At 43.2% G+C, this 1,004,062-nt stretch overlaps 50 protein-coding genes, 1 long non-coding RNA gene, 4 other non-coding genes and 3 pseudogenes across 91 annotated transcripts in view; 30 read left to right on the top strand and 28 right to left on the bottom strand.

The window, feature by feature from the left end:
* Nucleotides 1-1,049, top strand: part of tigarb (TP53 induced glycolysis regulatory phosphatase b) — a 3,604-nt gene extending 2,555 nt beyond the window's left edge. Inside the window, exon 6 of the mRNA XM_070992518.1 lies at nt 202-1,049. Coding sequence (XP_070848619.1) covers nt 202-627 — 426 coding nt within the window. The 3' untranslated portion in view covers nt 628-1,049. The remainder of the gene's footprint in view (nt 1-201) is intronic.
* Nucleotides 1,050-3,954: 2,905 nt separating this feature from the next.
* fgf23 (fibroblast growth factor 23) lies at nt 3,955-5,710 on the bottom strand. The gene is made up of 3 exons (XM_070992499.1): nt 5,476-5,710; nt 5,265-5,368; nt 3,955-4,407 (listed from the first exon to the last, which is right to left on the bottom strand). Exons 1-3 carry the CDS (start codon nt 5,708-5,710, stop codon nt 3,955-3,957), a joined length of 792 nt encoding a protein of 263 aa, XP_070848600.1.
* Nucleotides 5,711-7,619: 1,909 nt separating this feature from the next.
* On the bottom strand, nt 7,620-14,211 carry LOC139350969 (fibroblast growth factor 6-like). The gene is made up of 3 exons (XM_070992648.1): nt 13,262-14,211; nt 12,646-12,749; nt 7,620-11,098 (listed from the first exon to the last, which is right to left on the bottom strand). The coding sequence occupies exons 1-3, from the start codon at nt 13,602-13,604 to the stop codon at nt 10,922-10,924; spliced, it is 624 nt and encodes a 207-aa protein (XP_070848749.1). The 5' UTR covers nt 13,605-14,211; the 3' UTR covers nt 7,620-10,921.
* Nucleotides 14,212-29,504: 15,293 nt separating this feature from the next.
* On the top strand, nt 29,505-32,524 carry rad51ap1 (RAD51 associated protein 1). The gene is made up of 9 exons (XM_070992359.1): nt 29,505-29,798; nt 29,902-29,948; nt 30,365-30,500; nt 30,775-30,881; nt 30,963-31,052; nt 31,150-31,278; nt 31,372-31,557; nt 31,651-31,791; nt 31,874-32,524. The coding sequence occupies exons 1-9, from the start codon at nt 29,782-29,784 to the stop codon at nt 32,002-32,004; spliced, it is 984 nt and encodes a 327-aa protein (XP_070848460.1). The 5' UTR covers nt 29,505-29,781; the 3' UTR covers nt 32,005-32,524.
* A 1,816-nt stretch (nt 32,525-34,340) lies between these two features.
* On the top strand, nt 34,341-40,530 carry LOC139350576 (probable polypeptide N-acetylgalactosaminyltransferase 8). Its single transcript, XM_070992051.1, has 11 exons — nt 34,341-34,551; nt 36,769-37,003; nt 37,645-37,811; nt 37,967-38,150; nt 38,279-38,476; nt 38,611-38,725; nt 39,289-39,474; nt 39,617-39,754; nt 39,952-40,047; nt 40,131-40,298; nt 40,396-40,530. The coding sequence occupies exons 1-11, from the start codon at nt 34,341-34,343 to the stop codon at nt 40,528-40,530; spliced, it is 1,833 nt and encodes a 610-aa protein (XP_070848152.1).
* Nucleotides 40,348-46,810, bottom strand: ada2b (adenosine deaminase 2b). The gene is made up of 10 exons (XM_070992052.1): nt 46,741-46,810; nt 46,021-46,400; nt 44,956-45,175; nt 44,667-44,877; nt 44,412-44,539; nt 43,186-43,276; nt 42,983-43,091; nt 42,736-42,893; nt 42,080-42,282; nt 40,348-41,233 (listed from the first exon to the last, which is right to left on the bottom strand). Exons 2-10 carry the CDS (start codon nt 46,319-46,321, stop codon nt 41,146-41,148), a joined length of 1,509 nt encoding a protein of 502 aa, XP_070848153.1. The 5' UTR covers nt 46,322-46,400; nt 46,741-46,810; the 3' UTR covers nt 40,348-41,145.
* A 200-nt stretch (nt 46,811-47,010) lies between these two features.
* On the bottom strand, nt 47,011-52,449 carry atp6v1e1b (ATPase H+ transporting V1 subunit E1b). The gene is made up of 10 exons (XM_070992113.1): nt 52,373-52,449; nt 52,191-52,251; nt 51,457-51,522; nt 49,800-49,909; nt 49,503-49,569; nt 49,304-49,393; nt 49,091-49,159; nt 48,872-48,966; nt 48,702-48,789; nt 47,011-47,789 (listed from the first exon to the last, which is right to left on the bottom strand). The coding sequence occupies exons 2-10, from the start codon at nt 52,221-52,223 to the stop codon at nt 47,727-47,729; spliced, it is 681 nt and encodes a 226-aa protein (XP_070848214.1). The 5' UTR covers nt 52,224-52,251; nt 52,373-52,449; the 3' UTR covers nt 47,011-47,726.
* A 1,203-nt stretch (nt 52,450-53,652) lies between these two features.
* Nucleotides 53,653-58,900, top strand: LOC139350730 (bcl-2-like protein 13). The gene is made up of 2 exons (XM_070992281.1): nt 53,653-53,779; nt 57,685-58,900. The coding sequence occupies exon 2, from the start codon at nt 57,856-57,858 to the stop codon at nt 58,591-58,593; it is 738 nt and encodes a 245-aa protein (XP_070848382.1). The 5' UTR covers nt 53,653-53,779; nt 57,685-57,855; the 3' UTR covers nt 58,594-58,900.
* Nucleotides 58,901-62,865: 3,965 nt separating this feature from the next.
* Nucleotides 62,866-64,591, top strand: spic (Spi-C transcription factor (Spi-1/PU.1 related)). Its single transcript, XM_070992332.1, has 5 exons — nt 62,866-62,917; nt 63,048-63,135; nt 63,705-63,826; nt 63,904-64,009; nt 64,102-64,591. The coding sequence occupies exons 1-5, from the start codon at nt 62,879-62,881 to the stop codon at nt 64,581-64,583; spliced, it is 837 nt and encodes a 278-aa protein (XP_070848433.1). The 5' UTR covers nt 62,866-62,878; the 3' UTR covers nt 64,584-64,591.
* Nucleotides 64,592-65,937: 1,346 nt separating this feature from the next.
* Nucleotides 65,938-67,510, top strand: spi2 (Spi-2 proto-oncogene). Its single transcript, XM_070992625.1, has 4 exons — nt 65,938-66,027; nt 66,381-66,453; nt 66,748-66,852; nt 67,203-67,510. Exons 1-4 carry the CDS (start codon nt 65,938-65,940, stop codon nt 67,508-67,510), a joined length of 576 nt encoding a protein of 191 aa, XP_070848726.1.
* A 4,517-nt stretch (nt 67,511-72,027) lies between these two features.
* On the top strand, nt 72,028-99,084 carry mybpc1 (myosin binding protein C1). Its single transcript, XM_070992345.1, has 32 exons — nt 72,028-72,294; nt 76,266-76,292; nt 77,637-77,708; nt 79,891-79,938; nt 81,860-81,901; nt 82,486-82,527; nt 83,302-83,412; nt 83,986-84,134; nt 84,240-84,357; nt 84,444-84,495; nt 85,189-85,245; nt 88,089-88,255; nt 88,412-88,544; nt 89,723-89,731; nt 90,036-90,160; nt 90,278-90,383; nt 90,877-91,043; nt 91,157-91,322; nt 91,402-91,508; nt 91,614-91,750; nt 92,213-92,372; nt 92,465-92,569; nt 92,653-92,841; nt 93,435-93,569; nt 93,769-93,936; nt 94,068-94,156; nt 94,232-94,427; nt 94,523-94,662; nt 94,759-94,918; nt 95,344-95,480; nt 95,850-96,036; nt 98,768-99,084. The coding sequence occupies exons 1-32, from the start codon at nt 72,273-72,275 to the stop codon at nt 98,863-98,865; spliced, it is 3,621 nt and encodes a 1,206-aa protein (XP_070848446.1). The 5' UTR covers nt 72,028-72,272; the 3' UTR covers nt 98,866-99,084.
* A 1,367-nt stretch (nt 99,085-100,451) lies between these two features.
* chpt1 (choline phosphotransferase 1) lies at nt 100,452-107,369 on the top strand. Its single transcript, XM_070991716.1, has 8 exons — nt 100,452-100,891; nt 102,770-102,917; nt 103,060-103,201; nt 103,291-103,375; nt 103,835-103,966; nt 104,048-104,206; nt 105,136-105,261; nt 107,065-107,369. The coding sequence occupies exons 1-8, from the start codon at nt 100,652-100,654 to the stop codon at nt 107,179-107,181; spliced, it is 1,149 nt and encodes a 382-aa protein (XP_070847817.1). The 5' UTR covers nt 100,452-100,651; the 3' UTR covers nt 107,182-107,369.
* Nucleotides 107,370-110,156: 2,787 nt separating this feature from the next.
* gnptab (N-acetylglucosamine-1-phosphate transferase subunits alpha and beta) lies at nt 110,157-126,190 on the bottom strand. The gene is made up of 21 exons (XM_070991715.1): nt 125,897-126,190; nt 125,161-125,246; nt 124,623-124,742; nt 124,113-124,163; nt 123,310-123,512; nt 121,748-121,812; nt 121,447-121,581; nt 117,519-117,680; nt 117,254-117,433; nt 116,765-116,935; nt 116,555-116,678; nt 116,254-116,469; nt 114,995-116,037; nt 114,716-114,915; nt 114,421-114,640; nt 114,186-114,299; nt 113,955-114,040; nt 113,753-113,851; nt 113,488-113,655; nt 112,469-112,559; nt 110,157-110,914 (listed from the first exon to the last, which is right to left on the bottom strand). The coding sequence occupies exons 1-21, from the start codon at nt 126,056-126,058 to the stop codon at nt 110,843-110,845; spliced, it is 3,768 nt and encodes a 1,255-aa protein (XP_070847816.1). The 5' UTR covers nt 126,059-126,190; the 3' UTR covers nt 110,157-110,842.
* Nucleotides 126,191-128,097: 1,907 nt separating this feature from the next.
* On the top strand, nt 128,098-132,030 carry dram1 (DNA-damage regulated autophagy modulator 1). The gene is made up of 7 exons (XM_070992417.1): nt 128,098-128,512; nt 128,904-128,971; nt 129,198-129,340; nt 129,431-129,608; nt 129,816-129,874; nt 130,505-130,597; nt 130,685-132,030. Exons 1-7 carry the CDS (start codon nt 128,382-128,384, stop codon nt 130,727-130,729), a joined length of 717 nt encoding a protein of 238 aa, XP_070848518.1. The 5' UTR covers nt 128,098-128,381; the 3' UTR covers nt 130,730-132,030.
* On the bottom strand, nt 131,908-135,668 carry washc3 (WASH complex subunit 3). Its single transcript, XM_070992418.1, has 7 exons — nt 135,466-135,668; nt 135,019-135,117; nt 134,856-134,921; nt 134,622-134,759; nt 133,865-133,981; nt 133,714-133,778; nt 131,908-133,601 (listed from the first exon to the last, which is right to left on the bottom strand). The coding sequence occupies exons 1-7, from the start codon at nt 135,514-135,516 to the stop codon at nt 133,502-133,504; spliced, it is 636 nt and encodes a 211-aa protein (XP_070848519.1). The 5' UTR covers nt 135,517-135,668; the 3' UTR covers nt 131,908-133,501.
* Nucleotides 135,669-136,326: 658 nt separating this feature from the next.
* Nucleotides 136,327-140,942, top strand: LOC139350286 (uncharacterized). Of its 2 annotated transcripts, none has more exons than XM_070991513.1 (9): nt 136,327-136,482; nt 137,002-137,204; nt 137,284-137,385; nt 137,460-137,555; nt 137,638-137,748; nt 137,846-137,963; nt 138,079-138,856; nt 138,957-139,018; nt 139,113-140,942. In XM_070991513.1, the coding sequence occupies exons 1-9, from the start codon at nt 136,377-136,379 to the stop codon at nt 140,633-140,635; spliced, it is 3,099 nt and encodes a 1,032-aa protein (XP_070847614.1). In that variant the 5' UTR covers nt 136,327-136,376; the 3' UTR covers nt 140,636-140,942. The 2 variants fall into 2 exon arrangements, with proteins under 2 accessions (XP_070847614.1, XP_070847613.1); XM_070991512.1 differs by having other exon boundaries at nt 136,341-136,482; nt 138,960-139,018; nt 139,113-140,936.
* A 3,173-nt stretch (nt 140,943-144,115) lies between these two features.
* On the top strand, nt 144,116-145,219 carry LOC139350377 (tetraspanin-7-like). The gene has a single exon (XM_070991703.1). The coding sequence runs from the start codon at nt 144,116-144,118 to the stop codon at nt 145,217-145,219; it is 1,104 nt and encodes a 367-aa protein (XP_070847804.1).
* Nucleotides 145,220-148,622: 3,403 nt separating this feature from the next.
* On the top strand, nt 148,623-156,923 carry def6c (DEF6 guanine nucleotide exchange factor c). Its single transcript, XM_070992057.1, has 12 exons — nt 148,623-148,814; nt 149,595-149,735; nt 150,565-150,747; nt 151,427-151,657; nt 151,736-151,882; nt 152,082-152,190; nt 153,386-153,606; nt 153,691-153,798; nt 154,037-154,203; nt 155,210-155,408; nt 155,514-155,604; nt 156,449-156,923. The coding sequence occupies exons 1-12, from the start codon at nt 148,719-148,721 to the stop codon at nt 156,658-156,660; spliced, it is 1,905 nt and encodes a 634-aa protein (XP_070848158.1). The 5' UTR covers nt 148,623-148,718; the 3' UTR covers nt 156,661-156,923.
* A 511-nt stretch (nt 156,924-157,434) lies between these two features.
* mcat (malonyl CoA:ACP acyltransferase (mitochondrial)) lies at nt 157,435-159,956 on the top strand. Of its 2 annotated transcripts, none has more exons than XM_070992096.1 (5): nt 157,435-158,071; nt 158,348-158,435; nt 158,520-158,737; nt 158,863-159,000; nt 159,186-159,956. In XM_070992096.1, the coding sequence occupies exons 1-5, from the start codon at nt 157,628-157,630 to the stop codon at nt 159,456-159,458; spliced, it is 1,161 nt and encodes a 386-aa protein (XP_070848197.1). In that variant the 5' UTR covers nt 157,435-157,627; the 3' UTR covers nt 159,459-159,956. The 2 variants fall into 2 exon arrangements, with proteins under 2 accessions (XP_070848197.1, XP_070848198.1); XM_070992097.1 differs by having other exon boundaries at nt 157,460-158,071; nt 159,169-159,383.
* Nucleotides 159,957-160,020: 64 nt separating this feature from the next.
* bik (BCL2 interacting killer) lies at nt 160,021-162,395 on the bottom strand. Of its 2 annotated transcripts, XM_070992098.1 has the most exons (6): nt 162,364-162,395; nt 162,249-162,277; nt 161,102-161,204; nt 160,777-160,929; nt 160,573-160,687; nt 160,021-160,137 (listed from the first exon to the last, which is right to left on the bottom strand). In XM_070992098.1, the coding sequence occupies exons 3-6, from the start codon at nt 161,194-161,196 to the stop codon at nt 160,021-160,023; spliced, it is 480 nt and encodes a 159-aa protein (XP_070848199.1). In that variant the 5' UTR covers nt 161,197-161,204; nt 162,249-162,277; nt 162,364-162,395. The 2 variants fall into 2 exon arrangements, with proteins under 2 accessions (XP_070848199.1, XP_070848200.1); XM_070992099.1 differs by lacking the exons at nt 162,249-162,277; nt 162,364-162,395 and having other exon boundaries at nt 161,102-161,458.
* Nucleotides 162,396-163,042: 647 nt separating this feature from the next.
* On the top strand, nt 163,043-171,812 carry ttll1 (tubulin tyrosine ligase-like family, member 1). The gene is made up of 10 exons (XM_070992476.1): nt 163,043-163,539; nt 163,676-163,799; nt 164,355-164,563; nt 164,670-164,850; nt 164,991-165,128; nt 165,412-165,520; nt 165,727-165,870; nt 167,113-167,199; nt 168,275-168,438; nt 169,704-171,812. Exons 2-10 carry the CDS (start codon nt 163,687-163,689, stop codon nt 169,831-169,833), a joined length of 1,275 nt encoding a protein of 424 aa, XP_070848577.1. The 5' UTR covers nt 163,043-163,539; nt 163,676-163,686; the 3' UTR covers nt 169,834-171,812.
* Nucleotides 166,055-166,141, top strand: trnay-gua (transfer RNA tyrosine (anticodon GUA)). Its single transcript is given in 2 exon segments — nt 166,055-166,091; nt 166,106-166,141. It is a non-coding gene; the product is annotated as a tRNA-Tyr (tRNA).
* Nucleotides 166,446-166,532, top strand: trnay-gua (transfer RNA tyrosine (anticodon GUA)). Its single transcript is given in 2 exon segments — nt 166,446-166,482; nt 166,497-166,532. It is a non-coding gene; the product is annotated as a tRNA-Tyr (tRNA).
* On the top strand, nt 168,997-169,083 carry trnay-gua (transfer RNA tyrosine (anticodon GUA)). The gene is given in 2 exon segments: nt 168,997-169,033; nt 169,048-169,083. It is a non-coding gene; the product is annotated as a tRNA-Tyr (tRNA).
* Nucleotides 169,459-169,545, bottom strand: trnay-gua (transfer RNA tyrosine (anticodon GUA)). The gene is given in 2 exon segments: nt 169,459-169,494; nt 169,509-169,545. It is a non-coding gene; the product is annotated as a tRNA-Tyr (tRNA).
* A 1,126-nt stretch (nt 171,813-172,938) lies between the features above and the next one.
* pacsin2 (protein kinase C and casein kinase substrate in neurons 2) lies at nt 172,939-192,142 on the top strand. 4 transcript variants are annotated; one of them, XM_070991982.1, is made up of 11 exons: nt 172,939-173,094; nt 180,197-180,288; nt 180,558-180,714; nt 180,907-181,142; nt 182,570-182,725; nt 183,178-183,353; nt 183,475-183,595; nt 185,648-185,778; nt 188,786-188,929; nt 189,979-190,160; nt 190,270-192,142. In XM_070991982.1, the coding sequence occupies exons 2-11, from the start codon at nt 180,232-180,234 to the stop codon at nt 190,380-190,382; spliced, it is 1,473 nt and encodes a 490-aa protein (XP_070848083.1). In that variant the 5' UTR covers nt 172,939-173,094; nt 180,197-180,231; the 3' UTR covers nt 190,383-192,142. The 4 variants fall into 4 exon arrangements, with proteins under 4 accessions (XP_070848083.1, XP_070848084.1, XP_070848081.1 ...); XM_070991983.1 differs by lacking the exon at nt 188,786-188,929 and having other exon boundaries at nt 172,970-173,094; XM_070991980.1 differs by lacking the exons at nt 189,979-190,160; nt 190,270-192,142 and having other exon boundaries at nt 172,973-173,094; nt 188,786-189,310.
* A 623-nt stretch (nt 192,143-192,765) lies between these two features.
* On the top strand, nt 192,766-199,774 carry arfgap3 (ADP-ribosylation factor GTPase activating protein 3). The gene is made up of 16 exons (XM_070992268.1): nt 192,766-192,957; nt 193,602-193,720; nt 194,067-194,139; nt 194,269-194,400; nt 194,557-194,637; nt 194,758-194,851; nt 194,936-194,995; nt 195,090-195,136; nt 195,224-195,372; nt 195,509-195,640; nt 195,743-195,868; nt 196,090-196,242; nt 196,408-196,525; nt 196,873-196,960; nt 197,057-197,181; nt 197,268-199,774. The coding sequence occupies exons 1-16, from the start codon at nt 192,889-192,891 to the stop codon at nt 197,283-197,285; spliced, it is 1,584 nt and encodes a 527-aa protein (XP_070848369.1). The 5' UTR covers nt 192,766-192,888; the 3' UTR covers nt 197,286-199,774.
* Nucleotides 199,775-200,449: 675 nt separating this feature from the next.
* On the top strand, nt 200,450-205,629 carry ikbip (IKBKB interacting protein). Of its 2 annotated transcripts, XM_070992147.1 has the most exons (4): nt 200,450-200,894; nt 200,975-201,092; nt 203,267-203,488; nt 203,649-205,629. In XM_070992147.1, exons 1-4 carry the CDS (start codon nt 200,689-200,691, stop codon nt 204,213-204,215), a joined length of 1,113 nt encoding a protein of 370 aa, XP_070848248.1. In that variant the 5' UTR covers nt 200,450-200,688; the 3' UTR covers nt 204,216-205,629. The 2 variants fall into 2 exon arrangements, with proteins under 2 accessions (XP_070848248.1, XP_070848247.1); XM_070992146.1 differs by lacking the exons at nt 203,267-203,488; nt 203,649-205,629 and adding an exon at nt 201,739-203,064.
* A 161-nt stretch (nt 205,630-205,790) lies between these two features.
* On the bottom strand, nt 205,791-209,162 carry ckap4 (cytoskeleton associated protein 4). The gene is made up of 2 exons (XM_070992270.1): nt 208,814-209,162; nt 205,791-207,388 (listed from the first exon to the last, which is right to left on the bottom strand). Exons 1-2 carry the CDS (start codon nt 209,129-209,131, stop codon nt 206,183-206,185), a joined length of 1,524 nt encoding a protein of 507 aa, XP_070848371.1. The 5' UTR covers nt 209,132-209,162; the 3' UTR covers nt 205,791-206,182.
* Nucleotides 209,163-210,767: 1,605 nt separating this feature from the next.
* bltp3b (bridge-like lipid transfer protein family member 3B) lies at nt 210,768-242,324 on the top strand. 6 transcript variants are annotated; one of them, XM_070991798.1, is made up of 24 exons: nt 210,768-211,146; nt 221,125-221,287; nt 223,344-223,382; nt 224,853-224,944; nt 225,727-225,916; nt 226,010-226,150; nt 226,695-226,862; nt 227,477-227,657; nt 227,764-227,847; nt 228,245-228,406; nt 228,828-228,943; nt 229,059-229,200; nt 229,611-229,804; nt 229,892-230,638; nt 231,182-231,867; nt 232,628-232,711; nt 233,453-233,601; nt 233,989-234,146; nt 234,302-234,452; nt 236,319-236,360; nt 238,748-239,007; nt 239,400-239,508; nt 239,691-239,824; nt 240,621-242,324. In XM_070991798.1, the coding sequence occupies exons 1-24, from the start codon at nt 211,103-211,105 to the stop codon at nt 240,747-240,749; spliced, it is 4,365 nt and encodes a 1,454-aa protein (XP_070847899.1). In that variant the 5' UTR covers nt 210,768-211,102; the 3' UTR covers nt 240,750-242,324. The 6 variants fall into 6 exon arrangements, with proteins under 6 accessions (XP_070847899.1, XP_070847898.1, XP_070847902.1 ...); XM_070991797.1 differs by having other exon boundaries at nt 231,182-231,879; XM_070991801.1 differs by lacking the exon at nt 232,628-232,711.
* An 18,572-nt stretch (nt 242,325-260,896) lies between these two features.
* anks1b (ankyrin repeat and sterile alpha motif domain containing 1B) lies at nt 260,897-465,783 on the top strand. 7 transcript variants are annotated; one of them, XM_070992161.1, is made up of 28 exons: nt 260,897-261,564; nt 315,923-316,003; nt 318,736-318,892; nt 331,859-332,011; nt 335,254-335,397; nt 342,098-342,173; nt 344,281-344,382; nt 348,530-348,652; nt 349,496-349,683; nt 353,759-353,890; nt 371,077-371,233; nt 382,516-382,652; nt 393,547-393,733; nt 412,236-412,894; nt 413,586-413,708; nt 415,408-415,477; nt 417,462-417,568; nt 425,444-425,542; nt 427,221-427,373; nt 447,692-447,799; nt 449,031-449,234; nt 451,224-451,349; nt 454,796-454,867; nt 456,570-456,653; nt 457,958-458,095; nt 458,202-458,369; nt 463,218-463,309; nt 464,496-465,783. In XM_070992161.1, exons 1-28 carry the CDS (start codon nt 261,434-261,436, stop codon nt 464,542-464,544), a joined length of 4,020 nt encoding a protein of 1,339 aa, XP_070848262.1. In that variant the 5' UTR covers nt 260,897-261,433; the 3' UTR covers nt 464,545-465,783. The 7 variants fall into 7 exon arrangements, with proteins under 7 accessions (XP_070848262.1, XP_070848261.1, XP_070848263.1 ...); XM_070992160.1 differs by having other exon boundaries at nt 456,567-456,653; XM_070992162.1 differs by lacking the exons at nt 382,516-382,652; nt 393,547-393,733 and having other exon boundaries at nt 456,567-456,653.
* A 16,784-nt stretch (nt 465,784-482,567) lies between these two features.
* apaf1 (apoptotic peptidase activating factor 1) lies at nt 482,568-526,379 on the bottom strand. The gene is made up of 27 exons (XM_070992313.1): nt 526,223-526,379; nt 525,354-525,535; nt 524,707-524,896; nt 524,395-524,592; nt 524,030-524,219; nt 523,595-523,707; nt 523,328-523,459; nt 522,940-523,178; nt 522,657-522,824; nt 521,747-521,878; nt 521,537-521,650; nt 520,701-520,885; nt 520,416-520,542; nt 519,982-520,107; nt 519,733-519,873; nt 519,487-519,612; nt 518,385-518,531; nt 517,047-517,175; nt 516,710-516,835; nt 515,364-515,483; nt 515,073-515,198; nt 509,444-509,569; nt 507,303-507,434; nt 506,752-506,877; nt 504,908-505,033; nt 502,954-503,100; nt 482,568-484,406 (listed from the first exon to the last, which is right to left on the bottom strand). The coding sequence occupies exons 2-27, from the start codon at nt 525,495-525,497 to the stop codon at nt 484,260-484,262; spliced, it is 3,777 nt and encodes a 1,258-aa protein (XP_070848414.1). The 5' UTR covers nt 525,498-525,535; nt 526,223-526,379; the 3' UTR covers nt 482,568-484,259.
* Nucleotides 526,380-527,635: 1,256 nt separating this feature from the next.
* tcp11l2 (t-complex 11, testis-specific-like 2) lies at nt 527,636-534,861 on the bottom strand. The gene is made up of 10 exons (XM_070992406.1): nt 534,741-534,861; nt 532,092-532,272; nt 531,685-531,817; nt 531,008-531,128; nt 530,524-530,747; nt 530,246-530,382; nt 529,918-530,093; nt 529,390-529,571; nt 529,106-529,278; nt 527,636-528,968 (listed from the first exon to the last, which is right to left on the bottom strand). Exons 2-10 carry the CDS (start codon nt 532,258-532,260, stop codon nt 528,706-528,708), a joined length of 1,578 nt encoding a protein of 525 aa, XP_070848507.1. The 5' UTR covers nt 532,261-532,272; nt 534,741-534,861; the 3' UTR covers nt 527,636-528,705.
* Nucleotides 534,862-538,279: 3,418 nt separating this feature from the next.
* Nucleotides 538,280-543,418, bottom strand: LOC139350527 (4-galactosyl-N-acetylglucosaminide 3-alpha-L-fucosyltransferase 9-like). Its single transcript, XM_070991984.1, has 2 exons — nt 543,408-543,418; nt 538,280-539,463 (listed from the first exon to the last, which is right to left on the bottom strand). Exon 2 carries the CDS (start codon nt 539,454-539,456, stop codon nt 538,290-538,292), a length of 1,167 nt encoding a protein of 388 aa, XP_070848085.1. The 5' UTR covers nt 539,457-539,463; nt 543,408-543,418; the 3' UTR covers nt 538,280-538,289.
* A 7,762-nt stretch (nt 543,419-551,180) lies between these two features.
* On the bottom strand, nt 551,181-602,966 carry LOC139350331 (N-acetyllactosaminide beta-1,3-N-acetylglucosaminyltransferase 3-like). 3 transcript variants are annotated; one of them, XM_070991604.1, is made up of 2 exons: nt 602,942-602,966; nt 551,181-552,587 (listed from the first exon to the last, which is right to left on the bottom strand). In XM_070991604.1, exon 2 carries the CDS (start codon nt 552,575-552,577, stop codon nt 551,438-551,440), a length of 1,140 nt encoding a protein of 379 aa, XP_070847705.1. In that variant the 5' UTR covers nt 552,578-552,587; nt 602,942-602,966; the 3' UTR covers nt 551,181-551,437. The 3 variants fall into 3 exon arrangements, with proteins under 3 accessions (XP_070847705.1, XP_070847704.1, XP_070847702.1); XM_070991603.1 differs by lacking the exon at nt 602,942-602,966 and adding an exon at nt 574,927-574,944; XM_070991601.1 differs by lacking the exon at nt 602,942-602,966 and adding an exon at nt 555,984-556,065.
* LOC139350329 (4-galactosyl-N-acetylglucosaminide 3-alpha-L-fucosyltransferase 9-like) lies at nt 571,888-603,030 on the bottom strand. Of its 3 annotated transcripts, none has more exons than XM_070991598.1 (2): nt 602,942-603,030; nt 571,888-573,086 (listed from the first exon to the last, which is right to left on the bottom strand). In XM_070991598.1, the coding sequence occupies exon 2, from the start codon at nt 573,077-573,079 to the stop codon at nt 571,916-571,918; it is 1,164 nt and encodes a 387-aa protein (XP_070847699.1). In that variant the 5' UTR covers nt 573,080-573,086; nt 602,942-603,030; the 3' UTR covers nt 571,888-571,915. The 3 variants fall into 3 exon arrangements, with proteins under 3 accessions (XP_070847699.1, XP_070847700.1, XP_070847698.1); XM_070991599.1 differs by lacking the exon at nt 602,942-603,030 and adding an exon at nt 600,289-600,360; XM_070991597.1 differs by lacking the exon at nt 602,942-603,030 and adding an exon at nt 574,927-574,981.
* LOC139350950 (4-galactosyl-N-acetylglucosaminide 3-alpha-L-fucosyltransferase 9-like) lies at nt 576,739-579,528 on the bottom strand (annotated as a pseudogene).
* Nucleotides 586,155-590,095, top strand: LOC139350949 (N-acetyllactosaminide beta-1,3-N-acetylglucosaminyltransferase 3 pseudogene; annotated as a pseudogene).
* Nucleotides 593,059-596,187, top strand: LOC139350948 (N-acetyllactosaminide beta-1,3-N-acetylglucosaminyltransferase 3 pseudogene; annotated as a pseudogene).
* Nucleotides 598,931-603,018, bottom strand: LOC139350328 (4-galactosyl-N-acetylglucosaminide 3-alpha-L-fucosyltransferase 9-like). Of its 3 annotated transcripts, none has more exons than XM_070991596.1 (2): nt 602,942-603,018; nt 598,931-600,166 (listed from the first exon to the last, which is right to left on the bottom strand). In XM_070991596.1, the coding sequence occupies exon 2, from the start codon at nt 600,157-600,159 to the stop codon at nt 598,990-598,992; it is 1,170 nt and encodes a 389-aa protein (XP_070847697.1). In that variant the 5' UTR covers nt 600,160-600,166; nt 602,942-603,018; the 3' UTR covers nt 598,931-598,989. The 3 variants fall into 3 exon arrangements, with proteins under 3 accessions (XP_070847697.1, XP_070847696.1, XP_070847695.1); XM_070991595.1 differs by lacking the exon at nt 602,942-603,018 and adding an exon at nt 601,986-602,136; XM_070991594.1 differs by lacking the exon at nt 602,942-603,018 and adding an exon at nt 600,289-600,362.
* A 1,741-nt stretch (nt 603,031-604,771) lies between the features above and the next one.
* Nucleotides 604,772-615,371, bottom strand: LOC139350330 (4-galactosyl-N-acetylglucosaminide 3-alpha-L-fucosyltransferase 9-like). The gene is made up of 2 exons (XM_070991600.1): nt 615,331-615,371; nt 604,772-606,020 (listed from the first exon to the last, which is right to left on the bottom strand). The coding sequence occupies exon 2, from the start codon at nt 606,011-606,013 to the stop codon at nt 604,850-604,852; it is 1,164 nt and encodes a 387-aa protein (XP_070847701.1). The 5' UTR covers nt 606,014-606,020; nt 615,331-615,371; the 3' UTR covers nt 604,772-604,849.
* A 3,121-nt stretch (nt 615,372-618,492) lies between these two features.
* On the top strand, nt 618,493-622,613 carry depdc4 (DEP domain containing 4). The gene is made up of 9 exons (XM_070992207.1): nt 618,493-618,568; nt 619,238-619,661; nt 619,827-619,978; nt 620,096-620,291; nt 620,481-620,731; nt 620,959-621,101; nt 621,351-621,476; nt 621,668-621,746; nt 621,885-622,613. The coding sequence occupies exons 1-9, from the start codon at nt 618,493-618,495 to the stop codon at nt 622,082-622,084; spliced, it is 1,647 nt and encodes a 548-aa protein (XP_070848308.1). The 3' UTR covers nt 622,085-622,613.
* Nucleotides 622,614-623,770: 1,157 nt separating this feature from the next.
* Nucleotides 623,771-634,519, top strand: scyl2 (SCY1 like pseudokinase 2). 3 transcript variants are annotated; one of them, XM_070991590.1, is made up of 19 exons: nt 623,771-623,894; nt 625,657-625,853; nt 626,034-626,191; nt 626,676-626,820; nt 627,574-627,723; nt 627,849-628,070; nt 628,417-628,533; nt 628,635-628,760; nt 628,990-629,166; nt 629,351-629,362; nt 629,566-629,688; nt 630,098-630,211; nt 630,399-630,531; nt 630,622-630,740; nt 630,846-630,946; nt 631,167-631,236; nt 631,384-631,461; nt 631,566-631,688; nt 631,768-634,519. In XM_070991590.1, the coding sequence occupies exons 2-19, from the start codon at nt 625,677-625,679 to the stop codon at nt 632,398-632,400; spliced, it is 2,778 nt and encodes a 925-aa protein (XP_070847691.1). In that variant the 5' UTR covers nt 623,771-623,894; nt 625,657-625,676; the 3' UTR covers nt 632,401-634,519. The 3 variants fall into 3 exon arrangements, with proteins under 3 accessions (XP_070847691.1, XP_070847693.1, XP_070847692.1); XM_070991591.1 differs by having other exon boundaries at nt 623,852-623,871; XM_070991592.1 differs by lacking the exon at nt 629,351-629,362.
* Nucleotides 634,520-649,676: 15,157 nt separating this feature from the next.
* LOC139350522 (caldesmon) lies at nt 649,677-652,671 on the top strand. Its single transcript, XM_070991976.1, has 4 exons — nt 649,677-649,861; nt 650,424-650,517; nt 651,070-651,157; nt 651,243-652,671. The coding sequence occupies exons 1-4, from the start codon at nt 649,789-649,791 to the stop codon at nt 651,984-651,986; spliced, it is 999 nt and encodes a 332-aa protein (XP_070848077.1). The 5' UTR covers nt 649,677-649,788; the 3' UTR covers nt 651,987-652,671.
* epyc (epiphycan) lies at nt 652,156-667,112 on the bottom strand. Its single transcript, XM_070991977.1, has 7 exons — nt 666,944-667,112; nt 664,160-664,358; nt 657,389-657,563; nt 654,898-655,056; nt 654,533-654,735; nt 654,198-654,293; nt 652,156-653,355 (listed from the first exon to the last, which is right to left on the bottom strand). Exons 2-7 carry the CDS (start codon nt 664,349-664,351, stop codon nt 653,185-653,187), a joined length of 996 nt encoding a protein of 331 aa, XP_070848078.1. The 5' UTR covers nt 664,352-664,358; nt 666,944-667,112; the 3' UTR covers nt 652,156-653,184.
* A 1,708-nt stretch (nt 667,113-668,820) lies between these two features.
* kera (keratocan) lies at nt 668,821-672,275 on the bottom strand. Its single transcript, XM_070992065.1, has 3 exons — nt 672,141-672,275; nt 669,997-670,871; nt 668,821-669,826 (listed from the first exon to the last, which is right to left on the bottom strand). The coding sequence occupies exons 2-3, from the start codon at nt 670,856-670,858 to the stop codon at nt 669,657-669,659; spliced, it is 1,032 nt and encodes a 343-aa protein (XP_070848166.1). The 5' UTR covers nt 670,859-670,871; nt 672,141-672,275; the 3' UTR covers nt 668,821-669,656.
* Nucleotides 672,276-680,183: 7,908 nt separating this feature from the next.
* Nucleotides 680,184-684,013, bottom strand: lum (lumican). The gene is made up of 3 exons (XM_070991920.1): nt 683,929-684,013; nt 682,037-682,915; nt 680,184-681,667 (listed from the first exon to the last, which is right to left on the bottom strand). Exons 2-3 carry the CDS (start codon nt 682,908-682,910, stop codon nt 681,513-681,515), a joined length of 1,029 nt encoding a protein of 342 aa, XP_070848021.1. The 5' UTR covers nt 682,911-682,915; nt 683,929-684,013; the 3' UTR covers nt 680,184-681,512.
* A 10,237-nt stretch (nt 684,014-694,250) lies between these two features.
* On the bottom strand, nt 694,251-713,563 carry dcn (decorin). Its single transcript, XM_070991919.1, has 8 exons — nt 712,892-713,563; nt 704,980-705,212; nt 701,040-701,152; nt 699,920-700,133; nt 698,784-698,897; nt 698,188-698,281; nt 696,952-697,090; nt 694,251-695,680 (listed from the first exon to the last, which is right to left on the bottom strand). The coding sequence occupies exons 2-8, from the start codon at nt 705,191-705,193 to the stop codon at nt 695,480-695,482; spliced, it is 1,089 nt and encodes a 362-aa protein (XP_070848020.1). The 5' UTR covers nt 705,194-705,212; nt 712,892-713,563; the 3' UTR covers nt 694,251-695,479.
* Nucleotides 713,564-739,878: 26,315 nt separating this feature from the next.
* LOC139350945 (uncharacterized) lies at nt 739,879-742,961 on the bottom strand. The gene is made up of 4 exons (XM_070992621.1): nt 742,893-742,961; nt 742,327-742,697; nt 741,125-741,846; nt 739,879-740,977 (listed from the first exon to the last, which is right to left on the bottom strand). Exons 1-4 carry the CDS (start codon nt 742,957-742,959, stop codon nt 739,879-739,881), a joined length of 2,259 nt encoding a protein of 752 aa, XP_070848722.1. The 5' UTR covers nt 742,960-742,961.
* Nucleotides 742,962-803,785: 60,824 nt separating this feature from the next.
* On the bottom strand, nt 803,786-811,832 carry btg1 (B-cell translocation gene 1, anti-proliferative). The gene is made up of 2 exons (XM_070991739.1): nt 811,394-811,832; nt 803,786-808,199 (listed from the first exon to the last, which is right to left on the bottom strand). The coding sequence occupies exons 1-2, from the start codon at nt 811,536-811,538 to the stop codon at nt 807,796-807,798; spliced, it is 549 nt and encodes a 182-aa protein (XP_070847840.1). The 5' UTR covers nt 811,539-811,832; the 3' UTR covers nt 803,786-807,795.
* A 49,811-nt stretch (nt 811,833-861,643) lies between these two features.
* On the bottom strand, nt 861,644-866,560 carry fam3c (FAM3 metabolism regulating signaling molecule C). Its single transcript, XM_070992346.1, has 10 exons — nt 866,487-866,560; nt 866,003-866,057; nt 865,753-865,857; nt 865,457-865,483; nt 864,989-865,112; nt 864,356-864,414; nt 863,983-864,033; nt 863,816-863,900; nt 863,587-863,713; nt 861,644-862,520 (listed from the first exon to the last, which is right to left on the bottom strand). The coding sequence occupies exons 2-10, from the start codon at nt 866,019-866,021 to the stop codon at nt 862,431-862,433; spliced, it is 687 nt and encodes a 228-aa protein (XP_070848447.1). The 5' UTR covers nt 866,022-866,057; nt 866,487-866,560; the 3' UTR covers nt 861,644-862,430.
* On the bottom strand, nt 866,491-876,585 carry LOC139350762 (sortilin). The gene is made up of 21 exons (XM_070992347.1): nt 876,295-876,585; nt 875,760-875,822; nt 875,488-875,564; nt 875,300-875,396; nt 874,378-874,545; nt 874,156-874,229; nt 873,898-873,944; nt 873,151-873,287; nt 872,970-873,053; nt 871,943-872,003; nt 870,645-870,797; nt 870,393-870,490; nt 870,197-870,296; nt 869,868-870,042; nt 869,579-869,772; nt 868,913-869,105; nt 868,693-868,809; nt 868,469-868,613; nt 868,276-868,382; nt 868,071-868,188; nt 866,491-866,562 (listed from the first exon to the last, which is right to left on the bottom strand). The coding sequence occupies exons 1-21, from the start codon at nt 876,550-876,552 to the stop codon at nt 866,491-866,493; spliced, it is 2,538 nt and encodes an 845-aa protein (XP_070848448.1). The 5' UTR covers nt 876,553-876,585.
* A 3,510-nt stretch (nt 876,586-880,095) lies between these two features.
* Nucleotides 880,096-881,682, bottom strand: LOC139350718 (uncharacterized). Its single transcript, XR_011603538.1, has 2 exons — nt 881,452-881,682; nt 880,096-880,646 (listed from the first exon to the last, which is right to left on the bottom strand). It is a non-coding gene; the product is annotated as an uncharacterized lncRNA (long non-coding RNA).
* Nucleotides 881,683-888,342: 6,660 nt separating this feature from the next.
* Nucleotides 888,343-905,843, top strand: impdh1b (IMP (inosine 5'-monophosphate) dehydrogenase 1b). Of its 9 annotated transcripts, none has more exons than XM_070991536.1 (16): nt 888,582-888,913; nt 894,096-894,194; nt 894,355-894,432; nt 897,678-897,726; nt 899,108-899,209; nt 899,301-899,375; nt 899,900-900,106; nt 900,188-900,275; nt 900,371-900,570; nt 900,911-901,001; nt 901,169-901,264; nt 901,825-901,968; nt 902,447-902,591; nt 902,678-902,821; nt 902,902-902,985; nt 903,687-905,843. In XM_070991536.1, exons 1-16 carry the CDS (start codon nt 888,699-888,701, stop codon nt 903,706-903,708), a joined length of 1,839 nt encoding a protein of 612 aa, XP_070847637.1. In that variant the 5' UTR covers nt 888,582-888,698; the 3' UTR covers nt 903,709-905,843. The 9 variants fall into 9 exon arrangements, with proteins under 9 accessions (XP_070847638.1, XP_070847637.1, XP_070847636.1 ...); XM_070991535.1 differs by having other exon boundaries at nt 894,352-894,432; XM_070991540.1 differs by lacking the exon at nt 888,582-888,913 and adding an exon at nt 891,702-891,936.
* A 70-nt stretch (nt 905,844-905,913) lies between these two features.
* On the bottom strand, nt 905,914-927,550 carry prrt4b (proline rich transmembrane protein 4b). 2 transcript variants are annotated; one of them, XM_070991532.1, is made up of 4 exons: nt 927,422-927,550; nt 920,053-921,176; nt 914,669-914,812; nt 905,914-908,708 (listed from the first exon to the last, which is right to left on the bottom strand). In XM_070991532.1, the coding sequence occupies exons 2-4, from the start codon at nt 921,083-921,085 to the stop codon at nt 906,634-906,636; spliced, it is 3,252 nt and encodes a 1,083-aa protein (XP_070847633.1). In that variant the 5' UTR covers nt 921,086-921,176; nt 927,422-927,550; the 3' UTR covers nt 905,914-906,633. The 2 variants fall into 2 exon arrangements, with proteins under 2 accessions (XP_070847633.1, XP_070847634.1); XM_070991533.1 differs by having other exon boundaries at nt 927,426-927,494.
* Nucleotides 927,551-936,495: 8,945 nt separating this feature from the next.
* LOC139350944 (rho-associated protein kinase 1-like) lies at nt 936,496-937,737 on the top strand. Its single transcript, XM_070992620.1, has one exon. It carries the CDS (start codon nt 936,496-936,498, stop codon nt 937,735-937,737), a length of 1,242 nt encoding a protein of 413 aa, XP_070848721.1.
* Nucleotides 937,738-943,338: 5,601 nt separating this feature from the next.
* Nucleotides 943,339-947,192, top strand: LOC139350632 (transmembrane protein 53-A-like). 2 transcript variants are annotated; one of them, XM_070992128.1, is made up of 3 exons: nt 943,339-943,417; nt 945,499-946,112; nt 946,507-947,192. In XM_070992128.1, exons 1-3 carry the CDS (start codon nt 943,392-943,394, stop codon nt 946,884-946,886), a joined length of 1,020 nt encoding a protein of 339 aa, XP_070848229.1. In that variant the 5' UTR covers nt 943,339-943,391; the 3' UTR covers nt 946,887-947,192. The 2 variants fall into 2 exon arrangements, with proteins under 2 accessions (XP_070848229.1, XP_070848228.1); XM_070992127.1 differs by lacking the exon at nt 943,339-943,417 and adding an exon at nt 944,541-944,684.
* Nucleotides 947,193-951,120: 3,928 nt separating this feature from the next.
* Nucleotides 951,121-951,853, bottom strand: lepb (leptin b). Its single transcript, XM_070992374.1, is given in 4 exon segments — nt 951,121-951,506; nt 951,698-951,721; nt 951,723-951,769; nt 951,772-951,853. Coding segments are annotated over 4 exon segments (474 nt in total). The 3' UTR covers nt 951,121-951,185.
* Nucleotides 951,854-1,004,062: the final 52,209 nt, after the last annotated feature.

Below are 1,004,062 nucleotides of genomic sequence, written 5' to 3'. Positions count from 1 at the left end.
TCATCAGTTCAGCTCCATTTTTCATAAACTGTATGTATGAGGACAAAAGAATTTAAAGCAAACCATAGCTGACAGATAGCAAAAAGAGTTTTAACTCTCAATCGCTGCCCATCAGTCGACTCGCGGTCTCAAACCTACTGGTGTTTAGAATCTTCTCGGTTTGAATCCTCACCTCTTAGCTCTGGTTCACCTTGCTTCCAGGTGAGGCTGCGATTCAAAAAATTCCTCAAAGTCCTTTTCAAGCGAATGCTGGATGAGCACGGTTGGTCAAGACCAGATGCCTCTACAGGAGCTGGAGACTCTGTGAACGGTCCTGCCGGTGCTGCCTCAGACATCTCTCTGGGTGGGTCGGCTGACGACGGTCTCCAGGGCGTGTCTGTCCATGTTTTGGCCGTGAGCCACGGCGCTTACATAAACGTAGCTGTCAAGCACCTTATAGAGGACTTAAAGTGCTCTCTGCCCGCCGGGGTGAAGACATCCCACCTGTTCACGCCCTGTCCAAACACGGGCATCGGCCGCTTCATTCTCACTCTGAGCCAGTCCGAGTCCGGCCCCGTCCTCTCGGCCGCTCGCTGCATCTTTACCAACAGGAAGGATCACCTGGAAAACCTCGCAGCTGCTGAGTAGAGCAGAGGGAAGGAAATGGAAGAGATGTGTCACTGTACTGTATGTACACAGTCTCCTGACAGGTACAATCATTAACACTAAAGGGAAATAAGAGGCAAAGACCTCAGAGTTACGACAGGTAACTGAATGCAACAATGCACATGTGTGTGTTTTCTCAATAATCAAGAGTGTTTTACTGTGGATCAGAAGTCAAAATACTGTGTAGTACTGTCGAACAATCGCATCATCCTCCTGACTGTGGGCCAGTGATTTTTCTGTAATGTTTTTAATTTAATGCCTTTTATTGTGTTATACCAAAGTCAGAACTATTTAAGCATTCAACTATTTATTGAACACTATCAGTAGGTGTGGCATTTTCAAGTTGAGGTGTCACCTGTGTTGCTGCTCATTTTACTTGTGCAATACAACATGACAACACTGAATCTTTGCTGAGTTTTGTACAAATGTATGTATAGATGAGAGAAAATAATGCAGGTTGCACATGTCACAAAATGCAGTGAAACTACATTTAAGACATCCCTCAGTAGTTTTCAACACAAGTGTGTTTCTTATTTATGTTAAAACTCCAAAGGAAAACCTACAAAGAAGAACAAAATCACATTTTTACTGTGACGACATATAACAGGAAACAGTGGTGGGAGACCTTTTTTCTGCTTGTTGTGCATTTACACAGTATTGGGGGAGAGAGAGATCAGGTGTTTCTGTCGTCACTAAGAATTGCATACATTGTCATTTAATTGCTACGTCTTGATGTACACAAGTGGAGTATTTAAGTGTCTCGACTCATGTAGTATAACGTGACAGTGCTGACATTTTGTTGGGTGCTATTTTTAGTGTCATGTTTTAACCTCAACTGCGTGACAAAAATGGTTTTGCTGGCCATAATTCAAAGGAGCCTTGCACAAACCCTCAATCAGGAGGTCATAACAGACACAATATCAATATCAAACACTCATTTCATGTACTGTAAGTAATAAGGTGGGTGCCACAAGTCAGTTTCTTCTGTCCAGCAGCTATCCCAGTGTGGTTTGAGGATGTGCACCCGACTACTGCAATATAACAGGCAACAGTTAGGTCACTACAAACTGTATATGTGTTGTGCATATTCTGCTCATTTCCATACACTGATAAATACACAATTTAAATATTTTACAGGCTGATCACACCAAACAAATTGTAAGATAGTAACTGGATGAGAACAACACTATGCACTAATATTTAACAGCTTCAATATTCTGCTTGTAGTAGAGCATCTCAAGACTTTTTATTTACATGTATTGTTTTTATTATCATTGAGAGTGAGAGTTAACAGCTGACCTTCAAGCAAAAGTTCGACATTTTGGGAAATGATAGTAAGACTCCTTTTTGAAGGCTACAGTCAACAGGCGCTTGTTTTAGCGTATATTAGCTTAGCCTAGGTTACCTTAGCCTAGCACAGAGACAGGAAACGGGGAAGAAACGGCTCTGTAAATGTCACTAAATCCGCCTACCAGCTCCTCTAAATCGCACTAATTAACATGGTATATGTTATTTTTTTAATGTGAAACCGAATCAAGCAGAAAAACGACAGTTCGCCGTTTTACAGATAATCGTCTGACTATTTCTTGGAAGGGAGCAGTAAACTTCCTGGAATATATGCTGGTTGCTTGGCAACTGCAACTGCGGAAGCGTATTTCCCAACGTGTCGCACTATTCCGTTCACGTGTCAAAGGTTAATGGCGTGTCATTGACCAATTTCACTGTTAGCTGAGGCAGAACTGGCTCTAAGTGTATTTTTAGAGCGACATGACTCAGCAGCAGCTCATGTACCTGTGTGCTAATTAAGCGGAAGGGTTGAGAAAGTGCAGCTAATGAGCGGAACTGCTACGTAACTGGGTCAGTGTTAAACTTAGCATATAAAATTACTTCCTGTCAGACACAAATTAGAACAGCAAAGCCCGAAAATCCACAGCTATAAAGGTTTACATAAAGAAACACACAGCACTGAACATGTTTGCTTTATTAGTTTATTCTGTCCCAGATTCAAGCAACAGTCCATCTACAGCCCCAACTCATACATTCAAACACAAACTCTTATATGTACATTTAACTGTAAAGCATCCTTATAAATACCATAAATAACCACAAAGGAATGGAATTAAATAAATAAATACTCTTGGGACTGGTTTTCGTGTTTGCTGGTGGTGCCCAGCACCTGTAAAATCACATAACAAGAGTTTAGATTTGATATCAAGGTTACTGCTCTGTAAAGGTTGTTTACCCTGTAGTGATATTCCTTCAAGTCATGAACTGGATTGTACAAATACAGATACTTAAACACAACAAACACTGTAATTGTAGTAATCTGGTTTTGAGAAGTCTTTGAAATTGTGTTTTAGGTTCAAAATCATCTAACAATAAACAAACTTCAGTTCTTATATCCAACTCAGTAAACGTAGGACTTTAAAATATAGGCAAAACTTAACTCTACTAAATGCAACTCTTAAGTATATTCATGTATATATTTGGTTTAAAATCACGCCTGCCTAGTTTCACATCAGCAGACAGGGCCTTCAGTCCTCCAGAGGTAGGCCAAGTTAGGTTTCTGTCTTGAGATAATGTCACTTTGAAATGTGGATTTCTCAGACCAGCTGTAAAAAAAACCCCATCGAGAAGAGACAAAACAAATGCTGACTGATTGTTAGTTTCAAGGCTTTGCTTGCTTTTCTGATAATTCCAGAAATTGATAAGCAATTGCATCCTCATTAAAATGAATCATGTAGTCCTTCAGGGAAGCCAAACAGTTGTAATTCAATTAATTTCATTTTGCATGTAGGCTATAGCTCAATGTGGGAGAAGGCTAATAAATAAAGCTGATTATAATGGATGAGGATGAGAAACAGACCCTTTAACCTGTGGTGAAATCCCTGTATCCACATATCCCCCATTTGTCCTCAAACCTGCTTGTGGATGTACAAAATATTACTTATGAATGAGATGAGTCCATGCAAACACGCATCCCTCATTGATTTCGCTTCAGTCTGCAGCGCAGCATCTCAAAGCAGGCGGAAAATGGAGTATTAATACTTTAAATTGTGCAAAAGGGGCTGCAAGTCATGTTGAATATTTTGTACAAAGAGTGTATAAACACAGATTTTCTGAATGAGTGATGGGTGAAAAGACATTATTTAGTGAAAAAAAGGAACAACCTGAATGCTCTCCTTACAGTTTTTCAAAATAAAGTCTGATGTTAGTGTTTTGTTTTTCTTCATCTCCTATTATCATAAACTACAAGGTTAAACTTGGACTCACTCAGACTAATGTAAATATATCCAGCCACCACTAATTTCACCCCATGGTCCCGGTGCTTCGGGGGCTGGCCGGGTTGGACGAGTGCACGTTCCAGGGGTCGTGGGTGGACGGAGCCAGCGGCGTCTCCCGGGACACGTTGCGTCCATCGTCCCCGACCTCCACCTCCACCTCCACTTCCAGATCGGCGTCGTCCTCCGGCACGGCCCGAGAGTCCGAGCCCTCCTCGGTCTGACCCATGTAGAAGTTGTGCGGGTCGGTGGGATCCACCACCTGGTTCCTCTTCTCCCGGTGCAGCAGGAGGCGCTCCAGCGGCACCGTGTTCTTCTTGGGCAGGAAGAGGGAGGTCGGCGGCAGGCTCTGGCCCGCTGAGAACACCTGCCGGGAGCCTTCCAGGTTGAACAGGATGCCGGTCCGGCTGGAGTAGTACACGTCCCGGTTGTTCTCCAGAAGTCTGTGGTTGAACAGACAGTCGTCCCTGAGGCAGATGGGCTGAAAGAGGGAAGGAGAGAGGGAGAAATTTAAACTACAGGAGGGATATTCAGTTAGTTTGTTTTCGCAAGATAGCAAAGTTTATTCCTATCCGTGTGATCTTCTCTAAATAGGCTGCTGCACTAAATATGCCCGATTTAACTAAACATTATTATGAGTACTATTAAAAAGATGTTCCATCATATTTCAGATATAACTAAATCCGACGTTTTTTAGGCTTTATGAAGATTTATTATTATTATTTTGTGGCAAAAATAGAAATACACAAGAACATCGGACTTAAAAACAACCGTGGTTGAGATCATTTCTTCAGATTTTTAGAGTAAATCAGTGATTTTCCTTATTCCGTCTTGGTTCGGTACATTGTCTCTTTTAAAGAACTAGTCTACTGTTAACAAGTGAAACCGGTGTGGAACAGTAAAATAACTTCGCCACTGTAAGAAGCTTCTTAACTTAATATCAGTGATATCATAATTATTAAATCAAATTAATAAATCGACGTTTGAACAACATATTTGCGGTATTTTTTGTGCGTAAAAGTGCGTAAAATGATAGAAAGCGGTGTTAAAAAACTATGCGTAAAATCCCGCAGTATATGGACGCAAAACTAAACTTTAGGGGGGATGGATTTTGATAAACGTAAGAAAATAATTCTAAAATATAGTCATATAAATGTATGTTAAGGCATCCTGTAGTTGCAGTACGTTTGTGCGTAAAATGAAGACTCATTGTAGAAAGCATTAAAAACGAGGCGTATGAATGCCAGGTGAGCGGACGTGAAAATTAAAAGTTGAGTATAAGAAATGGATTGAATTAATAGTAAGAATCAATCGAGCTGAAGGTCAGTATTGGCTTACAGAGCTGAATGGGTTGCCCTCCAAATCCATACACAGGTAACGGCTGCTTTTGACGCCGAGGATGGCGACGCGCTCCCTTGTCTCAGATTTCAGTAAAATCACACCTGCGGAAGAAAAGAAAAGGCAACGCGCGTGTTAAAGACAGAACTTCATGGAGTCACACTACAAAAAGAAAACTGAAACTTTTGAAAAGAGAGAAAACATATCTTACTATATGAACTCCTGACTGTAGTTTTGCGCACGGTGCCATCCAATCTGATCTCCAAGTAGAAGTTGTTGAGGTCTGTGGATGTCTGCAGGTGAACATATCTCCTCGGGTTCCCCCAGTTGGATCCGACCAGCGGGGACGGGTTCGGGACCGTTTCCCCGAGATGAAATCCCTGGAGGACAGCGAGTAAGAGCGCAAGCACAGTGTCCCTCATCCCAAGTCTCCTGTTGACGTCCATCCTGGAGCAAACCGGTGGTTTCCACTGCGAGCTGCTGTAAGTTTTCAGATGCTCTGTTGTCCCAAAGTTTGGAGACAGTTCCTATTTAAAGCCCCCCGAGTGCCACTCCTGCTCACATCCTTTGCGTAAAAAAAAGAAACTCGCCCCCAAAGCAGATGTGCGGGTTTGCTGCAGCGGAAGGGCCACTTCCACCTCTGTCTGTTTATGCCGATGCTCTTGGTCAGACAGGACTCTTATTTTTGGTGACACGTCTTGACTCATCCACCTTAAACATTATTCTAAGACCATTCCTAATGGTCCAAAGCCCACTAGTTCAAGTTTTTGTTTGAGCTGGAAACATGGTGCATTGGACAATATGGGAAAAAAAAAAGTGCTTAAAAGTTGACTGCTGTTAAAAATGATTTGTTAATTAAATCAGGATAAATGACACAATTAACTAGTTGGGAACTAGTTAAATTGACTCTTCCAATTCGTAAAAAACTCCAGAATCAGAATCCAGATCAAGGAACGACAGTAATTAATTAAGTATCATATTATATATTTTACAGCTTTGTTTAACCACAATGGATCGAAGCCGAAGTTCAGTTTGCTGCTTTTACGCACCTTCCAAACTGTCTCCCCATTTCACCAGCAGGGGGAGCCACTCCCTCATTTAGTGTAGACTACTAGGAGACTGAGAGGTTTCACTGACGAGCTAAACTATTTTTGGATGCTGTAGTTTCAGCATAGGACGCATTAAACTGTACACCAGTCCAGAGAATACTCCTGAAAGTTGATCTTTTTAAGGGAATCCACAAAAACTTTTTAACCCAAACCCTTAAAAATAAACTGTAATTTTACTGTAAGGAATTAAACTGATGATTCATCTCCAACAGCAGAAAATCAACATCATCCAGTACAGTTAAATATTAAAGAAGCTGATTTTACGGTGTTGCTGTAAATGAGAAAATTTTGAGGTTTGTTACTTAACCGCATTTATCTGACGGCTAAACTTAAGGATGAAGATGTACATGAAGGAGTACAGTATATTATAACTTAAAAAATACAACACATACTTAAAGATTAAACTAGTGCTTTTCAACCTTTTTGGCTCATGGTCCCGTATTAAAAGCAGTGTCTAGTTGGGGCCTCTTGATGTTTCAGATGTTAGTTCAACAAAAGCCTGAATTCCCTTGTAAACTTCTCACATGGTCTCGATTAAATAATCGCCCAAGACCTAAAAAACATTTTCAAATCTAAAATTTGGAGGCTGTGTGAAACATAAATAAAACAATATTCCATAATTTGCTAATCCTTTTCGACATATACGCTAATGAAAACAACACAAAGACAATATATTTAAAGTTTGAGCTCATCAGCTTCATTGATTTTTGTAAATATCTGCTTATTCTGAATCTGATGCAGCAACACGTTTCAAACAAGTTGGGACAGGAGCAACAAAAGACTGGGAAAGATGTGGAACGCTCCAAAAACACCTGTTTGGATCATTCCACAGGTGAACAGGCTCATAGGTAACAGGTGATGGTATCATGATTGGGTATGAAAGGGGCATCCTGGGAAGGCTCAGTCGTTCACAAGCGAGGATGGAGCGAGGTTCACCACTTTGTGAACACATGATTGGATAAAGGAGATTACTGCATGAGCTCAGGGACACTTTGTAAACAGTTCTTTGTAAATGATGACATTCTGTTTGTGTTGATGCTTCACACAGCGACGGGGTTGTAATACAACAGTCACAGGGGCCATTTTTCCTGCGTAACAACTTTAAATACTTAAAGTCCATTTTACTGACAATACTTTACTTGAGTAAAGGGTCCGAGTACTTCTTCCACCGCTGCTAAATACACATTCACATCAAAGGTCGACTGATCAAACAGAGAGAACGACACTTCATCAACCAGTTAAAAAAAAAAAAAACCTTTTATTGTTATCTCAGGAATACAGTAGACTGCTGTGCACAGCACATACGTACAAAAATAAAAGGAAAAAACTTTAATATCCTTACTTAGCATTGTCTGTTTTCAGAAACAAATAACTGAAGTTTGTTTCGTCTTAATTTACGGTCATCAGCAAACCAAAACTAAGGCAGAGGGTGAGGTATATGAGAACAGACATGAGAGGAATAGAGTGGAGGCTCACTCAAAAAAAACAAAAAAAAACATGAAGCACACACCCCTAATTAAGCTTGGGGCTCAGGCATGCTAATAGTACATTAAACATTGTAAAAAAAAAAAAAAATATTCCTCACCTTGAATTCATTTAAATTTGATCTATGATAAGCTGTGGAAAGAAAAGAGACGACAGATAAATCTGGATAAAATTTTTTGGTCAAAGCTGAAAGGTGAGCTTTTTGTTTTCGACACAGGCCTTCACTCTTTTGGGGATCCGGCTCTATTTCGTGACAGTAAGATGTGAGGAAACTCCCCTCTTTACACTAGCTTATAATCGAGACATTGTGAATAAGGTGCCGCGAGAGACGTCGCACATCTTGACTGTGAGGCGGGCGCGGGAAGTGCTCGTCGCTGTGCATGCTCGAAGTTCACCTCCACGCCCTCCTCGGCTGAAAACGCTGAAACCGTGGATTCTGTTTGCTACTTCAGCCAAAAATTACAAATATTTTCTCCCTACAAGAAATATACATGAGTGGTATTTCATGCAGCCTCATCTACAGCAGCAACAAGTCTTTTTGCTTGAGCTAAGCTCCCGATAAATTTGCTCTGCTGTGGAGCATCTTGCGAAAAAAGAAAAGAAAAAGTCCTCGGAACAAAAAGCGAGAGATTTAATTGTGAGAAAAACACTGTTGTGAATCGGTCTGTGCGTCACGGACAGTTGAGCAGCGGCTGATACTGAGTCAGTACGTGGTGAAAGGTGTGGCAGCAGAGGACGCGTCCTGAGGATGGCTGGGCTGCCGTCCTGCAGGACTGGAGTGCAGCAGGGGAGGTGAGGCTCTGCGTGACTCTGCTCCTCGCACACTGCATTAACTCTGCAGATGTCCCCTCCCCACATAATATCCCAACACAAGCACTTGGAAAAGGGAGGGGACAGCATGTTGTGGAGCTGCATTTTAAAGAGGTGGAGCTCTAAATTCAGAAAAGGGAAGCAGGATTGTTTAAAAGATTGTGAGGCAGGGAACTGTGAGAGCTACCAGCGAGCTACTCCAACCCTCCACCCTGTCAATAAATAATGTGTTTAAGCATAAAACAAAGCGAGTCAAAAAGATGCTTCGAATTCCTATTTCATGGAAACAGCACGACCCATATAGCCGACCACCCCGGCCGCTGGGGTTGGGGCCAAGGCTGGTCCGTGACTCTGACCTTGAACTAAAAAAGGCTGAAAGGAGAGGAGGAAGCTCCTGGGTTACAGCTGGAATCCCAAGGTCCCTGCCTGCAGCGGGTGAGGGGACGGAAAGGGGGGGGTAAGGGACGGGCAGAGGTGGGCGGTTGCGGGTGACAGTGCTCAGAGGGGACGGGGCGTTCAGGTATGTGGGAGGCTGCCTGTCATCCTGGCAGATCCACATTCCTGCAGGGGGATTGACGAACAACAAAGACAGCGGGCCGGCTCCCTCGCATATGTCCTTCCTGGATTTAAATAGTCCTGCTTCCTCTCCAAACGGATGGAGGCTGACTGACGGTGGAGCAAGACTTGGGTTTTCTGCTCAGCAGCTGCAGAGGCTAGATGCATGCTGTAAGCATGACAGCAATGAGTGTACAAAGCATGATGCATCTTCAGCTTTGCAAACAAACTGATATATGCATACCAATAATTACACAAATACGTTCCTATATGGAGAAAGTGCCGTCTTAACACCCATTTTTTACCCTTCAAATTGATGAAACCAAGCCAAAACCCAACAGAAATGATTTCTTACAGCGTGCATCCAGTCCACCAACTGAACAAATTGACTCATCAGTAATTAAAGTGAAAACTATCAGCCTCCAGCTCCGACACCTCGCTGCCACTGCAGTGCTGCTGCAGAGCTCAAAGACAAGCGGGGGAAATGGCCCAGAGCTCGCCGACACTCCAGCAAACGCACAAAGATGAATCAAAAGAGACAAACACGTGGGAACGATTCTTACCAAAAGAAAAAGAAAAAAAAACATTTAGGCACTACCATCGATGGCTCACTGTGCATCCTGAACTCTTTTTGCCTCGTTCAGGCAACTGCGACAAAGCAGCGTAAAAAAAGCTCCTGAATACTTCTTTTACATTTGCGACTATTTACATGGTTGCTTGTTGGTTTGCACGGACATTAGACATCATTTTCAGCAGTGGCTAAAGCTTTGCGGCTCGAAAACAGCGACCTGCTTTCACTGCAGGAGCCCTGTCCGACACAATGTGCACGTATGTTTCTACTGCGCGCTCGCAGGTCTATCCGGTCAGCTCATTCTAGTGCAGACACAAGCCAGGTCCAAACGAAAATCCTCTCCATGCTCGGATAGATCAGCATTCCACCCTGTTTATCCGCTGGCGATGCCACGCAGTCAAACTCATGGCCTCGCGCCAGCCTCCATGGCTGACCGCTCTCTGGTCTCAACCACAGATTGTATATTACTTAATCGATCTAATTACAGAAAAGAAAATAAACCAGAGATGGTCAAAACCCCCCCCCCTCCTCTGAGGCCCTCTCCGGAGTGTCAGCCCTATTTCTGACTCCAGCGGGTGTCTCTTACATGCAAGTTTAAGGGGGCCACAAGTGGGAACACCAAGGCACCTTTAAATCGTGCAGCAAAGGTAGTGCATTTAAGTCCCCCCCCCACCACTGCCGGACATCGGCCATCAAGCGGGGAGCTGTCAAGCGCTCAAAGGTTTGAAAGAAAAGATAAACTTAGCAGATATTTGAGCAGAACTCCATGCATCCCTTAGTCTAGTAAAGTGGTTCTTTGAGGTAATAAAAAGTATTCATTTCACTCTTTAAAAGCACAGGATACAGCTCATCCCCCATCTCAAAAAAGGAAGTGACACGTAGTTCAGTTACAGCAAGCACCAAGGTAAAGTGAGACAGGCAAAGGCTTCAGCTCTCCCCGTCCGTAAAAACAATAAGCAGCACAGTACATATACAAAGATAGCTATCCAAATATACATATATATAAACAGAATAAATATTTGTGTTTTCTGTCGCAGTCCATCGGTGTGTATACCATGACTATGCATTTCTGTGTTACCTGGAAGAACATCCACATGTGCAAATTACTGAGTTATTGCCAGTTTCTCTCATAGCCGCGGGAGGAAGTGTGTGACGGTCATGGCGGTGGTGGCCTTGTTGCCTCTCTTTACGCGGCCATGCTTGCTGAGGGCGATATAGAAGCCCTTGTAAACAAAAGACTCATAGGCGTTGTAGTTGTTGGGCAGCAAAGACTCCTTGAACTTGCACTCATCCACGAAGACTCTCTAAAAATGCCAAAAAAAAGAGGGGGGAGGAGGGGTCGGTCAATCTCATGACACACACTGGGTGAACATCACAACATATGCATGGTTTCCACGTGACCTTTGCTTTGGCAGACAGCCTGCCTGCGAAGCATGCTTTGAGGGAAACTGGAGGAGGTGGCATGTTGTTGCAAAAGAAATGCTCCTTTCCAACGCAGACACTGGCCTCCTGCTCTTACTGCTGAGCTCACACAATATGCACATAAATATGCTCTGTGATATGTCCATCATTAGCCAACAGGCAGGCATTTGGCTGAGCAAAAGTGCCTCAAAATGCCTATTTCTAACCAGGTTCGGACAAAATAAATATCGTTTTATGTGCTTTATTACAACCATGAGGCTACAGCTGCATATACTTTCATTTTTCTTTACATTTTTGCCAATATGACACCAAAGCACTGCTTAATATTCAACAACTTTGCCGAAAAAAAAAAAAGCCTCTCACTGGCAAAATCAGGATTTAAATCGGAAACTGTCGCATCAAAGAGTAAGAGGAGCGTGAATCTGTGCAGGTAGATTTATTGAGGTTTGACAGCAGCCCTGCATAAAGCTGCTAAATCATTTTTCTTTCACCTGTAAGAGACACTCAGAGGTCTCTTTTGTTCATACAGTGAAACAGACTCATCCCACACTCTTATGACAAATTAGCAGGCCAGTTATTAACCATTAAACACTATATTAAGTACTATATGCACTGTATACTGCATGTACAGAGTATACACTTTAATACTGTACTACAGAGTAAACCTCATTTTAGGAGATTCATGGTAAAAGACCCACTGACGGCTCCTAAATATCGACACTGTAAATTTTATGAATATGACACAGAAACGCAGCAAACAGCAGCTCAGAACTGACCCACTTTTAAAAACAGGCCACAAGCTGAGGCAAATGTTTGTCCCGTCACTGGTTTCATTCTGGACATGTTCATTTTGACTGTTTACCTGCAGTTTATTATCTGTTTTGATGAACTTGGTGAGAAATACACAGAATCCACTAGTGGAAAGTACTTTATCTTGCACTTGAGCACAATTTTGATGTATTTCACTTGATTATTTCTATTTTATGGTACTTTTTGTTTCACTGCCCCTCAGACGACTCCACTGTTCACCTGAGTTACAAGTGATTTACATGAAAACCATCTACAGCATAAAAATGCTGCTAACAATCACAATATTCAAATAATACTTCATATGCACTAAAAGGGGCCACGCTGCTGCATAGTGAGTACTTTTACTCTTTGTTGATTGTACTTTTGCACTTTTACTTGTAATGGACTACTTTGACATTGTGGTACTGCTACTTCAACCTGAGTACAGGATGTGCGTATTTCTGACCCACAGTAGATTTTGGCATTGAGGCGTTCAGCTCTGGGACTACATGCACCCCGCTGTAAACCCCCCCAACCATCAGAGCATATTAATAACACAACAGTGCTCATAAACCCACGGATGCAGCAGCTACATGAACTCATCTTACACTGAGCAGGATGTGCGTGTGCGTGTGCGTACCGTTCCGTATAACCTTCCCCTGCTGTTCATTGCGACAAACAGCTCGCTCCTCACTCCGAACATGCTGATCACTCCTCGGTCCACGGCGGAGATCTCCATCAGACCTAAAGGAAACACAGTGTTAGGAGAGCAGAGCTGGTGTGTCGCTGCCGCTGGGGCCAAAGTCACGCAAACTGGCCTCTGCAGCAGTGATGGGTGTAGCCCTGCAGGTGCACTGCGACTGGATGATGCTCCGTCTGCACAATTAGCGCTTTGGACTATTCACCTAATTACAGTTTCACCATTATGACGCCCTATGTGTGTGTCTTACAGCGCGCTGACTGTGTGTGTGCGTGTGCGTGTGTCCGTGCTGCAGCGGGACGCAGGGTAAAAAATAAGTTCGCGTCTAAAGTGGGTCCAGGCATTCATGTCATGTTTTTGGCTTGGGGGGATATTTCGCGCTGCACGGATGTAAGGCTCAGCGCACTGTTTTTGCCCTCGGAAACTTCCAACCATGCCGACACCTCTTATTAAATATCATGCAAGACAAGTGAGCCGCTCTAACTTTTACACCGCCTGCGCGGCGCATTGGGTTACGCTCTTTTTCGGCTCCAGCGCTTCGCCGGATGCAACTCACTGTATTGGTTCTCATTGTGTGCACCGCTTATCCTGCCATCCGGGAGCACCTGCAGGTGAAACCCAATGCCCACGTTGCAGTACAGTCGTCGCACTCTTTTGATGCCTTGCAAATAGTCACTCTCCCAGTTCAGCTCCGATTTCCCCCCGGTTATACCCAGGTAGGAGCGGGAGAAGAGGGTCTCCCACTTCTTTTCCAATAAAGTCGCATTAGTCCTGCTCGGAATCGGATAAGATGAAACGATCCCCAAGAGAGAAGTCCACAGTACAAAAACTGCTGGCAGCGTCCAGTACGTCCTGGCCCCGCTGGACATGCTGTAGAGGCACCTTTGCGCAATGGCCATCCAGTTTACCTTTGGGGCACGTGGTCAAAGTTACCTGCCCTAAAAATGCAACTCTTCTTATTTTTTGTCCTTTGGCATGGTGGTGGTAAAGGCTTATTTTGGGATCAAGGCAGATCAAGGCCCCATAGCCCGAGATCTGAGCAGGACGAGAGGGACAGAGCGCGTCGGAGCTTGAATTGGTGCCGGTGGCGATGATCATCTTTCGCCGCTCCGCGCCTCTTTACAGGCAACGCTGGCCGTGGAGGGGACACCACTCACCGCAAAACCAGCTCACCTTGCCCGACTCTCACATCCTAAAATGACATCACTGTGACTTCACCGCTGCACCCCCCCATCAAAAGTAGGAGATGGGAGGAGGAGGAGGAGGAGGAGGAAGAGAGAGAGAGAGTTACAGGACCCCAGCAGAAGCAGCAGCAGTTCTGATAGGAATGATGGGGGGTGTTGCACCTTCACATCAGCCAAACAAGCCCGACAGAGTAAGAAGATGCATTTCCTGTGGTGCTTTTCACAATAAAGACACTTACAAAGCATGAGCAGTCGCAGAAAGGTTTGCGGAGTATGAAAATGACACGGATCGTATGCCACAGTCCCACAATCACCAAAACTCAACCCAGCTGAGAACGGATGGAGATTTTGGACTGAATCGCTTATCAGCAAAAGACCAAAAGAAAACTGGAGCTCATACCTCCAGCAAGGTTTACTGAGACTAAAGTCTTTGCCAAGAAGCGCCGAGGCTGCACAGGCAGCTTTGTGATACCTTATCAAAGCACTCCATGTTGGTTTTCAGTTTGATGGATCACCCATCTGTATATTTAGAAGGAAAGTGAGTCACATGAATTCACTTAGCTTGAAATAATAAGGCCACAAAAACAGGAACAGTGGTTCTTGATGTGTCCCTGAGCCACTTAAATTATAATGAAACACAGATAAGTAGTGTAGCACACACCTTATCTTAACTGACACTAATATACAGACTGTATTCAAGGACAGGGGATGTGTCCTTGGACGCATGCACATAAAGGTTTAGGCAAAGGGAATAAAAAAAAGTGACAGGAAATAAAAACAATGTTTGAGTTCAGAGCTTTCAAACCTCAACCCAACTCCAATAGATACTAAACATAAGGACTATAGTGTAGACTGCTGTCCATAATTTTAATTAAAGGTTTAGTAAATGAGGTGTAAAACAGCCAAAGAAAACACAAGGGCTACAACTTAATCAGAATATTAATCTTTTCCAGTTTTGGACTGCTGGTCCGGCAAAACAAGACATTTGAAGATTTTCATATGGGCTTTTATAGAGCTTTTCAACATTTTACGCATGGTTTAATAAAATAAGTACACAGACGGTTAGTGAAAATAATCGTGAGATGCAGCCACAGGTAGACTGAGCCAGGCAAAGACTTTTTATTCAAGATGTGGAAATTACAAGAAATGTAATCTAATAATCTAATCAAGATCAATTCTAATCTATGAATTAACATAACATCAGATCTGAAAAGAAATTCTCCCCAAATTGTGAAGTTTTATGCTTTTATTCTGAAGGTAATCTAACCTATTTTTCCAGTCTTCCTCTGGCTAATTGTGGCTGACCTGATGCAGCTCTTCCTCACATGGGAGACCTGCAGGAGGGGAGGGTGTGTGTGTGTGTGTGTGTGAGAGAGAGAGAGAGAGAGAGAGAGAGAGAGAGAGAGAGAGAGAGAGAGAGAGAGAGAGAGAGAGAGAGAGAGAGAGAGAGAGAGAGAGAGAGACTTTCATTGGCATTGAGCAATCATGGGATGGATGGATGGATACTGTGTCCAGAACCCAAATCGGGACAGTGGTCATATGTCTTGGCAGCCTGCTGCCTTATTTAGAAGGAAGGTGTAAAAACAGTCACAGGCAGTCACAGGAGAGCAAATGGCAATCCTGTCTGACACTTCCTTAGCTGTTTGTTCAGGAAGTTTACATAACCAGATATTTTGCCTGGTCAGATTGCGCGTTATTATTGTAAGTAACACACTCTGCAACTAACAGAAAAATATAGCCTGCGTGAATCAAATACACGGCATTGTCTGGATGTTTGCAGGTCCAGAAATAAACCGCTGAAGGAAATGTGGAAAAGATCTGCAGCTGGTGATCATAATACGGCAAAAATCAGCATGTCACTTCAGAAACAACACCAGTCTGCGCTTCATTTCCTCTTAAAATGTCCCCATAAATAAAAGTAGTTATTGTTCTACAGTCTATATTTCCCTAATAAATATTCTTGTCGGTCTACAACGTGGTTTAAATGTTGAGCAAATAAAAATAGTCTGAGCTGGGCGACTGGGTTCACTCTCCTTTACATCCCTGTCTGCATCTCATCCTGCAGGGTGCTGGTAGGAGATGAAGGCTCGGGGGAATTCCCAACGCGTCACAGAGCACCAGGCCCCGGGGCCCCAGGGTGCTCTCGGCTGCCAGGGAGCCTCAAGCCCACCTTAGCAACCGGAGAGGCCTTGTTGCTGATAAACAGCAGTGGCAAGACAACCCATAACGGAAAAACAACAAACAAACAAAACACGCGATATGATCTACGATGTGGATGTACCCAAAACTGAAACAGTCATTAAAAACACATTTTTAGCCGCAAGTACAAGTTCTGATAAACTGTTTGCTGTCAACATCAGAGCATGGAAAGATGCATCTCTGTAGTTAATACAGAATGCATGTAGTGTAATAAGAGCAGGCCTCTCTTCCAATAGTATATGTTCTGATGATCCCCTGACTTTTTATGTAGCGCCACCATGAGGCTGACATTTGCAATTTTGAGTGAAATGATTTAAAAACTATTGGATGGATTGCAATGAAATTCTGCATAGACGTACACGTTCCCCTTATGAATCCAGCATGTGCGAGTTGATACGGAGGTGGTCTAGGAGCTGGAAGAGTGCCAGACCACCTTCGTATCAACTCGTCCTGAGATATACTTTGGTTAATGCTAACTGGTAAATGTTAGCCTGCTAGCATGCTAAGTTCAGATGGTAAACATTGACCACACTACAACTGCTTTTCATTGTCACTGTAAGCATGTTAGCATACTGGTGTTAGCATTAAGCTCAAAGCACTGCTGTGCCAAAGTACAGACTGACTGAGCCATGAGCATGCCTCTTAATTCTTAAACATCATCAATAGAGTGAAGCAAAAGAGAAAACCAGGACCTTTTAGTCCCACTGGAGCAGGTAGCCTGAGCCACACTGGATAGCAAATTAATGAGACAGCCTCTTGATTTGCTGTGTAAGCACATGACTATGCAATCCAAGGCAACCAACAGCCTGAACAGACAGAACTACTGCGTTATTGACAGAGTGTAACTTCAATCAATGGAGAGTGGGCACTTAATGAGACAGTGCGGAGCTGCTGAGATTAATTCAGCTAATACTTTTAAACTGGCATGACGCTGAGGCTGCTTTAACAAAATGCATAAATCAGAAGAAAATGCACTTTTGGCAGAACTGTGCAACATGAGTCCACTTATCCTTAAAAATTAATTTACATATTAAATACACATAAAGTATACAGAGAGATAAGATTACTTTCATTCTTGATTAATTAGCCAATTATTTTCTGGATTGATTGGCCTATAAAGTGAAGTCTTTACATGGCTTCTTTCATCCGACCAGCCGTACCAAACCCAAAGATATTCAATTTACTGTAATTTAAGATAAAAGAAAAACAATAAATTCCCACATTTGAGAAGCTGGAATTGGAAAATAACATAAAAGGTGCCCCAGCATTTTATTATGGTCCTTCCATGACACAGATTATGACAAGACTAGTGAAAACGAAGCCGTAGTGGTCAGGATATATTGATTTTAAGTGGCCTTGTATGGGTTAAAGCTTCAAAAACACTAGATCCTACATTTCCCATAATGCAACTCAATAGTGTCTGTCCTTATAACCTCCCTGCTTCCTGAATGCCCACTTCTTTCAAACGCCATATTTTTGATTATTCAAATAATCGCAGATAAATTCTCTGCTGATCAACTGATCAATGAATCGATTAATGATTGCAGTGCCAAACTGGAGCAGAGAATCAAGCTATAAGAACTGAAGAGCCTCAACAACTGCAACGGAGTCACAGTGGGGCAACGAGAGGACAGAGGGAAGTAGATGGAAACTTGCCCGCATAACACTCCAAATTGATTTTGCTCATAGACTCGCCTTGACTGAATACATTAGAGCCAAAGTAGAAGACCAGAAACTAGAGACTCAAGCAAGAGAAGTGTCCGCACTTTACTATTGTCAGGTCAGCTGTCTTTGTTGCAATGATAGGATCTATTTCGTGCACACACACACACACATCAATCAGTAAATGGACCAGGGGGAATAGCCATACAAACAGCTTTTGTGCATATTACCGAAGTGTAAGTAACTGGATACAGGAGGACGCAAAGCTCATTCAATTACTGTTTTATTAACGTGGGGTTTAAAAGATGATATTGAAACAACAGCTGGGGACACCCAGAGATGGAGGGGGGGATTTCTCTGGAATGACATCAGAATCGCTGGCATAGACGGGCAATAATACTCAGTCAAACTGCGTGTGCACAGACGACACACCGAGGCAGCACAGGCCTCCACATAAAGACGCAAGTTAACGATTTTCAAATCACTGCAGATAACAGAACATTTATATTATTCTTAAACAAACCAGGATCCATGGACAAGAAAGACCTGGATGACTGAGGATCTTCACAGGCATTGTCAATGAGACGTAGCATACAAAGCTAATCTGTACACAGGAAGCAAAGCGGCTAAACATGCTAGCACAACTGAGGCTTATTGGATAGTGATTAGGTTTGCAGGTTTTTATTGTAAATGGATGAAAAGTCACCAAAGTCATCAGGATTCATCCTCTTGAAAACATGAACGCCTGCGCAAAATTTGGCACCAATCCGGGTTGTAGATGTTTAGATATTTCACTGGATGTGTGAAAAGTTTGACCAGCTGGTGGCGCTACAGAGAAGTCCAGGGGAGCCACAAACTGAGATTCATCCTCTGGGGACTGTGAATATCTGTCGCAAATTTCATGCCAATCAAAGAAATAGCTGTTGAGACATTTCAGCCTGGACCAAAGTGGCGGACAGGCTGACGACAGGACGACATTGACATCCATACAGCCAGCATGGCTAGCATGGCTAAAAATCCTCTTCTGTGCCAACAATACTTTAGCATGACGGGAGATATTATATTCACTGCTGTTCGGCGGCTGTGCGAGGCAACGCTCCAACTTAATCCAGATGCTCCATATTTCACATCACATTCATCCCCAACTCTGAGCCACCGAACAGCTATGAGATCCGCTGCTGAAGAGGAGGAAAACTTTACATCATCAAGCAGATTGCAGCGCTGTGGTGATCGATCGAATTGGATTTCAATCCACGGGAGCCGGGGTTTGTAAAATAGTAACGGTTACCTTAGGGTTCAGATTTTTGCTGAGCCAGCTTATGTATAATTCAACAACCCAAAACTGCACTGGGTTATGCTCTTTTCCTCTGCAGCTTTGTACAACGTGTGGCACAGGGAGCAGCAGCGAATCCACGGGGAGCATGATACTAACTGACGTGCCTTGTTACTAGAATGTACGCAGAAGCCGAAATATATTATGAGATCTGTTCTGCTTCCGTCATTATGATCGTGACAAGCTGTGTGCTGCACAGAGGAGACAAAGAGTACCCTGTCAGAAGGGAGTGTTCCAAGTAAAAATATCTTTTCAAGGGTAAAGCTTGTGCACCTTGCAGAGAAAGATGTGTCTGCAGCTATATCAGGCGTAGAGTGACTAAGGGGAAAAGAAGCAAGGCAGAGGTGACTTTTACGCTAATTACAAATCCCAACCAATGACACAGCAATTTTTATGCTCATGTCAGTAAAGATCTACAGTACATTCTGAGGAAAAGACCCATCTGTTAGGAGATTGCTTGGATGACTATCAGCACGCCATCCGAGGCAGTTAGAGCGAATACCATCTATAAATGTGCACAGCAGCAGCAACCAGAGAGATAAACAGTTACAGCATGGCTGCAAAGTCACAACCACATGCATCGTGACATTTGGCTCACAAAGGTCATGTGACTGCACGACGTTTAGCATGCTTTCATGGATGGAAAAATGATCAGTCGCTGCTTTTGAATGATCAGTTAAATCACTTAATCAAGCAAAAATGCAAATGTTAGCATTTGACAATTTTGGATTGTGATACTGGTGAACTGATTAAGTTGGGTTTTGGACTGTTGGGCAAATAAAATAAGACATTTCCTGACCCGTATTAATCAATTATTGTAAAGTATTATAAAGTATTTAGCTGACATAATGATAATGAAAAGAACTTTTTTAGAGTTTCATAGAACAAAAACTTGTCGTCAAACATCAAACTTCAAGCAGAAAGTAGGTTTTTCCTGCAGTACTATTGTCAATTGTCTAAAGACATACTTTTAGGGAGCATCAATGTTTAATACATGCTCATGGCTGTGATGCTAAACTGCCCTCCTGGGATCAATAAAGTCTGAATACTACCTTGTCAAACATTTGAATCACAAAATGGCCACTCCCATGTTTGAAGACACCGTGGATGTGGAAAAAATGCTCAAACTCACAGCAGAAACAGCCATGAGCGCCTCCCATCATGGCCATTGATCTCCATTTAAGCTCAGCAATCACATTACATCCCAAGAGAGCTGAAAGATGTGAAAACGTCTGTTTAACAAGATGTGATCGAACAGTTTTGTGAGCCTTTCACGGTGGGCAGTGTTACCCCGGAGAGTGCGAGCTCAGCAGGGCTGTCGACTCACAAAATCTTTAGCATGAGGTCCTAAAAACTGCCCAGAGTATGTTTTGCAGGGCAGTTATATATCTATTTATTTGTCATCCGAATCCAGAGGATCCGATTTAAGGGCCTTTGCTTTAGGGTCCATGAAGACCTGCCAACAAACCCATTATATCAAATTAATTTCTGTGGACAAGAAGAGCAAAAACTGATGACACTTCTTAAAGTATCCGACTCATAGCTTTAAGGGAGCACTTAGGAAGCTCTTATGTTAATCTTCTTCGATGTCTTCTGTTTAAACTAACAAATTTGGCTTGCTTGTTCTCTCCACTGTACCAAATATCAGTTATGGGTTACACAGAGTCTTATGTTTCATTGCTGCCACATCCTCGCCATAACTGGCTCCTTCGAGGCAAAAAAACTGACTTGGGGCCATGAGGAAGGCTCTGTTTACATGGCTGCCATGCTGAAAAGTCAGACAGTTTGGTTTACGGCGGTAGGAAGAGATAGAGATCAGAGGAGGTGTCAGCTGCTGAGTCGGCAGCCGATTCCCCCTGGCTCCTCTTCCCTCTCTCCCAGGAACCCAACACCGAGCCAGGCCACCAGGACCGAGCAGGAGAATGCGAGGAATTCTCCCAGCACATTTGCTCGCCGCTTTGCACGTTCTCACCCCTATGGGATGTAAAGAGTGCCGCCGGCCCCGAGGATGCGACCACCTTGCTCCACAGTGAGGGTGGGCGAGAGGCGGCAATGAGCGGAGGATCAAGGCAATTTGGCCGATGGGAAGAGGAGAGCTTCAGGAATGGCACACCGCTGAGAGAGTGAGTCATCCTGGACGGAGCTGCTGTCATTCGGCCAGCACAACAAAGATCAGATCATTTATTTTTGTCACGGCCCCTGCTGGATGAAATCTAAACCTCCAAGGAGTTGATCAAAGGTTCTGGCATGCTGCCTGTCCTGGAGAGCGACTAATACATATGATAGTCAAGAATGATCCATAAGAATCAGCAGCAGGTTGAGGTTTATCCAGATCGCTTTTCTCAAGAGTCACCTTACTTTTACCTTTGAGCCGTTGAAAGGAAGTGATTCATAATTTGTCGGCTAGGCATGGAACTAGCAAATATTTTCATAATGAAATAATTCATTGATTATTTCATATAACAATAAATCAACAAGGAACAACCAATAAAATATCAGATAAAAGTGAAAAATGCCTGATATCACTTTCCAGGAGCCCAAACAGATGTGATGAAAACCTTCTTTACTTGGTCAAATGGCCTTTTTCACATCAGACCAGTTAATGATGGCTGAATTCCATTTAGCTGCTTCAGCGTCAGGGTGCTGGTAATGTGCATGCTAACTCTGTCACACTGTCGTTAATGTCATTATTAACTAAAAGGATAAGGATAAAACGAGGCAAGCTTAAGATGCGTCTGCCAAAAAAGTTAAAAAGGCCTGCTGTTAAAAGGCAACAAGGAACCAAAGGAACCAAAAAAGACCTGGCAGACAGTGACCGACAGCACCACCACTGTGTGGGTGGATGAATCGGTCCAGCAATGAGCTGAGAGGGAAACTCAGTTGTGACGGCTGGTGGGCAGCTGTAGGGTGGTGCTTAGTAAAAAAATAGTTTATTCTTTATGGCACTGCTGATTTGTGAACTTTCAATCTACAGTGAATTCTATCTGGTCAATGGACTCTATATAAGGGGACCGCAAACACTGTGACACCACCAGGAAGAAGGCAAGGTTCATAAAGATCTGTGTACTCGTGAAGGGTGGAGCAACGTGTTTTAATGTTGGATGACAGTCAGAAAAAGTCCAAAACTTTCCTTCAACACAGTGGAGAAAAGCTCCTGCTGCACCTCATTCCATCCCTCTCTCGTGAGGACATCGCCCTCTGGTGTCAGACAGGTGTTAAGACATCCAGTGCCCGTCTGAGGGACGATAACTCACTGCATTGCAGCACTGGCATGTGGTTTGACTGGAATCGATGCCACTTTACTTGGAGTATAACTTGGGAGAAGTAGATTTCGTTGGAGTAGGAATTCTCTGCAGAACATGCAAGCACAATGCTCGACTTTACTGAACCACAGGAGCTTCATCAGGAGCTTAATGTGCTGTCCAGATGCTCAAACATAGTAAAGAAACTGTGTCATCAGCTGACCCTGCATTGCAGGTACTTTGTCTCAGAGGAGCATCAAAATAAAATAGAACAAGCTCGGGGCATCATTTGATTAGTAATGGGCCACTGAGCCAGAGCTACAGATTACAATGACTCTTCATTTACGCTTTGGCTCACTGCTCGATCACTTCTCGACTTTACAGTTAAAAGTTGAGAATATTTTTTACTGAGCGACACGGAGTGAATGTTCAATGAGTTGCATGACTGCTTGTGAGGAAACTAGAGTTCCTGGAATCGCTCCTGGAAGTGCACTGAGAGTCTAGATAAGACCCAATGAGATAAGATGATTAATCCCACATCTGGGAAATCTGCAGTGTTACGGCAGCAAAGGGGATTGTAGAAACATCAATGAGGAAAAAGCATGAAATGACACACAGGTAAACAATATAATACGCACAATAAGGCAAGGCAATAGGTGGGCACCTACTGGTTATCAAAGATGGCCGTGTGTTCAGTGCAGTGTACTCTGTGGGAAGTGCACAACAGAGAATCTGATTCAGCTGATCTATCAGCAAAGGGGCAGCAGTGAGTGCAGTGCATCCCAGGCATGACGGGACAGAGGTCACTGAGGTGTCATGTGCTCGTGTGCTTTTCGCCTGTGACCTCCCCGTTAAAAGGTCATCCTAATGAGACTGCTCGCCGGGTGCCCTTCAAGCGCCGCGCTGGAGTGCAGGAAACAATGCTGCGTTACAGATGCTATTTTGAATGGTGTCACAGTGTAAAACTGGCAGCGCTGAATTATTGCCGGCCCTTTGATGCTGTTTATATCCCTGCCCTCTTGTCAACGCATATAATCATACTGCAGATTCCTGATCCGGCGCCTGATATTGCCAATAACGCCGCCCAAAAACACAAGCAGCAACGGCTTGTCATGATGATTCAGCACATTAGAATACGCAAAAGCCTTAATTATACCACTCTTGTGCAGTAAATGTGTTATGTTTGGCTCGAGCCCAGCAGCCACCAGATGATTAAGAGTGCTCCACCGATTTAGCATTCACTCTACAACAATGTCAGGCTCACAGAGGTCAGTAAAAAGAATCAGAATCCACGCAGCAGAATCAGTGATGTTGTCTTTTCTTATTCCAGGCGTTCTTCTTTTTCAAAACCTGGCACCTGCATTACCCACAATGCAACTCAGCCACTGACATTTTGGTCAGAGATTCGGGTGTGTTATGCTAATGGAAGCTAAAGTAGCCACGAGCTGTAACCCATACCCACATGGACACCTCACACGAGCCAAAAACTATTGTTCAATGTAATAAAACCCAAACGTTAATGGGTATGATAGCATATTGCCAATACACAGTATTGTGTATTCTCCCATCCATCCAACGTAACATGAATGCAGCATAAGGCCATAGCTGGTAACGAGAGGTCACAAGCCAAATAGGTTGAAAACACCTGCTCCAGCACCCTCTAAATACCTTTAAATCTAACAAACCAAGGATCCCCATGGTTGTCAGTCACCTGCCAGATGCTAAACAATCACACTTTACTGTGCAAAAAGCAGATTCATAGCTTAGATCACTTTTTGCATTGCTGTGTGAGACATGCCGTGTCTTCCACAAAAGCACCAAAGTTTGTGCCGTCACATGCCCACACTTCCTAAAAACTCTGTGATTGTTCCTCTCTGGTCTCTCATCTCCCTTACAATTAGCCTTCGTGGCTGCTGCATGTGTACAAAAAAGAAAAAAAGTCAAGGAAAGCATGCACTTAAGAAGACGAGGTTGTAGAAAACAAACTCCGGAAGCCACTGATTGACAGATCTGTCTGCCCACTCTGGTTCCCTGGCTAAAGCCGTGGCTGCTGCGGCTGTGCTGTGGTTGCCACTGGTCCATGCCTCAAGACATGTGACGCAAGGCCATTTCTAGGTTACAATAACAGCACCACACTGACACTGCAACGCCGGATATCCGAAACACTTCGGAACTCATGGAGACATATTTAGTTTGAGGCTTGTAAATAACTGGTGCCCCCCTCCAGAACACCAATCCATTTTCTCATTGACAGAGCATTTTGTCTTCATGAGGTATTCTAAAAATACCTGCAGGATAATGACACAGAGTTTATGAGAAGCCGAATGGAACAAACCAATCTTTTGACTACTTTTACCACATCGACAGCGGCCTTGCATCCTCTTCATGCACAACATGGCAGTCTTTTGCATCTTACCTGAAATATCTCAATAGTTACAAAACAACCTATTTTTTTCATTGCTCTGCGAGGAATGTAAATAACAACACTGCAGTCTCCGCCTGCGGAACAACCATACAGGGTCAACGGCGCTGGACCGAGAGAGGCCCACACAAACTACCAGTCTGAGATGCTATACAGTACATAATGATGGCATTCACATCAGTGGTTGAGGGGGAAAACTGCCTCCTGACCACTTCCAACTAACAAGCTCAAATTAAGACCACTGATGACCTCGCGACTGCCAACTAGGCTAGTAAATCCAGCTGGATGTCTTATTCCAAAATAGTCTGGTAATATAGCCCGCTGGTGCCACAGATAGACAGTCATGGGTTTGTTAAACATCTTGAAATACAACAGGTGTGCAGAAGTCAGTTAGTTATAGAAAGACTAGCTCGTATGACCTTATTTACCCGTGCAATAAGCAGCACCTTCAGAAAGTTGTATAATTCATATATACGCTTTAGCTAATCCAGATGCTTTCGTGCTTTTCACCAATGCTGAGACTGCTTAATATGTTGTTTCTGGTTGTATTTCATTGCCTTTTTATACTTAATTCAATTTTTAAGAGCAGATATTGATATTTTTAATGCAGTTTTGTATTCTACTTGTACCATACGCAATGATAATAGCAATAAAACCTTATTTATAGAGAACATTTCAATACCCAGTGCTCCTACAGTGCTTCCCACAAGGCAGCTAATTAAAATCAACAAAATATTCATTCATTCATCCATCTTCTATACCACCTATCACTTTCGGGGTTGCGGAGGGGCTGGAGCCTATCCCAGCTGTCAATGGGCGAGAGGCGGGGTACACCCTGGACCAGTCCCCAGTCGATCGCAGTCAACAAAAAATAAAATCACATATTAAATCTAACTGAACCCTAAATGATCTCTACCGTGCTGCTTTGTTCAGGTACATTAATATGAGCTATAAAGCGAGTAGGTTTGATGGTTTGTTATGTGATTTAAATGAGACTGAAGGCAACGTCCACATCATGTTTTATTACTCTTTCTAGTAAAATGCTCCTCATTTCTAATGAGGTTGCATGATTCTAAAAATAAATAGAGTTGTGTTTTAGGTAAAGATGTAGCAGACTTTATCTGTGGGGCTCAGGATGAAGAAGAAAATCTTGGTTTGCTGTGATGTTTTTGGCCGACAAATATTTCAAATATGCATGACACGCAATATGCATAGATGATATGACTTATTATCTGGCCACCTGGTTAAGAATAAATATATACATAATATAATATAAAAGACGGGCTGCACGGTGGCGCAGCAGGTAGTGCGCGTGCCTCACAGCAAGGAGGTTGCCGGTTCGATCCCCGGGTCAGGCGGGGCCTTTCTGTGTGAAGTTTGCATGTTCTTCCCGTGCATGCGTGGGTTCTCTCCGGGTACTCCGGCTTCCTCCCACAGACCAAAAACATGCTCATTAGGTTAATTGATGACTCTAAATTGTCCGTAGGTGTGAGTGTGAGTGTGAATGTTTGTCTGTCTTTGCATGTGGCCCTGCAATCGGCTGGTGACCGGTTCAGGGTGTACCCCGCCTCTCGCCCATTGTAGCTGGGATAGGCTCCAGCCCCCCGCAACCCCGAAAGGGATAGGCGGTATAGATAATGGATGGATGGATGGATAATATAAAAGACATACAGAGACAATTCAAGTGAAATTAACTTCAAAATAACTCAAGGAAGCTCCAATAAAAGTGTGGTTTACAAGAAGACAGTTAAAAGAGGACATTACAAACCTTACATGGTCTTTTCAGGCAACCAGAGTGAATATTCTGCGAGTGCAAATGTGTATGAACCAAAAGCACAATACATACTTTACGTATTTTGAACATTTAACATGACATGCCAAAATATTTTTAACCCAGGACAATTTTCAGTACATAACTTTTACGAGAGTCATAATTTGGGAGGATATTTCTACTCTTACTCCAGCGAAGCATGTATATAGTGCATTCTGTTCTCCGGCCGGCGGTCACGTGCATTTGTTTGGGAACATATAGTAGAAGAGTGGAGGCGGTGCTACTTTCACTCCAGCAGTATGCAGTTAAAAAGAGATGTATGCATATAGAAAAGTGCCAGATAAATGGGATTCTCATGATTACTGTAGGTTTATGATCCCTCAGGTGGTTGACAAGTCACCTGTGTTACCACGGCTGTTGTAATAGTCTGGGGCACAATATAAACATCTATATGTGTGATTGGAAGCGTGTTTTGACCGCAGTGTTTGCATGACTGGATCTGATATTTTGGTCACGGCTGTAGGAGGCGCTGGAGGAGTTTAGGAATGTGTGACCACAGGGCCTTTTGGCCCCACGGCTGCATGTCTTCCTCCCTTGTCTGGGTCCGAAGACACGGACCATCACACCCCTGAACGTCTCCTCCAGGTCCAGTGTGTGACAAACCGCAGCCGACAGCCACCCACTCTCAAACTAGAAAATGACAACCCTCGAGACGGCTGCTGCTCTCTTAGAAGTCCGGTAAAAATGGAGCAATTTCCCTTTTACTGCACTTCAAAGGGAGTCGTGATTGCTTCCGCCCCGAGAGTGGGCGACTGTGCGGCTGAGGACATGTCATGTACATGTCAATCAGCAGGTCAGACTCTGTACCTCTGTGACCTGAGGCCCTGAGGCATCAGACGCCTACTGCCATCTGCTGGACTGCTGGCTGAACTCACTCAGTGGGACTGCGAGGGCCTGCGAATGGAGAAACAGAAACGCCCTCACAAAGTCAACAATTCAGTGATTTTTCATCATTTTATCAACTTAAAGCATCCATAATAAGATGGTGGCATGATCAAATCTGTGTTGAAGCCACCGCAAACGTCCACACTGAACAATATTTCACATTAATATCTGAACACAGTTTGTTTAAAATCTGCAAAAAAAAACTCTTCATGCAGATGTATTTCTATGTATATGACACTGATTTAAATATATTATTAACAGATGACCGCTGATATCTGCATGTACATCCTTAATATCCCCTTCAGCATACTGCACAGTCTGACTAATAAAATGATTTCTTTTAAAAACATATTTTTAAGTAAGCAATGTTTATTTTTTCAGCCTGGGTCCCTGCACACCTACATGTTCACTCATGCAAACTTCGGTTTGGCTGCCCAGTACTGTAGGTGTGGAATGAGTAACTGCCTTAGACTGTCCTTGGCATGCGCTGTCTCAAAATGTCCCTTCTTTAGCTCGTAGGAAAAAAAAATATTTACTCAGAAGAACAGGAAGCACACGGACATCATGTGCCACTTTGCATATGCTGTCCTTGCCTTGAATTTACTGAAATAAGCACTGGAGTCTAAAAGGTGATTTCAGTTTGACTCATCGAATCAAAGCTGATCGTGTCTGTAAAGTGGAACATAAGCAATCCTGGATTTTAGAGGCAGATACTGATACTGGTGCTTGACACACATACAGACACACACATTTTTAAATGGATCCCTTAAATTTGGTTATTTAATTGTAACGAAGATATGTGTTGAGTTAAATCTACAGATGAAAAACAAACGTGAGTGCTCTCTGCTGGACAATCTATGTAATGAAGACTCTAAAAGACCCAAAACATTCAGCACATTTGGGCATTTTCTTACTTATCAGCCAACATTTGTGCCCACATGAGTGTATCTGTGCTCCACTGATACTGACCAATAAAAAGCACAACAGCAAGGCTTCCACTGATATTGTTCAAGTCTCTGGAACTAAAAACATTAATCGATTAATTAGTTGAAAAGCAGAAATTCTGAGCATCAACTTAACGTTTCTTTTCAGGCCAAAATGTGCGATTCCCATTCAAAAGACAGACTTTATGCTCTGATGTCATTGTGAACTGAATATCTCTAAAATAAACAACTTTGATGGCATTTTTCAATACTCTCATAGACTTGTATACTATTAAATTACTAATCAACAAAGTAAAGAACAGTTTATAATAACTTCCTCATCAACTGTTAGTTATTTATAAAGTGTAGATGCAAAGAAATAAAACAATTCAAGTGAAAACAGTGAAACTAAGATGTAATATATAGTAAGAATATAATTGTTAGATACAGCAGTACAGTGATACTAAGGTAATAACTTATAGATCATTAATTTATTTATGCTCGTGATTTTAATTATATTTCTAATTGTAGGTGTTGTACTATGTTGCAAATCTTATCAACAGTTGAGATGAAATTAAAATGCTTTGCTAGCTTCACTGTTTGCATTCTGGCCCTGCTTGCCGTTCACAGGCACAACACAGCAACATTCATGATATCATTATTAACACACAATAGCTATTAAGACCCCTTCCACCAAAATGGCTTATATTTCCTTCAACAGGTATCTAATTTCCAGAAGCACAAAGTTACTGACCAGACTGGACTCCTCTTCATCCGTTCAGTCCATTCATCTGGCGAGTAAGAGTTCCCGTCTATTTAACAGGAGCTGATTCGACACATTTTCTTTCTTTTTCTTTCTTTCTTTCTTTCTTTCTTTCTTTCTTTTTTTTTTTTTTTTTTTTTTTTTTTTTTAAGAAAAATCAAGTCAAATAATTAGTAGTTATTATTTTGAAGACCGGGTCAATTATTCGTTGTCTGCCTTCATTTCATTTTTTTTTTCAAAGAGCCACAAAGCTGATTAGTGAGTTTTTCTTAATAAACGAATCTGCTTCCGGGTTACGTCAAATACGTCAACAAACGTCACATCTCCTCGGTTCAGGCGGGCTGGTTGAATGCGCAGAGAGCTCTTTAGTTGGCTGTTCTGTAACCAGCGTAGCATTAGTTAACGCGTTAGTTAGCTATAGTAGACACGTTTCTCTCGGTTAATGATCGGACGCGTCTTAGCATTTGAAATCATCTACAGTTAACGTCACATTAGCTTCTCCAGCAAGCGGACATTAGCTTGTGTTTCTCACTTCAGGCTTCAGCGTTTGCGTAACGTTAGCAGCGAAGCTAATGTCGATGTGGCTGATGTTAGCTGAATAAAAGCGTTATCAGCTCGTACGTTTATCAGTAATGGACCGACCACCAAGGTTTGGAAGCCCCTTTTTAAAACCTAATTCGTGTTTCCAGTTTCCCCGATGTTGCTGTTATGTCTGTTGAATGCTAACACGTTGTTTACTGTTAACTTTACAGGAAGACAAAGGTTGTGAATTACTGTGAAACCAGGGACGTGGATGATGGTGAGAAGCTGCAGTCTCTTAATCTATCAACGCTCTTTATTTACTTCAATAAGATACTGACATGGTTACTGTTTGGTATATGAAAGTAATGTGTGCACATTAAAGCAGCTGTCCCATGGTGACATTTACAGTATCCAGTCATCACTGTTACATTAGCTTACTTCTTAATAGCTAAAGTTAATGCCCATCAGCTTCAAAACAAACAGCCATCAGCTAGAATATAATATCAGAAGAATCATCTGCAAAAGCAGTGAAAGGAGAAGCTTTTTTAATGGTGTCAGTACAGCTCATTTGCAGGAGACTTGTCATAGAAAGGAAGGGGTACACACACACACACACACACACACACACACAAACAGACTTAATCTTGTCTCACCACCAACATATCTTTACCTTCTGTATTCACGTTGTGGCAGATGAGGATTTTGCCTGTGTGAAGGCTCCACCCAGCAAAAAGGCCAGGGAGGATGTGAAACAGCAGCACAAGAAATCATCGAGCTACTCCTCCAGTCAGGAGTCCAACTCACAGTCTGCAGCCAGCCACAAGAGCAGGTAGTGGACAAAATAATATGACACAGTGGAACGTGTTTACACACAAGATGATTGAGGTGGTGGAGATTTCCACGAGCTCCGACTGAGAACAAAAGCAAATCCTCACTGATTTGTGCACAACATCAGTCTGCTCTTCTTTTTCACACGCGAAAGGTTAAAAAAATTTAACCATTTTCTTCAAGGTGGCTGATGAATAAAATAAAAGTTGAAAATCACAATTTAATATTATGCATACAGCGAGTGTAATCCTCCATATTCATTCTGTTTCTCACAGAAGACCTTTGGATGAGAGGCTGCATGTAAGAGATCTAGAAGCAGCCATTACACTGTCCTTGCTCAACAGTGCAGACGGGATGAAGAACCAGTTGAACACCAGCAAAGGTATGCTTTGGCTTAATATTGGAAATCTAGTTGTCTATTCTTAAAGAGTTGTCTGCTTACATTCCTGTAAAATTTCTCCAGGAGATATAAAGAGTGAAGTTCTGGTAGATGAAAACACAGATCCAGCTTCTTTGCACCGGTCCAACTGCAGTGTGGATGGTGCAGTTATGGGTAAATATCTCTTATTTCCTTATGTCCTTAATTTAACCTTGATTGATAAGGATAGAAATATGATTGTCAGCTGATGTAAATTTTTGGTTTTCTTCAGGCCTGGATGAAATCACATCAGAAAAAGAGTCACTTTCCAGACAGAGAAAGGCTGCAGCTAAAGCCACAGAGGAGGCGCGGAAAAGGCTTACAGATGAAGATGAAGACTATGTGCCCAAACTGACACCAGGTTGTCACCCTGTCATCCCCCCCTGAGTATCTGGCTTTATTTCTACGTTGTTCTTCTTCTTGTGTCGGTAAAATGGCAATCCTGCCTTTTCAGGTTCAGAGACCGACGAAGATTTCAGCGAACCCGCTGAGAGCGAAGATGAGGAATTCACAGTGAAGAAAGTCAGCAAAACAAAAAAGAAGGATAAAGTAACCAAGAGTGAGAAGACCAAAAAACCTCCTGCCTCTAAAAAAGAAAAGCCAGCATCCAAACCATCAAAGTCCAAATCACAGGCAGCAGGTATGTTCTCGAAGTTCTTCAGAGAAGATTCTGCCTTTGGCTGCGATTGTAATTTCATCTGGTCATTGTTATGAAATCCACTTTGTCTCTCAGCTGCTTCCACACCAATGAGAAGTCCTCCAACCGCCAAACTTCCACCCAAAAGACCTGCTTCATCCTCCGCAGTGTCCACATCGAAACCTGCATTCTCTCTGAGCCCAACAGGGGGCAGAATACCAAAGTGGACCCCGCCAGGTGCAGTGCGAGCGAGCGTAAATACGAACCTGCAGAGACCGTTCCAGTGTGTTTCAGTAATGTTAAAACCTTTTTCCTGCAGGTCAACTTGGTAAAAGTTCCACTTCAGCCCAGCAGAGTCCAGCAGTGAAGTCTCCAGGTCAGGGTCTGCGGCTGGGCCTGTCCCGCCTTGTCCGAGTCAAACCTCTTCACCCCAGCGTTGCGATTCACTGACTGACTGATTACCCGTCTGTTTTCCTCTAAGCTTCATCACTTATTTTAAAAAGATACCTCTAAATATTCATGTCTGTATTCCTCGATTTGTGCTACATCCCTGAATCCAGATAAGCAGGGATGCTTTGTCAAACGTCTCAAAACATTAGACGTCTTTGTACTCTTTTCAATTCAGTATACATCAAAAGGGATTAACACATGACCATGTTTCTGTTTTACTTATGTTTTACACAGGGTTGTATTTTCACACAGTGCTCTCAACTTTATGACTCGCTCTTCAAGCTATTTTTTCCATACGAGGTAAAAAAAGGTCACGGAAACAGTCTGATGGAATACTTTGTTGACTCTGGTGACAAAAATCATAGATTGTTGCCTTTATCGCATCATTATCAGGACAGTTTTTGTGTCTGTAGGTTCAGATTTCTTCTATTTCTGAGTTTGCGTCTGACATTGTCTGAATTGTTTGAATTGATTTTTTTAACTAGTCTCATAATTTTCTCACACTGTATATTATGTACATAAATATAAAATAAAACATAAAAGCAGTTTCATTTTGTATGCTGTGTCTCCAAGAGGGGTTACACCAGTTTTACCATGAGCTTAAGCTGCTGCTGATGGACTGTGACCTTTATTCAACTACTGTACTGTACAAATTAGGTACTTCAGGCTTTTCTTCTCTACTTCCTCTTCACAATGTTTCAGAAGGTGATATTGTACTTTTTAATTCACTGCAGTGAATTTGTCAGATTTAGTCATTAATCAACTGTTTTGAATTGTTTTGAGAATCATTTCAATCCTTCTCATCCACTCTAAGACATTTTGTTGAGACTGTGTTGTGATGCCAAGTCAGTGTTTATTGTGCAATGTCTGCCTGTGGGCGGATTTTATTAACCAGTAGTTGAGATCAAAAGGAAGGCCGAGTATGAAGAGGGGTGTGGTTTGATCTCCTCTCATGGTCAACAGTTTAAGCAAATTAATTTCCTGGTTCCAGTTTCCAAAATGTGAGATTTGCCGTGTTTCCTTTTAATTTTAATGCATTTTTAATCAGTTTGAGGTTTGGACAATTGGTTAAACGAAACAAACGTGAAGGTGTCACTATGTGCTCTTGGTAAATGTGACTATTTTTAGAGTTTTGACAAAGCAAATGATCGATTAATGGAGAAAATAATCAGATTAATCCATCATGAAAGGAATCGTTAGTTGCAGTTCTGTAGCAGACAAAATAGATGGAAAAGCGCTGCAGCTCAACCAACTACAACAATAAAAGCCTGCTTTTATATTTAAGAGGCCTCTGGAATCGAGCAGTTTGATAAATTCTGCCCATGAAGTCATTAATGTACTTTATAGGAAAGGATTGTGATCTCACGTTCCATCTATTGTTGGTTTGATTGGGTCATATCGGTGCACGCAGCCTGAGGGACTTTGGTTTTTTACCCTGTATAATATCCTCAGCGGCCCTTGCTGTCTTTCTCACATACAACATGCTAATTTAAACACTGAAAGCTGCATCTGTTGTTGCCCATAGTTGAATATTACAGCGCATGCCACATGGTCACAACTGTCGCTGCCTCTTCATCTGTCAATATTAAAGTTAAAAACGAATAAGAACGAACATCAGCATGTCATAAAACCACCACAAGCCTGATTTAAGTCGTCACGGATTAGTGCAATTTTAAAAACAGAAAATACTAAAACTGAAAAAAAAGAAAAAGATTTTGTCCAACATGCTGGACATGCAAGGACATATAGACAAGTAGCTTGTAACACACATCAAGTGTTTTGCCTAAACAAATCAGCACCAATAAAACCTGACTAAATATTCTGTTTTTTCTCCATTTGCATTTGCTTCCTGAGAAATTGCAGCTGGGAGCCGAATGCATGAAGGGATACGAAGGGAGCACGACGTGGATTAAAAGAGCCGTCTGAGATTTGCCCTCATTGAGACAAAAAGTCTGATTCTCCGCAGGATCAAACCTAAAAAAAAAAACCTTGCCAGTTAGCACCTGACCTCTCTGTCAATCCTGTTCCTGTTACCTGCTGAAGAGTTCTGCTGGTTTTCTGTCCTCCCAGGTAACTACAGCTAATAGTTTGCACCTTGCACCTCAGGTGTGCTGCAACGAAGAGGCAGAAGAGTGACAACCAGGGCCGAAAATTTTACTTCCAGCATCAACTTCAGGATATCAGATAACACAGCTATGGTGTGTCAATGTCCGTGACTGTATTTGTGTAATTGTGTGTGTGTGTTTGTGCGTATGTGGGGGGTGGGGAGAAATTAAAGGTAGATGAGTCTTCCTCCTCCCTTTTCTTTCAATGCAAGGTAGAACAAAGTGCATGAAATGCACAGGAGCTCCAGGATGAGACCTGGCTGGATTAAAGGATCACTTCTGCTCTTTGCCGTGGCCGCGGCTCTGTTATACCTCCACTCCATCAAGAGGGAAGTCCATACCCATTCGGAGAGACTCCAGAGGGCCCACCACAACGACTCCATCAGGGGCAAGGGAATGCTCAACAGGATGGACAAGATGGAAGCAGACATCAACAGGCTGCGTGAGTCAAAGTGTCTGTTCAGCAGCTGGTTTTTATCAAAGCATACAATCAGGTTCAACAATGTAAACTTAAGATGAAGGCTTTTTAGACATTTAGGCAATGGTGGAAGAACATTTACGTTTGCGTTTAAGTACTGTACATAAGTATAATTATGAGGTATACTTTTGGAGGCAAATATTCTACATTTCACCACATTTGTCTGACAGCTTTAGTCACAAGTTACTTTGCATGTTCAGAATTTGAATCGCCAAACTGACAAAAGCTGTCAGGTTAATGTAGTGAAACGTGGAATATATGAACGAACGAGGACTGAAAATTTCATCACCTACACTGCGAATCAGTGTAAATGACTGCATTTGTGGCCATGTATTCCTCATGTTGTAGGGACATAAATCTGTGTACACGGTCACACTGTGAGGCCTCGCCTTCCTTATGGGAACAAAACGCAAGTCCCCATAATGTAAATTATTACATTTTAGGTTGAAGACTTGGGTTGAGGTTAAGGTTGGTTAAGGTTAGTCAAGAAATAGTTATATTAGAGTAAGTCTCCAGAAAATGTATGTAAGTCTATGTAATGGTAATGTCCCCAGAAATGATTGAAACGCGTGTGTGTGTGTGTGTGTGTGTGTGTGTGTGTGTGTGTGTGTGTGTGTGTGTGTGTGTGTGTGTGTGTGTGTGCGTGCGTGTGAGAGAGAGTGAGAGAGTGTGTGAGAGAGAGAGCAATAAAAAAATAATAAAATTTATTCGTATTGCACGAATAAACTTTGAACTCTACAGCTCAAAGTGCTTTGTAATAAAGACACCACAAACACTAAGTGTGTCACGTCTCGTCAAAAAGAGGAAGGAGGGGATTTCAAAAGACACAGGTGAACGTGAAAATAAATAGAAAATGGACGTAAAATAAGATGAAGAATAAAACCCACTTGATAATAATCCTAAAAATAAGATAGAATTAAGGATGAAAATGGAGACAATGCATAACAAAAGATAGAAAGTCAAACCACAGAATAATAGAAACAAGGTAAACTGAAAAATAGAGGAAAAAAACATCTGTCAAACAGGCACCTTATCAGGTGGCTGTTTGACAGATGTTTTTTTTTTTTTAATCTTCAGGATGTGAAACAAAACACTGTCACACACCTGCTTTTAAAATGCTGCAGGTACAAGGTCAACACATGAAAGGAGGAACTGGACTCAGTTAGACAGGTGTATGTAGGCGGTGGGGAGAATTAAATCAAATATCTTTTTATTTAAGACTCATTTCCTCTCAGTGGAAGGTAAAACAAAATACATGAAATGCTGGAAATAATAGAATGTATTATTATAGATTAAACCACCCAGCAGTATAAAAGGTTGTTAAAAGTAACACCACCCATAATCCAGTGATGATGATGATATTATTCTGAAATAGGCCAATCTGCATAATGAGTACTTTTTTACTTTTGCTACTTTAAATATATCCTGATGCTAATATTCTTAAGCATAAGAAACGTTTTGAGTGCAGGACTTTTGCTTGTAACAGGGTATTTTTACTTGAGTCTGAATACTTCTATACTTCTTCCATCACTACATGTGACACTACCATAACTCTATGCGTTACATTAACACTCAGCTTGGACTTCTTCCTGAAAAAACAGACTGTGCTTCTGGGACAAAAAAAAAAACAGACTTGTGTATATTTATATTGTTATATTTTTTTTTTAACTTCTTTAATAGCTTATTTTTAGTAGATGTGTTATGCACCAACTTCACCAAAACAAATTCCTCATATGTGTAAAATCGTACTTGGCAGTTAAGTTTTTTTTTATTCTGATTCTGACATTGACCAGCTTCACATTTAACTTCAGTAATTAAAATGCTGTTTGATCAAGTGTCAGTCAGTGATTAAGTGACAAAGTGAAGCAGCAAATCAATTCCGCAAAAATGGACTGAAACGACTGATCTGTAATCAAAATATTCACTGACTAAAATACTTCCACTTTTCAACCCAATTCAATCCAAATTTAACAAGACTGACTTTCAAATCACCAGATCAGCTCATTCACAGTAACAGTGCGCACAGGTGTACCACATTTTCCACATTAACATGTGCTAATCATGGTTTCAGAGCAAACACTGACTTTTGTTTTATGTAAGTAAATGTTTGTTTGACCATCTGCAGTGAAGTGCACTGAGATGAGAAGGATAAACAAACACAGCCACTCTCTTTGTCCACAGTAAACGCTATGAATAAATTTGAGGGGAAGAAGCCGCAGATTGCGGAGGTGAAGAAAGAGAAGAAGGTGGTAAAGAAGCTGTACCCCAACTCGGCCCTGTTCAGCAAGTGGGGTGACGAGCTGTCAGAGGAGGAGCAGAAGGAGGCCGAGAGGATGTTTCAGAGATACGGCTACAACGCCTTCCTCAGTGACAGGCTGCCCCTCAACAGAGAGATCCCGGACACCAGGCCCCCCAGGTGACCTTGACTTCCTGCTCCTGTAGGAACTAATAAACTGCTAATCAACTCCACCTCGTTCCCACTCCGGCATAATCAAGATGGGCTGCTTTATGATGCGTTGGTTTTATGATGAGATTGAGATCCGGGTCCAATGCAAGTTTATTACTATCTAAAACTTCCCTTCATGGTCTGAGAAATCTGTTCAGTTTTGGCCAAATGTTGAGTCAGTTGTGTAACTTTCATACTGATTGAAAGTTGTAAAATTGAATCAATTTCTGGCCAAACTTTTCTGTGTTTGGCATTTCTGATCTTGATTAATCTGTATATTTTGATTGAACATCTTAAATTGTCACTTTGTCTTTTCAGCCTTTTCATTAATAAGATTTGAAGGACAGAAAATGAATTGACAGCAATTTGATAAACAATTAATTGTAAAGTAATGTTTTTAAGCAGAAATGTCAAAAATTATCAGATTCCAGCTTTTCAAATGTGAACGTTCGCTGGTTTTCTTTGTCTTTTGTGATATTTTGCTAAGGAAAGGTGAAAGTCGGACACAACAGGCAACATGAAGATGTTCACCAGGTTTTAATGAAAAACCTTCTCAGATCATTCAAGTAGTTTGTTCAGACACAAGAAGTGCCTTTTTTTTCCTCTCACAGGTGTGCTGAGAAGAAGTACCCACAGGATCTGCCGAACATCAGCGTTGTGTTAATCTACCTGGACGAAGCCATTTCTGTTCTTAAAAGGGCCATCCGCAGCATCATAGACAAGACACCAGCCCGGCTTCTGAAGGAGATCATACTTGTGGATGATCACAGCACCAACGGTAAATGACATTAAAGCCAAGATGAAATGAAGAAAATACCTTTTTAAACCTTCGAGAGCACATCCAAGGTCATGTTGTGCACATTTTTAAATATATATATAAATCTACAACTCAGATACTAAATGTTTCACGACGTAAACTTATTTTTCCTGCAGAGGATTTAATGGAGAAACTGGATGAGTACATCAGCTCCGTCCATGAGGAGCGTCCAGGCCTGGTGAAGAAAGTCAGGCACTCGGAGCAGCTCGGCCTCACCCAGGCCAGACTGTCCGGATGGAAAGCTGCTGTCGGGGACGTGGTAGCCATCTTGGATGCTCACGTAGAAGTTCATGTGCAATGGTCGGTTTGAGTGATCTGAGGTGTCACAGTTCAGTCGTCTTTGAGTGTTGCTTTGTTATGATACACCTGCTGTCACACCTTTTGTTTCTGTTCATGTAGCTTAAGTTAAGCTGTCGCTGTGTGTCCAGGGCAGAACCGCTGTTAGCTCGAATCAAAGAGGACCGGACGGTGATACTGACACCAGTGTTTGACAGGGTGAATTTCGATGACTTGACATTGACTCCCTATGTACCTGCAGCAGATGCCTTTGACTGGGCTCTGTGGTGCATGTATGAGTCCTTCAGGCCTGAGTGGTACGCTTTAAAGGACGCCTCACAGCCTGGCAAGTAAGTTCCCGTCTAAAGAGTCAGTACACCCAAATCACAAAAACACATACTTTCACAGTTGGGAAATATGACTTTTAATTTTCCTCGAGAGCGTTAGCTGTGAAAAGTCTTAATGTGCGCCTCTGTGTCCTCAGGAGCCCCTCCATCATGGGGATTCTCGTAGCTGATCGCAAGTTCTTTGGAGAGATTGGAAGCCTTGATGGAGGAATGAAAATATACGGTGGTGAAAATGTGGAGCTCGGCATCCGGGTAAGATTTTCTTCTTGCACCATCATTGGGTCAAATTTACAATTTGGCCAACACTTAATTACTTATGACCAAATACCTGCAAAATTAATGACTTTCCCATCAGCCTCAGCTGTACTTTGTGTTTGATGCTAGTTAGCAAATATTAGCATTCTAACACTTTAAGCTGGTGAACAATACCGCGTGTTAGCATTTAGCTCAAAGTACAGCCTCACAGAGATGCTAGCATGGTTGTGGGCTATTTTTTTGTTTTGTTTTGTTTTGTTTTTAACTGTTTTGTCCTTTGCTTTTTGTTGACTTTCTGTGTATCTTTGTTGGTGATTTGTGCAGGATGTTTATCTGTCCTTTGTCTAATGCATGATGGGACAGTGATAAATAATGGAACATTTAGCTTTGTATTGTTGAGCATTAGAGTGCAGACAGCATGTGGCCTTGGGCTGCTTTGTACAGTATGTTTCCTTGTGCAGTGTTAACTTTTGCTAGAAATAAGATAATTGCATACAGTATGTGTGTTAAATACCCTTAAAATATACTTTTTAGAAATATTTGCCCTTTGCATTTGCCAGGTGTGGCTATGTGGAGGAAGCGTAGAAGTTATACCTTGTTCTAAAATTGCCCACATTGAACGGGCCAGAAAGCCTTACCTCCCAGACCTGAGCGTAATGATGAAACGTAATGCACTGAGGGTGGCAGAGGTGTGGCTGGATGAGTACAAACACAATGTCAACATTGCCTGGAACCTTCCCATAGAGGTAAGGGCTTATGCTGAAGTACTTCTACTGATTAGGCATCCTAAAAGGGTGTTATAGAGGATATGAGTAATAAAACATTGTGATTCATCTCAGTGATTAAAACATTTTTATGTCCTTTCTTACCATGTGATGTTTCCAACAGAATCATGGGATAGACATTGGGGATGTGTCTGAGAGGAAAAAGCTGAGAGAGAAGCTGAATTGCAAACCTTTTAAGTGGTATATAGATAATGTTTACCCCATGCTGGACCCTCTGCATGACCTGCTAGGTTATGGAGGGGTGAGTAGAACATTCATTGATATATAAAGGTGGTGCACTGCAGGTTTAAGATTTGCTGACAAATCCCAAGTAAACCAACAATAGTAATAAAAAAAAAAGAATACCCACTTACTTTAGGTGCATTCTGGCCTATGTTGTGCCACTCTTTCTAATGGATGCTTTAAAGGCTTACCTTCGATTTGTGCTTCTGTTGGCAGCTGATAAATGACCTGAAACCAGACCTCTGTGTTGACCAAGGTCCAATGCCTGGAAGCACACCCATTCTGTATGGCTGCCACTACTACTCACCTCAGGTATGCCCAGAGATTCACTGCATACACAGACTGTGATATTTCTTGTTTTTTTTGTGAATAATTATTCTTCTTCTCTTGGGTAGCACTGTTATTATCGCTCCAATGGGGAAATCTACGTCGGCGGAATCAAATCTCACAAGTACAACAGCAACCGCTGTCTGGTGGACCCCGGCACTGGCGTCTACCCGGGACTGTACGAGTGCAAAGTCGCCCAGCAGAAGAAGTTCCACATGCTGTGGGATTTTAAACAAGTAAATATCACAGTTTTAAAATATGAATCGACACCACAGACAGCATTTTGTCTGAAAAAGAGATGTGCTTTATTGTTGTGTTGTATTTTATTCCCAGAAAGGACCGATCCAGAACAGAGACACAAAGAGATGTCTGGAAATTGCGGTGGGTCAAGACGGTTATTACAAGCTTGTTGTTCAGCAGTGCACTGCTCAGAGCTGGAAGATCCAAAATGTCATCAAAGACCTTTGAAAGATGTGGGCAGAGGACAGAGGGCAGGATAACAAATGAGACACTGCTGCACAAAAACTCCATCTCATGTTAGAGAGATGGAGTCTGACTGCTGGTCTGTGGAGGAACAGTGGATCACTGAGAGGAAGTGATCATTTTTGTTTAATTCTTGTTTTTTAATTTCGAGACAAATTATGAATTATTATTGGTTTTCAATTCAAAAATGTCCTGGTGAATATTAGTGTTATTATTTTTGGTTGAAATTCCTTTTTATGATGAACGAATGGCTGTCATTTCTTCTTTATATTCCCCAGAAAACACTGAATAAGTTGTGAATCACTTTTCCCATCAGCAGGCTACTTTATTGTAAAGTTCCTTTGTAGTTTTTCCAAGAAAAGGAAAAATAGTTCAGAAACCCCAAACACAGCATCTACCTTCCTATGTCAGACCAGATCTATTACTCCTTTCAACCTATCCATTACAGACAACAGACGTTCCAGTGAAGTGTGGTTAACTGAATTTGAATTGTTTAAATAATGGCCGTTGTTTGCTTTGCTTTGTTTGCTTTTGTTTTGTTGTATTATGTACAGACATAATATAAATAAAAGTCAAACAGGATCTGCTGTGGTTTGACTGTCATGACTGATCAAAGATGAAGGCGTCCCATTTGTTCTGCCACATGGCATAACCCGTGTCCTTCAGAGGAGCCGGCAGGGAGCTATACCTGCAGGAAGACAAAGCTTTTAGTGAGAATGAACTCATACCATTGTGGGGTTCATCAGAGTCTATTACTATGAATTTACTTGGCTAAAAACATCCATATTTTACACCATGTTCTTAACAGCTATCAAAGCCCACTGTAAGCTTTTAACTTTCTACAGGCTTGAATTACCATTCATTTCAGATATCAGCTGAGACTCTGAAACTTATTTGAGAGGTAATTCATCACAAAAATCAACATTTTGTCACATGGTTCATGTAAGAAGCTACATTATTGTTGTGCTGTAACAGTTTCAAGCAGGAATCCCTTTGAATTTCTCCTTGGTGGTGCTTTCAAAGACAAATAAGCGAATATGGACATTCTGTAAAAGATAATGACTTCTTGGTTCTTTCTTGGAATAAAGATTTGGCTGTTCTGGGGTCTGTTTCATGAAAGCGTTTTTTATGTTGTCAACAAATCCAGAACAAATGTTAATGTTACTCAAAGAGGAGTAAATCATGCAATTGCTGGAGACTATTTTCAGCAGTGGATTAACATACAGTTTGGTTGGGTTTCAGTGATTGTGGGATAAAATAAATTACAGTGGCTAATGAAGGAACATGTCACCCAGTGCAAGTGTGACTTATTAATGTGTTTTTGGACAATAATGGAGCTCTGTGGCACAGAGGAATAAGATATATGCATCTTTGGATACAGAGCCAATACATGTTAGTTGGATCAATTTCACAGGATTTGTTGCAAATAAGAAAAACAATATCATCAGACAATCTAAAAAACATACTTAGTAAAGTCTGTCATTTTAGTTAAAAGGCAAAAACATAAAAAGAAATGAAATCAGCTGATTCTCACCGGATAGAATTCACAGCCAGCTCTTTCAGAGTGCCCAGGTTTGCTTTTAACCCTCCGATGCCGACGAAGGCTTCATAGAAGTCGTAGGAGAGGCCTGTGGTGCCGAACAGAGACGGGTCGTCCGAGCTGATCACCATCGGATGGCCCTCAGACATCAGCACAGCTGCAGGGTGGTTCCGAAGGTCCGATACCAGCTTCAGCACCTGAGGGTCAAAGGTCGAACACTTCATGTACGAAGACTGGCACACGTACTGAATCCAAATGTCCGGACTTCACTGCACATGCAGACTATCAGGCTTAACAGGTCCAAGACGTCCACAGAGTGCCTCAAGCAGACTTTCTGAGGGCTTCCACAGAGTCTGCATGAGCTTCAGATTTCACCAGATTTAATATGACAATGTTGAAAAATGTGGATTTGTTTGCTACATTTTGCAAAGTCAGACAGGCAAAGGTTCATCTTTTTCCATCTGAGGATCCTGAGCTGAGGGTCTTATTCCCAGCACACTCTGCTGATATCTATTATAGCTACTACATAATGCAGCATCTTGACATGATGACAGTGAACGCCTCATACGATGTACAACAAAAGTCCAAGGAGGAAATTTGGATTGGGAAATATTAATTTGTACTGTGCCAGGGACGATAGGTTATCTGACCTGGTTTGAGATGGGGCACAGCTCCACAGCCACGTTTCTTTTCCTAGAAAGCTCCTTGGCGAGTGGATGGTGTGCCAAAGCGTAGCCGTGCCCGATGCGTGTGGTGTTGAACAGAAGGGCGTCAAGAATGTTTTGATCCACATCAGTGCCTTCATCGTCTACAAACACACACAGAGGAACCAATGTGCCTTTGAACAGATTTTTAAAAAACATGCTTTTTTGTAAATAATGCTTTTGATTGACGCACCTGTCTCCCCTGCATGAAAGAAATACGGCAGCGTGACACCCAGTTCAGCTGGCAGTGAAAGTGCTTCCCTGAAGTACCAAAGAGTCCTCCCGCCGTCCTCCCTGCCGACCTTCAAACCATCATGTTAGCTCAAGGAAAACCAAATTCAACTCTCGCAACAAACAAGAGAAATCATTTCAAGAACAAGAAAGATCACTTCTTACCATGTCAAATCCCGCAACAACGTCTGGGAAGTCCTTCTGCAGCTGAATGGCCTCTTTCACAGCTGCTTTGACCTCAGATACACCCAGAGCCCTGAAACAATCAGCAGCCATTATTAAAAAAAAGACGTTGACGTGATGAGATGCCTGTCTATGCCTAGCTTTCAGACAGTCCTGACAAACAACCATATTTGCAAGAAGCCTCATACAAACACTGAGAGAAAGGTACTTAGCAGGGACACACACACTGATATTACTACTACTACTACTTACTATTGTTGTCTGTAACAAGGTACTTCCCCCGGCATGGGATGAATAAAGTTTTATCTTATCTTAATTTAATAAAGCAAAATTCGTTTAAAGGGCTTTTTGTGTGGCATTTTAAAGTTGGGGAAACAGATTAAAAAAGACTCTACCGCCATGCTAGAAGCTCTGTGAGGCTGTTCTTAGGCACTGCGGTGTTTTGAGCTGCATGCTAATGCCAGCATGCTAACATGCTCACAATGCTAATGCTAATGAGGTATAATGTCTATCACTGTCACTGTCTTAGTTTTGCATGTTAGCATGCTAATTTTTTCTAATTAGCGCTAAACAGAAAATATACTTGAGGCTTACGGGAATGTCAGTTTTGAATGGACACGAGAAAAATTTGACCTGATGATGGCGCTAGATGAAGCCCTGGATCCTACAGTTCCCATGACGCAATGCAATAGTATACTGTGTTCACATGTTGAGTAGTACTACATTGGTGGAGTATCCTTTAATAACTGTAATAACTTCCATTCCCAGTAAACAGGAAACAAAGAATTAAGAGATAATTTGATTAATTATACAAATAAAATTAACCATATTTTTTTCCACACAGGGACACAGAGCTGGTTTAACTTGTATGGATTTTCTGTTCAAGTAATTCAAAGAGCAACCATCTTATTTTGTTACTGAATATGAAAAGATGTTATATTAAATTATACAGTACATTTCTTCAAATACTGTATTGTTGTACTTCATACATATCAATATTTCAGAGGGAAATATTTCAGCTACATTGCTATGGATACAGTATACAGTATTTCTTTTACTTTTTGCTCATAACGTTGGTAGGATTTTGAATGCAGGACATTTATTGTAACAGAGGATTTTTTTTTTTTTTTTTAACTGTCTTGTTATTTCTTCCCTGTAGAGATGCTTTGAACATACTGTTGTCTGTGATGTTTTTTGTACATACATACCTGTGTACAGAAATTATGATACGAGCCCCGAGAAAGTCCGGATGATCTGCTGTAAACTTCTTAGTAACCTCTTGAAACATTTTCAGAGTCCAGACCTTATCGTGAATGGTTCCATCCAGCTCATACGTCTGAAATACACCAACAGGTTTGGTTAGATTTGAAAATCGAACATTTGTGTTACGTCCACAGTCCAGAGAGCTCTTTTGAGGAGGCTGGAGTTGGGGATCAGGTGTGAACGAGCAAGCGAACACAAACCCTCGAGAGGCCGCTCCTCAGTTCCAGATACATGACGTTGTCAAGAAGAAGCTCCCTGAGACCCTCGTAGAAGTAATCCCTCAGCACGGGGGCATGGGTGATTAGTCCAGCAGCTGCGATGAAAGCCTTCTCAAACTTCTCCCACACAACATCTTGGCTTGGGTACTCACCATCTGGATCCTCAGTGAACAGCGTGAGGTGCTGCATTAAACTGAAAAAGACCCCAAAACAGTTATTCTGGCCTAAGCTCTCCTGTTATATCTTGACTTGAAATGGTGTCTCACTCTACCTATTATCAAAGCCTGTCGGGTCTCCTATCCTGGTTCGAAAAGTCTCAAGCAGCTGCCAGTAGAAGCAGTCCCATTGTGGGAAGGGCTGGCGGTTGGAGAACAGGAAGCGGACCGAGTTGTCCCACGTGAAGCAGATGTAGCAGTGCGGCCTGTAGGTGACGTTTTTCACCAGCCATTCAGCGCTGACCAGAGAGGATGTGTGGATGTGGAGGGCTGCACCTGTCCCCACAACAGCAGCACAGAACCTCAGACTGATGCACCGAACATAGACCAAGACTTAAAATGAAGATCAAGGTTTCTACTGGCTGCGACCATGGACGGATTACGAGACAACGGGGCCCCGACCCGTCCCACAGAGGAGCAGGTGATGTGGCCGTGCTGTTTGTAGTATCTTGCATCTTTGTAGTTTGTGTCTTTGTGGTCAATTAATGTGTTTGTAGTCCACTTACATCAATTTGTAGTTGTGTAGTTTTATAGTTGATTTGTATCTTTTTGTTGTCATTTGTTTCTTTGTAGTTGTTTGTGTCTTTTCATTTCGTTTCTGTGTAGTTTTGCATTTCTCTGTGGTTGGTTTATGTACCTTTGTACTTATTTTTTCCTATAATCACTTTGTATCTCTTTTTAGTCATTGTGTAACTTTGAAGTTGTTTTGTGTCTCTTTTACAATTTATAATATATGATTTTACTTCTGTTAATTGGAGCTGCATCAATTAGTTGATTAGCTGTCAACAATTTTGCAATTTTTAAGAAAGAAAATGTCAAAATTCTCTGACTCCAGCTTCTTAAATGTGAATATTTTCTGGTGTCTTCACTCAATGACTGTGAACTGAATGTCTTTACATTGTGGACAAAGCAAGACATTTGAGGACATCATCTTGGTCTTTGAGTGGTAGAAATGTCTCTAATGTTAAGACATTTTAATACAACCTTACTGTAGCAACAGTTTGCTGTGCAGATATAATATCAAAAACAAGAATAAAGAAACGCAAATACTAGATTAGATTTGACTGGAGGCCCTGACCCCTTGGGGACCCGTGTCGGTCCATTTTTACTTGCAACATCACCTTTAGGCATCTTCTGCAGCAGTTTGAAGATGGAGCTCTTCTCGATGAGAGGCTTCGCTTTGAAGAAATGGACAGCAGGGGGGAAGAGTGTGGCAGTCATCTCTTTCTCCTTCAGCTGATGGAGGTAAGCGTCCAGCTTCTGCTCGGCCGGCGTCAGCGCCATTCGGCCTCCCGTCTGTCTGGATGCCTCCTGACGCATCAGCAGGTCCCTCTGAGCGGGGTCGGGCATCCCTTCAGTCACTCTTACAAACCACAGAAGGGGCACATATGTGACCACAGCCTGGCAGATTGAGATCACCATGTCCTTATGTGCCACAGGAGGGTGCTAGAACATGATCACAGACCCTCCACAGGAGCAGGAGTGCTGTATGTATTCGCTGCTGTAAAGAAAGAAAAAGAACAAAGATACACCCTGTGAGACATGAACTAATGTCATTTAAGCCCCTCTGCCTCGGCGGAGGGGTCAGTGTAGTGCTGCCAATTAAGTGAGGAGGTAAACTTGTTTTAATGTCATTAAATGATAACGTGCTTCTCAGCTCACAGTGATGACAAAGCCCATTCAGCAGCCTGACCGTGATAGCTTTGCTTTCCGACTCAAAAATAAGCAACAAAAAAGTGAAGGAAATCGACAAACAACCCCCAGATCTTTCACACAAACTAAACAAATAAGTGAAAAACCTTAAAGGTAAATCTAGCTACTTTAAAAGATAAAATACTCACGAGCAGGAGGGAGCTCCTGGCGTCCTGTGTCTCCGCTCAGCCGTCTCCCAGAAGACTTGGCTTGTTTTCCACAACAGCTTCCGCTATCAGTCTAGCATGTCAGCAAAATCCTCGGAGCAACTGGATAATTGGAGCATTTTTGTCTGACAAACACCATGTGATAAACTAATGAAAAAAGCATGAATGGCCAGTGTTGCAAAATAAACGTAAAAAAATGTACGTTGCCCTACAGTGAGGACATTGTGCGAATCACACCGAGCTGAGACGTGATACTAATGATTTCAGTTTAATTAGGTTTTACATTTCCACAATATAACATTTTCAGACACAATCAAAAAAAAAAGAAAAAGAAAAGAACAATAACAACAACCACACATACGTATAATTTAATCTGAAACCTCATATACATACAGTGCACACTCTGGAATGATAACCCCCCCTCGTTTAATTCATGGCAGAATGATGTACGGTCGATGCAACAGCAATAAATTAACTCTCAGGTCATGTGCAGCCTTCGGTTTAGTTTCTTGGATGCTGTGTTTTTCTCTGATTGGTTGGAGCAGACACCCATTAGCAACACAATGCCCCATGCAACTTAATAATACTTAATGTGGGGTAGAGGTTAATGAAGTGGGAAAACCGTGACGCAGTTGCTATGTTTGTCACAGAAACTGATCCAATCAGAGGACAAGCTGTCAAACATTCAGCCAATCCGCCGACCCGGCCATCTTTAAACAGTGTGAACCAGGACCCTCGAAAGGGAAGCAGCAGAGTAAACCAGTCATTACAGCTGTTACAGCGCACATCTGTAATGTTGAGCTGCAGCGTCCATCATGTCCATTAATGCACGGAAAAATACAGCAATACACAACAACAATGCGCCTCGTTTGCATCGGAAATTCGTTTCACAGACAGAGGAATGACGTCTTTTCATATGACAAAATAAAAAATAAAAGGAGGGTTTTTCTCTAACACAGCACAGCTACTCAGTCCATAAACTTGCGGTTTGGGTTGGCGCCAAAGAGAGCCACTCGGATTTCAGGCATCATCTGCAAACACAAACACAGGGTTTGTAAGAGGAGCTGCTGATTATCGTCTCCACTAATCACTTCATCAATAAAATGTCCGAAATAGTTTAAAAAGAAAAGGCCCATACAATTTAAGTGACATTTAAGAGGCTGGAGCTGGTGAAGGTTTGGTGGTTTTACTTGAAAAATTGCTAAAAATCGCTTAAAACAGCTGCTGATTATTTCTGTCTCGATCGACTAATCAACTGACTAATCTTTCATTTCAGCTCTATGCAGCGACAGAACTGCAGAAATACGAGGAAAGTCAAACATCCAAACATTTAAGGGACTGGATCTTTTCTTTTTATTCAACTCCTAAACGCAAAATATGACACGATATCAGAATTTAAGTAAATGTGATTTAAAATTTGTGAATAAATGTCAATTAGAATCATGTTTAATACCATAAAAACAACCTAAAGTGAAGAATAAATGAGAGAGACAAACACGTAAATACCCACAAAGCATCTGTCACTCCATCTTGTGACAGTAGGTTCAGGAAACATGAGAGCTGCACTAATCTCATTTTGTCAAGTCTGTTAACAATTGCACTCATTCAGGTGACAAATAATTCAATTTAGGCCAATAATGGTTTGTTACTCATAAAAGCCATTGATGACCATTGATGGCCTTTTGAACCTTACTTAACACGGAAACTCTCTTTTTAAAGAGTTCCCACAAATCAAAAAAAAGGAGCCAACACACACACACATCACAAACTCAATCTATCAAACTAAAAACTATTAAACAATAGATTAATGAGACGAGTGCTTCCATATTCTGATAAGTCTCAGCCTGCTGTAGCTGCACATGTGCAGCATATTTACAGGGATGTGACTACTGCGTCTTCTCTCAGCTGTCAGTTAACGGTTATCAGCTGTCTCTACGTCCTACCTGCTGAGCCATGAGGTCCAGTCTGCTCTCCAGGGTGTTGGACACCTTGATCTTCCCATCACCGTTATAGAGCTCGATGCCTCCAGAGCTGAAAAAAAAAGAAAAGTCTTCAGGAGTTCATTCAAACGCGGTGACGTTTGACTCGTGTTTAGAAATGTGACGCTGCTTACATGTCCGAGGGGATGAAGTTGTCCTGGTCGATGCGGACCTCCAGGTTGGTCTTCACTGCTGCTTTATATATGGGAATATTCCTCTGGATGGAAGCCTGAAAGGGTCACAGTACAATCTGAATTTAGGTGTCACTTACTTCCCTGAGCTTCGTGGCACTCGACGGCCTCTCCTCAATCCACAGTGGCTTGGATTGTACCCATTGTCACTAATTTACTCACCTGTACCAGCTGCACGTCCTGTTTGCGGCAGCGAATAGTCACTTTGGGCTCCAGAAGCTGATAGAATCCCTGATGTGAGACATTATGAAAAGGTTATCATAGTGTTCACTTTATGTTAAAATTGCCTTATCTTATTGCATATGTCCACCATAAGAGCAACGCCTCTCTGTTTAATACAATTCAACATCAGCAAACACTGCAGCCTGAACCAACCTGCAGCATCAGTCCGTCCATCAGAGCCGGGTACCTGGCTGCGTCTTTAGCTACATTAGTGAGCCGCTGGCGGGCCTCATTCAGCATTTCCTGAAGGCACAAACACACACACAGCATTTTTATTATTATTCGCAAACAGTAAAAACACAGTCCACCTCTACATGACGGCGTGATGACAAGACGATGTGCGGCTGCTCACTGAGATCATATCATCGCGGGCCTTCAGCACCTTCAGCCGAGCCTGGTTCATCAGGTTTGACATCTGACTGTGAAGCAGACAAATGACACACGCACATTGAGTCATTTTGGATCCCAAAGTGTTTGTTAGCATGGAAACACTGGAGACTGTTTGGGGCAGGTTACAAAAGAGTCACTGTGGGATGAAGACACTTTATAAAATTAGGGGAACTGTGGACAGACATTTCTTTGTTCTTAAAAAGGCCACATTAAGGAAGGGAGGACTCCATGTGTCATGTGAATTCTCGCCATGACTCACATTTTCTTCTGCTGCTCGATCTGCTTCTCTTTCTTCTCGTAGTACTCCATTATCTTCAGCCTCTGAGTCTGGACCAGGCGGCCCTTCTCGATGTTGAACTCTTCTTCCGCCTGCAGGAGGAGACACAGTTCAGTCCTCCGTCACCGCAGCGTTTGTGTGAATCCTGCTCACATCAAAGGTCCCTTCGAAAGGCCTCATTTGGGATTTACGTCATAAACCCACTTTGTTTTGCACTACTGTTATCAGTGATAATACACGCTCATATTATCCATTTCATGTGGTGCGACACCTTTACGTCTCGTGCAGTTTTAAGTTTTAGATTTATATTTTCCACACTGGACTGTACATATTGTGCATACTGTTCTTTCTATGCAACAGTATTTCTTAAGTGTAATTCAACTTGGTCGTTTTCTCATAAGAATATTGGCAAAAGTATTTTTATGGGCAGTAGTATTTTTAGAATCTGTACATGATGCACATAGTTGATTTTCCATTCTATAGTCTTGTACACTTTGTTATCTCCTGCATACTTTTTTTTATCTCGGCCCTTCGGTGCCACTGTGTTTGCTTTCTGTAATACTTGCTGGCTGTATTGACTTAATTTCCCCGGCGTGGGGTCAATAAAGCCTTATCTTATCTTATCTTATCTTATCCTATACCAATTTAAAGAATCAAATTGGATGTATAATGAAATAGGTTTTAGAGGATAATAAAAAACTATTGTTGTACTATAAGATAATAACTTTATTGCCTCGTAGACATACAGTATGTTCTGTAACTAAAGGTAATGTTGAAGCTGCTTGATGACATGATCGTCAGCCTTATATAAATATTATTTTAACACGGCTTCCATATAAATATGTTTGAAGGGCCAGTCTGTAAGACTTAGGGGGAGCTATAATATAATGTTTTCATTAGTGCATAATCACCTGAAAATAAGGATCAGTGATTGTGTTACCTTTGAATGAGCTTTTTGTATCCACAGAGGGAGCAGGTGCACCACCAACTTCTACAGGAGCTCAGAATGGACAAACCAAACTCTGACTTTCTTTCGCCTACATGTTTGGAAAAGCAAGCGAGGGGGCTTCACCTGCCTGCAATCTGCAACCTCACCACTAGATGTCACTGAATCCAACACACTGATATAACCATATTTGTACTTAGAGTACTTTTAGTTCCCCTAATGACGAGATTAAAAATGGTATTTTACAACATTGTACTCAAACAGTCTGATGCCACCTGGAAAGATCTCGTTCATGTGGAATCAGTGTCTATTATGTCTGACAATGAGGATTTCTGCGTGTTTGACCATGTTTGTAATGTATGTCTTTTCTCTTGTTGCGACCCAACCTGTTTAAATAAAGAATTAAAGGAACAGTGACACATCTGATGGGGGCACTGCAATAAAGTTGACACTAAAATGCCATAAGTCACAGGCCTGATTTTGATCAAATCTGGAGAAAAGGCATGCTGACGCTATGTTGTTGTTGTGTTTTTTCTGCAATATATTAAAGACACAGCCCTCAGACTAACCCGAGTCCAGTGAGTCCTGTCATCTCTCTACTGTTGACTCACTCATAAAAAGGCAGAAAGTGTCCAAAAACTACAAATGAAATCATCCATTCTGTTCACCGTCTGCGCCGCCGTGTGACTTTACCTTTGCATCGATTTCTTCTGCCTTCTCATTGGCCTCCTGTTCAATGAAGGCCATCATGTGCTTGATCTGCAAACAGGAAGAAAGACACGTTCACGATCTCCTCCCCCATGTTTTTAGGGTTTTATTGTGAAGGGTGAACTGAGAGTATTGTCATCTCTCTCCCAGAGAAACCTGGAGACGATTCCTCACCCTGCTGTGAGCTGACTGTCACTACAGTGAGGAATGTTTTTGTCCATTTTACCAAAGCTCATAAGACACAGCTGACTTCTGCAGCTTTGCCTCAGGCCTGCTGGAGGTTATTTTCATTGTTTGCTAACATTTCCCATTGAGGGGTCCAGACAGTGGCTCACTCACTCCCAGTTCCTCATCAGGCCTGGCATGTGTTCATCATGTGACCATTAGGAAATATGACCCTCCACATCTCAGCCATGGCATCCACACAACACCGGCTTCAAAATGGCAGCTTTGTTTGCTATAACTTACATCATTATGTACAAAACCAGCAGTCAGAAACAGCCTAAGTGTTTTAGCTAGCTTATGTTTACTTCGATGCTAACACACTGCAGCTATCTCAATGTCATCCTCCTCGACACACAAACCTCGACAACTTATGGCTCCTAGAAACATTTCTCAGTGTTGTAATAAGACGGTTAGCAACGTCAAAAGTCCTTCATCAGTAACCGAAGACGAACAGCTGAATGGTGTCATTTTTGAAGGTTAAAACGGTTCGCTACCTGCTTCTGTACGTCGGCATCGCTGAGCGCCATGGTCGCTGCTGTCAAAGATCCGCGGGGCCTGCGAGGAAAAAAGAGCAAAAAACAGCAAAAATAAAACCACTGAGGGATAAAAGAGACTTTCGTTAAGCACAAGAAGGTTTTAACGCTTCAGTTTCAGCTTCAAATCGACGGTTATTTACCCGGAAACCACAGACGAAGAGGTTTGAATTAATCGCCGCAGTCGTGACTCGTAAAGATGTCTGTAGCGGATCAGCTGATTTGCAATGTCACATGATGTTTACTTCCGGTTGAGCAGCCAATCAGGGGCGAGAATAAGAGACGCTCTTATCCTTATGTGGAAAAAAAGAAACTAGGAATATTGTCTACTGTATTATACGTCTCTTTTACTTATACTGCATATCAATATTTGCAGTCAATATACTGAAAATTAATTGAAGTCATTTTAGATGGAAAAAAATGCAAACTTTATCACCGTATTGTCTTTTTTTTTTTTTGCATTGTTTTAGTTTTATTTGGCTTCTTCTTTTCCCTTAAAAACTGCTATATAAGTTTGAATTTATCAAAGTAATTCGGAGTGTGAAGTAGTAGGACACTAATATTATGGACATGCTGTGACATTTGGTCAAAAGCACCACAAAATGCTTTTAAGTGAACCTTAAATTTAGAGCATCATATTATTTTATTTTGCAGGTGTATTATCTCTTTCCCATTCTCTTGAGGTAAAGTGCATTACACAGCTTCACTCAACTTTATTTACACAGCACTTAACGCACAAAACAGCCAATCAAAAGTGTTTCAGGATACAGAGTAAGAACAGAACAAAGAGGAGAGAACATAAGAAAAGGAGACGAAATTAACCAAACATGCACAGGAAAGACAGGAGCAGATGAGGTCAGACACAGTCACTCATCAAAAGTTTAAATAGGAAAAATGCACAGCGAGAAATGAACTCCATTGATTTGGGACTGCAAACTGTGCAAGTGCACCACAGCGAAGCCTCCTGGCAGAGTTTCCAGCCTTGCAACACGTCTTGCCAGTAGAGGGAAGTAGAACATGGAAAGTTCAGCTTTAGAAATAGCTCTTCTCCCTGTCTGACATGCGTTTTCCGCTCAGTGTCACCTGCTCACAGCACACAGTGGCTGACTGATAATCTGCTGTTTGGTCACTGAACATAAAAGTCCACAGACTGTTTACCTGAGAGAACGCTTCGAGAACCCACTGACCTCTGCTGACCTTTCAGACGCACAGGTCAAAGTCTGAGGCAAGATTTTTTGCTGTTTATTTACAAAATTCCTTATCTTTCTCACTCTGACCAGACAGCAAAGTCACCACCGACTGCTCACCGGCCAACTGTTATGTCATGGGTTTGGGCAGAGGGGTGGGTGAGGGAGAGAGGGAGGGAGGGAGGGCAGGAGGGAGAGATTTTTGCACAGCTTGTCCATCTTGTTATTCCTGAGCCAGCTACGGCATGCATGTCTGCCTCTCTGTTGTTTCGAGGCTTCGTGTGTGAATGCACGTCTCACTTTGATCTCCAGCATCTGCTTCTTATCTAGCAGCTCCTTCAGCGCCGCGCCGAGAGGACGCAGGTATGCTCCGATCTTCCTTTTTATTCACGCGGCAGAAAGTTTCAGCAAAGCCTGAAGTCCGAAGTAGAACTTTGGTTTGAGTCAAGAATGTGATCAGATTTTTTATGGGCCTTTTGTTAGAAGTGTGTTGTCTGTAAACATGTCGGGGTTAGAAGGGTCATTACAGGTCACTGTGCTGTTGTGAAGGGTAAAATCTCACCTTGCATGAGGCAGAAACTGCTGTGAAGAGCTGCTTTGTCTCTTCGATCAACTTTGACATTGAAATCTGACCTTTTTGGCAAAATCTGGGGTCTGATATCACTCTGCCCTCCTCACACATTAGCACAGAAAGAATGCCCTCAATCTCCCTCATCATTTGCTTCACCATGAGTGTGTTATCACTGGGAAAGGATCAATGGGAATCCAATTACTCAAGTAGGCCAGTAAGTGAAGGAGGGTGGCAGAGAAGAAAGGCTGAAGCACAGATGAGTCTCTGTGTGTGTGTGAAGGGCTCAAAATGTGCATGTGGCCAACGTTTACTGTGGATTGAAGTCAGCTGAGGTCTGCAGGACAGAGAAACATGGCAGCCAACTGGCCATTAAATCATCACTGACGCCTGATCACTCTGGAAGAGGTGGAGTGATTCAAGTTTAGTCATGAAAATGTGAGAAAAAATGATGATAAACAAAATATTCAACTTACACAAAATGTAAATGAACAGATCTGATTACTGAAACACAAACCCGAGCATTAATAATGAGCTGGTTTGGCACCACGAAGTCACTGCTGTGGGCTGGAAATGTTTATTCAAGGCTTGTTACTGCTTTCACGCAGCTGCAGGAGTCAGAAGGTTTTATTGCACAAAAAGTACCAGGCTGTTGTGTAACAGGCAGGAAGGGGGTTTGCTTTTCCTGTGAGGCAACACAAAAGGAATTTTGCAAACGAAGACCCTGCTAATAGGACATATTTACACGTGAGGTTTAGACGTAGTCGGGGGAGTTCTGTCAAGATTTCAGGGACAAATCGCAAAGTCATCCTCAAGGCTTGAACAGGCTGTTCGAGGGCAAATGGAGGAATTACAAAAGGAAAGAAATTCAAAGACAGAACTTCTGATATACATTTCCAGTCGTATCCAGAGAAAATCTAGATCAATGGCCCTCAATGTTTTGGCTTGAGAGCCATTAAAACGACTCAGATTTCACTCACGACTCCTCAGAGATGCATATTTCTATGAGGCCTTCAAGCAAAGAGGGATTTTTTACCATCTCATGTTGTATAATTTTCATTTTTTATAGAGGCCTGAATAAAGGCAAAGACATAATGAATATCTGAAAATGTCAACTTCGATTGCAAATAAACTTTTTGGTATTTTTATTGAATAATAATTGTGCAGATAGAGGCAAGAAAGATGGGAATAGAAGGCCCATAGGAGGTCCGTCTTTCGTCTTTTTAAATCAGCCAATAAAAATGATAAACGCTGCCGTTGATGCACACACTCTGCAGTAACTTCTACAGCTTTCCCGCTTATTTTTTCTGCAAAACGAAACACAGCTCAACCCACAAGGAATCTAACTGCTGAATCCGCTTTATATTTCTCCTCCTGCTGCTGCTAATTATCACTAATTCCAACGATTTGTTTTGCTTACAGTAAACAGCGACACCTCTTGGATTTTGGATTCACAACTTAGCGTAAGGTTGAGTGCAAATGTAACAGATATTCAAGCCCTGAAGAGGCTGTTAGAGGGTTTATCTTCATTAAGCAGGGGTCTCCTCTTACATATATTTTTAGGGTCACAGAGGAAAAATCAAGGGCCACAGCTGTTCTTGTAAATGAAAGAACATGAATGTATCAGTTTTTGATATTACACATTTCGCTACAGAATTGTGAAATGTACTCAAGACCTAACAAAGGACATTGAGCTTCATTAAGCCTCAAACAGCACAGAATCTACTTTTGGTCAGTATTGTGTCTCCCTACCTGATCTGGATCATTTCAAATTCAGACGATCCTGCTGAAATCTGCAGGTTGAGAAGACAGCAACAGTTTTGAGTTGAAGCCCAATTAATGTTCACAACCTGAAGTTACAACTTGAAAATGAGACCTCCATGATGCTGAACCAGAATCGAACAAGAACCTGATCATAAACTGATCCAGTGATGGAGGTCAACAGTATGTCAGAACTCTTGGTGTCATTTGAATTTGATTGATACTGATAGTGAAAAAAGAAGAAATTCAGACCAGGATTAGAGTTTATTCATATTTTAAATATAATAAAATATGATTTGTGTAACAGAGTCACTACATAAACTCAATAATCTCCAATCTTCCTGAAAAAAATGTATAATATTCTTGATGTTAAACACTGTTTGAAGTTTAAAAAGAGCATCAGCTGGTGTGGACTCACTGATGTGCAGGTGTACTGCTGATGGAGGGAGGAGAGGATGCACCTGAGCCAGAAACTGTTCATTTATGAGATATTTCAGGAATTAGACTGAGCACTTTTCATTTTAGCTTGTACATAATGAGCACAGTGTGGCTAATACAGACAAAGAAAAATACTTTTATACCGACATTTTGTGCTGTTGGTCATTTTTATACAATATTCATATGTATGTACATCTATCTTTTCACCTACTTGTGTGTATGTAATAGTTCTATGTTTATTTTTACATGTCTTTATTCAGCTTTGATGGCCTTGTTTCCAGCTGTTCTGTGTATAAGCATTATATAAGCACATTGAGAGCAACTTCATGTGCACACAAACCTGGTAAATAAATCTGAATCTGGTTCTTACTCTGAACATACTGCAGGCAAATCAGCTGAAAACATGACTTTTATTCAAGCTCAAAGGTTTCATTGCTAGATTCAACTTTATCTTCACCCAAATATTTTTACACATTCACACACGCTCATTTCCACTCCTGCGCTCTCACTTTAAAGCATATGCGTGACCACAAACAGGCCACATGTTGTGAACGTGATACAACTTTGGACAGTGAAGAGCAAGTGTTGAGAGCGTCTATTCTGGGGCTGGCACGGGCGTGAATACTTTCTGCAATCAAAGCTGAGACGGCGGGCTGAGGGGTGAGGAGGGTCACCTTGAGACCGAGACTTTTGAACCTAATTCACGCAAGCAACCATGTGCACAGTGCTCAGCCTTAATCTGGGAAGCACTTTTTCAGAGATCGGGATTCTTAGATTAAATGTTAATGTCACAGTTTTGGTTGGATTTAGAGGTGGAATGCAGGAATTGTCCTGTTTCAGACAAAATGAATAACATGTCACTTCCATCATATGCTCCTACTCTCACGTCATGAGAAATCACTGAAATAGCTTCCACTCTTGGGTGACAGATGGAGACGTATATAGTGCCTAAACATAGTAAGATATGCAGGTCGAGGCTATAGATAGTCACAGCCGCTGCAATACAGAGCAGCCAGTGAGCAACTTTTTCCAACCGCAGCCTCACTGATGTCACGGAGAACACGGACCTGTTGACAAATGAACACACAGTATTGTTATTTATTAAAGCCATTATGTGAAGAACCCACTATGTGAAGAAATTTTCAAATTATTCTCATAGTGTGAAGTTTTTACTGGTGGCAAAAATGCACAATCCTGGTGGAAATTGGTGCAGTCTATGTGCTGGGTTCTCAGTATGCCAGTATGCATTTGTCTCTGCCACAGCACCTTTTTTTGATACGACCACCAGGGTGTGCTAAAGTCAGACATTTTCTAATTCTACTACATGACAATGATGCACTTTATACAGCAAATTTCCAAACAAAATGATCGCGTTTTAACCAAATAATAGTAATAATTGTAATAAAAAAGATGAGACATGTTGGAACATGTCTGAAATGTAGCACAGAAGAGCATTGAATGTAGCATTAAATGGAAATATTTACCCATTTTGTCTCTGCAGCAGTCAGCCTTCATTCTGGAGGGAAAGGCCCCAGTCGAGCCCAGCAGGGGGGATGGAGGAGGCGGGGAGGCCGGCCCCCTCAGCCCCGGACCTGCTGCTCTGCCCCTGACCCATGCAGAGAGTCCCGGACCCTGGCAGAGCGAGAGCCTGCTGGCAGAGTCCTGGTCCACGATGGGCGACGTGGACCCTGAGGACACCAAGAGCCTGGACAGCAGTGACGGGGTGGCTCTGACCGCAGAGGAGAACCACTCCTCCAACTCCGACATGGTCCACCTGGAGCGGGAGGAGGCCGAGATGCTCGAGGAGGCAGAGAAGGAGGAGGAGAGGGGGAGGAGAACAGAGGAAGAGGAGGAGGAAGATGAGGAGCTGCAGACGAGCGTGTTGAGCGTCTTAGGAGGGGAGAGGGAGCTGGTTGGGCTGAGAGAGGAGGAGCAGGACCTCCAGGCCCCAGAAACTGAGGAGCTCCTGGTGTCAGCAGAGGAGCCCCGCATGGAGAGGGAGCCTGCAGAGTTCAGGCAGGTGGTTCCCCCGATGGCGCTGCCTCCCCTGCCTATCGTCAGGCTCGACCCCCCCTCTACTACATCCACCCCGGTCCCTTCAACCACAACTTCTGAAGCCGAGGAGCTGTATTCTACTCAGGGCCTCCACCCTCCCTCTATCCTCGCTCCGATGGCAGCAGAGCCTCTGATAGAAAGCCTCGAGCAACTGAAATTCTCACAGATTCCCCTCTCGGACGTGGAGGAACATTCAGTTGAAGCCTCTCAGGCGGCGCCAGAAAAGCCGGAGCCCGCTGCTCCACAAAAGACTACCAAAGCTCTGAGCTCCACTGAGCTGCTGTGTGGAGGCGCTGCTTTAGTAGCCGTTGTAGGAGTAGTAGCATATGGTGCTGTGGCCTACTGCAGAAAGTAGAAAACCCCTCCTTTAAACACGAATCCCCCGTTCAGCACAGCTCTTTTGTTTTTAAATCTATTCCAAACGAAATATTCCACTTCACTTTCTGAATTCTGGATTTTATTCTCCAACACTCTTTGTATTGTAGTCATTATCAGACACATCAATTAGATTTTTCGGATTCGTTTTGTGCTACCTCAGCTCACAGCAGAGCTCATGGCCTTTGTTTTTCTGTGTACCATAGATCTCTGAGGAAATTTAGTCAGTGAAACCTGCAATGTAAAATCATGTAAGGTACAATTTTAAAGACTCCTGAAACTTGAAATGTTTGTGGATGTTTCTTTGTGTGATGGCGTCTCTTATTACCTCAACAGTTCCTCTTCTAGCTGTCATGTTGTTCCAGATTTACTGAAGAACAACCACTCACATATTCAGCCAAAGGAAACCTTTTAGCAGCTTGAGGATGGCCAATAAAACTGCTGGATTGCAGATTTGAATGGTGCATTAGTGTGAACCTGTGCAGGATTCAAAACCCCACCTAGCTCTGGCGGTATCAGCCCTGACCTTTGACCTCCCTGTGTAAAGAGTGCAACAGATTTGGATACAAACACAAAGAGTAAACTGGAAAGAGTGGGTGGAAAATGATCAAACCTGCATGCAGCAAAGCAGATTAGTTCCTAGTACAACTTGTTAAATTTAAGTTTAGCTTTTCAGTGGTTTACAGTGAGCTGCACAGTAAATACACAGAGAGCTGACAGTTACTACCACAGTGTGGTAGAAATTACACAGCCTACTGTATTTCTTTTGTTGTTTTCAAATTTAGTAAGTTTTTGTAGGTCAGATCACACATATAGAAATTATGCAATATACAGCATTTATCATGTGCTTTATTGAATCACCTTCTGTGCACAGAAACACTTTTAGAGTCATCTAAATGACTGGTAATGATGGTACAGACAGCAGAGAAGCTGACAGATTAAATGGACATTTAAATACATTTAAGTCAGCCTCCATCTACTTTAGGCTGTATGAGAGTGACAAAGAAAATCTCTCATGACTGCAGCTGGACGGTTAAAACTTTGCACCGGCCACAGCCCTCCACCTGCAGCCAGGAGTTTAGAGGATGTGAGCTTCACATCTTAGCTGCTATGTGCTGCCCTCTGGTGGTCAGTCAGCAGCATTTCAGTCATTTAACAAACAAACCAGGAAACCGATATCAACATCATCAACATCATCAACATGACCAGGGAATACATTTAAACTAGCTATCAATAAATTAATGAACCTCTTTTCTGGTAAATCAGATTTTTTAAAACTTGGGTAAGGAACTGCATCTGCTGAATTACAAAAGGAGACAAAACTGATTTTAAAAAAGTTTCCTCTGCAACTTTGTTGACACTGTGAGAGCTTTTGAGATTAGAAATCTTCTTGAAAATGTGTCTAAAGATAAAAACCTGATGTAAAACACAGTGAAGCCGTCTGACTCAACCACTGGACACGAACACGATCACAGATAATGATTATAACTCTGCGGTCACACCAGCATTCAGCCATAATTATGCGCCAGTGGCTTTGACACTTCTTGATTTTCATCGAGTGCCAGTAAATAAAGAAGAACAATGGGGCTGACTGTGCTGCGGTCAGCCTACCCTTCCCACATCGCTGCTGACACAAACGCAGCTATTGAATTGAGAAGGGGAAGGAAAAGTGCTTCTTTGTTTAGAAAGATAAAGGTGCAGAATGTCTGCTCTGCCAGAAAATACACTGTACCACCTTCATAGATAAACATGAATCTCTCCAGCTCCTGACCACATGGACTAATAAACATTCACCAACAGCCTCAGCATTATAATACACAGATAATGGTGATAAATGTAAGGGGGGCTGCATCTTGAAATGTGCCAAAAATACAAAAACAGATAAATCAGTATGTCAGTATATGCCAACATGCTTTCAATGACAATCAGTGACAATGCTAACATGCTAATGTTTAGCAGGTATAACATTTACCACCTTAGTTTAGTGTGTTCATGCTAAAATATGCTAATTAGCATTAAGGTGCAGCTGAGGCTGATGGGAATATAATTTGTTTTGCAGGTGATTGCTCGTTGCTAGAGGATCCTCTAGGGGTAATGAACGTCTAATCAAACATATTTACCCAATCTATCCAATAAACAGCTGAGATATTTCAGTCTGGACCGAAATTGGGACACTGGAGACACTGGAGACACTAGTTTGACAACCATTACCTGAAGTTTAGATCAAAAGGTGATGAGGAGCACTATGAATGACAGACCAGGGATTATATCATTCTAAAGAACAAAACAGGCATAAAACATTACAAAACAACTCTAAGACCTCAAACTGAAGTCTAATGGAGCAAATCTGCGTCCCACGCGGTGCCAACGCCAGCACACAGCTGTCAGGCCTCAGCTGCAGCCGGACAGGTTGTGGTCTTTAATTTATGGAGCTGATCTGACAGAAGTTTCACCCTGAAAGACGGAGAGGCTGAGGGGACGAGGTTTGTGGTTCTTTGTTTTTATCAGCGCGCTGCACAGGCAGGAAGCGCGCACAAACACGCACCTCACATGCACACATGCGTATTTGCATGCATGCACACGCAGACACTCCTTCCTCCTGCACGCACACAGACATGCACAATATGGTAATATACTGCGACAAGGTGTTTTCTTTACTGATGGGAAAACAACTTTAGTGAGTCAAAATCCAACAAAATATGCATAAAAGTCAGATCAGAGCTGAGTCGGCTGAGTGTTCCTCTAAGTTAACAATGTATGTTTTGGCTTTGCTATAATCTGTGCATCTTCATTTTCTTTGTTTTCATGAAGTTTCCAGCTCAGGCCTGACTGCCACCACTCTTACCCGGCCTGAAAGGGGAACTTCAGGAGCAAGTCAGTTGATATTTAAAACTGCACACCGGAGATAAATGAACTTCTCAAAAAGCCGGTGTTTATTTGAACAGCGGGGAAAAAAGCGCAGGCAGAGTTTAACAGTGATCGCCACGTCATTAACCATTAACCTTTACAATCATATTCATCTGAAGCTGTGTTTATGGCATTCTGCTGGTCAATTGGAGACTCAAATAGCTAAGACTTTTATTCTCACTTGGCTGCAGCTCCACATGGAGCTCCTATGCACCTGCTGGGAGCAGAATGCTGAGCTTGTTTTCAGTCAGGATTTAATGACTTTCATTAAAGGGATGAAATAGTGTAAGAGTTGTTGCAAAAAAACTAAAATGTACTAATGATAACAGATGCATTTTAATTTCTACAGTACAATAAACTTCTCATAAAATCCAAGCAAGCATTGATTAAGAGGGTAAATGCAAAAAAAAAATGCATCAAATGTCTCTTTAATGGCCACATGTGATAAAAAATGAAATGTCGTAAAGGAATAAACAATCGAAGAGAAGAGGAACAAAGTTTGTTGTTTACAAGATCACAGAGGATTCTTGTTGCTTTGTGAGGAATGAAATGCTTTTAAATTTTGCTTTTGCCAGTTTGTCGTTAGTTTATCACTTTTGTGCAATGTAGTGGCAGAATAAAACATGTGTAAGTTACATTTTCTGAGCAAAATATGTCATTTCATTTCACTTCAGAAGATTTCAAATTTAAAACACTGGTTGAAATTAGACTGAATGATACTGAAAAAAATCAATCATTTTAGCCTTTAAGTTAAAGTGGAATATAAATCATATTCTTAAAGGCAGTGACAAATGATTAACATCCTTTAATTTAATGGAAGTTAGTGGTTATCCATTGTGTGTGCCAAAGTCTTGCCTACCGCCTCCTATGAAAAGGACTCATCATGCAAATATGAATTAATTTTATTGTCAGAAAACAAAGGAGCACAGTCGAAAGCTTCACGCAGTTCTATAGGCTCAAATTTCAATTTACAGAAAAGCGTATTGCTGAACAGCAACCAATTCTAGATGTGTATGTTAGCCAGATATCTCGCCTGCTATGCAAATTCTCAGGTCAGGCTGAGAATTGGTGCTATTCCTGGGTCGAGTGTGCAATAAAAGAGGTTTTTGTTGTTCGTAGATTGTGATCTCCACTATGAGAGAGAGACTGATGCTCAGGTGTCTATCTGATCCCTGTTTCCAAAAAAGAAGAAGTGTAGCGCCGCGGGACATCTTGACGGTAACACATTTAAATTGACCGGCTCTATCTGCTCATGTGGCTGAACAGTGAACAGGTATTGGAGGTCTGCAACGTATATATACCTGTCCAAGCAGTGTACACCTGCACTAGTGTGGCAGTGCTCGCCTAATAGGGTAGAAATGGCCTCAACTGAAGGCAACACTCAGACATACAAGATGGTGAGTTGTGAGGATGCCAGACTTTGATTACATTTTCATTTAGAAGAGTCTCTGTCGTGTTCTTAATTTTTATTTAAAGGGAAAAGTGAGTTGAGAAAGGACGTTTGTCCCCTGTGTCTATGTATTCCAGACCTCCTTGGACAATGACATCAACCAGCACTTCCAGGATGCAATAGATGTGATTCAGCAGCATTCAAATAATTCATATTATGATTCAGGTACAGTAAAAATCTGCAGAACTTCTGCTGTTTGTCGCATTTTCAATGCACGATTTTATGCTTAAAAATCAAAACTCTCACTGACACACAGCTGCACTTCCTCTAAAAAGTTGTATTTTATTTATTTTATGCATTTCTGTGAACTCTATTTTAACTTTATCATTGATATTCAGTAGTTTGATTTTTCATCTTATTTTATACATTCTGTCTCTTCTAATTTCATCCTTATTTTCATCTTATTTTTACTATTATTATCAAGTTGGTTTTATTTTACATTTTATTTTCCATTAATTATGGCACTCTATCCCTGTTTTAATGTTTATTCTATGTCTTTTTTTATGTGAAAAACTTTGAGCTGTAGTTTTTGTCTGGCAGGTGCCGGACAAATGAAGTTTATTACTATTATTATTATTATTATTAATATTATTATTATTATTATCTACAATTTTCTTCTCTTCTATCATGTAAAGAAAGCTGTTTTGATTGATTTTATCACTTTAATTCATTTGTATTTTATCTGGATACCATGACACCTGACCTGAATTTGCCACCTTTCCTTTTCTTTTCAGATTACACTTATTACGAGACTCTGGGGACCCAGCAGCCATCGCTGCAGTGTCAGATCTCCTGCTGCCTCGTAACACACCCGTCTGATGTACCACCTCCTGTATATGACTGGAATGATGTGGCTGTAAGTCATGCAACAAATTTCTGTGAGAAAAGCTACAGAAAGAATTAGTTTTTTGAGTTTAAATGTTGCTCTTCCAGCACCAGTCGTGGCCTCAGGTCATCCCTGATGTCTCCCTGGGTCACCCTGTGCAAAACGACTCGCCTCATTTCTACTCAATGTTACAACCACTGAGGAGCAGCAAAGGTAAGCAGGTTAATGCTTTACATGAGCAGTCCTCTGGGATTTCATTTTTATTCCATTTCATCATTGAAGCAAGATCAATTCCACTTCCTCAGGTCGGAAGAAGCTCAGGCTTTATGAATACCTCCACGAGGCCCTGAACGACCCCAACATGGGCGACTCAATCCAGTGGACAGACAGCAGCAGCGGCATCTTCCACTTCATCTCCAAGAACAAGGAGAAGCTGGCCGAGTGCTGGGGCCAACGCAAGGGCAACCGCAAGACCATGACCTATCAGAAGATGGCAAGAGCTCTGAGAAACTACAGCCGCACCGGTGAGATCATGAAAGTGAGACGCAAGCTTACCTACCAGTTCAACCCCGACATCCTGCACAGGCTCGGCTCTTCGCAGGCGCCCGTGCACCTGCCCTGCCACCCTGCACAGGAGGAGGTCCACGCCCGGCAGCAGAGCCCGGCGGAGCAGAGCCACGGCGGCTCTGCAGCGGCGGACTGGCACAGCTGGTACGGACACTACCAGCTGCAGGAAGACTACGACCTGGCCTCCAGCTTCACTTCACACAGCATCACCAAACTCTGAGCCGGAGGATGGTTGAAGCCTTAAAGGTTGAGAAGGTTTTCAAAGACTTGGGTCCACATTCAGTCCCTGCATGTATAGTATGTTAAAGTGGGACTGCAAACGGTAACGTTCCTCAGCTTAAATACCCTCTACTTCAACATTTTGTGCTCCATATAGAGGGATTACTGTAAACTAATGCTCAAAATATGAGTGAGGAAATTTTATGAGTGAATCAAGAATTGTGTTTCCTTCAGAAAATCCCTAAATTTAAATAAAAATAGCTCGAATCGAAATAAAAATGATCAGTTTTGCCAAATATTCTGATCCATTGATTAGACATATTAAGCAAACAACATACTTATTGCATACACATGTATATTGTCCTGAAGCTAATGTGTTGCATGTGTTTAACATGTCGTTTATCTCAGATCTGAGAGCCAGCTCACAGCTAACAGAGACCTGCTTGTTCCTACTGTCAAACTTTCTGGGTCTATATTCAGCCAATTAATTTAATTTCTAAAATTATGGGAAAAAAAACATAATTTGACTATTTCTTTCTTTGTGGATTTATACACTGTCAGTCAAATGTGTCGCTGTAAACTAATTGTGAATACTTTAAAGCTGAAAGAGGATGAAAGAGGAAATACTGTAATTTGATCAATAGATTTAAAATAAATAAATAAAAAAATCCCCTAGATTTAAATTATAATGCACATATTTTGATCACTCAGACATTTTAAATGAGCAATGTCATTGAACAATAAATAGATTAAGAAAATATCCTTATCTTTTCTGATATTTTCAAATTTAAAAGATATATAATTTCAACCGATTTACTGAAAAATGTTCAAATATAAGATGTATAAAAACTTCACTCATAATGGAGACGCACTCTTTGGATAATCTGATGTGTATGAGAGGGAATGAAGGTGGTATTTAAGAACAATAATAACAATTTATATTCTAAGAAGTCGCCCATGGCTCCTCTCGTGCAACCAGTAATAAGCATTCTGTAAATCTTGATAATTGTCTTTGTAAAAGTATTAAAGAAAAATCCTGTTTGTAGTCTTTTTATATTTATTGTGCATGAATAAATGTGTTTTTTTAAATTCAACTTGTCATTTTTTCCAGAATTTGTTGTCTTCTTTTGAACACAAACAATAAATCAATCTGTGTACTCGTGCTTCGTCTTACAGACGTGATGGCAACGAACTGCAGCCGCGCTCGTGTCCTTTGTGCCGAGCAGAAAACTGACATTATCATACAAATACATAAAGACTGTGCTGAAAGATTTGGCACCGTCACCATTGTAGTGAAATATTACAACAAGTGCACTACAAAATGTGAAATTAAGACACATCCTGTGAGGAAAAATATGGCACCAAGTGTGTTTTTCCTGAAAAGAGAGCGCTTTGTCGACGCTGCCTCCAGGCCAGGTCTTATCTGGTTCAGCGGGGAGGATGTGGTCAGTGCTGGGAGGCTTTGTTGATGGGTTGACTGGTGCTGGTGCTGGGGCTTTGTGGGATGGTGGTCATTGTTCCTGTGAACCGGGGGTATAGAAATAGTCTGGTGTTATGTAGAAAGCCCGTTCCTGTTGGGGGGTATAATAAGAGTTTGGGCACTTGAGCGTCTCAAAGTCAGTTTGGTGAAATTCTCCCAAACTGCAAGGACTGTGCTGCATTAGAATCAACCTCAGCAGAGATGGTAAAGAGCAGACTTATTGCACACTAGATTTTCCTTGAAATATCCTCAAGGGAAAACACTGAAAACTGCATTATTCAAGGCTGATTTTGAATGAATTATCAAATTTTTTTCCAGGAGACTCAGTCTGATTTGGAGGTGATCTTAGAGTTCCTGGAGGAGTACTACAAACAAAACACTGGAGAGAACGGTAAGAGCAAATCCTGGAAAATCAAACTGTAATACCAATAAATAAGTCTTTGAGCAACTTCTTGCTTCTCATAGAGGGCAAGGTGTACTGGACTGCAGATGGAGAATCATGGGAGCAGCGCTGGACGTGCTACGAGCCACCTGTAAGCATCAAAACGCTTATTTAATTTTTTCCCACAGAAGACACCTGTGTGCACAAACAACTTTACTTTAAAGCTCTTTCCTCCATCATTTCCTTCATCCAAGAATATCAAACCTGCACTTCAGCCTTTGCTGGCACATGATGCCCCACCAGCCTTCAGCCAAAGCACAACAGCATCATTGTGTGAGCGTGGGTCACTGCCAAACTTTGTATCAACAAGACAACCAACCAAACACCCGGCCACTGCAGCGGGGAGTGGTGAGTTCTCCTTTTTTTGGTCACTAGATACTGTTATTACCCTGGTTGCTAATAGCCTGAGGGAAACGATACCAAGAGAGCAAATAAGAGACCTTCCCTTTACTGTAAAAAACAATGGAGCTTAGCTCAATAGCTGTTTTTACATATCTATCAGATAACCGCAGTGTTTACAGCTTTACTCTCTCCTCTAAATCCAACCACTGAAGAGATTTTCTGGGAATAGTTCTATTCAAGGAAATGATTAACCGTAACCAGCACTAACAGTTTTAGTGAGACACAGCTGCCGTTATAGTCCCAAAATCTGCCTTAAACGCCTGTAAAGCCATCACTGCGCCACTTCCTGTTTGCAGGCAGAAAGGTGCGACTCTTTCACTTCCTGTTTGAGATGCTGGAGGATCCAAGCATGGCCCACTGCGTGTCCTGGGTGCCGGCCGCTGCCGGCGTCTTCCGCTTTTCCTCCACCAACAAGGACCAGGTGGCGGTGCTCTGGGGGCAGAGAAAGGGCAACAAGAGGCCCATGACTTACCAGAAGATGTCCCGCGCCCTCAGGAACTACGCCCGGTCCGGAGAGATCTTCAAGGTGAAGAAGAAGCTCACCTACCAGTTCAGCCAAGACACCCTGATGTCACTGCAGAAGCGTCATCAAGGAGGTTCATAATGTAGACTAGATTCTGTGTAGCTCCCATCATCTCATATAAACTTTCATGTCCAACATTAGTCTATCATCAGTGTGTCAAAGCTCCTTCACAAATCAGCTGTCTTGAAGTTCTGCATGCTTTGACTTTGTGGTGTAAATAATAAAAAAGACACAAAGCAAAATATTTTACTCTTACAGTGGGGTCAGTTTGTCCTGCTTTCATTACATTTTATTTTTTTATTGAACCGGGGTTATGCAAAGTACATTTATTCCACCAGATAAACCTGTGGTCTCAGGTTGATGAATAAAAGATAACAGCTGCGGTGAATTAAACCACTGAAGTCTGAAAAGAGGCACGAGACATTACCATATTAATATTAGAGAGAGCGGGGGGGGAAAGCAAGGCTAGTTACCCTCCAGGAAGTTAATTCAGAATTTAAAAGCACAACAAGAAGAGGTTTTTGAACAGTGAGGACTCATTTACACTCACATCAGTGTTTGAACATCATCCATATTTAGTGGTTATTTCTTTAAGTTTCCTGGCAGGTTGTATCTAATTACCGGTTAAATTGATGCATTTTAATGGGCTGTTGTTGCTGACGTGGTGGAATGTAACTGAGTACATTCACTAAAGTCCTGTGCTTGAGTGGAGTTTTGAAGTACCTATACTTATTAGTGTTTCCATTTTATGCTACTTTATACTTGCATATACTATATAAATATTAGGCTTTTTACTCCACTTTTTACATTTAGCAGCCACAGCAACTAAAGCTACTTTGAATTTTCATGCAAACATATGATCAACTTAAAATATGATGAAACTTGATATATTATTGTAGATTAAAGGCCACTGCATGTACTTCTATCCCAGAAATCTCACCTTGTATTGTTATTGTAAGCATTATTTGTTGTGGTCCCGAATTTTGTGCATTGTTTTGTTTTTGCCCTGCCTGTGTTTGTCCTCCTCCCTCTGTCTCCTCGTGGAGGGAGGCGGGGTCGATCCTGTCCACTTTGGAGGCACACCTGAGTGGCATCAACTCATCAGCCGCCGGCTACTTCAGCCAGCTCTTCCACCTGCTCAGTGTCAGAAGATTTTCTTGGTCTGCTCACACGCTGTTTGCCTTGCCTCCTTCCTCGCTTCCAGCTACAGTGTCTCTCAAGTTTGCTAGTCATTATTTATTGAACCGTTTTTCACTATTGAGGTGATTTTTTTTTTTGTTCCTAGAGATATTCTAGTTTTCCCATTATTGGTCTATTTTTTTTATAGTGGTGCCTTTTGGCTTGCAGTATTGCATTTTTAGTTTAGTCTTTTGTAGTCACACTGCCTTTTTCCCACATTGTGGAGATTTTCATTGCTCTTTTGTTTGAACTTTGAGTTGGACAATAAACTTTATTACTCACTCTCTGCATCCTGGGTCCTGGCTGTGTTTTTGCCACACGTACTGTAACATATTTACTATATTGTGCATTTTTTATTGTTATTCTTAAATTGTTGTTATTTTACTTACCATTGGCACATTGCATTTACCAATGGCACTCACACATTTACATGTGCACATTTTTACTAGTTTATCAGTATTATGGTTATGTCATTTTTTAAAGTATTTTATGCTTCTTTCTGACTGTGTGTTGAGGAGTTTCTACTGCAACAAAGCCATTTCCCTGAGGGGAGTTTTTCTTAATCTGAATCTAGACTGCCATGCATTCACTAGCCCCTTACCCTAACTTTAACCATCACAATTTGAATGGTGAAAATCAAGTCTGAACCTTCAAACATCCAAAATGTACATTCTTTCATTCATTCATTCATTCTCAGGTGCTTTGAGTTGTTATCCTATTTAGTCACAGTTAGCCAAAGCTGTGCTGTGCCACACTGACAAGAATGGTGAAAAGTGACACCCACATTTGCAGGTTCAATGATACGAACAGAAGGATGAGAGAAACAAACAGAGTGTAATCAAGCATGAGAAGTGAGAACGCCTGCGTGGATTAACCTTGGCTGCACAGAGTCTGAATGACCAAAACCTCCTTTTAAAACAGCTTCAGCTCAGTTGTCTACTTTTAATTGTTGCTTACTTTTAAACACACACATATGATAAATACAGAAAACTCTGCAAGCAGCATTATGCACTATAAAAAATAATACTTCAGTACTTTTACTAAAGTACAATTATGAATGCAGATTATTTGAGTAGTCTTTTCATCAGTGGTTCCTGCTTTTTCTTCATTTCTATCAAAAACATTTTCTCTTACTCTCAAAAGGTTGCTTTCCCATCCAGGTGATTTCGTGAGCCATACTGAGCCTGAACATTTCTGCTACAACTGCAGGAACACTATCTTTCCCCCGAGAGGCAGTCATGCAGCAGCCTAATAATGCGTCTTGACCTGATGACAGCGATGCATGTGCATGTGTTTTCCTTTATGTAATAGTTTTTGATGGCTGCTAGGAACCAGAGGGTGTCAGTGTAGTCTACCTCAAAGCCTCCAGCTTCTTCTTTTTCCTTTCTTGTGGGGTGTGACCTCATGGCTAAATCGCCTCTGTGATGTGAACTCTCTGCCGTCCCCGGCAATACCAAATGGTTTTGTGCTCTTTGTCGCGGACCCACATGATACTTCCCTAAGCCTAGTATTTACTGCTGGAGCCCACTCCAGGTTATAAATGGGCTAACTGAGCTATGGGTGTCTGTTACCAAGAAAGGCCACATACTTTGAGCTGAATTACTCAAACAGTCATTTAAGAAAAGAGTGTGTCCTTAATTAAAAGCTTCCACATCATATGATATGCATGGGTTTGCAGTATAGATCCTATTTTGAAGTGACAGTGACTCATTTCGAAGATCTCTCCGTGTGCTATGATTGTCCGAGTAAGGATGGTGGGCCTCTGACAGTCAATATAAGCTGTGCACAGACAGTATACAGGCCCCAAAAATAGAGCTGTGCCTTGTCTTGACTGCCCCGTTGGGTTGTCTGAGGAATTAACTGAGCATATTTTGACTGCACTCTCGTGTCAAGATCATTAACATGCTCAAGTGGTTATGATCCTGTTAGATTCTCCGCAGGAGCTCGCAACTGCAGACGTGAAGATGCTTCAATGCGGCGTTGGTTAAAAAAGCAGCGGGCGTGTTGCTGCTCGTAAATCCAGCAGCTTTCAGCCTCGCTGTTTAATCTTTACGACCTTATCAGAGACCGCACCTGATTTATCGCTTGTGTTTGACATGCTAAAAAGATGCATTAGGACTAAAGCAGCCACATCAATGACATAATTCACTGTGAAACCCTCTTTTCATGTCAGATACACATGTCAAATGTCAAGGTTTATGACAGCTTTCTAATTATAGGCCATATTACCACCACCCAGGCATTTCCCCAGTATTTATTTACCAGGTTGGAAAGCCGGCTGTTCTTGGACAGCATCCCCCCTGGATTAAACTGATATCTGGCATCTGGCATCAAGTCGCTGCATGTCATCTCAAGCCTGTCTTTTATGATAAAGCTACAGATTCTCTGAATATGCTGTATGTCATGTAGGATTGTCAGAGAGTATTACATCAGCCTCAGATCTGTGACAATGGCGCCACTTCTCCCTCTTTTATGCTACCTCCTGATTTCCACGCCTCCTCTGTCTTCACCTACTTCTGTGCTGCATTAAGGATACTCACTTCTGATGCCAGGCTGACAGCCCTCACCGTAATTATGAGGAGGAAATCTGGATGAAATGATGACAAATTGAGTCTTAAATTAATACTCCCACATGTCTGGGTAATAAACTTTATTGCTTTCATGCTGATAGTTAGATGAGAGGATTGACTCCATTGTCATTTCTGTATGGGTAATTTGGAGCTACAGCCAGCATACAGGTATTTTAGCTTAGCATAAAGAAAAAACGTAGTGTAAGAATTATATGTTGTGATTTGAGGGGACGTTTTGTGCTGGACTACTTCTTGGCCAGGAGCAGTGGTGACATTTTTATACTTTTTGTGTGTGATTAAACAAATAAGATATAGAAAGTGAATTAGTGAGTTTTAGAGGAGCTGTAGATTTTATTACCTTTAGACAGAGCCAGGCTAGCTGTTCACCCCTGTTTCCAGTCCTTATGCTAAGCTAAGCTAACCAGATGCTGGTTACAGTGTCAAATTACTGGATTTTTATTTATTAATTTTTCGTTTTGTTTTGCAAAATCTGCGTTCTGAACAACTCAGAACTAATATTTGAAAATGAAGTTGTTTTGCTCCAACTACAAAACTATACTGGACTTTAATCAAGTAAGGCAATACAAAGTAAAATGCATAATTTCTTAAGCATGAATAAAAGAAAGAGTTTTACAGCTACGCAAATATAACATTGCGCCTGTAAACTTCACATTTTCTTGCTGTTGCTTCTTATGCAAAAAGGTGGCATAGCAGCCAGTGGGTATGGGACGGTGATGCAACAGGAGGTGTAGAACAGAGCTGCGTGGTCCACTACAAAGAGGAGGAGCATGCCATCTCTCTATATAAGGCCAGAAAGCCTGTCCCTCCTGGATCTGTCCCTGGTCCTCCTCTCCTCCCTCACTGAGACTTCCAAACTCTATCCCTGTGCCCTCCTCGTCTCCCATCACTCTGGTCCGAGGGGTCCCAGAGGTTTTTGTTCTTCTACTGTCCTATCATCATCTCTCTCCCTCCTGGACGAGAGGGCTGCTACGCCTTACCTAGCCTCCTGTAGAAACTCATTACTCTGAAGGCAGCTACCTACCTACCTGCACCTTTTGACTCCTTGACGCTCTTTTCTTGGGACAAGGCTCAAGATGCCAGAGCCCACAAAGAAAGGTAGGAGTGTTGACTGTGAGGATGGGATCAGTAACATCAAAGCATGTAACAGTCACACAAAAGCTCCGAAATAAGCCTGCTGCACTGTAAGTTTGGATTAATTTGAGAGCAAAAATGCTTAACTTTGACACTAAATTATGATGTTTTTTATGATTGCTTTTTTAATTCTAGCATGATCAGACCAATTCTGGTCTTGTGCCTGTCTGTTGTCTTTGTTTGAGAGAAGCAGAGTCAGTTGATACTTGGTGCAGAGAGCTCCATCACTTTATGACTCGTCTGCCAGCTTGTTCATAGGAATCCTCAAAGTGACTTTGACATTGGTATTGTATTACTGATGCATGCGTGTTTCTACCATCCCGGGGGTCAGGAGAAGATTTGAGGTTTATGAACAGTTACTATTGTTGCCGGGGGTTTAGCATACTGGATTGTTCTGAGTGATCCCGCGAGAGAAAGAGACAATGATGAAGCCCAGTGGAAGAATGTTGTTGAGTGCCGCGGCAGACACAAGTAAAGACCTGTGAACGATGTAGCAATCTGGGTTGGGCTGTATGAGGATAAATAATAACCTGATTGTGTTTGTCATACTTTTGATTGATGGGAGCTGAGCAGGACCCCTTCAGACCAGCACCCTGCACATAATTCAACTCCATATTCAACACAAATGTCTTTACCCATCCCTCTCCTGCCCTCATGTCGGCTGTCTCCTCCACACCATAACATCACTCATCTGTCCATCAACATTCCCTCTTAATCCGCCCCTGTCTGTCATTACGATATGGTATTACTTCCACCCTCCCCATTAGCTCAGCTCTTTGGGGGTCTGCCGACGACCCAGACATGCCCATGTAGAGGAAATGGAACATTTTGTTTGGATCTTGGAAGCCATCCTGATGAGAGCTCATACACGTTTTTAATAAACCCATTATCCTCCAGGGGTTCACTGATCTGTCTGTGGCTGCTGCTGACACAATTGGCATGATTTGCACATAATTCTCAGCACACGAGACATCTATTCTGTCATGTCTGTCTGTCTGTCTGTCTGTCTGTCTGTCTGTCTGTCTGTCTGTCTGTCTGTCTGTCTGTCTGTCTGTCTGTCTGTCTGTCTGTCTGTCTGTCCCAGAAGAGGGATCCCTGCTCTGTAGGACTTACGGAGGTTTCTTCCTTTTTTGGTCCCAGCATATACATTTGTTTTCTTTATCCAAAGGTCTTGAACAGATTAAATGTCCAATGCCTTTTGGACTGTGGACATTGCATTTTCAAGAGCTCTTTTACTAGCATTGATGTATTTGGGGAAATGTTTAAACAGTCAGCTGCAAACTCCAAAATCACATTTATCACATCCAAATTTTATCCCGGTCTCTTGTTGGGTCCTTCGTGGTGGAGTGGTACCAAAAGTTTGCAACAGCAAGAGGAAACTTCGGTACCATACTACTCAGCTTGGCCTTTATCATTATCTACCTTTGTACTGTGTACAGTTGCCCTCACAGTGTTCATCCACTGCCATAAACATCCCTGATCCCCTCAGAGACAAAGCTGTGGGGAAATAGGGGCAACAGATTCCAGTCTGCTACCAACACTACCCATAAATAGCTGCGTAGTAGAGAGCAGCAGATAAATGAGGGTAGAAAAGTATTGTTCTTTAAATGAGTCTGAACAGCTGAAGAGGAGGAGGGCAGTGCTGTTGTTTTAGACACCCCACTCTCAAGCCTTTAAAAAGTCTGAACCAGAGATGACGGACTGGCTGAGTCGCCCACAGATCTCTTGGGACTGGGATTCTTGTCCCTGGAATAGTTCAGAATGAGCGCACTTTTAATCCCCATCCCTTGTTCCCTGCCATCTCCCTTCTCAGCCGCCCAACCCCTCCTCCTCTCTTGTGCCATACACCAAAACAGACATCACCCTGCCACCCTTGATTCAGGATGGAACACTCAGACACCTTGACATCAACCATCTGTCCCTGTGCCCAGAGGCCTTACAGTGCTGTCCTCGCTGCTGCTCAGTTTGGGGTTTCAGCTTTGGACAAGCCCATGTCTTCACCTCATGATGTTTACTGCCAACAAGACCCCTCACTCTCCCCGGGTGCTGTCCTCTGACACTATTACACCGTGTTACAGAATACCACCTCATAAATCAGACCTTGGTAAGATACGGGGGGAGGCCTGTCATCAGCTAATTGCCACCCTAGTACAGCTTTCATCTCTCACCAGACGCTTAAATTCTCATAAAAGTTCCTCATTAAAGTCCTTGTCTTACCATAATTACCAAAAACAAGGAGCCATAGTTAAATAAAGAACCACAACAAGTGTGTCATTAATGTGGGCTCATCTTTATTAAAGCAATAACGGTCTGTATTAGGAAAAATTAAGCTGCCAGCAGTTTGGCTCACCTCGGAACCTCTATGAGCCCTTCTGTCTGCACGCCAGTAGGGGCAACAGCTGAAAATACCTGCAGTGCTGTCAGCTGCACTGGGAGTCCTCAGAGGTAAAACAAAACCTTTCTCCACTCTCATTATCTCAATGGTGATGAGACAGAGCCGCAGTTCTCGGGTGCATGATGTGACCCTGCAGGATTGCAGCCTGTGGCCAGCAACACATTGTTTTGTAGTGAGATGGCAGTGTGGCTAATTTTGACAAGGAATGTTCACAGGGAATCATTACAAATGTGGGGATATCAGAGGCCACAAAGCGATGGGAGAAAATGGCCTTTAAAAATGGTGCATAGTGCGTAGATGGAATTAGGGTTGCAGTATTCATAGACTGACTGCAAACAGCTGGCATGGAGAAACTGAGACTCGCTAAGAAAGGAACAAAGGTTTTTCTTAAGCTAAATATGCTAAAGGAAGAGCTTCAAATGTCAGAGAATTGGTTGTGTTATGTAAAGGACTTCAACAACACATCAGGCTGGTATAGGCCAACCCATATACTGGCTTTCCCAAATATGGATCTTTTCATTGACACCATTCACCATCTACACTTCATGGAAATCATGACTTACACCTTACACCTTAAACTGACACTTATGTGGGATCTTTTTCTTTTTTATATATAGAAATATTAAGGGGTTACTACTGCGAATTTCCTGATTATCTGTGTATTGATATGCTATCCCTCCTGTTCCCGTGTCTCTATCTTCTCTAAAACAAACATCAGATATTGAAGAGGTCAGGTACTGACCTTTCATGGGAATCAGCAAAGAAACATAGAAAATTGCAGGTAAAAATAAACTGAATACTTTCAATGCCAGCACAAGAAAAGGATGCAGGCCTGAACCACAGGCTGTATTGAGTAACATGCAGTTCAACATAACAACAACAAAGATCTTGCAGTTCCCACATGGTATTGTGTAGCCATCATAGACTCAAGGTGTGGTTACAATTTGGAGGAGGTGTGTAGGGTTTGAAGCTACACCCCCCCCCCCCCCCCCCCCCCACTATAGATCCCCCTGCCTCATGTACTTTTGTGAGAGTTTCAACCAATCTGAGTAAGGACAATAAAAAAACAGGCTCCTCCAGATGTTTCATGACTAGCCTGAAGCTCCCATGAGTATGAGACAACCTCTCATGGCTCTGTGCTCCACTAACCCACTAATTTTTAACCCTGTGATTGCGTGCAAAGGGTAGTATGGATGCTTTGATCCATCAAGGCCCTGCATTGAGTCCTGTTACAGGTTTTGAATGTCATATCTAAACATGCACCCCCGCCCATTAGTTTCATAAGTCTAGACGAGACAGAGGGCAAACAAATGGTGTGTTATGGGGGCCTTCATCGTAATCAGTTAAGACAACATAAGGTCAAAGCATGAGGAGCCAGTCATCCCACATGAAGATGATATGACTTAGTGGTGAATGGATATTGGTCAGTGTGCACAAACAGAAAGAAGTTTTGGGTATTGTATGCTGATTGCGTTAAAGACATGTTGCAAGAGGTCTCATTATCATATTTGACAGTGTTTTTTTGTTTTTCTTTCTTTAGATGAGACACCAAATGGCCACCCAGAAGGTGAGTGGACGGCGACAGACATCTAATCTCCCCTGTCACCTCACAGTCTAGCAGATTATAGCTGCACAATGTTTGCACAAAAACAGACACACTATCATCGATATTTTGCTTAGAAACAAGCGTAGCTGCACAAGTGAAAGTAGGACGAAGCGAGGGAACAGGAAACCAACTCGTGCACTTTGGTAAGAGAATAGCTCTCTCCAAGTGTACACATCAAACACCAGCCCTTGTTTGCACCAAGGTGTACAGACACGTGGCAAAACTGTGCTAGTCTACACATGTAACGTGACAAAGTCAGCGTGAATGTGCAAACACAGCACCATAGGAGTGTAAATGTGGAGCCAATAGTCGGCAGTATGGATGTGCTGCTGTGCTCCAGAGTGATCTTTGGCGACGACCAAGCTGTCAGCATCTCTGACATTCCTCTTGCCAGCCAGCTGATCCCTCTCTGTTGATTCAGCTGACGCCCTGGACACCCCATGTGAGCAAGGTGCTGGCATGCAGTTGGCTTTTTGCCGGCGCTGTGGTTTGACCTTGAAGCTGCAGCATCTTGAGGCTCCAACATGGCTGTTGAGAGCTCAGCTTTTTAGGATCTAACTAAAAATATTCCTGGGGAGGCTTTTGATTTGTCAGACTAATTATTTACTCAGATTTATTTAAGAATACCGTTATTCTTAGCTTAGAAAAGGGGTGCACTAGCTCATGATTTCATAACCAGTGTTGGGCAAGTAACCTGAAAAATGTACTTTTCAGGGTTTAAACACTGTCAAAAACCAGGTGAATTCTGAATGTAGGCTTACCTGTGGCCATTGTTTTAGAATGTAAATTGACATTCATGTAGGTGCAAGCATTGTACCCTCCCACCCCCACTTTGCATTACTGCCAACACTGGTCATGACATAAGTAAGAACACATGTAGTGGTAACGTGCATTTCATGATCCAGTAACGCCATTTTCAGTGGAGTTCCCCTCATTCCCAATACAAGCACACCTTAATCCTGTAGAGTCTATAACACAATAATAAATATAATATAATAATAATTCTAATTTTGAATTTAACAGCACATTTTGTACATTTATAAGCAGGAAAACAGTCTTACGTTTTTTATGTGTGTATCTGTGTTGTATTATGTAAGAATGATTTAAGCATGAATGTCTACATGCTGGCAGGTGGGTAGGTGAAGTATGCAAGTTACTACCCGTTTGTGTGTTTTATGTCTGTTTGTGTGTTTGTTTTGGTGTGTATGTTTGAGTGAGAGACTGAGAGAGGCATTGTAGATGCTGAAGCTTTGTGCTTATAAAAAGCAGTTGTTCCATCCACCACTATATTTGTCACATGCTCAGAAAGTGTTGCTCCAGACAGTAATGGTGCTCCGCCTTTACCTGAGATTTCCCTGGAGGTTTCTCCACCCCCAGGTGGGTAACCCTGATGCCCCCCTCACTTGCCCCAGAATGTTTCCTTCTTGTGCACATCACACTCACATCACGTGTTCGTTTGGTGTGTGCCATCACGATTTTTCTTTCACTTAATTCACTCTGAGAGGCCTGAAACTGCACTTTTCTTGCGTAGGTATGATTACTCAACACACCATGTGTTCACACAAAAAGTTAATCAGGTTAGCTGTAAGACCACCTCCTCACTTATTGTGCACATATCCACATGCCTGCTCCTCTCTGCCTGCATTTGCCTTGAAGCTTGGTGCTGTCACTAACTCTGCTGTGGCTGTCTTTGTATATGTATACCTGTATGATGTATTTAATCATCATACAGGAGGTACAGTGGGATTGGGAAAGCTGGGTTTTACTAGCTCTGATGCCACCTGACTAAATTTAATGGTACAAGCAATCAGATCATTTGCATATAGTGTGAATCAGTAAATCCCTGCTTTCTTGACCATTTTACAGTATAGATATGCAATGACCAGATAGATGGTGTGCATGATCAAAACACGAGACACCATGACTTACCACATTTTCGCTTTAATAATATATATATGGCATAATTTGATTGATTTAGTTGATGTATTTGAAATGACCTCCCTTAATATCCCAAATATCACCTATTAGGATTGTGGCTATCTGGTCATTAGCTATTTATACCCACCTTGTTTGAGCAAGCATTGTCTTGCAAGGCTGCCGGTGGTGCTTGATGCTTGCTGCTCCAGCCTAGCGCTTTGTCTGCTGTACAGAGACGGTAACAGAGGGGAAAGAGCCAGTAGAGACTGATGGGAAGAAACCAGAGGCCACAGAGCCTGAGCCATTACAGGCTGTGGTAGCTCAGGAGCCGAGCCCCGCTGAGAATGTCTCAAACCAACCACAAACTGGTGGCAATGGGGTAAAAGAGCAAGCAGAGTCCAGTAACTCTACTGTAAAGGAAGAGGGCTCTTGCTCTCCCCCACCACCTGGTAAGTATACCTCTTGAACATAACTCAATCCCCATGTCTCTCTCAAAATGCATGTTTACCCCTCTAGCTCTTCCATTTAAAATGCTACTGAAACAAGCCCTGAAACTCTTACTTGTCATTTCAGTTTGCACTACAGCAGCTCAGCAGCATGGCAAATCTGCCCTTTTTTATCTTAATGTGTACAACCTATATTTACAATCAGTTAAAGCAAATAGATTACCTTTACTTCCCTGCTAAGAATGCAAGAATGCTATGGACTTCACTCTTATTGATTGAAGCCATGCACTGATTTATTTTTTGCTTTTAAAATGGTGCTCTAATTCCTATATTGCTTTAATTGCATGCAGATTTTAAAGAAGTAAAACTGGTACTTGCACCTCAGGAATTTATGGTGCAGCAGTGTAGTACTACTCGGTGCAGTGTCTGAGTTACAAAAATAAGAACTAACTGATAAATAAGGACTAATAGATGAAGTACTGATTAAATCCTGAAATGGCAAAATGAAGGTGATGCAATTTGTGCACAAGGTGAGTCATCAAACTCAATTCTTTATTCTATAATCCAGAAACATAAATGTGTCAGCAGAACAAGGCAACAGAAGCAAAATACACATATGCTATGTGCTGACAAGGTGGCCAGGTGGTTTCCTTCTATCAGCTTTGTTCCTGTACGATCTTCATTTGAGTTGGAATGAATGGATCTTTATTGTGTGGAGGCAGAGAGAAAATCCAGTTTAAGTGAAAAGGTGAGATTCTCTGAGGTTGCACAGGTTTTCAAGCTTTCGTTTGGCTTGGTCATGAGCATTTCTGTGCAGGTGCTGCTTAAAGGTTGATTTTTGATGGTACACCTGTGTGTGTATGCACGCTGCAGTGCTAGAGAGCTTGTGCTTTTGTTTCAGCAGCTTGAAAAGCTTGTGGCAATGAGCACAAAACCTTCACGATCCCACACTCTTTCATCCCTCAGACATACAGTAGTTAGGGTTTTATAGGACACAAACCATATCATCAGTTGAAATTTTGGTCTCTTTCTTCCTGTCGAAGAGCTGCATGTTATCTTCCATTCATTCAAGTCTTGTCTCGCATGTGACCGACGGCCATCTTGGCGTGCGAGTCTTGTGTCTTTTTGGCCTGCCACTGATGGACTTGGAGCTTTTTGATAGGTGGGTCTATTTGTCAATGACACCTTTATTGCAGATGATGATGATGCTGCAGCCACTACCCCATCCCCAACTCCCCAAGCAGGTTGGTACCCATGACAACCCTTCGTACTTCCTAATTTATTCCTCTTCACTCCACCTTTTGAAGATGAGGCATCTATCATGGAGCGCTAAAGTACCAGTATATTTGTATGGCAAGTTGTTAGATATATTGTGGCATTATATACAGATCTGAGAATAGCAAAATAAAGCTATTTCATCCAATATTTTTTTTCTGGTGTATAATGTGCATCTCAGCTTCGTGGGTTCAGTGTTTTAGTCTTCAGTAACAAAAAGGTATTGGCACAAATCTACTCCACTGTTGAAACTGAAGCCTTTACATTTTTATGTATGGATTTTCAATCTCTAAATATTCTGATGTATGTCTATGCACTGACATACATGTAGTTAATGTGTGATTTTTACCTGAAAAAACCAACCACATCAACCCTTATTTAACCTACTAATAAAGGTATGGATGTGAAAATCATATTTCACATTTATATATTATACATACAAAATAAACACATGGTTGCTTAATGTGTATATGCATATTAATACACAAGCACAATATTGTTCAATATGTTGTTTACATCTTGTCTATCGACTAAGAGAGAATGCTGCTGGATTTCAACTTTTACAGTAAATATATAATGATTTTATGTTCTGTTGGACATTAATGAATATTAAATCCATTTGGCAGGTATTAATTAAAGGCATGCTAGATTCTAGCATGCCTATAATTAATACCTATAAATTTCTAGTAGAATTTCACCATGTATCATTGAATTGAGCTCTGATTTGTAGCTGTTGCGAGAGACCAGTTGATGCTAACAAATGGCTAATGTTGTGATTTAAACATTTCTGGGCACAGGCATTCCCGTTTACGTTGATACACTTTCTGTCTTTCGCTTTTTGTAAAATACTCAGAAATTTTGTGAAATTCACTTAGTTGCTACCAATTACCAATTGTTACCAATTTTATCTTTATCATCCAAAACTAGCTAGCTCTGTGATGTAATCTATGTTTTTAGCCTATGGCTTAAAAACTGGACACAAAAGCAGAGGAATAAGCTAGTGTCTGTCTGAATGAAGAGAAAATAAGCCTTCCAGTAACTGGAAAACTGTCTTATCATTGTCTTTTATCTTGTTATGCACCAAGTTAGTCACCCAAGAGTTAGCTAGGTTTGTTTAGATTTGGTAAAGTGCTATTACTTTTCGGTCGAAAATCTTCCCAGCCTGTGAGGTAATTGAACCACAATTCTTTTAAATTTTCTTTAATTAAGATGATTTGGAGTTGGCAAAAGGCACCTCGGACGGAGCTACTTTAGCTTTCCCTCTCCATCTAGTCTTCATGCTAAGCTAGGCTAACTATGGTGTCACCACTGTACTGAACGCACAAACTGCTCCTCTACTTAAATATTGGTAAGTCAGCAAATAAGTTAATTTATCAAAAAAGTCAGATTATTCTAAATTATTTTGGTTATGTTTTAATTTCAGTTATAGCTATATGTAGCTATCCTGGATGCTTCTCATTAAAAAAGCTGGATAAAGCTGTTGTACAGTGCAGAAGTTAACCAGGCATACATTTACCAAACAAAGTGTTAGTCATCATCCTTGAAGCCTTTTGTTTTGTAAGACCAGAATTGGGGCATTACTGCCTCTGCACTTGAGTACTTGCAATAAGCTACACTTAAGTGATTTTTATTTTATTTTATTTTTTTCCATATTGTAAGTGACATTTATTTAATACGGCTTTGCAAGAGAAAACACTTCAAGGTTGAGAATGTGGGTTACCTTCCAAATGAAAAAGCTGAGCACATGGCTGCATCCCATTAGCTTTTCAGTTGAATCCATCCAGCAGCTAGTCAAACCCACATTGATGAAGACATAATATTCATCAAACCATCTAAGATAATTGAGTTTATTATGATTAATTTCAATGACAACTGTGCTTTTTTTCACAGAGGATGCCAATTCACTCAAGAAACTCTCAATAGAGCTGCCTAGTAAGATCCCTCTGTTAAATCCTACCATCATTTTAGTTCCTCTGACCAAACCAGTAGCCCACTCTAAATCAGAATTACCCACTGTACAGTATGTATGCAGGAAACATGCTGATGGCATGTTTATTTCTAGATATTTCTTTGTGTTTGGAAGTTAGCTTTTCAATAGGAGAAAGTGAAGGTGTTCATAATTTCCTCGCTAACACATTACCATCCATCTATTAACACACTGTTTTTCTTCATGTTGATTAGACTTTTGGTTGTTACATGACCATGATTTTTTGTTTTCTGTACACATAAATTGTCATTTATGTGAATACATTTGGAATTCTGATCGTAACACTAATTAAATCGTAACATTAATTAGGTTTTTCACATTCAATCAGCATTCAATTCGCATTCAATCAATATCCAAAATTGAGCTTGAAAGCAAAAAAAAGAACACAATTTTTTAATCACACCACTGATTCAGAATTCCTTGCAAATCTGTAATTGCTTTTCCTTTTTATGTGTGTGTGCTTGCTCCAGTGGACTTTACAGTACTATTTTTTACAATATGCTGTAAATTTCTCTCTGTCTTTGTTTAGATGATAGCGTCCCTGTGCCAGCCATGGGGAGAAAAGACTCAGGTAATAAAGTTGTAGTCAAAAAAAGACTCTTATGGTAATTTTGTTCTTTTCTTTCCACACACATTTCTGACTGGTATCAAGAAAATCAGAATGTGGCTCAACCAGTTTCCTGTTTTCCATCACAGCTGATCAACAGTTTAGCATAAGTCAAGTTTATTTGTCCCAAGACTATGATGTGCAACATGAAAAAGATATGTCAAGCCCCAACTCCTTCTGTCCTCCGTTCTGCATGTAGGACAAAATGGGATTTATGGAAAATTAAATCTTTTTCAGTTGCATGAGGACAAAGCATTTGATTGGGAATTTTGTCAGTGCTGACCTTCCATAAAATGTGAAGACAGAGTACCTTCGCAACTTCTGGAGAACAACCACATGGTAACTGTGATTCATCCACATTGCAAAGAAGACTGGAGCATCAGGGGAATAAAGAATTCACAAACACAATGAGTTTTCATAATCCTTCGTCTTTTGCAGGAAATATCCCTTGAACGTGGCCTCTTGTGGAAATTAAACGCACTTTCTGGGTTTCATATTGTCTGTTTCACGCTTTCCATGTTGCAAAGAGCTTAAATTCTGCTGTTGTATGAAGTGTGACGACTGAAAGTGAGAAATTGTGTTTGTCTGTCCGTCCGTTTAACTCTCCTCTGGTAAGACTTTCAAATCAAAGTGAAAGGTGGGTGTATGAATTCCTCAATTGTACTGCTATATATTTTTTCCTTGCGCAATGGCAATGGAGAGCACTTTGTAATGTATGTGTTTCTCCTAACTGACCAGTGTGGTCTCTGGGAGAAGGCCAGGCCCCAGAAGACCTGGAAAAGCCCATTGACACCCCACCACTGTCCACCCTGCTGATAGAGAGACCCCAAAGTGCCACTGTACCTGTGGGTGAGTGACAGCAAAGAGGAGTTAAAGAACAGCTGAAGATGGTAAACAAGGAAATTATAATATGATTGTTCTAAAGGTGGTTGAAGGTAATTCTTGAAGAAGACCACTCTCATGTCTGTGCATTAAATATGTAGCTGGAACCAGCTGCCAGTTAGCTTAGCTTAGCATAAAGACTAAACCTCACTAATTAATAAAAGTGTAGAAGGAGTGTTTTGTTTGTTCTGGACAGAAACAGGGTAGCTATTACCCCTGTTTCCAGGATTTGTGCTTAGCTAAGCTAACTGGCTACTGGATCTAGCTTCGCCTATTATCACTGTTAAACACACAAGTGGTATTGATCTTCTTATCTATGCTCAATAAAGCCAATAAGCACATTGTATAAAATGTGTGGAAATAAACACAGCATCTAAATTACTGCCAGACTAAAGAGACATTCTGAGAGCATAATGCTTCCATAATATTATGTTTTATTAAATCAGCTTTCAGCCTAATTCATTAATGATTTATTGATTGGACAATTGGACTGTTGGGCATTTTTTCTCTTTGATCATACTCTGTTTTCTGTGTCTAAAGGTGGAGACATCACCTTTGTTGCTAAGGTGGAGGCCAAAGATCTTCTCCGCAAACCCACTATCAAATGGTTTAAAGGAAAATGGATGGATCTGGCCAGCAAGACAGGAAAGCACTTGCAGCTGAAAGAGACCTTTGAGCGATTAACCAAGGTACTGTACAGCAAGACACCCATCTATCCCAACACCTACATGAGCACCACTTTAAAGTGTGCACTAATGGAGCGGTAAAAACTCTCATATATCACCCCCTGGCAGATCCACACTTTCGAAATGCACATCATCAAGGCCAAAGAAAACTATGCTGGAAACTACAGATGCGAAGTCAACTACAAGGATAAGTTTGACAGCTGCTCCTTTGACTTGGAAGTTAAAGGTTTGTTAAAGCATCAAAGTGCATTATGTCGAAGCTAATATGTCCACAAAATACAGAGTAGCATATGTGTTGTCACTGTCTTGCAGAAGCTGAGCAGGGCTCACAGAGCATTGATATTCGATCTGCTTTCAAAAGAAGGTAATGAAAGAAGTGTGATGCAACTACAGGACATGTTGATATTGTGAAGGAGTCAGCAGCAGCCATTATGAATTCAGTATGCAACAGTACTTCCTTTTTTTACTTCAACTGAACAAATCAAGCTTTTCATTTCAGGAAATACCATCTCTGAGAAATTACTTATACTAATAAATGCTGCTGAAAAGTGAAGAAAAGAACAAGTACCATGAGCATTTCACCATCAAGTAATATTACTGTATGACATATCAGTGTGACAAGATGGTTGTAATAATGTCATTAACCTTTTGCAAAGGTAATTACAAATCAACCAGTGCACTCAATGTGTAGTTAAAGGCCAACTCTTGCATTTTAAATCTCCCTTAAACAATGTGTCTGGAAAGCAATGCAAAGCATCCCAGTTTTACGATGTTGCTGCTCATTAATGTTGCCTCAACATTGCAGAGACACTGTGGCAACATTGCCTGGGACCGCTCTTGACATGTCTTGCACAAAACACCTTGTTTCAAGCTTTTACGTGGAAAAAGACAAAAAAAGGGTTTTTGTGTAAGCACCAATCGTGTGTTAGCTCGGAGCTAATGCACTGATTGACGTCAGAGCCTTTGCTTTGTGTTGCTCTTTTAGCATTGTTTTCTAGTGCCTGTAACTGTTTCAGCTCTGATTAAATCTTCATTAATCTCTCCTTGTTAACAACAGCAGTGAAGGACAAGAAGATGCAGGGGAGCTTGACTTTAGTGGTCTCCTTAAACATAGGTGAGAATCACATCCCGACCCTGAGTGGATTTTGTCCTTTTTAGTATTTTTAAACTCTGTTTTTTTTTTTTTAATGGATGTGCTTCTTTTACCTTTCTTTCAAATCTTTTGTAAATTTAATTTCTAATAGGCTACTGTTTGAGTGGCAAGTACATATTTACAGATGCTACATAATGTTATACCAGGGGTTTTCGAAGTTGAACACTGTGGGCAGCCCCCCAGGAAAAAAAGAGAAACCTGTGCCTACCCAATACCATTTACATGACAAAAAAAATACTGATAGTGCAAAGGATAAAGTTAAATTGGCACCTTTTAAAGTATGCCAAATTAGCCATTAGCATTTCTTGTTTGCAATGCAGCCATGGATGTACAGACAGCAATTTTTTTAAGTGATGTCAAAGCAGATTTCTGAATGTTTACTAGCAATGATAAACAATGATATCCTCAGAAAGTGTTTGTCATACTGAATCTAAAAACACGTGTATACTGTCTGTGTAGTCAGGTGTAACTGAGTTATGACTTTGAGAAAGAGTGCAGATTTTGCAGCAATCAGGCGCTAAGTAGAAGTAGCTGAACTGCCTTTAGCCTCATGCAGTATCTTTACCTCAAGTCTCTCCCTCTGCGTCCCCCTTCAACCCTCCCCTGGGTGGTGTGCCTCACAGTTTGAAAACCTCTGTGCTATACCAAAGCTGCTGTGGTAGCCAAAAATAAACACCATGATGCATAGTTCAGATGATACAGTGAAAATAGTCCTAGGCAGTGACACTGTTCACCAGCTAAATTACACATTTATTTTGGGCTTGTCTCTTCTTCTCCCCTACATATTCAGAAATCAAAGGTTAGTAGAGAAAATCCCATAGGTTTTAAAACGATTAGACCTCACTGCGGGTGAGTACTATAATCCTGTAGAGTCCCCAGCATGACGTGTATCTCTAGGAATTGGACGAGCAAGAGTGTTGGCCTACTGTAGTACGGTAACACTTCATTTGAAGGCAGCATTCCTAACCGCTCTGTCAGCCGTCATTAATGATGGAAATGGGCCTTGCATCATAAACACTCAGGTGACAGCTCTTCATCAAGCCATGAAGTCAAATGCCACCTTTATGAAGCAGAGTGCAGCATTTTGAATCATTCATGATGTGCTCGCGGGCCATGGAGAAATGATGCTGTAAAATAGTGTTATCGCTACATTGTCATTTTATTTCGATTTAGAAATACAAGGCAAATACCACCATGTTTATTTCAGCTTTCTTCTTAATTGCCTGAAAATAAACAGACCAGAAATACAAACGTAGAATGGAGTAATATTTTACGCTATTCACCTCCAACCTTTCTGACATTTGGGAAAATGTCTATGAATGGCTGACTGAATGTTCTTCATATAAACTAATGGATACACTCATATCCAGGGCGACGTGTTTATTAACTCGAATCTCACAAATCTAACGTCTCTTTGACACACTTTTATCATCTAACAGTCTCGGCACATCTCTGAAGTGATCACTCAAACCAACAACAAACAAAGGGATGGGCCAGTTCATCAGAGCGATACGAAAGATGTTAAAATCCTCAATAAAAGTCTCTGTTGCAGGTTTCCCCTGAATCCCTGCATGCGGCATTTCAGCACAAAGCATTTAGCATTACAGTGCGCTGAATTACATTTTGTTTGCTCACAAGATAGAGAAAAAAAAACTCTCTTTTATTGATCTGTGTCTACTTTTATGTGCTTCATCTCCCACACTGACTCTTAAGTCTTCAGTAACAGAACCCAATCCAAATTTTCCCTTTCTTTCTTTTAGTATTTCCCTTTGAATCCTTCAGTGCATGCAAGAAACCCTAATGGGGCATTTTGAAGGCACTATTATGGATCCAATGTCAACGCTATGTGCCAGAATACCGTAACAAACTCAACTTGAAGAAGACCTTTAAAAAATCTCACTTTTTGGTTGTGTTTGTCCCCCCTTGCACTCTGGTTTGCTCCTCCAGATAAACATGTGTATTACAGGTGTATTACAAGTCGCTGACTTCAGGATGATTGCTAGTTGCCAGGAGATTGATTTAATTGACGTTTTTATACTTAATTACTTGCATTTTTAATAAAAGTAGAACTTACAGTAGCTTTGAAAAACAAGGCAGTCACACAAGATGTCTTGATGACTCTACACGAGGTATAACATAAGAAAAAAACTAAATTCTGCTAGACAAATCAATGTTTGTTTTCAGGCCTCCAACTTTCTTTTCTCCTTTTTTTGAATACCTCTTCAAAGCCTGAGAAGCATTGCTTTAGAGGATTGGTCTTCAAATATTCTGTATAGATTTCTTTTGCTTCTTTCCATAGATAACTTCCTCACACTACCTCCCCACGTCTCCATCTAAAAAGATGTATTCAGATCTTTTGTTCTACTTTACACACAGCTCACTAACCATAAGTCTTCCTGACATTTGCACCATGCTTCTGTCTTGAACACACACACGATTAACCCTCCGCAACCTCTAAGCAAATTGAGAAAACCTCTATGTTTTGTGTTAATAGCGCCTCCACTCCGTCACAGTTGCAGACAGCTCATCATGCCCATCCCTTTGTGTGACATGTCCTGAGGAACACTCTCCAGGGAAATGGGATATGTGAACCAAAAATGGCAGGGCAGGAGCCAAAGAAAACATTAACCGACTACAGACGACAGACAAAGTTAGCAGTGCACATAGTAGAGCATTTATTTTCTCTAACAATGCCTCAAAAGTCTCCTATTCTAGAGGTTAATGAGTTGCTCCTCAGGACACGTTGCAAACACCAGCCTATGGCTATGACCCTCACAACGCTCCTTCGTATCCGGCACCACTAGGGAGCCGAAACAGCAGGATGACGCTCCAGAGGTCGATGTGTGGGAGATCCTGAAGAACGCACGACCAGATCAGTACGAGAAGATTGCCTTCATGTACGGCATCACGGATCTGAGGGGTCTGCTGCGGAGGATGAAGAAGATTCCAAAAGAGGAGAAGAAGAGTGAAGGTAAATCTTGGATGTGCTCCTTTGATAAAGTTTAATTGCAGCAATACTCACCAAGTGAATATCAGTCTTCATGTATGGTCAAAAGGGAATCTCGATCTTGTTTTGATCTTATCAGCACCATATTGACTCTTAATGATTTCTTTTGTCTTTTGAAAGCCTTTGCAAAGAAACTGGAACCAGCATATCAGGTGGATAAAGGTGGAAAGATCCGCTTGGTGGTCGACCTGGCCGACCCCACAGTTGAGCTGAAGTGGTACAAGAATGGACAGGAAATCAGACCCACTCCCAAGTATGTAACACTTTTTTCAGTCTGTCCTCTGTGTCCGCTCCTGTTCAACACGGCACAAATGAAATACTTTTTTAAAAATGTGTTTCATTTTTGACTTTGTCCTTTTTTTTGTATTACGTGTTCTCATTTTGTCACGACTCAAAAGCACAATGGTTCACATGTTTCACACCACACAGATTCATCCAGTCTTTGGCCTCAAAAACATATCATGTGACCTACATTTTTACAAATAGCCCCACAGAACAGTGGCTAACTAAGACAGTATTTCTAGTGTAACCATCATCTCTTACAAGCGGTCTTCCTCATGTGCAGCCAGTCCATCCTACTCTACTGTGAACCATTGCCAGAGAACAAATAACGCTCTCTCGACTCTAATGTGGCTCTAATCAGATTCCACACAGTGGAAACACACACACAGTAGGAACAGTATGAATTCACAAGGCTATGCAAAAGGCCCCAGAGCTACATTTGGGTGTAAATGTGCTGTATGACATTAAATGTTGTCTTTAATTGCCATTAACTTTATATGTCCTCCTCTGTACAGGAAAAAGGTGGTACCTCCTTCACAGGTCTTTAACTAAGTCTGGCTTTAGAACAAATTTAATATTAGATGCTAAATCACATAGTCGATAAAGATCATTATCTTCTATTATTATGCACGGGTCATGATTTTCAAATCCAGTACGGCTGACTTCTAACAGTAATAATAATAATAAGAAAATGTTTATCTCATAACAGGAGAGCATATCAGTCTTTGCTGATAAGGCTACTAATAGCATAATGTATATTCTGCAGTGCTCACACTGAATTAATGGTGTTTATAGAATCCTACAATAGATCAATATTAGGATTACACACTTGTTGTGATGTCAGCTAGATAAAGACTAGCCTAGTTTTATATACATTAGCTGAAACTCCTGTTCAAAGCCATGCAAAGTTAAAGCCATCTGGGAGGTTATTGCTGTTTTCTGGTTTTGATCTCCTGTGGCATTTTCTCCGAGGCTCCCTGGTCCGAAGACTTCACTACACTCTTTCTCTTGTTTGACACTATTGCTGACTACATGTACCCCTCCACGCATGATGTCTCTATGTCTTTGTCTGTCTGTCTATCTGTTATAATCACTTCCTGTACACTCCCTGTGCTCCGGCCCCATTCTGGCTCCTCTGCTGACCTTAAGTCAAAGGAAGTAAGTCCATCCGTCCAGTCGATTCTCCCTTCCCAGTGTCAGAGTTTTGGTGTGAGCCTGACCCTTGGGTTTGTGAAGTGCACTTGATGCATGTTGGGTACAATACTGATGATGCAGTTCTTTATTTTGTCAACACTGATGCGTATTTTGATTGGAAGATTTTTGATTTCTGTCGCCAACAGTATTTGTGATAACTGTCTTTGATATCCTTAATATCCAAGCTTATCTTAGGACACGATATTCTGGCTAGTATACAGACAAAGTGTAGGTGACCAGTGATGTGACTAATGGACTTCTTGTTTAGGTATATTTTTGAGCATAAGGGCACACAAAGGATTATGGTCATCAACAACTGCTCCATGAATGATGACGCAGCATACTCTGTAGCTGCAGGAGACGAGAAGTGCTCCACAGAGCTGTTTGTTAAAGGTATCTCGATGAACAATTCACTTGTATTTACTGTATATGACCAGATGTGCTGCAGATTTGTTGGTGTGTCTTGTTATGTGTCCTTGTTCAGTGTCTTCGTCTTCTCTTGTCTTAAAGAGTTGCCTATAAAGATAGTTAAAGGTATTGAGCCTGTGAAGACCACAGTGAATGAGAGGATTGAGCTGGAATGCGAGGTGTCAGAGGAAGGTGCTCAAGTCAAATGGTAAGCCAATGCATTTTCTATTATGTCACCAAGTTAGGTGTCACAGGTTGACTCAAACTGGACTGCTTCACTGTAGAATAAAAGAAAAAAAAACATTGGTTTGTCAGGCCAATGGATATATTAAACATGTCCATCCTCTGCTGTAACATGAAAGAGAAAGTAAACAAGGAGCAGCAGTTTTTTTGTGACTGGGTTCATTGAGATCACGAGTTACGTAGTTAATTAATTTAATGAACATTACCACTAGCAGTGCCATCAGACTGAGATAAAAGCTTCATGTTATTGGTAACATTTTATTTTGCAGGTTTGTAAATTCTAAATAATTTCCTTGAAAGTCTCCTGGAAAATTGTGAATTTGGTGCTAATAATAGCTAAAGTTGAGCTAATACTTACTGTCACACTATTGATGTAACAATGAAATATTCATGTCTATGTTTAGCTCTTGTAAGTTGTTTCCTACTTGTTTATACATGGCATGTTCTTCCTCCTTCAGGATGAAGAACGGTGTTGAGGTTCCGACAGGAGTTCGCTCCAGGTACCGAGTTAAGAGTGAAGGAACAAAGCACTTCTTGGTGATTGATGACGCCTCCAGGGAGGACACTGGGACGTACTCCATCATGGCTACTGGTGGCACATCTGAGGCTCATGTGCAGGTTGACTGTATGTACCATCCCAGACTTTTTCATAATCTCTGTCTCTTTGCATTTTTCAAAAGAATCTGTCATAAAAATGACCTCTCTTCTGTTCTATACCCTTCTCAAAATGTCAATTAGTGAAGCCACTGAAGGTGTACCAGGACCTGCAGGATGTAACGGTGTTGCTGGGTCAACCACTGAAGCTGCACTGTGAGATTTACCCGGGCAATGTCCCAGGTCGTTGGTACAGGAATGGACAGCTGATCCAACCCAATGACCACATCACCATCATACACAGAAACAAGTGTGTGAACTCTGTTAAAATCTGTTAAATCGAAGCCAATTTTGCACAAATGCTGACTGACATCATTTTGGTTTCCCAGGGTCCATCGTCTTGAAATTGAGGCCAGCTCCCTTCATGATGCAGGAGATTACACTTTTGTACCTGAGGGATATTCACAGAGCCTCTCTGCCAAAGTTCACATTATTGGTACGCAACATATACTTCATCTGGTCAATTTTCATATCCTAACATCATGTTAAAAACACCTCAAAGTAATATTTTTTACAACGTTGATCATTTAAATTTCTGCAGACCCACCGAGGGTGCACTTGGACAGCTTGAACTTCCCAGACAACACAGTGACAATTGTGGCAGGAAACAAACTTCGCTTGGAGATCCCCATCAGTGGAGAACCAGCACCCAGGGTGGTGTGGATGAAGGGAGAAAGGGTGAGCTTCAGTGTTTTCAGTCTGCAATGGGTTTTTTTGTTTGTTTGTTTTTTGTCAAAAAACCCCATGAAAAAAACACAATCAAAGTATTTCCCAACTTCCCTATCATGTCTCTGACATTCTGGCCCAAGCCCACTGGTTAAAACTGAAGACAGAAATCTTTAAAAACTGGTCACAAATATGCACTTTCATTTTTAAAAAGGTAAATATTTTCCTAAAACAGCTGCTCACTGTAGGATTTATCTTTTAGTAGTAAACAGTGAATTTATTGAGACTATTTTCAGCAGTTGATTAATACATGGTTGGTGTGCAGTCCCAGCAGCAGTGCGGTGTATGTGGGATTGACTCAAAATAAACTACAGTGTGTGTTCATGGTGATGAAAGAACATGCCTCCCAATCCAAGGGTGAAGTTTTCTTGCTTTAATTTTCAAGGCTTACATGTATTATTTTTCTTGTCCCAGGTAATTCTCGACTCGGGCCATCGTGTCCGAGCTGAAACATTCGGTGACCAAACCAGCCTGACAATTGACATCACAGAGCGGGAGGACAGTGGCAACTATAAGATAGTCTTGCAGAATGAGGCTGGTGAGGCCACAGCCTCCGTCAAAATCAAGGTTGTGGGTAAGTCATCGCAAAACACTTAAGAATAAGAACATGTGGAGAATTGCAAATTTGTTTCTTGAATCCTTAACATGACCTTGTGTTTTCTGCAGACATCCCTGACCCTCCAGAGGCTCCCTTGGTGCCAACAGTGGGTGGTGATTGGTGCTCTATGACGTGGGAACCTCCAAAATATGATGGAGGTTCACCAATATTAGGTAAACGTTGCCTCTTCCTTATTACCACACCTTAAGCATTTGTGTTGGTGTTAAATGAAAGACTTCATGGCTGTCCTCTAAAGGCTACTTCGTCGAGAGAAAGAAGAAACAGAGCTCCAGGTGGATGAGACTGAACTTTGACCTGATCAAAGAAACATCATTCGAACCCAAGAAGATGATTGAAGGAGTCCCATACGAAGTGCGAATCTTTGCAGTCAATGCCATTGGTGTGTCCAAGCCCAGTGAACCCTCCAAAGCCTTTACTCCCCTTGGTGAGTAACCCAAATGTCACCATGAATATCCACTTACCAGTCTAAACTCTGGCCTTTGAGCTGCTTCTCCTATTAATCAGTCCAAGAAAGTATCATCCAAGGCTTTAGCTTATCTAACAACCATTTCAGGAACCATTGGAGGAAATTTCAAAGAGTGATCCTGTGATAGTGCATGTGTGATCTGCCCTTGGTACCCCAGCGACGCAGCTGTTCCTGCCGATACCCCACCATCCCAAGCATTCTGACTGTGACCTCCACTGAACACGCAGGAGCTTTACGGGATATTAAATATGTCTTTATAATGGCTGCCAAATCATCAGTGGATTAGAGATTTAGGAGATCAGGTCTGTCAGAGGATTCAATAGGAGTTAAATATGATTCAGAATACAAGAATAGAAGGCAAGAGCAGGGACTAATGAGATCTGACATGGAGACTGACAGCATGCCAGCCAGAGAGAGAGGCGCCTTGCTCACGTGTTGATGACTTGCCAAAATAGATGTTTTCCGATCTCGTTCATAGCCTTTGTTGGAAAACAAAATGAGGAATGATGGTAATGGCTCTCCTGATCTCTAAAATTTTTATCTGCACTTAGCTGTGACCAGTGAGCCCACCATGCTGGTTGTGGATGATGTCACCGACACCACAGTGACAGTAAAGTGGCGTCCTCCTGAAACCATTGGAGCTGCTGGTTTGGATGGATACTTGGTGGAGTATTGCATTGAAGGATGTGAGACAAACTCAAGTCTTATAAAGTCCCCTACAGACTGTGATTGTGATGAAATTTTACAATTGTGAGATTAACATGGTGAGGTCTTTGGTCATGAAAGAATTTGGAGCAGAGGTAGACATGAAACAGAAACTTAAACAGCAGAATATTCAGTGACTATTAACATTGTTTTTTTGACTGGACTCCTTTGTCTCTACAGCTAATGATTGGGTGGTATCCAACAAGGAGCTGACAGAGAAGACTAAGTACACAATCACTGGGCTGACTCCAGGGTGTAAAATCTTAGTTCGAGTCAAAGCCATCAATGCTGCTGGAGCCAGTGCTCCACGGTCCCTACAGCACGCTATCCTGGTCAAAGAGGTTATTGGTGAGCTCTGAAAACTGCTGTTAAGATTATTTGAACTGCTTTTGTATAATACTGTTCTAGAAATAAATCTTAACAACTTTTCTGCTGTAACTTTTGGTTTAAGTCCAAGTTTTGGTCTATCTCCTCCTCAGAACCACCCAAGATCCGCGTCCCCCGACACTTGAAGCAGACATACACTCGTAGAGTTGGAGAAGCAGTCAACCTTGTTGTGCCATTTATGGTAAAGTAATTTCCCAATTGATCAATATTCACGGCGTCTCTGAGCATAATGATAAACCCTGTGTGATGTCTGCAGGGCAAACCCAGGCCGAAGGTCACCTGGCTGAAGGAAGGCAAGCCCATAGAGCCCACACACGTCAGCATCCGAAACACAGACTGTGACAGCATCATCTTCATTCGTAAGGCAGATCGCAACCACTCTGGAAAGTATGACATGAGTGTGCAGGTTGAAAACCATGTGGACACAGCTGTTATTGACATACAAATCGTAGGTGAGTGAATGGACCCTTTATTAATTTAGTTTCCTCATAGAAGGTCTTAGAAGGTCTTAAACAAGATTACTGTTATACTTTTCTCTGAATTTCAGACCTACCAGGGCCTCCTCACTCTGTGACAATTGAAGATGTTTGGGGAGGAAATGTAGCTCTGGTCTGGACTCCCCCAAAAGACAATGGCAACGCTCCAATAACAGGCTACACCATTCAAAAAGCAGACAAGAAGACAATGGTAGAAGATCCGTTTTACAAAACATACTGAACTGAAACTGCAAACGATGTGTATACGATGTGTGTAGATAGTAACATGCTTCGATCTGCTTAATAGGAATGGTACACATGCATTGAGCACTACCATCGCACCTGCATCACCATCACAGAGCTGGTGGTTGGGAACGAGTACTTCTTCAGGATCTTTGCAGAAAACATGTGTGGCCTAAGCGAAACTGCCACCCAAACCAAAAACAGCGCCCTCATCGTCAAAGAAGGTAAGAATTATTGACTTATTAGTGAGTGAATGTTTGTGTGGAAGGATGAGTTCAAGGAAAGCAGTTCCCTCACATTTCTCATGGGGTGGAAATGCTTCCAAAGCCAAAACTTTGGAACAAATCTCACCGATTTCACATGTTGAAATGTCAATTAAGTTGTTGTTTCAGTATTCCCTCCACAGCTGTTATCTGAAAGGTACTGTCAGTGATGTTTTCCACCCTGAAGTGAGCCTGAATTTACAGTCTCACTTTGTCTAGCAGGGGTCGGGCTATGACTGACAGGCCTTTAAACGGTGGTGTTGTACACTCAGCCTATGATAAACAAGAAATATTGTCTTTCCCTCATCACATAGGGAATTCCCCACATGATACCGCTCAGCACCAGTATCATGCACAACCCCATTCCTTTACCCTTCCCCCAACAGGCTTGCAGATGAAAACGCACGATTACAACGACCATGACTTCAAGGAGGCGCCGAAGTTCACACAGCCACTGATCAACACTTTTGCCATCGCCGGCTACAATACTACTCTCAACTGTAGCGTTCGTGCCAACCCAAGGGTAGGTGGGGGAACCACAGGTAAAAGTGGTGTATGTGTAGATTAAGCATTATACTCAGGTAAATATACAAGTTGATCATTATGTTTATAGCATTGATTCTGTTCCTAATGTGCCAAAAACATTTTAAAGACAATATTTTATCAACTTTTTAAAGGCAGAACTTTAGACCCCCAATTAGTCAAACTTACTAGAAAAGAAAAAGAAGATTAGACATAAGAAAATTATGACCCAACAAACCCAAAGTTACAAGAATCCAATAACTATGGTGAGTATAATGTTATCATAACTGATAGAAATGATAGCCAAAACTATGAAATTTGTCTGCCGGATCAATATCATGCTGCTGATGCTTTTGTTGTCTGACTGCAGGCCAAAGTAATCTGGATGAAGAACAAAATAGCCATTATCGACGACCCACGCTACCGCATGTTTAGCAACCAGGGAGTATGTACTCTGGAGATCAGGAAGCCCAGCCCTTATGATGGTGGCATGTACACCTGCAAGGCAGTCAATGACCTGGGAGAGGCCCAAGTGGACTGCAAGCTGGAGGTCAAAGGTCAGTGTGGACCAGGAGGTGAGCTCTGCGTGCCTTCATAGGTACCTGTCTGTGTCTGAATCTGGTTTCCCAAAGCCTTTTTAGTTTTGTTCATTTATTTTGCATCTCTCATGATTTTTAAGTATCTCCTCCCTTTTAAGGGTCTTTGTTTCTTTATCTAAAAAAGACAAACAAGTAGATTTTTAATCAAAATCGTTAATCAAAATGTGACTTTGGGAAACCAACTCTACACCAGCACCGTGGTGTTTGAGCTGTGTGTTGCAGTCTACCAAAGGGCTGACCACATAGGCGGTGGATAGGTAAGTATATGATTTGTTGCACCAGCTATTTGTAAAATCATTATTACGGTTGTGTGTAAAGACTTTCTGAAGTTCATACATCATTAAAACCATTAAAACTCAAGGGATGTCTTAGTGAGTAGGGACATTAGTAAACTGGCACTAAGTAACATCTGTAGCATGTAGCTGTGCTAACCTAGCATTGTTAGCATAAAGTTTTGCAATTTGAGGTACAATATATTGTGTTGTTCTTGTGAAATGCAGTTTAAAATCCTATATTTCACATTGTTACTTAACAGAATTTAAAGTAAGATTTGGGTCAGATCTTAATTTAAATGCTGTTACTCTTGACTCTACACGGGTAATATGTTAGTGAGCTAACGTTAAATTTGTCCGTTAGCTAACTGACAGCTATGTGTCTCCACTACGTTAAAACTTAGCAAAGTTTGAGTTTATGAACAGCTGGTGCAACCAACTCTTGGACACAACTTTCAAAATAAGTACAAACAATGACATAATAATAATCATTTGTGTGCAGTGCACATAATATCTGGTGACACTTCTCCATCACCACCATATGTAGAGGTTTATCCCCTGTGTTCTCACACAACTCTATCCAGTCCAGTCCATCCAGTCATCTTGTTCATCATCACAACACACCACCTCAACACACAGTCTGTCAGCAGTCACACCTCAGTAGGCATAACATATAGAGCTGTGATGTTTATGTGTTGTCTTCAACTATTCTCCACAGATTCCAGTGTCCTCTTTATGCCACACAGTTAACTCCTCATATAAGAGTTCAGTAATAACTCAACAGTTTTCCCTGGTGCACACATATAACACCATGTAAACATTTTGTTAACCCCTCTTCTCTTCTCTCTCCCCCAGTCCAAACTCAAGAATTGTGAATGTATGTTCTCATATAAGGTAAGCTTTCATATGGTTATGGCATATGAAGCTTATGTCATTCATTATGCATCTTTCAGCCAGCTTGTAACCTCACTTTTCTCAGCAATCAAGCATTAATGACACAAGGTTTGCATGACAATATTTGCCCAAATTATTTCCCAGTTCTGCTTAGTTGGCTGAATTTAACGACCCTGTTTTGGAAATTTTGATTGCCATAGTTGTTGGTATGGTATGAATTCAAAAGACTACCTCTCATGTATTTTGTGCCAAAGATAAGGTAAGTAAAACATTTTGCAAACTTGCTAACATATGCAGAGAAATCCAGAGCAGCATCTGTGGAGATTGAGAATGAGTTTTATGCTACATTGGCATGTGGTCTACATATCCTTTTTCTGCTGTTAAGTAAAATTGTCCAGGATCTAAACAAAGCATACTAACAGCGGGTATTTTCCATGTTCTGTTTGGAGAGTAATGAGATGTGTATGCACAAACGGAGACAGCACAGTTCCTGTCATATCCCTTATCCTACAGTGGTGGAAAGTAAGCACATTTACTGAAGAACTGTTATGACAGAAATATTTCAACAAACTATAAAACAACAATTTGTGGTTTTAGGAGTGGTTATATGTCGGCCTATCTTTTGGCTAGGCACAATAACTTCCTGGACTCTTGATGCCAACAGGTTGCCAGACATGTATTTCCTAAAATGTCAAACTATTCCTTAAAGTACAGTTTTGAGGAACTTGTACTTTACTTGAGTACATTCCAGTGGAATATTGTACATATTTTTGTATTGTGTATTTTTCCTCCACAACATTTATCTGACAGATGTAGTCAGATTAGATATGCGGATTGGAATTTATGACGATATATGATGATTTGTGTCCAATAGGTTATAATTTAGTTTAAATTAGCTCCAGACGTGATCAGCTACACGTTGATGCACGAAAAAATAATCCATTAATATGATATCTATGATATATGATATCATGTTATTTTTCATAATAAATACTTTAACTTTTGATACTTTGAGCACATTTTACTACTTTTAGTTTCATTTTAATGCATTACTGTTACATGTAACAGTGTAAATCTGCACTGTGATATTGATACATTTACTTAATACATACATATACTTATACTTAATAATTACTTTTACATCTTTCACCACTGTAAGCATATTGTGGATGACTAAAGACAGTGTATGCTTCATTAATCTGGATTTTTCCAGGGATGTTGACCTGCATTGTATTTCAGTGGAACCAACTATGCTTCTAGTTCTGCAAGCCTGAGCAGATGTACATGGATTTACAAACTGAGTGCAGATTGATACATGAGCTATTCTGACCACCTTTCTTCTCTCCTCTCACTCCTTATCTAGCGTTGTGAACTCCTAGCCGTCTCCTTTGCATTCTCTTTGCTTGACCAGCCTCTTCTTCTTCATCATCTTTTCTCCTCTTCTCCTTCATCTTCCTCTCTCTTTTCCACTGTCCCCATCATCTGTCCCTCCCAATAAGAGAGTTTTTCCTATTGTCCCTCAGGAGGCTTCACCTTCTACGAACTCATGCAACGCGGAGTGCCCCTACACCTAATTGACAAGTACATGAACGAGACGAAGATTGTCGAGCAAGAGAAGTAAAATTGGACAGAGTGCAATGAGACACTTTAGCTTTGCAGACATCTGCCGCCACTAGTGATCCTCTTCTCTCACCTACTGAGGTCAGCGGCCTGAAGACGGAGGGTGGGCTGATGAAGGGATGGAGAGACAGGTGGAGGAGGTGTGGGCGAGGGTGTGCTGGTCTGTGGTGTGGTGTGCTGTGTGCAGGTGTGGAGCTAGTTACCATAGAAAATAAAAAAAGCAAGGTCATGTCTTTGTCACCCACTTGTGTTTGAAAGACTGTGTCAGCTCAGATGCATGTTGGCAGTGTTTTGGTTCTAGCTTTGATAAGGACATGTAGTGTGTAAAAAATAAAAATGGAAAAAATACAAAGCACATATATAGCGCAGTGACACCTACAGTATTGATTCTTGTTGGGAGAGCCTGCTGAAGGTGGTAATTTATTTCTGGGGTCTGAAAGAAGGGACATGGGAATGTATAAACAAAGGTTTAATGTTTGTAGAATGTGTCAAACTTATATATGGCAAGAAAAATGAAAATAGACCAGAGTAATGTTGGAGAAATGAATGTGTGGACCTTTTGACATTAATATTTGTTCATTTCACTTTTTCTGTGTAGCTTATTTATGTGTAATAAGTGAAAAAAAATGTAGAGGTTTACACACAGTCAATATTCTGCATGACACATTATGCTTGTTGGATTCATATTGGACTTGAGGCCTGATTGATGCTCAGCCATGTGCGCATGCATTTACCTTTGTAATTATGACCCATGGATTACAATAAATAAGTAATGTGAATAATTGTACTGTTATTTTTGTTTTTGTTCTATTTTTATAATTTAAAAAATTAGGCTCTACACCTGCACTATCCAAAGATACCATACTGGACTGACACCAAATATACTTATATACTTAAATTGGTGGACCTCTATATACAATACATGATGGGGTTTGACAATGGCTGTAACATATTAACCTCTACTTGAACTGTATGGAATACTACGACATAAAACCCCACTAAATAAATGCTGTATTTATTTATTAATAATATCTTAAATTAATAAATATAAATACATACCCATCAATGCGGACATCCCTGATATTTCTTCTGGGAATTTCGTGGCAGTTCACATTATACAGTTAAATACTTACACATGCTGCATGTTTCATTGGCTTATTCCAGAGTACGCTCTATATAGACTTAATATTGACTCATTTTAGGCTAATAAATAAATTGAGGATTCAGTATGTTTTTAATGGAAAATTAAATTACAAAATTAGAAACCTGACATCTTGGGGGAGAGAGACTCATGACCACAGCATTTCTTGCTATGGCCCTGAACACATCTTCACCTTCATATAGCACTGAGTGATGAGTGAATGATGAGTGAATAAGTGACATTTTTCATTTAAATATCAATTTAGATATTGATTTACGTATAATGTTTACATCTCATTTAAATATTATGTGATTAAATGCAGTTTAAAACTGTATATTGTGGTTTAAATAATCTCGTAGTTCCCATACGTACTAATTTCCATTTTTAAAATTCCCGGTAAACAGCCATATTATTCCCTTCCGGACTCTCGCTTCCTGCCGAAACGCATCTCGGGCAGAAACGTACAGAGTATCGACATCTCATGGTTCCGCTGTCGAAATGGCCTCGTCTAGTCACTTAGCTATAAATGCCAAATGAGCTGCTCTTTTTTGGAGTCGGCCGAGAGAAGATAGCCCTATTTGAGCTACCACCAGGGACTGTTTGGAAGTTTATTAGCGTAATTTGAGGAGTGATTAGCAGAAAAACAATGCCACATTTTTTGTGGCCAGAGTCGCTGTCAGCCGCTCAACTCAAGCGGCTGGAGGAGCATAAATACAGCGCCTCTGGTCGATCCCTGTTTGAGCCACCGTGTCAGATCTACTGGAACTGGCTCATCCAGCAAACTCCGACATGGATCGCACCAAACACTTTGACCATAGTTGGACTGCTGGTCAATATCATCTCCACGGTGGTGCTTGTGTATTATTGTCCCACGGCAACAGAGGAGGTGAGTAAAGCGACCTTGGCCAAAGTTTCTACACGGTGACTAGCCCCAATTACGTGCCCTTCTGTGGTATGGAAGGAACGCAGATCCTCCATTCAGAAAATGCATACGTTAAAGTTAGCCACCTGTGCAAACGTCACACGTCTCAAAAGACGTAATATGAGATATTTCCCGAAACCGCAGACACCTGTGGTTAATTCGGCATAAATTTGAGCCTCACAGCCAGTCATGTTTTAATAATATTTCCGTTTCATTAATGGGGTCACGCTGTCCGCTAACGCCAAGGTTTCGTGCTATAGCAAACGGACCACCTCGGGAAGTTGACGTTTATACCGTGTTTGATGTATGACAGTGTAAACCGAATTGGAGACTGTCTCCTCGTGATTATGGAATGATATTAAATCACAAGGTGTTATGTTTGAATGGCCTCCTTTACGCAAGGGTACGCTTTAAAATACCAGATTTTGATGGGGTTATGTGTGACATCTCTCCGGCAGGGGAGCGACGACGCACACTTCAGACGTGCTGTTGTCTGCCCGGACTCACGTTGCTGATGATAAAAAAGCAATCTGAAGGAAAATGTTGCTCTTGTGCAGTTTACCATTAGAGAGGATGCAAACACTATTTCATTAATAGAATTAGCATGGGTCTAACGTTAAACACACTAGAAACAAAAATAACTGTCGAGGCTAACAGGTTAAAGTCAAATGGCTCCAGGTCCAACTCTAATGTAGTCTCAGCTACATAATCCTAAAACCTTTACCACAAATACAATTATAGGCATTGCAACAAACAGTTGACCCCTGATCTGCTTAACTTCTGTCACCAGGTTCGCTGTGGTACAGAGACCCGAGCAGGAATTGCATAGGTGTGTGTGGTTGGTTATCAGATTTACACTGATAAACACACATTTTGTCCAATGCAACAAAGTCCACAGTCCATGCAGGATGTTGTCACTGTCAAATTCCACGAGTGCAAAGGCATTTCGCTATTCAGCGTTGTGGCAAAACCTGGCCTGTGTCCACTCTTCTTCGTGCACTGTAGAAGTATGAAAGTCCCATGCCAGTGCAAACAAACACACATTAGAGGAATTCATATGAAGCAATGGACACAGTACAGAGTTCTCCCCAAAAATGACCTCTGTGATAACCCTAAACAAGTAGTCCCCGTCCCCACCAGTCCACAAGACATTCAGGACCTGGACTTTGAAGGAAACAGCAGGGTCTCTGAATATTTAGGACAGCATGGGATTCTTGATCTCTCTGGAAACACAGGCTATCTTTGTCTCCCCCGCTCATACACTCACAAACATACACAAATGCTCTCTCTCTCTCTCTCTCTCTCTCTCTCTCTCTCTCTCTCTCTCTCTCTCTCTCTCTCTCTCTCTCTCTCTCTCTCTCTCTCTCTCTCTCTCTCTCTCTCTCTCTCTCTCTCTCTCTCTCTCTCTCTCTCACACACACACACTCACACACATACACATTGTAGTGGTAAACACACTGTGTTGGCTGCCTCTGCTGTCCAGATGGTCTATAACCTCCAACCTAGTAAGAGGAAGTGAAACACTCCAGTCAGCAGGAGTCCCTCCTTCTCCACACTGACAGGACACACAGATGCACATGGTGACCCACGAAAATATACTTCTCTAACACACAAATCTCTTATCTCAGATTATTGATTACCTACATGTCTGTGAATTAAATAGATGGATTATTAAGTGCTGAGTTGATTTCCATGCAAGTTGGGTTACATTTTTACGTCCTCAAATGTCTTGCTTTGTCGACAACCGAAAACACTCAGTTCACTGTCATAGAGGAATGAAGTGCAAGTCTGTGGTCCTTCTTGTAAGCAGAGATCTCTAAATAAAGTCTCCACCGCCCCCAGGCTCCATCATGGGCCTTCATCATGAGCGCCCTGGGCCTGTTCATCTACCAGTCTCTGGATGCCATTGATGGGAAGCAGGCCAGGAGGACAAACAGCAGCTCAGCCCTGGGGGAGCTCTTCGACCACGGCTGCGACGCTGTCTCCACAGGTGCTTCACAGCTGGAGCCAGACTGTTGTTCTCTGCTGGGTTTTATTATATTTGCAGTCGATTGAAAATCAGCGCATTGGTGGATCAGCGAGATGTTCTGTCGTTTCATTTTTTTTTCGTCCTGTCTTCTTCCGTCCTTCAGTCTTTGTCGCTGTGGGGACGTGCATTTCATGTGGAATAGGAAGTTACCCAAACTGGATGTTCTTCTGCGGGTTCATCGGGATGTTCATGTTCTTCTGCGCCCACTGGCAGACCTACGTGTCCGGGACCCTCCGCTTTGGCCTGTAAGTCACACCTTCAGCAGCGTTTTACAGATGCCGTTCACATCACCACTGAACTTAATGCTAACCTCGCTCCTCCCTCGTCTTCGCAGGATTGACGTGACGGAGGTGCAGGTCGCCATCATCATCATGTATTTCATGTCGGCTTTCGGAGGCGTGAGCCTTTGGCAAACCACGGTAACGGAGGGTTATATTTTGTACAGATGCAGTACTGTACACACACGGGAACACTTTCATTTCACATTGAGTGTACAGTCGACTCGTTTTCACACTAAACTTATAATCAGTTTCTAGATTGTAGTCGTCCTTCTAGTCTTTAAATAGCGTTTGTGTTTTACTTTTACTCCGTGCTGCCTTTGGAGGCTTGACTTAACATCACATGAGAGAAGTGAGAAGGTAAATATGGGTAGCTAACGCCATGGCAACAGGTCATCTATTGGACATGATCTGGCTCAAAAAGCTGATGATGTCACCCGCATTGTATTTTGTTTTGTTTTGTTTTTTTTGTTTGTTTTTTTGCTTTGCCCTCCCATCACGCTCGGCATGCCTGCAGCTTTCATATAAGCACCTTTCTTCTTGCTATAAGGAGAGCGCTTTGTGCCCTCACACTAATTTGATCTTCACGTGTTTCCGTAGTTGCCCGTCCTCGGACTGCAGCTGTATGCCTTCCCCATCATGGGCATCATCGGTGGAGCCCTCTACTCCTGCTACAACTACTTCCACGTCATTCTGAATGGAGGTGTCGGCAAAAACGGCTCCACTGTCGCTGTAAGTCAGCACGCATCTGCCTGAACTTACAGAGCAGATGATATATTGTGATCCATGCTCAGTAACCCTCCCTCTGTGCAGGACACCAGTGTGCTGAGTCCTGGTTTGCACGTCGGACTCGTCCTCACTCTGGCCTTCATCATTTTCAAGAAGTCGTCCAGCCACCTGTTCGAGCACCACCCCTGTTTGTACCTGCTCGCCTTCGGCATGGTCATGTCCAAGATCTCCAACAAGCTGGTGGTACGTTCATCTTCTCTGTCTAATCCTGATTTCAGTCCTGGCTGATATGGCAACACCTGGTGTTGCTGTGATAACAGCAAGGGAGGTTCATTACTGCAGCTACTTTGTGGTGTAACTGTTTACATTGCAGCCAAACAAACCCATGTTGCTTTAAAGGTGCAATGTGTAATATGTATGTAAGAAGTTTAGCTTAAAACATTCAAAAATTAACTAAAATTATTAACAGAATGGGAAGAAATAATAGACAACACAAAGCCGCAGCAGTAGGAAATTAGCAGTATCTTAATATCTATAATATCAGTATCAGTCTTAGTGAGGCAAAATTAAAAATAATGCTGGAGTACACGCTGCAGTGTTTCCAGTGAATCGCTCCTGCGTGCGAAGGCATTTTAAATCTAGCATGACAATGGCGGACTCCGCCGCCAGCAGTGAACATACACAGAGTTGATAACAGAATGTAAATACATTCATGAAAATGTTGAGGATTATAGCTTTAAAGGTAGAATATTTAAAATTTCCACGTTAAAATGAGGATGTAATTATTTAATCTGGCGCTATAATTTAAATAAAGAAACACAGGAAACACCAGGTGATGCGCCAGAGAGCGAGGAAGGAAGTCAGTGAACGCAACTAAACATTAAATGGATTGAACTTTAAAACACGACCTCGCCTGTGAACGCTTCTGCCTGAGGCAGGCAGGTTATCGTCCGCAGAGGTGGTCGTTTAAGAATGAAGAAACAACTCCCACGATCCGTCCACATCATCAGATTGTTTTTTGTTTTCATCGTTTTGACCGAGACAGCCTCTAACTCTAAAATGCTTTTATTTTTAACATTATAATAATTACACTTCCTGTTTGTCTTTAACCAGCTTATTCGGTGCAGGCTCTGTTCATTCAGTGTTTTCTCCCCCCATGTGAATCTCTGTAGATCGCACACATGACCAAGAGTGAGCTGCACCTCCCGGACTCAGCCTTCATAGGTCCGGGCCTCCTCTTCCTCAACCAGTACTTCAACAGCTTCATTGATGAGCACATAGTCCTCTGGATCGCCATGGTAAGTGACTGAAACGCTTACGGTGTTAGCCACCACCTTAATGAGCCACTGCTGGGTTGAAGAATGTCCTGCTCAGTTCAGCTTTAAATTGATGAAAACCTGCACGTCTGCATCCATATTTGTTCATCATGACAGCTGCTTTGATCCTACATGTAAACTTGACACTAATGCCTCGTGAGGCTGCACCTGTGACTCACCCAACAAACAAGCAAACGTATCTTTAAGGCTGCTGAAAAATGTGGCAACTGTTGCCCAGAAAAGAACCAGAAAAACCGACCAAACAGTTTCATAGTTAATGCCTCTTTTCTTGGCACGCCGCAGCCATTCCCTTTCCATGACAGCCTAATAGAAGCAGATGTGGAGGCGTGCAGCAGGAACTTGCAGGGCAGGTGAGCCTCGATGACTAACGAGCAAAGCGCAGTTAAGACCACGGACACGCCGGCGCGGCGGCTTTCAGTCCTGTTTGTGGGACTCTGAGCTCTGCTGGTTTCCTCTTCATCATTAAAAAGCTCAAGGTTCACCTCGCATGTCCTTTCAGGCCCATGAGATGACTTCTATGACGGGTGTTATCTTGCCTCTAACCAGTTTAATACTGATCAGCTTTGACATGGAGGCGGCTGCTGCTGCAAAATCCTTCTTTCTTTAGAAGCATCTTAAAGTCAGTGATCAGACGTTTAGAACGGAATCTGCTGCATTAACTTTTCATAAGACGACTGAAATCGAGTAATAAACTTTGATGTTACGTGCATCATCTGCTGGCTTGAAACGGATTCATATGTCTGGTATAATATTAGATGACGTCCAGGTTTTTTCTGACCAACAGTCTGAAGTGGTTTTATTTTTTTAAAATAAGTAGCAGCGCTGAACGTCTCTTTGCAGCCACACAGATGTTTTCAGTTGGCTGATTAGACGTCTGCTCAGGTTGAAGTTGGGTGGAGACATGCTGGGTATTCAGCGAGGTCACCAGACTCAGGGTATAAATAGGCCTTTTGTAACAGCAGCGGACATTTTGACTCCTCATAGCAGGAGGTGCAGCGAAGTATACGCATGCTGGCTCACTTGCTTCGCTTACTGTCGCTTACTGTCACGCTTAAATGGAACAGAGCCGTCAGTCATGTTATTGCCTCCACCTGTGCTTTTCTTACCGTGACAAGCCAAAACGTCTGTCGAATTAAAGGTGTATAAGAGTGATAAAGGTGAACTGTAATCTGAGGGAGCCGCTGATCAAGTCTGGTCTGTGCACACCGACACAGTCCAGAGGAATGAGGTCTAATCAGGGAGAGAAAGCGAAAACGCATAAAGCTTAACCTGATCCTTCAGATCAGTTCACTCCAAACAGTAGAAAGCAGCATGGAGGTGTCGTGGCACTGCAGAGGAACAGGGGCGAAAACCAGCGTGCCCACCCAGGTGTCATGTTTCCATCAGAGCTGGAGCCCGTGACGACTGCAGGGTCACATGGCGCAGGAATGAATGCCGATTGTACCCTTTCCCACTGAGGACAAAAGCCAGATGTCAGGGGGCGTTGGTGGGTTTCTTGTCCAGGGTGAAAGAGGCTTTATGGAGTGACAAATGTGTATTGTAAGTTGAGGGAGCTGTCAGTCAAGTCTGGTCTGTCACACCCACGCAGGCCTGAGGAGTCAGGTCTAATCAGGGGGAGTAAGTGAAAACACCTATGTGGGTGGACCATGCAGTTACAATATGACATGAAACCTGCTTTTTCCCACTCATGAAGAGATGAAAAATGTAGTGCAGCTTATTATTTTATCCAGCCTTTAATGTTTGATCCCCTCCGTCTTTCTTCAGGTCTTCTCTTTCCTGGATCTAACGCGCTACTGCACGGGCGTGTGCCTCCAGATCGCCTCCCACCTGCGCATCCGAGTCTTCAGCATCACGCCGCCGAGCAACGCCCACCGCGACTGACGGCTTGCCCGGCGGGAGGAGGCGGGGGGAGACGCAGACCTCTCCCCGCTCCTGAAAGCAGACGACGCCGAGGAGGCGCCCACGAGCCACTGCAGCCTTGACAAAGTGACCACTTCTGATTGAAACTGCCTCTCACAGCAGATGGAAAAATAAAACCGACTTGACACTACAAACCAAAAAAAACAAAAGAGGGAAAAAAGGTTTTGAAAAGCATGGATCGATCGAATGTTCGCCAACGAGTTTTAATTCAAACATCAGTGCATGTTATCCGAAAATTTAGACGTTCACATCAGAAGTGCACTCTTTACACTTTCTGCTCATTCAACACCAAAATGTTTTCTTTCGCAGGTATTTTACAGCTTGGGCAAATATCAAAGCATTTTCATCTGCTTTAAATTTACAGACATCTGTCCAACGTGTGGGACTGTCATGTATTTACGAGGCGTCAATCAGAATAACAACCAATGGAAATAGCTCAGCGAGGTAAATCTCTGATATATGCCGAAGCTAATGAAATCCCTGCTGAAAGTTTCTTAATCACTTGTTTTTATTGATGAAATGAGCTCAATCTGACATGAATCAGGGCTTGAAAATACGGATAAAATTTTTAAAATGACCTTTGAAACCTCATAATTTCAAATGAAGTTTGCAATGTGGACTGGCAGGTTGTCAACGTGCTTCGTGGAGGGTTAGCGGTCTGTGTTAGCGCTGAAAACGACGACAGGTCCTTCTATCAGGCCCCTCTTACAAACACCTTTCTGAGAATCTCCTGGTACTCGTCTGATCGTACAGTCCTGAAAATAAAAAAACACCTCACCTCGGGCCTTTAGAGCGCCGTCGACTGATGAAGCATTAACACACGACTTCTTCTGCTTTCTCTTTTCTTCTCCCTAAAGGGCTAATAGTTAATTATTTGTGATTGTACAGAATTCAACTGAAGACGCCTTAAATATTTTTGTTGTAATTACTGTTTAACTTGTGAATATTTAAAACAGCGTTGTACGTTCTTTTCATACCAGATGCAACAATACTAAGAATACAGTGCGACGGGAAGGTTTTTTTTTTTGTTTTTTTTTTATCTGTTCACTCTTGAAGTTTCTCCACTTATACACACGTGTATTATGTACAGTATAGGTGAGTGATTTATTTGGTTGTTGAAGATTTGTTGGAGTATCAGTAATTTTGTAATGTTTGATTATTACTGAATAGCTGTCATTGACTAACTCATTTTTCAGGTTCACTGGGATCAAAAGGGATGTTTCTGTCAGCGATTTAAGGGTAAAAAAAGAAAAAAGCAATTTTGGAAAAATAAAACGATCTTCCTCTCAGATTGTGCTTCATAGAGGGTCCTAAAAACATGGTTTTGCATAATTTGCGATGGACTTTGGAGCTATGCATTGAAATGTACGACCTTGATTTCAACACCATGTTGCACTCTTCACTGATAAACACCTTTCTACTGAGATATGAGTGGAAAAGATTGTAATAAAGAAAATATTTTTCATGCAATTTGTTGTCAGTGGTGAAAGAAGCACTCAGACCCTGAAATCCCAACACAGTATATTTATAGAGAAAATCATACGGCAGGAAGTACAGAAGTATCAGCAAAATGTGAAGTATCAGAAGTGAAAGTATGCATTCTGCACAAATGTACAGTACTGTAAACATTAGACTGGTACATCCATGTGCACATAGCTTACTGTTAGTTGGGGTGGAGCTACTTTGAACTACTTTGGGCAGGACAGAAGAAGAAATGACTTGTCTGACTCTTAACTTTTGCTCTACTGCCACCATCAGGTCAAAATTTCAGTGTCCAAATACTTTGGTTTCGGACCAAATACGTACAAAGCAGGAACTGCTAAAGATGCCGTAAGATAGCAAGCAGTGACACGCAGTGACTCATTCAAGCTACAGCCGTACATACACGAGACAAAAACACGACTGGAACCAAATCACATTTTATTTGTCAGAGGAGCCACTGAACTAATGCAATCTGAAGAATCCCATTTCCAGATGCGTTCCTCATCGTCCCGCCTGCCACGCTGCTGACATCACACTGTACACCACATGACTGAGCAGTCGCTTCCACTTCTGTCGTTAGAATAAAGGACTTTGTAAAACTGACATTCAGAGGAAAAAGTTACCGAGCACTGTCTGAAGGCATGTTTACATTCTGCGGCGTTCAAATCAGATGCATCAGTCACTGGGCTCACCGTCACAATACAATCAAAATAAGTTACAGAACATGCTGACGGGGTCTGAATTTCAGACAGTAGCGAGCCTGCTGAGTCCCACAGGGACACGCACACAGGTGGCGATGAAAGCTGTAGTATCACTTACATTTGCACCACATTAAGAATGATAACCATATTATCCTGTATCCCACTCATCCTCAGAGGACATCACTAGATTAGAGTGTGATGTGGCTAACATTTATAAGAAGACATTTAAAAAAAAAAACAACAACAACAACAGGAGATAAAGAAAACTGTTCAAACAAGCAGGAATGAACAACGAAGGCACTTCAAGTTTTCATGTTTTTAAAGACAACAAACAGCCAACACTTAAAGGTCCCATATTTCCTTATCGTTTTTCATTACAAAGCAGGCCTAGGTGCCATATAAATACTGTGAAAGTATCAAAACACTAACTCCACTGACAAAAGTCATTGTGTTACAACTAAACAGTGACCGCCCCCGACAGCTGACGCGGAAACATGGTGGACGGTGCCTGCTCAGGCCTGTCGGAGCTGACCAATCGGAGCAGACTGGGACTTTTTGGAACATTAAAGCATGTAAACACTTTGTTGCAGACACCCGAAATAAATGTGTGAACCTGAAAATGAGCAAAATAGAGGACCTTTAAATGAATAATTTAATTCATCCTATATGTACTTCTTCTTTCATTTCTTTAAAATGAAGCCAAAGCAGTAAAAGCCAAACACAAACACGGCCGCAAGTACCATTTTTTTCATATTCAATTAATCAATTAATTCTTTTGTCTATTAAACTGTGAAAATCACAGTTTCCCAGCACCCAAGGTGACAGTCCCAAATCCAACGGCATTAAACGTATGAGGATATAAAACACAGAGAAGCAAAGAGCACAGATTTGTGGAATTTTTCCTTGAAAAGTGACTGAAACGATTCATCGATTATCAAAACAGATTGTTCTCTGTCAGTCGGCTTCACTGATCCATCTGCCAATCGTTTTGAGCTTTAAACGCAAAAGTTGCAGCCCGCGTGCAAACAGAGGGAGTGTTGACCGGCTGCTATCGAATGTTTCACACTTTAACGGCACATCAATCAATGGCACGGCGAGGGCGGGAGGTGCAGTGTGGAGGGAGTGTTTGTTTGTGTATGCAAGGGTGTCGTACAAAAGCCTTAGATGCCCCCAACGGAGGAAAAGAGGATTTACGGGCGTCTTCATGCTGGCTGCCATTCCTGTCACCGGGCAGCCCCATCCATCATCTTCAGAAACACCTTTCATCACCATCTCTCACATGAGTCTCTAACCTCGGTCCGGGCTGACGCAACACGAGCATCGCGGACTTCAGATTCCTGTTCCCACCCGGTCTCCCGCTCTGAATCCTCTCCACTGAGCAGGGGAGAAAGGGTGGAGGTTGAGGTGAAGGGAGGAGAGGAGAGGGAAGTCTTCCTCTGTCACACCCTCTCGGGGTTGCTGTCCCGGTTCGCTCTGCGCCTGGGGAACAGCCTTCGCTTCAGCAGAATCAGCTGCAGCGAGAGGGAAGACAGGAAGTGGCATAATTAGAAACTGCGAGCAGCGAAGGACAGACAAGAAACGCTTTGTGCTGCCTGACAGCACGAGGATGACTCTGCTGTCGAAGGGTGAGGGGTTTACACCTCAGAAAACACGCTTATTCACTTATTCAGCAGAGAGTTAGCTAAAGAGATCAACAGCTCTCTCCATGTAGTAACCATGAAGTATTTGGAGCGGAACCTTATAAATTAACAACATGCAAAGCTGCTCCTGTTTCTGTGTCAATGAGGATCATCCACATTAGCTTTGTTTAGCATAAAGACTTAAAAAAAATCCACCAACTAGCACCTCTAAAGCTCACTAAATACTAACACTTATATCATGTATTCTGTACAAAATCTGAAATGCTAAAACAATAAATCAGTGAAGTACGTGATTATTTATGACGGTGAACAGTAACTTAACTTCCTGGAGTTTCACCACACAATTGTTTTACAGTCTGGTTTTTGCACTGATTAAACAAACAAGACATAAAGAGTTAATTACTGACAGGTGGGCGGATGTAGTTACCGTCAGGCTGAGCCAGGCAGGCCGGTCTTTATGCTAAGCTAACCGACTGCTAACGGACAGATATGGTATTGATGTTCTCATCTATATTAACTCTGCAGCAGAGAACACATAAGCACATTTCCCAAAATGGTGACCTGTAATTAAGACTGTGTATCTCAAAAGGACTTTGACACCAATTCCCTTCAGACCTTTGATGACCCCAGCAAAGATATTCTTAGAAGTCGGCCAGCAGAGTAAAATCACCTCCCTCTGGACGCGTTTAATCTCTCTTATCTAAACTCAACTAAGACGACTCAAACTATCTCTCCCTTAATCATCAGCAGGACAGCCAGACTCATCCGGTGCCAGAGAGACATCAGGTGTGTTTGTGTGTGGTGGCAGAGACTCCAGACAAGTCTGACACATTCTCAACAGGGAGCGCTGGTCCCACGGGTCGCCGCGGGGGAAATTCTCCTAAGGTCACCGCAACTATTAACCTTTCTTTAAGTTCGCTGAGGAGAAACAGGAAACCTACGGATTTAGGGAAGTGCCTGATAACAGAGTCGGACAGTATCTGTTAAACAATTCCTGGCGTTATTTTTTCTTCTCTGTCCAGAAGCATTTCACAGCAAAGTGGTCCAAGAACACGATCCTGTTTTAAAAATCCTCTGCTACAGTGTTCTTTGGACGTTCTTCCGGCTAGAAATCCCACTTATCTGGCAGCAAAGAACGTTAAAGTAAATACAAGCTCTGCATGATGAATGCCAACAAAGACAGACAACTCGTGTTTCACGGAGGACTGCCGGGCATCTTTCATTTCTGAAAAGTCAGGTCCTGGCCGGTCATACGAGCGCGACACATGAGACGGACGCGCCTCCAAGTGGAATTTCGGAAGCCAAGGTCTGAATCATAGCTCGAGCGTGAATCATGGAAACAGAGAGGTGTGCGGGCGAGCGTCCTGAGTGTCTTCATCTGAATGTGTAAATAAACCGTGTGTGGTCCGAGATGGACACACTGACCTGTTCGGCGAAGAAGGACATGATGGTGAAGACGACGAGCGTCACGAGGACACAGTGCGTCCAGAACTTCAGCTTGTCCCGATACACTCGCCTGAGATTAAAGGAAAAAAACAATTCATTTAGTTTAAAATAAAGATCTTTCGTAATCCCATCCTGCACCAGCAGGTACAGATGAAATAAAATGTGTTTCCTGATTGGGTGACAGAAATATCGGCGGTGGCACGTCTCACTGGAGGCTCGTCCTGCTCTGATGTAACGAGGAGGAAACATGCAGCATGCAGAGGGCAGCGGGGCAACGGGGTGACGAGGTGACATCACCCAACACCATCTGTCTCTTACTTACTGCTCAGACACAGTAGAGGTGGAGAGGGAGGGGAGGAGGCGGGAGGCTGAGCGGTGTGATGATCTTACAAGCATCTTGCAGCTAGCGACTGATCTGAAGCGGCTTGGTCTAATTTTAAAGGCTGGCATTCTCCAGCTGAAGCCCCCAGAATAAAGGAGCAGGATCCCTGACGAAAACCCTCTGAAGCCCCAGAGGGATTCCCACCGCTCCGGCCTGGCAGCGCTCAGTCCCATGTGGTGACAGCCACAGATTCTTAACTCACATGAAGGCCGCTCGGGGGGGAAAGTGTTGGGGCTGGTATGAGTGCTTCTCAACCATTAATAACTGCACTGTCAACTTAATCTGTCATGAGAAAATTAATGTTCTGCCATGTCGATTATCTACAGTTTGTCACTTGATATGATGTCAAACGTGCGCTTGTTCCATTCTCTCAAATGTCAGGATTTCCAGCTATTCCTTGTTTTCTATCAGCGTACACTGCTTCTGCTTTTGGACGGTCGGTGGGACAAAATAAGCATGTCGGGACACTTTTTTACCATTAATTGATTCATCAAAAAATAGCCTCCAGATAGCAAAAGTCACAGTCATGCTAGCAGCCATGTGAGGATGACACAGCAGTACTAAGAGCAAAGAGTACAACTGTCCAAAATCTCCTGATCTAAACGTCGTGTCCTACCACTCCTGCAGCTCTTCCATGTGCAGGAACCTGTTGCGGTACTCTCTGGGCAGCTCAAACTGGGACGGCAGCGGGAACATGGACTCATAGAAGTCTCTCAGCACAGCTTTCACGGTGGCAGCGTCCTTGTGGCTGTGGTCAATGTTATCATTCAGACAGATGAACTTCCTGTTGGGGATCAGAGAAAATTCAGACGTTAGTGCAGTTTGACAACCAATATTGTAAACAGGTAAACTAAAATTAAAATCTTCTCCGCCAATCCCACCTGGGATTCTTCCTGATGTCATCTAACTGGCCGACCACATGGGACACGTTTGTCCGCACCATCTTGAAAGCGATTTCCTCCTCCCCCATGATCTCAAACCTGTCCAACAGAGGACATGTGAGCAGCAGCAACAGCGAAGCAAAGCAGGAGAGAATATCTGACTTTGAACTGTCAGACGGACAAACAGCAGTTAAGATCTCACTTGTACTTATTCTGGTCTCTGAAGGCTTTGTGGATACGCTCTGTGATGGGTTTGCAGTGCAAGATGAGGCCTTTTGTGACAGGAGGCTGCGGATTTAAAAAAAAGCACAGAATATTAGTCAAATATGTCATCTTAGAAAACAAATTACAAAGATTTATGGATATGAGGTTTTTAACAGGAAATATCAATTTAAGCTCATTTTCCTGTCCCTTTATTTCAAGCATGGCTCACCATGCTGGGGTCATAGTAGGCCTCCTGAGTTGGGTTCACCAGGTGGAGCTGGGTCAGGTTAGTTGGAAGAGTCTTAGAGCAGTTTATCAACATCTGTTCCAACCCTGTCAGGTCCTAGAACAAAGCAACACACAAGCAGGTACTTCAAAAATCAGAAGTATTCTTGTAAACTACATTCTGGCCGTTCTCAAAGCCTCATGTTCGCTAGAGAAGACGTATCAAAGCTAGGACCCACCTGGAGGCTAAGCGGCAGCTCGTGGATCCTTGTGGCCAGAGTTCGGATCTCCCGGTCGGACAGGATGCCCGAGTGGTCGGTGTCGATCTCGTCGAACACCTCAGACACGTTGAGCTGCTGCTGAGCGCTCATCAGGAAGTAGAAGTAGGAAAAGGCGAACTGCATGTCCTCTGAGTGGCGAACACGGTGCGCTGACGTCTTAACAAACTCCTCCGGGAATCTGCGGGAAGGAGCGCAGAGCAGTTTAAGGCGCTGCCTCTTCAGGGATACCTAAAAGTGGAGGCACCACACTCACGTGTCCTGCAGCTCCTGCATGATGAGACGGTCGACCATGTGAGGCATGTGTGCGGGGACTTTGCGGGACGTGAATCCAAACTGGCCGTTGAGCAGCTTGTTGACGTAGCGCAGCGAGTCGGCGAAAGTGTCCTGCAGCCTTCGGCCGGTGGCAGCACCGTCAGTCTCATACGACAGCTCTCTCTGCAGGCGCTCCTCTTCCTGCAGGGTCAACGCAGAGAAATGAATATTCAAAGAAATCAAAATGACTGGGAAAGTGGAAGTTGTAGCCCCTACTGACCTCCAGCAGTTCCTGGAAGTACTTCCTCCTCTCCCACGGCAGGAAGCCTCTGTCTGAGGAGATGAAGTGTTGGAGTCTCCTCCCCACTGGAGCTCCTCCAGCGTCGGCTGGCTCTGCCTGACTCTCGGCGCTCTTGGTTTTGGAAATGCTGCTTAGCAGTTTGGAAGTCATAGGCCTCTCGATCACAGCGTTCAGATTATGATGTTCGGGAACAAAATCTTCCTTATGCTTGTCATTGATATGGACTGGGATAAGAGGAGTGACAAGTTTTTCCTGCACAGCCACTTTTTTCCTGGATATTTCCGGGATATTTCCAGCTTTCTCCTCCACGGGTGGTTTTCCCTCCACGTGCTCTCCCTCCAAGTCTTTATAAGGCTTTTCCCGGACCTTGGCTGCACCCTCATTAATTGGACGTGAGACCCGCTGCTTTTGAGCCAGCGTCTTGTAAGGTTTCAGAAGTTCCCCTTTTGTGAGGTTATAACCCTTCATAGTGATGTCACCAATCAGAAGCTTCTCCTCCAGCTTTTGCAGCTCAGTCTGCACATCAGCTGGCAGAAGAGACACATTCAGCAAAGGAACCTCTATGACAACCTGAAGTTCACCGGGCTGCTTCCTCTGGATCTTAGGACCCCGTTTGTCCTCAGGAATATCTGAGAACGGGAACGGTGGCTCTGGAGTCACGGTCGGCTTCGGCTCTTTGCCGGCGCCTTTGCTCGCCGCCTGGGACACGTTGGTTTCGGGTACTGAGCGGGTGTCGACAGCTACACTGAAGCTCATTGTGAACTCTGTGTTGTCTTCTCTCTGGAAAGTGAGATTGTACTGGATCTGGGTGGCGTTGTGGCCCGGATGGAGCAGCAGGTGAATGGTCTTCCACTTGTTGGCGACAGAGGTGTGGCGAACCACCGCGTTGTCGCTGACGTGGGCCTCGGAGACTCTGCGAGCCACTCTGTCGAAGGTGAAATATGGCCTGATTTCACCTCCTGGGAGGGAGTACAGGCTCTGATTCCTCACCAGGGTCACATGGTACAGCTGGCCGAAGTGCTCTACAACAGGCACGAAAAGACGATAAAGGATAAGGCGATATAAAAACTGCTTTGGGTAGTTTATAATCATTAAATTCTGTCAGGCTCTATTACAATACTTGTTAGAGATTGAATTACTGTTTTACAGAACCTGACCACTCCTTTAATCTGAGTTACTGTTATGAAGTCACCGCAGCATCAACACATCAACATTAGCATCTGTTTTCTTTGACTCACCTTGTCCACAGTCTCCCACATCAAAACCACAGGAGAGCACATTGCAGGCCTGGTCACAGAACTTGTCTGCCAGCCAGGAGTTGGCACAGCCTTGATTACAGTAGGACGTCCCCCCAAGACCTCCAAGACCACCTGCAAACTGCCACACCTGTGCACCAGGTCCGCCGGGCCCACCGCCGCCGACCCCTGCCGCGAACCGACTGTTCCCCGCTGCACCTGTCAGAGAACAGCAACAACATATCAGACGTGACTGAAACAAATTAGCTTATCGATACAGGAGAGACGATGCAGATGTCTTTACCGAGGCAGTCTCCTCCATCCCAGTCACAGGCGGAGTTGTTGCAGGCTTTGTCACAGTAACCATCTTTGATCCAAGATCCTGGGCAGCCCTCGGCGCAGTTGGGGACAGGCCAGGTGAGGTACACCTAAAGGGACAAGAGGAAAGGCCAGTCTTAGCATGTACAGTGTACTAAACCAGTACACTACAGCGCTCTGGATGTTGCATTCACACCTTCTGTCCTTTCGAGTGGCTGTAGAAGTCGTCCGGCCACACGTCTTTGCCAAACATCACATCGTCGTTGAGGTAGATGAACTTCTGGGAGAGCCCTGGGATGCGGTGGATGTGGGCCTCAATGGCCGGGGAGCTGAACGTGGGGAGGTGGCTGTGGTTCTGGAAGATATCCTGGAAAACATATAATGATAAGCTAAACATGTCGCTTCCAGCCGATACAAAGCATAGTTTGTGTGATGAAAGAGACTTCACTGAGCCAGTTTGCAGATTTGGCTGTTTAAAGCTTTTTAATACAACCATAACGTGCAATTTAACCATATTTTTCAGATCAGCTTCTTTCCAGTATGACAAAAATGTATTACGAATAAGTTGTGTCATTTGGTGCTTTTCTGTTTGGGTTTAAATGCATTGCAAAGCGTTAGGAGCCAGTAAAAACAGGCTAACCATCAGTGCCCATTAAAGAGTGCAGCGCAGAGGCTTAACTTTTACCTGATGTGTGACAACTGTAACTCTGGGGTTATCCAGGTTGAGCCAGGAGGGAATCTGGCCGTTAGTGACGATGAAGACGTGTCGCACCCAGGGGGCGTGTCTCTCCACGGAGCGCAGCGAATAGCGGAGCTCCTCATTGTCCTCGAATCGGCTGGCTGACACGTCTTCATCCTGTTTGGACTGGAGAGAGGAGCGAACGCTAAACAGTGCTCATAATGGACAGCTGAGAGGGTTTAAATGTCATGACAGGGAGGGCCAGCCGTACCTGTGAGATGGCGGTCAGGTCCCAGAACAGGTAGCCGGGGCTGATGGTTAACTCTTTTCCATCCAGGGTCAGGTTCTTCTTAGCCTGCTGGGTCAGATCGGTGAAATCCTGCGGGGTTTTCAGGTGGAGCAGAGCGATGCTGGCCTCAGAGTACAACTCGAACTGAGGGACAAAGAAGTCACAAGTTTAGTGACGTAATTTAGCTACAGCTTGTGACAGAGACATCAGTCGAGCATTAGGACAGACAGACGGACACGTGTCTGAAAGACTGTGGATGAAAATCACAAGAAGCCGGTGACCTCTGACCCCGCAGCTGCAGAGGTCAAATCAAAGCAGCGATGATGCCTGTGTGGAGGCATCTGCTAGCTGCCGCAGCCTCCAGTCACAACAGCAAGGGTGTGTGTGTGTGTGTGTGTGTGTTTGCGTGTGTGTGTGTGTGATTAAAGAGGTTTCGGAAAATTCTGTGATGTCACCTCTTCTCCATGGCTCTCTGTCTGATCTCTGGAAAGCTATGTGAGGCATTGGGGGACTCTGTGTGTGTGTGTGTGTGTGTGTGTGTGTGTGTGTGTGTGTGTGTGTGTGTGTGATTCCCCTGGCCTTGCCCATTTCAAACCGCCTGTCTCATCCCTCAAACTCTAAGTTTCCCGGGAAAACACTCAGCCCGTCTCCCTCCATCATCTGACACCGATCCCAAACGTCTCGCTTGAACTCGTGCTCTGCCTCGACTCGCTCCTCTTCCTCTGCTCCTGTTTTTAGGTGAGGAGGATTAGCTGTGTCTTGTAAACCCGGCGGGGAGCAGCCAGGAGACAGCAAGCCCCGGATCACATTGCCATCTTTATTATAGCTCTCCTCATAGTCCTGATAATGCTCTGACACACACACACACACACACACACACACACACACACACACACACACACACACACACACACACACACACACACACACACACACACACACACACACACAGTCACAGTGTGACTTAAGTGTGGAGAGCTGATTCTTTTTTGTTGGCTCATCAGCTGACTGTCACGTCCTCCAGGCAGCAGCTTAAGGTAATCGTCAGCACAGTATCAAAACGTCCCGTGTGAGTTTTACTCTCCTCATGTTATAAACTGTGGTCGCTGTGTGTCACTGCAGCGGCAACAGAAAACGTAATTAGCCTGCAAAAACTGAGCTGACACTCTGTGTAAACCAATTAACCCCGTGGTGAGTGATCCGTGTGAGCAGACGAGGAGCCGCGGTGGCGTGCGGCGCGACAGGCGGCTACATCTGAGCTGAAGCTGCCGCATCGGGCATCTCCTGTCGGGCCTGATGCTCTGAGTGTTGAAAGCAATCTAGTTTCCGCAGACAGATGAACTTGTGATTAGCATCATCACTATTTACTGACAAACTCTAACCAATCAACCTGTTTACCTGTGGAATGTTGTTTGTCTTACTTTATTTATTTATTGCTCATCAGCCTCGTGTGTATGGCACAGCACATACTGTATGAGGAATAAATCTTGGTTCATAGTGGAGATGAGACACCGTGTGGACGACCGCAGGCTCCTCAAAACACATGAAAATACACTCCAATGCAGGCCTGTGCACAAACGGGGGGCAGGACTGATGATCGGGGTTGTGGGGCAGCTTTCATCACTATAGTCCTCAGTCTAACACCAGCTATAAATACCGGCCGACTCTCACTGCTGAACCTCTCCCTCCACACTATGCACATCATCCCTCTTTCACAGAATCGGCCTGGCGACACTGGGAAGCACCTTGAAATCCAAACTGTGCATTGTGTGGCGGCCCGTGTACCAAGAATCCCCCCCCCCACCTTAAACACCAAACACACACGTGCACACTTTCCATCCTCTTTTCCTGGACTCGGAGCAGCACCTCTTCCAACTTGTCCCTCTCATAAAAGATGAAAACTGGACTCCAATCAGGAATAAGCAAACGTGCATGAGCCGACAGGGCGTGTCACAGAGGGAAGGTCATTCCAATCCTTGTGACCTTTCGGCGTGCTGGCTGGCGCCGCGCCACTCCAAACAGCTGTGTACAGTTAACCCCTGCACCGCCAGCTAAGGTTACAGCCTGAATGCCGCTGGTTATTATCACATGACCTGTCAGGCTACGAGCTGGGGGACAATGCAGGGAATGAAGGGACAGCAGGGTTTGATGATGATATGTAGGTTAACAGCGTTTAACCTACATGTCATCACATACAACGTTACAGTGACCCCCCCGAGGTTCACTGACGCTGCTCCTCCACCTGTTTGTGTGTCACTACCGTATACAGTATTACTGTGTGTATTGCTGTGATGCTTATTATAATATCTGCAGGTTTCAGATGTACCCAGTTTAGCTGTATAGATTTTTAAAAAAGGAAACAAGCAGACTGTGTGACATCATGATGTGTAACAGCACACAGACTGGGTATGTTTCTCTGTGTATAACTATACGAGTGAAGTAAAAAAAGTCAGTATAACTTTGTTTACTCTTTGCTAAAATTTGTGTTCTGGGAAAGCGTGTAATAAGAAGCTCTCAGAGAGATGTGTTTAAAAGGGTAGAATAAAAGGGTTATCAAGCCTCATTTCGATGGATAAATGTGCATTTGCAATCAAATGAAACCTCAGAAAACCTTGAAGAGATGTTCATCATTTGTAAACTGACCCCAAACTTCCCTGATTTGAAACACTGTGTACTTCAATCCGTTAATACTACTGTGTAAAGAGCTACAGTGCAGCTCCAATCAACACTTTTATGTTTCAGATGTTTTAAAGACGGCAGGGCTAAAACAAACAACTATTTTCATTATAAATTAATATGCTGATAATTTTCTCAAACCATCATTTGGTCAATAAAATGTCAGAAAGTAATGAAAATAGGTTTTCGTAATTTAAGATGTCCAAAACACTAAGATGTTCAGTTTACTCTCCCAGAAGACGAAGAAAACCAGCAAATACTCACATTTGAGAGGCTGGAACAGGCATTTTTGGGAATGACTGCTTAAAAAAATGATCCACTAATTGATAAATTGACAAATTACTTCTAAAACACAGTAATGAGATGGAAATCATTTTTAAGCTTCTTAAGAGTCCACTGATGCAGTCAAGCTGCTGCGTCACACCTCTGTTTTGCATTTAGCATAAAAGGCGGTTATAAAAGATGTTATCTAATCCGTCGCCATTAATTCTAAGCAGCCATGTGACTTTATTATCGGAAGACGGGACAACAGTTGACTCATGGCCGTCCTGCCGCCTGCAGGGTCGCGCCGCTCCGGGCTGCGCTGTAATGTTTTCTTTGATTACTTCAGAGTAATCCGCGCTCATTATTGGCATTCCTCCCTCTCAAAATATAGAGCAGAGTTCTGATTAGAGAAAATTATTAGACAGACAGACCGCAGAGCTGACAGAGGCCCTTTATCCACATCAGAACATGTTTAAAATAGAAAAAGCCCATATTTAGCAGGACCTCCCCCCCCAGGGAAGATTCGGCATTTGTGTTTAGCGCTTTCTTGGATTACGATTGCTATGATGTATAAAAAGACCTTTAATTTGTGCAGACACAAACATACGGTGCATGTCTGTGGTGATGATGATGCAGCAGCACTAAGACGCTGCGAGAGTGACACCTGGTGGCAAAGTCGGGTATGATAAAGTTGCTTTTTACATCATCACTGACAATACCTCCAAAATACCTCTTGAAAATAATCCACAATCTCTGCAGCATACAATTAATATAAAACAGATGAGAGTAAAGAGTGTCTTCTGGTGTGAAACTCTGCCACCTGCTGTTCTGAAACTGAAATTAAGAGGAAAATGCATCAAAAGTGATCCTGAATCGATCACTTGCAGATGAGTAAGAAAAAGTAGAGATCTTCCAGGAAATGAGGAACCACACAAAAGAAAAAGTTTGAGTAAAAAAATGTGTGTTTTACCTGTTTGATCTTGCTGGTTATGACAGAAGGCAGTTTGACCCTCAGCTGCTCCGTTTCCTTAAAGGATGCCGGAAAGCCGCTCAGATAGGCCAGAGACTGCATGCGGATCAGCCCCGGAGCCTCTTTATCCGCCGTCTGCAAAACGCACAGCAAACAGGCACATTTCAACATTCAGGAAAAACAACTTCTGACGTTTAATGACCTCGATCTGTCATTAAGGGCTGTGCAGTTTACACAGGATAGGATCAGATGCAGATGTTTTCACAGGTCAGTGTGCATTTAACAGCTAATACAAACTCACCAGGTAACATCTGGACACAGAGAACTTCTGGTCTTCTCTGGACACGTCTGTATAGGCTTTATCAGCTGTAAAAAAAAAAAAGCAACGAGGAAACAGTGAGCAACAGAGGGTGGAAATGTTCAGGTAAAAAGATTTCATCTTCCACACCTAAGAGTCACACCTGCAGCTGAAAACCTGCAGCTTTAACAAACATCAAGGTCATCATGATCGACTCATGGTGAACAACATGATTTAAAACACCGGGACTGGGAAGGAACATTTAGATAACTGGCCTCAGCTGTGCAGGGGGGGGCCTGCTCAATCTGCCCCCCACTCCTACATCAGAGACGTGTTTACTTTGTTAAAATTAGAAAATCATGTGCCAGCTTTAAGAAAACATGGGACATTTTTATCATATGCTGATAAACGGACTTCTATTCACCTTTCTGAAGGAGTTCTTCACTCCACCACAAACAGGATACACGTCATTTTTAAACATTTAATTGACATTTGTTAAGCGTTATCTCTTTGGAAATTCAACAAAAGTATCAACTGAGGCAGAAAAGCAGCATCAAATCAGTTCATCCACACTGAAGAGGTTATAAAAACCATCATTTGAGCAAAATCAGCTGTTTTACGGACGCCAACAACAATCAAACATGTCAATGATGAGTTTGTCTTCATGATCAAAATGTTCCAATTAGTCACTTCCTGGTGTGGGTGTCACGTTTAAAAAAAACTGCGGTATAACACTGAGTTAAAAGCTCTTTAAACTGAACATAAACCAGCATGATGCATATCGAAAATCCACACTGCTGCAGAGCTGCTAAATGCTGCAGAGGCGTCGTCTGCTCAACGTCCTGTCAGCGAACGCAGCGACACACCGCTGGTTCCACGACAGCCAGTGATGGTGCACATACAGTCCTTTTAAAAGGTTAGCTATGTGTTAACAGGGTTCAGTACGAAGCAGGAGATCAGGTGTTAAAAGGCTCAAACAGAAAAGGCATCAAATAGTCGCAGGTGTCAAAATCCTGCTAAAATTCAGAGACGTAGTTCTGTCGGATCTTAATGTGTGGGGGCAGAAATTTGAACAGTCTTCAGATTTTCTTTTTACTATTATTTCATTTTCCTGCACAGTTAAAGTCTCTGCACGTCCAGGCAACGTGTTGCTTCAATCTGTCTTTTGTTTTGATCTTCTTCTTTTGCATGCGACTCTTTACGTGCATGTTGTTTGTGATAAATCGAATAAAACCATCCGAGCCGAGCTCGCACTTTCACCGTACGGTTCACTGATGCTGCATGCATGTTACTGGTAACACAGCCCCACCGCTGCAGCGTGCTCAAGTTCTGGTTACTCATTAATCTTCCTTCAAATAACATCTTCTGCGGTGTAAATAATATTTCTATCTCAGCGATAATGTGCCTGCTGGGTTCAGTCATCACACCACTCTCCCTGGAGAATCGCTCGCACGCTGCTTGGGATCGCTCAGGGAGCATCGTTTCCTGCCAAATTCTGCTCCCGTTCGTTACTAGAAATGGTCTGATCTCGTTTTGTTTCTGAATTCTCTCGTGTGCGTGTTTACCGTCAGCCTGCGAATGGAAGACTACCACGGAGGCGGTGGTGGACGGGTGGAAGGGTTTGTTCATCAGCAGCAGCTCTTTGGCAGCAGAGAAGGAGGGCGAGAGCGTTGGCAGCTCTTTGAGCGTAATGTTGGCCGGCAGAGCGGGGTCCAGGGCCAGCATGGGCGCTATGATGCAGTGGGACAGCAGGCATTCTGGCTTCACACTGAAAAAAAATATAGATTTGTACTTCAGTCAATGCATCTTGACCTTGTATTCTCACACGACTTCCTCTAACTTCAAGGTCTTGCATGTAGAAACACTCCAACACATGCATGACGTTCGTGAAGTTCACACATTCAGCAAACAGCTTCCTTTGTAGCATCGAGCTCCCCTTCGTGGCTGCGGTTATTCTTAATTCGTACGTTTCTGTAGCTTCATATCCTGCTTTTAATTCCTAGAACTAAAAAACAATCAGTTATCAAAATGAAAACTCTGTCTCGCCTCAAACTAAACTGCTCTTTCCTCCCTAACTGATATCCCACCGGTTTACACTTGAATGACATTTCTTCGTGGTTTAACGCACCTCAACTTCCTGTTTCAACATCACACTCAGCATTCTCACAATGCTGTTTCACGGTGACCTTAACAGTCACTTCCAGTGTTTTTGAAGGCCTGAGACGTTCGGAGGCTTTACTCAAGCACAAAGTCGGGCACCTGAACGTGACTGAATTACACTGAGGTGTTTCTCATGTGTTACAAACGTGTCAAAGCATGTAGTCTTAACTTTGGGACCTCTGAGGACCGTCTCAATCTCCAGACTCACCTGTCTTTTGGCACTTCAGTTGTCTCACTTGCATTTTTCCCCAGGTGTTCCCTGTGCAACAAAACAGCAAATTCCTATTATTTTCTTCATATAATCCCTAAAGTAAGAACACTTTACAGCATAACATTGTCTGCAGATCTCAGTAGAAGCCAGTCAACAGAGGAGCTGCACTGTTTAAACTTTTGTTTTCATGCTAGCAGCTGAGAGGAGAAGAAAGGTTCAGAGACTACTGAGACAAGCTGCAGGAACTTATTCTAACCTTTGATCCAAGGTTCCCTCTGCCTCTGGGGCAATGCCTGCGCAGGTCAATCACAGTGAAAATGATAATGCTACAGCTCAAGCGCGCACACCAATGCTGACTGGACTCTGAAGGCTTTTCAACATCAACGCTTTCTGCAGAAAATTAAGCTTTGCATTTAACTGCAGCTGCGTGTTCAAGCCAACATTGATCCTGTCTCACAGTCACGCTTCACTGCACCACATTCGCACAGACGGCGGAGTCACCGCTACCTCAGAGCTCTTTGTTCCTCCTCCATTTGCTCTTTGACCATCTTCAGTTCCTTCAGCAGAGCCACGTCTGTGCCGTTCACCCATGTGTACACCACATCAATGGGCATGGGCAGACAGAGCCTGCAAAAAGAAACACTCACTCACATCAAACTGCAGAGCCCTGACCCCGCTTCCTTCCCCGGCGCACACTTTCCTGCAGCGAGTCTGAATTATTTTTTATTCATGCATGGTTACACCTCGCCCGTTTCTCTCAAGGGAAGGGTACAAACAGTCCAAAGTGGCATGAAAGGTTTCTGCAGAAAGTGGGCTGAGGGTTTACACGTTCACATTTCTGAAAATAATAAGGGTTTTTACTTCTGAGCCCAGCACAAGAAAATTTTGCACTTGTATCTGTAAGACCAGAGAGCAAAAACAGTCTGCTGAAAACAGCATCCACATATATTTATAAATGAGACAATGGTGAAATTCGTGTATTTCTTTTGTTGTGATGGGTTCAAGGCACCCTTCTGTGGAAACATTAATGCTGTCTTTTGCTCACCTGCTTTGGAATGACTTCCCACCCACATTGTCTCTGTAGGAGTCAAACAGCACATGATACTGGTCTCGACTCCACTCCACCACCACCTGTATGAAGAGGAGGGGACTTTAGATGACACAGCCCCCGAGGACAAACTGTTCCATATGTTGCTACCTCTCAAGTTTCACACACAGCCAAGGCCACACTAATCCATACTCAAAACAGGGCTGTTTCCTTGTTCACGAACTACCTGCACAGGTAAATAAGATGCACAATATAAGGGTTTCTTAACATTTTGAGGATATTTAGAAACAGCTCTTCGATTTAATAAATATCCAAATACCACCATAAAAGCACAAGCTATAATACAAAATACACATTTACACTCACAAATCCTCCTTAACAAAAATGGTTAACTTACAACGTGGAGGGCTGTCAGTTAGCAAGCCTCAGAGTCCATTCTTACAGAGATTTGAGTCTTTCCTTTGAAAATGTACAATTAAGTAATTGATTATTATGCCGAACTAGCATGAACATCGTAATTATTCATTAAATGTCTCAAATAAGTATGTACAGATGCGTAAATTTGCTACAAAGCGAGATCGCTTTAAACACCAGAATTTTGACTGGAGTCTGGTGAGACTGTGTCTCAATACAACAGAACGAAGACGCAGCGGTCGAGCAACTGACGTAAGCTCAATCAACAACAACGGTTACCAGAAAGTGGCTGGCGTTAACAGAAAAAGAAGTAGCCCACCTCTCCAAACTGAAAGGCGGAAACTATCATGAGGACGAGCCCCCCGAAGCAAAGGTAGAGTCCATATCGGTGGGACAGACAGGTGTACGTCTGCCTCTGCAACAGCTTGAGCACCGAGTTGACGACTACCATGGTTCTCCTTGGCGAAGCATAGCGCTGCATTCATTCAAAAAAGCGCAGGTTAACTCACTAAACAAAGAAAGTAAACATCACAGGCGACCCGGATCTGTCAGCTGACCAGCCAGACTGCGTGACACATGACAACCATACATTTCACGCTTCCTCGACGGTGGTGACGCGGCTGCCGCCATGCCGCGTTTTCACTTCGGGCTCGTTGTCGCCCTCTAGTGCACAGGAGTGGTGTCCGTGATGCATTCAGGGTCATTATGATTGCCCTAAACTAAAACTAAAACTTTTAGTTAACGGAAATGAAAATAAAAACTGAACTTTAGAAAAAAGGAAAACCAATTGAAAAGATATTGTGTACTTACTACAACATTCACAACACAGATTCACGTTTCACATAGCCATTTAATCCATTTTCTTTTCTTTCCATTTCAATTATTTCTAATGGTGCATCTTTAAGATATATCATTGCAAAGTTAAAGGACAAAAATTCCCTTTGAAAAAACAAAAAGATGGCATAAACATTCGCTTTGATGTTATCAGAAGAGTGAGGCCCTCATGACATATTCAAAAAAAAAGTTTGTCCTCTCAGGTTGAAATCTAATCCATATGTCTCCCTAAATCCTGAAGTAACTACATTAATTAACTACATTAAATACAAATCTCCAGCTATGAAAAGTATACCAAATATACTATGCAACAAAAGAACAGAAGAGGACCAGAACTACAGATAAGATGTAAAAAAGAAAATAGAGAAAAATGTAACTTCCTGTTTTGGGTTGGGGTCACAATGATAGCTGTATATGGGGGCCTCCACTCTTAAGTACTTGCTTTAGAACCCTGAACAATGCAAATAGGCTTAGGTAAGATGAAGAAGAGCTTCATAAATAAGAATATGTCAGTTGTTAAGTCCACAGGTGAACACGGCAGACCACCCAACCCAAGCATACAAACAGGAATGATGAGTTCAGGCTTTAAAATGTATAATATATCTCAGTGTTCCATGGTACACAGTTTCCAGCATGTGCAGTCATTGTGCAGATGTATGCATGTATATAACATCACCACAGTTCAGCATAGACAGATTCCCAAACTTTTGTCTTGTTGCCCAGAACACCACCTCTCCGATATCCTCCATTGTCCCTGTGCTTGTGTGGCATTGAAGATGATGTCAAGGCAGTTTCCTGTGGCGTCACTATGACAATGAGCTAAGAATGCATTTATAGGCTACTGTCCGCAGTGGAAAACAAAATCGAGAAAAGAATACCAAAAGTGAGTCGAGCTGAGCCAATCCATGGCAGTTTGCTGCAGTTTTACTGGCCTGCCAGTAGCCATCTTCTCTGCTGAGTGAGGAGTCCCCTGGGCTAACAAAGTCTGATAAAAGGCCCTTTCAACCAACAATTTCTTAAGATTGCTGCCAAGTCACGAACTGGCTGGCTTCAATAGCTGCATCAACAACTGAGGCTCTGAAGTGGCCCCACTTGGACTCCTTCCTCAGCTTTCCTCTGAAAGTAAGAAAATCTCCTCAGAGGTGTGAGTTAAAGACTTCTGGACTCGAGCCTGAACCAGATGTTCCAGGTTCACCCTCAATACGTCTGACTGTGTCCTATTGTTTTCCCTGCCATCTAATCCAAGAAAATTCCCATCCTGGAGAGATTTATCCCCCAAGTATTCAGAACTTGCAGCCAAAGAAAGATAAACAACCAGGAGAAGGGGTAACTTCTCCAGGGCCGCAAACCATCAGGGAGCCCAAAAGCCCACGACTCATTGTCCAAATGTTTTTCTGTATGATGCATTCCTATAGACAAACTACCCAAAGTAGTTTAAAGTACTCAAAATCACTTCCACAGCAAGCACCTACAAACAAACTACAAAATCCTGCTAGATAATAGTTTGCAGGTGCCATTCTGCACAATGATCACTTTAAACTGTCAGAGTTACAGCGCATGTTTTCTGATCAGAAGTGGAGCTTCAAGTGCAAGACTTTAATTGTAGGAACTACTTTCATGGTGGTATTTCCACTCATACTTGAGTGAAAGATCTGAATACTTCCCCCACTGCTGGTTTTTACTGTCAGTGACGCGGAGGGAGGCAGCGCTGGAGGATCATAGCGGGAGCTCCTACTTGCGTGGGCCGGTCTGATCACACGCAGTCGTTTTGGGGAACAGATTACTGTAAACTGTAAAGGCGAAGATCATCTTAGTTTACGCCACCATGTGACTCTCGGTACAGAGACTTCAGCGGACTCAGCACTACTCCTGCACTGGCACTTAGGACGCGAATTCATATCGCATGGCACCTTTTCACTGCGCTCATTAGCAGGGTTTTCTGGAAGTTTCTGCTTAAAGATCCGTCCAAGATGTTTTGGTTCAGGCAAGGTCTGTGCTTTCTGCCTGCGTTTTTGGTCGTCTGGTCCTCCGGCACTTTCATCATTTCCTACCTTATTGCGCTTTTCAGACATGATGTCGACATAATCTTTCCCTACATAAGGTAAGTTGTATTTACGCACATGTTTGAGAGATGGGCAGAGCAACTCGGATCTTTAACGACTCAAATATGAGACACTGACATTATTTCCTGAGTCTTCTGGCAAAACAAGACGAGTTCTGCCAGAGTTTAGTTTCGTTTTCCTGCGCTTCAGCTTGGCTGATAACCAAAGTCCAGCTGCGCAAACAGCTGTTTTAGTAGCACTGGTGCAGCGTTATAATCTCTTTACCCACTTCTCCCATTAGAAATACTATATTATACTGTAGACTTTTATTTTAAGAGGATGCGGCTAAAGTGTGAAAATGAACAACAAAAAACAGCCTCCTACAGCCTCAAATAACGGGAGGTCATGATTTAGCCTTTTATCAACACGCCTCGTCTCTTTTGTGCTCAGTGACACCGGTGCAAACCCCCCAGAGAGCTGCATTTTCGGCCTGATGACTTTCATTTCTGCATGCGCAGGTATTTTCACCCCCCATGAACATCTGCACTGTCTGCTCTGTAAGCTCTCTGTAAGCTCTATTAGGCAACTTTGGGCTTTCCCAAGGCAAGAAGCAAGCTTCCCAAAGATGTTAGTCACAATTCCCTTTTTAAGAAAACGAAAGCGGGGTTTATTGCTGGAATGCACGAGGATTTTTTAAGAAGTTCCTAAAACTTTGTGGTAAATTCACGGTGACTTTCTGCACAGGAACAGCCACCATATATGCCAGGTACAAGTTTGTGGAGAAGCTGAGTGCAGAAACCAGAGTGGTGGGTCCATGTCTCAATAAGGCTGCTCTTGTGGTTGGGATGATGTCCTGTTTGGGGATGTGTATTGTTGCGACCTTCCAGGTATGTTTTCACACATGGTGCACATTTCAATCACAAGAAAATAATTTAATGTAATGTTTAATGGCACATTTTTCTACTTGTTAATTGCAGGAAACAACGGTTACGATAGCACATGATGCAGGAGCTCTGCTGTTCTTTGTCTCTGGTGTCTGTTACACAATCCTCCAGTCCATTATATCATATCATGCTTATCCATTTGGGTCCTCCATGAGTGTGTGTCGAGCGCGTTTGGGTATCACCATCATTGCAACTTTGGCCTTTTTCCCCAGTATCCTTTCACACAAATCATACCTGTTAAAAACATCCTCTGGTTTCCTGATTTTCTTTTGGAAATCAGCTTTATAATTGCACCATTATTCCCTTATTGATATGTTCATGATAGTGCCATCGCCATTAAATGCATATGATGCTATATTCCTTACTTTTGTACGAGTGCTAACCTTGTAAATGTCTTTTTCCTTCATGGATAATTCAGCTGTCATCTGTGCGTTCTTTGTGAAACAAACCACACTGCACAGAGACACAGATGACAAGGTAGGCTGTAGATTATCACCGTGCATCAGCGCAAACCTGAGTCACACCTTAATGTGTTGCAATGAAGTGTGTGAAACATATTCTGCAAGCTAGCAGAGAAGTCAGAATGGCGAAAAGTGATGGACATATGGTTATAACTAAACCTAATGGATAAACAGTTGACAGTCAGCCAAAAGTAATGGATAAAGAAATGAAATAGTTTGCCAAAAGCAATGGATATATGGTTTAAATCTAGCTAAAAGTAATGTAAAAACAGTTGGAATAGCTCAAATTAATGGATAAACAGCTGAAATAGTTGGCGTAAGTATAAATAGTCAGCAATATTTGTTAAAAGAAGAAAACATTTGAAATAGCTAAAGTAAAAGTAATGTATTGAATTAGTGTAGTGAGCTAAACGTCACGGCTAACCTCTTGAAAAGTTAATAGTCGGACAAACAGAAGCTATGTGAAAACCACCTTGGACTTTATGAATATGTGAAATCAATTTGTGATTGATTTTTTGACAACATTTTTACATTTTTAGACCAAACTATTAACTATCTATTGATAATTGTGGTTGTAGCCCTTCATCATTCTCTTCATCACTGGTGTTGAGCGTGTACTGACTGCAGCATCTGTCGTCTCTTTCAGGACTATCCCTTCCACTTAGCCAGCGCTGTATGTGAGTGGATCGTTGCCTTCAGCTTCATCTGCTTCTTTCTCACATACATCGACGATTTCAAAGTGAGTTATCACACCATCAAACGCTTGTTTGTTTGTTTTTTATTTATTGCCGTGCAGGGCTTTATTTCTCTTTTTTATTCCCTACAGCTGTTTACCTTACGAGTGCAAGCAGAGTACGAGTACCTGTCTTGATCAGTCTCCAACCGCCTGCAGACTTTTGTATGAATATCAGTATTTTCAAGTTTAAAAATGTGCTGCATTTATTTTTATAAAAGAAACGCTCCAAGATTTTTGTACATTTGCATTTTACACTGCAAGGCTTTTACAAGATTTTGTGTTTTCTATGACTTGACTGAATTTATTGGTAGAATACCGTCCATTATTTATGTGAGCTGGCTGACCATGACCTGTATCTTTACACTTTTAGAAGTGTACTTACTGCTGTGGTGTTCAGTCAAACGTCACTTTGCACTTTGCTCTTGAATGTTGCCACACCAGTGTGACACGTCCTATCAAGCCTGTGACTGCTAATAAGAGAAGTTCATCACACAGTCAACACATGATCGCTACAGGAAATGTCACTCAAACTAATACCAAGTTTGTCTGTGGGTAAACAGCGCGAGTGGCGTTTTGTGAGAAACTGGTGAGATTAAACCGTTATCTCTCACTGATACTGTCTGTAGAGGCTCATTTTATTATGAAAAATGACTTGAAATGGGATTATTACTCAAATGCTGCCACTTCTAAAATCCAAGTGTTTTTATTTTCAGCGTTTTCCAGTTGTGTTTTCTTTGCATCTCTACTGTTGTGAGGACAGATGAGGCAGATAAAACTCTTTCTATGGATCCTTCAGATCAGAGTTCTGGGAGTTACTGTACACAGCTCATGCTAAACGGTTGTACAGCGCACCTATGGATGTGATTTTGCGTGGCTGCAGCCTGCAGGCAGTTCATGCAATGGGAATTAGGCTGCTTAAGTTAGTTTGCTCAATTCAACTGGCAAATTTAATTTGAGGCATTCATTCTTTGGCTTAGAGCAGTGTTTACATCACCTTCACTCCTAAAACGTAATCATCTGAGAAAACTCTGAAAGATGGCCCTGGTTGGGAGTCAGTGCTTTATACTGCATCTCTTGCAGTGGTACATGTAACATATGAAGAAAAACCTTTGAAATGCTTTAAACTACATTCAACTTATTCTTCTGACATGCTGAGGAAAGGGGTCAGAGCTTCGTGTCATAGCGTCCGTGTCACCCAATTTAACGAGTACATCAGCTGACATGTCTCAGAGTACTTTCGAGGAGAAAATCCTGTGCTGCAATGTGTAAGTGGACAGAACGGAGGTCACATGAACACAGACGATTCACCTGTTCACTACAGAGAATGTATTCACAAGGGAAAGTTTCTTTTAATCCAGTTACTTTGTTTTGGTACTGTGACATAATGTACTGCACAGATTACGAAGACCTGCAAAATAAAGATCCTTCCTTTTTTAAGAAAATGGTTTGAGTGTTTATTACAGATGCAAAACTTCTTGCTTTTGTAAACAAAGTGCTTTCCAGACTTCTCCACACTCAGTTTTCACAGTCAATATAGTGTAATAAGCATCTCATAACTACAGTTTATGTTGTGCTAAAGTGTTTTTAACACAGTTTCTTGACTTCGCTATTTGAGTCCTGATGAATGTAACGATAAAGAGTCTTAACTACGACCAACGCAGTCACCACATAAAAACTTTTTCTAACGTGGCGCTCGTCACTGATGAAACTCTCAGTGCAAGTTTGTTTCATTCCAGCAGAGTTAATGTGCAGGACGCTGTCCAGGCATTAAAACACATGTCAATGGAGGAATGTTAGCGAGGCGAGTGCACAAAGCAGCGCAGAGTCTTTCATCTGGGACATATAATAGAGCATTTTCCTGTATCATAAATGTGCTTTGACATCATTGTGTGTAAATTTACAGCCAAAAAAAAAAAAAAACTAATCCATCTCATATGTATAATATGCGCAAAAAGCAAAGAGATCTGAATACTTTCCAAATTCACTGAGGTTTTGTCTAAAATAAACACCACAACCCAGCAGGCCTCACACTGAACAGACTGTAGTTTTTGTTCCTCCATCATGGCCACCTGCAAATATTGGTGATGACAGTGAAAAGAAAGTATCCCCTCACTGTGTAGTGGTTACAAAGGTGGTAAAGCATGACGCTCCGCAAGGGCAACTTGTTGACAGCATTGTGTAATAAGACGCCAATTTATAACTCCTGCTTGGATAGTACTGATATGGCAACATATTAAAACCAGTTTTTGATGCTCCAACATAAAGAAAGAAACGGCAGGATTAAGCATCCGGCGAAAGAGCAACAAGTCAAAGAATAACTGCTGCTTTATAGAAATTTCCTATCAGGCTGCTACTGTGATATGCTGTCTGTCCATACTGGTGGATTATTGTGATATTTCCTCCCTGGCCTTGACACACACACAGTGTTTGTGTTAAACATTCAAAGTGTCCAACATACGTCTTCTATCGGAACAAAGAGGCAGAGCTTTGAACTGATGATCTCTTAAAGGTGGTGGACTGTGACAGCAGAAGCAGACCAACAACTTCTACAGTATATCGTTATATCGTACCTTTTTGTACAAAAAATGATTTGCTACGGCCATGTTCTGAGACCGGCTGCTAACAAAAACAACAGGGGCAGTTAGAATTAGTCGAAAATGCTAAATGTATCAAAACGCAGGAGGTCAATGGCCGACCGTAAGCAGATCTATTTCAGCTGTTTTGCGCTGAAATTACAATCACTCTGGTTGGATTCTTCTGTTTCAGGCACTTGCGTTTGCACCCGCTCGCTGGTGCCTCTTCTCAGGCTCACAACAACCTCCCTCTCTTTCAGAGCACGGGCCTACAGAAGCTCAGGGTAGCGATGGATGGCTTTTGCAGGAAGCTTGGCGGCGACGGGGACAGATGTCAGTCGCTGAAAGACGATTCACTGTCGGAGCTGGTGGTGCCGACGTCTTGATCCTCTGTGCTCCTCGTTCCGCCGTCGGGCACGGGGGCGTCCGGGGTGCTGTCATGGGCAGCGGAGGAAATGCTGTCGGTTAGCCTCATAAAAAGTTGCACAATAAATCTTCACGAAGGCCGGCAGATTAAAATATGATCACCATCAGTGAAACACTCACTCAAGCAAGTTGGGATCCAAACCTTCCAAGACCATTTTATTCCTTATAGCCATCACTGGAACTCCCTGTGACAGATAAAACATGGAGTGAGACACAAAACACACATTTCTTTATCCCTGTAGTCCCTGAGCGGATGTTAGTGACGGCTTACCACTTGAACCATTTTCAGGTATCGGGCATAACGTGGGTCTTTGGCCACCGTCATGACATTCTCTGCAGCTGCTTCTGCTTTTTGCGTGGTTGCAGGCTCTGGTGCAGCCTGAGCGGGCTGCAACGTGAAATATACAAATTAATAAGGCAAGGGAAGTAACAAGTGTTGAGATAGCACAGGGTGAAAGTGGTACCTGGGTTTGCATTTCTGATATTTGCTATTCTGGGTTTTCAACTTGCACAGTTTGTGAGAGTTTCATGATCAGATCTCACTGATGAGCTACATCTGTGTTGTTTGTGTTTCTACACGCTTTACAGCGCTTAAGTTCATCTTTGCCACCTTATATCTTTCGGTAAATAAATAGTTTGACAGTTTGGGTTTTGCTTGGTCACTTTCTTGCAGAGTTTGATGAGAATTTCAACACAACTCATGTCTGTTCACTTTAATATGAAGCTACAGCAAGCAGCCAGTTAGCTTAGCTTAGCATAAAGAATGGAAACAGGTGGAAACAGCTAGCCTGGCTCACGCCAAATCCACATACCAGCACATGAAAAGCTCACAAATTAGTACATTGCATTTGCTTTGTTTAACCTTTACATACAGAAGTATAAATATCAAGCTGTTCCTTTGGGTGCAACATACACGCTTGGCAGATTTATTTATAAGAACTGCTTCAGGAACTGACCAGTGAATCTACATAAAATGCATTTGCATGCTGAAAAACACCATATGCTTGCTTGTGTGCATGTCAGTGTACCTCTGGGGGAGGCCGGGGCTCGGCTGGCAGCCCATCTGTTTGGCTCTGATTGGTGGTTGTGGGTCCATTAGCCTGAGCAGGCTGCCGCTGACCAAGTCCATCTATTGTGACGTCCTCCAGCCCAGGAATGGAGGACAACTGCTCAGAGCACAGCGATATTCGATAAGTGATCAGTGCATGGGTGGGACGTGTGTATAGAGCATACAGAATGACCGCAGAGGCTCAGCAACTCACCTTGGCTTCCAAAATGCACAGGGTTGTTTCAATCTGCTGTATGCGGAGAGATATGTTTGCAAGTTTCTGTGGAAAAGAAGATTGACCGTTCAGGACGTGATCTACGTGTTATGCAGGTCAGCAGAGGCATGCTCAGAGATAAGAGTAAAGAAGATGTACAAACCTCCTCACAAACCGTGGAAAAACGGTTAAGGAACTGGACCGTGTGCACAAGAAACTGGTTGAGATAGGCAACGACTCTCCTCTGCTGAATAGCAGGGACCTGAAGGGGACACGGTTTAAGATTGATCACCAGTTTCTGCAATCAAATCTGTCATCAGGTCAAAGGATCGGATATGTCACGAAATCTGGAGAACTGACAACATACTGCAGGACGTTGTGAAAGCGGTTCTGCTGCTAAAGTTCAGTAAACCAGACAGTTTCATCATGTTTAACGGTGTTCGGTCAAATAATTCATACGAACATTAAAGAGCTGCAATGGAGAGTTTCATATATTAAGCCGTGGGAGAACCGTTTTTGGGCACTGTTTTGACCCGTTTCTTCCCATTTCCTCCTAAAATAGCTTATCGTTGGTTAGCTACCGTTAATATTAGCTAAGCTAAATACCAACCTTGGTAAGATCAACGCCAGACCCCACAATCGGCAGGCCGTCTTCGTCCATGTTGGATTAGTAGACCTCCTGTAGGTTGTAGTGCAGTTTCAGCTCTAATAGCCGGACGTTTCACAGCAAAAAGGCAGAAAACGCCACATAAAAATATTTTCTGTCAGACGGTTCATGTGACACTGGACTGTGTGATCACGTCGCAACGTCACAAACGTCAGGAGGATACTTCCGTTACAGTCAGCCAATGGGAACTGTGATGTGAGCTTTTATTTTGAAGTATCCCCGTTGTCTTATGGAAAACAATAACATCCGTTTCTGTCCTGTGGCGATACTTGACAATTTCTGTTTATGACATTTTTTACAGAGCTACGCACCTTTTTATTACGTGTCAATGAAATGTGAAGTTAATGTTTTAGGCCTGTGAACAATAAAGTTATATTCACTACACAATCAAACGGAGAGCATAAAAAACTGACTCTTTGAACATAACACGTGAGTCTTGTAAATTGCTTTCCTGATTGCACAGGGTTGTGTTTTCGGTAAGTTATTTGTAGTATTATAGATCTAGTCTCTGTCATAACTTGTTTTAAAACGTTAACATGAAAGCATCGTTCTTGACTTCTAAAACAATAGTTTAAGAAATCAGTGACTGTCGCTCTTGTTCTGACAAAACTGAATAGTCTAAAAAAAAAAAAAGTTATAGTATTGCAAGTGTGAGAAATTAAATTACTCCATACAGGTCAGTTGTATAAATGTAAAGATGATAATTAAAGTGCACGTCTTGTGTTTAAACTTTAAGACGGGGGAAAGAAACTAGTTTAGAAATGAAATTGCCACAGTCGACTGAGACCTTTATTTTGAAAAGAGGAAACGCAGGAGACGAGTTGAGGAAGCGGGTGCTTGCGTGCTAACAGCGCATGTTAGCCAAAAAAAATCAAACAACAATATTTTTTCTTATTTCTCAACGCTACAGGCGACATATGCCGCTAATGGAACTTGTTGGTGCAACAGAGAAAATAAGCGGTATGTATGTTGATCATCTGCTCCCGCTGTAATTGAAAACAGGCTATGTTTATATTAGGCAGACATTTAGCGGGACCCGTCTATTTAAGGGAATCATTCCAATCAGAAGCTGTCAGAGTGGTGGTGTTGCAACGCAAATCAACGTGTTATGTCAAAATTCTGAATAATGTTATCACGTAATACCGTTCATTGTTCCGAAATGTGAAGCACAGCGCAGACAATTCATCAGGTTGCAAGTTTGAAACTCTAATAACGCAGGTTTATCCAGTAATTATACTGGATCATAGGCAGGTTCCCTTTGAGTTTACTCATAGGAAATCATTTAAAGATTTTTTCAGCCATTTTGGCATTGTTTTGATTTAGCAAACTATTACCTTTCTTATATTTTCATTGTGAAACAGCTAATTTCTTTTTAAGTAAATTTAGTGTTGATGAGTTTGTTTGCAAGTGGTCTCTATAGTTAAAAGCTCACTGACGCCCTCTACAGACCGTTTCTCATATTACACTTGCATGTTTCAGACCCTCGCCTGCCTCTCTCATCGCTTCGCCTCCTGGTGCCTCCATTGCAGCTCCTGTCTGCTGCTATGTGGCAGCTGGCAAAGCAGAAAGATGTGCTGAGTTATGACAAGCTCCAGGAGTTTGTGCTCATGGTGACCGAGGCCGTCCCTGGACTGATCAACCACAGACAGAGAGCCCAGCTCATTCTGGGTCTAAGAGCAAGGGTGAGCAGGAGTCTACCATATTTATACATTCTAACTTTAATAATTGATAATAATTAATAGCAATCTGTTTGTGTTGCAGCTGATTCTGGAGCTTTGCAAAGGATCGGCTCGGGGTTCTGTCGATTGTCAGGTGATCCAGAGGCATTTGGATAGACTCCCAATAACCTCTGCAAACACAGATGTAAGTAAAGTGAAGGCAAACCCTTCTGAAAACAAACAATAATCCTTAAATGACGTGAATCCTCTCTTTGGCAGTACAGGGATGCAGAGGTGAAAACAACAGAGTCCACTTTCATTGCACTTGTTCAGAGCCTGCTGAAAGATCCAGTTGAGAGAGCATATTTCTTCCAGGTCAGACAGATTTTAATCATTTCTACCTTGAGCATACTCTTAAAAAGTCTTATGGTTATAAAGTTTTAACGATCTCTTCCAGGAGGTGTTTCCAGTGGAATATGGGCCACAATATGACGCTGCCCTTCATGTGTTATTGTGGGAGCTGCTCTCGAAACTGGAAAAGCTTCTCCCAGTACCAGACTTAAAGCAGGTATTCAGCAGTCCATCCAGATGTCTCGCCCAGTTTCACCTCTGCAGAAACCATGCCATTTACCACACACTTAATAACAGCTGCACTGTCATTACAGACTGCAGCCTGGCTTGGCTCTGCGCCTCCTGTGTTGGAGGAATGCGTTCAGTCCTCGCCTCAAGAGCTGAAGTTAATCTACGAGCACTACAAAAGTTCAGGACTTCTGAAAATGCCATGTGAGTAGAGCTGAAAGTTTATCCACAGATGAATGTTGGCGTCAATTGAAGTAGGCGTTTCCAGAAAGTGCCCTGAAAGCAACTCTTTTGTTTCTTTTTTTTTTTTTTTCTTAAGATGGCCCTTCATCCACCGTCGGTAGCTGCATCATGTCTGCTTTATCCATTCCTCCCTCGCAAAAGACAAACATCTCCGTGGGACTGGAATCAATCCACAACTACGCTAATATCCTAAACCCTGTCACTTTTGTCGGAACGAACCAGTACAGCGTCGTGGCTGTTTACACTGAAATGGAAGTCGGAGCGCCTGAAGTAGACGAAGAGATGATCGGGTCAGCTGAAGTGCAAGTTCAGACGGATTTCTATGAAGAAGAGATAGTGGCTGCTAGCATCGATAGCGCCAGCGCTGAGGAGGCCACCAGCTTGAAGGCAGAGGAAACCAGTGAAACTGTGGATGTGGCCAAAGCTCTGGAGACGCTGACAAAAACCTTTGCACTAAGGAAGGAGAGCCTTGGTCAAGATGTACTCACGGGGAAGAGTAATGATTCATCCATTATTGATGAGCTTGGGTCAGGAGATGCTGCAGAGGAGGGAAAAACACATGAAGGACATGAAACAAGCGACCGAACTGAGGAGCCGAAGGAGGATTTCCACCCTGGAGACACAGAAAGCAACGTGAACTCTTGTAGTACAAACTCGAAGGATAACCATGAACCCTCAACTGTCCGTGAGGACACGACAGATGTCCCCAGCGAAGACCCCGTCTCTGAAACGCAGTCCTCCTGCTCAGCTAATGTGCGCCGATCCACTCGCCTACAAATGAAGACCTCGCCCAGCCGGCAGGAGACGTGTAAAAGCAAGAGGCCATGCAGAGAAATGAGTGAAGAACCAAAAATGTATAAAAACATTTATGCTGTTATAACATAATTGCTTCATGTCAGAGTGTCAGAACAGTGTGAGTGACCTACATTGAAAGATTCAACATTTTTCCTTCAGCAGGAGCAGGCCTGACGTATCAGCTGCCCCCTCTGTTATAGCCATCAAAGGCATGGACAAAGGTATTATTTTGACATGAAGAAGAGAAACATCTTGAGTCTTTTTCAGTAAAATCCACGTGTTTTACTCACACCTGTGTCTTTCTTTTATGTGCAGGTGATTCGGACGAGATGACGTCGATCATCTTCACCTGCTCGCAGTGTCCCTTCCACAGCTCTGATGAGGACGGCACTCCTCACATCCACATGCAGACGCTTCGCACCGAAGTGTACAGGACGCTCTCAGGGGCCAAATTCACGCCGTCTCCTTCCAGCACAGATGAAATTTTTACATCCATTAAACTTTTCCCCAAAGGAAACACAGAGCAGCGCAAAGCAGAACAGCCTGACAATCAAAGCAGAGTCGATGTGTCTCAGTCCCGAAGCAGACAGAAGGCCCTCACATGTGAAACGTGCAGCAAGACGTTCACCCGGACGTCAGACGTCAGGAGGCACCAGCTCATTCACACCGGAGAGCGACCATTTCACTGCTCGCAGTGCGACCGGACCTTCCAGCACTCGTGGGATCTGGCCAAACACGAGAGCAAACATCATGGCACGGCCATTTCTTTCTCCTGCCAGCTGTGCAGGAGCTCCTTCGCGAACCTCCGCGCACTGACCGTCCACCACAAGAAGTCTCACTCACAGGAGAGCCAGCTTCCTCAGATCTGCTCCATCTGCAGCCAGAAATTCCCCACTTCCTCTGAGCTGGTGGAGCACAAAAAGTGTCACGTGACCAGTAAGCTCTACATCTGCCACCACTGCGGCGAAGGCTTCGACACCCTGCTCGCGCGCTCCCAGCACCGGCAGGTGCACCAAGTGAAGCGTCAGTTTAAGTGTCCGCACTGTGAGAAGACATTTACTCGGAGATCGGATGTAAAGAGGCATCTGACCACCCACACGGGGGAGAGACCGTATCAGTGTGACCAGTGCAGCAAACGCTTCTCGCTCCACTTCATGCTCATTAAACACCTCCGTGTTCACACAGGCGAGCGGCCTTTCCAGTGCACCCACTGCCCCAAGAGGTTCACTCTGGTGTCTGTGCTTGCCAGACACGAGAGAATGCACACAGGGGAGAAACCTTTCCTGTGCTCTCAGTGCGGGAAGGGCTTTTTGTCACAGGGGGAGCTTTCAAAACATCACAGGTCACATGTGGACGACAAGCCCTACTCCTGCCCTCAGTGTGACAAGCGTTTCAAGAGCAAGAAAACCCAGCAGGAGCACATCGTCTCCCACAGCGGCGCGCGCCCGTTCCCCTGCACCTACTGCGGGAAGGGCTTCACCAAACCGTACGCGCTGACCAGACACAACCTCATTCACACGGGAGAGAGGCCGTTCCCCTGTGGACACTGCGAGAAGACGTTCCTCACCCTCAGCGAGGCTCAGCTGCACCGGCGTATCCACACGGGGGAGAGGCCGTACCCCTGCAACATCTGCCAGCTCAAGTTCAAGAGCTCGTCGGAGCTGGCGCGACACAAGCGCAGCCATTCAGGGCTGAAGCCGCTGAAGCCGTACTGTGAGCGGTGCATGAAGACGTTCACATCCAAGGCCAAGCTGAGGAGACACATGGAGATGCACAGGGAAGACAGAGAAGCAGCGCCGTCTGTGGACTCCATACAGCCCGAGGAATCAAATAATTAAACGAATCATAGAGACAATCTCAGAGGTTCAACTAGTGGAATTGTTAACAGCTTCATGTCTTGACTATATTGACTTTATTATCAAGTGTTTGCTGTGTTGCGGCCTTTGAGGAAATACCAGAAAAACAGGTTTTTATAGTTAAACGCAAATAACGAAAACAGAAAATATCAGTTTTACTCTCTCGTCTCCACTCTGCTTTGAAGTGTGCAACACTGATATTACAGTTATGTTTGAATCAATCAAAAGTGGTTTGTATGAAATGGAGATCACAGGTGAATGAAATAGTTCAATAAATACATTTTTCACCATCTGTTTCTTTGTGTGTGCTGTTATACTGTGTGGCAGTGGGGTGCACAGACGGGTTCAGGTTTAAAACACACTGAAAAAATAAAAAATGAAATATTAGAAAGGAAAGGAGAGGCAGAAATAAGCGGGGCTAGCACCTGATTAATTTCTTTTTTAAAAAATTTAAAAAAAAGGTGAGTCATCAGTTTTAATAAGCTTTGGTGGTTATCTTACAACTCCAAATAGTTCTTAAGTTTCCTGATTTAATTGTTGCATAATCGAGTATGTAATATTGTTAAAACTGTACAAAGTCTAGTTATACCAGGGCGTAACTCGACCTCTCTGCTGTAACTGTAAATGTTGGCCCATAAAGTTGACACCTGTGTAATATTAACCCAGTGCCCTGCAGAAAGTGTGGACTTTTCAGTTTTTCCTGACACCATTGTTTCTGTGGATTGCGTTATGCTTTAGGGCAATGGTTCTCAACCTGAGGTCATGCTACACCAAGGTGTCACGAGTTAAAATCATGACTGGATGACTAACAGGACAGAAGACGCTGCACCAAATGCTTCCTTTCCCCTCTAGTGCCACCATGAGGTTGATGTGTTAGTTTTTAGTGAAACTTGAGCTATGAGCTTTAGCACAATCGTGTACCCGTCAGGATGAATCATAACATACTCTATTAACTTTTCCTCCAGCTCCATCATCAGGTAAAAAAAAATTAAAAGTGTCCACTAACAACTAATGACATTCCCAGCAGCCTCAGCTGTCCTTGTGTTTGATGCTGATTAGCCACTGTTAGCATGCTAGCTTGCTAAGCTATGATGGTGCACTCGGTGAATCTGCTTAACATTAGCATGCATGTTAGCATGCTGGTGTTAGCATTTCACTCAAAGTCTGGCAGTAAACTCTATTTATTTTTTTAACATTTCTGGTCTGTAAAAATTAATAGTACAATTTAAGAAGGAATAATTAGCCGACTGTTTGGGTAGAACTACTCAAAACACAGACAAATGAGACCTACTGTATAACAAGGGATTGCATGTAGATATAGCTTTGTTTTAAGGGTCACAAGCCAGAGAGGTTGGGAGATGCTGCTTTAAGGTGTTCCCTGAATGATGCTTTATTGCCTGTTTCAAAAGGGCGATTCCACAGCCACAAAAATGGAGCAGCGGTTCCCCCACACCTCTTCTCCCCATGGCTGGAGGTGCCTTTGAAATCTCATCCTGCATGTCTCAGGTGATGCATTTGCTTCATTACTGTCCTGAGTGCACATAAAACTCAATGAGCTGATGGTTATAGAGCAAAGATTAATTATAAACACCATAAACATAAGCTCATTCCCTGTACAGATCTCCAGCTGACTGTGGTAAAATCTCCCTGTCTTCACCCTGCTCACTGTTTCGTTCATCATATACTGGAAAACAAGTTACTGGAGTATGTTTTTTTTAACATGGCAAAGACTTTGAAATAGTTGGGGTTTTTTTTTCATATATTCATGCAAAATAAATAAATGCTCTGCAGACAAAATAAACAAAATGAGGGCTCTAAGGTTGTAGAGTAACACCACATTGCAGTTCTGCATACCCTTCCTCTTTTAACCAATCTGTTTGGGTATTCCCCTCTTTGTCATTATGTCTCTATTATACTTGTCCTTATAAAAATAGCCATTTGAATGTGTTAAATTACCTGAGAGGCTTTAATTAGCTCTGATCCGGCAGAGGGTTGATGGGAGGGAAGCAGATGCCGGTTAGGAATCACCAGCATAAAACTGGCTCCATCATTTAACAGGGGACCAACAAAGTGTCATTACAGCACAGTCTAAAAGAAACTGTCTGTTTTTAGCTTTGGATGAGTTTCCAAATGTATTTTAAATTGTTAGTGAAAAAAAAGAACAACTGTAACAGAGATGAGACATAGTACAGTAACTGGGAAATGTGTGTAATGTGAAACAAAATGGTGAATATGCACAAATTTAAGTCCATTTCTTGATGTGGCACCATTTTCTCATAAGGCATCCTTTATAAAGGGTGCATAATCAATAACTAATGTCTTTATTAATGATAATAAACCCCTTTGGCTGTTTTTTAATCTTTCTGTTTGGTAGTTATGTTTGTAGTCCTTAAAAAAATGCTTATGAGGGTCTCAATATCTCATAAGCCATCATCTTAATAATCAATAATCCCTCTAGTAAGTGATCAAACAAACCATTGGTGAAAAGCTGTAATGATTCTATAATGTCAGTTTACATTAGCTTAATTAATCATTATTTGTAAATTCACTGTTTAATGCTTTTTAAGTTGTCTGTACTGGAGTGTTGACTTTGCTTTTTTCCATAAACGATGCTAATTAGTGTTACTTTTCTTATAAATGCATTTCTGTAATGAGCATTTAGTGTACCGTCAAGATTATAGAGGAGCTGAGGAGGTGATTTTAAGTGCAACATAAATATTTTTTCCATGTTTTTAAACAGGAATGTAATAAGTCCATAATTTAAAAGGAAGCTTTTGTTAATGTAGTTTTAAAGGGACAGCACACATAAAAATTCAACTTAGTGCTATTAACATCAGCTTTAGTCACATCCTTGACTGGCATTGTTCCACAAAAATTACGCTAAAAAGGCTGCTAGCTTGTATTTTAATTTGTCACTTCATCATAAAGTTAAACATGGGGAGAGTTTTTATATTTTACAAACACATCACACACTTCATCGATGGTGGCAGAGCTTTTCTCTCATTCTTTTATTCCACAAATGGGCAGTCATAAAACTCAAAGGGATGTCTCCTCCACACCGAAAGAGGGTGTGCATGGATGGATTTCAGGTCCTTCCCACTGCAAACACCTCTCGTCTTGACCAGAACGAGGGGCAGCAGTGAGCGAGCAGATGTCGGGATGTGACCATCAGCAGAGGTATTTGAAGAGCTGGTGACCATGCAGGTGGAAAGATAAACAAATAAATAGGGTGGAAACAAGGAGGCTGCGGATGCAGATAACGACACGGCGCGACGGCCATCAGTGTGATTTACAGTCCTGTTGGCATTGGTGGTGTTGGTGGCGGATTAATAACCAGTCATAAAGAAGTGGGGGATTGTGTGTTGCAGGAGGACGAGAGTGAAGGCGCTGATAGAGGAAGGAAGAGAGAGGAGGAGTGTGTAAAAGAGAGAGAGGGGAGTAGATAAAGCCGAAGCCAGGACCATGAGCTTTGCTCTGCCGTACGGCTCGCTGTCAGCTCGACCGAGTCCCAGCAGACGAGCTTTGGATTGGGAACGCGAGCAGCTGGCTGTGCGACGACTCTCCACTCCACGGGGTCTCGACCTTCTCACTCCACCGTCTCTTCCTCGTCGACCCTCCGCGATCCCTGGCTACCTGCTGCCACCCTACCAAGAGCAGGACGAGCAGCTCCAGCAGCAGCAGCAGCAGCAGCAGCAGCAGCGACTATCCTTGTCCGTGAGCTCAGAGGCCTCCCTGGCTCCCCCTGCACCTCCACCTGTGGGCGTTGCCCCACCCTGCTGCCGCCCAGTGGGAGTCATGCACCTCCTGCGCCTGGGTCTCCTGGCCTTCAGCTGTCTCTTCTGGGCAGCTGGCTTAGCCATCTTCACCCTGGGTGTGTGGGCACAGATTTCATTGGCAGACTACATGCTGCTGTCTGCCAATCGTTACCCCAACGCACCACTCATCCTTCTGTCCACAGGTGCTGCCATCACCACCTGGGGCTTCTTGGGTTGTCTGGGGGTGGCTGCAAACCTGCCCTGTGTACTTAGGGCTTACGGGTTCTTTCAACTTGCTGCACTCATAGCAGGTTTGGCAGCTGGACTCTCAGGTCTCTTCTATCGTGAAGACATTGCCGGAGGATTTCGCAGCGGCTTACAGCGAGCCGTGTCTGGCTACACAGAGGATGAAGGCCGTGCCGACGCATTAGACAGCCTGCAGAGGGCCCTGGAGTGTTGTGGAGCTGAGGGTTGGCGTGACTGGCTCACTTCGGACTGGGCTCTTCAGCACATGACCTTCCTGCCCACCGAGAACGGCACCTCGGTGTCGCTGCCGGACAGCTGCTGCGTGAGGCGCAAGGGCTGCAAGAATCGACCTCTGCTGTCCGATGACAGCGACGGTATACTGGCCGCAGGAATCCATCCACACGGCTGCTTCCGCAAAGTCTTCAGTTTGGTCAACGACAACGTCTTCCACATTGCCGCCAGTGTGTTAGGATTGGCCTTCACCCAGATCGGAGGCATTGCCCTGGCTTGTCTGCTGGCCAACAAACTGGCACCAAGACAACATCGACGCGTGGTGGCACATTAACGGTCAATTTTAAAAACTGGGTGACCTGCACCTAGGATTGACCAATTTGTAGATAATTAAGACTGGAAATGAACAATGTCCTTAAAGAGTTATAGAGTTGCAAAGTGGGGGGAGTTACTTCCAAGTTCATTTTCTGCACTGGGGGACATTTGGAGAAACATTGAATTGCAGAGCTTTGACAGCGAGCTTAAGTTAATGCAAATTCCTTTCATTTTCTAGGCTTACGAATATGGCATGATTTTACATTCCCGACTGCAAATGACAAAACCTGATAACTATAGTACAAACCTACAGTGTTGTTAAAATGTCTCCATCAAAGATATCATTATAAGAAAATGGGAATGATTATAAAAAAAAATACTGCAGGAGGCGGAAACTCCTCCACTCTGCAACTCTCTTAAATTCACTGTTTGTCTGACTCTCATCTGCACAAGTAAAAAAAAAAAAGGCTTCTTTTACTCAGTGTGGGTTGGGTGAGGTGAGAGGTGTGTCCTCAAGTTAATCTTCTGTCCATTTGAGATCTGCAAAGACAAAGTCTGGCATCACAAATTTGGGTGTGACCAGATTGGCCAGTGGACTGTAAATCTCAAAAACTAGATGGCAGTACAAAGAGACTTTGCTCCATGAATTTGCAGTATGATTTGGTTTCAGCGAGGTCTAAATATATCGAGGCATGGATTAATAATAATGCTTCATTACATAGAATATAGACTTCCATTCAAACGTTAAACTACTTTCATTTTGGTGGAAACATCATCTCACCACTGAATGCACAGGAATGTACACCAGCAGTTTTCCACATCAGATGATTTAGTCTGCCTGTGTTCAACAGATGTTCGTATCTACATCGTTTAGTTTTCCCAACACAAAGACTACACTGTGCTGGAATGGTGCTTTTAAACAGAGCTTAATAATCTTGCTGTCTGTGGTATTTTGTGCTGTTTATATATCTGAGCTGTAGTTATTTCCACCGTGTTGAGGTGCTTTGGTGCAATGACTGCTCTAAAATGGTTTGTTCCAGATGTTGCGAGAGTTCGTTTACTTGAAGCACACACATTGTAAATGACTGAATATTGTGAATAACACTTTCGAACATTACCTCCAAAATGCTCTCGTACATTCTGAGTTCAACATCAAATTCTAGTTGTCTTAAATACATAGTTACATACCTTTATTTGCTTTCTCGGGGGGAGTTGGACTGGCTAGCTGGTAGACTTTATGAAGTTGGAAACTGTGATTTATCTTATGATTAACATCTAATTTGAAAGTGTGTGTCCTCATATGAACTTGTTACACATGTTTTAAAATGATCATATACACTGAGATAATACAAATTTGCCCTCATTCCAACCTCACAGATCCCCCCTTTCTTCTTCTCAGTATGCCCTTTTATTGCTCTTGTAATTATAATGTATGAGATATATATATATATCTATCACATGTTCATGAATGTATAATCTATTCTAGCAATGACCAACAGTGCAAACAAGCATGACTGAAACTAAAATATATCTGTCAACAATAAACAGAAAATCTTTGCCTCATCACAGGATATGATATTGATTAGACAATGGGAATGGGAATGTCAAGGTCTGCTGCCCTTGAATGTATTAAATATATAAATGGCAGCAGCAGTCTTGTAATGTAGCCCAACATTGATGTAATCTTGTATGTAGACAGCAGAGCAACGTGCAGTGCAGCATTGGGAAAGACACATCTGTAATGTCTAATAAACATCTTGTGAATCACTTTTTGGGGTTTAAATGTCATTTTTTTTCTCTCTTCTAAGTTGAATATATCCTTCGGCCAGACAGGTGGCAGGTTTGAACCTCCTGTCTGCATTTTAAAGACCTCCAGGTCTTTATTTTATGAGAAAGGCCTTGCTGGAAATGAGCCAGAGCGGTAAATTCTCCGCGCTGGGAGTGGTTGATCTTTACTGGGACCTCTGGCCAGGCAATTCTGAGTTATGGCTAACAGAGCGACATCTCATTTCTACCACCTGAGACAACGGTGATTACATCTGACCTTGACGGGGAGACAGTATATACAGATGCTCTGCTGTGCGCGACGAAACACAACAGCCTGAGCCAGCATTGATTACTTTATGAAGCAATAAATCATGACCTACATCCTCTGCTCAAATTGGGTAATAAGAAGTAGATTTCCAGCAGTCATCTCAAAGTTTACCTCAAAACCTACATGTAGCAACGTTTAGAGACAGAGAGGCTGTGAGCTGTGGCCTCTGCACAATCACTACCATTTTCATGACCTCATTATGGTATTGATTAGCCTACATCATGCTCCAATAAGGCTTGCGGATGCTTTCTGTCTGATTACACTGTCCTTGTTTAACCTATTTTGCCTGAGGTTGCCACATCCCCACCAGCTGTTTCATCACACAAAAGATGAGCTCTGAGATGTTCGATCAACACCTTAAGTCAGGGAAACCACAAGGGGCATTTTACTCATGATACCTCTGAAAGCTATTTTGGGTTGGGCACTTTAATGTGCACTCTTTATGACTTCTAGTCTACCAAAACAAATGCTCACCAGAGGGGATGGCGGCTGCAAAGTGGTGCAAATTATAGTAACCATCAGAGCTCCATAGCCCCAAAACACTCCTTAAAGGTGAGCAGCATTTAAGAAAACATATAATAACTTGATTGGGAATGTTAAGCATCACAGCATTCATTAATTAAAGGCTTTTACAGATCTATACTCTTACATACTACATTACTCTATATTTTTGGATTCCAGCCTTGAAAACACACTTGATTCACGAAAATCATGGACTCAGTTCTCCAATTTGTATCTTGGTTCACCTAAAATCCTTAAACACACAATAAATCCTTTCCTAGCTTACGCTGCATATCAAAAACGGAGCTTCTCACCAATGGAAGGATCGATTTCTCTCATAAGCTACATCAGACCACATCTGCAGAAGTTAATAATTCTATATTTAAACTATGGCTTTGGGCTCCTCACACAAATGGGTGTGTCTTCAAATCCAGCCTCTTGAATCTAATAGCACCGAGCCCTCCTGTTTGGGTTTTGGCTGGCAGCACTTGAGGAATTCAGAAATCCATCCCGCACTGTCTGGATAAATGTCTTGTTAACGTAGCCTGCGTGTGCCTAAATCTGGCCTGTAAATTTCACCATTTCGTTCAGATGCTTGTCGTTAAGAGCGGATGGCAAGAAAATTATCCAAAACATATTGGGAGGAATGTAAAGCAGACTTGCTTTAGTGTTTGACATGTCAAAACAATTTTTTTAAATGTGTTGTGGAGGAAATGTAGGCCTTTGTCTCTACTCTCCGCCTCTTTAAATCTGCCCTACATCTGACTGCTTTTGGTCCGCTGCAGTTTGCTCTCCAGCCTGTACTCTGCCCCACATTTTATTTGGCGTTCCTCACCGCCGCCACCGCTCGCCCGACGCTGCGTAAAAGCCGCCGCGCTGCGCTTGGAAATGTAGTTGTTTTGCGCACAACGAGGTCTCCAAAATGGACTTAAAATCCGAACTCCTCAAGTCCATCTGGTACGCTTTCACGTCGCTGGACGTCGAGAAGTGCGGGAAGGTGTCCAAATCGCAGCTAAAGGTAAGCAGGGAGCGTTTGTAGTCACTTCAAGATCAGGAAACTGTGACCGAGGGGCGTCCGCTGGTCAGCGCGCAAACAGACTTTAACAGCGCTGCTTTGCCCTTTCAATTGCTTTTTATGGCTGAAATCAAATCAAAACACACCGGAATTTAAAGCTGTCTTTATATGTTATGAAATATTTTCATTTCTGCTTCTCTATGTTGTATTCGATGAATCAACGTTGCTGTCTGAGCTGCAGTTAACACACAATCCCCCCATTAAATCAAATACCACTCCAAAGTTTTATCAAAAGCTTTAAGGCTTCTCCAAACACACGTAATCTACTCAGACTGTAGGTGAGGGAGGTGTGAGCCCAGCTTCAGCTTCAAAGATCAAAGTCCAGCCTTTCCCTGTGGCCCAGAAACACAGACAGTGACACAATACCTCCACTGTCAGGGTTTCAATTAAAAAGGCAAGACTGAGAACAACCAGGAGAAACGACCTCTCAGTCTCTTCTCTCGGTGTTACTTTTTCTGTGATGTTGCTTTCCGTCCAGTTCCTACATGCCTCACTGGGCCTCCAGAGGAAAGAAGAATCCAGGAAAATAGTAGAAAGCTGTCCTGACTTGCTCAGTGACGGAGGCCTGGCTGTCTGTGCTTGTGTGTTTGTGGATGTATGAAGAAATATGGAGTACACTGGGGAAACCTTGAGGCTAGGTGCTGACCTTTACACATTTAAAGTGGGATGACACCCTCTGCATAGATACATATAAACCTATATATGTCTGTGTTTCTTCTTCAGGTGCTGTCCCACAACCTGTACACGGTGCTGAACATCCCACATGACCCCGTGGCTCTGGAGGAGCACTTCCAGGACGATGATGACGGGCCAGTGTCTAATCATGGCTACATGCCTTACCTCAACAAATACATACTGGATAAGGTAGCGCTGAAATCACCTCCTCAGTGGCACTTATTTGAATCCAGAAATGTTATATATCTATTTCTGTTGTACGTTTTATACAATAATTATTGCTTTTTACCTCCCGTGATAGTTCTTGAATATGCCTATGTCCTCTAAATGCCATAACTACAGTACGTGGCAACCAATGAATACCAATTTTATTTACAGTAAACTATTAGATTCAAGAAATTACTCAAAACTCACTATTTTAAAACTGCTTCTGATGCTTGATTTTATGGCTTCTAGTACTTCAAAAGTATTTTACTTTAATGTTCTTGATCATCTGAAAATGTGCTCTATAAATTCAGAAAGTATATTATTGATAGCATTTAAAGTCTTCTTATTTGGCACTTACATGCAGTTTACATACATTCATGTTTGTCAACAATTATACGTTCACATCTGAAGATATAGTTGACTTATGTTCTATTATTGTAACTGTGTGTTACTGTGTTTTCATTCATTATCTGTTTAGACACCAGGCAGCCAAAAACACTCATGAAGGCACCGAATGTGTATTAATATACAGCTGAAAATAGCACCTGACAAATACAGTTTTTGCTGCAGCTTGAGTAACTTTTGCTAAAAGCTACTGTGCCCTGCTGTTTTAGGAAAATATTTAACTTTAAAAGAAAGAAATCAAAATAAAAGAACATATTTCTTACCCGTTTTTAATGGTTTTTAACTTCAGTGAACATGAGAAGATGCGTCACAGACAGAGCAAGGAATTAAAATTGTGTCATTTCCTAAAACTATTTCCATCACGTGACATTTTAAGTTTCGGTTAAGTCTTTTTCTGTCTTTTCAGGTCAAAGAGGGGATGTTTGACAAGGAGAAGTTCGACGACCTGTGCTGGATGATGACCAGGAAGAAGAACTTCAAGGGGGTACCACAGGGGGCGCTGCTATCTGAAAGAGACTGTTTCAAGCTCTTCTGTTTATTCAACCTCCTGTCTGAGGACCGCTACCCGCTGGTGATGATACCAGAGGAGGTAAAAGCTGTTCATGAGAGAGGAATTTATTGTACGAAACAGGAAGCATTTAGAGCGACTGGAATTTTTGAATTTCATTGAGACCTGGTTGGCTTGGGTTGGCTCGGAAGACTCAAATCCATGCTAATGTTATCCGATTTTTATATCTCTGAGCATAAAATAGAAACGCTTTCACACTGTACAGCAAGAGAAAAGGGTCATATTTTGATATCTAATATCCAATAAGTCCAAAAATTCCATCCTTAACGTTCAATGGGAAAATGAAGATCACTAGAGAAACACATCACACAGGGAACACCGAGGTTTTTGAGGCAGTCACATGAGGCACTTTCACTAATTGCTAGAAAGATTATGCTCCGTATAAACCCAGCATGCGTCCCTACAAAGTGAGGCCGTTTTACATTTTCCACAGCAGAAAAAAGCAAGTGCAAGTAAGTATGTTAATGAGTCTCTTCCTTCCTGCACTTCCTCCATAATGCTTTTGGTTTCCTGTCGAGAGAGACGAAAATAAACCGCTTCTGTGCTATCAGCGCCGTAGCTTTCCTCTGTAAAGGTATACGTTGCAGAAATGCACTGATACAGTGTGCCATCAGCTCCAGTATTATTTTCACAGTCAGGATTTGATTTTGTGAGCTTTTCTGCGAACATGTACACTTTTCTAATATTTGAATGCTTCTAGGTGGAGTATCTCCTCAAGAAAATCTCCACAGCGATGAGCCAGGAGTGGGATGGGAAGCCCTTGGAGGACTTAATATGTCAGGATGCCACAGGGCGGGAGGAGGGCATGTCTGTGTGGAGCTTCCTGGAGCACATGGGCGCAGGCCGGCTGCTGAGAGTCACCAGCGCCGAGGCCTTCAGTCTGGCTTTGGATGAGGTCTTTCTGGAGATGTATCACAACGTCCTCAAGAGGGTGAGTCTCTGTTCTGCCGCCTCCTCTCCTCGCCGTCTTTGTCTGCCTCTCTCCTTTATTTCTGCCCCTTGTTTCCAGGGGTACATGTGGAAAAAAGGGCACGTACGTAGGAACTGGACCGAGCGGTGGTTCGTGCTGAAGCCCTCCTCCATGTCTTACTACGTCAGCGAGGACTTAAAAGACAAGAGAGGGGAGATCCAGCTGGATAAGAGCTGCGTCATAGAGGTGGGTGAGGAAATGTAATATAAACACTGCATGTTTAATTATATGCTTTACAGGCAAATGCTGTACTTTGGATGTGTTAAAACACAGTCTTTTACAGCACATAAATCCTATAATCCTGGTATTCTGATTCCACGCTCTAACCATCAATCTGAAATGTGTTATATTTTCTGAGTGTGACTGCCTCTTCTTTCTGTTTCAGCCTATTCCAGACAGGGAGGGGAAGCGCTGCATGCTCTGCGTCAAAACCCACAATAAAACCTACGAGATGAGCGCGTCTGACCAGAGGCAGAAGGTGGAGTGGACTCAAGGTGTGTTGGTGTGTATAAGAATCAGCACAGTATTATTATTATTATTATTATTATTATTATGGAGTCAGAAATTACATTTAGACTCCGCTGATTTATTGTGCGTGGTCAGCTGTGATTTCTGATCCAGCTCACTGGGTTCAGATGAGACATTTCAAAGGAAGACTTTGACATTTTGGGAAACACACTTACGCCCAAGGGGGCTGGATGTTGGGGGTCCAAGCGACCTTCGGCTCCCTCAATTTTTTCCTGTTCAGGTGCTCTTAGTTAAGTAAATGGGGAATTGTTTTATGGATGTATTTGTTTTCTTGGAACTGAAGAGCTGCTGGGCGTCTTACAGTAGGTGACAACTTCTCAGCAACAAACGACAAGACTGTGCTCCTTTGAAAATGTCAATCGTGAGTTTGATTTGGAAACTGTGCTGACTGACGCTTTGTTGTATTCAGCGCGGCAGCTGTTTCATGCTCTCGTTGCTCTGCTCTTGGTAGTCCAGGTAGCATATTTGATCTGCTGCTGATGTGTTTTGACTCTTAAACCGTTGTTTTCTGGGTAGAACTCATTTAATGTGCATTGTTTGTTTGGTGCTCTTTGTCTCAGTCTTCACGTATATTGGGCTCATTGCTTATTGGATCTGCTGTGTTTTCAGGTGAATCCAGCTGTTGCACTCTGTTAACTTGCTCTCTTCTGTGTGTGTTTTTATATCCTGGTGGTGATTTTAAACTGACTGCACACCAACCCATAGTGATGCAAACATGCTTGTGTGTGTGTAGATCTGTATTACTCACGTTGTGCAGACGTACATCTGTTTGATTTTTGGGACGCACCTTGTTTATGGGGACAAGAGAGGCACTGTAATGTAAATCATCCGACTTTAGGGTTTGGTTAAGGTTAGGGTTAGGGTAAGGTTAGGATAATTAGTGACAACAAAATTAAGTTATTTGATATTATATTCAGTTCACTGTTATTAAAAATGTATAAATTAGTGCTTGCTCAGCATCTTACACATGGATCCGACACTGGCAAAACCTACTTCATTGGCAATTTCTATTAGTTTAGGGATTATTGGTCGAGAAGTGAAAAACCAATGCTCTTTTATTCAGTAATCGAAATAAAGAAACACCAACAGTACCTTCAGTTTGTCTTATTCCAGGCAAAACAAACATTACCTTAAGATCTGTGTGTGTGTGCGCCCCCCCAGCTATTCAGACAGCCCTCCGTCTCCAGAGGGAGGGCAAGTCCTCCCTTCACCACGAACTCAAAGTGAAGAGACGGGTGCAGCGAGAACACAGCCAACGGGAGCGCAGCCGGAGCGCCCGGAGCAGCTGCAGCAGCCGGAGCAGCCAATCAGATGACTCCAACATCCAGGAGACGGAGAAGGAGAAAGACAGACAGGACTTAGAGATAGAGAGCATCATACAGGTCAGAGCGGATGGAATCAGTGCAGGGACTGTTAATCGTAATGTAAAGTCAGTTTTACAAACTTGCTTTATCTGTGTTTCGCAGCATGCACGTGAATTAGAAACCAAGCGAAGGGAGGCAGAGGAGAGAGAGAGGAGGAAACAGAGGGAGGTGCAGATGGAGCTGGAGAGACAGCTGAAAGAGGCCGAGACGGTAAGAGAAAGATTTCCACGTGACAACCTTCATTTACAGTTCGCTGAAATAGGATTTAGAGTCCATCCCATTGACTCTGATCTCTGAAAACAGCATGAAAGTATTGACATTATAAAATTCAGGCTTAACCTTTAGTGATTTTTAGTGGTGGAGGGGCTGTAATGACATTCCTGGAAAAGGTAATTCAGGAATAGGTCGGTTCTTTCCACCCAATTTGTGTGCATGTGCGTTCTCCTAGTTGAGAGACAGCATGCAGGCAGAGATGCAGGAGAAGGCGAGGGAGGCCGAGCAACAGAAGAAGAGGATCCAGGAGCTGGAGCTGACGCAGGAGAAACTGGAGGCTGCTCTCACCATGGAGATCCAGGCTCGGCTGGAGGAGGAGAGGGCCAGGCAGGAGCTGGAGAGGTAATAAACACACACACTCACTGTATCCCCCTTCTCTGCCTTATTTCTGTTTGGATGCTGGTGCAGATTTTGAGACAACAGTTCCCATAATGCTTTGAAGGATATAAATAGGAAGTATGATGTTAATTAGCAATGAGCTAAGACCATCATTATCATTTAGTTGATGTCAGAAAATGTGAAAATTGCTCATTGCAATTTCTCAGGGCCCAAACTGACGCTTTCAAATTGCTTCTTTTGTCCAACCAACAGTCCAAAACCCAAAGATCTCTTCATTTATTGTCAAACACAACATAGAAAAGCAGCAAATCTGTACATTTCAGATGCTGGAACCAGCAAATTTTGACTGAAAAATGACCGAAACAGTTAATCTATTATCAAAATAGTTGGAATTAATTTTCTGTCAATCAACAAATCGACTAATCATTGCAGCTCTACTGTTTTTTTTAACATTTTGGCAAATTGGCACCATTACAAAAATATGCTGAATTAGCTATTAGCAGTTTCTGTTTGCAACATAGCCATTACACTGTCACTGGATTACTTTGAAACTGAAGAAAACTTAAAAATGTGATGATTCTCAGGCAGGTTTTCTAGTTATAAGGATATATAACTTTCTAAATGAATTTATGGACGCTTATTTGTGATGTACGTCAGATGCAGTGACATCCCCTGAAAGTCTAAGTCGCACTGAATCTAAAAATATGGGTGTCATGTCTGTGTGTTCAGATATAGCTGAGTTAGGATGACTCAGGCAAGAAGGAGTCCAACCTTAATTGCCTCTGAGCCACTGCTGCTTCAACCACTGACCACAGACACCATGGTGGCCAAGCACATTTGAGTGGGCCAAATCAGTGGCCAAACTATAATAACTATCTTTTTGTTATTTTCAGGCCCACTTCCTGGGTGCCTAACAATTTGAAACCTGTACTCTAAACCAAACCAAACTATGCAGACTTTTGTATTTACTTGAGTTAACTTAGCTTCTTCTCTTTCTTGTCCTCTCGAGGTTGCTACAGGTGGAAGAAGAGAAGAAGCAGCAGTTCCAACTCCTCCAGGAGCAGCAGAGGGCCTTGCAGAACCTCAGCCCCATACAGGAGGCCTCAGACGGCAGCACAGATGAGGACACGCCTTCAGCTCTTCACTCAGCCTCTCAGGAGCTCCAGGATCTGCAGGCTTCTCGCCAGAGGAGCCATCAGCGCCTGGAGGTAAGAAAGAGACCGTGTGTTTGCATTGGCTCAGTGTGCAGTGTGTTTAATATTATATAAAAAAAAGCTCTTATGAGAAATTCTTGTTTGATTTTCTTGTTGTAGGAGGTACAAGAGAAGCTGAGGAATGCCAGTCAACACGTCCGGCACTGGAACGTCCAGCTGAACCGCCTGATGACACCCGTCACTCCTGCAGGTACAGTGCACTCTTAAGGCCCATTTATACCCTCCGGATCCGGACGAAATCCGTCCGTCCGTCCCACACGTTGCCTCCGTAGGGGGCCTTCATACCTCCGTCTGTTTTCAGTGTTTTGTCAGTGTGTCCTCTAGGGGGCAATGTCGAGTCATAAATTACAGAGCCGTTGTCATGGCAGCCGATGCCTTGTCAACGCTTCTGTCAGCATATACCGGCATCAGTAATGGCGTCAGTAGAAGAGGTTATTATAATGACAGTACTGAGAAATAGGAAAAAAAGATTAGACAAATCTTTTTTTTTGACGTAGAGCCGGTTCTCTTCTTCGTCGGTTTTTAGTTTGACTCATTTTGCTCATTTTGACTCTACACTGCCCCCACGACTTCTGGTGGTTTCGAGTGGTTTCGTCCGGAGAGCTCCGGATGGCTAAACTCAGAGCCGACGTACAAACTGACGGATGAAACAGCCTCCGGATACGGATGAAAGCGTCTGTATCCGTTATTTACAGAGGGTATAAATGGGCCTTTAATCTGGGCTGTTTGGGTTTGATGTCAAAGGGCAACAAAACAACTTTGACTTAATTTGCTTTAAGGGCAAATATGCAGCCTGCAGAAATATCAAGTATGCATCTGTACTTTCTCCAGCAGTAAGTGAGGAAAGGACTCCTTGGACTATGGTGTACCTCTCAAAAAAATCTGACTGAAAACTGCTAGCATGAGATATTCGGCTAACAAGCTAATAAACAAAAACACCTGAAACATAACCTGCATTTGCAGCCTGAACCTCAAAGTCATATACATCAGTGAACATCACAAAGATTAACTTTTTGCTGTCAATGCTTTTGTAGAACGTTTGGAACAACGCCTATCAACAAAACGGATGTGTCCCAAAAAGGAAGGAGCACTGGCCAGTAACGAGTTCATCAACAAATACAAGATAAGAGCCAGTGAGAACAGCCAGATCCCAGAAGGCCAGAAGGGACTGGAGGAGCAAATGGAGGCCGCCAACCTGTCAGATGGATCGGACGAATCACAGGATAAACCCAATGGACAAATGTGATGTTCACAGTCACGGGACCAAGTTTTCAAATCTGCAAGTTCAGAAACCATACAAGAAATTCTGCATTTGTTTAAAACTGAGAGTGGAGCAAAAAGGGAAAAGTAATATACAGTACAAAAAAAGGTTGTATTATATTTATATGTTGAATTGCACACTAAGATGGAGAGCGAGGAAGATGAGTGCAATGGGACGCTGGATTTAATGAAAACACATTTGACTAAGATCAACAGATTTACAGTTTTGTACAATAAAGTTTATTGGTGAATAATAAAATGTCACTTTGTCATATTTGTCATTTCCCTGGACAGCCTAACACATTCTTACATACAAAACATATGACATGCTTATAAATATGATGTTTTGTTCAATAATTTTGAGGTTTGTGCAATTGGTTGGGCAAAACAAGCATTGTGACGACATGCCTCTCTTCTAAGAATTTTTACAAACCAAACAATTGATCACTTAATGCATAATAATGTGATTTCATCCCATTCAGCCAACTCCTACAGTAAAATCCTGATTTGATATTAATGCATGAGTAATAATAATGTAATGATGAAATGTAATAGCAAAAAACTGTCACGGGGCCGTTTTTGCATTGTGCACTTTCATTCGTAGTACTTTAAATACATTTTCCTTTACCTTAAGACACATTTTCAGTGCAGGACTTGCATGGTATTAACAGCTTAATCAATAAACTCATGACATGTTGTGACCGGAGGGTGGCGCTGCAGCAGGAAACAAGCGAAAAGTGAACCGGAAGAAAAACAAGCTAATTCCTGGTTATTTCAATAAATATGGCGGCTCCCTGGACTGTGTGGTACGGACTGTAGAAACGCCGCCCGTTAGGTACAAAGATAAAGTTTTCCATAACTTTTTAAAATAAATTACAGTTTAATTTAGAGTTGAATTACAGATAATGGGTCTCTCTTAACCCGTGGAGACATCTTCAGGTGAAGAGTGCGCCATGTTGGCAGCCGCGGCTCTCAGCTTGACGGCAGCCTCCAGAGGGAAGGTCAGGTCGCTGGTCTGTCTGAACAGGAGGCTGTCCAGCACCCAGCCCGACTCCACGGATGGAGCACGCCACCCTCCGCCCGAAACTCCCGCTCCACTCCCGCACAGCAAGCCGCCCGAGGTGAAGCAGCGGAGACCAAAGAAAGACCCCAACGGCTGCTCAATACTCCTCTTTCCCGGCCAGGGCAGCCAGTTTGTGGGCATGGGTAGAGGACTTTTGAAGTACCCCAACGTTAAAGAAATGTTTGGGGTGGCCCAGAAGATCCTCGGGTACGACCTGCTGTCTCTGTGCCTGGAGGGACCCGAGGAGGAGCTGATGAAGACGGTCCACTGTCAGCCGGCGGTGTTTGTCACCTCCCTGGCTGCGGTGGAGAGGCTCAGCCACGTAAACCCCGAGGTAGCTGTCAGATGAGTCGATTAATCTAAAAATGATTGTCAATAGATCGTTTTTAGAGACCAAACAACTAATCAAGTAATCAAGAAAACAATCGACAGGTTAATTGATAATAAAAACAATCATTAGTTGCAGCCCTGTAATCAAGCAAAGCGCCTCAAACTTGCACCTGAACGCATCACTTCAGTCACCTCAGAGGAAGTTTGTAACTTGGTTTAGGAGGACGAGCTCACACTGGAACAAGTGTGCGCGCTCATGTTTTCACTCCTCTGTCCACAGGCCATTGAGACGTGTGTTGCTGCCGCAGGTTTCAGCGTGGGAGAATTTGCTGCCCTGGTTTTTTCCGGTTCCATGAACTACGCAGAAGGTAAACATGAGCGTGCACGACAAAGTCAAAAATCACCGTTAGCAGCATTTGTCAGCATTTCACGTTTGCTCGTTTGTCTTCTAGCGCTGTATGCGGTGAAGGTGCGTGCAGAGGCCATGCAGAAAGCATCAGAGCTGGTTCCCAGTGGGATGCTGTCCGTCATCGGCAGACGGCAGGCCCACTATAAACATGCCTGCGTGCAGGCGAAAGAGTACTGCAAGAGCCTCGGGATCAAAGAGCCGGTCTGCTCTGTAGCTAATTATCTGTTCCCTGATGGCAGGGTCATCGCAGGACACCAAAAGGTATGAAGCTCCAGAAATGCTGATTCTAAAAAATCCTTCACATGCTTCTCGTTGCTTCATATGAATATCATCAGAGCTGCTCAGGACTCCTCTTACAATCTGTCTCATCATGGCTGTGTTCACAGGCTCTGGATTTCCTCCAGCAAAATTCGAGAAGTCTCCAGTTCATGAGGACCAAACCTCTCCCAGTCAGCGGAGCTTTTCACACTGAGCTGATGGAGTCGGCCACTGAGCCCCTCAGAGAGGTGCTCAGACAGGTGGAGGTCAGTTTGAACTCACGTGGCACCACCTCGATGCCCAGCCCCACCCCACTTCAACATATCATAATGAAGTTAATGCCTACTGTGACAGTAACGGCTGTACAATAATGCCCAGAGATTCCACCTCTTTGGGAAAACCTTGACTGATTTAGCACTCCTCATCTCACCCAGATGTCTCTCCCACTCAGGTCCGTCGTCCCGAGATCAAAGTTTACTCCAACGTGGATGGAAAGCGCTACATGAGCGAGAGCCACGTGCGCAGGCAGCTGGTGAAGCAGCTGGTGTCGCCCGTGAAGTGGGAACAATGTCTGCACGAGATCTACGAGAGGGCGCAGGGGAGGCACTTCCCTCACACCTACGAGGTCGGCCCGGGAAAGCAGCTCGGCGCCACGCTTCAGAAGTGTAACAGGAAGGCCTTCGAGCATTACCAACACGTGGAAGTCACCACGTATGAAGACTGATAACGCAGCGTGGACTCAAGCAGGACCGGCGAGGCCGCAAGAGCCAATGACTGCCTCTTATGGCCTTGTTTGTTTGTAATTATGTAATGAAATATATTTTTTAATTAATGAAACTACAAAATGTCATCATTCTGAGTTTTATTTGCAACACATAAAAAAGCACAGAAAGTCCAGCTCCCTTCATTTTATATTAAAACCAGGCCACTTATCATTTGTAAAAAACATTTTTGGACTCTTAAACCAGCAAGAAAGTAATCTGGATACAAAAGACTGCAAGCCAGCAACAGTCCGCACACAGGAAACGGGCTTTAAGACATTAATACAACTGCGAACCAACATGTCCCGGCTACAATATCCTGGCCAACACTGTAAACCAATTTAAGCTATTTCCACATGCATTTTACAGTTTTTCCTCCTGTTTCCTGTCATTTTGTGTCAAATTCAATACCGCTCATGAAAATAGTATAAAAAGAGAAGTCAGAGTAAACAGCAGAAACAAATCAGGAGTAATTGTCATTCATTTGCAAGTATTTTATGGCCGAGAAGACCTGCTTATGGCCCTTTAGGCTTTCCATTCCACCCACAGTGCACTGAAAACGGTCACTGCGGCCACCAGTGCCACAGTCACCAGCGCTCCTCTGGTCCAGCCAGTGCAGGTTACTGCTCTCAAACTGGACACCTGTGAAATGAAAGTCAAATTAGACACTTTGTTATGATAGTAAATAAACTATATTTTGAAGATAAATTGTCATGCAAAGAATGATTTTATTTCATCAAATGATGACCTCTTCAGTCAGTCTTGACTCATTTCCCCTCTCACACTCTCTGTCAAACTAGAACAAACACCTGTGGTTGTTTGAAAACCAAAAATACAAGAGCAAAAGCTTGAGGATTTAATTCAGCTGTGTGTTGATCTTCTCCAATGAAAGCTGCAAATGTTAGCACATCTGGCTAACAGCTGTGATCTAGTGTTAGCATTACCTTCCACCAGCTGGCTATAGCTGATAAAATCTGCTCGCAACAGCTGTATTTAAGCCGACACTCTGCATGGACTTTTGTTTTCTTGAGTGAATTGTCATTTGAGACATATAACTCGATGGAGAACGAGTGTTACCCAGGCTGCCCAGCCATCAGCCCTGAGGGTCCCCTGCCCAGGTGCAGTGCTCGCTATCCAGGCCTTCACTGCTGCAGACAGGCCCTGGAAGCCCCATAACTGACTGTGGATATCCCTGCAAGAGAACAACACCTGGTTACAGTGTCTTATCAGCCAGTGGCACAGAAGCTGTAAAAACAGATGTTTGTTTTTCAGATTTTCTACCGATAGATGGTCCAGGTCAGTGCCTGAGCAGGTCTCAGCATGTGGAGAGGAGTTGGGAGCCAGCTGGTCTGTCTGCTGGCCCATTCCCGATCCAGCTGGTCTCCAATTCCAGCCAACTGACGCCCAAAGGCCCGTGCAGCCCTGTTGTTGATCCTGTGACAGACGGGACTCTTTTTCATATTCATAAGGTGTAAAGAATCATAATCCTACACACAATTGATCCTCCAAACAAAAGCCACATGGTCTGCTGCCTGAGGTGCGCTCGGCCTGTACTGAGCTGAGCTGGTGTTGTTGTGACAGGCATGTGGGCGGGCCTGTACTGTACCTGAGGTTCACCTCAAACAGGGTGCCTGTGTCCACCTCACCAGGTCCAGCCTGGAGGGAGACGACGCGACTCGGCCTTCTTGTTTGTTCCACCATCTTGTTTTCTGAGAGGAGAACAGGTACGAGGCAAATGGTTCATATTAGCACATGTGAGAGACAGAGCCTGGAGCCTCATTAGCCATGCAGGACACATAATGGCTCCATGGTTTGAAGGTGTTTGTACGGTGACTTTGCTTCGCTCCCAACGTTCATAAACGGGCTGTGTAAACACTGGGTCATGTGACCAGGATAGGCGGCGGCTGTGTTGCCGGGGAGAATCCAGGCTGATAAAACAGGCTCTCCCAGGTTTGAAGAGGTGACATCATCTGTTGGATTAAGTCCGATGGACGTAGCCCAATTACTACAGTATTCTGCAAGAAAAGTGTGTCTAAGATCCCCTTTGGATGTTTAGGACTAGTTTGTGCAATAAACTGTGCATCTGCTCTTCTTTTTGACTTGTTCTTTTCTGTTTTCTCCTCATAAACAGGTTTGTTCCCTCCTACATGCACCTGTCCTCAGACCAGTTCCTGTTGCACCTGCACTCACGTGCCTTAATGCAAATGCTCCATTTCCATAACTCAAATCAACCCAACGGCAATGTCCTCACCAAGAAGAAATAAAACACCACCGACCCCAGAGAATCTGCTTACAGGCTTTCAATAGTTGCTTGTTTGCAAATCCTGAATGAATCTACTTTAAAGTTTTAGTTTCCATGCGTGTAATCATAGGGATTTATCTTTAAACTGTTCATGCCAGTTTGCAATCAAAATATAGACCTAAATGTGGGACCTTTGATGATATAATCACAGCCTAAGCTCCAAAATAATACCCAGAGGACAGTTTGGAGTATTAATCGTGCAATAGCGTCGAGTGTTTTGCCATATTGCCATAACAAAGAGATGAAGTCATCCTCAAGCAAAGCAAACAAAGGTCGTTTTGAAGATCACACACATTGGATTACACACTAAACCCGCACACATCCATTTATTTAAAACTACATCTCCAAACTGACCACCATGAACCGAATCATGTTAGATATTAAGGTAATATAGATGCTTCCGTCCAGACAGTAACACAGGTGCGTGCACAATAAAAAAGAAGAAAAGTACCTTTTGTGTAGATTAAAGTAGACGCCGCCCTGTAATAGACAGAAAGACATTGTTACTGAAATGTCTTGGAAATAATGATGATAGAAAGAAATAATCGTCGTTTTTCTGTACTTACAGCAGCGTCCTTTAATCTTGTCGCTTACAGGTAACTTCCACAAATATGATTGGCCACGCCTTTACCTGCTGCTATCAGGAGTGACCACCGGGGGGCGACATCCTTTTTAGTTTGGAGAAAGAAAACGGATAGTTTTTTCTTTATTGGCTCACCCTAATTACAGACTATTAATTAGACACCCTTGTACTATACTGTAAACTAAAATAACTTGGTGTAACTGGAAGGTTTGTAATTATACCAACAGAATGTAATATAAATTATAATTATTAAAGCATTTTTACATTGTTGACCCAATAACACCTTTACTACACCTGAAAAACATTGTTGGATTGATTACATGGATAGCCATCAAAATGTGATATCTTTTGCGCTAATTGGTTGAATGATTGATTGATTTTCATTAAAAATCTAGAAATGTGACAAAGTTATAACACTTTGAGGTTGACATGTAAAGTGTATTTTGGCGTTCCTTTCCGTGGCAAACCTATCCTTCATGTGTTTTCTCTATTTCAATAAATTTTGTCCTTTTTCTCAACTGATAACTTGAACTTGAAATTTATGGAAAAGTCATTTGTTTGAATGTAATGTAGTTTAATCAGTATAAGTTCCATAGACAGTCCAATGCTGACACCTGCTGGTACGTTTTGGTAATGACACCCTGCAATGACATCACTGCGTCCTCCGTTGCTAGGTTATTCTCCCGGAAGGACCAAGCCCATAACGACGTCGTTGAATATTCTTTCGATATTTCATGTTTAAGAAATGTCCATAAATTGTAGTTAAGTCGCGCGGTGAGGTTATCATGTATTTATGTTATTACGCTTCAATAACTGAGACTTTTATTGTGAAGCCTAGTTTGACCGCGGTGGGCGTTTCGCAACTGTGTCCAGCTTCACGACGCCTCAATCAATAAATTTAGCTTGTTAGCAGTGAAACCGCTAACATGGAAGCAGTGTTTTGGCGTTAGCTGGGGCTACGAGCGATGCTAACACACCTCCGTGCCGCTTCGTTTCGGATATGAGTCTAAACACCGACAGTCTGGTGAGATTGCATCACTGACTGGGTGATGTCCGCCCAGCCTCTGCAGCACTTCAGGGAGGATTCAGCAGCCTGCTAACTGAGCCTGCCCGGCTAGCTCATGCTGATGACTGGCTCTTTCCTGACATTGATTTGCAGGTAGCTGACGGCTGTGGTGCACGGTAGCTGCATGCTTTGTTCCCCTCTTTTCTTTTGCATTGTACCATATTGAGTCCCGTATGCGTGCTTATGTGCTTTTCTATATGTTTACCTGTTGTTTTGTGCTCCACCCTAGTGGGAGGCACCATGGCCGGTAAGGTGAAGTGGGTGACAGATATTGAGAAATCGGTGCTCATCAATAACTTTGAGAAGAGGGAATGGATTCCAGTCTCAGAAAACGAGGACTGGAATTTCTACTGGTAGGTTTTCCATCTACAGTACACCTGCACCCATGCTCTGCAAGCACCAGATGGATTCATAGAAACAGTAGTGGAAGAAGTACTGGTATTCTTTGCTTACAGCATCACAGTGTAAAAGTACTCCATTCATGTAAAGATGCTGCATTCAAAATCAGTCCAGTGGTTTAAGCATTGCCAAACGGTCACAGGATAAATCTCTGGGGTCGTGAGATAAATAAAAAGGCAGAGAAGAAGAAAAAACACTGCAAAATGCTGTGTGTTTTATAGTCGTATCAAATGTTTTTATGCAAAATATGCACCTGAAAACATGTTAGTGCATCTGTGAAACAACTGTAGTGCAGTTAAAAGTGCAAAATATGCCTCTGAAGTTATGTGGAGCAGCATAAAATAATATTCTCGTAAAGTACAAGCACCTAGTATACTCTGTACTCAAACCGAGTGCGTGTTCGTCCCTTTCATGTCCATTAACGAGCAGTCATTTTCTCAAGAAAGGTTGTGTCATGGCTCCGGGCTCCTTAATGCACGATAATGCAGTTCGTTTGTACCCATGTGCAGGATGAGCATCCAGACCATCAGAAATGTGTTCAGCGTGGACACGGGCTACCGCCTGTCAGATGACCAGATGGTTAACCACTTCCCCAACCACTACGAGCTGACCAGGAAGGACCTGATGATCAAGAACATCAAACGCTACCGCAAGGAGCTGGAGAAGGAGGGCAGTCCGCTGGCGGAGAAGGACGAGAATGGGAAATACATTTATTTAGGTATCAGTTAGAGCTGAAATGCACGCTCCCCTTTTTTACCCCCTTAAAACATGAGGCGGCATCCTGCTCTGAATGCGTTTAACTGTTTTCAATGTATTTCATGCAGATTTTGTCCCCGTGACCTTCATGCTCCCCGCCGATTATAATCTCTTTGTGGAGGAGTTCCGCAAGAACCCATCCAGCACCTGGATCATGAAGCCCTGCGGGAAGGCTCAGGGCAAAGGCATCTTCCTCATCAACAAGCTGTCCCAGATCAAGAAGTGGTCCAGAGACAGCCGCACATCCACGTGAGTTCCCGAAGACACCAGCATAACACGCAGCCAGCGAGCCCAAGCAGAGATTCGTAATGGGCTTACACCAAAGAGCATCTGTCCTCACCCTGTTCTCAGCTCAGTCAGTGAAGGCGTCTTATTTGTTTTTCCTCCAGGTTTGTAGCAGCGTCCAGCGGCAAAGAGGCCTACGTCATCTCCCTGTACATCGACAACCCTCTGCTGATTGGAGGGAAGAAGTTTGACCTGCGTCTCTACGTCCTGGTGACCACGTATCGGCCTCTCAAATGCTACATGTGAGCATATTGATGCACAGAAAATTGATTGGAACTTATTTTGATAATTGACACGTTGGTGCTTTTCTTCATAATATAAGAATAAAAACTGAATAACTTGTTGAGTAAAAACAGACAATTTGAAGACATCACCCTGGCCTGTGGGGGAATCGTGGGCTTATTTCTACTATTTTCTGACATTTTATAGACAAAACAATCAGTCGATTAATTGTGAAAATTCATCAGTAATGATGCTAAACGTGCTGCAGCCCTGACTGAGCTCTCTCCGTGGTTTGATCTTCAGGTACAAGCTGGGCTTCTGTCGGTTCTGCACAGTCAAGTACACTCCCAGCACCAGTGAACTGGACAACATGTTTGTCCACCTCACCAACGTGGCCATCCAAAAACATGGGGTAAGTGTGTGTCGTGTTCAGTGTGGCTCGTAGAGATTGTTCTTAGATCAGAGGGTTTTAAATCAGCTACACTGACATAACTTCTGCTCAATAGTTCCAAAGACGGAGGAATCATCTTCATCTCAAAGCTGATCTGTGCATCTTTTTGTGCCAGAAACAAAAACAAAAGTGTCAGTATCTAGTTAGACTGTGTACCTTCAACGCAGGACGACTACAACCACGTCCATGGAGGCAAGTGGACGGTCAGTAACCTCCGTTTGTACCTAGAGAGCACCAGAGGGAAGGAGGTGACCAGCCGACTGTTCGACCAGATCCACTGGATCGTGGTGCAGTCCCTGAAGGCCGTGGCTGTAAGTGGACGTGAAGTCTTTTTTACTCCAAAATGACCTGAAATGTGTGACAGTTACTCCCACATGTGAACTGACAACATACAGTTACAAGACTTTTAGGAAGTCTTATTGAACTATTTCACCTATGTTTGCTTTCTCCTGTTGCTGAGCCCAGGATGGTGTTTATTTTGAGTGGAGTCCAACCCCTTCGATAGCTCAGTTGGTAGAGCGGAGGACTGTAGTGGTTACCCCAGGCATCCTTAGGTCGCTGGTTCAAATCCGGCTCGAAGGAGAAACTTTTGAGTGTTTAAACCTCATTTTAAACATACTGTATAATGAAAGTTAAAAACCAGATCATGACTGTTCTTCCTCTTCATTCACATGTGCAAACACAGAGTACAGCAGACACTAGATCAAAACACTCAATACACTTCTACAGTGTGCTGGAACTAGTAGGACTAGTTAACTGGTCAACATACTGTAAGTTAGGCTCTGACTTGACTACAGATGAAGTGGCTTGCTCTGATGTCAATTCTTAGCTCACAGCGGCTGGAAATCCAGGAAGTACACAGTCACCTTCTGGTAGGTGCCATCACCCTTCGATAGCTCAGTTGGTAGAGCGGAGGACTGTAGAGGTAACCCCAGGCATCCTTAGGTCGCTGGTTCAAATCCGGCTCGAAGGAGAAGCTTTTAAGTGAGGAGCTTGCTGATGGGTGTGCAGATATAACGGTTCAGACTGCATCAGGGTCAACACATGCTCGGTAAAAACAGACAAGACCATTCGAACTGTGTTCTAACATCATGTTTTAGAAACTGCTTGAATGAAACTTTTAACCTGACAGTTGTGACGTTAGCAGAGCAGAAAGAACAATATTTCATATTCTACACGTGTGCTGCTGCAGCCACATGTTGCAGCCTGCACTGACTGCGTTCCTCCTTTGTTCAGGTTGAGATGCTGTTTCTGCTGCTGTATCTCAGCACTTACAACCACACAGCTGTTGAGCCACCCCGGTGTGGGTGATGCCTTTTTGTTTTTAGCACAACGGTGCTCTCGACTTAATGCCCACTTCCCTTTTTCTGCTAAGTGATCTGACTCACTTCCCCTCTCTCGCAGGCTGCTCTGTGTCCAAATAGTTATGTCCACTGGAATATATTTAACTCTGATAATTTGCCAACACCTTTCCCTGCCGAATCAATCTGCATGAGACTTCACCCACATTATGGGCCAGTTCCTCTTCCTAATTCAGTCTTTTCTCTCTGCAGCCTGTGATGAACAACGACAAGCACTGTTTCGAGTGTTACGGGTATGACATCATTATTGATGACAAGCTCAAGCCGTGGCTTATCGAGGTGAGTCATTGAACAGTGGGAGAGTTATTGCATGCGTGCATTCCTACGAGCACGCGTGACAGTTCGTTAAAAATTAACCTCTGCTGTGTTAACGCAACATGTTTTCCTGCACCTCATTCCTGAAGACACCCGCTGCATATTTCACCAAGCCCAAAGATACTTGACATGCTTACACAGTGACTCCACGTTCCTTTTCCCTGAGTGTTAAGCAACTTTAAATGCCCCTGAGGTCGATCTTTGTGTGTGTGTGTGTGTGTGTGTGTGTGTATGTCTGGATGAGCGCGTCTCTGTATCCAAATGTGTGCTGAAGGTGTGTCTTTAACCTATTGGCCACTTTATTCCAGCTGAAAAAACATTGCTGAAAACATTTTTTTAAACTGAGTGTGCACTCTGTCATCCCGGCTGGTACAGGCTATTTGCTGGCTAGTGTTAAAATTTAATATAGGCTGCCTCTGTCATCGCTGTATCGTGTGTTTTTGCGTTCTGGATGTTGCGCTCGTTATGTGACTTGTCATATTTTACTGGACTCATTTGACAGCTGCACAATGAGTAGCTGGGTTTCCAGGCTAGGTCTGAACTATTTCTGTTAACGGGCACCAAGCTCATCTATTTTGGGCGACATGAAGTTGGTTGTAGGACATAAACGGTCCTCAGTGAGGGACTGAAGAAACGTGTGCCACAAATCTCGTCAGGAACTCTTTCCTTTGTTCATTATTCCTGCAAACGGACGGCTTTTAAACAGGTATAAAGAGCAAACTGGGCAAAACAAAAGCAGCGAAGCTAGACTCCCTTTGTTCATGCCGTCTTTTCAAGATATGAAGTGTGTGTTGATAACAGCTCTCTTGGGGCGCTCATGCATGTTTTCAGGCAAGTTTTCCTCTTTGAATGCATGTGTGTTAGCGCAGCTGTTATAGCACATTAGCAGCAGAATTTCCTGGCTGATAAGAGCTTCTATATGGACTCTGGAGGAAATTAAACAATGTGCTCATGCCTGTTTGGATCCTAAAGTGCATTATTAAGCCCTTCCTGTCTCTTCAAATGCAAACGTCGCAGTCTTTGTCTGTGTCACGCTCAGGTCAACGCCTCACCGTCGCTGACCTCCAGCACAGCCAACGACCGCATCCTGAAGTACAACCTCATCAACGACACTCTCAACATCGTCACACCCAACGGGGACATCCCAGACTGCCGCTGGAATCGCAGCCCGCCCCGGGAGGCCCTGGGCAACTATCAAGTCCTGTGAGTGACATCACAATCTGCCAGATAGACAAGCTCAGCAGCCCTCGAATGCCAAGAGGAGAAACATAGCTGAACGCTTACGTTCTCATATTACTGGACTCAACCTGTTATCTATTTTTAGCATGCGTCAAGCCCTTCGATAGCGGAGGACTGTAGTGGCTGTTTCAGGCATCCTTAGGTCGCTGGTTCAAATCCGGCTCGAAGGAGTATCTTTTCACCTGCAGGACACAGAATATTGACTGCAAATGATGAGAAACATGTCAGTCATGTTCGATAAAGTTAAAGCAGAAGAGAGAGATCCATAATTCATCCACTTACCTGCAGGTTGTACATAACATAGTTGCCTCAGAGCGAAATGTCCGCTTTAATTTAATTTGTTTACACAGTGAGTCCATGTAAAGCAACCACAGGGGGGCATGACTGCTTTTTTCCTCCGCCTCAATCCTTGACGCAAGTATACAAACAACATTTCTATCGTTCTTTAGTCTTTGTTATTTCTGTTTGTGACTGTAATTGTAATAGCATGTGAGCTTTGGTGCATGTCCAGCAGGCCATCTGCCTTCGATAGCTCAGTTGGTAGAGCGGAGGACTGTAGTGGTTTCAGCAGGCATCCTTAGGTCGCTGGTTCAAATCCGGCTCGAAGGAGAAGCTTTTGAGTGTTTTACAAATTGTTGATATATGAAATGAGACTCTACAACCTCAATTTAAGATAGTTTACTGCTGCTCAACAGCCACTTGTTACCTTAATGGAAAAGTTCTTTGGAATGTATCCGTCAGGCACCTTGAATCTCTTGTCAAATGTCAAACGAACAAATGTCTAGAGGAGGAAATCAAGGGATCACCAAAGTCTGCGGGGTCGATCCTCTGAAGACCATCAACGTCTGTAGGAACTTCTGTGGCAAAGTGTCGCATTTCTGTCCAGATATTTCAGTCTGGACCAAAGTGATGGAGTGGCTGACGGTCATCCCTAGAGCCGTGCTGCTAGCTAACAATGTGTTCCACCACAAACAGGTAAAAAACTCCTTCGAGCCGGATTTGAACCAGCGACCTAAGGATGCCTGGAACAGCCACTACAGTCCTCCGCTCTACCAACTGAGCTATCGAAGGGATGTCAGTCCCAATCCTCAATTGTGTGAACACAATAGTGGGGGTTTAGTGGGCTTAGTGCTGAGCGGGGGGGGGTGGGGGGTGGGGGGTGTTTACATACTCCGCAGTCCAGGGCAGCAGGAATTCCTTCACTACATGACTCCTCTGTGTGTCACCAGGTACGACGAGGAGCAGGCGCTGAGCGAGAACGCCGAGCGTGACCTGCGGAGCCGCTCGGGCCAGTCCCTGGGGTCAAAGGGCACCAAGGGGAGCGCAGGCGTCCGCCCTGCTGCTGCCACCTGGAAGTGAGGCGATATTGCAAACTCTTAATGACTTCCTGTACGTTACTGCAGGGTCCAACAGTGGGGCACAGGGGACAAAAAGAACCACCCAGACTGCTTTTTAAGCCCAACCTTTCAATGGGGGACGGCTCCCTGTCTCTACATTAGAGTGACTGAGGACGCAGGGAGGGACACGTCCACCGCTGGAGGGAGGAAAATCAATAATGTGGTCCTATTTGAAGAGTTTAAAGACTGGAGTTTGTGTGAATGAGTAACTAAAAATGTAGAAATTATGTTGGCGGGGCTGAAGGTCATGCCCAGGTCACATATCTCAACAACAACAACCAAAAGCAGTTCACACCCCAACCCAAGATCCCTGTGACGATGAGGAAGAGCCTCCTGGAAACGCCTAAAAAAGTGGATGAATGAAGATCCCTCTCCTTGGAAGGTGGGGGCTGCAGTGGAGGCTGCAGGGGGGGAAACAGCAACTACACAAATGAAAAGAAAGCTGTAAATTAAAATCCAGCATAAACAAGGAGGAGGACAACAACCTGAGCTGCGCATGATCACTGAGTCCTGACATTTACCTTGACCCAGCATGCAGGCGCTGACATGACGGAGCTGTGTGAGGTGGGAAAAGGATAAAAAGATGTAAGTTACTGATAGGCACAGTTAAAAGTACTAAATGTGTATAAACCCCAACATAGATTTAATAATGTTTTTTATAAGTGCATTATCATTAAGATTGATTGTATTCAGCGCTGAACCCTGTTGCACTTTAGTACTTTATTTTTGTGGAATATATCATGTACGTGTTGCATTTGGACCACTGGACTCATATCCGCTGCACATCCGACATCTTAAATATCAACATGTGTTGGGAATGTATGAATTTTTAGCAGTTCGCTGTTTATTTCCAGCAAGTAAGGCTTTGGAAAAGGATTGGATTTTATTTTTTATTTCATTTTATTTTTTGCAGTATATGTTGCATTTATAAAACAAATTTACACATTTTCACTCGCAGCTTTTAGAACCTTTTGGAAAAAGCTCATCACTTAAGTTAGGATTTGGGTGGTTTTAAAGAAAAATAGGGGGGTTGTTCAGTTTTCTGTATGCAGACTCATCAGTCCATGCTGGATTATCATAATGATCACTTTATGTACTCTAAAGCAAAGGGTGTCTGTCAGTGGATGAAGGAAAGGTGCTGAAAGGGCTCCATTGAAAACATCTGTCACACCAAACCCATTTGGTGCTTTGTGAGATTAAAATGTTGGTTTCTTGATGTGAAAAACAAATAGAAGGAAAACTCTGATTATCTAACAGGCTTCTTTGTTTGCTTTCTTTACTTCATAGAATTTCCATTTAACCTGTTTCAGTGATGGATTTTTTTTGTTGTTGTTTCTCGTCACTTAAGTGTTTTAAGGGGCCTTAAAGCCTTTCGTGGATCGAATCTGTCTGGAGTTTGGATCAGTCAGAGGTCAGGTGACCTTTTTGCTCTTTATGTAAACCTCTGCATGGCGCCGTTCCTTGACCTTGAAGGTTTGACACTCCTCCCCCAGCACAACCTTGTTATTGCCTCCTGGCCCTGCAGCTGGTTACCATAGCAACATATCAAGGTGTGTAAGCCCCAGACGTGTCGGCCTGTAATCAAATTCCCCAAAACGTCTGACTGGTCTTAGTCATCGCCGGGTCTGCGAGACACACATCCTCCTGTGCTCGAGACCAAATTGTACACTGAGGTGCGTCTGCCAGTCAAAGAAGGAAGCGGGTCGACGTGAGGCGAGTTTCTGGTTTTGTCTGCGTCCTGGTTTTCTTTACCGTCCTACTAAACTGTGTTGTTTACAGGACACAAAGCTTTTCTCTTCTAAGCGCTGCAGTGATGAGATGTCTGTATGAGAAATGCATTGTTTCCTTTTAGTTTTTGTCTTCCTTTCAATAAAATGTCCGTATTGGTGCTGCATTGACAATAAATAATGTTCATTTCAAAGCAAGGCTAGGTGGCCCTTTAATTTGTTTTACAGAAATGTATTTTTTTAGTGTTTAAGTGTCAATTAAGGGAATTTTCATCATCAGCAGTTCTCATCATCTCATCTCAGACCATGATAACGCAAAAATAACATGTTTAACATCTGAAAGTTACAACACCACTTTAGTTTGCTGCTAAACGTGCTTTTATTAACTTTTATACGACCTGCTGTGACATAAATAACCTCTCAAATTATGAACTCGGTTGCTATAAATTAATATATGTAAAATTTTAATTAAAGATGAATTACCAAGGGGGCAAAACGGGCAGCTACCCCAGGGCCTCAAAGTGTCAGTTGGTTTGTAGTAATTAGTTTGTTCTGCAAATTTAAGAATATCCACTAATGAGTGTATGCTCTTAGGGATTTTAAGAGAAATCAAACTAAAACTCATTTAACGGACCCCTAGAAGCCTTTGTAGGACCCCTTCAGGGCCCCAGACCTCGGGGAACCAGTGCTAAGGGAGCCTCAGGACCAAGTAACTAGAAAAACTTTCAAGGGATGTGACGTCAGACAGCCGCTCCTCTCCACCGTTTGCATAAAGCTGGCCGGTTTGGAATACGGCAAAATCGGAAGAATATGATTTCAAAATAAAGATTTCAACACTTGCCTGACACTTTATGGCGTCACTCAGCAGTGGCGCTTCCATAGTTTCAACAGGCATTATCTCAGTACCAGAACTCCTACATATACCGTATATGTATTTCAACAAGTAAAAGACATACTATGACTTTATGTATTATTTTATTTGATTATTGTTATTGCTAATTTCTAGGTAGCATTTTAATGTTGTAACCAGTGAAGGTGGAAGTTATTCTGTTTATTCTGTATGCATCATATTTTATAAGGTGATCACGTTTTATAAGTAAAACCTCTATCTTCTAATTAAGTAGCAACTATAACTGTTAAAATTGCGGAGGACAGACTTAATTTCCGACTTGGAAATGGAAATACTCACGTAAATCCCAATTACCTCAAAACTGTACTTAACTACAGTCCATGTACTGATTTATTTTTAAACCCTTTGTGCTGTGTATTACAAATCCAAACGCTTATCTCCTTTGCTGCTGGTCTTATTTTGAAATTACTTTTACCGGATGTGCCGCGCCACACTGCGGGTATCTGACGGCTGTGTCAGTCACCAGTCAATAGATGGTGCCGCTGCTGAGCAGAAAAACGGGCGTTAAGATTTGTAAATTGGCACCAACAAGAGAATTAACTCTTCAATTAAATCTAAACCACCAAGAGGAATAAACCTGTGCCAGGTAAGCTTAAGCCAAAACTTTTACGTTGTACCTTTTAACTTTTTACTAAAGGGGCTGTGGCTAATTCGCTAACATCAGAGCTACTTTGTGGCTAACGTTGAAGTTAAGTTACTTCCCGATGGGAGACGCTTGGTAACGTTGCTGCGGTGTTCATAAAAACTAAAAATGATTTTATTGAGTAAGACCTACAGTAGCGGCGGTGCTTGCGTGATTTCAGATGTGGAATAAAATATATAACTAAAATTTATCTAGTTCACCGACTGTATCTATAAAACGGTTGCAGTAACTTCAGGGTATTAAAAGTCCAGAGACATGCTAAGCTAGCACCGTTAGGTCGTAGTTTACAACATGCTGCTGCAGTCTGTTAACATCGCCTTTTGGTTGTTATGAACCAGCTTAACTCATGTATTTGCCTCAAGACGTTTTGCCCCAGCTGTCTAGTTTTCACAGACTACAGACCACTGTTTCATTGCATGGAGGGATAAAGGGCGGGGCAGGTTTCGCAAGTAAAGATAACCCCTGGTCTGTGTCACATCAGCCTGCATAGTTACGCTCACAACAATACACGATTTTGTCATTTTCAATTGAGAGAGACGCATCAGTTCCTGCTGGCAGCCTGGTTTCGTTTCAGGGCTGCCCCATGCTCTGTGCTCGGTCTAGCCGGTTTCTTTCTTCTTCTTTTTTTTAATTTGCGCAGTGCCAGCTGGCTGCCAAGTTCAGTCCTGACTCCTGCACTGTGCATTTACCCCAAGGTGCATGTACACACAGCATTTAGAGCATTTACAGTCAAATCCGTGTCCACACGAGATCATTGATCACGTGAAGCAGGGAACAGGGAACCTTCTGGGCATGACAAACAGCCATGATATTGTCATGAATCAGTGGAAGATATCAGTCATCAGTCATGCAGCGGGGTGCTTACACATGCTTGGTGACTGTATATCTGCATCTGTGCGGTTTGTTAGGAGAGTAGTGCTGCCAGGGTAAAGCAGTAGTGAAAGCTCTGTGAAAAATCCTATAGTTCCTAGTTTCTGGGGGGGCATGTGAACTGATTGCGCCGTCACAGAACCGAGCTAAACTTAGAAAGGGTATTCCAGTTTAGCCTGCAGGCACTGTTCTCCATTTAGAGGGATCTGTAGCACACATGGAGCAGTTACAGGGACATGAGCCGCTGTCCAGCAGAATTTAGTTCACGCGGCCTGCCAGCACGAGTGAGCGTCAGCTAATCTGTGAAAGCACGCTTCACTAAGTTCATCACAGATCTGGCTCCCCAAAATCACTGAATTTGCTATTATAGTGGAAATATTTAATCCCACCCTGAAATGTGATTTTTTTTGCTGGCTGCTTCGCTGATGATAAACTGAATATCTTAAGTTTTTGGATCCTAAACTTGAGCTCTCTCTCTGTGTCTAGGATTTATATCAGTGAATCCTGGGTTTTGAGATCGTCAGTCATACAAAACAAGACATTTAAAAGCATCACCTTGTTTTCTCAGATATTTTAATGAGCATTTTTCTGACACTCCATAGACTAAACGATTAATTTCTAATGAAAAAATGTGTTAGTTGCAGCCCTTATTCACAGCAGTTTGGTTCTTTTAAATCCAGTAAAGCAGCTCCAGAAAGTTTCAAATGCTGAAGCCAATTTTTAGGCTCCTCTGTGCTCTCTGTCTTTGTGAAAGAATTTGCTAATGTGTACATAGCACATGAGTTGTGTTCACAGCACTTTCCTGAAAAGTCTGCAGCTTTAAATGCATCACATGAGACTCTGCGTGCAGGACAGGGGCTTCCACAGGAAAAAGTGCCTGACGGTTACGTCAGGATCTCCCCTTCCCTGTCATGTAATACCGAATTTCCCTCCATTATGTTCCTCTCTGTGCTGCTGGTGTGTCCTGTGGAAAATGCCTGAAAGTGTGGAACAAATGCCTTTGTTTTTCCTCGACCATGGAGCATGGAGGTTTTTGAACAGGCGGACTGGTCAGTTATGTTGAGGCTACAGTTGACCTGGTGTTGATGGACCAACGGCTTCATTGTCTGGTGTTTTGGAACCTCTTAACCACAGTGTGAAGCTCTGTCAGTGATCTTTATAAGGGCTGCATTGGTGGGAGTCAGTACTCCACATACTGTATGAAATGTCCTATTCGTGTGAGATCAGCAGTCCTGTGCAGCTGTTGAGCTCACATGAGGAAGGAGGGCAGAGGTGATTGACTGACAGGGAAAGAAAATCAAGGTCATGACCTGTGATTGCCATGGAAACTTCTGACCTTCAAGCTTGTGTGCAAGTGTGCACCGACAGAGAAAGAAGTGAAGGAATGATTGTATTTTTTCTCTCATAGCTCAGTCGGGATTTAGCAATGTCCTGCTGTGAAACCGCAATATTGAAGGGATAGATCAGCTCAGCTGCAGTCCCTGCCTGTGAGATATTGCAGCTGTTTTATGCAACAAAGGAAGGAAATGGAAACAGACCAAAAAAAAGAAGTCACCCCCGGTCAGAGAAGCAATTTTCATGTGATTAAGACATCAAGGCATTGCACAGGATTTTTTTAAGCCTGCTTGTTATGTAATGGTACTGTCTTTCAATCCCAATGATCACGTTACAGTTCCTGAAGCAAAGATCTTCACTTTGGAGCTGCAACAGTGACTCATAGACTTTATCTGCAACTATTTTAATAATTCATTAATCGTTGTAGCTACTTCTTTAAGCAAAAATGCCAAATATTTCTCTGTTTGCAGCTTCTCTAATATGCCCATTTGCTGTTTTCTCTCTCATACATCATAACAAATGGAGTATTCTTCAGATTTTGACTGTTGATTGGACAAAACAAGACATCTGGGGACATCAACAAAGAACATGTGATTGGCATTTTTCGCAATTTACTGGCATTTTAACAGTAATTAAAGAAAATGGTCTACAGATTAATTGAGTATGAAAATAATGGTTGGAAACAGCTGGAAAGAAAGGGACTAGTAGATTCCTTAATCAAGTCATGCACTCTCATTTAGAGAAAACTTGTGAGCAGTGCGGGTTCTTGCTTACATTGCCATCATGCAGATAAGGCTGGGAGGTCACAGTATTGGCAGAAATCCGAATATGACCCAGCAGCAAACCTCAGGATACTCCACTTGCTGTGCGTGCTTTTCCCCTTTCCAGCAGTTACTGATTACTTGACCAGCCAGACTGAGGCAGAATGAAATGTTGAGATTGTGTGACATTAGTCCGGGGATGTCCTTGCCTATAACTCTGCTGATAAACGTTTGTTCTGTAGTGAAAAAGCACCACTTGGGTTGTTTTCCTACTTTTCAGCCAGTAATGGAAACATACACTGCTTCAGGGCAGGTATGCATGTGCCTGTCAGTCGAGTATGCACTCATCTCTCAGGTCTGTGTATCCTGTTGTTTCCTGCTCCATAGCTCCATTCATGACGCCGTTTCGGTGACAACCTCCAGAGCACTCTGACAAACATAAACACGGGGGGACTTGACAGTTTTCTGGTGGTTTGTTGGGAAGAATATGCTCTTGTACTGGGGCTTATATTTCCAACGGTTTGCATACCTTGTCTCTTCCTTTGGTTGCGTCCTCTTTTCCAGTTCTCCCCTCCCTGCGTTGGAAAGGTCATTGGCAGCTCATGTGTCTGTTACTTAGACGTGACTCAGGTCTTCTCATTTCCAGCAGCACAGTACAGTAAGCTTTCATGTGCTTTTAACGCCACACATCTCTGGCTTTTGCTGTCTCAGTATCTTGCCGCTTGTCACCTGTTGCAGGCAGCTGCCGCTCTCGGAATCATTATCCCAATATCAACAAACTACTGATATTTGTTAATCCTGCATGAACTTTGTTTCCAGAGGGAGCTGGATGAGTTGTGGCAGTGTGGGAACTTGCTTAACTTGCCAAGGTTCAGTTTGGGCATGGTAGCATTGAGGAATGCATTTGTTCACTTCTATCTTTGGCTGTTGTCAGCAGTTAAATTCCAGCATGCTCGGTACATTTGCTTATCAGGCTTTCATTGTTGTGTTCGATTACATAACCACTAAGCCTGTAATCTAAGAATCCCAATTCAGCCAGGTTTCTCCATACTTGATGAAATCATGCATTCGTTGGCAGGAAAGAAAAAGATTTATGTGTTTATTTGTCACTTTAAATTTAGATGACAAAAACAAGATGCTGCACGGTAATTTCTCCATCACAGCGTTCTCTACAAATTCTCCCATGTGGGTTTTTCTTGGTTGTGCGTAGCGGCTCGCGGTGTTGGATTTTCCAGCATTCTCCTCTGGAGTGACAGACTGAGTGGACTTCAGACCTCGACTTAGTCAACAGTATTGTTTACAGTTCTGGGTCAAGCCTCGTTCAATTGTTTAACGCAGTCCTCGTGTCCTACGGAGCCAAGGGTGTGCAGATGGCTGTTCCTGTTTGCTGTTGGTTGCGTCACGCCTGGGAAAGAGCTTTTGTGATGAAGGAATTCCCAATTAATTGTTCTGACTGCAGAAGTCTTTACTGTAGATCACTGAAGTTGTCATTTCTTTAAACAGATTCTTTTCTGTTGTGGTCATGCTGCTGGTGGACGTGTGCAGTCAGCAGTGTTTAATGTCAGATGAGTTGTTGCCATGTTTAGAGAAGATATTTGTGGCTCGTTCCATTTGTCCCCCGTGTGCCCGTCTCTTGTACTGCAGCAGTGATTGGTGAAAGACGGATATGAACAGCTGGCAGGGAAACGCAGAAGGGACAAGAGGACAACACAGGGCTGGAGAGTGTGTGATTTTTCATGATGAGAAATTGACATCTATTGTTTTTCTTCCTCTATTACACACATGTCATGTTTGATGGATCGCACCAGTGATAGATTGTCATCCATTGCAGACAGCACATTAATATTAATGCTCATGAGGCCTTGAGGCAACAGAAAACTTTGGACCACTGCCCTGTACATATACATTATTTTATTTTTTTCATATATTTTTTGTGTGTGTGAGAATCATACCAGAAAAAGCAAAGAAAGAAGACAAGTTCACACACAGTTAGGTCTATTACCAAGGGTATCTTTCATGAGAAAGTTGAGTAAAATTAAACATATGGTTGGCCCCAGAAATGGTGACAGACATCTATTTGCATTGATGTGGTTGTGTGTGTACTTGTGTGTGTTTGACTGTTTGACTGACCTGATTGTAAACTACAAACACAGTTAAAGGGAGGATTGTTCCCCAGCTAACAGTGATCACAATACTAGCCTCTGTCCAAGTCCTGCATGGAGGGCACGGACCACTGACCACCGGCCAGCACACACACACACACACACACACGCGCGCGCACACACACACACACACACACGCACACACACACGCACACACACACACACACACACACACACACACACACACACACGCACACACACACTAAGCGCCAGCCCTCATCCTCTCGCTGTCTCCCTCAGCTGAAAGAGGCCCTCTGTGTTCACACTTAGCGCTAAAATGCATCTTCTGTGGTCCGATCACAAGTGGACAGCTCCAGATTAATGATGGGTGCTTCGACAGATATCGCTGTTTGAATGAGTGTAGCTGACTGTCCGTTGAGTTAATTGCTTCTGGTCAACTTTGAGGTTCATTTTTAAACTTGAAAATTTTGATCAGAAGTCACCAATCCAAGGGATCCTCAAGGGATCCTTTTTGTCGTCTCATGTAGATATCTGTATTGTGTCAGAAAGCCTGTATCACTTGTGTGTGAACACAAATGCCTCTCTGAATAGATTAACAGCCTTTTGAACTTTTCACTTGCTAAAAACAACCAAACAAGGTCGATCAGTTTTTTCATCCAGCAACTTGCTGCATGGCTGAGCACTGGGGTTGCAACCCTTTTCAAAGTCAATGAAATTATCAATAATTCTATAAGAAGTGACTCCGTCATGTAGTCTCTTAATTATGAAAGTTATTTTTGATTAATATTCTCTAAAATGACTCATCGATAACTCGTGGCTCTTTGTTGTTTCCCCTCCTGGTTGTGGTTGAGGTTTTCAAAGAGGTGCAACTGAATGCGAGCTGGAAAGTAAAATCTGATCTTGAGCCGTCACTCGAGATGCATTCGAGACGACTTCTGAGGCCTGCAGTCTGTCCCAGCTGGACGTCACCACAGCCTGAATATATATATGTATGGTTACAAGATACTAGACCTGAACGGGGCCAGTCAGAGCTGTAGAGAGGGGAGACGCTGCGGGCTGATGGAGAAGGGAGGAGAGGAGTGAGCAGAGAGGAGAAGGAGGATGGAGGAGAGGAATAAAGAGAGACTGTTTGCAGGGCTGTTGAGTTTGAAATGATGGACGCGAGGAGAGAAGGGGGGGAACAGAGGACTGACTGTCGGACCCGTCTGAAGGAAACGGAAGCTGCCCACTGAGTGCTTCTTGACGGTTTCTTATTCTCTGTCTGTCAGAATCACGCACACACACACACACACACACACACACACACACACACACACACACACACACACACACACACACACACACACACACACACACACACATACAGTTTAGAGACTCGGTGTGCTGCCAGCAGCCACTGTGGTTTGAGTTTGTCATGTGTTTAGAGCAGTGAGGTTATAGAAATGTCTAAGAACACCCACCTGCTGCCTAGATTATCAAACCAGATCACACACTTCCATCCCCCCTCCCTTTCCATGCCTCTGTGTCTCACTTCTCTGAACTGTTTCTTTTCTTACTCACAGTATTCACGCTCTTATCGTCTGATCCACACCTGTAGTCTCGGAGGAGTGCACTACACATATAGCAAGAAGAAGTCAGACAGTGTGTAAAAGACCGAGTAAAAGATGTGTCTCTTCCATTTTGCTGCATATATTTAACAACTAAGCTGTCTTAAATGCTGGCTTGTTCCATGCTATAAGCATGGGAGGAGAAAAATAAAACTCTTTATCTGTTTTACACTTGATAAATAGTTGATATATAGTTCATTTTTCTCTGTTAAAAGATTGAATGACCATTAATTAACCTTTTTTTTCTTCTTTTTTTTAAACTTGTATCCCTTAAGAGTAGCCAGGAAGCCAAGAGGGTGTTTTAATTACCTTCACCCATTAACACATTTGTTTTATGTGCTTTTTCTAGGCCCTACGCACTGAGTGTAACTCAGGGCAGCAGCGATGTCAGGCTCCTACGATGACTCCATGATCGATGTCTCCAGTGACAGCTTCTGGGAGGTGAGGCGCATTAAATCCTTTGCACCACCTGCCCTTAAATCCAGGACTGCAATTCTTCCACAGTGAATGCTTGTTTGCTGAAAACTGCTGTGTTGAGATTTACATCCCAGCAGCAAGTGATGAAATAAGTAAAATAAATCCAGTGAATATATCAACACATCTGCAACACAACAATGCTGCTGCAAATCATTAAAAAGAAACGATTTTGCCAATAACGTTGTTGTGCTCTGTCTGTTTTCTCTGTTTGTGTCTCTGTTGCTGGCTCTCAGGTTGGTAATTACAAGCGAACAGTGAAACGGGTAGACGATGGCAACCGACTGTGCAACGATCTGATGAACTGCCTTCATGAGCGGGCACGTATTGAAAAGTCCTACGCACAACAGCTCACAGAGTGGGGGAAGCGCTGGCGGCAACTCATAGAAAAAGGTAAGAATATTGTATTTAAAATGTCAGCAATAGGAGAAAGAGTCCCAGTCATTGTGCTCGCTGCTCTCTTAGGGGCAGTGCATTTAAACCACAGCACTGTGCTCATGCAAAACACAAACAGATGGGATTTTTCCATAACCCCCCAAAGCTTGACATTCACAGACTCTGACTGGTAAATATCTCTTTCCTCAGGCCCTCAGTACGGTACGCTGGAGCGGGCATGGTCGGCTCTGTGCACAGAGGCAGAGAAGGTGAGCGAGCTCCACATGGAGGTGAAAGCAGCACTGATGGGGGAAGACTATGAGAAGCTGAAGAACTGGCAGAGAGACGCCTACCACAAACAGATGATCGGTGGCTTCAAGGAGACTAAAGAGGCTGACGACGGCTTCCGCAAGGCTCAGAAGCCGTGGGCGAAGAAACTCAAAGAGGTTTGGAGCAGCACCTTTTTAAAGACATTTCTATCAAACTGCTAACTAGTTACCAGCGGGAAGTCATTTTTCAAGTCACTGATTACAGCCGTGACTGTCAATTTTACCCTTCAGTTCAGATGATTACATGTTGCTGACTCACTGCTGTTTCCTTCCATGACTACCTGCCTGCTAAACAACAGCAGAGCAGAGCACAACCACAATCGTAACTTCTTAATCTTGGATAAGAAGCTGTTGCCAAACGTTAGCCACAGTGTGCCCGCTAGCGTGTCCTGTAGTTGACTGTCAGTAAAGGGAGGGAACACAGAGGGCTTTCAGGGTGAGGATGCCTCTTAGTTCAGGTTCCTACATTTCATTTTAGCAGCCTGTTTGCTCTGCGGTACACACATTCCTTATGTTCCTCTGCACGCATAAGTAGGAGTGTGCACATGCAAGTGTTTGTATGTTCAAAGCCACTGGACATTTCGCAACTCCCAGGCTCCTTGCCCCCCCACCCCCACCCCCCATTTCCTGTGTGTGTATGATGTCACCAGGGGGTGGTGATATCCTGGCCTTGTCATTGAGCAGGGACAGAACAATACAGTTTTGTAGCCATAGTGATTTATTGATTGACCAGACAGGCAGGGACAAGTGGTAGAGGGCAGGGAGGAAATGAGGCTAATTAACTGGTCTAGAAATGAGTTGCTGACAGGGGCAGTATGTCAATAGTAGACACATACGTACATGTTAAACCAGATACAGTATGTGACTCATAGTCCTAAGCCCTCATGTGTTTTAGTGGATTGACATTTTGTTTTCCGCACTCACAAATAGAGGAACACTGAAATGCCTGTTACACCAAATTGGGGAGGAGGACCGGCTGCTGTCTTTGGCTGCTCTGGCCTTGGCCCAAGCTACACTGGGCACTGCCCGAGACACAAATAGAACTAGCATGGAAGATTCACTCAATACTTATCTGTTAGAGTTTAAATATTAACAAAGTGACTGAGGAGGGTGATTTCCTGTTGTTGTAAATGCATCCCGCATAAAACTTATCAGGCACCATCACTGTTTCCATGTTTCCTCTCTTGCATGGCCTCAAATTAAAAAGCTTCTGATGAATGACACATAGTTTAGGCACAGACGTGAACATGTTATCAGCCTCAACAAAGAGGAAATCAAGTAAAATGTCCTTGAATACTTTTCCCGAAGTTACAGTGAGGTAGTGACGTGCATGTTCATTTTGGAAACAAGAGGGCTATGTTTAGAATAGTTGACAACAGTTATGTTATTAAAAGATGTTATTGTTGCTGTTCAATTAAAGATAGAGTGCTTTTAGTGACTGACTGACCTGAATCCCTGAGTCAGACACCGATCTTTGATTGCTCTGCGCAGCTGTTCTAAGTTACTTCACAAGACTGCCACCATTTTATCGGTTCAATCCACAGATGGAAACAATGAAGAAGTCTTACCACTCTGCCTGCAAAGAGGAGAAGCTGGCAGCCAGCAGGGAGACCAACAGCAAACTGGAGAGCAACAACAACCCCGATGCCCAGAAGAAGCTCCAGGAAAAGGTGGAGAAGTGTCAGCAGGAGGTGCAGAAGGTAGGGCTTCCTCTGGAAAGAAGGTGTTTTATTTTGGCTTCAGAGAGTGCGACATGCTGCTAGCCCACTCAAGGTTCAATCTTAAAATTTTGCCCATGCTTACTTGATGTAAATCCTTATAATTAGGCATAAACCAACCCATTAAAAGCCTTAGTTAGGCTGCTTTATGATAGTCTTTCACTAGTGGAAGAGATAAAGTTTATCTGCTGCTTCAATGGGTGTAAGACGTAAGTGTGGTATTAAAGTCCATCTATGAATATCTGCCAAAATGTCAATATTTGTGCTAGCCTTGATGGGTATACGATATGTATATAGTCACAGATGTTTCGTCCCAATTGAACTGGTGTCATGGTCTGTTAAAAAGGACATCAGCAGTCTAGATGCAAGTCCATCATCAGCAATTCATGTTTGTCAGTGTGATCCAGTTGTCACTTCACTTCGCTTTCTCCCAGACTAAAGAACGCTATGAGAAATCCCTGGAAGAACTTGACAAGCTGACCCCTCAGTATATGGAGAACATGGAGCAGGTGTTTGAGCAGTGGCAGCAGTTTGAGGAAAAACGCATCCGCTTCTTCAAAGAGCTACTGCTGGAGGTTAAACAGCACCTGGATCTCTCCACCAATCACAGGTGAGACACAAGGTTGCTCTTTAACAAGCGCTGGTCAGACAGGCTGTTGAATGTCTGCATGTGTTGATGCTTGAGATTTCAGGTATCACCTTCAAAATACTGAGCAATGTTGTCTCCATAGATTCCAGACAATCTACCACACGCTGGAAGACACAGTCTCTGCTACGGATGCGGAGGAGGACCTGAAATGGTTCCGGTCCAATCAAGGCCCCGGCATGCCAATGAACTGGCCCCAGTTTGAGGTACTACACCCTTGATTTAAACTAGTAAAAAAGTAGAATAAGCAAAAACATGGCTAAATGTTTAATGGAGGTGGAAAACCATCCAGAGTGGCTCTCAATAGGTTCCCAAAAAATGTCACAGATCCACAAACGGACATCTATCAGGTCATGGTCCCTCACTTTGTTTAATCACATGAACTCTTAAGGAAGTCCCATATTATTTAGCAAGGTAATTATGGATGCATTATTTATCTAGAGATGCTAGTATCTCCTCTTCAGGGCCACTGGTGCTCTCCCAGGCCCAACTGTTAGAACCACAAATCAAGATGACAGCAGAAATGGACGAATAAATCATGCTGAAAAATGTTTTAGGAAAAAGCACCAAGGGCAGCAGTGCCATAGTTTTTCTCAGTGTTACACAGAGCCCAAGCAGGAGTTACAGCCCAGTGTCATTTTTGTCATTGATGTATGTTGTTTGACAGCAGGGTTGGAAGTAAGTCTTTCCTCCGCGGTCAGAGTGGCAATGAGAGGGACGTAGTTTATGTCATCTTCCCAGCAGGAGGTGAAATAAGAAAAAGAGAAGGGAAAGAAAAGCTGCATGCGTCTGCAATGCTAATTTATCGTGCCACTGAGAGCTCTTGCAGGCATAGCTGTTCCAATGAGGCGCTTTCTTCCACTTCCATCATGACCAGGCTGTTTTTCTTTCTGAGTACCGCTGTGTTTTTGAAAGGCTTTTTAAGGAAGGAATGCAACAAGATACACACACACACGACAAAAACACTTAACCTGTCAGCCAGCTCAGACACGGTAGATATCCAAAAGAAACTTGGATGGATAGTGAACTAAACGCCAAAACCAATACAGCACACTTGCATCTTAATTGTTCTGCAAGCCAGCGGCTCTGCATTAACCCTGCTCTGTCACCTACTTCCCTTTCCCCATGTCTGACAGAATGTGGACTGGTCCCATCCTCGCTCCTTTAAGAGAAGGTCCATTGTAGTGAGTTCTGCATGGGAGGGCTGTTCTTCTCACAACAGCTGTGGGGGGAGATCCTTTTTTTTCCAACAGCACTCTCACTCCTTACCGCTTCCATCTGTGTGTGTTTGTTTGAAGTGAAACTGTTTGTATCTTGTTTTCAAGTTTCAAAGAATATTAACGAGACTGCAGGGTGGTTACAAAGCTGCTCCTGGATGTCACAATTACTCCATACGACTGTGGCACAGCTCTTACTGTTCTTTTTAACCTTTGAACTCTGACCCCTACCATATGACCCCTGCAGTACATCACACGATGCCACTGAAAGACCTTTTGATCCTTAAATGTTTGAGAGGCCTGATGCATCAGAGGGGTCAGACAGGAGCCAGGTCAGACTTACTGCTGTCATCTGTCATTTATACGAGAGAGGGACAGGACGACTTCTGTTGATTTATTTGAGACATCTAGCTCCAACACAAAGTTGATATCATGCTGTCATGTCGTGATGGATGCTGGAAATTTCCAGTATCGTTCAAATAAGCTTTTTAAAAGCAAGTCAGTCATTGTGAGTGTAGGCTCTGTTCACCAACACTAAAAATCCAAGAATGAAACCAGTCATTTGTGGGGGAAAAAGCTTTTTGCAGCAAAATATCTAATTATCTCTGTATTTAAAAAGAAAGCATTTCTTCTCTCCGAGTGTGTTGCTGTTCAGGTACTGGACCGTCTCCTTTTCTCTGCTCTCCCTGCTTAGCCTCTGGTGGAGGGGAGACTCCTTGGTGCTGTATTTCTTTCCATCAGCTGGTGGATGCTGTACATTGTTGTGTCAGGCCTACACTATACTCTATAAACACAAGTGCATGCACAGTTTTAGAATCCAGAGTCCGTCTCACAGCCTGAGAAATGTCTTACATACTTTCGAACCGTGTTGAAGTGTGTGTATATTGCTGTGCTCATGCCTGTGACGTGTTCTCTGCTCTCTCTCCTTATTGTCTGTGAAGGCATGTTTTGAACCAAGTTCAGCCACCTAGTTGGCCAAATTTGGAACAGTTGTAAATGTAATAACCAATTCTTACCTGTGTGTGCGTGTGTGTCTACCAGGACTGGTCCATAGACCTGAACCGAACCCTCAGCAGACGCGAGAAGAAGAAGCCATCGGAGGGCGTCACTCTGACAGGCATCAGTCAAACTGGGTCAGACCAGCCTGTTCAGCCGGCCAAGACCAGCAGCAGGTAGATACCTGATCGCTCACTGACTCACTCTGTCTGTCTCTGACAAGCACACAGAAAACTGAGCATCAGTTCGTAAATGCACACACACGCACACTTATGCTTTGTCTTCCTCATCTCAACTCCCCACATCAGAAGCTAATCCAGCACACCACTCCGCTGGAGGAATGCTTGTAAACATTACATAAGGGAAGCTCCGGGAGTGACGTACAGTTTCAGGACTGTTTTGTTTCAGTTTGTTGAGAGAGAATTCATCCCCGCGAGACTGCAGTCGGCTGGCACATAGCTGAAAGCGGGCCAAGAAGAAATGTGGAAATATTACTCACACACACTGAGACTTCATAGCATGAATATTAGTCCTGGAAAGTTCAGAGAAGTCCAGATTAGTGTTTAAGTCAAACACCTGGAGTCAGCGAAAAATTAGAAGAAGCTTAACGTGTCTTTGTGACAGGAAAACAGCACAGGCTTGTTCGAGATTCAAGCAAAAGGTTTTCTTCCAGTTTCTTCTAAATGATTGGCAGTTTTTAGTCACATGATGTAATCTGTCTAAGCCGAGCCAAGAAGAGATAAGAGCTCCCTTGCAGAGAAATGTGTCTTTGGTGTTGTAGCAACAGCGTCAAGAACATACAGTAACAGTGGTGCATGGAAACGGCAACAAACAGCTGATTAAAATACAAGCTTGTCACGTTTCAGAGACACGTTTGCAAAGATGTGTGTTAAGTTAAAGTGGAAAATGATCAGGATTTAAAGCGCCGTTAGCTGCGATTATCTTGTCCCGTGTCCGGCCAGTCTGTTAAATTACTCGGCCTCGACTCTTCACATTCCTTTTGCGGCTTATTTTAATACAAACACCTGCTGTCTCCATTTATCCAGACATCAGTGGGAAGTGGCGTGCATGCAGAAGTGATGAGAGAACTAGAGGAGCGTGTTGAGGAGTCAACAAAGGGAATGTCAGGCGCGGAAAGCATTTGACCTCTGAACTTGGGAAAGTTAACCGCCTCTCCCCGAATCAGCGTTAACAGCACATTGTTTCCCGACACTTCCGACATCCTTGGGCGTGACTGGTGAATATTGTGTATGTACAGGGTCTGGATAGGGGAATAATTGGTATCATCTGTCTATTGTGACTGAGCACTGACTTAGGGTCAAAAACAGACCTCACTGTGAATGTTGTTTGACACGTCTTGATTGTATTCTCAGTAGTTTTATCAGCATCAAAACCTCAAAGTTTCCAGGCCCGTATTGATTTTTTCCCTTTGTCTGAAGCTTCACTGCTCATGGTTTTAACACCCACTGGATAGCACAGTAACACAGCTCCTTGAACACTTAAGTTCATAGTTATAAGGGCAGCTTTGTTTGTTGACTGAAACTCCCCAAAGTTACATTGTGCCAGACTCCCAGTGGAGCTGTGTTTGTTGTAATAACTCCTCGGGCTCAGCTAATGGCAGAGCATGGCATGACTATGCAAACAAAGGCGTTTACTTTTCTCCACTTCACTCTCTCTAGGGCCAACTGCTGCTCAGGGTCCAATAATTCTGTAAACAATGAGTAGAAACCCTGCGTTTCCACTGATACAGGTGGAGAGCCAGTGCAAGGTTTGTTCCTTGACCACCTTCCTCGACCATTGTGACTTCTAAAGAAAGAATTATCACCTACACAACCCAGAGCTCACAATTAAGGATTTGATGTGTCACACAGGAAGTGGCGTCATGATGTTTTGACAGCTTTGTATTAATTATCATGTGCATGCCTGCGGGTTTTAGTGGAAGCACTCAAGTCAAAACAAGTTGTTGTCACATCTTTTCTATCTGTGATTTGTTTAAAACACAGTTGTTTTGTTGACTGTTTGCAGAGCTGTGTTGTGACTTATTGTTACATAGAAATACACACAAAACCGCAATTAACTTTTTTTTTTGTTGTTAAGCCCTGGCACCTAAGTTACTGTTAGTAACATGGCACATTAAGCAATTGACAATGATACTGTTAAAATTCTTAGTCTTGTTTTGTAATAATAGGTCCTTGATTTCGGACCAAAAGCGATTTGGCAGGCTTGAAATGACAGCTGCCAAAGGCCCGAAGCTCTAGGTTAGCTAGCTAGCTAGCTAGTTAAGGTAATGTTAGCTTCATGAGTTGGTGGAGAACTTTGTCTCTGGCTGACTAATATTTCCTTTTGACTCATTTTGAAAGGAGAACCCTCAAAGAGGATCTTAAATCTTAATCTTAAGGATCTTAAAGCATTTGCTAGTATAATGCTAGACTGAGCTGAAGGTACATGTCTCAGCAAAGATTTTGCATCCTCACCGGATGATTATTCTTATTGAGATAAACAGTTGGCATTGTGTTTGTATTGCAGTGTACAGCCAGTTAGTCCTCGTGTTATAGGAATGATACGGAAATAACAGGTGATAGTATCATGACTGGGTATGAAAGGGTCATCCTGGAAAGGCTCAGTTGGGGATGCATTAGAGAACATCCTTTGTCAATGATGATAAACCAATGTGTTGGGCAAATGTAATACTATCTGAGATAACTACATGGCTGAGGTTGCTGGAGTGTAAACCAATAAATCCAAAAGAGCAGTACAGAGCTGCTAAGGTTACCCCACAGTGTGATAGCATCCAATACCAGCATTCAGTGAGGAAATACTGCATATGAATGCCTACTACGCTAAACTCATTAGCCAGGTATGCTAACATTTGCGGCGTACATTTCAGCAACAAAGATACCGTCCTCTTCAGAAACTATATCAGTCTTCATGGCTGCTAAGCTATGATTGGACATTTGCAAGCAGTCACTGTGTTTCTCTGCTGTGTCATCGTATATGCCTGTCACAGCAGGTCCAGAATGAGAAAGAGTATGTGCTATTAAAAACACACGTTGACTATCAACATCGCCATTGGCCAGCTTCATCACTCTCTGAATTTGTTCACAGGTCGCGTATGTCACAGGTGTGTGTTTATGTGTGTGTGCATGTCAGCAACCCATCTCTCACTGTGTCCCATGTTGTCAGCCTGACTGTGCCCAATAAAACAGCACCAGTGGGCTCTAACCCATTTGAAGATGACGACGATGAGGAGGAGGAGGAGGAGGAGATGGCCGTGGAGCAGCAGACCACAGTCAACCACATCAGTGTGAAAAAAGAGGAAATAAAAACGTTGGTGAACAGGAGAAAACACTCCGCAGACCCACAAACCCTCCCCGCCTTTTCTGTTTCCATCTTTGTTTCATGGGTCGCCTCTCTTGCCATTTCTTCGTCTGGGTTCCTTTGCTCCCTTCCTCCTTGTAACCCCCTCTCCTCCCTCAGGTGGCAGGTTGTTGTGTTGCTCTGCTGCATGGTCAGTGGAATGGCATTGCACACCAGGCCAGTGTGTGTCTGTCCTTCGCTCCTAACAGCGCCATGTCTCACAGAACATCACATGTCATGCGCATGGGGGCGCATGGGGGGGAAACCAATAGGCTTCTGTCTTACAGTCAGATCTGAATATTGACACGCATGTATGTAGATGTACATGTATGTGTGAATTCAGCCTTTGGGCAAACCATCATACTGCATTTTTGTTGGCATAAATCAACTTAAATGTTTACTAATTGCAGAAGAAACGGGGTGTCAACAGCAGGTTGAAAGACACTGTATAGATCTGACTGTAAATCTTTCATGTGTGTGCCGGTGTGTGTTTACTGTTTTTCAACTTCTAACTCTGTGGGAGACGAGTTCTCTCTGGTGTTAAGGTGGCTCCCTCTGTTGGCCGTTCAGGTTCAAACCCAATCACATGTTCGCCACAGTGATTCGTCTTGCTTGGTCTCATGTTGCTGTATTTTCCACGTGCCTCTTCATAAGTAGCCATGTCGTTTTGTTGCATTGCCTTCCCTCAGCATTGTGCGCACTCTCACTTGATCTTGGAGTGTCGTCAACGCGACTTTTAAATCACTTGTCGTGCTGCCTGAACCAAACGCTTGCTTTGCAGCATTGATGCCACAAGTACGCATGTTTTCCTCTTGTTCAGAACTTAAAGGAGGAAGTTTTCAGGACGGATCACCAAGCTGTCTCACTATATTCTGTTTATGTGTTTTTACTTTACATTACTTGTTGTGATATTTATTTTTCTCACTTTTGTCCCTGCGTCATCCCGTCAGTGATGCATAAGGCCCTGAGATGAAAATAAGAACGCATTTTCTAAGTGGCTCTTTTGTCTGTCCATCCAGTGCGGGCAGTATGGAGAAGACTGCAGACTGGTCGGATGAAGACACAGGCGGCAACCCTTTCTCCTCAAACGGTGATGGGAATCCATTTGAAGATGAGCCGGCTTCTCCAGTCATATCTGTGGCTGTCAGAGCCCTCTACGACTATGAAGGACAAGAGCAGGATGAGCTAAGCTTCAAAGCAGGTAAGCAGCAAGAGTGGTGTGAAAGACTCCAAAAAACAGCAAAATGTCTGCCAGGTTGCAGTAGGCTTCTGGAAAACAATCATTCACCCCTTCCTCCTCCTTTCTCCAGGGGACGAGTTCACCAAAATCGGCGAAGAAGATGATCAGGGTTGGTGCAAAGGCCGGCTCAAGGATGGACAAACGGGCCTCTATCCTGCTAACTATGTGGAAAACATCCAGTAATGAATCATCACAAATGATTAAATGTGAAGAAGGAGGAAAGGGGTGCGTTGCAAAATGACAGTGCGGCTGGAAATGAGAAGGCTCTGCGTTATTTTCAACCTTTCTCTCCCTGTTGGCGAGGACTGGACTGGTGTGGGAGAAGAGAAGTCGGAGATTATAAAAGGACCACTTGAGATGTTGACGCTTGCCACAGATTGACCCTCAGAAAATAAATACAGAGATGGAAACTGACCACAAGTTTCCAGATAATTCCAGGCGAGGAAGATCAGAGAAAAATTGCTGTCGCTGTAAGATATGTTACTTAGAATCCCATTTATGCTGTTACAGAAATAATAGCTTTTCAAGTATATATCAGATAAGATTCAATGAGATTTATGTGTGAATTTATATATTGTTTAAATGAAACACTGGGATGACAGTCTGACAAATCGCCTTGCAATGTCACATGCAGCCTTAATATGCAAGCCACTATGGATTCATATGGGTTCATTAAGGGAGATGACCCTCTTTGTATCTGTTTTAGGTTTAAAACCATTTTGGCCTGTTAGGATCCAGTCCATACATGTTCATTGTTCCTTGTTTTTGACAAAGCAGATCCTTATATTGAGATTTTTGTGTCAGATTTAACTTGATTTTAAACTAGTGCTTACATTGTTCTGTCATTCCTTTTCAGGGTTTTGTTTTTCCGCTCAGTTCATTAACTGTTCTGGTTATTTTATAAGGAATGACAAAGTTCAGTAGAGCCGTATTATATGACATAGTCCTCATTTAATTCACAGTGGGTATGTTCCTCTTGTCACTGCAATTGAATGTATATTCACTGATTGTACTTTCTCTCTTATTGATTGTTCATTTTTGCTGATGTAATTTTTTTTTTTTTTTTTTTGCAACCACTGACCCCTTAACCCCCTGAGCAACTGTCCCCTCACACAGATCCCTCTGCTTTCTGTTGATTGTAGATGATCGCACCATATGGGTTATTTTTCATGCAACACTGAACGTTTTTCTCAAAGGTTTATCTCACTTGAATCTGTTTATTTTTCTCTCGCTTCTTGTTCAATGTCGCTGCATAAGTATATTACAGGTTATAGCAATAAAACAGCAGCCGAGCACGGCGTTCCATACGTGCATGTAAATAGGCGGGATGACACATATTAGAACAAATAAATCATCGGGATCAGATGATATGTAGTTGGAAATTGATGATTGTTAATTTATGATGCCACAAGTGCTTTTGATCTACTCTTGTTAGAATGCTGTGACTGAGAATCAGTTTGTATAGTAATTGAATATTTTATGGCAAATATCCCTTGAATCTGTTATTTTGTTATATTTGTAAATATGATCATTTGTTTCTCTTCACAGAGGGCCATACTCATTGACTGAAACATCAAATACCATGTGAATAACTAATTTCTTCTTAGGTGTTATGACATGAATGGATATACCTGATTTCATGAGCTTAATACCTGTTTTGATCATCAAGTATTTTATTTGGCTGCCGATAATCTGCAGACCTTTCACTTGTGCAAGCTCGAAATTTATGAATTGCCCAGTGTATCAGTGAAATGAAAAATGCTTCTTGATGCCTTCAACTGCAGCACGAGAGGAAGATGAATTTTCTTGTCTTTGATAATAGTGAGAAATGAGATGTTTTGCCATGTTTTCAGGGCATGCTGTCGTCAAAACACAGCAACAGTTGTACTTGCACAGTAAGGTTTGTAAATGTTGTCCCACAACATAATAAATGAATTTATCTGAAGAAATATTTTCTTTGTCTTGTACTATATTTATTATTTTAAACCTATTTTATTTTAAGCCCCACTAAATGCTTGGATTTAATTTAATACACCAAACAAACTACTCAAACCACTGAATCCTACAAGTGGTGGAAGTTTCTACAACTTCATGCTTCTTTTACACTATTTATTTGTGAGATTCTGTATGTATACAATTTTTTTTTTACTTCATATTTATCTATTTGTGATTAGTATCTTGCAAATACATCCATGCTCCAACTCACTGCCATTAATTAATTGGCAATAAGACTTCTGTGAGCTCAACACTGTGGTCATTACTAAAGTTTAAATTGATACTCAATTACTCAGAAGGCAAAAATATCTCATACATGCAAATAAAAAGTATGTATTTTGGTACAATAATAAGTTGAATGTAGGAATATGCATTCCTCTCAAGGACTTCGATGTTATATAAACATATGGCCAGGCTTCACTAAAAGTACTTTTACTTTTAAGACTTCAGTAAAGGATCAAAATATGTCCTACACCGCTGTGAAAACACGGCCGGAGCTTTAAATTCAAAAATACACTACATTACCCAGAAGCCCTTGCTACAATAACATAACCACGGGTAGTTCTTATCCAATCAGAACCAGACCATGATGTTCTCTTACTGACGTGTCGTATTGGGTTCTTATTGAGGAAAACCACAGCGCTGTTTTTCATGCTACGTCTTTAACCAGCAGGTATTACCAACAGACAGAAAAATGTCAGAGCCCAGCAAGCAGGACATTTCAGCTATCTTTAAGCGGCTTCGCTCCGTTCCTACGAATAAGGTGAGACTTTTTAACGGCTGACGAGCTTCTCTCCTTAACAAGGAAGTTAGCTCAACTAAATATCTGACACGTCGCACTTTGAGAGACGCTAAGGCTAGCTTTAATTTACCTGCTTATTGAACAGTTAAAGCTAGGTGATGCTTGTCATGTTGAAAATCGGTAGGTACTGTCGAGAAAAACACCCCTTTTATTCCCTGGTAACATTTCAAGGAGATTAATGTGTCACAAAAACGCAACGTTAGCCAAGCGGTTGACAGCCTAGCTAGCTACATTTTGACAGCTGACATTAGCTGTGGTCGTTCAGGTTTAGTTTTCCTTTGCTTCGGCCTTTGGCCCACTTGAAAAAATGTAGTACAAACAGCCCCAATAAGAGGGACAAAACATGTGTGCTGTGCTTAGACAGCAAGAGTTCATTTCAAAGCGAAATTCAACCCACTTCACCCCCAGCTGTTTGGATTTCACAGGCTACGTGCACTTCAGTCCTTCACACTGTTTGCTTCCACGTCTGTTTATTGACTTTAAACATAGGATTTTGAATGAGGAGGAAGTTTGAACATAACAACTTCAGTCTTTACTGTTTCGTTAAAATATGTGTTTTTATTTTGAAATAAAGCTTTATATGGATGCATCTCCTCTGCCCCCAGATTTGCTTTGACTGCTCGGTTAAGAACCCCAGCTGGGCCAGCATCACCTATGGTGTGTTCCTATGTATAGATTGCTCTGGAGTTCACAGGTCTCTGGGGGTGCACCTGTCCTTTATCAGGTAAGTCCGCACTTATTTATATGGCACTTTTCAAAATAAAAGTCACACAGTGCCTCACATTAAAGAAATGTAGCAGGAAATAACAATATGATTTACTGAAAAACAAAACTTTAGTTAAGAGCAAGTGAATTTCAGTTGAATTTGATCATTTCATGGTGAGGTAAATTATTCCTAAGTCTAGTTAAGACAGCAAGCACACATTCTACTAAGCCCTGGAAATGTCCAGTGGAGACCAACGCTGCTGTAATGTGATCCCTGTGCTTTATCAGATCGTAGGGAGAGATTTATTTTGCAAAATGAGATGCATTTCAGACCTGTTCAAATCCTGACTTGTTGTGTTACACAGGTCCACAGAGCTGGATTTCAATTGGTCGTGGTTTCAGCTAAGATGTATGCAAGTGGGAGGCAATGCCAGTGCGGTCAGTACCTGAACGCAGAGCATCAGCACACTGTCAACAGACTGAAATCCCACCAATGCACGACACACATGTAAACTGACGTCATGCCACTCTTCCTGTCCTGTATCTGTTCTGGCCCTCTCATGGCAGATAGCATTTTTCAATCAACATGGTTGCACAGCCAGCGCTGCCAATGCCAAGTACAACAGCCGAGCTGCTCAGCTGTACAGGGAGAAGATAAAGACCTTAGCCACGCAAGCCACCAGACGCCATGGCACTGAGGTAATGCAGACATGTCTTAAAGCACCCTACACTTGCAGGTTGCTCCGAACAAGCTTTGGCTTCCTGTATACTAACTCTTTCTTTATTACACCTGGCATAAAATTTATCTTCGAGTGCAGATAGCCATCTCAATTTTATTGCTCTTCCTCTGTACAGTTGTGGCTTGACAGTCAGGCTCCTCTCTCCCCAACATCACCAGATGACAAGCAGGTGGACTTCTTCAGTCTGCATTCACAGGTATAGGACTGCTTGCTTTGTAGAGGTGTGATTTTTATCCAAATACCTTGTTTGTTGGGTGCCTACACAGTGACAGGGATCCGAGACTTCACCATATGTGTCTGTTTGATGTTGTGCCAGGCTGTTCCTGAAAATCTGAACATGGCCAAGATGAGCCTCAGCCCCTCCACATCAGAGAAGCTTGTAACTGCAGAAAAAGACGAAGACAAAAATGGTATTCAGTGTTTTTCCTGAACAATGTAGAAACTACAAAAGTGCGCTAGTTGCATTTATTTCAGTACCATTTAAACCTTTTCAGGTAATCTAGAGGAGGGTCCTAGTGTGGAGATGCTGAGTACTTCTCCAAAAGCAAATCAAGGTTGGTTTATATTCTTCATGTTTAGGATTTTCCCATTTATTTAAAGACTTTGAACTGTGGGAGATGTAACGTTACTGTCCTTCCATCTCTCCAGAACTCTCCTCTCTCCTGAAGAAGAAACCAGCCGGTGCCAAGAAAACCGTAAGTACTCCCTGTATCATTGTAAATTTCATAAGTATGTGTGTTCACAGACTTTCATTCATGGTGGGTTTTGTAAACTGCTTCCAGTTGGCCTCTAAGAAGGGAGGTCTGGGCGCTCAGAAGGTGAGCAGCAAGAGTTTCTCCGAGCTGGAGAAGAAGGCTCAAGCTGCCGACAAGCTGAGAGAGAAAGAAGAGGGCACTCCTGCTGGCAAGAATATTCAATCTGAGGAATCCATGTGCGTGTCTTTACTTCTTTTATCTGTATTATTTTTGATATTTTCCTGTCATTTTGTTTGTGGTCAGTGCATGTTTTTAGTGTTTCTGTCAGCTGCTGTACTCCTCAACTCACCTGCCTCCTTCTTCCTCCGTCAGCGTTCCATCCCTGAGGCTGGCCTGTATGGATCTGGAGAAGCAGAGGAAAATGGAGGAGAAGAAGTTGAAGGGGTTAGAGGGGAAGAAGAGAGAGCAAGCTGAGAGACTGGGCATGGGGCTAGGCATGAGGAGGTATGACGAGGAAGAGGCGAATACTGGTTATCCTCTAGCCGACTGAAGTCATTAATTTGACTTCTGCTCTGTTTTCATTCTGATTTCTGCTCTCCTCTGTAGTGGAGTGTCTCATTCTGTGACGTCGGACATGCAGATCATCCAGCAGGAGAGTCCACTGGGGGCCAAGACCATCAAAGGACGACGGTTCACTGAAGACGACGATGATGAAGGGACCTTCAGCTCCAGGTCAGATAATTGTTCTTCACTGGAAAACACACAAAGAAGATTGAAATTGAACTTCAGTTCTGTTTAAGGGTCTTTTTTATTTATTTTTTTCTGCATGTAGCAAAAGTTAATGTCAGAATTCAAACACTGCTTTGGTAATATTGTGTCTGAATATGATCATGGCAGGAAAGCCCTTTGAATTTTCCTGCCTTGACATTATTTTGAACTTCTTCTTTCTTTAGGGTCTTGTCCCGGTTTGGGGATCAAACCGAAACCTCTGATAGTTTCTCCTCACGGTGGGATGACAGAGGTGAGGGAGGAGGCTGGATGAAGGAGAGCAAGAAACCGGAGCCGGACTTCTTGTTGACCTCCACGATGTCATCGCTGGATGACAGGTAGCATTCTGTGTGTTTTGGAGTAACGTGCATCTTGTGTTCTCACATGCATACAAATACACGTCAGGTTTGTTTGTGAAATATGGCTAAAATACAGATACTGATGATAACAAAATGATACCATAACTGTTTTCGTTTGTCATCACTGTTTTATTTTGTTACCAGGCCCACCTCCAGAAGAAAACCAGAGCCAGTGTTGGACACAGGAGAGGCTCGGACAAAGTTTGGAGACGTGAAAGCCATCTCCTCTGACATGTACTTTGGAAAACAGGATAACTCTGAGGTACGCAATCACAACATGCAGCCTTATCTCTCCACATGCTGTCTGTACTGTTGCCTACATTCATGCTGTGTGGTTTTTACAGTTGATGGTCAGTATAGATGTTAAGTACACAGCACACATGTGTAATCATGGATTAAACCAGTGCTAATAGTGATTTTACAGACACAATACATAAAGATTACTGAGGCTCCCCGGTAGTTCACCTAATAGAGAGTGAACCACGTATGAACGCTGAGTCTGAGTGGCTGAGTAAGACTTTAATCAGACCTGAATGATCTCAAAATGTGATAATGATGTACCACGTAATCAGAGCTGTTCAGAAATGTGTCTGTATCTCATTTCTTTAGTACGAGGCCAAAACACAACTGGAAAGATTTGCTGGGAGCGCCGCTATCAGTTCAGCCGACCTCTTTGACGATCCAAAGAAACAGGCCGGTAAGAGACTGCTGCACTCTTAAATCACTCATACGATCCGCTCACGAACAGGAGCTTATCGTTCTCTGCTTGTCTGTGTTTGTCTTGTGCACACAGCGAGTTCGTACCGTCTGACCAACGTGCTGCCCAGCGCTCCTGACATGTCGCAGCTCAAACTGGGAGTGCGCTCAGTGGCGGGGAAGCTCTCCGTCATGGCCAGCGGCGTAGTTAGCTCAATTCAGGTCAGTCAATAAAAACAGCCCTTGAATTAAGATCATATAAACGTCTCATATGGTTCTTATAATATGTATTATTGTCTTTTTTCCAGGATCACTACAGTTCCTGAGCCATGCAGCGCCTCCTCTTGGATGCAGCGCCCTTTTCGACGTCCTCTGTTTAACAGAGTGTGATAAGTTTCCCAGTGAGTGGTGGCCACTCATCTGAAGCGTGAAAGAAGGATCAGCAGTGCAAATCTGCTCTGTGACAGCATCAAAATGTGCCCCCAAATAACCCTGTATACATCCATAGCTAGTTTTTTATTAGATAATGTAAATACAAGAGCTGTAAGAATCAAGATGACTGAAGCACAACATTTTCAGTGGAGTTATGTTCCCTGCAGGCATCTTGAAGGCAGTTCAATGTGTAGAGTTCAGTTAGGAAGAATATTTAGCTTGCAGTTTATTACTTAATTGCTTTGAGGTCTGGGGATTTAAATATTTTAGATGCCGTATGTAGCAGTCTGAGAAGGTTTATGGTGTTATGAAGAGGGGATTTGCTTTTTCATTCCTTTTGTTGATGAGGTCAAAAAAAGAAAACAAAAAAAAAAACTTAACTGTGGAGAAACAATTCAGTTTTTGATTGGTTAACATGCCCTCTGTAGTGTCGGGCTTTTTTTTTGCACATTCCCACAGGTTTGAAAGTGTCCTTTCCGTCCCCAAAGTGCACTTATGTTTGCCTCTTCAGCACATAAGCTTCATCATCTTGCTAAAAGTTATGTTTTCCTTTGTTTTCGTAGGCCATGCATCTGTAGCCACACACATCCCCGTTACAGCTGGTATTAAAATGGGATCTGATACAGTCCATCCCACTTCAGTACCTGGTGTAAATAATGTGGTCAAAAGGTCAAGATGGTGTGAAGTTTAAGCAGCTATCAAAAGTTTGACATTTTGGGAAATATACTGGTTTTCTGCTTGATACCACTCTCATATCTGTATGTTCAATATGAAGCTGTAGCCTGCTGCTGGTTAGCTTAGCTTAGCATAAAGACTGGAAACAGAACAAAACAGCTAGCCTACCACTGAACGCCCCAAAAGGCTGAAGAGTGAAATGGATACCTTTGTATAGAACCAAGCTAGCTGTTTCTCTCAGCCTCTAGTCTTAATGCTAAGCTAAGCTAACCATCTGCTTAATATAGCTTCATATTTAATGGACAGATGTGAGTGGTATCAGGCTCCTCATCAAAGTCTATTCCTTTGGGAAAAAAAATCGACTTCATAGCACTAGAATGACTTGATAAAGGTCAGTTGCACTATGTGTTACATTCTTTTCTTTTCTCAATCCAGTTGCTTGGCATCAAGTCACTTTAAGACATTATCAAGAATATGGTCAACAGTTTAACATGTATATTAATTTAGAGGGTGCCTTTTGCTGATGCTTTGGTTTGAATTTGTTGGTGCTTTCTGGTGGAATATGTGTCAATAAGTCTGCGGTGACTTTCTGCGTTGCCCCCTTTGGTTTTTAATTTAAAGGCTCACACTTAAGATCCATGGAGGCATGAATTTGCTGATGCAGTGGGCCCTCTTTGTAGCTTTCAGGCCCATCTTTACAGCAACATGTGGACTTAAAATATGAATGCAAATTAGCCCTTTGAAGCCGACAGAATTCATTGTTGTTGCTGTAACATACTGCCGAAGTCCAGGTCTTTAATTCCCTCTAACAGAGCTGGTAATTGGGCACAAGTAGCACTACGGGTGGTGCTATAGTGTGATTTTTGGATTTGACATTTAAAAGCAATAGAAAAGCAGCTTGATACCTGTTCATGGTTCTGGTATGAAATAACTACAGCTTGTACTTCAGCATTTAGATTAAGTTTGACTTGATGCTAAAAATGTTACTCTGGATATCAAACTGCGCAGCGTTACGGGACTACAGTTTTTAAAATCCTGACTGGGAACAAGATGATTATATTACTGAACAATCTCTGTACTGTTAATGCTTCTCAGGAGTTTGGGTTGTGTGAAACACTAGAAGAAGAGGTCAAAGTGAAAGTTGTAGATCCTTCAATGACCAAATGTTTGTTTACTCCATCACTCTATGCCTTAGTCCAAAGATCTCCAATTACCATGCCCTCATTTTGCAATGTTGTGGAGTCCACTAGTTACCCTTTTGCACATAATTTGTTTTAAATTGCACGTGGCAGCTTTTGCTTGAATATACTGTATGCAATTGAACCTTAACCTCTGAGTTGAGGATGCGTCCATGTTAGACTTTTTGTATTTTGTTCATCTTTGTGAGATTGTTTGTGTCTTCTGCTGTTGAATATTGTTAATTGTTACATAAAAGACTAGCTGGTGTAATTTGCATGGGTCTTGTAGTTAAAAACCGACACATCTTCAATACGAGCTAGCTGGAACCCACCTGTTAAATAACGATGTAATTCACAGAATTGTTCAACAAAATCTGTACAGTAGGCTGAGAACTGCTACATACAATGTTGTATAGGGCTTTGAATTACCATTTATAGAAAGCTACAGATAATCAAGTTTTGCCATATTTTGACACTCAAAATGTATGTAAGGATTTTTGGAAACATGCCAAATAAATGGCTTGTGCTTAAGCTCTTTTGCCTGGTCATTTTGTGCTTGTGCCGCACAGAAATGTGTCTTTCTCTTTTCGATGGAATTTGATTCATCATTTAGTTTGTAAGAGAATAGCAAAAAGTATCACACTTAAAGGCTGCGAATTTATCATATATGTCTTATGTTGACATTTTAACAGTCAAAAACAAAACAAAAATAAAAAAAATATTCAAATATTCAATTTGCAATTCTATAATTGATGAAAGCAGTAAATCCTCACAACTGGAACCAGGACATGTGTGATATTTTTTACTTAATAAATGGTTTAAATGACTACTCAGCTCTAAAAAGTGTTGTCAGGTCATTTTCCGTCCTCCGAAAAATAGATTAATCGACTAATTGTTTATGTTTAATCCAGCATGGCCACCCTAATGCTGGCAAGGCGCTTACGTGGCTGGCTGAGGCGTTTACGGTACTTCCATCATTGTCGGAATACGCGTTGAAGGACGGAGCGACGTGTAACGATAAAAAACTGAAAAAAAAAGACTGAAAATTGCAAACTTGTTAGAAATAATATATTTTAGGTAAACACTAAAAATATTAGTCCAGGAGTTAGTTTGCTGTAGTTATAGTTTTTGAAATTTTAGCAAACCAAGTCAGTTGTCGAGGCGTGACCTTATTTACGAGCTAACGAGGAGCACTTGAAGGCGGCATTTTCCCAAGAAGCAGGGCAAGGAACAAAGATGGTTATAGCGGTGAAATACTGGAAACCTAGCGGCTAATTATACCTTTTCATGCCATTTTAGTGTCCTACATTATGCACTTATCTGCGAAAGACGTGTTTTATTTTACCCTGCGACATAACGAATAGCTGCTCGGACGTTTTTGTTTTTTTTTTACTGTTAGGCCCTTTGTGATCCTCCGCAGTAAAACTTCCTATAGTGCGTTAAAATGCCGACTGAAGTGAAGCAGAGGAAGAAGTCACAGAAACAAAGTGACGAAGCGTCCGAAACGTCTCCGGCAAATGGCAAAGAAGAAGCTCAGAAAGTGAAGACGGAAGCTGGAAGCCGCGCAGCAGCAAATAAAACCTCTTCGGGTTTGGATGTCAGAGGTTTAATGTGCTTACTGTCGCTTGCAGCCTGCGGAGCTCTGAGCTGGTGAGTCCACAACACAAACCTCTGCGTGGATGTTGGCTCCTGGTCCTCCATTAACGAGCCTGCGTCTGTTTGGCTTTCAGGGTGGTCCTCCAGCAGAACGAGAGGTTCTCCCAAATTGAAGAAAAGTACAAGTTTTTGCACGGAAAGGCTTCGAGTCTGTTCGACATGGAGGAAGAAGTCCTGAAAGTTTCTAAGAAGGTACGTTTCATTCATGGTGGAACATTAAAGGGTCGGTTCACCCAAATTACAAGAAACTAGACATTATCAATTCACCTCAAGGGTCCCCTGCAGAGCCTGCTGAAGGTGCATTACTCTGTGTGCGTCTCTGTGGTATTGGGGAGGATGATGCTTTAAATTTGCGTAGAAACACATTCCTTAGTGAAGACAGGGAGGAGTACTGTGGCTAAAGGACTGGTTCCCTACCTGGAAACTGTATTTTTGCCATGATTTCACCCGTGTCTTTGCTTTTCTTGTGAAATGTAACAACCCCAGGAAGGAAAAAATGAACCTCATGGCTCATAAACAGATGCAACATGTGACAACCTGTAGGCTTATTTTGACTTATTATGAAGAAGATGATGAACTTTACATTACATAAAACCCTCTGCAGACTAAGTTTTGTTTATTAGTGGAAAATTTTTAGAATAACTACTTTCATCTGAGCACAAAGAGCATTTCCTGCATCCTGCTTACTCTGTTATTCACTCTTACTGTTCATTTCTATTGCATACTGTCCCTTCCTGTGTGCATGCGCTTTGTTTCCTGCTGTATGTGTTTTATGTGAATACTGAGGACCGTAGAGCTCCAACAGAAACAGCCCTCCTGTTTTGTGTTGCGGCTGCAGCTTGCTGCCTCTGAGGATGACCTACAGGAGGCGCTCTCCACCGTCTCCTTGGCATCACGACTCCAGCAGGACATCTCCAGCCTCCACGCTGCTGTCATGGTGATGCAGGACGAGGAGAACTCCGCCTCTCGTGACCTGCAGACGGTCAACAGCCACTTCCTCAACGTGACGGAGACGTGGCAGGAGCGTCTGGCCGCCATCACCTCTGACCTGGCCGCCCTCAAGGCCGAGTCCCGGGAGGCTCACGCCGGAGCCACAGAGCGAGTGAATGAGGCCGAGCGGAGGGCGCGGTCGCTGGCGGAGAGGCTGGAGGAGCTCGAGGACAGCACTAAGAGGAACGCCCGAGCTATGGAGCGCACAGAGGAAGACGACACCAAGCGAGCGCAGGGTCAGCTGGACTGGAACACCAAGCAGATCCACAACCTGGAGGAGCAGATCAGCAGCCTGAACAAGAGGGAGGCTGAGCTCAGCACTCAGCTGCAGGAGCACATTCCCCGGGCGCAGGAGTGCGAAGAGCACCTGCCCCAGGTAGAGGAGGCGGTGCGCTCCATCCTGAGGCTGGGGGTGGATCTGAACGGGATGGAGAAGCGTCTGGAGGAGGTGACGCTGCAGGTGTTTGGGACTGAGGACAGCATGCTGAAAGCACTCAGTGAGATCCTGGAGATGAGACAGGAGCTGGACACCCTGCAGGCCCAAAACAGCATCCTCAAGATGAAAAATGAGCTGTCAGTGGTGAAAGAGGCGGTCCGTGAACTCACCATGGTGCTGAGGGATAATAGGGTCGACAGCCAAAAGGACTCTGACACTCTGGAGGAAGACGGATGGAGAGACGACGAGGAGGTGGAGGAGGAGGAGGAGGAGTGGGAAAAGGATGACATGACAACTCAGCCTCTTAATGATGACCTCACTGAATGATGTCATTGTTTTGAGTCAGCTGAGGAAAAGGAGCGGCCCTGTCGTATTTGCTGTCAAAGTTCAGTAGTGAAGTTTTTAATATGTGTACCTCAGTTTAATATCAGAAAAGTGTGACAATCATCGCATTTCAACGTGAATTCAGCTATACGCGTACTGTTAGCTGTCAGTCTGTATAACCTCATGGTCACTCCTCTTGGACTTAAGTTCCCTTGGCTGAGACCAAATGAACTGAACTACAGGTGTGAAAGCCACCTTCTTGTTTGTTCAATGTGGAGTGACAACATTTCTATAGTAACTGTATACAACATCACACATATGCTGGCCATTTGCACTGATACTGATCTGTTATGTCTCACCTGTTCACACTATGGCAGTCATTACAAGAACTTATTAAAAAGCACATTTTTTAGTAAAAAGCTTTTTTTGTGTCATTTGTTTTGTCCTTGTGTGTAATCCCTTTGTCTACTGAGGCTCCAGCTTCTCTTCTGAGTTTCTCAAAGGACAATAACCTGAAATAATGTCCTGTAATGTATGATTACTTTAAATTATTTCCACCTCCTGAACTTTACATTGGATGCGTCTATCAATCCATGCACTGTATGTCCTGTTTCAGTGTGAGAGCGTCCAGCCGATGCTGGAGAGTCTGGGGGCTCAGCGGGGGGCCCTGCGGCCTCAGCTGGAGGGTTTCGAGCAGGACGTGAGCCGGCTGAAGGAGTGGGCCTCTGGACTGACTGAGAAACGAGCTCAGCTTCAGAGCAGCCTGACTGCACTGCGAGACGCCGTGGGACAGATCGAAGAACGCACCTCAGCCATCGCCAAGGACTTCATCAACAAGGTATGTCGGGTTGTTTCCTGGTCACAGGGAAAGAAATGGACGGTGCTTTTGTCCCATTGCCAGTGGCAGCTGTGATTCCAGATGCAGGGAACAGAATTCAACCACAGTTATTTCCACTGTTGATGAGTCAGCATCAAGTGCTCTTCATGTCCCCCTGTAGGTGGCATCAGTGAGGACAGATGTGCGCAGGATGGACGGCCTGCGGTCTGAGCTGGAGTCTCTGCTGACCCAGTTGGGGGAGCTGGAGGACAAGGCCGCCCAGGTGGAGCGCAACATGGTCAAACGCATTGGGGATGTGCTTGCCAACAGCATCGACCGGGTCTCAAACCTCCGCTCTGCATCCGAACGCAACAGTCAGGCCATAGAGCAGCTGCGCAGACGGGTCCCTGAACTCATCACCGCTGACAAACAGATCTCAGAGCGCCTGAGGCAGCTGGAGGGCGGCAGGGCTCGTCTGGTAAGAACGGTGACCTTTGCCAGTGATCTTAAACCAAAAGTTGCCACTATTCAGAGGGACTTTGGGGCGTTTGAGCCTCAGCTGTCAGACCTGATTCTGCGGATTGGACGGCTAGCAGAGGATCTGATGAAGAGAGAGCAGGAGATCGCTGAGCTTAGGCAGACACTGGCTAACCTCACCGCAGTAGAGGGAGATATAAGTGTTACGACCAAACAGGTCAGCGAAATAGCAGATATATCTGATATTGGAGAGATGCACAAGCCGACATGAGCAGCCTCACGAGTGGAGACGAATCTCCAAGAGAACGATTGTTTCCTGTTTGCTCCCGTCCAGCTGTGTGAGACTTACCTGACGGAGATTCGAGCTGTTTATTGTCTTGCTGAACTGATTCTGCTGCCATGCTTTGACCCGAATCCACATACAATCATACACATTTTATTTTCTTGGGTGTGCGTCGTGTTTCAGAGGGTGTGGAAATGTGGATTCATGTCATATTTTGGCATTAATGTGAACGCTGTTCAGTATGGGCACAAAAATATTGCCGTAAGAAAGTTTCGTGTCTCATGTCTGTATGGAAAATATGAAGCTGCAGCTGGCAGACTGGAAACACCCACTCCTGTTACTGGGTTATAGCTGCAGTCACTGGTCCCAGCCTTGAAACAGTCCATCAGATAACCCCCCCCGGATAAAACTGGATCGTTGCTTTCACTGTTTTTGATTTTTATAGTTATTAAACAATCAGGATATACTGCAGCATGCTAATTTGTGAGCTTTAGGGGTAATTCTGGGCAGATTTTGCTACCTTTGGACAGAGCCAGGCTAAATGTTTCAGTCACACATCTGACTCTTGGCTCATTAACCCCCGACAAAAGCTCCTCACCTTTTCCAATGTGGTGTTTCATTACTTGAAATTCTCGTGTGTTACTAAAATTATGTTGTAAATCAGTTCCTCGGATCTGTTTGCCCTCTGTGTTACTTAGTTTGTTAATGTCTGTTGAAGAAAAACACCCTTCAGGTCCACTTCTGTAGCTGGTTCAGGGAAGTTTTGAGAGTGAGTTTCTGGTCAGGATTAAATACAGCTGGTTTGGGCTCAGCTCCGGGGTGGGGGAGTTCAGGGGTTGGGGGGGCATCTAACAAGTCTGAGTTGATTTCCATAAGTTCAATACACAGTTCTTTCAAAGCTAAAGGTGAATTGATTACTGGGCTTCCTGGATGAAATAGATTGTGCTTCAGTGTTACTCAGATTGCTGTAATGATGAAAAGATCAAAGGAAGAGCAGCTGGTCGTAAAAGGTGTGACTCCTCGCAGGGCTGGTCCTCACAAGATGGCAAAGATTTAATCACACAGGTCTGTTAATTAATGTAAAACAGTTTATCTTAGCCGCGCTCACTGTCCCACAGAAGGGGGGCGCTTCAATCAGGCTACACGAACGATAACCCCTGAAACCATTTTCTTCTACAAGCCCGAACGTCTTCCAGCTAAACAGATCGCTTTGAAGTGCTCGCACAGCCGCAGCCTCAGGTGAAGCATAGCTCTGCAGATCACCTGGATGAAGATAATGACATGTCTGTCACTGCTGTCTGCCAGCGCATGGCGCTCGGTGTTTGTTGGTTTTACATGTGAAATGTCTCGTGCTGCTGCTTCGTGTGAGAGGTTCATTCAATAAACTCTGGCTGTTGTATTTAAAAAAAATGTTTTATGGAGTTGAGATGGAATTCCTGTTGGGTTTGAGCTTGATTTTAGCAGCCCTCAATCAACAGATCATCCACGATGTGACAGTGAACGCTGGAATACCAGAGCAATAAATCATCACTTCACACCAAGAAATAACCCGTCACAGCTTTTGGGTCAACAAGAGTTTTTATTCTTTAAAAAAAATAACAAAAAAAAACATGTGAGTAAACAAAGGAGTGCTCAAAAGGAGCTTATTATTGCATTTGTTTGGTTTTCAAAAAACAGCATCGGCACGTTAAAATTTAACAGAACAAAACATTTGAAAAGAAAACTACAGTGCAGAATGATGTGGAGTTGAATTCACAGATCAGCAGTCTCAGATCCCCGACCAGTTTTCCTCACACTGGCTACTTTTTCTACCAACATGTGCAACATCGACCATCAAGTTTGAGAAGTAATTCTTCATGGAAACAGGAAAAGCGGGATGTGGTCGCCCTCTGGGAGTCGATATTGTCCATGTTTTGGTATCTTGATGTCACACTACTACCTCAAAATCCCTACTTTCACTTGTCTTTGGCTTGGGATAAGCCCGCCAGTGTCTGTGTGGTCTCCTGCAGAGCCTTCTGAAGGGTAGAAATGGCCTGATCGTGGCCTTCTAGCTTGGCTGCTTTGGCTTCCAAGCCGGCTACCATGCTTCTTAAGCTCTGCAGCTGCTCCGGCTTCACGCTGCTGCTGCCCTCCAGGACAGCCAGCCTCTCCTCCAAGTCCTTCACCTGCTGACCCACGCTGGAGTCCCTCGAAGGGAGCGCGGCCTGGGCGTCGCTCAGAGTGGCCATGTTGGACTGGAGCTCCCCCAGGCTGCTTTTCAGTGCCTCCATCTCCTGCTCCAAGCCGGCTTTGACCTTCTCCACCGCCTGCCCCTGTGCAGCCTGAGTGCTTTCATGGCTGTCGTATTTGCTGAGCAGCGATTCCACTTTGCTGGTGATGTCTGACACCGATGCCGACAGCGACTCTCCGCTCTCCTCTGATGCTTTAACTCTGGTTTCCAGGTCGTCTGATAGTTTCTTGACCTGAGCGGCTGCTTCGTTCGCCTGCCTCTCTGCGTTGCGGGCGACGTCGGCCGCCTGCTCCACGCTGCTCTCCAGCGTCGTGCTTTTCTCCGTCACAGCCTGGACGCCGGCCTCTGCTGCAGACAGCGACTGCCTCAGACTCCCCACAGTCTCTTGCATCACTGACCTCACTGTTTCAATTTCCTGAGACAGCGAGGCTACTTCCTGGTTGCGAGTCTGGAGCTCTGCCCTCACGGTGCTTATCTGCTCCCTGAGTGAGTTTGCTGAGGTGTCAGTATCCTCTTTGGCTGTTTTGATTTCAGCTACGGCATCAACAATGGCAGAGAGCTCCTGTTTGATGAGCGCAGGGTCTTCCATGTCGCCCAGACGGGCCTTGAGATCGGCCAGCTGGCTCTGCGCCTCGCCCTGCGCTTCGGTGAACTCCGCCACACTGGCGGCGATGGACTGACTCACCTCAGCCAGACGCTCCTCTACAGTCTTTTCCAGAGAAGAGAAGTCCCTCTCACGGGCCTCCTTCACCTCTTTGATGCCCTCTGAAAGGTCCCTGAGTAGATCGTTCTGGAGCTTCTGAAGGGCCTCCTCCACCCTCCTGGTCTCCACCTCGCCCCTCTTCATCCGGCTGATGGCTCCCTCCAGCTCCACCCTTGTGATGCCCAGTGATGACTCCAGTCCGTCCACAACACTCCTCAGAGACTCCACCTGTATAACAAGGAAAGCAAACAGCACAAGTGTGTTTCATCCATTTTAACACACGAACACTTGAACCCTAAAATGCACAATAACTGCACATTGTCAGTGTCCTGTGAAAACCACGTATCTCACGTATGTGAAAAGATATTCTTCATCAAGTCCCCTTAATAGCATTTCATGGTCTTCATCAGCGAGTTGAGTCCAGTTGAGAGTTGCCTCCGCCTACTGAGACGCACCCGTTTACTGATGAGGGCCATGTGTATGGTTGAACGCTCAGGGAAGTGCTTGTTCGTGGTCCATCAAACTCAAGGTTCCATTATTTTGCAAAATAAAATTAATTCTTCGGAGGTCAAGAATGAACTTTAAAGATATTTTGAATACTTTTGCAGATTATATCCAATACACACTGTGTTTTGTTGCACAGATTGATGATTATGGAAGTTAATTTTTGCTTTTAATCTTAACTCAGGGTCCGCTTACTAGCTTTTCCTGTGTTTGAAAAGGCGCTTATACAGAACTGTGGCTCAACTTAAAAAGTAAATATCTAATAAGGTTTTAACTTCTTACTCGAGGGAGGAAAAGATGATGCAGCAACTAGATTAAAAAATGTTTTTTATGGCTGTGGTAACGCCATGGTTAATATTCATATTGTAATTATTATTCCTCAGTATTACTTTTATTATAGCTACTATTTTAAGATTGAGCTCACACCCGAAGTAATTGAACACATCAAACTTGTTGAACCTGCACTTTAACGTGAGCTGAGGCCTCACATAATTGAAGCAGTGGTGTCTGTTAACAGCTGTTCTACATCCTGAGGACAGTTCAGACTGGTTCTACACAGAGAACTTCATATTCAGGAGGACCAGCAGAGAAATGAGAGAATGAATGAAACAGGAGAGGACTTCAAACACACGAGCCAGCAGATGCTTCGGTTTGCAGGTAATAACACAGAACAATGAAATGCATTTCCAAATCATGTAAATCTTTACCAGTTTTAAGTCCTGCAAAAGAGGCCGACATTAGTGCTGATGTTCCAGTGTTTGTACTTCATAAACAAAGTGTGAAAGTGTCCCTTTATGCCCTGTGCAGCTTGATCTGCTCCCAAACAAAAGAAAACATTAAAATAAATGATGAGAAATGATTCATTTTCAGCAGGTTTGAAAGTTTGACTTCTACTTCTTGGACTTTTGCTCAATGAAAAAGAGGAAAGCGTTCACCAAATCCATCACTGTGGACCACCAGACCTTCCCAACCCCCAACGGTACATGAAGTACAACAACTTTACGGGCTGTTATGTAATTGAACACAAAGTCATCTCATATTCCCTGTACGAGATTTGGCTGTCACTGGGACTTCTGAAACTTTCTGGGCTCCCCTGCTTATGGCATTCATATGATTTCTCCCCATTGATTCGTCTCATTTTCCACCAACCTGTTGAACGACGCTCTCTATTTTCGTGCCCAGCTCTGCGCTCTGCCGTGCGCTCTCCTCCTGCCTGCCGCTCGCCTGGCGGATTTCCTCCACGACTTGCTGCAAATAAAAAGCAGCAAACCCTGCAGCGCCCAGTAGCGTGATATAAAACACAGCGGTGGCAACGAGCCCGAGGCAGCTCCCTGACCGTGGCCCCTGGGGTCCGGGGCCGCTCACCCCGTTACCGGTGCTCTTCTGGCTTTTCTTCGACGCGTCATCCTGGCTGGATGCGACGCTTTTCTCGGCGGAGCTGTTCTTGTGTCGGTTTTTCGCAGTCATCGTCAGTGGGAGCTTGCTGAAAATCTGTGTGATGTGAGAGCTGCTGGGCTTTTTGCTGTCGTGGATGGAGAGTGTTTCTAGTCCAGGCCCACTAACCGGACCAGCAGCGTATCAGTGAGCGCGTCGTGGCTCTCCGCGGGGCTTTTCGCGTCGAGGTATGCGGATGGGGGTTGTCCCATGTGAAACTCCAGTCTCTGTGAGGGTCCAGTTTAATGACACAAAACAGCAGGAAAGAATGAATGATCTCTACTGCTTTTACACTTTTTGGTGATCGTGCTCTATTTTTGCACCAGAAACTAGATCCAACATATTATTTTTATCATCCACCCTAAACATAAGAGTGATGTTTCTGCAGGAGCATCTCTCTGGTGCAGCTGCAGCGTTACACAAAAAGGTGGTTTAAGCAAATTTAGTGAGATTTTTCGGTGTCCCTATGTAAATGAACATGAGCTTAGTTTAATCTCTGAACTTGAAGTGAGAAAATGAAAGGACAAACAGATTCACCACATTGGACAAAACTTTTAACCAAGCCCGTGTCTTTGTCCAACTGAAATTAATCTGTGCACAATTGAGATAAAACCGCGTGTTATACATGTATCATGCCTGCAACACACGCTCATAAATGCTGCTTCCATTCTGAAACGCTGATGCAAACTTTGTGCAAGCGGTTCTGGAGCTGACAGTGCAGGGAGGGGCTGCCTTTCCCCTCCAGTTTGCTCCTCCTTTCATACGTGGCAGCTGAAGTCTGAGCGCTCCAGGCTGCTATTAAAACCCCACACAGTGAGACTCATCCGCTGACATCACAGCTTCCATGTCCACAGTCAGAGAAAGACGCAAACATTCATAAGTCACTGAATTTCCTTCATTACAACAATGACTAAATCATTTTTGCAGACCTTTTATTTTGTTTGTGAATTAAATCCTTTTGGTAATAGTTTTGTTTTAATGTGTATGATTTTGTGATATCACCATTTGAGTTCGTGCAAATCGTGCAAATTTCCTCTAAAAGTTACTAGAAAATCAAATTATTTTTAAGTTTTAATGCTTTTTCTTGATATTATTCCAAATTATAACACAGTATCTGCCACCCGAAAAAAAGAAGATATCCATGCATCTTAAAAAAAAAAAAAAAAAAAGATAAGGCCATTCAAGGGCTTTCCACAACAGCAAAGCATTCACTTCCTCGGTTTAAACGCTAGATGTCACTAAAAGAGCGTTTTATGGGGAGAGCAAACGCTGATAAAGCAGATAACCCCCGATACCACATCCACAATGCCTGGGCAAATGTGTACAAAAGGATTATTATTAGACAATATATACATTTAAAACAATTAGAAGCAATTTATATCAAACTATTGTAGGATCAGTGCTGAGTTAAAATTGCATTATGTCTTTGTGTTCTCTCTGAAACTCTATTTAAGATGAACAAAGGACCCAGAACAACTCACTGTGAAGGTATTTCAAAAAATTTGAAACAACTTTATATACAAAATACCTATATTGAAAAGATACCGGTATATCTATAAGAATAAATACCTGCCTTCCCTCCATCCACACTTTGAAGTTGAGCGGTTTCCCAGCAGACCTGAATGCATCGCGACGCCCCGCCCAGACGCCGTGACAACAGACACCGCTCCTCCGACGCGCTTTCCAGGTGTTCGCTGTGTGATATTGCAGAGATCTGGAGCGTTTTGGAGCTTTATCGGTATATCTGCATGAAATGGCCTAACGTGATATGCTTTGTCTCCGAGCTCGGCTGTCCCTCGGACGTCTGAAATGTCGTCTTTCCGCCCTTATTCCCTCATCTCCCAAGGAGTGACGCGGGAGCACCGTTAACATGAAGACTGACACGGGGATGAGAATTTGAACTGTTTATATACCTCGAGTGGGAAAAGCTAGCGGGTCGGCTAGCCAGCTAGCCAGACAGCTCAGACACCCCGGTAACGGATCGGATATCGGATTTGTGCGGCCATGGCCGGGCTCATCAAGAAACAGATCCTGAAGCATCTCTCCAGGTCAGTCCTGAGCGGCGGTTCACGCTAACAGACAGGGAGTGGAGAGAGAGGGACGACGGAGGGATTCAGCTGTCAGACAGACGTTAGCTAACGTTAGCCATCACCAGAAACTGTTAATTTAACGCGACAGACGACACGAAAACCAAGTTTAATGTTTGCTGGACAGGGAAGAAAATGTGTCCTCGGTTAGTTAGCTCGCGTCCCTGCTGTCTGTCAGGCTGTCAGTTGCGTTTTCAGTTGACGTAACCCCCTCTGACCTGAGTCGTGGCTCGTCAGCTAACTTTGCTAACATGGTAGTTAGCTAGTGGAGGGCTAATCCTTTAACACTTGGTTTAGCAGGTTGAACGACTGGCTGAGTCACATTGTTTAAACAATCTCAGTCTTCTCCTGAAGGAAAATATCCTCTAGTTACACATAGCGAATAAACACACAAACTTACATCATAAAACTGCCAGATAAGTAACAAGACTTAAATGTGGTGTAAAGTAATGCTTATCATAATTATGAAGGCAGATCGGATTGCTCTCAGTGGCGCAAGGGCACTTCAGTGGGGTGCGGGTTTATTTACACGGGTTTAAACCCTGCTTATGTGGTCTTTTCATAATTGTGCTTCCCTGTGAGACGCCACACATGGTCCATAGACCCTCAGCACACATCAATTATAGAGGGAAACTTGCTTTACTGTCACCTTAGTTAAACGTGTTTCTAAGCATTTTGTGGCACCGGTAAGCTCCCTATTATGCACCTCGAGATAAATGACCTTAATATTGGTTCAAGATCTGTGTGATGGCGCTACCACTTACTCTGTAAGGCCCCATTTACTTTTTTAATGTCTTGCAGTTATGGGGCGCATCCAGCTCGACCCGCTTTACATCTATTATTTATTATTTTCCACTGTCCCTCATGGGACTTTCAATGGACTACTTCCTTGTTTTGTTCCAGGGGGAGATCTTAAAACATGCAGAAGTGCTTTCCTCCCACGGACCAACCTGCTCATGACCTTAAACAGAGCACATTCACACCTTCAGCTGCTTTTCAGACAGCAAAGTGTACTGAATAATAATGACAGTCGCAGTAAATTAGAAGTGAAGGTGGGCAGTGCTCACATGAGGTACAAGAAATGACAGCTGTCACATTTATAACGCAGGTCACAGGTGACCAGGTCTTTAAAAAACTCGTCAGTATGCAGGTGGACCGGTTTGCACTCTTTACAAGGAAAAGCACAAAGGTGGTTGTGCTTGATGAGAGAAGTCTTTGTGGTGACGGAGTTGTGATTAATCAGTCAGTCACTGGTTACTACCTTGATGGTATTTAGGATTGCTTTGTCTTTCATATTCATACACAGCGCCTCAACCAAGATTTACATTGTCTGCAACACACAGCCTGCGAGCGGCATGCCCTTCATCGTCCTCGTACTCTAACTTGTGTGTTTGTGTCTCCTTGTGCTGTGTGTGTGTGTGTGTGTGTGTGTTGAAGCAGGAGCTTGTGCAGATGACTGTGCATGCCCTCAGCAGCATTAGCATCAACATTGACAGGAAATGACTTGAAGAATTGTGATGTCATCTGTCTTTGGGCTTGTCATCTGATCTTCTTTGCGCTGGCCTGATTGGTCGGGTGCCGAGCGGCAGAAGCTGACCTGCCCGACAGTCAGCCAATCCCGCTTCATTCGGTGCGGTGATGTCACGGCGAAAGTGCTGGTGTCAGAATAATCAGCAGCACCTTATGTATGGCTGCAAATACACTAGACCGTCATTATGCATGCTTGGGTGATTTAGCTCGAGGATGGGTTAGATTTTATCTGCTCAGTTGTTGTCTCGTGCTGCTTCATCAGCACCAGCCAGGAATAGTTTGCACCGCTAGCGAGATTATTCATACACACTGTAGGTGTGCTTACACAGCTACAGGTTGTGTTGTGGGTGTCAACATGTCAGCTCAGCCTCCGTGCTGAACAGTCGCAGAGGACACACGTCTGTGCAGTGCTGTCTGTGACCGGGATGAGTCTGTTAGGGTGAGGCGGCACCATATCTTCACAGTTCGTTGACTCAGAAGTCTACAATGGCTGTTCCTCCTCTGGCCGAGACAAGTGCACTGAGGCATGCACGACATATTAGACTAGTTGGGGGGGCCTTTTTGTACAATGTGAGCTATTAGAAGAAGCATTGTGTGTGACTTCTGGTGTGCCAGGATGAGTTTGTTAATGTTAAGTGACATGGCTGAGTTGTTGGCGTGCATGAGTTTGGCGTTTTCCTCACGCGAGACTGTATCGATGAAGTGTCTCACAGAAGGCTGAACTGAGGTAGCCCCTGGGGGTGACTGCATGACAAGGTGTGTGTTTGTCTGCGTTGCAGACAGGTTTAGATTATCGACAGGACCTCTGGCCCGCAGCCAGACAGAGCAAGATCACATTACACATACACACATATACATGGATGGAGAAATGGCTGAACACAGTGAGGCCAGAGAAAAGGAGGCTTTAGATGGCTTACTTTCTTCCCTCCTGCCTCCTTTTCCTTATTCCTTCCTTCCTTCTTTCCTTTCTCACTTCCGCTCCTTGTTCCATCTTTCCGTTCTTGTTGTCCTCCACTCCCACGCCCTGTTTCCTTATTTTCATGTTAAATAAATGCATTTAGGGCTAACTAAACTGACTGTCGCCAATTTTCTCAATTCATCATTTAATCGAGAGCCATTCAGGTTGTCTGGGTTAAATGGCTGAAAATGGCAAAAGGCAGCTCCCCAGAGCTCAAGGTGACATCTTCAAATCTCCTGTTTCATCTGAAATACCCTTAATAATCCAAGGATATTTAATTTACAAAGATAAGCTAAGCGAAATGCATCTATGGAGTGTCCTTTCTTTTTCGCTAGATGGAACCCCTTATGCAGGTTGTCCATTGTGCACTGAGTGCATTTTGGCTTTGAAATGACCCCTGCCCTATGTATTCCATACCATCCTGGTTACAGAGTAAGTGGCTCCTCATTAATGTCACAAGATCACGGCTCAACAGTCCTCCAGAGCGCAGACAGCATAATTCACATCCTCAGTCACAGGGGAATGAAGACATTTTTAAGCGGTGGAGGGAACATTTGCTTGATGTGCATAAAGCGAAGCTGTCGATAGACAAAGTTACCCAGAACAGGCCCCTTTAGAGAATGAAAAGATTATCACTCCCCTCTAATGGAAAGAGTTCACGACCTGGGAGATTATACTTATAGTCAGGCTGGTATGCAGGTCCGTTCTGGGGTTAAGTCAGGACGTTTACCAGACACAGCCTTGCTCACCTCTCCTCTCCTTTTTAGGGTTGAATGTTGAACGAGTAGCATTCAAGTCCAAGACTGAGTTTTCCTTCTGTCGGCAGTAGCGTTTTACTCGATGTAATAAAGATGATTATCGGTAATCTTAGGGCCACCAACCGATCCCACAAGAATTTCATCCATTACATATTTAGTCAGTAAAGAGGAGACTGGTTAGTTCAGGGGACCATTTTCAGCTCTGAGTCAGCTGAGGCTGAGCATGACGGATTGTAACACCAGTGTTGTGAACATGCTCTCTGTTGCGTGCGCATATAACTTTCTCACTTTTTCATCAGTGGAGGTTTAGTGCCCATCGGGGTGTGAGAGATGAGTCCATCTCTGCCGTCGTGTTTGTCATCATGAGCCTCTTTCGGCCCGGCTCTTTCCATCCTGCAGTAGCTGCGCGATGATGCACCACAGCGATGAACTCCACTATTCTCTGTCTTATCGCTCACTGCTGGTGGGAAGGCTATTATGGCATGAGTCATGACTCAGTGCCCAGCTGTGGGTGTCTCATCGTTGTGTAGCTGTGAAATGCGTGTGTGTGTTTTTATACGTTGGTGTGAGAGAGCGACATTTGACCAGAGTCCCTCTGCACCCTGGCATCCTCGCTGCGGTGTCGCCGGGGCCTTGGATTGTTTTCTCCTTCACGCTAACCTTTTCTCTGTCTCCACGGGGTCATGAATATTCCAGGGCTGTGGGGCCCTTTGCTGCCAATATCAACTCACTTGACTTTGACATGTTGCCTGCGTGTTGCTGAAGTGGCGTCCCTGTTGACGTGTTGTGTGGAGGTGGTTTGCAGGAGTTTGTGTGCAGCTGTAGGTGTGTGTAATTCAAGTAATCTCTCCATGATGAAATTAAGATGACTCAGTCTTTTTAATAACTGCTGGGTTACGGCTGCGTCATGTAGTTTTGACATCACCACACCTTTGATGTCACAGCAGCCATAAAGAAGCAAAATTGAGACAAAGGAAAAATACCTTTTTCATCAACATATTTGTGCTTTTTTCCAGCATGATATATGCTCCTATCACTGCCGACAATATGCTATGTAAAAAAACAACTTTCTTTCAGCTTAAGTGTATAACTCATTAGCTTTTCTATTAGCATTAGCATATATGTCTTATCACAACTTAACAACTTTAAAAACGTGATTTGCTCAAGGGTCGTGAAATGCTGCAGAGCCTCTGAAGTCCATCCATCCATCCATCCATCCATCCATCCATCCATCCATCCATCCATCCATCCATCCATCCATCCATCCATCCTCTATACCCGTCTATCCCTTTCTGGGGTTGTGGGGGGGCTGGAGCCTATCCCTGTCAACGGGTGAGGGTGGGGTACATCTTGAGCTGGTCGCCAGCCGATCGCAGGGCAACATACAAAGACAGACAACCATTCACGCTCGCACTCACACCTAAGGGCAATTTTAGAGTCACCATGTTTTTGGTCTGTGGGAGGAAGCCGGAGTGCCCGGAGAGAACCCACGCATGCACGGGAAGAACATGCAAACTTCACACAGGAAGGCCCCGCCCGACCCGGGGATCGAACCGGCGACCTTCTTGCTGTGAGGTACGCGCACTACCTGCTGCCCCGGGAAGAACATGCAAACTTCTGCCACTGTGCCGCCCCGCCCCTGAAGTCCTAAAATTATATTTTTTATCTGTCAAGATGATTTCATGATTTCGGGGACATCATGTTAACTGGCTAGCCACGGTTGATCAATTTGTTAGCACTGGATAAGAGTACGATTTCCACTAAGAGGAAACTCAAACACCTCAGCCTTTATTGCATCACCCCGCGGCTTCTGAAACCAAACCAGCCCACTTGGCATTTAGTAACTCCTCGATCACTTTTTTTTATAGCTTTGCAGGCACCTAACAGTAAAAGACTGGAAAGTTTTGACAATAAAAACACCTGAACTGTGTTACACGCTGTGAGATTATATTCATGTTGTCCACCTCAATCAAGCTTCAAGGTCAACAGAAGATTCCTCAGAATGATATCATTCAATGTGGATATTGAGTAAAGACGGACGATGATGCAGGCTGGTAGTGAAGAAGAGGATCACGCGTGTGTGGGTGTTATTTTTAGGCTGGGTTGTTTTAAGGTTTACCTGCTGTCCCACACTGCAGACGGACTGCCTCCAAGTCCTGCTGTGCTGCTGGCCTCTAACAGGAGTGCAGTAAAGGAGGAGAGAGCACATGATCCCTGATGAGCCAGTAAAAATATGCTTATATACAGTAGATTACATTTCATATATCAAAATATCAGAGAGGCTTGTTTCAGAATGAAGTCTGTTGACCACCAACATGTTTTTGAGAAACGCTTTAATGTCGTTTCATTTGATTTCACTGGATTGTCACGTTTAGCACAAGCGTCCTCAGTGGCTGTCTGTTGTTTGTCAGCTGGTGTGTAGAGTGCCTACATGTCCATTCAGGAATACTGACTCTGCTGAGAAGAGCTGTCAGGCTTTTCTGCAGCAGACTCATTACACCCTCCCGTCGACACTGAATGGGCCAGTGAGGGATTTAAGGCCCGTTTAAATGTCACATTCTCCATTTTTGTCGTCGAGCCAAGCCTGCTGCTTGGTCAGATGAGCCCTGGTGGGAGAGACTGTGTTGTCATCCCATATCCCTTTTTGTTTTCTTGTGGAAAACCACATTCCTAAATCCCAGAGGAGGAAGCCTCCTCTCTTTCTTTCTTCATCTTGAGTTTCCGTGCCTTTCATTCTCTTTTTTTCTCTCTCTCGCTACGTCGCCACAGTCTCGGTTGCTAAAAACAAGCCGGTCGTCGGCTTGAGTCACTCTGGCCGTCTTCCCTCAGGCTCCTCTCTTTCTGGCACTGATGTCATCAAGCTGCGCCACGAAGACACCGTCAGAGCAGGAAAAAGCTGGGAGTCTCCCTCTTTCCATTCACAGGATCCACAGACATCAGCATAAAGAGTGGCGGACTGAAGTCTGCTCGCAGTGTTTTGTGGTTAATGGAAAAAAGCTGAGACATCAGCCTGCCGTTGCAGACACCTTTAAGTCGAAGTACACACAAGAAAAATCGATGTATTAAGTATTTAAGAACAACAGGCTTGTGCAACAAACCATCGCTGTTGCTTATTTCATCGTGACTCATTTATGGTAATTCATCCACATTTTATCATCTCTCCCTGAACAAAGGCAGCAGACATGAGTAACGAGATAAACTAACCCTGCAAGAGGAATGTGGGCATGGATTTTATTGTTGAAAGGTTAATTTTATGTGTGACAGGCTCCTCTAGCTAGTCCTGATCTCTTTATGGTCCTGGATTTGGTCTGGTGCGCTCGGCCTTGCCGACTGGAATAATGGCTGACGAGATGAAGGGGAAAGATGTCGGTGTGGGTGAACTCAATACCCTCTGCCTCCCGCTGTTGTTCTCAACAATGAGCAGGTCCTGTCGGCGTGTGTAATTTAGCTTATTTAGCCTCAGCGGCTTTGGTATTAGACAGCCGATCAGCAGCTTATTATTTGATTACAGTGCTGGTTTATTTATGACTTTGGAACAAGGGGAGAGGAAGCAAGAGGTGGCCCAAGGGAGACCAAGAAGCCGGATAAGGAGCAAGGCAGTGAGTGAAGTTAGCTGGCTAACGGCTTGATACTTGATCAGCAGGCAGGGATGAATATTTCACTGGTCACAAGGCTGACGCGCTCCAGCAATAACACCTATCTCTCAGTGTGTGTCTGTCTCTGAGTGTGTGTATGCCCATGCCAGCGTACGTGCATGATATTCATCTTGTTTTGTTTGTGTGAGAGTATGTTTTTTTGCCTTGTTCTCTTGTTCCGCCGCGCCGAGTCTCTGTTTATGTCTGCTGCCGCCGCTGAATAATTTACAGGGATGTTGAATTAGAGAAGAATCTGACGGCGCCTGAAGAAGGTGTTGAGTGGAAAGAGGCAGGAATTTGACAGACTGAATCATTTAAAACGTGGGCAGCTGATTCACAAAGCACTGCTCAGCCGACGGAGTTTCTTTCGCACTGCAGATACTGAGGCTCTGCAGCTTGCTGTGTCTCCAGGTAGCCGTCCATCAGTGAAGACTCAGAGCAGAAGAACAAAAACCTTTTGTGTCCCTACCAATATCCGGTTACTGAGAGGCCCCACAATCATACACCACCACTGGCTGAGAGCTGATAATGCAAATGCTCTTCTTGCTGCACCTGTGACTTTATTTTATTTAGGGACCAATCTGAGCTGCTGAAATAAAACTCAAAAAGACTGACCGACATGTGACGGGCATTGTTTTTGGAAATATAACTCATGTTTTACAGTCTCCAGAAGTGTATGATTCAACTTTTTACTCTCATTCCTGTATTCAAAAAGCAAACAAAAAGCGAAAAAATCAAAATCCTTAAGCTGAAATACACATCAAATTGGCACCCAAGTACCGTCATCCTTCCAGATTCTGTCCCAGTTGTCTGCTGAAACACCAGTTTGCACGACGCACCGCGCCTCCTTCACCTAAAAATAATCATTATTACAGTTCGTTGCCAAAAATCAGGCATTGCATTGCCGCTGATGTCGAAGAACCCGGCGCATCAGCGCAGTGAAGAACTAAAGCTTCAGTTCCCTGACGTGATGTTACGGCTGTGACAATCAGGTCACTCTGTCAGGAGGAGTGTGTGTTAGTTGTGAAACTCTGAGCTTTGATCTGGCCCTATTTACAGACACACACATGCTTTAACTGTGAGAGATTAGCTCAGTAACAAGATTAGGCCTACCTGTACTGTGCGTGTGTGTGTTTAAAAGGAAGTGAGTCTGCTTTTTTTTTTAACATTACGACCAACTAGTGTAGCTCTAGTTCGACTCGAGCTTCTTTTTTGCTGCATCGTTGCATGACCACAAAGCACCATGGCTGTTTTCTTCAGCTCAAACATGTGAAAACCAGGAGGACGGTGGGTATCCTGCATCTCTTCATGTCTCGGGATCAAGACCGTGTGGCTCTCGACAGCTAGAGAATGTGAAATCAATAATGTCGCTCTTTCAGGAGATTCCATTGCGGAGATGTGCAAGTCAATAAACCATTTAGGATTTGGCCACTCTGCTAACTATTAACCGATAATCAAACTGTGGGAGGGCAGAAAACACTTAGGTCACGGACGCTGAGGTGTGTGTGTTCAAGTTTATTTATTTAAGAGAAAGTACAAATAGACAAAACACACAGAATCACTACAGAGAACTAAAACATGCACAGCATTCCTCCGAGACGGTGAGGTCATAAATCCATATCGGCTCACGCCTCTTAATTGAAGGTGACCGTCGACGCCTTATCGAGAAGTTTGAGTACACTTTGCCCTTTGCTGTTGACACGCATGTTATTTCCGGCATGGATCTCACAAAGTAGTTATTCTGAATGCCAATATATGATGTAGTGTCAGTCCTTTGAAGGCCTTTTCCTCGTCGCTCGCTGTACAACCCTGTCCGCTGTGCTTAAATCCTTTTATTGCAGCTCACTGTATCTTTTAAGTTTTTTCATTATTGTCCACCAGGCGTAACCTGGGAGGGATAATGCATTTGGACAGTGTGTGTGTGTGTGTGTGTGTGTGTGAGTGTGAGTGTGAGTGTGTGCGTGCAAGCGTGCATGGACAGAGCTGTTTGAAGTTTATGACTTGGTTTTAAGGGTCAGGTTAGAGTGAGGTCTAGGTTATGGTCAGGGCTGCTTTTAATGGCTGGTTGATGCCAAGTTTCAGCAACCAGTCTTCATTCAGCCTGCCTCGTTCAGCCTGCCTCGACTCCACCCGTGCTCCACCTCTTTGCCCATTTCTGGATTATTCTGCAGTTTGGTGGAGTCAAACACTGTCAAGATGGTGTTGGCCTTCACCACTGTCACTGAGCTTCACAATGGCTCTTCAGCAACCTCTGGGTGACATCAGGGTGACTATATCCATGTCTGTCTATAGCTTCTGCACACACACAAACACACACACGCACTATGAGAAAACTCAAGCAAGTGACCGACAAATGCTTCATTTGGGGTCTTGTTTCCACAGGGGACAACGCTTGTGACCGCCGTGTTGGCGGATTCATTTGTCGCCATTTTCACGTTGAAGTTGACATTTGCAACTTCATATCGTCTCCCCCCTCGTTCCACTTCTGTCATGCACAACATGCGGAACACACAACCTGCCCTGCACACACACTCTGTTCCCCGCCCTCACGCCCCCGGACACACCTGGTGGAGATCACTCTTCTGCTTCAAACTCCTGATCACCTGTGGTTAACACACCTGACCCCCCTTATCATTATCAGATTAAACCGTAACTATGGAGACAAACCAAACCGGTAAACATTGTTTTGTAAACTCAGGTGTCACTTAATCTAATATTTTATTTCCATTGGTTTCTTTGAGTGAGTTGTCTCATTGTCTTCTTTTTGGGTGTGCTGTTAAGAGGATGTGAGTTTTGTTCTTACATATGATTCATTCTGAAGTTAAAGGTTTTAGCTTTTTTTTTTTCTCTTTGGAAACAATAATGCCTGATATTCATGACAAACTATTTTTAAAAATGTGCGTGTGTGTGTTGCATTGGAAAGGCACCCCTCTGTTCTTGTCCAACACACAAAGCCTAACAGTTGGGGTTTTGTTTGGCCGTCCTGTCACTTTGCCAACAGCCTGTTTCTATAAATATTCCCACGCTCAGAGCTGCGCCTCTCGTCTCTGTCTCACAGGTTCGCTAAGAACCTGTCGCCGGACAAAATCAACCTGAGCACGCTGAAGGGCGAGGGCCAGCTGACCAACCTGGAGCTGGATGAGGAGGTCCTCCAGAGCCTGCTGGACTTGCCCACCTGGCTGGCCATCAACCGCGTGTGCTGCAACAAGGCTGCCATCAGGGTGAGGGACTCTGTCACATGCTGAATTTGTCAGTTTTCATGGAGCAGTTTGACATTTTGGGACATTATGCTCATTCTCTTTCTGGTGGAGAGTTACATGAGATTGCTAGGCCTCTCCACACAGTACAGTACAGTACAGTACACTACAGTAATTATGAAGTAGCAGGTAGATTAGCTTAGCATTATTTGAAAAATATGCGCAACGACCACCAAACTCCTCTCATCCATGCGGGGGAATTATTTGGCCGATGTCTCTCGGAGGTCGCGCAAGTCTATAGTATAGTAGTCTATAGTATAATATATAGTATATATATTAACTGTACTATTGCATATTACTATCAGCTGGATATAAGCGACATTGTATTCATGACTGTCTTTGACCCTCGTACAAAATATCTGATGTAAATCAGGTTGTTACATTTGATCAATAGAAAAACTTCAGCGTACAAACGACATGCTGTGGTTTTACAGGTGGTTATGTGCCCGACTATTTCTTGGCCAGATACAGTAACCGCCTTCAGTGGCTGCCTGCCATTTGCTTACAGTCAAGACATAGTCTGGCACGTTACTCTCTGTAAAACAACAAATTGTTGGTTTTACGCTTTGGAGATGCAGGTGGTGGATTTTGTTGCTTCAGACAGGCTAGCCGTTTCCAGTCTTAGTGTTAAGCTAAGCTCACAGGCAGCCGCATATAGCTTCATTTAACAGAAATACAGGAATGTTGAAACCAGTTAAAACCAAAGTACAGATTTATTATACTGAATATTTAAAGCTATACACAAATGAACAGAAACAAAAAAACATAAATCTCCTCTGTACAGACAACCTGATACTCAAATGAACACACAAGCTAGGCACCGATTATCATCCATCTTGAAAGACTCTTTGCACTGCACACACACTCTGCTGGAGCTGTCTGAGGCCCCTGATGTGGTCGTGGTCACCAGCAGAGTGTCGTGCTCAGGAGCACACTCTGACACACCCTGGAAACGGTGAATGGAGCTGCGTAATTTTCTTCGTGACTGGACTTTATTCAGACCAAGGTCCACTTTCCACCCTCTCTTTTCCTCCTCCACCCCTGGTTTTTCTCTCTGCTCCGTCACATCTGTCTTTGAATCCCCATGTTGTTACTCACTACACTTTGATGTCTTGTTTGCTGTGTCATCGACTGTGTGTGTAACACTAGTGCGGTGTTGCAACTATAAAACCCACATTGTTGACAATAAGTGTGTGTGGAGCATCATATTTCTCAGTGAACAGCATTGTGCTACCGCCTTCCTCCAGCTAACTGTGTGTTACACTGTTTACTGTTAAACTGGTAAAAAAAAAGAAGAACACAGATCCGTATCTCACTTCCTCTCTTGTAAGATCCCCATCTCTTTTTTGTGTCTTCCTGTTTCAGGGGAACTAAACCCAACACTCTCACATCGCCATTTAACACAAATTTAAGTAAATTAAAGTTGATAAAGTTGTTGTTATTGATTACTAATAAATAGACTGATTTTAAGCTGTAATAAATGTTTCAGCTTTGATGACTTAAAGTGACAGGCCTGAGTTAGCACCCCCTACTGGCACATCCTGGCATTTCTGTGACGGAGAATCAAGGCTAATAAAACGTGTCTCCAATTCAATAAGAGCTGCAAAGGCTGAGCATTTTCTGCCGTCTTGATTTATGGCTTCTCAAAGAACGAGTCGCTGCGTGGAAAAAAACAGCATGTGAACATAAGCATTTAATCTCTTTTGCTATATAATTTGACGCAGGCTTGAATCAGGAGGCTGCATGTTGAGGATTAATGGAGCTCTGGAGCTGAATGGAGCAATCTGCCACTCAGTCTAGACTCATTGATTTCTTTTTCTTCCTTCATCTCTGAGCTACCTCGCCTGCAGTTTGGGCTTGATTTAATTCTGAGTCGCGCAGCTTCGTTTCATCTGATTTGTACGTCCCACTGGCTGGTAATTCAGCATTTTGAGAGGACTGAAAGGCCGAGTGCTTGCTATGAGGACCAGAGTACTGTAAGGCTGAAAAGCTAAGCTGCTGTGTCTGCTTTCCTTCACAGATACCATGGACGAAGTTGAAGACTCATCCAATCTCTTTGGTACGTTTCACCCACTGCACCTGACATCCATTAAAAACTCAATTTTTACCTTGTTTCTTGCACTAAAATGATGTATGAATAAGGATGAATGAATGATATACAAACAAACTCCTCTTTAAAAACCTTCCTTCACGTGTAGTGTCTCCCCATAAATTATTGAATCTTCTTGTGCCACACATGAACAAAAGAAATTCAAATTGTTTAGTATTTTGCAAAGTTAAGACAGATTAACCACCTGTGCGCCTGCAGAAACGTATCCTCAATCACGTGTTAAGTGACGCAGTTCATCACAAGGTGACGAGCAGGAAACCGCCGAAGGTGTTGCAGTAATTGCTGTCATTATAGACGTGCTCTGTTTGCATAGAGCTCCACAAACATGCTGTCTCCAGCCTCCAGCTGCACCACCGCCACGCTGGTCGCACTGTCGTTGATATCATCGCCCACGGTGTCCCAGGTGGACACCACCTCTGGCTGTGTGACATCAGTGGCACCACCGACTTGGGCTGTACTGAGTTGTCGTTGCACGTGTTGTACCTGAAAGCTCCTCTGGAGTTCCTCAGCTTGGCTTTTGCAGGACTCTGAATTGGCTTCGAATGTGGCCATTTTCCGCATCACGGCGGCAAGGTTTTGGTTTTGCATGTTCTGTGTACATGTCATGGCTGCCAGCTTCTCCCTCATGGCTGCCACCTTGCTGAGCAGGGCGCAGGTGTCAGGCTGACAGACTGCCAGGCTGGTCCCGGTCCCCAGGTAGCTGTAATTCCCAGCACACAGGCTGCCTGAAACCAACAACAACAGGAGGAAGATACGCTTCATTTTACATTCATCTATAAAACCTGGAAGCGACATGTGGTCCACAGTCCTCAAATATACTTCTAGCACCTTGTGTTTCTCATGTTTCTCAATCTGCATCTGTAGAACACAATGGTATCACTCCATCAACAACAGCTATGTGGGAAAAGCGGGAGAGCATAGGATAACATGGCTGTAAACTGTCAGAGAGGCTACTGCCTGAAGGGAATCTGCACAGCGATGAAAGGCTTGTTGGGTTAAGACTTGTATTAATTTTACAATAGAGACAGCAATTCAGAGTTTCAAGGTGTTTTGTCTTAGATGACGAGCTGCTTCTTGTGTGTACATGAAAAATATGTTGGCGACTTCCACGTCTCCCGTGGCTAAGGGCTAAGCATGCTGCAACAACCCCATTCAGCAGTACTGCAAAGTTTGCAAAACTTTTTCAGTCTAACGTTGTAATAAGCTGACAGACAGGCTTTTCTTCCAATGAGGAGAAACAGTAGAATGAGGCACAAAGTAAATAGTTTGATGGAAACGGCTGATGCGGCCTGACAGGATTCCTGTGAGTGTGTAAAAGGCGCTACAGCTAAAGGGGTGACAAAGATGTGAATCAGCCAATGACACAATCAGAAGACATGGGTCGTGCGTTGTGAAGTTAAGCTCATGACTTGCTTGCAGACCCTGGATAAAGTGGAGATGGAGATGAGTACCTGTGATGAGCCCCGCCCCCCCAATGGCCCGTCTCCCATAGCAACAGCATCAGGACAAAGGTGAGCGCTGCAGTTGTTATTTTTTCTCTCTCTCTGCTTGGATTGAAATAAATTGGTTCGCACAAGTTTGAAACACTTGAACAAAAATATCACACACACACACACACACACGCACAAACACACACACAGGCCAAAATTAACACCTGAAAAGCACCAAATGTGGGTAGATTTTCCATTTGGCAAGTGAAATCTTGTTACTGAACGTGCAATAAGAGTCGCAAGTAGCAAGCCAGTGGGAGTAACTCATCACTCTGACTAGTATTTAAATATTTTCATTATCAGATGATGTGCTTAATGTGGGTGCTTAAGCGTAGTGTGACCGCTTCCTGCTGCAGCCTCCAGACTGTGGTCAGCTGACTTCAGGCCTAACCCCCCCTGTTACCCCCCATCTGGGAAGCAAAACACAGGAACCTAGTACTGAGGAGCTGCAGCATTGATTCATGGGCAAACTGTAACCAACACTGTACATTTACTCCCACTAGACCGCTTCACTGCTAACATTTCCACCATTTCCACACCTGTCTGCTCCGAGTAAAGCCACCATCGCTCTCTCGCTCAACCACACACTCGATACACACACTACACACTGCCCTGTTCCTTAAAGGAGCCATGCTACTGTCATAACAATAGGCTATAGGCAGAAATGGGTATCATTGTCCAGAACACTGTTGTCACTGTGCTGTGTGTTGCTCTAGATAATTTGGTTATTGTGCTCCATACAGACTAGTAATAACATATAGTATAACATGTCTGTCCACTCTTGTCCACCTGTCCGTCTCCAGTGAATATGGCTTTGCAGAGAAGGTGGTAGAGGGGATGTCGCTGTCCATCAACTCCATCGTCATCCGGATCAGTGCCAAGGCCTTTAACGCCTCCTTTGAGCTCTCCCAGCTGCAGGTCTACAGCGTCAACACCAGCTGGAGCATCAGTGACCTGCGATTCACTCGCATCCAAGACCCTCAGAGGGGAGAGGTCAGTGTTTCTTTCTTTCTTTTATTCAAAGGACTACAAAGATGTCACGTCAGCCATGGTTTCTTATTGTACTACTGCGTCCGTTTGGTCCAGATCCTGACGTTCAAGGAGATCAGCTGGCAGATGATCCGCATCGAGGCTGACGCCATCCAGAGCGCTGAGCATGAGATGTTGAGCGCGCCCATTCGCCTCATCACCAACCAATCCAAGATCAGAGTCACTCTGAAGAGACGGGTCAGCCACACGTACACACACGCACACACACACACACACACACACACACACACACACACACACACACACTTAGATCCTCTGAATAGATTGATCTGAACACTGCTAATGTCTTTTTTGCACATGTGGAAATGTAATGTAATGAAGCATTAAGTGCACAAAGACTTTTTTGTAAAGGTAATTAAGCCCATTTGTTTCTTTAGGCTTTTACAGGACTGCTGAATAAAGCGGTTATCACCAAACACAAACTTTTTAACTCTCCCACATATGCTGCCAGTGCAGTTAAAGTTCACATTGTAAAAAGGGATTTTCTTGGGCGTTTACCTGATAAAGAATATGTCATGTGTGCTTAAAGTATTCAGAGTCATGAAAAAGCAGCACTGTAGAGTACAGTTCCAGTGAATTTAGTTGATCCCTACCGGTTATAAACGGAGACCTCACACTATAAGAGAATTTCCCTCTGAGTGTCACGTTACATTAACAGAGCTCTCAGGCTACCTCCACCTGCATAATGCATGTTTTTGCCAACCGGCTCTACCTGATGCAGATTAAGGACTGTAACGTGGTGGCCTCCAAGCTGATTCTCATCCTGGACGACCTGCTCTGGGTGCTGACAGACTCGCAGCTCAAAGCCATGGTGCAGTACGCCAAGTCTCTCAGCGAGGCCATGGAGAAGTCTGCACAGCAGAGGAAGAGCATGGCCACGGAAGACCAGGTGCACGCATGACCGCCTCGCACAGACATCCGCAAATACAGTGACTTCGTCCACACAGAGAGGACAAAGTTCTCTTTATTTTCTCACTCTGTACATTTGGTTTATCTCCCTCTTTCTGTCTCCTTTGCTCTTTTCACTTTTTTTAACGTGTCCCCCTCCCTCTCCCTGTCCATGCCCTAATTCCACCCTGTGGATAAGCCACGTCATGGTCTGATAGTTTGTCCTTGCGTCCCTGGAAATCATGTCTGCCCTTGTCGGTCATTCCCCTGATGCCATATGGCGTCTGTCTGCCAGCAGCATCTTGGTCTCTCTCTGCTGCTGTCAGTGTCTTTCAGTCTGTCCCATTTATTGCTTCAACACTTACACTCACAAAATGTACATTGATCTCCCACACAAATTCACACCCATCCTCATCCCACGAAACATACAGTGGTCCATGTGTTTTTGGTAGTTTGGTGTGACGCGCCATCTGCTGGAAGAATTGAGTATTGCATGACCACCAGCAACAATATTACCAGACTAAATAAATCTTCCAAAAAAAAATCAAAATCAAGATCTTCATCACTAATCATGGTGTCTGCACCTTTTCGCGTGCGTGCGTCCGTGTTCACCAGGTGTCATCAGCGCCCCCCTCAGCCCAGCAGGTGCGCACCCAGCAGGCGTCCACAGCAGCTGACCAGAGTGCAACCATGGCCAAGCTGTTCAGTGCCTACGACGTCTGTGAGACGTCCCACCACCTCCAGATCACACACCTCGACCTGCACATATGTGACGACATCCATGCTAAGGACAAAGGTAACGTAGACGCAGATCTTTTTTTTTTTTCCTTGTTTTTATTCATGTTACATTGCCACCTCAAAAAAAGCTTAAATTGTTTTCTGTCTTTCTTCCCTCTGTGCAGTCATCAACAAGAGGATAACAGGTGGAGCCATGCAGCTTTCCTTTAGCACCATCACTTTGGACTACTATCCTTTCCACAGAGCAGGTATGAATCCTGCAATGATAAAACAGCAACTTGTCATGAAGTTTATGCAACTTATATACTACTATGCAAAACTTGCATCCTTACTATAAACCCACTGCAGTCTGCTAGTGTTACTGCTGTTTTATCAGCAATCAGACTGTTTTAGAGCTGCAGATTGGATGGCGTCTCATAACTTCTATGCAGATTGGAAGACAGGGAACTGAGATGGTGGTGTTTTCTCTTAAATCTTGAATTTCCCTGTCTTTTAAAACAAAAATAATACAAAACCAAGTAGGAAGAACTCAAGTATAAAAATGAAAGTGTGCAATTAAAAAAAAAGCATACAGCATCTTGTTTAAGCAGAACCAGAACCAAAACAAGTCATGGACCAATTTTCCTCCTCTCCAACCGTCTCCAGGTGACAGTTGTGTCCACTGGATGCACTACAGCGAGGCCACCAAGACCAGAGAGGGCTGGGCACGGAGTCTGCTCGATGAGTTCAAGTCCAACGTGGAGATGTTAAAGAGCGCCGTTCGAGACCAGCAAGGCCCGGCCCCCGCGCACAGTTCCCCGCCTCTCGGTAACCACGCGCGCTAGCTGTAATTCGGCTTGTTCAGGGTGTTTTTATGTTTTTGTTGTATCTCCCTGCACACGCACACAGCACATCACCATTTCTGTCCTCCAGTGTCCCTTCGGGACGATGTGTATGGGCCTCTAGGAAGTCAGGAGAGAGCAGGAGGAGTAGGGCTTAGGGAGGCAGATGGAGGACTCCTAGAGTGGAGCTCACAGACACAGCCTCCGGCCCAGTGCTGCTGGTGTCTAGAGCCAGGTACCGCGGTGTGTGTGCGCACAGCTTTGTGCGGTGATACACACCTTTTGCAAGACTCAGAGGTTTCTCATTGGAGAACTGAGTGGCCGCTGTGTTTGTCTCCCTCTTTGTCTTTGTGTTTTCATTCTTGTATCCTCTTTCTCTACCTGTCCGTCTCTTTCCTTTTCCACAGGTAAGATTAACACCTCTTCCAGCGCCGCCTTCAGTCCTCCTCCCACTCAAAGCCCCAAGACCCAGCTCATGTCCAGCTCTGTTGTTCTCAGGATGGCTGACTTCAGCATCTACCAGGTCCCTGACAAACACACTCAGGCTTACAAGCCTGCATATATGGGAACACTGAGACTCTATAGAGCTGCACTACTAACTTTTAATAACAGTGTCTGCATCTTATTGTGTATCGCAGGTGTCAACAGCAGATCAGCGTCGCTCCAGCCCCAAGGCCATGATCTCCTGCAATAAGAAGTCCTTGTACCTTCCCCCAGAGATGCCAGCCATTCATGTGGAGTTCACAGAGTACTACTTCCCTGATGGAAAAGACTACCCCAGTAAGACTCCTTCGTTTTAACACAGCGTCTAATTTAAAAACGTTAATCTTCTTTTAGTGGGTTGTGAGCTGTGTAGGTAGCTGTGTTTCTGCACCTGGCCCACTGTTCTGGCAGGGACTTTGTGTCTCTCACCTCCCATCTGGGTCTGCTCAGCCCTTTCGTTCAGCTGCAGTGAAGTCATTGACCGCCGTGTGGCTGAGAGGACATTGATTTTCCGAAGTACGCTCAGCACTATTAATGAGGAATCACTCAATTAATTCATGTTATGGATTCCTCACAAATTCCCTCCATTAGGAAACATTATACAAACAATTGGAGGCTTTTCTTTTTTTGTAATGAATTTTCATGGTCTATTTTTGACAAGTTTTCAAAATGACCGCAAAATTTCCCCCTTCCTCCCACTCCTCTAGTCCCATGTCCTAACCTGTACGTCCAGCTCAACGCCCTCCAGCTGGTTCTGGATCCTCGCAGCCTGGTGTGGATCAACCTTTTCGCCCTTGACCTCAGGCAGAGTCTGGAGCAGTTCATGGAGATCTACAAGCTCAGCGACTCGCAGAAACCCGACGAGCACGTCGACATCAAGGTTGACGGACTCATGCTGAAGGTACGCTGGAACGCAGGAAGATGGACACGTGACCTTTGTGTGTATTCTCTGGTATTTATGTGGTTTTGTGATCCTTCTCTTCATTAGCTGGTGATTCCCACCGATCAGGACGCCTCCTGCCCCGCTGATCTGCCTCGCTCCATCTCAGTGCAGACCTCAGAAATGGTGGCCACGAACACGCGGCACCCGGCTAACTGCACGCGCTCCCACCTCGAGGCCCTGCTGCAAGCATTTGAGGAGGAGCCCTACTTCTCTCCCACTTTCTCCTCATTCCCTCGCTCCTCCTCCTCCTTACCCCTCCTCCATTCAGTCTTCCAGCGTCACGCTCACGAACAAGACACCAGGCTGCACGACATCTACCGGGGCCTGGTGGTGCCGACGATGGGCACAGACGCCCTCAAAATGCCGGCCGCCACGGACTTCTGGGCTTTGCACTTTGCTCAGTTCTGGGTGGACTATGAAGGCACCCGCGGAGGCAAAGGGCGGCCACAGCCCTTTGTGGACTCCTTCCCCCTCACCGTGTGGGCGTGTCAGCCTGCGAAGATTGTGCAGCACCAGGAGAGGCTCAGAGGTGCTGCTGGGTCAGGTTTGTCCAGGAGCACGTCTGGAGAGGCTGTCGCACGTCTGCAGAGGAAGCGATTACTAAAGGAGTATTACAGTACCGACAGCGCACAGACGTCATCTCAGAGCAACAATGCAACACTGCCACCCAGTAACGGACTCCACAAACCCCTCTCATTGGACAGTCTGCCTTCCTCCTCTTCTTTGTCACCGTCAAGTAAAGATACAGCTGTGCATGTGTTGGTGCAGGTGCAGAAGCATTTAAGTGCTCAGGTATGATTTTTTTTTTCTTTTTATCCTTAGAATTTTCAGAAAGCTGGACTGTTAATTACTCTGTCGCTGGTGAATGTTTAAATTGGGGGCGACTGTAGACACAAAGCAACACTGTGATGATGGATCAGTGTTCTGTCTGTTCATTTGTGAGTCATGCGTGATGTTTTGGCTATTGCTCATCAGATCTTTGATTTAACTTTTGGAAGTGATGCAGCGCACCACAAGGGAGGAGAAATCTTGTGAAGGATGACAATTGTATTTCTGCCTTTAGTGCTGAAATTAAAATAACGATTGATATTTGAAAAAAATGTTTGTCATTTATTGAATATGGCAAACATTAGACGAAGATAGTAGATATGTGACAGGTTTGACCTGCTGGTGGTGCTTGAGTGAAAGTCAAAGGATTATCATTAGAACTGGTTATTTGCAGTAGAAGTTGCTTTATTCTGTTCATTTGGAATCTTTATTCATCACAAATAACCCACTGAGTCAGTAATTCATCACCATACGGTGTAATACCCACTTTGGTCTGTGTGTGTTCAGGTGAGCCACCGGCAGTACGTGTTTCTGATGCATCTTCAGCGCAGCATCAAAGCCCTGCAGCAGACGCTACAGCAGGACCTGGAGGACATGGGCTCCAAGAAAGACCGCAAGGATCCTTCTCAGCCTCCTGCAGACCACCAGCCCTTCACTGTCTGCCTGGGCCTCCTGCTGAAAAGTGCAGAGGTGTCCCTGCTCCTGAAGCCCGTCCCCCAGCCTGAGGGTTCGAGATCTCCTCTGGGGTCCGAGCTGTCCCCCTCAGAGAGCCGAGGAACTCTGGAGCCCGGGAGCGATGCAGGAGACGGGGCAGAGAAGGGCAGTGAAGGAGCTGGATCTGGGTCTGAAGGAGGAGCAGCCAAGGCGGCATGCACTGTAGACCAGCTGTTGTGTGGCGAAAGCTCAGAGGGTGGAGCCATGCACGGCCCCCTCCCTCTCGCCCCCACCTCGTCTTCAACCCCTCGTCCCGACTCAAACCACAAAGCCTCACTGGAGGAGAGGACTTCATCTAAGAACTCTGGGAGGTGGAATTCAGATGAAGTGGGCGAGGCAGTAGTGGATGGGTTGGCTGGGAGTGAAGAAGTGGGAGCTGGACTGGACCCTAAAACCCAGATGAGCGACCCCCTGTCTGACCCCCTCAGCAGCAAAGACTGGAGCGACAAAGACTCGGCTGCAGCCAACAAGATGCCTCAGTCAGTATCCAGGTATTCACGTTATCACTCAGAAACAGAAGCGCGGTTCGTTTAGTCAGTGCCGTACACAAGGTCACAGCAGCGTTTGTTTTGCTTTCAGCACATTTCAGGCTGATTTATTTTCCTTCTCTTTAATCAAAAAGTCACGAAAAGTCAAAAAGTATCGTCGAATATCCTTGACATGTTCTCAGAGCTCAAACAAATATGAAGTGTTTTTGCCAATAGAGCCCTTTAAATCTTCGCACTGGTCCTTTAATTTTCTATTATTGACTGTTTGGGCTCTGCTGTTTATGGCGTTTCTTATAATTTCTGACAATTTGTAGACTAAACAAATAACCATTTAGCAACAGATGGGTCGATGAGTTTCAGCCCTGCAACGATCACATCCAAGTAATCATGTGTTTGATTGGATAAGTGACTCCTTCATGTGCTTCACCACCGATCATGAATCTGATGAATGAGTCTTTTGTCTCTCTAATTCTATCTGTCTGTTCCTGAACACAAGAGCTGTGCGTTGACCTCTCATTTGAGACTGCTCGTCAGCGTCCTGTCCTCTGACATTTTCAACGTTGGTCGGCCTCGAGCTGCCGTGTCTTTCTGTCTTTCTGTGTCCTCACCCACCGTCCGTCCGCTCATCGTAGTCTTGTCATTTCTTAACTCGTTCACTTCCTTTCTTGCCTCTTGACCTTTGCTTTGACCCATGCGAGGTGTGTGTCTGTGTGCGTGCGTGCGTGTGTGCATTTCTTTTCTCTCTACCAAGGAAAGGAAGTTTGTCTGTGGTTTCTGATCTCCTCAGCTCCTCAAACTCCAGCAGATCCACCTCCCTTTATTCCATGTCCAACATGTAAGGCACTGGATCTGTGACTAGCTGTGTTAAGAAGTGTGTGTTTACGTACCGTGTGTGTGAGTGCGTCTTTGTTCTTGTGATCCTCGAATCAGAAATCAGTGCAGATGTGTGTATGTGAATCTCCTATTGGCATGCATTTGCATGAGTGCATGACACGCTGATCCTTGTCTGTGTGTGATGTCCGTGTGTGTTAAATCAGTCTGTTTTTCCTGTGTTTGGTCTTCACCTGTTGACCAGTGGTTGATGATAGTGATGAAAAACGAAGCTCCTTCTCTGTGATAATTTGTTTTCCTTACTTTTTGTTTTCCCCAGCCTTGTGTTCTCAGTCTTCTGGCAGCCGCTTTGATTTTTGTCCGTCGTGAGTTTTCTTTAGATCATGTCTGGCACTTGGGAAGACAGCACACTTGGTTCTTACATGACCTTAAACAACACCACACAAAGGAGGGAAGAGATATTTAATTCATGACTCCACAAGGAAGCCCTGTCAGCTCTCTGTGAGCGCAGCGGTCTCGGCTCAGTGTCGGCATAAGAACAAAATTTTGATATGATCAGATACGGTGAAATAAAAGCACCGGGCCTGTTTGTTCTCCTCTGTCCTCCTCTCTTTGTATCAGTCAGTCATACATCGATGGCATGCATGGACGGTGTTGTGCGAGCAGATTTCAAACAGATATGATTTCAGTGATCTGTCTGTCACACACTCGTCCCCCCTGTGACTCCACGTCTTGTGTGTCGTAGTGGCCGTTTGATGCGGGACCGCTCCCAGTCCAGTTTCTCAGTGTCCTACAAGAACATGAAGAAGAGTCCATCCCTGCAGTCGCTGGACAACATCTCCATAGACAGCTACTTGATGGAGGACGGAGACCCATACAGTCTGCTGGAGAGAGGTGGAGCAAACGTTAATGCATTCTTACACCCAAATGTACAGTGATAGCTTTATTTATGGATTTAAGTTGTGTTATTGATTGTGTCCAGCCCACAAGGAAGGGAGTGTTGGAACATTATCAGACAAGAACATCATGTTCTCTGTACAAACAAAGGATTTTTCCTCTGGAAGCATCAAGAATGTTTTAAGAATATGATTACTGCACATGCACCGGTAGGAAACTGAATGGACCAGAAGGTGGCAGCATTGTTCTGATATGTCATTAATGTACAGCGTTGCAGGGGAAGCTTCTTTACTCTTAAATGTCTTGAAGCCTGGCAGTGTATAAAAGTCACATGTGTGCCTCATCCATATGAGAAATATTTGTGTGTCTGTATTTGCGGTACAGATGACGTGTCCATCTCAGGCTTCAAGGACGCCATCAGCGAGCAGAGTGCCACTGAGAGCGCCACCGAGGCAGTGATTGGTCAGGAGCAGGAGGGAGGCGTGTCCCCAGACACTGTCAGCGCTACCTCTCAGAGCACCGACGATCCCACCAAAGATATAGTGAGATACTGGAACTTTGAGAAGTTTGGATATAAGATAAACTCTGGACTTATGACTTAAAGAATGGTGATACTGTCCTAGAACGTAGTGTGTAGAAACCCTTTCATATGACCCTGACCATAATGTTCTTGACCGCTCTCTGGTCTCTCTTCCAGGTGTCGGTGCTGGTGCTGAAGGTGCAGTCGGTGTGTGTTGGCATGGAGGTGGTGGGCGAGAGCACGGTCGTGGCTCTGGAGGTGGGCCAGGTCACACCCAGCCAGCTGGGCAACGTCAGCCTCAGACAGTACCTCAGCAACCGCAGCCTGGGTAAGAAGACGCCTGCATACATGTGTTACTGTGACAAATGTCCTGCGTTTTCTTTGTGCTCTAATATGATGCATTACACTTATAACGTATAACGATGCATAACACTTAAATAAATTAATGAGAAAAGGTAAAGGAAAAGAGGACTTTACCCTTTTCTGTAAAGCAAAAATGTTGCCCGAAGCAGTAAAGATGATTCCAGAGCCTGGAAGTAGTACAGGGCTCCCACAGCTCCTTAAAAAGTTTTAAGGGTCTTAAAGAAAATCAGGGATATTAAGGCCATAAATTGTCCCTAATTAACTGTTGAGATGTTTCTTTTAAGGCATTAAACAATGAGAGACTACTGATGTTGGCATCTGGCTTCATGTCACCTTTTCTTTGTTGTCAGTCGTGTTTGCTAGCTAGCTAACGAGCTCAAGATGAGCCAGGATGTGGAGATGCAAGTTTAATGACACATGGTTGGAGGATGTTTCAGAGGTGGTTGGCATCAGCAGAAAGCAAAGCAAGGTGTAATTTACCCTGAAAGGCTTTCACATTAGGGACTGAGGGGGTACGAGCTGTTGAATCCTGCATGAAAATGCACCCATGCTACGCTGTGGCACCTAGCGGGGCTATGCTAATGCCTGCGCTGTTTGCACGTAGCACACCAGGTACTTCCTCTGACTCCCTCGCAACTTCTCAGTCGGGATTGAACTAAAAAAAACACAAAGGGCTGAGGAGCCCCACACAGCGAGCAGGCAGCATTCATTTAAGACCAATGATGACGAATGTTAGGACTCCATAAATAGCCTGGATCTGAAATTATATTTGTTGAGGTCTTCAAAAGCACTGAAGTTGAGAAACTGTGCAAGAATCCTGTGGCGACGTCCTCCATGCAACAAGACGCAAAGCAGCTCATGGACGTGCTGCACATTCGTACTTGTATGTGTCTGATGCTCCTAATTACACCAAACTGCCATGTGAAGATTGTGAAAGTTGAGAAACAAAGATGAATCACGGTATCTCGAGCCACAATTTGGCACAGCGCTGGAGTGAAGACCAAGCTGCTCCAGTTTTTAAATTGTGAGCTGGTTGATTACATAAACCAAATCCACCGAAATAGACTTCTGTTGAAGTCGACAGCAGCCTCATTCTTAGGTTCAGACTCATGCTGAAGATGAAAGCGAAGGGGCATTTGTCAAGATTTAAGCACACAAGTAGGGCAGATATGAAACAAGAAGGAGCAGCCAGGAAATGACTGCACTGTGTGTGTGCGTGCGTGCGTGCGTGCGTGCGTGCGTGCGTGCGTGCGTGCGTGCGTGCGTGCGTGCGTGCGTGCGTGCGTGCGTGTGTGCGTGTGTGGATTTAGACTAAAGCCGGCCACGTAACAAACTTTCCTTTTTTCTTTTGTGGATTATTGTCAGATTATCTTTTGTGGTATTTTGCCTTATTTGAAAGCAGAGTATTTTATATTTTGTATTTTGCATTTGTATTTTGCTCGTCCACACAAGACACACAGATGGAGAGACGGGCAGCAACATCAGGATGTTCTGTTTCACGAGCAACGGGAGCAGGAAGCTGGTAGACAGTGAAGATGTAACACAGAAAACAAACTGCCAGCGATGCTCACAGCTGATGAATAGTTTCAGTCAGTTTTCATGCAGAAACTCCAAACATTGATGGATCCAGGTTCTCAATGTGAGAGTTAATCGTTTGGGTTTTGGTGTCTTAAAGCGAGACATTAAGTGATAGATAATGGTTAGTGGCAGCCCTCGTCTGAATCCAATCCTAGAGTAGGTTGATCTTTATTTCAATTGTCCACGCACACACATTTACACGCTAACACAGCCAGACCTTCCTTTTTATTTACCTTGCCATAACTCCCCACAGGTATGGTGTGTTCAGTACCAATACCTGCTCAAAGCAGCCAAGGTAACTGCTGTGTGTTAATTCACCATCTGTAACTTAGCATGCATGCTTGCCTCAGCGTGTCTATTTTCCACCTGTGTGTGTGTGTGTGCGTGCGTGTGCGCGCGTGTGTGCGCGCGTGCGTGCGTTTTCTTCCAGTTTGTCTTTTGTCAAATCTCATTTCCAGACTCGGGATGTTTGCTCGACGGCATGCGCTGCAGATGCAGACGCGCGCTGCAATGCAAGTGGTCGCATGACGCGTGTGTTTGACAGCTAATTTTGCAGCGGCAGTGTGTGTTTATGGTGACATTGAGATTGCTTTCCTCCTGTGTGTGTGTGTGTGTGTGTGTGTGTGTGTGTGGGGGGCACTTCAGAGAGGTTAAATTTGACAGTAATGGAGTGAGTGGTCCTATTATTTGCAACATTAGGCCCAGATACTGAAACGTGTGTGTTCGCGTGTGTGTGTGCGCACGTGTGTGTGTCAGCCGGATTCAAATTAGCTGCAACTGTTTGTGCAGACTGGTGTTAACCCCTAATCTTCCCATTCTCTGCCTAATTTGCCCTCTCCCTGTCTCCCCCCTCCTCCCTCATCTCTCCACTGCAGCAGACTTTGCAGTTTCAGTCCAGTGATTCAGGCAATGAGAGAAACGCCAGCTTTACCCCTCGCTACCTCTCCGCCTCCTCCTATCTCACAAGAGCAATCCCTCCTCCTCCTCCTCCTCCTCCTCCTCCTCCTCCTCCTCCTCCTCCTCCTCCTCCTCCTCGTCCTTCTCCCGCTCTTTTTACTCCCTCCTCCTCCACCTTTCCTCCTCACTCTTCCCTCGAGCTCCTACTCCATCTTCCTACTAATCCTCTGTCATTTAACCCCCCCCACCTTTTCTTCCCTTCATCCCCCTCCCTCTCTAGGCCATCTTTTCTCTTCCATCCCCGTCTTATCACAGTCACTCAGTCCTTGGCTGCTGGCTGCCTCCCTCTCTTTCCCTTCCTCTCTCCTCACCCACTTCCATCTCCTCTTCCTCCCTCTGTCTGTTTGCTGCGACCTTAGCCGCCCAGGATTGAGAGAATATGTCATTTTATTGGAGAAAAGCTGACAGCCTCGTGCGTTTGTGTGCGTGTGGATGTTTTGAATTTGCTCTGTGGTATTAACCCTCTCTTGACATTCCTCAGAGAGCATTAGCAGAGAGACGTGACGCTCTTCTCGCCGTCGTAATGATAATTTGTCTCCAAGTGGCCATTCCCATGCCTTGCTTAGTGTTTCTCGTGGTGTCTCTCGCCTGTTAAGAACTTTTGCCTGTGTCTGCTTGCCAGCTGAGTTTGTGTGTAAAGTTTGTGAAAAAGGAGGTTTTGATCACCTCGGCTTTCATCAGTTTGTCTTCTTCCTCTCTGTCCTCACCTTTTCTCCCCCTTTACCTCTTTTCCCCAATAAACAGGGAGTCGAATCATCGCATTTCATGCGACTGAGAGTCAAATTCAGGTCATTCAGGGGGGAAACTCTTAATATAGAGACAGAACATCAAATCTTTCACAGTTTTCAGCACCCTGGAGTTTTGGTTTTGTAGAGTGTCTGATTCCCGAAACGGAGACGAACTCATTCGATGGGTAGAATTTCACTTTGAGTCCTCGATGTTAGGTGGGAGTTTCCACTGAAGCCTCTAATCCCTAGTCCTCAGAAATAATTAAACATCACCGCAGCGAAGAGCCGGTGGGATTGAAGAAAATCTCAAGTCTCCTTCAGCCCACCTTTTTCTTGATTCCTTCCAGTTCCTCTTTTTTCAGCTCACTTTGCTTTTTTTCCTCTTTGTTTCCAACTCTCCCTCTCTCTGTCTCTCTCTCTCTCTCTCTCTCCCTCTCCCTCCCTCCCTTCCTCCCTCCCTCCCTCTCTCTCTTTCCTCTTTCTCATAGTCTCTGTCTTCTCCTTCATCCCGCCTCTGACTTCACCCTCATTTAAACCTGACCTTAACATGCACCCCTTTTTTTAGAGTGAGAAATGACATAAAGTCAGTGTTGTAATGCATCTTTGAAGTCAAAAACGTCCTTAGCTTCCACACTGTGATGCAGACTATAGATGCGAGAGAGACGAGGAAATCCTTCAAACTCGACTTTATATGATGGGTGATACCAACGGATAACATGAACGCGGCATTCGAACCTGAAGAAAGTATTTTCCGTTTCACAGCCTGTGATCCACACAGGATAGAAGTGGATTAGACAAAAAAAGGAGCTTACTGTCAGATTCAAAGTATGTAAATGGAAGTAATTGGTAACAGACGGAGAAATCCTTTTTCACATTGGGTGTATTTTAATGTCAGGTCTGAGTGTGTCTCAGCTGAATCATCTCTACGTGCCTTACACAGACGTGACGCTGCAGCTAAAGCTAATGCTAACCGCAGCCTCCGTCTCCTCCCTCGCAGCCAGCGGCGACGTCAGCTCCGCCTCCGCCGGCGGCCTCCACAGCCCGGAGGTGCGGGCTCGCCTGGAGAGCGGACCCTGCGCCGCCGCTCACTCCCCGCTGGCCGAGCGCAACGGCTTCCTGCAGCTGCGCCTCCACGGGTACCAAGCCAGCTTCATGATGTCCACGCTGCGCAACCTGGCCCTCTTCCTGGAGGACGACTCGGCCCCGCAGGTGCTGCCCATGGAGATCAGCGTCAGGGACACTCACGTCAACTTAAAGGTGAGACTCCCCGACGTTGAAGTATATTTATATCTAATGATTCCAGCTGCTTTTTGTTTTACCCTCAGGTTATTGTTGCACAACTACTGTTTACTTGCAAGACTCCAGCAGGATATTTGTCCTAGTTTCTCCGACCACGTCACACTAATAGACCCCATAACTCACCGCCACACAGTGCAGCCGCTCCTGTAACCAAGTTAAATATTTTGAACCGTGGCCTAATTGGACTTTGGATTTGAGCTGAATGTTAAATGACATAGAAAGGCCTTTCTGCCTTCGCTCTATGGTTCCTTCACGGGTGAGTAGATTTGCTGTGGAACCGATGTGGAAACCTGGATGAGGTTAATTTATCCTGCGCACACACACACACTGAACACACACTCTCCCCTCAGGACGACGGCCCCCGGGACAATCCCTCCGACTCGGAGTCGTCGCCGATCACCCTGCACGTGGACAGCCTCATCATACACAGAGGAGACGACGGCTCCTTCTCTATAGGAGGTGACGAGCCCGCACACACACACACACACACACACACGCTCTGATCTGCCAGAGATTTCCACCTCCTCTGAAGCGCTGATTCACTGCAGTTATATAACACGTCCTATTAAACGCTTTCAAGTCCGCTCTCGGTGCATCCACGCCTCCTGATTCTCCTCTGCTGCCTCTGATTCTCCTCACAGTGGACACGGCAGCGGAGGCCAAACCCAGCGGCCTGAGCGCGGTCCCCGAGGTCGTGGGCGCCATCTGCAGAGTACCAAAGGCTACGCAGACCCAAGCCCCGCCCACCAGCCCCCCTCCATCCATGAAAGAAAAGGTGAGATGTGTACTGCGTGGGGGGTAAATGGGAGTAGAAGTACACAAACATCACCTGCAGACCATCTTGAAGGCGAAGACTTGAGGGAACGGCACGTATCCACACATATTTTTCTCTTCTTGTGTTTTCCTCCTACAAACATAAACTGTTGGACAAAGGAGACATTTCTCTCTTGCTGATCGTTCTGGATGGAGTGCCAAAATTTGGGTTTTTAAGCTATTCCAGTTCCCCGCTTGGCTTCCATTTCATGTACAGTGGGAGTGATATTTATCAATTTATGCAAAATGCAAGTATCTCATTTTGGGATGGAGCGCTGAACGAGAAGAGTTGCATAACGACCAGCGAGTCCTCCGAGCTAAACAGCAAAGCAGGTTGTTTGTCGTTCTATTTTTAAAAAAAACAGCAATTCACGCTGACCTCCTTCCTAATGAGGTTTAACAACATCACACCTCTGCCTCTGAGAGACGCCCAGTCACATGACCACAAGAAGCCTCAGATCGGCGAACGAACACGGGTCTGACAAAGTGTTTTAACACACCGCACATGCTGTAGTTTGTTTAGGACTGCAGATCAGGACTGTCACAAATAAGACGAGGTGGCAAATTATTGTTTTATTATTTATTATTTGATTTATTATTTGATTCACGAGCTTGTGGAACTTGAAGTGTTGCTATTGATTCTGGAAAATGTTTTATGAAACATGATTTTATTGTTTTGCTTTAGTTTTTTTATGCTGCCTAAACGAGCCAAACACACACTCTGACGCCGCCCCCGTGGCCCCCCCGTCTGTTTACAGATGCTGATGGAGGAAAACGAATGTCTGAAAGTGGAGCTGTCCCGAGCCAAGATGGCGCTGGCTGAGGCCCAGATGGAGAAGGACTCGCTGCTGCACCGCATGAAGACCCTCAAAGTCAACACCAGCTAGAGCCGGCTGCTCTCGTCACGCCCGGCCTGTCTGCGGTCATAGGAAGGTCGAGGGTCAGCAACATTATCAAAGGCAACGTCAACAAGTAAAGGAAAAAAGGGGATTTCTTGACTAAACCTGCTCCTTTATGCGCTTTATTGTTGAGTGAGCCACCATGTGACTTTAGACTTCAACATAATTCCTTCATAAAGCAATGCAGAGTCTGCGGAGACTCAAAAATACTCGTTTTTACACGCTTGTCGTCTCTTTTTTGTTCTCCACTTTGGACCGTGGAGGCTCGTTACACTTGGAGAAAGTTGGAAAGGGAGAAATGACATTAAGTGGGACTAAATGTGTGTGTGTGTTTGTGTGTGTGTGTGTGTGTGTGTGAGGATGAAGATCTATATCCATGGTTGTGCCTACACGAAACCCTTCCCACACTATTCCTGTTGTGTAAGTTAAAAATAAGGATCATTCAGTCGTGTAGGTATGAAGGAATCCTGAATGTTGAACCTTCAGACGAATGTTTTTGCACTGCGCTCGGTCTAAACCTGTAATTTAGTGCTTTCATATTCAGAGGGGACGAGACAAATCACTCTCTCGCTCGCCCTCGCCGTGTGTACAGTGTATATTGTAGAAGAATGTGAACACACAACTATTTTCTTCAGAACTTTGAATGGTTATGCAGTGTTTCACTTGAATGTGTGTGTGTTTGTCTCAGCCAGAACAAGCATTTCATTACAAGTAGAGGAGAAATTTCTATCAGGTCCATGGCTTTGTCAGCAAAATACCCCACAAATAATGTCTGTAATCCCCCCCCCCCACCTCCTATTTTTCTATGTGTAAATAGCTGATTACCATGTGCAGCACTTTTAAAACTGAGGCTCTGTAAATACAACAGTTTGAAGTGTGAGAGAACAAGAGCTAAGCCGACAAGTGGAGAGAGCGATTAGGAAAGTATCTCACCCCTTCAAACACGAGGAGGAATATAAAGGCACACTGAAGCTGCCTGACTGTGTGCGTGCGTGTGTGTCTTTATGTAAATTTCTAATCCGCCATGTGTAATTTTTTCATGAATAAGTGTCGAACATATCTGCTGCTGTTCCATGCTTCACGCCTGTGTGACGACTCCGGGGGAAATCCCTGAATAGATGTTAAAAATGACTAAAAGCGACTGACTTTTCGAACAGCACATGCTTTGGCAACACAGCACAAAAGACTATAAAAGGACAGTTTGAACCTCGGTTCTACCTTAACAGTCAAAATGGATTCAGATACTGTCTTGCCCGGTACTCCAGCTCAGCCCAGTTCATTTCAGTTACTGTCTTAAAAAAAATGTTCCTGTAAAAGACGTGAAACGCAAGCGGAGCGTCATGACTTGAAATGTCAGCGATGGGATTTTAACACGATTGTATGTGAAGAGTTTTGTTTTTCATCTGCGTTAATTCATCACAGCCCTCCTCCTCCTCCCGTCTCTGGGACGCTCTGAAACCCGGTGGAGGAAGAAAAAGACACAAAGTAATAAGTAGTATTTTGTCTGTCAAAGCTGCTGAAATACTGATGAAAATAAAAGAGGTTATCCAGTTTAAAAGGTTTCATGTTTGTATGTCTGCTTTTTTTTCCTCTTTATCCGATAGACCATGGCCCTCCTCCTGCGCGGTGCCGGACATCAAAGCTACGATTAAATGTTTAGTTGAACGAGAGAAAATTTATTAGCAACTGTTTTGATAATCAATAATTTTGTCATTATTTTCATTTAAACGTCAAATTTTTAGTTTGATTTTAATTAAACAAGTTGCTTCTTTGGAGAACAATGTTTGAAAACTTTGTCAAAAACTTTGGTTTTATAGACAAACATGTTTATATCAGGTTCATCTTAGAGTTTATCTATTCATTAATTATGTAGTATTTGAATTTTTGAGTTTATTTTATGTTTATGCAACATATCCAGCGTGTAGGATTTGGATTTTGTGGGATCTGTTGGCAGGAAACTCGCATAATTTTCACAGTTTGTTTTCATTGGTGTATAATCACCCGAAAGGATGAGGAGCAGGTCCTCTTCCACAGAGTCCGCCACGTTGCACTGCCATGTTTCTACAGTAGCCCAGAATGAACAAATCTTTTTGTGTGTTTTTTTTTTAAGCCACTGCAGCGGAGGGTTAGGTGGTTGCAGTCTATAACATCACCACTAGATGCCACTAAATCCTACACACTGATCCTTTCAGTTAGTTATTATGTACAGTATTATTTGTATTAAGTTAGCAAAAAATCAGTGGCTGCGTTATGCTAGTAGCAGTTAATGTAGCATCGCGCTGCTAGCCTCAATCAAAGATGAGGGGTGGGCTACAGCGGTCTGATAAAATCACTTCTAACTCCACATCTCCAGATTTTTTCAGGGCCAGCTGATGCTGCCTCAGATGACATCACTTGAGGCTATTCAGATATCATTGTCTTTTACCCGTCCTTGGTTTTGCACAGCTACCTTTGGCATTAAAAGAGCTTTATTATAGAACTACTTCCACATTCAGAATTCTGTCGGGCTCCTCAAGACCCGTAAACAGACTTTGATGTGTAAAATCAGCAGAGTTCCCCGACGATATCACTCCAAGGTCACACATTACCACAAAACACAACATAGAAAATAATAAGTGCGTAAGAAGAGCCTGTCAACAATAAACAGACACATCTATTTGCACAGAAAATGAACTGTGAATGGTGCAAAAGCATTTTCATCAATGTTTTTAAGTGCAGAAATCAGATGAATAGCTCACATCTACGCGAAGCATTCGCTGCATAATTCAGTTAAAGCTTCTCAAGGTTCACAGTTCAGGGTTTTGTGTAGTTGGAGAGCTTATAGCATGAGTTAATTTTATGCAGCATTTGTACATGAATTAGAAACAACGCCTGTTCTGTGATAAGTGGAGACAAGCAACTCTTTAAATGTGAGTGCAGCCTCTTTGCGGGCCCAAACGAGCTGCACTGAACCGCTGCAGGAGAGCGTTTGGACTCTGTGCACATAAATGGTCATGACATTTTACGGCTGGAGTAGTGCAGCGAGTCAAAGAAGGGCATTAAGTGTGTGTGTCTGTGTGTGTGTGTGTGCATGTGTCTGTGTGTGTGTGAGGGAGAGAAAACTTCAGTTCTGCTGCTGACATAAAAGCCTGTTTACATACTGTAGCTTAATGTTTCTGTGATGACGGCCATACGTCACAGTGCAGGTCCGTTTATGTAAGCAAAGCATCTGCACATTCATTTCTGTAGCCTGCGTGTGGATGTGTGTTACTTATGAGGACATAAATCTGTTTCTATAGGTACATTATGGGGACGAAACACAAGTCCCTTTAAAGCAAGTCATAAAATTTTAGGGTAAAGACTTGGATTAAGGTTCGGATCAGGGTTACGGTTAGACGAGTGTTTGAGGTTATGGTGAATGTATGTCTATGTAAGGTGTGGCCATGTGTTACTCATGTTGTGGGGACATTGTAAGGACTCACCTTACTTTTAGGGACAAACTGCACGCCCCCATAATGTAAATTATTACATTTTAGTCTATGTAATGTCCTCAAAAGTGATGAAAACCTAACGTGTGTGTATATGTGTGTGCGTGCACACTGGAGAAATTGTCCAGGACGGTATGCCAGCACCATGTACAGCTGGATTATGGGAAAAATGATGAAAGAGAGAGGCATCAGGTTGTCTGTTGGCTCAGCGCAGAGTCCAGAATCTGCGTCCAAACACCCAGTGGGGCTGCAACTGCCTGCTCGCTCTTTCATTCCCTGGTTTTATTTCTCTGCTGGAGCCCCACTGCAAATATAGTGATCCTGTAATACTGCTGTAATAAAATTAATGATGGTTGAATTCCATTTAGCGGCTTCATTTTCAGAGTGCTGGAGCAGGCCTTTTTTCACAGCAGACATTTTGACTTGTTATCGTAGGAAACGCACAGGTGTTACCGGGACACTAATGATGGTTCTGTTCTGTTCAAGTGTCCCAGTAAGCAACGACACCCTGAGCCGACATGCAAAACACCAGGACCCTGAAACCGAAGCCGCTTCACTCTTTTCATCAGATCATTGCAGATTAAATACACACTAGACAAATTCCCCTCGGCGGGAAATTTGGAGAGTGATACAGTGCGCAAACGCCGGGCCGTGTGCCAAACGCCGGGCCGTGCGCGTGCCTATCAGCGACAATGCTAAGCTGACATTAGCATGTCAAAAAACACATTGAAAAGGTCTCAAACACCCTGAGAATGCCTTTACCAATCATTTTAACATATGTTAGCATGTTAGCATTAGCATGCTAAATTAGCATGTCAAATAACACATTAAAAACCTCTGAACCATCATTAGAACGCCTTCAAGATTCATTTTAGCCTAAGTTAGCATATTAGCATTAGCATGCTAACATTAGCATGTTAGCACACCAACCCGACATCAACAGGTATACCTCCAGGCACCAACAAGTTCATAGGACCTCATGTTAGCATTAGCACGTTAGCATTGTGGCTAACGCTAACAGGCCAACATCACTCATTACATCACTAACACATACAACTCACCAATAGGTAGCTTGGCTGTGGCTGGTTAGCATGTCACTATAGAGCTTAATGGAGAACTGATCATTTGACTGAGCTGCACAGCTGCAGCTAAAGCTCCATATGTGTGTGTGTGGGAGAGGCAATTAGGCTCAGAGGTTGCCACGGCAACTTGAGATCAGGCCACCTGCGGGTCTGCGAGACTCTGAGAAACGTCTGAATTTGGCCTCTGCGCACCCTCCGAACAAACGCTTCTCACGCCGACACCGAAACTCCTATTGCCGAAATTTCTTCACCGTGAGAGCCACAAGGCTTTGCTGTACACTCTGATCACTTTCTTTTTTCGCTGGGCTGAAAAATGCGGATTTTAGAGCGAGTTAAAAAACGGCTGGTTTCTGTCTCTCCCATTTTTCATTTGTATTGGACCTTATGGGCGAGGTCAGAGGCGCTCTCCTCGCTCAGAGGCTCACAACTCAAAAAGCGTAAGTCCTGTCGCTTAGCCAGGCACATCGTGAGAATCAGCGCAGCCGGCACTACAACCTTGGAAAGTTTCGCGCACGTAGAGCGAAATTTGTGCTTTGGAGGAGCGTGGAAAGACGAAAGTTTCACACAATTTTCAGGGCATCTCTCCACTCTGGCAGTTAATCCCTCCACTCTAGCGCGAACATTCCGTGCAATACACACCCATTATAAACTCAGAATTTCTCCCAAAACGCTCGCGGTCATTGAACGGCGACTGCTCCAAAACTATACGACCTACCGAAACGAGAATTACTACATCCATACATGAGACTTGTGTCTACGTTTTAAAATTGGAACGGTGTCTCTAGGTCAACGTATGCCTGAGCAGTAGCCCTTTGAAAAAGGGGGAGATTTTTTCGCATTTTTCGCCGTCTCCCATTTACTTTGAATGGGATTTTTTCGTGCGTTTTTCGCGTCTTACGACGCGAAAAACGCGTATTCTGTAGAGAAAAATAATAGCGATCGATTCCCGAATTAACCGCACGTTTTGATATATAACTTGCCTGGGTGCACCCTATCGTTTTAGACTAGTAGCGAACCGAAAAAAGTACGGAAGAGGAAAAATAACTAGACAAATTCCCCTCGGCGGGAAATTTGGAGAGTGATACAGTGCGCAAACGCCGGGCCGTGTGCCAAACGCCGGGCCGTGTGCCAAACGCCGTGCCGTGCGCATGACTAGTGCCATCATATTAGCACAGCAACCCGATATCACAAGTCAAACCCTTTCATAGGACCCCATTTCAGCATCGGCGACAATGCTAAGCTGACATTAGCATGTCAAAAAACACATTGAAAAGGTCTGAAACACCCTTAGAATGCCTGTACCAATCATTTTAACATATGTTAGCATGTTAGCATTAGCATGCTAAATTAGCATGTCAAATATCACATTAAAAACCTCTGAACCATCATTAGAACGCCTTCAAGATTCATTTTAGCCTAAGTTAGCATATTAGCATTAGCATGCTAACATTAGCATGTTAGCACACCAACCCGACATCAACAGGTATACCTCCAGGCACCAACAAGTTCATAGGACCTCATGTTAGCATTAGCATGTTAGCATTGTGGCTAACGCTAACAGGCCAACATCACTCATTACATCACTAACACATACAACTCACCAGTAGGTAGCTTGGCTGTGGCTGGTTAGCATGTCACTACAGAGCTTAATGGAGAACTGATCATTTGACTGAGCTGCACAGCTGCAGCTAAAGCTACATATGTGTGTGTGTGTGGGAGAGGCAATTAGGCTCAGAGGTTGCCACGGCAACTTGAGATCAGGCCACCTGCGGGTCTGCGAGACTCTGAGAAACGTCTGAATTTGGCCTCTGCGCACCCTCCGAACAAACGCTTCTCACGCCGACACCGAAACTCCTATTGCCGAAATTTCTTCACCGTGAGAGCCACAAGGCTTTGCTGTACACTCTGATCACTTTCTTTTTTCGCTGGGCTGAAAATTGCGGATTTTACAGCGAGTTAAAAAACGGCTGGTTTCTGTCTCTCCTGTTTTTCATTTCTATTGGACCTTATGGGCAAGGTCAGAGGCGCTCTCCTCGCTCAGAGGCTGAGAACTCAAAAACCGTAAGTCCTATTGCTTAGCCAGCCACATCGTGAGAATCAGCGCAAGCGGCACTACAACCTTGGAAAGTTTCGCGCACGTAGAGCGAAATTTGTGCTTTGGAGGAGCGTGGAAAGACAAAAGTTTCACACAATTTTCAGTGCTTCTCTCCACTCTGGCAGTTAATCCCCTCCACTCTAGCGCGAACATTCCGTGCAATACACACCCATTATAAACTCAGAATTTCTCCCAAAACGCTCACGGTCATTGAACTGCGACTGCTCGAAAACTATACGACCTATCAAAACGAGACTTAATACACCTATAGATGAGACTTGTTTTTACGTTTTAAAGTTGAAACGGCGTCTCTAGGTGAAAGTATGCCCGAGCAGTAGCCCTTTGAAAAAGGGGGAGATTTTGTCGCATTTTTCGCCGTCTCCCATTTACTTTGAATGGGATTTTTTCGTGCGTTTTTCGCGTCTTACGACGCGAAAAACGCGTATTCTGTAGAGAAAAATAATAGCACACCGATCCCGATCGAGACGCACGTTTTGATATATCATTCGCCTGGGTGCTCGCTATCGTTTCAGACTAGTAGCGAATCAAAAAAAGTACGGATGATGAATAATAATAAGTTTAAGAAGAAGAAGAAGAAGAAACACGCAGAAGAACAATAGTGTTCAGTGCTTCGCACTGAACACAGCAGGGGCTTCGCCCCTGCTGTGTTCAGTGCTCAGCACTGTATCACTAACTAGACAAATTCCCCTCGGCGGGAAATTTGGAGAGTGATACAGTGCGCAAACGCCGGGCCGTGCGCGTGCCTAGTGTTCAGCATCAGCGACAATGCTAAGCTGACATTAGCATGTCAAATAACACATTAAAAACCTCTGAACCACCATTAGAATGCCTTTCCCCATCATTTTAACGCATGTTAGCATGTTAGCATTAGCATGCTAACATTAGCATGTCACATAACACATTAAAAACCTCTGAACCATGATTAGGAGGCAATGAACATTCATTTTAACGTATGTTAGCATGTTAGCATTAGCATGCTAACATTAGCATGTTAGCACACCAAACCGACATCAACAGGTATACCTCCAGGCACGAACAAGTTCATGGGACCTCATGTTAGCATTAGCATGTTAGCATTGTGGCTAATGCTAACAAGGCAACATCACTCATTACATCACTAACATATGCAAGTCACCAGTAGGTAGCTTGGCTGTGGCTGGTTAGCATGTCACTACAGAGTTTAATGGAGAACTGATCATTTGACTGAGCTGCACAGCTGCAGCTGAAGCTACATATGTGTGTGTGGGAGAGGAGTGCTGAGGTTGCCACAGCAACTTGAGGTGGCCTGATCAATGATGTCACCCACTCAGACACAGGTGCGGACACACATGCATTTGATTGGAGTCAATGAGGAGCAGACACAGAAATGTCTGAATTTCGCCTCTGCGCACCCCTCGAACAAACGCTTCTCACACGAAGACCGAAAGTCCTATTGCCAAAATTTTTTCACCGTCAGAGCCACAAGGCTTTGCTCTACAAGCTGATCACTTTGTTTTTTCGCTGGGGTCAAAATTACGGATTTTACAGCGAGTTAAAAACATGGTTGGTTTCTGTTTCTCCTGTTTTTGATTTGTATTGGACCTTATGGGCGAGGTCAGAGGTACTCTCCTCGCTCAGAGGATCATAACTCAAAAACCTTAAGTCCTATCGCTTAGCCAGGCACATCGTGAGAATCAGCACAAGCGGCACTACAACTCTGGAAATTTTGACACACGTAGAGCGAAATTTGTCCTTTGGAGGAGCGTTGAAAGACGAAAGTTTCAGGCAATTTTCAGAGCTTCTCTCCACTCTGGCAGTTAAACCCCTCCACTCTAACACAACATTCCATGCAATACACACTCATTATAAAGCCACAATTTTTCCCAAAAACGGTCACGGTCATTGAACGGCGACTGATCAAAAACTACATGACCTATCAAAACGAGATTTAAGACACCAATAGACGAGATTTGTGTCTACGTTTTAAAGTTGGAATGGCGTCTCTAGGTGAAAGTATGCCGGAGCAGTAGCCCTTTGAAAAAGGGGGAGATTTTTTTGCATTTTTCGGCTCGTCCCATTCATTTCTTATGGGAAACGCATGAGACGAGCCTGAGAAACGTCTGAATTTGGCCTCTGCGCACCCCTCGAACAAACGCTTCTCACACGAAGACCGAAAGTCCTATTGCCAAAATTTTTTCACCGTCAGAGCCACAAGGCTTTGCTGTACACGCTGATCACTTTCTTTTTCCGCTGGGCTCAAAAAAGCGGATTTTACAGCGAGTTAAAAACATGGTGGGTTTCTGTTTCTCCTGTTTTTGATTTGTATTGGACCTTATGGGCCAGGTTAGAGGCGCTCTCCTTGCTCGGAGGCTGAGAACTCAAAAACCGTAAGTCCTATCGCTTAGCCAGGCACATCGTGAGAATCAGCGCAAGCGGCACTACAACCTTGGAAAGTTTTGCGCATGTAGAGCGAAATTTGTGCTTTGGAGGAGCGTGGAAAGACAAAAGTTTCAGACAATTTTCAGAGCGTCTCTCCACTCTGGCAGTTAATCCCCTCCACTCTAGCGCGAACATTCCGCGCAATACACACCCATTGAAAATCCAGCGGTTGCCGTGGGGACGACGTTTTGCGTTTTTCGCGTCTTACGACGCGAAAAACGCGTATTCTGTAGAGAAAAATAATAGCGATCGATTCCCGATCGAGCCGCACGTTTTGATATATAATTTGCCTGGGTGCTCGCTATCGTTTTTGACTAGTAGCGAACCGAAAAAAGTACGGAAGAGGAATAATAACTAGACAAATTCCCCTCGGCGGGAAATTTGGAGAGTGATACAGTGCGCAAACGCCGGGCCGTGTGCCAAACGCTGGGCCGTGCGGTTAGCGCTAGCATATAAGCGCAGCTAACATTAGCATGTCAGAAAACTCATTGAGAAGGTCTCTAACATCATTATAATGCCTTTACCAATCATTTTAACCTATGTTAGCATGTTAGCATTAGCATGCTAAAATTAGCATGTCAAATAACACATTAAAAACCTCTGAACCATCATTAGAACGCCTTCAAGAGTCATTTTAGCCTAAGTTAGCATGTTAGCATTAGCATGCTAACATTAGCATGTTAGCACAACAACCCGACATCACTAGTCAAACCTCCACGCACCACCAAATTCATAGGACCTCATGTTAGCATTAGCATGTTAGCATTGTGGCTAACGCTAACAGGCCAACATCACTCATTACATCACTAACACATACAACTCACCAGTAGGTAGCTTGGCTGTGGCTGGTTAGCATGTCACTATAGAGCTTAATGGAGAACTGATCATTTGACTGAGCTGCACAGCTGCAGCTAAAGCTACATATGTGTGTGTGTGGGAGAGGCAATTAGGCTCAGAGGTTGCCACGGCAACTTGAGATCAGGCCACCTGCGGGTCTGCGAGACTCTGGGAAACGTCTGAATTTGGCCTCTGCGCACCCTCCGAACAAACGCTTCTCACGCCGACACCGAAACTCCTATTGCCGAAATTTCTTCACCGTGAGAGCCACAAGGCTTTGCTGTACACTCTGATCACTTTCTTTTTTCGCTGGGCTGAAAAATGCGGATTCTACAGCGAGTTAAAAAACGGCTGGTTTCTGTCTCTCCCGTTTTTCATTTGTATTGGACCTTATGGGCGAGGTCAGAGGCGCTCTCCTCGCTCAGAGGCTCACAACTCAAAAACCGTAAGTCCTGTCACTTAGCCAGGCACATCGTGAGAATCAGCGCAAGCGGCACTACAACCTTGGAAAGTTTCGCGCACGTAGAGCGAAATTTGTGCTTTGGGGGAGCGTGGAAAGACGAAAGTTTCACACAATTTTCAGTGCTTCTCTCCACTCTGGCAGTTAATCCCCTCCACTCTAGCGCGAACATTCCGTGCAATACACACCCATTATAAACTCAGAATTTCTCCCAAAACGCTCACGGTCATTGAACTGCGACTGCTCGAAAACTATACGACCTATCAAAACGAGAATTACTACACCCATACACGAGACTTGTGTCTACGTTTTAAAATTGGAACGGCGTCTCTAGGTCAAAGTATGCCGGAGCAGTAGGCCTTTGAAAAAGGGGGAGATTTTTTCACTTTTTTCGCCGTCTCCCATTTACTTTGAATGGGATTTTTTCGTGCGTTTTTCGCGTCTTACGACGCGAAAAACGCGTATTCTGTAGAGAAAAATAATAGCAGACCGAGTCCGATCAAGCCGCACGTTTTGATATATAATTCGCCTGGGTGCTCGCTATCGTTTTAGACTAGTAGCGAACCGAAATTTGTACGGAAGATGAAAAATAACTAGACAAATTCCCCTCGGCGGGAAATTTGGAGAGTGATACAGTGCGCAAACGCCGGGCCGTGTGCCAAACGCCGGGCCGTGCGCGTGGCTATTAGCACGGCAGCCCGATATCAAAGTCAAACCCGTTCATGGGACCCAATTTCAGCATCGGCGACAATGCTTAGCTGACATTAGCATGTCAGAAAACACATTGAGAAGGTCTCAAACACCCTTAGAATGCCTTTACCAATCATTTTAACATATGTTAGCATGTTAGCATTAGCATGCTAAATTAGCATGTCAAATAACACATTAAAAACCTCTGAACCATCATTAGAACGCCTTCAAGATTCATTTTAGCCTAAGTTAGCATATTAGCATTAGCATGCTAACATTAGCATGTTAGCACACCAAACCGACATCACTAGTCAAACCTCCAGGCACCACCAAGTTCATAGGACCTCATGTTAGCATTAGCATGTTAGCATTGTGGCTAATGCTAACAGCCCAACATCACTCATTACATCACTAACATATACAACTCACCAGTAGATAGCTTGGCTGTGGCTGGTTAGCATGTCACTACAGAGCTTAATGGAGAACTGGTCATTTGACTGAGCTGAACTGCAGCTGAAGCTACATATGTGTGTGTATGTGGGAGAGGAGTGCTCAGAGAAGTACTGAGGCTCAGAGGTTGCCACAGCAACTTGAGGTGGCCTGATCAATGATGTCACCCACTCAGACACAGGTGCAGACACACATGCATTTGAGTGGAGTCAATGAGGGGCAGACAGAGAAACGTCTGAATTTGGCCTCTGCGCACCCCTCGAACAAACGCTTCTCACACGACGACCGAAACTCCTATTCCAGAAATTTCTTCATCGTGAGAGCCACAAGGCTTTGCTCTACAAGCTGATCACTTTCTTTTTCCGCTGGGCTCAGAAATGTGGATTTTAGAGCGAGTTAAAAAACGGTCAGTTTCTGTCTCTCCTGTTTTTGATTTGTATTGGACCTTATGGGCGAGGTCAGAGGCGCTCTCCTCGCTCAGAAGCTCACAATTCAAAAACCATAAGTCCTATCGCTTAGCCAGGCACATCGTGAGAATCAGCGCAAGCGGCACTACAACTCTGGAAATTTTCACGCACGTAGAGCGAGATTTGTGCTTTGGGGGAGCGTGGAAAGACGAAAATTTCAGACAATTTTCACAGCTTCTCTCCACTCTGGCAGTTAATCCCCTCCACTCTAGCGCGAACATTCCGCGCAATACACACCCATTGAAAATCCAGCGGTTGCCGTGGGGACGAGGTTTTGCGTTTTTCGCGTCTTACGACGCGAAAAACGCGTATTCTGTAGAGAAAAATAATAGCAGACCGAGTCCGATCGAGCCGCACGTTTTGATATATAATTCGCCTGGGTGCTCGCTATCGTTTTTGACTAGTAGCGAACCGAAAAAAGTACGGAAGAGGAAAAATAATAAGAAGAAGAAACACGCAGAAGAACAATAGTGTTCAGTGCTTCGCACTGAACACAGCAGGGGCTTCGCCCCTGCTGTGTTCAGTGCTCAGCACTGTATCACTAACTAGACAAATTCCCCTCGGCGGGAAATTTGGAGAGTGATACAGTGCGCAAACGCCGGGCCGTGTGCCAAACGCCGTGCCGTGCGCATGCCTAGTGCCATCATATTAGCACAGCAACCCGATATCACAAGTCAAACCCGTTCATAGGACCCCATTTCAGCATCGGCGACAATGCTAAGCTGACATTAGCATGTCAAAAAACACATTGAAAAGGTCTGAAACACCCTTAGAATGCCTTTACCAATCATTTTAACATATGTTAGCATGTTAGCATTAGCATGCTAAATTAGCATGTCAAATAACACATTAAAAACCTCTGAACCATCATTAGAATGCCTTCAACAATCATTTTAGCCTATGTTAGCATATTAGCATTAGCATGCTAACATTAGCATGTTAGCACACCAAACCGACATCAACAGGTATACCTCCAGGCACCAACAAGTTCATAGGACCTCATGTTAGCATTAGCATGTTAGCATTGTGGCTAACGCTAACAGGCCAACATCACTCATTACATCACTAACACATACAACTCACCAGTAGGTAGCTTGGCTGTGGCTGGTTAGCATGTCACTATAGAGCTTAATGGAGAACTGATCATTTGACTGAGCTGCACAGCTGCAGCTAAAGCTCCATATGTGTGTGTGTGGGAGAGGCAATTAGGCTCAGAGGTTGCCACGGCAACTTGAGATCAGGCCACCTGCGGGTCTGCGAGACTCTGAGAAACGTCTGAATTTTGCCTCTGCGCACCCTCCGAACAAACGCTTCTCACGCCGACACCGAAACTCCTATTGCCGAAATTTCTTCACCGTGAGAGCCACAAGGCTTTGCTGTACACTCTGATCACTTTCTTTTTTCGCTGGGCTGAAAAATGCGGATTTTAGAGCGAGTTAAAAAACGGCTGGTTTCTGTCTCTTCCGTTTTTCATTTGTATTGGACCTTATGGGCGAGGTCAGAGCCACTCTCCTCGCTCAGAGGCTGAGAACTCAAAAACCGTAAGTCCTGTCACTTAGCCAGGCACATCGTGAGAATCAGCGCAAGCGGCACTACAACCTTGGAAAGTTTTGCGCATGTAGAGCGAAATTTGTGCTTTGGAGGAGCGTGGAAAGACAAAAGTTTCACACAATTTTCAGTGCTTCTCTCCACTCTGGCAGTTAATCCCCTCCACTCTAGCGCGAACATTCCGTGCAATACACACCCATTATAAACTCAGAATTTCTCCCAAAACGCTCACAGTCATTGAACTGCGACTGCTCAAAAACTATACGACTTATCAAAACGAGAATTACTACACCCATAGACAAGACTTGTGTCTACGTTTTAAAGTTGGAACGGCATCTCTAGGTAAAAGTATGCCCGAGCAGTAGCCCTTTGAAAAAGGGGAAGATTTTTTCGCATTTTTCGCCGTCTCCCATTTACTTTGAATGGGATTTTTTCGTGCGTTTTTCGCGTCTTACGACGCGAAAAACGCGTATTCTGTAGAGAAAAATAATAGCCATCGATTCCCGATCAAGCCGCACGTTTTGATATATAATTCGCCTGGGTGCTCGCTATCGTTTCAGACTAGTAGCGAACCGAAAAAAGTACGGAAGATGAATAATAATACTAGACAAATTCCCCTCGGCGGGAAATTTGGAGAGTGATACAGTGCGCAAACGCCGGGCCGTGTGCCAAACGCTGGGCCGTGTGGCAAACGCCGGGCCGTGTGCATGCCTAGTGCCATCATATTAGCACAGCAACCCGATATCACAAGTCAAACCCGTTCATAGGACCCCATTTCAGCATCGGCGACAATGCTAAGCTGACATTAGCATGTCAAAAAACACATTGAAAAGGTCTGAAACACCCTGAGAATGCCTTTACCAATCATTTTAACATATGTTAGCATGTTAGCATTAGCATGCTAAATTAGCATGTCAAATAACACATTAAAAACCTCTGAACCATTATTAGAACGCCTTCAAGATTAATTTTAGCCTAAGTTAGCATATTAGCATTAGCATGCTAACATTAGCATGTTAGCACACCAACCCGACATCAACAGGTATACCTCCAGGCACCAACAAGTTCATAGGACCTCATGTTAGCATTAGCATGTTAGCATTGTGGCTAATGCTAACAGGCCAACATCACTCATTACATCACTAACACATACAACTCACCAGTAGGTAGCTTGGCTGTGGCTGGTTAGCATGTCACTATAGAGCTTAATGGAGAACTGATCATTTGACTGAGCTGCACAGCTGCAGCTAAAGCTACATATGTGTGTGTGTGGGAGAGGCAATTAGGCTCAGAGGTTGCCACGGCAACTTGAGATCAGGCCACCTGCGGGTCTGCGAGACTCTGAGAAACGTCTGAATTTGGCCTCTGCGCACCCTCCGAACAAACGCTTCTCACGCCGACACCGAAACTCCTATTGCCGAAATTTCTTCACCGTGAGAGCCACAAGGCTTTGCTGTACACTCTGATCACTTTCTTTTTTCGCTGTGCTGAAAAATGCGGATTTTAGAGCGAGTTAAAAAACAGCTGGTTTCTGTCTCTCCCGTTTTTCATTTGTATTGGACCTTATGGGCGAGGTCAGAGGCGCTCTCCTCGCTCAGAGGCTCACAACTCAAAAACCGTAAGTCCTGTCGCTTAGCCAGGCACATCGTGAGAATCAGCGCAACCGGCACTACAACCTTGGAAAGTTTTGCGCATGTAGAGCGAAATTTGTGCTTTGGGGGAGCGTGGAAAGACAAAAGTTTCACACAATTTTCAGTGCTTCTCTCCACTCTGGCAGTTAATCCCCTCCACTCTAGCGCGAACATTCCGTGCAATACACACCCATTATAAACTCAGAATTTCTCCCAAAACGCTCACGGTCATTGAACTGCGACTGCTCGAAAACTATACGACCTATCAAAACGAGAATTACTACACCCATAAACGAGACCTGTGTCTACGTTTTAAAGTTGGAACGGTGTCTCTAGGTAAAAGTATGCCCGAGCAGTAACCCTTTGAAAAAGGGGGAGATTTTTTCGCATTTTTCGGCTCGTCCCATTCATTTCTTATGGGATTTTTTCGTGCGTTTTTCGCGTCTTACGACGCGAAAAACGCGTATTCTGTAGAGAAAAATAATAGCGCACCGAGTCCGATCGAGCCGCACGTTTTGATATATAATTTGCCTGGGTGCTCGCTATCGTTTATGACTAGTAGCGAACCGAAAAAAGTACGGAAGATGAAAAATAAGTTTAATAATAAGAAGAAGAAGAAGCGCACAGAAGAACAATAGTGTTCAGTGCTTCGCACTGAACACAGCAGGGGCTTCGCCCCTGCTGTGTTCAGTGCTCAGCACTGTATCACTAAAAATAAGTAGTTGAAGAAGAAGAAGAAACACGCAGAAGAACAATAGTGGTTCAGTGCTTTGCACTGAACACAGCAGGGGCTTCGCCCCTGCTGTGTTCAGGGCAAAAGCACTGTATCACTAACTAGACAAATTCCCCTCGGCGGGAAATTTGGAGAGTGATACAGTGCGCAAACGCCGGGCCGTGTGCCAAACGCCGGGCCGTGTGCCAAACGCCGGGCCGTGTGCCAAACGCCGGGCCGTGCGCATGCCTAGTGCCATCATATTAGCACAGCAACCCGATATCACAAGTCAAACCCGTTCATAGGACCCCATTTCAGCATCGGCGACAATGCTAAGCTGACATTAGCATGTCAAAAAACACATTGAAAAGGTCTGAAACACCCTTAGAATGCCTTTACCAATCATTTTAACATATGTTAGCATGTTAGCATTAGCATGCTAAATTAGCATGTCAAATAACACATTAAAAACCTCTGAACCATCATTAGAATGCCTTCAAGATTCATTTTAGCCTAAGTTAGCATATTAGCATTAGCATGCTAACATTAGCATGTTAGCACACCAAACCGACATCACTAGTCAAACCTCCAGGCACCACCAAGTTCATAGGACCTCATGTTAGCATTAGCATGTTAGCATTGTGGCTAATGCTAACAGCCCAACATCACTCATTACATCACTAACATATACAACTCACCAGTAGATAGCTTGGCTGTGGCTGGTTAGCATGTCACTACAGAGCTTAATGGAGAACTGGTCATTTGACTGAGCTGAACTGCAGCTGAAGCTACATATGTGTGTGTATGTGGGAGAGGAGTGCTCAGAGAAGTACTGAGGCTCAGAGGTTGCCACAGCAACTTGAGGTGGCCTGATCAATGATGTCACCCACTCAGACACAGGTGCAGACACACATGCATTTGAGTGGAGTCAATGAGGGGCAGACAGAGAAACGTCTGAATTTGGCCTCTGCGCACCCCTCGAACAAACGCTTCTCACACGACGACCGAAACTCCTATTCCAGAAATTTCTTCATCGTGAGAGCCACAAGGCTTTGCTCTACAAGCTGATCACTTTCTTTTTCCGCTGGGCTCAGAAATGCGGATTTTAGAGCGAGTTAAAAAACGGTCAGTTTCTGTCTCTCCTGTTTTTGATTTGTATTGGACCTTATGGGCAAGGTCAGAGGCACTCTCCTCGCTCAGAAGCTCACAATTCAAAAACCATAAGTCTTATCGCTAAGCCAGGCACATCGTGAGAATCAGCGCAAGCGGCACTACAACTCTGGAAATTTTCACGCACATAGAGCGAGATTTGTGCTTTGGGGGAGCGTGGAAAGACGAAAATTTCAGACAATTTTCAGAGCATCTCTCCACTCTGGCAGTTAATCCCCTCCACTCTAGCGCGAACATTCCGCGCAATACACACCCATTGAAAATCCAGCGGTTGCCGTGGGGACGAGGTTTTGCGTTTTTCGCGTCTTACGACGCGAAAAACGCGTATTCTGTAGAGAAAAATAATAGCCATCGATTCCCGATCGAGCCGCACGTTTTGATATATAATTTGCCTGGGTGCTCGCTATCGTTTTTGACTAGTAGCGAACCGAAAAAAGGTACGGAAGAGGAAAAATAAAAAGAAGAAGAAGAAACACGCAGAAGAACAATAGTGGTTCAGTGCTTTGCACTGAACACAGCAGGGGCTTCGCCCCTGCTGTGTTCAGGCAAAAGCACTGTATCACTAATAAGTTGATTAAGAAGAAGAAACACGCAGAAGAACAATAGTGTTCAGTGCTTCGCACTGAACACAGCAGGGGCTTCGCCCCTGCTGTGTTCAGTGCTCAGCACTGTATCACTAATAATAATAAGAAGAAGAAACACGCAGAAGAACAATAGTGTTCAGTGCTTCGCACTGAACACAGCAGGGGCTTCGCCCCTGCTGTGTTCAGTGCTCAGCACTGTATCACTAACTAGAGGTTTGACTGTCTTCATTTTTCTCAATAAAATAAAATTAATCAGTTAAATTGTCAATATCATTAAAGGAAAATGTGACATTTTTGAGATTTTACAGATTAAATGATTATTTGATCTATTGACAAAATAATTGACATATTAATTGATAATGAGCGTAATGATTAACTGCAGCGCTATATTAATTACATGCCTGCTTTCCTTCGCTCCTCTTTTCTTCTCTATGTCGCTTGATTACCTCAATTTAATGGCCCTCATTATATTTTTTATCATCCTGTGGTTTCCATGTTTCTTCTGCTAAGTTCATTATTGTGTTTCTGCAACAATTCAAGCAAATTTTTCAAGCGAAATTGACAAAAATTTTCTGGTTCCAGCTTTTGGAAATGTGAATATTTCACTTTTCTCTTATTATTATCTTTGTATACTAAATATATTTGTGTTTTGGTCTGTTGGTCAATGCAAGATATTTAAATACATCAGCACTGGCTCTGGAAAACATACATTTTTCACTACTTTTTGGCATTTTTTTTAGTCTAAAGGGAATAATCAGCAGATTAATCAGTGATGAAAACAAAGGTCCCCTGGAGGCTAAAACTCACTTCAATCAGTACCTAGTCTTGGCACAGAAGTTGGACATAGCAGCTGTAGGTGGGGCACCTGAAGGCAGCACCTCTGCCTAAATTCCAATTAGGCAGCAGAGTGAAGCCATCAGACAGGTCCCAGCATGCACCAGGCAGAGGGAAGAGGAGGGGGTGTGTCTGTTTCCCAGGCTGTCAGTGGACATATCAGAGCACATTAAAAATCCATCTTCTGCCTTCATTCTCCATTCATACAAACCCTGCTCTGACATGACAATGAAGCTATTTTAGGATCTCACCTGTTTCCAAATCCATTCAGCAGCAGCGGGGCCAATTGTGAAGGGAATACACCTCCAGCGTGGGAAGGAAGTGCGCATGCGCGTCTTCAATGGAATAAGTGAGTGGTCTGAAAGTGGCATCAAGTGGCACAGCTGGTGGGTCTGAGTGAGACTTTTTTAAAGAGACTAACAAAGGCATCGCCTCCTGTTGGTGCTTGAGCATCGTCATCCACGCCCAGCCTGTACAGTAAGTCTTTCAGCCAAGTCAGACAAAATAGCAGCGGGAAATGGCGGGTATGCTTTCAAAATAAAAGTTTTGAGCTGCATAAGGTACGTCCAGGACCAGGGAAATATAGTGTGGTGATAAATGTCTAAAATAAATAAATAAATAAATAAATATTTTTTTTACTTTTGCCACGTAAGAGCATTTTTTTCAGTTGCCTTTATCTCCAGAAATGCAGAAGCAAAAGTTATTGTCCAAGGCTTCTAATCAAGCAATTCAGGGGCCCCAAAGCTCAAAACCTGCTTTACCTTGGTAGCCTGTGTTCACTGGTTTGTTTTAATTTAACAGAAAAAATGTTTTGCAATACACACCGTGAAAGCACAGTTTTACAACATCAAAATATGTTTTTACATATTGTCTGTCACTAAATTAATTTGTATTTTAACAAATCAGCAGATGGCAAATCTGAAGCCAAGTAGTACTGATCCTTGTGATCCTTGTGTTTTGTTTTGTTTTTTTGTTGTTGTTCTTTTTTGCTTTTGTAATGAGGAGAACATTGTAAAGGTTGTACTTTAATGCATTTGCATCCTCAGTAATTGTAGCCCGGTGAATGGGTGATTGTTTTGGTCTGGGGATGGGATTATCTTATTGTTAACCAAATCTAGATTGTTTGCTATATAGCTAATATAAATGTTTGCTAGTTAACTAAGTCAGTTGTTCATCTTGTAAGTCACTTGTCTTTTCGCTTGTCATACAAGAAGGATGAAAAGTAAGGTTTTGCTTTATTATTCATCTCTGACAATTTTATTTGTAGCTTTATGTCACGACTTGGTGGCTGTCTTGGTCTGGTCATGACTGTATTTGCCTTTACTTGCCAAATTTTTTGAGCTAGCTATACAGCTACCTAGCTAGTTGAGTGGCTAGCTAGATTGTTTACTAGCTAACTGGTAGGCTAAAGGCAAGCTAGTTTATGGATATTTGAATGGCAAAGAAGAACTCATAAAGGACACAAAATATAAAAAAAATATATAGAAAACAGCAATATAACATGTTCTTCTGACATATTTATCATTTCATGTCTGAGGCAAGTTGGTCAAGTTTGTTTTAGTAGCTAACTTTAAACTCTTCGGCAAGTAAAGGTTTTATTTTGAAAGTTGTAACAGGAAGTTCTTAATTTTATGCCGGATAACTTGACACCTGTGTCTCAGGCGACACTGATAGGCACCGGCCAGTGCGGTAGGTTCGGGGTAAAGAGGAGGTGAGTACAGCGTGATTGGAGAGCTTCTTCTGGAGGGTCTCACCATCTGACTGGTCACCAGCTGGAGCTTCAGACCCGTCCGGAGCCTCTGTTCGGACATAGAAGGAGTTTGTGTGTTTCTTTTGTAACCGGGGTACTCTTTACTTCACAGTGAGGGATTCGCTTCGGAGCCCCCGGTTTCCCCCTGCTGCGCTTGTTTGCACTGAGGTTACACCGGGGAGCCGTGCGCGTCAGCGGACTCACTCGGGAGGAGATTACGGCGCCGTGCGTGTGAACGGACTGAGGTTACAAGGCACCGGGGGAGCAGTGCACGTCAAACCTGCTCTGCAGCATCAATAACACCTATATCACCGTGCAGCAGCGGCAGCGGCAGCATGCAGTGAGAGGAACCCTTTCAGATGCTTCCCCACACCAGCCAGTGAGGGAAGCGGTCGGAGGATTTATGGGAGATCTGTTGGATTTTCATCACCCCGTCGTTGTAAACTTGTGTCCGGGATGGGGAAGGAGCAGGAGCTGCTGGAAGCCGCCCGGACCGGGAATGTCGCCCTGGTGGAGAAATTGTTGAGTGGGAAGAAGGGGATACTGGGGTCAGGCTCCGGCTCCATCCCCCTGCCCAACCTACTGAGGTAAGAAGCTCTCATCTCCTTCCCATGACCGCTACAGTGTCCGGGGAGCCCCCGGGGGTGCGGGGGGGGATCCCAAGGGAGGGAGGGGGGCCGGGGGGGTTCCCATGCTGCCAAATTAGGCATAATTTAGCTTCATCATAGGTCAATGATCTGAATTAGCCACGAACCACTGCTCCAATCTCAGCTTCCCTCCTCCCAGCTGCAGTATGGAGCACACAGTATGTAACCAGTACAGTACCAGCAGCACGATGGTGTCCCTGAGATAAAAAACCTTATAAAACGAGGTGTTTTAAGAGCCGTGCGCAGGTTTGCAACATGCTGCATTACACAGGAGAGGAAAAGAGAGAACGGGAAGTCTGTTATGCAAAGTCAAGAGTGGTGTGAAGCAAAGTGCACCACAAGGCAGAAAGGATTGCTGCAGGCTGCAGGCCAAACATACATAAGGCACATACTGTATGTCTGACAGGATCCACCAGCATGTGACCAAAGGTTCGTCATCCCGTCCTCTCTGGGTGCCAGCATCGGCTCCAGCGCTCAGGGCTCAAAAAGAACAGCCAGTACCTTCAGCTTCGCCACTCTGGCAGCTGTCAAAATGTTGATTTCGTGAATAAGAACATGATGCCTGGATGGTGGATGCATGTGTAGCAGCTCTAGTTTCCCTCAGAGTGTCTTCATGCTCATTTTGTGTGGACTTTTATGTGCAAGGAGTCACAAAAGCCACCGTAGCCTCCCGTCTTTATGTATTTATATCCCCGTAGTGGCTCTGAAGGTATTCCTGACTGTAATAGTATCACTGCATTGATCCTATAGGGACTTTGCTGTGTAGCACTGTGTCTGCTCACATGATGCTGGGGAAGCCTGGCGTGCAGGATGTTCAAGCTGGCTTTGAAACAGCTCCGCGTTCACGTGCTTCTTTGTGGATTTCCTGAGAAGGTGATGTTTGAAATCAGTTGCATCGTCGCTTCTAGTTTCCTTAGAAGAAGAGTGAAGTGAGGGGACGTTGTTTGGTTCATCACATTAACAGGTGGCAGGTGGTTTGGTTCAGGTTCACCCCTTCCCCTTGAACCCCTCACCCATGAATCACTGTTTATATGAAAGTTAATTTCCCATTTTTTTGGCTGCATAGTGCGATCCAACCAATATTGTGGTGATAAATGTCAGAAATCTCCACAGGCATTTGTAAAAGATCACAAATCTCAACATTTGAGTTTAACAGCCCACTCCGAATCCCTCTTTTCTGCCTGCGCTCAAACCACAAAGGCTGCAATCTGGCCGCGAGAACAACTGCTGAGGTTATTATTGTCCCCCTCTCCTCCCGCCCCTGCAGCCTCACCCCCTCCCTCTGCTGAGGAGGACGCTGAACCAGGTGATTAGGAGATCAAAGGCTGGAGGTGTACGGGAGGAGTACCGCCTCAGGCCCTTGAGCAGAGCGTCTCACGACCGGGCTGAGGTCGCATGCTGGCAGTGTGGATGCCAACCATTCGTGCACTAAGCTGGGGCTTCATAAACTGGGGTCTGGGGAGTCCTGCGGGGCCTTAAAGGGCAAGAACTGAACTCGTTTAGGATAAAGACAGAGTAGATTAAGAACTGTGATTCGTTGGAAGTTGGCTCCAGGAGTATTTAATGCAGTTTCTGATCAGATCCCGCAGAGGAAGAGACAGCAGCGACAAATGCAGTGCTGTTTTCTGACCTTACAGCAGCTGATGGTCACATCTGCAGCCTTTGTTATCCTCTACGAGTGAAACACCTCATAGGAAACGGAGAGACGTTCAGAGTCAGAGTTCACGGCTGCCTGCAACAAGTGGCCGAAAGCACGGGTCGCATTGTTTCTGCGCTGCTGTTTGACGAGCTGTCGTTTAATTATGTCCGTTTGTTTCTGTTCTTGTTTTGCTGCACATCATTTCCTCTCTCGGATGATAGCTTGTTTAGGTGGGAAGGAATCATTGAAACTGCTTGCATGCTTTTTGTTTTTTGGTTCCCACACAGTCTTTTGTAAAAAGAGAAGTAGGCCTGCCACATAAAAGCTGTGCTCCAGTTCCACAGCACACACTGACTGTGTACAGCATTGGCCGTCATACGTGATAACTCGCTCATCCTTTCTGACATATGCTCAAACAGCACAAAGACAGTATGTTTAATGTTTGACCTCATCAGCATGAAATGTTGCACAGACATTCATGCTCCCCAGAGGATGAATCCTACTTTTCCTCCTGCACCGTCATCATTTGAAACCTCTAATTTGTCCAAAACTTTTGTTTATGTCCAAAAACCTGCAAAGCTGTGGCTCATTATTAGCTATTAGCCTCAGCTGTATGTTGTGTTTTGTACTAATCAGCAAATTCTGGCATGCTAACTCGCTAAACTAATAAGATGCACATGGTAAAACTTATACCTGCTCAACATTGGCAAGTTAGCATTGTCATTGTGAGCATGTTAGCATGCTGTAGCATTTAGCTCAAAGCAAACCTGTTGAGGGCGCATTAGTAACCACTGAGAGCTTCATACATGGTCTGCTCACTGGAAACGTTGCTACATCAGGAGAAAAGTGTCTTTAATATTTGTAAGTTTGAGAACTTTATTCTGTCGCGCTTCCTTTGTGAACACACACAAAACTTGGAATTAGTATGTCGGCCTTTTATGGACCTTCACTGATGATGATGATGCTGCTCATTTGTCCTTCACGCCTTGAGTTTGTGTTGATAAAAGGGACTTAACCGAAAAATATTCACCCAGCTTGTTACTGTATGTATCTCATCTCCCACATCCCAAAGCTGTAAACAGCGTTGCATCGTGTGTTTGCTTTGCAAATTGGGATTTAATTGAATTCGTTGGAGGGCACTGATTATTTACAGAACACTGAATTAATCTGAAGGCAATTAAAGAATGACAGGACTGAGGGAAAATGCTGGAAGAAAAGCAGCTTCTGGGTCGTTCTGTCGTTCAAGAAGCAAAGCACAGCAGCTGGTTTTTCTTAGGAATCCAAACAGAACGAAACTCTGAAGGCAGATTGACGCGGAGAGCGAAGCTGAGGTCAGACTGATGCATCATGGGTGGAAAAACCTGCAGGTTTTGCTGTTGTGTTATCGTCTGCTGTGCTGCAGACGCTCGCCTCTCATTGGCTCAGGACACCGGCACGCGTGTGTTCATGTGTGTCTGTTTGTGACCGGCTGTGCGACGCGCCTCCTCGTAGAGACCAGCGTGTGTGTGAGCAGACGAGCGGGACAACAGGGAGGGCGCAGGCAGCGTGAGCAGTGAACGCTATGAGAACCATCTCCGGGAATCAATGCATACTTTCCCATCTTAAGGCCTCTGAGCCATTCATGGCATTCCTAAGTCATGAGGTTCCTCTTTTCGCTGAAAGAATCGCACTAAACCGCCAAGTGGGACATGAAGACGGACACACACACACACACACGCACGCACACACGCACGCATAAGCACTAGAAGTAGAGAAGATGATCCTCTGGCTGTACTGCTGCAGTTTCGTGGTGTAGGCCAGCACACACACACACACACACACACTCACACGTGCGCAGTGGAAAATCAATACTGGATGATCTCATTGCTGTTTAATGGGTCATATTCTCTCATAGATGACCTGCATTGTATGTGGTGACTGTGTGTGTTTGTAGGTCTCTGTGCTGGAAAACACTCGCGAGCACTTAACCCTTAAAATGCTTTGATGCAGTTACTTCCAGCCTTCATGTTGATGACACAGTATCAATATGACGTGAACTGCAAATCAATGCATTTAAGCGAGACTGTTATTGTCAAGTGGGTTTTACTCTCCATGTTATTTTGCATTCAGTGATGCTCATGTCTTCAGAAACTGTGGCCTTAATTGACCATCATGCATTGCGTCAAAGCACAGGCTGTGTTTTGAGTCATTAGTTATGTTCCATTCAAAGGTCACGCAAGCTGTAAGAGCATTAGAGAAAAGTCTGCAAAATAAAATGGTAATTAGCACATTTGTCCAAGAACTACTGTTGATGTAAACATACTCAGTAGGACTCGATGAGAGCATGTGTTTGATTAATCACCAGTAACTATGTGCTGATCTTTGCAACCTTCTCTCTCCCGTTTACTGACTCTCTTTTCCCAAATTAAACATCTTTATACGTCTGTTGAACTCACCTCGCTGTTAGAAACTGTGTGTGATATGGATCACTCACGTCAGGCCGATACCTGATCTGCTTAATCAGGTCTCTTTAGCAGATCGTCTCATCTACATGTGCTAATTCGCCCTTGAACACTTATCGTAGGCTCTCTTTACTAACATGCCCACGTTTCCGATTTGTCACCTTATTTGCATATTTCAGCCTTTTTCTCATTAATTCCGTTCAATTTTCAGGTCTTAACGTGCACAATAATGTCGCACGTGCAGATGCAAACGTCTTCCATTTGTCTTCTTTCCACCTGTGCCATCAATGCATCTCTCATCTGACAAATTCAGGCCTGTCGCCTGAAGATCGCCGAAAGGAGAAGCAGGGACAGATTAGGTGGTAATGGTATTTATGATAACATACCTCCTGCAACTCACTGGGAGGTGGCACAGTAACACTGTCACCTCACAGCTAGAAGGTCCTGGGTTCGATTCCTGCCGTGGGCGCTGGAGGCATGGCCTCCACCATGCCTTTGGTGCCTGCTGCTCGAAGAAAGGGGCCTTTCTGTGTGGAGTTTGCATGTTCCCCCTGTGCTCACCTGGGGGATCCTCCATAAAAATATCCCAAGAAGATCACCACCTGACCAATGGTGACAACAAGGAGCTGGGTCCCCGGGCGCCGCTGTCGGCTGGCGGCCCACCGCTCCTGGTCTGCTGCAGAGGAAGGACTTGCCGGGATGGGTTGAAGGCAGAGAAAAGAATCTTACATATGGCGTGTGTAGCCCCCCCCCCATAACTCTGCATGTTGTGTTGACTAATAAAGGGATGTCTTCTTCTTCTTCTAACCTTTTCCCGCCTGTCCTCTGTGGATGATGAGCCTAAACGATAAAATGAGTGGACTTAATTTCATCTTTAAGAATTTGGATGTAAATCCACTTTTGGACTGCCAAGCTGTTTTGAAGGTTTGAGATGCATCCTTTCTTCTTCTTCTTCTTTTTGAAAGCAACCAAAACGACCTAATCTATGGAAACATGTAATTCATGTTCATGTCCGTGCAGCTCTTCATGGCACTAGCGGTGTGGGAAACTTCCAGACAGGATTTTCCCTTTTCAGCTTGACGAGCAGACCAATATTAACGGCGAAGATACATTTATGATGTGATCGTACGCATCGTAGCGTGTGCGCGGCGGAAACGAGGACGGACGCGTGCGCTGCGTGTCAGCGTATCGGCTGTGATGGAGTGACGGTGATTGAAAGCTGATTCGCTCAGAGGATGAATCACCATCCAGCAGATGGTGGCTGATCCCGCCTCGCTCTCACACACTCGCTCAGTAACGTTCAGGGGGAAAGCCCGTCTTGTTTTGTTGGCTGTGTGTGTGTGTGTGTGTGTGTGTGTGTGTGTGTGGCTAGGTGTGTTTACCTCCCTCTTCCTTTGCAAACAAACAACCTTTAAGTGAAGGGAAGTGACTCCCAGAGGAGACACACACTCAAACACACACTTGTGTATGGACTGTGTTTAATTGGCGTCCTCACAGGCGGTCTCCCCCGACGTTTATTTTCTGATGTCTTCCCTTACTTGTATTAAGCAGCGCTCTGTCTTTGTAGCTCACAGCATGGAGCTCTGTGTGTGCGTGTGTGTGTGTAGTGGAGTGACTGGTTTCAGCCTCGTCCAATAAGGATGAAGAGTGAGAAAGAAACCCGCAGAACTCTGTTTGTTTATCTCAAGTTGTTTCACGGCCGCAACACTTTCGGCTCTCTGTTTGCGGAAACAGCAAATCAGACGACCAAAACCAAGTCTGGAAGGTTGTGTCTTTGTGTGTGTTTGCGAGTGTGTGTGCGCGCGTCCATGCATGTGACTTTTTGTGAGTCCTAGTGTGTGACATAACCACCGTCCTTGCATAACCTGAGCTGGTGGGGGAATCCAAGAGCTACATGTGGTGCAGGCCGTCCAAACTGGGTCAAAGGTTAACTGTGGAGAATGAAAGTCATATTGAGGATTGGATTGAGAGGATGACACACACACACACACACACACACACACACACACTCATGCACAAAGCCAAAGAGCGTCTATGCATGCATTGTGCAAATGGGATTTAATGGAACAGATTGTTCTTTTAATTTGGCGTCTTATGTTTAAGTCTAATAAGAGCTGATATTAATTGTTTTACTACTTTTTCAAGCAAAAAAGCAAGAAATTCCGTTCTCCTCATCCCTCTCTGGAAAGATATGATGGAAAAATTACCATAAATTTCTGGTATTTTATATATGAAATGACAACAGTTAATGAGAAAGTGATGGTTAGCTGCTGCTCTGATGGGCTTTAGCACCATCTCTTCGGTCTCATTGTGCTTTGGTTTCACAAACTTTCACTGGAGGACAAAATTGCTTCATAGGTCTTCACACACATTTTATGTCCCCGTGCATCCCCCCCCCCCTCCAGAAAGGTGAAGAGAAAATATGGAGCAAACCCGGATCAGCCTCTGGTTTTGCACCGAAACAACAAAGCGGTGCCACTGAGTGTTCAGGATTGTATTTTTAAACTCTTATCATCGGCGGGATGAAGCCTGAGAAAATCCTGGGACGTTGCAGCTTTTTCTGTACAGATGTGTTATTATGTGCAGCGAGAGCCATCGTGTTCGACGGCGGCGTCAGTTCATTGAGTTTGTCTGGAGCCACACTGATCAAGAGGGGACGAGAGTGTGAAAGTGTGTATGCATGTGCACGTGTTTGTGTGTGTGTGTGTGTGTGTGTGTGTGTGTGTGTGTGTGTGTGTGTGTGTGTGTGTGTGTGTGATCAAGCTCAGAGGCTTCTTACATCTCCATTAGGGTCCGGGCCAAACTCTGCTGCAGCATCCTGCCAAGAAACTGAGACCTCCATACTCGCCAAGGCACACAGTCGTATATCCATCACTTCTGGGGACATTACATAGACTTGCATTCATTTCTGGGAGGTTTACTGTAACCATAACGACTACTTACCGAACCCTAACCTAAACCTAACCTAACCCTAACCTTCCTCATGGGGACTTGGGCTGTGTCCCCATAAGGAAGGCGAGTCCCCACAGTGTGACTGTGTAAACAGATTTATGTCCCCACAATGTGAGTAACACTCACCCACACACACTCTCTCTCTCTTTCACTCTAAGCCTCTCTCTCTCACTTTGTTCCTCCCTCAATCTAAATCTTTGTTTTTTGTCTCAAATCTCTGTCTCTCTCCCTCCATCTGGTGCCCTGGATTCTCTGTCAGTGTCTCTCTCTGGCTTCCTCCTCCATCACTTCACTCCACAGTCTCTCCTCCTCCCTCCGCCCCCCTCCAGAGACGAACGATCCAGCCCCTGTGCTGTCGCTCTTTATCGTTTCCTCCTCCCTCTGCTCCATACCTATAAAAAACTCCCCCCTTCTCTCTCTGTGTCTCCGTCTCTCTCACTCACCACTACATCTGTTATCACCATGTGGGAACATCTTTTACCCATCATGCCTCTCGGCGTGACATTGGTGTTGGTTGACGGTGGCAAATGGGGAATTTGGGGAATCCATAGCTCTTCACCCTGCAACGTGCAACAACCTGAGATCTATTTGGACTGGCCAGGTCACGTCAGGAAAGACTGAGCAGCTGAGCTATGACCTCCAGGTGGTGAAATTTAGACAAAAAATCAAGGAAATGACTGTATGTGCAAACGGCTGGAAGCTGTTTTAGCTCTCTGTGCAGTTTGTGACAGTCACATTAGCATAGCTTAGCTAGTAGCATCATATTTTCTTTTTTCTTTCTGGTTGCAAACAGTTGTGTAATTCCCTGTCATTTGTTTCTACTTTATGATTCTTGAGTAGCTAAAATGAGTAATTCTTAGCTGATATTACACATGAAATTGGTTCATACTTTGGTTTTAGAACAGCTCAATCCGCCTTAGCTGCTGGACAATCTGTGTCAATCACCGCTGTCGTGGCTTGTTGCTTAATTACGTAATTCACGCTGGTAATGTGCTAAATCCATTACCGGCAGAGGGGTTGCTGGGAATTTCTTGTTAATTAAATCCTCTCACGACTTTCCCCTTTGTTAGCTTCAGCATGAGTCCGTTTTGCACACTTCCTGTTCTGGCCATGTTGTGTTTTGGGAAACATGTTGATACTGAGTGGAGGAGACGCGGAGGCTACATGCAGCTGGAGGACGGAGGGAGAGGTGTGACGTCCAGTCTGTCGCTCTAATCGACAGATCTGTGACCCCAAATAACACTGCAAGTGTTGTGGACACACACACACACATGCACACACACTCCACCCAGCTCCCTGCTCTCTGATAGATGGCAGTAGCTAATGAAGCGCTGCTTTTGAAGTAGATAAGATGTGGAGAGAAGAGGGCTGGAAATGCTAATGTCATTATGTGGTTAGGGCAAGGGCTACGCTGGGAGGCATCGGTGGGAAGTTAAGCATGTAACTCTGTGTGTGTGTGTGTGTGTGTGTGTGTGTGTGTCCATGTGTGTGTCCATGTGTGTGTATGTTATGTGAGGTTGGGCTTTTGAAGTCCAATCCTGCTGTTTTCTGCTCTTTTTCAGGATTTTTGAGTTTGGCCTTTTGATGCCAGACCTCCCACTTCCACTTTTTGCCAAATTCCTTTTCAAATGAATGCGTGTTTTTCAAATTTTCATAGTTTTGGCCCTCTTTCCTATCGGTTGTGGTAAATGTTTATTAGCTACCTTAATTGCTTTACATGTGGGGACACAACAGCGCAACAGTATTTCAGCAACACGAACAAATCAGACGCTGGGGCTGCTTGTAAACAACCAAATTAGTTAAATTTGTGGTCCTTCGCAGACGTCTGTTAGATTTTACACAAGCAGTTTCCTGGTTCAACTTGCTGTACTTACTGTATGTTTGCTCCCCACCGAGCAGTTCAAGCTAATTCAACGCCCAAAGGAGTTTAACGGAGGAACTACGAGTCTGTTGGAGTTTCTGGAGAACTGTGAAAATTGGGTCAATTAAGTCAATCTTTTTTTAGACCCAGTTTTTGCTGATGACAAGGGAACAACACAGGCATCGTGTTCGTGATTGTTTGTAATTTTCATTTGGCGACTGTGCTGTTTAATCGGATCTCCAGTCTTAGTTTTTAACCCCAATGAAAACTAGTGCTTGTGTACCGTCTCAGTGAATGTACTGTACACATGTTGTTGCTCTCTGGGGGCTTAAGTTTGACCCGTTAGTACCATTCAGATCGTGTCTGGTATGTCTTAAAGTCCCTGGGAGCAGGGGCCGGGATCCAGGAAGACATATGTTGTAATTTACCTGCACTTTCACACATATGCAGTATGTTGACACTGTCCACTGTCCCTTACTTTCGATTAAAGACACTTAATGCTACAGCACACAGTGATGGCTTAGACCCGTGCTCTCTATGTAATTGTTCTTGTGACCCATTAATACAAGTGATGTATCCTTGACCTCTCTTTATGCGGTGGAGGTCTATGAGGTGTACGCAGTTTGATTTTTCCCTTTTAGAGGCCTAAGGAGGTGAAGCCATTCAATATTTCACCTAAAAGAAGCAAAATCAGAGCAAACTCTGAAATACAAACACATCTTGTGTCACAGAATTTAGATTTTCTCATTTCCTACCCAGGTAAGCATCATGCAACCGCTTAGGGTCAGGAACCACTGCTTTCAACAGTATTGTGCCTCAGATTCAGTGGCGACAGTTTCAGCAGTGCCCTTTCCTGTTTCAACATTGCGCTCATGAACAAAGCCAAGTCCATCAAGAGACTATTTCTCAGTTGGGTGTGGAAGAACTTAACTAGTCTGCACAGAGGCCTGACCTCCACCCCTCACCTCTCGTGTTGAAAGCCTTCAGGGAGGAACGCCGGCCGTTATCACAGCGGACTTGTGCCTGTTGTTCTGGGATGAGCTGTTCAGCAGTCCCATACTGGTGTAACTCTGGCAGTCACATACTGGTGCAGTCTCTCCTCTGAGCCAGCCAGAAACATTAGACATACATCATGAATACACAGCAGCAGTAAGCACACACACCATCCCATACACATGAAATATACATGTGTAATGACATGCAGACTGGGAGATGCACTGCAAGCACATTCATTCATGAAAAAGCTGCAGAAACTCTTCAGTCTGTGCAGAGATGGACTTTTCCCAATGATGTGGCACTCCCTGAATCTCTTTGTCACACACACACACACACACACACACACACACACACACACACACACACACACACACACACACACACACACACACAGCTAATCAGATCAGATTATGGTGCGACTGAACACCTCCCCGGCCTGTCACAGAGAGACTCCGTATGAATATTAAACACAAGTTCAGACTGTGTGTGTGTTCTACTGACATATGGCTGTTACAGGTGTCTTATGTAATTTGTCACCAGGTGTGGAGAACAGTGGCATTTACCTGTGTGAGTGATGGCGCTGAGGGCTGAGTTTACAGTGTGTGTGTGTGCGTGTGTGTGTGTGAGAGAGAGAGAGAGATGCCTAGCCAGGCTCTGATGGCCTCTTTAATTCCCTCTGTGATTGATTCCCCACTCGTCTTCTTCTCCTCGGTGCTGACATCAAGAGAGCGTGTGCAGAGCAACCAGGAAGTAAATTACTTTGAGCTGACGGCCTCCCACGGGATACACATTTCCCAGCAGGCCTTGCTGATGCCAATAGATTGCCTCCTGTTGTGTCACGGTCTCTGTCTCACACTCACAGAAGCGATGCAGTCAGCCAATGATAATTCGCGCTACAGGCTGTTACACAGATGCAGCATCAAGAGGATATATGGATATAACGTATTCAGACACCCATATATACTACATGTCCGCCCACACATGCATGTACATGTATGATTTAGTGAACTAGCAACTACCCTGGTACTTACATACAGTTCAAGTCTCTCATTTACCTTTCCAGAGCTTCATTTGTTCCCACTGAATGTGCAAATCAATGGTTACAAAATCTTCCCATGGTAATATTCCCTCTGAAAACCTATAGAAAACAACCACACTGAAATGCATATAATTGGTGTTTAAATAAGAATCTACAGCCGCTCCCACTCTGCGAAGCTGCTCTGCACACAGTGAGCTAAATGCTAATGTCATGTATGCTCACAATGACAATGCCAACATGCTTATCAGGTATGACGTTTGCCAGGTGCAGCATCTTAGTTTAAGGAGTTAGCATGCTAATATTGAGTCAAGGGTTCAAGCCAGAATTTAGATCCTTCACCTTCATCCATTACAAGTGAGTGCGGGTGGACTTTTGAAAAGTTTATTTAAGAGGCTGACCTGTAAATTCAAAAAGTTATATTAGTTTCAGGAAGAGAAAAACTTTAAAGCTCAATATCTCCGACTTTAAGTGCTCTGAATGCAGATGGAGCTTCGTCCAGCGCTGCGGTTCAGCCCTCTCCTCCCTCACGTTTCCAACTTCATCACCAGCGCGCTCGATCTTCTTGATAATGAGCCTCAATAACTGGACGCTTTCCATAAGTCTGTCTCGCCGTAACCTCATCGTTCGTTTCCCCTGGCCAACGTGAACTATGTGATGAATGAGTCTTTGTAAAAAAGATATCAAATATTCATCTGCCCCCAAACTACTGAATGAAAAATGGAGAATATATCATTCACCGAGTGCTCATTTTACGTTCCTCTTCCCAAATTCAGAATTCACTTATCCCCGACAAGCGGCGAGACTGAGGAAGAGGGTATGAGTTATCCCGCAGATTGTTTTATGCATGACGGTTAAGTGCGAGATTCCTTTGACTGATGAGAAGGCAAATCACGATCCAAGAAAGCTTTTTTAGTCATGATTAGACTTGCCTGTGGTGCATTATTTGGGACTTTTACTAAGATTGGAGAGATGGGGAAGAAATCAGGAAGGGGATGAGAAGAAAGCCCCCCCACCCCCACCCTCACCAGCTCTCTGGACACTGTTCTAGACTGTAATTGAAATCAAGTGTCTCCCTTCTCCCCAAAACAAGACAAAAAAAAAGCGAGTAGGAAAAAATGTTTGGAAAAAAAAGACCTGTGGGGGAATAAAGAGTGTGTTTGTGTGTGTTGGGGGAGGGGGAGGAATGCTAGAAAGGGGTCTGAAGGTTTGTGTGAAGGTGTTGTGTGTCTGTGGCTGCAGGCTGTGTGTGCTGCACATTCACACACCTGGCAACCCCGAGGGACAGGTCTGAGAATTAGAAATCAAACCTCCACGCTGCCTTTCTCTCACCCCTTCCCTCTCTGTTTCCCCCCTCCTTCCATCCCTCACGTTTCTATTATGTAGACCTACGAGTGATTAAATGAAATTGTAAGGGGGCATTATTATGGAGCAAGGTGCGTTTTTGCGGCTCCATGGTTTTTCTTTTTTTTTTTAAAAAAAGAAAAACTTGAAATGAAATAAACTGATTTTTTTGAACAAAATTCAACCTTTTTTTTTTCATCTGAGCAGAGTTTAGTCTGTATTTTAAGTGTTATTTCCCGTCTCTAAAAATTACGTACATCTACATAACCTATTTGCATAAAAATTGGATTTTGTACAAAATGTAATGCCACCTGGAATATATTTTATTTACACTCTTTGCTGCTAACCTTCATCCTGAACTGATCTGTGAAATGCACAGTGCGTTTTATTCCAAATCTTCTGGTAATTTAGGCGTGATTATAAAGTATTACTGCGCAGAAAAGTCATATAAAGCCTTCCTAATCTCTGCCTGAGGCTAGCAGCTGGAGGCTACATTAGCTGCTAGTAGCATGACATGCATGACTCTCCAGCTGTGCTGTGGGTGGTTGAGTTGCATTGTGGGTAATGTAGGCACCAAGTTTGATGAGGAAGGAGAATGTGTGCAATAGAAAAGACGTAATCTGTGGTTCTGCTGCGTTGATTTTGATTGATTTCGCAGCTGTTTGTCATTAGTTTGAGAGTGTTATAGAAGTGCACTGTTAAGCTAACTTTAACCAAGCGTTTTAAGAGCCCTGAAGGAGAAAAGTGTTTAGCCACACTCAAAGACCTCTGTGCTTTTGTTGCTTTGTGTTTTGTGTGTGTCTCTCTTCAAAAGCATTCATGATGTCGCTCTTCGTGGTTCACACAGAAAGTGACTGAAGTCGCTGTGTGAAGAGCGACGTGACCTGAGAGGCAAGCTCTCCTCTGCACAGCTGGCCAGCCGTTGCACGAAGTGGTTGTTTTTCAAGCAGCTTGTTTGAGAGGAAACCTGAACGTCAAAGTCCTGAGCTTTGTACAGTCACAACTCGTGGCTTCCTGGATTGGAATTCATGTTGCTAATGACCTTGAAGTCTGGCAGCACTGCTCCAACATGCCTTTGTCAAAGTAAATCAGTGGTAAATGAACAGATTTGGGTTGGTTATTTGCTCCTTCGTATTCACACTATCAGTTCTTCTCTCAGCGGATATTTGCCTCTTTCAGCGACCATTTCTCATCACAAGTACAAATCTGGTATCAATGTGAAACCAACCCTCATGAGGACTTTCCCTTCCCTCCACCCCTCGTCCCTCCGTCTCCGTTTCTGACTCACTCTCAGTATAATGGGGGACACTGGAGGTCTGCTGAGTAAGCACTCCTGAATCTTGAACTGGTGAACACAGCAGAGCCCCCCTGCAGACTTCAGCCTACACACCAACCCTTTGTGTGTGTGATGATGTGTGTGTAAGGCCGCCTTTCTTTCCTCATGTCCTCCGGTGTCTTTCCTTCTTTCTTGTCTCTTTTCCCCCCTTGCCTGTCTTCTCCCTTGTATTTATTGTTGGTCCCTGCATTCTTCTTCCTCGCCTCTTTGTCTGGATCTGGCAGCGTGAGTGTGTGTCTGTCTGCTCCCTGTCTGTCTTTCTGGCATCTCCACACAGCTAAAATGATTTTTATAGCTTCTCCCCTGTGTCTCCACCCCCACAATCCCTCATTTTTCTTTTTTTTTTTTTCTGAAGTGGAAGAGTAAATGAATCTCTTTGTCTTGCACTGTAGTGTAACCCGCTAATCAGGCCATTCACTGATTACACGCTTCACGCTAATCATGTATCGTGTGTCTGACTGTGTGTATGTGCATCGCCTTTGTGATGGTGCACCATGTTTGTGCATGTGTAATTTTGCCTGGTATAACAGCGAGGGGCATCGGTAGACACTAAGCCTTCTCCACGGAGTCGTCAGCTCATTGTTCAGTGAGACATTCAGGTGCAAAACACACCGAATGTGGAAAATGATGTATTTACAGTCATTTGTGCTTTTTGTTACCTGCCTGTGTCTGGGAATGTGTGTAGCTGTGTGTGCAGAGCGAGAGAGAGATGGAGGGGTGGAGGAGAGAGATAGGGGTAGCAGGGGAGGTAGGAGGGATGAGGAGGAGGAGGAGGAAGAGGAAGGATGTGAGCGGGGTGGAGGGGCGTAGAGGGGAAAACCAATTATCGTCCAGATAACAGGCCGGCTATGGATTTTCTACCAGGCTTCTTCTACAGCTCCTCCATTCTGTTTCTTTCTCTCTCTGTCTATTTTTGTCGCTCTGTCCCTGTTGTAGATTTAAATTCCAAGTCAGGGGAGCTTTATTGACATGATAGAAAATCCCACGGCACACACTCCATAATATATTGTGCTGCTTTTGGCTCGGTGTGTGTGTGCGGTCTGATTAACTACAGGAGATGGCCCGTTGAAATGTGTCAGACAACAGAGTCTGACATTTTGTCAATATGCCCCCCGTCTGTGTGTGTGAGTCACTGTGACCGGCAGGCGGTCGCATTATCTAATCTGCATTGTCATGATGCCCTTCTGCATTAAGGGGGTTTGTGTCCTTGACAGTTTAATCGTTGTGTGCAGCCTCTCGATGAGGGGTTTGAGGTTTTACACAAAGAAGCTCTCATTTGTCAAACAGCCGTCAGTCAGACGTTCTGCCGCCTGTTTTCATCAACGATTAACTTTCACAACATCAGATTCTTTGCATATCTTTTACTATTTATTGTCAGTAATCTTATAAGTAAGTGACAGAATTGATAATGCTGATTTAGTTTGACACTTAAAGTCGTCTTCCTCTGCTCAAAAGTGCTCTTCCTTGTACCATTTGACGATTAGCAACCTAACTATGCTAACAAGGTAGTTTGCATGCAAGCGAAGTTTTCACTCAAAGTACTAATTTTCAGTGAAGAAGAATCAAAATCAGAAATAATTTATCCAGTGTAAATGCAAGAGGGAAACAAGGGAAGGCACTTTTATCCTTCGCTGTATTTAACAGCAACCCGCTGCAGAGCTTGCACATAGTTGTTAATGGAGCCCTTTCGCGAAAGAAATAAAACTAATTATGATCGTGGATTAGCATAAATGTGTGTGACGACGTGTCATCTCATCATCATTGCTGTCACTGACGTAACATTTGCTTTCCAATTAAGCTTCTGACATGTTACGCTAATTTTATTTGAAAGCATCTCAGCAGTCGCACGACATCTGGAGCAAGTAGGAGTGCGCAGTGTTTGTCATTCACACATGCCAAACTCAGCCGGGTAACAAATGGAAACTGCAGAGAAACGGAAGACGCCATCAGTAAAGGAAGACAGGAGATGCTGTGCAGGCTGAAAGTTTTCTGGATATGTCCCACAGCAGCAAAAGTGCATTAAGGGCTCGACTTAGATCAATAAAATTAAAGTGTTGGTTCACCCAAATATGCAAAATAAAGTAAAACAGATATCACATAGATTTCTGCAGCCAAGCCCATAAAATAAAGGTTAATGGGATTGCTAACAGTGCCTGTCTACCTGAAACACCTGTTAGCACCTGGTTTATCACTGGTTTTCATCTATTTTTGGAGGGGCTAAAGTAATGATATTGAGATAATGAGTCTTCGCCGTTTCTAAAAATAGTGTGTTTCACAGCTGTGGTGTCCTTCACTTCTGGCGTGGATACGTGTCCATTTATTTTTTGGAGTGGCTCTTGATTCCACCTCCCAGTATGAACCACCATGACGTGGATTCACATCAAGCTGTCCGGTGACTCATCCTCCTCCCTGCTGCCATTAATCTTTACTTTTCCATTATCCCCTTTGTTCTCCTCCTCTTCTCTGTCGTTGTCTTTGGCTCGTCTCTCATTCCTCTGTCGTACCATCATGGTGCAGCTGAATCACTGTCCTCTCTCGCTCTCGTTCTCTTCCTACATGTCTCTCGCCCCATCTGTCCGCATGGGCTGGCTGCTTTTAGCCGTCCATAGACTCTTTAAAAGGCTCTTTCTCGAACGCACACTTGACCTCTCTGATCATCTGTCCCTGTTTTGGACACAGGCGCCCATGCAGTGTTTACGCACTTAATTCGAAGCGGCCAATAATGCGCCGGCATTGCTTAATGTCAGTGATATTTCAGTCTGTTGAACCTCTAAAGAACCTGAGAGGCAAAGATCTGTCTCCACTCTCATCTGTTTGAAAATGCTATCCTAGCGCTCTTCATCCCTTTATCTCGCAGTGCGTCTGCCATCCCGCTCTGTTATAATAAACAAACAACAAATCATATTGCGGTTGAGTTTTGAATCTCACAGTTAAACAAACATCGTGTTTGAGGTTGCAGGTAGAATAACAGACATGAAGCTAACTTTTTGTGTATGCATGGACAGATGGGTGACAAGTTAAAGAAAAAGAGAGCTGCCTGGAAAGCTGCCGAAGGGATGAACTGCACTAATTATATACCCATGAGCACTCAGTTAGGTTGAGATCTGGTGTCCGTGAAGGCCACAATAAAGATTAATCCAGGCTGTAGGTTGAACCTGTTGCTCCTGTCATAATCCTGGGATGTTTGTACCCAAAGCATTTTACTTTTTCACCTCTTTTCAGCAGCTTTTGCAAAGGAATAAGGGGATTCTGTGCAACCAGACACATATAGCATCATAATCCCAATTAAATTAAGGTTAAAATCTAAAAAAAAAAAGAAACTTTTGCATTGAATTTCAGTCCAAAACATTTAATCTCTTTTCACCCATAAATCCTCAAAACCACGACTGCTCGTCTTTGCCATTATCGGCTGCTGCAACCATAAACTTCAGCACAACAAGAACAGAAAGCAGAATCCACAAGCTTCAGCTCCGTTGAATCGATTTCACCGCTGAACGATAAGCAGTCTGCCTGCAGAGGGCCAAAAATCAGCCGGAAAGTCAGCGACACCGTGACGGCTGCCTGCGGCGAGCCACTGCCGGGCCAACTTGCCGGCTCCTTGTTGTCCACATATTTTTATTGCACTCAACAAATTGATGTGTCTCACATTTTTATTAAATGAGCCTCATCTGATTGCAGTTAAGTCATTAAACGCAATTTCGCTGATTTATAATCATGAACTAGCAAGTAGTGGCTGCTTGTTGACTCCTCAGTGTGGATGTGGAGGATGGACAGAGGTGGCACTTTGTTATTTGTCACATTAGTGTGTTGAGACTGAATAACTTCCACATTACACAGTTTAATTTCATCTGTAATGACTGACATCCAGGCTTTCAGTGTCGGTATAACTGCATTCAGCTGGATGGTGATGCCGATGATAGAGAGCACGACACGTAAATCAGCCGGTAGATCAGCCTATATGATGCGTAACGTTTTCACACCATTCAGTAACGGCAGCACTGGGGATGTTTCTGCACTCATTTATCATGACTTTCCGTTTAATTTGTCTGATTCATTGGAATGATCCCAAATCTCGCTGTCAAACATTAAAGTAAGCACGAAGGCAGATGAGAATCTGATTGTGTGTTGATTGGATTAGAAGGTATTTGCCAAGTACTGCAGGATATTGGAACGTTTAACGCGGTAAATTAATCCCGGAGATTCTCCCTTTCAATTCTCTGTCATTGTTGTCAGTGCGAAAGCGTTATATACTATGTGTATGGACTATATACAGAGCACTGCAGCTGTGTACTTACAGTTTTGTACGAACAGGAAATGACTGAAGCCAGTCAAACTGCGGCTCTGAAGCACAACTGCCGTGCTCGAGCATCACAAATAGTCAGTGAAAATGTTTTTACAATGAATATATTGCTTTATTTTTTGCTTTTGCAGATGTTGCTGCAGCTGTCCACAGTTCCCGAAACCTGAATACATGAGCTGCCAACGTGAAAGCTGCCTCATTTGAATCACGATAACACTTTGAAGTACGATTATTTGCTCATATGCAGACGACTTTTTCAGTCAGTCCTCACTGAAACTGAAGGGTTAACTCCTGTGGATCCACTGGGGTGTGATTTAAGTTAATTCTTAACAAGAGAGATGATATTTTAATATGAATGAGACTGTGTGTGTGTTTGTATCTTTGTTTGGACGCCTCAGGAGAGGAGATGTTTCTGAGGCTGTGTATCGCTCACGGTCACATGTGTGTGTGTTTTTTTGCTCCAGTGCTCTGTGTGTGAACTCCAGACAGTCCCCAGTGTCTGGCTGGGCTGTAAATAGCCATGGGAAAGCCAGAGAGAAACACACACACACTCTCATTCACACTCTTTCAGGACTTTTTCTTTCAGCATCCACAGATTTGGCTTCTGAGTAAAGCTCTCTTTCTCCTCGTCCTTTTCTTCTTCTCTCCCAAACCGGTTTGAGTCTCTCTTCCCCACATAGAAAAAAATCACACAATGTGCTTTTTTTTTTTACCAGTTTCATGATTTCTGATGAGCGTGTGTGTGTTTGTGTATGTGGGTAATCAATCAAGCTTCTTCACACCAGCCTGCTCTCTTTGTGTGTTTTCCAGACTTGCTCTTGACGTCCGTGTTGACTGTGGGCTGATACTGTGACATTTCATTGCTCTGAAATATTGTTTATCTATTATGTGAGCGTGTGCATGTGTGTATTGCTGCAGTGAGTGCTGCAGCTCTGCTTCCGTGTTTTTTACTGTGCATTTTAATAACTTTTCACTGAAAAAATAGTTGAAATTTAACGATATTAATGATCCTGTAAAATAAGCAGTTATGCCAGTGATTGGAAATATGGCTGCTATTAAAACTAAATGTCTATGAAGGGGTTCCCTGGATTAAAAAACCTTGGGAACCACTTGTGTTTAAAGACAAAATGACTCTGTCAGCTACATCTAATGTTGCTGAGGTGTTGACAGTCAAAGGGAGGGATGAATAGTTCTGGGAAATGCACTTATTTGCGTTCTTGCCCAGAGTTAAATCATCAGATTGATACGATTGATAAGATCTGTCCATTACATTTGAAGTTGGTGCAAGGAAACAGTTAGCTTAGCTTAGCATAAAGACTGGAAGCAGGGGCAAACAGCTAGCCTGTCTCTGTGCAAACATCAAAAATTAACTTGCCAGTACCTGTAAACCATGATAGATTTTTGAACAGATTAACCACAGGAGATATAATGTGTTAATTATTGCGCTTTATAGGCGCTGATAGGTGATTTTTTTTAATCTCTGTATAGGGCTAGAAAAGCTGTTTCGTCTTCATGCTAAGCTATGCTAACCAGCTGCTGGCTGTAGCTTCATACTGAATGCACAGCTCTGCCATTTAACTACTGGCTCGAAAGCAGATATTTCCCAAAATGCAGAACTATTCCTTTAATTGGCATTGGCATCATTAGTTGTCTCATACTAGTTGCTTTTATCAGAACTAATAAGCACTGATCCAGTTTAGCTGGACTTGTTCGTCAGAGACACAGTCAGCGTTGTGAAATTCAGCAGAATGAGCTCCCTTCGTATCTCAGTAACACTTCTTAGAGGTAAATTCTTGAAAGTCGGTGTGAAATGGAAACAGCTGAACTTATCTCAGCCCCACTGAGAGTTTAAGACTCAACATGAGATGAAATGACTTGTTAGGGTGAATACTTCTGCGCCGCAGTAACAGCTGATATTCATAAGAGGAGGGTGAGGAACAGAGAGTGTAGAGAGAGATGTGGCGTAGCCGACGGAGGGATGGCGAGATGACAGAATCATTATGGAAACGCTCTCTCAGTTGCTCTCTTTCTTTTTCTCATTTCTAAACTAAAATCTGAACTCCGGATTGCCGTTTCCCAGGCTGCTCAGACAGCCGTCGCAGACATGCTGATAGTGACTGACATCCAGGCCATTTTCACAAATGAATGGAGCTTTCACAAATGATCTGTCACTCCTCCTCTCTGTCGTTCCCCGCGCTCTTCTTGGTGTGATGCGCCAGGCTCGGACACACACACGATCAGAAACACACACCAGCAACTGCACACGTCCCAACTGTCATCCGCCACCCCACCTCAGCGGGAGCAGTCAGCCCACATCTCCATGCTCTGCCTCCTGAGGTGTGTTAGCTGGATGAGGGGGCGTCTGACCGTCTGTTACTGCCATGGAGGGCACTGGCAGGAGCAGGACTGGACACCAGCAGGGCCCAGCGGGTCCCAGCGGGCGTCGCCCTGCCTGCCCCTGACCAGAGACCCTCTGCAGGGCTTCTCATGTGTTATACACGGTACCCAATGTGCTTTGTGTCCCTTTTACATCCTGATAAAATGATGAAACCTGTGCCACGATGGTATGATTGCAAACATTAAATATGCAATTCAGAATTCTTAAACAATAGTGTTATGTATCTGTTATAGCAGTAGTAGTAATAGCATCAATATTAGCATAAATATACATTAATTCACCTGTTTTCCACCCTTGTTTGAGCTCGTCACCTCTCTTTCTCTCTGTCCCACCCACAATCAGGACAAGTTGCTAATGTTAGCTTCTGACTTAGCTGCATCCAAACCACACCAACCTGCTTATTTTCCTAATGTGACCTGTAACCCCACAAAATAATGTAACTTAAAAGAACGTGCTCCTTGGCCTTGGAAACAGGTGGTACTGTAGGTGGTGAGCTAGTTAGCCAGACATGCTAGTATTTGCGGCATCTGTTACAGAATGAGAATCAGAATCAGCTTTATTAAATATGTGCGCATATGCAAGGAATTTGATTGAAGCCATCTTCATAGATATATTGAGAACTAAAAGGCAGCAAACAGTCTGACCTTTTTCCACCATATTTCCATCTATGGAGTCGGATTCGAACACACATTTCTTCTTTGGTGTCATACTTATCTGTTCAGCACGGCTCACTAGTTTTCTCCATTTAGGTGCTGGCATTGACAACAACAAAAGCCTAGATGGGGCAACAAGGCATGCGATGGGTGAGCCAGTCAGTGCATTTAGCTAGATAAAACATTACATTTGGCAATCTTAATATTCTGCATAGACCTTGGAACGACTCACCTGAGGCAGTCAGATTTTCTTCCTGCAGTTCAGTTTGATTTTGTAATAGTCTATTAATTGGCTTTTGGAGTCATGGTTGCCTTGTTTTTATTGTTAACGATCTATATTTATTACATTTGTTTTAAATAAAGATGATGCTTTTAGGATTTCAAACATTTTCTAGTCTGCTGAATACAACAACGCCCAAGCCCTGTCTGTCTGCGTGGCTGCAGGTTGTGGAGCCCCTTGGCCTGCCCTGATTGATGCACTTCTCCTTCAATGCCCTCCTAGCTTAGCAGAGTATGATGGCAGCTCAGAGGTTGCGACCTCTCTAATGAGCAGCTAATTCGTTGATGCAGCTCCTCAGACTGTTGTGTCACGACAGCAGACAGGCAGTAGTTTGGCTCTGCTCTCCTACCCCGAGGCTATGAGTTAGCATATTTCACTGAGTGTGTGTGTGCGTGCGTGTGTGTGTGAGTGCATGCCCAGGAGCTGTGTCTGTCAGCAGTTATGAGTTAGCGTGGGAGCTTAAGGCATGAAGTGTGGATGTCAGCACTGATCTTCAAATAAAGATTATACCGAATATGAAGTATGTCAATGGCATTTGCTGTGTCTGAGGCTGAAGCTATATATATGTACTATACACACATATGTACATCTATTTTTCTTACATCAGAGCCCTAAATCCTTTCAAATCAGCGCTTTCGGCTGACTCGAGGGTACATAAATTTAAACATGATGCTATGCCAGGACTGTTTATAGTTTCCTCTCGATTGTTTTGTCTGTAAAATGTCAGAACTTTGCAAATTTTCACATCTTTGGAGCTCCTAAAATCATTCAGCTGGAGCAATCTGAGAATCTCTTTGGCTGAACTCACGTCAGCCGTGAGACCATAACCTGTGATTAGCGGACTTTGCTTCATTTGGGTCTCACAAGCATTTCAACTTTAGCAGTAAAGCTAATTTAAAGTCTTTTATAGCTGAAATCCACATCTGCACTCACACTGAAGCTCAGTGTGCAGAGCTGTAATGCATATGATTCATTTAAAATGTCAGGTGGCATTTGTGACATTTTCTTTGGGAGTGTTTGATAAACGGAAAAGTTTTCATGACTTTTAGTTTGCTAATCTCCATCTCCATTTCAGAGGGGTTGTGTTTAATGGGAGTGAGATCTTACATTAGTCAGACCTTCCTTCTCTGTTTGTTTTAGCAGCTCTGGGAAAGCAGGAGAAAAATCTGGCTGAGGCTTTTGTCAGCTTTAAATTAAGCCTTGAACACAAGCTCCGGAGAGAGTTTGTGTTTGTACCTCCACTCATAGTTCAGGTTGGCATTCGGAACAAATAGCCAGTAATTGACTTGGGACACACAGGATGGCTGTCGAGGTCAGTAGTTAAGGTTGAAGGGGAAAATTGGTGGCCAAACATCAGAAAAATGCTGTTTTATACAACCTGATGGTTTTTAAGAAAAATCCACTGTGGTACAGCAAAACTGAATACCCACAATCCTTCAGAGTTCTCCCACAAACTAAAGGGCTCTCCCTCTCTCCTCCTGCTGTGGCGATGGCCATGTGGGAGTTAAATCACTGCTCAGTGCAGGATTTTATCGATCTAATATGGAGGAGTCCTCTCCGGCAGCTTCCCTTGTTGCCCATGAATCATCGGGTAACTGTGTGGTGCATCGGCCTGCCTGGCACTGAAATGCACTAAAAAATATATATATATACACACACACACACACACACACTGGAAGGCGTGTTAATGGTATGTGAAGCTTTCCTTCATATCACCTCCCTCCTCTCAAGTTCTCTCTGCTTTTTTAAGCCATTACTGTAATGATGGGTGTGAATAATCGCTCTGCTCGCTGCTACGATAGCAACTTAACACTCTCATTAATTTCTGTGACAAAAGAATTGATCACCACCGTAATTTCCCCGTTCATATCCGTCAATATTTTACTTCTGCAGAAGACTTGAGCAGGCAGTAGGCAACACAGGCAAAGGAGCACTGGTACTGAAAGGTACCAGTAACTAAAGCTGTGGAGTGTAGTGGAGTAAGTACAGTATTTGCCTCTGAGATATAGTGGAGTAAAAGAGTTGCATAGAATGGAAATACTCAAGTAAACTACAGTATCTGAGTAAATATACTCAGTAGATATAGACCACTGTGCACACCAAAACCCATTGTGTTTGTAGTAAACGTGTTAAATGTGTTTCCCTCCTAATGAAATGTTGACAACGCTCATTTTTAAGTAGTTTGAATCCGGCGTTGTTTGCGTCCATGTTTACTCACTAATGCAAAAACTCTGCAGGGAACATGTAGGATCATTAGGACGCTGGGTTCATGTGTGTGCAGCTAAATACGACTTCACCGTGTTTTGACTCTCAGCTGTCTGCCTCGGCGTGCTGCTCTGCGCCGTATCACTCGCTCCCTGTCACCTTGTCATCCGTGGCCCTCACACATCTGCCTGGTTGTGATAATAGCTACCCCTGTCAACAAGAAGCAGGGGAGGGCAGCAGTACGCCGAAGGGCGTCCACTGATCACACACAAACACACACACACACACACACACACACACTAACCAGAATGGCTTCTTTTATCATTGTGGGGGTTTTTAATGAGAGCCACCAGGCACATCCGGGGCGTCTCCACCATTTTGGTCCACACGAAGTTGTTGGACCCCACACCGTGAGTGGGCTCCCAGTATTTGGACCCCATGAATATAGAAACATAAGAGTACACACACGCACAGAGTTGTGTGTCTGTCACTTTTGGGACATTACATAGACTTACATTCATTTCTAGGAGACTTACCCAAACCTTAACCCAAGTCATCACCCTAAAATTTTATGATTAACGTGGGGGACTTGCGTTTTGTCCCCATTACGAAGATGAGTCCCCACAATGAGGAAACAGATATATGTCCCCAAACATCAATAATACACATACACACTGACACACACACACATACATACTTGTACTTCAGTACTTGTCAGGACCCTAACCTAAACCTAACCTTAGTCACTGATCCAAAAATCAGCCCTTTTCCAATAGGGGCCACAGCTTTTGTCCCCAGTTGGACAAGTCGTCCCCAATTAACTGGTCTTTAGTCTGAAATTTGTCCCTGAAAGTAGCCCGTGTCAGAAACACACGCAAACACACACACACACACACACACACACACACACACACACACACACACACACACACACACACACACACACACACACACAGCCTCAATTAAATTACAAAACCTGTTCGCTGGCTCAGTGAATGCAGGATCTGCAAATGTTTGTCTGCTCAATGAACGCTTGGTTGCCGACCGGTGCTGCAGGATTAGTTAGCATGCAGGATGTTCATGGAAGACTGACGACACAAGTGGGGGAAAGAAGGGAAGAGGAGGGTGAGAGGAGGAAAGAGAGGAGAGAGACAAAAGAGCAGCACAAGCCACAGGTTTGGATTCACGGCATCGCAGCCCCCATCACAGTCTACCTTTAGCTTTTAGCTCTTATGTAACAACACATGCACATTTTCTAGACAATGGTACTGATGTCAGTAATCAGAGCTGCTGGAATAAGAAGACTGTTTTTCTGTAGACTCAAAAAATGTCAGTTTTAATGAATCTCTTACCTTGTTATTCAGATTTGTTGCCAGGCTAGGAGCATGGCTCTAAGGCTGGAAATGTCAGGTGGTTGGTCCACCGCTTTGGTCCAGACTGAAATATTTAAACTCTTAATGGATGGACTGCCATGGCATTTGCCACAGCCATTCAGAGTAAACTTAGAAAACTTTGGTGAGCCCTTAACTTTCCATGTGGCGCCATAATAAGGTCAGGATTTTAGTTTGACATTTCTATCAGCCACAGCTGTGGTTTTTGGTGCTAATTAACCAATATTACTGAACATGGTGAACATTATACCTGCTAAACTGTGATGCACTTTTTACTGGTCTCCAGAAAAAAAGCACGGAGAGACTCATTAAAAGCTCAGCCATTAAGTAGAACGTCGAGTAGAGGGCACATTAGCCCAGCTTTAGCCGCTCTGCACTGGTTTCCTAATGTTTGGAACTGTCCTTATGTTTATCCCATTTTCTGTTATTACCAAGTGGGTTTTATCCTCTGTCTTATTTTACATTGATTTTCTATCTTTATGTTCATTCTGTCCTTTTATTGTGGAGCAGTTAGTGCATGTGAATTCTTTATGGTAATGCAGGTTGAGCTGCATTTCTTGTATGATGGGTGCAATACAAATATGGTGCCACAGTGCCACTGTGTTTAAGTACATCCTCACGGGTGATAGCATGGCTGTAGACTGTTGAACTTTATCTCTCATCAGACGACTCAGCCAACACAAAGAGGTCCTGTCAAATGAGTGAAACTGGGAATTTTCCAGTTTACTGCCATGAAATGGTCCAAAAAAGATTGTTCTGTCTGTATCCGGAAGTTGAGATTCGACGAAAGCAAATTCTCGAAACAAGTTAATTTTGAGTTGAAATGGGTGAATTATCTTCTTTTCTTCTTACCTCCTGTTTTAAACAATAGTTTTGTTTTTGTTTTAAGTCTGTTGAAGGGATGAAAAAGCTGTCTTTGGAAACACAAACAGATATTCTGCAGTAAAAAGAGCATAACTGTGGAAGCTACACACTTAATTTGGCTAACTACGACTGATGGAGCCTCATATTAGCTTCAGCTGAACTTGAAGGGATTCTGTTGTGGCCGGTATGAAACAAGAGTGTTGTATTAAAATAGACTTGACAAAATCAAAGCCTGTCCTTTAAGAAAAATAAAATAAAGTCCCATTGAACCATTCGGGACAGACTTTTTTTGCAGTGTGTAAAATCTGCAAGTGATACCATCCGTCTTCACTGTTCAGCGTCCCTGTGGGTCTTGCTGAGTCACGTATCCCAGGTCATCTGAGTGTGTGAGAAAGAGCGCCTGTGAATGAGCATGCATTTGTACCTTTGCTGCTGCTGTGTGTGTGTGTGTGTTTATCTGTATGTGTGTCTTGTTTTGTGGGTATCTCATTCTTTTTGGTGGAAAGGTCTTTGGCGTCAGCTGCGATCTCTTGGCCCATCTAAACCACGCAAACTAGACAGGCTGTACTGTCTGTTCTGTGTCTCCCAGACAACCGCTGGGGGTGAAACTGAGGGTCAGGGGGATTGGGCGACAGGGTATGTCTGTCTGAGAAAGGGAGAGGGCTGTGTGTGTGTGTGTTGCCGTCCCGAGGATGTTTTGCTGCTGATTCAGAGGCCTAATATAGAACAGAACACCCGTGCTTTCTGTATGCCTTGCTGCATGTGTGGTGCGTTTGTGCTCACTTTTTAGGCCACGGCAGTTTTGTTCCCTGATGGAAAACTTTGAGTCCAGTGTAAAATGTCTGGAGAACCACTGGATGGATTGCTGCAAGATTTGGTAAAGACATTCATGGGCCCCAGAGGCCTGTGACTTTGTTTTCCAGTGCTGCTAAGAGGTCAACATTTTTGTCCAACTTGACCTTCAGTTCATCGTAGGATAGCTCAAAAATAACAACCAATAGTTACCATCAGGATAAGGCTGGTGATATTTTAGATTTGTATCAACAAATACCGTGACAAGACCAGCATATATTTATTTTATCGCATGTATGTCTTCTTTTTGAGAGCTGAGGTTTTGCAGTGTTTCAGAAGCAGGTCATCAATGTATTGCTTCATATTTCAAAGAAATAATCTGCTAAAGCAGCTGGGCACTGCAGCAAGCATTGCTCGAGTAGGAGTAACAAGTGCATTTGTTGGAGACTATTTTCAGCTGTGGATTATCACACATTTGGTGTTATAGTGAGTATTTTCAGCAGTAGGAGGGTGTATGTGAGATAAACCACTGAGGGTCTTGTTCATGATAATGAAGAAACATGAAATCCAGTGCAACAATGTGCCTCACTGATGTGTTTTTTGGACAACATGGAGCTCTATGGCACAGAGGAATATGATATATCAGGCTTTGGCTACACAAACAAGAATTATTGGGATCAGTTCTTTAGTTTTCGTGGGATTTGTTGACAATTGGAAAAATACATAATTTTGCTAATGTAGCAACATAACACGCTAACATGCTACTGATTGGACTGTGACAGGGCTACAGTCGTGTTGTCAAGCTAATGTTAGCATTCAGCACAAAGCTGAATCAAGTCCACCTGAGGCTGCATTGAAAGTCTGATAGCGTAGAACTGAACCTGACAGCAGACTTCAATAGAGAATAACAGCATGGCTTTTAGACTAGTAGTTAGGTTGTAACAGCAGCAAAGTTGTGTCTGTTTTTTGCTGTAGTTTTCTGCTGTTTAATGAGCTATCGAGCCTCACAGGCCGGCCAGCGTGTCTATAGACTTTTAGTCTTGTTGTGTTCAAAAAGCAAAGGGGATAAAGTTGCTCAAATCAATACGCACCGCTGAAAACTGTCCATAAAATTAATGAGCTAAAAGAGAAAGTCTGGGAAAATTATGAACCACATGAGCAGAGCATAGCGGGATAAAGTAGATAAAATTAGATAACCTAGAAATGTTTTCCTGTGTGTGCGCGTGTGTGACTTCATGGATACACACTTTTTACTGCATCCAGGTGTTGAATTACATAAGCTTACCTGCTTGGGGTGGTGACACAGCAGTTTTCTGCATGTGTCTCTGTGTCTTTATGTATGTATTTGTGTGTCTCTGGTCACTGAAGCTGGAAACCTGAGCCATGCATTCTCTTTCTCGAACACACGCACACACACACGCACACACACACACACACACACACACACACACACACACACACACACACACACACACACTCACACACATTTCCTCTGACGTCTCTGCACCCACTCCCGTTCGCTCAAGGCAGCACATTCCACATTTCCAGCATGTCGTACTTTATACTGTAAGTCAAGAGGAATCCGACATGTGCTGCGGAGGTTTGCCGCAGAGCCAGCAGATCAGTGTATCATATGGTATCGAGAATGCGCTTAATAGCACACAGACCTTCCTTCAACATGACACACTGATGTGGGTTTGTCCAAGTCCGGGCCAAGTTCTACTGAGCTGTTAATACACTCAGGTCAGAGCTGTTTACACAGTGTCTGCAAGTTTTGACTCAGCATGTGTCTCCAATCCCAACACGGTCATGTTCGTGTCATCAAAGCTGGATGTCCTGTATCAGCTGCAGCTGCACTGCACATTCTAGACAATTCTCAGAACAATTTCGCGCTGACTCAGCATTTGATCTAGTGTCCCGTCGGTGTAAATGCTTAAAACTTTTGGCCTGTGCCATTTACTGTAATTGAGATTTAAGACGCTATTAGATTATATTATGACGTGCTGATTTGCAGCCTCTCACACACATACACACAGCTGGGAGGTACACAGTTGGAAGCAGGATGAGAAAAATCAATAATGCAAAAATCAGATTATAAAAATACCATTTGCAGCACAGTCGTTTCAGTCCTCAGGTTTTGATTTACTCTTAATAAACCCTGGCTAATGTGTACCATAATCATCCTCTTTATTTTCTCCACATTTTTCTTTTCAATGTTTATTCCAGGAAGCATATTTTCCCTGAGAGGATGCCGTTTACTGTAAACCGCTGTGATATGTATCCTATTGCAGCAGGAAACATAACAACATCTTTAGGGATCTAAGAGCGAAACTTACAGCAGCCCAATGGCCAGGAAAATCGCTGATATTGGCCGATTCTGACAGATTATGTCCAATGCTAAAATTCTTGTCTGCACAAAGCTACTATGGTATGGTCATGGTTAGGGAAAGATTAGCTGTGGTTAATGTTATGGTTAGGGTTAAGCATCCAAGAACACAGGGATTATGGAGTTGAGTGGTAAATATGAAACTGAACCCAAGAGACATTTAGCCTAGCATTCAGACTGGAAACAGCTATCATGGCTTTGTCCAAATGTTAGTCACTGCTCCTGGAAGGTCTCAGATTGTGTTAATAGATGAAATAAAATGAAAGAGATGCTGGATGGCTGATTACTAACCTTTTGGACAGAGCCAGGCTAGCTGTTTCTCTGTTTCAAGTCTTTATTGTAAGCTGTCTCTTTGCCGTAGCTTCATATCTGATTCTGTCTTCTGAAGGAAACTTATGTAAGCAAAGTTGCTAACAGAGGAGCAATCGCCGGCATCTTGACTGGAAACAACAGAAATTGGTGTTGGATGTGCGTGGCTCAGGACAGGAGGGCTCTGCAGCGGGTGAATAAAGCCACACAGAACATCACTGGTGTTCATCTACCGAGCATCAGTGCTAAGAATTCAAAAGGACGACCCACCGTGTCCACAGCCTGCTCACCCTGCTGCCGTCTGCAACAGAGCAGCTCCTTTCCTGAGGCTATGAGACTCCTCAGTTCATCCTCCACACTCCATCATAAAAAAAATGTTTTTTGTGTGTACAGCTTGCATTTTGTTGGACAGCCACGTGCAGTAGAACCATAAGTAAATTAACCTTGAACCTTGAGGTTTGGCAGCGGAAACACTTGGTTACGGTTAGTGAAAGATGATGGTTACAGTTAATAAATAGGCAAAAGTTAATTGCAGGTCTGTGACAAGACGCAAACTTCAGGCTTCCACATGAAAGTCTGATCTGCTACACACCCATTCACCATTTGACCTTCATACCCTTACTTTCCTCCCCTGACATACATACCTTAAAATGAGCTGTTCGTATCTACAGAGGCAGCAGAGTTTGCCTTGTGGAACCGCCATATGGTGGCCCAGAACGGACAAACCAGACACTGGCTGCAAAGAGGGCATTTGCGTTTTTCATGTTTTCAGTGGCCACATGAGGCGAGGTGGTATTCAGCTGGTATTCACTGCTAGATGCCTCTAAATCCTGCACACCAGTCCTTTCAAACCAGTCTACCCTTACTAAGCCTCATAGATACAGTAATCGATGAAAGACAAAAACGGTGAGCCACGGTCTATAAGTACAGCGGGTTGACTCCGGAGGGTTGTCAGTTCAAATCCTGGATAAAGTTCTGAAGGTGAATGTTATCCTGAAGGAGCAAATCCTGCTTAGATAATAAGCTTTCCTGCAGCTTTTCCTGCGGTTACCCAATTTCAGCTCCTATGACCGCCCCGTGACGCATCACACTGCTGCACCAGAAACAAAGATCTCGGTTGGTGGCCCTTCCATACGTGCCATTATCTAATTTACACCACTGCTGTGACAGATCCGACCCCATGCTGTTGACCTGATAGTGACCTGAGTCAGTGAGCCGAGCCAGTGGACCTGGATTGGCCACTTTGCAGACTCGGCAGACCTAATATTAACAACTGTGAGTGTGAGTGAGAAGGTGCGAGAGTGCTGCTTGCAGACGATCCGCAGCCAAGACTGTGATTGATTGTTTGTTGCGTAGGTGTGTTTGGCCTAGCTGTCCCATATCAATCACTAATATGGATCTGTGGAGTTCAGCTATGCAACCACCCGCTCTGAAGTCACACATCCTCATCATAGATCTGTAATTCCCTTAAGGACAAAGCTCAGTCCACTGTGAGGATGAATTGTTTTTCCTTCTTGGCGTGCTCCTGTGCTGCATATGAAGTAGGTCATACTGTATGTGCTCTGTAAAGTACAGTACTGAGCTAACCATGTGTGCATGCATTTTTCATGAGCCTCGCTGCGTGTGTGCGAGAGAGAGAGGTTTGTGTGCTCGTGTGTGTGCTGCCTGTGTCTTTGAGCTCGAAGCAGGGATGTCTTCCCAGGAAATCTCCCTCAGTGTTTCTGTTCCTCTGTCGTTCATTAGAAAAGGGCAGCGAGAGAAGAGAGCGCATGGAGGAGCGTTGGAGGGCCTGCAGGGCGGTACAGTAAACCCAGGGAGAGGGTGATGGTGGGAGATAAATGAGAGGGGAAGAGTGAAGAGGGAAGTGACGAGCTGGAGGTAGAGAGAGAGGAAGATCATAGAAAGATGGAGGGAAATCCCCACGCCAAGAGGACGCACTCACGCGCAGCTGCAGAGAGGCTGCTAGTCGAGGAGGATCGTAATGACTAACCATAGACGACCTGTGTGTTTCATTACTTCAGACTGTTGGGCTTTTTAATCTCCAGCTCAGCTCACACTGCAGCTGCTGACCAGTTTGTGGCATGAACGCTCAACAAATTAACCGATGAGATGGTTCCTGTGGGGAGACTGGTGCTGCAGAGATATGATGAACTGTTAACAAGGTCAAGGATTTGCTTTGACGTAGATGTTTTATGGGTATATTCATTTGAAAAGTTTGTGTGCTGGTGGAGAGCGTGTTGTAATAGAGAGGGGAGGAAGCAGGGGGAAGCCGGGTCAGAGGGTGACTCAAATGGACCTTTGTCTGCCGGCATATTCAGGCTAAACTTAGCCTGTTTATGTGATTTGCAGCATTCCTGCAGGCATAAACACAAGCACATGACAGCACAGAGTGCCTCAGTGCAGCGCTGTGAGGCCAAACTAATCAGAGCCAACCGCAAACAACTTTCTGCAGATTCATGATTTATGTGGTTCTTTCAGTGTCGGATTATCAGTTATGAAGCAGAATAAAAATAAATGTAATAAAATAAAAGGCTACTGATCACATATTCCCATGAGACTCATAACAGCTATTAAGTATTGATTATATATCAACATTCTCAAATAATACGTTTATTTTGATCTCTTATGCTGCTGCAGCCAAATCTTTTCGCAGTGATTTAGATTTAATAGTTTTATTTATTACAGACATATAAATGCAATTGATTTGACAAGTTTGAAGAGTGTAAAAAACACATATTAATTAAACATTAGAACATTAAAAATGCTTTAATTTACATCTACTTTGTCTTCATCAGGGTGGTGTTTGAGGTTGTTTCTGTTTTCCGTTCACCACCATCACCATGATCTTTTGTAAAATACTCTTTACAAAATACAGTATGTACTGCCAGTAGAAGCACAAGTGACTGCTAATAAAGAAACATGCATAATACAACCAGCGTCCACAGCAGCTGCTGTCCACCACGAGTGAAGCCACTGTCACCCTGAAATCAATCGCATCTCAGTGTCGTACTTCACCAAACTGTAATCAATTTGCCACACTCGCTCATTTCCTCCTGCTCTTTTTCACACGTTGTCACACAATGGCCGCACTGATCCATGCGAGAACCCTGCAGGATTCATACGTGTATCTGCAAGTTGCAAGCCACCATTGGCAGGCAGCTTGGCCTCCAGCTAACATGCATCCTAGTCACTAGATCTTATTCAGATTGAGTTGCAAGCACTTAACATTTAGGAGTATTTTGCCGTCCAGTCATCTCACCCCTCCAAAGGTGACCAGATATACAGCCATGCTCACACATTTCACACATTTAAAGGCACAAAGAAGTGCACGCAGATCAAACAGGTGGCAGGCAACTTTCATAGTGATAAACAAATGAGCTATCAGGAACATTGAGCGTGGGATTGCTGCTTTACTGCCAGTTTTAGAGAATGCAAATATCAAAAGAGGAAGTGACATGCACTGAAGGCAGACCAGGTGGAGCCTCCAGCCATTCACTTTCTGTGTGCTGAGAATTATTCACTTCAGAGATCAGTGTCAGACTGTAGTACAGCGTGTTACTGAGCTCGCATCATCGCAGTGACTGTGAAAGGACATCATTTCAGATTAGTATCAGCGTGGGAAACTCCCACGCTGCCCTCCTTCTGTCTGCTCTCCTCTAACCAGAGCCAAGTGGGCATTTCCCACGACGTGGTCAAGTCTGCGCTCGAGTGTGTGAGAGAAGAGAGACGGAAAGCGAGAGAAAAAGATGAGAGAGCGAGAAACGGATGCAAATTGGCACCGAATTTGCCTCGAATTCCTGCAACTGAGTGAAAATTTTCTTGAGGTTTTCTCTGCATACATGGCTGATTTCATGGTTCAGGCCAGTGTTTGTGGGTGCTTTGCGATCTCCTTAAGAGCATTTAAAAAGTCTCTTAACCACAAGAGTGCCTTTAACTCAGTAACAGTCCTCTCCCTTTGATTCAGAGTGCTACATAAATACCTTTTAGGCCTTGTGCACCTCTCCTCTGAAGCACGGGGACTGATAATGGCTTAATTCATGGAGTAATATGAACCTCTATGCTTTCCCTCTTTGTCTCCACTTCTTTCTTATATACCTGTCTCCTGCTTTCAGTGCATAATGTGAGTTTTTGTGTGTCACAAAAGGCCTTAAGTCGTGCTTTGGTTTTTATGCACATTGTGTTATTATCGTGTTTGTAATAACCATGGAAATGACCCATTTAGGTGGTTGAATTTGTTGTTTACGACCTCTGGGTGATCAATGTTTAACAGGACACACTTCCCTGCATCTGCAGTGGCCTTTATGGTGCTGCCCTGCCATGTATTTATAGTATGTGTAAAAACTGCGTAGCTGTTTGCATATATAATAACACGGCGTGCTCACACTGTGTGTGTGTTCTGCGTGACTATCGCAGTGCGGCTGGCCATAGATTTATGTGTTGGTCTGTAATAGGCCCTTGTTTGTCTGCACCTTTTCCAGAGGCGTCTTCCTCCCTGTTAGTAAGGGATTTCTAATGACGGAGCGGGCGGGCGGCGTGCCATGTGTGTGTTTATGTGTGCGTGTGTGCTCACTGGAGCGTGCGTATTTGTGCGACACTGAGAGGTGATCATTATGACTGGGCTGCGTCCTTGTTTTTCTCTTTAAACGACCCTGCACACTCTAAATTACACCGTGCTCCGTTCCACCATTGTGCCTGAGTGAGCGACTGTGGGATTACAAGCAGCTCTGCGTGAATCAGGCCAGAGCCATTCGTTTCCTCTGCATTCACCGTGTCAGTTTCATGCATTTGCAGGTGTGTTGCACAACTCCGTGAACCAAGATTGCAGAAGACTGCATCTAAGAGCGATTGAGTCCAAAGTAAATGTCTCCCACAGCACACCTGTGGCCTCTGATTCACTGTATCGCACCTATTTTTTCCTCTTCTGTTGTGGGTTTGGTGCTGAAAAGCCGCCGCTCCTTCACATGATTTCTCAGAGATGAACAGGACAGAAAGCAGCTGCGCACCACAGCTCTAAGAATAATTGTAGTAATGAACTTTGACTTATAGAGGAAATAACATAAAAAAATATTTCATCTCGATACTAGAGTGAGAAGCTACAAGCGGTTTCCAGTTTCAGATACCTCACTGACTCAGCTCCCTGCTTCTGCTTTGAGACTCCACTCAACCCCTCCAACAGCCACTGACATCCACCCCTTCAGGTCCGACCCCTAATTTCTTCAGAATATGTACCAATTCGAAGAAAAAGGAATAAATAAAAACAGTACGGTGTATAAAAAAAACATAAACCGAAGATAGTTGCAGAGAGGGAATACATGAAAGTCTGTATGTGTCAAATAAATTGAAAGAGCGAAAAAAAGAAAAGAATAAAACAGCAAGAAAGATTAAAAAAAAACCACGTCTGACTCACACATGACAGTTTGTTTCTGTAATTATTGAATATAAAAGTAGTACAGTGTTGTGGAGTCGGTCTTGAGAAATGTTAGAAAACCACCCCGGGTCTTTTTGAACTCTTCTTTGGCTTCTGCACCATCGTTCCTTTGGGTGAACATGACGATAACTCGTCCGTAGCAGACGTAGGCCCGGCTGTACATGTGTCGGCTCTGATCAGGGCAGTTCTAATCAATTTGACTTTTATGAAAGCTGCATCATGTGATGTCAATCAGCACATTGAGCATATAACATGCTGTTTAACCACTTGGTCTCTTACCAATGATACAGTATTAAAGCCTGCACAAACTGGATGTAAACAAGCTCTCAAGGTCCAGAATGATAAACTACCATTACTGCAATGCACCTCCTACATATGGTCTCCTTCGCAGGGAGTCCTTATGTTGCCTTATGTTTCCTGTATGTCCTCATGGATACTATCTAATAAAGACAAAAAAAAACATAGAAGACAACATTTATTAAAGATGCTTTCACCCCTAACCTATTTGGTTCAGTTCTGGTGATCTCTGGTGTGTTTGCTTTGGCTCTTTCAGGCTGTCAGTTTAGTTTTGATGTGGACTAAACACCCAGACCAAGACCAATGTGGATCCAACTGGACTCCGGCGTGATTCATTTGTGGTGTGAAAGCAAATCAGACTAATGGCAAGACTTTGTGGTCATAGATAAGTGATTTTAAATGCTAAACAGCTAAGAAATCCACCTGCTGATCATGAAAATTGTCAAGCGATTTGTGCTGTGTAAGTGATATATATAAGATGATGCAAGATAATTAAAATCATGGTAATCTGCGCGCCTGCATGAGTGTGTGGTTTTCCCTGATCAATCAGAAAGTCAAAAACAGAGGTCTGCTGTTAAGTCCTTCTCATTAAAAAGCTGTTAAATATTTGGTGAACGAGTTACCTGTCAGCCCATATACCTTCACGTTAGCTCCTCTTGGCTTGCTTGTAAAAAACGTCGGTTCATGTTTCACCAGAGTTTTTAGGAGTGATTTAAAAGAAGGAAATGTTTTTCACTCACCTGATCTCTTCAGATCGGTTATTCCAAAGTTCACCTTTAGTCTAAAGAGCAGCTTGCAAGGTTTCATCTAAGACTCTCAGATAGTTAGCTGATGGAGCCAGACATGCTGTCTGCCTGCCTGAGAACTAATGAAATCTACTCTTTAAGTGGCAGGTAGCCAGTGAAAGGATGCAGGCATGGTGTGATGCATTGTCTTTTCTTGGCACCAATTAAAACTCTGCTGTGCCGTTCACCGTTCTGGAGGCATGCCAGGGAGTTTTGACCAATTCCTGAATTTTAATAATCTAGACAGGATGTGACCAGTGTATGAGTAACAGTTACCAACCTGCAAACACACAGGAATGTTTGAAGCTGAGCCTTAAAAGAGATATGACAGGCTCTCTGTTGCACCGTGCCGGTCAGCAATCGAGCTTGTTGTGTGTGAGCACCGTTTGTGCTGTTATCACCTGGGGAATGGCCTGAGGTGCAGTGTGGATTCACAGATGTTTTCTCCCTTTATGTGTATGTTTTCAAGGACAGAGTGCAGAGAGCAGAGCTTTTGTTCAAAAAGGACAAAGAAACCACAACGCAGCGCACGTCCGTCATGCGCCGTACGTGTAAGTCGGATGACGCAGCAGGGAAGATTGGATGATAGCGCATCACAAACAGCCCCTGTGCTACAGAGGAGCTCGAGTCCTGAAAGGCACCGGATGTTTGTTCAGCGTAAGCATAATTGGAATAAATTAATTGCCTCTCATGCAATAACCTTCTAGATTGATTGAGCTACTCCCTTTCCAAGTCAGCGTCGGGAGCTCCGCTTTTGAAGAAATTTGACTCAACCTGAGTGATGAATGAACCCTTCTTACTCTGATTTGAAGTGGTTTTATATTCCCTCTGATCTTGTAATGAAAAGCTGAGTGTAAATCAACTCAAAAAATAGTCATTATGATTTGGCCTCTTGTTTTTTAATAACTTGCCAATAATAATTCAAGAAGTGCATCTACTCCACAGCATTTGATTTTGGTGGATTTTATAGACAGATATAATGGAAAGGGTTGATTATCTTGCTCAAACCGTTAATTAAGGTTCTGTGAAATCCAGTTACATTTTTTCCAGATTCCCTTTGATTTTTTTACCAAATTCTGTGCTTTCTGTTTCACTTTTCGGACGATTGAAACTTATTTTTGTCAGAAGGAGTGTTTAATCATATCATATATGATCATATACACAGAATATTCTACGTATACAGATGATCTGATTTATCTGCATTCAGCCACAAAGTCTTCAACAAACTCTCGCCTCGCATCTGCCGATGCGGTTGCACTTCTGAAAGCTTGTTGAAGCGATGAGCTCTTGCTAGCACGCTAGCAGTGAAAAAGGACTTGTAATGGTAAGAAAAACCTGTTACCATATTGGTAATTTCCACCATATTCCGCATTTTACAGTTTTTATTATCAAGCTCCGCGATTCCGTCCGTATTTTCTGCATCACAGAAATCATAGAGCACCACTCTTAATTCATCAAGTTCGATGTGAAAATGTTCTCATTTCACCCCGCTGCCTCTCTCCGATGTTGCTGGCCATCAAATTAGCAAAATAAAATCGCCTAAAACAGCCAACTGGCGGAGGACACAGACAATTTGCAGTAGCCGATATATTCGTCGTATCTCCCAATCCCGGCTCGTGCCTGCGTTTCAGCCTTCACGTGCACGCTGATCTGTTGTGAATCATATGAAGCATCCTACACATTTGCAGTCGTCGGTACGACAGTGATGCTCCTCGACAGTCCACAACGAGGAGTGAAACTGATGTAGACGAGAGAGGAACAAGTTGTTCTTCTGCTGAACTGAGATAGCTTTCAACCCTCCGGTGCGTCGTAAGCAGGATGCCGCTTGCTGTACACACTCACACACACACTTGGCAGGTTTATAGACATTCATGGAAGAGCTATTTTGATAGATCTGATAAATAACACGGGCCAGAGAGACTCATGTTTTAAATACCTTCTTGTGGCGGGTAATTGCATGCAGCTGTGTGTGAACACAAGTTGGCAGTGCATATGTGTGTGTGCTCTTTTGGGTGTATGTGATTGGCAAGAAGGGGAAGAATAGCAGCTAAGATGGAAAAAAAAAAAACTTGTGAAAGGGAATGTATAATTTTGTTTAAAGTTAGGGACGGCAGCAGATGGAGGGGGCGAGGAAAGTGACGGAGATGGAAGCAGACAGATAGTGAAAGAGGCGTTCAGTGTCCGCGGGACACAAAGGTATTTACATAGAAATAAGGTTCGAGTAATGAGCTGTCCCAATCAGTGAAGACGCCGGAGTGACGGATGGACAGAAAATGTGTTGCCTGTGGCCTCAAGGGAGCGCTCGTTTCGGCTAAAACCTGAATACGTACCTCCTCTGTGGGATGCTTCAAAATGGCAAGAGCAGAAACAAATGAGTCATCATATTTGCAGACAGAATATGAATCCCTGTACTGTGTATAAAGACAAAAACCATATGTAGCTGTTCTGTGTTTGTTTCTGCGGACTGAGGGATTGTTGCGGTTAGTCAAAGCATTGCTTGAGCATTAGCTTCTCATTCTTCACAGTTTCCCAGAGCAAGTACAAGGAACAGTTTGACATGTTGGGAAATACGCTGATTTGCTTTTTGGCCAAGATTTACGTCAAATAATGCTTTCATATCTGTAAGTTTGATATTGAGGTTAGGGTGGTTAGCCTAGCTTAGCATAAAACCAGGAAACAGAAGGAAACAACTAGCCTGGTTCTGTTATAAACCATAAAAGTTTAATTAGTGACTTAAGAGATGCTGGTTGGTGTTTTTTATCATTGGAAGGAGGCAGACCTCCTAGTCTAAGCTAAGCTAAGCTAAGCTAAGCTAAGCTAACCATCTCCTGCCTCCAGCTTTATCTGATATCAATCTTCTCATCTAACTCTAACATAAGCAAACAAGTTAGCATATCCCCCAAAATGTCAAACTTTTTCCTTGAAGGCTGCAATCTCTGCTTCTATACTGATACTTTACCCTGATTTCACACTTAAGGCTGCTACAGTATGTCAACACTGAAAACACGTCAATGACCCACTGATGGATGTAGCCGTGCGCTGACACTCACATCCGCTATTGATCCTCCGCTTTCCCCTCGGGGATCATCCAAGTTTCATTTCACCTCATTATTGGGGATCAGCAGCAGAGAATATCTGTAATACTTCCATTCAATAGCCTGGTTTTCGTGCTCTTTCACACCGAGGAAATAAACGCTGGAACAAAATCCGATTAGTGACCCCGAACAAAACAGTGTTTCTTGTTAAGATGCAGGATGTGTCACGCTCCTGTTGCACAAAGAACTGTTCTGGATTTAGGGAATATCAGTGGGCTTATTGATTAATAGCAATCAAAGACAATGGCCTTTTAAAACTAAAGGGATAGTTAAGGTAGGAACAGCACATCATTATGGGTCATTTATCCACTTTCTTGCCAGAAGTTAGATGGTAAGATTGATGCCACTGAGGAAGAGCTCAGCCAAGCTTAGCGTAAAGACTGAAATCTGGCGCACAGCGGCATGTAGCCTGACTCTGCCCAAAGGTACGTAACACCCTGTAAAGCCACGGCTTGTCCTTTTTACACTTGATTTTTCCCCTGCTACTAAATAAAATAACACATAAAATGTTAGCGAGTTTAAGAGGTGCCTGTAGGTATATTTTACCTTTGGCTAGCTGTTTGCCCCTGTTTCTAGTCTATGTGCCAAGCTGAGCTAAGCTAAGCTAAGCTAACTGGCTCCTGGACTTTATGTTTATTGCACAGACATGAGAGTAGTATCAATCTCCTCATCTAACTTTTGGCAAGAAAGCAGATATATGTAGTTAACAAAATTTCCTATGTTTCTTTAAAGCTGCAAATAAGAGACTGAAACTCTGACACATTTAGCTATCTTTTTATTTGACATTTCTGTTAAATGTCTGCTCATATCAGCTCATTTTCTCTTCCCTGCTGTAAGAATCTCAGATAAAAAGCCACAGTTTAGGTCAATGCTCCGTCAAAGCTCTTTGCTCTTTTCCAGCGTTTCCAGCAGAACGGGGAGTTTATCTTTTATGCTTCTTGGCAAAAAGCGAAGAATATCAAGCTTGGCAAATGGCCTCATCACTTCAAATCGTTTTCTACAAACCTACATCATAACAGTGGGATCGGTGCCCAGTGATACCTGAGCAGCTGCACCACAGACTGTCAGCGCACTTAATAAAGCAGCAATGTTTTCACCAGCACAACGACAAGAGCATGCAGACCTATTAACAACTTGGCAATAGCTTTTCATATGAGCTGATTGGCTGCCAAAGATGACGAGAAGTACCAGTTGACCTTTGAGTTTAAAAAAATAGCCCAAAAAGATCTGTTATAAAGTTTTTATTAGTGTGCTAAAAATACTCAAAATATGCAAGAGCTGGAGAGAAAACACGTAAAGAGAATATTTATTTTGAGTACATTTATTTTGGATTACAAAAAAAGTTCTGCGCTTCTGACAGCATACAGTATGTTTTACTGTGTATATTTCTAAAAATCTGTATACGCTTATTTAAATACCTGTACACACTTATTTGAAAACGATGCCCACAAACAAGTTTTCATCTTCGCAACTATGAATGTTTCAAAGGTTTCAGTTGGTTTTTAGAGGAGAAATAAGATGCAGCCTGTATAAAGCAAACTTTAATCCTGCGGTTGATCTGAATAATTAATAATCACCAAATGTGGAGCGTGCTTCTCACAGCAATGAACATGCTCAGCAACGGCATGGGTTTGCAATATCTCAATTTTCCTGAAATAATCATATTCTTGTCACCCTGTTGCTGTGTGTGAGAACAACCGTCCACAACGTCCCCACACATCAGCCCTCAGTTAGAGTGTGTTTCAGCGTCTCCTTGAGTGGTGTTCACCTGCTCGATCCTGCAGCAGCAGATGTGTGATCCTGCGGTCTGAGCAGTTTAAATGGGATGCGGCAGCCCTGCTGACAGGCGTAATACACTCTCAGAGGGGAGGAAAGGGGGGGAAGACTGGCATGCCATGAGGAGACACAGCTGTTCAGCACGCGAGCGCGCTGCATTCCTCCATTCTTTATCGCAGCAGTACCGCAAAACATGTAGAAAAACACAAACCGGTCAGCTGTTATCAAACATGCTCGGACAGATTTCTTTGCAGGCTTTTGTGCAGGTGTCGATCTACGTGGTGATATCTATCTTTGAATTATGGATGAGATTGTTAACACTGGCTTCATGTGTTTATTACATTATTTTTAATCCCTTTGCCTCTGTTCACTCACAGTGTGGAGGGTTTGCAGTCTAAACAGTAACTAGTCGGTTATTTTTAGTACAAGTATAGATGTAAATATAATAGAAAGAAGAAAATGCATGAAATTTTTCTGACATTTGAAAGAGAGAAAAGCTCATTTGTGACATTTTTTTTATGCATTTGTCATTCTAATTTTTAATCAGGCACCTTTTCTCCAAAATGACCTCAATGTTTGTATTTTATGACTCAGTTTCTACATAATTTTTCCTTCCTGATCAGCACTTTTCCAGTTGTAAATGAGTTTGTGGGCTTTCTCCATGTGTTCGCTGGGATGTTTCCCAAAGATGATTTTTATGTCTCATGTGAGCTTATGAAGGGAGGTCGCTCATTGTTTAGAAATTTGGAGAAGTGAGCGAGAGAGACAGAAACATGGAGAGGTCTCTGTGTAAACCAGAACCCTCTGTCAGACCATATATAGCCATGGATCCCTGCTACTGCCCTGATGCTGTACACACACATGCAAACACCCCACCTTCACCGGACCGACGCTTTGTTCCAATCAGCACAGACACGGCTCGGAAATGTTTGCGAGTTTAGCGCATACGCCGACCAGCAATGTAAATGTTTAGTTTGCGACCAAGCTGAGCTGTTTCTTTGTTTCTTTAATGCACCTCTGAGAGCTGTGCTGAATTAAACACTTTGCTTCCAGCGCCCTCCCTGCTTTTCATCATCACGACTCTCCCACTGATATCGTTTTATCATGATTTCCATTGCGGCTGCATGGCTAATTTCCTCGTGGCAGAGTGGATAATGAAGATAGACTTGGCGTGGCTGTAACTAACCTGATGAGTTGCCAGATGATATTTAGCCTGAATTGACTTACGAAATCGCTGCACTCCATGTTCTGTATTTTGAAGAAAATAAGCCGGGTGCAAAATGCATTTGCCAAGTGGAATCGACCTCAGACGCAGACGTGAATTATCATGAGCACAGCGAGCATTTGGTACAGTTTATAGAAGCGGGCGACTGGCCTCACACATTTCACAATCATTCCTGTAGCTTGTGTACTCAGAGTGAGCTTTTGGCAGGGGAAGTGAACATAAAGAAAAGCAGGCTTGTTCCGAAGGTCGCTGGTTCAAATCCTCACACTGACCAGGGAGATCGGGAAATAACAAAGAACAAGAAATGGCTTTGTTGCTCCCACGGTGCTGTTCAGTGGTCATTAAATGAAGAACTGCTGCTCCTGCTGTATGTGTGCATCTCATTTAGGGCTGCAAATAATCGTGTTTCATTATGGATCAAGTGGATGTTCAGATGGCCTGAGGTGGTGGAGGGGTTGTGTTGCTTCAGGTACCGATGAGATAATAAAATAAGGAAGTGCAGTTAGTAACAGATGCATGAATTACAGCAAAAAGTCGAGCCAAATTAAATTGTGAATTCATGTTCCCCTGAGGATTAATTGCACTAACTTTGTCGAGTTTATGCAGAACCGATGACATTCCCATCGGCTACGCTTTGTGTTTAATGCTAATTATTGAATATTTGTATGCTAACATGCTAAACTAAGATGGTAAACATTATAGCTACTAAGCATTAGCATGTTTGCATTGTCATGTTAGCATGCTCGACGCATAAACCATGCAGCAGGATGCTCCAACCACAAGGGTCAAACCAGTGGGTCTTAAGAAGTCCACTTGACTTCTCCTCACTAGATTTACAGTATAAATGCATTGATTGTTTCAATCTGTTCTATGGATTAGGTATCCCACTTAGATTGAGATCCGGAGCTGACGCTTCCCATCCGTAATGCTCCAGATCTGGGCTAAATCGATGCTCGGTCAGATGGATTTGTGGCTGGTTGTTGCTAAGTGGACATCTAAGGCTTTCTGTCACTTACTCACTGTGAGCAGAATTGCCACAGGAAGACACACACAGACAGTTCACGCACGCACTCGCAGATTGTTTGGAGCTCTCCAGATTGTGACTGATTGGAAAGGCTGCAGTGTAAATCAATAGCGGCAGCGGTGAAGCAGACTGCGGCCATTTCTTCACCTCCGCTCCGCACAGTTTGATGAAGGAGAGCGGAGGAAATGTAGTCTGCCTCCATCTGTCTCTCTGTCGCTGTCTCCCTGTCTGTCCCTCTTGCTGTGTCCACCAGCTTGTCTTTCGTTGTCTTTTAAAGAGACCTCAGAGGCTTCTTCCTCCCCCCGATTTAGATTGAGATCATGTTCTGTAGCTTGGACTCAGGCCTGTATTGGTATCTACATGATATTGTATTTTGGGCATTTCTGCACTGAAAAATTTAATTTTCTTGTTGTTTATCAGCAGACATATAAACTGATACTGTGAAATCTGCAGTAAACTAATATTGGACAATCTATCGGTCAGTCTGCAGCCTGAATACATGTCCAAGTTTTTCACTGTAAGCACAGTCTTTTGCAGAGGCCTCACTTGTGCAATGGGAAGTGTACCATTTAGTGACAGTGATGAAGCAGCCACATATAGGTAATGAACCTTTACAATAAAGAAAGCAGTGCATGCTGATTTGCCATGATGACAGTTTTTGTTCAAGAAGAAAAGACGACTTTCGGCTGTAGAAGTAATTTGCATGAGGGTGCTAATATCAGGACTCCTGCTGCAGTTTTAATCAAAAGTCAACTTTGGTTAAAGGTTTAATATAAAGCCTCAGGGCACCCTTGGGTCTCAGCACGTTTATAGTCGTCCAGCCAAACTCCTGTTAAAAAAAATCTAATTCTAGAGAGGTCACAGGGGTGTTTTTCATATAAAATCACTGCAAACCTTTGTGCTGCGTCTGAGAAGAAGCTGCCAGCCTGATGTGGATTCTGTATGCAGATGTTCTTGTGCAGAGTAAGAGGAGTCAGCTCAGGACAGAGGAGGGTTGTTTCCATCTCTATTTAAGGAGGTGGGCTGAGACACAAACTGCCAGAATGTTTAAGGCTTGGAAATAGATGGACTGCTCTGATGAAGCTGCTTAAGTGTAAAGTGTACTCAGCTGTCCTCAGACGGACGTCCAACTCTCCAACTATCTTTTTTTAATTCTGTTTCCTCTGTTCTTTGACATGACAAGAGGTTTGTCACGTTAGATATACTTCCTCTTCCCCTCCTTCCTGTTGCTGCCTCTCGTCTGCCCTCCCTCCTCGGACTCTTTCATCCTGATCAAGTGACATGTCAGCTTATGACAGAGGTCAAAGGTCAGAGGCATTTGGGTTTCTTTGAACAAGGTGTCCTGCAGAGCCAGTGGATATTTGAGTTCTTTGTCTTCATTATGTTGGTATGTTTAGGTTTTCTCAAAGTGATAAATAAAAGGTGAAATGTATGTAATGAAAAGCACATATTATCATACAGTATCGTCCAACCGTGTCCTCTTTGCATTAAAGCCACAGAGTGTGTAATTGCCAGCGAATGCCACAGAAATTAAAGCGTGTGAGTGTGTTGCAGTGCAGTGATAAATGAATCGAAGACCCATGCAGGCATTAGTCTTACTGATAACCAGCCCATAACTCCAGCCACATCTCACTGACCTGGATACAGATCCGACGGCGGCCCAGCACCACGCTTGCATGTCCTGGACCAAGATGGATGAAAACACGCATTTACAACAAAATGCATTACTTTTTTTGCTGACCCTTTGTGTGTCTCCTGAGGCTCTCTCTCTCTCTCTCTCTCTCTCTCTCTCTCTCTCTCTCTCTCTCTCTCTCTCTCCAGTCCAGTAACTCCTCCTCGGGACAACCAAATGATCAATGTTCAAACTTCATCAATACACTCACTAAATCCCAGCAGGGAGTTGTGCAGCTATCGATTACTTGTGTCTTGTTTTAATTATTGGTGAGTGCGGATAAAAGAGTGGGGTCAGTCACTATGTGTGTGTGTGTGTGTGTGTGCGTGCATGTGTGTGTTTGACCCACTGGCCCCGACAGCAGCCCTCCATGTTCTGTTGTGCACCAGAGGTCACTTTGACCCAAAGATAAATTACTTCCTGTGATGGGAGTCGCGCCCTTTGACCTGTTGAACGTGTCAGTTGATGCTTGCTTCTCGTCACTGAGCGACTGGCCCCGTTGCATATTCATTCATTCACAGACACTCTGCATATTTATCTTTATGCATTTGCACAGCGAGCAGCCTCTCTTCGTATCTTCATTTTCTCCACTACAGCTCTGTAAAACCTGGCACGACTTCACAGTGAAACTCTGGACATCTGTTATAAAAATATATTTTAATGATGTAATGAAGTTCGGGGAAATATGCTTATTCTCTTTGTTGCTGAGACGAGGAGATGGATCCCACTCTCATATGTGTACCTTTGAGTACGAAGCTACTGCTAGCAGTTGGCTAACTTAGCTTAGCATGAAGATGGAGAGAAACCAGGAGGAAACAGCTGCCCTGACTCATACAGAGGTTGTGTGGGTTGTTTTACCATCTTCACAGGGACAGGTTGGCTTTGGCTTGCTCAAACCTCTGCCATTATATGTCCTAAACCATACTAGAAGATCCACTGTAGCTTAACTACATACAGTTTGCCACTTTACGAATCGGATACAGCTTGTCAGGGGGGTCTTTGGCTGAGAAATGCAGATGTATTTTGAGGGATGTTCATTTCATTGGCTTTAGCTGTTGATGTTTGCTGGCAGCAGTAGACCTGATTTGCAAGTTGGATGGAGGCCCATGATTTGGGGGGGGGGGGGGACAACACCACAGCGTATTCAAATGAACAAAATTGCTAACGAGGAAGTTTGTTTAGGGGAGCTGCTGTTTTGCTAAATTTGCAAAAACATATGAGCCAATTTTACAAGAATGACTTCAGCAAATTAGGGATTTGCCAGATGCTGATGAGGAGGGTGAGATCATTGGCAGAATAGCTGCATATTTCATCAGTTATGAAGTCTCGAGTTGAGTCGTTCCAAGACTGAAAAATAAGGATCTGTCGATAATTGATATTCACACGCTCATGTCGTCGATAAATATCCAAATGCTGTAATAATAGCTGTTTCGTGGTCACAAACTCAATAAGAGACTTTGTTTTATCTCTCATTTTATCTCTTTTCCTTGTATCATCCACACTGCGCTGTGGATTTACCTGGTGCTATAATTGGTGTAGAAATGAAGCAGCAGAGAGTGACAGATCTGTGAGATGGGGAGACGGGGGAAACACCTCTCTGTGTGACAGCAGTGCAGGATTGCCTGTTGAGTTGTGTAGGTGTGAATGGGATTTCTTTTTCATGATGTTGTGGGAATATGAAGTGAAAATGAAATGGCTTTAATGTTTGTAGGTCACAGCGTAACATGTGGAAATCCTCAGGCTGTATAATGCCTGCGGTGTGAAGCTACTGGTGGACTGTGTGTCATTATAGAGCATGATTGATATATGGACACGGTCGATATTATCCGTCAATACTACAGATATACACTATAGTTATATATGTATATTTGACCTTATTTCCCTAATCCATTTCTGTACTTTGCATATCTTTAATATATCCTTACATCAGTTTACTTGGCAGGAGAAGTACTACTCAGCCTTTGAAAACAGTACCAGGAGCTCATATGTAGCATATAAGAATAACTTGACCTCTGCTGGTTCAGTTTTCACCATTTTTGTAAACTGGAAGCCCCACAGCTTAATCAGATTAAAGTACTAAATAGTTTTTATGCACCTTTGAAGGTACCCTTTTTCTACTTAACACTTTTTTTTTTTACTTGTGCATTTAACATTTTCATCCTTGCTTTTGTTTGATGGAAACAGCATGAGGACTGCACGGTGGTGCAGCAGGTAGTGCGCGTGCCTCACAGCAAGAAGGTTGCCGGTTCGATCCCCGGGTCAGGCGGGGCCTTTCTGTGTGAAGTTTGCATGTTCTTCCTGTGCATGCGTGGGTTCTCTCCAGGTACTCCGGCTTCCTCCCACAGACCAAAAACATGCTCATTAGGTCAATTGATGACTCTAAATTGTCCGTAGGTGTGAGTGTGTGTGTGAATGTTTGTTTGTCCTTGCATGTGGCCCTGCAATTGGCTGGCGACCGGTTCAGGGTGTAAGGGTGTACCCCGCCTCTCGCCCATTGTAGCTGGGATAGGCTCCAGCCCCCCGCAACCCCGAAAGGGATAGGCGGTATAGAAAATGGATGGATGGAAACAGCATGAAACCATCTGCATGAAACTGGGACCTGCTCTTAAAACCATTGCTCCAGAGTGCCTCTAGTGGTCAAAACCTTCACAGAGTACCTTTGATAACTAGATTTGTTCATGCTTATATCAAGACTGACTGATTTTTCTGCAGAAATATCACTATTAGTATCAGCCTTCAAAAAATCCAACATGTGTGCGTGTGTGCCTGAGGCATACTTAGCATAGCATGGGCATTCAGCAGCAAGTGACTGCTCTGTCAGACATTAGCATATAAACTCAGTTGCTTCTCCCACTCTCTATTTGCAGGGCCTTCACGTTTACTGTGCATCTGCAGATTAAATTAAATGCACGTTTGTTTGCAGGGTATGTAGTTGTACCAAAGAAGAAAAAACAGGCCGAGGAAGGAAAGATGGGAAAAGCGAAAAACAGAGAGAAAGATAGGGGGTCGGCTCATACCTCTCTCTGCAGAAATGTAATTGGTCTTTTGAGAGTTGACACAGACCTTGCACTATAATTGTCTATCTCTGTGGTTGAGCTGATCTCACCTTTGACACACACGCGCACACACAGTTGAATAAACCACATCCATACCTGCACACCTGCTCGAGACACTAGAGTGCAAAGCAGAATATTCATGCCCTAAAGCATCATGGGGGATTGACTGTCTCTGTGTGAGCTGTGGTTAAAACATCAAAGGCCAGCTCGAAAGAAAAATGCATCCGTGTGTGTGTGTGTGTTTGCCATCCTATAGGTCATATCAGTTAGCGTGCACTCTTAATCAGCAGGTACGTCCTCTGCTTCATGCTCAAAACAGGATATGAAGCGAGTCCACTTCCTTTCTGCCGCAGTCTGCTCTGATAGCGAACGCACCTCTTATTTGTCCCCTTTTTATTTCCCGTGAAGTTACCGCTGTTGTCGAGCCGTCCCTTTCTGCCGAAAAGCCTTTAATTTACATTTCATACGGCGGCTGAAGTTTAACAGGCTTTCGGATTCAGTCGACTTAACTTTCCACCCCACAAAGGAAAGTTTCCCTCCACGAAGTGTCCAGGACTACAAAGGTTTTCCCAGCTCCTTCGTTCCTTTTCCTTTGAAGACAATGCTCCGCTTTGATGTAGCTTGAACTTTGCTGCAACGTGATGCCAGCTTTAATAACCATGGTGAGAACCAGCAAATGGGGGCTTTCATTGTGACACGCCGAATGAGAAGTTTGCATCCAAAATGAGAAATTTCTTACCACTTGAAAGACACTACGGGTCCTCTTCCAGAACGACTGATAATGAAAGACACTCGTAAAGAGTTACGGGGTAATTTCAGCTCTTTTTTGATGAGCAGCGACATTTTGAAATTGCTTGAGGTAATGTTTTTGCAAATGGGTTGCATTTGTAGAGAACTCGCTTCCTCCCACTTTTGATCCGGCATGAATCAAAACCCAAATCAATATCCTGTTCATAAGTTTGGGGAAACCACATTTCCAACTGACAAACAGTGTGAGGAAATGATGTATGACCTTTTTATATGAACAGAAATTCCTTACTTTTAGGTATCATTCAAATTAAACTGGTGCCACTTACTCCAAAGTACACTTCACTACTAGATTTGTGTTGTTACTGTAGATGCAACCAAAACAGCTTGTTTTTTATTGGTTTTCCAGCATTATGTCATGTCAGTGCAGTCCTCACTGTGCTGTGCTGTAGTAAAGTGATGTGAACTCAAGGAGAAACTGTCGTACTGTAACTGAAGAAGGGTTCAAACAGAGGGCAGCGTTGCTCTGCCTGCTGGGAGGCCTTTCATGATGTTTGACCCCTTTACCTTTTAGTGCATTAATAAAAAAAAGACCCTCAGCAAAGCGAGACGGATTGTCAGAGACAGAGGAGGAGAAAAACTAGCAGTTAAAGCTTGAGCGAGAAATCTCTGATGTAGAATAACACCTGCATGTTGTTGCATGAGGTGGAGAAAGAAGCGAAGTCAAAGCACAGCACGCAAAAACAGCCCGTTAAACTTTAATGTAAATGTGAAGTACGGCAGCGATACAAACGTACACAAAGAGCGAGATAGCTTCTCCCACCAGAGGTTTTCTCTGCTGCAGCTCCTGAGGTTAATTAGGTGGGACGTCGTCTGCATATTTGACTAATCCACCAAGACTCTGCATTCCCGCAGCAGCACCTCTCCTCCATTATCTAATCTCAAGCTGCTGACTAATTCTATTTCAACTCTGCTGGCTGGCTTCACCGAAAGCACAGAAAACAATGGAGGAGTGATATGTCACCAAACGGAGTCTGGGAATTTAGCGGTGGGACATGGCAGCAGAGCACAAACGAACAGCTGCGATAAGAAGAGCTAGGAAGTGATTCACCACGATCAGATGACTTGTTTTCCAATGTGTGGCATTTGTTTATCCTAAAGCCACACTTTGGACTCAATAAACTGACTTGTCATAGATTGTTTCACTGTGTAAAGGTTCACATAAATGCAGTTTTATACACAGTATAAAAGGACTAAAAATAAGCTGCCATAAACTCACCACCACTGCATACCACAGACTCATTGTAAGTCTCTGAGTACCTTCTTTTAAGGGCAGCTTCTTCTTCTTTTGTGATTTTTGATCTTCAAGCACAATCAAGACTTAAAACTGAATAAATTAGTTAGTTGGATTCCAAATACAAGCTAATGGACTCAAAACACGGCCTATTCAGTGGCACGGTGGGACAGTGGTAACACTTGTGCCTCACAGCTAGAAGGTCCCGGGTTTGAGTCCCACCTAGGGGCGCTGTGGGCGCTCGGGGGCGTGTCCTCCACCATGCATGAGGTGCCTGCTGCCGAGGAAAGGGGCCTTTCTGTGTGGAGTTTGCATGTTCTCCCCGTGTTCACCTGGGGTATCCTCCATAAAACCCCCCACGAAAAACATGCTAGAAGATCACCACCTGACCAATGGTGACAACAAGGAACTGGGTCCCTGGCCGCCGCTGTCGGCTGGCAGCCCACCGCTCCTGGTCTGCCGCAAAGGAAGGATTTCCAGGATGGGTTAAATGTGGAGAAATAATTTCACGGAAGCATGGCGTGTGCATGTTGTGTGGTGATTAATAAAGTATACTTCCTCTTCTTCTTCTTCTTCTTCTTCTTCTTCTTCTTCTTCTTCTTCTTCTTCTTCTTCTTCTTCAATGGCCTTGTAATGTTGATCTGGCTGATGTACCAGCATACCATGCCTGGCATGACCTCCCATGCTGCTGCAGGTGAATCTCCCTGTAGTGACCTCCTCTACATCACACATCGTCATTTGAGTGTCACAGTGAGATAAGAAAATAATGATTAGTAGAGGTTTTTTTCCATATCTGTTGTACAAATCCTGCTAAATCGTACTCCTGAAAGTCGCCACCCACAGAATGCTTGCTAAGTGTTAAAGCACCCACTAATGACACCCACGGTTGGTGTCACGCCAAACACATATGTAACAGTGAAAGAAAACACCACACCTTGCTCAGCTCTGGCCATCACAGCGAGCCTCACGCAGGCTGTGAACAAGGTTTACACATTCCCTCACTAAAGTGGCCACCTTTATTTGTTTGTGCAGCTTTTTTATGAAGGTTATGCCTGTTGAGCAATGACTGCAGTGTTTATGCATTAATATGGTGCGTTTGTGGGGGCGTGGGAGAGCTGGATTGTGTTTGGGGCTGCCCAGAGCGCTGCTCACATGAAAGACTCTTTGTGCAGCACATTTTTAATGAATTGGTGTACACATTGGTCGTTTGAAGGTAGCAGCATTGGTGCATTTGTGTGTTGCGTCCTGTTTGTTGGGTGAACAGCTATCAGATACAGACAGCTGCTTTCGGGAGCGTATGGAACATTAGCTGTGTTTCCATCCAGGTAGTTTTATGTAATTAATGAGGTACTGACTGAGTGGAACATTTTGATAAAGCTCACATAGAGATTGCAATGGCAGTCTAAAGTTTGCTTTAAGGTGGAAATGTGTTTTATCAGTAAGAAGACAAAACTGCTACACTGCAAAAGCATGTTAAGATAAATTTGGTCTCACATTCAGCCTTGAAGACGTTTTTTCTTTTTAAATGTGCAATCTGTAATGTTCTGTCTGCTGTTGTCGTATAGCGTCAGCAGTTTCAACTGAACAGGTGTGACCTGCTAGCAGATACCACTCTCGTGTCTGTGTGTTAAGTATGGAGCTCGAGCCCTGAGGGGATTAGCTTAGCTTAGCATAAAGACTGGAAACAGGTGGAAACAGCTAGCATACTGTAGCTCTTTCCAAAGTACGGAAATACGGCTACTAATTGGTTTGCTTTAAAGGTGCTGGTGGTTGTATTTCTATTTCATATCCACTTGTTATGCTAAGCTAAGCTAATGGCCTCTCATCTAACTCTCAAGCAGTAAATTCTGCCAATAAGTAATATGATTACTGTACTACTTTTTACTGGTATGAAGCAAACAACAGCAAACACTCTGTTCTATTATAAAGGTATTTTTTGCATTTTCCGATGCTATTATGTGTTCATGTTCATGTCAGCTTTGAATTGTTTGAGTTCTGTTGTGTCCCAGTGCGCCTTGGATCTCACTGTATGCAGCGCTCTTTGCTGTCGGTCTTAATTTCCCTAAGCAGCACGCATGGAAGAGGAAGAGGAAGAGCGAAGCAAAGAAAAAAAGCACCTGAGGCCGAGTTCCCCGAGCAGCTAACAATCATGTAGACTTGATTACCACAAGGTAACCAAGGTTACCACAGAAACGTCAGTCCTGTCGTCTCTCCCGTATATAATAACACTAAGTGTATTTCTTAGTTTTTATATATGGTACACGTGCCAATACCTCGCAGTAAAAGACTGGAGACATTTGTTGAGTCGCACTTTTCTCATTTATGTTGGTGTTTGTGCATCTGGGAAAATAAAATCCGCATTTTCCTGACGTTTGAGTTGAATCTGGCATTAATTTCCCCCTCGTCGTCTCTATTTCTGCCTCACGGTTGGGCTCGCTGCATCCTGATCTCTCAGCCTCTGTCAGTCTGCTCTTTTTAACAACCCATCCTGCTGGTTCTATCGGTCAGCGCTGAGAGGGGTCAGCAGAGCAGCGCGATCGATACGAACACACACACGCGCACACACACACACACACACACACGCTGGCAGTCTGCAGAGATGAGCTGACCCAATAGAAACAAGCTGTGTGTCTGTCCGTCTGTCTGTGGTCTCCTGCTCTCTGACCTCTGACTGTGACATACTGCAGGTGTGTCTCCATGTGCTTTTCTCTGCTTTGTTTCTCTTGCTCTGTTGGTGTGTTCAGTTGTGCAATTTGTTCTTGTTGCTTCTGTTTTTTTTATACCTTTGTGCAAAAAAGCAGCTCTTGCTATAAGAGCGCCTAGTCGTGGTTGTTTTGCAGCCATCATTTAGTTTAGAATTGAATTCAGCAGTAAAATGTTCTGCATCCTTCAATACAACAGATTTGTTCTATTGATCAATGTACACTGTGCTCCCTCTGTGTGTGTGTGTGTGTGTGTGTGCAGCCAGCCCTTCATACCATTTTTAATTCAGGTTTAGTTGTGTGTTGGCGTCCACGCGCACACCGCTTAACACCGCTGACCTTGATCATTGTGTTGATGTCTGTCGGGCTCGGCGAATGTTCTGCTGCCTCCACAATGCTTAACTGTTTGCTGGCAGCTTCGGCTCCGTTTCTCAAAAGGTAAAATTCACCTTTAGACATAAAAGCTGTCAGTGAAGGGGGAAACAGTCAAAGTGCAATGCATGTATTGATGTAAACTGAATAGAAATAGTTGTTTTTAAGTGGATTCTGTTAGAGGAAACATTTATTTTCCTCGATAAATACGGGCTGTGAAATAAAATGAATGTACAATAAAAATCATTAACAGTTGAAAGAATGGAAGAAGTTAAAAGGAAGTATTGATATTTAAGTCTTCACTTGCCAGGATGCCTTTACTCCTTTATTTGAATACCAGTAAAGTGCATCTCAGAGACCAGATTGGTGAATTGAATAAATTGCAAAATGCAAATAATCTGTTTCAAAAATGAATGCTGTCTTACCAGCTCAACATGTGTGTCAGTGAAAGATACTGTCGGGCACAGATTTGCATTTTGGGACTCTCTTTGTCAGACGCCACAGTATCGGGTCGTCTTTAATTAAAAAAAAGAAAAAGGTAATATAGTCACCTCTACTGTAGAAGTCACTTGTTTCAGCTTTTCAGCCCAAGGCTGCTCAAACTGCAGCTCGACTAATTAGTACTTCTCCCTGACGCGCTTGGAGGAGTTCATGTGAAAAAGAGAGGTCATATAATTATAGCTCTGGGAAAACCCTGGGCTCTATTTGTGCGATAGTGTGTGTGTTTGTTTGTTTCTGTGTGGACATTGTGTGTGTGTGTCTTGTGCGTAGCTGGCTTCCCTCACCAAACTCTGTTTTGTGTGGTTTTATTTGCATGCTCAGCCTTTTGCTGGCGCAAGAGTCAACCTCACTCACTTTCTTTATTTGCCAATGTGATGAAATAGGACTTAAACTCTTCTGGCTCTCGCCCCAAATGAGAAATTACACTTCCCGCCTCGGGACCCAAAGTAAAATTCTTCTGTGTGAAGAAACAAAACCCATTACTTCTTCGACAAGAAAACAAACAAACAAGAAAACAAGGAGAAAGCATTTCTGGCCTCTTTAATCTTCCAACCTTTTTTTATACAAGCTGTAGCTCCTGCTACTAAAGGAAACACCACAATTAATAAATCAATTAACTCACAGCAGGGATTCGTCTGTTTCTCAGTAGATAAATGTAGCCAGTTAACAGTGAATAAATATTACTAAACTGTTAAAAGAGGAAAAAAGAAGAATAGCGTTGAATTTCTCAAAATGACATCACAACCCCCCCTCAACCTATCTGACATTTGGCGCGTTCCACAAGGAGTGAATCCTAATTGGCTGGGTGTGGTTTGCCATTTCCTGGGTCTGAAATGCAACAGGTGCAGCAGATAGGAGAGGTAACAGACTTCCAATAAGCTGCTGAAATAAAGGTGCTAAACTGTTCAAGTCTGTGTCATATTTTCTGACGCGGAAGGAGTTTAAAATGTGTGTGACGACGAGGTAATAACATCCCAATAACAACACTTCAGCACCCCTGTCAGCAGGCCTCAGCCAGCACGTTAGCAAACAACAGGCACTTCAGTACTGAGATGATTTAAAAGTGGCTGTTTTGGGGCAAAGAAAGTGTGTGTTTCTCACTATGAGGATTAATTCTGATATATTTCTCTTCTCTCTCCAGCATGTGGAAGGGCCTGAATGTCAACTGCACAGACAGCTCAGGATACACACCTTTACATCACGCTTCACTGAATGGACACAGGTAAGACTGCACATGAGTGTTTATGTCGCTGCGTGAGTATTTTATTGTTTTAGTCTAGAAAAAGTATTTATAAATCCATGTACTGTAGAGTTAGGTATAAAAAATTGAAGAGGTGTGTGTATATATATGTGTGTGTCCGTGTGTGCGAGCGCCTGGTGTCATATGTGTGTGTTTAGCATTGATTTAGCATCAGTTTTCTGGCCACCTGGTGAATGTAAGTCCAGTCTTCACTCTCTTTTACTGTTAAATGCTAGTTTGTTCTGTTTTTGGTCTCTACCGACTCCTGAGGAAAAAATACTTAGCTCTAAAATCACTTTAGCTGCTAAATATTCCACTAGGTTTGCTAAGTTAGCTGGTTGCTAACTTTGTCTGCTGTTCTGTGCTGAACAGGTTGTGTACAGTTGTTGTTGTTTAGAGTTTTGTTTTGTTGTTAAAAACAGTTGCCTGCTGCTGCTGAAAATGAGCTATGAGAGCGGTTAGCGTGAGCTAACACGGTCAAGCTTTGTCCTGGAGAGCTAATGTTAGCTAATTATAGCTAGCTGAAGCTCACTACAACGCCTGAAGCAGAGGTGATTCTGCACCAGTCAAGTTTCACAAAGAGAGTTTAGATGGATCAGTAGTGCGTTAACTCTTTACTGCAAGTTAGACAGCTTCACAAAAGTGAAGACACATTTATTTTAAGCTCAAAAAGTTAGCCACCCAAAGCTAATGTGGAACTAGCAGCCATGTCTCCACAGTAGCAATCAGTGACACCTGCTGACCAGCTGCACCTAATGACAGAACAAGCTGTAAACATTTTCCAACGAGGCTGTGAAGTGAGAAATAAGAAAGAAAATTGTTTCTAGAGACCACATTAACTGGTTAATAACTGGGTAGCATCTACAGCAGTGAGGACATGCTCAGTCTAGATGTCAGATTGAATGACCCCTGCAACATTAATGAGCATCTCGGTTCTGCTACAGGTCTGAAATGTGTTTTTAAGATGCTGTTAGTATCTAAGAATTGTCACAGTAAAATTTACTCGTAACTGATGGATTGTTTTGGAGCATTTTGTGCTGGAGTGAAGGTCTGGCTTTGACGTGGCTGCTCAATCAACCATGTTTGTTTTTGGTTTTTAAAAGATATTTTAAAAAATGCCAAATTAGTCTGACTGTCAAGAAGTAGACAGCTTTGAGCAGTGGATGAATTTCGATAAGTCTGACTATAAGATGTTTGATAACGCAGCGTTTAAAAGCGTTCATGCTCCGTGTGTCTGCGTCTGCTCAGAGCTGCTGTGCCGCTTCCTTTCTTCACCTGGGCCTGCTGAGAAATCCGTTACACAGTGTGGATTAACTGCAAGCCTGACCGCTATCCCAGCTTGGCGGAACTGAAGGATTAGTCCTGTGTTTTGGGGGCAATTATATGGATTTCCTACTTCAGATCAACTGGAGAGGAGAGGAGGGTGGGAGAGAAAAACGCAGCCTCAGAGTGGAAATTAGGCCGCCAACAAAAAAGCTGTCGAGTGTTTTCAGCGTTTAGGTGGGAAAGGAAGAAGAGAACTGGCAACGAGGGTGAAGACAGTAGAAACTTGACAACGGGCAGTGTTGAGTTCAGATATGAGTTCCTCAAGCTGGATTTTAATTGTTTTTGAGATCTTTTTAATAATTGTTTATGATATAAAACGCTTTTGACAGGCAGGCTCAATCCAAGCAGAAGGAAGTTGAATATTCCCATATTTGACCCTGAGATCTTCCCACTGTCATCTTGCTGTGTAATTGCCGCTTAAATCTGACTGAATCATATAAAAAAAAATAATTAATTAACAAAGCAGTTCATTAAGCATCTCGGCGCTGCCTTCACCTCTGCTCCTGGGAGAGTTTTCTCCCTTTCTACCTTCTCCGTTTCTCCCCCTGACATTCCGAATGCAAATGAAGCACTTCACCTTTCCTCCTCCACGGAGACGCGACGACTTCAGCTGGAGACTTCCTAATATGAAGTAGTATCGCTGTGCAGCAGCTAAATGGATCCCCACAAGCCCGTGATGTATCACTTTATCTATTTGTGTAATTGAGAATACGTTATTCGATCAAAACATGGAAGCACTTGTGATCGTTTCCAGTTGAACTCACTGCTGTCGTTGCCTCTTTGGCTGCTTGGTATACTGATCATTCACTCGCCATAAATCCCTCCAATACCCATAAACCAGCTTTGTTCTAGGTGCCAGACAGATCAGATGGCTGCAAGCTCCCATGAAGCCTGCCTGTCCAGCTAGTCAGGGAAACACAGAAGTGGACAGGGGACCAGAATGGACCAGTAAAGCCAACAAACCATAATGCAAACAATTCAGCCGTGTGTGTGCAATGCCAGGCGAGCAGTTGTAAAGTGTGGACATTTGCAGGTGGTGCAGTTTATTCAGTCTTATCCAGTCTTTGTGTTTCATTAGAGATCAAACAGCATCTGTATCCTTTTTCTTTGAGGGTGTTACTATTAAAATGGCCAACAAGGCTTTGATTGAAGGTTAAAGATGGTGTTGGTGATAAATTATTGAAAACATGTGTTTGATTAAATTGGCAGCGGTATGACTTGATAGAACATGATACAGAAAAAGGGAAATCTCAAGGGAAATGAGGCAGTATTTCATGATATGGATTTCAGGTTTTAGCGCTCATCTCTCCTCCTGCTCTCCGTCTCCAGCCCTCCATCTTTCCATCTTTTGATGTATTGATCTGTATGCATGTGTCTGTCTCTCTCAGGGAAGTGGTGCTAAAGCTGCTGCAGTTCGAGGCGTCCACAAATGTGGCCGACAGCAAGGGCTGCTTCCCGCTGCACCTGGCCGCTTGGCGGGGAGACGTGGACATTGTCCGCATCCTCATCCACCACGGACCCTCACACTGCCGGGTCAACCAGCAGGTAAATGCCATAATTTGCAGGTGTACATTAATGAGTAAACTCTGTCAATAACGTAACATATAGGTATACCAGCGCACTGATTGACAGGTAAATGAAACAGATAATGAATTAAATAGACTTCATGCGAGTCTGTTTGGGTCTACTGCCTTCTGTGTCAGCTTTAATTATCCTTTAGTCTATCCGGGTTTGATCAGGCTGTCCTGGGATCCCCTTCAGATCTGGTCTCTCTTTTTAAATATGCTCGTCAGATTCAGGGAGAGTTACTATGGCTCTGTCTTTGATGGGGCCTGAGCTGAGGGCCTTTGGGCTCTTGTGTTCTGCCTCTTGCCATGACCTCTGACATGCTATTGGAGAAGACTGAGAAGAGCATCACTAAAACTTAAGGTCTAGACTTCTTTCTTCACTCCCTGTGTACTGTCACGGCACAACAGAGGTCTCACCAGCTAAATTGAAGTTGAGTTCTTCTGTTGTGTTTCTCGGGGCACTTAAACCAGCGCTGCCACAGGTCGTCTCATTATGGCTCCTGTCCAACAGAGCCGATCTTTTACAGTTCCCAGTGATCTCTCCCTGACAGCCGGGTGAGCGTTTCAGCTCTGGGAGCATTCGGCCTGCCGCTGCTGTCATTCCTCATCAGCAAAAATGACCTTCTTCTCCTCCCTCATTCTTTTTCTGTCCGTCTCCGCTTGCAGCATATTGGTGATGTCACGGCTGCTGATGCGCCGCATTTTAAGAGGAGTACAAGGCGCCCAGGAAGTGGTGTTCAATTAGAGGTGCTGGCTAAAATGTTAATGGCTAAGATGTCTCTTTTAATATTCCTGCCCCTCATGGTGTAGTAGTAATAGACCCCCCAGGTTATTGGAGCGTTATTTACTCTGCCTAATAAGCACATTTTCCTCTGTCACCATTAACCAAATCATTTCCCTCTCAGAGTTGTTAGAGCCTAATTGTTTGCCGTGATAAATGGTGTCCCCTGTCCCTGAAATGAAGAGGTTTGTCTGCGAGTGGACACTGGTAATTTTCTTTTTTAACCTGCTCAGTGATTCGTAGAGCTGAGTGGGCTGCTGTGCATGCAGCGTGGACACACAGGGTGGAAGGTGCTGATTGAGGAGATACTGTACTGTGATGCTGGCTTCAGTGCTCAGTTCGTTTATGAAGGACGTGTCCTGTGACGTGCTTTCTGATGCACTACGCCGGACATTGTAGTCATTCTTGTCATGATGCCTTTCTTCTGGCTTGTCTGTGTTTTTGTGCTGAGTTTTCTAAGGTAACTTTCTGCAAACCCTAATGCTGTTGATGTGTAGGAGGCAAGACTTCCTCGCCGTGAGGCATAATTTTCGAGTCAAAAAAGTTAACAATGGAGACAGACTGATGCTGTTGTGTTAGTGTGTGGTTTGGTGTGCACATGAAAGCAAAGAGGACTTGTGCTACATGCTGCCAGCATGTGCAAAGATACAAGCTGTGTCTACATTACAGTTTTGGTCTATCAAAGCATTTCTACACGTTGGAACTGATGCAAAATGGTTGTTTTACGAAGACACTGTTGCTGTTGCTTTGTTATAAAACTAAGTGTGCAGTGGTGACATTTAAACTAACGTGTTTGAATAATGTATAAATAAACTTACACATGTATAGGCAAGGTAGCTTTATATTTATAGCACATTTTAAACACAAAGGCATGAGCAATCAAAGCCGTTGCTTATTGCAAATAGTAGTTTGTGTCTAATCAAGTGTTGGATCCTTCTGAAAGGATTTCTTACGCCAAGTTAAGTATCTCGCTCTCGATGCCAAGTTTTGCAAATTATTGCTTACTGCCAAGTTTGTCTTCCTTTGTTACTTTCTGTTGTTTCATTTTTATGCCTCCATGATATCTCAGGAACACTTTCTTCAAATTTGGCTCAAATGTGTGAGGATGAACCGATTAGATGTTGGCGGTCAAAGGTCAGAGGTCACCGAAGCATTGTCATCCACCACAAGCTCATTGGTTCTGCTGATGTTGAGCTTCAGCTGATGGTCTTTGCACCATGTGATGAAGCTCCTCTGGAAAAATAGTCTCTAAGTTACGTCCATTTTGCCCCAAAAGACACTTAATACCTTTTAACTGAAATCCCTCAAAGTCTTCGTAATCTATATGAGTCTGGACAGACGCGGATGTAAACTACAACTGGCCTACAACCAATAAAAATGACATCGATATCTATAAATGTTAATGTGAAAAACAGAGTCTGTCCAAGCATTAAATACATTTGAGAACAAGAAAAGTTTTATCCATCCTTTAGCTATGCATACTTATCCTTGGGGGTCAAGGGGGGCTGGAGCTAATCCCAGCTGACATTGGGTAAGAGGCGGATTATGAGCAGGACAGGTGGACAGTCAATCACAGGGCTGATGCATAGAGACACACTCTCTCACATCTAAGAGCAGTTTAGAGTTTCCAGTTAACCTGCATGTTTCTGGACTGTGGGGGGAACATGCAAACCCCACACAGAGAAGCCGACCGCGATGTCCAACGCGCCACCAAAAAAATGTTATTTGTGATATTCAATTCTGACAAAACCCATCTGATTAGCCTTAAAATGATCTCATATTCATGTCCATCTGTGAAATATCAGGGGAGAGGAAGCTTCTTTCCATAAATTCTCCTAACACCTCGCTCGTTAAATCATGTAATTACACTGATCAGCTTTTCTCGTATCCCTCTTTGTCTCATGCATCTCACTTTGAGCCTTGTGTATCAACAAGCTGGAAATTACTGGTTTTATCTGCTCTGTTGTCAACAGTTTCCATCTCTCCTCCTGTATAATAAACACTGATGAAAATGCTGAGCTACAGAGCTCATATTAGTCTGTCACACAGCACAGCAGCAGACTACAGCAAGACCGCGCTTTGCCACTCTTAAACCACCTTAAAAGTGTTTATTTGCCTGATGCAGTCAGTTTTGTAAAATATTATTTATTTATGGTACCTGTGCATAATAATGCTGTATTTGTCCGGCAGTCTTGCAGTTAGTGAGGGTACAGTTGTTCTCAGGTTGCAGGCATAAATCTGAGTGGAAGATTTATAGATTTGGCATGTTTACGATGCACAAGCTACATATTTTCCCAGTGTCTGTCCTGTCTGCAGTCGAGAGCAGGGCCTGCATACATTAGCCAGGGTGATATACTGAGTCCGACTCACGCGCACACCCATCATCCAGACTTACAGCAGCAAGCCTTTGGCTGCACATTACCCCATTCTCAATGATATTACTCTGCCCACACACGCTATTCCTCATGTCAGAGGTTAAGGGTGTGTGTATGTGTGTGTGTTTGCAGCTTAGTTTTATAGGGTGATTCCACAGAGGCGCGCTCTTCTGTCTCAATATCTGCTCTTTTCTTACATGAGAGAGATAAACGCAGTGGTTGCATTCACCTTTTGTACATGGGGTGACAAATGGCGACGTGACTGTGGAAAAGGGTGCAGGAAAGAGCTGTAATGAGCTCGAAAGGTCTTGAGAGTGTAAAGAAAAATGGGAGAAACTGACGGAGAGAGAGACGGCGGAAGTGTGTAGGCGGGCCAGTTCCACGCTGGAGCCAATAGAGGATTATTCAAGGTTAGTGGAAGTTATTAGTTGGTGGTGAACCAATTCCAGCCACTATTTACTGCCTAATTGGTCCCAGTAGTTCCCATTCACAGCTGTTTGTGTTTATTGTGGGAGCTTGTGTGTGTGTGTGTGTGTATGTATGAGAGAGGTGGAGGCCATCTGACTGGATAAGACGATCACACATAGTGTGTGTGTGTGTGTGTGTGTGTGTGTGTGTGTGTGTGTGTGTGTGTGTGTGTGTGTGTGTGTGTGTGTGTGTGTGTGTGTGTGTGTGTGTGTGTGTGTTTGAATGTGTGAGAGACAGTGATGGATGGTGAAAGATGGCTTGTTTACTCGAGGCCTCGCACTCTGCTTTCAGGGCCAAATGCATGTTTTTAGGAGTGAGGCGTTGTTTGTTGTGATCTCTTTTACTCCCTCTCAGATTGACTCATCCGCTGTAGGTCTGAACCGAGGGTTAACAACTAAGAATTATTAAAAATACTTCATTAGACGTGCAAACAATGGCCTGTAATTGACAGCTGGTGATGGATTCGAGTCCCACAGTGCCTGTTACCTGTCTTGAACTCAAAAAAATGAGAGCGATGGGAGTCTAATCTTACTACAGCCCAAAAACAGTGAACTGAAGTCTGTCTGGACTTCAGAAAAGTCAATTAAATAGGCTGTCCGGGGCCAGCATCGTTAAAAAGCATTATTAGTATCCTAGGACAAGCCAAGAGGTGCCTATTAAAGAGAGAATGACATTTCCACACACACTTAGATTTCACATGTATTCATTTGACCACATCGACATTTCAGAAGATGAACAAGTCACTGAATAGCACAGCATATTATAAAAGTGGGGGGAACCGATACCAGTATCAGGTCCCACACTGTGTTTATGAACTCATGATTGTGATCATATTTGATGTCAATTTGATAAAACTTCTGAAGCAGCAGCACATCAGAGTTCAAGGAGTTTACTGATGCTACCAGAGGGGAAACGGCAACAACCAACTTTGCAGCAAACGCTGGAGAAGTGCGAGAAAATGACCAGAGACGACCCGCAGGCGGTCAGAATAACAGCTGCTCTTACCCAGTGCGCTCCTGATGACAAGCCGTTCTGAGTTGTAGATAATGCAGGACTTAATCGTCTTCTCAGTGTACCGGAGCTGCAGTATGACAGACCCAGCTGTCGCCACATCACAGCAACCGTGCGACCAAACAGCCTCTCATCGAGCAGAAGCAGGCTCTGGGAATATTTGGGCCCGAATATGAGCTTCGCGACAAAGTCAGCGCTCGCCAGTGGACGCTTCTACAAAGACGGTTTGAGGAGTTGAAGTGAGCCTTCTGCCAAAGCATCAGATTTCTGCTGTGACTTTAGACCACAGACACAGACGAGGCCATCAAAAGACGCTTTGCCACTCCACTGTACTGCAACTGCACTTCAGTGTGTGTGTGCTGAGCGTGTTAGAACTGTATGATATAGAACTCTGTATTACTGTTTTTGTACTTGTACCAGTACTCAGTATCGACAAGTACCCAAATGTAAGTACTTGGTCTGAAAAGAAGCAGGATTGGTGCATTCCTCATCTGAGAACCACCTGTCTCATCTGTCACCACTCAGCCTCTCTTTACAGGTTTTTGGTGGTGCATTCAAGGGTGCTCCAGCAATTGGAAATCAGCCACTGGAAAGCATCACGCTCACCAGCTCTGCTGTGGTAAAAATCCAATCTAGATTACCACAAATAAGCAAACATGCCATGAAAAGAATAATGTGAATGTGGTTGTCTCTTGCTTTAAATGTCACAGCAAAACAAAACATTTAAAGTCATGAATAAGTCTGAAATTGAGACCAGTGGCTTCAGTCTAACTTTCATTTGGACTGTGGCGGCTGTAATGTGATGCATACAGTACTGCAGTGACTAGGCCATGCTCTGTGGATACTGTATTGGTTTTAGTAAGCTGTGCTCTAGTATTGTTGGATAGATGCAACAAACAAGTGTTTTTCTGTCGGACCTTTTATGGCTTTATCATAGAATTGACTGGTGCGATAACAAGAAATGTGGGCAGCGGGTGATGGGGAGCAACATGCACACAAACAGGCCCCTTGCTCAGAGGCTTTTTTGGCCCCAGGATTTGAACCAGCAGTGTTTGGGGGGCATCCAGGCAGAGTATGTTGCCTGACTAATGTGTTGATGTGTGTGTGGGAACAAGCACACATCCTTCAGGCCTCCTCTGTGCAGGGCCTCTGGTCTAGTCAATTTAAGGGTTATTCTGTGCGTGGGTGACTGTCTAGGTCAAGTATGTCCCCCTGTGCTGCAGATACATCCCAAGAATGTTTTCTTTTCCACCGACAGAAGAACGGAGGGTTTGTGCCATTCGCTTTTCCCTCTGCCTTCCCAGAAGGAGGAGAGAGGAGATGTTCAGCATAAAATCACGAAGATTATAAAAGAGATTAGAAAGACGGTGCACGCTGCGATGCGTCGTGCACATGCATGCGTGAGGTGCTTCCCGCGGGCCTCTCTCCAGGTGCAGAGGCCATCTGGGAGCCTAAAGGCTGTGTGAACTAAGACGAAGGTAAAAGGTCACGAGGCTGCCCGCCCTGCTGCGTGTTTCCCCAAATGTCCCTCTGCATGTGCGCCTGTGTGTTTTCATCTTACAGTCTTGGTAACTCCATGCCCCGTCATGCACGCATGAGAATGAAACCATATGTTTCCTGACGGTCAACATGCGAGCACGGCCCCCGTGAGAGCACATGCTACTACGAGAAACCGCCCTGGGAAAATCCTTGCTCAAACACTGCCTACCGCCATGCTGCCAAAACACACACAGTCACACTGAGCCATAGGATGTTTTCTTATGACTAATCTGTTTCAAAAAAAAAAAAAAAAATGTTATGTCATATGTTTTCCTCAGCCTGACGCTCTGTCGGCAGTGGGCCCGCTAATTAAAGTTCAGTAAAAGAAAACCGATTCATCTCGCCATGAATCAAAACAAACTGCAGCCCTGAGTGATTATTGCAAGCTGGGAGCAGATTGTGTGTGAGCGTGTTAACCGAGGTGTTATATGAAGACACAGGAAAACATTTGCAGGATTTTCCTCTGTGGTGATGTGACAGAGAGCTGAAATATTGTGCTTAATGCCCCACAAAAAGATTCCTCCTCACTTTGCCAACCAGCAGGGAGGTCGGAGTTGAGGATTTTCATGAAGGACTTTGTGTCTCGCTCCGTTCAAAGCAGTTCAACTTGATAAAAGCTAATTGAGATCTTTGTCTTTTCATACATACATTTCACCTTTTAAAGGTTTTCAGCATTGGTCAAGGATAAAACTTTTTATTTTCTTACAGTTTTGTAAAAAAATATGTCGTATATACATGACATCAGTTGTGGAGTTAGTCTAAGACTGCCCCCATAAATGGGTGAATTTCTGAAAATGCAGTACTGTTTAAATTTAGGTTTCATCAGTGGATACGTCTTTGACTTACGGACGGAGATAGAAACGGAGATCCAGTAAAACGTTTGTAACTATGCCTGGAGGATATCATTTTCATTTTAGACTGTTATCATTACAAAATACGAACAAACAGCACAGTTATCAGCAAAAAAGTGTCATTAGGAGAGTTGAGCTGAATGGTTAATTAGCTGGCCGCAGTTTTGATCATCTGTTTATTTCTTAATTCATTTGTCAAGCAAATGCTTTTCTTTGTTTCACGTCATTGTGAACTGAGCAGCTTTGCTTCAAAGACATTTGAAGTTGTCACGTTAGCCTCCAGGAAGCATATCTTTGAACCCCCCCGTCTGCTTCTTTACCAACACAGCAGGGCTCCAATTATTATACACGCCTTTTTTTTGAAGGCTGAAAGTCATTTTAATATTCTATCTCTCGATTGGTAGATGTCGATTTGATTGAACATTTGCATGCGGGGAAACGAGCTAAATGGCTAATTCCCTGGTACTTTGAATCAAGTGCAGAGTCAAACACAAGTTTTGAAATCATGTATGAGATTAAATAACACCTATTTGAATGACCACCCACACAAATATTGCACCAGTTAACTTACCAGAACAGCATCACAACTATTTTTGGACTCGGGGCGGCAAGTCGACAATAAACACCGAGAATATTTAAAGCATAAGTAATGTCGGTATTCCCTATGTATATGAACGGTAGATACATAAAATCTTGAAATGGTTATTTTTGCTTTTCTGGACTTATTCAGATCCATATTAAGAACAGAAGACGGGAGCGAGAAGGAGAAGAGTTTCACCTTGCGTGTCTCGTGTTTTTCATTCTCTATTTATTTACCCAGCTCTCCCCAGGCAGCGGGCTGAGCTGCTGGGATTATGAGACGCTGTAACGAAGGCGAAGCTCATCCTGCATATCAGTCCATCAGCATTAACGCGGTGTATGTTCAAACAAATACCTCTGCACTTCATTCGCTCTGGTTTCATTTCAGCCCGGGCCTGTCTGATAAGGCTCGCTTATTTACATGGACGTAGGTGTTTGTTTAGTCCCATGGAGATGAGTTTAGATAAAACTGATAGTGTTTACCATGGGGAATGTGTGTGTGTGTCTGTGTGTGTGTGGAGGTAAATGCACTGTAATGTGCAGGCAATTTCTGGGTGTCCTTCAGTGAGGAAGAAGGGGATGCTGCGTGGATAGTAAATATCATAAAAAACGATCACAGAATCCTCCTTAATCTATAATAAAACCACAGCTGTCAGGGTGAAAAGAGCGAGGACGAGCAGATACCTTTTCATTACCCATACTTTTTACATTTGTGACCATTAACTGTGTGTCAGCACCGCATGCTGCTGAGAGCGAAGCGCTGACATCCATTTGTACGGGCCTGTCAATAATGTGCTGCCATGCCTGTTGAAGTGTCATTAGTGGATGGCTGTTGCTCAGAGCCCAATCAGCAACAATACACCGAGTGCTAGATGATATCGGAAAGCTGTCAGAGCGAGCGTTATGGAAATATATAGCCCTCTCTCAGAACATGGATGGAGGATTTTCTCTGCTTCCCCTGCTCTCTCTCTCTCCTCCTCGCCTTCATCCTGTCACTCTTTGTCACTCCTCTCTCTGCCGGGGAATTGCGTTTTTCCCTATCTAAAGCTTTGTCAGTCCAATCCGCTGCACCTCACACAGCACAAAGCTTTATTGTCCGTTTAAGGCTGCAGAGGCAGAAGAGGTCAGCGGCAGCGGCGCCAGCAATAGTTGCAATCTCCGTCCTGCGGTTATCATATCCGTGTTGAGATTTAGCTCAGTATTTCTGTGTGTGTGTGTGTGTGATTGGTTTGTTTCCAAATGGTATTAACCAAATATTGACAAAACAATCTCAGTATCTCAGTAGCTGTTCTGAAGCCTTTTGCTTGTGTCACATGATCTTCATCAGCAGATGGAGTTGCTCAGTCACGGAATGGTTCGTGTTCAAATGGCCATTGTTTTGAGCACTTTAAGGTTCATTGTTGATCTTGGACGCAGCATTTGGCCAAACAGTCTTTTCACAATGTCCAGTCAGTCGCTGCTCTGGAGCTTTCAACTGTAGCCCACAACAAAAAATGTAAATCTCAGGGGTTGCGAGATGAAGAACAGGATAGAAAAACAGAAAAATCCTTTTCCATTTCCTCTTGTGAATTACTGCATAATTTTTACCTCCTCAGGCCGCCAATTATTCAAATACATTAATCTGATTGTGGCTTCAAACCAAACACGACCATGTAACCCTATCAAGAAGCTAAGTAGGATGCTATGAAGAGTGTAAATCTTCTAACCCGTAACTACATTTTCCTCCATGCGACTCTCGTGACTCTCATCTCCTGTCAGTGACGCTCTCATTGTACATGCATTGTGGAGGCCGGCGTATGTGGGTTCAAAGTTTAATCTACTTGAACATCCAGAACACTGCGGTTGTATGTCATGCTGCTCAGCCTCCACCTATTTTAATACATCTAGACACTTTGTTGTGCATCATCACTCGCTCATGGCAAAAACTAAATTACCTATTGAGTTTGGTTTCCATGTGCTATATTGCATTTAACCTTCAATAGATAACCTATTCTCCAGACGCTGCTTTGCTGTTCTACACTAAATGCTGTCAGTAGCAGATGATGATTAATTGTGCAGCATTTCTGGTGGTTTGCTACACTGCGATGAAGACAGTTTATAGAGTAGACTGGATCAAGTGAAAGTTAAGTGAACCCTTGGGGAAAGTGGGAAATACAGTAGAATATCCACACAGGAACAGAGCAAATGAAGTTTATTAAACATAATGCAACCGACAATTACACCAGTAAACTGCGAGGGATGTGAATTACAGCGTGCACGAGTGTGTGATTATTGCGCTTTCGGTACAGCGGGCCCGCCGTCAGACCTTCTCTGGAAGGCTCCACTCTGCTGTCAATGGAGGGGTGTGCAGTTCAGGGGGAGAACAGATGGATCTGATTGGCTGAGGAGGAGGCAAAGCTCTCAAGCACGCTCGTGGTGTTTTCCCCGCTCCATCACGTGTTTGTGTGTCTTCATATAGGGGCTCTCTCCCTCTTGATATTCACGCAGTATCTCGTCATCTCTCGCTCTCGCTGCTCGGAGGGGTAAATGAAAGGAGGGAGCTGGAGGGCGGGCTGTGGCTCTGGGGAGGAAGAGAGTAAGAAAAGGCATGAGATGAGAGCTGAGCAGCGGAGTGTGGTTATGGTGTTTTGGAGCTTTATCATGGAAGTTTGAGTGCTTCATGCGAGGCAGGAAATGTGAGGGAATTTGATAAAGGAATGTAAGGAGATGGAGGAAACATTAAGGATCCGTCTGCATTTTGAGGCATGAAACCGAATATTTTTAACCTCACGAAAAGGCAAGTTTAAAGAACATGTATAATAATCAGCTTTAATGAGCGTTTCATTTCACATTCAGCGTTTACTCAGCTCTTGTTGAAACTTATTTTATTTTTTATTAGTCGACATGGAAGCAGTGGCTAATTCTGCCTACTATGCTCTGATTGGTTGGTGAGTGGAATTTGCTACCAATTGGCACAGCAGCAAATCTATTGGAGTAGCTGAACAAATCAGATGTGGCTGGAGAGTCAGGCCTTGACCACACCAGTGAGCCTGGCAGTAATGACTTTCTATTCGTACTACTAGCAACAAGATGTGATCAGTAGTCGGCCATTATTGCTGCTGTTGTTTCAGGCGCATGCTCATTATACAAAGCCAAAATGGGCATGCGTGAACTGAGGTGATGATGTCATCAAAGCATGAAAAAGTTAGCTTCAAACCGTTTGTTCACCGTTTTGTAAACTACTGCTTCTACCAGCCTTGTACTGAGTCCCTTCTTGTATTTCCAGACTTTTTACTCGTCGGGGTGTTGGGCAGGTCGGCGTGAATGTGACATTGTGGACGGGGAGTGTGAAGCAGTGTCATAGATTTTATCACACTTCTCTTTTTGGTCTGGATCACAAAGAATTTATACTCTAGACAGAAGAAGAAGACGTTTGTTCTCCTACTGTCATCCCTTGCCTTTGTTCATCCTCTCCCTCCTTTTTTCCCCCGCCAATGTTTATATCATGGCGTATTGAATATCAGCCACCGACTCAAAGTGTAGGTTTTGCTGTTGGATGAACACGAGTGAAAATCCAGCCTTTTCATTTCCTCTCTCCCCTTCGATATCATCCACAGAAGGCTAAATGCACGTGTGTGCGCCTCCATCACGTGTATGTATATCTACAGTATATGTTTGCCAGATTATCCGTTTCCAAGTATATGGTGACGTCCACAGATTTAATCCCTGTAGGGCCCACTGGTGCTCTCTCTATGTTCCCTCTCTTCTCCCCTGATATGGCTATCCATCATGTCTCTCTCTCCTTCATGGGTGGGTGTCCCTCTGCCCAGTTTTCCAGTCATTACTGGGCTGTTTTCATCCAGAGCTGCGGGGCCCCAGGGACCACCAGCAGTGTTGTTGTCCTGACAGGGGCCCCCGGAGAACCAGAAAACAGCCATAGTTCCTCTAAATGAAAGCCCCCCCTTTAGTTCAAAGTAACCTTTAAGGCACACACACTCCTCTGAGACATTTCGTGCCAAAATGTTGTAAATTAATGTGTTTATAGATGTTTCGGTGACTTTGATAAATGTGAATGTTGAAGGTAGATTAACTCATGACCTTTTCACATGATTAGGAATTTGAGGTCGCACTTTAAGTACCATATTTAGTATTTATAAGCTGTATATAAACATGTAATAAGTGCTTTAAAACACTGTAGTGTAGTTGTGTTGCAGATTTAAGCTTTAGCATTAACACCTATAACTCTTGTGAAGCTGCTCTATTAAGAGATAGTGAATGGCACCATAGTGAAACTCTGTTGTAATGATATGAATTATGTCTTAACAGGGGAAGTTATTGCTGACAAATACTCAAAATGTCCTTATACAGAACATGTCTATATGCTGCTTTTAAGTGCTCAGTTCTTAGCTAGTTCACAAATCTGACTGCAGCTTGTCTCAGTTTTTGTGGGCTTCATGCAAATCAGGATAAGTCTCACTTCAGCCTCGCTCCGATGCATTTGCACTCCAGGTTTTTGATACTGGATGGCCCGAGATGTGTGAAATAACTAAATGTAAATGGGGTTGTATGTAAGCAGAATTAACAAATGAATCATCAGTAACTCGCAAGAAAGAAATCAATTGAAAAACTTCAAAATTCAGAGATATAAACATCACATAAGTGGCTGTGCTATGCTGACTGGATCGGCTGACAGGCTCAATCGGCCAGTATAGAGAAAAGTGTTGGACCAAAAAGGCACAGAGGATTTGAGTAAAACATTTTGCTTTCTGCCATCGCTCCTATTTCACAGACAGGAAGCTGTAGATTTCCCCCGACAGCTCTCACAAACCTGACACGCTTCTGGAATTTGTACATGCAGGATGATATACTGGCTGCTGCATGTGTGCAGCAGAAACGTCTGCACAGAATGCAGCTTCCCATCTAGGATTTCACCTTGTGTCAGATTCCCAATAAATTAAGCTAACTGCTTATTTCCTCCTTCTTCTTCTCTTCCCTTATATCTCAATCCTTTCACCCACCCGACAACTCAACGCTTCTGGCTTTTCTTTGCTGTTAATCACCGCACCTCATGCTTTTGTCGTCTGTTCCTTAAACACCTTCCTTCACCTTTTTCCAATCCTCTCATTCCTCCCATCGCCTACCTTTCTTCTCACTTCTGACCTTCGCTGCTGCCTCACTGCATCCCTCCATCGCTCTGTCATCTTTAACCCTCTCTCGCTCTTCTCACTTCATTGCCCCCCCGCCCACTCCTCATCACTCCCATAATACCTACATCCGCTTCCACCCCTCCTCTCATCCCTCTCTCTCTTCCCCTTCACCCCTCCTGCCGTCGATCCCTCTTTCCTCTCATTCTCCCACAGAACCATGACAGGGAAACAGCGCTTCACTGTGCAGCCCAGTACGGACACTCTGAGGTGGTTTCAGTGCTGCTGCAGGAGCTGACCGACCCCACCATGAGGAACAGCCAGCAGGAGACACCTCTGGACCTGGCAGCGCTGTATGGACGGCTGCAGGTCAGTGAGAAGGACACGTATCAGTCTAAACACATATGAAAGTGTGTATTTTACACTACAAAGGCCAGGAAATGAACGAGCTGTTTTCAGCTTTTAAAATGATCCTCACTGCCTTTTCATCGTGTTGCTAAAATGCAACAGAGCTCCTTGGTTGTAAAAATTAAAGGTGCAAATATGTCCCGATTCAGCCTGAATTTAAGGTACAGAAGCCACTGATTACCGCTGAGAATTTGAATCTGTCATACTGTTTTGTGGTGATCTGATGCTAAAGACTTCGTCAGCTGGAAAACCTGGAAAAGCTTGTCCAATTGTCTGTCTCTTACAATACAGGTGACTTCAATTTTAGCTAAAATTTGGGACAGGAGAAACAATAAACAGCAAGACTTAAACTTAAGATGCATGAAACATGATAGAAATATTTAAACACAATGGCTAGCATAAAAGGCGGCACGGTGGGGCAGCAGGTAGTGTGCGTGCCGCACAGCAAGAAGGTCGCCGGTTCAATCCCCGGGTCGGGCGGGTGCCTTTCTGTGTGAACTTTGCATGTTCTTCCCGTGCATGCGTGGGTTCTCTTCCCGGGCACTCCGGCTTCCTCCCACAGACCAAAAACATGCTCATTAGGTAAATTAATGACTCTAAAATTGTCCTTAGGTGTGAGTGTGAGCGTGAACGTCTGTATATGTTGCCCTGCGATCGGCCGGCAACAGGTTCAGAGTGTACCCTGCCTCTCGCCCGTTGACAGCTGGGATAGGCTCCAGCCCCCCCGCAACCCCGAAAAAAGGGATAGTCGGGTATAGAGACAATGGATGGATGGATGGATGGATGGATGGATGGCTAGCATAAAATAGAGTGTGCGTCAATTGACAACATGACATTAAACCCAGAGTACATCCATAGTCCAACCATCAATTAAGCTAAACAGCTGAAACATCATCACCAGCTCAACACCGCTAACCCCTGAGTTTTTATCTGGAAGACTCATCTCCCCGCAGCTGGTACATGAGGATTTAACAGTTTGATGGCAAGAGGGATAAAACGCTATCTCATCCTGACCTTCTGGTTAGTCCAGAGGGCAAAGGCTCAAATCACTACACAGAGGATGGAGGACACTCAGAGTGATTCAAGTGTTTTAGGTGATAAGAACGCCTCACGTACGTTTGCTACGGTCGCTACACGTTTAATTAATATTTACAGTCCAGGAAGCTAGTTAGCAGCTCGTCCGTCGGATCAATCAAAACACACCAGCAGTGTTGAGAAGCAGGTGAGGGATCATGTTTTTGTTGTTGTGACAGATACTTCTGCAGGAGGGTTGGCTGTGTGGGAGGTATATGTGAACCTCTGCATGCATCCCGGTGTGACTCAGTCTGCACCGTCCTCAGAACAATGACTGTTAGCAGTGACGAGAGCACGGCGCGCTGCATTCAGCCGCTCCAAACTGGGAAACGCCGTTGATTATTTTAAACATGGTGGATGTTTAATGACAAGAAAACTTCCTCGAAGGCTTCAGGTGCGAGAAAGGCAGGCAGGTACACATTTTTAGAACTTGGCTCCTTTGTCAAAGATGTGACAAAACGCACACACACATTCACACGGAGACGTGCGTGCCACAAATGCCCGCTGATGTTCAGCTGCAATCACACATTCTCTCTGCTAAGGTAGTGAGTAATTGCAGTCAAGCCATACAGGTTTGTCTGAGTGTGAATGAATAATTTATAAAGGCAGCGGTATTTCTCGCTCGCTCTCCTTCTCTGCATGATAATGAAGGGAAATCCCTGTGGTAGAAACTGCTGCTGCATGGAGATGTAACTAACGCAGGGCAAAAGTTTACGATGCACACACAAACAGCACACGCGCAAAGACACGCGTTAAAGGAGGACGCTTTCGAGAGAATGGTGCGTTGTCGAGTTATTAAAGGCACCTGATCAAAGAGAAGGACGGCTCCACGACCACAGCTCACATCAACCTCCTGCTACGCCCGAGTTGATCGTCAGGTCTTTAAATAAGGACTTGCATTATGAAATAAATAATTAAAAGGACCCTACGCTATATTTCCATTCAGGATTGGCTGGAAAACAACCTTAAATCCTTATTTTCCCTCTTGCTCACCCTTCACCCCTTCAGTTACTCTTTCTCTGCTCGTCAGTCTTTTCGTCGTAGCCTGACACATCAGCGTTTACACTGGTAGCGTTGGCACATTTCCCATTCAGAATTCACAGTACAGATTGTATTGATTTCACACAGAAGTAAACAGAAGCAGACTTGTAGTTTCTCACATTGATGCCAACTCTGTGAGTTGTCTGAAAACTGTTAAAAACAGGGCAGACTTCTTAACGTTGCTAGTTTACTCATTTTAAAACAAGAAGGGCTCTTAAGGGGTTTTATGCACATAGTGGCTACATACCCCATCAAAAAGACAGCGTCCATGTAGGAGACATGTGAATAAGGAGCCGAATTAGCCTTCTTCTGGTTGCTTGGTAGCCTGGGTATTATGGTCCAGTTGTACGAGTGATGTTGGTCATTCTAACACAGCCCTGTCTGACTGCTTACTATGGAGAAAGTTGTGGTTTATTCTTCATATTTTCAAACTGTATCTCTCGTTTTTACAAAGAAAAGCAGGCTTTGAGGGTGAGAATGAACTGATGTGTTTGGCAAAGGTCACGCTGTCTCCCCAAATCAAGTAAAGAGCAGGACAGAGCTGCTGAAGGTCGTCCAGGGCATGTTGCAGTCCATGTAGTTAGCTCATGATATGCTTTGGAAGTAACAAAGGCTGTAAGCCAGTTAGCCGTACAGTCTAACGTTTGCAGCTGACGTTAAAGCAGACACACTCTGTGTAATCAATTCCTTCTACTTTTCCTCTTGTATATTTGGTTTTCTGAAGGCTAACAACAAACACCGTCCTCCAAACTCTTTGCTCGAGACGACGGGATGTTTCCAGTCAATCCTGTTTGCCGAACAGTTTATTATTCAGTGTGCTTAGTGAAAGTTTAGCTGCATTATGAGCTGTTGAGGCTTCTGTCACGGTGACATTGCTACAGATCTGTCTGTGTCTGCTTTAATTAAATTCTCTGAGTGCGATTACCTAACATTGCTTCTCTTTGATGCTCAGGGCCAAAGAGCGTTTACTTTTTCAAACTTACTGTTTGCTGTGACTTTTCTTAGAGGGGCTACAAGGTGACTAATGGCCCACTTTCTTCAAACTTTGCTGTTTTGTCCCTGACATGTGGCTGTGTTTTTGTGCGCAGGTGGTGCGCATGTTGGTGAGCGCTCACCCCAACCTTATGACCAGCCACACTCGCCGACACACTCCGCTTCACCTGGCTGCACGCAACGGACACCACAGCACCGTCCAGACCCTGCTCGAGGCCGGCATGGACGTCAACTGTGTGGTAAGAAAAAAAATTAACAGCCTTTAGCTGCAAGTGTCCTCTATCAACATCCAAGGATTTAACAGATTTCTGGCTCAGATTGTACTGTAGCAGCCTTACGGACAAATATGAAATAACAAGAACGTTGCTTTTTCTTTTGCTTCTTTGGCTTAGAGCAAACCATCTTCCTTTTGACAAAATTGAATTTGAAAAAGTCTGAGCAATGTCTGTTTGCATGATTACTTATGCTAATCCGCGGTTAGCCGTTTCTTTTCTTGAAATGGACAGCTGGAAGGTGTACTTAAGCAGGAAGCAGTTCTCAGGTAAAGTGCTCACATCGAGATTTGGGGATTTTCATGAGTAATCTTGTCATTATTTTTAGAAAGGCGCTTTGCTTGTGAGTTGCGCAGATGAGAGATTTTGAAAATGCCGTTCTGCATGCTGTCATGCAAAAGAGTTGTGCACAACTGCCTTTAAAACACACATATGTGCACATTTACTTTTGGTCAGTAGGTTTAAGTCCTGATACAGAACAGAGTAATGACGCTGCTGCAAGTGGAGAAGGTGACTCGAAAGATTCTTCGTCCTTCTGTCAGAGAAAATATTAAAATCTCTGCGACTGAATCTCCGTCCTCTCGTCTCTGCTGGGTGTGAATATTTTACAAGCTGCTGTCTTATGTTTTTAATGAAAGACGATACAGCTTTGTTTTTTGCGTATATAATCCACCGCGGGCATAAATGCTTGGCAGATTCTGCACGCGTGTGCGCACGCGCGTGTGTGTGTGCCAGAGAGCTTGTCTATGCGATGCATGCTTCCCATGGTGTGGCGGTGGAGAGGGATGAATAATTGATTGGGAGAAAAGATTGAGAGAGCAAGAGGACGAAGAAGAGGAGGAGGAGGCGGAGGACAGGGTGTTCCTGAGAGGTCCTCGGAGTTCATGGTCTTCTCTGTCCTCTTTACACACACCACGTCTTATGTCAAGGAAATAGAAATATAGAGTCTCTTAGCGGCTTTCTGTCGTGCTGTTTGGACTGTTTCTCTCCGTGTTCATTTACATTTTGTCTTATTGTGTATTCCGAGTCGTCCGGATGATTCAAACACAGCTTTGTCCCAGCCCTTTCTGGGCCATTTGTTATTGTGAAGCCTTGTCAGCCACGCTTTGCTGCTTTCTCCACCACTGTTTTCTTTCTCTTGAGACGATTGTCTTTGACAAACTAAACTATTTGACTTTGCTCGCTTGTCTTAAATGCTAAGTGCAGGAAAGCAGCCCTTCGCTCTACTTATCCGTCTCTTAAGACTATTTGAGTTTAGTCCTTTATTATTAGGTGATCAGGACTGACCAATTATGAGATCAGCTAGATTGATCCACAACTGGTGTGAATGATTAGGCTGTTTAATGAAAACATGGTTTGTCATCTTCCGCCTCAGTCTCATTTCTCAGATGCTCCAGCTAAAAGTGCATCGTGATAAAATCACTGAAAATCAAATGTGTTTGAAAACTGTACCTTGCACCTGCCTCAGTTCATTACGAAGTCGAGAAGTGTCGGGAAATTGCTCAATCTGCGCTGATTCAAGGGGTTTCGGTCACAGATCTCGAGACGCTGCGTGGGATTTACAGATTGTGACTGAAGTTGTGTGAGCTCCTCTCAGCTTAAGTTTGCTATTGATTTAATCCTCAGTTTTGTTTGTTTGACTTGGAATAAAAATCAGATCTTATTCACTGAACCAATTTATAAAATTTCATATTTAAATTCATGATAATTTACTTGAATTATGTTAGATGAAAATATATTGAACAGCTGCACAAATAATTGGACGTTTGCTGCATCAGTCAGTGCTGCCACAGCTTCAAGGGTTTCAGGGCTCTATCAGACTCAGAGCCTCAGTGAGTCTGAATCAAGACAGTTCAGACACTGAGGAGCCTCAGCGTTGGGGAGAAGTCCATTTCAGAGTTTGATCAGCAAGCAGGAGAATAGAGAAATCCTATGAAGAAAACTCCCTTCTTACCCTGAGAAGTGTTTAACCCGAGCATAGATGTTACTGTACGGACTGGTGATGAATCTGAGACGTAAAGTTCACGTCTGTCCCATCTGACTCGATGTTCATCCACCACAAAGACATATGGCATGACAGCTGCTGCGAAAGTACAGTTGTGTACAGTATATGAAGCATGCAAAATGACCTTTTTCTGCTGTACTGTTAAAGGCAGAGGAGGGTCACTGAACCCCAGAATGTGTTCAACTCTGTCACATAAATATTCCAACTGTAGTTTGGAGGATTTGGGGTGTGTGGACGTGTGTGTGCGCGTGTATTTCAATTCTGGAAAGACATAAACATCTTGACCTGTTGGATAAGCGAGTCTGTGCTCTCACAGCGAGGAGACACATGACTCAGTGGCATCGCGCCCATCTTCTCTGCCTTCTGTCCTTGTTGCAAAGTGTGTGTGTGTGTGTTTGTGTGCGCGCGCATGCTCTGATCTGAAGAGCAGGGCTGTGTTTCTCTGCAGGGATTTGGCCTTGGGCTCCATGTGTGTAGTGAAGATGAACGCTACACGCCTTTGATTTGCCTCGTCCTCTCCTCCACACACGCTGCTGCAAATCTCCCCGTCTCTGCGTCTCTCTGCCTGCTGATGATGAGCACTGCGAGCCTTTGATACCTCAAATCTTCTCTGCAATTTAGCCGTCACTCTTGTGCTGCTCCATCACCCTTTGTCTGAAAATGATGTGTGGAAGCAGCACCATCGTTGCCTTTTTCTGCATCACAGACACAGTAAGGCCTAACGATCGTCTGCACGCCTGGCGAGCGACGCTGTCACCTGGGTGGCTTGAGCTTGTTGGAGATCATGCGTGCCATCTGACTTGGCTTCACGAGCACGAGTCCAACACTACTTCGCTTTGCTGAACAGGCATTTCTGTTATTTAAACACCGCTAACATTTGAACATTTAACGCACACTGTGAACTAGGTCGTGATTGACTTTTTGGAGAATCTGTGTTAACTTTTATCCTGTTATTGAGGAGCTCAAATATAAAAAGAGATCATTACCACCAGCTACAGAATAGAAACAGCCAGGTTTAATTGGGTCCCTGAAGAGAAACTGTTTTGTTTGTGATGTGATTTAGATGAGATTTCATGTTTTATTTCTCATTATAAGATGATTTAGGAGTTCTCTTTTTAGGAAAAATGTCCTTTTTTACTGATCTGTTGTCCTGGTTGAGTGATTAGAAAGATAAACGTTTTCCCAGAGCTTGGAAGAGGAGATGAACTGTTTGTTTGCATTTAATATCCATGTCTTGTAAGTCCATCTGGGCTGCACATTACAGTGAATTGAACTAGCTAAATAACCGTGGTAGCTGGATTGCTCTAAAGGAAACTGTGACCAGAAAGTTTCTCGTCATTCTCTGTAATTTGGTCAACTCTGGTTTATGTAGTAGTTAGTAAGACAAGAAATATGATGACAGACCATCTAATGAGGGTTTGCATGCTGAAATGAAAGTCTGGCACTCGTAATGCTGCTCTTGGCTTCCACTGCTGATGAGTATACAGAGAAGCTAGCAGACTGGTAACTACACAAATGGGCTCAGAACTCATACTGGTACACAGTGAATGTACTCAGTGATGCCCAGAGGTCATATTCTGTCTCTTTCTCACTTCTCACCACTCAGAAGTGAATGGAAACTATCCCAAAATCAACAAGTATTAGCAGTACTTTTCCCTCCAAACATGAACCTGCCGTTCACTTCATGCTTCCTGACCCTTCCTGTGTTTAGCCTTAGCTGTTAGCGCTGGTACTTTTACCAGCTCCGTTGGCGCTATTAGCTTCATTAACTGTTAGCTCTGTTAGCCAAACACACAGCAGCCCACTGACTGTCATCAGCCAGCTAGCTCTCCTGCTGAGTTCAGAGTTTATTGCATCCTTTTGGATTTTACCACGTCATATTTCCTTCGTTGGTTTTGTGCAGCCTGACAAGATACGTCATTTGCTATGCTATGATAATTGTGCATACATACATACATACAAAAATCCCTTTCGCCCTGGGATGACCCGCTATGTGTAATACTCACTGCCTTCACTGGTTGGGTTTTCGTTTAGGCATGAGGCCTGATGATTGGTTAGGCTTAGGGTGAGAATATCAGGGTAAGCCAGTCAGAGGACGCAGGGCGGGTCATCCCGCTGCCACAGCAGGAAGATCTCTGTTCATCCCAAACACATTTTCTATCGTCCCCGGGGACGCCGTTGGTCTCGAGCCCTGGCAGGGCCTTCCCTCTCTTTTTCTATATCGCCGTCCTTTCCTCCTTATAGCACTGTCTGCACGGCCACAGCATTGGAGCTACGCTGTTGACGGGAAAAAGTGGGTGCTGTGCGCGACTCACAGATGGCCTCGTAAATTGTCACAAGTGGAGTGTGTGTGTGTGCGTGAGAGAGAGAGAGATCATACAGGTCAGTAATTGGAGTCAAACCATATAGGTCTGTCTGTGTGTGAATGAATAATTCATAGCAGTCACACGCTCTCTTTTCACCTGCTGTGTCTCTCCCTCTCTGACTGTTGAGCATAGTAATGAGGGGCAATCCCTGTGGATTTGGGTACCTGCTGCTGGGTGGGCAGGTCGCCAACAAAAGGGCAAAAGTTTAGCACAAACACACACACTCACATATACACACCTAAACACACTTTTTTTGAGCTTTTACGTTCATCCCAACATCAACATTTGTGCCCTGAAACAGAAAGTCATCTGCCTTTCAATGCCCGGAAACTCTTAGAGAGCAGGAATCGCCTTCCTTGTGACATCACCGCGTGATCGCCATGGGAAATGGGACAGGAAGTGGTATGGAGATGGTGTGTGTTTGTGAGGAAGAGGGGCTGGATCATTTCCCGTGCTCCCACCTCCTTTACTTTGCGTGTGGTTAAAGATCATCTCCCCAGGCTAAACGTCCATAGTCTCATACAGTCAGTGAAGCTGCAAATGTGACCACACATCTCTTGTCACTTGGGATTTATACCTCTACAGTATCCTCCTAACAGAACTGGATGATTGACCTTTGACCTTTTTGAGGATACAGTGTGAGAGCTGCTGTTGTCCGATGACACTTTTATTGCAGAGGAGACACAACGGCTACAGTAAGTTTAGCATTCCCTGAAACAGGACGAGCACGTTGATCTGGTGCCGTTGAATTTCGCGGCCTCGAATCAGCGGATCTGGCCGTCATCCAAAGAATTTGTCTTCATTAAGGCTGGGAGTTTGGTTCAGGGCAGGTTTTCATCTGTGTTGTCAGGAAGCCAAGTGTGAAGGATGCAATGCAATCAGCGTATGTGTGTCGCTGTGTGTGTGCGAGAGTGTGTTTTTTACATTGTGGCATGTGTGTGTGCGATGTCCCTGATGGGTGTTTTAGCTTCAAATGAGTTCTGTATGTAATGGAGACTTATAGAAAGATAATCCTTCAGAGGAGTGTCAGGATTTATTGGTACCAAAGTAGCAAGCTTAAAATGTTATGTTATATCTCTTTGAACTGTATCTTCTTGGCATGACCTTTGACCTTGAAAGCAGAAGAAATATTGTATCGCTTCTGACTAAATAGCCCACGTGATGCCTGTACCTTTTGGATCGGTCCGCTTTAGACGTGCTCGGCTGTGACGACATGGGTTTTTGTTACAGCCTCACAAAAGAGGCGTAGCCGTGCTGAGAGCTGGTGTTTACACCAACACTGAGGATAAAGGCATCGCTGTCATCATGTCAGGAGCCCCACGCTCCGTCAAGGTGCATCACAGCAGTGCACTGTAGAAAGTAGTGTCCAGGTACAACCAGTGCTCACGAACCGAGCTGCCTGTGGTGCTGTTGAATTATATTGCATTATACCGGGAAGTGCCTCTAGTATTTTTCCCACCCAATGTATATGAATGAAGGTACATATTATATATGGTGATAGAATTTATTGCAGGTCTGTTGTATTAGACTGCATTTGTTTCAGCTTGTTGTACCTAAAACCTGGAAACTAGGTGCAAAAAACACCGTCTGCACATGTTTGGACAGCACTGTAAAGGTGCCCTTTTTCTTTGTGAACAAACAAAAGTACATTCAGTGATACTCAGCAGTCACACGCAAAGTAATAAGCATGAAAGAAAACAACATGACATCAGGTCACAGTCACTTAAAAATTGCCCTCCTGGTGGCTTTAAATCCAGCTGTTTTTCCTCCAGTTCCTCCCATGCAGGGTCACTAAACAGCTGCTCATTCTTCTTATCGTGGCTCCCGAGTATCTCTCTGTTAAAAGACGGCTTGCCGGAGTAATCGTCTCTCTCATCACTGCTGATCCAAGATGAAGCACTTACCAGTGCCCTCCCCTTGTTAGTTTCCATGTGTTGCATCACATCTGTAATATCCTCATTAGAAGCACTGGAGGCTGACGCGGGCTGGCGTATGTTGAGGGAAATTGGGAGTTTTCCACACACTGCTTGTGTAACGGTTAGAAATCGGTGTGGCCTTGCTCTGTTCGCAGGCGAGGGAATGTGACTTTAATGTGGCTGAATCTCTTTCATTTGACTGTCAGAGAGAAGGAGAGATGGTATCAAATCAAAATATTGTCCTCTCGCGCCATTTTCATCTTTGTGCTGCCTTCCATGCTCCCAATCCGCTTCTGTGTTTGATCTCTATTTTTGTCTGTTTTCGGTTGTTAAAGTGATGGAATATGAACACACACGCTCTCCCCGTCTCTCTCCCGCAGACCGAGAATGGCAGTGCCCTCCACGAGGCAGCCCTCTTTGGGAAGATGGATGTAGTTCGCCTTCTGCTTCAGTCAGGTGGGTCTATAAATGTATCCTGGAAACACAGAAACTCTGCGAGTGTGTTTGCTTGTGTGTCTTTCCCTTGTTTTCCCTTCTTATTTTAACCTGCGGCTGGATCCTCTTTCCCCGGATCGTGGTTTGAATTTGCTCTCAGGTGAACTCCAGCTGCTGTTGTAAAATCCTGGACTGCCAGTTTTATTATTGTTTGGCTCATTTTTTTCACTCCTGTCAGGGGGAGGTGCTGAAAGCTCCACAGGATGTGATATGTTGTGTCTCATCATATTGTGGCTCTTTCCCACTGAATAAAAAAAAAAAAATGTGAACATAACTATTAAAACCAATTTAAAAGTGTGGGAAAAATGACCTTTGCACATTAACACTCCTTACACTCAGAGCAGATTGAGTCTGGACCCTGCTGTCCTTTAATACCTCTGCCAACCCCCGCCCACTTTCCTTTAGCACTTCCTGTTTCCCGCAGGACTTCCTGTGCGTGGACATGTCCTCTTGGCCTCGATTTCATTAACATCCTGGATCACGCAGAGCTGCGCTGGCCTGACTCACTGAACTTTAGCCCAACACAACCTTTCAAACACAGTGCGTCCGTGTGTGGGGGGCGGGAGGAAGGGGGGGCTTGTCTTACTAACTACTACATAAACCAGAGTTGACCAAATGTAGGGATGCAGGACGCGCAGCCAGCCAATCATTGTCAGACATGAGCTACGCAGGAAACAGCTGAGGATGTTGAAATATACAGTCAGCACATCAAAGACAGAGAGCTGTGGCATGTTTTGGATTTACTGATGGGAGTTGGCTTTTTTAAACAAGTTATACATTACGCATCAGAGTTCATTCATTCAGTCTCACATCAAAGCCTTTTCTGGTGCTTTCAACCGTGACACGCAGTTTTGATCAGCAGATAGAGTTTCCTCAGTTGCTATGGATATGGATCATTTGATCTGTGAGCTCAGTCGCACTCACAGCTCAGAGGGCTGCACTCATAGAATCTGGAGTTACCGCACCTTACCAATGTTTTATTTCCTATTGAGGCTTCGCCCTCTCACGCTATCACCAGTGGGATAAGGGTGAAGCAGGATGTGGTCCGCGCCTCACTGGGTCCGCACACACAACACACACCCATCACAGGAATCAATAACCAGCCCATACGTCGCCTGTGCGTGCATCACATGTGCCCAGATGGCAGAGAGACAGTACAGTAGCTGATTTTCACCATGAGGGCATGAAACTGGAGAACAGCATCAAACCTACTGCTGTGAAAACCAGAGGGGATCGATACGGATGGACACTGAAGCAGTCCAGCAGCAGCCCTCCATGCACCGAGAGGCATGAGGGCGTCTTTAAAGCATCCCAAATAACAGCCTGACAAAGCTCTCAGTACAGAGGGAGTTCTAGAAAATCATCCTGCAGAGGGGAACAAATGAAAGAGCCATGAGTGGAAAGTAGTGTTCTGTTATTGTTCTTTTCATTTTGTGGCTCAAATGTAGCTTAACTATGTCAAAACAAAGAAGATAATATATGTGGTGTTAATGAGTGAGCTTTGGATTTTGTTGCCCAGAAGGAGAAATAAATGAAAATTCTATTAAATGAAGAGAAAAGCGGTAAAACGTGTGAAAAAGAAAGCACTGGCGCAGTACATCAGGTCTTATGGTGCCCAGCAGTGACTAGACTGACATTTATTTTTCATGTTGAATTGGATCCACGAGCACGAGGAAGGGATTAGACAGGCTAACGGTCAGGTAAACGAGGACTTACGGTGAAAGGTAGACTTTAAATGTTTTTATTGCACAATGTGGAGCTAGTTTGTCTCGCTGGTAAAAGCGTGCACGTTGAGTGAGTGAGTGCTGCTTCATGCAGGAAAACCTCTGGTCTGAAAACTCTGTTTACTGTGAGTAAAGTCTCTTTATGAATTAATAAAATCCACGCTCATCTTTTCCTAACTGCAGCTCATTCATCTTTTTCTGACTGGAGTGGGTGTGTCAGCAGCTCTGGACGCAGCGTACATATGTGATTGGTAGTTCAGTGTGTTTTTGAGTCACAGGGTTGTGGTTTGACCTTTGCCCCGCTGTTCATGTGTGTCAGTGCTCATGCTGTATTTGTGTCTCAGGAATTGAAATCAATCTGAGAGACTGCCAGGGGAGAACAGCTCTGGAGATCCTGAGAGAGCATCCTGCGCCGAAATCCCAGCAGATCACTGCTCTCATCCAAGGTAAGACATGCACACACACACACACGCACACACACACACACACGCTTTAGATTTAGATGAACTTCGCTTGAAAAATTGGGTCATCGCAGAGCAAAAGATAGAAAGTCTTGCACAGTAAACGCAGCACAACATAATGAAGATCACAGATCGTGTATTCACAGTGAGCAGTGGGAGATGTTGAGATCTGGATGTCCTGAGCTTCACAGCGACTCGTGTGCTTTGGATCTTATCATGTGAATTGATGCCTTTGCATGCTAGGTTGTGAAATTTGAGGTAAATTGTGCACAAATGAAAACTGGCTCGACTTAAAAATGTTTGGCATGTGGCTGCAGAGTACGACATTGTGGCCGCTGCTGTGAGCGGATGTGATCCAATTTAGAAATCTTGTTTTCCAGGAAGTTTATCTTCTGTTTGGGAAACAATGGGAGCTCTATGCGTTAGCCTCGATTTTCCCACAATGCAGCGCTCTTCCCACATCTCTTCCATTGTCCTATTGGCCGAGCTGGATCTTGAAAAACGTGGCTGTTGATGAGCTTTTGGAATTTGTGATAGAGTTCATAGCTGCTAATTGTTTTGCTGTTGTTTTTCATTTTAATGGGTAAATCAAGTGCAGCTCGGCGGAATATTTGGCATCTACTGTATGTTGAATTTACTAAAAACCCTGATATGGTACGCGCTGTTTTGACGCAGTTTTTTTTTCTAAGCATTTGTAATGAATGTCCAGGATTGTGCACAATGACAGAAGCACAGCCTTGTAACAGTGACTGGTGTATAAGATGTGTGGGCACAGATCGTTCAGGAACAGCAGGACCAGGCTGTGCACAGATTTTTATACATATGTCACTCTTATTACTCTACATGCACTATACGCTGCTCTGCTGAATTGTATCAGGGCTGCCTTGCCATTGAATGTTTACACTTTTATAAGGATTAAACCACTGTTCAAATGTGATCTGAGCAGGTTTAATTGCACCGGCTGAAACTTGAATATGGACATGTTTGACAAACACGGGCTTATTGCTACTAGCAGACTGGGGCATTAAAGTCATCAGTTTTTAAAGTCTTTCCAATGAAACCAGGCTGTTAGGATGAGGAACGACTGTTCAAAGGGTTTAAATGTATAAGCATGCTTTGGGAATGAGCATGCTCTTTGGAGCTGCCAAAAAAATACTGTTCTGGAAGCACCACAGAACCTCAGGAAATGCAAAAAAAAAGAAGAGATTTTGCTTTTGAACGTGGCTTCAGCTAACAGTTATTTTCATTATCATTCAACCTGCAGATTCTTTTCTCAATTGCTCGAGTCATCCTTTCGTCTGTAAAATGCAAATACGGTAAAAATGGCCCAAGGTGAAGTGTTCTCATTCTTTGTTTTAGCAAACCAGCAGCTTAAACAACAAATGTTGACATTTCAGAAGCTGAAATTGGAGGATGCTTGGCATTTTTGAAAGTGATTAACCAATAAAAAAATAACTGCTGATTAATTTCCTGCCTGTTGACAAAAAGTTTTCAGCTGTACTTTACGCTAATTAAATGTCTGCCTGTGTGTGTGACCAGTGATTGTTAGTTTGAGTTCGCTCCACAGTCCCCGGAGACCCAAAGATTCTCCAGATTGCACCTTCCAAAGACAGCGTTGTCCTGAGGTGATTACGAGGCTCAGTATGAACTCTGTAATCTGTGGCTTGGAGGCCTTCACTATCTGTCCTTGTGTAATCTCTGGGTTTATGTAAGGCACGTAGTTACAGATGATTTAAAGAGAGGGAGATAAAGGCAGACACAAATGGAGCGAAAGAGGGATGAGGAAAATATGTCAGAGCCTAAATTAACAGCGAGCTAGTCTTAACTAGGAGGCAAAGATAGAAAGGGGAACACGGGCTGAATCCCAGGAATGTTGCACATTGGCCACAGCTAGAAAATAACACATCTAAATCTGACATTAAACCAGGGAAAGCACAGGGACGCGACGGGCACAGCAGTGAAGCTGTACCTTGTGATTCCAGTTTCTGAATCTGCTCTGAGGATATGTTAAGAGTGGGGAGACTGCACTCATCAATAATTCTACATTAACAATCAATCAAGTCACAGTGTGTAATGTTAAAGAGGCTGTGAAGAAGAAGAACAAACTGAGAATGATCTGATTCAGAAGCTCCTCTTTAGCGTCTTTCAGCTGGGTTTTGGTACAGCCCACGTCCTGAACATGGTGGTGCATTTATCAGCTAAAGAGCTGGATGTTTCCCTCAGGAGATGTCTGAGAGAAGAACAGCTCAAAGGATCATCTGTTTGCGAACACCTTAGCCACAATCAATCAATCAATCAATCAATCAATCAACCTTTATTTATATAGCACTTTTCATACACAATGAAATGCAACACAAAGTGCTTTACGAGAGTTAGAAACAATATAAATGAAAACAGAACAACATTAAAAACACATCCCTCCCACCCTCCGTATGTACTAACACACACCCTCAACTACATGCACACACACACACACACACACACACACACACACACACACACACACACACACACACACACACATTACTGACACACGTCAAGTGGCCAAACAAATCAAAACAAATCAGTTGTTGCTGCTGACAGTTTCACATACAATGCGTTTTGTACGAGCTAGTTCCAGCTCATTAAAGCTACGTGATGTATGCAAGCCTCTGAGTGGAAACCTTCTGGATGTCTTACCTTCTATTTTGCACACATTTCGCCAACATTCAACTTGACATACTTCACATCTTTGGGAGATAGCGGTGCTAGAATTTAAAGTAAGGTTTGGTGGGTTTGAACAAAGCTGGACTGCGCAGGATGACCTTTTGCTGACTGATCGCTTACAGGTCAGCAGGGCTGAAGAGGATAAATGTATTCCTCTTTACGTCCTGCTGCTCAAACCCTGAGTCCTTAATATATCTATTCAAGACTACACTTATGAAACTGAAAGACTTTAAGATGTCCAGAGTCAAAGGTGGAAATACTGTTACAGACATGAATGGACCCCTTGTGGCTTTTAAAATGCCAAATATCCATGAGATAGTAGACACTGGACAGGAATGGCGGTCATCGAAGCCTAATCTCAGCAAACCAGCGCTGGAAAACAGAGAGATTTGGACTTCGGCGTAAATGGGAGACTGAATGTGGTTGTTCGAGCGAGGAAGAAAGAGAGAGGGAGAGAAAAAAGGACACAGCTGTGACTTTGTAAAAAGATCAGCTGCATGCCATTTCCTGTTGGAGAGGCGATGGAAAAGGACACACACACACACACACACACACACTCGAAGAGCAAAAGACCTGTCATTTACTCAATTGTAGCAGCTGAGGGGCTTCCTGGTTGCCACAGGCGCCTAATTATGAATAGATTCTCATTTGATTTGCAGCGCATGACTCATCCTACTGTTCAAATTCATTAACAGTTCGCCTTTTACTGCCCAGCAGCAACCGGCCGTGTACTGCGATGCGGTGCAGCAGTTTAACACCGAGACGCCAGGTTGTACGTCTTCTGCTGTTTATGAAGTATGAGTGCGGAGGAATAAAACTGTCAAAGCGTTTTAAGTCTTCCTCTGACTCTCTGATTCTCATACTTAGTATAATTGTATGCAAATATAGTTGTATATCATGATTATAGAGCTGAAGGTTCATAGTAGTGGAAACACACACACTTGCTTGACATTAATAGGGTTCCTCATTAGGACTCTGCAGGGAATCTTCCACATGATTTCACCTTGTAAGTGTCTTCAACTGCTAATGCCTCACTTATGTAAGCGAGTTTATTATCCAGCCTTCTGCTTATTTTCTGCCCCCACACCTGAGCCTGTGCTTGCTCTCCTCCCCGCCCTGCCGTCTTGCCTCTTTTTCTTTTCCCACATAATTCTTCTCTTTCTCTTCTATGAACAGCAGAGTGCTCTATTAGCAGAAGCTGCGAAGTGAATTTGCAGTTCGTGGAAAAGTGCGAATTGAATGCAGCACAAGCTGTTTACCATGCTGATGGCCGTGCTATTATATTGATCCAGTAAAATGCCTCTGAAATGCTTTTCCTCCCCCATCCTTCCCCGCCGTCACACTCCCCTCCCGTCCTGTGTGTCTTTCTCCTCCTCTCTCTCCATCTTCTTACCCCGTTTCCCCCGTTGTCTCCACGTCTCTGTAGAATACATGAGCGACGAGATGGAGAGGAGGAGTATCATGGAGGAACCCGTTCGCAAGTGTCCCATCCCTGCACCTCGAACCTCTGTTCCCTCACCCTCTGCCTCCCCCTCCCTCAGACACAAGAGTGAGTAAAAACACACACATGCAAAATGATGGAACAGCCACAGTACAGTCTGTTGGTTCACAATGTGCTCAAAGACAAAGTGGTAGAAAATAAGTCTGTTTTTTAAAGACTGAAGGCAGCAGGACGGATTTTAAATAACAAATCACACTGGAAAAAAATAAATTTTGCATGAGATTCAGAATAGGTTTTAAAATACGGCTCAATATTTCAGATAGAAAGAAATATACTGGAGGCCAACTCTGCAGAATTAATCTTCCATACAAAATCTACTTCAAGTGGATTTTTGTGCATTCATATATTCATCATGTGGTGAAAAAAATATCTTTAAACTTCTTTTGAAGTATCATTCATTTTTGCAATTTGGGCAAACAATGCAATAGAAGTCCAGCCATGGAGAGCAGCTCCTTCAGTGGAGACAACAGTTACTACTCCTCTGAGCAGCCGTACGTGTTTCCTGTCCAGCGCTGCCCCCTGTGTTGAGAATAGGACACTGCAGCAAGCTGAGCTCCCGCTGATCCACTCTGCACTCTCACTGACTGTCAGCAGATACCATAATTACCTCAGGGACTCTTAGAGGGGGGTGAGAGCAAGTGATTAGCACAGTTTGCTCCTCAGAATGTGCCTGAATACGACTTTGAGCACATCAGCAGTGCAGAGGGGGCTCGGGGGAGGTGCTTTGCCACCATTAGTTCTGTCTTCTTCATCTTGTGTACTGCACAGTGTGTTTTGGTGGCGCAGTCTGTTTCATGTGACCATTTTTGGCTTCATCCTGATGCTTTAAGGAACTTTGGATGTATTTCTTACTTTCCCCCCCTCCTCTCTCCCTCTTCCTCCTCTCCCCAGACGATGCTGTGACGAGCGAGCTCTCCAAACTGCTCCACGAGATCAAGAAGTGCAGAGACAGGGACTACTCCTTCGAGGAGCTCTGCCACACCATCTCCTCCCACTCCATGGACAGCTTTGGCAGCGGACGGCTCTCTGACGAGGAGCGCCCCGATCGACCCAACGGCACCCTGACCCGCGTCACCAAGGTGAAGGAGTTTGGTGTTTAGGAGAAAGTTACAATGCTGTATTATCCCTGATGTCTGCAAGAGCATCTTCCTCTTGTGAGTTAAGACATCAGAACTTGCATCATGAAATAAAAAGTTGGATCCAGCAGCAGTAATGTTGGTGGCACAGAGGTAATCACAGCCACCCAACATCAGAACTTTACCTGGAAACCAAGTTATTGCTTAGTCACAAAGGGATTAATCGACAGCAAATTGGGCATTTATCGAGCAAAAAAAGCTGACAATTAGTGGTTTCAGCCTCTTAAATGTGAAGATTTGATGCTTTTCCATGTGTTCTGTCACTGTAAACTGAGTATTTTGGGGTTTTTCTGCTGCAGTTGGCCAAAAAAAAAAAAATGAAGAGGTCACCTTGGACTCTCAGTAGCAGCCACATTAAAACTGTTATTTGTGGTTACAGTGTTTTGAGTGCCACTTAATAACAGGTTATACAAATGCCAGCAAGCATTTTGTATCTTTTTATAAAACGAATTATCAAGGGAGATGATGCAAGCGTTCACACAAATTGCTCTCACGATGTGGCATTTCAACAAAAACTCCTGTCATTTCGAATATGTGCGCAGAAACACCTTCACCGTGTGGTACGTTATCAGTGCCGCACAGATGCACAGCCTCTTCATTCTGTCCTCGCATTTGATCATTTGCGGACAGAAAACCCACACAGACCACACGTTTCTGCTGCGTGAGGTGCATGAAAGCAGGCTTTTTCTCTGTTACACTAAAAGCATTTCCCTATGCATGTCATTCTTCATGATCATTTCTGAGGTTTTATCACACAACAAAGGATCCAGATGTGTCACAGTAACGCATGTGAGAGCGGTAGTGGTCATAAATGCTTGTACTTTGTCTATTCTGACAACAGGGGGCAGTATGAGATAGACTGATGCTGCTGAGCTGGCTCCTCCAATTGAGTATTCATGAGTTGTTGGTGAAACACAGCAGCTTCTGTTTGTTATTTGCCTGAATTTGTTTAGAATTGTAATTGTTATTTGTGCTCAAACAGCTGTTCGCAGCCTGCAGACATTGTTTTCCTTGACCTTGCTTTCTTCTCATTCGGTACCTTTTTATACTGAAATATTGTTAGTCGTTTTCCCTCTCAGTAACGCACACAGAGGATTAGACCTGATAGGTTTGAGGTCCGGTTGGGGGGGTTAAACAGCTGACTTCTATCAGTGCTCGCCGACCAGCCAATCACAGCTGCAGTTTATTTCTAACATCCAGCGCAGCGCGACCAAGACCTGCTGAGCTTTTTCAATTCCAGCATCCAGGAAGTCAGACGCACCGCAGGACACTGAGGTCATCTATCGCACTGCCCCCCCCCCCCCCACCTGAGCCTTTAGAAGCATACGCACACACACGCACACACACACGCACACAGAAGCATCCAAAGCAATGCCGTTGTGTGCATCTGTGCTTCTCGCTCGCTTGTTACGGCATGTCTGTTTCCATTTCTCTTTTCCTCCTTCTTGTTCACCAGCGTACGGCAACACACACACACACACACACACACACACACACACACCCCCCGGTGACAGAATATTGTGACACTGATCAATAGCTCATCATTATTTTCACGTCTGTCATGAGCGCCATACGAAAGCGAAGCGAGGCTTGTTTACGTACAGTGCAGCAGGTGCTCAAACCTGCTTACACACACATGCGTGTACGTTAAGTGCGCATACACACACGTGCACACACACACACCTCCTCTGACTTAGGCTGTAATTATCTCAATCCATCTTGTCTGTCTGTCTGTCTCTCTGTCTCTCTCTCTCTCTCTCTCTCTCTCTATAAGTACCAATTTGTATTCCATTACTGACATTCACAGTGTGGATGTGTGTTTATGTGCCCCAAGGCTACTGCCTGTGCATGTGGCCGGAGCCGTTAGTATGTGATTCGATGTGTCTATTTCACATGAATAAAACATGCAGAAACCTACGACAGCGCCACTCGAACAGACGCACACACGCATACAGAACGGACGTAAGCGCAGGCTTGCCTTGGTACCTGTTGTGTGTAAACCCAGCAGTAATGAAGTTGCCTGTTTGTGTGTCTTGTATTCAGATGAATACGTCAGTATGTGTGCTCACTGTTTTACTAACTCTGGTAATATTTTCTGCATATATTCCTACAGTATCTTTGAATTTTCCTTACGAGCACAAAGGCTGCCACCAAAGATATAACTATAATATTTAGTCTTCAATTGACTAATTTGATCATTTTGTCAGGAAATAGACCAATAACGTACTAACTCATTGTCCCTGAACCCAAGGTGATGTCTTCAGGTTGCTCATTTTGTCCGACTAACAGTCCAGGAGTGTCAGTTTATTAGTCTAATAAATGAATTCACAGAGTCACATGTGGAAATATTCTGGCTCTACATGCTGTTTTCCACACTCGCTCGCTTCAGATCACATGATCTTTTTCACATGTCAATTCTGAACAAGCCTTCACACACAGAAAAAAAACACACATCCTGATGTAGGGAAGTAGCAGAAACTCCCAAAATAGTAACCTCTCCCTGTAAGGGTTTCACATAGACATCTAATGTAATATTGATCAGTAATGCAGCCTTCAGGAATGAATAATTAATGGTGTCCTTTGTATTGAACACAGCCTGCTATCTGATTTTTACTGTAATGAAAGGATGTGTCTCTATTGTCCGCGCATACAGTGCAGTATGTGCGTGTACGTGAGGCTGCGGTCCGCTTTACATCAATCAATATTCCGGTGTTGCAGAGGGCCCTTTGCAATCTGGAGCGATTGGTGACCTTTTGATTTCAGCTTCATTTTCTGCCTCCATCTCCAGTCTCGCTGTCGCGTTGGCTCTTCCCATCTGTCCTCCCTCCCTCCCTCTGTGTCTTCTCTGTGTAATTTCTCACAATTTCCTTCTTAAGCTTTTCCATCAAGCACGTTTTCCTGTCTTCAACATGTCCCCAAGTTCCCCCCTTAACCCTCTTCACCTTGTTTTCCCTGCCGCCTCTCTTCGCTCTGATGGTGGTTTGTCTTCCGTCGTCATCGGACCTCCCTCCGCTCTCTCCCTCTTTTTCCTCTGGTGTTGCGTATCAGACACTGCTGTGATATCCGATACGCCTCTATGTAATCTGCCGCGACCTGCGTCCTTTGCTGCATTATATGGTTCACTGAGATATCAGGTGGGCTGCGTGCGCCCTCTGACACCTCATGCCACAGTGCTCGTCCACACACCTGGCTCCTGGGAGCCAAAGAGCCCCAGGAAAGGACACAGTGTGCAGGAGTGTGCGTTGAAGCTCTTCTGCTGTTCCTGCACCTTTCTCCTTTTCTGGTTAACTCATTGTGGCATCCAGCGCAGCAATGCAAAGCCATTTCTTCTTTAAATCAGGATTGTTTTTTCAGCATCTGGACAATCATTGAAACTCTCCCAACCAGTAAACAAAACCTCAATATGAAATGAAATGACTAAAAGAAGGATTTTTGGCACGTACTTTTAGCTCAGTTATGGTCTCCACCAACTCCTGACGGAAACTTCTCACTTCTAAGCTGCTATATGCTCCACAATATTCACTATCTAGTCACTATATGTGTCTGTCTGTCGACTGGCGCTGGGTGGGAGGCCGACAGTGGGTTTATTAGTGCTTTATCGCTGAACGCTGCTGAATATTGTGGCTGGAAACAACACCGTGAGAGCCGTGAGACTGAACCAAAACAGTAGATTTGTGAGAAACAATGGACTGTTAGACTCAGTCAGCAGTCTGCAGAGCTGAGGAGAATGGCAGAGTCGGGTGATAAATCTCTTCGAGTGACCGCTTTGAGTCACACTTTTTCATCTTTTCATCCGTCCGTTATTGTAAAAATATTGATTATAGCACCTTTTCTTGATGGAATGCTAAATCCATATACACACTTTGTTTCAATTCCCCGTTCTTTGCTCTTAGATAATACAGCTTCTCAGGGCATGCAGACCTTACAACCTTTGACCTCCTTCCTATTGGTTACTCATCATGTTGGCGTCCTGGGAGTCGAATAGTTTATTTATTTTTTTCCACCCTTGCCCTCACAGCGGCTGACCCCGCCTCTCCCTCCGGCCCTGGAGGAGGCCGAAGCAGAAAAGACTTGCGGCCCCACTGGATTCTGGGAGGCCCTGACACCCTGCAACGGCTGCCACAACCTGGGCTTTTCCAGCCTGTCACAGGTATACACACACACACACACACACACACACACACACACACACACACACACACACACAGAGCCTGAGTGAACCTGCTTTAACTGGTCAACTCTCAATTAAACTACAGCAGATATTTTCACTCCAGTATGCATCATCTTTTACAGTGTGCATCTAACGGGCTTGTATAACACACTCATCATATCACTTCATAATCAACATATAAGTTTGTCGCATGTGTGGATGCAGTACACACACACACACACACACACACACACACACACACACACACACACACACACACGCTGCTTCAGCACAGTGAAATTACAGGCTAGTAATATTTCCATTGTTCTGAGTGAATACTTTGACTGTTACCTTGGGAACGCAGTGAATGAGGCAGCTCTGGACGCTCTGCTCAGCATCCGTCCTTTTCTCGTCGCACGCTTGCTTCTGTCTGTATTTCACACTCACCTTCGTTCTCCTTATTAGAATTCTCAAGAAAAGCTCTCCAGTTTTCAAGCTTTTGCCTTTTAGGAGCAGGACTTGCTTCGTGAACTTTGAATGAATAGCATTCAGCTGAAATGTCTGATTGGATGAGATCACATGAAAGGACGATCATCCCTGTGGGGGAAATGTGAATGTTGCAGCAGGAAAGGAATACAAAGCAGTTTATGTATAGATGCGACTTTCACTGTTGGGCTGATATCCTGTTTTGTCGGGGACCGATTTCTTATCCTGTCAGAGAACTAATGTGAAGCAGTTTTATGTGCACAGCTGATCTCGAAGCTCTGATATGCTCCGTGTTTGTATATTGTTAATACCAATTTAGAACCAGAAAATTATCCACACACATATGCATGAATGCTGTACAGCATTACAAAAAAGATGCGGTACATCTTTCCATATTCATGAGCTTCAGGCCCTCAGCAGTAAGCTGCAGTTGAAAGGATTTTTACTTGAACCTGCAGAGCAGAACCTTCGTCTTCCCCTTCTGGCAGTGGGAGTAATTACACCATCGTGCTACTACACTTCCTGCAGTGGTTGCCTACTCTGTCGCTACCCTTACTTTCCCTTCAGCTCTGTCAAACCAATCATTAGCTTGGTTTCCATCCATATGTGCAACATTTCAATTTTAGTCGAATTTCAAGGAAATCAGCCAAAGAAAATGTGAATTAAGGCATGCTTCCAACCTCCACCGCGCCGGGATGATTGGAGTTGGTTCGTCATTTCAAGTCTGTGGTCAGAAAGCCTTTAATATGTATGACATGTAACCATCATGTGCAAATCTGAACCTGTGAAAAAATGTAGAAAACGCGATAGAAATGTGACTTTTCTGTTTGTTTCCTTTGCTAATGAGAGGAAGGTTGCATCAGATCTGTGTGGAGAGATGTGGAGCGATGAAAAGGGTGTTTCTGTCTCCCATCAAGAGCATTAATTCTTTTGAAAAAGGCGAAAACCACCTAAAGAAAGTGGAAAACTTTGAAATTTCCTGTTTACATCAACCCTTTCTAATAAGATACTTCAAAATGCACATGAAAATATGTTGATGGAAACACGGCTTCATTTATATGTAAATGTCCTGCACTCCAGCTCCATTTAAGTACATATTTAACTTGGTAAATGTGTACACACTTCGTACATATTCTCTTTTTTTCCTCCATTTGAATCATTTATTTTTTCTGCAGTCATTTGAATGTTTTTGCTGTTTTAGTCTTAATATGTTCCCTTATTGAATTTCCCCCAAGGGATTAATAATGTTCATCCTCTCAGTACTTAATTCTGCAATTGGAAAGTGCAAATTCCACACAAAGAGAGAGATTTATCACATATTTAAATATATACTGTACTTTAATAGTGCACATTAAAATACTGTACGTTAGTACTGCAAATCAGTAAAATGAAAGATTAATACTCTTTTACTCTACGTTGGGCACTGAGCGGAAGAGGTTAGAGGTTTGTTATGTAATGAGTTGAAACAGCATATGGAAGCACGTTAGGTCCTAATCTACATGTGCTGAACTAGAGGGTCTGAAAAGGGTCTGAAGTTTCAACCAGAAAACCCAAACGAAAGCCGAAGCAATACTGGATTTAAAGATGGCAGCTGAGGAGAGTTGTGTGGTTTCACAGTCGATCACCTCAGCAGGTATTTGTCGACTGGCTCCACTGTCATGACAGAAGAAAAAGAGACAAGTATATTTATTAGCCTGAAGGGAAAGGACAGAGAAACTTTTGTTCCTGAGTATAAACACTGATTTGAGCGGTGCGTTGCATGAAATGTTGGAATTAAAGTTTAAATAGATTAAAAACAGGCGTTACCTCTCAGTTCCAGTGTGTGAAGTATTTTACCTTGAACCAAAACTCTAGAAAAGCGAGCTGAATCCACATTCTCCTCCACTCCTGCTCCATCTCTCACTCTTCCTTCCGTCCTTCCTCCCCCCTAAGCCCTCCGTGCTGCCTGTATAAATGTGGTTAAGTGTGTGCAGATGAGATTGTTTAGCGGCGAGGTGCATGCTGGCTCAAACAGCAGGACATCTGACATTTACAACACAACAGACCCTCTGTCTTGTACACTGGCAGCGTGCCTGGCTGACTGGCATGCTGCCTGGAGAGGTTTGCACCTGGATGTGTGCGTGTGTTTGTGTGCGTGTGCGCTGATATGTTGATGCATCACAAAAAAGGAATATCTGTGTTTAAATGTGAGCCTGGGGGTGTGCAGAGCATATGTGGTGTTATCCGCTTCGGCGTGCGCGCGTCTGAATGTGGCGCGCCGTCATTTTGAATTTGCGTGGGTGGGTTTTAAAGAAGAGGACGGAGAAAAGAAGGAACAGCGTTAGCGAGGAAAGAGACATTCAGTTACATAATTAAGTGCTAATTTGTCCCGTGTAATTGTGAATAAACAGAGTTAGTGTAAAGACAGAAGCCGGTGCAGCCTGAATGGACAAAGTTTTCCATCCCATCCTCTCGTCTCATCATCCCACATGAGATCTGCCAGCCTCGTTCTGCTCTCCCTTCTTTTCTGTCGTCCCTCTCTCTCCCATGTTCACCTCTCCCTCTCTCTGCCTCGTTTATCTTTCACTTTACATCTCAGCAGAAGCGTCTTAACCTTTGTATGGCTTGTCAGAGCGCCCAGTTTCCTGGTTGTCCAGCTGTCACTCAAGCCTGTCAGTCAAAGAACTGGACTCGTCTAAACAAGCGATGCAGACGAGGTCGCTGCTCTGAAAACTTCAGCTGACCTGACCTGAGATTCGCCGGGCGAAACAGATCGAGTTCTTTAAAGTCTGTGTGAAGCCAAGTGGATTTCTGTCACTGGCATCTATATTAACTGCTTTCTTTCACTGGAAAAATCATGCAAAAAATGTCATTTTTGTACCCCAGCAGCTTATTACTTGTCTCTTATTTAATCATGAATAATTAATTTAGAGCAGAAGAAACAAGCTCTGAGGGGGGGTCATATTTCTAACTGTGTGCTGTTGGTGTCACATACAATACAGTACCGCACCACACTGTATACTTAAATGCTTTGAAACGCCTCTCCATATAATGCATTACAATATAACAGCACCACAAACTGAATCCTCCTCCTCTGGACACATTTTCAGCAAAGACAGGATATAACCTTCAGGGCAGCAGTGTTTACTGCAGAAACAGCGTATTAGCCTGCATTAGCTTGATCTCGGTGTATTAAAGAAACTGGAATCTGAGTGTGTGTTCCTGTATTTGGGCTGCATATGTCTGTGTGTGTGCACGTGCCTAGCAGATGCATGCACAAATCATGTGATTGCTTCTGTGTGTGTGTGTGTAATACTTTGCATTAGATGAGCCAGAAAGAGTGCACTGTGTTCCAAGCGAATGAATTTCATATTTTAGTCATTACAGTCGGTCACATGTTTGTGTTTGTGTGTGCGTGTGGCACGCGTGCCTGCATGAGGACACGCCCCTCGCTGTGAATTTTCCTCCATGTGAACGTCGACTGACGCCGCAGCGTGCGTGGAGGAGGTTTCCTCTGCGCCGCTGACTTGAACAAAGACCTCACTTGCGGAAACCTTGAAAGCAAACCAGAGCATGAAAGGGGAGAAAGAGAATGAACGAATGCAACACAAAGATCCAAGTGGAGAGGGGTCGGCCAGGTTGCCAGGCAACCCACGAATTCATGCCATATCAGGCGTGGGATGCCCACCATTGACAAATTTCGGTCGCCATCAGCACAGGTGCGTCAGAGTGCCGCGCAAACACACACACGTCAGTGTTTCCCGGCTGCGTGTCCCAGCTTCATTCCCCTCTTTTCACCACCTCAACGTCCTCCTTCCTGTTTTAGTCGCTCCAAACTCAGACTTCCCCCTCAGTTTTCTCCTTCTCCAGCTCTCTTTTCCTCTCTCGAGTGGGTGGCTGCTGACCTTTAGCGTTCTCAGCCCGGGGAGTTTTGGAGGGGGGCAGGTCAGTGTTGCACTCGGCGGAGGTTAAGATCAGAAACCTAAGGGGGCCCTCGAGGATGTTCAGGGGCCTCACAGGACGTCTGGGATTATGTGGAGAGTTTCGAAGCCTGTAAATGAAGGAGCTCATATGTTCTGTGGGAGGATGACTTTATCAGTCTGGTGCTTTATTTCATCGTCGAGAGTTTGGCTGCAATGATAATGCCATTAAAGTAATAGTTTGAGTAGCTGTTTGCAGTCTTTATGATTTACCGTGAAGACATGGGAGTGGTGTTCTCATCTTGCTCTTGGGAAGAAAGTGAATAGCTTGTTTTATATAATGTCAGAAAATTCAAAAAAGCAAAGTCGAAAAGTTGAAAACATAAAATTTTGCAATAAGAATTAAGATTCAAGACTCCATTAAATGAGCACTTTGTGGAAACAGTGGCCACGTCTCAAATCACTCCCTTGTCCACTCGTTCGCTCCTTTCCTAAATAAAGCACACATTAAATTCAGATTTCTGACACGTGCAGCACTTATCATCATTCTGACACTCTGGCAGCCTTCCAGCTGCTGTCAATCAAGCGTGCACACGCCCCCTCCAGCCTGCTGAGATGAAAAAGTGGTTTTCAAAACACCTTTCTTCATTTTCATAATGAAAACTATTAACACTAAATTAAAAAAAAAAGCACGGTGACATTATTTTTGACTACAAAAAGCATGACTGAATGTAAATTCAGTTTAATATTGATCCCTCACTGTCTATTTCAAATGGAAATACTCACTTTAAGGAATCAATTATACTGTTTTACGGTCATTCTTCATTTCATAGTTTTTTCATTGCAAATACAAGTAGAACAATCTTTTTTTTGCAAGCATATCTTTATCTACATAAAAATAAATGGAAGAATAAAAAGTAAATGCAGTTTGCCACATAAGAAATTTTTTAAAGAGCATCAGCATGACATCATCAGATAGCTGCTAAGAAACAATTGTTTGACGGAAAATTAATCAGCAACCATTCAGATAATCATTTAACCGTGTCACTCAGGATTTCATGCATTTTTGTCACATATTAAAACACACTGAATGTCTTATTAGTTCAAACTGACGGTTGAATAAAACTAGTCATTTGATGATGTCACTATTTTCTGATATTTTATGATCCAATTCTGACAGTTCCAGTGCTTTTAAACAGCGCAGAGCATATTTATTTGGGTAAAAGATGTGATTTTTAATTTCTCAAGGATGCTTCTGTCTTTGTTCTGTTAATTATATCTTTCACTTAATTATTAATTTAATTAGCTGAAAACACACATGAAACCTCCCGTTCTCCGTCTGCACTTCAAGTTCTCGTTCACGTCTTTATGCCCTGCAGACTCTGCAGCTGTCGCCTTCATCACACACCTTCAGTATGGCGCTTTCACTGAAAGAGATTGGCACACACATCCAGCCTGCTGCCCTTTAGTACTCGGAGATGCTCCCTGTGTGTGTGTGTGTGTGTGTGTGTTTGTGCAGTGTGATATCCCGCTGAAGTTCAGATATCTTCTTGTCCTTGAGGTAAACAGGAAAAGGGAGAAAAGATTGGAGAAAGAGGAGTACAGTAGGAGCCAGGAAAAAGTACATCCCACAGTATTACTACTACTGTGTAATACAACACAACAACCACGCCTCTGGTGCTGAAGTGCTCTTGAGCCAGGCGGCCGAGCCTAAAATGCCTCTGAGGCACCAACAGAATAATGGAATGAAGCGATCATTTAGTGTTGATGCGTCGAAACCAAGTTAACATCCCAGGGATTAACGTGCAAAACACACACACAGGTGACAGAGGGAGATAAGGGGAACATTAGCTTCTTGTGTATTTCTGCATAAATGACTTAAAGAAGTTGTAATTAGGCTTTTCTGCACCTCACATTTAAAAAGGACAAACAAGAAAGGTGATTCACTTGGTTCGTATTTAAAGAAAATTCATTGTGCAGTTGATATAACTTAATATTTCATATGAGTCACTCTATTGTGGCCCCAGATGACTTGTAAATATTCACAGCTAATGGTGTTTGCACACAGTTACTGTTTGTCCTCCTCCTCTCGCTCCTGGCAACGCGGTCACCGAAAGACGAAGCTCGTTGTAATAAGTTTTTGTCATTTTGACTGATTTATTCACAACTAACAGGTTTGTTGGGAGATACGGAGGCTGCGGCAGGGTGATGTAACGTTGCCCCACAGGGATCAATAAAGTTGAATTTGATTCAATCAGAAAGGATTTATGAGTCACCCGAAAAGAGCAGGTCACTGTTGAAGCAATGCTGCAGTGTTTCGGGACATGTGCTTATTTATTTTGTTGCTGAAATTTACATGAGGAGATTGATGCCACTACAGCTTCAGCCAGTTAGCTTAGCTTAGCATTAAGGCTGGAAGCTAGGGGGACACAGCTAGTCTGACTTTGTCCCACAAAGGTTCAACCATCACCACGTGTTTACAGCCATGTTAGCAGCTCTTTGAGGCTGCACTTAGCGACATGAATGCCATCATGAGCGTCTTAGTTTATCATGTTGAATGCTAACGTTTGTTAATTAGCATTGAACACAGAGTGCAGCTGAGCCTCATGGGAGTGTGATTAGTTTTACAGGTATTTGACCAACTGACCAACAATGCCACCTTATGGCTAAAAATCTGCCTACCTGTACCTCTAAAGCTAACCAGAGATGAGATGAGATAAGCTAACCATCTTCTGGCTGTAGCTTCATATTTAACCGACAGACATGAGAGTGCTGCTGATTAGCGCTTTCCCCAAATGTCAAACTATTATGTGGAGAGCCCAGCAGCTATAAATGAAGTCAATTTGAAAGTCACAGGAAGTTCCAGGAGGCACTCGTCTTGTTGCTGAGCTGCGGTTTAATGCCAGGGACCTTGTATTTTCCTTCCAGACGTGCGTCATGTGGGCGTTCAGTGGTGCTTTGTGGGTTTCTCAAGGAGAACGACTTGGTGACAGATAATTTGGGGTCTAATGTTCCGATTCATTCTGTTCTTTCTGACCTTGTTCTTCATTCACCTGACTTGGCTGTTTTCATTCTTTCATCATTTTCAGTCTTTATTTCTCTCTCTCTGGCTGAACTGAACATCTATAGGTGATTCATTACAGATATTGACTAAATCCCCAACAACTGTTTGAACTGGATTTGTTTATAGATAAAACCACAGTGTCTGAGTTTTTGCCTTTATGTCACATATATTGTAGATTTTTACTGGTTAAAATGACAGTTACAGAACCCACAGCATTGTACCTCTGTCAACAGCAGCCTCAAAACATTGCAAACTATGTTTCACTACCTCTAAAACAAAGCCCATCAAAACAAGGGCAGATCAGCTGTCACGCTGTGCTGTTGGCACATCAGCAAGGTCTGTGCGTGTGTTCAAGATCGCTGTAAATCTGACGGGAGCCGTAAACATCCTCTAAAGCAATTCCCTGTATCATGATTGAGATATAAAAAGCAGAGTTACCCATAAAAGTAATAAATAGGAAGTCATTTTTAGCACTCTGAGCTGCCGCTAAACCAAAGGAAAACTCATGCAGCAAAACAGTCACAGAGTGGCTCTTCATTTCATTATTTGATGGCTTTTAATAACCTTTTATGGAGTAAGTAAAAATCGAACTTTACAGTAAAAAAAAAAATCTCTAACCCAAAAATCTGGGCTAAAATTGGATTGTGAGAATAAGATTTTTAGTGTGAACATTCTGTTTTTCCAGTTTTTCTCAGCCACTTTCTGGCTGATCTGCAGCAAACACGTAGAAACAGATGAATGTTTTAATGCATGAAGTGAATCCAAGAGGAAGTTAGTTCAAACCCATCTGCTCTGCTACGTACAATATGTTGATGTATACTGTGAATTTACATTGCAAGGACAAGTGGAAAATCATATAAATGCGTTTTCCTTCCCGCAGAAGTGATCACAAGACACATTTGCGACGCATGAACAAGAAAGCCTAACCAGACATGGAGAGCTTCACATGACTTTGATGTTCCTGAGTGGGACTCCTCATCATGTGATGTCTTCTGCGACGTGGTTTTGTCAGTCCAAACTGCTGCAAAGAAGCTCAAACTCCCCTGCTAAAGTTTTTAATGCATTTGGCTGGCTTTGACTGCGGTTCAGCAGAGATGCTGGTGCAGGAATTCAGGCCATCGCATACTGTACACAGAGAAACACGCAGCTGAGCAGCTTCAGAAGGCGGCTCTCCATCACTTCCTCCAAAGTTGTCAAGCTTCGAGTTAAACACAGTGAAAGTCGGGTCACGCAGCAGCGGCTCTCCGTCGGCAGCCTCCTGCTCTAGCCGGCCGCCGTGTCTGTGGGATTAAGCGTGGAGCCAAGGGAAGCCACAGTTTGAGCTGTGCTCAGTACAGAAGCCATCATGGAGAATATGAAGGGTGTTATTTTCTGAGGAGTGACTGTCAGTGTCCCATGGGTGGCTCTGCTAGCCGATTTCTGTGGGCTTAGCCAGCCATGGAGGGAAATCCAATTCTGCAAGGCAATCCCTGCTCCCCGCTCTGACCAACCTGCACCTCTCTGTCTGTTTCCCTCTCACGTCTTTTATGCCGCTGTATTCCTCATCTCTTTTTTTTCTGCCGTTAACCCTTTGATCTCTCCTTTTCTGGGCTCGGTTCAGCGTTTTTGGAAATAAGCTTATTGGCTTCCTCCAAATAGTTTGCCTGACTTTGTTCAAACTGGAAAAATAAGTCTAAATTTGAGAAAAGTGTCTATCTTTTTTTTAAACAGGAATGAATGAAAATCTGGTTTTGGATAACGTGATGTGCCCGTTGTTTGTCACACAGAAGCATCTGGGAAGTCGTCCATGTTTGGAAACGGGCAGATACTGTGGCAGAAGTACTTGGCAGGTGATTGGATGAACCGTCATTGACTATATGTTCGCCCACAAACGCATAACTTGAAGCCGATGCGGGATGGATTCATGGCGTGATTTCTTATGATCTCGTGAGTCCAGCGGCTGCCAGGTGAGGCTTTAAAGAGTTGGACGCGGTGACTGTGAGCAGCTTCCTGAAGTCTTGTCATCGCAGTGTGGTTGCCAAGTTTGAAGGGCTGATGGATAAACTGCTGATGGTCTGGAAAAAGCTGCAGAACTAATGATATTTCCGTCAGACTCAGCTGTACTTGATGTTTAGTGCTAATTAGCGTGCGAGGGAAGAAAGCTTGTTTTGTCTCGCATATTAGCTTGAATTGAGGCGTGGGCTGTCATTTGCCTCCTTTCATTTTTTTTTTTAAATGCTGCATTTTTCCTTCATGTTCCCTCTCAGTGTTTCGGTCAGTTCGTCTCTCCAGTGCCGTCCTCTCACGACTGCACCTCTCGCTCCGTCTCCCCCCTCGCTGAGGGCCTCAGAGGGCCCATTGTCCTCTCTGGTGTCCACCCCTCCCTTTTTTCTCTAATCAAATAGCCTCCATGAGGAAATGCCAGCAAATTATAGTCTCTATTCATATCTGATGGCCTATGAACTTGATTCACGGTGTGTGAGGCAGAGGCTGGGCTGCGCTACACTACAGGGCTAAAACAGACTGAGAGATTTAAGGCTGTCAGGTAGAAGTTCCTCGGACGTGACCAAAGCGACTGCACGCTTCCTATTTGGGTTATCAGCCCTACACACACACAAACACACACTGTATGATACAAGCAGACTCATTTATGCGTGGAAACACACAAAACAGCGTGCACATAAGCTCTCACATGATCCCACACGTTAACTATAACTGCTGCAAGCAGACAGACACGTACAAACCCCGCATAGATATAATCACACACCGTTACACACAGTCCTTCGGTCACATGTGCAGGCGCCATCACACACTCACACACACACACGCTCAGACGTTTAATCTGGCTGCTGCAGTTGGACGGGAGCGGCGTACGACCTGCTAATTAGTGGCCAGAGGAGGCCTCTGTTTGTCTGCTCTCTTCCTGTGCAGCTCAGACACAAGTTTCTCTGTGTCCTATCTCTGCCCTGAAAGAAAGAGAGGGAGGGAGGGAGGGAGGGGGGGAGGGCGAGGGCGAGGGAGGGAAATGAATGAAGACCGAGCGTGTTTGTTTGTTGGGAGGACTGCGCGTATCGAACCGAGCGAAGCCTTTTCTCCCGCTTCATAAAGCCGCCTGACCTCCAGGGCTGAAGAGGAGGAAGAGTGAAGATACGTCGAGATATCAGGTAGCTAAACCTGTTGTCACACCGCTGGATTAATTCCATCTCCAGGTTTTGGTTTGCTCCCAGGCTTCACTGCGGCCTTGAGCATTAAAGACTGTCCTGCTCGAGATGGAGCGCAAACTAGTTTCCCGCCGGCTCAAACTTTAAGGTCGTTGCTCACCTCGATGCAGCCCAATTGGATATTTGGCCGTTTTTCTTCGCGCTGTCGTGTGTGTGTGAGAAGTCAAGCATGTTGTCTTTACTTGACTTGCATATCTGTGTGTGTGTGTGTGTGTGTGTGTGTGTGTGTGTGTGTGTGAGGAAGTCCCTGCTCCAAACTCTCTGCACTCCCACTTCCTCTGCTTCCCTTCCTCAGTGCAAACTCATTTTCCTCTTCCCGCTCTGTCTCTGTCTCGTCCTCGTCTCCTCGGAATTCACTGACAGCTTAAAGTAAGTGTTGAGTTGGATCCTGGCGTCCTTTGATCTGCCTGTGTCCTCTCCTCCTTCCCTGTCCTCTCTCTGTCCTTACCCTTGCCGATGGGCTTTGTACCTCCAGCTTTAACCTCGTTCGCTCTCTTTCTGTTTCTTCCTAAGCTGTCGGGATGGAGGCTGGAGATTTAGAGTAACAGGACTAATGAAAGATGATGTAGAAGCAGTGATAAAAGGTGGGGAAGAATAGACGGAGCTCATGGGAGAGAAGAAGAAGAAATTAATTTACGTTATGGGTGATTCTTCATATCTGTCCTTTTAAAGATCATTTCAGGCACATTTCTTATTAATTCCCTGCTTTTTGTCTTTTTTCCTCTCTCCTTTAATTTGCATTTTTTCGTTTCTCCCTGTAGACGCTACAGAGGAAACTCGTTCTTCAGTGCTTCTATTAATGATGCTGTTGTACCTGTGGCATTTTAAAACTTCCGAATTTCATCGTTAATTTATCGTGACATCTTGGTAACTGCTGCAAATAAACGAGGCCGTGGCTGAGAAGATCGGTAGCCTCGGTCTCGCTTTCATCAGAACTCTTAGAGCTGATGTTTAATTTCCACATAAGGACGTGCATTTTCTATTAATCCTGTCACTTCCTGTTGCAAAGACGATTGTTTCGCTTGTTTCTGTTCCCATTTGAATGTGCGTTAACTTCCAGTGACTCGGACGCTTTATCTGTACGTGTTCTGAAGAACTGCACCCTCTTCCAGCTTCGTGCCATGAAGCAATCTGTTGCATTTCCTGCCTGTAACACACACACACACACACACACACACACACACACACACTCACACACTCAAGCACACACACACACTCACACACTCAAGCACACACACTTCCCTATCATTATTTTCAAAGACTTACTTTCTTACTTTAACTGCATTAGTCATACGTGTGTGTGTGTGTGTGTGTGTGTGTGTGTGTGTGTGTGTGGATGCACGGCTCCATTGCTTCATGCATGCGGATCTCGTACCTGTTCAGCACTGGCATTTCAAAAATAAGGGAAATGTTCCTGCATTTCGCCCTGGTCCACATACCGCTTACATTTAGTCAAGACTTACAATGAATTCTGAGATCACCACGAGCTGATTGAGTTCCTTCATGAAGTGACTACAGTCAGGTGGTCAGAATCAGATGCCTGGTTGAAAATGGCATGCTGTTAACATCCCTGCTTTATATAAACGAAAACACAATTATGCAGTACTTTATACTGTGTTATTTGAAGGGTATGTACACATCATGTGAACATTAGGATTCAGTTGTGATGTTGAGAAAAGCTACTGGCAAGACAGACAAATGGAAGAAGAGGAAAAGGATGTTAGATAAATGCAGTTATTGGTGGAGTGTGTTTCTGCACGCTGATAATTGGCTCATTTGTCGCTTTTCCCTCAGTGTCACCAAAATCCATGTGGTATATTTTACAAAAAGCATGACTTTGACTGACATTGCTCTTCATTAAGTATGGGTGAACCTCCTCCGAAGTGACTGGAATTGTGAGAAAGGACATTTTTACTTTACCACATTTAGTTTAAACCACCATTTTTCTAACCTTCATCAAGAACGGCTTGCCGAAACCTAACTATATGCAGGCCTGTGGAGGTGACCCCTGGTCTCCAGCATCACACAGGTGACCTGTGCTTCAGAGAAACTCGATGAAAAACATAATCCAGTGAGCAAGTGCATCCCCATACAAAATCAAACTGGAAAACTAAATTATAAGTATATAAATGTAGTTTGAAGGCGACAGGAGTGCTCACAGTTATCGTACTTGTTCAAGGCTGATTAGAAACCCAGTTAGGTGTGCTGTTTACATGGCTTCCTGCAGGAGAAATATAGCAGGAAATCAGGTTAGTGTTGAAAGCAAGTTCATGTTAACACCAGTATGAGAAACAGTGTAGTGGCTTGATGATCTGCAATCACAATTATGCCAAAGTCTCAGAACGAAACTCAAGATGATTCATTGCAACTTTAATCTGAGCTGTCACATGAGATTATAATTCGGAGTAGCCTTTTTATGTCTCTCAACCGTCTGTTGAACTAGCAGCAGGTCTTAATGCTTTCATCAGAGCGCTCTGAGGCTTTCCATCAGCTCTGGGGGGGGTGAAATCTGCCGCTAACCAGGTCGTCACGTCCAATCAGCATCAGCTGAGGCAGGGCCACCTGCAGAGTGAAAGCATGAAAGACTGACTGGATGTCCATTAACTCTTAATGGCGGTCTAATTGAGTGCTGATGGCGATCAAAAAGGGGGGTGGGGGGGGGCTGTAGTTTGTAGGCCTTTTAAAAAAGTGCAGTATAAAATAAGGCTCTGATTGAGTGCAGAGGGTGGAAGTGAGAGAAGTCATCAAGGGACTGATTGCTCTGTCAGCCAGAATGATTAATCCATTCTGAGTGTGCTCTGTGCGTGATTGATGGCCCGGTGCAGTCTGGGTAATGTAGTAGCAGATGATGACAGCAAGAGGAATGGCTGCTGAACGGGGAAAAGAAGGTCGAGAGAGGGCGAAGGAGGAAAAGGCAGTCAGAGGGTTGAGAGCAGGCGTAGCCACACCCCCAGCGTCCCGCCATGGTGACAAGTTTACCACTGATCCCATTAGAGAGGGTACAACCGGGGGCAGGTTGCCAAGCGACGCTCCAGAAATGATGATGGAGCATTGCGTGGTGGGAAAAAGGCAGATATCCAGAGGCTGCGTCGCTGGAAAGAACTGTTTTGTCTCTTTGGCTGAAATGACGCTCGCCCCCGTAACCTTTTCCCTCGCTTCACATCACTCAGTCTTGTTTTTCATTCTTTCTGGGTACACATCTGCCTCAGAGATAAGGGACCTTTTGGTCCTCAACTCTCTCTCGGAGCCCTTTGGGGCTCAACCTTTTCACCAATGCTGCAACAAAGTGCAATCTGAAATTTTTGTGAAATACCCAAAGAGGAGGCTGTTATATAAAGGTCCCAGAGAAACGTCTCCCGCTCCTCATGTTACTCTGAATTAATCACCTCCAAATGTTTCTTTCAAAATGCTGCAAGTCCCTGTTGGCAAAAATCATTGATGTATTTCATTTCGTATGCAAATTACAATTTAGGCGTTTGCAGACACTCTATTCAGAGAGACTAACAATCAGCTTAACAAACAAGAAGTGCAACAGCATTAATTAAGAGAAGTAAAGCAGCAACATCGTTCCTATTAGCAGCCTGTCAGTCAGACGAATGGTTTTCCACCTGCATCAGAAAATGGATAGAGTCTGTATCATTTAACAGATCATACATCTTCATTTAACCTCCATAAGACAGTTTAGAGAGAAACTGGTAAAGCCAGGAGAAGTAACAGGGATGCAGCTGCAGCAGCCAGGTCTGAATGGACTTTTCGGTGAAGCTGCGTCTGATCCCACAGAGGTTGTAGAGATCAAATCTGCAGGATCAAGTGGTGGCCGCTCTGTGGACCGCTCAGCACAGTTGTTTGTTGGGGATCAAACTGAGGTTAGTGGTGGATGGTGGAGTTTTTAGGAGAAATTCAGACTCAACTGAAACTCAGAGCACCTGTTTCCTCTTCAGAGCCAAAGAGGAGGTCATCATCTCCGCTGATTAATGAGCAGTTTACGGGTTGACATTTTGCTTTAACTCAGAAAATGTAAGCATAAAAGAGGAAAATCAGATGCTAGAACATTTGAAATATCACTGTAACTTGAAAAGGTCGACATCGAACCATTTTTGAATAACTCGAGCAGGAGAACTTTACCTCCAGCTGCAGGGCGCTGCTCAGAGGGCTGCAGAGCGGATGGAGGCTTGTTGGAGTTTAAGTGCACAGAGGGAATCATTCCTAAACTCAGAGAAAGAGGTTAAGCATCCAGATTAACCCGTATTAAACCACCTGATTCCGCCCTGTTCAGAAATAGTCTCGTGCTCTGCCCTCGTGCGTCTGTTTTCCTGGAGACAAACACAAACAGCAGAATGCGTTGTTTCAGTGTCGTCCTTTTTTTGTCACGTTCGAGAAACCTCGGTGTTGGACATGTTGGGACTGAAAGCCTTTCAAACGTGTTTCAAACAAGAACGGCTCATTGTAAAACAATTCCAGCTGCCAACTGGAATTGCTAAGGCAACGGCTGAGACAATACAGACGCCGCTCCGACTTTAAGCTCTGCTGCTGTTGTGTTTGAGACCATTTTGCGCCCTGTTTTCTCAGCGGTTGTTTTTCTCTTTTTGAAATTCATTCACAGCATGTGATGAGACCCTGAAGCTGTTTCACCGTCCAAGGACAGATATTAACAACAACCACCACCTCTGTTGTGAGTTAGGAAGGTAGTGAATGGAAAGGAAACATTTTAAGGGCGTACATTATAAAACATGTCTTAAAAATTTGTGCTTTTGCAGCAACGCATTTATTACATAAAATCCTTAAACCTAAAAATGACTGCCTAATTTTTCAGAAAATTGCAGCTCATTAAAGGCACTTGGACACTCGACAGCAAGCAAATCAACATAAGATCGCCTGTGACTTACCCTTAAAGTCTCCCTTCAGTCAAAACGCGTTTTTTCCTCTGAATGTTCGAGCTTCACCGTGTGGGATCAGGTATGTGAAGGTGTGACACTAAAAGGCTGCTTTCACATCCGTCTGCTGAAAGTGGAAATTTTCTCTCCTCATTGAAAATCAGATTTTAAGATGTGGGCCTACGAGCATGATTAGACTTTACAGTGACCAGCAGTTGAACTTGTGAAGTGAAAAATACTTGCATATTCATATTCAGTCGGTCTTGAGAAGAGCTGCTCACAGATGATTGATTTCATGTCGTATGTTGTCAGCTGGCTCCGCATTAAACAGCATAGCAGATGTGTTCAGTTCCTTTTCGTTACTTTTCATGTCCTGAAACCTCTCACCAAACGCCTGAAGGAGTGTTCGCTCTCATCAGCATGTTCACATATCACAGCAGGCTTTTGTTCTTGCTCAGTAGGAGAATAAAGAGTGTTTCCTCTTTCCTGCTGCATTTGCTTTAACAGAGCTTTAATTTAGCTTCAAATCATTTCACATTTGAGAGCAGAGAGAAGCTTGAGGTTCAGCTCTGAGAGGCATGATGGTCAAATCACGAGCTTCCATGTCAGGTTTTCCTTCATCTCTGAATTATACCAGAGAAATTGACACTTTGGAACAATTTGACTTTGTCCGGTGGTGACAGCTCGGCAGCAGTATAAAGGCTTTCCTTCACAAGTTCTCCTTCAGCTTCCTCCTCCTCCAACCCAAAAAAAGAGGGTTAACTTGCAAAGTGCATTTGTCCTCGCAGCTCATCCAGTGTAGGGTGTTTCAAGCTGTAATGACTCTTGAGAGTTGCCTTTTTCACCCCTGGAAAGCTTGTTCCCTCAAACTAACTTGGGTACAATGATATCAGCCACTCCGCGTGTGTTGCGTTCAGGAACCACTCGGAAAAACATGTTAGTTTTTTGTTTTGTTTTCTTTATCCCTACAAAAAAAGTAATTGCTTTTTTGTATGTATGATTGCCTCGTGGGCTGTATGCGGCCTGCAGGCCTGACATTTCCCACCTGTACTCTACAAGAAAAGAAGAAATAAAAGTTTGAACTTTTCCGAACCCTTTATTTTGATGTTTGCTTTGAAGATAGGCCTGAATCTTTCATGATAATCCACCTGTTTGGACGTGGTTGGACTTGAATGATAGCCTTGAGCTGAAGTGAGAGATTACTTAGCTGATGCGTTTTGTTTTCCTTTTGATTCTTGTGATGCGCCTCAAGCAGAGGTGAACGAAAACACACCTTTGGCCCTGGATAGCCACACTGTTGAAAGCCGCATCAAATATCTCTTTGCTGCTTTTTTGTTTTGTATCGCTGCGCTGTCTGTCTTTCACATGCAGCTCATAAAACCAGAATGAGTCTTTGGGCTTTGGGCTGCATCTGAGCACAGTGAAAGGCCTCTTCACTAGGCCATCCAAGCACTATTAATTAGCATAATGTTTCATTTATGGGTCTGTTGGAAGGGATAATAGGCCAGTATGGCTGCAGTACATAATTAATAATGCAATTAGTGGTGTGTTTGTGTTCAGCTCAATGACTGTAGCACTGCTGCTGGTTCCTGCTGGAGTCACTCCTGGACAATGTGTTTAATGTTTGTTTCTCTTTCTCTGTTTTTCTCCGTCCTTCTCCCAGGATTCAAAGCACTCAGCAGAGTTCGTCACCTCTCCATCACTGGATGTTTTCCTGCCAGAGGACGAGGACAACCCGTACGAGTCTGTGACCACAGCCGTCACACGCAAACCCTGCTCGCTCGATATCAACCACCGGCTCAACGCGTGTCCACGCAATGGTAGGGCAAAGCACTTATTTCACAATCAGTGCCAGCTTAAAAGTTCATCAAATCACAGATTAAAGTGTTGCTTCAGTTTTTGGTTTGTTGCTCAAACCTTATAGTATTTTTTTTTCCTCACGAAGTAATTGCCTACATCAAAGCTCTGGGGGAAAGAAAAATTGGTATCAGAAGTTCTTGTATCAATGATGAAGAGTAGCAAGTTAAACAAGGACTTCCACCAAACCTCCATCACAAAGGTTACTTCTGTGGCTTTCTGCTAATAGATTTACAAGATGCACCATGAGAACTGTTGGTTACTTGTGTAACTTGGGCTCTCAGAGTGACATGTCTGTCTCCTCTGGTTTGAGGGAGGCTACGGTCCATCTTCATTAGCTGGAGTGCTAACTGAGAGGAATGGTGTTTTAGCTGATGTGCTAATACAGTGAAGAGGCAGCTAGCGCCCTTTGATTGGGTGGCTTGCCGAAATAGCTCCGTCTCTCAACAGTTAAGCTGTTGGCTAGCCTGTAAAGCAGATTGAGATATGCTCCAAAGAGAGAATTGCTGTTTGATTGATGCTGTGTTTTAGTGCAAGCTGCAGGGTAGGTGGGTCGACCTGATGTGGATGTCGCCATCATAATGAGATAAATGCTCTGAGGAATCCACAGCGGTGTCCCACAGCGAGACATGGAAAAAAAATGCTAAGAATGAGAACAATGATCATATTACCAACAGTCTAAAGGGATACAACACGGGTGGTTGCAGTACAGAAATGTACAGTGAGTCATTGAACTGTAGTCAGACAGGTGTGTCACTGGATCAGCTGACCACCTCCCAAAACTGCAAAAAGAGGTGAAAAACAGTATGTGTTTAGTTATTATGTAAGTGTGCTGTTGGATTGAGTCGGTGTTGGGGTCATGGTCATTGCTAACAGCACTTTCTCTTTGTTTTCTTTTACTGGATTTCTTTCTTTGTTTTCTGTCCTTTGTTTAAGATAAACATATGGTGCTTTCCAGCATTTCCATGTTTACTGTGTTCGCAAGCAAGAATCCATATGAACGTCCCGCTGTTGTGACGATCACGACTTTAGTGGAAGACTCGAACCACCGAGCATATTGCCTGTTCGACATTAACACAACTCTCATAGCAATAATCAGGTGTGGAAAATGTGGGTGAGAGTGAGAGCAGCATTGTTTGGGATATATGTATTGAATTTCTTGCTCTGTTTGGGATTTATTTCTTTAGGTGAGGTTTGGTGATTTTAATGCTGCGTGCACGGATCAGATATCAGTCCTGTCTATGCCATATATATGTGTGATTTTTCTTTCCCTTCCCTCTTATTAATCACAGTTCAAATATCTACTGTTAAAGAGCGTGCTTGTTTATCTTTCCTTATTTTAAGTTCCCTCTGGACAGATGCACGTCATCTGAAAACCAAACTACAACTTCTGTTTACAGGTCTGAAGTAGTACAACTGTATCAAGCCTTTTGTGACTCCAGAGAGAGCTATATGAGGCCTGATTCACTACCTCAAGTGATGTCACTTGAGTCAGCAGAGTTAGACAGAAGTGAGCTTACCAGACCTCTTCTAACGCTCCTCATCTCTGCTTGAGGCTAGCGGCTAGAGGCTACATTAGCCACTACTAGCATGACACACGCAAATCTCCATCCTAAACGCTGACAGTCACGTAGCATTGTGGGTAACGTGGACAACAGGTTTTGATAACCCAACAACAGTGACACTTTGTAAAGGCAATGTGGTGAACATATTAACGAACATTCAGCAAGATTTCCGATTACTTGGCGTTGTGTTTCTCGCTACCTGGTGAATTTACGTCCACTCTTAAGCTCCATTATGTTGTGTTTTTGAGTGAGTGAGTACTAGAACTAAAACTAAAGCAGTGAGCTGAAAGATGCTAAAAGTCTCTGCTGTGCTGAGGGACCTTTCACATCACGCAGGAGCGTTTGATTCATTTTAATATAGAAAGTATTCAATTGTGCGGCTTTAATGATATTCCACTATAATGCAAAGCGCCGTCTGTATGTGACAGCGGCTTAAATGCAGTTACAGAGAACCAGAACCAAATATTTTACTACCCACCTCTTCCTGGAATGTCAATCCAGTCCGAACAAGGGACCACAGCTCAGGTAACTTCAGCACACTTTTCCACCATCTTCAAACCTGCTTTCACTTCAGTGTGAGTTAGTCCCGCAGCCTCGGACCTTCCCTCTGTTTCCTGAGTCTCATCAGTTGTTACTTGAACACCCACGACAGCAGACACCCACAATGTGCTCTTCCCTTTCACTCAGCTCCCATAGCGATGCTACACACTGCAGGTTGTCAGGGCAACTGCATCACCGGCTGATGAGTCACCTGTATGTTGCCATGGGAACTGCCTTGCTAGTGGCACCCCCCTCCCCCCCCATTCCCCCCTCCCCCCCCGACGGGAGCTGAGAGAGGCTACTGTAGAGACTTGTTTTGTGTGTGTGTTCACGCGTGTCTCGTCCCACGTTTGGCTGTTACATCTCATCTGTGATTGGCTGCAGGAGAGAGGAGAGTTGAACTGTCAATATACAGTGTGGATTGTGTGTGTGTGTGAGAGAGAGAGTGTGTGTGTGTGTGTGTGTGAGTGAGAGAGAGATCTGTGAGGTTAGCTGCTTTATGTCAAAGTGTCTTTTGGTATAAAATTGCTCCACTGACGTAAGTGAGCAGTGTGGGTGTTCTGTTTGTTCTCAGCTCTCTAAACGCTGATACCTGGCCAAATGGGAGAGACAGAGAGAGAGGGGATGTAGATGGGAGCGAGGGAGACATCAGCGCATAATGTGGGAGAGCAGTAGAGGCAGAAAAACAAAAAGCAAACGATAGAGATGACGCGCGAGGTGAGGGAGAGCTCCATGCATTTCCATGTCATCGCTGAAAACGACTTAAAATGCCTTTGAAGGTGCGGGTACAGTCTTGTTGCAGAGAGACAGACATTAAGAAAAGGGTGAGGAAAGAGTGTGAGATGGAGCGGGGGCAGATTATACATTCAGTCGAGGAAGTTGGAGGGTCGTCTCAGGCTAAGCCATCAACATGAATGTGAGTCTGTGACGCAGCAGGAGGGAAAATCCTGGATTCCTGCTCTGAGTCCAGTCACATGTTAGGCTAATTGGACATGGGTGTGAGTCAGTCTCTCGTTATCTGCCTCTGAGAGGAAGGATGTGATGATGGAGGAATGTGGGGAAGGAGGGATTGAGATGAGAAGAAAGGGAAAGGGGAAGAGCAGAGAGCGCCTTGCTGCATTACACTGCAAAAAAGTGTCTATGTTGATCAGTCACCCGGGCCGTTAGTGAGGCTTAAAAACCTTCCTCTCGGATGAGATCGTTCGCCAGTGAAAATCAGCTTGTTTTAATATCACATTTTCATGATTAGATGCCATTTTCTTTACTCTATGTGCAGTACAGAAGTGAGATGACAGGCGAATACACAGAAAAGTAACAGGAATACGAACAGAAGAGAGCAGACATGAAGACAGACATGAAGTTAGACAGAAAACTAGTTTTGTTTGTAACATAATCCTTTAGAAATACCTCAGCATTTGTAATTTGTTTGAAGCGATTATTAATGAGAGGGCAGTGAGTAACAGAAGCGGCAGAAGGAATGAAAATAGTACAGAATTAATGAAAACTGCCAAGAAATAAATGTATGCACGAATTGTGTGAAAAAGATAAGTGCAGTTAAATATGCTATAATGTCACAAACCCGAAGAAATATTCATTTTCTGGACAAAGTGAAAGTGTGATTTGCCTTCTTTTATCACACTGGCTTTAGTTTCAAGGTGGCAGAGCGTTGGCCGGCAGCACTGCAGGTCTCAGCGGGATCACTTTCATGTGTCGACGGACTTTAATGACTTTAATGGATAAATGATGGAGCGCTTGTTGTCCCCACAACCGCATTAGCTTCATTTTTCATGCTGAATAATAAAGCATGTCGTGCTGCCTTCATGACACAACTTTGCAGGCATAACCAATAACACATTTCACAGTGTGGCAAGTTGTCATTTTGTTAGATAAGATGCTAAACACTCATCTGAAGGCACAGGAGAGATATATCTTAACATGAGTGGCTTACCATTAAATTAGTGAACAGACTTTTATGCCCACAGAAGTCACTCGCAAAGGAAATCAGCTGCTTCTCATGAGATGACCGAGGGCAGGGTGATCAGCTCGAAGATAACACGATTAAAGTAGGTGAAGAAGAAGAGGGCATGTGCAGTCATGATCCTCCACAGTTTCTCCAAAGATTTGTCAGGAGTTTGCCTGGAGGCTGATGGATGTCAGAGGTAAAACTTACAAAGTTATTTACCCATCCACAATTATTTTTAAACAGCCCACTCTGCTGCTGCTCTCTCCATTAGAGAGCCTGCCAAACTTTGAACAAATGAACTGCGTGTTGCGCTCACCTCAGCAGAAGTTGTCGCTGAACCCCGTTTGAAAGCTGAGAGTGGGATGAGGGATGTGCGGAGGTATTTTTTGCAGTGTAAGCCCTGCCTGATATCCACCTGTCCTGTGCTGTTAGATAGTTTCCCGCTGCCTATGGGCTGCTGCAGTCTCGCAGTCGAGGAGCCACTACAGCGCTCTGCGAATCTTCAGGCAATCAGGGCGGCTTTATCAAAATCCATCTAGCGAGTGTCGCTCAGCACCGCCGCTGCAGAAGCACCAGGGACCTGTTGTCAGTGAAGCTGCCACCCCAAACAACTTCCTGATTTTTCATGTCCTGGCTTCTTCCATTTCTCCCTCTGCCTCGTTCTCTTTTTATTTTACTTTTATCACTCTTTCCCTTTTGTCTTCCTGCAGCTGTTGTCCTGAGACTTTCCGAAACCCGTTAGAAGCACCGCCCCACTTTCGTCGCCGCTGCACATGGGAGTGTCGCATGCATGATATCCCATGGCGCCATATGTTCTCTGGCACGACAACTGTCACTTCTGACAGTGAATAAATGGGATTCTCTTCTTTACAATGCAAAGCACGCCGAGTACAGACTCATGTGCATAATCCTGCTGCTCAGTGAGACCTAAGGCGGTCATTGTGTACGTTAATTTAGGATTATACTTGTTGTGTTCAGTGGATTCCTTTCTGGTGGAATTTGGTTTGTTGCAAATGAGGAAATCCTTTAGCCTTCAAGGAGCCGAGGAAAGACTCTGCTTTAGTGTGACAAGCAAGCATTTTATCCCTTTTTTTGACCTTTGTTCTCATCAGTCGGACTTTTTCACAGCAGACCAGTGTGCCGGTGGAAAAAGTCGTGGTTGTTGCTCAAAGCGTTTCTGTTCAGTGGCACTTTAAGTCATGAAGCTGAAGCAGCTAAATGGAATCCAGCCATTCCTAGTTTTATTATTTCATACCTGCTTATTTCAGATTTATTTTCTGTCCATTGCTCAGTACAGTCCCTCAGCACTTGTAGTTGTGGACTGTGTGCTGGACAACAGCAGATCAGCTCTCGGCCTCAGTTCTGCCGCAGCAGGTTTAAACCACAGGATCGTGCCTCTGACAGCCAGATTGCCTCAACACAAAAGCATGCAGGTGAAACGCGATCCTGGAGATTTGAAGACAGGCGGCGGAGCGGTGAGGAGGGACCCGCGGGCGAAGCCTCGCCGCCTGCAGTCACGTACGGAGCAGACAGAAAGCGCAGAGCGTTGCCAAACTGCTATCGACAGACTCCTCCCGAGATAAACACATGCTTGTTCTGAGCCCGTAAACAAGCGGCTGCTGACGTGCACGACATGAAACCATAAACCTGTGCGCGCGCATGTGTGCAGCCTCTGCAACACCTGAAAAGTCCTGCAGATTGATATCTCCGCGAACTTTTTCATGACAAAATAGGTCATTTTGAACTTCCAATGTATGGCAGCGGCGTGAAGGAGTTTGAAATACTTACAGTTGTCTGCTTCATTTAACACTTTCACGTCCATTTGTTGAACATTTTGCATGTCAACACCTCTGATTGGGGGGGGGGGGGCTGTTTTGTCTTTCGTAGTCTGCCGGCTTCTGAACTTGCGCACAGTCTAATCAGGGCGGTTAATATAAAATGTTCCCTAATCAGCATGTTAATTTTCATTATCTGCCATCTGGATTATGTCAGAGAAAGACGCGGCAGTGCTTCATCTGTGAAGGAGTTCGGATTAAACGGCAGCGCTGCTCCCTGTACGTTATGAAAAGGGCCTCCGTCTCTTGTGTCGGACTCTCCCTCCCGTATTAACTTCCACCCTCAGTTCTCTCTGGTGGATAAAGCTGTGATGTTTCTGCGTTCTGCCCCATTTCTTCCACTTAGGCTCAGAGTGGCTAATGGCAGCGAGCAGTAACTCAGGGCTTTGCCATTAAAAGGGTCGAGGCCCATTGACTTGTTGAATGGTTGAATGGGAGGCAATGGAGTGTCTTCCTCTTTGACAGCCAGGAGAAATCAATGTTTGGAAGCAGTTTGCGCATGCTCACACGGCAACTTTCTTTCTTTTTTTTTCATCTCAGTTTTAAATTTTCATTCAAGTTGAATTGGTTAGTTTTGAAGTTTTGAACACTTTTTGTTTTAGTTTTTTTTCATCTGTCAGGCATTTCTAACGAAGGATTAGTTTAAAATCCGTTTTCCTCAAAGATAAGGCTGCTTTGATTCAGTGGTTCTCTTATTGTCAGTAAATCCCACAGAAAGACCAAAACCAGCATTGTGCTAATCTGCTGAAGATGTATCTTTAAAAATGTTTAATTAAAAAAAAAAAAAAAAAGTCATTAATTTTCCTACAACACTACCTAAACAGGAGCAAACGATGCATTTCTTGGGGATTATTTCCAGCTGTGCATTTGCTTTTAAAGTGAATGTTTACTGCATCAGGACAGTTTATGTGAGATTAACGTCAAACAACAATCCCTGTGTTTATGATAACGAAGGAACACGTCACCCAGTGTGATGCTGTGGATCCCTGATGTGTGTTTAATAGTTTTCGGACAACAGTGGCACAGAGGAATGATCAGGCTCTGCAAGCATGGACAATACATGTGAGTGGATCAATACATTGTGGGTCGAAAGAAAGTCTGTGAACTGAACAAAACTTGTCTTACTGAACGCGTGACGTCTAATTTAAAACATGGAAAATCAAAATCACTTTGTAGGACTGAACCTTGACTTGAAGTTGTCAGCGTCTCGTCACAGATTTGTGATTTATTTCCTAGAAAGCACTGTATGTGTTACGGTTCTTTTTGCAGCATTCGATCGTTTTCAGACACTGTGTTGAGAGATATGCTTCAGTTTGCCACTCTGACATACAAGAGAACATGTGAGGGCAGCTGCACACACACACACACACACACACACACACACACACACACACACATGAAATGCCACTTGTCAGAGTGGCACAGAGGCAGAACTGACAGCCTGAAGAAAATGTCTGAAACTGACAGTTTTGTGTCTTGTTAGGCGGGTGGGAAGAGGCCGGCTGATTTGAACGCCTGGCACGAGCAGGCATTCACTTAGACACACTCATGTACACTCTGCTGCATGCCTGCATTAACAAGCCGTGCAGCTGGCCTTTAATCCAGGCCGTCACATGCTGTGCTGCACACACACACCGCTCTACGTATGCCTGGCATGCAAAGAATATCTGAAACGTCTGAAAGTTTTTTCCTTTTCTTTTTCCCAGATGTTATTTCTCACCGCCTCACACGCACACACATCTGAACACATGGATGTAAACAGCAAGTGATAATGCCCCACAGTTATTACATCTACACATCCACGCATGTGTTAGGTGTATGCACCTTTTCACACACACGCACACACAAACACATACTCCCTTTGGCAGGGAGGACTCAGAGTGTTCCCCAGGAGTGAGCTCAAGGCAGATCTGAGGGAAGCACAGTCACACACACACACACACACACACACACACATTTCACATCCATCATCAAAGCCTCAGCGTTGACAGGCTTATTTACTCAATAGGACAAAACCTCAGTCTCTATCTATATATATCCCTCTGTTGCATCCTCCTTTCTTCTCCCTTTCCTTCATTTTTCCAGTTTATATTTTATCTATTTACGCCCACATTTAATCATTGATTCAGCTCCAGGCAGCTCTTTATGATGTGTGTGTGTGTGTGTGTGTGCAGCAGTGTATTCTTGCACAACCCTTAAGTAAAATCTGGAGCCTACCTCTGTCTGCGTTGGCACATGCATGCAGGCACACACACGCACACACACACACACACACGTTAAGAGACACATGTGTTGATAGATGTGAGAGCATGCTGTGAAGCTGTGTCACTTTCCCTGAAGGACTGATGTGGGTGTGTGATTGTGTGTCTGCAGCCAGACTGTTGAAACTCAAAATAAATATATGATGATGGCGAAGCAGAAGCAGGCACTTCACACAGCCTTCATGATTGAGCTGTAAGAACTAAAACAGATGAAACTGCTGAGATCATTTAATCTCTCAGGCTACAAAATTGTTACTGCTTGTATTTCCTCAAGGTTACGATCACATCTCCAATAAACCCCACTGCTTTCTGTAGCGAAGAGAATGCGTCCTTCTAGCTGCTGTTCTCTATTTATTCACTTTAATGACGAAGTGTCCTTGCACAAATTTCCCGGAAAATGTCTTGGAATGAACTCTGGTTAACGTACCGCTTCACCGGAATTTCAAAAATATATATGCACACTTGAAAAAGCTGATCTGTGTCAAAGTTGCAGGCAAACAAAAGCTAAAATGTAACGTGAGAACAGCTCAGATCAAACATAAAACTGACTTAATACACCTGCTTCAAAGCAGGTCGTCCCAGCGCTGCAGAGCAGAGAGCGAAGCAGCCTGAACGTCGCTTTCCTGGAAAGAGCCGAGGGTGTGCGGCGATTGACGCGAGCAAAGACGGAAACGGGACCGACGAGCGTAAGAGCGCTTCTGTCATTTTCCAGTCATCCCTTTAGTCCTTCAGACCGAACGATGCACCAACAGCAAACAAGCAGACGATCATACAGGTCGTTAAAAGAGTCTGGACACAAGCTAAACTGAACCCTGTCGACCCGCGAAGCAAAGCCAGCGTCCTCCATGTTTATTCTGGGAATGTGGAGATTTTACTAACCTGGCTTGAGTTTACATTTTACAGATAGAAACATACACATTTTTTTGGCTAACTCAAGTATTTTTCGACCCAGATACATGCAGTATTTCTCAGTTTTTCCGCTCATGCCTGAAGTATCTCTCTTTGTAAAATCCTGGCTCTGCTACAGTGAGAACATGCAGGACTTTTTTTTTTTTTTTTCCTCCAAGTGAAATTGTGCTACTACATGATTGGGACTCACAAATCAGGGAGTTCAACTAAAAGAAAGAGATGAATAAAAAATAGTTTGCCGAGACCGACTGATTCAGTCTCATCAAATATTAGAAGCAGTGGACGGAAAAGGGAAGCCACAATTAACTTTTCCTCTGTATTTCGTTTCTGGCTTCGTCTTCGTAGAGTTTTCATAAAATGCAAATCTCCCACCCAGCAACCAAAACATCCTGGCAAATTAATTATGGAGGTGCTCCCATCTAATGAAACAACAGGAAACTGTGTCATTACGGCTGTCATTATCTAAAGCAACAGTGGCAGCACGCTTCTTTTTTTTGTCCCCTGTGTGTCTTTGTTCTTTTTGAATATGTGAAGATGATTTGTGGGAGTTGTGAAAAATCGCACCTTCGTGGACGTCGAAAGTTAAAACGAGGAATACGGTTCATGTTCCCAGTTTGTGATTTGAAATGTGATTATTCATGGGGTGAATGTTTCAGCAACAATGGCTCCACAGCAACGATATGACTCTGCTGCTACTGATAGTGATGTCATCGTGTGCGTGCGTGCGTGCGTGCGTGCGTGCGTGCGTGCGTGCGTGCGTGCGTGCGTGCGTGCGTGCGTGCGTGCGTGCGTGCGTGCGTGCATGTTAAAAGTCCTGGCTGGGTCCTGGCCGTAATTGGATGATATTCTGCTATCTGATAGGATCCATGTGGACAGGTGGCAGCTGACAAAAAGCCACTTGTGTGTGTCCGTGTGTTTGTGTGTGTGCGTGTGTGTGTGTGTGTGCATGCTCTCTGACAGCAGTATTTTGGGAAAGGTGCGCCGGTCTGTGTTTTGAGTCTCCTCCGGTTGATTAAGACAGATGCTTTCTCCCTCTGAAATTTAATTTGTGCTTCTTCAGCACTTCCTTCTCCTTTCTTCTCTTCTTGTGTTTTTCCCCCTCCCCTCTGCTAAATGATCATACGCAGGGGAAATTAGCTCTGACACTGGGTTCTGCACTCAGCCGTGCACACACACACACGCACACACACCTGAGATAGACATCAAGCTGCAGTGGGCAGCCATCATCCTTCCCTGCTGTGGTTGTTGCAGAGGCTTGTCAATTTACAAAACGCTCTCCCCTCATGTCTCTCTCATGCTGACACATCGCTCTGATTGTCTGTAGGTGTTGAGCTCAACCCTCAGCTCGAGAGGGTTCAGTTCAGCGCTGTAGGTGTTGAGCTCAACCCTCTTTTTCATTTCTCGCTTTAGCCAAAACTGCACTAAGGAGTCATTTTTATGCCAATATAGTTAGCCAGCTGATGCGACTCCGTAGTAATCCTAAACTTTCTCCCTGAGGCGACCGGGAAGAGTTTCAAGAAGATAATTAGGATGGAGTACAAAGCTCTGCAGACGCTTCAGAACTGGGCACTGTGCTGCACAAGCTCTTTGTGCCCTTTTTTTTAAACAAAAGAATTAGTGTCAAGCGATTTCGGTTGTTTGGAGAAACCTGAAGTGAAGCTGTGCGGTGATAAACAGTGTAGCTGCTACAAAACATGCTGCACAAACCGCTGGTGTTGTGACTTAAATAAGGTTGAGCGTATCAGGGCGGGAAGCTTGGAATCGCCATAAAAGAAGACTAACTTTCTGATTGTCCAGCTTTGATTGGTCTGACTTACCTGATGTAGACTGTGGGTTTGATCCGGCCATTGGCTGCCTGCTTCAGACGGCTTTCTCCTCCCCTTCAGCTGTCTTTGTGTCACCTTTGTCACCACAACACCAAGAGCTAGCAACCTACACACTGACAATGGCAACTTATGCTAACCTGGTCGTTAACAGCTGGCAGCTGTTACCTTTCATGGCAGGACTGTAATCACCAAACTGGACATAGTGACCGGCCCACAGGCTGGTCGTGGCGTTAGCGTGAATCCCTGACAGCTCTGGGTCGAACCCACGGCGGCTGCGATCGCAGCTTAAAACGCGACATCGCACTTTCCCTACCTGTCCCTCTCACTCTGTCGCTCTCTCTCCAAGGTCACCTGTCCCATGCAACGGTGAGTGAGGGGGAGCACAGTAACCATGGCAACTGCACAACGGGCCCAACTCCAGACTGCTCCCCCCCCTCTCCCGACACGGCCCTGAAGAACATTGAGAGAGTCATCCGCCCACAGGTGAGTGCGCGCGCACACACACACACACACACACACACACACACACACACACACACACACACACAAACAAACTAATGAATATGTTGCAGGGGCACCTGATGCATTATTGAACATCACAGTATCCACCTACGAGTAACTTAAACACCTGCACCCACACACACACACACACACACACACACACAATGGTAAACATCTCTGTCTGTATATTCTCCCTCTGATTGGTTCGCACTGTTTCATTTCGCCTGCTCTCCTCTGTCTCTGTCACTCATTCTCATAGCAGATTGGAGTTTAGGGGACGTCTGTCTTGTGTTTGTCTATCTGAACATCACATCCTGGTTACAGAAGCCCAGCTGAGCCCCTGGCCTGGGCTCGAGAGCTTGACTGTGGTTGTTGTGCGGCTGTGAGAGACGTTAATTCTGTGGATGTAAACAGGAACAGAGCTAATCTTTGTCCCAGCGCAAACTGTTTGTGCAGTGAAAAGCTGAGATTTGCGCGCCGTGTCCCGTGTGCTGCACGTGCACATAATCCTCTGCAGTCTCCTGCATCTGCGCCCGCAAACCTCCACAACTGTATAATTGAGGTTTTGAAGCGTTTCATTCTGCAGCCTCGGCTGGGCTGTTGATCTTTGTTACCTCCGGGCTCATCGCTTCCTCTTCCACCTCCTTCAAAAACACAACCAGATGGCCGACGTAGTTTTGAGAAGAATCAGGAAGTAAACAAACAACTCGTGTGCTGTTCAGTGGTGACGTGCAGCCATTGTGTAAAGTGTCCGCTGCGGGTGAAGATCACGAGCACATCCTCATTAGTTAGCGACGACAGTGAGCGTCCAGCTGCAGACGAGCGCGTGGTCCAGTGCTGAGCCCTGATGTGGTGAATCATTGCGGTGTGTGGGAGCTCATTTTTGACAAATTATTCAGTTATCTTAACTTTTTCAAATATATAAACTGCTTCACTCTTTGTGTTCTGTACTGCAGTGGACTGAGAGAGAGTGAACCTCTGCAGTGAGAGGCTGGATGAACAGTTGCATTTTGAGGCCACACAGCAGTTGCTCGTCACCTGAACCGTTTAATACATCGTTTAATCTTTTAGACCACCGATAGCACGGAGGATATAGTATCTGATCCAGATTGAGAAGCCGCATCCAGCAGTTAAAATTCAGTGTCCGGGCAGCCTGAAGCCGAGGTGGGTTCATCATCTAACGCTGAAATGATGATACAGAAGTGACTCATGCATACTTGTGTGGAATCTAATAAAAATGCCGCAGTAGGTTTATATCAGGGAAGGGGCCTCCTGGGCGACTGGGGCAGCAATAAGGAAGAATGCAACAAATATCTATCAGTGTCATCATATCAGGAGTGGACAAGATCACCATCACTCTAAAGCCTGTTGTACGCACCTTCATGCTCAGACGACTTCACTGTCTGTTACCTCCACAGCAGACCTGCGCAGCAAAAACATCATAAATTAATCATTTGTCACTGATCAGGAATAACCTCAAATCAACACGCAGCGGTTCAAATGCTTCATTAGCGACTCGCGAGTAATTCAGTCCTCTCACTTCTGTCACGGGGAGGATAGTATCAGACGCAGCAGCTCGGCGCCGGCGTCTCTCGCGCCTCGATCATTAAAGGCAGTTGTTTTCTCAGTCTGCGGATGACGTGTGGCACAAGCCTCCATCTGAACTACTCGTTTAGTGACGAGTCATAAAATGTTAGTTTGGTGAAGCATGAGCAAAATGTCTGACAGTGGGGTGAGATACTTAACTTTGTCTCCCAGAACCTCACCTGCCTTCGACGTCTTCCTCCCTCCCTCGTTTCCTTCCCTCACCTCCTCTCCCATCACGCCTCATCCTATCTTTGGCACGTTAACTAATGTGTGTTGGGGGATCACATGCGGCGCCCAGCGGGCCTCCGCTCGGCTTGAAGCGTGCATAATCAAGGAGCACCAGAGTTCAATTTTATAGCGCCTAATTAATTTTCTAGAATTCATTTCATTTCATATTAGTGCTCCCGCTGGCTGTTTCATCAGTACACACTGCAGCTCGGGCTAACATGCACACAAACTCACATGTGACCGTTGCAGCATGTATAGCAGGGTCTTGTTCAGGGTCAGTCCACCTATTAATGTGGTGCTTTCAGAGGTGCTTTCCAAACAAAGAAGTACAGATTTGATTTCACTGTTTTCGACACGGTGATACAGTGTGAGGCAGATTTGATCAGATGCTTTGCTGCCAACAGTTACGCGACTCTAAATTAAATCGTTTCAAGCAGTCACATTTTCTGAAGCTGCTTTGGACAAAGCTGAATAATACATCGAAGAGAATCCCTTTAGGGACCTTGATATTAAAATTTCCAAGAACTACTGTCGTACGTACACTTCACAAATTGTTGATTTAATCGCTCCATTTTATGCTGTCATTTGTGTTATTTCTATTCAGTGTTATTGCCTTGTCGTCTGCTCCTGCATGAACAGAGGTGAATAATAATGCAGCTCTCGGTTTGTGCTTTTAGTCTGCTGCTCATTTGATGCCACACTGACAGCGTGTGCGTCCTCTTTCGTGTAGATATGGAGCAACGTCTTATGTTTCTTCAACAAGCGACCTGACAGAGTTTAATTTTAGTCAAGACTAATTCTTGAATTTCAAACCCATTTGTTTGAGGAGCCCATTTTTTACAGTGTGTAAACCTCCCTCACCCCTCACAAGGCTCCCCGAGACATTTTGCTTCAATAAAAATATGTTTTAGTATTTTATCCCTTTAAATCCGGGTTTAAAAGAAATTATTCAGCTTGTGTGTCACTAGTGCTGCGAGTCGCTGATATATTAAAAAAATAAAATAAAAAAAGAGACCACACAGGCTGAAATCCATGGGCTCAGTGTTTGGGTCGGTTTTTGTCTTCGTCCCTTGCGTCTTGTCCAAAGTGTCAGCTGGACATGTTAGATCTCCTCGGGCTCTTGATCACACTCTCGGCCAGATGGGACGTGAACAGAAAAGAATGAGGGAATAGTCAAACGGATGAAAAGGAGCAGAAAGAGGGAGACGGACAGACTCTTCATCACGGGGTTATCAGCTTCATACCCGCTGGCTCAGTGTCCTACTTTGCTGCTTTTGTGTGCGTACGATAACAGTATGTTTTAATCCCCATTACTTGCCTATGAGAGATTCCTGGTTACAGTCACCTCATGATAAAACTCCCACAAAGCTCCATCACATGGTCACAATACGACACACACATCTGTGCATTGCCTCTGTCGCTCTCCTGTTGTCGTGAGGACGGATTTGCATATCAGACCTTAAAGTCTAGACATTTTCTCCTCAGACGGTCGCCTCTTCCTCTTCCTCTAAATGCTGCAGGAGGATTAAAGCTGCATTCAGATCAACATTAGCATTGTGTCAGAAAAGCAGCCTCTTCTTTCATCTCAGTCAGGCCGCTGCATTGGCGTATTGTAGCCCTGTTTTGTGCTTCTTACGCATCAACATTACATCTGAGTCATTTGAAAAGGTGTTTGCATATCAGAGGTATGTTGTTAAAATGGACCTCCTGGCTTGAATCTTATCTTCTCCCTGATATTCGCTTTTGTGACACTGTTGATTTAAAGGTTAAGGCTCCTGATTGAATGAGTGAAACCATGCTAATGCTGCTGTAAATTCTACCTTCAGGAAGGTTATAACGTTCCTCCAGGCTGTTTTACGTTGATTCAACTTAACGGTCATTCCGAGGATACAGTCTGTGGTGCATTTCACCGAGAGGTGTTTGTAATTAAAAAGTAATTTGGTGTGCCCACGTTGATGTAAGCGTGATGGACAAAATATTAGAAACACCTCTCAGGATAGCACAGTTCAACAGCAGCTCAAATTACAACCTCCAAAATGACCATAAAGTTTAATCAGCAGCCCTCTTAAACAGATTCAACAGAAATGAACATTAGAGCCTCCTTGAGGGTAGAATTTATCGAGTTCTAGCTGTGCTCTGTAGTGTTGAACAACCCTTACTCACACAGGAATGAATAGTGTATTTGTTGGGACTATGAGAGACGTATAGAGCATCGCTATGCTTACACTTTAAGGTTAAGAGCAAAGGAGTGTATTACAGCTTGCTCTCAAAGCCACTAGACGACAGTATAGTATGCACGGCACACATTCGCATCTGCTGTCACACATGAACACATTGTGGTACATGTGTATGGCACATAGAAGAATACACACAGTGACAGGCTTTCCTGACCACACACACACACACACACACACACACACGCACTCAGAGAGGAGTGCAGATAAGGCAGGCGAACTGGTTTCTGATGCCTTTCGGTGGTGTGGCGTTCGTAGATATTTCTCCCATCCAGAGGCTGAGAGGCACTCGGCGGTAAATGCACAGAGTATGACACAGCTGTCACGTAAGAGAGCGTATAGAAGAGCTTTAAGGAGCGGGCTTGAAGCCAGTTTGTTCAAAATCCCTCTGCTGGAGGAAACTGAATGGATTTTACTCTAAACTGGCCAAATTACAGCGGTCAAGCTGCTCTTCAGCAAGGCATGAAAAGCATTATCCTCAATCAGTCGCCTGAATTAAAAAGTGGTATTGATTTTACTTCCTTCAGATGGTTTGTTTTGACCAGCTCACATCTGCTGAACTTAAAGGTGGCGTGTAATTTCAACATCAGTGTCATTTTGAGATGACAGCATAATTACAGTAAACAAATAAGACGATCAGGAAAATGAGTGCCAGGCTCGACCAGCCGGAGATTTACTCTTAAAGTACACGTTTTCACTGGAAATCTGTTGAGCTGCTCTCACCTTTTTTCATCTTTATTAACGCCAGAGGGAAAGCCAGCGCCCTCCTCTCCTCAGGAAGCATGTGAGATTATGGAAAATCTGGTCTTACTTCTGAAAAATATTGTTGATGTTAACATTAAATCAAAAGAATTGACAGTACCGCCAAACCCAGTGCCAATCAGAGGCGACCTGCCAATCACAAAACGGCCAGTGAGCAAACCAGACATCCCATTTTCTGTATTTTTTTTCCCCCTGGGAGTCGATGGACTAAACAAGACTGAAATAAGATCATCTTGAACTTATATTTAAGGCTCCAGTGGGCACGTTCACCAACATGCATGAACTTGATGAAATGCTTTTTTGATAGTCTGTTCATCATTTTGAGTTATTTATAAATCAAAAATGCATTCTCTGGTTTCAGCTCCTGTCATGTCTAATGTGACTTTTAAATCATTTTAAAACAGTAAATTAAATTAGAAATTGCACGATGAAATGATTTCATTTTCTTGGCTCTGTGACTTTGTGATTGACATTGTCACTATTTTCCCATCTTTTATTGACACGAACGAGCGAACGGACACAAACAGCAGATTGATTCATAATGAAAAACGTCTTTTTTTTTTCTTTTTTTTTCCAGTTTGTAATACAACACATGCACACAGACAGAGCTCTAATCACTTTGGCATTTAGAGCTCATTAATCTGCTCACACTCATCAATCAGCTAGCCGCTGAGGCTGTGTTTGTGCTGAATACACAAACACAGTCGCTTGATGAGCGCTCTCTGACAGTGTTGCTCCAGTTTGTTAATCTTCCAGTAAATTTGCTTGGATATGTGCGTAATTACACCACGTGTGTGGAGTACGGCACACCTCTATGAACAGGAGTCTGCGTTTGTGCAAAGAGTCCACACGCAGCCAATAATCAATAACAATCACCGCAGCTGTTTGGTGTCAGAGAGAGGCGGCAAGAAAGGAGGCTACTGGGAAGCGAGAGGAGAGTAAATAGATACAGAAAAAAAGATCAATTGACCTTCCTCTCATTATAGCTGCTCCACCTGAATGTTTTGAAGTTGCTGAAGATCTTTGAGTGTGTGTGAGGCGGCGTGAGGTTGAGGCTCGCTTGCCCGTCCAGTAGGTTGCTCTGAACCCCCCGAGGAGAGGCGTGGATCACACACCGCTAATTGAACTGACTCAAGCTAATGCTAAAAGCTCTCTGGTGGGAGTTACTTCCTGGTGTTTCCCACTTGTATTAAAAGGACTGGAAGGTAACATTTTGATGATTTCAATAAATCATGCAGTTCATTCACCTCATTAGCTGTGAGCCAAGAGCACTGCTAGCTTTCACTGGCCTCTGCACTGCATTTTAAATTGCGTGCCGCGATAGATTCGACAGCTGCTTTAATACTTTATAGCAGTCAGAAGGTGAATTACTCCTAGTTCAAACTGAGCTGCAGTGAAGTAGTTTTTCACAGATTTAGATTAGACTTTCATCGGACTGATGACTGGTGCGGTCTGAGTAAATATACCCAAGTGAAGACAGTTACAGTAGAAGAAATGTTTTTTGTGTGGACGCAGTAGCCAGAAAAGCAGATGTTTGCTCTGAGGTCGCAATCTGGAAAAAACCTCCAGTGATATTTAATTTAACTCAACACACAGAAGCCAGATCAAGGTGAACATATGAGGAATGGTTCGACCCACTCCTGACCTTCGTAATTCAGGTTTTCTATCTTAAATAAGGCTTCATTTCTGCAACCTCACAGGCTGTTTCTCATCTTAGTTTAATGCAGAAACTGACCTATGTGTGTTTCTGAATAACATGAAATAACAATGAGAACGAAATTTAAAGATCTGAAGTGAAAGAGACAAAAAAATGCAGCATTCCTTTGCACAAATTAACCATTTTTTAAAGAAAGCTGGCTTATTATATTACTCATGAGTGCTTCTGCTGCCACATTTATCATGACTGGCTGAGACGCTGTTTAGATCTAAAGAGTATTATATTTACTTATTTGCATAATTAAACAAAAAGGCAAAAAGAGGCTCTTTAAACCACGTTTATTTTAGTCAGCAGCAGCTTTCCTGATGAAAGTGGAGGGAAAATAGAGCAACCAGTAGCTATGACGCTAGTGACGTGTGTCTGGAAAGGCCATACGAGCTGCTGCAGGAGCCATGTTTGAGCCTTTAGAGGAGGCACTACAGTATATATGTTAATCCATCCATCCATTATCTATACCGCCTATCCCTTTCGGGGTTGCGGGGGGCTGGAGCCTATCCCAGCTACAATGGGCGAGAGGCGGGGTACACCCTGAACCGGTCGCCAGCCGATTGCAGGGCCACATGCAAGGACAAACAAACATTCACACTCACACCTACGGACAATTTTAGAGTCATCAATTAACCTAATGAGCATGTTTTTGGTCTGTGGGAGGAAGCCGGAGTACCCGGAGAGAACCCACGCATGCACGGGAAGAACATGCAAACTTCACACAGAAAGGCCCCGCCTGACCCGGGGATCGAACCGGCAACCTTCTTGCTGTGAGGCACGCGCACTACCTGCTGCACCACCGTGCAGCCCTATATATGTTAATATATATGTTAATATCGCTGAAGTTTGTCCGTGCCTGAGAGGCTCACCTGAGCGAAACTTTCTAAAAATGTTTCTTGAGGAGAAAACTAAAAAAAAAAAAAAAAGAGGCTCCATCATCACAGGAAAAAGATGGAAGAAAGTTTGTTTTGGATGTGCGCAGGAAAAAGGGTTCGCGTGTTTACGCCTTTTAGTTTCTATTCTCTTGTTGTCTGTTTTGCTCCTTTTGCTTTTTGCCTTGTGAGTTTTTGTGTTTACATCTTTCTGTGATCATGTCAGGCTGAACAAACAAAGAAAATATGGGAGAATGCAAAAGAAGCAGAAGCGCTGGGTGAAAAACACATGTGTGTTTCTCCGCGTGAGCTTCATTAACTCTGCGCTACTGTGAACAGAAGAAAAGGTGCTCCAACAACAATCAATTACACGCTGCATGATAATTACCTTTCAGTCCCCTGCTCATGTTAAATCGCTAAATTAGTCGACCAGTAAAGACATTTCATGGGTAAGGCAGCATTTTGGACTAAAAACCTGACCTTCGATCTTTGGTTCAGTCAGCAGACGGCATGTTTTCAGCGGTTCATGCTGTAAATTCTGCTTCTGCGTAGAAGACTAGAACTGGCAGGTCACCAGGAGAACCACAATGCAGCTCATTAAACGTGATAATTCTATGAAAATTGATGATCCTGTTATTTATAATTCAGCACCATTCCTCAGTTTCACACAGAAGCACATCTCACCTCATCTTAGGTGAGGAATTGCATTTTTTTAGCTAATGGGTGCGTCAGTTATTAGCACCCAAGCACACGCACACACATTAGGGAGGTATTAAACGGCCTGCTTTCCCACAGGGATGCTGATCCGGGCGGGGAAAATGTCTTCTGCCGTAGTTTAGTGAGGCATGGAGGAAACCTGCTTACGTGTGTGTGTGTGTGTTCTTGTGTGTGATTGTGTGTCTTTGCTCATTAATCCCCTTCCAATCGGCCATGACATGTTCATTAGCCTGCTGCCCGTTTGCATTGTTAACGCTACGCCTCAGCCGGAGCTTCGGTATACGTGTACGTTTTGTTGCATGTGTCACAGTGTGTTTGTGCGTGCCAGCTCTTAATAAGCACGAGTTCAGAGAGGAGAAGAAGAAGAAGAAGAAGCGACAGAAGCAGACGCCAAATACACACAGACAATGTCGAGACAAGTGCAGGAATAAAGAGATGCTTAAAGGATGAATAGGAGGAGTTGAAGTTGGTATTAAACTCATTAAACATTAGATGGCTCACACACACACATACACACACCCACAGAGCCTGAACCTCCCGCTTTGAAACAGCAGAGAGTCACATTACAGCATTTCCATCATTCTGGGTTGATTTCTGTTTCATCTCATTTATTTTTGGGTCCTTTTTTGTCGGTTGTTCAGCCTGCGGCGAAGTAAACACTGCAGGTTCTGTATTGCACGCTGTGTGAGGCGGTTTAGTGTAGTTTTCTTTGACTTAAACACAGGTCAGCTGTGCTTCTGATCACAGATAGAAAATGTGTAAATACGTGTTGTGGGCGGCTGCCTGCGTAGCGTCCCTCCCCTCGCCCTGTCAGGGTGACTCTCCGCTGGGCTCGTGCATCATCGTCCTCTTCCCCGCTGCCTCTCTGGGCTGCTGTTGATGCTTTGGTCCTTTAAACATCCCGAGCCTCGCAGGATGCTGCAGCTATGGTGTTATTCCCCTCTGACCAGCTCTTCACTGGAAAAAAAAAAAAAAAGAGAGAGAGAAATGTTGAGCTCGCTGCTGTGTCTGTGCTGCAGTCTGGTCTTTTTAGCTGCCGTGGTCGCCTCTTATATACTGGATTTCTCCACGTTTGGCCGAGTTAGCCAGCTTCATATTAATCGCACAAACATGAGAACAGTGTCAGTGTTGTCATCTAACTCTCAGCAAGAAAGGGAGTTAAATGCCTTTGTTTCTTCTCTTTCCTCTTCCCCCTCTTTCCTTTATTTCCTCCTTCATCCCCTCTGTAAAATTCCTTCCTCTTACCATCCTCCATGCCGTTCTTTGTTCTTCCCTCGGTGCTTCCACTGGCTGACAGGGAGAAATGAAAACATTCGTCTTGTTTTTCGTGCTCTTCTCTTGCTCAACCTATTTCCCTCTTTCTCTTGTTTTGCTTTTGTTTTTCATCTCAGTTTAGTTCAGTCGATCTGACGACTCTTCAAAGGCCAATTTGCGTGTACAGCGCATGGAGAGGAGCCCTCTCTCCTCCTCTGCTTTCATTTCCTTTCATATCCTCTGCCCCCGCTCTTCCTCTCCCAAGGTTCGGTTTTTGTGCCTCGAGTCTCACACAAGACAGCGAAGGTCTCGTGAAGGTGGCCTGTCATGTGTCTGGGTCTCAACATTCAGGATGTTGTTTTGCCTTTATGGTTCACAGTATTGATTGGCTTTGGCTACATCCTCCGACACGCGCACACAAACACACACCAGCAGGGTTTTGACTGCCTGAGCTGCTTGTGAAGCATAGCAGCAGGTTGTTAAGAACTGCAAATGCCTCATTATGTAAGATGTGTTTACCAGATGCCAGTCTACAGTTTCAGTTGTCCTCTGCCTCGCTTGTTTCTCTCACTCGCTGTAAGCAAATCATTATGTCTCTGTCGTTACCTCTGTCCCTCACCTCTGCGCTCACATCTTATGTTACATAAAACTTGCTGATATGTCACATTATGTCACACGCATGTTCAGGTGTCATCGGGAATAAGTCTGAATTTGTGAGTCATGCGCACCACGTGGGGTTTTTGTCATTCAGGAGGAAAATGCAGTGAATGACTTGCAAACATTCAGCGATCAGACTGCACAATAGTTTGGCATTTCGAGGTGATCGCCGGTCTTTAAGTCATAAACTCTCGTTGTGACCTGGCAGATGAAGGAAGAGACGACATGTTTCATCTCAGCCAGTCATAGCTCACAGTAGCCATTAGCTGCTCATGAAGATGGTGGCTGTGCTTGAATATGACGAACTTTTGTTGTCTGCGATCACTCATTTTAAATGTCAGTAGCTGATCTCAGCACTGTCATGTTATGAGCCACGATCAGATTTCATGCTGTACAGAAAACACTTGTTAATAAGAATACGACCCCAAATCACAAAGAAACCCGTTTGTACAGCACTAACGTTATCACATCCGTCCCCAAGCCACACAAGTCCCGTGCCAAGAGTACCAAGGAGGAATGTAATAAGAATAATCACCATTTATGATAGTGGAAGTAATGCAGAAAAGAATTAAAATGCCACCAAGCATGTAATGGGTAGCACCATCATTTCTCCCAGTGTTTGTTTCATTGGCATTTTGCTGTTTATTCCGTGTATTTCATACTGAGAGCCAAAAGAAACAAGCAAAGAAACCAAAGCATTTACTTTTAATGGGTTCAATTAAAACGCAGTTAACTTCAAAAACAGAAATGGAAAAACCCACAATCAGTCAGCTCCATATGAGAGTTTAAGTTGTGTATGAGCGAGAACAGCTTAGAAGCTTTCATCTCTCTGACTGCTGTCCTCCTCTTCCTACTTCCAGCCCAAGCAGCGCACCTCTTTGTCTTCGTCCCTGGACGTCCAGAGGCCGGTCAACCACAGCTGTGAGCCCAGCGAGGTGAGCTCGTCCCTGGGCTACGCCAGCTTCAGCACCAGCCCGCCCGCCAGCCCTCCGCTCAGCCCCAACCAGGAGGACTCTGCAGGCTCCAACGACGACTGTCAGCTCACAGGTAGCTCATGAAGCAGGCAGGAGGGTGCAATGAGCGTTAAAGGCCGCTGAGAGTGAGCATCGGCCCGGCTGAAATACACCGTGACCTCTGACCTCCCTGTGGAGGAACGAATGTCTCTTTAAGGGGAAGATCACAATATGAAAACACATTCAAGACAAATACATTTACTGTCTACTAAACAGTTGCAACTAATTATTTCTTGATAAATGTATCATTGGGTTGATAAAATGTCCATAGTCAAAAAGTTATCACAGTTTCAAAAAGGCTTCTGTGACCAAAAGATTTTTAGTTTAATATCATAGCAGACGGAGAAAAGCAGCAAATACTCACCTTTAAAAAGCGAGAAACAGCGTTTTGTTCAGTTATGTTATCAATAATGCATAAAGCACAAATTTACTCTGAAAGTCAGCGTACTGAATGTCGGTATAATACCTTCGGCCTTGTGCCGCATTAATTTCTTCACTATTAGTCGACTGCTCATCTTTTTTCATTCCTGCTGTTGGAGCCTCCTCATTCATTCTGCATTTGATGCCTCAGTGCAGATGTTGTTCAAACTCTTCAAACTGGAAACCAAATGAAATTTTAATCCTCTTGCTCTTGGTCCCAGGAAATTGAAATCATATTTCTGCTCCTGTCATACTTGAGACCAGAGCCAAGAGGCAAACACCTTAGAGGCTCACAGCAGATCTGAGAAAGAACTGCTGGACTCATTCGGACTATGGAGGCAGTGGAGGGCGCAGCATGACAGCTGCAACATTTCTGCCAAATGGGAATTAGAGATATGGTTCAGACATTTGCTGCAGTATGTGACTGTATGACATTAGTTCCAGGAATCCTTTTTTAGCCTGCAGTGCTACATTAGCGCCCCCTGTTCCAATCCAAGGAGGTTGAAGCAAGCACCAAGAATAATCCTTCAGGGCTTTGACCTTTAAAGTCATGTGGGTTCAACAAAGTGATTTATTAATGATCAGACCGACTGGCTGAAGAGCATCAGGCCGTGAAGAGAATTTCAGCGTTGAGCAAAGGACCTGTCAGGTGCCAAAGCAAAGTTCACGTAGAACCCAAGTCCAAAAAAGCGAAAGCGAAAAAAAATGTGATGACTTGCAGATCCTTTTTGACGATGGAGCGAGGTTCACCACTTTGTGAACACATGATCGTATGAAGGACATTACTGCACGGACTCAGGGAGGCTTCGTAAAACTGTCGTAAAACAGTGATTGCGTTGAGTTTTTATTTACATTTTTCACAGTGGTCCAGCTTTTTTGGAATCAGCATTCTAAACAGGTGGACCTAGAAGAGACATAGTGCCTACTTCAGGACTACTTAGCCAGCTGGAACATACTAGTACGAGTCAGTCACTGTAGCTTTTTGAGCTAGCTGACTCGTTACGTTAGCAAGCTAGTTAGCTTGGTCGCTCACAGGACAATTAGTTCACACAGTTGTCCCACTGATGGATCTCTGTGTTCCCTCAAAGGTCAGCACGGTTCAAACAATTTATAATAGTTCGAGAAGTCACTGAAGTTGAACACATTGCACAAATTTACTTTACTCACCTCAACACTGCTCTGACGGAGCCTAAACGAGCATGTTGTTCTAGAGACGCATTTATTCCTGTTAAATACGAAGCGTAGCTGTTTTTCAGGTTTCGCTCTGAAAAGAGGACATTTTAAAGGGCTTATGAGGTGAAAACTATTCTTAACTTGTAAATTAGTCTCGAGTCTGTTTGACTGGAAACCAGGATGCAAACAAGCACTTTCAGGGGAAAACTCCAGCGGATATCTTAAAAACCAGGCCCCAAGACATCAGCCGAAGACGCTCTCTTACTTCGCTTTTACTGTCAGAGCAGATGAAACGCTGTTAGTTTCATCTAATGACGTCCCCCCGCTGAGTTTAAAAGTTTCTCCTCCGAAAGGAATATTCCATGTGACGAACGAGGTGTTCTCGTGCAAGAGTCCCATAATGAGGCCAGTTAAGTGTTAAATCTGCATGTGTGCACGTTCCAGCGCTTTTATTTAGATTCACATGATGAGAAAGGGACATAAACAATAAACAATGCCAACATGTTTAGTATTTACATGCATTGTGTTAGTGAGTCAAGCAAGTTGCTTTCACATCATGAATCCTAAAATAACCACATTGTGGTTCCTGTGACCGTTTCCTAACATTTAACCCCCATATGGAAACATAAATCAGCCATTTTTAACTCCACCTGTATCATTGTCTCAAGGACCCATCGACATCCCCGTGCCACGCTTTGGGAAACACTGCTTTAACCCCTCGTGTCCTTTACTTGTCGCTCGTGGCATGTTACCATAGCGATGAGTTTCCTTGTTGTCATGGCGAAGCGGTGGCCTTGGCGATAGTTTACTGGTGATGTGGCTGCAGATGCTTTCTTCTCTCACCTGGGTTTCACTCAGTCACACCTGCTCCTATCAGGCACCGACAGACGAGGAAGAGCATGGGAGGTCGACCAGGCGGGAGGCAGTGTGTGTGTGCGTGCGTGCGTGCGTGTGCGAGCATGTGTGTGTGCGTGTGTGTGTGTTTCATTCAGGAGCAGTTCAGAGGCCCAGCTAGACTTTGATGTGTGTAGTGCCTCCAAGGAAAAACACTCATTATCAATCCACAGGTGCATGCTCGCGCACACGCACACACACACACACACACACACACACACACACACACAGATGTAGAACTGAATGAGACTTCTTCATCTGTTATTCTCATTGAAGCATCACCACAGACTTTATTTAACAAGAGTGTGTGATTCCCCTTTGAACATACACACGAGTGTCGGGCCTGACAGTGATGTCTGACCGATGTCGTCTGAGGACAAAGACCGAGGAGCAGTTTTTGATCGCAGCTCTCGTTTTTACTTTCAACATGCTTAATTTACTGGATATTAGAGTCATTTTGGGGAATATTAAATTATGGATACATAAGGATTTAATGAGTCAGAAGATGCTTGTGGGTAGTTTTAACAAGTCCGGTGTGATTAGCAAGAATGATTATCCTTTGGATTTTATTAAAAACAACAATACTTCTTATCAGTGCTGGTACTTATTGGTACTCCTGGCTAACTGTGTGAATAAAAGAAGGGCAGATGACAGGTAATGACAGAAAAGGAGCATCAGAGCCACTCATGTGAGCTCAGGGGGAGAAGACAGGCTGTACCAACCGCGGCACAGCAGCTGCTTTGTTTAAAAAAAGAGAGAGAGCTTGTGCTTTATTGGCCCATTATTACCTGAGCTTCACACACAGCAGCTGTTTGGCGCATGCATTTTGTGTTAGCTGTGTTAGCTAGCCTAAATGTTTGAGCATCTGATCCCGTCTGGTCACACTAGGCTGACGAACGAGACGTTGTGGACAGTTCATTTTAATCGCAGAAAGGCTGAAAAAGGTGCTTTCCAGATTGCTGTGTATCTTTGGTTTCATCGTAGGTCGAAAGCATGAAATGTGACCAGCATTACCTGACAGTCCAAACAAATCCAGTATTTCCTCCTCCTCTTTTTTTTTTTTTTTTGGAAGTACCTGTAATATTTGCTTATGGGAAAATATGACTGACGCAAACATACTGCAACTTGAGGCAGCGGTGGAAAGATTGTCTTCATCTTCTCTGCTGATTTGATTAAAAAACAGGTGAAAAGTAGATTTCAATTAATCAGTAAATCCTACAGCACTCAGTGTGTCATATCACATGCATAAAAACACATTATCTAAGCACCACAGTGCATTATAGATACACTTAATAATGTATTTTAAGTGTGTTTACATCCATTTGTTTCTCTGTCTCGCTCTCCTCGCCTGAAGCCCCAACACCAGGAATAGACTGGCACCATTTATATTTCCATTTAATTCTTTTCTCTATTTTTTTCCCCTCCTCCTTCTTCTTCTGCTGCTCCGCTCATCCCTCCCGCTCTCCTCACTTATTAGCTTTATAGGGCCCATTGTCGAGTTGCCATGGTAACAAGTGGCTTACAGAGAAGAGAGGGAGAGGATGAGGGAAAGAGGGAGGATGTATGTATGTGGATGCAGAAGGCAAGGAGTCACAGGATTCAAAAGGATGCCAGTGAAGAAGAGAGTGGGTGAGGAGGAGAGGGGGAGGGGCGATGAAGGAAAACAGAGAGAATGAGATGTGAGATTTCAGCGTTGGATAGAGAAATTAGGACAAGAAAGTGAAGGAACCCCCCCCCCCCACACACACACACCATAAAAGGTATTTCTTTCCTTCCTGTCAATATCCGTCTCTCTCTGCTCATTTGCTTCCTAAAAATCCTGAACCGCTCACCGCCATCCGAACATTTATACAAAAAAAAAAAAAAAAATCTTCGGCCCTGCAGCGGAACATGCAGGTGTCATCCACCTGCGGGGGCAGCTGGATAAAAAGGAGGTCTATTTATAACCGGCACTGCTGTTGATGCTACGGAACTACACTTTACGTAATGTTGGACAACGCTGGAGAAGATGTTCCCCCAGCGCCCTCGGTGCAGAGTGCCAAGTGCAATGCAGTGTTATGCAAAAACAGAGCAACTGTTGATGCAGTTGTCCTCCATGAATTATGCAGTGCCCCCTGCGACAAGTCAGTAACAAACAGGCACAAATCTGCAGGTCTCTATTTATTCATCTGGAAGCTGTTAAGTTGCTGGAAGACATCAGAGCTTCATAATGAAAATGCGAGCACAGATCTTGTTAATAATACGCTATTATCTCTTACATACTGCACTCGCATTTGTGTTATTTTTAATGGAATTTAAAGGGAAATCCCAGCATTAATCTGGGTAATTTTCTCATGTTTTGTCCATTATGACTACTGAGCATAACATTTAAAGCTGCGCTAATACTGTTTTCACGTAAACAATGGGTCAGCTGACTGCATCCCCTCAGCTCTGCGTAGCTTTTTAGCGTCTTTCAGCTCTTTGTTTTGGTTCGCTCTCGCTCCATCATGTTTTCTGGAAGAAGCAGGCTGCTGTTTTTGATGAAAAAAGCTCAGATAAACCAACTGTGCACTACTTGGCCAGCCCCAAACTGCAGATACACAACATTTGGCAGCTACCTGGTTAGCATCAAGAAGCTAAAAGAGCCAGATATTTCCTCCAGGCTTTGGTGGAGGTGGTCCTCAAGAAGTCCATGTAGCTGCTGTGGGGAGCTGCATGCAGCTGTAGAGTGCAGTCAAGTGAGCCAGTGTCAGTTAGTTACCCAAGACTTTGCAATACTATACCCCACAGGGGTTTCAAGCGTCATTGTCCTGATCAACATCACTCTCACCATAGTCCAGGTTTCCCAAATCTCGACATCAGGCCGTGTTTTACCTGCAGTGTTTATTTTTGTACTGGAAAAAAAAATGGATTTCTCTGTCTTGCTCACGCTGTCTCATTGGATTTTCATGTATAAAATGTGTTTCACCTTCTGTTTTCTGACATATAGACACAATTTTCAGACTGTTGCGTCTAATTTGCCGTAAGTAAATTGAATTCTCTGAAAAACAGCCACCCGAAAAAGCAAAAGACTTCATATTCTTCGTATTGCAAGTGGCCACAGAGGGGCTGAGTGATCGATGAGCTCTTAAAGTTAATGAGCTGTAAATGGCAAAGCGATCAAGCGCTCTGCATGTGTGCCAGCGCGGCACCGGCTGTGTGTTTACTTGAAAGAGTTAAGTTCATTAAACCTCGGTTGCTTAATTCAGCCCTTTGTTCCCAAAATACCACCCGATTGTCTCGCACCTTGACGTGAACTCGCGACTACGAGCACATTGTTCTGCACAGATGCACAGTCGATCTGTCAGCCCGCTGTGCTTGATCATTAGATCATGCTCAAAGTCAGCGGCGCCTTTGTTTGCAGCATTAATTTGAAAGTCATGCACACACACACACACACATTTGTGGTTCTTCTCGATTTTCGATCCAGTTGACGTCTTCAGCTCTGCCTTTTGCTCTCTGTTACACACAATCACATTTCCTCTTTATGTGTGTGTGCCGGCATAGCATGCAGCTTGATGAAGTAAACCTGTGATTAGCGGCCTCTGGTGTTTGATATCAATCGTATCCTGACGTAAACAAACGTACAGTTTTCCCGTTCCTCCCGCGTTTTACGTCGAATCAGAAAAGCAGTGGTGCAACCTCGAGAGTTATTTCCCCTCTTATTAAAAATGACAGGAATGTGCTGAATGCCTGTTTTATGTGGTTCTGTCCTCCTCGTGTTGGTAAAAATGACTGCACAGCTGGATCAACGCCTCCCTGACACACAGTGGGCTCACAGTCTTGCCCCTTCGGACGTCGCCGGTCTTCGTGGTAAAACCCTCCAAATTGCAGCGCCCTCAGAGACGAGGCTCTAATTACAGCATAATTTCATTAATGAGCGGGACGGTCTTGATCACACATTCTGTGTGCTTGTATCATTTAGTTTTCACCTCAGGCAATTGTGCTAACAAAATAGGCTCAGACTGAAAGGCTTTGTCTGTGGTGTGTGTTTGATGGGGGGGGCGTCAGTTGGATTTTTCCAGCCGTACTGCGTCGCTCCAGGGATCGCAGTGTTTGTCGGCTTGACACTTGAAGGCTGTTTTCCAAATTCATCTGCCGAAAGTTTCTCTGAGCTCACTGAAAACACAGCTTTAAAGAGGCGGGCCTACATGTGCGATTTGTGACATCACAAGTAGTTTGGAAGCCAATCATGGTCTAATATTCAGCTTACACAGGTGTGACGTGGAAACTTCACCGAGAATGCGAAAGTCCAGTGTTTTATATTCATCTTAAAACACGTCTGGAAGAAATCTGTTATCATGCTAACATGCTAAACTAAGAGGAACATAGTCAACATACCTGTTTAACCTCGGCATGTTAGCTTTGCTGCTGAGAGCGTGTTTGCACGCTGATGTTAGCGCTCGGCTCAAAGCGCTGCTGTGTCAAAGTACAGCCTCACAGAGCTGCCAGCATGGCTGCAGGTGACGGTGACTCATGTTTGGAGGCTCTGAACACAGACGAGGCTCACACAGACACACAGACTTCAAAACAGCAGAGCAGAAAGTAACAGAATCCAGTCGGATGCAGAGAGAAGCTCATCTGGCTGTTGATCAGTTTCAGCGGCAGTGACGAGGAGACTATAGCACCATAGCGCCTGTACTGCACTTTGTTCTTATGTAGTCATCTGTTTGTCATGCTGTACAGTCATTTGTGAACCTGTCTTGACAGGATTTATGTTGTTAATTTTATAGCTGACAGCAGGTAATGTGCTGGCACAACCTCCAGTAAATTTTCATGGTTGAACCCCCTTCATTTCTTCATTGTGATTGGTTGATTCCTCTAACAAACCCACCACGTGTCCTTGAATTCTTCTCAAACGTAGAAAGCGTTCAACGGTGCCTAAAAAACATACCAGGAGCAGCTTCCTTGATAGTCTTTCTTTACTTCTGCTTTCATATCACAATAAATAACAAAATGCTAACTAAAAGCAGTGATATAAACATGAGCTTCATTGTGTGATCTTGGAGAAGAGATTTCAGTAAATGTGTGGCCTGTGGAGGTCGTGCTCACAGGCAGCGGTTGTGGTGCGAGGCAGCTCTAATTGCCAAGTGGTTGTGCTGCTGAACAGTTCAAAGACGGTCCCACTGCTCCTCAATTCACACACTTTGTGTATTATGATGTGCTTAGTCACAGGCTGCACTGTCACTGCTACAGTGACTACCTCTTAATGGAGGTTTTGATTGCACGTCCTTGAGGAAAAACACTGAATTCTGCCGAGTTGTTGTCGTGCAGGCTTGAAAGGTTTGAAAGTAGTGCAGGAGTTTTGCTGCAACTTCGCACAAAACACGTTAATTATGATGTAAACTCATAGAAATGTTCAGTATTTTTGGGACAGACTTCAGCCCTTTGACATACACACTCAGTGTTGCATGCTGCTTTCACTTGAACTTGTCGCTGGCATGAGGTGAAATCGTCCTGATACGAGTAAACGCTTTGTTTGCATCATAAAGGCCGTGTTCGAATCCCAGTCCTGCTCTTAAGTGTTCATTTATCTGTAAATCCAAAAAAATCATTGCAGTGATTCTTTTCTTTCCTCTGCCTGCAAAACTAAATATTTTGATGATTCATCTTGAACTCGGGGGCAGTTACATAAACATAAATAAATCAAATGTGACTTGTGATGACTTCACCTGACGAGCCCATCGTGGAAAAACACACTTGACTGTTAGCTGGTGGATAGCTAGCAGGGCTGTATCATAACAGGAGGTGAATGTTTGGGAAAATAAATCTTAATTTCGTCAAAGAACGGGTTTGATTCAGCTATCATCCTCCTCGTCTTGATATAAAACAGTGGTGCAAGTGAGCGGTCATACAGCTTCATATTGAGCTTGTTTTTTCTTCACATCTAACTCTGAATGTCGCTCGCTCACGCACACACACACTGAATGACACTCGTGAGAAGCTGCCATCATTCCCGACTTCAGGAGACTCGAAAAATGGGTTACCGTGGGAGACAAGCCAGTTGCCGTGGCAATATAGTCTGCGTGCTCCAATCAGGAGGGAAAATGTGAATTCGATATCTGCAGACTGGCCCTTCAGTGCCTTTCAGGCTGGGTTTATACCTACGGGCTGTCAGACATGAGGTGATGCTCGCAGCTCTGGTGTCACAGAGCTGAGGCACAGTCAGGCACAAACTGGGAAAGAAAGATGAAGCCAGGGAACACTCTTCCTCATCTGGAGACATTTTAACTCAGCATTTCAATGAAGAGGAGTGAAGGCAGATTCAGGGATGATGTGTTTGTCTCTCACTTTCTAGACCTTGTTCTTGAACAGGAACATAACTGTTTGTTGTTCATAATAAGTGTTAATAAACTACATCTCGTTTACCAACAGTTACTAACCTGACTAACCTCAGTCGCAAGCTAGAAATTCAGTTTTTCTACTTCATTTACCCGCCTGTAAAAGTCCATCATCTTCAAATATTAAGCAGATGTGCTGCACGTGTGCAGGTTTGTGGGAGGTTTGCAATTCCAGATGTATGTGTGATAATATTATATGTACAGTATTACAGAATATGTTTAATTCATACATATTGTGGAGGTTGTTCAGACGTATTGCCATATCATGGGACTATAGCTGAACTATCTCCATGGCAAATGAGCAAACTCGATCCGCTGAGGAAGACTGACAGATGTGGTTGGAAGACCCAGCAAAAGACAGGAAGTGGACCTTGAGTCCTACTACTTAAACGACTGCTCTTGTTCCACTACAGATGATTTCTACTATTTTCATAGGCTCAACTAGAAAACGCCAATCAAACTGCGTCGTGAGCTGTGGTACTTCAGAGTGTTGGCATTTCCAACAGCACTTGAAAGCAGCATATCTACAGCTCACATGTGATTCATCTATTTTCTTGTCACCTTAACACTTTGTCAAGTCAACGATCCAGACTTCAGACCATTTCCTGTCATCAGTCCAACCAGCAGCCCTCCAGAGGCCAGTACCATCTTGATGTGGCTTTGTTAGCATAGCCTAGCACTAACCTAGCGTTAGCTTAGTACCTGAGGCTCAGGGAGCTGATAATGATTCATCCAGGCCTGTGGCACTTAGGAAATAGACTCAGTCTTAAATCTGTGGGATGACTGACAGCTGAGATATTACTCTGTAGTTTTTAATAAGTCAGTGCCGCGCCACAAGAGACGGAGAGATGAACACGGCGCTATCAGATGTTTGGATCACCTCCCAGCCCCTCCCTTCACCACACACACACACACACACACACACACAGGGAAACATCCAGCAACAAATAGTGTGTGATGTTTATAGTGTTTATGTGTCTGTCTGCATTCGGCCGCTCACAGTTCATTTCAGTAGTGTAACAAAAAAATGAAGGCAATGATAAAAGCAGGTTTATTTGTGTAGCACCTTTCTACGACAAGGCAATTCAGAGTGCTTTACTGAAGACAGAGAGTTTTTTAAGAAAAGACGTGAGGAATGACACGAGGCAATATAAAAGACAAATAGGATTTTAAGAGTAAAACAAAGAAATTGGATAAAAAGATTAAGCTAAACTAGAGAGAGATGATGAAATCACACAAAAGAATAGAAATTCCGGTGCAGTGCAACATATAAATGAATTGTCCCAAATTGACTTAAATAAAATGCAGAGGTAAACAAAGTCTGAAGCTCTGATTTAAAAGAACAGAGCATCAGAGCTGAACTCAAGTTTTCTGAGAGTTTGTTCCAGATATGTGATGCATAAAAACTGCCTGCTGCACAGCAGACCAGGAATGGATTTTGGCCCTAAACCTAAAGTGTCTCATAAACCAACAGTAGCATTTTAAAGTTTGACACGAGTGTAAAGATCTGAGAACTGAAGCAATGTGATCCAGCATTGTCTGAATCAGCTGCAGCTGTCTGATTGACTTTTTTGAGAGAACTTTAAAGACAGCAGTGCTGTAGCTGAGTGAAGCGAACACACGGGCACGTTTTTCTAAATCCTGAGACATAAATCCTTTAAATCTTGATGTAGCTTTAATGTGAGTTTAATACTCCACCAATTTTGCTAGCTTGGTTTATGGTTTTTAACATTAGCAGCTGGAGGTGAGCATATAGAACTTCTGTTTAATCTTTGTTTGCCTGATATTTTGTTGTTTCTGTGTTAGTGGAGGATCATAGATGTTAAACAGAAGTGGCCCGATAATGGAGCCTTGGGGAACTCCACGCCTTTTTTGTACACTCAGATGTGTATTTTACTAATCGACACAAAGCAGTCTCCCTCCTTCAAATAGGATTCAAACCTGTTTAACACTGTGCCACAAAGTCCAGCTTAGTTTTCTAGTCTAGTCTGTTGTGCTGTGGTCGACTGTGTCAAATGTGTCACTGAGATCTAGTAATAACAAGGCAGGAAGTCGTCATCCAAGACCTTAACAAGAGTAGTCTCGGTGCTGGGGTGTGGTCAAAATCCTGACTGGAAAACATCAAAACAATTGTTTATAACCAAGAGGGAGATGAGCTGTTCAATAACAACCTTTTCAATGATTTCATGTAAACATGGGAGCTTTGATATGGGCCTGTAATTGTTCATTAATGAGTTGTCTAGATTATTCTTTTAAGAGCGGCTTAATAACTGCAGTTCTCCGGGCCTGTGGGAAAACCCAAGAATAATGAAGTGTTGACTATTTGCAAATGATACCAGGCAGTTAAAAGCACAAGCAGCAGGCAGCATGAGGAGGATTTCAGATTTCTTTCTTTAGATTTATTTCTAATAGGCTCAAATTGGGCCATGCTGATTGACTTGGTTTTAAGTTGATGTAAGGATAACTGTCTAATTTTCTGAATTTTGTCAGTGAAGAAGGTTAATTCATTGCACAGCTTGATGGATAAAAGTTCAGCGGCGTTTTTTGCCAAAGATGTGAGAAGAATGGCTGCTTTGCCTTTCAAAATTATAAATGCAAAGTCTTTGTACACTTATGCACGTGGAGATTTGTTTTTCGCCACCTGCTCTCAGCTTGTAGACACATACATTTTTTACCAGCACCTCCATGCTGCTTCTTTCTCACCAGAGACCTTACCTTTACCTTAGTAGCAGCATCAGCATCGATAACGTTTGCAATTTCAGGACTGAAATCATCCACAAGATCCTTGACGGAGACCCAGGTGGGAGCAGGTGTGGAAGAGAAAGCCTGAATGAATAATTCACTGGTGTTCTCAGTGGTACAACGTTTTCTGATTAACTCTGAACATTTGTGTTCCCAGGAATTAATATCACACTTGATAAATCTGCAGAATTAGTTGAGTGCGTCTTGTTCAGTCTGCTATTTGTGAAAACAGGACGTGCAGAAGAAAATCCTGCTCCTGGGTGATGGTGGAGGCCACTGAATGATGCGGTAGCTCCACGGCCAGCGTGATAGAAGAGGCATATTGGGGGTAGCAGAAGTGGGGTTACCCACCACCTCTATCTTATTAGTGAATCCCAAAGGTGGTGAAGCAGGGGAGAGGAGAGAGTGAAGCGAGGGGGAGGTATAATCCATGAGCTGGTTGCATTGAGGCTGTGATGTTTTGAGGCGGCTGTGCATTGGGGGGAAATATCTCAGGCCTGGACGACAGGTGTCCATCAGTACTTTAACTACAGGTCTGCTCTGGATAAAGACGCGGTGAGACATCTTGGTCCATCTTTTCTGCAGAAGTTTGTTGTATTTTTAACACTGTGACACATCAGTAATAGTGTCTGTGGCTATAATATTTATTTCAGTGGAAATTTAAATAATTTCAGGACCTTCAGTCAATTATTTGTGGAAACCCAACTTCAAGGGAAATGTTCTGCTCCTGCGTGGACTGAATGTCTTTGCTTTGACAGATCAAGCCATACTCCCGTCTCCCCAGTTGCTTTTTCCTCCCATTTGGACATATAACCTCCAGCTCTGTATCTCTACTCTTTCATTTCTCTCCCTCCTGCCCCCCTCCATCATTCAATCCTTCATTCTGTCACTTCCTTATTTCTCTAGCCACTTTCCTGAGCTCTCATTCGCTGCTCTGTCTCTCTTTCTGCCTGTCATTCACTGTTATATGCTCCCCACCCGCCCGCCCCCTCACTCTCCCTCAGCTTCGATGCCATTCGTCAAGCCGCCTTCTTTTCGTTTTTGCTGTATTGCTACAGTTTGCTTCTCCATAACTCTTTTGCCCTCCCATTTAAACTCTGTTTTCCATCCAAATAGCCTCCTCTGCCATCTTTCTCTCTGCTTCCGCTCCCTCTGCCCACTCTTTATCTCTCTCTTTCTCTCGATTTCACCTCTTCCACCTCCTCCCTCAGGTCATTTTCCCCCCATTGTCCTCTTCTGTTTCTCTGTCTGTCGATCCTGAACGCTGGCCAAGAAGCCAGCAGTGCTCACCACGGCTGCAGCAAACACTTATTAATGAGCAATTAAACACGTCTTTAAATCTTGTGGCATGTGTGAAAGCAAAGGAAAATTGATTCACCCTTCACTTATCCAGGATATATAGTGCATATTTTTCTCTCCTGACAAGTGTTAACATTTTTTTCCGCCTTCCTCCCATTGAATCTTTTTCTTAAGATACTGTGCGAATGGCTTCATTGAGTGCAGATGCCTTAATCGCCACGCTGAAATTAAATCTGCAAAGTGACCGCTTGCAGGAGAAATTGAGAAAATTACTTTGGAAGAGCTTTTACTACACAGAAAAATGTGGTTAAAGACCAAAGTATGTCTCAGTGCAATATAACATACTAATTCTAAGCAGGTTATATAATGTGTTCACAGAAGAAAGGCACAAATTAAGTATACTCAAACAGTGTTTGCACTAAAACACTTGATTTCTGAGCGTGCTTTTATAAGATACTGTTGTCTTGCAATGTACAAAAGAAACGGAGGAGCTGCCTGCAGCTGCAAAGCAAATTGAGGATGGTGGTGAGACGACTGTAGGAAATTAGAATGTCAGAAAATAAACATTCAGAAATTAATTGATTAATTCTTATGATGAACATTTGGCGGTACAGTGGTATTCCAAAGTCCTCGTTGGGTTTTTGTTTGTTTGCATCCGTTAGCATGGCGTAGCAAGATGAGCACAGGTGCAGTTAACAATGGCAATTATGACTGCATTCCATTTAGATGCACGAGCTCCACACCTCCATGCGTGCAGGCTCTGCCATGGCTTACTGGGCCTCTGAATAGAACAGGGACATTGGTAATGTTATTAGTTACACTGGTGTTTTTCCAGCTGTAACAAGTTAATTTTAGCCTGCTGTGAAAAGCATCTTGTATACGAACTGTAACAACAGAATTAATTGAATGAGTGATATGATGAAATTCAGGAACTTTTAAAAATATTTCCAGGAACAAAGCGTTGCATGAGCTTTGTCCCAGTTCCACAGTACGTACTTATATCGTGTACATTATGTAAATCTGTTGTGTGATGCTTGAAACGGGAAAGAAACAAGAAGCAAGCGTAACACCGTCACCTGACCCGCTTCCTTTGGTCCCGTCTTAATGACTCTGTCCACTAGAGGGCCTCGTCACTTGAACGTAAAGTTCAAGTTGCTGTTGCAGCTGCTGAAACGACTGATGCTCCTTCTTTATGCCGTGATTTTTTTTCTAGATTACTGTTTTTCCCTAACCCTAACCCTAACCCATATATTCTATAATAGAAACTTGGCTGACAGATGACAGGCAATCATTGGAGCCGCCCCGGCCAATTAACCTGAACAAGACAGGAAAATGTATGCTAACAGATATAATACTTATTTTGGTGATGCCTATTTTAGAGCTAATATTTTTATATGATAACTACTTTATTATCATCCTCAATGTGTATTTAATGTATACTCAGGAGTGATCACTTTCAAGTAGATTATAAATAGAGGACCATACAGTGGAATAGATGGTGTGTAGGTACGTTGAATAAAAGCTCAGTTTCAGATCCTTTTCTCTGCCACCCACTGCCGTCTCCTCTGCCTGTCTTCCACTAATAGGTGGGTGGTGGGAAGATGTACACAGCTTAAGGTTTTGCCTCTCACACTGTATCAACTTGAGGAAATGATGACTTGACACATCACTGCATCAGTCAGTCAGTCAATATTATTGATAAATCAGCCTTTGCCTTTTGTTGTGGAGGCATAAGGTGATGAAGACGGTGTGTATAAACACACACATTACTGTGGCTGTTTGTCTTGAGATGAACACAATTTATCTAAATACCGATGAGTCTCTGGGCGGAGCGGCTGCATGCCACAACTTGCGTGTGTGTGTGGTTGCGTGCGTGTGTGTTTGAGCACTAGTTCCGCAATAAAAAATGCAGGTATGCAGAGAGATGCCGCTGCTATTTCACCATCTGACTCTTACACACTTGCTGCATTTCAGCGGACGCAGCTTAGGGAGTTACTATAGATGTGTTCACCGCATACAGTGTGACTTCGTAGTTTGAGCTGATGTTACCTCGGATGTCCAGGTAAGCAACACACACACACACTCACACAGAGGGCAGTCAGTGAGGCAAAGCTGCAGAGCGATGTGAAGGCTCAGAAGTGGTTCAGTGATGAATGTTAAAACAACACACAGAGGAAGACTATTGATTGCTTGCAGGGGAAGAAGAAGAGAAACAAGACTTTCCTGCTTGAGTTGAGCCAAATTACACTTCTGCAGTGTTATCCATCCTGTAATTTGGCTGGCACAAGTTGCCAGTATGTCAATATCCACATCAGCTCAACTGATGTGAGGTTTATTTCTCTATCTTTACCCGAAATAAGTCTTTTCAGAAAACTTTTTAAAGAATATTGCACGCAGCTTTCCTGCTGCTGTCGTTCCCTAACCCACACCCGCTGATTTGATTGCTGTGTTTATCAGCCTTACACTTTTCCCTCGATCTCCCGAAGGCCAAAGACACTTAATGGCCCAAAAAACTGGGAGAGATGCTGGCGCTGGGGCTCTCTGTTGCCATGGCGACCAACCGGCTCACCTGTTGCCAACAGTTCTCATCTTTAGAAAGAGAGAGCAGCATGGAGAGAGTCATAAAGGACTGTAAAAGAAGTGCACAGCAGGGATGAGAGACGCATGTAGAGGAAGGACAGAGCGTAAAGAGAAATATAATGTACAGTACAGTACAGGTATCAGCACCTTCAGGTTAACGTCAAAATGTAGGAGATGTTTGTGTTAGTGCTCCTTGTGTGAAGACAATGCAGGAATAAAAAGATCAATTAAGTACTGAGGACAAATGTCAACACACTGTGTGTTTATGCTGACCCTTTAGCCAATTAGAAACTGTTTATTCTGTTAAATGTTGAGGATTAGTCAGGACTGAAGAGGTTTCAGCCTGTGGAGGAAATAATGTCTGTCGATGTAACGCTTGAAGATGAGTCACATTTTCAGCCCTCATTACCTGAAGACCGTTAATGCACTTTTCATACTTTTAAAGGCATCAGACTGTTAAAGGTGCAGCGACGTTCACATTTCAGAAGGTATGAAATGGCTCTTTGTTCGAGGACTGGCGTTCGTATTCTTCCGCTTTCTCCCACTTTCATTCCTCCACAGTGTGAGGAACTCGAGCGTCGTCCGCTTTAATCACCCTGAATGATTCTGGTTAGTCACTCTTATGTGAGTGACTCTGGCAGACTTAGATTTTCTTATGCAAATCTGTGCTCACATTATGTAATTGTTTCATATGGAAATGTGGCCGAGGACAGTCGTGAAGTGCTAGCCAAAACTGGCTAACAATGAGTGTGTGTGGGTGTGGGGTGTGGGGTGTGGGGTGTGGGGTGGGGGTGGGGGTGGGGGTGGAGTACTATGGTCAGATGATTACATTGTAATTTCAGTGAATGTGGGGGTACATGCAAGTATTCAAGTGACAGTTCTGATTACAAGGGTCTGGAATGTGTGTGTGTGTGTGCGTGTGTGTGGACAGGCGCCGTTTCTGTTCATTCAAGTGATGACGTGATTGTGAGACTGTCGTGTGTGATACTTATCAGTGGTGAGATTGTCTGGACTCCGGACACAAACGCACAGTTTGTGGAGTATAAGGTGATGAGACTGAATATGATGTTGTGTTACAGTTTAATCAGCTGATAAAGTGGAAAACAAACTCAGATCCTGCCGAGCCTCTTGCAGGTTTCAGATGTGTGTTTGGGTCATTTTTACCTGCTGATGATGACACCCAAGATGGCTCCAGCAGTCCTGCCTGCTCTCGTAAATTACATATAAATGCTCAGCCACAGAGTACTTTCAATTAGTGCGAAACAAGCTGTTCAAGAAATGTATGAATGTACTTTTCACACTGTTCCTCTCGTTCATTTGCTTGAATTCATTCCTGCACAGGATGAAAATCTATGAACAGATTCTTGAAAGTAGCTCAAGTTGTGTAGGCTGCACACAGTGAGCATCAGTCTGCTTCAGTTTTTGTTAAAGTTGCGTTATACGAGGTAATGCAGCGCAGACGTTTCACATCGCTGAAGAGAAACCAGTGGTTTCCTGGAGCGTGCATGATTTGTAGTTCAACTTGCATGAACTTGAGGCCACTCAGGGGCAGAGCAACATGAGTACTGACATTAATAGCTGTTGGCAAACAGTTAGCAGACAGAGAGCAACATTAGCATTAATTACCTCCACCAAGAAGGTTGTTTTCAGTCAGGTTTGTTTGTCTGTCAGTTTGTTGTCTACTAGCAGGTGTAGCATGGACCAAGGAAGAATCCATTAAATACTGGAGCGGCTCTTATTTTTCACTTTCATTAACATTGTCAGGTAGGGCACGGGGCCCAGGTTTACTACCAGGGCCCCGTGCCCTACCTCAGATACCAGCCATTCATCTTAAAGTCCAGTAGGTGGTAACAAAGTTCAGTCGTGCCAGTTGTAATAATACAAATACACTACATCACAGCCCATATTCACCAGTTATCTGACACATGGAGTGTATGAGGATCAAACTTTATGCAGAGAGCAGCACTCGGGGACAGTGGGTTCATGGGAGAACTGGTTGCTGTAAAAAAGGTTTGTTTCTCAAAATAAGACGCAGCTATGGAAACATAAATACATAAATATAATGCAGTTATTTACACTAATACTAATAACTGTACCAGAGATATGGTACTAGCTGAGCTGCAGCCTGAATCTCACTGGAACATGATGGTGCTCCTTTGCTGCAGTCTTGCACTGAGTTGAAGATTTATCGCTCTGGATTTGAGAATGTCGCTGCTCTGGCGAAGTGTAATAAATAATCATGGAAGAGTAAGAATAAATAATGCATCTCTTATTTTGCATCTTGCATCATGAGGACATCTTTTTAACATGCAAGACAATTGTTGTGCCCTCAGGTGTAACTTGTTTGTGGATATGAACATAAGCTTCACAAAGTGACAGGCGAGTAGTCAGACACACACACACACAGACACACACACACACACACACACACACACACACACACACACACACACACACACACACACACACAGACGTGCATCTACAATCACACTAACACTAACATAAGGAGAACCAAAAGAAGCTTTCAGTGGCTCTTTCACCCCGCTGCACACAGACAGTGAGCAGGCCATGAAAGCATTCCCTCAAAAAAAACAAAAAAAAACAGTCATTGATGTAGGAACATCTGTCCCGATGACTTCATGCATACATGCACAGGTTCACACACCCAAACACACACTTTTTCACCCAAACAGTGAAGGAACAGGGGTGTAAAATCCAAGTCAGGAGTTCTTTCATTTTCCTTGGAGAGACGAGCAGCTTTTGAAAAGGGAAGCCGAAGATGTATTACCTTGTTCTTATCTTCTTATTTGCAGCTTCGTTGTGTCGCAGTATTTGTTTTTTAGCCGCGTCGCTTTGCTCTCTGTTCTGTTGTGTACTCAGCATTTTGCTCCCCGGGTTTAAATATTATCGTGTGCTTTGTTTGTGCAGTGAGTGTAAATTTCTGATCCCCGTCTTGTTTTCCTGATCGAGTGAATTCATTAGTGTGTATCTTTGTTGTGACAGAGCCATTTTATGCAAATCTGTGTGATTTAATCCTAATCAGTCACTGTTTTTGTGTTTTCCTTCCAGACGACGGGCTGTGCCAGCGAGACCCGCCTCGTCCTCCTCCCCTGTCCTCTTCGTCCACATCCAATGCTCTTTTGGAGGACCGGAGGAAGAGCCACATCCCAGAGGAGTTTGCAGGCCTCCTTCATGGATCTTCCCCGGCTTGTGAAACCCCTGACACGCCTTACCACCTCTACAACCCCAAACCCCGCAAATATGCCTCAACAGACGTCCAGAGCAGCCTGCTGCAGACCCCGGAGTTCAACATCGTGATCGGAGGAGGACCCACTCAGGTTTTCTCCAGGACAGGCAGCGAGTCGTCACCTCAGTCGACCGCCAGCGACCCCCAGAAGCCACAGGTGGTGTACCGGACTATCTTCCACACCAGAGTCAACCAGGACCAGGCCCGACCCAAGAACTGCGAGCAGTTGGATCCCCCTCGTGGCTGGTCTACACTGGGCCGCCCACCCTCTTCCTACTCGGGTCAGAACGGGGAAGTTGCAGAGTTACAGGGGATCCAGACGGGAGGTGTGCCCAAGGGCAGTTCAGCGGGTGCTGGCTACGAAGAGAGGGCTTGCACCCTGGGGAGAATGAGGTCCATGCCCCGCAGTGTGTTGGACCTGCAGCTGTCCAAGTCTCTGTCCAAGTCTGATTCCAACCTGGTAGCTGTATCTCCCATACAGGCAAGTTGTTGCTGATGTCTCAAATTAGATTTTCCATTTCCTGTCGTTATTATCTTACCTAAAATTACTCATTCTATGTGAAATCAAAGCGTTAACGAGAGCATGATTTATAAATCATCATATAAAATAGGGCCCAGCATTTATGTTGCATTATGAAAGTGAGTTAAATCTTTAACACGGCCTTTTCTCTGATGCCGTCTCATTCTTCTGAGGCATTATTTAAGAAGCTGAGGATAACATGAAAGTTTCTTTTATTAAAAGTTTAAAACATACTTTTTTGTAAAAGTTTAGGTCAGCATCAACATCTCAAAAAGCAAATGTATTTATTGTAAATATTCAGTTGTATGAATTATGCAGCCGTGGAGGTAGTTTGCATCTCGCTGTATCATGTAGAGAGACTTCAGAAACAGCACAGAAACCAGTCCAACCAATTAGATAACTCACTAAACTGGGCCACAGTGCACCCTGCTATGCAGCACATTTTATGAGACTTCTTTAATTCATAGTAAATAAATCATAAGCTAAATACATAGTCTGTTTGATGAAAAATGCCTCGCTTTAGATGAAACTTTGATGAGCGCTGAAAGGGCTCTCTAAACAGTTGTTAGTGCTCTGTTAAGGTTAAAATATTTGGCAACCATTGTAGTTTGATTATGCATGAAAACAAATTTTTGGCTTTTGTTGTGTCCAGGAGGAGCACAGCTGGGGGTCTGGCTCTCGAGGCCAGGGGCCTGGGAGTCCCAGCCCAGGAGAGGGAGCCAGTCCAGGGGGAAGACTGGAGAGAACGCCTTCCTTCACTGCTGAGTGGGAAGAGGTGAGACGAGGTTTTGGAATATTACAGGATGGTCAATCAGTCCCTGCACTGTGACGCTACGTGAACCATCTCTGCAGGGGCCAGTCGAAGCTCTGCACCCCCAGCACTGAGCCGCTTCAGTCTCTCCTCCCTTTGAAATCAGCTCAGCTATTACAGCGCAGAAAGAGCCCCAGTGCCAATTTCACATGCTCCCACACTGATTTTCTCCTGTAACCAGCACTGGAGCTGCAGGGAGGACCAGATATAAGACAGAAAGCAGTTTCTGTTATAGACTGTAGAGCGCGCAGGTCGAAGGCGCTGTGTGTTTGTGCCTCTGTGTGTTTGTGCCTCTGTGTGTTTGTACCTGCAGCTTCTTCGGTATTAAAGGCTCTCTGACAGAGATGTGATCCATTGGCTGAACAGCTCTCCCCTTTATAAACTCTTTGGGTCACAGACACATTAGCTCCTGCTCACTGGTCGTCATACACACCACAGACAGCAAACTGATGCTCAAGCGTGCTGAAAATGAAGAATCTCATACATTATATTTTGTAATTAAAAAGATGACTTAATTGTTCTATTTTTAAGAAAATGCTAATGCGTGTGAGCGAAAGTACACTTGTGCGTGTCTTTCCACATTTGCATGTGCACGTTCATTAGTTCCTCAACGCAGCTCGTAACTTGCTGATGGTGATGAATTACCATATGGAATTTCCCATAATTCTCAACAATTAAGGTGACCTTTCCTGTTTAATTGCATGCTACGGGAGGATGGGATAAGATGGCTTCAGGGAAATTGTGGAGTGATGTATGGGGATTTCAGAGGAAAAAATCACAAAGTTGCTCTATTTGCAGCAAAGAGTCGGGAAAGAGTTGCATGATTAGCGAGAGGCGAGTCACGAGGGAGGTCCCTCAGCAGTCAATGATCTCAAGATATCCATACTCATTAGTGCTACAGGCATAATTAAAGGAGCGTCTGCATGTTACAAATTTGTGCTTTAATGTGGCTTTACCTTGAAAATTGCTTAAGTTTTGTAGTTGCAGTAATTTGGATGTAATTATAAGAGCCTGTAACAGAGTGGTAGTACTTTGAGAAAGAGTTTTTCTTTCTTTCTTTTTTTCTTGTGCATGGAAATCAGCATTTCCAGTGCGTTGACGTTCACGTTCCATCTGTTAGACGCATGTGAATCAATGCTTTATGTGCAGTGACGTGCAGAAATTGCTGCCTGTTTATCCAGCTAATAAGATCAGGCCACCTTCATGCTCCGCCAGCTTGTAAAACCCGTTTGCATTTGTCAGTCTCTTTAAACGCTGGTCTCGGACCAGTCCCAGCGAGGCCAGTTTCCTCTGACCCGTGGTGAGCCAGTGGTCCTGACAGGTAGATGGATGTGGAGGTCGCATTGTTCAGTGGTTAGCAGCAGGTCCAGGGTCAGGGATGACCAGCCGACAGCCAGCAGACAGACTAATGAAGCCACTGTTGCTCCCTCCAATCGAGTCTTCCCCTTCCTTCGTCTCTGCTCTCAGACATCTTTTCCCCCTCTGCTCCTCTGTGCTTTTTCAGTGACTGACATTCGGCGTGCTGACGGGCGTAACGATCGTGTTATGTGAAACTTGAATCCAGAAATAGGGGTTAGGCTTATTAATGTGAAATGACTTTCTTTTGCACATGCTGTAAATCTCTGTAACTCTGGTTCTCTCTCTCTGTCCTCCGTTTGTTCAGATTGACAAGATTATGAGCTCCATTGGGGCAGGAATAGGCAGCGGATTGGACATCAAGGAGGACACCTCAGGTAAAATTCACACAAGTATGAATTTCATCATCATAACTATTGATTATGTTTACACTGTACTTTGGCATTGAGCCTGTCAATTATGTGAATCATGGGATTCTTAGATTGCAGCCAACTGGGGGTCCCCCAAGGGCAGTACTTCCCAACATGGGGGTCAAGACCCTCCAAGAGGTTATGCAATAAATCCTGAGGAAATGAGAACATTTAAGGGATGAAAAAAGAAGAAATTGTGACAATAATATTACAAAATGTCAATATAATATTACATCTTTGGGCCTAATAATTACTTTTTGCTTAATTTAGCTTTAGACATGCAACTGTTGATGATGTGCTGCAAGTAGAAACTTGCTTATAACGAGGCTACAAGCCCAAAAAGTTAGCAGCCCCTGTCCTGGGGAGCTACAGACAGTAGCCACTGGTGGCTGTAATCAGATTAGAGAGACAAAGCAGGCAAGGGAGTTAAATGCTCATGGGTTGACAGGAAGTCTGTGAATAGATCTCGTTGAGTTCATTGATTAATAACTGAGAGCTGGAGCCCCAGAGGAATGATGACTTACAATTGTCTCCCTGCTTAACGTGCACTAAAGGCTTCATCCATTATAACCAGAAGGAATAATGGCCAAAACTACAGAATTAAGACCTGAATTGCAATAAATGAGAACCATCCTTTAATTTGCAGGAGTGTTTGTGGGTGATTCTACTTTGACTTGTGCATCAAATCCCTGTTTTTGCCTTTTTTTCCCCACCTGCGTACCTTGAATCCTGCGCTGCTCATCTCTATTTACTGCGTTCATCCCCCTCTCCATGTGTTAACTCCCCCATCCTCCACCTCCTGATCCCCTCCCCTCTTCCTCTCTTTTCATCTATGAATGCAAAGCCTCTGCTAACCATGGTTACCACAGGGAGAAATCCTGTTTGTGCCAAAGCAGCCCACCGCTACCACCACCACCAAACACACACACAGCTCCACCACACACACAGACAAACATATAGCTGCGCCTGCATACATACACTCAGCGTGGTGTGTGAGTGGGAGGGAGCTCGGCTTCTCGCAGACAAAGAAGCTGGAGCTGTTGTGATGGCTATTATCAGCAGAGCGAGCCAGATATATGTAGAGAGAGCCGGGTGACGATCAACACCCTGAGAGAAGATAGAGACAGGAGGTAGACAGAGGAAAGTGAGTGAGAGAGCGAGGTGGAGAGAGAGTGAGGGAATGAGGGAGGAAAGCACTGCTGAGAGGGAGAGAGAGGGAGAGAGAGAGAGGGAGAGAGAGAGAGAGGAGGCTGCAGAAGCATACAGATGAGAGTGGGAGTACTTGATAAAGAGAAATCTACAGCACAGGCAGCTCTCTCTCTCTCTCTCTCTCTCTCTCTCTCTCTCACACACACACACACACACACACACACACACACTCGCATACACACACACACACGCTCGAGGGAGCAGCCAAGCGAGTGCAACAGCTGAAAAAGAAAGCGGCTGCTGTTTTGTGCGCGACAAACACACAGTCAGACGCTTGCGGATCTATACCTCCAGTCTTATCCAACACCGATCTCTGGCAGGATTTAACCCCAGGACGGGAGCTCTTTTCTGGATACAACTTCAGCCTTCTCCCCCTTCCCATCCTCCCTCGGGCTGGATTCAGAGATACCAGCATCTGGACGCCTTCTCCTACCCTTTACCCGCTTGCACCCTTGCATGCTGACCCCCTCCATCCTCACCATGCCTGTAGCCTAGCCTCCCCTCTCTCCTTTTCCACCTCCTTCTTTCTTCACCTTTCCCTCCCCTCTACCTGCCTCCCCTTTATTCTCCTCTTCCTGCTGCCTTGCCAAAAGACTCCTCAAAAGCATGGCGGGCTCCTTCGACAGCCACTTCGCCCGCCATAACATGATGTGGCAGTGCCAGCTATCTCAGCCGGACTGCCGCTGCTACCGCGTGGACGGCTACTCCCTACTGAAGCGTTTGCCCCTCCACCCCCTCATAGGTCCCCGCTGCCCATTGCAGTCTGTGGGCCAGTGGCTCGACTCCATCGGCCTGGTCCAGTATGAGAACCACCTGCTGGCCAACGGGTTTGACAACGTCCAGTTCATGGTGAGTGTTTTCTCAAGTGTTTTGGGGGGAAAAGGAGGCAGGAGAAATGTTGATGCTGGGACTTTAGGATGGGATACGCTCATACATTCCTCTTCCCTGTTTTTGCCTTTGCTTCGGCTGTTTTTGGTGCTTTAAATGTGATCTCTCTCTTTGCCTCACCTCCTTCTAAGCTCTCTCTGCTCCCCTATGTGTAGCTCGTCATCCCTCATCATTTTCTTTGCAGTCATTAGTTGTTTCTCCTTCACTCCGATCTCTTTCGTTTATTAGATTTCCTCTCTCCTTCTTCCTTTCCCATCATCGCTGCCTCTCCCCACTGATGCCATGTGAGGTCCTCCTACGCACAGAAATCCTACGCCACATCTCCAGCGTCAAGCTGCAGACTCCACTAAAAATGCTTGCCAAAAACATGCTTTGTTTCTGGGTTTTTACATACACTGGTTCATGAAGGCACACAGAAACACAACCACCTGTAGCCTGAGATCAGGACGCTACCAGATCCTGTTTCATCCGATGGCCCCTTCACCTACAATGACGTAGAAAGAGAAACTTGCTGGGCTGTTTCGCATTCAGAAACTCTTTTTTTTTGGTGATGTTGGCGTGGGTGTGTGTACATGTGGGGATTAGGCACGGGAAGAGAGAGTAAGCGAGCGATGAAGTCGGAAATGAGGGAACGCGAAGGCAAGTGATGATGCCACAGTGAGAGAAACTGCAGCAGGGGCAAAAAGATGGGAGACAGCAGAGGGATGCTGACTGGATGAGTTTATCTGGAGTTGCAGATTGTCGCTGTTGGGGGAAGAAACCCCTTATCTCACAAACGGCAACTTTACAGGACCGAAAAGACAAATGTTGAAGGGCTTATCCAAAGGGTTTAAAACGCAAACAACCAATAGTATTATCGTATTTTATCAACCAGTAGAGCAGAACGTGTTTTCTATACAATCGGGCTGCGAGCCTCCAGCAGATCAGGCAGTTCAACGCGCTTTTCTCAGATGAGGTCAGCTAACAATGCATGTGTGGGCATTTGTATGTATTTATGTATAAGTATGTGTGTGTGTGTGTGTGTGTGTGTGTGTGTGTGTGTGTGTGTGTGTGTGTGTGTGTGTGTGTGTGCGCGCGTTCTGGTCCTCCACTCAGTGACCTGCATGTGTTCATTTGGTTACCCTGGCAACAGGAGGAAATCAGAGAACCTCTCCATTTCTTTTTTCATGTGTTTCACCCACACGTGGTCACTGTGCCTCTGTATGTTTTTCTGCAAGCTTCCTTCAGGATTCAGTGCAGATCAGAATTGGCTTTTGGGTTGCGGTTAATTGAGTGTTTGAGGACGCCTTTGCTCCTCGTGTTCACTCGTCTACATTTTCATCCAAGACTGCGACTAGCACACCAACATACCTGCACTCTCCTCTCCCCCTTTGGCCTTAAACCCTCATAGACTTAATTAACGTCACCTGGTACCTGCAGGAGGCTGCGAGGGTCCAAAATGGTATAAATAGGAATGGGACAGCACTTTGTGTCATTATCACTGTGTCAGTTTAAGACTTTTTAAGTCTTGTACTCTCTTAAAGGCCAAGGCACTTAAAGGACCGACTGCTTGATTTGAACATCTTCCAAACAGCATCATACACTTACATCTAAACATCCAGGTAAACAATAGCAGCACACACACATCAAATTTAAATGACTCAAATATGTATGAAAACCACAATATGAAAATATTAAAGGACAGCTGCACAAAAAACAAAAAAACGAGTACACATGCAGGTTTCAGGGAAAAAAGTTTCATGTTTCAAAAGATTATTTCTTTTATGTTGTTTAATGAACTGAGTGATTAAAGTAGGAGACTGTGACAGATTAGATTTGAGTTGATCAAATATTCAAGAGCGCCAACATCTGGATTAACAGATACGTTTACGGTTTTATTTGAACACTCCGGGCTTCAATTATAACCCTGTTATTTAGCATCACAGCGCTATGAACTGTGGGTAACTCCCCCAGGCAAAATCTGCAGAAATACAGATTTCTGGGGGTGAATAAAGAACTCAAAGTGTCTGAAAAAGAGCCTTCATGCACTTCAGGATTTGACATGGTTTGCATTCCAGGCTGTTGTATACATTTATTCCAAATATAAGGATATGAATTTGCAATATTTCCCTTATTCATCTGAACCCTGTGACCAAATCCATCCTGCTGTGAGTGAACTCCCATGTCCTCACCCAAAAACTTACATAAAAGCATCATAATTTATTTATTTTTTTGGCCACTTGGGGGCAGCACAACAAGCTGTAAGAGCACATATCATCGTTATTACTGTCTGAAGTTGTGATGGGAAAGCAGCAGTTGTTTTTTACACATGTAGCAGACATGATAGTATTCATTTGGAGTGTTTCTGTCCCCCCGACCAAGTCCAGTCGTCGCTCCTCTCTTCTGCTTTGGTCTCTGCCGAAGCCCGAGGGAAATATTTAGCTTCTTAGCTGCTAAAAGCTCCACTGAGTTCACCAGCTAGTCACTACCAAAATCTGCTGTTTGGTGCTGGGCAGGAAGAGTACAGCGGCTTTATGAGAGCTATTTGCTGGAAACGGCAGCCTGCTGCTTGTGGCAACAATGTTGATGAGAGCGCTGAGACTCAAACAACTGTGAAGCTGCAGGACATCGACCCAAACCAGCCCGCTGGAAAAGCCCAAATGCTCTGTAAAACCGAGGGAAAGTGCTGCCTTTCAAATGACACATTTACCCAGTGTAAGAGAAGTCACACACATTGTTCTGTTTGTTGGGTGTCTTTGTTTCCACTCCTAAAAATCGAAGGAATTGACAATCTAACCAAATCAATCCAACCTCTCCTTTGTCACAGCTGCCTCCCTTCTAGATTCGAATCTTTCAAATTAAATTACATGTCTTGCTTTTGGCAGATCTCTTCTTCCACATGTCTCATACTGAATTAAAACATACGTTTACTTCCCCTCCACCCCATCGTCTCTTCTCACAGTGACTGTTCACGTCAGCAGTGCTCTGTTGAAGCTTGAATGTCTTTCTCTGTCAGGAACGTCCCCAGGTGCCCCCTCCATTCATTTACACTCCCACACATTCTTGCCATCATACCAGCTTACCAACAATTTTACTCTCATTTGCACCTAGTTAATAGTTGCTAACAGTTTTTGGCAGTACTTCTGAGAGACTTCTCCACTCTCCTGGCCTCTCCCATCTTGTCTAAAAGCGTTTCTCTGCAGCTCAGTCGTCTCCTCTGAAATGCCTTTTGGATACAATTAATATTGAAAAGAGCTGAAACAGCTAAGATGACTTCAAAGTCCTTTTTGTGACTGGGTCTTTCTCTGTTTAAAGTTTCTCCTGCGTCCCGCTCGCTGAGTGGATTTTTTTAACCTCTTTTTGCTGTTTGTGACTAAACAGGAAGGCGGTTAATGTTTTCCGACCTTGGGAAAACTCGGCGGGTTTCACAAATTGATATTAATGCAGCTGAGGCGCAGGCTACAGGGATTACATCGGTATTTGAGGCACTCCTTTGTATTGTTGGCTGTGGATTCTTCAAGGAGAGGTTTGGGTCAAATTCATTTCAGCAGCGCTCAGTACGGGAAATCAAGTTGAATGGTAGACTCCAACTGAAACAATCAGTGTGCGGTAGAACATAAAAGCTTTTCTTTCTTTCATTTCTGGGCCAGTTCAAGTATATTTGATTGGTTTGTAAATGAATTTGACCTGGAGTCTGATCTGTATCAGTGAAACAGTGCAAAGGCACCGTGCACTGTGCAGGAATGTGTGCAGACATGCGCATATGCACCCAAACATGGACCATGCCGATCTGCCATTTACCGCTAATGTGGGTCATTAGAGTGCGCATGTCTGGTCACCTTAACCAGCCAGCAGAGGACAAGCGCTGCTACACTGATGGACTAATAGCAAAGGGGCGGCGTGGTTGTTATGGAGACGGTGTTTAATGTGAAGGACACTGGATGGAGACTAATCAAGCCTATTTTAAATGACTGTACACACGTCCATATGTGTGAGAGAGGGAGTAGACGGGGGACCACTTGGGGGCATCACCACACGCTGTAAAAACTGCTAGCTTTGCTTTGCTCTGTTGTTCGCTGGGTTGGTTGGATACGTCAGGTCTATTAGTTTTTTGCTTTGCCTGTTAGAACAGTGAGACCCAGGACAGCCACAGTTGACGCGCTGGCTCACTAAAAGATGCTCTGTTCATCACTACAGGCAGCACGTTTGCATAACATATTCATCCTTCTCCCCTTCATCCATTGTGAATGTAGGAATACTGTGATTTGACTTTAAACAGTAACCTGTTTCCATTGCGAGGTCTGGCATTATGTGCGTCCAATCAGTGTGACTGAAAGCACTGTTTCACGTTCTGGCATGTTCAGAACCACTTAACGGTGGATCTTAGTCTTCTTTATGGGTCTAAGTCTGCAGCAAAGAGCCGATTCACCTTGCTTAGTCCTCTGACTGCAGTCACACTTTCGCTGTTAACACTCGTCATTACCAACCAATACACACACACACACACACACTCCTCACAAAACATGGCATGCCAGCATAGACACTTAGAAATGTGACCAGAATGTGGAAGTGGAAGGAGGAGAGGGACGGAGGCGGATAGAAGAAAAACTGAGCACAATTCATTGTAGCTCACTCGTAAGCGTCACACCAACTGATGCTTCCTGAATTGTGGAGGCTGAAACACACAAACGCTGCTGTGAACACTGAAAGCATTTCATTTAAAAGTTCTTTTGTCGCGATGCTTTTTTAAATGTGGTTTCATGCAACACAATGAGCTAAAAGAAAGACAGAAGACAGAGGTAGAGCAGGGCTGGGGCGCAGTGTTAGACACCAGAAATGAAGAGCTAATGATGTCGTGCAGCGCGCACTAAAGACACAGCAGATGATAAGAGCAGCCGTGAGGCTACTGAAATTAATTTGACCCAACTGTTCCTCAGAGGGAAGAAACAACAATATCTGAAACGAAATATTGCCACTATCCATATTTCACTCAAAGGTGGCACCTCTAATCCTCCTCATAAAGGAACTTATTCTGCAAGAGAAAACACTCTGAACAGCAAGCTGCCAACATTTTGGAGAAACTTAAGCTGCTGCTGTCTGTAAAGAGAGAAGCAACAAGATAACGAGAACGGCAAAGAAATGAGAGGGAAAAGGCGAAGGATGAGCAGAGGAATGAAAGGAGCAGACCAGAGGAAGAGATGCAGGAGACCAAGCGTGACTTGTAGTACTCGCTTCAGCCTTTTGGTGCTGATTACAGCCTTCGCTACATCACTGAATATGATTTTTAGCCCCATCTCTAGTCTTGCCTCACCCCCCTGCTGCTGTGCATGAATTTTAATTCCTGCGTTCAAAGTGTTTGTGACCCACTGCGACGGGGTTTGAAGCAATGCGGTCGAAGTATCACAAGCGAACCACATGGCGCTTTTATCAACGCTGTGGATGCTAAACACCTTCCACACCAGCAAAATAGATTGCTCAGACCAGTGCTGCATACCAAGTGTTGGGGAATTTAGCATACATATGCAAGACAGAATAAGTGTGTTTACTTAGAAAAGGAAGGGCTGAGCTGAGGAAATCCAGACTTTGTTTGGTTTCCGTTGTCACTCTCATTTATCCTGACTGGACTAATATTGATGTATCTGAATGATATTTATCCCCTGATCCATCATGTGCTCGTGGAAATGGCAGATATGGGGCAAGCATAATGTGAAGACAGAAAGGGAAACAGGCCAGGACAGGTTTGGAGAAAGAAAGAACAAATATTAAGGAACTGTGTCTCTTTCTATCAGGATCCCAACAGGGAGCAATTAGTCATGCCTTTGAATCCCCCCACAATCTACTCCACACTGACTCTGAGTCATTACTCTGCTGTGAAGTTGTAGCATGGTAACTCCAGCGCTCGCTTCGCTCTGCACTCTATTAATCAGCCTGGGAGCTGATCTATGAACTGCGCTCTTCTCACCGAGGCCCCGTCGTACAGGTCGGCGAGGAGAACGTTGGAGGGAATAAGTTTAGCCACAGGATGAGTCCAATCAGCTGCTGCAGGGACGACAGGCGGAGCCCTGCAGACTCAGTTAGACTGAAAACCTGCAGCAATGTCACTCACTGTATAAGTGGCTTTTTTGTTCAAAGTATGTTGACATTTTAAACTTAAATTCATCAGGATAAAGTGATCAGGGAATCCCCTGCCAGGAGAATAAGGTAAAAGAAAATATTAAAAAAAACAAAGTGCAGGGATTAACAGACCGAGTGTGTGTTGCAGCCGTCTGTGCACGTGGATTCATACAATGAGCTGAACAAATACTTTAGAAGAGCAAAGAAAAGATGCTTTAATGGAAAAAAACTTTCACTATGGACCTTTGACCTGCAGAATAAAAGGATGTGGGCGGGTTATATTTTCCGTCTTCCAACATCTAGCATGGATTTAACTTTGAAGGTGTCAGCAGGCAGATTTATGTTTATGTTTGATGTTTCCACAATGCAACCAGAGCCTTCAGGACCATCTCAGATAGGCTGCTCGAGAGTTCAGAGTCAGGATGGGAACTCCTGCAGTGCTCCAACATTTCCTGACACTTCTCCTCATGCTTGATATTCCACTTGCTCGCCAGGTCTTGACTAGTTTGTAGACTGTCAGTTCAGATCTCCAGTTAGAGTCCTAATGTCTAGTAGTTAATGGTGTGATGATTAGCTTAGGCTAGCAGATCTGGAGTCTCAAAAGTAAAAGCCACTTGAGCAGAGATTATGCAGGATACTGCAGCGAAAGCTAAACAGCTGTCTCCTATGTGGACTTACAGTGTCCCAGCCTACAAGCTAAATGTCCTTTTCGAGGGCATGGCTGTCCCCAGAGTGGGCTTCTGGACTGAAGTAAAGCAGACGGAGGAAAAAGCAGATATCTGCTATCACCTGCTTTTTCTCCGTCTCGTCTTTTGGATGTTTATCACTGTTATTAGTTTGACAGGAAGGAGATTCAGACGGACTGACAGGTGCAATCCTTCACTCCTACACCAGAGTGTGTGTGTGTGTGTGTGTGTGTGTGTGTGTGTGTGTGTGTGTGTGTGTGTGTGTGTGTGTGTGTGTGTGTGTGTGTGTGTGTGTGTGTGTGTGTGTTTGTGTCGATGGTCCTGAGACTGCCTCCAGGCTGGTCACATGGTCCCTCTCCTGCTATTTCTGTACCATCATTTTGGTGATTACCTTGCTTTACTCTTCACTTCTGTCACAGTCTATATTTCGGACTGCATTTCGGGCTGAGTTGGCCTTTCTCTACACTGCAGCTGTCTTCATGCACACCACATCTCTTCCCATCCCTCCATGCATTCCACCTTTCCTGTAATTATCTGTCTGCATTAAGGCTCTCTGCTTCTGCCTCTCTTGAGGGCGGATGACTGAAAGGTCTCCTAAGGTTTCCCACTGGATTAATTAAAGGTGGAACATTGACTCTGATAGCCATACAGGCAGCTGTATGTGTGTCTGGTGTGTGTAGCGTTAAAAGTGATGTCTGAACTGTTATCTTCTCATCTTCTGACTCTCAGATTGCTGTCTTTGATGCCGTGTTGTTTGAAAACAAAAAACAAGCAAACTGGAGGTTTTTCTGTTAAGGCTTATTTGGTAGTTAGCGTTGCTGACTAGTAGTACTCTAAGTTTAGCAGTATCCGGTTAGTTGCACTAAATTATGATCAGGGCATGTTATATTATAGACTCCTTCAAAACCACGTCCAGACATCTAAAACTGTTTAGCATGCATACACAAAGTAAACAGGATTTTTGGTCAAAACATGCAGACACACTGGTGTTGCACTGTTATTGGTGGAGAAATGCTGCATCGATGCTAACTTTAGCTGTTCTTCTGTTACTGTGCAGGGCAGCAATGTGGTGGAAGACCAGGACCTGCTGGAGATTGGAATCCTCAACTCGGCTCACAGACAACGCCTCCTGCAGGCCATACGGCTGCTGCCAAGGGTCAGTACAAGTCAACAAGAGCATCTCAGACAGCTCTGACCAACAGGGACTCAGTCTCGTACATGCATTAAGTTTGAAGCTACATTTCCAGGTTAAGATTGTTGGTTAATGTAATACAAGCTGATCTTCAGCTGCAGCCAGTCCGTCTGTAGATGGTTAGGTTTCTCTCTGCATGTTCTGCACAATACTCAAACAAGGTGCCAAGGAGCTGGGGGATGCAAGAAAATGTAGAAAGAAAGAAAACTCACACACCCTTCACACCTTGCATTATACTGCGTTTTGGGTGATCGGGTTGCAATCGGATAGTGCTTGACCACATGAGAGTACAGGTGTGAATCCATCTGAGACGCACTGAGGAAAACACCTCCTGGAGACACACACTAATAACAGGTGACAGTGTAGTCAGGTGAAATTATCGAGATGCAATCTGCACTCAAGACACATTTTAATGCAAAGTGCAAAGGTGATTGAATCCACACTAAATTAAATGATGCAAGAAACTGCTCAGACTTTGCTGAGTCTACATGCACTTTGTCCTGACACACATAAAAACACTTTGGTCCAACAGTTGCTTTAAAGCGGCTGTTGAAATAATTCAAAGAATACTTGCAGACTTAAAGGGAAGTTTGTGCAAGGTCAAATGCTTCTGTGTGTGTGTGCATGTGTGTGTGTGTGCGTACGTGCGTGCGTGTGTGTGAGAGAGTAAGATCAAAGGTGTGTGACTGCATGAAGTGAGAGCAGCCAAAAAGGAGTCTGAAAAAGAGATGACGGAAAGAAAAGGGAGACTCTGAGCTCAGAGATAAGCAGGTTTCATACAGACACCCAGAAAACTTTGATCTCCACTCTCCTCCTCTAAACCCCCCTCCAAACTTTCCCAAACACTGTAAAAAATGAAACCTTTAACTTTTGTCTGCCCTCACACGTAGGCTCGACTTGAGGTGGAGGATGTGGGATGTTTGTTTGAGGCACCACAAACTCTCTGAAGCTGTTCCGACTGTCAAAATAAAAGTGAATGAATTATGAATAATCTGCTACGCTCTCAAAGTGTCTCACTGAAGGCAATAACCCCCCCGCTGTCTGTGTCCTATGCTGCCCTCTCTCAAACATTAGGCTTGTGTTTACTTGTTTGCGCTGCAAATAAACGAGATGTACATGATTTTAATCCAGCACATGCTTATAAGGTTTAGCTCTACCTCGAAAGGTTCCCTCTGTTAGAGCTCAGTGTTTCCTCCTGTGCTCTGCTGAATGGGGAGAAGCTCTTTAACATAGAATAAATCTTTAATGATCCCCGTGTAGAAATGAGGCTGTTGCAGCAGAATGATGACAGAAAAGGAGAAAAGTGCAGCGCAGCAGTCAAACATAGCGTAAATAGATTTCAAACAGCTGTCATGTTATGTAAGAAGATGGTACGTAGGCTGTAATGTAGCTGGCGTTTGAACAGAGGTAAGAATCCAGCTGTTCTATGCTGCCAAGCTTCAGGTCAAAGGTAGAGTGCCATATGGGCAAAACACACCCAACACTTCCTCACAGTATCGCTATCTTTATGAGAACATGGAGGAAAACACATCATGAAGCATCCTCAGCAGTCAGTGTGCAGAGATGTCATAAAAATATGTCCAGATGTATGTTAAAACCTCGCTTTCCTCCCTTCTCTCTCTCCTTCCTGTCTGTACCCAAGGTGCGGCCTATTGGTTACGACGGCAACAACCCGACGTCGGTGGCGGAGTGGCTGGAGTCGCTGGAGCTCGGCGACTACACCAAGTCCTTCCTCATTAACGGGTACACCTCCATGGAGCTGGTCAAGAAGATCTGGGAGATCGAGCTCATCAATGTAAGTCCCAGTTATTTTCTACAGCAGTGCAGTCCTGGAAAATGTTCCTCTTACAGGATAAGGCTGTGAGAGTCTGTCTCCCATGAAAAGACCAAAGCGTTGTCTGTTTATCCATATCCTGATATATCTTATTCATCTTTGTCACAAGCCTCCATTGTAAAAACACACTGCAGTATATTTTAGTCCATCCCACATGCACCATGCTGCTGCTGTAAATAGCCGCCAATGCACCAGCACGTACAGTATTAATCCACAGCTGAAAATAGTCCCCAAAAATTGTTAAACATGAACCGCAGTGCACGCTGTAAAAAATGAAACTGAATATTTCTGACCTGTTTTTAAAGGGGCTCTGCAAATTTTCACACCTGACGATCAGGATACTTCAGTTTCTAAACGCTGACAAAGCAAACCTTTAACAAATTCTTCTTAAAGCAAAGAACATGTGCGAGCTGGACCAATATCAAACACTTCACAACTTCTTTTTCAGTCAAGCGACGCCACCTTGATACTGTGTTGACACACACTCTCATCTCTTATTTAAAGACATTTGTGTGACAATTCAAATCAGTTTCTGACGGATATATTTTCTTTGGTTTATACTTAAAAGTACACACATTTGTCATTAAGTAGCTGCTTATTATCATGCATATTAGGCTCTTTATTAGTTATTATAAAGCACTTATTAATGCCTTATTCTGCATGGGCAGTTTCTACAACTACTTGGACACTAACAGGCAGTAAATAAGCTTCTTATCACTGCTTGTTGAAAGGAAGCTGTTGTCCATGATGTGTGATCTTAATAATCTAACTCTAACCTGCAGAATAAGTGTTTCATAATGACTAATAAAGAGCCGATTTGCTTGCTAATAAGCAGCTAGTTCATGGTAAACGCATGCAGAGGACATCAGCTGGGGCTTTGTGAAACTAAACCCTTGTTAGTTTCTGTCCTCGTCTCTCGCCTCAGTGACAGACTGGGTTTGTTTCTCCTGCTCAGTGTATCACACTAGAGACCCATACATCAGCACGAGCACATGCTTTGTCCTTTGGCTCTTTATCTGACACACGGCTGAAGTCGATGTGAGGGTTCCTCCTGTGGGAAGGATGCTGAGGGGATACTGTGCAGAATGCCCATCAGGCATTTCTCCTCATTACTGTACAATGCGTGCTAAGAATACAAACAGGAAGGAGGTGCATTTTTGCTGTTACATCACAACCTCACTGCAGCTTTTTTTTTTTTTTTTTTTTAAGCTTTTGCTCTGCTTCTTGTCATAACGGCTCTTCATCTTGCTGTAGAAGTTTGTGGTTTACATTTTGCGGTAATAAAAAGCAAGTAGTCTGCAGCTGCTTTCCCTTCACTGAACGTTCCCCCTCTGTAAATATCAGTGATGCTGGATGATAACAAGGTTTGACTTTTGAGCTTCGATGTTGTCACAAGTAGTGCAGGTCTATGATTCAATTTTTACCAACATAAAATCTTCACCGCAGATGGGATTTGCTGCAGCCTGATCTCAGCGGAGCGATGCGCTCTTTTGATGCTCCAAGTGTAACGAAATCATGCTCGATTGCAGAGGGCGCCCGCCCGGCTGATTTCAGTGAGAGAGAGAGAGAGGGAAGAAGGGGTTTTTCCTTCCCAGTGGAGGATAAAGTGATAAAGTGATGAGTGATCAGCTGGAGGAGGTGGAGAGGGAGTTATATAAGCATGTGGGATGCAAGATGTTTCACAGCGCTGGGGATGCCGCCCACATGCTGTGCTTGTGTGTGTGTGATTGTGGATGCATATGTGAGTTAGAGGAAGTGTTGATGCATGCTTCTGTGTTTATGTGTGTGTTTATAATGTCTCGCTTTTCAATCACAAACTAAACAACAATCTGCTTTCTGTCACGCAGACAGAGAGTCTAAGTGATGTGCATGTGAGGTGCATTTCTCCTCCTTTAGTATTCCCATCTATACCTTTGAGCTGAGCCCTTTGTTCCAGCTAAGGGAGACATTAATGATGACAGCACAGTTATACTTTAGACAGCAGGGTGCTTCTAACTTTTATACTTCAACATGATCACAAGTTTTCCTTGTTTGGTTTTGGAAAAGATGAGGTATTACGTGCATGTTGTCAGAGAAAATGGTGGTGTTTAATTGTCACACTTCCAAATAATTAATTACCATTAATTGTTTGTAGAGCCTCAAGACATGACTGGATTACAAGACACTTGGCTGTCAGAGCAGCCTTCAAAGTACTGCAGCATACTCCTGTTTGACTTTTGTAAGCAGCTGTGCATTTAGATGAGTGACTTGCTTCCTTGTGTATCAGGATCAACACACACAAATATGTCAGATTTTGTCAAATGACTCATTTACATCAACTTGCAACTTTCCAACAAGAACTGCTTGACTTCATAAAGAGGCTCTTGCCCCTCAACCCTTTGGGCCCCTGAAGCTACACCCACCCAGTAATCGGTCTTTTAACATAAATGGAGAATAAAGTCTGCAGTAATGGATGAATAATGAATAATATTCACTTAAAGGGGTTTAAGGGGAGCATTGATTTCCAGAGGACAGCACTGGAAAAAACAGCTGCTAAAAATCTGAACTCACTCAACTCAGAGCTTTGTCTTTATGTTTCCTGTAATTCTTGTTGTACCAAATGTCCAGAAAGGATCCTTTGACGTTATTAGGAGGTCATGTGATCCATAAAATATTGTTACCAGTAAGTGGTCTGCACAGAGCCCTGACCTCACCTGACCAACAGCTTTAGGACTCAACGCAGACTGTGAACCAGGTGTCTACATACTTTGGCCACTTGAAGCAGGTCTTTTTGATGGTGTGAAAGTGTGTGTGTGTGTGTGTGTGTGTGTGTGTGTGTGTGTGTGTGTGTGTGTGTGTGTGTGTGTGTGTGTGTGTGTGTGTGTGTGTGTGCGTGCGTGCGTGTGTGTGTGCGTGCTGCACAAGCTGTCCTCATGCCAAGCAGTGACAGTGAACCACTGCAGCAGTACACTGTTACTGAAGTGGTCTCTGGGGTGATGGAGAGGTCACTGTACTCGAGGTGTGTGTGTGTGTGTGTGTGTGTGTGTGTGTGTGTGTGTGTGTGTGTGCGCGTGTGCGTGTGCGTGGGAAGAGATATTACAGTGGGAGTGATGTGGTGAAGGACATATATTTGATGTAAGAAAAACGAGGGGATGAAAGAGAGAGAGGACAATGAGTCCAAACAGAATTTGGGGCTGTTTTCATGTAATCACCAGATAATCGCCATGGGCAACAGATGCTGTGGTGTCCAGGGAGACAAGGGCGGAGCATTAAGCATTGTTGGAGTGTTTTAAAATAGGAGAGTGTGTGTGGGTGTAGGTGTGGGTGTGTGTGTCCTTTTGATTGGGCACATATGTGCTGTCCTGCTGTTGTGGGATTACAAGAGCATCTCAAAACACCTTTTAATCCTGCCTGTTCACACACACACACACACACACACACACACACACACACACACACACACACACACACACACACACACACACACAGTATACTGCAGACACAGAGCTGCACCTGCTCTCTGTCTGCAGTATACTCTGTGTGTGTGTGTGTGTGTGTGTGTGTGTGTGTGTGTGTGTGTGTGTGTGTGTGTGTGTGTGTGTGTGTGTGTGTGTGTGTGTGTGTGTGTGTGTGTGTGTGGCTCTCAGGTTTTATGTCTTCAGAGCAGATTGACTCATCTGAGTCACACCTGGTCCAGGTTAACTGTTACATCTAGTCCACAGGAAGGACATTAATGGACTGAACTCATGTTTAACCACTTTCAGATTTTCTTAGATATCTGTGTTGTGTGGAAAAGAGACCCGGGTCCTAAAAAAAGTCCTAAAGGTTAAGATAACATCCAACCTTCATCGTCCCAAACAGTGTGAGAGCAGAGGCCAGTTTTCAACAAGTCACCAGGGTCCTCACCTACAGACCTCTTTTCCTCATTTGATATCATCTACAGTAAGCAGAGGTAGTCAAAAAGCCTTTTGGGGTTCTTTGCCCCCCTCTCCCGGCACATGAATATTTATTTATGTATTATTATCATTATTATTACTGATAGAAATGACGACCAAAAACTACAAAAATAAGACCCAGCTTTTATTAAATGAATTATTCTTAAACATCTGTTCGTCAGGGCAAAGTGAACTATGAAACATCAGTTTTCCAGCGCAGAGAGCGAGGCGTGCATACACACAGTTAGTATTGTCTACGTATGTGCAGTTGCTCATGGCTCAGCCGTGTTCTGCTCTGTTCTGTGCAGCGGAGTGAGAATTAAAAGCCTTAAGACCTGAAATGAAAACTCATTAAATTAGACTTTCTATCTTTGAATTATTAACTTAATATTAATAATGAATAAGAATTCAGTATTAAAAATGGTTGAGTAAGTGTGCACATACTGCTTATAATTGGAGTTTTTTTATATTATGCTAAGATTTAACTAATCATATTCTGCTGAACGTACCGAGCCCATTCACTTCCACCTATAGTGCTAAAATTCACAGTGGATTGACAGCAAATTAATAAGTGATTACTGATTAATCTGCAATTTATCAAGATTTGGTGGATTTTCTTGCCTTCCTTCATGTCTGATGGTTGTAAACAGTGCAGTTTTTAAACATCTTCGTCTTCAGGGAGCTGCCATTTAAGCTGCTTTGTGCCCTTAATTTTCCCCTGAACCCAAACTAATTTAGAGGGCTGTGTCAGGTGCTTCAATATAACAAAGCAAGCCATTATGACTCTTACCGGGCTGCTTTTAATATCATATGTCTCCTGGTAAAATCTGTCAGCTCTCTCAAGAATAATTTGCTGTCATGATCGGAGCTCTGTGAAGCTTCAGGCTCGACTCGGCTCATGTGGGAACGTCTCAGCTTAGCATTAATACTTTTGGCTGATGGACAATCTGATCGGGAACATAAGTCAGATCAATGATGATGCCTCTAAAAAGCAGCTTATTATTTTAATATTTTCTTGTCTGAATGTTTGTGTTGTCCAGCAGCAGATGAAAGGACCCCTCGTGTTCGTATTCACCTCCCTGCAGTGAGCTGCAGATGCATCCCGTGTAAATCCACACGGTGGTGCTGCTGCCTTTCCGTCCAGTCAGGCCGCCTCGTCTCCATGCGAGCAAAGTACAAAACAACTGCGTCAGGGCTGCAAATTGCTCTCATTTCGAGTGAGTCCTCAGAGAGCACAGAGCGAAGCAATTAGAAATGGATTTCGCTTTGGAAAGCCACGTTCACGGCGGTGGAGTGCAGATAGCTTCTGATCCTCCAGGAACAATTCCCTTAATGTTTTCTGGATGAGTGGACTCTAATATCACACAGGAGGGCGCCTTCAAATGTGTGTGCTTTGTGTGTCCTTGGTTACCTGTGTACGGCGCTGACAATGGGAAGCATCTGATGAAGGTCAGAGATTAAAGGAAGTCTTTCTGGCTTTGCGATACACCTGTTTCTCCAGATCAGCTGTTTCAGCCTCTTTCTGGTCATGACCCGATAATATCAGGCAGCATTTCACAAATCAGAAGCAAATGTTGGAAAAAACATCTGAAAGATTAACATAATTTTGTTAATCAGAATAGAATTTAATCTTGTTTTGTAGCTGCATAATCAACCTGTGACCCACGAAATGAATCTCACGAGTTGTGTGAAGAGTAATGTGGCCTTCTCAGAAAAACATCTGTGTCGCAGGAATGTGAAGTCTGACATTGAAAAGTAAAAGTAAAGGAGTGTTAGCAACAAAATGTGTTTAAGTATCAAAATTAAAAGGCTTTGAATTATTACTCCTGGTGCACTGACATGTGAGCAGTGCTTTAATACTGCAGCCAGTCAAGACAGAGCAAGAATACACAACTTTTTATACTTTTGTCTGATAAATTTAGTTGATTAAAAACTAGTTTTTGCTCCTGAAATGTGGTGAACTGGAAATATGAAGTCATATAAAATCACAAGAGCCTTAAAATTGTACTTAAGCCCAGTACTTGAGTGAATGCACTACCTCTGTATGTCCTCCTTTTGGCCATCTCTTAACATCTCAGCTTTACTCTGTGTCGTCTTGGAGCGTTCAGGACTAGAAGGTGAACACCTGAGACCTGAGTAATGTGTGTGTATGTTAAGACCATCTTTAGCCTTTATGAAACACACCTGTTATCAAACTCGGTGCTTCGGCTCACACTGACTGCGTCGTGCTCGTGTCGGGTTTGGACATAAAAACCAAATGTCTGTCGGGTTCAGACAGAAACGTGCGTGCGAGGTTTGAATCCACTGACCAAATACAAGCTGCAATATTAAACAGGTATTTTCATGTACAGTAAATATCATCATATCACCCAACCCTGTTACAGTATGTGAGTAAACCTCTGCTCCTTCATGCCTGTCTCCTGCATGTGAAGGCCTGTTAGTGTGTGTTCTCTTTGTGTGTGTGCGTGTGTGTGTGTGTGTGTGAGTGTGTGTGTGTCACTCACCTGCAGGGCCAGACTTGTCCCTGCATTCCCCAGTATTACTACAGCGTACCACTTCAGGAGGTTTACGACTGGGAATGTGCTCTGAAAACCTTAAAAAGACTAACTGTGTGTGCGTGCGTGTGCGCGTGTGTGTAAAAGGGGTCCAGAATAAAATGAGGACAGTCAGGAGAGTTCAGCCTTTCTTCTACCGCTTGTACGCCGTTGCCATGACGGCTACTAGTTACCATAGAGACTAGAGATATGTGCGCTTGGTATAAATGAAACGTGTGTGCACTGGACTGCCTTTTGCTGACACTACTCCAAATACTCTGAATTTATGTGTGTGTGTGTGTGTGTGTGTGTGTGTGTGTGTGTGTGTGTCTCATGTTCCTGTGCCTATCACCTTCTTTGTCACCTCTCCAAATGGACAGATTGTCTCACATCCCAACACCAGATGGTTCCTGCCTTCGTTAGACTCCGCAGGATTAAACCCTATATATCCTACGAGAGCGCCTACACGCACACACGCACACGCGCACACACACGCATGCATCCGCACTTCTGTTAATTAGTTTAACAGATCAGATTCCTGCGCGTTCACACCAAAAAGACGTCCACATGTGCGTTACGTCCATAACTGCAGCTGTCGCACGCTTGTGTCAGCTGGAGGTTTTCATACATGTCCGATGTGTGTAAATATGTGAGGATACAGCGCGTTCGCATGCAGTATGTGTGAAAGGGAGTGAGTTTGCAGCTTTAGTGTGGGTGGATTTGCCTCAGGACTGCAGTGTACTTCACCGTCCCCGCCTGCCCATATCACTCTCCCGCAGCCTTATTTGGCGTTCGCGCTTCCCGTCGTAGCGCTCGCCGTGCCGGAGATAGTGTGGAGATCGTGTAGGAGGTGTCAGGAGAGAATGTGTGTGACCCCCCGAGCGCACCCTGAACCTGAAGTGCTGCAGCTGCTGGTCCGCTGCTTCGCAATCAACATCCTCACTTGTTAGCTCAGCAGGTAACGACAGGGACGGATTCATCCCTCCTCAGACTCTGTTCACTGATGGAGATGGCTTTTGTTTTGTGTTTCAGCCTGTAAAGCTTCAGTTAAAGAGCTTATTTTATGGTCAGTGGTTCATCCAAAGTGATGAATTCACCTCTTTCGTCTCAGCTTATTTGAATTTCTGCTGTTTAGGTTGAAGCTGAAGGAGTAGTGAAGGAAGACGTTCCTCTGATGGATCTCCAAAGGTGTTTTTTTTTTCCTTCTTCCTTTCAATAAATGGTGTTAACAGTAAATTTGAAAATCACTTCTATGTGATTTTTGGCTGCAGAAAGTGACAATTTTTGTCACTTTCGAAGCATCCTCGTTTTCCTTTCCTCCTTTCCTCATAAGTTCTGTTTGATTTGAGGTTTTATCTTACTGGTAAAATGGCTGAAATACATGTCTGCACAACAGGGCGGCTGCATTCAAACGTTAACCAGATTTTTCCTCAAACTGATGGAAAAGTTGTGCATTGTCTTCCATTTACCCTTAAAGGTATATTTACTTTAATTCAAGTCTTTACTTGTCAAAGTGTTTTCTCAGAGACAAGAAGTCATCACTATCTTTGGATTTCATCCGACCGGATCGCAGAAGCAGACTCTTGTAAAAAAGACAGAAATAGTCAGAATGACGTCGGGCTTTGTGGATTGGATTTCATTTATGTGACACTTGCAGTCACACACATGTGAATATATACTCTCACACATAAACACATGTTTAATATAATGCACACACACACGCACTGGTGTGGACCCAGTTTTGTCCTGTGGTCTGCTGGTTGAGAGGACACTGCAGCAGTGAGTCAGGACTCAAACATGCATCATTTCCCACCCAGATAAGAATATTTGGTTGTTATGACTCTAACGTCTTGCGTGTATTCAGATATTACTCACGTCTGCTTGGTGATGACGTTCCTCTGAAGCACATGAGGCCTAAAGGAACATTTCGAAAGTGTAATTAGGATCAGAAAAACGGGGGTCTGTCGATTCTGAGCCGCTTCCTGCCAAATGTCTAAACTTGTCAGCGTCTTTAGGTGAGCAGTAAAATGTGATGCCCGTCACAGTTGAAGGCAGAGTTGCAGAGTGGAAGGGATTATTTTAGGTGAAAATTAATTTAATGAACGTAACGTTATGTGACCTACCAGGGCTTGGGGGCATCAAACTCTCCAGGTTGAGGGGCGGCATGGAGGCCTCGGGGTCAGGACGTTGACCATCACCCTCAGCATCCAGTTCTACTCCTTCGTTTCCTTTAATCTCTCCACTGTTGGCTATAATAACAAAAACTCAGCTTCAAGAACCGCATCAAACAATATCAGTGTCTTTGATGATATATCAAAGGAACGAGCTTGTGTACAGAGAAATGTAGAGACAAGTCGAACTGCTTCCCGGTGAGCGTTTGGCGAGCAGAGACTTAGAAAACACTGAGCACTTTAAATCAGTTCGCTTTTAGATTTTTGGTCAGTTTTGGATGAATTCAGCAACTATGGCGAGGTGTTCGTGGCAAACTGCAACGAAAATGTGTTTTATTCACACCTCTGGTTGGTTTCTTCTCCATAGCAACAATAGCTAAGTCTAATGGGTGCTGCATTCAGAGCCTCTCAGCAGAGCTCGCTGTACTTCTCAGATGAGGATCGTTAAGGATGTCATTAAAGGAACAGTTAAACATTTTGGGAAGTATCCTGATGCACTTTCATGCTAAAAGTCAAATGAGAAGGCTGCACAGGAAATATGAAGCTCCAGTTAGCAGCCAGTTAGCTTAGCACAAAGACTGGAAACAGGGGGAACAGCTAGCCTAGCTCTGTCCTTTTCTTTCAAACAGGAAAGCAAATAGAAAAAGCCTGTTTTTAGTAGTTTATGTGGTATTTTACATTGAAGTGATGACGAGACTGTTGAACTGTTTCAACTCCTGCTGCACAAAAACACATTTACGCTCCTTGTGAGCCAGCACGAGCTTGTCTCTGTACGGGCCCGGTGTCTCCATAGTGACGAGATGGAGAGGAGGAGGAGGAGGGGGAAATGTACACCGGGTAGAAAGGGAGAGAGAGAGTGTGTAGAGGGAGAGAGAGGGAGCGAGCGAGCGAGCGAGCGCTCAGGCAGAGACATGTAGGAGATGTAGTCTGGCTGCCGCAAGCTGAAGAAAGAGGAGGAGTTGGTGAGCGCTGGAAATCTGCAGAGAGTGAGAGAAAGGCAGACAAAAGCTGGTGGTGAGGAGGCGAGGAGGAAAGACAGAAGAGAAGAAGAGGAGGAGGAGAAGGAAGACACACTAGTGTTGGACAGCAAGGAAGCTGAAGAGTGTGAGAAGAGACAAGGCAGCGGGCGACGGAGGAGAGCGAACTGAAGACGACTGTTTAGCTTGGAATAAGTCCAGTGTTGAGGAGAGGTAGGTAACCCTGCAGAAGACGGGACAGAGCGATGAGGAAAATGTGTTAAAAACAGAGAAGAGACAAAGTCTAGGGTACCATGATGAGCCACTGATCCTTTTGTTCTTGTTTTATCAATGCATCTGTCACCTCTGTGCTCAGCCGGGCTCAGGCCATTGCAACATAGGAACTGCTTCTACAGAGCTTAATCAACACTGCTGACTGGGCTAATTTACTGGCTGTGTGACTGCGTGTGTGTGTGTGCGTGCGTGTGTGTGGGCAGGAGTTAGAGATACATGTTTTTGTGCATCTACTGTGTGGGAGTCTGTCCTTCAGCCACCTGAGAGGATGAGCTCAGTACTGAAACAGTGAAGCATCGGCTGTGCTTGGATAAAACTTGAGTTCGCTGCAAACTCTGATTATTCCACAAGTATCACAACACAGCAGCGAGAGATGCCTCTTGATTCTGACTCTTCCCTGTGAACCGATGCTTAGAAATCATGCTTACTCAGATGGTAAGGATGTCTCCTGACATTGTGTACCGGGTGTACGTTTGGTTTCTTGAACATCCTCTGAATCCCTGCCAGAAACTGGACCAACTTCTCATGTTTGTAAATGTCACAAAAGGCGAGTTGAATCCCAAGTCAGATGTGAGCTCAGGACATGCCAGTTCTTTCCCGCTGATCCAGATTGAGTCAAGGGAAGCAGAGGGAAAGAGGAAAAAGCTATTGTGATTACAGTTCAATACACTCAGATGCAACTGCTGCCCTAATTTGTGTCCTATCCTCATTTGCATGCACTAACAGACTCTTAGAAGATGGCGAGAATCTGGGACGAGACCAAGAAAGGATGTAGCTGCTTAAGAAAGGCATGTTGTGGCTTCAAGTTAGTTTGTAAGAGTCTGTGCGGGCGTAAAGACTGAAACCGTAAGCATTTATTAGAACAAGGAAGGCGAATCGGCTGTCACGTGATGACCGTTTTCAGGTTTTTAATCTCAGCTTTCAAATTATACCTCTATTACTTCGTGTAGACCCGCTCTCTGTGCCAAATGGCATTTCAAACTCACTCAAATGATGATGAGCAAACGATCTGAACTGAGCCTCAGTTGAGGGCTTCCTGGCTTTGTTTTAAGTCGGCCAAATCCACCAGCAACAGAGTCAAACAAGCGAGACGGTAAATTAATATTTTCTAACCTGTACGGGCTTGTTTCCCAACAACCATGAAGGGGAACAGTGACAGTGCAAGACTGAAAAGGAAAGTAAGTAATAGAGGGAATGAGACAGGTCCCAGCAGGACAACAGGAAGAGGAAGTATTTGTCTTCTCCCAGCTGTTGAAGAACAGTCCAAACAGACAGAAAGATTGAGTTGGAAACCCTGCAGGTGCTTTTTACCTCAGACACCTGCGATCAATCATAATCCTGCCTCCTGTTCATTGAATCATCACCGCGGCCAGTCGCAGCCTTAGATTCCCCTTCAGTGACTGGCATTAGACAGTGGGCAGCCCAGAGACACCACAGCATGATGGATGATGGCATGAGAGACGCTGTGGACAAAGGCAGTAACGGGTGCACTGATGCTATGGATTTACATCATAAACAGAGTTTTGTTTATGCTATCAGTGTTTTCAGACTGGCTTCATACTCTGTTTAGTCGTCTTTTTTAAGCAAGAGCTCGAATGATTCAGAGCATCAACACTATTTCACACCCTCCGGTCATTTATATGAGTAGGGGAGAGTTTATTTTCCAAGTGCTGACATCTTATTTTGGACTGAACTGGGCTGCAAAACAGGAACACGGGCCGTAAAATCAACTGATTTTTATTTTAAACTGAAACTTTTGTCCTCATTTGCAGACTAAATGCAGTGGCTGAGGCTTGAAATATCGAAAGAGTGACAGGTTTGACCTCACTGTCTGCCGTACACTGCAGCTCTGTGGCTTCATTAACACGTCTGATACAGATCATCAGGAGTCGCTTGTAAGGCTGTGCTGCTCAGATTAGTCCTCATCTGGACATTGTTGTTTAATATTTGCACCTAGCATTGCTCGATGAACCTGTTCTGCACTGTAGGCTAGCTTACAAGCTAAGTGACGGGTTTAATGTTGGTTAGCTATGTCTGACCGGTTTATATTGAAGAAGAAGAGGTACTATGAAATACAGCTGACCTGACACCTGATCTGAACTGGGATTTTAAGTAACATTTTAGCAAAATAATCACAAAATACCTCAAATTACAAAATATGTTCAGCTAGTAAGATTAGCCTGAATGACTAAACGTAGTGTTCAGGGTCATCTGGACCAAACAACAACAACCGTCACATGAGACAATGCTTGAGTTTAAAAACAAAAGACTCAAAATAGTAAAAATGACTTCTGGAAAAGAAGCTTTAAGGTTCCCAATGAGAACAACAGAGATGCAGTAGAGGTGCATCATCGCCAACAACTGATGCTAGAAATCAGTCCTGCTGCTCTGGGTCACGTGACCTTGCGAGGCAGCTGGATTGCTTCATCTTGCTGTCTGCTGCGAATACACGGACATGAGAGCCATTTTCTCATATGAACTCCAGACACTGTCCACAGAATCAGGTCCAGACATTGTCCAGAGTTGTCACATTATTACATTTGTCCGTGTTAGACCGTTCTCACTTTCTGGAAATACTCCGTTTAGGCGAGCGGTGGTGCCTGGAGGGTGATGATGATTTTGTCTTTATCAATAACCACAATGTGAGTGAAAGAGTGGAAAGCAACATACAGGCAAGCAGAAAAGAGCATGAAGCTGCTCCACTTCCTGCGATGTCACCAACACACCCACTCGCTCGCTTCACGCACACACTTGGTAACACGTTTAAGAACCGCTGGTGCAACACAATCCAGGGTTTTTTGTTCTGGCTGGAAACATCACACAATACAGCAGACGCAGACAAACCTGTGCTGTAAGTTATACTGCAACTCTGATAACCAACATACAACGTAAATGTCAATATCAGGAGGAAACTGGCACTGCTGGCGACTCCTTTCTCTTCTCATTTTGAAGTTTTTCCTCCACTCACTGGGGATCATGAAGGCTACACGGCATGGTCCATCCAAAGCTGTCTCTCAGCAGAGAGCACACAGATGCACATATGGCTGCTACAAGCATCCTATTGACCTGGTCTTGTACCTGTGGCCTTTTTTCCCGTGAATAGTGCGTCCGTATGTTCCATACTTCACTGACTGACCGTGAGCAGCCCTGCTGCACCTCTGCAGTGAACGGTACCAAAGAACAACGTATACATCACTCCACGAGGCTGTCTCCGCTGCTATGTCAACCTTAACTGCGTCATGTCATGTGGACATGCACGTCATGCGAGCAGCACGGGTCAGAAGTGCAAACCTGATTCAAGCATTAAGACCTGTAGGAAACGATGTGAAACGTAGCCTCAGTGATCAAATATGCAGCTTTAATTTTTCTTGGTGGTTCTGCAAAAGCCAAATATTTAAAATTTAAACAGAAATCCTTTTATGAGATTTAATTAATTTTCATTGCGGTTTCAAAAAATCTGAACCTCTCTACATTTTACAATAGCAATACCAGAGGAGGATAAATTCTTGCGTGCACACACACACACACACACACACACACACACACACACACACACACACACACACACACACACACTCACAGCCCGCTGCCTGAGGAGAGCTTATGTTCCTCTGCAGTGTTAAAATCGGTTCCATCTTGGAGGTCTGAAGTATTTATTAACCCATAAAAATATCATACACCATTTCCTTTCTCATCATATTGAGAATGCAATTCATGAGCTCCTGTGTGTGTGGCAAAGTGTGTGTCTGTGCGCGTGTGTGCGTGCAGAAGACTGGCTTTGAGAGATCTTGTTTCAACCTTGATCCTGCAGCACTTGGCGATATTTGCGCACACATGCACGCAGCCTGTGCTCCAGTCATAGTTACAGTTCTCTTACTATTAATGGAGATGTATCTGTCTCCATGTAGGCGGGATTATTAACGGCCCACTCTCATTGGCTGCCTGTTCTCTCGGCACTAAACAAGCCTTCTTATTGGACCCTGTTGGATCATTTTCAGAACATCACCCTTAGCTGCAACTCCCCTCCGCTCTCTGGTTGCTAAGCAACCAGTGGTCTCTCGTTTCCCTACAGTGCCCCCCCACAATGTGTGTGTGTGTGTGTGTGTGTGTGTGTGTGTGTGTGTGTGTGTGGTTCTAAACAGAGCAAAGAGATGACACTGAACCCTGGACTTGACTGTCATGAACCCAGCGTAGCTCACATTTGTTGGCTGCTTTCTGTTGGTTACATGTTGTGTTGTGTGTGTATGTGTGTAATCTATCACGAGTCCAGGCAAATCGATACTCATCCCTCCAGCCAAGAAGCCCCTCCTCCAAACAACACACACATGAAGTGCGGGATCGAGCAGTCAGGAAGGAGTGAGGGGAAGGTGGCTGGCTGTGATTAAGTATTCAGGGTTGGAGAAAACGTCAATAATCGGGCTGAAAAATGAGCCAAGCATTGTCGCTGTAAATGTCCTCTTCCTCACTCACTGGGTGCTGCACACGTTATCCACACTCCATCAATGATGGAGCCAGCTTTGACTTTTATCCTCTTTTACATCCCATCTCAGCTGACAGATTTAGTGCCACAGCTCTGGCTTTATTATCGGCTAATGTTTATCCTCAGATGTATTTTCTTGCAAAAAGCCACAAAGTCTGACTATAATTATGCTATTCAACTCAGGCTGTCCAGGGTGTTAGAAATACTCCCTCAGCGCTAGGCCAGACCAGCCACCAACCAAACTATGTACAATATTCAGAGTATTTAAAGGAAAGTAACTTCCTTGTGTCCCAGCCAAAGAAGAGTCCAGCACACAACCCCCAAACAAATGTCAGCTGTGGTCTTTACACTAATGTGCCATCATAGAGTCAGGCTCACTGTTTCCAGGCTTTATGCTAACATAAGCTAACCATCTGCTACAGACTCACTGTACAGATATAAGAGTGGCATCAATGCATCAATCTTCTGATGTAATTCTTGGCAAAAAAAAAAAAAAGAGAATAAGCGTATGTCCCAAAATGTTAAACTACTGCTTAAAAAACGCACACACACGCACAAACTGTTAAATTTCCCTTAAGTTCACCCCCAATATAATGCTCTACATGTCTTCTCTATCCTGACAGTTTGGAAAATAAATCCTCTTCTAGTTTATTTTAGTTTTATGAGTCAAATGTTGGGATATTTAGTCTAAAATGTGTGTTATGATAGATTGTAAATTCCTTCCTGTGTTATTAGATGAATGTATCTTCCAGAGGACATGACTTCAGAGCCTTCAAATACTGCGCCCACTTGAATGATTGACTATACTGAATCAATTTTTAAGATATTTAGTCTAAAAAAAAAAAAAGCACTTTAAGCCCCAAATTCGCATAAGTATCGCAGAGGATGGGACCTTTGTGTCCTCAATGGTCGCCACAGCCCTGTACTCAACCTCTAAGCTATCACTGAGACAGACATGGGCTATTTGCTGATCAATATTACCATTCATTTGGCCTGTAATGTATTCTGACCTGGACAATTTAAGTTACCTTACACCAGTGATTCTTGGATCTGGAAAAATCAATGCAGCGTTCTTCAAAGGGTTGGACCCCAGTCGCACCATTAGCAGACGGCGCCTGAGGGGCTTCAGGGGTCTGTTGATATCACAGAGGTCGCAACCTCATAGTCTACAGGGGGGAGGCGATTGATCATATCGACATGGACCTGGAGAAGGTAGACGCACACAAGCTGACAGACAAAGATGGACCAATCACACGCAGTTGCTAAGGCTGAAGAGAAGAAGCTCTTTTGAGTGCAACCGCAGAGCCTCTTGTGTTATTAGGCCGAATCACTGACACTCTCACACTGCTTATTCTCTCTGACAGTCTTTTTGCTTGTGGCCCCTCCTCCCATCATCAGGAGAGATGAGAGCAGATGATGGAAGGTAATTTGAGGTCAAGGGAACCTGAAGATGGCCGGAGAGTGGAACGGGATATGAGTGTGATGAAAGGGATATTTAGGCGAGTTAGTGCAGATTAAACAGCAGCAGAGAGACTGTTGAAAGCGTTTTCAGTCCCTTCCCTCTCCATCATTAAAACTACGTGCTAGCTTGAGCACAGACAGTGACTGGACTGTTGGTTCCCTCACTGGGTTTTATGCTCCAGTGAGTCGACCAGCTTCCAACCTCCCCTCCAGTAGGAAACAGAGAAAAGGCTTTTTGTCTCCAGTGTCCTGAATGAGAGAGGTCGTTGTTAATGTACCCAATCACTGACGCTTTCCACTTAGCCCTTATTGTTGCACCGGTTTCTTTGCAAAACATGTCATTTTGTCGCAGCTGTCGGCATTATTCTGTGGTTGCTGTTGCGTTTAAAGAGGTCAGTGTGTTCTGGTGATATTCTTGGAAGTTTATACAAATTCAGCGTCGTGAAAGAGGGCGAGTCGATGACAAAATCTCATTTGATTCGTGGTCACAAGTGAAATAATCTCTGATCTGATCTGATTTGCCTGATGACTCATGACTCGTGGCTAAATTAAACTTAACTTGAAGGTGTTTACAGTCACACAGATATACGTTGTTATTTGTTACACATATAAACAGAAGACTGCAGAGAGCACATGGCTGCATGAGGGCACAGCTCCATTACTCATATGTGTGGCGGCTAATCCGTTAATCAAGCCTGTTCAATCTGGGCTAACGGGACCGGATTAGTGCATTGATCGGCACACGCACAAGACGCCCAGCTAGATACTGGAGGCAAACAGCGCCTGAAATCACTTCATACTGCAATAATAAAATGAGGACCAGAGGGTAAGTAACCCTCGTTGGACGCTCTCGCCACTCAGAGCGAGATCAGGATCGGTCAGAGTTTATGTGAACAGATCTGAGCTCAAGTGAATGCATGGTTAGTGCGACTGCAGTGGATGGATAGTGAGGAGAGGGGTGCACGCTGTGGTAGCTCAACACTTCTCCTGTCAGTGTATACAGCTGCTATGAATATCATTTAAATGCAAATGGTGCGACGCTGCAGTCGACATCACAGAGAGTGAGTGTGTGTTTTAACAATAATGGTCGGGTTGCATTCGAGTTCTCGCCCATTCAGGGATAACAATGTAATCTTCCTCCCCGGGCTCCCAAACATCTGTGTGTGTACGTGTGTGTAAGAGTACACATCCACGTGCATGTGGATTTTATGTGTTTTTTTTATTTTTTTATTTTTTGGATGAGTGTGTGTGGGTGACTGCTGTGGCTCTGTGTTGCCATGGTGACAGTTGAACTTGAAGCTGAGGTTGAGGCTTCGACTGTAGTTGAAGTAGATGCTGTTGCATAAGACAAAGTGTAACACACACACACACACACACACACACACACACACACACACACACACACACACACACACACACACACACACACACACACACACACACACACACCATGTAAGGCAATTACTGTGCTTCTGCTGGAGTGTGTGTGTATTTGTAAGTGATGAAACAGCAGCATGAGGACTAGTGTCACGCTTTCACCCCTCAGGAGACAGAAAGACAGAAGCCCGAGAATGAATGTTTCATAACCTTTGCTGCATAAAGCAAAAAAGAAAAAGTCAGTCAAAAGCCACCAGATCTTATTTCTGATGTAGCAGGTCAATAAAGCAATCTTCTTTGCTTTTATTATTTTTTGGAAACCAGGTGTCATTTTACTGAACTTTACCTAACGGAGTAATAATGTCAAATTATCTTGACTGCAATTTCATGATGGATTAATCTGCAGATTATTTTCTCAGAAAATCCATTAATCATTTGGTTCACAAAATGTCAAAAAATAGTAAAAACTGCCCATCACAGCTTCCTAAATCCCAAGGTGATGTTCTGACATGGTTTGTCTTGTCAGTCGAAAACTGAAAAACATATTGATTTAATTTCCCTTTTTGGATCTTCAGCCTTGTGGATAAAGAGGCCTTGGAACAAACTCTATGTGGAAACACATGTGTCCATAAAGGTTGGTGTGAAAGCTGTGGAAGCCAGAGAGGAGATAAAAGATGAGGGGAAAGATGAGTGAGTCAAAATTGGTGGAGGGAGCACAGGGCGGCCATAATATGGCAATTAGTTCCACTACCCGCTCGTCCCAGCTCTGCTCTCTGTTTCCCTTTGATCCGTCTAATTTTAACAATTAAAATACATTGTTTCCATGCAGACAGAACGGCGTAGGATGTCCTTTAACCCACTGGCTGCTGCTGTGTTTGACTAAAAATTACTTCTACTAATCACAGAACAGATGAAGTGTTAGCACTTCTGAAGTTGCTTGATACATTATATATCAGTTGTTTACATGCAGTTTGCATAAATACATTATTCATTACGGTTAGTGTCGGTTTATTTATATTTGTGTGTTCAGTTTTATGCACGCACACACCGTGCACGTGGATCTCACCATTCTCATTGTTGGTTTCTCCAGCAGGTGTGGGGCAGTCACTTTTGCAGGGGATTAAGTATGTGTGTCTGTGTGTGTGAGAGCTGCGCTTACTCCAATCAGACTGTTATTAGACTCACAGTGAGACCTCAGATTGAGGCTAATTTCCACCTTTTGCCCTGAAGACACACACAAACACACACTCTCGCACTCACGCATACCTTCACTGGAAGACCTCCAGAGGCAGCCCCATAAAACCAATCAGCAGCGAGTTGTACTGGAGTGTGGGTGCCAGAAGGTGCCTTGCAGAAGGCTGCCATGTTCCAACCCGTCTCTTTAGAAAACCCAGTAACTGGCACAGTCAGCGGCCGCCTGGTGACCAGAGAAAGAATGAATGCTTTCATTGGAGTCCAAGTGTGCATGTGTGTTTTGTCTCTGTTTGTGCCTGTGTAATGAGCGCCTCGGGGAAATCAATAGACGAGTGCAAATTTGCCACAATCTGATATTGTTGAATTTGCATTTCATGGCTGTCAGTGCAAAAACTCTCAGCTCTCAATAACAGTGTTTTATCAAATGGCGACCTGAACAATGAACCTGAAAATCTGATTATACTTCTGGTTTGTGTTGGGACTGTTTTTTTTTTTTTAGTTTTTTTAGTATATTAATGCCAGAAAGGTTTTAAAGGAAAAATATGCTTATTAACTTTGTTCAGATCAATGCCGCTCTCTAAGTATGGAGCTAGAGCTGAACAAAAACTAGAAGCAGCTAGCCTAGCTAACCAAACAGAGGACGACATTAAAGCTTATTAGCAGCGCTGCATCATTCCCATCATTCATCACTTTATCATGCTTTACAGCGTCCCAGCTGTTTTGGACTTGGGGTTGTAATTAAATATTCGGGGTGTGTGATTGGCCCCGTCTCAGTCGTTTTTCAATGTTCCAGGATTTGCATACATCAAAACTTAAAGATTCTTTTTAGCTTTAGCTTTTAATTCTCAAATCACGTCAAGTCTCAGATCCTCACTTTGGTCCAGGGTCTACATCTCTAATTAATCCTGATACATTGCTTCTTCAGGGGATATTAGTTTCTTATTAATTTAACTGGAAGAACAGAGCAGAGTAGTAAATTACAATAGAAGAACCAATTAATATAATCTTTTAGTCTTTCCATGCCTGCCTCTCGCTCTGTCTCTGTCTGCGGGTGAGTCTCACACTGGATACTGGCATGTGTGTTTTACATTAAAGGACTGGTACACTGGATGTCTCTCACCTCACAGCACAACCAACAGCTTGAACACAGTCGCTGAAGCCACATCGGTTATGTAATAATAACAACATGATGTATGCACGTGCTCCGGGGCGTTTCATGTCATTATGAACTCATTAGTACGTCCCTGAGTGCTCTGCATTGCACTCTGCTGTTTTTCTCTGTGAAACTCTTTTCTGGATTGCAGTATTATCCTCCATTTCAGGCTCATGATGATGATGGTCTCTTACCTTTAAACGTTTTTTTGTTTTTTTTTGTTTTTTCAGATATAATCTTGTTATTATCCAGTCTGAAAGCCTTTGAACTATTGCTCTCCATAAAAGCTGTTATAAATTATGCAAATGAAAGCGAGAGTCATCCTTTTTTGCGGGCCTAGTGGCTTTTGAACCAGCGCTTTTGGTGTATTTGCAGAGAACACAAAAAACAGCCATATTAACTCTACTGTGTTACAGGGTAAAGCTGCAACTAAAGATCTTCACTATCTGTTAATCTGTTTGATCAATCAACAAATCATTGTGTGTAAAAAGTGGAAAATATCCATCACTGTTTCCCAGAGCAACAGGTGATGTCTTCAGCTGTCCAAAAACCAACAATATTACATTTACATGATATTAAACTTAGAAGACGTTCACATTTCAGAAGTTGGAACTAGTAAATGTTTGAATTTTTGCTTGATAAATGACTTAAATGACTCATTTTCTATGGATCATGTGATCACTTCAGAGCAAACTACCCTTCATGTTATTAAACTTTAACGTCTAATATCTGTGTGTTCACTCAGGTTTTGAAGATCAGCCTCATCGGACACAGAAAACGGATCTTGGCCTCGTTGGGGGACCGGCTACACGAAGACACCCCGCAAAAACCTCCGCGGGCCATCTCCCTCAGGGTGAGTGAGACACAGTGAGCAGACAGGACGCGTTGTATGAACCATGAAATCTCTCTGCAACGCGGAATCAAATTATTCTGCAGTCATTGGACAGAGGAAGAGCACCAGTCCCTCCCAGATGGCCGTGTTTCTCTGAGGGGGCTGCTGCCTCCCCTCTGCTGCTGTTACCACCCAACTGATAAACCAAATCTCTCAGACAGGAACAAAATGGCCGACCCACTGTAGTTTCCTCAGTGCCGGCTTGTCCTGGATACTAATCACAAGGAACTGGCTTTCCCTCTCCCATCGGGGCTTCGCTTTAATGTCCTTACAGTAGTCTCTTGCTCTTTGTACTGTTGAGCCACGGAGGCCTTCTGCTTTCTGCAACTTTAAACCAGCTTAACTGTTCACTGTGTCTCAACATGTCCATCAGTTCTGCACAGAGGTGAAAAACAAGAAGTGAATATTGACGTTTGAGAAGCTGGAACGAGCTAATGTTTGCCATCTTGATAGATTAAGGGAGTACTTGTTTCAGCCCTAGTTCCACAGAGAAATAGCTGCACCTGGTCTGTAATTGAAGAAAAGCAAGATTATACTGTGTGGTTTAATACAGAGCGACATGATGTGTTTAAGGGCTGCGTCTGCTCTGAAATACAGTACAAATAGCGGCTTACAGCCGAGCACGTTAGGATAAATGGCCCAGGAAGAGAGCTGGCATGCAAAGTTTTACACGTCAGCCTGCACAGCCCAGAAATACTTTTAAAAAAATCACCTGAAAAATCGATTCTGTTACGACTCTTCTCATATGTAATCAACTGAAAGTGAATAATCTCTCAGGACAAATGAGATGACCTTGTAGTGTTTGACCACTTCACCGTTAAAACATACAAGTTGTAATTCTTTTGGGAATGTCTGTCTCCGCTCAGCCTGGAAAACCTTTTAAATGAACATTATTTTCCACTTTAAGGACTGGCCCGATGCTCTCACTTCAGCGTTGTGCTTAAGGGTTCTCTCACAGACCTGCTGAGACCTTCCAGTAACAGGAGCGTCTCTGTCCCCCGCTCCACAAAGTGCTTTTAGATACTAGTGATCAGCAGTATGGCAGTGCTGTAGCTGAAAAATAAAATGTGACAGTGCACAGTGAATGCAATTGCTCTACTTATTGTAGCTGCAGCAGTGACACAGCACATTATGAAATGATGAATGAACCCTCTCTTGCTGCCGCTTTGATCCCCAACCCGATCTGTCCCAGGAGCCCGGCGGGAACCACACTCCTCCCCAGCTCAGCCCGTCGGTGGGCCAGGCAGCGTACACGGCGGGGGTCCCGGGCGGATCTCTGGACGTGCAGCACCTCATCATGCAGGCGGACGCCCGGCGCAGGCAGCGCAGCAATGACAACTACTTTGAGGACGTGCCGCGATCCAAGCTGGAGCGACAGATGGCTCAAGTCAGCATGGTGAGGAAGGGGGGACAGGTTGGAGGGTGAATGGAGGAAGGGGGGGTGGGGTGGGTGGGTGGACTGTATTATGAATGGTCATAGTCAGAGAAACAGTTGGCTGGATAAATACTTCAAGGATGAGTTTGGTAATATTCTATATTCTTTGTTATTGTCAACAAACACACGTTCTGCCGCAGAACGCCAATGAGCCACGAACACCTACACTATAGTTCAGTTTGAGTCAATCCCACACACACCGTCCTGCTGCCGTGAATACTCACCACAGCACCAAATGTGTATTAATCAGTGATATTTCAATGTTGTATCCTATAATTTTACAAATTGGAAGCAATAATAAACTAATGAGCTTTCAGGCGGCATCACACTGCTCACCAGGACGGTGGAATACATCTTAATCATAAGTGTCTCACTAATTAAATGCTGGTCCCAAAAAACTACAAGATGCAGGCCAAAAGTGTTTTATCTGCCTATTCGGTTGTTGAAAATCCACCAGTAATAATCTGCAGCAGGCAGACCATCTGACACCACCAGCCGTCTTTGTGCTTTAGAGCTCACAGAAATTTTTACAAACAAGGAAACAAGAAATTTATGCCTGAAACTTTGGGCTGCAAAATGATAAAATATGCAAACCGCAACCGGGTATAAACAAGTTCCTTACAAAAAAAACGTTTATCTGTGGGAATCTGTCTCGAACATTAAAAGATGCGACACTTAATAGTTCTGCATCAACAAGACAGACTTTTCAGAGCAAGTGTTTCAGCTTTCCAGCCAATTTCAGTCTCATCCAAACGCAAAATTAGAACTTTGTCTTCCAATCAGCAGCAGCACGGTGACTTTTCACACTCACACACACACTCACACACACACACACACACACACACACACACACACACACACACACACACACACACACACACACACACACACACACACTGAGGCAGCAGCTGTGTTTTGATTCACTATGATTGGGGTCTTTTTGTGTCTCCGTGTGAATCACACAGCTTATCAGTGCAGACTACCACACATTTGCGGTTACCCTGATGAATCTCCTCTGTGTGTGTGCGTCACAGTGTTTCCCCCCTTGTTTTAGAAACAACGCTCTGAGGTGGCACTGATGAGTCAGCTTTGCCAGAATAGAAGGAAAACTATCATAGAAAAGAGGAAATATCTTTATTCTCCATTTCATTACTCCTCCTCTCTGACTGTCATCATGTTTCTATGATTGGTTCCCTCTTCCCTGTTTTCTCTCTGGTTCTTCCCTCCACTTCCCCCAATAAAACAAGTGCAACAGCTGACATCTTTCTAGACACATTTTTAGGTCCTTGGGGCAGCGGTGCATTAAATCTTAGTCCATAAGCAGGGTCAAAGTTTGTGGGAAAAGCGGGTGTGATATTGTAAAGCTGGTGCTTTCTAAAGGCTTATCCCCAGGCTGTTTACCCAACATCTTTGCATCTGCTCATAAGATCTCACCTGCACAGCGCCTCAGCAACTTTCTGACAGGGACTACACAAACAAGCAATCAGATAAGGATAGACACACCAGCGTACAGTCACAGGATGTGTGCACAAGGAAATCATCTGGTTTCACTTAACAAGGAATGAAAGACCATAAAACAAGCTTAATTGTTATCCGCAGACATCTGAGAGGGATGCAGATAGGACTTAGCTGTTTCCTCTGTGTAAGAGGTGAAAGCTCAGTGGGTGAAAAAGCAGTGAGATGCAGCAAAGAGTCTTAAACTGGGCTAAGGAATGGGAACACGTAGAAGCCGAGCATAATTCATCCAAGTTTAATTTCCTCTTGGATGTTCTCTGCAGCATGTTCCTTTGAAGGCATGTTCATGTTCTGTTGCATTATGAACTTACATTTATCAGGCCAACGAGTTATGTCAACACGGGTTACACGGCGCAAGCCCCTCATGTCGTGCCCTATCTTGTAATCTTGTGTGATCCTGCCTGTGTCCTGATGTGCGATTGGTTGTCGTTTCAGGCGGGCGAGTGGTGCGAGCCGATCACGTTGCGTCCGCCCAACGAGGCCACCTCGTCCACCCCAGTGCAGTACTGGCAGCATCACCCCGAGAAGCTCATCTTTCAGTCCTGTGACTACGAAGCCTACGTGAGTCCTCCCCGTCCACCTCACTGTACTCTGCATGCCAGCCTGCAACTAATTATTTTCATTACTAACTAATCTGCAGATGATTTTCCTGATTAATGAATTGATTGTTCGGCTGACGATGGCCCAAAAAGGTGACCTTTTTTTTTTTTTTTGCTCAGCTAAATACAGCTATCATTTTAGCTTCATAACAGTTCGTTGTTGGACTAACCAACGTGTTGTGGTTGTGTAAAACGTACTGGCGGTGGATGTGAGACTGGCGGTAAAGTAGGTGAAAATACCGCTTTGTACACTTCATCTGTTCTGTGAAAGTACTCTTACTGGACATTATCATCGACTTCACCTGGTTCACTGTGTCTGCCCCTAAGTATTGTTAGTTGGGTAAGGACACCACACCCCAAAAATGTCCAAAACCCAACTCGATGGGTTCAAATTACATGTGCGAGGCTGAACCCAGTGAATTTTTGGCATTTTTGCTTTGCAAAATTTGTAGTTGCCTCAATTTTATGTTGACAGTCAATGAAATGACTAATCAATAAACTCCAAAGGTCCCCCTTAAACTCCTTAAGGATCAGTGACCCTTAAACTTCACCTTTCAAACAATACTGCACCCATACTGCATCTCAGCAGTTTGATAAATTTAGACCTATTCCAGTTACATAAAGAGTGTTATATATCCATGTTACCACGGATACAGACTTGCACCCCTGATTGGTAATATGCTCAGCATCCAGACTGGGAATGATTACTTACTTGACGCAGTTAAAACAGTGCAGAAAAGCAACTTGACGTGCCATTGGCTCTCAAAAACAAAGAGGGGGAATTGTTAGTAATTGTGTATCTCAGAGATTCGTGCTCTGATCGGTTCAGAGGCACTGCTGTGAAGACACAGAAAAGATGTGAGCTGGATGATTAAGTAAGAGAGCGCCAGACAAAGAGAAATAAAATGTGATGCTGAAATCAAATATGAATGAAAGCAAGAAAAGATGAGTGAGAGGAAGTGAATCAGAAAGGAGTTTCCCCAGAGTGTGTCTTCCTTTAGTCAAAAATCACCCCTTTTTCGTTTTCTCACCTCAGAAGATTGATAGCAACAGCGTGGACCATTAGGCTTCTGACAGATGTATAACTACACAGGCAATGTGTTTTGGGCGGATGGAGGAGAACGCACCACGGGTGGGCTGTCGGGGGAAAATATGGAGGTGCTTTCATGGAGCCGTTTATGACAACATCTCTAATGCTCGCTGTCCCAGGACAACGGGCTCCAGAAAGCTCGGAGAGTGAGATAAATGAGCAGGAGCCACGATGGCGGGGGTGGGCAGAGCGTTCTGTATGAATATCTGTGAGCTGGAGGAAGACGGAGAGTGAATACGAATAAATTAGATGGATAAGACATGGGAGGCAGATGGGAGTACACTGTGTTTGTGTTAATAGAGAAACCGGGATGGTAAAAAGGCAAGAGGACAGAAGAACTGATGCATCAGCGCTGCTCTCATTTTCATCTCGAGCTCAGAATAAACAAAACCTCCACTTTCAGCACCACCTCAGAAGACATCTTAACTTCATTATGTCAGCTTTACAGCCAGAGCTCAGAAATATTATCTGGAGTTATTACAGATCTATTTCCAGTAAAACCCTGCAGACATTCAAACTCTATTACCACGCTTGACAGCATTAACAGCCAATGTTATTCTGTTTTCATATTAATCTAAAAGCTACATCGAATATACATGTTGAATTACAGACTATTTTTCTTATTTTTTAAGTCATGTCGTCCAAGGATAATTGCTTTCACCTGGATTGCCCCTTCATGAACAGAGTAATACCTGCATTTTGAATTTTTCTGGCACAGCTCGATTTAAGGTCTGACACCACGGATATTGTCCTCATTAAAGTTTTCTACTCTTCTCCTCCTTCATTAATTAATGTCAGTTTTAAAGCTGGTGATGAAGCGTGACGCAAATATAACGTTTAAGGACAAAGTCTGTTTTAAAACAATAGTCAGAGTCCCGTATGAACACTGAAATTAAATTTATCGACAACTATTGGATGGATTCATTCACTGTAATCACACTTGATCTTTCATTCAACTTTCAACACTCTGACTTATGACAAAAAAACCTGCAAATCTAAAGACTTTGCCCTCAGTCTCAGTTGTACCTTGTATTCACTGCTATTTAGCAAATGCTAGCATGCTAACACATAACACCTAGTAAACACCAGTATGTTAGCATTGTCACTTTGACTGTTTCAGCAGGCTAGTATTAGCAGTTAGCGCAGTAGTACAGCCTCACAGAGCCTCAGACGTTTAATCTTGCGATGTTACAAACCTCTCTGAACATTATCAAGACCTAATAAAAGACCTCTCTGTGTCTGTGTGTCCCAACAAATACTGCTGTCGACGTGGTAGACAGGACAGCAGCTGGTCTTGTGTGCAACTCTAATGCAATTTCTAGGACAACTGCCAGCAATCCCGCCATAACAGTGATTTAAGATTGTTAGCATGAATCAAGACAGAGTATTAACATGCCCACATGACCTCCCTCTGCTCTGCCAAAGACCAAACCCATAATCACAGTCTGTGCCACAGAAAGAAAGAAACTCATCACGCAAAATAATTTGCTGAAAAGGTTTTTCCTCCATAAGCAAATCTATCGCTTCAGTTTTGGAGTCATGTACAGATGAGATTAAGAAAAGCTGTAAATATTTCTCTTCTAATCCACTAAAAGCCTTATAAGGGTCCCGCTTTAAGGAATAAGGCCTCTGCCATAAGCGGGAAGGGCACCGCGAGGTGGTGAATGTCACACCCATTAAGTGCTCTAATGTGGACATAAACATTGTCCCTGTAAAACACTGTCACCATTAGGAGCTTCTTTATTAAATCAGATGCTACGTGTGCAGAATGTCTGACGCAAAGTCGCATCCAGAGTGAAGGATCTGCCAGACTCAGGTGTTATTGTCCCTCCAGGAGCCTCTCTAGGTGGATTTAATCACTGCTGTGTGTGTTTGTGTGCATTTAATCAAACTACGTGTTGGTGCAGCTGTCACAGGGAGGTATACTCTAGAATTAAAGCTATAAATAAGCACACATATTTTACATTTTTGTCCATTTATTTCAATGAGACAACAGACAAAACAATGAAGAGAACAAAATAATTCAGCCCTAAATGAAGGCCCTAATACTTCAATCGCTACAGCAAACCACTCTTTGCATTGATAGAGCAAAAATGCCAAATTCCTTCCAGTTCAAGCGCCTTAGTGTGAGCTGTGGAAATGAGACTGCACAATGCTTGGCTGCACAGCACGAGTTCATGAAGACGGACCCACCGGAGTGTCTGGCACAGCTCAGGAGGTTAATATGGGCGCAGTGTTTTGTATACAGCCATAACGAGACACTCGCATACCTCTGCACTCTCCTGAGCATGCTCTGTGCTTGTGTGTCTTCTCCACAGTACCTGGGCTCCATGCTGGTGAAGGAGCTGAGAGGGACGGAGTCCACACAAGACGCTTGTGCCAAAATGAGGGTAAAGCAACGCCGAGCATACTACACTTCTGCTGCTGTTAGGAAAGATCCTGCTAACGTTAACATCTATTGCTGAGATCTAGAAATATGGAAATATCGCTGAAGAAAGAAGTTATGAAAAAAGACCCGAGTTGTAATAAACTGAAGAAAAAAAAAACCTTACTAGACCTTTAAATCTGGGACACAGTCTGAGTCTCACACTCACACTAGAACTTCAGCAAACTTAAAATATCATGCCAGTGGATTAAGTGTATTGAGGGATTTATTTTTAATATCCATGCCTTGGTGGCTCAATGACCCCCCTTATCGCTTCCTCTCACTTTGTGTTGTGCTGCTCACTCTATCTTGTTCTTCCTCTGCTGTATTTCTCACTGCTGTTATCTGTCTCCTGCTATCATGTCTTTTCTTCCTGCTCGCTCACCCTCTCCATATTTTACTGTAACACTGACTCTCACTCTCATCCTGAGCTGCTGCAGTGTGGAGATAAATGTTAATATTCATGAGCAAAGCTTTCTGTTCCTCTCCCGTCCTCCCTCTCTTCTTCTGTCTCTATGCTGCCACATCAGAGGGCATCTTTCTTTCTTCTGCTTCTCTTCTTCTTCAGTTTGTCACACCTTTGCTGCACACCAAGGTCGTAATTAAGTGCAGCAAGATGCACATCGCATCATTCTGGCTTCCACCTTCCTTCTTTACGCGCTCGCTCCGGTTCCCAGCATCCCCCCTTTCATCTGTCCCTCAATCCTTCCACCGTGGATGTGTAAATCCCGACTTCACAGCCTCTAGCTGGGTAGCTGCCAGCGAAGCCAGGCAACGCTGCCTCTGTCAGCTTTTCAGCGTTACCTGATCCTGACAAGGCTGAACCGCCGCAGCAACACGCTGCGAGCAGGGAGGAAAGAAACAGAAGAGAGGAAAAGAAACAGAGAGGGAAGGGATAGCAGCGAGTAGATTCAACGACAGGGAGAAAGGAGGGATGGCACGTGACAGAAATATGGATAGTGAGAGACAAGCAATGAAAGACAAGAAGTGATACAGAGAAAGCAGGAAAGTTACTCATCTCATGTTGATATATGTGAATATATTACAGCTTTTGGCAGGTAGAATGACAGCTTAGAGAGTGACACTGACATCGCTGTAAATCACACGATTCGCCACAGCACCTCGCTGCATAATGACTTTAAATATAGGTAATTGCGGTGCGTTAAAGTGCCAATATGTAATTAAAAAGAATGAGGAGAGATGTACAGTAGGAGCCTGATGCGGCTTATAAGCCGATAGACTTATTGGATGCAGCGCTGCAGTTGATTGGGTTTAGACATGTAATTCGGAAGCAGTTGTTATTTTTTAAGAGGCCCCTGACAACCCTTAACCTTTAGAGATGATTTGAATTGACTTTGGTAATGAAGGAGGAAGTCTTCAAAAGCCAGATTAGCTCATTTACCTCACGCTTTCTTCAGCTCTTCAGCTTCCATTTGTTTTTCTCACATGGCATCACAGCTTCCCAGACGTGGACTGAAGTCTTGCATGAAACTGAAAGGTCATGAAATTCACTGGAGATGTCTACCAACTGAAATCCTCTAATCTGAGTCGAATTATAATTCTCAACTGTGGAGTGTTAAAGTTCAACACTGCAACTGATCACTGCCTCAAAAGTCACTGCCGCCTTCCTCCTCTTGTGTTGCCTGTTTTTTGTGCGCTCCAAGAAGTCGACAGAACAGATGAAGAAAGTGCCGACCATCGTGCTCTCCGTGTCCTACAAAGGAGTGAAGTTCATCGACGCCACAAATAAGGTAACACTCACAGCTCACTTCCTGTGACTGTAAGTAACACTTGAAAGGTCAGGCTTTTGAGCGGGTGTCAGAAATGGCCGACACAGCAGTGCTGAGCTCTGCTTTGGCTGCCGCCTGACTGATTTAAAACTATATGGTGTAAAAATCAATAAGGTGTAAAAGAGGGCAAAACACAAACAGGCAATAATTAGTATGGAATACATATGCTGGGAAAAATCAATAACAACCAACTGGGTTCATTAAATCCTTAATGGGATGTTTGAAAAGCTCATAAAAAACTTGAATGTGTTCAGTGTAATGAGTTTGTGTCTGTGTGCCGATATCACGTGAAGGCAGTCATTCCCATCAGGTAAAGAGTCCCATTCATACATTTAAAACAGTCCACCTGGATGAAAATGGGGCACAGTGAGAAAGTATTTGAAGTTAATTATACGCACGCAGCAGAAGATGAGCATAATGTGCACATAGTCGGAGTTCAGAGCTCATCCCCGGGCGGCGCTGCACAGACTCAAGTAATACATAAAGTGATGACACGGTGGCCAGCTGGTGACACTAGACACCAGGATGTGTTGTGTCTCTCCCTGCCCAAACAGTTCAGTGTTAGACAAACTTTTCTCTTGGCTCTGCGCGGTAAAAGAACATGAGCCGGTCCTGCCTCTAACACGGCCATCAGGCATTGTCGCTGACCCGTTTACAAAGTCTATATCTCAGTTTTCTCTAAGTCCCCAGATCCTACTGTACAGTACATACTGAATAAAGAATGATACAAGGGAAGGGTAATAAATCAATTAAGGGGATAAGGCACACTAAAAGGCGACAGCAGCTTTACCTGGATTCACCTCTGGAATATTTTTCCTTTCCTCAGCTCACCTCTCTGCTGTCTCAGTGTAGAGACAGGAGATTCCCGCTGACCTTATGAAAACAATCAATAGGCCGATAGATGATGCTGTTCAGTATGACCAAAAGAAACATGTTTGCCCTCACTAAACTTTGTTTTGGGGTTCTGAGTTTCTATAATTCACAGCTCTGAGATGTGCTTTAATTAACACAAGTCTAAGTGTTCTCCAGCGTCATTACCAGAGGACACATTCCAACTCAGCGACTCCAGAAAACTCTCAAACCAAAATTGTGCTACAGTCATTATGGTTTTGGGATGTGTGAAATGAGATGAATAATAAATCAGATTTGTTTTTCCGTGAAGTGGCTCACTGGAGATAATCAACAATCTCTCTCTGTACCTCTTTATCTTCCTGCCTCTGTCTTTCTCTTTTTTTCTTCCTCTTGCTCTTTCTGTCTCTCTGCAGAACATCATAGCAGAACATGAGATTCGTAACATCTCGTGTGCCGCTCAGGATCCAGAGGATCTCTCTACATTTGCCTACATCACCAAAGACCTCAAGTCCAGTCACCACTACTGCCACGTCTTCACTGCTTTTGATGTGGTCAGTGCTGACGCTGTATCTGTGTGTTTCTGTAAACAAACATCATATTCACAGTGCCTTTAATGTCACACTGGACTCTCATGCCTGCTTTTCACCCTCTTGTCAGAACTTGGCGTATGAGATCATCCTGACACTTGGCCAGGCCTTCGAGGTGGCCTACCAGCTGGCCCTGCAGGCCAGGAAGAGCGGCCATGGATCGTCCACGCTGCCTGAGAGCTTCGACAGCAAGCCCAGCAAACCCGTCCCCAAACCCCGTGTCAACATCCGCAAATCTGTAAGCATCGCTGACACACAGCCGCACTCCTGTTAAAGAGAAAATCCATCTTAATCTGAAATTCACATCAGCTTGTTTTTGAAGGTTCCTCGTGGAGTAGATGATAACATTTCTATGAAGTGGATCGTCTACATCTTACAGCTTTTCCATGATAAGCTTAAGGTTTAGATGGTCTTCCAAAAATGAATACACAGAACAGGATTGATTATTAAAGAATTGTGTTTTAAGATGGATTTTCACTTTAACTTCTGATACTACCTTTCAAACTCTTGACTCAAACTTAGCCGTTATGCTTCTAATCAAATCTAACCAGCATCCCATCAACTCTGTCCCATTTACACTGGAAACTGTCCACAATTTCCATCCCTCTGCTCTGATTCGTCCCGGTCTCTCATCCCGGCTCAACTACTGTACGTCATTCTCCTACTCTCAGTTTCAGCCTCGGTTTGGTGCACTGGGATTTTCCTGGAGCATTTGTGTTTAGTGTGTGTGAGCCTTGGTCCAGCAGACAGTGTGGCAGAGGTGTAGGTGGATATTTGATCTGTTAAGCGTCTGTCCGGTCTCGTTGTCCCTGCAGTCTCTTACACACTGGGCTGATTGATGAGGCCTGTTTGCATAGAGCTCTGGGGAGGCTTTCTGGGCTCGCCTCACTGTGTGTGTGAGAGAGTGTGTTTGTGTGCAACGAGGTAAAGAATCCTCAAGTGAAAGACTCCTACATACTGCAGCCTACGTGGAGAATTAATTTGTTGACATTTCAGTCCATGAGCTCCTCATCAAAGATTGCTGTGGTGTGCAGGGTTTCTGATGTGTCTGAGCGAACTGCAACGGGGGCACAGAATCTACAGACCGACCTCCTAACGTTTACCTGTTTATCGTGTCTGGTGTTAGTTCATTAGCAGCAGAGTTAAACCTGAAATATACACGTTACTGTTAAGTTTGTTAAAGGTTATGGACACAAAACTTTTTCACTGACTTGTTTTGATAAACATTTTCTCTGGAAACCAACACAAGCAGCAGAACAAGGACTGGCCCAAAATTGGCTAAATTTATTCAGAGCTAATAAGATTAAGAGTCTGACCAGAGATTTGATGCCAGCTTTCTGTGCTTAAAGGTGCCCTCTGGAGGTTTCTTGTAAACATACAAACATTATGTTTACATTTGGTCTTTCTCACCAAAGCCTAACCTTAAGATCTAAGGTTAAACCAGACATTTTTTTACATCAGGTATTATTTACATCCATGCTTTGCTAACTGGCTTGTTACTGCCCCTTAGTGGCAATCAGTGGAATGCGATCACGCTTCAAGTGGTCAGAATGCTACAGGGTCCATTTAACAGTCTTATTTCAGTCAGGACAATACAGTGTTGCCGTTAGATACTCAGCCCAAGCTTTGTGGTGTTAGATACTTCTGTCCCACATTCTTTCATGAATTTCTGTGTGTGTGTACGTGCAAACATGTGTGGCCTTTCTTCATGCCTTCTCCAACCACAGCGTCACAAAGTCTATCTGTAAACCTTTCAACATCCCATTAACTGGCGACACAGCTTTAAAATAGTCACGCTAACCCACTCCTCCACCGACACACGTCGGCTGGCACTGCAGCACATGTGTGTGTCTGAGGGATATAGTGGTATAGTGTTACGTCGGCGGCAGTATCGGTGTGCTTAGACCAAAATTAAGTCCATTTACATACTGTGAGCCACGGAAGAATGAGATGGTGATGGAGGAGAATCGGTGGCTCCAGAGGAATGGCCTCACTTTCTAAAGTTAGAGTGAGATGTGAGGCAGTGAGGAAAGACGGCGTGAGAGGAAAAGCTAGAAGAAGAGCACATGTGTTTGTGTGTTTGCTCTCTTCTTTCACAAAGCTTGCGTGTGGTCCTGTGCCTACAGAGATGATGGACGATGGCATGTGTACGCACAATCTGCTGACTCGGCAACCATTGCATTAACCATTAATTGCCTTTTTCCTCCCTGTGTTCGTGTGTGTGTGTGTGTGTGTGTGTGTGTGTGTGTGTGTGTGTGTGTGTGGTGTAGTTAATGGCTTGTGGTGTGCAGCAGGGCAAAGATACTGCAGTATTCACTTAATATTCCTGCCACCTGCCAGCCATAATCTCCATCCTGCAGCACCTCTCAAGCCCCTGTGCCTTAAAACACAGTTGCTTTGTCTCTCTGCCCACAAGTATCTGATTCTCCACACTGTCCTATTCATTTTTATGTTGTGTATGTGAGCATATCTGCTTGTAAATGTCCCTCAACATCCACTTAACTTGCCCTTGTGTGTGTGAGTGGGTTCCATGTGACCCCAGCATCGGCATGTTGTGTAATCTGAGCGTAGCTTCAAAACGGGATTGAAATATATGACCCTAACCATGTATGATTGAGTTTTTCTGTTGTGAAAAGGCAGTGAAAAAGCCTTCCAGTGAAGTGAAAACAGCTGCTGCTTCGTTTTCGACTGAAGCGGAACCACAAGCTACGTCGCCTCATTGGCAGGATTTTTCACGACCTTGAATCGATCTGAAATTGGGAGTCTGTCTTGTGACGATGCTCTTGCAGAGTGAGGTTTTGTACAGTGGCCGTGCTGTGTTCATCTTGCTCGGAGTGTTTTTGCCATGCGGGAGTTGTTGCTATATAAATGTGGCGCAAGATGGCCTAGCTTTAGTTTTGCAGTGATGCTGCTGTTCCACTACGCTGCCAGGGCGATGACTTTGCTGCCATGTTTGTGCCGTGGTTTTGGCGTGTTGTTGCCTTTCCCTGTTTCCATGCAGCCGCTCTGTCATCGCTGTGGTTTCGCCTTGCTGCTGTGCTGTTTTCCCTGTTGGTGTTGCTGAGCAGGCCCACTTTGACCTGTGTATGACCTCTGCCCCTGTAGGTCATCATGTCCCCCTCCAGCCGCTGGTCGCTGGGCCACATTTACACCCCTCACCGGCCTCCTCTCCACCCTCCTCTTCCTCCCCCTCGACTCTTCCATCTTCCTCACAAAGCTCAGTCACAGGTCCTCCACGCTTTTCCTTCTCTTATCCTTTATTTTCACATTACTTTCTTTGAGTCAAGGAGAAAGCGTCGTCTGTAAGTGCTTCCATTTTATTCTCTCGCTTTTATTCAACTGACTCTGCATCCTTGTGTGGTCTGTTTGCAGTGAATGTGTCTCATTATTCAGTTCCTACTCCTATCTCCCATATCATAACTGTTAGTAGCATTAGTGTGAAGAACACCGATGTGGTGCTTCTCGAAAAGCCAGCCCATTTCTTCTTTACAGCTAATCTAGAGCCAAATGCAGACCTCGACTTCAGTGCCCCCGTCTGTTTTTACTTGCCCCGCTGTGCCGATTCAACCTGTGGATGGGGATACACTGCCTCTTTAAGATGCATATTTGCTATAAGCATCACTTTAAAATACGTTAAAAGTTTATAAAATCATTAAAACCTTCATTGAATACTTGGAATGAGCTTTCACACACTCATCCACCTCTTCACCTCTCACACAAGGCAGGTGAATTTTTTTAAGGGTCACCAGAAGAAGACTGCATGGCCAGAGTGTGATTCAAAGCTACGTGCAACACACTCCTATTGCAGTCGGCACGCTTAGCATCGGCTTGGATAACTGAGGTTGCTGTCTTTGAGGGTCTGCAGAGCCGAATCACACACTGGATGCTGAGCCTTCTGCATAAAATCAGATCAGCTGTGTTGGTGTAAAACTTATTTTGAAGGCAGGCATTGTTCCCTCCAAGGCTTCATGTATCATGATGAATTTGATCCTGGTGATGCTCTGGTGAGTTCGTCACTAAGCATGATGGCGTTGTGCTGCTGTGAGACTGAAAGTGTGTTTGTCCTTAATTCTGTTACCCCAAGATTTTAAGGATTTTTTGTGGTTGTGTGAGAGGGGAGAGAACTGGATTAATATTAGTTAGTTTGTGTACTGTTGCTGTCGCAGTGTTGAGAGAAGATAAGAGAAACATGGCTCTGTTAGTGCACTGCAGAACTGAGATTAACTCCGTCGATTCCAGAAGCAGAGATTTCATTCTTTTTAGAAAATATCAACACTATATTTAGATGCATTTCATATTTTTGTTCATGTATTATTATTAGCATTAGACAGAGCGCAAGTACAGATTTAGTCTCCTACTGTCAAAACTGCAGCTCTCACACTCGAGTCTCCCCTCCCCCCAAATTATCTGAAAATAACCCAATAGATTAGAGGGAAAACACCCTCAGCAACAAAACCCAGCTGCCTGATTGGTTGCTGTGAGGTTATTTTTGAAAGCAATGAGGACTGCTTGGTTTGTTCTTCAGCTTTGAAGCGACAATAACTCCACAGTGGCAGCAGCAGACAAGAGTCCACAGCTCTTAATGGTCGAAGCTGTTATGATATACAGGAAGTGCACTGCTGTACACAGCATGTAGTGACCGGGCAGGACCGGCAGGAGTTTGTATTTACAGATGTGCAGATTTGGAAAATGAATTTCTTCTCTCAGACTGAGCTTCTGTCCATGATTTCAGTTCTGCTTCCTCATCTATATCCCATCTCCCTCTTTCATTTGACTTATTATTTTCCATTACATGACTTCAAGCAGCTAATTCTCCATCTCATTGATTCTACCGTCCAACTCTGTTTTCACTGACTTTATTAGCATGAAATTGTATCAGAAAATTGCCCCTACAGTGTGCAGAATGTCGATTTTCAACTGAAACAGCTGTTTGCATTGAAAATGATGAATGGCTTGGTTTGAAATCATGCATCCTCAAGTCAAAACAGTAATGCATAGTATCGTTGAAAATATGCAGGTCGTTGAAAATAATCAGGTTCTTTTTCAGACTTCTCTCTTTCTCCTTTCACATCTCGTCTTGTGTCAGATGGAGCAGCCGTCCATGGACCAGAAGGGCCACGCCAACGTGCCGTGGATTGTGGAGCCGGGTCAGGAGGCCAAGAGAGGAGTCAACACCAAGTACGAGACCACTATTTTCTAACATACACCCGCCTTGTCCACTCCTGTGTGTGTGTGCCTTTCAGAGGTTGCCCTGTACTGGGGCCCCGCCCCGGAGTTGGGCACGAGCGACGCACGCCGCCGCGTCACCTCACCGGCTGAAAAATAAAAAACAAAACATCCCGCCCCGCCCCCGTTAGCCGAGCCTGTCCACTGCATGATGACGTTTGGCGCTGCGCTGTCTCTTTGTTCTTTCTCCTTGTCTCCTCTCTTTCGTTTCTGCTCTCCCCCTCTTTGGCCCGGGCCCCATCCTCCTGCCTGCAGGGCTGGCGCATGACCTTTGAACCCAGGGCTGTGGTGCACTTCTCTGTCTCCACCTGTAGGGGAATTGGGTCTGTTTTTCCACTTCCTGTTTGTCGTTCAGTCAGCAGTCAACCAGTCGGTTGTTCTGCTTCAAGCTTCTCGTTTTGTTTTTTTCTTCCTGTTGATGGGTGCAACCGTTTGGCTTCGTCTCTCTCCTCCTTTTTTCTCCTGACTGCCTCCATCCCTCGCTTTCTTTACATTTCAGCCCCTTTGTCAAACCGCCCCTGACAATTTGAATGAGATTTGTTACCAGAATACTGCTAAGCGCTGTGACAGTGTTTTAGCTGTCTGTTGAGCCCAGAGTGGGAGCTGACAATGATGAGGGCTGTTGTCAAAACGATGACAACTGGAGGAAGGGTCAGACTTTTTAGACATTTTTTTAAATCAACGAGGAGAGCTGAATTACAGGAGAGGTGATGTAGCACAGTCTAACTTTGACTCAAACTGGTTCATCCAGCAGGCTACTAGAATGTATTTCAACTTTTTGATTCTTTCTATCAGATTATTTTTTTGAAAATACTAACAAACTTGTGAATTTCTTTGTCAAACAACTTTAAACTTGACCTGTGACACAGGAAGAAGTAGGTGATTTTAGTTTTTTCTTTTAAAGCACCTTTTTTCGGCACATGTGTGTGTATGTGTTCAGAATTCTTTTAACCACGTGGATTTTTCCCTGGCTGTAAACTTTGTTTTATTTGGGAGGGGAAAAAAATCTTGTATGTAAAAGGTTTAGCATGTGGCTTGTGAGACGCATGGTGGCCATTTTGGATTTGCTGAGCAGGGGGGCCGGTGGAGAGGCGGGGTGTGAGGGCTCTCTCGATAAGTGATGTCATCTCATTTGCAGGGCAATGCCGGACGCTCATGTCTATTACTGTGGAATGCAAAGAATGTAGCCAGCCCTAAACACGGACCTTGTCACACATACAATGCAAAATGGACTACAAAGGACTCCAAACATGGACGCTACTCCACAGTGTTTAAGGTTGACTACAAAATTTAACACCATTCATCCACATGATGCTTGACACAGTAAACATTATGACAAACAGACACTTAAACACACTAACAGGACTGCATCTTGACAGACGACGGTCTGCTCTGAATGTACACTTATTTGAAAGCAGCCTCAACTTTCTGCAACTACAGCAGGATCCGTTTTATGTGCCCGACTGGAAGGAATGACCTGTCAACTTTAGGGCCGGTCACGGGGTCTCCGTGGGGACTGTGAGTGTGGTTACAGGGCATCTGCTGGTGACAGACAATGGGCTCGCGTCAATGTTGGAATAGGCATGGGTTTGAGGACGTCCGGCTGGCGCTTTTGGTTTTATTTTCTTTCGAGTCAGAAAATAATACAGAGATATATGCACAAGCGTGTAAATGTGATTGGACGAGCTGCAACACGCTCAAGATGCAACAGGTGTGTCTCGTCATAACAGATGATGAACCTATGTGAACAAAAACAGCATCTGGCGTTAAAAAGAAAAAAAAAAGTATTCTATTCGTATTGCCCGACATTTTAATGTTTAATATGAGAGTATTATATTACCATGATGACTATGATTATTCTTGTGTGCAATTCTTGTCTACTGTTGTCTTAATGTTACATTATTTTTCTATGATATGAACCTTGGGCTTGAGAATGATGGCCATCCTTTAAAAAATCTGAAACTAGATGATCATACTTACTGAGTGAATGTTGCAGGTGGCTAGCTAACTCTTGTCAGGTCGAATCCTACATCATTTCTCATGGGGCTCTACTCTTATCTAGCAGATGTACTATTTTAAACGCAGTATTACTGTATTATTTGGATGAGAAATTGTCCAATTATAAAATGTATATAGATATTTTGCCAACTCATTGTTCATACATGTAATGTAAAAGAGAAAAGAATAAAGGATTTGCAGTACATGGCACTGGAAACAAGGTACCAAAATAAAGGTTGGAAATCAAGAAGTGGTAGACTGTAGAGGTTGTATTTTGAGTGAAAACTAAATGGGTTGTTTGGTGACATCACTGCTGACCAACTTATGTACATAGGCTTGGGCTTCCAGCACACTGATTTTTGTAATTTTGGCCATTATTTATATCCTTGTAAAGCACACGGAATAAAATATGACTTGTAAAACCATTATTTGTCCTTGGGATAAAGCTGTCACGAGTTATTTCCTTCTTCTAAACACTACATAAAAGGTTTGGCTACCCTCCTTTAGGGATTCTGAGCAAGTGTGAAAGGAGAATTTCATTTGTTGCAGAAATCGGGGAACAACAATTTGAATAAACAAAGGGTAAGAAAACATGAAGTTTGGCCAATTTATCTGTAGGTAAATCAACAGGTGGGCAGGTATGACATGTTGGTATTAATCCAATATTTAAGAGGAAAACTGGGCACAATTAACTGGCGTATCTCCTGAGTAGTGTTTGATCACATCAAACATATTCACAATTTCGTTTGCAGTGCTTTTCTAAACGGCTGCACTTATGTAACGTACAGCTAATTACGTATAATTGTTATGTCAACAACAAGCCATCTAACACCAAACTAACCTTGTCGCAATGATTGTCACATGCCTCGTGTTGGCTGTAGGTCCAGGCTGTGGTGGCGGTGGCTTCAGCGCTCGTCCTTCCAGCACCTTCACACTGAGACACAGACAGAACAGTTATTAAACTTCTGCAGAATTCAAACCAACAACAATCTGACAAAGAATCGTTCATATACTAACTGATAGCTGCCAGTCGGCCGCTGAATCAGTTAGTTCTACTTCAGAGTAGAGTGGACAAGTTTCTGCCTTAGCACCCGGTCACACAAGGACAAAACAGGTGGTGGAACTTGACAAAGTGAGTTATTGATGACATCAGCAAGAGGGCAGGGTAGTGTGATACAGCTAATATGATAGTTTACTGCACTTTCTCAGTTCTTTCAAGGCTGAACTATGTGAAAGCAATTTTTATTGGCCTTGATAAGCCAATTAACTGATTACTTTTGATCCAGCAGTAGGTTTTCTGTATGTTTATATCTGAAATGAGGAAACGGCATCAGTTTGACCTTGTTTTGTCCAAAATCAATAAGTGATTAGGACAGCCAAAGAACATCTTAGAGCTAATAAGTGGTTATGATCAGATGAATGGTAAAACCTCTTCAATGCTACATAGCAATTCCAGTTTGTGTCTAACAAATGCAAGACATCTCAATTTCAACAGATCAGGAGTCCATCAACTCTGACAGGGAGGTCTGCAGCAGGTCAGCGCTTAGCTGCCTTCTCATCAACTCAGTCAACCACCTCCACTGGCCTCCAGAGCACCTGACTGACACTGTGATACATGTGGTAATGATAGACCAGGCTGCGTTGCCAAGTTTCCATGGTGACCACATCCGCTCACAGTTACAGTCGCTCATAAGCCTCTATGTAATGTTGAAAAAGCACAAATGCACATTGACATTGCCATGATAAATAGGCCGCAGACCACCACAGCAGCCATTTGTTGACCGAAGGGACTTTGCTAATGTGGAAGCACCCACAACGAGCAACGAAACCTCTGCCAAAATAATGCATGGATGCCTTTTCTAAATGAGCGCTCCACAGTCTGTTGTCTTATTGTTCTGACTGTGTCACCTGCATTTTTCTGGATTTCCAAGCACTGAATGGGAGGCAAGGTGGCTAAGACCCTGGGCCAGATTTTAGCTTTCCACACACCGTTTCAGGCAGACTTTGCACCTAAAGAGAGGCAGGCTATCTCTCAAACTCAGGTACCACCCTGGAAGCATAGCTTAGTATGTCACCTTAGATGCAGCTGCCATTACAGCTCTTTCCTTTAAAGCTCAGAGATGAGGACTTTAATTAAACAACCATGAAAAGGCTGGCAGGGTTTGAGAGCCCCTCTGACTGCTCTCAGCACAGGGTCCACCTGGATTGGACTAACAGAAGCTGCAGCTGAAAAATTAACTTTGTTCACCGTTACAACTTTGAAAGGATCTGCAGTGGCAAAGGTAAGTGTATCTCAGGTAAATGAGGGCAGATTATGTCATCATGTGATAATGTGATTTACGAAAATGGTTAGTCAGGCAATGTCAGCAAAATCATTTCAGGCACTGCAGACAATTACTTTCTCCATTTAAAATGACAAACATCACTACATCATTATAAAAGCTGTAGTTGATTAATGTTAATTCTGTAACAGCTCCAGTTATATTTTTTGCAGCTCATCAAGACTAACTGATAATCGATAACACTCAAGTAATTTCTCAAGCTAAAGTGTCTCAAACGTGACAATTTGCTGCTTTTCCTCGTCTGAATTTCCAATCTCTCCTTAAATAATACAAGAACTCTGATGAAATAACCTCAGCAATAGAGAAAACAATCTGCTGATTGATTGATGACAAAAATCTATCTTAATCTTACTTGAAAGTGTCACAAATATATTTAACTGAAATGTCATATCCTCTCCTGCTCATGTCATTGTAAGGTCACAGCAACACATAAAAAGACTCTACATCTTTTAGTTTTTCTCCTACAAATGTTAGAAGTGAAGTATGTTGCACAAATTCAGACTGTTTAAAGTGTTTACTTTGCACTACAACCCTGGTGTTATTGCAAGATTTACACAATTGGTAGTCATTTTACACACTTTCACTGTCTTTTACTGAGCCTTATAAAAAACTGAATTGAAAAAAAGAAAACAATACGTGTGGTAAGGAAGTAAGGGTGAACGCCTGTGGTTGAGTGTCTACAAAACTACAGTGGAGTGACATTTACAGTGAGCCTCTGAAAGGCTGAACAAGCAGTTGTCATGAGCTATAAAGCGCCGAATGAAAAGGCTCACAATCTACAGTTACAATCTGCAGCCAATACCAGCAACCACTGGGCTGTTGAGATTGGAGGAGAAAGGACCGAGGCTGCAGCACATGGGTTTGCTGAAGATTTACTGCCAATCTGCAATTTGCTGCATTCTGTTGAAAACTGACAAAACACTTTATCGTTGGTTAGGAGCACACCACTGCGGGATGAGAGTGGGAGGTAATTCAAGACGTTATTTTTCTGCAAGATTAGACCAGGAGTGGAGAGTAGTGCAGTGGCTGCTGTATTTAGGCTTTCCAAAGCTCAAATAGCTCGATTTTATTTCTGCTGCTGGCAGAGGTGCAGGCACTGGACTTAACTGTGCACAAAGAGGGACAACGAGGACAGAATAATGAAGGGAGGCAGGAACGCATTGCAGGTTTTTAGCACTGTGAAGAGAAAATGACTGATAGATGGTAGGACGGTGGTTTGTTAACGGACACTAATTTCTACTGTCTGCAGTCAAGTGTAAGACAGGAAGAGTACATGCTTTGTTTCACCGTCTGTGTCAGACTGTGGGAGAGGGCCAAAGTTCCAGATGGTGTGTGCTGCCCACGGCTACCGGCTAAATGAGACGACTATGTAAAAACTGCTCATGTAACAATCACAATAATATCTGGCATTCATTCAATAGGAACAGCTTAGATAGATCCAGATCTTCCATGTTTATCCTGTGTGCACACTCAAATCCACATTCATGCACCTCTCGTGGATATAAAGAGCCAAGAAATGGAAGGATGATCTGCACCGAGAAACTACTTCACAGAAAGGACATTTGGTAAATGACTGGATAAATACAAAACGCTGGAAAGTAGGTGATAGAGGAATAAACTACCTCTGCAAAAGACTTAAACACACATACACACACAGATACACACCCCGCTGGTTTGGCGCACAATGTGCAACCTGATAAAGCTGGACACAGTGAGGAGAGTTGGACAAATAATAAGAGGTTCTCTCTCTTTTATACACCGGAGCACGTTCACAGCAGACTCTGGCAGACTTTATCTCTGTAGGGTACAAAGAAACAACTTGGACAAAACAATCCTGCACTGTCCTCCAACAGAAACACTCGCAAACACATCGGTGAAGTGTTGCCACCTCAGGTTTCATGGAGGGAGAGGCTGGATCTGGAAAACATATCCATCACTGTGCAGTAGAGCTGGGTGACACAGACAGCAGGGATGGCCGACATGACCTAAAATTTATATGTGTATTAAAACACGGTATTACAAAAATAAAAGGGACACTCCACTCAAAACATTATTCTACCTCTTTTCACTCTATTAGCAATGCAAGTGAACACACATTGATTAAAATACAGTGTTTATTGCCTTCTAACAGGAATGAAAATGAGCTTGGCCAAAATCCACATGGAAGGAATAACCTGCCCCATAATGTAGGTTAATTAGTAACTGTAATGTGACAAATTCTCAGAATTAGACAAGTAGTAGGATTAGGCATTTCAACAGCATTTATTTAGCAGAAAATCCAAAGTACATTACATAAGTACAACAGTCAGTTGTACAGTGTACAGTGTACCACAGGGCAAGTACATCAAGTGCATTTACACACAGCAGCAACACACACACACCGACGCAGCACGCCGCAGAGGAGGCTTTCCTGTGACAACAGAACCAGCTGAACTTGTGTTGCAGTATGAAGTGTGGAGATAACCTTAGGTCTGGCTATGAGAGACGACACAAAAAGCTATGTGAAAAAACAGTTTGCAACATCAAAGCTGCGACTCTGGTTATTTTATCGGGTTCAGATGAGGTTTCATGTTCGCACAGTTTCTCTTGACTGTCCCTCAGTATTCAACACACCAACACTGCTCCAGTGTTTGGGACTACAACAGATGCTACTAGCCACATTAGCCATAGAATAAGCTAAAGCCACATTCAGCAGGCTAACCAGTAAAATAAACCACAAAGCATATCATAGCATGCCATATCGTCCATGTGGACCCTGACATCAACTCAACGACCTCCAGGAAATTACCCCACCCCCCTCTGCCTCGACTACAATGGTGCATGCAGCTACATGACTCGAGGGTTAACATAACCTTTGGCCTGTGCTAGGAGAACTGGTCAAAACAGAGTTGGAACATGGCCCCAGGTTGGTGTGTCTCAAGTTTGTATTCAGTGAATTTGCACATATGCATAAAGAAAAATCAAACTGAATTTAAATCTGTATTTGTTAGCTGGAGCTGGCATGGAGTGCCAAATAGGCAGAGGATAAGCATGTAGGTTAAGTGCTACAGCAAAATGAGATTTGACAGCACAGCGAAAGGCTCAGAGGAAGTATTTTACATAACAACAAATTTGTGCAGCTGAATGAAGAGCAGAAACGTTTCTTGTAAGGTAGCTGATGTTACAGCATGTGGGAGAGCTGCATGTTGATTTACCCCGGAGAGCACAAAAACTACAACCGGCATGACTGCGATAAGAGCTGACAGGCTCTAGCTAACGTCCTGGCCGACATATCTGAGCTGACTTTGACGTCTACTCCCAAAACACCTAAAGCTGCGATGGCGCTGCGGGCTCATAGCGAGCCGTCTCCCAGCAGTCAACCAACCAACAAGACGGGAGCGAAGCCAGGCAGTCACATAAAGCTGCTTATGTCACCTTTCCAGTACACAAGAATCAGCACAGCAGAGATCACAAACTTATCTTTTATGCAAGGAAGAATTAAGAAGAAACGTGAGATCAGGTGCTAAAACCAAGAGAAGGGTGGAAAAAGCTGCAGAAAGAAAGATATCATATGTATATTTATATAAAAAATCCACTAATCTTTTTCCCCTTAATCACAAAGTGGAGCTGCAAAAGAGCAGAGCACCCTGCTGTTAATAGAGATACAGAGGCGGTAAATAAACTCCAGCATCTGTTGCATCTCTTTTTGCAGTGCAATATTGTACTTTACTGTCCCTGTTCTATAAACAAGCAGATAAACAAACAAGCTCCCTCTAAAGAGCCCAGTGAAATGCTTTAATCCAACATAGGAAATACCAAAAAGACACAAATTAATAAACTAAAAAACAAACTGCCCTAAACCGTCCAGGTTGGTAAACATTAGCTTAATGTGCTGTCAGAGTTTCAGTAAATCCAAAACGAAATGATGAATAGTTAAGTGCTGTAATTCACTAACAATCATCCCAGTCTAACATCTCCCATCACGTTTCACTTTCACCACTGCTAGGTTGCAGATATTTTCCCATATAGGAGACTAGTTTTGACGTTTTTTGGGAAATATGTCTGAGTGCGTACGGAGCTCGAGCCTGGCAGTGATTATCTTAGCTTAGCATAAAAACTGGCAGAAGGGGGGAAACAGCAAGCCTGGCTTTCTCAAAAGATCAAAAATACACATAGCGACACCTACTCTCTACTTAATGTGTGTGTTTAATCTATACACAAACACTTTAAATCCACAGTTGGTGGATTTATGAGTCTTGACTTTGGCGTGAAGAAAAGTTGCACTGAAGTACAGAGCACACTGATAAACTGAGCATCAAGAAAGAGTTTAAACACATAATTCCCTCCAGAACCACTTCTTTGCTTGATCGTAGGTTTAGAGGAGGTAATCAATCACTGATCACATCACTAACAAGTAAAATCTGTGTCTGGAGCTCAGGCAGACCACACAGTAAGCCGTCCACAGCACTGCCTGCTGTATATTCAAACTAATTGACACATTAAGGCGCTCTATTTAATGAGCATCCGTTTTGAGCATTTTGCTTGAACAGACAGGCAGGAGTTGCTCAAAACAGAACCATTAAACTATATTAAGCCATCTGTTGTCAAAAATGGTTAATCTCATGGCAAGAGCGAAAAGCCATTGCCGACTTTCATCCCATCTCAATCCTCGGAGTCAAAACCAACACGAAGCCTAGCTGCTGTGCGCATGATGACGTTTTTAGCCGTGCTACAAATGAGTGAACAAATGTTTTCCAAAAGGAGCTCGTGAAGCAGATAAACTGCACAAATGCACCATCACAGAAGCTTCCTGAGGCTAGACAGACTGCAAGCCCACACAGCTCATCAGCCTGCTCCAGTCACTCCGCTCCAGATCTGTCTGCCTTCATTTGGGCTCAGCGGCAGCAGCACTAATTGTTTGGGACAACCAATGTTTAATGCTAAATGGTGTGAGAGCGCTGGCACAAGTAAATCTAATAATGGCTTCCTTACCCAAAAAAAAACAAAAAAAAAAACATGTTCAAATGACTCAGTTTGCTGCTCGGTCAAGCTGAAAGGTAGCACAGACAACCTCGAGGGCCAGTAGACTGCTTTCATAATCGTTATGTAAAGTTATTTATTTGAGATACGTGAAAAACTACATACATCCTGATGGTTCTCATTCCCTGCTGTGAGGGATGTGAGTAAAGTGGGGGGTCAAACCACAATGATTTCATTGCCATAATCTTGTTTACTTGTTAACTGACATTGATCAAACAGTTTCAGTTAATTTTTTACTATTATATTTAGGCAAAGATCTTGTACAGTTTGACTACGGCTGCAGGCAACAATTGCTTTCGTGATAAATTAACCTGTTGATTATTTTCTTGATTAATCATTTGGTCTATAAAACATCAGAAAACAGTGAAAATGCCCATCATAATATCCTCAGTTGCAGGGTGACATCACTAAATGTCTTGTTTTGTTCAGACAAGTCCAGAACTCCAGTAACTGCAAAACAAACTTTGACTCCAAAGTACCTTCCACTCGCTGATGTAATACAATAAAAAAGGTCCCTCAGTAGATATAGCTGACGGGAGACAATAGCTGCACCATGGCTTGATACCATAAAAACTCTGAAAGGACTCTTTTAGGGCCACAAGATGTGCTAAAATTGGAGACAAAGGTGCAAAACTGCCCCACAAAAAAAAACAACCTCACAACAACAAACCAAATAAACAAGACTCCGGTCTACAAAACCACCAAGAAACCGAAGCGGCTGAAAGTTGAAGGCTTGTTTGGGTGTAGTTTAAGGGAGGATGTGTGTCTCCTTCGTGACTGCTGCCAGTGTGCCCACAGTCAGTGGAGTCACTCCAAATAGAGTCTTTCTGGGCACCGTGAACAGAAGTTTGGCTCTATTGATTCTAGCTTTCTAAATAATTAGAGTTAAATGTCCCACAGCAATAAGCACAAAATATGAGGCCAATTTCTTGTCAACGGGACTCCACAGAAAGAAAATGCCATATTTTTTTAACCCTTAAACTCATATCACAGATCAGATCCAGGTCCACATTACACCCAGTATAAATTATACAGTAATACTATACATTAATGCAGACATAAGAGTGAAGAGGCTTGTTTATGTTTTCTTACTGTTACAGCACCTTGTTTGACATTGATGCATTGTGATGAGTCATCTGCAGCAACTGATGAGGAGGACTGTATTTTTGTGTTAAGTCATCAGATCATTCAGAAGCAAACCTGAAGCACGGACCACACAGCAGAGCGTCAAACGCACTGAGCACAAGACAGTGACCGTGACTCGTGATCACAGCAGTGACTCATCGGTGTTAAGTTACCCATAAAATAAAATATAGAAAGCTACGCTGAAAATCGGGAATACAGTTTCTAGATCTGAAGCAGTTAATCGACTCGTCAATCGAGAGAAAATCGCTTAATAAAAACTGCAAAACATTCCCTAGTTTAAGCATCTCAACTGTGCTGATTTTTATATTATTAGAAATTGAACATCTCTGAGTTTTAGACTGCTGGCTGGACAAAACAAGAGATCTGAAGACATCACTTTGGGTTTTAATAATCCAAATAATTGCTCAAGAAACAAGGGGAAGAACAAGGGAAATATATATATATATATATATATATATATATAAAAATATTATTTATTTATTTTATTTTATTTTTTTAGTATGTAGGACACACTGAGGGGTCAGTTTTTACAGTTTGGAATGGCATGGCTCATATTCGTTGTTTCTCAAAGGTCTCAGTGTGACCTGTGACTTGCTCATCCTGTGATATCCTTCTGATAATAACTCCCCGCAGACTTAAAGATCATCGGCTTTCAGATGCACGATGTTTTCATCCAGCTCATGAAAGCTCTTTATGTAATAACCACAGCGTATGATGGAGATGTTAAAGAGCTCAGATTTTATTTTGAAGTGCAGTTTTGTTCAGCTCTTCCTAAGAAGACACATATGCTGTAAAACATTAGGACTTGCATCTTGGGACCTTATAATCTGATCAGTATACCCCCGCCATAATGCTGGTGAGATAAAACTGACTGTCACTCCACTGAGCTTTAAGAGGCTTTTAAAACTGCTGCTGAACTTTAGGTGGCCTGCACTTTTCCTCATGCCACAAATCTTGTTCACGGGTACAAAACCAGATTAAAGCATAAAGCGCTATCTGGAATAGTGTGTGTGTGTGTGTGTGTGTGTGTGTGTGTGTGTGTGTGTGTGTGTGTGTGTGTGTGTGTGTGTGTGTGTGTGTGTGTGTGTGTGTGTGTGTGTGTGTATTTGGGGTTTATCTGTGGAGAGCAGCACCTTGATTCATCCTAAAAACTGCTGCCGTGAAGGTTCGGATGATTCCAGCCTCATAATTCTTGAACGCATCTGAGCTGAAATACGTGGATGAGTGACAGCGAGTGTGTGATTGAAGAGGCAGTGGGGATACAATGGGGACAAATGAGTTGTCAAGTAAGACAGTTTGATTGTCTGCTTCAAAAGCACGTTGTATAATGTGTGATTGCAGGGTGGCGGAGTGGTTTCGAGAAACTGTTTTGTAAGCAAAAGCCTTCTCCTGCAAACACCCTGTATATGCAAACACATCATCAACAGGCTGGCTGAGGTGCCCTTGAGCAAGACAATGACGCGTTTTCTCTGGATGAGTGGAACTTCAATGTCTACTTAATGCTGCTTTCGTAACACCTCATCCAACACTCACAGCAAATAACAGACTTTAGGGGGACTGAAAACACAAAGTACGAAAAATGCATGTGAATAAACATGAGGGTGATAAGGGGGTCTTACATGCTTTCAGAACAGATGTTTTCTACCATTTCACCTTAGCTAGAATTACAAGAAATACTACAATATTCATGGCATCTGCCCAAGTACTCTCCAGCAGGGCTGCAACTAACAGTTATTTTCATTATCGATTAATCGTTTCATCGTTTCATCCACCATGCTGTCATGTTGCATTGCAGAAAACTTCGTTCTTGCATTTCAAGCCACCTCCAAATGTGCCTCGGATTGGATTTGCAAACATCGTATTTCATGTTTTGTTTTTTTTGCTGACTTTCTAAAATCAATCTAAACCCAATCTGGACAAGGCCTTGGTGCCCTTTAGTGACACCTAACATGATTATAAAAACATCAGATTTTCACATGGTCGAACGCTGTTCTTGTGCACAATGAAAGCAGAACAGGACAAATAATCACACGTATGTCTCCTTCATCAAATCAAATCCACCAAATCAAGCTGATTTTGATTGTTTCATATCATCTTGGCAGATAACTAATTCCCACTCTGCCTCCCTTCTAGATAATCAGAGCCTCTTAGATTCAATCATTCATTTCATCATTTCCACCTGCTTTTCCTACTCTGACATGTCTGAATGTCTTGTGTGAAAACAGTATACAGGAGCCTGAACGTTACGATGAATGTTTTCGTAGAGCGCGGTATGAAAACAGCCTCTTTAATTCATTCCAGCTGGACAGATGAAGACAAGGTAAGCCACCCGCCCTTTCTTCCTGCGGCGTGTCAGCGTGGGTGCTGCTGGCCTGGCTGGGTGAGCTACTGGACGAGGTGAGGCACAGGTGACTACAGCATCTGCTCCTCCTGGGCCCTGTTCCATTTCAATTTCCACTTCATTCCTCTGTCTCACACGCTGACTACTTTACACAATAATGACTATGGTCTACATTTCTGACATCTCTCAGTCCTGCTCTGTCTGACGCAGCCGTGGCTGATTCCTAAAATCAGCCCAAACCATCTGTGCAGATGGGTGAGGGAAGGTGAGGCAGCTAAGGAGAAATAGGAAGCAGCCCGACGTGGAACGAGTCCTGGCTCTCAGCCCTCTGGCTCCACCAGGGAAAGCAATAAAGGTGGAGCGCAGCTGAGCCAACAGCTGACAAGAACAGGAACCAATGTTTGGCCAAGGTCAGGAGAAACACATACACACACCCCCACATGGGGTGAGGATGTAACAGTAAAACAGGGTCAAAAAACACAGGGGAAAGATAATGTGGCGACTCAAAACTCAGGGGATGTCAGAGCTCCAATGGTCAGAGGGCAGAAGGACAACACGTGGGTGTAACTGAGAGAGTCCTGTAATCATTGTAGCTGCTGCTGTTGGCAGGTGTCACCAGGTACCAGGTAGAGACCAGCTGTAGCCAGTAGTTTATTTTCAATAGACTCTGGACCAATCCAATCCAATGTATCGGGTGCTGATACTGACGTAATTCACTCATCGGATGTTGGACTGACGTCACCGATCTACGCACCGATCCACATTCCATAGTCTATTCATAGGTAGCTTATTGGACAGGGTTTGAGGGTACACAGTTCTTGCACTTTAATTTCAAATATTTTTTTTGAAAACCTTAAGGTGCTGTCAATTTGCCATTGCGCTCTTCGCACTGCTACAACTGTTCATATGTGAAGCTTACTTTGCTTAGTGCAGTGTCATCTTTTCAGTGTCATCATCATCATCATGAAAAATATGTTCTGATATCAGCATGTCTAACTTTCAATCACCATCTTACTGATGTAAATAATGTACAGTAATGCCCCACTGAAGATAGTCCCCAACAAATGCACTGCTTTCTCCTGTTTGACCAACATGCTGCCTGAGGCACAGGCAGGGTGGGGAAGTTGGAAAGTGTTCAAAGACAAATGACAAACTGTGTGTTGTGCTGTTTTCACAGGGCTTGCTGACAAAGACCAACACGTTAATCAATTTCCAAAATTGTTATTTGTAGCTGTATTACACCACAAACATTCATTATATTGATGCCACACACAGTCACACAAATCCCCCTCCCACGAGCAAAGACTGACACTCAGACATGCTTCACACCTCTCTCGTGACGACACATCACGTGCGATTGTATTTAGGCACGTCGTCCATCGCTGTGTGTGCACGTGTGTCAGTGTGTTTGGTTGACTACTCCAAAAATCAGCATGCACAATTGCACGATGCATAGCCCCAAGCTTGAAAAGCAGCAAGCAGTGAAAAATTAATGAGCAGAGAGAGAATGAAAACAAAATGAAAGTCTTCGACAGCAGACGGAAAGCTGGAGGGGAGCTTAGTTCTTTTGAAACAGAACCTTTTTAAATCTCCTGGGAGTCCACGTGTGACTGCAGACCTCTCACTGGGAAACTACAAAGGTTTAAATATCAGCCTTGCATTAGCCTACACCCCAAAACAGTCACTGCCGCTAAATCAGGCTAATTAGGCTAGTGGGCCTCTGAACTTTACATTTTAAATGACTTTTAAAAGCAGATGGTATTATCCAGGGTACAATTTGCAATCTGAATATCCAAAACAATGTCCTGGTTTTATTTTTTTTACTATGACTTTGTTTTCTAGTATTTATCAAAACAATTTCATGATATTAAATCAACAAGGGCTCAGTGTCCTTCCTCTGCCTTCACTCTGAGGACAAAATTCATCAACTCTAAATCTAAACAAAAGGCCACAGTGAAACATTTTTGGGAAATTGTAAATATTTTGCTGGCACTCATGAGTGCAACAGAAGAGTATATTTTAATTCATAAATCTGGCAGACAACATTCAGGAGCTCATAGGCCCTTTCAACTCCTGCTCATGCCACAGTGAATTAGTGCTTACAGTATGACAGACGAGAAGGAAACCCTGACCCAGCTGCAACCACGAGGGGAAGGTGGTGTCAGCATTGTGTAGACACTCAGACAGCTAGATAGCTGTAATTACTTCAGCAGCAGACAAAGATTAATTAAGCAGGAGAGAGCAGAATTAATGAGGTTAGCACACACCTCAACCAGACTTTAAAAAGTTCCCACCATTCCTGTGGAGACTGCAGGGTGTGTAAATGCATGTGGTGATGGAGATGCACACAAAGAAAAGGAAACAAGTCGTGGAAGTCAATATTTTCCCAGTTTTTCAGCTTGAAAAAGCCACAGGAGATGTGCTGTTACACAAATATGCACAAAGAGGAAAAGGGTCCTTTTAAAAGCTTACAAATCCAGATGAATTTAGTGTTTCAAACCAGACACCTGAAAGTAATCCCCTCTCCAGGGGCTGAAAGCATCCGATGTGTTTAATTTACACTTGAAGGCAAAGGGATCACAGCTGATTATCTGAACTTGGCAACTGCAAAGAAAAAAACATGACATCAGCAAGAATTTAAGATGCTCATTCTTTCCTCACATGAGCCCTTGGCTAATGGCATGCTAAAATCAAACACCTAAGCCTCCTTTGCTCTTATTCAAATGTGTCTAATCATAGCTGGAACATGACTAAAACCTCCTCATAATCATTTGTTTCATGCAGCATACATCCAATCCACCACCTATGAAAGACAACACCCGAAGTTTAGCACTTTCTTTTCTCCTTTCTCTTTAAAACCACTTTCAAATCCTGGAAATATTGAGCTCAGACGTCACTGAGAATATACTACTCAATATATAGGCTAAGGCATGTGCAGCAGAAAAACAGGACGCCTTTACATCACCCACGAAATGACAGTATATAAATAGAAAGCACTGAAGTCTAAATGACAGCTGGCAACATTGCATTAGCATGTCATATGGCTCCAAGTCTTGCACCATGATTGGACCAGGTCCCAAATCTGACTGGCAGCCATGATGCTCTGCAGTGCCCAGAATGTCTAAAGACCCCAAGACAAATGGTTTCAAGTTTACTGTCAGAGGATAAGTACGTAATGCCATCCTGTTCTGGCCAGATAACAAGGCCTCTTGTTGTGTGCTGGAGCTCATCATTATTCTAAATTTATATAAAGGACAGATTTACCGTAAGTATTCAGAGCTGGACTTCAAGATGAGAAACAGGTGGTGAGGTCATGAGAGCCATATTTTGCCCAGGAAAAGATCTGGGTACAAGGTTACTTGGGGCTTTCTGAGTGGCCTGTTTTCAGACTGAGCAGCTGTTTTCTGACATTGTCTTGTTCCCAGCAAGAGGTCTGATTTTACTGATTTTTTTGACCACTCAAACATCAATTGCATAAATGGTGTAGTAAAAAGTATCATCATCATCATCACAACCATCTGACATCAGACGCCTCATCAAAGAGAAGCAGTTCTAGCCATCACAGAGGTTAGTGTGATACGTGTTAAATTATTTCATATAACCTCGCCTATGAAAAATGTCCATCCTGACACACTGTCCAGAGAAAATTACTGTGGGTTAAGTGATGTGAATTCTCATAAACCTCAAAACCAAAATCTCCTGCAACAAGCCCTGATACCACACAACTACAACCTTAACCTCTATCATCTCTCATGTTAGACCTCTGCACAGAAATCTCATTAATTAGGCACTGATGAATCACACTTAGGCTTTATCAATCACAGCTTTAGCACATAACTCTGCTGAGAGTTGGATCCCAGCCTTCATCCAGTGATACAAGTTTACTCAAAGTCAACTGATGGATGTGATGACAGGGAGGTGTTAGAAACATACATCAGCCACATTGCCTAAGTGAATGTGAACATGTCATGTCATCATGGACCACAATCCAGACTGTCCTTCAGCCTGTGTGTAAATCAGTAGTGTGATGTCAGTATGTAGGATATATATAATGTATACGTATGGGGAATAAGAGCTCCACCTGTTGTTTCTAATTTTACACAACCATTTAAATGTTATCAGCAGTGGCAGCTCCAGGATCTTTAGAATAATGTGGTTTAGCTATTTTATCACAAATACGTACAGATGCGTAAAGGACAACACATGTGCACAGAAATACTCAAACTCAAGCTAATATGCACTTCATTCTGCTATGCCAGGATGAGGATACACCAACGACAGATTAACAACACAAAGGCTGTGAGCCAACTCAAAGGAGCCATGAAGTATATCTGCTGGTGACTTTCTCTAATAAATCATTACAAAACCCTCTGCTCTCCATGCAAATTTATCAGAATGCCACAGTTATCAAGCCTTAATTTATGTACTGCTACCTGCGAGTCCCAGGCTAAGCATTAGCTTCCCAGTTGAACAAGGAAAAAAAGAAACATAAAAGACAGTAATAGAGCAAGCTGTCTTACCTTAAATCAGGTCTTCTGGTTGTAAGTTCATTCTTTTGACCATAATTCCCATTTTAGAAAAGCAGTATCCACAGGTGTTCACACGGGTCACTTAATTGCTTCTTCAGGGGCCGTCGTCACTTTAACAGCGTTAGCTTAACGTTAGCTAGCTTCAAAACAAACTTTGGAATAGCAGCCGTTTGCCAACTTTCTCTCACTGTCTGGCTGTTTTCATCCCCACTTTCCTCAGAATCTGCACTTTCGCTGTTCTTCTCAGTCTTATTTTTGTAGTTGTCGGTTTCCTCATTTACTTATGCTCTTATTCCAAGAAATTTGACCCTTATTTCGCCTGTTTCTACAAACTTGAATTTGGCTAGCCCGCCATCAGAAGTCAACCGGAAATGGCTCTATAATCATTATACTGCGTGTGTACAGCAGCGCCCCTTGTGGCGGGGAGAGCAAAGGCATGGGGCTGCAGCGTTCATAATAAATACTGATACTTTAATTAGAATCGGGACATACTGAGCTCCTGACTTCAAGTCCACGTTATTATCTGTACAGTTATTTTACCACATGAAGGTATGTGTCCTGTGAAAATTAAGTTATTTAGCTCCAAAATGTCAACCCATTGTCTGCTTTGTGACAATGCAATTTCCAAGCGATCCAGGGGGTTTTGAGATGATTTATTTTGCTTCAGAACAGGGAAAATTTCATCAATTTTCTCAACCCATGAAGGAATACTGAAAATAAATAAATAGAGATATGCGGTTTTCACTTTCCTGTTTCCTGTGCTGACTCCCAGGAATAAGCTTCTCGTGGCAATATCAAGTCTTTTACTTATTTATTTATTTGTTGCTCTAAAAATAGTCAAAATGCAATATACAGAGTCTAAAAAAGACAAGATTGGTAGCAGACAATAAAATAATCCACCAATGTCAAATGTAGTCTCTGCAGGTTACAGCCCTGATTAGGATAGATGCTAAACATCCCATCCCATCCCAAATCTGCTTAATTAATTAGTTATTATGAATCACACATGAGCTTTATCAATCATTATATACCTATGCTACACAAGACCGAATGTTTTTTATGGTGGAGTGCGGAGGATGAGTTGAGGCAGCCTGAGGACAGAAGCTGCTCTGTAGTCTGGTGGGGCCTGAATTGCTTGCCAGACGGCAGCAGGGTGAACAGGGGTGCTGGGGTGGGTATTGTCTTTTACTATCCTCTGGGCACTGCACAGGCACCTCACCTCACTGATGCTCGGTGGATGAGTACCAATGATGTTCTGGGTGGTTTTAATCACCCGCTGCAGAGCCCTCCTGACCCTCTATCGCTCATCTGTAAAAGTTGACCAGAACTTGCCGAGAATTTTGATTTCTTAAGTTTCTTCAAGAAATACAATCATTTCTTTACCGGCGTGGAGATGTGTGATGTCTCTCTGCGATGCTGAAAACTTAAAACTGTTTGCCTGCTCCACCTCAGAGCTGAAGAAACCTACAGCCACATTTCTAAAATAGATGTGAACACCTACTGTCACTGAATATACAGCATTTTATACCTAAATGCAAATACATTAGGAAGTTTTATTTATTCCGTTCAGCTGGTTATTAAGCCACACGCAGCTCATTTGTCCCGACATCAGGAATGACTTTCCCTCACTTCATTTCAGGCATGAATAAATTTCCTCAGTGAAGAGGAGACGTTTGGAGTGGACTGATGTTGAGTCAGCAGCTAAAACACTGGAGGAGACAGGAAATACAGGACTGATTGATTCATCGGTCAATAAACAGATAGAATCACCATCAAAAAGGAAATCACTGAGCAATGATAATATGGCAGGTAACAAAATGAAGACAGACACATGGCCTCATCATAGCGTGCGTAGTTTAATCCTTTATAAATTACACTCACATTGCACCACACCGCATGACAGTATCAATGCATCCCGAGCAGACGTCAATATTTCTGCTAGACAGAGACCTCCTCGCTGGAAGGACACCTGTTGATTGAATTCATGCCAACATGAGAGCACCAATCGCAAAGAGCACAATGTGAAGGGACAGGACAACAGCATTGATCAGAAACGTTGAAATGCATCCTCACTTTTATTCATTTATTCTCTTGATGTGCTTATTACTCCTGCTGGACCTGTATCGTCCCAACCACAGTGACCGGGTTTGATGGATTACAGCATGCGAGGGGACGCTCGCCTCTCTGTCACATACTTGGGAATAAGAGCTCATCTGTGTTGTCAAATCAAAGTAAGGATCCGTTTTTATGTGTCTGAACAAGGCGACATTAGCAAAAGCTTCATGAAAGATTGTTAGTCCTGCTTCAAAGTGCTCAGAACAGGAAAAGGCTCAGTAGTTTAACAACGTGCATTTATAAATGTATGCAAAAAGTGGCATATAGAGTAAAAAAAAAAAAGACCTGGTACAAAATCAAAAAAGTTGCAGTTAATAAAGCACAAAAAGTACCATTTGACATTAGCAAGTGGAAATTTTTTGGAATATAAATTATAAATGACATTTGCATTTTTTTTTGTAGAAAACATTTACCTTTGATCAAAGTTCAAAAGTACAAATCGCTCGGATGTACAAAAAGACCCACAGGCTTTCAAAAGTTTTTGGACTCGATTTTAAACGCTCAATCATTAAAACTTAATCTGAAACTGTTAATTTTTAATGCTCATCAAAGAGCACCAGAAGTTCTATCTATGCTGGTGGATTGAGAAAGTCACGTACACTGAGCACGCAACCCTCCACTGCCGACAGCATCCCGCTCAGACTAAGGCTGCAGTGGAAAGAAAAGGCTCAGAACTCTTAATACTAACCAACAGGTTCACCCTCAACCACAAACATGTAAAAAAAACAGTTCAAAAACGTCACAGCACGGGCGAATCAAAGGCATTTCATGACTTCTAGAGCATCAGCGGACGTGCACCGTGGCTTATATCGATCACATACAGCAGAACGGAAAACCTCTCACATCACATGCAATGATGTTCAGCACTAACAACATGGATTAAAATCTACTATTCACATCGAACCAATGCAAGATCACATCCATTCAACCTGTTCATGTTGATATTAGATCTGATTGAAAAGATCCGCTGAGGAGACCTGATCGTCACAAACGCTGTTTTCTTTTTAAGCAAACATGCTTTTAATGCATTTTTTTTATCTTTTATTTTTCAAAAAGGCGATTCTGCTCATTTTATCAAGAAAAAACATGGAATTGCATCTTCTGTGTTCATGTGAGAAACAGGCAGATTGGACTCTTTGGACTCTTTGAGCATCAGCCACTTGACCCCACAGAGCTGAAGGAGAGCATCTGTAATGTTCCACCGTGATGCTGTTGGCTCGTGGCAGCAGTGGAAATGTAAACGTATCTGAGAAGTGTGTCATTATGGGATGCTGCTGTTTGCAGACTCCTTAATGCAATGAAACATGTCTGTTTGAGTATACAGTCTGTAATAGCACAGTGTGTAGTGTGTGCTCACATCATGGTGGTCTGTTTCCTTCTGTTTTCGGTCTTTCGGAGCAGTGTTCGTAACGTCACACCACCCTCTGCAGGATGTAGAGGATGCCGATGTTATCAATGGTGACGAAGGTGGAGAAGTCGGGGGAGACGTGGACCTTCTTCAAGGCGGTTCCCGTTGGATAGAAGGTCTGCAGGGCCTCGCCTTTCTCCACATCCCACCACTGGTCGACAGACAAGAAGGAAGGACAGAGAGACCGTTAAAGTGCAAATTCAGCAAGCTTGTCTGTGGTGCTTAGCTTAGCACGAAGGCTGGAAACAGTTAGCCTGGCTCTGCCCAAAGGTGACAAAATCCACCTTTCAGCACCTCGAAAGCTCCCTGATTAACAAGTTAAACCTCAGTCTTAAAAAAGGGTAAAAAATACAAGTTGTGGTTTGGCTATTTGGTTATTTCTTGGCTGGGAGCGGGTAGCTGGACTGTGTAGGTTTTGGACGAACTGTTTCCACCCGGGCTGCACGGTGGCGCAGCAGGTAGTGCGCGTGCCTCACAGCAAGAAGGTTGCCGGTTCGATCCCCAGGTCAGACGGGGCCTTTCTGTGTGAAGTTTGCATGTTCTTCCCGTGCATGCGTGGGTTCTCTCCGGGTACTCCGGCTTCCTCCCACAGACCAAAAACATGCTCATTAGGTTGATTGATGACTCTAAATTGTCCGTAGGTGTGAGTGTGAGTGTGAATGTTTGTTTGTCCTTGTATGTGGCCCTGCAATCGGCTGGCGACTGGTTCAGGGTGTACCCCGCCTCTCGCCCATTGTAGCTGGGATAGGCTCCAGCCCCCCGCAACCCCGAAAGGGATAGGCGGTATAGATAATGGATGGATGGATGTTTCCACCCGTTTACGCTAAGCTAAGCTAAGGGGCTGCTGGCTCAAGCTTCACATTTAACATGCAGACATGAAAGAGGCATTAATCCTCTCATGCAACTCCCTGTAAGAAAGTGAATAAGCCTATTTCCCAAGATGCAGTTTCTTGAGCAGATTTAGGCACAAAGTGTGTGTAATTCTCATGAACTGAATCACAGAGGGTGTGTTCTGCTTAGCCGGCTATTTGTCTTAGCCTTATGGTTATTCATAAAAGTGAAGTTTGGAGACGTTGTAGTGCTTCTGCTGCTCTACGATAAAATCCAATGGCAAAAGTCGGGCATGCGCTCGGCTTTATCTGAACCACAACTTGAGACAAAGGCAGGAAGAGAGACGACCGACAGAGAGCTTTAGACTGGTTGCCAAGATGACCACGGTGAATTTAATAGCATAATATCACCAGACTCAAACTCACTCATACCCTCAGGCTCCCTCAGAGACAAAGATGCACCCCCCCCCCCCCCACACACACACACCAGCTTTCCAGAGTGATTCCGTTTAATCTCGGTTTAAAGTTGACATTTTCCATTCAAGCTTCATCTCACTGGGATGAATCATCAAAGGCACATCAAGTCAATCATTTGCAGTCTGGTATGAGTCTCTGTGCATGTGTGCGTGAGTCTGTGCATGTGCGTTGTGTGTGTGTGTTTGTGCGTGCGCATTCAACTTCGACAATAATAGCCATGGTAACTTCACATGGAAACTGCACCGCATCCATCTGAATAAAAGATGACATGTATTAAATCAATAGGTTGAAGCTTTAGTGGTGTATGTTTTTGCTCTAAAGCATTAGTGGCTCTGCCAGTGTGTGTGTGTGTGTGTGTGTGTGTGTGTGTGTGTGTGTGTGTGTGTGTGTGTGTGTGTGTGTGTGTGTGTGCGCGTTTGGGATAGAAAGCAGGCCAACTCCTCAGTCCCTCCACAGTCAGGCAGACAGACTGCAACAGAAGAGGTGGCGGCAACAGATGCCTAGCTTACAGAACAATCCCAACACACAAGCGCACGCACACACACGCACACACACACACACACAAAAACAGTCCATTAATCACACAAACCATTCAACAGCATTAAGGGGGCCTCATTTGCATATTCATGATACTGAAACACACTGTATGCCTTTAGGTTTTCTTCATTTTTTCCATGCCATGCTACACCATAAATTTACTGTGCATGTGTGTGTGAGAGAGAGTGTGAGTGTGTGTGAGTGTGAGTGTGTGTTATGATGGCGGCTGTGGAGGAAGTCCAATCTCAGCAGAAGTATGGCCAACCCCCTGCAGCAACACAAATATACTGGGCCATTTTTCAGTGTCCACACACGCGCACACGCACACACGCACGCACGCACACACACGCACACACGACATTCAGATTGCGAATCCACAATCGATCGATCAAAACATTTAGCATTTTTAGCATTTATTACAACTTCAGCTACATCTGCTGCCCTCTCACGTCTGCCTGTTGATAGGCTATTACTCGCTGAGTGTAACCAATCAGATAGCAGGACAGTGAGCTACAGAGTGGCCACTTCAGACAGAGAGAGGCTGCCTCAATCCGATGAGTCGCTGCATTTGGTTATTTTTGTTTATAGAGCGATGATGTCACAAATGATGATAACTGGCATTCAAAGGAGAGCAAGAACTGACTTTCAGGCTCCGACCGGCAGCCCGGCGACCAGGTACACCTGTGTAAAACATTCGGTGTGACGTCAGATGCTTTTGACAGGTGTTGGACCAGTTTGACGTGAACAGAACAGGTCAAGTCTGACTCAGGCCTATATTTAGGTCCACGACTGGGTCACAGTGGAGCTATTTAAAGCTCTCCTCTCCTGGTTTGACATATTTACGCAGGTCCGATCCGATGTTCTGTTGTTCTGAAAAAGGACCTGAGGTGACCGTAGGAGTGAGAGGCTGGCTAAACCACAGGTATCAGTGATTCACTGCACAAAGAGGGCTCAAAGCGTCTGTCCTCATACATGTGTCCGTCTCCGGCCCGTCATCACACAGGAAATCATTTCACACAGCATAAATGAGTGCACGGCATTAAACCAAATGGAACTAATGTAAAGGCCGCTTTACATAACAGCTATGAGTACAAATCCACTGCTTACCTCCATATGTGTACAGTGTCGTGATGAATCTGCGTCATGTTTGCTTGAACATCACATTACATGACAGCTTAGTATGTAATTTGCTGCTGCCCTGCAGGATAAACGTGATGCGAGAGCGAACATGACATCGGCTCAAACAAATTCATTTTCATGTTTCTATAAACATATGGACTGAATCGCAGGGCACAGCATGATTAATCACTGTTTTGTGCGCTATTTAACAGAATCCTCTGAAGACTGGTGGACCGCATTAGCTCTCCGATTGACTCCGGGTGAGAAACAGATGCGAAACAACTGCAGAGCGATAATTTATGTTTCCAGCAGCAGTTTCGGCATGTTGTATTTTGCCTCTGCGAGCGGACAAATAGTACATATAAACACATTTGGATAAGAACCTGCCGATCAGACTTTCCCCTGGTCTGACCACAACCATTAATTATACACATCCCAGCTGAACAGTTGGGTCAAACATCTGTCTAACTGCTGGATATCAAACTTCAGCTGGTCTCAGATCTGCTCAAATCAGCACCTGATTGTCACTGATTGAGCAAATTGTGTCGACTTTCTTCAGCTTGTAAAACCTCAAAAGGTTGCAGTCATTACCAAACAAACTGTGTTCCTGAGCCTATGTAATAATCTCCTTTTTGTTGCTCCTGCATCGCTCTGCCTGCTGGTCTGTGGGAGCAGTATTTGCAGATTTTATTGTGAAAAGCTTTGCTCTCTTTCCACATCTGACGTCCACAGCTATAATGCTAATGACTGGCCCTGAGACCTATGCAATTCTTAGGTTGACTGTGTGTGGAGAGGTCAACCCAGACAAGTTAAATCAGGTGACTACATGGAACTGGTTACAGACACTGCACGTAAAGAAACCGTGAGCACAGAACTTTCCAAGGTCACAGACTGATACCTACAGCTCGTACCGGCCTCAGTTTTAGGCACTGAATGTCACCATGTGTGGTTTTGGTGGCCTTGCAAAGACAAACGGCGGCGATGAAAGTCTTGGTGTGGAGGTTGATAACACAGAACATCAGAGGGAGAGATGTGTGGCTGGATAAAGAAAGATAGATAAGACAACGGTGAGATCGATGGAGGGGCGGCGGGGTAAAACAAGGATACACAGCGCAGACATCAGAGGAGGGAACGAGACACTTGGTTAAAGCGTGCTTGCATCGGAATGAAAGGAAAGATGGCTGCCGGCTGCCAAAACACTGACAGCTCAAACAAAGAAACAATACTCAGATGCCTGTACACACACACACACACACACACACACACACACACACACACACACACACACACACACACACACACACACACACACACACACACACACACACACACACACACACACACACACACACACACACACACACACACACACACGTATGAATACAGAAATAAACAGACAGACTGAGAAGAGGGAGAGTACAAGCCGAGCCGAAGAACAACAGGACCGAATCCCACGACACACACGGGCAACAGACGATTGATGAAAGTGTGTGACGGAAGAGAAAATAAGAGGTGGGAAACACTCCATAACTCCGACGGGTTATAAAAAAAGGATTAGCAGAGAGATGCGACGCGTGGAGAATAAATGTTTAACAGAGTCAGACGGATCTGCGGCGGGACGGAGGGAGACAGAAAGTGTGAAAATGATGTTAGCTTCAGAGTCAGACTGGATTTTATGTGAGGGGAGGGAGGGGGGGAGGCCAGAAAATCACTACGTTGAATCATTTACACCAGAGGACAGCGATGAGGCTAGGCTGGGTTTATGCTGTTGCGTGAGCAGCAGACAGAGGAGCGAAGAAACGGCGAGATTTGTCCGATTCAAGCTAAAGAAACGGGGAGGAAAGGCATGCCTCAAACAAAGGAGCTGAATCAGATTCAAAACGTACAGATGCAGTGAGCTGAAAAACACATTTATCATAACAACAAAAACACACAAAATCAGCCTCCTTCCATACGGGCCCGCGCTCTCTTATGGGAATACGCTGCAGTGTTTTGTGTGTTGCTGTGTGACACCGAGGGGCCGCATCCTCAGAGCAGATGGCTGATGTGCTGATATCAACGCCATCACTGTGGGACCACTGATTTATGGGAGAGCCAGTGATGCGCTTAGACGCTAAATGACTATACAGTGTGTGTGTGTGTGTGTGTGTGTGTGTGTGTGTGTGTGTGTGTGTGTGTGTGTGTGTGTGTGTGTGTGTGTGTGTGTGTGTGTGTGTGTGTTTCTGAGCCGCTGAGAGGACAATACCCCTGGGCGCGTTCACTGCGTGTGTCTGTGTGACCGGAGATATTTCCGAACCATCCAGAGCGGCGTCCTCGCTTCCTTCTGTGCTGAGGCTGCTGGAGTGAAGTCAGCGGATTTATGACAATGATCAGGTCTGTGATGAACACAACAAACAATCAACAAAGGATCTCTCGATATAACACAAAGGCAGCAGACAAAATAAGACAAAAAAGACAAGAGAAAGTACTAAAATAGCTACAAAGAGCCTGACGGTGACATGACAGATTAGATAAGGAGGAGCAAAACAAACTGCAAGTCAATAACTGGCCTTTTGGTTTGGCCAATTAAATGCTTTTAATGTGAAGCTGCAGCAGCAGGAAACATTGGGTTTGCGTTAGCTTATTTCTCCCAAGACTGTCAAGACTGACACCCAGTTTGTAGTACTGCAGATAAATAAATACTGCAATACTTTCATCAGTGGGCCATAAGTTCAACCACCGACAGATAGTGACTGTGATGAAAATCTTTGACTTAAAGAACGACGTGAGTAAACAGAGAGCAGAAGTACGGCGTGGAGGGTGCACACATGTCACCCGCTTTGGTGGAAACGTGATGAAAGAAAACAAGACGGGCCAGCGAACGCTTATCTGCAGAGCCACAGCGTTCTGCATGTTCAGATAAGCTCCCTCTCATTGTCACGCTTTCACACACACACACGCGGGTCAAAATCACATCTGGGGAAGCCAGGAAGGTGAGTAACCCTGATTCATTTCAGCGAGCGGCAGACGAGCGACGAATCTCCTCCGACGGGCCCTCGCCTCTCGCCCTCCTCCAGCTAAATAGGTCTGCTTATTCAGGCTACCTGTGGGAAAGTCAGCGCTGCTTACATAACGGAAATACCTGTCCGTGTTCTCATGAGGGCCGGAGCGACTCTTAGGTGTGAGCAAGCGCACAGTTGTGCCTTTCAGAAGGGGTGGAGGGAAGCAATTCATCTTCCTCTTACATAAATAGCTCTGATGCAGAGTCCGGGGGGAGTAGGTGAAGTTTCTACACTTTAAAAGAAATTATTAAGACTCCACAGCCGGCAGGATGCACACAATGGGTGGAGGCAGGAGGGGAGGGAGATTAAAGAAAGAGGGGATACCAGCTGGACTAGATTGAGGCGATTTTGTAAGGCCACCTTCATTTCAGGAAGAAAAAATGAGGGATTTTTGTGTGTGCGCGACGAGGCCAAGACTCTTGCTGAGAGGGAAACAGCGTGACACCAAGGCTGAATTATTCATCCAAGGTTCCATCCACTGAAATATTGATGTACAGACGATCCTCTACACATCTCTCCCTCACACACTGTCTTTCTTTCTTCACTTTCTCTCACCTGTATTCCTTTATTTCCATTGGCAACTCTCTTTTATCACAGATGTGGCCAGGAAAGAGGGGTGGGGGTGGGGGGGGGACCAGGGATGTTATATCCTTGGATATGAGAGGTTCTGACTCCTTCCATTTATTCTTATTTCTCTCACATGTCTCGTTTTTGTCTCTTTGCTTTCAGTTCTTATGGCACAAATAGAAAGGGAGACAGATCAATAAAAAGAAAACATTAGAGAGACATGCCATAACAAAAGGAAGGGTGGGGGTAGGGGGCTGGGGAGTAAGAAAAAGAATCATAAAAAGAGGAAAAAGATCATGCGAGTGACAGACAGGAGGAAACCATGAGCTCCGAGGAAGAGCTCGTTCACGCTGGGACGCTATGAACGCTATTTAAAACGGCTCGAAGACCACTGAACCAGGTGGTCTGGAGACCGTCTCACTACTGTTTGGTTTGTCCTTTCTGGGCTACTGTAGAAACATGGCGGTGCAACATGGTGGACTCTGTGGAAGAGGACCTGCTCCCTCTGTAGCTATAAGGAGCTCATTCAAAGGCTGACCGAGGTTAATCCACATAAAACACGTTGGGTCAGAGAAAGCTAGCCAACCACAGTCCAAGACTCAGCTCAATGCGATCGATTTTGGGAAATACTTCCCTTTCTTGCCAAGGGAAGATACCACTCACATGTCTCTATGGTGAATACATAGATACAGTGAGCAGATAGTGAGCTTAGCTTAGCATAAAGACTGGAAACAGGGGGAAACAGCTAGCCTAGCCCTGACCAAAGCTAACAAAATCCAAATACCATCATGTCTAACATTCACTAACCGCTCCTTTGTTTAATCAGCACAAAAACCAGTGTAAAAATGACATTTCGCTCTCTTACAGGTGGGTATGGACCAGACTATTTCTTGGCCGGGACCACTAACTTCCTGGAGTCTCTGCTTGTTGCTTGGCAACTGACCCAGAATCCACACATCAGGTGATCTGAGCACACAGATTTGACAATCTGTAAATAAAGGCTCCCAATTTCACCAACATTTTCAGACATATTGATGCAAATGTCTGTCAAAATCAAATGCTATTCGATGAATTGACTTGAACTTGAAGCATATATGTATGATCCTGATGTATTTATTTCAATAAGGTTGCATTTATCTGTAAAACTACTCAAGATTTATTTCAATTGGGTGGGTTTCTAAATGTGAATGGCAAGTTTCTGTATACACATTTGTAAATCTTGTTTCAGGACTCATTTAAAGAAATTCTGCGAATGCACCAGAGACCATAACAACTGTAAACAACGATGAAAGCAGCGCAGCGGGTTTGGAAGGACGAAGGGTGGAAGGTGGAGATTCAAGCCAATGAATCCAGCGTGAAAACGGCCTCACGGACAGAGTAAGACTGAAAACGAAGTCAAGAAAACAAGACAAAGGGCCAAAGAGTTTATGACGAAGAGTGTTAAAGCAAAGACAAGACAAGGAGAGAGATAAATAAGGGAGAGTCAGTGTGTGTGTTTGTGTGTGTGTCCACGCATTTTACCAAGCACACGCCATCACCAGCTCCCTCCACCTCACCCTCTATCTCAGATCTCCCATCTCTACTCTGCCTCATTTCGTCTCGGTATGATTCGCACACACAAAGGCCTTCTTTTCCAGCTAGAGAGACAATTAACCCCGGCTTAATGAGCAACACTGGGGAAACAACCGCCTCCTAGAGACAGATAAATATTTCACCAGCCTGTGTTTATACCCCAAGCGTGACAACAAGAGCACGGAAACCAGGCCACGTTCGTTCCAAGCTTAACTCTTTCAAAGTTCCTCGCTCGTGTTTTGTCTCGTGTGGAGGCGAATGCAAAAGCAGAGATTCAAGGTCTTAAGGAAAACGTGTCTACTCTGGCTGCATTTCAAGCACACGGGGAAGAACGTGTGTGTTAAAAAATGCATTTTTTACAGTGTCTGGATTAACAAAAAGGGAAAACGATGAAAAAAAGAGAGCGATAGATTCGGAGAAAAAGAAGATAAATGCACGTTCAGGAGCTGTTTTGCATCCTAAGGAGTGTGTGTAGGTATTTTTAGAGGCAGGTCTGCTGCTACGGCGGAGCAGCACTGCGGGGCGCTTACTTCTCAAACAGCACGACGGAAGAAAAGCACTGAATGAAATCAAAACTGCGAACGCTGCCTGAACCAACGCAGTGGCCCTGTTACGCTGCCTCATTTCCATACAAGCCCTCTCAGAAGTGACAGTCATCAAAATGTGTCGTTTCCATCTCTGGACCAATTGTGATGGAGGCGGGGGTGCGAAATGAAAGGAAAAGCCAAGGGGTGCAAGTAGCCTGTTAACCAACATACAGCGGCTATAATAGCCGAGAGGGTGTTTATGTCGCCACGCTAATGAAAAAGACTCGATGTACAGAAAAGTGCTGCTGAAAGGTTAATGAACCCTGTGAGGGAAGTCAGTCACTGCTGTTGGAAATACAACATTTTGTTCAAAGTGGTGCTGAAGCATAAAAAAACATGAAAGTCGGCTAGCTCCCTATTAATAAGGAGCTAAAGCTGTGTCCATGTGAAGACATGAACTGGACCCTGCAGTTCATCTGTCTCTGCTGCAGCATCGGACGAGTCAAACCGTCTCCTGCAGGTCTGTCCTGTGCAGCCGGCTGGCGCTTCCACCCGAGGGGATAAGAGATATAGACGGCACTCAGGGGCAGCCATACTGAAAACACTGTGACACGGCAATGAAAGGTGAACTGTGCAGAGTCAAGCCCGGTCAGGAAATGTGGCGGTTTCACAGCACAGCGGACTTTAAAAGCTTGTCGGGATGTTTCTTAAACCGCTCGGGCCTGAATGCGAGCGTGTGCTGCTGAGGATCAGACCTGTGCGAGTGTGTTGACACGTAGTTTGAGCAGCAGAGGTGAAAGGCTGACTGTGTAAATCTGGAGTGTAAAACTGGCTTTTCTCTATGCGTGGAAGAACTTTGAACTAATAAATGATTACATGTGAATCTGTGCTCATGTGACGTTGCGCTTTGCTGCTTAAATACATGCAAACAGCAGCTTTACTGTGAGCGGAGGAGGAAAAAACATCAAATCTAAAGTGGTGCTTCTGCAGTCAGTGTGGCTGCTAAATGTCAACTAGGATTGGACAACATATGTAACTTTTGTTGCTCCTGTCCCACTTTGAAATGTGGCATCAAGTTCAGAATAAGCACTTATTTAAGTAGTTGATGGGGTAAAGATGCGTTCCATGTAAAGAAACAAGACACATTTGAGTCCTGCAGGTCTTCACAGCTGCTCTGTTTCTCACTGCAGCCTCAAACTGCAGCTGACACGTTAACAAAAGCAGCTAATTAAAACAATGACTGACCTTTCGTCTGTGTTCTTTGTTCAGACACTACATCGCAAAGTGACTCCGACATGCCTGGTTTCTAAAATAAAAGATTCCTGATGGGCTGCTTTTTGTTGGTACTTCAAATCAAAAGGATTACATAAGCAACAAGTCATATTAAGGACTTCTGGGACATAAAAAGACCTCAGATGGGGGCAGATGGGGGTAACATAACTCTAGTCTGAGAAAGACTAATGAATACTTGGACTGACTGATGTTCAGCCTTGAGAGAAATCACTGCGGTCTTTGCCAGCGAGGGAGAATGGAGACACATTTACTTATGGCTTAGTCAATCTCATTATACAGGAATCCTGACTGCTTGATACCCCATCCATCCCTCAGAGAAGTGATTGCACTCGCTCTCCGCTCTGTCCTTCTCGCTCAGTCCTGAACCGCTCGCTGCCGCGCAACTGTTTCTTAATCTTTGACAGATTCTCCGTCCATCAAATGTCTCTCGAGGGAAGGTCAGCGCAACCTTCGCTCCTTCATTTCATCACGTCTCCACACCCTCTTTTCCTGCCTCAATCTCGCTTAGAGTGATGGCTGACTGCAGCGGTTCATTAGCCGCCGAGGCCTCGTTAGGGTGCGCTTAATAATGATGGCTCAGGCTGAGAAATCAGGAGACAGACTCCAGAGTCCTAGAGCTTTACTCTAACCTACTGTACAAAGCATTATTTTAAGAGCAGCATCAGGGAGAGAAACATGGAAAAAGCTTGTGAGCTTTAGCCTCCAGAGAGGGAGAGCGGCTTTAAAGCCAAGGGTCACCGAAGTGGACAGAAAGAAAATGACAGCGGAGCGAAAAAAAACACAAAACAAATGAAGGCGTGAAACAGGGAGCCAACACTAGAGGAGAACACAGAGAGAGCTGGTCTGCTGGGAGCTGGAGGACAGGAAAATGGAGAATGAAAGCGAGGGGAGTGTAAGAAGGTGAGATAAGGTGAAATTGTGTTTCTCCCTTTCTCCTCCATCACAGGCTTCACTGATAAGTGATGTCTGACAACACTGGTGGCAGGGGAGAACTGTCATCGCAAACACTCCCATCCATCTGGGGATACAGGCTTTGGAGGTGTGTGTGTGTGTGTGTGTGTGTGTGTGTGTGTGTGTGTGTGTGTGTGTGTGTGTGTGTGTGTGCGTTACTCACATAAATCTGTCACATTGTGAGGATTCGTCTTCCTTATGGGGACGAAACGGCCATTACCTAAATCATTAAATTTTAGGGTGAAGATTGGGTTAAGGTTTGGCTAAGGTTAGGTTTAGGTTAGAGTGAGGGAAGTAGCATTTATGGTTACGGTAAGTCTCCAGGAAATGAAAGCAATCTATGCAATGTCCCCAAAACTGTTGCAAATAGCGTACGGCTGCAAGTTTCCGAGCACCAATGGATATGAATACACGAACTGCTACAGCCCTGCTAGCACGCACATGAGGACCCATGATGCTCATGACGCACACTCCTGTCAACTGCAGAGGGCAGTAACAGAAACGTGTTGTGCATACGAGCTGCATGACATCATTAGGATTCACACTGAAGGCCCGATGGCACGAAAAGTTGCAGGAAGTGCGAGAAGCTAACTGCGAATTCATTCACCAGGAGCCAGGAACATGCCACCGCTAGTCAGTCACAATCACAGTCACTCACAGTCAACCTTCCAGACGCAGCTTGCTTGCTAGCTGTTATCTCACCTGTTAGCTTTCGGGACACTAAGTTGATACACTTAACTCTAGAGCCCATCGACCTGTGTCTCTTAACTGTTTCCTATTTTGTGGAACAAAATTAGAAGTTAATAAGCTACAACAGCTTCCTCCATTACCTCTGTACCCTGAAAGGTCAGGGCTGTCAAGACGCTACATTGATCAACAGTTGAAGGCAGTAGCTCACCAATAAACACTGCAACACACCATTAAACACACAAGTCGGTCCATTCCTTATACGTGGTGTGTCCGCCCTCGACACACACACTCAATAATACATGAATACACATATTCAATAACGTCTGTGGCTCATGGATGGAGACTCTGAGTGTGCTCTGCTGTTGTGGTGTCGATCATCTTGTCGGGTCGCACCTGTCCCAGCTGACAGTATAAAAACAGAGAGTGAAAACAGAGCCGGCAACACATTTGACACCACGTTTGTACTTTAATGCTTTGAAATGAAGCACGAGCTGCCCCTGAGGGTGACACAACGCTGCTGTGGAGATCAGTATATTTCCACAACAGTGAGAACATGTATTCCTTCCTTCCATTCAACCCTCGGGAGGCTCTGTGCAGCGGTATCACACATTTTCCAAGTTATACTGAAAAAGTAAGTCAGCCAGTCTTCCTCACAACATCTCGGCTGTAGACGTCTCATGAAGGGGGCGACGATGAGCAGAAAGTTCAAAAACCAACTGCCAAAATGATTCTGTAAGTTAAAATAGTACATCAAGTCTTCAGACGTGAGAATGAAAGCTGATCCGTCTCACAGAGATTGTTCCCAGTCTTAGAAGAAGACTGGGAATCTATACTAGCTCAAGCAGAGTTGTTTTTTTTGTAGCAGCAGATGGTGGAATGAGTAAAAGGCCAGACTGACATGTTTGTCCTCTTCAGGAAGGCTTTTACCAAAGCAGCAAAGAAGAACCCCGTCTCACCATCTGTCCTAGCTTTACAGGAACACCAGCTCGATCTCCTCAGAGTCCACAGCACCAAGGGACACGCTGCATCGGTCTCCAAATTTCCACGAAGAAGCAATCAATACCACTTTGGAAATAAGAGAAGCGAAAGAAGCATGTCCACTGAAGAGGCAAAGCCATAATGTTAGATAAAGTAATACAGTTTGAGCGTTGCTGGCGTCTGGGTGGAACGGGGAGTCGAAGAAAACATCAGGAGAAAAAGCTCAAGTTCATTCATTCATTCGTTTATAATGGAGGCAGAAACTTTTGGTATGGGTTTGGTTATCATCTTATTCTATGTTTTCATAAAATGAAAGAAGCTGTTGATTTTCATATGAACAAGTAGTCGAGCTGCTAACTATGGCTGACGCGCTCCCTTCGTACCCAGAGTAACAAGTGAAAGTCACTTTTTTTAATGGCGAACCAATTCAAACGCCAATGGTGTCATTCTACAGCATGACGATGAGTTAAAGCAAAGAGCTGCCCGGGACGACGATGTTTACCGCTGAGCAGGAAAGAGGAGGTTTGGTTTTTGTTCAAGGTTAACAAACAAAATCAAGAGTTTTTCCCACACGGTGAAAGAATTCCGCTCCCAAAATTCAAACCCACCAGTAATGACCTTGTTAAGAAATCAATAAGCGGCGTGAGGGTTGCATCAGCGAGTCCAATCAAACTGGAAGAGGATTAGCAGGACAGAGCAGATCTGCGGTCCCTGCTGATGAGGTGGCACATCGGTCCGGCTTTTGACAGCTGGCTTAGTTAAATAGACAAAGCTCAAAGTACCCAGAGGTATCGATTAAGGCTAAATAAGGACACTCAGTTCTCACACTCAGTAAAGGCGCTTTTAAGTCTGAGAGACCATTGACGGCATAAAAATAGGCTCAGTTATGAAGATCTCTGTCAATATTTATAGAAAGAAATTTGTTGAGCGCTTTGAGGTTTTGTTTGCAACATGATGACTTGGTGTGAATTATTCTGGGCTGCTGGGAGCGTGTGTGACGACGAGCCTTTTCACACCTGCCACCTCCCCTCGTGCTTCATGGCACTGTGACAGATTGGGTCACCGACGTTTGGAGAGTGTGTGTGCATGTGTGTGTGTGTGTGTGTGTGTGTGTGAGACAAGGCCAGGTGTGAGACAGGTACAGCGTTTTCTGGCAGGACCTGGAGCAGAAGGAAGGAGGACTGATGGGAGTCGTTGTAGGATGTTACATCCTCTCTCAGAGGGCTGGACCACACCACTTCATCACACACACACACACACACACACACACACACACACACACACACACACACACACACACACACACACACACACACACACACACACACACACACACACACACACACACACACACACACACACACCTGCTCGCAGGCATGCACGCTTACAATTTTACAACTAAATGCACTGAAACAAGCCCATATGTTATGCTTTTTATTGTGTAAAGCGGAAAGATAAGAAGCATAAGAAATGTTTAATTAGACCCTCTACATGAGTACCTACAACAGGGGACTGCACAAGCACATATACCCCCGCACAATAGCCCGCTGCTTTTAATTACACTCACACCATTCACCCGACCATACAGAGAGGCAGGGAGTGATAAAACAGAGCGAACATGAGAGGCAGAGACAAAGAAAGAAGAAAAAGCATCTTGAGAGATGATTAGAGGAGGAGAGCTGACAGGGACAAGTAACAAACCACTGAGACATACAAGAAAACATCACTCTACACGGGGAGCCGAAGAGACAAATAGAAAGAGGCAAACAATAAGGACTCCTCATGCTACAAGCCTCACGTTGCATCATATCAACCCATCAACTGCGGGTGAACCATGGGAGACATCGCCCGCTGTCACTTCTCCTGCTCTTATCCGACCAATAACAACATCATCCAGTTCAGCAGCGAGAGCAGACACACTGAGCCCGTCTGTGGAAAAGGCTTCAGATGTTCAGAGCTGCGATCAGAGAGGATCTGATAGCTGAAAACTCTCCACTGAATCACATCACGATAAGAAAAACATGCCTTCTCCGCTCACCGCTGTTTATTTTTATGTATTCTTCCAACGACTCTCTTTAAAGAATACTGTCACAGCAACGAGGAGCTGAGCATTAACATATGCTGCAGTTAGCGTGGGGAGCTTTAAGAGGACTGCAGTACGTCGATCTAGATTGTGATCAATGAAATAATCATTGTAGTAATTAATGCTTAAAGGGGTTGTGTTCATGTTAACACATAATCTGAATTAATCTCATCTTGCTGTGATTTACAAATAGCCCCTGAAACAGATTTGCCACAGCCTTCTGATCTGCTTGTTCTCATGCATATGCAAAGCAATTCACTGGAGCTTAGAGCTTTATGTTGCTGTTCATTTGTGGCCTGAATCCTCCACCTCCCGCCATCAGAAGATATTAAACGCAGTGACTCTCAAACACTTCAGCACGCTCTGAAAACGTCAACATTTTCGGAACATTTATCATTTTAAAGCGTTATTCATTTTGTTGTGGTTGTAAAGCTGTTATGGGTAACATGTCAGTGCATTTGCATTGAGTTTCTGACCACCTGACCAGTGCAGCCCCAATACTCACTCTCCTTTTAACTCTGTTTTGGTCTCCACCAGCTCCTGAGGGAAATATCTGACTCTTTAGCTGCTAAATGCTCCACAATCTTTACTGGATAGTTGCTAACTTTGCAGGCCTTGGGCCGTAAAACTAAAACAATGAGCTGAAAGACGCTAAAACATAAAGCCGAGGGGAACTCGTCAGGCGGTAATGTTCACATTCCACTGTCTATTGATCCACTGTTAATCCAAATATATTGATTAGTGCAGCTTTAAGCATTCTGGTTCTGTTAGCTTCCAGTTTTTCTTGGCAATTTCAATACTGGACGACTAGAAGCTGCTGTTACTATTTAAGCATTGGAAGCAGAAGCATGACAGTTTGAGGCCATTTGAAATGTTTGCATTTGGTCATTTGTCTGTGAAGTCAATGGGAGCTAGTTCATATAATAAACACTATATTTATGTTTCATCTTCATTTGGGAAATCGGTTTTTATTATATCATTGAGTTATGTGGTGAAGTTTCTACTAAGAACAAAAAAAGTTTGCACCATTGTTCAGAGCCTTTATGGTACTCAAGCCAAACTTCAACATCAATCAGTCTACATCTATGATCCAAACGCACATTTAATACAATCCCACTGATCCTCCATAATGAAAGCGCTCCCTTACACCAGCTGAGGATAAATACAAACCAAATACCCTCATGAAGACGTTCAGACGATTGCCAAGCCTTTTTCCAAGACTGACAGAAAAATAATTACACCCATCCACCATTTTTTTAGATGTCAGTAAATATTTTATTTGACCACACTGGTGTTCTTGCTTCGTATTTGTGTGGAAGTACCAGTCGGTGATAGTTGTCATAGCTGGGGCTAAGGTATGAGAGGGTTTTTAAATATCATCCTCCTTACTGACAAGTCTGTTTAAAGTGCTGTGTCTGAGTTTAATTGCCAAGTTTTAGTTTCAGGACATTTGCTGATTGCAAAACAGACGAGCACGCAGACGTGTCTTGGCAATAATCATTAAAACAGATAGACGGAGAGATTATTATCACGCTTCCTCACTCTGCAGGCTTTATTATCTGTCATAAGAGGTACACACTCTGTCATGGTAATTACCAATGACAGACAAGATGGCCTCTCAGAGCTGTCCAGCCGACACGCAGTACGATAAATCAATCAACGCTCGCGACTCAGGGGGGTTCACCCTTTAAGACAGGCATAATAATCCATCACCGCTCCTCACGTCCACATGCTGATCCATCAAGTCAACACGAGAGCAGGAAAAAAACGTCTGCGAAATAGAGTAATGAAGTGATCTGTTAGCGGATTCCCGGAATAATTATGACTGTCATTACGGTGTAACGGAGATGATGAGCGCTGCATTCAATGGAGCAGAGCAGCCCTGTGTGTGACGCATAATCATAAACGAACTGAAGGGTGTGTTAGTGGAGTTTAAAGGCTGCTACGATTTGGTTTAAAAAGGGTACAACAGACAGAAATCTACTGCAAAAAACAACAAAACAAGAGATGTAAATGGCAAAGAAACACCAAAAGGTACTAATAACTACAGTGGCAAATGCCCACCATGTGAAAATGCTCAGAAATCAGCCAATTGTTCACACAGTGGTCTTAAGGAACAGAAAACTCACTTTCTAAAAAATGCACAGGTTGAGTGAGCTGAGGAACAGCAGGATTTTTTGCTTAATTTCTGCAGAATTTCTGTTTGCAGCCCATAAAACTGCTTGTTTTTCTACATTCTGCATCTGATACTAGGGAACGTTTAAAGGATAGTTGCATATTTGGGGAAGAATACTTATTGGCTTTCTTGCCAGGAGTTGGCTGCAAAGGCTGATCACACTCTCTTGTCTGTATTCTAACGAAGAAGGCGAGGCTAGCTAGTGATTATCTTAGCTTAGCATAAATAAAGGAAGCGACTGTGGCCGGCCAAGAAACAGCATGTGAGACAGCAAAATGAGCGAATCTCCCACAACGCAGAGCTGTTCCTTGTTTCTAGCTCAGCAGAAACACCGGCTTCATTTATACATTGATATAATGTGCTGTATTTACTATGTCATGAATTATTATGGTGATAAAATGTTTGGCCATATCATCCATCTTTATTAGCAGATAATCCAAAATCTAGAATACAGCCAAAGTGGCCCCTTCCATCTCCATCCTCAGCAGCAGGCTTGTTTGCTTGATTCAGTGACCTTCTGCTCCCTCCTGTTAGAGAGGCAGTGAATTCAAACCTTTAATTCCCACATATGATGTCATGCTCCAGCGCCTGGTATTCTTTCTAGCACCTCATCTTTCTTTTTAATAGCCTGCCGAGGGCTTTAACTCGGCCCTTAAAACTGCGTGTGCTGCGTCTACCTGGAGAAAAAAAATTATGGGTCAGACAGCTCAAGAGTTTTCTGAAAATCTTCTCATTCTGAACACGATAAAATGCATAAAAAGAGCAAAAGAAAGTACGTGTCGGGCCCTCGTTATGCCTGAGCTCATTTCCAGGTTTTATGATCTTGTCAACAGGAATCTGCCGTAGATGAGATTATGATGCGTTTTTGGCCATCTGTCTATAAAAAGCCTGAACAGTGGCAACCACATCGACCCACACAAGAAGGTATACACAAAGGCGCGCATGCACGTCTTCGCGCGCACAACCACAACCCCGCACACAGTATCAGGAGTAATCTGAGAAATAAAGCCTCATCGATCAGAACTGCTCTCTCTCCCCTGAGGATTACATCATTGCCCAGCAAATAGCCAATCAGAGCGCAGCTGAGACTGTCGGCTCTGTGACCCCATCTCTTGTAAAAGTAAAGGCAATAAGACAAAGCTGCACGCACACACAAATACACACACACACACACACACACACACACACACACACACACACACACACACACACACACACTATTCCAGTCACGTCACGAAGAGGCATTGATATCATTCTCTCAGGTATTGAGTGTCTTTATGTAAACCTGCGCCACTGCAATGCTCCTCCAGCTAATGTAACAGTGGTGCATGTCGGGGGGCATTTTTGTGTTGTTTTTTTACTGAAACGCATCTGAATCAACACTTCTCCCTCTCACACACAGATGGATTTACTGTTGAGGACAGCAAATGGATTGAAGGAGTGAGTCTTTATGCGTTCACTCAACTTTAAACACGGGCATGAAGATGCACAAGGTGCATTTAGGTGCCAACTAGCCGTCTGTATTGTATCTGCTTTAGTGAATGGAAGCAATGCTCCATAAAAACAGTCGTATTTTAACCAGGTTATTTTTAAGAATCACTGCCACTTTTGGAGCTAATGTATCATGACATGCTTTAATATGACGAATCTGTATACCGTTCCTGTTTGCTCTGAAAAGTAAATATTTTGGGGCATCCTGCTAGTTTCTGGGTCTCTGATGCAAAAATAAAATGCACCTAAATGTCCAGAAAAAAGGTGATTATGTGCCACCAACCATACACTGTAGATAGAATACAACACACTAAAAACTGTGACTTCTGCTTCCCTGTGAGTCCATTCAACAACGTGCTCACACACCTTGATGTAGCCGCCGGTCGAGACCAGAAGAGAGCTGTCTGGGGAGAAGTGGAGGTCAGTCACCCAGCCTCCGTGCAGTGAGTCCATGCCGTCTTTACCGTCGCGGGAGCAGATCTTCATCAAGGAGCCGTCCTTGACACTCCAGAGCTGTGACGGACAGCCGAACAAATAACAAACAATAAGCATGGCAGCCTCTGCAAATAAAACACGCACAGGTTAAAAGACTGTATGTTTACACTGCTGGTGAACTCCAAGCATCGGATCAGCTCCATTTTGCGGCCTGCATCAGCAGACGGAGTTTGCTCGGTTGCCACGGAGACAGGCAAGCCTGAATCACATGGTCTGAGTTTTGATCACGTGATAACAGGCGGCCGTCTCAGGCGTCAGATGTGCGTAAAGCTCCAGACTCGGGTCGCGAGATAAACAACTGAACATACACCATCTGTGTGTGAAGGTCGTGAGATGAAGCTGAAAACATGTGGACCTTGTCAAGAGGAACCTTCAAGCTCAATAAAATGGAAAACACAGAGGGAAATGAAAAGATTTGCACAGATGCACAGTGCAAATCTAAATGAAAAACCCACGATGCACCACGTGTGTAATCAAATGACGGCTTGTGATTCTATTGCCGCCAGTTCACCACATCATGTCGATTGCAGCTGTTACGCAACTGTTCACATTTGACAATGACACATCACACGTACAGCTATATTTAACACTTGGCGTGCTTTTGTGCAGAATGACTCACATTTGTTTCCATAGAAACAGGGGTGAGATTTCAGTGTGCTTTATGTAATTGGATCTGATGGATTCGCCCATTTCTGGATAATGGAGCGGTTCAGCTCAGAGGCCACCAGAGGGCATTAACCCCTTGTTGGCCGGCGCGGCGCTGCCGTTCATGGCTGCAGGCTGAGCAGCGCTGGATGGCGTCTCCACATCTTCCTCTCTGCCTCTCGCACAGTCTAAACTTTCATGTACATATGTGAGTCTGTGTGTTTGTGTATGAGCGGTGCAGATGCCAAAGCCTTGGGGATCCAATTTGGCAGCCCAAGGCCTCTCCTTCACCTCCCACTGTCAGACATCTCCTCCTCTTCCTGGTCTCTTCATCCCAACTCCTCACACAACCTGCACCCTTCCTGCATCTCCTTGCTCCGTCATCTGAGATGGAGCCCTGCCTCCTTCCTTTCATCTCATCCCCCCTCTGCGCGCTGCAGCAATCATGATGCATTAGTAAGCACTTTATCTAAATGAGTGATGAGATGTAATTATGGGGGGATCTCTGGAATAAATGTTGACTGGTGTAATTGCGTTTTTTTGTGTGATGCACAGAAAATTAGATGGTTTAAGGCATTGTCATCACTTCTCATACCGGTACCATAACACCCTTTGGTGTATGGACACCCTGATGTGAGCATCTTGAGGCGGGAGGCTCAGCGGGAAGTCTTTCCTCACCTCTCACCGCAGCCTCTGTACTTTATCTCCATCGTCTTTCCAAATTTCTCTTAACTACCTCATTCTGCTCATAACTCTAAGAAATGCTCTACTTCCCACCTTCTCCATATCACCTTTTTGCATTTAGGTACTTTGCTGAGGTTGACAGCAGAACAAGCCTAATGAGGCTGAATTCCTCACTCAGCACCCAATATTAAGAAAATAGGGGAAACAGATATGAGGATATTTCCCTTCTTGGCATTTTGTGAGCTTATTTTGTTTATTTATTGGACTTAAAAAGTTGCTCACATACATGCCTGAGTTATACTAAGAGACTACTAGTGGTATTAAGAGACAGGACAGGCCGCAACTAGCTGGTTAGCATGCTAACTGCAGTAGATATCGCCACAGCATAACACAAAGATATCTTTGACATAACATCAGTACTGTTAAGTCTTCAAAATTCTGTCCATATCTTTCACATTGCACCTTTGAGAAAACACTGAACGTTTTGAACACCCACCCGAATCTCTCCGTTGTCATCTCCGGTTGCGAGGCGTCTGCTGTCCCAGGAGAATCGGCAGCTTCGGACACAGTCTTGGTGGCCGCTCAGTGTGTGGACACAGTGCCAGGACTCACAGTGCCACAGCTAGGAGCAGAAAGCAATGCATCAGGAGGACTGAAAAGCAATCAGGTGCCTCAAAATGATGGCAAAAAACTGATTTTACACAGTCTGATTTGGAAAAATCTGCATGTACTGGATGCATTTCCTTCGATTTCACATTGCTATAGGATGAAGTGAGTGCCTAACACTCACACGTTCAACGTTTAGAGGAAGCCACCTGTTTCTGTCACACAGGTGAGATACACTGTAGATGAAAGGCAACTATAAAAATCAACACAGAAATTATTACCAGGGAATAATAATTAGAGAAAAGTTTATTTCTGTTGCTCAAACCAATCATCACCCGTTAAAAGGTCTTATGAGGACGCATAATGGTGCCAAGTGCAGAGCTAATGTTGCTACAGTGCTGCATCAGTAATGAGCGCTCTCTCACTCCTGTTTTCTCTCTCGCGCTTTGTTTGGATTTCCCTTCTTTACTCTCTGTCTCTCATCCATTTGTTCTCTTTCTCTTCCTCCCTGATCTCTCTTTCCTCCCACCTCTTCCTCTCCCTGTGTTCCTTCTTTACCCCAGTCACATCCTGCGCCGCACAGAAAATAACACGGCTCATAATTAGACACTTCGTTTGGCAGCCGGCTGACTACGTCTGCACACAAAGTCCCATTCATCTGAAGGTCAGTAGAAGAAGGAGGAAAAAGAGGAAATGGAGGGACAGAAAGAGAGAGAATCCTCCTTTTTGTGGTTCTCAACAAACACTCATGGCCGAGCCTTTTGGTTTGACCTCTGGATAGATGGAGACTGGGGACTTGTGTTTGTGTGTTTTTGAGCTACCAAAGCCCCTACTCGGTCTGGAGAGCAAAGACTATGTGACTGGCTGCTCACCAGCCCCACAGCACACACACACCTCAATTATCATCTTTGCCAAATCCATAAAACACACATTCTCTCTCACTACCATCCATTGATGGAAGCCAGGTTGGCTGCCAACCCAGTGGCTGTTCTCTACAGTAAGTGTCGACTAAATCCAAATTCCCGTGTGAAACTCGGTGGCGGTGGCTGGAGCTCAACTGCTTAAACAATTGCACGAGAGAGCGGCTGTGTATTATGTCTAATGATGGACACACCGGTTGTCATCTGTGGTTGAATACTGGACAGTGAAGTGTGGTCTTTATGGTCTTAAAAATGAATGACACTGAGCGGGAGCCGGTGTCACAGTGCGGTGCAGTGGCGTTCCCTTTCCTGTGGACGGCGAGCAGGAAAAGCGATGATTTTAGAGCTGCTTGCGGAAAAAGGTTACAACCGCATCTCCAGCCCACTGAGTCAGTCAAAGTCAGGCCAAAGTCGAGCGCAGCGGTGCCGGGAAACCGCAAACTGGCAAGAACTACATCCAGACAGGGAGGTGGGTCAGTTGCGGGCCAGCCAGCTTGCCAGGCTGGTGGGTCAGCAGGTCCACGAGTGCAGTCAGACTAAATGATCACTGGATGTGGGTGTAGGAGGACAGACTGACCTGCCCGGGGCCATCTGCCGCACGCTAATCTCTGAAGTCCCTCACCGCCCTTCCAGGGAAACTTCAAGCCTCAGATATCACCCACAGCAAAGCGTCCATGTGTACGTGCTGTAAGTAATGACTTCTGAAGGGGGTTTGAGGGAAGACGCTGATGTGTAATAGGTCACGTTGTTACTGGCAGCACAAACAGATATGTCTCACCCCATGTGTATGTGTGCGTGTGTGTAAGTGCTGAACCTTAACAGTCTTGTCCGCAGAGGTGGTGGCGAAGAGGCATCCGTCTGGCGAGACATGACAGGACAGAATGGCTCCCCGATGAGCCTCGATGTCCTGCAGCTTCTCGCCACTTTCTAGGTCCCACATCTTGTAGTGAGCGAAAAAAAAAAAAGAGAGGTTATTTCATATTTGATTTCAAGCTGCTGCTAACTGGACTGTGAGTCTGCAGTGCTGTGAATCTTTCCAAAAGTAGAGGAACTTTAGGGGTGGGTCTTGCAGCGCTGCACGTTTCTGACCACCATTTTTAAAAGTCTGCAGCTGGGAGCCAGTTTGTGTTTTGCTCATTGTGCTTCAACACATCAACACGGAGTTACAGAGGAGAGCATACGACAGACGGACCCACGATGAACTCCATCTGCTGTTTTATGGCCGCGGGTAAAAATTATGTGTATAAACAGATGTCACTCTTTCATACGTCAGCGGATTAGTCCGCCTAATCTTCGCAGGTCGTAGTTCCTGGGACTAAAACTGGGTGGAGACGCAGTCAAAGCGTGCGTGTGTTTGAGCTTCACCTTGACAGTGCCGTCGAAGGACCAGGACAGCAGTCTTGCGTCGCCCGGCGAGTTGGAGAGCAGCGAGAAGCATCGGACTTGTTCCTTGTGACCCTGCAGCACTTGACACTCCCCAGACTGCCACCTCCACACCTACAGGGGGCAACAGAGAGTCAAGCAGGGGAGACGAATCTTTCAGCCACTCGTCCATTTTAATTCAGCTTCCAATATCCACTCTTACTGACTCACAGACTTTGACAGGCATTTCCTCACAAGTGAACTCAGCAGGTGCAAACTTTCCATGAATATGCAATTCTGACTTTCCTGGGAGAATTACCCACAATCCATAGCATTCTACTCTGAGCCTCACAGTCTGCTGGTCACTGAAATGACTCAGCATGTGCACCCTCTGTCGCTCTGATAATGCTTGTGACATCGATTTAAGTCTGTGAGGGTTTAGTAGCTTAAAGCTCAGGCTGGACATTGTAACTGGAATTGAAAAGTCAAACTCGTCTGTACTTCCAATGACAAAAAAATGTTAAAGCAAGTTTGGGAAGGTACAAAAATCTCTCCAATGCAGTTTTCTTTTGAGAAGTTAGCTTTGTAGGTGAGAGGTCGTCTCATAACTGTGTCCATTCTGACTGGATTCAGATTTCAAGCTGGGTCGTATTTGTGTTTCCCAAATCTTTGCAGCCGAGGTCAGAAGGGACACAGTTAAGAGAAGAAAACCCAGGTTCAAAAACACCAGAATTTTCCTTTAAATGCTGACATTACTCACGAGGATGCATTAAAGCAACAGGGCATAAAAGCAGAACAATAAAGAAAAGGAAAAGTAAAGAAAAAACGTTTTATTCCAATAACAGGCGGCTTCTTTGGCACAAGACGGAGCCATGTAGCATCCACCAATCATCTGACAGCGGCCGATGGAGGCAGCAGCGTTGCCTCATTCGATGTCATAATACATACAGAGGTGTAATATTTCAGTAACTTTTAGAGCGCACTGTACAACATCACCAATGGTAAGGTATGCAACAATATTTTGTACCGTTCTTTGTGCAAAATGTTTGATTTTCCGTCTCCCTGATCTCACCTGATGCTCTGTATTTGCTAATGCGTCTGGGGTTAAAACATGTGCACGTGTGTCTACAGAGTGCTTGCTTATGACAGCGTGCAGGCAGGTAAAGGACCAGAGACAGGAGTTTAACTGAGGCCAAAGATGTGGGCAGGACAGACATCACACCTTTTCTCCTCCTGAAAAGAACCTGTCATTGGTCCAGAGGTTACAATCCTTCACCAGCTAACATCAGTGTCATTGACTCTCTTTACATTCACTCTGCGTCTGCATTAACATCTAAATACACGCCACCAGTTCCTAGCGAGTGCATGTCAAACAGCATGAATTTGAATAGCTTGTGAATAAGCGGCGGATGGTCCGAGAATAGTGATGGGATCAGCAGCAGCCGCATGAATACGGAATGAGGTGCTGCGCTGTCGGGGAGGGAAGGAAGGACTGCAGTGGACAGGTCTGTCAGCAAAGAGAAAAAGATGAAGAAGAAGAAGAAGAAGGAGAAGAAGAAGGAGGAGGAGGAGGAGGAGGAGGAGGAGGAGGAGATGAGAGGGGAAGAAAGGGGAAATGAGCAACAGAGCATGAACGGTGGGGGTTGACAGACCGTAACACCCGAAATACACACTCATAGTCACACACAAACACAGATAGTTGCACACAGTAAACTCAAGAGCGGGAGGGAGATAAAGAGCTATCGAGAGCGGCATAGCCGAAGGCGAGGGGAGGGGGAAAGGAAGGAGAGGAGACAAAAGAGGGGGATGAAGAATGGAGAGGTGAAGAGGGCCGACAGAGATGCTGGTAGTGTGTAATAGGTAGGGGAAGGTGAAAGCACCGAGGAGACCTGGAACACTGAGGATGAGCGATTCAGCCGAGCAGGCAGTTTTAGTCAAGTTGAGGAATGGGGAAGGGGGGAGAAGAACAATCGATAGCCGAGAAGAAAAACGGGAAGCCGGATGTGAGAGGAGGTGAAAGAACATGCCATGAATTAGGCAAGAAGAGATGGTGGAGGATTAGGGAGATGGTGATGAATGAGAGAAAGACCAACAGGGGAACCAGGCAGGCAGAGAGGGAGGGGGAGCAGACAGGATTAGCCTACCCTTATGGTGGTGTCCTCGGAGGATGTGATAAGTGTTTGGCCGTTCTGGCTGAACTGGCAATGCAGCACTGTCTTTGTGTGCCCCAGCAGAGTGGCTAAGAGCTTCCCGGAGGGCACCTCCAGCACCTGGAAGGAAGACGCAAGCGTTGTCACCACAAATGCTAATACAAAAACCCACAATAACAGCGACAAGGCTAAGAGCCGACAGCCACGATTGCAGCTCTGAGCTTAATGCTAGCGTCAGCATGCTAACATGCTCACAGTAACAATGCTAACATGCTGATATTTATCAGATATATATTGTTTGCCACGTTGATCATCTTAGTTTTATTTGCTAAATAGCATTAAACACAAAGTGCAGCTGAGGTTGACAGGAATGTCATTAGTTTTGCAGGTAGCTGGTAGAAATTTTGAGCGGATGACGGCCCGACACCGAAAGTCAAAGGCCCACTAAAGTTACTGCAATTCAGGAGGAAAAATCAGAGGATCACCAAAAGTCAAGTCAACCAAGAGTTTAAAAGATTTCACTAAAGGCCAAAAAAGTAAATCCCATGTTGGTACAAGAGGAGAATCACTTTCATTCTCTGGGTGCCTTGAATGCTCTGCAAAACCTTCTAGTTGCGGAGATATTTCAGTCTGAACCAAAGACAGAAAGACAGATGGACACTGGCATCCATAGAGGATGTGTGGCCAAAAACTACTGTATGACATGGTTATACTTAAAAATAGGACTTGGCCAAAAGAAATGATGTGAATACAGTGCACCGAGAGCTTTACCGTACCAAGAAGTCACACGAGGATCACACCCAGAGACCAGAATATCTGTGCAAGCCTCAAATGATAGCTATGTCTGCCAAGACAAACTCAGAGAGGAAAAGAGTCCCGGAAAGTTTACTCAAAATTTCTGAGAAAGAAAGTCCCGTTTCTTTTTTTTAAGTGCCACTGCTGGTGTGGTGGTGCTAAGCACATCAAAAAGAAGGCAGACTCGTTGGGAAAATTGGGGAGTTTTCAGCACGACTGTTCGGTCCGGTGAAGACCACGGAGGGCTGCTGGGGCTCTGACAGCCCTGGAGAAATTAGTGGGGGAGCCAGAGAACAAAACAGCTTTGATGCTCAAAAGATCCAGCTGGAAGAAGAAAAACTGTGGTCATGAATTCTCACTTAGGGTAACTGCTGCTGCTGCTGCTGCTGCTGCTGCATAAATTCCTGCTGTTGAGATGGGAATCGTTCACAGAGCCGTCAAAGCTGGTTTTGAGAGAAATATGAGATTTTGTGAATGGCTTCAAAAGGTCAACCAAATGGTTGCTCCAAAAGACCTTCATGGGGTTCCAGGAAAATGTTTTGTCATACTGGTGGTGTGGCTCCACAGATGACGGCCACTCAGACTGAAATATCTCGCCCATGATTGGCTGAACTTCCATGGACGTTCATGTTAACCACTGGATGAACCTCAGTAACTTTGATTATCCCTTAACTTTTCATCTAGGGCTTATTGGAACTAAATGAGACAGATGAGAAAATACCTGTAAAACTATTTATATGACCATCAACTGCAGCTTAGCGCTAATTAGCAAACGTGCTATCATGCTAAATTAAGATGGTGAACATGCAAACCATCATACCTGTTAAATATCAGCATGTTAGCATGTTAGCATTCAGCTCAAAGCAAAGCCATGCCTTTGTACAACAAAAAAAGCAGTTTTGTAAAAAAGATTTATAAATAAAACAACTTTTTCTACTTATCAATAACGAGTACAAATAAGGCTAATCAGCGTATTATGACTTGAAACATGGGGATGGATTACAAATGCAATTATAAATCCTTCTGTGGCACTTCCATTATACTAATTATCCTCCAGGTAGTTCTATCCGGCTGCATAATAAATATTAAAATTAATCCTTTCTGCGTCTGAGTCTGCAAACTTTGCAAACCTCACGAACAAAAAAACTACAGATGATCATTCACTTATTCAACCTGATTTAAAAACAGGGAATAAAGCACAGAAACCTACGTGAAAATGCTTTGACCGCTGAGCTAATAAAGTAAAATCAAGAGCAGCATTATCTCCAGTCCAACACAGCACCTGTAGTTCTGAAAGTCTAAAAGAAAGGCTCATAGTGCTTGGGATTTTAACCAGGCACTAAAATATTTACATCTCAGAGGAGGAGGTTGAAACGCCTGAGCAGAACAAGCCTCGGGGCACGCCGACCATGTTTGTCAAGCTCCACGGACTGAGACGCAACCTTCAAAGCCTGAGAGAGAACGCTTTGGAGAGCTTTACACGTCCTGCTCAAGGATTTCTGGGATGATGCAGCCAGGAAAAGGCCTGAGGCTGTTTGGTAAAAAATAATAATAATAAACAAATATAAAAGCTGGCTAATGTAAAGAGGAAAGATGGAGAACACTTGTCTTAAATATCTTTACCAAGGGAGTAAATAAGTCGCTGAAGTACTGCAGAACTTTTGTGAAATTAAAGAAATACTGCTAAAAGTGGTGGAAATGGTCCAGATTAATAAGACCTGACATTATTGATACAGACAGTATCAACAGAAAGATCCTCCCTGTAGTCAATGATCTGCCTCATTAAAAGCATTTTAAATATGCATACACACATGCAGTGCGCTTGCTGTGCTTGTGTGTGTTGTTTTGTGTGATTCTTAAAGAGACACACAACAGACGGACATTACTCCCTCCCTACCAAACCTGCACGCTGCCCTACAGCCAGCATCGACCCCCTGAAGGAGGTCAACAATCGTCGGATCCTGCGGCAAACTGTGCTCAGTACCTGACTGGCCTTCATCCCTGCTGCCTGGCACAGAACACACACATCACACACACACACACACACACACACACACACACACACACACACACACACACACACACACACACACACACACACACACACACACACACACACACACACACACACACACACACACACACACACACACACAGCTGCGCTTCCTCCATCATCAGGAAACACACAGAAACTTTCCATCCTTGCCAGCACATCGTACATGAAGTTAGATATTCTTGAAATTAGCAGTGCAAAGCTGGTTTGTCTGACTGACGCTGAAGTTGATGCATTATTACCATTTTTTCCTCCAGTAAACTGCTGGGGAATAACTCCAAATGAGGGAAAAATGGAATGAAAGCCTTCACTGCAGTGGTCACCGGCACCGGGAACACCTCCAGCAAAGACAGGGACTCCCTCTGGTGTTTGCTCTGGGTACTACAGCAGCAAAAGCTTTAAGGACTCAATTATGCTTAAGAAGAAAATGTACCTAAATCTGTTTCACTGTCACTGATAAAACACCAAATATAATTAATAGGCCTAAAGGATTGCATGAACAAGAAGATATTATGCTAATACAGCGCAGGAGAGCAGCAGAATGCTTACAGCATCAAATCATAGCGATCCAGCTGTGGGTGAACTGTTGTGAGTAACTACAAGGCAGTGACAGTAATTAGGTAACAAGGCGTCTTAAAAAGAAAAAGGGTGATTCACTGAGCGAGATTCTGCATAGGATCAGAATGAATCCTGTCAGAAGGTAATTTAACAGCTGTTTATGTTGCAGGAAGCCTCTGAAGTCTGATCACCGGTCAGTAATAGGCTGGGTATCATTTTTCAATGCGATATATGAACACCTTGAAGCCGCAACAACAAAAGCACTGCAGTTCCAGACCCAGGCAGCCAGTAACCGCCTGTTGGTTATGTATTGGCATTGTTAGGCCTCTCCTAACTCTGCATCACTACTGGTTTAGACCTCTCAAAATGACAGCGATGTACTAACTTCAAATATATCTTTATTGGCATCTTTTCCATTCTCTCTCAGAGTCAGATCACTAATCATCTGTGCGTCTTTGAGTCCTTACACTGATCCTTTCCTCTCATATCTCCGGGGCCAAGAGAAGAGCTGTAATTAATATCATTAACCCCTGTATTCATGTTACTGTAGGACCCTCTAATTAATTACCGGAGCTCTCTGCTGTAGGGCGCTGGCCTGGCAGCAGCACGGATACGTCAGGGGACCGCGTGCACGTAGGTGTTTTAATATAGGTCGGGAACTTTCTGGGACGTCCTCCACCGATGCGATATGTGCGTGGCATGCAACAAACACATGCGCTCACACACGAAAACTCACACCTGCCACGACGCAGACGAGGAGCTCATTCTCTGCCTGCAAACAACAATTTATCATCAGGACGAAGAGCAGTGGAGCAAGGAGAGCCGGGGAAGTGACAGAACAAAAGGGGGACCGAGATAAACAAAAGAAAAGGGGGAATTAAAAAAAAAAAAAGTAGCGTGACAGAGATGTTAAATATGGAGATATAGAGCAGGAGTGACGAGCGCTGAGAATACAAATCACAGGTGAGAGGAGAAGCAGGCCAGCGAGGGGCGGAGGGAGATGAAAGAGGTGTTTGAGCTGACCTGACGTACAGCTGACAGGGCAGAGAAAAAGGGCGGCAGCGCTAATGTCAGATCTCATGACTCAACACGGTCTGAGCAGCACCTCCTGCACAACACGGAACAGAGGCATACACACAAAGACACATCCACGCACACACACACACGTACGCAAAAGCGAGAGTGTATTTTAAAAACGTCTGCTCGATTGTCTCTTTACAGACACAAAGTGCACGAATCGGGACAGACGAAAGCTTTTATTTTCTCAAGCTGAGAGTGCCGTGTGGAAATGTGCAGCGAGCGTGTGGAAATGTGCATTTTCATTTAAGGAATAGTTGCAAATTTTGGGGCACGTGCTGATTTGCTTTCAGCTTAGAGCCGGTTAGCTTAGCATAAAGACTGAGAACAGGGGGAAACAGCTAGCCTGGCTCAAACCATAAGGATCCACAGGGAACCACCAGAGTTGTAGAATTTACATTTCTGGTTTTGTGTGGATTAAGCAAATTAATTCAAGGGTTCAATACAAGTTAATTAGTGGCTTAAGAGGTGCTAAAGGAGGATTTCAGCTGAGCAAATCTTCTGGCTGTAGCTTCCTATTTACTGCAGATGTGAGGGTGGAATCGATCATCTCATCTAACTCTGAGCAACAGAGTGAACAAGGACTTTTCTCAGGACTCCTTGAAGGAATGTGATTCTGTTTAGCGACGGAATGAGGAAGGGCTGCAATTAAGGATTATTTTTATCAACAATTAATCTGCTGAATTTTTTTAAGCGCTAAAATATATTAATCACAATTAGAGCTGAAGCCGCGAGTCGAGTAATCCATTAGCCGATTGACAGAAAATTAATCTGCGATTGTCTTGTTAATCATTTGAGCCAAAAGTTTGAAGCTTCTACTTAAAAAAACAGCGTGAGGATTTGCCATTTTTCTTGACCTTATATGATAATAAATTGAACGCCTTTGGGGTTCAGACTGTTAGTTGAACAAGACGAGTAATTTATAGACATCACCGCTGGGAAAATGTGTTTTTCATAATTTTGAAGGCAAAGCAGGTTAATCAGTAATGAAAATAACGACCAGTTGCACAAGCTTTGGTTGGGTTAGAGCTAATATAATTCAATACGATGTGTTAATACAGTCTAATAATAGTTGTTATGTGTTTACACGTGCACATAAACACATGCGGTGTGTGCTGTAGGTCTGACTGGGTTTTCTACCTGCACAGTGCCGTCTTCCTGGCCCAGGACCACAGCAGGGGGCTCCCTGCACAGACACGTGCATCGGACCCTGGACGACTTCTCCTCCGACTGGAGCAGCACTGATCCTGTCCTGCCATGGCGAACCTGCCGAACACACGCACGCTGACCTCTACGAGAACCTGATATAGACTTGTCTGCACATGAACTCCACATTCAAAGGAAGCAGCCACTCGAGCGTCACATTCCTGCCTCACCCAGCCCTTTCATCCACTCATCCAGCCTCCCTGCTTCATTCTCCCTCCGGCTCACCTGCAGTCTGTTGCAGTTGTCTGCAGCGGACACCAGGATTTCTTCACCACTGAAGAGGACATCAGAGTCTCGTTTCAGGCAGACGGCCGAGGAGGTGTGCACCTTCTTTGTCTCCCATAACTACAATAACACAAGACGGGAAACAGCTGGAGTAGAACATAATGGAAACTTCAAGTTTCCCTTTCCTGATCTTGGGTGAGAAAACCTTGTTAGCTTACAAATAAGTTTATATAGTCAGCGATTTTGCTTATTAATCACTTGCCTTTTCATTGTCACACCGCAGAGACAAACTGGGAATAACCTGTCTGTTGCGATAAATAAGTCATCGGTATCTGTCTCTTCCTTTCTTGTTTGGCACTTCAAACTGAATTTCCAGATGGTCTCACAGCTGAAAAACACACACTGGTAATGGAACGCCTAAGCAGCACAAGATGGTTTCCTATCCTCTGGAAGAACCTTTACAGGGTCAGGTGGGACTTTTCTTTTCTTATGCATCAGAAATTAGTCAATTTAACCCACATTTTCTCCCAAATTACTTTGCATTTTAGTTGCTCTGTTGAGGGAGGTTTCGGTCTCTGTCAGGGGTGGATGTAACCTCAATGTAAACAAACTGTTTACAAAGTGTTCCTGAGCCCACGTAGTAATTTCCTTTATCCCATCATGTGTTCACAAAGAGGTGAACCTCACTCCATCCTCGCTGGAGCGACTGAGCCTTTCCAGGATGCCCCTTTATTTATGCCTTTATTTATTCACATTCTTGTTTAGACACTTGGTTTAAGCGAAGAAAGTACAGAAGTATGTGCAGAATTCTCCCCTGAAGCTTTAGCTCATGATTTAGATTCATGAGGCCCGTGTATTGACAGCATCCCATTTATCTGAATAAAAACCACGTCTGTAAAGCCATAAAGTCCATCCAAGGCTAGGCTGCAGAGATATTTTATATAATGTCTTGTTTTCAGACTTTTTGGAGTAGATATTGCTTTGTTTAAGGGAGCAATGAGTCAGGATAAATCAGCTAACAACTCATGTTTACATAACCTCAATAACAGAGACAAAGCCAAAAGCAAGTCAAGGCAAAAATTGCATACAGCTCCACTTCCAGTTAGTTCACTTCAGACTGTGGCCTAAAGCCATTAGCATGCAGTGCTTTCACTAATACAAAATGAAGTCAGATAAAAATTTTTTAGCCAAAGCTACGACATAATTCTGCAGTATTCCTTAGAAACTTAGCAGCTGGAGGAGGGAAACAGCTGCAGTAAATCAACTTGTGATGTTGACTTTGATTTCGCCGCCACAACACCTAATTGGTCAGACACAGCGCATCACACACGCCCGGTCGGTCTTACCCTGACGGTCTGGTCGTCGGAGCAGGAGAGCAGCTGTGAGCCGTCAGGAGAGAACTGGACACGCTGGACCCAACTCAGGTGACCGCTGCAGTCAGCCACCTTCTTATTGGCCTCCAAGTCCCACAGCTGGAACACAACCACACATGGACTGCTGTACACTCACTCACCAGTATACTTAAGCACATTATTATTTTTAGACACCCTCAGTCTTATATGGCACTTTAACAGGAAGTCAACACAGAAAATGGATCAGAAGTGGGGGGCAAGGCAGAGAAAGTTTGAGAACCACTGGACTGAATTTACAGCATGACTGCGTGTATATTAGCATGCACCATACCTCCACAGCATAGTTTGAGAACGCGATAGCCAGCAGGTTACTGGTGGGGCAGGCGTGACAGTACTGCACCGTGCTCAGACGATTCGTCCGGATCTCCAGCAGCATGTCCGATGTCTCCATGTCAAACACCTGCGAAACAGCGACTACAAATGAGTCTTCTCTGTCTGGGCACGATATGGCTTTTTCACTCAAGGCACATTTAAAAAGCTGGAATAACTGCACAATTTTATAGTCTATATAGTCTGATCTAAAGTTTATTTGGTTATTAATGAGTTGTGATAAAGATGCACACTCAACAGCTGAAAAATAAACTTGTAAGTGCCCTCTAGTGGACAAATTGTGTAAAGACAACACTGTTTATAAATGCCCTCAATCGCATCTATTTTTGCACTACGGGTTGAATAATATTGATACGTCTGTGATGACTAAAATATATACTACAGTATATATCTACATAAATTCTAGAGATGCACCAGTCCATTCTTTAGCTTCTGTGTTGCTTTTTTGGTGTTTTGAGACTAAAATATCTCAAAACTAAGGACACGTTGAGTCAGCCAACTCTCACTAGATCGCCTCATGGCACATTAAGGTGGGTTCATGGTCCAAGGTCCACCTCCACGTCTAACTCTGCTGGATATTTTTGTAGAGCAGATTAATTATTAATTAATTATCTAATTTGTGCTACAAGATTTTGGCTTTGAGTGTACTTGAGTGTCACTATTACATATTTATAATTCATAAAAACATCCGTCCAATATCCGAACAGTGAATTACGTCGGTATCGATCAGTCCCGACTAATAAATTCGATATGTATTGTGCATCAAGCGTAGTGAGTTGTACTGTACAATAAAACTTTATCGTAATTAATAATTATCTTGTGCCTGAAGATTAAAACTTTTAAAACAACATTACAGTCTCATCTTTCCCTTCAAAGACACTGCAACAAGCTCAGACATCTCTGAGGTGTTTGGGTTGTTTCCCTGAATACGAACAAATGAAGACGTAGAGGACACAGACAGACTGATTACAGGACAAGACCGACTGATTTTGGAAAGCTCAGGGCTGCTCTCATTTACAACCAGGACACACGCTCTTTAGACTCTGTGGAGGACAAGCTGCCTCCCTTTCCCGTCTCCTTAGATGAAGCAACACACCAACAACGAGGGCAGGGGGGGCGCAGAGAACCCTGCAGTGTTGGATTTTTATCTATACAGACGTAAGACAAGACAGATCCACATCCAAAGTGCTCACGCCCTCCCAACACAACAACACACAGCAAACAAACGCCTGCCTCTCACCTCTGTGCTCAAAGCATGAATACACAACAAAACGCTCACCAGAACAGCATTCCTGGCTGCACATATGACGCGTCTGCCGTCAGCGGTCCAGGTGCTGCACTTGACGAGGACCTCTTCATCGCCCTCCGCGAACACGCTTCGCACGTCAATCGTCTTCCACTCGTTGGCGGACGACACCTGAAATAGCTGCACAGGAACACACAAACACGCAGAGGGGAGGCATCATCAACACAAATCTACACATGCATGAGGTGTGTGTATATGTACAGTGTGTATAATGTTGAGCGTAATGTGTAGAAAACGCAGTACAATTGTACAAAGTTTAGAGATGGCGCAGTTTTGGATTCCAAGATGTTCCAAGACCCTAATAATAAGAGACATGATATCTTATATAAGATAAGACAAGATAAAATGAGACTTTAATGATGCCAAAATTTCCCACTTTACTTGCTACAACAGCAAGAATAAAGCTATTAAGAATAAATTAAATAAACAGAAGAAGAAGAAATGATTTTTTAACTTTTTAACTGAGGAAAAATTGTCCATTTACTCAATTACTTAACAATTTACTTTGTGAAGAAAATAAAGTAAATAGTTAAGTAACTAAATAATTAAGGAGGCAATTAGATAAACTATCAAGTAACAAAGTAAGCTAGACATAATTAAGTAAATTTCTAAGTAATTAAGTAGTAGTAAACTATGAGGTGAGTAAGTAAAGTAGAGAGTAGTAGTAAGTAATTCAGTATATTATGACCTCACTAAGTAAATATTAAGTAATTAAACAGGACATAATGTGGTCTAAAGAGAAGCGAGCTTGTGATTGGAAGGTTGTCGGTTCAATTCCCTGAACTAGCAGGATAAATGTGGGTGGGGAAAGAGAAAAGGCAGCACTTGCCGCCGCCTAATTACCACCACTAAGGTGCCCCTGAGCAAAACCCATCTATCTATCTATATACGCTATAATAATTAAGACATTTTTATTGGTAATCTGGATACGCTCCACCAGCGTACCGTATGCAGTTGTAGACTCTTTTACTGGCAAAATCCCCCTGGCATCCAACACACATAAATCAAGCACAGTCCAATGTGCACTGCCTCAGGAAAGGGACGCTTTACAAGCATCTAGTTTAATGGCGGTCACCTTTATGGTACCGTCGTTGGAGGAGGTGGACACATAGCTGTCATCAGGGGAGAAACAGCAGTGGTTGACTGGCTCAAAGTGGCCAAACATGGTGTTCTGGGAGGACGGCTTGTTGAGGTTCCATAACTGCAGAAACAGAGAAACACGTTGAGGAGAGGGGCAGAAAACTTCTGTCCTCCACATACAGCTACTTCACTCTGACAATATTTATATATCACAAGACAGGCAAAACAAACACTCGCACACCTTGACATTCAAGAGCTTGTCGTTGGAGCAGGTGGCCAGCAGGAGGCGCCGTGTGGTGTTGGTGAACTCACAGTGGTTGACCTGCTCTTCGTGCTCATCCTCAAAGACCCGCAGCAGCATGGCTCGCTCCACGTTCCACACCTAAGAGGCAGGAGAATTTTCTGACTAAAAAAAAGCTAAAAATGCTGTTTTTTTGAGTGTTTCGCTTGTTGTTGGTTACAACAGGCGAGGAGACACTTCCCCGCTCACCTTGACCTTCCTGTCGCTCGAGCAGGTTGCTAGAAGACGGTCGTCAGGGGAGAAGGCACAGCAGAGCACCTCGTCATCGTGGGCCTGGATCTCTGTCAGCTTCTCACCTGAGCTGCTTTTGAACACCTGAGGGCAAAGATGTGACAACAGCGGTTACAGGAAACGGTACGTATCACCCATTTTCTGGAAACTTTGCTGCATATTCCCAGAGGCATTTAAAACAACACTGCAGGCGGTGTGCTTCAGGTGGGTGCAGTCTCTCCGACAACGCTGCTGCATTTTCATCTTTTTTCTAAACATATAGCAAGAAAGTGGCTTGCCCTCCGTGTATTGCAGTACTTGGTCTCCATGGAAACTACCTGGCATTCATGATTTTAACCACACAAACACACAGCTACACGAATACACTCAAAGAAAGAAGTCTGTTTTGATGCCTTGAGCGTCTTGCTGGCTCCACTGGAGGCGATCTTTGTCCCATCGTGGGAGAAGCAGGCGGAGTAGATGGAGCCCTGGTGGGGGTGGATCACCAGACGTGACAGACTCTCGACACTGAGCTTGTTCCTGGAAGACATAAATAAAAGACACACAGCCTATGGTCACCATGTTTGGGTTGTATTTTTGTAAACTTTACAATAGATAGCTGCACAACAAGGTCAGTGCATCGCTTGGCTTTAACTTCATTATCAGAGCATCACAGTGAAATATTCATGCTTGCGTACAGCAAGTTAAAGTAGAGTTTCCCTGCGGAGGCCCGCTCCTTCGCCTGCAACAGAGCCTGTTTGTAGACCTCCGACGTCTGCGGCTGAGACAGAGCGAGCTGCACCACGTCGGGGAAAGGACGCTGCTCCAGCTGGTGTCCGTTCAGAGACAGAAACTCCTGGAAGTGACTGCGCACTTCACTGTTCTGGAGGGGAGAGAGGAAAGTCCACTGCATGTTACACCATAGAGAGACGACATGGGACTGGCCCTCATCATCAGGGCACAACTATTCTTGATTTTGCTCCTTTTTCTCACATGCTCACCACAATTTTCCATTCTAATCACAAAACATCATTAATAAATCAAATTTAGACCTGCAGCTTACATGGACAAAAAAATATATATATATATATGAAAAATACTGATAAAATCTTCATGCATCACGACACACACATTACACAGAAGATTAAAAGTCACTTTGGTGTAAAAATCATAAATTGCTGTTGCCAGTGCCTTCTTATTATGCAGGTCCTGGTAAAACAGGTGTGGGAGTTCCACATCGCAGTCCCATGCTTCCCCCGCTCCTGTGCGATAAACCATTTGCCAATTATCAAACCTGCCTTCTCGTATTGATGGAAATTGGGAAGGGAACAGGGGACAGCAAAAACATGGAAGGACAATGCACTTATGTTTATGAGATAATAGAGGGGAACGCTGTTCATTTAATTCACAAAGTTTCACAGAGAGGGCAAGAAAGACAACAACTTCTACAGCTGCAGCTGAGGAGGCAAAAGTCAGCTAACACACAGAGCCGCCACGCTGGCTTTGTTTCAGCTAAGTTTTGTCGTCTGCTGACCTCTTTGTCCAGAATAGGTCCATATTCCACATAGTCGCTGATGAGGGGAGCCGGGCCCATTATCCGGGCCTTGATGCTCACCCACTCCAGAGAAAACATGAGCGAGTACAGCTCCTAGACGGAGAGAGGCAGAGACCAGCAGAGGCATGGTGAGCAAGTACGAACAAGACAGACAGACGCTGGAAAAAAAGACCTTCTTGTTAGGTTTACCTGCAGCAGGTTGGCTTTGGCCATGTGGTAAGTCAGGAATCTGATCCAGTAGAGACATTCCTCATCTCCGGAGGTGGGAGGGCCATCTCTGTAGTGCTGCTGGTACTGATGCACCACCTTCGAGTGAAGGCTCTGAAACACACACACACACACACACACACACACACACACACACACACACACACACACACACACACACACACACACACAGAGTCAGAATAATTCATCAGCAGACGTCTCACATTCATAGATTCATAATGAAAGAGCTTTAGAAGAAACCAGTCAGACAGGTTATTGGAAAAGCACCATGAATGTCTGTGTAATTACCATCCGTACTAGTTACCTTTACTTATACATGATGAAATTAAATAAAAAATAAAACTAAAATACGGACATTTCATTAAAAAGAGCCAAACCAAATTTAGCTTGAGATACCGTGAGCAAAACATGCCAATATGTGCAATATATATAACGTGTCCTGTGATATATATACAGTTAATTTTCTTGTGTTTTTATCTATTGTTGATTTTATTTTGTACCTTTTTTCTCTTCTCTATATTTATTTTTTAACCTCTCCTTTTTATTCTGCTACTGTTGACAATTGAATTTTATTGCCGCAGGATAAATAAAGTCTTATCTTATCTTAAAACAATTAAACTCAACTAAAATATTCTGAAAAGACCAACAACAACAGGAGCTTCCTGTTTGAAAGCCTGAACGGCTGAACTGCTTTTTGGGATGAAGTAAAGTAGAAATAAAAGATACAGCAGCCAATCCTTTACAAAGCCAGGACGTCTTAGCTGCTGTAAAACCACTGCCTCACCTCTTAACGCCTCTTGCTTAATGGACACTTAACAAAAAGACTGAAGTCCAACAGTTTTAGGTCTTGCAAGCTTGCATTCAAACTTACCTCCAGCTGGGTGCGATTCTGCTCCACCAGGAAGTCCAGCTGGAGGTCATGGAGGTAGTACAGGTAGGGTTTATTATGGCTGTCCACAAAGAGCAGAGACTTGTTGACAAACTCCTCGAGAATGTCCTCCACCTCCTCCGGCTCCAAGTCCCACAGAACAGACAGCACCTGGGACAAAGAATAACACTCGAATTTGTAGTAATGGGACATGGTGGATTTCTTTCCAGCCTCAGCTGAGAGCAAATAACTGAAGAGGGTCATGTGACTTGATGCGCAGCCAAACCTTTGCAGGGACTTTGATGTCCTTCTCGAGCACAGTGAGGTCCTTGTAGAGCTCTCGATGCTCGTCAGGCAGGACTTCAATGCTGGCAGCCATGGCTTGATCGAGGGCGTCGTAGTCGTAAGACGATGACTTCCTTATACGCTTGAACTGCTTCTGCTGCAGCTGGTGGAGGTAGTAACGCCAACGGTTGGGTTTCTCTTTGAGCAGAGCCCCAATCAGGGACACTACCAGAGGGGAGCCTGGGATGGCGGCACAGAGAAGCAGAATTGTTTGAGTGTTAACCCTCTGAAGAGGCCTGTTTTCTTCTGGTCTTTATAATAATATTTCACCTCTATAAGCCAAATTGTGTGACAGTATTTGTAATTTATATTGGTAAACAAATACAGACCTTTACATTCTCTGACGATGCTGCGAGCCTCCTCAGGAAGTGCGTGAGTTTTAGTTTTCGTGTACAGAGCGAGGATCTCCAGTCCTTTGTTTTCATCCAGACCACTCTCCACTTCCACCTCATATTTAGCACCTTCAAAATAAAAGCACAGGTATGGAACATTTTTTGTCTTTTCCAGTGCGCAGTAAATAAAAATAATCACAGCAGGTTTAATTTGCTGAAGACTGTATGTGTACAGTGAGCGGAGGAAAAAAATAGGACACACACCGCTGACAGAATCAGTAAGACTTCTATTTCTGGTGGTCAGAAGTATCCGACAGTGAATATCAAACACCTTGAGAACTGTGCTGTCCCAGATGTCATCCAGAATCAGCAGCGCTCTGAAGCCGAAACAGACACAGACAAGAGTTCAAAGACAAGGAAACGGTGAAAAAGATTAACACACGTGAGTTTTAAGCTCATTACAGAATGTATTTGCACTGCATGTAGACAAAGTTGAGTAAATTACACACAAAATGGATCATCTAGTCTTGCAGTTATTAGCCCTACAACAATATATATACATGTATGTATTTATGTATTTGTATCTATATTTCAATCAACAAGCTCATTTTGGTATCTTGAACCAACAGCAGCATTTAAACAGTCACAATCCATCTGAAAAACACAAAGCAGATCATGTTTATCTGAACAAACAGCAACCTCGGATATCTGCGCAGCATGAGGAAGCGCAGACGCTCCTTGGCCTCGTCCAGGGAGTTGGGGGGCCGGTGGAGGGACTGGGAATCCAGGCTCTGCTCCAGCCGGAAGCACAACGACTGGATCTTAACCAGCAAGTCTGGTTTGTCCAGCTGGCCGATGGACAGCCAGTGGATCCCTCCAGGGAAGCACTCTGATGGAGGCATGGGGCGGGGGAGGGAAGAGACAGAAGTCAGAAAGGCGAGAAGCTACCAAACGTCCAGGGATATTACAGATTTTTTACATTTTCTCCATGTTTTTTCTTTCTTTTCATGCTTGACAGTTTCAAAGCAACATAGCATAGTGACAGCCAGTCCAAGATCATTCACCTTCGATGAGTCCATGGTGTCTGACGGCCTCAGCAGCCAGGACGGATTTGCCCGAGCCAGCCATGCCGAACACTGTGACCCAGCCAGGCTCCTTCTGCAGCCAGTAGAGCTTCTCCCTGACCCGGTTCACAAGTTCTGGCCTGCTGACAAACACCACGGGCCTCTGTGGGACGCCGCCTTCACTGAGCACTGTCTGGACTATTAGACAAAAAGGAAAGGGATTGACAGAGAGGACAGGAGACAGATTTCAAACTTGCACAAAATGACACTTTGGCAAATTAAAAATGTCAGGCAGCCTGTCACCTTTCTCACCATAAGGCGTGCAGTCGTCAGAGGAGCTCTTATGTGCATCAGCCGATAAGTGCGGTAGGTCCACGTGAAGCAGGCTGGCCAAATCATCGTATGTCTCCTTGACCAGGGCATTGTAGAAGGAGATGTAGGCACGGTTGTCCTTCCTCAGCAGCAGCTCCAGCAGGGCCACAGCCTGATCCTTCCTGGTGGGCTGGAGACAGAGAGTGACATTAGAGGCTTCATAATGTGCATTTTACATGCTGCTATTCAGAGAACGTACAATAAAAATAGAAATCTGAAAAAGGGTGACAGTTAATAGCTGAAAGACGGCTGAAAGGAGCCGCAAGTGATAAGGATGGTGAGGAGAGTTTTGTCTTGAACATCTTGAATTCCTGGACGTAAAAGGTAAAGTGGCAATATATAAAAATTAGATCAGGAGGACGGTGACTCGCTACATGCACTACAAAGGCCAAGAGGAGGAAAGGATTATGTAAATAGGTTGATAAAATGAAAGCTCATCACCTTAATAATACTTGGTGGCAAATATGCGTGAGCCAGTTTAAGTAAAAGGGTAAAGGAGACACAAAACTGAAGGAAGCGTTGTGTAACACTGGTTCCAAATTACAAACTATTCCCCCCTGACACTCCCACGTGAAGCAGAGGCTCACCTGGGTCCTGATCCTCTCCTCCTCATCCACAGTCAGCACGCCGTCACTGATCATGTGGTCCATCAGGTAGGACGGCTTGATGTCCTGCTCCAGTCTGTGGCGAACGCGCAGCAGACAGCTCCGCGCCCATTCCTCCAGCGCCATCTCTGCACAACACACCAACCATGCAGGTTCCTGCCGCACTGCAAATCAATGGAGGAGATGGAGGGAAGTTTGATGGACATCAGTATCTGGCCAAAAGTATGCGGACGCCCGAACCTTGCAACCACATGTGATTGTTATGTGATGTCTTTTACATTTGATCTAAATAAGTACAACGTAGTTGCCAGATAAATTAATAATGACAACATTTATTACAGCCCTGCATGAACAATGAAAATAGCTCCAGAATAAACAAGAGTACACTTGTAACTAACGACCTGCCGGAAATACAAAACGTAAAAAAGGGAACAGGAAGATACGGAAAGTGAAAATACCACAGAAGAAGTCAACAACACGGAACTGACATTTCACAAAGTTTAACCACCCTCCATTAATATTTTGCTCTAAAATAAGACAGACAAAAACAACAAAGTTTAGAAAGCGTAGCGACCTGGTTAATGAGGCGTTTGTCGATTAATTCCCTTTGACAGTTTCTAGTACAAACAAAATGGTGTGTGAGCACAGCTGGCTACTTCTGGACAGCTCTGAAGTGTTTGTCACTGGATATGAAGGCGAATATAAACACAGAATGAACTTAACGCCATACTTTATGGCGACCTTCCATCTTATCACCGTTTGCTTATTTCAGCACTTGTCTCGACAAGTTCAGTCCCTCCAACCTGCAACAGATAATGAAACAAATGAAGTAACCGCCGCCGAATACTTACGAATGTCTTCTTTTCTTTAACGAGGACGTTATTTGTTGAAGCGTAAATGGTTGTAAGGCGAAGCTACGTTTTAAGGAATCCAACGTGTCAGAAGGCAGTTAATTTCTCTGTAAGTGTTGTACTGTACGCCCAATTTTGAAAGGGAGCTTCCTGATTCACAACAATAACAACTACCCCGGTGTCAAGCAGCCAATTGCGCGGCGAGAATTAAACCACGTGAGTGGTGAGGTCATGGATTTGACGAATTTGGTAACTGGGCAAATTGATGTTGCCTTCAAAGAGTGCGTCTACGATCGGAAATAAGTGCTTCATTATTTAAATGCATTTTGGCGTATGTGATAATAACAACCATATAATAACTAAGAATGTCCCCAAAGACTTTTTTTGTTCGAATGGCGGTAGTTTGACTTGTAAAATCGAACAGGACAGAACTACTATGTGTTGCTGTTACAGAGGTGCTGTTGGAGAAATGCGCATGACTTTTGTCAGTTATTCATTTGTACATAGTTTGAACAAAAGCTGTACAGGACTTTTCTTCTAAATTCGTGACACAGTCTTCATGCTTTCAGTCTACGAAATATCACATTGATTGGCAAGTCAATGAAGTCTCCATTTGTGTTTGCAACTCCCCGCGGCAAAATTTCCGGACTGCAATTAAAGCTAACATTGCTGCCTAGTGACAGCAAGAGATGAGAGCATGTTGTTTATTCCACAGTGCAGTGATGCTCTGATAATGCTATTATAAGTACCTACAAATAGATTAACTGTGTAATCCTGTGGACAAATCAGCTCACTGGTACTGTCATTTCTGAATAAACATTTTGTCGATGGAAGTCTGTGAATCAAATTCCACCACTGTATCTCCATTTTAGAGAAAATATTTCTTACCTGATAATGATCTTGGTCCATATTTCATGAGTAAGGACACAAATCTCAAATGTTTTTCCAGGATGTTGATCCTAACTTTCCTGCTAACTTCAGCAACATTATCTGCAGGGATGTTCATGTTTTCTAAAAAATCTGAAGGTCCCCAGAGACAGATAATCCCTTTGCATTAATATGAAGTATTATGCTTTAATGCTATGAAGGTAAATATACCTCACCTTTTTATGTATATTTTTCTTTATATATTTCACCTGGTGGAGCATGTTCCTCATGTACCATGGCTCAGCCCTTAGCAACAGCTTGGCTCTGCTATTTAACAAAAGCCAAAACTGCCAAAAAATTATATAAAGAAGAAAAATTACCACACCTACATTTGTTGTTTTATGACTTTTAAGATACCAAGTGGAACGGTACGGCTGTATTTCTAAAAATATTGTGAATACAAATATTTGATATACTATACAGGAGTATGTTTAGCCAAAGTATACAGTGTAATTTACATATCATGTAATTCAGCAGGGGTCCATCATCTTTTTGATGTTTTATTCATGTAAACTTTCATGTAAAGAACATTTTTGTTTTGTGCATCATTGGGTCCACTGGAAATGTGGGACACACTTTTGACTTCAGCACCTTTCCAATACAGAGATATTGGAACAAAAACAGTAGCTCAAAATGTAACAAACATAGCGACTAAGTCAACATATCAAGTATTAGGCTGGCAGAGAGTAAGTGAAAGTATAGAACATTTATAGAACATCATAGAACACAAGTGACAAATATGCCAAAAAATTACTTAAGTAAAGCTAAAATGACTTAACCTCAACACAAAGACACTCATGCAGAAACCTTTTTTCCTTCCTCTGTAATTCTTTTCTTTTTTTTATTACTACCTCCATTTTTTTTTTTTTGCTCTATAGTAATATTAGTGGATTAAACAGAATACATAAAGTTTAGTTCTCTGGCTGATAACAAAGGTTTAAGGGAGAACAATCAAAAGCACTAATCTCACGGGAAAAGGGATATCTCGTGTTTTACAGTAACATGTTCAAAGGTGGTCACTGTTAACTGTAGTTACACTATATAGTTGCCTGTGATAAATAACTTGTTATATGTAAATAATCTCTGCTGTTTTTCTAAATATATAAGCTTCTTCCTCGTTGCTTCATAAAGCTTACCGTATCCTTTACACATACTACGGTTTTGCCCTTTTCCCCCGTGGACTCCCTTCAAAATAACAGTTTGACTGCAGACAAATTTATAATATAGGGATCACTCCTGGGTTCAGAAAGGGATCATTATAACACTTGTAACTTCCGGTGTGAGGCTGTAAATGTTCACAGGAGAGCACATGTCAGAACATTTGACACAAAGAACTCAGGTCACATCAAATGTCGACCACATAGTACCTACACTGCAGTGCAGCGCTGCGAAATGTAGCGGTAAAAACTACATTTATAATATGCTGAATGTAACTCCAACTATTGGAGCACGCTGCCTGAACAAACAGTAGTACAGCCTAGCTACTGAAGTACCTCAGCTTTAGCTATACCTAGAATCAAAAAGACTCCTTAGACAGCATGAGCCAAAGATTGGTTTTAACTGGAGGGGACAGATTCGTGAGCGGTGTCCTGAGGAGGGTTTGCTGCTGGTGGGTTGTTGCTGAACATCAGCTTCCTGATGATATCTGCGTAGAAAGGTCCATACACAGTCTTGTTGTAGTTGACCAGGGAGATGAACTTGGCTCCCAACAATGCTAGTTCAGGTTTGATGGCTGTCAGGCCGGCTGGTATCTGTTCAGATTCCACCCGGGATTTGGAATCAAAGATGAGCGCCTTGAAGTACTGCTGCACACGATCCTCTGCACAGGAATCAAGAGAATAAGGGAAATAGGTTAGAAAATGGCACAAAACTCTATGTTTGAGTAAAATAATTTGAGATCCTAGTCGTAGCTCGAGGCTCAGTTAAGCACACAGTCACTCCTGCTCACTCACTTACCAACAAGAGTGCAGATGGAATTGTCCTTCTGAGTGATGCTGCAGATCTGGCCCCTGAGGATGTCCTGCAGTGCTGGGGTCAGTGCAGGGTAGTCCCGCTCTGTTAGAGACTTGTTGAGCTCGCAGCAGATCTTAGCACTGACGCCCTCTAGTGCCTCTTCTAGGTTAAAGTTCCTAAAGACAGACAGACAGGAGAGTTCTGGTTTGAGCTCCAGAGAGTAAATAAAGAGCTGTGTGGTTGAACAAAGATTGTGGATTTAAGATGAATGAAAAAAGTGGACTGACGGGCTGTGCATCCCATCCAGGAGCACACTGGTCATCCTCTTCAGACGGTTGGACAGGAACGGCAGACCCTGGACAGGCCCTCCGATGGTGCTGTGGACAATGAGCAGCACCTCGTTCACCATCTGGCACTGCTGGAGCTGCTGCTGAATCTCTCGCAGGCGCATCTCATCAGTCATCAATGTCTAAAGCAGAACCAAAAAAAAACAAAACACAACCGTTTCGACATTTGTGAAATTCACTTATTTCTTGTCATTTTGCTGAGATTTAGATGAGAAGATGGATACCACTGTCACGCCCGTGTGCAAGTATGGAACTACAGCTGCCAGGTGATTCACTTAACTTGTGATAAAGACTGGAAACAGGGGGAAACAGCTAACCTATTTCTGTCCAAAGTTGAGAAATCCACCTGGCAACACCTCGAAAGCTCACTATTTGGCTCATGTTAACAACAAGACTCACCACCAAGAAATTGCCAGGCACCTAACATTACTCAAACAAATTACCAAAAACTATTTCTATGTGTCTTACCTCAGGCACTGTGTCCTTACTGTAGTCCCATGTCAGCATACGAAGGTAGGCAGTGTTGAGAATCTGAAAGGGCCCCAACACTGCTGGCTGTCCATTCTCCTGACCTTTGGGGACGGTGGCCGACTGCAGCTCCTCCACTGCTGACTTGATCCACGAGGTGGTGTGCATCAAAGCATCTGAGGACGTTTATCACAGTAATACTGACTGAGGAGTTTGTTCTTAATACTCTTTAAGATGCAGTGACCCAATAACTGAGTGTGCTATGCTATGCTATTACACAGCAGATAACACGTGCTGTAACAGTCGTGTTGTGTTGTTGTGCACTCACTGGGTGTTTTGTCCAGGATAATTTGAAACTTTTCCCTCTCATACACGGCACCTTCTCTCTGCAGCACAATCCTCAGAATTTCTATTGAATTGTTGGCCATGTCAATATTCATCAGGTCCAGCACGCGGAAGATCTCTCTGATGTAAATAAAAAAAAAAGAGAGAGAGAGAAGAGCAGCTGTGATTAAATAAAACAGTTCATGTATTCTCATAGACAGAATCCAATCTCTGGTAATACACATAAATGTGTTTAAATACCTTTAGTGAATGTGTACTTACCTGAACAGTGTCACTATGTTATCTGGGTTTTCGCGGAGCTTCTCGATGTCACCATCCCTGATTGGTGCACATATCTTGCCCATGGTGGTGATAATGTAAGAGGCAAGCTTCTGGATGTCCACGGCATTGTTGTCAGCCTGCTGACGAATCAGGTCTATGTCCAGCACCTCCATGATCTGGGTCCTCATCCGATTGGCACCCGGGTTAATGAGTGACAGCAAGATCTGTGCAGGAAAAGGATTATTTACATGATGCTGCTTGATTTGTAGCTGCTTTTCTACAAAAGGATCTTTAAATTTCAAGTTCAAGTTACTTGACTGTCCCCCAATGTGGTATTTTGTTGTGCAGCAGATAGTATAGTTTAAGTAGTAAAGAAGTGGTCAATTTTCAGAGGATAATGAAAAGTGCTGCAAATCAACATGAGGAAATGTCAGTCAGAGCATTTAAGTCCTTTCTAGTGAAACATCAGACTGTGTGTACTGACCTCTCTGATATCCTCCAATAACAAGATGGCGTGGCCGTACTCAGGCGGGTCATCGTTCAGCTCAGACTCCAGCCTGTTCCAGTAGGTCTTGTGGAGGGTGTTCTTCACCGTATTCCAGATACTAAAAAAAGAAACGAGGGATTTAGTTTGGCTGAATATATTATCTGTCTGCCCATTTTTCTAAATGGGCTTTGGCTGGTGAAAAGGAAGGAAGTGCAATTACTCAAGAACTGTAAATAAGTACAATGTTGAGGTACTTGTACTTGAGTATTTCCATTTTCTGCTGCTTTATACTTGTACTCCACTACAATTCAGAGCCTGTTGGCTGTTGGTTAATCTAAACCAGCCACAGCAGTTCCCCTTCGTTGATACAGTTTGATAAAGGCTGTCATGATATTTGAAGCCATGCTCCTCAGCTTATTTAATAATTGATTCACTTGCAGTTTGGCCACACCTAATGGTGTCTCTTTGGATTTCCGCTGTCTCGTGTTCCTTTGAAAACTCACATATCAGCGTCGACTGCCAGTCCCCTTTTACGGCTACTCCACAGTCGACATAGTAACGCTGTCCATGACACACAATAAGCAGCTCTCTCTGGTATTTACGTTCATCTATAATCCACAAAAAGTGATCAGGGTGTGAGCAAATGGAGACCCAAAATCTTTCTCATAGTATACCAGTTCTGAGGTAGGCTGGGTTGTTCCAGATGGAAGTTGGAGTTCACACTGATCTCATGGGCAAGGCGGAGATTGAACAGGTCATTGGCAGCCTCCATGACTTCATCCAGGGTTAAGACTATTGGCGGGCTTGCTGTGGTAACCAAACACGGAACACGCTTCGTAATTAGACGAATAAGAACTTAAACAAAGACAATGGGCACACAAACTCAACTGTTGATAACAGTGCAGATAACAGATAACATTCAGGCTCTGAAACTCAAAGTGTGAACCACATAGCACTGTAAATGTGATTTTTCAAAGTGAAGTAGCAAAAGCAACTACAAAGCCTTTCCTGACACAGGAAGACAATCGTGGACACAGACATGAAAACGGTCAGTCAGAGGCGGTCCCCAGAGCAAACTCACAGGAGGGAGTGCAGTGCTTGCTGGAGCCGTCGCTAGTGAAGCTTTCACGGGAACACTCCAGGTCGCTGGTCGACGTCATGCTGTCATAGCGCTCCGACGACGACTCCACATCACTGCCTTGGTCCTCGCCGCTGGACGCTGAGGCGGGTCGCTCATCATTTAGAGGCATTTTGGACTACAGCTGCACATGAGAAGTTGGTTATAACCATTAGCTTGCTGACTCTCACTTTGGCAGAAAGCCACTGGATTTCCTTACGCTTTGTTTAACACTCAGCAAGTCACGAGTTGATGGGTATTTTCCTGCTTTCACAGGAGCACAGGAACAGGTGTACACATTAAGTGGAGGTTTATCATTCTATCCTTTGTTTGGATGCTGTTGTTAAGAAGGCAAACAGGAGCTGCCACAACATTAAAAGATCCCTGAAATTTGACGTCTGCTGAAATTCTGAATTTTTCGCAAAAAGACCCAAACCCACAATGACTTAATCCGACAAACAAGTACTGTCCGTGTTGCCAAAGCCTGATGAAACTTTTTATTTGAGCCACAGTTAAACTATTAAAAACAACTCGACGTGCCGCCTGTGCAGTGGACTGAGAGTCTTTTCCTGGGATTTGCTGCCAACAACAAAACTATCAACTGCCAAATCTTTTAAAAGGAATTTCTAATGAAAAAAAGAGTTGAGTGAGAAGACAACAAATTAAGTAAACTTCACCTTAGCCTTTCTGTGCTTGTATGAGCAAGTATTTCCTGTTGCTAAGGCTGTTAACAGTGTGTAACAAAAACACCAGACACTCACACTCAGTTAAACAGTTGGCAGGCCAGTCTCCATGGGAATGGAGGCAGCTGCCTTGCGGCACAGCTCTGAATGTCAACATCTTATTATCTTAATATTAAACTCAGTGACTGTGCATGAAGCAATCCACTGGAAAAATACTGTCTGGTGATTCAGTGAGTGTTAACTGCCACAAGGGTAAACAACATTATCAAAAGTCAGGACACAAACAGAATCCACTTCCAGAACTAGGTTTGAACAATAGCTTGTATTCCTTGAGGACCGGAAAGGACACGGCGTCCAGGCCTATCTGAGATCAGTTGTTTTTCCAGGGCAACATGGGACAACAGAACGACTTTTCACCTTCAAAACGATCCAGTTATACCTGTTTCTGTGTTGATAAGAATAAGAAGGGAATGTTAGTGAGAAAACACAAAGTAAAGCCAAATGGGAATGAATTCAGGCACTCAGATGTCATGAAATGCCATGGAACTTGTTGGAACATGTTCTTAACATACCACAACTGGTTAAACGAAACACACAGAAATGTATCATGATTACTGTAACACCTTTAATTAAGTAGGCCTGTGCCTGTCTAATATTATCTGAGACATACAGTGCTAGCAGGGTGACCCTTGGGTGTTCCTGTCCCTGGTCTCAGTTATCTACTGCCAAAAATGAATACACACTCCCTCGCTGCTCTTTTGGTTTAAAGATAGCTCGAGGGGTGAGGGTGGAGGGGTGTGGGGAGCGTGTGACTTCCGTGTACCCCCTGCTCATTCATTACATCATCTGCTAGACTTGACAGCTAGGTCACAGCAACGCAGCAGGCCAATTTTCAGAGATTATCCACAGCGATGGGAGCAGGACAGTCCAGAAAACTGATTACGGATTACATCGACTCTGTCATCTGCTGCTCCGTTATGAGAAATCCTCTTAAAGCAGTCTGAATGTTAGGCAAAATAAAAGTCAGTATGTTGTTGCAACTAACCCATAAAGCCAAAGCAGAATGAAAAACATATATGTCTAGAGAGTGGATTTGTAAAAACATCTGGAATAATGTTTTGATTCAGAATGCACTGTACACTGTTGTATACAGCACTGGAATGCAATCAGCTGATAACAATGCGTCTGCATGAATAGCTGGATAAATGTCATATGCGCAAAAGCGTAGAGGAAATATCGTTTCCTGTACAGGTCTTCTGGTATAGACTGCTACAGCAACTCCTGAAGAAACAAAGACAGCCTGCTGGGATCCAGATTTGACTGCAGTATAATGTAAACAAAGCAGCGGCTCGCGGAGGCTGGGCTAACTACAAGGGGACTCTCGTGATTGGCTGCAGCCTTCTGTTTCTCACTCCTACATGGAAAATGTCTGGTTAAATTGATATGCACATGGATGAAAAAAAAAAAAATTATCCACACACGCGTCAGAGGTGGTTACACGTGATCTGAGCAGCAGACCAAAACAACTCCATACACATGTAAAACGGTACTTTGAAATTCAACGTTCAACAGCCCAAACATATACAGCTGACATTATATACGTTAACCTGCGATCTTACTGCAGAGGACGTTGGTTGTAGATAACTGTCAAACTCACTGTTAGCAGGGTTAACACGGCACTCTTTGTTACTCGACCAAACGCTATGGTTATGACAACCGAGCATAAACCACGAACTTGACTAATTCTACGTATAGATACCCTTCGACATTAGCGCTGACATGCTAGCTGGAGCCTTCGACGACTGTATGTAAGTTTCCGCTTCGCAGCAAAAAGCCAAACTCAAATGGACGTAAAAGTTGGCGACAGGAGCAGCCGAGTGATTCACAATTACAATTACAGTAAAATCTAGGAAACAAATGCGACTTGTACCTCATTCAAGCATCCGGAAAGGGAGACTGACACCAAAAATAGCTCAGCTTTGAAATGAAGGTTCGTCGTCTTCCCGTACGGCTTGTCTTGTTTAAAGACCTTCGTTACCCCTTCGTTCTTTGACAACAAACAGGCGAAACCATTGATATATATGGGTGCTCACTCGCCGTGTAAGGGCGAACACAAGGTTTATGATTAAGATTCAATTGTTTTGACTAACGATTCAAGTTTAAAACGGGTACTCATAAAACTAAATGCAGATATTTAGCACGGGAAAGGCGATATGATGCAACATTATCCACTGTACCACCCTTGGTTCAAATGGTATGCTCCACACTGCTTCACGTGGACCGTCTTTGTTTACGGATGTGACCTCAGTGTGTGAGTGTGTCTGAACCATATTAAGGACATTATGGGAACAAAGCTTAGTTATATGCTACTTTATATTATATTTCATGTTATCATTTTAGGGTTAAGACTTGTAATTAATAGAAATAATAGTAATGATGGTGATGATAGTAGTAGTAATAATAATAATAATAATAATAATAATAGAAAGAAGAAAAAAGAGAAGAATGACAATAACAATAACTTTAATTCTTTATCACAAAACACAAGTATTTATGTAAAAGTAAATATTTGTGAAAATTTTCAATAAAATAAGGACGAGTATAATAAAAATAAGATACATGCAATTGAAAAAAAAAAAAAAGACAAAATCATGATCAAAAGATGTTTAAGTGTCTACAACTCCCTTTCAGACCCTTAGAGTGGTTATGGTTCAGCCAAAAGGTATTTTTCACAACAAACACTTTAACTTGTGCTAGTAGGAAAAACACAAGAGTTACTGATAATATTAAGGATGGCTCCATATTATTCAAGTATCCCATTAAGCCATGACAGCATGACAGTGCGTCAGTATACATAATACCATGGCCCTGAAATTGAAGCAGCTAAATATAATTCAGTCATCATTTTGTTATCATTTAACACTTGTGCTTTTCTTACTGTGACATATCTTTCACGACAAATCCCTATGGTTGGGTTAAGGCATGGTTGTGGTTAAAATTTAAAGAATGAATGTGAGTTCATGTGATGTCACTCCAAGTCACAAAAACACCAATATGTGCCTGTGCGTGCCATTGCAAATAGGTCACCACAACTGCTGAAACTATGTGTTATATTGATGCCACAATTAAAATCACCACAGAAATTTGGCGTTTGAACTGAGAGTGAAAGATTGCATTGGCCTCATTTCAGCAAATAGACTGTGGTTGCTGTCTCACAGGGCGGAAGATGGAGTATGAGTTATTATTGCCAGTGGTCACAAGATGGAGTTTCTAGAACTAGGCATGCATTTATTTCTCAATACAATCCACTGGACAATACGACAGTGTTACAAAAAATAAATTAATAAAAAAACAACAAAACATAAAAGCCTGTTTCTTTATACTTTAGAGATCTATTTCCTAAGATGGAAAGTTAAGAGAATTTCTTCTTCTTCTTCTCTTTGCTGTTTATTCATCAGACCTTGCAGAGGCACAGATGAAGACTGCATAGACAACCATGGGAATCTATTTGAAAGAGGATGCTGGAGGAGAGCCTGTTGAAGATTCTGCTGCCACATTGGAGTTATTTTAGATATTTAATTGCCATATATCCTAACCGCAGATGAGGACCCCTCAGATGCCATACAGAAAACAGAAAAGTACATGAGGGGGGCCTTGCTGGCGAGTGGCATTCTCCCTGACTGGATGAACTGATCAATATTCCAGGCACAATATGCTGTGTATCCACAGTAAAAGATGTGTAGTCAGTGGACTGCCAAAACCCAGCAGACAGTAGGCAAATTGTTGACTTCTACAATGAATATAAGATACAGTTTATTGGCTGCATGCAGAGAATAAAGTCCTGAGATAGCTGTCCCCACAACACGTCCATCATCCATCCATCTTACTTCAGATTCCATCACAGTAGAAACAAATCTGCAGCTTTCCAACATGAGTTGAAATTTCACTCCTAATATCAGTGTGAATTTGAAATAAAATCACATGACCAACTGGCATTAAAATGTATTTTCCACTCAGAATTGAGACTGCTGAGTTGCAATTTATGACACATGAAAGTGTTAATACGTGATGCAGAAATCAGTGGAAATTAAATGAGAAATTAAATTCTTGATTCAAGAAATTCAATTCAACCTGTTGCTGATTATGAAATGAGGACACATGACATTACATTTTTGATATCAAATCAATGTCAGGTGGTTTGGTCCACCTAGAAATGTACAACCAATTCATTTCAAAATGAAAATACATCTACTTAATTGTTTATGCATTTTACACAACTAATGATGATTTGCATAATGTACAATTAAAGCTTAGATAAAGAACATAGAACATATCATCTCTTCCCTCTTCTTTAGCCATGCAGACAGGATTTGTGTCTCTGAGAAACATGTTTCAACACTAAGAACAATGAAAACAACATTGCATCCACCTCCGTTGTTTTGGAGTGGCAGCAGCCATGGAACAACATCCACAAAGCAGTGAAAACAATATCATGATATGACAAAGAGTGTTTGTGTTTGTCAGTGACGTCTGAAATAACCATGTAACACAATACAATGATTCAACATCCTCTATGTTGATCCGGACAAAATGCAGCTTTGTCCTAAAATAACTTTATAAGCACAGTGCAAAAGTTATAATGTACAATATATCTGCAATATATGAAATGTGAAGCTGGCCTGTGAAACTACATGCACAACCACTGAATCCAAGGTTAGTTAGGTAAGAAATATCTGATGGCAGTGCGTTTGTAGAAAATTCAGACAATTCAGGAGGAATTGCTGTTCTTTGTTACTGTTACTGCACCACGCTTCCTACTCATCTCCCAAAGACAAAAACACTGAGACGTTTCAGCTCATTCAAAAGTCTGCAGAACCAAGTGTAGAGGGCACATTGGTCCACTTCTAGCTGCTCTGCAGTGGCTTGCTGAAACATTTAGAATTGATTTTATGGTCCTCCTCTTTGTATGCAAAGTCCTTAATGGACTAGGACCAAGCTACATTACTAACTCCCTTGTTCACTATTTGTCTTCAAGAAGACAGCCATAATCTGCTGCTGGTTTATTGGAGGTTCCCAGAAACAGCTGAAAGAAAATCCAGGATACAGCCTTTGTGTATTACGCCCCAAAGTTTTGGAACACTCTTACTCATCGATATGAGGGAAACCAGCTTGCTAAATATTTTTTAAAAGAAAGCTAAAAACGTATCTCTTCAGTTTAGCCTTTAACTAGCTATGACCTTCTTGCTAACGGCCTGAAACTTGACAGGCCTGGGTTTTATTCATTTTCTATCCCTGTTTTTATTCATTGAGTCATTCTGTCTTTTTTATGTGAAGCACTTGGTTCATGTGTTGTTGTAAAGCACTCACATGCTGCATTTCTTGTATGAAAGGTGTTATACAAGTAAATGTTTTTTTTTAATATTATCATTCCTATTCAGTCAGTCAATGTCCCAGGCTGAAATGTGCTCCTTTTGTTCTGTTAACCCCAGTACCATTTGTTAAGATCACAAAAAGCTTCATAACCCCTGTGGTTTTGTAAGTAACTACAAGTTCTGCAAGCATGTTCTCTGCCAAACTCAGACACTGTGACTTTAAACCTGCTTGCCCAGTTAAAGTATTTAACGTATTCAGAATTGTTTTGGTCAAGGTAAAGTAGCCACTCTGCGAGCTCCTTTGGAGTGGAAAAGTCCTCGACATGAATGAAAGAATCTCCTGGGATATGGTCCTCATAGTTTTGTCTTGAAGGGCCCAGAACTATTGGTACAGTTCCTAAACTCATAGGTCCATATAACTTCTCCGTGATGTAGTCTTTGTAAATTGAGTTTTCAAAGGAGAGGTAGAATTTACAGCTAGAAACTATCTTTACATAGTCTTGTTCACTGAGATCTTGGCCAAATGCGTTTCCATAAGCATGAATCGCGATGTAGTTTTTCAATTTATTGTAGAACTGAACTCTCTTAAAGCGCCGGTTCCAGTTGCTCACAATCCAGCAGACCAGCTTGTCCTTTGCTGGTAATTTGAAACTCTCATCTTCAGATGTCAGTGGCGCAAGATACCCATAAGGCACAGGAATATCTGCATCAAGCCGATAACTGCATGTCAAGTTGAATAAATGATTAACCTCAGAGATTGGAGCTGAGTTTGCAGGTGACTCCATATTTGTCCACACCCATTTCTGAAAGCAGGGACGTGGCTCTCTTGGTAAGCTTGCTGGATTGTCATAAATGTCCCTGTGGTGGAAGAGAACCCCGTGGGCCTTATGGTACAGAGACTTGTCATCTGTCAAGTGGCACTTTGTGATGTTAAAAGTACTGCAGCTGACGTCAAACTTTTGCCCAAATGGCCACATCCAGATCAATAAAATAGTATCAGGCTCAGCATCCACTGCTGCAGTCTGGACCTTCTGGGTGTCATTGTGATGTGAGTCAATGTGCAGCTCTGTGGAGCAGTTTGAGTCCAGGATCTGTGGTCCCTCTGCACACACAACCGTAGGACAGCAGTGACGGCCTCTCTCCATGTAAAGGGCATAAGTGGGGAACTTGAAGTAAAGGTTGTATGTGAAGAAAACAACGAGAAAACACCACACCACCAGGCTGCTGAAGACAACTGGGCGCACAGAAGTCCACTGGAAGGCTGAAAAGAACATGGCTCACCTTTGGAGAGAAAATAGAGCGGTGTGTTATGGGAAAATTACACACAGGTACTAAAGGCATTAAACACAGGTAATTTCTGCAATTAGAGTAGTCAAGTTTCGAAAATAAATTTGATATCACAAAGTCATTGGAAAGGGAAATCATTTACTGACACTGCCATGTTAGCTGCCACTACATTTGCCAGAAGGGCATGCCAAAAAAAATACTGATGGTAAGTCAATGCAATGCTACCTAGCAGCTAGCTGTCACCCAAAGCCCTTAATTATGCAGAACTTTAAACCTTAACCTTAAGCACAGTTATCATGAACAAGGGCATCAGCTATAAAGACCAGAACCGTCCTCTGTTCCAGACTGTAAACGTGTTTATTTCTGCTGTAAAGTTAATGTGGAGGTCTGTGGGATTGCCTCACTTACGAAGCCAGCCTCATGTGAAAAGCCTCATTCGCGGAAATGCAGTTTTTGGCGCCTGCATGTTGACGTCATTTTTCAGCCCCGGAGGTTGCCGCTGAGTGAAGACTCGGTTTGGTCAGTGTCGTTAGGTTAAGCTTCAGGTCATGTTAAGGCTAGCGATAGGCAAGCGGGGCTATGATTAGAGTTCGGGGAAGTCTCCAGGAAATGAATGTAAGCAAATGAAATGACGATGGAAACATTATTATGTGAGTGAGTGAGTGAGTGAGTGAGTGAGTGAGTGAGTGAGTGAGTGAGTGAGTGAGTGAGAACCCATCACCTGAAACCAAATGACTCCTGACTAAAAAATGCACTAAAATGAATTCCTGTGAAAACTGATGAAATGTTTCTGAATCCATTTGTGCTGTATGTAGTGAGTAGTATCTAACAGGTGTGTGGGTGTGACAGAAATTTCAGTCAAGTGTTTGGTAAGCAGCATGATCTAATCAACTGATCTGAATGTGTGTATTAGTGTGCTGCACTTAAGGGGACTTTGGGGTTACTATTGTGATGGTAAGTGCTTGCTTTCTTCTGAGTCAGACCAGGATTTGAGCTGAGAGAAACCTCTCGAACTCTGTCTTATCAAAGACCGTGACTAGCAACGCCTAAATTATTAGACTCACGAGAAGACTCCGCTGAATGCAGGGATACATTTGATTCGTTTGTGGCATCAAAAATGTCGAAAATAGAGCGAGTTAACTCATGAGACCATGGCACAAAGTGTGTGTTAGGTTTGCTTAGTGAAGGAAGACAAAATTGCCTCTGTTCTGGCAAAAATTGTGTGTGAAGATGGAAATATCTGGCAACTTTTTAACACCCTCTACCACTCCAGCCTCTGTCCATTCTGTCCATTATTTCAAATGAGAAAAAAATGACCATCAAAATGTTGAATATTTTGGAAATAATGAAAGCTATGAATGCAAAAAGAAATGGCCTGAATGTCCTCATTGAGCTGAATGGCAAAAACATGGCAGAAACATTATAATCTGTACAACATGCAGTTGGATTGCTTTCACAAATATCCCCCCAACAAGTCAAGAAATGGCTCTGTAGTTTTGAACATGTGCTTCTAGCGGGCATCTCAGAAAACAAACCTCTGTCAGGTGCACAGCTACGGAAAGCTCATATTGTCGTCTAAAAAACAAAAAAACGTACACTGTATGTTGGCCTGGCCCATGCTGCACAGAAGTCTGCTTTCAAACTTCAGAAAAGCATTCTCATGAACGAACTGTCGCCTCTGAACATGACAAGCTGTTTCAACAATGACGGGCTATGACAAATGAAATCCATCCACAGTGTTCTGCTGAGAATTAAGCGAGAAAAACTACAAATAATAAATTGTTAAACTGGGATTACAGGAAAAGCTCCCTTGCCGCTAGGCTAATTTATTTAAGACATGGGCTTAAGCTTATAAAATTAGCATCTTGTGGTTAACAGTGTGAGTTATCGCTGAGCCGAAATTTGTACTACTGTTAAACGTCGATGCCGTTAAGCCATGCTTTATGTGTGTTAATGGATTAAAGAATTCAGGATTCAGAAAAACAAACAAACATGTTTTTGTTGTACAACAGAACCGGTTGGAAAGAAGATAACTGAAAGGTGTATTAATACTTGGTACTTCCCGGTGTGGTAAAACAGGCTATCATGCACATGTTTGGCCCCTATGATTGATCTACATCCTGCATTCTGGGCAATTCAATGTTTTTTTTTTGTCATTGTGGGTAAGCTCTATTGAAACAAGTGGCCAATGTCTAAAATGCTCTTTCAATAAACCTGTTCCCTCTAATTTCTACTTGTGTTGGAGCCTCCTTAGGCTCCTGTCCTCCCAGTTCTTCCAGCACACAAATCTTATTATAGTCCACCCCACATGCCTTGTTGCTTATGTGTTATGACAAATTAGGAATGGAAGAACAGCACATGACCTGTTGTTTATGTGTAAATACAGAGTGAGAAAGGGAAAGCAGCATGAAGCTCACTGTTGCTTTGTAATTACAGAGTGAGGAGAGAACAGTGGATACTCCAGCCTGCACCCCTGAAGTCCTGTCTAATGACCGGTGACAAAGGGATCATTAATAACTGTCTGCAGGCCTCATTCTGCTTGTGCAACTGTAAGACAGCCAATAAAGACGTATTAAACATTCGAGTTTAGCTATGTTTGATCCACGTTAGATCAGTGTCTTGTGTTATTTTCCATAGCTGCGCACTTCAGGGAGGTTAACTTTGTTTTCTACTGCAGCCCCTTATGAGCTACTGCAGTGCTGGATGAACTAAGAATAGACCCAACTATAAACTTGGTTGTATTCCAAAGAATAGAACGAGGGAGAAGACAAATCCCCGGAGTGTGGGTGTAGCTAGCCGGCCAAAGGCACATCTGTAAGACATGATTGTCACAACTGCCTTGAGAAAAAGAGCAAAGGCATTGTTTTTATTTTACGTTATCTATCATATAACAGAGAAACAGCCCATGTTATCTCTACTGAAGAGGCAGTTGTTGTCAACTGCTTTGTTTACCAGTACCAGAGCCCTGGAAATAGCCAGTGTTGAGAAGACTTTAAAGGCCTAGTATATGTTTTCCCCTTTTCTCTGAAATACCCAACTGTAACTTCTTTCTTCCGCTGTCTTGCCCACCCACATTTAGGTACCAGTGGGAATGGGTATGCGTTTCATAAGTGCTGATTCATTGAACAAAACTGCAAACTCTGAGGAATTACACAGCAAATATTGGGATATTACAGTACAAATTGCGCTCTTGTGCAGCCTTACTGAAAAGTGCAAGGAGCCTAACTTTGGAAATGCGTCTATATTTGCGTCTTTTTTGGTGCCTATGTGCCTTTTTCGTCATTGTATCAAATGGAAACTGATAGAAGCACAATTAACAGCAGCCATGACGGCACATTTCGAGCAACGGGACATTGGACTCAAGTCCCCTTCAGGGTCTATCTCTGCCCGCTGCAACATAACCCCCCTCCCCTGTAATCAGTGGCTGGCTACACCCAACGGAGCGTCACTGCTGATATGCGCCTTCTTCCGCTCCACAAGCGTAAAAATAAACCTTTTGCCCAATTATAGGGCTTCTTCTTTTCGATTTTTTTTAACGCGAGGTGATCGTGACGTTTTTATAAAAACCACCGGTGTTCAGGAAATGAGTCTGGCGCTCAGGCAAATTGGTTTTGACTGTTTTTATTATTCACAGTTTCCTGCCCCCCTGCGTCCTTTGATTTTATACTAGCTGACAGAGATTGAAGAAGTAAGACTGAATGACAGGGGAATGCTAAAAGTTTGGTGAATTTAAAACTAAGAAAAAAAGATTAGGGATCAAAGGTTGTTGACCTGTTGTTGTAATCCCCGACGAGCTTCAGAAACAGTCCTACTGTTATCGGCTACTTTCTATCACACGGGGTTTCCGGGTCTTGACCACCCCGTCGGCATATGGAAGATCCTTGCTTATAATCCTTATCCCTCACATATCCAACAATAGGCTGCAGATGCTAACTTACCCATAGGTCCAGTGCACAAGCTCGGCGGAAAAAAAAAAGTTTCACAGCTCCGTGCGGGCTCCAGAAAATGAAGACACAACCGCGAAGCTGAGCGTCTTCTTTCGCCTGCTCGTCGCACAGCCCTCCGCCGTCCGCGCGCCGCAGGTGAAGCCAGGAAAAAGATGCATTCCGCGGCACGCGCTCCACGTTACGCCTTTAATGTAAAGCCAACGCGATGTGCTGTTTCCGTTTACCTGTGAATTTTTACCCAAACTGAACCATCCCTCTGTGACACACCCATCGAGAGACTGACGTCGGAATGGCTGGTCTTCAACCTCACTGACATAATTGCTCAATAGAAATATGACACTGATGCGTGGAGAGGGCTGCGCACGCAGGAAAAACTCTGACCCCAGATTTGTTCAGAACAGTGGCATGAGATGTTTAACACCTCACCCAGATATGATATCCTTTCAAGCTCTTAGAGGTTGATAAAACTACTTTGACGTCCACCATAAGAGGCCATTGACGCACAATCTCACCTTGAAGTAGAGAACTGCATTATGGGATGCTGCTTTACGGATAAAAAGGTGTTGTTCTTGTCTTTAAATAGCCAAAACTGTTTCCTTTGACAGACAGAAAGTGTAGGCTTAAGAAGTGGAATCTTTTTCCAATTTCAGAAAGACCATTTCAGATACATTTCTGCCAGACAAATGCTCATTATGCAGGTTTCAGTTTTCGGAAATATAATTAATCACAAACATGACAGTTCGTTACAAAACGATCACTGCAATAATTAAAAATCCTATTTATAGATTCCACTTTGGCCACCTTGCTGGTTAGTGACTCTGGATAAACTGATCACTATTCCTCTTAATGTGAAAGGTTCTGTGTCCACAGTAAAGGAAGTACCTTGACAGAGGACAGAAACTGCAGCAGTCAGCAGGTAAATTATTGACTGTAAGATACAGTTTGTCTTTTTACAAAAAACAGGTAGAACAGGCTTATCGTCCTCCCAGTCATCCATCACAATAAACAAACCTGGAGCTTTTTCTTTTTTCTTTTTTCTTTTTTTGCATGAGTTCAAACTGAGTTCAGAGTCATGTCTGAAATTGTAATCACCATAGATTTCACACAAAAAACAGAGGGAGCAGCTGGAAGCGACAAAAATGAACAAAATGTGTAATCATTCTAACTTAACACAAGTAGCTCACGCATCAAGAAAGTGCAAATATAAAGAAGGAAGACGCACATTTTTACTCAGACAAACAGTTGTTGGCAGCTCAGCGTTCAGCTGCAGATAGTGAAAGGGCTCACACCTGAGCTTCATCTCTGTACAGGGTCTGATCAAGCCAGGCCCCTCCCACTTCCGGCTCCTCCTCCACACCTGGAGAAGCCTCTCACCGGGGAGGACACATAAGAGAGGAGGAGTTGGAGGACGTGAGGCGACCTTCCGTGGTCATTAGAGCGACGTCAGTTAAATACGACCTGAGGCGCAGCTTCATGGTCTGTTTTGTCTCTGTGTTATGATCTGTCAAATTAACATAACAGTGTTCATGACCATTTTTATTTATTTCGTATTATTTTATAATATACATAGCAAGATAGGGACAGTTATACAAAACTTGAACACATGAATCAATCAATGGTGGAAATTAGCAACCAAATATAACCATGAAACAAACGAGGAGTCCAATAAACCAAGAAGAGACATAAAGGAGCAAGGTAGGGGACATTAGAAGAGCAGGGATCGAGAAATAGAGTTTTCCTTATGATTCTTTCTTACCATAACTTTTAGCCACCTCAAATAATTGGCAAAATTACATAAGAACACTGTGAGAGAGGGAAGGCATCCATTCCATTTACAAGTATGAATATGATGTTTACTCACAATAATCACAAGATTAACAGTGTCACAAATGTTTGCATCTAAGTTGTCCATAAAATCAATAATATCATTGTAGGTAAATGGGGGTATCAGAGATAACCAATTATGGATTAAGTGACACTACCACCAGAATTAGGGGATGTCTGTCCAAAGAAGACATGGAAAAACTCGTTCATGCATTCATTTTCAGTAGGTTGGACTATTGCAATGGAGTCTTTACTGGCCTAAACAAAAACTAGGCAACTACAGCTGATCCAAAATGCTGCTGCACGAGTCCTTACAAAAATGGACCATATCACATCAGTCCTCAGATCACTACACTGGCTTCCTGTGAGTCAAAGAATAGACTTTAAAATCTTACTGTTGGTCTACAAAGCATTAAATGGTCTAGGAGCAAAATATATTCTAGATTTATTGACTCCATATGAAGTATCCAGACCCCTCAGGTCATCAGGGACAGGTCTACTGTGTGTTCCAGAATGAGAACCAAACAAAGTGAAGCAGCGTTCAGTTATTATGCTCCTCACCTGTGGAACATCCTCCCTGCACACCTGAGGTCTGCACCAACTGTCAGCTCATTTAAATCAGCGTTGAAAACATTATTGTTTGCTAGAGATTTTACTTAAATATATCTGCTCAATGATTTTAATCATTCTAAATGCTGAATTATTGTCTTTTGCTGGCTTCTGTTTTTAATTTTCCTTTAAATGTATTTCATTTTAATTTCTCTATTCTCTTCTAATTTCTTTCTTTGAAATTTATTTATGATTTTAATGTATTTTTATGCTCCTGTAAAGCACTTTGAATTGCCTGGTGTACGAATTGTGCTACACAAATAAATTTGCCTTGCCTAAAAAAATAAATGTTCAACAGTTTCAGCCTCTGAAGAGCAAAAGACACATGGATCAACAGCAAATTTAAATCTTCTGTGCAGAAAATCACAGGGTATATTGCTGATACTGTTTTAAAATGGGTTTCTTTTGCTTTAGGAGTAGCAGGGCAAGATATATACAAAAAAAGTGCCTGTTAATGACAATTTATGTAGTTATAATTCAGCTCACACACACACACACACACACACACACACACACACACACACACACACACACACACACACACACACACACACACTATGTACAACGTTTTTTCGAGTTCTTCCTCTTCCTCGCGCTAAGGGTGAGTGTTTCATTATCAGTTCCTTTTAAAAATGACAAAGCAAAAAATGATCCTGCAACCGCCTCTTTTATTTTAAAAACACGTTTGCAGACTACATCACGGGCAACTCTTCCACATGACACCGTGAAATACAGCAAACGAGCGCTGACTGCTCCTGCTGATATTCAGAATTTGACGGCAGCAGCTGTTCGCACCTGCAAACATTACGTCACGATTGTAGCAGTTAAACTGCGCGTAGCCTCCACGCAATGGTAAAAACACAAGCGATATCAAGGTGAAATGTCCTGAAGAAATGAGGCGACAACTGCGCCTGATGAGGCGCTGCTATAGGGAGTGGTCCTGTGCGTGCGTCCTCGGCCAGGGCTCCTCGGGCGAACCTCCACTCCCCTCACTCCGCTCTCCTCCTGATTCATTTTAGGAATTGAGTAATCCTTCAAAGTGGCGTGCTGAGATGGATTTCCGGGTCACTGTCTTGAGAGATAAAAAAAACAAAACAAAACCTTGCGTCTCTCTGCATGTGTTGCCTGAGAGAGGTACGCACGCAAAAGACGCAAGCGGGGGGCGCAGTAGAGGAGAGCTGGGACGCGCCCTGCTCTGAGTAAAAACAAACCATGTTGCAACCAGTCAGTGTTTCTCTGCCTTCAGCCTCTGCGGACGGAAAACCTCTTCTTGTCTTGACACATGCCACAATTTCTTCACTCTGCTCACCGCATCCCTCCTGCAACTTCTCACGTGCACGGTCACATGTCCACATACACACGAGCTCTGTGTGACGCAATCTCCAGTATCTCCACAATCTCCAGCCTACTTACTTCCACACATTGTGTGTGGTTGCCACCTTGCAATGCATTCTGCTGAGCTGCTGACAGAAAATGGCTTGAACTCAGAGACCTCACAGATCCTGGGCTGGGCAGGGCTGGACTTCGGATGTCTGAAGGGGGGTGAAAAAAAATAAAAAGGGTAACAGCGTGCAGTAATTATGAGATGCATTAATGTGGATAGCCTATGACACTGCACTGCGCTTCATCTACTGGAAGGGAACCCAATCTATGATAGGGGATTGGAAATAGAACATACAGTATGGCCTTAATTCATCCGGGTTTTCTATTTGTCTATTTCTTTAACATGTTCTCATTTAGTTCTGAAGTTACATTGTTTCTCCGCATGAGGGCTCCCAATTTCCACAGTACACACACGCCCAGACCATCACTGCTGAAGTACAGTCAGATAAAATATTCAACAACTATCCCGTTATTGTCATTAGTAACAGGTTCAGTATCATCACCTGAAATGTTCACTGAGGGCTTTTACTCTTGTGAGAAGTTGTTTTTATTGACCCATATTGCAGTAAAGGTGCAGTTTACTCGCCCTCTCAGTACGTTGCATGTGAATTATCTGTATGGATTATATAACCTCTCACAAGACTGGCAATTGTCATTCCAACAAAACCTGACACGTTTTCCTCTCTGTAGTTATTGAGTACTGCAGTAACACATTTTGGACACAAGAGGGCACCACAGTACTGTATTCAAACAGACTTTCTGCACACCAACCAGGCAACAAATGGCTTCAATTCCTGCATCATCAGTGTTACAACCCAGCTCACTAAGGGGGAGGGAAGTAACAAAAAACAACCGATGGAAGTAGTTGAAAAGTAGTTATTTATATAAATCAAAATGTTTTAAATTGTTTTATTACACAAAAGGCAAAAGGCCAAGACAGCGAAAGGAGCGAGTGGATGCTTTTCAAACAGATGAAATAATCAAAACTGAAAGAGAACTCTCCAAAAATGAGAGCTTAAGAAAGGATAAGTAAAAGAGAACTCTCCAAAAATGGGAGCTTACCTAAATCCCACACAAAACAAAATGAAAACAAAACCCTCCTAAATGAGGCCTACAGTTCGGATAAAAAAAACATAACCAAAATACAAAGGGAAAAAGCACCCCTAAGCCTATTGAAGCTAACAAGCAGTATGTGAAAATCAGTCTAAACCTAGCTCAGTTCGAGTCTGGTTGCCAAAACGAAACAAAGAGCAGAACTCTGAAAAATCTGTCGCAGATCAATTTGGATCTCTCCTGTGCCAGCCGCAGACTGCCAGGCTGAGTCCACTCTTGTAGCTGGCAGGAAATGACAGCTTGCAGGCGATTGGGCAGCAGCTGGCTCGGAGGAGGAGTCCGATTTCCACACCCTTTCACCTGCAACCATTCATACACACGCAAGACACAAGAACACACACACACACACACACACACACACACACACACACACACACACACACACACACACACACACACACACACACACACCCACACCCCAAGAAAGGTGGCAGCCGTAACAATCAGACAATGCAGCTATAGATTATTACAGGAAAATCTGAGAATAAAAGACAGTTTACCAAATTCACTATCCTACATGTATGAGCTAAAACATCAGGGGTGATTTGGATACGCTCTTCTTTTAATTGCACACTTGTTTTTATTCTGCACCCGCTTCGTTATGTTATAACTTAATGATCCAACTAAAATTAATTTTTAACATCATCTGTAATTGGTGGATATAAATCTTGCCATCTTCATTCAGCCAGATTCAGCCAGTATCATAAACTTTAGCCTGGTTTCAGGTCTCATGAGGTTCATATTCTGAGACTCTTACCTGGGTCAGATGGGATCAGGGCCTCATTCACATGACTAACGATCATGTTAATAATTACCAGTAGTCAGCAGAGTCAGATGTGATAGATTTATTGTGGATTCTCAAACAGTGAACAATAAGCCGAGCTGTTTTGAACTGAATCAGAAACAGAAATCACTCTAATTTATACATATTACAGGTCGCTGGCATGGAAGAGAGTGATGCAAATGATTGCATTCTGTTTTTATTTACATTTACGCAGCGTACCAACTGTTGTAACAGTACAACTGTTACAATACTCTTGTAACAGTACAACTGTTATAAGAGTATTTGACAGTACGGTCCCTTTAAGTCCTCCAAAACACCTTTTTACAATTCTAACAGTGGTATCTGGTTGTGAAGCACTGATGTAAGGCACAAACAAGAAAACAAAACAGCACTCTTTCTCAAAATATTGCTCCAACACAAATAAAGTTGTACAGGATAGAAAAAAAAAAAAACCTTCAAATGAAAGGTAAATAAAAAATAAAATAAAATAATAATCATAAGTTATTAACTTGAAGCACAAGATCAGGCACATTACACCATTAGTCTGAAGAATCCTTGAGGAGTTGTTTTTGAATGATAATTTCTGTAGTATTGTGGACACCACAGTATACCTTATAGCCCTGCACCACTCACACCTACAGCTGGGTATTGTTCACAAGTTTAAAAAATATGGGGGTGTACAGGTGAACAAGATGTTTATACAGTATAAATACTTTTAAAACTTGTATTTATCTAACACAGGAAACATCTGATCAATCAATAAATTAACACATCCAAGAAGCATTTAATGCTAACTTTTTGTTGTGACCGTTTTTGGCACATTTTTGTGCTATGGACAAGATTCAGCCGGCAGTCAGAATACTTTGTGAATTAATAACCAGCCGTAGTCTGTGCCAAGCTGAGAAAATAACACACAAAACACACACTCCCTCATCAGTCATTGTTAAAGGAAAGGTCCACTCACAGATACTCTGACACACTCTTTGGTCTTCTATTTTCTTCTATTTCCACACAAAGGAAACCACTTAACAGCCCTGCAAACAAAGGTGTGACAACCTAAACTTTATATCCTTAGCAGTACAGTACATGATAATTTGAGACCTCACATTCTGCCCTGCCAAACGTCAGCCTGAGCACAGGTTATTCTGAGGTCTCTGAGGCTGTGTTTTCCTGGCATGGGCTCCCAGATACAGGAAACAAGCTAAATCTAAATTAATAAAACTGTAAAAAAAAAAAAAAAAAATCACTAAAATACTGATATTGTTGTTTGCTTTTCACAATACCCCCTTTATTAGGCCAACTACTGTTAAGCCTGTCAGGCTTTATGTTCTCCCACAGCACATATTCACTTTACATCCATCACAAAAGCAAATTTTCCACTCAAAATTCTCAGTTATTGCAGAAATGGGTCCTTCATGTCAGACAGATAAAGACAAGCGCTGGCAGATTTAAGCAGATGTTGCTAATAGTCAAGCTAATGTTAGCTCCATGAGTTAAAATAAAACCCTGTGACTGTGTGAAATTTGGAATTTCCCTCTGCGGGACAAATAAAGGTATATTGAACTGACCAGACCAGTCTTCTACATGTTTTCAGCTGAATCCTTTTTAAGTGAGAACCCTGTAAAGGGTTTTATCTGGCTAAATATTATGAGCGCACGATGTTGTGCTAACAGAGTGAGGCTAAAGCTGATTGCCGAATAAAGAGCAGAAGATGCTAACTTTACCCGACACTCGGTGCACAGTGGATTGAATGTTGCTTTTAATACAACCCCAAGCACACCGGTTCAACATGTGGAGGAATCCAAAGCTTTGTTAGCCTACTGTGCCAAAGGTTGATGAGCTACCGACAAGGGAGGGGCTCGTTCGTAAACTGTGCTGACGTGGTTTTGAATGGATTGTTGCTTTATAACCTAACTCATTGTTGGTTCAAGCCTTGATAAGATGTTATTAAGCATGATTTATATGTGTTACAAAATAACAGATGTCTAGGTAATCATTTGTTAGTGCTATGTATCTATAAGTTTTGAAACCAAATTTTTAGTCAACAAAAATGGATGAGGTCAACAAACATGTCAGTTCCTTCATTCCAGTGGAAGCTGCTCATTGGTAGAGTATTTTAGAGTAGATAATGTCACTGATAGAGAAATAAAAATAGCTCTCACTCCCTGCTCTTGTGTGTGGCTGACTGCTTGCCAACATTTGGTTTAGGAATAAAAAATTTCCTCTGCGGTAGAAAAAACAGTTCAAACCTTTTCTCATGATCGAATGAAGAAGGTCATACTTGCACTAAAGTTAATGTTTGGTGCCTCTAAAACCTTTTCTCAGAGGGACCACATTTCAGATCCGGATCATTTACTCTGTACCACATGAGATACATTTGCACTGGAAGGAATCTGTGTACCAGTAAAACTTCTTTATAATAACAAGGGTCATATCCATCCATTGCACTGGAGGGAATGTGCAGTCCTGCCGTTTTCACACCCATATGGGAAGCAGGGCCAAGTCCTGCTTTGGCCAGACACATCCCCATGTAAACATCATCAATGGGAAGTATGGAAATGGACTGGGACATATTATATATGACCGAAGCTGTATAGCCAGACAAGAGGAAGCCCCCACCACCACAGTAGGGGGGATATGACTCTGACTCTTGTACCTGAACTGGGATAAAATACTTGCTCCATGATGATCTAATGGGTCCCACATTCTGGATCAGATGGCCAATAAAGAGGTGCTTGCCTCCATCATTATCCTTGAGGCCTTGGAGATACTCAACCATGTTGTTGGTGTTGGCGAAGACGTCGTCATCGCCGTTTAGCAGGAAGCGAGCGTTTGGACAGTTTCTTTCCATCCATTCCAGGAAGAGAATCTGCTTCAAGGTAAGGTTGTAGAACGTGTCAGTAAAGTCCCATTGGAGGATATCGTTGTACTGACGTTGCTCCAGCTCCAGCAGTTTATTCAGTCTAATTTTCTCAAAACCAGAACCTGTCGTTCCTGAGATGAAGAGCCTTCGGATCCAAACACCATTGTGTTGTCGCTCATCAGCCCAGGTTTTACGCAGCACCTCTCTGCGGTCGTAGTTTGCAGGTGAGCTTTTAATGACCAACAGCAGGAAGACTTCTGCTGATTTATCAGCTCCTCCACATTTGTCAGGAAGGTCCAGCAGCATGGGGAAATGGCGACAGTGTCGATAGTACAGAAAGTCTTTTATAGAATCAGGAAGAGAGCTGAAGCCTGTGACGTTGTCAGCAGATGTATTTTGTTGACATCTTGGCCAGGAGTACACATAGGAGTTGTTTTTGGTGGGTTTTCTTGTTTGACTGTCCCTCTCGCTCATATATGCATGAAGGTGACTGGTTTGGGGGTCAATAAATTGTTTACAGAGATAGAAGACTGACAGACCAAGTAATGCTGACAGCAATAACGGTTTTGCTCCGATGTTTCTCATCCTTGAAACTCTGTAGTGACAAAAACAAAACAGTTTCCTTATTAATACATCTAAATATGGCTTTGATTAATTAGATTTGTCCACTGACTACCGAGTGCAAAATGAATGAGCTGCTGGTGAAGAGATATACTGCACAATACCACAGAAACCAGATCCAGAAAATTTGTCAGTAGTCTGATAGTAAAAGTAAAAGATGATTGAACACTTAACGTGAACACGAAAAGTGAATTGCACTGAGATACATACGTTGCTCTGTTCATGCTTGATGTAAGTTGGCATTTTGGTCACACATAAGTCAGAACTTGATAAGATAATTCAATATCAAGGGTTGTCGGTGCTCCTTTTGCAGCGGCTCAACCTTGAGCCCTTGATTACGAGAGTGATAATCCAAAGATCAGTTGTTTCTTCTCTGCTATTTCCTCTTGCTCACGTTGAATTAAGCACCATAAACTGCATTATCATCCTCGTGACCAACACAAACAGCTCAGCAAACTATTACAAGGAAACTATGGCTTCATTGTCCATCCATCCATCCATTTTCTATGCCGCTTATCCCTTTCGGGGTCGCGGGGGGGCTGGAGCCTATCTCGGCTGTCAACGGGCGAGAGGCGGGGTACACCCTGGACCGGTTGCCAGCCGATCGCAGGGCACATACACACAACCATTCACACTCACACTCACACCTAGGGGCAATTTAGAGTCCCCAATCAACCTAATGAGCGTGTTTTTGGTCTGTGGGAGGAAGCCGGAGTACCCGGAGAGAACCCACGCATGCACGGGAAGAACATGCAAACTTCACACAGAAAGGCCCGACCCAGGAATCGAACCTGCGACCTTCTTGCTGTGAGGCACGCGCACTACCTGCTGCACCGTGCATCTGCTTCATTGTTCAATGTTATATTCATCAGCTTACCAAGAAGGAAATAAAAATAGGCCTATGCAATACTTAGAACAGGGATATGAAAGATGTAATGCTAATTCATTGTTTAAAATGTGGGGCTAAATGAAGGCCAAAATAGGACATTGCCTAAGGACACCAAGTGTGCCAATTGTTGTTGTTTTTTTGTTTTTTTAAAGCTATCAAGTGAGCCTGTTTCAACTTCACTTTACTTTCAGTTCTTGGTAATCTGAAATGGAGCTTAATCTGAACAAGGCTTAATTTCATCAGATCTTAGCCTGAATTGTCACGTCAGTATTTTTTTAAGACAGACATTGTAACCACTTACACCTGTCACTATCTAAGTGGGAAGGCCTCAGATCTAGATACAATCAGGAGATTGGCTGTACTTTACTTCTCTGAATTTTAAAGTAAACTTGAAACATCCGCCCCAAATAACACACACAACAACAGAGTGTATTGCAGCCAGTGTGGCACCCTGAGGACACAGTATGTCGCGATGCAACAGTCAACTATAACGGTATGGATATCAGTGAAAATAATGCATAAACATAGGAGCTTCTTTTAGGACACCTGTCAGAAAGGAGGGGATGCAAGCCGTTGATTCCTGATTCCTGATTTTACAGTTTGTATGAACTTGGTTGAAAGTCATAGCCAACTGGTTTGGTGTGTACAAAACCAAGCGAGTCCGTGTACTACTAATATAAAATGATGATGGTGGCATATCTTGAATCTTGATTCTAAGCATCCACCGTAAACAACACATGCATAATTGTGCATCGCTTTGAAGATACACATCACTTCCTCAACCTAGACTGAGTGTCAAACCGGTCCTGCTGCCTTCAGATGGAGGCTGGCCGAATGGGAGATCATACACATGAACTATTTTCATTTCAGAATATATGCTTTGTTTAACCCAAATTTGGTGTGTTTGGGCAGGGGGGTTCCTCTAACACTAGCTATTGATCAACAGTGACTAATTTGCTATTAATATGTTGTTTTACCTTGAAATATGGCCTGATGCCCATCTGGATTTTCACTATCCATTGTCTTTTCAGTTGCTGATTAACCAGGAAGCAGTGAATTGACTAAAGTTTGTCAGATTTCCTACGTCTACACGACTTGCACCTTGGACCACAGCAGTGTGACATTATCCTTTCTGATAAAAGCATTTGAGCTTCCAGCCCTCAGCACAGGAAAATCACTGGATTTTACACTTGGATATATGTTAAGTCAACATTATTCCTTCTCTCTCACAAAACCTGTACGGTCAGCTCGTGTTTAGGGAATAAACAAATTTCCTGATAACAAAGGATCCTCTGACAGGGTTTATTTCCACAGTAACCCAAACCAGTTTTCTGGGGTTGTGCTCCCTTGAAGCTTGACATTTCTTGCAATTAGCAAAGTGACTTGTTGCAGTTAGCAAAGTAACAGCAAAAGCTGTTGTCTTCCCGACGAGCTGCTTGTGGTGTCACAGCCTTTTATGGCGTGGCATGCAAGTTTCTTTGAAATAGCACTTTCCCACTATGTCCAGAGTGCACGGGGACAGTAGATGTTGCAAACGTAAATTTTGCTTGCATGGTTGTAGATGGAAAAAAAATACACCTTTGTTTGATGATGTGACAAAAATGTGTCTGCAAGGTATTTTTCATGCAATGTCAGTCATGTTTTAGCAGCCTCCATGTGGTGACACAGGTCTACGAAGCTTTCTACCTGTAGCCACCAGTTTGCTCCTTCACTGTGGACAACAAGTCCATCATAGACCTTCAGATTTGATATACTTGATACTTTGATATACAGATACTGGTAAGCCCTTAATATAACACCCAGTACAGACTCAAATTCAAATATCATTTTTGATGGGATATTTTTTTTTCATGTTTTTACTGTCCGAAGAAGCGTGAAACAAGGAAGCATTTAAGAGGGCATTAATGTGATTTTTGGAGAGGTGCGACCATCAAATAATGCCAGGAAAACAACTGACCCGCTGTTGACATGTAACACCGCAGTGGTATTTGCAGAGTCACAGACAGACAGAACAAACACCCAGCTGAGCCACGCCACCTCGTCCTGGCATTCATTCAGACCACAGGAATACAAACTGTGCCGTAATACAAGCCTCCATTATAATCGGTGAGGGATGAGACAAGTGCTGCCGAGGAGACAAACCTCTAAAAACCTAAATCTAGACTGGTCGTCAATAGCGTCTAATAATTTTTAAAAAATGAATCTTCCGGCTTACAGACATACTGTCACCCACTCCTTTGATCACCGCTGACAGCAGAGATTGAGATAGCAGCCTGAGTGACAGAGAAATGATAAAAGTTAAAAATAAGAACAGATGAGCGATTAGAGCTGATGTTAACTCCCTGCGGACTCTGAAGAGAATCCAAACTGTATATTTTATCCCTTCCACTTCTTGATCACCCTGTTATATTATTTTATATTTCCAGCTGGTTCCCCAACAACCTTATTCTACTGTACATATATATTATTATGTTTACTTACGCGCAGGTCTGTTACACAAACTCGGTGACAAAAGATGAAGTTTCACGGCGCAGTGCTGGGTCCAAACACTGAAGAGACAATCCCAAAAGCTCACCGTCCTGGTTTTTCCTGTGACTCACACAGCCCTACGCCGTACCTGCGCTGCAAGCGAGACGAGAAAAAGATGCTTTCTGCGGCACACCTACTGCTCACTGTAGTCATATGGTATCCGTCTACCTGTGAATGATTGTCTAACTGGATGTGGATGTCTGACACACCCATCCAGAGATTGCAGCAAAAATGACAGAACTTTAATTTTCTATGGGGCGGCACGGTAGCGCAGCAGGTAGTGCCGGTTCGATCCTTTCTGTGTGAAGTTTGCATGTTCCTCCCGTGCATGCGTGGGTTCTCTCCGGGTTCTCCGGCTTCCTCCCACAGACCAAAAACATGCTCATTAGGTTAATTGGTGACTCTAAAAATTGTCCCTAGGTGTGAGTGTGAATGGTCGTTTGTCTGTGTGTTGCTGGGATGGGCTCTAGCCCCCCCCCCCCCCCCCCCCCCAACTTATTCCATCATCATCATCAAGAGGTCACTGAGGCAGAGCTGAAATTGTAATAAGAAGCAGTAAGCTCTGTGCGTTCAGGGATGAAAATGTGTTGTTCAAGTCTTTGAATAACCCAAACTGCGTCCTTTGACAGACAGAAAGTGTGTTGATTCTGTGAGACTGGACATTGGTATTTCTAGGACTCCTTTGGTGGAGGAGCTTCATAAAGGATGGATGGCCCCATGAGACATGGAGGGAGTCTGAACTGTAAGGCCCCCAAAACACCACTGTTTGTGACATTTTATTGACTGTTTTCTACGTCACATGCTGTTCTATTCTGTGCTGCTGTGGTCAATAAAAATAGTGGCACTCACTTTCCCTCACATTTATTATTATATCTTTAATTATCAACAGAGTTGTTTTTATTTTTTATTTAAATCTTTTGTTTTTGCTGGTTGAAAAGTCGTTTTTGTTCCTGATGAAGAAGCCTTTGACTGGATTGAACACAAAATTCGTTTTACATACAGACCAAAACTTATGCCAATACCAATATTAATATCCCTCCTCTCCCTGCAAACAGCAGGTGCTCAGAATGAACAACTGACATCAGCAACAGCAACAGATTGTATTCTCCATATCCATCTGTGTGTCTAATAAGTGGTTAGTGTTCCTTTCTTGGTTGATTCACGTTTCTGGGGATGGTGAAAGTCGGGTCAATTTCCGTGCATAAAGATGCTCATGTAGTATTTTGGAGGACAGTTATTCAAACAGGAACTAAATTCAAATGTTTGCAATGAAGCCACAATTAGTAATGCAAGTAAAGCAAGAGTTTATTTTGCTGTTCGGATATATGATGGTATAAAGTGAAGAGTTCTCGTAATTCTGGCCGACGAGGGCGAAGATATTGATCAAAGTTCCAGAGAGAAATGTCGAAATCCAGGTCAAAACGAAAACCAAAGAAAAAACGCAGTCTTTCCTCCTGTCCGCTAGAATTAGACTTACACAAAACAGTCTGTAGCCATGTTTCTGCTCCACCACACCGTATTTATCACAGCCGTTTCTCTGTTGATAATAAAACTTCATGCTTCAGGAGCTTCTGTTTGGAGACTTGAAGACGTTGGCTGTTGCTCCATGGCGTCTTTGGATGAAGATGCAAAGTGATGACTGATGATGTTTTCCACTGTATAAAGTACAAGTTACAGCCAGCCAGTTGGGTGTGTACAGTACCCACGAATTCTGTGGAATTTTGAAATAAAATGGTGCTGGTGGCGCATGATTGAATTAAAGTACCCACGCTGGATGACGCGTGCGTAATTGCGCATTGCTTTTGAAAATGCGCACCAAACCGGTCCTGCTGCCTTCAGTTAACTGTAATAAGGTAACCATAACACAAATACAAACATCATGCAGGCAGCCCTGGAGGAAAGAGACTGGTAAACCCTCAATCTGACCCTGTACAAGCAGTGATTTAAACATGATTTTTGTTGTTTTAGATGGGATATTTTTAACCTCTGGTCTACTCTCTGGAGAATACAGTCTCTGTGTGAGACAAACAAGCATCTTTGAATGTTTATTCAAAGATGCTTTCATGGGATTTTGGAGAGGTGTGTGCTGGAACGCAGTCGTCAGTGATGCCAGGAAAATAACACCTTATTTTGCACAGAGCCACTGTTGTTGTATGTATTGTTGTAATTTGTCTTCGCTGCCCTCTTGGCCAGGTCGCTCTTGAAAAGGAGATTTTAATCTCAATGAGTCTTTTACCTGGTTAAATAAAGGATACTGATTGATTGATTGATTGATTGATTGATTGACTGACTGACTGACTGACTGACTGACTGATTGATTAATTGACATGCATGACGCACTAACCCAGGTGAGTCACCTCACCCGGTGCTGACATGTTCAGTTAAGACAGCTGATGACAGAATGCCCTAAACGAAATGTCACTGTCTTCTTTCGTCTGTGACTCACGTACGGCGTACGAACGTGCGCTGCAGGTAGAGCCAGTACGGCTGCATGCCGGCGCACATCCACGTTACGTGTTCATTGTATGACCAAAGCGTTAGCGGTTGTGTCTGCCTGTGAACTGCTGTCCAAACTGACCAGCAGTGCTCTGACGCACCCTTCCAGAGAATGAAGTTGAGTGGAGTTTTGTTAGTAAATATGGTACTTTTAACTTTTAATTAGAACTTGATAAGATAATTGGAAACGATTCCATCATATGAGGCCATTGAGGCAGAGCCACAACTGTACGGAGAAACGCAGCAACAATCTCACCTTGAAGTAGAAAAGCGCTGTGCATTGTGGGATGCTTCTTTGAGGATAAAAACGAGTTGTTCATATCTCTAGATAGCCAAAACTGTTTCTTTGGACAGACAAAGTGTGTTGAAAAGCCCAGCATTATAGCTGATGACTGATAATTAGTTCTGCTGCCAGATTTGTAATTTTAATATATTTAATTGTTTCTAATTCATAGATTAAAAAGTGACTGAAAATGGAATGTCTGATGTCAAAGACAAGAACAATCAGAGAGGAAATAAAATGAGGAAGCACTACTGACTGACAAATAAATAAATAAATAAATAAATAAATAAATTAATAAATAAATAAATAAATAAATTAATTAATTAATTTCATTATTCCTGCAGTTTTACACAACCAATTGTAAAATGTAGAGTTCAGGCTTAGCGGGCGGCCACGCGGGCGGCCTGTGATATGTATCTCTGTGAAATATGTTGTATTTCAGCTCTGTGAAAATGACAACAAAACTCCATCCACCTCCATTGTACTGGAGCTGTCAGCAGCAACGGAACGGGTATGTACAGAGCAATTCAAACTGTATTATCACATGACAAAGAGCCTTTGTGATTGTCGCAGTGGCAAATAAAAGAACCCGATGACAGATCACAGAGGATACATTTCCTCTACTCTGCCACTTACACAATGCGGATTTGTCCTATTTTTATTATTATTTATCTTCATAATTTTCTAATATTCTATGTTTAAGACCAAAAATACAAGGTAGAAGACTCAGTTAGGTTTAAGCACAAAACCCACTTTAGATTTGGGGATCAGAAACTAGCTGTCTGGGTCTGTGGACATATCGTGGTGCCACCTGTGGTTTGATGAACCCTGCTCTGCTGACAGTCTGTGTTAGTTCAGGGAACATCCTCTAAAGGTTCTCTGAAGGTTATATTCATAAAACCTGAATATATGATGTGGTTATTCAGTTCAAGTACAATATGGAATATAAGAGTATTTTTGGCTTTGCTAGAATTCAAGGAGGGTGTGTGCATGCACAGTAATATCCCAGTTGTGGCAGGATTTTTGTGTCATGATTATATGTTGCACATCTAATATGATACCATCATGCTCCACTTTGCGCCAAGCGACACGGAACAATTTGGACTCTCATCTGCTGCTCATAAAGTTCCGCAAAAGAAGGTCACACACAAGCAACATCACATCGGCAAATCTCTGTATTACCCTGTGGAGAGCAGCACGTTCCCCATTCTGATGCAATCAAAGCTGCAGGGGAGCCGCGGTCCTCCAGGACTGTCTGGACGGTCACGTTGGTCGGTGAAGGGTGAAGCCACAGCACCGGCGGCTCGTCTAAAGAACAGCTTCTTCTTCCTCCTCTTCTTCTTCGTGCTTGCGTTTTTATGGGCTTGGAAAGTAAATACACCGCATCACCGCATGGAGGGTGAACATAAAATGAGCCCCCAGATGAGTTTTTCTGCTTAGACAGTGAAACAAAAGTAGAAAACTTCCCCTGAACTTCATATCTCTGACGACGAAGCATTCAGTGAAGTACTGATATCTTTTACTTCCTCAAAGGTACAAATCCCACAGTGTAAAAAGCCTGCGTTCAAAACCTGATTTACAGTACCAACATTAAAAGTGCTCATTATGCAGAGTGGACCATTTCACAATCATTTCTGTTATATATTGGATTATTATTATTGATGCATTCATGTGCTCATCGTTATCATGTTGCAGCTGCTATCTAAGAAGAAGTTACCATTCCTAGTGATGTTCTGGACATGCCCATTGCAGAGGGCTGTGTCAGCTGGTACAAATATCCCAGCATTCATAACTTAACTAAAGTTAAGTACAAGTACCTCAAACTTGAGTAAATGTTCTTCTGTACATTACACCACTGAGCAGTACAGAAGCAGCTCCTGTTATTTACCATTTGGGAGGACATATTAGGTAAAGTTAATCCTGTCCAAACAGGACTTTTGTCTTGTTGAAATCTAGAGTCACTCAAAAAACCATATTTGATGACACACCAGCTCGTCTTCTTTATAACCATCATAATATCTTACAGTTCTTCTTATATTGTACGGCTTCATTCACAGACACATACCTTTTTCAAAATGATAGATTTCTTATTTATTTATTTTTTTCATTTTCAAAATCACAATTGTATGTTGTATGTTGATATTGTCACCATCACTCTTCTTCTCACCGACGCAGCCGTTGAAAGACTCGATCTTCTCCTCTGTCTTTGCATCGGTTTTCCGTGTCAGAGAGATGGTCGGGTTGTGGTAGGTGAAGACTGCAACGGGCTAGACGTACACGTCAAAGTGAAGTGAAGTGCCAACAACAAAGCAAGGGTTTCTTTTTCCACGGGGGAATATCTAGCTTGGAACGCTCGGGAAAAGCAACCCACCTGGTGGTCGACCCCATCCACATCCTCTCGCAACAACACAGCACCTGCACCCGCAGCACTGACATCCACCCCCAACCCGAAAAGGCGAGAAAGATCAGGAGCAGCGAGCAAGCCGTTCCTGCCAGAAATACACCACATTCAGTCGCGTTGTTTCACGCCGTTTTTTTACGCCGTAATGCGCAAAAAGGACGCCGCTTTTTACGCGTAATGAAATCCTCCCAGAACGCGCGTAAAAACGATGTTTCCCTAGTATGAAAATAATCTCCATCCTTCTTTTCTCTCAGCCACTCAACTTGAAGTATCTGCATCCAATCGCTGATCAAGACAAGCAGACCAAATCAGTGAAGCGCAGATCTCCTTTGTGGCAAAGTGTGTCCTAACCCACCTTGTAGTTTCTCGTAGGTTAATTTTGGGTGATAGGCAGGAAAAATATCCCATAAATGAACTTCGTCCTTATTTTAAATTCCTCTTCCATGCATCGTTCATTTTATGTATTCTGGTCAATGCTTTTAGGTCATTGTTGATTTTCACTGGTTCCTCCATGGAGTGTGAAGTGAAGAAGGTGTACAGTGGTCAGAGCTCTGGACTTTGAAGCAACAATCATCTTAGCTTGCAGGTACGAACCCCGTGAGTGGAATTGGTCACTTGAACCCTTCGCAGGGATTTTTGGTCGTTTCTTGTTTGTTTCCTTTACTCTGTCATGCACCATGCTGCTATTTTGTGATGTATTTGTTTGGATATAAACCTGACTTTGCAGCCCTGTGTTAGTGAACAAGATGGCAGAAACCTGTGTGCACTCCTCTCATTTCTGTCTAAACTCCCCCTCCATGCATTGTTAGAATTTTTGACATATATTTTGGCTACACACTCACACACAAAGGCACACGCGCATACACACACATATGCGTGCGTGTGTGTGTGCTCGCGTGCGTGTGTGTGTGTGTGTGTAGCCAAAATGTCTATATATTGGAACAATGCATGGAAGGGGAGTGAGACTGAGAGGAGTGCACACAGGTTTCTGCCATCTTGTTTACTAAGACAGGGCTGCAAAGTCAGTGGGTTAATCCAAACAAATACATCACAATATAGCAGCGTGGTGCATGACGGAGGAAAAGAAACAAACAAGAAACGACCAAAAAACCCCGCGAAGGGTTCAAGTAAACACTCAGGGGATTCGTACCTGCAAGCTAAAATGATTCCTGCTTCAAAGTCCAGAACCCTAAGCACCGCACAACTTCCACACTTCTTTCTCCACAGAGAAACCAGTGAAAACCAACAATGACCTAAAAGCATCGACCAAGAAAAACAAAATAAACGATGCATGGAAGAGGAATTTAAAATAACGACAAAGTTCATTTATGGGATATTTTCCTGCCTATCACCCAAAATTAACCTACGAGAAACTACAAGGTGGGTTAGGACACACTTTGCCACAAAGGAGATCTGCGCTCCACTGATTTGGTCTGCTTGTCTTGATCAGCAATTGGGCGCAGACACTTCAAGTTGAGTGGCTGAGAGAAAAGAAGGATGGAGATTATTATCATACTAGGGAAACGCCTTTTTACGCGCGTTGTGATTCACAAAACGGCGTTTTTTACGCGCGTTCTCAGGAGACTTCATTACGCGTTCTTTTTGCGCATAAAAAAACGGCGTGAAGTCTGGAAAAAAACAGCGTTTTTTACGCCATAATGCAGTTGAAACGCAACTGAATGTGGCGTATTTCTGGCAGGAACGGCTTGCCATACTTTTTTTTATGATTTCCAAATTTCTGTCTGTGCTGCAGGGACCAGCTCATAAGCACGTAAAATTGCAGCTTTAACCGAATCGTAGTGGAGGCTGTCCTCCACTGGGAGCGCAGCTACAGTTTCCTGAGCTTTCCCATGCACCTTACACTGCAACAGGAGACACCGCACATCTGGCGGCCACTGCAATGCCGTAGCGATGCGTTCAAAGGCTGCAAAGTACGAGTCTACTTCAGTTTCTCGGAACACAGGAACTACAACAATATGTTTGCTAATGTCAAAAGGTTTTTGAGAAGTGGTAGAGGAAGGAGACATACCCGGGGCATCAGCGAATTTGCAGCTGTTTTATCTCCAGCTGGAACTGCCTCTTCTGTGCCTTTTCCTGAGCTTCCATCTGGCGACGTGCAAGCCGTACGTTCAGCTTCGCCTCCACTCTGGAGTCAGTACTAATAGACAGCGGACGAGCCACCACTTTTTGTTACGACCCAGCTCGCTAAGGGTGAGCCTCGGGCTCTAGCTGGCGTAGCCGCACGGCTTTGTCAGCCTCGATTTCCAGCCGTTTTGTCTCCAGCTGGAGCTGCCTCTCCTGTGCCTTTTCCTGAGCTTCCATCTGGCGACGTGCAAGCTGTACGTTCAGCTTCGCCTCCACTCTGGAGTCAGTACTAATAGCGGTTCGTACCGAGGCAGCGTGAACAGCGTTTGCGGCCGCTCAGCCGTTCTAGTCTCTGCTACTGAGACTGTTTTAGCACCGGTAGGATCACTCTCCAGCATTGCTGGCCCTGGTTGAGCCAGCACCAAGAGGATCTCTAACTCCACCCGCAATTTGAGCCAGATCATCTTTGCGGCAGCAGTCCAACTTGTCCGGGAATCTTTGAACAGATATCCCGGACGAGACACCACTTTTTGTTACGACCCAGCTCGCTAAGGGTGAGCCTCGGGCTCTAGCTGGCGTAGCCGCACGGCTTTGTCAGCCTCGATTTCCAGCCGTTTTGTCTCCAGCTGGAACTGCCTCTCCTGTGCCTTTTCCTGAGCTTCCATCAGGCGACGTGCAAGCTGTACGTTCAGCTTCGCCTCCACTCTGGAGTCAGTACTAATAGACAGCGGTTCATGCCGAGGCAGCGTCAACGGAGTTTGCGGCCGCTCAGCCGTTCCAGTCTCTGCTACTGAGACTGTTAGAGCACCGGGAGGATCACCCTCCAGCATCACTGGCCCTGGTTGTGCCGGCACCAGGAGGATCTCTAACTCTACCATCTTATCAAGAACGAGAGCTTTAAGCTCATTTTTAAGAATTTGTTTGGGGAACGAGAGACTGAAGTAACTCGCAATTTGAGCCAGATCATCTTTGCGGCAGCAGCCCAACTTGTCCAACGAGGGACTGGCCAAAAACTGTTGCTGAATTTTCGGCGTGGGGGGGTCGACCACTTACGCACCAAAACATTGTTATCACGCAGATAAACCACATTCTCACCACTTGCTTTGTCTGCACTCACCCTTGAGAAGCACTTCTGTAGTGTAGGATCAGCCCGTTGAGCAGCACACAGACGGTCTCTGGTCACCGGCAGGGACAGACATTCAGGAGAGAAGCTGCTGCTCCAGATGTTTCACCGTCATCTGCAGTCTCTCCTGGTTCTCCTCCATCTCGCTCATCTCTTTGCGCTGGATGGTTTCTGCCTGTTCCAGCTGGGACTGGGGACTTGATGTCAAGGTCTCAACGCAGTTTGTCTCTTGAGAGCTGGCTTTCAGAAGCTCATCTCGTCTGCAAATGTCTCTTTCCAAGTTGGAGACACTGTAGCTGAGTCTCTTCTTTTCAGTCCCCAGTTGATCAGTATTCAGTATTCAAGTATTCAAAATTGTTTTGAATCGCAAAAGGCGAAAGGCAAGACAATGAAAAGAGCAAGTGGGTGCTTTTCAAACAAATGAAAAAATCAAAACCAAAAGAGAACTCTCTAAAATGAGAGTTTACCTAAATATAAAAGAGAACTAAGTAATACTAACCAAAAGAGAACTCTCTAAAATGAGAGTTTACCTAAATATAAAAGAGAACTAAGTAATACTAACTAAAAGAGAACTCTCTAAAATGAGAGTTTACCTAAATATAAAAGAGAACTAAGTAATACTAACTAAAAGAGAACTCTCTAAAAATGAGAGTTTACCTAAATATAAAAGAGAACTAAGTAATACAAACCAAAAGAGAACTCTCTAAAATGAGAGTTTACCTAAATATAAAAGAGAACTAAGTAATACAAACCAAAAGAGAACTCTCTAAAATGAGAGTTTACCTAAATATAAAAGAGAGCTAAGTAATACAAACCAAAAGAGAACTCTCTAAAATGAGAGTTTACCTAAATATAAAAGAGAACTAAGTAATACTAACTAAAAGAGAACTCTCTAAAAATGAGAGTTTACCTAAATATAAAAGAGAACTAAGTAATACTAACTAAAAGAGAACTCTCTAAAATGAGAGTTTACCTAAATATAAAAGAGAACTAAGTAATACAAACCAAAAGAGAACTCTCTAAAATGAGAGTTTACCTAAATATAAAAGAGAACTAAGTAATACTAACTAAAAGAGAACTCTCTAAAAATGAGAGTTTACCTAAATATAAAAGAGAACTAAGTAATACAAACCAAAAGAGAACTCTCTAAAATGAGAGTTTACCTAAATATAAAAGAGAACTAAGTAATACAAACCAAAAGAGAACTCTCTAAAATGAGAGTTTACCTAAATATAAAAGAGAACTAAGTAATACAAACCAAAAGAGAACTCTCTAAAAGTGAGAGCTTAATTAACTAGAACTAAAAGAGATCTCTTCAAAAGGAAGAGCTTAAATAATACCAACTAAAAGAGAACTACCTAAATACCACACCAAACAAAATGGAAAACAAAACCCTCCTAAATGAGGCCTACTATTCAAATGGAAACAAAACGAGAACCAAAATACAAGGGAAAAGCACCCCTAAGCCTATTGAGGCTAACAAATCAAAACTAAGTGTATGTACAAATCAGTTCCCCCCTCTAAACCTCACTCTTGTTCTTGTTCTTGTCCTTCCTCTCTTGCTTTTCTTTCCTTTTCCTCTCCCGCTTCTCTTGTTTGTCTTTCTTTTTCCGCTCCTTCATCTCTACCTTGTCTTCCTCTGTCTGTCCAGCCTTAAGGAAGTTCAGGTGAGACCAGAAGCTGCGTTTCTTCTTTGCCGCTGCCTCCTTTGGTGCCTCGCAGAGCTTGTCAGAGAGAGAGTCTTTCTCCTTTGTGAGATCCACGATTTCGGTGTCCCTCTGTTGGAGCTGCTGCTCCAGACGGTTCACCGTCATCTGCAGTCTCTCCTGGTTCTCCTCCATCTCGCTCTTCTCCTGGCACCAGGCCTGTTCACTCTTGACCAGCTGCTGTAGGAGCTCCTCCTCAAGAGCTTCTGTGTGGTCTGCAGCCTCTTTGAGCTTGTCAGAGAGAGAGTCTTTCTCCTTTGTGAGATCCACGATTTCGGTGTCCCTCTGTTGGAGCTGCTGCTCCAGAAAGTTCACCGTCATCTGCAGTCTCTCCTGGTTCTCTGCCATCTCTCTCTTCTCCTGGCCCCAGGCCTGTTCACTCTTGACCACCTCCTGTAGGAGCTCCTCCTTGACAGATTCGGTGTACTCTGCGGCCTCGTTGAGCAATTTAGAGAGATAGTCTTTCCAGTTTGTGAGATCCACGATTTCGGTGTCCCTCTGTTGGAGCTGCTGCTCCAGATGGTTCACCGTCATCTGCAGTCTCTCCTGGTTCCCCTCCATCTCGCTCTTCTCCTGGCACCAGGTCTGTTCGCTCTTGACCAGCTGCTCTGCGAGCTCCTCCTCAAGAGCTTCTGTGTGGTCTGCGGCCTCTTTGAGCTTGTCAGAGAGATGGTCTTTCTCCCTTTTGAGATCCACGATTTCGGTGTCCCTCTGTTGGAGCTGCTGCTCCAGATGGTTCACCGTCATCTGCAGTCTCTCCTGGTTCTCTGCCATCTCCCTCATCTCCTTGCTGGCTTTCAGAAGCTCATCCCGTCTGCAAATTTCTCTTTCCAAGTTGGAGACTCTGTAGCTGAGTCTCTTCTTTTCAGTGCTCAGTTGATCCCTTTGATACCACACCTGGTTCAACTGGATCTTCAAATGGTTGATCTGGCTCTGACTGCGATGAAAGGCATTTTGCAGATGGACGAATTCAGCGGAATGGTTTGGAGGGGCCTGACGAGCAGGACCAGCCAATGGACCCCTTTGGTGGCTTCTGGGGTTGCCTCTCTCCGCCATTGGACTGTCTAGTAGGCTGTAGTTGTCTGTAGCAGAGAGCAGTTGTCTGTAGTAGAAAGCAGTTCTCTGTAGTAGACACTAGTCACCTGTAGTAGACAATCTCGTAGTACGATGTGTTCGTCAGTAGCAGAATAATAATCAATCAATAAATGAATCGATGTAATAATCTGCACTGTGGAACGCGTATCTCTCTTGTGTGTAAATCCAAGGTCGATACTGCTCTGCTGGGGTTTGCAGCAGTATTTATTGCCAATACCATTCTAGAACTACAATTCCAATTCCAATCTAGAACTACATCAAAGCCACTTCAATCCCATTGGCTGCACACATGATGACACATTTGGTGGGCGGAGCTAATCCAGGAACACACGGCTCCCTTTTTTTTGTTTTGTTTTGATTTTTTTTTTTAAGATTCTTCCATCAGGCTGTGAGATTTCTGAACTCATCCTCTGCACTTCACCATAGAAACTTTTCATTTTTGGACCTTTTATTCATTCATCCTTTTTTGTCATTATTGTTCTGTGAGGAGCATAAAGGGAATATAGCTGTCCTTTCATTGTGTTGTACCTGTTGATGGCGGCCTCAGTGTTAGTTACAGTTAAAGTGTAAAATTACTCACAAATCAGTCATAATGGGCTCTGTCAGTGTCACATTTATATGCTACAATATTATCTCATAATCACTGATGCATTACCATGTGAGAAGAGCTACTTTCACTCATTTTATATCCTCTGAGGTGGCTTATTTCACTCCATGAAAATATTTTGGATTCTTTCAGCTCATTGCAGGTTTTGAACCTTCATCTGCAAAGCAACTCGAAACTACAGCTGTCAGAAAAAAATAACATATTTTCCTCTAAAATGTTGGGGACTACAAGTATAAAGTAAATGCTCTAGGAAAGTACAAGTACATCAATCTGTTTCAAGAGATTTTATTCTGTACCTGATGTTTCCTTCAGCCCGGTAACCTTCAGCCTTCCACTCTGAATTCCCCTGAAGTTGGTATTATCATAAACTGTCCCATTCAAAACAGTTATTTAGGTTTGAATAAAGCTTGGCTGCACTGCACAAATGTTTCCAACTGGTGGCTCAGTGGTTTCATATTAATTCTAATCTTAAATCTCATCTGTGTTACTTGCATTAAGTCTACTTTTTCTCCTGTGGCTTTAAAACCATGAAAACGTCTTTTCTGACATCACCGGCAGCTCATCTCGGCGTCGCTTGCTGTAAATGTGAGCTGTCATGAGAGTGTTATGTGCCGGTGAGTGTAACATGGCTGTCACAGTGGTGATCGGGTCTGTGCATTTTTTCACACACGGGCAGCAGAGGCAATTTTAGGTCATCACATCCTCGACCACTTTCTCTTTTCCCCCTTTTCTTCCCTGGATCTATTTTCTGCAGTCATATGCACCTTCTCCCAGCAACGCACACAAACTGCCTTATATGTTCCAGTACTTCTGTTTCATGTTTGACCTTCAGTATGAGTACTTATTTTATAATTCATCATAGGTTTTGCCATCACTGTGTAAGAGTTAAAGAGGGAATTTAAGGCGTACTGCTTCGGTTACTTGCTAAACAAGTCATCCTTTTGTACTTTCCACGGTGTCCGTGAGAAAGCTCATATTTCCTGTCAGCACAGACCATAACACCCGACGTGATGCATCAGTCCTAACGTCAGCTATCTATCGACAAAGAACTATTGTTACTAAAACATCCACTGCATGTGCGCATCACAAAGCCTGCGAGCGGAAAGTGGCTGCACTTGAACTCCAACAATGTTTAAGCACCGGTTATCACACAGCACCGCCTCTGGATTCCCTGGGCGTATTTTTAAGACATGACAGAGAAGATTTTATATGGAAATGTCATTAAAGTGTTGATTGATCAGAGATGGTGGGAAAATGCCTTTCTCTCCTGAGAAATACGCGCACGTCCAGCGACCTCCCCTTGCCTGCAGAGGAGGATACAGATTACAGGATTTTTAAGTAAGAGCGGGATAACTTTGACAATCTCTGTCTCCTCCGTTGCCATTCAAGGGCCAGCCTGCTGACAACAAAGCGGCACAATGGCCACCAAGCAGCTGTCTGGGCGGAGGCAGCTTAATCATAGTGCGTTTCTGTATTGTTATTTATTTTGTTGTTTCAGCTTTACTGTATTGCTGTGAGGTAACGGGCTCTTGATGCTGACTGGCTGCTCAGGACTCTCTTCTTTCTTCTACAGCTCTTCCAGAGCTTTACTGTGTGCTGTCTTGGCTCAGCAGGTTTTGCCATGAAGCGCAGATGTGTTCAGTGAAAGCTTCGGTCTGTTGGACTTCACTGTGTGTGGGTAAACATGGAGGCTGTGTTATCTGTTGCATCAAACCTTGGACAGCTCCATGAGCCAAACAAATGCTGGTCTGATCACAATTCTTTGTTTATATGTGCCGAGCGAACATAACACCCAGACAATTGGCTCTGTTTCCGTTTTTTATTACAGATGCTGCTGATTGACCATGAAACTCCATTTGGAAATGTGTTTTTTGTTGGTAACAACTGCTCTTAATTGTTTCTTGATTTCTCTGATGTCATGATTTTGGTGTGAGCGCCATCTCTGGGCCAACTTGGACTATTTCAGTGCAACTGGGACTTTGTTGCAAAAGAAAAACCACAGTTCAGAGTTTAAAAAGAAAAAAAGAAATACATCATTATTTTTTAAATCAAGACTTATATTACTTCTCATTGAGAAATGATTCATTATTCATATCTTACTCATGTACAATTCAACATTTTACAATATGAAACTGAGCCATTCTTCACATGGTAATAGTATTCTTCATACTCTTTTGTATATAATATACATGCAGGTGATCCTTTTTATTGTATATTTGTTCTACCTCTCCTTTTTATTCTTGCTGTCTGTAACAGGTACATTTCCCTGGCATGGGATCAATTAAGTTTTATCTTATCTTATTTAATCAGATACGTTTTTGAAGGATTAAGGATTGCCAGGCCCTGCGTCTGTCCCTGTCCCGTTTTTATCAAGTGGAATAATACAGCATAATCATACACATAGTCTCAGCTATGACTTTTTGCTATTTAATTCAAAGGGGGGAAATCAACTGTGCAACGAGTGGCTTTACATCAGTCACTTTATTTTTCTCATCTTGACATTTTAAAGAAATAGGGCAGAACACTTTTCATTCATAATATAAGTTCATTTTCATTACAACTATACACAACATACACAACACAACAACAGCACTGTAACTCCAACAAATAAGACGGACTCAAAATGCAGAAATTGCGCAGAAACTGATGACGTCAGAGTCACTTTGCTTGCCTTCTTGGCCGCAAACTCAGCAATAAGATCTTTATAATCCACTTTGGATGCAATGTCCTTTTCAACTGATAGGAGGGCAAGCTCACACAGTCTGTCCTGTGACGTGGAGGTGCGCAAATAGTTTTTAATTAGTTTCAACTCGCCCGATGCCACCGTTACTGGAAAAGTCAGTGAGCGCAGTCTCACAGTTCGGGAAAGTTCCTTCAATCCCTTTGCGGTGTCGAAGTGTTTTAAGTGCTGTAGTTGTTCCCTTTGGGATTATCTCTCGTATCATCTCAAGAGGTCCGGTGAATTTATATCCTGAGATTCGGACGTGCTCAGCGAGGCCTAATGACAAAGCGACAATGGAAAAACCCGCTTAATTTGTTGGATTTGTTTATTTATTTTGTTTGTTTTTAATGTGACCTTGACAGAGACAGACAAATTCATAAAAAAAACTGTAAAAAAGAAAAAAAAAAGAAAAAAAAAAGAAGAAGTTTAAAACAAACAAACAAAAAAAACAGGATTGCAGGCGCGAGCCCCCCTGGCGCGAGGCCCTGTGCGCTTGGACGGCTCTGCCAGCCAGACACTGTGAGGCAAAGTGAAACGCAACCTAAATGCTGTCTCGCGGATCACCAGCAGAGGGCGTACTTACGCTGTATTATCAGAAGCAGAGTCAGTCCTCGCAGGCAAACATGATATTGCACACTTCAATATTGAATACAAAATAAACATTTGCATGCTGATCGATCAGAAATATCAGAGTGCATAATATTGAAAGTGTCAGGCTTGTAAGGCTTGAAAATGCCAGACAAATGCTCCCACTGTGGTCAATTGTGCTCAGAGCAAATGAGGACAAATGTAGTTCAATTCCATTCAAAATGTGACGGTTTGTTACGAAACAAATAGATGAATACATAAAACATAAAATCTTGTTTCTTCAGACTCTTGTGGTCTATTTTCCGTGATGGAAAATTAGCAGAATTTTTTCTTCTTCTCTTACAAAAGCACCACCCGCCTCCTTTGTACTGTGGTTGCAACGGCCAAGGAAAAGTATGCAAAAAACAATGGAAACAATATCACTATATGATGTTTGTGAACCTTAAATATGGAAATAACCTTGTAACAGATCACAGTGACCAAACTTACTCTGTGTCCTTTACAAAATACAGAATTGTCATAAAATGACTTTAATGATGATAATACAGAAGCCGTAATCCACAACATATGTACAATATATGAAATATAAAGCACCGTGTTTCACTGATCTGTGAAACTACAGGCACAACCACAGAATCCAAGGTTAATATCACTGCAGCCTCTGTGTCACTTCTTAAATCACCTTCAGTAAATCAAAGACACATTATGTAGAATATTGATGGAGAGTGATCTGAACAGCTGTCAACTGAAATGCAATTTGGCAGATGCTCTTTCTCAGTTAACCCCAGTACCATTTGTTAAGATCATGAAGAGCTTGGTACCATTTGTGGTTTTGCAAGTAACGGCACGTTCTGCAAGCGTGTTCTCTGCCAAACGCAGACCTTTTCACTTTAAACCTGCTTCTCCAGCTTAAGTATCTCATGTATTCAGAATTGTTTTGGTCAAGGTAAGTTAGCCTCTCTGCGAGCTCCTTTGGAGTGGAAAAATCCTCGACATGAATGAAAGAATCTCCTGGGATATGGTCCTCATATTGTTGTCTTGGAGGGCCCAGAACTACTGGCACAGTTCCTAAACTCATAGGTCTGTATAACTTCTCCGTGATGTAGTCTTTGTAAACTGAGTTTTCAAAGGAGAGGTAGAATTTACAGCTAGAAACTATCTTTACATAGTCTTCATTACTTACATCTTGGTCAAATGCTCTTCCATAAGTATGAATCTTGATGTGTTTTGTCATTTCATTGTAGAACTGAACTCTCTTATAGTTCGGTTTCCAGTTGCTCACAATCCAGCAGACCAGCTTGTCCTTTGCTGGCAATTTGAAACTCTCATCTTCAGATGTCACTGGCGCCAGATACCCGTAAGGCACAGGAATATTTGAATCCAGCCGATAATTGCATGTCAAGTTGAAAGAGTGATTAAGCTCAGAGATTGGAGCTGAGTTTGCAGGTGACTCCATATTCCACCACACCCATTTCTGAAACCAGGGACGTGGCTCTCGTGGTAAATTTGCTTTATTAATGTTCCTGTGGTGGAAGAGAACCCCGTGGGCCTTATAGTACAGAGACTTGTCATCTGTCAAGTGGCATTTTTTGATATTAAAAATATCACAGCTGAGATCAAACTTGCGTCCAAATGGCCACATCCAGATCAGTAAAATAGTATCAGGCTCAGTGTCCACTGCTGCAGTCTGGACCTTCTGGGTGTCACTGTGATTTGGGTTAATGTGCAGCTCTGTGGAGTAGTTTGACTTCTGGATCTGTGGTGCCTCTGGACACACAACTGTAGGACAGGAAAGATTGGCTCTCTCCATGTAAGTGTCAAAAGAGGGGAACTTGATGTCAGGCTTGTAGTACGTGCAAAAAAGAACCACAAAACACGAAACCACCAGGGTGCTGAAGACAAACTGGCGCAGAGACGTCCACTGGCAGGCAGAAGAGGACATGGCTCACCTTTGGAGAGAGAATAGATCCACTGATTATAGGCAGAGCGTCTGATAGTGGTGTGTTATCGACCAGTTGTTCAAACACAGATAATTACTACAATTACAGTCATCAAGGTTTGAGTTCAAAAGACAAAAAGTAATTTGATATCATAAAATCGTTGTTAAGCTGTATCATTTACTGGGACTGCCATGTTAATTGCCAGTAGATTTATGGTGTCCATGCCCAAAAACAAAATTACCATCTTTATGTGGTGTTTTATTGACCACTTCTTCTGCTTAACTGACTAGAAAATAGTATTTACTCACTGTAAAGACTAACAGTAATTGCGCACCACTCTTCACAAGAGAAAGCGTGTCAAACCGGTTCTGCTGCCCTCAGGGGGCTGTGAAAATTAACCATAACACATCGTACAGGGCGGAGGAGGTAAGATGCTGGTAAGCCTCTAATCTGGACAAGAACAAACTCTATTCAAATATTAGCTTTGGAAGTTTAATTTGAATGTTTGTGCAGTGTCTGCTGTCAGTGTACGAGAGAAGCAAGCTTAATATGTAAGATGCCTCTGTGTGACTTTGGAGAGGTGTGTTCCTGGGCGCAACCGTCAGATAAACCATGAAAATAACAGAGTCAATAGTTTTTGTTGTTTGCATAACTGGTGTACATGACCAACACACCCCGCTTAGCCCCTCCACGCGGCCGAAACACACGCGGAACGTGCACGGACGCAACACGTCTGCCGCGTCCATTCCAGTCAACTGACGCTGACCGCGGCTGGCCTATTTTCGTTTCTGACGCAGCTACACGGCCCCCAACAGGTGGAGAGTATACGTAGTAGAGCAATAACGATTACTAAAAATGGTTAAAATGAACACTTCATTGTACCAAAGCAATGCGACGCAGCAGAGCAGCACTGTGGCTGTTTTTACACTTTGCATTAAAATGAATGAGTCTGATCAGTGTATATCCACGGTCATGTAATTAAAACATTCATTAATTCAGTTGCTTACGAGTTCATAACCCCTACGATTCCAAACCCTGCAGCACAAAGTGCAGGTGTAAAACACCGTGGATGGAGCTCACAGGAGGGATGCAAATTTGCTGGGAGTTGGAAGCCCTCGGCCGCGCTGTCAGGTGGGAGTGGGGTCACAGAGACACTCACAGGGACACGGGCATATTTTACTGTAGGCATCACGAGGCTCACGAGGTGAGGTCGATTGTTTGATCTGGATAAACACACGGATTACATGAGCAATCTGACCGGCTTTACAAGGGGAGCCGCTGCGCAATGGGCGAGCCATGGAAGCAAAGAGCGTGATGATGGAGCAGCGGGTGGATGATGATCTATCTATCTATCTATCTATCTATCTATCTATCTATCTATCTATCTATCTATCTATCTATCTATCTATCTATCTATCTATCTATCTATCTATCTATCTATCACACACACACACACACACACACACACACACACACACACACACACACACACACACACACACACACACACACACACACAAACTAAAACCACTTAAACTCTTAAATGATTCTTACTGGTGGATCCTCTTATCTGCGTATCTTTGATCACAGCTGACAGCAGGGACTGAATCAGCAGTCTGAATGACAGAGAAATGATAAAAGTTAATAGAAGGAGAAAAGATGAGATCAGAACTGACTGATCCAACGCTGACACCCTGCTGACTCTGATCCAAAACGAATATCTTTTGCTGTGGACCAAACGGGGCTTCCATCACTCTGTCGGCATTTGTTCCACCAGCTGGTTGCTCAGTAACTTTATCCCCCACATATTCTCCTGTAGATGTAGATGTAGATGTAGATGTTAACTCACCCGCAGGTCTGTTACACAAACTCAGTGAAAAAGCTGAAGTTTCGCGACGCTGTGCTGGGTCCGGACACTGAAGACACATTCTCCCGGTGATTGTGATTCAGACCGGACCTGCGTTGCAGATGAAGCCAGCGAAAAGGTGCATTCTGCGGCACACCCAATGCACGTGTTCAGTGTATCCCAAGCGTTTCTGTTTCCGTTTACCTTTGAATTGTGATTTTAACTGACCGGTCCCTCGCTGACACTCCCATCCAGAGACTGAAGCAGAAATGATTTCACTTTAATTTCATCGATATAATTACTGAATAGAAATATGACAGTGATGTGTGGAGAGGGATGCGCACGCGGAGAAACACTAATCCTGGATTTGTTCAACATAGTGGGCAAGAGATGTTTAACATTTCTCCCAGACATGATTTACTTTCAAACTCTTAGAGGTTGATAAAACTTGCATTTCTTCCATCACAAGAGGCCACTGAGGCAGAGCTGAGCAGCAACAATCTCACCTTGAAGCAGAAAAGCTCTGTGCGCTCGGGGATGCTTCTTTGTGGATAAAAATGTGTTGTTCAAGTCTTTAAATGGCCCGAACTGTTACCTTTGACAGGCAGAAAGTGTGATGACAAGCCCAATATTTACATGCCTTTAACTGATTGATATGAAATGTCAGAGTTCTTCTTCTTCTTCTGGATGCTGATGCTGGACAAGAGCCTGTTGGACACTCTGGTGCTGTATTTTACATATTTAGATATTTAACTCTAATATTTCAGAACAGACAATCCGGCCCTCTCAGATGCCATATAATAAACAAGTAGAATTCTCTCATCTCTTCGACACTATCCTGAATGGACAAACTGATCAACATTCCTCTCAATATGAAGCGCAATACGCTGCGTGTCCAAAGCAAAGGAAATATATTAAAAGAGCACCAAAAAAAAACTACAATTGCTAACTTCTAGATGACTGTAAGATGTAGATTTTTTTGGCTGAAGTCCAAAAATAGATAACAGGTGCATCATCCAAAGAGACAAAACTGGAGCACAAATTGAATTCATAAAACCAGTTTTAATTAGTAATACAATCATCTGAACAAGTAGCATTGAAATTTAATGTCCTTTGAAAAAAATCAATTGAAATTAAATAAGAAATTACATTCTTGATGCAAGAAATCCTTCTTGTACGCATTTTGGTCCAATTTTAATTTGATTACAAAACCACTTCATTTCGCAAAATATACAATGACAGGTTAGATAACAAAACACCCAGTATATTATATCTTCCTTCCAGTCAGCTTGATTCATGCAGACAGGTTTTCAGTTATGTATCTCTGTGAAACTCGCCATGACTCAACACCCTGAACAATGAAAACAACATCCATCCACCTCCATTGTACTGAAGTTGGCAGCAGTCCTGAAAAGTGTTTCCAAAGCAATTAAAACAATGTCATGTTCCAAGGAGCGTTTATAGTTAACCTCAGATAATGTATGAATAGACCACACATTCTTGTGTCAAAATGCTTCTGTAATAAATAAAGACACTGTAACAGTTAGAATCGAACGGAGTTGCTGATGTCTGTGTGCCGCTTTGAGAGCATTATTGTCAGTATCCCAGGCTGAAAAGTAATTTGGCAGATGCTCTTTCTCAGTTAACCCCAGTACCATTTGTTCAGATTGTGAAAAGTTTGGTACCGTTTGTGGTTTTGTAAGTAACGGCACGTTTTGCAAGCGTGTTCTCTGCCAAATGCAAATAACTTCGCTTTAAACCTGCTTCTCCAGTTAAAGTATTTCATATATTCAGAATTACTTTGGCCAAGGTAAGTTAGCCTCTCTGCGAGCTCCTTTGGAGTGGAAAAGTCCTCGACATGAATGAAAGAATCTCCTGGGACGTAGTTCTCATAATTCTGTCTTGGAGGGCCCAGAACTACTGGCACAGTTCCTAAACTCATAGGTCTGTATAACTTCTCTGTGATGTAGTCTTTGTAAACTGAGTTTTCAAAGGAGAGGTAGAATTTACAGCTAGAAACTATCTTCACATAGTCTTCATTACTTAGACGTTGGCCAAATGCATTTCCATAAGTGTGAATCTCAACATGATTTTTCAGTTCATTGTAGAACTGAACTCTCTTATAGTTCGGGTTCCAGTTGCTCACAATCCAGCAGACCAGCTTGTCCTTTGCTGGCAATTTGAAACTCTCATCTTCAGATGTCACTGGCGCCAGATACCCATAAGTCACAGGAATATTTGAATCCAGCCGATAACTGCATGTCAAGTTGAAAGAGTGATTAAGCTCAGAGATTGGAGCTGAGTTTGCAGGTGACTCCATATTCCACCACACCCATTTCTGAAACCAGGGACGTGGCTCTTGTGGTAAATTTGCTTTATTAATGTTCCTGTGGTGGAAGAGAACCCCGTGGGCCTTATGGTACAGAGACTTGTCATCTGTCAAGTGGCATTTTTTGACATTAAAAATATCACAGCTGAGATCAAACGTGTGGCCAAATGGCCACATCCAGATCAATACGATGGTATCAGGCTCAGTGTCCACTGCTGCAGTCTGGACCTTCTGGGTGTCACTGTGATTTGGGTTAATGTGCAGCACTGTGGAGCAGTTTGACTTCTGGATCTGTGGTGCCTCTGGACACACAACTGTAGGACAGGAATGATTGGCTCTCTCCATGTAAATGTCAAAAGAGGGGAACTTGATTTCAGGCTTGTAGTACGTGTAGAAAAGAACTCCAAAACCCAACACTATCAAGCTGCTGATGACAAATGGGCGCAGAGACGTCCACTGGCAGGCTGAGGAGGACATGGCTCACCTTTGGAGAGAGAATAGATCCACTGATTATCAACAGAACATTTGATATGACAATGAACTGTGGTGTCTGGTTATTGGCCGATCATTTACACACGGGTTTTTAATGAAAGCACAGTCATCAAGCCTTGAGTTCAAAAGACAAAAAGTAATTTGATATCACAAAGTCACTGTTAAGCTGTATACTTGCCTCCTGGCACTGTCGCGTTAATTGTTAAGTGCATGCCCAAAAAATACCAGATTTATGTGGTGTTTTATTGGCCTGCTTATTACAGGATTTAAAAAAATTTTTTTTTGCATTTTATATTATTTGATACTGTACTACTATCTCTTACGCACAAGATGCTCTCATTCGCGAGCTGTTTCCCCCCATACATACTGTGCAGATATTTTCGATTTTGGATAGGTGTGTCCTGGGGCGTCAGATTACGCCTTCCATCTTCCAGCTGAGTCTCTCCACCCGGCCGAAAATGTGCAGGGCCCGGCCCCGAGTGACGGAGGCGGGGCGGACAGTCAGTGAAGCGTGTGGCCTCGAGGTTTTCGTGTGAAACCGGTTACATGGGTCATACAATACGGCTCGTTTTCGTCAGCTATCAGCTTCACCGTATTCATGTTTAGGTGTTCAGTGAGACGCGCCTGTATCCACGAACGTGTCTTTGTGACACACACTCGAAACTGACACCACGGCAGCGGATCTTCCTCCTGCGGGCGGCCGTAGTTTTCCAAAGTCGGCCTCACAGAGTGTGTATGAAGCTTGCCATGTGATAATGCAGTTGTTTCTGCGGGTTTTGGAAGAGTAAGATGTGTAAACTAGCACTGAATTAATAAACGAGATCGTAATTCTATAATCATGGATAGACACTGATTGATTTATTTTAATTTGCAGTGTAAAAAAAAGCACACAAGGATGTTCTGCTGCGCTGCATCTGGTACAATGGGGTCTGTAATTTAATCTTTTTAAACAGATATTGTAACACAGTTGCATGCAGTTTTACCTGTTGCAGGTAAACATGGAGAAAAAAAGGCATTGGTGGTCTCTATTACATGACAGTTTACAGTAAAGACCCCGGATAACAAGCAACGCTGTGCTGCTTTGTGACTCTGAGCCATTGCTAAATGCATCAAGTGACACTGACAAAAGCCCTGAAATGGTTCAGAAATGTTCTTCAATCAGACTTTTTAGACATTTCCTAGGTCTGAATTTCGATTTTTAATTTCAACTTAAGTTTTTTTTTTTTTTTTTTAAGTGTCCTGCAGACTTTTATTTTTTTTATTTTTGTGACGATTGGCACACAACTCTGACGCTATTAAGACTTTGTGGGCTGGCCACCATTAAATCTACGAAGACAAATTCAAATACAGGCAAATTGCTTTAAATTGTTTTGTCGTGTCCAAATAAACCGGATAAACTCTCCTCATATACGAGTAATCTCCTGACGCAGAGCACCGGCAGTCTTCAGCTTCGCTCCACCAGGTGACTCTCTGAGCAGGTCTCATGGGTTTGCACTGAGCTGGGACTAAAGCCTTCTTGGCTCCCTGGACTTGGAATAAAATATGCAGAGCACACTGCGCGTTCACGATCTGGTCCCCTTGGACACATTTAAAGCCGCGTTAAAAATCCATGAAAGTAAGATATGCAGCTGCATTTTCTGAGCTCTGTTTTATTTTATTTCTAACCGGTCGCCCTAGAAAAGAGACTTCCTGGTTCAGTGAGAGAAAAAAATAACTAAAAAAAAAAAAAAAATCAATGAACTTACCCAAAGGCGCACAAACTCGGCGAAGACGGTTGAGGCTTGACTGCGCTGTGCTCCGGTCAAAAACTGAACGCACAATCTCACCCGGAAAATTCCTGATTAGCTGTTTTGGTGACACACAGAGCTTTGGCGCAGTTGCGCTGCAGGTGCAACCAGCACGGCGACATTTCGGGTCTCGCCCGCTGCAAAGCGGCCAAAGCGTTCCTGTTTCTGCCTACCTGGAAATGAAGATCTAAACTGAACAGTCTCTCTGTGACACACCTATCCAACAATTATTGGGCTATTTTTAATTCATGTAACGACTGAATAGAATCATGACAATGATGTGTGGAGAGGTTTGCTCAGCCTGTCAAACTATTGGAGGCTGATAAAACTGCTAGAGTCCATAAGAGGCCATTTAGGCAGAGCTGAAACTGTAATAAGGAACAGCAACAATTTCAGCTTGAGGTAGAAAAGCACTGTGCGTTAGGGGATGGGTTCTTTCTTTGTTTTGTTCATGTCTTCAAATAGCCTAAACTGTTTGCTCTGACAGACAGAAAGTGAACTGACAAGCTCAATATTGAGTCCCAGTCTTTTCATGTATTTCAACGACTGGACTTGATTGATCTGAAATATTAGAGTGCATAATATTGAAAGTTTAAGGCTTGTGTTGCAGTTTAACAAGACAATTTTAGATGCATTTCTGCCAGACAAACCAAAATGAGTATACTCATTTCATAATTTATGCCCGCCCCCTACCCCCTTTTTAAAGCGACAGGTCCAGCTCCTTTGAAGTGGAAAAGTCCTCGACATGAATGAAAGAATGTTCTGGGATATAATTCACATACTTTTATCTTGAAGGGCCCAGAACTATTGGTACAGCTCCTAAACTTCTCTGTGATGTAGTCTTTGTAAACTGAGTTTTCAAAGGAGACGTAGAACTTGATGTCAGGCTTGTAGTACGTGTAGAGGAGAACCACAAAACACGAAACCACCAGGGCGCTGAAGACAGCTGGGCACAGAGACATCCACTGGCAGGCTGAGGAGGACATGGTTCACCTTTGGAGACAGAATAGATCCATTGATTATAGACAGAACATTTGATATGACGATGAACTGTGGTGTCTGGTTGTCAAAAGTGGTGTGTTATCGACCAATCGTTTAAATACAAGTAATTACTGCAATTAGAGTACTGAAGTTTTGAGATAAATGGGCCCAAACTAATTTGATTCAGTCATTGTGAAACTATGCATTTTACTTGCACAGTCATGTGGTTTACCATTTTGTTCTGCTTTCATGACTACACAATAGTACATGTGGTTATCTTCCTTTTTTTTTTCTTTCATAGCATTTCATGGTGTCTGACACCTTATTACTATCTTCCACACAGAAGTAACAGGAGCTCTCGTTTGCAAGCTATCGCCCTCCATTCCTACTCTGCTCACATGCTTAAAAGATGGAACACAAGCCAGAGTGGTAAAACACAAAAACTGTGCAGCAATAATTGACTTCATGACTAAGTCTATTATATAATAATGACGTTCACATATCATATTTTCACATATCGTCCACCATACAATCAAACACGAGACATTTCATCCACAGTTGCTTCACCTCTAGCAACCTGATTCTTACAGCTCAGTCCAGTGCCCCTTTTACAGAAACACTACAGACACGTTAGAGGGATACCATCCCAGCCCTTCGATAAGGTTCTGCCTCTTCTACTCACTGGATCAGACGACACCCCTTCGATCATGGCCATGAACTAGTCCTTATGAACCCTAATGGAGGGCCAGCAGCGAAACACGCAGAGCTGGGCTGGGCACTGCTGGGATCAGATGGCCTCCCCCACATGAAGGCTCAACCGGTTCACTTCCATCAGATCAAGCCCAGATGACCTCTATCAACATATGTAATGACTTGATGTCCTGCCCCTAAGGAGTGAAAAGCTGGTAACTCCATTTGGGAGCAGAAGCAGCCTGCTGCTAACAGATGTTGCAGAAACGAGTGCAGGACCACACAAATGGAAATGAGCACACAATGCTCACTCGAGAGTTCTTCTTCACCTCTGGATCCAGTTTATTAGGAACTATGCACCTGCCCTTCAGGTTTGGCAAAAATGCAAGCAACCAGATAAAAACATGGCCTGTGGTCATGATTTTTTCATCCACTGTCACCTCGTGCTTCTCCATCTGAATGGAAGGTTGTTAAGGTCAATGCCAGCACTGATAGCTGTATAAGATCAGCTGAAGTTAAAGTTAATGAATGGACGCACATCCGTCCTGTGTCCCACTGTCTTTTGACCTCCATGCAATGATGTTTGAGCAAAACCCAGAGCAAGAGGCAGCATCCAGTGCCTATACCTGCCCACATCTGACCACACTTTTTATACCAAAATCTGAAAAAGACAACAGTTACTTGACGGTGTTCTTTGGATATCAGTTGAGGCAATGCAGCGTTAACGTTGCTTTCTCAAGTATCTTAAGCTTATGATGCTTTTTCATTGTTTTGCACTGGCCCACACACCCTAAAACATTAAACCGTAAAGTAACTTGTACTTTGAGTCATTTGTTTAACCAGGGATTTATTTACTTTCACTTGATTATGTTTCTCAAATAGTAGGTTTCAGTTTTTTTTTTTTTAATTTGTTTTTTTTTTAGTGGGAGTGATTTAACTTTTACTTGAGTGTAGATTTTCACTACCCAGCACGGGCGGTTGCTCTCTGGCCTTTTTGGATCAAGATGCAGAGTGACGACTGTTAGTTTGGTGTATACAAAACCAAAGAAGCCTGCATTTTTCTGCAAGAAACGCGTGCTGGTGGCATATGACTGGACGCTGTTCACTCTGGATAATGAGTGAGTAACATATCATTCAGATGGCTGTGCAGGTGTTATTAACCATAAGAGAAGCCTGTCATTCATCCTACTGGCCGCTGTGGAGGACAGATATTAGTATGCCCTTAATCCAACCCAGCACAGACTCCAACTGAAGTATAATTTTTGATATTCGAACGTTTCTGTGTCAAACAAGCAAGCTTAACATCTAAGAATATCATGTTGTTTGGGAGAGATGTGTGCGCAACCGTCAAACAATGCCAGGGAAAAAACACAGCAGCTCTCCGCTTGCGCAACGACACAAATATGCATGCAAATATGCAAATATGACCACCAACCCAGCTAAGCCTCTCCAGCAACGTCTTGCAGCACGACCTCGACAAGTCATGGAGGCGGGGCGGAGCGGGAACTGTTTCCTTATCTTTCTTTTTCTTTTTTTTATTTTTGGTTAGTGTGTGGTTTCGTGGTGTTCTCTGAGTGAATCATATGCGTGGGCTTGTAACACAGAACCAGTCATAAAGTGTCTGACATTTTTTTGTTAAATGAAACTTCTGCAACACAGCAAATGACTGGCTACCACAGTCAAACAGCCCTGCCGAGCTTGTCCAAAGACTTACACCTCACTGTGCGCACCAAAGCGCTCTATACGTTTTTTAACCAATGGCTCCTTTACGGTTTGGTACTGTAGGCTGGCCGTTACGAATTCCACATAACTCCATTGTATTTCTTTGCACACCTGGTAAACTCACCTCATATATAAGCCATTTCCTGCCGCGGACCTGCAGCAGTCTTCACCTTCGCTCCACCAGCTGGCTTCATTATCAGGCCTCATTTGTTTGCACTTATCTCTAAGAAAAGACAAAAAAAACAAAAAACAAAAAAACAAACCCTTCTCCTACTTTGCTTCCTGGATTTGATACTAATCTAGTCCACTTGGATGAATTTAGATTCATGCAAAAAGTCCATGCAAAGCAGCTGGACTGAGCGCCTTTCTTGTGCGTTCTTTATTTGTACATTTGTGTTTTGTTTTTATTTCTATTTAAAACTGTAACTGGTCACCCTCACAAAATAAATAAGTTGAAGTTTGACAGCGCCGTGCTGCATTCAGAAATTGAAGAAACGGGAAAGGTCATCCTTTTGTTCTTTATGTGACTCACCCGAGCTTTTCCCTCAGGTGCGCAGCAGGTTCAGCCAGCACAGCGACATCCTGCCGCTCAAACGTTACACCAGTTTCATTTCCATCTACGTATTAAGGTAAGCTCTTTGACGCACCCATCCAGACACTAATATCACACTGAGGATTGTAGAAGGACACCAACCCCAGATTTATTTATTACAGTGGCAGGAGATGTTTAACATTTCCCCCAGAAATGATACTTGGGATGGGAAATCACAATTTCACTTATGCTTAGACAGTTGATCATAATGTGCCTTTCTGTGTTTCCACCATACCAAACACTTTGACCTCGCACAGTATACCTTTGTCATGCACCTTTAGCTCGTATGGTAACTCTGCAGACGCATAGTTTTCGTTATGAAGCCGCACACACAGACACCTAACCACAAAACAAACTAACAAACCAGATCTGACACCTCTCTTAGTTCTCATGTTCTCGACAGACAGACAGTTCCGTTGTCTGGTCACACGCGCCACTCAGATGTGGTCTTAATACATCCTGTTTCTCACTGCTGTTTGACAGACGGCTTGAACACCACTTTGATCCACACGCGAGTGTGATCTGCATTTGCTCTCAAAAGCTTTTTTCTTTTTAATCAAAGAGGCATTTTTGTCATCTCTTTTCTTTCTCTCACTTCATTTCCACAATACTCAATACTTTGACTTTTGAATTATTAGTAGTTGATAAAATAACTTTAAATGATTCCATCAAAATAAGCTTTTTTTTTTTTTTTTTTAGGGTTTTTGCTTCCTTTTCTGATGCAAACATTTATCAGAGACGGACTCAACAGTTTAGATTACAAACACCAGTAACGCATTGGCTCCAATGAGCACGTAATCTGCCTCGGGATGTCGATATATGGCACTGCTCCCGCTGCGCGCTCTCGCTGGCCCTCGTGCTCCTGTGGCGCCACCTGCTGGCTCAAGGTGAACGCTGCAACACAGCATTAATGCACCTTGGTCAAAGGTCAAATGGTTCATATCTGTGTGGCTCTGGGCAACAGGTGGATGTTTTAATAGTAAGACTGTTAAATGCTGGCACTTTGGTGCCACACTGTTTCATACAATCCTCTTATTGAGATCTACCCAGTTGTCAACATGACTCCTATTTCCATGATTCCTTCAGAGTATGGATGAAAACACAGAGGTGAGCCTGACTGGGTGAAGCTAGTTTGAAAGGTAAGAGACAGTTTGACAGGACGACCCCAGTGGGAGATAAGGAGGAAACCAGGCAGACGTGCTGTGGTTCTGTGGTTCTGTGACAACCAGATGCAATGTTTTATAGTCAGGTCAACAGAACAACCTGCACTCAGTGTCAATCGAATACCACAGTAAAACTTTTGGGCATGCACTTCAGCTCATAAGTGTAGATGTAGATCTACTAGAAGGTGACAGCGCCAGAAAATTAGGTTCACCGGCAAATTCAGCCCCTGTCTCTGATCTTAACCACTCACTCAACATGACATGCATTATCACTCAGATATTCCCGTGCATTATGGGTATCTGGTGCCAGTGACATCTGAAGATGAGAGTTTCAAATTGCCAGCAAAGGACAAGTTGGTCTGTTGGATTGTGAGCAACTGGAACCCGAACTGTAAGAGAGTGCAGTTCTGCAATGAAATGACAACAAACAAACAAACAAACAAACAAACAAACAAACAAACAAACAAACAAACAAGCAAGCAAGCAAGCAACAAACAAACAAACTCAAGATTCATACTAACTTGACTGGAAATTAAAATTGAATGTCAATTATTCACGCGATATTGGAAAGTCCAAGTGACATTATGATCTCAAGTTGAACCAGGTTTGTTTTTATTATGATACTATCTGGATTATGATGACTGGATGATGGACATACCTGTTTTTGGACTTCACCCTTTGCAAACAGCCAATAAACTGCGTCTCATCCTTTTCCAGGGTAGTTATTAATTTACCTGCTGATCGCTGGGCGCACAGTATATCATGCATCATATTAAGAGGAATGTTGAATGTGAATCCAGCTATGGACAGTGTCATTCCCCAGACAGGTGGCCAAAGAGGTAAGATGTGTTTTTTCTGACATCTCATCTGCTTGTCTGTTAAATGGCACCTGAGAGCTCAAGATCAGCTGCGAGGAAATATTACAATTAAATATTAAAAACTTTCAAATCTGGCTGCAGAATCACCAAGGCTCTCCTCCAGCATCGGCATCCTCTTTCTGATAGATTCCCGTGGTTGTCTGGACAATTTCCATCTTTGTCGCTGCAAGTATGATGAACAAATTACGGAGCCCCTAAAGGGACATGGGAGAAAAAAAAAATTAAACGTTTCTAGTGAGCATGAAATACTTTCTGGTGCGCACCAGAAAGTATTTCATGCTCCCAGAAAGTGTCTCGTGCTCACTAGAAAGTATTGCACGCGCGCAGGGAAGAGGAAGTAATTCTGCTCAGATTTCATAACCGAAAACGGACCTGAAGATTTTTCTTTTCTTTTTGTGCAACTAAATGTATTGTTTTGAATGGAATTTTAATGAGAGCTGCATTTGCCAAAACTCACTCTGAAGAAAATTGACCCCAACATGAGCACTTGTCTGGCTGAGCATTACACGGGTAACATGGAGCGGGTGTGCCGCGGAATCTAGCTTAACTGGCTACACCAGGAGCGCAGGTCCGACGAAGGATTGTGTGAGACAGACAACGCCAGGCAGTGAGTTGTCGTTTTGGGATTGTGTCTCCACCTTTTGGATTCAGCGCCGTGAAACCTTTTCACCGAGCTCGTGGTCACTGGGTAAGTTAACGTTCACAGACTACAGCAGGATATGTGAGGATTAAAGTTAGTTCTGTTCTGTTTGATACAGTTACAGGACATATATTTCTCCTTTTGCCCTCAGCCTGAACAAGACTGAACTGAATGCTATTTCTATGTGGAGTATCTCAGCTGGGTGTGTTTTTTTTTTAAATTTTAGTGGTGTTCAATATCGCTGACGCCAAATATATCCAATCGAACGCATCAAAAATAACATGAATTAGAGTCTGCACTGGGATTAGAGTAAGTGTTTAGCGGTGTCTGTCCTCCACAGCTGTCTTATGGTTCTTATCTCTTATTATTAATTACGTTTCTATAGCCATCTGAACGCAACAGGGCCGGTACACATTCATTCTTGAGGAAGTGGTGCGCATTTTCGAATGCGCAATTACGCACGCCTCATCCAGAGTGGACACTAAAATTCAATCATATGCTACCAGCATATAATTGAAATACATCCATATATAAAGCAGGCAAGAAATGAGTCTCCCGTTAATTGTCAGAGGTGGACTCGAGCAGGAAGCCAGCCAACTCAGGAAAGGGAAATAGAGGCTAGGCCGGCGGCTAACTGGCTCAGGAACAGAACTGGGAAACAAGCTGAAGGCAAACCAGCTGAAAGCTGGCTGACTGGGAACCAGGGGCTGAGGCTTGACCTTGTAGCAGTGAACCCGGGGTGTCCGTGACATCTGTGATCCACACAGGTAGGGGAGTTCATTAGCCAAGGTTTAGAAGACACCATCTTGCATGCCAAAGACAGACAAGCATCCTTCCTCCAAAAATCCTTGATGCAATTGAGATCAGAACACAGCTCATATTGTTCAGCAAATGAATATTTGCTGGGTCCATGGCACGGAGGGTGCTGGAGCACCTCTGTGTCGTCCAACTCTGCACACACACACACACACACACACACACACACACACACACACACACACACACACACACACACACACACACACACACTTCTCACAAGTTCTAGCCGCTAGTTAACCACACACATCGTGCTGTGGGGGAAAGTATGTCAGTTTTTTTTGTTTGTTTGTTTCTGTATGTTTCTCTTATCATGGGCAAGTGCATTAGAGAGATATCGTGTTATTTTACTGTCAAGCTGTTTTTTCCTATGTTTCTAGATGCAATGAGGCACAGACATGTTATTTTACTGAAACTATGCAATATGCATATTCACATAATTTTGGACTATTACAGTATAAATACAAAAATAATAGAAGAATTTGAATTTTGATTTTCTCAACCTCTCATTTATACATATCAGTACTTGTTTGTTTATAACATTTACACACAAACGAAATATAATATGCATACAAATTATATAACTTTTAGAACCTTGCTGTCAAAGTCGTTAGTCAAACAGAATAAAAGCACAAAAATATTTAAATACATGATTTCTTTATCATTTAATTATTTTTTACTTTATTAACTTAGCACTTGGAATAATAAAGGGCAGATTATGAATGGATTAAATTTGTGGCTATACAGTACAATTTTTGAAAAGGTATGAGCAGCAGCCTCCTCACCAACCCCCTCAACAGAAGCTGTTCAGTGTACCCCATCAGGTAAAACAGAGACTAACTTCGCTTTGCACTGGCCTCTAACAGATATATGAGGTGTGGACAATGATATGGTATGTTGTGATTCCATGTTACATTCTTTATGAATAAGGGTTGCTACCATTCAACTGGTTATATTGCAAGGTATGTTTCTGTATGGTGTTTCAAATTCGTGCTCCATGTGCCCCCTTTTAACTTTGAGCACCGGCCCCTCCGAAGGTCTCTGCACGGCCCTGCTGATGAGGGAGAGGTGAAACAAATAAACGGTCACAAAGGTGGGAAAACACAGGAAGTAAAGCAAAAGATGACATCAGGAAAACGAGAAATAATAACTAACACCCAAAACCATGACAGCCATTCTCTGTTGTTCTTTTTCTTTAGACTAGTAATGGCAGATTCATTATTCATTATTGATACTTTTTTCTGAAAAATATTACACTTTCAGAGCTTTAGACTATGAGGTCGCCTTAGCTAGTGGACCGTGAGGAGACGTTTGCTGAAATTCAAATTCAGCGAATATCGAGTCTCCAAAATGACCTCACGTTTAAATAGACAAGATTTGTTTTTGATCCATTTCAAATTGGATTCTATTCATTCTAAGTGTTGTTCATCTTCATCCAGGTTTCAATGTGTGCTGAAATAAACACAAACAATCCCTGATATTACATCATCTTATCAAGTTCTGAGCTACATGTGACTAAAATGCAGAAACAGAGCAATTTGTGTATCTTAGTTTAATTGATCAATTATTCATCTTAGTTTTAGAAATTAATTAATTCATAAGTAATTGGATTCATTAGTATCTTTAAGTCATACTGAGATGCTTTGATCAGAGAACCTGTTTTGTTTTGTCACTACAGAATTTCAAGGATGAGAAACATCAGAGCAATGACTTTATTGCTGATCCTTTATTGTTGATCCTCCATCTCTGCCAAGATTTTACTGACCTCACAACCAATCGCCTTCATGCATATATGACCGTGACTGTGGCTGCAGTGATATCCTTCACCTTAATTTAGCCATGCAATTAAGAATGAATTATTTTATCAGTAGCTTTTAGTCATACTGAGATGTTTTGATAACAAAAATGTTTTGTTTTGTTTTGTCACTACAGAGTTTCGAGGATGAGAAGCATCAGAGCAATGACTTTATTGCTCTCAGCATCTCTTGGACTGTTGATCTTCTATCTCTGTGAAGATTTTGGTGACCTCAAAACCAGTAGCCTTCATGCATTTGTGAGAAAGAGTGATAGTCAAACAAGAAAACCCACCAAAAACAACTCCTATGTGTACTCCTGGCCAAGATGTCAGCAAAATACATCTGCTGCCAACGTCACAGGCTTCAGCTCTCTTCCTGTTTCTATAAAAGACTTTCTATACTATCGACACTGTCGCCATTTCCCCATGCTGCTGGACCTTCCTGACAAATGTGGAGGAGCTGATAAATCAGCAGAAGTCTTCCTGCTGTTGGTCATTAAAAGCTCACCTTCAAACTACGACCGCAGAGAGGTGCTGCGCAAAACCTGGGCTGACGAGCGGCAACACAATGGTGTTTGGATCCGAAGGCTCTTCATCACAGGAACAACAGGTTCTGGTTTTGAGAAAACGAGACTGAACAATCTGCTGGAGCTGGAGCAACGTCAGTACAACGATATCCTCCAATGGGACTTTACTGACACGTTCTACAACCTCACCTTGAAGCAGATTCTCTTCCTGGAATGGATGGAAAGAAACTGTCCAAACGCTCGCTTCCTGCTAAACGGCGATGACGACGTCTTTGCCAACACTGACAACATGGTCGAGTATCTCCAAGGCCTTAGATATAATGATGGAAGCAAGCACCTTTTTATTGGCCATCTAATCCGGAATGTGGGACCCATTAGATCATTAGAGAGCAAGTATTTTGTCCCAGTTCAGGTACATGAGTCAGACTCATATCCCCCCTACTGTAGTGGTGGGGGCATCCTGTTGTCTGGCTATACAGCTTTGGTCATAAACAGTATGTCCCAGTCCATTTCCATACTTCCCATTGATGATGTTTACATGGGGATGTGTCTGGCCAAAGCAGGACTTCGTCCTCTTTCCCATTGGGGTGTGAGAACGGCACAACTGCATATTCTTTCCAGCAGACAAGAAGAAAATGACCCTTGTTATTATAAAGACGTTTTACTGGTACACAGATTCCTTCCAGTCCAAATGCATCTCATGTGGCAGAGAATAAATGATCCAGATCTGAAATGTGGTTTCTTCCACATATGGTTTTAGCTGCACCAAATACAGACTTTTTAAAATAGCTTTGACTGAAATGAAAATACTGACATGTTTGTTTACCTCATCCATTGTTTTGTTGACTAAAAATTTGGTTTCAAAACTTGCTTGGCGTCAGAACTTCAGTGTTGGCTACATCTGAGCTTATAGATACAGAGCACTGATGAATGATTACCTACATATCTGTTATTTTATGGTTATAAAATAATTTTTCTTATCCATCCAGCACATGTGGGGGAATAATACCATATGCTGCACTTTTCTTTACTGCTTTATCTGTTGTGTGTGTTGTTGTGCAGGAAACAAGTTGTTTGTTAAAACCTTGATTACTGAAAACAGTTGCTTACTGCTGGAAACAGAGTTGATGAGAGCCGTGGGAAGCAATCATTTAATTTTCAGGTCAGAAAATGTAAACCACAACTGTAGTGGCAATCTAGCTACAAAAAAGCCACTTGAGGGAATCTGAAGTGATTTCCAATTCATGGTGGTGTGTAAAAATGAATGTGTGCCTGATTGCTGGTAACCCCTAGCAACCATAGTGCCTCACCAATGACACACCAACAGTCATTCAGCTGGAAATGCTGCCTTGTTGTCCTCAGCTGCTTTTCTTAAAGCAAAGCTAGCACAGCTGGGTGATGATATTGCGCCAAACAGATGAACTGTCATTCTGTACTCAGTGAGGTGTTGTGTCATATCGCCATTTGGCTACCAGAGGAAGTGGAGGAAATCTGTGTCCTGTTTTGCAACATTGACAACAACAACCAAAAGAGACTAAAAGTTCCTCAGAGCTGCTGAGATAGCATCTCTCTGGATTATTTTTCATTAAATACAAAATATTCACTAATGATTTTGCTAATGGTGAAGCCAAACTATGCACAAATATGCCATGCTTAACAACATCTTATCGAGGCCTGTGTTGACAGCGAGTTGGCTGATAAAAGAACAATTGATCCAAAACCAAATCAGCACAGTTTAAGAACAAACCCCTCCCTTGTCGGTAGCTTATCAACCTTTGGCACAGCAGGCTAAGGTGTATTAAGAGCAACATTCAAAAGTTTATAGGGTCTGTTTTCTTTAGCCTTTCCAGAGGCAAAAATACAAGAGCACAAGAGTGAAAACTTGACAATGTGTTTAATTTGTTCAAAACTGCAAACATTCACATGTCTTACTAGCTTAAAATACCTCCAAGTTACCTTTACCTCCACGGCCAAGAAGCTCATAGGGCCAGTGTACAGCATGCAAACAAGAAAGCTTTGTTCAAGACCAGCACAGACACTGTGCACTGAGTGTCGGGTAAAGTTAGCATCTTCTGCTCTTTATTGGGCCATTGGCTTTAGCCTCAGTCTGTTAGCACGATATTGTGTATTTAGCCAGATAAGACCCCTTTTACAGGGCTCTCACTTAAAAAGGATTCAGCTGAAAACATGTAGAAGTCTGGACAGGGTTATTTTTGAACTCAAGGAGCTAACATTAGCTTGACTATTAGCAACAGCTGCTTAAATCTGCCAGTGCTTGTCTATATCTGTCTGACATGAAGGACCCATTTCTGCAATAACTGAGAATTTTGAGTGGAAAATTTGCCATTGTGATCAATGTAAAGGGAATAGTTCACATTAAGCCCATGCCAGTAACACACCCTCAGTGACCTCAGAATCACCTCTGTCACACCTTTGTCTGCAGGGCCGTTAAATGGATTGCTTTCGGTAGACAGTCCAGTCATGACTCGGGCAAATAGACACCCAAAGAGTGTGTCAGAGTACCTGTGAGTGGACCTTTCCTTTAACGATGACTGATGAGGGAGTGTGTGTTTTATGTGTTATTCTCTCAGCTTGGTACAGACTACGGCTGGTTATTGATTCACAAAGCATTCTGACTGAAATGTGTTTATGATACCGACTAAAATCAGAGTTATCTTAACAACCACCAACTTACATGATATGGCTTAATATAAATTTTTGTTGGAAATCTCAAGTTACAAATAACATGGTACTGAATCAAAACAGATGTGCTAGTACAAGAAGAGCATTTCCAAATCGTACTCGCTATTTTAGTTTGTATTCGTAGGATAGTGAATTTGGGAAACTGTTGATGATGATCGATTGATGATACAGGAATGAACCCATTTGTTGTCTGGTAGGTGAAAGTCGATGCTGTGGGGGAATATTTCAGCAGTATTGGTTTATATGACACCTTCCTGCTGAGACAACATGATGAACAATAACATTCGGTCGCTCAATCTTGTTGTTTCACCTTTTTAAAGAAGCAGTCTGCACAGCTGCAAACTTCATTTATCCACTAATTGTGTGTGTGTGTGTGTGTGTGTGTGTGTGTGTGTGTGTGTGTGTGTGTGTTTGTAATATTTTCTTCCAGGACAAGGACGCTATAGGGAGAAAATGTGGAGAAAATCTGTATGAATACAGTACTGTGGTGCCCTCTTGTATCCAAAATATGTCACTGCAGTACTGAATGATCTAAAGAAGAGCGTGTCAGATCAATGTCTTTGTAAAAATGACAATCGCCAGTCTTGTGAGATATTACATAATCCTCCTACACTTACAACATACTGACAGGGCAAGTAAACCAGACTTTTTACTGCGAAATAGGTCAAATAAAACGACTTCCTACAAGAGTAAAAGCACATATTGTGCCTCATATTAAGAGGAATATTGATCAGTTTATCCATTTGGGAAAGTGCCAACAGACAAGAAGGAGGTAAAAAAAAAAAAAAAAGCCCTCTTTAAAATTGCTTTAGCTTACATTAATGAAATAAAAGTCTTCCATTTCTTGCTGTGTCAGAGAGAGACTGCTCAGTTTAAACTTTAATTTCAAGGTGAACGAAATCAGTACCGCTTTGGCTGTTTGCTGAACACGTGAAGGGATACGGAATGCAGTTACACTGGCAACACCTGCAGCGCAGCTACGACAAACAATTGAGCGAGCCAGGCAACACAAGACAGTGACCTGTCGTTCTGGGATTGTGTCTTCACTTTTTGGACCCACCGCAGCTGTGCATTTTCTTCACCGAGTTTGTGGTTTATGGGTAAGTTAACATCTGTACGCTACAGGAGAGACAGAGAGAGAGAGAGAGAGAGAGAGAGAGAGAGAGAGAGAGAGAGAGAGAGAGAGAGAGAGAGAGAGAGAGAGAAATCCGTGGACAGCCATCTGAAGGCAGCAGGACCATTTCGACGTTCTGTCTCGTTTGAGAAAGTGGTGCGCATTTTCAAAGTGACGCACAATTACGCACGCGTCAGTGAATACTTGGATTCATTCAAATGCCACCAGCACCAGTTTCTTTCAGAAGTACACAGACTTATTTGATTTTGTACACACCAAATTGGTCGGGTGTAGCTTGCTCATACCGTGGAAAACATCATCACAGTCACATTCTGCATCTTCATCCAAACACTCCACGGAGCCACTGCCTGCGTCCTCTCCTGTCTGACAGATCTCCGAAGTAGCTCCTGAAGCATGATGTTTTTATTACCAACAGATGGATAGCTGTGAGAAATAGGATGTGATTGAGAAAAAAACATGGCTGTGGTTTAATCTGATTCTAGGGGATTGGAAACTGTGCGTTTTGGTTTGTCTTTTCTACATTTGTCTGAGGAAATTTGACAAATAGGTTTGCCTGCCTAAGACAGAACTATGAGGAGCTTTCACTTTAAACTATCATGTGTAAACATCTTGAGTGTTGCTTTACTCACATTTTTTTGAATTGTTGCTTCACTGTAAGCATTTAAATGTAGTTTTGACTAACTGAATGCTATTTAATTAATAATTAATCAATTTGCAAGTTTCATTTCGTAAAGATAAGATAAGATAAACTTTATTGATGTCACGCCATTGAAATGAAGTTGTTACAGTACATACGTCTTATTAAAAATAGTTACCAATATGGATAATAAATAAAGTGTTGTTGCATAGTTGAAAAAATATACAACAAATTAAAAATTGCACAAGATGTCATGGTTGATGTAGTGGATAATGTGAGCATATAGCAGTAGTGCAAAAAAAAACAGTAGGCTTATGATGTAGAAATTGGAAAAACAGCATCAACACAGTGCTACATTAAATGATGCTGGAGTTAAACAGTCTGACAGCTGCTGGGATGCACACACACTGGATGCAGCAGTGTGTGACTGAAGAAGCTGCTTAAGCCCCTCTCTGTCTCATGCAGGGAGTGGGATGGGTTGTAGATGATTGACGTCAGCTTGGCTAACATCCTTCTCTCACCCACCTCCTCGGTGGTCTCCAGAGGGCAGTCCAGGACAGAGCCAGCTCTCCTGACCACTCTATTTAATATTTTTCTCTCCCTCTCAGAGCTCCCACAACCCCAGCAGACCACTAGACCACTAGAAAACTGCAGATGACACCACAGAGTCATAAAATGTTTTTAACAGTGTCCTAGATGCTCCAAAGGACCTCAGACTTCTAAGCAGATGTAGATGATTTCGGCCCTTCCTGTGCAGGACATCTGTGTTGTTTGTCCAGTTCAGTCTGTGGTTGGTGGCAACACCCAAGTATTTGTACACACCCACAGCGATGTTGACCGGTGTAATCTGCGGCACATGACCATCTCCTTTGTCTTGCTGGCCTTTATGTGCAGGTGGTTCAGTCCACACCAGTTGACAAAGTTGGTGAGGACCTCCCTGTGTTCCCCTGTGATGCATGTTCAACGATGGCTGTATCACTGGACAACTTCTGGATGTGACAGCCGTCAATGTTGTGTCTGAAGTTCGATGTGTAGAAGGTGAAGAGAGGGTTAAGACCTTCAGAGTTTGACATTATCATCACCCTGCACTGACATTAGCCAGGCCAAGAAGACTGATGAGGGAATGAGAAATAAGTGGAGGAGGAATGAATTATTTTATCAGTAGCTTTAAGTCATACTGAGATGTTTTAATAACAAAAATGTTTTTTTTTTGTTTTGTCACTACAGAGTTTCGAGGATGAGAAACATCAGAGCAATGACTTTATTGCTCTCAGCATCTCTTGGACTGTTGATCTTCTATCTCTGTAAAGATTTTGTTGACCTCAAAACCAGTAGCCTTCATGCATTTGTGAGAAAGAGTGACAGTCAAATAAGAAAACCCACCAAAAACAACTCCTATGTGTACTCCTGGCCAAAATGTCAACAAAATACATCTGCTGCCAACGTCACAGGCTTCAGCTCTCTTCCTGTTTCTATAAAAGACTTTCTATACTATCGACACTGTCGCCATTTCCCCATGCTGCTGGACCTTCCTGACAAATGTGGAGGAGCTGATAATACAGCAGAAGTCTTCCTGCTGTTGGTCATTAAAAGCTCTCCTGTGAACTACGACCGCAGAGAGGTGCTGCGCAAAACCTGGGCTGACGAGCGGCAACACAATGGTGTTTGGATCCGAAGGCTCTTCATCTCAGGAACAACAGGTTCTGGTTTTGAGAAAATGAGACTGAATAAACTGCTGGAGCTGGAGCAACGTCAGTACAACGATATCCTCCAATGGGACTTTACTGACACGTTCTACAACCTCACCTTGAAGCAGGTTCTCTTCCTGGAATGGATGGAAAGAAACTGTCCAAACGCTCGCTTCCTGCTAAACGGCGATGACGACGTCTTCGCCAACACTGACAACATGGTCGAGTATCTCCAAGGCCTCAAGGATAATGATGGAGGCAAGCACCTCTTTACTGGCAATGTGGTCCAGAATGTGGGGCCCATTAGATCATTAGAGAGCAAGTATTTTATCCCAGTTCAGGTACAAGAGTCAGAGTCATATCCCCCCTACTGTAGTGGTGGGGGCATCCTGTTGTCTGGCTATACAGCTTCGGTCATATATAATATGTCCCAGTCCATTTCCATACTTCCCATTGATGATGTTTACTTGGCGATGTGTCTGGCCAAAGCAGGACTTGGCCCTGCTTCCCATATGGGAATGAAAATGGAAGGACTGCACATTCCCTCCAGTGCAATGGATGGATATGACCCTTGTTATTATAAAGAAGTTTTACTGGTACACAGATTCCTTCCAGTGCAAATGTATCTCATGTGGTACAGAGTAAATGATCCGGATCTGAAATGTGGTCCCTCTGAGAAAAGGTTTTAAAAGGCTTGGTGACACTTTGTTGTCTACTCCTGCTCTTAGGTTGTGAGTGCAAGCTTGACCTTTGTTATTCTATCATGAGAAAAGTTTTGAACTGGTTTTTTTAACCATTTTTTTTCTTAAAATCTTGTGATAATTGTACTGTTTATTGTTAGATTGTTATATTTATATTGTGATATATATTTATATGAGAGACAGAGAATTCCCTGTCATCTGAAACGTCGCACACAAAGTTCAAGGTTCAGCTCAGTTCTTCATGTGATATTATGAATACAGTTTGAGCTAATGCTGAAAAGCTCCAGTTCTGTTTCTGCTCTTTTTGAAATTTCTCCTCTGCAAACAGCCAATAAACTGCATCTTGTGGTCAAGTTGATCATTTACCTACATGCTTTTTTTGTGCTTTACATAAAGAGGTTGGAAGCAAGGGGGCGCAAGAGGTGAGATTTTTCCCCACTCTCCTACCTCATGTCCTTGTGGCCTATGTGGCATCTGAGGAGCCCAGATTGGCTGTTAGGAAATGTTACAGTTAATGATCAAATTTGACATCTAACTGACAGATAGAGGTAAATCCTATAAGGCGTTGGCTCTACGTTAAGCACGGTAACGTGGAGCGGAATGCGTCTTTTTCCTGGCTTCACCTGCAGCGTGCTGACGGCGGAGGGCAGTGCGGGTCGCAGGTGAAAGAGGACGTTGAGCTTCGAGGTTGGGTCTTCAGTTTGTGGAGCCAGCACGGCGCTGTGAAACTCACCGAGTTTGTGGTCTGTGGGTAAGTTAACATCTACAGACGACAGGGGCATATGTGAAGGAAGAAGTTACTGAGCAACCAGCCGGTGAAGTGAATGCCGAAAAAGCCCCGTTTGAAACAAAGCAGAGGATTACCAGTTTGGATCAGTCACCAGGGAGTTAACGTTAGGTCAATAAGCTCTGGTCGCTCATCTTTTCTTTTTATTATTATCATTTCTCTGTGATTCAGGCTGCAAGCAGAAGACACACGTTTCAGGAAACACGACTGAGTGGCACTAATTTTTCTGTAATAATAATAATATTAATAATAATAATAATAATAATATCGATACTTTGTGAACTATTATATCACTACATAGAACTGTGTAAAAAAACCGAGAACAATCTGTTTTTAAAACGATTAAAACAAATTCTTCATTGCACAAAAAAGCGCAACCTCGTGGGATTTTTTTTTTTTTTAATATTTATTATATATTTTTTATTTAATATTTTTTATTTAATATTTCACGTGAAAATTAATGGGTGTGTACAAATGATCTTGTAGTCAAAACGATCTCGTTCAGTAATTCAGTGCAGGTACTGCTGACGCTTCCAAATCCTTTATAAGTAACGCATTTGCTGGGAGTGGGAGGGGGGTCACAGAAACACACCCAGGGACTTTTTACTATAGCACAAGCATGGACGAGGTGAAGTTGATCATTTACGATGGAGAAACGGTATAAGCCATCAAACCGGTTTTACGAACAAGGCTGAGACGGAAACACAGCCGACAAGCGTAAAAACCCGGTCCGCCCCCTAATGACGCGCCGCGCCGGGACCCGTAACCTATTTGGCCGTTATATATAGATTATTTATTTGACTTAATTTAGACCTGTTGTAGGAATACAGGAAATCACTTTATTAGCACTTTGTTTTTGCGAGAACCTCTTACTATTTATTGCGTCCTGTCGCCTGCGTCTTTTAGTAATAGCTGACAGGGGAGACTGAAATAGCAGACGACAAATCAGGAAGAGGAAAAAAAAGAGGTGCGTACGCGCCATGGAGACCCGCTGCACAAGCGTCAGAGCATGCGGAGCTGTCAGAGGACGTTTTGCACAGTAATGCTTGACACGGTGTGGTTTTTTGGAAATAGCAGCCTGAATGAGAGAAATGGATATTAATTAAAAAAAGAAAAGAGCTGACTCTGATCCAAACTGTATCTATATACACTATCCCTCACATGATCTACTGTAGGCTGCAGATAGTAACTTATATACAGACATGTCAGACAACAATTCTCCCAGCTTTGGGCCCCATTCCGGCGAGTGACACGAAACCCAAATGGATAAACTGATCAGCGGTCCTCTAACTGTGAAAGAGCAAATGCTGCGTCCACAGTAAAACAAGTATATTAAGTACCAAAACACTACAGTAGTCAGGAGGTAAATTACTGACTTACACATTCTGTTAGATGCAGTTTTTTTATTGGCTGCTTGCAGTGACTAGTTGTAGAAATCAGGTCCATCACTCATCCAGTTATCATGATTCAGATTCCAGTATAATACCACATGAACGAATGACATTAGAATATATTTTCCAATAAATAATAAATCAGAAATTAAATTAGTGATTCAAGAAATTCTATTTGAACTTGCTGCACTGCAGATTGCCGGGTTTTAAATTTTTACATATGAAATGACAGTGGTTCAGTCATGTCCACTTTAATTAAAAAAAAAACAAAAACAAAAAAAACCATTGATTATTCATGTGTTTGTGCACAGCAAATTCTTGATTTGCATGATGTACAATTAAGTCAGAAAACATGCGAAAACATCATTAATTATGAGTTTTGGTACTATGAATTATCAGTTTGCAGAATGTACAATTAAAGGTCAGATTGCCCCCCCCCCTTCCCTCCATTCATCTCTAGCCATGCAGACAGGTTTTGAAATCTGTGTCTGCAAAATCATCACTATGAACAAGGAAAACTGCATTCCTTCCATCTCCATTGTGAGTGGCATCAGTCATGCACAAAGAAATGAAAACAGTAACACTATGTGACGAAAAGCACTGTTGAGCATGTTAACCCCAGTACCATTTGTTAAGATCATGAAAAGCTTGGTACTCTCTGTGGTTTTGTAAGTAACGGCATGTTTTGCAAGCGTGTTCTTTGCCAAACCAAGAAGTTGTCACTTTAAACCTGCTTCTCCAGCTTAAGTATCTCATGTATTCAGAATTGTTTTGGTCAAGGTAAGTTAGCCTCTCTGCGAGCTCCTTTGGAGTGGAAAAGTCCTCGACATGAATGAAAGAATCTCCTGGGATATGGTCCTCATATTGTTGTCTTGAGGGGCCCAGAACTACTGGCACAGTTCCTAAACTCATAGGTCTGTATAACTTCTCTGTGATGTAGTCTTTGTAAACTGAGTTTTCAAAGGAGAGGTAGAATTTACAGCTAGAAACTATCTTTACATAGTCTTGTTCACTGAGATCTTGGCCGAATGCTCTTCCATAAGTGTGAATCTCGACATGATTTTTCAGTTCATTGTAGAACTGAACTCTCTTAAACTGCGAATTCCAGTTGCTCACAATCCAGCAGACCAGCTTGTCCTTTGCTGGCAATTTGAAACTCTCATCTTCAGATGTCAGTGGCACCAGATACCCATAAGGCACAGGAATATTTGAATCCAGTCGATAATTGCATGTCAAGTTGAATAAGTGATTAATCTCAGAGATTGGATCTGAGTTTGCAGGTGACTCCATATTTGTCCACACCCATTTCTGAAACCAGGGACGTGGCTCTTTTGGTAAACTTTCTAGATTTCCATGAATGTCCCTGTGGTGGAAGAGAACCCCGTGGGCCTTATGGTACAGAGACTTGTCATCTGTCACTTGGCATCTTTTGATATTAAAAATATCACAGCTGGCATCAAACTTGCGTCCAAATGGCCACATCCAGATCAGTAAAATAGTATCAGGCTCAGTGTCCACTGCTGCAGTCTGGACCTTCTGGGTGTCACTGTGATTTGGGTTAATGTGCAGCTCTGTGGAGCAGTTTGACTTCTGGATCTGTGGTGCCTCTGGACACACAACTGTAGGACAGGAATGATTGGCTCTCTCCATGTAAGTGTCAAAAGAGGGGAACTTGATTTCAGGCTTGTAGTACGTGTAGAGGAGAACCACAAAACACAAAATCAGCAGGGTGCTGAAGACAGCTGGGCGCAGAGACGTCCACTGGCAGGCTGAGGAGGACATGGCTCACCTTTGGAGAGAGAATAGATCCACTGATTATCAACAGAACATTTGATATGACAATGAACTGTGGTGTCTGGTTGTAAAAAGTGGTGTGTTATCGGTCAATTGTTTTTAAATGTAGGCACTTACTGCAATTAGAGTCATCAAGGTTTGCCTGTCATGGAAACTGCCACTACATTTAAGGATTGGATGCCGGGAAAAAAGACTGTTTTTGTGTGTTATTTTATTGACCTGTTTCTAAATTAAGGGATTATGGGATATCTTTGATGTTATACTGTCTGGACAAAGCAGTATCAACGTGAAACAAACAAGGATAACGTTCAAGAAGGCTTTCATAGGACTCTGAAGAGGTGTGTGCTGGGGAGCAACCGTCAATAATGACAGGAAAGCAACACCGCACATGGCCGTCTTCAGCTGCACAGATCCACTGATACACATGACCACCTGAGCCTCCACCCTGCTCTGGAAAGCTCAGTTTAGACCGCTGAGTGCGCAAACAAGCCTATTTTTTATGTACGTGTCAGCAGCCCTTAATCTGTTATCCATTGTGTTTAATTCTTTTTATGGTGCCTAATTATTTCCGCCACTGAGGTAAAGGTTTCTTAAAATAAAAAAAAATCTATTATGCTCTGCAAGAACTTAAGCCTGCAACGACAACTTATTATGCTGCTGAGTGTGTAAACTCCTCAGGCATTTGGCAGTTAAGCCAAGAGTAAACAAAAGGAATTGTGCATAGTGTACTACCTGGAGCCAGCTGATGTACCTGACGACCTCCAGCAATCATACAGCTGTAAGGACACGACCTAGTAGCAGTTCTTTCCAAAACGGACTCTCCTCCGCTCAAGACTAACTAATCCAGGCCTGGGAAACCATCTGTGAGCATCATCCTCATCATCCAGCCATCGCAGAGGTTAGTGTAACATGATGTTGGATGGCAGTCGAAGGATCTTCTTGATGTGAAAACCCCCACCTCTATGTGGCAATACGGAAAGCGCGCTTGGGCATCCGGTTGCCACGCTGCAGATCTCTTCCGCAGATCTATTTTAGTCCTAGACTTAACTTTTTTGGTCACAATCTGGGAAATTCTTTTGTTGCAGCAGCAGGTTAAACATACACATTAACATAAAATATATACAACACAGAAGAAAAAGGATGGGAATAAAACTAAAAGAAAAGAATGTTCTTAAAAACAGAACTAAGGTAATGCTGGCAGTTTGTGTGACTCTACCAGCTACTTAAATAACTCTGTCGTGGGTAAGAAATAGCACGGAGACAGCCTCTATGTCGGAACGTGCGCACTTTAATGTGCGCCATGAACAGCTTCTTCAGACCAACAAGGCAAAGATCATCCCTCATGTGGGATGTATCCCTCCGCTGAATTCTAACAATCTTAAACACTGCATGCGTGAACAGAATATGGATCAAAATAAAAATTTGGATCAACAAATAATGTTAAAGGTAATCAACATCAAAATAAGAGTCCTCCAATTAAATATTTACAAAAAGACATCTCATGTTACACTCCTCCCTGTCTTCAAATGAAATGTCCTCATTTCAGGAATATAACTAACAGAATAATAGCTACTGGTAAAAATATTTTTACCAGTAGCTATTATTTTTTTTAAATATATAAACCAGAATAACAGCAATTGTTAGAAAGTATAACAAAGTATACAGTTATAATATAATATAATATAATATAATATAATATAATATAATATAATATAATATAATATAATATAATAGCCGGTTACCCGGACCTCCAAACGGTACAAACTGCGCAGAACTGTGCAAAAAAATCTGTTTAAAATGATTAAAATAAATACCTCATTGTACCAAGGCAGTGCGACGCAGCGGAGAAAGCTTTTATTTGTTCTAACATAATTGCGCATTGAAACAAATTAAATCAGTCCGTCCATGATCCTGTGGTTGAAATAGTAGTTAATTAATTCAGTATTCTGCGTTTCCAAACGCACACAGTGAAACCGATCATCGATGCGGAAAAACACCGGTGATGCAGGCAGCAGGAGGGATGCAAATTTGCTGTGAGTGGGAGGTCCTGGGCCACGGTTGTCAGGTGGAGGTCGGTTCAGGGAAAGCAGGGGCAGGTGGAGGAATAAACAATGACGAGGTGAGGTCGATCGTTGAAACTGGAAACCTACCCGCATTGTCTGATCGAACTAGTTTTACAAGTAGAACCACACCTCAATGAGGTGACTTTCGTCTTCTCACAGATCACGGCTGGCACACAAACGCACGCTCTAAAGCCGGAGTTTCAGGGGAAAAAAAAAGGCGCTCCGCCAAGCCGACGTGAGGCGCTGCGTCCGATGCGCATCTCGCCGAAAAGTGTCTGTCAGAACACATCCGTCTATCTTTTAAATTAAATTAAATTAGCACATAAGAGATGACTCTAGCTTCTCAGCAGTTTGGTTTTGAGTGTTTCTCTTATTATCCTTTGCTTACTGTCACCTGCGCGCTTTGATCACAGCTGACAAGAGGCTGAAAAAGGGTTCTGAATGACAGAAAAATAATTGAAGCTAAAAGAAAGAAAGAAAGAAAGAAAGAAAGAAAGAAAGAAAGAAAGAAAGAAAGAAAGAAAGAAAGAAAGAAAGAAAGACCTTCTGACTTGACATTCACTCCCCGCCGACTTCAATAAGCATCCAAACTGGATATCTTCTACTTCCCTTGATCACCCTGTCGGCATTTACTTCACCAGCTGGTTCCCCGGTAACTTTATCCCTCACATATTCTCCTGGAGATGCAGATGTAAATGTTTACTTACCCGCAGGTCTGTTACACAAACTCGGTGAAACAAAAAAAGCTGCAGTTTCACGGCGCTGCGCTGGGTCCAAACATTGAAGACACAATGCCAAAACGACAGCCCAGTGTCCCTTCTTGCTTGTGACACAAAGCCAAACGCCGGACCTGCGCGGCAGGTGAAGCCAGGAAAAAGATGCATTCCGCGGCACACCCGCTCCACGTGTCAATGTAAAGGAAAAGCGTCCCTGTTTCCGTTTACCTGTAAATTCTGATTAAAAGGGACCAGTCCCTCCCTGACACACACATTCAGAGACATAGGCAAAAATGATAGGACTTTAATTTCATTGCTATAAAAAATGAAAAAAAAAAAAAAAAAAAAATTCATAGAAAATGACTGCACATGCAGGAAAACTCTAATCCCATTTTTGTTCAGTACAGTTAGCAAGAGATGTTTAACATTTCTCCCTGACAGGATTAACTCTCAAACTATTAGAGGCTGATAAAACTTTAACTTGAGGTCACTGAGGCAGAATTGAAACTGTGATAAGGAACAGCAACGATCTCACCTTGAATCAGAAAAGCTCTGTGCGTTCGGGATGCTTCTTTGTGGATAAAAATGTGTTGTTCAAGTCTTTGAATAGCCAAAACTGCATCCTTTGACAGACAGAAAGTGTGATGACAAGCCCAATATTTACATGGCTTTAAGTAACTGGACTTATCTGAAATATTGGAGTGCATAATACTGAACGGTGAACAGAAAGTGGAATCTGTTGCAATCTCAGAAATGAAACGAAATTTTTTAGATATTTTCTGCCAGACAAATGCTCACATTGGGGTGGATTATATATATAGTTACACACAAACAAAATCTTCAAGTTTAATTTCTGGAATGCGAAATGAACAGAATTTCTTCTTGTTTTTTATTTGTTAGAACTTGCAGAGGCAAAGAAGAAGACTGCATCGACAGCCGTGGGAATCTATTTGAGAGAGGATCCCCTTTGAAGATCCTGCTGACATGTTTGACGTAATTAATTGTAACATTCCCGAACATCCTGAGCCTTTCAGAGTCCACAAAACAGTAGATGAGGTGTCAGAAAAAAATAATTCTCCCAGCTCCACAGCCTTGGTCTTGTCTACATGTCATTCTGCCACATTGTAAACTCATCAACATTCGTCATAAACTGAAACAAGATAAGATGTCTGTCCACAGAAAAGGAAGTGTGTTAAGAGAGTACTGAAAACTGCAGCACTTTGTAGGTAAATTATTCACTATAAGATACAGTTTATTGGCTGCCTGTGAAGAATAAAGTCCAGAAACAGGTAGATACCATAGGGGTGTACTATTAATGGATAAGCAGTGTATTTTCAGTCTAAATCCAGGCTTTTAAATGTCACAAAGATGGCGCTTTAAACCCAGATCGTTATGAGAACTTATGCTGCACACCTAAACTGTTCAGAGATTTAAAAGCACCATTTATTCCTTTTGGGTCGATATTTTCTGTGAGTAATACCCATTATCTCTGGCTATGTTGAACTTGCTTTGTAGTACTATGACCCCAGCTGCCATAACTCAGATGTCATTGTAATAGAAACAACCCTGGAGCTTTTCAGCATTACTACAAATTGACCTCATAATATGAATCTGAATTTGTAATATCACACGAACAGTCCAATCAGAAATTGACATTTGAGCTGCAACTTCTGATTTTCTTCTGAAAATTGAATGTGTGCTGTCACAGAAAAGAAAAATCAAAGTGGATGTTAAATGAAAAATTAAATTGTTGATTCAAGAAATTAAGTTTGAGCTTGCTGCATTGCTGGTTATTAATATAAACACTTCAGGTGAATTGCTGATGTCTGTGTGCCGCTTTGAGAGCATTATTGTCAGTATCCCAGACTGAAATGTAATTTGGCAGATGCTCTTTCTCAGTTAACCCCAGTACCATTTGTTCAGATTGTGAAAAGTTTGGTACCGTTTGTGGTTTTGTAAGTAACGGCATGTTTTGCAAGCGTGTTCTCTGCCAAACCAAGAAGTTGTCACTTTAAACCTGCTTCTCCAGCTTAAGTATCTCATGTATTCAGAATTATTTTGGCCAAGGTAAGTTAGCCTCTCTGCGAGCTCCTTTGGAGTGGAAAAGTCCTCGACATGAATGAAAGAATCTCCTGGGATATGGTCCTCATAGTTTTGTCTTGAAGGGCCCAGAACTATTGGTACAGTTCCTAAACTCATAGGTCTGTATAACTTCTCTGTGATGTAGTCTTTGTAAACTGAGTTTTCAAAGGAGAGGTAGAATTTACAGCTAGAAACTATCTTCACATAGTCTTCATTACTTAGTCGTTTGCCAAATGCATTTCCATAAGTGTGAATCTCAACATGTTTTTTCAATTCATTGTAGAACTGAACTCTCTTAAACTGCGAATTCCAGTTGCTCACAATCCAGCAGACCAGCTTGTCCTTTGCTGGCAATTTGAAACTCTCATCTTCAGATGTCACTGGCGCCAGATACCCATAAGTCACAGGAATATTTGAATCCAGCCGATAATTGCATGTCAAGTTGAAAGAGTGATTAAGCTCAGAGATTGGAGCTGAGTTTGCAGGTGACTCCATATTCCACCACACCCATTTCTGAAACCAGGGACGTGGCTCTCGTGGTAAATTTGCTTTATTAATGTTCCTGTGGTGGAAGAGAACCCCGTGGGCCTTATGGTACAGAGACTTGTCATCTGTCAAGTGGCATTTTTTGACATTAAAAATATCACAGCTGAGATCAAATCTTATGCCAAATGGCCACATCCAGATCAATACGATGGTATCAGGCTCAGTATCCACTGCTGCAGTCTGGACCGTCTGGGTGTCACTGTGATTTGGGTTAATGTGCAGCTCTGTGGAGCAGTTTGACTTCTGGATCTGTGGCGCCTCTGGACACACAACTGTAGGACAGGAAAGATTGGCTCTCTCCATGTAAGTGTCAAAAGAGGGGAACTTGATTTCAGGCTTGTAGTACGTGTAGAAAAGAACTCCAAAACCCAACACTATCAAGCTGCTGATGACAAATGGGCGCAGAGACGTCCACTGGCAGGCTGAGGAGGACATGGCTCACCTTTGGAGAGAGAATAAATCCATTGATTATCAACAGAACATTTGATATGACAATGAATTGTGGTTTGTTATCAGCCAATCTTTTAAACACAGGTACTTACTGCAATTAGAGTCATCAAGGTTTGAGTTCCAAGTCCAAAAGTAATTTGACATCACAAAGTCATTGTAAAGGTATGTCATTTAAGTTCAATAAAAAAGTGGTATTCTATTGGCTGTTTCTTATAGTACAGGTTATCCTGTTTGCCTGACTACAGAAAAGTCCATCTGGTCATCTGGATACTTTACCACTGTCATTTACACAGAAGGAACAGGGGCTCTAATTTTCAAACTGGTGCCGTCCATACACAGCTAAATACATGGATAAAAGATTTAAGCAAAGTCAAAGAGGTGAAACAGAAAAGTCGTGAAGTAATAAGCTCACAAAAATGAATGTTTAGACCTACAAAAATAGCAAAGCAAATTACTTAACAAAAAGTGTATATTAAAGCTGAAACTGATATTGAAAGGCTTAGCTGGAGCGCAGGGTTATCTTTTGTTATTTGCTCTGGTTGCTGAGAGTGACATGAACAAATAAATGGGTGAAACCACCCAACAGGCAAACAGAGACCCACGACAATTAGTTTGAAGCAGAAATTATCATCTCCAAGTTAGAGAAACATACAGAAATAAAGCTTATTCTCCACCCAAAACCATACATTTTTAGTGAAAAATAGTCACGGTAAATTTCCTTCAGTTTTATTATTATATCTTTAGCTATTGTTAGTATTTTCCATCTATACTTTTTGCTGGATGCAAAATCTTTGCATCTAAATTTGTGCCTGTGAATTATAATATAAACTGAGGCGTCCCTCAGTACTACACACTGTTAGTGGTTGATAAAACAATTTCTTCAATCACAAAAGGCTGTTGATTAGCTTACATCATGATTAAAAAAACACAAGCCAGCAATCTCACCTTGAAGTAGAAAAACTGTGGTAAGAAAAATCGTGCAGAACGTTTTTGACTGTGTATTCCTGTGAAAGCCACATTCACATGAAAACTTCCTTCTCACTTTCTCTCTGAGCCCTGAGCATGAGTCTCAAATGTCCGTCCTCATTTCACAAGCCAGGAGCTCATTGTGGTGATAGGATGTCTAGCACAGTCACCTGACTTCTGACTTATGTGCACTGGTCTCAGAGCAGTGATCACAGTGCAGGAAGAAAGCAATGTTTGCTCTAGTTTTATGTTCAGCTCATAGCGTAAAGAGTACATGCTGTTCATGACACGAAGAAATAAAATCTTCCAAATGAGACATCATTTTGAGTGCATTTAAAGCTTACCTTATGTATTCTAATCTTACAATCGATACGCTTTGTACTTTGGTTTGGGGAAAAACAACGTACATAAATAAAATAGAACTCATAAAGCTCATAAAGATAATGAGGCCTGACTTTTTCACAGCCGTCGGTCTTGACACAGACGTCCAGAATGATTTGTTTCTCAGTACTTAATATGCAGTAACTGCACTGCAATATTGAAAGCTGATGTTCAGTAACTGAGTTCAATAATTTTCTTCGCTGTTGCTGGTGTTGGGCTATTCGGATATACTTAATAATTAATCTGGTGTTTATGGTTTTACAGGGGTATTTTCCTCTAATGCATCATCATGTGTTTTCCATTTTCAATGGTGATATCAGAAGTGAGTACGACTGTGAAAAAAAAGGTAAACTGGAATATGAAACCCACAGCAGATTTACAAATTTTTTTTAAAGCTCCCTCGACCAGGTAGCAACGGAGAAGAAGTGAAACTCCGCATTCAGTCGAATGCAATGTGTGAATCCACTATTTTGATGTCTCATTCAGTATTAGATTTATCATGCAATAATTTGGATTGATTTTGTTTGGTTTTGAATAAAATAATGGTGTTTTAACACCACGCAGAGCCAAACAATTAACTCCAGGATCTGAAATCTGTTGCAATAATAATAAACTGCTCTGTGTCCTTACAGCCTTCTGTCCTATATTTTATTGCATTTACTGCACAAACTTTCCAACTAAATTTAGTGACAGCACACAGACAATAAACGACTTGAAGAAAAAAAAATTCTTGGAAATGGAAAGAATAAATAGTTGCGGTTCCACAGTCAGACAAGGCAGTTAAGATAGGTGTGGTCATGCTCAAAAGATCCGGTTTCCAGGGAAAGCAGAGATAACAATGGAGTTATTAGACAAGAACATAGTGCAGAAGGACAAAAGTACAAAGATATAGCCATTGATGACTTTGGAAAAGGCAACTTGTGGCCTTGTATATTGAACACAAATATTTGTGTATATATATGCATGTGTATGTCACTGGTTAATATGTTAAAGTGGATTTCTACTGTGTTTTCAGTGGGCGATGATAGGCACCTGAGCACAACAAACACGAGTCAGGAAGGCAAGTAAGCAGACAGGAAAAAAGTAGTGCTCTCAATCGATTAAAATATTTAATCGTGATCAGTCTCATGAATGTCATAGTTAACTCGCGATTAATCGCAAATTAATCGCACATTTTTATCGATTCTAAATGTCCCATTAATTGTAACAATCATCATTATTTAATACTGTTATCCACAAGGAAAAGTGAATAGGCTTGTTTTGTGCAAATGTTTGTGTAGTGTTCTATTTCACACTAACATTTTCAGTTTGAGCAGTCATTCACGTTTGAAGCAAAATCTCACAGAATTTAACACTGTCAATAAACAGATGACAAAAAATAAATACTTGGTTACAAAAAAGCCCCTTCAACAACCCTTTCTAAGGGATCAAAACTGGGTGATACAAAATAAAGTTACAAAGTGCACATTATCACTATTATCGATAAACTAGGACTCAGGCAAAAGTGCAGTTAAACCATAGCTTAAACTTTCCTTTCTTAAATTTCCTTTCAACATACAAGCAGTCAGACTGTACTGCTCTTCTGTTTATTCACCAGAGGCTTATAAACCCCACCTCTTATGTCTCTCCAGAAAGAATAAACATTACTTGGCTATGGCTGCAGTAAGCTTGTTCTTAGTTATGGTATCCATTTGCCTCCGTTGAAAGCCATCAATTGTCGCCTGGTTTTGACAAGCCTATTGTTTTGTTTCCGGTTTACAACCGGATCCTGTAGTTTTTCTTATGTTACTAGCAGTGGCCACAGCTTATGAAAAATGACAAGTTAACAATGCGATAAAAAAAAAAAATGAAGCAGTTGAAATTGATTTGCGTTAATGCGTTATTAATGTGATATTTTTGACAGCACTAGAAAAAAGGTATTAAAAATTCTTATGTGATTCATCAGAAGGTCTCGGTCATTAACACGTAAATGATCGGACAATTTGACTAATACTGGGTGGAAAGACTGGTGCTTGTATACTGTGGTAACAGAACAGTCTTGATCATCTGATTGTGTGCAGGTGTGCCTAGAAGAGAAGGCCGGACCAAACCTGTTAGCCACGCCTTGTAGTGAGGCATACACAGACAGGGGAGAAATAGACAGGAGACAGCGGGAAACACAAACGCACAACCGGAAAACGAGGGGAAAACTGCAAATTCCTACAATATCAACATTATTGTAAAGCATAATGAATAACAAAAGTTATGAAATGAGGAAAAGGTGGCAAAAACAGTGGAATGGAGGGATATTGTGATGCCATGTCTGCAAAATTCAAAATGATGTAAGGTATGCCAGAATTAAAACCAGCCGTGCAAGGTGCTCACTCATGCATATACTTCTTGACTGAAAGTACTGAAAGATGTGAAATTTGCTGTGTAATAGACGTACTGATCCACTCGAGGGTAAGATGTCATTGTCACACCTAGATCACGCAAGATCATGCAATGCAGGAATCCATCTTACCAGGCTTCAAGTACTGTGCTTGTGGCTGAAACAAAGTTGTTCAGATCAATCCTCGTTCTCTGAGAACTACCAGTAGCTACAAGCAGGTATGGTTCAGATTGGGTGACAGCATGACTGGTCATTCAAAAACAGTATTTCATACACATTGAGTCATACAATGCAACATAGTACATTGCTTTTCTATGCATGTAAAACATCTGCCAAGTTACTGCCTGAAATGCCTTGTCAGGAGTCCAGCAATTTTTCCCAATACTACATCACTATGTAACACAGCACCACCACCAGCTCTGTGGCCATCCTCTGCAGAGGTGATGATTCCACCCACCTTGCTGTCTGCCATTGTTATACAAAAATGTGGAAGGTAATATGACGAACAAAGCAGCCAGTTTCTCTGTTGTTGGCTGCAAGAACCTTGACAAAGTCCTCATCTACTCCCACCAGCTGAGGATGTCAAGACCCAGTGGATTAACTTTATTTTGACTGCGCGTGCATTTTAACATTACTCTGTCAGACTACTTTGTCAGTAACAGTACAAGCTCAAGGATACAGGACTGTGAGTTTGACATGGTTGTTTGCAGCATGGGGGTGCCCACAGGGAACAGTCTAGGCTCCCTTACACTTCACCTTCTACATTGCAGATTTCACTTGGAATTGAAGTAATTGCCAACTGCAAAAGTTCTCTGATGACTCTGAAATTGTTGGTCTCATCACAGAAGGGGACAACAGGGAGTACAAAGAACTGATCCAGGAATTTGAGGACTGGTGCCAGAGCTTCCAGATCAATGCAAGGGAAACCAAAAAGCTGGTGGTGGACTTCCGCAGGTGCAAACACTCTCCTACACCAGTGAACACCCAGGGAATGGACATAGAAAAAGCGGAATCTTATATATAGCTGGGTGTTCACCTGAACATGAATAAAATTGAATGGACTGACAATACAAATGCACTATGTAAGAAAGGCCAGAGCAGACTGCATTTGCTGAGGAGACCCAGATCTCATTCGCACAGACTTTTTTTCACTCTGTCTGCCAAGGTAGTGCCATCAGGACTGCTGACGGAAAGAGATGTACCAGACTGGTTAGAAGGCCAGCTGTCCTGGGATGTCCTCTCGGTTCACCACTCGCCTGAGACACCACGTATCTCCAAAGCAGTAGCTCCCATGGACAAGCCACCATAACCATCCTCATCTCTTCCACCTGAATCCTTCAGAGAAGAAGCTGGACAAAAGTGAAAGGAGGGAAGGTGTAGAGCAGACCTTGGGGCAATGGGTTCACCAGAGAATCCCATCCCAGAGGTGGATTGTCATTCCTCGGGTAGAAGTGGAGTGGACAATATGGCAATGGTCCGGAAGCAAACAACTCAATTTACACTCTGCTGAAGCAAATGCCAAATCTCCTTGACCACCTGGGAATGGATTCTCCACTATCCTGGGTTTAGACCCCCTTTTGACATGATGTCCACTGCTGTGGTAAACAGCCCTGGCACATACACAGGTCTGAGTGAGCAGATGAGGGAGTGAGCACACTGCCACAATTTGTTTGCCATCTTACATTGGATGGGGAAGGCTATCCCCCCTGCCTGTTGCTGAAGGCTGCTGTCTGTGGGCTCCATAAAGTCCCTGACAAACCAGTTGCTTGGTCTGGTGGGACCCATGTGGACAAAGGCCCAAGCTCGGGAGGCACCTTTGGGCAGGTTGCATGTACAGCAGAGTGAAAGGTAGTACTTGTGCCATGGCTGCTGTTAGGCCCATGAGAGGAAGGCAGAGCCCTCAAGTGATCCAAGAATGCAGCTGGATGCAACCGAGGCAGGCTTTGAAGGCCTGCTGCCTCTCTGGAGTTAGAACAATGGCCATCTTCTTGGAGTCCAGAACCATGCCCAGAAATGTTGTCGTCTGAGAAGGCTGGAGCTTTCTCCTTTTGTCAGTGTAGAACCAGGCCTTGAATGTGCTTCAAGAATAGGACCACGTGATGGCGACATTGCTTTTATGAGATCTCTCACACCAGCCAATTGTCAGGATAATGCCTGCTACAACAACTTAGCCACATCTGGTCCAAGCATAGGTGAAGGGTCCACCATCAATTTCAGTCCTGATCTCTTTGCTGGAGCTGGGACTGGGACAGCCACAGGTGGCATCTCACAACTCAAAAGGATGCTAAAGATCTTCCTGGAGCATCTGCCTGCTCCATTATAATGGAAGAGGCGCATGAGGACACTGAAGATCACCCACATAGCTGGATCCCCCAGAACATTCCTGCACCTGATGGGACAGGTGATGATCAAAGAGTGATATAATGGTCCCAGTGTTAAGCCGATGGATCTGTGTAGCCATGGCTCTTGAACAGCTTAATAAGTAGGCCATCCATATATATATGTACATACGTATCTGTATCATATGTAAAGCTTGAATGAGTCGCAAGGTGTCACTGTTGCACTTGCTATCCCAAGGCACATTTAGTAATTCCTGCATTGTGTTCCTTGCAGGACACTGTAGCGGTGAAATTTGTTCCGTGCAGGACGCCGCCATGTTCAGAGTTTACTTTTCCATGCCCTGTAAGGTAAGCAGTATTAATGGCGGCCACCATTATAAAACCACCCACTCTTTGAAATTGGTTATTTGTTCTGTATGTTTACGCATCATGCTACAGTTCAGCATGAGTTTAATGTAAAGTACTTTGGTTTTCTGACTGTTTTGACATTTCTGTTGGAGTATGGACAATAATGGCAGCTAGCTTACGATTGATTCCGTGTAGGTAGAGTACGACGAAGCATTATTTTTTTTTGTCACTTACTATTTTATTCAGTTATTTATTTTTATGTCAGTTACTTCTTGCACAGTGCTTTATTTAATTTTACAGGGTAGTATTATTTGTTTTAGTTTCAATGATGTGACAGCTGGGATAGGCTCCAGCCCCCTGCAACCCCGAAAGGGATAGTCGGGTATAGAAAATGGATGGATGGATAGTTTCAATTATGCATTATTTATTTGTTCAATGCTGCATTGAGTGGGCTAAAGGCCGCCATGCTAAAAGTTCGCTTTTCCATGCCCTATAAGGTGCTGTAAGAGATGAGGATTTTTTTCTTTTCCTGTGAAGCAAGCAATAAGCACCCATGGTCTCGGCCACAATCCCGAACCCTTTGTCTGGTGTCTCTTTCCCTCTGCTCAACACTCCACAACAAATCACAACAAATCATCTGGCAGGCACGCAGAGGAAGTGCGTTACATACACAAATATACGTTTGTGTGTGTGTACACGTATATATGCATTTATGGACATATATACGTATATGTACATATGCATGTGTATATGTATATATGTGTGTGTGTTATAACAAATGGAAATATTTACACCTTAAAATACATCTTTCTGGGCAGCACGGTGGCGCAGCAGGTAGCGCGTGTGCCTCACAGCAAGAAGGTTGCCGGTTCAATCCCCCGGTGGGGCCTTTCTGTGTGAAGTTTGCATGTTCTTCCTGTGCATGCGGGTACTCCGGCTTCCTCCCACAGACCAAAAACATGCTCATTAGGTGAATTGGTGCCCCTAGGTGTGAGTGTGAGTGTGAGTGTGAATGGTGTGAATGGTGTTTGTCAAATGTGTTGCCCTGCGATCGACTGGTGACCAGTCCAGGGTGTACCCCGCCTCTCGCCCATCGACAGTTGGGATAGGCTCCAGCCCCCCCGCAACCCGAAAGGGATAGGCGGTATAGAAAATGGATGGATGGATACATCTTTCTATATAGATATTTTAATAATACAATAAAATTCGGTTTTTGATGTAGATTTTTAATATGATAATGTAGACAGTGACACATTTGTGCACAAGATTTTTGGGATTTGTTAAACTCTCTATTTAATGATGTGCTTGGCAAAAATGTACTGCTGTAGTCTGTGACATGGGCTGCTCCAGTACACTACATCAAATTCCATGTACAACTCACCAATCAAATTCAGTAATAAAAGAGCTACAAGACTGTTAAAAATCAATAGTTGTAAATTGTAATGGCTCGTGGCAGGAATGATTTCCTGAAGCGGTCCTTGTGAACACACAAGCCGTCACAAGGACCACTTCAAGAAATCATTCCTGCCACGAGCCATCACACTTTACAATAGAAACTTAAGCACCCTCACAACCCCAATACTTATCATTTTTATCTGCACTATTGCACAATGTTTATTTATATTTACAGTCTATTTACATTTAGTTTTATCTTGTATTCACTGCTGCTTTTTCTGTATATATTTTTTGTCACTTTTTGTTTACTTTTTTAAATTCTTGTTTATGTTCTATGGTTGTCTGCATGTTTTTTTGTTTATTGCTACTGCAACAAAACAATTTCCCAGATTGAGGTCAATAAAGAAGCAGTCTAAAGTCTAAAGTCCAAATTTGCCCTCTCTTGAAAGGAAACTTTATTTGTGTCTCCAGCATTCAAATCTCGCTCCATCTTAATTAATTCATGAAGATCCTCTCCTTGAACCATTTTTCTCTTCCTACCTTGAATGTGACTCTAATATCCATATGTTCAATTTACATCCAGAAATTATATTTGAATCGTCTTCTTCACTGAGATCTTGCCCAAATGCATTTCCATAAGTATGAATCTCGACATGATTTTTCAGTTCATTGTAGAACTGAACTCTCTTAAACTGTGAATTGCAGTTGCTCACAATCCAGCAGACCAGCTTGTCTTTTGCTGGCAATTTGAAACTCTCATCTTCAGATGTCACTGGCACCAGATACCCATAAGTCACAGGAATATTTGAATCCAGCCGATAATTGCATGTCAAGTTGGATTAAGATGGAAGCTGTGTTTCCAGGTGACTCCATTTTACCCACACTCATTTCTGAAAGCAGCAGGGACGCGGACCTTTTCGGAAACCTTGCTGGATTAAAATCTGGATATTCTGGTTGTCCCTCTGCACACACAGCTGTGGGACAGGAATGATGGACTCTCTCTGTAAAAATGTCATAAGTGAGGGACTTGATGTCAAGTAGAGTGTGCAGAAAAGCAGTCGAAAACCAACGCCACTATGTTGCTGAATAGGAAGGGGAAGTCCATTGGCAGGTTGAGGAGGACATGACTCACCTGTGGAGAGACAATAGATCCATTGATTATAGACAGAACATTTCATATGACAATGAACTGTGGCCTCTGGTTATGAGGAAGTGGTGTGTTATGAGCCATATTCATAAAACATTCTATGTTGTAAGTTACCTTATCACTAATACTCGGCAACCTGGTATACCTGCCAAAGCGTGTAATACACCTGTCAGCCTATGCTGGTCCAGTGTCTCTGCCATTTGCGTCGCTGACAGTTACGCTTGCTGACATTTCAGGTGACGGTTACAGTTTGATGATGTTTATGCATCAAAACTATGTGGTTAGGTTTAGGAAAATATCAGTTTGACTTTAAATAACTATTGATAACGTTGATTACGTTGAGCAACAATCTCACCTTGAAGTAGAAAAACACTGTGGTGAGAAAAATAGTGCAGAACTTTTTCTGACTGTGTATTCCTGTAAATGCCACACTGACAAGAAAACTTCCTTCCTCTCTGAGCCCTGAGCATGAGACTCAAATGGCTGACCTCATTTCGCAAGGTGGGACCTCATTGTGGTGGTAGGATGTCGAGCACAGTCACCTGACTTCTGACTTATGTGTACTGGAGTCAGAGCAGTGATCACAGTGCAGGGAGAAAACATTGTTTGCTCTAGTTTTATGTTCAGGTGAAGAAAAATGGTCTTATAATCTATGCACTTTATACTTTGGTTGTGGAAAATATAAATAAATTATAACCCCTAAAGCTCATAAAGATAATGAGTCCTGACCTTTTTACAGCTGTCAATCTTGACACAGACAGCAATAATGAGTTTTTTCTCAGCTTTCAAGGGCATTTTTCCAAGTACTGAACATGCAGTTCAATAATTTTCTTCACTGATGTTGTTGTTGGGCTGTTAAGATGCACTTAATAATTAATCTTGTGTTTAAGGTTTCACAGGGATATTTTCCTCGACTGCATCGTCATGTGTTGATGTCTCATTCTGTATGGGATTTATCATCCTATGATTTGTCTGGATTGATCTGGTTTGGCTTTGATTTTAAGGCAAAGGCAAATTTATTTGTATAGCACAATTCATATACCAGGCAATTCAAAGTGCTTTACAGAAGCATAAAAATACATTAAAATCATACATTTAAAAGAAAGAGAGAAAGAAAGAAATTAGAAGAGAATAGAAAAATAAAAATAGAATAAAATACATTTAAAGGAAAATTAAAAACAGAACCAGTAAAAGACAATAATTTAGCATTTTAAAATAGCTGTGTTAAAACACCACACACAGACACAGACAAACTTTAACTTAGAATAATGCTAAGCTGTTTTGTATCTTTATGGCTTTCTGACCCATATGTCAATGCATTTGCTGCACAAACTCTAACTTTCCAACTAGAACATGCAGAGAGTAAGCGACAGGTAGTAGACATAGCAGGCCTTTCTTTCTGGGATGACAGAAAGAAAACAGTTGTGGTTCCACAGTAAAACAAGGCAAGCAAGATACAGAGTAGGGTCATGCTCGCAAGATCACTTTTATTGGGACTGCAGACATAACAATGATGTTGTCAGACCGGAGCATAGTACAAAAGCGCAAAAAGCAATGATAAAGACTTTGATAAAGACACCTTGTGGCTTTGTATATTAAATACACCACAGCCCTACAATTCTGTAACAAGCCAAGTTTACACTAGTAATTCTGGATCTACTTTGGGATAAAACACCATTGGGTTAATGGAGAGTGGGGATACTATGAAACTAACCAAGCTATATTATGTTTATATATATATTTTCCAGGCACATTTATTAAAGGCAGAGCAAAGAGGGACTCTTTGTCTCTTTGTTCCTCTCTGTGTGGGAGTGTCCGAAGAGTGTTTGCTTTGGCGGCAAAGGTGTTTCATGTGATTTAGCAATTTATATGTAAAAAGGTTCCTTTTAACTACACCAGCTCTGTCTCTTAGGGATCACGGTTGTATGTTAATAATGGTATGTAATTGTTTCCATGACTGCTTTGCGGTGACAGTGTAATCGCTGACTGGATGACATTCAGTTCATTAAACATGAAATTCATGAGCCGTGCTGGAGTCACAGAAAGTGCAGTGGTGTGAGACCAGAATCCAGGGTTCACATCCAGACTGCTGTCTGTGCTTAAAGGTTCAGCCAACAGAAGCACTTTGGTTAAGGTTCAGGAAATATCGTGATTTTGACTTGACAAACAACAGAATAAAAATTGCAACTACTACAAACACAGACAACTTTGCTTAAATTGTTTATCTGGAATTAAACAAATGTTTCTATTTCTCATGTTGGATGTGATTTTTTGTAGGAAGAAGTCTGAGCACAAAAATGTCAAACATGCATTTCAAATATGGCTGTGGGTACTCTAGTGGCCATCATTACCACCACCAAGTTCAAGAAAAAGATAAATGAAAAATAGGGCTGCACGGTGGCGCAGCAGGTAGTGCGCGTGCCTCACAGCAAGAAGGTTGCTGGTTCGATCCCTGGGTCAGGCGGGGCCTTTCTGTGTGAAGTTTGCATGTTCTTCCCGTGCATGCGTGGGTTCTCTCCGGGCACTCCGGCTTCCTCCCACAGACCAAAAACATGCTCATTAGGTTAATTGATGACTCGAAATTGTCCGTAGGTGTGAGTGTGAATGTTTGTTTGTCCTTTCATGTGGCCCTGCAATCGGCTGGCGACCGGTTCAGGGTGTACCCCGCCTCTCGCCCATTGTAGCTCCAGCCCCCCGCAACCCCGAAAGGGATAGGCGGTATAGATAATGGATGGATGGATGGATAAATGAAAAATAAATAAGGAATGCAGCCAACACACAGGAGTAGTTTCTTGTTTTTGGTTTTCCTCCTGTGATGAGCAGCCTATGGCCTAATGCATTTTAGAGAAGAAAAGAAAATTCATGTGCTGACTTCAAAGCAATCTTTCAAAGTACAGAGTAATGTAGAGGAGTCTTAAGTACAATTTTTTTTTTTAAATGTGGTGGATTGAAAGTCATAATAACACACGGAAAATGGCACATATATACGCATAAATATATGTTATACATTATATGTTTGTGGAGTTGATGTGCATGTGAACTGTTTGTAGAGTTGATGTGCATGTGAACTGAATTACAATGTGAACTGCAAAATTGTAGTAAAGGAAAACTGTGAGTCTTGGCTGGCAGAATGTCATTACATTTATGGTACAGCTGTGTCATTGTGGTCTGGCTTCATGAAAGTCAAAGTGCAAAGTGCAAACATGTGACAATCATGAGCAAACATCCAGATGGTTAATGTGTGGCAGGTGGAGTAAATGCAGCACATTTTCTTGTGGGACAGAGAAAAACCCAACAATAACATCCATTTAAAGGTTCTTTGGTGTGTCCGTTTGCTTTTTGCACATTATTTTCCGTTTAAAACTATGACGAACTTGTTTTTAAGCGCAGTTAAATAAGAAACAGCTTGCAGTATGTCTTATTGCCTGTAAGGGGCAGCAGTGAGCTATCTGACATTTACTTTTAGAAGAAGAAGAGGAGCAGCAGCAGCGTAATGACGTCACATGGTGAGCTCATGATGGCGGTTGATTTGACTCCTCGCTTCAGAAGGTTGAACAGCCAAACGAGAAGTTTTCGTGAAAATATCCAGCATGGTAAGATCCGAGCATTAACGTTAATTAATTCCGAGTTAGCAAATGTCATCTTTATATAAATACAACTACACAAAGCGCAGCTGCGTACATAAATGCTAAGACGTGGAGTCTAACGTCAGCATTGACATTAACGTTAGTAACGTTACGTTGGACGCCACGGACGTGTTGTTAGCTGTTGATTATATCTTGTTAAAATGTTTTTATAGAGTTCAATTGACGTTGACATCCAGGGACCTTGTTTAAAGAGTCGCATATGGTTTCTAGAGGTAGTGGAGGAAGTATTCAGAAAATTACCTTCAAGTAGCCATAGCAAGCTGTAACGTTATAAACACTCCATTACAAGTAAAAGCACTACGTTAAAAACGTAAAAAAAATACGTAATCGTTTGCCAACAAAGAGCAAAGTGGGGAAAAGAGCGTGACTTCTTTACGTACTTTAGAAAATTATGTTATTTGATCGTTATTACGGATGCATCTGTGTGTAAACAGCGTTTTACTGTTGTAGTCGGTAGACGTGGAGCTAACTTTAGCTACATCACTTACTATCGTTATCGCTCCTTTTACACTATTTTCAATCTTATTTTTCACCATGCAGCATTCGTGCTTCACGTCTACCCTTAGAGAGACAGAACAGGTTTCAACCCCTTTTCCACCCTGTGTCTCCTAATAGGCTTCTCTGGGCCCTTCGGTGCCACCCAGCTGTGGCACAACATCATCCAGGCCCTGCAAACCCAGGTGGAGGTGCGCCGGTGTAGAAGGCATCTCCGTGCTCATGCAGAATGCTTCACTGGCTCAGACGCAGTGGATGCTGTCCTCAGTTATTTAATGCAGAATGTGGTGTTTTGCACAAGTGAAGTGTCTCGCCTCAAGGCTGCTCGACTCTGCCAGGCTCTGATGGAGGCCAAGGTGTTCGAACCAGTGGGTACGAAGCTGTTTCGCAGAGACAAGGAAGTGACCTTTGAAGACAGCAGCTGCAGCCTTTACCGTTTTCTGGAATATAAAGTGTTAGCCAATTCTCCCATGAAGGAGTGCAGCAGTGACACAGAAAATGTGCCACCAGATGAACAGGAGATAAAGAGGAAGAGGAGTTCCAGGTTTTTTTTTCCGTAAAATCATCTCTCTCATATGTTGTAGTGGTGCTTAATCACATTACTATACAGTGATACCAAAAATATTAAATGCACTGCTTTATTACCCAGCACCTCTACACAGACATGAATGTTTTTTAATCACCATGATGCTTCTTGTTGTCTCTGGAGGTTGAAGGAACTGAGGACCATCTCTAATCCCCTTGCTGTCGGACCTTCAGACAGGAGGGTTGAGATGTTGCTGAAAACCATCAACCTGCGACCAACCTTCGCTCCAACTCTAAACACAGCCACCAATACTTCTGCCTTTCTGTCCAAAGCTGGTAAGCCTGAGCTAATCTGTCTGTCTTTGCCAAATGGTGGGTTCCCAATACAATGGAACAACGGTCCTTGACAGTTTATGGTGGAAAGATATTTTTCTCTCCTTCTCCGCTCCCCAGTGGTGGATCAGGTTTGGAAGCAGCAGACGCTGCTGCAGCTGCTGCAGATTGTAGAGTTGCCCATGCTGGACTGCATCCTGACCTCTCCTGCCAGGGTTCAGCTCCAGGCCTGCAGAGCCCCTCTGGCCACCCAGGACCTGGTTATCTCTAACACATGCCTGGAGCGAGCGCTGCCCGACACCCTTAATCTGCCCCAGTCAGTGCTGTGATTAATACTTTCAGTCTTTTTTGCACAGTGCACATCAAACTAGGTTCATGCAAACTGATCCTGTTCATGTATTTTCAAAAGGACAAAAATTTTCTTGTGATCATTAGACTTTGCAGTTTACTGTCCCCACAGTTACAGCAAAAAAACATGCTCTGTTTCGTCACCCTTTGTTTTCAGGTTTGATGGGTGGCTGTCGGCAGCGGCAGACTGTTTGGAGCTCTTTCCAGACCAGCTAATTGTGGTTGCGGGGGAACAGCTCAGTCAACAAGGTGCTGATGCCATTTCAGAATATGACCAGGCAGAGCAGATGGCAAGCCAAAAGAGACTGCTCTTTGACACCATTGCCAAGTACTACAGCGCACAGGAAAAAGCCCCACTTCTCTCAGGACACCACCTGGACATACATGCTGCAATTCTGAATTTGCTGGGTGAGGCCAGATAAGGCTAAGAGGGATTTAATGGGTTATGTCTTTGTCATATTGAAAATTGTGGAGAGAGATTTGACAACTCATTCTGGCACACTGGTGTGTGTTCATATGAAGCAGTAAGTGACAGTGCCTCTGTGGTTTGTATGAAGGTCAGTGCTTTTTGCCTCCACATGAAGATCATAGTCCTTTTCTGGCTCCTGTCTTGACCACACCTTGTTTCTTTCCAGATGAAGGGAAGATGCAGGATGCAATCAAAGCATCTCAGCTGTGTTTGAGACTGCTGGAGACGAGCGTCAGAGATGAACTCAGGAGGTTACTGGCCTTTATGGCCACAGCAGCTCATCCAGACGCTTGCCGTCTTCAGAAACAGGTAGCCCACCTCCTTCACCAAACCACAGTCAGCTCTAGCTTTTTGTGTACTTGAAATAAGAAATACAATTAACTGAAAAGTACAGAAATAAAATGTACCATTCAAAACCAGCTTGGGTGTAAACCATCTGTACATTGTTCAGTTGCTTTTTTTAGATTTAAGTGTAGCTTTATTTTGTAGTATTATATCTAAGGTTGCATCAGTGGTTAGTTGAATATGTTGTTGACTTAATGTTGTGTTTTCTTTCAGATTGATAACAGGACCTTGGTCTGCCGCACTTTTCAGAGAGCAATCGTGCAGAATCATGAACTTAATCGATCCCAAAGTGAGACCCTGGTGCTGTTTCTCATGGGACATTGCACTGAGCTCTTTAAGGTAGACTTATTTTTTTTATTTAGGCATCACTGCCATGCTACTTTAAAGACAAAAGAGAAGATTTTCCTATTCAATCATTGGACTGTAGAGTTACAGTAACATGTTAGTCGTAAGTCAGTTTAATCCTTTCCAAGTTCCATCACAAGATTCAGCATTTTATTTATTTCCTTGACTCCTTTTCCTGAATGCAGACTCCGACATCCCTTGTTGAAGCTGTGAGGAGAACACTGAGGACTATGCAGCAAGGAAAAGACCCTGACTCAATTGCCAGTAAGTAGAATACGACTAGAACCCTTCAGACCCTTCTTGTATGTATATAACTTTATACATAAACACAACAGTGTCAGTCCATAATCTGTTAATGCTCCACTACAAAACTTACGTCCTCTTCTCCACTGTGTGTTGCAGCATTCACCTTCTGCCAGCAGGTGACGCCACAGGAGTACGAGAACCAGCGAGAGGCTGCCACGCTGGAGAGCCTCAAACAGCTTCTTTGGGACATTTCCTCAAGCAAAGCCATACCTGTCAAGGAGAGGAGGAGGCTGCTCAAAGAGTTCGAAAAGCATCACCCTGTGGTCTTCCTCCAGCATCTCGCCAGCACCTTCTGAAACATGCAGCTGAAGGGCGTAGGCTTGACTTCCTAGTTGCACTTCATGAAGTCAGTTGGAGGTGGTACGGCACTTACACTGGAGATGGATGATACTTGACTTTGGATGCTTTCAGCCACAGTCACACCTCTCACCTCATGTCTAACATCTGTCTGGTGCTGCTACAGTGTAACAGCATGGCTGTAGCCTTCCCAGATTCCTTACGTCACAAGAGGCCTATAATAGTTCAGGTTATGTCTGTAGATATTTTATTTCATGTTTTTTTTTACAGTTCTTATCTGGATGGGTTAGAAATCTTAGAAATTTTGCAATTTGATGCAGCATTTTGATATTTTTGTTTGTTTAAGCCATTGGCATAATTATAATTGTTTTGCACTAGTTTAATAACAAATCTCATTGATGATATCAGGTTTCTAATCTGGAGTAGTAATTTTGAAATTGTACATTAGTGACACTGGTTTTATGTTATAAAGGTGAATAATGTTTAAAGAGGGCATTTGATGTGCGTTCGATTGTTCTGCCTATGCTATAGAATACAGTATACATGAAGTATAAAAACTTAAAGGAGATTACTAATGTGTTGCTGATGCTGTATTTGGGTAAAGCTAATGTGTTACCGTTATGAGATGTTTATTAGGGCTTTGGAAATAGATCTGGGGTTTGCAGAAGTAATGCTGTGCACTAACTTCGGGCATTAATACTTCTGCAAATGAAGAATAACTAAATTATTGCAGCAAATGTTTTTCTTGTTTTGGTTTTTCAGTTTTACTGTAGCGTGCTGTAGTGTGGTCAGGGAAAAACACTGTTAAAAACAACACTAATGTAGCTGAATACGGTTTAACACAGTTGTAACTTGTTAGTAATGGAGACATTTTTTTAAGATTTCAAAATGAAAACTAATATTAAATAAAGGCAGAAAGGGTACAGTACTGTATGAGGCTGACCATCACTCAGCTTAATTTCTTGTGTTTTGGTTTTGGGGATTTGAACATACTTTTAGTGCCAGTATCTTGGTCAAATGTCTTTTTAATTGTAACTTCTGATTTTATTTGAAATGTGGACATTGTGTGTTTTGATGTAAGATGTGTGAGACATAATGACTTTATATTGTCAGCATCTTTTGTTCTTTACATACACTGAAATCATGTTAGAATGCACTTTATGATGCTGAAACATGCTTTATTTTCTCTTGAAATAACGAGACTTAATAAAAGTTGAATTGATCCTTTCTCAAACGTGACTTTGCTGTAATTCCTCTGAGTGTGTGTATACTGGTGTAGTCCCTGGACCCTCAGTGGTCCTGCATCCAGAGGTCCCCAAAAATGAGATAACCCAAATAAAAGGCCTCAATTAACAATTGTACAACAAAGTACAAGCACAAGAGCATTAGCAAACAAATGCACTTAATGTACTTTGAATCAAAAGTAAAATTACTCATTATGCACAATAGCACCTGAGCTAATCTGTGTCTCCTGCATGAACTAGTAATATTTATAAAAGGTGTAAGTCAGGATGTTTGTGAAAACTGAATCAAGAGATTTACACTATATATACACTTTATTTGCACAGAAATGATGACGATTGATAAATAAATAAATAAATAAATGAATAAATAAAGGTGACGTAGATACACATGACTCCATTAAAAAACCCGGAAGTAGGGTTGTTCATTCACTCGCGCACTAAGCTACCTCATTCCGTACGCTCCGGGAAGACATGGGGGCTGTGTTTCACAGCCATAACTGACAGCGCTACAGCTGAGAGACTACTTACAACAAGAAATACAAGTGAGAGCCCTTTTCGTATCAAGGTAAGAGGCTGGAGGGTTTCGGAGTGACTGGTCTGGATCGAAACAAACGATATGTGACTGGCATGACAGTAACGTCACTGTCGACTTAAGCGTTGTTGGCTATTTAGCTTGGGTAGGTAGCCACCGTGATCTGTTTGCCTAAAAAGTCTTTGGCGGTAGCCCACAGATTGCAACGATGATGTCAACCTACCAGAGCTACACAGACAGAGAAGAGGTTAAAAGAAGGTTTGGGAAGATAGCTGTGAACGATGGCGTTAGTAATGTTGAGCTGTGCTAACGTCAGTTGTGTGTGCGCGTAACGTTACACGCTACACAAGATGATAACTTAGCTAACATCAAGCTATTTCCAAATCAGACGTGACAGTCATCGCTGTGCGACGAATATCACATTCAGATGCTGTAGCCAAAAGCCAAAATTCTTGTTTAACCTCACACGATACATGTTAGCAAGCTGCTGTTGTTGAACTGCCTGGTATCCTGGCGGCTAGCTAGCTAGCTAGCTAACGGCTGAGCTAGAAAGGCTCCGTGGATCAGGTGCGTTTGGTGAGGTGAATGTCCAGAGCGCTGCTCTCAGTTTACCTGTTTGTCTGGCCACGAGCTAGCTAACAACTCATGTTTACAGATGTCAGATCGTGACTGCCATCACAACTCCAAATCCATTCCTCAAACCTGTTGCAGATAAAAGCTCTTATATCTAAGGTAATATCCGGTAATAAATAGGTCATACATTTGCGTCTGTTTTATGTTGATTGCTTTGGGTTTTTTTTTGGTTCAGACCCTCCTTTAATCACCATGCAGGTATGACAGTGATGACACAATGTTGACAATGTAGTGCATCGGATTTTCTTGTCATCATGCCAGAAATCCTGCAATATGCCTCAGCAGAGCGCCACTTCTTCAAAAGAAGCTATAGTATTATACTGTATGCTGGCTTAGACCCAAGTAGACCTGGCTGTTGTAGAAAATGTACAAAATGAGGGAATGAAAGGGACTAAGATTGACACACTGACATCAGATTGAGCCATGCTTATTGATAGATTTCACATCCATCCTTCCATCCATCCATCCATCCATCCATCCATCCATCCATCCATCCATCCACCCTGTTTGCATAGACCCACAAATTATGATTAACATTCATTTTGCTTTGAACCATGTCAGACTGATGCTCAACATTTATTTTTTCACCTGGGAATCTGTAAGGAATTAATTATGCAAACTGAACCATGTGCATCTGGATTTCTACAAAACAGCTTATTCGACCTTGTTGCAGTGCAGTGAAATAAACATCTGTAAACCCACTTAAGATGGATAAGACCCTGAAGAAAATGCTCACATAGAAGTAATTTGGCTACATTACTGTCGGCCATGTTCTGTTGTCTGACTTCCTGTTGCCTAACATGCTGTCAAGTCATTGTGGAGTGTTTTGAAAGAGAACCTTAATGTGACATGTCTGAGTCATTTTAGATTTTTGGGGACAGCTTGGGCTGTTATGGTACTTATTCTGCTCGGCCGGCACAGGCAGGACGCTGGTGGGCACTTCGATGTGCAAATATTGAAGCAAGTGTAAGAGTGCATGTCTAATGGATTGTTGAAGGCTTTTGTTTAGCTGGAAAGGGTTAGGCTACAGTGGCCTCTCTCAGGGATTATGAAAACTATTGTCATTTTGACATTTGACAGACTGGTCTGTACCTCGTAGATAAAAACTTAGATTTGTCTTGACCTGCTTACCTGTCCTGATTGGTCTGTCATCCACCTTCAGCTGCCAGGTCAGGCCTGAACATGGAGTCAATGCTGAACAAGCTAAAAAGCACCGTCACAAAGGTGACGGCGGATGTGACCAGCGCTGTCATGGGCAACCCGGTGACACGGGAGTTTGAGGTCGGACGTCATATTGCCAGTGGGGGTCCTGGCATGTGCTGGAGGATCTACAATGGCACCAAGAAGTCCACCAAACAGGTGTGTGTGAACTTTCTCCCTTTGACCAGAGCAGGTCTGATTCATAAAAGTCAAGATTTACGTGGACAGACAACCGACTGTGCTGGTGCTGATGTTGAAGTCAGCTGAGATCTTCCCTCATGGGGAGTCCCTGTGAGACTGAATGAAGTTAATGTCAGCTGCTGTCTTTGACCCCCCCAGGAAGTGGCAGTGTTTGTGTTTGATAAGAAGATGATTGACAAGTATCAGAAATTTGAGAAGGACCAAATCATTGATTCGCTGAAAAGAGGGGTGCAACAGCTGACCAGACTGCGTCACCCCCGTCTTCTGACTGTGCAGCATCCTCTGGAAGAGTCACGGTGAGCAACGCATGCACACACACACACACACACACACACACACACACACACACACACACACACACACACACACACACACACACACACACACACACACACACACACACACACACACACACACACATATTCATCAAGGACAAATTCCCTGAGTCAGAGCTCAGAGAAGGGCTTGACATTCAAGGGGAAAAACTGCATAACAAATCTATTTGTCTGCCTTTTGTGTGTGCATGTGAGCAGAGGCTTGTCATGATCAAAAGACTGCTCTCTGAATAATAAATGTCCCCTGAGGGTAAAATAAGGTGAAGCCTGTCTTGTGCTTACTCTCTTTATACCACTCTGTCTTGGAATGGAAGCTCTGAATTCAAAACACTTTCCCGTCTCTGCTTCTAACTTTGCTTCTTAATTGTCTGTGCAAGAATAACTCAACACTTAAAAAGCAGCCGTTTCAAATTATGCTGATGTTATTCCTGTATTTGGTCCTCAGAGACTGCTTGGCGTTCTGCACAGAGCCGGTGTTTGCCAGTTTGTCCAATGTGCTGGGCCAGTGGGAGAACCTGCCCAGCCCCATGCCCACCGACATCAAGGAGTACAAACTCTACGACGTGGAGACCAAGTATGGCTTGCTGCAGGTGAGAATGCAGACAGCTTAGCTTGCTTGATATAGGGCTGCAGCCCTATGTTTTATTATTATTCATTTCCATGTATTTTTTAAATTAATTCTTAGATGAGATATTCTAGAAATGTTTATAAAGATGTCTGGCTAACATTTTTAAAAGCCTCAAACCCCAAAAGATTCTTTCTATCCCTCATAGTTGACAGAAAACCAGCAAATATTCAATTTAACAAGCTGAAATCAGTGAATCTTTAGCATTCTGTCTGTAAAAGTTTATAAAATTATCATAAAATATCATCAGAATTATCTATTCAGTGCATAAATTGTATTTTTTTTACCTTGTAACTCATCAACCTCTGTGCACATGAGTAACAGTTCCGTTGCACTGTTCACGTATCAAATGTATGACGAGACATTATTGAATGAGAATTTACCGGTTTGTTATTATAAGCGTACTAAATTGTAGTTGTCTGGCAGGTTTTAGTACCTTTATCGGCCACATCTAGAAGTCCAATATGCATTCATACAGTGTGATGTTCCCAAAGCCAGTTGAACCAGTGCAATTCCATTCCTCACCTGTTAATGTTATGCTGCTCTTTCAATCAGTTTGATATTAGGCCTCATCATTTTTTTTTGCCACATTGACCCACATTAGTCTTTATTTCTGTTATCTTGCCTTTTCCACATCTTACAGTATATTATCTAAACTTGAGCTCCTGTCGACTCTGCTCTTATTTCCCCTGACATTTTCATTTCTCTCTCTCCTCAGATCTCGGAGGGTTTGGCCTTCCTCCACAGCGGAGTGAAAATGGTCCACGGCAACTTGTGTCTAGAAAACATCATCCTCAACAAGAGTGGATCCTGGAAGATCATGGGCTTTGACTTCAGCATCTCCTCGACCAACCCCTCAGACGCTGAGGTGTGTTGAAGACTCCTGTTCCCTCAGCACTGTCTGTCAGGCAGGGCCTTCGAGATGTTCTGCCACAGTAATGTCTGTCAGTATTGTCACACCCTGATATTCTCATGTTCTCTCACCCTCTTCAGCCTAAGTACACCTGTAAAGAGTGGGAGCCCAACCTCCCTCCGCTCTGCCTCCCCAACCCTGAATACCTGGCCCCTGAGTACATCCTGTCTGTCAGTTGTGACTCGGCCTCTGACATGTACTCGCTGGGCGTGGTGATGCATGCCGTCTTCAATGAGGGCAAGCCTGTTTTCCAAGTCAACAAGCATGACATTTTTAAGAGCTTCAGCAGGCAGCTGGACCAGGTTCGAAATGATCATACGTTTTTCATAAAATTGTGGACGCTTGAGAATGTCACTTGAATTTGGGAGACATCTGGTCTTCTTGGGAACAAATGTCTTCATGCAGGCTGCAGGATGTCTTGTCCAGATTTGACTGGACTTAGTAGTAAAATGGAAATATGTTTGAAATAATCCTGATGATTACGACATGACACACTCCAGCTAATGGGCATTTTCTATATTCCTACAAGTGAAGTCATGCAGCAGATCCCAGCTGTATTCCAATGAAAAATTACCTACTGTAGCTCAAACGTGTGTTATTATATCCAACAAACACTGATTTTATTCTTTCTCTGTTCTCCAACTGTAGCTGAGCACCATGAGTCCAGCGCTGTTGAACAAGATCCCAGAGGAGGTGCGGGAGCACGTCAAAATGCTGCTCAGCGTCACACCAAATGTCCGACCGGATGCAGACCAGATGACCAAGGTTTGCATTGTTCCGACATGCATGAAGATGCAGAGAGCAGCATGTTTTTACTCTGTGTGCTAACATTGGTGATTCCCTTTTTTTTAATGTGTGAAATTCAGATTCCGTTTTTTGACGACGTGGGTGCCGTGACCCTGCAGTACTTTGACTCCCTCTTCCAAAGGGACAACCTACAGAAGTCCCAGTTCTACAAAGGCCTCCCCAAAGTCCTGCCCAAACTACCCAAGGTAGTACAACCAAATGTCTAATATTGTAGTCTGTATTCTCACCCTCTGCGCAGAAGCATTTTGCTGAGATTTGCATTAAAAGAGGCTTTATGGGACTGCTTTTTTCCGTACTTTCATCCATCCTGTTTTGTTAGACATCTAATGAACTCACTGTGAACACACAGCGTTGCAGTTTGAAGTCCTACTCATTCACAGCTTCTGGAACCCATCCGTTTTTTCTTTCTCTCAGCGAGTGGTGGTGTATCGAATCTTGCCGGCACTGACCTCTGAGTTTGTCAACCTGGACATGGTTCCCTTCGTGCTGCCCAACGTGCTGCTGATTGCAGAGGAGTGCACCAAGGAGGAGTACGTGCGCCTCATCTTGCCTGACCTCACGCCTGTTTTCAAGCAGCAAGAGCCCATTCAGGTAAACGGAAACGCAGAACTAAACACATGCGGTATGAGGTTGGGTGTTGAACATTATTATTGTGGTGTACGCATGTGTTGGTGAGCTAGCAGTGCACTCAAGTAATAACGTGCACTTTGTAAAAACACTCTTTAAACCTCTGCATGATGTCTCTCTCTGTATTTTTCTTTCCATGCTTCTTCAGGCTAGTAATATGGTGAGTGGGCTCTGCTGTGAATACGCTCCAGTCACATCAGCTAGTTTGTGCATTGTGTTGTCTGTAGTACTAAAAGCTGCCTAAAGCCACTGAAAGCACTGCCTCTGTTAACTTCCACTTACTGCTCGACTCGTGTAGAAAATAACGTAGAGTTCTTCTTGCTTTTGACTTTGTTTTCCTCACTGGGTGCCTGTGCTGTGCAGATCCTGCTGATTTTCCTGCAGAAGATGGACCTACTGCTGACCAAGACACCGGCAGAGGACATTAAGAACAGCGTGCTGCCCATGGTCTACAGAGCTTTGGAAGCCCCCTCTGTACAGATCCAGGTACAGGGGGGATGTGGGGCTGCTTAGTATTTGAGGTGATGCTGAGATTAATTGAACACAGTCAGTCTTGACTAGAAACGCATCCACCGGATGGATTTCTGAAGGAGCTGCTGTACGCCAGATTTTTTTGAAAAGGCCAGACACTGTCAGAAATATTTTTAGACCTGTTTGACATTTCTGGTTGCTTTGTTCCTTTCGATACCACCTCTCTGAAGTACGAACATTGTAAGAATAGTTGATTTGATCATTTTTACTTGGTTGGTGTTTATTTTTAGCATTCTGCTTGGAACATGATTTTCCCCACCTGCTGTACTCCCCTTTCAGCGCTGCCTTGAGGGCGCAGTAAGAGCGAATGTACTTGGCATCTCTAAACGTTAGATTTCATAACATCTTATCTGTGGTCGAGCAGGAGCTGTGCCTGAACATCATCCCGACGTTTGCCAACCTGATTGACTACCCATCCATGAAGAACTCCCTCATTCCCCGAATCAAATCAGCCTGCCTACAGACCTCCTCGCTCGCTGTGAGTCTCCATCAGCCACCTTCTGCTCTCAACTTTTACCTTTCAGGCTGTCTGATGAAGCAAGAAAGCAGACTAAGCATAGATGATGATGATGGGGGCAGACATAAAAACTGACTCAAACGTCAGAATGTTTGAAACCGTCCATGCATTTGACTTTTTCTATGTGTCTTCCTTTGTTACTGTGTAGGTACGAGTGAACTCTCTGGTGTGTCTGGGGAAGATTTTGGAGTATCTAGACAAGTGGTTTGTCATCGACGAGATCCTGCCCTTCCTACAACAGATCCCCTCCAGAGAGCCAGCAGTACTCATGGGTGTTCTAGGTGAAGAGACTGGACACACTCCCACTTCCAGCGCGTGTGAATTGAAACATTTGTGCGACCTCTTTGCTTAATGAGTGCTCCTCATTTCAGGAATCTATAAGTGCACCTTCAGCCACAAGAAGTTGGGCATCCCCAAAGAGCACCTGGCCACCAAGAGCCTGCCCCACCTTGTCTCTCTTAGTATAGACAACAATCTCAACCTTAACCAGGTACTACACAGCCAAACACACATACACACCTTTGCATTTTTTTTACCAGCAAGTCTGTGCAAAACAAATTGTTTTTTGTTTACCTACTCTTATCTTGCGTTTCAGTTCAACTCGTTCATGGTGGTCATACGGGACATGCTGAGTCGCATGGAGGCTGAACACAAGACCAAGCTGGAGCAGCTGCACATCATGCAGGAGCAGCATAGGTGTCACATCTTTAAGTCACTCTGTACTATAACCTCCTTTTTATTCCCTCTGATTAAATATAAAATGGTTTTACACAATAGTGGTGATTTTATATCCAAGAGCATTTAGGGGAATTGGAAGCAATTAGCCGTTGATACTGGCCACATGAATATGATAATGGTATGACTAATCAAGCTTCTCTAAAGGCCTTCTGCTCTCTGATCTTGTCTCCTCTAACAGGAGTATAAACATCTCAAACCCAGGAAACCAATCAGAGGACACCAAGAGCCCTCCCAGCACTACTAACCAGGTGAGAGGTTTACTCTCTGACAGCCAAGTAACAGATTAGAGATGGAAGTATTCTCTTCTGCATTAAAGGTTCCTGAAATAGACTGGAAATGTCATGTTTTATGTCTCTGTGCTGCAGTGATTCCATTTCTTCTTTTCCCCCTTTCAGATTGATGATATCTTTGGCAGCACTGGGGTTAATGGGAAGGAAAATGGATCTGCAGCAGCGGCCCCACAGCCTAATAGAGTATGGAGACAATGTCATACCTCATTTATGAAAAACCGTCACCTTTGCTCATTTAGCATGCGGTCCAATTTGTTCATGGTCTCTCTTCGTCTGCACCTCCCCAGATGTCTCTGACTCTCGAGGAGAAACAGCGCTTGGCTAAGGAGCAGGAGCAGGCAGCCAAATTGAGGAACCAGCAGCCATTAGCGCCGCAGACCATCAAACCAGCCTCCACCACCAACACAAAGGTAAAGCCAGAAAGCGTCTGTGCGCACAGAAAAATGCTCAAACTGGTGATGATAAATCTGACACCATTTTACGTTGCAGACTAAGGATCTGACAAGCAGCCTTCTCAACAACATGACATCGCTCAACAGCCTTTCTTTGGCCAACACAGCACGCCCAGCCCCAGTGCAGGGCACCACCATTGCTGCCTTCCCCTCCTCCAACCCCATGCTGGGCCCCATGGGCGCGCCGGTCTCCAACGGTTTCAACACATCCATGGGCTTTCAGACAGGAGGCATGGGGATGGGCATGCGGCCCGCAGGCCCTGGCCTCTATGGCGGCATGGCCACCACCACCAGCACCCCAAACTTTGGAGCCCTCGTGCAGAATCAAGGATCAATCGGACAGACAAATAAAGCCCCCGACATGTCAGCCTTGGACAGTCTTTTTACACCCAGCCAGCCCAAAGTCACCCTCAACCAAATGACTCCAAAGGCCGCACCTGGCACCAGCACCCCTTGGCTCAATCAGTTCGGTTCACCCCAGAACGCTCAGACTCCGATGCAGGGTGTACCAGGGGGGATGGGAGGGGTACCCAGCGGCTTTGGGATGCAAGCAAACCCTTTTTTCAGCCCGCAGAACTTTTCTCAACCGGCCGCCGCCCCCAGCCCGAACCAAAGTGGAATTAAACACAGTGCGTCTGTCAACAACGATCTGAAAGACTTATTCGGCTAAACGTGAATTAAAAAAAAAAAAGAAAAAGATGGCGGGTTAAGTATATTCTTTTAATAACTTTGGATGGATGAGAATTCTCACAGAACAAAACACTGAAAATCCTTTCAAGAGTGTCGCTGTCTGTATTTTTAATCCGACTTGGTTTAAATTTGGACTCTCGCTCACATTCATCTGAAAATTAACCTGCACCTGAATTCCATTTCTACTGGGCCCGAAAGACAAAAGGTCGGGGGGGTGGGGACTTCTTCTCTATGCTGTGTACTTTAAAATGCTGGGGGTTTCCTACTGTTTTGTACTTGACATTCTTGCGAGTCCAAATAACGTGGGTTGAGGTGAATCCCGACTCGGTTTCTTCAGGAAGATTTTGTGTTCATACCGTGAATGATCGAGTGGACGGAGTGGATTTCACTCAGTGAACAAGTTGCGTCAGACCACCACTTCAGAATTAGCTGAAGGCTTCTGTATCTTTATTGCTTGTCCAGACTATTTTAGGATTTGCTGCATGCCTGAAGTGATCAGAGAGTTGGCTTAAAAACCAATACGGCACACATCAAAATGTCTGAGCCCGGTGGGAGGTAGCTGGAAGTGTAGCACCGACGAGCCTGCAGCTGCTGATCAGCCGCCAAAAGAAATCTGAAAGGGGGGTGTAGACACCTGACAGCCCAGCGGTTCCAGTTGAGACGGGGGGGGGACAAGTAGCCCCACTGCAGTCCGTCTCCATGGTAACTGTGTCTCTGCAGCACAGACTGGACTGGTGATCCACGCTGGTCTTCATTTCCCCCCCTTTGGTCTAATTTTTTTAAATCACCAGTGTCAAATGTTGCTTTTTTTTTTTTTTCTTAATTTGACATCGAAGCTAGTTGAAAAGGGAAGGTTTCGTTTTTTAGTCAAAGTCAGTGGATGACCAGCACACCTCCTTTATATCAGTTGCTTCAAAAGGCGGGATGAATGACTGACCTGTGACCGATGAGAAGCTCTGACAGCAGTGCCCTTTCAGCTAGATGCTAATGCTAAAGGCAGTAAACGAGGACCACATGCACTGCTTCAGGCTGTTGTGCCTTACGTGGGCACATGTAGAAAAGTAGATGGACAGCGCTCATCTGTTACTCAAGTATTAATATTTTCTCTTTTCATCAGCTCTTTCTTGAATTCCTTGCTTTGTTGCATGTTACTGAAACGGATCTAAAGTTTGAGTTGAGCGTCTTTTCTAAGGACGACTCCAGTGACCAATGACATTTTATTTCGCACATCCGGCTGGATTCGCTCTGAAGTACTTCAGGGGCAGCATTTCAGCATTTCTGTTGATCAGTTTGTATGATGACGAAGATTTCCACGATATATTTTGATTTCAGCACTTTTCAGCCGTCAGAGGACCTGTGCTGGTGACATGAAGTGTAAATATATAGTTATTTAAAAATGGATTGCTCTGTGAGGGCCTTAGCATTTTTATGTCCTTGTGATCATGGTGAAGAGGCCTTAGATGAGTTGTGTGCAATAATCCTTATCGGTTGTTAAGGGTGCATATCGATTGGCTCAAGCAGCCGTTGATGTGTCCTTACTTTCATTTCCATCGACCGACAATAAGTACAGAGGTCTGTCGGATTTTCTTGACAACATTAATATATACTCATTCTAAATCGTACATTTTTGAAGAGAGTTATACCATTTTAGGGTTTTTAGATGCACCTTGGTCACGCTGTGTTTCTGCTGACAATGATTGTTGCTAACATGCTGAAGTGTAACGTCTTTTATTTGGTTAACTTTTGTTTCTGTAGAAAAGGCGAGCTCTCTCCAGCCGCATGGCAGTGTTACTCGCTCGTGAATTTGACTCGTCAGGTTCTGTTAATTTCCCAATTTTTGTCAAATGAGATGACACGTTTCTGTGATTTGCGGTTTTTCATTTGCAGATCGGCATTAAGTGTGTGGCAGTTTTGATTTCATCTCAAAGTGGACATCCTGGAAGAACCCCAAATCAGAAAACTGAAGCTTATTCTACAAGATTGTTTGTATACCACTGCTGTCACGTGTGTAGTGTGGCCCTTGTTTTATGTGTTGAGGTGCTGGTCTCTGAGGTGGTCCAATGAAAATCTGTACATATAAAGGAAAGTACACAATCTAATGCTCTCAAAGGGTGGTCATTATTTGTGTGATGGTTTTAAAACACTACATCGGGCAGTGAAGCGAATGTAACTTTAGAGACGAAAAACCAGCCAACGTGCACTTCATCATTTAAACTGATATAAAAAACATACATATTTAAGAGTTCTGGCTTTGTAGATTCATTTTCAAGGTAAGCACTGACATTTAATTTTTCTTAATATTTACCAGTGTATACCAGTGAAGAGGGTCTCCTGAATGGCTCACCATTCAATGAGTGCCCTCGTTTCCTCAGATGTCATTTGATTCGCCATCGATTTTCATAAAAAATGTATTTGAAATCTACAAGGTTCATTTCTTGCCTAAAAAATTCTATGAAAACAAATGAAAATTGTAAAAAAAAAAAAAAAAAAGAAAAAGAAAACAGAAAAAGAAAGAAAGTCTCTGCTGTTTTCCACTCTTCACTCAAATGCTGAAATGAATGCTGGGACATTTGTCCAGCTGTCCAGCTGACACAGCCTCTGCAATGGGCATGTCCAGAACATTTCTAGGAATGGTAACCGGCCCTCGACACACTCAGCTCTGCGGCCGATAGGTGATTTTCTTCACTGACACGTGACGGGGCTCATGTGGCCCAATCATATCATGAAACACTTCCCCTCTTTTACTTCGGTAACGTAATGTGTTAGGATCTGCGAGAATGGAGAGAAAACGAAAAGGAGGTGCAGAGAAACTGCGAGAGAAGAAGGAGCTGATTCTTCAAGCCAGCGCTGCAAAAAGGCACAAAAAGGCACAAAAAAGGCACAAAAAGGCACAAAAAGGCACAAAAAGGCAGGGCCTTCATCAGCTCCCGTGGCCGATGACAGTGGTGGTGGTGGTGGCGACATTGCACAGAGACATGCAGTAAAACCTGCAGTAAGATGGACTGCTTTCAGAACACTTGTTAAATGATAAAACGTCAATAACATATTTTTTGGTTAATGTTCTATGGCCAGGTTAGTTAGTGTTCCAGTTAGTTTGTAATACCTGTATACGCAAGTATTTATAGACATTGTGTATGTAGCCCTCTCTCTCATTCATGTGTCATCATCTCTGTTTTCAGTTTCTAAGCTGCTGTTTTTATCTTGAAGATTGACCAATAATCAAATCTCTCTCTCTCTCTCTCTCTCTCTCTCTCTCTCTCTCTCTCTCTCTCTCTCTCTCTCTCATACAAACATACATACACAGAGTTCAAAGTTCATTCAGGAGTTCAGCTACGTTCATCCTTTTGGACTGGGTCACTTCACAATTTATTGAGTGCTACTCTTGGAAGAGTTAACATCTGATCCATCATTTCTCATCTCTATTCTTTCTTTTTTCTTCCTCCCTGAAACACAGAGGTTCACCCAACAGGATGAATTCTGCTTAAAGATCCATTACTGTCATGGAGTGGTGGAGTATGCTTTTTTGTAGTGTTAATAAATTAGACTTTTTGGAAGTAATTAATGTGTCCACTTTCACTGATTCCCGTTAACTCATTGGATGGCTGAAGGTTTTAAAGAGTTGCACAGTTACACATTCAAGAGAAAGACCGAAAAGGTGTGCGTTATCAAATGTGGCGGGCCGGTCTGGTCCAAAATGCCAGGGCCGATTTTTTGTCCCAGTCCGCCCCTGATCATCAGTGATGGTCAATGTTTAGAACTTGAAAAAAATTAATTATTTTTTTATGGAACTCACATTACAGGGTCAACGTACAAGTACAGCCCAAGCCTGTGTCATACAAAACAAGCTTTACTGTAATTTCTAAGTTACATGGCATTAAACTGAATGAAAGCTCATGATCTAGCTTTTATTTCTTGTCTTATTTCCAACATGTACATCATGACCATTTAAAGCTTGTAAAGCTTATAATGTAGTTATCCAGCAGGGGAACATTAAGTTATGTGTCTCCAAATGCACCGGAAAGATTATCATGTGTTCATTAAAAAGGTGAACAAATATCAATGCAAAAAATGATTGAAGCACAATATATGTAGAAGTATCGACACCAAAGAACACACAACATGAGGAAATGACAAAATCGTTTAAAATTAGTGCTGACTGTTCCTGAAGTCCCTTAAAATAACACAAATTAATCTGAATTTAACCCTGAAAACACACCAAACCAAAAGCCTCCACAGAAGAAATGATGTGCAATTGAAACAAAAATGTATTAAATACTGATATTATGAGGAGGAAACGTATATGAGGCAAAAACTAATCACCTTAAAACAACTAATTTATGGTCCTCCAGGACTGTCTGACAGACAAGTCGGTCGGTACAGCCACAAGTCGGTCGGTACAGCCACAGCACCAGCATCATCTTCTTCCTCTTCATCTTATTCTTCTTCTTCTTCTGAACTTCCGATCTCTGACGATGAAGCATTCAGTGAAGTACTGATATCTTTTACTTCCTCAAAGGTACAAATCCCACAGTGTAAAAATCCAGCTTTCAAAACCTGATTTACAGTACCAACATTAAAAGTGCTCATTATGCAGAGTGGACCATTTCACAATCACATGGACATGGACATGCCCATTGCAGAGGGCTGTGTCAGCTGGACAAATGTCCCAGCATTCATTTCAGCATTTGAGTGAAGAGTGGAAAACAGCAGAGAAAGAGGCAAAAAAAAAAAGGCCCTTTTTTCACATGTTGTTTCATCAACTCTGAGAATTTTTGAAGAGAGAAATGAACATTGTAAAATTGACAGTTTTGTGAAAATCAACTGCAAATTTGACCTTAAATTAAAGACCATCTGAGGAAATGAGGGCACTCATTGGATGGTGAGCCATTAAGGAGACCCTTTTGACTGGTTTACACTGGTAAATATTAAGAAAGATGAAATGTCAGTGCTCATTTTGAAAAAAAATCTACAAAGCCAGAAATCTTGGTGTAGTTACAATATCAATTATGTTGATATTATTTAATCATACATGAATCAATATACATATGGGTGTTTAGAATAACTGTGACCAGTGAACCTGTCTACCTGTGGAATGTTTCAGCCAAGTTAAGTACAAGTACCTCAAACTTGAGTAAATGTTCTTCTGTACATTACACCACTGAGCAGTACAGAAGCAGCTCCTGTTATTTACCATTTGGGAGGACATATTAGGTAAAGTTAATCCTGTCCAAACAGGACTTTTGTCTTGTTGAAATCTAGAGTCACTCAAAAAACCATATTTGATGACACACCAGCTCGTCTTCTTTATAACCATCATAATATCTTACAGTTCTTCTTATATTGTACGGCTTCATTCACAGACACATACCTTTTTCAAAATGATAGATTTCTTATTTATTTTTTTTCATTTTCAAAATCACAATTGTATGTTGTATGTTGATATTGTCACCATCACTCTTCTTCTCACCGACGCAGCCGTTGAAAGACTCGATCTTCTCCTCTGTCTTTGCATCGGTTTTCCGTGTCAGAGAGATGGTCGGGTTGTGGTAGGTGAAGACTGCAACGGGCTAGACGTACACGTCAAAGTGAAGTGAAGTGCCAACAACAAAGCAAGGGTTTCTTTTTCCACGGGGGAATATCTAGCTCGGAACGCTCGGGAAAAGCAACCCACCTGGTGGTCGACCCCATCCACATCCTCTCGCAACAACACAGCACCTGCACCCGCAGCACTGGCATCCACCCCCAACCCGAAAAGGCGAGAAAGATCAGGAGCAGCGAGCAAGCCGTTCCTGCCAGAAATACACCACATTCAGTCGCGTTGTTTCACGCCGTTTTTTTACGCCGTAATGCGCAAAAAGGACGCCGCTTTTTACGCGTAATGAAATCCTCCCAGAACGCGCGTAAAAACGATGTTTCCCTAGTATGAAAATAATCTCCATCCTTCTTTTCTCTCAGCCACTCAACTTGAAGTATCTGCATCCAATCGCTGATCAAGACAAGCAGACCAAATCAGTGAAGCGCAGATCTCCTTTGTGGCAAAGTGTGTCCTAACCCACCTTGTAGTTTCTCGTAGGTTAATTTTGGGTGATAGGCGGGAAAAATATCCCATAAATGAACTTCGTCCTTATTTTAAATTCCTCTTCCATGCATCGTTCATTTTATGTATTCTGGTCAATGCTTTTAGGTCATTGTTGATTTTCACTGGTTCCTCCATGGAGTGTGAAGTGAAGAAGGTGTACAGTGGTCAGAGCTCTGGACTTTGAAGCAACAATCATCTTAGCTTGCAGGTACGAACCCCGTAAGTGGAATTGGTCACTTGAACCCTTCGCAGGGATTTTTGGTCGTTTCTTGTTTGTTTCCTTTACTCTGTCATGCACCATGCTGCTATTTTGTGATGTATTTGTTTGGATATAAACCTGACTTTGCAGCCCTGTGTTAGTGAACAAGATGGCAGAAACCTGTGTGCACTCCTCTCATTTCTGTCTAAACTCCCCCTCCATGCATTGTTAGAATTTTTGACATATATTTTGGCTACACACTCACACACAAAGGCACACGCGCATACACACACATATGCGTGCGTGTGTGTGTGCTCGCGTGCGTGTGTGTGTGTGTGTAGCCAAAATGTCTATATATTGGAACAATGCATGGAAGGGGAGTGAGACTGAGAGGAGTGCACACAGGTTTCTGCCATCTTGTTTACTCAGACAGGGCTGCAAAGTCAGTGGGTTAATCCAAACAAATACATCACAATATAGCAGCGTGGTGCATGACGGAGGAAAAGAAACAAACAAGAAACGACCAAAAAAACCCCGCGAAGGGTTCAAGTAAACACTCAGGGGATTCGTACCTGCAAGCTAAAATGATTCCTGCTTCAAAGTCCAGAACCCTAAGCACCGCACAACTTCCACACTTCTTTCTCCACAGAGAAACCAGTGAAAACCAACAATGACCTAAAAGCATCGACCAAGAAAAACAAAATAAACGATGCATGGAAGAGGAATTTAAAATAACGACAAAGTTCATTTATGGGATATTTTCCTGCCTATCACCCAAAATTAACCTACGAGAAACTACAAGGTAGGTTAGGACACACTTTGCCACAAAGGAGATCTGCGCTCCACTGATTTGGTCTGCTTGTCTTGATCAGCAATTGGGCGCAGACACTTCAAGTTGAGTGGCTGAGAGAAAAGAAGGAGGGAGATTATTTTCATACTAGGGAAACGCCTTTTTACGCGCGTTGTGATTCACAAAACAGCGTTTTTTACGCGCGTTCTCAGGAGACTTCATTACGCGTTCTTTTTGCGCATAAAAAAACGGCGTGAAGTCTGGAAAAAAACAGCGTTTTTTACGCCATAATGCAGTTGAAACGCAACTGAATGTGGCGTATTTCTGGCAGGAACGGCTTGCCATACATTTTTATGATTTCCAAATTTCTGTCTGTGCTGCAGGGACCAGCTCATAAGCACGTAAAATTGCAGCTTTAACCGAATCGTAGTGGAGGCTGTCCTCCACTGGGAGCGCAGCTACAGTTTCCTGAGCTTTCCCATGCACCTTACACTGCAACAGGAGACACCGCACATCTGGCGGCCACTGCAATGCCGTAGCGATGCGTTCAAAGGCTGCAAAGTACGAGTCTACTTCAGTTTCTCGGAACACAGGAACTACAGCAATATGTTTGCTAATGTCAAAAGGTTTTTGAGAAGTGGTAGAGGAAGGAGACATACCCGGGGCATCAGCGAATTTGCAGCTGTTTTATCTCCAGCTGGAACTGCCTCTCCTGTGCCTTTTCCTGAGCTTCCATCTGGCGACGTGCAAGCCGTACGTTCAGCTTCGCCTCCACTCTGGAGTCAGTACTAATAGACAGCGGACGAGCCACCACTTTTTGTTACGACCCAGCTCGCTAGGGGTGAGCCTCGGGCTCTAGCTGGCGTAGCCGCACGGCTTTGTCAGCCTCGATTTCCAGCCGTTTTATCTCCAGCTGGAGCTGCCTCTCCTGTGCCTTTTCCTGAGCTTCCATCTGGCGACGTGCAAGCTGTACGTTCAGCTTCGCCTCCACTCTGGAGTCAGTACTAATAGCGGTTCGTACCGAGGCAGCGTGAACAGCGTTTGCGGCCGCTCAGCCGTTCTAGTCTCTGCTACTGAGACTGTTTTAGCACCGGTAGGATCACTCTCCAGCATTGCTGGCCCTGGTTGAGCCAGCACCAAGAGGATCTCTAACTCCACCCGCAATTTGAGCCAGATCATCTTTGCGGCAGCAGTCCAACTTGTCCGGGAATCTTTGAACAGATATCCCGGACGAGACACCACTTTTTGTTACGACCCAGCTCGCTAAGGGTGAGCCTCGGGCTCTAGCTGGCGTAGCCGCACGGCTTTGTCAGCCTCGATTTCCAGCCGTTTTGTCTCCAGCTGGAACTGCCTCTCCTGTGCCTTTTCCTGAGCTTCCATCAGGCGACGTGCAAGCTGTTCGTTCAGCTTCGCCTCCACTCTGGAGTCAGTACTAATAGACAGCGGTTCATACCGAGGCAGCGTCAACGGAGTTTGCGGCCGCTCAGCCGTTCCAGTCTCTGCTACTGAGACTGTTAGAGCACCGGGAGGATCACCCTCCAGCATCACTGGCCCTGGTTGTGCCGGCACCAGGAGGATCTCTAACTCTACCAGCTTATCAAGAACGAGAGCTTTAAGCTCATTTTTAAGAATTTGTTTGGGGAACGAGAGACTGAAGTAACTCGCAATTTGAGCCAGATCATCTTTGCGGCAGCAGCCCAACTTGTCCAACGAGGGACTGGCCAAAAACTGTTGCTGAATTTTCGGCGTGGGGGGGTCGACCACTTACGCACCAAAACATTGTTATCACGCAGATAAACCACATTCTCACCACTTGCTTTGTCTGCACTCACCCTTGAGAAGCACTTCTGTAGTGTAGGATCAGCCCGTTGAGCAGCACACAGACGGTCTCTGGTCACCGGCAGGGACAGACATTCAGGAGAGAAGCTGCTGCTCCAGATGTTTCACCGTCATCTGCAGTCTCTCCTGGTTCTCCTCCATCTCGCTCATCTCCTTGCGCTGGATGGTTTCTGCCTGTTCCAGCTGGGACTGGGGACTTGATGTCAAGGTCTCAACGCAGTTTGTCTCTTGAGAGCTGGCTTTCAGAAGCTCATCTCGTCTGCAAATGTCTCTTTCCAAGTTGGAGACACTGTAGCTGAGTCTCTTCTTTTCAGTCCCCAGTTGATCAGTATTCAGTTTTCAAGTATTCAAAATTGTTTTGAATCGCAAAATGCGAAAGGCAAGACAACGAAAAGAGCAAGTGGGTGCTTTTCAAAGAAATGAAAAAATCAAAACCAAAAGAGAACTCTCTAAAAATGAGAGTTTACCTAAATATAAAAGAGAACTAAGTAATACAAACCAAAAGAGAACTCTCTAAAATGAGAGTTTACCTAAATATAAGAGAACTAAGTAATACAAACCAAAAGAGAACTCTCTAAAAATGAGAGTTTACCTAAATATAAAAGAGAACTAAGTAATACAAACCAAAAGAGAACTCTCTAAAATGAGAGTTTACCTAAATATAAAAGAGAACTAAGTAATACTAACTAAAAGAGAACTCTCTAAAATGAGAGTTTACCTAAATATAAAAGAGAACTAAGTAATACAAACCAAAAGAGAACTCTCTAAAATGAGTTTACCTAAATATAAAAGAGAACTAAGTAATACAAACCAAAAGAGAACTCTCTAAAATGAGAGTTTAACTAAATATAAAAGAGAACTAAGTAATACAAACCAAAAGAGAACTCTCTAAAATGAGAGTTTACCTAAATATAAAAGAGAACTAAGTAATACTAACTAAAAGAGAACTCTCTAAAATGAGAGTTTACCTAAATATAAAAGAGAACTAAGTAATACAAACCAAAAGAGAACTCTCTAAAATGAGTTTACCTAAATATAAAAGAGAACTAAGTAATACAAACCAAAAGAGAACTCTCTAAAATGAGAGTTTACCTAAATATAAAAGAGAACTAAGTAATACAAACCAAAAGAGAACTCTCTAAAAGTGAGAGCTTAATTAACTAGAACTAAAAGAGATCTCTTCAAAAGGAAGAGCTTAAATAATACTAACAAAAAGAGAACTACCTAAATACCACACCAAACAAAATGGAAAACAAAACCCTCCTAAATGAGGCCTACTATTCAAATGGAAACAAAACGAGAACCAAAATACAAGGGAAAAGCACCCCTAAGCCTATTGAGGCTAACAAATCAAAACTAAGTGTATGTACAAATCAGTTCCCCCCTCTAAACCTCACTCTTGTTCTTGTTCTTGTCCTTCCTCTCTTGCTTTTCTTTCCTTTTCCTCTCCCGCTTCTCTTGTTTGTCTTTCTTTTTCCGCTCCTTCATCTCTACCTTGTCTTCCTCTGTCTGTCCAGCCTTAAGGAAGTTCAGGTGAGACCAGAAGCTGCGTTTCTTCTTTGCCGCTGCCTCCTTTGGTGCCTCGCAGAGCTTGTCAGAGAGAGAGTCTTTCTCCTTTGTGAGATCCACGATTTCGGTGTCCCTCTGTTGGAGCTGCTGCTCCAGATGGTTCACCGTCATCTGCAGTCTCTCCTGGTTCTCCTCCATCTCGCTCTTCTCCTGGCACCAGGTCTGTTCGCTCTTGACCAGCTGCTGTAGGAGCTCCTCCTCAAGAGCTTCTGTGTGGTCTGCAGCCTCTTTGAGCTTGTCAGAGAGAGAGTCTTTCTCCTTTGTGAGATCCACGATTTCGGTGTCCCTCTGTTGGAGCTGCTGCTCCAGATGGTTCACCGTCATCTGCAGTCTCTCCTGGTTCTCTGCCATCTCTCTCTTCTCCTGGCCCCAGGCCTGTTCACTCTTGACCACCTCCTGTAGGAGCTCCTCCTTGACAGATTCGGTGTACTCTGCGGCCTCGTTGAGCAATTTAGAGAGATAGTCTTTCCAGTTTGTGAGATCCACGATTTCGGTGTCCCTCTGTTGGAGCTGCTGCTCCAGATGGTTCACCGTCATCTGCAGTCTCTCCTGGTTCCCCTCCATCTCGCTCTTCTCCTGGCACCAGGTCTGTTCGCTCTTGACCAGCTGCTCTGCGAGCTTCTCCTCGAGAGCTTCTGTGGCATCTGCGGCCTCTTTGAGCTTGTCAGAGAGATGGTCTTTCTCCCTTTTGAGATCCACGATTTCGGTGTCCCTCTGTTGGAGCTGCTGCTCCAGATGGTTCACCGTCATCTGCAGTCTCTCCTGGTTCTCTGCCATCTCCCTCATCTCCTTGCTGGCTTTCAGAAGCTCATCCCGTCTGCAAATTTCTCTTTCCAAGTTGGAGACTCTGTAGCTGAGTCTCTTCTTTTCAGTGCTCAGTTGATCCCTTTGATACCACACCTGGTTCAACTGGATCTTCAGATGGTTGATCTGGCTCTGACTGCGATGGAAGGCATTTTGCAGATGGACGAATTCAGCGGAATGGTTTGGAGGGGCCTGACGAGCAGGACCAGCCAATGGACCCCTTTGGTGGCTTCTGGGGTTGCCTCTCTCCGCCATTGGACTGTCTAGTAGGCTGTAGTTGTCTGTAGCAGAGAGCAGTTGTCTGTAGTAGAAAGCAGTTCTCTGTAGTAGACACTAGTCACCTGTAGTAGACAATCTCGTAGTACGATGTGTTCGTCAGTAGCAGAATAATAATCAATCAATAAATGAATCGATGTAATAATCTGCACTGTGGAACGCGTATCTCTCTTGTGTGTAAATCCAAGGTCGATACTGCTCTGCTGGGGTTTGCAGCAGTATTTATTGCCAATACCATTCTAGAACTACAATTCCAATTCCAATCTAGAACTACATCAAAGCCACTTCAATCCCATTGGCTGCACACATGATGACACATTTAGTGGGCGGAGCTAATCCAGGAACACATGGGCTCCTTTTTTTTTGTTTTGTTTTGATTTTTTTTTTTAAGATTCTTCCATCAGGCTGTGAGATTTCTGAACTCATCCTCTGCACTTCACCATAGAAACTTTTCATTTTTGGACCTTTTATTCATTCATCCTTTTTTGTCATCTTTGTTCTGTGAGGAGCATAAAGGGAATATAGCTGTCCTTTAATTGTGTTGTACCTGTTGATGGCGGCCTCAGTGTTAGTTACAGTTAAAGTGTAAAATTACTCACAAATCAGTCATAATGGGCTCTGTCAGTGTCACATTTGTATGCTACAATATTATCTCATAATCACTGATGCATTACCATGTGAGAAGAGCTACTTTCACTCATTTTATATCCTCTGAGGTGGCTTATTTCACTCCATGAAAATATTTTGGATTCTTTCAGCTCATTGCAGGTTTTGAACCTTCATCTGCAAAGCAACTCGAAACTACAGCTGTCAGAAAAAAATAACATATTTTCCTCTAAAATGTTGGGGACTACAAGTATAAAGTAAATGCTCTAGGAAAGTACAAGTACATCAATCTGTTTCAAGAGATTTTATTCTGTACCTGATGTTTCCTTCAGCCCGGTAACCTTCAGCCTTCCACTCTGAATTCCCCTGAAGTTGGTATTATCATAAACTGTCCCATTCAAAACACAGTTATTTAGATTTGAATAAAGCTTGGCTGCACTGCACAAATGTTTCCAACTGGTGGCTCAGTGGTTTCATATTAATTCTAATCTTAAATCTCATATGTGTTACTTGCATTAAGTCTACTTTTTCTCCTGTGGCTTTAAAACCATGAAAACGTCTTTTCTGACGTCACCGGCAGCTCATCTCGGCGTCGCTTTCTGTAAATGTGAGCTGTCATGAAAGTGTTATGTGCCGGTGAGTGTAACATGGCTGTCACAGTGGTGATCGGGTCTTTCCACTGATATCTTTTACTTCCTCAAAGGTACAAATCCCACAGTGTAAAAATCCAGCGTTCAAAACCTGATTTACAGTATGCAGAGTGGACCATTTCATAATCATTTCTGTTATCAATTCTTCCATTTTCTATACCGCATATCCCCTTCGGGGTGGGGGGGGGGCTGGAGCCTATCCCAGCTGTCAATGGGCGAGAGGCGGGGTACACCCTGGACCAGTCGCCAGTCGATCGCAGGGCAACACACAAGACAACAATTCACACTCACACTCACACCTAGGGGCAATTTTAGAGTCGCCAATTAAACTAATGAGCATGTTTTTGGTCTGTGGGAGGAACCCACGCAAGTAACCAATGCCACTCATGGGATTCGTACCTGCAAGCTAAAATGTCAAAGTCCAGAACCCTAACCACTGTACAACTTCTTCACTTCATACCACATGAAGGAACCAGTGAAAATCAACAATGACCTAAAAGCATTGACCAGAATACATAAAATAAACGATGCATGGAAGAGGAATTGAAAATAAGGACGAAGTTCATCCATCCATTATCTATACCGCCTATCCCTTTCGGGGTTGCGGGGGACTGGAGCCTATCCCAGCTACAATGGGCGAGAGGCGGGGTACACCCCGATCCTGCAGTCGCCAGCCGATTGCAGGGCCACATACAAGGACAAACAAACATTCACACTCACACTCACACCTATGGACAATTTAGAGTCACCAATCAACCTAATGAGCATGTTTTTGGTCTGTGGGAGGAAGCCGGAGTACCCGGAGAGAACCCACGCATGCACGGGAAGAACATGCAAACTTCACACAGAAAGGCCCCGTCTGACCTGGGGATCGAACCGGCAACTTTCTTGCTGTGAGGCACGCGCACTACCTGCTGCGCCACCGTGCAGCCCACAAAGTTCATTTATGGGATATTTTCCTGCCTATCACCCAAAATTAACCTACGAGAAACTACAAGGTAGGTTAGGACACACTTTTCCACAAAGGAGATCTGTGCTCCATCTGTGCGTATTTTACGCGCGTTCTCGGAGGACTTCATTACGGCGTAAAAAGCGGCGTTCTTTTTGCGCATTAAGGCGCAAAAACTGCGTTTTTTACGCCGTAATGCAGTTGAAAAGCGACTGAATGTGGCGTATTTCTGGCAGGAACGGCTTGCCATCCAGCGCTGCGGAGCTGGCGCGCTCCGACAGTCTGGATGCGCTCTTGCCGGATTGTCTTGCCTTGCCGGTGATCAGTGAACGTGTGTCTGCCGCTCAATGGGCTGATCCAGCGCTACCGAAGTGTTTCTCAAACGTCCCGGGGTGGATATTGTGTGGACTCCTTAGTGTCGGTATGCGTTTTGAAGAGTGGAGTCTCTTCTCAGCTATGTGCCTGTGCTCGCTGCTCCTGATCTTTCTCGCCTTTTCGGGTTGGGGGTGGATGTCAGTGCTGCGGGTGCAGGTGCTGTGTTGTTGCGAGAGGATGTGGATGGGGTCGACCACCAGGTGGGTTGCTTTTCCCGAGCGTTCCGAGCTAGATATTCCCCCGTGGAAAAAGAAACCCTTGCTTTGTTGTTGGCACTCCACTTCACTTTGAGGTGTACGTCTAGCCCGTTGCAGTCTTCACCTACCACAACCCGACCATCTCTCTGACACGGAAAACCGATGCAAAGACAGAGGAGAAGATCGAGTCTTTCAACGGCTGCGTCGGTGAGAAGAAGAGTGATGGTGACAATATCAACATACAACATACACTAGTAATTTTGAAAAAAAAGAAAAAAGAGAAATCAATCATTTTGAAAAAGGTATGTGTCAATATAAGAACAATACAATACAATACAGTACAATATAAGAAGAACTGTAAGATATTATGATGGTTATAAAGAAGTGCTGGTGTGTCATCAAATATGGTTTTTTGAGTGACTCTAGATTTCAACAAGACAAAAGTCCTGTTTGGACAGGATTAACTTTACCTAATATGTCCTCCCAAATGGTAAATAACAGGAGCTGCTTCTGTACTGCTCAGTGGTGTAATGTACAGAAGAACATTTACTCAAGTTTGAGGTACTTGTACTTAACTTGGCTGAAACATTCCACAGGTAGACAGGTTCACTGGTCACAGTTATTCTATACACCCATATGTATATTGATTCATGTATGATTAAATAATATCAACATAATTGATATTGTAACTACACCAAGATTTCTGGCTTTGTAGATTTTTTTTTCAAAATGAGCACTGACATTTCATCTTTCTTAATATTTACCAGTGTAAACCAGTCAAAAGGGTCTCCTTAATGGCTCACCATCCAATGAGTGCCCTCATTTCCTCAGATGGTCTTTAATTTAAGGTCAAATTTGCAGTTGATTTTCACAAAACTGTCAATTTTACAATGTTCATTTCTCTCTTCAAAAATTCCCAGAGTTGATGAAATAACATATGAAAAAAGGGCCTTTTTTTTTTTTTTTTTTTGCCTCTTTCTCTGCTGTTTTCCACTCTTCACTCAAATGCTGAAATGAATGCTGGGACATTTGTCCAGCTGACACAGCCCTCTGCAATGGGCATGTCCATGTCCATGTGATTGTGAAATGGTCCACTCTGCATAATGAGCACTTTTAATGTTGGTACTGTAAATCAGGTTTTGAAAGCTGGATTTTTACACTGTGGGATTTGTACCTTTGAGGAAGTAAAAGATATCAGTACTTCACTGAATGCTTCATCGTCAGAGATCGGAAGTTCAGAAGAAGAAGAAGATGATGCTGGTGCTGTGGCTGTACCGACTGACTTGTCTGTCAGACAGTCCTGGAAGACCATAAATTAGTTGTTTTAAGGTGATTAGTTTTTGCCTCATATACGTTTCCTCCTCATAATATCAGTATTTAATACATTTTTGTTTCAATTGCACATCATTTCTTCTGTGGAGGCTTTTGGTTTGGTGTGTTTTCAGGGTTAAATTCAGATTAATTTGTGGTATTTTAAGGGACTTCAGGAACAGTCAGCACTAATTTTAAACGATTTTGTCATTTCCTCATGTTGTGTTGTTCTTTGGTGTCGATACTTCTACATATATTGTGCTTCAATCATTTTTTGCATTGATATTTGTTCACCTTTTTAATGAACACATGATAATCTTTCCGGTGCATTTGGAGACACATAACTTAATGTTCCCCTGCTGGATAACTACATTACAAGCTTTACAAGCTTTAAATGGTCATGATGTACAGGTTGGAAATAAGACAAGAAATAAAAGCTAGATCATGAGCTTTCAATCAGTTTAATGCCATGTAACTTAGAAATTACAGTAAAGCTTGTTTTATACGACACAGGCTTGGGCTGTACTTGTACGTTGACTCTGTAATGTAACCTCCATAAAAAAACAATTAATTTTTTTCAAGTTCTAAACATTGACCATCACTGATGATAAATTCTGGATAATAAATCTGTGTACAAAGAGTTCAGACCGGCATCATTTCCATTGTTATGTCCCTAATATTACATGTATCAACAATTCTCTTTGGTTTGATTTTAAGATGTAAACTTTAGTAACACTAAATATAAACATCTACTTGCAGGCAGCATTAGTAAAGCTGCAACTCTACGGCTAAGCAGGGGAAACCATCTAGAACAAGCCCTCTGCAGTCCACAATCTTTATGCTGTGCTTGATTGTGATGAATCCCAGCTGTGTTGGAACCAACTTCAAAGCCATTTGGAGAACCATGTCCAGCCTCAGCCAAAAAAGGGACACACAGGAGCCAGAGCCCAACACCTCTCCACAATACACAAGAAAATACCAAAATTTCCCAAACACCTCAGATAGTGTTTAACAACCTAGGTCTCTAGCAAATTATCCAAGCATCAGTGACAAATTTCAAATCAGGTTTCCTGATCAAGTGTTTGTGCCAAGAACATATAGGCATATAAGACTTACATTGTAGGTTGATGAACATATACATACAGCTAAAACAAGGACAACAAAGCTAAAGAGAGATAAATAAACATTCACATACATAAAGATGCCTATATATTCAAGTGTACAATAACATAAAATGTCTGTATAAAGGTCAAAGTATTGCTGTTTTATAGATATTGCAAGGGTAAATGGAAGTGGAAAACGTGATGGGATATCGTATAGGTTCTGTAATAAGTTACCTTATATACATACAAATCAATCAACACAAAAACAAGATAAAATCATCAATTATAAGAACAAAAACTATAGAAACAGAGTGTTAAACACAAAATATAATGCTATTTGATCATAATATCTTGGAATATGTTTTCCATTTGCCCAGAAATTGAGATGTTCAGTCTTATTCTGTGTTGTATGAATCCTCCACAGCGCTCGATGGCGATAGTGATCTCATCCTTCCACTGGCGGCTCCCCATCTACAGGTGGCGGTAACGCGCTCTCTTAAAAGCAAGTCACGAAGAAGAAGATAGGGTGCCTCTGAAGGAGGAGCGAGCCAGCAGTCCTTTCCTACGAAGGGCACTTGATAAAAGACTAAAACGAAGAAGGGAATTAAAAAAAAAGAAAAAATGGAATTCAAGGATCACGATTACACGAACCCCACTCATGATAAAGTCAACCCCTTGGAGTTCACATATAAAAGTAAGTATAGGAAACCGGAAATGTCATGTTTTAATCAAGCTAACCAGCTAGCATTCGCTTACTCTAGGCTGATTGGAGTTAGCAAGGGCGCCTAATAAGTGGGCTTCACAGTGAAAGTAGCGCTTTCATTTAAGAACAAAAAGTAAACATTCAACATGTCAACATTTTCAAGCTGCTTCCACGAGTAATGTCAGTTGTATTTGTTGTGTAGACTAATATTAAATGAGCATAAATGAAACAAAAACATCAAACCAAGTTAATGTACTGACAGCTGATCAGTTGTGCTCTAACACCTGTTGTAAATGTAACCTGGGTTAATTGAATGAGTAAACTCCTTGAAAGATAAGATATTGTTAATTTCTCAGTTGAATTAAAAAGAGAAGTATTGTGTACATTAGCTGTATTTTTTTTAAAGGAAGGAATCACAATGATTTGAATGAAAATGCTGGAAATCTGAGGTCACAAGAGGCTCAAACAATCTGCGCATTACACAACAACCAATTTTAGATATATGTATTGCATTTCAAATTAACTTTTTTTTCTGTCTCAATTTCTCTCTTAGTGAATTCAAAAGAAATTGAAGCCTTTGTGAAGCTGAGGGTTTCAAATAATTACCTCTTTTCTGGAAGGAGAAATACTTCTATGTGGGCATGGAGGTATGCCAGCAAGTTGAGCCGCTACTGTGTGAAAATAGAAAAGGGTCCAAGTACCATAAAGGGTTCTTTTCCATTCAGATTTGTCTTTCAGTATCTGTTTTTCTCTCTTGTACCTTTGATATTTTAACATTCTGCTCAACCTGTTCTGGTGCAGAATTTCTTAGACGTTAATGTTAATGTAAGAACTTCTTGAAGGTCTGTTTCTGTTTCTGACCTCTTTGTTTGTCATGTTTCTGCTGTTTCCCTCAGCAGAGATGAGGGTTTCCCCACTGTTGTTTTATTTATATGTGTGATGTTACTTTCATTATTTACCAATTTCCTGATTATCTTCTGGACTAATTGATGAATTGTTTGGTTTTTTTAAATGTTAAGTTTATATATCCACATTTGAGAAACTGAAACCAGTCACTTTTTGGTATTTTTACTGTAAAACAATGACCTAAACACTTAACAGATGATCAAAATAGTTGATACATTTTCAGTTGATTGACTGATTGTTAAATCAGTTAGTTGTAATATTTTTAAGTGCTATTAAGATGATTATATTTTCAGGACCATCCTGAGACATATGGGCTTGCAACACAAGATGACCCATGGTCAAGCATCCAAAAAATGGGACAACATGAAGAAAAGATACAAGGTGCAGTTTTTTTGGGGATTTCACTGTTTTCAAGCATTTTTTCAGATTCTCTTCTTGATTCGTTTCCCTCTCTCTGCTTCCTCAGGAGCTAAAGAACCCTCCGGACGGGGTGAAAGTCTTCCCTGAAGCGTGGCCTTATTTCAATCTGATGGAAGACGCCATGGAGGGTCGGCTAGAAGGCAGCGCCGCCATCCTCAAGGTCTTCCCCAACGACAAAGACAGCGGAGATTTCTTACCCATCTCCAAACCCAAGAAGAGGAAGGTGTCCATGGTGATAAACTCCAGCACGGCTTCGTTAGTAGACGGGCCAGAGATTGATGTTTCCCTAAACAGAGATGATAATGGGGAGGAGGAGGCAGTGCAGGAGGCAAGCCAGGAGATAGACTGTATCATGCAAGAGGTGGATGACGAGAGGAACGTAACGGAAAGCCAAAGACAAACAATGGAAAGGGAGAAACAGGTGATGGACAGGGAGAAACAGGTGATGGACAGGGAGCGGCTGGTGCTGCAGAGGGAGAGAGCAGTGCTGGACAGGGGGAACGCCGCTCTGGACCGAGACCGGGCCTCGCTGGAGAGGGAGAGGGCGATGATAGAGAGAGAAAAGGCAGTGATGGAGAGGGAGAGGGCGATGCTGGAGAAGGACAGAGACACTCTGAGCAGGGCCCGGCTGGCTCTGGAGCGAGAGAAAGCCAAGCTGGAGAGACTTACTGCGGCCAAAGAAAAGACAGAAGAGGTCACAGAGGACAGCAGCGAGGTGAAGGACTCAGACGTCATAGACAGGAAGGAGCGCTTCCTCTACTTGTTTGAAAAACTTGTTGAAAATTTTTGATTCCTTTTCTGCACAAAACCGTCCCCGAAGAAAAAAAACAAAACAATTTCCACCTTGGCTGCATCTGCACATAATGTGCATTACACTAACCAATAAAAACGTTGAGCCACTCCCAGTTCGGAGAGGTCTTCAAAACAACTTTATTCACTTGTGGTTATTCCATACAGAGCACACAATAGCAAGCTATTAGCATTATTCTTAACCCCATCCACAATCAAAACCAACAACCCCCCATCCCAAATCAAACAATAGTCTTTATTTGATGGACTCCAGACTCCAGAGTCTTTGATTTAGGCTATTGTGCACGGTTAAAACATCACTTTTTGAAATGTTATATACCAAATATTGCAGTTCAGGTAAAAAATCTTTTTTTTCTTTCAGAATATATATTTTTATATTACAGTACAGACTTTACAACAAATGATTGTGTTTAAATGCGTCTTTTATTGCATTAGATACTCAATTTACCTTTCATTAAGCTCCAGCTTCAATAAGTTTATGTTAGTATACATTTCCAAAAGTGTTAGATTTGTCATTAATATTAATATTATTATTTTTATTTTTACAAAACAAACATATTTAAACAATATTTCTGGTTGTTCTTTCTTGCCAGTCATGAACAGACACCGAGCAGAAACATACATGCCATTTGAGGGTTTTTAATAAACTGATTTCTCCGAATGTCGCCTATTGTGTTACTCTTAATCAGTTGTGGAACAGTTTTGGCTTTTGAGAAAGTTCTTGTGTGTATGTGTGTGTTTGTATGTGTGTGCACATGCATCTTGGTGGGCTAGAACGTGATGTTTGCAGTGTGTGTGTGTGTGTGTGCGTGTATGTGTGTGTGTGTGTGTGTGTGTGTCTCTGTGTGTGTTACACCTGGCATAAAAATCTGAACTAGAGGAAGAAGTTGCAGTAGAGCAGTGTGTATGTGCTTGATCACCAGAATCTGACTTTATGTGTTTGTGGATGTTCACGAAATGTAACTTTCCACTCAGTTTGACTGATCTGTGGTATACATCAGCAGCATTTATGACAGTTTTGAAATACGTTAACATAATGAATCGATGGTTTGAGGAGGTGGTAAATGGTATGCATGTCTGCGTGCGTGCTTGTGTGTGTCAATATGTACAAAGATGTGTGCATGTGGTTGTATTTGTGGGAGTCAGTGTGCAAGAGTGTAGGTGTTGTGTCTGTGTGGTTAAATGAGATCCCCGATGGGTATACGGGGCAGGCAGATGTAAGCCTGCGGGGTCCTGCTGAGGTTGATGGGGTTGCCGTCCAGACGGATGTCCTCCAGTGCGTTCCTGATGTAGTTGAAGTCTCTCAGGTTGCAGAACGTGTCCTCGTGCATCATTTGAATATTGTTACGCTGCAATGGGAGATGGAGGAGGATAGATAATGAGACATCACCTCCATGCACATTAGGCTTGCTTCGATTGTACTGGTTATCATTGTGGAGAAATGGGATCATTAGAGATCAGAATATGGCTTGTTCTGAGTATCTTGACATGAATCCAAATTTTTTAAAACTGTCTGGTTACAGTGTTTACTGTCAGGTGGTATCTGTCCTCTCAGAGGAGGGTTTGCAAGAATATCTGGAATAAAGGAACCAGGCATCATCTCAGCTCTTTGAATGTCAGTCTTTAAGCTTTAATTCTTCAATACCAAGCTGTGTGTAACATTTTTAATTCACTGAAAGCAAAACCCAAATAGAGTTTACACCATCATTTAAAAGGATTCAGATTTTATAGGGTTGGATGTCAGTTAATAAGTTCAATATTCCACAGGATGTAAATTCATCTGCTTTCATGAGCTTTTCAGTGAGCTTGTAGCTCAGCCATGCACACCTATGGTCCTCCCTTGCAGGTGTTTCCCATTACTTTGCCTAATCAGGCTGCTTGTCAGGACAGTGTGGGCCTGTGTGCTTGTAACTGACACCTCTCTGACCCTCTTATCATTTTCATTTCACCTGTTTGAGTGAAAGAAGTCACACTTTTCTCATTCATGAAGTTTGGTGAGATCATCTAATTTCAGCATAGCTCCACCCACTTCAGCATCAGACCAAAAGTGAAAACACCTGTGATCATTTACTCCTCATTTTCACATCAAATTAGAACTACATATAAAGTGTTTTAACTCCAAGAATGTAAAGAACCTGCTTTATGCTCTGAACATCACATTTTCAGCATTCATTGTTTCAAGCAGATATACCTGTAGGTGTAGAGATCGCAGGCTCTCTGGTAGAGGCACAGGGATGTAATCAATGTGGTTGTCCGTTAGGTACAGGTACAGCAGGCTAGTCATATCCTGGATACAATGAGAGAACATATAAATCATGATTGGCTCAGGCTTTTCGGTGTCACTGTTGTGAAATAAATTTTAAGGAATTTAAGGCAGTCATTTAGTCATGGATAGAAGACTTTATTTGTAAACAAATTAGTAACAATAAACTTAAACATAGAATATATCTTCTAAGAGCTAATATCAACCTTTATTTGTTGGGCTGGAGTGTGTACAGTAATTATAAGTATGGAAGGTGTACATACTTTGAATGCCTCTTTGTGAATACCCTTGCTGCCAATATTGTTATGGCTGCCATCGATCAGACTCATGGTCTCTGGGAGAGCAGGCAGCTGTGAGATATGGTTTTCTCGAATCACCAGCTCCTCCAGCTCAGGCAGACCCAAAAATGCTCCGTCATCAATGGAAGTTATCTCGTTGGCAGTTAAGTCGATCCTCTTCAGCTTGTCTGGAAGGAGGTAAGGAAGCACACTCTGAAACGCTGATATTAGTGACTGCTCAACTCCAGCATCAGTCAAAGTTAAGGGCATGATTAAATGCTTGACATTCACCCCTATGTTTGGTTCCTTGCTCTAATATTCATATATTTTCACTCAAACAGCAAACATACTCATGAAGGCAAAGTCGGACTTGTTGATCTTGGTGATTCTGTTGTAGCGGGCATAGAAGTGAGTGGTGTCTTTGGGAAGAGGTGGTACACTATCCAGCTTCAAGTCATCACAGTAGACCGAACCACCAAGGCACGTGCACAGCAAGCAAGTGGGCATACCTGCAGGACATGGGTATGAAGGAGATGAGGGGAGGGAGGAAATAAAATATTAAAAATGAGAGGTTGAAAGTATTTCAGAGGGCAGTTGGTGGTTAATGGTATCATCCTCTATGACTCAAAAAACCCAACAGGTCTTAATCCAGGGCAAAGTCAATCAAGTCGGGGTTCAGGATATCACGAGATCCAAAGAAAACTTTGGTTTTTATCATGCTTCACTGTATTAAATGCCTGTGCTGTTCAATACTGACCTTCCCACACAGGCTCATCAGGCTCATCAGGTTCATCAGGCTCTGGCAATCCAGAGCTCACTGACCCTTCTACACTGCCAGTACCCTCCTGAGGGGTTTCTGGTGTAGTCGGAAGCAGCCCCTCCTCTTGTTAGAGACAAGATTAGGTGTTAAAGAAACAGGTTAGATCAGCATGGACATGGAACAGGACGCCTGGCAATCAGCAGCCCACTGTTTGCCACAGGGATAAGTTACATACAGTATATTAGCAATGTTAACCAAGTGTTTATGGCATTTAACTGATGAATTAAAGTTAAATGATTTTGTGTTAATAACATGAAGTGTGATCTGCTGAGTGGTTACAAACAAAACACTTATTAGCAAAGCACAAACAACACTTTTCAGAGAAGCCAGTTCAATGGGTTTTGTCTTTAGAGTTTCAGTTTCCTCCATGGTGTAGGCTGGATTACCAGCCAAAACCAAAGCTGCCAAAACTGATTCACAGGAGGAAGTGGACAAAACTGACAAATAACGCCCAGTTCATAAAAAGGTTCATTGGCTCCCTGGTCCAGCATTGGTACTAACACCTTGGTCACCTTTTGGTATACTTTCTGGCATGTGAGGTATGGATTTTAGTTTTTACCCTTCCTTTAACATATTTCATCCAAGTCTAGATTAGATACTGACCTTTATCAGTGTCAGGGACCAGAGTTACCTCAGGGACCTCTGCGTCTCCAGAGCCAGAGACACCAGAAACTCCAGAGTCTCCAGAGAACCCTAAGTCTCCAGAGGCTCCAAGATCCCCAGAGGCCCCTGAGGTTCCTGAAGCTCCTGAAAACTCCCCAGAAGCACCTGATGCCTCACTGGGGATGGTCTCGGGAATGAGGGGCAGCTCCTCCTCTTGTTAGAGCCAAGGTTTGGGGTTAGGAGACATGAGATTAGGAGGGCAAGGGGTGAGATGGACAATCAATCAACCCATGAACCAATCAATCACACGCACATTTTAGATGAGACAGGAGGTTACAGGGAGAATGATTATGACTAACACAAATACAATAGCACACAGTAGGACAAATCAGTAAGATGACGAACACATGAAATCAACATTTAACACAGTTAAATGGAATTTAAGACAATAAATCAACATAAATCACAGAGTAAGACAAGGTTATTGCTTCACAGATCAAGAAGTAGAGTTGCCACAAGGCTTACTGACAGACATCTGTTCTTTGAAAGTACTAACCTCCAGATAACAAGATTATCCCTGAGTCCCCGGACTCATCAGAGTCCCCAGAAACCCCAGAGCTTCCAGAGGCCCCTGAGATCAAGAGATCTCCGGAGAACTCAAAACCGGACTGGTCCCCAGACCCTCCAGAGCCCAGGGAGAGTTCAATGGAAATTTCTCCAGAGCCAAGGTCTCCAGAGGCTCCAGAAGTTGTGGATCCTGAGAGATTCCCAGATATCAAGAAATCCCCAGCTATCAAGAGATCCCCAGATACCAAGAATTCCCCAGATCCCCCAGAGCTGAGGAGCTCCTCAGAGGCTCCGGAGATCAGGACAATGTCATCAGAACCCACAGATGTGCCAGAGACCAGTAGGTCTCCTGAGCCTCCAGACCCAGAAACCCCAGAAGCTTCTGAGGCCCCAGACCCTACGGAGCCCCCAAAATCCCCGGAGACATGAAGGATGTCAATGGGCGTCAGACGCAGCTCCACCTCTTGTTAGAGACAAGATTAGGTATTAATAAACAGACAGATGAATCTGAAATGGATCAGTAATCAGGTTGGGAGCTCACAATGATGATTAGGTTAAGTGGTCAGTGAAAAATGGACACAGTGATTAAAAAGGACACATTTAACCAATAACACCTAGTTAAATGGAACACATGCACATGGAAAAGATGATTGTTGAAGATGCGGATGATTATTTTAGAGAACAGATTAGTGTATCTTTGTTTTGGGCATTTTGTCAATATGGTTGATGCTTCTTTTCAACTCCTTTTGTCCAAGGAAGAGCAAGTCCCTCTATTACACGGAATGAACTTGGATATCAAGTGATTCTAGGTTTATAGGTGTGCAGACCGAACGGTGTGTGCCTTTTCAGACCTTTCTGTGTGTCTGGGCCCATGAGAACCCCAGATCCCCCTGAACCCTGAGGGGTGAGCTGGGGTTTTAAGGGCATCTCTTCCTCCTCCTCCTCCTCTTCTTGTTCTTGTTCTTCCAATGAGGCCCTGGGTACAGGGTAGTTATAGTCGGGTGGGGCCAGTGTTCCAATCTCTATCTGAGAAAAAGACAGCAGCAGTGAGTCAAAAATGTATGAGAATTTGACTTGAGATCGAGTATCAGAAAAGAAATCAGTCTGACAAAATGTTTTTCTTAATCTGTAAATAAAACTCTAAAAAGTAGTCAACGTAAGCACTTTGCTTTGTGTTGGTTCCATTTTTGCTGAAACTAAGTAAGCAAACCATATTCCGGTATTATTGCACACATAGTTAACCTGCACATTTCAATGTTTTGGAGACTCTAAGAGGCCACCTTAAGAAAGGAACTGTTAGGAAGTCAATATCATGACAGTGACAGATCTGCTGTATAATAAACCATAATTCTGCACAGATGACACAGTCTGGCATTAAAAAGCCCACCACTGATTTCAAGAGAATAATCAGGAAACCAACATCCCCTCACTCTATTGAGCTTGTGTAGGTACAATGTGTAGTCTGTAATCTCTTGACTATTTTTAGAATATGACAGAAACTGTACAGTAAGCATATACTGAATTGTGCAAAACGTTGTGCAGCAGGAAGAACGGTTTTCATGAGACCAAGTTGGCATTTGTGATGCTGACTGTCAGGAAATTCAATGCATTTCAGTGTTAAAAATCTGTATGTTTTCTATCTGTTAATTTGTCAGAATCTACTTTCAGCTGTCATGTGAACAGTAAGCTTAATTCAGGAGGACATTTAAAGCATACAAACAAACACAATGACAAGCAACTTCAATAGGACTGTATAATTATGTAATGGCATGGCAATGGTGTACATAAAGAAAAAAGCCAATGCATGTAGACAGTAAGAAAGGATCCTCCTGTAATTCCCTTTTGGGCGCACAAAAGAGGATAAAAAGAGCAAATTTCATATATTTAACTCCACTGAAAGAGAAATGACAATATTTGCTTGATCATTGTGGTGGCTTGACTTCCATTAAATTCACTACACTGTTATCATCTAATTTATGCAAATAAAATTTACATTTGCCAGAATGGTTGGCACGCAAAAAGTTTAACATTCATCACAGATATATATATATATTTTTTCCCTTTTATTAATTTCCATTCACAGGAAGATGTTAGTTCCAACTAGTGAATGTCTGCATTTATGTGTTTTGTGCTGGTTTCAGATTTGTTCTGGGAACCTCAGTGCATCTCATCACCTCTCAGTTCTTTCTTTCTCTGCTGTACCACATTCAAAACAGTCAAAAGGCAAAAGAAAAGAAACAGAAAAGAAAAGAAATCAAGCAACAGGAGACAGGAGGAGGAGACACTATGATCTGAGATCATAGACAAAATCAGTGTTTACACAGTGTACGCCACTAGATGGCAGCAAAGTATCCAAATTTAAGTGTCCGGATTAGCGACCTCAGTGGCCACCCAGATGAAACCTCTATGAAAGCTATGGAGGACATTTTTGAAATCAGCGAGTGACCACAGAGACGAATTTTTTCACTTGCCACAAACTATATATTCAATATACAAAAGAACATTGCCACATATCTTGCCGTTGAAATTTCCCATGGGGAAAATAACTGCTAGGACTTCATATGGATTCATGTGGAAACTTGTTTATATCTCTTTGGTTATGAACTGATTTGTAATGGAGGGATGCTTACAAATAATTGTTTTCTTTGAGGACAGAAAAAATTGTTTACAATCCAGCATTAACCTCTGATATATTGTAACCTTTAGAGAAAAGTTTTAAAATCTTTCCACTTTGTCAAGAAGCATATATATATTTACTTTAACATATTGGACATTATGCTAAATGCTCCACCTGGTTGCAGTCAGTTTAGGATTCCCTTTGATAAACTTAAGGATTGGACAAACTGCAAATTGGACTAAGTGTACAGTGATGTTAATGTCTCTTCGACCTCACTTCAAAATATCAAATTACTTTAAAACAAAGACTTAGCATCTTTGTTTATCCAGGAGGCCAGAATTTACTTTTTGTGTGGGGAAATAAATTAAAAGACAGCTCTGCCAAATCAGCCAAGCTTTATGAATTACAGTGCTTCTTGGTCCCCTCATTAAAAGCTTCAGGTATATCCATCTGCTGTCATAATAGCATTTACAGTCATTGCAGCTGCTCTTTGATGTTTTGGTGTTTGCTCCAATGTGCAGTTCAATCATTCTCCAGACGAGGGCAATGAACCTCCACACACCGCCACAGGTAATACCTGACACTCTCTCACGCCCAACAAGGCTGACTCAACCCTCCAAAGAGCGAATGGTCCTTGTGGAACCACGACTCACATGGTAACTGCAAGAATCCATATTTTCTATATTTTTTCAGCTACTTAAAACCACTGTAATCAGATGAAATGAATGCTTATCAGTACAACCATGCAAGTCAAACCAAGTGCAGCATTTAAGTGATAGGTTAGAAGACACGTAAGTGACTAAAAGTCATGCAGAGGCATTAAATGCAGCAATGAAGGGATGCCCAGCACTGAAAGTTACATTTTAAAGCTTGGCAGAGACACAGTTTGGGATACAACAAGGTAGGCCATTGAAAAGTCTTGCACAGAGTTAGCTTGCTGCAGCTCTCCCCTTCATTTCCCCCTTTACCCAAAGCAAACATATACACCCGAGGGAAAAGAAGAAGCGAAAGGCTGGCAACCAAAACTAGTGAAAAAATAAAAGCTCTGGAAGCAGCATGGGGATACAGAATGCACAGGGAGAGACGTTGAATGTGAGCGTCAAGCTGATGCCAAATGTTATGTTGCTGCTGTAGTATATCAATAGTTAGATTCAGTTTCAGCTCAAAAACACTAAAATGATTTTAAGAAGTTCTACAACAGACAGTCTTTACCAAACAATCTGAAACTGGTTCACCAGCTGCATCCTTTACAGCATATAGGATGACAGAATTTTTTGCTGAACAATTGATTGCCACAAAGCACCGGGACACCATAAAGTTTTGAGTCCAATGAAACGCCATGTGGCAAATTTTGAGTCACATTAATGAGCCTCGTCAGCCCGGAGCAAATGCCAAAACGATGTCTGTGCTGTGGAGCTTTGAGGAACATTTTGAGGACGCTTATTCGCTGTGTTTATCAGAATTTGAAGAGAAGATTGATAACAAGTCAGGGCTGTCTGTTAAAAATGAACGGTGGCCATAGTAACATCTCAGAGCCTGCGCTGGTTGCTTGGCAACCTCACAGTGATGGCACGACTCCAGGAAGTCACTACATCCAACCAGGAAATAGTCTGACGCATAACCCCCCTGTTAAACCACAAAATGCTGCTTTCAGACTTAACAGATTTAGAAAAAAGATTTATTGTGTTCATTAGAGGTGCTAGTAGGCATATTTTTTTTTGCCTTTTGACAGAGCATGGCCAGCAGTTTCCCCCTGTTTCCAGTCTTTATGCTAAGCTAACGGGCTGCTGACTTCATGTTTAATGCGATGGCTGTGGTCTCGGGTCACTGTGTTTTTTCCTTTTCTGATACTGTGTTTTTTCCTTCACTCTCTCTCAGCAGGTTGGAGCAGGAGGGAGGCGGGGCCGAATTGCTCTGGGAGTGAGCTTCATTAGACACACCTGCATTTCATCTGTTAATCAAGCCGGCTTCTTAAGGCCCCTCATGCTCGTCTCCTGTGCCTGACTATTCTCTTTGTCTCCCAGTCGTATGCAGCTCCTTACTGAACTATTTCGCTCGTCTCTAGTCCCGCTCCTCTTGTCTCCAGTGTTTCTGTTTGTACTGTTGTCTTGTTCACTGTGAGTTTTCATAGTCGCCTTTTGTTTCTGCATTTTTGATAGTAGTTTTCCCAGTAGTCTGGTGATTTTTAGTTTATCTTATTTTGCTACTTTGTTACTATCTCGGTTGTATTTTCTGATTGTTTTGTTTTGATACTTTTTCCCCGTTGTGGTGATTTTGTGTTCTACTTGCTGGTTAGTGTTATCCCTGGTTCAGGTGATTTTTTGTTTGTACTTTGTTTAATAAATATTGGTTTTCTTGGTCTCTGCAACTGGGTCCTGGCCTTCCTTAGAACGAACCGTAACATTTAATGCACACACAAGAGTGGTATCAATCTTCCCATCCAACTCTTGGAAAAGACACATGAATGGACAAAATTCCCTGTATTTTAAAGTATGATTATTTGATGCAAACAGACACAATTTTGATACTAATTGTTGGGTAAGATTGAGACAATTATGATGTTTTTTATTAGTTCCAAGTGGAGCAAATGAGGAACTATCGTGGCCCCACAAAATACTTACTATGTACAAAAATCCAATCCAATCCAACAGCAGCAAAAACAACAGCTGAAGAAATGACAACACTAAACAGCCAGATATTATGTACAGGTGTAAATGTTATTTTCCCCAGCCCTTGTACAAATTAAGTTAAACATTTAAATTACCAGCTGCGATAGATTAAAATAATTTGTTTTTAAAATTTGACTCAAGACGAATTGAATGTCTTCGTCAAACTCGGGACACGCCTAGATGAATCTAAAATAAGTGTTTAAAGCGTTTGCAGAGATGTTTTTGAATGCAGCAGACTGAAAAGTATTTGCTTGGATAATGTTGAAGATGAGCCTCTTCTTCTCTCAAAAGAGACAAGCCCAGAGGAGAGAGAACAGAAATACCAACAGATGGATGTGGAAAGTGAGGAGTCAGCATTCCAGAGGCACGGAGCTCATCATCGCTTCATTTCTCCCCTGACAGCTGATGTGTGTGTGAATAAAATCCATTTAATCCTCATTCTTGTTAAGCAATCGGTCTCTCTCAGGATCCGCCCTCTCACCTCTAACTGTGCTGTCAACAAAACAAAACGACAGATCCTTGCAATGTCTGTTTCTCAGTGTGCAGTGCTGCAAATCAAAGCTTTGTGTTTATTGAGGATGACAAAGACTCCAGTAAATCTATTTGTTCTGTTTCTCCTCTTCCTGCTCCCACAGACGCCCACAAAATCTTATGCAATGTGCTGTGTCATACCCAGACTCTATCAAAGTAATTTCCCTGCAACACATTACAACTTTCCCACACTGAGCACTGTCATGTGTAACATTCAGCTGTAAAACTTTGCACACCAGAGCTCGATTATTTCAGATTTATGCAAAAAAAGGCTGTGGTTGCACCTTTTTGCCACAGTGGACGACAATATCACTGCTTCATGTTGTTTCTCCTACTACGTCTTGTCCGATCTGCTGAACCTGCATTTGATTGTGGGGTTGGTCTTAGATAACAGCAGTGGTGTGAGTGCAACCCACATCAGGTTTAACTTAAACTGCTGGCTCAGAAGAAACCTGCTGAAAATCCACTGTGGATGTTTCGCCTCTTGCCATCTTGACATTGTCTTGGCTTAATTTCCTTGTTACAAAAGGGTTTAAATGGGAACATAAAATTTCGCTAAAGCTTGCCATGCCAGCATGCCCTGCAGGCTTGCCACATCACACTCGACTTGAGCTGATTTAAAGGATCTTCTGGAATCCATCATCCAGTTTGTAACCCTATCTGCCTCTGTTCCCCAGTCATCTTTGGAAAGCCGTTTGAGTAGAATGAGAAAAGTCCCAGAAGGCACAGCAGTCCTTGAGTTTAGCTCACTTCACAGCAGGCCTTTCACTCTGTTTAGCATATTTTGAACAAGTAACAGCAGAAATGATCCCACAGCAGCTTTATGAAGATATTATATGTTACATTCAGTGTGGGAAAGTAATAAATGCAAATAAAGCTCCATCTGTGTTTCCTGTGTTTTTCCTCTATGCCAGCTGCAACTACAAATTCTGCACACCAAAAGAGGAAGAAATCAAAATGTTCGGTTGCTGTGTGATTAAACGTTGTTCCTTCTTCAGTTTTTGCAGGCAAATAATAAATATGTCCGTCACTGGAGCGTAAATATTGTTGGATTCCACACATAAAAACGACTCCAGATGCAGAGGAATCTGGCCTGTGGAGATTCAAGGGCATGTAGCTTAAATGGAGGCCGGCCAAGGAATAAAAGTGAAATATTTTGGCCACAATAATGCATGAAGCTGGAAAGATGTCCGTCCATTTTCCATAGCGCCTCAGTTGGTATCAGCGGGACGTCTGTCTGCTTCATGAACTCGCTGACCTTGCTTCAAAACAGCTAATTCACCAATAATGTTCATCACCGCTGTGATTTGTGTAATCTGGAGAAAATCGAGACTTCTGGGAACAGTTACAACCGGCATGTTTCAAAATGTGAGCTGCGTATCATGTCGATGGGGCATCATTAATATTTATCGTCTGGCTCCACATGTTTTCTAGCGATCACTCAACTTCACATGAGCGTGATATGAGCGTTACAATGAAATGTTTGTTTTCAAGCGTCCTTCAGCAAAACGTTCTGCAGTGTACAGCATTTTACTGACAAAAGTTAATTTAGGAGGTTAAGGAGGGATCATGCAGAGTCCTCTGACTTTCTAGTAAGAAGCACAGATAGCAACATGCTAATAAGCTGAACTGCCAATTAAAGTGGACTAAATCAATGCAAATCTCTCAGGAGGTGGAGACTTTACATAAATGTGACATATTATAATGACTGTATTCTGAAAGGGTTTCCTCAGTATTGACAGTTTACATTTACAGGCGTTACATTACAGGCATTTGCTTACTGACTAACCCGTACAGCTTCTTACCTGAGGATCATCAATTGTCAGCCCATCTTCGTAGTCATAGATATCCTGGTTCTCCAAATTTAAATTGTCTAGATCCACGTCATAGTTGGCACTGTCGTACGTGTCCAAGTCCACTTGCCGGGAAAACCTGGGGCTGGCCACCACCACTTTGAGGACGAAGAGTCCCAACACGAGCCGCACGAGCATCCTCATAGTCCACCTTGACACGGACAGAGAGATGGAAAGTCAGATGGGGAACTTCTATTCGCACATTTACAGCACAGGACACTGCATGGAAAATAAACTCTTACCAGGTGAGTTTTTTCCTGTTCCATTTGTTATATCATTCGTCTTGTGAAAGTAGCAAAATGCTAATTGATCTTGTTGAGTCTAAAATATGCTATTTGTATTAAAATGTCTTTCCACAGAGGTGCTCTTCAACAAAGCATGTCTTCATGATATTGGCTGTATAACCAGTCTACAGTACCACAGACCAGGGCCTGACATTGGGTCACGTCACTAAGGTCAGTGGATTCATTACTGAGGCGCGGACAGCTCAAGGCATCGACGTATGAGGGCCTCTTGCCTCGTGGCCGGAGACTCACTCTTGAGGGAGCAGCCATCTTGGCTCAAATCAGTGCTTGCCTGTGGTGTGTCAAAGGTCGGAAGTCAGAGTTGATCTGATAAGGAAGTCTTTTTTTTGGGGAGGGGGGATTTGAAAAAAAGAAGGGATTTTTTGGGTTGCTTCTTTTCCAGTAAAACACTGTTAAAGCTGCATTTGAATTTCTGTGTTTTTTTGGCTCAATTATTTTCAGCAATCATACCAAAAAGGCTTTGGCAGAAAATTCTTGGCAACAAACTAGAAAAGAGGGTGCAGGAAAGAGGGTCCTTTTCTTCTTGAATCTAAAATTAGCATGTATGTGCAGTTCTACTATGCACTGCCTTGACCCAGATAGCTGCTCTTCATAATCTTGTTCATATTCCCAGCAGCTGATGATCTCCTAAGCTTAACGAGGTTGATTTAGTTCATAAGTGTGAATCCCCAATGGCAACTGCTAATAAGATTAGCATATGTTAATTACAACTTAATTAGTTGTCACAGCTGACATTAGGCTTAGGAATAAATCATCTGTCTGTTGGGAATTTCATAGCACACTAATAGCAGGTGTAGCCACATCTCAGCCGGTCTGAGATAAGAGATGTCAAGTCCAAGAAAAGGCAGAAGAGTTTAAAGAGAGCCCTGCAGGCCGGGGCAGAGAAATGGAGAGCAAGGGAAGGGAAGAGGAGAAGAAAAGAGTGAGATGGAGAGAGACGTGGACAAGACGCTGGCCCTCAGGGTTAGATGGAGAGAGTGAGGAAAAGACTGAGTGGGAGAGAGAGAGAGGGAGAGAGAAAGAGACAGACAGGTTTCTAAGCTAACTCGACCCCTCGCCCTTTACAGAGGGCCTTTATGAGGCCCGGTCGCTGCCTGTCTCAGCACTCAAACTCCAAATTCCTCCGAGGTTTGTGGACAGGATGGCAGTGACTTACGGCTGCAAGGAAAAGCTTCATTCAGCAGTGAGGGTGCTCAAACACACACGCACGCACAAACACACACAGACACACACACACACACACACACACACACACACACACAGGCATGCACACATTCACACACACACTTGGAATGACACATCCTCTCACAGATGCATACTCTGTCTTAACACTCCAATCTTTCAGAGGGAGAAAACTGAGAAACCTCTGCTGCTATTTTTGGGATGAGGACAGATATAAAAGAAAAAAAAAACCTTCACAGGTTATTTAAGTCATGAATCTAATCTTTGTTGGTATCAGATGGACAGACTTACTGTGCACATCTATCCCATCATTGTCTTTTGTAAATGTCCAACATGAACTGAGTGCACCCTATTGAGAGAAACTGGTTGGCATCCCCACTGAAATAGACTTTCTGTCATGAGGCTGTGAAATCCTGCATGGTCACACTGAAAGAGGGACTATACTAAAGACAGAGGTGTGCTTTTATACAGGCCATCACAGTGTACAGTGTGTGGAAACTGTGTATGTGTGTATGAGTGCAGCCTCTAGACTACCTCCGTGTTATGTTTGGCTCTGCGCTGGGCATTCCTGATATCCAGTGATTCTACATTTCTTCCTCAAAAGCCATAAACAAACTTGACAGACGTCCCTTTGCTGCAGGTTGCAGAACAAACTGATATATTTGCATCACAGAAAGGCTTGAAGAGACATCCACAATCAAGCAGGTGACAACAATTTTAATTTAAAGACAAATAACATATGCATATGATTCTTTCCTGAGAGCAAAGGCACAAAAATTACATTAACAGAAATGGGATTCTTGTCACAATTTGTGAAATTTGATGGAAATGCACAAAAAAGTTCAAGAATTTTAAATTTCTACAGGCAAAATTCATCTTGCTTGGTTAGATATTGTCTTCTTTTACTGTCACAACTGCAAAAATAAGTCACTATCACCAGGGCTGTCACAAATCCAAAAAACACCTGTCGAACACTCACACTGACTCACATCTACAGAAGCCTAAAAAGCTGCAAGTCAACATAACACAACCACTAAGAATGCCAAAGGACGACAAAGACATCCACACTTCAGTCACCTGCAAAGCTCTCAAAGCAAATCCCTGAGTGAAAGCAATTAGCCAAGTGGCTCCTATGCAAACCCTGAATAGCAGTGTTTTTGGAGGGGACAGTCGAGCCACTGTGCCTGCCTAATCCCCTGCACCAGAGAGCCATTAAGCCAGCATGATAGATAGCACCAAGGACGCTTACCTCTGTCTCCTGCTTTCCCGAATGGTCCCTTCAGCCGTGATGGAGATGCTGAGGGCTCCGGGACTTGGCCAATGGTGAGAGGTCGTGCAGGGTGCCTTGAAGAGGGGAGGGTGGGTGTGTTAAGTGTGTGAAAGGTGTGTGTGTGTATGTGTGTGTGTGTGTGTGTGTGAATGTGACAAGTGTGTAGGTCTGTGTGTATGTGTAGGTCTGTGCGCTCTGGCAGACCTGAGTGCCCTGCCGCTTATGTGTGAAGGTAGGCACTGAGACTGATTGGACCAGAGCAGATTGCTTTTGGTCACTCGGAGTGCACCCACCCCGCACGGTAAACACACATGCACGACCCTCTCAAACACTACACACACACATGCAGACACCAGACACACAGAGAAAGAGAGAGCAAAGGCCCCTCAATGGCAAAATATCTTTTTATCCCTTACAAGAGTATCCTTTATTTTTCTAAGCGTGTGGCTCAATCAGACTGAAATATTTGTCTGCCTTTTCCTGAGGTGAAACTCTGGCATGTGTTGCTTTCATGTATGGGGGGGATCCACGGGGCCCTTGTACACAATGGGACCTCTGTGAGGAGCCCCTGTTAGCATGGTGCTGAGAGGAAGTCCCTGCTTGGAAGAAGGCCTCTGCCCTCCCTTTTGGTTGAAACTGCTTTCTCTTTGCGCCGTCGTTTTGCCTTAGCTACAGAGTCCAGTCGTGGGATACCATAACAGTCTGACTGAGAATTAGCTGATGTGGAGGGGGGCTAGAGATGAGGAGACCCAAGGCGAGTGGCTCTTTTGCAGTTCTGTACTGATGTGCGTGTCAATGCTATTGTCACTCAAAGACTGTCTTCAGTGTCCATTGTCCAAACAAAGAATAACACACACAGCTATTGGCTAGCTTCGCTTTGCCAGCTTCATTTGGCCACAGTTTGTCCACCTCTCTCTCACTCCCATGGTAACTCTAGACCTTTTGATGAGTGAGGGGAAAAGGACGTAGTGGGAGTGCCAGACATCCTTCTGCACCCGCCATATAAGCCGGGATTTATATTCAGCGCTTTTCTTCTGCCAAGCATTCTCAAAAGGCAAAGAACTGAATACGATTTGTCCCAAAATACCTTGACACAATGATTGATGTGCAAAGTATATGGCAGAGTGTATTGTAATGATCCTGAGACATCCTGCAGAGTTGGTCCCCTCTGTAGAAGCATTCATATAATAACTGACAGTGAGGAGGAAACTTTATGCTAGCAGAAATGTGGATACTGGCTGACCATTAATTCTGGAGCTAAGGCTGCCAATATATCAAATTAATTAAGTTAATTTAATTTATTTTTTTTTGCGCAATGTCATAAAAAATGTCCACTCCATAAAAATTTAGTTATTAGAATGTGTACAAAAGGTTATTTTTAGTCAAAAAGTAATGTAGGTCTTAAGTCACAACGGTCTCGTAAACTGCTGCAGGCGCACATGTAGTGTAACTCGTCATGCCACCTTTAACGGGACTGCTCTGACTGCAGGTGTCTGCAGACTCCAGGTGGCTGGCTGGCTGTGGCTCTCAATATTAATGCAGATACTGTATCTGTTCACCACTTAGTTTAAGCATCTAGGACTGAAAGTTCATAACTGTATGGGATATGTCATAGTCCACATGGAAGAAAGATGTTATGAGAATGATCTACGTAGATCTCCTGTATGTTCACTTTCACAAGGTTAGTTCCCTTAAGTTATGCACTACATACATCCTGACTAAAACAACCCCATTTTAATTCCAATTTTTATGGCATATGAAAATTGCATGCTCATGGTAAATATTTACATTTAGGCTACATTCATGCAAAGTGCTGGAGGTGTAAAAAAAATAATAAAATTGCACCAGGACACATGTTAATTTTCAGAAGTTTAATTCAAATTGAAGACAATTCAAACTTTTGCTCAACTTTTATTCAGAAAAATAATGACCAGAATTAAAAAGTGTGTTGGCATTTTTTTTTTTTAAAAAAAACAGCACATTCCTTTTGTATACAAAATATCAAGGAATATTGGCCATGAATATTCACAGGACTGTCAGGTTTCTGCTCATTTTTCTCCAATATTAAATAAAAATAAATTACCTACAGTAATATGCTTATTTGTAGAATAGAGTAATTTAAAAAAGTAAATAAGACCACACACCTACACAAGACCATAAATTTGGCTTCAAGTCTACAAACATAAAGCAAAGGTTTACCTGAAACAATGGGAAAAAAAAATAGAAATTAAAAGTGATATTTTTCCTACGTACTGATAAGCTCTGCCTCCTGCTCCATCTAAATCACTGTCATGCTAAATTCTAAACAGATTTTCATTCTGACTTGTACATGCAGATGTTTACATCAACATAAGGCACAACTAGTGGTCAACAGATTGCAGCTTCAGCAAAGCTTCTTACCGACCAGTTCCTTGTCAATTTTGTACTTTCTTTTAGATCTTATTCAATTTCCACTGAAAAATCCATGTTTTCTGGAACTGGAAATAACTTTTCCCTAAGTCACAGCAATAAATCAAGTTGATCCCAGCTAGTATCAAATATTTAAGTTTTACAAACATGCAAATATTACACACGTCACAATTTTTGTTGCATAGGTTCACACATCTCATTAATCAGAGAAGCATCCACATTACCAAGTCATCAGTTATACGAAATAAGAATTAGCTTAGAATGCATTGAAGATATCTTTTCTTCAGATGACAATGGACCTCAGGAGACGGAAGCACAGGATGACATCCCTTGGAATTGGTGGCTTAATGTCATTGCCATCGAGTCTGAGGTAGCGCAGTCGAGGGACACTTTCATTGATGGAGTCGTCCACAGTTTCGACAGCGACAGGACAGACGTTAGAGCCACTTACACCTGTAAATACACAAAGGGATTTAAGTTATAAGACTTACAGCATCTCTCTCTGATGAACACTCCTATTCAGTAGATGCATAAAAGAAACATGCCCATGCATCTTAAGCTCAGATCAATCACTATTACCAGAGAAAAGCAGTAGGTGCTTTGCAAAAATGTCACAGACTTACTTTTGATATTGTTGTGGTCGAGGTGAAGATGCTCAAGGCCTGAGGGAATGAGGGGAACCTCAGTCAGCTGGTTATGGGACAGCTGCAAGTCCAAAATGCTGGAGACATTAAACACATTTTTGGGAACTCCATTGCTGCCAAGCTTGTTGTGGTTGAGCCTCAGAAATGCCACTTTTGGCAAACCTTTGAAATAGCCAGCTGGGATCTTCTCAATGTTGTTGCCATCGAGGAAAAGCTGGGTGGTGGTGGGTGGTAAGCCAAGAGGCATGTTACTCAGCTGGTTCTTGGCTAGGTTGATTTGTACCAGGTTGTTCAGACCCTTCAGGCTCACCTCAGTCACAGCATCATCCATCAGCTTGTTCCCTTGGAGGTCCAAGAGATTAAGTTTATCCAGACCAATGAAGACACCAGCAGGGATCTTGGAGATGCGATTGCGAGAGAGACGCAGATGCTCCAGGCTTGCTGGCAGGGGAGATGGCACAGAAGACAAGAGGTTGTCATCCATGTAGAGATGCACCAGGTGAGACATTCCATTCAGGATACCTTCCTCAATTCCCTCACTAGTGATTTTGTTGCGGTTTAGGTTCAGCCAGCGCAGCGATGTGGCATTACGCAGGGAATCTGCTGACAGCCCTTCAATTAGATTGTTCTGCAGGTAGAGATACCATGTGTATGGAGGGATTTTGGGGATGCTCTTCAGGCCCTTATTATCACAGTAGACAGCACGAGGGAAGTTGGGGGGGCAGCGACACTCTTTAGGGCAGCCTTGGATTTGGGCCATATATTCCTCATAAGGCATGTCCTGGCCTGTACCTGCCCCAACCAGGCACAACATGCAGAGGAGACTCAGGAGAAGCGCCATCTCGCTGCCTAACCTGTGACGAAAAAGGACACAAAACACACAGACCTTAAGTCAACATAGGGCAAAGAGACACTGGAATGCTCTAGACATCCAAGGCAAAGATCACGTAAGATGTTAAAGTTTGCAAAAGACTGGGAACTTTGCGGAATCAGGACCACGCTGTACTGAAGACCAATACAACTGTTTGTTTTTGAGAACCCATCTTGTTTCATCATTCTAGATTAACAACAGTCTTGCCAAGGCCTTTCACACTCTAGAAATCAAACATTCAGTGAAAATACTGCAGATCACATGGCTAACATGAAATGACAAAGTGTTCACAAATGCACACTAGTTAAACTTCTGTCCCAATTTAGCTACCACCAGCATACGAAGCCTATTCTACCAGTAATGTCATTATCATTGCATCCCAATGGTAACTGCCAACAGAGCAAGGAAAACTGCCCTTTCTGGGTCATTGCTTTACCTGCCAATGACAGTTAAAGCCCCAAAGACAGGATGCAGAGCCAGGTCAACTTTAATTGCATTAGGAGAACATTATGCTCAGACTTGAAGACGTTGCATGTCAGTTTTATGATGCAAACTGTTCATCAGATCGAGACTAAGCCTGCCACACATCTCTAATTACATTTGCTTTGGTATGTACAGTTGACACATTGAGGTATGCAATGAACCACATATGCAAGTACGCACACATTTCGCTGAGCATTGCACTTATTCAATTGAGAAGAAACAAACTGTTAGGCATGACAGTTCAGGGAAAAGGTAGATGGTTTGGTACTCAACACTAACATTGGTAAAAGAGATAAAGTGAAGATGCAATATACAGTGTGCTATGTAAAAGAGAAGCACAAAAATAAAAAAAGACAGCTGAAAGGAACAAAATCTGTAGTCAGCTCTACCATCTTCTATCCACCCTTCTCTTCAGGCACTACTTGATTCCTCTCAGTTACCATCTGGTGCTTGTTTAAATTCTTGATGCGCTCCACGCTTGTCTGGAACTCATTTCGGGTAGGCCACATTTTTCCATGGATGGCCTCACTTCAAAGGCAAAGCCGACACACCTGTTTTGAGAGACGTGCCCCTGCTTTCTCACTCTGCAGGTGTCAGAACTCCTTGATACAGCTTTGGGGTATGACGTGTAGCGCAAATGATGAAAGTGTATCCATGGTTCCATAAAGATAAAACCCAATAACCGAAGTTGCAAGACAAACATTTACCAAATTACTAACTCTTTCATTCAGAGGTATCAGTTTATTTGCCCTCCAGAAATGCATCTTACCTTAAAATCTTTAAGTTTCCTCTTGCTTATTGTCCTCTCTCAGCAAGTTCTCAAGCGTAGTCCCAAATGATGAGGCTGTGCCTCTCACTGCCCTGTATTTGTACTGCTAGCTTTTCATTCACCATGTGCCAGCCTGTCAGTCATGATGACACCAAAGCTTCTCTTGGCCAATCATATTCTCCCAAGATTAGAGGTCAAAGGTGGTGTATAGTGTGCTAAGCCTTTTCAGCACTTGAGACATGGCCCACTTAGAAACAGGCTAATGCAGGCCTACCTGTTCTTTGTTTGGTGACTTCCACATGCACAGCCCTTCCTCCCTTGCTTTTTAACTCCGCTCACAAATCCCTAAGAGTCCTTTGCTGACCTTTGTTCTAATTTTGTGCTGCTGCCGTCCACGGTGCCATCAGAAGTCATTAATCTGCAAATTATAGTCTTACAGTGTTGAGAGTCAACAGAAACTGTGGGACAGTCAAAAAGAACACAAATACATGGAGATGGAGAGGAGCATCATTAATATTTGCCTGAAAAATCTCAGGCAACTGCAAAGTGCTACAAAGCATAGAGCATAGAGGGCTTTCTAAAGGCAGTCCTAACGCTAATGATAATCAGGTACTTGATGTATTTCCGTTTAATTGTACATTATGAGGATTTCAATGAGTACATCAGCTGCTAATGCATCCAGAACAAAGATGACGCACTCTACCATACAAAACATTACCTTCAGACATGAGATCTAATGCTGTTATGGAAGGGAGGTCAGGCTTTAATGTGGGGGGGATTTTCCTGACTGCTTGGCATGCTAATTGTTTTTGTAGAAGCTAGTTAGTGTCAGGTGACCTTTTCGACATGCCTGCATGAGACTGCGCTAATTTCCAGTGATGACGGCAAAGGCTTGAATGCAACAGGATAATCCCAGCTGAGTTGTGTGAGGATAGGAGCGACACATATCCACGATCAGCCTTGCAATCCCATTAGAGCTCCTCCTGTGTTTGCCAGGGTGCGTTGAACAGTAATCATTCCTCTGCACATGTCTTTAATCCTGTATGATCAATTACACATCCAGACGACAGTCCTGAGCACATTTACAGGAACTGTACGTGAAGGACAAATTACAAACTTGATGAATGGACACATTTGTTTCAGTCACTGTACTGTCCTAACAAGCTTGACTTGTGAGCTGGTTAGCCTGAGATGACAGTGCTTCGTTGCACGATGTTCTCTGTGCCTTTATCTTTTAATGTCAGCATGTGTATGGAATCAGGTTTGTGTTGACGTGATCAAACAATACTGATTAAATATCAAACAAAAATAAGAATAGGTCATCTCAAAAAGTAAACTTTCAGCCAGCATCTGGTTCCACCATCAAGACTTACAAATATCCTTGTTCTGGAAGTAAAAGGCATATATTGACTTTTTGAGCACATAGTAAACTAAGAAAGGCAGATGTCCTAATACATCTGATGCAGGTTGCTGTCAGACCACAGAGCTGAACTTACAATTACTTGGCATGCAACTCAGTCTGTACAGGACCAGGACAGCCAGCTTGTAACCTTTATACAAAGAATATGCTTCCAATCAGCCTTTCTACAACTCTGGCCAACCAGCAGACTTGTAAAAAGTTTTGGGATGAAATCAAGAATCAGTCAAACAAGGATTTTCTTCTATAGTTAGACCAAAGGTAGCCACATCTGTCTTTTTACAGGCTCCTAAAAACTCTTATTCTAGGTGTCAGGAATGTGAATAAAGTTTACAGATGCAATTAATTATTTGTAAAGAACTAAGCAATGGATACGCTTCTTTGTTGTTGGTTTTTTTTTTCATATATTTTTAATTTAACTAGCTGTTTTTGGATACAAAGACACAACAGACGGGGTACCCTTCAAGTCTTGTTTCAACACAATAGTCATTTATAATGTGTGTCAAGATTTACAATTAAATATGCAAACTGTTGGGAGTGATGTGTCAGGGCTTCTCAGATCTCTGCAAAATGGAAAATATATTACTGAAAACAAATGTTGTCTACGATCTGCTTGACAGACTAATGAGAAACACATGCAGAGGAAAATGATAATGCTAATTTCCTGCCAGGGGCTTTGTGACAGAGCCAGCTATGTTAATTACACAAACGGTTTGTATTTGCACTGCATTGGTTTTGTGGGATCAGTCTCAGTTGATGGCTTTGCTGACATCCACTTCATGACTTTCAAACATGAGTTTGCATGGCTTATTGTATCCATAGATGAGAAAGTAGCCTAACCGTGTTTATGGATAATTATCATGTGGAAAAAAATCATGTTTGGCAGTAAAAGTGACTTCCCAAAGATGTGTGTCATTTGCAAACCTCGAACAGCCACAGTTGGTTTTTCTGATTTCATTCATTTCCAGGTGTAAGCTTCATTTAAAACTGCTGTAAACTGACTGATGACAAAAGTGTCTATCAGTCTATCTCTCTATCTTGTCCTGATGTTAAGCATCCTAATTCATCAAACAAACTGTGACTGAAACAAAGCTGTATGTAACACATTTACACGACACACCTTCAGAGCCTTCTCTTATTTGTAAGGTTACTTTTCCACTTTTCCCTCTGAGTTTTGAAACAGAGGCTGACAAGGTGCACTACATCAAAACTAAATATTATTCCAATCAGATGTAAATCATATAAAAAAAATACACTGTGCCCTCCCTTGTCAAAGCCTTTCTCTCCTCCTCTCTAAAACAGATTTATTGCTGAAGAAAGACAACTCATCCTTACCTGCTTTTCCAACTGGTGTGAGTGGCCTGCAGCCAGGTGAGGTTTGTTTCTTCTGCTTCTCCAATGGTTAGCTTTGATGATTGTCCACAGCGTCAGTGGCTCTGATGTGGTCAGTGCTGCAAGCCAGCCCGGTTAGAGTTGTATTGTTGTTGGTTTGATTCCCCCAAGGCTGCACTTTGGACATGCACCAGCTGAACCGAGAGGATGGAGCATGTGTTTGTTGGTGGGAGGACGATCGTGTGTGAGTTGGGATGTCCTTTCAGAGTTTGTGGTGCCTACTTTTCTGCCAGCCCAGCAGTTTTTTCCGCCTCTTTCATTTTGTCTCCTCTTTTTTCAAGAGATTGAAGTCATCAGTGTTGAGGGTTAAACTGCTGTCACTCCACCCATCTTAACCATTTGGTCTGCTATGGAGGATCTGCTTGTTACCCCTTACTCTGGGGGATGGGTGCATGACCAGTTTATGGCTCACTTCAGCTGACAGCTTTGGGGTGTGTTTACAAGACTATCAGGTGAGGTTAGAGAGGAACTTATAGGGGTTTGCAGTCAGACATTCACACCCAACTTTTACAGGAAAATTCCCTGTTTTTTTACAACCCAAGTCTTCTTTTTGTAGTTTTTCACATCAGGCCTATCAGCAATCATATATTACTCACTGATGTCACTGTAGAGCGTTTTTACACGGGGTCTTTGCCAGAAGCAACTTCACAATACAACATTGTCTATTGTGGTTGTGCAGGAGCTCAAGGCCACAATTAAAGTAAACCACTTATGTGGAAGTAAAAGTTATTATGTTTATAGTGACTCAGCCCTCAGATGTCACGGAAAGTTGTAAGTCCAGTAAACCTGCAGCAATAGACGACATTTCATCTGACTAGTACAATAATTTGTGTGAATTTGTAGTTGATGAGTCATTGTTTTTAGCCATGCTAGCTGCGTTACACGCTAAGGATGGTGATGTTGGTCTGTCTGTCAGGAGGTGTATCCTCCTCTTTGGTCCAGACAAAGGAAAAAAACAAAAAACAAAACAAATCAGATGGACTGACATGAAATTTTGGTACAGACATGGTTCTGAGATTATGTTGACATTTATGGTTTTGAGCAAAACATTTCAACAACTGTTGGATCGATTGCTATGAAATGTGAGATTCCTGTTCCCCTCACGATATATGATGCTAACATGTTAAACTAAGACGCTGATGATGACAAATATTATACTAGCTAAACATCAGCATGTCATTGTGTGCATGTTAGCATCTTGCAGTTATCATTTAGCTCAAAGTCCTGCTGTACCTAATACAGTCTCACAGAGTGCTAAGAGTACTGTAGTACTGTTGAATAAAATATATCAGTAGATAATTCTGTAGTTTTTCTTTCTCTTTTATATTTCTGTACATTTTGAGTATTTAGTTCCTGACGTACATGTAACTCAGAGCTTCATGCTAGGTTCATGCTATCCCTCCTGCCTGTAGCCATCCTGACAATCCAGTGGGAGTCACTTGTGCAACAACAAGGATGTGACCCTCACTGACTTCCCACTGTGGATGTACTGAGGAGAACTAGATACTTCAAAGATGGCGACATCCTTATGCTTCTGTGTTTGTGGGCCCACAAACGCAGGTATGGGCATCTAAGACTTCCACTGGCTGAGCTGGTTGACTTCCTGTTGGTTCCCTGCACACATGAATATGATAAAATAATTTAATTACATGGCTCTTCTCTCTCTCTCTATTGGACAAATGGATCAAAATAAAGAGTAATTTTGAGGTGGCGTGCATAACATGAGCATTACAGAAGCTGCAATACCCTGTGTTACCACTGGTAGTTGGTGAGAAACCTAAGGTGGTTTGATTTCATTATTGTAAAACAAACAAGCAAACAAAAAGTTTACTTTCACTACATATAAAGAATATCCTTGGAAGATGAACGCTTCAGGCCTTTACTTTTCACTTCTGTCACCCCTCCCCATCTTCTTGCCCTGTTTCTCATCTCAGCTCTGTGCGTGTCTGCGTTAAGGCCACAGATGGGACATCTGGAGCCCATGGGTTCAGTTTTGGGGGACAAGGGTGAGAGCTTGAAATAAAAGAGGAAAGGGAAATATCCAGCAACAATACGAGAGACCTGGAAATTTAAAGTTGAGTGAAAAAGCTCTAGATAAAAGTTAGAGACCCGGGGTTATGCTGGATGAGCAAAGATTATAAATAAAAGCGAGATAAAAAAGAGATAAAGAGATGGAACAGCTGGAGAAGGTCTGGACTGTTGTGCTGCCAGGCTGCAACAGCTGATTATACTTTCACTAACCGTCTCAAGCAGGAGGATATGAGGCTTAAGTCTTTATAAAGGGCTTTATTGTCTAGACACGGGCAACAGGAGCTCCACTCAGGATTTAAATAAGGGCGACTCAGGAGGAAGAGGAGGAAATTGTGTTAGATTGAAAACCGGTACAAATGACCATATAAAAACATGTGAAATGTGAAAAAGATGTTAAAACAAACATTTAACATGTTGTAATGCTAGTAGAAATGAGTAGACTGCTAACTCCTGACTTGTCTTGGATGGCCTAGGGAACTGCTGGTATTTAACCGACTTTCATTCACATACAGTAAGTGGGTCAAATTTTAAGTTTTGCTGAGCTTTACAGCTGGATCTAATTACAAACACCTAGCAGGAATCAAATGAGACGTCTGGAATCCATTTCCATAATCACTATGAATGCCACGTATCTAACCAACTGACCTACTGCCTTTAAATAGTGTCTGCTCTAATAAGGAACTCGTGAGTAATATTCGGAAGAAACTAGTGCTTCCAGCACATGTGGTGCACATCAGCCAGAATTGCTTTTACAGTTAAGGCGCTATTGATATTGTAAACAGAAGTGACAAGTGAATGTCAAGTAAACATGCAAAGACAATGACAATGAATCTGATTTAATATCCAGAGTGTCAGTACATTCATTTACCACAAGGAACATTTAAGAGGATATAACAGTGGGGGTTGTAGGTCGTTACAAGGGGACATATTTTCAATCATTCCCAGCAGTGGGTGTCTTTGTTGTCTTTTACAATACTCACTGGAGGGAAGGGATGAGAAGAAAAGATCTAAAAAGACAAGCAGTTGCATGATTAGAAATCTCATGATTGCTAAAAAAAAAAGAAAAGAGTACAACTTGTGCCTTTTGAGAATTTTCTGCCGTGGCTTTCCGACTTTATGAACGTTGATAATGAAAAGCAGATTTTTAAGGCTTTTTCTGATGACGTTGCCACAATTTGGTCCAGTTGTAGCCTTAATGAATAATACAACACTATGTGCACAATAGCTTGTTTCGACTGCAGTTAAATCTCGAAAATATAGTCCACAACACACAATCTCCAACTTAACTGTGTGTGACTGCATTGTGAGGTTATAAAAGTTATAAATATAAAAGTTCTAAATATTCAAAATACAGACATGGATATATATATATATGTGTGTGTGTGTGTGTGTGTGTGTGTGTGTGTGTGTGTGTGTGTGTATATATATATATATTAAAACATTCCATATTCAGCCTTGATCCTGGTAAAATGGATGGTACCATTTTGAAAGATGATGCAGAAACCAAAAGGAATGTGCTGATTTTATTGCTTGATTTCCCTCTGGCACACCATGAAACACACATTTCTCAGACTCCTCCAATCACAAGAGCACCTCACCCTCACGAAGGGACCAAAAGCATTCAGAAATCAGTACATTTATTGTTTCTCTCCAATTGTTTTTGGCCTGTCGAGATACAAAACATGAGAACAAAAACGTTTAGCTTTGGTTTTCTGCAGGAAAACAGTCATGCTGATGCAAAACCTTTCAATGACCCTGCATGAATCGCTCTTGAAGGCGGTTCAGTGCTGTCTGTAAAATACAACTTTCAGCAGAGGGTTTTAGAAGAATGACAACAATTTTATCAATATTGACCACAAGTGGTGGCGACATGCACATGGAGGAGCCTTTGACAAGGCAAATATGCACACTAAAATTTATCTTATTGGAAACAGCCCACTATAGGAGAGTCTTCTCTTAAGGAAACTTTAACTGTTTGTATTAAAACTCCACAGGGAAGCTTTACTGAAATAATAAAATACTTTTAAAACATCATGGGACATTTGTGGTTTCTGTCTGAGACAGTTGGAAGGGTAGATTTACACAGAAAATATCTTAAAGCTGCGGTATTGCGCTGAAACCCTGCAACCCCTGCATCCCTCCAGGACCAGCTGCTTCTTTCTGCCTCACTCTGCAGCTACATTGAAACATAGGACAGAACAAAGATGATAGGTTCTCTATGTCATTACTGTAAATTAATGACTTGAGAGACACAAAGTGAAATCTGGAGAATACTAGATCCAAATTAAGACCACAATGTATGGCTCCATGAAAACATCTGGGCCATGAATGTAAACAGTATATGTGAAACACACCAACAGGTGTTGGAGAATAAATAAACGAATCTTCCATTCCTCTTTAAAAAAAAGAAAGCTTTTTCCTTTTATAATCGTTATGACTTCATCCTAAAGAGTTAGGCCAGTAACAAAAGCCAGCGCACTCTGCAGAGTAAGCAGCAATCTGCAGCTAATCATGCACTGTCGTAATGAGGTGAAACACATCTTAACTGCTTCAAATACTGTATTCTCTCTGTGGACAAGACTGACTGCAGACTGTATGGCTTTTGTTTGTTGGCTCCTTTAATTTGGCTTCAGCTCATTCCTGAAACCAGACTTTAAGAGAGGAGATTTGAATGTTTATTATATATATATATATATATTTACTATTATTCTAATGTTTTGAATCATTATAGAGCAATAAGATTCTCAGTATTCGAGGAGTGGGTATAATTCACTGTGTAGTCAGTGTCATCAATGCAGTGATTTGTAGAGAAAACCCAAAGTTGTTAACTTCATTAACAGCAAAAATTAACAATTCCCACCAAATTAATGGATATAAATAGTTTATATCGTGCAAGTAATGTTCTGTTACACCAGCCAAGGAAGTTGTCTTCATTACGGGCGAAATACTGATTTACAAAGAGTTAATGTAACATTTAACGAATCATGTATTCAGTATTTTGGAGCCTTAATAAGGGATGCCTGGTTTGAAAGTGGCACAAAATTTCATTTCTAGGCACAATGTTGGCAGTCCTTAAAGTTAATTTGGCTATATACAACTTACAGTTTTGCTTTGTAAATGAGGTGGCTTTATTAATTTGTTTTTCGGAACATGCTAGAAATTAATTAGAGCAGGATTAAAAAGTGATATCATACAAATATGTTGGAAATATAGTTTATTCAACTTTGGTTGGTTTCCTTACAGTAAATCCAAGTTCAAATCCAGTTACTTAGTCAAAGGCCACAAAACAAATCAATGAAATGAAAAATTACCGAAACAACATGTGATATTCTAACATAACTTCAATCAACGTGACACTGCTGCCAAGTTGACTTTGTAATGGTAAGAAGCATTTATCGGACATGGCAAACAACAACGGAACAATGAAAGCACCTTAACTGCAAAAGCTGTAGTTTATTATCAAAGATTGGTACCATTGGTTGCATGCAAGTAATGCAAATGTTGTATACAAATCAGCAATGCGCATGACAGTTGACGGCTAGGAAGTAGCTAAAATAAAGAAACAATGTGACTCGTGATTTCAAGAAAACATCATACTGTAATCTCAAGGTCTAAATAACAAAGTCATTTCAAAGATAATAACCACTGTCTTTTTAATCATGTGTCATTTATTCTACTTTTCAACACCAAGTACTTCAGAAACAGAAATTTTACTTTATAGTTTAAAGATGTCAGTGAGTGGGACTTGGCACTATTTGAATGTGAAGAAGGCATTCAATGGTGAACATGAGTAAGTAGCACTGGTATTTTCATTAAAACCACTTTGATTCATTCAAGATGTGGAAAATGTGACTGCTGTGTAACTGCTATTTTACATTTGTTCATCTTTTCTCTTTAAGGAAGTCCTTCTTTGCTGGCCCTTTGCACAGCAATGGACTAATTACTGTACCCACATTATACTATACATGCTAAACACTGGAACATACAAAACGGACAACAAAATAACACTACCATTAAATTGAGACACGGAGCCATAGTTTACTCCATTGTGTCTGTATTCATGATAATCAAACACAAGTTTGGAATGTTTAACGTGTGTGTTTTACTATGAAAACTATGAACTTTTGGCTATTTACTTTCACATATATATATTTTTTTACTTTTTTTCTTTTTGCCTTCATATTTATTTCAACAATGAGAATATTCCTTCATATCGAGAGACAAATTGTGAAACACTTGTTTGATGCTTGTTGGATTTAACAATCTGATTGTAAGTGTTGCAAAAACATTTGCAAAATTGTTGATTGTCTTTCCATTGAATGTATCTCAAATTCGCCCAGCTCTTGATTTACTCAAGATATATATTTAATGGATGAAGATACCACTACAGTACCCCAGATTTGCATACTACTTATGTGCAAAGACATGTGAGTACTACGAAAGAGGGGATACTACGACATTAAGTCCAGAAGGCTTTGAGCTGAGCTGCAGATAAGGGGGTTATGGAAAGGTCATGGGTTTGAGGGAAGTCCTTATTCAAACATGATATCTGAAGCAAGGCGCAGGCAGTTGACGTAGTCAGGGGGCATGCTGCTATGTGTGATATTGTTGGCGTCCAGACGCAGATGCTTCAGGCGGGAAAAGTTGATGGGTCCAGTGAACTTGCAGAAACTTGCCAGGTCAAACTCTGCAGAAAATCAAAAATTGAGAGAATGTTATGGAAGTTAGTAGAAAAACAAAACAGAGGTACCTGTTTGTTTTCAGTGTGTATGTGGTTTCATGCTGTTCTGCTGATTGACAGTAGGTGGCGATAACACTCAAAGTAGCATGGTATTGCACCTGCAGAGCTAGTGAAGAAGACTGCAATGTTTAATGGAAAGGAAGATAAAAAGCATTTTGTTTGACCGAAAGGATACACACAGTGGGCTTCGGCTAAATGTAAACATAATTTTTAGTTGACAGGGCACCTTTAAGAAATCTGTCAAGTAAGATATTGAACAATTCTTTTTGAAGAGAGTATCATAAGATATGAATAAGATTGACAGTTGCCACTCACTGTTGATCTCATTGGCCTGGAGGTAGAGTTGCTCCAGCTGCTCGTTGATCTCAGGGATGGACTGCAGTTTGTTGAAAGACAGGTCCAGCTCCACCAGTGATGTCGTATTGAACACTCCAGCAGGGAGTCCGGAGTCCACCAGCTTGTTGTGGGAGATCCTCAGGTACTGCAGTGCGGGCAGCTTGTTCAGGTATCCTGCTCCGATACCGTCAATATCGTTGTAGTCAGCATAGAGGATCTCCAGCGAACTGGGGACTCCGGCTGGCAGCTTCTTCAGCTTGTTGTGGCTCACATCCAGGGAGAGCAGCTTCTTTGGCCCTTTGAATGCCCCCGAAATGGCATCAGAGCTCAGCTGATTGTGCTGGAGGTTGATGGAGGTCAAATTCTCCTTGTCACTCAAGAGTCCAGACGGGAACTTGGACAACTTGTTGTGCATCATCTTCAGCTCATCGAGGGACTTTGAGGGAGGGATGATTGGCTCTGTCAGGTTGTTGTAGCTGAAGAATAGCTTCTCCAGGCCTGTGAGTTTGTCGATTGTGCCCTTTGCTATCTTACTGTTGGTAATCTGGTTGTTGTCAAGTACCAGCCAGCGAAGTGTTTCAGTAACATTATCAAACACACCTGCCTTGATCTCCTCTATCTGGTTGTTCTGCAGGTACAGGTACTTGATCCCTGTTGGGACTATGGGAACAAACTTGAGCTTGCGGCTGTCACAATACATGGCACTGGGGAAGTTGATCGGGCACTCGCATTCTTGATTACAGTTTGGCCCGGAGGGTCCTAGCATGGAAACAGGCTGGTAGTCGTAGTCATAATACTGGCACAGGGCCACACTGACCAAAACGGCCAACAGCGGTATGCGGAGAGGAAACATGGCTCCTGTGAATCCAACAAAGAGAAGGGAAGAGGGGGCAGGGAACAAGATAGAAAGATTAGAGGGATCAAGAGCAACAAAATGTAAGCTAATAGTGTCAAAATGAGCATTTGGACAATTTTCAGGGATTCATTGATAAAGAAAATCAAAAGACAAAAGAGCTACAAAACAAAACTGAAACTTTTAACTGATTATGCAAAAAAAAAAAAAATGTTGATCTAACCCCCCTACATACACCATATTGCCACACCCACTCCCCAGAGTATTATATAATGGGTCAAGAGTTCATGTAAACTGACTGGAGACCAAAACTCCTAGCCTCCTTGATTCAATTATCTGTGTCGAGCCACATCATTACAGCTGCAGCTTGGACCAAACTGCACTGCTCCCAGCACCACTTCATCTATCAACTATGATAGATGGGATGCTTTTCTGCAGAAACCAGCTATGAGAGCAGTAACGCAACACAGATGTTCCAAGAGTACACAATAGATGTGCATACATAAATGTCACACCAATCTTCAACATATGTTTAATGTGTTAAGCAATCAAAAAAAGTGTTTGCATAACACATAGAATAAGGAACTAAAAGAAGATATATAACTAGTCTAGGATCATGTGCAAAATCAACCCTGTAGACAGCGCAAAACCAGAATAATTCATACCAAAAAGTTGAAAAATGCACAGAAGAACTTGGATCCAAGTGCAACAGATTGCCTCAAAAGTCTAAAGTTACCGAAATCTATGAAAGTCCCAAAAGAGCATTGTAGATCCATATGAACATGAAGGATGTAGGTTAATAGACTATTGCTGGTTTTCCTAAAACAATGTGCAAATCCTCAAACTTCTACCCCTTATTCTTTGCTCCATGCACTGGTATTCTTGCCTTCTCTGCAGCAGCACTAGCCACTGCCCAAAAGCCTAGCAGTGACAGCTGATAATCCCATCCGGAAAACAGAAATAACGAGGAATAATCAAACAGGAAATCACAAATCCATGCCTCCATATGCAAGCTTACCTGAGGTTCTCTCTCTTCGTATGTGTGGGGTGGAGGGCCAGTAGGTAAGAACAGTGTGCTGTTCAAAAACTGGAAGTCTCAGGAGAAAAACACAGAGGGAAAGAAGGAGAGAGGGGGAGGAGAGAGAGAGAGAGGGGAAGATGGAGAAACAGTAAGGGAAAAAAGGAAGGGGGTGGAGGGGGGAGGCTTCTGCAGCGAGCTGGAGTCAGGTCGTCATATAAATTGAAGGTGTCATCAGAATGTCTGCGGGAGCATCATCCAAAAACTGCTGTTCACTAACCAAGAGCAGGTGCAGCAAGAAGCAGGAACATTTTACTGCAAAAAAAGCTAAAAAATGCCTGCTGTAAGTATTACCTCCACCTTTTCTACTGTTTATCACCTTTACAAACCACCTCTAGTGCATTCTGGTGATTGTCCTCCAAACAACAACAACAACAACGTGTGCGCAAGCAAAAACTCAAGCTGAAGTTGGGGCGTCTGTTTGTGGAAAAATCAAAAGAGTAGGAGAAGTGATGTGTGGAAAAATGTGAAACGATCTCTGGCAGCCATTGAACCCAGACGCTGGTTATGAAGACGGATAAATTCAGCTGTACCTCTCAAGCTGTGAATAAGGCATTGGAAAATCTGACAAAAAGGTTATGAGACGGCCAGAGAAGACTTGCATAACACTTGACGCAAACATTTCTTCTGCTCTGTTTTGAACCAAAGGCATGGCACTGTAACTGCAGGTTAAAGCAGATTGCCAATTGATCCCATATGTCTATGAATTATTCTACTTTTCACTCTTATACTCTTGTACATATTTTTCTTCTCCACAAGCCCCTCTCCACTCTTCAAATAGAGAGACACATGAACAAAAAGGACCAGGGTGATGTTCCACTTCTATGTTCTTTGCAGTTGAGGAAGGGGGGCTAGGGGAGATAAACGGCCAAATGTTTCCCCCATTTGCTGGTGGACGTCCATCACAGTATGTCGGGAATTGACGCCTGGCTTTAATTGGTCGCAGTTGGGTCTGTTACTTTGCTCACATTCTTAGAGACCATCTTGGACGCATTTCTCGGGTGTGGAAAATTTCCACACCTCACATTCTAACTCAAGATATCTGATTTCCCAAGATATGTAAGACTGAAATGCATGTGCCTATTGTGCACATTTTTCTTTTCCTCCCAAACCAGATAATCAGTTTAACAAAATCTGAGTCATTCAACTGCCTTTTTAGAATTATATCCTCGCTTGCATCTGCAGGCTCCTTCGACCCACTAAACCTATGGATTTGTGAAGAAAAACCCACCACCCATTCAGTGTTTTTGATTTGAAAGACATCAAATGATAAATGCTGTATTGAGTATGGGTTTTAATTTGGCGTTTACAATATATTACTCACTGGATTTCTTGCTCTTTTTCTCATTATTTTTTCAAAATCTTGGCAAACCTGGTGCAATAAACTAGCAGCACTGCAGGAAATTTTGTGAATCATTTTCATTGCCTCCCACGTTTATTTTAACCAGAGTACACACATAGGGTGCAACAAAGTGGAAGAGGAATGAGGCATGAAGGGAAGGGATAGACTTGTGTTGATTGGCCCAGAGGATGCTGTTGTAAAACAGCGTTTAGCAAATCTGCTGAATCAGACATGATAGGATTGATTGTACAAACTGTGAGGTTGGAAAAGAATGGAATGTTCCTTTAATGTAGATGCCGTACTTTTCAAACAAGAGAAAACAGTATGAAGACCAAAACAAACTGTTTGCCATTTAAGTACACAAAGCACCTCAAAGCCTCGGTAATGAGAAAGTGTGTGGTAATTTCCAACAGCCAGCCATCTAAGCAAACTTACAGCCTCTCAGATTTTTGTTACGAGAAGTAAAAACTGTCCTACAACTATTTCCTGTCAGTGAAGCATTTTTTTTTCTTTTTTTCTCTGCCTGTGTTTCTCTTTCTCTGAATCATTTTTCTTAAGAACTTTGTTTCTGAATAACAAATAAGAGACAACTCCTGTTTCACTAACTCGTATGTCTCTACTGACGTACAGTGATAGACGACTTTAGAGTTACAGCAGATGTCTCATAGGCCGCAGGAGCAAGTTATTAGCATTGTCTGGTCAATAGCTTTAGAAGTAATCTAACACATGCACTCAACCAACTGAGAAACAATAAAGGTGTTCAACATGAAGCACAAACATTTTAGAATCTCAGCAAACCTTTGAAACTCTTCAAATGTTTCTGGTTTCATTTAAACAAAACCAAACCAAAATGTAGTGATATTGGGTTTATTTTGACCTACTTGCATTAATCATAGTCCTTAAAGCCTTACAGTGGTAATCCTGGAGCACCAGGGCCCTGCTGATTACTGGTTCTAGTTAGCCACAGGCACAATCTGTGACCAGAATGTAAACAGAAGAGTAAATTCAAAACCCTGAGCTGAAACTTGTTTATAGCTGATCGTCAGCATATTGAACATGTGTCAAACATTACTATAACTCCACCATAAAGTCTCCTGATTCTGTCAAAGTTGGTTTTTAAATGAGCAGCATGCAAACACATGCATAAATCATTCATTCTTAATGATATGTCTGTCTGTCATGTAAAAGGACTGCAGTATATTAATTCCACCGAGAATCAACATCCCATTCGGCAGCTTTCAGCTTACCCATTTCAAATTGCTGGTCTCCATCAACTAAAGCAGTGCTGAGTAATGAAACCAAAAGAAGGCAGTTTGAACCCAAAACTAACGGTGTGTTTGAACAGCAAGAGCAAACAGAGGAGTTCGAGTTTTCTATTATTTACAACCTGCAGTGAATTTAGTCTAGTTGTAGAGACACCCTGTATTTACTGTCTTGACACAAACACCTGGTGATTAAACAGTCATGTAACATTTCCTAACTACCTGATGAGGATTGCTTGAACCCTCCATTAAACAACTCATGGGGCACAGTGGGCTGCTGGACACTGTGGGCTGCAAATGATGCATTTGAGTTGAATTTATGTCTCCAAATTCACCAAAAAGGTTACACCTATACCACCTATAAAGTAATATTCAACCTGCCCAGTGCAAAATAGTAGAGGTTCAAGTTAAATGTACTGCTAGTCTTTCATTATAGGGAATGATCCACACCTGGTGCCACATAGGCTCATAGCATAGGTGACTTGTTAAGGCTGCTTTCTCTCTTCTCTCCAGGTTGGAAGGCCCAGATCTCCATGCACTGCAGTCTGTTTAGCCAGAAATGACTTGGAGAAAGATTTGTGACACATGATATCACCAAATACTTCTTGCCTCATGGGAGTGGCTATCTTGCTTGCTATTCACCCTAGATTTTGAGTTAATACTGCAGTGGCCCCAGCTTCTTGGCCAAATTACTGCAAAATTGTGCACACAAATTGTCCATTTAAACTTGCACAAGTAGATTATCTGGCCACCTGGGAACGTTGCAACAAGATGTAAACAGGAGACTGACATTATTACCTTGTAAAGTTGTTGTGGTGAACAGTTGCCAATTTTCACATTCATCAGATGCAGGCTGACATTAGTGTTCATTTGGTGTTACGTTTCTGGCCACCTGGCAAAAATTAACTCCTGTTGAGCTCATTAGCTGCTAAATGCTGCACAACGTTCACCAGCCAGTGGCTAACTTTGTCTGTTTGCTGTTTCTTCTTGCTAATGAAGCTGTTTAGTGCTGCTGGAAATAGCTGATGAGAAGAGTGAGACTGAACCAAGAAACAAAAACAATGATGATAAAAATGCTAAAATGCACCATAGAGCTGAGGGGAACTGCAGAATTGGGTGATAATTCTCTGTGGGTTCATCACAATGAACAACACCTTTCATGTCACACATTTAATCATCAAACTATTGATTGAAGGAGTCACTATGTGCACAACCATCTGTTCTTATGCAGCTTTCCATTGGTCCAGACACAGTTCAGGTTTGTGCTCTTCATCAGAAAATTGCCCACAATATTTATTTCCTTGAGGTTGGAGTGATTTTACCACTGTTACTGGCAGTGTTTTTGTGTGAACCCAGACTTAAGCTGTTCCAGACTGGAGGCTGGAAAACAGACATTTTGTCATTGTGCTTAGTCACTGCGCTTCTCCTTGAACGTGTTGATGTCTGCCTTATGCTCTCATATCCTTTCCGTTGGGCCAGACGGCAGACATTGGCTTTCAACGCTGGTTTCGTAATACTTTGTTTGTACTCAAGTGTAACTTGTTTAATTTCCCTGTAGTAGTGCCAACTAATGAATTATATTAGAAAATAAATTCACGGATAGAACACACATTGTCTTGGGATTTCTTCAGTGATGTTCTTTTTACATGGTACATGTAGAATGGCCAGAAAACATACAGAATATGGAAGAACAAAAACATAAACCTGTTTCCCATATATTTTACGAGTGGCTGATCCAGATAGCTTTCTTCTTTTTCATTCATTTCTTTTAAAAGTCAGATTTCAGCCCCTCCGTCATTCTTTCTTTTCACTTTGGTGTGTTTACTGGTTGCAAGTAGTTATTGCATTGATATGTGAAACTAAGTTTGCACACCAAAGCAAGATTGCAGTGTTAATGTCACAATTTAACACAGAACAATAAGAACAAGGTGTGTCCTGGTGGACTAGAAGTTTAGATGTTAACCATGCAATTCCACACTATCAGTATTATATTGTATAAAATCCATGGACAGATTTTCCATGGTTATGACCCGCAGAGAGTTTTTCTTACTTTTACAAATGCTAAGGCCAATTTCTAACCATAATTTAAGTTTATCAACAAAGCAGAAATTGGATGAAAATCATTGGTGGTGTTTGGACATCTCATGAAGTGGAGGTTGAGTGCAGTAATGTGTTCTTTAAAAGATTTGATTTCATTTTACTGTTTGATGCTGTTGCATGTTGAAATGGATTTATAATAAATCTGGGACATTGGACAAGACTGACTGAAAGCTGTTTATACTTCTGTACTTTTTGTACAAATGCAATGAAAATGGCAGGATGTGCATATTTGTGCTTCAAGAGGTTAACTTTAGACAAAAGAAAGCGGGGGCGCTGTACACACAATCCACACTGTGCCCTTCATCTGTAACTTGCCCAGAATGTTTGTTTCTTTGAGGGTTGGTTGGTTGCCGTTAACTGTGTTCCTGGCAGTGTTTTTGTGAGGAGAAGCTGTTCCAAACTGATCTCATTGTAGAGGCTGGGAAACACACATTTTGACATTTTGCTTCCTCCCCTAAAATGTGTTCTCAGTGGCTTTTAACAATGTTTTTCTCACAATTTATTTGCCCTATTACAGTAATTTTGTTGAGGGTTGTGTAATAGTGCCAAGTGATGGACGACATCCTTGAACAAAAAAGTCAGAGGTCTGGGCTTCTGAACTGTTCTAAACCCACTCATGTTTCAAATCTGACTATTTTCTCTGCACAGATAAAGAATTGTGTTCAAAACAAAGCAATTTTGTTAAAGACCTATGCTAGAATATGTGTTTTGTTAACATGTGGTGTTAATCTGTGCGTGGTCTGCAATATGTTTGCACAATGTTTCTAAAAAATGAAGCGTGCATATAAATCTTTGGGAATGGCTTCTGTTTATAAACAATAAACGGTTGCATAACAAGAAAACAGCTGTGGAATTGTACCATTAGGAAATTCATTTTCAATTAATTGTAATCAACGGCAAACGAAAGTCAGATAACCAGTAATATTAGCTTAGCAACCATAGCTTGGCATGGTAAGTGTGTTGGATTTCTCCACATGCTGAAGTGGTGTAGATGGACTGTAGTGATACTTGACTTTTTAAAGGTCATAAAAAAAAAAAAAAATAAAAAAAAAAAGCAAAACTATAGGCCTAAAATGTGGATCAAATTGTGTTTTTGTCTGGTAGCATGTCCGGCTAACTAACTTACTAGCTAACTAACTTCGCATAATTTTCACATTTTTAATTTCACATCACAGGTTATATTTACAGCCACTTCGTAATAAGATCTCATCTGGCATTTTTACTCATAGCCTACAAGCTAACTGTCAGTTAGCCTAACTGGCTAGCTGTCATACTACTGTTGGACTAAGTAGCTCTACACTGTAAAAAGTGAACAATGCTTTTTGTTTAGTTCCATGTCTTCTATATGGATCATTAACTGGTGAGCATGTTGACTTTTTGCTCAGGACATGCAGCTTTAGCCTCAGTCTTTTAGCATGGTAGCTAGATGTAGACATCAAGGGCATATTTGAGACCCCTTTTATGGATTTCTTGTCTTAAAACAAAGCAGCTGTTGAGATAGTCAGTTAGAGACAGCATTTTCAACATACTCATGGAACTAGCATAAAATACTAGCTCGCCTCCACCAGCTAGCCTGATGAACGATGCTAATGACATCTGTCCTTTCACCCTGAAAAAGGATGATCGCTGAGAAGAAATTACAGGCCTGCTTTTGTCATCCTCTGCCCCTTTTCTGTAATGTATATGATTGATATTTTCACGTAGTCCACACTGACCCTATGCAGCATTTATGTTATACATTATGTCACTATGGCATGAAGGTTCATACATTCAGCTGTAGATGGACCATTATCTTTTCTGCATTAGGGGAGCCTCTTTCAACTATTCATTCTTTTTTTTTCTCAAGTGAAAAGCATCTGCCTCCCTGCAAGATTTACAGGACTAGTGAATTAGCACTGGATATATATGTATCATATATCATAGATGAAACATAAAAGATAAAAACATTCTTCCTTGTCATGACTTCAGAGAGACGGACACATTCACATAAATAAGAGCACATGCACATGCTCCGACAGAGGTAGTACACAGATGGAGATCCAAGCAAGCATATTAGCAAACAGGGATATTCTTGGACTTCTTGGCACAGACACAGAGAGCCTTCTAATAAAATCTCAGACACCACCCAGACACCACCTTCTGTTCCTACCATGTGGCCATGTGGTAAGCACTGTACTTAAAACAGAGACTCATCCCAAGGCAGGCCAAGTGTTTCTCTCACCTTGTCCCGCATGGGCTCACATGTGCAGTGGACCGGCTCTAAATCAGACCGGAAGATCTACTTAACACAACACACCTCCGTTCCTCTATGTTTAAATCACCTACCTGTATCACACAAACAACATTTTCTTACAATCCCTTTAAGGAATTAAGGGATATGCTGTAAACTACACCAGCTAAAGTATATTGTTTTCATATAAAAAGTCTCATCCACTGTAATTACACATTACATTAACACATTGCTATGATGTTGATAGGAGGATTTGAGTGGCGAATTTAGTATTATATTGCAGGGACAGTTGTCAGACAGGTATAAACCAAGGTTGTGTGTAGGCTACATTTGATGAAGTTTGGATTTACAGATTGAGCTAACCGTCTGCATAAACCTGTGACATCTGCTTTTCAGCAGGATCTCACCGGTCTTTGCTTTTGACATGGTGAAGCAGCTCAGGTTAGTTTAGTTGCATAATCACCACATGGCAGGCACTGCAGCAACGCACACACACGCTCACATGTGCATATGAAAACACACTAAGCTATGAGTTCATGTGCAAACATGGTCCGCATTAAGTCGATGGAAACATATGTGCAGACCACTGACTGTCTCAAAACTTTTTCTTATCAAATGTTTAAATCAAATGTGTAAATCTGCTTACACATAAATTGAAACCTTGAAGACGCAAAAACTACTCAATACCCATGCACCAACACACATAAATACTGGCAAAGGGCCTGAAGCAATAATGGTCTAGAAGATAGTCGTCTGTTCAGGAGATCAAGTTGCACCATACTCCTGCATGTGTGTGCTTCGGGGGGGAGGGAAACATAATAGAAAGTGCTGTACTAATAACCACCACATGGGGGCAACAGATTGAAGTACATTCATGTTGCTGTACTGAACTGACTGTGCGTTGCTGGGATGAGCGCCAGCTCTCAAACACTGATGCTTTTCAGTCTGTCCATGTCTGAAAAAGAAAACAAGACCCAAGTCGTATCAGAGAGGAGGATTTTGCGCCAGTCATAACTTATTTTTTTGATGGCTTCTTTTTCGGGTGGGCTGTTTGCATTATTTGTAATTTAACTCCACAAAGTTAGCATTTTAAATGCAGGAGGGAGTTTACTATGGTGTCCCAAAGGAGACAACTTTCACAGTTTATTTTACCAGTTAAGCTGATAAATCAAATGAAAACTGAAGTATATTTTTCAGTCCTAGCATACATCTACTCATTTATCTATTTTTCCTCGCAACATTTTGTTGTAGCTGACATAATACTAAGAACTGTTTGATTGGGCTCGGTATGTGTCTGACATTAGTGGTGTAAACCAAAAAAAGGTTCAAATAAACAGTCAATGGCAATAATGCACTGATTGCACTGATGCTTTTCTAGTTTTTGCTCAGTTTATAAAGAGAAATTCATTCAGAGGACATTTTTTAATGTTTCAAGGGACAAACATAACATAAATTATTAACCATGGGAACATAGGACCAGAAAAAGGAAATGCAAGGGGTTAGAAAATAAATAGTCAAAATTATGGCTTAACAATGCATCTACTGTCATCAAATCACATGTTATTGTTATTTGTAATTTCTGAGCCTCCTGAGCCTCTGAGCCTACTTTATAATTTAATGAAAAATTGGTCAACAAACGCACAAAGTGAGAAAAACTAGATTCTTATGAAACACTGACCATTAGACACTGTAAAACCTGCTTCCTGAGGCAGGAGTCTCAGCCCCTTTCTGTCTCAAGGGAGTTCCATTTCTTTTTTCTTCAACGTAAATATTCCCATTACAGTCTTTTAAATGACTGAGGGATTAGAAATTACTGGTGCCTCAGGGGCCAGAAATGGTCCTTGTGCAAATATTTTTTTTTTACCTCAGTCCACAAAACCCATCAATATAAGTTAGAGGCTGCTCAGGTAGCAAATTAATCTACCATGAGTTTGAATGTTTAACTTTCTTTGGACCCTCCAGCGAATGGTTTTCACTTACTGTGGGACCTGGATGCTTTGGTGCGAGGGCTCAGTGATTCCAATTGTTTCCCCACAGCGAGAAAATCTGTTATCAAACTGGTCGGCCTCTGTGGAGTTTGCTCTTCCTGTGTCAGTGTGATTTCCTCAGGGAGTTCCGGTTTCCTCCCACAAACCATAGACACGGGGGACTGGAGACTCTAAATTGAATGCGTTGTCTGTCTATTTGTATATATAGATGCATGCTGTATGTGTCCTGTAAATGCATACAGTACATCTTGTGATGGAGTGTACCCTGACTCTTGGCCAGCACATGCTGGGAATGTCTCCAGCCCCTGAACCCTTCACAGGATAAGGCAATATAGAAAATAGATGCGAAACTGCGCTTGGAACAAGTACTGTATGTCACCCAGGGGTAATATAATTCATTTTTTATGAAAAATAGTTCACAAATTCTCAATGGGATGAAATGAATTGCCAAAAAACCTTTATTTTTCAGTGTAGTTTGCGAAACGTGGGTCTATAACAGGGCACTGTCATTGATATGATTTACACTGTTGGTTTAATTAAAGCCAAAAAAGTAGCTAAGATGCACCTATTCCTTAATGACACTTGCCGCTCCATGAAATTCAGGTCCTGAGCCAATGAACTTGATGAATAGTCCCCATGTTATAATCTTTTTCAGTCCGGTTGGACGTGGAAGAGATATCTGACCCACACTTACTCTTTGACAGGAGTACAGTCTCAAATGTGTGTTGTAACATCTGCAATGTGACTTATTGTTACCAGATGACAAGAAACCAGCGCTCTGTTAAAAGAAACCGGATAAAGTGTCTGATAAAAGTGAAAATGATAGATGACTTTTAAAAGTGCCCATGAGGCCGAAATATGTCTAAAGCCAGGTTTCTTTTTAAGTGTGTTTGTATTCCAAAAAGCATCCATCAGCTGGACAGACAACTTCTGCAATATCTGTTGAAATGAGGTGAGAAAGCTACTGTGTGGATGTTGTTTGCATTGTCATTTGACAGGTCTAAACCATAACTAAACATTAAATATCCCATAGAAATAGCACATTCTCTTTTGAATATCTTTGAGTCAACCAAGGCGGCCATATTGGTCATTTCTTTATCAGTGGCTTTTGTCTGATTAATCTGTGCCTGATGTAGTTTCACCTAATATGCATGTTTGTTGTGTACATGTGTGTCTCACCTGATCTCAGCACACTCTACCTGTGCCTCCTCTTGACCTTGTTCACCAGGAAGCCGCTGCCCTCTGGTTACTGAAGCGCCATCCAGTGACCAGGAGTACAAAACTCCTTCACATGACTGACAATAATGCAAGTTCTGGTCTTTACATCCATCAAAAACAGCTACTTTTTCCATTAGTATTTTTATTTTGTTCAGGACACCTTAGCTGGAGCCCCTGCTCCGGAAAAAAAGAGGAACACCTTTGTAGCTGATATATTAAGTCTGAGCTATGGTAAGTGCTTGTGCCTTTAAGCAATGAGAGGTTTTATACAGCATTTATATACAGCGTCTATACATACAACATTCACACCAACATGGTTGCAGTGGGCATGCCAATCCACATACACCCTCCAATTTTTCTTGACTCTTAAAAAAAGGAAATAAACGGCAGGGAAACAAGGAGAGAAATACATACACGCATTAACAAGAGATTCCAGAAAGCACCAGGTTCAAGTTGAAAGGAAAAAAAAAAATAAGAGCATGCATATAAATCTTTGGGAATGGCTTCTGTTTAAAACATATGTGTTTTATTCTACATTTTTTTAGAAGCTATTTTCACCTTGGTTTTTATGGAACAACATACACGCAGAGTGTAACAAGGGATGAAATGTGATGAAGAAAAAGTGTAAAAACACCCAGAACTAAATCCACACTGAAGTAAGCACAAGAAATCACAATCTGATAGAAGTCACGGTTGCTTTTATCTCTACTTGAATTGAATACAATACAAATAGAAACTCAGAGTTCTTTCAAGGAGTGCAGCGTGGTAATGTTACACTCTAAATGCTATTCCTAGTACACAGGTAATATCTAGTACATTCTATTATACCAGTTGTTAAAGGTATTGTAAAACACAAGTTAACCCCTTGCTGCCTGCTCTACAGGCCAGCTTCTTAGAATTCATACAATGGCTAAAGGTTGAGAAAGTTTACCAAACTGGGATTTACAACATTTTCCACTGAGTGAGATTTCAAATCTTTTTGGTTCAGGATCGCCTCTGAATTTCAATTTGCGCACTGAGTGAATTGCACGTATCATGCACAACAATGCTTCTATGAATGATGTGCTGTGTGTGAGAGAGCATCACCATAGTATGTTGGTGTTTGCTGTAAGCTGTGTGTACTACTGTTGCACCAACCTTGAAGCTAAATAATGAATATGATATGTTGTGTTTGAGGTCCATGTCCACTGAAGTTTTGAATGAGTGTGTGGATTAATGACATCATCGCTTGTGGGGAGGCAGTGTTGGTAGGGGTCAGTGTTGTGGGGCAGCGGTCAAACACGCACGCTTACAAAACTTTCACACACTCATTTACAAACACACACTTCCTCGCAGAGACGCGCTGGACGCTCTACTTCTTCCTGTAGTTTCCGAGCTGGATGGCGGAGCGGTCGAAGACGCAGCGGAAGGTGATTGGCTGAACTTCCCAGTAAGGCACAGGGTTGCTGAACAGGCTGATGCCAGAGTACATGGCCTTCTTGCTGTTGAGGCCAGGAGGACAGAAGTCCCCTGTTCCCACAGCAGCAATCTTGTTGGCATGGAGGTAGACCACCTGGGGAAGAGATTTAAATAATGACAATCTTCAGCCACTGAGTGGGATGTGCATGGCAACAATTTAGTTTTTCCAAAATAAAGCAGATAAAGAAGATAATAATAAGTCATCAAATGAATAATAACAGCTCAACAACGGCAAATTAATTTTTTTTCTCTTTGCCTGTTTAGCTAAAAACATTGAGAGCTGATGCTGTGATGCTTGAGAACAAGCACGGCTTTGGTTGCATATAAAAACAGAATCATATAAAAAAGCATATAATAATGTAAGATTTGCTGAAACAATCATGTGCATGTGAAACAATCACATGCAGAGTAGCCGTTGTCATGCAGCGCTGAATGAGAAGGATCCTCAAAATAAGAACACAGGGAGCGAAGTGTCACAAGCTAATTACAGATTCCAAAGCCGCCGCATCCAAAAACATCAAACAATATAAAGACATAATTAATTGCAATTGCCATCATATACAATGGGATTAAGTGAAAGACTATGCTGGTATGGGATTCTGTTTTTCTCTCTGTCCCAGTCAGCAGTGGGAGGAACCTCAGTTTAGCACAAAATGTTCACAGCAGCTTGTTGGAAGCTCTTTCACCAAGCTCATGTTTTCCCATAGTTTGGTTTGTCACGGCTGCTGACGACAATGCCATTAAAACGTGTGCGCTCACAAAATAACAGGAAAAAGATGGTTGACAGGTGTGCGGTGCTGAGGTTCATTAGGAGTGAATGCATAATTCCAACCAACTACAGGAAATTACCTCAAAATGGTTTTATGGGGATGGGATTGATGTAGCAATTACACAGGCGTGAGAAGCCTAATAAAATGATGAAATAAACTGAAGCCAAACTCAAGTTGAAGGGGCCTGGAATCAGGTCTGTTTACACGCCCCCTACTGCGAAAATCTGTAACATTATGGTATGACAGACTACCAACACTTTACTCAACAAACAAACTAAATGAATCCATGTGACTTTTGTTATGGAAGCCTTGGTTGACTTGTAATCGGGCACTGTGAACCTAAACAAACCAAATGCAAAAATGCAGCAAAATAAACTTTTCCAGTATGGTTTAAATCAGAGAAAATGAGCTGTGTGTGATTGCACTGTAAGAAAATGAGAAACATAAGTATAATGCTTGAGCTGAAGCAATTTGCTGGAACTAAATGGTTGCAATAACAATCTTCCTGTGATCCTGCTGTGCATTCAAACCTGGATTAACAACACAGAGATGAACAAGTGCTGTAATTATAATGTCAATCAAACCAGAGGGGTACCTGGATGTACTTGTGGTCGGACAGGCCAGGAGGAACACTGGTCAAAGCGTTGTTGTCGAGGTGCAGCTCTCGCAGGTGGGGGACGTTACCCAGTGTGCCATTTTCCACAGAGCTGATCTCATTGAAGCTCAGCCCAAGCCTGCAGGAAAAATCAGCATGTAAGATGAGACACGGAAATGTGCAAATGTGTAGAAAAACGAGAAGCACAAGAGCGCAAATTGCATGAGTGGAGAAACCAGCGTCGTGACATCGGCGTTTGTCTCAGCTGCCAAAATGCTTGTTAGCTAATAATGCAGTACAAAAAGGGAGGAGTTGAGGAAATGAAAATACCCAAAAGAATCTACACTTGTCACATTACTTTCCCAGTCTATTTCTTAATTATGAGCAAATGGAAAGTGAAAACTTTCCGTCACTCATCTCCTCTTCAACATCCTCTACTCATGCCGCATCAAAGCCTTCTTTGTTCTACTTTAATATGCCATCTTTGGCACAGTCTTATAAACACAGTGTGTCCAAGTTTCATGAGCAAACCAGTTATTTTGATTATCCAAAAACTACTGTTTCGTTTTTAAGTTTTTTTATGCAGTAAATCACTTAAACGGTATTACCAGAACTGGCATTCCAAGTAAAACTAATACAAGTCAAACCAGAGAATGAGAAACTGAGGTAACATAAACAGAATGAGAAATGGAGTCTTAAAGCAAGGCTAACTTTTGAGAGATTAAATTCTTATCAATAAAAAGCGCAAATTAGCAATAAAACACAACTTGCTAAATAGATTGGGGGGGTTTCTGCTACAGCCTTACTTAATCCACGATGAACAGTAGCATATGTAGGCTAATGTTAGCCAATGTTTGCAAAGTTGAAGACAGCAGCAATCACACCTTACTCGGCCAGTAGCTTAAGGTGGCTAATGTTAGCATTAACTTTAGAATGGAATGTGCAACTGACATCAGTCTATTTGATGACCTTAAGACTCCTTACCTGTGCTATGTGTTAGAATGGCACATATAAACATTTAAATTGTTATATTAAAAAAAAAAAGTCACAGAATGAGAAACCACATATGTCACCAGGAGACACGACGACGACGAATTAAGATTCAGTCCACAGTTATGTTGTAATTCCTATTTGTGGCCACAGTGGCTGCTGTTATGCCATAGTTACATCGTCTTGCTTTAAATCTTAAGGTCAAAAAGAAATGATAAGGTTAACAACAATCATAATTCTTATTACTTGGCCAGGTTCTTCAGGCCCTGGAGGTTGCTGGCAGTCACTTTGGTGATTTTGTTTCCATCCAGGTGGAGCTCAGACAGAGAGTTGGGCAGACCTGACAAAGGCAAAGGCAAATTTATTTGTATAGCACAATTCATACACCAGGAAATTCTGCTTTACTGAAGCATAAAAATACATTCAAATTATAAACCCACAAGACAATGATTATGGCCATGAACAAAGTGAAAACTTAAGCAACATCGACCTTAGGAGCTTATATGACATTATGAGGCCACTTTCACTTAATCCAATTTCATCTTAAAAATATGTAGATTAATTATGAAGGAGTGGCTGTTTCCAAGTCTATTCAGTCCAAAGGAACCTTATTCCATTTATCATTTCGCAGACATGTTCCCACCCTGAGATATTTGAATTACTATGTGCTACAGTTTATGTGTTTTTTCATACTCGGCCTATTGTTTTGCTGTAAACTCAAATCCAAGCATTCTTTCCAGAGAAGATGGTTGTTTTTGCCCGAGCCTGACTGGATGAATCCTGGATTAGGTCAAATTCCCCTATTTAAGAATTATTTGCGCAAACAGATATTAGAGCTTTACCTTTGGGGATATCTGTAATGTTAGTGTCTGCAATGCGAATGTAAGAGACCCTTTTCAGGTCAGCGAAAGCACCGGCGTCGATTCCTGCGCTCTTCAGAGGGTTGGACCCGAGCTCTGAAAAAAATGAATGAAACAACAAATGAGAGCACAGCAAGAAAAAAGGGATAGAAAGAGAGAACAGCAGTAATTGATCACGTCTATGAAGTTAATTCCTTTCCTGGTGTGTTACGGGAACATAGCTGAGTCATGAGTAAACAAAGTCACTGGCAAGAAAACAGCTTGTGTTTGCAATACAGCCTTTCTCCACACCAGATTCCCTGATTTGTCATGGATTATACTTCCACTGTCATTGCATTTTAAGTGACTGAATCCATACTTTGAGCTTCAGCTGAACAATGACAGAATGTCACTTTTAATTTGTGGAACAGGAAGTTTTACAAGTCAGAGATGACTTGTCAAAGTGGAGCAAAAGGAGTGGAAAGAGGATAGAGGACACATAATCTGTGATTCTTTTGTGGAAGCAAAACAAAACAAAACATGTGTAATCATGCATTAGCAGGCTACCAGAGTCTGTAAGCATCTCATCACTTCCAGACTGTGATGTGTAAATCTTGTCTCAATAGTGAAATGCCGTGAAGCAAACTTTCCTTCTGGTCTCTGCAAACAAGAATCAATCAAATTGACCATTCTCACGCAAGCGCCTACTTGAATGTAAATAAATAAATAAAAACATCTGGATACAATGATTGTTTATCCTCCTCAGTGAAAGCCACAGCTTGTTACAGATGGCTGAAGTGCACCAGTGTGACTTACTTTCAAGACTCACCATTTGAGTGGGTCCATTGTGTGAGAATTGAATGTAGCACCACTGAATATATGTAAATGTATGCATTTCAATTAATTCTCAGTTATTTCTGTAGCGTGTCGATCATCGTTGAACAAAGGCAAAAAGGATCTTTGCTTGTTTCTTGTTTCTGCAGCAGCGGGTTGCATCTTCAGCTGCACTGACCTTTGCACCTACTGTACTACAGTGCAGATGTCTACCTCCAAAGATGTGACCTACGATACGGTATCTCTTTAAACTCTTTAAACTGCTGATGCTATCCAAATAGGTATCTGTATTTTTACTTTCATACCCATGACGATGACATGGGACATGCCCTGGAAGGAGGCCTTCTTGATCTTGGTGATTTCATTCTCATGGATGCGCAGCTCCTGCAGGCTCTTGGGCATGTTGGCGGGCATTTCCTTGAGCATGTTCTTGGACAGGTAGAGACGCTGCAGCTTGGTCAGAGGGCTGAGAGCCTTGGCGTGGATGATAGTGATTTTGTTGTTCACCAGGATCAGAGCCTGTCAGGAAGAAAACCATGGAGATGAGATACTGATGTTGAAATACATTTTTATTTCAGCTGCATGGTAGCAGAGCCTTTACCACCATCCCCACAGCACTTGTGAACAGTCTGTGCTTGTTTGAATTCACATCAGTGTTTAAAGTTCTGTTGTTTTGGAATCTGAACTTTATTTGAAACTTTACACCTTAGCGGCTTTCATTGTTTTTTCTTCCACTTAGAAACATTCTCTGCTACAAATGCACCATGGGACAGTAAAAAAAATCTGGACTTTCCAGATGAAATTCCACAAAAACAAGGCGTTTTGAGCTCAACAGATGTTAGACACTCCAACCCGGTGCCTGTGCTGTCAAGACGGGGCCAAGTTCAAGTCCACTCTTGAGTTATCCCTAATGTATTTTCAGAGGAATCTCACTCCTGCTGCTCCACTCTCATGTAAGCAGACACAAGGCAACGTGAGGTATGTGGTCGATTCCTTCGAGAGGGCAGTTACATTACAGTGGAAACAGCTCTGGCCGTCAGACAGAGGTATTTATTGCAAGAGTTTGAAGACGTGAAGGTGTACGGCCTACGGGTGAATAGTTTTCATGCACCTGGTGACTGGGGGAGTGGTGGTGGTGGTGTAATGACGGTAAAAGATGGGAGGAAAAGAGTGCTATGGGTGGCTGTATGGAGGATGATGGAGAAGAAGAAGGGTCCATGTTTTAGAAAGAGGAACAAGCTGATAACAACTTGGAAACAACTGATAATTAATGAATCAGTTAAAAACAGGATGTTTGCTCAAGAAGATCAGCAAGGGTAAAGGGAGGGTTAGGGTGAGTGCTACAGTTACATAAGAACACGTTACATAACTTAGGGAATAACACACTGACATGAAGCTCTGCAGATAGAGGTAAATGCCTCTTACATGTAGTCCTTTGAGGTTCTTGAAGTCATTCTCCTTGATCTCAGTGATCTTGTTGTTCTGCAGGTCCAGCAGGGTGGTGTCGTCTGGGATGTCCCCAGGAACCGCCTTCAGGCCTGATGGGGAATTTTTATAAGACATTGATAAATTAGATTTAGGGTATGAGAGTTAGAAGCGTACAAATGCAATAAATCCTTCAGAATGATGGATGATGGAAAACGGAGTTTGAGGTGAGGCGATGACAGCTGTAGTTCTGGTGATGAGAGGTTAACCACGCTCTGACCTCAACAGGAAATGGATACCTATTTGTCCCCAACGACCATGGTTGCAGTCAGTCTATTGAATATTAAAGGTCCCAAAACAATATTTTCTCATTCATTTTCTTACTTCAAGCACTGAACACACAATTTCCTGCCAAAGCTGGAGCAGCAGAAATATGATGTCACATATTTCTGTGCAACAGTCAGACTTTAGCAACATCTAAATCAAAGTCGGATGATAGTTTTTAGGTTGTTTGTTTGTGCTGGTGGCAATGTCCGTGAAATCAAATCAAACCACACCCACACAGTCCTGATTAAGCAGAATAGCAGAGTTTTTTTAGCATTTAACTTGAAAAATGTTTTTTTGCTGACCTTAGTGATGACTATTCAACGTGATAGGAACATACATTAGATTTGTAACCAAGTTTCTGGGCTTTACGAGCACCCAACAGTAACTGAGTTTACAGTAGCAACACGCTGTAATAACAAAGTCTGCTTTGTCAACGTAGCATGGGACATAAAGTCTCAATGACAGGGAGCAGAAAGGCTTTTATGGTGACATTCCAAACGGACCAAATAACTATTTGATGTGCTCCGAGGCACATATGGTGGAAATGGACCTTAAAACAAATTTCCTTTGGAGTAAGTAAGCGACTGCATACCTGGACACTGAGCTCATGCTAAATCATTTTGCTTGGACTCTCTCGTGGGACGTCATGGCTGATATGACACAGAAAAAGGCATCTGTAGTGAAAGACTGTTTGGTTGAGTGAACTGTTTTTTAAAAAAGAATTGAGCAAGGACAGCTGGAAGTCATGGTGAATGCTCTCCTGCATCCGTGGTAGAGCAAAAAATACATTCAGAGCTGGCAGTTTACATTTCAGAGGAGGAGGCGTACAATAAACTGTTTAATAAAGAAGCTTACACTCTGCATCTCCAGTCCACATACGTATGTCTGGACACAGTTTGTCCTAAAAGCTTGTGATGACTTCTGTTCAGGTCACCCAAACATTACATCCAGCTAGGTTTGCTTTTCTGTCAGCTTTTCCAACTCAGCAGTGGATGACCCACAAACCATCACAGCTGTTTGTGGCCGCCGCCATCATTACAGCACCACACTGCATACCTCTATACTTACAAACACATTGTTTTTTTATGGTATTGTATCGTAAAAGTCAAACTTTCTCAGCCTTTGCTGCTTCAGTTTTGAATACTGTTTATTTTAATTTGTGTCTTGCAAAACTGCATAGCTGAAAAACCCTTTTAAAATACATTTTTAACCACATTTAAAAATGGGTCTGTTTGTGTGTAGCATCAATGAGAAATTAAAGATGCAAAGGTGTGTGATAAATCAGTTTTTAAGGCTAATTTCACCCAGAAGGTGATCTTGTGATGCATTGAGCGACAAATGAAATGCAACGAATACTTGTCTTGTGAAACAAAATGACCAGCGCTGTATGAAAAGTCAGTGCAATGACGATAACATGAACTGACTGGTGCATATAAAGCATCTGAATATCATGTTTCAGTCTGCATCTCACTTTTCAGCTGATAGCCACTTGGCAGGAAATGAACGCGAGAAATGGGACTTTATGTCTCGCCCCCTCTCTTATAGTCACTAGTAATCAGTCCATTTTAGAGCAGAATGATTGGGATATCAAGCGTATGATTGCTTTGGACTGAACTGGACTCATGTTCAGCACTTCCAGGCGTTATTGACAGAGTTTATGTAATGTCTCTCCTTGTCTGGCGCTGCGGCCGGGCTGCTGGACGTGATCTGGCTGCATCAGCAAAGACATGATTGCCTCATGGGACTGAGTAAGTTTGGATTTCTTTGTCATTCAGAAGTGTGGCTAGACGTGATGAGCATGCCCGCCAACCACACACCTTACACAATCGCTGCTTATAAAAGATAAATAATCGGAGATGCTGCTGATTGTCTTTAAACTTAAAAAAAACAAAAAAACAAAAGGCTGTTGTGTGACTCCATATTTGCCAGCTCTGGTAGAAAGAGGTTTTGCTTATCCATAATCACAACTCATTTGCACCCGAGGCTAAATTTTCTCTGCAGAATGTTTTAGCTGTCATCCTGCCAGCTGCAGACTCCACATGTACAAAAGGTTGCTTTGGGATGGTTAGCAAACTCTTCTGTCTTGCCCAGACCTGTGTGTGTGTGTGTGTGTGTGTGTGTGTGTGTGTGTGTGTCCAAATATATACATATAGCTGTAACTTTTAATCTTGTGCATGTCTAAATGTGTGTGTGTGTGTGTGTGTTCGCATGGATGCCAGCAGGTCTGGGGAACAGATGGAGGCCCGGGGCCAATAGTGCTGATGCAGGAGTTGAGAATCCAGCCGAGGATCTGCGTCTCCAGGGGGGAAAGTGCTGCTGTTGACTGGGGCCCCGGCCGGACGACTGATGTAATGGAACCGGCCCTATCCTGAACATCACTCTCTCCAACTGTCTGTCGCTCCGACTGCTGAGCCACCTGCCTATCTTCGATGCCTGTCTGTCTGCACGCTCTGCTTAGACTGTGATTGCTGTCCTGAATCTATAAACACTGTCTCAACCCTGGCGCTTTTGAGCTTAAGAAACCGAAGTGGTTATGGGCTGATTAATCCACTCCTGCTTTTATTTTATACTCTCAGTTTGTCCATCTGTGTCACTCACTCCCTCCCTCATCTCCCTCCTTGAAGCTCCTCTCCAAACAAAAGCAGAGCCAAAAAATGATCAAACCCAACTGCGCAGCGAAGCACTTTTATGTAATATACAAGAATAAATGAGGTCAGGGACTTTTCTATGACAGAGATTGTGAGATGACTCAAGCTCTTGTATAAGCTATACATCAGATCCGACAAATAAGGCGGATAAGCTCCAAACAACAAAGATGACAATTGAGTAAACTGTTGTGACTGTGGTGAATCAAAAACTCAACTAAAAAAATTGTGGTCTTTCGACCTTACTGAGTAAGCTTTACATTGAGAAACAGGTTCTGTAACATTTAAACTTGTTAAAACTGGACTCTCCTGGTTAGCCAGGGCTAACCTTTAATTTCCACCACTGTTTAAAAACAGTTCACTCAGAAAGGGCATATAATGCAATTGTTACAGGAAGTGAAGGATAGCTCACAGCATCTGTGAGTATTTAAGATATCAACACTGGTGTCATGTTCTCTGGAGGACATAATATACCCCTGTGATGACCCTGTGGGTTTGGGTGGACGGTGGAGACGCATGAACCTGTGACTTTCTCTGCTCTTAAAAACCCATATTGTCACCCTGCTGAAGTTTTGCTGTGCTTTAATTCTGCTGACACCCGCCGAACCTCAGCATCTGATCCATCAAAGTGAGCTCATTTGTTTGGAATCCAGGCCAGAACACCAAATGGAGGAGTGGACAGAGAACATGAGTATGAGCAAGAAGGGTCCGAAATGATTCTGAACATTAGAATTCACCCTGTTTGATGTTTAATTTTAGGGATTTTTCTCACATGTAGCAACTGTGAATTTCAATCAGGCACCGCGCAAAATAAATGGAGTTTAAGCTTTTCTTTGCCTTTGTTTCCTGGAATTACGCTTTTTCTTAGAATCCTTAGAATAACCATGATCTGCACGTTTAAACTTTTAAAAATAGTTATTAGTGGTCAAAAAACACACATTGAGAGAGTGTGTGAGATTATATCTTACCGAGGTCAGAGCACTGGATCACACGCAGGTGGCACTGGCACCTGAAGGGGCACTTGGGTCCTTCAGGAATGGAAGGAAGGGCTAAATCTGGAGTTATTTCAGGCAGACCTGATCCCGCCTCATCCTCCATCATGAAGTCTAGGAAGCCGGACTGGCGGAAGGGCAGAGCCCAGCAGGCAGTGACCAGGAGCAGAGAGAGACAGGCTGACCTCATGGTGCTGCGAGCAGGGAGCCTGGAGGATGAGAGGACACAGTTCAAAGGTTTGGGTGGATACACTTTCAAAATAGTCCGTCTATGATTAGTTTTGAAACTGCCGTACTCTGTTTAACTGTTTCTGATTCACTGGTATACTCAGAGGCAAAGTAGGGGAAGAGAAGGGCCAAAATAGATTTTCAATGTGGCAGCGAATCAAAGGTAGAGAGAAGGACGCAGTGTGAGAAAGACAGAACAAGAGACATTGATTGAAGTCCAAAGAGGCAAAGGGCAAAGGTGAAAGGTGGAGGGCTCAAGGGTTAAACACTTGGGTGTAACAATTTAGCGTGGCTGGTCAAATAAACTACTGGTCAGTTTTAGGCAGAAGGTGAAAGGTGACAAAGCTGGAGTTAGCACAAACCCAGATGAGAAGATGACACACTGACGTTAGTTCAATACTTTATTCTGTTTCTATTATTTATCCATTTTAGCTATCAACCATTTATTCTTGAATTTTAATTAACCCTTTTAAGCATTTTCCCATTACTTTTGGTTATTTCATAGTTTATCAATTTTACCTAAATATATATGAACAGTTTATTAACTTTAGCTTTAGCATTAGCTTGTTGGCCAACTAGTTTATTATTTGAGCTGCTCTACAGTCGGTCTGAAGAAGTGCCTCTGTTTGACAATCACTGTACTGTAAGACAAACAGTGTGCTAATGTTTTGCATTTGGTTCATCATTTAGGAATTTGTTTTCCATTGAAATGATCTGGACACCATGCTACAATGTGCATGTGCAATTAGCCTTTGCAGCAGAGACAGAAAGATCGCCTGCTGCATAAGCAACATCTGCATTAGCTTTTACTATGATACACAGGGGATGCATCATGGGAAATTCCATGGCCGCCACTCTATACAACTGTGCTACATTTTCTGTTCAAAAGTCATGAATCACAGTGATAATTTGTTGGCTGTTAAAGCACTTTATCATCAGTGTGAATCAAAAATAAACTGGTGGAACATGTGTCTACTGTAATACTGGAGTCAATGGGAGAATCCTGCTGCCTTATGCAGTTGTCTATTTCTAAACACAACCACAACCCAGTTGACACATACACACTCTCTCAAACAGTGTGGAGATCCACAAAACTCCATGACCTTTTACACAGCAACACACACACTCTCACACACAAATGCATGCAGAGTCTCAAAGACCCAGCAATCTGCTTGTCATGGGTATAGCCAAAAGTTGCTCCTTCCCTCCCTCCGTCCCTGGTGCTGCAATAATTGAAGGGCAGATATGAGCCACAGCTGCTAACAAATGACTTGGGCGCAGCTGGTCTGTAGCGGACCTTGACCTGAGCATCATGACCACGATGATGAAACTCACCCAAAACCATCAGTTGGCCAGAGCTGAAATTACTCAGGGCTGGTTTATAAGGTCTATGTGTTTGATGGTTTTGTGCTGTATCTTTGTTTGATTTCTGTTATTTGATTGTATATCTGCACGTTTTTATATATGAATACTGCAGTAGTCTGTGTTTTTAAGTGCATTAAGGCAAAGTGCAAAGCAAGTGCACAACTCATACGTGCAGTTTACTGTATCTGTAAGTTCGAGTAATAAATGCATGTGTTTAAATCATTCGAACGTTTTAAACAGTGTGAGAATGAGAGAGACAGCAAGAGAAGAAGATGTGCTGATGTAGTGTAAATCCAGGTTACGTCAGGTCACAGGGATCACGGCTCCGAGGCACTCTCAACTCAAGTAGTAATTATAGTCCCTGTCCACAAAACAGCCGCCACTTTGACACACTGTACAGCTTCAGTCCAGTGGTTACAGTGCTTGCATACAGTATGACCAAACTCGAAATCACTTCCATTCAGAAGGGATTGTTCTGGATGGGATAGTTCTGCATTGCCTCTTAATGTTTCTTTTGCACTCTTGTTCTGCTGCTACGAAGCGGAAAAACCTGAACTGAAAAGGGTGACTTCATTAAGTCGGTGCTTAGAGCCTGAGATTGCATCACACAATGTTTAATGTCTGGATGCAGTTTTCCATGCAAAACGTTTGCCATTTTGTCTCACTTGGAAACATGGAGTACGCACTGTAGTGGGAGGCGTTGAAACAAAGAGCTCCAGTTTGAACATACAGTAGATCCAGAGGACACGTTGTTCCAGTCTTCTTGACAGACTGAGTAATCTTGGCTGTGTCAGATGCTCTTATCTAAGCACCACTGAAAGCTCCATCCAATGAAAACCTTGTCTGCAGACTTGGCTGCAGCATTCTGTCGTCGTTTTAGATTTAGGGTATGAAGCACTATTGGGTCAAGTAGTGCTTCTCGATGCCTTTGAGGGTTTGTTTTATCTGGGTTTGATGCCAGATGGGTTGGGCTTATCTTGTAGTATGACACATTAATTGTCAATGCTGGAAAGTATTTAAAAGTCACACTATCACTTTTCATAGACGTACTGGTGTTGTGAACTCCTCACATCTGGCACTTCTTGCAGACTGGAACATTCAGAACTATCTACAAAGCTGGAGTACCAGCTCTGTTTAAAGGAACAGTCATGCACACAGAGATTTCACTGCTGATTACTGAACCGTATCTCCCTGCTTTGACCCATGGCCACAAGCACATAAACAGATATACAATCACATGTGCATTGGTGCAGGGTTTCAGATGGCCCTCCATGTGTCCTGCCATCAATCCATCAACCTTTGCGCATAAATGTTTCAGCAGCTTTTAATGTGAGCCAGACAGGCGAAAAGAAGAAGAGAGTGATCTCAAACTAAGCTCTATGAGCATTTAATGGCTTCAGCGTTGGTATAAAATCAAGAATTACTGCTACTTTGTGAGTCATAATCAGGCCCAGGAATTGTTGATGACGAGACTAAAACAAGGTTTTGAAATAAAACCAGGAAAAAGGAATAGAAGAGATTTTCAGGGATTTTTCTTTGGGACATTAAGCATCAATTTGTGACCACAGCTGCAGAATACGCAGCTAAAAGTGGCATTAATATTATTACATTAGGGGATTTGGAGATGGAGGCCTGTAGATTGTGGAGATTCATTGCTATGTGTCAACATTACCGTGGTGAAATAATGAGGACATGGTCAACCGAGATCGAAGGTCACTCCAAACTCCAAACAAGGAATTATGGTCAAATGCAGTCTTTTTTTAAAGTTAAAATTTAAGGCTTTTCCCAGATTTCCCAGCTGGGATAAACCTCTGAAGAGACGCATGAGACAACCTGCTGTGCCCCAGGTGCTGGTTCTTTCATTGCTCAGATGTGTCCACAGGCCCTGCAGGGTGGCCTGCCCTGAGAAGATGCCCCCACCTCCATACACACACACACACACACACACACACACACACACACACACACACACACACACACACACACACACACACACACACACACACATATAGACACCTGAAGCCTCTATTGCACACATGACACAGGCTCATTGTGTATGCTAAACCCAGAGGGCTGTCAACAGAACATGCAGGAACATGACATGACCATGCAAACTGCACATCATCAGTATCAGCATTTCCAGTCCCCCAAAGAAGATGCAACTTGCTGTTACAACATAAAAGGTATTCCCCTTCTCTTTTTCACTTAACAGAAGCATCGAACTGGAACTGGAAATCAAATCCTGATGTAACAGAAGGTTTCATTTAGTGCCCTGCAGCTTAGAAAGCATGATCTCACTTTTTATGGCCTTTTCCAAAAATTGATATGTTGCTGAAACTAAACTTTGATATATTTCTGCATGAAGCTTTTGTACGTATTTAACTTGCAGACAGACCATGTTCACCCTGTCATTTACTAATAGCTTTAATATTTGAGTATTGTGGATACCAGTTATTGAATCAATTTGTTGGTGCCAATGTTGTTTGCATAATGTATCAGTTAAGTGTAGCCTCAGTTGGAGAACATGGCCGGTTATCACGTCATGGCACGGCTGTATGCCAGCTTACAAGATGAAAATGGGACAGGCTTTATTCAGAAGAAGTGGACTGACACTAATCAGCGCAAATGTTCCACAATCTTGCTTGCTGCGAGAAAGACTGTCACTGTAAAAACCTTCAAACAAATGCAAAATGTGACACACAAGGACAACAAAACAGGTCATCCTGAGGCATAAAGAAGGTGAGCTTCACACAGTGTTGAAGAGACATTCATCCCACAGTGACACAATGGAGGATGATGAATTCAGCATTTTTATTTTTGATCTATCTAATTGTGAAAAAGCAACATTGTACTCTATGTTGGCTTCTCTGAAAGGATGTGGGTGGGGATGTTGATTTGTTGGCGTAGAAAGTACATGAAAGTTCTTCTGTTGAGTCATTATTATTCAACGCCCTCCAAAGAGTTTCAAAGGGCTTTGGATGGCCAGCAGATGCCCGTTCAAGTACTGCAAATGGAAGTATGGTAGCTACAGAAATGATGCATCAAAAAGTAAAAAGTAGCAGCTGTGAGAAAGTTTAGTCTGTATTTTCAAAAGATTTACAATCTACCACATCCCAGAAAAGGACATGTGGTAAATGGCACACTAACCATCTCTATCTTGTGCTCTTGTGTCTCTGAATCCTGCGATTCATCATCCCGTGTCTGACCAAGAGAAAAGGGGTGGAGGTTGACATTTCCTGTGGTGGCGGCATCCTTGTCAATTCTCCTGTGTCCCTCTTTTGTCTCATCTCTCTCTTCCCTCCCTCCACTTTCCCCCAAGTCTGGCCCCAGCATTACTAATGATTCCCAGACAGGAAGCAGAGCTCGCATGAGGGAGTAAAGTAATTTTCCCTCCTTTGCTTTGTCACTTTCTCCTCTTTGTCACTGCCTCTCATTGAAACTTTCAACTTTAGAAAAGAAATGAAATACCCGTAGAATGATTACCATGTCGCCCAAATTCAAGGAATCTTTCATTAAAATTTCTGCAGCATGAAAGAAACCGTCTTGAATGTTAAGCACCACTGTGTCTTGATTTCAGCAAATCTAATCATGTTGCAGTGAAGGAGACAACACCAGGCAGACACCAACTACCATCCCACCCTCCACCCCGTCCGCTACTCCCCTCACCCTCCCTTCTAACTATCCACAGGCCTGCGTCTGCCTCTGCAGAGCGTCTGTCAGCAATGAATCACTGGAAGGTATTTACAAGGCCACAGGACGTTTAAAACACGTGTGGCCCTTTTAACCCATCAGCAAATGAACCTGGGCTCTCCTCACACGTGGTTGCACAAGCACATACGCTCAGACGCATAAGCATGACGGATAATAATTAATGCTAAAAGCTCTTCTTTTGGCAGTGGTGTGAGGAGTTGGTGGTCGTCAACAAGTTTCTGATGTATCGGGGGATTTTGTGAGAATGTGTGTATCTGAAACTATGCGAGGACACGGCCAACAAACAATTTCCAAGCCAAAACATTCTTGTATTAGGAGTGAGGCCAAATCAGTCTTGTATGGAAAATAGCTGTCCGTGCTCCCGTGCATGTCTGCATGGAAGGTTTTTGGCCTCCACACTCTTTTGACCACGACAATCAATATAATTTCTTCATGCAGATAAAAAGGAAAAAAAGTGTCGATCCCTTCAGCGTCCCTGAAGCATGCCTGTTGTCTGGAGCCGTAGCATGAGAAAGCCAGCGAGTGGTTAAACCACATTTCAGCTGTTCCATGAGAAGAGCTGTCGGCCTGCCATCAACCTCAGTCCCATTATCAACAGTCTGCGCTGCACCGACGTGGACGAACTGCCCAACCTTCTCTCCCTTTCTTCTCTTTCCATCTCCTCCTCCCTTTTTGGGCTCTTTCTTTCCTTCCACAGCTTCTCTCCCATAGCTTATGGTATTTTCTCTCTCTGTCTGACCCTTAAAACTTTGGCGAGAAAGACTGTCATGTGGAACTTTCTGGTATTCCAGTGAGCAAAGCGTGGGGGGAGGGGGGGCTGATGTCCATTTAGTTCAATTGTTCTTTTGCTCTTTTTTTTTGACCCAGATAGTTGAAGTCCAGATGGAAAAAAAGCAGCCCCTGAGTGCAAATCTGGGCCTTGTCTCCTCCAAACCTTCCGTTCAGTCATTCCTGGTTCGAATGTTAAACATCTGCTCAGCTCAGCTCTAAAGTATGAACTGGTGAAGTGCTTTTATTGCTCTGAGTGTATTTCAGTACAGTGTTTATGCCACGTTTAGCCCCTATTGTAATCCCCCCAAAAAAGGCATTTTAGTTTGTTTCTCTTAGTTTTCCCCTTGTTCAGTTTCACTCTGGTTCTTTCAATGGAATTCAGTGCAGCTGAGCCTTATTAGGTTTTTTCCCTGCTGGCAAAAAGGATGTAATGAGTTAGCTGAGAGTTGTGTGGTGGCTTGCCGGGAAGCCTTCAGACCTCTCTTTGATAGAGGAAGCTGTACCATTACGGGATTAATGGCACTGTGCGTTGCCAGGTACAGCTTTTTTTCATCTCCTCTTCAAAGCCTCTCACTTTAAGTTGCCCCTAGCAATTTGGGTCCTGTTCTGCTCCTGTGAAAACACAGCAGCAAATGCCACGGTGGGCAGAGAAGGTTCAAATTGAGAAGGAACAGGGCCACAGAGCCGGCAGATAAGAGATTGGGGTTAAAACGGTCTGGTTGCAGTCTCAAATGAACTGCTGAAATGGAAAGTGTGAGAAGCAGCAGAAACAACTTTTCCAAATCAAAGTCTTGACAAGCAATAATGGGCTGAATCAACACAAAGAAATCCTCATTGTTGTCTCAGCTTTTTTTCCCCTCATTTGCTTGTAGACTGCCCAAACGCCACAGGGGGAAAAAAGAGAGAAAAAGGAAGCTAAACATAGAGAGAAAAGGGACAGATTAATGTAACGAACATGAGCTTTTCCACTGACAAATGATAAGAATGAGAAAAAAACAACTTAATTAGAAAGCAAAAAATCAAAATTTTCTGCTTTCTCCTCACTCGACCTCTTGTCTTTATGTTAACATTATTAATCAGATTCACTTCTGCACACGAACACACTCAGCAAACTAGCTTGAGAGGTGCACTTCCATATGGGTTACATCCAAACAATCAACAAACAAGTGTCCAAACACTTGGTCAATTGCCACAGAGCGCAACACATTAAAACTGCAAGCTGAAAACTGGAGAATTGAGAAACTGCCGAACACATCACATGGCACTCAGTGGTGGATACTTTGGAGATTAACGATGGGCCAGATGAATAAGTTTTTTTGGCAGAAGGGTGAGGTACCAGCATCAACTGCACTACCACACCCCCTTCCCGAGCCGCTGCTCTTTTCACTGAGCTGTATGCAGATTGGACTGGAAATGATTAAGGTCCCTCAAGATAAAGCCAAGACAGCTGTGGGAACAAGACCTGGCAACATATCCGGAACATACACAACACATATGAATGCATGAAGAGGTGGATAAAACACACTCACATCCAGTTTAACAGAAAGACAAGCACACACACACATGCTCAGTCGCAACTGCAAAAACAAAAAAAGCAGTCGTCTTATCTTTATAAAATAACATCATCAGCAAATAATGTGACTTTAAATCATCAATACATACATTGAACACAAAAAGCCACAATCCAGCAAAGACCAAGCAATTCCCTCATGACTAATCTCTATCTCCTTAAAAATGTGTGAAACCTAACTCCTTACTCCGAACCTCACCCATTATTACCCATGCCTTTCTCCCCTCTCAGAGTCAAACTTACCTGTTCTCAGTAGAAACAAGGCGAAGAGAGTAGAGATGAGCTTGACTCCCAAAAATCCAGTCGAGTGGGGGGATGAGACTGTGAGGTGGCTGCGAGGGCCTATGGGGTAATTGGACTCGGAGCGCGTGTAGCCAAGATCAAGCAGGTGTGCTCTGTCACAACAAGGGGAGGAGAGAGAGAGAGGGCGAGAGAGGAAGAGAGACAGAGGAGAGAGAGGGGAGAGAGACAGAAGGAGGGAGGGGTCCGACCGCCGAGCTCCTCTCAGGACCGAAACAATTGGTGGAGAACTTGCCCCGCTCTCGCTGCGTGCTCCAGAAACAGCTGGAAAAGGAGAAGGCTGGAAGAAAAAAAAGGGGGGGAGAGAGAGACAGAGAGAGAGAGAGAGAGAGAGAGAGAGAGAGAAGGAAAAGGGAGACAGGGAGAGGGAGCAAAGAGAGAAAAGAAGAAAGAAGGAAGGAGGAGAAGAGAAAGAGGCAGAGAGTTGGGGTTTAAGGCAATAAGCAGTGATTCGGCTGGCAGCTACCCTCACTGTGACATCTGGTAATGATAGGTCCGGTGGAGCAGAGAACGCTGCACACAAACTCTCTGTCTCCCTCTTTCACACTCTGTCATTCATCCTCATTCAGCCTCCATCCTGACTAACCCCAGGAAAAACACCACACACACACACACACACACACACACACACACACACACACACACACACACACACACACACACACACACACACACACACACACACACACACTCACACTCGTACACTTTTGTCTAATCTATTCAGATTGCCACCTCCCCCCAGTAAACCTCCGTCTCTGTTTTAATCCCATTCCCCAAATGTTAATTAGGTTTGTTTGGGTTGCCTTCATAGACTGTTGGGTCTATTGGACTTCACTGACCAAAAAAAGAGGAGGTGGCACTTTGGGGAACTATGTGGGAGGTAGAAAGGCTCCTATTCTTAGTCATTATGGTCTTTTTTAACCCTATCACGAGAAAAGTTGATATTGGACATTTTGTACCCATGGAACACACTCAGTGGTGTTTTTCCTCACATCTAAGGCTGACGTTTTACGAATTCTTCTTTCTACAATATCTGGGCATGGACTTACTGTATGGTTAAGCTTAGGGAAAGATCGTGGTTGCAGTAAAGACTGAGAGTCTGCAGCCATGCTAACAGCTCTGTGAGCTTTGGGCTAAATGCTAATGAAAGCATGCTAACATGCTCACAAGTATAACGTTTACCATGTTCATTGTGTTTATGCAGCGTGCTAATGTTTGCTGACCGTACTTAATATCATGGGAATCCATCCAATAGTTGTCATTTCACTGGGTTAAACCCACAAATGCGAGCCTTGTGGTGACACTAGAGGCGAAGTCAAGGGATCATCAAAGTCATTAAGATACCTTCATCCACTGGGAATCATGACTGTCTGAGCAGAGTTTCTTTAAATCTAGATTTTGCACTTTCTGGATGGGACCTGCCAAAGCTGGATCTAATCAAACTGAGGTTGAGGTCTGTTTTTTAACCCGGAGTGACCAGACCTTATTTTATCAACATGACTTGAAGGCACTGGAGTTTCTCCGTCTGTAGAGACTGTGTCATGCTGTTGCAGGAAGGTCACAAGTTTAACTTCTGCATTAGCCAATGTCCTCCTCCGCAGCCATGTGTTCAGCTGGCAAGCAAGTCTCGGCCTTTATCTCCTTCCTTATTGTAATTCACTCAGGGTCAGAAAAAGCAGATATTGAACTTTCAATGGAAATAATGACACATTTGAGTCATTCTTCTGCTTAATCAGACTTAGTTCAACTTTTATACCCCAAAAAAAGTCTGAAATTTCCAAACAGTCAGCACTCAGATTTGTGTCATAAACCGTGATGAGATGACGCATTAGATTGAAATCTTTCTCAATCATTTGATCCAAAAAGATGTTCTTTTGAATAGGTTTGATTTAAAAAGTCATTCGAGTAATAGTTATATTACAGCAGGGATCTGTTTGCTGTTGTTCTTTTTAAGTGAGTGTCATGGAGATGTCAATCAAACACCTGCAGTGATTGCATCCTTTCAGTCTCAGTGCTGTTCTTCTTTATTGAACTTACTGAAAAGGACAGTCACTGGATGAGTTTTAGCACAGAACAAAGACTTTCTACCTCCCTCGGCTGCTCTCTTTCTATGTTTTCTCTCAGTCTTTTTCTCTTTCTTCAAGTCTGAAAAGGATCAGACAGCAGAAGAGCAGGTTTCATCCTGTCTGGCTTTTCCTCTCTCAACTTGATGGTCTTTCCCAGCAGAAGGCAAAGGGCAGACCACACACGGTGGCCCCAAGTGTGTTGAAATGGTCCATCTTGGTTTCAAGAAAACTCCTCTTTTGGGTGGATAAACACTATGCTTTTTCAGGTTTGTGTACAAAACAATGACCTTAGCTAACTTTTTTCGCCTGAGGTTCAAGCAGACTTAGAGAAGCTCAAATCGAGGCCACAGATGGAAAGAAGGAGAGGAAAAGACCAGCATGGAAAGAGGTCAGAGGCCAGGAGGATTGCGACATGATGTGAAGTACCGGATAAAGCCAGGTGTCCAGCACAAACGGTGAGATCATACCTGGCACATTGGGAGCAAGAGAGGAGAAAAGCCTGTCTGTATCCTTCAATCTCAGGCAGATGATGGAAAGCAGGCCCCTTTTAATGGAGCAAGGAGGTGGTTTTGCTGCGACACGTGGCTGTTGTGAAGACGTGTTGTGGAGATCTAACCTGTGACCTTCTCGTTACAGGATAGCCACCGCAGAAGAGCCTTTGGGAGAAATGCTGAATGTTGCTGCTGAAACCGATGCCTGACCTCCCTCAGGCAGACAGGGGAATCAAAAGAGTGTCATTTTACAAAGCCTTTAATTATAGCTACCCTCCACACCTTTGTTTTTCAGGTGTTAATATCCAAGTGCAGAAACAAAAGAAGAAGAGAGAGACAGGAGTTTCATAAGAACAGTATAAGGGATCAAGAGGCAAAAACAAGCTTAGGGATGTCAAAGCAAGAGAAATGAATCAAAGAGAAAGAGTTACAAGGAAACTGACTTTGTACAAAGTGGGATTTCAGGCAGCCTAAAGTTTTATATGTGTGTCTGGAAGAGAGAATGAAAAAACGGGGGGAGACGAGGGGGGGCTTGCAGGTGCTATTACCTTTGCTGGGAAGAAAAGAGCTTTCCAAGCGAGGTCAAAGGGTCCATAACAAGCTGTGACCTCAGCTTCTCCTCCTTTTGCTGTAAATGACAGAGGATTTGCCAAAAGCAAAGGGCAATGCAATCATCTGGATACCAACAGCTGTGATCCTCTGTCAGAAAAGGATCCGTCCTCTTTGAGCTTGATTTAAGGAATCTACAGCTTGATGGTGCGTTCTATGTCAGGAGGACACTGTTGGAAATCAGGCTTTCGTTAAATTTCCAGACAATAGGATTTAAGTTTCGTTTGACTCTTTTTAAGGATTATGTTGCAGACAAAGTGGTTGCTGTGTGAAAAAGTGACATATAGAGATGCTTTGGTAGGTTTGTTTGCCTGAACATGCTTGCATAAGGAGACTAACCCGCACCTCATTATCCCATCATTCAACACACAAACACATACACAATTTTCTGAAAAAGAGCTGGAGGCCATATCTACGCTCTGTTTCACCTCTATGCATCCACTGTATCTCTCTATTATTTGGCCCTCTGCCCACCGTTTATACAACTTCTTTTCTGTTAAAAGCGAATGTTTGTCCTTTCCTGGCTGTTAAACATCACACTCTCTAAGTCAGCCTGCCCTACAGGACCATTCAAAACTCTACTGTCACGGTGGGCTGCAAAATACTGAGCAGAAACAAAACCATTTAAGAGTCATTAAAGTCAGTCAGTGACACCCTGAAGTTAAATGAACAAAGCATTTATATTGATGGAAAAAATGTTTAGCTCTCAACAAGTTTGATCAATGGAAGCTAGACGAAGGGTGGGGTTCTGATAAAAGATGTAGCCTTAGGGGATGTCTAGATGAACAACTTGTTTAAACACCTAGCCCTTTCTTAGTATTTAATTTTAATGCATGCATTAGATTGAATGTCTTTTCCCAATGTAATGACAGCAGATAAAAGGCTGGAAAGAACTGAGCAGGATAAAGATTTTCTGAGTATATTTCTGCCGTAGTGGCTTTTGTGAAGGGTTGGACTGATATACCTCTTTCACAGCAGACAAAAAACCCAGCAAAACCCACTGACATCTGGCTTTTGTCTTCAGTGGAAAATGGTACAATCTGCAGTAGTCACGGGTATTTATCGGCTCCAGCTCCAATTGGCAGTGATGGAAACATGACACTCGGGTGGACATGCTAGTTTTGGCCCTTTTTCTGGTGCGATGCTGTGATACATCCTGAAGTCCTGAATGTTAGTGTGTAAAAAGCCACGAAACATTGTTCAATCTGCGCTGAGTTTGAAGTAAAAGGTAGAAAAAGTGTCAATGTCGCTGGCCCTTCAAAGCTTTCAGGCTTTTAAGGCTCTACTGGCAATGGCAAACGAGTCATTAGCCTTTTTTAGTGGATTTACTTTCCGCATGTGCTAACAACTCAGGAACTCAATACTACAATAGTGTACAACTTCACTGTCTTGCTCAAGGGTACATTGATTGCAGCTACAGAGTGAAGGGAAGGCCAGTTAAATGTTGTTCTTATATATCACCAGCTGGTGGACATACAATGGTGGCATTCCCATCAAAATCCCCTTTTTCCATAGCTGTATGGTTACTGCAACAAGACAGCTGTGCAGCCCACAGAGTCACCAACTCTGGGAAAAAATCCTTGTCATGTTCTCATATAGCGAGAATGACCCGGCATGTCGTTTGCGGTCAGCTAGACAGCTAACATCTACTTCACCATAACGAGCTAGAATGATGTTTCATTTAGAGAGCCGGTGCGAGGGGAGCCTTGATGTGGTTTGATTTAGCAGTGTCGGGGGATGTGATGGACTCCGGATTGCTGTATGTGTGAAACGGTTAAGCCAGATGGCACATAACGGTGTTCCCTGTCAGCAAATGGTTTAATTAGTTGCATTTTTCAGAAAAAACAGCATTTAGCATGCTTTTTAAAATAATCCCTCCCTGTTGTGAATGTTTTAAATTGACATACATCTGTTTCTTGCATTGTGTCTTGATAATAAACCTGCACATTGGTAATATTCCTTTACAAAGAGAGTTTTGTTTGTCATGTGCTTGTCATCTCAATGACAAACCAACGGAAGCCTTTAAAGAGCAGGGCTGTACACACAAATCCCATCCCAGACTCTCTAAGTATTCTACCAGCAGTGAGGTGGAGGAGCTCTGTCATTCCCATCTCTGACTGCAGTGTCTCAGCCGCGATGGACAAAACAGACCCTGCACACAAACAGACACACAAATGCAGAGTGGAGGTACCAATGATGGCAGTGACAGGGCGACAATTGGGTTCTGTTCCAGCGGTACTGTGGGAAATGACCTTATTTGGACCAATCAAAGTGAGGCTGTGTGTTGATACTTCAATTCATATGATAATCACACTGTGAGGAATCCCGTCAGTTTGTTTCACTGTTTACAGCCTTTACTTTAAGTCACGAGGGGCCACACACACTCACCCTCACACACACACGTTTGGGCAGTCAACTGCCAGCTTTAACTGGTATTTTTCATGTTTGAGGTGAGATGAGTGCCACGCTGCCAGTCTGATAAACCATTACTGCAAAATAAAAAGCAGTCACTCCGCCATTAGTGGCCTAGTGAATTTTTTTAAGTATCGAAGGCCATGCTGTTCCCATTAGCAGCCATTAATCATCCAAAACTTGAGACTTAAAGTAAAATGAACATGAAGATTGAAAAGAAAAGCGAATGAATATGATGAAAATAACACATTGAAGGACATGTTGATTTAACGTCGATCTTATTCTTTGTTCCAGGTCAGTTTTTGGAATTCGCTTCGAATTAGTCTCACTGAATGTGCAAGAACGTGGATGACAACAGAGCTCAACAGCATCTCCGTAAACCCAAGGGAACGTTCATCACCTATTGTTATAATAATGTACGCCCAAACAAAGGTCTTTTCAGGGAGGCGACTCCGGCATTCATTCTTCCTCCTCAGTCACCCCTTGGCCCCACATGGCTCCAGAAAAAAAAGGCACACAGCCGACGGAAACACTCGCTCAAGTGGTGTTTTGGTCTAAACGTGGCCATTCAGGGCCAGCAGGACTTTTTGTCTCCATGGTGACAGACTCCTGCTCGGCGGAAAGCGAAGTGAAAGAGGGAGAATACTTCACATCGGGCCAAGTTTACATGGTGCCCTGTAATAAAGGAGTGGGATCTGGTGTAATAGGCAAACACAGCTGCCTGGCTGGTGAGCAGCGTAGCATTAAAACATTGATTAATTGTGATGGTTTAAAAAAGCCGAGAAGGGTATGTTGTTATAGATGGAGCATTTACTTACCTAGAATGGAGAATAAAGGAGAGAATAAGTACAAATATGAGTTAACGGCCATCGCTGTCTGCCCCGTGCAGCCTTCACATGTTAAAATCATTCACATCGTCTTGTAAATACCTTGTCAAACACAGCTGCCTGGCAGCTGAATATTATAGCATTAGAGCAGTGACTGAATGTGATTGCATGGTTTTAAATGTGGAAGTGGGATTAGGTTTATGAACAAGAGCAGTTTTGCTATGTGAGATGGAGAATTTGCTAAAACAGACATAAAACAGATTAATCATAAGGAAGCATGCAAACACACGATTTTTACCTTGTCATTATGTGGATATTTTATGATATTCGACTAAATCCCACTCCTGTGTTCAGGTGATTCTCGAGTCTTTGCAGCCTACTTTTGTACCAATTTAAACCTTAACGCGTTTTGAATTTCAGCTGCAGGGCATCAGTGGGTGCACAGTCCGCACTCCCGAAATGTGCTGCAAGGCTGGGCTGGAACATCTGTCCGCACACCCAGTCTTATCAACGCGACCAGAATGGAATGCATTACCCTTCGCATCAAGTCATTAACCAGATCGCATCTTGTTAAATTGATATGAGCATGAATCAAAAGGAAGTGGATGAAGTCCATCAATGATAAAATCCACATCTCATGAAATGTTTGCGTTTGTTTGATGTGATTAGAAATGTCTGCGGCGTTGGATCCAATATCTGAGCTCTTTTCAAAACTGTGCATCAAGATTATTGGAATTATTACAAACAAAGGCATTTTGCAATCTGAGATTTTTACAGGCAATCTGCCTGGAATAACCCAGTCTGCATCTTCTATAGCTCAGTGAATGCGCACTAATGAAGGCAATTTTTCACTCTGAAACAGTTTTCCTTGTCAGTAATTTTTTTGGGGATATTTGAGAGCACTTCTCCATATGCTGTTTTGCCTGATGACAATTACTGAAAAGGAGAGCCAGAAAACTGCTTGAGTAGCTGTGATGAGCATGAACAGTACAGTTTATCATGTGAAGGAGGATGACTGCCTGTGAACTCATGGCATACAATTGCAGTATATGCTGGTAAATGGCAAAACAGGGGGAATTTAAAGTCCTACTATGGTGACGGTAAATTTAACAGTATTTAAAGCACTATTTCAACTTTGTTACAGGGCTGCCACCGCTAAAACAACCGACTGAATCTCTCTGTGGCTGGAGGTCAGCAGGAAAAAAGGCTTATTAGAAGAAAATGCACACGTCCATTGGCAGGTGTTAGGTTGGGGAACACCATAAATTAACAACAAAAAACCCACTTTTCTGTTGAGGCAGCTATTCCATAACAATTTACACCACAAGGGAATTACACTGTGGACACACAATTAAAAGAAAGGCAGTAAATTGACACCAAGATACCGTGAGACTGCTTGTGGGGAGGTCAAAGTGACCGCTTGTTTTCTTATTTAATAACGTCATTAACTTTTATTTTGACCAATGTGGTTTGCGTTACCGAACTCTAATTGTAACCTTGACCAGAGCTGCTTTATTCCCCTTTAAGCTTGGCTGCTAGTTACCCTTTTTATATGATGAACACACACATTTAGTGTGCAATCTGTGCTGCTGTCAAGTACTCCTTTCACTCCGTGGAACATAATTTTGTCATTACTCATGTCCACAAATCTGCAATCCAGAGTCCGTACGCATTTCATGAAGCCCTTCCATAAGTTGCTGTAAGTGTTCACTGGGCCTTCGAGAGACTTCATTAATCTCCTGTATGGGTCTGGATATGTTTGGTGGGCATTTTCCTTTCTTTTCCATTTCAGTCTGTTTCTGATTTACTGGGCCGAGGTGAACAGCCAAGCAGTTCCCGTGTGTGCCAGCAAAGCGAGTGCAACCCTCCCAGAACAATTTGGGTTGAAACAGCAAGCATGATACATCCGCTGCCAAGCCTTTAAATGAGAAGAGCTCTGAGATCTACATATGTACATTTTCCCTCGGTCTTATAATTGGATGTAATGGAAACAAAACAAAGTGTAGCATTTACACTGTGGTGCATTTTCAGTCGATGATGATGATGACCCCCAAAACTCTGTACCTGCCAAATGCTGCACACTGGTATGTCTATATGATGGTTTTTGGAGGGTGCCACTGCCAGCGGCTTTATTAATAACACAAGAATGTAAAGTCTATAGGCGTCAAAGTCTTTAACTCTCTGGAAAAGTTTTATGTTCTATATTCATGAGTTACAACAGCACTCAACTGATTCTTTAAAGATCTCCGTGGTGGAAACTGAGTTGTGCCAGAAGTAACATTAACTCCTGCAACTCCAGCAAAGGTCAAAATCACATGCATGTTTTGCAATTTTACCGTCAGTTCTGATTGAGCTTGGTTCATTCTCAAATTTACACAAACATTGAATGAGAATCTGGTTTCAAATCAGATTTATCCATGTTAAAACTTTTCATGACAGCTTCTTCACTGCATTGAATTTCAGTGAAACAGTGAAAACATTCTCTGCATATGAATATGTATCTTCCCTGTTAACGCAACTAATATATTCTCTTACAAAAAGTATTTATTTATTATGTGTGCATTTCTTCTGCATGTCCAAATGTGTATTTTCCCCAGTGTCAGCATAGCAGGCATGATCGCTAATGGTCTGACTTAAATCATGGCATCCCATTGAGGAGTTGCATTAATCCATCCTGACAGAGCACATAAAGTAAGCAAAAGCAGCACCTAGTCAGCATTTTGTGAGGGCGGGGAATCGACCTAAACAGGACAAATCCTGTCAGAATCGTTCATATCATCTATAAAAAATACAGATGGCCGTGCACTTCCACATGCTGCGGCAACTCGCCATGTGAGCATGAGATGCTAACAGGATGCACAAAGCGCCGTGAATAATCCCAGATGGCTGCACGGAGAGAAGAATCAAAGCAGGAGTCAGTAATCAAAGGGCTCATATGGTGAATATGAGCATGAAGGACTTAAAACAAGTCTTCAAATCAGTGCAGCGAGATGGTGTGATGTGGTTGCGGTTAGCTAGCTGTCAGATGTCATCGTGTAGTGTGATATGTGAATTGGAGGATCCTGCCAAAATGCGTTCACTCATGTATTGGTATGATACATGGATAAATAGATTGATTAGATCACTGCTCTTCAAGCACACATCAAAAAGTGTTGTGTTATAATCTTTTCTGTTTGATTTGACTGTTCTGATTACATGACTGTTCTTAGCACTTTTTAAATTGGCTTTATAGCTCATTAAACACCTAAAACACATATTTTTCCTGAAGCTAGTTTTCCTGCAACAGCAGCCCAATTTGGGGCCCACACAAGTCAGATTAAAGGGAGTGTCCTTCTGCACCCTCTATTTAAATTGTCCCATCAGTTTTAAAGACCAGGTGAATCTGTCTTAACATTTCAGCTCATATTCAAGCTATCATCTGATGCATTGAGCAAAAAATCTGACGTGATTTCAAGGAATGTTGATGCAGTAAATGCTTGAATGACAATAAGTATGCAAAGCTTGGCTTGGATCAGAGTTACACATTAAAAGACAGCCAGTCGGGGATGATTTCTTTCCACAGGTGTGTTATGTAAATGTAAGCTATCACCTGTGCACAGGAGAAGGCATGAAATAGGAAAATGCCAATTAGCCTCTAAAAGCTAATTTTTAAATGTTAATTCAAATGCTTATGACTTTCTGAAGGTTAATGAGATTTTTACATTCAAAAATGTGCATGTGATGATATAATGTGAATGCTAGTACATTATGTTCTCTCTATCTATCACTTGTTTTACAAGTTTACACATGTATATGAGATATATTTTGTGTGAATTCAGCTTTTATTTAGACTCGATGCAGATTTACGTCCTTTGGTGAGAATACAAGAGCGTTTTAGTGGAAAGACTCAGACTGGCTGTTAAACGGGTGATGTCTTCACCAGGCGATCCAAAGCTCTCGGGTGTCATTTGGCCGGCCTGAAGCAGAGAGTGTCTGACTGGGAAAGACATTACCAAGCAAACCCCACCATGGCATCATCAGCTGAGCATGGCAGAGACACTCGTCCCCAACAAGGACTGGTTTGTGTCTGATTGCCACAAAATACGTCTGAGGGAGCCAGAGGGAGTGTTTATGGACATAAAAAGTGCTAATGTGGTGATGATATTAGGGAGAAGGCACAAACCTCCCCACTGCTAATAACTCACAATATGAAATTACAGTGATATGTAATGAGCTTATGTCTATTTCTACTTTAGAAAGCCAGCTCTGTTACTTTAGAGGGATCACAACTGCCAAATAACTTGATAAACAGGTGTGGACATCTCACACACACACTCATGGACGGTAGTATTAAGCAATATTTAATGCACTATTCCAGAGATAAGTCCTGTCTGGCTAGCACAGATGTTTGTGTGAAGGGCCGGCCAGTTGTTTCAAAAATCTTCAGTATTTTTCCTCATTGCATAAATAGAGCATCACATAAAATACAGTACGTCGAACAGCACATGGCCGGAGACCGGCAGACATGGATTATAAACAAGCTGTCAACAAGACGAGGCCAAAATGTTCCTGAATCCTAACAACAGCAGACGTTACTGCCGTCTATTCGGCATGCATTTGGAAAGGGGATTGTAACAAGCACAGCAGCAGGAGGCTGGCAGAAGAACTCATTCTTTATGCAAATAACAGAACGGCTGTAAACAGAATTATAATACGAACGGAAAATTACAACATTCCCCCCAAATTTTCCTCACTCTTATTGTTTCCACGGCATTCACTGAATGTGGAAGATACTGCAAACATTGTTTTGATCAAGTTGCAGCTTGTTTTTGACACAGTGCGACGGCTTCAAAACATTAACCACGTGTTTATTTTTGTCATCCCCTTGCTTTACATTGAAAGCGGAACATACGCACGAATGTTGAAATGTGACGCCAAGGGGTCCTGGCCAAGTGCGTGATGAGTTGGGAGTGAAAATGGCAATTCCTTGTGAATCAGTCAACTTTGGAGATGCTGGTTGGTGGATTTTATTACCTTTGGGCAGAGCCAGGAGAGTCATGTTCCCCTGCTTTTTGTGTTTATGCTAAGCTAAGCTATCCAGCTGTGAACTGTAGATATCTAGCATGTAGGATCAGACAAACAAGACAATTAGAGCCACAGTAGTGGCTATTGGCTTGTTCGCATTTACTTTTTTAAAGGGTTTTGGATCCACCATCTTTTTTCCACACCCGTCTTGTTCCTCCTCTTCTTTCCTAGAAGTTTCTACAGTTGCTCTCAGAAATCAGATCCACAGCAGCCAGAGTTTCCAGGTAGGTTTAAAAATCAGCCGTGCATTCAGGATTTTTTACGGATGTCTTCAGTTTATTTCTCCTCAGTGTTGCAGTTTCAGTGGGATCTGTGAGTGTTCCTGCCTGGTTATTGCAAGCAGACCGTTACAGGCTGTATTGATTTTATCCCGGACTTGGCAAATCGTTTGCTACGTTTGGCTAAAATCTCAGCAGATCCACTGGAAAATTCTTACCAAACATCTTGAACCATTATACAACAACACGGAGAGTGAAGCCTGTGTTGATCTATTAATAGGCCTCAATAATTGACTCCTGCTCTTGGAGCAAGGGGCCATTGCAAAGAATCAAAGAAACAAATTAACTGATATCATCAAAATATGGAGAAAATTGCAGTTTCTGGGATTTTCTAATTGTCTTCAGTGTCTTTTGAAACTTTGCTTGAACACTTTCCTGCCTCTTGTTCAGGCATGTCCATACCAAAACACTTAGATGTGGTATCTGGCCTACATAGTCCCTCATAAGCCATCATAGTGTCCACACCCTGCCCTGGCAGGAGCAGCATGTGTCAGGGCTTTTGGTGAAAAGAAGGTCAACCATCTTTCTACACTGTGAATTCAAGCCAGATGAGTCTTAAGTGATCTAACTGCACAGAGAACAACGGGTAGCTCTTCAGCAGACAAAACACTTCCTTTGTATATGTTGGAGGCCTGTTTGTAGCCAGACTGACACTAAGACAGACAGATGGCACTGTTTGTATCCTGAGAAAGACTCTCCTGTTTCATCCACATTTATCATTTTGTATGCCAGAGGAGTAGCAGTCCAACTTCCCCTTTTAGCTTTAAAGTTTATTTCTCCGCAGTGTGGTAGGAACCTGCAGGCTTACAACAGAACAGAATGTGACTCGGGGGAGAAAAAGTGAACAAAAACACACACACAGGAGACACTTGCCTTTGCTGTTTGCCACCAGTGTTTGTAGTACTCAGATTGGGTCTGTCAGCTCTGCTTCAGATTAGAAGAGGAGGCTGCAATCTAAGCACAGCTCCACAGCAGGTACCCTTGATGTGCTTCAAATAACCTTTTTCAGATAAATGGCCAAGACATTTAGAGCTTGTTAAGATCTTTTCATTGAGTGCTGGTACCCTCTTGATTTTATGTTTGGTTATAATCAAACATTATCACTAATAAAGAGCTGTAAAGGGGATATTGTCTCTGTCATTAGCCTGCAGAGTTTTTGGTTTTAAACTTGGCTATGCAATGACAGTGGAGTCAATGCATTCAAAGGTAGACGTACACATGGCTACACACACTTTTAATTTAACAAGTTGCCCATGTGAATAAAATGAATATTCTCTGGATTATCCTTCACAGCACAACTGACAGCATTAAGTAATGTTTGTGTATTTTGGCTGAAGAGCGAGGATTCTTTCTCCTTTTCAGTGTTTTTATTTTATTTGCTTACTTTTCACTCAGATTTCCTCAGTGACATCATCGCATAACTATGAAGCCATATCCTATCTACACATGCGTCCACACTTCATGAATTCCACAACTCATAAGGGGTAGAAAGGGGATAAGGTGGACCCCCTTGATTTTCCATGTGATTGCATTTCTGGTGGAAGGAACAGTTTGTACAGCGACGCAAGGGAACACAAGACAGGTTAAGGTCAACGTCAGCGTGCAGACGAGAACGTCGAGCTGCTTTTAGAGAAGGGGAGTAGCAGAACAAGGCGAAACAGGAGGGAAAAAGGATAAGTGTTGGTGGAGCCAATTAGGTGTTGGCCACATCTGTTCTCTCCCAGACTCTTGATAATTTATCTGTGGTCAAAGGCAGACCAGCTTTGCATGGAACGGATAAGATGTGGTCAGACTTTTCTCCAGTGTTCTCATGAAGCTTTCCAAAGCACCGCGAAGACTCCAAAAACTTTAAAAAGTCCATGTGCACTTCAATGCAAAATGAAATTAAATATTGTTGGAGTGGCCATCTCTGACCAACTCGCTGGTGCTGTCGCAGCCAGCGTATGGCAGCGAATCAGAGGGTGGGAGAAGTCTAAGGTTTTACTTATTGGGTCCAGCAGTTCTGGTCCAGAGCTGCTGCCTGGCTGGTTGAATCTGGATATTCTAGCTCTTAAAAGACAAGCAGGCCAGAGGATCATTCAGTTGCTCTTGGATCAGTCTAAGTTTACTCTAGAGTCTGCCCCAATTCTTTCCACATATTTCACATCTTCACATCCAAGTTTGGGTGGCTTTGCAGTGTCTATACTCTTTACAGTCTACTAGAGATGGGAAAGATGGCCACACAAAAGCAGAGGTGTGGTCACAATGTTTCCACCTTAAAACTGTCTGTGTCGGTAACCCTGCCAGCAAGATGGAGTTGTTTATACCTCCTCCACCAGGCTGTCAAACACAAATACACTAATGGAAGAGGATATCTGTTTACATTCTACTATTTTGCAGTCACTCTGGCTCAGATGTCAGCATTATGAGAGGCCTTGACCATTGAGGTAATGGATGGCAGTGGAGCTGAGTCAGACAACATCATGTTTTCATTAAAATTCAAGGAAACCGGGAAAGGTACAAGAGTGAGAACATTGGAATAATATAAACACACACAACCTTTCAGCCTAAGAAGCTAAATGATTTTTTTGAAATGAACATAGACCCCTAAAGCTGCAGTAATCAATAGGTTTAGTACAAATGAAGCAGTTCCCCTCAGTTCTGCAGAGCGTTCTAACAGCTTTCAGCTCATTGCTGTGGCTCAGTCTCACTCCACTCATCAACCTTGTTTCCAGCAGCAGCGGGCAGCTGTTTTCAGAAAAAAAAAAAAAAACTAATTAAAAACCACTGCACGGTACCTGCACAGCACCAAAGAGCAGGGAAACTATTTTAGGAAATAGTGTGTGAACATTGTGTAGCATTTAGCCTCAGATATGGTTATCAGGAGTTAATGGAGACAAAAACAGCTAAAATGAGAGTCAATATTTCTAAAGTAGGCAGAAATGCCAGCTTGATCTTTTACTAACGTAAAAGTACTAATACCACACTGTAGAAATACTCCATTACCAAGAGAAGTAGAAAACATTACCTCAAGTTGGTGCAGGTGGAGTTAAGTAGCATGAAAAGAATATGCTCAAATGAAATACCTCGAATTTGTACTTCACAGTACTTGACTGAATGTACATTGACATCTGGTAAATATACAAATACTAAATGTATGCCATAAAAACTTTATAAGGTGATAACATATTCATTTCATGCTTACAACTTGTCCCCTGATGGCCCAAAAAAAACAAAATTATTTCTGCTCTAAAGGCCAGTTTATGTGTTGTGGACACTGTTGAGAACATCGAGTTCATTCTATGTAAATTTAGAAAGCTGACACGACAAACAATAATTTAGATAAAGATTTTGGTTTTGTTGCCCTGCGGTCGGCTGGCGACCGGTCCAGGGTGTACCCCGCCTCCTGCCCGTTGAGAGGCTGAGATAGGCTCCAGCCCCCCCGCGACCCCAAAAGGGATAAGCGGCATAGAAAATGGATGGATGGATTTTGGTTTTGTTGACAAGATTTGAACATTTCTAGGACTGGAAAACTCGTAATCATTTTAAGAATTGGCTGACAAAATGCAAAAGATAAGATTTTAACAAGTTACAATGAACTCGAGACTTGACACTAACACTGTGTTGTAGCAAATATTACTCCAAGTTCTCAGGTGATTCGATACTGTTTTTGTCAGAATAACAACAAAAGCTACAGCGATGGTAAGATTTTGATGAGAGTCTCCAAAGTGGTCTGTTTCCACAGATGTGAATAGGGAATAAGAGACACTACAAATGTTTGGACCTGGACTTCAGTCACAGTCAAGAAGGCTAAATGATCCACTGGCGTGAGATATAAGACATCCAGGTCACCCACTGGGGTGTTTTCCCATAATCCTTCTGTAACATTCCTTCTTTGAGACTCTTTGAAGATCCTGGAACAGAAAAATGGAAAGATGTTGTTCTTGGCTATAGCATTTTCACACAAAACACGGATGAAATGTCTGATTTAAATAACATTCAGTATCTATGAACTGTTGTACAACTGCTATAAAGAGTTTGGCAACAGGTCACTGTTTCACAATACCTGGCACAAACAGCCAGCCTGCCCATAAATCCTTTTTGAAACTGAACACCAGTTTTGCTAGTTTTTATGGTAAGTTGGCTGTTATGCTTCGTAAACGCATTTTGAAACTGTTAATTCATAAATCAGGCGTCTCACTTTGACCGTAATAACCGCAGAGAGTTAAAAAAAGACAATGTTAAAGACTTATTTAGAAATGACTAAGATCAATGGGGTGAGGTCCATGTGTTTTCAGTGACTTTATTTGTGGTAGATGCTAAAAATTAAAACAACCTGTAATAGTTTCAACTTTAAGATTGTGATAAAATGTGACTCTCTACTGAAAATCTTTGAGTTTTTCGAGTGGATAACTTTGTTTCAGCATGGGATGTCACTCACTGGTTTGGCCTTGTGTCTATGGAAGTTAGATGTCACAAATTTGACACATATGTTTTCTGTCTCCCATCTCCTTCTTTCTGGAAACTTTTCCCTGTGGTGAAAAGTTAAGTGCATTATGTTGTTGCCAAGAGTTGCTTTAGTCCCTGCTGATGCAGCAAGAGTTGCGAGTCTTTGAAAAGGGATCAAAGTCACGGTGACCTTGGGTGAATGTGTGCAATTGGGGTTACAATGTCAAGTACAAAACAGAGTTAGGGGTTACAAACAGGAAACTGGAAGAAATAATCATTAATTATATGCTGACAGCGCCAGGGTTTGTTTTATAACCAAAATGCAACTTGCAGAAAACATGGATATTTTGCTGCTGTAAGACATTATGAAAGCTAAAATTATTATTTTACATTTATTAAGGCAATGTAAGCCAAATCATATATCCAATTTAGCCACGCTAAAAAGCAGCGTGGATTGTTATGGCTGAAGCTTATGAATTTGTTAACCCCCTGACTTTTCTGCCAAAGCCAACCTGATGTTGCATTTTCCCCTCAGGATTTTAATAATTTTGACTATCCTCTGATGTTACATCTAGTGCCATCCTCAGGTCAAATTCTTAATTTATCCAGTACTTTGTTTTATGACCAAATCTCAACAAAACAAGATTCCCGTCAGCCTCAGCTATATTTCACATTTAGTGCTAATTTGCAAATGTTAGTTTGCTAACACGCTAAACTAAGATGGTGAACATGGTAAAAATGTGGCTGCATTTCATAATGAGCAGGATAGCATGCTGTGTTGTGTTAGCAAATGTTAGCATTTAGCTTAAAGCTGTCTCACAGGGTGCTAGCATGACTGACTTATGAGCCCTTTTGCACAGCCTGTTTGTTGCACCATTATTCTCTATAAAGTGTACGAACACTGAATAGGGGGCATTGTTGTTCCACTTTTAAACCATCAGTGGAGGTAGCAACATAGCCAAATTGACTTCTGTGTAAAGAGGTTAACTGGCACAATGTGTTATGTGTGCCACCCACCACCAGGGGATGTAAAAAGCAGCTAGCGGCAGTTAGCAGCTAACTCAAAAAAGAAGAACAGCAATGACATAAATGTCCGCAAACTGGGTGGACAGCAAGGTGCGGGAGCTCCATACTGTCCAAACAGTATGATCAACTCCCATTAAACAGGGATGCAAAGAAAGGCCTGTTGTTACAAAGGTGTCTGAAGAGCCATTGTGAGGCACACTGACAATGACGGCTCACGGCTAACCCAGGTGGAGTATGAGTAGAGCTGAGGTGCTTCCAGAACGTACATGCTGTCTAAAATCAGTCACTGGAGCAGCATTATGGCCGTGTTGTTTGGTTCAGTTTAAAAAAGCAAAGTAAAAAGGGCTGTGGTGATATTAGTTTCAATGTCCTCCAGTCACTGTTTTGACTTGATTGCCTGCCATGAGCGATTAACTTCATAATCAATGAAATCCAATCTCACTAAAGCTGTTGATGGAAATAAATTAGCTGTGACTTTTGGACAATCTCCCGGGTGAAACAGCAGAGTGTGTTCATACACAAGGCTCCACTTAGCTTTGAATGGTGTCTTCTTGTGTCTAGACTTGCCCCCTTTTCATCCAAGCATGCAGACACCGCTGCCCCTTGTTCACCAACCTTCTTTAGCCTCCATCACATCCTCTACTGCTCACATTAAAGCTGTGTAATACTTGCTGTGATCAAAGAAAGAAATCACCTCTAATTTATCATCTTGTTGCTGGTGCTACTAATTCACTTTATGGCTGTTGAATTAGAGGCAAAACAGGAAGAAGAGCCAACTCCAATCTCAGAGTTTTTAGTGCTAGGTGATGACAGAAAGTGATTTGTGGTGGGTGTCAGGTCATTTACTGACTGCTGTATGAAACCCTTGTAATGTATTTGGGTCGTGTAATATGGTGCTGCAGCAGCTGAGGTCCAGAAAAATGTTAGCAAGTGGCCTTGGATACTTGTTAGTAGTTCTTTCCCTACATCCTCTTTAATGACTCAGCTGGCTTTGTCTGCTTCACTTTCTGCTCATTGACATTCCAAACAGACATCAGTAAAAATGGGAGCGGGGGAATGATTGCTTAGGTAACGTCTGCTGCTTTGCATGGAACACTTTGTTCAAGTCCTCATCCACAAGCGAAAAATCTTTAATTATTTATTTGAATTCCTCATTGAGCTTGTACGCTGTCTTTTTATTCCACTGTTTTGGACTCTTTGAACCATGTTTTGTTATTGGTGACCTGGTTTGCCTCATACTAACCTGTCTAGACTTTGATTAAGGGTGTTACCATGGTAATAGCCAACGCAGGAAGCAGAGGAAACAGGGGAAACGCTTCCTGTGGTGACCTGGTTTTCAGTTTTTGAGTGTCCTGTGCCTCAGGCAGACAGATGGTGGAGGACAAGAAAAGACCACCTGAACTGTCCATGGCTTGCTGAGTGAAAACTGGTCAAGGCACATTGTCTCATTCAGATGCCACAGATAGCGATACTTTATTAGATAATGAAAACAAAATACTCTTCCTAAATAGGAGTTACTAAAAGTCGGTTCTTTAATGAAACCTATAAAATGTATTACAAGCACCTAGTGGAATGCCCTTAAAGCCGGTCTGTGGTTTTTATCGATGTTTAGTGGACACCTGAAGGCTTAAGGGGTTTTCAGTATCACTGGCCTGCCGGTGTAAAGTCAGGAATTCTCAGAAAGGCAATAGAGAAGATGAACTTTTGACTAACCGATCAGGTGATCAAATTATTTATTTATTTATTTATTTATTTATTTATTTATTTATTTATTTATTTATTTATTTATTTATTTATTTATCTATTTATTTATCTATTTATTGACTCTGCATGAACTAAATGAACAAATTTTCTTCAAATCTGGAAACCAACTCTTTGAAAGAAGAGACACATACACTCACAGTGATGAGCAACACAATTAAAACAGATAAAACTCATAATATGTAAGCTCTTTAATGTATTCAACCTTTTTCTACACATTCTTTTACAGCACTTGCCACTTGTCTACTGGCAATAAACAGAATTGTAGAAATGAGACAATCAAAATAACGAAAGTCAAAGCACTTACAGGCATACAATTACAGGTTATTGAGAACAGCCTTGTAGTTATAAATGTTCTAAGTCTTTGGTGCTTTTACAGATTGTTGCAACAGAAAAATGAAGTGAGTTCCAGAGCAGCAAAATGATATAAGGTGGCAATTTTCAAGCTCTCATTTGAAGATGAATAAATAGCCTCTGGTGTTTTCATATGGAAGCAAGCGCACCTTAAATTAACTGAACTGCAGAAGACGAATTTAGATGGTTTTGAAAATCAAATATTAAGTGGTTTCTTCTGAGGCCCTTTCGCTATTAACACATCACACTGGTGATATTCAAATTATTGTAATCTATGGAAAAGTTAGACTTTTTTCCCATGTAATGTTATGTAAATGCAGTCAAGAGTGACAATAAGATACAAAATATAGGACAGTATCATCTACATAAAGATGTATTTGGCAAACGTTGCATGGAAGAGACCATTCATGTACTGTACATGGTGAACAGCACTGGGACCAAAATTGTTTCCTGTGATACACCTAACCAGCAGGGATTTAGCTTGTGTGTCCTTCACAAACTGTTGGTCTCATAAACAACTCTTGACACAGGTCCGGGCAGTCCTCCGAACACAGGGGATTATCTCTCTAAATGTAAGGAATCATCCACTGTATCATAGGTTTTTGATTTACAAATAAATATAAAGGCAAAATTGTTGTTATAGGCCATACTCCCCAGAAGTGTTTCCTTGTGTATTCCCCTCCCCTGTGATCCCAGTGCTCCCGTCTGTCTCTCCCTTTGTTTATGTCTTGTCTGTGTGTGTGTTGGTGTGGTCCTGCTTGCCGGTTCTCCTGGCTCCCTGCTCAGCTCACCATACACACCTGTCTGCAATCAACTCATCACCTCTCTCAGTCTGCACACCTGCCTCTCCTCAGCTCATCAGCCCACAGTATATCTACCCTTCAAACATTCTTCCCAAGATTGTTGTTTCAGCATTGCAGCAGTTGCACTCTGAGGCCAAATCTAGTTTTGTGATTGCTCCACTTGTATTTCCTATTTTGCTAACTTGTCTCTCTGTGGTCCAGGATCACCACTGAACTGCCTGCCAGACACCTCCAAGCCTCTATGCCATCCCTGCCAGCCATGCTTCCCCTTCATTCCCTCCACACTCACACCCAGCCACACTCCTCCACCCTCCTCTCTTTTCCTGCAGCCACTGGATCTCATTCTCTGCCATCATTCCCCCGTCCAAACCCTGTTTTCAATAAAACCAACTCATTTTCTACCATCTTGTCCATGTCCTGCCCTTAGTCCCAACTGTTTGTAATATCTTAAAAACTAATTAAATCTTATAATGTAGCAGCAGAGACACAGGCTCCACAGCCAGACTGATATAAATCTGAAGTGACCCCAAGAGGAGAGCCTTGAACTAATTGACTGTTGAGTCCAGGATTTCTGAAAAGCAGAACTTGGACACAGGCAAACAGTTATCACCGCTCTGTATCGTCAGAAAGACAAAGCATGTACACATGTACATGAATACACTCAATGATAAATGATGCAGACAGACAAAGAAGAAGGGATCCAAGTTATCCTCATCCTGAAGAGAGAGAACCCAGGTTGGCTCCATTCACATACAGTAATTGCTATTTGCAGGAGTCCCTGTGCAAACAGTCTCAAACAAATGGCCAACTGCAGGAAAATCTGTTGGAGGCTAAACAGATATTGACTTAATAGTAAACAACCATCAGATGTAATGGCCAGAGGTTGAGGGTTGGGCACCTTTATTTTATATAAATTTTAGTGCCATCTAGTATTTAGCCTGGTCTGAGACGGAGTCCTTGCTTCTTGACTTGGCAGATCTGACTGTTGTGTACTTGTTTCCAGAATTAAAAACAAGTTGAAAAATGAATTTCAAGTCATTGAATTTCATTTCCTCCTATAACCTTGCAAATAATCTTGCACTTGGGGGTTTAGATTGAGCGTGCAAGCTTCTGTGTTACTGGAAAGCCTTTCTCCTCTGAGTGCCAGGTAGTTTAGGCTGAGGTTTGCAGTCTCTGTAATATTTAAATTAATGTTTAACCCACACAACAGTAAGCAACCATTTTAAGAGGAAAGCAAAGAGAGAAAAACCTGAATCAGAAATGAAATTAGCTCCTTAAAGTGTTGCTGGCAAGTAAACAATCTCCACAGTCTCCCTCACCACACCGACCTTTTGCTTTCCACATCCAGTCAACTGATAAAGTAGAACGATTGTTGATGATGATTAATATCTTTATAAGGCTGATTCAGGTGTATTTAGGAACTTAATGTGCTCTGTTTGTGCTTTAGAGCAAGATGTGCAGCCTTTCAGCAGAAGAGGAACACTCATGGGCCCCCTTGTGGAACCCCTGAATAACAGATATTTGTGCACTGTGTGCATGCATGTGTGCAACGGCAGCGGAGAGGCTTCGTTGGATATCTTTATTAAATGTGTCTGTATATGCAAAAGTCCACAATTTGAAGACACACAACATGCCATTTCTGCATATGTGCTTTGGCATGACTCGGTGCAAAGTCTGTGAATGTATGCTTCTGCATGTGTGTGTGTGTGTGTGTGTTGTCAGCACAAGTCCAGGAGCAGATGATAGTGTGTGTGTGTGTACGTGTGTGTCTAGAGGTCCCTCTGGCTCCCATGGTTTCTCTCTCTATCCCCTCCTCCCTCTCATTCTCCCCTCCCTCTTTCCCTTCTTTCCTTCTCACCCCCTTCTCTCGGCTAGCTCAAGCGCCACCTCCCTTTCACACATGCAATAGCACTCTGCTCTGACTGAGGCAGCCATTTTAACCCTTCACAAGGACTTGTGTATCCTTGTGGGATTAAACTTGAGTTTCGGAGGAGAGTGAGGTCGTTTGGTCGATCCTAACTTTGGAGTTCAGGCTTAAGGTCAGAGTCAAGATTAGGCTTGCTTTGATTTAAGGTTTAAGGTTAAGTTGGCTGAGATATCTGGGTTTAGAGCTGGGCTGAAAGTAGTCAAGTTTTCACGGTACAGTACAGTAAGAGAAACAGATGAGTGTGTGTGTGTGTGTTTGTGTGTGTGTGTGTGAGAGAGAGAGAGAGAGAGAGAGAGAGAGAGAGAAGGCAAGCATCCCTCTACACAGCAATATTGCATCTGCAGTATGTGTGTGCCTTTCTTACAACTGCGTTCAATTACTGTATGTGAAAAAGAACAGCCACAAATTACATGCTGTCAATCACAACCATCATTTAAACATATCCACTTCCCATTTATGTGTTTTCCATAAAATTCTTGCCACAGCTCATGAAACCGTTAACATACAAGTTAAAATTTCACTGAGTTGCCTCTTAGAATCGCAGCACTAACAAGCCAAAAAGAGAAATTTGAACAAAATGAACAAATTTCCAGGTATTTCCCAGCTTCTGATGCATCATGGGAAGGTGGCCTCCAAGATTCATAAGTATGAGAAGAGGAACGTCAGCTGAAAAGCACCGTCTGTTTGTCTGGCCGGCTTGCATGCAGGGTGTGGTTTAATATCCTGTTCCTTCTGTTTCTTTTTGTCTCCCTATTCTCTCTATAGCGTCGTCCCATTCCTGTAAGAGCTCACTGAATGTGGTCAGCATTAGAACAAAAGGATGACAAAATGGTTTGAATTATGGAGTTTCAGCTACAGTATGTACTCCTATTGGAATTCACAATTACAAAGAAATTTTGAAATAAAACATGCAAAATGTTACCGAAACATATTAAAGCCAAAACCCAAAAGTTACCGCCACTTCATGTCATCTCCCTCCAAGGAGAAGAGACAGAGTTAACTAACTCTGTCACATAGGTGATACACGCTGACAGAAGCTTTCCTGAGAGAGGCTGGCAGTCAGCAAACACCCTTACTACGACTAATCCTACAAACCTCCTGTTCAGATAAGCTTCAATATCAGACTGCATCCAGCACAGGATACAGAGGTACACAAATAAATTCACCATCTGCCAAACTGCTTAAATGAGCACATGGGTTCAGACTCTGTCAAGGGAGCAGTTCACATGATCATTACGTATGCGAGTCCCACGCACACACGCCAGACGACGGGAAATACACATGCACGTATGTGTGAATGGACACACAATCTTGTGTGACTGAGTGAAAAGAAGAAAATGTACAAGAGGAGAAAAAAAAGAGGGAAAAGGGAAGCAGATGGAGAGGAAGAAAGAGAGAAAGGAGACACAAAGGAGGGAGGAGGGTTTGCAGTGGATCCAGGTGGATATGTGGTGTTGTGATATGGGGTCAGGGTCCTGCTGGACCGTAGGGAGGTGCTGGTGAGCTCCCTGCCCAGCCAAAGCTCTTCCCTTCTGGACACGCGCTGAGCCAGTGGAGCCTGGATCCATCCCTCAAGCCCTCCCTCCTCCCCTTCACTCTCTCTTCTTCTTCTTCTTCTTCACTCACCCCCTCCACCCAGCCTTCCCTCTCGTCCCCCTCCTCCTGCTCTTCCTCTCCCAGGCCTTATGGGTGCAGTGCCACGTTGCTGAGTGAACTTATTAGAGTGAGGGAAAAAGAGAGAAAAATGCTAAGCACCTCCACGTGGGCTAATGCATTTTCTCCACTTTTGCCATCTTTCTACTTTTCTCTTACAGGAAAAATCCGCTCCATCACTTATCATTTCTTACATATATATAATATATATATATACATATATATATATTTTTCCAACCTTGTTGTCGAATACTCACGTTATTGCAAAAGAAGTTTCTAAAAATTTTCGCTTCTCTGTGACAATCTTAGGACTCATGCCTGTGTGTGCAGATGTGTGTGGTGCTTGCATTGCTGAGTTTCCAGGCTGGTGTGAGCTTTAAATATACAAATTTTCCCACAAGATAAACTTCCTGATGCATATGCATTTTAATTGCCGCAATTTCTTATTTGGCAACTGGAAAAGAGCCAAAGTCAAGCCTCTGATATTTTCTCTATCTCATTTTACACGCTTGAAAACAGAGCAGCGCTCACTAAAACTATTTTCCTATACATTACTGCCACCCAGTGGATATTTTCTTAACAACACATTTACGTTTCATTACCAAGCCTTTCATATTGGTACGTTTACAGAGACTTAACTACATGGGAGCTTTGTAAGAACAGACACAGGCAGCTACCACGTGTATATGCAACACGAGCACATAAACACATGTTAGTCTGGTCTATAAAATGTCCTGGCACATCTCATTTTTCTTGTTTATTCATGAAATATGCAATCACGTAATTTCATATGCGTCATTGTTATTACTCTTTATACCTCTGTATCATGGAAGCTAAACAGAATTCTGTCTTGCAGATTGGATTTATAAACAGTTATTTATCTTGTAAAACTGACTGGCTTTGATAACATACATTTCAGATGCAGTTTAGTCATCGTGTTACCTTTTCGTATGTCGTTTATCATTTTTATCCCCTGACATTGCGATGAACCTGACAAGTTAATGATGTCCTTGTTCTCATCGCACTGCACAAACGCGCTACAAAACCAAAAGCCAGGACTGATTTGTTTATGGAAAATGGTGAAAATGCTCTGCAGTGGAACATTTGGACCAGTGTCCGTTTATGAGCATGGGAAAACTGTTGCATCTCACTGCTGCCAGTTAATTATTTCCACAGTTTTCCTCCTTTCAATAAGTAACAGCCAGGAATGATGGCACAAACAAAACTTAAATAAAACCCAGCTTGAGTAGAGCTCAAATAACAAACAGCAAATGTGTGTTTCATTTGAACTTGGACAGAATTATGCAAGAAATGTTGGGTAAAAGGACTTCAGGTGTAAACAGAAATATTGCATTTCCTGTGCCAAGAATTAATACAAAGGCAAACGCCACTTTGATATTTGATAGATTTAACTGAGCTGTCTATACTGTTGTATTGTATATAGCAGCTAAATGTTTTTCCAATCTGGAATTTCTGCTCTTTGATTCTTTGTGTTGTCCATTTATTGTTATATGTTTACTTTATTCAAAATATTGCTGTTTCTCTACTCTTTGTATCAGGTCCAAATCCTAGAGCTCATTTACAAATGAGTTAGCTTAGCATAGCAGCAATGTCGTGGCACAGGCTGAAGACTCCACTCGACCAAGTCCACACTGACCAAATTGCACATTAAGAACTTTATTTAATCCACATCAAGTTTACAATATTTACACCATTAACTCCACGACAAGTCACATACAGATTACATGGGGTGATTTCAATCAATGAGCTCACACAGCACACCACATTGTAGGAAAATGCAAGAGAAAATAAGTATATTTCTCAGCCAGAAGCTCAGCACACATGACTTAAATCACCTTAATTCCTTCCCACTTCACTTAGACTATAAAATGGAAGGACTTTAAGTTTCCAATGTTGTAACAACCATCTGATCTTGCTTGTACAGACCTGGAGAAATTAAATGGAACTTCACTGAATTCACACTAATTTTATAATATTTACACCATTAACTCAAAGTTGAGCTTGACTTGCAGGGAGTTATTTGTTTCACTGTGGTGCAAAAATCATCTCGCATACACTTTAAATGTGCTTGGGAGAGATAATCATATCAGTATATTATTCTTTTGTCAAAGTGCGAACAACTTTCTGTTGTTGGAGCTGCAGAGTGAACCCTTACCCCTAAACCCACCTGAGATTCTCATTACAATGCAGAGAAAGGACCAAATTTGTATCACCTTTTTCACATTATCCATGTCTGATTATTATAAGTAGTCTTAATTTGATTTTCTGTCAAATGAAATATACATGCTTTAAAGCAGCTGATGATTCAAATGTACCATCAGGGATAGATTAGAGATAGAAAGATGATAAATGTGTCTGTAATTATCTCATGCAAGTTTCTTCAAAGGTATTTTGTATGCAATTGCAATGAATGGAAACCAAATGTTGCTGGAAATTATTCTAAATGGATCTGCTTTGGAAAATGATCTTGGAAAAATCTCCTGTAAGAGCCATAATACATTGAAGTCTGGCAATCACACGCCAGCTTTGGTTGCTGATAACGTGGTTAGACTCTTCCTGCTGCATGTACAGTAATCCATTGTTCTCCAACCCTTAAGGCATGTTGGGAGGAACAGTCTGTGGGAACAGAATTGATGCCATAAAAACAAGCCAAAGTGTGAGGCTTGGGTGGGTTACGAACAATAAATTGAATTTCACACACAATAAATATATTTTTTTACTCATTGGTCAGTTTTACCGTCGGTTCCTGGCATAGCAGTAGCATTCACCACAGGTCTTGGATGAGGGTTATAAAGTGAGGGACTAAGTTTTATAAAAATCATACCTGCCAACATTTAGATTTTAAAAAATGGGAGGTTTATTTGGTGGGTGGGAAGAGAATTTAGATTTATTAGGTCGAACGACATCATGCCCTGACATTTTGAGAGAGAGCACATGCCCCTTGAATGGGTCTGGCAGACAGGGTTGAAATTGTGGGTAGATTATGCTTCATAGACATCTAGAAACTCAGACAAATGTACAAAATGTACGGATCCGTGGATGACGATTATTCATAATAAAGCTTGAGGGCCTTACAAATGACGAGGGGGTCCCATGCGAGAAACAACAAAACAGGCCGGTAAATGGCCTTGAAAAATGAGAGAAATTGGGGAAAAACAGGAGTGGTTGCCAGATTTCAGCATGAATGTTTGTATGTTTTCCTTACAAGGTTCAGTAGAAGTGCACCACCTGAAAACCCCGTAAGCATTTGAAAGCCTGTGCATCCAACTTCCCCATATCGATTAAATTGTGTTCCAGCTGCACTCGTACAAGCCCACTGAGACTCAGACTTGTATTCCCCCAGCAGAAAGCGTCGCGGGGCACTGATTGAATCTTGTTGTGGGTGAGTGCTACAGAATGCAGAGCCTGTGGCAGCTGTCTGGGCACCTGGCGCAAGGTGTTGTGGCACAGGTCTAGCTGATGCAGGACGGGTAATGCCTTGAACGCCCCTGGTGCCACTTTGAAGATTTTATTCCTTGCTAAACCCAGGTGCTCAAGGTTTTTCAAGCGGTTAAGAGCTGCTCTCTTTATGGAAGAAATGAGGTTGCCCTCTAGGTTTAGAGTTTTAAGTGAGTAGGGAAGGTGTCGTGGCACTTGTTTTAGTCTGTTCCCCTCTAAGTTGAGGCTTTCTAAGTGAGTTGCATTGAGAAGGGAATCCCTGAGAAGACCTTTGTTTGTCAGTCTGTTTGCGCTCAGGTCCAAAACCACTAGCTCTGTTAACCCATTGAAGGCTCCTTCACGGAACTGTTCAATGAGGTTCCCTTTGAGGTAGAGGTTCTTGATGGACAGTGGTAAGCCCAGGGGAACTGATGTTAGCTGGTTGTGATCCAGGTTCAGAGTGCGCAGGTTAGACAAAGGAGAGAGCACTGCATTGGGAAGAAAGTCAGATCCATTCCCCAGGCTGTTGTTGCTGAGGCTCAACACCAAGAGGCCGGGGCAACGGGCCCATGCTGCCTCAGACATCACACTCAGCTGGTTATTATCCAAACGAAGCTCCTCAAGAGAGTGTGGAAGGTCAGTGGGCACGCTTTCTAGCAGGTTCCTGTCCAGGTAGAGGCGCTTCAGAGCCGGGATCCCCTCAAAGGCCCCCTCTATGGCGCCATCTGTGAGCCGGTTGTTGCTCAACACAAGGAACTCCATAGAGACGTATTCGTTGAGCAGGTCCAGCTGGATGCTGTTGATGTGGTTATTCATGAGGAGGATGTAGCGTGCATTATAGGGAATACCGTAAGGAACCTTATCCACACCTTTGTCCGAGCACTGGACCACCCTGGAACAAAAAACACAATGAGACTCAGCATGCAAACATCACACCAGTGCCAAAATATGTAAAACAACCACTGTTTTCAAGAAGAAATAGAATAAATCGAAGTGTATTGGAATCTATTCCACGTAAACAAGCACAATCTCGTCTTACCTTCCGTAGCAGGCACACTCAGGAGGACAGTAGTTATCCATAAAGTATGGAAAGTATGTTGGCGTGACCTCCTTCTTCTCTGATGGCTTTTTGGTTTTATTGTCCTTTTTCCTTTTTTTTTCCTTTGATGTCTTAATTGTCTTATTTTTACTACTTTTATTGATTTTGATTGGCCTCCCTAAAGGTGTTTTGGCAGGTGTCAGCTGCGAAGGTTTGGTCAGTTGAGGGTGAGGAGATGTTTTATTTCGCTTCACTACAACTATGGTGTTATTTTCCATCATTTTAGCTGTTGCGGGTTTGCCTGCAGGCTGTGTTATGTTGGGTTCCTGCATAAACTCGACCAGTTTAGCAGTGGGATTATTTTCATTTGATTTTGGCGTAGAATTTGCCTCTTCAGTTGGCGTTGCTGCTTGCACCTTGGGGACAAATTCAGCCTCTTTGGGAGGATCAGTGCTTATTTCCGTTGTGGTTTGGACCTCCTGTGCAGATTTAAACAACATGCTTTTGACCATCACGTCTTCTAATCTTGGGCTAGTCTTCACTTCCAGTTCGTTCTGCTTGAGATGACGTCCAGGACTCTGTAACAGCTCAGTGAGGAGTCCTTCAAGCAGCGAGACAGACCTCACCTCACCAGCGGTCACTGCTGAGGCTGAGATGGGATTGATTGCTGTAGGATTGGGAAGCGTGACGGACAGAAGGAAGAACTGAGGACTGACTGTGGCCTGAGGGGTGGGAGGAACTTGTGTGGGTGTAACCAGGAGCAGTGGAGAGACATTTTGATGATGATGATGATGAGGAGGAGGAAGGGAACTGAGAGGATTTTGAGACTGAGTGATAGTTTGAATTATGGCAGGAATCTCTAACTGACTCGAGGATGTGCTTAAAGTAGGTGTGAGACTGCTAACAATGACGTGATCTTCCTTTTCTCTTTCATCGTGGTTTGCATTTCTTGTGTCCTCCCCCTCTTCTTCTCTTTTCTCTCTTTCTACACTTTCTTGATTTACACTTAACATCTTTTCTACGCCTCGAGTCTCCTCGTGAAGACTAATCCCTGCAACCAGCTTGCTCTCTCTCTCCTCTTGCTCGATTTCTTGCCTCAGTCTGCCCATTTGATGGCTCGTCTTGAATTTTCCCTTCTCTCGTCTCCATGTATTATGACGATTTAATGGTTTTAGTGTCTCCCGTGTTTTTATGTTCTCTACTGTCTCCTCATTTGTCTCCAGATCTTCTCTCCTCTCCACTTCATCTCGTTTATCTGTATCTAAATCTTTCACCACGTCAGCTACAGAAAACTCCTCTGTTCTTGTTTCTCCCCCTAGAAGTGTCAGCCTTCCCTTGCCTCCTTTCCCATATCCTTTACTGATGTCTAAGATTTCTTCCATCCTCTTCGTTTCTGGGTTTGTCTCTGGAGTCAGGGCTTCGCTTCTCTGTTCCTCCTCTGTTTTCCTTCTCTCGGCAGGTTCGGCAGCCTTTTCTTTCTCCTCCACGGATAGAGAAACATCTCTCGGCTGCTCCCCCCTCACCTCAGACTGGTGGTCTCTGTCCAGCTCAGATATATGTGTGACTGTCAGTCCTACCACAAAGAGAACAACCACTTACAGTTGATAGAAACTGTTTTTTTCTTAATTAAATACAAAACAGCAGCTAGCAGCTTGTTAGCATCACATCAGTTAGCATTCCCTTTGAAAAGCTCATGAAATCATTAGCATCAAAGTGTTGAAGCACATTTTGCTCGATGCTTGAAATGCTGTGTTAATGTTATACTTACTGGGCTGCAATACGTATGAATATCCAGAGACTGTGAGCAACATGAGCAGCAGAGTGAGCACTTCCATTTTAGCTGTTGAAGGATCAGGAGGGGATTTAAGATGAGAACAGAATTAAAATGAGCTTGTAAAACATTTTCCAGAAAGGTCTTTTTAAAGTAAAAAAAAAAAAAAATGCATTGCTTCTTTTTGGGACCCGGCTGTAAAGCATGTTTTCACCACTACCTCTTGCAAGTAGGTCTAATTGGAGTTCTGTTTTTGTAAGTAATGCCAAACATACATATCTTTGTCTGTAAATTACTTTTTTGGCAAATAAAACAAATATAAATTCTGTATTTGTTCAGATATAGCCCAAATAACATAATAAAGACATGAAATATAGTCTCATATTAGTCATAATAATGCTTTATAGTGGAAGTTAAAAGCCATTAGAATAAAGCCCAAAGAGACAGTATGAGAAGTTTCAGATAATACAACAAAGCTGTTGTTCAATCAGCTTGATTTATGCTGCGTACCTGATGTGTTTGTAGCCTCCTTATATGTCAAAGCTGAGATCCTGCATTTGTTATCCTGTTGATGCTCCACCTGCCTCTACAAGCCGAGAGAGTCCAGAAGAAATGGGGCAACCTTTGAACTGTACAGATGACTTTAATGATCTATTTCAGTGCCCCTTTCTGCATGGAGAGTTTTCACACACACACTGGGCGAGCCATAGTAATGACTCCTCGAATGCCTTTATCTGGAAGAGAATTGTCACACTTACCCTCAACGTCAGAGGAATCTGAAGGATCAATAGCGGGAAAGAGAGGCAACTTTAAGGGAAGAGGGGTCAGAGGTGACGGTTGGTTTTTACAGTGGCTACTGTTTGCTCCGCTGCGGGGGGACATTAGCATCCCAGTGGTTATGTGGGGGTGACATGTAGCGCCTGGAAACTGCTTGGCCTTTGACCCATATGCTAATAATCTGCTGGACTTCAGGAAGTCTGGGGACTGCGGATGCTAATGAGTCACTTTACAGAAATGTGTTTCTTGTAGTTTGAGGTTTGGTTGTGTTTTATATTATTTTCCTAAACATGCAATAGAATTGTCATTTGCTTTAAGTGGGTTAGGGGTACCGTGAGAAAAATTGCTTTAAATGGTCAAATGGCCTCAACTTTATCCAACTATGTCACAGATTTGAATTCTCATGAGATCTTCACTGATAGAATTTAGGTTATGATCATTTTTGATTTGAAAAAAAAAAAAAGGTATGTGTCATGACTTTTGATTATTTTCATTATCAACTGAACCTGCCAATAATTCTTTCCTTTATTTGGAGTCTATTACATGTCAGTAAATACAGAAAAATACCCATCATGCCTCTGGTGACATCTTAAATTGTCTTTTTTTTTTCCGCAGATCAACACTCCAAAACCCAAAGATGTTAGATTTACAATTCTATATATCAGAAAACAACAGCAAATCGTTGTATTTGAGAAGCTGAAACCGTAAAAAGTTTGGCATTTTTACATTAAGAATTAATTATCAAAATGGTTTGCGTCTTAATTTTCTGGTGATTGACGAACTGATTGATCAGCTCATTATCTCAGCTCTAGTTCTGATCCTATGTTTTAACCATCATTCAATACTTTAGTGTTCTCCTCAGTAACAAATAGACTATCCATTTATTCCTACAATGTTTTCTTTCCTTCTCAGCTGCACCATCTAAATTTATGTGGCAAGAAAAACTGCTTGTCTACTCGCAGAAATCTGACAACCTTTCGACATCTCACTGATTCTCAGAATATCAAGTTCTTGTCTGTGTTCGCTGGCGTTTTCATCACATCGTGCATCACATCAGCTCGTACACAAGGCCGAGCATTCCTTTTACGCTGAGCCGAGGTCGAATTCTGCTATTTTGTGTGGGGATGTGCATCAGTATCAGGACCATAGATACTGTATACGCAAGACGAACTTGCATAAACACAATTTTAATAAGCGTCGCCCACAGAGCTTTGCAGCAGAGTATGGGACAGTAGAAAAACATAAGTTTAAAGTCTTTTGATTCAGATTTACAACTTATTATTGAGGTGAATTTATTATGTTGTAAAATTAGGTTCTTCTGTGCTGAATATTTATGATATTTTTTAATCCGAAGAACTCAAAACTCAAGTAAGTGCTGCTTGAAACAGACGTCTGTCCTCCCACACGCTCATAAAACACACACATGCTAAACGCTGACATCCAGTGTACAAAACGAGAACTGTGAGAAGACAGAAACTGAATTGCAATACCAATAAAGACCACAGAGGGGCAGCATACGCCCACACATGGCTGCACAGGTTGCCCTGAGAGAGTCCTATATTGCATAACATTGCATGGGAAAATACAGCAGATGGGTTTTAATGTTTTGTCTGTGTTTGTGCCCAAATTATTTCTGTGTCTCTGGACCATGAAAAGGAATGACATCATCCATATGAATAGTGAACGGCGGGAGAATTAAAAGCCCATGAGAAGAACTGGAGGAGTCTCTTCACACCTTGAGCTGTGGCATCTCATTTCCTGTCGAAGGTGACGTAATGTTTAGGAGAGGGGGTGTGAAAAGCAGCAATAATGGAAGAAACCGGGAGGTGGGGGTGGTTTCTTATTGCACCTGCACCTGTTTAGGGTAAAAATACCATTTTTTTCAGTTTATGGAAGCCTACTGAATATTGTGCCATTTTTAGGATTAAAGTGGGCATTTTCTCCCGTTTCACCAGAAATAATGGAAAATATCTCCTGCCTTAGAGAAATTGTCAGAGAATACTACCCCCCCCCCTCCCCCATCTGAAAAACAGCCAGTTTATCTACCTCTCAAGCTTTCATATCTCATCTACAGCTTCAAAAATCCCTTTCACAGACAAAGCTCGTGATATGAAATCTGTCTGTCTGGATTTTTGCCTTCCAGCGAAATCACTTTTACAGTTGAATGATTGTTCCCCAGTGCTTCCAAATGCCCTGCCAGCTGCCCAGCAGCCTCACCAGTTGCCCCTCTGGTTTTGTATTTTTTGGCAAAGCCCCAGAAGCAGGGAAAATCACTTTAAATGATCAAAGAATAATCTTTTTTCCAACTAGGTCACATATTTAAATGAGTGTAGGGTCTCTGGTGGCATTTGCAGATGTGGTTAAAAGCTAGAATATGGGTTCTGCTCAATTTTTGCCTTAAAAGTTCATTTTGAGTTTGTGTTTTGTGGCTTGGCTATAAGAAAAGAACCTATTCATAGCCTGTCCCCTGGCCTCGCTGGACAAATAATGAGCTCAGCGGTGAAGAGAGAGCTGAAAGCGAGGTATGTGTCATGAGTTTGTCACCAAAAAAACGGAGGTCAGGGCAGGTAGGTGGCCTCACAGTCCAGTGTGGAATTTACATGAGGTTTTGGTCTGAATGGGTCTATGTGTGTGCGTCTACAGGCGAGTTTGAGTGAGTAAATGTGAGTATGGTTGTGTGTATTTGCAGGGCACCACAGGGCTTCTGGTGTGTATCGATGTAAGTTATGGTAATTGGACAGATAATTGATGACAACATTAACATCGCTTGCCCTGAGGTTTTTTTTGTTTGTTTATTTGGTCTGTTTTTTTAGATCTAATTTACAGTAAACACACCAAACATCAATATAACGTGACTGGAGGGGATAAATCCAGGAGGGAGGGAGACAAAGAAAGAGAAAAAAGTAGAGGCAGTAGAGGGAGAAGGCTTGAGTGACAACATGGCTGAGTAAAATAAACCCTCCCCCAAACTATCCCATCTGCTCGCAGTCTGACTGCTGGCAGGGGCCGCAGCGGCGGGTGAGTTAACAAGGTCAAAGGTCACAGACTGTGATCAATTTGTTAGCTAAAAGCATCAGATCCACAGTACACAGTACAACAGTACACAACAGAAACAGACTTTGCTTTCCTACAGGAGCATATTCCTTCTGTCCACGTGAGCTCCTCGGTGTCTGATCTGCATTGGCTGAACCAGTGTCAGCGTTTTACTGTTAAATCTGATGTTTTTTTAGTTAATATTACTGTGGCATTAATGTGAAAAATTTGTGAAGATGCATGAGCTGAAAAGAGTGAAAAGAGGGACTTAGGTCAGGTCATTTGTGTTGAAGAAAGTCTTTGCTTTTGCATACTTTTCTCTCTACATCTAAATATTTTTCCTGCTTTTCCACCAGAGGCCAGGAGCCATCATGAGCGAAGGCCCCACAACAGTCTGTAACACCATGTTGTCTTAACCCTGCCTAGAATAGCTCCACCAAATTGAACCTGTGTTTTTGTTTCGGTGCAGAGATCTTGTGTGTCAGAAAATTCAACATGGCAAGAAGCTTGAGGGAAGAGGCAGGAGAGCTGGAGGAGGGGGAGAAATGGACTTTCAAGCAGAAAAACAACAGTTTAGACTTCAGCTTTAAGGCTCTTTGAAGTTCAAGCGAGCAATCCCTTGAAATCAAAGGCTCAGACTGGCATAGAAGTTATTTCTTTGGTGTTAATGAAGCTTATCTGACTGGTGTGCAGGTCGGTCAGCTCCTCAGAAACAGCACATCCGCGGGCAGGACATGCTGATCAAAACAAGGTCAGGTTGGGGAAACCTGGGAGGACAGGAACACCGCATGCTCTAAGAAAAAGTGAAATATCAACATGGTTTACACACTGACTCGGTCAGTAAACAACGGAAACGGAGCAGAATATAAAGAAGGTTGTTATTTTCCATCAGAAACCAGATTGAACTATGACCAAATACATATTCTGTGAGTTGTTTTGTCTTTCTGTCTGCTCAAAAAGACTAAAATGGACCCTCGCTATGAAGAGCACACCTCAGGAAGCATATTGATTGCTCACACACACACACACACACACATACAAGTCTCTGCATCCTCACAACTGATGTTTCCCATAGAGAAAACAGAACTAACAGATCCGTTGTCTTCTCTGTGTGGAGAGGAGGGGGCCGCTTTGACATTTGTCCACCACATATTGCGCTGAAGCAGGAGCAGCACTGAAGCTCTGTTGCAGAAAGTTACTCCATTGTTCCTCCTGAGTGACTCACATGTTGCTGAAATGTCCATTTAGAGCACTATGATGATATTGCACAATGCGTGTGTGTGTGTGTGTGTGTGTGTGTGTGTGTGTGTGTGTGTGTGTGTGTGTGTGTGTGTGCAAGCTTAGCCGATTTATTGATGCTATCAGCTGAGAAAAGCTCACCATATGCTATGTGACGCATGTGTCAGCCTGGTCGATCAACCGGTCTGCACCGTTAAACTCGATCACTCTCGCCTCTGCCTTTGTTCTCCACACTGGCGTGGATGCACCTCCACATGCAGCATTTGCCGTCTGCGATCGAGGCAACAAGTGTGAAATGTGTGGGTGGAGAAATGTACAGGATGTATGGAGGGACTGCATTGTGTGAGCAGGACACGGGGACAGATGGACAAACATTGTTTTGCTGGGTGATGTGGGTCATTGATCTTGGTTAACCATTCTCCAGTGCTATGAGGCAATCTGTCACACTGCTAAACAAGGCTGTGGGCTGACAGACAAGGTCAGAGTTAAATTTCTTTCTCCCACTCTGATTTAGTCTCTCAGTACATCACGGCAAAGAAGCCGTTCAGTGCTGATGTTCAGCCACAGCTTTACTGTTACAATGTCGTGAATGGACTCAAAGCTGCTCTAATAAATATCTTTATATATAAATAGTTGATCAAATGACTATATGCAATATGAAAGGTGTCATTCATAGCAGTTATCCTCCCCTCAGCTCATTGTTTTGGTTTCCTGGACCTCATTGTTACTGTTTTGGTTGACTCTCACAGCTCTCATCTCCATTTTCCATTTGCAGTTTTCTACAAAAAAGTTTGAAAGAGCCCACTGTATGCAACAAAAGCCAGGCAGAAAACTAACTTGCGAACATAATGGATCATTTAGAAGTTAAAACTGCCTGATAGCTCCCTAATGAGTCGGTGCAGACCAAAAAAGTGTGTTAATCAGCAACTGCATGCAAACAAATTTACCCTAACAACATAAGGTGATAATATACATGTTTAAACCTTGTTGACTGTCAAAAAGTTTAGGCTAACAGCTAACTGTATGAATAATAAAGCTATTTCTTATTAAAGCCGATAATATACGTTTTGTTTGATACTGTTGACTAGTAGTAGAAGAAAACAAAACATAAGATGGTGCAGATAACTTCAGCCTACTTTGTGTGTGTGTGTGTGTGTGTGTGTGTGTGTGTGTGTGTGTGTGTGTGTGTGTGTGCGCGCGCGTGTGCATGGTGAGGGGCCCTTACCATTATGCCCTGCTGCTTTTCAATGGAACAGCTGTGTGAGCCTCCAGCTGCCTCCAAACAAGGCTCAGGCTGCCTGGCAACTGCCCTCCCATTGGCCAACTTTCCACCTCCTCTGACCAATCACACGGGCCACACGGCGAGGAAGTGAATGGGGGGAGAAAAGCACAACAGAGAGGACACAGAGAATTGTGAGAAAGTTTTCTGTAAAAAACATGCGATGAGTTGAGGAGAGATTTCAGCTCATGTTTCTAACAGAGTGATAAGACGTCACACTTTTAAAAGTTTTAACATCTTTCCTCATAGATTTGCATGTAAAGATTTTAATGTTTCTAAAATCCTGTCTTTGGTAAATTCCAACATTCTGCTCTATTAACTTTGACCTTTTTAGGAACAATGTAACAATTCTGCCAGAGAACAAATTTTTTTTTTTTTTTTCAATTTTATCAGTCTGTGCCTTTGTGTTGAATCAAAGTAACAACAGTTTCATTTGTGCAAAGTTTTCTGAAATCAACACAAGAGTCGTGGACGTGAAAAGATGTAACGCTTCGACCCACGCGGACACATTTCTTCCTTTGAGCCACATCGACTCGAGGCGAGCCCATTGTGAGTGACAACACGAAGGCGCTGACTTTTCTCTATTGATGTTGTCGGCTTTGTGTTTGGCAGGCTGAGACATGCCACTGCAAAACCTGCGTTTCCAGGGCTTTGAGCAGGCTTACTGGCGGATTTGAGTCACATCTCTTGGGGATAATGGATGTTTGTTTTACAGTAGCTGTGACGTACGTGGTTGCTAGATGTGAGGTTGGCAGACGGGGCTGTTGTGGGTGATAAACAAGAGTGTGTACATGAGTGTGTGAGTGTCACCTTTATGCATCCTCTGTGGGTGTGCAGTATATGGCATGGATGTGTTTATGGTGTGTGTGCTTTGCAGACCAGTGGGTGGGCTCCACGTTCAGATACATCCTGTAATTACCAATCAAAGCGGCTTGAGATCTTTCTGAGCTCCTCTCTCCCCTGGAGGTCACACTTCCTACGAAATCTCAGTTTGCAGTTTCTCCCACAAACAATAAGCAACCCGTGAAGAGACAGAAACACCAAGAAGGAGGGAAGTAGCCGGTGTGATGTGGTAAAGAAGAAGGCTATAAACTGCACAGGTCTGCTTACTTAAAAACAAAAAAACATGTGCAAACACTCTCGTAATTACAGACACACCGGTGGAGACACAAACACGCAAACCCATCCCACACACATGCACATAAACATCAACAGTGTTTGCATGCACAGTCATTTGTTGCAGGGGTGAAATATGTACACAGCCATATACAGACAGGACGATACCCTGACATGGCGAACTGGTGGGCGAGTCTGAGTCAGTGGATATGAAAACAGCCAGCAGCACCACCACAGCATGATGATACAGCTGACAGAGTTCACACAGCGTATAGTACTCACAGTTCGTAACGATCTGCCACAGAGATTTTGTAAGAGAGCTAAATTTGCTGCACAAATTAGCAGAATGCTTGTAAAGGCATTTTATTTCGTAAATGGTGCTCAAACAGGTTTGCATGTTAATTTTTACCCTGATTGACAAAGATTTTGATAGTCCATCAAAGTTTTATTGAATGCATCTGCTAAAATGTGAGAATTCACAGCTTTTTGCCAGTTTATTTCACTGTAAATCAAACCCCGAGACTCTTAGATTCATGGATCCTTTGGTTTCTTTCACGGTGTTTGTCCCTTAATAGTTGTTAGATATGCAGGATGCAAGTGTATTCTGTCTAATAAATGATATAAAACTATAAAACGTTTGAACTATAACGGAGTGCATGTTTAGCGTAACCCTTTCATGTTGTGCGTACGTGCTGTTACTGCATAATATTACTGGAGCTTTCTGTGTGCCATCTGTTATGTGCACTGCAGACATGCCTTGACATGCAAAAAGATTCATGAATGAAATCATTCTGTTTCACTCACAGGAAAGCAGGTTTATTAGGGAGCTTGCCGGTGGCGAGAAATTTTCACATTAAGGTAAAGTAAAATTTGCCCCACTTGTCAGCGAGATGATTGCAGACTAATGAAACCTTCGGCCTGCAGGGCTACAGCTGAAAATCCTTCAATTCCTTTCCTGCTTATTGTAAATGAAAGTACTGTGGGCTTTTCAGCACAGAGGCAATTATAGTTTAATTTAGACTTATGTCCTTAAGGATTAACTATCGTTTCATTCTTTAAAAAATATATATTTACATTTAGTTATTTACGTCAACTTCTTGCAACGAGTCAGCAAAGTGCTTTGTGATCTTGCCCTCTCACAAGGACACACCTCAACAGTTGTCATTCATCTTGATAAGCTACTATTGTAGCCTAAGGCTCAAACTGGCCCAAACTGTAAAGTCACCACAGCTGGTGAAGAGGGAAACAACAAGCCCTGTCAAACTGCTATAAGAAATTACTAACGCTGGTGTTCACTGGGGAGGTTTTTCTGCTTTATAGCTAGTGATGCTGCTTCCTTTCTGCCAGTGCTAATGTTTATATGATGTGACTCCTGAGCTCAGACAGATATATGATAAATTACTGAACTGATATTTAAAAGGTCTGTTCACGCATCTTGAAGGGACTATTTCCTTGGTAGGATGTGTAGTTCCAGTGATTCTTGCTCACTATGAGTTACATTAGCTAAATGTTAGCTTGTCCACTTCATTGCAGTGCGACAATCAGTGTTGGGGAACACCTTTAAGTCACCTTGCCTTTTACTAAATAGCCAACTGGGGACCAGGTTGAAAGAAAGTGTCTCCTGCCAATTGCAATAAATGGTTTTAACATGAAGCTACATAGCCTGAATCTAAGTATACATACCCAGAATATGAACCCTAGAAGGCCTAAATATTTGTTTTCTACAGTCGTGTTATCTTTTATTGGACTTGGACTAAGGTAGACCTCATGCTGTGGTCCCATTGTGTTTTCCAGCTGATAAGGCCAACTATAATCAACTACAATCACCTATTTGCTAAACAATATTCAGGTGGAAATAAAAACCTTCTACTTCATTGTGTTCAAACTTCTATTGCTCAATACTAGTAGCACTAAGAGTGACTCGGTGACTGTCGGACTGTAACATTTTAATGGACACCAAAACCATGCATGTACTTTCAGTTTACTTTGGGTATGCCTTGGATAGGCTTTCTAGGCACATTTTACAGGAATGGTAAAAGTTTCTGAAGTGAATCATGGATAAATTCATGGATTCCTAAAACAGAAGTTTAACCTTGCCTCAAGGACCAGCAGAGGGTACCATGCAGTGTGCACCCCTAATTTAACTGAAAGTATCTCAGTTTGATCAGATCGATGTGCCTTTATGATGTCTGAGTTTCTAAAGGTTGCACACTTGTTCTAAAAACCTTAAGGGATTGTACTCTACTTATATGGGTGTGCAAGAGCAGTTTAATTGTACCAGAATACTTTAGCAGCTGGCATAATTTTAGAGAGTTGGGTTTTTTAGAACACAAATGTGTGGTTGGAACCTGAAGGGCATCCAAAGGACATCATGCTGGCATTGTGTAACAGAAATCTGAGAGGAGTTTACCCAAAGTGACCAATCGCAGTTCAGATCAATAATGACCCCAGTTCTTCATGTGTGAGAAAACAGCTTTAATCTGCCCCCTCTGTGGTGCCCAGACAATCTCAGTCTAATCCATAGAGTCCAGTCCTGGATTACCATGTCTGCTCCACCCACCATCTCCGCATTATGGAAATTAGACAGGATTATATGAACACACACACACACACACACACACACACACACACACACACACACACACACACACAGGGACACAGGCTCCAAGCATAAAACCTGTGCAAAATTCATTGGACATCTTTCTGTTGTCCTGAAAACAGTGATTACACCTGTCATTTCCCCAGATTAGTTGGCGTGGAGTAGATTTTAGACAATCAGCTCCACACAACACAAACAAAGCATTTAGGCTGATTTCCTCTTATCTGGCAGGAGTGGGAACAACATGCCAACTCTCAAATGCAGATTTGTTTTGTTTGGTGCATGGGAACATGTTGCCATAGTGACCGCGATACCTATTTCTTGGTGGATGCGTTATGCAGGCTCGGGATTTCAAGCTCCAGCAGATGGTTTTGATTCATTGTCGCAAAAGACGTGCATGTGTGTTTTTGAATGCGTAAGAGCGAGTGAGTGAATGAGGGAGAAGCGGAGCAAGATTTTGTGAATGTGGATTATTCATCTGCACCTGAAGGCAAGTGTGTGAGAACGTTTTCTGTGCGTGTTCGTGTGTAGTGGTTTCAGCGTGTGTGTTAATGGTTCTGAATGGGCCGATCTAGATGACAGCCATATTATTAGCACATGGATTCGGTGAAGCACCGCCGGCTCCGGCAGAACTTTCATTAGCCATGTGATCTTTCCGTTGGTCTTATTTTTCTTCTCTCAATCCAGCAAAAACATGCTGAACTACTGATCTGGTCTGTGTTCACATGCAGCCCTCATTTTCCACCAGCTTTTTTCCCTTTTCCAGCACAGACAAGAGGGCTTTGAGAAGAGCTCATGTGGAGGCTTTGAAATCAAAAAACTGAATGACTTTGAATTGAATGAACATGCAGGTGAGAAATCAAAATGTGACACTTGATGCGAAAGGTGCTCTGTCATATGCAGCACATGGCCATGCATGGAGACATTCATGAAATGTGCTAATTTATAAACATCAAAGGCAAGTGCACATGCTTACAATCACGCACCAATGATAAAATAGCAGTTAGACCACCCCAGGTAATAGTCTCAACACTAAGGCATTTACTTTGCTTTCAAGACGGTGGCTTAGCAGGCAGTGTTCTTGTGTCTCACATAGTATTATGAGAATATGCTGAGTTGTTCTGACACCATGCCATCAAAAAATACCAAGAACACCAAACAAGATCGACTACAAGGAGCCTTCAACTGGCTTTCCACCAGGAGCTGGGGAGCTAGCAGCTGCTAGCGAGGCCGGCTCACTTGACCCTGTCATTCATCAAGAAATTAGACAGAACATATCGTAGGTTATCAATGAAAAGCTGAGCCCATTATCCCAGCCGCTTCAGGCTCATGGAAAAAGCAGGAAAACAAAGCTGATGAAATAATTTCAGTTGCGGAGGCGCCTTCTGACAGACTGCCCGAGAAGGAGATGCAAAGCACAGCTGAACATATTGCCAACCTCAAAGGCAGGAGAGAGAATATACATCCTATGAGATATTATGAGTGAAATGTCCCACACCAGCAAAGTTTATGGATAGCTGGCTATCAGATCGGACTGAATGGTTCAAAAGTGAGAAAACTTACCACATGCTAGCTCAGGAACCCAGTTTCCAGAACTTCAGTGGCAAGAAGTAAGCATTTGAAGCTTTGAGACACAATATAATAAACAGGCTCTGGTGTATGATTTGTATAAATTCTGCTTAACAACCCTAGATGTAAGGTTGTGCATTCATGCAACCACACAAATGTGCACCTAACATTCCAGAACATTAAACCATCCATTCCAATTTTCTTAATAGCGTTTCTCCTGCTTGCATTTTCCAGCCATTTGTGCTCTTTCTCACCATTATCTTTGAGCACAGAACACTGTAGAAGTGGATGATAAGTGGTTTTGTGTAAAAGATCCTGACTTAAACAGTGAATTACATCCCTGGTCAAAGACTCAGTGGTCCAGACACATTCCCCAGCTGCTCAGAAGCTGTATTTTCCCCTTCAGTCTGCAGGCCCATGCAAACCTTTGCAGGCAGTAGACATTAAAGGGCAATGTATTTTTCTATAATTAGATGGTGAAATGGCTCATTCAAAATAATGAGGAGCGTGTGCAGAAATGTGGAAGTGTGTAAATTATAATTTTATGCAGGAGAAATTGTGTCCTCATGCACATACATGTATGAACTCTAGTGGGATGAGTGGTCACTTTGATAGGAGCTAATGCAGCTCCTAATGAAAATAAATCTAAAATGCATGTTTTCTTGAGGGAGATTGTATGTTTGTGTAAGTGCATGTGTAGATTTCGGCGCTTAGGCGCTGAGTACCAACCATCTGATCCTCAGAGAAGGAGGCCTTGTTTACCAGAAGGTTTTAGAGCAAATCTCACCCAATTACTGTCAGAGTTAAAACTCTGCTGTGCCAAAAGTCGGTGTGATTTGTGAAACTGGCTGCGATCATGGTTCATACACAAATGCCTCTTCAAAGAGGCCAGAGATTTAAAGTGCTGTACTGGACTTTTGAAGCACAGTTAACAAACACTGTTGGGAACATGTACATCGCCTTCAGAGTCGTTTGCTTTCATTTATTCATACACCCAGAGGTGTTCCTCGAGCTGTGGAGGTGCATGCTTTGCTATCAGGGTGAAAGTTTTTAGAGTTCTGTGGCGTTCAGAAATAATGCATCAAAAAGTTCGAGCTTTTGAAATCTATGTGCGTGATTTCAGACAAAACAGACATGATTCCCTGCTGTACAGAAGTCAGTTTTGTATAGGATTAATGAGTTGTACAGGATTATGAGTTGAGCCCAGTATAATCCTAATAAAATATTGACAAAGCGTATCAGGGCTGGTTTGATCTCTGCAACAATGACAAACAGAGCTGGATACAGTGTGGTACTGATGTATACATAAGCAATCCAGGTATCCCAGAGAGCAGCTCACTCCCTTCCAGTTTTTTTCCTCTGCTTTCATAAAGCAATAACCCGTTACTGCCCTCCATTTACCTCAGTGCATCTGTGTACAATGTGTCACAGAGCCAGGAAAGTCAATAGACTGACAGATAACAAACTGATATGCAAACATCAAAATAGGTCACCTAAGAGACGCACATGTTGCATGTTTGCTTTACATATGGCCTTATGCAGAGATTTTGCCATGATCTCTGTGAGCCAATCGTGTCGCTGCAGTCAGACTTTAGCTGTTCCTTTCTCTGCTGCTGTCATGCCGACTTTTCAGTGTCAGGTTGTGACCGACCTCCACCCCGTTCGTTCCTCGTGGGTCCTTCCAGTGTCTCGACTCTATCAGGGGGTATTACTGTACAGCTCATGGCATGACCACCCACGTATGTATAAAAGCAATGTTACACTGTGATCTAATTGACGAAGACTCCTCATGTATCTCTTCATCTTTTCCCATTGTGCACATTATATCAAACAAAGTCATTTAATAACTCTTTTCTATTCTTACATGTCATTATTCTTACAGATTATGATGTTGTGCATTCAAAGTCACATTCAAACACACCAAAAAATTATTCATTCGAGGCTGCTTTCTAACATTTTTTTTTTGCCTCCAAACTGTAACAGGCAGTTACAAATGAGACTGTGAGCATGACAGTACCAATGATGATATTTCCAGTGTTTTGTGTGTTTTTTTTGTGTATTTCGCAAGCATTTTTTCCCAGTGGCCTCCCACACACTGAAAAACACCATTACATAAAGGAGTTTATATTGTCACATAATGGATCCCACAGAACACACAACACAGCCAAAAACACGTTGGTAAAATAGAAACCAGAGGCAGCAAAAGTCAGCGGATCATCTGTATTCTTTCCTTCTTCCCATAGGTCCTATACAGTACTAATGTATGAAATATCTTCAGGTTATATTCTGTCAATATCCTTCATATCAGTCATATCGTGACACCAGAAATGCAATGAAAAAAATCTGAGGGATTAATTCTTAACAAAGAGATTTATTTTATGGAGTAACCTGCCCTGTGGAAATATGATGCAAACATGTAAATGGGCCGAATATGTTGACACTTTGTGAAAATCCTCTTAAAAGGGAATTATCTGAACATATAGACAGATTTTAAAACCGTATGCGGCAATTTAGCTGTTATCTCTGGTTGCTTAGTGACTAATTCACCAAGCGCAAAACTCCTTTAGGGGCTTATTTGCATATGCAAAGTGCAGAGATAGGGGAATAAACAATCTCTGGGTATTTGGAGAGGTGTGTGTTTGCTGTGTGAACAGCGCTGACATGGATCACAGAATATGGAGGAGCAGAGTGCATCAGCAAGGCCTCCTGCCGTTCTCAGCTAAGCGCTGTGTGTGGGGAGATAGCATGTCGGCGTGTGTGTGCGCTCCACAACTTCCATCTGCATGAAACTTCACTGTGAATCATCCAAGTGTGTGTTTGTGTCTATGCATGAGTGGGACTGGAGAGCACACACTTTCGGTGGAACTCAAATAACTTTTTAATTAAAGATTGCTCTGTTTGAAGAGTGAATATGAGGAAAGTTTGTATGAAGTCATCTGATCTGGAATAATATGGTAACTGTAAAGAAGTAACATTGGAAAGGAAAATGTTGCATTAAAATGATGAAAATACATCCAGAATATTTGTCATTTAAAGTTGTAATATTTCAAATTTCACGCCTGGTTGATTTGGAAACGGTTTAATACTACGGCAAACGCTCCATGAGCATTGTCACAAACACATCAGAGGAGGAACTGTGTCTATTCATTGTGCAACCAAACAAACTCATGTTGTTTTGTAATGAAGTCAGTCAATAATAACTGCATCCGACTTCATGTTGCACACAGCCTACGGACTTTTCCACACAACAGCAGGCCACAGTAAGAGGAGTTTGCACCTCGCTGAGAAGTTGGAGGTGTGCAGCCTGTTTCCTGCAGCTTTTCATCTCACTGTGGCTGCTCCTTCTTGCTTCATCGCTCCCTCGCAAAATGAAAAACTGCCCGCTGACAAATAAGAATGTGGTGGTTTGCGGATGCATTTCTGATGCAGCAATAAAATCCACCCCTTGTTTGCCAGCAGAACACTTTTAATGCGAAGCAGCAGCAGGAAGAAATGTTCGATTTGCATTAACAGTCAGTTTTGATTTCCTGTGAATGTGAATGCATGTGAAGGCAATATTTAATTCAATGCAGAGATGGCAGCATCAAACAATAAAAACTATTCATGCATCGAACTGATGTTGATGGTAAAAAAAAAAACAGCATCATAAATTGTATGAAATGGGTTTTGATGAAAATCTTTAACTTAAAGTTCAAGTGAAAAAAAATATGCCCTCTGGTTAATATTGTCACTCCTGTGGGTTTCTTGTTGTAGATATAAAGAACACTACTTGCTGCAACAGGTGCATGCAGCCCAATTCACAGTCGTGTACACTTTCACTACCTCAAATAGAGGGGGGAAATAAAAATAAGTGCTGTCTGGCTGTGACATTCTGTACCACCACGTTAAAGCATGTATCAAACACAGGCAGAGCCAGAACATCCTGTCCTCATATCTGGAACGTGTGTGTGTGTCAGACAAGAGAGAAACAGAGCGCAGCAGAAAAACAGAGGCTGATAGACACAGAACAGGACGCATAGACAGCTTGCATACGCGTGTGTGTGTGAGCTGACGTCAGTGCACTCACGTAACTTGTGATGAGCAGGAAACAAAGAGCTGAAGTGATAGATGAACACTGGCAGGCTTCACTGACTAAATGCTGGAACATTAGTGCTTGCGTGCTGTATAAACAGCTAATGCAACTGCACTCTAGATAATAGATAATAGTGTATGGAGCTGTGACTTCCATTATTAAAGGCTCTCTTTAATCACTGTGTTGTAGCTTTGTTTTATTTTATTTATTTTAGAGGGACAGCAAGATGCAAAGATGCAAAGAATAATTCATCAAATGGTTGAAAGTTGTAGTATACGCACACACATAAATCATACGCACACATGTGGCCTCCTCCTCAGCATTAAATAGAGTACATTTTCCTGCAAATGTGAAGACCTCTGTTACTCCACATGAAGGTCATCATTGAGTCTAACTACACAGAAATACAGGGCAGCTTTGTGTGTGTGTGTGTGTGTGTGTGTGTGTGTGTGTGTGTGTGTGTGTGTGTGTGTGTGTGTGTGTGTGCGCACGTGCACATGTAGTGCACACCTTTGCATTTTAGGGTGAAGACTTCATGTATTGAATGTACATCAATATAATTTCCTCTGAAGTGATTGGAACTGCACTCTGTGTGTGCATGCGTGTGTGTGTGTGTGTGTGTGTGTGTGTGTGTGTGTGTGTGTGTGTGTCTGGTGCTGTTACAGATTTATCACAGCTCATGAGCTGATTTTTTTCCCTGCTGGCTTGTTATGCTGCAGTGTTTCACGTTGAGCGTTGATGATGACAAACTGGTTCTGCTGACCTGATGAATTATGCTGCCTTCAGGTAAATGTGGGAAATACCAGCATTACTATTTGCATAGATGCGGGATATTACAATCCTGTTCCCTCAGCACATTTTCCCATTGTGAGACAAGGCGTCTGAGGGTCACTTTTGATTGGTGTGAGGTTGTTATACATGTATAGAGTCTGTGCAGCCAGGCCAGCTGTCGCTCACCACCGAAACGTTTTATTCAAGGTGATCATTCATTGTTCCAGTTTTGTTCAGAATCAATGAGCCTGACCACGCGATCATTGTGGGGACAGACCTCCATCACTTCTGTTCATCAAGCCCTCGATGCACTCTGTCCCATTCGTGTGTGTGTGTCTGCGTATGTGTTTGCATAACCCACTCAACCACGATTTCATAACCACGTTCATCTCGGACATTGCTGCCTACTTCCCACACAGCTGAATATTGATGGAGCCAGTGCTGCATTTACTGTGCTTAGATGCCTCCTAAAAAGCGTTAAATGTACTTCCAGAATATATATTGAGATCAGCTGAAAATGAATCCAAATGGCTGCAGGAAACAAACAGCACTGAGAACTGGTTTCTAAATGAGAAATGTGACTGTTGCATTGTGACTTTTTCAGTCGATCCTTTTTGTCACGCTCACTGGAGATGCGCTGGGTGAGGACTCATACATTCAATTGCTTCATATCTTTCTTATTTTAATATTCTGAGCCTTATTTCCTGAAATAGATTTTTGTTTTTTTCTGAGCCACATTCATCACAAGAGAACCTTTTTTAACCGTAAACGTCTGTAACTGTTCTTTTCATGCTGCAACACACTAATTTTTGGATGTTTGGGGGACATAAAATCAAGGTGATCTGCCATATTTTTCAGTAGAAATTAATCAAAGACAAAAGCTTTATTTTTGTTTAATATTCATAAATCACCAAACTTCACACCTGACCTATTGAACTTATCTGATGTACATATGCATATACCCACAGGCCCAAACAAGCGCTCCATTCTCCTGGATCGCTGCCAGAATTGCACCACCAGCCGTGCAGTAGCTTACCATGTTCCACAGGCACGTTTTACCACCAGCTGTTTGTGTGTGTGTGTGTGTGTGTGTGTGTGTGTGTGTGTGTGTGTGTGTGTGTGTGTGTGTGTGTGTGTGTGTGTGTGTGTGTGCTCGAATTCGAACAGCAGCTTTAAAACTGGACTGCATCCAGGCAAAGTTTTTTGCACGCTGACAAGTGACATTTGATTTTCAAATTTTTGACCTTTGCAATTGCGGGTTCATCAACATGTGAATGTGGCAGTCTGCAGGGACCCAGCAGTTTTCTGTGAATTCATCCAGAGACACGGCCTCCCAGGCGGAGAACTACGCTTGAGGACGCCTCGCAAATCTCTCCAGCTGTCTATCTTATCTGTCTGTCTGGGCCCGAGGCTTCATTGTTAACTGTTTCTGCTGCAGCAGAATGATCAGTGACGTATTCACAATTTTCATTGCAGGGCTTTTATGAATTGTCTGACACGCTTGCAGGAAAAGTGAACACTTCAGGTGAGGAACTGAGCAGCTTTGCAAACAGACCTGCTGTTGTTTCACATGTGAGAAGGTTGAACGCTTTAAATAATCCATGGATGAATCTGTGAGGCTTTTATATCAACCTTTTTACTCTCTATTTCTGTCGCTGCTCTCTCCGGGCAATCCGTGTCATCTGCCTGCAGGTTTACGCCACACCAAAGAGACAGAATGCAGCTTTTTGCTCCACTTCCTGTCACCGCTCTGCCCCCACTTGAGACGAAATCAGACAGTGCATCCTCTCTGAAAGCAACTGCATGTCAATGACTTACTACCACCGGGAGAATTAGGTTGTTTCGTACTGTCAAACGTCAGTGTGATGTGTGTTGACATGTCTTCACGCCGCATTGCATATTTACCTCATCGGTGACGATTACTGCGTGGGCTCGAGGCTACTGTCATGCTGTTGCCATGACATCTGGAATCTACAAAAAGATTCTGCCGTGTTCGGTGCGAAAGGAGGGGAGGCCTGTTGTCAGAAACACACACACAGTCAAAGACACATACAGGCATGCGTACACTTTTTATCTACTCAGATAAAAGGCAGGGAATAATCCCAGTGACTGCCTTCATGAGAACATACTGAGTGATTAGAGGTCATTACAGCACAGCGTGCTCTCAGGTAGCCGGTCTGATTACATCCCTGCAGCAGCCGATGACAGAGCGAGTGGCTTTCAGTCCAACTTTGAGTCAAAACACAATCCGCATCCATCGTTGCAGGAGTTTTCAGATCTCTCCTGATGAATCTCTTGAATTCTGACAGTAAATATTTAATTATGGGGGAGTATGGAAATGTTGGGATGAGAAAAGTGTTGCATAAACACATTTCAGTGCCCTAGGAGAGGCTGTAAAAATGGATAACTGAGCTGTTGCTTAAAGGGACCTTTGGGGAAAAAGATGTTAAAATAGACAGAAATCACACAAGGAAATGATTTTTAAGGAATGCAAATGTCTGCAAACATGCAGACTTAAGGTGCTTTGATATACATTTCAGTCACTGAAGACGACAAACAACCTTTTTCCATACATCCTAAATGGCTTAACTCTATGTATGTTTGTAGCGCAGAGTGTGTAATGAGTGGAGACACCAACACTGTGCCACGGGAGTTCTGTAATCTCAATATAAAGCTCAGGATCTGCATATAAAAAGCTCTTTTTGTGAAAAGGGACAATATGTTATGAAGGAGGATGTCTGTTTTTCTCTTACATGTCTGATTCAACAAAGGGAAAAGCGGCATTTGGATTAAAAATACAGCAGCGAAGGAGGAAAATCAGCAAAGCAAAGTCAAACGCAGCACACTTCCTGTAGACTATTCCACAGTAAAAACAGTACGACGCCCCTTTCTGACAACACTGTTAAAGCCCTCAGTGGGATTGAATGGGTTTGATCGGCTGTTATGTAACCACTGTCAGGTGGTTGCCATGGTAATCTGTGCAGGACCACCACCTTTAAGAGGCACTGACCCACCCCAGTTTGCAGCCACATGACTCTGCTCTGCAGGATAATAGGTTTACTGGACCCACGCTGTGCTGTGTTTTCATGTCTCGCTCAGGATGTGCTCATGTGCTGCGGCAGCGATGGTTGATGAACAAGGTAACAAAAATAATGTAGCGTCAAAGTGAGCTGCTTCGTGAAATATTGGTATTCGCAAGAACAACCTTCATTTTTGCAGAGCCACCGCTGTCTAAAATAGGGCGCCTCTGGCTTCTTTTCTCAAATTGGATCATGTTCATATAGCAGGAAATCACACACTGCATGTAAATCTATAAAGCCATTCATATTTTAACAGATCCATCACATAGAAGAAAAGGCAGCCACAGGAAATTATTCAGATGCCAGAAGGGAGAATTTTATTTCTAATACAAGACTGAGAAGCTGCAGCCATGCCAGCAGCTCTGTGAGCAACGCTTTGAGCTAAACGCTAATGTCAGCATCCTCACAACACCAACGCTGACATGCTGAAGTTTAGCAGGTATTATGTTTAGATTCAACCTACAGATAAGCAGGAAGCCGTGACATGAAGGCTAAACTCCAGCTAACCTCTGCGCTCTTCCCCAGTTTTTCACCCTGTCTTGATTTCTTTGAATTTTGTCCGGCCCTTTGGAGCAAAACAGTGCCATGTTTATTTTAACAAGTCTCGTCGTTGAGGCATTCCTGGGGCAACAACAAATGGTTAGCTGGTTTCACATGAAGCCATCTTAATAACAAGTGTCAACCATATTTTGACTCCCCACAAAGCTAACATTGTGTCTGGTCCCTTGAAGTTCCGATGAGAAATAAATAGTTTGCCCGTGCGGTGGCGGCCTATTGTTCGACAAACCAAACACAATCTGCTGCTGTAATCAGCTGCTGTCTTGCTCAACCGGCTCTCAAACTTGGCACGGCGCTGATGCATCGAGTTGTTTGTACCAGAAAGATTTAGCTTGGGGGGGGGATTAGAGGTAAAACCATAAAACCAAGGTAGGCCAGGTAGGCGCCCATTCACCACATTTATTATGTTGAGCATATGAAACCTTAGACTAGGTTATAAAATATTTTACAGCAAGCAAAAGAGGGATTTGATTATCTCATTATCGATCAGTTCCCTTTTCCACTGCAGACACCAGTGTGCTCTCCTATTTTTCTAAAGCTGAAGTAGTGTTTTTACCATAACTACAGCAGAACTAGCAGAGCAGAGCATGTCTGAAAACTGGCTACGACCGCCTTTCCCCTATTTCTTTAATTACTGACTTGTGGAGCACATGCATTTCTGTCCTTACTCTTTCCTTACAATGTCTGCGTTTACCACATAAAGCTATTGAGTGACTTCCAAGTACAAGGCCGTGTTTATTTCCCAGCTCAAGATGCTTTAGATTAAAAGAAATACATTTTAAGAGCCTTTTAAGATGTGAACAGCTGCTTCTGAAATCATGACCTCATATGCACAAAACTGGCTACATGAAAGCGCCTACTCGTATTGATCTGTAGGTCATCTCTTGAGTCTGCACCTATAGGAGAGTTAGATTTCTCAAGCAACTTATTTCCATCAGACGTTTGACTCGTGAAACTCATACTGTCATGAAAGTACTTTCTCGCAGGCCTTTGTGAGCTAATCCCTCTTTACTTTAGGGAGCGACACGAGGAAAGGAGGGCATGCAAGAAGCAAAACAGACCCAAGAAGTTCTGAAACACGACAGGAGGAGTCAGACCTAATCAGTGAATGCAAATGCCATCCCCGCACCAGCCTCGGGTACCGCCGTGACTACGGATGCCAAGAATGTGTGGAACTAATCCTCAGGATTTGGTATGCTTTCCCCCTCACCTTCCCTCTGCTACAAACTCCTCTCCCCATCTCCCTTGTCTGCCTTGCTGCACCAATTTTTCCACTGTCCTGAATTTTGTTTCCCCACATTTGATTTCTGAGTTTGGATCCATTTGCCACCCCTGACCTTCTTTCCATTAATCTGTTCAGTGGCTCCTGCTCACTTCTACCAATTTCCCGTACTCTTATATTTCCAACAGTTTGATTGCTAGCCCCTTCTTGTCCTCATTTTGCCTGTCAATCACTGCCTCCTGCTTTTTCCCCTGCCTCCTCGCTCATTACTCCTCCATCCCTTTCTCCCTGTGGTGGCTTCAGTCCCTGCTGCACTTCCCCTCTGCTGTTCTCCTTCTCATCCTCTTTCCTATGGTACCACGAACACGCTCACGTTGGCAGAGTCCTGAGGTTCATTTGCACCTCTGCAGCAGACTCCACTGAACCGTTTCAAGGGTCGTGGCTTTGACCTTGAAATAACTGTGCTACTATGGAAACAAGGTAAGAAGCATGTTGAGTTACCACCTCCACCTTTTAGTCCGCTGACAGGGTTGTTTAAAGAGAGACCAGGGCTACGGTGTCAGATTTTATCCCACATTTTGTGGGCAGTAAATACTGTGGCACAAATGGTTGTGCATCACCTTCAGCAGAAGTGCACCATAAAGGTTATGGCTCTGTCATCAGGGCCAAACAATACAAGTATTTTTAGTAATGGTGGGGCTTTGTGGTGTGGGGTTATGGTATTCTGGGGCCACAAACATTCCTACTCAGGACCACCCAAGGCCTCAGGCTGGCTCTGGGCTTCATCTTAATATCTATCATTTCTTTGTCTTCATTACATTTTCCTCATCATTTCTAAGCCATGCTCATGATGTTGGTCTGTCAGCCAGCCAGTCTCACTAAACTAATATAATAATATCATTGCAGTAAAACTGGGTACAGACATTTATTGTGCCCAGAGGATGAGCCCTGTTGACTTTGGTGATCTCCTGACTTATGTTTCACCACCAACAGGTCAAAACGCCCATCCATCCAATGCTTTGGTTTATGACCAAATACCTGCAAAACTAATGATATTCCCATCGGTTTGAATTGTACTTTGTGTTTCAGGCTTATTAGCTAATGTTAGCATGCTAACACACTAATGGTATAAGGATTGTCATTGTGAGCCTCAGCCTTCATTAACTCAAAAGTTTATTTCAGCAAAACTCGCTCATCTAAACAAACTAGTTAGCCTGCAGCTACATGCCATGATCATGACCTTAAATTGAAAGAAAAAGACATTTCTACATTTATGTTTTACCTCCTTGAACAAACAGAACGGACGCTGTGTAATCACTCCTGACTGAATGGAAGCTAAGAAAATGGGTTTTCTGTTTTAGCCTCTAGAACAATTGTAAATCAAAGAAAACTCCAACCTGGTTCAGTAAATACTTCCGCCCCTTTCCCTGCAGTTCCAGGAAAGAAGCTTAATTAAAGTGACAATAAACAACTGCCAAATGGCAAGCCGGATCAACAACGTTCAGCAATTGGACAATTTAGGTGGTTATATCACATTTTAAATGAGGGAACATTGCCCCAAGGTGAGGGTCATTATGGAAACACTGAAATGTCTGGGCTGGATGGCCTCTTGCGTCAATGTCTGACTCAGCAAAATCAAATAAGGAAATCCTGTTTGAACTGGAAAACAATCTGTTTCTCTGAATGACCTCAAAGCTTAATTGTTTTACTGTTCACTGTGTGTGTGTTTATGCGTTCCTGTGTGCAAGTTTGAAAAAGTGAGTTACTGGAGGGGCGAAGAGTGGGAAACAGTACCAGTAAGTGATAGAAATTGGACCTCTGTCTCAAAATACTGGCTCAAGACTGGTGTTTCTTGTTTTCCTGGTGGTTTAACAGACAATATTCCCTGTGAGAAAACTTTTTTGCTGCATTACTTATTTGCATTTCCCAATTTGGCCTTGCACTTTCAAAAATCGAAATGACTCAAATAGCAAAAGCTGCAGATTGAATTCTCTCATTCTCATTTCTCATCTAATTTTAGGACTAAACTCAGACTGAAAAAAAGGGAAGATGTTGTTTTCATGAACCCAAACCCATCTCTGTCCCCGAGACAGTACAAATCCTTAGTCACTCTGCCTCCCATGCCTGGAACCTTTCCTCCGTCACTTCACTAAGTTTCCATTGGACTCACTGTGCCAAATCCAGGTGGTAACATCAGAGTTGAGGTGGCGTGACCATTTCATAAAGATGAAAATGGAAGATTCCATGCACTCATGCTGACAGTGCTGCTGTCAATGCTGCGAGGTGGATATGGAGGTAAGAGGAAGCAGGAAGCCCGACCAGCTGACCTGGCCAACGTTTGCGGAATGTCGTGCATGTTATTTTTCAGCTCATCTTTCACTCCACTTACCTGCTTTGTTAATTCGTATTTACTCAGCGTGAGTGCTTTATTGTCTTTTAGTCTTGCTTTCCAGGACGAAGAAATGGAGCTGCAGTGATTTGCAGTTCTTTGCTGGGTGAAGGTGACTGTAATAGACTCTCGGTTTTCCATGTATTAATGGGGGGGAGAATGGTTTCCATGTATGGCCGGGAGCAGCTTGCATGAAAATGGGAGCTTCATTGAATAATTTACAGCCGGCAATCAAGGCAGACTTCATTCATTCAAAACAGACCTTTACCCTGCATAAGCCATTATCAACAGTTTTCACTGAACTAAACCTGAATTGGTTTTTTGTAGCACAAACTTCACTCAGAGGCCACCTCTGTATTTCAATTTGTTTTGCATGCTGGGAAATGTGGTGAACTAGCAATCACACCACCAAGTAGCACATTCTGTCACGTGACTTTAAACACATAGAAGGTACTTTACTCAAACTTGCACGTCTGTGCACATCTTATACACAAAGCGGTAATCATCACACCATCCTGGCCACAGAGCGAGGGTAATCTTCATCCTCGTGCATGATACAAACAGACAGGCACACGCTTTCCGCAAGTAAAGTCACATCATTACCACATACTGAGAACATGTAGCACTGCTGCATGCGCCCTGTGGTGCACAGGATAAATCTGTTATCCATGCATGATCAGACAATTAGCATCATAGTCTGGCACATCGACATGCAAAGCAACCTCCTTTTGCAATCTATTTACATGCTTGCATGCATGCAGAGGCAGACACACACATAAACATTTCTGCCCAGATGCTCTATACTGATGATGCTACTTTGGTCACCAAACAAGATTATTGATGCATCTTTCTTTCTCCATTGGCCCTTTCTGCTCACGTTTGCCTGCTGCTATGTTTACATTTTATTAAGGTTTTTTTTTTTGTGTGAAATTTTACAATCACATACAAATCATTTAATAGTGTTTTTCTGCAGATCTGAATTTGCATTGAAGCAAAAAGTCACAGCCTGAAAGTTTGAAAGAGAAAGAAAACGAATGGAAAGAAAAACAGGTCACAGGTGGTTTTTAAATTTGTCAGTGTGATGCAAACCCTACGTAGAGTTGGGCGGAATATTTCAGCTTGTTTAATCAGTTGCCCCCATCGTGCCCTACATCTGTCAACTTGTTAAGAACACCATACTTCTGTCCGGGAAGTGAGTCTGGCAGAGTGGGAGCGCAGGAGTGTGTCTGCATAGTAACAAGGCCGCCAAAGCATGGGGAATAATGGTGTGTGTGTGTGTGTGTGTGTGTGTGTGTGTGTGTGTGTGTGTGTGTGTGTGTGTGTGTGTGTGTGTGTGTGTGATGACTGTCTGGTGTGGAGGCTATGGTCTGCAGGGGGTCTGTTCCTCTTCACTGGGCACAGAGATACAGTGTAAACAACTCCCCCAATCAGCCAATCAGACAACACGCTGCGGTGACCACCCTTGCCCTGACAGTAACCTCAGCAACACACACAGACACACACAAGCACACCCGCTGATGCTCAGAACGGGTGTAAGACACACACGGGCACACGCAGAGTACAGCGTGACGTGCTTGAGGACACACAGCAGAGACGTTCATGACACCATCTGACCTCATTTCGGCGTGAGTGTGGGGGAGGTTGCAGACAGACATACATAAGTGATGGCGCTGGGTCTGGGGTCCCACACGACCAACATAATGGCACACATGCACTGTGCTCTGAAAAGGTATGTCACAGCACTGAGTATCCACCCCCACCCGGGCACGGCAGCACGTGTGATATTGTCACCTCCAGAAAATACAGCGTGAAGAACTCCAGCGCGGCCTGTTATGTTGTTTGTCCTTGTGTAAGTCCTTGTTTGCTGCTGTTTCATTTCTCTGGAAGGAAGCCATGATGAAATCCCTGAGCAGACCACAGGATCCCGTCGCCCTCGCCTGTCCTTGTCTGCTGGAGCAAGCAGAGTCAGGAGGATGAGGAGAGGTGTCCTGAGACAGACGGACAGAAAGACAAATTAATTAGTAATTAAAGACAGAATCTTATGGGACTTATGGGTGTTGAGAGAGAATGTGCAGACAGAGCGAAGAGGACAACCTGCTATTGTTACACAGGTTTCCATCTGTTTATATAATATATAAGAACAGAAGAGCTGCATGGAAAGAAGAAGAAATATTTTCTACCACAAGAAATACAGTATTTTACACATGGCTGACGTATTTTTGTGGTATTTCTATTGTCGCCTCAGTATGGGCCAGCACAAACAGAACACTCTTCTGTAGTTTCTTTGTCTGTTACAGCCAATTTTGAAACGAGAGACCGTGAGATGATCAAATGAAATCAGTTTTCAAAAAGTGACATATGCTAGAATAGTTTTGCATCATAAAAATGTGAAATCAAGCATAAAATGTAAATTGAAAATTGCCTTTTATTGTCTTTCCTGCAACGTTTGAAGCGTTCGCACAGAATTGGCCGGACAGTTGGATGAAAACACAGCGAAAGTTTCCCTTTCCTCCCTCTCTCAGGGCGCATTACGGCGTCTGTGCTTGTGATTTAGTGAGCCATTTTAGTCAAGGGTGTGTAAAGGCAGCGCTGGGACAATAGACCTCAGGGTCGGATCCATTTTCATTTTACATCACATTTATGCATGACACCATGCAGATTGATTGATTCACTGCTTGGATACATGCATAAATAACTGTACAGCACCTATAAGCCTCATAGCAGCAAACACACACTCATATACACACACTCGCTAGCTCAGACAGCGACCAATACATCTTCATAAAGATAGCATGCCACTGTAAATTTCTGGAATGTATTGAATGGGCAGAGTGCTTCTCCCTTTCTTCAATACTCATGGTGATGGAGTTAGAAAGGGTCAAAAGGGCTCAACTTACACAAAACACACACACACTTTATATTAAGTGTGTAAGAAGCAAGATGTTATCTGTTCACTATTAATTTCTGATTGGAAATTTTTATTCAACACTGCCATATGTGCATGTTGTTTCATATTGATTTTTTTCTTAGATTATTATCTGATAAATGTGCTCTGTTACTTGTGTTCTGCAATTACACCTACAGTCTTGGTTCTTGGCTCAATCCAGCGTTTTATTGTGCTCCGCGGGCTGATCCGGCATCTCTGGCGTCTCTGCCATGGGTAGCGGGATTAAGACGCAAAATCCCAGCATGCCGAGTTGAGAATATTCAAATCTTCTTTTGCTCCAGACAGAGGATGAGCAGAGGTGTGGGTGCAGTCAGGCTAAAGATGGGATTGTCTTCTAGGACGCGCTCACTGAATCCACAAAAACACAGTCTGGGAGGCTGCGAGCCTCTTGGGATACTGTGCGAGTGAGCACACTGCATCCATCTGCCCCCATCATTTCTTTCCCTCCATCTCTATCTCCATCTCTCTGCGCCTCCTTTCATCTCCAGGTGGGCCTACTACAGCCCACTGCATGCATGTATTAGTGCTTCCTTGAAGTGAGGCGACCTTCGGACGCCCTTTAGTTTCCATAGCAGCGAGCAGGCGAGTCGCGTGACATTAGCATTCTCTGAGCTCGAGCGGCGGCCTGATCAAAGCTCCATTGATTTTGTGTCCCACATTTATTCAAAATACCCCCCTGTTCAAATTAGAAAGAAGCGAGGCGATGTCTTTCTTTGTAACTGAAATTGGACTTGTTAATGAAGTTGGCTGGAAAAACAGATTTTACATTTTCAGTTATCTCTGCTATGTTTTCACTCGGGAAAATGGAAAAAAGTTGCTTGTCTGTAAACAAGAGGACCTTGCTCAGTTTTGTTTACTGCATTTTTTATATTAAACTTCAAGCATTAAAGGTCTTTTGGATTTTACGGATAAAAATGTTGGCCAGTCCACTTTTGAGAGGATGAATCCTGCTAACTTGACTTGGTGACTCCCTCAGTTTTCCTTCAGTGCCGTTATGAGGTATCCACGATGCCAAAAGCAATGACTTTAATGATCACCTGACTTTTTATCTGGGGCCCTGGCAGGTCAAAATTTTCAGTAATTCAGTGAAATATCTCAACATTTAATAGATGAATTGGCACCATTATGGATATTCACGGCCCCAAACAACATCAATAAAACAAATTTAGTCCATTGCTTTTTTTTCTTTATCACATCATCGGGTGAACATACCACATAGTGAACTAAGATTACCATCATGATGAACATTTACGTCTCAAGCTGTTTATTTATGAAGCCCTTAATGGCAACATGCGGCCACATGCCACTTCTTAATTGAACTTGCTAGCTAAACTGAGCTGCTAGAATACCTGCAGACTCTTAGCCATGTTTAAATAACCACAGAAAGAATCTTTCATTCTCAAGGATTTTAGAAAATATGAGTGAAGTAATCAGGTTTTGCCTTGAGTCAAGACAGCATTCATTTATTGATCTCTTGTGTCCTTCAGCATGACGTAAAACATAGTTAAGGATAATTTCCCAGAGAGATGGCGGTCGCTGGTGATGCTGAGGTACAGTAATGGTGAAATGTCCTCGGAGGCTCATTGGTGCATTGATTTGTGTTGGGAAGGGAGTTTAACCCTTTCGAGGGGACAGCAGAGAGAGGTAGATTAACAGTAATCCACTGTGGATGGCTGAAATATGCTCATCTAGTGTATGGAACTGATTGCTCTCAGCTATATTTTGACATGTTAATCCAGAAAACACACACATACAGCAGCCGAGTGTTTGGCTGGCAGAAGGATGGTGAGATTAGATGTGAGGGGAGTCAGGGATCAGACAGGCAGCAGAGACAGATTTGTAGATACGGATACAGGATTAACACACACTGTCACACAGTCTCACACACACACACAAACAGCAGATTTAAGATGTGGCGACTAACTGACCTTTGCCCTTTAAACTGAGACAGGATTGCATCACGAAGGAACGAGTAAAGTTACAGGCGGAAAGATGCTTACAATTTTATGGAGAAGCGTTTTGTGTGTGTTTGGGGGGGACAAATCAAGGACTAATAAAGACTCCACTGAGGTTTCTGTCTGTCCCCTGGTTATCTGCTGTCTAGCCTCTTGTTTAGCCGGGGATTTAACATAATCAATTACAAAACCAGCCCCCATCCTCCACCTCCTTTCCTTCGTCCTCGTCCTCCTTGTCTGCCTCCATCCATCCTCAACTGTATTCCAGCTTTTCAGCGCAGATGATTGAATGTCAGTCTCTTTTCATGCGTTTGCGTCCACGCACAGGCAGAATATAGAGACATAGTGGCATTTCAGCTGCCCTTTGTCCCCGGGCTGCTGTGAGACGCCGATAAAAGACGCAACAAGCTCAGTCACAGATCAACCTTTCAGGGCTGGAAGAAGAGGAGGAGGGATGAAAAGGGAAAGTGCTTCAAAGCTCAGTGGAGGGGAAAAAAAAGGGTGGAAGAGAGACCGGGACGTGAGTGGGATGTAGTGATGTAAGGAGGCTGGATTGTGGCTAACAGTGAGAGAGGAGTGTGCATGTGATTCCCTGTGTGTGAATGCACAGGGACAGACAGGTAGACAGCACATCTCAGACTGCCATTTCAGATGCGGAAAGCATACTTTATTATGGCTAACTTAGCCTGTTACAATGCTGCATGGTCTCGCTGCCATACGGACTGAGCTTGGGGCCATTGCATGAGCATGAATAATGCAATGATCAGCCACTACCGCTCTGTTTCCTCCGTCTGTCTGTCTGCTCACCACTTCAGGCGAGGAGACAAAACGTAGGCGTTCTCGACACAAAACACACCCTCACTTAAAGAGATATTTTAGTTTTTAAGAGAATTTCAAAAAATGCTAAGTGAACCATCCTTGACACACTAACTTTGTACTCAGCAGCCACAAAGCACAAACACATCGTTTGATTTGTGAATTATAACATGGAGTTATGTTGCTGCACCAGGACATAGTCTTGTTTTTACACTTTGGTTTGACAAAAGAAGATGTATTGGTTAATTAGCAAGCAGGTATACAGATTTATTTTACATTAAGACAGAGCCAGGCTAGCTGTTTCCCCCTGTTTCCAGTCTTTATGCTAAGCTAAGATAACCGCTTTCTGACTCCAGCTTCATATTTATATATTGAAGATTTATTTATGTAGACTAATACCTGCACTTAACTACATGATCTCATACCCTGTGATGATTTGGCCAATCGTTTAGGCTGAATTAGACTTTTTCTTTTCAATCATTCCATCAAACTTGATGCCGTTTTGTCCAAATGATGGATCTCTCTGCTCCAGCAAGCATCACATACACTGACTGCATATTAAAGATGGCATGTACATATTCGCTTGATTACCCAGCTACGATTTTCTTCCCCTGAGTGCTTTTCCACAAAACATGCATGTTATTCTTCAATCAGTCTGAAGGGAAAAAGCCGCCTCTTGACTGCTGATATCATCGGACGGGCTGTGAGTGTCTGGGAATATGCGATTCAGTAACAGGGTGGCAGAGAGAGAGAGAGGGGGAAGATGTCTATGAATTGTAGAGCGCTGCATAAACAGCAGTCTGATGCAATGTGCTGTAATCGCAGGGCTGTCAGATACACACTTTAGGTGATGGCGTGTGTGTGTTCATGCGGAGAGAGAAAGATGAGATTAAAGATGGCGAGAGAATCCATTAGGCCCCAGTAATATGGATGAACCAGAACTAATCAGAGGCTCCGTGTTTACAGTATATAAATGTGTGCGCTTGTGTAGCAGACAGTAATTAAAGCAATTAACACAATTGCACAACAGTGACATCTGTGGCTTGTCTGGCCATGCAAACAGCAGCAGCTTCTACAAAATGGCTGCTGATGGAAATCAGGCCATAAGATGGATGCTGTTGCATTTAAATGTTGTGTAGATGCAAACTGTAATGATTTGCTTTTGTCAAATGCTAAAAGTCGACAAGCCAAAAGTCTTGGCAAAAGACTTTTCATCTTCATGCAACTTATGTTTGTCTGATGTTCGCCGTTTTTGGCATTGCTCCTATTGGTAATGAAACTGGTGCATGGCAGGCCAACAGAACAAAAACATGAGAAATAATAAAGTGAACATATTTCAAACAAGTTGGGACAGGAGCGACAACAGACACCTGTTTGGAACATGCCACAGGTAAACAGGCGATGGTATCATGATTGGGCTTCATGGAAAGGCTCAGTCGCTCTTAAACGAGGATGGAGCGAGGTTCGCCACTTTGTGGACACGTGATTGGGAAAAGGATGTTACTGCATGGGCTCAGAAACACTTTGTAAAAGTGTTGTTAGAGCTCTAAATGGAATATTCAGCATCTCAACCAACATTATGTGACAGCAGAGTTGTTGCTTTTTTCATCCTCTTAACCTTCAAACAGCGAATGCGATTTCAAAACTACTCCTTACTCATCGTAGCCTTTAAACCGTTTTATGATAATGCAAAATAAACCTGCATTAATTGAGTTTCTGGGCAGTTGGAAGCAGCTGAACAAGCTGCACGCCCACCATACAACTCCTTTTAATAGTCACGTCTCCTCATAAATGAGAACATGGTCACCTCCGCTTGAGGACAGAGTTACGTAAGCACAGGCTGAGGGACAAGGACGAGGAGGGAGGAGGGGAAACAAAGGGCCGAGGGACGCAGAGAAAACTGCAGAAACGTGTTATTTTAAAGTGTTTGTCGTTTGTTGCGGGGTGCTGAGCATCAAATGGGAATAAAAGGCAACCTTGTGTTGCTCTTGAGTTTATCTTGATCGCAGCTCCGCCTGAAAAACCAATTACAGCAGAGGTCAAAGGTCTCTGTCTGTGTGCACATGTGTGTTTGTCGTGTTACGGTGACACGGGCGCAGCAATGGGAGGTTTGTGCGAGCGTCATCCAAGACCGTTAGTGCAATCATGACATAATAATACACTAAATAACACACAGCCACCCACAAAGCGCAGGTTTGAGCAGGAATGAGTCACCCAAAGAACGGCAGGAGAGCTGTTTACATAAGTCTATCAAATACCAGCCTCCACTGGAGTCTGCCATTACATAATGCTGAACACAGTCGCTTCAAACTGTAAATAACAGTTTTGCATTATGCACAGAGACAATAGGAGAGACAGCAGAGAACAAACTGAACAAGCTTGCAGCTCCAGTTTAAAGTCGACAGAAACTTGAAGCCGCTCTAATCAATATATTTGCATCAACAATGAATGAAATGACTATGTGACAAGTGGTCAGCGCATAGTTATCGCCCACCACTTTTTAGATCATTGTTTCATTTAATGGCCTGACATTTTAGACTGTTTGGTCAACTCATACTTAAACTACCATACTGAATAGGTCGATTACCAATGACCCCCAACATGGCATATCTCACTGACATCTTCCTTTGCTCCCATCATAATTACTACGGCCACTCGAGGTCACCACCAAACAATAAGAAATATGGGTCGTAATAACCTCCTTGCAAACTCCAACTAGGCTGGCCTCATTTTGTCTCAGTCTTATAACTCTCATCCACCACATTTCTAGATGCAGCAGGCGGCCATTTTGCATAGTACGCATGCTACATGCCCACCACCAAATGGCGGGCGGACAAAGTCAGGAACTACAGCTGGTTAACATACTGGAGCATTTAGCAGTTGAAGAGCCAGATATTTCCCTCAGGAGATGGCAGAGGTGATAATGTGTCCAAATGTTTTGTTTACGCCGTTAGAAACAATGCAGTCCCTCATGGGCGTCACATGTTTTTCAGCTATGAACACATCTGATACCTGAGTCCCCTCCGGAGGCTTGAATGCTGCAGTGTTAGCACATGAAAAAGCCCGGAGAGGGTGTGTCTCCTCTCCTTTTGTTTCATTCAGCCACCTTGAGAAGCAGCTTTTAGCCCAAGGTGCTCATCATTCTTCATTCCCCCATTAGCTTCCACAAAGTGGTCCCTAGCCCTCCTGGGGGTCCACACAAAGACAGCAACAATAAAGAAGACAACAAAGAAAAAAGAAAAAAGAAAAAACAGGCATATTTCTGTAGATGATAATATTTTTATTTACTGTTTTGAACAAATTACTAAAGGAGAGAGTAAGAAAGGACAATTCTTACCTGTGTGAAGGTGTGTATGATGATGAGGGGGCGGGAGTTATGAGTTACACAGTCCAGGTGAAGCTCCTAACCATCAGGTATTAAGAATCACAATGTTTTAAGAACTTGAGCTTTAAGATGGATTTGTACTTAGTGCAAGGAGAGTCCGACTGTCGGGACCAACAGGTGTAGCATCGATTCAACATCTGGTGCAACGCTGGATGGATGTGCCATCAGACCGCATCGTGCTTTCATTATATTTCCCACAGAAGTGAAGTTAATCAGCGTGTCTCGGTGAAACATTTTGTTCTCCAGGCTCGCTGACAGAAGATTTAATTTGTCAAGTTGGCACTGAATTGTAGATGATGACATTTTCAGAGGACTTTAGGAATTTGTTGCTCATACTGGCTTAAAAGCTGCAGGTCAAAGTTCACTCTTAACCTTGGAAACAGCACAAAATGGGTGTATTCTCCTAGTTTGCTTGTTTGTAGAAAGGGTTTGTTTTAACCTTGGGTTTGACACCTATAGTTTGTGTTAAACATGTTTGACTGCAGTTCCATTAAATTACAACATTATGCTGAAGCTGGTTCTTCTCCTCTTTTTTATTTCACGATGCAGTCAGAGTGTCCTCCCTGTACTCCACTGCCTTCTTACATTAGGTACAACATGCTCAGAGATTTATGAGAGAGATAACTCTAACTACTGAGATAAAGTAATTATAGAGGGACGGAATAATTAAAGGATGCACTCTTCATCAATCATACATGCCATTAAGATAAAACGCTATGGTTCATGTGTGCGGCTTGTGGTGGGATGTGCTATACGCGCAGAGGCGAGGTGATTATGAAAGATTTATGGCTCTATAGGTGGTGAAGGCTATATGGTGTGGACACAGACATGCCAGCAGATAGACAGGGTCACAAAGGTGCACAGCTGCTCGTGAACATGCACAAGAAACATCCCATTCCCCAAACTAAATGAGTATGCAGAGCATGCTACCTGTATCAACAGTAGAGCCCAAAATCAAAGCTGCCACCCTCAGCAGCATCCATCATTGAAAGGCAACACCGAATCACTGTGTATTTATGATATTCCATCATCTGCCTTTCTACTTCTTGCACAGAATTTATTTTTTTGCTTCGCTGGAAGGATTTTTGTTTTGCTTGCTTGCCGGAGCATTGTTGGTGCATGAAAGGAACAAACTAGAGCCAAGCGGCAAGGAGTGTGCATGCTTCAATCTGCTCTGTGATTATGTATAGAGGGCATTTAAATTCCATCTCTTGTTCTATTTGTGAACCTCAGCACTTTCCAACAGTCGGAGGAATTCAAGCAAAATGAAAATGGGGCTGAAAGTAGGGTTGAACGTCAAAAACATCAGCATACAAATAATGCACAAGCGGTATATCACATTTGACATCGGCACAAACAGTACTGCTAAACAGCTCTCCGCCATAAGCTTTCAGTCCCGTATTTGTGCTGAAAGACACAAGAAATGCTTGAAAAAAGGGCTGAATTTTGTGTTTTTCAGCGTGAGCGCTGAGCTGTTTGGGCCAGTCTGTCTACAAGCTGAGGGATTTGAAGACAAAGAAGGAGCTGCTGGTAACACCATCCATTCCAAAACATCTTATGTTAAACCAATCAGGTTTGGAGATTAGGAGGTCCCTCTCTAAAAACATTCAACACACTACAAATAAATCTTAATCATTTAATCTCATATTCAATTTTAAAAGCTTATAGTTGCTTTTCTGGAAGCAGCTGAGAAATGTATCTGGAGCAGTTGTGTTTGCGGCAACTTGACAGATCTCACACGGAGGAGGGGTTCCAGCAGAAAACTTTATTAATGCACGAGTGCTATTTTTGTCATAATACACAGTTTAGGCAAATCATCTTAGATATTAGGCTAGAACTTTTTGAACTGTGCAACTTGTGCACAAAATATATGACATCTTTAATAGCTTCAACAGCAAAGATGCAAAAAAAAAAATTGCATCCTTCAAATGAAGCCCTGGCTCTTGTATAACATGACTTTATATTATAATTGTGTATAATTGTGTTGTATAAATAAAAACAATGTATTGTGTCATACAGTGAAATCAGCAGGACCTTGTGCACACTAACATGCTCATGATGCAATGCTAACATGCTGATGCTTAGCATGTTCACCATGTCTATCATCCTAGTTTAGCATGTATGCTAACCTTCGATAATTAGCACTAAACACAACTATAGGCTTATGGAAGCTTCATTAGCTTTGCAGCTATTTGGTCATAAACCAAAGTCTTGGATGATGAAAACTTTGACCTGATGATGGCAATAATTGTTTAAATATTTCAGTCTGGATCGAAATGGTGGCCCATCACACATTGCCGTTCCTAGAGTGGCTAAAAATATGTCGGCTTGTTTTCACATTGGAGTGGACGCTTTGGTTAAAGCCTTCTCACCACCATGCAATCTCTGAGCCAATGACAAGTTTTTTCTTACAGCTCTATGGCGATTTTGTGCTGTGATGGTTCATTCTCTCAGTTAGGGGCTAAAACCCTCCATAATGGGGCCATCCATCCTTATAGTGGGACTTGAGAGGGGAAAACTTTGGGGTCTCTGTAGTAGTCACACACACACACACACACACACACACACACGCTTTTCACACCTGAGCCAGAATAAATGAGCAGCCCCCCTCCTCTCAGTCCTTCTAATATGGATGAAGGAGGTACTTGGCGACTTGACGACCCTCATTTCCACACCAATGGAGAGCGTCCCATACAGCTGTAGCTGATGAAATACATTACCAGGAGATGCAACTCAGCCTGCACAGATGATACCACCCGCAGAACAAAGGCTGTCAGCGATGAAAGGACAATGGTAGTAACACCTGTTTCCATGTATATGTAGAAAACAACACTCCTGCTAGAAATTGTTCAGATGTTGTAAAGAACTGCAACACTTGAGTGTTGGACGGTAAGTCCTGCACCTGAAAGTCCCTTTATAGACTGCTGATATTTAGAAAATTATGATTGCAACTGAATAAACTACATGAATAAACCCAGATACATACATAAGCTGTTGGGTTTGTTAGCTGTGTCGCACCATTCATTTTTATTTAAGCTATGTGGAAGTGAAAACTTAAGACGAACTGACTTTATTATCCCATCAGCCATTAAGCTAAGCTAACATGCTAATGAGTTTGCTAACTGACAGCTATCTATTTTCACTGATTTGATTCACATTTGGTCGTCCAGTAGGTATTTATGGGACGAGGACGGCGTGCGTGGAGTTCATTCAAAATAAACTGCAGTGCTCATGTTCGTGGCAACAGACACGCAGTCACCCAGCACAACTGTGTTGCTCACTGAGGTGTTTTCAGCAGTTTTTGGACAGAAGGCAGCTCTATGGCCCAGAGGAATGAGATCTGTCATCCCTTGATTATACAGACAATACATGGTGGTAAAGGTTTTTTTAATGGGATTTGTTGTCAATAAGAAAAATTTTAAATATCACCAGCCTCATTCTGTAAATTTGCATTAAAACTAATAAAAGTTACACCTTTACAGTGTGTGTGTGTGTGTGTGTGTGTGTGTGTGTGTGTGTGTGTGTGTGTGTGTGTGTGTGTGTGTGTGTGTGTGTGTGTGTGTGCGTGCGTTAGGTCCATATGGCCGACAGGTTGGATGGTCCCGGAACAGTCCATTATGTGGTGATTTGGCAGCATACGCACCGTTACCGCCGCTACCCTTTCGTTCCCTTCACACTCCTGCATGGATGATGTGGCACCACACACGTGGTGTTGTTTGAGTGTTTGTTTATGAGTGTTCGGCTGCAGCTCTAGCGTGTGTGAGAGAGAGAGAGGTAACAAAGCGTCCACTGTGTGGGAGTGTGTCCTGCCAGGAGAGTGTGTGTCCTCGGAGCAGGCATATGGACGCAGAGACCGCCATCAGCCAGCCTGGCTCAGGTTGCTGCTACCTCTCTGTCACCTCCTGGACCACAGCAGATGCCACATCGGCATGGACGGAGGCAAAGATAACACACACACAAAGTCAGGCATGTGTGTGGGATGCAAGGCAAGAAAGTGACCTCATTCAACTACTGGACTGAAATATAATTTTCTGCTTTATGTGTCTTTTGCTCCACCACAGCAGACAGTCACATACACTCTTTACTCTACATTATTTATCTGGTGGCAGTAGTTTAATTTGCACTTTTTAGTTTTTATACCCAGCACCACCTTGATTATACATTAACACATCCATGCCTCCATAATTTAACACTCATTCCATTTCATCATAAAGAGTACTTTCCCTAAAGCGCATTTACTGCTACTTCTGTTTCAGCTGCTGCGTGCAATCAAACCCACAGGGCAGCACCCTCGACTCAGCAGCACAGAGAAAAACGACATGATCGCAGTATATCAAAATAACAACATTTTTGCCTGGCAGGTTTTGCAGCAGTCATGATTCTGTTTTCCTCAGAAACAAGGTGAAACTCGTTGGAAGAGAGTCCACGTTGCCCTCAGCTGTGCACTGAGCTGTATATTCATTCATAACGGTTAGGGCAGGCCAGCACTGCTGTGACAGCAGGTACAGTCATATGTACTGTATGCCCATGCACACGTGCTGGAACACACAAATACAGATACTAAAATACCAGGGACATGATGAGCTTATGAATACGGCTTCTTGTTAGAAAAGAGTGTGTGAACCCTTCATAGAATAAGATTAATTAATGTAAGATGAGATGAAAATGTAACCTGCTCATTGCAAAACAGGACAATAATACACATAATTTTCAGGACTTAAATGCATTCATTTTTATTATTATTACTGTACAAATAAACAAAATAAAGCATATTGAGGACATTTAACACTGATGGTGATTTAGCTGTTATTGGTTTGACAGTCTTCTTCATGATTAATATGGATACGGATGTGCACATGTGCAGAAAGGCAACAAAAGTGCAGAATGCAAAGGTGAGAAGAGAATCCCGCTAACCAGGACTCAAGAAGGACACACCAACACAAACACACTATGAAATATCCATGTTGGGCTCGCACTACCTCAACCATCCAAGTGTGCTCAGGCAGACGTACAGACTGAGCAGTGGAAGTGGGTCATCTCTCTATGGGGCAGGAGAATAACAACAGAAATATATAAATATAACTCCGTCCTGTCAGAATCAACCCACTGTCTGTCTGCACAAATGTAATTACACAGCGAGGGGCTGAAACATGCATCGCTGTTTTCAGGGCATGAACATCTAGACTGCTCTTTTTTATCAAATGGATGAATTCAGGAAGCACTGGCAAGTAAACATTTCACTGTGTGTGTGTGTGTGTGTGTGTGTGTGTGTGTGTGTGTGTGTGTGTGTGTGTGTGTGTGTGTGTGTGTGTGTGTGTGTGTGTGTGCACGTGCGTGCGCGTGAGGATGGGGGTGGAGAGGTGAATAGGTCGAGCTGCTGTCTCGTCTTTTGTCCTTCTGGCGATGCCCGCTTGCATTACATTTCAGACAAATGCGCACACGCTAATCGTTATGCGCACAAACACACACACACACACATACACACACACACAAGCGTCATATCCCCCTACTTGACCTCGCCATTGGCCATTAACTGTCTACATGTATTGTGCTAAGCCATGACCTAATGCCATTGATGCAACAAAAAAAAAAAGAGGTTAAAGCTGGCGCCCACATAGGAAGAAAACAAGAAGGCCGAGGGCAGAACTTTGCACCAAAAACCTCACTTGTGTAGTTACACAATAAGCTGGAAATATATTGAATTGATTGCATCCAGTAACCCTGAGATGCTCTTATTGGTCCAGCGCCTGTTAATAGGATTCTGCTGACAATCAATCATGCGTGCACACACAAACAGAGACTCACTCTCAGGCATTTCCACTCACCCCCTGCGGTACGCCGAGCTCCGTCTTGCCCATGCTGGTGTCCCTTTGTGACGCAGGCGTCCCCTTTGTTGTTTGTACTGACTGGATATACATGCTGGGCGTCCTTCAAGGCCTTTAGAAAAGTACAGAGGTGTCCAGCGAGGCGCCTGCCTGCCCTTTTACACCCTCGCAGGGCCAAGTGCGGCTTGAAAGGCACCAAAGCGGGGCTGAGATGAAACTGCAGCGCGGAGAGTTGACTCAAGTGGAATTTGTGAATAGGTTTTTGTTTTTTCAGGGCGACATGTAGGCGATGCATTAGGAAACAAAGGCAATAAAGCAGCAAGTCCACAGTCTCGTCTGCACACATTACGAAATGATCTGACCGCATGCTCATGTGGATGTCATGAATGAAAATGTCAGATGTTGTTGTTTTTTTATTTGATTATGTGAAGTTATTTCATATATTTGTATTGTGATATTTTAGCAGTTTCAGGCTAAATAACAGCCGTGCTTCATGAATTTTCTGCGTGACAAAGTGGGTGAGAACCTGCCATTTCCCCCATAATCACCATCACTGCCATATTGCCTCAAATTGAACCATGCTTGTTAATTGTCTGCTTAGCCTTTGTTCCATTGTTCATCTTTAAATTCCACACACATGCTATCCCGGGTTTGTTTGTGTTTTGCATTATGTTTGGTTACAGCCAACACACCATCCTTTCTGCTTAAAGTCAAACACAGGCAAATATTGTTAATTTTAGTTCAATGTTCAGTAAGTCAGCTATTTTCTTTCTTTGTCATACCCACCATGTGTTCCAGGGACAAAAGGAACACTTCCTGTTTTGACACTGGGATATACCAAGCATGTAGGGGGGGTTAGGTTAAGTATGTTATTTATGTTGTTTGTGATTTGTGTGTGTATGATTGCACTTGTATGGTTTATTTTAAGCTATGTGAAGTGGTTCTAATTGAAGGTCAGTGAGCATAAATAACTTTATCACCTCGCTGTTCTCAGGAGAGTCCCTGTAGTCATCTGCATCATGGATGGTACAGACTAGATTGTCTCCTGCTGATGGAAGGGCCTATTTAAGCAGCTGCTGTTTGGCTGTTACCTGGTTTAGATGTCAGAGTGTAGCTGTATGATGTTATGTCGTGTTATGTTCGTGTTGAGTTTTGTTCAGTTAAGCCAAGTTTTGTTTTGGTGCTGCTCTTCTTTTGTAATCAAACCACCTGTTTTAAACCTGGCCATAGTTTCTCAAGCCTACAACCCTCCTCCTGCCAGTCGGTGGCAGTGGCAGTGAACCTATGCCTCCTGAGAGACTGGAGATTAGGTTGAGTCTGCACCCTGCCTACCTGCTCTGGTCAGGCTTGGTGTGTTGTTTATTTATATATCCTCAAATCACAAGTTTGTCCCAGAAGCCTGTACACCACACACTGCCTACCCTCTATCCTCAGACCCTCAATTCAGATGAGGAAGTACTTTAATGGGGAACAAAGGTAGAGACCTCAGGAAGAGCAAAATAGGAGAAATCCCTCTGTCATGATGAAGAGACAAGCAATAGACGTCACTTGTACAGAGAAGCACTAATATTACTGTAGACAAAGAAAACTACAACATACATCCAAGACTGGAAACCTAACAGAGTATCAAGAATGCAGGATTTTTACTTGTAATGGAGTTTATTTATACTGCAGTACAGCTACTTTTAAGTAAATGAAGTAAATATTTTGACTGCTTTCACTGCATGTTATTTTCCCAATAGAGTCTGTTTATAACTCCTGCTGAAATGCCCCTAAAGATGATTTTAATCCCCGATTTAGAGAAAAGCTTCAGTTGTGTACACAACACTCTTTATAGCCGCGGTTATGAATCTAGTCTGATCCTACATTTGTTTTTGAAATGAGTTTAAAACGCTCCCTCAGACGAGGAGGTCATGTAGGCCAGACAACAACGCTTTACAATGGGCCAAAGAGAGTTTTAAAAAAAAAAGAAAAAAACACAGTACAATCAGTCAGCGCAGGCCAAAAATGTGTATCACTGGAATGAATTGATCTCTTAGACATTTGGGTCTTTCCCCCATGGTAATTAAAAGGCTGTTTACTCGAGCCCCAGACAGAGGGCTGGCTACTATGGTTGAGTGGACGTGCAGAGAGAAGAGGTGAGGGCTGTCCAAAACGCTGCCAGTGCCAAAAACACTCTGGATGGGCGGCCGTTAACCCAGCAACCCCACTCAGTGGCAGTGCCAAAGCCACACACACACACAGATACAGACAAGCACTTGGTCGGTCAGCAGTGCCAGAATCACCCCTGGGGTGGGGGGTACATTAACTAATTGCTCAGCCCAGCTTAGAGAGCACAACAGCATGAACGGAGAGAGGACTGGGAGAAGAGTCGGACATAAAGGCGGAGGAGGAGGAGAGACGGAGGGCGGCATGATGAAGTGAAAAGAGTGATCACAGTGACATGAATAGATGCAAAAGAGAGGCAGAAAGACAGGCAGAAAGACAGACAGGAGCTTGTTTACATGGGCATGAGTCCAATGCAGCATTAGGACTTAGGCCAGCAGCGGCAGGACAATGGAGCAGGCTGCAAGGCCGTGTGTGTGTGTGTGTGTGTGTGCGTGTTATTCAGTTTTCTGGCGTCTGGGACAATGGGCCAGTGGGATATTGAAGGATAGGGGGATTATAGGTCAGACCAAAGAGAGAAAGACATGGGATTGGAGTAAGAGAGAGAGAAAAAAGAAAGGAGCAAAATAAAAGAAGAGATCAGGGAGGCTCTGATTATCAAGACAAACAAATATAACACAGGTACAGACACCAGAGAGACGTCCAGGCTCACACACAAGAACACACTCGCTGTTGCTTTAGGCCGCTTTCTGGCTGAGCTTCAGACGTGCCCCTCCATCTTCGCCCCCGAGAAAGTGTCCAAAAGCAGCGCAGAAAACACCCCAGACCCCCCCAGTAGCCCGCCTCACCCCTCCTCCTCCCTTCATCCTAATACACAAAGGGGACCTACAAAACGAATCGGCCAAACAAGTGTACGTATTGTTGCCGGCGGTTATGCAGAATGGCGAGGATTTGGCTACTTTGTGGGTTGCGAGGGCCCTTTGGAGAACTTGTGCTGGGTATCTATGGTGATGAGAGTGAAAGAACATAACACTTCTCTTTACAGGAGTGTGTGTCCGTGTGTGTGTGTGTGTGTGTGTGTGTGTGTGTGTGTGTGTGTGTGTGTAGGAGGGGGTACTTTCCAAAGGCGCAGAAACGCAGGTGTTGGTATCCTCCCTCACACTGTTTCTTAGCTTTCTCTTTTGTTTTTGTTGTTTTGCTGCTCTTTGTTAACTTCGCCCTGCCGACAGTCTGAAAAGCTCGTGTCTGAGGCCAAACTTGAAAAAACAGCTCTCGCACTAACACGCTCGCGCGACTCCTCAACAGTCGAGTCTGTGGAGTCCGCCACGCTTAAAATATCTGGAATTAGTTAGAATTATTTAGGCGTTGGGAAGGTTCAGCCAGTTATTTTGTGCATAGCAATGTCAGTGGAGCAGCACAATATATTTGTGAACATGAGCAACTTAAACAGCGGAGTCACAAATTTCACAACTTAGAGAACGAGCTACGACTCTACAGCCATGCTAGCAGCTCTGTACGGCTGTGCTTACAGAGGGCACAGTGGTGCTTTGAGCTAGATGCTAACATTATGCTAAAGTATCAACATGCTGATGTTTAGAGGGTGTGATGTTTGCCATCTTAGTTTAGCATGTTAGCATGCTAATGTTTGCTAACGAGCAGTGAACACAAAGTACAGCATGAAGCTGATGGGAGTGTTATTAGCTTTGCACACCTGAAGATGGCGCTAAATGAAAAGGGTGTGATGTTTGCCATCAAATGTTAGCATGTTAGCATGCTAACATTTGCTAATTAGGACGTGTTAGCATGCTAATATTTCCTAATTAGCACTAAGTACAGCTGAAGCTGATGGTAATGTCATTAGTTTTGTAGGTATTTGGTAATAAGCCAACCTGATGGTGGCGCTATAGGACACACTTGTATCCATAGAGCTGCATGAATATGACTAAAATCATAACAAAAGAATAAATCATCATTTTTTTTGTATATGGCCAAAAACCTTCTACCAAACTGCACATTCACAGTAACAAAGACAAAACTGATATCCAAATATTTCAATGAATAACGCTCATAAATAATTAACAGAGCCACATAATGATTAAACTCAGAGTCTCCTGCACTGCATGGAAATAGCCATCAGTGTTTCAAATGTCCACCTCTGAACACATTAAATCCATCCCAAATTGGCCACTTTTCCAGAGAACAGAACATCTAATATCTCATCCATTAGTGATGGTAAATATAGCCAGTAATGTTCCCGTTCACCAGGGTGATGCAACCGTCCCTCGCAGAGGTAACTGGCAGGGTTCAGCCTTCAGTGGCTGCAGGTGGTGTCATTTCCATTCGTGCACCTTTAATGACCCTTCAGTGCGTCTGGGGAGCAGGTCCGGCACAGGAAGACAAAAGTGGACGGCTATGGGGGCTATTTCTATGCCGGTAATTGCAGCACTTTTCAATGAAAGCTCTCCCACTGTGTGACGCCCTTGAGTGATGGGCACTGCGGTGCCCCACTTTGGACGTCTAAAACTGCAGCTTGCGCATTAAATGTCTCTATGCGTGTTTGCATGTGTGTGTATGTTCAGTTCCTGACTGACAAGCGAGATGATTCGAGTTGTCACAGGCATACAGAACGCTGTGAATGGCTTGTGTTCAGCCTGTGTATATGCAGGGAGATGTGCTGTGTGTATGTATAATCCTCTCACACCATGTCTTTGTGTGTGTGTGTGTGTGTGTGTGTGTGTGTGTGTGTGTGTGTGTGTGTGTGTGTGTGTGTGTGTGTGTGTCTGTGGGGAGTGTATTGTGCACTTCCTCCAATTCTTTTCAGCGGATCTGCTTTCCTGCCACGGCCAGAGCTCAGGACAAGGTCGCATTACCACTGAGACACACACACACACACACACACACACACACACACACACACACACAAATCTTGCTTCTTAATCCTCTTTCAGCAGGCGAGGCCCACCTGTTCACTCACATCTGCACTGACACCATTTAATGAGTCAATGATGCATCTGTCAGGAGCGCTGACTGTACACAGAGCACATGAAGACTTGTTTGGTTAATGTACTCATTCATCTCCTGACCTATTGACCTCTGACCTGACACCGAAATCCCAGCCATGTGATTGGCCCGCAGCATCGCCTGGTTACCTGGCAGACTCGTCTTGGAAAGTGACATGCCTTCCTTATGCTTGACAAACAACAAGAAAGTTTCCATGACCTCCATGACTAATTGGGTCTCTGGCTTCTTCCTCTTCATCATTCCGCCCCTATGCTGTCGTATCTACACTGAAAATCAGGCTGTAATGATAGATAATCACCCCGCGATTGGACAGAGAGAAGAAAAATGCAGTGGCGGAAGAAATTGCAGCGACGTACGCCAAATGGTCAGCGATTATTGGCGATCTGTGATTACAAGTAATGGCTTCATATGTACACAGAGAAAGCAGAAAGGGAGTGAATTATTGGATCAGTCACACAATGCGTGTCGCACAAAAATCACTTTAAAGCTATCATTAAGTGTTGATTATGGAGGGGGAAGCGCGCTGATTACTGAGGAAGAATGAAGAGATGTGTGTGCGCGCGTACGTGTGTGTGTGTGTGTGTGTGTGTGTGTGTGTGTGTGTCACATGGTAGATCCAGCCTATAGTTACCTTTGGGAGAGGTCACTTTAGCTTCTGTTACTTCAGAGGCTCTCTCCTCCCCTCTGGTTATTTGCCTTCTTCATTCCAGGGAGTGCCCTGCTTTGCTGTCAGAATTGATTTGTAGCACTCCTACTGCACTATTAGCAAGGAAAAAAAAAAAAAAAAAATCCCGTAAATGCACCAAACCGGTTCCACAACTTCTCTGCAGGTCTCATCTCTCGTCTCATCTCGCTAAGCTGCAAAGTATTGACTCGAGTGCTAAAATAGCATTGATCTTTATTACAGCAATAATGACATTTTTCTTCGTGCAACCCGCAATAAGGGTCCTCAATATTGTGCTCAATAACCTGAAGCTAAAAATGATGTGAAACAAAAAAAGAGGAAGAAATTAGAGATTCAGGTATTAGCAGTATTTTCTTTATCTCTTCTACTACAGAGCAGATACTCATACACACTGTAACATAGTACAACTACCTTCACTGTATTCTTAAAGGAATGGCAGAAAAGATGTGTTTCTGTGAGGGTGTAATGTTGAAGTAGAAATATTAAACTATATCAATAAATACATTTACTCAAGCAGTGCACGATTTGGGGTATTTTCCCTCTCCTTTATATTTCGGCTCCAGTATAATCCAGAGGCAAACACTGCACTTTTTACTCCACCACATTTATTTGAACATTTTAGTGATTAGCTCCTTTACAGATTCAGGTAAATAATACAAAGCGTATTATTTTTGATGAGAATAAGCCTTTATTGATCCCTGTCTAAACAGCAGTATGAAAAGTAGAATGAGCTCACTATGATTCACCCATTAACGCCCCAATAATCATAATCCAGGAATATAATAGGCATTATTCTGAAATGGGGCAGTCTGCATGATGACTACTTTTACTTTTGGCACTGGCTACCTTTAAAGTAGTGTAAGATATGAGCACTTCCACAGCTGAGTACAGGAGTGACGTGTTATAAGCTGACACAGTGAATTTGCAGTCATAACACAGTGACACAACAGGGGAACTTGTTTGACACGCATGGCAGTGACGTTGTCACTCAACAACCTATGAGCTTATAAGGAACAAAAGTTTTCTACAGCATATTGTTGCAAATTCATTGCAAATTAATGAATGAAACCAGATTAATTTTGGTTGCACTTAACTTAAAATTAATATGGATGCAGAATAGAATTAAATGACATTTTATTAGCTATAAATGTAGTGAGAAGTCAACCCCCACACCCATAGTCCCATATATGGTCGCCCTTGTTTCACCATTGGCTCTATTTCTGTTGCGGTACATCATGAAAATAGACTGAAGGGGTCCCACAGCGGCACCTGTGCATGCACGCAAATACACACACATGCATACAAACACACACACACACACAAGTACACACACACTGTCACACAAGCTAACACCTGTTGCTGCAGGGAGGCCACTTCAGGGCATGCTGGGACACCTCAACATCGTTACCATTGCGTAAAATGGTACAGGATGCAGATGTTGCATCACGCATGGCAAGTCAGTTACACACACATACACACACTCTTAAAGTTCCTGGAGACTTACCCTAACCACAACCATAACCACTACTTGCCTAACCTTAACACTAACCCTAACATAAACCCAAGTCTTCAATTTAGAATTTAATGGTTCACATTATGGGGACTCATAAGGAAGGTGAGTTTCCACAATGTGATTGTAATCAGGTTTATGTCCCCACAATACACATTCGCACACATACACATGTATGGTGAGGTCACACCGGGTAACCAGCTGTTTCTCAGGTCAGATCAGAGTTTAGTCACACACACACATTTAGGTACACACATTTTCCAAACAGCAGATGTGAAACAACTCCAAAGTGGGATTCTCATTCATCTCGTAGAATAAACATCACATACCTCCATGAACTGACCATACTGTGATACAATATGTATTTGGCAATACATTGCAATGTGTGGAAAGTCCAGGCCTGTCCATATGCGTCAGTAGGATATGACCGGACATGAGTCACGTCTAACACAGAACATTTACGCCCTGAGAGGAGGTGAAATGTGAAATCAGTTGTCATGACAATAAATAGAAGGAACAAAACTGATGTCTGTCTGTTGTAATATGCTCATGCAGTTCAATCAAAGAGCTTTCAACCACATCTTAGCACCTTCATCGTCACCGGCGGCAGTTTGAGTGAACATCTTTCCAGCAGATGGGTTGAAAGCTCCGGAAAAGGCTTGTAAGTGGGTCTGAGTGCGCCTTGAGTTAAGACTATTCATTCAAGCTACAATTTGAGGCAATAGTATTCTTATCTTATCTTATCTTATCTTATCTTATCTTATCTTATCTTATCTTATCTCCCGAGTCAAGAATGAGCTTTCACACTCATTTTGGAAAATTATTTCTATCTCTTAAATTAAGTTGCTTATTATCTACTTTTTTGGTTTGGTTTTACTAAGAATTCTATTTATCTAATTATTAATTGAAGTAGTAAGAAAAAAGAAAGAAACAAATATTTTTTAGGACTTAAATTCATTTTATTTCTTACTGCAGTCCTGAAATGATTCAAAGTACACGTACATATACGTACATGTAAGTGTATCAGCAGACAAAGGCAGACATTTCCTTCTCTGTAGAAAAAGATATCTTTTCTCTTATATTCTTCTGTCTTTTCTGGAGATGCACTGACACAGCTGCTTTAAAACCACTGGTTTAACTGGCAGGTCAGAGGTCACATTTACAGATAAAGGCTTTACCCTTTCACTCCTCTGGGATCAGCGCTCTATTCATGTGGAATGGGAGTGCGAACACCCAGGGCTTGCTGTCCCCTCACCAACTCATCACGCTGTGTGACCTTTTCACAGATGTTGGCATATATATGTATGCAAAGCGGCCACCTTTTCGTCCTCATGTGGTTGTGGATGGAGCGTTCATGACACAAAACACTGATGACTGAAGTCATCATCAATCATTAAGGAAATTTCACAGACGTGGGAAAGTGAAGCGCAGTAGAAAGCCTTTACCTGGAGTCCCGGCATGCTGTCTGAAGCAAACATTTTCCATCCTATCTCAGGGGGGCTAAAATTCATCTGTTTTGATTATGTAACCCATAAAAAAAAACATTCTGCTGGGCTTTAATAAGAAATGGGTGTGAAATCCTTTATGTAACCAGTTTGTTGGTAACTCCTATCCATATTTGTGCAGATGTCTAAACTAAAACATTCTCCAAAGAGGTTTTCAAAGCCGCTGAGTCCCAAACAGAGAACGAAGTGATGAAAGCCGACCTTTCTTTGTGATCGGGGGCTGTGAGAGATGGATGAGAGACGGATGGAGGGAGACAGAGAGCTCCATGACTCCCCGACAGCTGAGGTTGTTTGTGGAAACCTGAGGAACGGGAGATGGGATCAGCTTTCTAAACAAGGGGGTTTCAGCACAACAGGTGACGGCTCTGCCCGTCCATACTATCTATGCAATCTCTCCTTTTCTCCCTCCCGACTCTGCACTCTCTCCTCTCTGTGTCGCGGGTTCTCCTTATCAGATCGGGGAACAATAAGGAAGGAGAGAGGAAGAGGAGGAGGGTTGGTGAACGAGCAGGAGGAGGAAGAAAGTTTAATTTGTTTGGAGAAAAAGTTCTTGGGGTGAAAGAGTTGAACTCATTGCAAAATTTTGCGCTGTTTCAATCAATCTTTGAGCTGGGAAGTGGAGCAAACAGGCAGAAGCTCGAAAGCAAAAGCAGGAATGTTAAGAAACTTGTGCACAAGGGGAGAGATAAAGTTTGAAGGAGGCTGGAGGGTGTTGTTGACATGCAGGGTGGGTGTCTATGCCTCATTGTCTGCCCCATCTGTCTGGCTTTATCGCTGCTTACCACCCCCCTGGCCTCGCCTCCTCCTCCCCCTGTGCTTCCCTCCCCCGCCGTCAGCTCCCACCCTCCATTGTACCGTGGTCAGTCCCTCCCCGCACGCTGGCAGACGACCAAGGGGCTTCCACCCACAGCAACTGGTGGCATTGTTCGCATGCACGACGCACATATGTGCACAGTTGCCCGCTTGTGTCCACAATGTCCACAATCACGCAGACTGTGAGCATCTGCTGGCACTGGAGGCACAAACCAGAAACACATTGATATGCATCAGATGCTGTTTGGGGCACAGGCTGCCCTTAACTTGTGCTGAAAATTGATTAGCTGGTGGATAGAAAAGAAAATACAAAAGATGTTAAAAATATTAAACATTCGCTGGTTCAAGCCTCTTAAATATGAGGATTTGAGAAGCTGCAATCAGTTTGACAGATGAGGAATCATCGAGCTTTATGCGTTTTTCTGAAGGCCACATTTTATTTTTTATTTTACATATTACAGATCACATGATGTCTTGTTAATTAATGGAAATAGTCATTAGCCGCAACACCAGACTAAGAAAACTATAAAGTAATAAATGAATGAATAAGGGCTGTTTGACATTTTGACAACTGCTTTTATTCGCTGACTTGGTGAGAGTTAGATGAGAAGATTGATATCACACATGTCTGTATGTTAAGTATGAAGCTTAGCTTAGCAGTTAGCCTAGCCTAGCATACATATTGGAAGCATGCTGGGGCACATTGTCAGCCTGGTTTACTCCGAAGTTCAAAAATCTGCCTGCCAGCACCTCTAAAACATGCCCATTATGTTAAATCCATTCATATCTCTGCTGCTCCCAGTCTTCATGCTGGCTAAGCTAAGCTAAGCTAATAACTTCCTGCCTCTAGGTTCATACTCATCGTACATGAGTGTGGCATCAATCATCACATCTGACTCTCAGCAAGTAAGTAAATGAGTGCATTTCCCAAAATGCAAAAAACTACTACAGCATTTCTTTTCCATGACATAAATTTCAACTGTGAACCAGCCACAACTCTCCAAACATTGCTCCAGCTATGAAAAAAAAAACCACCAATGTATACAACATTATTTTCTGTTGACTGCCGTCTCCTCCCTTCCCTGTGGCACACACCCAGGAACAACACACAGAGCACAGCATATAGAGATAACTCATAAACAAAGCTGTGTTACGCAGAGGGAAGATAAACATTGTTTTGGATGACATCAAAGATGTCCTTGGTGAGGTGCAGGGATGCGGGAGAGGAAGGTTTGGTCTTTCTCTTTGAACAGGTTTTGTTGTTGGCAGGAGCCATGTGGGTCTTCCTTTGTTTGGCTCCCGTATTGAATTCTGTGAAGTATATATATATAAAGAAAAGCCTGTAAAAACACCCTCGCTGTGGATACTGATGAAATTACTTGAGCAGGTTTGTTCCATGCTGGCAAATTAAAGAGGCTTGGAGAACTGCAGACTCCGGTTCCCAGGAGAAAGAGATGTGCGCACACACACACAAACACATCAAACGTGATACTGAGCATGTGCGCACAAACTCTCTCTTAGTCACACAGGCTCATTGTGAAATACTCGAGGCATTAAACATTTGCAGACAATCATGCTCATGGTCACGTTGTACTTCTCTCCTGACAGACAGGCACAAATGGAGGCAGAAGTAACTCTATCTGATCTGGTTCCCTACACAACAAGTGTCCTTCATCAGCCAGTTCTTTGATCATATTCATCATAAAATGTGGGAAACTTTGAGGAGTTCAACAAAATAGCCCAACTGTTCACACTGCCTCCTTTTTACCATTACAAATGATCACATTTCCAAACTGCAGCCTTCTAAAATGAGCCTAAAAGTCTTTTTCAAATACTCCACAAAGAGAATTGAAAGGTTTCCTGCTGGATCTAAAAGATGCACACAATGCATTCGGTGAAGAAACGCTGAATTTAAACGTAACTTTTATTGATCAAACAAGATGATCTTTAAACTCAAAATGAACTTTGACTGTTTTCTATTTAAATAGATAATCCATTCATTAGCCAATAACCGGTAGCTAACACACCCCTTCTGATTTCAACATGCATCATATCCTGTGTGTGCAATAAATTTGCATCTTTGCCAAGAAAGTTGATGTTGAAGCAGTGGAAATGTGCAAATAAAGAAGTACTTTCAGAATGCAAGTGCTCTGAATGAGAACTGCTGCAAAGGGAAAAATCAAACAACAAAGCTGCAGATTTGATGATCATGGCAAAACACAGAAAGGTCACTCTGATACTTGATGCTGGACAAGTGTAAATACAGTGTAGAGTGTGTGTGAATATGTAAATGCACTTTGACATGGTGACAAATGTGGATGATTTAATGAAGGAAGTTAATACATGTTATAGCCATAATAAATACTTATCATGCTGTGGCACACACACACAGCCCTTTAATCAAGCACACATAAACAGCATCTTTGACTCTAAGACACACACACACATAGAAAACACATACACACACTTAAATACACGCTCATATGCGCCATCTGACATCCAGTTTGCTAATACTTAAAAGACAGTGCAGCCTTTCCTCCCACCCACCCAATAATTTAATGGAATCAAAAAGTAGGCCAAGCGTATGCGCAGCCACAGTCAAACACTGCTTTCATGTTCCAGAATTGCCACTGCAGTTTACATGGTGGATCTAGACAGTGTAACGTTTCCATTTTTATCCTTATAGAGGATTGAGGACGAGTAGCGAATGGAGACAAACAGGAATAAAGCGCCAACTGTAAGAGGAGCGTTTATTTTTGAGCTGGAACTCTTGGCGAGGTGCATGGTTATTTTCATTGGATAATTTGTCATTTTTCTAAGAGCGTATTTCATGATAGAAATCAGGAGGAGACAGAAAAGATCTCAGTGTACAAAATCCACACCAAAGATAAGACATTCATTTCTTTAAATCCACTTCATCTATGATCATAACATCACTTTGTCATGAATCTAGCAGCTTGTTGCCGCCGCCAGCCCCCTCAGATGGTCACAGTGGCCTATACTTGACATTTCCAAGAAAACCAAAATCTGTTATCTCCTTTTCCGGGTCATTTGGCGCATCCTGAATTTCTGTGTTTTGGCACAGTGAGCTATGGCAGGATGTTGAATGTGAACACAGCTGTTTTAGCCTACTGTGCATCTCAGTACCGATAGTCATGCAGAAATAGAACCATGCAACAAAGGCCGGAGTGACAGGAGGAGCAACTTGTGCTTTTCGGAGAGGTCAGCGCAGGGAGAGGAGTGGCTTTTCACAGAAACGCAGCCCAGTTGTTTTCAGTTGCCGATGCACTTGCAAACAACCCCAGCTGCGGCGGAGGGTCATCGAGGAGCCAAAAGCCGGGACCACGCTGAGAGAGGAGAGGACAGAGGGAAAAAAAAGGAAAAAAAGATGAGAGGAAAGCAGGAGAGAGACAGCTTACAGAGCAGAGAGTGAGGAAGGAGATTAAAAAGAAGAAAAAGAAGAAGAGAGGACGCAGATATGAAGGGTAGCAGATGTTTCCCTTATGAGAGTTATTAAGAGTTGAATCCCTCTACCCACACACTCTCAATCATGTGTGCACTGTGATATAGGCCAGTGGAGCACATGCTGTCAACTGCGGGGACTTACATTATGCAAGCATGCAAAGTCTATATGTGTGCAAATCAGCAACACACAAGTTCATATACTTTCATGTCTGTGTGTGTGCTTGATCCATGTGTGCTTGTGTGTGCGTGTGTGTGTGGAGAATTCAAGCTACAAAGCTGTTTTCAGAGTGAAGCAGCATGTGAGCGCCTGTGATGGGAGAATGTCTGCGTCTGCGTGCATGCGCTCGCCTTCGTGTATCTTTACCATGTCCTCTTCTGAAGTCTTTATTTACAGTCTGGGCGAGGAACGGCGAGGTGGCTTCAAGTCTGACTGTGTGGGAGTTCCGTATGTGCACCCCCATCCCCAACCCCTGACACAAGTAGGCCAACAGAGAGCGGACGGCGGCGCAGGAATGTCTGGCATGGGTCCAACCCATTCCAGCCAAGCCTGCCCCAGATCCTGCTAGAAATGGTCCAAACGCAGGGGCAGGGCTTGTGGCATATATCTCTCCCTCAGTCACACCCCAACAGCTGCAACTGGGGGTGGTGGAGCATGTGTGTCCTCCGCAGCCGTCTAGTGACTGATGTTTCTTTGTGTCTCTCTTGTGAAGATGGGGAATGTAACACTGAATGCACAAAGTATTATAGAAACCCTCCTGATGCTGAGCTGCAGCTCCATTTACCAAATGTTATGAGTCCTTTTCTATTTCTTCTTCTCCTTCTCTGCATCTCCCCCTCTGTGATATAATTTTAATAAGTGAAATCAAGAAGGGATAATGGATCCACCTCACCAGTGCAGCCAGTAAAATCAGTAAAATGTGTGGGTGTCTCCAATATCTCCTTTTCAAATGAATAAAGAAGAAAGTCCCCTCCCTGTGGCTTCTTTACTGTTTCCTTTTTCATATACAGTATATATATATTTTTTCTCTTATTTGCAACCAGTGTCCTCCAGCTGCTCCGTCTGTCTCCAGATACCTCTGGAAAGCTCTATAACTCTGAACTGGCAATGCTGCAAATGGTTTACGAGCGCTGCTGAAGGTCCAAAGTAGCAGGAGGAGATGATAATGGACTGAATATGGTGACATGAAATACACTTTCTTCTATTTGCATCCCATGGCACACTAAAGCTTCCCTCTATTAACCCACTCTCTCTATCCTCCCCCTTGCTGCCCCATATATAACTGGAAGATAAGTTTTATTCTCCACTATAGGCAATTTCACACACGCAGGCTGCATGGGACTGAGTCCCACCACACTGCTGGGTTGGCTTCTGTTCCGCTGGCTTGTATTGCTCAGTGTAATTTCTCATAGTTTGCTTCCTTCATCATTCTTTCTGAAAAGCTGCAGCACAACACTGGAGTATCATCCATCCATATTCTAAGCTGCATAGGTATCTGCTACTATCAAGTAATATTTAACACACTTCATCATTTTACAAAGGATAAAAAAATGATTATTTTCATAAATTAGGGTTCTGACAGTGCATGTGTGGCTACGACAGCTTTCAAACCTACAATGAAAAAACTCCTCCTTCAGCATTCATTTCAATGAGGCCAGACCAGCAACACGGCAAAGCAGCAGCTCCAACAAAGAGTTCAGCAAAAAAAGTTGGCTCAACTTTTGCAGAAATGCAGCCTGACTTTATTTGGCAAAACATTATGTCGGCCAATCGAATACATGAAGGTGGACTTTGCTGGTGGGTTTGTGTGTAACGTGAACATCATATTTCAATTATCTGTACAACAAAGGCCAGATAAAGGGCAGCCAGCATATCAGTGAAACAGGGAGAAAACTTTCTGTCTCATTCAGGAGACAGAGATAAAACACCAGACCCAGGAAGGGGGGCAGCCCAGCACCGGGCCCACTGCAGATGGGTCAGCTCTGCTAAGTGTTATTCAGAGATAGCTTCCTCGCAAGGTTTGCATCCTTGGACGAGTAGGGTCAAGATGATAGTCAGCCAACAGACTGGCTAGGCTAATGGGGCCGCTAGCTGTGCCATGCCAAGCTGCTTACTGTGTGTCCCATTTAAGGGTCATGTTTCACTTTCGAAAAACCAACAAAAGAGACTGTAGGAGAAAGAAAAACATTGAATGTTTGTAGGCTATTGAAGCAGAGGCTAGCTTAAAAAGGAGCAGCGTCAGCAGCTAATGGTGGAGACAAGATCATTCTTAACAAATGGCTTTAAGAAAGACATGGAAACTTCCATGTTCTGCTGCACACTGGAAAGAGCGTCTGTAACACCCACAGCAGGGCTCCACCCGTGCTCATAGAACTGGGGTTACTATACATAACCTTTATTACTTATCCAGTCCTAGGTAGTGTACCTTTCAGATTGCTATATGGCTAATGAGTAACATATTAGTCCCGTAGGGAAATTAGTCAGCCTCAGTTACTCATTAAGCTGCCCGTGTTATGTAGGTCATGGTTGTTTTTGCACATTAAATGTTTTGCTGTTGCTTTATCATCCATATCTCACCACCACAGCAGTCAAAATATCACCCAGAGACACAAAAAGGTTCAGTGTTCACTGAAACTCTGTGATCTTGGGAATTTACAAATCAGTTGCGGTCATCGTCATTTCTGAAAACTGTTTTTGTTTTAATTCCCATGCTGGTAAAGAGGCAGCTCATCCTTATCCTGATGATTAGTGAATCGGTAGCACGTTGTCGTGGTGAGTGTGTTCTGCTGTTGATGGGAAATAAACGCCTGAGTGCTTTATGAGTGTATGGGCCTCTACATAAGCTCAAACCTGTTTTTTTGGCTGTCATCTTGTTTTGGTAGAGCTGCAAGGCCAAGTGTGTGTGTGTGGTTAGCAAAATGTGTGTGTATCTGCGTTTGTGTAGATTTGTGTGTCATTAAGTTGTGTACCCTTTTTCACCTTCACAGCATGTTCTGTACATTTTACGCCTGCGTGTCTGCGCTAACACATGGATGCTGCTGACTGTTACGGCTTGGCTGTGGGTGTTTTGAAGCCGTTCGACAAAGTGTGTGTGTGTGCGTGTGTGTGTGTGTGTGTGTGTGTGTGTGTGTGTGTGTGTGTGTTTGTGTGTGGGTGCTTTCACACAGCTGTGTTCATAGTGGTGGAGAAGAAGAGGCACAGATCTTCCTGTCAGCTGTTTTCTTTCTTGCACTCTCAGTATATTTCCTCTCAGTTCTCCATCAAACTCTCTTTTTTGAATATTTCTCCTGTCTTTCAGAGTCTTTCTCTTATTCACATCGTATTTTTATCCCTCCTCTGCTCCACATTTCCCCTTGGTTTCTCGAGCTTGCGGTTTATTTCTGAGTCTAATCTCTAATTCACTCTAATTCTTGATCTCATCCTTCCCGATTCCCTTCACTAAATCACCCTTTATCTCCTCATTGTATCTCTCCATCTCTTGGTGTTGCCTCTTGCGAGCAAATTACATCTTCACATCAACACAAACAGGAAACAGCTGACGTGCTGCGTTCTCTCGTCTTTTCCTGTCAGTTTCACAGAAAACCAAACCAAACCGCCAGCCAGCACCTCCACCAGCCGTACAGTGAAACGAGTCAGGCGCAGCCGGCTGATCATGTGGTTGGAGGTTTGCAGGCTGCATCGTGTTTACAAGCAGCGGGGGCTTTAAATGAACACGTGCTTTCGGGTAAAATGGCTTTTTGTTTTGTCTTTGCTGCAGAGCTGTGAAATCATTTTCAAGCGACTGAGCTGAAACCCTGATCGTCTACATCAGAAAAAGAAAAAAACGGATCCACTCTGTAATGTAACAGCAGCTCAGAAAGAACAGTTTAGGTGAAGAGTTTGAGGATGTGAACCCTGTGCGTTGGTGTTCGTGAAATGGCTGCTGTCCCGGCGCCTCTCACTGGGGGATTTTCTCCTCGTCAGACGAAATGGCCACTGATGGAAGTGACCTTCAATCCATGTGTTTGAATGAGCACGTATAAAGAGCTTGTGATTGATCGTGAGTGCCTCTTTCGTTTTTTTTCCCACAGAGGATTCAAACTAAGTAAATCTGTTTGTGCATGTGTGTGTTTGGACATATGGGTGCATGCATACACACTCGCACCTCTGTGTGTGTGGCCAGACCTCCTGCAGAGGGCCTCTTGCTGAGGCCCAGGGCTAGGCTATATTTAGGTGGCTGGTTTTTTCTCTCTTTCTCTCCCTCTGAGTGGTTGAGAGCGTTGCCTACTGGTTGGGAGAGGCCGACCGCAGGAATATGTTGCCTCCATGTCTGACCACCAACTTTCAGATAACCATATGTGGGAGAATACAAATGGATGAAGACATCAGCTGTGGTTAGCCTGTTAGCTTATCATTAGGATGCACAGCTTGTTGGTATCACTGCAGCTGGCTCGAAACATAATGTGGGACAGACTCTGAAAACATAAACACAGAATTTTGTTTTTCTCAAAGAGTTGTGAAGTGGGAAGAGCTGCTGGTTTCAGATGTACTTTTTTTTTACCACTGTAAATTCCCCTTTAAGAGAATTTCAATGGTAACCTTAATGTTCATAGAGGCGTGGGAGCCCAACAAGAATTATAACCCAACTCTGTAGATCCATTTAGATCTACAACGCAGTTTAACATCTTTCAGCTATTTGTTTTAGTTTCAGCTAGTTGTTTCAAACTTCAGCAGTCGAAACAAACACTGTGTTTACCAGCTATAGCAAACAGCAAACAGGCAAAGTCAGCAGCTATAGCTGGTAAACACAGTGGACTATTAAGCTGCTAATGAGCCACAGTGGAGTGGAGACCAAAGCAGAGATAAAAAGCAAGTGATTGTTGGACTAACATTTGTCAGAAGGCCAAAAACATGACTCAAAATGAGTGCTGGATGTCTGAAAAGGTGCCATGTTTGCTAACATGTTAGCCGTAATGACTGAATAAGGTGATAATATGTCAGTGTTGTGGTTACTGCTTATTCTGTTGCCCCCAAACACCCAAAAAAATCCATGCTGCTCTAATGATGCTACAGATTTAAGTTACGGTCCTTAGTTTCAATTATTTCAGCCTCATTCCGGTTTCTTTTTCCTCAGCTTGGTATGACAGATGGCTTTTAACACTTGATTCCCTTGAACCTCAGTTGACGTGGAGAGAAGCCAGTCAGTAGCACAAATTAGAGCTGTAGCAAAATAAACTTTTTGTTGAAATTTGGCACAAAGCATCTTACCATAATTGCCGAATTCATCCAAAAATGACCAAGAATCTGAAAGCGGACTTTAATCCGGTTTTAAACTGCTGGCTAGTGATGTACAGTATGCAATAAAATATTAAGCTTGATTATTGGCTTTTCCTTGCTGAGATGCTCATTAGTTAGTTTTTATGTGCACAGATTTGTACCCTTGTACCTTGTATCAAAGACGCAGATATTTTTCTAAAGCATTTGCTCATCTGTTGTACTGATGATTCAGCCAAAGAGCCTTGGAAGAGCTCCAACAATCAGTCCTCTAACTCGGCCTATGCAGAGAATGAACTTATATTTCTCCTGAACAGCCTAAACAACTCCACCTTTGCAACCCTATTGCTGCTTTTCATCTCTAACTAACACATAGGCCATGAAAAAGTAAGCATGCCGTGCATACAAAGGCACACTCCATCACATGATTCCCACCGAGTCCCCTCACCTTACCCCAATAAGGCCTGGTGCCAGACTGTGGAATGAATTCCTCTGCTGTGGGAGTGTGAGCTGACAGGTGACGCCGCCAACTTAGAGAAGGAGGGATAAAGATAGACGGAGGGCGAGGTGGTGGAGAGGGTACAAAGGGAGGGTGGGGGTGTAGAAGTGATATGAGAAGAATCTGGGCAAAAAGAGAAGACATAACCAAAGAGGGAGGTGGTGAGTAATGAGGTAATCTATTTTTGCATGAGGAAGGAGAGGGTTGCTGAAGATAGACTGTGAAAATCAAATCATCCGCTGTTACTTTACCTCTTTCTCTCAGGTGCCAAAAAAAGGACATCTTTACTTCACATCTATTCACATTGGACATAGACAGTATATAAATTTTCATGGAAAAAGGCCAGTGGTTGTGTTCTTGACAAATGCGTAACAGCTTTGATTGGATTTCAGGAAGAACGTAAAGTCACCATTTGACGCCAGCACAAAAGCAGGCTTTCCTCTGTTTAGCTGTCACACAACAGTAACCTCTTCCCGAAAGACCCCTCCCTGAGTCAGTCCACCCAGCATTAGTAACATGCTGGAGGTCTTTGTCCCCACTGTCTTCTGTGTCGTTCATTGTCCCTGGATGGATGCTGGTGGGAAGGGCGTGTGCAGCAGGGGCAAAGCAGATGTCAGCGCTGAGGATGAATAGTGCCCTGAGGGGACGGACAGAGAGCTGGTATAGCCTATATACCCTTGAGACCCTCACAGGCAGGCAAGGATCTGTTTCAAAGTGGAATCAACTTGTCCTTGGCTTCCGAATGACGCACACTTTCTGGAGCAGCACAAGGCTGCTAATAAAGTGGAAAAACACACCGGAGCACTGCACAGCTGTGGTTTTCAGTTGTACAGATCATAAAATATTTGGCCGTGCATGCACATTTGCTAAGAGTTTGCACCAGATACTTAGAGGGAAAGATTTCAGTCGGTGATTTTTTCATTTTATTTAATTTTTTTTTTTTTTGTCTCTGCCATTTTACGGTAATAATAAAATAGTGAACTCAAACTTTATTTGTCCTGGGAATGCCTGGACAACCGTCCTCATCCCTGCACCTGACTTTAAGAAGCAGTGAAGTACCTCAAAATGCGCACAAAGTCCACAGTGTGAGGCGCATTCGCAGAAAGGGCTGTGTGGCTTATGCAGCTGCGACATAGCTTTTGTCCTTTAAGCAGGGGAGCATAAACACACACACTCTGCGGGAGGGCTACCCTGTCATCTTGCTGGCAATAAAGCGGGTCCCAGATGTCTGCCCCCCCTGTTAGCAGACACACAAGCTCACACTGTCACTCACCATGGCTTTGTTCTCAGACAGTAACATATTGCCTGTGCACAACATTTACACGGTGTACATAAATGCTGCCACAGGCTCACAGGACTGAACTTTAGTACAATGACATTTCAGTGCTTTGGCAAAAAAAATGAATATACCACGCTTAAGCAGACATTCAGTCAATTTTAAGGTCAATGATTTTATGTAGACTGAGCTGGCCTGGTTTTGTTTATCATACCCCAGTGTTACTGTACTGGGTCACTCATAGACTCCAATCATCTCACTGAGTATTCTGCTTATCTTTCAGTGGTAATCAGCCACACCTTCCATCTTTCTACCTAATCAAAACATCTCTGCTCTGTTGCTATGTAAGTGGGAGGATAGGGCAGAAAATATTACACTGCTGTTTCATCAGTGCCAGCCTGACACTCCAATGCAATTCATAGCGGACAATTTGATGATGTTCTGACATATGTTGCAATAGAATCTGAATGAAGTGATGTGCGTCTTACATCTCTTAATTTACATGAAATTATAAAGAAGTTCATCTCCAGAGCTTGGCCTCTCTTAAGGAAATTTGAAAATGAAGCATAAGTTGAGCCTTTTAGAACATTGTTGGTTTCTTTGTAGATAAAAGAGCTTGGTCTGTACCAGCTCTATATGGACAGTGTCCTGAGACAACTTCTGTTGTGATTTGGCGCTATACAAATAAAATTGAATTGAATTGAAATTGAGCAAACATTTGTGCAAAAATCACTGCACATCAAGATGAAACAATTGTGCACAAGCGCACGTTCCGCTATCCACTTCTTGTTTTTCAGAGATGAAAAAACAAGTCAAAACATCTTGCTCAAATGAGTCATTGCAAAACCCTGTCCAGGGAGGATTGCAAAATCCTGTTAAATCTGGATCACTTGTGCTTTGCGTTACTGCTGAATGTTCTTTTATTCATTTCCACCCAGATGATATTTTCATACAAAAGAAACCACGCTGGGCCGTACAGTCTGACACACCCCGGGAGTCTTTGACCTGCTTCCACAGAGATCGAATAGGGAAAGCTAACAGTATGCTGCATTAAAATTGCCTTGTGTTTCACACTGACAGACTACAATACCCACACTCCCCAGCTGCTGAGGCCTGCTCGCCAGTGTTTGGAGAGGTAAAGCCCGACTTAAACACAAGCCCCGTCACCTTCCCCATCGGTGCCCTCCACCCCTGCACCCTCGGCTCCTGCTAAACCAGCTCTTCTCGTTCCCTCCTTTGTCTGTGTGTCCAAACGAGCCAAATGTTTTTCTTTTTCTGCCTGCTGCTAAGCAACCTGGGGGATTCAGAGTGCTGCAAAGGATTGCAGTCTTAATCCAAACTCTGGGTTTTGCAGAGTCAGCTGGTGCGGGTGCAGCGGTATTGTGCGTATCACTGCCCTGGCAGAGTTAGCACTTTTTTGGGGGAGTTTTTGAGAGAATCCTTGCTAACGGCAACGTCTGTTGCATCCTATCATTTAAGAGGTGAAAGCACAGGCAGCTCCATTTGGACGGAGAATGGAACGCTGGGTTTTATTCCAAATGTGCACAAAAAAAAAATCATGTGCAATTGGACTGGAAGTGATTGGATTTGCCGATCACGGCAGGCAGCAGTCCTTTTAAGGGAAAGCAGCAAAGGGCTTATGAAATGTTCCACAGTTATTCCCAAAATATGGAGCTACATCAACATTACTGACATGCATCCCAGTGAAGCAGATTTTCAGTTTGCATGTTTGTGTTTCAGTTCAAGCTGAAATCATGGGTCCCTTTCTTTATCAAATTTGCAAAACAGAGCCGGTGGAGTAAGATCATGTGCTTATAGGATGAATGTGGTTGAGGTAGGAGAATTGCTGACTTATCCTATCTCCAGTCCTTTAGGCACAGATGGCCCTCTCAGTCCCCAAAGACTTCGCTCAGATTCCACACTGGGCCCCAGTGCGGTCAAAACAGCAGCTTTTAGGTTTGTGTCCCTCTTTATGTACAAGATACAGTCCAAGATCCTCCAGCTCAGCCATAAAATGCAAAGCAAAAGCATTTATTATTGAATTTCATGATTAATGCCTGCCTTTGATTTAGAAGGGTAATCATTTATACTGAACGCTGAGTAAATAATGACACAGCTCACAGGGGATATGATGCCAAGATAGGAAATCTTTTATTACAGAGAAAAAAAACTTTTCTTCCAAAATATAGAAATCTGTACAACTTCCGCACAATCAATTTACATGAACTGTACAAATTTACAGCAGTTCATCACAACATACCCAAGGAAAAGAAACTGAACACGATAAAGATGTACTGACATGAGATCACAAGATAGACAGCTTTTCTTCTTGGGTAAGCTCAGATTTTTTTGTCTATTTTCTGGTTTTGTAGGTAAATAGAAAAAAAAAAGAGAAAAAAATGAAAAGACAAAAAAAAAGAAAACAAAAACAAAGGATACGTCTACACTTACAGATCATGGAAACTAATATTTTTTACCAAAACAACTTTGGTCCTTGCCAACACTCCCATCACAAATGGCTTCACTTACGAAAAGAGTTATCCATGTTAAAAGATGAAATACAAAAAGGAATACATCTAAAAACACCTCAGGATAGCAATTATTGGCACTTCCCATGTGTAATGTTATGTACTCTACCATTTGTTGTACAGTTACAATACATTCTACAATATGTAAAACACCTCAAATGTGAAAGTGGCAATAATTCAACTAATCAATGACAATTTTGACGACGACAACAACAAAACTGCTGTTCCCTTCCTGCTTCATGTCTTAACATGCACAACTTTTCCACAAGGGTTTTTATTGAATGTCCGAGGCCTGAGTTTGGCAATACATTCCAGGAGAGACTCCTCGCGTCTCAAAAAAAAAATGTCACACAACTTCAACTTGACATATTTAGTGCATTTTATGTGCTATTTTACCTCTGACTACTCAAAGCACTCTTGCGACAGTTCTGTAACCTATGTGCGCACAAGCTGAATGGATGCCATTTAAATAATCAACATTACTGAGGACTTAAACCATTTTGGGCGGTGGTGGTAGTACAGTTGAGAAGGTGTCGAAAGGGGATTTGGGTTGAATTTATTTCAATTTTCGTTGCTCTAAAAACAAGGCCTGTTAAAAGTGGGTTAGATCACCAGACTAAAAATCCTCTTAAAAAGAGGATGAAGGAGAGAATGGGGGTGGCAGAGTGGAAAGATGGGAAAATCTACCAGTGTGACCATAAAATACATCTAGAGAAAAGTGAGACGAGACGATCATCTCGCATCCGAAATATAGACCAATCTCATAACATCTTGTCACATGACATACAAAAAGCTATAATGGAGCAGCATGATTTGAAAACTGCTGTCCACCATGGAAACCAAAGCTCTGGGCTCCCATCCCAGCGAGCTCCTCTCCATCTGGCCAACATGGAATCACTGCTTTTCACAGATTGCTGAAGGGAGTATCAGCAGAGAGCAGGGGAGAGGGGTTAGGGGGTTGCAGTGCGTCAAAGGCTGTAGCTCTATTACCCATGATCCTCTCAGGCTTAGGGGAGCTTAAACACCCATAGGTCTGGTGATGAGCGGTGAACCAGCCTGCCGTGACAGATTTGGCCAGCGGCTAAGGCCCGGACGATGCCCGAAGCCACCCCGGCATCTGTTCCAGCTTGCTCTTAACCGCTCAGCCCCAGAACCAGGAGCAAAGTGGGGGTACGTCAGACAGCCATCACATCCTTTCATATGCATGTAAACAAAGTCGCTACTCAAACTCAGTAATCAAGTGCAGCGCAATCCAGTGAGATGAAAACAGAAAACAATGGCCTAGTACCCTCAATTCTTCATCTTTGATCCATGTTTCCTCGTCTCTCACTAGCCCCCCTAGTGCAGCTTGAGCACGCCAAGCGCGTGTGCTGGTTTTTTTTCTAGATTTGTTTTTATCCATCACTGCCAAGGGAGGGTCGAGGGCTTCTGGTCAAGGTGGGGGATGTTGAATAAGTCCAGAGGAGGGGGCTGGAGGGATTTTAGCTGCCCTGGACAAATACAGTCCGGCCCTGGCCCCCCTCCTCTCTCACACCAGTTCCCCCACCCCTGCCTTCCTTACCCAGCTCCCCACGGTGATGGATGATGATATGTGTCACATTAAGTCTACCTGCATCCACAGGGGGTCAGCTAGCAGCATGCTGGCTTGCTTTTGGCTGAACAGGAGGTCTGAGCTGAGGGCTGATATGTGGCACTTGAGGCACTCTAACCTCCCCACACACACCAGGAGGGGCGTGGGGCGGGGATCTGACGCTGCCAGGCTGGAAAGTGGACACCTCCGGTGAAGGTCCGGGCAGCAAGTTGAACCAGGCTGGCTCATATAAGCCTGATGTTAGCTTAAAAATCACGAATGGCTGTAATTCATGACAATGAGGTCTCCGTAAGGCAATGCACCTCCAATGCACACATAAGGACCTTTTAAAAGACCTTGAAAATAGCTAATGTAAATGAAAACAGAAGGCTGACAAGGCCTGGTGTTGTTTTTAAATTCAAGTTAAAATTAATCTCTGAACAGTCGGTGCTCCAGACCTCCCTTTGGCCAAAGTCTCACACAGTCATCACTTAGTCCAGACCTTTCAGACTAACTTGTTTTCTCTAGCGGCGGCACAAATCGCCATCTGTGTGTCTGAGGGGGAGACAGCTTAGCTCTGCATCCTGCCAGAGCGAATAGTGCCATATGAACGGATGACAGAACGTATCTAACATACCACCAGTAATACTCTCCACCTAGAAATCAACAGCTCTGAAATGTTCACAAATACAGTGTAAAAAAAATGGTTTTGAAATCCAGAGTCGCACACTCCCGATCTAATAGACATCAGTCTATCCTAACATGGGAGCTACAGTATGAACAAAACGGCTAAAAATGAGGAGGGCAATAAAAACGGTGTGAAAAGGTGACATTCGAATGGATGGAATGCAGGCGATTTTCTCTAAAAAGTACACATCCCACACAATCTAACGTCAAAGTGCATTCAATGTCAATCCTAACGGGGCCACAAGACCAATGACAGGGTAAAAAAACCCTTTGCTACACGTTGAATTTTGGTGATGCAGGAGATGACAAAGTGGAGGAAGGAAAAGGGGGCAAAAAAAAAAAAAAAAGATCAACAACACAGGAACTTGATTGTGAATTTCACCAACATTCATTAACTAAGGGGAGGGGGCGGGAGGAGGAGACTGGTCCCCTGCCCTTCCCCCCGGAAAGCTACACATACATGGGTGATGGGAGGGTGACAGTGCAACAGGACACACTGGTATCCATAGGTAACAGGTGTCACAACACATTCCACTTGCACTTACATACAGGCTGAGATGAGGGTTTCTGAAGCTCGGTGTTGATGGTAGAAGGGGAGGAGGGGAGGACTGACAGCCTTTTTTCCAGCTACAAGATAAAGAAAGCTAATTCCCTGTGGTCCAAAAAGGGTTTTTTCTAGAAAATAGAGATGCTCTCATTGGGTGTTTCTTTATCTTGAGCTTGGATGGCGAAAGGCTTGGTCTAAACCACAACTCCCCCCCCCCACCCCACCCAGGAAACAAAACAAATGAAAAATAGCAAACCGAATAACCTCTGGATTTTGAAATTCGAGGGGTAGTTCCATGTAAAAATTCCTTACAATTTAGGTTTTGGTGTTTTGCGGTGGTGTGTTGAACATGTACCCATAGTAACCACAAGTTAGAAAAGTGCAAAGTCAATGATAGCCCCTTCAGAGATGGAGCTGATCGCCATGCTGTTTACAGTTGAGGGGGGGGATAGGCGGAGCCAGTCTCCATGGGGGGTTCCTGGTTGGTTGGTTGGTTGGTTTAGCTGCCCCAACAGTTCCATTTCCACAAAGCCTCTCCTAGAAAAACGGAGTGCCCAGCTGATCCAATGACACAACAGAACAGATGATAATGGGGAGAGAGGGTAAAAAATATCAAACCTACAAGGTTTCCATCACCTGGACGATAGGCCACATCCTCTGCTTTTTTTTCTTTTGCTTTTTTCTTCTTTCACTATTTCATTTCATATTCTTAGCTTTAAAAAGGCTCACCCTGATCTGGTCATGTGACATGACTAGCCACGGCGTGACCCTGAACAAAAGTAGGCCGGGGTGACGGTGTGCCTCTTTAGCTGGACACAGTCATCATATTGTAGGCTTTGGAGGGACTGGTTCTGCCCAGCACCATCAGTTCCTCCTTGCAGCTGATGTGACTGTCCACCATGGGGCTCATCGGCCCGCTGTTTCCTGAGGGGGGGCCGGCGGCGGCTATTGCCGGCGTTCCTGGGGGGCAGGGCTGCGACTCGTACAGGACGCAGATGGAGCCGTCCTCGCCGATGCGGTAGGACACCTCGAAAGGGTCCACCCACAGCGTGAGCTCACTGGGCAGCAGCAGGTAGAGTTGCTGGATGGTCAGGCCGATGCGCTGGCCCGCCTGCCCCACCAGTGGGTCCATCTTGTGGTTGATACGGATGCAGCGGTAGCCCGAACCCTTGCAGGGCCTGTCTGGGAACCAGTGGTGCTTATATTGCTCTGCAGGGAAAGAGGACAGGACGGAGAAAAGGTTTTAGCCATGGAGCGAAATCAGACAGCTAATGTGGGCAGAATCTCATCACATGCACTGATCAAGACCCAGAAAAGGGGGGACAAACAGAGAGGTATTACTGAGTGCTGAGTAGCAGAAACACTGAGTGATGCAAGGTTGAACAAAGGTCGAAACAGAGAGCAGATAGACTGTACTTTGTTAGATAAGTCTGTGTGACTTAGTAAACACAATATGGCTGTAAAAACTATTCATGTAAAGATGGGAAGGAAATTAAGATCCATATCATGTTTGAAAGGTACGTGTGACAGACCATCATTTATTATTAAATCTTATTTAACAATTGTGTCGTCTCCAAATGTTAAACAAGAGTAAGGCTTAATGATTAAGAAAAGTAAAAGTAGTAGGCCGCTTTGGTATAAAACAAGACGGGACATAATACATCATCATATACATTATAATATAGCAAGTAGAAGAAAAACATCTGGTAGGAAAACACTTTATATGCTATTTAATGTCACTGTGCACATGGATCCCTTGCGTGGGTGATTTACAAATGCCAAAACTGAGCTTATTGAGAAAATGCACACAGTGTTCCTGTTTACACTTAAGTCCAGGGCGTAGTCGTGTACAGAAGAACAAGAAAGCAAAGAAAAACATCACCACCTGTTAGGGGCCTGATAAGCGGCCATAAACAGGCGGCCGGCAGCTCCCTGGGCGTACGTGACAAAAAGAGGCCCATCGAATTGCACAATCCCTCCCCCTGGCCGTCATCAGTGTCACAAAGTCTCCCATGACTGGCTGAACAAAAACACCAAAAGTGTCGAAGTCCCAGCCAGCCATCTGGGATACCGGGCCCCGCCTCTTAAAGGGAGAGGTTCCTATTTTTCTTCTTTTCCTCTCGTCTGTGTGGAAGTTTTCTAAGTGCAGCGAAACTGGTGATTCAGAGTGACGCCACTCGCAGAATGTTTCAGGCATTTTAGTGGTTAAGATGATGACAGGAAGAGGAGACTGCTGGCTGCCTGAATTTTGGCTGTACGAGGAAGTGAAATATGGCTCATTCTTTTCCCGAGTTCACTTAAGGTATAAGAAGGCCGTTTGGTGTTTTCTAGGAGAGCTGGATAGTTTTTAATCTCCTTAAATCTTTTAAATAGTTTTCTTTCATATTCTGATCTACCCATTGCTTTCTTGAACACAGCTCATTCATTCATGACTTCCCATTGATGCTAATTTCATTGTGGCCAGTGAAAAACAGGGTAAGTGAAGTAGGCCAGCACTCGAGCTGGGACCCGGAGGCCACCTGTATGCATTGGCAAGATAATAACAACCACCACCCCTCCCCTCCGTGTCTTATCGCAGAAGGCTGTATACTGCCGAGTTAATGGAGGGGCTGGCACTTACGAAAGAGCACAAGGGGCTGGATGGTCTTTCAGCCTCAGACTGAGCCACAAAGGCAGCCACCTACAAACCCTGGAGCAGCTGGGAAGGGATCAGCTCGACGGGCCTATTCTTAAAAACCAGGGCATACCGGAGGAAGGGAGGGGGAGGAAACGGGAAACGGAAAAGTAAGCAGGCGAGTGTGCGATTAACCTAACGAGTTTAATAAAACTGGGTTGTTTATTCAACAGAGCTGACCTTGAACACTAGAAATACTTATTATTTACCACCTGAATCCATTCTCCACTGCTGCTAATAAACTGGAAGAATCTAAATCTCGCTCACTGCAATTAGGCAACTATTGTGGTTTGAATCTGGTCATCGGGACCAACTTCACCACTTCCCTTCGCTCAGCACAAACAAGGGGAGCGAGGCAGCGTGCAGACACAATGGTGGGTGATTGTGATTTCCAGGCACAAAAGAGCTCTGGCTGGCCCTGCAGGATCCGACCACACGCTCACACACTTGCCGTGTACTCAAAACGCTTAGACTAGGATTAGAATAAACCATAGCACTCACATCACTTTGATATAACGGTTTGGGAGTAGGTTAGCTTGAGCATTAGAGTTAGACTTCCCCTCAGCTCCCTCCCCGATTCAGCTGCGCTGCCCCCGACTTTAACGTCCTCCTATAGGCTCCCACCAAAACACCCCATCCCCCACACAAAGACTTCCAGGCCCACTCCATTCAACCCCAACTTTTGTCTGTTTACAAACACCCTCGCAGACGCTATTTCAAGGAAACCTCTCTCAAGGTGGGCAGCAACCAAAGACCTGCTCTTCCTCAGCAATGCACACCATTTAACACACTGCTGATAAGCTCCTTTGTTTTGCTGGGGCTCCTGTGTGTCACTGAAGATGAAACAGACGTGCCTTAGCACAAGTGAGCTCCTTATGTGGGAAATGTAGGTCATCGGCTGTATGTGATCAGAGCGAGGCATATGTAAGGCAGCTTTAGAGCCCTGATGTGTTTACAGCAGAAAAATCAGAGCAGCACTCTCCTCTGAATACACTATATAAGAGTGATTAGACCAACAACTGTACTAACGTGGTGTTTATTCTTTTTAAATGAATGGGACATGTGGCTACAGGCTCAAAATTTAATAACAAATTGTGTACATCAACTCAACGATGAAGCGCACAAAGGCCACAAATTATGGCGGGTTCGATACCGGCTATTGTGCACAAATTGGTATGTACAAGAGTTGTATATTTGCACTTCCGGTGCTGAAGTTTGGCCTAAAAGCGAACATGTCTTTGTTATTAACCGTTTTCATACGGAGCATTACGTAATGGCGCTCACTGGGGGCTGTTTTGCTGACTTCTATGAGAGCTCTTATCGACCGAGGCGCACTTCCTTGTTCGAGCCAAGCGTCTCTTTCCACCCCCTCCCCCCTCTCGGTCCAAACAAAGTAACTCGTCTAAGCGCTTTATTCGCCCTTTTAATCAAAAATACTCAATTCTTGTCATGTTAATCGTCGACATACGATCATCCAACATCGCCGTGTGTACACTTTGACGCTGTTTTGCCCCTTCGTGACGTGCGCAAACGGCGCTGCGCGTTGGCGTCGCTGATAGTGATAGTTGGGAGAACAAAGAGAGGCTTCTTCGGACTCTTTCTCGAACCGAGTTTAGGCACTAAAAGCTCAAAGAAAACCTGAAATCAACATGTGGAGCTACGGGGTGAGACGTAGGGCGTTTTAAGAACGTGTGGTGGGTGTACGTGGAGGATTTTCTGGGTTTCTTACCTGCCAAAATGTCCTGTAAGCTTTGGCTGAATGTTTGGACCTGTCGATCGTTTACGTGTCCTTTTACCCTCAGAAATCTCGACAGAAATCCGACGGCGGCGTTGATCTCTGGTTTCATGGTTCCCCGGGCACAAAGGGTATGCATTGAGAAAGGCGACGGCGACGGTCCGCTCGTGTTTGTTGTTTTTCTCGACGTGTTTGTCCGACTGTTCCTCTCCACTTCTGAGCAGCGATCCTTATCTGCCGTGTTGTGTCTCTTGGCATTTATTAGTCGAGGTAGAGGGAAGTTTTTCTTGTCTTTTCAGAGGGAGTCCGTGTAGCCAGGACGGTTCAGTGCTGGGAAACAGACGCCTGTTATTGGTAAATACAGGGGGTTGGAGGGGGGGTCCCTTGGTGCCACGTTGTCCAACCCTCCCTACTGACTTTCCTCCTCCAGAGTGAGACTCAGGAGTGGGGGAGACGCCATATATAGTCCCCCCCCACCTCCCCATAGCCTCGACGCAGGCTGCTACAGCAACAACAGTCTACCAATCACGAGCCGGCCTCCGTCTGACGAGCCACATATAGGAGGAGTGCGGCGTTCACGTCACCGCGCTGAAAATAAACAGAGGTACGCAGCATGAAACCACGCTGCGTTTACAGGCCGTCGGAAATACGGGGGGTGAAAAAAAAGGGGAGAGAAAAGGAAACAAAAGCAAACGACAACAAAGAAAAATGCACATGATCTTGGTCGAAGAAGTTGGAGCCACTTTTAGTAATAGGATACACTAAAACTACGCTACTTTAGCTTATTGCACAGACAGTGTATTGCTGTAGGCCCACACAGTTACAGTTTGCTTATCCAAAAATCCAGTTTCTCAATGGTTTAGGAACAACAGAACATGTCTGATTTCTGTTTGACTCGTGTATGAAATACTAAAAGATACACTGGCCTTAGTTTTCCTAGAATCTGCAAAACAGATGAAAGAGAAGAATTATGTCTTAAAACAGTTTGCATCAGTTAAAGGATAAAGAGAGGATAGTTATCCTTCATGAATAGGTTTTGAATTATATTAATGCAGCTAATGATTACTTTCATCATCGATTAATCTGTCAATTACTTTCTTGAATAATCTCAATTAGTTGTCTGCTCTTGATTAGTTGCTTGGTCTCGATTAGTTGTTTGATCTCTAACATGTCAGAAAAGGGTGATATCCACAAATGTCAGCCCAGAAATATTCAGTTTACTGTCATAAAGGAGTGAAGAAACCAGACAATACTCCCAGTTAAGAAGCTGGAATTAGATAATTTTGGCAGTTTTTCTTGAATAAAATACTCAAAACAATGAATCGACCAGTAATACTATGAATCTAGCTTGATTTTACCTGTGCATGAACATGCTGACCCTTTATCTCATGTCATTCAATATACCTTTATTCGTCATCCCAGCTGTTCCCTGATGTGAGCACAGATAACAGTTACAAGTAAACAGGGGAGCTGCAGGTTTTCTGCATGAAAATGCTTTATAACATTTACATTTCAGTCGTTTTTTTATGTTCAAGGGCTCATGGTCTACTTGATGTAGAAAAAAATGTCTGTAGTTACTTAGAATCGAGATAGTTTGGCATGTGTATCCACATTAGGCTTACGTGAACTGAATTACTTGTGCAGTGGGAAATAATTCTTTGTCATAAGGAATTTTAGAAACACCCCCCCCCAGCTCTCTACTGTCTCCTGCTGTATCTAATAAGAGCAGAAAAATCCCCCAAAATACATGAAAAATAGAAATACATCACACTGCTTTCTAATGTAATGCCTCAGCAGTCTGAGTTATCCTCTTCAGGGCCTGTGGGTATAAAATCAAAATAGAAAAAATATAATTCAAAATCTCCACTAACCAACTAAACACTACCAAAACATCACCTATTCATGAGCCGAGAAAGACAGCTCTGTTTCCAGCTTTGTGGCAATGCATTCATTTATTTTATAATCCAGCAGGGTTTATTTTGCAGATTTGCATCCATAAGTTTATTTGAAAATCGTAGTCTTCACTGGAAAACTAGTCACCAATTCTCCATTTTTTCTCAGGCATCCATAGTTAGTATTGAAGGTAATGTAAATATGTTAAAGCAATTTATCATTCCAATAAAATTCCAATATATTGATCAGGATTTGTTAGTCCTGAAGATATAATAATTCATTTAAAAATAGTGCACAGAGCTATTCCTGTTTAACACTGCAAGATCTCAGTTTAGACCCAAAACATCTGTTTGCAAACAAGGTTTGGTCCCCACAGGTTGACAGATTGTTTATGGTACTTAATGTTCAAAGTCATGATTTTATTGTTGCTGGTTTTCAGGTCAGGGCAAGACAGGCTGGAGAACGAGGTGTACGTATGTGTGTTAGACAGATGCTCAGTCTATCACCTCAGCGCCTGCTTCTTTCTTGCTTTCTTTCTGCGTGTGAACAGGTGAGCAGATCCCTGGCTGTTTACAGATATGAAACAGGACGAGTCTTGAGCAACTGGAAAAGCACATCTTACGTGACCCCGTCGGAGGCGACATGGTGCCAGGAAGCAGTGAAATCTGCTTTCTTTTCAGAGGCCGGTCCCTCTGCGCTCATTAAAATCAGTGGAAAAGTACAGGCTGCTGTGCTTTGTTTGTTGCAGACACAGCCGGCGATGGCCTGCTGTGTGCTCCAATCATGATGCAATCAGACCGACCAGGGCCACACTGATTGGTTCAACCACTGACCCGAAGCTGTAAAGAAACAAAATGTGTTGCCCAAAACACACACACACAATAGCTATCAGTGTAACAGTAGTTTAATCATGTTGCCAACCTGAATATGCTCCAGTATTGACCTCCTGTCACTTATCTGACCACTCAACTGTCCTGAGAGTATTTTGAGTCTAAATTTGTCTAAATCCTAATAATAATGAGTTGATGGTATATAATGTCACACACTACACAGATATTCAACATAGGAAGGGGATTGTAAAAAGTTAAATTAGGTTTACTTGTTGTTAAGGTTCAGGTTTATACCAACTACTAAAAAATACTAAATGTTTCTTTCGGAAAAGATTTTCTCTGTAAAACTGAGGCGTTGAGCACCTGTACACAAATCTAAAAGGCCTCACACTGCCACAAAAACTAACTTGCTTCCTGATCTTGTTAAATAAAGGTCTTCTCATATGCACAGGCATGTCCGTACAGGTTCACACATGTGTAAGCCCCCACCTCGCCACAACAACAGTCACAGTTTCACCCACAGTTGCACACCATGCTGCCTTTTTATGAAATAGTGGTGAGTTTCGGTGTGTTGCAGAAGGCCTGAATATTTCTGTTTGACTGAACTAACACGTACACCAAGTGTTACATGTGCACATGTAACACAGTAAGGGACCCTTTTCCCCCTCCAGTCCTTCAGCCCTGAATACAGCTGATAATTTCATTTTCCACATATCTGTTTAACTTCATCGTAACAGCTTTGAATGGAAGCTGTGACTTTTCACATGATATTCAGATATTCACAGCAAAGTATCACTCACCCAGTACACTGCAGTGTTCAGCTGAATCTGCCATATCTGACCACATGTGTGACCACTGGAGACAGCAACTGGGTGAAGGCTTCAGGAGGTAATCCACTAACATTTTTCCCAGTGGACAGTGAGGTTGCTGGATTTGTTGGTAGCGCTGTTTCACAAGTACAGTCACCAAAAGTTTGCCAATTCCAGAGACAAAACCACAAAGTCGGCCATCGTTGCGCAAGACTGGACAGAAGTCGGACTTTCTTTTAAGAGAGGAGTTATTTTTTTTGAAGACGTGATGTTTTCATTATTATCTTTTGCAGAGTTTTATGCAAAGATGTGAACCAAGATAACCAACATAAACAGTTTCACAGTGGGAAAGTTTAAACTTCTCAATCACTCATTGAGTGTTATCTATTCTCTGCAAGAATTGAAATTTTTGCCAACCAGCAATTTTGATCATTATCCTCATGCACAGCTCTGTGAGGCTCATTAGTAGCTTGTATTGTTTATAGAGGAAATAACTGTTTTAGTGAGGCACTGGAGAGCCAATCGGTCTAGTAAATGGCAAATTAAGACAAATGAAAAAACCAGGAGTTGCGTTCATCAGGTTGGCCAATGAGTGAGCACGGATAGAGACCAGTGAAAGAGCATATGGCTGGGGCTCTAATGTGTGTGATCTTAACGTGCGACATTTATGAACTTTTTTGTCTTGTTTTGGGGAAAAAAACGAAATGTTTGAGATTGTGAAGCGTGCACATTTTGATTCTTTTGCTTCATGACAGCTGGTCACCTCTGGAACGCACTGGAACATGAATTAAAGCCGACCATCATCGCTGAAGGATGAATCGAGAGCTTGATTCTCAAAGGACAGATTTTGAGTGAAATATCACTTTAAATGTAACCTGTTCAGGTGACACGCGTTGTCACCAGCTGATTTACAAGCACCACATGGTAGCAGCTGCTGGAGGAAGTCAGCCTCTGCCCCCATTACCCCTGCAGGATTTTCCTCCTGGGAGTGCAGCAGCAGCAGTGGAGCGAGCAGGAGATTTGCAAGCAAGAACGACAGCACACATCTGTAACGCACACACAACTGTGGACAGGCAAATGCCTCATTACTGACAGCGTGTGGGGGTGTGTGGTTGACTTTTGGCTGCAGGGGAGATAAAAGTCAAATAGGATAAAAGAGAAAGAGAAAGAAAGTACTTGCAACAACAGAGCAAGCCTGTGACGAGTAACTAAACCTGGAAAACCCCGAACCTCCCTGCTTGTTTTTGATATATTGAATGTACAAGAAATACTGTGGACAGAGACAGACACATGCAGACTGCAGAAAGTGTTCTGTAGTACTGGTTGTTTTTAATGTGAAGGCCACCAGCACTGGGTAAAATATGGCCCTGGTTGTTGCCAGACAAGGGTGGGGTATCCTGTCGTTATGTTGGGCCCTGACTTAGACTAATGAATGGAGGCTTTTATCATGAAACCACACGTGAACTACAGGAAAGAATGTCAGGCTGGGCAATGAAGAGAGAGGCCTTGGCAGCTCACTAGTGTGGACAGTTTTCCAAACATTTTTTTCATGGTGGTGAACACACAGGGTTTATATGTACAAGAAGGCACAAAGAGATGCACACACGTACACACAAACCAGCAAGTATGCCAACATCTGCAGGTCATACAAAAGCTAAACCAACATGGGTTGTATTCAAGACAAAACAACTCCCCTGATGTTCCTAGCACACATCTGACAAACCTTCCCTCAACGTTGACAGATAATCATCTGTCTTTGGGCAAGATCCAGCTTATCATTTGAGTGCACGGTCAATGTCAGCGTGTGTCTCTTTGTACAGTAAAATAACTGGGATTCCTCACATCCTGACCCACTTAGTATGTTTGTGTCCACTGTACTAAAACCTGAAACCTGATTATACAGTACCTTAACCATCAGTTATACAGTGCCAGTGGTGGAAACTAAGAGCGTTTACTCGGGTAGTTAAGTACAGTTTTGAGGTATTTTTGCTGATTCAAATTCTTATATGTGATCCATTATATTTTTGCTAGAATTATTATTCCACTACATTTAGCCTCTCTGAAAGCTATGGCTTAACAAAATATGACAATTTTTTACAAATTAAGCTAGCAAACAGTATGCACAGTTAATTTGAGCTCCACTATGACCAACTATAACATTAAAATGCTGCTTACAAGTTAATCAAACATTAAGGACCCAGAACAATGATTATAATTGGATACTGGAGTTGCATACTGCTTCCTTGTTTAAGTTAATATGTTGTGGTTTTAATACAGTCTTACTGGTGGTTAATGTTATGAGGTGTGCAAAACTGATAGCTCGCCCACTAAAGACATTAACACTGTAGTGTTGGCAAACGGGTTAGATAACTTTCTACTTAACAACTATGTGTTTATCACAGTTTGCCAGTGTAAGCTATCATTGTCTGTTTGCATTTTCAGTCTGGGTTTGGCTCCTGGCATCCAGCTGCTGAGTCCACTAATAGGACCAGTGCGCGGTTAACTGAGCTAACTAGCTAACGGCAGCTACAATTAGCAGCAGTTAGCAGTTACTTTAGCTACAAGTAAAGTTATTAGACCAGTGTTGAGGCAGCTGGAGGACATTAGAGAGAAAACCACAAAGTTGTTTTTCAATAAAATAGGATCCAGTTTCACCAAAATCAGTCATAAAGTTGTGTTTTTGTACAGTAATCTCTGAGGCCCAGTCCCCAGAAACACCCCATTCTGGCATCCGTCCCATTATACATCCATGCCGGCGTCATAAAAGCTAAGGAAGTTTTGGGACGCAAAAGATATATGGAATAAAAAACACGTCAATGTGGATTTTGATTTCACAGGAATTTTAATATCTAACATTACACCATTATTGCGTCCTCACTGGAACAGTGAATTCTGCCGACGTGCTTGTCGACACAGTCAAAAAAACAAAATCACTCTCACCCAGAACAACTTGTGGATTGTGAGAATGTGAAATGGCATGCGAAATGGATGCGTAGGTCTGAAACATGAGTGATGTCACTGTGCTGTGAGCGCATGGGTGTGGCTCAGACAGGGCAATCACCTTTCAGAAAAACAAGTCGGAGAAACTCTCTACGCCCTTCCCACTTTGAACCTCAGTCACCAGGAAGAGACTCATCTGAGAAAACCACAGACTTTCCATGATGCTCTCGGCTGATGTTAGTTCAAGTAGGAAGCTGTCCCAGCCTCCCTCACCGCTGGACCGTTGCTGTGTGTGCTGTGGCTTGGCGTGGACAATAATGGAGAAACGTGCACGCTGAATGCCTCAGGAAGCCTTTTTTCCTCCAGCTTTCCTCTAATATAGTTTTTCCTACTTCTGATTCAGCTTAACTCTCTGTGTTTACTTAATTCATTTTGAGGTTTAAGACCAGATGGATCCTCCAAACAAAGCTGCCCTGAGAATAAGCACGACTGTATGTGGCTTTTTTTTTTCTTTAGCTATATTCCATTATTCCATCTCACACTCGTAGCTCTCCAGAACATCTTGAGTTATTCATGTTCTGCGCTTGGCAAGACAAAATACGCTGCAAGTAGCAGCTTTAAGTTGGAAGGATTAAACTTGTCCATAGCTGTGCATATTGATGTACAAATTATTCAGTTCCTTTTTCCACTCATACAGTATGTGAAGCTCTCCACGCCAGGTGACTCAGTTCCTTAGCATTCAGAGGCAAGAGACAAAAGAGAGAGCTCGTACACTGAGTGTCTTCATATGCATATGAACAATATAAACCCCCTATAGTGTGTGTGTGTGTGTGTGTGTGTGTGTGTGTGTGTGTGTGTGTGTGTGTGTGTGTGTGTGTGTGTGTGTGTGCATGCCTCTGTGTGTCTGTATGTGTATTTATAGCAGTGACATTTGAGATAGCGAGGGCCCTGCCAAGACCAGTCAAGCCCAGTTTCGAAAGACGATTCCTGAATGTTCCCTTCAACACCTTCGTGCGTTTGTAAATCACACGAGTGTTAAGACACAAGTCAAAAATGTGTAAATTTCAAACTCTAATTCTCCGTCTGCCACAGAATATGCGTTTGACTCTCATGGTGTCAAGATTTGCACACACATTGTAATAAGTATCCCAGCAGCAGTTACTGTACGGTAATACCTTCCCATATTGCAGTCTTCTGGGCTCCAAACTGCAAGATCATTATGTAAGATACACCTGCTTGGCTGCATATAACTTATTTGCTGATGACCTGCATCACCTTTTAAGGAGGTTCAGCTTGTGCCATTGCATAATAAAAAAGGCCTCACTTCTCCTGTACCACCAGAAGATCCAGACACAGGGCATGGTGCCCTTAAAGGACTACACCACCGTGTGTGCTGATTAGCAAATGTTAGCATGCTAACACACTAAACTAAATAGAGAACACGGTAAACTTTTCCCTGCTAATCATCAGCATGTTAGTCATTGGGAGCATGTTAGTATGCTGACATGTAGTTCAGCCTCACAGAGCTGCTAGCATGGATTAAGAGTCTTAGCCTGGTTGATACTCAGATTTTTGGTGGAGCGGGTCCCTCAAGATTCAACATTTCCATTTTTTCCTGGCAGGATGTGGCTGTGTTTCTGAGCTTTGAGACTGTGTGGCTTCTGCAGTCTTCTTCCTGATTATTTCACCCTTCAAACAGCTGTCACCCCATTTAAAAGTTGTAAAGTTTCTGACTTTTGTATGTTGTGTGGAGATTTTCGCAGAGAAAGTGCATTCGCTGACTGCCTGGTGCGTATGTGGCATGTTGCATGTGGCACGTTTCTGGTCTCGTGCAGTGACTTACTGACTTTCCCTGGTGGAATAGTGAAGTTTCAGCGCTGCACGACTGAGTCATTATACACTCACACACGCAGCCTGAGCAGGCCACGCAGTGCAGCGTCTGACTGCGGCACGTTTGTGTGAGATATAAATATGTAACATTCCGATGAATATTACATACGTGTTCTTCTCACTTTATCTGGGACAGCGTCTTCACACATACTGAATGTAACTCTGCTGTGTGAGGAGTAAGACTCACATCCTGTGTGCTGCAGCTCAGCCGAGATTAATGCCATACAGTAGTATGAGTGAAGTCCTGAGTCCTGAGTGAATATCTAATTCTGAATGGGTGAAGGGAGGCTGTTATTTTTATTTTGTTTTGCTGAAATGGACACTTACAGAGGAACTGACTGCCATTCCACAGTGAGGACTGTCTGAGCATTCAGTATTCAAGTATACTGTAGCTGTATTGTATACTGACATATATTAGCATGACTAAATGTGTTTCTAGGTTCCTTTTATGTCCACATGGGGTAACAAAAGATTTAAAGGATTAGTCTGACAAGTTTTCCTGTGAGCAATACTGTTATATGACAGACAGATAGGATTCCTGTCTAGACAAGCAAGTGAACACTGAATACAGAGATTGTGAATTAGGTATAAAAAGTACACATTGTGTAATTTTTTTCACTTTGTTTGTTGTACAGAATAAACAAAAGAGATAAAATGTGTACAGTGAGCCTTAGAGGTGCTGGTAGGCACATTTTGTTACCTTTGGAGACATGAGATAGATGTCAATGTCCTCATTTAACTCTTGGCAGGAGAACAATTCACATCATTTCTCAAAATGTTAAACTATTCCTTAAAAAAAAGGACCTCTGGCTTCTAAGCATTACTCAGGAATTTCTTCACAATAACCCAATAATCTTAGAGAGAGAGTGTCGGAAAACAAAATCAGCTTAATTCAGGTTTTTATTTGTCGCTCCCTTGTGTACTCAGAAAGCCTCTCTGTCTGCCACGTAACAAGATTACACACAGTATTACTTCAAACACCAACAGAAAGTGTGTGATAACCTTATCATTCAGGTAGATAAGAGGGAACACACACACACACACACACACACACACACACACACACACACACACACACACACACACAATTACCATTGCCTTGCGTCAGTATACTGTGTCTCAACTTGAAGGAAATATTGCCAACCTGGATCCACCCTCTCTCAAATGAGAGGGAGGGAGACCGAATGAGAGAGAGAGAAAGCAAGAGTGTACATGTGTCAGCGAGAGTCAATGACGGTGCCACCTAAAGCCCTCAACATGACTCATACTTTAAACAACCTCAAACAGCTGGGGATCAAATCCAGTCTGGGCCCACGTACGCTGTCATTTCACTGCGAGCTGCTATTCATGACACAAGCTATAGTTACACGGGGCACGGCCATAAGTGCAGATGAGCTAAAATCAAAGCGTGCAGCTCTCTCCTTCAGATCTGCAGGGACGTAAGCTCCACAGAGAACGTGAAATCGCCGCCGTCCAGACTAGAAGCTACGACACCTCGTCGTGACTCACAAGTTTGTTTGATTTTCCACGCTGTATCTGCACTGCTACGGTCATGGAGTGTCCGCAAGATAGAGACTCTCAAACACTTGTAGACCGCATCAGTCATGCCTGCAGAGCACTTCTGTGTTTCCCATGTAAATACTGTTAAAGTTCTTTCCACAAGGCTCTATTATTTCACCGCATTAAACACATTATACCACTAATTGTTTGTCTGCATGTTCTGCTGTGCTGTCTGTTCATGCCAGCCTGTTACATTAGTAATTCTTTAAAAAATTGCAAGATATTTACTTGATGTGGGCAATTTCAGACAAGCCAAAAGTTGATTAACATGAGATAATGAGCAGAATGGGCCTGGGATGAAAGATATGTTTTCTCCTGCCCTCGCAGGGCTGGCAGAGTGCAGGTCGTTACTGAGCCGGCTCACCTGGGCTGACGAGCTGACGAGCCTTTAAAGCCAGCCGGTTCAGTCTGCCTCCCCCGTGCTTTCCTGGTTTGGTTGCTTTGCTTTGACTTGTCCTTTCTTTTAGTAACATCCACACTGTTTTTCACCCACCTCAGCACTCACATGCATTAAGGATGTCACCGATTGTTCACAGCTTGTTGATTTGTTTCAAAAATAACTTTATTTAGTACATTTTTGACCTCCAGCTCTTTGTGTGCTCTGCCTCCTTTGTCTAAGCCATGAGCCACGTCATGACAAATGGCATGAAATTAAATCAGATTGTCTTGCCGAAAGTTAAGGCCATCAAAGAAAAGAAGTATGTTTGCGCTTAAATAAGAGCTGGCGTTGAAACGAGTCAGAAATAAGGAAGTCAAATTCATGAGCTGCCCTTTGTGTTGGAAATTTTCAGGTCTTTTGTTCATTAAAATGAATACAATTGAGCTTGTGGATGTGAATGACTCACAGCAATTTAAATACATTTGAAAAGGAGACTTTCAAATGAGCAACTTCTTTAGTCAGCAGAAAAAAAACCTTGTATCAGGAAGGAGTTGATTATTTTTTGATTTATTATTATTTCTATTTGATTTGGTGTTATCACTTGGGCTGATGCATGCCTCACAGCCTACACTGTGATTTAAAGCACTGATGTTTTGTAAAGGACTTTTTAAATTATGGATCATCCACCATGTTAGTCATGAAAAATAAAAGGCACTGACTGCTACTCATGCACTAATATTTTAGTTCCAGTGCTCACTCTCTGCACAATGAAATACCAGGGAGTTTTATCATCCACCTAAACACCAGTTTAGCTGTCCTCCCCTACAATTAGTGACAGTATATCATTAAAGCTGCATACGTTTGGTTTAGACATAACCTCCTGACCCTGTTCTCGGCTGATAAGCCAGCGGCCGCCTGTCACAGCCTATCAGACAACAACTTGGGATAATGATGTGTGGGAAGTTGCGAATACCAGTTATTGATTGCGGTATTACCCCCGTGCCTTTGCCAGCTAGCTGAGACAGGCAAACATTAACTTGGATCAAGAAGTGAAAGCATAGACGTCAGCATGGACGTACGATAAAAAGGAGATTTATGTTATTTGGTATAAAGATTTAACAGGAACTCTGAAGTTGCAGCTGCTTCTGCAACATAAGCATGTTTAGCAAAAGCAGTCTTGTGGTGTGCAGCGTACAGTTTTCATGCATAGAAATCTGTGTCCGTGGTGGTTTGTCAAAGCTTTGCCTCTTGTCAGGAAAATACAACACTGACTGCCCCTGTATTTTTCACCCAATCCTGTTTTAACCATTTTATGACTCTTTACACTCACACTTTAAGGATGGTGTGGTGTGCTGATTTTACATTTCTATTTCTTTCTATGTCCTAAGTCCTATGAAAAGATGAAACCATGGATAGAAAATCTAAATCACATGTAAATATTATTGCACCAAATGTGCAGCTGAGAATAGTTCCCACAAAATACACAGTTAACTTATTTGAGTGTTTCTGAAAACTACAGCGCCCAGCTGAAAAATTTGTTGTTTGACTGTTTTTAAAGATTCATGTCTTCAGTAAAAACCAGGCTGAACGCCGTAGATAGGATAGAGGTACAGGAAGTATTGAGAAACAGATTAATATGTACATTGATCATTGTTGATTTTGGGCTTTTCATGGGTCAGCCTTATCCTTTTAACAAAAAAAAAAGGAAAATAACAATCAAACAAGGTGTCTGTACTTCACTACTACCGTATATGGGATTCTCTATCAAGTAAAAATATACCTTTCAGTCTTATTTAGGTGACAAACACTTCAGAACATACTTGACTTGATGAAAGTTAAGGCTATTTCTGGTTGACTCAGGAAACATGCCAGGGCATGTAGAGAACCTGCCAGACTGATGGTTAGACTGTGTGACGGCAGGGGTTGAAGTGGGTGGTGGGCGGTGAACAAGAATAAAAGCAATCAGCTCAAGTTTCACTCTGATCCTCTGTGGTCACAACCATGCTGCTGATAACAGGATTCTGGGCAACAGAAAAATCAAATATATCTCAAAATGTTTTCCTGTTCTTCAGCTGTAAGTAGACTTTAACATGTGTGTGTGTGTGTGAAGAGTTACTGAGCTCCAACCCGAGTTCAACTGGCTGGTTTTCAGGTTAGTGTGTTGGTGAGTTATGTCAAGACACGTTGAGCTGAGTCTGGGACTTGGCCCAGCAGGGTTTCTGAAGGTGTGTTTATGAGTGTGTGTGTGGGGAGGGTGGCAGTGTGTGTGTCTGCAGAGGAGGCGTTAATGACTCTTCAGTTCCTTCAACCTGTCTAACTTCTCAGGGCTTGTAAAGCAACACGCATTAAACATCACAGACACAATACTGTGAAGACTCGACATGCTGGATCCGACCGCGACATGTTTAAGGAAAACAGGCCACTCTGATGTCAGGTTAAAGAGTTCACAAGAAAAAGACACAGCAGGGGCGATAGTTTCTGTCAAACCACCACTCAACATCAGCCCGCCGGAAAATGGTGTGCTGCTGTATTTCTGATATTTTTCAAAAGAGCAAACAAACGCTGTTTTTCAGCGTTTCAAAGAGAGAACATGCGGTCTCAGTTGCCATGGTGATGTCCACAGATCCTGCTCCCATCCTCGGAGCGAGTTCAATCCAAGAGACGACTGAGAAGCCGTGGCTGAAAGACACGAGAGCAGTCGCAGAGAGCATTCCTGTGGGAGGACAAATTAAACCACGGAGGGGGAATGAATGTGATCACGTACAGGCTCAACAATGGGATGTGGTGCCATCACAATGAATGTCATGTGGCCCCTGAGACTAAAAACTTCATTGAAAAATCATAAAAAGCCTCAAAACTGCTTTTTTAATAACTTTGTCTCCATGTAAAAGCTTTTTTCTTCTCGTTTCTAATTTGCTTTCCACCATCTCTGCCCCTTCTTGTTTCAGTCTAAATCAGTGTTTCAGTGTCCTTAGCATGGAAATCTTGCACTGTTAGCTACATATAGATATTACATGATAAAATAGTAACAACAATATGGCGTGTTAGCGTAGGTTTACATATGGAAAACACATGTAAAAGGCAGCCAGTGTAAAACAAAGCTAAGAGTCTCCGGCTCATCGAAGCAGGTCTGTGTCCTGTAGCTCTGTGGTGCTTTTAGCTAAATGTTAACATCAGCATGCTCACAACAACAATGCTATAATGCCAATGTTAAATAGTTATAATATTTACCATGTTCACATCTTAGTTTAGCATGTTGGCATGCTAACATTTGCTAATTAGCTGTAAACACAAAAGCACAGCTGAGGCTGATAGGAGTGTCAGTTTTGCAAGTATTTCAGCATAATGAAAAGTCAGAGAGTCACCAAAGTTATTGGAATTCATCCTGAGGGGAACATGAATGTGTCCACCCAATTTCATGGCAATCCATCCAATAGCTGTCGAGATATTTCACTCAAAACCGCAAATGTCGACTTCATGGTGGCACCAGAGGAAAAGTCAGGGGATCGCCAAAGAAATTAGGATTTATCAATTGGGAAACACAAATATCTGTACAAAATGTGTCGCTTCATCCAGTAGATGTGGTAGGACGCCCCGGATAAGTGAAAACTTTTATCTGTTTTAGGTCCTATGGAAAATGTCAGAAGTCTTCCTCTGGGGGTCATGTATGTCTGTCCAAAATGTTACAGCAATCCATCCATAACAGGGGTTTCAATATGCTGTAACTGATTCTTATTTCTTATTTATTCTTGGTATGTTGGAATTTTCTGTTAAAAATGCACAATAATCAATGGAAATAAACAAATATGATGTCACAAGTCCTTGAGCAAGACGTAGCAGTCTATAGAGTGTGTGTGAATGGGTGAGGAGCAAATTGCAAAGCAGTTTGGATGAAAGCAACCATTATCTTTTGAAAGTGGCACAAATTCCAGGATCCAATGGCTTGCATGCGTCACACTGAGAGTGAAACATTTTTTGACACTTTGAGCGAATTGTGATTAAAATGATGAGAAACCTTTTCATTGTTATGCAATTGGAATAAAAACTCTTTTCTTTAAAACTACATGGAGTAAAACTATGCTCAGGACATACATCAGTGCTCCACACTCGTCAACACTGAGCAAATGTTGGTATTAAACTGAATGTAGGAGCTAAAGTTGGATAAAAATAGGTTGTTTTCTTTAAGTACACTGTAAATGCAAACTGGATAAGCTGATTATATATCCAATTACATTTGTGTTAATTTAGGTAAATTAGAGAGACACAGGGATCCAGAGACTGTGGTAAATGAATTATCTGCACATCCTGATGCTACAGGCTTGCACATGATGCCACTGAGACCCACTGCGACAGATTTCACTTCCTCTTTGACACCATTTTTAATCTCAGTAGGTGTCCACAGAAATGGTTCAGATATGTGTGTGAGTGTGCTAAAAGAAAGGAAAAAAAAAAAAAAGAAAATCAAAAGCATTCATCCAGTATTCTGGCCATATGGTTAGCACGCCTCTCAGGGCTGCAACAAAGAAAGCTAATCTCTAGTTGTCAGCTGAGGCCCATATAGAAGTTATAGAATATGACAGGTACCAACTCCCCCATCGCCATCCCCTAGGACAGCAACAGAGGGACCACACTGATCCAGGCTTAAGCTGTGACAGGCCCTGCCTCCCACCTCTGTCTCTGCAGTAATTAAATGAGTGCCAGTGGTGAGCAGCACTCAGGAAATTGGCCCTGTGCAGCTCCTGTCTCTGCTGTCAGTGTTTTCAGGAGGCGGGTACAGGTGGTGGAAGCAGCAGAGGTCGATGGCTGTGAGGTAGAAAATAGAGTGAATGAGGGGAAGAGTGGGCACTGAGAGAAATGAGGGAATGTAAACAAGGCGAGGTGGCAGAAGATGACAAATCGAGAGACAATTTAGATTGAGAGACAAAGAGCTCGCGTGAAATGTCCATCAAGATTTGAGAGGAAATGAGCCGGCTGTGGAGGAAGTGTGAATGTCACAGCGCTCGCCTTCCTACTTGTACATTTACAAGAGTGTTAAAGTGATGTCATATCCCGGCCAGCGAAAGCATGGTGGTGTGTTTCCATACTCCTGCCAATTTGTTCTTTGAGGACAAGGGTGAGGTGAAGTTTGTGTAATAGAGAGAAGGACCCGCTGTCATTGCTGAATTAGCAAGATGACTGCAGAGGAGAAAGCAATCGTGTCGGGCTGACAGCTAGTGTGGCCTTAAGAATCAGAGCAGACAGATGCTGTTTAGCTGAAGTAAAACAATTGTAAAAACATGCTGTAAAATAAATGCCATAAGATATTGAATCACCGCCTAATCACCTGTGAACTCTTCCTGGAATAAAAGATGTCCTTAAAGGTGCAGTTGGACATTTCAAGAACTGTTTCCAGTATTTCCAAAATGTTCTGAGTTACTCTGTATCTCATACGGGGCGAGTATTAATGAATAACATGTTAAAATAGCCAAATAGCCACCCATTAAATCCCTGCTTAAAGTTGTTAGCCACACTAGCAGTGCGGTTTCAATCTTCCAACATCATCAGGTCAACATGTTGACTTGTCCAGTCCTTTGGTTTATAACCTGCTTCTCTGATTACATTCCCCACAGCTTTAGCTGTGCACTGTGTTTAGTGCAAATTAGCAAATGCTGCTAATGGTGTCTATTTCTAACTAATATGGTAAACATTAAACATGCTAAACATCAGCATGCTACCATTGTCACTGGGACCATGTTAGCAAGCTAGTGTTAGCTTAAAGCTCGTGTGTTTCCAATTACGACCTCACAGAGCCTGTCTGAGTTTTGCTAAGTGTCTGTGAATTAGTGAGCCTCACAAGAACTAGCTGTGTTTTTGAATTTTGAAGAGAGGCAGAAAAGCTGTTTTCTCCTGCTTTCAACCTTTATGTAAAGCTATGCTAATCACCTCCTAGCTCTAGCTTCTTACTTAACCCCCAGACGTGAGAGTGGTATCAATCCTCTCATGTAAATCATGGCATAAAAGTGAAAAAGCATGTTTCCCACAATGTCAAACTGTTCTTTTGACATATTTAGAAACGCAAGAACAACACATTGTGGTTAAGAGCAGCATGTTTGAGCTATTTTTGGACCAACAACCACTAAGCTAACTGAGTGCGTGCAGCATTGCAAAACTGCTCTCTTCATGACTTTACCCTGTAGTGTGAACAAAATCCAAATGACAATTTACAAGATCTCTGTCTGTACAGTAGCCTAGCTTGTTATGTTTTTCCATGGACCAACCTCTGTACTGAATGTTTTTGAACTGCTCTTTTACAACAACTGTAGATGCTTTGAGTTAAAACTCTCCCTGTTCGGCTACCCAGCCTTCACAACTTTGATGGGCCAAACCCAATACTGAACAGCAAGTGCAAGTCATCATGTTTCTTCAGATTGGATTTTTTTTATGCTGCTCTAGAGGGCCTGAGGTGTGTGTTCATCTGAAATTAGATTCCTGGCTGTAATTTGTACACCCTTCAGCGATGGCTCCACTTAGCTGGAAGGTGACAGAGCAAGTTAATTGGCTTCTTTACTTGCAGCGGCAAGGCTGTTGATCAAGCGTTGGCATGCTGCACGCCTTGGGAGGCAAGACATATTCGCACTATGTAAGGATTTGCTGATGGTATCTGAACAGGCCACCCTCTGCTATTGTTATTGGTGTTCGATCATCAGATAAGACACAGCACCTTTATTTAATGTATTCCTTTTTAACAGGGTACATTTGAAAAGAGGTTGGTGGTCAGTGGACGCAGGGAATGATTAAATGTCAAGGTTGCTTCGAGATTGCAAATACTGAAAGAACGGGCCAGAGAGATGAAGAGGGCTTGAGATGTGGGAGGTGATATGCAGAGCAGAGCCAGGGAAAACAAGTGGCCTTTTAACTAAATGCTGGTGGAGGAGAACAGAAAAGGACAAAGGTGCAGACAAAGGGAGGAGGAAGAAAGAAACTAATTGTAGCCTAATAATGAAGGCAGAGAAGGAGGACATAATAACAAAAAAAGCAAAAAGAGGTGGGGGCCTGATGGTTAGCAGATAACACACACAATACAAATGACAGTAGAGTTATAAATAAAAGCGAACACAAGGCGAGTTGGCAGTATCATGCACAGGTCACGGCCTGGCAGCCAGCGTCCTGCCACTCTGCTGTTGTTACAGCAGCTGTCCGAGCTCCAGTCTACAGTCATTTGCGCTAACTGATAATAAGTGACCGTGTAGGGACACATTTCCACCCCTGACCTGATGTGTGCAGACTGTCAGCATGTGCACATGGCCATTTTACATGTTTACGCGTGTGCATGAATATGTGATAGCGTGTGTTTATTTGGATATTGTGTAAATGAGTGCACGTGCTTGTATTGTTTCATTTAATATTTATATGTGACCATATGTACTGTATATGTATTTGCAGTATATAAAAAGTATGAATATATGTGTGATTATGTCTTCTTTTATGTATCTGTGTTTGTTTGTCTCGAGAGTCAATAAAATCAGAGTTTATGGTTCCTTTGCGATGTGTCACTCTAACTCAGGGTGATTACATTGTGAGGCTTGGGCCAAAAATCAGGGCAGCTTTGATCAAGGCCAAAAGGATACACATCAGATCACATTTAATTCAAATCTTGAAGTGACCAAACAGCCTGCATCATTTTAAACACCCTCCACAGTGTGACACACACCACAAGTGTATGTTGCATAAAAGATGAAACCACGAATACATATCCCAATGGCCATCTCTGAAAAACAATGATCTAAGAGCTGGATTCTCTCACTAACCACATAGTTGTGTTTGTGTGTCTAAGCACTGTAATACACCTGTGAGTGTCTAGCCGCTGCCTAAAGGCTTAGCGAGTGGTTTTCTTTTTGGTCATTGGTGTTCCTACAAAATTGCTAGTGACAAAGGAGGACTGGTTAACATGTGTTAGCTTGCTGCCTACAGAATCTCACTTCACAAGTTTACATTTACAGCCTATACACTACAAACACACCGGCTACGGCAGGCAGACGCAGCCTGAGTCTAGACTAAATCACCTCTCAAGAACATGGTTCCTTGTTCCTGTGTCCAGCCTGAGCTGAACCGTCTGTATTTATGAGGCCATTTCCTATAATGTGGTATAAAGTAAGGGCAGGAACAGGTTAGTGGAGCGTAAAAAAAATGCCCACTTCATGCATAACAAAGCTGTTCTTTTGTTGCTGGACTCGCAATCAGTATGTACAACTGATCAAAATTACACATTTTACAGCCAGTAGTTCCCTCATAAGCGTCAGTGTGAAGGTGTGAGAGTGGTTTTGTCAGAAAGTGGATGATTAAAGTGGGGAAAAAGAGAGACAGCTGATTGTAATTGGCTGAGGCAGTGGCATTCCAGTACCTCCACTCAAGAAGCTCTTTGATTGTGGGAAATGAAGTGTGTTCAAACATTTCCACTCAGGCAAACATTAACTCTTTCACTGGAAAGATAGTTTCCAGTATGACTTGATTTTCCCACAGAGTTAAACTACAACCTGTAAAAAATACTCCCCTAAGGCTGTAAAAGTAATGTATTAAATATATTTTCTCAGTTCATTATGTAATGTGTATAAAAATAGCTAATTGTCCAAAAACAGACACACTCACTGCCCACACTTGACATATTATCTAATAGTAAGAGAAGAAAACAGGAAAATAAACAAAGAATTAGTGTTTTACTGCAAGACATCCAAATGAATGCCTATGTTGTTGCCAAAATAACAGGAATACTAGCAGCGAGTTAGCAGCATTTGGCATTGCCGAACAGAGAAGCATATGAATGTTAATCATGTGTACTTACTTATACTTACTGAATATACATATATGAAGCAATTGCAGCTCTCATGTGGTCAGAGTTTAACGTTAAAGAAAAACAACCATTTACCTGCCGTCTGGTTGCAGGGATAGAGTTGGATAACTGTGGGAGAGTCCCAGTCCTGCAGTTCACAACAATTTATTTTAACTGCAATGATCAGATAAAGACAATCAAACTAGTTTTACATTTGCTCGATATCATTTTACAGTATCTATGAAGCAACGTGGCACAGGCTCCTTAAACTGCAGCATGAAATTATAGGGATAGGAAGGAAAGATACCTGCTCTTTTATGGATCATATTATAAAAGGAGCATGACATCACCTGTACACACATCACCACACAACCCTTCATTAGTAGCAGCCAATTCACCAGTCTGGCCAGCCAAGGAAATGCAACCAAATGAAGCAACAGGCAAGAGAAACGACAGCATGTGTTTGTGAAAGATAAAGCTTAGTGTTGTAGTGCTGCTGCCTTCAGGGAACGCTCTGCAATTTGTACCCACCATCAAAAAAGAAGGCTGTCAAGAAGAAATGTCACATTAACAATAGAACAAATGCATTTTGAATTCTTCACAAAGATTTGAAAACTATTGTGGGTCTGTTTTTAAACGTGACTGAGAAAGTTAAGCATTTGAGTTCGTTTCATGAGCGGTACGTTAAAGCTTCATATATCACCTATAGTGTCCTGAAACTAATTCCTTTATTAATTTGATGACATCTATGACACTGAAGCATTCCCAAGACCACGACAGAGGCTCACCATGAACAGGCTGATGTTCACCACAGGGGTCTCTGCGGCCCACAGCTATTGCCATGGCGACAGACCCTTTGAAGAACGTTCCCGCGTCACCTTCAAGTGATTGTGTTTTGCTATTGTTCTTGGTAATTAAAATGGATTATCAGGTTCCCCCCACCCCGCAACGCTTTTAGACATGCATTCTCCTCCAGTGTTTATAGAGGGCTTCAAATGAAGCAACTGAAGTAGACGAGAGAGACAGACGGTGGCTGTGTTTCCATCGAATTGTCAAGCAAATTTGAGGCGAACTTTTGACAAAAAAAGGAAAACAAATAAACTAGGCTACATAAAGCTTAATTTTGTCAGATGTTGGCAGTATTAGCTTCGTTACACATGGTGGAGGAATAATTTGGTTTCCTCATTAGTCCACACTCACCTGTCACTATTACCTGCCATGTTTTCATGCATAATAGGAACATCGCTAACATTATAGGAGGTCAACCGAATTTTTGTTGAATTTTGTTGTTTTTGATTCCGATCATCAGTGAAACTGTGGGGGTTCACACACACTCCAGCCTTATACAAAGCCAGATGATTCCTGGAAATAGGCTTACCATTAGCTAAAGGTGAACTTTGGAGCTCCCAAAAAGCACTTTCTCATTACCATAAAGTGTATTTCTCCCCTTTTGTTGAAGACTAACTGCCTCCTCACATCTGCAGCTCCTGTGTCAAGATAATCCTCCTTCAAACTCCCGGGGAGACAGCAAACAAGTCAACCCCCAAAATGTTGAAGTAACAGAGGGATCACTGGGATTAGTAACGACAATTATCAACCGTGACAGAATGGCTGGGGGTCATTTATATCACCTTGTGAGTCTGTGTGTGTGTCATCAGGGTAAAATGTGGTCCTGTGGTAGTGGGAACAGCCACAGATGGGGTTTGAGTACTTTGACATGTTTATATGATAATGCATCGACAGTCCTCCAGTCCAATCAGCATCCAGGGTGGAACAACTGGCAGCTAAGGGCGGGTGTGTATTTTTTGAAAGCGCCTGATCTTTTCCAAACACTTCTGAGACGGTTCTTTCTAACAATCCATCTGACGCATCAGGTTAATGTTTGTCTGTGCACTGATATTATCAATAGAGTAAACACACGTGTAGTTGAGAGTATAATGAAGGCAGGGTGTGAAGATGGGTGCGGTGGGTGTATTTAGAAACATAGTCCCATGACTAAATGATCTAACTTTCAATCGCTACCGCAGCCATATCTATCCAAAGTGTCCTTCAGAGCCCCATTAATAGGAGCATTAGCTAAACTGTCTGAACTGCTGTGTAGGAGCTATCAGAGGGATGTAGGCCGGGGTCAGCCTTGATGCATAAATTCAGTAGCTGTGGAGAGGAGCGCTGCGACAGTGATGGATAGCCCAAGGAGAGGGTAAAGAGGAGAAAAGACGGCCTGATGGAGAGAGAGAGGCGAAGAAATGAAAGGTTTCAGGACGATAAGCAAAGCAGACATCAAGAGGAGGACAGGGAAGAAAGCCACAAAGGGAAAGAAGAAATTAGCTTGAAGTAAGAAGAATCAAAGCGGTCTCATCTCTAGCTTTGGATAGGGATTACATAGAGAACCATGCCAGGGAGGTAGAGAGACACAGAGAGAGAATGGGGCAACAGAGGGAGAGAGAGGGGGCGCTGACCTACTTTGAATGGGAATTCTAATTCGGCATCTGAATCAGTGAAGGGGAGAAAAAAGAGGAATTGAAAAGAAGAACAAGATGATAGAGGCTTCTTGCGACCAGAGGCTCCGCCAGCAGATTTAAACCAGGCAGTAATTCTACCACAGAGGACACTGCTGTCCTACACAGGGTTTGCATCACTGCGACTCTTTGAAGAAATCACCTGACTCCAAAGAATTTACGACGACTGTGTTTCAGAGCGGAGCTAATCAATCTCTTCTTCATAATTTGTCTGCATTAGGCTTTAATGGAAACAACCTACACAAAGCCCATTCGTCTTGTCACGGTGTGTGTGAAGCCCTTGGTCTATTTAGTTTCCTGGCCTGTACCCCATCGTCAGAACCTGAATTCTTAATCCATTTATAATGAAATGTCATATATACTAAAGGACAGGAGATTAATAATGGGGAAGGTGAGAAATGGTGGGCAGAGAAACAAATATTGACCGCAGGAATGTAAACTGACATATGGGAGAGCCGCAGGGACTGAGAGGAGGAATTATGTGTGTCTTTGTTGTATTTGATAGATGTGACAAAGAGATGAATGATCAGAGGGTTTTAATTTTAGGGTCACATAGACACACACCAGTCGTACTGTCCTGGAAGTGCACACTTCTTTTAAGAGGGTTTTCCCTTCAAATACTGTATGTGGCGACACAAGACAGTTTTCCTGATAGAACAGCTATGACTACAGACTGGATGTAATGCAAAAAAACATGTTGGCAGTAAAAGACTCTAAAAAGGGATAGAAATGTAAGTGACAATTGTCTTGTATGTGGACTTTTAGACCAGAATTAACACTAGCAGCTGCTTTGGAGTCAGTGCTGCAAGTGCTTAGACCCAAGAAAGCACTTTACATCTAGTTTGCTTAATCCATATAAAAGCAAAGTGTAAAAAATTCCATGGCCCAGCCCAGTGACTTCTCGCTGTCTCTGCTGGTTGGCAACATCACGTACAGGGCAAGAATCCAGTATTAGCATTAGCGGTGCCCTTGGACAAAGCCAGACTACCTGCTTTCCCCCATCTTTATGCTAAAGCTGATTGTCTCCTAGCTTCAGCCACACACTTAGCACATAAAGTGATGCAGATTGATCATGAGTTTGAAGGCTTATCAGACACCAAAGCTCTGCACAGATAGTTCATAATGATAATACTTTATTATCCCGATGATAAAAAAAAAACAAAAAACTCTGAGCTTATTACGAAGTTTGCTTCCTGGAATGAGTGCTTGCACGTAGTTGGCCAACTCAGCGTGTTTCCAGATAAGTTCCACTGGAAGCCCCACTATGCCAACACAGCGTTGTAAATAAAATTAATGCAGAGGCAGCGAGTCTTTGACTCACTGCTAATGTCAGTCTGAACACAGCCTAAGAATACATTTTCCCCGTGCCCCCCTCAATGGACAGGTCAAAGGTCAGGATCAGCTGTGGCCCAGCTGGTTCTGAGACATGTCCAGACACTTCAGCCAGTTTGGGTGTGCATCCCAAGTGGTGTTTATCCTTTCATGTGAAAAACAGAGCAGAAAGACGGGAAGTAAATTAGCTATTGCAACACTCTCTTGTTTGGTCTACCTAAAAAAAAGTGCTGGCCGCCTACAACTTGTTCAGAAAGCAGCAGCTTGAACACTGACAAAGACCAGACGGACAGCGCATACAACACCTGTTTTAAAGTCATTGCATTGGTTGCTCATCAGTGTTAGAACTGATTTTCATCTGTCACTGAATGGCTCTCAGACGTGCTTTTTAGATATGTACCTTGCAGCTGTCTCAGATCCTCTGCAGCTGGCCTCCTACTCATCCCAAAGACTTCAACAAAAACACACGGGGAGTCAGCCTTCAGCCAACGTGGCCCTGCTCTCTGGAACAGTCCGCATGTGGATCTGAGAGACTCTCTCTATGTTAGCATATTGAGCTGAATTCATCTGAGGCAGGGCATTGCTGGTCAACATGTTTACTCCACATTTCTGGAAATCTTGCTTTAATCACAGCACTATAAAAAAAATCTGTACATTAAACAAGGATCTGATGCTGTGAAGTCCAGCAAGTAAAACTGTTGCTTTCTGTCGGTGTTTAAAACCTGAAACGATAACCTGAGGTGGTTTTTGAGTCTTCTGTGGATCAAGGCTTTGATGAGTGTCTGTGAGTGCAGGTGGTCACGTCCATTTTGGCAGAAGATCTCATCAGCTCCCCTGGGCACGGAAAGTCGATGAGCCTGGGATTGATGGGAACAGAACAGGGCGTGCTCACCCTGGATGAGTCACCCAGCGCTCTGCACAGACACACACACACACAGGGACGAACATACAACTGCACAAAATATACACACAAGCCACAGTAACAGAGAGAATATAGCGATGGTAATACAATCTACTGTAAAATCACAGGCCGTAAATTCTCACCTGCACACACACCCTTTATTTAGCTTGTGTCTCTTATTACACAAGTGTGTCTTTTCTTTTTTTCTGAGGGTACCCTAATATGTGGTTTAACATTTTCTGGCTACTTTACAGTTTCTTCATTGAAGTTGATCAAAAAACAAAACCAAAATGGGATCGTCAGCCCGAGCCTAAAACCCAATGAAAATATTTTAGCTCTCCGAGCGGCCAGAAAGCCCGACACCCCTTCAAAACACTCTTCGTTCATTACCGTTCAAACCCAATTAGCTCTAAATGTCCATATGTTGCAAAACTTCATATGGAACAAGAACGTTTATAAGGCTGAAAATAAGCACAGCTGCACGCTCGCTCACCTTTTATATCGCCATCAACCACTCTTTTCCAACACACACCCACAGGCTCATATTCATTAGCTTGCCATAAGTGTCTGAGAGGCTTTTCCACACGCTCTTGGCACTCTAATGTAATTGTCTCATAGACTGTCTTCCCTGCCTCTAGCAGACTAATATGGAAACTTCTATGCCAGAGCAAAATCCCCCTTAGCTCAAAATGCTCATGAGCGTGCACATGTAGGTGGTGAAAATGAGCACAGACAACACCACCTTCTCCTGAAAGAGGATCTCTCCGGGTTAAAGATTCTCTCCCAGACTTTGCTTCCTCTTTCGGGGGATGTAAAAGGCTGAGAGGTGAGAGGGATGATGTCATTCTTACAATCGATGGAGCAGGGAGTCTGCTTGATGTGATTTCTGCTAAATTTATTAGCATCATATGCCGCAGGAGCCTCTGGGGTGAAACCGAGTGGTAGCGGGGGGGGTAACATGACTGCATACCCTCCCCATCTGCGTGTTCCTCTAAGGGAGGACATGATACATCAGCCAAACATATACCGATGGATTGTCACATGTTTATTGTCAGACCAAAAGGTCATCAAAATAAAGTGTAAAATACAAAAAAAGGTCAAAGGGTGCTCCATCACTTCGCTCCACTCATGGGAACTCAAGGGTTAAGGGTCTTTGTGTCTCATTGGTTCTGACCTCCAAGTCTTATAAATAAGAAATAAATCCACTGGATACTTTAGAGGAGGCAGGAGGTGGGGCAGCTATCAACAGCCCGGGACCAGAGGGAGGATAGAATCCATGTGAGCTCATTGTTTGTCTGCATCTTGTTTTTTACCATGTGCCAAAATTAATTAAATTACACTGTGTTTGAATGAAGCAACAGCATGCAGTGCATTGTGAGCATATGGCTGTGTGCCTCTATGAGTAAGTGTGTTTGTGGGGTTTGTGGATGTGTATCCTCAAACTAAACCTTGAGATCATGACAACAGAGCCAAACAGTTTCCTTTCTCTGCTTTCAAATAGTCCATCCTGTGATGCCACATGTTAGAAATCATCCTCATCTTGCTATGTTTTTAGCCATGTTAGTATTGTAGCCCTATGGATGGCAGTGTTGGTCAATAACTATTGTATGGATAAAAATTTGGTACAGATATCTGCGGACTCATGCTAACACGCAACTAACATGGCGAACATGGTAAACATTATTCCAAAAACATGTTAGCATCAACAACAACAGCAACAACAGGTTAGCATTGTCACTGCAAGCATGTTGACATGCTAGCGTTAGCATTTAGCTCAAAGCAACACTGTGACTTACAGCCTAACAAAGCCATAAATATACAAGAAAAGAGTACAGATGGCTGTTATGTTGATTAGTTAATGGGCTGGCCTGGAACTTTGAAGAAATAATAAAAGAAAATGTTTTACAGGAGATCAGAGTATATAGGCATATTGAATTGAATTGAATTGAATTGAATTGAATTGAATTGAATTGAATTGAATTGAATTGAATTGAATTGAATTGAATTGAATTAACTCATAAATGATCATTACCCATATCCTTGTGTGCAAGGTTTTCAGCTTTTCAGTTCACAAAAGCCTGCATTTGCACCAAGTGCTATATGCATTTGTGCATTGGTGTGCAGCATATATGGACACACTTGCTTGTGCTTTATGTACTTATGTAACTATGTGGGAGAGGATAAAGTGAAACTCAGGGGGATTTGGATGATTAAGTCAAGACTGGAGGGTGGCCAGGGGTTAAAAATGCCCAGAGATTAGTGGGATCCATGGTCTAACCACATCCCAATGTCACCCAGTGTCTCTTAGCTACAGGGATAACAGGGGGTCTGGTTCAAGGAATATGGGATTTACACTGATCAAGCAGACAGAGGGTGACCGTGACCTGCCATGAAAGACCATCTGAGGACTTTCATGGCATAGAACTCTATGTTAATGCCCACGTACATGTGTATGCCCTCTGTTTCTTGTTATTCCCAATGCACAGAGGCCATCAGGCTTGTTGCATTACCTTGGTGGGTCTGACCTTTCACGGCATCATGAAGAATGTGTCACACTCCATCAAGCCTAATTACATGTAGGAGAGCAGTTTAGAGGCAAAAACGACCTTCATGGCGAGTAACAAGTTCCAGTCTCCTTGACCACAAACACATGCATATGTGCATGGACGAGCATACATAAACACTCATACCTGATTTATGCATGTTGTTGTGTGCACACAAGTGGCCACTATGTTACAGTCCATAAATCAGTTTAGTGTTATGCAGAACGTCTTCATGGTAAAAGATTGGCTTTCACGGGAGTAAACACAGGTTAGTCAGGGACAAACGTCCTCTCAGGCTTTCTCCAGGCTGTTCTCATTTCACTATGTGTTTAAGGTATCACATGACACAGATGCCAGAAGACAATAGCGACGTGAAAGGATGTCAGGTCAGGTTTTTTTTCTGCAAAAGGAGTTCAACGACCTTTTCTTGGCTCGTTGTCATTTCATTTTAAGGTTGTATTTTACAGCAGCTTCATGAAGATATGACTTTATTATGTATTTTTACTCAACGTAACACAAAGTGTTTATGTGTTTGTCAGCAACTATAACTCCTCTTATGAGTCATGAAAAGTCAGGAATGAGTCAATATTACATGCTTTTATTATATACAATGAGTTTTGATGGTATTTCTAAACAGCTTTAAACCTGTCAAAGCTTTAGCATGCACTGCAAGGATTTGTTCATCATGCAGCTGTGTTATGTTATTGAGCCTTCACTAATCAGCTATAGATACTTCAGAAGAGATCTTCGACAGTGAATTTAATTAACATATTAGCATTAGCAACATATCTGCTGGTACAGTGTGTTCACATCCTTGCATTTGCTCATAAAGATAATATAGGGTGTTATAAACCATTTATTAAGTGTTTATGAACTACTTATACATGCTAAAGAGGATACAGTGTTAATGAGGTGGTAAAGGCTAAGTCTAAAACAAAATACATTTGATTATACTGATGACTGTTTGATGCACATGAAACCAGACTGGTGGCCAAAGTTTACTCATCTTTTTATTGCATCATAAATGATAATTAGCTTTAATGCATTCTCATTTATGCCTGGCACTCAAGGATATCAGAATAATACAGCTGGATGGCACCAAACCTGGGGGTAAATGTGGTGGATCTTCAGAAGATTAAAGGGATAGAAAAGGAAAATAATAGAAACATTCAATTACCCCAAATTGTGCTTATTTTCGTCTTTACTTGTGAAATTATGTACACTTTCACCTCTTCTTGTGGAAGAAAAATCACTTTTTGTTCATGCTATGGCCATATCCTGTTATGACAGGTCAGAAGTAAACAAAACTTCTTTGGAAAAAAAAAAAAAAAAAAAAAGTTAGGAAGGGTTGCTTCCTAACGTATTTGTTTTTCTTTCTTCTCATTTCAGAATTTATCCCTGAAAATTAAAGACTTTTGGCAGGATCGCCTGGCAAATGTGAGAGCAGTAATTTCCATCTCAGAACAAAATGGAGTATAAATACAACATATCACAGTGCTAACTAGTCATATTATAACTCACATGAGTAGAAGAAGGAGTACATGGTTTAAAATGTCTCAAAATGAAGTACAATTAGTTTTGAACACTTATTTTAGAAATCTTCTCATGCGGTGTTACTATGTAGTTTCCACTTCTGGGCAGCAGCAGCTGATTTATTCAGCTGAGTCACTTTAAGAATTGCTATACCAAGCCATTAAGGGATCATATTCCTTTAAGGTTAATACACCGTTGTCTGCTGCTGTAAAGAGATAAGTACAGTTTATAGTGTATCTTAATCCTGGGTGGTGACCAGAGTGGTCAATAACAGTGTAGTGTAGCCACAGGGTGGGACAATGAACACTGCCTTTCTTTTCAGTCTGCCAGGAGACATCAACAGGGCCGATTGTACTACAAGGATTGGTGACATCATTCATTCTCTCAGCAGGGCAACACACACGCACATACACACACGCAAACACACACAAAAACCCCTCCTGGGCCGCCCTCTCCACAGGCCAGTGGCTCTAAAAGGAGCCTCTCACAAAGCAGGAGGTCAAAAAGTCCTGTGAGTAGGGCGGGCGAAGAACTCCATTGACCTACATCCTAGACATAATCGACAATGGTTATTTGATGAGACTCTACAACAAACTCTTCCACGCACACACACAGGCCTACTATCACTTTCCAGCAAACATACTACACCACAACCTGCATCTGTCTCGGACTTATAATAGGCAGCTTGTTATTAGCAAGCTGTCCCGACCCCCGCAGAACTGTCTGCTGAGGCCTCGCCAGTTCAATGGGCCTCTTATATCTGCAGAGACAAACAGCCAGTGCCAAAACAAGACTGGCACAGAGAGGGAACAGTGTGGGCACGTGGGAAAAGCATGGGCGATCCGCGGCTCGTCTCGTGATCCAACACAATAAGTTTTAAATGGGGGTGTTGGCAGGCAGAAGACAAAAGTGATAGTTGAAAGTCTAGAGGGAAAGTCTGTGCTCGTGGTCCCATGTGACATGATGCTCATTTCATGGCAGCGAACAAAACTGTTGAATGGAAGAAAGATGGAGGGACAGCTTACCATTCAGCAACTGTGAGGAAGCCAACCAACATAATGCAAAGTTTGGCCTGGGGGTGGCAGAAGGTCAATTTATTATCACTTTACAATACATAAAGGAGTCAGTAAGCTTCAAATGGAGCGCTTGTTGCATCTGAAACCTTCTCCTCTGGCACATTTCCGACATCGGATTATGGAGGCGGCATCCAACAATTTTTGCAACTTTCCAAAGCCGACTCTCACACCCACTCCACGCTGCACAAGCCCTCTTTTTTATTCCTCGCGCAACTACTCACATCATTTTCACGTGTGCAAGTGAATGCAACACCATAAAGACCGTCAATCAGAAACCATCCAAAAGTGTGCGCCATCATCCTCTCCTGCACGTTGTCACGTCAGTCAGTGATGGCACGAGTGTAACAGATACCGGCGTAAATATTTCTGCCTTTAGACATTACATACCTCTATTTTGTTTAGTATGTTAACATGTAACACTTGGCATTTTATCCTAATCACTTTAAGAAAGTGATTTTTCTGGAGGACACGCATATAAAACAAATAAGAAAAAGAGATGAGGGGTTTTCAGTTGGTTGCAATCAGCAACCTCACCACTAGATGCCACTAAATCCTTCACACTTGACCTTGAATGCTATAGAGAAGAATATTATTTTCTCTTTGTAAGGTGAGTGCAAATATCCCCAAGAAAGGTACTTGTTGCTAAGGTGACAACAAATGGGGCCACAAACAGTCAAAGTACAGCTGAGGCTTCCCACATCTTGTCAAGAGCTGCACTGGACAGGTGACGTGTCTGGCCTGCTGGTGGCGCTGCTGAAGAGTGGGGAGAGTGCTATATGTTGCTAGTGTTGCGAAAAGGTGACAAACCTTGTTATGAATCATTTTCTGAGGAATGACAATGACAATCGATGTTTGTACCAAATTTCATGGCAATCCTTCAACTGGTTGTCAAGATATTTTTCTCTGGACCAAAGTGGTGAAGCGTTGATTAGAGTTAACTTAACTTGGCTACAAAGTGACAACATGCCATCAGTTCCTTAAAAAAACAACTTCTTCAACTTCAACTTCTTCAATCGGTCATAAAAGAACAGAGCACCAAATGGAAGAGATATACAATATCTCCGCTTGTGAAAGGCTGTAATCCACACCAGCGTCACAAAATGGCCGGCCATTTGGGATGCAAATCATTGAGTCTCATGAGGATCCATGGAGATGCCTTGAGTGAGGAGATAGTATCTGCAGTGTTTGCATGTCCTGGGGGGGCATGCTGGGAACAAAACAGCCCAGGGACAGTGAGTGTGTTGGAAAAACACACAGTTGACTGTATCACCAAGGACTTGTCTCTAAATCAACAAAGGCTGACTAATGACAGCGGATGATGTGTGGATTTCAGTTTATCTGTTACTCCGCTTTCTGTGTACCATAACAACTTGGTCTGATAATCCCTGCACTACTGAAGACCAAGCGTGTGTGCATGAGAGCAAAGGGTCTGCATGGGTGTGTGCAAAATGAATTGCGTGTTCGTGTGTGTGGCTGATAAGCATAAACAGTCCTCTCAGACTGTAGCATTTGCCTATGCTGATTGCATCTCCTTTGCCTTCTCCAACCAAATCACTCTTGCCCCTTCTTGAAGCAATACACACATTTAAACACCCAGATTAAACACTCATGCAGCCCCTGCACAGACTGGTGATATGTTAATACTTCAAACACAGCAGATCTGAACCACTCCAGACTTCCCCTTTTGGCTGCACTGTCAACAAACAGGCCATTTTCGCCCATGCAAATTTAAAACCCCAGGGATGGTTAGATGGAAATCTTGGACAATGATGAACTCATAGTTTCCGCCTTCTGTATGCTAATGAGAGGCTTTACGTGGATGGTTTGTCAGGGGATTTATAATTACAGGGCTGCGGAGGAGGGCTAAGAAGCTGTAATGAGCCGTGCAGCCTGGTAGGTCCTCTAACTGGAGAGCTAGAGGCTAAATACCTCCTGTGGATCCTGGTCCAGCATGTTTCTGTGTGTGTGTAGATATGTCAGTAAGATGTGTAGAGATATTTTTGGGAGTGCTTATTTGAGTGTTAATGAAGCCTGTTCACATTCTCCAACCGTCTCACCGATAGGATGATCATAATTAAGACGAATCAATGAGACGCAGTTTTTGTAAGCAACACAAAAAACAACTTGAGCCTGTAGTCTAGCAAAAAAGTATAAGCTATTAGTAAATGCAACAACAAGATGAAGGTTTATGAGAGGGAAAATGTCCTGGGGTAACTAGTGCTCCTTCTTAAGGACTGGCTTCAGTCCTAAAAACAAATGTGATGTTGATGAACTGGACAAAACATGCCATTCAAGAACAAATAAAGCACTCCAGGTTTGGAGTCATCGCGTTCTGATAACGTGTTAGCTTGCTCTGCAGGATGAGAAGCTCTAACTCAGAGCTTTGATTTCATTCAGAGCGTGCCAAACGTGGCTGCTTACTGGTTTTCTCTCATGTGAAGAAATCATTGTTTATGAAGCTTTAAAGGTGGGTGAGTAAGTGTCCTGTGGCAGCCAAGAATCTGACAATGAGCAGCTGTTAGCCTGGAAGCCATATTGCCCAAAACTGCTTGTGCCTTTAATGCTTTTACCTTTAGGCCTTTAAAGCCATAAACAACTCGCCGAAAAACACAAGTTTGAGACATTCCATTTTCCCAAAACACATGAAACTAAAGCCACCCACGTGTAGGTGATTTCATGGCCTTTATCTCACTGCAGTGCTGTTTTCAATCTGTATGTGAGGACAGAAGATACAAGGCCAATCTTTACTGAAGGTAACCTTAGCTGCTAAAAGAAAGCCAAAAGGGTTCAGTTAGGGTTAGAGTTGGGTTTAGTGTGTTCCATTGACTCTCTTTTGGAGCCAGTCTGGAGTGGCCATTCAAGCAACCGCAATTTCTGGCTCCTCCTTGTTGGCTTCATTTGTCAGCTGTTTGGTCTTTTCAAACAGGCGGCAAGGGAAAGTTTCACCTCAAGTCATTTACACAAATTTGAACACTTGATCATTTGTGTTTATCCAGTCAAACAGCCAATCCACTGACTGTACTGATGTGAGCAATAAGCTAGCTAGCAACGTGATCCTCATGTGATTCAATTTAGCTGATCACTGAGACACACAGCAGACATGGAGAAGGAACACTGGGGCATGTTCACAGTGGCTTGTGATTTTGTCTTTTAACGTCTGTTGCGGACTGGCTGACCTTTGCACTGCACAGAGAGGTCTGCAGAATGCTGTGTTGCTGTTTGGCTGCCAAAGACAACATGTTTCCATGACGTGAGTTTACAGTAAGCTAGGAATTAATCTTAGCTATTGTTATTTTGTCATCAAAATGAACCGCTTCTACAAATCTATTTCTGTTTTTCGGTTTCCCTTTTTTGTCTCTCAAACTCCCCTCTTCTAAATGTATTTACACCACAAACCAAAGCTGGATCACTGAAAAAAAATCCCCACACTTGCCTGAAAGAGGAAACTGGCTTTTCTGCCACCAGACAGAGAAAACTAGCATTCCTCTGGAGATGAAAACAAGTAGGGCAAGTCAGTTTTTTTTATGCTTACGAAAGGGAAAAGTGCATACTTTGATAAGTATGCAACCACCCTCTTATACTCTGCAAGTGGCTCCTCAAGGGCCTCTTAGAGAGAGAAATGACAACACAGGGGTCCTCAGAACTGGCCTCGAAGTCAGTCACATGCACAGGGGCAGTCATTTGGTGAATGGGTCCCTTAGATGGGACGATGGCACGTCTGTTATCCACACCATCAGTCTGACCACCAATTTAGACAATGCCTGGGAGAGACAGGGTTAATGCATAGTGAGTTAGAGGCAGCAGAACAAAAGACAAGTTGTAAGAAGAGGAAGACAAAAGACTTTAAGAGGACCTGAAGGTTTATCTGTCTCTAGGGGACTTCAAGCAGAGGTTCTCATCCTTTTTACCATAGGGCCCTTAAATTGAAGCCACATCAACTTATGATGGGACTCTTTTGTATCCTGTTAATCATCTGTCTTTTGGGGGCCAGGGGTCCTGACACCCAGATTTGAAACCACTCCACTTTCTGGCCCTTTACTAACGTTTCACAAAATAATTCCCAGAGGTGACAGTCCCTCTTCTGGAGTTTGGCCACATTTTCGAAAGATAAAGAAACAAAAATAATTATTTGTATTATGTTGTTCGATGACTTACTGTAAGATGTTACAGAATAATATTGTATCGTGCATATAAGTTGGAAAAGAAAAGATGTAACTTTGAATCCCAAATCTTTGTCGTATTGTCCTTGAAAAGTCCCCCAGGAGGACTGTCATGACTGTCAGCATAAGGTCTCTGGACATTTCCAACACCAGCTAGGAGAGGGGGTGACCCATGACCTTTGCCCCTGCGCTACCTTATCATTCCCAGATAAGACTCTGGCAGGAGTCGTTGATTGACACTGATGTAGAAAAATAGGCCATTTTATTTGTTAGTATTCACTGGTAGAAAAACATGTATTTTGAGCAGCAGAAACCAGCATTTGCCTTCATAAATTGGATGGATTTATTAATAACTTTTGGGATATGCTTCCCCCACATGCTTCCTTCACTTTGTCTGAGGTCAATATGAAGTCATATTCCTGTGTCTGGCCATTTGCATCCTCTGATTGTATATTATCAGGTTGCCTGGAGTAAGGAAACAGAGGGAGCACTCAAGCTTGATAACACCTTCTTACATGCCACAAATAATGACATGGTGAAACAGGAAACACCCACAAATAACTGCACTTACACATGAAGAATAGATGCACGCGCACACATGCTAAAATCTCACTTGCAAATGGAGAAATGACAGCCGGCGGGTCAACATAACCTGATTTGAGATATTCAGACCCGCTCTCTGCTCGAATCACATATGTCGAAAATTACATTTGTGATCAACCTCCTCTCTTCTTCACTTGCACTTGGCAATCAGCACCATGATTGAACCCCCCCCCCCAGTCTCAATAATAACCTGATTTCATACAGGCACTCTGTAACACAATTTGCACGTCTTCACCTTGCTGCAAGGACGTTGTGTGTAAGAACGAAAGGTTTTACATACATTAGAATACGGGACGCCTCATAGCTTAACGTCTTTGGTTATGAAAGCCATGGAAATGTGATCCTGCAAGAACAGTGTGTCAGTCAAGTGTATTGTCTCTGATTGGGTGTGATGTGTCTTTCTTTGCTACACAATGCCTTATGGATTATATTTGCATTTGTCCCCTAAAGATAGCATTCATGACGGAAAAGAGAAAGTTCCAGGAGGCTTTTTCAGGGGAATGGAAATATCTTCTGGGAAATGTGTTGCATAAAAAAATACTTTATATTTTTAGTCTTTCTACATTCATATGAGGACAATTTCTTTTTCCTGATATTGTGCTCTATATGTGGATTTTTTTCTTTTAAATCTGCAGTCAGTTGAATGTTGATATTCAATGAAGACCCTTTGTGCCATTAAGATATTAGTTGAAAAAAACATGTCTGTGTGTTTTCATGTATTTTATCATGGAACTACACCAACAGCCAAATATCCTGATGCAGCTACCAGCATGAACATGGAAGGTCTATAAAAGCTTTTTGTGTTTTTGTGTTTACTTTGGGAATACAAAATTCAGTAAATTGAGCACAGGCTGACAGTGTTTTCCTCGAAGCATCATTTTGGCCAGGCAATGGTTGCCATCGATGTAGTGTGACTTGGAGTTGGAGCATAGTCATTTTGCAGCCAGCAGCAGTTGTTCTCTCTCTCAGCTATGCCAAGGAAAACAACCAGGCTGCACTCAGCATTGCTCCATAAAAACTAATGCCACACTGCCTCTTCCAAAATCTAAATGTTACAGCTTCATTTCATGCTTTTCATTTCAGCTTCATGCATTTCATGTCAAGTCCTGAGTAACACATATCTATTCTGTGCGCCAGTTATGGATGATCAGAATGAAAGAAAAATCAACCTTCCACAACAGAAAATACATTCGGACAAGTGTAAGAAATGAACGTGTTTGTCTGGTCCAACCTGCAAATGTTAGCATGTTGGCTAACTAGATTGTTGTTGGCTAGTGTTACATCCCAGGCCAAGAGTTAGCATATAGCTAGCTACATTATCATGTGTGGTTAGTGAAATTTTTGTGTTCTTGTCGAGGTAATGTGTAAACATCAAAACAGTGCTAGGTTAGAAAAAAAAACATATTTTTATTAGCTTATTTACATAAATGCTAAGAAGAGCTGTTCTGCAGTACAAGAGGAATACTGCTTCTTAATTTCCATGTGTTCTTGCTAACCCTTAATCTGGGATCTATAGGTTTAAGTTTCAGTCTTTTTGCATCATTACATCAAACTGAGTTAGCATCATATCATGTATGTAGCCTTGCCATCAAATGCATACCTAAGACCCTTTTGCAGGGCTCTGCTGTTCTTTGGAGTTTCATCCTGAAACAATAAAATCTTGGAGAGCTTTCAACCAACTCTCACAGGAAATGGTAGTTAACTCGCTAGCTACAGCTAATAAAATCTGCCCGCAGTTGTTGTTATTATGCCAAACACACACCAAAATTGACAGTTGCTAAAAACCACTAAAAATGAGAAGCTTGCTTTTGTTTACTCTCATGTAAAGTCAAGGACCCACAACGATGTAAACTGCATATGCATGCCCGGCTTGAATGGACGGCTACATGTAGCATCTTAGTGGGAGGTTAATTGTTGATTGATAATGATATAGTTTGAACTTTCTGAAAAGCTAATCTACAAATAGGCTTATCTTAAGAGCTGTTATGAGTTCAATAAAAAGCCCAAACCTCAATAAAATCAGCATCATACATTAAAGTCTGTAACGAGTGAAAGAAGAAAAAAAAGGTAATTAACAACACTGAGATTCACTCCTATGAAGAGGCAGTGACCGGTGTGTAATAGAAGGCAGGGAGGAGGAAGATGGATAACGGGGGAGTGCTGGGAAAGGCAACGGAAAGAGAAGCAGACATCTCCCATTACCCCATTACCATTACTCTTAGTGACTCTGGAGTTGATGAATGAAAGGGTATGAGAGCAATTTCATTACAGGCAGCGAGCAGGACTGGGAGCTGAATGAGAATGGAGAAGTGAAGAAGAAGATAAAAAGCATTGTGTAGACAACAACCAAAAGCTATTATTTCAAGCTGCGAGTGTTCTGCCCACACATTGGGTTGATAAAACCAGAGAAATTATTCCTTCCTCTAAAAACATATTCCAGCTCTTCACATGCTTTAAACATTCTGTGACTTACCCACAAAGCATTGTATTAACAGCTTGTTTTGTCAGGAGCCTACACTGCATATTTATATTGTCTCGCATTCAATCTATGTGCATTGAGGTGTGACTGCTCTTGTCTAGACTCAGATCAAACAGTGAGAATAAGCCACCTGGAGTTCTTTTTCCACATCTCGCACTATACAAACATTAGCTATCCACTTTCCAGTAGGCCAGGTAATTTTCCTTAAGCAAATTAAGTTCGTTTGTTTGATCTCCCAGCATAATCAGTGGGAACCAACCTCACCTGTTATACAATGTGTGAACTGGAGGGGTTGTGGGCGAAAAAGCCAATAAGCTGCCTCTCACAAGGGCATGAATTCTAAAGGGTTAATTGTGAATGAGCACACGCAGAGACGTGTGTGGCATTTTTGGAAAGTGTGGATAAAAGCGATGGCTTAGCAGGAGGCCTTCCAAATCTGAGGCAGACGCACACTCGCCACAGCTGTGATCGCAGTGGGGTTTCAAGTAATGTGGGTGTTGCCTGAGTGATAGACAGAGGATCTGTGCTCAAGGCTCCGGGATGAGCCGAAGCAGCCTGATAGCACATGCGGCGTATCTCTTTGCAAATGGAAACATGGGTCGGAAAGAGCTGATAAACAAATGAGACGCTACAGACCATTAAGAGTGACAAAATTAGAACCCAGAGGTGACCATGACTGGAGCGAGCGTCACAGCTGCTCAGGCATTCCGATTTTCCACGCATGCCTCACCTGTTTATGGTGATTTTGGTCTTTAGGGGGTCACCTTCTTCGGCAGCTCTAATGAAGTAATTGGCTGCTTTAATAAGTTCAGTATGTTATGACTCACTATTGCCGATGTTCCAGGAAATGTTCAATAATGCAATGGGAGTTTCTTTACTGTACATGGCACACACAAGTGCGGACATATACTGAAATTATGTTGACGGGAAACGATTGTACATGCAGTTTACAAGGATAAAACAACTTAATGATCATGGGATAGCTTTCCAGATGTATACAAATTACATGAAAATATTCCTCTTCAATCCAACCACTTGTTCTGCAATCCCCTAGAAATTACATTATATAGCGCTAATTTGCAGCAGCAAATATATTTTGGAGGAAGCATAATGCTTCACAGATAATGCTCTCTGTCAACATAATGAGGAAATTTAATTAACATGTCTGGCAAATCTCAAAGTGTTGAGATTTGCCACTGTTGAACATAAATGCAAATCAGTCACTGGCAACACATTTCATTCATTCATTAACAATATCCTCTCTTGCAAGACAATATCCACTTGTAGCGACTTCAAAGTCCAGTGTGAAGGTTTTACCAGGATCCATTTGCAGAAATGGAATCTAATATTCATTGTCATGTCAGCAGGCCTGGAGCTAAGACTCATTACTTTTGTTACTTATAATGAACTCTATATCCACAGGGACGAGCGTGTCCTCTTCAGCAGAGTCCGCCACGTTGCACTGCCATTTTTCTACAGTAGCCCGGAAAGGACAAACCAAACACTGGCTCTAGACTACGCCTCTAGGGTGAGGGGTGTTCAGTTGGTTGCATTCTGCAATCTCACCACTAGATGCCACTAAATCCTACCAACACTGCCTCTAGTGACATCACTTGAGGCAATTTGACTTTTTCCACATATGCAGTGGTACTCCCCAAGACCCATAAACAGACTTTGTAAATTTCCTTAAAATATTGAAAAACATGAGACACATGTTTACTTTATGAACGCTCAGCCGAAACAGTCATCTTTCCTTAAGCGTAACCGAAGTGTTTTTGTTGCCTAAACCTAATCACACATGGGACCCCGATCAAAGTCCTCTTTGTACACCCCCTCCACCCCGAACAAAATCAACTTCGTTTCTGCACAATACAAGTACATAACACTCTGTACCATGGACATAATTCAGGCCACAATTATGTTACTCTGAAAACATAAATGGAAAAATAAATTAGTAGCATATAAATGCCATTTCAAGGAGACATATCATGTCACGTTCTGTTCTTTTCTGTTGTCTTCTGCTCTTGAGTTGTTCTGTGAAGTTTGCTGTCATGTTGTGAGCCAGGAGCCCTGAGGGTCGTAACAACGACCCCCTGCTGATGAAGCTGAGCCTGGGCTTTTTTATATGGCCTGAAACAATGCAGTTCTGGCTCACTGACACCTGATAAACTGTGTTTGGTTGACTAACTGCTTCTCTGTTTTTTATATTGTTGTTTCATATGTTTTGGTGAGCTGAAGTCAAAAATCCGCCCCAGTGGACAATAAAGATCTGTTCTATTCTAAGCTTGAAGGTGTGGACATGACTCCTGTTAACATGCAGTATGTACTTATATCTGTATTTGTATTTGTATGTGCTGTACTACACATGCACACATAAGGAGAACTTACTCAAACACAAAACTGAACCAAATACCAAAATTTATTAGGCCCCTCTTCAGCCTAAGCTGTGTTTTATGACCATAGAGGAGCCCTTCCCCTCTCTGTGGGGTCGCTGGTAAAATGGTTAACTATGTCAACATTTGCAAAACACAAGTGTGTGGTTTCTCTGTCACCAAGGGAGGAGCTCCCCTTGTCTAACAACCAAGGTCACAGGTCATAGCTTACTGTCAAACTATTAGATTGAGCCAAAAAAAAAAAGTTTATTAGCTCCTCTGCACCGTCAGGACGGTGTTTCTCCATATGTGAGCAAGAAAAGATGTATGATTATATCTGCAGCGTCCAAAAGGATACTTCAGAATAGGAAACCTAATGGAAGTTTGCGTCCCAGGCTTGTCTTGTGGAAGTGTATCTTAAAATCATTTACTGAAGGACAGGAGAGCATTACGCTCTCTGCCCCTGATGTCTCCACAGCCTTTCCTGGGACACAAGCCCATGTTTTTTCAACCATAATCCCTCTTCTTTAACCCCAAGGCTGCAGCCGCTCCCTCATGACAGGAATACTGTATGTGAGCATTTCCAGTCTTGTGTAAATAAACAACAACAATGTGCTTCTCTTCCTCCGAGGCGAGGGAGCTGGGAAGTTATAAATAGGAATATAGGGGAAGTGTACAAAGAAGCAGCACAGACTGTACCAAACATGATGAAAACACTCATATATGAGGAGCGTTTACTTACTGAGCTCCAATCTCTGCATATCCTCCTCATCATCTGCGCCTTCCCTGCATGACTGAAGTGGATTTAATGGTTGAAAGCAATAAGAGATCTTTCCCTTCTCCTGGAATTGTGAAATCAGGAATATACTGTATAGAAGTGGAGATACCTGTGCAGAAGTCCACGGGCCAATTGCTTTAAATTGATTAAGTGGTCTTCTAAGACGAGGAGGAGGAAGGGCAGGGAAATATGAAGAGGAAGAAGGCCTGCATGGGATTTTAAACTGCCAGATCTTGTTAGGTGAAAGACATGTTATCTCTATGATTAAATGCCCCTCTAAGTAACCGTCCCCAGTAATGGAGATACGTTCCTTTGTTACTTCACACACTGCGCATGCATGCGACATGCTAGTCTGCAAGTGTGTGTTTGTGTGTGTCTTTCCTGTGTCATCCATCCGTCCCTGGTGAGCTCTGTATGCCATTAAAGGATGGCAAGACTGCAGCCATTAGTGTAACAGGATCAGACCACCGAGACCCAGAGAGACTGACTGCACACATGCATATATGTGCTGCAGACTTTCACTCAGGATCAAGAGGGCTGTCACACACACACTCAGAAACATACTGGAAACCATTATCGCTGTTCCCTTCAGAGCCCGAAAGTGGGCAGTTGGTTATTTTGTGTATGTTTGAGTATATGGATGCTGGATTGAGGGAGAAAGAGGACAATCATGACAGCAGCAAGCATGCACCTCTTGGCTGGAAGTTAATGCAAGAAAAGGGGGTTTATGAGCAGCAGCAGCGTCGTTTGCATCCCAAAGTCACCCACACAGTCCTGCCTCCTTTGGGAGTCAGGAAAAATGGAAGTCTCCTTGTTTCTCCTGCTGTTTTTCCTACCCAAGAGGCAGTGCTCACAGCCAGCCACATCTCTTCCAGTAAGCTATAATTATCACCAAACTGACGCAGATTACTGGAGAAGGGGGAGAGTGAGAGAAACAGCGGTGAGGGTTTCAAACAATGGCTGAGAAAATGATAGACTTGATACTGAGGTCATGTAATAAAGGCAAATAGAGCCTAAATGAGTTGATTCTATGGCTCACAAAACATTCCCCGTGCCTAGCCAGTGGAGACGGAGGGGGTTTTTGTCCTTGGCTGTTATTAGCATTTTGCGCAAGATGTGCTGCTGGTAATTACATTTGCCATTGAAAAACACTTGAATGGTTTGAAAAGAGAAAATACGAACCATCGTTATCTGTCTCTCTTGTGCTCTAGTAATGAAATTGCTGTTGATTGAATTAGGAACATGATGAACAATTCCTTGCGCTAGCCATCAAGGCGTGGGCCGGCGTGACCAAACGGGCTGTGGGCCATATTTGGACAGCTTCGGGCCAAACGGTGTCTTGTTTCCACGCGGCTCGTGTAACATGGGAGGCCATTTGCCGCGAGGGGCAGAGATCAGAGATGTTATGAAAAATGATCTGAGAGGGATTGTGTTGGTTCTGAAATGCAACGCATATGGCTTCTGCAGCGGCGGGTACGCTCAGGCAACCGTGCAGACGATGAAAGCCATACACAGACTTGCACATACAGGTCAAAGATAAACACACAGACTCGCACACACACGTCCAGCTCATGCAAAACCTCAAAACATTTGGGATCAGTGTGACGCCCCCATCAGTTGTCCAACCACCTTTAGAGTGTGTTTTCTCTGTCACCTTATCCACCCCCTCCTCTACCACACCCTCTGACACACGTTCTGCCACACACACACACACACACATACACAAACACACACAATAACAAAATGTTTTGTCAAAGCAAGCACTGCGTCCCCTCCCCCCTGCTCTTCAATCACCAGGTATTTCTCGATTCTCATTGGTCACCTGAGGAGAGAGATTGCATCTGCAGGTTCAGTGTCCTCCAATCCCGGCGTTACTACAAAACATCGACATCTGACCAATGACTCAGAGGGAAGTCAGCTGCAGTGACTAATGCTGTTTTTCCAGAAGACACTTTTTGGTCTAGCCTCAGCTGGCGCACACACACACACACACACACACACACACACACACACACACACACACACACACACACACACACACACACACACACACACACACACACTCACACACACACACACACACACACACATCTGGATGTGTACAGATTTAGTGTAGGGTTGCACATTCTGCAGCTCGTTGGACGTTCAGTTCCACGTGCTGACTCAGTCCAAAACAAAGCATGCAGCAGTGCTCTGTGTGCGTGTGTGCGAATGTATTTTTGCACGCATGCACACTTGGACACTGAACATGTTCAATAAAAGCAACTCTCGGCTGTGGAGGTGTGAGGCTCCGTCGACACTCGCACACCCTCAGTGTTGAGACCAGCCTGAAGTTATTTTTCACGGGGATTCACCTGGGAGTGTGAGGCAACACCGCTCTCGGAGCTATACGAATGTGTGTGTCTGTGTGTGTTGGGGCATGCCTTTGGGTGTAGGTGCAGGTTAAACCTACACACCTGCATCCTTTTTATGGAAGCAAAAACACACAGCAGACAGCCCTGCGTTTGTACAGCGGGGCGATGCTGTGAAATACCGTCACCTACAGCATATACAGTTGGCCTGGCAGCGTCTCAAAGTACGCACGCACAAATGGTAAAGCAACATGGCTGCCATTAGTGGACTTTGTTTGCTCAGTCTGCTCTCAACTCTGAGGTCTTTCCAGTCAAAACAGCTCTTGTGTGGAAACCATGTAATTTTGCCTGCTTGGAAATTGTTTTTCACAGAACAAAACCACCATGGAAGTAACACCACCTTAAATATATGTATAGCACAAGCAGTATATTGTAGTATATTTATTACAGTACATGTTTTAACACATGAGGTAAAGAGAAAATCAAAGGTTGGTCTTAAATAGCCACATGCTGTTACGTTTAACACATTGTATGATAATTGGATCTTGTACTCACACCCATGTGAAATATACTAAGGGATTAAAGGACAAAAACACCCTCTGTGTCGCTCTAAGAATACAGGCAGTGGTACAATAAGAGGAAATCCTTGCAGCATACTCATCAGTATGAATCACGCTCTCTCAAGGTTCTTGTTTCACTTGAATCTCATGTGAATTATGCAGCCTTTACAGTGTGAAACGTAGATTCTGAGGTCGTGAATTCATGGTGAAATAGTTCATACGGAACTGATAAATGTGGTCACAAGGTGCGATTTACTGCACTTTGTTCCAGGAGTTACACCGGACGAGTATACCATGTCACGAGGGAGAGTTCACAATTTCACAAGCTCACAGCTAAAGTGATTTTCCCGTGGGTGTAATAGAAATCTACACTTCACCGTGCAGAGTAGAAAACAGATTCAGAGGAAAACTACTTTATATTCTTATAACACAATGTCCATCATGTTGCTACAATGCTGCAAAGGGACAATATATCCAGGCGATATATCCTCTCTCTCCCTCCACATATGGACATCATCTAGAGCACATCGCTCACAGCCAAACCGCGAGGCAGGGCCGACCCGTGGCGCAGGACCCCACCCATGTCTGGGGGCTCCCCTGCACACACTGTTTTTACATTCTACGTGGTTATGCCTCTGAGGTTGCATGCAAGGCCGCTGGGGCAGAAACTGGTTCAAAGTTTAACAGCACGCTCGCAGACGGCTGGTTCAATCCATGGGATCTTACAGTTAGCATACAGTGGTCCCTCTATGAGGCAGACGGGTAAATAAGTAGGTAAAAAAAATCATAAAAATATGTTTTCACTCTATTATTTCTTGAGCTCAGGATTCAGCTTTGTAAAGTAAGAATCCCAGCCAAGGTGCACTGCAGTTAAAGGCAAGTTAAAATAACACACACTGTCTGGGAAAATATGTTCCACAGTACCCTTAAAAACAATCATCTAATAAACACTTTTTTTAGTGAGGCTGTATCAAACCTGCTGGAGAGGACAGTTTGGTCTATCTGCACCCTTATTTCCCTTGTTTGCCACAATGGTCTTTGAATTTACTGATAATTTTATTGCAGCATTGTGCAGCAACATACAATGTACATTGTACAGTAGCTTAGGCTATAAATGCTGAAGTATGTGGCATTGACTCATGCTATATGCATGTCCCCATAAAAATAGATGAAAAAATAAAGAAATGATGGATTTCACATTAGAATTTAAGAGTCTTTATGATGTTCATTCTCCATTCGGCCACATTAAATTCAAGCACTTTCATCCTGAGCTAACATGACATGAGGTTAATATCTGAAAAAAGGCTGAAGTCGGCCTTGCTACTGTGTGGGAGAAAAGCACTTTTCTGCTCCAAACACGGCGAGCGTACGATGACATGAACTCACTGGAATGACATTCAGGCAGTTCTGCATCAGTTTATAGCTCTGCATCAGTTTTTATGGTATGCTTTAAGTATGTGTTGTGAAGCGAAGGTCATGAAAGATGCAAATTGATGCAGTGAAATTTATGAGGTGGCTTTATTTATGGAAAAAAGGCTGCAGCAGCTCCCTAGAAAAACATAATGTGATTTTCTGTTCTCGGGACCAGCTGGCACAGTTACAGCTCTGTGAGTAAGCATGCAATCATTCTGAAACTTGTTATGCCACAGATACATATAACAGTGCCATAACTCAGGTCACAGTCATCGATTTGGTCGGGGCAGTAACTCCGTCACGTGCCACATGTTCCCAGTGGTGGTGTGTAACCAAGTGCATTTACTCAAACACTGTATTTCTACTGCATCCGCTTTATAGTTCTACTCCACTGCATTTGTCTGACAGCTGTAGTTACTGGTTACTTTACAAATGTCTGCATACAAAACATGTGAAGAACTTTCAAAATATGATGCACTCTAAAATAATGTTTATTTGCAGCCTAATATGAAATTTAAAAATGAGTTCATGCATGACTAATAATAAAACAATACGAGAATGATAATAATACAGTAATGCAATAATGATAATACACATTATAATGTCATAATTGTATATATAGTCTATCATGAGATGGACTGTATACACCTATAGGGGCCATTACTTCTTTAATTGATACTTTAAGTATATCCCTGATATATTTATACTTATACTTAAATACATGAGTACAGGATCTGAATACTTCTTCCACTTCTGCACATGTTGACTTGAATGCGTTTGTTGACAGGTAAACACTCATCCAGCTTTCCCCCCAGCATGACGTTAATCTCTCACCTGCTTTTCTTTGTAGCCTCTAAAATAAACCGGCCCAAATAAAAGTGCAGCATGTGATCATTCCAGCTACTTAATACTGGTCATGCAAACAAGATAGTAAATGATCTGTCAAGCGCACTGATGACCTAAAGCGCTGTGCGTTTACTCTGGGGGCTAATCGCAGGTTACGGAGTGATAGTGCTCAGTCAGGGAACGCACAAAGGACTGTTGCATAATGAATGAAGCAGACTTTGTGGTCACGTTAACAATATTCTCTCAGACAGCTTTTATATAGTCTTATGTCCGCATGCACTCACTTACAAACCGGCTGTAGATGCTGTAGGGATGAAACCCAAAAGTCAGACGTTGTGCTTTTGTCCAAATCTAATCACGAGGGAGGCCTTCCTCTAAAAAACCCTTCTGTTACCCCCAAACCGATGCACAGCTCTCTAAATACATCAAATAAGACCAGTGACTATTTCAATCTAACTTCTAAATGTTCTCTGGTGTTTCTATAGGATTGCTTGCATCTGGATTTTTTGTATTACTGCTTCTCATACAGCGTCAGTGGATTTGTGTTTGTTGAGTTTTTTTTGATTCTGTTTATTGGCCTGGAATTGCATGTCAGAAAAGATTTGATTCAGCTCCTCTGGCTGAACACCCACGTCACCATTTCTTAACATTAAGTAGAAAGCTCCACATGGACTGCATTCATATTGTAGTCACAATACTGTGCAGTAATAATAATATTATCCAGCCGTGCAGGAAGATAATATTCACATATTTTACATTTTCTCCTACATAAAAGCTTCTGCTGTTCTAATACCACAAATGACCCTGTGAATAGATATAATAAAAGTTCACACCTGAAAAAATACCAATTTGAAGGAGTTTGGTGTCGTACCGGGGAAGCAGTGCTCACACTGGTCCACTGGTCCAAAGTAGAAAAAACGGGATATGTCTGTTTTCCAAAAGCGGTGATCTGATCCACCTCAACTTCCTGCTCTTGAGCTGGAAGTCAAAGAAAGTCAGAGTACACGGGTGTGAATGAGACCTTTGTTTTACAGGCGAGACCAGAGGGAGCATGTGTGTATTTGAGTATGTGCCTTGTTGCACATTAGTGAGGGTGAGAAGGTTAGTGCTGCTCCACAGGTCATAGTGTTACAACTTGATTAAGTTTTCTGGATTCCCCAGTGGGATGATATAAACCCATGAGGAGAAGCAAACCATGCTGTCATAACAACAACAAAGAAACTGACTGCGGGGCGTTCAGGCGTGCTAAGTGTGGCCTGTCTGATTGTGGATGTCCATTCTGGGCTCCACAGACTGTGTGAAAGGATCCATGTGATCAGCTATCGATCTGGTTGAGTGTCTTGCGGCCTGCGCGGTGTTTGTGTGTCTGTGCTGAGGTCAGCAGTAAGTTCCCACAGACCCACAGAGTGTAAACACAGCTGTCTGGATCAGTGTGTGTGTGTGTGTGTGTGTGTGTGTGTGTGTGTTGGAGAGGCAATTATGCGATGGGAGGTGGGGCGGAAAGCAAGGGCAGTGAGGTCATTGCTGAGATAGAGGGGGGAGGGTGGTGCTGCACCCCTGCAGGGCTGCGTCGACGCTGTGACGCTGCATCGTACCGTCAGATCAATAACCATCTTTCTTTTCTCCTTAAGCTTCACTTTTCACTTATTCACTGTGTCGCTCTCTCTGTGCTAAGTCCAAATATTAAACTTCTTAGGTAGCTTAACTTAGTTGGTAGCTTAGCTTAGCTCCAACCTTAGCCTAGCCGACTAGCTTGGCCTCTAGTGGCTCAGCTAACGCACCCTTGCTAACCATCTAACAATGATTCGTGTCAACTGTTCCATTTGGCAGATAATGTTGGTGAGTTAGTAAAGTCTGGTCTGTTATTATTAGCACTAGCATAGCCTCGACGGCTAGCTAGCCTGTGTGGCTTTCCCACCCTCACTGACAGGGTTAAACAATGCCTGCTAGTAATGTGAGACTCCATTATCCACAATTTACAATTAGCACCCCCAGCCACTGTTTACTGTTCACCCACAGCATAGAGGCTAATGTGAGGGTGCTGGTGAAACCCTTCAGGCTAATTTGTGATGTCTTGACTTGAGCATGGTGCTGGAGGAGCCTGAAAGAAACTTGTGGAGAAAGTTTGAGGGAGTCAGAGGGTTCATCTGCAGAGCTGGGCGTAAACAAGAGGGCTGGGCTCTGCTTGGGGTTCAGTATCAGATAAGAGACAGATTAGGGAGGTGGTCACAGCCTACAGACAATACAGGAACTCACAAATAACTGTTTATGGTAGCAAAGCAGTAGCACTGTTCCAGGACCTTCATGATACTTATTATGGCCTTGGTGCACATCAGAGGGAACCTGGAGATTTAAGAAAGCAGAAAATACAAACTCACAGGAGAGAAAACATTCTTATTAAAGTGCAAAGTCAAATAAAGTCTTGGTCTCAATCTGTCTCTTGTGGAATTGTCTCACGATACAATCCAGAAGTGTTCACGACCACAAATTTGACCACATTTCTCTCATGGCTGTCAACTTTAATTGGTGGACAGCCTGAAATCGCATGGCGTAAAGGCCTTTTCAGGGATCTGGGGGAAAAACACCAGTGCCAGCAGGTGTAAGGTAACAAAACCATGACTAACTCTAATGGAGAGAGAATGGTTTCCATTGAAGCAACTTCAGTTTTTGAAGTGTGGGTGAAGTTCCACAAACCCTGGCTCCTACAGTTCCCATAATGCAACTTGATTGCATCTTTAGAAATCTAAAACTTTGAGGTAAAGTGTCCATCAAATGAATATAACATAAAAGGTTATGTTCTCATTTCACCTTTTAAGTCTATGCAACAACAAAAGCTGCAAGGTTTCCTCCTCTCTGAGTGAGGAAGCAGCTTTGTGCTCAGTGCTGCCACCACTGGCCAGAAACTGTATTGCAAAAACACTCATGTTCTGCTGTAATATAACCAGTGGCCACCAGTGGTCATGATATGTGTGATGTTCCAGGTGTTTGAATTAAATAGATCTTTGGATGTGGAGGAAGATAAAGAGTATTTTTGGTTTAGGTGTGTAAGTCTGTGCTGAGGGATTTTTAGTCACCTGACTCACAGGGTCAGGGTTAGGGGTCCAGGAGAGGAGATGAAGCAGGTGGGTGTGTGGGACTGTGTTGGCGTGTGTGCATTTTAGCTTGTGGTCAGCAGTGAGGGTAACAGTTTGCTTTACAGTCAACATGACAGATGGTTTTCTGTGCTGTATAATTAAGGCCACGACTGAGTTTTAATCACAGAAGTTGGGCAACAGAAGTCGACAGGAAATGCATTTTAATGCACTCAAGCTGTACGGCGAGCAGAGCTGTTTTGAGGCTTGTTTTGGAGCAAACAGAAGCAGTAGAGCGACTTGGTCACGGGTTGAAAGGTCAGGGGTCAGAGGTCACACTGCGGCAGAAGGGAATTGGAAAGTTGAGCTCTTCAGAGTGAGGCTTTGTTTGGCGGGCAGATTTATTTTGGGTAGCAGGCAGAGGGGGAGGAAGAAGAAAAAACTTCAAAACAATAAAAAAAAAGCACCTTCCTCTCTTGTTTCGTGAGAGCGTCTTATCCTCATAGTCCTCCTGTGTTTATACAGCTCTGCCCTCAGGCTCCCACGAGATGCCTCATCATTAGAAGTTTATGCGATGGGAGATATTCTATGTTCATACATAATGCATCATATAGCGTGTCTTATATAAGACGGGCTGGAGACGATTCACTCCCACAGCTCTTCTCTCTGTGCAGAAACATGGGAGCTCAGAGGAGGTTCAGCCTACACGAACACTCACGAACATACACTTTGGAAGGCTGCAGAAGCTCCAACTGCACGCAGGCAAACAATAACCCGAGAAGCATAAACAATATATACGCTGGAAACACACACGGGGGTATGAAATGTCAGAGGGATGTCGTGCATGGAGCTCAGAGGGAGAGCACCAGGGTGTTTTTTCATTTACTGGAATAAGGAAGGGCTCTGTGCTGAGGGGAACTCAGAAGGTCACTCCACTGGCTGAGGGACAAACCTGGAGAGGAGTCACATGCAACAAAAAAGCTCTTGTGTGTGTGTGTGTGTGTGTGTGTGTGTGTGTGTGTGTGTGTGTGTGTGTGTGTGTGTGTGTGTGTGTGTGTGTGTTTACAAGTGACCAGAAACACACAAATGATAGTGAAAGCACATGTCAGAGTGGTTGGCAGATAAATGGACACCACACGGCATCACAATGAGCTTTTTTGAGTAAGAAGAGAAAATTCCCCAGTATATTGTGTGAGGTTGACGCAGAAGTTGAGTCCAGCCTGTCACGGTGCGGCGAAGCAACAGTGATGGTCAAATGTCCAAACTTTACACACACAAAGCACACAAACGGCGTGAAGGACACAAACAGAGGCCCGAGTGGAGCCTTGAACGCTCTCACACTCATGTTCCGTTCAAGGCTACACACAGCACATATTTTTGATCATTTTTCTCATGTCTGGCATATAAATTATGCACTCAGCAGATATCAGATTTTAAATTTGACCCAATTCTCATCCAAAATAAGCCACGATTATGCTGATTTTACACTCGAGGTGATGTAAAAACTAATAAAATTGCCCACAGAGCACAGGCAGGTGATTGTGTTGTTTACTATGTAAATACACTTTGACGAGATGGAGACTGAGGCATATTTAATCTGCTGTACTGCCGAAGCACCACTTCAAACACAGCAAATACTGCAGCACAGAACGCAGGCAGGTATGAGTTAAATGAGACAATGGCGCCCTCTGCCTGTCAACTTGCAGACAGCAAAACAGAGTGCATTTAAATGAGGGCACACGACCAGCGAGTTTGTTCAGAAGCATATCAAAACAAGCAGGCAAAGGAAGGAAGAGGGTGCGAGCTCAATCATCAGTTTCACAAATTCTAAGTGGCAGATGAAGAATGTCTGCAGAAGATTTAAGAGGGAAGAAATTGTGCAAAATGTTAATATTAAACATAAATATCTAACATTCCTCTTCCTGTTTTATGGACTCATTTTACATTTTTTGTTTTTAGTGCAAAGGTTAAGGCTCAAATAAAGATGCTAAAGAGAGCTGCGACAACACAAGAATGTGCTATATTCACGCTCTTCACCAACACAGAATAAAAACTGAAGTAGCTCAAAGCTGCTGTGAAGGTGTGACTTTTGCTGGCTAACGTGCTGTATGTGCCAACTACAGTCCTCCAGCCCCAAAACACACAGACACGTGATGGGAAACGATGACAGAAGAGATTCATAATGTGGTGAATAAATCACAATAACAAACACAGCCGTGCACCAATGAGCAGCATGTTGTCAGCCAACTCTTACTGCAACCTAAGCAATGTAATTGCTCACACTGGACCTTCTTCATTGCAACGTGACTTCAGCTTCTAAAGGACATCCACAAAAACTGTACACTGAAAGTAAGACAGGAAGTCACAGGCGCTTCAAATAGCACAACATTGTGCGTGCACGTCAGTCCTTTGAATGAATGCCACCGACTTCCTCTGATTGACCGAGAACAGCCTGTTACTTCATAATACTGGAAGACTAAGTAAAAACACCTCGATTGAAACTGATACCGAACGCTTGGCTGATCCACAGCTGTTCTCCTGTTCTGCACAAGCGCATAGAAAAACAACAGCACAGCGCAAAGAAATAACTACTGAACCATCAGATAGAACACGTCATGTTTAATCCACACACTCATTCTCATTCACGCTCATTTATTTTAAGAAATTATATTATTATTACAATGTTCATTAAATTAGAACCTTTCAAATGTGGACCCTCCTCTAAACACATATTTACAAATTTCACAGTGGATGTGGTACATTTGGTTATAATATGACAGGAAGTGTCCTCAAAACCCTGTTAATAATCAATTCATCAAAATTAACTCTGAAAGGAACAAAAGCAACCAGTAAGTGGAAAAGTAAAAAAAAAAAAAAAAAAAAAAAGAGAGAGAGAGAATAGGTTAATGAGGTTAAGGCAGGGAACGGATAATGGAAATTAAGCCCCCCAAAAATCTGGGCTTCCATCAACAACAGTGCAACGATGCGACACTATCACAGCTACGTCCGTGGCCCTTATAGATACAGAGTGTGACAGCATGCCAATAATCAAAGGTAAGTCCCTTCTAATCAGTGCACTCTACCTACTTCATTCCAATTGCAAGCCCCAGAAAGCATCTACGTAATGGTATCCAAGCAGAGGGAGGAGCGCGAGCTTCACTTTCCAGCTCAGGGGTGAAGCGTCACGCCACCTCCTCTTTCCTGCTGATAACGTCAGCGGAGATGTTCTGGTAGGTAAATCTGAACAAAAGGCTTGGAGGTGTCGGCTGTGAAATGACCTTTCTCAGCCAAGAGAGTCGTCACCGCGGAGAAGTCTCACGAGGACAGGAATGTCAGGAGGGCGAGGCTGACGTGCGAGACGGGAAACGGCAGCGGCGAGAGCTCGGATCAGTCCTGCCTCTGAGGCACGCAGCCCTCCATCTCCAGCACCTCAGGCCATCCCTCGAATTTGTTGGTGTCTGCGCTGTTCTTTATATGCTGGAGGAGGCAAACACAAGCACTCGTGTCACGTTTAGCATGAAACCAAATAGACCTCGCTGCCTTTATGATCCAATGAATGCAGCATCCTGTCGCATAAGCACAGGAGGCGGGGTGTGAGAGGTCCAGGCAGGTGAAAAGATAAATGACAGAGTCGTTTTAACTGCTAAGTGATGAGTGCTCTGATCAGCACATACCAATACCCAGAGAAAGACTGTGAACAACAAGTGTTCTGTAGCTTCCAGATTAGACAAGTTTACGCAAGACCGGCGTGTCTTCATATACAATCATTACAAACATGTATTTAAAGCCTTAGTGACATGAGCCTCAAACACTCCCCCTAAACCCAGCTGGATCAACCTGAATTTTGACATTTTACCAGTGTGAGGGCACGTAAGTTCACTGAAAGACATAAAAAACAAAGTCTAATTCCTTGTATGTAAAGACTAAGAAAAGACGATTCAGAGAGCACGCTACGCTGACAGCACACAAAGCCTCGACCGTGAATGCTGCTGCGGCGACGTGGATGCTTTGCACACACCTTCAACCCGACAGCACGGATCATCAATCACTGCGGTTTCAAGGTGGACACCCAAGATCAGTGTCAGCCAGTGTGAAATACATTCACAATCTGCCCTTCTCCTCCTATATAATAACTGTGTGAACTCTTCAGCGATGGCCAAACACGTGTTTTGTGAGTGACCTTCAACCACCAAAATCAGATCATCCAGCACATCGCAATTCCTGGTCGAATGCTTATCGTCGTGAGCGCTGCCCTTCTGCTGTTGCTGTTGTGACAACAGATAAAAACAGCTGCTGTCGTCCGGAGTCTTTCCAGCGTTCCTGGGACCTTTTGATGCCCATGCAGACCGCTGTTCTAACGCCATCCACATTATCTTATTGGGTGTGTCACATCATTTAATTTCATTTCATTTAATTTGAGTTGCTCTGTGCTGCAGCTGTTGGGTGAGCGTTTTGATTCACTCTTGAGCTAATATGCTGTGGATGTGCACGCCTTATCATTCAGCAGAAACTTTGTTTAAAGCGACTCTAAACATTTTGTTACCTGCTCAAATGGACTCTTGGTCTTGATGCCTTTCCCTCCAACAAAAATCCAGTTGTCCCTGAAGCCCAGGTTATTGATAGCTGTGCTGCCAAGATCAGCAATTAGCTTCCTGGCTTCATCATTGAGCCTACAGAACAAAGACGGCAGGTATTTACTTCATGGATGACTGAAGCAATTTACATTCATCGTGTCAATCTAAATCGCCTCAGTGAGCGAATGGAGTCCTTACTTTGTCGAGGGATCATCAAATGAGGCCATCATCACGACTGTGCCCTCTTCTATTTCCTTCAGGAATTTAATCAAGGGAGCCACATCTAAACAAGCATTAAACACGCACGGTGAACATAACGTGTGTTTTTAACGGTCCAAAACAAAAAGGTTCTGAAACATACTCACCTCCTGCCCACATATCAAACATGTCTGTCTTGATAAGCTCCCCTGTTCTCCCTGCAGAGGGGAGGGAAGTTTAGATCACCTTCAGCTTACAGTTTAATACCATTTTAATACCATTCAAGTACAATTTCAACAACACACTGTCTCTGCAGTGTTTAAGAGTTGGCATGTGAACCAACCTGATTAACAGGTAACGATACAAAATGAGAGCCTACAAGTGAAACCACGGGCCAGAGGCTCTTGATTTCTTTTTAAATGGCTCCATTCATCATAGCAGTGTCAGTGTAGCACTGCTGCAGTGTTATATTACTGTCAGCAGTGGAGTATTTATTATGCAAATTAGTTCCAAAGTATGAACTCCAGCTCGTAACGTTACCATTGACCAGGGCGATGTTGATTCCTCTCCCCACGTTGTTCTTCACGCCGCTCATTAGTCTAAAACAAAGCCGAGGAGGGCAATGAGAGACGAGGCCACATGGATGTTTTCACACACACATACAGCATATGAGCTTAAGGCAAAGACTTACAAATTATGTCTTCATGAGAGCCGTTGTTGACAAATGCTGTACATGAAGAAACACATTAAAATGTACACCTACAGATATCACTTTGTTTGTTTATATACTTAGAAATGCTCAACAAAAGAGCTCAAAGGAAGGTGTTAGCTTATCAAGAAACGTTTAAAGAACAGATCCTGGACTTGATTTACACAGGCTTTCATTGTGCCACCTTTGTCAAACATTGACATGCAAAGACATTTTAGCAATGCTGATATGTGTACACACTGGATCAGCTTTGACTACAACGAATGAGTTATATTATAATCCATTAGTCTATTGAGTTAATGTTTTTTTTCTGTCTGCGTTGTTGTCGTTGGAGGTGGTCTCTTTGTTTTTGATTAAAAGCAATTAATCATTTAATCCATAAAACATTCAAAAATGTCTGACAAACGGGTAGCATAGAGAGTCATCCCATGTTCCTGAAAGTTTCCAGATGCCGCAGCACTTACAGCGTGTCCTCCAGGCAGATTCTGGGCCCCACCACACTGGCCGCCCCACTCGCCATCTTGAAGGCGAAGTGCCCGGGCGGACATGGCTTGGACAGCCCACACTTGTACCTGATCGGCTTTGTCGCTGTAAACAGAAAAGACCAATTACACATCAGTTAACAGGTGAAATACGTCAGGTGGGAAGTGTTATGCCTAACCACTAAAAAGCACAGACACATAACAAACAGCAATGATTCAATCAGAACTGTCAACGCAGCGTACGAAGCTAAACAACACAAACTATGCAGTGCTTTTCTCTTATCTAGATTGGGCCATAACCACTACGCAGTGTGACACGTGCGCTTTATTACCATCCTTTTCTCGGCTGATATAGAGAGATTAAAAAACAGGGAGGAAAATGTAAAAAAACAGATCAGTCAGAAAACACAAAGCAAAAGGATGAAATGATAATAAGTTAAGCATACTCACGGCCATCATTCACTGGCACGGATCTGGCTGAAAAGCAAAATGTACATATGTTAAAGAAGATTTTCAGTGGTCACCTTGTGCTTTGGGGAAAACTCAAAATAAAACCCTAAACAGACCATAACAGCGAACTCTACTTGGTTTCAGTAAAGTTATCATGACACACATCATTAGCTAAAAATGCCCCCTACCAGTACCTGATAAAACAGGCGTGACGTATCCCTCCCACTTCACGATAAGCAGGGCAAGGCGGTATCTGGAACTGTGATTAGTTTCCTTATACGAGAAACGTTACTCACACAAAACACTTCCCAGCTTGAAATCCATGTTATTCTCCAGCAGCTGGAAAGTGAGAAAGACAGCGAGGAGAAATGCAAAGACGAGCGCTGCCAACTTCAAAATACCTGCAAAGACACAGACAGATAGTAGAAACTGTCAGCCAACAGTCGGCACCTGTTAAGCTCATTTAAATACCACACTATGATTTTAGTGGTTTTCTAATATTGTGGTTAATATTATAACTGTGTATTTTATAGGCAGTGCACTTACCGCCGGCCCTGACCATCATCTTGAGCCTCCAGCCTCCTTTTCCACAGCCAACAACCTGCCATGATAAAACAAGCCATTTGACAGATTTCAGTAATTACCTGTGTCCCCGCGGTTTAGAGAGTGTCCTTAACTTTGGCTGACGATGCTTCGGCCGATAATAAGTTAGCTGACACATGCAAAGAAAGTCAGACGGGTAATTTACCGTCACTTTAGCTTTACTGAATCAGTTACTACGAGGTTGTACGCTGTTATAATGCGTACTGTACGACACTGCGCATAGCTTAGAAGCTAAATTTTGACAAGTTAGCTAACAGGCGTCAAGTGTTAAGTTAGCATTTAACGTTAAAAACTGACGCCTGGGGCGCCACTTCACTTCCTCGTCTCTGCCTTCGTTTGCTAACCGGAAACGACTCCAGCCGACATTCACCGGCAGCCAAAGTTTGGAAGAAACGTTAAAAAGGACTATCATTTGCACCTTGCCGACCTGTTTAATCGTCACGGTAACCACCAAACCCGGATGTCCGAATCTGATAGCGGTGTTTCATGCAATGACATCTGAGCTGGACAGAGGGAGAGGAGAAGGTAAGAGGTGCCACTCTGTCGAAAAAACCGAAGACCAATAAGCGAGTATTTATTCATTCTTTTAAATAAACATTTATTTACAGCATAGAACTCCGTAAAAAAAAAACATTTTAAGAATCTAAATTCTACATGAAATGTCATAAAGACCAGATCATAATAAAGCAAAAACATTTCATTTACAACAATGTTTCATTCTTTTAACATGAGAATCAGGTGCTGTTTCAACTTTTATTTAGTTAGTTTTGTAGTTTATTCTTCTTATTGTAAATTTGCATTGTGTATGAAATACATCACCAATAACATTATTAAAAATAAATTCATTTGTTCTCCACAACAATCCCATATTAAATGTGAAATGTTTCCTGTTTGTGCTTTCAGAAATATAAATACATACCACATGTTCTCAATAAACGATAAAAGTGTGGAAAAAGTTCAGACATTTCTATAGCAGATTCACAGAAGACAGTTATTTGAGTCCAAGTTAAGTCAGGGTCTAATGGCTTCTCAGATTGATATATATATTTAGAACGTCATTTGCATTTGGAGAAAATGTAAAATTATTGGTTAAAATTATTTGGTTTGTAAAGCAGTGATCCCTGTATGTACAAAGCCCATTAAAATCTGCTTTTCACATCGTTAGCATTTTAATTTGATATTTGCAAAATCTTATGGCAACATTACAATTCAACAATACAATAATAGATCATGTTATGGGTATTCTTCTATGTAGTACACTCCATGTTGCTTTTGTGCTGGAGTAGTAGCAGCTTCACGAGTGAGACATCTTATTAATAATCTATCTTTGTGTCCGTCAACACTTCCTCATTTTTCTTCTTCCCCGTTTGAATAGAAACAGATGGAACATGTCACAGCGCCACCAGTGTCCTCTGATGGATAGAAACTTCGAAAAGTTTTTTTCTGCATTTAACCCGATCGTGGCACATTTAGACCACAGCATACACAGTGTAAAGAACACATGATAATGAGCTCTATGTAGTTTTGCGTTTTTTTGGTTTTGTTTTGTTTTTGATTGTTTTTTTTACAAATGCACATTATCAGGATTGTCTTGTTTGTTTTCACATTGACAGAAAGTAAAAAGTTGGTGCAGCACAGAGTAAAATTAAAATAAAAAACACTGTACAAATCAAAGAGTAAGTGAAGTGATGAAATGAAGTAAGCTCAATAAATTAAGACGTTTTCATGCTTGTCATTCAAATCTTCAGAACTTGCCAGGAAGAGTGCTCCCATCAAAACATCCAGGATAAGTCCAGCAAAATTCTGTCAGCAGTCTTTTTCAGCACAGCTGCTTTCAATCGTTAATGTTTATTGCATCCATTAAAATGTGTCATGTGTCATTCAATAAGATCCTGTTAAGAAAAGGAGAAAAAAAGGTGTCAGTGAACACGGGAGAATCACATCGCCTGAAAGTTTTAATAAGCTCATAACAACACAATAATTAAAAATAAAAGTGCCATATAGCTCCTACATCATCTGAGTCCTGCTGGCAGGCCATGCCATTGCTGTTGGTGGCGCTTTCAGGATCAGCTGTGATGCCACTATCATCATCCTGGATCCGGAGGTTGGAGAAACGATACACCGGTGTCCTGCAGAGGGTGACATTAAACCACAGTGATCAGCCGATGTCAGGTGCATGAAGGTGTCCACCCAGCACAGATGTGCGTCTAGCTCACCTGTTTCTGTAAACCACCCTCTTAACTGCAAAGATGGCGGAAATGACAGCTACCAGGACGATGACTCCTGCTCCTGCACACACCAGGATCAACACCAGCCTCTCTCGCTGGAAAAACACATGCAGCAGCTGTTATAGTCATGAAAGCTACACATGAACAATTGCACCTTAGAAAGAGCAAAAGATCTACTGACCGGTGTGTCAAAGTGTGTGACTGGAGACGAGGACCTGGCAGGCGGTCCAGGGCTGGGTTTAACGCCACAGGGTCTGATGACCGTCTGCACCGCGAGCTGGGGAGCGAACCCCCCCTCACACCTGTCACTCGGGACCTTTCGATACCTGCAGACACAGTGAGAAGTGTGTGAGTATGCACAGGAGGGGCGTGTGTCCATGTGCAAGAAGGAGTGAGTGTCATTACCCCGCTGTCAGAAGCTCGTCCTCCTCTCCGTCCAGACAGAGCTCCAAGGTTTTATTTGCAGCGCTGGATTGCCTCACACACTCCGAGGTGTTCGCGTGACGATCGTAACCGTAATCACTGTTGAAAAGGACAGGTTAGAGCATCACAAGGGAATATTATTTGGGATTTAACTGTGGCATAATATCTTCATAGTCCCCATGAAATAAGCAAATTGACGTACCATAAGTAATCGTCTCTGGTGCACAGGCAGGGGCTTTGCTTCTTGCTCACCACAAAGCCTCGTCCATTCCTGCACACAGATTGTTTCTTCAGCCTCCTGTAAGTCTCTTTGACACCCAGGACGCAGCCGTCTCTCTCCAAGTCTCCTCCATCTGTAGAATGAGCCAACCACTCCTCGTAGTCCTGCTCCTTACCTGATGATTACGCCGGGCAGAATACACCTGTTACTCTATCTATTGTTTCAACATGTCAGTTAAAAACACGTGTTCCTGTGAGATCCCATCCCTTAATATAAGAAGCTGATTGAAAAAATATGTTTCCAATGGCATGAAAGACCGCAACACAAGTAGAAGACTGGACAGCAGAATGTGAAATTGTTCGACGCTCTGGATGCCTTTTTGGCCAACTGTCTTATGTTTGTACACTTTGTAACACGTAGAGAGTAAAGAGAAGAACATAGAGCCTAAGTCATCGTTTTCAGGACTTATGGAAAAGCTCGGGAAAGTCTCAGCTTGTGGGTTGTTCTGTATGTGTAATAGAAAACTGCTGTAAGGCTCCACCTCACTGGAGACGATGCCCACAGCGGTAACATGCCGTGTAAAGGTGTGGCGAGCCCAGGGGAGAACAGATAGCAGTTATAAGACAGAGTTACGACGTCTTAACTCACACTCTCTTGTAATGAGGCTCTGGAAATCAATGGTGACGGCCACCCACATGGGCTGGCCGTCTTCCTCAGGTCTGAAGCCCCACACGCTGACGTTCATGGCCTTGGTCCCCGGCTCGGATGCCAGGCCTGCGAAGAAGAAGGGCTGCTCGGTGAAGTTGTAGGACTTCCAGCACTGGCCCTCGTCTGTGGAGAACCTGGTGGTGAGAGATGGCAGCAGAAGCACGGTGACTTTAAATATCAGCACATTCTGCCTGCCATTCCCAAGTAAAACAAACCGTCTGCTCAGTACTTGATAGTCTTGACTTGTCTTTCACGCTGGGCCTCCACAGCCACAATGAGGCCCCCAGAGTCCAATATGCTGTAGTGGTGAGGACCCCTCAGTGTGCCCTTCCAGTTATAACCCCCGTCTGAGGAGACGAACACATCTGGGTGCTGAGACGATGACAGAGAGTCGCCCACAGTACCTGGAGAAGAGAGGAGGTCATTACATTCAATTTAAGTTAAATACATTTATGACTGATTATATGAACGAGAGACTGGCTCAGAGATATTTACAGGTGATGTAGGATGCAGCTAAAGTTTGACACTATTTCTTCTGTGTATCAAAAGAATAATTACCATGAGCGATAACCAGACCAATAGCAGTCGGCTCGGACAGAGCCAGCATGGGAACGATGTGGTTGTTGCGACTGTGCTCTCCGTGAATATGAAGGTTGCACTGACGTAAAACACACAGAGAAAGTTTAAGAGACTAACACATAGAATATAATGTTAATCCCAAACCTGGGATTAGATTGTCCTCCGTGTAACATACATTCTGGACTTGCTCTTCGCAGTCCACGTTCTCAGGTTTGTTCAGTTGCCTCCATGTCCCTCCTCTATTAAAGGAAATGACGGATCTTATACGGCCATCTGCAAGAAAACACGTCATGCTTTATTTCATCAAAATGAAAAGGTGTGTGTGTGTGTGTGTGTGTGTGTGTGTGTGTGTGTGTGTGTGTGTGTGTGTGTGTGTGTGTGTGTGTGTGTGTGATGGAAGGCCAGACGCTCATGCTGCAAACCCTACCATCGTCCAGTTTGTTAGTGAGGTAGACTCCTCTCAGTGAAGTTATGTTGGTGAAATCGCTTTTCCTCTGCCCGTCAAACAGGTGGCGCTCCAGCGATTTAGAGAACAGGATACCGCGGTCATCTGACGTGTACATAGTCCCAAAGAAAGTGTCTGTGGTGAAACAGAAGAAAGAAATGAAGGAGTGTTTGAGTAACAGGGAGCCCAGATTATTAGAAGTGTCTATTTCATGTTGGTGGCAAACCACATTACTTCCTGATGCAAAGCAGATGTTGTTACACATGTTTTCTGACTTTTATTGGAGACACAAAAGCTACTGAAAGTGATTCTTCTTTCAGTTTTCCCCCCATCGTATAACCTGACAGTGCCACATCTTTCCACACTCATATTACATATGGAGTGAAGATTTTGAATGAATTTAATAAAAGTCATAAAGTGTGTTTTTTGGTGATTATCACTGTACTGACATGTCTGATTCCAGTGAATAATTTGCAGTGAGAAACGAAAAAAAAATGCCTGTCTCCGATTGAACGCAGCGAGGATTTCCTGCTGTTAGATGCCCTCACGGAGAATCAGCACCTGGGAACGGCTGACGCAAACCTTTCAGCATCAGCACGACAACAACAAGTCATCATCAATCATATTTTAGCTGTGTGAAGCTCGCACTCCCGTCAGCTAAAGCCATGAAGGGCGAGCTGAGCTGAGGGAGGTGGTGGACGTGGGTTTACTTTTTCAGTGTGTGTGTGTGTGTGTGTGCGTGCGCTTGTGTTACACCCTGATCCCAAGATATGTTTGTCAGCTTTTGCAGTGTAAACTAAATCTCCCTCCCTCCAGCCAACATAAGATAAAGCCCCTCTCCCCCTTATCTCCCCTATTTATCTCAGCTGTGCAACAGTCCCATCAGCTGACCCATGCAGCACTGAAGCCGGGCAAAGAGAAATAAAATAATAAGGTGAAACAGAAATAGACGTGAATGAGAAGGAGGGACTGAGAGGGAAGGAAAGCATGGGGGAGGCGGGGGAGAGAAAGGAACAAAGACTGGGCAGCTGGACTCGCAGGCACAAACACACACTCAATATGATGGAATGATTTGTCAGCAGCGCCAAGAACTTGTGAAACCTGTCTGGCCTTTACCGTTGAGCTTTTCCATTACAACAAAGGGGCTGAGAGAGCCATAAATTCTGCCACGCTGTCCTCACAACACGGGCACATTCGCAAATATGTGTCAGGAGTGTTTTTAAAGTCGCCTTTGTGCAGGTGAGCAGGTGAGAACGGGTGCGTGTGTTTTCGCCTGTTACCTCCCGGGTTGTCCACGTGCATGAAGAGCATATCTTCATCTCCATCCAGGATGGAGTAGAACTGCACACACACACACACACACACACATCGAGGGAGAGAGGGGGAACATGTGGGTGAGAAAATCTGGACTTGCAAATAAAAAAAACAACAACTTTGTGATGACTAATTTAATCGTTGCTGTAAAGCTTGTCTAATCACCGTGAGAGAGAGTGTGTGTTTGTGCTGTAAACAAGATGTAGTGTGTGTGTGTGTGTGGGGGGGGGGGGGGGGTGTTTCAACACAACAGATGTGTGTTCAGCCAGTGTTGAAAAAGGAAATGTTGCCATTGATGTTTTTCCTTGAAGCAAACCGACCTCGACGACAGCCAGAAACCAAAAGCATGTGTGTGTGTGTGCGTAACTGAAGGACTTCACATGAGAGACTACAACCTTCCCGACTCCACGTCTGATGGTTGGAGAGACGTGACGGTGGACATAATTACGTGAACATCTGAAGTATTTCGAGATGAGTGCCGATATCTGATAGAAAGAAGCAGCAGAGCAAGAAAAACTGGAAGTCCACTTGCTCAAATCTCCAAGCTCAAACTTCACAGTTCATGTTTTTGCTTCTTTTCCTGAAGCGTAAAGCTCAAACATGTTTCCTGAACATCTCGGGTGGAGTTTACAGCAGATATTAGTAAGAGTATAACCGTAACGACTGCTTTCTGTGTGGGCGACCCCACTGGTAGCCATGAATCTGTATTGTGTTGGATCGGATTTGTCGCTATTGAACTTTACTGCCATCTACTGGATTTTAAGATGTATGGCGTTTATTTCGCCACGGCCAAATATCTCGCATATTTGATACTACTAATATTAACCAAACTTCAAGTTAAAGACGTTAACCAGGCTTGGCGAAAAACTCAACGATCACACTCACTCAAAAATTAAACCTGGGTCTTACTTTCGTGATCATAACCAATAGAAACGATGGACAAAATGACAAAAATAAGACCGAAGATGGACAAGAAGTTCTCCTTTTCCTCACCTGCTCGGTGGAGGCTGAGGGCAGCAGCGCTTGGCTGAAGGTGTCACCTTGATCCGATGAGAAATACATGACGCGAGGGGATCTCTGGGAAACAAACGCAGCACTGTGTAAACACTTAAAGGAACGTCATGCAGACACCAGTGTGTGTGTGAGGATGAGGCTTTGTGTTGACACGTCTTACCAAATCTTCCATCACAGAGAAGAAGAGAAAGGCTCCGATGTAGCCAAAGCTGTAGATGTCCTCGTGGATCGTGGTGAAGGTCTTCCCCAGATCGGTCGTCCTCTTCAGCACCAAATCCCCCCTCTCATCTGCCTCAACTACGGCAACAAGAATGAGGCATCACACACGTTAATGAGCTTGCACGGAAGTGTGATGAGAACACGTCCAAAACCAAAGATTTTCAAAGAAGTGGGAAGTTTTGGGAAGTTTTTCTCATCTGGACTGAGGGTCTAACAATAGACATTTTAAAGCCGTTAAAGCATTCTGGGCTGAACAACTGACACTTGTTTCAAGCTCATTTTGAGAAACTGAGCTGAAGACTGAGGAGCTCCGTCCTGGGATCAGTCCTGATCCTCTCAACAATGATCAGCCACAGCATTTGTAATGGATCCACGTTGGTGAATCCAGACCAACCTCTGCTTAAAGTGTCTCACATTCTCCCCTCTGATCAGAGAAAGGTGTGTCCGAAAATGAGATATACACCATAAACTGCCATTGGATGCCCAATAATATCTCACTCTTTTTTACAGCCATACGATGCTGTTTATTTTTCATATTAGATTAAATTTGACTGCACTTGTCAGGTTTCTCTGAGGTTTTTTATTACAGACTGTAATAAATCTGTCTTTGTCCTTCAGATCCAAACACCGCTCACATCTTTTTCAAGCTCTTCGTGATCATGAAAGCAGATTTCTTGCAGCTTCTTACCTGTGTCTACTCGACTGTAGCTGAAGAACAAATTAATGCCAGCCCCCCTGAAAGAGGAAGTTCACAACATGTCACAAACACCCAAAGATGTTGCAACCATTTACGCGTAACTTCTTCAGAAAAACACATGCTTCACATGGAGAGCAATTTGGAAAATATTCCAGTCAAACTGTAATATTGCACAGTATATACGCTTCATGTAACTCACTTTCAGACACTGGGATTTGGTGTGTGGTTTTGTTTCCTGTTTATGCTCACCATGAGAAAGAATGCACTCCATCATGAACTTTTGTCCACATGGCACCAAAGTCCAGAGAGAGCCAGAGGCCGCCCTGCAAGTCAGGAAGGAACAGAGGAATGTTTACCTTTGCTTCAAGGTGTGTTCTTCACGTGTGTGAGCGCATAATGCTGCAAGGGTTTTCAGCCAAGGATACAGCAAAGGAGACCCCGTGACCTTGAGGATCGGGGCGTGTGACTCACATCGATGCTGAGGGCCACCAGGTAGTCCGGGTTGAGGAAGTGGTACGTGATTGGCTGAGCCAGGTGGAAGGGCAGTTGGATGAACTTGAAGGTCGCACCGGCATCCCTGGAGGTGAAGATGATCCCGCCTCGGTGGTCCACCACCGGTACGTCTGCTGTCAGTATAACCTGTCAGTTAAAATCGATTATTGAATTTTCATTGGAAAAGATGCTGTCTCTTCAAAGGATGATTATTTTTCTGTGTAAACAAAAAACTTTTCTATATTTTTAAACAAAAACCAGTCCACAAAAACCCTGACTCTCAAACAAGAAGACATTATGTGGGGGGTAAAGCTGAAAACAATTAAGAGAAAGAGAAAAAAAACAAAAAAAACAACCCCAAATTGTTTCATGATGCTGTTATTGGAAAAAAATGTCTACGCTTCAGTGCATTCATGTGGGTGCATTTACGAACTTGTCCGCCACATCACTGTGAGGACAAGAGCAAAAGTGTTTTTGACGGTGAAGATGTGGCACAAGCGGGTTAGACAGCGGAGCAGCGTGAGAGATGTCTTCACACTTAAGTGAGGCAACATCACACACTCCTCCCCCATGTAGAAACATGCAACACAGTTAGCCAACTGTCAGTTACAAAGGTGTGGAACACACTACCTGCAGAATCACTGAGACCGGCCTGCTAAATATCTGGATTACTAGTCAAGAGTGGCGTTAGTTTCCTTCTTATGTTATGCATTTTCATCCTTATTCTGTCTTATTTTCACTATTACTATCAAGTGAGTTTTACTGCTTTTCTGTCTTGTTATCTGAAGCAGCTGGTGCATGGGAGTTATCTGTTGTAAAGCACTTTGAGCTGCGTGTCTTGCAACACAAATAAAGTTTATCACTGTTTATGATAACCGCAACTGCCCTGCTGGTAACTTACAGAGCCCCCTGGTCCCACACTGACTCCAAACTCCTCCCGGATGAAGGTGTTGTTGATCCGATGGGAAATGTCATGGAAAGATTTTCCATAATCCGTGCTGATGAGAGAAAGAAAGTCCGGTTTTTACTGCGTGTTGGGTGAGCTGGACGTGCTGCTCATGTTACCCTGCACGTCTGATACTAACTCACCTTCGATAAAGTCGTGAGGAGCCTCCTTCGAAGAAAGAGTCTATTGGAGCACTAAATGTTGACAGCACCAGGACGACCTAGGAAAGCAGACATGATGAAAAATGATCAATCAAGAGAGTCCACACAGATTTAGTAAGTTATCATTTCAATTTGAAGGTGATGAGGTTTTTTTCTGCTTCTACGAATGAAGGTGGATTGTTTAAAAATATTTCCAGGCCAAGTTTTCAATGAAAAGTAAAACAGCTGCAGTGCTGTTACACTGAGATACTCACTCCAGTGCCATCGCCCACCCATGTGAGAATCACATAGGAGCCATCATCACCGTTAAACCCTGTCTAGGTGACAGAGAGAGGAGATACTCACACACAGCAGCATCACTTCTGAGGTTAAAAAACATAAACTGCATTTAATCACATCATTTCCTTGTCAAAGGGGATTAATGGGCTGACAGATATGATGTTCAGTGGTTGATTACCACAGTCACCACTTTGCACAAATGTCATTTAGTCTCAAATTTAGGTTTAACATCATTTTTTTTGTGTCTTAATTCCACTTGTTTTTATTGTAGTTTTACTTATTTATTTGCTTTTTTTAATGAAAAATCAAGGAGATTCTGACACAATGCAAAAAAAAAAAAAAAAAGAAGAAGAAGAAGAAGATAAAGCAAGAAAAATGTAATTTCCTGTCATAGAAACAAGTTTATTTGTGTTGATTTTCCATGTTTAATAAAGCTCATAAGTGCAGGATTCTGTTCACCAAACCCTTCCTTGCTTCAGAACAGTGTCACGAAACTCAAACACACCTCACCTCATGCGTATTGTCGTCCAGGACCTGGTGCTCGGCGGGGGTGAGGGGGGTCCGGCAGGGGGTGAAGGGTGGACCGTGAGAAGGTCTCGAGGTGCCTGAGGAGCCGCTGGTATCCCTCCTGGGGCGTGCGCGCGCCCGGCCCTGGCTCTCATCCTGCTGAGTCCGGTGGAAAGTCACCGTCCTCCCCCAACGGCTTCTTCCCTGAGCACCCAACAGCAGGACGCCCACCGCACTCAGGACCACAAGTCTCCAGATCATATCCGAAGCAAAGAAATGAGGGGATCTCACTAAAAAGTACCAGTGACCCAAATGCCTGCCTATTCTGACTGTTATTAGAGTCGCGCTGTAAAGGCAAGTCGGGGTGGGACGTGCTTGGACGGGTCATTAACATAAAAAGTGCTGTGTGAAGTGGTGCGTCCTCCGCCAGCAGGTGTGTCTGCCCGCATCCAGGTGACCTGAGCTGCTGGGAGGATTAACATTTCAAGTGTTTTTGATGGAAACGCGCCTTGTGCCCGTTTGCAACCAATGCAAGTGAGGAGGAAAGCTTGGGACTGAGAGGATAACGCGTGATGCGTTCAAAGTCGTCAAAACCTTTGGAGTTACCAAAGAGGGGAAAATGCGACAAAAAGGAGAAGTTCTTGCGCGCTCTGCGATGAAACGAGACGTGGGTGCAGCATAACAGAGTGGTTTTCCTGTTGTATTTGTAGTTGGCACAACCGAACGCAAGAGGACGTCATGTATTCACTCATAATGTTAAAAGCTCCTTGAACTCTCAGTCAGGTGCCAATGCTGCTCATACTTGCGCTTTTACGCACGACAATCGTTCCTGCAGTGCAGCTGTAATATCTTTCAAACCAGCGCCTGAAACTCAAACGAACAATGTGTGTTTGAAGCCACCTCTTTCCAAGACATCAGAGGACCCTGCAGACAGCGATGTGAGCTGTGCTACGGATGAGGCGCAGCTGTTTTGCCGCGTGCTGATCTTGAAATCCAGCTGTTAAATTTTATCCTACTACCGTGGAAACTGATGAACCTTCATGTTGAGTTTATGTCTTTTTACTCGGACTGTAGGTCGGATATGTGTGCCCAAATGCAGTGCTAGGTGGTGTAAGACAGACTAAATAGTTAAAGTTATATAATTAATAATTATAATGATTATTATTTTGTGGAGCAGGAGGATTAAGAGGAAACCACAGACTGACTCACCTCACTTTAACGTTTTTGACCCTTTAAATCGGAATGAAATTTATTCGTAGTTCAGCTCATATACACTGTAATCTAATCCAGATGTTTAATTTCTCAAATAATATGAGCCCCAATTAGAGACCAAAGCATATAATTACAGTTGTTGGTTACATGATGGTAAGAGGAAGGGAAACCGCGCATAAAAAGGGACGAGGTCAAATCAGTTGAAGTTGAAAAGTTCCTCTTTGTGAGAAGCAGTGATGGTGCGTAATGTCAGAACATAAAACATATTGGCCTTGTTATGACTCTCCTCGGATGACTCTGTTGGTGTGTGGGGATGTGAGTACGTGCCAATCTTACCGCTGTAACCCCTGATTTTGAAAATGCTTCAAAGCAAACTGACAGGCTTCCTCGCCCTTGGGGCAAAGGGAAGACTGCAAAACAGAGGACAAAGGTCCATTACGGAGGGCTTCGTGTGGCCGACTGTTTAGTCTGTTTTGTTTTTGGCTACTTAATTGCGCAAAAATTCCTCCATGTCCTGACATAATCCTGAATCTTTGTAGCACGCCGGAGCTTGCCAAAAACATGAAGTATTTCTGTATGGGTCATAGTAGCAGATATGGAAGGCTCTGACAAACATTGTCGTCCTGCCAAAGATCGGGAAACTCTTAAATGTGTTGTTTTGAAACACATCCCAGATATTAGACTGGGACCGAAACACGAGACTTATTCACAACAACTTCAGCTGAGGCGTGTGGAGAGGAGACGTCTACCGGACTGGCCGCTCCTGCAGCCTTTACGCACGGGGCGCAGCAGGCCCAGGTGCGTCTCATGCCACTGAAGAATACTTCCCTGCAGGCCTGGAGACGGAAAACACACAGCAAAAAGCAGGTCAAACCAAACAGACGGACCGCGCCAACAGGCACTAACAGAAAGCCGAGCTTGTTATTTAGTCTGGAAAACACAAGATGAAGTCACGTTGGCATTCATGCGGGTCATGTTTCTGTCCGTAAGATGATGGAAGGGGAAACAACTGATTTAAACTGCTACTCAAATGCTGTACTCAAACACAAATCTGAGATCTGAGATCTCAGATTAAATCTGAGTGTCTGACAGAAGTAAGTGTTCCTTTGCGGGTTGAAAAAATCCCCCTCTTAAGCTAAATAAACTATTTATAAACCCTCTTGGATTAGCTGGAAAATGCATAGTCACAAAGCTGAAAACAGGCTGTTCTTTCTTGTTAGAGATACGTGGTTCTTACAGGACAGTGAGCTATAAATATATAATGATTTTACAGGAGATGACACATTGCTGTGAATTAAACTAGCCACCAGTATATAAAGTAGTTAAAATGAAGATCCACAGCAGTAAAATGGAACATAGACATAAATGCAGCAGTAATATTAGATATAGCAGTAAAACACTGACAGGGACCATTAAACTGCATAATGAGTACTTTTTGCTGATAATACTTACATACTTTAAGATTTTAAATGCATGACTTTTACTTGTAGTGGAGTATTTTCACTGAGGCATTAGTACTTCTACTTAAAGCGTCTGAATCCTTCCTCCACCACTGACCGAAACCAGGAAACAGCATGCTGGATCACACCTCAGCTCACAATGCTGCTCTCAGTCACCAGTGAGGGCCACCACAACCCAGAGTCCCGTATCAGTCTGGGCCAATAATGACTCATCAGCCTGCTTGAAGGTTTTGGTAAATATTTGTTTGTACTTTCACTAACACCTCTACTTTCTTTCACCCTGCAGTGCATTCAGCAACAGAGGATTCGCTAGAAAGGAAAATGGAGAAAACGAATCTGTGAGGAAGCTGCAGCTGACAGACCACATCAACAGGAAGAGCTATTGGTGCATTTAAATGCTGTTGGAAATATCGAATTGTAATGTTCAGCAACCCACAGTGGACCCTGTTTGAGTGAAAAATGTTTGGATTTTGATGGCAGAATTAATGTTGAGTTTGCGGGAAGTAGAAAACAGTCAATGTCTGGATGTCAGCGAGATGCATTCGACTCTTTTCTGCCTTCATTTGGATTTTTAACATCCAGGACTCTGTTATTCTTCCTCTTGAAAAACATCTGCCGCAAACCACCAGTTCTTACAAGAGTTACCTGAACAATGCGCTGAAGGTACAGCATGCACTGTCCCTTTTTGTCCTTGGGACTGAACCTCACAGTAATTAGATCTATCCTCTAAGCGTTCTCATTTGTTTTCTTATACGTTGCTGTGTCTTGTCTATGGAGAGCTCAGGCTGTGTTGGGACCCGTCGCTCTTGCAGGCTGGTGATTACCTCTGGGAGGCTGCAATGATATCAGTGGAATCAATAGAAAAAAAAAACTTGCGACTTGACTGCTGTACGTTCTGCACACCTGCTTCTGATTGTGCAGTCGCACTGGGTGTGAAAGGCTCACGTCTTTACCAGGTTTGTACTTGTTGTACATTCCTGCATTCGTGTTTTTTAATCCACTCTACGGGGGGCTGTCCAATCACCTCTTTTCCAGTAAATTTTCACAACCCTTGACACAAATAAGTCAGCGTGGTTTCCATCAATCCATTGCCCAGCAAACACGCCGCTTGTGAGGCTGCAGTACACTCGTGCATTGTCCAACATTCCTTTTATTAAAAAATAACTCAAAAACACACACATATTGATCTGACAAAAGGCAAAACATTCCTCATGTTTAGTGCAAATGATTGTTCAGTATAGTGCAGTTACAGATTTGTAGTTGCTATAACACACACTACGCTGCTGCTACAGTGTTTGACAGCAGATTGTACAAAGTGGCATCCAAATCATCAAACTAGTCTGCTGTGGAGCTATTTGGAAATAGTCACAGCGGAGTTGTTGAGTCTCTGTCTGTTGATCCATCGTATCCAGCATGTTCACCCAGAGGCCAGTTTTTATGAACTGGTCCCCTTACGAGCCGATGCGTTTAGTCACAGATGCTCCTCTCTGGTGGTTGCTTGAGGAGGACGGCCTCTGAGTCTTTGTCTGCTGGTCTGAAGCGTAGCGGTGGTCCTGCACGTACATGAGACCGCCAAAGGAGTCCACTATTCCAAAGAAGACCGCAAGGATGCTGAGCGCCGTTCCAAAAAAATACAGCTTCAGGACTGCTGTCACCATGGCTCCTGTGGTGAAGGACAGCTGGCTGCAAAGGAAAAGAACGAACAGATCGAAAGATTAATTACAGTGAGGCTGTTATTTTAACTATATGGTGATTTCTGGAGCCGCTTGCAAGATCTTAACTCACAGATAGATATTTATTACTGCATGTTGGCCAATATTTTTGGATAATTTTAAACATCTACACCACACGCACATGCTAGATGCCTTTCACCCTGCAGTGCATTCAGCGACAGAGGATTCGGTAGAAAGGAATATGGAGAAAACGAATCTGTGAGGAAGCTGCAGCTAACAGACCACATCAACAGGAAGAGCTATTGGTGCATTTACATGCTGTTGGAAATATCGAATTGTAATGTTCAGCAACCCACAGTGGACCCCGTTTGAGTGAAAAATGTTTGGATTTTGATGGCAGAATTAATGTTGAGTTTGCGGGAAGCAGAAAATAGTCAATGTCTGGATGTCAGCGAGATGCATTCGACTCTTTTCTGCCTTCATTTGGATTTTAAACGTCCAGGACTCTGTTATTCTTCCTCTTGAAAAACATCAGCCGCAAACCACCAGTTCCCACAAGAGTTACTGTGTTCTTTTCTGTTTGATCTCCGCTCTGCACTTTTGCTGTCTTGACCAACTTACAGCCACGAAACTCAAACACTGACGCTCGAAGACACCGACCTGAAGGCAGCGGCCGAGCCGCATCGGAGCACATGGCTTCGGAAACGACAAAGCACTAGACCACCCTGCGAAAACAAGCCCGAATCTCGGTTTGTTCTTCTTCTCTAACCTGGGCTGAAACCAGGACACCGTATGCGTTTGGTGTCACGACTTACCGACTTATCTGCGATGTCTCTTTCCGTCTGTCTTCCTCTCCAGTATCCGTGGAGGCTGGAGTCGGTTGCAACAACAAACCCCCCCCGAGGATAAATCCGCTGATGTTCGTCGGTCAGTTATTACTTTTCTCTTCTTCAAGGACTCGTCGTCCCATCGAAGCTGAACGCTCACATCTGCTCTCTGCTTCCCTCTGCGCTCCGCCAGCTCCGTATCAAGCACGGCTTAATCACAACGCGTAATAGTGACATCACGCTGTAAGAGCAGCAGGCGGTTTCCTGAATCTTCACGGTATGTGGCCTGAGGAGGTTCTGGGATTTCCCGTGGGGTTTTTGAGTACAATTTAACCCTTAAATATGGTTATGTGTGGTTTCATTGTGTTATCGTCTTGTCAGAAATAAGTGCTTAGTTTGTGCTCTGTTTTTTGAGACTGTGGTACTGTCACAGATGAGGACACCTTGGAAAAAAGTTAGCTCACCTACACGCCACAGTGCGGCTGCGGATCAGTGGATGCGTTAAGGAGGTCGCCATATTGGTACGGGGAAACCGCGCCTCCCAATGCATGTATGACAGGAGGCCTTTATGTATTTAGGTATTTATGATGTAAAGATTTGCATTTCATACCATTTTTTTGTATCTATATATTACCAGTAATGCAATCCTGATTCCAAAAAAGCTGCATCACTGTGTAAAACATAAATAAAAACTGAATACAGCCATTGGCAAACACACCTGTGCCCTAGCCCATGTAATAATATCCTCTATACAATCATGAGTTCACACAGTGGCGAACCTCTCTCCATCCTCGCTTCTGAACGACTGAGCCTTTCCAGGATACTATCACCTTTTACCAATGAACCTGTTTACCTGTGGAAATTTTCAAACAGGTGTTTTTGGAGCATTCCACCACTTTCCCAATCTTTAGTTGCTCCTGTCCCAACTTGCTTGAAATGTGTTGCTGGCATCAAATTCAGAATAGGCATATATTTACAAAAATCAATGATGTTGATGGGGTTAAACACTAAATATATTGTCTTTGTACTGTCAGTCTTCATCAGTACACTTTGATATTCATTTTGTAACTTATTTAGAATGAAACAGACAGTAAAGCAGGATATGTTTAAGGGTGTGTCTACCTTAACTGACAAGTTGTTACCATGGCGTGTCCTCAGGTTCTTCCTCAGATCCATTCAGAGTGGAAGTGTAGCAATGCCTATCCTCCCCAGCTCCACCCTCTTGTCCAGATAGGTGGCGGCAGAGAAACATCTCACAGGTCCGAATGCAACATCTACCATGTTTGTATCTGTAAGTACAGTCTTTCTAGTTCCTCTGTGTGGCTGTACAACAGTGCTTTGAGCTAATGCTAATGTCACCATGCAAACATGTTCACAGTCTTAGTGGTATGCTAATAATTTCTTACCTACAACTGAGACTGATGGCAATGTCATTCATGCATCTGGGCACAATGAATGTCTGTACAAAACTTTATGGCAGTCCATCCAATAGTTCTTGAGATATTTCAGTCTGAAAAAAAGAAGTGGACAGACTGACTGACCAGCACTGATTGCTAGCCTTAAATACACACAGCTAGCATGGCTAAAAATATGGAGGACGTCACAGTGCTCTTAATGGGAGCTGTTGGCATTGTTGGATGGGATAATTTTAGTGCTCTCCTTGGTTGGCTGTTTATTTTTCATTTAGTTTTTCCTGTTTGGTAGCAGCTGTAGTTTGTTTTCAGTGTTTTAGAGGCTTAGGCCCTGATGGAAAATTTTGTCCCACAGGCAGCTAAGAGGATTAAGAGTGAGATGATATCTCATGAAATATGTTTCACTTCCTTATTTTGGATCTGGCCATTTGACAGTGAGGTGAAGTGTTGGCTGTTGAGCAACAAGTTTGACGTATGTTCTGACTCAGCCAAAGAGTATTAAGAGAGATTCTGTGTTCACTGCATTTTCACCACACACACACACACACACACACACACACACACACACACACACACACACACACACACACACACACACACACACCTCGACAGGCTCACTCAGATCTGTCTACCCCACCACGAGTCACACTGTATAAACTTGCAAGAAGACATGTTAGAAGTCTTTAGCCACCAAAGAAGTAAAGTTTATTTATGTGCCAGAGCGGAAATTCCAGACTTTCACTATGGAAAATTCCCCACTCAGAAGAATGAGCACAGCAAAAAAGACGCGTTTCATATAGCAGTCCTGATTTCAGTACCCTCGAGGGTTTCCAGGGTTTCTGAGGAAATTCCAGCACAAAGCAGACTCAGTACAGTTCACTGGAAGGATAATAGCACAGATGCAGGACTAACTCTTAACTCCTAGTTTCCAATTTGGCTATAGTCCAAACTTTCAAGACAGTGAGTAAGGTATGAATCAGAAAAACTGAGCACGATGTAGAATATTTACTCAGATAAGCCTGAGCTGATCATTAGTTAATAATGGTTGCTTTCCAGAGAATCGTGTCTTTTTATTTGCCGAGGTTAAAAAAAGCAGAGAGTTGTGTAAGCAGCTTTCATTGTCTAGGACTTGAAGTTGAGACTCTGCACTTCTCTGCCAGACATTTCTGCTCCCACGGCCACAATTGACAGGCAGCCAACAGCTCGGATTACTCATCCACACACACAGGCATTAAATCCTTTTGTTTTTCATTTCACTGACTGGACTTAAAACAAGTCTCAAGGAGAAACAATGCCATATTTGATCAGATTTCATCACAGGCCACTTTTTGACACAGAATTAACGCAGCTGTTGTCAGGTGACCATTGGAAGTGAGGAAATGAGCACATGGTGATTCATGTGACCGACTCAGAATCAACAAATAACTAAGAATAACAATTACTCAGGGGTTGAATTTAACTAAGTATATTTTCGCAAGTACTGTACAGCTTTGAGAATCTTGTGTTAATTAACGTTGGTTAATGCAGTAATAAGCATTAACTAGCAGTTTATTAACAGTTATCTAATATGTCTAGTAATCGTTTGCTAACGTGCTAATGAGATTCATGTTAATGTATTCATTTCTATGATATTTATTATTAAAAAAAGATGCCATTAACATCAGTTATTCAGTAATATGCATCAACCAACAGTTATTAGATACAGTCAGAAGCACTGAGACACTGAAGAAACAAATATTCCTTGTTGACATCTATTAAAGGTTCACGTTAATTGAGGGGGTAATAAATATTATGTGTTTGTTGAGATAAGACAGTTTTACCAATCAAATCAAATCAAATCAAATCAAATCAAATCAAAAGATGAATGGAGAAAATGATCTGCAGATTAATCTATTATGAATTAGCTCTGCCTCAACCGACAACAGTAAAGTCCTGCTTTTACATGAATGCAAATAAAAGCTGATGAGATAATATACTGTTGTATAACACTCACAGGGGGCATTTTTCTACACTGGGTACTTTTAATATTGTAAGTACATTTTCTTGATAATACTTACATGTTTTAATCAACATTTTCAACAAAGGACTTTGACTTGTAGTACCCTCACCTAAGTGAAGGATCTTCCTCCACCGCTGCAGTTAACGTTGTAGTCACTTTTAGTATGCTGCTCTCTGAAGAGTGAAGACGAATTCTGGTTTCCTCTCTGCAGGAATAGAGCTGACAGATACATCTGTGAAAGAAAACTGCACCCAAAGAAATCCATTACTCAGGACATTGTAACAGTGTTTTGGTGCAGTAAAATATAGCATCCACTAGATGTCAGTGTGTGACAGTCAGGAGCTCAGGACGCTCAGTCACAGGGCTTCAGTGTTGTCCTGCATTACTACAGTTAAGTAAAGGGTAAAGTTCAGTAGAACAACACGATACTGGTCATGTGGTACCATATTTAGTCTCATGATATTAGAATGTGTAATAATAGACCTTAACAGATTGTGACAGAAGGAAAAGCACAGCTGTTGACAATCACATTAACAGTGGTTCTGTTCTATTCATGTGTCCCCATGAGCTGTGACAGTTAGCCCACATGCACAATACCAGAACCCTGAAGCTGGAGCAGCTAAACGGAATTCAGCCTTCATTCACTTTATTATTGTTCTGTGAAAAAGGCTTATTGCGTTACATTTTTTATGTTGTTTTTGTCTATTGTACTGTATCACAATAGTAATTTCAACATGTCGCAGTAGATGGTAAATATGTGCGGCAGGTTCCAGGTTTTATGCATGTTTGCAAGCATTCATTAATCACATTAGTTCCAGTTTTTCCGCTTTGACAGCTTAATTATCCACTGTGACAAAGGTCTATATGTCGCTGCAGCACACCCACAGCCTCCCCTCACCCTCATTTTAACTTTAATTTGACCTTTTCAATCAGGTTTACATTCATTTACAGACCGTTTTCATAACTAAACAACCAACAAAATTTGACTCAGCATTTTAAGTTGTTAGCAACTGTCGACCTACATAATTATTTGACATAAATAACAGCTCTGTTATCTTTAAGGTGCATTCATACTACTGTCTTTCTTTTTAGCGACTGCGCTGTTTATCTGCGCTGCCACATCTGAACTTCACCACGTAAACAGCTGGACACTGGGAGCAGTGTTAAATGCCAACACCTGGACTACACCATTTCATTTTACTTACTTTTGGTCAGTAGCAAACTGTCTTGATAGCGTTTACTTGTGGCTGATTTAGTTATATATGTTCCCCCTTTGACATTCAGTCACGTCAATTTCCTCTTTTGCTGAGGTCAGTTTAAGTTGCCGTGCTCTGCTGCATGTCACTAGTAGGATTTTAGTTCTGTTTTATTTTATTTTAGTACAGAAACACTGAACCTGAATACAGCTGAGCAGCCTCGCTTCATTAGACCGTCCTCTCTTGTTAAGCCATTGACGACATTGATTAATTGCACAGCTGAGGAAAATATCATTAACTCCAGCATTGTTCATTGTTTGTTGTTGAGTGACCTCCAGATTTAAAGCATTTATTCCAGTTTGTTTTATATTTCTACATTGAAATTGACTTGAATCATATAAGAGCAGCAGTCCTCTTTCTACTTGTACGAAGAGAATTAATAGAAATATAAATATTCTAAAACGAGCAGACACTTATCTTTTCTAAAACATGACAGCTGCAATTACATTAAAATAAAACTCATCAGAAGGCAATCATAGTTTCTCTTTCTCTTAAACTCTGATTAACTGTGTTAATTACAGAATATAACTATTGAGAGGACATTATAGCACAGAATGATAGAAAAGGAGACATTTATTTCCGTCCCTCAGCTGCAGTTGGAGTGCAGTATTGGGATGTGAAATTAGCTGCAACTCTCCTGTCGATCCACATCATCTGACAGGTGATATCTTCTGTGGTCAGTCATTCACGCGCACAAGGAGTGCTCTTTTGTTGGAAATGGGTTACCCTTGTGTTAAATCCTATGACTCTGATTTGTCTCAACCGGTCAATGAGTGTCCACCCTGTCCACATGATGTTCATTATGATAATTGAATGAGTGGAAAGAGTGCACAACCAGAGGACATGAAATTGTGAAATTAAGAGTGCTGTCCTCTCATGCTTTCTGCATGAGACACTAACCTTTTAATGCCGCAGATCACATGATTTTAAGGTACTACAGCAGTGATGGTTTACACTCAGATAACACGTGTTTATACTCTGAATGTATCCTTGGTGCTGAAAGGCAGTTTCCTGATCCGTTATCTCCATTGTGTGGGTGAGGGGTTTCCGTTGCCATGTGTTTAACCATGAGTTGTCAGTGGGGAACTTAGCAGAGCCTCGGAGGACAGGCTAAGAGGATTTTCCATCTTAACGTCTCACCAACTGTCACAAACAGTCAGTCACCTGGAGGTGATCCCTTTGAGAAGAGTAACGACCCACGTGTGTGTGTGTGTGTGTGTGTGTGTTTTGTGGGGAATCCTTTCCACTGGCTAAGATGTTCAAATGCTTCACGCAACAACAAAAATCCTTGCACTGCATACTGTATGTATGTACAGCCCACTAAATTACACCCTGATGTCAGAGAGAACTTTGACATGTGAAAGTGGTGGCGTGTGTAAAAAAAAACATGCTTTCAGACAATAGGGGTTATTCTTTTGAAATATTCTTACATTTATGTAACACTCTCACACTCTGGTGCAAGTTTCACTCTGCAGCGTCAAGGTACAAGTACATGCTGTGTTTGATTGCGGGTCTAACCTCTGCAGCCTCTGACTTTTTTTTAGGAAGTGGAGTGGTTACACCAGAGCTTATTTTCATGCAGACTCATTTTGTTTGGCCCCGGTTTTGCTCAGCTATGCACTGGAAACCATCATTTTCTACGAGGCCCGCACAAGCAAATCACATCTGTCGGTGAGGAGCTAAATTCATCATTCAAGTCTGGAGATGCTGTGTGTGTTTGGTGTTAGCAGGAGCCCACTGAGGCAAATAAAAACACACCACAGCGATGATCTTGCTGCAAAAATGTGCTGCTCTCTTTGCAAAGCTCGTCTCTTGTCCTGTTCATATACTAATTCTGAAATCCTCTTTGTGAAAGCTCCGTAGTGCCACTGATAGAAAGCAGGATTAACCCATACATGGCGAGGGAGCAAGACATAGAGAGCACTCAGCAGGACAGTACCACTCACTCCATTGAACTGGCAGAGAAGCGCTCAGGGCCATGACTGCTTTATCCCACATATAAGTACAATACAGGGCTGTGCTCATTTAGCCTGTCCATTAGCCTTTGCCCTCATGACAGAAAATCTCCAACATTTCGAAGACATCTGCAGAACAGCCTCTCCACAACAACACTCTGCTGCTGGCATCATTTCCACAGCGACGCCCTCTCAGTGGGAGAATCTCCCAGGTGACGCCCTCTGTTGACACGTCTAGAGGTGGCTGGTGCCTTTTTGCAAGCAGGTGCATCCTGCGTAGGGGCAGACGGAGAAGCCTGGCAGTCTTTTTTTCTGTTTTTCTCTATGGAAACACCTGTGCAGCTCACTATCTAGTCTGCAGGGTACCGACAGAGTAACTAGAACACGCACTGGAATTCAGATGAGAATATTCAGAAACGACTGGAGAGTTTGCGTTTGTTTTTTCTAATTGTGACTTAACTTTAACCGCACTTGGGTAATGAAGTTCATATGTAACCTTCAGCTGGATATTTCCACTGACTTTGGAGAGTCTGTTTAAAAGCAAGCAACCCCTGAAAAGCTGCACAGCCAAGCGAAAGGGCCACTGGATTCAGAGACTGACCTTGGTCGGACTATGGAGGGGTATGGTTATGAGCACTTTGGTGCAGATGGAGCGAGGGAGAGCCAGCAGGTGGATTATCGCAGAATTGTGGGAGACACTCAGCTCCCACACACCAGTGTTTCACCTCGGGAGGGTTATGTCCGGCAAACCTCGCATGGCCACAGGCATGAAACTGCAGCGCAGAGATACAGCGCCACACGCATCCAGGCTGGTCTAGTCCCGGAGAGGTGAGTTAAAGGGAGAATGAGCCACCATCAGGTAGAACTCAAGCAGTATGTAGGTTAAAATGCATCTAGTTGTTTTATTATCTTTGAAAAATATGTCAGAAATGTTTTTAAGGCTATTTGTCTGCTGCAGAAATAATTTCTTACCAGGAAGTGAATCAATAAATTGAATTTTTTCAGAATGTACAGATTTAGGTTGAGTTTGCTGCAGAATTTCCTGCAGAAATCAATGCCAATATCCAGCGTGAAATACAATTTCAATGTGATGTCAGTCCAGCTGTCAGTGGCACTGCCTTCACAAGGCTGCACATGTAAATTGACTTCATGCCGTCGGGTCGGTTTACACGTCCACACGCCCTTGTATTTATATCAGCTTGCAAATGTTCTTGAGGTTAAATCCCTTACTTTGGTTGATGCACTTAATATTTGACTTGTTTAAAGGCCCTCAAGTTAATACCTATGGCTTATGAGCAGATGCTAAAATAAAAAGAAAAAAAGCTGTCAGGTGCTATTTTTAACGTGACCCTTCTGCCCCTTTTGTGCACACCGACAATTCCTCAATGCAACATCAAGGCAGTGAGCAGAGTGCTGCAGGGGGGATGAACACGGCTGAATCAACTGCTCAGAATAGCTACAGTGCCATAAAGGAACCACTGACCCATATCTGCAATGACCCACATTTAATTTGACACAAACACAGAGTGGGAAAACAGATCCCCCTGAGTCACCTTGGCAGACATATCTAGGAATCTAAAATGAATATAGAACAAGGGAGGCGTGTGAAGCACATTGGGTTACAGGGAAGACCACATGGTTTTCAATTGTTCAATATGTGAACTGTAATGTAACCTGGGCAAGACATAATCAGTGAACTGCAACAAATGAAATATTCTGTGCACCTGTAGACAGCAGGTTCAGTTTAAATGCACTTATGTCTCACATGCATGGCTGACAGACTGCCTGCCAAAGTTGAAGGCGAATCCCAACTCTGAATCATAATCCCTAAATTCTGACAGAGAGATATGCAGGCGCTTTATTACGCCATCCTCAGCAGCCCCATTGCAAATACAAGAGATTATGCAAGATTATTTAAAGTGCCTGCTGGATTTGATTGCCTGTAATTCAAGTAAAAATACCCTTTGATGTAGTCAAAGCCACAAATTTTGTCCCTCCTTATTTGACAGCACCTATGACAAAACCTTTACTGCTGGTGAAATATGTAAATCTGAACTATTGCTCCATGATGCTGTAGAAGAGGTGATAAAAGTGACCGTGACAGCCATATTTTTAGTTGCAAAAAGGCATCAGTTCCTCTCTGTCATCACAGCTATGGGTGCCGCTGACAGCTCGATGACAAATGCTGACGAGGACTGTGAATGTGCTCTTGTGTGCGCTGCAATGCTGGAAAGAGGCAAGTGAGTGTGGTTTTATGTTGCCTCACTTTGCCAGAAAGTAAAGTGGCTGTCCAACACTTATCTCCTGGAAGCATTGTGGGTGTGCACTGAGCAATTTTTGGTAAAGCTTTTTATATTCTTAACAGACTGCTGCTCACTAAATAAAACTGTCCTCATTAGATTTCACAGTAACTGGTGAAATAAGACTCAAAAGTTAATTCATGTCATGCTCCTCTGTGACCCCATGAATTCTTGGTAAAGCCTAAAACAGAGTGGTTCTCTAAAACTGGTTGAACTTCATCCTGTTTCCTCACCTGTAAACACTACGAAACACCGAATACAGACATTTTTCCTGGAGTCAGCCTGAGCTACGGTTTGTAAGACGCAGCTTCCTGTCCGCGTCTCATGCAGCATGTGGATAAAATGTGATTGGTGCTGTCGTGTCAGTGCACTTAATCCTGTTTAGATGATTAACATGTGACCAAAATTCAGACAGCACTGCTTAAATTCAGCACGACGTTTCTCCAAGTAAAGAAAAAAGAAGGCATTAAGTTTTCAATCAGGGATTACCGTTCAACCCTGTGCATCCACCTACCTCTGCAAGGGCTGTGCAAAAAACACACGAGGATGTCTCACAATAAACACAGATAAAAGAATGCATCACTCACAATATATTTTGATCTGAATCCCCTGAGTCTGAATCTGTCATCACTGTATAAAAAAAGCCAATTTTGCCAACAATACAGAAATAAGAACTATTCACAAAAGCACAACAATTAATGAAGCACTCAGATGCTTTACTTAAGTAAAACCAGCAATAACAGTGTAAAAGTCCTCCAATCAAAATGATACCTGAGTAAAAGTACTTACAGAATGTACTCTAAGTAATGAAAGTACTCATTATGCAGCAATAAGGCCCCTGTTGTGCTTTGCTTCACGCTTACACATTGCTGCATTTCATGCACTTATTGTGTATTATTTTCATCCTCACTTCAGTCTTATTTTACATTTATTTTTATCCGTCTTTATGTCCATTCTGTCTTTTTTATGTAAAGCACCCACTTGGTGCATGTGATTTATTTCTTGTAAAGCACTTTGAACTGCAATTTCGTTATGAAAGGTGATGTACAAAATAAGATTTATTATTATTACTATTACATTTTAATGCCGCTGCAGTTCAGATTGGGCTTATTTTGACGACACCCACTGTCGGTTGAAAAATGACCTTGCAAGACCCACATGTGCGGTGTAGTAAACCGGTCTGCCAGCTTTCCCCTAGTGCAACTTTCACATGGCGTGGTTAACTCCCTTCGCCTCCGTGTCCTGATTTCACCGCCACGCAGTGTTAAACGCCCCTGAGAGGGAAGGGGATGTGACGCTGCTCCATCCAGTACATAACACCAACACGCACTGTCTGCAGCCACAGCCAATCACTTCTGATTCTCCTCACTGCCGACCCGTAGATCGCGGAGCCACCACTTTCTCCATCGAGTTTTTTTTTTTTTTTTTTTTTATTTCTTCGAGGTAGAAGGAAGTATTGTATGTATCACATCTTTTTTTTTTTTTTTTTTAGACTGGCTTACATCTGGAAAGTTGCTTCCCTTTGGTCAACGTGGGCGTCTGCTCCGTAAGGTAGCTAGCTAACATTACTCGGTGTGGGGAAATATGTTAGGAGTTGAAGCTAGCTGAGAAGCTACATAGTTTAAAACAGCCCTTTTTAAAAGGAGGGGAAGCTTGCTTTAAAGCCTCGGCAGCGTTTTTACGTCGGCCGAGACAAAACAAGAGAGACGCTGATGCTAAATGCTAACAGTTGCTCCCACATGTCTGGAAGCATAACGTAGTCTCATGTCTGGTGTGCATAAAGTTCAGTCGCTTGTCGCTACTTTAGTGGATTATTAACACACCTGCACTGTAATGGAACAGGTTTCTGATAATGGGGTAGAGTTTACCTGCTTGTTTATACCGTTACACGTTTTAATTAGGTAACATTAAAATGGGTACGTCGGCGAAATCGTGTAAGTGTAAATTAAAACTACGTAGACGTGAGTGACGGGTTAATAAGGTAAAATGTGAAAACATTAACGTTATTTGTGTCAAACCCTGAATGTGATTTACACGGGGTCTCACTATATTTATCATTTACATCAGTGAATAGTTGTCTGGTTAAGTATCAGCCATATTGCCAGCTGGCTGGTATAACATTAACGATGTCTCCAGTCCCCAGGCTAACGGTTTGCTAACATTATAGCTATCTCTTCCCGAGGCTAATAGTCTTATCATTGAACTACTTGTAATACAAAAACAAATACTTGTGTAGTGACACTTGTCGCTTAATCACAGCCGTGTTTATTTCATTTAACGGGGCTCCTGCTGGTTCACTTGGGGTACCACGCCGCTCCTTCTCGTTCCCGAAAATGTTAACTGAAGTCAGATATTGTCGTATCAACCTGCATGCACTCGTGCTGTTGGCAGGAAGCCCGGCTTACGCCGGAAGGCAACACCAAACTCGCTTGAAAATTCCGCTGAAATAGCGTTGGCTCTGTTCTCATGAAGGCGTGATATTGGATAGAAACAAATTTTAAAGCATATCGTGTCTAAAAGAAGCCCCTCTTTAATTCGGCACGTATTTAAGTTTTTTTTTTAACACCGTTTATTGTAATACAGTATAAACTTGTATTTGTTATGCCCACCGCATTCCTCTAAAATACATCTAGGTTTGCTAGACCACAATGGGTGGGGACAAGAAATGCAAACCACTTCTAAAAATATCATGTTTACTCTCCCTGTGTGCTGCCTGATGGGTATGTCGGTTTCCAAAATGGTTAACCAGGTAAATTACTGACTTGTGAGGCGAGAGAGTGGGGATGCTAACAGGCACACTAGCATGGCTGACGATGTCACGGATAACCGGCAGCCATGAGGCTGCGTTGCTGCTTTCCTACTGTAAATAAACAACGAAGACAGGTCGTGAAGTGACACAGTTTGTCAACCACGGATGCTCAGTGCAAGCAGCTAGTGTTTGTTAGCTACTGATAACGTAATGTAGGTCACCAGGCCAGTCAGTAGACCTCACCGCGCAAGTCGAGATAGTAAGACATTTGAGGATTTGCTGTTATTCTCTGGACAGCGTTTTATCTACTGTGTTTTTACATTAGCGCGCTCCGTCGTTGTAAACCCAGCAGCGTGCGGCACTAGCTGTGGTGGTTCAGTGAGATGTTAGTGGGTCACTCGGCCATATTTGCTTCACACGCGGTCGTGTGGGGACGACTGCGCTGTTGCACATTCACTCTGCGCTCGATTTAGGTTTTGTAAGTGATGTCTGTCTGAATATGTTAGCTGCAGAGACAGACAATTCGCTCTCTGTGTCTGTCCTTGCATAAAATCACCGGATGCTACAGTGACGTATCTACGTGTTGGGCTGCACGTTGTGTGTTATCTTATGCTAATTAACATCGGATTGCCTCCCGTGAGGTCGAGCAGCAGGCATAAAAATCCTATTAAGTGTATATAACAGTGGTGTAAGTTTATTTCTGGATTATTATATAGCTCGTTTCTGCAAGCAGAGGAGGCGATTGCGGCTTGCACCTGCCGCGCACGCGCACTGACCCGCGGCTGGCTGGGAAATGTTGATGTTGCTATGGTTATGTCTTCCTCTGAGAAGGTCACTGAAGCTCTGCCTGCAAAGTGGATGTCCAGTGTCCCTGCAGAGCATCCTTTTACTGTGTTTAGATGAACATCTGAGTCCTGGGCTGCACAGTTGATTCAAGTTGCCTGTCTTTATCATTTTGCAGCATGGCGGATTACTTAATCAGCGGCGGCACAGGCTACGTTCCTGAAGATGGACTCTCAGCTCAGCAGCTCTTCTCGATCGGAGATGGCCTTACTTACAAGTAGGTTGCATCACAAACTTTGATTTGTTTTCCCGAAAATCTCAGTAATGAAATTAATTCAAAGTAAGGTCTCCTAATTTTAAAACCTCACATGCGCGCAGTGGTGGGTGAAGTGTACGCAGCAGTGCTTTGTAATGGCCAACACATTTTGAACCAGCAGATCTGACCAACAGTGCGTTGTCTCCGATGGTCATACGGCTGAAGAGCTATGCTCTAAAGGAGATGGGTTGACTTACAAGTGAGTAAAACAGTCCTCTTCAAACTGTTTTGAAACTGTGCTGTTAAAAATCCTCTGTCTGTCCAAATTGTGAATTCATAAGGGGGAAGCAAATAAATGTTCTTCTAAAGAAACTGCTTTGACCGAAACAAACCATGCCAAAAATCTCAATCTGGTGTCATGAAAGTGCATGTGTGCAGACGATCAATGAAGGCCATGTTGGAATGCTCAACCTGATCTTGGTCATGGGGATCAAATTTGCTTCCTGTGGACATAACTGCATCATTAACTTCAACTAACCATCAAAGTGCACGACACGTCCTGTGAATGCAGCACGCATGACAGAACAGCTCGTGCACTTTTTCATAAATGCGTTGCTTTGGTAAAAGTACTAATTAAGCACAAATTTTCGCCTATTAACCTCACTCAGCTCTGATAAGCATTCTGGTGACAAATGAGAAATGTTTTTTGAATTTGAACTCATCCTGCATTTTGACAGAAATGATTTTCTTTACTCATCCATGTAATCATCCTTTTATTTTCTTAATCCTAAATAACAAGAAGCAAAGCATTGAGCTGATCTGTTGTAGTGGTTGTAGGATAGAACGAAGCATGTTTTCTCTTCTAAAACTTTCTCTAAATCCATCACAGTGCTTTACCTCTTTGCCACCAGTCCTAACAACAACCACTACAATCAATGCTGAAGATGCCCTCTCAGCCTTCCCTTGAAAGACCATTAGTTAATGTGTTATTCTACATTGCACAAATGGCAGATAATTGTCCGTACTGCATCATCACCTGCACGGCAAAACTGTATTTAAGTAATTCAAGCTTAGTTTGAGAGCTTTGTCAGCTGAAAATCCACCACATCTTTGCTCTAATCATGCTACTCGTGCTTTATAGAAGCTAATCGAATAGAAAACGTAATGGCATTTGATTGTGTCCGCATGTGATTGAAGAACCTCCCCACGCTGTAATGAAGTGCATCACGGCCAAGGAAAGTTTGGCACATGATTGCCTGAACTGGTATCATGTGGATTGCGGGAGGAACTGGTCTGGATGGAGATGGTTTGAGGATGAAAGAGTCTGCGTCACTCTTTTCATACCATTTGTGCTCTTTTAACATTTTTGTCGCATATGCTGATAAAACTGTTGTGGTTTCAACTTCTTTTGATTTCTTTGGAGCAGATTTAAAGTTTCTGACCGCTTTTCCTGTACATATTTGATGTAGATGTAAGCATCCTCAATGACTTGATCAACACGTATACATGCCTGCTAGTGCACTTGACAGCAGGATCTTGCTAATTGAGCCGTTTAGCTTCTTTTTATTTTTGCATTAGTTACAGGAAAAAGAAAGTAATCCACTTACAGAAAGCGAGATGCAGACACAGGAAGACACAGAGCTTTGTGAGAGAAACGAGCTTCCTGCAGTATTGTGGCCTTCAACCAGGTGCAGAAATCATGCCTTGGGTGTGATTGTAAACACTCTTAATCAGATTTACATAGTCATGTCAGCACTTGATTAAAATGGCCTGGAAAGTGATGGTGCACCAGCGTTTTTGCCTGAATGTAGACAGAGGCGGGTGAATGATCACATTTCTTTGCTGTTAACTGCACATTATGAAGCAAAGTGGTGAACTGACTTGTAGACACTATAAAATAAATGTACAGAGACGTCCCCGTAATCAAGTTTAAAAGTGCTTCCCAGGCTGCTTTCTCACAGTCTGTACAATTTAACCACCATAAAACCTGTCTTACCTTTTGAAGCCTTCAGGGCACGTTACTTGGCAAACCTCAAACCATTCCTGATGAAAGAGCACTTACCTTATCTGATTGCTGTTTTGCTTATGATGGAGCTACTGTGGCTGATAAACTCCTGCTGCTAACTGTAGTGTAATAATAGTCTTTTGTCAGTGACTTTTTCATACAAACCCAGTAAAATGAGTCAGACATACGGAGGTTACTTATTGAGATTCACTCTTTTTAAAGCTTGCTGCTTCATTTCCAAAACACTGGATGTCATGTTCTCAGTTGGTTTGTTTTTTGGGTGCAGTCGTACTCTGATCTAGTGTTTTATACCTCCAGGCAAGAGCAGGCATCTGTACAAGCAGCTTTTGCTTGCACTTTGAAACACTCTCTCTTAGCATCATGCATGTCCACATTCAAATGCAAACCATAATGAGGCATCACCAAGCCAGTGTTTTCTTTAGAATTCAAAGCCAACACAATGAGCTGCGGCCTAACGCTGATCCAGAGTCAGTGTGTCCGGCCTGTGCGCTGCAGCTGAGGTTTGTGGCTGCTGTTAAATGCTAGCAGATGTCTGCCGGGCTTTCTGCTCGTTCCCACACGGATGTTTGTTGGTGTTTGGACTCTAAAGTGAGGGGAGAAAGCGAACAGGACTCCTCCCTTGAAGTGTCCTATCCAGTGCTGCTGTTTCAGACCTTCCTTTTCTCCACCCACACTGAGGCAGCAGAGATCTGCTCGTGGGTCAGCCTTCACTTTCACCTTCACTGTCACCCCCATCCTCTTTTAGACTCTGTTATGTCCACCTGTACTGTTCACCTGTTTCATACGCTCTCGTTTCTTCCATCCACACGGCCTACAAAGCCTCCCTTATCCCTCCATCTTTCTGTCTGTCCCCTGCCTGTTTTAGCACCCATCTGCAAAACCCACAAGATGCATATAGCCTGAAAAACAAACACATCATTCCTGTGTCTACCTCTGCCTCACATTACGTTTAAACAAGAGCTGAAAGAGGTCAACTGTTGCTTTTTGCCAAATAGAGGACGCACTCAGTGTCTGTACTCGGCCACTGTGACACTTCACAATATTCTGGGAACCATGAAGAGACATAACCAGCAGTAGCTTACAGACTGCAGATGGTTGAAGTGTTTTAATGGAAGGAAATGAGTAGTAAGATCAGACTAGACTAATTAAAAGCTTAATTCAAAGGTTTATTGTAGTTCTTTGATACATAATCTTATCTGTTTTTGCCTAATTGTCCTTTTAAAACACAATTTTGTTCAACAGTACTCACATATGATAGCTTTTCACCCTATGTACAGTTAGCTGCTCATAGTGTAGGGAAGCATTTTCACTCCTCTGCTTTGCTTGGAGATATTTTTTATGACAAATACTGGTTATTCATGTTGGTTCAAACATGAGGCACTCTGTCTTTGTGCGTGTGTGTGTGTGGATGCTTTAAACCTCACAGCTGTGCGAAGTTGCTGTAGCCTCTTACTTTGCGTTTTGTTCATGTCTTTCAGTGACTTCCTGATCTTACCGGGCTTCATCGACTTTACCTCAGACGAAGTGGTGAGTATGGACGTGTGTGGGGGACGTGTTTGAGAGTACAAAAGGGCATGGACGGTCTTGTTGCACTTAACTGTCACATTCAGCCCCCCCGATGATAAACGTTGCAGTGTCAGCAGACAGACCGTTATTGGCAGAGCCAGTTTTTAACCCATCAGCCTTATTACAGTGAAACAAACCTCTCTACTCCAGGCTCAGCTTCATTTCATAATCGTGGCTTTTACAAAAGTACTCTTGTTTTTGCCCGTTTGAAACCATCTGCGTCATTTCTTCTCCCTCCCTCCCTGCTGCCCTGTTATTTTTGCCCATTGTGGTCACCCACTGGCTGCTCCCTCGCCGTTCTGTTTACGTTTATGTCTGGTGGTGTTGCTCATCCACCTCCCTCAGCAGATGATGGGGGAGTTAATCTCAGGCTTTAGATGAAATCCCTCCTGCTTTGTCCATCTCAGGAGGTTTTAAACTGAATTGATATCTCTAATCTCAGATTGCGAGATGCTGGCCTGCCTCGCCATGTCATCATGGGTTAGCCGTCTCTGCAGAGTCTTGGTCTTTGCCCTAGTTTTTCAGTAGATAGTGAGGCCATTCAACCTTGAATAACACAAATGCCTCAGTCACAACTTGGACTGGAGTTTTTCATGTTCACACTGTGACTCAGTCATCCAGACTGAAATTTGTCATACGCTTCCTGGCATTTGTGCACTTGCATAAGGCCAACATGAGGGTGGGCCACGTGTGTTTGGACCTGTTGTGTGACATACTTTAGGCTCGTGATGTTCTTGACGTTCTCTCCTAACGCTCAGTTGAATTTAGCAGGTTGGTGCAGTTGTGCTCTCTAAACGGAGAAGCCGGCTTAGGTGATTTCTCACTCCTTCACCTTGAACCCCTGAGAAAAGCCTCCATAGTTTACAGTTGTCACAGATAAGGAGTAAAAGCTTGGCTCATTTGCTGGTTTCCCACGTACGAGGGGTGCCGTTAGTTTCACGCAGCAGAGGATAACAAAAGCCGGCTGTTATGGGAAGATGTGAAAGCTAAATGTGGTTGCTGGTGTTTCAGTAGTATGGCTCATTTCCATTTTCAAGAGTGTCGGGTTCCTGTCTCATGAAGAACTGAGTTTTTGATGGACTGTGCATTTTAATTTGTTTGCATACACTTACAGCTACAATTTATGGACATATTTACTTAAAATGAGTTCTTTGGACTCATTGGCTTCCTGTCATTTGAGCTTGTGTGTCACGCAGTCCAGCATTATTTACCACTTGGAAACAACTGTTCTGTGTGTTGCATCTGTCAAGTTTGATCTGCCCCCTGGTGGCTCATGTGCAAAATAACAAACTCCTCTTGGTGAAGACATTCAAATGTGTGTTTGCTTGTTTTTTTTGTTCAGGACCTGACATCAGCACTGACCAGGAAGATCACATTGAAGACCCCTCTCATCTCCTCCCCCATGGACACGGTCACAGAGTCAGCCATGGCAATCGCAATGGCGGTAAGACGCCGCTTTGCCAAAACTGCTAAGACCGATATTCATCTATTGCTTAACTGTGAGATCAACTTTTTATTCTTTTTGGATTTGGTAGCTAATGGGAGGCATCGGCATCATTCACCACAACTGCACACCAGAATTTCAAGCCAACGAGGTCCGCAAGGTCAAGGTAAAGTACGACTGTCCCTCATATGTGCAAGAAAAAAAACTCTTTTCACAATCTTACTCGTGCTTTGTGGTAGATTATCAGCATTTGAGTACTATTAGTCGTAGAAGTATTGTTTTTAATTGTCTCGTCATCACCATTGCACACTCACACACTAATGTGCCAACCTGACCTAACTCTCATATCAACCATATCCTTGACCTTTCTTGTTATCTTGTCTCTGTATAGGTTATGGTAAATGTCTTCCATCTGTGTTGTTTTTGTGTGTGTGTGTGTGTGTGTGTGTGTGTGTGTGTGTGTGTGTGTGTGTGTGTGTGTGTGTGTGTGTGTGTGTGTGTGTGTGTGTGTGTGTGTGTGTGTGTGTGTGTGTGTGTGTGTGTGTGTGTGTGTGTGTGTGTGTGTGTGTGTGTGTGTGTGTGTGTGTGTGTGTGTGTGTGTGTGTGTGTGTGTGCTGCTTTTGCTGCTTTGCACAAATGCAGATAAAACATAAATAACAGCAGTTATATTTGGTTTCTCTTGGTTTCCAGAGGTTTGAGCAGGGTTTTATCACAGACCCAGTTGTGATGAGTCCGCGCCACACAGTCGGAGACGTGTTTGAGGCCAAAGTGAGACATGGCTTCTCTGGTATCCCCGTCACGGAGACGGGCAAAATGGGCAGCAAACTGGTGGGCATCGTCACCTCCAGAGATATCGACTTCCTCTCTGAGAAAGACCATGACAAACCTTTGGAGGAGGTATGTTTTTAAGAAACCGTGTGTCCCATCAGTTTAAAAATCTTTGCATCACTCATTCAGTTATTTCCTGTCACCTTCAAGGCCATGACGAAGAGGGACGAGTTGGTAGTGGCTCCAGCCGGCGTTACACTGAAAGAAGCCAACGATATTCTGCAGCGCAGTAAAAAAGGTAAATAGAAGCGACAGACAGCAGTTTCTTCTAGTTAATTTCAGTCTCTCCCTCATGAAATTTGATACCTTCACCTCCACTCTCTCTGTCGCCAGGCAAGCTTCCCATTGTAAACAATAACGACGAGCTGGTGGCCATTATTGCCAGGACGGATCTGAAAAAGAACAGGGACTACCCGCTGGCCTCCAAAGACTCACGCAAACAGCTGCTGTGTGGCGCCGCCATCGGCACCAGGGAGGACGACAAATACAGACTGGACCTGTTGGTGCAGGCTGGAGTGGATGTCGTCGTACTGGTGGGTGTTCTGGCTGATGTACATCTCATCACTGGTGCCAGTCTTTCATGGATGTGTGAGCCAAAGTCGGGTAGTTGATGGAGCAGAGGTTACCTAAAAGTGCATTAAGACTAACCAACAGTAGGAGAGTGCATTATGCATTATATAATGAAGTATATTAACATGAATCTGGAAGTTGACCAAAGCACTAAGGTTTGTGAAAGTCTAATTCAAATTTCCCTTTTTTCTCCTGTGTGTGTGTGTGTGTGAAATATGTGTATAATAAGCACATAACCTGTATTATCTGTTAAGAATCCTCTGATCCATAGTAATTCAATCATGAATGCTTTTGCACTTTCAGGACTCTTCACAAGGCAACTCGGTGTATCAGATCAACATGATCAATTACATTAAACAGAAGTATGCAGACCTGCAAGTGGTGGGAGGAAATGGTGAGTTTCATGATGTCGTTGCCTTTAATAGTTACACATTAGTGGAAGTATTAGTCAGAGGACTTTGATGTTGTACACAGCACTCCTGTTTTTTTTGACAGCTTTCTTATGTCAACAGAGTTTGCAGGCACTTATGCACCATTTTTGTTGTTTTCCCTCACCTACAGTGGTTACAGCAGCCCAGGCCAAGAACCTGATCGATGCCGGTGTCGATGCTCTGAGAGTGGGCATGGGCTGCGGCTCCATCTGCATCACACAGGAAGGTACTCACACCTGTTTTTCAAAACCATCTCCCACACAGCTGCAACAGATTTCCTCGAAATGGAATTTCGTTTGAGGTTAATGGTCAATGTATAGCACTCTGTTAATACAAAGCAATATGTTCTGACCATGGAGCTGCTAGCGTAGAGTTTAGATATGGAGGAGAAATTCATAATAATCAAGCTGTAGCACATCAGCTGGAGCTGAAGCTGTTTCTAATCTGGCTACACTGAGAAGAAAAGGCCGTCAGTTGCTAACGCTAACAAATATCCTGAGACCGCTCCTAGTTGTCATGGTGATCTGCCAAGGCCCCAGTCTGGGTTGCCATGGGGACCGGCCTCTCACGCTCGGACTGGGTCACGTTCACCAGCGAGAACAGAGGAGACACGTTGCAGCAAAAGGACATGAACGCGATCACATCTCGTAATATCTGTTAGTTACCAGTGAAGAAGATGCTGCCTTTTCGCTTATAAGTTGATTTCTGTTTGTCCCAAAGGTCTGATCTGTTGTCCTGATTTTTGTTGTTGCCATGGCGCTCATGTTAGATATGTTTTCCTTGTAGTCATGGCATGTGGACGGCCCCAGGGGACCTCCGTGTACAAGGTAGCAGAGTACGCCAGGCGCTTTGGGGTGCCGGTCATCGCTGACGGTGGCATTCAGACTGTGGGCCACGTGGTGAAGGCTCTGTCCCTGGGGGCATCGACTGGTGAGGTTTCAGACGTTATGACTGCATGTGGGAGGTGTAAATACAGATGTTTGTTCTTAGCTCACGTGAAATGTTCAAATTTAGAGAGGAGCCTACACACCAGAACAAACCTTTTTTATACAAAGACAGGAATAACTTATTACATATTCCAAATTTACAAGAGGGGACTGATACTCCAGAGTTTATTAAGTTGCCCCTAGCTCAACAACTGGCATAACTCTGCAGAGATCTGATCTCAATGAGGGTAAGGAGAACACAATAAAAATGCCAGGTGTGAACACGAAGGTGAGATTGGATCGTTTATCATCTGGAAACCAGTCCCGTTTGAGTATGGGGTGTAAATAGTGTGTAAGGGTCATATTTCATAAAGCTCCTTAATTAAAAACATCCAGTCTTCATACTGACAAAGCTGGTTGTCACAGCAGTGAGGAGGTTAATAGAAGAACACACATCATTCTCTGGTGTCTTCCAACTGCAGTTATGATGGGCTCTTTGCTAGCTGCAACCACCGAGGCTCCAGGAGAGTATTTCTTCTCAGACGGCGTGCGGCTGAAAAAGTACCGCGGTATGGGCTCCCTGGATGCTATGGAGAAGAGCACCAGCAGCCAGAAGCGCTATTTTAGGTATGTGGGTGGTTAAAAGTAGCGAAATGCCAGATTCCATGAGCAGCAAACAAGGCTGTGATTGATTGATTGATGTGTTTCCACAGCGAGGGTGACAAGGTGAAGGTAGCCCAGGGTGTGTCAGGCTCGGTCCAGGACAAGGGCTCCATCCACAAGTTTGTACCCTACCTGATAGCTGGTATCCAGCATGGCTGCCAGGACATTGGGGCAAAGAGTCTTTCTGTCCTCCGGTGAGCAACGTGTGTGTGAATTACTGATTACAATGTTAACTTTTATGTGTATTATATCTGACAATGTGTGTCTGTCTCAGCTCCATGATGTACTCTGGAGAGCTGAAGTTTGAAAAGAGGACCATGTCTGCACAGGTGGAGGGAGGAGTTCATGGACTCCACTCGTGAGTACAAAAACACAAAACCATCTTACGTTCGGTTCTTGCCATAACACTTTTTTATTCAAAGACAACAAAACATCAGTACTTTGTCCTCGTGCACAAGATTGATGATCAAAAGATTAATTATTAGTAATCTTCATGTTATGAAAAGTCAGGATTTTATTATTTGTACCCGTTTTAAAAGGAAGTTAGGCTGACTTGTCGATGTAGAAACAGTCTTTTTTTTAAAGACAGAGCAGGTTATTAAATCTGCCACTCCCACACGCAGCAATGGGAACTCTAAAACTGTGGTTTCTTTGTTGACTCTCATAGAGGATTTCATCATTATGTTGCTAAGAAACCGCTTGGCTCTAGTTGCTGCACTTCCTGTTAAGTGTTGATGCTGCAGGGAGATGGACCTGCTCTGTAGTTGCAAGAAAGAAGGCGCAATGCAGCAGAGCATCAGGACTTTAAAGTCCCATTAGCATTAGCTTGACCTTTCTAGTTTTCCCTGAAAAAGACAGGTCTACTTTCTGTCCTGTTGCTCCTGTTTTTGCTCTTGTGCAAATGCAATTTCGCATTTTTCTGCCAAATGCATTCAGAAGACATGTTGTAACAGTCAGATGCAATTTGCTGAGATGCAGTTTGCATCGTCGTAGCAGACGTGCAGATATTTCTATCGGAGCAAGCGCTGATTTCTCTCTGGTTTTTCTCTGCCTCCACAGTTACGAGAAGCGGCTTTACTGAACGGGGGACAGAGTGCAGATCAGCAGTGCACGTGACATACCCAATCTAACAGTGACCAAATGTTAAATCGCCACTTCTGCTAAAATACCCACTACACCCTCTCTGCCTTCCCCTGCATCGTATCCACAGTTACTCTCTCCGATCCAAGCCTGCTGCTTTGGGGAGGACAGAGGCAACATAGCGAAGTGAGAATCTTCACACAGACACCTGACTCTCTGATACAACTGGGATTTTGCACTCAAGAAGCAGCACAACAGGGTCTTGGGAATGACTTACAAACCTGTATTGCGAGTATGCAGCGGGTCCCAATTTTGAGTGCATTGATAATAGCGAGAAAATGAGCAGAGTGCCTGTTCAGTGAGTCATGAACGTGTGAAATAGTTTAAATTGTGTGTCGGGACAAACAAAGTGAAGGTGCACTGTGTTAATGTGTCCTGTTAATATTAGCTAAACCAGCCACGGTGCAGATCCCATCAGCATCTCTTTTTGGCTTTTTTTGGGATCCACGCTTACCAGCACACCAGACGCCCCTCCCCCTTCTTAAACACATGAGTGCATACGTGCAGAAAGCAACACACAACACTTGTCTCTCTATGTGCAGTGTGTCGGTATTTCGTGGCAATCTTACTTATTGTTTGCATTTTTAAGTCGTCACAGGTCGAAGCTACTTGATGAACAGTAGCTGCTTATAACTCGGTACATATTGTTTACTTCCTGCGTTGTGGATCCTGAGGTACGAGATATTGGCCATGGTGATTGTCCTGTCGACTTTGTATCCTCCAGTGTCGCCCACAATCAGTAGACAGAATCCAGACCTGCAGTCTTTAGCACTGCGGGCATTCATTTGCCCTTCAAAGACATCTTGAGCCAAATAACCAGTGTCCCACCTCAGTGCGTAGTGTTCATATGTTGAGCATAGAAGGGACCAAAAGCTGAAGAATCAGGTATGTTTCAGAGAAGAAAATGTAAAATGAATCAAATCAATCAGAAGAGAGTTCGTAATGAGGAGGAGGACAACTTCTCTGCCCTTAATTTGAATACTTTTAGATAAAACTAACTTTATATAATACCTGTATAGTCTTGGGGGCATTGAGTTGAATTGAGCATGAAGTGTTTTTGATATGCATGTTTGTTTTTTCACCAAGCCAAACACGGCTGTATTTATATTCTGCTTTATTGTAATTGCATACATACTGCCAAGTGTATTTACACTTCCTCCGACACTCTTCTTTTTGTAACTTCAAAACCAAAATTAGCGCAACGAGTCGCTTGTTACCTTGTCTTTGTGCATTCCTGCGTTCTCACAGCGTGGCATAGGTTTCTTTCTGATGTATTTGTTGCATTTTACCAGAGATATGCCTTGAATGGGGGGATGGATAAAGGCTGCACCGCTCAGTGAAAACTCAATGCTACACACCCTCTCGCCTCCTTTTCTTACTTTGAAGCAATATCGCTGTGTTTTTATCATTCAGCTTATGTAGGACTATGCTTTTTCTAACGTTTTCATTCTGGATGTACGTGCGGCCAGATGTAATTTTTCTTCTTTTTTTCTTTCAATAAAGTCCCAGATTGTAAGAGATGAGTTGCTTTCTCTAACGTGCTAATGTACTTCACCCTGCACAGGGTTCACTTGACTAACAAACAAAAGCCTTGCAATTGGACAAAATTGCAAGAACGTGTACATGAAAATATATGGAGAAATATATACCTATATTCAGTTGGAGATGATAGCTGCTTGTTTTCCATTTCACATCTAAAGAGAAAATTCAGGTTTATAAAATGTGTTACTTGCAGAGTACTGAGTCTTGTTAGTCCATCTACAAAGCACAACTATAGTGTTAAGTGAGATACTGGGTTTACAGTTGTTTTGTTTTTAGTGTTGCACTTTTTTTATGATTTCCGCTTCAATTTATTGCAATATTTTGCCAGAATACAGTGGGAGCGTCTGTAACCAACAAACAAAACAATAAGCAAGGGCTTTTTAGATGGATGGAAAAGACTCAGTATTCAATAAATCCATTAGGGGGTTTTGAGGAATATCACTTCAGAACATGTTTACAGTAAAACACTCTGCAGAGGAAAGTTGCTTTTGCTGTTCAATATGGTCAAAAAAAGAATAAACAATTCAAACTGTGTATGGGACTACTGTCTTATTGAAGTTGCAAAGTCACATAGCTTGATGAACCTTAATTAAAAGGAGACGAATGTTATAAAACAATCTTTATTAAACCATGTGATGAGCACAGTTATGTTGGAACATAAATAAATTAGTAAGCTGGTCATAGAAGATGCTGTCAGTGTGTGAAGGAGCACAATTCATTGGTGATAAATGTAAGAGGATAAAGGTAACATAGTGTGCATTTTGCCAGTAGAGGGCACTGCTGCACCATAACTGCAAGTAAGATGTTTGGCATATTGATATGGAGAGTTTATACTTTAGCAAACTTAATTCTAATCCCATTTATTCAATATGAGATTTAATGACAGTGATATTTTGAGGTTGAAAGGATAGGACTTCAGTAGTATTTAATAAGTGCTTAATTCAGTCACAGTACAATCTATTGGAATGTTGGAATGCGATAAAAACATTTGTACAAATAACCTCTGTTATCTCCACTCAGTAAAATGTTACTATTCTTTTCACTATATCAAACTTCACCTGCCTTTATCAAACATGTAAAAGTTACAAATTACCTTTTGGCTTTTGACATTCATGGCACTTAAATGCTCATGGACATTCACTAATGACCACGTAAGCGCACTCATCAAACCTCCAAAAACTTTGGCAGCTATAGGTATTTCATGGTGTGAGCAACAGCTACCATGCATTACCAAATAGGCTGTAAAGAACCTTCACGGTCGACTTGCCACACACCCCCCTCAGTAAATCCCCAGTGTAACCCTTGCTTGACCAGACTGTCCTTTTTATAAATCAATCGTCTCACTGCAGATGCTCAAAGCATCGATTTGTCTGCAAACACTGATGAACTCCTCCTGCACAGATCGGTCTGCCTCAGACGACATGTCCAGGTCCAGGCTCTCCTGTGAGGCTGCTCCCAGTGTTTGATAGTGCCTCTGTGGGTCAGCATGGCCCTGGTGGACAGAGGACGGAGCATGGCTTGTGCCTCCTTGCTGGAGAAGCTGATGAGCTTGTCTCGCTGGGCTCGGGCAGAGAACCAGCGAGGAGCCTCCGAGAGAGGCTCGGTAGAGGGAGCAGGAGGAAGAGCTCCCTCTCCAACGTTCAGGAGATGAACAGCTGGAGGAGGAGGACAGGGAGGGAGATGGTGGAGCACCTACAATAGTGTCTTGAGTTTCGGCGCAAGGGGGCTGCGGTTGAGAGGCCATCTCCACGCAGGAAGAGGTCCGATAAAGGCCAGGGTCAGCTGAGAGGGGATCACAGAGGCCGTTGCTGGGAAGTGCACAGTGGTTGTTTAGGGATAGATCACTGCAGCGAATAGGCCTCGCAGGACTAAAGAGGCTCATGGGGAAGATGGCCTCACTGAAGAGGGCTTCATCTATGCTGCGACGCAGGTTGATGGGTGAAGGCGGCCGCAGGTCTGTGGTGGAGTCACTGGTAAACGAGGATCCACCTGAGGGCTCTTCACCTCCGCCATCCCCACGTTTTTCTGAACCCTGTAAGTCCAAATCCAAGTCAAGGTCTCTGTATGCCAAGGCGCGGTTGCTGTGGTAGAGAAGGTCCAGTCCGTTCAGACTGCTGCCAAGCCTCTCATCCATCAGAGTGTAAAGAGGAAGGCTCTCTGTCTCTCCAAGCCCTACAGTATCGACGATGGCGAGCTTTTCCTGCTGGCTCAAGGACCACTGGTAGCTCCCAGGCAGAATGGGCGACTTGGACGCCAACAGTTCAGTCCAGCAGCTCCCAGCAGCTGGGAGGTGGTCAGAACAGTAGACTGGTTGTGCAACAACCAGAGCTAAGGTGAGACAAACCCCGAGCTCACACAGTCTGCAGCTAAACTGAAAAGTCCACCAGGGCCAAGGGTGGAAGACCTCCTCTCCACCTGCCACACCCATCGCATTGAGAATTGCATATAACTGCAGTCCTGCACATGCTAAAGAAAACAGTGCTGAAAGACAAACAGTAACAGCTGCACGGTCCCAGTCCCGGCTCTCAGCAAAGGGGCAGCGGTTGTAGCGCTCAGCAGGTGTGGGAGACGTGTTATTCAGGTGGTAGATGTGCTTCGAATCTGCCCGCACGTAGATGTAGAACACAAAATACGCAGTGGACAGAAATGTGGCCAGTGCTACAAAGGCTCCACGGGAGATGAGAGAAAGAAAGAGGCAAAGGGGAGGCTTTTGCTGGTAAAACTTCAGTAATGTCACCGGTCCGAATGCAGCCGCGAAATGCAGGAAAACCAGGCAGGCCAGGAAACAGGGTCTCTGGAAGGCTGAGTAAGAGAGCTGCATTCTTGAGCGCATGGAAAGGAGAAGGAAAACCAGACCGAAAGCTGCCGTCAAGCAGGGAAAGGGTGCCTCGTAGAGCATCAGTGAGGCCTCTGTGGAGGGCAAACGGTCCTGGTGGCCATAGGCATCGTACAGGAGCGAGAAAGATCTGGTACAGCCAGCAGCAAGTAGAAACAGGCTGACCAGGGCAAAATAGCCACATCCGGATGGGCATCGTAGCGGCAAGCAGAGCAGATTGAGTGCTGAGGCTAGGGTTAGCATTGCAAAGGCGCAACCAGCACCGTAAACATGTGCCTCCCAGGCCAGGCCCCAAGCGGCCATGGCACTGTTCCAGTCGGTGTACAGCGGCACCAGCATGATTTGAGCTGGGATCAGGAAGGGGCTGATTGATTGGTTCATGCCAGTGGTGTTTTGCGTGGGTTTAACATCTGAGGAGGTTGTGGAGTCCCAGGTGTCGGAGAGGTTGCAGATTCCAGAGCGCTCTTTATTGCAGTCAGGGAGGAAGGTGACGTCGCTGTCCGTCAGGCTGGACATCCAGTCTTCAGTGTACGGGAGAATATGGGGAGTTTCTGGGGGAATGCCTGGAAAGAAAGTACATATTCAGAAATCACATTAGCTTGGAGGACAAACAAGATTAATAACTCAAGAGAACAAGAAAATCTCCAGACCTGTAAATGGCAACAGATGTAAACATCTACTTTTTATATCACTTTAAAAGCACACTGATCGCGCTCCCATGAGAATACACAGAAGCATTTAATCAACGTTCAAACTATCTGAGCCAGAAAACTCATTGGCTCAGTTCCAGGATGGTGAAAGTGCTTTCCTCCTAATGTGCTAATCCTGTTTAAAAGCTTGTAAGAAGGCAACTTCAAACTGAGCTGGACCCAAAAGAAATGGCAGTGGTGTGTGTGTGTGTGTGTGTGTGTGTGTGTGTGTGTGTGTGTGTGTGTGCGTGTGTGTGTGTTAGACATCAGCCCACAGATCATTTCTCTTGCATTACGTCAGCCATCTGGAGTTTTCATGTGAGTAGTTTAATTATGATTCTGTTTGGTTTTAGCACTGTTAAGGAAATGTTTTAGTTTTGGAAATTAAGGAGTAACCATGCTTATATCTGTTTGCATGAACATTACAGACACCTCCAAAGCCTATCTGTGCCATCCATGTTTATGTAGTTCACTTACTGGAGGATGACTTTAATGGGACGAAGGACAGTTCACTTCACAGCATAAAGCCTCACAGATGGGCGAAAAGACAAACCTTCTTCAGCCTCCTAGCCTCCGTATCACTGAGCCTCACATCATGGACCTTGTTTTTTTCCCATAAAATAGAACCCTTACCACACGCACGCTGTCTTTCCATCACAGATAAAGTCTAATAATGGCTCAAAGCCTTGCTCTATTACAAAAACGGTGGTCAAATGCAGCAGAGGAGAAGCAGCAGCAGTCATTTGCACACAGGCTCATCAGTCATTTTGCTGCAGGCTTATCGGAGACAATCACTCCTCCATAAAGGGCCTGGTGCTAAAATGTGCCACAGAGACGGGGAGAAATGAACAGGATGAAGAAAGAACAGTAAATCACGCAGCAGGCAGGTTTAGTGAAGTGTACGCTCATAAATAGATTTTGCAGTAATTTCTGTGTTCAAGACTGTAAAAATGCATCTAAATGAAACCAAAAAGCATCGCTGTAGCTCTTGTGTAAAAGTGAAAAAAGGGGGTTTAAATATGTCCGGCGACGCCTGGGGAATGCATTACCTCGGGTGGTAATGCTGCGCGCCATTTCCAGAACTTAAATGTGCAGACATCAGCACCACAAAACCCCGAAATCTTTGCATATAGATTGAAGATGTCTAAATAGTTTCCGAAGTAAAACTAAAAGCAGGCTTCATGTGGTCCAGCATTTTTGTTTCAAGTCTCTCTCGTCTGTCTTTTAATGCACTTTTATGAGTTGTATTCTTGTGTTTCCCATCCCACCCTATCCTGGTCCCCTAATTCGCTCCCTTTGTTTATGATTTCCCTTCAACACATGCCTTTAAAAAGGGGAAACTCCCATAGGTGGGTTTGTTGTTTTTAAACTGGGACGGTTTTCTGTTCTCTTTGACTGCCCTGATTTTTACAAGTCTCTTCTCATGTTTTATGTTTGCTGCTTCTGCTGCTGTCTGCCCCCCCCCCAGTTGCATAGATCCAGTGCATGGCAGCTGCTGCTTCCATTATGTTTAACATGTGTCGGTCTGCAGCTCTGGCTCTGTCGGGGAGAGGGAAACGGTTGCACGTCTGCTTTCAGCACTCTGACATTAGCGGTCGTGCCCATGTGTGCTCATATTGGAGTGCATCTCAGAGCATTTGCATGTGTTTGTACTGTTGCAGTTCTCACATCCCCCTTGTCAACAAAGCCTTGTTCTTTTCCTGGCTCAGATCCTCCTTTCAGTGCTTTAGCACTGCCTTGCTGTCTGCCTGTTCCTGACAAAGTCTTTATCGTTTCTCCTCATTCATCTCCTGCCCCCAGAGCTGAACCACTGTCCCAGGTTGTGATGAAAAACGTCAAACTCCAGGAAATATGGCCCCGCTGCCAGCTGCTGGTGCAGCGACGCAGCAGTTTTACTTCAGACATCCCGAGCTGTCTTTTGAAGCTTAATCACGTCGTCAACAGGAGGAAAAACAAGGATTGATGACTTTTCGAGAGGCTGATGTACTGTTTCTTAATTAAATCCCTGATGAATCGTTATTAACAAAACATGGCTCCCTTATGCATCATTCTCATAATCAGCATTGCACGAGGCAATATTGTTAAGAGCAAACTGTATATGGCGGGCCAGAGAATTAGATAGATGTGCGATCATCAGTCAGTACGTTCAGATATGCCACACATTCACACGCCGCTGCTGTTCTGCCAGGAAAGTACAAGCAGAGCAGCCATTAAGTCGGTTTAATCATCCCGTTCCATACTGACGTTTAATCTGCCAGGAGGGAATGACAGAATAATAAACAAGGTGTCCTGAAGTGTCTGGATAACATTTTCTAAATTTGAAATGGTCCTGAACCAATTTTTGACTAATGAAATTAGATGAGTGACAGAGAATGAATCACTTAACTCATTTATGAGGTGAAAATACCAAATATTGGACTATGGGCTCACAGTGTCAGTGGTAAGATGCTGATGTTTAAATGGCTGTATTAATATATACTATAATAACATCTATGGATGTTTAGAGGGCAATATTTAGCATGATCACCACTGTAGATAAGCATGTGCTCGTGTTTGTTAATTAGCACTTAATACAAAATACAGCTGTGGCCTATGGGAATGGCATTAGTTTTGCAGGTATTTGGTCAATAATCATCACTTGTAGCACCACACAGAAATAATAATGTGACACGTCAAGCTCCATACTGAATCAGTACCAGATGTGATGTTACCCAAGTGTCATTTTGAGAGAGGAGCTGTTTTATTGTTACTGAAAGTTGTGACACAGCTTTAAATGAGGACATTAAATAAGCCTGTGCTCTCATAAACTTGCACTATATGACTGCACTGACAGTCCTGTCAAAACAGACAGTAGCAGTGTGGGAAATGTGTCTGGAGTGTAAAACAAACACACAGCTGCAGGCATTTCCAATGTGGGGGCCACTGATAAAGTAGGTGGGCCTCAGTGCAGTGTTATGGCAATGACTTCTCCATCCATCTGTTTACTTTCCAGGGCGATAGTGATGATTTGGACGCCACTGAGTCAGGCCGAGTGGAAAACGTGACGTGTGTTGAATCATTGCCATGTGTTGTTGCCTCACTCATGCCGATGAATGTCACATCTGAGCTGCCGGGCTGGCTGGGCAGCCCGGACAGGGTTTGGTATGTGGTGGCTGCAGTACAAGGCTGGATCAGAGCGTTGCTTTCCACTGCATGCTGCTCGGTCATCTGACACATTCCTGTGTGAACAAGTCTCCCATGCTCTGGACAGCAGACACACCTACAGTAGACCGACACAGCCTGAGAGCAAAGTGCCTGTGGAGATCCACTGAGAGGTCATTTTAACTCATAAAAACTCAGTTTTAATTTTAGTTTGGCTAGCTGATCATCAATAATCTGCAAACAGACACAGTTAGCAGTTATCTGGTTAACACTGTGAAGCATTCGGCAGCTAAAGAAGCAGATTCCCTCAGGAGTTGATTGAGACCAAAAGCGGAGAGTTAATATTGGACGTAATGAACAATAATAGTATTCTGCTGGATGTGTAAATAAGCACACAGCTTGTTTTTCTGCTGCCCCCAGGAGGCTGAGAAAATCTGTTATTGTAGGTTTAAAACAAAACTAGTGGTCTGCAGCCACGCTAGCAGCTAACGCTAGCAGGGCATCATGCTCTTACTCATACGACTGAGGTTTAGAAGCTAAAATGTTTCCAGAGTTCAACATTTGTGTTTAGCATGTTAGCATGCTAGCATTTGCAAATTAGCAACAAGGAGTGCACGTGAGAGTGAGAGGAGGCTCATTAGCTTTGCAGATATTTGGTCTTAAAACAATAATTTTTGACGTTGCCATTGCATAATAGGCTACAACAGCACATCTGAAAACCACGTCAAGGATGGTTTCATTTGATCAGCATGGCAATATTCTACATTTAGCCCTTCTTTCATAGTGCCTGCAGCTATAAGGTGATGATTACTATGAATATTTGATGCAAAATTTAGTATAAATCAAAATAATTTAAGATCCTGGAGGTGATTTGCTTCACAGATAATTTCTTGTGAGGAGTGCTTTCATTTAGGTCTCTGTGGAAACACCATTAGAGCACAGGAGCTTTATTTATGTCTTCATTTCTTTGGGTTTTGATAGTAAATCCTGAAAGGTCTCACCTGAGGCACCTCAATCTGTAGACCAGCTGAGGTAATAAAGGTGAAGGATTCGTCTGATGATACGTGGGCAACAACGCGCACACACACGTCTTTAATTGGCTCGCCGTTGATTCTGTGTCGTGAAGCTGAGAGCTCCGTGTAGTTTTCATCTGATTGCCTTCATTTTCAATTTGGCTCAACTCAGAAAAAGCAATTTAGCAGGAGCTGTGGAGAAGCCGGATCATGCATACTGAGGGCGAACCGGTTGTGTGTGTGTTGGGAAATGTGAGGCTGAGAGTTTATCTGCTTCTCAAACAGTTGCACTTAATACACAAGCACCTGCTGTGGGTCCATTAAAACAAATGGAAGAGCTGGTATGATAACTATAAATTTGTTTATGTGCGGCCCATATTACCACCAACAGATTTCTGCTTGAAGGAGGACACGTGGAAATGGCAGAGAGACGGAGAGTAACATCACTGCATCACTCACTCACTCACTCGTGACACACCAGGCTAGACAGCCCCGTAGCGTCCCATCATCAGCGAATGGCACATTTGACAGGTCTATTTTTGAAAATCACTTGACAACATCTGCTATTCTGGGAGAGGTAATGTGGGTTACATCTGCTCCTGTGAACTGGGCTGAAAGTGAATCTTTTAATAAACATACAGCACTTTACCAGAAGTCAAGTTCACTATGAAGGACGAATGTGTATGATAGACTAAGACATGACGATATTGATATTATACTCTAAATGCACTCTTTACTCCTGTTTGGGTGACATTTGCTAAAAACCACAGTTCTCAGCTAAAACCAATGACCTTTGGGCTGAGAGTCACAGATAGGACACATGTAGGTTTGTTCCTGTGAGGGAGATGTGGCCTTTATGTTTGTCTTGCATTTAATTTGAGGAAGGTTACACTGTCCTCATCGCTCCGCACAATGGCTGCCTCCATTTTTTGTCTCTTCAGCGGACGTTTAGGCCACATGCTTCATATACATCATAATTTGATTTGATTCATCTGTTTCACAGTCCTTTTTTCCTTCAAATTTTCTGCACTTCAGTTCAACTCAAATAAGTTTTGGAAGCAGATGGACTGATAATATAACATATTGCCAGCCTTAGTTTCATCTAATATTATATTATCTACAGTATTTGCATGTTTTTTGTACATTCAATCTTTAACCAGGTAATGAATCACTCATCTATAATAGATAATTGCCAAAATGGTTGAAAACAGAATAAATAGCGATAATTTATTTATTGAAACTGATGTGTGCAGAGCAGCAATATTTTATTATAAGTCCTTGGCCAACATTTAATCAATACTTGTGTGTATTTTCAGTTCTTTTTAAAGGCAGCTCTTCTTATCGAACCGATGATTGTTCATCTGAGAGACAGTACGGGGGAGTGTTTGCTTATTGCTCGTCTCTTCTGCTCTCAGGAGTTCTCCAAAGTCACAGCTTGAATGAGCAGTTTTTTCCCTCCCGTTGGAAGCAATTAGTGGCTCCAGGCGAAGGATGCAGGGTAATTGTTTTCCCCAGTCCTCTGACAGATTTACTGATATTGAAACAGCTACAGGACAGCTTATGAAATAAGCAGCGTGCAGTCCTTTGAGTTGTCCTCTGAACCCTATGGCGGTGCAAACACATGCTTGAAACAGATGGGAATTTGAAGTTACTGTGTTTGTTCAGGATTTGTTCGCTCACCTGTGCTCTGCGTCAGGGATGGTGTTAGCAGCTTAGGGGATGGCGTGGAGATGTCTGCCAAACCGGCGTCACCATGCCCGTCTGCTGAAGGAGCCGCACCTTCCTCAGCCTCCTCATCCTCCTTATCCTCTTTGCCTGGCAGCTCTGGGAAGACACATGCAGTTTAGCCCCTGAGCGATCTCAGGAATACAATTTAAAGAGCATGAGCCTGTAGCTCTGAGTAGTCTGAGGAAAACAGATTAGCAAATCTGGAGCCAAAAGAAAGTTTAACCCGTTCTGTTCTTGGCTCAGAGCATGTCTGAGACTTCACATTTCAGGAAATGGAAGGACTATATTTCTTAACCCAGTTCTGTCAAGTGGATTGGCCTATCAACCACTTAGTTGAAGCCAGTCATCCATAGCGCAGTAGTCTGGCCCTCTGTAGTCTAATTACATTGACATCCTGATGTGTGTGTGTGTGTGTGTGTGTGTCTGTGCATGGGTGTGTACATCCTGGTCCATCACAAACCCAGACCCCTTGTTCAATCATCTGTCTTAGTGCGATAAAGCGGAGGCAAACACGGAAGAGCGTTTCATAAAGAGCGCAGAGGGAGTGAACAGACAAGGGAAGCAAGAGCCAGAGAGGATGAGAAAGCAATGACGACATGACAGAGCCACATCATCCTCTTCTGCCTTTGGTGCGCTCACAAAATATGTTGTCACAGTCAGCCCTCTGTGCAAGATTTGTGTGTTTTATAACACAGCGCAGCAGTTATAAATGAAAGATGGAGCAGATTTAGGAGAATATTCAGTGAGTGAATCTGTTGGCAAAGGCTGACGATGAAGCCGGGGACGGCAGGTGTTAGTTTACATCTCCAGAATGAATATTAATAAAAAGATACCAAGGCATAAAGCAGAGTGTGAGGAATAATGAGCGAGAGAAACAATCATAACAGCTACGTGGCAATGCAAGCTACTATCGTACAGTACAATCTAGGTCACGCTCACAGCGCCCGAGCTAATTGTGAGTTTTAGAAGTCTCCAAAGCGAAATCTGCTTTATTGCACTGCTGGCCTCCACACAGCTGGAGATCTGTCTCAGCCAAAGGAGAGGGAGAGTGATGAGTAACAGAGACAAATACTAAAGAAAAAAAAAATCATGTCTCACAGAGTCAAGAAATTTCAAGGTGTTTTTGACCACTAGTGGCTCCTACGCCCTTAGTTATCACGCAGTTTATATGCATATTAGTTGTATATAAATGGAATTTCTTAGAGACGGTTAAATTTTCAGTTGCCTTGAAATTTTAACCAAATGTTTTTAACAGTGTAGATCTCAAATTATGCAAGTCATACTTTCAGTATTTTTCCAAACAGGGGAAGCAAACAGGTGTATTTGTTGTGACAGCTCCCGACTCGACTGAAGCAGGCCTCCTTGAAGTGTTTTGCCGTCACAGCTTTTTTGTTTTTGCAGTTAAGCTGTTGTTTGTCGAGCGCGTCAAGTGAACTGGAAGGAGACGCTGTGCATCGCAGCCAGATCACTGCAGCATCTTAGCTCTGCAGCACAGACGCTGTGACGGGCCTGCAGATTCAATTACAACATCTGACAAGATCTGCTGCAAATGAGATATAAAGACAGCAAACATGTGCACTCCCTCACACAGTACGAAGAGTGGAACTGTTCAGCATCACACAAGCAAAATTACTGATGACCAGCTATTTACAGAGAGGCTGCTGACAGAGCAAAATACAAGCATAAAGGGGAAAGACAGAGGAAAGGAGTGGATCTGCATTTTACTTACTGAGCAGCTCAACGCTGCACATGTGCTGAATTATCACTTCACTGTCTACCTAATTAGTGCGTTCTTTTAGTGTTCATGTCCTTAAAGAGTGACTTTCTATCTGTTGTTTCTCTGTCAAAGGAGAATCTTTCTTGTCCTCTTCAGCTCAGGTTGTGAAGGGCCATTTCTCCATGCACATGCAGCATTACAATTCAGGTTTCGGCGAAAATTGAACTTAAAGTAGTACCCAGAGCGGGCGAACTTTTTTGACGCAATGATGGCCGTTTTGGTGAGGTATTTATTCACTGTACAGTGATTCAGAAGCTCCTCATTATCTTCAGCTTCCAGAAATAATGAACAAAAGATGATGTTGCACTCCATTACACACTGCTTTATCTACACGAGCCCTGAGAGAGTTTGCAGAAGAACACACATGTGGGTGTGTAACAAACACACTGAGCTTAGAGTGATAAGAAAGAAAAGGAACGGGATGGATAGCAGTGCAGCAGGGAGGATGCTCACAATTAGATGCATAAAAATGTGATATTATGAGAGAGACACCTCATCTTGAATTTCTTCTTAATGTACTTGCACCAAATTTCATCATGTTGTTGCTAATTTGGCTCAGTTTGAAGATCGTTAATAAAGGATCTGCTGTAACTCCATTAGGCTGTAAAGTCTTGCTTTAATATCAGGCTGAATAGAGGTGAGCAATAATCCAGATTGTTCTATAATTGCTTATTTGCATTAGTCAGGGCAATGCAGCGTGAGAGCTGAGGGTCAAATCCTAAAAACAAACAGGACTAATCCGTCCAGTTTTTCAAAACTCATGGACTCTGTCTGGTAAAGGAGTCATTATGGGAAGATTAACATAACATTAAAGTCACCACACTGTTCTCTATTTGCATTTCAGCCCCTTTTTCCACGTCGATTCTATACGAGGGCGTCGGATATTTATGTCACACGCTCTGCTTTAAATCCATCTCCATAACAATCCATCGTGCTTTAGCTGTTTGGCATAGCACTTAGATCACAGAGACAATATATTCTTGCAGGTATTAATGGAGTGTGTTAAGGGGCTTGTCTCGCCGTTGCCAGTGAGTACAGCATACAGTAATGGAAAAGGTGGGAGGAGGGGCAAGAAGGAGCAGGATGAAGGGAAGCTTTTAGGAAGAAAATGTGCAGCTCTCTGAGATGCTCCAGAATCTCATCAGCCTCAACCCCCAGTTCTTTCCCCCCGTTTTGTTCGCTCTCTCTTCTCATAATTGCCCTTGTTGATAGATATCGAAGTGTCCCTTAATAGAGGATTTGACACAGATGCAGAGCTAGTTTTTTTTTTTTTTTTTTTTTAAATACCTGACAGCCTCCTCAAGGGCACCACCACACAGCAAATGCTCTCTGAAAGCAAATCCTCCCATTTGTGTGGTGATGTTCTACACCTCCGGTAGGGAAGTGGTTCACCCAGCACACGCACAGTATATTCACACTGGGATAATGTAAATTATGATAACACAGGGGTGCTGCGCTTTCATTTTCATATTAGTCTCCTGTGTCCTTTGGCAAGGTGTAATCGTTTAAACACGGCGAGACCCCGGCGCCATGCTGCACCAGGCAGACTACTGGGGTGCATAAAAGCACCGTGTTCTATTGGTTGTCATTCTTCATGGATGACCAGAAGCTTCTCTCATCCCCGTCAAGCCGTTTTCGACCTTCAACGCAGCCGTAGCTGACATGTCATGACAGAAAAAGTGACAGAGATTTGTGTTTGCACAGAGGCGAAAGGACTGCACGAGGAGGAGGGGAGCAGGGAGGCTGAATGGCAAGAAGCACATTCAGCAGCCATGAGCAGCGACTGGCGAGCGGATGGTCCCGCAGGAGAGGCGGTGGTTTTGCTGAGTGTGCGCTTGGAATACTGATACACGGCCACAGCACCCCTCCCCACCCAGGCCAAGCCCCCCATCTTTTCTGTATGCCGCCACACGATGCTCGACCGAAAACAAGTGCAGACATAACACTGGGCGCTGCAGACAAAACATCACTTTCGGTACAAGCAGCGTAAAGCTCTGTGGGAGATGGAAGAGCTGCACTCCAACACTGCAGGAGAACATTCGCTCTCAACCTGAGTTTTTCACAGAGGAAGCGTTAATGAACTTTTTGACAATGAGCAGATTACATTGCTATCTCCAAGAGCTTAGTCTCAAAGTCCATTTTTGTCCTTGGAAACAGCAGCGGACAAACAGTCTCATCTCAAAGTCCATTTGGTAGCCGTGCTCGAGCTTCTGATTGGATCACACATGAAGAAGAAGTCCTTCAAGTACTCGAGGAAAGAAATTTACATCAACATCTTCAATTCTATTCAGACTTTTTCAGACAGATTTCGTCAAGCTAAAAGTTGTTTCAAATCAGAAGCACTAACATCAAAAATATATTTTTAAGGGTTGACTTTAGGCAATAGGTGTAGTGAAGTGCAGAAAATGTGTTTAGAAAATGTTTTAAAATATTTAAATTGACTAATACTAAAAGGATATTGTCTTTTTTTTAGCTAGGTGAACAAAGCAGACAACTGTGAGTATACAGCCACCAAACAATCATGGTTTTATCAGATATACACCAAACCTCACCGGCTGAGAATAATCGACTCATCATTTTCTGGCTCGGCCTTTGACCCAGCATGATAAATGCGTCTGTAGCTCAGGAGGATGTTCCTCTGAAGACTCATTAAGCACACAGACACCAGACTGCCACCAGTGTTGGGGGATGGGTCTTGAGGAACGAGGTTTTGCCTCAATGTCGTGTCAAAGTCTCCTGAAACCTACTGGCTATCAGTAGCTGCTTTAGCTCATTGTCCTTCTCTTTTCACGCTCTGTGGAGAACAAAACCCCCATCGAGCAGCATTCAATCAAATACACTTCCCTTCCATTTATGGAGGTAATGTCTTATGTAATGTTGCTTGAAAACTCATTACAGACTGTTAAAGGGATTAGTTAAATGTTTTTTTGGGCGGTACAAATTGCTCTCTGGTAGCGGTTGTGAAATGCTAAATGAAGTTAAGATATGGATGCGGCCAGTCAACAAAAACACATCATTCAAAAAAGTCTCTTTAAATATCCACAACAGATTTCACAACGGATTTTGATGCTTTAATCTCCATTCAGACTTCTGTGTGTCATGGAACTATTTTAATGAATAGTTCAAAGTCTGCGGGCAGCGAGCATTGGAAACATAATTAAGATGTTTCATTGTTTTGTAGGAGTAGCTCCCTTTCCTGAAAGCTGTCACGTTGCTGAAATGTGTTTGTCCACAGGATCAGTGAAGCTAATGTCTATCTATTCAAAAACCACCACAGAGTAAAACTCTGAGCAAGGTGAACAGGAAGGCATCGTAACAATCAGGGAAATGTTGATTCAAGACTTGTACTTAGCGATTGTTGACTGGCTTTCAACAAGATCTGGATTTATGCTAATGACGGACCTTTGACTACTTACCATGTCAGAAATGTCATTGATCAAGCCGAACTGTCTGCAGCCTTTTGACAGCCATCTATTGAACACTTACAACCTGCCTCCACATGATTGATCACATCTATTGAGTCAATCCAGCCACTATTGATTTGTTCAGCTTTGCTTACCTCCTGCTATTGAGAAGTTAACCCTTTGGCTCTGAGTTGTGCTTGCTATGGATTCCGGCGGTAGTTTGTGATCAGTCCTAGTGGCAGTGGTGATTACCCCCGGCTGCTCCTGCACGGGCCCCGACCTGGTCTCGGAGAAGCCCAGGTCAGCCCCACTGTGAGTGGGGTCACTTTCTGTCACTGTGGCCTCTCCAGCATGGAGGATAATATGAAGAGTTGAGTCCTGGGGTATTCTGACAAACATGGATTCTGAGGATGTAGGGGGAGTAACGGTCAGTGTGGTCTCCACCAGTCCAGGGATTGTTGTTGTGGTTTGGGCCGCTGCCCATGTCAGGGCAGTGGGAACTGTAGTTTCTGGCGCTATCGTGGAAGCGATCTTTTCTGTAAAATCTTCAGCCTCCTCTTTATCAGTGAGTTCCTCGGGGAGGTGTTGCGGAGTGGCAGCCGTGTTGGGTCCCGCTGCTCCTGCGGTGCCCCGTGGTGGGTGGGTATGTGTTGCATTTTGTTCAGGAGTCCTTGTGCTTGTTGGACTGTTGGTGAACAGAGTGTTTCTGATAGAACTGCTTGTGGGAGAGTAGGAGTCTGGAACAAGAGTATCATTGTGGCTCTGCGCTATGCCGCTGTGTGGAGAATCTGATGTTCCCGTGGGAAGTGATTCCACTCCTATCTTTGTCACGCTTGTTAGGAGCCCCTGAGTCGAAGTGATGGGTGGTTCAGAGGCTTCAGAAATGCTCCCTTCCCCTGAACCCAAGTGGTCTCGCAAGTGATCGATTGGCTCTGTCAGCCCTTTGGCGGTTGTGGTCAACACAACCGCCTCGTCGTTACTGTCTGAGCTCCCATAAAAGGGGATTTGGAACGATAGCGAGGGAAGGGAAGGGAGCTTTGGCCACCAGGAAGAACTTTGTTTACTTTCAGGTGGGCTCTCTCTTGATGGCGTCGGCCCCCAGAGGGCTTCTTCATCAGCCACAGCATGCTTGTGAAGTAGCAAAAAACACCAGAAGCAGAAAGCCAAGGTCCGGAGGAGGCGAAGCATGCTGTCGACAGTGGGGCACGGACCGGTCACATGTTGTTCTCCATTCTCCTGCTCCCTGAGGCGGGTTTGGCTGGCTGTCCGGCAAAATGGCCTAAAAGACAAGAACACAGCGAGTGACACACTTTTCATCCACCCTCCTGACAGCTAAATTTAAGCCCACGAAAACCTAATAGAATTCGCATCTGTTCATTTTTCTTTTCATCGAACATTTCTGGAAGGCCAGGTTTCCGTTTCTCAGAGGATGACCTGCTTTTCGCCTGGTTTTCCAGACCGTTAAAGTAAATCAAGTCTAGAAACTGTGCCACCCATTACAGGCGACTGCTGAAGTTAGCAGGCTAAAAAAAATATGTCACCCACCACAAATCACAACAAGAACTTAAGCATTATGGACACCCCACAATTTGTGGTGTCCCGTTAGATGTGGTGGTCAGTATTTATGTCATACTGCTGCTCACATTCATGCTGTGTCGCAGTGGTTGGGCGGCTACACGGACTGACCAATTAGAGAAAGAACTTCCATCCATATGTAATCTATTCAGTGAAGAATGGCCAAGACATAATGTGTGTGTGAGTGGGGCTGGGGGAGGTTTGTGAAGAATTAGGGTCCGAGTTGCCAACATAAGAAAAGAGGGACCTCTTTTCCTTTTGTGGAGCACTGAGTGGTTCAAAGTCACTAGCCTGTTGCCTCAGTGAAACGATTGGAGCACCAAAGGAATTTCCCCTGTGAGAACAACAACCTGTATGCTTTATCTGCACTTAACTCCCCACTAAACTCCCCCCCACCCACTCCCACCCGAGTTTGGCCTTGCTCTCTTTCAATCTCAGATTTATTTGTTCTTGAAAGCGGAGGGAGAGAGATCCGTTTGTGTGGGAGTAAAAAAAACAAAAACATGAATATTCACAGAAATAAGCTATCAGAGTGAAGTTCTCTCCAGCTTCTCTATCATACTCTCATACATCATAGCGCTATTTCACACTTTTTCTACCTCTCTTCTTCTCTCTGACAAGTTTATTTACGACTCCCCTTTCCCCCCAATCCATGCCAGCTCTCTCTGCTCTCCCAACTTCTCGCTGTTTGCTTTCGTACCCACACACACCAGATCAATCAGCCACTAGCGTAAGAGTCTTAGGCCCGTTCTCGCTGATCAGGAGAGCAGGGACTTGACCTCCCGTCTCCCCCTCTGTTCCCGCCTGGAGGGATGAAACCAGCCCGGATACGCAGTCAGCTGCTGAGATATGAAGGCTGACTACAAGGGGGGGGGGGGGGTCAAACACAGAGCTTCCCACACACTCCCTCGTTTTAGCATTTTGACTGAACAGCATGAAAATCAGCTTCCAGTGAGGTGAGGTTGTTTTTAGATGCCTGCGTGCTGAAGCTTGCACCAACCATCCCACACACGGTCACATTTCTTGCATGCAGAGATGATTGTAGATGAATTTGGATCTGACGCTGCATGTTAGTGCAGTTATGTACTTGTTCGCCCACATGTGCTGTTCTATAGTAGGTACTCACACTCATGCATGCACGCTGCGTTGCCTTCTTCAAGACAATTATAAATCAATACACTATTAAATGCTGTGTTTAAAGAGAAAGGGAAAGATGCCTTGTTGAGGAACAAAGTGTGATTAGTTGTGAAGCTTGAATTATAGTCCATCCTTGATTGCCTTTCTGTTGATTTGATGCATTACTGATCAATTATTTAAACAGCATCAGGAATATGTATAATTTATTTTGGCTAACATTCTCACATTTCACGTCAGTATCACTTTCACTCAGCACCGTGTGGTAAGAGGAAACTCCTGTAGCACACGAAACGACACTTCACGACTCGTCTTCCAGCATGTTTTTAAGTTTCCAATCGTAGAATCGCTCAATCAGATTGACTTTCATCGGTAACATCTCATCATCGAGCAGCGTGCACGATTCTGCTCTTTCCAGTCACTCAGTCAAGTTGAAGACTTTCAGTTTGTACTTTGTTTGATTTGACTCATGCGCCATGGCAGATGGTATTCTGTTGATGGCTGACTCATCTTGTCGTGGCACGCATGCAAGGGCCTTTTCTTAAAGATGTTTCTTAGGCTCGACCACCTCCAGGAAAGTAGCTGAAGTTAGAATTCACTGCAGCTCTGATTTGATCACGATTACCATTAACTACTATTTTAAAGCTCCAAAAGAGGGTTTATCTTGAAATATACATGTACCCTCCTCAAGATAAGCATCGACTGTATTTCTTAATACTTTTTTTTGGCCACTTTGGGCAGAATCAGGCTGTAAACACAACACGACCATATTATCGGCATTCAAGTTCATATGGCCAACATGTCCAAATACACTAGCATATTTACAGCAAATACTTAGCATTATCAGGTTTCATTTGGAGATGTGTTTCTGGTCACCTGATGAATCTAAGTCCAGTACTCACTCTTTCTTTAGCTCTGGTTTGCAGGATCATGCAGGAAACATTTGGCTCTTCAGCAGTAAATTGCTCCTCTGTGTTTGCCAGGTAGTCGCTAATTTTGCCTGCAGTTTGGTTCAGAGCAGGTAGCATAGAGTCGGTTTATCAGAGCTTTCCGCTGACGACATCGGGAGTGAATTAAAACATTAAAGCTGCGGGCCAAAAAACAAAATATGAGCTGAGGGGAATTAAAAGAGTTGTGTGTTTGTCCCTATGAGGAAAACACTTGCGCAAACACAGTCATGTCACCCATCAATAGGATAAAAACATTAAGAATAGCAGCTTTAAACAAAACATCTAATTAGTAATTAGCTGTCAAGAACTGCGTTAACCAATCACAGTCTTAAAAGCATTCTAAACAAATTGGCAATCAAGCTAACAAATTGATAACCTCATGTACTAGCCACTAGTGAGTCGAAAACCACAACACAGCTTCTGCATTACTACAATTCCAGAGTGGCCCTTTAACTTTCTTGTCACCATTCATGACCACATCAAATACATGCCTGTTAGTGAGGGCATTGTCTGGCTTGACAGGCAGCAGAGCAAGTGGAAAAGGGAACTATAAAAAGTGTCTGTGGGGATTTTACAAGTCCCCTCCATTATTTTGCTGGCGTTTTGTCTCGCTGCTCCCGACAAAGATGGGGCCTGCCGCTGTAGTGTGCTCAATGGAGCAGAGACGGAGAAAGACAAGGAGAGAGGCAGAAAGGAAGGGCAGAGAGCAAAAGACAAGGGCAGTAGAGGAGAGTGCGAGAGAGACAAAGACACCGTATTGACATTCAGTTGTGGCATTCTTAGTGCAGGAGAGTAAACTCTGCGGCAGTCTCCCTAATGCTCATTTTAGTTTGTTGCCAGAGCCTCTTGTATTAACTCTGTAAACAGACTCTGGTCTTTCAATTTAGTCTGTGTGTGTGTGTTTGTGTGTGTGTCTGCGTGTGAAAAGCCCCCTCACTCTCCCTTCTCTCACATCCATCAGCCATCTTGCTCTCAATCAGCCGTCAACCTGCTGTACAACATTTCTCTATGGAAATTTCTCCATCCTAAATTAACCTGACCGCAGTATCACGCCGTTACAAGCCCCCTCCGCGAAGACTATGATCCTAACAAGGCCGCTGTGGCAAAGCTAACGAGAGAGAGACAGATGAAGAGAGGGGGTGCGGGCTCGGAGAATGAAAGGAAAGGCAAATGAAGAAGAAAGCTGTTAAAGGAGTGGCGACTGAATTAGAGGTGTGCGTCGCTCCTGAGTGATTGAAATGGAGAGGCTCTACACTGAGGGGAGCCACAAATGGAGACGAATTGACTGTGGCCAAAATCATTATTATTTAACAAACCTGCTATGAACACGGCCAGGCCTGAGGATCAATGCCAGCAGTGCAGGATAATGGAGTAATTTACCTCCCTGCAAATGGCCACTGTTGTGGGTGACAGTTGTTTTCCTCTGAATCGCCTGTGTGGGTGTGCATAATTTACAAGCACTGTAGTTTTCACTCTAGTATTATTTCCATGTTTATATGATGGTATGTTAGCATCAGAGCTTGTATTTACATGTGCACCCTCCCACATGCTGTTGGGTGCTGTATTTTCACATCACAGGCTCTATCTCCCATCTAAGGAGTCAACTTATGGCTTTTTCCTGTTGTCCTCTCCGACTTTGATGCTTACGCGGGAATGTCAATACTGAACAGATCCAATCTGACTTTCCACTTAAGGCCAGCAGGGATTTATTCTACATAAAGCAGCGCATTTGAAGGGCTTTATAAGGTGTTAGAGAGCTTAACACAGCGAACAAGTGTCTGTCCATCCACCTATGAATCGATGTACTGTAGTACTACTAATCTGGAAGACTGCATTGTCTTCTACGTTCCAGGATTCATTTAACACTTGGCTTATTTATTCTTTACAGACAACACTGCAATAGGCCATATTAATATTGTAATTTAAAATGAATCAGTCAGGTTATCGGTATTCTAGTGTTTTCATAGTGTGTTGCCAATGGCAGACATATAATGTTGTCCATTTCAGTGCAATCTAATTTTAAAGGAATAGTTTAACATTTTGGGAATATGAGAAGACTTGTCTGATAAATATACAGCTCCTCCCTCTTAGCTTATCTTAGCATAAAGGTTGAAAACAGGTGGAAACAGCTTACTGGCTCCGTCTTGGTGTCTCTGTGGTGTGACAGCAAGTCTCTGGAAAGTTACCTCTTCTGGGCAGGAAATAGTCCAGTTCATTATTTGTTAAGACCGCAGCTGATTGTTTTTACTCTTTGATACAGATTAAACAAACATAATACACCGTGTTGTGGGCTTTAAGTGTGTTGGTAGGTGGACCTTCAGACAGAGCCAAGATAGCAGTTTCCAGTCTTACTGCAAAAGATAATCGGCTGCAGGCTGTAGTGTCATGTTTAGCAGAAGGTGTGCTATTGCTCTTGTGACCTAACTCGAAGCCAAAAAGCATCCCAAAGTGTCATTTTTAAAAAACAGATTCCAGACCCAGATCCCAGTTTGTGTTTCATCGATCCCTGTTTAACTTGACTATATAATTCCTTATTTGACAACATTTTCAAGCTGATTCTCTGGCGTCCCATCACTAACTTGTGAGTTGCAAGGTACAGATCCACAGATAGAAATGGTGCAGCCAGCTGCAGTCAATAGTCCCTGGACATTATTGACCATAACGAGAGCTGCTCTCATGGCCGGGGATAGCCACACCTCTGGTCATGGGTCCAAACGAGCGGCATCACAGGCAGGACTCCGACAGGTTACGTCTGCCCTGCAGGCTTTACAACCAAACCATCCTGAGTCATGCTACTTACAAACAAGATTAATGCCTTGCTGTCTTAATCTGTGGGGTTTCCTCTGGCCATTTTACAAATTCACTTCCCATAAGCAGAATTCTTCTCGGAGCATTAGCAGCACCATGAATGATCTCGTCTGGACTTTCATTTTTGCAAAACTTGTTGATTCGCTCAAATGTAATTTTTCCTTTTTCTCAGATTAGTTTGGTCCTCCCAACATCTTCCGTGCCTCTTACACTCCACTTATTTAAAACCCGACTTTGACCACTCATGAAACACATTCCCCATTCTTGTGACTGACATTAATTGTGTCGGGCTAATGCTTATGTTAGCCCTGCAGCTGATGAATGCAGTGAACCTGCCGACTATAAAGGGTGCTCTCAAACACAAGCGTTCCACCGGCTGCCTTTGCCATGGTGACAGCCAAAGCCAAAGACGTCTCGCTAATCCCCGGGATTTGAGCACCTTTTGGACTCGGCTGTTCCGCTTGTAGGAGTGTGCTGCACTCAAATGCAAATAGCAGTCACACACACACACACACACACACACACACACACACACACACACACACACACACACACACACACACACACACACACACACACACACACAAACAACCCATGCTTGCAAGAGCATCTGCTGGTTTGCTAGCACCAACACACACATGCATAGATTCTGTGCGTCCTTACATTCAAATAGAATGAATAAACATGATTATGATATGCATAATCCTAGGCAGGTAGTCATGAAAATTACAGATGTTATCATCTTTATATGTCAGGTTTACCTAGATGACACACTGACAGACACACAGCCTCGCATGAATACTCCTACCAACACACACATTTCTGGTTTTCCTCTAGATTTCCTATTAAATGATTCCCTCTGATGTCCTTAATCTGAAGCCCTCTCCCATGTGTTACAGGGTATACAGTATGTTTGTGCACCTCAGTGTGTAACAGCATGCATGTGGGAGTCAGACCCACACATCCCTGTTCCTAGATGCAAAGCAGCTGATTAACATACACATGCAAACAGAGAGAGATGCACAGACAGGCGGATGAAAGCGTGTCAGCTGCTTACCTACAGATGTTTGGAATAAGATGGAGAATCCACAGCCAGCGGTGTGTGTGAGTGTGAGTGTGTGTGTGCTGCAAGAGAGACCGTCTTTCTGAGCCCGTGTAGGTTTGTCTGTGTGGAATAGAGTTCCAGTCTCCCTCCCTCCCTCCCTCTCTCTCTCTCTCTCTCTCTCTCTCTCTCTCTGTCTCTCTATTTGTCTATCTCTCTCGCTCACTGCATCAGTAGTCCACTGTGTGGCTCCCATCACAATGCCTGTGGTCACACCTCACCGAGCAAATTGTTCATTAGCGGAGATCACCCAGTGCTGCGGACACTGGGAAACAGAGTTAGGCATCAGACTGCAATCGCTTATGCAAACACACATGTTACGTGCACAGCCTTTGCACACCTCCATGTGCGCACAGGCACAGGCTGTAAGCTGAATTCAGCAGTTTTCAGGCAGGCATTAAGACCTAATAGTATGCTGATGTGGACTTTTTGGGTCACCCAAAAATAGCTTTTCTTTATATCACAACCTGGTTCCAAAAAAGTTGGGACGCTCTGTAAAATGTAAATAAAACAATCATTTTGCAAATGAATAGTTTTGCGTGAAGTGTTCCTGAGGCCACAGAGTAACATCCTTTATCCAATCATGTGTTCACAAAGTGGTGAACCTCGCTCCATCCTTGCTTATGAGCCACTGAGCCTTTCCAGGATGCCCCTTTCATACCCAATCATGATACTATCACCTGTTACCAATGAACCTGTTGCCAACAAACACAAGCTGAAGAGTGACAGACAGCTTATAAGAAAATCAAAGGATCAGCCAGATTACAGAAACATTTGGCGGTTCAATCAAACTATGGCGAGTAGAACAAGTCAAGGCTGAACCAGGAGGTCTGTCTGTAAACTGTGATGTGAGAATGGATAGTTTGAATAATACTTTTAACATTTGCTATGGTTTTCTGAGTAAACTGTGAAGCTTCGGATGGTCTGACGGCTTGTGTTTCTTGGCTTCTTTTTTGTGTAAACAGTAGGAGTGATTCAAAATTCAACCTCATTGCCAAACAAGAACGTCAGTATTGGACAGCTGTGTAAAACCCAGAATTAAGGTTCAGTGGCAGCGTTTTCAAAATCTGCTCCTTCTGCAATGTGTGCGAATGGCAGCTATGGTTGAGTTGAGATTAGGGATTAACCAGAGTTACGACAAATAGGTATGAGTTAGGGAAAGATTATGGTTGCTGATGATGAATGCAAAAGTTCATCACAGGTCTGCAATAGGATGTGAGCTCCAGTCTCCTCTGATCTCCACAACCTCGCTTTCCACCATCCTACATATCGGGAGGTACAGAATTGTCCAATATGAACTGAGGCTGTCCAGCCAAACTAAGAAAATAACTCAAGTTCTCCCATAAAACATCTGTTTTATTAGTTTCCATCCCGCCCTACCCAAGCGCAGAGCAACTCACGTCATGTCTAACCTCCTCCAAAGTTTACCCGAGGTTGACGCGATTCACCTTTGGCACAGTTTGAAACTGACGTCTCTCTGTTGACATCTTGGGTGTCCAGTCAATGGAGGGTGTTACTGTTGTGCACCAACTTTGGCACAACATTCCTCAGATCTCTGCCTCTGTGATCCCCAGGAATTTCCCAAATATAGAAACAATCAACGAACTCCCACCCCGAGGAAACGTAATTTCCTGCGCCTTGGTTGAGCACTGTCTGCCGGTGATGAAGCCCCCTCCCCAGCTTGGCTCAGTCCCGCCGGCGCAGTCGAGATCGCCTTAATGACATGTTTGACCTTGACTCTCCTTGCTATTCTTACCACCTTTACTTTTACCCTCGTGAGATAAAAGACTAGTTTCCTTGCTCGGCGCCTGTTTCTTCTACTTTGAATTCAGCGTATTGCCGTGTTTTTATGCAGAATAAATTGGATTTAGATTGGATGTATTGTGTGAAGATGTATATCATCCACACTTGAAATATATACACTGTTATTCTGACCTTCAAAAGTAGTCAAGACAGCTAAATGCTAATACTGTAATGTGTGAGGGGCTGACACAGAATGTACCTCTCATACTAAACTGAGCTGGAGAAGTCTTTTAAGAACAGTTAAGAGTCTACTGTTTTTCAGTAACAAAAAGCAGTTTTTAGAGACAGGTGATCTTGTATAAAGTTTGTTTACAGCCTCGTTTAATGCTAATGAAGAAATCAATTTTTTTTTCAGTTTTTTTTTTTTCATCGTCACAATTTCTTATTTTTTTAATTACTTAAGTTTCTTATTTTGCCTTTATAGTAACACAAATATAAGACATAACTGAGGACAGACAACTCAACAAAAATGTAACATTAACATCGTAAAACTTGACTGGAAGATGGTAAAATTACATTTTAAATACATAATGTACACATGCATTTCTTCACATGTGCATCAGATATCTCATCAAATGTAGCTTTTCCTTGAAATAAATGTAAATAGAGCCAAAATTATAATGACATAGCAATTGCAGTGAAGAAGAAGTCAATTATTTGAATGCTGACAGACAGAAACTTAATCGGCACCCAAATTTCCACCAAAACAGCCATTTCCTGGTTCCAGCAACTCAATTTTCTACTTTTCTCTGTTTCACCTCATTGTTAATTGAATATCTTTGGGGTTTGGGACTGTTTTCAGTCAGACAAAACAAGACATGTGAAGACGTCACTTTGGCTTCTGGGAATCTGTAATAGGAACTATTTTATTAATTGATAAAGAGAATAATCATGAGTTGCAGCCCTAATGAAAATATATGATTTATTTCCACTGTCTCTGCTTATTTAGCTTCTACTCCAGCCAATCAAAGCGTGTATCCTGCCGTAGCACTGATAATACTCTTCCCCTTCCAATTTAAGATAACCCCTGTGGACCCGCTCACGCACTTTTACACATATTCCTGTGTTATCAGTGTGACTAATGGCAGTGGACTGCAGTGTGTTAAAGGGACTTTTCATGCTTTCTCAGGTCTGCCTGGTGTCTTGAGGACACTGTGAAACAGATTGGAGTCCCCCAGAGAATACTAAGAATTCAGTGCGTGTGTGTGTGACTTTATACTGATGTCCTCTCCTTGTACAGTCCACTGGCTCCAGCACACGGAAAGTGCCAGACAATGCCAGATTGTGGAGGTCAAAGAAAGTTTCTTTGTCTTGAGAAAAAAAAAAAACAATGGACTCTATCTATAGTTTATTGGCTCTGCCATCTATATGGACCCTGGCCAGGGCCATTTTTATAGTTTTATAGTGACAGAAAGGTCAAGACTTCAAATCTCCCCAAAGCACGATTTAACCTTTGTGAGTGTTTTTCTGCATCTATGAATATGTCTTAATTATGTTTCACACCACAAGCTGTAATTCACTGAAGTAAAAACAGGCCGAGGCGTGTCATTAATCGAGGTCATAACGTATGGAACGGCAGCAGTCACGGCGTAAATATGTCCTTTGAAATAATCCATAAAGACAATCTGGCATGGGGAGAAATCCAATACACACTCGGCTGCTCTTCACCAGCAACGCAACGTTTCGAGTCTCATGCGAAAGTAAAGTGAAGCTGTTATGTGTGAATGGAGAGTGTGTGTGTGTGCGTGTGTGTGTGGACGTTCTGGTGTATATTTTATGAATGTGTTCTCACACAGCTTTCCCTGCAGATTTGATGTGGCTGATTAGGGCTGTTAGATGAGAATCCGGGATGACCTCGGCGGGCAAATTGTCTGCATTTAGTTGTGTGATCACCGCACTCAACGTACCATGGTACAGTGTGTGCCTTTCATGAAGCATGCGTGCACTGTTGAAAGATGCATTGAAGCTTAAAGCGAAGCAGTTTGTCTGCACACATTATTCACATGAATTTGACCGTGGCGGTCTCTATTTATCCACTATAAAACGCTATGTACTCGGAGTGCAGGCATTCGCTCTAGCTAGCAAACAGTATGTACTCACTGTGTGTGTGCGTGTGTCTGTTGGCTAACATGGCTAATATATTAGCAAACAGTTGAATATTCACACATCCAGCAGACACAGACCAGCATGAACCTGGAGTCATGTTTCAGACCACTTGACCAATATAGCTCAAGTATTTGCTCTCTTTAAGCCTCTTTTGCTGCTAAATGCTCCACTGTGTTCACTAGCTTGTCACTGTCTAATATTTGGCCGTGAACAGTGCTTTTATCAGAGCCTTTTCCCTGGAAACAGCTGCCTGCTCCTTCTGGAAACCACGCCGATAAGAGTCATGAGGCTGAATCAAAACAATAAAGTTTAAAACCGTGTCATGAAGCAGAAACACTGTTTCCATGGTAGCCCTGTGTTTTTTTTACCTGATACCTGCCAACCAATTAGAAACAAGTATTCTCTGTGCTCACAGTCCAGTATAACTGCTAAATTAACATTATAGCAGATGAAACATCTGGAGGTATCGAATGGGTCCAGTGAGATGTGAGCTTGTCATCTGTAATCAGTGACGGTGTGTTTAATACATCAGCTCTGTGCACTTACTGGGGATTTCACGTGGTTTCCATACCAATAAGGAAGATTGATGGGATAAAAAAAAAAAAAAAAACGCAGACGACAGGTGTCACACATAAGATACAACAGTCGCCAAACATGTTCTGAATGCAAATCGTGCCCTCACACGGAGAGGGGTTAAGAAGATGGAGGGAGACGGATGAAGGGGGAGGGCTGATGGAAAAGACGGCAGAAAGATAAAGAAATGATGGCTGAACATGCCCTGTGCTGTGTTAGCCTTTATGTTTCTGCCATGTTTTGGGGAAATTTTTATATTTTTTCATGTTTAATGCTGCTGTAAACAATATTTTTATATTTACAGTGGATGAAGTAAACATGTGTAATGTGAAAGTAGTGAAGAGTCAACAAATAATTATCCTTGTACTCAAATTACTTTTTTGTTGTAACAGGTAGCGTAACATAATCAATTATTTACTTACATTTTCAAATGAGGAATCCTTTACTATTAAGAAATTGCTGTATTTCCTGCTCCTTTTGTGGCTACAAAAAGAAAAGAAGGGAAATCCCACATGCATCTGCATTGCTTCTGTTTCTTTGCTACGTCTTGGGCGTAGCTGCGTACCTGTGGAAGGCATCCAATCAGTGTGCATGTGTAGCTCAGCAAGTTAGATAGTGGATGTATTCGCATTAATCTGAATTTGTGTGTGTGAAAGGGACGAGAACATCACAGTGAAATGCAAATTGTGCCTGGGTGATACAGAAGTGCCTGTGAGCTGTGAAGAGGTCTGCTAGGAGAAGCGCCTGCAAGCAGTGCACATGCTCGTAATCATTTACCGTTAATAAAGGCTGTAATGGGGACATTACATCTGGTATTAGCCTGCAGAGTTTAAGGTTATGGGCTGTAGACTAGGGTATGCAATGATGGTAGAGTCAGTACATGCAAAGGTAGATACAGAAGGCGACACACACTGTGGATAACCAAAATATGCAAAGTAGCAAGTTGGATGTTTCCCTCAGGAGTTGGTGGAGAGCAAACCAGAGCCAAAAGCAGAGTGAACATTGAGCTTAGATCTGCTGGGTGGCAGAAAACATGGCTCCATGAATGCTGACGTTGCTTGCTGTTTTTCTTCATTTGATCGAAATTCATATTGTACAGTTAAAGCAAACCAGGGATTGTAAACAAAAGTCAGGCGGTCTCAAGCTTTACAGTTTCCATTTGCCGGATGAGATTCAAACACATTTGATGTAGAGCTCTTCACCATGAATTTCAGATGCCAACACCGCTGATAAAAGCATGACCTCAGACTGTTTTGCTCTTCATTATGGTTTGCTTCGCTTTATAAGCATGAGCAACCATAAAACTGAACATGTCTAATTCCTAACATTCCTGGTAGAGAAAAGCAAAGCCCTGTTTTTTCAATATTTTTGTTGTGACCATTTATCCTCACTAGCATTGTTGCCACCTGTTTCCAACAAACTCATGTAAAGAACGACATCCTCGTGCATCAGACTGGAGTTGGGAAGGCACATGATGCCAGGAGAAAATATGCCAGAGATGAGTGGGAGGGGTAAAAGGGAAAGACTGGGAGAAAAAGCAGGAAGCCGCAACAAAATTTCCACACCCTGATGTGGGTGGACCCCTCCTGCCCAGAGAACAGAGAGGGCACATTCTCCCCTCCTCCCCTCTATTTCTTCTCTGCCTCCCGTCCCTCCCAGCTCTCTCTTTTTGCTCGGACAATAGGGGCCATGGTGAAACAATGCAAAGAGGAAAGGCCGGGGGTTTGTGTGGCAGCAGTGAGGGGTGGTCTGAGGTGCTGAGAAGGGAACTTGGGTGAGAGGGCCTTGGAGCTTTACGGGGGGGGTCAGAGGAAAGCGATGGAAGCTTTCTTTTCCTGGGTGGGAGAGTTTTGATGAGGGAGACGTATAGAAAATCAGCAGGGATGAGGGGGGGTTGTTGAAGAGGCTGATGTGAGATGGGGACCAGGGATGTGGGGAGGAGAGGGGCACCCAGCGCTGAGGATAACACAGCCACATGGCCCAGGGGCCGAGGGTTATGTTTTTGTGGGACTCAAACGTTTTTCTGCCTGGCTGAGTCTGAAAGTGATCATGCTGAGCCAGGCAGAGAAAATCTCAGGCTTTTTCTGTTGCACACACACACACACACACACACACACACACACACACACACACACACACACACACACACACACATGCTTGGACAGAAGATAAACTTGTTAGCCCAGCTGAAATTAAAGCTGGACTAGTTTGAAAATATCACCAGATATTTAGTTTTATTGACTATCTGTAATAGTTTTTGGCTGAGGATCTGATTCTTCCTTAGATTTATTAGCTCTATCTGTGATGATGGTGTTGCTGTGCAAGCACTGAGCAATGGCCGCTCTGTTGCACATGCACTACACAAAGGACAGGTGTGTGGTGATGGCTGACTAGCCGATGTATTGCCTGGGCATCCCTTCATAGCAGTCAGGAGGAAAGAGTTACTTTATACAAATATGAATGTAGTTGAACTACCAGCAAGCTTCTGCAAAATGTAGCAAAACTACTCCCAAACACTGACCACAGTATCCCAGTTTATAGTTAAAGCCTTATACATACAGGCTTCTGAAGCAAGGGTATCATATTAGATGTGCAACATATAATCATGACACAAAATTCCTGCCACAACTGGGATATTACTGTGCATGCACACACCCTCCTTGAATTCTAGCAAAGCCAAAAATACTCTTATATTCCATACTTACTGTACTCATACTGAAGGTCAAACATGAAACAGAAGTACTGGAACATATAAGGCAGTTTGTGTGCGTTGCTGGGAGAAGGTGCATATGACTGCAGAAAATAGATCCAGGGAAGAAAAGGAGGAAAAAAGAGAAAGTGGTCGAGGATGTGATGACCTAAAACTGCCTCTGCTGCCCATGTGTGAAAAAATGCACAGACCCGATCACCACTGTGACAGCCATGTTACACTCACCGGCACATAACACTCTCATGACAGCTCACATTTACAGCAAGCGACGCCGAGATGAGCTGCCGGTGATGTCAGAAAAGACGTTTTCATGGTTTTAAAGCCACAGGAGAAAAAGTAGACTTAATGCAAGTAACACAGATGAGATTTAAGATTAGAATTAATATGAAACCACTGAGCCACCAGTTGGAAACATTTGTGCAGTGCAGCCAAGCTTTATTCAAACCTAAATAACTGTTTTGAATGGGACAGTTTATGATAATACCAACTTCAGGGGAATTCAGAGTGGAAGGCTGAAGGTTACCGGGCTGAAGGAAACATCAGGTACAGAATAAAATCTCTTGAAACAGATTGATGTACTTGTACTTTCCTAGAGCATTTACTTTATACTTGTAGTCCCCTACATTTTAGAGGAAAATATGTTATTTTTTTCTGACAACTGTAGTTTCGAGTTGCTTTGCAGATGAAGGTTCAAAACCTGCAATGAGCTGAAAGAATCCAAAATATTTTCATGGAGTGAAATAAGCCACCTCAGAGGATATAAAATGAGTGAAAGTAGCTCTTCTCACATGGTAATGCATCAGTGATTATGAGATAATATTGTAGCATATAAATGTGACACTGACAGAGCCCATTATGACTGATTTGTGAGTAATTTTACACTTTAACTGTAACTAACACTGAGGCCGCCATCAAAGATGACACCAAAGATGACATGTGGGGTAGTTTCCACTTTTCAGAAACAATTAAACAAACAAGATGGACTGAACACATTCATTTTAGTGGTCCACACTGAAGTAGTCTCTTTTCTCTGTGGACCAGCTGTGTTAACCTCTGGCTCCATCTCGTGGTGCTGAAATGTCTTGCAGTTACTTGATGAGTAGACCAAACAGATTTCATGACATCCTGATGTTTCCCTGTTTTTACATATGTCCACAGGCTTCTTGAACCTTCAACTTTTTCTCAAAGACACTCTCTTAAACTGTTGTTTGTCTCTTGTTCTGATGTTTCAGGGTACAAGGTTCATTTATTTGTCATTGTACAACACAGGTACAACACAATTAAAGGACAGCTATATTCCCTTTATGCTCCTCACAGAACAATAATGACAAAAATGGATGAATGAATAAAAGGTCCAAAAATGAAAAGTTTCTATGGTGAAGTGCAGAGGATGAGTTCAGAAATCTCACAGCCTGATGGAAGAATCTTAAAAAAAAAAAATCAAAACAAAACAAAAAAAAGGAGCCCATGTGTTCCTGGATTAGCTCCGCCTACTAAATGTGTCATCATGTGTGCAGCCAATGGGATTGAAGTGGCTTTGATGTAGTTCTAGATTGGAATTGGAATTGTAGTTCTAGAATGGTATTGGCAATAAATACTGCTGCAAACCCCAGCAGAGCAGTATCGACCTTGGATTTACACACAAGAGAGATACGCGTTCCACAGTGCAGATTATTACATCGATTCATTTATTGATTGATTATTATTCTGCTACTGACGAACACATCGTACTACGAGATTGTCTACTACAGGTGACTAGTGTCTACTACAGAGAACTGCTTTCTACTACAGACAACTGCTCTCTGCTACAGACAACTACAGCCTACTAGACAGTCCAATGGCGGAGAGAGGCAACCCCAGAAGCCACCAAAGGGGTCCATTGGCTGGTCCTGCTCGTCAGGCCCCTCCAAACCATTCCGCTGAATTCGTCCATCTGCAAAATGCCTTTCATCGCAGTCAGAGCCAGATCAACCATCTGAAGATCCAGTTGAACCAGGTGTGGTATCAGAGGGATCAACTGAGCACTGAAAAGAAGAGACTCAGCTACAGAGTCTCCAACTTGGAAAGAGAAATTTGCAGACGGGATGAGCTTCTGAAAGCCAGCAAGGAGATGAGGGAGATGGCAGAGAACCAGGAGAGACTGCAGATGACGGTGAACCATCTGGAGCAGCAGCTCCAACAGAGGGACACCGAAATCGTGGATCTCAAAAGGGAGAAAGACCATCTCTCTGACAAGCTCAAAGAGGCCGCAGATGCCACAGAAGCTCTCGAGGAGAAGCTCGCAGAGCAGCTGGTCAAGAGCGAACAGACCTGGTGCCAGGAGAAGAGCGAGATGGAGGGGAACCAGGAGAGACTGCAGATGACGGTGAACCATCTGGAGCAGCAGCTCCAACAGAGGGACACCGAAATCGTGGATCTCACAAAGGAGAAAGACTCTCTCTCTGACAAGCTCAAAGAGGCTGCAGACCACACAGAAGCTCTTGAGGAGGAGCTCCTACAGCAGCTGGTCAAGAGCGAACAGACCTGGTGCCAGGAGAAGAGCGAGATGGAGGAGAACCAGGAGAGACTGCAGATGACGGTGAACCATCTGGAGCAGCAGCTCCAACAGAGGGACACCGAAATCGTGGATCTCACAAAGGAGAAAGACTCTCTCTCTGACAAGCTCAAAGAGGCTGCAGACCACACAGAAGCTCTTGAGGAGGAGCTCCTACAGCAGCTGGTCAAGAGCGAACAGACCTGGTGCCAGGAGAAGAGCGAGATGGAGGAGAACCAGGAGAGACTGCAGATGACGGTGAACCATCTGGAGCAGCAGCTCCAACAGAGGGACACCGAAATCGTGGATCTCACAAAGGAGAAAGACTCTCTCTCTGACACGCTCTGCGAGGCACCAAAGGAGGCAGCGGCAAAGAAGAAACGCAGCTTCTGGTCTCACCTGAACTTCCTTAAGGCTGGACAGACAGAGGAAGACAAGGTAGAGATGAAGGAGCGGAAAAAGAAAGACAAACAAGAGAAGCGGGAGAGGAAAAGGAAAGAAAAGCAAGAGAGGAAGGACAAGAACAAGAACAAGAGTGAGGTTTAGAGGGGGGAACTGATTTGTACATACACTTAGTTTTGATTTGTTAGCCTCAATAGGCTTAGGGGTGCTTTTCCCTTGTATTTTGGTTCTCGTTTTGTTTCCATTTGAATAGTAGGCCTCATTTAGGAGGGTTTTGTTTTCCATTTTGTTTGGTGTGGTATTTAGGTAGTTCTCTTTTAGTTAGTATTATTTAAGCTCTTCCTTTTGAAGAGATCTCTTTTAGTTCAAGTTAATTAAGCTCTCACTTTTAGAGAGTTCTCTTTTGGTTAGTATTACTTAGTTCTCTTTTATATTTAGGTAAACTCTCATTTTAGAGAGTTCTCTTTTGGTTTGTATTACTTAGTTCTCTTTTATATTTAGGTAAACTCTCATTTTTAGAGAGTTCTCTTTTGGTTTGTATTACTTAGTTCTCTTTTATATTTAGGTAAACTCTCATTTTAGAGAGTTCTCTTTTAGTTTGTATTACTTAGTTCTCTTTTATATTTAGGTAAACTCTCATTTTAGAGAGTTCTCTTTTGGTTTGTATTACTTAGTTCTCTTTTATATTTAGGTAAACTCTCATTTTAGAGAGTTCTCTTTTGGTTAGTATTACTTAGTTCTCTTTTATATTTAGGTAAACTCTCATTTTAGAGAGTTCTCTTTTGGTTTGTATTACTTAGTTCTCTTTTATATTTAGGTAAACTCTCATTTTAGAGAGTTCTCTTTTAGTTAGTATTACTTAGTTCTCTTTTATATTTAGGTAAACTCTCATTTTAGAGAGTTCTCTTTTGGTTAGTATTACTTAGTTCTCTTTTATATTTAGTTAAACTCTCACTTTTAGAGAGTTCTCTTTTGGTTTTGATTTTTTCATTTGTTTGAAAAGCACCCACTTGCTCTTTTCGTTGTCTTGCCTTTCGCCTTTTGCGATTCAAAACAATTTTGAATACTTGAATACTGAATACTGATCAACTGGGGACTGAAAAGAAGAGACTCAGCTACAGTGTCTCCGACTTGGAAAGAGACATTTGCAGACGGGATGAGCTTCTGAAAGCCAGCTCTCAAGAGATCAAGTCCCCAGTCCCAGCTGGAACAGGCAGAAACCATCCAGCGCAAAGAGATGAGCGAGATGGAGGAGAACCAGGAGAGACTGCAGATGACGGTGAAACATCTGGAGCAGCAGCTTCTCTCCTGAATGTCTGTCCCTGCCGGTGACCAGAGACCGTCTGTGTGCTGCTCAACGGGCTGATCCTACACTACAGAAGTGCTTCTCAAGGGTGAGTGCAGACAAAGCAAGTGGTGAGAATGTGGTTTATCTGCGTGATAACAATGTTTTGGTGCGTAAGTGGTCGACCCTCCCCCACCCCCCCAAGCCGAAAATTTTTGTTTTGGCCAGTCCCTCGTTGGACAAGTTGGGCTGCTGCCGCAAAGATGATCTGGCTCAAATTGCGAGTTACTTCAGTCTCTCGTTCCCCAAACAAATTCTTAAAAATGAGCTTAAAGCTCTCGTTCTTGATAAGCTGGTAGAGTTAGAGATCCTCCTGGTGCCGGCACAACCAGGGCCAGTGATGCTGGAGGGTGATCCTCCCGGTGCTCTAACAGTCTCAGTAGCAGAGACTGGAACGGCTGAGCGGCCGCAAACTCCGTTGACGCTGCCTCGGTATGAACCGCTGTCTATTAGTACTGACTCCAGAGTGGAGGCGAAGCTGAACGTACAGCTTGCACGTCGCCTGATGGAAGCTCAGGAAAAGGCACAGGAGAGGCAGTTCCAGCTGGAGACAAAACGGCTGGAAATCGAGGCTGACAAAGCCGTGCGGCTACGCCAGCTAGAGCCCGAGGCTCACCCCTAGCGAGCTGGGTCGTAACAAAAAGTGGTGTCTCGTCCGGGATATCTGTTCAAAGATTCCCGGACAAGTTGGACTGCTGCCGCAAAGATGATCTGGCTCAAATTGCGGGTGGAGTTAGAGATCCTCTTGGTGCTGGCTCAACCAGGGCCAGCAATGCTGGAGAGTGATCCTACCGGTGCTAAAACAGTCTCAGTAGCAGAGACTAGAACGGCTGAGCGGCCGCAAACGCTGTTCACGCTGCCTCGGTACGAACCGCTATTAGTACTGACTCCAGAGTGGAGGCGAAGCTGAACGTACAGCTTGCACGTCGCCAGATGGAAGCTCAGGAAAAGGCACAGGAGAGGCAGCTCCAGCTGGAGACAAAACGGCTGGAAATCGAGGCTGACAAAGCCGTGCGGCTACGCCAGCTAGAGCCCGAGGCTCACCCTTAGCGAGCTGGGTCATAACAAAAAGTGGTGGCTCGTCCGCTGTCTATTAGTACTGACTCCAGAGTGGAGGCGAAGCTGAACGTACGGCTTGCACGTCGCCAGATGGAAGCTCAGGAAAAGGCACAGAAGAGGCAGTTCCAGCTGGAGATAAAACAGCTGCAAATTCGCTGATGCCCCGGGTATGTCTCCTTCCTCTACCACTTCTCAAAAACCTTTTGACATTAGCAAACATATTGCTGTAGTTCCTGTGTTCCGAGAAACTGAAGTAGACTCGTACTTTGCAGCCTTTGAACGCATCGCTACGGCATTGCAGTGGCCGCCAGATGTGCGGTGTCTCCTGTTGCAGTGTAAGGTGCATGGGAAAGCTCAGGAAACTGTAGCTGCGCTCCCAGTGGAGGACAGCCTCCACTACGATTCGGTTAAAGCTGCAATTTTACGTGCTTATGAGCTGGTCCCTGCAGCACAGACAGAAATTTGGAAAGCATAAAAAAGTATGGCAAGCCGTTCCTGCCAGAAATACGCCACATTCAGTTGCGTTTCAACTGCATTATGGCGTAAAAAACGCTGTTTTTTTCAGACTTCACGCCGTTTTTATGGCGTAATGCGCAATAAGAACGCGTAATGAAGTCCTCCGAGAACGCGCGTAAAAAACGCGGTTTTGTGCATCACAACGCGCGTAAAAAGGCGTTTCCCTCGTATGATAATAATCTCCATCCTTCTTTTCTCTCAGCCACTCAACTTGAAGTGTCTGCGCCCAATTGCTGATCAAGACAAGCAGACCAAATCAGTGGAGCGCAGATCTCCTTTGTGGCAAAGTGTGTCCTAACCCACCTTGTAGTTTCTCATAGGTTAATTTTGGGTGATAGGCAGGAAAATATCCCATAAATGAACTTTGTCGTTATTTTAAATTCCTCTTCCATGCATCGTTTATTTTGTTTTTCTTGGTCGATGCTTTTAGGTCATTGTTGGTTTTCACTGGTTTCTCTGTGGAGAAATAAGTGTGGAAGTTGTGCGGTGCTTAGGGTTCTGGACTTTGAAGCAGGAATCATTTTAGCTTGCAGGTACGAATCCCCTGAGTGTTTACTTGAACCCTTCGCGGGGTTTTTTGGTCGTTTCTTGTTTGTTTCTTTTCCTCCGTCATGCACCACGCTGCTATATTGTGATGTATTTGTTTGGATTAACCCACTGACTTTGCAGCCCTGTCTGAGTAAACAAGATGGCAGAAACCTGTGTGCACTCCTCTCAGTCTCACTCCCCTTCCATGCATTGTTCCAATATATAGACATTTTGGCTACACACACACACACACACGCACGCGAGCACACACACACGCACGCACATGTGTGTGTATGCGCGTGTGCCTTTGTGTGTGAGTGTGTAGCCAAAATATATGTCAAAAATTCTAACAATGCATGGAGGGGGAGTTTAGACAGAAATGAGAGGAGTGCACACAGGTTTCTGCCATCTTGTTCACTAACACAGGGCTGCAAAGTCAGGTTTATATCCAAACAAATACATCACAAAATAGCAGCATGGTGCATGACAGAGTAAAGGAAACAAACAAGAAACGACCAAAAATCCCTGCGAAGGGTTCAAGTGACCAATTCCACTCACGGGGTTCGTACCTGCAAGCTAAGATGATTGTTGCTTCAAAGTCCAGAGCTCTGACCACTGTACACCTTCTTCACTTCACACTCCATGGAGGAACCAGTGAAAATCAACAATGACCTAAAAGCATTGACCAGAATACATAAAATGAACGATGCATGGAAGAGGAATTTAAAATAAGGACGAAGTTCATTTATGGGATATTTTTCCTGCCTATCACCCAAAATTAACCTACGAGAAACTACAAGGTGGGTTAGGACACACTTTGCCACAAAGGAGATCTGCGCTTCACTGATTTGGTCTGCTTGTCTTGATCAGCGATTGGATGCAGATACTTCAAGTTGAGTGGCTGAGAGAAAAGAAGGATGGAGATTATTTTCATACTAGGGAAACATCGTTTTTACGCGCGTTCTGGGAGGATTTCATTACGCGTAAAAAGCGGCGTCCTTTTTGCGCATTACGGCGTAAAAAAACGGCGTGAAACAACGCGACTGAATGTGGTGTATTTCTGGCAGGAACGGCTTGCTCGCTGCTCCTGATCTTTCTCGCCTTTTCGGGTTGGGGGTGGATGCCAGTGCTGCGGGTGCAGGTGCTGTGTTGTTGCGAGAGGATGTGGATGGGGTCGACCACCAGGTGGGTTGCTTTTCCCGAGCGTTCCAAGCTAGATATTCCCCCGTGGAAAAAGAAACCCTTGCTTTGTTGTTGGCACTTCACTTCACTTTGACGTGTACGTCTAGCCCGTTGCAGTCTTCACCTACCACAACCCGACCATCTCTCTGACACGGAAAACCGATGCAAAGACAGAGGAGAAGATCGAGTCTTTCAACGGCTGCGTCGGTGAGAAGAAGAGTGATGGTGACAATATCAACATACAACATACAATTGTGATTTTGAAAATGAAAAAAATAAATAAATAAGAAATCTATCATTTTGAAAAAGGTATGTGTCTGTGAATGAAGCCGTACAATATAAGAAGAACTGTAAGATATTATGATGGTTATAAAGAAGACGAGCTGGTGTGTCATCAAATATGGTTTTTTGAGTGGCTCTAGATTTCAACAAGACAAAAGTCCTGTTTGGACAGGATTAACTTTACCTAATATGTCCTCCCAAATGGTAAATAACAGGAGCTGCTTCTGTACTGCTCAGTGGTGTAATGTACAGAAGAACATTTACTCAAGTTTGAGGTACTTGTACTTAACTTTAGTTAAGTTATGAATGCTGGGATATTTGTACCAGCTGACACAGCCCTCTGCAATGGGCATGTCCAGAACATCACTAGGAATGGTAACTTCTTCTTAGATAGCAGCTGCAACATGATAACGATGAGCACATGAATGCATCAATAATAATAATCCAATATATAACAGAAATGATTGTGAAATGGTCCACTCTGCATAATGAGCACTTTTAATGTTGGTACTGTAAATCAGGTTTTGGACGCAGGCTTTTTACACTGTGGGATTTGTACCTTTGAGGAAGTAAAAGATATCAGTACTTCACTGAATGCTTCGTCGTCAGAGATATGAAGTTCAGGGGAAGTTTTCTACTTTTGTTTCACTGTCTAAGCAGAAAAACTCATCTGGGGGCTCATTTTATGTTCACCCTCCATGCGGTGATGGTCCGTGTATTTACTTCCCAAGCCCATAAAAACGCAAGCACGAAGAAGAAGAGGAGGAAGAAGAAGCTGTTCTTTAGACGAGCCGCCGGTGCTGTGGCTTCACCCTTCACCGACCAACGTGACCGTCCAGACAGTCCTGGAGGACCGCGGCTCCCCTGCAGCTTTGATTGCATCAGAATGGGGAACGTGCTGCTCTCCACAGGGTAATACAGAGATTTGCCGCTGTGATGTTGCTTGTATGTGACCTTTTGCGGAACTTTATGAGCAGCAGATGAGAGTCCAAATTGTTCCGTGTCGCTTGGCGCAAAGTGGAGCATGATGGTATCATATTAGATGTGCAACATATAATCATGACACAAAAATCCTGCCACAACTGGGATATTACTGTGCATGCACACAGCCTCCTTGAATTCTAGCAAAGCCAAAAATATTCTTATATTCCATACTTACTGTACTCATACTGAAGGTCAAACATGAAACAGAAGTACTGGAACATATAAGGCAGTTTGTGTGCGTTGCTGGGAGAAGGTGCATATGACTGCAGAAAATAGATCCAGGGAAGAAAAGGAGGAAAAAAGAGAAAGTGGTCGAGGATGTGATGACCTAAAACTGCCTCTGCTGCCCATGTGTGAAAAAATGCACAGACCCGATCACCACTGTGACAGCCATGTTACACTCACCGGCACATAACACTCTCATGACAGCTCACATTTACAGCAAGCGACGCCGAGATGAGCTGCCGGTGATGTCAGAAAAGACGTTTTCATGGTTTTAAAGCCACAGGAGAAAACGTAGACTTAATGCAAGTAACACAGATGAGATTTAAGATTAGAATTAATATGAAACCACTCAGCCACCAGTTGGAAACATTTGTGCAGTGCAGCCAAGCTTTATTCAAACCTAAATAACTGTTTTGAATGGGACAGTTTATGATAATACCAACTTCAGGGGAATTCAGAGTGGAAGGCTGAAGGTTACCGGGCTGAAGGAAACATCAGGTACAGAATAAAATGTCTTGAAACAGATTGATGTACTTGTACTTTCCTAGAGCATTTACTTTATACTTGTAGTCCCCTACATTTTAGAGGAAAATATGTTTTTTTTTTCTGACAGCTGTAGTTTCGAGTTGCTTTGCAGATGAAGGTTCAAAACCTGCAATGAGCTGAAAGAATCCAAAATAAGCCACCTCAGAAAAAAAAAAAAAAAAAAAAAAAAAAAAAAACTCATCTATGGGCTCATTTTATGTTCACCCTCCATACCAGTTGGTGGCGGTGATGGTCCGTGTATTTATTTTCCAAGCCCATAAAAACGCAAGCACGAAGAAGAGGAGGAAGCAGAAGCTGTTCTTTAGACGAGCCGCCGGTGCTGTGGCTTCACCGACCAACGCGACCGTCCAGACAGTCCAGAAGGACCGCGGCTCCCCCGCAGCTTTGAGCGCATCAGAATGGGAAACATGCTGCTCTCCACAGGGTAATACAGAGATTTGCCGCTGTGATATTGCTTGTGTGTGACCTTCTTTTGCGGAACTGGCTTGATGGAGAAAAAAAAAGGTACTCTGATGCTGAGCATTTTTATTAGCAGCAGATTAGAGTCCAAATTGTTCCATGTCGCTTGGCGCAAAGTGGAGCATGATGCGGTGCTTGACAGCCCAGCTCCACTCCTGAGAGCTGCGTCCCTCTTTTACAGATAGCAAGGCAACCCGTGAATGCACTGCGGATTTATGGGATGTCTTCCCCAGTCACTGAACGGGAACCATCAAAAAGACCGTTCAGTTTATTATTTGAGGCCTTTAAGCTTCATATTTGTGTGGAACAGCTGGAGACACAGTGAGCTGAATACACAGCGCTGCTTCAGGTGCCACATTCTGACATGGAGTTTCATATATTTAATATTAACATAGATTCTTTTATGCACAGTCAACAAATAGTGGTTTTACAGTATTTTCTGTCTTTGTCAGGTTTAAAGGCTTGATTGAGCGAAATGGTAACATTTTTCAATAAACGAGTCGTTTTCAGGATTTCTTTATTCTGTTTTTGTTTTTTTTAATTTTCACTTCAGACCCTTGATGGAAGAAGGCTGAGAGGAGAGACAGAAAACTGAAAGAAATTCATTGTGACATTTTATTTCTATTCAAAACTAACAAAAAATAACTGCAGCAATACCAAACCTTTAGGTTTGGCTCTCAGGAGGACGAATACAGTCATGGAAACCATTCAGTTGTGTGCGAGTGAATCATTTTTCATCTTGATTTTGTCTTTTTTTTTTTTTTTGTCTTGTTTTTCAGGTTCTTCGGGACTGATGTCATACCTAAACAAGTCAGTGGAGCTAAGTTCATAATCAGGAGGATCAGCAGCGGCATAACTTACTATTACACTCCGTTCTCATTCAGTGACTCTCAAATGACCCCTCCCCCTCGGTCAGTCTCAGCCCCGTCACCCTCCCCCCCTTCTGCCAGCGACTCCTCCTCTCCCCTGCTCTCTGATTCACCGTCACACACACCTGTCTCCTCCCAAAACCAATCAGATTCCGCCTCACCTTCCCGTCCCCTTCTGCTTCTCTTCTCCTGGCTCGGGGCCCAGCCGGCGGCGGTGGCCAAGTACAGGAACCTTTACTTGGACCGTGGCATGGATGTCCTCGTGGTTAGGAGCAGCGTGATGCACTTCCTGTGGCCTCGGTGGGGGCTCGACTACGGACTGGAGGTTTTGACGGTTCTGGAGGAGCCTCAGTTCTCAGGGAGGGTGGTGCTGGTCCACGCCTCCTCCATTGGTGGCTTCACTTTCTCCCAGATCCTCGTCCACATTGCTCGTGGACCAAAGGAACATGCTGGCCTGGCCAAGAGGGTGATGGGCCAGATCTATGACAGCTTAGTGGTTGGCACTCTGGAGCACATGGCGATAGGTGAGTCAGTGATCCAGCTCAGGTTACTCTTGTGTTGGACATGTGTGTCAACTCTTTAAATAATTCATTTGCCAGCCGACCTACAGCTCTTCTCCAGTTGTCAGGAGTCCAAGAATTATTTTTGGCATCTTGTTTTTTAAGCTCCCCTTGTGACCGTGTCTGCAGACAGTTCACACTTCCATCAGTTCACATACATATGAGTAAAGAGTACAGATTGCGAGCCATTGGTCGAATTGAATCCATGGCAACGTTATACTTCCTGCCAACATCCCCCAAAGCAATATGGGACGTGTAGTTACAAAGCTTAGCTCATGAGAGTCATTCAAATAGAATCAAGATATATGTGATATGTAACTCTTAATTATGAACTATAACCCTCTGTCTTGTTATTTAGGCCTTGGCAAGACTCTGGTGCCACGTTTCGAGGGTTTTGTCAAAAACACCGCCATGCTTTACTTCTGGCTCTTCAAAACTCACACAGCAGACTTCTACGACAACAGCATCCACGTTTTCCACAACAGCCCCATTACTGCACCGGCCCTCTTCTTCTTCAGCGAAAACGATCCCCTGTGCGACCCAGTGGTCATGGAAAAGTGTATTAACTACTGGAGGAAGAGGGGCGTGACCGTGGTGGACAGGAAGTGGAAGGAGTCGATACATGCAGCCCACATGCGATGCCACCCAGAAGACTACCTATCTACCCTGGAGAAATTCTTGAACTCGCTGCCAATTTCTTGCATTTCAGTGCAAACAGTTGGGGGAGTGAATGCCTAGTTTGACTGAATTTTAAAACCGTAAACTGCTCTTTGATTTCAGAGAAGTTGCTTTGGTTATTTTGTCATGCAGCTTTTGGTATCGTTAGCAGAGTAAATTAACAAAGATACAACATTTATTCTCCTCTTAGCACAATCAGTTGTTTGACTTTGTTGTCAAGGATGCATCTTGAGAGATATTTAATTTATTGTTGTGAAGGTTATATTATGTGATGCTTGTTTTGCACAGAATGTATTCATGAATTGGACTTGGACTTGATACCAGAGAGGTTTCTGCACATTATGTCAAGTAAAATTGTTGCTGACAGCACCTCTGTTCTTGTCGTTGCTCTATTTGTTTCAGCCGCAAAGCACCAAGATACACAAATTTCACACATCAGATCTACATTTACAATGCATTGTGGGATTTTGTTTGTTTGTGAAGGTGATCAGTCAGACAGCAAGCAATTTTGAACAGGCATGATGTAGGGCAGCTAAATAGAGTAGATTTAGCTAATTTTTGGACTGATCCAAGACCTGATCTCATGTAGTGGTGAGAAAGACAGCATGTTGTGTGTTTTGTGGCACACACAGTCCTATGGGAGTGCACAGCAGAAATGACCCATGAGAGGAAAACTCATGAGTGTGCAAAATTGGCAGCAGTTAACTGCAGTGGGTATAAAAAAGGCCCCAAAGCAGGAAGTGGAAAAACATGGCCGACATTGCACCCAGTTCCAGTGAATGGCTGTGGATTGTAAAACAGATGAGTGACTGGGGAAAACATGGGTAAGTACTCAATCCCAAACCGATGATGGGGGACACAAAGCTCTGTGAAGCACTCTATGAAGCAATTTTGCTGAAATGCTTAACAGTTTTGAAGCATTTTATGCAGTCAAAATGGCGACATCTGGTGATTAAACGTAGGCATTGCTTTTGTATGGATGAATTTAAACAGACCACGATGAAACAAAATACGAGTGGGTTCACTGCTTTAAAGTTTTTGATAAAGCTTGTACAATTATAACGGATCACTTTAAAACCACTAGTCTTTAAGAAACTGAGGCAGATTAACAGAAACACCCCGTATTCAAATCCCACGCAACAGTTCCGTGATACGTATTGTGACGTAGCTACGTCGTCCGAGCAGTTGAACGTGTCGTTTTGAGTGGTCACGTGATTTTTGAGCTGCGCGTCGGTATCTTTTTGCTGTGTTTCTGTAATGACATGTCGTTTCTGTGTCGAATAGTCAGCTTCTAGAGTACCATAACTAATATAAACTGGTGACGATGTAGACAGAAATGGTGACACACTGTTTGCTAGCATGAGGTAGCTGAAAAAGCTCTGTTGGTATGTTTGGTGGACTGAGCTGCATGAAAATGGCAGCACTGTTGATAGCCGCGATATGATGCTAGCTGCTGGTAGCTAGCATGTTGTTGGGTAATGGTGTCAGAGACAGGCATATGCTTTGATATTTGCCAGTGTGAAGGATCTGAAAGAGTATTTGCTTACAGCTGTTTGGGTGCTAGTTAGGTTACGGTGGTGGTTTGGATCATTTGGTTGCTCAGGCAGCACCTTAATTAGCTTAGCATGGTAACTGTGGATGACTGAGAGTGGCTTAGTGGGTTGATTTGGTACCACCGACAGCAGCATGCATGTTAGCTAGCATGCTATTAGCTGATGGTAACTGATGATGTGGACATGGAAATTGTCTGCTCCAGAAAAATGTGTGGGTGCAGGTTAAGAGGGGGGTATTCTGGGACCCTTGAGGACCTTGTTGACCCCTCTCGATGTTGTCGGTCCAACAGCTGGGTGCCCACCTGATGATCTAGACTTGTCTGCACAATCACACTCAAATACATACTGAGAACATGAATACACTGGCACAAGTCGTTCCTTCACACTCACAAGTAACATGATATTCCCTCATCCCACAGTCCGACCCACATGCTCTTGTTGGTTCATACGTACTTACATACAGTATGTATGCAGGCTAGTTCTCTCATGTTGTCCCCACTGGAATCCCTGCTTGCACATGTTTGCCACAACTCTTAACTGTTTCATAAATGCCTCATGAATCATAAATGTTCTCACAGATATCATTAGATTGCTTTAATAGTTTCACACATTGCCCTTTCTATGATCTTTCCATGTCTGGGGGGTACATCTCACATTTCTTGGCAGAGTTTTGAATTCTATTTCCAGCTTTGACAAATACATAGTTTATGTTAGAATGATTTTTATTCTAATTTTTTTTTTTGTAATAGTATTTGTTGAATCTCCTATCTTTTGTTCAAAACCAGAGAGAATGAGTAAGTGTCATGTGAGTTACACAACACATGTTAGATATGATGTTTAGACCTACATTCTCATGTTGCTCTTTGGAAGATATGAGCACTTAGCAAACAGCTGTGGGATCTTTCTTTCCAGTCATCACAACCAAAATACGAATGAACAGTCTTTATGCCTCAAGTGAAATACTTTTACCTCGTTTCTTTTCCCCGTCTTTAACAGTTTCAATCGGTAATCCTGGTTCTGGATTGCGTTGTACAGTACGTCAAAGTTTTTAGTGTATTTTGTGCCTAAAAAAATCCTGATTTTTCATTGCAATTTGACTGATGACTATGACTGATTTTTTTTTTTTTTTTTTTTTAATTAAATGTATTTATTTTGCCACAAAATGCACTGTTACATTTCAGCTTTTACTTTCAATTGTGAATTATTGATTTTGAGCTCATCCTGTAACCTTAGGTTGTCGGGAACAACACAGCACATCACAGTACTCGCCTCTGTGTCCTAAGGGTGAGGTGTTCAGGGCACTGTAACACTTTCCAGCTGTGTGTGTGTGTGTGTGTGTGTGTGTGTGTGTGTGTGTGTGTGTGTGTGTGTGTGTGTGTGTGTGTGTGTGTGTGTGTGTGTGTGTGTGTGTGTGTGTGAGACAGACAGACAGACAGACAGACAAGGCCGCGCTGCGCAATTTTGATATGTCTTCATGTGGGTCTGAGTTCAGCCTTTATTGGCACATTCATGTGCTGTAAGAGATGTTTTCTGTACTGAGAAATTTCCGTCCTCTTGTGATTTATTTCATGTTTTATTTTTTCCCATCATGAATCCTATTTTGTATAACTCCTGTAGTTTTTAATCCATCACATACTGAAGAAATAAAGAGCATTAATTGATAAAGATGACCTACTTCAGCATTTTTCAATTTCAGAATGACTAATAAAACAATGTAAGCAATAATGAGTTCAGTCGATAAAATAATAGTACAGTAATTTCCTTTCTGGTGGGCAGAAACTAGAAGTCCTATATGGTCAGCTACAAAATATTAAACAAATATTGTGACATAATTTTGTTTCTAGTCTCATTCTAAGTGGCTACCTTTCTAATTATTATTATTATTATTATAACAAACATTTTGGTGTTATGTTGCCGTAATAGAAACCTTATTTTATATACATTAAATCTGGTATTTAGTGTGGTATCTTGTTTTTCTGTAACATACACGTTATACTAATATAGTGTCTATTTTACAAAAAGACATTTTCAGATTTTATTTCTCAACATCGAAATGTTGAGTTTATCATTCTTATCAATTGATACTTTTACACTTATTTAAAATAAATGTGTAAATATCGGCATTTTAAAAACATCATTTCTTATTTTCATGTCCTCGAGGGGAGTGATTTTTGTGTGGATGAAGGTTAAAACTTAAAAAAAATCACTTTGTTTTCAAAGTAACACACAAATAATGAGATCATTTAAGAATATGCCTTGACCTCAGGAGAAATTGTACAGGCAGGTCTTTATTGAAAAGTTAAGTATAACATGAAATTTCAGCTAAAACGTCTGACATCCTATTGACCATAAGCTTCATTTTTCTCCTTAATAAAATATTACAATAAACGGTGCACTTCAAATCAAATCAACTTTCTGCTACATAATACAATACCCATAGCAACATACAAAACATGATTTAAATTGTAAACCATACTGGAAGAGACGTCTGTTGCTCGATCAAGACATTATATTTAAACACTTCAAATATCATTCAACTTCTATAAATAATAAGTTCACATACGTTTCAAATATTTTTCTTCTACAAAATCATTTCAAAGTCAGAGAATTCAGAGGAAGAGCATTATTGCTGAGAATTAAGTTGAATACATGCAGCACATCACTGTGACAGAAGTCCAGTAACAGAAGTATTCTGAAAAATAGTGCATGCAAAAACACATTACATGGACTACGCTGTGCAAATGAGCCGTTTTATGTGTGCTTTATAGCAGAGCCTGGCACATATGGGTAGTTAAGAGTGGATTTCTCAGCAGACCTTGAGTTTGTCCTTGTTGAGAAGAAGCTTATCCAGGTAGCCTTGCACCTTGGCCAGAATCAGGTGAAGGTGACTGTCGGGGAACATATTGTCTCCGGTCTCTCCTCTGGGTCTGGCTTGGACGGGACAGTCCACTGTCAGGGCGAGGGAGCGCACCCTTCCCTCCAAGCTGGAGACATCAGCCTGGATCTGACTGAGGAGCTCTGTGAAAGGGCTCTGCAGCTCGTTATCCAAAAGTCCAAGATCGTGACTGATACTAGTTAGACCCTCAATGGACGGAGTGCTGAGCTCTATCTGTGGAGCCACCAGCAGCTAAGGAGAAGAAGAACGTGGGCTGCATGTCAGTATGTTGCTCGGTTAACTCGAATAAAAGAAATCAGCCTTTTTTTAATTATGCAGTTTCATATTATTTCATGACCATGTTCTGAGATGCACATCCTTTCTTAAAACACGCTGATTAGAATCTGCTGGAAAACTATGTGCACATCAAGCACTCTACATACCTTTGTCCTTAGTTTCTTAATGTGGACCAGGGTTATCTGAGCTATGTTTATTATGCTGTTTATGGTATTTCTGATGGAGTCTCCCTTTGTGGGAAGACTTGAGCACCCAGGAGCTGCCACAAGAGAGACATAGAGAAGGGCCAGAGGGATTTGCATCCTTAAAAAAAAAAAGAAAAAAAAAAAGAAAACAAATCACAATCTGCATTTGTACAAATACTTAGTATATTTGTTCCTTCAAACATGTTAAGTTGGATAGAAAAAGGGTACCTCCAGTATGATTATTCTTCTATATTTTACAGTAGATAGAATAATAAGAGTCTTACCTGTGTTTTTGGACTTGTGGCTGTGCTGCTGTAACACTGAATGACAGAGATGACACATGCCTCTTTGCAGGTTTCCCCTCATTTAAATAGTCTGCTCTGAACTTGAGTCTTGCCTGGGTCCATTCCCCTCCTCTCTCCTCCCCCGACTCAAACCTGAGCCTGACCCTTACAGGTCAACTTATCAACATGCCCTCATTATGCTGGAAATTCACACCAAAAGCCATAAAAAAAAGATAGATCGCATCGTTCTGACTCAGTCGCCTGGAACTCACACACATCTCGTGTTCTTAGTTTTGTTTTCCTGTAAGAGGATTTTGATTGATGCAGCCAGTTTTTGATGTTACAGCACTGGAAAAATGCGTAGGTCGGTTGTAGCTTGAACTGGCATGATGCAGTGCAAACCCGCTGACACCATGTGCTCAACCAAACAAAACGTAATGAAATGTATGTAAATGCCATTTTATAGAGACAAAAGCAGCAAGAAGAAGTTAAAAATGGAAACATAATGATGCCACGTAAGCAGCTCCTAAAACTACGGTGGTTTCCAGAGGTGTTTTTCAAGGTCTGTCTGAAGGCCTCGTGCTCATGCCGCCAAGCTTTTGACTGTGTTTGTAATCGCTGTGTGTAAAAGAGTACATTCTCTATTTTACCGCATGCTGTAGGAATATCTTTATTCAGTGTTGTCCCAATGGAAGTTCCCTTGTTGTGACCAAAAGCAGAATTTCCAGTGCACCAGTACTGCACCTAGGCTATACTCATCCTCCTCTACTCATGGTGTTTTGTTTTGTTTTTTATAATTTTATTCTTTGCTTGATTGCAAAATTTAGCCTCGGCAGCATGCCGTGCTTAGCTTGTCCCTCCATCAGCGGTGGAGACATCAGGGTGTTAAGAATAACACTGAATGCGCTGACCTATTTCTGAAGTTGGCAAATTTAGTGAGGAGCGGGAACCACCAGCCAACTTTTTAAGCTCCAAGATGGCACTGTGTTAGGTGGCCGCTTGTTGCCTGTCGCTGATGAGCAAACTATGTAGAATAACCATTGTTCCTCAGCAGACAGGGCTGTGAATTAATTATATTCATGTCACTGAGCCATGATCTATTCCAGTAACCTGTTTCTTCTTTGTTCTTCTCACATGCTCGTCTTTCTTGTCCCTGCTGTTGTGTGCACCATCTCCCCTTTAAACTCAGCCCTAATTGTGACGCTGGTCCATATTTGCAAACCCAGTGGCACAAGATTCCCAGACGTTTGATCAATGTCAATGCTTTTGTTGAGAGCGAGAATCATATGATGTAGTTTGCCAAAACAAGCTGTTTCGCTCATCCAGCCTGGCTTGTTGCACTCAAACACATTGGCCCTTTATGATGGGGGAATAACGTGACGCAGATGGAAACGCTTTGCTTCTGAAGCAGATAATATTAGGGAGGCAAAGAAAATAGGGACTGGGGAGGGGCAATTTCTTGGAATACAGGCTTTGGTCAATTCCAGTAAGCTGACATGGCACAGGGCCGACACAGTTCAACCCCATTTTTTCAGCACCGACGGACCCCCCTTTCGATGAAAACATTTTTCAGTGTACCACTGGAACAAATGGTGTGGGCGATGACTCGTCTGCACAGGAAATAGCTGTGGTTTAATACACATGACTGAGGAATGAGAACGATCGAACGGTAGACTTCAAACCTCCAAAGGATCAGGTATCACAGACAGTTCAGTTATAGCTGCGTATTTTTTTTGGAATCTTGGAAACTCAAAATCAATTAAAACAAAATGCGTTGCAGCCGTAGCATCACTTCCTTTATAATCAACCAAATTTCCATCTATGCAGAAAAGCTTTATCAAATCATAGACCTCATTATCAAAATACTTTTACTCGCCTTTTATTAGCGGCTTTATGGATGACATCAGTTAACAGTCAGTAGGTCCAGACTGAAATATCTCAACTGGATGGATTCCCATCAACATTTAACGGGATGAATCCCAATGACTTTGGTGATCCCTAAACTTTCTTGCACCACCACCAGGTTGGCATTTTTATATTTTAGTGAAATGTCTGGCCAGCTGTTGGATGGATTGCCATGAAGTTCAGACATTGTTGTCCTCTTTATAATGTCTCATAATTTGACCCCTTAACTTTCCTCTTGGTCCTTTCATCTGGCCAAAATCTTCATTTGCCCATTAATTTTGTTTAAACATGATATTCCCTTCAGCCTTAGCTGTACTCTGTGTTTAGCGCCGGTTAGCAACTGTTAGCATGCTAACAGTCTAATCTAAGATGGTGAACCTGATCACAACATGCCGAAGTTAGCATTTTGCTCCAAGCATGGCTGTGGAGTCGTAGTCTTGTTAATTGCTGTTTGAATGTAAAGAAACTCTTTGCCTAAGTTAGCATTAGCTTGTTTCTCCGTTTATTTTATATACAGGAGTTGCATCAAGTCTTTATAGGAGCAGTGACGTCAGGCAAATGCAACCACAGTGATCTGATGACTGCACCGCTTCTGATGATGTTTTAACCATGATTATGATACGAACAAGTGTCCCCTCTTAGAAGCAATGAAACACATCTACCAGAACTACTAAACGAGCCTGATTCCTCTTCCTTGCGTCATCTCCACTGACCTGAATGAAAGCACAGTATTTTTGCCAGTCCTGCCATCAGCGCAAAATGACTGGAACAAGATTTATTTTCTGCTGAGTCCACTCTTGTCACTTCAAATCTATTTTATGAGCCGGCTTTTGGCAATTAAATTTAATCACATCATTGAGTTGAAACAAAATGCTTGGCAAAAACACCAAGACTGAGAACCAAAACACAGTCCAGATTTCTGAAAGGCCCAAAGCCAGGAACAGCAAAGTTGCCCTCAGATAGCATATTTTGTTACACCAAACGAAGCTTTGACTTATTCACAGTTAACACTTTTTACCGTAACTTTGGTGTGAATACGTCATCGGGAGGAGACTTTCCAGTATGAATTTCAGACTCTCACTGAGTGGACCTGCTGGAAAGCCTTTACGCTTCCAGCTGGGATTTGTGAAAACTTTACTGGAAGACGTTTTGAGCTCAGTTCAGCTTTTCTTTTTATTTAACCGTCTTTTGTTTGCCTTTGTGACGGAGCTGCTGTGTGTTCTTGGTTGCAGTTCTCAAAACATCCTCTGGAGAGCTACACTCACCCAGAGATTTAATGACGGAGCACTTCGTCTGTTTGTGTTGAGTGTGCCTCAACCCTGCATGACATTCTTCCTTTCTGATTCATTTCCTTTAAGGCGAGCCATAAATAATCTCCTTAATGCAACACCTCAGAAATAATGCATTTAAGGGCATTTTAACTTGCAGGTTTGCTTTATTTCATCCTCCTTTACCCTCTCTAAACAATCCTCTTTAAATATGTGTTCATCTTGTTGCAGCTGACAAGTTCTCTGCTACTTTTAACTGCGATTATTTTCCTCTTATTTCACCATTGTGCAAACCATTGTGAAATCTCTCTCCACTGTCTTTTGCCTGTGGTTACAAATTTAATTTACTTCATTACAAGTGAGAGAGGAGCAAACGTGCATCCACCAACCCACGTCCCTATCTGATGACATGGATGAGGCACTGCCCTATTTCCCAGGGCGATGTGTGACACACAAATCGTAGGCCACGGCCGTGATTTCACTGGGAATCTCGAGCTCCAATCTGAAGGTCAGCCAGAGATTTGTTAGCTCAATTAATGGATGCAGAGGCCCACTCTACCGGAAAACATGTCACTCGTATTAGTCTGTGCGATACTGTAGCCACCCACGAGGCAGGAAGAGTCAGGGGTTTAAGCCGGGATTGGCTGGCGCTGTTGTTGGTAAAATCACTTTTACTTGAAGACATATGGAAATAATGAATGCATTTTTCAGCAGCTGGTCTGAGTAAATACTGAATGTTTAAGGAGGTTTTTGATAAACGTCACAGATAATTGCTTGTGAAGCTATTTTTACAAAGAGAATTAGAAATCTTAATTTGTGCATTTTTTCACTGACAATTTGTAATTTGTTTGGATTAGAGTGATTTATTAGCAATGTTTAGTACAGTAGACACACACAAAGCACTAAAGCAGGAAGGGTTCTGTTGATATATTAGACAGACAAGAAGACAGAGCAATATTTTATCTTGATTTTATTTCATCTTTATTTAACAGGTCATGACACTTAATGAAGAAATGTGCAGCTCACAATAATGAAGATGTAAATTGCAGCAGCAGGGTGAGTTTAGTAAAACAAAACTGAACATGGATGACCACTAAAGCACAGACACCGTCAGGACAGCAGGTTAGAACATGGTGCCGAATGAAAGGAGGCTGAGCTGGAGCGAGATGGAATCAGGGACGCTTCGCATCTGCATAATGTCGCTTAGCGTGTGCGTCTGACTGTGCTGGCCCACTGCACTGCAAGGAACGTCACATGTACACTTGTGTGCTGTATGTGCTGTAGTCATGCGATTAGTTTAGATGAAGTGTCCTCGTCAGTGCACAAAACCCGCCTCGGGTTTTGACGTACAAAGACCACATTAAGAAGGCTCCTGGGTTTGGATAAGTAATGACGTTTACATAACACACAGTGCGTCAAAGGCTGGGAGCTACACGTTCATTCTCCCTCCGCTCATTTGTTCAGTGTGCATCCTATTTATGTTGCTTCTGGGGGTAATTCTGTCATTGTCTGGCCTTACTTTCCATTGATAAAGATGCCATTTTTTAAAGAAACACATCATGGCACCTAATGGATTTTTGAAAGTATATTATGTATAAATACGACACTGTCCCTTTGCTTTACAATCTTGACTATTTCTGCAAGGATTGATGAACTTAGAGCAGTGAATCATTTGGCTTATTGGTGTGAACAGCATCAGGCAGCGGCAAGTTCTTTACATCTTCAGTTCACAAATCAGAGATGATGTGAAATCACTGCAAATGCTCACAACGTATTTATTTTTTATAACTGTTTACAGGTGAGAAAAAAGAGATGACATGACAGATCTCCATTTACTGCCAGTACAAAGCAAGGAGTCTTGGCCAAAATAAGACAAAGTATTTAAATTATATAACAGATTAACAGTGGAATTTGAGTTACAGGTACAATATGATATCCAAAATCCACATCTGGATCGTCTCAAACCTTCACTAACTCATCTCCATTTCATTGTCTGCGCCTGTGTTATTAGTGCAGATTAATATGTAATATGGGAGATGAATAATGTTTTTGTTTGTTTTTTGCTGTGAAAAGAGATTTCTTTTGTGCGTATTTATTGTAGATTTTGTTGCAGCCTCATCACACTTCCCTTGCTATTTATCAATACAGCCTGCTATGTTTAAATTGGCAAAGATCTAAATGTTTTCCTGACTGTTAATTTCGATACTGGGGAGCTTTAGGAAGTGTAGCTTTACATGCTTAGACCTGAGGTCAGGCCGAGTAAAGCTGCTGTCTATTTTTTACTGTAACAAGACTCTTTGCTATTGGATTTTTCTCCGGTTGCCTTCTCTGATTGAGACATCTGTTCCGCCACATCCTGCACTACGCCTCTCACAGGCGTCTTATTTCAAAATCAGATTCTTGGATTTCACAACCGACGAAAAGCCACACCTAAGTTTGGCCAAGCCTTTGACGATCTCAGATTCTGAATGATATTCTCGTGTCGTGTATGTATGCCACAAATGAGTAGTGGCCTCACTCTGAAACACCCACAGAGATGAAACATACTCACAGATCCATCAGGGAGAAAGAAAAGCGGTGTCTGCTTCAGATGCCAGAATCCAGTGCAGATACTTTTTGGGGTAAGGGCTTCCTGGCTACTGCCTTAGGAACAGCAAGCCCAGACCGCAAAAAGACCCACACTGGACAGAAATTTGGGGTGATCTCCTCAGCATCTGCAGAAAAAAAAGAGCCATCAGTGTGTCTGATGCGTGTAAGCAATTTGTAAAGCAGGCAGAGTTCAGTATGGGTGGAAACAGCTCACTTTGTTCAGCGTTATCAGTCAGAACACACACCATCTCTACGCAATGCAAGTTGACCACAGAATAAGCCAATCAAGTCTGGATAAGCAGGACGTTATTGGTCATCGTGTCAAGGTCAGGATCTACAATCTTTCATAGCAGCTGGAACCTATTGCTCCTAATCTCCCTAAAAAAAGCTCCAGGTCACACAATCAGGTGCCTCACTTTTGTCTGAATCCCCTTTTCTTGACACATGAGTTCCCTTCTGTCCCGAAAAGCTTGAACTGTTCCTCCTGTTAAACGCGACTCATCCATCATCCACAGAGGGCCTCTTCCACAAAACATCTCACAGTTTCCTGAGGAAATGCACAAAAACCCAAAGCAGGATTTCTGAAATACTCCTTTACAGCTCTAATTGAACGTGATTAATTTGTAAAATGGATGCCCGTCAATGCTGAGTGGCCGAGGCAGACGGCCCCTGGCTGAATGAGAGGTGGAGAGCGACAGACAAAACGTATGGATGCAAAAAGCAATGAAGAACTGCAGCATCATTTTCATTCTTAATTAGCTCTGAGCGGAGTTGGACACTAATTAAATTTGTGCATCATCTTTGTGAGATGGTAAACTGGATGATATCATAATTTTGACTGTTGGTCTTGACAGGAGCTTCCTGCCGGCAGCGTCTGAATACGTCCAGCTGCACACATGCAGTATGGTGTGAGCGATTGTACCATACTGTAATTAAGTGAATTCTTCTCAAGGCTCTTAAAGCTGATCAGGGGTCTGATTAGCCACGAGATCTTGGTCATGACTTCACCTCTCATCTGTTTTTGTCTGTAAAATGTAGATTTCTATGTGACACTTGTTCAGTTTCATGAACATGAACAGGACTTCCACACATTTATACATCAAGATCAGCTTTGATCATGTTCACTGTTACTGAATGAGAGCCGTCATCTCCAGGAATCAAGGTGTATTTTTTAGTGCACTTTCGTCATTCCTATACGCAAGCATTCCTTCACCCTCCTTTTGCAAACTTTTGCCATACAAGTATGAAAGTTTGTCTCCATGTGCAGCCAGAAAAATGAGGAAACCGGAAGCTGGACAACGCCTTAAGAATCGCCTCTGATGAAGCACACACGCTCTCATGAACTGAAATATGAAGCTGCCGTTCCTATTCTTAAAAATATGATGAGTGCAGCTGGTTCGATACCTTGAGGGCTCTTTCACTTCCACAACTTGTACCTTTGACCTACAGCCATTCAAAATGTGTCCAATGCTTGCATTTGAGAACCCTGTGAGATATGCAGACATCTTGTGCACCTGGGCATCCTCACCTCGTCCTCTCCCCCGCTCAGACTCCTCGTCAGTGCTGGTCAGGAGTAGCTCATTCTCCTTCTTGACTTATTCTTCTCTAGGCTCCTTAAAGGACTAAGGCGTTGTCTTTTCCTTGGCTGGTCGACCCCACCATCTGATCCATACTGCCCTCCACCTCACCGCATTCAACATCTCCAGCTTTCATTAACTCTGCACGGGCCATGGCAGGAAGTGACCTCACTCAGAACAGCAGTGGTATGAACAGTCAGTTTTCTTTGGATTCAGAGCAAAACTGCTCCACAAACCTCCATCTCCTTTAAATTTGGTTTCTCAAGAGTAAAGCCAGCGCTTATTTGGCCACCCACTAACATGATGCCTGAGCTGAATATTGTAATATAGCTTGAATATTGTCTTTTCCTGATTTTTTTATGCTACATTCCAGTTATGTGAAATAGTTTCCTTGACTTATCTGACTTCTGCAGCGGAGTGCAAATAAATGCTTCTACCTGCATGACCACTTGAAACACACTACGAATGATTTTAGTTCATCCACCTCTAATTCTGATCGGAAATCATACCAAAAACATTGTCTCAGTTTGAAATGGAGGTGCCAAAATCTGCAATCACTGAGTTTTACTTAGAAACACTGGCAACTGCTACAAGAACAAGAGGAATGATTTTTACAATTCCAGATGTTCATTCAGACAAAAAAGCCTTAAACTGCTGCTTCCACCTTTCATTCTCTATAACTCAAGAAAATTCAGAAAACCATAGCAGCAATAAATCTCTGATGTTCAGCCCACATGTTTCAGAGCTCAAATTCATCGCCTTCTATCATGTCAGAGCGATATTAAAGCTTTAAAAGCTTGCATAAGGCAGTTAAACCACAAATATAGAATTAGGACGTCCCCAGTCACACCCTGCACAGTGCTGAAATAGCCGATACAGCTACAGAATGAACACATGATGGATTCAATGAGCTAACATCTCTGAATCTGTTGAGAAATCAACAACAAAAAAAGAGTCCACTCCAAATGTCCTGAAGGAAAATCTGGATGTATTAAACCTTCAATTACCACAAACCACACCATCACCAGCCACCAGTGCGCCGTACTGTGTGAAGACGACAGCAGAAAGCACAAAATACTGAGCTCCATCTTTCATACTGCATGATTCCAGTCATATAGATAGTTGCTCTAAACGCCTCCCCATGCCACACCCTCATCATAACCAAATCACTGCCTGCAAAACCACCATCTCTAAAGACCCAGGCCTAAATCATCTTTCTAGGAGGCTCCAAATAAGACGGTGCAGGTGAATATTTCATGTAAACTTCCTGTCTCATCAGCCAAGGTGTATTTTATCACATCAGTAGCAGCATGTAATGAAACACAATGTAATAAAATGCTCTTTTACAGCACTGTCTGGCTCGTACAGTCAGCGCAGTTTTACCTAGTGCAAAAGTTCATGTTTAAATTCTTGAGCATTGCAGGTTTATTGAGGGTGTTTTCAGTCTCTTGTGTGTCTTTCATGAGGTTTATATTGTCATCATAACTTGTATTTATCTTCTTTTTTTTTTTACAACTCTTGATTCAGGGACATTTATTGTAAAGGAATATCATAAATTTTAAGTTGCCTTTATAGTGAAAGGAGTGTGAGGATGGGGGGAATATTCCAGACTTTACACGTGAAATCTTGAAATGTTACAACCTGCAACAATCAGCAGTGCAGCGCATATCTTGACAGATATGTTTGCAGCTCTAGCTTTTTTTTTTTTTTTTTTTTTTTTGGTGTGAATCCATTCAAAGTGCAGGCCTACATCATGAAATTTCATGCTCCAGTAAAGAACAAGTTCACAAAAGGGGGTTTTGAAATAGGGCTTTTGTGGCGTGTATGGAGGAGGCGTGCTCAGCACACGACCACATCTGGACGGGGCCTATGCCTGTATATGGGTGTTACGTCAAGCCCAGGGCGGATAGGGACCAGCAGACTGGACCATCTGCACACGTAGGCATCTGCCACACTTACCTCACCACATGCGTCATATGGGGGGAAAAAAGTGTCACATCCCCTCCTGCTCTTTCTCTAAATGTGTCCTACATTGTCCCATATTCGGCTCACTTTGTTATACACTAACTGAAGCCTGCGCGTTTTGATAATTTCCTCACTCGATGAATAACGTGTGGTGTAACTGTGCTGGCTCGCCAATTATCTCATTTTCGCGGTGTCAGTTCCACAGGCCCTTAACCAGCGTCCCGTCTCCTAGAAGTTGCCGAGGTAAGGTCCACCTCTATAGCGGAGGATGATCGCTGTTCAAAGCCGACTGCCTGGCACCTGCTTATCGGCCTTAAAAGGCTGGATGTAGCGCTCTCCATGGTCCTGAAAGACACAGTGAGCTGTCCACGGTGCTGGAACCAGCTCTCGCTGCGTGGTGAACGCCCTGCACTGGAGCCCAGGTTGTGGAAAGAGGGGAAAGTGGAGTTGGTAAAAAATAATTTAATGGAGGGAGACAGAAACACCAAAAATCAAACTCTAAAAGGCTGGATGTAGCCTTTAGAGTAGAGAATATATACACACACAACAAAAGCAACAAAAACAGCAACACAACCGTATAAAGCTCTTTTTTTGGACATCACGATGGGATGTGCAGCCTGAAGATGAATTGATCGTGCATGAATTGGCACTTGTTGCCATAACGCATTGAAAGCCTGCCGAGTGGGCAATATGTGTTTGTGCGTGCGCGCGTGCACCCGTAAAACGGTCTAATCTTCGCTGTTCCACTAAAAAAGAAGTAGCGTTACTTCTTCTAGGCTCCACGCGCACGACTGCCCCCCCATCTCCCTCTCTCTCTCTCTCTCTCTCACACACACACACACACACACACACACACACACACACACACACACACACACACACACACACACACACGCACGCACGCACGCACCGCCCGGGTATGAAAAGTAGCCTCTTGGCAAATGATGATCAACCAGCTCCGTTTCTATAGATAGCTCGATCTTAACGGAACTCACCGGAATCGTTTACATTTTACTCTCCCGAATGATGTGAGATGTTGAGTGATTGGCATTGCAATTAGACGACACTGCTTGCAAGTACTGCCTCGAGCCTCTCGTGGTGTTTCTAATATTTCAAAGATCACGGCCAGTCCTCCAAATTGTGATCATCGCGCTGAAATGTATTTCCCCTCAGTGCCCGCTCTCTCTCAGCGGTGAATATACACACATGCACACATTATATCGATGGATGCAGAATTTGTATTGCATCGGTGTAACAGGGCTGTAGACGGAGCACGTCCACCGCTGCGGTTAATGATAAAGAATTGCAATCAACTCAGTGGAAGTCTACACGAAGACACTTTGAGCTGAATGTGTTTTCCTATCATCACACATCAACACGTCTCTCCGGAGAAAACACTGGCCACTCACGCTTCGCCGTCAAACTCGGGGATGAATTTCTCAATGGCTCTCTATATGGCAACACTGTCTATAAGCACGAAAACAGAATGGCAGCTCGTTGTTTTACTCACTTCAACAATAAGCAAAGAGGAAATAATAAAAATAGAATGGGCTCACCCAGTCATCACCGATCCGAGGAAGCGTGCATCATTTTTCTCTTCCCCCCCTTTTTCCCTCCAATAATCCCTGGGAATTTGAACGGCACCCATTGATATGCAGCAGTAGGGTCCCCCCCCCAACACCCCCCCCACCCCCACCCCTCCACCTCCACCCTCTCACCCTCCCTCCATCCTCTCTCTTCCCAGACGTCAGTCGCATTGCCTCCCATTCATTTCGGTCTATATTTATTTTATTTCTGTGCATTTCTTAATTCTTAATCCATTTTGTCCTCCTCCCTCCTCTCTGGAAAATGCTGCAAAACCTCTAATGGAAGCCACTCAATTCCTCCAGTCTGCTTCTTGCTGGTGACCTGCATTGACGTCATTGCGTCATTAGGTTTCCCCTGGAAACACGGGAGAGCCAAAAATAGAAACACATTAATTCAAACCCCAGGCTGGGGGGAGGGGGTTGGGGAAGGGGCTAGTTGGGGGCTGTTTTTGGCGACTATTTCTTTCTATCAATCCATAATCTTCTGACCCCCCCACTTCAACCCCCCCAGGACACACACACACACACACACACACACACACACACACACACACACACACACACACACACACACACACACACACACACACACACACACACACACACCTTCTCTTTGGTTTCCCTTCACTGCTTACTGAGCTCCATCTCAACACACACACACACACATTGCAACCATTAGGAAATATCCCTTTGTCATATTTGTATAGATTTTTAAAATACACCTGATAGTAAATTATATTTTAGCATCAGTATGCTGTTTTTGGTAGACATTTTTCTTGTGTTTCTGTGTGGTTTTAGGGGCATTACTGTACCTGAATGTTATCTTGCTCCATCTTGTCATATAATCTTGCTAATGTAATGTTCTCCTGAGGAGGAGTGGGTTTGGGAAGCTGCAGCAAAAAGCCCCAAGAGCACAAGGGGTCCATACTGCATGTTATCATCATATTGTACATAAGGACAGTTGCGACGTGCTATTTCAGCACTATAATATAACATTTCTGTAGTTTGTTGTTTGGAGCTTCAGTGATGAATCCACAGTAACTTGCTAGTTATTAAAATTTCTGAAAGTATCATTGTATATAACTTGAAACTTAAATTGTGTCCGTGGCAACAATTTATAGTTAGAGTTTATTATACTTTGCAATCGTTTTATTGCCTTCTTCATTACCATGTCACTGTAATCTGAAAATGACATTATCATAGTTTTTATTGGTAGCATTTAGCTGACATTTATCAACCTTTATCGTTTATAGTAGAGATGCTTCTGTAGTATCACATTATTTTATATCGATATGAACCTTCTGGTGGATTCATGGCTGGATCAGCCTGCTAGAGGGGCTTGGGGGCAAAAATGAGCTTGTGGACCCCCTTAACCCCTCTCACTCCCAGTCACTGTGCAACATGTACGTGGTTTTCTGTGTCGTGATTTGATCGAGAAGTGCAAAATGAAAACAATAAATGTCTTGAAACGGGAATTTGACAGAGAGTCAGGATGAGAACCTACCTCAAGGTTCTTTTTCTGTTGGTTTGACATAAAGAATAATATAAATACTGAGAGGTATGAGTACCACCCCTGTGTCATGCTCTCAATAAGAACCAAACAAATACTTATCAGTCTATTAACTACAGTTACTCTTAGAAAAATGTAATATTCTCAGTTAAAAATGTAAAAAATTTAAAATATTGGGAGAGTAGAAAAGCTCCTGGTAGTAATATCATACTATTGCTTAATATTATGCTCAAAGTTCTTTATACAAACTGTAACATGATCAAGGGTGAGAGACAGAGACAGTGATGATTAGTTTTTATATATGAGTTAAAAAACTTGCTGTCCTCTGTTAACTTAATTATCATCCACAGTGAGAAATATCTAGTTGCACCTCCCCATCATCCAGGATAGGACCTGCTTACTTTCCCAAAAACCAGAGATGGATTTTGATGCAGTATTTTGGCTCTACAGCATCTTTGATTTGTCATCCAGCCAATTATGCTGGGTGAGTAAATAATGATGATAATGCAAATATCCCAAATATAAGTCAACATTATTTTTTCAGAAAAACATTCATTTTTCATATTTTCTTTGAAGAATGTAGGCTACACCACGCTTTCAGAGTAAGAAAACTAGGACACGAGATCTCAAATTGATGATTAGGATTATGAAGAGATTTAATAGCATGAATTTATGCTTTTCTCTTGAAAGCATCCTCATATAATTTACATCAGTTTGAGACTCTCTGCAATGCATTCAATAACTTTTTCTCAAACTGCGGGCGCATCACATGTACGAAATAGTTGTATAGCATTCATTCATTGTTCTTTCATTCATGTACTTCTCCTCTTAATCCATTCACATATCCAGGGCAGCCACCTTTCCAGTGACGCAAAGCCCTCCTCCCATTTAATCGCTTTAGCATCATCTATCTGCTCTGATGTTCGAGATCAAGTGACATACGGCGCCGCGTGCACGCCCCTCCCCTTCCCCGGTGCGCTCGAGCCGTGCCACGCCGCTCACATAAAGGCACGTGCTCCCGTGCACACGCTCCAGCCTCGTGACACCCGGCCGGAGGCACGCGCACTGGCACATGAGTGGTGATGCTGCATTCACGCTGTGGCCTTAAAGAAAGAAAGAAAGAGAGAAAGAAGGAAAACTCTTCCAGCATCAGCATCGCGAGATGATAGCGGACCGCAATGGCAAACAGCCAGTCGTTGCCAAGGTGATTTCCCTAAACAAGTCATTCTGCCAACCACAAACAGTAGAGTGTGTGTGTGTGTGTGTGTGTGTGTGTGTGTGACTCTTAACTTTTCATTTTTTGATTATTATTTGCTTAGATTATTCTTCTGGCTTCTTGAGGTCCAGATCCACAGTGCAACAGTTATTGTCCAGCTAAGCTTAGTCTGAATTCACGTCTGGAAAGTTGTTGTAGTCCATCTTTGTCACACATTTCACCAGTTACTATTATCACCAAAAGACTCAGAAAGAAAGGCTCACCATACCTCCTGAACAGTTGATGGCCTTCTGGGTGCTCACACCCAAAACTCTGCTGCAGCTTGCACCGCCAAGCAGCTGCTTTAGATCTTAAAGTCAGCTCCATGTTCAAGTGTCCTCAGAGCAGCTTATCTGCTGTATACTTTCTTTTTTTTATGAATTTACCTCGATGGGGAGGCACCAACATGACTAAAACAAGCGATGGCTCCAAAGGGATGTTGTACCACACCAGTCTAATGGAGACTGATGCAATGATGCGTGTCCCACAATGCTAGAAGTCACTTCTGGGCAGTAAGGACGTGTTGTTGTGGATGATGACCAGATTGTGGTAACCTGCAACAGCAGGTATGGGGGACTTCCTGTTAATAAAAGCTGTGTGGAGAACCTGTACTCTCTCATGGCCCTCCACATCTCTGCTGATGAAATCACAGAGGATGCCCTGATCATTGTCCTTCACATCTGGCCAGTCAGGGTTGCTTTTGGATCTGCTTCTCTAACTCCAAAGTGACTGTAGGGATCACCTTGAGCTTGCACAAGGACCTGACAATGACATGGACACTTTCTCATTCATGTCATGGCCAAGAAAGGGACGTTCTATTCATCCTCCTTCACAGCTGAAAGTTTCCATCAAACAAGATTATCAGCCACTTAGGTGGTGCTTCTAGATCATACAATGGTGGTGTGGTCTGCAGACACACTCGGCCAGCTTTCCAGTGGATTCTGGTTTGGTGGATATAACAATAAGGATAATGCTGATAATGATACTAATACTAATATCCTTGTCACTGTATCCACCCTTACCAATCACCTTCATTAACACAAACTTTTGGAATTTGGAGTAACATTACATATAAAATCACACAACAGTATAATACAGTATAAAATCTGCTTACATTGTGGACTGCTACTGGTCACGTCACGTACAAAACTATATTCAAAATAAAATTTAATAAATATTGATTTTGACTACCTACTGTATTAATAGCCTTTTGAGTGTCCGTCCTAAAATATCAATTAGCTGTAAGTGTAAGAGTGTAAATGATGATTAATCATCTTTATATAGAGCATAATAGGATGCTAATTGCTTAATGCAGCGCACCTGTATGAGAATCTGCGTTTCTTTGGTTTCTCTGATTCGTTCAGGCTTGTTACCTGTCTGTGTCTGTATGCTTTTATAAGTTACTGTAGCACCAGAAGTGAGACTTTTTATTTCTTTTATTTTTTTCTTTCATTCTGGTGATAAGATGAGCATCCATGTCCATCATAGATGCGTCGCAGTAAAACGTTAGCTTAACGACGTCAACATGTTTAGCATTACCATAACGTATGCTACATGACATGTAAGTGCTATGCTCTTCAATAACGTTAGCATGTACCCTCGACAGTTTAGCTAACTTTAGCTAATGCTAAAATTAGACTGGTAAATTATGGCTGGATTTGGTCACGTTAACCGAGCTAGCGTTACTTTAAAACGTCGTTTTAAAGTTATGTACAAGCTACTATGACCCTGCTCAAAACCAAACAAAAGCTTATTGTTAGCTAAAGAGTGAATTGTAGCCACCAGCTAACAGCTAGCTAAATGTGCTATGTGATGCTGATACTGTGAGGGTAAGTTACTAAACTTGTTGCGAATTAGCTAGAAAATAAAGGTGTCACATTTTAGCAACGCAAAAACAGGCAGGATATTATGCTAGCTAATGGCTAACTAAAATGGGGTTGTTTTGTGTATTTTGTTTATTTTAGCTGATCCCGTATGTTATATCATACTTCCACAAGACAATACGCAACTGCCAAACTTTCATGGAGGACCTGCCATGCCGACATGCGGAAATTTCAGGTATTTCGATATTGTATATATATTTTGACTTTATAATTTTGTTATTACCGTGGCAGCAATATAAATTTAGGGAAAAGGACTAGCCATTTTACCTTTGTGATACTTAAGACTCAACAGACTTGGTATGAAAATGACATTTTCATTACATGAGGTGAAATATTATCTAACAGCGGCTAACGGCTAAGTAACGGCTTTCAAGTTTAGTGTACTATGCCTATGTGGCAACCAGCTTCTATGGCACAGTATTATGATAGTGCAGTTACATGGTAGTTTGGGCACTACTGTGATGATACATTTTAGTATTTCCATGGTATCGTCAAGTTTTATGTGGTATTACCATTGTAGTGTGTATTTTTCAACTCATGCAAGCCATACAAGCATGGTTCATCCTATGTGGATTGTAATCATCTGTGGCACAGTAAAATCAGCATAGAGTCAGTGTGGTTTCCATGCGTTTATTCCAATAAGGAATCAAAAAGTACATTATGATGTGTTGAAATAAGAGATTCAAAATTATGTAAAATTTTATGCTGTCTCTTTAGAGTGCCTTCAACACATAATCATCAGCTCAATGCATATTTTTATCACCATGTTTTTTCAGAGGTAATCATACTTCAAGATGAAGTGAATTGCCTTTTGTTTTATCTCTTGTGCTGATTCCTGGCCGATTGGAGAGTTTGAGTGTTGTGCTTGTGACAGTGATGATAATGGTGAAGACTGTCAACGGGATGACTAGATGATAAACTTAATTGTGTGTGAGTTCCTGTGACTTCTCTTTGTTTGGGAGTCCTAGATGCCAGGATCGGCCTGCAAACAGAGAGGCTCTAAGGACAAAATATGATTTTTGGTAATTTTTCAGTACTTTAGGAGTTTAGTGTTTTGGTGTGACTTTCTACTGACCTTGGGTCAGCAGACATTTGTTACGGTCAGCCCAGCCTAGAGGAGATGGTATGAACACGTTGTGCTTGAATGAAGGAGTTCATGTGGGGCAGTAAAAAAAACAATATAACTATAACTTTGCCATGTAATGTGTTACTGGATATAAACTCAAGCCTTAGTTGTGTGCGAAACCAATTTAGTCGACAGTGAAAAGTTTGTGGCCCGTTATAACTGATGAATTGTGCCTTTTTAAAAATTAATGGTGGCAGTGTTAAACTTCTAAATCCATCTCATGTGGCCATCATGCTATTTTACCAGTATTTATACTCTTAGTTCTCATGATGATACTGTCTGTATGTTTTACAGTTCAGAGAAACAAATGCACCCTTTTCATCATCCATTTAGACTGGCCACATTAATACTGCTAGATGAAAACACCAGGAAGCTAAATGCAATTTTTTCTCACCTCACCCCATTACCTCGGTCAATATCTAATCTACCTCTTCCTCCTTCTGATGTTTCTATTGATTCTCCAGACAAGTTTTACCATGCTCCTTAGCATGTGTATTAATGATCTCTCACTTTCTCTGTCTTTCTGTCGCACACACACGCAGAAGCAACTGGTGTGCTGCTAGGTCGAAGACACTTTGACAGGGATGCGTGTGTGTGTGTGTGTGTGTGTGTGTGTGTGTGTGTGTGTGTGTGTGTGCGTGTGTGTGTGCGTGTGCGTGTGTGTGTGTGTGTGTGTGTGTGTGTGTGTGTGTGTGTGTGTGTAAGTGTGTGGGAGGGTTAGCAGTTGAGGGATTTGAAATATCACGCAGAGACTGATGGAGGCTGAGTGAAATGGATCCAAATGTGCTTGGATTTGTAATGTTTTCCTTAAAGCTGGATTTAAGTTGATTGGTCAGATTGAGAAAATGTGGTCTTTGGTCCCCAAGCAGATTGAGCAAATGTTCTTGTCTCAATGTCTACTGACCTAGGTGGTTAGGCAACATCGGGGTGGTAGCACTGCACCACAGTACACTGCACTAACTGCTGATGCCATCTGCTGGCCAAAAGTATAAACTGCAGTCACAGTGTTAAACCAGATCCACCGGATTAAATACCTTTCCACAGGCTTTTGAAGCATTTCTAATACTGTGATCATCCATCCTTGCCTCCTTTGCTTCATCTTGCTCTTACACTTGCACATCAGTTTTGCTGCACAGAATTTCTGTGCTTGACAAAAGTGTGCAGTGTTTTGGAAAAGATGAAACAAACAGATGTGTCCAACAAGATAGGATAAGAGGGAACATCTAACATGCTTCTTCTAGGACAGGTCCATCTACATGCTTCAAATTTGTGCTAAATTACCTCTGCCAGTGGCAAATAAAACATCTCTGTGAAGGCAGTATTCAAAGTCTGACATCAAGCATTTGAAATATCAAGCAAGAGAAACACAATTAGCTTGAAGAGTATTATGAAATGATGTCTGCTCTCTCTGTAATTCAAGATCTAAATCCTAGTCGCTGCATTTATGAATGAATGAGCTTTACCACCCGTCGGTATTTTTTGCCTCTTTGGAATTTAAATGTATGCAAAGATCAAAGCCACCCTTCAGGAGGAAGAGGTGGTGCAATAAGCAGAAACCCCCAGACTATTCACACAGCAGTCCCTCTCCTCCTGTAACCCAGTCGCAGCCTTCCTCACACTCTCAGAGGTGCTGCTGCAAACAGCCACCAGGGGGCAGGAGTGCTCAGGAGTGTTTTTTTTTCTCCCTCCCACCCTCCCTCATCTCCCCTCATGCCTTCTCTTCAGCTGTTTGTCTGCTCAAAGTGAATGTAGAAACACACATGCACGCATACACACAAAAAATACACTGAACTACATGTGAATGTGAATATTAATTTCCTTGGGGAAAATCTAGATGTTTACTCACAGTTGTACATATTCAAAATAAAAAATGCCTGTGCAGACATCTCATCGCAGTAGCTCCCGAGCTTGGGATGACATTGCAGTTTCTCTCTGAGACCATATTATGCTTGTATGTGGCCCCGAAGTGACTTCACAAGGTCACAACCTCCCCATTCCCCCACCACTCATAGCTCTACCGCTCCACCGCTGCACCGGATGATCAAGGTTTAGCTGCATCAAACATCCCTTCACAGCGACACATCTACTGACTCCCTATTTATACCAGATTGTTAATGGCTACTGTTATTAATTTCACAGGGAGGCAATCAAACAAAGCCTTACACTGGGGGTTGCAGCAGATGTCTGATGTAACCTTCAAAGTCTTTTTCAGACGGACCCTTCGCAGGCGGGCCGCAACCTTGGTGTTGGGAAGATGAAATCAGTCGGGGGAGATGAGAGTAAGACAGGAAAACAGGACAATAAAATCGAAAGCATGTATAAGATGTAGGTGGAGAGAGTGAAAGCGAGTGACGGAGGGCGGGCTGATTTCAAAGAGGCCTTTGTTCAAGCCTCCTCCAGTAGCTGTATGAGGATCAGAGCCAGAGAGCAGTGGACCTTGAGGACCTTGAGAGGGGGAATTGAATGCTTACGCTGCAGAACTCTATCTTCAAGGCTCTCTGCCCTCAACTTTTTCATTTTTTATCATTAATTATTTCTCGCTAATTGCCGGGATTAGAAAAAGAGGGAGAGAGAAAGGGCGCTCTGGGTCTCTGGAGTCTTAGACCAGTGTGTGTGTGTGTGTGTGTGTGTGTGTGTGTGTGTGTGTGTGTGTGTGTGTGTGTGTGTGTGTGTGTGTGTGTGTGTGTGTGTGTGTGTGTGTGTGTGTGTGTGTGTGTGTGTGTGTGTGTGTGTGTGTGTGTGTGTGTGTGGTGTGTGTGCGTATGCAGTATGCCTACATATACACTTCTTCCCCGTATATAAAGAAAAGAACAAGGGGGAGAAGCACAAATTAAACTTTCTTGGTCAGCAAGGTTGTTAGCACTCTGTAGTTGATTGTGCTTGTTGAACCATAGAACTATTTCCATTAAGTTTAAGAAGATGGTCATAGCCCAGCAATGTCCTTGTACAGTGGTTAACACTGGAGGTGATTGGGTTTAATTTTTTTTCCTCTAGCCTTTTCTGCTAGAGTATTTTCACTTGCTGAAGCCATAGAGTGTTTGATAGACGCATTCATTCAGACATATGGCACTTATTTCAGTTGTGAGTATTGCTTTTACATTCTCCAAAGGATGCTGTAGATTGCTGTGTTTTTAATACCTTTGAGACAGCCATTTTTCTGTTCGTTTCAGTATGGTGGGAAGACTAACTTAGAGAGACTTTAAACTTGCTGAGGCTCGGTTATCCATTACAGTGATGTCTCGTTTTGTTTTTGTCAACAGCGCTTTATTGATGATATATTTAACACTGCAGACTTATTTGAAAAGTCTGCTGCTGACTCCTGCTTTTAGGCGCTGGAAAAAAGCTCTGAAATCAGAGACACACGAGTTTCTTGATGAACAGCACTTGCAAGATACATTTGAGCCATATTCAAACACAGAAAGCACACAATAAACAAACAATATCAGCAATTTAGCAACTCCACAGAGTGACAATTGTTCAGTCTATTCTGGAGTTATACTGTTTGTGTTATGCATGGGATACAAGGGGTGCAATTGCAGATGGTATTATTTAACTGAATCATCCTCGGCCTATTGAGTCCTTAATGTTCGTGGGCATATTTTGCCAGAAATGACGGGTGGGGAGGAGTGATGGTTGGATCTGACTGAGCACCTTAAGGACACTATGTCCGCTAAGTTATCTGTGAACACTAGTGCTACTTAGGTAGCTTGTTCATCAAGGTGCATCCGTAATTCAAAGTTTACTGTGAAAAACAGGCTTAAATAGACTTCTATACATTCAGACCTTTTTTGCAACAAGTGAAGTCACTCCCTGCTGGCCATTAGAAAGAATGCAGGTTTAAGTCACTTCCACACTGGCTTCACTTGTCAGACCTGGAGCCGACATCCACTTCTATCATACAGTCTGTGACCAAAACATGTCAAAACACAACACGACTACTGACACATACTTTTATATGACATACTTTTTATTCTGTCTCAGGGTGTCAGTACTCTGTGATTGAAGATGAAACTAGTCAGCAGTGTAATGGATCAGCAGCTCCTTTCCCAAACCAGTGATGGAAACCCGGTGTGAAATCGTTTGCCCTCGTGCATCTTTGGTAATCTGCGCCACATTCACTGACAATCCCAGACCCATCACTCTGTCCCTCTTAGGAGCCAAACATTGAGAGGCTGGTCCAGACTGGGCATTGTGCCTACAGCTGCACTTGCCAGCGACAGTGCTCACCAATATTGAGGAAGCTTCCTGGGCTGGGCTGCAAATACATTAATCATTTCTCTGAACCACAGTGCTGTCATGGGATATTACTCTTGCCAGCTGTGAAGTAATAAGATGGAGGACAGGAAGAGTTTACATCATTGCTATAGCCACATAGTGTGCAACTGTGCCACCCACAATGGAATTCTGTCTCCAAAGTACATCTTGCCTTTTTAATGTTCAGATCAGAATAAACAAGAAACAATCTTTACACATTTTTTTGGCACAGATTATACACATGAGATGTAACCTGTTAAGTAGTGAACTTTAAAAGTCCTGGCAGGTGTATTTCGTTACTTTTGGGCAGGTTAGCTGCCCCCCCCCCTTGTGCTAGGCTAAGCTTCATATTTACGCTACACACATGAGAGAGGCATTCTCATCTCACACCTGACAAGACAGTGAACAAGCTTACTTCCCTAAACCTAAAAGTATCCCTTTAACAAAGAGGTTGTTCACGGTCTTGTAGCCACATCTTCTTCCAGGTGACACTAGTGCATGTCATTAAAAAGCATCTTGCTGCACTGTTGAACAGCCTTAACAGTAGCTGTCCGTTTGGCTTAAGCTGTATTTCTAAATGTAGCACCTGCTGGTGTAATCTTCATTCAGCAAAACATAACTTGGTTACTCGAATCACATCGTCTGCAGAGAGGGAGAACCCTACACCTCCCATACTGAGCAGGTGAAAGGGCCCCAGAGTCCCATAAGGATGAATGGTCTCACCCTGATGGGTTGTGCACATGCTTGCAATTTCTCAGAGTACCAAGGCAGCCAGACAAGTTGCCTCAGTACACTGCCTGTAAAGTCCCATAAGGGAGCCACGCCTGTATGAAATCAAACCCTCTTTTTTTATTAACGTATCGCTCGTTCCGATGGTGCCCCCATTCATCATGTTTGTGATCAATTCACTCTGCACGTTATCTGCCTTCCAATGAGCTAAGCTTTATTTATCATCAGCTGATAATAAAAGTTCTTGTTGAGAGCACAGCACACGTGTGTAGCGGATGAATGAACCTGCTGTGCTGCTTCCTGTCGTGTTTTACAGTTCACCTGATGCCTGTATAAAATATATAGTATGTATGTTCAAGTTCAGTGCAATCGTTAGAAGTGCAGCTCGAGCAGCAGAAATGCTAATGTGCTTTGACTGGCACCCACTGACTGACACTAATGCCACAGTTTCCAGCTCTAATGTCACCACAGCTAATTGATCAGATTGACTTTGGACGTTGACATACAGTACCTTGAAACCTTCTTCAGATAACTTGCCACCTGTAGCACAAAATAGTATCTTTTCATGAAGTACACTGAGGTGAATCTGGGAAAATATTATATTCCCTTCTTGACTTATGAAGCAAAATACTGGATGTACCAGTATTTTAAGACAAACGTTTTTCAGTCAGTATTCATTTCTGACATTTTTGGGTTGCAGGCTATGTGTGCAGTTTGCTTGCCGCTGCTGTTGGCAGGGCACTGGACCACAGCTGCAACATTAACCCCAACTTGTGCTCAGAGGAGTTGGGACTTTTGGTTAGCGCGTTACTCCTGCTCTTTCTTTGCCCTCTCTCTCTCCAGTTTCTTTTTTGGCCTGCTGCCCCAACAGTGTGCTGACATTTTAGCATTAGTAGTTCTGTCAGAGTGTGAAAGAATCAGCCCGTACTGTCCCCCCCCTTAGCGCCCGAGGACAGCAGTCTGATTGGTATGTGTGTTTTGTGTATTCTCCACACCGAGTGATGTTTTTCAGTCAATACAGCAGCCTGCTGTGTGTCATCGGGAATGAAGGCACCTCATAGCCTTTCAGCCCCTCTAAATCCACCCAAGATGATTCTATAACAGAGTGTCAAAGTTCAAAACAAACAATATTCTCACTCAATCCATTCATAAAACCACTGTCCTGTCCAAAATTCATGTGCCAGACCATGGGCTGAGACCTTGTGGGTCATTTGTGCAACACAGGGAGCTGGCTGTGCTTATAGCATGAAGCCATCGTTGTGTGGTGCCAATATGGAACAACCTGAGTTCAAACTCTTGAGTACCCAGATGGACTACTGGAGGGCAGAAAGGGGGACACATTTGTTTAATCTCGCAGTGCAGCAGATGATGGTGTGTGTCTGTGTGTGCACGCACATTTTCATTTTAGATTATCAGAGGGCATTGTGCTTATGTCAGGTATGATAAAATTAATGTGTTTTTGTTTGAGTGTTAGATAGGGAAGAGTATAATGTGTTTGGGCACGTGGCCTGGCCTGCCTGTTGTGCTTAGTGTCAGGATACAGTGTAACTGTGTAGGGAAGGCTGGCATGGCTGGGCATGCCCCTTGCACCCCCACAGGGGTTTTGAAAAGTGCACATCTCACCAAAATGTCACTTTAACTACAGTGAACCACCCTAAACACCACCAAGTGCTCTTTCCCGTTCTCTCTCCTCCCTCTCTTGTCCTCTTTCACTCTTTCCCTCTTACTTTTTGATGAACACACCTGAAAAATCCCCTTGAGAAAGGAGAATGGAAATGCCAAGAAAACTCTCGTACATTGTAATGAACCGCTTGCTTGGCTGTACATGCAGACTCTGTGTGTGTGTGTGTGTGTGTGTGTGTGTGTGTGTGTGTGTGTGTGTGTGTGTGTGTGTGTGTGTGTGTGTGTGTGTGTGTGTATGCAGACATATTAGTCACAACTGTTATGGAAAATATGTCCACTTGAGGATGATTTTTGTGCACGAGTGAAGTTCAGTAATCTCTTTGTATGTTAATGATGAGAGGAGGCATATATTGCCTCAATTCAACATCTCAAATGCTACATGTGTAGTTATGCAATTATGATAATAAGCATTTTACAAGCTGCAAAAGAGGCGCCAGGGGCCAAATGGGGAGATGAGGGAAAAGTTACTTAGGCCTTGAAAATAATTTGACGGTAGTTATTACAGGCTTATTGCTGTGGATGACATCTATTTCTCTGGTTTCTGACAGCACATCATCCTGACTTTCCTATAATAGCTCTGGTTGGCAGATCAGGACTGGTGAGAATAAATTAGAAATGATTCCTAGAGCGCAGTATTAGGAGCTTTTTTTAAATAGTGCCACTTTTATGAAAAAAGGGCCATGTAATCACTCAGGCTAGACTTTGATTAAGCGGTAAAGTGAGCTGGTGAAAGTGTGGATTTCATGGTGACAGAGCTTATTTGGTTTTGACAGTTCATCCTCCATGTCTTTCTCTAATTCCAACCTTTCCTCATCCTTCCTGTTACGCCGGACCCCTTTCATGTTACATCCTATTCTTCATCTCTGTGCTTGTGTCATTTCTTCCTGTCCTCATGCTGTTATCGCATGTAGTCATTTGTACGATCCTTTATCCTGTCTCTTTTACTTTAACATTACAATAGCTTTTACAAAAGGTCCTGGTTTATTCCTGTGATGCCTTCATTCCTTTGCACAGTAGTGATTGCCATTGCCTTTGCCATCATAGGTTTACAGCAGTACATCCCTGCACCATGACAATGGCATTCAGAGACATGCTGTACTTACTAAGTTCAGTGCAACACTATGGAATACAGCTCTCCGCTGTCTTTACATTGCTCTTATATTTCAGACTAGTTTAATGCATTCATACAGCAAGTGATTGGAGGTCATTTATTATATGCATATATATGCATTTTAATGAACACCACCTGGGGTTATGATTTGGCAGTGAGCAAGATTGAAACTTGGTTAGAAACTTTTAATAAACACATGAATTGATAGCCATGGTGTACTGCCTTTGCTAGCCCTGCTGAAAACACCAGTATAAATTAAAAGAAAAATTCAGGGTCACATGGGATCAGGGTGCTCTGACGCAGCTGGGGGTGGGGAGATATTGACTCAGTGAAGACCAAAGTTCCTCTTTTCTTTATTGAAGCACTGGAATGTGTGATGGTGATGTGGCGCTTGCTGTATAGCTTGCTGTAAGTGTTCCCAGTAGATTTGCTGAACTGTGGCATAGTGTGAAGTGTGTTCAAGGGCATATTGGCTGCTGTCAGAGTGCTTAACATTTTCTACCAGCCTTGGCTCAAAGCACGTGTGTGAAATGATAATCTTCGCTTAAAGTGATTGATCTTTTGTTTTTAAATTCAAATTGCCCCCCAGTGATGTCTTTGAGTGTGTGCATCTGTGCATCTTTTCCATGTGTGCACCTGTGTGTACATTTTATATGGCCTTACCCTGTATATGTGTATGTATGTGTCAGTCAATCTTTGGGTGGGTGTGAGTTTTGTGAGTCTTTACATGAGCAGTTTGTGTTTGGAAGAGGTCTAACTTAAAGAGTGTGTGCTCACTGGAGTAGGTATATATGTGTGTGCGTGCGTCTGACCTCTTAGCACAAATCCCCGTACTTGACTGTGTTTGATCTTTTATCTCCAAAACACAAAGATTGAATAGCACTGTACGTGCGGACTATAAAGCGATTAGCTCGGAGCTCAGAACATATTGATCAAGATTATATTTGAGTGCAGGTCTGCGCAAACTGGCAAAGCACATTCATCAGTTATGGCGGACACATTTAAATTGTAATTACTCAACAATGTCAGCTCCTTTTCCACCACTCAACTCTGCTCCCTCCCTTCTGCACCTGCTTTTACACCCCGTTATCCATATTCATGATTTAAGAGTTGCACTAGTTCTTCCTGGAGAAAAAAAATATACAGATGTTTTCGGCCAATGAAAGAGACAAACATGAAATTAGACATGCTTTTGAACCCGACAGCAGATCCAAGAGCACACGCTTAAAATAAAAGACACACCCACATGTGGACAAACACACACAGTACTCGCATTAGCATTTCAAACAGCAGCATGCAGTCTAAATGGCTCCTACATAATATGGGACATACATTAAAACACTTACAGTTACTACCACTGTGGCTCCAAACATTTGCTGCCCCATGGATTAAATCCCATTTATGCATATTTAACTGCTGTAGGATTAGAATTATCACTCTTGTCCAATTACTCTCTTCCCAGACACATTTGCATTCTTGCTCTCTCCCCCTCTCTCCGTCCTCTTTTTATCTTTTTTTTAGATTTCTCTTTTTTCTCTCCTTCCGTCTTTTGCATTTGCAAGGTTATAGAGTGGTAATTAAATAAATTGGTGGATAGAGAGTAATCACATCTTTCTCAGAGCTGTGTGATCAATGCTTTGTCCTGATGACACCACAGCCAAAATCAAAGGAAAAATTTCCACTACATCTGTCTCCTCTGTTTGTCCTTCCCTCCCCCGCCCCCACTAATGATCAATATGTCCTAATGTTTCAGACTTGCCTCAGTCTCACTTATCTCTTTTCTATTAATATGCAAACACAGTTACACACAGAAGTCGGGCCGTAGTAAGGGAGGAGACGGTTAATTTTACTGTAGCTGCAGGCAAGCATCTGGAAACAGAGTAGAGAAACATGTAGTGAGAAAAGAAAAGAGAACGAGAGGAAGTTCGAAGGGGTAGAGATGGTGAGAGAAAACAGCTGGTGAGGTCTAGCAGTGCTGTGTTTGCAGAAAACGTAGGCAGCTGGTGACCCAGAAACATCCTCTCCTCTTCCCAACACCCAAGCATTGCTGCAATCACTGCAGCGAGAGAGGGAGAGAGTCACTACTACGTATTCAGCCTCAGCACCTAATACAGTGGTTAATTAACATAATGAAACACAGATAACAAACCGAAAAAGCGGCCACGAATGCAGAGTTAAACTGACACTGTGCTTATGCAACATCTTACTTCTGCTCCAGCGTCCACAGAACATTGTGGATGCTGTGCAGATCAGGCATGTGTCGGGCGTAGCCCCCTGAGTTGTTTGTCTGTTGTAGTACTTTATTTATGTATATGTTTTTAAATATATTTTTTCTTTTAAATAAGCTGCTTAATTGCAAAATCAGAGGTAAACAGAAGGATAAATTGTACATCTGAGCCTGCGAGGGATTTGTGCTGTGCCATGTCTGCATTATACAATTATACGCCAGGATTGTTTACTTTGCTACTTCTGCTTTATCTCACTTCAATTCAACCTAAATGCAACTGATCTGATTTGTGAAGAGTCATACTTTTAATGTGGTATTGTGCACGCCTGGATTTATTTTATTTTTTTGCTCTGCTTCACTTTTTAGCCTGTGTGCTCTGCAGTCGTGTGTGCACTGATTATGTTATTAGCACACATTTGGATGGTAATATTGGCCAGACTACAGCGAACAATTACTTGCCTGATTGACTGGCCCAAAACAACATTAGCTGAAGCTTTTGATTTCTCGAATAATCAACACAAATGAAGAGGATAAGTGGTTAATTTCCAGCTTTATTGCATGATTTAATAAGGTTTTCATAGATCCCCTATGGATTTGCTTACAGTTTAGCTGAATAATGAATAATGCTTTGCAATCTTTCCCCGTTCAGTCACAGTCAGATATCATAGCAATTGAGTTTGACGCGTTTATTATCTGCAGAGTGGTATTCCATTTCTTATTAATGAATCCTACCCAAATATTCTGTAAAGCTTTATGAATCTTAAGAGAAACTTTGGCTTAATTCGTTTTCTATGAAAGCGCACATTCCATTTAGCAATTAGATCGCCCTGATGGGATGCCGGCAGGGATGCTCGCATGCATAAAGAGCTTCATGAATGTGGCTGTGAAGTGACAACCATGATGACGGACCCTGACTTTAAAAGCTTTAGGTGCAATAAATGAGGACATTCAATTTAGATGTTTATTTGTAATGAACTGCAGAATTTCACATTCACATCAATTTATATGCACACAGCCGGTGTATCCATTACCATGGCAACACACTGTTACTCTGTGCGCTCTCCAGAAGTGATTTGCAAATGTCCTCTCTCTTTTCCCCTCCCTTCTCTTCGTCTCTTCATCCATGTCTTCCTCTGACACTGTTATTCTTTTGCATTCCCCTCCTCGGTCAGTCCACATCTTTAGCCAGCAGTGCAGCTGCAGTAGGAATACTGTGACCCGCTGGTTAATAATAAAAAGGCTGATAGGTGGGATTAAATTATTATGCACGTAGAAGAAGAAGAAGCAGAAGAAGAAGAAGAAGAAGAAGAAGAAGGTGCATATACCTCATATACCTGTCTGTGCCTTTGAGTGCTCTATTCAGTCCTTTCCTGTACTTTTCTGGCTAATTTTTCTATTCCTTTGTGCCCTTTGTCTCCTTCTCCTCTCTGCTCTGTCACTTCCTCTTAGAAGCCTTCATCTTGATGTCTTCCTCTGCATTGACCCTGCTTCTTTGCTTCTCTGCAAAACTTTTTTTCCATTTTTTTTTTTAATCTCCCTTTACATTTTTTGCTCTCCCAGCAACTTTTGTCTATGGGCAATATCGCTCCTATACATAGAGGAGTATCTTTCTCTGTTATTCTGCTTTTTTGTATGCTCTTCTATCCTCTGTGTAGGAGGAGCACACCCTTTTTTTGTCGGCTGAAGTCCTTATCAAGCGTGACTCACAATTCAACTATTTCTACAGTGGAGCTTGTCCTCTGGAGTCTTGCTCTTTTCGTGTCTTCTTACACATTTTATCTCTTTTCAGCATTTCCTTCAATTTTTCTTGCCCTGTTTTTTATATTCTACATAATCTTACCTCTCTTATTATCTCCCCATACCGCATAGTGCCTCTCTCTCTGATGTCTCCCTCGCTCTTTCTCACATCACCGTCCCTTTCTGCTCTCCTTCTTGAGCTCTGTAAACATAAACATTTTAGGTGTCTGCCATCACAGATATCCAGGGTGAGTCTGTCACCAGAATCATTTCAATGCTAATTTCTCTGGCATCTGTGATAAACAAATTCACTCTGACAAACACACAGTCGTCAGCTTCAGAGGATTGGACCCGTTCGTTTCTATTCTTGCCTCCCTGACTGCCTCTCCCTCATTTCCTGGTGCGGGCCATCAGGATCTGTGGCCAGCCGCATCCAATAAACACACACAGACATGTGTACACACAAACACAGGCGCGCACACGCATATTTACTCTCAGCAGAGTAAGCATGCACATAGTGTATGCATACACAACACAGCATATACTGTACACAAAACAAAATTGCACAACAATACTGTAGCATGCACACGTACTGCACACACTAATACACACAAATGCAAACACGGAGTAATGCACACAAACAAACATTGCCGCAGATGTACAGGACAAACACACGCGCACATGCATCCAGACTGTGCAGGCAGCTGCACACATTCACACATATTTTCACATTCAGTTTGAGTTGTTTTATTACATCTATGCGGATACTGTCTCTGTTTATGTACAATGTAATTCCTAACCCACATTCTTCAGTTCAAAACATGTTTTCATGAGAGCAAGGCCGTACATTCTGTTGGAAAGATTCATTCACAGTTCTCTCTGTGCACACCTGAATGTCCATGTGTCTGTGCTCACAGGACACATGCAAAGGGAGGGAGAGGGAGCATGTGAAGACCAGAGACAGGATGTTGGACGGAGAACAGTTACATCTTTAATGTCTTTGTGCTCGTACAGTGTAGAGGGATTCCAGGGGAATCCTCCGCAATGCAGTGCCGTCGTGGGGAGTGAGCCCCCATATCCCTCAGGTGCAAGCTCATATAGATATTTAAATATTACAGTTATTCCTGCAGCCGCATGCACATTAAAATGATTCATTCAGATTGTGATTAGACACTGCCAGCCTTAAAAAAAAAAATGTTTTGAGATGCTCACTCTGAAGTATGTGCGCTGTGTTATTGTACGCTCTGTTGTTTTACATATTAATAGATATTCTCCAGTATCAGTATGTAAAATCTGAATTTGCATGCATGCACATGTAGAGTCAAACTGAAAACCTTTTTTATGTACAAATTCTATAACATATGCTTGATCATGGCTGTTTATGCATCTGCCAGCTCTGATCAGTACTCACCGACTTGTGAAATCTGGGAATAATACGAACGGCAAAGCGAGGAAAAACACCAAAGAAGAGCCCTTTGATGAACAAAGCTGGGCTTGATGACTGTTTGCAGTCTGGTTTATATAGTTTAATGCCTGTATATGATGTTTGGACATACTTATGTGTTGTTGTGGACTGAAATGGTACAGTAGCACTGCTTGTCCTTTGCTGCTTCTTTTGTAAGCTCTGTATTAATGAATGCTGTGACATCTTATATTGTATCTTGTCATTCCAAAAACATCAATTGAAAATGAAGTGGAATTGACACCTGAAGGAACGATCAGAGTGGGAACACACACGTGCGCACACACACATGAACACAAACAATATGATGTCTAGGAACATGGTACAACTGCCCTTCAGGCTTGCACATGCACTTGGCATACACATATGTGCATGGACACACACGCACTCTCTCTCTTTTTTTAAACTTTCATTTTCTTTCAGCTTCAGCATGTACACATACACACACACGGAAACACACACACATGCTCATAGTTTCTCTCACACTCCCTCATACAGTGGTGTTTATCTACCTTTCCTTCTCAGCTGTCTCTCTGTCGTCCCCTCCTCTGCCCCTTACACTATGCCTCTAAGACCTTTGTCTTCCCTGTCTTATTCTTTTCCCATCATCTTTTCCCTCTGTATACTTTTTGCTATTACTTTTTTCAAGCTCTCTTGTCTGTCCATCTCCTCACTTCCATTTTCACTCCTCTCCCCTGAGGGTCTGTCTCCACCACTGGGATCGGGGGTCAGGCACTCAATATCTCCCACCTTGTCATACTGTGAGGAGGCCGCCACGCTAGCTTTGTTATGTCGACACATTGATCCTCTTAACTATGCCACATAGAATTGGGAGTGTGTGAATAGCAGACGTGCGTGTGGCAGCATGTGTGCATGTGTACACTCTTAGTCTTGTTTAGTCAATATATTGCCCTTGCTGGTATGGTCGAGAAAATGGCTCAGATTATGATATTGTCACTTCATAATAACAACACCAAAGTGAAATAACTGTAGTTTGAATATCTAGTTACAAAATTCCTCTTTAAATTTGATTTAACATTAGATTGAGGATCTTGTTTAGCCCTTATATCAGGGTCAGGAATCTCATGGTGTCTTAAAGTTTGGATTGTGTTTCAGGTAATATGTGAAGTGAAGTCAGTATCAGTAATGTCGGGCTGCTTCTTGCACAGCATTTACAAGCGTGCTGCCCCGGTGCCGGCAACAGCAGGACTCATGTAGCAACAGTTAATCATCGCACACTGGGAGGCTTGTGTCAGTGTTCTTTATGAGCTTTTATTGTATTTATTCAATCACAAGTGCAACTGTGCAAACAGCGTGCTTGCTCAGGTTCGCTTGCCAGCAGAAGTGTGCTTACAAGTACAGTTAAATTACAGTGTTTGCTGATGTGCTCTTTTCCGTGGCTTTGAACAGCCTGTCTGTTTTTTCTTTGCTGCCACTGTCTGCTGCCCCAGACTGTTAATTTAGGATACTGGCTGTGTAAGAGTGAGGGGAGCTCTGCTGGGGAGTGTGAGCTGCTAGCAAAAGAGGAGAGTGTGTCTGGACTCACATAACAGGGCAGCTACTCCCTCACCTTGTCTAACCCCACCATCCACTCCCCAAACCACCCCCTGCCCCTCTGAGAAATCAAGACTTGTGTGTGGTCAGTTCCCTGTGTGCCACTCTGGGATCAGACCTCAAGCGTAGACCACCTACAGGAGTCAGGGTTCAGAATGGATAGTTGCCCATGTCTTCCTCACCTAGTGTCCCTTTTCACAGAGTTTGAATGAGAGCATAAATAAGCAAAGCATTTTAATAAGAAGGGTGAAGGCACGAATGTGACTTTGACAAAGAGGAAGGAAAAATGGGCAGGCTGCAGAAGAAATAATCAATGTCTCTGAATGCATCTGTGGGTGAGATGAGCCAGAAAAGTGTGTGCACAATGGACATGAAGGCCACAGAGTCAATACACACTGGCTGTGGTAAAGCCGGTTGTGTGAACACCGACGGAACAGACTGTGTTGTCCCTGCATGCTGAAAGCACACAAGGGTGTACAGCGTGGAGTCTGTGAACTTTATCGCTCGTCACAGGTTTGCAGTTAGCTGTGCAGCACTTGAAAAAGGTACATTTTGTTCCACTTTTCAAACATGCCATTTAATGGAAAGAGAGAAGAGCACACCGATTCAGCTGATGTTAATGTTACAAATACTGAAAACGATCAACTGGAAGAAGCAACGGACAAAGAAAATGTGATTTCTAACAAAATGTGTTCATGAGTCCATGCTTACATGTACACATAGATTATGCCCTTCTCCATATTTAGAATACACACATTTCTTCCCTCCAGTGCCTCCAGTAAAGTAGGCGGTGGCGGTATACAATCTCAAAAGTAATGGTTGTAAACTGCGGCCTCAAGATTTCGCCTTTGTTGGGTAAAGTCTGTGATAGCTGTTTTAATCCATCATGACTACAATGTGTTTCACTCTTGTTTTCAGCCACCTTCAGTAACACATTTGAGATGAACATCATTTCTAAAACCCCCAGACTTCACTTCACCGATGCCACCGATGTTTCCTTGCATATCAAATGACTTTCTGTATTGAATTAAATAGCACCCACAAATAATGAAAATGACAAGGTGGGAAGAAGATATAAGACAGTATTTTTAATTTTGCATATATAATGCAGCATATCTCTGCCTTTCTAAGTAGATATCAGGGTAGATTTATGTTAAATTCAGGGACACACATGCACACACAATTAAACCAACCACCAGGCACCTGCCCTGACCTTATCCAAGGTCATTTCAAATCAGCTCCCACCCCCCACCCCCCACCTTTCCCTTTTTCTCGCCTTAATTTCTTAATCAACCGAAATTAATTACACATCGCTTTGCATTACTTCTCTCAGCATGGAAAGCACTGAAGGTGGTCTGATGTTTTAGGCAGGGTTTTTTTTTTTTTTGTTGACGTCATTTTTTCCTGGCGTGGTTGCCTTTAAAATGAACTTTAGAGGCACGGCCTTAAGGTTGAAGTTGATGTTTAAACTTTCTTCTGGTTTTGCTACCTGATTTACTTGCCATTAGCTGTCCATTTAGTTTCCTTCCTGTTTCTGTCTCCCTCACTCTGACTGTGGCCGTAGTGTTAGGTGTGCCCTTCGACGCTTTTAGCTCTCTCTCCTCTCCCCAGCTGAGTGTGCATCTGTCCTCTACACTTTCAGCACAACTTCCTGTGACAGTGTTTGTACATTGTGTGTGTGTTGGGGGGTGGATGTGTGTGTGTGTGTGTGTGTGTGGCTGTGTCCTCTAACTATGCTCTCCATGTGGAAAGCAGAGTGATGCAGGATGCTGCTCCAGCAGGAACAGGGCTGCAGGCTTTCAGTGCCATGCATTGTCATTGTTAAGACGTCTGAGTGGGTGTGTGCACAAGCAAACTGCTGCGACACACGCACACTAAGTGTAATGTGCAGTCCACAAGGCCGACTTTTCTCCTTACTCGTGCAGCACAGAACTTTGAGCATTTCACCTCTTTTGCTGTCTCGCTTGCCTTTGTGCAGTACGAGTACCCGTGACAGGATGTGAGTGAGAGAGTGGACCAATATCTGACAAGACACATCTGAAGGATTAACAAGGACTCTCTCTGGAGAATCTTCATTCCATTAGTACGTTCCGTCGCACACCTCCTCCTGCAGACTGTGGTCATTGAACCTAAGGACACAGACTCTAAGACAATTTTTCATTATAAAAATCTGTGCAGCTCTGTGTCCCTAAGTCTCAGAAAACCTATTTGTGATGTGAGTTGAATAAATTCGCATGCTTATGTTCAGTGATGGCATAAATTGTGGCAGCTTTGGGGAACCTACCCTTGAAATAATGCATAGTCTGATACCTGACACGGCATATTTGAGTATAGTAATAAGATGCCTCTGATGATAGAGTAGGGATGCACCAATCTGACTTTCCTCCTCTATGATACTGATTCTGATGCTGAAACTGACTGTGTTACTTTTACAAAAAGAAATTGCAACTTGTCTTAAAGTTGTGCCCTTTAGACTCCTGGCTTTTTCTGGCAGGAAGCCAGCCCGCCCATCAAAGAAACTTGTGTTGAGTTTGCCTTTTCTCTTGCTGCAGTTGTCCCAGCAATTGCCTGAAACAGCCACCATCCAACCAGTGTTGGATCACTGAAGCGACTTCCACTACTCTATATGCAATGTGGCTGCAAAAAAAGTTGCTTCGACCAAGCTTCCCTCACCTGGAGGACCTTAATTGCCTGTCTAGAACCCAAAGGCTCAGTGGTGTGTGGCCCACTGAGATTTCCAACAGACTGTCAGCTCTATGCTGTTTGAAAATCCAGCTGATGTGCCCTAATTGACCCTTGAGTGCTTTGGCAGAGTGCCGGCACACCACACTGCCGCTCTACCATCAGTCTTCAATGCACACTGCCTTGGGAATCAGCTATTCATCATATATTAGTATGCAAATGGCATGTTCCAAGGTCTTCTTAGCATAAGTAACTTAATTCTCACATCTTTAGATGGTAGAATCCCTGAAATGTCATAGTATATGTACACACACACACACACACACACACACACACACACACACACACACACACACACACACACACACACACACACACACACACACACACACACATGTGATTATCCTCCTCATATACTTAAGTTGGTTGATCACTCATTTGTTTACCTGTTTTTATATCAGGCATCAGTCTTTAAGAGTGTTTGGAGCATTAAAATCCAACTGTATCAGTATCATATTTTAATCCTATACTTACAATATCGACAGTTATTCTTGTCATAATCCAATTTGACAGTGCCTTTCTATGTATTTATGTGTCTAAGGTGTGTCAGCTTCGTAAATAAACCCCCATTTTAGAAGTAGAATAGTGCCAGTTTATTGTCTGGAAATACATTTCCGTGAAATATAATTTCACCATATATTCGCTACATTGCAGTAACTTGAACAGATTTATTTGACATGATTTATAGTTTCATTTATATTTCATCAGAAGACGCTTTTAGAGGTCACCTCATCTCAACGTACTGTGCTGAATCACAGCGGCATCCTGTTTTCTCATCCTTTCCAACTTTCCTCATCTCCTTTTTAACTTTCTTCATCCACTGTCACGGTCTTCCAGCGCGAGGGCTGAAATAAAGAGCAATAAAAGTTGACTTGCACCCCTGCTTTGATAGAGAGGAAACCCTTAAAAGGACAGGTGAAGGGGTGGGGGGCATCGGGGGAGGGTGGAGGAGTTCTTTTATTTCAACTTCAGTGCTCAAAAGATCAATATGGTCCCACGAGGATAGGAGATAAGAAGAGTAATATACAGCAGTAATGTGTCAGCATCACTTACCATCTGATTACCGCCTCTGTTGCTACCAATAAACATCATTGCTTTTTCAATTATTTATGACACCGGCAGATTGTATTCCTGAAAGCTAGAGGAAAGTGATTTTTCTTTGCAACCAGGGCTAGTGAAGCCTTTAGTTAGTTGGGTATTCTGAATTGCGTGGGTAATGTAGGCACCTTCTCTTCTTGATGGTAGAAGAAATTATGGCGACAAAGCTCGATGTATGATTCAAATGTTGAAAAAAGACATTAATTGTATACAGGAGTCAACAGCTAACTGCCACCAACTTGCATGTACTGCACATTCTGAGACTCCAAGAGGAAGTAGCTAGATAGTCTGTACATGTATGCATGCAAAAGAGCAGTGGTGAGACACTAGCCAACAGTTTTTGCTCTAAATCTGATTAAGCAGCATCTTCAAAATAAATGGAAAAAGGAAAAACTGCCTTAATGAGCAAAAATCACTGATTGTTGTCTGATTCAGACAGGTAGTGCAGTCCAACAGCAGCTGATGGCCAGCTGTTGGCTCAGGGGTTTAGGGCTGTTAGCAAGCCAGAATTGTAAACACTAATTGGGTCGTCCAAGTTTGAATTGACCCATTGCTCACTCTTTTCTACTGCTGCGCGACACGACAAGCTAATCAAAGATTCTTGTTTATTATGTTCCACTGTGAATAGTTTCCCTCTGTATTGTTGTATTTATTTATTAGGTTTTTAATCTGTTTATTTTCTTCATAACTGAGATTCATTCCTGGCCTTTATGCTCTTTGCTCTTGTTGAGATTAATGCAGTGTAAGTTTTCGCTGAGACTGGCTTTCAAGAATCCCTTTCTTTCTCAAAAAGAAGTTTTCGTTTTATTCTCTCTAGAGTTTGGTTTTTATCTGTTAGATGTAAGGCATTGCTCGTATTATATTATTTACTACTATTCATAACAATTTTCTCAGCTGAGTAAAGAACAAATGGAAAACGTCTTTTTACTTATTATAACTGTTTGATTTATGAAGACAGGGATTATGATGTCACTGTTAGTGTTTCAGGCCATTCACTTAAGCGTGAGGTTTATTTCAGTTTGCTGAAATGGTTTCCAGAACTATATAAACACTGGCGCTGGTGTTGTATTTACACTTATAGATACTTATACAACACTTGCTTTAGAGCCACGCAGCACATTTTCTACCATGAGTGTTTACCATCAGTTAGCATTGTTCATTCACATTTTATTCAAGTTTTTATCCAACACTGTGCTGCTGTAAACACTCGCAGAATTAAATCAACACAGATTTTCTGTCATTGACTTTCTCAAGCACACACAAGCCCTAAACCCTCTCTCCACTCCTTTCTCATCCTTTTTCAGTGTGTGCCCTGCTTCAACACTTCATTTTAATTTAGTTTACACACTCATGTGTCAGCCTCAATGCTTCCTGACCTTGGTGTGTCCCTCTCTGCTGTGTGACAGCCTACAATGTCTTTAGGCCCTCAAGGATAGCAAACAGTCAAAACCTTGCCCATCATTACATTATACAGCTAATGCAATAACAGTTAGGTGCAGGAAGTGTGCCAGCAAGCCCACTGCAGGCGACAAGGGTCCCTGCTCTGCATGTACGTATTTGTGCTTGTGTATGCATTTGTACTGTATGTGTGTTTGTGCACCTGCACATTTACGGGGGCTATTTGTCTGTATATGTGTGTGAGGGTTTAATGAAGCACTCTTAACTCAGCACATTTCCCCCCCTGGCATGGGCGACTCAGGGGCTAGGCTGTCAGACTTTGCATGAGTACACTGCCAAAAGATTGCCTTAGTTCCACGCTGTAATGATAAAGCAAAGAGAGCAGACATCACTTTGCTTGCCAATCTTATTCCCATAATCCTAGTTTTATTGCATGGCCTGATACTGTGTGTGGTGGTCAGGGGTTGAGCAACTTACTGCCCACATACCTGGACGTGTGCACGCACACACATGCACGTTGTGGCTTGCTGAAGTTCGATTGGTGGGCTCAGCCGAGTGTGGCCAGATGTGTAGATGATATTTCACGAGGCCAGATCAATGACCTCCCTGTCTAACTTCAGAATTGCCTTTTTATTGTTATAGATTAAAGGGAAGGAACCCACAGTTGAACACATATTGATGAAGAGCACTCAGCAATGTCAAATCTATATGTATGCATGTCTGCAACACATGACAGCCCCGTAAGAGCACACAAGTTATATAATGACCTTTATTGTTTGGTGAGGCTGAGAGGGATACTGCTGTTGAGAAAATAATGATCAGATTACAGTAATTAATCATTAGTTGCAGACCTACATAATACCAAACCAGCAGCTTTGTGGGCAGTTTTCTTGTGATTCCCGTGCTGAACATTGTGATGGGAAGGCTACATTTCGCTGCGCTATCTATCTGCAGCACTGACTCCAAAGAAAATGCATGGACTGATTTGTTCTCATTGAAATATATCCATTCTGTTATACTTTACTTATGCTAGCAGACTACAAAATCCACCGTCAGATCTTGATATGAAAGCATTTGGGAGTGCTAATTACAAAACCATAAAGTTGTAAAGACAAGAACCACTTCAATCTCTTAAACCTTCATCACACAATGCCTTCACTCTGTGTGAACTCACAGTGCCCAACAAACACCAGATTTACATGATTTTGATTGTTTGTCACCCACTCTGTCTTTTATGGATTTTCGCTGGCTGCTTCCAGTTTTCATTTGTATGATCAAGTTGTCAAACAGTCCCTCTTCCACCTTGACTTAGAGGACAGCTTTACCAAGGCTGTCATGCAAATCAGACTAAAATATGGACGAACTGTCTTTGAGGTAAACAGAGCGATCGGAGGCAGCAAAGGGAGGGAGAACTGGGAGAACACGAGTGGGACAAAGATCAAAGCACAACCACGCTATGTGTTGAATACCAATGGTGGACATTATGCCAACTACAGTATGTGTGTTAGCTCTTGATTATGTTATATTGTGAGGACCCAAACCTGGTATTGCACTCATGTTTTGGGAGCCAACCAATCTGGTGGGGTTCAAACAGCGATCTCCATGCCGCATTTTTTAGAAATGCATTAAAAATATACTGATAATCAGAATCACTTTTCCCTCATACTTGAAAGCCAGTGCTAGACTGGTGCAAGTGCTTGTGAAGCTATTTTTAAAGGACAATGTATTGACTGTACCTGTAGTTTGACGTATCTGAAGTGAATGTGACATAACCAACTCTTAGAGATTGGAAAAGGTTACTTTTTTGTTGTCATACAATAGCTAACATTTGGCGTATGCTTTACTGTACATTAAACAAACAGACCTGTATAATGCAGTTGTATTTGTGTACTGGTACGTTCTGAATAGCCATGGAAATTTTAATATGGGTCCTTGAAAGGTCATGTAAAAGTTAAGCAAGAAGAAAGTAATGTAGTCAGTGGAGAGTCCCCATATGGATAGACAACCTCCTGTGTGTTTGTGTCTCTATGTGCTTGAATTTCTGCCTGTATGCCAGTGCCTGTATCCACTCATTATGCAGAAATCCTAATCAAACACTGCTGAGCTCTGACCACCTGCACCCAGTTGTCAGCCAGCCGGCGTCAATTGTGTGTCTGCCAGCGTCTCTTAAAAAGAAATAATTTCATCACAAGTGCAATTCTGGTTTGTGCTTAATCTATAATTTAACAGCCACTTTTATCCAAAGTGATTAACAAAACAGAGTGCACTGAAAAGTGGCCTTACAAGCATGGCAAGCTTGGCGACGGACCTAATCAAATCTTTTTTACCAGCACAGTCACACAGTGCCAGTGCTCAAAGTAGTCTTATTAATCTCTTTATTTTTCTGTCATCTTGGGAGGTGAACTGGCAAAGTGAAAATCCTCATTAAAATAAAATCAGACAAATCAAACTTTTGCACTATTTGCTGCAATATGTCACAAATGTCTTGAAGAATTTAGCTCATTGACCGGCTCCAAGGAGAGACATTGGAGTTATTTTAAAAGGACATTGTCACTGCTCCACTTGCTTGACAGTGACATTTTTGTCACCATTTTGGCTCAATGCGGCGTGTTTACTTTGCCACTGGCAGATAGAACCCCACTTTAGCTTTTTGTACTCTTGGTTCAGCCAAGTGAGTGACAGCGATGTTGTAACCAGCAGCACAGTCCTGGCGAAGGATAGATAGCTTGGTAAACATCAATGGCATAGAAGCTCTTCTGTCAGATATAATTGCACTCTTCAGGGGTAGAGAATGATTCATCAAAGTCAAAGAGAAGGAAAAGGATCCATTCTGGGATGAGTGAGAGAACAGGGAAGAGTGTGAAAAATAATGGCAAGACAAGGGGTTTGGGATGTGGAGCGAAGGGGAGGGAGAGAACAGAGACCAGGGAAAATGGCACAAAATGAGAAAACTGTGAATGATAAATGGAGAGAGGGCGAGTTCTGGAAAGCAAGGGATATGGGGTAGGTGTTGTGTAACATTTATTCATGCATGCGTGTGTGTGGGAATGTGGGTGCATCCACATACCAACCAGGAAATGTCTGGGGGCCCCTGTGTGTGTGTGTGTGCGTGCGTGTGTGTCCTAATCGATTCTCTCTGTGCCATCTTCAAGCCGTCCCCCCACCCCCAGCCTGAGGAATATTTGTGTTTGCCTGCAGTCTGCTACTTAAAAGAAGCTCTGAAAAAACACAAATTTGCAGGAGACGTGCACACACAGGCGGCGTACCTCACACAGAATAGAGAATCAGTAGCATTTCTCACATCTCTCACTCTCCCTCTCTGTCTCCCTCTTCAAGGGATGTTCTTTCAGCAAGCCAAAGCACAGTGAGTACCCACCGACTTAGGAGGAGCCGCAGTGCCAGTTTGGCAGTATCTGTGCCCCCGAGGCAACGCTGTATCACTCCATTGTCCACTTTTCAACTCACTCTGAGAGAGCCAGTTAAAATCAGAGGCCTCCACTTCTGACAGCGGGGAATGGATCAAATGTTTGACTTTGATTGGCTGTGACAGCTGTGAGCATTTCAACGTGCTGACTTCACCTGTAACCTGGAGCAGCGGTTCCAAAGCTGGTGGTCAGGAAAAAGAATTGGTAGGGGTCAGCAGATGATTAAAAGGTTTGATTTTTTTTTATGTGTAAAACTTTTGCCTCTTCAGGCATTTAAACATCTCTCAAAGGAAGAAAAAAACACTGGTTGAAATAGTCCACATCATGTTCACGCTAAGGCTCTGGTAAGGAGTCACAAGGAGAACAGCAGTTCCTTAATTTCAAGAGGTCACAGACCAAACTCCTAGCAACTAATCTGTTATCATAATTAATCTGTTAGTCAATCAACAAAGAAATAATTTGCAAGGATAATGTTTTAAGTTTGTTTAAGTGATGTTTATGTAAAAAAGCCCCCCCTGAAAAGGCTGAAGGTTACAGCTTCTTGAACGTTCGTCTTCTGTGATCATGAAGTAAATATCAAAAATAAGTTTAAATATGCCAATTTGGACTCTGGGAACTTGAAACTTTTCTCTGTTTTCTCACGCCATATAGACCAAACAATCAAATAATCAGGAAAATATTTGGCAGATCAATTGATAACGTAATAATTTGTTAGCTGTAGCCCTGCTAAAATGTATGCTATCCATGCTATACAACAGCTGCACATAGAAGTGACTTGTGGGGGCACCTTGATAGCTCCTCTTTCCCGTCTCTCTCCAGCTGCACTGTCAAATGGGAAAAAAAAAGCCCCAAAAATCTTAAAGAAAAAAAGGACTTCTGAAGTCAAGGAACTGACTCTAATGTCGACTACGCAGCAATATTCAGCTGAAACTGATCAATTCCTAACAAGTCAGACTGTAGTGGCAACGTATTGAATTGAGAAAGAGTACATTTTATTCCTTATGAATTCAGTTTTTTATTGGTGTGATGAATGTATTTTCATTCAAAAGTTACACAGGCTTTCCTCAGATTTGGCTGTTAGGGGGAAATATATGAGTTACAAGGTACAAGTTAAACTTTATTGTTATTCAAGACATGAGCGTGCACAGCAAATTGTGTTTACTTTGCTAAATACATCATCTCAGTGTGCAAAATAGCAGATTTTGCAGTTGAACAATGAACTTCAACATCAGACATGACAATAACATTGTATTTGTAATAGTTACAAATATAGCAGTTCTAAGTATAAAGAGCAAATATGATCAAATATTAAATATTAAACTTACAATTATGGGAAAAAAGTGGGTCAGCAACACATTACAAAAAGGCAGCCCATACACATTTTATGCAAAGCAATATCAGTTTGCATACTTGCCAACATATACACGACTATATCCATATATCTGCAATAAGCCTATATGAGCTGATATTACCCGCCTGATGACATATCGTTCACGCTCTAGTAGGGACTCAATGAATAAGCAAATGAGTTTGTGCCCTGCTAGCATGTTTCATTTCCCCCTGTTTTTTAGTTGTTGTTTACGTCTCCTCAGGCGCACCTCAGTGTGTACGTGGAGATGTCAGATTCACCATCAGCCCAGAGCACTTGCTCTCTGTGTTAAGCACTGCTGTGGGATGTTTCTGTGGTTTTGAGGTGAAACCGTGTCACTGCACTGCCCCAAGGCATGTGGGGGGCTCGTCAAAGTTAAGCCTGTTATCTGTCTGTGACGTCACCGCTGCACGCAGAACAGACACTCAGGCTCACACAGACACACACACACACACATACAGAATGAGACAAACAAAACAGACATTATATAACCAGAAACCATGACATGGCACTTGTCCCGCAGAAATCCCCCTCTGGAGAGAGAAAGAAGGAACAGAGATGGGAGCGGTGGCAAAAAGAAGAAATGAAGGCAGATACTGTGGGAAATGGGTTGAAAGTAATAGAGAGAGGAAAGTAGAATTAGGATGTAACAGCAGTGTTTGCTTGTGTGCATCTACCTGGCAAAAGGGCGTGAGAAGGAGCAGCAGAGGAAGAGAGCTGATGTAAAGTAGGAGAACTGCGAGCTGCCAGAGCCGGAGGTATTGACTGAATGATGAATGCTCTAAAGCCTTATAGACTCACTGCACCAAACAAATGCATATGGTGGCCTCATGGCCTCCCTCTTCCTCTCTCCCACATACATATATTCACATTCTGCACATCCACCCTGTGCTGACTCCACATCTTAGACCTTAAAAAAAATACACCTTCAGAGTCCTCAACTGTTCCCACTTCCTTCAGCTTCATTTACCCAACTCTTCCTCCAGACCCAACTCTGTCTTGTCAACACTTGAGGAGGAGGGGGCCCCAGATTGCTGTAGCAGCTGCTGCTGCTGTTGCTGGTGGCGAGGGTATTGGAGATGTACAGTCTATCCTCACCTCTCTGTCCCTGTCTCACTCTCTCTCACTCTCACTCTCTGTGCTCTGCCCAGCGGATGTTTATCCAGGCCCTGAGCTCGCAGCTCTCGGTGGACTGGGCCTTCCACCAATCACACTCAGCTTGAAGCCAAGCAGCTTGTGAAAAACCATGCAGGGGAGAGAGACCGAAAGAGTGTGGGCGTGCGTGTTTGTGTTTTTTGGGGTCAGGTTGGATCAAAAAAAGACAAAAACAGAGTGAAAACTGTACTCCTGTACCTGTGTTTGACTATCACCACATCAACTTTTTGTCAGTTTCCCACATCGTCACTCATCCTCCTCATTATGATGCCTGTATGCCTCTTAACGCCGTCCCACGCCGTGGCCAAGAAACGATAGCTGCTATAGCTTAATTTAAATAGCTCATAACTGCCTCGGAGATATTTTGGCTGCTGATTCAACTCCTGTTGCGGCGTTTCATTTTATGTACATGGCAGCTTTACAGCCAAATCAAAAAGGGTTTGTTGACTGCACTAACCACTGCACAAGTTGTTCTCACTGCAGAGTGTGAATAAGGAATAGAAGCAAGTTGGCCTGCGTTGTATATTGTCTTGACACTTTGTCTGATCCTCACAGGGTGCTGAAGTTCAGACATTTAGATTGACAGCTTCCACTGTCGTGCAGTTTCCGGGTGCGTTTGATGTTTTTGACGCGTTACATCTGTGTTATCTGACGCGTCTTCCCCGACATTGTTCGGGCTCTGTGATGCAAGGTTGCTGTTTTTCTAATCTGTGTTCAGTACACAGGGAGATTGGTATTTGCATGTGAATTGCTTTTCTGTTGCCTCTGATGTGGAGTACGATAGCATGCTGTACGAGCACCCGATGGGAGAAAAGCATTTCTTCTTTTTTTTTCTCCTTCTTCTTCGTCTTCTTCTTTCATGTCTGTCTCCTTTGAGGCAAAAAAACAATAGGTGGAACAGAGGCACTCCTGCTGCATTGCTGCAGTAAAAATTGATTAAATGTGGAAAAAAGGCTAAAAAGGTCTGCATGATTGAGGCGTGTGAATAGTGAAAAGCGAGAGACTTGGGATAGACCTGCTGGAGGTCCCATAGCTCCTGGCAACCATCCCCTTTTCCCCCATCTTCTATCTTCAGCCATCTCTCCACCTCATCCCTGCTGACGCCTTTGCTCCACTCCCAACTTCCCTAGCCACACTTTCCTTCCTCTTTTCCTTTCCTCCCTCTATTTTATCTCTCCATCTCCCTTGCTCCTCCCTCTATTTCAGAGCCAGCTGTGTAACTCTGCTAATGACGCTGAGAAAGCATGCTGTCAGCACATCCTCCAAGCCGCCAGGGCACGGTTACATAAGCTGGTTAACAGAGCAGGCCCACTGCCATGTCAACCCCTCATCATTATTAGGAGGAAAAAATGAGAGAAGAAGAAGAAGAAGCAGGGGGCGAAAAGGAAAAGGAGAGGGCCAAATGTGAAGTGAACATATGCTCACTCCTTTTCTGTCTCTGTCTCACACACACACATGCACTTCAGTCATCCCATCATCTGTAATACCAACACATTTTTCAACCCGTCCACATGCTTGGCAACAAATTCCCACATATCAACAAATTCTTTTTCATCTCCCCTCTTCTCCTTCGCCCATCGTATACACACAAACAAACACGCAGATACATATGGTGCACCCACATTTGTGAGATGGCTTCAGCAAGCCAGGGGTCTTTTTATGACTCGACCAAGAGGGTTGCTCCTCGCATGCTATCAAGGGCCCTAATTAGAGCCATCAGGTAATTAAGCACAATTAGGGGATTAACAGCTATGTTGGAATAGAAACGAAAGACCTCCCACCACTTTTAGCCAAAGGCATATAAAGGGAAAGCACACGCGCGCACACACCAAACCCTTCCCGCTTCCTTTTTTCTCATCTCCCAATACAACTGTGGCTCAGCTTTAATGTATCTTTTAAGACCTTTCTTCTCTCTTTGGCATCCCTGCTTAAAATCGTAGATTCCCTTTAACAATCTAAATCCCCCCACTTGTATTCTCCCCCATCTAATCTCTAATCTCCAACTCAGCCGCGGAAAGCAAGGTCATTCGAGACAGCCCGAAAGCGAAAGAATATGAGGATGGAGAGTTACAGCCCTCATACGGCTCTCCGGCCTAGCAAAACAAAGTCCTCTGACTTATAACGTTGTTAGCCCGCTAACAAAGAGAAACGAGCTGCTTACGTGCAACAAATTGGGGCACCACCTAAAACAAATGAAGCCTCACAAAAACACAACCCCCACCAGCCAAGGTCTAACAAACATGGTAATCCATCTTTCATGTGTATAGTAATGTATTCACTCTGTGCAGGTTTCCTCTGCCTTAAATCTACATCTATGGACAGCAGGAAGTGTTTCAGGGTTAATGAGTGTTATTGTATGTTTGTGAGAGTTCTGAATATGCATAGAATTATAAATGCATCCATTTATATTGCTTTACAACAAATGCATATCTTCATTTCTTTAGTGTTTTGGCCCTCAAGCTCAGTTTGAGTAATGGCAACTTTGGCAGAATGAAGTTAGGGCCTCTTGTGCGTGTATGTGTGTGCGGGTGGGGGGAGGGGGGGTTATTTTGCCATCAATTATGAATGCACAAGCTTTAGCCGCACCCTGGAGCTTGGTATGTAAACTTCGCTTTGATGTTAATCGCATACTGCACTGATTTAAATGAGTGTGTGTGAAACAAGACAAGAATTTGGATTTGCTTGAGTTATAGTTACGGGTGTTTGTGTGTGTCTGCGTGCATTTTAGTGTGCATCTGTGCATGAATAATAGCTTATTTGCTCTGTGTATGTGTATTTATTTGTGTGTGTGTTTGGGATGATGACGGAGTAAAGTGAGAGAAGAAATATAAAAGAAGAAGGGGAGAGGGAGACATAAAGAGAGCATGGACGCACATGCACCAGCCTCTCTGTACTTTTTGTCCGCAATATTATGTAATAAAAAGAACTGGCACAGAGGGGTATAAGCAAAAAGCTAAAAGGAGGGAGGGAAAAGCTAAAGAGAGGAAATAAAGCTGAGGGAGCCAGACCTAAATATTCAGAGATGTATTGCATTAATGGAATATGCTTCACTACAATATAGTGCACAGCCATTTAGGGATCTGCCTTTGTCATTAGGCAAATTAAATCTTCTTAATGTTCCCTCTGTTTAGTAATGGAGGCTCCTCTGTCATCGCCCTCCTTCCCTCCTCTCCTGCTCCCTCTGTCTTGCTCCCTCTCGTGTCTCCCTTTGGCATCCCTGTGGTGCTCAGCACTCCGCAGTCAGCTTTTGCTGTCTAGCATACGCCACTAAAGCTCTAAGTACATCTTCCCAAGACTCTGTACTTAGCTTGTGGTGCTGTCACTGCATTGCTGTAAAGCTCCCTCTACCCAAGCACAGCATAGCACCGGTGCAGACATTTCCAGGACCTTGTGCCTTCATCACAAATGGTTTGGGACTAAAGAGTGAGCTTTGTCACCTGATTGCAGTGAATATGCCACATGGATTGCAGCAATTTGCAGAATGACTGAAAGCAGTACTTTTGGTTGCATATGCATCACACTTGTGGAACTGAGTATCTCTACCTAGTAAAAGCTATGAATATGCCTGTGACCTCCATGTTGGTTTTCAGCACTGTAGACTGCTCCAGGCTCAGCCAGTCAGCATGCAGTGTGGTTCAGGACCAAGGACAGCACCACTGCACCCAGTCTCCTTGCAGCTGCACAGCATTTTGAATTTTCCTTTTAAAAGTTGATATTAAAGTGTATTAAAATCCTCACTTAATGGCTTATGGCAGCTGTGCTTTTTCAGAAAATGACAGCATCAGTCATTGGTTTCAATTCTCAAATCTAAACTTTTTGTGTTTGTGAAATTAATGACTGTCCTCTCAAAAGACCCCCTTTACATACTTGTTAACATTGGGATTTAAAAAGCCCCAAAAGGGATATATAAATTCAGGACTATTTATTTATGTGTTATTTGACATGTACTGTACACAACACTTACACAGACATTATCATTATTATTACTATTGTCATTAAATTTAAGAGTTAAAAATACAGGAGATCTACAGGAAAATATTTGAATGGGAGGACAGCGGGAGAGGAGGTAGAATACAGGAAAAATGGGAGGCGTGACAGGTCTGCCTTTCACACATGCTGTCTATCCCATGAAAACAGCTTCTCGCCTGCCATGCTCCTGAAAATTAAGAGACATCATCTGCTGTGTTTGCGTACATCCAGCCTGCTTCTTCTTCTTCTGTTGAGTTTTATGGCAGTTGGCACCCCTAAGTGTTGTGTTACCGCCATCTGCTGCTCTGTCCCTTGCCCCATCTATTCCAGCTTTGCCATTACATGTGTGTGGATACAATGAAAATATTCCTGAATAGCAAAGACAGACGTAGTGTGACATTGTTATGCTGCCATAAATAGTCTTAGAGAGTAGGTCAGGTTGGATTGTTTGGGACAAAAGGTTTGGTTGAAGGCCAGCATCCTTCACAACCTAACAAGTACGATAAAGATGTAGCTTCTCCCACCCAAACAGGGGCAACAATGATAAAATCAGGGTCAGAGATAATATAATATATTTCCTCATGGTCCTGAGAAGGAGTTAAAATAGGCAAAGTAACAGAAAACATCTCCATGGAAGACCTTTGGGGTGTAGGGCATTTTAATTACAGGGGTCGTAGATGCAAAGGGCTTGTTTCAGTACTGTGTGGTTTAGGACTTATTGGTCTAACGGTAGTCTTAAACCTAATCACTAGAAATGTAATCATGGATTTGAGGAGATACTGCAGTTTATTAATTTGATGCTAGGCTACAGTGAAAACATGCCTATTCTCCAATGGCTTTCTGCGTCTAATTAATTTTGTCATTACCAGTGCTACTTGTTATTGGTCTCCAGTGGACTTCCATGGCTTAGCCCAGTAATGTGATGCCACTTCAATTATCTGGAGTTGTGGGAAAAATATTATGACAGGGGCTAAATTAATTTACTGTTTGTAGATTACCATTCAACACATGTACTGTGTATGTGGATAACTGCCTTGTCTGTTATGTATTTTTTAATCTCTCTTTCCCCAATTTCATGTCACCTACTAACTTATCTGTGCTGACAGATTAAATGAGCTCACTGTACACAGGAGGTATGTATGACCCATGGGCATCCATTACACAGTACTGCAGCAGAAAGAGAGGGAGGGGAAGGGAGCGGTGGCGGACGGGGAGAGATCGAGAGAGTGACAAAGCTATGAAAGAGACAACATGAAAATTGGAAAGCAAAGGAGAAAATCACAAAATGATGGAGGAAAGGAATCAAGAAAGAGCTCTTGGGAGGAGGGATAAGGAGAGGCAGGAAGATTGGAGAGTGTCTGTGAAACACCCTTTCGAACTCCCAGCAGAGAGAGCGCAGTTACATCCTATTACCTGAGAGGGGCAGCAGAGATGCAGCTTTCCTGTGGCTACTTTCTAAGCTCCTATTTACACAGACCAACAAAGACTCTTCTCTTTCTCTCTTTCAAACACACACTTTCACAAACACATGAATGTTTCTCCCCCTCCCCTCCCTTTCTCACCTTAAATTTGGCAAACAAAAAGAAGAAAGGCTGAGGAGATGTAGAGACTTTGAAATTGGTGCAGATGTATCTCTCTTCTCGAGTCAGAGAGCTGGCATCCTTGACCACCTCCATGTTCAGTCATCTCAGCCTTTAATAGGCAGTGTTGAACTAGCAGGTGATCTGCACTGACAGTGTGAAGGCACAGCTTGTAGCAAAGGCTAATTGGTGTGGACTGACTTCAGAGAGAGTGTAGCCACTCAGTGGTTGAGTGGTTGGGGGAGGTGGCAAGGCCAGAGAGCATGGTAGGACATGCAGTGTAAGGATCATACAGTGTGGAAGAGGGGAGCTTCTTTCTCTTCCTCACGGGCCTTTTTAATCATTATCATGGGCATCCTGATGGTTCAGTGCACGTACTGAGACTTGTACTTGTCATATTGAACATTTGAACTTGGCTCAAGGCCTTTCTTGCATGTGATCTTCATTCAGAGAGGTAACACAATGACCAAAGTTTAAATCATCTTAAATAACCTTCTTCTAAAGCACTCCGTGTGTAGAGAAGTTTGGCAAGATTAAAATTGGGGCAGATTCAAACAAAAATAAGTTATTCCCAAGCAGACCTGTGAGATGAAATTACAGATGACCTGCTGTGCAGTATTATGCATACTTAAACTGCAGTACATCAGCCATGAACACACTATAAACAGCCACACGCATGCAGCTGTGCAATGAAATATAAATACAGATGTGTAGTAGTGGTAGTATGCTTGACATTTGGCTGAAATGTCTCTGATGCTGACACAGCCAATGCCAGAGAGGAGTGATGTCCCAGAGGCAGGACTCAGCGTTCACTATGACTCATCAGCACGTGTACACACACACACACACACACACACACACACACACACACACACACGCATATCCGTGGATGTTAGCTTCTGTATGTTGGCATGAGGGGGTCTTCCCCATCTCTCATCTCTGTAGAGCTTAGTACAGCTCATCCAGCGGAGTGTGTATCCATTGCTCCAGGACACACTGTTAGAGGAACTGTATGTGTGAGTCATGGCTGCAGGGGAGGGATTTTTGATGCCAAACTGTACACAGTGTTTGTGTGTGTGTGTGTGTGTGTGTGTGTGTGTGTGTGTGTGTGTGTGTGTGTGTGTGTGTGATGTATGCTATACAGTAAACGTATGCGAGATATGAGTGTGTACGTATGTGTACATGTTATGCCTCTTCACCCACTTCCTTCCCTGTTTCTTCTCCATGTATATTTTTGTCACAAACTGCGTGCTGCACAGTATCAAAGTCAGACTGAAATCACCTGCCATTCTGATGCTTTAACACATCTGCACAATGTCACTTCTTTGAATTAAGAAAAAGAGTGGGAGAGTGTGGGAGGAGCGAGACAGAAAGAGGAAGAGCAATGCGCAAGCATGTTGTGAAACGCGCATGACCTAGGCGAGAGTTCACGCAAACACAGTCTTCCGTACCATTTTGTGTACCGTTTTGGGGACCATTTAACGTGAAATATGATAATAGCAGCACACAACACTGCCAAAGCAACTGCCATTGCTTTGTTGGCTGACGACTGGAAGCAGCTTGGTGATCATACATATTCCATTAACAGGGCGTGTGTGATTGAGGAAATTACTTGACAGCTACCTGATATTTTTAAAAGCAACACCTCACCTTGATTTGGACAGGCAAAATAAGGATTTTAAAAGTGTTTGGACAAAGTACAGGCTTTACTTCATCCAAAAGTTCAGTTTTCCTCTGGGTCTCAGTTTTCCTTTACCTTAAGGGCAATTAATCTATCCTGGAGCGAGTTACTGCCAAATGAATGAGCAAATAGTGAGCTTACTTGCTTTCTTGCTCACTTAATTAGACCTCCTCCTGCCAAATAGCCTCCAGAAGTCTCCCTGTCACCTCCTGTACAAGGCCACACTGGGTTTCCTCCATTGAAGCCTCTGTGGGGGCCCAATTCAGAATGAGCTGTCCCTCCAAGGAACAAAGCTTCTGTCTGTCTGAGCTCTTTAGTCTGGTGTTAAGAACTACCACAGCCGTCCATTGCCAAGCTTGTCATCATAACAAGCTTACACTGTAAATGCCCAAGATTAAGCTAGATATTGGCAGTATACTGCAGTGCCCTTATTTGTTAGATTCACTCTAATCTGATATGCAGGATGATGGACACCAACGGTTTGAGCTAGGGCAGTTGGATAACAGCTTGTCAATATTTGGTCAGCATTGGTCAGTGTGTAACGCCGGACTTACACTGATATAATCCAAAGAAACAGCAGATTGTAGCAACAGTAGATGCTGGTATTTATGTTTGTGGCTGGGTAGCAGCCAGTGTTGGATTCAGTATCTGTTGAATCCACAAGTAAGCACAGACCAGAGAGAGATTCTCAGCTCAGTATGCAACATAACCTTCCTACTCACCACTTTTTAGGTACCTATAGGTGCTTTTATCCTCCCCGTTGTTAGATAAGACCCAAGCGAGTTCTCCCTCTATCCTGTAGAGAGAGCAATGTGAGACTGTGAATCCTCGAAACTCACAACCTACAAAGCCTTGTCAGCTTTGCTAAAAGGCACTATTGTCTTTACTCCAATTACTTATTAGCTTTTCCCTTTGGTACTTTGCTTCTCATGTGAATTTTCTAGTGATTATATTTACATACTTTCTCGCATGCTAACCGGCTAACCACTTTAACACTTTAAGGACAGTTACATAGCTTTATCTTTGTAGATGCAACAGGTGCAAGATTTTCCTACCAAGACAGGCACAAACAATTGCTAATTTGCTGTATAGTGATAAGAAATTTGTCAAGCAATTACTAGTTTATGTATTTTTCTCAAAATTTGCCTCAAAGACAAATCCAAAATGGTGACACAACTTAAATACTTGACTCAAACATCTTAGTCACTTTATACTGCTCATCAGCTGGGTTGTTGAAGAACGTTTAATGGTGCAGAGTGGAGTTTGGCAAAGCTATCATTTCATCATGAGGTTCAGAAGACAAACAGATTTTCGCTGCAAAGCTTTAAGTAGCACATTCCTCCCATTTTAATGCATTCCTCTCTCAGCAATGCCTGTAGCTGCTCCTCAAGACGCTGGTGTGTGTAATAGGGCTGCTTTGGAAGAGCTCTCCCCCAGCTGCCGTGCTAATTGAGGTGCAGAGACGAGCCCCAGCCAGATGGAAGGAAGATGCCGCAAATTGATTCCTCGCATTCGTCTTCATTAAGGTCTCGGCTCTGGGGCTCTGCGAAGAGAAAGTCTGAGAGGGGAAGAGAAAGCGAAGGAGGGGAAGAGAGAGGGAAAGCAGGCCAGAAGAGACCCCCCTCCGGCCCTGAGGACTCTGCTCTGATGAGGTAAATTCTGACTCTCCTAAACAGTGTGTTTACGCGTTGATGTGTGTGCGGCAATCAGGGGGTAGGAGAAGAAGCTCCTTTCACTCTCTGGCAAAAAAAAACACCTCCCCATGTGCTGAAACTTCAGGGAGGCGGACATCCACCCTGCCCCTCTTGCTTCCCTCCTTTTGTGACCCCAAGCTCCGGATCAAACCCCACCTTCTCTCAGCCTCCAGCGGGGCTCAGCCAGTTCTCTGCCACTTTCAATTATGTGTTAGCAGCTTCTACTAACTAGAGCCCAGAAGGTGCAAAGCACCATAGTAGCTTGTGAGAATAAGTTTCATACCATCATGACAGAATGGGTATACGCACAAAAAAATGCACACAACAGCACGCACACATCTACCCCCTGTTGACCACACGCACTTTTAAGCACTCCTCCAGTATTTGTCTCACTCACAACCCCAATGATGCAGCGTCTGCAATTACCCGACAACACAGAAAGAATGATCTGTCACATCCACAAATTACATTCCCCATACTTAATGGGACCCACGTTTATGTAACGATCGT

This window comes from Chaetodon trifascialis, chromosome 22, assembly GCF_039877785.1.
Source record: "Chaetodon trifascialis isolate fChaTrf1 chromosome 22, fChaTrf1.hap1, whole genome shotgun sequence".
Taxonomy (NCBI): Eukaryota; Metazoa; Chordata; class Actinopteri; order Chaetodontiformes; family Chaetodontidae; genus Chaetodon; species Chaetodon trifascialis.
This window is presented reverse-complemented; position numbering and strand designations above follow the sequence as displayed.

Excerpts from the sequence above, each read along its gene's own strand:
- depdc4 (XM_070992207.1), top strand. The coding sequence starts at position 618,493 with ATGGCGGTTGATTTGACTCCTCGCTTCAGAAGGTTGAACAGCCAAACG. Across the intron at positions 620,292-620,480 it reads GACACCCTTAATCTGCCCCA|GTTTGATGGGTGGCTGTCGG; the intron begins GTCAGTGCTGTG and ends CTTTGTTTTCAG. Across the intron at positions 620,732-620,958 it reads TGCAATTCTGAATTTGCTGG|ATGAAGGGAAGATGCAGGAT; the intron begins GTGAGGCCAGAT and ends GTTTCTTTCCAG.
- ttll1 (XM_070992476.1), top strand. The coding sequence starts at position 163,687 with ATGGCCGGTAAGGTGAAGTGGGTGACAGATATTGAGAAATCGGTGCTC. Across the intron at positions 164,564-164,669 it reads TGGGAAATACATTTATTTAG|ATTTTGTCCCCGTGACCTTC; the intron begins GTATCAGTTAGA and ends TATTTCATGCAG. Across the intron at positions 164,851-164,990 it reads AGAGACAGCCGCACATCCAC|GTTTGTAGCAGCGTCCAGCG; the intron begins GTGAGTTCCCGA and ends TTTTTCCTCCAG.
- pacsin2 (XM_070991980.1), top strand. The coding sequence starts at position 180,232 with ATGTCAGGCTCCTACGATGACTCCATGATCGATGTCTCCAGTGACAGC. Across the intron at positions 180,715-180,906 it reads GCGGCAACTCATAGAAAAAG|GCCCTCAGTACGGTACGCTG; the intron begins GTAAGAATATTG and ends CTCTTTCCTCAG. Across the intron at positions 183,596-185,647 it reads TGAACTGGCCCCAGTTTGAG|GACTGGTCCATAGACCTGAA; the intron begins GTACTACACCCT and ends TGTGTCTACCAG.
- LOC139350730 (XM_070992281.1), top strand. The coding sequence starts at position 57,856 with ATGGGCGACGTGGACCCTGAGGACACCAAGAGCCTGGACAGCAGTGAC.
- mcat (XM_070992096.1), top strand. The coding sequence starts at position 157,628 with ATGTTGGCAGCCGCGGCTCTCAGCTTGACGGCAGCCTCCAGAGGGAAG. Across the intron at positions 158,436-158,519 it reads TTCCATGAACTACGCAGAAG|CGCTGTATGCGGTGAAGGTG; the intron begins GTAAACATGAGC and ends TTTGTCTTCTAG. Across the intron at positions 158,738-158,862 it reads TCATCGCAGGACACCAAAAG|GCTCTGGATTTCCTCCAGCA; the intron begins GTATGAAGCTCC and ends CTGTGTTCACAG.
- LOC139350329 (XM_070991598.1), bottom strand. The coding sequence starts at position 573,079 with ATGTCCTCTTCTGCCTGCCAGTGGACGTCTCTGCGCCAGTTTGTCTTC.
- fam3c (XM_070992346.1), bottom strand. Across the intron at positions 864,034-864,355 it reads CAACATCGCCCTGGTCAATG|GGAGAACAGGGGAGCTTATC; the intron begins GTAACGTTACGA and ends TCCCCTCTGCAG. Across the intron at positions 863,901-863,982 it reads GTTTGATATGTGGGCAGGAG|ATGTGGCTCCCTTGATTAAA; the intron begins GTGAGTATGTTT and ends ATGCTTGTTTAG.
- spic (XM_070992332.1), top strand. The coding sequence starts at position 62,879 with ATGGCCTCAACTGAAGGCAACACTCAGACATACAAGATG. Across the intron at positions 63,136-63,704 it reads TAATTCATATTATGATTCAG|ATTACACTTATTACGAGACT; the intron begins GTACAGTAAAAA and ends TTTTCTTTTCAG. Across the intron at positions 63,827-63,903 it reads ATGACTGGAATGATGTGGCT|CACCAGTCGTGGCCTCAGGT; the intron begins GTAAGTCATGCA and ends TTGCTCTTCCAG.
- anks1b (XM_070992160.1), top strand. The coding sequence starts at position 261,434 with ATGGGGAAGGAGCAGGAGCTGCTGGAAGCCGCCCGGACCGGGAATGTC. Across the intron at positions 393,734-412,235 it reads CGACGACTGTCAGCTCACAG|ACGACGGGCTGTGCCAGCGA; the intron begins GTAGCTCATGAA and ends TTTTCCTTCCAG. Across the intron at positions 427,374-447,691 it reads GGGAGATCGAGCTCATCAAT|GTTTTGAAGATCAGCCTCAT; the intron begins GTAAGTCCCAGT and ends GTGTTCACTCAG.
- lum (XM_070991920.1), bottom strand. The coding sequence starts at position 682,910 with ATGTTTCCTCTCCGCATACCGCTGTTGGCCGTTTTGGTCAGTGTGGCC. Across the intron at positions 681,668-682,036 it reads CCAGGCCAATGAGATCAACA|AGTTTGACCTGGCAAGTTTC; the intron begins GTGAGTGGCAAC and ends GATTTTCTGCAG.
- dcn (XM_070991919.1), bottom strand. The coding sequence starts at position 705,193 with ATGAGGTCAGCCTGTCTCTCTCTGCTCCTGGTCACTGCCTGCTGGGCT. Across the intron at positions 700,134-701,039 it reads AGAACCTCAAAGGACTACAT|GCTCTGATCCTGGTGAACAA; the intron begins GTAAGAGGCATT and ends TCTTCCTGACAG. Across the intron at positions 698,282-698,783 it reads CATTACAGATATCCCCAAAG|GTCTGCCCAACTCTCTGTCT; the intron begins GTAAAGCTCTAA and ends TGCCTTTGTCAG.
- ikbip (XM_070992146.1), top strand. The coding sequence starts at position 200,689 with ATGCCGACTGAAGTGAAGCAGAGGAAGAAGTCACAGAAACAAAGTGAC. Across the intron at positions 200,895-200,974 it reads GCCTGCGGAGCTCTGAGCTG|GGTGGTCCTCCAGCAGAACG; the intron begins GTGAGTCCACAA and ends TTTGGCTTTCAG. Across the intron at positions 201,093-201,738 it reads TCCTGAAAGTTTCTAAGAAG|CTTGCTGCCTCTGAGGATGA; the intron begins GTACGTTTCATT and ends TTGCGGCTGCAG.
- atp6v1e1b (XM_070992113.1), bottom strand. The coding sequence starts at position 52,223 with ATGGCGCTCAGCGATGCCGACGTACAGAAGCAG. Across the intron at positions 51,523-52,190 it reads ATGCCGACGTACAGAAGCAG|ATCAAGCACATGATGGCCTT; the intron begins GTAGCGAACCGT and ends TCCTGTTTGCAG. Across the intron at positions 49,160-49,303 it reads TGGACGGACTGATGCTGCAG|GGATTCTATCAGCTTCTGGA; the intron begins GTTGGTTCAGGC and ends GTCTCACATCAG.
- LOC139350331 (XM_070991604.1), bottom strand. The coding sequence starts at position 552,577 with ATGAGAAACATCGGAGCAAAACCGTTATTGCTGTCAGCATTACTTGGT.
- mybpc1 (XM_070992345.1), top strand. The coding sequence starts at position 72,273 with ATGCCAGAGCCCACAAAGAAAG. Across the intron at positions 76,293-77,636 it reads ACCAAATGGCCACCCAGAAG|AAAGTGTTGCTCCAGACAGT; the intron begins GTGAGTGGACGG and ends TCACATGCTCAG. Across the intron at positions 96,037-98,767 it reads CTGCAAGCTGGAGGTCAAAG|GAGGCTTCACCTTCTACGAA; the intron begins GTCAGTGTGGAC and ends ATTGTCCCTCAG.
- btg1 (XM_070991739.1), bottom strand. The coding sequence starts at position 811,538 with ATGCATACCCTTTGTGCCCGGGGAACCATGAAACCAGAGATCAACGCC. Across the intron at positions 808,200-811,393 it reads CTTACAGGACATTTTGGCAG|AGCAATATAAGCACCACTGG; the intron begins GTAAGAAACCCA and ends CTTTCCCTGCAG.
- LOC139350969 (XM_070992648.1), bottom strand. The coding sequence starts at position 13,604 with ATGGCCATTGCGCAAAGGTGCCTCTACAGCATGTCCAGCGGGGCCAGG. Across the intron at positions 12,750-13,261 it reads ACACAATGAGAACCAATACA|GTCTGATGGAGATCTCCGCC; the intron begins GTGAGTTGCATC and ends TGTTTCCTTTAG. Across the intron at positions 11,099-12,645 it reads GGGGAAGGTTATACGGAACG|AGAGTCTTCGTGGATGAGTG; the intron begins GTACGCACACGC and ends TGGCATTTTTAG.
- washc3 (XM_070992418.1), bottom strand. The coding sequence starts at position 135,516 with ATGGACGAAGACGGCCTGCCGATTGTGGGGTCTGGCGTTGATCTTACC. Across the intron at positions 135,118-135,465 it reads CTGGCGTTGATCTTACCAAG|GTCCCTGCTATTCAGCAGAG; the intron begins GTTGGTATTTAG and ends TGTCCCCTTCAG. Across the intron at positions 134,922-135,018 it reads TTTCCACGGTTTGTGAGGAG|AAACTTGCAAACATATCTCT; the intron begins GTTTGTACATCT and ends TCTTTTCCACAG.
- bik (XM_070992098.1), bottom strand. The coding sequence starts at position 161,196 with ATGGTGGAACAAACAAGAAGGCCGAGTCGCGTCGTCTCCCTCCAGGCT. Across the intron at positions 160,688-160,776 it reads CTGACCTGGACCATCTATCG|GGATATCCACAGTCAGTTAT; the intron begins GTAGAAAATCTG and ends GTTCTCTTGCAG. Across the intron at positions 160,138-160,572 it reads CTGATGGCTGGGCAGCCTGG|GTGTCCAGTTTGAGAGCAGT; the intron begins GTAACACTCGTT and ends TTCATTTCACAG.
- rad51ap1 (XM_070992359.1), top strand. Across the intron at positions 30,501-30,774 it reads GCAGCCAGCCACAAGAGCAG|AAGACCTTTGGATGAGAGGC; the intron begins GTAGTGGACAAA and ends TGTTTCTCACAG. Across the intron at positions 31,279-31,371 it reads TGTGCCCAAACTGACACCAG|GTTCAGAGACCGACGAAGAT; the intron begins GTTGTCACCCTG and ends CTGCCTTTTCAG.
- arfgap3 (XM_070992268.1), top strand. The coding sequence starts at position 192,889 with ATGTCAGAGCCCAGCAAGCAGGACATTTCAGCTATCTTTAAGCGGCTT. Across the intron at positions 194,140-194,268 it reads TGGGAGGCAATGCCAGTGCG|ATAGCATTTTTCAATCAACA; the intron begins GTCAGTACCTGA and ends CTCTCATGGCAG. Across the intron at positions 195,137-195,223 it reads CAGCCGGTGCCAAGAAAACC|TTGGCCTCTAAGAAGGGAGG; the intron begins GTAAGTACTCCC and ends AACTGCTTCCAG.
- LOC139350377 (XM_070991703.1), top strand. The coding sequence starts at position 144,116 with ATGAGCTTTGCTCTGCCGTACGGCTCGCTGTCAGCTCGACCGAGTCCC.
- LOC139350522 (XM_070991976.1), top strand. The coding sequence starts at position 649,789 with ATGGAATTCAAGGATCACGATTACACGAACCCCACTCATGATAAAGTC. Across the intron at positions 650,518-651,069 it reads ACTTCTATGTGGGCATGGAG|GACCATCCTGAGACATATGG; the intron begins GTATGCCAGCAA and ends TTATATTTTCAG. Across the intron at positions 651,158-651,242 it reads ACATGAAGAAAAGATACAAG|GAGCTAAAGAACCCTCCGGA; the intron begins GTGCAGTTTTTT and ends CTGCTTCCTCAG.
- epyc (XM_070991977.1), bottom strand. The coding sequence starts at position 664,351 with ATGAGGATGCTCGTGCGGCTCGTGTTGGGACTCTTCGTCCTCAAAGTG. Across the intron at positions 657,564-664,159 it reads TGACAATTGATGATCCTCAG|ATAGAGATTGGAACACTGGC; the intron begins GTAAGAAGCTGT and ends TCTTTTTCTCAG. Across the intron at positions 655,057-657,388 it reads GGGCCCAGACACACAGAAAG|GTATGCCCACTTGCTTGCTG; the intron begins GTCTGAAAAGGC and ends CATGTCCTGCAG.
- LOC139350945 (XM_070992621.1), bottom strand. The coding sequence starts at position 742,959 with ATGGAAGTGCTCACTCTGCTGCTCATGTTGCTCACAGTCTCTGGATAT. Across the intron at positions 741,847-742,326 it reads TGGAGACAAATGAGGAGACA|GCCACAGTCAGTCCTCAGTT; the intron begins GTAGAGAACATA and ends CCCACCCCTCAG. Across the intron at positions 740,978-741,124 it reads GAGTGTGCCTGCTACGGAAG|GGTGGTCCAGTGCTCGGACA; the intron begins GTAAGACGAGAT and ends TTTTTGTTCCAG.
- dram1 (XM_070992417.1), top strand. The coding sequence starts at position 128,382 with ATGTTTTGGTTCAGGCAAGGTCTGTGCTTTCTGCCTGCGTTTTTGGTC. Across the intron at positions 128,513-128,903 it reads ATAATCTTTCCCTACATAAG|TGACACCGGTGCAAACCCCC; the intron begins GTAAGTTGTATT and ends TTTTGTGCTCAG. Across the intron at positions 130,598-130,684 it reads CATACATCGACGATTTCAAA|CTGTTTACCTTACGAGTGCA; the intron begins GTGAGTTATCAC and ends TATTCCCTACAG.
- LOC139350286 (XM_070991513.1), top strand. The coding sequence starts at position 136,377 with ATGTTAGCCAAAAAAAATCAAACAACAATATTTTTTCTTATTTCTCAA. Across the intron at positions 137,205-137,283 it reads TTCTGGGTCTAAGAGCAAGG|CTGATTCTGGAGCTTTGCAA; the intron begins GTGAGCAGGAGT and ends TTTGTGTTGCAG. Across the intron at positions 137,749-137,845 it reads CAGTACCAGACTTAAAGCAG|ACTGCAGCCTGGCTTGGCTC; the intron begins GTATTCAGCAGT and ends CTGTCATTACAG.
- ckap4 (XM_070992270.1), bottom strand. The coding sequence starts at position 209,131 with ATGACTGCGAAAAACCGACACAAGAACAGCTCCGCCGAGAAAAGCGTC. Across the intron at positions 207,389-208,813 it reads TAGAGAGCGTCGTTCAACAG|GTGGAGTCTCTGAGGAGTGT; the intron begins GTTGGTGGAAAA and ends CTTGTTATACAG.
- spi2 (XM_070992625.1), top strand. The coding sequence starts at position 65,938 with ATGGCACCAAGTGTGTTTTTCCTGAAAAGAGAGCGCTTTGTCGACGCT. Across the intron at positions 66,028-66,380 it reads GGTTCAGCGGGGAGGATGTG|GAGACTCAGTCTGATTTGGA; the intron begins GTCAGTGCTGGG and ends ATTTTTTTCCAG. Across the intron at positions 66,454-66,747 it reads ACAAAACACTGGAGAGAACG|CCTTCAGCCAAAGCACAACA; the intron begins GTAAGAGCAAAT and ends ATGCCCCACCAG.
- LOC139350576 (XM_070992051.1), top strand. The coding sequence starts at position 34,341 with ATGCACAGGAGCTCCAGGATGAGACCTGGCTGGATTAAAGGATCACTT. Across the intron at positions 39,475-39,616 it reads CCTGGAACCTTCCCATAGAG|AATCATGGGATAGACATTGG; the intron begins GTAAGGGCTTAT and ends TGTTTCCAACAG. Across the intron at positions 40,299-40,395 it reads TGCTGTGGGATTTTAAACAA|AAAGGACCGATCCAGAACAG; the intron begins GTAAATATCACA and ends TTTTATTCCCAG.
- impdh1b (XM_070991535.1), top strand. The coding sequence starts at position 888,699 with ATGGAGGGGTATGGTTATGAGCACTTTGGTGCAGATGGAGCGAGGGAG. Across the intron at positions 888,914-894,095 it reads GCTGGTCTAGTCCCGGAGAG|CATGGCGGATTACTTAATCA; the intron begins GTGAGTTAAAGG and ends ATCATTTTGCAG. Across the intron at positions 900,107-900,187 it reads ATGACAAACCTTTGGAGGAG|GCCATGACGAAGAGGGACGA; the intron begins GTATGTTTTTAA and ends GTCACCTTCAAG.
- LOC139350328 (XM_070991596.1), bottom strand. The coding sequence starts at position 600,159 with ATGTCCTCCTCAGCCTGCCAGTGGACGTCTCTGCGCCCAGCTGTCTTC.
- gnptab (XM_070991715.1), bottom strand. The coding sequence starts at position 126,058 with ATGCAGCGCTATGCTTCGCCAAGGAGAACCATGGTAGTCGTCAACTCG. Across the intron at positions 112,560-113,487 it reads ATGGAAGAGCTGCAGGAGTG|GCGAGTGTATCGGGACAAGC; the intron begins GTAGGACACGAC and ends CTTTAATCTCAG. Across the intron at positions 110,915-112,468 it reads TGTCCTTCTTCGCCGAACAG|CTGATTCTGCTGAAGCGAAG; the intron begins GTCAGTGTGTCC and ends CTCTCGCTGCAG.
- def6c (XM_070992057.1), top strand. The coding sequence starts at position 148,719 with ATGGACTTAAAATCCGAACTCCTCAAGTCCATCTGGTACGCTTTCACG. Across the intron at positions 149,736-150,564 it reads ACAAATACATACTGGATAAG|GTCAAAGAGGGGATGTTTGA; the intron begins GTAGCGCTGAAA and ends CTGTCTTTTCAG. Across the intron at positions 151,658-151,735 it reads ATCACAACGTCCTCAAGAGG|GGGTACATGTGGAAAAAAGG; the intron begins GTGAGTCTCTGT and ends CCTTGTTTCCAG.
- bltp3b (XM_070991797.1), top strand. The coding sequence starts at position 211,103 with ATGGCCGGGCTCATCAAGAAACAGATCCTGAAGCATCTCTCCAG. Across the intron at positions 224,945-225,726 it reads GCAACAGCATCAGGACAAAG|TGAATATGGCTTTGCAGAGA; the intron begins GTGAGCGCTGCA and ends GTCCGTCTCCAG. Across the intron at positions 233,602-233,988 it reads ATACAGTCTGCTGGAGAGAG|ATGACGTGTCCATCTCAGGC; the intron begins GTGGAGCAAACG and ends TTTGCGGTACAG.
- LOC139350527 (XM_070991984.1), bottom strand. The coding sequence starts at position 539,456 with ATGTTCTTTTCAGCCTTCCAGTGGACTTCTGTGCGCCCAGTTGTCTTC.
- ada2b (XM_070992052.1), bottom strand. The coding sequence starts at position 46,321 with ATGGTGATCTCAATCTGCCAGGCTGTGGTCACATATGTGCCCCTTCTG. Across the intron at positions 42,894-42,982 it reads CTTTCATGCAGGGGAGACAG|ACGATGAAGGCACTGATGTG; the intron begins GTGCGTCAATCA and ends GTGTGTTTGTAG. Across the intron at positions 42,283-42,735 it reads TGTGCCCCATCTCAAACCAG|GTGCTGAAGCTGGTATCGGA; the intron begins GTCAGATAACCT and ends TTTGACCCTCAG.
- scyl2 (XM_070991590.1), top strand. The coding sequence starts at position 625,677 with ATGGAGTCAATGCTGAACAAGCTAAAAAGCACCGTCACAAAGGTGACG. Across the intron at positions 630,212-630,398 it reads TACAGACCTCCTCGCTCGCT|GTACGAGTGAACTCTCTGGT; the intron begins GTGAGTCTCCAT and ends GTTACTGTGTAG. Across the intron at positions 631,689-631,767 it reads CCTCCACCACCAACACAAAG|ACTAAGGATCTGACAAGCAG; the intron begins GTAAAGCCAGAA and ends TTTACGTTGCAG.
- fgf23 (XM_070992499.1), bottom strand. The coding sequence starts at position 5,710 with ATGGACGTCAACAGGAGACTTGGGATGAGGGACACTGTGCTTGCGCTC. Across the intron at positions 5,369-5,475 it reads TACAGTCAGGAGTTCATATA|GTGTGATTTTACTGAAATCT; the intron begins GTAAGATATGTT and ends TTTCTTCCGCAG. Across the intron at positions 4,408-5,264 it reads AGGGCAACCCATTCAGCTCT|CCCATCTGCCTCAGGGACGA; the intron begins GTAAGCCAATAC and ends TCCCTCTTTCAG.
- chpt1 (XM_070991716.1), top strand. The coding sequence starts at position 100,652 with ATGCCACATTTTTTGTGGCCAGAGTCGCTGTCAGCCGCTCAACTCAAG. Across the intron at positions 103,376-103,834 it reads TGAGCCTTTGGCAAACCACG|TTGCCCGTCCTCGGACTGCA; the intron begins GTAACGGAGGGT and ends GTGTTTCCGTAG. Across the intron at positions 104,207-105,135 it reads AGATCTCCAACAAGCTGGTG|ATCGCACACATGACCAAGAG; the intron begins GTACGTTCATCT and ends GAATCTCTGTAG.
- LOC139350944 (XM_070992620.1), top strand. The coding sequence starts at position 936,496 with ATGGCGGAGAGAGGCAACCCCAGAAGCCACCAAAGGGGTCCATTGGCT.
- LOC139350330 (XM_070991600.1), bottom strand. The coding sequence starts at position 606,013 with ATGTCCTCCTCAGCCTGCCAGTGGACGTCTCTGCGCCCATTTGTCATC.
- apaf1 (XM_070992313.1), bottom strand. The coding sequence starts at position 525,497 with ATGGCGCTGGAGGAATGGGCGCGGAGCTGTCTGCTGCGCGTTCGCCAC. Across the intron at positions 522,825-522,939 it reads ACATCAAAGTCCCTGCAAAG|GTGCTGTCTGTTCTGTGGGA; the intron begins GTTTGGCTGCGC and ends TCTTTGTCCCAG. Across the intron at positions 520,543-520,700 it reads AAACTCTACTTTAACTTGCT|GAACAAGCTCAGTGTCGAGA; the intron begins GTACGCAAGCAT and ends TATGTCTTCCAG.
- kera (XM_070992065.1), bottom strand. The coding sequence starts at position 670,858 with ATGGCGCTTCTCCTGAGTCTCCTCTGCATGTTGTGCCTGGTTGGGGCA. Across the intron at positions 669,827-669,996 it reads CGACCACAACAATATCAAAA|GTGTAAGTGGCTCTAACGTC; the intron begins GTAAGTCTGTGA and ends GTGTATTTACAG.
- prrt4b (XM_070991532.1), bottom strand. The coding sequence starts at position 921,085 with ATGCTTCGCCTCCTCCGGACCTTGGCTTTCTGCTTCTGGTGTTTTTTG. Across the intron at positions 914,813-920,052 it reads TAACTTCTCAATAGCAGGAG|AGCTGCCAGGCAAAGAGGAT; the intron begins GTAAGCAAAGCT and ends GTGTCTTCCCAG. Across the intron at positions 908,709-914,668 it reads ATCCCTGACGCAGAGCACAG|GCATTCCCCCAGAAACTCCC; the intron begins GTGAGCGAACAA and ends CTTTCTTTCCAG.
- LOC139350762 (XM_070992347.1), bottom strand. The coding sequence starts at position 876,552 with ATGATCTGGAGACTTGTGGTCCTGAGTGCGGTGGGCGTCCTGCTGTTG. Across the intron at positions 874,230-874,377 it reads TGGTGGCCCTCAGCATCGAT|GGCGGCCTCTGGCTCTCTCT; the intron begins GTGAGTCACACG and ends CCTGACTTGCAG. Across the intron at positions 866,563-868,070 it reads GCCAGCAGGACTCAGATGAT|CTCAGATGTCATTGCATGAA; the intron begins GTAGGAGCTATA and ends CCCTCTGTCCAG.
- tcp11l2 (XM_070992406.1), bottom strand. The coding sequence starts at position 532,260 with ATGCCTCTAAATGATGAGCGACCCGCCTCAGCGTCCAGCGGCGAGGAC. Across the intron at positions 530,383-530,523 it reads AACATAGTGACACTGTTCAG|AGAGATCTTCCGCGTGCTGG; the intron begins GTAAGTACACAT and ends TATTTACATCAG. Across the intron at positions 528,969-529,105 it reads TTCCATCTGCACTCTTGTTG|AGGATCGTGTGCAGCAGTAC; the intron begins GTAAGTGAGTGA and ends ATTCCTGTGCAG.
- LOC139350632 (XM_070992128.1), top strand. The coding sequence starts at position 943,392 with ATGGGGAACGTGCTGCTCTCCACAGG. Across the intron at positions 943,418-945,498 it reads AACGTGCTGCTCTCCACAGG|GTTCTTCGGGACTGATGTCA; the intron begins GTAATACAGAGA and ends CTTGTTTTTCAG. Across the intron at positions 946,113-946,506 it reads TCTGGAGCACATGGCGATAG|GCCTTGGCAAGACTCTGGTG; the intron begins GTGAGTCAGTGA and ends CTTGTTATTTAG.